The 1,153,433-nt window shown below is 37.3% G+C and overlaps 5 protein-coding genes and 1 long non-coding RNA gene across 9 annotated transcripts; 2 read left to right on the forward strand and 4 right to left on the reverse strand.

Annotated features, from left to right (window-relative positions):
- Positions 1–591: 591 nt before the first annotated feature.
- DZIP1 (DAZ interacting zinc finger protein 1) lies at positions 592–53,081 on the reverse strand. Of its 2 annotated transcripts, XM_033104837.1 has the most exons (23): positions 52,813–53,081; positions 52,054–52,151; positions 51,477–51,694; positions 50,522–50,757; positions 49,848–50,405; positions 42,999–43,083; positions 40,081–40,205; positions 35,806–35,967; positions 32,408–32,545; positions 30,319–30,381; positions 24,160–24,300; positions 23,657–23,705; positions 22,438–22,494; positions 20,927–20,983; positions 15,789–15,848; positions 11,542–11,681; positions 9,052–9,202; positions 8,627–8,756; positions 7,975–8,028; positions 6,414–6,604; positions 5,045–5,175; positions 3,686–3,860; positions 592–1,704 (listed from the first exon to the last, which is right to left on the reverse strand). In XM_033104837.1, exons 4-23 carry the CDS (start codon positions 50,522–50,524, stop codon positions 1,628–1,630), a joined length of 2,547 nt encoding a protein of 848 aa, XP_032960728.1. In that variant the 5' UTR covers positions 50,525–50,757; positions 51,477–51,694; positions 52,054–52,151; positions 52,813–53,081; the 3' UTR covers positions 592–1,627. The 2 variants fall into 2 exon arrangements, with proteins under 2 accessions (XP_032960728.1, XP_032960729.1); XM_033104838.1 differs by lacking the exon at positions 15,789–15,848.
- Positions 53,082–76,786: 23,705 nt separating this feature from the next.
- DNAJC3 (DnaJ heat shock protein family (Hsp40) member C3) lies at positions 76,787–142,133 on the forward strand. Its single transcript, XM_033104222.1, has 12 exons — positions 76,787–77,034; positions 95,521–95,631; positions 104,275–104,399; positions 109,866–109,940; positions 118,121–118,273; positions 119,962–120,143; positions 120,630–120,749; positions 122,390–122,495; positions 122,579–122,699; positions 135,490–135,622; positions 136,439–136,587; positions 138,280–142,133. The coding sequence occupies exons 1-12, from the start codon at positions 76,953–76,955 to the stop codon at positions 138,435–138,437; spliced, it is 1,515 nt and encodes a 504-aa protein (XP_032960113.1). The 5' UTR covers positions 76,787–76,952; the 3' UTR covers positions 138,438–142,133.
- LOC117021299 (uncharacterized) lies at positions 115,417–122,316 on the reverse strand. The gene is made up of 3 exons (XR_004422835.1): positions 122,159–122,316; positions 121,183–121,251; positions 115,417–115,750 (listed from the first exon to the last, which is right to left on the reverse strand). It is a non-coding gene; the product is annotated as an uncharacterized LOC117021299 (long non-coding RNA).
- A 416-nt stretch (positions 142,134–142,549) lies between the features above and the next one.
- Positions 142,550–290,252, reverse strand: UGGT2 (UDP-glucose glycoprotein glucosyltransferase 2). Of its 3 annotated transcripts, XM_033103726.1 has the most exons (39): positions 290,020–290,252; positions 280,800–280,882; positions 273,345–273,475; positions 272,757–272,869; positions 264,248–264,422; positions 259,240–259,336; positions 256,565–256,637; positions 252,696–252,796; positions 248,485–248,584; positions 246,457–246,517; positions 242,970–243,061; positions 238,361–238,511; positions 230,070–230,189; positions 229,116–229,201; positions 227,887–228,022; positions 222,706–222,837; positions 216,826–216,990; positions 216,357–216,480; positions 216,162–216,260; positions 213,774–213,868; positions 207,088–207,294; positions 203,011–203,142; positions 196,397–196,521; positions 191,321–191,416; positions 188,196–188,298; positions 185,463–185,542; positions 182,771–182,954; positions 179,159–179,317; positions 178,715–178,800; positions 171,845–171,929; positions 166,700–166,779; positions 164,227–164,322; positions 162,769–162,853; positions 159,322–159,504; positions 157,764–157,924; positions 157,013–157,127; positions 153,409–153,525; positions 149,317–149,443; positions 142,550–144,740 (listed from the first exon to the last, which is right to left on the reverse strand). In XM_033103726.1, exons 1-39 carry the CDS (start codon positions 290,169–290,171, stop codon positions 144,718–144,720), a joined length of 4,530 nt encoding a protein of 1,509 aa, XP_032959617.1. In that variant the 5' UTR covers positions 290,172–290,252; the 3' UTR covers positions 142,550–144,717. The 3 variants fall into 3 exon arrangements, with proteins under 3 accessions (XP_032959617.1, XP_032959618.1, XP_032959619.1); XM_033103727.1 differs by lacking the exon at positions 207,088–207,294; XM_033103728.1 differs by lacking the exons at positions 259,240–259,336; positions 264,248–264,422; positions 272,757–272,869; ... (1 more) ...; positions 280,800–280,882; positions 290,020–290,252 and adding an exon at positions 255,680–255,694 and having other exon boundaries at positions 256,565–256,599.
- Positions 290,253–329,060: 38,808 nt separating this feature from the next.
- HS6ST3 (heparan sulfate 6-O-sulfotransferase 3) lies at positions 329,061–948,380 on the forward strand. Its single transcript, XM_033105060.1, has 2 exons — positions 329,061–329,893; positions 941,005–948,380. The coding sequence occupies exons 1-2, from the start codon at positions 329,184–329,186 to the stop codon at positions 941,711–941,713; spliced, it is 1,419 nt and encodes a 472-aa protein (XP_032960951.1). The 5' UTR covers positions 329,061–329,183; the 3' UTR covers positions 941,714–948,380.
- Positions 948,381–1,049,049: 100,669 nt separating this feature from the next.
- Positions 1,049,050–1,050,400, reverse strand: OXGR1 (oxoglutarate receptor 1). Its single transcript, XM_033104857.1, has one exon. The coding sequence runs from the start codon at positions 1,050,331–1,050,333 to the stop codon at positions 1,049,320–1,049,322; it is 1,014 nt and encodes a 337-aa protein (XP_032960748.1). The 5' UTR covers positions 1,050,334–1,050,400; the 3' UTR covers positions 1,049,050–1,049,319.
- Positions 1,050,401–1,153,433: the final 103,033 nt, after the last annotated feature.

Consider the following 1,153,433-nt stretch of genomic DNA (forward strand, 5'->3'; position numbering starts at 1 on the left):
AAATGGACGAAGCGGCCTGTGTACCTTCTTAGACACAATGTGTTTTTGTAAGTTGCTTATCTCTGTCCTACTACATGAAAAGTTGATTTGGCGGTTAATAAAGCTTTTAGAAACTTATACTGGTGGTGCCAAAAAAATGTATACAAGTGGACACTTTGGGCAACATTGCTCAAGCAGTAGTTGGCCGTAATCAGAAGTGTCTGGACACTGATGGTAACCTCTTTGAGCACCCCTTGTGATTGCAGAAGTCAAACGTGACTTGTATTCATCTTTTGTTATCGGTATGTATTGAGTATTACAATTTTATTACAGTTTTCCTTTCTTAAAATGTGTATACATTTTTTTGGCATCCTCTGTATATAAAGTGAGTACAATTGCATAAAATGGCCCCTGTGGGAAATTTTTAAAAAGGTAAGAGTGGATTACAAGTAAAAGGATGGGGTGGGGAGGAATAGAATCAGATAAAAAAATTGTTCTAACTTCAGCTCAGGATGTTATGTAGCATAGCCAACAGTGCAAACTTGAATCCCCTAACAAGATAAGTTTAATCAGAAATCATCTCTAATAACTCAGCCACAGTCACAATGATGTAATGGAGTGCTTTACTTGAAAGGTTAACAAAATAAAAAGAGATCCCAAACCCAACAAACTATTTAGTTAAAAAGTTACTTTTTTGGTTTTGTACACTTGAAACGAATAAAAAAAAAGTTACTTTTTTGGGAAACAGAGTACAGATTATACCACAAAGTTTAAAAAATGCAAAAAAGAACCTATATGAACTTTCTAACCATTGACATGTCATTGCTACGAATAGAAGAACTAAATTAGTTTTGATGTATTTTATAATACAGGTTGGGCATTTTTAAAAAGTGAAAAAAAACCCCACATATACATATGAATTCAGTAATGACTCAATCTTTTCTATTCATATTCTGATAATTTAATTGACACTTATAATAGCTACATTTTATTCATAAAAATATCCCAGGTAAAGATTATGCTGCAGAAATGGTATTTAAATTTCTAAAATAATTGTTAAATAACAACATGCTTACAATGGCTCAAAGCTGCATATGGTAAAGGTACTTCTGGGAAATGTATTTAACATGGGCCTAGCTATATTATAATTCTAAGCTTCTATATGAAAAAGAACCAATATACCCTTAAGATTTCACTAATTCAATTTTAAGGACACCAACAGAATTTTATAATAAAACACTTCCAATGTGATAACATATATAGGAAAGCTATTTTAAAAGTTTTAATTCAAACTAAAACCTGCTATAATTAAAAAAAATTTTTTCACTTTAAAATTAGTTGAAAAAAATATACTTAAACACTAGAGTACCGTTCTGAAGAAGAAACTTTCTATGACTTCAATGACATGTCATATTTAAGCAGCAGAAGTCTTAAACACCTTTATATGCTTCAAAATGCTGTTGACAATTTTGTTTTTCAATACTGTATTAGGTGCCATTAAAAAGACCCTTGTTCTTTGAGTCAGCTTCTTTGTTACTGTAGGAAATACTGTAAGGCAGGAGCATTTGAATCATGCTGGCAGATGATTGAAATACTGTGATACTGAAATACTGTCGGCATCTGGATGTTCTGACATGTGGGATCTCAGTTATACATCTGAAGAGTCACTCCAATCAGTCACAGTTACTAAGCTGCTTTTCAATGTGCTTGATTCATCTTGAAGTCCTTGGAAGAGAAGTGAGAGAGAAGGGGGAAGAGGAGACCCCAGTGATTATAAAAACATAGTCCAGTCTGTAAAAATCCATAACTTCATACTGTAATTTATCACTCAGTATCTGAATCTATTCCCCAGTCCTTATCCCCAGCTCCCAACAGGCCGTGTAGGGGGCTACAATGCAATGTGACCATGAAGTGGCCACATCTCTAGGATACCTCCCAGGACCCTTGCGTGGAGTCTCCACCCGGCATCTCCCCTTCCCTGTGTTCAGCAACGGCCTGGATGTGACAGTACTCAATTCGTTTCTGTGGTGGTTGTTATCGATTCTGAGTGATTAGGTGGTAAAGAAAGAATATAGTTAACAAGCTAAGTAGGGATTAAATGCTAAAAATAGACTTTCAAGGGTAGATGAGCTTAAATATGAAGTTAGTTAAAAAGTGCCTTAAGCCACTGAAAATAAGACCTAGCCGGACAATCAGCTCTAATGCGCCTTTTGGAGCAAAAATTAATATAAGACCCGGTCATATTTTACTATAATATAAGACCGGGGTCTTATGTAATATTATATTATAATATAATATAATATAATATAATATAATATAATATAATATAATACAAATTATATAATAATATAATGTATATTATATAACAAAATAATATATAATATATATAATATTATATAATAATATATAATACCAGGTCTCATATTAATTTTTGCTCCAAAAGATGCATTAGAGCTGATTGTCTGGCTAGGTCTTATTTTCGGGGAAACAGAGTATGTTGTAGAGAATTCCACTTGAGTTTGACTCTAGTTAGGCTTTTTTGTTTGTTTGTTTTGAGGGGCTTGGTGTCATGGCATTGAGAGAAGAGAAAAGAAATGGAAAGTCTGTCCGGTTGCCCCTGTGTGCTTAGAGTCACTGTAACGTAAACATGGTCTTTTTCAACTGTTAGAATCGATCTTTAGACATAGCACAAACAATGATGGTTACAGAACAGGTTAGTGTTATGACTAGACAATGTGAAAGTAAAGGCACAGCTGACGTGCTGGTGGAGAGACAAGGTGAAGTGAAGGGTAGAGGCAGCAGTGGTGGAGTGGGCAAGAGATGCTGCTGCAAATGGAAAGAGCAAATGTAGAGATTAACGTGTTTTAACTTAAAATTACAAATAGGGGTCCAAAAATACTGAAGAGGGGGCATGAGAGGCCTAATGAGTGAAGAAAATGAGCCAAATCCTCACGTATCTTAGCAGCACATCCACAGTTACTGTCTAAAGTTGAAATGTCTAGAAATGGTGGTCTAACCCTGTTTCTCAGAGACCCTAACTCATCATCAGAGGCCCTAACACAGAATTGATGATAGGTGGTATGGTGAAGCCCTCTGTACGACTTGATTTTCATCATGCACAAGAATTACTTTAATAAAAAGATGTAAATTGCCCTTTCTAATTTTAAAAATTTAACATATCAACAGTTAAGTTACTGGGCTTATCCAGACACGAGGATTTATCCAGGAATGGTTTCAACTAATGGTTTCATTTATCATTCATGCCACCGGCTACAATGCTACAAGAGAAACTTCCTTCAAAGAAAATAAAGAAAAATATTTAATATGTAAACAGAATAATACGAGAAGACTGCCAGAAGAATGGCCTCACTCAAGGACATGATCAGAAATTTTAATTTCTATGGGGCACCTGAATGAAGAGTTTATTTATATGGGCATTTTCAAAAATCATATAAAAAAATTTTAAAGACTAAAGATTAGGCCTAAAAGTAAGTAAAAATAATTAGTAAATGTATACAAATATTACAACAGTAAGTTGTACACATTCAGTCCCTACTAAAATAACATAAAGAAAGCATCAAGGTCTTTGCTATGCCTTGTTTTTGTCTAATGATGTATCAGAACAGTTTAATTAGATATTTATAAAGATGAGACGCAAATAATTGGAAAATGGACTGAGCTTTGGCAAGACACAATAGCAGCGAACCTTCTCCTTTTGGCCCTTTAAGATTTGATGCACCCCAGGCACTTGGCACTTGTGTAGAATTTGATTCATTTTTCACAGGTGGAGATTCTTTCTGTTCTTTCCCAGTTTTTTTCCCCCCCGATTTTTCTTCCTCTAATGATGATATGTCCCAGTCATCATCATCCACGTCTGCACACTGAAAGAAATACATGGAGAATCATTACTGTTTCTTAAAGATACGGTGCATATTGTTGGCCAGGCTAAGCCACTGACACTGAATAATAAAAAAGCTGAGAACCTCTGAGGATCCCCCATCTGGTCATTTCTGGAGGGCAATGAAATGGATTTGGAAATCCGTGTTGTGACACTGGAGGGAAAAACCTCGTTTCTGTTTCTGGCCATGGAAATAAATGTTTCCTAACCTACCAATCAGGAGTTTAGAAAATTCCAGAAACATTACATTTTAGAAGTGAAGTCACGGTGCTCCGCAAGTAGGAGCGAGGCTGGCTCTGGAGCTCTTACTCTGTGATAATATAACCTCTTACCGTAGGAGACATCACGAGAGGGCCCTGCAGAACTGGCCCCTAACCGAAAGGAGCAGGCATATCTACCAGGCCCTTTCTCTCTCGGTGACCTAGCTCTTTGTCATGCTTGTGTAACACAAATTGCACTAATAAAAGTAGTTTGACAAAATGCTCTGGATTCCCTAGATGAACAGGGAAGAATTAAATCCAATTTAAGTGAAAAATTAAGAACAGAACAACTATTACTGGAAGATCCGATCAACACACACGTGCCCAGAAATACACTGGGAGATCTCCATCCACAGAAACGCTTCCAGTGGCCTAGGTGTTGGAACTGCTCAGAATGTGTTAGGGCCTCTCCTCTATTCAGGAAGAAGAGCTCGGGCTCTGCGGTCAACTCGCTTCACACATCCTTCTGAAGCATTTCTCCAACCAGCTACAGCTCCCAAATTGGGCTAAACCCTGACAAGTCCCTAGTTTACCCCCAGGTCACACCATGGTAGCAGAGAAGTCTCTGGACGCAGATCTAGAGGCCCCAAGTTCTAGCCAGTCACAAGTTTCTGTGTACAAACCATCTAATATCTGTAAGCATTAAATAACACATGTGACAGGATTTTGAAAACCTGTAAAGTTTGATAAGCATATGAGGTATTATTACCAGTTATCATTCCAATATCTCTGATTCTCTATGGAATGGAAAGAAAGGCAATACTGAAAACAAGAAAAGGCAAAAATCTCAACCTCTACTATACTAAATCATTATCTTTGTTTTCTGTCTCACTATGAAAAGTAAATTAAGATGTATTCATTAAAAAATTAATTTCTCTGTATGTTTAGCAAGTAAAAATGATTTCACCTTTAGATCTTCTTTTAATTCTCTTTTGAGGAACGCTTCAGCAATATTAATCCCACCAACTGGCTTATTCACATTTCTGTGATTTGAAACCGTCTTTTCAACTTTTTCAGTTAATGTTTTAATGGAGGTTCCTAAACAACCAATAGAAAATAGGAAAGGTTTTCACAAAATGGTATCTATCTTCAGTTCTGAAATAACCTTACAAGCAACTCTAAGTCTTAAGCTTTGCAAATAGTTATAAAATAAATTCAACTGGTGTATTTTTCAAGTTAAAAGAGTTACATTAAATACTTATAATTCCTTTAAAGAAATAATGATCCTCTAGGCTAGAAGCAATAAAATGGTCATTTTAAATCAAAGAAGGATGGTCTCGTTCAAGTACTGATCAGAAACTTTAATTTCAGTGAGGTGACTTGCATGAATGGAATGTTCAAATGGTATTATCAAAAACATTATTATTTTAAAATGAATTAGTTATATTTTACATAATTATATAAATATATGGTATATATAAATTATATACAATAAAATAATTACACCTGATATGGTTAAAAAATATATATATATATATATATATATATTATATATATATATATATATATATTTTAATTACATTAAACAGAATTTCCCTTTTAAAAAATGAGCCTTCAGTACCACTTCTCTTCAGCAAATTAACAGCAGTCACAGACTTGGACCTTATATTCCTTTAGAATCGCCCCATCTCCAAAAGGCAGCAGAATGTATTCTCGTAGTCACCCAGTGTTATGGGTTGAATTGTGTCCCCTCCCAATTCACATGTTGAAGTCCCAACCCCAGTACCTCAGAATGTGACCTGATTTAGTGTTAGGGCCTTTCTAGAGATAATCTAGTTAAAGTGAAGTCATTGGGGGGCCCTATTCCAGTATGACTGGTATTCTTACAAACACAGGACGTTTGGACATAATGCACTCACTGAGGGAAGGTGATGAGATGGGACAAGGGAAGACGGCCATCCACAAGCCAAGAACAAAGACGTAGATCCTTCCCTACGGCCCCCGAAGGAACCAACTCTGCCACCCTTGATTTTGGCCTTCCCGCCTCAGGAAGTGCGAGACAATAAACGTACTGAGGCCACCCAGACTGCGGGATTGGTTATAGCAGCCCTAGGGAACTAATACACCTAGGCATCCCTGACTCTTCCTTCCACTTGAAGATCAATTCGTTGCTAAGCCCTGTCCATTTTTGCCTTGTGCAGCAGTGGCTTTTGGATCAGCCCCATCCTTCCCTGGAACACATCTCCAGCTCAGGCTGCCAGGGTGTGGTGCCCTTGGTTGAAAACCACAGTCCTTAACAAAAATTTCCAACAGGATCTTCAGTGATAAAAGCTCACCTGTGGGCTTGGGAGAAATATCAGAGTCCTCAATTTCACTGCCCTCGGTCCAGTCAGTGTCACTTTTGACGGTTTTCCTGCCAAAGCCACTCTTGCCTTTAGATGACTGCACCGGAAGTAAGTCTGGAGATGTGTATGCCGGGATGAAGTCCTCATCCTCCAGCTCTTCCTCAGAACTAAAGGGAGAGGTCCTAAATAATGAAAACCCAAACAGAGGGCGTTGTTTTCTAAATTTCAGGATTTACAAGTGGTATGCCTCTGAAAGTGGTAAGAACTTTCGCAGGTAATTCCCAGGGAGCATAACAAACAAACGCCTGTGAGACCACAGAACAAGACGGTGGCCAGGCCTAGGACTTACATCAAAAGGCTGAAGGGTCCTTTCGAATCCAGACCCGCCAACCACACAGCATATTTAACAAAATGGACTGAAGTTATGACACAGTTCCCTAAATCCAAATTTGTATATTTTTAACATTCTTGGTTTTTACGCACCTCAGAAAAGTATTTCTCAGTAGGAAAAAAATACATTCTGCCGTAAAACTACTCCATCTTTTGAAATAGTATCATTACTTATAACTTAGTTTTACACTGCACCTTACAAAGCGCTTTTAGATATACAGTCTCATTTGTATAATCACCCCATTTTAAAGTGAAATAAAAGTTCAGAGCAGTGTTCATTAAAAAATACTTACTGAGCACTTAAATTGCAGACAATGTTCAGTTATACTATATGCCATGAAATAAGGCTCTCCCCATGAGATTATATACGTGAAAAGTGCTTTTGCAGGGTAAATCATCATTTATATTGTCTCTACTGTATTATACTATCTCTACTATATGTATATGTATACACACACATGCACAATGCCTCAAGGAAGAGAGTAATAGCATCAATTATCTCTAGAATAAGCCAATGATGAAATTATAAAATTAGTTTTCCTCATAATTAATAACAATAATATACCTACGATTTACTGAGTACCCACAAGCACTGAGGCCAAGCACTTTTCATATATTCTCATTAAATTTGTAGAACTATCCTGTGGGAAAGGCAGCATCACCCCATAGTACAGGTAAGAAAACTGAAGGTTTGAACGGGTAAGCAATTGAATGAGTGGCACACAGTTAATGAATGACCAAGCTAGGATTCTTAGTATCCTAAGGGAGCTTAAGAGAGCAAGGTCTAGGGCCATTATCAACTTCCACGAGGCACTAGGCCACTAAAATATCATCTGACCACACTATCATGGATCCAGCCTTTATTAAAAGGCAGTATCATTCATTTAATTTATCAAGCTTATTGAAAATTACTGGCCACTGAGGGGGATAATGGAAACAACTCAGGGTCATCCCACTTCTTAAGGGAGGCCACAATGACAATGTGATAAGTGCTATTATGTAATAATTGATGAAGAAACAAAGACACATCACAAAGGAACAACAAATCATAACATTTAATAATCAGGGCTTTCATTAGCCACAGTAAGCATGCTAATTTACCAAGGAAGGAATGCTCAGTGAAAATAATTTTTTAAATGACCTCCCCCACCTAAGTACTCACATGATAGTTGAAGACTTTCTGGGAAAATGATCCTCTATGATGTTTTTCTTAATTCTAAAAAACAAGAGAAAACTATCTCTAAACAGCACGAATAAATAATGTAACTTAACATAAATTTCTATGGAATTGGTGATGTTTGCTTTTAATGTATATGTAACAAGGTGAGCAACGACAAGTCTCCCAGTACCAAGGAGAGGTGTGTAGAAATTACAAGTGTGAGTCTCTGCTGGGTTAAATGTTGTGGGCTGAATGTTTCTATCCCCTTAAAGTTCATATGTAGAAGCCCTAACCCCCAACTGTGATAATCTCTGGAGATGGGACCTTTTGGGAAGTGATTAGATTTATTTGAGGTCAATTAGCGTGGGGCCCCCATGAAGGGATTAGTCCTCATAAGAGGACGAAGAGAGAGCAGAGCTCATCCTCTCTGCCATGTGAGGACACAGCGAGATGACAACCATCTGCAAGCCCAGGAAGAGAACTGTTCCTCACCAGAACCCGAGTAGGCCGGCACCTTCATCTTGGACTCCAGTTTCCACAAGTGTGAGAAAATAAATCTCTGTTGTTTAAGCCACCCAGTCTATGGTATTTTGTAGCGGCAGCCTGAGCTGACAAAGATAAACATTAATAAATGTTAGGGTTGGGAAATACTCACTTTGGAACAGACGTCCTATCAGTAAAAACAGCTCTTTGTCTAATCAATTGTCTGCTTTTGGGAGGAAGTTGTATTGCCTTGGGTATTTCTCCAGATGAAGGGGTATCCACTTGAGAAGCGCTGTACCTATCTGGAATAGAGGTGTCATTCATGAGTCTGCATTGCATGAAAAGCAGAAGAAAACATGACAATACTGTTTGCGCTGGCATTGAAATGAGCAAGTCCATCTCTAGAGTCTAGAGCCCACACTACTGAGATTTTTTTTTAATGTAAAAATGAAATTCAAGACCCAGCATTTAACAGCTCAAACAGTAATAAAGTTGCAAATTAAGTGCCAAAGGTTGTGAACCATTTAAAATGATGAAAAGGTGGTTGAATTTCGCTTCCATCAGCATAAATGAAATGGCAGTCGGTAACAGGCTTACCTGTTCTCTCCTTAATTTTACAGCTGACCTGATGTTCAAGGAATTCTCGAACTTGCTGAATGTTAGGTATTTGTCTTTCTCGATCATGTCTTGCTGATTCCACGGTCCTTAGCACTCTATTGAAGTGATCACTCGGAATGCCACGTATATCCTTAAGGAATAACATGTTAAGTTAATCAATTATCCTGGGACGTTTTTCATTTCATGGACATTTGTAAGCATTAACTATGCCAACCTTTCGTTCTTTCTGCTGCATGTAAGGTGGAGGGCGCCCTATATATAACACACTGTGCGGGCCCCAAAAGGAGCTCTCAGGGTTACTGGGACGCAACACAGATGCTGATTATATATGACTAGTTAGCCGTACTTGGCTGTGAAAGCACAGAAGGCATGTGTGTGACTGTATGTGACTGATTAACCAACAGTGCAAGGTGTGTGATAAGGACTGAATGAGTCCACAGGGCTAGAGGAAGCTAGAGAGAGGCTATCAAAGGCCCTCTCCATGGGGTGGCTAGAGAAGGCTTAAAGGGCCGTGCCCTGAAGGATGCGTGGAGTCCTGCAAGTAGAAACAAGGAAGTGTTCAGATGGGTAGGGGTTGTGGTGGGGCCTCCTTGCAGGAAAGATAGGCATAGGGGCAGAAATTGTCAAGGTGCTTCCAGTAGCTAATGCTACAAAGGAATGGGTGAGGAGATCAAAAAAGAAGACTGAATGCTGAAAGGAAAAGCTTAAAGGTTATCCCACAGGTAAAAGAAAGTCAGAGGCTTTCAATTATGAAAATAACATAACTAAAGAGGTAATTTGAGAAAATTTATCTGTATTTGATGGTAATCTAGACAGAAGAAAACTAGTTAAAGGGCTGTTTATTCGATAACAGTGTCACACACACACTCCTATATCCCCTCTCCCCGTTCCCTCAGTTTTTCCTGTCACAGGAAGTGGCCCCACTGTCCACCCAGTTGCCCAGGATAGAAATCTCCATCATCAAGTGCCACCTCCAAGAAGAATGTGTTGGATTTCCACTGCCCTAAGGGTGGTCAAAACCCACTGAAAAGAGTCTATGTTTAAATTTAAAAGACTGATAACACAGAATTGGTGGAAAATGTGAAGCAACTGAAACTCTCACACACTGATAGGGATAGTGTAAATTGGTATAAACACTTTGGAAAACTATTTAACTATGCCTATTAAAACTAAACATGTATACGCTTAAGACTCAGCAATGTCATTCCCAGATGTATATCCTAGAGAAAGGAAGGCCTGTGTCCATCAAGAAACCAGTACAAGAATGTAATGGTCAAAAAGAGCCCCAGACTGGAAATCTGAATATCTATCAACAGGAGAATAGATAAAATGTAGTATGCTTAGACAACAGAATACTACACCACAAACTATTTCCAAATGAAATGACAGGTATGAACTTTACAGACAAAATCATAAGCAAAAGAAGCCATATACAAAATACTACTTGTATGACTTTACATGAGGTTCAAGAACAAGCAAAACTGAGAATAGACATTACTTCTTGTTGAGGAGTAGGGGATATCGAGTGACAGTGAAAGTCAAAAGGGAGTCTTCTAGGGTATTGGGAATGATTAATCTCTGGAGCTGGGTGGAGTTACAGATCACACACACAGACACACAGAAACACGTACATACAAATCCGTATATACACATATGAATATGTATAGGAAGACGTGTATACACACATAACTATATGTATGTATATCCACACGCACATGTATACACAAAGACATGTGTATAGACATATACACACATTATACACATCCATATACATAAACATGCATATGTATGCACACATGTACATGTGTATATACTTATGCACACATGCACATGTGCATACCACACATGTATGTATATACTTTTGTGTACACATACATATATGCACACGTAGACATATAAATACATACATGTAGGATATAAATGTAAATTGTTCACTTAAGATTTATGTATTTTATGTATGTCAGTAAAAATGTAAGAAGCAAAGAATATATAAAACATGTTGTACCAGAATTATTCAATCTGGCAAGAATATGAAATACAAATTTATTCATCCATTCATTTCACAAGTATTGCTTAAGTGGTATTTTATAATAGGCAACAATTTGGAGTTAACAGCAGAATGTAAACAGCACTGCAACTGCCTAGATACAAACCCTGGCTCCTTCATTACTACTGGTGTGACCTGAAGCAAGTGACTTAACCCCTCTGTAAAATGGAGAAAATATTGTCACTTATCTCAGAGATTTGTTTCTATGTTTAAATGAGTTAATATTTGTAAAGCTCTTAGAAAGGTGCCAGACACACAGTGAATGCCTTCTGAGAGAGAGAGAAATCATATCTCATTAACCTTTGGTCTCCAAATGTGGACAGAACTGACATGCCTTCTTCCCTTCTCTGATCTTTTCTTATTTAGAAAACAGAACAAAACAAAACACAACCAGCAAATATTCCAAAAATGAATGAACTTACTGCATTAATCCCCAAGGTTTCCAACTTCTCCACCAGACTCTGCTCCAGGACTGTTCTTATTTCCTTAGTGAGAGAGGGGTTATTCTTCAAAGCTTTGCTTAAATTGATCTTGTTATTTAATTTCTGTTCATTTTCCCTTCCTGAAATGAGGTTTTAAAAAATGTGTTCGAAAACAATTAAACATACATTACATTTCCAAGCAGAAAACTTTTAAACAGCAAGTAAGAATTTGTAATGTTTTTAAGTTTGGGGATATTGTAGTCATTCAGCATAATATATAATGGTTTAATTATTGTAGCTTTTAGAACTTTCTTAAGTCTCCTTCAAAACTTCAAGTGTCTTTAAAGACTCTTGATCACAACTGAATTATAGCTAGACAAGTAATGTAAGAAATATATCTCTAAAGAAGCACAATGGAAAAAACTTATTTAGAAGATTAACGTTTTCTTCTAAAATTATTTTACTATTTCCTGAGTAATTCATCTCTCCTAAATTCAGTTAGAACCTATGTATCATTTTTTGAAGAAAAAGCTTGATTTATTTAAAATAAGTTTCTATATAATAAATTTAGTAGAAGTTAAGTTCACATAAAATCTTAAAGTGTGAAATTATCCCTCTTTAAATATTTGCCAAAATGAAAAAGACCTTAATAGAAGTCTTAGGAAAAGTACATTTTGTTTAAAACAACCCATAATTAAAAACAAAGAAAAAAATAACAGGCCAGATTCTCCTAACATTCCCTTCCCTATTCCTTTTATCCCCCTTCTGCCCCCCCCCCCCCCGACACACACACACACAGAAATGTCTTGTTCAAGAGAATTCAGAGAAGGGCATAATCACACGACCTTGAAGAACTGAGTCCTTATGTCAAAAAACTTGAAAGAGACACAGTGCTGGGCAGTTTAGACCCTGAGTGAATGTCCAAAGGCAGATCTGGGAGAATATAACAGTGATGCTATCATTTTGGAGTTTACTCTTCTAATCTCCAAACAGGGATGTTTCGCCCAACCGGGGTGGCACCAAATGCCATTGCCTAGGCCTGGTGCTGCAGATGTGTCCCCACAGAAACTCCATTCTTCCCCGGCCTCATCCACCTCTCAACAGATGGGATTTTTAGATACTGACCGCACCTGGATTTGTACATCTTAAACAAAATGCCTTTGGTTACCATGTTTTCTGAACACTAGTTCAATTCCAGTAGTAAAGAATATTTCTATTTATTGATAAATTACTTAGCTGAGAGCAAAATTAGTCAAATTAGTATTTGTACATTAAATGGGGAAAAAATCCTATGTGCTGATGTTTTCTGTACTTTGCTACTGCGGTTTGCTAAGTCAAAATGATAAAATTTTACATGATTACCATTAAAAGTCAGAAGGAATTTTACATTTTATATTCTCAGTATTTATGCAGCTGTTTTTCCCACCATTGTTTTCCAATATTCTGAAACCACCTAAGGAACTGACCTAGGAACTGACACTCCATCAAAATCTAGAGGGCTTAGCTATAGTCATGGCTGTGTCGCTGACTTTGGCTGCTAGTTGGCCATCGACTCTACAACTATCTGGGGCTAAAAGTAAAAAGAGGTACCAAGAGACAGCCCAGAGTCATGGTGCTGCCATTGAAAGAGATACATCCCCTGCCCCGATTACACAGAGATAATTTGTTGGCCAGTATCTGGAATATAAAAGGAGTTACACAGAAGCATAGGTTGAAGAAAAGCTCTGGGCCCTGTCTGCTCCAGGACATGGGGGCACGTGCAAAGGTCAAGAGATGCCAAGAATGGCTTGGCCACAGCTTAGAAGAGTCGTAAGGCCTTTGATTGCAGGCATTGAATTCACATGCTGATTGATCCGGATTCACCCTCAACCTTGATGACAACTTCATTTTGGTGACTGAGTTTCCCCAATGACGTCAGAGTAAACATTTCCCTCTGTCCTCAAATTTACTTCATATGTTGGTGCTTGTTTTGGAAAGCCAGTTATGAAAACTTAGAAAACCGGTGGTAAGAAAAACTCTTACAAGGCTGGGGCTGGCTGATGGAAGCAAGAGAAAGAATGTAGCATGGACAGGAAAAATAACAATAATATATGTAAATGTGGAATTAATCACTTGAAAGCCAACAACAGCTGAAGCGTTTAGTTAGAGCACCTATTGCTTACCAATATCAACAAAACAAAACTTTCTAGAGATCAGCACTTCCTTTAATTAAAAATGTTGAAGCATACGCAAGCAGATGGCCAATGCACAACAGCCCACACGTGTGATCAGTTTTATCAAATATACAATATACCATTTATGGTAAGCAAATAATTGTAGCGTAAAGCAAACAGGAAAAAACAAAAACAAGAGCAGAATTTCTGTGTTGGAAAGGACTTGATCATCTAGTAACGGACCTCCTCATTTTTCACACGAGGACATCAAAACTAGAGAGGTAAAAGAGACTTCCGCTACGGCCGCCAAGTTACCCCTGTGGAGCCTGGACCAGCCTGTCTCTCTCCATCACTTTGTTCTTTGCATCAAACTATGGAAAACAGGAAACCTGGACTTAATTCCAGCCCTGTCACAAATTAAACTCAGTGACTTGGAATAAGCTCCTAATCCCCCTATTTCAAATTTCTGAATAATTAACATGGCCTCTCAGGTCGCTCCTGGCCCTCACATTCTAACATCCTATAAACAGCAAGATCAAGTACCTTTCTACACAACTGTCAAAAAAGAAGGATGCAGAAATTGTCTCATATGAGTTACTTCTGAGTTTGCAAATCACTGCCTGAGGCATTCGCTGCACAGGCATTACCTGCAAAGTGTTAGCACAAGCTGAGGAATTTATTGGTGAAAATGAATCTGCTGCCAGCATGCTGGCTCCTCTTAGGCACTAGAAGGATGCGGTCAGTTTCTGTAATGGTGCATTGGACTCTGGGATGTTTGGGGTGGTCCTCGGCCCTATCGTACCTCCCACTAGCGCTGTCTGAACCCATGGAGGATGGTCAAGATTATTTTCTTTCTTGCCCTGGTTCCCCAAATGTGGTAACTACCAGTGGTGGGGTAGAAGAACTCTAAAGGAAACATGGGCAAAATGACATAGTGGGTGGAACCTGGAACCAAAGTGGTGATGGTGGACGAATCAGGATTCCTCTTGGAACTTAGCGGACTCGTTTTTTAAATGAATGTGAACTGTATGAGCTGAGGCTCTGGTTTCAAAATGTTGGAGCTTTTCTATGAACCTCCTGACACATTTCATAGATTATTTAGAGAATAAGATATTTTGTGTTGCAGATGTCAATAAATGATACGTAAGAAAGAGAAAGCATGTTACTTGAAAGTAAAATGAAAATACAAATCATGCAGATATTATGGATATGCCTGACTTAGTCACTTCTCAATTTGTAGCTTTGTTTAAAAATTTTTGGGAAAAGTCTAGAGATTACAGAAGTTATAAGAAATGTTAAGACTTTACATATTAGAATATATCATTTTACTTCTCCTAACTAAAGTGACAAAGCCAGAGCCCACATAAATAATAACAATTTGTTTTCTCCTAACGACATGGTATATGGTAAATTAGCATGATTACAAAGGAGAAAATTATGATAAACTGATTCAAATATAATTGTTTCAGGAACCACAAGTTTAGCGTTAGAAAATACTATTAATGTAAAAAAATTTCATAAGCTTCAAAAATTAATAGAAAATAAGTTTTAGAACTGCCAGATAAAATGAGTAAACAATAATAATTTTAATTATCTCCCTAAACCAGTAACAGCTCCCAAATTCCACAAAAACATATTATTCTGCACATAAATATTCCATAGTCAGAGCTTAAATATTATGCTTTCCTTTCTATTTCAATAATTTTCAAAGTGGGCACTTCACCCATTCATTTCACAGATTCAAGTTATGAGAAATAACTACTGTGATCTGACACACGACACGTGTGTGTTGACTGTCATCTAATCAGAAAATGTCTGCATTGACATAAAGGCTTAAATTTTTTTTCAAGTTCCCTGACACAGGAAATTTCTTATTCATATGTTAAGAATATGGTAAAGCAGGGCAAAAACATAACAGCATATTTGCGGAGTAAGATGACAAAATACTATGTAGATTGAAAATATAATCCAAACCTAAACATCTTCCTAATTTTGATATAGTGTGATAAAAACCACTGGATAGTATTTTCAAGGCTTGGCTTTTATCTAAATATAATCTATGCAGGTATAAACCCTGATCAAGCCCTTTGTTACCTTTTTCTTCCTCTGAAAGTTCTTCTATTGGTTCCAGTATGTGCGATGAGAATGCCTGTTCTATTAATGAGGAAAAATAAGAATAGTACAAATAGGACAACAGCAAAGTAAAATTAGTTTACTTTCAAACAATTTTGAAAGCTATAGTTCCATACTATTTTAATCATGTGTAAAATAGCAAGAATTTACTGGGAAAAAAATACTGAGGCAGTCGGTTAATGCTGCTCACTTTTTCATGGTATCTTCTCTTTCCATTAACTCCACTCTCAGGAAAATATATTTTTAAATAATTAAGTTAAAGTTCGTCACTCATCAACCTTCAACCTTGTGCCCGATATTCTTTTAATGCCCAAGGACACAACTGCAAAAGATCTTTTTCACTTATCCTTATACATACTTTCCTTATAAAATATTTTGATTAGGTGACTAAATAGAAAATTACTGAGAAGATTTCAATTCCCAAAGATAAAAACATAAAAAAAAATCCTCGGGTCCCTGGGATTCCTACTTCTCAATAGCTCCAAGGTCTTCAAATGGTAGGACCAGGATCGCACAGGACAAGGAGGTGGCCCTAGGATCAGCAGCAGAACTGAGACCCATTCTTAAACATCTCCATGTCGTTCAACCACGTTTCAGACCTAGTTCTGCTCCTGGAGAGTCACCAGGGCATGGCTGCAGACAGATGAAGATGGGCTTTTCCCAGTCCCACCCCAGAACAGTGGCAAGGGAGAGGTGGCCTCTGGGTGACTTCCTAGGGAAAGGTTACTGTGTAGACACAAGGAAACCTGAGGGCCGCATTGGATAAAGCCAAACACCATCCTGTCAACAGAGAGAAAGTTCCTTCATGGGGGAAATCAGGTTTTGGCTAAAGGTCTAACTTTGGCAGTCAGGCATTAGACACGGAATGAAATGCAACCAGGAGGTCTGGCTTAGGAGGTGCATGGTTCACTCATCTTTAGCTTGGAGACTGACACAGGGCAACCCCAGGGAGCTCCCCACCTGTCCTCACAGGGCAGAGGTCATTTCATTCTACCACCTGACCCCAGAGTAGGTGACAGGCAAGGATAACAATGGAGAACAATTACTGAGTGCTCACCAGGTTGCCAGGCACAGATCTAAGTGTTTTGTGTGTATTAGTTCAGATTTAATACCTCCTACATTGAAGGTCTGGCTTTTAATTTATTAAAGGGTATTTCTGGTACTCTATTTTAGGCATATACCAATATACAGACAAACACACACAGAGGGTGCCAAAAATATATATATACACATTTTAAGAAAGAAAAAACTATTAAAATTGTAATACTCAATATATACCGATAATGAAAGATGAATACAAATCACGTTTGACTTCTGCAATTACAAGAGATGCTCAAAGTGGTTACCATCAGCGTAATTTTAATACAATTTTTTCCTTTCTTAAAATATGTATATACAAATAAATATATATGTTGTATTTGGATATATATAAATAGAGTCTTATAGCTTGGCCAGCAACCTTAGTCAACATATCTAATATTGGCTATATGGGAGAAATGCATTTTAAACTATTTTCCAGTTAACTTTTGGATCACAGTCTATTAGTAAGTAGGAGTCCACTTTGATTTTAAACAGGAACACAGCCCCACTAAGGAGCATTTAAGTCCATCCATGTACCACAACTGCTGGACACCAAACATGTGCTTCCAATGTTGTTATTCGGCATTAAGATTTAAAGTTGTACACACAGACTATTTTAGTAGTTTGAACTGCTGAAAATAGAACTTTTAGGATGATACTTAATTTCAGGTGTTTTAAGTCACATGGTTTTTATTTTATTGTACTTTATGAAAACGACAAAAATAAGGTTATGTGGAAAAGCTCTATAAAACCTCAAAAAACCATCCTATGCATATTTATTATCATTATAGTACAGGGATAATCTTGTGATTTATTTCTCTTGAGTCAGGATAAACTGAAAATACTGACTTTTCCCGCTGTGGTGCATAGGGCAGGGTCCTGGGGGAGGGGTAGATTCCCGAACCCGTGCTCCTACTATAGAGGCTAAAGGAGTGAGGTCAACCAGACAGCAGCTCCCCAAACAAGCAGGCTGATGTCCCCAGTGGGGAAGGAAAGGCCTGCCATTCTCATGCTTTCTAAGACACAGGCCCAACCCTCCCAAAGTCCCAGCTCCTCTCCTGAGCTGAGATCACCAAGATGAGAGCTGAAACACTCGGAGGCTTGAGTCTCCCCCTGAACTCGCTGAATGCTTCCAGCAAAATCCTTCTATCAGTCTCCTACCATTACCTCCATAAGAAAAACTCTCAGCTCTCTACTCGGCCCTTTCTCCCACCAGCTGACTTTGTTGGACTTCATCACCCCTTACTCTGAAAGCTAACATTTCGCCAGTGCCTCTTCCATGGCTCCTTCTCCAAAGGCCCTGCCTCATTCGACCTTTCCCACAGCCCTCCAAAGTAGCCATAATTCTCCCCATTTGGCAGGTGAGGAAAGCATATGGTTTTATGAGTCGACTGTGAATCCAGACTGCCCGCTTTCAAAGTCCAGGGTGTCGGTCACGATGCCATGACGCCTCCCTACTGGCCCTTGTTGGGTTTGTTTTCCGGATTCGATTAACAGTACTGCCGTCCACCCAATATCTGAGCTCATCACGTTCTGCCCCTTCCCTCGCCCTTGTGCCCCAATCCCTTGTCCAGCCTTTCCACCAATTCCAATGAACAGCTGTTATATCCACTCCCTCGTTTCATCACCACACCCTGATTCCTAGGTGAGGAATCTCACATAGACTATTACTAACATCCCAACTGGTCTCCCCAGCTCTGATTTTTTGAACATGCTCTGGTCAGGCTAAGCTGCCAAAGCCCAGATCTCCAATCCAGCCGTGCTCAACCTCAGGGTATTCAGCAGCCACATGATGCCACAGGAACAGCCCCGAACAGATACAGTCAACCCAGTGGTTGCCAGGAACAGTCTCAACCAACCTGATTTCCTTCAAATCTCTTCTGCATACTCTGTGCCCAGCCCAATAATTAATCTGCACCATTCAAATCTAGCACTTTCCTCCTACCTTTTTCTTCTACTTTTTGCTTCATCTCAGTTGAAGGCACTAGCCTCCCTGCATCCCACACACCCCTTCCTGGGGCAATCCGCATCTGATAACTGATCACCTCAATCCATGAAAATTCTAAAGTGCTATCCCAGCTCTAAAGCTCCTGGTAAGATATGCTGAGGGCTCCACTGCAGCTAAATCTTGGTTTCACATCCCCTTCTGCCCAATCCTGCTTCTCTCGCAGGTGTTGTCTGAAACCCTGCCCAATAAACCTCCCATCTGCAAATCTCTTCCTGAGCCTGTCTCCCTGGAAACGCAACCTAAAACGATGAGTAATCATGATATTTTTCATGGTAAAGAACCTCATCAAGCTTTGAGATGGGACAAAAGGAAAGACAGAGAGGTAATCGGGCTGATTCATGTCACGCAATACATGACGAACCCTCCCTGCGTCCCCACCCCCAGCCATGGCTGGGGGTCAGTGAGCCCCAGATAAGCCTCCTCTTTGCTCCTGCCCACTGAGATGCTCACAAATTAGCTTTTATCCCAATCTAAGGGCTGCAGGCCCGGTGCCATGTCTGGCGAGCATTTAAAACTAGCATTTCAATCCCAGAAGATGCCAGCAAGAGGGCCTGGCTGCTTCATGCGGCCCTGGCCCAATCAGGGCGGGGTCCGCGGGAAACACATTGCTTTCGAACCAACAGATTTGTCAGGAGCCTTGAAGTAACCCCGGACAGGGTAGCATAGATACTGTGTGTGTCCTTTAGCAGGCACCAAACATATAAAACAAACAAAAGGGAGACCTTGTCTAATGTCATACAGAAAGCTAACTGGAACAAAGCAGAAAGAAAAGAAAAAGAGACCAAAGGTGAAATACAAAAAGAGAAGTGGCCAGCAATGCTTTACAAAACTCAACACCCAAAAAGGAGGCAACACAGAAATTTTAGACCTGACATAAAATAATATGAATAGAGAATAATGCCAGAGAAAACTATCTTGTATATTCAATATTACAGCAAATTTAGATAAGTCCAACATACATTTTATCTGTTATTGGTACAAAGGATAAAAAAAAAAGCAAAACACCTCCATGTTCTAAACATTTATAAATAAAAACATCCACTATGTGGAGAATCTATGCATTACATATTGTGAACACATGCTCAAGGGATCTGATCCACCTGAAATGATCTTAGAAAAAAAATTATGGGGCAATAAATAGTTCAGGAGTAATTCAGTGAGTAAAATGGATAATTACAAGTGAGTGACAGAACAGCCATCATATACAGACCACAATATTTATGAAGACAAAAAGTTCAACTTGACTGACCATGGATTTTAATTTAGTTAAAAGACTAAAAAACAAATGTGGAATAAAGTTATCAGTAGGTATAACAGGAAAAAGATGGTTCCCCTCCCATCTTAATTCTTTTATAATCAACAGCGGACCATAGGAAAATAACATATTAAAAAAAATTACAAAAAGTATAAGCACCTTAATTAGATAAAAGTGAAATATGGCCACAAATATTCCTCCTATCTACTAGAAGACATTAATCACGATTATCACCCCAATGGCCTGCTCCAACAACTGAATCCTGGCAGCGATTTCATCCAGTGGTTCCTACTTTTTTCCTTTGGTTTCCATCACATGTCTTTTCTAGGTTTTCCCAACCAATCGCTGAAACTGTTTGTTTTAAAAAGGTGACTTGCTGCCACATTGAAAGTTATAAAAACAATCACATATGCCCTGTGGCATGTGCTGGTTGGCTGGTCTAGTAGAAAGTCACCCTCTTACCCAATACCTACCACTTTCCACCAAAAAATCATAAACAATCAAAGTACTTCTCAAAGTTAAAAATCTCTTCTCGTGAGTCAAGCAACGTGTACATTTTATACAGTATGACTTTGGGGGGTATATTTAGTTTACACTATTACATAGGAAGATTGAAGTTTTATTAACTATTTTGCATTCACTAAAATGTTTTCTGTTTTGCATAATTACCCCCACAGAAGAGCACTTTCAGTTAATAAGTTATCTAACTCAGGGTGGAAACTACACATAAAATGCTGAGACTTTGCTGAAACTTACCATGTGCCACTGTTAGACTTGACTTAGCATCCAAAGTCTGTGGGGCTGGAGCATTCACTGAAACAGCATAGAAAAAAAATAAAATCTCTTAGGGTTCCCTAATTAAAGTGTAAGCATCTGAACAAGATGATAACCAAATACTCCTCAAATTAGTCAAGATATATACAGACCATAAGGTATGGATGTTTCAAATGATAAAGATATTACCAACTAACCTAAACCAATTTTTTAATAATAGCTTTATTGAAATATAATTCGCCCATTTAAAATATATAATTCAGTGGGTTTTAGTATATTTACAGAGTTGTGTGAAGAGGAGCAGAGTTTGCCACCCCAAAACATGCCTCTTTGGGATACTGATTATTTTAGGCTGGTTAATTTTAAGAAACAGCAAACCAGAGAGAACCTCTAAAATCCCAGTAGAGGTTACTGGGTTTGGAAAACTACAGGCCACGGGACATACCAGGCCACCGCCTGCTTTTATCGGAACACAGTATTATTCTAATGTTGTGCCACATGTAATTAAAGTATAAACAATAGTAATTGAGTGCCCTTTAACCTTTCCATCCTTCTCCAAAAACATGTTTTCTTTATTTCATAAGATATACGTCTGGCGTCTACTCTCCCCTTCGCCCTACTCTTGGCACTTAAACTACTACCCTCCCCTCCTCAGCACCTCTCAACTGCTTCAGCTTCCTCAAGCAACCTCAAGAGTCCTCAAGAGGCATCTGAGAAGACTGAGTGGTTAAAACCATTAGCATTTTCCTGTCAATTGTGCCAAATTCCCAAACGCGCTCATCATCGATTTGCTTTCACCATTGCACAGTCCTGGGACCATATGCCAAGTGTTGCTTGGTGCCCAGCTCAGTCCAGGCCCTCCCCCCACACACTAGTACTCAGATCCCTGTTCACACACATGCCCTCTCTTACGCAGGATCACCTGCTTCTTTATTTCTTAAATTTCACCGCTTTCCTAAATGGATACAAAAATATCTCAGCTATTTAACTATTATTAAGAAAACAATCTGTCCATTTCTAAACTGTACAGATTATGCCTTTTTGGATGATAGCCGCATCCTGACAGCTCTGCGAGACGGCTGTGCTGAGCTAAACTCAAGTGACTGAACATCAGTCCAAAGCCTGCAGTACTGAGAGTCTTGGTGATGCCAAAACGTGGTGGCCACCAGTCATGTCTTCACACAGTGTATTACCATGGGAAACCCGAAAGTACAAACCGGAGCAATGCCAAAGAAGTTGTAGTCATCCCTTTATTAGGCAAACTGCAAAATACTAGGCATAGCTAACATAAATCACCACCACGTCACATGCATATTTACAATCTTAGGTTTTAGAACTAGGTCAAAGCCAGGAATCAAAATAGATCATAATATAATTTCCAAACACACTGGGTTTTCAAAGAAACGTCTCCAAAAATAAAAAGCATTAGTTATATATTGGTTTAGCACTTTAAAAATATCTTTTAGAACCCTGAGCTAATTATAGAAACTTACTAGGTACAGCTGGGCCAGTTGACTTAGATTCAAAAATTTGCCAGGTTGAAGGATTCCCTGAAATAACAAAAAGATGAATTAATGACAAAAATCACAAGCCAGCGCTTATCCTAATTTTTTCCCCCCAGGAAACAATAAACAAAATTGAACAACATATAGCAACTCATCCAATAAAGATGTTTAATAGAAATCCTTACAAAGCTAACTTTTCCTAAAAATCACTTAGTGAAATATTTGTCCTATCTAAGTAAATATACAGGTATTTCTCTATCTGATCTCTGACTATGCTAAGAGAAGTTATAGGGAACCACGGTCCTTCCCAACCCTTTCTCTCAAAACAAGAGGGAAATGAGTGTGTAGATTAGTACCTCCTGTGGCGCCCTGAAACAGAGGCAACCCAGCTCGTATACCCATTACCAACCCCCACTTAGTGGCTCTCAAATACACACAGACGCCTTAACAGCCTGCGACGTGCAGGAACCAAGAGCGATCCCTTGGAAGGAGACCAGGCAGGAGGCAAGCTTTATGCTTCACTGTGAGAGTGTACGTCTGGTCCCAGTCTCCCTTCTAGACTAGATCTTGAATGATACGGAAATGGGTGGCTATCATTGCTACCGTCGGGACATTGTATAATACCCTCACTACACATAGAACAAACCTTTAACCGCAACACACATTTAAGAATAATGCCTCAAGGCTCTATAGTATTTTAGAATAATTGAGTTTAATATCAATAACAATAGCTAACACTAATGAATGTTTAATAGGTGTACTTTTCACATGTCCTCCCACGTAATCCCTGTAACAATAATGTAGTTACTATTAATAGTCCAACTTTAGAGCTGAAGAAACTGAGGCAGAGACTCAACAAAGCTCCAAAGTGCCAAAGATGCGAGTGGAGCGCAGTCTGTCTCTGGACCCTGTGCTTTTAATCATAACCCCACCTACTGCATACGCGTCCTGAGATAAATGATTACTGCGCATATTACTGTGCATAACAATATTCTGATAAGACGTAGAGGAGACCATTCAATAATAGTTTAGGTATTTAAAATTCTTCAACTTTCTGGGGCATGGTAACAGATCTCCCAAATTAAAATAACGAGAGGAATGCCATCTTAGCACCCGTAAAACACTGGGGCCCCACATTCTTCTGATGCCCAGCAAATGGTTAGGGAGGACCGCCTTGCTTCCAGCACGGGGATCCTGGCCCACTTACCTTTGGGTTCAATGACACTGTTTAATGGTTTACTGGTAAACTCTTTAATCTGTAAAGAAAAACAGTTTTCTAGCGAGACGATACATGTTTGAAATTAGAGAGGGACCTACTGGATAATGGACAGATACTGGACTTAGCAAATGAACCTTTTCACTAAATCCTCTAAAACACAAGAGGACACATGCCTTTTAAAGACAAGGAGGCAAAAATTGTATGAAAGCAGCACCAGGACTGGGCTGCTGCTCCACGTAATTACCAAAAGAAATTCTTCTCTACCTTCAAATTTTTTCCTGAATTCTAATGGAATAAATCTGCTCTACAGTATTTTAAAATACCTTTTAAAATTATATGATTTGATTTATTTTTATAAACAACCACAGGGGAAAAATAGACTCCATCTTCTTTATCTTACCCAACTTACAAATGTTCTAAAATAAAAGCACACTCCTTAGATAAATTGCAGTGCTTAAAGAAGAACAGTGCCACTATGTAGCCTAAAATACCTGTTGTCTCTGAGTGATAATCAGTTCATTCTGTTCCTGGAGTCTCTGCCCTAGCTCCTCTATCCTTTTCTTGTAGAAAACATTACTTGCATTTAGGTCATCTATCATTGAGGTTCGAAGTTTCTCTATATGTGACAGGAGCTGGAAAAAAAAAAATTTCAGAAAGGTATCAGTCTACACCCTGCATGTAAAATGTCTTCTGCAGTCTATATGGACATGCCCTGCTTTCTTTGCTGGCACATTGAGTCACTGAGTCGATCTCTGAGCACTGAGTACCATGACCCGGCTATACAAGGGGCTTCATTTCTATTCCCAGCGAGCTCAGACAGACAGCACTGATGATATGAAGAGCTGAGTAAACTTGAGCACATTACATGAAATAACAGGGATTTGCAGTGATAAAGGATCAAGGCTTCTGCTCCCACACAGAGCGGCTCTGACCCCATGCAGTCGGGTCCTTCACAGGTCCACATGTGTCATCCCAGCTCAAATGTGCAATCCATGGGCCAGAGAGCCCCTGTTAATTATTTTTATGCATCCAGCAACTAGCACAATCTCTGGCCCTTACGAGGTTCTCAATAAATATTTACTGAGAAAAGGAAGGTGAAGGAGGAAGGGTAGAGGAAAAAGGGAGGGAGAAAGAGAAGGAAGGAAGAAAGGAAGGAAAGAAGGAAGGAAGGAAGGGAGGAAGGAAGAAAGGAAGGAAGAAAGGAAGGAAAGAAGGAAAGAAGGAAGGATGGAAAGAAGTGAGGGAGGAAGGAAGGAATGGTTGAAGGAAGAGAAAGAAAGGGAGAGATGTAGAGGACAGAGAGATCCAAAGATTCATAGATAGATTCATCTTTAGAGACTTAATGTCAGGAAGGATCACATATTGGATAAGAAGAATTCAAGAAGAATTTTTTTTCAATAATTTAGGGAAAGATTCTTGAAGTGATTTCAGTAGTTGCTTAAACAGAGAGGGGAAAAACTTGGTAACTGGGGCTAAGGACATTCCAAAACCTATGGCCTGGAAGTAGAGACAGGGATGTGCAGCTCAAATAGAGGTGGGGCTGGGGGGGAACATTGCCTGTGAGGAGTACAAAGAGCGCCGAGAGCAGCACTTCCTAACTTGCTCGGTTTTTTTTAAAACAAACACTCACCATGTGCTAGAGGCTGTGTTAAGAAGCACTTCACCTTGTTGAATCCACATCACCACCTTTAGGGTACAGGTTTTGACCCCATGGTACAGATGGGGAAACTCAAGTCTAGAGAGAGAAAGTAGCTGGTCCCAACTCAGAGCTGGATGGAGAAGAGCTCAGATTGAACTTTCATGTCTGGCTTCAAGCTCAGTGCTCCCCATTATAGTGTGTATGTCATGGAAGATATTAATAAATACGTGCACACAATCAATCAGCCCCCAAAACTTTAAGAAATAGATCACCAACTCAAAGAGTAACAGCAATGGACCTCCAATGGCCAAATCCAGAGAATAACAACACCAAACGCTGGTGAGGATGTGGAGCTGCAGGAACTCTCAGTCACTGCTGGGGGTGATGCAGAACGGTGCGGCCACTCTGGGTGATAGTTGGGCAGTTTCTTACAAAACTAAGCCTACTCTTACCATATGACGCAGCAATAGAGCTTCTTGGTATTTACCCAAAGGAGTTGAAAACTTTATGTCCCCACAAAAACTTGCACATAGATTTTTATAGCAGCTTTCCGCCTAATTACCAAAATTTGGAAGCAACCAAAGTCCTTCAGTAGGTGAAGGGATAAACAGTGGTCCATCCAATCGAATATTATTCAGTGCTAGAAAAAACTTTACGTCCCCTTTACGAGCTATCAAGCCACGAAAAGACTTGGAGGAACTTTACGAGCTATCAAGCCACGAAAAGACTTGGAGGAACTTTTAAATGGCTATTACTAGGTGGAAGAAGCCAATCTGAAAAGACATCTTGTATTATTCCAGCTAGATGACATTCTGGAAAAGGAAAAGTACAGAAACAGTAAAAAGATCAGGGGTTGAGGGGAGGGAGGGATGACTAGGCAGAGCACAGAGAACTTTTAGGGCAGTGAAACTATTCTGTATGACACTATAATGGTGGATACTTGTCGTTACACATTTGTCCAAACTTACAGAATGTACAACACCAACAGTGAACCATAAAGTAACCTTTGTACTTTGGATGATAGATAATGGTGTGTCAATGTAAGTCCATCGATTATAACAAATGTTACCCCTGTGGCGTGGGATGTTGATAGTGGGGGCGGCTGTGCTTATAAAGTGTGGGGGCAGTGGGTTTGGGGAACTCTCTGTACTTTCTGCTCAGTTTTGCTGTGAACCTAAAACTGCTCCAATTTAGTCCAATTACATTAAAAACAGATAATGACAACAAAAAGTTAATGTTGTCAATCAATACACTTCAGGGTCCCCCCTCTGAAGTGCTCTGTGCTTATGAGGTGAGACGAGCACTGGGTTCAACCAAGTTAAAAAGGTGTCCCGAGTGAGGACTAAAAAGAACCTTTCATATCCCAGTGAATGCTAAGAATCTCTCCCAAGGAGACATTGTCAAGAACCTTTCCTTCATTTTTACAGACGACTGGAAGAGTGCCCCCAAAGTAGTTTGGGAAACACTGAGCTGGAAAATAGAAGGAAAAACCAGTAAAGATCCCCAGGGTTCTGGGTGGAGGTTTAGGATCAACATTATGTGGAGGCCTTCCAGGCCCCAAGAAAGAGAATATAGGAAAATAAAGAATTGAGAATTGGAAATGAGAATTAACCAGAAATGTACAGAAAAGAGTGTACTAAGAGAGGAATGTGATGTCTAAGCAAGAGATAGACAGAAATTATTTCAAAAAGTTTGCAGCTCTTGAGCCCATCTGTTACGACCTTCTACTATTTCAAGTGCTGTGCTTTTTTTTGTTTTCTATCAGTCCACATCACCCCATCCTTCATTCCTTTCATTATGTGACCATTCTACAACCTCCCAAACTCTAAAGAGTCTTATGTTGGGTCAAAAGGGTATGCCATCGTTTATTTGTGACTCCCTTTGAACTCCTACCAATGTTATTTAAAAAAAACAAAACAAAAAAAGACTGCCAAGAAACTCGGTAAAGCAATAAAAAGTTGGCAAACATAACTTCCCTTAAACAGAGAAATACAATATGTGCATTGTAGGAACAGTAGGCACCAATCAAGTGGAATAATTAATAGTTAGGTCTCAGGCAGAGATTACTAAACCTGATTGAATTCGCCCCTCTGTTAGGTTTTAAGAGAAGTGAAGGAAGAAGCGAGCAGCTTTTGAGCAAACAAAACCGACAGACAAGGGAGCAGCGTAGCCTAGCGGTGGCACAAAGACTCCACACACTCACCATCCGTGGGGCGCGGCGCCCCACTCAGAACCAGGAAGGCCTCTCCTTCCTCCTAACCACACACAGTGGTCTTTCCCTAGATCACAGCTTGCAGTGGCCAAGTGTGAAACTCGGCAACTAGCATTCTATTCCAGCCAGAAGATCCACTGAAAGTCCCCCAACTGCCTAGAATACAACAAGGGGCTTTAAAAGAGCAAGGATAAAACACACCACCCTGTTAATAAGGAAGCCTGAATTCTCTCTTTAAATGCCAATGCTGGAAGATGCCTTGAGCAATTAGAGTAGGAACTCCAAATTATCTAAGAGCAGTGGCTCACTCGCGGATCCAAAACAGAATTGTCTCGATTTTTTTTTAACCCCCAAAATACGCATGTCCTTGAGTTATCTCAAGAAATGAAAATCTGCAGTTGTAGAGTTGCGTGTGTGTATTTGGGAAGAGCCTCAGGTCATTCTGGTTAGGAACTATTAGCTTAGATCATCTCAAAGGAAAGCGAGGACGTTCTTACAGAAAAGCAACCATTCTCTAAATTGTCACTGCCTGTTCTGATTCTCCTCCCCAGTTGGCCAAGTGCCTAATGCGTGACAGGTAAGCCAGGCAGTGAGGCAGATAAGCAGGACCCTGAGGTTAAGAGGGCATAGGTTCAAATACCATGCTCAGACCGACAGACAACTCTTTCAACCCGGCGCTTTCTTTTGAATCCTACAATCAGTATTTCTCCATCCACAAAAACATGGTTGAGTGATCTCTTTGTTGGACATCTAGCAACTTTCCCCATTCATTCAGCAAATAGTTAATGAGTGTCAATCACATTTTTGGCACATTACAATGAAGAACCAAATAGAGTCCCTCCTTCATAGGGTTAGTGATCTAATTAGAGAGACAGAACATAAACAAGTAAACAAGTAAGCAAAATACGATTTAAAATAGTGGTCACAGCTATACACACGAAGTGGTGAGAGTAAATGGAGGGGACTACCTACTTGGATAGAGCAGTCACAGGTGACATATAAAGCAAGGCCAGAGGAGGGTGTGGGAAGTAGAAATCTAAAGTGGCTCAAGTTTGCACTGCCAGAGTATAGGTCCTGTTTAATGCCTTTCCCTGGGCATTACAAACCCGATGTTTGTGCCCTCCCCCCAGAATTCAGGTTGAAGTCCTAACCTCCAGTGTGATATTAGGAGATGTGGCCTTTGGGATGTTATTAGGTTTAGACGAAGTCATGAAGGTAGGGTCCTTGTGATGGAATCAGGGCCCTCATCAGAGGAGACCAGAGCTCTTGTTGTGCCTCTCTCTCTCTCTCTCTCTCTCTCTCTCTCTCTCTCTCTCTCTCTCTTTCTCTCTCTCTCCCACACATACACACCCCTTCCAGGTGAGGGTACAGCAGGAAGATGAGAAGGTGGCTGTCTGAAAGAGGACTCTCACTAGGAACTGAATTGGCTAACACCCACAATCCCAGACTCCAGAACCGTGAGAAATAAATGTCTGTTGTTGAAGCCACCCTGTTTATGGTCCTTTGTTATAGCAGCCTGAACAGATTAACACAGGGGATACAAAAAGCTACAAAACACATACAACTTAAAGTGAAAAAATAAACCATTTTTACTAAAAAAAAGGACCTCAAATAAATCTACTTTAGATGTTTTGCACTAGTGTAAAATCACTTTAACACTTAAATTTCTAGTGCATTCAGCTGAAAGGGAATCAGTGTTATAATTAAATTGGTTTTCATTAAAATGATTTTAATGTGAACAATCCCTGCCTTTATTTAAAAATTATTTGGATTGTCACTCTGTGTGAAAAAATTAGAAACATATATTCAACAATGAAGAAATGATTAAATAACGTATGATACATCTATAAGATCATCAGGCAGCCATTAAAAATCATGATTTTGAAGAATATTTTAAAACATAGGAAAATGTGATATACTAAGTGAAAAGCATATGAAGTTATAGATATAAAGCATAATTCAAAATTTGTAAGATTGTATGTATATGTTTCTATACTTATAGAAATACAACAATTACAGCACAGAAAAAAGACTAAAAGAAATTATAACAAAGCAGTAGCAGTAGTTATCTTTGGTATTGGAATTATAAGTAATTTAATTTTTGTTACACATTACCCTACAAATTTTATTAAGTGAACAAATCCTACCTTAATTATAAAGAAACGCAAACATTCTTTGCAAAAATGACCTACGTATAGGCCATTGGTTTCTTTTTTTTCAAATACAGTTGACATACTAAATCACATTAGTCTCAGGTGTACAACATACTGATTAGACAGTTATACACCTTACAAAGTGATCACCCTGATAAGTTTAGTACCCATCTGACAACATACATAGTTACTATAATATTATTGACTATATTTCCTATGCTGTACTTTAGATCCCCATGACTATTTTGTAACTGCCACTTTGTACTTCTTAACTCCTCCCATTTTTCACCCAACTCTCCCAAACACCCTCCCGTCTGGCAACCATTAGTTTGTTCTTTGTATCTACAAGTTTGCTTCTGTTTTATTCGTTTACTTTGTTTTTCAGATTCCACATATAAGTGAAATCACATGGTATTTGCCTTTCTCAGTCTGACGTATTTCACTTAGCATAATACACTCCAGGTCCATCTAGATTGATGCAAATGGCGAGATTTCATTCTTTTTTATGGCTGAGTAATATTCCATTGTATATACTATGTACCACATCTTTATCCAATCATCTCTCGATGGACACTTAGGTTGTTTCCATATCTTGGCCACTGTAAATAATGCTGCAATGAACATAGGGATGGTTTCCTAATCTTACCTGACCCTTCTCTTTCTTGTGTTCTTGATGAAGAGCTTGAACTCGAGCTGTCCATTTGCTTTCCTATCAAATGGCAAAAGAAAAATAATGTATGTGCAACTGTAACAATGAAGTCTACTCAAAATGGAAGCTTGCTTTTTAGTGGGTGCCTATGAAACCAGACTATCTTTTTGGCGAACTGTTAGCAGGCATGTTCTAGAATATATACAGTCAAAAATGTTGAAACACATTTGCTCTTGGTTTTCATCTTATTCTCTAAGGCAAGGATCAGCAAACAGTTTCTGTTAAGGGGCAAATAGTAAATTTTAGGCTCTGGGGGCCCGATGATTCGGTCACTACTACTAGTGATAGCAGAATAGCCACAGATAATACATAAATAAATGGGTATGGCTGTGTTACAATAAAATTTGATTTTCAAAAACACTGGTGCTAACTTGCCAACCTAAGACACTAAAAGGAACCACCAAAGTTCTGAGTCCATAGGTTCTAAACTGACAACACAGTTCACAGGAGGGGAACAGGAGACACTTAGGTGGGACCTTAGGATTTCATAATTGGGTTGTTCAACTCACGAGAGACCAGCCTGGGAGCAACTGGCAACAGTTCATCTCAGGACACAAGTCCTGATCCCCTACTGTGTACCAGAAACCTCACTGGGCAGCCCCTGACAGGCAAGGAGAGGACAGAGTGACATAGCCTGCCCTGTACAGAAGGGAAGTGGACATAACAATAGACAGTTCCCGCATATTGTGGATGTGATGAGGTCCCGCATGGGGGACTACAGAAATGCAATAACTCAGGGGTCCAGGAGAACCCTCTAGAAGAGGTGCTGTCCCAGGTGAATGAGTAAGCCACAGGTCCAGAAAACTGAGAGGTGCATGACAAAGCCACAAGGGAAACAGCAGAAAACAGAATGCTGTGTTCTGGGAACCATGAGCTGTTTTTGTGCTGCCGAGAGTGTCAAGGTAAAGCCGAGAAAGGTGGGGGATGACATAGGGTCTGGATCCTCAGGGACTGTGGATGCTGCTTATGGATTCTAGACTTTGTTCTGTGAAAAACAGGGAGCCACTGAAGGGTTTTAGGTAGGACAGTGACATGGTCAGCCTGGCTGTGACGTGGAAGGTGGATTTTTGGGAGGGAGGCTAGACGTAAGGAGCAAAGCAAGCAGCAGTGGCAGTCGTCTGTATTCAAAACCACAATTTTTAAAATGATATATTACTGCTTTTCAAAAAAATCCTGAATTCATAAGCTTTAACCTCTATTTGTTTCCTGGTAAAACACAAGGTTCCCCCAAACCAGTGTGGCCAAAATAGCCAGTGTGAGGACTGCGCTAATTACAGAGGTGCACTTCCAAATGCTTGTAATTATGTTTGATAAAAGCAAAAGATCGTCAGTTCACCAATGTACGGTGTTTCCCCGAAAATAAGACCTAGTCGGACCATCAGCTCTAATGCGTCTTTTGGAGCAAAAATTAATGTAAGACCCAGTATATTATATTATATTATATTATGTTATGTTATATTATATTATATTATATTATATTATATTATATTATATTATATTATATTATATTATATTACATTACATTATACTATATGAGACCCAGTTCTATATTATATTAAAATAAGACTGGGTCTTATATTAACTTTTGCTCCAAAAGATGCATTAGAGCAGCTGATGGTTCGGCTAGGTCTTATTTTCAGGGAAACATGGTAGTTGTATGTATATTTAAGCTCTGAAAAGAAAGTTAGTGCTTCAGTATGCCTTTGGAAAGTGAGACCTACATCCAAAATATGAAAAATAAATATTGAAGTAACACTAACCAATTTGAAAAGATACTACCTTAGGAGAAAATGAAACAATTTTGCTAACTGTTCTGTATCCACATCTACTAGTCAATCAACAAGCAGCTAATGAACACCTATTAGGAATTATACATGTATTAAGAGATTAAGAAAAAAAGAATTAGCCACCTTCACGGTCGCTGAAAAAGACGTACACTTTTTCTGTAGATGATGCTAGCTGTACATTAATTACTTCACTAAGAAAAACTAGGCCTCGACCACAGTTATTGCCCACTGTCACATACCTGACTGTCAAGAAGTTGCATCACATTTTGGAAATCCTGGGGATACTGAGGACGTTCTTCTTTAAGCTCACGTGCACCTTTTAATGTGCCTATGTTGGACTTGATCTGCATATTGGACTTCTGGATTTCTGACAATTGCTGTAAAATGAGATGCAAAATCACTGGTACGAATGTTTATACTTTCATAAGACTGAAACAGAGAATAAAACTGGGGAGCAAGTTTTAAATCTGACTATCCTATTGGTTGCTCATTGCGCTTCTCCTGCTTCTCCTGTCCACTGATTTTCCTTTTTGTTCCTTCAAATCAAAAGAACATGCACAGGGTGAAAAAGAGAAAGGAAAACCTAACTTTCTAATCTAGACAATGGGTCTTAAAAATTTTGATGGGCATGTGACAGTTGCCGGAAACAGAGGAACTAGGCACAGCTGGTTCTCAAGATAACTTAGTGACGTGGCCATCATCACCTGGGGCCGCATCCATGAACCCATTAGGAACATAATGTTTTAATTTTATCCTTTGTTAGTCCCAAAGTAACTAGCAGTAAACACCCTCAGAAATTCACATTCACAGAACGTAATACTGTGTGTTAACTTCAAAAACAAAACAGTAGGGGAGCATACTTCCCTGCTTTTTTAGTCTGGGCTGCACATAGCGACTTCCTTTCAAAGAGTACAGTAGGAAATGGAGAGAGGTAACCCTTCAGTGGAGAAACCTGACAAACACTCCCTCAGCCAGGTGGTCAAGGTCAATGTCAACAGCCTAAATCATGTAGACAGTATATACCCTCAATATGATATGATGAACATTGCAATTTAACTCTGAGGTCTTCCTCTCAAAAACCCTCAAGCCCAGTCTGACCACGAGAAGAGTATCAGATCAGTTCCAACAGAGGGTCATCCCGCAGTGCACATGGCAAGGACTCCGCAAAATTGTCCAGGTCATCAAAAACAAGTCTGACTGTCACAGACAAGAGGAGTCTAATAAAGAGACATGACAACTAAATGTAATATGGCATCCTGGATACGATCCTGGAGCAGAAAAAGGACATTAGGTAAAAGCTAAAGGAATCAGAATGAAGGGACTTTAATTAATACACTAACGTATCAATGTGGGTTCATTAATTGTAACAAATGTACTAATTTAAGATGTCAGTAATATGGAAAAGTATGTACAAGGTAGGAGGAGGGCTCATATGGAACTTTCTGTAGTATCTGCTCAATTTTTCTGTCAACCTAAAACTATTCTAAAAAAATAGTCTCTTTTTAATAATAATTTAAAAAACCTTCAATAGCCAAAAAGGGCAAACAACCCAAACTCCAACAACTGATGAATGCACCAAAACAATGGAATATCATTCGGCAATTAAAAAAACAAAAAGAATGAAATACCAATAAATACTACAACATGGATGAATCTTGAAAATATTATACTAAATGAAAAAAGCCACTCACAAAAGAGCACATAGTGTATGATTCAATCTATATGACATGTCCATAATAGGCAGATCCATGGAGACAGAAAGAAGATTCGTAGTTGCCAGGGGCTGGGGGAGGAGGGAAGTGTGGAGGGAGTGCCAGTGGGTACGAGGTTTCTTCTTGGGGTGATGAATGTTCTAAAATAACCATGAAGATGGTTGCTTTAAACATAAGAAAAACCACTGAATTGTACACGTAAAGGGGGTGGACTGTATGGTATGTGAACTATATCTCAATAAATCTACTTAAAAAAAAAAAAAAGGTAGGAGTGGTAAAACTGTGGGGAAAAGTGCAGCCCATAATTGTCCTGGGGGTGGGGAGCCAGGGTGAGGACCATGCAAGGAAGCTCAGGCAAAACAACTGTAATTCGTAGCTTATCACAAGGGCGAAAAATGAGTGCGGACTTGATGGGGAACGTAAGTCAGTCTTAATTGATGAGTGTCAAAATCCACTACTGTGGGTAATAGGGAATCCCACTTTGAGAAGGCGCCACAATGTGAGTTCAGCAGAGGACCCTGGAGTATGGGTGGTAAAGAAACTGTGAATAGAGAGATCTGTGAATAGAGTACTGCTTAGGGATCCTGATGCTTAGGAAGGACAACCACAAAGGAGAGGTAATATAGGGACAACTGAACTGACAGAAAGTTGCCCGAGGGAAGCCCTGCAGAAAATACACAATGAGCCATCCTAAGTTATTTCCCCCCCAACTTTTTATTTGCAACTTACAGGAAAGTTGAAAGAACAGTACAATGAACATCCATTTCACCTTCACTAATTGTTAACCTTGTGCCATATTTACTTTATAAAGATATGATGGGGCTGTCAGATTTTTTCTGTAAAGAGCCATATAGTAAACATTTTCAGTTTTGTGAGACACAGAAGGTCTCGGTCACAACCATTCAACGCTACTGCTCTAGCACAAAAGCACCACAGACAAAATACAAAGGAATGAGTATGGCTGTGTTCCAAAACAATTTTACTTATGGACACTTCCTATAACTTTCATATGTCATGAAATATTCTTCTTTTGAATGTTGTCAACTATGTAGAAGTGTACCAACCTTTCTTAGCTCATGAGGCATACAAAAACAGGGGAATAGCGGATTTGGTTCACAGGTCATAATTTGCCCACCCTTATGCGAAAGTTCAAGGTGTTTTAGAGAAGGATCTTAGCAGTATTGCAAAAATATCCTTCTATTTTAATTTATAAAATGTGTTGGCCCCTAGAGGGAGCTCGAGGATTTTCCCTCACCTCCCTCGTTGCTTTTTCCCTAAGGATGATTTAGGACTGAGTTGCCCAGATTGCTCACATCATTCTTAGCCGGAGGACACCGGCTACTGTCTGGGGAAGGAGCGCACAGAGGATGAAGGTCACAGCTCAGTGAGGCGTGTCTCTGTCATCCATGCATGTAACCAGGGCAGTGTGCAGCAAGGCTGCTCTCACAAGGGAGGGGGCTCATTTAGCCACATCCAGCCTGCTCCAGACCCTGTCCTCCTTGCCCGCCAGGACTGGCGAAGGTTCTTCCTCTGTCTTTCTGGGTTGGCTTCCTTCTCTGTTCACATTGGTGATCTTTGTCAGCCTTTCCGGAAAGTTCCAATACTCAGCGAGGGGTTTATGGCTTAAGGTTTCAAACCTAATCAGCTAAAGAAAGAGAGACCATCTATGATTTGATCAAATGTACCAAGTGTCCTGCACTGGGGTTTGGGCCAAAACTCCCATTCTCAACAAAATGATTTTTCTGACTTGCTCTGTCTTATGTATGCCTTGAGCTCCCTCAAGACTCTCAGGGAGGAGAGGTACAATAAGGTACAAGGTACAATAAAGGAACTTCTGGGTTCACTGGCCATCATGTCATTCTAATGCCACCTCTCAAGGCAACAACTCTACCGATACTATGAGGACTTCTCGGTTTAATACTTACATATTCTAATGCTGAATTCTTGGAAGTTAATTCTTTAAACTCCTTCATAAACATTTCCTTGACTTTTTCCATTTCATCAAGTAGTTTCTCCTTTTCTTCTTCCTTCCATCTATCAACTAGCTTCAGAAATTCTTCCTCTTTTGTTTTCTGCATTTCATATTCCTGAAATTATTTGAATACATGGCTTTAAAAGTTATGGTATGAAACAAATATGCAAAATTTTAAGTCAATTGACAAACTTCACGTCAGCTAGTGTCAGCTAGTATTGCATATTTCCGTGAGGCTTGCAGGAACACTTCATATAACGGCAGGTCTGTACACAATGATTTTTCCAAACCAAAGGCAGCACAGAGCATCCTTTTGTTCTTACATCCTTTAAAATACAAACACAGTGGCCCAAAGTCTCAAGAGTTCTGTGATCTGTAAACTTGGAGACATGCAATAATACGTAAAATGTAAACATACTATATAAAGAAAAAGTACTGAGCAAAAGAACCTTTCTTGATGCCATATCAATTTAGTAGAATAGCCCCATCTCGTTCAGCAACTTAACAGGGCTGTCCCCTATCACCTCTTTTTCAACATAGTATTGGAAGTCCTAGTCAGAGCAATCAGACAAGAGAAAGAAATAAAAGGCATCCGAATTGAGAATGAAGAAGTTAAATTGCCACGTTTTGCAGATGATATGATGCTATATATAGAAAACCCTAAAGACGCCACCAAAAAGCTATTAAAAACAATAAATGAATATAGTAAGGTTGCCAGCTACAAAATCAATGTACAAAAGTCCATTGGATTCCTATATACTAACAATGAAATCTCAGAAAAAGAAATAAAAAACAATTCCTTTTGCAAATGCAACAAAAAGAATAAAATACCTAGGAATAAACTTAACCAAGTATGTGAAAGATCTATACACGGAAAACTACAAGACATTTTTAAAAGAAATTGAAGAAGACACAAAGAAATGGAAAGACATTCCATGTTCATGGACTGGAAGAATCAACATAGTTAAAATGCCATATTAGTCAAAGCAATATACAGATTTAATGCAATCCCCATCAAAATCCCAATGGCATTTTTTTAAAAAATAGAACAAAAAATCATCAGATTTGTATGGAACCACAAAAAACCCCGAATAGCAAAAGCAATCCTAAGAAAAAAGAACAATGATAGAGGTATCCCACTCCCTGACTTGAACTTGTACTACAGGGCAACAATAATCAAAACAGCATGGTAATGGCAGAAAAACAGACACACAGACCAATGGAGACCAGTGGAATAGAACTGAGAACACAGAAATAAACCCACATAAATATGACAGATAATTTTCGACAAAGAAGCCAAAACATACAATGGAGAAAAGACAGCCTCTTCAGTAAATGGTACTGGGAGAATTGGAAAGCCATGTGCAAAAGAATGAAACTAGACTGCTATCTGTTACCATGTTCCAAAATTAATTCAAAATGGATCAAAGACCTAAACATAAGACCTGAAACAATAAACTGCATAGAAGAAAACATAGGTAGTAAACTTATGGACCTTGGGTTCAAAGAGGATTTATGAATTTGACTTCAAAGGCAAGGGAAGTAAAAGCTAAGGTAAATGAATGGGACTATATCAAACTAAAAAGCTTCTGCACAGCAAAAGAAACCATCGACAAAATACAGAGGCAACCAACCGAATGGGAGAAGATTTTTGCAAACAACACCTCCGATAAGGGGCTAATATCCAAAATATATAAGGAACTCATACAACTCAGTAGCAAAAAACCAAATAATTTCAAATAAAAAATGGGCAGAGGACCTGCATAGACATTTCTCCAAAGAGGACATACAAATGACAAATAGACATATGAAAAAATGCTCAACATCACTAATCATCAGAAAAATGCAAATAAAAACCACAATGATATATCACCTCACCCCAGTCAGAATGGCTATCATCAACAAGACAAATAATAACAAGTGTTGGAGAGGCTGTGGAGAAAAAGGAACCTTCATACACTGTTGGTGGGAATGCAGATTGGTGCAGCCGCTATGGAAGGCTGGGTGAAGGTTCCTCAAAAAATTAAGAATAGAATTACCATATGACCCAGCAATCCCTCTCCTTGGTATCTACCCAAAAAATCTGAAAACATCGATCCATAAAGATATATGTGCTCCAATGTTCAGTGCAGTTTTATTTTTTGGTGGCTAAGACATGGACACAACCGAAGTGTCCTTCGATAGATGCTTGGATAAAAAAGATATGGTATATATACACAATGGAATACTATTAGGCTATAAGAAAAGATGAAATAGTGCCATTTGCAACAACGTGGATGGATCTTGAGATTATCATGCTAAGCAAAATAAGTCAGACAGAAAAAGTTGAGAACCATATGATTTCACTGATATGTGGTATATAAAACTGAAAATAACAAAGGAAAAAGACAAATGAAGAAACAAAAACTCATAGACACAGACAATAGTTTAGTGGTTACCAGAGGGTAAGCGGGGAGGGAGGTGGTAGATGAGAGTAAAAGGGATCAAATATATGGTGATGGAAGGAGAACTGACTCTGGGTGGTGAACACACAATGTGATATATACATGATTGTACACCTGAAACCTATGTACCTTTACTAACAATTGTCACCCCAATAAATAAACAAAAAAGAATAGCCCCATCTCACCCACAAAAAAACACAAATTCATATTTATATGAGGTATAGTCAATCAGCCTTTGATTTCTCAATTACCTTCGGTTTTTCTTAACCTAACTGGGGAATTGAACAACACTATAAACAAAGTTGATCTAACAAACATATAAAGAACACTGCACCTTACAACAGCAGAATTTACAATCTTGTTAAATACACATGGGAAATTCACCATGATAGACCATATGTTGGGTCATCAAATGATTCTTAATGAATTTAAAAAGATTGGAATCATGTGAAGTATATTCTCCAACCACACTGGCATGAAGGCAGAAATCAACAGAAGGAAAACTGAAAAATAAAAATCATGAAGATTAAACAACAAACTCTTAAACAACTAATGGGTCAAAGAAAAACTCACTAGGGAAATCAGAAAATACTTTGAAATGAATGAAAATTAAAACACAACATGCCAAATCAGTGCCCAGAGAGAAATTTATATCTGTAAATGTCTACATTATTAAAAAAGAAAGATCTCAAGAGACAAAGAAAATCATATCATGATAAAAGGGTCAATTTATCATGGAGATACAATTTTAACTCCAGACAGAAAGTCAATAAGGAAATACAGGATTTGAACAACACTATAGATCAAATTAACTTAACAGACATACAGAACATCCTATCCAACAGCAGCTGATACACATTCTTCTAAGCGCACACAGAACATTCTCCAAGATAGATTATATGTGAGGTTGCAAAACAAGTCTCAAAAAATTCAAGATGAAAATTATACCAAGCATCTTTTCTGACCATAATGGTATTAAACTAGAAATCAGTAACAGGAGGAAAATTAGAAAATTAACTAATATTTGGAAATTTCAACAACACATTCCTGAACAACCAATGGGTCAAATAAGAAATCAAAAGGGAAATCAAAATTATCTTGAAACAAATGAAAATGCAAACACAGTATACCAAAATTTATGAGATGCAGCAAAAGCAGTTCTAAGACAAAAGTTTATAGCCATAAATGCCTACATTAAGAAAAAAAAAAAAACTCAAATAAACAACATATCATAACACCTCAAAGAATCAGAAAAAAGAAGAACTAAGCCAAAAGTTAGCAGAAGGATAGAAATAATAAAGATTAGAGCAAAAATAAATAAAATAGAGAATAGGAAAACAGTAGAAAAGATCAATGAAACTGAGGGTTGTTTTTTTTTTGAAAGATAAACAAAATTGACAAACCTTGAGCTAGACTAACCAAGAAAAGAAAGAGAAAGGACTCAAATAAATAAAATTATAAACGAAAGAAGACATTACATCTGATACCACAATATTGCAAAGGATCATGAGAGACTACTATGAACAATTCTATGCCAACAAATTGGACAACCTTGGAGAAATGGATACATCCCCAGAAACATACAACCTACCAAGACTAAATCATGAAGAAATAGAAAATCTGAACAGTCCAATAATGAGTAAGGAGATTGAATCAGTAATCAAAAACTTTCCCCAAAAAAGTCCAGGACCAGATGATTTCACTGGTGAATTCTACCAAATATTCAAAAGGAATTAATGCCAATCCTTCCCAATATACCACGGTTTCAGAATTTGGTATCATACCTTAGAGGATCTGACTGCATGGGCGTGCTGTGCAGCCTCTAACTGAGACTTGGTGAGCTGCAGCTGTTCCTTCAACATGTCAATCTCATTCTGGAGCTTATCAGTCTGTGCCTTTTTCTTATACGCTGTTGCAACAGAAATATCTTATTAAAATACCATCGCTTATGAAACCTCTCTGAAAACTTACGGGGTAGAGTCCTATTGATAAGACAAAAACAAAGGAAACTGCCCTAACTTGGGATACTAATACTTTTTTTCATGCCACGAGTCAATTTTTGCTCCTTAGTGTTTATTTGTAGTATTAGGTGCTGAATTATTTTCAGCAGATTCTTTCAGCCACTGTGTTGAGGTTGGATGATCCAACAGAGACAGTGTGGGAGGCCATTCAGGGAACAGTAATGGTGACAAGGATTAATCCTGGGCTCTTCTTTGAGATGTCTATCTCAATGAGAGAGGGGAAGCAACAGCTTCCACTGCAGGTGTCACCATATGGATATGTCTATGGTCACCATTCTTCTGGCTCCCACTGAACTTTCCTGAGAACCCCATCAATGCTAGACAAGTAGCGGCTGGCAACCAAAATGCAAACTTGGGCCATAACCTGTCCACGGGCAAAAACGAAGTACTGAAAAGTTGTAAAAGGAAGCAACAAGTGAAGGGAAGAATACTTATGTCATGTACTTACATGCAGATGTACACATGACTGAATGGATATACATGTGTCTGTGAGTGTAGACATGAAAGGTATGGAAACCAAAGTAGAAAGTCAGAATCTCAAAGATGACCTGAAGAAATAATACTCATTTCAGAGTCTGAAATACTCTCTGAAACGAGTATGAGATAGAATAAGATACTGAAACAGAAGAGAAAGAAAGTCAGTTTCACACGGAAGAATGCTAATTCGTTAAAATATTTAATCTTTCCAGTTTATCTAACGTATTGATAAATTGTATCAGTGATCCATGGCTTATAAATGGAATTTTATGCTGTTCATATTGTGTATACAAAGTTTAGCTCTTTCCTAAATAAATCTATTTCCCTGAAATAGGCAGAAATGGAAACAGACTGGCCCAAAAGGGAGGCGAAAGCATGCACTGAGTAACAAGCTCGAAGTACACAGGTCTAAATACTGAAAACACTTAAAATCGCAAGAATTTCTGTGGATTAGTGCAGCAATCTGAAAATGCTTTGATCTGCTGATGGAGAAATAGACCTTGCATTCTTTGCTTGTGAGAACATTTAAATGGTAGGAAACCTGTTCCTTGGTAAGTCAGAGAACCCCTCCCCTCTCTTGCTTCCTGCATTTCCCCCTTATCAGTTAAATCCTATCAGTATCCAAACTCATCTTAGTATCTCCCACATCAAACAAAACACATTCCCTTGATCCCACATTTCCCTCCAGGTAATGCCTTACGTCTCTGCTCTCCTCCCCAGCAAATGCTACTAAAATAAATGTCTGCAATTGATATAAACACTTCCTTGCTTGATTCTCAGCTCATTCCATTCAGGCTTTTGTCCCCGCCAATCCACTGAAGCTGCTTAGTCAAGGTCACCAATATCTATGGTGACATAAACAGTCAGTTCTCAGTCTTCATCTTACTCTGTGCCTCAGGAACATTCGATACAACTGACAACTGCCTCCTTCTTGAAACATTTATTTCCCTTCGTTTCCAGGACAACACACTCCACAGGTTTCCCTCCTGCCTCCATAACTGCTATTTCTCACTCTGCTCAGCTGCTCCTCCTGAACTCCTAGTGTGGGGAGAGCCCCAGGGCTGGCCCTCAGCTGTCTTCTCTTTTCTATCTAGGTGACTTTATCCAGCCCAGCTCGGCTAATGACTCCCAGGTTTATACTTCCAGCCTGGGCTTCTCCCTTGACCTAAAGACCTCCAGCATCTCCACTTGGACAGTGATCGTATATGTAACTTACATTTACCTATGACCAACACAAACTGTCCACTTTCCCTCCCTCAATCTGCTTCCCTCCCCTCATTTCCCTATCTAGATAAGCATCACTGCCATTCACCCAAATGTATAGGACAAAAACCTAGGATCGCCTTTGCTTCATCTTTTTCTTGTGCTGAGTCCCATCTCTATGGGCTCTGTGTCTAGAACATACCCTCTTTCATCTTCACTTCTGCCATCTTCCTGGTCCAGCTGCCATATTCTCTCACCTGGGCTACTCTTGCAGTCTCCTCACTCTTCTACCTGCTTACACCATTGTCCCTACAGTCTGTTCTCCACCAGCAGCTAGTGGGGTCAATTTAAGGTACAAATTAGGTCCTGTCCCTCCCGTACTTAAAATCCTCCGGTGGCTTCCCACTAGGCTTATAAAAACACCCACATTCCTGCCCAGGACATTTGAGGTCCCAGGGAACCTAGCTCCTTCCTCTCCAACATCACCACAGATCACCTCCTTGCTCACTCTGCTCCACCAACCTTCTGTCTGGTCCTCAAATGCACTGCCCTGCCTTCCCCTTACACCCCTCCCAGTTAGAGGTCCCCCTGCCTGGGATATTCATTTCTCAGATTTTCCCCAGACTGAGATTTCCTCATCATTCTGGTGTCTGATCAAATATTGACTCCTTAGTGAAGCCTTCACTGACTACCTGGAGTCACTCTCCGTCCCATTCTCCTGCTTTATTTTCCATGTTGCATTCGCCACCGTTGGAAAAGAATCACTCTTTCATTTAAATGCATCTCCTCTGCCTCTCCCTTTAGAATGTCAGACTTTCATTAGAATGCAGGACTTTGCAGTGCATGGCACATAGCAAGGCTCAATATTTACTTCATGAATGAACAAGGACTACGACGCTTGCTTTGGAAAGGACTGAGACATGCACTGGGCCATGTCTCACTGAAAAAAGAAAACCGTACCAGAAAGAAAACCGCTCTTTGAAGTTGAGCTCAGTACTTACCAAGGTGAGAATCTTCAGGGTGGCGGCGCTGAATATGACTCTGTAGAAAAGCTTGGTTCATAAAGGCCTTGTCACAAAAATGGCACTGAAAAGGAGAGAGCAACAAATCCATGTGTCCTTTCACCTAATTTCAATTAAAATTGGGGTACCTGAAGAACTACCTCTTTGGGGCTTTCCCCCAAAAAGTTACCATCCTGGCAAGGGATACTGAAAGCATGACTGAAAAGACAAATATCAAACCAGGGTGTTCTTCCCAAACTGAGCACAAGGAAGTGGAAACTTATCTCGATAGTTAAAGTAGCCCATCATAGTGCTTTCTGGAACCCCTAATGCTGCTCCCAGTAGTTTGGTGGTGCCCAGCCTGTCACCACCAACTTGTTCGGGACACTCAAGCCATGCCAGTCTTATTTCTGTCCCTCACGTAGGCCAACGTCAGACCCTTTGCGTGGGTGGGACCCCTGCCTGTATCTTCCCCAGACCTTTCCATGGCTGACTCCTCCTCGACATTCAAGATGTCGTTTATGGAGCATCTTCCACACTGGGGGTGAATGGCACATGCTCGGCGTGATCCCCCCACCAGTCACTGTCCCATCACATTGTCTTATTTTCCTCATTGTACATCTTACCAGTTAATATTTTTACATTTATTTACTTTGCTTGCTTATTGTCTCTTGCTCAGCTCCCTCTAGGTTCTAAAATGGACTTTGTCTATCTTATTCATAGCTTTATCCCCAGAGCCCAGCATTAATAAATAAATGACTGAACACATGAAAAATATGTGGCCTCCTAATATGAATTTACTGGGGAAAAGTCAATTCCACTAATACCTCTATTTTCCATTTTGACACTGATTCAAAATTTAGAGCAAAAATTCAACTTGTTTCATCTATGTCCTCACCCCTGGATTACTCTGAAGTAAATCTTGGACATTTCATTTGTCAATATTTCAAAACCTATCTCTAAAAGGACTTTTTGTTAACACAATCACATCATTACTCCTCCTTTTAAAATGTGAATATTAATTCCTTAATATCAACAAATATTCAACTATTTGTTTTTATTTTCCCCCCAATGTTTCACACATTATCTTAGAAAACAATTTTAGTTTGTTTTGAATCAGGGTCCAAAGAAGTTCATCTGCAACTGGTTATGTCCCTTAACTCTCTTTTAGTCTAGAGGTTTCCCGTCCATCTCTCTTTCTTCCTTGCAATTCTTTTGCTGAAGAAACTGAGCACTTGTCCTGCAGAGTTTCTCCCAGTTTGGATTGTGCTGTTTCATCTCCACTGCTTATTTACATATTCTTCTATTCGGGTGCTGCCTTACTCTTAATCAGTGTAACTGCAGCGTAGCTTCAGGTTCTAGAATCCCAGAAAATTAACTCCGTGGCATATTCCTCGGCATCGCATTTCAGGGAACCGTTAAACCATCTTTTCAGCCTTCTCTGCTTATGATGACTGCTCTGGTGGCCTCACAGTACTTTAGGGATTGGCCACACTGACTCAGATGTATGTGCAGCGTGGGAGAAAGGAAATGATGAGGAACCCTGGAATGTGTAACTTTTAATTTCTAAAAATGGAAAAAGAATATACTTAGCTATATGAATAATACAGAAGAGTCGTGAACTCAGGGTAAGAAGAGGTTCCTATTCCAAAAAGCAAAGACTGACATTTTGACTACATTAAAAAGAAAAACTTCTGTGTGACAAAAACCACCAAAACAAAGCTTAAGAGACTTCCAGTTTCTGGATCTGTGGGTAAGGAGTTTGAAAATCACCACTCCACCCTAAAAGCAAGTAAAAAATTGAACATACTGAAAAATTAACTCTTCTTGGGTCTGTAAGAGACGGGAGGACACAAGTAAACCACTGCCTCCAAGCTTGGAGAGACAGGTGAGTACAGGGAGTCACCGCTTACAACAGCAGAGACTCACCAGCAATAACGCCCACAGGAACCGGTGCGGAGGGTAGGAAAACCTGAACTGTAACTGACAACTTGCTGGAGGCTCAGAGTTTATGAGTCTGAGAGTTAAAAAAAAACAAAAACTCTCTGGGAGGGTTTTTCTCAGGGGAGAGGGGAATTTTCTCAACTTGATAAAGACTATCCTACAGTAACCTGCAGCTAGCATCATACTTAATGGTGAGAAACTCGCTTCCCCATTAAGATTAGGTACAAGGCAAGGATGTCCCCTTACCACTGCTTTTTAACATGTATTACAAATCCTAGCTAATTCAATAAGGCAAAAGAAAAGAAAAGAAAAGAAATATAGATTAGGAAGGAAGACGCAGAACTGTCTTTGTTTGCAGACAACATAATTGTGTATGTAGAAATTTCAAAAGAATTGACAAAAAAAACTCCTGCAACTAATAACCAGGTATGGCAATGTTACAGAACAGAAGATTAATACACTAAAGTCAGCTGCTTTCCTATACTCTAGCAATGGTAAGTGGAATTTGAAATTAAAAACACAACACCATTTACATTTGCACCCCCAAAAATGAAATACTTAGGTATAAATAGAACAAAATATGTATAAGATCTATATGCGGAAAGCTTCAAAATTCTGATGAACAAAACCTAAGATAAACAAAATAAATGGATATCCCTGTTAATGGATAAGAAGACTCAATGTTGTCAAGATGTCAGTTCTTCCCAATTTGATCTATAGATTCAATACAATCCCAATCAAAATCCCAGCAAGTTATTTTGTAAATATCAACGAATTGATTCTAAAGTTTATATGAAGAAGCAAAAGACCCAGAGAAGCCAACATAATACTGAAGAAAGACAAAGTTGGATCACTGACGCTCCCCAAATTTAAGACTTACTATATATAAAGCTACAGTTACCAAGACACTGTGGTATCGGCTAAAGAACAGACAAATAGATCAATGAAACAGAACAGAGAGCCCAGAAATAAGCCCCTATTATATATAGTCACCTGACCTTTGACAAAGGAGCAAAAGAAATATAGTGCAATAAAGGTGGTCTCTTCTACAATGTTGCTGAAACAACTGAACATCCATATGCAAATAAATAAATAAAAATAAAAAGGAATCTGGACACAGACCTTACACCCTTCAAAAAAATCTAACTCAAAAATGGATCACAAACCTAAATGTAAAATGCAAAACTATAAAACTCCTAGAAAATAACACAGGGAAAAACCTAGATTGCTTTGGGTATGGTGATGCCTGCCTTCTTAAATACAACACTAAAGACATGATCCATGAAAGCCATAATTCATAATAAGCAGGACTTCATTAAAAGGAAAAGCTTCTGCTCTGCAAAAGACAATGTCAGAGAGTGAAAAGACAAGACATAGACTAGGAAAAAATATTTGCAAAACTGATAAAGGATTGTTATCCAAAATATACAAAGAACTCTTAAAGCTCACAAAAAGAAAACAAACAACCCAACTAAAAAATGGGCCAAAGACCTTAACAAATGACACCTCACCAAAGAAGATATACAGCTGGTAAATAAGCATATGAAAGGATGCTCCACTTAATATGCCATCAATCAGGGAAATGCAAATTTAAACAATGAGATACCACTACACACCTATTAGAATGGCCTAAATACAGAGTACTGACCACACCAAATGGTGGCAGAGATGTGGAGCAACAGGAGCTCTCATTCATTGCTGGTGGGAATGCAAAATGGTCCAGCCACTTTGGCAGTGTCTTACAAAACTAAACATACTCTTACCATACAATCCAGTATAAACATACAATGTTCAGTGTACTTAGTTTAAAAATGTAAACTACATATAGATTGCATGCTAAGTAAAACAGGTAAATGTCTTAATACAACTTCCATCCACAATCATTAAAAAATGAAAAACATTTAGTGTAATAGAATTAACACAACAACTTAGGATTCCTTTACAAAAATGAAGTAGGATGGAGGTTCTCTATTCCTCCAGCTTTTTAAGACTTCTCAGACAATGCAGCAGAGAATAGTAGATTAAAAAAAACCCAACATTTCCACTGTTTAAGGTAGGCCCTGTTACACTGTTATCTTTTTAAATTTCCATGGCTACCACTTTATCCATGAAGAAACTAAGGCTCAGAAAAGTTAAGTCACAACATTATCAGTTGCATATTTTAACCTATGTCTCTCTGACTGCAAAATGCATGCTTTTTCTACTCCCCAATACTCATCTCCAACTTCAAGGGGCTGAATAATTGGAAGCAGGGACAGAAATTCACTGACATTCCGAAATTTGCCTGTGTTGCCGGAGCAGGAAGAGGAATCTGAGTCTTCCAGCTGTGAAAATGCAAGGTCTTTTTAGAATGAGTCCAAGTCAGTTATGATACACTGGTATTTTTAAATTAAAAAAAAATAAATTCTATAGCCAGATCATTGGTACAGGCCTTTACACATGGCCATAGGAATTCCCCAGGTATTGAAGATCTTTATTTATAAACACAAATTCATGACTACATGCTTAAGTCAAATAACTATTTAACCAAAATCAATTGTCTTCCCATAAACTTATTTTAGGCCAAATATCCCCAGTGTATGAACTTGGAGTTTCAATGATTATTAACACTGTGGAACCCCAGCTAGCTTATATGCCAACTATTCTTAGCAACAGCCTTAGACTACCCCTCCCTGAATCACTGATTCTTACAGCATCAGCATTGTGACCTCTGGCCTTCTTTTCTATACCCCATCTATACGATGAGCTCCTAAAATAGGTTTGAGGATTTGCAAAGAGATCACAGATAGTCACAACTCACTACCGGGAAGCCACTGCAAAAATCAACATCCATGTGTCAGATACAATTTAGTGAGCCTTCCTCGTGCTTTTCATATAATCTATGGGATTCTCAGAACAACCATAAAAGGTGGCTACTACAAATGTCCCATTTCCCTGATGAAGAAACTGAGGTTTAGAAGTTAAATGACTTGCACAGTGGAACAGCTAGGATTAAAAAACAGGCAGTTAACTCTGGAATTGTCACCATAAAGTGTTCACACTGCTCAGACTCCATAAAGAGACAATGAATGTCAAGCCACTTAAAAGAGGGCAGGGTGTACCTGTACTCTGTAGGTGGTCTAGTCAGTCCTACCTCTTCTCTGTCATACCTAGGCACACTATACAGCTAACACTGTCATTCAGAGAGTCTGCTGAGGGGCCTAAAGTTGGCAGAGGTCAATCATTTGATAAAACTGAGCCATTACCTTTTTACCCTTATATATCATTCACTTTTGAAAATCTTGATTTACTAACAGCTATTTCAGTGTTAACCAAAAGAATGGAAAGTGTTTGTAAATATAAAATTTCTATAGGTTATAGGTTTTAATGCTTCACTAGATTACTACCAAATCTTGAATAAGATGAACTTCCTTTTAAGGTTTAAATAACACTCATTGTATTCATAATATAAGAATATACTTATAGAGAACCATTTCAACACTATTTGTAAATATTTAATTTTTAAATAGCATCTATGAAATGAATAGGCAATTAGCAACAAGTGTCATTTGACAATTATACCTCAGGATTGGGTCACCAAGGCTAAACCACTAAGCCTTTCTAACAGTATCTTTCCCAACTGTTCACCTATCTTAAGTACGTACCCGTGTCGCAACACTGCCGTTGGGTCAGTCCTAAGTACTATTAACTTCACCATTTTCTGCGCCCTGTACCAAGTTCTCTGCATTCACTACAACCCAAATCCACTGAGGCCTTTTAGGCCATATTTAGCCTAATCACTAGAATGTGAGGGTGTGAAATCAATCTTGTCAGTCTATTCCTTTGATATCTTTCTCAAACATCGTTGATACCTTTTGTACTTCTTCCACCTAATCAATAACGTATATGTATATATACAGAGGGTGCCAAAACCATGTGTACACATTTTAAGAAAGAAAAAACTGTATTAATTGTAATACTCAATATATACCGATAACAAGAGATGAATACAAGTCACGTGTGACTTCTGCAACTACAAGAGGTGTTTAAAGTGGTTACCATCAGTGTCCAGACACTTCTGATTATGGCGAACTACTGCTTGAGCATAGATAACATCTCTTAAAACATGGATACATTTTTAAGCACCCCCGGTATGTATGTATACACACACGCACACATACATCCACTATATATACACACATATATATATACACACACATATATATTACACTCAAAAATTACAATATTTATCTTGGGTTCAATGTGCAACCGGTAACAGTGGGAGATTAATAACACAAAAGCAAAAATTTGTAATTTTTAAATACTGTTGTTATATTAGTGAGTGTTCCTGTTCTTAGGAAATAAGAACAAGATATATTTAAGGAGTTTGCAACTAACTGTCAAATGGTTCAAAAACATGTATATAGACACAAAGGAATTGCAGCAAACGTGGCAAATGTTAATAATTGGTGAATTTATTTGAAGGGTATATGGAAGTTCTCTGCACTATTCTTGAAACTTTTCTGCATATTTGAAAAGATTTTAAAATAAAAAATGAGAAAAATTCCCAAATTGAATCATTCCAGACTGTTTAGGGGCCAACCTCAGTACCAACTGGTACATGATTTATTCTTCATTACACTAATTAGGAGGAGGAAACAGGTTCTTAAACAACCAGCATTTACATGACTTTAATAAAACACTGCAGACGTTACCTGTTTAATTATTAATTCTATGGTAGTCCACAGAAAGTAATGAACCATGCCATCTGTTGGTTAAAATTATTGTTTTACTTAAATATGCTGTTTCTTCTGAATTACAGTACAATTTTTTTTTTTTTAAGTACTTAAAAGACTCAATATCCCGGCCAGAAGGAATGGAGGTTTTCTTTGGAGTAGGAATTGTAATCACAATGCAGTTTCCTACCTGGTAATAGCTGGCTTTGGCATCAATCATCATCTGTTGGGTGGAGATCATCTTTTTCCTGCGTTTACACTCTTCCTTGAGTAATTTGATCTCCCCAGCCTGCTTGTTGAGGAGCTGCTTGCTCTGCTCGCAGTCGGCCTGGCTCAGGCGCAGCCGGTCCTCCAGGATGTGCAGCTGCGAGGTGAGGAACTCCTGCGAGTGCAGCAGGTACTCAATGGTGAGCTGCGCCAGGCGGATGAGCTTCAGCAGTACCGGGTCCACCCCTGATTGGCAGTGCGGACACTTCTCGTCCTCTAGCTTGCAGAAGGTGATGTTCATGATGTTCTCCTGCAGCGTGAGCACGTCCACGGCCCCTGCCACTTTGTCCACGTCGATGGCGCTCAGCCGCCGCCAGTCCACGCTCTCCAGCCGCGGCCGGAACTGGAAGAAGGGCAGGTGGCCCGATGCCGCGCTGGGAGGGACACAGGCCATGGGAGCTGCGCCCGCCGCGGAGGCTGGGGGGACGTCTGGACTCTCGAGGCCGCTGGCCAGCGGGTAGTAGACGTGCTTCTGGAAGGGCTGCGAGAAGACAGCGCGAGGGTGGCGGGGCAGCTGGGTGTCGGGTGGACCACCCCCTTCCCCCGGAGCCCCTAACCTGGCATCCGAGGACGTAGCCCGGGTCTCCAGTCTCTTACCATGCTTGCAAGCGAATCGCCACTTCTGCCGGCATCCGTGGGGGAGGTGTCGTCTACCCCGCGCCGCCTTCCCACCTCTCAGGAGCAGAAGGCCGGGTCCCTGGAGGAGGCGGCGGTCGTGGCCTAACGTCTGCGCCTCCAGGCCGTTGGTATGGCAGCGTGGGTGGGGGGTGGGGGGGCCGGAGCAGGAGCAAAGGGCGCGCCGGCCCCCGCGTGGTCAGCGTGTGCCCAGGGCCCTGAGGGACCAGAGAAGACTTCTTGGACCAGCTTGAATGGTCCCACCGGTCCACCCAGAGGGTACCTCCTGAGGGCCGCCTCCCCGGGGCACCACCCTCTCTGGCCTCTGGGCCGGACACTCCAGGTTCCTAAAACGTGGGCAGCCACATACATCTCCCTGGGTCCTAGCTGCAATCCTCTGGTTACACACCTGTCCTCCCCTTAGGTTTTGACATTAGAAATATCTATTCATCCTCATCTTTTATACATTAAGCAACAAAACTATGTAAAATTAAATGGGATGAAGGGGGACTGGCTGACAAAGGGCACAAAGACACTTTGGGGTATAAAAAAAAATGTGTATTTTCACTGTGCTCTTGATTCCCCGGGCATACACATCTGACAGAATTCATTGAATTGCACACTGAAAATAAAGGGTGCATTTTGCATATTATTTGTCAATAAAGTTGTTTAAAAATTAAATTTGTGGTGTAATTATATTTGATGGTAGGCTTTCTAAATTTCTTACATGAAAGATACTTTTTAAAATGGACTCTTTCTCCCTCTATGGTTGGCCATCTAAGGATAACATTCTGATAAAAGTACAAACCAAAAAACTGCCCCAAATATTTAATACTTTGTCTTTCCAAAAGGAGACATTTTCAAACTGTGAAGGTAAACATGGAGAGGAACTTTAGCCATCAACTTTACCAGGTTTTACAAAGCCCTGGTTATTTACCTTAAAAACCTGTGCAGCAGCTGCATTGTGTTTTGGAGAGGCAAAAATATTTCTAGTAGCAACTTGTAGACCTCAGGCCTCTCATTCTTATTCTTGGGGTCTTCTGGGGTCTGCCTCTGGCTACCGCAAAGATCAGTGAGTTGAGGAAAAGCCAGACATTCCTCACTCCACCCGGGAGTCCTAGCTTGGACCAACCATCAGGAAAACTTTTGTCTTTCCTAACAGCCAAAGAACAGAAGAAAGACAAATACAGTTTGGAGAAACAGGAAGCAAAACTATAACATCAAATATTTTTAGCACTTTCCAGATATTGTGAACTAGACATAAGCCCACATAAAAGCATCCAGGAAACAAGCATTTTGTATGACTTCATGGCAACCATACATCCAAATAACATTTAATGGAACTCTGGGAAAAAAAGAGCTATTATTACCCATTCGCTGAAGCCAAAGCATAAGTCTTAAAGATCTAAGTTCAAAATTTGAGTCTTCCATTTACTTGCTGCCTGACCTAGAACAAGTTATGTCACCTTAGGTCTCAGTTTTCCTATCTGTTTAAAGGGCGTCGAGATACAGACCTGGCAGGTCTGTGGACTGGGGACTCCATCCACTGGGCTTCGGGATCAACGAGAACAAGGGCCGTGGTTTCTCTTGCTCACCATTATATCCCCAGCACCTAGCATAAGACAGGCAGGGAGAGGCATTAAGAATTTACCAACGGACACGTGGATAAAGAATGATCAATGAATTAGGCGCTTAAAGTAAATGTCAGCTCCCAGCCTTTATCCCTCGTATTGTCTGTGCCTCTGGCCTGTTCCGGGGATTCACCCATGATCTGGGACCAAGCCCTTTGGAGCTGAACGTGGGGACTGTCCGCGCGCCCCTACTGCAGTCCGGGGAGGAGCGCACGCGGCCGGAGACACCCATCTCTGTTCGCCGCCGCCACCACTCTGGCCCGGAGCGCCGTGCTGCTTGCTACCTTCGCCCCTCGATTGAATCTCGGTCGCAAGATGGCCGGAACAGGAAAGAAGGGGGCACGCTTTAGCGTTCCCTCCGCCCCCCATCCCCGGGCAGGGCCGCCTGCCCCGCGGATCGCGGGGCCCGCTCCTGAACCCGCAAAAACAAAGGCTGGGGGACACCGGCTATAGTGGGGCTACGGCGCGGTCTCTTTGAAGGCAAATGGGAATGGGGGCTGCGGCAGCCAAGCCAGCGGGGTCGGCAGCGTCTCTGGTCACAGCCGGGGGAAGCGGGAGGAGGGCCGGACTTCGCGGGCACCGAGATGCCCCGTCTGCCGCGGGCTCCCATGGGCGCCTGGTGCATCGCGGGCCTCGGCTCACCCCAGCTGCGCGCTCCTGGGCGGGTGCCGGGCGCTGCAGGCGGACGGGGGCGACGCTGGGGTCCCAGATCCCAGGCGCGCTGCTGATGCAGGCGGGCCGCAGAGGCGGAGGATCAGCCGAGCGGGAAGCGGCGGGCTGGATCCTTCTTCCAGGGTGCAGGATGAAGCTTGCTTGGTCGGGGCAAGTTGTGGCAAGGCGAGCCGCCTGGAGCTGCTCTGGGCCCTCCCAGACTACAGGCCGCGGGTGCCTCGGGATCCCCCACCCCCCTCCCGCCCCCTCCCCTCCACGATCTTTCTCTGGCCTCTTCTCTCCGCTTCCCAGCTCCTCTGGCAGCTGGGCGGGACCGTGCATGTCTAGACTGCAGCGCTAAAATATGCTCGGCCAATCCGGCTTTTGGTGCAGACACGTGGTACCGGGGGCGAGCTCTGTTGCTAGCGTGGGATTCTCTCCCCAGAAAGGCTTTTCAAAGAGAAACCAGATTCACTCCAACCCTGCTGTTGGCCTGTCCCTCAGCTACCTAATTTCCCATTGGGGCTTTACGTGAATTCATTCCCAAGAAAAGACTCGGTTTCGTCGTATTAGTAGAAATCTGCAGATGCAAGGAACCTTGAAGAGGCTATCTAATATAGCCCAGCATTTGAGTGATGTGAAAAATAAATTAGGCACTTTGCGCCCAAATACGTAAAGATTTAAACCCACGTAGGTTTCCGCGTCTCTTTCAGTGTTGCCCACTCTCTGTTGGTAGAAAATTCGACCGTGAAGGGGAGAATCAAGAGTAGTATGACTATTTATTTAACCTAAAATTGGAACATGTGGTCTGATAAGGGCAAAATTCAGTGTTTTAAAATGATGAGCAATCCAGAAAGTATGCATTTTAACAACCACGAGGTTGGCTCAGAATGAGAAATTTGAATGCATTTTTTTGCAAAATCTTAGTGTCCGTTGTAGCAAAGATTTCTTCAATTAGAAAGCGGTAACTATAGAACTTTTGTTTGACGACAACAGGTTACTGTACAATGCCTTTCCTGTGCTTAGCCCTGGCAGAATCAACTTTGTACCGTACTTTATTTAGCATGATGCTTCTAACATAGTAATGCTCACAAAGTATTTATGTTGAATTACTTGCTTTGGTTTTAACTTGAAATTGTAAGGCCTAGGGCAGCCTTGGTGGTAATTTTAAAATGCTTAAATTTGAAAGAGAATCTGAAAATTCTGTAAAGTGGTATGGGAGAAATTTCTAAGTAGAAATTTCAGACAATATGAGGTAGATAAGTCCAATGTCCTTTGGGGTGTGTGTGTGTGTGTGTGTGTGTTAGATAATTGCTTAATTAACATGACGTATGACATACCATTTGAATTATTTGCATGCCCCAATCCCAACTGTCAGTATATTACCCCATATATGCAGAACTGGAAGAAATAAGATGAGCCAGTTGACTCTGGCATGGCATAGCATCAGTCATACATTCTTAATCCTTTCAAACGTCTTATACCAGTTATCACAGTTGAGCAGTGAGTGGGCTATGAGACCCTCAGACTATGAGACCCTCAAGTGTTCTAGCTCATTTAGTAAGTGCTCAGATAAATACTTGTTTTTTGAAGACAGAAACGATCCTAAAGAAAGGAAATAGAAATATTGGTGAATATTGATCATTTTTATAGTAAGTAAATAAAGATATTGTAGATGAATTTATTTCAAATTTTGTGTTTCTATTTCTCTTGTTTGAAACTAGCAAGTGTGAGAAATGAAAATTACATTGGGGCACACAGCTGTGGGTGGTGGTTAGCATGATATCTATTTATTATTAAACATTACCAGGTCTTATAGAAGTAAAGCCAAGGTTAGATATCCAAAGTGGGACTATGAATCAAAATAATTGAAAGGTATTGAATCAGACAATACATGTCCTTTCTGCTTTTCTTTTTTGATCACCTGGCTGATGTCTTCTAGCTATCATTATAATGTCATATATATATATATATATATATATATATATATATATATATATATTATGTAGAACAGTTTCTGAACCACATATGTGCAGTTTAAAGAATAATAGAATGAACACTTGTATACCTACCACCCAGGTTAAGAAATAAGACATTCCTAGCATTTTGGAAATGCCCCTCTGTGCACCTCCCCAAAACCTTCTTCTCCATCCTCCTATTTAACAGTTTCACAACTTTTGGATTAATAATTCCCTTTTCTTTATAATTTACACGTTATATGTGTGTATGTCCATATATATATATATACATATATATGTATATATATATGTATATGTATATATATATATAAAATTTACTTTTGAAAAGTGAGTAACGAGCACAAACTGTGTAAAGATGAGTCAGACAAGTATCTGGGTCTGTACCATCTTTACAGACAAGCAAACGGGCTTCCTCACTGGCCCAGCCCTTTAGAAAATTCCAAGGAGCCAATGGACCAGGTCCTCCCATAGTCTGTGCTCCCCCATTGTAGACCATGTTCCAGTTACATAGAACCCCAGAATTTCTTGCACAAATACCCCATACCAACTTTCAGAGCCTCTATGGCTGCTTCCACAAGTCCATCTTCTTAAAAGTGGACTGTGCTGCTTGTGGTTAGATACACAGGGTAGCCACAGGCAGCAGTACTATTTAGAAGTACTAAATAGTGCAGACATATGGTTGGAAGGTATACACCTGAGCATATAAAACCCCTCACTGGTCGGGATGGTGCCAGGTAGGAAGAGAAGAGTCGCTGCCTGGGAAGTTGGCTGAGAGTCCAGAATTTCTAAATTCAAACCTGGCTTTGCAGCTCAGCTTCCTTTGAGTAACTTAAAATGTGATGCTGCTGGCTGGCATCACAATTTTTGCAAATATTGCAAACCCTAGAGCAACCATTAAAAAAATCAAAAAGAGAATTAATATGATAAAAGAAAGGATAACTAGAATGGTATAAAATGCTCAGTTAAAACCAGAAAAATGGAGAGGAAAGAAACAAAAAACAAGTGCACTGAATAGGAAGCAGTTACACACATGAAAATATTAACCCAGTTCTATCAATTATCATTTTAAATGTGTATGGTTTACATAAACTAATTAAAAGACAGACTGTCAGAGTGGATTAAAAAACAAAAAAATAAGACCCGACAATGTGTTATCTATAAGAAACTCACTTTAAATATAAAGACTCAGGTGAAAATAAAGGGATGGATGGAAAAGATGTACTATGATAACAGGAATCAAAAGAAATCTGGAGCAGCTACGTTAATTTCAGAAAAAGCAGACTTTAAAACAAAGAAAATGGTCAGGGTTAAGAGGGGTACAACATAATGATAAAAGTGTCAATGTTCCAAGAAGACATAACAATCCTTAACATGTGTGTACATAAGAATAGATTGTTAAAATACAGATAGATACAGATAGTGAGGCAAAACCAGATAGAACTGCAAGGAGAAATAGTCAAATCCACTATTCTAGTTGGAGACTTCAACATCCCTCTTTTAACAATTGATCGACCAGTAAAGACATAGATGATCCAAATAGCACTATTAATCAACATAATCTAATTGACATTTATAGACTTCTGCATCCGACAAGAGCGGAATACTCATTCTTCTCAAACTATCATGGAACATTCACGAAGGCAGCCCACATTCTGGGCCATCAAACATACCTCAACAATGGTAAAAGAATAGAAATCATACAAAATATGTTCTCAGACCATGATGAAATTAAACTAGAAATAAATAGCAGAGAGATTGCTGGAAAATCCCCAAATATTTGGAAATCAAACAACATACTTCTATATAATACATGGGTCAAAGAAGAAATCTCAAGAGAAATTTAAAAATATTTTGAGCTAAATGAAAACACAGCTTATCATAATTTGCGGGATGCAGCAGAAGTCTGGCTTAGAGGGAAATTTGCTCCGTAGAAGCGAGTCACTAAGTTTGACCCACACCAAGTGGAGAGGAATTAGATTTTTCTTTTGAAGGAAGGAAGTATCAAAGATTTTGAGACCATATTTTGAAACCACCATGGCAACTAATACCATAACCTCCCTCTCTTTGATTGTTCCCTAGTGGCCTAAGTATCGAAAATGTCCTAGTGGCAGTCTCAACTTATAATTCAATTGGACCATTAATGAGTTGCCTTGAACTGACTCAGGGTGTGGAAGATAGGGTAAAAGAAACCCAAAAAACAAAAACAAAAAAGAAACAAACCCCAAACATAACTCTCAAGGAAAATGGCTCAGTCCTGGCATTTGCAGTGGGGTGGGAAGGGTCACATAAATCAGTAAGAACGCGTGGTTTGCTGAAATGCCACACCTTGGAGCCCCCTGATTAATTCATCACAACCAGATATTCATGAGGATCAGACTCTTTCTATTGGAATCGATTGCCATGGCCACAGTACTGCCTGCTAGGATAACAAAGCTCAGTTTACCTCTGGTGGTTAACGGCTTCTACACACACGCAGGCATCTTGAGCTCCTGCCACTCCCCCTGTGATCGGAAGCCCATTTCACTGGCAGCTCTTACCCGTAGCCTTCCAAGTCTAGAAAGGATGTTTTGCAAAGAGCTGTCCCTTCCCTCAGGAGGTGACCCAAAATTTGTTTTTTACACCTTCATGCCTCTGTCCTTTAATATGTCCTCTTGCTCTGAAGAGAAAGACATAAAAATTATGCTTACCAGATTGCTTCCTAGCTCATATTCTGTAAACAGATTGGTTTCTTCCAAGTAGATACACTTTTTCTACAATAATTAATTAATTAATTAATTATATTAGCATCAGGTGTAATCAATTCGATACACTTTTGAATGATTTGAAAGACAGGACTGAGACAGAAGCTATTTTCCTGCTGTTGTTTTTGCTGGCAAGCAAGGTCATGCAGATCCGAGTGTCAGAGGGTAAAGGGAGTAGCTGAACTCCGAGCCTAGTCACAACTTTAAACGTGTCCAGTGACTCTTGAGACAGCAGTGGCTGCACTGACTTTTTTTTATCAGAGGATCAAAGTCCTGAACTGAACAGTTGCAATGCTGCCCCTCCCCACCTCGTACTCCTCTAGTTCCCTCAGTGATTTTGCAAGCATCCAATTGGGTGCAATTACCTTACTGATTAAAATACTTAGAGTGGCTTTGACATCCTATACTAAAGTCACACCGATACCCCATACGAGCCTATGTTTCTTTATTACTAAAGTAAAAGTTTGTATCAAGGATGTGAGGAGATGCCTGAACTAGATGAGCATAATCTATCCAATCTGTTATCCTGTTTTCCTGAAGTGTTTGAATTCCCTCCTTTATGCTTGTTAAGGGATTTCTGACTTTGGGGATATTGTTCAGTGCATGTTTACACTTGTTACACACTGAATACACAATCACTGGGAAATGCACAAATATTTATATTTGTCCTGATCCAAATCTTGACCTCAAAATCTATTCCCAACATTGTTCCAATTTTGAGGGTGACATAAATTAGCAAAATCCTACAACTTCTTCTAGATTTCTAACTCTTCTATGCCAATATCCAGGATTGCCTGATCACCACACCTCCCACCCCCAAGACCATTCTAAATTTGTATTCTGATTGCCATAGCAACAGTGTGGCTTGGCTCCAGAGAGGAAAACTGTTCTCACATGCAAAGGTGGAAAAGCTTCCTCCACCAAAGAAAGCAGAGTGGGGAGTTATTTCAGGATAGTTCGAGGACTTCAGATCCTCTATGTCAATTGCTCTTAAACTTTCATCAGAGTCCCCTGGAAGACTTGTTAAAACATAGATACCTTGTTTCCCCAAAAGTAAGACCTAGCTGGACTATCAGCTCTAATGAGCCTTTTGGAGCAAAAATTAATATAAGACCCGGTATTATATTATATTATATTATATTATATTATATTATATTATATTATATGACCCAGTCTTATATTATAGTAAAATAAGACCTTATTTTCGGGGAAACAGGGTAGCTGTGCCTAACCCTAGAGTTTCTGATATAGTAGGTCTGAACTGGGGCCAGAAAATCTGCATTTCTAACAAGTTTCTAGGTGATACCAATGGTCTAGAGACCCCACTTCAAGAACCACTCAACTCAGTCTTACAAATACTCTTGTTTCCATTTCCGGATCCACTGTCCTCTGTTCAGTTCTTCAACCTTCATATGAAAGACTTAGAATGACTATTAACCCAACTCATAAAATTAGTTTGGTTTTGTATGTCCTCATTCTTAGAGCTTAGATAGAAACTGATTTTTTTTTTCATCAAAGTCACAGAAAGAACTAGATATTGCCAAGGTGAAATTTTGAGATTTGATCTTGTTCTCTTGTTTTAAGTTATACATGAGGTGAAAAACAATAATTATGCCTAGTTGTCCAGCATTCTTCGTCCCTTTAAATTGGTTAGTGGCAACAAATACTTAGCTCCCAGAGCCCCAATCTTAGTGGACAAACTGTTCCAGTGAATGTTAATGGGAGCCTTAGATTTTCTTTTTTTGCCTTATAACTAATTAGTTATTTTGCCAAATAACTAATTTCAAAACCCCTCATTTCCCCAAGGGTGCCCATTCTCCATCACCAGTTTCCATTTCAGTTAAGGTTCTTTGCTGGTCAACAATCGAAACCTATTTCTGTTCACTTAAAGGGGTGGGGTTACTGACAGGATATTGGATAGCTCACAACAACAAGGGAGCAGCTGAACAACCAGGCCTCATGAAAGATGGAACCAGGTGAGTTCCAGAGTCCTTTGGAGCTCAGGGACAATTTCACTGCCACAAAGACCATTCAGCCCCAAGTACCTTCAACCCTTTGAAGTTCTGCTCAAGGTTCAAACTCCCGTGAGAGAGAATGTGATGGACATAGCTTGGGTCATGTTTCTGATGGGCTCCTGTGGTGCTGGTTGTAGCAAAGGGGGCTGTGATGGAAATGCCCACAGTGGTGGAACACCCAAAAAATCTACATGGAGCAGGGAGTGGCGGTTCCCAAAAGGAGGGTATTCTGAGAAGACGCGTAACAGATGTCTAGTAGGAACAGCACCCACTCCCCCCCTTTACCACTCACTCTGTGATCTGACCCTTAGGAAAGGTATCCTGATGCTTTTCTTTAAAATGTTCTTTCTCCTGAAATTGAAGATTCAAGATTTGAAGATGCAAACAAGGCAGAAGAAAGGATAGCAGGTTTATACCCCTTTGAATAATCTGGAATTGCCTTCTCTCAGGGAGGTCCTTTCCCCCTCACCGATAGCTTCTCCATCCAGAATCCAGGAACTTGGCTTCCTTCATCCAGCTGGTTTTTGAATCCTAACCAGCTCCACAGACAGGACAGTCACTGTTGTTTGGAAAAGGAGAGAAAACCAAACATATATGCCATCTCTCAATTTTTCCTTCTCTCTTGTTCTCCTGCCGTCTAATTTTATCTTCACTTGGATTGATAAGGGGAGGCAGGGTTCAAGAATTTATCCTCATCTTTGACCTTAATCCCTTTGAAAGTCTCTCTGTCTCTGTCTCTGTCTCTTTTTCTCTCTCTCAAGCATACACACCAAGTCTTCATTCCAAACGGGCAAGATGGGTTTAAGGAACCAATATGCCGTTTAGTAATGCCAGAGTGGCTGGAAAGCAGAAATTGTATCAGTTGGTTTTCAGCATTATGCTGAAGTAACAAACAGTCCCAAAATATCATATTTATGATAAGAAGGTATATTGTATGTTTTATATCAGTTGTATGTTTGCTATGACTTTGTTCCATGTGGTCTCCTTAGAGGACCCAGACAAATGAAGCAGCCCATCTCTGGGACATGCTTTTCATTTGACAGAATAGCCATGTCATGACATTGGTTCTTGAAATCTCTGCTGGGAAATACATCACTTCTACTCACATTCAATTAGCCAAAGCAAATCCTGTGATAATAATCCTTTTGTAGGGGAGCGAATAATGAACAATAATAAAATCTGCTGTAGAACTACCGTGTTTCCGCAAAAATAAGACCTAGCCGCACCATCAGCTCTAATGAGTCTTTTGGAGCTCAATTAAAATTAATTAAAATTAATGTAAGACCCGGTCTTATTTTAATATAAGACCAGGTATACTATACTATAATATAATATGATACCAGGTCTTACATAATATAATATAATATAATATAATATAATATAATATAATATAATATAATATAATATAATATAACACCGGGTCTTATATAATATAATATAAGACCAGGTCTTATATTAATTTTTGCTCCAAACGATGCAGGGATGGTACGAACTACTTGGGATCTACAAAGAAGAATAAGATTTAAAATTTTGCATGATGTCAACTTGAAACTACATCAGGCTAAAAATTTGAGCCGCTTGATGTAGCAACTCACTCAGCACTAAAGCAAAGAGAAGAGACTATAGTTGTTTGATGAATAACTTCCATCATCAAACCAATCTGTGGCTGGACTTTAGTTATGCAAGAATAACTTCCATCATCAAACCAATCTGTAGCTGGACTTTAATTACTCAAGAATGCTCAAAATAGTTTGACATATATTTTCTTTCTTTGAGGTGGAAGTGTTTTGTTCTCCCCCTTAGCTTGCCAGAAATTCAGTATTTTTTTAGCTGACCTAATCGGGTGAAAATTTTTTCTACACCTGAGCCAAGATGTATGGGCATATCAGGGTACCCTTTGAAATCAATCATAGAGGTGACAGTAACAGATCCAGAAGAAGAGCTGATAAAAACACAACAAAACAAAACACCCTGAGAAATGCCAAGGATAGCTTGGGGCACGACAAAATCACCTGAACTGCTAATAGGACATGGAACAATGAGACCGCTGAAAAGGCATTCTGTACTTGCTGAACTGAAAAGATCTAGTAATTAAATGTATCTAAATTTTTTAAAATATCCTTTTAAATTCATTAAGAAAATGACAATTTTCTTTTTTATGGAAGATCAGTACAAAAAAATTGCAATGTGATTTGCATTCCCAAATTGAGAGACAGACTACAAATAACTGGCCTATACTCTTCAAAAGTGCCCTGGTCATAAATGACAAGGAAAGACTGAAGCATTGTTTCAAATTAAGGAAATTTAAGAGACATGACAACTGACTACAATTTATGATCTGGTATTTTCATTTTCTGTTAGGGACATTATTGAGGCAAAAGGCAAAATTTTTAATAAAATCTGATACTAAGAGTATTGAGTATTGTATCAATATTATTTTCCCAATTTTGATAGCTGTATTGTGGTTATGTAAGAGAATGTTGCTTTTAGGAAATACACACTGGAGTATTTAGGAATACAGGACATCATGCCTGCAACTTCCAAATAAGTGAGGGGAGAGAGAGAGAGAGAGAGAGAGAGAGAAGCAAATATAGCAGTATAGGAAATTGGGGATTCTGGATGAAGGGTGTATGAAGATATTTTGTACTAGCTTTGTAACTTTAAAAAATACGTAGGATTAATTTACTTGTCTTATTTAAAGGAAGGCCAGAAGAAGGTCGTGCGGGTCTGTATGGCAGCTCCAAGAATTCATTAGAAACCCATGCTTCTTCTGGCTCTGGAACAACCTTGGATGTGTCCTGGCTCCTTGGAGTGCTGCAGTCCCCACAAATCATCCTCAATCCAGGCCACTGCATGGAGGAAGAGGAGAATATCCTGTTAACATTTAAGTGTCAAACTATGTCAAAATTAAAAATTAGGAAAAACAAGTGATATATGCAAAAAAATTTCTTTTTACATGAAATTTTGAATATTATATCAGTTAGCGATCATAATTGGAGCCCTGACAGTAATAAATCCAACCCAATCTGGTGGAGGACTAGAAATTTAAGATTGTGATAAAGGGAATGGAAAAAGATCTAATCATAAGTGAAATCCCCTGAGACTTTTTCTTGGAGGCAAATATGATGATATATGAACGCAGAAGAATTTTCAGGAGTGAGTCATAAACAATATTCTGGTGTTCTTGCATTTCCAAATCTGCTGATCTGTGGCCTTTATTCTTAAATATGTTTTGCTCAATTGTCTTATAGCATTGAATGTTTAGAAATGACTGACCCATCCTACATTTATTTCCTCTTATAAATGACGAACTTTTTGTCTGGCTGTCCATAGTATTATTTGTTTCTCTTTAGAATTCATAAAAAATTAATTTTACCTAGATATGTCTCAAGATTGACTGTGCCGAGGGTATTTCCTGGTAAAAAGAATGTTCTTTTAACACACAGATTCAAGTCCTCCTTTACTCTTGGACATTTTTCTTATGTGTTGATACACTTGTTCTCTTATTTCCATTTTCTTCTTTGGAAATTCTGAAATGTGTGTGTAATTGGATATTGTTTGCCTGTCTTCCACATCAGTTCTTTTTCTGTCAATCCTCATTTTAATAAACATTTTTATTGAAAGTATATTAAACATACAGAAAGCCACACAAATAATAAACACATAGCTCAACTAAATTCTCACAAAGTTAACACACTCAGGTAGTTACCACTCACATTTTACTTCATTTTTTTTTTTTACATTTTAATTCTTTTTAACATTTTACTTAACTTTATTTTGCTTACTTTTCTCTTTCCTATACCCTATGTCTCTTACTAGGTTTCAGCATGATTTTCCTTTCCAACTTGACCTTCATTGTTTTGATGGCTTCTTTTTTTCTTCAATATCGTTCCTGAGTTCTGTCAGCTTTCAATTCATCTCATTTTTATTTCTCCATTTCTTTCCTAGGTTCTTTATCTCTGCTTGTTCTTTTGATATATTACGTATACTGAAAAGTGCTAAATATTAGGCATACACTATATATTACACAGTGCATATAACACCTAAATATATAATGATCTGTGATCCACTGCCAAATCAAAATACAGAAAATTTCCAGTATAAAGGCTTTCCCTAACCAGAAGTCATTTCTACTCTGACTTCTGTCACTGTAGATTAGTGTTGCTTCTTCTTAAAATTCTTCATATAAATGGAATTACACAGTGCGTAGTATTTCTTATTATTTTTAATTATGGTAAAATATACATAACAAAAAAATTTGCCGTTTTTAAGTGTACAGTTCAATGTTGTTAAGTGTATTCATACTGTTGTTACAGTACATAGTGTTTTGTGTTTGCATTTGAAAAATCATTACATGAGTAAATTTATCACAGTTTTTTAAAAATCTATTCTCCTGTTTGTGGAGAATGAAGCATTTTCAATTTGTGACGATTAGAAAGAAAGCTGCTACATATGAACACTGTGGTACTAGGCCCTTTGTGGACATATGTTTTCATTTCTCTAAGATCAATACCTAGGAAGAGAATTGCAAGGTCATCAGTAGATAGATATCAGTTTAACTTTTAAACACATTACCAGTTTTCCAAAGTGGTTGTACCATGTCATACTCCCCATGGCGATACAGGAGAGTTCCACTTGTTCCAAATGCTTGCAACACTTGATATTGTCAATCGTGTTTCATTGTAGGCCATTGTAGTGGTATCTCATTATTGTTTTAATTTGCATTTCTCTGGTAACAAATCAGGTTGAGCACTTTTTCTATGCCATTGGCCATTCGATTCTGTCCTTTTTGATGACTTATCTTTGAATGATGTGAATTTTTCCTAAAACTGCTTTCGTAGGAAGTTTGTATAGAAGAAGAGATTGGGGTGTGTTCCACTCTAGCCATAATTTTTCTTCTGATCCAAGTTTTTGTATGAATTAGTCTAGCTTTTATTTCTCCTGTGCAAAGGAAGACAGGTAGCCAATAACGCTATTAAGCATGTGAAGTTTCTATTCTCTTCTTCTGACATGGGGATAAATTGCTTCCTGCAGATGATACTTAATAAATAAGTGAATCTTCTTTCAAGCCCATGTTTTGCTTCTTGGAACCAAAGTGTCTTAAACAGCTTCTGTCACCAACCGGTGCATGTCATTCTTCTTGTTGAGAACACAGTGTTTAGGTTTTTCGGTATAGGATATGCCTTTAACCTTGGAGGAGTATCTTGCTGCCTGTTTCTGAGCTGTGCATTAGCTGGCATCCTCTCTCTGATTCCTCTACTGTTTGGTATCCCTCCTACTTATTTGGGGGATTGGAGTTTCAGTGGTCTTCTACACTTTCCTGAGGCTGTGATTTGTTTTTTCTTTCTTATTGGTTGTCGTGACTTTGGGTGATTTCTAAGAGGGAAAGAAGGAGATACTTATTTGACACTACCATCCTCAAAATAGAAGTATTGATAAATACCAATTACTGAATTAAAGCAGTTTGCTTTAATTTTTTTTTTTTGCTGAGATTTTTTTTTTCTTTGAAACATGAATGAGTGCTGTACTTTACCTAAACAGTGACTCTGTTGAAATGATTTTTCATCTCCCAGTTAATCTATCTCATTAAATGATGTTTTGATGTTGACCTATCCTGTGTCCCTGAATAATATCTTCCTGGTTATCTTTTTATTTTTAATTGACTGAATTTGATTTGGAAATATTCCACTGAAGATTGCTTTATCTATCCTCATAATTTGGTGATGGTTTCCTTTTCTTTCTAGTTTTAGCATCAAATCTCTAAAAATGAGTTGGAGAGATTTTCCTCTTTTTAAAAATATTCTGAAATACTTTGTATAAGATACGGATTACAAATCTGTGGGGCCAGTAGGTTTTATTTAGGATGAGACATATAATTACTAATTTATTTCCTTTAATAGTTCTTGACTTATTTAGGCATTCTATTTTTTTTCCATGCCTACTTTCCAAGTTATTGGCATAAAGACATTCAATGTTTTATTTTATAAATTAAAACATCTCTACTATATTTGTAGTTGTGTACTCTCTTTTAAATTCTAATATATGCCTTCTCCATTTTTAAAGCTTACTTTATTTTTGTCTGTTTTATAGCTTTTATCAATAACTTGCTTTTTGGTTTAGATGCCTTATGTTTCTTTGCCACACTCAATACAATAATTTCTGCTCATTTTAAAGATTATTTTTTCCCTTCTGTTTTTCATTCTTCCTCTATAGTGCTTCTAGCATCCTGAACTGAATGCATTTTCATTTTCCTTTCTTTTTTTTAACTGAAAGTATTTAAAGCTCTAAATTTCCCTCCAAATATTTGCTTTAGCTACATTCCACAAATTATGATAATGTAACATTTTCATTATCATCTAGTTTTGCATAATTTGAAATTTACATGATGATTTTGCCTTTACCATGACTAATTTAGAGACAATGGTTTTTGTTTCCAAGAACACGAGTTGGAAAAGTCTGTTTATTGTTGACTTTCAATTTTATTGCATTATGGTCAGAGGACATGAAATGTATTATAGCAATTCTTAGGGATTTGTACAACTTCCTCTGTGAACTAGATTTTGTAAATGTTCCATGTATTTGAAAAAAATTTCCTATTTGCTAGGAAGATCATCATCTCTCTCTCTCTACATATAGAGCTGTTAGATACAGTGTTAGACAAAACTTGTTAAAATTTTGCTCACACATTACTAAGATTTTTGTGTGTGCTTGGTGTAAGAGTTTCTGATAGTTATCTGTGTTAAAATATCTTCTAATATTAATTCTTTTACTTTGTGTTCTAGAGCTTATTCTAGTAGGGGGGTGTGTGTGTGTGTGTGTGTGTGTGTGTGTGTGTGTGTGTGTGTGTATTAGGGTGTTTATGCAATTTTTAATTTCAGGAACTAGTTTTTTTAAATTTCCAAGATTACTGATCAATTATTATGGTGGGTTAAACAGTGCTCCTTACCCCAAAATTCATGGCTGCTCCAAGTCTCAGAATGTGACTGTGTTTGCAGATGTAATTAGTTAAGAAGAAAAAGAGAGGACACACAGAAGAATGCCATGGAAAAATGCAAGCAAAGATTAGAATGATGCAGCTACAGGCCGAGGAATGCAGAGGATATCTGGGAACCACCAGAAATGAGGAGAAAGCCAGGAAGGATTCTTTTCTAGAGCCTTCAGAGAGAACACGGCCCTGTTAACAACACCTGGATTTTGAATTTTTACTTCCTAGAACTATGAGAAAATACATTTCTGTTGTTTTAAACCACCCAATTTGAGGTAATTTATTATAGCAGCCCTAGGAAACCAATACAATTATTTTTTATATCCACCTGTTCTCATTTCATTTACACCAGTTTTGTTCTATTCTTTCTTTCTTGTATTTATGGATGTGATTTCTTTATCTATGTCTCTAGGCATGCTTAGTCTATAAAGTTAATTTTCTCTTAAGTGTGTTCAGGTTCAGTCGTTGATTTGTTGCTGGTCTTTCTTATAGGCATTAGAGTTCTTGGTATGTTTTGAAATTGTATTTTGCAGTTCCATTTTGAGGTGAAAGGTAAAGGTAAGGTTTTGTTTATCTGCTTTGTTGTTTTTCCACTTATATTTCTCTCTATGCTTACTCTCTCCTGTCTCATAAGGCAGTTCCAGGCTGATACTGCAGAGCCAGTCAGGAGCAGCTTGATTCCAAATTCCTAGGTTTCTACAATTCCATATGAACAAACAGCCATAAGAGAGCTGCCACTGGTGGTGGTTTCAAGCAGCAAGAGTAGGAGACTCACTCTGCATTACTTTTGGTCCCTTTCTAGATCTGAAACATAGATTAGTATTCCTGTGGCTTCTGCTTGCCTATGACTTTCTGGTGTTTTTTTTGTTTGCTTGTTTTTCCTATTTCTAGTCCATGGAAATATTTGTCTTGGCTTAGGTTCCAGCTAGGTCCTTTTGTTTGCTTATTTGTTTTCTCATTTCAGTTTCCATATATTGCTCTGCATTTGTAATAGAGGTTCAACAAGTGAACCTTTTGTATTTTGTTCTCTTGCCAGTTGGTCTTTCCAGACCTGAAATAGCTATCAAAAATATTTCAGGCTACACTTTTGTATTTCAATGTAAGAGTAATTAACTGAATTGAAGGTAACCTGATGACTTACCTGGTCCTGCTCCTATCTATCCCATTTATTAACACCAAAATGCATGCCACCTCTGTAGTTAACCACCGTAGTTCAAGGTACATCATCTTTCAGCTGGCCTACTGCTGTCACCTCCTAACTGGGCACACTACCCGTCCCTCTACAATTGATTTTTTCATACAGCAACCAGAGTGATCTCTTTTAAATCTAAATCAAATAATGCCAGACTTCTGCTTAAAACCCACTGATGACTTCCAGTTTTCAAAAGAGTGAGTTTAAAACTCCCTTTTAATAGTCTACATGGCACTGTATGATCCAGTTCCTGTCTATCTCACAACGTCATGTTATACTCCTGTCCCCCAAGTTTATTACTTTCAACAGACTGTTCCTAAAACACACTGAGATTGTTTCCATTTCAAAGCCTTTGTGCTTGCTGTTTCCTCTATAAGGCTCATAAAGTGATTGGCTTCTTTCATAGATCAGGCCTCAGTTACCCTCCGCACCCCTCCTCCACCCTCATCTCTCAGCAGTCCTATTGGCTCTGCCTCCAAAATGTAACGTATTCAAAATCATACCACTTCTTTCCTTCTTGACCATGGCCACCTTGGTCCATACTAACCTCCTAACTGGTAACTCTGTTCGCACTCTTGCTCACGGTAACAGGTATAGTAGGCTCATCGACTATCAGAGTGCCCCAGCAAACTTGCCAGTCCCTTCGAAGTTATGTGGAGTCATGTCACTAGTTACAGTCAGTGGAAATGTAAATGACATGTGTTACTAGTAGATTTGAGCTCTATTTTTCTTTCCATACCTGGGCAACCACAAGACCCAAATATACTATTCACTACCTGCAGGGAGCGATACAGGAGTTGCCATGCAGAGAGTTTCATAGGAGCTCTGTTGGACGTTGAGTGCTTCAACTGTATCTCAGAAGTTTTGGTATGTTGCTGTGGGGACAGAGCCCCAGAGAGCAGTTTCCAGGCTCTCGGCCTCAAGTGGAAAGGTGCTGGCTCGGGTAGCAGATGGCCATCAGCTGTGACTAGTTGGCCATCAGCTGTTACCAGTTAGCCATTAGCCACTGATATAACTTCCGTGGCTGAGCTAGCAAGGGGGATTGCAGTTAGCAAGGGGTTGGTTGACAGAGAAGTGGACAGCAGGTTGCAAATTGTGTGGCTCCTGCTTCCTGTGTCTCAACCCAGCCGCCAGGGAGAATATAGTGGTATGACTCCCCTATCCATGGCTCCATGGGTGTTCCTTTTTGGCCTCCCCATATCCTGCATTCTTATGCGGGGAGCGGGACCAGAGACCCCGCATGATAACCCACATGACAGTTGTATTTTCATTTTTGTTCAGTTCAAAATATTTTCTAATTTTCCTCAAGACTTCCTTTTTGACCCATGGATTATTTAGAAGTGTGTTCTTTTCAAATGTATGGAGATTTTCCTATTATTTTTCTGTTATTGATTTCTAGGTTAATTGTTTCATGGTCAGTTTACACACTTTATGTAATTTAAATTATTTTATTATTTCAATTCTTTTTAATTGGTTAAGGTTTTGTTTTATAATCTAGGATATGGTCTATCTTAGTGAAGTTTTATGTGTACTTAGAAGGAATGTGTTTTGGGGGCAATTCTATAAATGTCAATTAGATTCAGTTGGTTGATGATCAGTTCTTCTGATTTTCCCTACTGATTTTCTGTCTATTCTTTCTATGAATTACTGAGAGAGGACTGTTGAAAACTCCAACTAAAATTATGAATTTTTCTCTTTATCTTTTCATTTCTGGCAGTTTTGCTTCATGTATTTTGAAGCGCTGTTGTTAGGTTCACCTCATTTAGGATTGTTAGGTCTTGGAGAATTGATCTTTTATCGTTATGTAATGTCTGTCTTTATCACTGGCAATTTTCTTTTATTTGAATTCTACTTTGTCTGATATTAATGTAATCTGTCACTCCAGCTTCCTTCCGCCTCCCTCCTTCCATCCCTCCCTCCCTCCTTCCCTTCCTTCCTTCCTTCGTTCCTTCCTTCCTTTCTTTGATGTGATTCTAGGCAGCTGTGCCGAGATATTTTTTAAATTGCGGTAAAAGATACATAACAAAATTTACCATCTTAACCATTTTTAACTGTCCAGTTCAGTAGTGTTAAGCATATTCACATTGTTGTGCAACAAATCTCTAAAACTTTTTTATCATGTAAAACTGAAACTCTATACCCATTGAACAACAACTCCCCATATCTCTTCCCCCAAGTAACCTGGCAACCACCATTCTGCTTTCTGTATTTAGAGGTTCGACTGCTTTAAATACCTACTCCAGTTTTCTATTGATTAGTGTCTGCATGATAGTTTTCCATCCCTTTATTTTTTGTATAAAACAACTTTATCGTGTTGTATTTCATATAAGATACAATTCACCCAATTACAATATGATTCAATGGTTTTTAGTGTATTCACAGGTATGTGCAATCATAATCATTACCTAATTTAAAAATATTTGCATTACCCCAAAAAGAAACCCTATACCCATTAGTAGTTACTCTTTCTCCTTACTCCCAGCCCCAGGCTACCACTAATCTTTCTACTTGTGTGGATTTACCTATGCTGCTCATTTCACATAAAGGAAGCATACAAGCTGTGGCCTTTTGTGACCAGCTTTGTTCACGTAGCATATTTTTTTCAAGGTTTATCCATGTTGTAGCAGGTATCAGTACTTCATTCTTTTTTAAATAGCTAAGTACTATTCCGTCATATGGATCTAGCTCAGTTTACCCAGTCGCTTGTTGACAGAAACCTGGACTGTTTCCACTCTTTGACTATTATGACCATGTAATAGCTAGGAACATTTGTGTACAGGTTTTTGTTTCAACATGTTCTTAATTCTCTTAACTATATACCTAGGAGTGGAATTGCTGGGTCATATGATTGACTCTGTGTTTAACATTTTGATAATTAACTGTTTTCTAAAGTGGCTGCATTATTTTACATTTCCAATAGTAATATGTGAGAGTTTCCATTACTCCATGTTCTCACCTACTCTTGCTATTGCTCCTCTTGCTTATAGACATCGTAGTGGGTACGAAGTGGTATCTCACTGTGGTTTTGACTTGCATTTCCCTAATGGCTAATGATCTGGAGCATCTTTTCAGGCACTTATTGGTCATTTGTGCCTTTTTCGGAAAAATACCTATTCACATTCTTTGCCCATTTTTTGTTATGTTGTCTTTTTATTCTTGAGTTGTAAGAGTTCTTTACATATTCTGGATACAAGCCCCTTATTAAATATATGATTTTTCTCCCATTTTGTTTATTGTCTTTTAATTTTTTTGATGGTGTCCTTTGAAGCACAAAAATTCTAATTTTTTTATGAAATCCACTTTATCTAATTTTTTCTCTGTGCTCGTGCTTTTGGCATTGTATCTTAGATGATTTTGATTAACCCAAGATTATAAAGGTCTACTCCTGTTTTCTTCTAGGAGTTTTAGATTTGACATTTAGATCTATGATCCAATTTGAGTTACTTTTTGTGTATGGTCTAAAGACTTCCTTCTTTTGCATGTGGATGTCTGGTTGTCCCAGCACCATTTGTTTAAGTGACTACCTTTCCCCAAATGAATTGTCTTGGCATCCTTGTTGAAATCAATTAACCATAACGTGAGGTTCATCCTACCTTTTAGACAGCTTATAGTTGATTCATGTTTTTTTATTATCCATTTTGACACTATCTTCTAATTATTGTGGTTATAACATTTACATTTAATGCAATTATTTCATGTATTTGGATTTAGATGTTAAAATCTGGAAAATAATAATTAAGCCCTTATGATTTGTGTTATTATAGGAAATTCATAAGACACCTTTTAAAAGACACTATTATAATCTCACTTTGTTAATTTAGAAATTTAGAAAGTTTAAGTTTTGAAGAATTTACCCATTGTATGCAAAATACAAGATTGTATTATCATTAATTTCATATAATAAAATCAGAACATAGAGCTGTCTCTTTTTTTATTGAGATATTATTGACATATAACATTGTATTAGTTCTAGGTGTACAAATAATGATTTGATATATGTATATACTGTGAAATGATCACCACTACAATTTTTTTTCTTGTGATAAGAACTTTTAAGATCTACTCTCTTAAGCTAGAGAGGAGAAAACATTAATCATAAGAAAAATACATTTACAGTACTGTAAGTATTTATTAAAAACAATCTGTGTGTAAGTGGACCCATGCAGTTCAAACCCCTGCTGTTCAAGGATCAACTGTATACAATACAGTATTGTTAACTATAGTCATCATGCTGTATAGTACACACCCAGGACTTATTTATCTTATAACTGGAAGTTTGTACATTTTGACTCACTTCATCCATCCCTCTCCCCCAAACCCCTGCTTCTGGCAACCAATTTTTTTCTCTGTATCTATGAGTCCAGTTTTTTCAGATTCCACACAAGAGAGATCATACCGTATTTGTCTTTCTGTGTCTGGTTTATTTCACTTAGCATAATGCCTCAAGGTCCATCCATGTTGGTGTAAATGGCAAGATATCATTTTTTTGATGGCTGAATGATATTCCATTATCATTCATCATATATATACACAAGGTGTGATCAAACAATATGGTGAATGTTTAAATAAAGAAAATTTATAACAGTAAAAGACACATTGCCATTAATGCTCTCAAAACATACTCCCTTGCTTTGAACACACTTATTCCATCGTTCTTGCCACTTTCTGAAGCAGTTCTGGAAGTCCTCCTTTGTGTCTTTGGTTGCACTGTCATGGCTGCCTCGATGTCCTGAATCGATTGAAAACATTTACCTTTCATGGTCATTTTGACTTTGGGGAAGAGCCAGAAGTTGCATGGTGCCAGATCTCGTGAATAAGGTGGATGAGGACACACTGTAATGTTTTTGGTAGAAATTACTGTACCAGAAACGATGTGTGACAAGGAGTCTTTCCATTGTGATCACAAAAATACGGTGAATGCTGCTGGTATCCAATGGAAAGGCAGGGATCTTCAATACAGGAAGTGGTATAATAATTATACCACTATTATATATACTATTATATATATTATATATATTATATATATTATATATAGTATATACTATTATATATAATAATATATAATAATGTCAAACCTTGGTAACAGTGTGTGACAAGTTTCAACTTGTTTGGTGCAGTCAGTCGGGTGTGAGCTACAGTTGAGAGAAGGTGTGTTTTAAAGTGTGCCGACCTGAGAGATGGGCAAATGGTTTCATCCTCCATCATGACAATGCTCCATGTCACACATCACTTCTAATATGGCAATTTCTGTCAAATAAATACATTATGGTATGTCCTTGTCGACCTTATTCACCGCATCTGGCATTGTGCGACTTCTGGCTCATACCCAAAGTCAAAATGACCGTGAACATTTTGAATCAATTCAGGACATCAAGGCTGCCATGGCAGCGCAACTAAAGACACTCACGAAACAGGACTTCCAGAACTGCTTCAGAAAGTGGCAAGAACAATGGGATGAGTGTGTTGAAAGTGAGGGAGAGTATTTTGAGGGGGATTAATGGCAATGTGTCTTTTACTGTAAAATATATATTTTAAACATTCACTTTGTTTGATCACACCTTATATATACCAGGGGTGCCCAAAAGATGTATACAAGTAGACGCTTTGGTCAATGTTGCTCAAGCAATAGTTTGCCATAATCAAAATTGTCTAGACGCTGATGGTAACCACTTTGAGCACCTCTTGTAATTGCCGAAGTCAAACGTGAGTTGTATTCATTTTCTGTTATTGGTGTATATTGAGTATTGCAATTTTAATAGTTTTTTCCTTTCTTAAAATGTGTATACATTTTTTTGGCACCCTCTGTATGTATCACAGTTTCTTAATCTATTCATCAACCAATGGACAATCATGTTGTGTTCATATCTTGGCTATTGTAAGTAATGCTGCAATGAACATGGAGTGGACATAGAGCTATCTTGAAATCAGCATTATTAACTCATTATTAACCTCATCCAAAGATTCAATTTATCAGAAATAGTACATGAACCTTTCAAAATGCCATTTTAAACCTTGTATTTCAGAACCAAATATTAAATAATCTTCAAGTCATGCTTCAAAATTTCTATCTCATATTATTATAACAGGCTATTATTTACATGCACTTGTTGACATTAAAAAAAAAAGTGGTTTATCAACCTTTTCTTTCCTGTAGACATTTTGAGAGATTATCTGGACTAGAATATTCTGAGTGCATACATAACAGATTTTTTTTTTTTTAAATCAAGTAATCTGCAATTTCCCAAGCAAGGATAAAAGAGGGAGAACAGGAAAAAAATTAAAAAAGGAAGAGAGGAGCTGGTTTTAGACAACGAAGAAATTATCTCTGAAAAGTGCTAATTCTCTTCCTTTTGCAAGGAGGTGAGAAAGTTAAATGCAGAAAAACTCATTTTGACATAAACACACAAAAGACAGTCATTGCAGTTAATTTAAAAATACTCAAGCCCTTCACAATTATTTTAAGTAAACTTTTATTTTTGAAATAATTTTATAGTTAAAGTTGCAAGGATAGTACAGCGAAGTCCTGAATGAACTTCATTTATTTTCTCCTATTGTTAAAAATCTCATATAACCAGGGTACATTTGTCAAAATTACCACTGTAACAGTGGTACATTACTATTAACTAATCTTGAGACTCTAGTAAGATTTTAATTGTATCCCCAGTAATATCCAATTTCCATTCCAGGATCCAGGTTAAGACAGCACGTTTCATTGTCATCATCTCCTAAGTTTCCTCTGGTCTGTTGTAGTTTCTTAGCCTTTCCTTGTTTTTCATGATCTTGACAGTTTTGAGGAGTACTGATCAAGTATTTTATAGAATGTCCCTCAGTTTTGGATTATGTGATAGTTTTCATGTTTAGACTGGGCTACAGGTTTTTGGAAAGAATACCACAGAGGAGAAGTGCCCATCTTATCATATCATATCAGGGCATACATGGGATCAACCTGACTTAGCATTGGTAATATTAATCTTGACCACCTGGTCAAGGTAGTGTTTGCAGGTTTCTCCACTGTAAAGTTACTCCTCTTCCCTCTTTCCACACTCTGTTCTTTGAGTCATTAACTGCAGGCCACAATTGGGGAGGGAAATTAAGTTCTACATCCTGACAGGGGTGGTATATTGTGTTAAGTTGAATAGTGGTCACCTGAAGGTATCTACATTCTGATCTCCTGCCAATGTTATCTTTTATGTCAAAAAGGATTTTACAGGTGTGATCAAACTGAGGATTTTGAGAGGATGAATATCCTGGATTATCCAGATGGGCCCTTAATAATTAATTACAGAGATCCTTATAAGAGGGAAGCAAGAATGTCAAAAGAATGTCAGAATCATAGGCAGCATTCCGGTGATGATTCATGGTCTAGTATTACTTGTTTACAAAACTCTTTCTTCACTAGGTTCAGCATTTTGATGAATGCCTTGATCACAGTACATCATTTGGATGATGGCTTCACTACTTGTGGACATTGAAATCACCTGCCATTTTCCCACTAACACTATCAGTGATGTCAACAGGGAAAAGGTAAATGACAAAAACAAAAAAAACACCCAAGGAATTTCCAGACGACTTTCTTCATTATTCTGTTATTGTTAGAAGTATGAGCAACATCTGTACAACACTTTAATTTACAAGAATCTTTACACACTTCACGAGACCTCAAAACAAACCTTTGAGGCAGTCAGGATCATACCCACTGTACAGATGAAGATAATTTAGATTAATAGCCATGGAATGGGATTACATTTCTTGTATCTGAATCCTCTGCACTTCACATTATATTATACTGATTTACACAACTCATCAGGGACTCAGGTTTTTTTTTTCTTTTGGAAACCAGTCTTTTGCATTAGTTCTCTTTGGAATCAGTAGCCTTTCTGCTTTTATTAGCTTAGTATATCTTCGGGAAATCACTAATTCACTATACTATTTATAATTTATGAGTTCTTCTAAAGTGTGAAATAACATCAAGATAGCAAATACATACTTATTGGTGGAGTACAAAGTCTGCACTTGACAATGCTTAACACAGAAAAACATGACTGTTTTACCCCATGGAAAACATCACTGGTGTATCGTGTGCGTGTTGGGTTGCGTTGGGGACACCAGAGGAAGTGGCTGTGAACAAACATAATGCCAAATCGAGTAACTTGAACTTTATCTTGTTCAAGTTCTTATCTCTTTTGTTGAGTTTCCTCTAATGAGGACAAGATGCAAGATTAGTTCTAACAGGTATTTTTTTCCTCTCTTACAGTTGACGTTGGCTGCATTTTCAAGAGCCACTTGCTCTCAGCTGCTGCGTCTCCCTGGTTTCTTCGTTACAGGATCTTTTTGGATTCTGCTCTTTTCCGGACACGCTGGTCTGCTGGACAGTCGGGGTGGGGTGGGGTGGGGAGGAGTTCCCAAGCTTCCAAGCCACGGTCATTTAGTGCCTTCGGTCACTAATGTACTTCCCTGTGGTCGTCCCCGAAGTCCTTCGGCCTCCATCAACTCACCCTACCTTCATGAGCCCCAGCTTCTCCTGTTTCTCGAGCGACCTTCCCTTTAGTCTGTATTTATTCCACTAAGCTCAGCGGGAGGTAGCGGGCTCTTAATTCGTCGTGTTTACCCGTCCATTCTGAGACCTCAATTCTAGGCTCTTTCAAGCGACCCTCAGGCTTCCTGGGAGGAGGTTTCGCCTTCGTATTCCGGACGCAGCCGCTTCACTTTGCTCTACAAACAGCACACCGCAAAACCTCGCATTGCGGGCAACCTCCTTCTCTCCAACCTTCCGCTCCAGGACCGACCCAAAAAGGCTTTCTGGGCCTGCGCATGCGGACTCGACGGCCACCGCCCACACTGCCGCCGCCTCCCTCCGGCCCGCCGCGGCAGTTCGGAGAACCCTGACAGCTTCAAGACAGGCGGACGCAGTTTCGTCTCGTGCTTCCACGTTATCCTATCAGAGACGGGGCGGGGCGATGGCCTCCGCAGCCTATCAGCGCAAACCACGACCCCGGCGAGCCCAGTGGGCTAGCGGCCAGGTAAAATGCGATTGGACGGCTGTGGAAGTTGGGGCGTAGAGTCGTCCGGGCCCCGCCCACCGCTGCCTGCCTCTGCTGGGCGCCAGCTGCTGCTTAGGCCTGAAAGAAGGCCGACGACGGGCGGGTGCTGCTGCATCGTGAGTGCCAGCCGGGGCTGGTGGGTCCCGCACCCTTGTTTCTCACCGGCGTGCTCTCGGACATGGTGACCCCCAGCTCTGTGACCAGCCGACTGGGCTCGGTGTTCCCCTTCTTGTTGGTACTGGTCGACCTGCAGTACGAAGGTGAGTTCTGCTCTGCCCTGGCGAGAGGAGCCGGCTCCGGGGTAAGGCCCCCCCGGCGCTTCCCCGCCGGTGCCCGGGCGAGTGTCTTGGGGCAGCCCGGGCGGTGGGGCGAGAACTGGGGACTCCGCCGCCGGGCCTGGACCTGAGCTCCCCGCTAGGCGGGGGCCGGGACCCGGTTCCGGGTTTGTTTCCGGAAGAAGTGCCGGGACCGGCGGGCACGGGGCCCGGGACAGCTGGTTTGGAGTGGCGAGCCGGGGCGAGGGGATCCGAGGGAGGCGAGGGAACGGGGCACCGGGCAGCGACTTCTGGAGTGTGCTGGGACGCGGAGACGGGCAGCCGTCGGATCCAGCCTCGCTTGGGACCCTTTCTTGGCGACTGGGGACGCTGTTGGTCATTGGTGCTGGGAGGAGGCGGTAAAGGTGGCCAAAGGCAAGGCTTTTTTCGCTTTGGAGTTCGGGAAGGGTGGGGGGGCGGGGAGAAAGTATGTCTGGCTGAGTGAAGTGTAGGGGATAGTGTTGACTGGTAAAAGTGAGTAACCATCACATTATTATACCCTGTGTCTTGTACAGAAGTTGTTAGGTTGGTGCATTAATTCAAGCTCCCAGAGGGCAAGGATACGTTTGTAGTTTTACAACTCTCAGCATAATGCCATTCATTTTAGGGTTGGCTTTCCTTTTCCGAGTTTCCCGAATAAAGGTCCCCTTAAAAAGGTAGGAACGTTTAAATTCCACTTAAGTTCCACAGATTGGATTGTTGGCTATTCGAACAGCATAGCATAAACAGAGGACAATCCCATCTTAGACGTCAGGGGGAGGGGTAAGTGTTAAAGCTGAAAGTGCCTGTTGAACTAATGCTCCTAGCTTGGTTACTGTGTGAAGTAATAGTGTATAATAACGTATCACATGCACTGATCTATTTTCATCCCCATTAAAAGGGCTAGTTGTCAAGGAGGTAAAATTAAACATTTCAATATGAGAATAATGGAGGGAGGAGCTGAAGTGGAAATTGTTTCTGGTAAAATTCCTTCAAAATTCTAAACTTAAAAAAAGTAATACTCTACAGTTTTTAGGCCTCATTCATGGTTGTGGGTTTTTTTTCTTTTTGTTTTTGTTGGTGTTTTTTTTTTGCTTCCCCTAGTGACCATATTTTTTTCGAACCAAAAATCAGAACATGTATGGTAGCAACATTGAGACAGAGAATTTGACAGTGAGGCTGCCCCAGAAAATCTAGGAAATTTGAATTTGAATGCCTGGACTACATTAATAGTATTTCAGTTCTCTTGCATTTTCCAATGGCCAACCCCTTTCTTCCCAAACGTAGCATTTATGTCCTACTGGACATATCTAATCATTTATTTTGATCGCTTAAGAGAAAGTTGCCTAAGTTCTGTTTAATGCCATTTTATTTTTTTAAGTTACAAAGGTGCGTACTTTTGTGTGATTTGCTTTTCCCCCTAGCTTTTGGACTACCTTTTTTTAGAATGAATGTTCTGTATATGATTCTGTAGGACTGTAACACTTCATTTCTGTCCTGTAGTATTTTCCATAAGAAAAACCTCACTAGAGAGCATTTGTGTATAGGAGGCGTTGGTGACATTTCTCAGGAGTGCCAGAGTGCTTGCTGTCTTCTTTAGGAGCATTGACTAGAGTAATAGGGACTTGGTACAAGTGGTAGGAAAGAAAGGAAAAAGATCTTAAATTTATTGAAGGTTGCTGTGTGCCGGGCACCTTTCTCAAGCGATCTCTTATTCGTGGAGGTATGTGATTTTATTCTTACTTTACATACAGATGAGGGAACTGAGACTCCCAGAGTTTAATTAATTTGTATAAGGTCACATAGCTGTTCACTTTAAGAGTCTTCCGTTGAACTTTATTTGACTGTAAAGTTCATCTTATGTGCAGGCTGGAGACAGAAGTGGTTGATAGCATCATGTGGACCCAACCATTTGTATATGGTGGCAGCTGAGAAAAATCAGCACTTTTTTTGCTTGTTGGCTACCAGCAGTAATGAACAGAAAGGTGATTTCCTGGCATGTTTGATATAGTGGTTCTGAAACTTGAGTGTGTATCAGAATCTCACCCTACTGGAGGGCTTTTTAAAAAGGTTGCTGGGCCCGACTCCTAGAGTTTCTGATTCAGTAGGTCTAGGTGGGACTTGAAAGTATGCATTTCTAAAAGGAAATAGCTGATGAGAATCACTGGTGTAATAAGTTATATAGAGAAGTTAAGTTAGGTGTCTGTTTTGTACTAGACATTAATTCTGGTGCTGGGACTCTAAAGATAAAGGCAGAACCTTTGACTTGCATTAGTAAACTGTTAGCTCCTGTGTTCCCATACAAGTTTCGAGTCTGGGAATAGTAACCTTCAAGTCCTCCTGGAGGCATTCAGGTCTGCAGGATTCCACCACTAGGCCTGAGGCTTGGCGAAAGAAGAAATAAAGCAGAATGGGTATAAGAAGAGTGAATGTGAAACAAAGTGTTGCATACTATGGAGAGTGTCACCAATAATTAGCTTAATTGGCCTAGTTTTTTTCTGATTGAAAAATACTCATCTTTGTTTTTTTCCTATGCTTTTCTATTAATTGTAACACAGAGAAAGAAAATATGTAATAGGTTTACGGCTTGAAAGATTAAATCTTTTAGCACCCCCTTTCAAAAAGGCCTTTGAAAGAGGGAAGTCCAAAGCACTAGATTAAGAATAGAATTTTTGGAGCAGAAAGAAAACTTTGGTAGTATCCACTTTAGTGTTCTCATGTTACAGATAATGAAGCTATTTTAATTCTTTGCTAATGGTTTGTTCTATTTGGTGGCCTGAGTAGGAACACAACATGGGAACCAAACCTTTTTTTATCTCTTTTTTCTTCCTTAACATGCTACCTGGACTCAGTTTTTCTTTATTTCACTGAACTGACCTGACTAAACCTGGCCGTAGGGAAAAGAATAGTTGAACATCTAAAAGTATAAAAGATAGTGATAATTTTTATCTGAACCTAAAGTACTAAAAGTATATTTTGTCTTTTCTAGGATTTTCTTGACATTATTTAAATATGGAAGAATAAATAAAGTAGGGAAAATGAATGACTTTCAGTAATTTATATAAACTAAGTGTTCTAGCAGATAGATAACTTCTAGAATTGTCTTAAATTCTTGTAATGAGATAGGCTATAGTTAGCGGTAGTGTCAGAGTTCCAATTCACTTGACTAGTTAGCATTGCTGAGCAAGTGCCTGGAAATGCAGTCGTTTTAATTCTGTGGGTTCAGGGGGAGTTGTTCTAAGATGGGATGCCCTGTAGTAATTAGGCTTTATTTTTCCATATGAAGTGAATTAATTGTGGTTAAGTTCACTTTCTAGTGCCATAGTTTTCCTTTGATTAATGTCCAGCAATTAATCTTTGTTTACATGGAAATATCATGGGAACCCAGTCAGCTGCTCTTTAGAACTAAAACATTTCAACCATAGATTTATTTTTCTTTCGAGATCTTCAGAAAGCTGCTTAAAAAAAAAAAACATCTGATGAGTTTGTGTCATTTGGAGCTCTGGAAAAAGTGGGGGATACCCACTTAATCAGTCAGCAGAGGCTTTCACTGTAGCTCCCTTCAGTGAGGTACACATAGTATGGAACTCATGATGGTTTTTGTCCTTGAGTTTACAGACCACTTGGGGGTATAAGACATGCTTTGTGAAGTATCCATGTCCTTTTCCCTTCTTTCTCAGTTTAGGTTTAGTGGTCCATTTTGTAGTCACTCCATTACAAACATCCTTTAATTTCTTTGCCTCTGTATTTTTTTGTTTTACTCACTTGGCAAAATTCAACATCATTTAATCCAAATTGGCCACCTTGTTTGTTGTACCTTAGAGCTGAACATGGATGGAGAAAAATGGAGATAACCTTGCTGACTGGTCGCATTTTAAATATATAATCTCAATTTCAAGTGCACACTTAACACTGCCAACATTACTACAATTCCCTAGTGTGTCTATTTTTGAAAACTTGTATCTCAAACCTTTTTTTCTTACCTTAAATCTCCAATTCAAGTCCTCTTTCCTTCCTTTCTTTACCTCATTCTTTTAGACCTTGTCGTTATTGAGAAAATAAAAAACATCACAGGGCAGTTTTTTTCCTACCATTAAATTCACTAGCTTTACATGTATGTGTGCCTACTCTGCTACTTTTTTTAAAAAAGATTTTTATTAGAATATAGCTAACATACAATATTATATTAACTTCAGATGTATACCATACTTATTCAACATTTATATATCTAAAGAAGTGATCACTATGATAAGTCTAGCAACTGTCTGACACCATACCACGTTGTTACAATTTTATTGACTGTATTTCCTATGCTGTACATTCCATCCCCATGACTTATTTGTTTTATACCTGGAGATTTGAACCTCTTATTCCCTTTCACTTTTTTCCTCCCCTTTTAAACTTTCCAATTACAGTTGGCACTCAATATTATTTTATATTAATTTCAAGTGTATAGTATAATGGTAAGACATTTATATAAGTGATCCCCTTGACTAAGTTAGTATTCACCTAGAGCTATATGTAGTTATTACCATATTATTGGCTATATTACCTATGCTGTAGTTCACTTCCCCATGACTATTTTGTAACTACCAATTTGTATTTCTTAATCCAGTCACCTTTTTTACCCTGCACACCAACTCCCCTGCCATTTATCACCCCGATAAATCTAGTACCCATCTGACATCATACATAGTTATTACAATATTATTGACTATATTCCTCATGCTGTACCCTACGTCCTGATAACTACTGTGTAACAATCAATTTGTACTTCTTGATCTCTTTCCCTTTTTTACCCACTGCCAACCCCCTCCCATCTGACAACCATCAAAATATTCTCTGTATCAATGAGTTTGTTTCTGTTTAGTTTCTTTAGTTCTTTAGATTCCATCCACATGTAAGCGAAATCACACTGCATCTGTCTGACATACTGCACTCAGCACAATACCCTCCAGGTCCATCCATGCCATCGCACATGGCCAGAACCCATTCCCTTCCGTGGCCGAGCAGTATTTCATTTCAATATTTCATGTACATATGTACCACCCCCTCTTTATCCATTCTTCCACCGATGGACACCCAGGCTGCTTCCATATCTTGGCCATTGGAAACAATGCGGCAAAGAACATATGGATGAGCACATCCCCTTGAAGCAGCATTTTGGGTTTTCTTCGGATAAATACCCAGAAGTGGGAACACTGAGTCCTTCTTTGCCTCTTGTTATAGCTTTTGTTTTAAAGTCTGTTTGGTCTTGTGTAAGTATTGCTACCTCAGCTTTTTGGTTTTTTTCATTTCCATTTTCATATAATATCTTTTTCCCATCCCTTTACTTTCAGTCTGTATGTGTCTTTTGATCTGAAGTGAGTCTTTTATAGGCAGCATATGTAAGGGTCTTGCTTTTTTTATCCATTCATTCACCCTATATTTTGATTGGAACATTTAATCCATTTACATTGAAAGTAATTTTTGATAGATATGTAGTTATTGTCATTTTATTATTCATAATTTTTTGTCTCTTTTTCTCCATCTTAAAGAAGTCCCTCTAACATTCCTTGTAATACTGGTTTGGTGGTGATGAACACCTTTAGCTTTTTCTTGTCTGGGAAGCTCTTTTTATGTCCTTCAATTTTAAATGGTAGCCTTGCTGGGTAGAGTAAATTTGGTTGTAGGTCCTTGCTTTTCATCACGTTGAATATTTCTTGCCAATCCCTTCTGGCATTTAAAGTTTCTGTTGAGACATCAGCTGACAATCTTATGGGAGTGCCCTTGTAAGTAACTAGTTGCCTTTCTCGTGCTGCTTTTAGGATTCTCTTTGTCTTTAACCTTTGCCATTGTAATTATGATATGTCTTGATGTGGGCATCTTTGAATTCATCTTGTTTTGGACTCTTTGCTTCCTGGACTTGTATGTCTGTTTCCTTTGCCAGGTAAGGGAAGTTTTCGGTTATTAATTCTTCAAACAGGTTCTCAGTCTCTTGCTCTCTCTCTTCTCCTTCTGTTACACCTATGATATGAACGTTGGTATGCTTAATGTCCCAGAGGCCCCTTAAACTCTCCTCATTTTTTCTTTTTGCTGTTCTGATTTGGTGTTTTCTGCTACCTTATCTTCTAAATCTCTGATTTGATCCTCTGCTTCATCTAATCTATTGATTCCCTGGAATGTATTCTTCATTTATATTATTGTAGTCTTTATTTCTGACTGGTTCTTTTTTATATTTTCTATCTTCATTTCTATGTTTCCTATCTCTTTGTTGAAGTTCTCCCTGAGATCACTGAGCGTTCGTATAACCAGTGTTTGAAACTCTGCACCTGGTAGATTGCTTGTCTCCATTTTGTTCTTTTTCTGGAGCTTTGTTCTGTTCCTTTATTTGGGACATGTTTCTTTGTCTTCCCATTTTGGGTGCCTCCCTGTGATTGTTTCTATGTATTAGGTAGGGCTGCTGTGCCTCCCAGTCTTAGTAGAGTTGCCTTATGTAGTAGGTGTCCTGTGGGGCTCAGTAGCACAGTCTCCTTGGTCACCAGAGTTGCGTGCTCCAGGTGTGTCCCTTGTGTGGCTGTGTGTGCCCTCCTTTTGTAGTTGAGCCTTGGTTGCTGTTTGCACATCAGTAGGAGAGATTGACCCTTGGGCTGATTGGTTGTGAGGACCTGCTGTGACTACAGTGGAGGAGTGGTGGTGCAGAGGCTGATCCGACAGAGAGGGATCTGCTTTAGCGGAGCTCTGGTTCCTGCCCAGTCCACCCTTTGAGTGTGTCGTTCTTGGTGGGATGATGCTTTGTCTCTGTCGGAAGCTGGCCACAGGGAGGGGACCTGCTGCACACCGAGTTTGGCTGCAGCCTGTGCCCTGCCTGGGGCCACTGGGCATGATCCACAAAGCAGTCCACAAATAGCCACTGCCCGTGCTGGCCTTGGAAGTGTCTTGAGAGGCTAAGCTGTGTCTAAGACAGCCTGGCACTAGTGTTGGGTTGAGGGCTGCTCAGCCAGAGGTACAAGACATGCCAAAGCCAGATACCGCTTGTCTGGGTTTTGTGAACCTTTGAGAGATTTTAGGAAAGTCCGCAGCATGACTCTGCTAGTTTTCTTATATTTAAATGGATAAAGCATCTCTGTTCCTGGCAAAATCCAATTCCTATACTTAATCCCTGGATTTCATTTCCTCTCATCTTTTGAAAATATTGCTCCTACAATTACCATTTCCATCCTGTGTCATCACTTTCTTCCTCACTGCTGGACAGTTGACATCAGCACTGCAACGTGCTGTAGTGTTTCCATCTTAAACTGTTCTTTGATGTCACTTGTCCCTTTAGCTACTGAACTGTCTCTTTGCTTCTCTGGACAGCAGAACTTTAGAGAGTTGTTGGTAGTCTCTATTTCTCTCTTCTGTTCTCTCCTCAACACATTACTCCAGTAATACAGCAAAGCCTTGCATATATGACTCCTATTTACTTACGCGTCTTTTCATCTTAATCTTCCCGTCCATCACTGTGCTTTCACAACATGCCAAGCTCATTTCTAAGGGTCTTTATTCTTTCTGTTCTCAGTCTGGGAAGCTCTTCTGAGATCTTCAAATAAGCATTTATGTTTCAGAGAAGCCTGCCTGACACACTATGTAAAAAGTACTCTCTCTTTCAGTTAACACTCTCCTTTTAGCTTCTTGTATTTTCTTCTTAAAACTTAATACTGTCTGAATGACCTCATTTATTTTTCTTGTCTGTCCACTCTACAATATAAGGTGTATGGAAAGAGCTCTTGTCTCTGCAACTAAAACATGTTGAAATGAAGTGGATGTGCAATAAATATTTTTTAAATGATGAGCAAAGTTGACTATTTGAGCTGTTTTTTGCGTAGTCTCTTCTAAACTTATTTTCCAAGTTGAAATTCCTTGAGCAAGGAACCCCATCACAACATATATGCCTTCACAGTTAGTTGAAGCAAAGACAGATAATGTCTATTGAAATTGAGCAAATCTGGTTACAGTAGATTTTATTTTCCTAGTTTATTTAGGAAGAGTTTAGTGCATTGTTCAGGTATCATTGTCCTGATGTACGTAACTACTCAGCCATTTCTTTTCAGTTTGGCTGTGTAGACTAAACCACTTTTTAGGTCAGGATGATTGAAAAGAGATACTTCGGGTTTCCAGTTCAGTGTATTTTTATTCAAACTTGTTTTGTCATTGGTCTTCAGTTAACTGTCAGGGTGAACGTTGTACGACATGGACAGGTAGATGTAGGAGGCATGGAGCTCCAGGGTGATGTGGGGTTGATGGCGGCCTCTGAGTCCTGCTGGTAGTTCTGGCGCACCTGCAGGGGAGGCGGTCATCTTTGCCAGCACTTTAGGACAGGTCCTCTGAGGGCACCGGGGCGGGGGGAGGGCGACGAGCTCTGGTTCCTTCCAAGCACTGTCGAAGCAGGAAAGTGCACGACTCTTGTTGAAGAATGTCTGGCCCAAAATAACTTGACATAGCAGTTCAAAGAACTTTGCTTATGCATTTTTTGCCTCCCACTAGACTTCAGGTTCAACCTGTGAGGTTGGAAACGATTGTGGCTGAAAGGTTACGTGAGATGATGGCTTGAGTGAGTGAATCATGCAAGGTTTGGTAACTGAGGAAAGCTTAGCCTGGTTTATATGGGGAAAAGGATCCTGTGCTGCGCTGAGAAGCTGGGCTTTGGGATTGAATCTTGTCTTGACAGTTACTGTGAGTCTTCAGGCAGAATGGGTAACCTCCTTGAGCCACAGTTTTCTCAGTTATAAAAGTATGAGAAATGTTTACCTTCTAGGGTTGTGAAAATTAAGTGAAAGACACTGAAAGTATCCAGCACACAGTAGGTTCTTAATTCCTTCTTTGTTACATCTTTCATGTTGTATATTTTCATGGTTGGATAAGGAAAGCATTTTGGCTAAGGGTTTATCTAACACCCATATTTCTACCCTCCTCAAGCAATCTGGAACTCTCTATTCAGTACATGGATCTGATCTCTTTGAGAAAATGTAATAGGGAAATGTCTGCAATCTTCATGCTATTTTGAAGACTCCCCCCCACTCCACGTTGAGAACACACATGTCCCTGAAATTAATTGTCTCTACTGTAATAGGCTGGATCATTCCCTAGCCCACACTGAACACTTTCACCTTTCTTATTTGATCCTCTGTTCATTCTGTAGTTATAACTTTACCATGGTTTCTGTACACATGTTTCTCTCTACATGAGTGATGCACAATCTGTTTTTTTCATTAGAAACTATAAATGTTTATGGATATAAATAGTTTATATTACAAATTACCTTTAAAAATGAAAATGAATTCTCTTTAGCTGTTTTAATTTCCCCATCCTTAATCCCTTAAAGTGATTTAATAAGAAACTTTATTATGGAAAATTTTCACACATTTACAAAAGTGGGCAATGGTTTAAAGAACCCCCATGTACCAATCTCCCAGTTTCAACAATTACCAATTCATGACTGATCTTATTTCATCTATACCTGTGGATTATTTTGAAACGTAGTTGCTATCATTTCATTCATAAATATTTTAGTACCTATAAAAAATAAGGACTTTAAAATCTTAGAATCTATATCACTTATCACCTATATTCCCAGAAGTATCTACCTGATTATAATGCTATACCTTTGAACTAAAGTTTAACACAAACATTTGAGGCAGGTTTATTTTGCTTTTCTTTCCTGACTTAATTGGCTGCTTAATTGTAAAATATATATCTATAGTGTTTGCAAATATTCTTCAAGAGTTTTCGATTGCAAGTGATTATTTGATCAGCAACATCTTTAACAAAACACATTCCTCAGTCTGTTAAATTTTTATAACATTAGTAGTACATGAATACATTCTTACGGGAAAAAGTTAGACAATTCAGCAATACATATCATGTCTCCTTTTTAAAACATAAATGAAATCAGTAGATACTGTAATGCAACTTGCTGTCCTTAGTTCTTTCCATTATTACCTGCCTCTAATCTCTTTTCCACACTGCAGCTTAAGAGATGTTTTTAAAGTGTAAATCATGTAGTCAGTTTCTTGCTAAAACCCATTCTAATGATTTCCTTTTGCACTTAGAAATAAAATCACAATTTCTTACCATGGCCCGCAAGCCCAATGTGATCCATCTTGCCTGCATCCTCTATCCTTCTTAACATGCTGGGTGGAGCCTCCTTTCAATTCCTTGAAGTTGAGCTTGGTTCTGCCTAAGCCCTTTGCACTTGTTTTGTACTCCTTGTCTGGTCATATTTTGGTATGCTGGAGGCTTCTGGTCATTCAGAATCCCCCCAGACCCCTATGTTTTAACTCAAACATTATCTTCTGAGGGATAATGACCCCTTTGTCTATACAGTATAAGACAGTTTGTCATGGCACTTAGAAATGATCTTGTTAATCTTTTTGCCCTTTGCTAGAGCAGCCAGTGCATAGATACATCATATTTTTTTTTTTTTTTTGGTGGACGTTGCATCCTTTTAATTTGTTAGAATGTCAATTATATTCATTTTTACAATTTTTTTTCTATTTGCGCCACTAACTTTCCCCCTGTAGTTCTCTTATTTGGTGTCAGTTTTTTAAGATTGATTTTGTGATCATCTTTGTATTTCAGAATTGCCCAATGCCAGTCTTTGAATGCTGATTGTGAGAGAGGGCTGATTGCCAGGCTGGAGGCTGGGACCTCCCGAGGGCTCCTCCCTTTCCCCTGTATCAGAGTTTGGAGCGCACAGAATTGCAGCCACCTCTATGGCATGCTTCTCCTGGGAGGGTGCTTGGATGTGATTTTGCCCACCGGTTCAATCCTGTTCTTTTTGTGTTTTGAGTGTTTTTCTAAAATTTCTGTTTTTCTGAAGGCCCTCTTCTTAAATTTTTTTTTTTTTTCTGGCAAGGTTGTATGCATTCGTCTTTTTAAATAACTTACACTATGTCTAGAATGTAAGCATGTGGGAAGGTCAGCTCCTGTACTCGGTTGGCTGTCCTGATTGAGTCCCTGTGGTCCACTTTCTTCAAAACTTTTTTTTTTTTTTTTTTTTTTTAGTGTAAGAGGTTATTTTTATCAGCCAGTTTTCTCTTCATTGAAGGGATTTTTTTTTTTACGAGTTATGGGTGTACAAAACAATGTAATAGTTACACATTTATCATTAATATCCCTCACACAGTGATAACCCTTCTACCCCCATCTACTACCCCTCTGACTTTGCCAGTTTTACATATAATATATATTCGGTAACACTTGTTAAATGAAACACATTAGTTTCCAAAATCTACGTTATGAAAGGCAGATTATGTTTCTGGATGTGGTATAGAGTTGGATGGAACTACAGGTGACCCTCACTATATAAATATGATCAGTTTCTAAATGTGTATTGCACAGTGAATTTTCACAGAGCAGGAGCCTATATCCTCATTTTAAATGCTAAAAAGAATGCTTTCCTATCCCATTGAAAACCCCCAACTAATTTCTCTAGATGTTACCCACACCCTCTTAACTAGGTTAGCCATCCTTACATTGTTGCCCAAAACAAACAGGGCTCTGCAGGACCCTAAGTTTTTGAGACTATCAAGTTAAGATGTCCTCCTTCCCTCCCTCATTTTTTTCCCTTCCTTTTTTGTATGGATGGTTCCAACAGGCAGCCAATGTAAAAAGACACTATACAGAAACTGCAGACTAGGAATACCAAAAGCCAAAAAACTTACTTTGTTTAGTAGGGCAAATAGCAAGATAAAGTGAATTTTATTCAGCGTGTTTGCTCGTATTACTAGATGAAATAGGAGTTCAGTTGCTCCAATAGTTGCTGAGTGTCTTCCTGGACTCCTGCTGTTTCTCCACTTGACCTCTGTCCAGACCGTGACACGTCCATGTGTAGTTTTCTCTCTCTCTCACATCTCTAAGCAGTCTGTTTCCTCTGTTTGCATGGCTACTACTCCACAGTCAAGCCGTCATAATGTTGGCTGGATTATTGTAACAGATACCGTATGGATTTCCCTCTCCCCTTCTGGCTACTTACTGTAATCACGTAGCACTGTAAGTGACCCACTCCAGAATAATTAAATCATGATAGAGTGGGCAGCTAGCTGAAATACTGGCCTTTAATTTCTCTGAAAACCTCATTAATTTTCTAACTACTGGGCATTTAGATTTGATGTTCTTTGTGTTTGGAATGTAGGTTTCCCTCTCCAGCCTTTTCACAGGGGAAATATTGTTTCCATTTTTCCTTCAGGTTTTGGGGGAACTCTCAGGGTAACTCCTCCCCATCCCCCGCACTGTCCTATAGAACTTTCTGTGATGATGGGAAATGTTCTGTGTCATCTGCACTGCCCCATATACTAGCCACTAGCTTTCCAGCGCTTCAACTGTGACTGAGAAATTGAGTTTTAAAATTAATTTTAACTGTAGGTGTAAGGTACCTTAACTCATGCCCTCACAGCACCCTGTGTGTGTTTCCACTGTCATAACACTTACTTTATTGTATATTTTCCCAACATTTTGTTACTGAACATTTTGCAAAGATGAAAGAATTTTATAGTGTACACTCATATCCATCACTTAGATTCTACCACTAATATAATTACTATAATTACCTGGTTTTAGCACATACCCATCTGGGCATTTCTCTACACATCCATTCATTCTTTTTTAAAAATAGATTTCAAAATAACATCAGTACACATACCTCTAAGTACTTTAACGTGCCTATCATCATCAGCTGTTTTGGGAGTAAAATTTATATACAATAAAATGTCCATACTTTCAGTATATATTTACTGAGTGTAGATAACTGCATCGACCTTTGTAAGCCATACCTTTATCAAGATTAGAACGTTATCACCACCTGCCGACACTTGTCTCCTGCCCCTTCTCAGTCTATCCTTTCTCCAACTTTCCCGAGGGACCACTGTTCTGATTTTTCCCCTTACAGTGTCCCTTTAGCACCCTGAGTACTTAACATCGTGTTCACTGTGAAAGAGAAATGATTTGGCTGCTGACTTTCCATATACCCTTCTGCACATATTTGAACACCAGTACAACAAAACAACTCTGTTTTCTACCTAATAAGATACAGCTATTCTTGTTACAAGTGAAGAAATTTTCTCACCCAGACCCCAATTCAGAAGACACAGTTCTAAATCATGGTGTCCATTCCTGGCGTTATGTAAAGACTAAATTGTAAAGTTAACCCAACAACTCGTACATAAAATAAAAACAGAAATTAGAGAAAATATGGTCAATATTGTTAGTTAGCTACAGTTATTTGTGGTAGTTACGTTCCAGAAAGTCATTGCAAACACTGAATTAGTTAATATTGAATCATTGCTCTGAAGAAATACAAGGTTAGGATCCTGCAAGCCTCAGGTCACACTACATTTTGTCAACAGATCAAAATATAACCTCGTGTTGTGTGTGTTTCTGTTTAAAAATATCTTACTCAGTTTATACTATTGATTTATTAATACTGAACTCGTAGCCAACAACATTATCATTCATGCCTGAATGAGGCTTATCTGACACGTTTTCAGTGAAAGGCACATCACAGCCCTTTTACTTGGGAACATTAAACAGCACTACACTGGGGAGCCACTTTAAGCAGTGAAATCACCAATAAAAAGCACAAAAATATGTCCCTACATATACCATGTTTATAATATGAGAGCCGAAAGAAGGCAGAGTATTGCCGTGTTTGCCTTCATCTGGGAATTTGCACTTCGAGTGACTTAAGGTTTTCACCATTCTGCAATGTCTGCAAATGCCTGCCAAGGCTCTGAGTATAATTTGGGGATCATAAATGAATTTTAGGGGGTTACAAATGAATTTTAGAGAGTGAGCAAAGTCACAGATACAGTATCTGTGAATTGTGAAGATTGACTACATACAAATAAACTCGTGTGTAAAAGCCAGGAGAAAATATGCAGCCACCACAGTCCTTGTGTCTGGTCACGAGGTCGTAGTTGGTACCTGCGGTTTCCTTCTCCAGCTCCCTCTTCCATACAGCTGCCCTCAGCTAGACCCTCAGTTACTCTGGCTTCTATTCCTGATGGTGTGACCCAAACCTTTATTCCTGAAGGTTCTGAGTGCTTAATTGTTCTGTGTTTTGGTTGCTGTAGTTTTCCTGAACCTTTAGTATTGAGCATGGAAGTACTAAGCCCATAGAGGATCCCTGGGTTCCTGAGGCCGCAGCCCTATTTCTCCTTGGTAATGTGCATCAATTTTTCCAATTTTGTTTTGCCTGTTGGTTTTAGTGACATAATGAGTACAAAGTGGTGAGGTGGCAGTCTCATTTGCCTATTCATTGGAACCATTGTTATGTCCCCTTGTGGAAGCATTTCCATTTGAGGACTAAGAACTCCAAAGCATCAAAGCTCAAGTTGCCAGGAGTGGAAGCAAACATTTTGCAAGTGGATTATTAGGTAGAATAATGAGAGGAGTCACTCCCACTTCTACTTTTTGATTCTGGGCCCCATATATTCTGGCTGTGGGGGAGATAGCACCATATGATGGTCTGCCATTGAAAATAGAACCAGTAGCCTACAAAATAGTTTTTCAGGTTTTTGTCTACTAGTGCTGCCATTCCGCTTTACAAATGGGAATGCCGCTTCCGGGTGAAGGAGAATGTTGTAAGACCAGTTAGTTCCACGGCATGAGCAAATTGCTGCACTTTCTTTGTTGTGAAATGAGTAAATGAGTTTCTTTTCTTTCTTTTTTTTAAGAGCAATTTTATCTTTTATTTAGAAACAAAGTTTTTTTTCTTTTTCCTAAGGAGGGCGGATCGAACAGGCAGCCGTGGGTGTTATCAGTACCATGCTCTAACTAGCTGAGCTAACCAGCTACCCCAATGAGTTTCTTGATGAGATGCAAGCTGTGTGGAATGCCATGATGGCAAATAATGCGATCTGTGAATCTTATCAATGGTGGTGCTGGTGGGAGCGCTGCAGGCAAATCTATATGCTTCATTTGTGAAGGTGACCCTTTATGGAAGAGAACCTGTATAATTCATCTGCCACCAGGTGGCAGGCTTGTCCCCTCACCTACTCCCCCCCTCCCTGCGGTGCCATATTGGGAACTCAAGCTTGTTCTCTAGTGTTGGTGGATTAAGTAAGTACTCAGCAGTAGCTTTTAGTCAGATCACCTTTGGTAAGAAGTAGTCAGTTCATAGCCTCCAGCCCTGCTGCCACTGCCACTTTGTTCGTGGGCCCGTTGCACAAGCACTGGTGTGATGGGGAAGGAAGTTGACTGATACCACAAAGCATGTCATTTTATACCAGATTATTAAGATTCTCCTCTGTAGTGGATGCCCTTTGTAGTTGATGTGCCCATCTAGTCGGTGATGGTTAAGTGTTGCTGCTGAAGCTTCAGCTACTCCAGGATCCTGTTATTCCTCTTGAAATCAGGAAAACCATCTCCATGGTGGCATTCCCCATAGTCATGCCTGTCTCACAAAGGGGCGTGACCACAGAGCTTTGGACAGGTTGCACGTGGTCCACTAATAAATTTCTCAGTGCCTGAGTAACTGGAGTGTCTGCTGGGCCCTCTCATGAAACATAGGTGGGGAGGTTGGTGTGTAGGTCACAAATGAAAAATTCAGTCCAACTTTCCTATCTAAGCCCTTGAATTCCTCCTTATTATGCTAGGGAAACTCTGGAATCGCAGCTTCATTAAATGTAGGCCTTTGTTGAGTCCAAATTTCAGTCAACCAAGTGAGTTGTTAGAGCCACCTCCAGCTGCGTGAGCTAACGCAGTACATCTGGGATCTCTAGTCCAGGAGTCGGCAAATCTTGTCTGTAAAGGGTCAGGTAGTAAATATTTTAGGTTTTGCGGGCCATGTAGTTTTTGTCAAAATTACTCAACTTTTCAACTTAGCATGAAAACAGACATAGGCATTATGTGATGGATGGGCATGGCTGTGTTACAGTAAATTTTGTTTACAGTTTCCGACCTCTGCTATTTAATAAGTGGGCACATATCAATGAGTTAGACCATATGTAGTGTTATATTTCACCTTCCTTGGTCTGACACCTTTAGAATCCATTCTCACACATGTTCCGTGGGTTTCTAGTAGTTTACCATCAGTCTTGCAATCCTTTTGGTGTGTAAGCTGTTTTCTTTGGTCATAGTATATACCTGTCCAGTGACATCCGGAGTGGGTAGGTAGGTCTGACTGAGAACGACTTCCCCTTTCATGGCATCCCCCCAGATAAGGTTATCCTAGGAATTTTAAGCAGTGGAAGGCTAGTCTCCTCCTGTAGGGGAAGGCAAGCTGCTTCCACTGGTAAGGGAGGTTCAGAAGGATTTGGGGGTTTAAGTTGGTTAGTTTCATTTGGGTCCAACGAAATGTCTCCATTTTGTTTTAGGATCCCATTCTTTACTAATGCATGCCCTAAATTTAAGAGGAGAAACTTGGTGAGACTGTGAATTCACCTATTTTAATTCATCAATGCCGAAAATTAAATTTTCTGTTTTATTTTCAGTTAAATTAGCTCTGTGGCTATGAAACTCAGATTGTTTTAGTGCTGCCATGGAGCTCTCAGACCGAGATTTGAGCTGAGAGTTAGACCTGAGATGATGTTCTTTGTGTAAGTACTGTAGTGCACTGCAAAGAATCCACCCGTATTCCGCTCCTTCCTGGTTAAGAGCAGCAGCCACTTGAGTTTCCAAGGCATGTGCCTCAGTTAGCACTTGATAACTATCAACCACAAATGATAGCTTGATTAATTGTGATTCCATTATCTGCTATGGATTGCTAACATTTTGTTTCTCATTGTCAAGGAGCTCAGCGCTGCACTCAAACTCAAGGGCATGTCCAATCCAATTCTCAAATCTGGTCTTTGTAGGTCTGTCTCCTGCAACCACTTCCGGTACCAGTTGGGTATCAGTCTGGGTCCATTCAAATACAGAAACCACATAGTAATTTAAAAAGAGCTTTTAACATAAAGAATTGTTAAGTTATGATGGGGGAGTAGCTATAAAAATGTAAAGGGAACTCTAAAGGATATTCTAAGGCTGAGAGTCCCTCAGGAAGGGCCAACTTGGAGGGGGCACCCCCTACACTTGGCTGGGGTTCACACCTCATTGCAGAAGGTATAGCTGCAGCCTGTTTTCTGGTAGAAAAGTTTGCTGAGTTGCTGGGGCAAGAGCTGGTCCACAGTCGCTGGACAAGCAGAAAACCACCCTGTCAGGTATAGGTGACCTCAAGCTGATTAGCTGTGTGCAGGAGGAGTTGGGGTGCTGTTGTGGGTATGAAGTCTGGAATACATGGTATCCTCGTTGGCAGGCAGTGCCTGGTCAGGGCTGCCAGGTTGTTGAGGGACTGGCCCCCTGGGCATGTGGCTAGGACTGGGGACTCCTGAATGTCTCCTCAGGTGCCCCATGCAGCAGGAGCCAGGAAAAAGTAGAGGCAGCAACGGAAACCGGAGTTGTCCTTCCTGCAGTGCCCCTTCAGTGTCCTCTTCTGACAGAGCGTGATGTGCTATGTAAAGAAGAAATGGTTAAAAACTCCAGTCCATGTTTTACAGCCAAGTAGTGAAGGGTGAATTCCAAGCAGAGGCAGCACACTGATGGTTGGCCTGGTCACCCAGATCCTGTGATTTCACTCGCCATTCCTCCGTAGCTCCCCATCTTACTGGGAGGGAAACCCGAGCCATACATCGGCAGGCCCTCTCCTTCTTTGACCTCATCTTATACTCTCTCCCCCGGGGACTCTGGTACCTGTCACGGCCTCCCTGCTGTTTCTGGAACATACCTGGCATGCACCTTACTTACTTGGCACCTTTTCTAGGAAAGCCCTTTTCCTGGAAATCTGCATGTTGAGTTCCTCACTTCCTTCAATTAAGTCTTTGCTCAAATGTCAGCTTCTCAGTGAAGCCCACCCTTCACCACCTTATTTAATACCGAAAGCTCCAGTGCTCCTGATCCCCCTCCCATGGTTTTACTCTTTCCAGAGTACTTTTCACATGACATACTATGTAATTCCCGTATTTCTTATGTCTGTTTCCTCCACCATAATGTCAGGTGCCACGAATGGTGGAGGCTTTTGTCTGTTTTGTGCACTTATCCCAAATACTTAGAACAGTGCCACATACATTGTAGATACTCAGTAAGTACCTGAATATTATAAGGGACTTGATAATATTCATTGTGGTGAGATTCTAGTTGAACAAAACAATTCTAATTTTGTTGTCTAACATATTTTTACTACTACTGTGTTATTCAGCTTCCTTTAAATTTTACAGACTGGTTACATCTTTTCATTGACTGGGTTAATATGCATATATTTTTGGTTGCTTATACTCTACAAAATTAAGCACTGTTTGTGCTTCATTTTTGCTTTCTATAGATCACTTTTCAGCTTCTGGGACTTTTCACATCTCTTGGATGTCTGAGGCAGATGATTACACTTTTAACATTTTATTCTTTAGAATTAAATCTTGGTTCATGAAAAATTAACTTACTACATTTTAAACTTTTTTTTAGGTGCTGAATGTGGAGTAAACGCAGATGTTGAGAAACATCTTGAATTGGGCAAGAAATTACTTGCAGCTGGACAGCTAGCGGATGCTTTATCGCAGTTTCATGCTGCAGTAGGTTTGTATCTTGGAACCAAAACACTCAGTGGACATCTTAGTGAATTCTAATTAATAACTTTTCTTTGGTTAACATTTAAAATAAACATTATTCAGTGTTTAAAACATTTAAAAATATTTGCAGGATTCTGAGTGAAATAGATTAATAAAATAAATGCCTAACACTTGAATGCATAGTATCTATCATGATAGAATTTTTCAGGTAACAGACTTACGACTGTAAGTACCAAGAATAATTTAAGATAATTTTGACAGAAAACTTTTCTCAAGGTAATTTTCTGCCCTCTTAAAAGATTTCACTGAGTATAATTTAATTTTCTCGATGACTTGAGATCGTCAGTTTAGTAGTTACTTTCCTTCGAGGCCCTTCGGGGGTCCTGGAGGTCATTGACTCTCCAGTGTTGGTCCAACTCCCACTGCTCTTTAGGCGGTTACTTCTTACTGCTCCCCAGTTGTGTCTGTAGCATCACCTGTCTGTAGCTTTCAGTCTACTGGGACTGTGAGAAACGAGATGACCACAATAAATAGGTTCTTTTTTTAAAACTAAACATTTTCTAACTGAATTATAGTTGACATACAATATTCTGTTAGTTTTAGGTGTACAACATAGTGATTCACTTTTTTCATACATTACACATTCTGATTACAGAACAATCACCACGACAAGTCTCATCACCATACAAAGTTATTACAGTATTGATTATATTCCCTATGATGTATGAGTACGTTACATCCCATGACTACTTACGAGTATGTTATAACTGGAAGTTTGTACCTCTTCATCCCCTTTCCTGATTTTACCTGTCATACCACCCCTCTCCCCTCTGGCAACCACCAGTTTATTCTCTGTATTTGTCAGTTTGTTTCTGTTTTGTTTGTTCATTTGCTGTGTTTTTTAGATTCCATATATAAGTGAAATCATGCGGTATTTATCTTCCTCTGTTGGATATTTTGCTTAGCATTACAATACCTTCTATGTCTATCCATGAGTCACAAATGGCCAGTTTTCATTTTTTATGGCTGAGGAATATTCCATTCCGTAGAGAGAGAGAAAGAGTGTGTGTGTGTGTGTGTGTATTTCACATATATGTATATGTGTGTGTGTGTGTATATATATAGTGTGTATGTGTATGTAGCACATCTTTAAATAAATAGGTTCTAAGTGAGGTCATAAAGGGTTTTCTTATGAGTTACTGCATACACTTTTGTGCTAGGACTTTTTGACATTGACTTTTCTGAGTCCTTTTAAAATTTATTTATACATTTTCACCCTTATTTGAGATGGTTAAGAATGATGAGTCAACCTGCAGGGTAATGAGGTGGTATATTTTTAATAAGATACAGTTGTGCTCACCAGAATAATTATCATCCTTTTGTTGTAATTTACTATATAAACTAAGTTAGATTTTGGTTTGGAAATTTGTTTTTTCATGCTTTTTCTGAAGCTCATTTTTATTACTGATGTTATTAGCTCTCTGGAATACTAATAGGAAACCTAGATTTTAATCTTGGCTTTGCCACTTGATAATACTGTGACATTGGTCAAGTTATGCAAGAAAATGTAGGCTTAAAGAAGTTACCTGCAGATTTCTAGCAGTTTTTACTGTGCCATGCAAAAAGGAATTTTTGTGGAAGTTAGGTGAGAATAATGTATATAAAGATTGCTTTGAAAATAGGGTACAATCACATTTAAGATATAAATATAAATAAACCTAATTTTTGTGTCTCTGAAAATTAAGACTTCTGAAATCAGATTTGAAATGTTGAAAGGTTTTTCTTTACTATGTGGAGTTTCTATTAGGAAGGTTTTTTTCTTTTTAATGATTAACCTTGGTAGTGGTAGTTAATTGGCACAACAATGGGCAAAAGTTGCTTTTCATTAGAGACCGTACACTGCATGACCACGTTGTTCCAAAGTTCATACTTTTTCTGGTGATTGGAGCTGTCTTCAGTGCTGCCACGTGGTAATTAAATTTTTTTCAGTTATTGTCATAGATAAAGCATGTCTTAAAAAAATACTGATTTTTCCCTGTTACTATGAGAGTATTTGCAGAAACTTATACTTTCTACCTATATTAATATTTCATTATTTGCATTCTTTAATCCCACACTTAGCAGAAACATTAAGGGTTATGGCACCCTGTTAAAGTAGTTTAAAACGACTGACTGCCTGTTTTTTTTTTTGCTTCAATGCCATACAAGAATTCTTGAGTTGGCTCTTCCCCAAAACATCCAATAAAATATTACTGTCTTTACTGAAAGTGTAAATTAATAAAGCTTAAGTAAAGTAATTTATTTGTGAAATTCAGTAAAGGGAGAAAGTGAAATACTGTTGGTGCATTCAGAGTTCGAATAGCTGAATAGCTGTGTCACTTTGTTCATAATTTGGTGAGTAGCAATGATTCGCAAATGGTACACATAGCATAATTTCTGAGGAAGACCTGTGTGGTTTGAGACAGGTAACCCAGGGAGTTGGTGAGAGGCTCTGACTACAGTGTGTTAGTCCAGTTCTCCTGACTTCTAGACTAACAAGTTGGTTATTACTGCTGTAGGTCATCGAGCTGTGTTGCTGCAGAACGTATGCTGATCCTTTGTGGTAAATGTCAGCCATGTTTTAACACATTGCTTTAAACTGACTACATAAAAAGTTCATTAAATGTTTGTTTATTCATAAAAATGTTTATACCTCCTAGCTTCTAAATTTTGTAATGTAATTTGTTTCTTTAACTTCTCTCTGATTAGAAATCGATGTTACAGTTTGTAATAGAATTCGGCAAGCATCATTGGAGTATCAACGAATCTTTTTTTTTTTTTTTTATTGGGGAAGGGGAACAGGACTTTTTTGGGGAACAGTGTGTACTTCCAGGCCTTTTTTCCAAGTCAAGTTGTTGTCCTTTCAATCTTAGTTGTGAGGGTGCCATTTAGCTTCAAGTTGTTGTTTTTTCAGTCTTAGTTGTGGAGGGCGCAGCTCAGCTCCAGGTCCAGTTGCTGTTACTAGTTGCAGGGGGCGCAGCCCACCATCCCTTGCGGGAGTCTAACCGGCAACCTTGTGGTTGAGAGGACGCGCTCCAGCCAACTGAGCCATCTGGGAGCTCAGCGGCAGCTCAGCTCAAGGTGCAGTGTTCAGTCTTAGTTGCAGGGGGCACAGCCCACCATCCCTTACAGGAGTCGAACGGGCAACCTTGTGGTTGAGAGGACACGCTCCAACCAACTGAGCCATTCGGGAGCTCACCGGCAGCTCCGTTCAAGGTGCTGTGTTCAATCTTAGTTGCAGGGGGCGCTGCCCACCATCCCTTGCGGGACTGAAGGAATTGAAGTGACAGCCTTGTGGTTGAGAGCCCACTGGCCCATGTGGGAATCGAACCGGCAGCCTTCGGAGTTAGGAGCACGGAGCTCTAACCGCCTGAGCCACCGGGCCAGCCCAACGAATCATTTTTATTGCAACGTGACAGCTGACCTTATTTATGGTTGTGATGCCCTTTCTTCCATTTTCATTTTTGAAAAATTACTTGGTACATTTTGAAAATTACTTAGGCATGGTTTGTTTTATGATTATATTTTTACACAATGAAAGATTTGTATGTTAAAACTGCATAGCACACAGTAATTGTTTCTACTTTGTGGTATAGATTTATCAGTGATTTGGTTTGCAGATTTTTTCGTAGCTGGTGTATAAATATTTTTTTTGGCAGGGGTTTTAAGATTTAGAACTGATTGGGAAATATTCTTGATCTGTTGAAAACATTACAATTTTAGGAGTAGTGTTTATTATCACTTTTCAAATAGTCTTCTGAAACAGTTGCATCTATTTTAATGTTATGAAGTAGTCAGACACAAGTTTTGTTTAGAGATTTATCATTAAAGAAAACTGCAGTGCAGGTGTGAAGATGGCCCTACTTCTCATTCCCACAGAATGGTCTTACGGTCCCTGGGTCTGAAATGAATCCTGGGGTCTGAAATCATTTCTTCGATAGACGTTATAGAATGTCTCAGGTATATCTAGCATAAATGAATGGCTAAAGTGGTGGATTGAATGGTGGGCATGTTTGAAATGATAGGGTCATCTGTTTGCTTCATAAGAAAATCAGTATCACACTTACATAGTTTTGCTAGATGAAAAATCAAAATCTATGTCTACATTTATTTATCACTTAAACATATGGTGCTTTCTAGTGACATTTAAACCTCACTTGTGAAATGGGGATGGACGTTACTATTCACATTTAGACAGAAGAAGACAGAGTGCTCTAGTGACTTTCCAAAGGTCACATTCCAGTTCAAAAGGTTGTAAACTTCTTAAGGATAGATGCTGCCTTTTTGTATTATTTTAATCTCTGGTAGATGCCCAATGGAAATTTGAATGAATGGTGGTGTAGAGTTGGGTTAGCTGAGAGCAAGAATAAAAAATCTTTGGTATATTGGCAAGAGTGGTCTTTCTGCTTCTTGCTACTACTGTTTACAACGTCATTTGTATTATAATTGGCTTACTGATGTGTTTTCTCCGGGCAGTAGTTGTATTTTTTTTATTAGGGCTAATTTTCTCATATTTGAATTGTTTGACAGTTTTAGGATTAGTCTTTAAATCCCTTTTTCATGTTAAATTTCTAATATAGTATAACAATTTGAATGACCTGTTTTCAAATGAAATAGAGTATATGTAGGTTTGCAAGTAATTTAAATGATGAACTGTATTGTATATTGAATGGATAATAGGAAAAGTAGTTGTTTTCAAGGTTATCAAATCTTATGAGAAATGAAGCATGAATTTCTTAAACCAGGCCTTGTTTAGTTGCTGTTTTGTGTACAATGATGTAAGAAGGGACACTAGTTTTAGATATTTTGGTGTTTTAAAATGAAGAGTTAGGGAAGGCTATTCTGTTTTGCCATTCAAGTGACCCTCTACCACTAAGCAAATTGGTCCTTGATTCATGGTTGCGCCATTGCCATTTGATTCCTTATTTTTGTAGGTTCAGTGTTACAAATTGAAATTGGGGTTCCAGTTTCATCTCATATCTTAAAAATACCTAAAAACTGACTAGTAAAACAAGTGAAAGTAGATGCCCCAGAAATATTTTATAGAGACATTTAAAAGATGTGTGTAATCAGATTCTTAATGCAAAAGCTATGTCATATATAATTCTCTTTGGAGGTTTTTCTGCACGGACTGAAATGGTCAAGTTTTTTCCAAATAGAAGTTCAGTGCAATTCTTGCTTAAGGTACTTTTTTGATAAAATAAAATGCCCAAAGCTAGCAATAAGCATTCTTCTTTTCTTGAATGAACTTCATACAGAGTTCAAAATGAGCAACATCTGTTTTCGAAAAAGGCATTGCTAATTTCATGTGGGAGAATAATCTGAATACCCTGGTGAGGCAGGTCTGTTTAAGAGCCATGTTTGTGCTGACTTGTTTGGGTCCCTTGCTTGTCCCAGCCAGACGTCAGTGTTGACGCTGAGGTGGGAGTGTCCTTTGCTGCAGTGACCAGGAATTTTTTTCCATTTCCTTTCATTTCAGTACCTGTGGCCAGGTGCTATGGAGACACAAAAATTCACTCAAGGAATGTATTTTCTCTAGACTGAAGTGTGTATATAAATAAATGATATTGGAGGGATTTGATAAGTGTTAGGTGCAAGAAGATATATAATAGAATGTTACAGAAATTGAGGAAATGGGAAGTTTATTTTCACATGTGTAATCAATAAGTCATTTGAGCTGTGCCTCAAAGATTGAGTAGGATTTGGACATATAAGGTGATGGTGTGTGGTAAAAATGCCAGGCCTTAAATCATGTTATTTCTAGTATTTCTTATTCTTTGCTTAGTGTAAGTAAGTCATGGAGAACTTAAATTTTCTTTTTTAAATTAATGAATATAAAAGTAGTCCATGTTCATTGTGAAACATTTTGGAGTATATGAACAGTATAAAGAAGAAAATCCATTTCTGCTGAGAGAGTGAATTTCCTTTTACTTTCAGAGGCGGTCACTTAAGTTTCAGTAATGCTTAGGTATCAAATCATGCTTATGACCAGTTAGGCTGACCAGACCCATATATTTTCTATGTATTGCACGTTCTAAATTGAATATAAACTGAACCTAAAAATATTCTATATCAAGTATGCTCTAAATATAATTACTTTATTATTCTTTCTTCAAGCTAATTACAATCTTTTGTAGGAAACAACCTATACAAAGGCTACTGGCTTTGCTCTTCTTTCCTTGCCTTCCAAGGAAAGTTGATCAGGAAAGAAATTTCAGTGATGCTTAGCTGGAAGCATATATGGATTTTGTCTGTTTTTGTTTTAGGTTTAAGAAAATCAAGATTTTTTTTAATTGTTAAAATGCCTAATTTTATTTTTTCAAAGATACTACAATAAAATATTTAGTACAATTTAATGTATATACAAAATTTACCATTTTAACCATTTGTAAACATATAGTTCAGTGGCATTAAGTGCGTTCACATTGTTGTACATTCATTACCACCATCCATATCCAGAACTTTTTCATCATCCCAAACTGAAACTCTGGTCCCATTAAATAGTTGTTCTTCATTTCTGGTCCCCCAGCCTCTGATGACCCATTCTGATTTCTGTCTCTAAAACTGATTAGGTACCTTGTAGAAGTACAAATATTATCCTTTGTGCCTGGCTTATTATTTCCCTTAGGATAATGTCTTCAAGTTTCATCTGTGTTGAAGCATGTATCAGAATTTCATTTCTTTTTAAGGCTAAATAACATTCCATTGTATGTATATACCACATTTGTTTATTAATTCATCCACCTGTGGACATTTGGATTGTTTCCATCTTTGGGCTGTTGTGAATAATGCTGCTACAAACATGGGTGTATAAATATCTGTTTAAACTTTGCTTTCAATTCTTTTGGGTATATACCCAGAAGTGGTATTGGTGGTTCATATGGTAATTCTATGTTTAATTTTTAAGGGACCTTTCCATAACAGCTGCACCATTTTACGTTCCTTCCATCAGTGCAGAAGGGCTCCAGTTTCTCCACATCCTCACCAGTACTTTTCCCTCCCTCCTTCCCTACCTTCCTTTATCCTAGTGGGTGGGTGTGAAGTGATACCTCAGTGTGGTTTTCATTTGCACTTCCCTAGTGATTAGTGATGTTAAGCCTGTTTTCATGTGCTTATTGGCCATTTGTACGTCTTCTTTCGTATATGGTTTTCTCTCCCTCCTGCCCAGCATTCCCCCCGCAGTACTTCAGGTAGTTTTCAGTACCATTAACTACTGCTCAAAACCATAATTTTGAATAATTATATAGCATCCTGCCTTGTAGAAAAAAAGCATTGTAATGTTTTTCTTTTTTTTTTTTTCCTTTTTTTTATTTTTTATTTTTTTTTCAGGCTTATTATTTTCTTTTTTTTCTTTTTTTTCTTTTTAATTTATTGGGGTGACAATTGTTAGTAAAATTACATAGATTTCAGGTGTGCAATTCTGTATCACATCATCCATAAATTACATTGTGTGTTCACCACCCAGAGTCAGCTCCCCTTCCATCACCATACATTTGATCCCCCTCACCCTCATCCCCCACCCCCCAACCCCTTTACCTTCTGGTAACCACCAAATTACGTTCCCCAGATTAATTTTCAAACCCGTGGCCATCCTGTGGTCACCGACTGCCCTCCAATCCCCTCACCCTCCCCCCCACCCCCCACCCCTCCCGCCCATCTAGCAACCCTCAGTTTTTCCTCATTGTCTCCTAAACTGTTTCTGATTAGTTCATTCACTTATTCTTGTTTTTCAAATGATAGGACTTTCAGGGGTAGAAATTTTAGTAGTAAAGCGTGTAATGAGGAACGTGTGTGAATAGATACGTATTTTTTAAAGGTAGATGACTAGATTTAGTCAAGATCATTTTTAACACACACACACACACACACACACACATTTCAAAGTTGCTTTCTGGAAGGATTATTCAGCATGAGGTTTGCTTCTAATTGTATTCACTCCTTCCCCCACTTAGTAGGTGCTGAGTAGCCTGGAATTAGCTCAGAAATCGAACTCGTCCATCTGCTTTCCTTTTTTCAAATATTAACTTCACTAGTCTTGCTTTCTAGTCTCACTCTCATTTCCGTTCTCATTCTTTGTCCTAAGGTCTGTACTTTTATTCTTCACTGCCTTTTTAGTTAGAATTTGAGGGATCAGATGTTGCACATTCAATATATCAGTTTAATTGGAAGTCTATAGTTTTCTAAAATCCTGTGAATAAATCCACATTCTCCATCTCTATTTCACTTAAGAAAATTTCAGTAAACACAAAGTTATGAGTTGAATATAGTTAGCATTTCAGACCAGAGGTTGGCGAACTTTTTCTTAAAGGGCCAGTATAGTAAATATTTTAGACTCTGTTTCATATTTTTGTATTTTTTTGAAAACTTTAAAAATGTAAAAAACATTCTTAACTTGAAGTGTGTGGGTTAGATTTGGCGCATAGGCAACAGTTTGCTAATCCCTGTTCTGGATTGATTTGCAGTGATTTTGCTAGGCAATATGACCCATTATTGATGAAGAAATTCTTTTCTTGATGCCTTTCATAAAAGAATTGAAAACTCTGATATTGTTCAGGTGGTTTTTTTTGTAAATAAATTACTGAGAGCTAATATTTATTATTTTAATTTTCAGATGGTGACCCAGATAACTATGTTGCTTACTATCGGAGAGCTACTGTCTTTTTAGCTATGGGCAAATCAAAGGCAGCACTTCCTGATTTAACTAAAGTGATTGAATTGAAGATGGATTTCACTGCAGTAAGTGCACTTAAACTTTCTTTAAAGGAGAATTTAAGGGAACTTGGAGGAGGTAATTTGTTTCTTAAGGTGAGGACGAGCTGGAGGATATAGAAAGCTGTTGAGATGTAGTAGACTGGACAACAAGAGACATCCAAAGTCCTGGAATCAAAGGTCTGTGTGAGGGAGCAACAGTGGGCCCATTAGATGAGTGTTGGTAGCGTGGTAGTGATGTTCCCTTTGTCCTTTAGAAAGACCTCTGTGTGGAGGATGGATTGTAGGGCAAGATGTGAGGCTGAGAAATGAGCTGACTAAAAAGCTGTTTTATTAAGAGGCTGTCAGGTGACTGACGACAGTTTCAATTAGGTTGTGACAGGAAGAATAAAGAAGAGGGCATAGTAGTTCAACTAAGCAGTGGTTTGTGGTGCGGATGCAATGCTGAATTAGAGTTCTTCCCTGGAACTAACACACAAGCTTAAGAAGTGGAGGAATTTAGTCTTATGGGATATCCTGATGATTGTCAGGTCAGTTTAATGGCTTAAGATAATAGGACCAATTAGATGGCTTCAAAATTGATTTGATAACGCATTTATTGTTTATATCCTGCTATATTCCAAAAAGAATTTGATATAAGTAATTAGATATAGATTAACGTTTGATTTGCAATATTGCTATATTTTAAGATGGAATTCCCAAGTATGAAATTTTTCTTTAGTCTGTTACTTTACCCAGATAAGCACAAAGGTTAAGTAGCTCATTTTCCCGGTATTATAGTAACTATTAGCTGTTGAAGTACCTTTAATATTGCTTTTTATGTGTATTGATTCATTTAACAGAGGATTAGGGAAATTTTATGTATCATAAAAGTAATATGTAAGTTTTAGTAGAATATCGATGTGGTTTCTTTTAAAATTAAAAATTTTTTTTCAGTTACAGTTGACATACAATATTATATTCATTTCAGGTGTATAACAGTGATTAGACATTTATATAGCTTACAAAGCGATCACCCTGATAAGTCTAGTACCCATCTGACACTATACATAGTTATTACAATATTACTGACTATTTACTGTGCTGTACTTTTCATCCTTATGACTATTTTTATAACTAGAAATTTGTACTTCGTAATCCCTTTCACATTTTTCAACCTTCCCTGCAACCACCTTCCCATCTGACAATCATTAATTTGTTCTCTGTATTTATTAGTTTGTTTCTCTTTTGTTTGTTCATTTATTTTGTGTTTTAGATTCCACATATAAGTAAAATCATATGGTGTTTGTCTTTTTCTGACTTATTTTACTTAGCATAATACACTCTAGGTCCAACTGTGTTGTCACAGATGTCAAGATTTTATTCTTTTTTTATGGCTAAGTAATAATACAATGTATATATAAGCACAAATCTTCTTTATTCATTTGTCCATCTATGGACACTTAGGTTGTTTCCGTATCTTGGCTACTGTAAATAATGCTGCAGTGAACATAAGGGTTGATATAGGTTTTCGAAATAGTGTTTTGGATTTCTCTGGATAACCAGAAGTAGAATTGCTGGGTCAAATGGTAGTTCTATTTTTAATTTTTTGTTTTTTAAGATTTTATTGGGGAAGGGGAACAGGACTTTATTGGGGAATACTGTGTACTTCCAGGACTTTTTTCCAAGTCAAGTTGTTGTCCTTTCAATCTTAGTTGTGGAAGGTGTCGTTCATCTTCAAGTTGTTGTCCTTTCAGTCTTAGTTGTGGAGGGCGCAGCTCAGCTCAGGTCCAGTTGCCGTTACTAGTTGCAGGGGGTGCAGCCCACCATCCCTTGCGGGAGTCGAACCGGCAACCTTGTGGTTGAGAGGACTCACTCCAACCAACTGAGCCATTCGGGAGCTCACCGGCAGCTCAGCTCAAGGTGCTGTGTTCAATCTTAGTTGCAGAAGGCGCTGCCCACCATCCCTTGCGAGACTCGAGGAATTGAACTGGCAACCTCGTGGTTGAGAGGATGCGCTCCAACCAACTGAGCCATCTGGGAGGCAGCTCAACTCAAGGTGCCGTGTTCAACTTTAGTTGCAGGGGGCGCTGCCCATCATCCCTTGCGAGACTTGAGAAATTGAACTGGCAACCTTGTGGTTGAGAGCCACTGGCCCATGTGGGAATCGAACCAGCAGCCTTCGGAGTTAGGAGCATGGAGCTCTAACCACCTGAGCCACCTGGCCGGCCCCTATTTTTAATTTTTTGAGGAACCTCCATACTGTTTTCCACAGTGGCTGCACCACTTTACCATCCCACTAATAGTGCATATCCTTGTTGATTTTTGATGGTGGCCATTCTGATAGGTATGGTTTTTAATTTGCATTTCCCTGATGATTAGTGATATTGAGCATCTTTTCATATGTCTGCTGGCCATCTCTATGTCCTCTTTGGAGAACTGTCTATTCAGATCCTCTGCCCGTATTTTTAATAGGATTACTTGTTTTTTTGGTGTTGTTTGAGTTCCTTACATATTTTGGATATTAACTCCTTATCGGATGTGTCACTGGTGAATATCTTCTCCCATTCAGTAGGTTCTTTTTTGTTTTCTTGATGGCTTACTTCACTGTACAAAAACTTCTTAAGTTTTATGTACTCCATTTTGTTTATTTTTTCTTTTGTTTCCCTTCCTGAAGAGACGTATCCAAAAAAATATTGCTGAGAGTCAAAGAGTTTACTGTGTTTTCTTCTAGGAGTTTTATGGTTTTAGGTCTTACACTTCAGTCTTTAATCTATTTTGAGTTTATTTTTGTATATGGTTTAAGAAAGTGGACTAATTTCATTTTTTTGCATGTATCTGTCCAGTTCTCCCAAAATCGTTTATTGAAGAGACTGTTGTTACCCCAGTGTATATTCTTGTCTTCTTTGTCATAAATTAGTTGACTATAGAGATGTAGGTTTATTTTTGGGCTCTCTATTCTGTTCCATTGATCTTTGTGTCTTTTTTTATGCCAGTGCCATGCTGTTTTGATTACTATAGACTTGTAGTATAGTTTGACATCAGGTAGTGTAATACCTCTAATTTTGTTCTTTCTCAAGATTGCTTTGGCTATTTGGGGTCTTTTGTGTTTCCATATAAATTATAGGCTTATTTGTTCCACTTCTATGAAAAAAATGCCACTGATATTGATAGGGATTGCACTGAGTCTGATGATTGCTTTGAGTAGTATGGACATTTTCATGACATTAATTCTTCCTATCTAAGAGCATAGTATATCCTTCCATTTATTTGTGTCTTCTTCAGTTTCTCTCTTCAGTATCTTACAGTTTCCCATGTAGAGGTCTTTTACTCCTTGGTTGAATTTATTCCTAGATATTTTATTCTTTTTGATGCAATTGTAAATGGTATTGTTTTCTTAATTTCTCTTTCGGATAGTTCATTATTGGTGTATAAAAATGGAACTGATTTCTGAATATTAATTTTATGTCCTGCAATTTATTCAATTCATTTATCAGTTCTAATAGTTTTTTGGTGGAACCTTTAACATTCTCTTTATATAGTATGTCATCTGCAAATAATGATAGTTGTACTTCTTCCTTTGCAATTTGGGTGCCTTTTATTTGTTTTTCTTGTTTGATTGCTGTGGCTAGGACTTCTAATACTACGTTGAATAAAAGTGGTAAAAATAGACATCGTTGCCTTGTTCCTGATCTTAAAGAAAAAGTTTACAGCTTTTTGTGATCATGCCTGTTCCATGTTTCCTCCCCTCCTACCAGTCTTGACTTGCCTTCTTCTTTATATCCTTAGTTATAGGACTTCTGTTCAGCTTGTTATCAGGTGGTTCTTAGTGATGGTTATTCTGTAGTTTAGTTGTAATTTTGGTGTGATCATGGGAGAAGGTGAGTTCATTTTACCTACTCTGCCATCCTGACTGGAAGTCGTGTGGTTCTATCTTATGGTAGACATTGGCCATCAGAGAGTTGGATTCTTGGAAGAGATGGGATTATACATATTTGAAGAGGAATATCAGATGGAGAGGGAGAAAATGATGCATGTTAGAAGGGAAAAGGCATTGATATTCTGTTATAGTGTAGTAAATATTTACATTGAGAGTAAATAAAAACAAGCAAAACTATTTCCACAGCTTTGATTAATAAAGTCCTAAATTACACAACTTTTATTATAGTGGCAAAAAGTTACTATGATGGCAAAAAGCACTTTTTAATTTGAGATATAATTCATATACCATCAAATTCACCATTTTTATTTTAAAGTGTATAATTCAGTGGTTTTTAGTACAGATGCTCCTTGATTTATGGTGGGGTTATGTGTTGATAAACTCATTATAGTTGAAAATATCATAAGTCAAAAATGTGTTTAATACACCAACCTACTGAATATATAGCTTAGCCTAGCCTACCTTAAACGTGTTTGGAACACTTAGATTAGCCTATAGTTTATGCAAAATCATCTAACACAAAGCCTGTTCTATAATAAAGTGTTGAATGTCTCATATATTTTATTAAATACTGAAAGTGAAAAACAATGGTCGTATGGGTACTTAGCATGAAAGCATAGTGGCACACAGATGAGCGTTTGTGGACATGATGGGATGCGAAAACACAAAACACAGTATCCAGAAATCACTGGCAGTATAGTCCATTGTAGAGTGCTGGTGGTTTACCCTTTCGATTGTGTGGCTGACCGGGAGCTATGGCTCTCTGCTGCTGCCAGCATCATAAGAATATTGTACCGCATATTGCTAACCTGGTAAAAGTTCAAAATTCAAAATTCGAAGTACGGTTTCCACTCATGGGTATCACTTTCACAACATTATAAAGCTGAAGAATGGTAAGTTGAGCCATTTTAAGTTGGGGATCATCTGTATATTCACCAGGTTGCGCAAGCATAAGCACTGTCTAGTTCCAGAATGTTTTTAGCACTCCAAAAGGAAACCCTGCACACATTAGCAGTCGTCCCCATTTCTGCCCCAGTCCTTGGCGAGCTTCTAGTTTTCTGTCTCTACGGATTTGCCTATTTTTGATATTACACATAAATGGAATATAGTATGTAGCCTTTTGTGTCTGACTTCTTAGACTGAACATAGTATTTTCAAGGATCAACCATGTTGTAGTATGTATCAGTACTTCATCTTATGGCTGAATGATATTCCATTGTATGGATATATCACATTTATCTATATATCATACTGGTTTATTAGTTGATATGAATTTGGGTTGTTTCCACTTTTTGGCTATTGCTATGAACACTCATGTATCAGATTTTGAGTGGACACATATTTTCAATTTTTTGGGGCATGGCAGAAAGTATTTTTAAGGAAGCATACTTGAACAAAAACTATACACATTCATTTGTGCCAGGAATCATTCTTAGGAAGCCAAGTCAAATGGGCATTGGAAAAATAAATATTTCATTAATACTTCATTAGCTTATTTAATTTTATTCTTTGTGTTTGAAGAAAATTTAGAAATGCATAGTGGTACTCAGAGCACCCTTTTTTTTTTTTTCTAGGCAAGATTACAGAGAGGTCACTTATTACTCAAACAAGGAAAGCTTGATGAAGCAGAAGATGACTTTAAAAAAGTGGTAAGTTCAGTTTGCATTTGCCTCTATGAACATATTATTTTGAGTTAACATACTAGATTTATATTTTATTGAAAGATATTTAATAATAATTTTATAGCAAAAGGGAAAATCACTTGATTTGTGTATGTAGGAGTCATAATTCCTGAATTAGTAGGTAGTGGCTGATATCAAAGAATCACTTTAACAGATGGAATGTAGTGTATCGAATAAATATATAATCCTAACTCAGTTTATATAGCTCACATGCTCTGTTTTGTCTTTTATAAGAATCTAGAGATGTCACCTGAGCTATTCTAAAAGTCCTCTAAGTAGCTTGGGAAACCTTTATCTGATTTGAAAAGAGTAATGAAACAGATTCTTAAAAGGAAATTTTGCGATTATCCATATGCCTATTTACAAAGTGTGAAGTGTTTTGGATTTGTTGGGGGAATGTTACAGGCTTTGTCACAATACTCAGTAAATATGCAGACAAGTCCAAAAAACATTAGACTTAATTGTATTGCATTGGAAGCTGTCTCACGGTCTCAGTAACATTGCATGTCATTTTATGTTTATCTGATCTTTCTTACTACTTGGGATTCTCCTATGAGAATGTGCATCTATATTCAATGGTATTTTATTTTTAACTGAGATAATTGTAGATTCCCATGAAATTGTAATTAATAATACAGAGAGAGCCTCTGTACCCTTTCCCTAATACCCAGTTCCCCACAATGATAACGTCCTGTAAAACTGTAGTACAATATTGCAACCAGGATATTGACATTGCTACAATCTACCAGTGTATTCAGATTTCCCAGCACTCATTTCTTTGTGTGTACTTAATTCCATACACTTTTTCTTGTATCACCACAGTCAAGATACTGAACATTTTATCGCTACAATGCTATCCCTTCTGTTGCCCTTTTATAACCACACCTTTCCTTTCATAGTCCTTTGGCCTCTTATCCATAACTCCTAGCAACCACTAATTTGTTTTTCATTTCTTAAATTTTGATATTTCTAAAATGTTGTATATATGGCCTCAAATGTATGTAACCTCTTGGAAATGACTTTTCTCAGCACATTCCCTGGAGATTCATCCAGATTGTTGCTTATATCACTTAGCTTGTTTTAACTGCGAAGTATTCCATAGTAGGTGTATGACACTTTTTATTTATCCATTCATCTGTTGGTGGATATTCGGGTTGTTTCCATTTTTGGCTACTACAAATAAAACTGCTAATGAATATTCTCATGCAAGTTTTAGTGTGAACATAACTTTTCATTTTCCTGGGATAAACGCCCAGGAGTGCAATTTCTGAGTTGTATGGTAATTGTGTGTTTAGGTTTTATAAGAAATTATCGAATTGCTTCCCAGAGTGCTGGAGCCATTTTAGGTTCCTCTGCATCCTTGCTATAATAGTATTTGGTATTGTCACTATTTTTTTTTTTAGCCATTCGGAGAGGTATGTAGTGATAGCTCATGGTTGTTTTAATTTACATTTCTTTAATGTGCGTATTTGTCATCTGTAAATCCTTTTTGGTGTAATGTATGTTTTTTGCCCATGTTCTAATTGGATTGTTTGCTCTTTGACTATTGTGTTTTGGAAGTTCTTTGTTTATTTTTAGACACTCTATCACCTATGTGGTTTGCAAGTATTTTCTCCCAGTCTGCAGCTTTTCTTGTCATCTTTCTACAGGGCCTTTCAGAGAGCAAAATATTTTAATTTTGAGGAGGTCGAATTTATTGATTTTATTTTTTCCTCTGTAAATCAGGTTTTTGGTGTCATGTCTAAGAAGTATTCACCAAGACTTAGGTTTCAAAGATTTTCTCCTATGTTCTAAAAAATTTATGTTGTTATGTTTTACATTTAAGTCTATGATCTATTTTGAGTTAATTTTTGTACAATGTATGAGGTTGAGGTTGAGGTTCATTTCTTTTGCCTCTGGATGTCTCATTGTTTTAGCTCTGTATTTTGAAAAGGCTTTCCTTCCTTCATTGAATTGCTTTTGCACCTTTAAGAATAATCCTTTGCTTGTACTCGTGTGAGTATGTTTCTGAGTTTTCTGATCTGTTTCTGCCATTCCTGTGCTCTCTTGATTACCGTAGCTCTATAGAATCCTTTGTAGAGGGCAGAGTGATTCTCCCCACTGATTCTTCTCTGTCAGGATTGTTTTAGCTGTTCTCCAGCGAATGCCTTTCCGTATAAATTTAGAATAAACTTGTTTATGTCTACAAAAAGCCTTGCTGATATTTTGGTAGGGATTAAAATAAACGTATAGGTCAGTTCGAAGAGAACTGACGTATTATGTTCAGTTTTCTAAAACAAATCCACGAACACAGTAGGCCTCCTCCTTTGTTTAGGTCTTTTATTTCTTTCATTAGCATTCTGTAACTTACAGTGTACAGATCCCTTGCATGTTTTATTAAATATATACCTAAGTATTTTTATTTCTGGAGTGATTTTAAATGGTATTGTGTTTTTAATTTCAATTTTTCATATTGAAAAATCTTTTTATGATGATTTCATCAGGAATGTACTCACCTTGTATTTAATTCTGTGAGAGAAATCTTAATGGGCATTACAGATGGGAAACCAAGTTATATTGTAACACTGCAGAAGTGATTTAAAAAATTCACTAATAATTTTGTGTGTAAAAACAATTATTAGATTGGATTTGGTTTAGAGAAAAATAGAAGTGCAGAGTTCATATATTTCAGAAGTATTTTATTTGAAGTAAATTTAGGTTATCTAGAATACCTGGATTTAAAATTTAAATTAATAATTAGAAAATCTCACATATCATTTGTCTGAACAGTAAGTACAGTGTCCCAAGGGTTTGGGTAGCAAAGGGAGGAGAGGATCATGAAGTGGGAATATTGAGAAGAACTTATCAGTTAACATATATAAAATTGATTACATTTTAAGCATTTAGAACATAGAGTCTACTGGACAAATGATAGAATATTAGGTGGACAACACAAGAGATACAAATAAAGAACTAATATCTACAGTGTTCAGTCTTTTGAAGTGAAGAGATAAACATTGGGATTGTTCAGAGGGACCACTGTCTGTTACATTTAGCAAAAATAAATCAATAATATAGGGCCTAATATTGATGGGACTTGAAGGAAATATTTCCTGTCATATAATACTGTTACATTGCAAACATAAACAGCTTTTGCAGAAAAATCTGGCAGTGAATATATGAAAGAAAAACATTTTATGGATGTCATTTTTCATGAAATGTCTTAGTTTTTCTACTTATAAAATAGAGGTATTGATGGGGAAAAAAACACATGTTGTTCGAAGATACTTATTGGTGCTCCATTGTTTCTGGAAGGTGAGAGAATGTTGTGTCAATATGAAAGAATAATATTAACAAGGATTATTTACATATGGTGTTGATTTATAGACCTAGATGTATACAAAGTAAAGTCAATTAAAAGGCAAAATAAAAATTGTGTGAAATGTTTTATAAGTATAGAAAACTATTATGTGTACTAGATTGGTATTAGTGGCATTTATTTAAAGCTTATAGCTCATTTTGTTTTCGTGAAATTGTATACAACAGATTTCGAAGAAAAAAGAAAAGTTTTGGAACAAGAGGCAGGAACCTTGGGTTTTAGATGTTTGTAATTTAGCCATGGTTTACACAGCATTCAGAACCTGTGGGGCATACTGCTAAGTAATTTGCATGGATTATTTTACTTAACGTTGTTCCACCTCTGGGGTGTGCTATATTGGTACAGTAGTGCCCCCTTATCTGCAGTTTTGCTTTCTGTAATTTTTACCTAGTCCACTATGGTCCAAAAATAGTAGATGGAAAATTGCAGAAGTAAGCAATTCATAAATTTTAAATTGCATGACGTTCTGAGTAGCATGATGAAATCAAGCTTTCCTGCTCCGTTCCACCTGGGATGTGCATCAGCCCTCTGCCAGTGTATCCACGTTGCTTGTATACGCTCCCACCTGCTAGTCACTGAGTAGCCGTCTTGGTTATCAGATCAGCTGCCAAGGTTGTAATGCAGTAACCCTATTTTACTTAATAATGTCCCGAAAGCTCAAGAGTAGTGATGCTGGTGATTAGGATATGCCGAAGACATACACGTTATCGTAGGTGTGTGTATATAGGAAAAACCAGTATAGATAGGGTTATGTACTATCTGTGGTTTCAGGCATCCATTGGGGTCTTGGAACCTATCCCTCTCGGACAAGGGGGGATTTTACATTGGAGGAAGTTGAGGTTTAGAGAAGTTCAGTAACTTGTCCAAGGTTACACCATTACTAAGCAAGTAGATTTTGAGATTCCAGAACCTGCACTCTTAAGCATTCTACGGTTTTGCCTCTACTATAATTAGCAACTGTCTGTGTGCATCCTTTGAAGGCTATTCCTGTAGAATATGGGAGCAGGACTCGGACATGTGTGTGTGTTTCACATAGCGCAGAACCCTTGCTGCTATTTGCTTAAAAAAAGAGCGAGAAAACATGTACTCGCTTGTGCACAGACAAAACCCTCTGGGAAGATATGAAGAAACTGATAATACTGGTTACCTCTTAGAAGAAAAGTATAAAGTGGCCTTGTAAAGTTCTTACCTTCCAGGGACCTCATCTGTTTCATTGTGAAGCGTAGAAATTGAATAGTTGATAATTCTGTCTTTATTGTTTGGTACCATAAAATGGATGATTTCTGGGTCTGGTTTGAAAAAATTTATGTTATGACTATATTTTATCTTTACCAATTAAATAATTCTTATACTTTAATTTTTAAAGATTTATGAATACAGATGATACATAATAACTTGTTTGCTTTATATGGTCTCAAACGAGCTTTTTATGGTATTTAAGAGCATTTACCAGCCTATTAAACATACTCAAGATTTCATCTTACTAATAAAGAACTACATACAACTAGATAGATATATTCAGCTACATTTTACGTAATGGAGCAGAAGTTTGAATATACTTAATCTCTTTCTGGCTCCAGTGATACTCTCATATTTTATGTATACAGATTACTCTGCTGCCGGAGTCTCTCGTAAATAAGCATCACTTCAGGTCCATATCCGCTGTGCTAGTCCTAAACAGGATCTTATGTAGTTTAGTTTGTCTTTGAGCTATCAGTGACTCCTGCTGTAACCAGTGCATGTGGTCATTTGTTAGTTCTGACAATCACTGCTATAGGGAATACGTGAGTTTATATATTATAGAAAGTTCAAAAAAGGAGTTTGAAATTTTTATTATCATTTTTTGCAGTACTTGCTGTGTGTTATATAAAGTATCTTAATTTCTCAATCACTACTCTTCAATAGCAATCACTATTATCCCTCCTTTGATTGGTGAAGAAAATGCACATAATAATGAAGTCAGGATTTGTGTTTAGTTGTTTTTTTCTTCATTCAGACTTTATTTTAAAACATTAATAATACAAAATCTTTTTGGAAATATTCACAACTTGGCCATTTAGAAATGGTACCTTATTAGTTATGTATTGCTGCTTAACAAATTGCCCAGTTAGGAGCTTAAAGCAGCATGCATTTGTGATCTTACAGTCCACAGGGTCAGAAATCTGGGCAGGCTTAGCTGGATCCTCTGCTCCAGACTCTCTCACAGGCTGTAGTCAAGATGTCAGATAAGGCTGCAGTGTCATCTGGACGTTTGGCTGGTGAGGAATGGCTCCCAAACTCACTTGGTTGTTGGCAGAATTTAGTTCTTCTCGAGCTGTTAGACTAAGGCCTCAGTTTTTTCTGAGCTGTTGGCCAGAGGTTCTTTTGGTTGTTTCTTATGTGGGCTTCTCCATAAATCATCTCACAGCATGGCAGCTTGCTTCATTCCAGTGAGCAAATGAGAAGGCAAGAGATTGACAGCAAAAGAAAGAGATTACTAGCAAGATGGAAGTCACAATGTTTTGTACCTTATTAGGGAAGTGACATCTTACCACCTTTGTCATATCTGTTTGTTGAAAAGTTACAGCTACATCCCATACTCTATGGGAGGAGATCACACAAAGACTTCAGTTCAGAAGGTGGGGATCATTTGGGGCCACCAATCCACTGTTTTCATTTGAGGTCTCAGAAATAGGGATTTCTACTAAAAAGAGCAGCTTACCTCTTTCCACAACCCCTTATGCGATAACTATTACTGGTTTTTATCCAAAAGCTCAGTGACCACAGTAAATGGTAAGAAATAAAATATTGTCATAGGGAGAGGTTTGGCTGAAAGGGTCAGAAATGTAAGACACTAAAGAAGAGAAGGAATATCAAGAAATGAAAAAAGGAGGGAGGGAAATACTAGTAGGGTCCAGTATTTCTACATGTAAATTAATATCTTGGAAAATGAGAGGGCATTTGGGAGGAGGCAGCAACCTTGTGGAAAGAGAGAAAAATCTTCCTCTCATTTAACCCTCTGAAACTGTCTAGGATTATAAGTAAGTCCTTAGTTTTCTTCTCAAACTCTTCTCTTCCCTCCTTGGAAGAATCCCCTCCTTTTCCTCCTCCCTCCCTCCCAGCCCCCAGGAGGCCCAGATGACCTAAGCTCATTCCCTCTTTCCTGTTCCCATTGTCTGAGCATGAAATAAGGCTGAGGTCTCCATCCTCAACCTTGCGATTTAGGGCTTTCCCCTCCCTCACCTTCCAACATGAAAAATTCTGTGGGATATATTAGACTCTAAAGTTTAGGAGAGAAAAGATGCAAATTCCACCCAGAAGTGGCTGTCTTACACATTCTCTCTAAAAAGGAGCAGTAGTGCAACTTACCAATAAACTACTTTTACCGAGAGCAAAGTGACAACGCACACAAATTTATACCCCTTCCAATGTGGTCTATGAGAAGTATTCAAAACCACCCCAAGGATGAGTCCTAGACAAGCATGCCATGACCCTAAAGCACCCCCTTTAACTGGATAATTCAGTCGTGTCGGGACAGTCCTCCCCCATAGTGAGCTGAGGTTGTCAAATTCCTAGTTACCCATGAATACTTGGAGTCCTCCAAAAGTCAACGGGTTATACAGACAAAGTAGAATAACTAAAGTATCCTAAAAACAATCGGTGAAATGTAGAGCCTCTACCAAATGATAATAATCTTAAGGTTTCTTGTTTGGAGTGTTCTCTCCTACGAGGCGGCTGTGGAGGGGTTTTTAAAAAACCAAATCTACTAAAAGGGGAAGCAGTATGATTGGTCCATTGAAGGAGAAACATTTCTATAAAAATCTGTTATCTGTACCTCGCCTAAAATTGGAACTCATCAACTACAATTCCCATCTTAAATAAGGATATTAGATTTCAGGAATTATTGCATATAAACTCTAATCTTTAAAAAGTCCCCCCAAAAGTCAGTAGCTTCTTAATGTAAGTACCCAATTTTTCTGAGCCATTAAGCTTAAGATTTTCTATCTGGAGGAAGAAATTGAGAGTCACTGTGCACGAGCCTGGGCTGGGAGTGGGGACGAACTGTAAGCAGACACAAAGGATCTTTTGAGGTGACAGAAAAGGTCTAAAACTGGTGAAGGTTTGCAAATGTGGTAAATTTATTAAAAATCATAGAATTGCATTCAAAATGAGTGAATTTTATGGTATATGAATTATACCTCGATATAACTTTAAAACAGAGACATGGTAAACCTCTTAAAACCACATAGGCTTTTTAATAAGGCATTACTCTTAAATTTTACCCTGTAAATTCTTTCTTATTACATCTTAGTCCCTCTAGTATCAAATCTTTTTCTATCCTATAACCTCTAAAAAACAAAACAAAACGCTCTCTCCCTCAGTTTCCCTGTGTTTTTCAATATTTAAAAAAAAAAAAGGAAGTATAACTAGAAGGCAAAATACATAAAACTAGTTATTTGCACTTGAGCTATACTTCAGAACGTGAGAAAGTGCTTTCCTTATTACTTCATTCTTCTCTACCTTTTCACATCCCTGAATATATTTGCTTCCTGGTACGATTTGGGGGAGCCAGGGCTGTAGACTCTAGCTCCGCTCGCTCTGTGTACCGTACCGGTGGAAGATGCTTTTGCTGTTGCTTCCCATGGGGGCAGCAGCAGAAGCAAGTCACTGGACAAGCCAGTTCTGCCAGTGTCTCTACCCGTCTCCCTCAATGAACATAAGTATTTGGAATGGTCAGACCTTTGTGTATACTGTGGATATTAGACGTAAGAGATTAAAAAACCTGTTTAATTTCTTATTATTCTTATAGCTCAAGTCTAATCCAAGTGAAAATGAAGAAAAGGAAGCCCAGTCCCAACTTACAAAATCTGATGAAATGCAGCGTTTGCGTTCACAAGCACTTGATGCTTTTGAAAGCTCGGATTATACTGCTGCTATAACCTTCCTTGATAAGATTTTAGAGGTAAGTGTCTAAGATACTACAGCTGACAATCCTAACACTTACTGCTTTTTTACTGTAAGGCATGTTTATACACTTTGACATGTTATATACCACAAAAAACATCTGGGTAGGATAAACATCAGATTGGTCCTTGGCCTTTCAGCTCTTAAGTGAAAGATGGTATTTATATAGAACAAAATTTGGAACTGACCTTTTCAGTAAGTGTACTGCATGTGCTGTGGAGTGGGAGTTACATATTTGTATACATTGCTTGCTTTGCTATTGTTGTTTGACTTTATTTTTTATTTATTTTTTGGTGCGGGGAGAAGACTTAGAGGTTAAATAAGGAGGTAAAGGATGAAAGAGTTGGTTAAGAAAAAGGAAAAATAATGTTTGGGAGGAAATAGGAGTGTTTAAAGTGAGAAGTTTCTAGGGAAGAAGGCACATGAAGAGTTGATAGGATCCAGATGGTTCTAGATTGGGAAATTGAAATCGACAGTTTCCTTGCCTCTGAAGGACTTAATGAAAATGCTTTCAGAAAGAAGTCTACTAAAGTTTTCAAATGAAAGCAATTGTAATTCATATTTACCACTTTCATAGCACTTTGATGTAGTTTCATTTAATTTTGGCAGCAAACTTGTGATATATGCATAATGGGCGCTTCTTTGATAATTTTATAGAGGAAATCGTGTGATGTAGTCCAGTGGAATTCACATTTTACTAAATTATTTTGCAAATCCTTCATTAAAGAAAAATAAAGTTACAATTTTTACCTTCCAGTAATTAGACTATCTATTCTGAACTAGCTTATTGTTCAGGATATTTATGTATATATGTTGATTTTGATATCTTACTATATGTGAAAAATAGACATGACTTTAGAACAGCTCTAAGATATATGTAAAGAAATTTCCACAGGCCTTATTGGTGAGTTTCTGGGTTTACATTTTGAAGTATACTAGTGCATTTACTAAACATTTTCAGTTTTTCAATAAAATAGAAATGATGAAGCCTCAACCTTCTCAAATAGTTTTTCTCTTTTCTTTTTATTATATGAGAATTTAATTTCAAGGAGATGACATTTTAGAAAAGAGAATTTCATTTAGTTATTAATAGAACAAAAATATTTTACAAATTTAGAACCAGATTTTATTTTATTTTTATTATTATTATTATTATTATTATTTTAATTTTAAGGCGGGCGCAGCTCACGGTGGCCCATGCAGGGATTGAAACGGCAACCTTGGTATTATTAGCTCCACGCTCTGACCAACTGAGCTAACTGGCCACCCCCAGATTTTATTTTTTGATGTTAGAAATTAGAATTGTTGATTAAGTACAAAAATCTGATTACAGAATATTCTCTTCAAAATTAAATATGCTTTACTGGGAACAACCTTCCATGTACTTTTATTTTCAACATTTTACAATTATATAATTGGAGGAGGTCGGAAAAGGGCCTTGTTAGTATATATATCTTTCCCCTATTAGCATTTATTTAAGATGTCCTTGAAGAAATTATTTTGTCACATCTAATTATTTTTGTCATATCTAAATTGTATCAGACTTTTAAATACTATTTACCATATAGAAATCACATTAATTGAAGATGGTTTATGTTGATAAATATGTACACAAAATATGTGGAATGTAAGTATAAATATGCATAACTTACTGCTTTTTAAAGTCTAGTTCTTTCGTTTCTCAAGGTTTGTGTTTGGGATGCAGAACTACGGGAACTTCGAGCTGAATGTTTTATAAAAGAAGGGGAACCTAGGAAAGCGATAAGTGACTTAAAAGCTGCATCAAAATTGAAGAATGACAACACTGAGGCTTTTTATAAGATCAGCACACTGTACTACCAACTAGGAGACCATGAACTGTCCCTCAGGTCAGTTCTAGTGACATACACATCTCATCCTCATTTTATCGTTGGCTGTAAGATAGTCATCCCATTCTTTTAAATTTTATATTAATAAAATTATGCTTGAGGTTTTCATAGTCCATATCCTTTTATAGATTTTGTGTTATTCCTAAGTTACTCTATTTCCACCTAGTTTATTTTCATGAATTAAATATGCTTATTAAAATAAATAGGAGATATGTAATATTTGTAGAAGGAAAATGGAAAATAATGTATAACTTAAGCCATTTTCATTTAAATTAACGTGTGCATGGTACATCATATATAAAAGTATATTATTAAGCCCGTGTGCATGGTACATCATATATAAAAGTATATTATTAAGCCAGTATGTTTTGTTTAACTGTTACAAACAAAAAATACCTTTTATTGTGATTTTTGTATTTAGTATGGAAAGCTACTCATTGATTATTTTGACTTGGAGTATTTTCTTCTTTTTAAATACATGAGCAGTGAAGTGCGTGAATGTCTTAAACTTGACCAGGATCATAAAAGGTGTTTTGCACACTATAAACAAGTAAAGAAACTTAATAAGCTGATTGAGTCAGCTGAAGAGCTCATCCGAGATGGCAGGTAAGAATATGCTTATCTAGACTATCTAGCATTTCCTCATGTGTCTTTTGTCGGCACAGGAGAACAGTTGAACTGCTTGCTCTTTTACTATTTAGCTATTGAGGATGGCGTATCCTAGGTAGCACTGGGCCTTAGCAAAACTACCACAACTGTGCATTTTTTTTAAAAGGCAGAATATAAATAATAGTATTGTTATCAGCAGGTTTATTTATATTTCACCAAATATTTATTGAATATCTCCTGTATCAGGCACTGACTGTGTACTAGGGGTGATGAAATACATATGACTATAGTTTTTGGTCTTAAGAAGCTTATAGTTTAGGGTGGGAGACAGACGTATACATTGATTATTAAAATTAGATAGAGATGTATACAGAGTATATAGCTCCAAGTCTGGGATATATGAAGCAAAAAAGAAATGCAGGGAACTTACCACACTGTGTTTTCCCTCAGGTCCAGAGGTTCCTAGCTGGTCTACCTTCTTCTCTCCCCCTTTCTGAGTCTTTCATATTAAAAATAAATAAATAAATAAAAAACACACACACATACACACATATATATGTATATATATATACACACACACACGTATATACATATATATATATATATATATATATATATATATATACACACACACACACACACACACACATACACACATATATAATGTTTAGGGTATTTAATTGTACCTAGCTGGACAAATTGGGGAAAGTACAGTTCCACCTTCTCATAAGCTAGCCTGTTTTTTAAGTGCAGTATTTTCTGATTGAACTTTTTATTTCAAGCTAATTGTAGTTTCACGTGTAGTTACAAGAAGTAAAGCAAGGTCTCACATACTCTGGAGTTTCCTCCAGTTGTTTTACCATCATGGAAAACTTTAGAACAATATCCCAACTAGGATTTTGGCATTGATAGCTAGCTTCTGTTTAAAATGTTATATTTAAAGCTGTGTTTTAATACATCAGCATTTGAAAGGGAGGATCGCAGCACACTGGGAATAATGTGCCACAGTGGCATATAAATATATAAATATATCTCAGTTTGCCGTTACTGAGGAAAGTAACTTACTGTATAACATGACTAGTACTTTCCACCAGTGTTCAAAAAATGCTGAAATAGCTTTTATTGTTCTTAGAAATCTAGTAAAGTTAGGAATTTAAGCAGGTTCCTTCTGCAAGAAAGTACATTGTACTTAATTGTGACTATTAACATTCATGATAAAAAATAGCATGTATATAATGGGCTCCATTATTTCATGAAAGTGTATAGTGACCAAGAAACAAAACCTTATTTCTGTTTTGCTGAAAGTACTCCATGTAAGTGAGACACTAACAAAGTGTTTTACTCAGTTCCAAAACATGAGTGTTTTTCTGTAAAGACATTCATCACTTGGTTTAATCGGTACTCACAGCTGTGCTTTGTCCATATACATTTTCTGTGGTCGTATGTTTTATCTCCTCTTATTTTGCAGATAGTACCTTCCTTGATACTGTAGATTAATAAGGTAAAAGCAATGTTTGAAGGCATGTGCTCGTTCAGGTGAACTGGTTAAGCAACATACAGTGAAGAGTAGTGGGTCCTTTCTGTGACTCTGGAAATAGAATTTCACTGTTACTCATCATGATTTGCTCACTTAATAGATACACAGATGCGATCAGCAAATATGAATCTGTCATGAAAACAGAGCCAAGTGTTTCCGAATATACAATTCGTTCAAAAGAAAGGATTTGCCACTGCTTTTCTAAGGTAACAGTTGACTTGCTCCCAGAAATGTAAAAACTTAACATATGGAATAGCAGCCATAAATCTTTTTTCACATTTACTTTTAGGATGAGAAACCTGTTGAAGCTATTCGAGTGTGTTCTGAAGTTTTAAATACGGAACCTGACAATGTGAATGCTCTGAAAGATCGAGCAGAGGCTTATTTAATAGAAGAAATGTATGATGAAGGTAAATCTTTAAGGAATTTGATTTGCAATATCTAAAATTTATGTATATGAAAATTAGCTCATGTTTAACATCCTGTTGTTTAGAACAAATTTACCAGAGTACAAGAAAATTTTGACAATTTTAGAAAACTGGCTGAGAACTTTAAAATTATTCTTCCTTAGTAGAACTTGAAGAAATACCATGAAAGGAAAAAGTTCTGTTGAAACCAGTTCAGTAGGATATAAAAATAAAAATTTTTTAGATTTTCTTTGTTGTAGATAAGTTAGAAAAGATAAATAACAAAATACAAAATTTTAATTATAGCTTTCATATCATCCAGCGGTAATCACTGTTAATTTTGGATTTATATCTTTTAGACTTTTTTTTATTCATATATATTAGTATATATTCTATGCATGTATATGCCTATATACATATTCCATGCATATACACAGTATACATATTATACATCCAGCCTACAGATGTATGTCCTATAATCCTAAATATAAAATGATCTTCTGTGACCCCCCTAAGCTATTTAATAACAGTATGATAGCTGCTTACCCTACTTTAAGTTGAAATAACAGAGGTTCCTGTTAGATCTTGTAAGGACCTTGAATAAAGGCAGTGCCCTGTTTTTGGAAGAAAACTAAGGCATATACAGTAATATATATTTTTTTGAAAACAAGACTTTCTTCATGTGACAGTATACTATGAACATTTAAATGAGATGGTTTCTAAAAGAAGTGAACCTTATATCTCTTATTGCAAAGTTTTTATTTCAAATCAGGTAAGTCATTTTAAATTGAAAACAGTGAAACTTGTTTTGTGGTATCCTTTTTGTTTCTCAGTTTGGTGCTGAATATTTATTTAATAAAAGAGTGTGTGGCTATTAAAATAATATGTATTAAATATTAATGACATGAAAAATAGTCATAGTATAAGTTAGTAATCATGGAAAAATTTTAAATACAACAAGAATGCACCTGCAACAATGATAAAACCTGTCCTAAGAAGGAGATAACTACACTTACAATTAGTTTGTAGTACTCTTTTTTAAGGCAAACTGATGATTCACTTTTTCTGCTTTCTACAATTTGACTAGAATCTTGCTCCTAAGTGGTTTCCTGGGAACGATGACAACTCTGATTACTACTTTTTGTGTGACATCTTTATAGTATAGTCCTTGAGGTCTGATTGAGGCTTGAAATGTATGCAATCAATCTAAGTTTTAATATTCATAAGAATGTTTCAATAAGGCAGGTTATCTCCATGGAAGAGCCCGTTAGCATACTTGTTTTTTTTCACTTTTGAGCTATTGTGTCTACTCAGTGAGATGGCTCTACTCTAGGTTTTGTATTCCAGTTAGTTTTGGGAACTCTTCATCAAAAGTACTTTTGTCATCTATATATAAACCTTCAGCTCTAATTGTGAAGATAGAGAAGCTGCAGAGTATAAAAAGCTTAGTTATTTAAAAAAAGTTAAATTGTGTAGCCCATTAAATATAATTTGAAAAATGCCTTTGTAACTTGAATCTTTTTTTTTAGGGAAACTTGACAGCTTAGTTCTTAAAGAAAATGATGCTTAATACTAATGTATAGCTTGGTCTTTAAAGCCTGTTTTTTTTTTTTAATTTCCAAATGATCAAAAGCGTAAAGTGTTTAGAAAAGTATTAAGGAAAATAAAATAGGGAAGGAGGTTCCAGGTGTGGGACAAGCTGTATGTAGCTGGTACAGAAGCCCAGAGGCGAGGATGAAAGGGTCCTTTGCCTTCCCCCAGGTGACAGGCACCCTGGAGCAGGACAGAGGGTGAGTGTGGATAGATGGAAGTAGACCATAGACAGGTTTTTGTGTGGGCATTGTATTTGCCATTTAACAAGACTGATTACCCAAGACAAACAAGTGTGACCTCAAATAGTAAAGTGGCTTCTTTAAAAGAGAAAGAAAAAAAACCCTACAAATTTCTTAACCATCTTAGGTAGAAAACAGACTAAGTACACAGAACAAGGCCTATATTCCAGTGCTTTGAACACAGTTGGTGATATTTCTTAATTGTTGAAAGAGAAATTATAGCATGAGATGTAAAATTTTATAATCCAATGGTAACTGGAATTGTTTATTTAGCACTATTATCTCTTTTCCACTAAAAATTTCAATAAACACATTTATAGAGAACATTGATATATCAAATTCATTTAGAGTGTAGGCCACACATCATGTCCCTGTGTATAGAATTAAACATAGTTTGTCTCATCACTATTCAAATCAGCTTAAAATATAATGGCTAGGCTTGCCCTCAGAATTCAATGTCAGAATGTGGTCTACTGTAAGAAGTACTGATGGAAGTTTGATTTTAAATTGTTCAGCCCTCTTTAATGTCAGACAGAGCTTACAGTTTTCTTCTACTTCTGTGATGGTAATTAGGCTCTAAATGTTTTTGGATAAAACTTGCCCTTTGTTGTTTAAGGATGAATATGTATAAAACAGTGGTAGAAGACTTTTGATTTTCATTATATTATGACAGTTCACAGGAGGTAAACATTTCCTTCAACATTTTATTGAGAAATTTCACATATAGAGAGAATTTTAGTGAACATTCATGTCCTCACCCTCTAGATTCTAAAATTAACATTTTACTATGTTTTATCACACTTATCTGTTTATCCCTTGATCCATCCATTAGTTCATCTTTTTTTAGATACCTTTCAAAAAAAAATTGTCAACTTTAATTTACTTTCCCCCAAATACTTCAACTTATATATTATTAACTAGAATTTGTTTACTGTTTTACTTTTTTTGGGGAAGGGGTATTTTTAGATACAATGAAATGCACAAATTTTAGATATACCAATTTGGGTTCTAATACCTGTGCAACCTGTTAAAGAGAAAAAAACATTCATGGCATTTGTAAAAGATCTTATGGAAGACTTTATTCAAGGGAGATGGGAGGAGTATCATGATAGATACAGGGAACATGGCAGCGGGGTCTTGTAGCGAGAGATTGGGCCCAACTCGGACTCCAACAAGGACAAGTGGGGAATTATAACCAAGGAGCAACGTGGTGGGGAGAAGATGGAAAATGACTAAGAAAACGTCAGGGAAAAGGGGGATTCTTGCTAGAAGGACTCAACTGAACTCTTGCTTAAGGTAGCCCTGGACAGGGGATGAGGAATTTGATCAGATATCAAGTTCAAATTTGGTCAAATACCAGGGTTGGGGGTTTTAGATGAATGGACTTGGCAGGATTCTTGCTCAAACTGGATTCTACAAGGATAGAGAGAAAAGCCCAAGATTCTTCTTAGTCAGAACTGAGAGGAAGCTGACCAAAGTTTTGATCAAAAGAGTGAGTCTGTCAAACCCAAACTCCTAGGAAATCTAAGTGTTACATTACCCTCTTGTCCCTTACCAGTCAGTACCCATCTCGCCGCCCAGAGGCAGCCACTGGTCTGATTTCCTCCATCATAGCTTAGTTTTGCCAATTCTTCCTATCAACAGAACCATATGGCAGCTGACCCTTGAACAACACGGGTATGAACTGTGGGTCCACTTATATGCGGATTTTTTTCAGTAAATACTGTAAATGTATTTTCTCTTATGATTTTCTTAATAATTTAATAAGTTTTTCTCTAGCTTACTTTGTTGTTATATTTGTGGTACATATAACGTACCAAATATCAGTCGACTATATGATTAAGGCTTCCAATCAACCTTATAGGCTATTTATAGTTAAGTTATTGGGGAGTCAAAAGTTATACATGGATTTTGGAGTGTGTGGGGGAGGGGGTCGGGGTCGGTGCCCCTGACCCCTGTGTTGCTCAAGGGTCAGCTATGAGTATGTCCTCTGTTGTATAAGGCATCTTTTATTCAGCATGGTTTTGAGATTTATTCATGTTATTACATGCATCGGTAATTCATTCCTTTTTATTGCTGAAGAGCAGAAGTTGGCAAACTTTTTCTGTAAAGGGCCCAGAGTAAAACCTACAGGCTCTATGCACCACAGTCTGTATTGCTGCTACTCAGCTCTGCCACTGCTGTGCAAGAGCAGCCTTAGACAGTTACAAACGGACATGATGTGCTCTAATAAAACTTTAAAAACGGCTGTGGGCTGGAAGCACTGTTATTTCTTGTCCACTATGAAAGAGGGAAAGGCGTTCAGTATTTCACTGTAATCTTATCCCTGAAGAGCATTCTTTTTTGTGACTATAGCACTTTGTCCATTCTCATAGAAATGGACACCTGGGCTGGTTATGAAAAAAGCTGCTATGAACATTATTCTGCAGGGCCTTTTCAGAAAGACTTTCATTTAGTTTGTGTCAGTGTCTAGAAGTGGAATTGCTGAGGCACAGGGTAAGGTGCATGCTTAGTTTTTAAAGAAACTACTAGGCCCTTTTCTAAAAAGCAATTTATATTTTATACTCCCACCAATAAAGTCTGTGAGAGTGCCAGTTGCTTTATATCCTTGCAGACATTTGGTGTTGTCACTTTTTTTAATTTTATACAGTTTGATGTGTAGCATCTCGTGGCTTTGATACGTGTTTTTGATGACTAAGGTTGTTGAATACTTTTTCATATTCTGCTTGTATATTCAAATATCTTCATTTGTGACATGTTCAGATATTTACCTACTTAACAAAATGTGTTGTTTCTTTTTGTTATTGAGTTATAGAAGTTTTGTATATATTTGTATTTTTCTCCTTTATTCTGTTAATGTAAATTACACTGACATTTCTAAGGTTAAATCAAGCTTGAATTATTAGAATAAACCCTTCTTGGACATGATGTATTATCCTTTTCAGGATATTGCTGGATTTGATTTGCTAATATTTGTTCATGAAGGATATTGCTCTGTAACTTCTTCTTTTACATTATCTTTGTCAGATTTTAGTGTTAAGGTTGTGCTGGAATCAACAGTTAGAAATTGTTCCCTTCTCTATTTTCTGGGAGAGTTGTGTTTAGTGTTTTTCCTCTTTCAAGTTTGAGAGAATTCACCAGTAAAATCATCTTGGCCCTGGAGATTTCTTAGTATGAAGGTTTTTGATGATGAACTCAGTTTCTTTTATCAATTATAGGCCTATTCAGATTTTCTGTTTCATCTTTGTTAGTTTATGTAACTTGTGTCTTTCAAGGAATTTGTTCATTTCATCTACACTGTTGAATCTGTTGGCGTGAAATTTATAATATATTATTCTCTTACTAGATCGGAAGTGATTATTCCTCTTTTCATTTCTGATAGTGATAATTTGTATCTTCTATTTTTCCTCTTGATCAATGCAGCTAGAGTTCAGTCAAAATTGTTGGTCTTAAAGTACCTGCTTATGGATTTCTTAATGTTTTCTATGATTTTTCTCTATTATTTTATTGATTTCTTCTCTTCTTTCCTCTGACTTACTTTGGGTGTACTTTGTGCATTTCTTGCTTCTTAAGGTTGAACGCTCATTGATTTTAGGCCTTTTTTATTTTTAATATAAGCATTTAAAGCTGCACTACTCACATTTTGTTTTATTTTCATTATCAACACACTGAAATGTATTCTAATTTCTCTTCTTTTTCTTTGATGCATGGATTATTTAGATGTATTTTAATTTTCAAATATTTGGTGGTTTCTTGGTTACCTGATTATTGATTTCTAATTTAATTCCATTGTAGTCAGAGAACATAATCTATGATTTTCTTTCTTTTAAATTTATTTAGATTTGTTTTCTTTTACATTTATGTAGACTGGTTTTGTAGTTCAGGATGGTATCTGTCTTGCTGAATATCCTATGTGTACTTGAAAATAATGCGTATTCTGTTAGTTTTCCCCTCAGTTACTGAGAGGAGAGAGCTGTTAAAATCTTTAATTACCTGCTGTGGAAATTGCAGACTTTCCTGTCTTTCCCTTTAATAGTGTCTACGTTTCCTTTGCACATCTGAAGTTCAGCTCTCAGCAGCCTGCACATTTATGACTGTTATGTTCTCCTGATGGACACCTCTTCCTCATGCTCCCCCTCCTACCAATTCCAGAAGGGAGAATTGCAATATTCTTAGAAAATCCTGAGGAAAAATGATTGTTAACCCAGACTTTTAAATATAGCAAACTATTTACGGTATTTTTAAAATTAATTTCTTGGAAATTTTTAGTGTTGTGGGATCTCCATGGAAAGCCTGCTGCTTGATTAGGAGGTAACTTTTTGACAACTTTTTCTATGCCACTATTTCTATTTAGATTTTCTCTCTTGTGGATTTAGTTTGAGTTACTCTTTTGAGTTTTCAAATTTATTTGCACAAAATTTAGTGAAATAGTCTCATTTTCATTTTTTTGTTTTTATGGTTATTTCTCAGTTGTTTGAATTTGAGCTTGCTTGCTTCCTTTGGTTGATTAGGTTAGGTGTTCACAGATTTTTGCCAAGAAATAAGGCTTTTTACTTATCAGTTCTGTTTCAACTTGTTTTTGTCCTACAGTTCTTTCCTAATTTTGAATCATGATTACTTAATTTTTCTCCTTTAATTTTTATTGAACCATTAAGTCTATAAATTATCCTGTTAACACTGCTTGAGCTGTGTCTTATTGGTTCTGAAAACTAATGTTTTCATTATTTTCTAGATATTTTGCAATATTTCTTTTTCTTTAAGAGTTAGAGAGTTTAACTTATTTTAGGTGGGAAACTTATTTTCTGATTTATTATTTCTTGCGTTATAACATTGTGATCAGAGAATGTTTTTATTTTAGTACTTCCATTTTTTTGAATTTATTACTGGTTTCTTTTTTTACCTGAAATGGCTGACTTCATGAGTCATAGAGATTTGAAAGTAGGTGAATGCTTGTTTCCGGGCGAGTCTGACTGACATATCAATCAAATCTACCTTCTAGTGTGGTCTTCCTTTTCTTACCTGTTTTTTTTGTCCATTTGATCTGTTATGAACAGAAAGGTAAGTCTCCCTCATTAAGTCTCTCCTAATATCGCTTATAATTGCTTTATAAATGTTGACGTTGTTTTATTTGATGCACAGCATTATGTTCATGATTTTTAGCCTTGAACATTATAAGCTCCCCCCCTTTTGGTGTTTAATATTTTTTACCTCAATTCGAATTATGTGATGTTAATTTAAGATGTGAACCAAACTTATATTTGCCTGGTGAATGTGAACCAAACTTATATTTGCCTGGTGAACCTTTGACCATACGTTTTTTAAAATTGAATTTATTAGGGTGACATTGGTTAATACAATTATATTGGTTTCAAGTGTACAATTCTATAATACATCATCTATATATTGCATTGTGTTCACAACCCATATATTTGACCCCCTTTACTCTCTTTTATTCTCAACTTTTTGGAATCACTTTAAGTGTGTCTTTTACATAGAATTAGGTTTTGCTTTGTGATCCAATACGAAATTCTTTTAAATAGGAGAGTTAAGCACATTTATATTTATTCATATGACAGATGTGTTTGGTCTGAGTTCTGGCATTCTGTTCTGCTGAGAATTTTTGCTATTTGGCTTCCATTATTTTGTGTACCATTTTGATATATAGGAAGGTTTATGTATTTTATTCTTGGTTATCTTTATAGTTTTGTTAACGTAGCCCTCTTTCTTTGGGCAATATCTGTTAGTTTTCTGCAGTGAGGGACAAATTATTATAGCATGTTTATTTCTCTTCTTTTCCTTTACCACTTAATAATTGTTAATCAGTTTCTCTCTTGTATTTGCCTTTGGCCTATCAGTGTGTGATGTTTTCTGATTGCTTTGATTTCTTCAGCTGTACTTGGTGGGAACTAATGAACTAACTTTTTCATTTTCTCGCTCCTTTCTTCTCCCATTTTTTGTTAGCTGTATGCCTTTTGTCTTGTCTGGGCATACATACTACTCTATCACTACAACTCCGTTTTGTTTTAGTCTTGGTTCTACATTAAATATATTCAATGTGTCCTAGCCCTCTTTTGGCTGTGGTTTCTTTAGTATTCTCTTGGCGAGTTCATCCTATAGTAGTTTCCTCGAGGGTCTCCTGGGAAAAGTTTTTCCTGATTTCTTCGATCTTTAAAGCTGTTTATACCTTTTATACTGGAAGGATGGTTTGGCTAGATAATAAAATCCTTTGTTCATAAATTTTCTGTATGTCTTGAAGTTACTGTTCCATTCTTTTCGGGCACTGAATATTGCTATGGAAAATCTGGGGCCGGTTTTTTTTCCCCCCCCTGGCATCCAAACATCCCTTATTTTTCAAGTGCGCTAATTACTAGGATATATGTTAAAGTCGATCATGCACATGTATGCCCTTTGAATAGATTTATTTTAGGAAAGTTTTCTTTAATCTGTTTTGTTCTGTTGGTTTGGTTTTCTGCTTCAAAGGTCTAATTATGTATAAGTTGTATTCTCTTTGCTTGTCATCTATAGGTACAATTTTTTTCCTAGTCTTTTTTAAACACTCTGTTTTCATTCCATTTTGTTGGGTCCTTATTTTTCCCCCATGTACTTCTTCTCTTTTGTCCTCCTTCATTTCATCTTCACTTCGGTGATAATTTTTGTCCTTATTTTTCTTGAGTTTTGACTACTCACATTTTTTTTCCCCCCAGATTTAAGACTTTTATTTCTTTTCACCTCCAAGCAAGCCTGCATGGTTGAGGTTCGACGCTCCCCTTCCTGTCCCCAAAGCCCCTACCGTTTACAATAAGAAGAAACATTTACTTTCACTCTACAGCTTAGAGAGTGCCTATGCTTTGGTGGCTGACTTGTAATGAGTCCATGAGTCCGAGTGTGGGCAGAAGGGTCGGTGGCATTGATCCACCTGGGCATCCAGTAATGGGTCTTGACGACTCACATTTTTGTCTCCTCGTTTTACTATCTGTTTGCTGAGTTCTTATTCTGCTTTGTGATTACTCTTAATAGAGGTGATTGAATTAAGTTTTAATGATTCGTGCCATGATGTTTGCTCAGAATTGTCACATATTGTTTGGCTATTGTTCTCCTGATGCAAGTTCATCGGGTAAGTTTTGGTGCACTTTTCCTGTTTTAATTTAAAATTATCTTTGAATTGATGCTGTGCCATTAAAAAGTGTTACTCATCACAGAATAACTTGAATTACCCTTTCCTAGTTACCTGTGGGAAAGACCTTTGGGGGTATGAAAAGGGCGCTGGGGACACGGCGTCTTCTGTACTTCACACTTGCAATACTCTCTGCCTCACTGTTTCCACATTCTGCTTCCTGCTAAAATGGCCTTTCTGTATAGCCCTGCCCTCTGCTTCTCTGAACTAAACTGTGTCCTAGAGGTCGTCTGCTGCCAGCCCTGCTGCCCCCCTGCCCACTTCCTTTGCTACACCAAAGGGGTGTATCTTTTGCAATTCAGGGTGAGGCCCTCACCTTCAGAGAGCACATAGTTGCTGAGTTTCCTGAGAAGCGCTGCCCTGTTATTCTCAGGGCTGTTCTTTTCACTTACTGTAGTCTCTTCTTTTCCTGTCTTCTCTACTAAGGTCTATGCTGTGTCTCCACCATGTCCACTCTAGATGTCATGATTCTTGGAATGTGCAAAAGATACAGGAGTCCATACTCATGGAAAATGTATTTTGCCGACATTTCCTGGGATCTCTTGCCATTGGGCCTTTTTCACTATTTGCTTCCCCCCCCCATTTTGGATTCATGGCTGATACTAGCTAATTTTAGCAGCCCGTGTACAGTTTCGTTGTTTTGCTGAAAATGGAGCTCCCCTGCCCCCTTTTACCTTGTTTTGTTTTGTATGATATTCAGGATGAGAAAATTGGTGTTCCATGGGCATATTTATCTTGAAAGTTTGAAGTACTATTTAAAAGGCTCTTTAAGGTCCTTGTATTGTACGAGGATAGACTTTTAGGGGAATAGGGCGGAAGCTGGGAAGAGCTGTTATAAAACTATTACAGCTATTCAGGTGCATTAATTATGGACTGAATCACAGTGGTAATTGTGGAAATGGTGAGAAGTAGTTAAATTCTGTTGAAGGGAAGCTGATTTGGGATTTGATAATGGATTGGTGGTGTAAGAGAGAAAGGGCAGTCATTTGCAACTGTGCGTATCTGTCATTTAAATGCTTCTCTGTATTGGCGAGCTCACTGCAGAGTTCTCGTGGGTAGGACCCGGTCACAGGAAGACTTCCCCTACGGCACTTGCCATCTTGCCCAGTTGCCAAAATAAGCAGGGCTTTACTCATTTTACTCTTACTTCTCAGGTGGAGCCCTTTGGTGTATTTAAATTCTGGATGGAACTGCTTTTCCTTTGTTTGTTCCAGGTCTGTTCTAGAGGTCTTGAGTGCCTGTGGGCCCAGTTCTGCATCTCCTCCCGGTCCCGGAAGTTGTATCAGGGGCCTGCCAGAAGCACATCTTTCATTCTGTTGGTTCTGGGTCCCCGGTGAGGCCCAGCCATTCTTCAGTCATCCCACAGACTATCCTGATGGGTGCCTTAAAGCTACGCTGGCGTGCTAAGCTGAGGATCCTTGGCAGCCAAGAATGGCTTCCAAATCTGCAAGGGCCTCTTTCAATGTATATGTGGATTGTGGCCCTTTCTACTTGGAAACCCATTATTATTATTTCTACTTGGAAATTCATTATTAATATCCCATTTGCAGTCTCTCTTCCAGAAACTTATCAAAATTCTTGTCTGCTGTGTTTAGTGCTGCCGTGGTTATATTTTTGTCATTTTCGTGGGATAGTGGGGTGGAGGGCTGGCTAACTCCTGTTTATCATCCACACTGCCATCTTGATCTGGTTGTTTGCTCCTTAAGAACTGAGTGAGGGGAATACAGAAGAGAAACTTTGGGGAGGAGAAAATGTTTTAGATTCAGAGTTTATAAAGTGAATTAGCTAATATGTACTGTACTGTTCGCTCAGGGCCTTAATGTTTCTGGCTTAGTCTACTTTTCACAGCTGCTCAGTGTGGTATGAGATAAACATAACTGGGTATCATTTTTTATTTTGAAGATACCCCTTGGAGAGTGGAATCTGAAATACAATTAAAAATTATCTATGTAGTTTATGTCCATGGGAAGTCTTATATCATCCATATTGAGTTTCTAGTTAGTTACCTGTGAATTTAGGAAACCTATAATTTTATATTTTTTCTATATGGAAAAAATGTATCTACCTTAAGTTTTAATATAGGAATATAGAAGACAGGTTTGTGGGAGATACCCTGAAGATTTAAAACATGTTTTGAATGTAGAGTTTGCATAAGTAGCAAAATTACATGCATTGAAACATTTTCCCCTTGGATTAAATTCCTTCAAAATACGTTTCCTACTAGGCTGTGATATCAAGTGCTATGGGTATTCAAAGTTAAACCTCACTACTATTTATTATGGGTTTGTGTACTAAATTGCAAAGGTATTTTACGTTGTCACTATGGGTTGGGTGACATTAATATTTAATATTAATGCATTGAGGCAGGAATTAGGATAAAACTTAGGCCCTCCCCCACCCCCATGGACCAATGGTAGCGTTGGTTTGGTTTTCTATATAGTAGTGGCTAACTACGTGTGTTGATCTTATCCCAATACCTTTCTCATTTTAATCTGCCCAAGGTGCCTTCCTAAACCCTTTCCAGGATTAGTAACTGCAATTTTGCTATGGGAAAAGACAGCTCTGGATAACACCTCTGAACACTAACGTCTCTGAACATTCAGAGATGTTATCCAGAGAATGTCTTTTCCCATAATGAAATGCATTTTCATAAAAACTAAAATTTGAACCCAACAATCCATTATTTGAAATGTCTGTCCAGGGAGGACCTTGAGAAAAATTTGTGTTGGTGGATGGGACTTAGCATATAGTTGTACTCAGGGCTAAGATTTATTCCAGAAAAGATACAAGGTCAGATCAACAGAGGGAGAAAGCCCATGGGGTAAAATTTAGAGGATAACAGGTGGAAGATTCCAAGCATCTCTTTCTGTGAAACCATATAGCACAAGCTAATTCTTCAAAACATGTGAAGTGCTGTCTACCAGGGAAGCTTGTTAGAGACCCAGTTTTTTATTGGGCACTGGTGTCGTGGGTACCTCCTGCCTAGTTCATACCAAAATTCCAGACTTCCAGAAGGAAAGAAGACATTTAGCATAAACTACGTTTTTTGTACAGTTTTCAGCATTCTTACCAGGGAATGTTGGGAACACTCCTAAAATCCAGCTTGCCAGCAGACCTTTCTAAAGGTAACAGTCTCAGGCCTGCTGTGTTCACTCTTTCCTGCATGACATTAGAGATCCAGATGCCTTGTATTTTCTAAATATTTAAAAAAAGAGATACAATATGGATTGGTTTCAGACTTCCCATACTAGGACTTTATGTATGGTTTTCTGTTTTGACTGATACTTAAAAAATCAGGTTGTAATAGTCTGTGTTGGAATCTGTGGGTGACTCAGTGATTTTGATTGCTAGTGGTTTCTCTTGCTCCCTTTCTAAGCCTCTAATTCTTCTGTGCTATGGACCTGTAGCTGACCATGCAGATTTTCTTTGCCATTATTTTCCTGGGTAACAATCATTTTATTCTTACTGATGGTAAGATTGCTTTGTATGAAGTGCTGATACTCAAACACCTGAAAGGTGTGAGAATAATGTGGGAGGGTGGGCAAGTAAACAAATAGCAGTGAATTGTACTGACTGGGAGTGATAAGCTACTGAATTCCTCCTTAGGTATGCCTTTTGTAAGTTTGTACAAAATTACAGAGGTGGTCTCACTTAGGCCCAGAGCAGTCGTGTGGCAAACGAGTGAAGGGGCTGCGGGGTGGTGTCTTCAGTATCAATGTTGCAGGATAAGTAAAGGTTACAAGTTGTAATTCCTCTTAACAGCATTATCTTAAACATATTTTGACAGCTATTCAGGATTATGAAACTGCTCAGGAACACAATGAAAATGATCAGCAGATTCGGGAAGGTCTAGAGAAAGCACAAAGACTATTGAAACAGTCGCAGAAACGAGATTATTATAAAATCTTGGGAGTAAAAAGGTGAATTATTAATTTAAAATTTACATTGTTACTTTTAATCAACTGTTTTAAAGCTAATCATTGCTCCTCATTTTTCTCTCTCGGGTTCATTTCCTTTCCTTATGTAATTTCACTCATAGATTAAACTAACAGTTTTATCTTATTTTGCATGTTACAATTTTGATAAGAGACTAGAAATGCAACAATGGAGAATTAGTAGTTGGTGACAAAGATGACCCTGTAGCATGAATAGGTCCTAGGCCTGGATTTATTAAGGGTGAAGAGGTAGGAGTGAGCTTCCTTTTGGTGGGGCTAGGAGGTGGGGAGGGGGTGGAGAAAAGAACATTCTCTACGCCTAAAATAAAGTGGCACTGTTAGAACCAACTTGCAGGTACTGAGAGATATACGTGTGTTTTAATATGAGATGCACCTTCTCTGAACAATCACTGACGTTTTAATTGTTCTTATAAAGTAAGCTTATCCAGAAACAAAATAAAAAGTGTGGTTCAAAGAGTCCAAATCTCTCTCTCAATACCGAGAATTAAATCATGGCAGCTTGAAAATTCAGAGTTTTTGATTTTTTTTTAAAGGAAAAATTGTAATGATCAGGAGTACTTGAATTGATTCCCAGTGAGATCTTCACCTTAGTGAACGAGTATATAAGGCAGCCTGGCCAGCTGTACTGATCACCCAGGGCTGTGTATCAGATATTCAGCCTGGCACTATGGGAAAACCAGGCTGCTAGGTTGCCAGTGGGATCTTAACTGTCTCTCTTTCTTTCTGGCAGCGTGTTGGGTACTTCTTAACTAATTATTAATCAATTTTAATGTCCCTCAGAAATGCCAAAAAGCAAGAAATCATTAAAGCATATCGAAAATTAGCACTGCAGTGGCACCCAGATAACTTCCAGAATGAAGAAGAAAAGAAGAAAGCTGAGAAAAAATTCATTGACATAGCAGCTGCTAAAGAAGTACTCTCTGATCCAGGTATTGCTTGACTTGAATGTTTTCTCCTCTCTTAAAATGGCTGAATGGGTGACCGCTCAGAGACTTCCTTTGCCCGTCTCAGAAGCAGTGTCAGAGCGGACGGCAGGCAGCTCTGGGGCTCTCTTCGGGGGCTGGTGACTGGTCCCGGCCTTGCAGTTTCCGAAGTCCAGTTTTAGGTGTACCCCATCAGGGCCCGGGACCCTCATTTTCACAGCACGGTGAAAACACCAACACATGGGGAATCAATAGGCCTTCGTTGGCCTCTCATCTCTATTTGACAAAAGTTACTAAAACTTTTTAGGCCTCTGTTCTTTTCACCTGTGATATGAAAGAACAGTGGTGAGGGCGCTCTCTCAGGTTCCTTCCTCCTCCGCAGGCCAGTGATGAAGTCTTTGTACCTGACGTACAGGGGCTTGATCAGGAGACCAGGTACCAGGCTGGAATGTGCGGTGGTGGGAGGACAGCACGGCTGAGCCCAGGGGCTCCCTTGCCCGTGTGTGTGTTCCCCAGGAACCTTGCCCTAAATCGGTGTCCATTAGATTTGTCATATGCTAACATGGCCTGGAAAATAAGAGTGAGACAGCTAAGAATTTAGGTAATATTGAACAATACATTGACATTTCCAGGGGGAATTTGATGTTTAGCTAATTCCTACTGCTTTTTGTGGCTTTCCATGTCACTGGGTGCAGAAGCTACGACTTGAGCTAGACAAATGCAACAAAAATAGAAGGAAGTCATATTTTATGCCCATTTGACAAAGCTTTCTTGAACAATCTACTACGCTATGGAATTGAAGTTAAAAAGTCCTTTGTTCTCAAGTAATTTATAATTCAGTAAGGGAGATACAAGTGTACTTAATGAGTAGGATATGTACTGTTTGTCCCCAACATCCCCTGAATAGTTCTGTCCTCTTAGCTAGTGCAGTGCAGGAGGGGCAGCTGCATTAGCTAGGGAGCTGGGAATCTTCTTCCGGGTACGGAGTCTGGAGCTGAGCTCTAAGGGTGGCAGGAAGCTAACCAGGGGAGGTGAAGCCCACAGTCACAAAGGCAGGCATTGAGAAGAGAACTGCATTTCTAATCACTGAGTTCTTTCTTGTTCTCAGTTCCTTTTTCTTAGCTTCTGTTCTTATTTTAAGGATGAAATAGCTTTTTCTCATCTCTGAGGATACTAGCTTGCTCTTCTGCCATCTGTATTTTCTCCCATTTGTCTGCATTGGTCTCGCTCTCATCAGGGAGTTCCCCGGCAGTGGCGGTGGTCTCGCTGCCCTCAGGCCTGAGGAACCTTAGCTCTATTCCGTTTTAATGGTGAACACTAGGAAGCCTGGTGGGTTGAGGAGGTGGTGTGGGCTGACTTCATTATTGGGGAAGGTTGGTAACACGGGTCAGTCAGAAGGGTAGCACTTTTGGAGGTCTCCTTCTCTGCACTTACTCATTTTTTCCAGAGAAGCATTTCCTTGGAGAGCCAAATGTGAGAAGATTTAGGGGCCTGAATTTCAGTGACCACCATTTTCCACCGTGGCCCTTACCCCCTTCTCTGTGACTGGTGTTTCTCTAGTGTGCTACCTGGGTGGGCATGGGAGAGCCCAGATTTGAGTATCAGGCACAATGTTTAGAGGACTGAAAAGTAACGTCCGCAGTCCCATCCCCACACCTTAGTCACTACCTGGTCTCACTTTGCTGCGTCCTCTTACAGAAATGAGGAAGAAGTTTGATGACGGAGAAGATCCCCTCGATGCCGAGAGCCAACAAGGTGGTGGCGGCAGCCCTTTCCACAGGAGCTGGAACTCATGGCAAGGCTTCAATCCTTTCAGCTCAGGCGGACCTTTTCGATTTAAATTCCACTTCAATTAAACCAGCTGTTATTTGTTGTTCTTCCTTAATTTTTTTAAAGATTAAAAACAAAGAAACCTTGTTCCAGGATCCTAATGAAAATTTCAAATCTTTCAGTTTGTCCATGACCAAAGAGTTGTTTTATAGGAAAAATTTGTTCTTACCATTTTACCCTTGAGGTTGATGGGTTTGTGAGGGCAGGGAGGCGAGGAATGTTCTAGTTCTGACCAAATAGCCTGTGTATATGTTGTGACTGTCTGGAAGCAGTGGTCTGAGGCAGGCTCCCCTGTGGGAGCGCTCACATAGTGTCTATTTTTCTACACTGCGGCCCGTAGAAATTGCCTGGCGTAGTACGTCAGCGCCCACGTGGATAAGGAGCTGCCAACTTCCTGAGCATGGGTTGTATTCAGTATTCTAACAAGAAGATTGACATTTTGAGCTATATGTTCTTAGGGACAACTTTGCTTAGATTTTGGTCAGTCCAGTGACTTGCAAATATTTGTTAAATTACAGAGCCACACGCACTTCCATCTCCCTCTAGCATGAACACGGCTGTCACTGAAGGACGGGCAGAGCCCATCTTTTAGAGAACCTGCTACGAAATGGTAGTTGGTATAGCCAGGTTTAGACTTTGGATTGATGATAAGCATATACTTTGTATTATTATTTTTTTGTTTAGTACCTGCAATAGAATACTGAAAACCACTGAAATAGAATTAATTGTAAAACCTCTGGGCCCTTTTGTTTAATATGAAACTAACACATTAACTTAAAAGATAAGTTATGTATAAAATCAGTTCAGCTAATACAGCAGTGGTATTATTTAAAATAATATTGCTGAACTGCAGAGTGAAATACTTTTAACAACTGAAGTTGTGAGTTAAACAGAATTTCCTGTAACAGGATTGGCTTAGAAATGTAAAGTTGCTCAGTCAACATAAATAGCATACCCTGTTTCCCACTTTTAATAAATACATTGGCACAGCTTCTCTTACCTTCTGGCTGACCCTTTGGGGCTGTAGTAACCCGCACGTGGGACCTGTTTAAGATGGGCGCTAAATAGCAGACCTGTTCTCTTTACCAGACCTTGATGCCTCTAGATGTTCTCCTGCCTAGAAAAAAACACAGGTTTACAAATCTAGTCAGCTCTGGCTATATTTCCACTATCACCATGGCAACTTTTCTTTGGATACCTTCTTACCCTTTAAGAAATGAACTATTCAATCTTTGTATATTCGATAATTTTTTCCTTAAAAAAAAGTGTTTAATCAAGAACATTAAATATTTATGGAACTATTGATGCTGCATTTAAAATCTAAGAGAATTACTTTAGATAAGAATTATTACCTTTATTCTAGAAAGGTTTTTGTGTTTGCCTCAGAGCATTTTGAAGCATTTTAAGCCGTATGGGTCTAATATATGGTTTTTATGAAATCAAGCATTTTAATTTTAGTTGTGGGTGGCATCCTGACCAGTAATATCCACAACAGCCAAGCACAAATCATTTTCTTCTACAGTCATCCTGAAACGTGGAAAAAATTTTTTTAAACTGAGAGACAAAAATAGTTTAGTTGGGGAAAACACATAAGTGCTTTTTGCGTCTATTTAGAAGTCTATATTTCTTACCAATAAACTTAATGCATTTTGAAAACTAGTGAACAGCTTGCAGCTTTCATTTTGCTTTAATGTCTCCAAATTCAAGCCATTGCGACAATAATTTCTAAGGAAGATTCATTTTTTGTTTATTTAATCTCAGTAATCTCATTACTTATATAAGAAATACTTTTTTTTTCCAATCTGGTTCTTTTGTATGTACTGTCACTGTGACCTCTTTGAAATCTAACACTGGCCTCCATCTACTTTCAAAATGAAGAATTTTCACACACAGTCAGAACAAAGGAAATATCACATCACTCGCCCTCCCTTCAGAGAGGATGGGAAGTTGCCCACAAGACGGAGCCAGAGGGAGTCAGGAGGGTTCGGACTGGGCTGCGTGGGCGCTGCATCCCGCACAGCCTCGCTGCCTGCAACCTGCTGTTTGCATTATCTTTTCTCCACTTACAATAATTCCTCTTTGTAAAGTCTTACTGTGGATTTAAGTAAGTCATCGTAACACATGTGCAGAGTGCTTTGCCTGTTTTCAGAGAAGAAAGAGTAAAAGCTATCATGCCACGTGCCAATGCCACTGAGAAATTAATTCTCCGGAATTTGTTGTTTTGCTGACTAATGAAGAAAACAACGGCCTTTCAGTTCCAGCCTTGATGGGCATCAGTCTCTGGCACCCACCTGAATGGGAAGACGGTGGTCACTCCATGTTTCTTTAACAGGAAGAAAAACGTGTGTCAAGGGATAGTCGTTCCTCTTGCCGGCCTGATGGAGATCGTGATGCAGTGGGACTCAGATGACAGAGAAAGTGCTGGACGTGTGTTTAGGCTACTTTCACTTACCGCTCTCTGGTCTCCTTTTGCAGACTGCAGGTGCCCAGTAACTTTTATGGCTCTTTCTGGAAAAGTAAAATCAGGGGTGCACTCCGCCTTACCTGTATAATTTTCCTTCTTAAACTCCTCCTTTCCTTTTTGGTGAGCTCTGGAAGTGAAGTGTCACTGGTATGTACATTGTGGATATTTTCCACAGCAGCAAGTATTAAACACATCAGCCTATAAATGTGAAAAAGTTCTAAAAAGAGAATAAATTAATTTATTGCTCACTTCTGAAAGTTTGTGCTTTCTTACCATGGATAAATGAAAACCAGTAATTTACTGATGTGACTTGGATGTAACATAATACTAATTTTAAAGTATCTTTAGTCAGTATTAAAAGTTTTAAGTATCAGTATGGAAACAACTTTTGGGGACTCTGATAATACAATGTAAAAACTACCCACAAATTTTTTAAGAGAAAAATACTCCTAATAACCGAGTAGAAAAAAAAAGTTAATAGAACCACAATTTGAAATTGGCACCATTTTCTATTCATGGTGGGAAATTTCAGATTTCACCTTTAAAGGTATGAAAGTCATCAGAAGTTGTATGTGAGATATACCATGAAAACAAATGCATAAGACGCTTAGGTTAAAAATGGTTCCTCAGTCAGGTCTGCGTTAGACCAGCTGACTTAAAGGTACAGGGCACCGGTGACAGGCCTGGCAAAGTTTTCACTGGGTACACACATCAATGGCATCTCCTAGAGAAATTCCTGCAACTTTGTTGAATGTACTTTACTTTTCCATATTTATAAAGGAAGAAGGCAAATGGTAATTTGTCAACAAATAATATCCTTATTCTAAATCAGATCATTCCTTGTAGTAGAGTTTACTCTGTAATTGCAAATATTGTTAATAGGTGGGGACAATTTTTTTTAACAGATGATCTCATTTGCTGAATGATTTGAGAGTAAAATTAGCCACTGCGTGGCTTTGTGTATAGTAACAGGTTTTGTTGCACTCATCTGTGGTTGAACCTCTTACCTGTCGTGGAAAGCAGAGTGCAGAGAAGGTAAAAACTGGAGATGTTTGAGAAGTGAAAATATTACTCTTACTGTAAGGCCACAGTTGGCTTTGAATGAGACAAGACTAAATATCCTAATCCATCTCAATTTAGTGTTTTAATAAAAAAACTGAAAATTAGTTGAAATGGTCTCAGACATGTCTACAATATGGGTACTATTTTTATGCCCGTGTATTTTCACATTTAATAAAAATATTTATGGTCAAAATCAGTACTTTTTTTGCTTTTGATTCATTTTTAGTCTTTTGGAAAAGTCTACTTTCCAGCTTTGCTTTACATGTAATCATCAGTAACAGAGGTGACAAAAGGGCTTCTCCTGTATGTGAGCTGAAGGAAGGTCAGAGCACAAAAAAGCAGAAATGGCTAAAATCCCTTAACCAGCTCCCCAACTAAGACGGCGAGGGTTCAAGAGGATAGTTCTTCACTTTTAATACCATTACTATCTAATACTGTGGTTCCTCGGTTTTCGAACGTCTCTGTTGACGAACATTTCGGTTTACCAATGCCATAAATTTTATGGATCTATGGTATTAGATAGTAAAATTCATGCTACATTTGCAGTTTTAGGGGTTGATTTTAAAGGTCTGGAACGGATTAATCCATTTTGCATTACTTTCTATGGGGAAACCACGCCTCGGTTTTCGAACGTTCCAGAACTCGAATGGTCTTCCGGAACGGATTACGTTAGAAAACTGAGGTACCACTGTATTTCAATTGTCTTTGTTTGAAGACTCCCTTTTATACCATAAAAGCCTTCAAAGGGGTCGGGGAAGGGGATGACATTGCTGCCTATTGCAAATTCCTAACGACAAACAAAGGTAGCTTTCTCCTCAATGATGTATTCTGCATATCCTACGACTAAAGGACAGCTAGATTGCTTATACAGAACTTTCCCAGAAAGCTCAAAGTTCTCAAATTCTTAATAATAATGGTATCTTTGCAATATATGAGCAATTGGCCTGAAGAGAAGAGTCCAAAGGCAATGACAATGCCTGCAACAGGCCTAAGGACTGCCAGGAAAACAAAGAGAGGAAGTTCCCTGTCAAGGAATGTCATTTATGAATCTGGATTTTCATACAGATACAGTCATGTGGAAATTACATGTAAGTTTAGCCTTTCAAATCACCAAACTGGCAGAGGAACCACCAAGGCCATTTACATCATTCTGCAATTTTCGCTTCTGCTCTATGAATACAGAATCTGGCATACTGGACGTGACAGTAATAAGCATGGGAATCAGGTATCTGCCCAGCCGATTCTTCTTCCCACAAGATTCTTCTAGAAGTGAAAACGAGGTTGACAGTAAAGGAAAGCGAAGTACCCCCTTAGCGTCAGTTGGGGCTTCTGCCCAAAGCATGACAGCAGACCTCAGGTGAGGGGTTGGAGCGTGTGGCCTAAGGCAGGAGCTTCCAGAGTCTCTTACCTCTCACCAAGCCCAGACGATACACCTGACTCCAAGGCGAGCCCGAGAGCATGGTGGAGTCGGTCACCCCAGGCCAAGTTACCTTGGATGGCATCCCTTAGCATCCCTGGAAACCACAGGAATGATCTGGTTCCATCAGTACAGGTCACACCTGGAGCACTCCATTTTATCATAAACATGAACAAGTAACAAAGGGAGGGTGACTGGCTCTCTTTAGGAATAAATGAAGCTGCTGGGAACAGAGTACTTACTTGCAAATACTTTATGGGCTGTGCTGTCAAATGGAAAAGGATGAAACTTGTCCAGAGGAGCACCAGGGAGCCAGAGTAGAGACTGCCAGCAGACAGCTTCTGGTCCACGGAGGACCTAATTTGGAGCTGTCCAAAGATGGACCAGTCTTTCTCTAGAGGCAGACAGTTCTCTTGCCCTGGAGGGTTCCAAGACAGCCTGAGGCTCCACTTGACCTTGTAAGGGGTTTGGGGACTAAACTCTATTAAATATTCCCCAACCTCATTTATTAACAATCATCTGGAGAGCTTTTTAAACAATCATGATTTCCCTAGCTCACCTCAACCTTATTGAATCAGCTTTTTCAGGGGATGGGGTCTTAATGACATTGAGATTTCTTCCAGTCCCAAGAGCCTGTGATAGAATCCTAGAATAGTTGGATAGTTTTCAAACATTTACTATTCCTATTCATCTATTATTAATATGCAGCAGGAAAACAAAGTTTACATTTGTAATTTAGTTTCTATAAAAGTAGTTCTTTTAAAAAGAGGATACATGCATACCCCATAAGCCTATAAATATCATTTTATGAAATAAAAAATAGAAATATTACAAAAATACAAATACAGCATATGATTAAAACATTTGATTTAAGATAAAATAATGATTATAGTGCAACATTACTTCATTTTTTAACAACAGTTAAGGTATAAATGGGCTTAATTTTTTTATTCAGAGATAACCATGAGTCCTTTTTCTTTCTCATAAGAAAAAGCAAAGTACATTTCTCTAATTTTAAATGCATTTTGTGAATAAGAAAATGTGGATGCACATATTGCTGGAATACACAGAGATATGTTCTACTGGGTTACCTGGCAAAATACCACTTTAACTCGTAAAAACCCAGTGTTTTAAGCTATCAGGAAAAAGGAAAAATCTAGGTTTAAATACTCAATGGTCATTTCTTATATAACTTAAACTTATTCAATACATTAAGTACGTGTACTTTTAAATAATATTTTTAAAATTGTAGAATATTCCACTGATCTTTAACGAAACTTCCAAAAGTCTTAGCAGTAGTTCCACACTTCCCCAGCAAGTGGCAGATTTCTTGTCATTTTTATCTTCTTAATAAAGGCCAGTGCTAGAGTTCATCATGCGTCAAAACTGTAGGGGAGGAAAGTTTCTTTAGTTCTTGAAATCTTCAATATCAAATGAGCTTAAATGCCGCTAATTTATAAGATACAGAAAAAGCACAGGTGCTGAGAGTCCTTTTGTTTAATACCTGTTTGCTTCATTCTATGACATAAGAATAGCTCTTTGTATATGATGCATCTATCATATTGTATCATAACTATTTGACTTTTTATCCACCTAGAAGTGAGCTCCCATGAGTCAGAGACCAAGGACCACATCATGTTTATCTGTTATCTCTAAGACCTCGCGCCCTGGTGGCAATGGAGGCCTTGCAAAATACTAATACTCACCATGCACAAAGTATCCCATCATTAATGTAATGGCAAAACAAAGAGCAAAAGACATACGTGGTCCTCTTCTATGACGGGAGGAGAGAGCATTCGAGCATAGACAGGTCCCACACAAGTGCGAAGCAATACTAGTGAGGACGCTTAGACACAAAAATGGTTTCTTTTTCTTTTGCACCATTGAGCTGTCACATACTAACTGATTTAAGAACACCAAGAATTCAAAATGATATTTTTCAGGTAGAAATTGATTAAAATACAACTTAAATGCTTCCTGTTCTATATTTCAAGATGGCAGACTATGTTTCTCTGTTCATTAAATTCCACTTGAAAGATAATAAATATAAAAAAAGGGAATAACAATAATGATAATGGGGGAAGTGGTTACGAGACATCATTGGAAGCAGAGTTACGAATAAATTTCTAAAAATGGAAAACGGAATATACCGTTGAATACATAGAAACACACAGCTGAGACGATGAGCTGGTACTCCTCACCGAGGAGGCTGGGAGAGCCTCCCAACAGAAAACACTGGTGGGGAGGGAGTCAGACAGGGAAGCAATGCACTGACGGGCTTTGGAAAATATGTGCCTGTCAGCTTCCCACTCTCATTCTTTCTACTTCATCCCAGAGAGACTCTGACAACCTGATTATTCCAAGAGAAAATGTAGAAGATTACAATTCTTGAAAACAAATTGAACAATCTATTGAGAGAGGAAAGGGAGCAAGAGGGGAGAAGAAGCGACAGACAGACATATTACTGCATGGGTGTTGATGCTCTCAAGTAAAGTGCCCTCATCTCAGCTTCTGGGTAGGGTGGTGTGCACGATCAGCTCTGATAAGCCCTGATCTATTCCATGCCCGTACAGCTAGAGGGAAGCCTGACAGTTCTACCCCACGCTAATGTACCTAGAGCTATCAATTAACCCTCTCATTCAGACAAGAAGCCTATTGGAGAAACAGATACATTTACACCATGGCAGAGGAAACCTATCTATATTAATCAATCTAATCTTTCATTCTTAAATATATATAAAGAGCCAAGGATCCTAAAATTTGTATGGAACCAAAAATACCTTAAATAGCCAAAATAATCTTAAGAAAAACAAAGCTGGAGTATCAAGCTTCCTTATTTCAAACTATATCATACAGCTACAGGAAGCAAAACAGCATGATACTGGCATAAAAACAGACACACAGACCAATGGAACAGGACAGACAGCCCAGAAATAACCCCACACATATATGGTCAATTAATTTATGACAAAGGACCCAACATATATAGTGGGGAAAGACAGTCTCTTCAATAAATGGTGCTGGAACAACTGGACAGCCATATGCAAAAGAATGAAACTTCATCCCTATCTCACACCATACAAAAATGAACTCAAAATGGATTTAAAACTCAAACGTAAAACCCAAAATCATAAAACTCCTACAAGAAAACATAGGCTTAGGTAAGTTCCTTGACGTAGGTCTTGATGATTTGTTGACGCCAAAAGCAAAGGCAACAAAAGTAAAAATAAACAAGTGGGACTGTATCAAACTGAAAAGCTTGTACAGCAAAGGAAACAATCAGCAAACCGAAAGGCAACCTACGGAATGGGAGAAAATACTTGCAAATCATATATGTGTAAGGGATTAATATCCAAAATATATAAAGAACTGATACAACGCAACAGCAGAAAAACAATCTAATAAAAAAAAAATGGTCAAAGGACCTGAAAAGACATTTCTCCAAAGACATACAGACAGCCAACAGGTACATGAAAAGGTGCTCAACATCACTAATCATCAGGGAAATGCAAATCAAAACCACAATGAGGTATCACTTCATACTTGTTAGAATGGCTATTATAAAAAAAACAAGAATTAACAAGTGTTAGAATGTGGAGAAAAGGAAATGGGCAACAATCCTCTAGAAAAGATGGGCAAAGGACAAGTTATCAATGGTTGAAAAACAGAAGAAATACAAATGACCCTTAAACATAGGACAAGATTCTCAACTCCATTCATGCTATGGGTTGAATTGTATCCCCCCAAATTCATATGCTGGAATCCTAACCTCTAGTACTTCGGAATGTGATGTTATTTGGTTATAGGGTCTTTACAGAGGCAATCTCGTTCAAATGAGGTCATTAGGGTGGGCCCTAACCCAACATGACTGGTGTCTTTATAGGATGAGGAAATTTGGACACGGACATGTACAGAGAAAAGATAATGTGAAGAGACATAGAAAGAAGACAGCAATTTCACAGTCCAGGAGAGAGGCCTGGAGGAGATCCTTCCCTCACAGGCCTTAGAAGGAACCAACCCTGATGACACTTTGATCTTGGGCTTCCAGCTTCCAGAAGTGGAGGACAAAAAAAATTTCTTTTGTTTAAGCCTCCTATTGTGTTACAGGAATACCAGCAAACGAATATAACTTATTATTAAGAGAAATGCAAGTTGTAAAAGAAGATATGCCATGGCCTTAAAAATAGTTGCCTCTTGGGTTTAAGTAAAAGAGGACTTTCAGTATTATTCTGTATCTTCTGCATTGTTTCAATGCTTATAATGAACATGCCTTATATTTGCAATTAAAAATGAAGTAAAGAAACCAACAATCTCTTTTGTACAGCTTCTCGTATTTGTACATATAACCATACACAATCACATACACACAGACAAGCAATTTTTCTTTAATTAAGATGGGGTCGATCTTATTATAAATACTATTCTGTAAAATATTTTTTAAACTTAAAAATATGACGTCAGCACAAATATATCGGTCTCAATTCTCTTGGAAGGCTACATTTCATTGTATGTATCAGTGTTTATGTAATCAATCCTTTATGGATGGATAGATTATGTCTATTTCATTATTAAAAACAATGCTGTAACAAATGTGTATACATATATCATTTTTCTTTTTTAAATATGTTTCTTGAAGTGAATTGCTGGGTCAAAGGGCATATATATTTTAGGTGTTCACATACATTAAAATTTTTCCTTTATTTATACGGCTACTATATGTATGTGCATAGAGAGTGCTCACTCATCAACACTCTCATTAACACTGTGGTATTGTTAATCTTTTAACTCTTTCCAATTTGATAAGAGAAACATTTCATGTGAATATTTTGCGCATTTAAAATTTTTTGTGAGGTAATTCTGTAAATTTTCCTTTCTTCTTTCCCTTTTTGCCCTCTTTCCTTCTTTTTCTCTTTCCTCTGTCTTCTTTATCTTTCTCTTCCTTTGCAAACAGTCACACCACTTATGGAATAATCTTTCTTCTGAATTGAAGTGGCATATTTATATTAGACTATTAAAAATACATGGGTGTGTTTTAAATACAGAACTTGTCAGAAAACACCATATTGGTTTTGTTAAGGAAAACACAAAGTCAAGATGAAACACAATTTCATGCTTACTGGGAAAAGCTGAGATGTAATTACTTCAACTTGTCTAAAAAATAAAGCTGAGGAAACTGAAAAATGTATTCTGAACTACTGGAAAGAATTGTGAGGCTTAACAAACATAGCCTGTGAAAGTCTCTAATATAAGGACTGAAACAATAGGAGCTCAGTGCTACTTTGAAAAAAAGAGTAAAGAACAATTCGAGAGACAGGCACTGATGAGGAAAGGGGATTGCGAGGCAATCAAGAAGTTTGTACCAGCTTGAAAAAAACATTCAGCACGTATTTGTTGAAGGTTTCTGAAGGGTGATGCAATGCCTAGGTGATTGCAGTTCTTTTAAATCTAAGACATGTAAGTAAATCTAATCCAAGTCTCCTCCAGCCCTTGAGTAAGGCTAATAGAACCAGGAACATATGGGGAAACCTGCATCATCTATGAGATTAAATTTAAGAGATAGGGAGGTAATATTTCTAGTTAATTATGTAAGGCTTTTATTAAACTTCAGGGCTCGGATTTCCTATTTGGAAATTCAGTGTGATCTTATAGATAAGCATTTTTTTTTTTTTTTTTTTTTTACTTTTAGTTTTTCCCTCTATCTTCTGTCGGGGAGCTACTTCTATAACACATAGATAAGTGGTGATATGACTGAAGCTATAGCGATGGGAGAAGAGGTTCTCTATCCATGTCTTAAATTTGTGAGCTTACTCCACCTAAAAATTTTGTTCTTAATCATATCACAGACTTTCGTAAAGAAATTCTACCTAATAATTTGACAGCTTCTAAGAAATAAGTTTGTACTTTATCCAATCTCATTTAATGCAACACACAGCTGACACACCACTGCAGATTGACGACTTACGTGCATTTTTCTTCTTGTTTTCAAGGTGACTTAACAGTTGTCGTATCTCAGTGTCATATTCCACCCATTCTGGGACAATCCTGGCAGCAGCTTTTAGTTTGGGTTCTTTTGTTTTAGGATTATTGCACTAAAAGTTTAAATCAAGTTTTGTTAATTAAAAAAAAAAGGAAAACATACTACAGAAACAAAAAGGAAATACTGTTGTCACTAGAGCAAACAAAATGCAGAGTCCCAGGTACTAAGTACTTGAACTACTAAAATTTATTAAAGACAGGATCAAGTGAAATGACAAATCATAGTGTATGTAAGTAATAAGTATTCAATGCAAACCCCTTGATCAGAAATTTAAACAAAGATTCTTTAAGGACATTCTGATAGTTCATAAGAAGTTTGTCAAACAATTTTGTAAAATGTTTCAACAAGAGATCTAAATATATGACTATTTTGACAAAGAACATAGCAGACTATGTTAATATTTTGTTCGGACTAAAAATCTGGTTTTAATACTTTATATTTTCCACAGACAAAACCATTTGTCAGTCTTGAGAAATGTCTTGAGCTTCTTTAACAGGAGTATTCATTCCCCTTTATGTGACAGTTCTAAAGCAATTGTGATCATATTAAAAATCTGTTAACTGGAACTTATTTGTCAAAATACTGATAGCCATGAATTCAGAGTAGTCCATAAATCTCAGGCCTGAAAAATACTTAACTATTCTGCTTACTAGGCACAGTGGGAAAGAAATGGATGTGGATCCTGAGTCCTCATGGTTCTAATTCCACACTTGCTAGTAGAGTGAGGCCTGTACACATGTCGCTTAACTGTGTGTGTGTGTGTGAAATCTTAGTTTCTTCATCTACAAAGGAGGAAGTTCAAACAGCTTCATCTCCAAGGTTCCCCTAATACAGGATCAATTTAAACTACTTAGTAATTGGTCCTACTATGGAGTTTCTTCGGAGAGATTAAAGGGTTAAAAAGACTGAAAAGTTAAAAAGTATAGTAGGTTGAGAAGGATCTGATTCTGATGTATTTGAAGGTACATCTGGCAAGAACTGCTGATGGGGAGAATGTGAGTTGTGAGGGAAGACAGACATCAAAGATGACCCCAGTGTCCTTGGCTTGAGCGAAGTAAAGAATGGAGATGCCATTGACTGAGACAGGAACAACTATGAGAGGAGCGTAAACTTCCCAAAGTTACACAGGCATCCATTTCCTCACTGCAAAGCACTAATAGAAAATGCCTCCTGAAGCTCTCACTTCTACAGGACATCTTGTGGCGGCCGCCACTTGCCTTCCCCCAGTGCCTTATGGGAAAGCTCTTAGTTATGAGCCATGAGCCTGTTGTCATAATCCTTTCTCACCAAATGTTTTCAGTTCATTCCATTGTGGATATTTTTTTCCTACAGAAATACGTTCCTGAAGTAAGTGGAAAACAAGATTTTCTTTGCAGAAATTAACTTTACAGGCAATATGTTCTATAAAGTGAAGATAATGGAACTATTTTCTCTTTCTGTGTCAGAAACTATTAAAATAAAAATACTATGTTTTCCTTAGTCTTTTGTGGTACAATTTTTTTTTTCTTCCTACAACCTATATCCACAGAGCTTAATGAGGCTATCATGCCTCTCGGGGGAGCTTTGGCAAGGTCAGGAGACGTTTTTTTTTTGGGGGGGGAGGTTGTCCTTACTGGGAGGTGGTGGGGTGCTACTGCCATCTAGTGGGCAGAGGCCAGGGATGCCGCCAAACATCCTACAATGAGCAGGACAGCTGCTCAACACAGTTATGTGGTCCAAAATGTCAATTATGCCCAAATTGAGAAATCCTGACTGAAATAGAGTCTCACCTTCAATACCGTCATTCATGCTTTTTCCTTTCCCTGAGGCCATCTCCTCAGGATTTTTCTGCAATCCCTTAACTAATTTTTCCCCCAAGAAACTGGCCCAAAATAGTATATTCACATTTTTAAGTGTTTCTGTGGAAGAGATGGCTAGGCAGTCCATCAAAATTTATACCACCTGCCCTTTTTCTATATAGACCTATTGCTAGGAAGTAGCTGCCCATCCAGGAATAACATTTCTCGGCTCCTCTTACATCTAGAGGTGGAAATACGACCAGTTCCCGCTAAGGAAGGGGCCAAGGCCCGTAGGAGTCAGAATGCAAGCTCCATGCACTTTTCCCCTTCACTCCATACCATACCATCCAACAGACATATGATGGGCACCACATATGTAATTTAAAATTGTCTAGTAGCCACATACAAAAATGTAAAAGTAACAGGTGAAATAAATTTTAATGCTGTATTTTACTTAACCCAATATATCCAGAATGTTATCAGTTAGTATGTAATCAATATAAAAATTAGTACTTAGATATTTTGACATTCCTTTTATTGTACTGAGTCTTCCAAATCTGGTGTGTACTTTACATCTTCCAGCACATTTTAGTTCAGACTAGCAACATTTTAAGTGCTCAATGGCTACACATGGCAAATGACTGCCTTACTGGACAGATGGATACCGATGGACAGATGGATAGATGGATACAATTATTCCAAAACAATTCCATTCATTTACATTTTCAAATAAAAAAGGCAGATGGTATCTCTTTACAAGTTGGATGGAGACTGGGCCCTAGGTCATGATATACAGGGAAGCTACTCACTGATAAGCTACCCACTGAGATCTGTACTTGGGTGAGTGTGAAACCACTGAAATTTCCAGGTTTGTTACAGTAGCTCAAGTTAACCTATGTATTCCCAAAGATCCCAAGGAGATCTTACGTCACCAACGTGACAAAATCTTGTTATGTTCAGTAATATTCTGAGTTCCGTTTAGAAAATTCCCTTGCTTTCTTCTTAATACCATCTCACTTGTTTCTGCTACATACTACCATCTACAATTGCATTCTAACTTGTTGGTATGCTACATACATTGTTTTCTGTGCATTTCTACACACATCTGGTAAAACGTCCCTATATTTTATTGTCCTGTCTTATTTTGTTCAAAACTGTATGAATTCTAGTATTTTGACATTCTTCAGTGAAGATCTTGTAAACAATTATTTTATACTCAAATTAGCACATAAAAACAATATAGTAAGAAAAAGAATGATATCTTGTAACAGTTAAAGACAATATAGTATTCGAATGTAAGTTCTAGACCGTTAGACAATAAATAATTTTGCAATATTTCATGTCTAGGAGAATTAAACTGTATAGCATAGTTAAATTGCTTAAAATGAAAATGTAAGAAAAAACTTCTCAATAATAAGAAAAATAGACATGTATAGAATAATTTAAATAGGCAAAATTATTTTGGTTATCTTTGTTTGGGAAAAATACTGGCAAAAGAATTAAACTGATGATATTTTAAGATGATATCTAATTCATGAACATTTCAGCCAGCTCACAGCCTTTCTTTCAAAAGCAATTATGCAAAAAAGAGTTAACATAGCAAACTGAGATTGCTATTCTTAGAAAGGCCAGCTTGCAAGGTTGGCCCTTGGCTGGCATCTGGGAACTTAGATTTCAGGAGTGCTCCCACCATTTCCCAGTAAGAATGGCTCACTGTGCCTACCCTGTGCAAACAATATGGTATATGCTGAATACCTGCTTTCCTTCTGAATGTTAGGAATTTTGGGGTGTGCCAGGCAGACAGGATGCTTGTGTGACCAGCCCCAGTAAGAATCCTGGGCATTGGATTTCTAATTAGCTTTTCTGGTAGACAACATTTCACATGTGTTGTGGAAATTTTCATAGCTGAAGGACTTAAGCTCGTCCCCTGTAACTTCACAGGGAGAGGGACCTTGGAAGCCCACACCTGGTTTTCTCTGGACTTCACCCCATGTGCCTTTTCTCTTCGCTGACTGTGCTTTGTATTCTTTCACTGGAATAAATCATAGCCACGAGCATGACTATATTCTTAGTCCTATGAGTCCTCTTAGTGAATCTTCAAACTTGGGGGTGGTCTTGGGGGCCCCCTGATGCAGCAGTGTGCCATATGTGTGCCATTCCATTTGTAAAACAGAAAATATTTCTATCTGAACATTTTAATATCTGCTTACACACAAAAGAAAAATAACACGACACTCACCAGGTCGATTGTTTTGGCTCTTTGTTTGGATTCATCATCACACCAGGTTTCACACCACAGCCAATCTTGAGGAAGAGACTTAATGGCAACTTGGTGAATCATATTATTGGGAAGATCCTCCAGAAAAAAATTATTTAAACAAAGGGGGATAGAAATTAGAATCAGAGCAAAAGAAGTAGAAGACATCATTTAAGATTATAAACAGATCCTAAAAAAAAAAAAAAGAACATGTCAATCTGAGATCTCTATTTTTAAGCTTTAAATACTTAATTTGACCCAATTGTCTCGTGTCATGAATGAACCCATGCACTGGAGCTCAGCCCACACCTGCCCTGGACTCGACCCCTGGCATCAGGGATGAAGAAGAAGGCCCAGAAACCCACCATCCACATTCCCCCAAACGGACTACCTCTATCTGCCCTGAAACACCAGGATTAACCACTCCCACTGTGCTTATTATTACAGTTTACGTAAGTTACACCACATTCTGCAGATTCTGAGGTGATCTTTCATTTCCCTGTTGGAAAACAATGCTCCATGAACATTTTCACATTTCTGCATTCTCAGGGCTTTCTAAGCAAAGATTGCTGGCATCTAGGTTAAAGGATGTTTAAATAGCAATCAAGCCCAGTAAATTAAAGATAGAAACCTCTGGAGAGATTTAGAGACACCTTTCCCAGAGATACTTGTTTATATGCCAGAGGATGTAAAGCCCTTCCCTTTCTCTCCCCAGAGAATGAGGTTTACATTCCAGAGCAAAGGGCACACTTCCTCTCTCCCAGAGGGCACAGGGGTATTTGTGTAAACTTTCCTACCTAAGCGCCAAGATTCATAATTCTAGGGTTCTCCTCTCAACACTCCTATTAAATATCAATACTGGAAGTCCTAGCTAATGCAATAGGAGAAGGAAATAAAAGGTAGACAAATTGGAAAGGAGGCAATAAAATTGTCTTTGTTCACAGATGATGAATTATTTATACGGAAAGTCCGAAAAATCAATTAAAAAAACACACTAATGGAACTAATAAGCAATTACAGCAAGGTTTTAGGATACAAGGTTAATATATAGAAGTCAATTGCTATATACTAGCAATGAGCAATAGGAATTTGAAATTAAAAACACAACATCATTACATTAGTACGAACTCCCCCACTGCCCCGAAAATAAACCTAGGTAAAAATCTAACAAAATATGTTCCTCTACATGAGGAAAGCTACAAAATTCTGATGAAAGAGATCTAGGAAGATCTCAATAAATGGAGTGACAGTCCATGTTCATGAACAGGAAGACTCAATATTGCTAAGGTGTCAATTCCTCCCAACTTGATCTAGAGATTCAATGCAACTCCAATCAAAGTCCCAGCAAATTATTCTGTGGATATTGACCAACTGATTCTGAAGTTTATATGAAAAGGCAAAAAAATCCAGAAGAGCCAACACAATATTGAAGAACAACAAAAAAGTCAGAGGACTTATGCTACTGAACTTGTAGTCTTACTATAAAAATCTATACCAGGGGTGCCAAAAAAATGTATACAAGTGGACACTTTGATGAACGTTGCTCAAGCAGTAGTTTGCAGCAATCAGAAGTGTCTGAATGCTGATGGTAACTACTTTGAGCACCTCTTGTAATTGCAGAAGTCAAATGTGGCTTGTATTCATCTCTTGCTATCGGTATATATTGAGTATTACAATTAATACAGTTTTCCTTTCTTAAAATGTGTATACATTTTATTGGCACCTTCTATAGTAATTAAGAAAATGTGGTATAGGCAAAAGAATAGAAAATGGAATAGAATAGAGCCCAGAAATATGGGAATTCTTTGTACTTTCCACACAATTTTTTTCTGTAAATCTAACAATGCTCTAAAAAAAGTCTATTTACTATGGAAGGCAGTATGGAGGTTCCTCAAAAAATTAAGAATAAAATTACCATACGACCCAGCAATCCCTTTCCTGGGTATATACCCAAAAAATCTGAAAACATTTATCTGTAAATATGTATGTGCTCTGATGTTCATTGCAACTTTATTTACGGTGGCCAAGAAACGGAAACAACCAAAGTGTCCTTTTATAGAAGACTGGATAAAGAAGTTGTGGTACATATACACAATGGGATGCTACTCTGCCATAAGAAAAGATGAAATACTGCCATTTGAGACAACATGGATGGATCTTGAGATTATGCTAACTGAAATAAGTCAGAAAAAGTCAAGAACCATATGACTTCACTCATGTGTGGGATATAATACTGAAAGCAACAAAGGAACAAGACAAAGAAAGCAAGAAACAAAAACTCATAGACACAGACAACAATTTAGTGGTTACCAGAGGGTAAGGGCTATGGTAAGAGGCCTTATCATAGAAGAGGGTAAAGATGGTCAAATATATGGTGATAGAAGGAAAACTAACATGGTGAACATAAATGTTCATAGATGACGTATCACAGAATTGTACACTTGAAACCTATGTAATTTTACTAACCATTGTCACCCCAATAAATTTTAATTGAAAAAAAAGAGTCTATTAATTAAAAAAAGAAAGCTTCCCTGTTACTTCCAAAATCCTTTTCCTTGGAATCCATTACTTAAATAACCTGGTTTGTCTTCTTATCTCAGCCACTTTCTCTCATGGTCATGTCCTAGCCAGGTCCTCTGTAATTTCAATTTCATGCTCCCACTCTCTGACAACCTCTTAATTTTCAACTCAGTCCATCAAGTACATAGATATTAATAACCTTTGACGCCTACTGGGAGTCCAATCAACTGATCCGACCTCTATTTCATTGTCCCTTAGCCCTTGATGTCTTCACTCCCTTCCATACGTAGCTTAATTTCCATGGTTAATCATTACAGTTCATCCCCTGAATATCCTTTCAATTGTCTTACCCTTGTGTCACTTGGCAAAATTGTGCTCACATGAATATTAAGGGGATCTTAATGCTGTCTGACAATTATACACGTGTCTATTCATGCACAAGTCTTTGTGTAGACATAATGTTTTCATTTCTCTTGGGTAAATACCTCGAAGTGGAAAGATGGGTCAAATGTCAGGTGCAAATTTAAATTTATAAGAAATCGCAAAACTGTTTTCTAAAATGGCCCTACCATTTTGTATTCTCATCAGCAATGTATGTGAGTTCTAGCCACTGGACATTCTTGTCACCCCTTTAATTTAATGGGTATGCAGAATTACTCATTGTAGTTTTAATTAGTGGGGTATGAAGGAAAAAAGTATCTGTTAGGTAAACCCAAATGTAAGGCAGTAGCCAGATAGGGCACAGGAAGGAGGGGAGCTGGTTTTACAGATCACAGAGACATGTCTAAATGATGATGGAAGTGAGCAAGAACAAGAAGGGTAAGTAAGTGACACAGGGCATATAGCGGGAAGAACAGGTTTAGGACGGAAAAGTGAAGGTAAAATATTGTTAGTTTAGAAAAATGTTGAGCTGAAAGTGAAAGAATTGTATGTAAGTCGAGATATCCAATAAAAAATTCTGTAAAGACAAGAGGCTGAAAACATGAAATTTTGAAATTTACAAGCAGGGAGTTGGAGCAGTCTATTATCTATATACTGACAATTTTTCCCTGACTACTGGACTTACCTGATCTAGGTTTGAAAGACTGTTTGGATCTTGACTGAGAGTTTGGTACTGGCCCCGGAGCCTGTCACCTGCTGCAATTCTCCTGAACTTCCTGAGATCCACTACGTATAAGGCACTGCAAAAAATGAACACTCCTTCATAGCCTATGGCATTTATATAGTTTGGTTTTCTCCCAGTGATTGCCTACAGTAATGGTATGAACTTTACATATCCTTGGATTTAATAATAAGGAATCTTTTCATAAATTTACTCCCAATGTTTAATACTGTTTCCAAGGAGTTTGAAGTTGGTTAATTTACTGTTAGGATCCATATCCTCTTAGGGTCACCTTCAATTTTTCCAACATCTCATGAAACTAAACTGACCTACAAAACAATAACAGCTTTGAAGACAGTATCTTCATTTTGTTATTTGACAAACCAAATTTAAACCTTCTGTAGTTTTTACTTGAGCATATTACTTGAGCCGTATCACTTGGGTTTAACTCCTGGCTCAGCTATGTACTAACAGCGTAAGCCTGGTCATGTTTTGTAAATACTGTATGCCTCAGTTTCCACAACTGTAAACTGGGATAATAACATCATCTCAAAAAGTTATTACAGAGACTTTATGAGTTAATACATGTATAATCTTTTAAGAGTGTAACAGCATATGTAATTGGTTGCCATATTGTATAATTTCTAAGAGAACCGAGTATCGTGATTCAATATGTTACTTATTCATTAAAAGGTAAGAGTATGAATTTTCTTACCTGATATGGTATTTCCTTTTTAAAAGATGCGATGCCCAATATCCTGTTTTCCAGAAGCGGTAGCCATCCATTTCAGTGCGGCTGTCACAGAACGGAGTATACCCATAAGGAGCTCCATCCAGATCGAAATCTCGAAGTTCTTTCAGGTCATGTCTCACAACCTAAATAATTAAAATAGTTTCTCTGATGAAGACTGCAAAACAATGTAAACCCTTTGTATCTCAAATCATCGTTACCTTACTGTAGAAATATAGAGCACAGCATTCTCCTCATAGTTCTTCCATGTAACATTAGTTTACTAAGTTTCTATTTTTTCTCTTGTCCTTACAGATTGAAAGAAACTTAAAATTTATATACCTAGTCTATATGAGAGAGGTTTTACACATTAATAAGAATAGTTTATTTTAAGCAAAATGTGTTTTGGGAAGGAATTAAATATTACACAAGTGCACAGCTCTAAGTTTCTCAAGGTATGGATTAATAATTTAAAATCATTTTTATGACAGATCTCCATTATTGTATTTTGGTGAGTATTAGTTTTAACCATAAAGAAAAATCTGGTTATCCTCAATGTCTTTAACAAAATAATGTTAGCATGTTTCATTTTTTAATATATCTAGTCTGCTGGGAAAATATTACTTACTGTATATGTTGGGGGAAGGTAAAAGAAATAAAATTTGTGCTAAACAGTATGTTTGGAAATGCTTACTTCAGCACCTACATTTGCCTGTTTTCTTACTTTTTAATTGTAATGATTCATATTTATCAATTTGGAAAAACAATACACAAAGTTTATAATACGAGTAAAATTTAATATAGGATTTGAAAATATACTTTTTGTCCTAAATGTAAATACTGGTTTGTGCATTTAATTTATATAACTGTAATATTTACATTATTGTTCTTAGAAATTCTGTGTATTTTTAAAATATTTTTTTGCCATTAATGATTACAAATGCATACAAGGAGGGAAGGGGAAAAGTCTTAACAGTTTTTAGATATAGTACATATTTTGAAAGCTGAGAAATGTAATGGTTTTTTGGGCCAAATCTGGGACATTTTTCCCCTTCAGTGGTAGAATGAGGAGGATTCAGTTCTTGGCTAAACGCCAAAGAATGCTGTTGAAGGTGGAAGAATGAGAAGAGAGTTGTATGTAATTGCTAATTTTTCCAGCAAGAAGAAATAGCTCATTTTAAACAAATATCAGCTAATATTCATAGGAACTCACATGACTAATTTTATTATGACTAATGTAAGTATTTGTTTTATTTTTAATTACCAAAATTTAAAAAAATGACCACTTCAGAGAGAAAACTGCCATGTCCTAAATAAAAAATGGTATTTCTTACAGTATCTTTGACTTTCCCCTGGAATTCTAAACGTCTTCTAAAAAGCTACTTTGCTTATATGTCACAATCATGCCACATGTCCATGTAGCATGGCATCAAAGATAATAATAAACAGCAGCAACATAAGCAACATAAATCGAGTCCCTATACTCAGAGAGAAACGTAAACAAAGTTTAAGTACTACTAAAAACAACAGTTACTCTTATTACCTGATCAGCATCAACAAAAATGATTTTGTCCACTGCTAGAGGAAAAAGGACATCAAGGAAAAGAATTTTGTAACCCCAAATAATCCTTTGTTTTTCAGTCTGTTGATGAAGCCAGCGGGGCCACCTGTATTGGACTAGTTCATACTGGAATCCATATTCCTTAGCCATGTGGGGAATTACCTCCTGAAAAAATACACATACACACAAATCTATGAATGTGTCTAAGGAGAGAAAGCAGTTTTTGTTTTAGAGAAAACATTGCCATTTTAAAAGGTAGAGTTTACTACATACTATTACAAACTAATTGGTAAATGTCTAAATACTATTTCTACAACCTGTACCTATTTATGAAAAAGCTGGTGCATATAAAAATACAAGTATACATAAAATTATATAATTAAATGACATAATAAATAGGTACACTATATTAACTGAGCAAGCTCATGAACTAAGATAAATGTTCCCCTGTTTTTCATTACTAACATTTGACTTGAGAACACCGGACTACAGAAGGAAACGCCTCTGCATCTTGGAACACCTGTGCATCAAACAGTTTATATCAACAGGTTGGTTTGTCAGAGAGATACAATAATGAGGACGTACAAAAAACACAAAACGAGCTGTAAATTGATAGATTCTCTACATGAGTTTCATGTTTGAGATTTATGACTATTTAATTCAAGGATTAAAAATACAAGGTAGTTATAGTGGTCTGAATATTTCATATTTAATTTAATGTCTTATAAGGTTAGAATATCTTATTCTATTTAAACCACAGCAGTTAATGAAATACGCTGTTGGTTAAGTTTGGCTTAAGAGCCCCCAAATTGAGAGGGAGTAGGATAAAGGAGTGTGTGTCGGGGGGAAAGCTGGGTTAGCAAATATAGAATTTGCATTTATCTCAATTCTCATCTGTAGCTAGTTGCTGGTTACACTTAGTTTAATTTTCTCCCTCCTTCTGTAACAACAGTGTAGATTTAAATTATGTTCCTTGCTGTAAGCACCAGTTTTATCTGTGAATTGAAATGTTGAAATTATGGTTAGACCAGTTTCTAGGAATCACTGCTTTAATTTCAAAATTTTTAAAAAATTAGAAAAACTTTTCTTATTCAGCAAATACATATTAAAAAATATTCAATGAACACCCACTATGTGTCAGGTACTATTCTAGCCCATAGGGATACAATAATAAACAAAACAGATACAAATCATGGCCCTCAGGAGATTACATTTTAGAGGTGGTAGGAAGAAAATAAACGAAATTAGTAATTTACCTATAGAAGATAGTACCATGGAGAAAAATACAAGGGAAAGGGAAATAGAGTGACAGATCCGAAGGGGTTGTAATTTTACATAGTGTGGTCAGGAAAGAATTACTCCCTAATAGATATAATTAGCAAAGATTTAAAGGAAGAGAGGAGGTACATTTTAAAAATTGGACGGAAAGGATCGAGGCATTAGTAATTTCTGTTTCTGGATCTGGCTGCTGAACACAGAAATACAGACACAGGTGTTTTGAGTTTGTAAAAATTCACCAAAGAAGCACACATGATTTGTATACATATGATATTTCCCTGAGAACTTGTAAAAGATAAAAATGTTGAGGGAAAGGAACAAAATTACAAAAAGAGGGAAAATACTACTTCAGATATGGTATTACTCCTGGCCATGGAATGAATGAAGCAAAACTTTTATCCAGATGTAGCACTGTATTTCTAGCGAATGATACTTCCTGCTAAAAGACTCTTTAGATTTTATTACCTCAGTTTACGTTGTGTTTGACCCCCCTTTGCAGGGACTGTCTAGTAGAATAACGTTAAATATTTATCACCAAGCCAGTATGACTTCTTGTTTACATTTATGGGTTCTTCTTCAGTTTTCTGTCTCCGGCCAAACGAGCACAGGAGGCAGTGCTCTTGGCCGTGGCGGGCAGGCAGAAGAGCTACCTGCCAAGCTACAAGGGCCAAGCTCTGGGGCTTCTGGGTCCAAATACTGTGTTCCTAATTAGCTGTTTGCTCTTGGGTCTATCTTCTAAAGGACAGATCTTGCTTAAAGACAGGTTGGGTCCTGTGCCACTGGCTCTTAGGAGGTAACTTCTACCTCTGGAATGTTCTGTCTAAAAAGAATATCTTTCTTTACCTGGGGGCCTTGGGCCATGTCAGTCTATGTAAATAGTGTGATTTATGGTGGGGACCTTGGGCCACAAGGTATCAGCTCAACCTCTAGAGGGGCTGAGACTAAGGTCGGCCATGGTGGCTGTTGGGTGGGACTACATGGCCAACCCCAATAAGAACACTGGACACCAAGGTCTGAGTGACCTTCCCTATTGGCAATACTCCATGTGTGTTGTCATACATCTTTGCTGAGAAATAGCTCTCTTCACATGACTCCATTGGGAGAGGAAAAGTGGAAGCTCTGAGTCTGGTCTCTCACAGATGCTGCTGTATGCATTGCTTTGCTTTGCTGATTTTAATTTGTATCCTTTTGCTGTAATAAACTGTAACTGTGAGTATAATTGCTTTTCTGAATTCTGTGAGTTCATCTAGTGAATTATTGGACATAAGCGTGGTCTTGAATACCCCCTATCTGTATGGCCAGTTTTGTAATTTCTGAGTCTTGGTTTTCTGGCAATAGGACTTTATGAAACACAACTGAATAATGTAAGTAGTTAGCAATGTGCCTGAAAATATTAAGGAATAAAAGCATGGCTGGCTATTTTTATTTCTGCTTTTACCACTGGCTTTGGTCTAGAAAAAGAGGACTCCTTTGAACTGCTGTTAAATGAAACCCTAGTTTTCATGGAATCTGATTAATTTGTAGTGAGAATTGGAAGAAACGGGCATACTTTGCAGCAGAAGAGTGGGAGTGAGTAAAGAGTAACAGATGCTGGCCAGCTGAAAGCTTCTAAATATGTCTCAGCCTTCTAACTATAGTGCTCATACCATCACAGTAATCACTGCACTGCACAGAGATACAAGCTTATTGTTCTTGTTCCTTATCAGACTATTTTCTATGGTACAGTATTCGTAGTTTCTTGATACTATTGTTCCTGCTTATCCTTGTAAAAATAATCTATTTCTTTGGATAATCTACATATTTTTCATTGTCAAATTTATATTTAATTATTAATTACCATGAAAAACCACTAATCCTTTTAATTTTGCGTTTACTTAAAAATAAACCATCTCCTGCAGTCCTTTTAAACACTTCTTTAAATAAAAACTGCATATAATTTTACTTAAGCTAGATAAAAATTACTGATTACCAAAATAGATTAAAATTAGTAAAACTGATTAAATATAGTTTTAAAACGGATTAAAAATAGTAATTTGAATAAACATACATTTCAAGACTCATTCTGAAAAAGGCTATATGAACTGACAATGATATAAAGAACTCACTATTCAAACATTAACAATTCTATAATAAAAAGATTAATGTACTTACTTTAAATGTTGGCGAGAGATAATTTTTCAGGAACCAGAATTTCACTGGTGTTTTGGTGTTACGTAAAACAGAGAGCATCATGATTCTGTATAAAAGAATATTAAATCCAGAAAGTTAACATTAATAGGAGTTCATCCTACTTTTCATAAAGCTTTTATATTTATAGGTATTAATTAGAAGTTTTTCACTATGAATTATGGAGAAATACATTAAAGGACCTTCGAATATTATGGTTGCTCACCAAGTATGTAATGTTTAAGAATATATATTTACAGATGGTCCTCAACATATGATGGTTTGACTTATGAATTTCTGACTTTACAATGGTGTGAAAGCAATATGTTTTCAATAGAAACCATACTTTGAATTTTGATCTTTTCTCGGGCTAGTGACGTGTAGTCTGATACTTTGTTGGGATGCCGGACAATGGTGCAACATGATTTGGCCATACTATAGGATAATGTCAGTGTTCTCAGTACATTTAACATAGGCTGGGCTAAGCTATGATATTCAGTAGGTTAGGTGTTTTAAATGCATTTTTGACTTACAGTATTTTCAGCTTATGATGAGTTTATTGAGACGTAACCCCAAGGAGCATCTGTATTTATATACCTGATATAGACTAAATTGATTGCTTTTTGTTTTTTACAGCTGACAAAGAAAGACGCTAGTCTGAAATCGTCTTGATGAGTTGAACTACAGTCTAATATTGGCTTGTGTACTGTGTCATTAAGAGCAGGTGTGAAAAACTTGAAGCGTTGAATGATCTGTCTATATTGATAAATTCACTGGACAGGTCACTTGATTTGCTATTCTAGACTTCTGATTGGAGAAGATACAGATGTATCTATAGTTCCATTTTAAAATGTCAACACACATTCAAACATTTTTGAGGCATTCTCTGTGATCCTTCTATGTAAACAGTTAAAAAATAGCCCTTTGTAGTTTGTAAATATACTTTCGTTCTCTCATTGCCCCCTCTTCCTTTTTTATTAAACAAGACATTTGTTCATTGGGAAAAGAAAATTTACAATATACACTTCTTCTTACATATCATGTTGTTACAAAATATGTCTATTTTCTAGCCCAAAAGAACATCAATATTCCAAATCAATCAAACTCATGAAATTTCACTGTATTTAAAAAATACACTGCCCTTATTATTTTAGGTTTAAAAAAAAGCAAGGTGCAGAATAGTATATATACTTTTTGTAACTATTTGGGTAAAAAGAAGTTAAAAAAGCAAAAAATATATATTTGTTTGTCTATACATATTTTTGGCAGGATACGAAAATAATATTGGTTTCCTATGGGAAAGGGAACTGGGTATCAAGAAAAACAGAGTTGGAAGATTTTTTTTTTCATCGCATATTCTTTTACTCTTTTGAACTTTAAAAATTCTTTTTCAATCATGTAAATGTATTACTTTTCAAAACAGTAGATGAAAAATATTCTTACCTTAAAAAGCGTTCATATAAATGGCCAGAAGCAACTGAAAAAATGTTCAGAATGTCTGTTTCCTTGTCTTTTTCTTTATGCAAACTTCTTGTGAAACTAGGAATAAAAAAATAGTGACTGACAATTTCTAAATATACATCTGCAAACTTTATATACCAAAATAAAATGCTAAATTTGATAAGCAATAAAACTAGGAATGCCTTTCAAAATGAAATTACACTGTAAACAAGCTCTTCTAACACTTAGGAATTATTAATATTAAAGCGTGACAATATAAATGTTATGGTTTAAGAAAATTTGTAACATAGAATGCAATTCTATTGTCTCTAGGTTAATGAGGTAATATCTTTGAATCTTTGTGAGTTACAAATGTTGTTTTGAGAAGAAAAATGAGTTATGGCATTGCCACAGCCATCTAATCTAATGGACTGTGACTTTAAACAGGCCGGTAACAAGGGAAGAAACAGAATGCCCAAGTGTGTAACTCTAGCACAGCAAGAGTTTTCCTATGTGGAAATAGGGCTGGGCCTTGAGTGCTGGTAACATGGCCTCCCAAGGATAAACGTTATAAAAGGTGCCTACAATGTAGAGCTCCTCTGGCCAGTTTTGTCTCCACTGCATGCAGGCCACAGAGATTCTGTATTTGGGGCACGCCTCCCCAAGGAACAAGGGAGCACTAGAGGGCTATGTCCACTCACTGATTTACATCACAGTAGCTTCCTGTGGGCCCAGTTGTCATTTTCATCACTTTTTGGACCAAAACCAGCCTTTTATGTGCCCCATCTCGTATACAAAAGTGACTGAATCTTTTATTTGGGGTATTCATAATGTATAATTTCTTCTTTTTCCTATTTAAAATTTTGATTTAATTAAAAATATCATTTTTTTATATTGCACAGATATTTAGAATGACTATAATGTGGAAAACAACAATTTACAATCATCATGGAATATATATTTTGCCAAAAGGAATTGTTATGATGGAAGCATTTTTCAAATCTTTTCTTATTGTAATCTCCCAAATAAAAAAAACACAAGTTGACTCAGTAGGAAAAAAATCACTCTTAGGATAACTTAGGATAAATAACTTAGGATAAAACTAAGATAAAATGTGAAAGCATTATAATATACACAATACTTCTGTATCTGGAGGAGTTACCATCTCTCAAAGTACAGCAAGTGGCTGTGCCTTAGTTTAACGCTTATATTTATTCATTCTTATCGCTACCTTCTGGTTTTAATGAAAGCTTATGGACAGATCCTCTTTAAAATGCTCAGATTCTGTTTTATTATCCCCTGACTATTCTTCAAATTATCTCAAAATGAGTGGATCTGAGCCCTTCTCTATCAGCAACTAGTTCAATGAACATGCGGGGACAGCAACATGATTCTTCTTATCAAACAAGGAGTCAACTATCAAAAAAACAGGCCTACACTGGGCAAAATGCAAAATGATTGGAGTGTTTCTGACTGATATAACAAAATCTGCTTACGCTGTTGTATCTATTTGACCCCAAATTTCTATTTCTTAGCCCTGATCAAAATGATCACTGGTTCTCCATCACAATCAAATTAAGTTCAAAGCTCTAAAATGGACTCTCAAAGTTCTGTACAATATGCTTGTACAGCACACAGCTTTTGTTTTTGTCTGCCTAACGGCCTTTACACTTCAATAACAATAACATGGTATTTTCATGGGGGAGGCATTCCTCCTCCAATTTCATTCCATGAAGTTTAAGTGGGACAGGCCTTCTCATTGGTTCTAGAGATAGGCGTATGACCCAAGCTTGGTCAGTCACAGTGAGCAGTGCAATTTGGGATATGTGGCTATAGCTGGACCAATGAGTCAGCCTTGCATCTTTTGCTGGTACTACTTAGAAAGAGGCAATCTCTTCCTACTGCAGATGGCACACTTCTCCTTGTAAAAATTTATCTGAAAATGAAGGAGGCACAGATGGAGTTTCCAGACCTGAAGGCCCAAAGCCAGCTCTACTCCTGCACTCCATAGATATGTGAGCCAATATATTCCTTTCCTGATCAATACAGGTTCCAATCTAACTTACAGATTCCTAATGATATTCAATGTCCCAGCTAACCTGGGCTATGTTCTGTTCCTCAAGGAACATACTCAATCTTTTTGACTTCATGTAACCAGGTACCTTCATTCCATCACCAACTTCTGAAATCCTATCCATCCCTTAGAATACATCTTAGCCACACACTTCTCCAGGGAGTCTTTTCTCAGGTTTCTCCTAACTGAATATAGCTTTTTTCTTCCTTGGTTTAAGCACTTTATTTTCAGTTGTCTTATAGCTCCAGTTTCCTATCTTGTATCTTAACATTTTTGTATCTCTTATCCCTCTTAGAGAAGAGGATCCATGCTTTACTTAAACATTTGCCATTTGCAGGGCTTCCACGTGCTAGACTCCAGATGGGTCCATAGTTATGTGTTAGAATAATCATTAGTAATTACCTTTTAATGGAATCCCACAGTCCTTTTTGTCCACCTTTGTCGTTAAGGCTATCTTTAATTTTGTCTGGCCTTTTCTGCACCTAGATAGTATGGTAAAGAAAAATGTTAGAATTTTGCATCTTTAAATATTATACTGAGGTTTAGAAAGTGAAATGTATTGGGCAAGGTGACCCTTGCAAATCTAAGACAGTTGCAGTAAATGAAGGCAGGCAATATCTTAGTACAACATTATAGACACAATGTGGTTCCCACCCCTTGTTTTCAGTTCTTTTGGTGGTTACCTTGTGCTTATTCTTGTATGTACTGATTTGTCAACTTTAGACATATCGACTAGTGTATGTGGATTCATAGGGTTTAGACATTATTCATTCTTTATGATGACAGATGAGTAGCTCACCTACATCACCCCTTCCTCTTTTTTCTGGAAGTTTTAGTAGTACCTTTATCATTAGTTCTACCAAGTATTTTTGTGACTTTAAATAATATTAAAATCTCTATTTTCTATTCCAACAACTTCAACAGTTCTTCTTGTATACCCTGTTTATAAGGATACGAATATCTCTACCTTTTCCCTCCACCACTCAACTTATATTAGCTAAACCTTTACTTTAGCATTGTAAATACAGGTAATATTTATACTTAGTTTGGTAAACATAATTATATCTTTTGCACTTTGCTATGTTTATTCTACAACTTGAAAATCAGCAAATGGCGCTTATTGTGACAATAAAAATACTATTCATTGAAGAGTCTGAAAGGTTACTACAATTGTATTTCGTCTGTACAGTTAAAATAACGTGACCATTGTGCCATTTAGAGATTCTTGCTAGTTCAAATGGATTCTGCTTTCTTACATTCCACCAGTAGGTAAGTATTTTTCCTAATATTTACTTTTTCTTGTGGTGAGACATATATCCTCTTTACCACATACCTAAATTTTCTAGTTTCTAATTCATGTTACTTAATTTTCTGAAATTCCTGTCTTCTTGAAGACATTTTTTCTTGAAGCTTAACAATTAACTGCCTGTTTATTTCTAGGACTTCTTTGCTTTAATTTTCAGATTAGTGTCACCATTTCTTGAAATACCTATTTTCCTCTTTCTTGGTCTTTATCTTCATTGTGTTGACAAATACCTTCAAGAAGGGGTGTGAAAAATAATTTTTCTGAATCTTCACATTTCAGAAAGTAACTTTATTTTGCCTTCATATTTGATTAAAAATTTGGCCAAAAAATCCTAGGTTCAAAATAATTTTCCACAAAACATTTAAAGCTTCGTTTTGCTGACTTGTAACATCCATTTTGAAAGTGAAATGTCTGATGCTAGTGTTAATATCATTCTGTTGCAGCGACCTGACTTTTCTTCGTTAGGATCTTATTTGGGCCATTTTTGACTCATCCTACTTTGTGGACCCTTTGACACGAACATTTGTATCTCTAACTGTGGTATGCTTTCCCTCCTCCATTTTCTTTGTTTCTTCTTTCTAGAATTTCTATTAGTGGGCTACTGAAGGTCATGGGCTAATCCTCTACGCTGCTTATTGTTTTTTAACCTCCCTTTTTTCTGTCTTTTTGTGTAATTCTGAGAGATGAGTGTTGAGGAGGTAAAACTGTTACCAAAAACAACTGAAGGACCTAGGTGGTTGGGCTGTAGAATGGTAGACCCTCAAAGATTTGATGGTCATAGCGAAAGAGATCTGCTCTATACTATGGATCAACAGGTCAAATTAGAACGAAGTCAGAACACAGAGTGCAAAAATTCAGCTCAAGAAAAACAAAATTTAATCAAACCAATTTTGAATGATCATAATTACTGAAAGATGGAATCACCCCCAAATGGTATTTCTCTTCTGTTTGCAGGTCTAGGATAAAACCAGCTGAGATGCTGGTCCTAAAGGGCTTGAGCTCAGTTAGTCCCTTAAGCAGCTGGTCTGGGTCTACTGGGGTTTGCCATCTGGAATGGCCAGAAGGAAATGTATTCAAGGAGAGAGTGTAAGTTCTTACTGAGAAAGAAAGTTAAGGTCATAGGAGAAACAGTATCAAAGATGAGTGTGAGCAACATGTATAACTGATCACTGGATAAAGACCAGAGGTGAATAGGAATAGGTTTTGATGTGGGATGCAAGGTAAGTTTGGTGATACAGTTAGGATCTAGGCAATATATGAGTAAGAGATTTTGTAGCCTACTGTCCCTGGATCTTAGAGATCCAAACCATATGGATATTTCCTATTAATTTCTACTCTACTTCATTGTAAATAGAGGACATAGTGTGTATGACTTCATTCTGAAATTTGTTGAAACTTGCTTTTCAACTAAATGGAAAGCTAATTTTTATCAATGTTTTCTGTGTTCCAAAGACTTCATTTTGGTGTTACTGGGTGTTATGTTCTATGTACATTTGTTAATTTAAGATTCATAATCACAATGTTCAAATCTGTATCTCTTTTGATTTTTTGGTCTGCTTGTTGTATTAAGTACTAAGAGATATGTGTTAATATCTCAATATGATGCAGAACTGTCAGTTTCTCTTTGTAATTCTATTTCTGCCTTATATATAAAATGACCTTTTTATTATTAGTTATGTTATTTATCTTAATGCCTAGTATCTATGATATTAGTATAACTATTCAAGCTTTGTTTAAGTTAGTATTGGCCTAGTATACTTTTGCCACAAATATATTTTATTTTCATCCTCACCCAGAAGCTGTATTCTTACGTATTTCGCATGCTTTCTGCAAACAACATATATTTAGGATTTTATAAAATGCAGTATGACAATCTTTGTCTTGTAACATTTAGTCCATTTATATTTAATGTTATTGAGATAAATTCTATATTTCATGCTTCTATGTCCTCTATGTTCTGCTTTATTTCTTCTCCATTTATTTCTTAGTCCATTTATATTGATTTGTTTTATTCTATTTTTCCTCTTACCATGACATTGTGCCTTGTTTCTACTCTTTTAGTGGTTATCTTAAGATATCAAAATAATCGTATTTGCCCTAAAGTCTACAAGTAATCATTACCCTTACCCTGGTCAATACAAGAACTTTATATGTTATTGCATACAACTCTAGTATAGCTTAATTATTATTATGTTTTTTAATTCTAAAGATTTAAAAAATCCTTATAAGACATTACTATTGTTTTATATATTTATTGTTCAGAAACTCATCCACATATGTATCATTATCTTTTCTCTTCATTTTTTTCCAAACTCAGATCTAGGACCATATTTTTTCCCTGCCTGAAGGACACCCTTTAGAATTTCTTTTAGTGTGAGTGTACTGGTGGCAAACTCAGTTTTTAACTTGTCTGAAAATGCCTTGTTTTATATTTCCTCTTGAAAGATACCTTTTCAGGGTGAATTATTCTAGGTTGGCACTCCTTTTTCCATTCAGTGCTTTTAAATATAATTCCAGTATCTTCTTGCTTTCATTGTTACTGCTGAGAATTCAACTGTCAAAGTATAGCTGTTTGAAAGTAATTTTTCTTTTTCCTTCTGGTTACTCTCAAGATCTCCCTGTCTGGTTTTATGCAGTTTTATCAATAAGAGTCTAGGTGTGGATTTCCTTTTAATTATCTTGCTTTGGAACCACTGGACTTCTTGAACATGCAAATTGGTGTCTTTCCTCAATTCATGAAAATTCTCAGCTATCATGGCTTCAAATATTACCTGTACCTCATTCTTTCTTTCTTATTCTTCTAGAACTCCATTTAAACTGATTTTATTTATTCAACACTCATAATGCAGTTTGCAAAGCTAAACTATCTTATCCTTGTGTAACAGACATAGAAAGTAGGTTCTATTATTAATCACATTTCATGGACGAGGAAAATGAGACAGAAAGAGGTTAAGCAATCTATCCAAGGTCACACAGCCAGTGAGTAATAGAGCCAGGTTTAAATGCAATACTGGTTTCTCAGATTTCTCACTCCATTCTCTACGGCTTTTATGCTCTCTGCTGTATTTTTCTCTTTTTAAATGTCTCTCTTGCATCTGGGATGCTTAATGCTCTCCTCAGGCACGTTACAGTCATCCAATGAATTCTAAGTTTTGGTTACTGTATGGCTCAGTTTTAGAAGTTCCACTTTAAAAGAAAAAAAGGATATGGGCGTTTTATAGTTTCCTGTTCCCTGGAATTGTTTTCAAGCTTGTCTTTTATTTCTTTAAACACTGTAAGCATAGTTGTTTCACAGTCTATGTCAATAATTCTAACATATGGAGGGTTTGTGTTTCTATTGTTGTCTCTACTAGTTTATATTGTGTATTTGATATAAGAGTAATCTTATTCCAGAGATATATGGATGTTTCTGCCAGACGCCTGTAAAAACTGATCATTCTGGAACTATTTTAGTACAAATTCAAGGCTCAGGGTTCCCTGGACTCCTTAGATGATACAAATTTGTGCTAAAAGACTGTGTGGGAAAATTTACTATGGTTCCTCCTTATCCTGAAGCTAGAGCCAGCTTATTGTAGAGAGGGTCTTCCAGAGTTTTTACTTTCGGTCCCTATCACCCTGAAACTTAAATCAAAATGACAGTTCAAGTGTACCAGGATGTGCAAATGTTCTCAGGGCAACAGCAGCTTTTTCAGGGCAAGAGATGCTTCTGTGCTTGCTTACTTCACTAAGGTTCTGATTTTCCCTTTAATTTTGGATTTGCATTTCCTTATTCTCCTTATGATTTCATTAATGTCAGCTCCTCATTGCTTTTAAAATTTTAAAAAATATTTTACCCAACACTAAATAATTTTAAGTAGGAGGGTTGGTCCAAAAGAACCAAACCTGGCATCATTAAAAACTCTTTTTTTTAAAGAACCACTTTTTCTTTGATCAGGGCTAGCTTTTCAACCTGTGTTCCTGATATCATCTCCAGAGTCCACTTTGTAACATTATCTGGCTATAGATACAGAAGATAGAGTAGACACATCCTAACTTAAAAGACAAAAAAAATTCCTTTTTTTCTTTTTTCAAGCTTTCTGCTTTCCCTCCATGAACTTAATCTTCCTTTTATTGCCAGAGCTCCAATATGACATTTCAGGTAGTAAAATTATAAAATCAGTTGTAAAATAAAAATTAATTAATTTAAAAAGTAATTCTAAATATTAAGAATAAAGACAACAAATAGCTTCTGCCTCACGTACTTGCACTTCTAGTATTTTGCTTTTGAAGCTGTTTAACACAACAATGACATCTCCAAGGTCTGGCTCAGAGTCAGTTCCTTCATGCCTAAAAGGAGAAAAATGCGTAAAGATCTATAATCAGGTCAAGAAAAGACAGACAATTATGCTGGCACACACAATAAATTCATTTTGCAGTAAGTGTAAGTATACAATTCCTTGTGTATATGTCATGTGTGCTATTTCTGTAGTCAATTAAGATATGCTATATAGTATACTATAATTTTCATAATTGTCCAATAAATTTTAACTTAAATTACAATTATACAAAAGTAACTCAGTAAATTTGGTACTGCCTCCTAGTCACTCAGAAATCTCAAATTATTGCTTACCTTTGCTGTTGTATAGCAAGATCATCACAAAAATAAAATCTTTCATCTCTGTGATATTTGCAATGACAATTAAAATATGAAACGTTTTCTACACTCTAAGTTGTTTATATATCATAATCAAAGGAATTCTACACTGTCCAACAACTTTTCAGTATCTACCAGCCATTTACAAATAGTAAAATTTGAAGTGTATTATTTAACTCCTATGACTAAAAATGTGTCTGTGATGTCCCTCTAATAACTTGAATGTTTCTATTTTATATTACATGTAGTACATTTCATTGTCTATTTTTCAAAACTGCATAATCAAATATGACAGTTTGCTTAGTAATTCTTTTTTTGATACTACTATGTACTGAAAAATGTTACTGTAAAAAACATTTACAGTAAAATTGAATTTTGTCAAAGATGGAAAGCAATCCGATATCAAATTAGTAGATACTTTAAATTCAATCAGATTTATTACTCTTGAACATTTTTCTAAAAGAAAAACCTGGGGATTCTAGCACTATGTTGACTAACACATGCCTTTGACTCCCTCTTACTCCCAATTCCCCAGCGGAGGTGGCGCAACCAAAGGAGAAGGCACAGCCCTGCCCAACAATTACCACTAGAAAATAGAGAGTGTTCCACCTTATGTAGCAGAAATGCCAAACCTCTTAAGAGCTTCTAGTCCCAAATATTGCTCCAGGGCATCAGCAACTTTTCGCCATGGACCCCACCACCCCTGAGACCAGGGTAGGGCCAGGAAGCACAACTTGGCGGCGAGACCCGTACAAGATTTAAAATAGGGGTGTCCAAACTTTTTTCAAGGTTTTTCACCAAGTAAAATACACAAACAGCCAGGCCACTCACTCGAGGTGAAGTACATATTGCCTCACCTGGTTTATTTAAGTAAACTAAATATATTTTTGGAATTTGCTGCAGGCCAATAAAAAATAGATCGCGCCGCAGTTTGGACACCCCTGGTCTAAAGCTACCTCCCTCAATGCAACCAAATGGCAGAGGTAGTGGTGATGAAGACTCCTGTACTGCTTCAGGCAGTATTTCAAGCTTTTCATAGATGTTTAATATGTACAACTTGTTTAATATGTACAACCATCATTTGAGTAGTGCAGTTTTTATTATAGATCCCAAAACCAGGGCAGTGTGGCTCTCACCACTGCACTATTAGACCATCATAAGCAATGCCAGACAACTGAAAATCACTGGGTATGTGAGCAGCTTAAATGAAGGGAACAAGCGACGCAGTCAGACTTCATTTATATGGAATCAATGCAGGAAAAGAGGAGAGCATTCAAATAATTTATATCATCACTGAATATAAATGAGAATATTGTATCTCAGTAAAGGCCAATTAACTTTAAAATGAAAGGATTCACTACATGTCAGGAAGCATTTAAAAATATACATTTACTTTCCCTGGAATTCTAAATAGAAGTATCATTTAAATTTTTGTAGAGGTAAAGATGAAAACTTGTTTCAAGTATTCCAAGGAAAATTAAAATGCTATTATCAATATTTATGAAAAGCAAAAAAAGTTTTAGGCCTTAGGATCAAGAGTATATCACTAATGTTTCTGGAAAACACATTTTGTAGAAATGTAGTGAATATTAGAATATGGCAGGCAACATCCGTTCCACCTTTTAGCATACACTGTATAAGTTAGAAAGCTAAAAACTTTTTTGTCGTTATTGTTCCTAGATTCTTTTGCTGCTACCGGTCTGGTTTAGATTCTACTAAAACAGACAGATTACATGTGCAAGTGATTTGGAATTTAGAAGTGAGGTGATGCTTGGCTAGTTTCTTTCGGCAAGCAAGTCATGGAGACAGAGAGGTTTTCTACATGAGCGTTTCAGTGCGCAATCTCTTAGCTTTCTGGGGACTGAGAGGCAGTTGATATGCTCCTCAGCAGCAGCTAGGTGCTTTCTCGCTTCTCTCATCATGGGAGAGGTAGCAGCTCTTTCTGATTGGTCAGCTCCGTGGCTGTGTTCTGTTATCCACTCCTGGAAGCCAGTCATCCTGGAAAGCTGGCTTCTCCAATCTTTCCTATTACAGTCAAGAATCCATTTCCCTGAGTTAAATCCCTCTCTGAGAGGTGTTGCCAGGCTGCGAGTCTCCACCTACACCCTCGCGGGGTATACTACCTTCTAATCTTAAACTCAGTAAGGTAAATGCTTTAAAAGGAAAGCATTTTGCAAGGCATTTTCTGAAGCTGGGAGACACAGAGAACTGTGTCTGGCTCATGTCTGGGAAAACCAAAGTGGACTATAGACTAGGATCTGATATTTGAGAACTGAGCTCTTATTGCTTTCTTACAGGAGAGTGCTGCTGCCTTTGAGACTGGCCTGAACTCCTCGAGTTTGCTGGGCAGGTGATGTGTGAGTATTGCCCATGGATCAGACATGGCCAGGCAGGAGAGAGACTGTTTTGTTATTACCATGATGTAGTCATGCATCCTGCCAATATGGCAACCTGGAGATACGAGGACACCTTAGCAAAAATAGGCTGTGGGTGTCACGTGCGATGCCTGAGCCTGGACAAGATGTTAGAGAAGCCGATAGGGATCAGGAAATCAAAGGAGAGTGGGGTGCAGCAACAGAGACCTTTTACGAGCCCACAGAAGTACGCCACAAACAGTGAGCTATAACCACTGCCAGGATCAGAGAGGGCACAGCTAGCTCTCAAAGGGACCGGTTCAAGGAACTGTGAAGAACAGAAATTGCCCGAAATCTCTCCTGCCTCCTGTATAAAACATAGGAGAAGCAGTTCAGTTTCAAAGGTACCAAACTAAAATTATGTACAAATACTAACTTGGCAGTCTGTTTCTCTGAAGATTTCAAGGGAAAGTCTATCATACAGAGGGTAAGAGGGGTGGGGGGTGGGAGATGAGGGCAAGGGGGATCAAATATATGGTGATGGAAGGAGAACTGACTCTGGGTGGTGAACACACAATGGGATTTATAGATGATGTAATACAAGAATTGTACACCTGAAATCTATGTAATTTTACTAACAATTGTCACCCCAATAAATTAAAAAAAAAAGTCTATCATAATAATTTAGCGTATTGAAAGCACATATATATGTGTCAAATATCTGATATTTTCTATAATTTAATTAGGAAAATCTGAGAAACACCTATCCAATTTTAATAGAACTTTGATGATTTTCTTTTCTAGAAGAGAATAATTTTGAGTATTTCTACATTCAAGGTAAGCAGCAGTCAACACTGGTGGGTAGATGGACAGACATAAAAAGTACACATGTGAGGATTATGCCTAATAAACAAAACATCCAATTTTAAACGATCAAATGATTTAGCCATGGTTTTAAAATCTGGACTTAGAAACTCATGTCAATTTACTGAAGTTTGGCTTAGCTTTTCAGCATATTTCAAGAATAGTTTTCCTAAATGTATTAGCAATTAGAATTAAATCATAAATTGGGATAAACAGAATTTCCATTTTTGTCATATTTTATACTGACCTGTTTTTCATTATTGATACTTTAATTTCAAAAAAATTTTACTACGAAGTAGCACCATTTATGCTTTTTCCATTCTTGGTTTAGTGACATATTAATCACATTTAGAGTTAAGTACATTATGACAGAGTTTATGGTTTTAATACAAACTTGAAATTATTTGTATTACTAAAAGGTGTCTAACTGTGAATGAGAAAAATTAGTTTGCCACTAATACTTTAGTGGTACTTATAACATCAGGGGCTATTTTCTCCCTAAACTATCCATTTATAGATTGTGTACAATAGCAAACAATTATAAGGATGACAAAATAGAACCTAATATAAGGTACAGTTTTACATAACATATATTATACACATTATATATAAGATTGTACATATATTACATATTATACATATACATAATATGCAATATGTAATTGTAATGTGTCAAGAAGAAGGAATAAGTGGAGAGGAAACAGACATTTCCTTAATATGTGAGACACTGCATTCTTTGATTATCTCATTTAGTCCTTACCAAGACCCCACAAGGTAGGTAGGATCATCCCCTCTTGTTATGAGGAAATAAAGATACCAGGTGGCAAAAAACAAACAAACAAACAAACAAAACAAAACTTATCCAAGGTTATACAGATAGCTGACGGTAGAGAAGGGATATGAATCACAGCGTATCTAATTCAAAAGGGCTTTCACTCTGCAAAAAGCAACAGTGAAACAGTAGTGGCAGATCTTGAAACATTTTAGTTCCTGGTAGTACAGTTGGCATGAGATCAAAGAAGCTGGAGCAAATCATGAATGGCTCTTGAAATTATACCTTGAAACTACCATTTTCATAAGAAGGCTCAATCTGAATGTCATAGTGTAGTTTGCTTATTTTCTGTACCACTATAGCACTTTATAAAAACAGTCTTTATAATGTATTAATAGTCATTCATTTTCTTAACTGTTTTTCTTGTTTGGATAAGTTGTGGAAGGGAAGGATCTGTGTTTTGTTCATCTATTTCCTCCGATATGCCTCCCTGCTTTCACCTGCCCACCTGCCGCCTCCCCAAACCCAAGCAACCAGTGGTCTGATTTCTGTCACTATAGTTTGTATTACCTAGTGTTTCCTAAATTATAAAAGGAACCATACAGTACGTACTCTTTTTTTCCCCTGCCTCGCTTCTTTTCCTCAGCATAATTATTCTGAGGGTCATCTATGTCACTGGAGTGTATCAACAAATCGTCCTTCAAACTGCTGGGCAGCATCCATTGTATGGATATGCCACATTTGGATTATCCAATCATTTGTTGACATTTGGGTTGTTTCCAGTGTCTTGCAATTACAAACAAAGCTGCTATGAACATTAATGTACAAGTCTTTGTATGAACATTTCTTTCCTTTCATTGTGGGTAAATATCTATGAGTGAAATGCGTGGAGCATATGGTAAGGGTGTACTTAAATTTCTAAGGACCTGACAAAGTGGTTGTACTATTCTTCATTGCCACCGGTAGTGTGTGACAGTTCCTGTCGCTCCATATCCTCACCAAAACTTGGTAGTGTCGGTCTTTTTAATGTTAGTCATCCTAATCAATAAGTGGCAACATCTCATAGCGGGTGTAATGTGCATTTTCTTAATAACTAACGATGTTGAGCATCTTTTTCATGTGCTTATTTGCCATTGATACATCTGCTTTGGTGAAATGTCTATAAAGTCTCTTGTATATTTTTTTAAATAAGGTTGTTTTCTTATTGTTGAGTTTTGATAGTTCTTTATATATCCTATATATGAATTCTTTGTTGGATGTATGTTTTGCAAAGATTTTCTCCCAGTCTGTGCCTTGTGTTTTTCTTTTATAGTCATTATGTATCCCTTTAATGTGAATATTCACACGTTTTGCAACAGAAATGATGATTGTTTAATGAAGTGCTTTTATAGATCCTGCTTGATATGTCATAACATATATGTGTACTGTATCAACTTTCTAAAATCTGTAAAAATTCTAAATTCTGAAACACATACAGCCCTATGAATTCTGGATGACAGATTTGCACCATGTTCCTGTTCCTGGAATGTTTTGTCTGTGGTACGACTAGTAGTAAGTTACTACAATTCTTCCAAACTCTCTTGAGGTACTGTCTCCTTCCTAATGTCCTAATATTGACTTAGCCCAACCCTCCCAGAACAGAATTACGCATTCTAGGCTCTGTGTGCATAAATTATTAAGCATATTCGTTGAATTACACTATGTGCTATGCACAGTATAGGAAAAGGGGGGAAAGCTTTGAAAAGCAGTACAATAACCCCTAGTCCTATATTATCTTTGCTGAGCACAGTGCATGGTGTAACAGGTACTCAATAAATATTTACTGAAATAAATGAAAAGTGCAGATATTTATTAAGGAATGTAAAAAAGACTTTATAAGGGGTTGGTAAACTATGGCTAGAAAGTGAAATCAGGTTGGTGACCTATTTTTCTATGGCCTCTGAGCTAAAAATGTTTTTTACATTTTAAAATGGTTAAGAAAAAGGAATATTGATAAAGATCACATGTGCCCTCAAACATTAAGTATTTTCTATTTGCTCCTACAGAAAAAGGGTGATGATCTCGCTTTATACTGTGCTCACTGATAAGCAGGAAAATTACTGTGAAAGGAACCAATTCTTATTTATAAAAAGGAAAAATTGAACATCACCCATGGATAATGGCTTTCTTATATAAGATATAACACATACTATATTCTCACTAAATGATAAATAATTAAGCTAATGTATGGAAAAGTGCATAGAAAATAGTAAAGGAGACAGAATAATAAACAAGATGTGTACATTAGGCGTATCTTTTATATTTTTGAAATAAAACAAAAAATTTTAAAAATTTGTTCTTTTAAATTTTTGTAAGTCGTTTTCATTTTATAAGTAGTTTTTGTTTTGCAGCGATGGGACTTGTGAACATTTTAGTTGTTTTGGTGATCTTGGTTGTATCATCAAATTTACTTATACATAAAAATTTAAAAGTGGTTTATATAACTCACCCAACTATTTGATAAATATCTTCAGATTTTCCTTGGCGTAATTTCAGTATCCAAGCACCTGGGTTTGCTTTTAATTGAAAATATCCCTTTTAAGATGAGAAAAATATGATCAGAACTATTATGACTAAAAATAGATTCAATGTTCAAGAAAGAATATACGTGAATCATCCAAGAAAGTGTTTAACTGTAGAATGAATGAATTCTATAAATGAATTCCAATGAAGGAAGTTTTACAATAATCTGTAAAGGCACATTCTGAAAATATGATTCCCTTCATTTTTGTATCATTTAATTACCTTATTCAAGGTTTCAATTTTGTTTTTCTTGGAGCTTTTCAGCAATAGCAGGATAACAATTGTTTTGTGTTATTATTAGGAAAACATAGAGGATTTCACCAAAACATCTAATTTTAATACCATTCAATTAAGTATTTATAATACTTACAAGATTGGCCATCACTATTGTATCAACTGCAACAGGTTGATTTTTTGTGCCGAGAGTAAATTGCAGACCCCGAGGAGGTTGTTCTGTCATTATATCAAAGCAATGTCCTTCAAGTAGTAGATATTCTAATTCATACTCTGCTGTAACGGCTCTTTCAATCTGCGAAGGAAATATGTCATTAGTAATTCTCATAATACAAATATTGTAATAACTAAATGTGATTATTTTAATATTAGCCAATGTATTTGGGAGGCAGGGTGGACAACTTCAAGTCTTTCACATGAGTAAACCTAATAGTTGAATCAATTTCTTGAAGACCAAGGCTCATGATGAATTTTTTTCCCTTCTTATGACACCAGCTCTAATACAACCTCATGATATATGTACCAATATCACCAGCAGAAAAAATGTCATAAGGTTGCAGCAAAGATCTCTTCAAGGCAGATTTTGATGGAAAACGCCTTAAAGGATCTGCTTCAGCTCTACTGCCCTAGAGCTCCCACTTCACACCTGGCAAGAAAGCCAACTTATCATCATCTATTACCTTTCCTGTAATTTTAAAACATTAATGTTAATAATTGTTTTGCATTCAAAATAACATGCTCATGAAAGAAAATTTATCAAATATAAGAAAGTAGAAAAGAGAATAGACATCACCTACAGGAGAAACATTCATAAACACATCACTGCATTGATTTCTATTTATTTTTTCCACACATTTTTTTCCTAAGAAAATATAACCTGCTTTTTTTTGCATTAAATATAGTTTTCTATGAACATGTCCCCGTCTCTATAAACATCCATTAAGTGGCTGGTCAGTCAAATGTTTCCAGCTTTTTCTCTATTGCAAATGATATACTAAATACTTTTAGAAATAAAGCTTTTTTTCTATTTCATAAGAAAAACATAACTGAACATGAAAATAAATCAAATGACAAGTGATTTTTACATAGTTTGGCAATTTTGTTGAGCAGATAAGACAATGACGTATCTATATCTAATTTTATTTCTTTATTTGAGATTTTTGCCACTATCATTTAGTATGTTTAGGATACAGAGTATTTGAAAATACTCTCTATTTTTCTTTGACTGTAATTACCACAGAAAGTAATTATGTACAATGTTTAGTATTTATGTACAATGTTTCTTTTCTGAATCCAGCTCTTATAATTTTACTGTTTTTAAAAACAAGAAATAAGTGGCTTCTCTGAAAACAGCATTTGTTTCAATAACTTTAGTTGGGTTCTGAGTTAACTGTTGAATTACTACTATTTTAAATGATGACCTTGATATAGCTCATTAACCTGTGCCCACAGTCCTTATAATAAAATAGTACTTTGCCTGGATGAAAAGATTCTCATCGGCTAGTCTCAGAATATGAGAATATTAAAAATCAGAAATCGTAGAGATCATCTAGTTCAACTCTTTCATTTTAAAGACAAGGAAACTGTATCCCAAAGTGATTATCAAGTAACCTTAACTCTTTTTCATTATGAATTAGATATTGTGGCAAAGTCCAAATATATTCACTCAGTTTGTGACTAATAGTATCTTTATTTTATAATATATTAATGTGAAAATTTCTCTTGTCCTTATATATTTGTATAACAGACATCAATTCTGTTGACTTATTCAAACCACAACACCCAAAACAGCCAAATTTGTTTTTCCAAGTTTTTTCTAGTGAATATTTTAAATTTTTTAATAATTGCATAAAACTGATTTAAGTTAAATTAGTTCCTATTATGAAGAACATGAAACCTAATGATCTTTTTGATGTTTTATATCTCCTTTATATTTTTATTTATCTGTTCTAAATATTAACTGTTGACCAAAGTCCTGATAAGGAAGAATTTTTCTAGATCAAGCGTTTTTTAGGTATTTATGTAATGTCTGGGAATTAGATGTTGCAGGGGGTACTTGTGCAAGCTAGTGTGTAGTGACAAATCTCTCTCACTACTAGTCTTATTTTTGCCAGGACGTACTTTTTTCCTTTACTTACTACTCCTTCTTTCTACTCTAGCAAATGTCTTTATTATTTCATATTCTTCCAGGACAGTTGCAGATAATATTCTGAGCACACAGTGGGAGAGAAGAGCCTCAGAGGCAGTTCGTTAACTTTCACAGCTGCGAGAATTTATGATTCCCTGTTTATTCACATAATCTGTAGAGAGAAGAAATTATTTCTCTTTATTTTAGTCTTACTGTTTATTTAAATAGCTTCTATAAAGACACGGTTGTATTTGCTATTCACAACAAATAAAGTTTACTTAATCTCCATCAATTGTTTAATAGCTGCTGAAATTTTTTACTGGCAGACTGGTCTTAAAGGCTTTTCTAAGCTGCATTAATTCTCCCACCACAAACCCTTTACCCTTTTGGTTAGAATCTTTCCCGTTATCTTACTGATGTGCATTACTGAACTCTCTTAATGAAGAAGCCAACAGACCCCTTTAAGAGACCCAACTCAATGGAGAAAACAGGATTTTTTTTTTTTTTTTTTACTTACTGCCAACTTTATTTCTCAATTTCCCCTCACGGATTTTATTATTTTCTGTCTTTCTAGTCTTTCCCTATATATGAAAGATTGATTTCAGATGGTCACTATGACAGTTTTAGGTTCTTCTCTAGATGGGTAAAGATGGGGTTAATGGTGAGTGTGTTCCAGGGAAGTGACTTCGACTCATGAGTGGATCAGCAGAAACTTGCCAAGAAGTGAAACTTTAGGCAAAAGGTAACATGAGATGCTTGAGAAATAAATATGGTGAACAATGCTAACCAAGTTATTAGAGGCAAAATGTTTATGCCTAGGTCAGGGCAATGGCTACATTTGGAAGGAGCTGTCAAACGTGGAGCTGGAAATAGGTCAGAGGCAGTGCCGATCATGCAAGAGGGACGACAGTGAGAGGGACGTGTTTCCTCCCGTTTCTGAAGACCTGTTCTCTAGGCCAACTCTCCTAACACGCTTCTGTGTTTTGTGGTTTTTGAATCCCTTTCCTATTTTGAATGGAATGTTTGGAAGACTCAGTGTACTTTCAAAGAGTTTCCTCTCCTTTTCTGTGCTGAGGGCTGAAGGACAGCAGGCGGGATGAGAATTCCGGTCACTTACTGGACAAGGGTCACACTGGAGGTGATGAGAAGCAATGAACCCTTGTGGCCGTATATGGGCAAACTCTCTTCCCTGCTTTTTACTCTAATCTCGTTAGGACTGCTTTATCTGACTGAGCTGTGGGGCAAAAAAAGGGTTTTAGATGAAACTGTTCCTTTCTGAGTTAAAAGTAAAACCTTCAGGGCAAAGCAGGTACGTAGTGGTGGTGTCCTAAGTTGCCATGCATCCATCTCCACATTTCCTTCAGTGTTCATCTTAGAATAGCATTTGTGAACCAGGGGTCTGAAGCGACAGAAAGAGGGGAGGATGGCTAGGAACCCAGGAAACTAAAGAAGATGAATTTGGAAGTTAGGGAAACTCAAAAATCAAAGAAAATGCTGGATCATAAAGAAGAATATTTTGGTGAGCAGCCATAGTATGACCATTCGCTTGCTATAGTTACAGTATTTTATAAGAATTTATCCTTTTCTTCTTTCTTTATATAACTTTACTCTATTACTTACATCCTTTAAGTGAATATTATCAAGGTCACAGTTGCTGTGCACTGTTTCCACCATCCAGCCTTCAGGAGTAATCATATTGAGGGTTAGGAGGGGTGACTCGGGGATATCCAAAAATTCTGCTGCTGGTCTAATGATATTGCTAGCCGTGAATGTCAGTTCTGGTTCCAGAACAAAACGGTAAAAGCTATTGATAGGGCATAAAAAACAAACAAACAAAAGAAAAAACATACTGTAATCACATTGAAATTTTTTCTGTCTAAAATATTTTAAAACTGACAATATGACCAGAAAGTCTAAATTTAAAAAGACTGAGAAAAGCACACTATACTGCACAAGAGTTACTGCTTGTAAATAAATAGTAGACTATTACTTTTTTCTACCATTACATAGTATAAGACTCTCTATGTATATATGTGCATCTAAATATCTATCTATATGTGTGTGTGTGTGTATATATACACACACACATATATCTCCTTGTTAATTATTTCTTAACGAACATGATTAGAATCCCTTTAACATACTGACTTATGCAGGTTCTAGAAGTTTATGATCTATATTCACTCCCTGATCCTTCTTCATATTTGACTATGGTGTATTTCTCAGCCATTTTATATCTCTTAGCATCACTAATGATATGAAGAGAAATAACCAGAAAGTAAAATTCAAGCTGAACTTCTGTTACCAATTAGAAAAGTTCAATTGAAAACAAACAGGACTGATTTGAAATCAACTGCTTATTAAGAGACCTGCAGTATTTATATATTTGAGCCTTGTCTCCCAATATCACATATAATAAGTATCGTATTATTAATAGTGACTTTTACTATTTTGAGGCTACAACCAAGGTAACAGCTATGCTGTAGTTATCACAGGCTTGACGGGAAGGATCCACTTCCAGGCTCATACGGTTCCTCAAGGGCCACTGGAATGAGGGCCGCTGTTCCTCACTAGCGGCTGGCTGGGGACCACCCTCAGTTCCTTGCCAGCATAGAGACCCACAGGGCAAGAGAGAGAATGACAGCAAGATACAAGTCACAGCCTTTTATAATCTCATTGCAGAGGAGACATCCCAGCACTTCAGCCAGACTCTGTTCATTAGAAGCAAATCACGAGGTGCAGTCCATGCTGAAGGGGAATTTACACAGAGCGGGAATCCCAGCAGGCAGGGATTCTGGCTACCATGTCCGACGCTGCCTCCGGCAGGAAGGCAGAGCCAAAAAAGAAGGGTAAGATCTCGCAGGAGAGGACAGTCATGAAGTACAGGCACAAAACAAGTCCTCAGGACTGTCAGAGGCAGCGGAAATGTCATCAAGCAAAAAGTATTCCGTGGATGATGCAAAAAGCAATCTCTGTGATGAAATAAAAATAATTCAGCAGCAAAGAGGAAGTTTAAGCCAAATGCAGTGGGAGGTACAGTGAACGAGACATGATGAAAAGGGGGTATGACCACTCCTCAAAAAAGCTGAGGTGATAAAGATGAGAAGAGGAAAAGTCAGGCCTTTAAAAGGACAGGAAATTATGGGAGCAGTTTCTTTCTTTTTTTTTTTAAATTGAAGAACTCTTCGGGCTGAAAGAAAAAGGCTAATAGAAAAGTTAAAGATACGGAATAAAGGGACTATGCGATAAAGCAAGGATCCAGAACAAATGGGAAATCATGGGATCAAAACAGAGAGGGAACATTACACACGAGGACAAAGCACATTCTTCCCCTGCCTCATGGGAAGGTTGGGAGGTACAGGAGGTAAGAGGCAGCGGAGGGAATTCCTGCCCATAACCTCCATCATCTCTGAGAAGGATGAGACAGAACTTATTCTAAAAGGAAAGGACTGGGAATGAATGTGTCACTAGTTTGCTCAATATGTTACTGAGTAAATGAGACTGTTTAACTCTTAGTTTAAGAACCGTTTAATAGTTTTTGTCCTGTGCGGTATTATTCACCCCTCAAAGCATCAACTTGCTACATGAGAAGTCAAGTTGTTTCCCGCCTAATGGATTATGCTTAGTTACAGTCAATATTCCCACTCTTTATTACATATCCAAAACCTTTACAGAGATCCTATGGAGATGATTCGTACTTGAGTGGGTGATCTCATTCAATTGTCATACTTCTCGTTTATCTTTTGTATTTCTTTCTAAATATGAACAAAAGCTATCATCTTATTTTAGCCACTAACCGAGAGCTCTGTTAGCTCCATGAGTACAGAAGTTTTACTCAACAGAAGAGTATTAATGAGGAATATTTGCATATAACAATAAACATTTTCTGTATCTTTGAAAGATTATTCTAAACTAATTACATCTGAAGACCTCTGAATAATAAATGTGATAAAATGATCATTTTGATAATTTAGCTCTGAAGTATTGAAAGTACAGGTAAACCAAAAATAGTGTAATTCAATCTATTTTCTACTTACATATTTCCAAATAGGTATTCCTAAATCACAGTTTCTAAAATACCCATGGATAAACATAAATTCTGCAATTAGACTGAATCAATTTTCCTGCTTAGGTTATTTCAACTTTACATCAATTAAAGTTAATAAATTATGCCTAATCTTCTGATGTATATCAGTTAACCATCTTATGAAGGACAAAAAAAAGAAACAACAAAAAAACAGGTCCAGTAATTTTGGTCCTTTTTTCAGTTTAGTATTTGCAAATATTTCTAAATGAAATTATGTTCACTCACCTCTTTAAAGGGGCTTCTGAAAGTTTACCCCTACAGTTCATGAACAACTTTATCTTCATGTTGATAATCTTTCCAAGTACCTATGAGAAAAAAATTCCCATATTTGATATTAACTATTAATAGGTAACATTTATTGAGCATTTACTATGGACCAGGCACTGAATTTATTATTTGATCCTCATAGTATCCTTCTTAGATAGCAACTTTTACAGTTGAGACAGAGAGAGGTATAATAGTAATTGGCCTAAGACTACACAGTAATTCACAGGAGAGGTTAACATTTGAATCCAAACAGTTGATTTCACTGCCAAAGGGTTATGCTGCCTTCCTTTCGCCTAAGGTGACTTTCTTTCATAGTATAAATTTCCTTGGTATTAAAGAACAAGTAAAATAATTATTAGAACCTTGCCTGCAAATGCAAAATGGTAACCTCATTACAATGGCAAGGGTGCCCTGAGCCTTTGGAATTTCACCTACATTCTAAAAGGTACAGGAAGTTCTTGGCTACATACAGATGAAATACTCTATTTTCTCTTCATTTCCCTGGAGCACAAAAAGTAGGAGAATTATTAATTTTGATAGTCCCCATCTCTATATAGGCAAAACAAGCCAGTGAAGATTTGAAAGATGTTAGAAAACAAAGGATGAGGTAAAAGGAGAAGAAAAAAACATATATGGAGCAGAAAGGATGCAGTCTTGAGGAGGAATTAGATTTAAGAGCTTTGAGTTTCAATTCCCATTTCTATCACTCCTCATATTTGCTACATTGGAAGGCGCTGACATGGTTTCTCTCAAGTGTTAAATGAGACACTATTTCTTCCTATGCTTTATAAGCATACATTTTCTTTACAGGAAGAAATAACAAGTTATGTGAAGTACTGAGTTGCTCAGAAATGAAGCATGCTATCTTTACCAATGATGTAAACTGGAATGCAAATCCGTAATTTATACTTCTGTATAATCCCATATTTCTTATTTTTAAATTCTACCTTTACATAAAAGCTTCAGAAGTAAGCAATGCTTTTTTCTGAGTAGACTCTCCTTAGGAATAAGGAATTTGTACACTAAAAAAAAATTTGTTTTACAAGGAAGAGGTAGTTATACAATAAATAGGTAGAATGGCAAAGGCTTTCCAAAATCATTTGTCCACACTAATACACTTATAATAGATGTCTATAGTCCCCTCTCCAATATGACTCGGTAGGGCGAACTAACTTCTGAGAGAAACAGCATTTTGAAATTTCAATAGACTACACACCAGTGTGACCCAGCCTGACCACTTACATCTTTCACCAGACTTAGTATCTAATTACTTTTGCCTGTTTCCGAAAGTGAAGTCAACTGTCAAAGGACAAACAGTTTCCAGTTCTGAGAATTTTTCCAATGTGTCTTTTAAAAAAAAGAATTGAGTAATTTTTTCAAACAGGAGTACACCAAAATTTTGAACATCCCTAGAAAAACTATATAGCCTTCCAATAATTAGCTTGTTCAAATTTAACTACTGAAAGCTGAATTACAACTCGAACCTTTAAATTTTTCAAATGATAAGCCACATAAGGTCCTTTCAGAATCTGCTAGCTGTCTCCTAATATTCATTATCCCTTACTTTCTTAGTGAAAGAATTTTCAGGTTTTTGCAGAGTCTCCACCCTCCCTTGTGACTAGGTGTAGTCAGACGACTGGCTACATCCTGGTAAGATGTGACTGGATGGACTATGTCCGGCTTCAGGGCTGTGCCCTTGTTCTCCCCCTTCCTGCTGGCGTAACAGAGATGATGTTAGGAGCTTGACAAATGATCTTAGACCACTAGAGACAAGCTGCTTCATGAGGATGGCTGAACAACCAGCCAGGAGGTGTCTGAGTCCCTCATCACTAGAACCGCCTTAACAGCTCCAGGCAGCTTATACTTGGACTGTGAGATGAGAGAAATAGAATTAGGTTTTGAGGGTACTGTTACTTTGGCCTTTGTTACAGTGACCCAAACTATTAAATACAACCTTCATATTCCCTCTTTCCTTGGCTTCACCTGTTTGGCTAATGTTACTTATTATAGTTTAAACTTCAATTAATTAAGCTTAGGCATCAGTTTCTCCAGAAGCCATTCTTCACACGTGAAGACAGGATGAAGACGGGAAGACCTCTGTATTAGTGACCTCAGGCTGCCGTAACAAAATACCACAGGTTGGGTGGCGTAAACAAGACATTTATTTTACATCAAAGTGCTAGCCAGTTGGTTTATGGTGAGGGCTCTCTTCCTGGCCTGTAGGCGGCCGCCATACTGCGGTATGCTCACACGACCTCCTCTTGGTGCATGTGAGAAGAGAAAGAGGTCCCTCTTTCTTGCTTCCTCTCGTTATGAGGCTATCAGTACTATTAGGTTAGGGCCCAACATGTAAGACCTCATTTAACCTTAATTACCTCCTAAGTGGCCCTATTTCACAACACAGTCATATTGGGCATTAGGGATTCAACATATGAATTTTGGGGTGGAGGCAATAATTAAGTTTATAGCAACACCTAACTTTGGAATTGCCACAACAACCTGTGCACAGCTTTATCATTTCATTTTATACATTTAAGTATGACAATCTATTTCAAATGTTGTATGGAATAAAGAATCAAGATCACATTTATTTAATTATATTTGAAAACAGACTCAAAAAGATTAATTATAAATTTCAAATAAGGACTATGATAACTATACATAAAATGTATAACAAAAATATCATCTTACAATCAATAACTGTGCCATCTTCTGTGCTTCTCTTGTCAATGGATCAACAATAGCAATAACATCAAAGAACATATCATTTTCTTGAGGATTTATCTTTATAATGCTAGAAAAAACAGAAAATATATAAAGTGAAAAATTATCAATTAAGTTCATTCAATAATCTAATTAATCTCAGCAATATACATTGCTGTATATTGCTTTCTGTCTCACTGGATTAAAAAAATCCTGGTTGTCTACAGAAGAAAATGCAAATTTAAAACTCTGATGTCTATGTTCAATAAATTAGAAAACTCAAGAATTAGAGAAAATGAAAGCAAGATTTCTAAAAAATGAAGATTTAAAAAAAAATCTTCAAAGGGGAGAGGAAATAGTAGAACAGCGTAAAGGGGGTCAAATACATGGTGATGTAAAGAGAACTGACTCTGGGTGGTGAACACACAATGTGATATATAGATGATATGTTACAGAATTGTACACTTGAAACATGTAATTTTACTAACCATTGTCACCCCAATGAATTTCATTAAAAAGAAAAGAACAATACTATTACAGTGAAAACTGATAATTTTAAGCCCCCCAAATTCTAATGCATCATATATGTAAAAAATAAAACCAAGATGCCTTTGTGTTCGTTGAATATATTTTCTCAAATTTGAGAATTATAAAATTAACTATTCAGTACTTTTATTAAATTTGGTAGTAAACCCCTCCCAACATATTATAACAGACAAGTAAGTTCAGGGAGAAAAAACCCTAGATTTATCATACTTAATTTTCACCCCAGTCCTACTCTCCACACCTCCTCCTTTCTGTCATTTCCATTTTTTCTTTCATTGATCTAAGTTAAAAGATGGACTAATCTTTAAATGAAAATGTTAGGAAATAATTAAAAGCGCAGAAAAGGCCAGTGGAAGATACTCAATTCTATATTTAATGTAATTAAAAGTTAAAAGTATATATTTAACAAAAAGTACAATATATTCCAGTTGAATTAGTCTTAACACTGTAATAATGTAGGAAATCAGTTTTTTTGAGATGTATAAAGCAAATATTTTCAATATTTACAAAAAGATTACCAAATCAAAACGTACAGCTGTAAAACTATAGGGATGTAGATCTTCTTTAGCAAAGAAAGACTATAAACATCTAGATTTTTTGCAGTAAAACAATTTCTTAGCAATTAATTCAATAAAAGCTAATGTAAAATTCACTTCAAATATGGGTCCTCCAAACATAGAGCAATGAAAAACATTTTATTTTATATGCAGTTGATATGATTTACTAATGTTAAAACAGGAACGGCAGAGTCAGGAAACAGAACCTGTTGGATAATTGTTGCTAGAAATAAGGGCTAGAAATCAATGTTTTAAATTAGAGACCATCTACAATGGTTAATTCCTTTAGTTATCTTGGTGAAAATTTTACAAATTACTGTCATACTATAGCACCCAAAAATGGTGACTTCCTGTATACTTTATAAAATGTTATAGGTAGAATAGACATCTGCTACTTTGTTTTTTCCCTCAGACTACTGACAATGCTGCGAGTTTGTAGGAATCAGAATTCCAATACCCATAAATAAACAGAAAAAAAATGGGGAATTGCAAATCACTGTCACAAAATCACACCATATCCTTCCCTCTTATAAAATAAAGCGTAGGCTTAAAAGCAGCAGTACACATTGATAGTTGTGAAAGCTAGATAAAGAAAGCAGAGACTAAAATAACAATAAACTATAAAAGATCAAATGTTTCAGACATTTAATGAGGGAGTAAATAGTCCCAAATATATCGAATGCCCTAAGTATTACATAACTTAAAGAAACAGTACAGTGACTAACATTTATAATGATAGTTTTTAATAATCTGTGTTAAATTATTTCAGCACACGGTATTTAAGAAATCAAAAAAGTCTGTAGAAAGAATTCCATTGGATGTGCTTAAAATACATAAAAGTACAGAACCTCAGTTATCTTAAAAAAGAGAGAGAAAACTTCACTCCCAACAGTGTTAGATAATTTCTCTTTAGAAAGCTTTCCCTGAAAATAACAATATTATACATGTGTGAAGACACCTCAAAAGATACTTTCTAGAGTTAAAGCATGTCTTATCTTCTAATAGTACACACAAGCAACATAAGATTGCATCTACCATAAATTCAGAAAACTTAAAAGTGTCAGCCATTTTAAGTTTATGTTAAAGTAATTTGTCTCAATTTAGTTTTATAGTACTGATTAAAAAAGATCATATAATAAAACATGTCTATAGTTACATAATGTCTAATTGATTTTTTTCCCCAATTCTAAATGGTCTTTAATTAAAAACAACAAGCCAGGTTCCCTTCTGGGGATCCAGATAATTGTATGTAGATTGAGTTTGATGAATTTTACTTCAACTTTCAAAAGGAAATTATAAACTAGTTTACTATTCTAATAGTATTTCTCTGATAGCTGTCTTCAGAAACCTAATTTTAATGAAATAATAAATTTTTAACAAAAAAAAATGTTCCATGGATAAAAAACTTACCCCACTGCTTAATTAGCCAAAAATGAACTTCTCTTCTTAACTACGTATCTCATAACTGTTAATTGATGAACACTGAAAATCTGCCCCCACTTCTCCCCTGCCAAGGATGTAGTGTTCTCTAAACTTACACGACCACAGAACAGTTTTTACCTCAGAATGTATCTGTCAACATCTCCAAATAGTGTTTCATAGAACACATTTTGGGACATGTCTACATTTTATTAATCAGAATTCTTTAGTATTCTGTATGCAATGAGAATTTAGCATTAGTATGCATCGAGAATAGGAAGATACAATTATTTATGATGATTTTACCAAGATACTGCAAAAATTTCAAATGATCATGAGCATGAAAGAAAGTTAATACAAATCATACTTGGTATAACTCATTTGAAACTTCATATCCCATATATATCATCCTTTACTTACTAGAATATACAATCAACTGGAATTTCTTTTCCTAATCTTGTAAAATACATTTAATCCCTAAGATAGAACTTTTATTTCTCCTTTAATTTTGCTACATTATGAATACAAATGGAAACCATAATTGAGTACAGGATGCAGTGACAGAAAAACACAATACTATTACATTCTTACCTATGATTCTCTTTAAGAAATGTGACATCATACCGAGTTTCACCTTTAGGCAAAGAGGAAACAAGGGCATCGACTTTCATAACAAGGTCACTCATGCTAGATAAACAAGGTAAACAATGTATTAGTTTTTCAGGAAGAGAAAAGTTCATATTTCATACTACAATTAATGCCCTGAGAAAGGGGAAATTTAATTTAAAAAACCTCCAATAAACTTTATATAAATGATTTTTCTCCCAAACTTGCAAGTAAGTAGAATTTGTCAATCTAAAAATGACTTGCTTTTAAAATCATACTAATTTTTCTTATCATTGATATAATCTTTAAACACTTATAAGTAGTGTTCTCAACAGTCTATAAGAATATGGTGAATCATTCAATTCAATATTTGATGTGTCAAAGCATAGCAAAGAAAGAAAGGCAAAACACACAAAAAGTAAATAACAGGATATTTACTTTCAAATAATTTTTAATATAGTTAAGAAGCCCAGATTTTTATGGTTTTAAATTAGTTTGAAAAGTAATTGAGATTTCATAAAATACCTAGATTAAATATAACCAAATTTGAAAATCTATGATAGAGAAAATGTATTATATGTTCAATAATATGCTGGGAAAGTGTTGGCTGAACTTTATGGAAGACTTCCTTAAAAAAAAGAAAAAAAGAGAAAAGATAGGCACTTTCATTTTACAAATAAAAAAATTTAGATTCAGAGTGTTTAGAATCTTGTCAATATCTCTCTCTAGATCATTTTTTACTGGAGTACAGGTGCTGAAATGTAGGACTTTATATTAAAAATATAAAAGATTAAAAAGAAATAATAATACCTACTGTATCTTTGCATTTAATGGTCACTTAATGAACATATACGTGTATTCAATGAATTAATCAAAATCATAATATCTATTCCTATTCTCTCACAAAGGTATTTATTTATCAGCTACATAATCTCTAATATATAAAACTATAGGCACAATGTAAGAAATATCTATGGTCAAACATGCTCCCCATGCTTCTTAAACTGGGCTGACTGCTGAAGTCGTACTTATGTACTGAGATGAGCTAAGTGGAAAATGAGAAAAGGAAAACCTTTGAGGTCCCAAACAACCTTTTCTTAAATTTTCTGCTGAATTTTCAGCTACCCAGTCAATTTTTCTCTCTTTTTGAAAAGTATTTTGAACTGAAGAGGTGAAAGGGCACTAGATAACTCAACACCTACTGCTTGAGGACTGCAGACATCTCTAAGAACAGAATCAGTCATAATTAGAGAAAAAGATTTTATGTGCCCCTCGGGATAATGGTTCCAAAGATTCTGTTTTTGGCATTCAGAATTCTACCTTCCTAGTTATATAACTCTTGGAAAGGATGAGAATAAGGATGCATACCATTAACATATGTTCAGATTTAACTGAATATGAATTTATTCTAATTACAATACAACTTATTTAGCATTATTTCTGTGCATGTGACAACTTATGACAATTAGAGGGGATGCTTTATAGTTTAATGGTATTGATTTTAGTGATTATTTTCATTTGAAATGTCACTTTAAAGTGGCTAAAATAGCTTCCTGAGCCTACATAAAACTATAATTATATGTTTTACCAAACAAGGTTAAAAAAATTAGCTCTGAAATGTTAACATTATATTTATCTATTTCAACAATTACTGAATTATATGCTTTTCAACATATACTAGTCCTAAATTATTTAATTATAAAATTATATATTTTTAAAGTTTTCTTTTATTACACTTGAAAATAACTACGGATATTATCTCTTCACTGACGAAAAGCCATTACTTTACTACTTTACAAACATAAATTTCTTTTGACATTATTTCCTAAATGATGAATTAAAAACATATCATTGCCGAAATGATAAAGTAAGGACATCAGTTTCATTTGGATCAGGATTCTGTATTCAAGAGTAAGAATCAGAACTTCAGTTCGGGAAAGATAACCACCTCCAATACCTAGCCATATGCTTTAAGATGCATTGATACAATGAAAGTAAAGAATGGAAAAAGATAAAACAGAAAAATATTAACCAAAAAGAATGTTGATGTGGCTTAACTATCTGACCGCATCAGACTTTAAGACAAAATCACTATTAAGAAAGGAGTAATCTGTATAATGATGAAAGGAATAATTCATTAGAAAGATAATAATTCTGAATGAGGGTATACATGACAATATATAGCTCAAAATATTTAAAACAAAAATTGACAAGAGTACAAGAATTAAATAATAAATCCACAATCTTACTGGTAGTGTTTAACAAACTTCTTTTAGTAACTGACAGATAAAAATTCAGTATTTTGATGATCTGAAAAAAACAGTATGTTCAACCTAATAGACATATATAATATCTTCTACACAATTAGAGAATTTTTAAAAATAGAGCATGAAACAATAAAAAAATTAACGTTGTCTTATGAAATTAGAATGTTGTCTTATGAAATTAGGAGAAATAAAAACCAAATAACTGGTGTCCCTAAACCATGTTTTCTAATCACAGTTCAGAACAAACTGGAAATCAACTGGGCCATTTAAAACAATTTAAAACACACTTTATTCATTTATTAATTCAATAAATATTTACTGGGTACCTAATAAGATCTAGGCACAAAGCTATGCACAGGAGATAAAAAAAAAAAAACAGACAAATAATTTGCCTTCATGAATCCAATATTTTATTTCAAAGTATTTAAAAAAAACATTTAAAAAGTCACAATAGAGATTTGAAAATATTAGGACTGAATCATAATATTTATATATCAAAACTTATGTTATACAGCTAACTGTTTAGAGAGAAATTTCAAGCCTGTAATTTAAGGGTATGTAAGGAAAAACATGATATTAATAAGCTAGGAATCCAACTTGAGAAGTTTATAAAAGGACAGATTAAAAAGAAATAATAAAGAACTAAAACTGATTAAAAAAATAATTGAGAGTCTGTCAGGTCCTAAATCTATATATATGAGAAGACCAGTAAAACAGATATATCTCTCACTAAACTGAGCAAACTGAAATAAGAGGAAGGCAAATATAAATGACATATTTAAAAACTGAAAGTTAAGGAATAAAGCTCTTATAATTCACAAATAACATGAGCTCTAGTATTAGCAAAATGTTACAAAAAATAAGCAGAGTCCAGCAAAGAAGATTAATATAGAAGCTTAATACTGTTCCTGTAATTTAGCAGAAAAAAATTAAAAATGTAATGTAAAATATACCATTTACAAAATAAGCTAAAAGTATAAAGTATTAGGGAAAAAATATAAAAAAAAATATGTGTACATCTTAATGGGAAAAAAAAAAATGAAGCTTCACTGAAGGACCTAAAAGGAACACTAAGTGTGATTGTCTACCAACCTACCTATTCACATATATATCCTTATATATAAATTATACACCATGTATCAGTTATATATTCCCTATATTATAAATATGTATTATACATGTACATTTATATAGCTACATATAAATAATATATGTATATATTTAATGGATGGGATAATTCAATATTATATAAAGATGATAATTCCTTAAACTAATCTATAAATTCAAAGAAATTGCCACAAAACTTCCAGGAGGGTTTTTGGTAGAAATTGTTATAGTGGTCCTAATCATATTTACACTGAAAATCAAATAGCAAAAAACAGTCAAGACAATTTTGAAGAAGAGGCAAAAGGGGGACTCTTTTCATATCTGATATCAAAATTTATTATAAAGTTGTGACAGCTGGAGTGTGGGATTGTCATGAGGCAATAGACCAGTGGAACAGTGTAACGATCCAAGAAGAATTAAAGATATAAACACACACAGAAAACCAAAATTATAAAACTTCTAGAAGAAAATAGAGTACCTTTATAACTCAGACTAAGGAAAATTCTTATACATCTTACACACACACACACACACACACACACACACACACACACTCCCTTATACATATCAAAGACAAACTACAAGGGAAAAACCCTGATAATCTTTTTGTATGTGATAAAATTTTACAATAACAAAGTAAATAGCCAAGCCACAGACTGAAATATACTTGTTAGCACAATTGATAAAGATTAGTATACATAATTGTAAACAATCTATTTACAAAGCACTAAAAGAAGAAAATAACCCAACAGATAACTAAGCAAAAGATATGAACAGGTATTATACAGAAAAAATAAGCATGAATAGAAATAATCATATCAGAAGATACTCAATTCTAGTAGAAGTCAAGGAAATGCAAATTAAAACACGACAAAATTTCACATCAGATAGGAAAAATTAACAAGTCAGATAACACCAAGTATTGGTGAGGACTTGGGAAAACAGAAACTCTTACGCATTTCTGGAGGATGTACTGATTGTTACAAGTACTTTAAAGGACCGAATTTAGCAGTATCAGGTAAAACTAAATAAAGATAAGCATACCCCACAACCCAGTAACAACACTACTCTAAATGCACAAATTGCACAAGGAGCCATTTAAAGCAGGCTTATTATAGCACTTCCATCATAGCAAAAAATTAAAGCAAAGTTAACTGTACCTCAGTGAGACTGTATAAATGAACTTCAGTATATTTGTAGCATGAAATACTAAAAAGGAATCGAAATGAGTAAGCTAGCTCAATGTAAATGAATGTATATAAAGCTTCTATGGAAGTAGACTGCAAAAGGAGCGTACAGTATAACAGCATTTCTCTAAAGAAGTCAAGGCGACTAACACTATAAACACTGAATGCATATTTACATATAAAGCAAAAATAAAAACACAAATACTGGAATCATGCATACAACCTTTAGGAAAATGGTTACCTCATGGGGAGGGAGGAGATTGAGATGGGTGGGAAAAAAAGAAACAGTAAGATTCAAGGCAAATAAAACAAAATATTAACATTTATGGTTTGGTGGTAGTGAGTAAATGGATGTCTTTTATTATTTCTTTATACTCTCTATATTTTTTATTATATCTCAACTTGTGTATATATTTGAAACATTTTCTAATCTTAAAAAGAAATTAGATGGAAAACACCAAACTTCAAATTGAACTGGTCTTATGGTTTTAAATACTTACTCTTTTGAGTTCATTGCCATATTTTCAACAATGTCTTTAATTTCTTCTACTAAATCAGTAAATGTTATCTTTTCCAACAAGTAGAAATCTTCTGCATAGAAATTTTCATCTAAGGGTCCTAAGAACTTAAAATAAAAGCAATTACTCTATCTTCTAGAAGATACCCATGGGAACAAGAATTTTCTCATGAAATAAGTATTTCTTTAAGCTAAAACTGACTAGAGACTAAACAGATGGCGACTATTAATCCCATCATTTACTAAATCCACTAGGACAAAAACAAGAGAAAAATATTTTTTCACTTTCATAGTACAAATAACATTTGCATAAACACCAAAATCAAAGTGACAAAAAAGTAACAAATTATTTCCATTTGAAAGTTTTACTTTGAAACAATGTTTCCATAAAGCTTTTCATTCTCAAGTAAATTATGAAAGCAATTGTTTACATTTCATGAATCTTTTAATTTCAATTTTTTCTATTCACCTATAAATTGTAGTCTATACTATGTAGATATGAATTACTATATAAGCAAGGCATAAGAGCAAAAACCAAGAGACCAACCACATAATTACTTAACAATGCCAACCAATCTTCACCTCAGTGATGTTGTATAAATTTTTTGGAGCCCAGTACAATCATGTAGGTTAGCTTTAAAGCACTAAATACAGAGGGAGAAGCTGCAAACATATCGTGTTTCCCTGAAAATGAGACCTAACCGGAAAATAAGCCCTAACATGATTTTTTCAGGATGACATCCCCTGACAGTAAGTCCTAATGCATCTTTTGGAGCAAACCTTAATATAAGACCCAGTCTTATTTTCGGAGAACACAGTGCCTAACTTCTCAGGATGGCTATTTTATCACAACCACCATCCACTCTACTGCCACTAACATTTGCTGAGGAAATTAATACATGCAATCATCATAATATTATGAACACAAGCCCTGATATAGAAGAAGGTGGGCTTGAGATAGTCTTATGTATTAAACAATTCCACTTAATGACAAACAACCAGAAAATATGTCAACAAGAACATTTTTTTCTTAGTAAAGAGACCAGAATGAAATGGGTGCAGATTTTCTCATATCCTCTTTATCTGCTTCTGCAACTAATAATTTCTAAAAATTAATGAAATGTAGTTCTTGAATCTTATTTGCTCATAACACAGGTGATATTAGCTGGAATGCTGCCATTGTAGCTAAACAAAAATCATGTTTTACCTTAAATATAAAACATGGCTCTTAAAAATGAAAAAGGCTATCATCAACAAGACATAGTAACAAGTGTTGGAGAGGCTGTGGAGAAAAAGGAACCCTTATACACTATTGGTGGGAATGCAGACTGGTGCAGCCGCTATGGAAGGTAGTGTGGAAGTTCCTCAAAAAATTACAAATAGAATTACCATATGACCCAGCAATCCCTCTCCTGGGTATCTACCCAGAAAATCTGAAAACATTTATCCATAAAGACATGTGTGCTCCAATGTTCATTGCAGCATGGAATGGAAACAACCAAAGACATGGAAACAACCAAAATGTCCTTCGATAGATGAACGGATAAAGAAGTTGTGGTATATATATACACAATGGAATACTACTTGGTAGTAAGAAAAGATGAAATAGTACCATTTGTGACAACATGGATGGATCTTGAGATTATAATGCTAAGCGAAATAAGTCAGACAGGAAAAGTAGAGAACCATATGATTTCACTGATGTGTGGTATATAAAACTGAAAACAACAAAAGAAGAAGACAAACAAATGAAGGAACAAAAACTCATAGAAATAGACAATAGTTTAGGGGTTACCAGAGGGTAAGGGAGGCTCTAGAAGAGGATAAACAGGGTCTAATAGATGGTGATGGAAAGAGAACTGACTCTGGTGGTGAACACACAATGTGAGATATAGATAATGTATTACAGAATTGTACACCAGAAATCTACGTAACTTTACTGACAATTGTCACCCCAATAAACTTTAATTAAAAAAAAACAGGAAAAAGAAGGGCACTATAAAACTAAAACTACACATATAAACATTTATTGCCTTAAGATTTGATATTATTTTTAAGGTAACTTTGAAAACTCTTTCAAAGTTATACTTTTTGGACTATGAATAGGACAGGCCTGGAAAATAGATGAATTTTATCTGTATCACCTCTAGTGACTTGAGCAATTTCGTTAATAGATCACTATAAGGAAATAAATTATTTTCTTTAAAAATTAACAAAATGGCTACTTTCACTGATTAAATTCACCAGAGAACAAACTTTATTTCACTTATGTAAGTCCAGCATCAAATAGCTAAGAGAAAAATGATTCTTCTGTGTCATAGTTCTTCTATTTCAAGTGGAATATAGTATCTGTAGAACACAGGAACTTAAATAGTAAAAAATCACATTATGTCCAAGTTGGGAAAAGGAACATGGAACTTAAAAATCATGTAATGGTACAATAAAACTATCTCATGCTTAAATCTTTTTTACACCATTTTGGAAATGTGATTTTCCAGTTATACAGAATAACTGCTATAACAGAAATGCATTACCTCCTAACAGCTCATTAAAATTTTAGAAAACTCTTGTTACATTGTTCATCCACATACTGAGGTAAAAATCTCTCTCCACCCGTGAAGTTTGATCAGCTGCCCTTGATTCTGTACTGACTTATGGAGTGTAACACAAATCAAGTCTACAAAGGTACCCACTGTTTCCCATGACAGCCTTCAAATATTTAAAAACAGGAGTTAATATTTACTAAAATTTACTCTGTGTCTGTGGCTCTTCTATGTGCTTTACGTATAAAAGTATATTTAATCTGACAACTCTGTAAACCAGATTATTACCATTCCCATTGTACAAACGAAGAAACCAAGTTTCATAGAGGTCATATAATTAATGGTGCAACTGGAATTTGAATACAGATTTGTCTGGCCTAAAAAAAACCCAAAAAGGTCTTGCTTGTTTCCCTACTCTTCTACTTCATGTCTTTCAGCAATTTGTAAATATGTAGCATGATAAAAATAAATTTATTATAATTATAGCAATGGCATTATTTAGGGTTTATTTGATATTAAAATATGTAAGCTTCATTCTTTGGCATGCAGTAAAAAAGTATTATTGTTGGTTGCCAGATGGAAGGGTGGTTGGGGGGCTGGGTGAAAAAGGTGAAGGGATTAAGGAGTACAAATCGGCACTTACAGAATAGTCACAAGTACAGCTTAGAGAACACAGTGAATAATATTGTAATAACCATATGTGGTGTTGGGTAGGTACTAGATTTATTGGGGAGATCACTTCAGAAATTACATAAATCCCTAACCATGCTGAAACTAATACTGAATGTCAACTGTAATCGAAAAATAAAAAAATTAAAATTAAAAAAAGTATCATCGTTCCCCAGTTTTGATCATGCATAAACAATTTTAACTTTGATTATGTCCCAATTCAAATGTAAACATTTGGACAGGTTCAGAATGAAGATTGATTCTAAAATGTCAGAATTATTTCAAGCATTAAACTACTTGATTCAGAATGATAACTACCTGCTACAATTGCTGTGATTAATGTGCTTTATAGCACTACTCTGAGTAAAAGCTAAGTATTACATTATAGCTCATAAACCATGGTACTTATTTTTGGATACATTATATTTTTGTATTCAAACCACAGTTGTACAAAAAGGATAATCAAAATTACAATGTTCTATTAAACAACACAAAACGTCAACATAATTTAACATAATACTACCTCCAGCCCTAATCTCTCCCCAGAATTCAAGTCATATGTTTAACTGCCAACTCAACAAGCCTACTTGGAGGTCCATAACTGAACAAAGAATTCTTGAATATGTCCAGAACTTAACTGTCTTATCCTTTCCACTTCTGCAGTCTTCCTCATCTGAATACACAACAATTCCATTCTGCTAGTTCCACATCCCACATCAGGTCTGTCAGGAATTCCTGTTCATTCTTCCTCCAAAATATACCCCACATCTACTTTTCACTACTTGCCCTATAGCCATTCTGGTCCAAGCCATCATCATCTCTCACTCGGACTCCTGCACTATCCTGACAGGTTTCCTGATCCCCTACAGTCTATTCTCAATGTAATCGCCACTAGAGATCCAAAAGAAACAGGTCAGATCATGTCAGTCCCCTGTCCAGAACTACCGTGTTTCCCCGAAAATAAGACTGGGTCTTATATTAATTTTTTCTCCAAAAGACGCATTAGGGCTTATGTTCAGGGGATGTCATCGTGAAAAATCATGCTGGGGCTTATTTTCCGGTTAGGTCTTATTTTTGGGGAAACACGGTATAAGCTTCACACCTCATTCAGAGTAAGGCAGGAATCCTTAAACTGCCTATAAAACCCCACTGATCTGCCCCCCAGAGACTTCTGAGCTTCTCTCCTAAATACTCTCGGTGCTGGCTATTCCTAGTACACACACACCTGATCTCATCTCAGAACCTTTCTAATCACTGTTCCCTCTACCCACAACCTTCCTCTTCCAGATATTCGACATGGCTTACTCCCTTACCTCCTTTGGTTCTCTGTCCAAATGACATCCTATCTGTAAGGATGCTATTTGCCCACTAAAATGTAAACTCCGAATTTGTTGAAAACATGTTTGTTCACCACTGTACTCTCCGAATCTAGGAGAATGTTTGGTTCACAGCAGGTGAGAAATTAATATCTGAATATTTTGTCACTTTCAAGAAAAATGAGAATAGTTCTAGGAGAAATAAGTTGAACATAACTCTAATATTTGTTAGCACTAATATTGATAAAAACATATGAATTGTATTAAACAATGACAAAGAAAACACAGGGTACCTTTTCCATAATGTATAATCAAAAGACGAGGTACTAGAAATAGCTGGTATAATTTTTTTTCTCTTATTTCTTAAAATGCCTGACAGAGCCAAAGGTAGCCATATACTTTAAAACTGTTCTAAAAAGCTGCATTTCCTTCCAAAGCAATTGTTAGAGAGAAAGAGCAATGCCACTTCTGGGCTTTCACATAGCTATCAAAATACTTTATATTACTGTAATAATAAAGGCAACCATTGTCACCAATTTGTAAAATAGCACTGTACATAGATGAGCCTGAGTCTAACTACCTTTAGGAGATAATGCAATTAGTCAGCTCAAAAACTGTTAACACTGAAGCAGATCTATTTGACCTGTGGAAGCTTCAGGAAGTTGGTCTCTCATTATTCTCCAGTTCCTATTATTTATAGATTCAGCTAAGAAAAAGTAAATAAGCTTAATTTTAATGGAATGATGACATGGGAATAAAACATGCAGGTAAACAGAGCTCATAAAAATGCAGAAAATAAAGAAAACATTAAGAGTGTATCAGAGCTTTGAAGATGATTTAGATAGATGTAATTTGACAGTTCAAGCAGAGATATGTAAAACACAATGCATTAGTTGATTTCTTAATAAATCTAAGCATCAGGTTCAATTTTTTAAAATTTAAATCATTCCCGAGAAATAAAACCAGATTATCATATTAAAAAATATTAATAAGTGGACATTATCCACAAATTTTTCGTGTCTATTAAGACTCTCTAATCAGAAAAGTGTGATGCATTAAGGAAAAAAAGTGATATAAAAGTATAAAATAATATATAGAGATAATTACTATTATTAAAAAAACAGAAATAGCTTTGTAGAGTAGAAAAAAGAGTTATAAGGTAAAACAAACTATTAATCAATTTTATTAGGATGGTGGGAGTGATGTTTTTTATAGATTTTTAAAGGTTATATTAATAAATACTGCTTTATACTTCAATACAAAAATATCATGCTGTTATTAAACAATCAATTGCAGAGAAAGCTATGAGAAGATTAAGATGCCACAATGTACTTTCTTCACTTAGTATTACTAACAGAGGTTCTCAATCACAATGATGTAATGTGTATTAACTTGTTTTTTTTGTTTGTTTGTTTTTTAAATTTTATTGGGGAACAATGTGTTTCTCCAGGGCCCCTCAGCTCCAAGTCGTTGTCCTTCATTCTTGTTGTAGAGGTCACAGCTCAGCTCCGAGTCCAGTTTCCATTTTTAATCTTTAGTTGCAGGGGGCACAGCCCACCATCTCATGTGGGAATTGAACAGGCAACCTTATTGTCGAGAGCTCGCGCTCTAACCAACTGAGCCATCTGGCTGCCCCTCTGGAAGTTCAGCGGCAGCTCATTGTCTTCAATCTAGTTGTGGAGGGTGCAGCTCACTGGCCCATGTGGGGATCGAACTGGCAACCCTGTTGTTCAGAGCTCCCTCTCTAACCAACTGAGCCATCCCGCCGCCCCTAACTTGTTTATTCTAAACTTATATTTAAACAAAAGTTATTCCCACAAGAATATTTTTCCTTACCTGCATTCAACATTCTCATCAATGGGGGAAGGGATTAAGTGACTGGTACTGTGCCATAAACCAAAACTCTCAGCGCCCATTTTACTTAAGCTGAGACCTGTCTGCTGTGTCTAGTGTTTTATCTAGTGTCTAGAGCTTGCATGTGTTTTATCAGGTGTTGTGACAGAAAAAGCTTTGAGACCCTTGTCTCACAGTATCATTGAAAAAAGTGAGCAATTGTTTTTCCTACTTACTTTCCCATTGCTGACAATACCGATTTCTCCAGGACGCAATTTAAGTACATCTTGACAGAACAGCTGGTGAGTTTGAAAAATATTCACTCCAATGGTATTATATTTCTTCTCAAAAGCATTCTTATCCATCCCCTAAAGTATGAGAATGAAAAAAATAAGAAAACAGTCAATACTATATTAAATTATTTTCTTAATGAAGGCTACTTTAATATATTACTGTAAAATTTAAATTATACTAAATTACGATTTGAAGAAGTACTATTTTCTTCTGAAACCACATTTTTTTAAAAAAGAATCTTTGTTTGCCAAGTCAATTATATTATTTGTACTTCTTGCTACAAGTAGATAAAGTTTGCTATTCGTTCTTTGAGAATTTCAGGTAGATTACTGATTAGTAAAATGCTAGCAAACATCAATTTAAATAAAACATTCAAGAAATGAAATAAAATGTTTATTAAATTCTGAACTCAGTATCTCCATTTTGGTGCACTCAATAAAAATAGTGTTTAAAACAGAAATAACCTATTTCACCCCATTATACCAACCCTACAAAACAATTTAGTAATAGTGCATTTAATTTGTAAAATACAAAAGCAACCCATAGTCAGAGTTGAAAAATACATGGACACTCACAAAAATAAACCACGAATAAGTTACTTACATCTTCCTACTAAGACAAACTTCTCTAGATCAGTACTTGTCAAACTTTAATGTGCATACAAATCACCTTGGTGTCTTGTTAAAATGTAGTTTTTCCTTCAGCAGATCAGAGTGGGGACTTAAATTCTGAACTTCTAACAAGCTCGCAGATGCTCCTGTGATGCTAGAAATGTTCCCCCTGTGCTGTCCAATAGGTAGCCACAGCCACAAATGGTTACTGAGCACGTGACATGTGGCTGGCATGAATGAGGAACTGAATTTCAAATTTAATTTAAAGTTTAAAATAGCCACATGTAGCCAGTAACAACACTATTGGACAGTGCAGCCCTAGATCTTCCTTACTACTAAAATCTCCATCTCACTTGGACCCTCTCTGACCACAAGTCCTGACCTTCCAGCTCACTCATTCCAGTGTCGTCAAACCAGCCATTACTCAACACTCTCAGTCCGCTGACCCTTCCACTTATTTTTGGTCCATCATACGTCCCCATATTATAATTTTCCTCCCAACCAAGTTATACCCAAGTACTTTACTATAATATCAACCTTCCAGGCTCAGCTCCCTTGAATGATTCCCCTCAGTATATTCACCTGGCAAAACCTCAATTCTGGTTAAACACAATTCTGCTTTCTCTGCAACTGGACCCAAGCAGTGTTAATAAAGCTGGAGAAAAACATGCAACCAATGCTCATCTAACTTTCAACTTATGGTCATTAACCTCAAGTGGGCCCTCAGAAATCTTCCCACACTAATGTATTGAATTCACTTTCTCACTCTCAGAATGGAAAAATATTTGATATTTTCTCCTCTTTCCTCAAACCTCTAGTAACACCCACTCCCACTCTAACACTTAGCTAATGACCTTTCTTTTGAAAATGAAAGCAATCAGAAGTTCAGTATCTTGCTACCACAAAATAAATCTACCCTTCTGCATCTGTACCCACATATCCTGCCTTTCTTCTGGTTAAAATGGGTGAACAATTTCTGTTCTTAAGACCAACACTGAATCCAACACCTCTTATCTACTCAAGAACTTTGGTCCTACTTTGCTCCCCTCCATCTATAGCATCCTTTTTGGTTGTTGGGATAAATTGTTTCTATTAGCATACAAAAAAGTGACATCTCCCAAATTTAGAAATCCTTCCTTGACCTCAAGTCCTATTCTGGCTACAGAACATTACTCTGTTCCCCACATAAGAAAGTTCTTTAAAAAAAACCTGTATGTGATGCCTCTATTTCCTGATTTCCCATTTTCTCTTCAATTTAATTACTTTTATGCTTATCACTCCACTGAAACTGTTATTATCAAAGCCACCAATGATCACCTTAACAAATAAAACGATCAATTACGAAGCCGGATTTCAGGATCATCTGGCATAGGTTATCGTCCCCCTTCTTGGAATACTTTCTCCAATTGGCTTCCAGAATACCATATCTCCTGGTTATCTTCCCAACTCATTGGCTGTTCCATCTGTCTCTTTTACTGGATCATCCTTTTGTGTTTCTCTACATTTTGGAAAGTTCCTTGGCTCAACTTTCTGTCCCTCTGTTCTCCACCTTACCCTTACTTCTGAGATATCTCATCCAGTTTCATAGCTGGAAATTATATAATATTGATGACCCTCAAATTGATTTTCAAAAAAAAAAAAATGCCCTCCATTGATTTCTACACCCATTTACTCAATTGTCAACCCAATATCTCCACTTGAAAGTCCAACAGGCATCTCCAACTTAACATGTACAACTTAGCCCTATGTGTCCAAATCTTCTCATCTTAAAAAAAAAGACACCACCATTAACTCTAGCTGTTCAAGCCAAAATTCTATGATATGATCTTCACATGTCATATACAAATGATCAGCTATTCCTGTTGACCACAGTTACAACAAATATTATGTATCAATCCTTTTACCATCTCCACCACTGCTATCTAGTTTAAGACACCAGTTTCTTGCCTATATTATTGTAATAGAATTCCACTTATTCATCCTATTTCCACTCCTGCGTACCTACTATCAAATCTTCATACGTCATCCAGAGTCATCCTTTTAAAGATTGTTCGCCTCTTCCCATTATATTCAGAAAAAATTTCAGTTCCTTACTATGGCCTATGAGTGTTTGAAATATCTGGGGTTGTTTCTGACCTCACATCTTCATACTCCACATCTCTCTCTTTATTGTGGTCATAATGATCTTCTGCGTACACCTCAAACCTGTCAAGACTATCTCTGTGCCAGGTCTTCAGATTTGCTCTGTTCTTGAACCTGATACATTCTTCTCACAGACTTTTTCATTTCCTTCAGAACTCTGCTCGGGCATAAGAAATACCTTCCATGACCACTCCAGCTAAAAGAGCATTCCTTAGACTACCTGCTCTCTCATGTTTCTTTATTCTTCCAATACCACTTACTTTGTCTTTCCCACTACCACGTAAGCTCTACAAGCAGGGACTCTGTCTTGTTCACAAGTATGTGTATCTCCATTGTCTGGTAGATAATAAATATTCTTTGAATGAATTAGTGAGTGCTTCTTTCAGAAGATCATCTTCTATCTGAAATTTTGCTTGCATTGGACTCCTTCAGTGAAATACCGGAGGATTTTAACTCCCAATTTTTCACTTAAGTACATATCCTAACTAGAAGGATATCAACTTCAAGAACCATGAAGTAGTAGTCGAAATATATGAAATTTGATTTGTTAAATGCCTCTATGCAAAATCCTATTTTGCATAGAAAAACATTTTTTTTTCTTTGCATAGAAAAAATTTAAAAAAAAAATTTTTTTTTTTTTTTTTTTTTAAGATTTTATTGGGGAAGGGGAACAGGACTTTATTGGGGAACAGTGTGTACTTCCAGGACTTTTCTTTTTTTCCCCAAGTCAAGTTGTTGTCCTTTCAGTCTTAGTTGGGGAGGGCGCAGCTCAGCTCCATGTCCAGTTGCCGTTGCTAGTTGCAGGGGGCACAGCCCACCATCCCTTGCGGGAGTCTAACCGGCAACCTTGTGGTTGAGAGGATGCACTCCAACCAACTGGGCCATCTGGGAGCTCAACGGCAGCTCAGCTCAAGGTGCCGTGTTCAATCTTAGTTGCAGGGGGCGCTGCCCACCATCCCTTGCGGGACTCGAGGAGTTGAACTGGCAACCTTGTGGCTGAGAGCCACTGGCCCATGTGGGAATCGAACAGGCAGCTTTTGGAGTTAGGAGCATGGAGCTCTAACTGCCTGAGCCACCGGGCCGGCCCCCAAAATCCTATCATTTAACATCTATCTTTTTCCCATTCAAAGGGATATTTATTCCCAAATGATTATGCTTATTACCTGATGTTTTTCAATAACATATCTCCAAGCACATTAACTTATTACACTTTTGAAATACATGCGTGAAACACATACTTATTATTTCAAACAAAGAGCTACTGACCTTAGTAAGGAATGTTTTAATTTTCTCTCCAGAGTAAATAGCTGTAGCAGTTTCTTCCTTTGCCAGTTTCCCGAGAAAGTTTCTCAAAGAGCTGTTTTTCTGTGTAAGAAAAGCTGCCAAAATTCCTCTAGAAATAGCTGTGTTCTCTTCATTTATTTTTGATGTAGGATTAAAAATAACCCCCAACCGAGTATGAAAACTTGTTTTCTGCAAAACACATTTATAGGTGATAAAGATCTATAGCTTACATACCTTTTTACAGTTGAACATTTTTTCTTTCCAGTCAAGTTTACTTTACCATGCAGCACCTTTCACTGTCAAAGTCTATGTTGACTGTATTGAATGTGGCTTATAACTGAAATAACCTAAAAACAATCATTTTAGTAACTCTAATTGCTTCACCTCTTTGCATAACAATTCTTTTCTAATGCTTCTTCTTGTGTACTTATGTATGTGAAATAACACGCACAAAAAATACAAAACAAAAATGTAGAGCTCAGCAAATTAACCCATAAAACTACCACGTAGGTCAAGAAATAGAGCACTGTTAGAGACCTCTCTCATTTCCCCTGCCAAGTCCTACATCCTCCCACTTTTCTAAAGATAACCACAATCTTGCCACTTAGAGTAATAACATTCTTGCTTTTCTTTATAGTTTATCACCTAAGCTTGTATTGCTAAACATCTCATCCATTTTCAACTTCATATAAATGCAATCATATAGTATGTATGAGGAGTGATCAAACAATACAGTGAATATTTAAATAAAAAAAATCTATTACAGTAAAAGACACATTGCCATTAATCCCTCTCAAAATACTCCCCCTCACTTCAAACACACTTATCCTATCGTTCTTGCCACTCTCTGAAGCAGTTTTGGAAGACCTCTTCCGTGAGTGTCTTTGTGTTGTAGTGGCTGCCTCGATGTCTGGAATCGATTCAAAATGTTTACCGTTCATGGTCATTTTGACTTTGGGGAAGAGCCAGAAGTCACATGGTGCCAGATCTGGTGAATAAGGTGGATGAGGACACACAGTCATGTTTTTATTTGACAGAAATTGACAGAAACGATGTGTGACACGAGCATTGTCATGATGGAGTATGAAGTAAACACACTCACGAAAGAGGAGTTCCAGAACTGCTTCAGAAAGTGGCAAGAATGATGGGATAAGTGCATTCAAAGCAAAGGGGAGTATTTTGAGGGGGATTAATGGTAATGTGTCTTTTACTGTAACAATTTTTTTTATTTAAACATTCACGATATTGTTTGATCATACCTTGTATTCTTTTGTACTCTCTTTCCACTCCACATAATGGTTGAAATTCATCAACATTGTTTTGTGTAGCTGCAGTAACTTTTTTTTTTTTTAATGATGTACAGAAGTCCATGGTATCCATTTCACTGATGTTGGACATTTGCACTGTTTTTGTTGGGTGCTCTACAAACAGAATATGCATATCTCCAACTTTACAAGATGCTAAAATAGTTGGGACTAGTTTTCACTCCCATCAGCAACATATGAGTTTCATTATCTCACTGACTTTTTCATTTAAACCATTCTGGTGGATATGTAAGGACATCTCATCAGGGTTTAATTCACTTTCTCATCACTAACAATATTAGACATCATTTAACATGTTCATTGGCCTCTTCACTGATTTGCCTATTCAAGCTTTGCAAGTATTTTTTTTGTTGAGATAATTATCTTTTTCTTACTGACTTATAAAGGTTTGAGTTCTAAGACTTGAGTGTTTCGTTGGATATATGTATGCAGATAACTTCTGCCATTCTGGCTTGCCCTTTTATTCTCTTGATGGTGTCTTCTAACAAAAAATCGTTCTTAATTTTAATGTAGTTAAGTTTATTGGTATTTTAATTCATGGCTACTGGGTTTTATGTTCTGTTTTAGAAATCTTTCCCTACTCCAAAGTCATAAAGTGTAATATATGCATGAGTCTGTTTCTGGGTTCTCCATTTTTTTTCCATTGCTCTCTTTTTCTATCCTTGTGCTATGAAATTGTCTTCAATTATATAGCTTTATAAAAGATTCATATCCAGCAGAGCAATTATCCAACTTTCCTCTTCTTTAAGAGTAGTTTAGCTATTCCTGGTCCTTTGAATCCCTATATAAATTTGAGAATAAACGACAATTTCCATAAAAAATGCTGAGATTCATACTGCAATTGCACCGAAGCTATACATCAATGTTGGAAGAACTAACATCTTTACAATATTGAGTCTTTCCATTCATGATTATGGTCTATCTCTCCATTCACGTAGTCCTTCTGAATTTTCTCTCAATATTTTATTGTGTAAAAGTCTTAAGTATATTTTTTACATTTATTCCTAGTACTTGATAGTTCTGATACTATTATAAGTGATTATTTAAAATGCTTTTTTTGTTTGTTGCAACGCTCAGAATTAATTCTTGTATACTGACTTCTTGATTCAGCAACCTGGTTAAACTAAAAAAAATTAATTCTAATAATTTATGTGTACATTTATATGTATTTTTCGGTATAAACAATTTGGGAAAATGACAATTAAAAATTTCCCTTTTTGGTTTTCATACTGTTTGTTTAGTTCATTCTTTACTTGTTTAGGATTTCTATATCTGTGTTCATGAGTAAGACTGACCTACAGTTTTCAATGATTTATAATGCCCTTTTAGGCATTTAGTTTTGAAGTTACGCTGGTCTTGTAAAATGAGTTGAGACGTATTGCTTATTTTTCTATTCTCTGGAAAAATATTGGTGTTAGATTGGTGCTTGGTACAGTTTACTAGTATGATCCTATGGGTCTGGAGTTTTCTATTTTGAGCATTTTTTCAGTTACAGATTTAATTCCTTTGATAATTAAAAATATCTTCTTCCTACCTCTGTTATGTCCACAGGATCTTGAGTAACATCCCCTCATTCAGTCATGGTACTGACTGGGTCTGCCTCTCCATTTTCCTTGACCAGTTTTACGTGGTATTTTATCCATTCGACTGATCTTTTCAAAGAACCAGCTTTTGGCTTTGTGGACCTTTATTAAATGTCTTCTATTTCATTACTTTTAGTTCTTATCTTTATCTTGTCTTTCACTTTCTTTGATAGAAGTTTAAGTTGCTGTCTTTAAATTTTAACATCTGTGCTTAGATGATTGATTTTACAACCTTTCTTTTTTCAGATATATACAATGTGATAAAAAAATATGGGGAATGTTTAAATAAAAAATTTATTACATTAAAAGACACATTGCCATAAATCCCCCTCAAAATACTGTCCCTGGATTCAAACATACTTATTCCATTGTTCTTGCCACTTTCTGAAGAACTTCTGTAAGTCTTCTTTCTGAGTGTCTTTAGTTCTGCTGTCGTGGCTGCTTGGATGTGACTGAATCAAATTTGACTTTGGGGAAGAACCAGAAATCGTATGGTGCCAGATCCAGTGTATAAAGTGGATGAGACTACACTGTAATATTTTTATTTGACAGAAATTGCCATATACCAGAAGTGATGTGGGACATGGAGCATTGTGATGATGGAGGATGATTTACGGCACACTTTAAAACATACCTTCTCTCAACCATAGCTCACACCTGACTGACTGCCCCGAACAAGTTGAAACTTGTCACACACTGTTACTAAGGTTCAGTGTGCCGCTTCCCATATTGAAAATTCCTGCCTTTCCTTTGGATGGCACTCAGCAGCAGCATTTACCATATTTTTTTATCACACCTTGTATAACATAGATTTAGCTGTAACTGTTAAGTTTTAATGCCATTAAAATTTTCACTCATTTTAAAAATACTTTCAAATATGTATTTTGTATCAACAGGTTACAAAGAAACACTTCTTAGTTTTCAAACATATAGAGATGCTCTACACTTTTCGTTGGTTATTGGTTTCTAACTTAATTACAATGTAGTCAAAGAATACAGTTTGTATGATCTTGATCCTTGAAAATTTTATGAGACTTGCTTTATAGCCCAGTATCCACAAAGATTTTTTTAAATGTTACATTTGTGTTTTACAAGAATATATACTATACATTTTTCACTTTTCTATCATGTCCATTAGGTCAAGTCTGATGATCTTGTTATTCAAATCTTCTACACATCCCTATTGATCCCGTGTACTTGTTCTACTTGTTACTGAAAGAGGTGTGTTATCATTTCTTAATATGATTCATGGATTTATCTGTTTCTCATTGACGTTTTGTCATGTTTTGCTTTATATACTTTGAGCCTATCCTCTGAGGTGAATTATTATGCTGAAAATGCTTTTCTATAGGAAAAATATTATAGAAAACACAGATTACTCTCCACTACTGGCCTGGAGGCAATGCCCTAGTAACAATGAGCACCCTTAGTGCCCACATCTGTTTTTCTAACTGCCATTTCCCACTAAAAGGAGTTAGAAGTCTTTGGAAAAATGGCAGATTATAGATTTGAGACAAAGAATAAAGGTGAGAAAGGGACATCTTGTTTGTCAGAATGCAAGAAAGTACTCAGAAAAAGGACACAGGAGTTAACCTGAAGGGGTTCACTAGCCAAAATGGGACACCATAAGCATCTAGAAAATAAACCATGTAAGGGATGGAAGACACTAAAAAAAAAAAATTAAAAAAAAAGTCCATGAGCCAAATAATACTTGAAAATAAAAGAGAAAAAAATGTGTATTTGCCATCAATAGAGGGGACTTCTACAGTATCTCTCCTTTGAAAATTAGTAACTAAATATAAAGAATATAAAGAATAAATATAAAGAATATTCCTGGTAGTTTAATTCCAATTTGAAAAAATAAGAAATGTATTTACAAAATAGAGATTTAGCAACACAATTTTATGCTTTAAATGTACTGTGAGACAACCTGACATTTATGTGCTTCAATAACAAGAGCATAAGGTAAAGCTCAATACATACAACAAGATGCCATATCTGTATCTGTATCTGTATCTATATGAATACAGCAGTATTGCCAGACATGTTTAAACTACACCTAAGCTTTAGATATAATTTCTAGTATAGAGAAAATATATGGGCTAGAAGAACAAGTTAAAAATACTACAGGTGAACAATCAGTGAAATTCAGAACGTGGGATTTCTCTACAAAGCAACGAGCTTGGTCTCTTTAAAAAGTCAATGGAAAACAATGTGGATGGGATTGTTCTACAATAAAAGAAACTAATGAAACGTCACAATGAAATGCACTGTGGAGAACATTTTTTGGACCGTGGTTTGTAAAAAGAAAAGATATCTTTGTGGGAACAACTAGGAAAAATTGAATACAGTGCTGAATTAGTACTGATATTTAGTACTGATAATTGAATTAGTACTAATAATATGATAGTGGAATGGCAGTTATGTAGAAGAATATCTTCACTCTTGAGAAATGAATGCTAAAGTACTAAGAGATGGTATGTGCCGATTTCTACAACTTACTTTAAAATGATCTAGACCATTCCTGCCCTGCCCCCACTCCCAAACAGAAAGACAAATATGGCAAGATGTTAACAATGATAGAATCTAGGCAATAGGTACAGAAGTGCTCATTATATTTCTGAATATCGTGTAGCAGTGAAAAGAAAACATGGCCTCCAAGAAACAGACCCAAGGAGCCATAAGGAGAGGTTCGAGTGAGATAAAGGCAGCAATTAAAAACAATCAGGATGAAATGACGTGAAAATAAAAGAGACTAAAAATATAATACTGAAAAGAATAAAAACAAGAACTGATATCACAGAAAATTCAATTAATGTGCTAGATCAGGAGTCAACAAAGTACAGCCTGTGGGCAAAATCCCACCTGGGGTGTTTTTATATAGTCCTCTAGGCAAGAATGGTACGTGAAATGGCAGAGCAGCCAGAATTGTAAGAGAGAAAATTAGAGAATTAAAGAAAGAGACAGACAAGAAGAACTGTCCTGGGATCACCCTCATCCCTGAGGGTCTGTAAAAGTGCACGTACACTACGCTGTTCTCACTCAGGACAATCACAGCAGGGCCTGGGGAAGACTTTAAAGCATTTCCTGAATAAACACTGCTGAATAAAAAGCTACTCTGACCCAGGACGACTCCCAGAAAGTCAGGTATAAAAACAAATTTCATGGTGACAGATGATTACTAAAATAATCAAAGTCATCCTGGGCAGTCTGAAGGACTGTGTGCACACCAAAGGTTTAATCACCTCAGGAATAACTAGAAAGGGAAAATGCCAAGATACTATTCCGTGGGAGAATGTGAGGCAAAATTGTAAAATCTCTGAATTGTGAAAGTAGTGTCTGAGTCAGACCAGATCCAACAATAAAGCGTGAAAATGTAACTGGGTATGGGGACTTTAGCACAACCTTTGACCAAAAAGTGGCTTGTGCTGACCCGGAGGCAGTCCCTAGGAAACCAAGATAAAAGAAAAAAACAAGGGGAAAAAACAAACCTGAGCAAGAACATCACAGATACACAATCAAGCCTTCCGAGGACAGCAGCCAAATTCCTGACTGCATCCTCATGAGAAACTCAAGCCACAACCACTCAGCTAAGTCACGCCTGAGTTCTTAAACCCCAGAAACTGTAAGACAATAAATCGTTTCTTTTCTAAACCACTAAGTTGTGAGGTAATTTGTTGTATAGCTAATACAAAACAACTTCATAAAATATTTCGGTTTATGTTTCTTTAGGTACTTTTATCTAAGCAGACTTACTCACCATGTGCTTTAATGCATTCAAAAGCAGTTTTCTCCCAGATGGTTTGTCAAAATCAGCAATAATCCAGACAGTAACTGAAGAAATTATATTGTCATCTGAAAGTTTCAAATAGTTTAGTCAAACTAATTCTTTTTAAAATCAAACTAAAAGAAGGGGACATACCCAGTTAACAAAATACAAAAAAAATACAAATATTAAAATTAATCTTTCTGAAAAAAGCAAATATTGCTAAAAATTATATATCCAGTTAACATACTTACAAAAATGCTAGAAGAGTAATTCATGACATATGCTCTATATACACTCAGATACAAAACAGAAAGAATAGTCCCTAAGGGATACATTTATGGAATACTTCTACCAGTAAAGAAAATTATGTTATGCTTATCACAGGTCTAGTGTTGGCAAGCAAATCTGCCTTCCAGCTACATTTGTAAAAAAAAAAATAAAAAAAATTGATATTTATACCCAACATATATGTAAAACCAGGTACAATAAAGCTTATTAGTAGATACTAAAAACAGCAATATTAGCTTATGATTTCTTTGTTTTGTCTGGCTATTATTAACTTGGAATAATTCACATCATCTCATGCCAACAACCACAATACAATTCTTTTTTCAGAAAAATTGGATAATTTGGATGCCACAGAAAGAAATTTTAATTCTGAAGACACAGTTACATGCATTTATTTCAGCCAGCCTTAGCATAAAACATCTGAAACAATACTTTTCTAGCCATCATTAAAATCTAGAGAAAAATGAGTCTTTTAGATCACATGACCTACTTAAAATAATTGTAAAAAATTTGCTATACCAAGTGGCACATTATTTTCAAAGAAGAAAAGATACCTCTTTACTGTCAGCACTTTTACCATCACAGCTAGTAAATTGAGAAATATTTCAAAAGTGCTAAGTAAATTTCTTATAATTCTTTATTTCTTTACATAAAGGCAAATAAGAGGAAATTAGGTGTTTCTTAAGTTTAGAAAATATCCTTTTAAATTGCAAGAGATTTAACCAAAGGCATTAATTATAGCCTAACGTCTTCTGACGCCCAGAAGTAATTTTCGAAATACAGCCCAGAACCTGCTAAATGTTTCTCCTATTTTTTATTCCTTATTTCTCTGTCTCCTTTTCTTTTTACTTTACATATTCAAGATCTTAGCCTACCAGAAAATGGGACTGCATTATATTTTATTATTTGTTGGACTTTGTGTAGACAGATCTTTATCAACATAAAATTATGCTTCCATTAGAAAGTAATTCTGGGGCTACTTGGTCCAAACTTGGATTCTCGAAAATTGGTTGTGTGGCCTCTGCTTAAATCTCTCATATATAAAAATTTACCCCTTACTACATTGTTTATTCCATCTTTATATCACTCTCATTGGTTAGAGAGTTACTGCTTTGTATACTGAGATATAAATCAGCCTTCTTTTATGTATTGGCTCTCATTTTTCTTCCAAGAGCAAAGCAGGTCAAGTGAAACAAAGCCAAACAAAAAACAACCAAAGTCTAATTATCCTCATCAACCTGAATAGTTCATTTTTTTTTAAATTTATTTTTAATTTATTGGGGTGACAATTGTTAGTAAAATTACATAGATTTCAGGTGTGCAATTCTGTATCACATCATCCATAAATCACACTGTGTGTTCACCACCCAGAGTCAGCTCCCCTTCCATCACCATACATTTGATCCCCCTCACCCTCATCCCCCACCCCCCAACCCCCTTACGCTCTGGTAACCACCAAATTACGTTCCCCAGATTAATTTTCAAACCCCGTGGCCATCCTGTGGTCACCGACTGCCCTCCAATCCCCTCACCCTCCCCCCACCCCCCACCCCTCCCGCCCATCTAGCAACCCTCAGTTTTTCCTCATTTTTGCCGAACAAATCTGAGGCCCCACTGCAGTCTTCCCTGTCTGGGCGAAAGCCTCATTTCCAAATACGTTCCTGCCTTGGTCTCCCCTCCTTTGGTTTAAACCCCAACTTAAGCAGAACAGCCACATGTTGTTTAATGAGAGTTTGGAACTACTCTCATCTATTCTGGGAATTACACTTTTATTCATGCATTATTATCAGTTTACATAATCTTGAAAGGGTTTTATTGCTTTCTTAAAAACATGAAAATGGTGTAGCTTGCTTTTTAAAAAAGGCAAAAAGAAACCAAGATGAGTCCCTCTGCACAGATCATTAGCTAGGACAGGAGGCAACATTTTCTCAGCACAATCCTTATATCCTAACCAATTATAAATTGTCAAATTGAAAACCAGGCCTTTCGTCAAACATCAACATATAAAAATGTATTATGCAAACACCGCACTAAAATTACAAGTTTGTGCTACTTTGGAATAAATTCAGGAAGATAAAATGTGCTTATTACCTTCTTGGGTTAAATAATACATGTTGTCTGCAATCACAGCACTCTTGTCTTGTGAATCCAAGAAAAAGAAAGTAGAGAAATCTTCAACATCGGCAGTTACTGAAAATTTTCATATTAAATATTAAATAATGAATTAATAAAACATTCTCAATTCAATAAACATTTGTAGAAAAGTATATGGAAATATTATTTTACCTGATGTAGATATTAAATTAAGGTACTGCCATTTAGTGTGCAAAATCAAAGGATTTATACGGGGTATAACATTATTTTTATCCATAAGGAAATCAACTGCATTTGCTCGATCATTTAATGTTCCCTAAAATAATAAAAACATTATTTAGGAAATATAGGCAATTTATATGCATATGTTTTAAAGTTATGCAAAGAATACATTTATTGACTAGTTAATCTAAATTAAATCAATCAGTAATATGAAATTTAGGGTTCTCATAAATTTTCACATAAAACTTTGAATTTTCATCCCAATTAAATAATTTTTCAATGTAATTATGCACAGATAAATTTAATTATTACTTTAAAAATCACTACGAAATGATCAGGATGGCAATTTTTACAAAATTAACTTTTGCTATTAAAATATGCTTAATACAAAAAATCGTTTATAAATATCATTCATATTTTTTCATAAATGCTTACCTACCATAAAAACTTCCTCTTGTAAATATACAGTTGTATCCATCATTTTTTGAAGGACAGCCATTTCTAGTTCTTTAATATTCACATTTTCAAGGTTAAAGGATTCACCATTATAAAGAGCTTGAGGCAAAGGACCCAGGCCACTCATCTTATAAAAATTTGCTCCTGCCTATTTAGTTCAACAATATCAGAGAGTTAAACAGAATACGGATGTCTGAAGTGGAAATACATAAGAAGAAAAAGGGACACTGCCACATTTTTATATGACATAGAAAAAAATGTTAATTTTGCTAATTTTATCCATCCTTTTCAAACATTATTTACAGGAAAGTAATTTATCTACTTGGCCATGTCCCCCCACAAAACTCTATTTATGAAAATAGGCAGTGCGCATGCTGGATTTGGCCTAGGCCCTGTAGTTTGCTGACATTTGATACAGACTATGACATTTACTTTTTAAAAAATATCAGTTACCAGCATCAGAGATTCACTTATCCCCATATTTGTTTAATAAGTTACTGAATTCATGCCACCCGCATTAGGCTAGACCCTGTGAATACAGAGCTGAAAGTCTGTCTTCAAGGGGTTCATCTATATATACAAACAAAACAGAGGCATGTACAAGGTTCTATGGGAGCTGAGAAAAGAAGCATCTAACCAAGCCAGAATACACAGCGGAAGGGAACAGAGAACACTCTGTTCGGGAGTGACACCAAAAGTCTTAAAGGATGAGCGAAAATTTGCTAGGGAGATAAGGTGGAGAAAGACATTCCAAGTGAAGAGAGACAGCACACCAATTAATGGAGGGGAAGGAGAATATGGCACATTTAGGGAATGGCAAGTCATTTGTGGTGTTTACAGTGGGGAGAGTTATACGCGGGTAGAGCTGTCAGATACGGGGTCAGAGGAGATAGAGGCCAGATCATGAAGGTTCAACACCTGCATTTTGTCTTATGAGTAAATACAGCATCACTAAACAATAGATTTGCTATTCAATACTAGGTATATTATAATTAGGATAGCCAACATTCTACAATGACTCTATGAAGCTAAGTATTACTATTACATCCATTTTACAGATGATGAAACAGATAGAGAAAGATGATCAAGACAAAGACATACCATTATAAAATTTCCTAACACCAGGGATAAAAAGATCCTAAAAGCTTTCAAACAGGAGAAATAAATAAATCAAGCAGAAAGACAAAGAAATCAAAATCAGAATGGTATCACCGTTCTCAGTAGTCTATTACACTAGAAGACAGTAAAAGAAAGCCTTCAAAATATGACAGAAAAATAATTACCCATTCCAACTATCAATAAAATACAAATAGAAAACAAGATTTTTAAATATAAAAGAGTTCAAATAAATTTTCTCTTGTGCATATTTGCTTGGGAGAGAAGTAAAATAAGAAATAAACCAAAAAGAGGCAAGGCATAGATAGTATTCACGAAACCAGAGATAAAGCAGAGATTCTGTGAAGGTGAGCAGCAAAGGCAGATCCAGAAATGACAGCCGAGCTTCAGGTATAGAGGACAACCAATTCGGTTTAGAGAAAGGGCAGGAACGGCTGCAGAAAGGCATTCTTGGGGCTGGCGTGTGTGAGGGAAGGTGCTGGTCTGTTAACTGCTATGTTTGTAAGGAAAATTCCAGACAGGTTATCTGACCAAACTACTCACTCTTTGGATACATTTGCAATAGGTAGAAAACTGAGAATGGGCAAAGAAGTGGAGTAATTCTTAAAGCAAAAAAAGAAAAGTTAAGAAATGGAAAGACAATCGTGGTATTTGACTTACTAACAAGGAATACTTAAAAAGTCACATACACTGTAATTTATAGATGATGTGATACAGAATTGTACACCTGAAATCTATGTAACTTTACTAACAATTGTCACCCCAATAAATTAAAAAAAAAAGTCACATACATTCTAAATATTCACTTAACCCCAAATGTGTTACAAAAAAAACCAGATATGATAATCAGCTGGTACGCACTGCACAGGACTTACAAATTCTTCATGTACTGAAATGCTTCTGTACCAGTTGGTATAGAACTGCTGTCTTGGGTGGGTGATTTCTCCCATGAGAACCTCCCTGACCTCTTTCCCAGACCCTCCATGTCAACACGATTCAGCCACTACAGGGTTAGTAGCTGCCTCAGCACCACGGCCTTCAAAACTCTATTCTGGTCGATTCTTTCTGATTGATGCCTCTTGAAGCCACAACAGTTTTTAAATATTTTAAGTAATACCACAGGACTGGAGGAGACCAAGTAAAGGCAGGGAGGTAGAAATGATTTCAAGCCTCAATTATTATAACAGAAACTCAGTAAATAATATCTAAAACTTAAGACATATGCTACACAACTTGAGAAATACAAAAAAATAAGGCAAGATTCCTTTTCTTGAAGTACTTAAAAGTCCAGTTGGAAAGGGAATTTACATCCACATATAGTATGTATAAAAATGGTAGTTAATAGAAACAGTAATATTGGGTTGTGAATATCAATATTTAAGGATAACATGGTGCTACTCAGATATTGTTACGACAACTGATAAGCAGTATATTTTGGCTATCTAGTATTATCTCAGCTTAAATGCATTTGTATCACACCAGATATTGCCATTGTATTTACCTAGAACAGACATGAATAAATCCATTTCTTTCTGTATCCAAGTTAAGTTATAAACGATATTTTGAAACTTTAAATATATTGAAAGAAATTAAATAAGTACTTTGAATATTTCCTATCTAGATTTTCTTAGGAATGTATTTTATTTCAATACACTTAATATCCTCAGGGATGTAGGTGTTACAAAAAGCTTTAAATGCTATAACTGACTTGAAACAGAAGAGGTTTCTTAAGAAATAAAGCATATACAACAATTTACTGAAAAATCAAATGAGTGATTTCAGATTAATAAAAAAGGGCAAATCAACCAGAAAAAATTTTTTACCCTTGACTGAGAAGTGATTCTTAGTATCACCATTATGCATCTATCAGTTATGCTTAAGATATGATATTTGCACAAGTGTTACTTCCTAGGAAAGATAAGTCTGAATACAAATTGTATTCTATCACTTACTAGCAGGCCATAAAGAGACCACATCTATTAAAAAAAAGGAAACAAAAAAACAATGGGTAAATATGGAAAACTTACAGGACTCCTATAATTAACCAAATAGGCTACTAAAGCAACCTTCTGCTTTCAACCTGTGCAAACAGATCCCTACCAGCAATACACACGAAGTATGATCAAACAAGACAGTGAATGTTTAAATTAAAAAAAAAATTATTACAGTAAAAGACACATTGGTATTAATCCCCCTCAAAATACTCTCCCTCACTTTGAACACACTTATCCCATTGTTCTTGCCACTTTCTAAAGCTGTTATGGAAGTCCTCTTTCGTGAGTGTCTTTAGTTGTGCTGTCGTGGCTACCTGGATGTCCGGAATCTATTCAAAATGTTTACCTTTCATGGTCATTTTGACTTTGGGGAAGAGCCAGAAAGTTGTATGGTGCCAGATCCAATGAATAAGGTAGATAAGGACACACTGTAATGTTTTTATTTGACAGAAATTGCCATATACCAGACATGATGTATGACACAGAGCCTTTCCACTGTGATCACAAAATACAGCAAATGCTGCTGCCAAGTGCCATCCAATGGAAAGGCAGGGATCTTCAATAAGGGAGGAGGCACTTGGAACCTTAGTAACAGTGTGTGACAAGTTTCAACTTGTTCAGTGCAGTCAGTTGGGTGTAAGCTACGGTTGAGAGAAGATGTGTTTTAAAGTGTGCCATAAATCCTCCTCCATCATGATAACGCTCTGTGTCACACATCGCTTCTGGTATATGGCAATCTCTGTCAAATAAAAACATTACGGTGTGTCCTCATCCACATTATTCACCAGATCTGGCAACCGTGCAACTTCTGGCTCTTCCCCAGAGTTAAAATGATTCAGGACACTGAAGCAACTACGACATCGCAACTAAAGACATTCATGAAAGAGGACTTCCAGAACTGTTTCAGAAAGTGGCAAGAATGATGGGATAAGTGTGTGTCAAGCAAGGGGGAGTATTTTGAGGGAGATTAATGGCAACGTGTCTTTTACTGTAATAAATTTATTATTTACAAACATTCACTGTACTTTTTTATTACACCTCATAAAATTTCACATTTCACTGTCTCTATCCACAAGAGTACTTATTAAAAAATAACTTTCTTTTTTCATTTTCTTTAGTGCCATGAATAACTTCATTAAAAGAGAAGCCTCTATGAAACCTGGCCCTAAAAGAAAACTCACGTTGGTTGCCTTTTAAGTTTGTTTTTTAATTATATGAAAATATAAATGGGGAAAAAAATCAATGAAATACTTTCTCATTTCAGAAATAACTATTTGGAAAATCATTCTTATAAAACTTAAAAAAATATGTAATTCCTATCACATTGGTTTTTATTTTTATTTTTCAATTATAGTTGACATTCAGTATTATTTTATATTAGTTTCACAGTGAGACCACCAGTCCTTTGGCTTCCTGGCTTTGCTTCTTTTTCTATGCAGCATGCACTCCACAGGTCTTACTTGAGGACTATTCTTTGGGACTCTTATGCTAATGTCATACCCAACTTATGAAATTTTAACCTTAGAGCATTTTATCCAGTTACCTTCCTTCACTCATACTCTTTGATATTTTAGATTTTCTTTAAAACCGAGACTGATGCCCCTGAAAATTTATGGTAAGCAATTTCAGCATCATAGCAATTTTTTAATATTGTTTTATTCTACTACCTTTCCTAGTTTCTAGAACAGCAATTTCTAAAACATCATGGCTCTCTTGAAGTTCCATTCCGACTACACACACCCTCACTCTCAGATGGCCTCGCCTCTTCATTTTTCATTCGATAGGTATTTATTGATTACATGTTATGTTCCACTCAGTAGGCATTGGGCCTACAACATCGAACAAGATACATATGGTTCCTGCTCTCATGAAGTGCACAGTCTAGTCAGCAGTCAGGTATTGAACAATTGAATATAATCAGCATTACTCAGGAGTATAAGGTATTATTTTAGCATGTAACGGAACAACATAATCTCATTTCGAGGGTTTAAAGTTTCTCTGAAGCTTACCCCACAAGTGTTATCTTTACCTCAATGTAATATGAAAGCCAAGAGCTAATGCAAGCTAGACGAGGAGGGAGGAAATGTCAACAAACTTGGAGAAAAACAAGTATGTGAAGTCCCTCTCATGAGGAGGAGGTGACCCATTCAAGAGCTTGAAATAATAATGTCAGTGTGGCTGGAACAGAAAGAGTAAGGAAAAAGAGTAGTAGGAAATGAGACTAAAGAATTACATAGCGGCCAAATTTGGCAGGACCTTAACAACGCTAATGTTTCTGAACTTTACCATTATTATTGAGGGATATTACATATAAGATTATCAGGCTCAGGTATGCTTTTAAAAAAACTCTTATAAAATGCAAAAACCCATTTAGAAATCTTGAGAGCCATATGAGCATTAGAAATTCAACCCCAACGATGCTACATTTTCCTAAGTTTGATTCTTGTCCTAGTAATTACCTGAAAATTACCAGCTTTCCCTTTCTTCCTAAGAAAGCACAAATTACATCCTCTAAAATTCTACACTCAAGTTTCCTACCCTGTAAATCCTGAGAACCTTTTTTTGTACTTTTCAAAAAGTGAATAGTGGCAATGTAAATATTATATAAACTTGTGTCATTCAAAGGTCTATTTCCCTTCCTTTTGAGGGATTAAAATCTAAATCATGAGTTAATTATACTAAGATAATTTATTCATGAGATTACAATAAAAGGTTCTTGGATCCTATTTTTGAAAATTTGCATTCCAACTTACCTTTCTTTCATTATCATATCTAGAATGAATTCCCAAAATATCCCAAATATTAACATGAGGAAATTTATTTTGGAGAACACTCTTCACATTGTCCACAGTGAGTATATTTTGATTCTTCACTTTTTGGTACATCTGTAGAAATACAGATATTATAATTAATTTTCATCTTACAGGAATTATTTTATTTCCCTGAGCATGCAGAGAGATTTACAAATTAAGTATGTTTTAGAACATAAGTTCTAAGCATACCATATACATACAAGTACATACACACATCCCACACATAAATTTATAACCATACAATAATATATCATCTAATAAAAATGGTTTTGTGAAATTCTATACCTTTCAAAAAGACCATAATAAATTTTTGTCATATTCTATTTTGATCACTGACACTTAATAATACTTACGTTATTTAAAAAGGTTTGTATAAAATATTTCAAATAACATTTCAGAAATGCCTTCTTTTCATTTGATTGCTTTTCAGTCAATACCTTGACTAGATTTTCCCTGTACCTCTGTTCTTCCCCCAGTCTCAAATGTTCTAAACATAATGTAAGCTGTTATACCTTCATTATTTTTTTGTTTGGTTAATTTCCCCCTTCATTATAGATCCTCTGCTATGACCCAGACACTGTTCTAGACATGGGGGAAAGGACAGCTTTGCATCAAGAGAGAAAACATCTTTGCGCAGATGAGTTAGCCAAGACGTAAGTATGAACAGTGAGCTAACATTAAGACATTCTGGGGAAAGAACCTTCCAACCAGAAGGAACAACTAGTATGCACAAACAACATTAGGCAGCAATTTGATATATCAATTAAGAATATTCTTTTTAGTTCCAATGCACTTAAATCATTATTGCCAGAGAAAGTCCTCACATTATGTCTGACAGAATCCCCATGTTATTCCTCATAATAAGGAATTAACATTGTTCTTTGCGTTCCTTTAATCACTGTAAACTTTGTAATCTAGTCCTTTAAGAAGCACAGGTCTGTAATTAGATCACCCAGTTTTACGAGCTTTTCAGTATCTGGGTACTATCTCATACGATCAAAAAAATACAGTGAATGCTGCTGCCGAGTGCTATCCAACGGAAAGGCAGGGATCTTCAATATGGGAAGCAGCGCGTCAAACCTTTGAAACAGTGTGTGACAAGTTTCAACTTGTTCAGTCAGTTGGGTGTGAGCTATGTTTGAAAGAAGGTATGTTTTAGAGGGTGGGGGTAAGGGGGAAGGTGAAGGGGATTAGAAAACAATCCACAAGATGGCCACGGGTTTGAAAATTAATCTGGGGAACATAATTTAGTGGTTACCAGAGGGTAAAGGGGTTGGGGGGTGGGAGATGAGGGTAAGGAGGATCAAATATATGGTGATGGAAGGAGAACTGACTCTGGGCGGTGAACACATAATGTAATTTATAGATGATGTGATACAGAATTGCACAACCTGAAATCTATGTAATTTTACTAACAATTGTCACCCCAATAAATTAAAAAAAAAATTAAAAAAAATTAAAAAAAATTAAAAAATAAAAATAGAGTGTGCCATAAATCATCCTCCATCATGACAACGCTCCGTGTCACACATTGCTTCTGGTACATGGCAATTTCTGTCAAATAAAACCATTACGGTGTGTCCTCATCTACCTTATTCACCACATCTGGCATCGTGCAACATCTGACTCTTCCCCAAAGTCAAAATGACCATAAAAGGTAAACATTTTGAGTTGATTCAGGACATCGAAGCAGCCACGACAGCGCAACTAAAGACACTCACGAAAGAGGATTTCCAGAACTGCTTCAGAAAGTGGCAGGAATGATGATGGGATAAGTGTGTTCGAAGCGAGGAGCAGTATTTTGACGGGGATTAATGGCAGTATGTCTTTTGTGTTAATAATTTTTTTTGAAACATTCACCTTATTTTTTTATCACACCTCCTATATGTTAAACCTTCCTTGCATCCTGGGAATAAATCCTACTTGATTATGGTGTATGATCCTTTTAATATACCACTGAATTCAGTTTGAAAATATTTTTTCTGAGGATTTTTCCATCTATGTTCATCAGGGATATTGGCCTATAATTTTCCTTTCTTGTACTGTCCTTGTCTGGCTTTGGCATCAGGGTAATGCTGGCCTCGTAAAATGAGTTTAGAAGTGTTTTCTCCTATTTTTCGGAAAAAGTTTCAGAAGGACTCATATTAATTCTTATTTAAATGTTTGGTAGAATTCACCAGGGAAGCCATCTGGTTCTAAACTTTTCTTTATTATGAGGGTTTTGATAACTGATTCAACTCCTTACTAGTAATTGAGCGGTTCAAATTTTCTATTTTTTTCTTTCTGATTCAGTCTTGGTAGGTTGTATGTTTCTAAGCATTTATCTATTTCTTATAGATTGTTGAATATTTAGTGTGTGTATAATTTTCCATCTTTTTATATCCATTCTTCTAGTATGCTTAAGTTTAATTTATTCATTCTTAATATTATTGATATGGCTGGATTAACTTCTGCCAATTTGTTATTTGTTTTCTGTATATCTCATGTCTTTTATTCACTGCTTTTTCCTTTGCTGCTTTCATTTGTGCTTAACTGATATTTCCTAGTGCATCATTTCATTTCTTCTTTTGATTAATTCTAACTTAATGTTGTAAATATAGAGGGTGCCACAAAATTGTATACACATTTTAAGAAAGGAAAAACTGTATTAAAATTGTAATACTCAATATATACCGATAACAAAAGATGAATACAAGTCATGTGTATATATTTTTTGGCACCCCATATAGAGAGTTCAAGTTCCAAAATAGATCCATTTCATCCTCTATTCCTTTGTACAGTTATTATATGTATTACATCTACGTAAGTTAGAATTTATGCTTTACTCAATCTTTTGTAATTTAAAGAGAAGAGAAAAATATATTTTTAAGGCCTTCTATATTTACCTATACATTTACATTTTATTTACTATTACCATTTCATTTCTTCCTGTGGATTTGAGTTACCATCTGGTGTCATTTCCTTTCATCCTAAATGATTTCCTTTAGTAGTTCTTCTGAAGCAGCAAGGAATTCACTCAGTCTTTATCCGTAAATACCTTTATTTCACCTTTTTCGCAAGGATCATAGTTATTGCTGCTCTCATTAAATGACTGAAAACAGACTTATTTCATGTACTTTGTCCAGTTTTGTAATTACTTACATTTAGATGGCTAATCTGTTGTCAGTCACTCTATCATGGCCAAGTCTTAAAGTACTTTTACGTTCTCAAACATGCATTAATCAAATATTCATGAAGTATGTAACATACATTTTTAAAAATGTTAAATTTGTAAGGTAGGGAGGAAAATTAAATTACTTGTAAGTTTGTATAGCACTGTGCAGGTGAGCTGAGTTATAAAGGCAGATCGTTTTACTATAAATACTGTACTTACTCTACCAAAATTCTATCACATTTCAACAATTTTTGTATACTTTTATTATGATATTGGCCTTCTATTATATTTCCCCTCTCTCCTGATATTGCATTTTTCAAATTATTTAATTTAGATAAAATAATTGCTCATTGAAAGTAATGAAACAGTTTTAAAGAAACTTTATAATTCTTGTGTTTTCCTAAAAGACTAGATTTTGTTCATATATTCTAAGTTAGCAAATTTAAGTCATCTAAAGGACACAATACATTCCTAACAGAATGTAAGCACACTATTTTACTTTTCTATGGCATACACAAACTTTGAGGTCACCTGCATACATAGTTTGAACAACCACAAACATTGTCACACTTCAGACCTCAGTGCATTCTAATATGCTTTCCCTAGATATTCCTTCCTTATTTGCTTTTCCCTTTCCTTCTTCCTCTACTTGTTTAGCACATTTTATAGGCTACAGAACATATTTAATACTTACTTTTATGCTGCTTTGGTTAAATCCTATGGTTTCAAGTATAGTTCAGTTTTCTAAGAAACTATAATATCATGCTGAACATCACAGCAGATAAATCAAAAGTCAAGTGATTGGAAAATGTCATCACATGCAAATTAATGTCTGACACAAAATGCTCACAGAATAGAGATTCAATAGAAATAATTAAGATAACTTAGGTAAAGATCATTTTAGAAGGTCTTCAAGTTTCTTGGTTTTGAATATCATATTGATCCTTTTGCAATAAGGTAGTTGGACCATAGTAAAAGGTATGTCAATTTGACTAAGCCCCTTATAAACTCTTAATACCAATCAGTAAAACTAACAGGATGATATATAATATGGACATGTATTCCATGGCACCATTTTACAGAACAGAATATATCCTAAGTCACTGAAGTGTGGGTAGTTTCTATACCCCAGGATAGTGAACTAATAAGGAATTTAGTGGTTTTCCAGGGAGCTACAGAAATAGGGTGGAAAATTTACAGTGCTTTAGTAATTTCATTGTCAGTTTAAAAAAACATTCCTAGTTTATAATAATGATTGACAAGCTAAAGACCAATGAATTTAAAAATGAATAGAAGTTATTTTTTTAAGCTATAACCTGATTTTCTTAATAACAATATAATTCTTTAATATATTTATACTGTTTCATAATGGGCTATAATAGTGTCAAAACCTCGATTATAAAATAATAAAATAATTGTCCTGTCTCTAATTCTTCCTTAATCAGGTTCTTTATAATGTCTGAGTTTTCTTATACAATCTCTTTGTCAGACTCAGTATCAAGCTTACCATTTTCACAACAATTTACTCTCATGAAATGATCTCTTTCTCCTTTGAAATTCTCTAGGATGAGTCTATTTACTTTGTCATTTAAAATATTTAACTTTGCATAATCTTTTCTATTCATGATTTTATACAAGACCTAGTTCAACAATTCTTCCTTGATTAATAATTTTCTATTAATATGCTTTCCTCTAAACTTATACACACAATTTAAATTCCTTTATTGGTTAGTACACCTAAGGAAGTTCACATAATTTGGAGAGCCTCAGTTGCACAATTTATAAATCAGGGACAATATGATGTACTTCAGTTGGGTGTTATAAGAATTAAATTCATTATCTGCATTAATTCCCACAATAGTTTTTATAAATTTTGAAATTTTAAAATAACAAATAATAATAATTATAGTAATGCAAAGCAACCCACTATACATTCTTATAAAATTATGCCTAGAGTATAAACTCACATATGTCATGGAAATAAATGCTTGTGAAACATCATGTTCTTTTGAAATATAGTTGAAAGCTCGCCAAAGAGCAACTCCAGCATCATTTGCTCCATCAACTTCATCATCTGTATTAACAATGAACACAAAACCAATTCTGGGGAAAAAAGATGAATAGGTAATGTCACAAATACGCGTTGAACCACAATAAGCACAAGTTTTAAACATTATTAGACTACAACATGTAGATGGAGAGAATACTAGGTGTGATAAAAAAATATGAATGTTTAAATTAAAAAGAATTATTACAGTAAAAGACACATTGCCATTAACACTACTCAAAATCCTCCCCTTGTTTCTAACACACTTATCCCATTATTCTTGCCACTTTCTGAAATAGTCCTGGAAGTCCTCTTTCGTGAATGTCTTTAGTTGCGCTGTGGTGGCTGCCTCGATCTCCTGAATCATTTTGACTTTGGGGATGAGCCAGACCTTGCACAGTGCCAGATTCAGTGAATAAGGTGGATGAGAACACACCATAATATTTTTATTTGACAGAAATTTCTGTACCAGAAGCAATGTGTGAAATGGAGCATTGTCATGATGGAGGATGAAGACACTCATGAAAGAGGACTTCCAGAACTGCTTCAAAAAGTGCCAATAATGATGGAATCAATGTATTTGAAACAAAGAGGAGTATTTTAATGGAGATTAATGGCAATGTGTCTTTTACTGTGATAATTTTTTTATTTAAACATTCGCTGTATTTTGTGATCACACCTCATTGTTAGTAGATGAGGAAAAAGGGAATATTATTATTTGAAAAAGTTTGATTTGTAATGTCTATTCAATGAAATTTTCATACCTGATGAATTCCCAAAATGGAAACAGTCTCTTGGGATGACATTTTCAAATGACCATGTTTTCACAGGGAAAAAAAGGGTGTGTGTGTGTGTGGGGGGGAGGGGAAGCATACTCTTAACACAACCACAGGGAAATGGATCCATCTTAAATACCCAAAGTGATCAGATCATTCTCTCAGGAAGGTAACAGGATAAACAAGATTACCAAGCAGCTTTGATTAACAGAGTCTATCATAAAGGTATATGATACTTCACAACCCACAGCTACATTGTATCAGGAACTAGAGATAAACCAAGTTCTGAACTCCACATTAATACTCTGTGTAATACAACATGAACATCATTGCCTTTCCTTCAGTTGACACTTTGTTATAAATTGACAATTACCTAAGAGGAATTTTATGATAATATAAAAGTTCAGCAAGTTCTATAAAATCCACGGTATATTCTTGAGCAGGATCAATAAACAGAACCTAAAAGAAAGTAGACAGTCTATAATCACTATTTAGTTTTAACACTTAAGAGTTTTCATGAAATTCAAGTTTAGTCTGATTTCTGTACTACAACTATAAAATTCAACGTACAATTTTTTTTAAAGAAATTTCTAGTAATTCTAAAGAACTCTGAGAAACGGATATAATAATTTCAGTTCATGAAAGATTTCTAAAAGCTGTACATCCAAATATAATACATGGAATTTAATATCAAATTACTCATCCTCTTTTTGAAGCACAGCATAAAGTAAATATTTTTTACACAACATGAAATATCTTATTCTGAATGTTCACTGGATTTTCTATGATAATTTTTTTTTTAAAAAAGGAAATGGTAACTGAATTTTAACCCCCAAAAAATAAACATTAACATAACTGCTCACTCCAGGTTGATGTAGGAAATAAGATATTCACTTCCTGAAAGAAATAAAGCCCTCAGTGTTTTCTCCACATTTTAAAGCTTTATAGGGTTGTTTATACTGTAATAATGAATTTATATGCTAAGATGATAAAATGGGATTTATGTATTTTCCCCTGAAATACCAAACTTTAATCATTAGTTCTTTACAAAGTAGAAGAAAAGTTTCTACTATAAATTCCTTTCAGAAAATGTAAAAGAAACTCATCAACTTAATATTGGTACTATTAAAGTACATGAAAGCTACGTAGTAAGAGGCAATGATGTGACACTGCTAGCTATCCCATACCTGGTCAGCCATGCCACTCAAGCTTGTTGAATCTCCTTCCATATTATTCAGATGCCCATTTACCAAGGGTAGAGTAATCCAAAAAGAATGCTGATATCTTTATAAAAGATGTATCTAAAATGTCAAAATATAAAACTCACCAAATTATGAAAATTACGCCTTACGGAAGGTACACTTCCAGGTAATACGGGCTTTAGAAGTTCCTGGCAAGTTGTAGGCCACGTAACGTACAAATCATCATTTTCTAAGTCATTAATCCACTAGAAAAGAATCCAGAAATCTGTTACAAGCTATATTAACATAATACTTAAGTAATTTTTAAAAACAAATTTTACTCTATCAAACAAGTGAAAATATCACAGGATTTTCTATATTTCTGATTAAATATAGGAAGCCAGTTGAATAGTTTTTAAATGAAGGAACACATTACATGCAACAATTTTACGTTACCATGGCCTTTTACATTAAGCTTTCCCCCCAAACTGACTCCATTTACTTGTATGTTTTTCGTATTAAAAACTAAAATTGTATAACAATTTTAAACTACTTAAATGAGGTAAGTATTTATCTTAATTATCAGCAGTATTGGAAGCAATAAGGTCCTTTACCCACCCTCTCAAATTTAAAAGCTTGGACATAAGAAAAATAAAACACTTATAAAAGTTATAGAACATATACTAACTAAAGTACAGAGAAAAAAATAATGCAAAATCAAAACAAAATATAAGAGAGATGAGCAACACAGGCAAAAGATCTAACATACATGTAGCTGAAAGTCTGAGAGGAGAGAAAGAATGAGACAAAGCGATACCTGGAGAAATCGGAAGGCTTTTGCAGTAATCTAGCCCATGAGGTTTTAGAGGGCTTAACTAAGTCAGAGGCCGTGGTTTTAGAGAGAAGACAGAACTAAGAGACACACACAAAGAGGGATGAGTAAGAGGGAGGAATCTAGGTTAATTTATGGATTTCAGAAGGAACACCATATCAACACTGAGATATTAGGCTCTAAGATAGGTAGGCTTTTTGAGGGAAGGGGACAGGAAATTGAAGAGGAAGTTAACTCAGTTTTAGACATACTTAAGATGTCTGTAAGACATCTGAGGAGGAATAGCAGTGGACAGTTGCAACAATTTCTATGTGGTTAACAAGTATGATGGGGATCTGGAATTAGTTTATTTCCACTATAATGTGTTCTGGTAGTACTGAGACAGAAGGGAGCTTTGGTCCCCTGGAAAAGTCAGTAGTTGTGTATCTTGTTATGTTTCTGAGGTAATTCTTGCCAAGATGTAAAGGTAATGGAAACAATTCTAAAGATGTCACAATATGCCAGAAATCCCCTGTGAATTGGAAATCTCTGTAGACTCAGCAGTGTCTAGACTAGTTAATTTTCTTTTATGGGAATCCCCTTCCAGAGGAGGAGAAGCACCATACAGAAGTTGTGAATATCTGATCCCTGTGGTAGTCAGTTGTATTTCTTATTTTAAGTGAGAAACTGGCTTTATGCTTTATGTATCAGTCCCACTGAAGCTGAGTAAGGACTGGAGGGAGAGTCACTTTTAATGCAGATCAAAACAGCTGGAGGTGTTTATTTAAAATATAATTCCTTGGCCCTTCAACACTGCTAGATCAGAATCTTAGAATAGGCACTGGAAATCTCCACTTAAAACAAGTGTCCTAGGTGACCTTGTAGTTAACTAAAGTTAGCAAACTAGCAATGGCCAAATTTATAGTAGGGGTGTTGGGTAAACTAATTGAGATGATATCCTGATCCATTTTGGAGAACTACTGAAATAACACTGGAAATCACTTTGAACATGCCCAGAGAGATTGAAATGCCCATTTCTTTAGTCTCAAGCAAATACACAGAAGCAGTGACAGTAACTGGAAGAGTGGTTTCACCAAGCTGCATGTAGAACTGGCATTGATATTCTAATGATCTCCCTCTATTGGTTTTGTTGGTCATAATTCTTGCCTTTATATACATTGGGCTACCGAGATATTGAATAAAAGATATTGTCATTTATAGATTAGAACCTATGAGACAATCTCCTCAATGTTCAAGGAACTATATAGGTCAACAGATGAACACAAGATGGGTTATGGTGTTACAGGATGACTCTTCGAGCGAAGCAAATAACTTAAAAGATTTAAAATTCACATCTTTAGGGTTTCTTTAGGGAGTGCCACAGCTAAAATGGCTAAGAAATTCCCAAACTCCACTTACATAAAACCAGTAAAAACTAGAAAACCTGTCGGAATCAACATTTTAAGAACTATGAAAACTAACCACAAGCTTGCAGCAAACCTGAGAGTGCTTATTTAAGAAAAATGGCTGAATCTCAGTGAGAAGAGAGATTTTTGGTGTTTTAACTTACCATCTCCTCCTCCCAAGCTTCGAAAATGACAATTCATATTCCAGTACCGATATTGGAGGGAGTAGAACACACCTCATTCTGAAAGAATTTTTTGTTTGAACTGTCTGATAACCTGTTGAAAAGGTTTGTCATTATCCTGCATAACTCATAACTTGCCTACTGTTAAAACTGCTACCCCAATTTGTGGAATTTACATGCAAATATTTTAGTTACTCCTGCCTGAGGTAACAGAAAACAGCTGCGATAAACAATAGAGTAACCAAAAACCTAATGAGGAAAGGCTATGGAATGAGATGTTTTGGGGAATAGGGCTTTCAGAATTTCTGACATATTCCTGGAAATATAAAAAGCCATGGACGTGACCAGGGATAAGCACATGCTCAGGGAAGACCTAGAAATTCCTAAGATCACACCTCTGGTTGACTTTGAATCTCTGTGCAAGAATCTCTGGCTAAGGCAGAGATGCAAACCGCCTGGCTGAGTGGTCAACATGTGCTACTCCTCTCCCTCCAAGTGCTCACAGAGCCCCTCTCGAAAGACTGGGAAATATTTTGGTTCCAGGCATGTAAGTAAATCATTGTGCCATATTTTATAGATGAGTAGGCGAATATAACAGAGTCTTCCATGGCCATACATGAAAAAGAGCACAGAAGTTTTCAAAATGAGTTCAGGGAAGTCACCAAGTATAACAAAAACAACAGCAAGCAGAAACAACAAACCCTGGAGAGGGGTGAGACTCTGACTTCCGGAAGTGACACATTATAATTTTCAAAATCCAGTTTTCAACAAAAAATTAAGAGGCAAAGAGAAAAAAAATCCTAAAATAAACATAAGAAAACAATTCCATTTATAATAGCATCAAGAAGGGTAAAATATCTGGAAATAAATTTATCAAGTATAAGACTCATACACTGAAAGCTACAAAACATAGTTGAAAAAATGAAAGAAGACCTAAATAAAAGAAAGGGTATCCCATGTTCATGAGTCAGAAGACTTAATATTTTTAAATAGCAATACTCCTTAAATTGATCTACAGACTCAACAAAACCACACTAAAAACTCCAATTGCCTCTTTCGCAGAAATGGACAAGCTGATCTTATAAACCATAATGAAAGGCAAGGATCCCAGGATTGCCCAGACAATCTTGAAAAAGAAGAACAAAGTTGGAGGACTCACATTCCCAATTTTGAAACTTACTACAAAACTGCAGTAATCAAACAGCGGGTGCTGGCATAAAGATAAGATATAGCTTAACAGAATCAAACTGACAGTCCAGAAACCCGCATGTCTACGGTCAACGTATATACATCATTATTACGGGACTCAGACAGGGAAACTTGCCTTTATGACTCTGGGGCTCACTGTAAGTTACATCCTGAACTTGGATAAAGAACTCATATCCTCTGCCTGTGTCTACTGGTGCTTTTCTTTTTCCTTTTCCTTATATCACTGTCATCTTGGCGACAAAGCAAAAAATTAGAATTGTTTTGATATAATGACGAATGACTAGGATGACTTGGGAATATTAAAGAAGAAGAAATCAAAGAAAATGAACCTAAGCACCCCAGGAACATGGCTACATCACTAACATAACAACAGCAAACAGTGGCAGCCTGGGGCAGGGGTAGTTTTGTTGGAATATTCCCAAAGCCCCCTTCCCTGTGGGTAGTCTGGCACAGTGAACTGAAAAGGAATTATAATCCAACAGAACCCAACATTCAATCCTCCGGTTGTTTTTGTTGACTCTTAACAAAATGCTAGTGATACCTGAAGCATTGTAGCAAGAGTGGAAACAAACAACTAAACTACTCATAGATAAAATTTAAATTATGACTCCTGATGTTTTGGACAGAGAAACCTGGAATGGTAAACCAGAAATGGAAGAATACCCAATGATCTTCTAGAGTTCTTACTCAACTATCCATCAGCAACTTTTAAGAAACAAACTGGCAATGTTTGTTCTGGGGGAAGTACAAAGAGGTACAAAGTGATGTAACTCAGTGACTCAACTTTCTCTGTGAAGACAAAAAGTAGTGGGGAGATAGATCTAGGAGGGAACAAGAATGAAAAGTAAAGTACTGCTTTCATTCATGACATGACATATTCAACAAGTTTTCTAAGTGCTTCTTCCTATGTGACAGGACCTGATGTTTATTCAGGATTTTTAACAAAGTCCTGGTTTTTGTGGGGCTTACATTCCACTGAAAGAAGATGATAAACAAACAATAAATACATATCATATTGGGTGGTAGCAAATGTTATGAAGCAAAAATGAAGCTTATGTGTGAGTTAATTTTGCTGCTCTAACAGACCAACCTGAAAAGAGTGCTGAGACCTTAGATCTCTGCATTTTCTGCCAGTTAATTTTTTAAAGGTAAAATCTCAGAAATAATTTTCTCCTCAAAGCAGGCACTTTTCAAGTAAAAAAATAAAAGCATTTAGTTGAGACATGAAACTTCCCTTAATAGTATGCGTAGAAAGATATTTTAAAAATTAGACTATTATCCTTGAAAACATTATGTACAGTGAAATAAACCAGGTATAAATGGATAAATAATCTATGATTCCACTTATCTGAAGTACTTAGGCAAATTCAGAGACAGAAAGTAGAACAGAGGTTCCTACGGGAGAAGGGAATGGGGAGTTACTGTTTAATGAGTTGAGTTTCTGTTTGGAATGATGAAAAAGTTCTGGAGATGGATAATGGTGATGGTTGTAAAAAACTGTGAATGTCCCCCATACCACTAAGTTTCACACTTAAAATGGTTAAAAGAGCCTATCTTATGTTTTGTATATTTTACCTAAAAAAAAAAAAAAAATTTCTTTGTGACACTTTGAGAGAGAACAGAGAACTTCCCTGGAAAAGAATGTCTCCAGAGTTGTTCAAGAATTGGGCAAGGGAGTAGGAGACTTTCTAGCAGTACAGAAAACTTTAGCCAGGGCAATGTGACTCTGCAGAGGGAGGGCCAATGGGACAGCACCAGGGCCTCCCTACAAGAACTAACTGCCCTTTATTGCCAACCTGAAGGGACCACGATGTCATTTTATAAATGGAGCTGCAAAGTTTCTTTATCGGTCTATTTCTTATGTCCAGAAGAGCCTTGAAAATTACTTCCCTCATTTTCAAAGTGAGACTCACACACCCAGCTTTCTTTTTTACAAAACACCAAAAAGCATAAATGCTTAAAATAAAAGGCACAAGCCTGAATTTTACTGACATGGTCATTCCTTTTTCTGATAAAACATTTTTAGGAAAGACATCTATTATTGAGCTTACAGATATCCAAGTAAAAGTAACATCTACTCAATTGAAAGAATATTGTCCAAAAAGCAGTAAAAACAGTTACAGTAAACATTTATAACAAGTCACACAGTGTTCTAGAAAACACTAATGATAACTAATGCGTTTGAGGGCTTTGATGTTCAGGGTGCTGCTATGGATCCATGATTCTTAGATGGTGGACTTAATTTGTAAGGGGAAAGGCTGTCCAGGTAGGACAAAAGTAACTGTAATAACAGGTATTTCAGAGCGAATTCCTTAGACTTTTATATCAATTAGCAAGATGTTGAGAGGTTATGTTTTTTGCTCTTAAAACCTTTTTTTGTTTGTTTCCCTGATCATGTAATACATACCCTCTGTTAAAAGCTTGGAATTTACAGAAAAGTGTGAAAAACAAAACTACTCATTTTACCACATCACTCATTAATAACTCATTAATTTGCGTCTGATCCTGTGTCCATCTTTTCACATGATGATATCATATGACTACTTTTTAACATGAGAACACAGCCATTGTACTTGCTTATTAAAACATATTTATTAGCACAATTCTAATGTCTAGATAATACTCACCAATGTAGACACACAATCTACATTTCTCTGTTATATACCTACCATATTTCTACTTTCTTTTATTTCATATATACGTAACGTATTTCTACTTTGTTTTAGAAATATGCAGTGATGATTCATATCTTTGGGTATAAAGATTTTTCTCCATTTCCTACTATTTCTTTATGATAGTTTCCAATGAAATTATTAGATCAAAGTATATGAACATTATAAGGGCACCACAGCCGTGATTTTTTTAAAAGGCTACGCCAATTAACAGTCCTTTGCCATGTGTCCTTTTATCCTTCTTTATGTCTCCTCAGTTAACTTGCAGTTTTTATTATTAGTTATTAAGATTATTCTTTTATATCGTCATTATTAAGATATTATCAAGGATTCAAATTTTTATGTTATTATGAATAAATCATTTTGTCATCCAAATTGTTTTTGAAAAAAAGCTTTTGATCTGCTTACTATCACTTCAAACGCATTTTACTTAAGTCTCATTAATTGTAATCGCTTTCCTTGGGGAGTTTTAGTTACATACTTTTATGTTATACAATAATTTTCTCATTTCTAATAGTTATATTTTTTTATAATGTTAAATCACAAGGGTGATATGAACATTTTTATATTATGTTGTAATTAGAATGCTCCCAGATGCACTGTTAAAAGTTATGTGTTATGTTGGAGATAAATATTTACTTATTCATTCAAGGAATATTTATATTCATTGAGTATGTACTAAAACCAGGGATATATTGGTGAGAGAAAAAAACGGATAAAATTTCAACCTTCAAGAAGTTTATGTAGTCTAGAATAAACAAAGACATCAAAGAATCATAGGATAAATGAAAAATTGTAATTGTGCTAAGTATACAGAGAGATTGACAGACTGTAGTTCTATAACATATAATATGTGTGTGTGTATATGTATATGAGAGGGAGGGATGGGGAAGAGAGACAGAGAACGCAAAAGACAGAGAAGGACAGAGAGAGGCTCAGAGAGAGTTAATTCAGCAGGCCTGGGTTGCTCACATCTGGCACGTTCCCGAGAAGAGCCTCTTTTTGTGATAAAGGTTCTCTAGGTTGACTCCTGGTAACTGAGCTCTAGGAATATTATGACTGACAGTTTCTGCATTCTTAGGGCCTTGCCGCCTGCTGCAGCAGATAGTATACAGTTTACACAAACAATATGACTTAATGATGAACACCTGCTTTTCCTTTGAGGGCCTGGAGCTTGAGAGACTGAGATCAGTCTCATAGCTGTTATATGCCTATATAATATCTCCCTTTTCAAAGCCCTGAACTCCCAGGCCCAAGCGAGTAGGCAGCACTTTGCATGTGTTGTTACACACTGAATTAACCATGGCCTGTACAACTTCACTAGCAGCGATTCTCAGAAGCTCACACCTGCTTTCTCTGGACTCCACCTCATGCCCTTTCTCCCTGTGCTGACATTACTTTGTATTCTTTGGCTCTAATAAATCATAACCACGACTATAACAATTTCTAGGCCTTTGGAATGCTTTTAGTAAATCACCAAACTTGATGGTGCTCTTCGGGACTCCTTGACACAATGTGTATGTGGAAAAAATTGTCTAACAAGGAAAGCTTCTCTCAGAAAGTATTGTTTGAAGCTGAAGTCTGAAAAAAAAAAAAAAAAGAATTCACTGGACAGAGAGAGAAAATTTGCTTTCCAAGCATGAAATAAGGGATAGTGGTGAAAAGACTATTTCATAGTCTAATCACTGTTTTCATGCTTCAAGCCAGGGAGAGTGATGTGATCAGATCTGAAAAACTTCACTCAGGCTACATAACACACAGGCCAGAATGTGCAGAAGGCACTGAAAATGGTCTATGCAAGGCTTTCATTAGATGAAGGTGGCGATCTTATATGCCTCAGTTTGAACTATGTGGCGTTTTGCTGTTGTTCATGTGATTATTTTATTCTTCTTGTTTGTTTTTCTTTTATCTTGAAAGCTGGAAAGGATGATGAAAGAATGAGTAGGTGATCTTGTGAGAAAATGCCAAGGATATGAGGAAGGGAAAAGAAGGTATAAAAGTGAGAGGGGATGAATCTGTACTTTTTCTTCTCACTGAGCTCTGCGACAACTTCTTTCAAAATGCTTAAATTTATTCTAAAGACTGACAATATTTGGTTTTATGTTAAGTCTTAAATCTACCAAAGGTTTTAAAACAAGGAATTACATGAGCACTTACCGTTATTGAAGAATGCCTAATATCTAAAACGTAAGTATTGTCCCAAACACGTGAATTTAACTTTAAAAACTTGCTCATATCTTCTTTGTTGATCCCAAGATTGCGAAGGCCATTCATCATTTTTCCTTCTAGTTTCAGCATATCCAAAACACTTTACATTTAAAGAAAAGAAAATGTTTAGTTTTGATTTGCCAACATTTTTTAAAAATCCTTTAAGGTTTATAGCTTTCTCAAAGCATTAGAAACAAGTTCCACGGGTATTTTCACTAATAGCAGAAAAGAATATAATTAAGGTGAACTCATTAATAAATAAGACAGAATTCTTCTAATTAGTTTTCCATGTTAAAGTTATGTTGAGGGTTCTTTGTTTTTAGTGGCTACCAAAATTTATTATTTAAAAAATAAGATGACAAGCAACAAGATATATTAATTATTATATTCCTATCAAAGCAGCGAGAATTGGCTCACCCTTGAGCAAGCTAAAAATGAAGGGAAAAATATAATCTGCTACAAAACAAGATCAAACATGACCTAAAATATAAAAATTTAGTACAAAAAGCCCCATAAAATCATGAAAGTTCACATTTGTTTAGAATACATGTAAAATTTCTAATTACATATATAATTGGATGGCTCTTAAACATGATAGAAAGTATTATTGCTAGAAACAACATCAATAAAAAATCCTACCGACAAAAAGTTTGGGCAATTTGATTCTTTACTCATTATTTGTCAAGATCGTACTGTGTGCCCGACAGGTGCCAAGTACTTTTCAAACGGAGCTCCTCTGCATCTCACAACTGCCTCAGGAAGTCTCAAATGACGCCACTGAGACTCAGACAGGTGAAGTCCCCTCCCAGGTCTGAGCTAGTGGAGTGGTACAGCTGGGGTATGAACACTATAGAAATGCAGTGTTTCCCTGAATCTGTAAAGATAAGGCTTTACAGACTGTGGTAAAGTGTGTTCCTGTTTAAAAAGATAAAAATTTACCAGGTAAGAAAAAAAAAGAACTTCATTACTTTTAAAACGAAGTGTTAAAATTCAGATCTGTAATATTAACTTAAGTGCTACATTAAAAAATCCAGTCATGGAAATGACTTTCCCTTTCAGAAATGAATAGAATCAGAATAAAGCAATACATGGATTTTAGAGTACAGTTTTCAGAGAAAAACTAGAGAAATTCACATTTAAAAAGTAGAGATCTAATATCTAAACTCTTAAGAAAGCTGTTTTATAAGGGTTGAAGCTGACCTGTATAACTTCAGCTCTACATGTCTGTATCCTAGATAGCTCTGCCCACTGCTTTACAAAAATGTCTTACCAAAAAATAAAATCTATTAGGAATTGAGTTGTGATAAAGAGAGTACTAGCTTGTATATCACAAATCATCAATCTAATAAGATTTATTATTATAAATAATAAATTTACATATAATAAATTATTATAAATAATAAAAAATAAAGCCAGTGGGCTGTAACACGGTTTCATGTGTGGATTCTTGAAGTCCTTAATCCCTTTAGTCTAAATTTGCTCACTTATAAAATAAAAATTTTGGACTGCAGTGTCAATGTTCTCTCCATTTTAAAAATTTTATAATCCTTACTGATCAAATACTTATCATGTAGTAGAATTTAAATATTCCTCAGAGTTTCTGTAACTATCATTTTGTGATCTCTATCAAAATGTTATCATTTTGTTATGTTTTGTAACCTAGGTTCTAAGGAAAATTAATACAAAAAATAGATTAACATGGTACATTGGAAAGGGCATGAGATTTCGAATCCTGCTACTATTTGCTATCTTTGTGTGAGATCTGAGTTTTCATTTCCCTATTTATAAAAAGAGAACCATCATAAACACTTTACAGGATATTAGTATTAAATTAATTTACTACTGGGCACACAGTTTGCCCTCAACAAGAATTAGTGTCCTCCTGGCTCTTTCCAAATCATGAATTTTGTATGTCAATTAAAAAAAAAAAAGAACAAACTGGTTCTTTAGATATAGTAGTTTTATTTATCAGTAAAACTCCTTAAATCTCTGGAATTGTAAATAATTAAAATAATGTCTCATGCTTCTCTGTTAAATACTGTCTTTAGATTTGCTTAGAACCCTTTATTGGCTTCTCCTGCCCTTGAGATAAAAGGCCAAAATCCAAAACTTGGTTCTACAATCTGATCCTTGCCCACCTGGCAACCGCAGTTTCCTCCAGCTCCTCCTCACGCCACAGTACGGCCATCTTAGACTTTTCATTTTCTCAAATATGACATCCTTGCAGAACCTCCACTCCTCCATTTGCCAGATTCATCCTTTAACTCTTAGCTTAAATATCACTTCCTTGGAGAAATCTGATATCCATATTCCCCGTGTTCCATCAAGAATGAATTTAAATCCCTGGAGTAATAATCTCCCAAAGCACTACACTTTATCTTTTATAAAACATATCACATAGTAATTATTTATTTAATACCAGTTATTGCACTAGACTGTAAATTTCACTTAGGCAAGATTTATCTCTATATTGTTCACCACTATATCCCAAATATTGAGCAATTTTTTATAGCATAGTAGGCACTCAGATACTTACTAAATTGAATTTCAATACTGATTTTATAACATTGAATTTTAATGTTGCTTGCATTAGAAATACTTATTTATCAAGAGCCGCCAAAAATTCTGATTCAGGTAACTTGATTAGGATACAGAAAAATCTACACAAGTGGGGATTATCAAGACAGCGTTGTTACTTCTTTCTTTCTGGTAGTTATTTGTATGACACTGCTCAAGCATGAACAGGTTGGCTATCAAAATGAGTAATACCCATTTTGTACCAGTTTCTGTTTGGCCAAGTATGTGGCTGAGGTGACTGCTTAGAGACGAAGATGTGTGAGTGGCTCTGAAGTAGATACACAAGACACCATTTGTGGAACTCCTCAACTTTACTCAGTCCTAGCTGCCTTTCTCCCTGGTCACTGCCACAGTCTCCTACTGTCTTACCTCCCTGGGAGTGAGGCTAGGCTTGGGCACAGCCTTGATTGAAGGGATGCTGACCTAACCAATGGAGGCTTTGGCTCCTCCCACTATCTCCAGGATCAGAGGAAGAAGGGTTAGGCCATGGGAAGTGGTACCATTTCTCAACCCAAAAATGCAATGAGAGACAGGAGGTAGGAAGGAAGCGAAAAACAATTACTCACTCCTCCCTCTTTTTCCCCAAACAGGCAATTCTGAAGTACTAGTTGCATAGGATCTCTCTCTACATCCAGGATATAACTTCAGTAATGTGACAGTTTCCTTCCTCTCCTCTTTCCTGTATCAGATTCTTCCATTCATAACCTCATCACATTGATTTTACCGACATGTTCTGATCTTTTTCTGAGAACCTCTTTAACTGTTTATTTTGTACTAAAAATGTCAGAAGATATAAATATCCTCACCTATTTCCTTTTCCTCCTTTACGGGAATTATAGTAGCTAGAACTAGTGATCACTTCAATGAGGAAGGAAAATGTATCCCACATCCTGCAGATCGCTCATACCAGGTGGAGGAGCCAAGGGGGCTGTCTTTCTTGAATGACTTACAGCCTTTGTAAATTACACATCAAAATGTTCCTGCTGTGAAAATTTCCCCATACTTGCCACAGAAAACTTCCTACAATCTACCTACCATTTCACTGCTTCTTTTAAATCTGTTTTCACTGTTCCTGAACACAGATGTAACTTTTGTCCCTCTGAAGTTTACAGGTCAAAAGCTAACAACTGCTCTACTCTACGTGTAGTACTTATCCTACGTATCTTAGGTTATCATTTTCCCAATATTAGGTCCAAGGATTCAACTAAATAAAGCAAAGAGCCCCATTTGAACTATCTACTCTATTCTGAGTCTTTCCTGTAGTTTCCTATATATTTCCAAACGGGTAGGAAAATAAACATTTAACAATACAATGTATTCCACTGATTTAAAACGGAGTATCTGAACTAAAGTATTATGGTTACTAAATTCATTTTATACTCTAAATATTAACTTTTAAAGTACTTTATGCTTCTCTTTAAAATAAACTGATTTCTCTGATTTTTGGCCCATGACTTTAATTTATGGGCCAGAGGCCATGATAAATAAAAGGCTATCTAATTCTTTCCTAGAGCATTTTTTTAAAGAATATGTTTGACCTAAGGAAATAGATAGCACCCTACATTCTATAACTTCAAATTTCCTTTCTGACAGACACAAGTACTTGAATTCTTCCTGTTAACTTCTTTCTTCTGAAGAAACATCTCATGTAGAGGGTAGAGCGCCTTGGCTGCTCAGCCTAGTTAGTGCCAAGGAACCTCCCTGATAAAAGATAAACCTACTCTTCAATGAAAGAGTTTCAAATAATGGGATAGGTATAGGTTTCTCATCTGAACAAATGTCTCCAAGGTCTCTCCCAGTTCCGACATTCTAAGACACTTAAGAGTGTATTCTACCATAATGTTAATATAAGTTTTATACAATCAAAAACATGTATTTGCTTTACCTTTAAAGTGATTATTTGCATTTTGACAAATACTAAATTCAAGACAGTATTTACCTTTATATAAGCCATAGTTTGTATCAATAATTCAATACTTACCTAAAAGGATCATAATTGTCCATATCAACACGAAGTCCGTTTATATATAGACAAGCATCACCTGGCTGAATTTCAAACCTATTGCGAAGATCCTTGAAACAGCAGAATAGTAGTTAACTAAGTCATATAACAGAAGCCATCTATGTCAGGAGTCTGCAAACTTTCTACAGAGTCAGATAGTAAATATTTTAGGCTTTGCTAGCAATGTCATCTCTGTTGCAATAACTCAACTCCGCCCTTGGAGCATGGAAGCAGCCATAGATAACAAACGCATGGGCATGACTACGTTCCTATAAAACTTTTATTTATTAAAACAGGTAGCAGGTCAGATTTGGCCTACAGGTGGGCAGTACAATCTAGTGATGGGAATCTGATGATAGGTCCGAGACACCAATACTTGGATATTTTTATTTTGCAATATGTAATATTAAAGTTCTAATGCTACAACGATTACTAATCTACATTTTATATTGTGTATGACTATGTTTATGTGCACACGCACACTTAGAATTTGACAGCTGGCACATTCCTATTCTTTGATATCCCAGGACTAGAATCTTTGGTGTATGTGTAAATATTTGGAGATCACTCTAAATTCATGAAGGTTTCCATTAAAGTAGTATTTCAATGTTCTGTGTCTTTTCTTTTCATTCATTAACTATTTCTCAAGTGCCTACTGGATGCTAGAGATAACTCCAGCCACTAGAGCAGTAACAAAAGTAAAAAAGGCAATGTCCTTGCCAGTACAGCATATGTAGTTAAGATCATGGTGAGGGAGTCAGATCTACTGTAAATCATAGTCTTGCTACTTACTAGTGATAAGATTTGGGCAAATTTACTGAGCTTCCATAAGTCTCAGTTTCCTCATTTGTAAAATAGAGTACTTATATTTCACTGATTTGTTATAAAGTTTAAATGTAACATATACCTGTGTCTAGTCACATATACAGTACTCATAAATGAAGCTTTTATAACTACTATTATCAGGATAGGCAAATTTGTTTAGGAGTAAAAACAATTTTGAAACAGTGCATTTCAATGTCATCACATGATAAGTGACCTAATCTGGAAAGGCAGATGAAGCAACTAACTTGCCAAGATTCAGAGAAGGCTTCACGGAGGTAAATGTTTCTGTATGGTTATCACTCACCATGACAGGCAAATTACATACCGAGAAGGGAGAAGGAGGAATTAAGTTTGTAACAGGAGAGAAAATATTTCCACTGGATTTATGCAAAATACTAGCAAGAAAGTAAATCCTGACTTGAGAAGATTCATAGGTAAAATATTGATTTGTCTTTAACCACTTATGTACCTTTCTATCAAATAGTTACTTATTCTAAGAAATCTATATTCTAACTTCAAAGTCTACAGGGAATTCATTGTTTGTTTTCCCAAAACTTACACTGCACCATCACACCGGTTGTTGTCTCAAGCTCCCAGCACTTCATTTGTTTTAGGCATCTCAATGCTAAGTAGAACACATATCAAACACACATATCTATACTAAATTGCTAATTCCCTCAAGAATATTTATGCTAGGCACAATGCCTTGAACAAAGGAGATGCTCAAAAAGGATAATACATTGAACGCAGTGAAGTTGACTGCTGAAATACTGTCATTCTATTGGAGACGGGTACGACACATTTTTTCTCCTTTCCCTCAGAGAGGTAGCCTCAAATCCTGGCAAATTGCCCTGATTGTATGATTTCAGGCAGCCTTTCTCAAATCAAGGGGTAAGAATTCAGTTTCCAGCAACATGATGAACCAGACAGCCCAAAATCTTCCGACTAAAAGCAAACATCAAAAATGCTACATTAAAATATTAATAATGCCCTCGAAATGAATGGTTTAGCTTTTCAAAGTAAAGACTTCACCTAAGGGCAGAGATGTAGTAGGAATAGGAGTCCAAGGATGTAAACAATTTTAGGTGGCCTAAAGCTTGGGATTTTAAGCGTCAGTCTCAAAAGTACTGGAAGCAAAGCCTTGGGCTCACCCAGGGCAGGGAGTAGGATTAGAGAGAGCCCTGTGCACACAAAGAAGTGCTACACTCACAGTGAAAAGGTGACCTAGGGAAAAAAAAAATGCCCTGCAGAAACAGCATAGAAACTCATTGATTCCACTTTGGTTTTTAGTGGAGAAAGAATCAATCTTCCATGAGAATTCCTTGCCTCTGTTTTATTCATATGGGTTTGAGGCTAGATTTCACACTATTTTTAAGGTCCAAAAAACATACACAAACTTTTTATTTAATGTGAAATAAGGTGGGAGTACTCTTAGCCTTGGAGCAGAAACAAATACAAATCCCCAATGGAGAGATATGACTTCATTCAAAAAACAATGTATTGCAACGTATCCCTTTAACAACCAATGGAGCTGGCCCATTACCTGAAGCTAAACATTTCCAGTTCACTGGATCTCAGAAGACTGGTTGAGCTTTACAATGGTAAACTGGTGTATAAACATGTCTGGAGATCCCTCAGCTGAAACTATATGCATTCTGAATTTAAAATTTGAAGTCAAATCAGATAGAAATCTTAATATAAGAAGGTTTTTTATTCAGGATGTGAAAAAGAAGATTCTAAAAAACAGATAGCTTACTGTCTCAGTGTGATAGGCACAGCTGGCACCATCTCTAACCCATTTCTCCTCTGTTTGCCTCAATTACTAGAAAAGTAACTTTTCTCCCCTCCCTTGCAGCTAACAATACCCAGAGTACAAAATTTTGGCCAAAGAGATGGAAGTCAAAGTTGGTTGAAGTTTTCCAGGAAGGTTTTAGTGAGGATAAAGGTGGTTGATACCATCTTCCTGCCTCCTTCAGCTTTGCATTCAGATAATGGAGCTGTGGCAGCCATTTTCCAACCATCAAAGGAGAAAAACCATGTATGTGGGTTTTATGTGGAGAAAATTAACTCCTACTGCTTGGGGCCCTGTGCATCTGGTACTGTATTACTTAAAGGCAAACTAGTCCTATGTAATAAAGCTAGGCCATGTTCTAAGCACTTTACAAGTACTAAGACAATTAGCATCATTTGGGATCTTAAGGTAATTTAAGAAACCATTTGGCAGAATCTTAGCAAATTATCAAACAATTGTGTTCTACGTGTTATAGGATTCTAGTAATGTTCCAGTGGTCTAAACTTCATTAGGTCTTCATAAACCTTTAAGCAAAACTAATTATGAGAAACAGAATAATTAACTCATAGTCTTTGTTCTTTATCCTGTGAAGAAAATCATACTGTGTGGACAATAGATTTGGCATATAGGGTGAATGAGGAAGTAATTCGAATATATGTCAGGAAAGATTGGCTAGAATCACAGACTGCATGCTATATAAAGTAGGCAATACAAAACTGGAAAAACCTGAACTGTTTTAGTAATCAAAAAAATACAAATTAATAATTTTTTGTATGAAAATTGAAGATCCAAAGTCAGAAATAGTGATACTAGTGTAGTACATTTTTAAAAAACGGAATTCAAACAAACCTTCTGATTTTCCTGTATTTCCTTCCTCAGATATTGATTTACAGCGATTCTGGTCAGAGATCTGGGAAAATAAATACTGACATAACTCATTATTCCTTAAATGTTTAGGGCTCATCTATTATTCAATGTAATATAATACGGAGAAATTTTGTATGTAATTACCAAAGTCGTCATATGTGTCAGTGCAAACAGACAATTTTCAGAGTATTCGTACATGAAGAATTTTGGTTAACCTGGGATCTTTACCAGAGTACATAAGTTCTGCAACACTGATAATACTGACTTCACATATTCACCATTGAACAGCTTATAATTCCCTTATAATTTAAAGACAGCAGAAATTTTAAAAATAAGTCTATTATTTGACTTGATAGTTCCTAACAATGCTTCATTACATCTGTCAATTATGCATAGAAGAAAATGATTTAAAAATTAAGACTGCTAATGCAAAATTCTACTTTAACTAAAACTCAAAGAAAAAGGTGTATCTTAAAACAACCCATAATTAATGTGTATTATTTCCTAAAATTTGGCAGTGTTTGAGAGAAATTACAACTGAAAATTTGATAACGCAAATTTTTCATTCATTTAGGAAATATTTTATTTCATAAAACATTTACTGATTGTCTACCAAGTGGCTTTAGAGATATGCTCAGGTCTACAATTTAGCCATCAAGCAGTGTTAGCATAGTTTGCAAATTTTCTTTAATGATCAACCACATTTTAAATCTAATATTGTTAAAATTAGAGTTTAACAACAGAACCCCTGAATAGTACTTACTATCAAAGAGCAAACCCACTGTCTTCTTAAAACTTATAATTATTTTACTTTATTTGATGAGTAATTTCAAAATTACTGTTAATAAATAGCAGTGTGGCTAATAACAGCTGCTGTTAATAAACAGCAGTGTGTCTAAACATATTTATATACATATGCATATATTTCACATTTATATTCTAGAATATAAATACTGACTTCTCAAATTCTTGACTGCTTAAAATTGGCTAAAAGAGTCTTATCAATATATTCATTCTTAATCTGTAAACAAGGTGACAAACCTCTCTACTTTCAGGGCACCATGAAAAGATTCTTGGTATCCTGTGGTCAACTATGTACTATTTATTTATCTTACAAAGGTAAATAATATCTAGATTTAAGATTCAATAAGTTGGAAAAATATACAAAATAGGGTGTGAGACAAACAGAGGCCTAGCAATACTCCACTGCTTCAGAAGGAATGCTGAGAGCACAAGGACGCTCTCCAATTCCTCTCAATAAAAAACTACTTTTAATGCCTTTAATACAAACCAACTTATTTTACGTTTTACTGGTTGCTTGTAATTTTCTATTCCATCATTCCTGACCCAAATACAAAAGCATCCAAGTCTTATTTTGTCAATCCTTACAATACATGGTGACCTGTACTGTACGTGTTGGTAACTTTTAGATACGCAAATGTAGTATCTGTTGAACTGGGAGATTTGTTCAACGTAACATGAGTATTTCTGGAAGCAGTTCAATTAGATATCCTATTGGCAAAAAAGTCTTGCATAAAATATTCCATACAATTAAGACATTACTAATTATTTGGAATCTGAAAGGGCAAGAAGGTGATTTGGCCATCCTTTGGGCACAGATCTATTTAGAATAATACTTTTCATCATCCTCCATAGGGGACCAAAAAATACCCCCTTTTAATTTATTGCATAAACAAGTTTTTTTCTTGGATTATTATGTCCCAGTGTTTATATTCAAATATATATATATTTTAAATGAACTATTTTTTCCTTTCCATTTGCCTCTAATCCAAGAGTTCTGTTTTGTAGTATGTACACACATATGTGCACAAGCCAATATTCGGCTCTAGTAAAAAAACCAATATACATAATGAAGAAAGGCGCTTATTTCATAAACACTATATACACTAGAATTAACTGACATCATTATGTTAAACGAAAGCTATTTTCATAAAATTTATTTAATGGAAAGAGTTCTGGCTATAATCAAACAAATAAACTTTACTATACCTGGCTTTTATGGGGAAGTTCTGTGAAATGTCTTTCATTAACTTTATGGCATCATAAATTGGAGTGGACATTATTTGAGAAGCTGCTTGAAAACTAAGATCTGGAAGGGAAAAAAAAAACATCATTAAGGAATCTAGCATGCCAGACCTTTATAGACATTTCCAAGTAATTTAAATAATTTACTCAAACCTTTTTGACATACCAGTATATTCATATATAGACATGTTAACATTCTTATATTTAGCATTTTCCCAAAGTTTTAAATGGAAAGCTATTACTTATTTTCAATTAAGGTAAGCTTTACACTTTTATAATTACCATTTAAAACGTAAGTACTTGTTTTCCACAAATTACAGAATAATTTCAGAAAGAGATATGAAAAGAAATGCTGATGCAAAGCTATTTTTCCTGTATTTATATGAAATGAAACAGGCAAGAAAAAGCTTTGATAAAAAGAACGAGGAAGGGAAAAAAACGTTTGAAGAGCCAATTCTGAAAAGAATTTTAAGAAAGACCCAAAATGTTTAACTCAGTAAATATGAAACATTCAATTTCTCTTTCAGTATTATTCTACCTTTATACTACAATAAATATAGAATCTTAAACTTAGCATTATTTTACCCGAAATGACAGTTCTACAGAAATAAAAATATGCGTGCTTACTTAATGACTTAGTCAGTCTCCAATATTTTAGAAGCCGAGTAAAACTTAAAGGTTCTCACCAAAAATAGTACCTGACACATAAGTAGGTGCTCAACAAACCAGTGATGAAAGAGTAAACGAACAGTAAAATAACAAATAAGATCTTTTTATGTTTCTTATTATTCTATTGCTATTAAAGGTATTTATAAGCAACGTAATTTTTAACTGGTGTTATATATTTAGAACGTCATTATCTCTATGATATATATATATATATGTATAGCAATTTACAAAACAGTATTTCTTTTGAGGAAAGTATGTGATCAAACATGTTGTCTGACAGCATTTGGCTGTACAATGTTATACTCAAAAACAGTACAACATAGCAGTAAACAAAGAATTTAGGCTCTAAAATGAGACAAACCTGCTCATTTTAGATATCTCTGAGTTGTGCTTTCTCAGTTTTGTGACCTTAGACTAATTATTGTATGTGTCCATTCCTTAGTTTTCTCATCTGGAAGAGTGGGATATCTACCTTAATATGAGGTGTGTTTTTTTTTTTTTAATTAACGGAATAATGCATATAAAAAGCATACCCTGTTTCCTTGAAAATAAGACCTGGCCGGACAATCAGCTCTTAATGCATCTTTTGGAGCAAAAGTTAATATAAGATCTGGTCTTATTTTACTATAAGACCAGGTATAATATAATATAATATAATATAGTATAATATATAATATAATATAATACCAGATCTTATATAAGACTGGGTATTATATAATAATGTAATATAATATAAGATGGGGTCTTATATTAATTTTTGCTCCAAAAGATGCATTAGAGTTGATGGTCCAGCTACTTATTTTCATGGAAATATGGTATTACTGTGCCAAACACATAGTACTAGCTAATATTTTTATCATCGTCAATCACCATCATTATCGTAATCATGGACAACTATATTTTAACCCAGGTTTGATACCACAACTAGTCTTTTAAAACTTTTTTATTACATGAATATAACTCTACATGACCAATTTTCTGCATGTAATTTATTTGAAAGCCTCTGAAAATTCACTTATGAAATCAGTGCAAATAACAAGGAATAAAAAATTATCCGGCTCTACTAACATTTTTTGCTTTATTTCTAAACTGTTCCATACCTAGATGACTCATAAATTGCTATTTAAGTCCTACCCTCTGCCTCGGAAATCTAGATCCCCCTATTTAACTACCTTCTTGGTTCTACCACTTGGATACTTCAAAAGTAGCATTTTTAATAAGAAATTTGTGACATTCTTGCCCCATCTTTGCCCCAGTCTGGTCCTCTTTTGTTTTCTCTTTTCAGCAAATGCCACCCACTATTGTCCATCCAGTTGGGCAAACCATGAATCTCTCACTCTCTATTATCCATCTTCTCACAAAGATCTTTGATATTCTCTCTAAATAGCCTACCCTCAAATTTATTCCAAACCCTCCTCAAATCTCAATTCAATCACCACTTCTAAAGGAAGCCTCCCTTTTCTGTCCCCCCTTCTCCCACCTCACCCCACCCCACCAGTTCAGATCTCCCTGGCATAACCTTTCTTTAATCTATGTAACTTTACTTTGCAGCACTTAAAATGGTAATTTTTACATTGGTTCTTTATTTATATTTATCTAAGATCCTTTGAAGAAATGTGGTGCGTTTTAACTTGTCATTTTATTTTCAGAATCAAATGTTTTTCAAAATACTAGTTGCAACCCATTAGTGAAAGCAGAATAATGAGTAGTTTTTTTTTCCTAATGAAATACAGTGGAATTAAAGAAAGTTCTGTCAGTTACTAAAATGTAGTAAACATAACATACTGTACGCTGAAGCTCTTATTAGTTTTGAGCATATCTATGTATTCATACATTATACATTTGTGTATGGGCCTTGATATAAAATATATTTCCTACTGTAGGTCTCAGCCAAAAATTATAAAACCATGGATGCAGGGACATGACTGACACCCAGTAGATGTTCAAGAAATATTTGTTAGATCAATTGAAAAGAATGAAAAGAAAAGGTATTGACCACTCCCTCTTTCTTGTAAACCTTTTTCCTTTAGCATCTATGATGCACTCTTCTGTTTTGCATCCTTCCACCAGGTCTTCTTCACGGCCTGCACTGTCCCACGAGGATGAGCACCACAGTACCCCCATCATGCACTGCTTTTGCCATTCTTCACTTTCAGTTAGTACTCCCTCCTTTTTCAAATCTTTATGCTATGATTTTCAACGTTAAGTCCTCTCTTTTTAGCTTAAGGACTTTATACTGACCCCATTACTGGCCCTTGTCATCTGAATATGTCACAGTCACTTCAAGTCATCTTTTTAACACCAGTCTCATTATTTCTGGGCCCCATATTCAACCCCAATACCTACTTACATGTTTTATATTCTCTCTATTCAGGCTCAAAGCTGAAAATCTGAAAGCCATCATCTTTGACTCCTATTTGCCCAATCCAGCCTTCTTTTCCTATGCCTCACCATAGTCACAGCTCAACCTCTCATTACACTATTCCAATGATGTCTTAATTACAGTTCCTGTTTCTAGTCCACTCAAATCTGTCTTACACAGACACTGGGAGGGTTCATTAAAACTGAGCTGCCTCCGCATGTTCTCTGCTTACAGGCCTTCAAAAGCACCCTATCACAATTTTCTCAAGTATAGGTCCCTTGGAGAACATTCTGAAGGAGAAGGTGGTAGATTGGTGCTTGTGTAGAACTGGAGGAGTTGGGGGAAATGGGGAGTGCCTGCTAATGGATACGCTCCCTTCTTTCTGGGGTGATGAAAATACGCTAAAGTTGACTGTGGTGACAGTTAAAGAACTCTGAAAATGTACTAAAACCTACTAAATGGCACAGTTTTAAATAGGTAAATTGTATAGTATGCAATTTATAGCTCAATAAGCTGTTATATTTTTAAAAGTTGATCAGAGATGTGATAAGTTATTATGGATTACACAGGAAAACATGTCCTACCAATGACCTACTAAAAATTATAGGTAATAAAAAAGAAAATTACAAACTGAAAAGAACTTACAATTCAATCTAAATTAAATTATGGTCACAAAATATGTGCCTACACTACAGATATTTGTCACCACAGAAACTATTCTAAGCTAATGGTAAACCACGCAATGGTCTATTAAAATCAAATTTTTACATAGAGGAAAACTAAGATTTAGTTCTGATTTCTCTTGACCTACTAGCTAGGATTTTTAATCAATGTTATAGTTTCCCTAAAATGTGATTTAATACTTCAGATGAATCTATTAAATCAGTGTATACTTTAAAAGTGATTAGTATTAAATAACTACACTTTATATAATTTTAAGGTTTATAAACATAAAAATATGTTTTGCTTGATGGATAATCTTTTAATTAAATATTTTTTTCCACAAGAATATAATAATTTATATTATTCACATCATAGTAATTATTTTTGTTTATAAAAATAATTTACATCATGTTATATAAACTTTAACAAAACAGAGTTCAGTTATCAAAATGCTGTGTTAATGTAGACCAAAATACTATACCTTGTAGTTCCCAGACTTTTAAAGGCATCATTTCTTTGTTACTCTCAATCAGGTATTTTTGGAATGCTGTCAGATTATCTCTAAGATCTGAATATCTTTCTCTGCATTAGAATATTAAGTAATGTTAATTATCATCACCTACTACAAATCGTTATACAAGTAGTAATATTTTTGAAATTAACTCCTCCAAATAATTAGATGCAAATTAATTGTTCATCATTAAGATAATAAATCATGATGCAACTATATGTGCATAACTTAAAAATAAATAATGGAGGTATATACGAGGTCTGACAATTAAGTTCGGGAACTTGCCACCATACACTTACATTGCCGGCACTGTACAAACATCTCGGTAACGTTTCATAACCTTGGTATATCAGTGTCTCACAGCTGTGTTCGTATCGACGTGTGGCGGTGCCTTGCTGAGTGGCATTCATTATTGTTGCGTGTTTTTGTGTGCTGTTGCGAGAATGTCTGAGCTTGAATTAAAGCAATGAACAAACATTAAATTTCTTGTTAAACTTGGCAAGAGTGGAAGTGAAATCAGGGACATGTTGGTCCAAGGTTATGGGGATAATACCATGAAGAAAACGACAGTGTACAAATGGGTTAAATGTTTTTCTGAGGGTAAAGAACGCATCACTGATGAAGAGAGGTCAGGGTGGCCAGTAATGAGCAGAACTGATGAAAACTTTGCAAAAATTCGTTTAATTGTGTGTCAAAATCATTGGCTGACTCTGAGAAGCATAGCAGACCAAGTAAACATTGATAGAGAAACAGGAAAATCTTAACTGAAAATCTTGGCATGAGAAAGGTGTGTGCAAAAATGGTCTCCCGACGAAGCTCAATGATGAACAAAAGCAAAGGAGAGTTGAAGTTTGCCAATACTTTTTGGAAAGGCAAGATGGTGTTTTGGGCCATGTTATCACTGGTGATGAAACATGGGTGTACCGATATGACCCTGAAATGAAACAAAGTGTCAAAGTGCACAATGGAAGTCAGCCAATTCTCCACGACCAAAAAAGTTCTGTCAGTCCAAATCAATAGTCAAAGCGATGTTGCTAGCCTTTTTTGACATCAGAGGGATTATTCATTATGAATTTGTACCAACTGGACAGTTAACCAAGTTTACCACTGGGAAGTGCTGAAAAGGCTGTGTGAAAAAGTTAAACAAAAACGACCTGAACTGTTCGCCAACAATTCATGGATCTTGCATCACGACACTGCACCAGCTCACAGGACACTGTGAGGGAGTTTTTAGCCAGTAAACAAGTAACTGTATTGGAACACCCTCCCTACTCAACTGATCTGCCCCTTAATGACTTATTTCTTTACCTGAAGATAAAGGAAATACTAAAAGGAAGACATCTTGATGACATTCAGGACATCAAGGGATAATACAACTACAGCTTTGATGGCCATTCCAGAAAAAGAGTTCCAAAATTGCTTTGAAGGGTGGACTAGGCACTGGCATTGGTGCATAGCTTTCCAAGTACTTCGAAGGTGACCATAGAGATATTCAGCAATGAGGTATGTAGCATTTTTTCTAGGATGAGTTCGCAAACTTAATTGTCAGACCTTGTATGTCTACTTTTTTTAATATATAAAATAAAGCAAAACAAAACCTGGAAGGATGTATTCTCAATTGTTAACCTTACCTATACGGGACCCAAGGGTAGGGGCAGAATTATTAGTTTTTATGTTACATACTTTTTGTTTTATTGTTATATAAATTACAAGTACTGCCTTTAATAATTTAAAATGAAAACAATTTTATAAGGAAAGACATTAATGCTTCCTATGCAGTCTTAGAGTTTACTCTATTTCTGAAAAGTTCCATGTTTGAAACATAGAAATTTAAGATAATTTTGCCAAATGTTAAACACATCTAGGTATCCTTTAGAGAGTGCCAAATAAAAATGTAGTATGACATTTTACTATACATATAATCTAAAGTGTAATCTTTCTTCTGTCTTTCATGAAATCAAGACATGGTGACATTTCAGATTTAAATATTCTTTTTAAAATAACTTTAGCTATCATCACAACTTATAAATCACATTTTCAGCAGCAAAAAGAAATGAAAATTTTAAAACATGAAATGAAAAATAAATATACAGGACATATACAGAAATGCATTAATCTTATAGATAATAAATACACTACAGTGTCAATATCTCACAATTTGATTATAATGTGGGACCACATTTTGAAAATGAATCAAGACTCACTATGACTGTTCTTATAGTCAAAAAAGCAATAAAACTTCTGAGAAGTTCACTACAAATTATATTAACCCTTCATTTCTCAAAATTTTAAGATACAGAGTAATATTAAGTTTATACGAGCTGATATGTTGTTTTTCATACTTAATCACAATCTTAATGATATACTAACTTAAAGCAAAGGTTTTTTTGTTTTCTTTTGCCCAACTCAATTGAGTAGCTGTGTAAGAACTAACTTTGAGTATTTCTTTTTTTAAAAAACTAATATCCCAGAGTTCCAAAGGCTTTTTGGAAGAAGCACAATTTATTCCCACAAAATATTATTTTTAAAAAAGAACTGTGGATTCCAAGATGTTGAGACACAGCTGAAAATGGAGAATAAAAATGTACTGTTATCTACTAAATAAATAGTTCACTTAGAATAAATCTGTTTTGCAAGATGTATTAACTTTTAAGGCCACTGGTAAACTTTTGACCAATATACTTTAGAAATATAACTCAGTCGTCTCTATAAATTAGCAGTCTCCAAAAATGTTCCTCTCACTCTATAGTTATCTGTTCACCAGCAGTGTCCTAAGTTTCCTTCATAAATACTTGTAATACTAAACAAGTACTAAAGATATTATAAAATAGTCTTTTTCTTTTACTTAATTGTGCCTTTATATTGGAATCACAAACTTTCCCTTCTTGTGAATAAGAGAAAGCACACATAAAACTATAACAATCCCCATTCATGAATATTCAGAGAGCACTCACCATCCTATTCCTTGTCTTCAGTCAGTGATGCAAGAAAAAAAGGGGAGGGGGCACAACTTTAATTTTTGGAAAATTACTTACACGTGGCTATGAAATCAAAACCAGACGTTAAAAGGTTTTTAAGATGGTAATCTGTGGCACAGAAATTTAGATAAATAAGTATTTTCTCTTCTTTTGAGGAATAAAAATTTTGATTTTTTATGCTAAGGAGGAGGGAGTGGGGTGACAGATGAGGGTAAACAGGATCAAATATATGGTGATGGAAGGAGAACTGACTTTGGGTGATGAACACACAATGTGATATATAGATGATGTATTAAAGAATTGTACACTTGAAACCTATGTAACTTTACTCACCATTGTCACCCCAATAAACTTTAATTAAAACAAAAAATCCAATATTAACCATGATTTTTGTAACCCATTACATCTATAAAAGATTCTATAAAGTTTTGTTTTGTTTTCTTTTGCCAGAGATAACTTTGATCATTTTCAATTCCTATTTTTTCTATACATACTCATAATGTCAAATTAGTGATTATTTTTCAATTTTCTGTTTTGCATTAACTGTGTGTTACTTTTGATATAAATAAAAACAAATACATGCATATTTTTTAAATGTGAAACATATGCCAAACAGTATATTGTATTATCGTATTTTGCAGTGCGTAATACGCACTTTTTTGCCCAAATTTGTGAGGGAAACATAAGGATGTGCATTTGTGAGTTAGTGTATGCGGGTAGTACTAATTCCGTTTCCCTGAAAGTTTGGGCCAAAAACGTGGGTGCACATTATACGCAGGAGCACATTATACACGGCAAAATATGGTAATTCTTTTAAAAACAAGTTTAAGAGTATAGAAATACATTTCATTTCAGACTTACTTTAGTTTCCCGAAGAGAAATCCTTGAACTTCATTTGTTTCAGTCTCATCTTCTACAGTACTATTAGTCATGGCTATATTTTGGAAACAAAAACAAAATAAAACAAAAACAATTTCAGCCTGGGAAAGAAATATGTAATCAAATATTAGATGAACTGAAAATGAAATTCCACTTGTTTTACCTTCATAAATTAGCTTAATGACATGCATGTACACATGGTTGTATTCTTGAGTTTTTTTAGTGGGCTTGATTATTAAATATCTAACCATAAGAACTGTTCTACAGATTACTTCAAAGGGCCTGCAAGAAATCTTGGGTGTAGATCCTAAGCCAGGCAAGAGACCCAAATGCTAACAAATACAGGAATTCTTGTAATATTTCTGATGCCTTTAAAGATAATCAAGAAATCTTTAGAAAGACACCAAAACACATGGTCTCAAAGAATAAAGATGTAATATTTTATATTCATTTTCTCTTCCCCTTCCGTTCTCCTTTACTTACCAAATAATTACAATACACAGTGTAGTAAGTGGTACGTGTGAAGAGTACTTGGGATTATATAAATTTGTGACCTCCTATAGCTCTTATACCTCTTATACACGGGGGTTGCTCTCTAGCAGTGTTCAGAGCGCATCAAGTACATTTCTCCCTTCTTACTCTTCTGAGGTCTGGATCTCTCGGACTACAACTAAAAACCCTGGATGCTTTGATCTAGCCTTTCTTTTTTTCTCATTCATTCATCAGGCAAACATTTATTGACAGCCTACTATGATGCCTGATGCCAGCCGGGATAAACACCAGGAAGAGACACAAAAAACACAAACTCCACTTGCTGAAAAAGGAGACAAATAGGCAATTTTAATAAAGTGTGTAAAACTTTTCTGAAAGAAAGCACAGAATATATTGGATATAGAAAAGGGAAAACCAACCTCTTGACAAAGCAGGAAGATGGGCAGCCATCTGAGAGATACTGACTGATATATGTATCTTAAAAGATGAGTAGGCCTTAGATGAAAATGGAAGAGATGGGAGAAAGGAGCAAGGTTTCGGGCAGAAAGAATAGCATATGCCAAGGGACAAAAGTACTCTACAGAGGTCATAAAGGCTTGCCATGGAGCCAAACATGGAGGAATCCCGGGAACAGAACGTAATTCTGTACAACAGTTTAGTGTTACAGGACCAGAGGGTACAAACGAGAAAGGACTGAGGGGAAGTGGTAAGGCAGAAGGAAGCCAGAGTGTGAACAGCTTTGCTATGCTATGGTGCTTACATTTAGGAGGGAGGCTACAGGGAGCTACGAAGTGATTTTAACCAGTGGGGTCACAAAGTCAGATTTTCTTCAGAAGAAATTCAATCTGAAAGCATGGTGGAGAATAGACTGGTTAATGTATTTTTGGGGGTCAGATAAAGAGCACTGAAGACCAAAGATGAGAAAGAAGGCCAGTCAGAAGGCTGGTCCATGTACACAGAGAAAAAAGAGAACAGAACTAAAGGAGTGGCAACGAGAATGGAGAGAAGATATATTCCAAACATATAAAAGGGTGATGACAGAATTTAGTGTGTGATTCATAATATAGATAGTACATGTGATTACCTGACTTTTTAAAGAAAACTCTACAAGCCCAAGGATAGCTAGAAAATGCCTTATGTTACTATTATGACTATTAAATAAGATACTAAGTTATAAAGCATAGTAAACCTATATAAGCTATGTAGAAATTCATGAAATCTGGACATTATTATTTCCACTGTACTTTTCCAGTTAACTCTTTAACTGACAGGATTGAAATCATAGTAATATGGATCTTTACTCGAAGCACATTCAGTAGGAGTGGCCAGAGCTAAGTCTGTGGTCAGGGTGGGGCCTCCAGGACAAGGACTATTTCCTGAATAGAAAAACCAAGTGGAAGCAGAAGCCACATCTCAGAGCATATAAAAGAATGAAGTTAAAACTCTTAATCAAGGATCAGGTATAAATACATTTCTGATGAACGAGGTAGTAAACGATTTCCATAAGTATCTGAAACTTTAGTTTTTTGGTCTCTAGAGTCCTTTATCTAGAGCACGCATTTAGTAAACAGAACGACAGGCAGACCTGTTTGTTGATCAAAACTAACCAATCTACTTCATCTAAACAATTCATAGGCCTCTCCTATTCTACTTCAAAAAAGAAAAAAACCCCATCATCCTAGCTTCACTATAAATAAATAATTCAAACAAAGGTTCCTAAGGTAGTGCTACCAATGAGTTTCCGGTTTACTGAGATCCTAATCCCCCCTGATCCCTTAGACATCCCTTCCTCGCCCCCACCCCAGGGGTCAGGGGTGGCTCAGCTCCTGGGCCAGTCACCAAGATCCATAAGGATCTTCATCTACTGCCTCCGTGGACCTTATATTACTACCATTTTTTAATATGTTGCTAAAAATGGTTGCTAAGCCATTGGGTATAAGTCAAATAATACACTATTTCCAATTTTTAAAGAAGTTTTTGAGAACACAATATTAAATATATTATTTCCAGTTTAAAATTAATTTCCAGACTAAGGAAAAATATGTCCACCCTGTCTCCTGCCTCAATTTAACATGAGTAGAATTACAGTCATGAAATGTTTTGACAAACAAAAGTATGTAAACCTCCAATTTTTAGTTCTATTCAGTTACAGAGAGAAAACTTACTTTTAACTTGGGTATCATCCAATGCTTTGTATTCTGTACTCTTAATTGCTAGCTCCACACCGTAGCCAGATAAGTACATTTTCTGTGAGGCTGGTTTCTGTTCAAATACATTGATTAAAAAAAAAAGGAAAACTATTTAGTCAAACATCCTCTTTTCAATTCAGTATAACTGGGTATTAGGATATTAGAGTAAATTACTAATAATGAATTTTTAAAATCACTGTGAAAATTAGGGGATATTTATACTTTCTCTAGATAGTCTACAAGGAACCAGAATTTGGTTGATGACCCCTTCTCTACTTTCTAAAAACTTTGCCATGACTCTACTGTTTTAATTACTCTTTCATAATGAAAGAATATCCGATCATTTTTTGTTATACCGTGGTAATTTTCACATCTCTCCCATGAGTTAATTAACCAAGAATACAACACAATCAAGTTTCAACAGAACTGTACTGCTTTCGGGAATTACACAAGATTTGCTAAATCTGCAAACACTATTCATTTGCTAGCTGTCTGGACGTAGGATGACTAGAGTATTGCCAAAAGCAAATATTCGAAAGTAAAGGTAAAAAAAGAGAACAACTCAGTGTCTTGAAGAAACTAATTAATTTTTTTTCCATGTTTCTCAATGATTAAAACATACCAAGCGCCATAAATTAATATCTATTCTTGCAATGAGGGGCAACAATTGCCTAAAACTGGCTGTTTGAAGTATTTATTATAAGAATCTTGGCACCTCATTTACCCTTTCTATACAGGGCAAATATGAAATGTACTTCTAGAGATTACCCTATCAAGGAAGAGAAGTCACCATATTGTTTCAAAAGGTAAGCAAGCTGAATGACTATACATAATACTTCTGAAGATGTCTAAAGTTCTTTCCAGCTTCCAGACTGAAATTCTTAATCAATTTTGCTACAATCATAATAATTTGGCACATTCTTTCACAGGTTAGGAAACCGTTTAACCTACTGCTCAGCAAATTCCCTTAAGGATGTTATATGGCTTTGCTTAATTCAGGTTTGCACAGGGGCAGTTTTACAATCCTAAACATGATAGAGGAAGAGGTAGAAATCGAAGGGGAGAACCTTAATAGTGTATTACTCCTTTTATTCTCTTCTTTCCTCCCTAAACTTCTCCCCCAGCCTTAAAAATAAGTATATGACCAGAGTGACTATTCCTGCATTGTTCCATTTCCAAATAAGATGATATAAGAATTAGTTTCAGATATGCAGACAGGAATTCAACATTGCTGCCTACACTAAAATTTAATTTGCTAATTTTTCAGGCATATGCTATAATGAAAGATAGCGTGAGAAAATCAGGTTTTTTTTAATAATTATAGCAATATGACAAAGTTGAAAATCTTTTAAACAGTTTTCAATTTCATACAGCTCAATTTAAAAATAGATTTTGACTATCCACTCAAAAGGCAATCAGTGGCTAAGTCAACCAAAGTTCCAAGCCCACGTATAGCTAAAATTATAAAAGAAATGCAATTTCACATAACCAATTTCCATTATCAGTTCTGGAATATTATTAGCTCCTCAGTAATAAAGATAAATACTGATTAAATTCATATTTAATTTCTCCATTTGGAAATGTATTAATATAAAATTTGAATGGTAGCTTAATAAGTTTAGATTTGCAAACCAAAAGTGCTCATAGTCTAAATCAACTGGTGAGAAAAATCTTTATTCATTTTCCTATTTCTTCTTTCCCCATGAAAAGGCATCTGTTCAAAAAGCAGCATAAGCAAGTCTATTTTTATTACAAATACATGTTGGCTAGATTTATAATATGACTATTTTGATTGTACAATATGTCACTCATTAAATAGAAGGCTATAATTTGACGCTACCAAGTGCCCAGAGAGTTGGCTAGTATCATTTCACAGAAGTGTATTTAATAGTCACATTCTCCAAAGAATAGTTGGGGACAGGATTCTCAATAGATGAGCATACCCGCTGAAGGGTATGTTAGAATCACTTGGGAGACATTTTTGATAACGATAAACATATACTTGGATCTCCAACTTCCATTCCTATTCTGATATAACTGACATATAACATAGTTGTAGTAAGATATAAACATAATGATTTGATTTATGTATACATTATGAAATGATTACTACAATAACTTTAGTTAATATCCATACCTTAGTTTTTTTTCCTTGTGATGAGAACTTTTAAGATCTACTCTCTTAGCAACTTTCAAATATACACTAACAGTACTGTTAACTATAGTTGCCATGCTGTACCTTAAATCCCCCATACTTGTTTATCTTATAACTGGAAGTTTGTTCCTTTTGACCACCTTCACCCATCTGTCGTCACGCAGCAGTTTAAACTCACCACGCAACAGCTTAACAGTTTTGTTTCCTTCTACCTGCCCCCAAAGTAAGGAGAGTCTGCAAGACAGATCCTTTGAGGGACTTTGCTAAACCTTTGTCTTTGCACCTTATGCCTCCCTGTTTGGTCCCAGAAAGATGACTGGACAGTCAATGAGGAGTAAGATTCCTCACGGAAGGAACAACTCAAGCCAGATGCAGTCGTGGGGACCAAGAGTAGAACCCACAGGGTTCACAAGTGGGCACAGCCCCCCACCTTCCTCAGGCTAAGGAAAGCCTCAGCCTCTGTGGCTGCATTCCTTCCCAGAACCTGCAAGGGAAGTGATTCAATGAGGTGCTCTCCATATATTCATCTACATTTAGGTTTTGTCCCTTGGGGAAGTTGAAACTTACAGTCCAGCTGTCTGCAGGCAAGGGTGATTGACTCGAATAGGTTTTCTATTATGATGTATAGAATTCACAGATCTTGAGATTGACAAGCTTTATCTTCTTTGCTTTCCCACCTAACTAATAAAAGTTATTGAGCAGGACCGACCAGGTGCCACAACCCAGACCTTGAGGCTACCGGTCACTTGGCCTCTGCATTTAAACTCTATTCATGGCTGATGTCTTTTCTTAACCCTGCGCTGCCCTCCTAGCTCCCCACAACTCTCGTCGCGCTGCGCAGGACGCGACACCCATCACTGCCCCAGGTCCCCCGCAACCACCAATCTATTATCTTCTGTGAGTTCAGTTTTTTAGATTCCACATATAAGCAAGATCATACAGTATTTGTCTTTTTCTGTCTGACTTATTTCACTTAGCGTAACGCTCTCAAGGTCCATCTATGTTGTCGCAAATGGCAAGATTTCCTTCTTATTTAAGGCTGAATAATATCCCATTTTACACACACACCCACACACACACACATACATACACTTTATCCTTTCATCCATTGATGGACAAATAACTTGGCTATTTTAAGTAACATAAAGTCTTATGAGACCGGGTCTTATATAACATAATATAATACAATACAATACAATGTATTGTAATAAAATAAGACCAGGTCTTATATTAATTTTTTGTTCCAAAAGACACATTAGAGCTGATTGTCCAGCTAGGTCTTATTTTCGGGGAAACACAGTATGTGTCTGTATTTACGCCAATATCATACTGTTTTGATTACTACATCTTTATAATATAGTTTGAAGTCAGAAAGTGTGATGCCTCCGGCTTTGTCTTTCTTTCTTAAGATTGCTTTAGATTTTAAAGCTGCTGCAATTAAAATGATGCTGTATTCGTGCAAAATAGATACACACATTATTGGAACTGAACAGAAAGTTTAAAAACACGCATACCTACATGAAAACTTGCTATCAGATGGCTTAGAATAAAGACTTAACTGTTCAATTAGTTATGTGTGGACCTATGATTTTCATATGAAATAACTAGAATTATCTCTCTACCTCACAGCATATTCAAATACATTCAGATGGATTAAGGACCAAAACATAAAGAATAGCATTTTAATTCTCACAAGAAAATATAGGAAAATGTCTTTCTGACATCGTGAAGAAAAACCATTAAAGAAAAGTTGGATAAATTTGACTACATCAAATTAATACTTGTGCTGAACAAAAGATGTCATAAATAATTTTTTTAATACAAGAAAACCAGAAATACACTCGAAGATGTTTGAAAAGTATGGAAGAAAAGATTAGTATTCAGAATATATTTTTAAAAATCTGTAAATGAGGGGAAAAAATCCCTAAAGAATCCAACATAAAAGCAGGCAAAGGATACAGATAGGAAATTAACAGGTATATTTGTAATGCCTTTATTTATTTTTTTATTAAAATTTATTGGGGTGACAATGGTTAGTAAAATTACATAGGTTTCAAGTGTACAATTGTGTAATACATCATCTATATATCACATTGTGTGTTCACCACCCAGAGTCACATGTAAATTAGTAATACCCTGGGAAATGCAAATTACAACACTTTTTCTATGTTGGGAATTTAGCAGTAAAAAAAATAGTAAAGTCCTTCCTCTAATGGCCATTATATTCTAGCATATGACCATGAGAGTTTAAACGCATGTGTGTGTGGGGGGGGGGGCAGAGGAGAGAATTGGAGGTATTAAATAAAATTTGAGATACAGTAAAAAGTGCCATAAAGTCATTCAAACAGAATAATGTGATAGAGCGCAACAGCAATGAGAGGTTGCGAGTGGGGTATAATACATTTGACCAGAAACTTGAATAAATAGTCAGCTATCCAAAGAAACAGGGTTAAGACCATTGCTATACCACACTTGTATCATTGTATCAAGTAAATCAGATTTCATCATCATAATGCATTTTCATTAAAAAAAAGTATATATGAATCTTAGCAAATACTGTACACATGTTATTGAATTATGATTTTGTTTTTTTATCCAAGTTTTAAATCTGTTCCAGCTATAAGGGGAAAATTTGTAAACACGATACCCCCAGAAAAGACACAGAATCTCAATATATTTTTCCATATAAAATTCACACTTGCTAGTTGTATTAATTTTTTTAAATCTTTAAATAACAGTCCTGATGAAATTGTGTGAAATCTAGTAAAGAAATTATCATAAAATGTATTTTTTATAGCCAAAATAATCTTGAATAAAAGAAACATGTACCTGAATATAATGACGAAGAACATACAGAATTTCTCCATTGTGGGCTTTTTCAGACAGTACTGTGTGAAATTTACCAAATACTCTCGTACCCATTTCTGCATAGAGAATAACCACTGGTAAGTTCTCTTTGTTTGTAGGAAATTTATGATCTCCTTTAAAAAGATAAGGTCTGGGCCTAAAATGAAAACACAAACTTTTAAAAGAATTCAAAGTAAAGAGCATATGAGAAATATATCACGGCACTCTATAATTTATGCTTATCAAAGAACTTACAGGAATATATATGTATATATTTATAGCCCAAAAAATGTATACACATTATAAGAAAGAAAAAAACTATTAAATTTTTAATACTCGATATATACCAATAGCAAAAGATGAATACAAGTTACGTTTGACTTCTGCAATTATAAGACGTGTTCAAAGTGGTTACCATCAGCGTGCGGACACTTCTGATTACAAGAACTACTACTTGAGCAATGTCAACCAAAGCGTCCACTTGTATACTTTTTTTGGCACACACACACACACATACACACACACACACACACTCCCAAACACATATTATCACAGAAAGAATTTGATATCCTGTGGTGACTTTGTGCACATAACTTCTACTGAACGACAGGAAAAGAAAAGAAATTTTGTTAACCCAAAATTGAATATTAAAAATACAAGATTTGTTATCTTTAAACAACATATAATGGCGCCATTTTTCAATGAAATAAAATTTATATTTTCTTCAGTTAGTAGAATAAAATTTTTTAATAGTCCATTATTAGAGATTTTATTTCAGATATGATAACCTTGACCAATTGTTGATTATTACGTAATATAGTTACAATGGAAAAAACCCTATGAGTGATTTTTAACTTTCTTGTCAAATAAAAACTACCTAGCAATGGCTTTATTTAACAAAGTGAAGCAAGTTCTGGGTTATTTGAGCCTGCTGTTGAGTGACATTTGTGATCAGTTGTATGACAACACAAGTGTAATGAAAGGTATAAACAAAGCCATTTGTTTTCTAATTTTTTTGCAATTACAGTTGATAGTCACTATTCAGTCTCGATGTGGCTTGTTCTTTATACCCTTAGTTAGGAATTCTGTTCAGCTAGTTTTCAGGCTGTTCTCAAAGGTTGTTTTCTATAATTTAGTAGTAATTTTCATGTAGTCATGAGAGGAGGCGAGCAAGGCATATATCTACTCCACCATCTTAACCAGAAATCAGAAGAATATAATTTTTCACTAGTATAACATATTTAAACATGAGTTTCAACTATTTAAAAAACAAAGGTACTATATCATAGAATGATTATCAGTACTTAATATGATAACAACTCATTAAATCCTCAAGTATAATCAAAGAAACAGAGAAGTCCTATAGTCTGGCCCTATCATAAATAGACTTTGATACCTTCTTATTTGCCAGACACTGTGCTAGATTCCTTATACATATTAATAAATTCTCCCTTCATAACAATTCCTTTAGACAGTTACTATCATATACTTAAACTTCTAATTTTCTGAGGCTCAGACAAATTAAACATCTAGGACAAGTTCAAATAGAAAGTCTAGAATTTCAACTCATATGTCTATGGAATTCCTAAGCCCACATCTTTTAACAATTTATATAGATAGAAGGAAAAACAAAAGGAAATGAATTTAATATAACAAAGGTGTTAGGAAATAACTTTTTATTTAATGAATTCAGATCTCTCCAATCTTTCAATCATTTACTACCTTTAAATAACAATGCAAAGTAAAGGAGAGAGGAAGAGGGCATCCTAGTGAAAAAGACTGTGGATTTTGAAATCAAGCACAGGTTAACTATTTAACCTCTAACCTCTATTTAATTATAAATCAAGCTAGCTTAACTATTTACTAGCTTTGTAACCTTGCACAAGTGATTTGATCTCTCTTGGGCCTATTTATTGACCTGTTCAAGAGGAGGAATTCTAGCTACTTCCGAGAAATATCCTATGGATTTATCAAAATGCCTTGCAAATCATTAGCAGAGCATAAAGAACATGCTTGGTGCTCAAGAAATGATCATTTTTCTCTCACTCTTGCCAACACCCACTTATCTAAAATATAAACCAAGAATAGTATTAAGGGAAAGAAGGAAGGAACCAAGTGTTGGATGGGTTACCACCATTAATAATAAAAGTAGGGGTTATATATCTATGTAATTATGATTTATATATAGTGTTACAAAGAAACAATGGACCCCAAATGGAGTCACTTTTGCTAAGCCTCACCAAGACTTATCACCTAATCTATTTGGAGTTTCAGTCTCTCCCAGGAATGGAACTGTAAATCAATCAATTTGGAATTTCCTGGTCAACACTAAGTAGTCAGGGAGGCAATCCGTCTAATAAGACCCCAGGCCTTCCCTGAAGGGAAGGTAACCTTGCCAGAAATAAACTAATCTTTTAACTTCCTTGTCCCACCCTCTTTCTGTCTATAAAAATCTTCCATTTTGCACAACTCCTTGGAGCACCTTTACTAGAGGGATGCTGCCAGATTCATGAATCACTGAATAAAGCCTATTAGATCTTTAAATTTACATGGTTTATTTTTGGTCTTTAACAATATCTTGACTATTTGTAGAAGAATATACAGGAACTTGATAGCACTGATTGTCTTTTGGGAGAAGATCTAGAAGTCTGGACTAAAAGAGAATTTTATAACTGCTGCATGTATGTATTGTATTATTCTAATTTTTAACAGTTAAACTTAATACATTGGCAATATATTCTTTTAATGTAAATTAACAAAATGCATCAAAAATTAAAGGAACAAATTCTGCACTAATTATACATAATACATCCGATAAGGGGTTAATATGCAAAATACATAAATATATAAACTGATATAACTTAGTAATACCAACAAAACAGTCCAACTAAAAATGTTCAGAGGACCTGAATAGACATTTCTCCAAAGAGGACAGACAGATGGCCAACAGACACATAAAAAGATGTTCAACATCACTAATCATCATCAGGGAAATACAAATTAAAACCACAATGAGATATCACCTCACATCTGTCAGAATTACTATCATCAATAAACCAACAAAAAAGTGCTGGAGAGAATGAGAGAAAATGGAATGCCTGTACACTGCTTCTGGGGTTGGAAATTTGTGCAGCCACTATGGAAAACAGTATGGCAATTCCTCAAAAAATTGAAAATTGAGCTGCCATACGATCCAGCAATTCCACTTCTGGGTATTTATCTGAAGAAAACAAAAAACTTACTCAAAAACGTACACTCGTATTCACCAGTATGTTCACTGCAGCCTAGTACTAGTAATAGCTAAGACACTGAAGCAAACTAGATGTCCATCGACAGATGAATGGATAAAGAAGATGTGGTATGTATATATACACAGTGGAATATTATTCAGCAATAAAAAAGAATGAAATCTTGCCATTTGCGAAAACATGGATGGACCTAGAGGATACCTGACTACGTGAAATAAGTCATATAGGGAAAGACAAATACCATATGATTTCACTTACATGTAGAATCTAAAAAAAACAGAACAAATGAATAAATAAAATAGAAATAGACTCACATAAAGAACAAGCTGATGGTTGCCAAAGAGGTGGGAGGGTGGGGATATGGAAATAAAAACAAAACAAAACTTATGCTCTTACCCATTATACTATGACATCTGAGACAAGTTTTGTACAATACAATTTATACCATCACTATTATTGGATGATGTAATAAAACACAAAATCATATAGTTCAACTAGAAAATAAAATATTAAATAAGGTTAATTCTCTCATACATACAATAATTGTAAAAAGAGTTAGACAAGAGAAATATGTATACGGCCTGAGGAAGCTAGCAAAAATAAAAAAAGAGAGAGAGAGAGAGATGAACATAGCAACTTTTAAGTTGCTTTCTATTGACTCATTCAGGTTTCATGAACTAGATATATATAGGATTCTTTTTCATTTATTGACACATAACTAAAGTTCCAAAGCATGTTTATATCATGTCATATCTTATATGCTTATATTATTCTGTATGTAAAGAAAATTATTTTGTAGTCAGAAGTAGATAATATTTTCTTTACATTTTTAACCCTCCCACAGTAGTTAATGTTACTGTACACAGTAAGAATGAAAATTCCCAAAATCAAAATTTAAAATGAAACTGAATTTTTTATCAAGAAGTATAATTTTAAATATGAAAAAATCAAAAAAAATTACATTACTTATTTGAGCTAAACAGAAATTGAGAAAATATTTTGGTGATAACCACCATCTGATATTCTATAGAGAAACATTACTATAATATTCATGATAAACTTAGAGACATACTTTCTACAATGAACTATGGTAAGTAAAATAACTATTCAGTTTTCTGACAGGGCTGCGAAGTTGTACATGTACAGATTATATCTTCTATTAGAGAGAAACTCAAATTTCTATTTTGTTCAATTATTATAGAATAAAGAGTGCTAGTTGAAATAACTTTCACATTTTAAAAATGGCTAAATGACTATTGTTCCTAATAATCGACTTAAGTTATTATAAATCAAAATCACTCTAGTACTCACTAAATCTTCACTAACAGAATAATGAAAACTTCTCATTAATTATTTTGCTTAAAGTTTGTGATATTACTTGATATCAGTATGGATATAAACATCACTGTTTATTTCAGGTTTGTAAAATTATATCAAGTGTCTTTGCAGTGGTTTACAGTTTGGCTCTGATAGTATGTATGCATACTCAACCACTTTTTTACTTTAATAAACTTTTTTTGAAGTATAAAAGTTTTACATGTGGGGGAGAGAAAAATAATTTTCTTCCTACCTTTCTAAATTCTTCAGACTGGACTAATAATTAAATTAATATGCAACAGATTAAGAGAAGAAAATGTCCAAATTTATTACATATGTACATACAGAAGTCCCTATGAATATGGCACCCGAAAACAGACTGGGCAGTTAAGGTATACATGCCATCTTGAGCAAATGAGGGGTGGAGGCTGATATTTCAAAGAGCAGGAAGGTCATTCATATGGAGATAGAAAAGCAAACATTTGGGAAATAAATGTTTGCAGAGCCATCTTTAATAATGGGACACAAACAGGACTTTGATCAAATGGGCCTTGTTTCCTTCCTCCCTGTCTATCACATTTAGTTCATATTAAACTATAGTTATCCATGATGATAGCTCCCTTCCTGGAGTAGGTCCTCTATCTAAGTTCTTTTAGGCAGTCTCAGGGAGGCAAAGGTTCTTTCTGAGCCTTTTGTTTCTTAAAAATAACCAACTTAAAATAATATCCCAAGAGATATATTTTGGGACAGCAAAGTCTGCTTCCCCTTATACACATTCATCCACTTTCATCTGATTAAATTACTAACGTTTAACACAGATATGATTTCTAAAATATTACCGTCAATGTTTAGATATTTGAAACATGAAATAGAATTTTATCAGCTTCAAATAAGATTTGACTTCATTATTAATCTCTTCTACAACAGGTGAAGAGATATAAATGTGCAAAACAAGAGAAATTGAATTAGCTGCCATTCTTCATAAAAACCTATTAAAACAAATACAAAATGAATATAATAGTAAAATCATACTTCACATTTAAAAAGAGAAGTGAAAGAATCTTAAACTAGGTGAAATTATTAAAATCATTCTCATTTTCACTGATACCTTGGAACTCAAATGGCACAAAGTCAAATGGATTACCATCAAAAATTGATTTTTATCAGTGCTGTAGAAGTACATTTAGTACAGCAGTATCTTATACAGGGTATCTTATATTTTAATATTAGTATGAAAGATAATGTTTTCAAATAATTTACTATTGTTGGCAATTGGAAAAGCTGCTAATGAAACAATGCTAGATCAATCCTGAGGTTGAATAAAAGAAAAAAATTAGAAGAAATGGAATAGATTTTCCAGGGGCAAAAGTGAGCGCTCATCTATGAGTTGTTCATGAGTCTGTAATAGAGAGCATCTTCCTACACCCATATACACATACCTTTCAAAATTTGTTACTATGATTACTTCAGGAACTGACATATCATAGGTTAAAAAAAAAAATTACCCCACAGCTATAGAGAATTACTGGGTACGTGGGAAATGGTCTTTAAAAATTGAATAGGTTGCATTTGAAAATAGAAATTTTCATTTGAATTGAGTATTATAAAGGAAAATAATACAAATTAGCACTGGTGAAAACGTTAGACATGGAGTGTAAAACATAACCAGCTGTCTGAAGAACAATTTTGAAATATGTACCAATTTTAAATCATACACTTGTTTATCTAGTGATTCTAGTTAGAAATTTATCTAAGACAATATCAAGGTAACCATATAAAGACACAGGTATAAGGACATTCAAGTACGTAGTATTTATAATAGAAGAAAATATAAAATATCTTATATCAGAAAGGGTCATATAATTAAAAGTACTTGATTAATATACAATTCATTTGATAAATATTTTTGAGCATCTACTATGTGTCAGGTGGAAATACAACAAACAATATATATTGGTCCTGCTGCACAATGACAAAGCATACCTATATTTATATTTATTTATGTATATGGCATGTAAGGATGTATAATTTAGTGAGGGAAGGCTTTGAGATATACTTTAAAGTACAATTCCATGTTGGTTAAAATAGACATATATATTTACATTTTAATATATGTATGCATTAAAAAAAGAATATACCAAACTGTTAACAGAATTATGGGTCACTTTCCCTATCTACTTTGCGTTTTTCTGAAGTATCTGAATACTTTTATAATGATCACATGTAATTTTTTTTTTTTACTTTAAAAATACAGCCTACCATTTTGGACAAAAAGTTTAAAGTTACAAAAGATGAGGGGCATGCTGATTTGAAGTGGATTTGGAGAGCAGTCCTTATCACTATATTTCCCAGCATCTCCAAATAACATTTTCAAAGACACAGAAAAAGACAAAAACTCTTAAATGAAGTTGAAACTAATATAACTCTTAAACCATAATTGGGGAGCAAAACCCACTAAATATAAAATACTATACACAGTTTAACTTAGAATCATAACTGATGGTCAGCCTTACCACATAAAGCATAATATCTTAGGACCTGAAACACAATATATTAGTCAAAAGGAAAGCTAGAACGATTCTTCGTCTCTTCTCTTCTCTTCGTCTCTTCTCTTCAGGTTCAAAGATCCCTGGTTTGGGTTTGCCCAGATCCAAGTAGTAGTATACTAAAATGTGATTTATATATCTGGGAGAAAGTGACAGCAATCATCACCATCCTAAATGAGTGTAACTTTCTGACCCCTGCTTCCAACAAGGAAACAAAACTTATTAAGGAGCTTTTTAGAAAAATAGGACCTGAGAATATCACATAGTAAAAAAGGGCAACTTTGATGCCTTAAATGTGTTATGGTTGAGGGGAAGAAAGGAAAATAAACCACGTGTTTAGTTCAACGAAAGGCAACAGACTCAAATAATATGAATACAAAAGGTAATAGATTAGAACAACGGCCAAAAAAAAAAAAAATTGAATAAATTCTATCAGTCATTTCTTTAAAAAAAACACAAAAATCTAATCTGGAAACACTGAAAGAAAATGAAAATTTAGCAATGAGAAATAGCTACAGAGAGAAAAAAACATTAAAATATGTATATTTCCATAAACATATGTAAATACATAAACTATATGCTCAAATAAGAAAAAACAGCCACCATGGATCAATATTGATAGAGTGTCATAAAACAAGGATTATGTGTCTAAGGTTCACAAAGAGAAAAAAACATATTAATCTAATGCTATTGATAGCTTCTGTCGGGCAAGAGAATTGATTTTACCCTACTTTACAAGCTAACAAGTTTGCCTTTTACTTTTTCACGGATGCTGGTAGAAGACATGAGACTTCTAGGTCAGAAATAAAAAACATTACTAGTAATGGCACACAAGCAGCATGAGCATTAGCATGTTTGCATCAGTTTCCCATGATCCTCCCATTCCATGGGGATGAAATGGACCCACAGAATGCTACACATGCTACTTCCCGTATTCATTTGTATGAAATACTTGGAAGAAGTAAAAAAAACAAAGAAGCTGAACAACACATTCTAAAAATGCAACTCTATATTGTTGTTTTATTATTAATTTTTTATTTCCAAGGTACACATTTCAATTTATATTTAAAGCGACAGTCTAAATAAATCCATAGTTCTATATATTTATTGGTTATATAAAACATATCTATTTTACGGTAATTTGGTATAATTTATATTCTAAAATAAATAGCTAATCAAGACAAAATACTGAAAGTACTTACATATTTTAGAAAACAACTCAGACTACCAGCTCATATATATTCAGCTTTTCAATACAGCACATTCTTTAATATATAATATCTTGAAATATTAAAATTTTGTATTATAAAAAATGTCTGCTATTTTGACCCTCAACTCTTTATAAACCACTTCTTTCACTATAGGCTATCCTTCATTTACCTTGAAGTGGCCTTCTTCAGCAGCTTTTTAATCTCATTAATTTTACAGGTGTGTTTCTTATGGATAACCACAAATGCATCACAACCATCTGGTGGTGGCTCATCAGCTGCAATCTAAGATTTCAAAGATTATATTTAGCTACAGTAGTTGATAATTACAATATGATTTAAAAAACTCACACATTACTTTGATTAAAATAACTCATCAACTACTATTAAGTTATTGCTCTAATTAAAGTAAAAAATATCTATACACAGGCAGAATCAAATATTTTAACAAATTCAACTTTATAGTAGAAAATACATGCTTCAAAGTTGTTGAAAAAGTTTCATTAAAATTTTCATTATATGAAAATTCATTTTAATGATCTGTCCTGATAATTTCCTTATCCCAAATAACTACAAAATTACATAATATATTCAATTATATTATAATAAATAACAATGATAATATAATCAGTGATAAGCTATGGAACCAGGTATTATAAGTTTATAAATCCTTTTGAACTAAAGATATTCACTTAAGATAGATTTACGTACATGGCTAGCATCCTGCTTTGTCATACATAATTTGGATATTTTTACATACCTGTTGAAACATCTGAATAGTTGGAGAGTATGCCCTTATAGAGAGAGCAAACTTTAAGAGATTGATATGTAAATTGTCTAAGAATTGTCCAGCTTTCTTCAAGATTAAGTTGTAATAAGAATAATCTGACTCTATAAGAAGAATTCAAAAGAAAAGGACATTAGTATTTCGTATACAACACATTGACACATTTTTCTCACTATAATGTGAACTTAATGTCACATAATCATATCTTAAGTTTGGTTATGGATGGTGTTAGAGAAAAATGGAAAATCAAGATCTCTATTTTATTAACTTCATATGGCTCTTCCAGTGAAATACAAGAAATCAATACAAGTCCAGGTGAAAATAATTTTGCCATTAAAATCTATTTGGAAAATGCCAGCATATCAGACCAATTCACTCCAAGGTTGTGGGGTTATAATACAAAAATAAGATATAGGCCCTACTTAAAATTTAAGAGGAGGCTAAGAATAGCACAAAAAATTAAAGACTAATATGACTGTTAATAAATTCTAAATTACATGCATGACTACATTCTACTGAGGTTTAGTACATATAGGCAGTGTAATTAGTGTGTCCAGAATACTTTAGGGGACAGAATTTGAACCAGATCTTAAAAATAAGAGAAATGTCTTCTTGTCTGGAACACATTAACTTGAAATGCTGGTTCCCTCCTTGAAACCTATCTCCAAAGATCACAAAGAACCAAAAGGACAAACCCTGGAATTTAAGTTAAAAACTATTGGACACCCCTGGGGAAACAGAGACCATCTGGATAGGAGAGGGCAGAAGAGAATGGCAGCCTTGAGCTGAAGAGGGCCTGGTGGCACTAATGGGAATAAGCAAGGAGAAAACTATTTTTGCCCTTTTCTCTACTCTGCCCTGGGTGTGATCATAATCTGCATTATTTCCATTGTGTCAGAAAACTGCAGTACTATTCTACTGCCAGCCAGAGGTGGTTAAGGTAACAACAGAGCTGCTCTACAGCCGGCTGTTACAGGTATCCATAGATGTGCTCCAGACATTCCCTGGTCATTTTTCTCCTTTACTCCTTGGCACTGGGTCACCAACTCATGGGAAAGTAAGGTTACCTTCTCATAGAAAAGAGCAGAGTTGGGGTAGATCCAGAGCAGTTACCCAAAGGTCCGAGTTCCCTGATGTGAAAGGGAGGACAAAAATGGTGTATAACACCAGACACTCTGGAAAAGGAAGCGGATGCTGACTGGAAGGAGACACTTTTGGGGAGGCAACAGAGACTGGATTGTTTGTTGATGGATACAATGTTCACTACTTGTTCAAAAGGTGCTGGGCTCCTGACCCTTGGTTCCTTTCCTTACTACAATCCATTCGTGGTGCAGGTGTCACCTGGCCCTCTACATTGCCTTATGAGAACTGGGGCTTGGGGAACCAGCACAAATATGTGGACATTGTGGTTACTAATTTTGCTTTGAGTAGTAAAGTCTTTTGTCTCTGATCCAGGGATCTCATGTCTTCAGTCAGCATCCATGAAACTAATCTGCTAGCTTGCAAGGAGGGTACAATCTCAGATCCTTTACCTGACAGATTTGACAACAAAGAGGGAACGCTGACAGATACATAGATTTTTGGAGGAGAAAAGACCCAACCCCATGGGCAATTAACAGGATTTGAGGGAAATTCTTGTCAACTAAAAGTGGACATACTGACAAAATTGTATGGTCATCAGGCAGTAAATGGTCCTCCCTTTTGTTGCCTTCTAATGAAAGGAAAATAAGGACAAAGTCACAGGCCAAGAACTGGGCAGTATACTCAAAGGCATTTGCCCAAATGTCTTAGTTGTTAACTCTTCTCCATACAAGTAGACTTCTTCACCAATTGTTCTGTCAACTTCAAGTCCACACCATTGTGACAAGTACAAAGACTGTCTTCGGTTAGAGGAAGGTTCCACCTTCTTCAAATAATAGGTAGAGATGCATACCTACACTGAGTGAGAAAGGAAGGAAATTTGTGACCACTATGTCCAGAAGGATTCAAAATCATTAGAACTTTGGTTTGCCTGGAAGATGAGAGGATGACATACATAATGCAGAATTACAACCACCTATGCTTCAACAACCCTACAGTCTGTCATGCCAACCTTAGATGCTTTCAAAGATGACGGTAAAAAGTCTCAGAACTACTGCAATGGGTCCTGGCTGAAAAAAGAGATCTATGGCCCACTCGGGAGACTTCCCTTTGGTTAGTTATAATCTTTCAGCTTTGATCCTGGAGTCTCACATTTCATGTCTTCTGACTGACAGATGCTTGAAACGGTGGAAAGCTAAGTTTTTAGCTTGCAAGTAAGGTGAAAATCTTGGGCCCTTTACAATTCTTGATAAAAAGCTCAAAAATGAGATGCTAAAGCACAGGGAGGCTATAAAAATAGTTCTGAAAGATCTGAGGAAAGAAGAATAAAATACTAGAAAATATAGGCTAAATTAGAAGTAACACAGTAAAATGATATCATGAAAAATAGAAAAAATAAATAGATAACATACAAGGGAAACGTGAAGAAAATGAAACAGAAATTTAAAAAAGAGGAGAAAATGAAAAACAAAATTGAAAGTAAATGGCAGATACAAAAGTCGGACAAAGGAGATCCGCAATATGTATAATTGTAACCCCAAAGTAGAAAATTAAGGGACTAGAACAGAATAAATAAAGAAAACTATAATCAAAGAAAACTCTTTAGAATTAAAAGGAGTAATGAATCTACATATCTAAAAATAAAGATTCACAATGTTCAGCATTTAAAATTTTTTGGTAAAACTATGGGACTCAAAAGTTAAAAATCTAAAGTATAAAATTCACACATAAACAGTTATGTATATGAAGAACTCAAGGCCATTTTTCCCAGGAGTTATTCATAGGGCATCAACTGGAGAGCAAACTATATATAGCCAAGAAATAATTGGAGAAACTACAGTTTGATGATGACCTCTGAATATACTTAACTGCAGAAATAAGCCTAATTAAGGAGTTAAGATTTACAGGAGACTGTAAAATGTATGCTCTGGTAATGTAGAAAAATACACCACTAACAAAAATGTAACAAAGGGGAAATTAAATGGAAAGTAAAGTAAGCTCAGTGATTCCTCATAAATAATAGCTGGGAATAAAAGAATATCACAGAAGCCAACAAAGCAAGTAATAGACGCTTATGTATACTAAGAATATTTGTGAACAAAATCAGATGGTGGTAAGGGGAAGAAAGGATCACTAGCAAAATCATTACTGATTGTAGGGGACTAACAGACAATATTTAAAGAAAGAGGAGGCTAACAACTCAAGGCCTTCACACATGTTATTCCTTTGGCACGAAATGTAGGAGGGTGGGGGGGTGCATGTTCAGCTAACTCCTATTCAGCAAACCTCAGCTAAAATGTTATTTGTTTTGTAAAGAGATTTCACTGACCTCCCACACCTAGATCTTGTTCTAGACTTTGATAGGACTGTATACCATGTCTAGGTTAATTCTCAAAACTGTAATTGAAAATTATTTGTATAAGTATTTGTTTAATGCTGCCCTTCCCATTAAGCTATAAACGATGAAGGCAGGATACTTTTCTAGCCTTTCAATTGTAACTTTCAACTCCTGGCATACAAAGTAGACATTCAAAACATTTCTGGAATTAATATTTAAGAATTGGTCTCTTCATTCTAGGCAATACTACTTTCCTAATCCAGTAATTTTAAGGAGTTATCTTATGAAAATAGGTAGGTTCCTTCAGTCCTATTTCTTTAATAAACCATAGATGATTTCTCTGAAGTTATGGTGCATTTCACCCCTAAGAATCAAAAACTAATGACAACACTCACCTTCTACAGTAAAAACAACACAACATAGACCAGAGAAGAGATGTTATCTCAAAAGCTGATCTTTAAAAAGATGTAATAGCTATAGGGCTAACAAGCAAATAGCCAAAATTAATGAATTAACACAATTAAAATAAGACTACATCAGCCAAAAGGGGATTGGTCATCCATGAAAACAGAGAAGAAAGTCAACAGAAACAAATGTGAGTAGTGCCTGACAACAAACATTAAATCTTGTCAAGGTCACTGTTAATTGTTGTCTTTAGTATAATAATGGATGTAGGATTCAGGGGTTTATAGAAAGTAAACATCTGTAATTTAGGCTTCATTTGCAAGATCATCTCAATCATGAGGTGACGCATTGGGCTATTTCAGCTGATGTTTTAAAATAACTACATCCATGCTCACCAACTAACCTGTTGATAATGATTTTGCCCTTTCAATATCCTTCCTTTATCTGCAACTTCACCTTTCACTTGATTTTTGCCAATTGGCAATATACATAAATCACTTGTATCTTAAAAAATAAAAAAGCAGCAGCAGCCTCCACAGTCAGCTACTGAGTCATCTTAGCTGCTTCATAGTTAATCTTGAAAGACTTAACATTACTTATCTCTACATCCTCAACCTCTACTCACACCTCAACCTGCTGTAGTTTTCATTATCACACCAGTGAAACTGTTCTTACCAAAGTCACCAACAATTTTCTGTTGTTAAAAGAATATTCGTATTACTTGATCTGCCTACATTATTTGATAACATCCATCATTTACCACTTAATATTCTCCTGGCTTTCATACATCATACTTTCTATGTTTTTACCTACCTCCATGGGTACTCCTTCTTATATTATTGTGTTCTTCCCTGTATTATTTCTTAAACATTGGTGTTATTCAGGGTTCTTCCCTGGGGACCTATTTTTTTCCTCATTCTATACCTTTTCAATTACTCTCTTATACCTTTTCAACTACCCTCTTCCTGTTGTTAGCTCCCAAATCCTACCCTTTAGCCTAGATTTCTTTAGCTAGATTAGCCTAAATCTCTTACGCATACTTCAGCTTACTGAATATCTTCACTTGGATATTCCACAAGCATTTCAAATGTGATACATCCAAACTGCAAACATCCTCCTTCTCCAAACCCAGTTCTCAGTTACAAGTAACTGAGTTAGAAATGTCATAACATTTTCTGAAAATCTTTTCCTTTAAAATATAAAAGCAACTTTACTTGTGTAGAAACTATTAAAATCTTCAAGGACTTTAAGAATGAGATTCTTACACATTGAGCACATGGAGAAGTAAAAATAAATAGGGACTTTGGAGGCAGATAAACCTCAGTTGACATTTCCTACTCACCACACAGAACTACATAGCTTCGGTAAATCATGCCACTTGAAACTTGAGCATACATAAATACATAACTCTGTGGCAGAACTACATAAAATGTTTTAAAAACAGGTAACTTAATGATTAAAAAAAATCTTAATTTGCTGGCACCTAATATAAATTGTTCTCACTAAATGGCATGAAATTAGCACCTAAATTCAAAGTGTTAAAATGTTCAATATTTACAATTTGTTTAAGCAAGTAGATCGTCAGAATTATTCTCCAGTATTTAGAAGGTCTCATGGAGATTCAACAACCTAAAAATTACAAATAACCGAGGATTTGTAATGTTTCCTCTAGGATAACATCTTGAAAACAAATCAGGTAAAATCTGATAGTTGTTAACATATTTAATTCCTCATATATCATTCTTTCTCACACCTAACACGGTCAGCAATGATGCAACATTTGCATTTGACTCTCACCATTATAAATAAATTCAACAGAATTATATTATCAGTGTTAGTAATTCTTATTTAATACAGCTTATTTTAAGTTCAACCCCGAAATACACACACCTCCTACAATATAAGCTTGAAGTAGAACTCAGGTATTCCTGAGCTTATATTCCAACTTTTTAATGATCTTCCACCAGATTGTCGAGGCATGTTGTTTCATTTAGCTATAAAATATGCTGATGAATCTAAGCAACTTAAAATAAGAGTTCAAAATTTACAGAAGTAATTTTCAAGATGGTTTCTTCAATGAAAAATGGCACTGAATAAGCAGGTAGTAGTGAGAAGTGATTTGGGATCGATATACTGAGGATTTTAGGTGACAGCCAGAAAAATTGGTTAGAGTTTTTTTAACTATCATGAAAACTTGACATATTAATCCAGCCTCGTTTTACCTCAATTACCAAAATGAAAATTTCCAGGACAAATACAAAGCAAATAATTTCCCAATGACGTAAAAATAGACTTCTAAGTGGTGCAAGTTCCTCTGTGCATCCCACTCCTGTCTCTTCTTCTCTTCCCCCTTCTCTATCACCTGTCTAAATCCTATCAGCCAAACTCAGCTTCAGCATTCACCACTGGAAAGGCTGTCCTGCTCTCTCTGAAAGACTAGGTACCTTTGTTTATACGCTACCATGTTATGTATATTCCTATTAAAGCTCCTATCACCTAATAGCACACTTAGCTGTTTTGTTATCTCCTGCATTGCATTATGGAGGTCCAAATAACATCAGTCATGTTTATTCATCTCTATATGCCCAGTATCTAAAACTTGTCTCATGACTCAAATGATTACTAAATGATGAACTTTTCAGTGAAAGTTTTTTGAAAGAGCAAGTTACTTGTTTTTTGGAACTACTTCAGTTTAAATATATTGTTAAAGGCACGTCTGCCCTATTTTTAAACCTCTTTCATGAAATCATAAAGTTGCTGAACCTCAAGGCCAGATGAGCCAAACAGCCTCCAGTAAATGAACACTTAAAACATTTAAAACTGTTGTTTGTCTTCCATTTACACTCAGAAATAAACTACATAATCACTGTAGTAGCAATAGGTTTTCTCTGTGTACAAGGCTAAAGAATTCCCTCTTGAGGGATTCCATGTTGATATCATTTATTCCATTCTCTGTAGAGACAGGAAAATAACCATTCTTTATAATAACTAATAAATAATAAGTAATAAGTAACCTTTTAGCCTCTGCTGCTAAAACCTATTTCAGTATCTTTAGTCTACTGACATTCACTAAGAAACACAACACATGTTCATTCTAAAGACATACATATGTATATATAGATATACACTCTCATATATATTTAAAAAGTTGGAATGAATAACTCCATTTTTTAGATAGTGTAATGAAAGCACATAGGTTACCTCATTTTTGAGGGAAAGTATTAAAAATCTCTTTAAGAGTATTTTGGCAAAAAAAAAATCAGTATTTACTAGATGCACCATTTAATACAATTTCAAAGAAATCTAGGTAAAAAGAAAACCATATTTCAACAATCTTTAATTCTTCTTGATTATAATGCAATATCCAAACATTGCTAATTATATGAGTTTCCTTAGAATAAAATATTAAACCGTTATATTTTTGGAAATGGATGCTTAAAATAGTTTCCGTTAAAGCACTTTTTCAAATTTATATTCAAATTTACTAATCACTTTTAAAATTAAAAAGGTTTAAAAATTAAACCTTTGCCATTAAAAACAATAAACATATCCAATGTGTACACATAAATACAAATCTTACCAGTTAAAATATGCACATCACATACCTGTTTGCTTATAAATTGCTAATTCTTTTACAGTCTCCAAAAACTGCCAAAATTTTTCATTACTTTCTTCTGCCATAAATTCACTATTAAAAAAGAAAAGTAATTAATAGATGAAAAGGAAAAAGGTTTAGATACTATATACTTTAGAAGCAAATTATAACTTATAGTAAAAACAAAAATCTCTAAAAATTAATGTTAAATTACTGATTTTTATTTACTGTAATGCAGAAAGAGAAAAAACTGATGATTCTTACCTGAGGTATCATTCTCAGCGTCAAACATACAATCATGACCAGAACAGACTGTATGAGAAATAATTTTTGTTTTTTCCTCATTAGCTATACTAAAAAAATGGGTAATTTATTTTGTTTCTTCAAGTGAAATACCATTGAGAAGCAGAATTTAAAGGTAATGAAGAAAGTGTTTTTTAAAGGTGAAAAGTAAAAAAGGTAAATAAATAGAAGGACTTTGCTTTTAACAAAAATTGGATCTACGAACACTTTTAAGTCATAATATCTATTATTTTTATTTAGCTACTTATTTATTTTTATTATTTGAAACAATCTTTTTATTATTTAAAACAGACAATATTTTAATAATTAATAGGAAGTTGGTGTATTTCATTAGGTGTTAGGCCTTGAAGCCCAAAGAAACTTCCATTTTTCTACAGAGCATAGGCAAGAAAAAATGGCCAACGCCATATAAAACCTTTTGAAACAATTAAATAAGTGAACGGTTACTCAGTGCTGTATAGAAGAAAAGCACAAGACACCTGAAACAAACAGATTTAACTATTTAAACTAGAAAGGAAACGGCCACCAAACAGATGGTACAGACTCTTCGTTATCGCCCACCTGATCTTTCTCTCTAGCCTTGGTCAACTTAAACTAATACTTAATGTAAACGGAAAATAATGAGGACATCATGCAGAGTAACTACTTCCTGTGATTCTGAGAGGGTCAATAAAGGGGAAAAAGGAGGAAAAACTAATTAATTCACCAACATAACCATGAGAGGCATAGGAATTTAAAGCAACAAGTAACTTCAAAACAACTCTTATTATTAATGGTGTACAACTCAATGGCATTAAAAAAAAAAAAGTTAAAAGCAGAGAAAACAATGGGAACACTAAAATAGGATGTGACCTGAAAAGGACAGAGGTGTTGCAAAACCTCAAGTAAATTAGGGAGCAATACTAATCCCTAACTAACTGACTTGACCAAGCAACTACAGACATGTTCAGATGCTGTACAACCATAAGTAAAAGACATCTTCCATATGCTGGAATTTACACATCTAAGTATAATCCTTCAAAGTGATCATCTTAAGAACATATTCACTTACACTTATTCCCTCAATACATACCACTGCTCTAAGCATTTTGGAACTCTTCCTAAATTACTTTCGGGGGCAATATGCCAGTAACTCGTTGAAATATCCTTGCGAGACCATCTAAATAAGCGCCTCACCTTCTAAAAGATATTACCTTTACCCAAAGTTTTAAAAAGGGAAAAAGCCCAAAAAACTGGCATTTCCAATTTGTTCACTTGTCCTATATGATATTTAGCTACAAATAACAATGGTTCCCAAAACATTCTACTACAGAGAAAAAAGTTATTTCTATAGAGGGTGTTTTTATATGTACTAAGGAACATGACAATAAGTGGAATTCCAAAAAATATGTTCACTAAGAGCAACACCAGTGGAATAAATGCAGTTTAGACGTATACATTACGGTATATGTGTTTTAAATTTAGCCTCATCAGCCTATAATCATCCGTAGTAAATAGTACTGAATTATAAATTAATTCAGGCAGGGGACATACCTCATTCATCTTTATTTCTGACACAGTACCCATCATAGGGCTATGCTCAAAACAAGCAGTGAAATATTTATACTGAATTAAAAATATGTAATATACATATCTATGTATAGGCAGTAAGAGAAATTCCCAAGAATAATGGTTTAAATTAAAAAACCTGAGCTGTCGCTTTTCTTAAGTTTCTATCTCTCAAGTTCCTTCGAATTACCCAAAACTCTTCAATTCTTTCTCTGCCACACTTCTTTGGCTTTGCTAAAATTTTTATTTAAGAGAAACATTAAAAACCTGAAGATGAACAGAATAATGAAGTCTAAAAAACAGAATTAAAAAGTGCAATGATTAAAAAACTACAGGCTTCTAGGCTGCTACACTGTCACAAAGAAGAGATTTAGTTCAAAAGGATAAAGTCTGGACTAGTAGATTAAAGGTATAGTGGGAAAGAGTTTAGTTTATATAATGGAGGATCTGCTAACAATTTATATTTGTTCACAACAGAACAAGCAGGCACGTGAAATAACACTGAGCTTCCTGTCGGGATTACCTAAGCAGAGATCAGGTGCCACAGGTCAGGTATACTGCAGAGGTAATTCTGATGGTGGTTTGAAGTATACACTACTTTACATATGGTCCTTTCCATTGAATCAACATCATTGAGGACCTACTTCTGTGTACTGAGCCTTGGGGAAAACAGGTATGAATAAGAAATATTTTTGTTGCCTCTAATGAACTAATACAGTGAGTCCTCACTTAATATCGATAGGTTCTTGGAAACTGCAACTTTAAGTGAGGTGACATATAATGAAACCAATTGATATAAACAAGAGTTAAGTTTCTACAGCATATTTCTGATCACAAAAAATCACCAAACTTCTAAATAAAGACCCCAAACACTTCTAATATTAAACACTGAAATAAACGTGAGCTATACAACATTTAAGAAAGATTACTAAAACAAGTAAGATAATTATTTTCCATCCAGCTTATTCCAGTTCAGGGTTGCAGGTGACCAGAGCTTCTCCCAAGGTACACGGTGGGAACCCACCCTGGACAGGACACCCTTTCATTGTGGGGCTCACATGTGTGTGTGCGCAGCCTGTACACACACACACACACACACACACACACACACCCCCAGTCACTCAGACTGGGACAATTTAGACATGCCAATTAACCTATGCACATCTTTGGAATGTGGGAAGAAACTGGATTTCCCACAGAAAACTCATGCAGACATGGCGGAATGTGCAAACTCCACACAAACAGTGGCCCCAGTCAGGAATCTTTTTTTCCTCTCATCAACGTTGTAACGAAACTATGTTAATTTGAGTACTTGCTGTATTTATTGAGCACCTACTTTCAATCCCTGTGCTTTGGCAAAATAAACATGAATAAGAAATACTTTTGTCCCCTTAAACTCACATTTTAGCAGCAGAGATTAGCACATATGATACATTGCAGTAAAGATTATTACAGAAGTATTGAATAAATGTTGTAAGAACATAATAGAAAGACATTAGTTTTTGTCAGGACAAAGGACCAGGCAAAAAGACAGTAATGTGGTATGTCCATAAATAAGGTATCAACAAGTAAGGACTGTAGTAGAGTGTTAATATTACTTCCCTAGGACTACCATAATAAATTATCACAAACTTAGTGGTTTAAAACAAATGTATTCTCTCTCAGTTTGGGAGGCCAAAAGTCTGGATTCCAGGTGTCGTCAGGGTTAATGCAGGTTAGGATGTGGATTTATCTTTTTGGGGGGCCACCATTCAAGCCAATACAGTCTACCTTCTGGGTCCCCAAAATCCACATTTGTCCCACGTACGAAATACATTCACTCCATCCCAATATCCCCTAAGGTAATCTTAACCTATTATAACATCATCTCTAAGACCAAAGCTAATGTAAATATCATCAGAAGTCTCAACTCTAAACTAGGGAGGAGTGAAGCCTTGGGTACCGTCCTTCCTGGAGCAAAATTCTTCTCCATATATGGACCTGTGAAACTAGAAACAATTTATCTGCTTCCAAAATGCAATGGTGAGACAGGTAATCCAGATTCCAAAAGGGGGAAATTAGAGAGAATAAAGCAGTTACCAGTCAAAAAGAAATCTGAAATCCAGCAGAACAAATTCCATTAGGTTTCAAGCCCTGAGCATAACTCCCCATGGCTTGTTGCTCCACCCTCTGTGCTGCCTGCCACAGCTCTGCCCTCAGTGTCATTCTTCCTTTCTCCTGAAGGATAGCACATGTTTGCAGCTAAGTAGGTCTATTAGCCAAATTTCCTGACTATAGAATTTTGAAAGTCTGACAGCCTTCTCTAATTTCATCCTGTCCCTTTTGATCCAACCTGACAGTGTTTCTGCTGATACAACATAGTCAAAATCCTTGTGGGTCTCTTATGTATCTCATCAGATTCATGCCATTACATAAAGATCCTCCCCAGAACATTCCTGGGTAAACCCATCTCTATTCCTGGCTTCTGCTGATGTGGTCGAGTGAGTCCTTGAGTCACATATTTAACCTATACTGCGAAAGGCTGTCCAGCCACACATTTGGCCTCCTTTCCGGAGCATGCATTCCCAACACTGAGTTTAATTTTAGCATGCTTTGCAACCTCCCAAATTATCAAGAGCTGCTTCCCTTCCTTAAGTTTCTCCTTCAATTTATCTTTCCTCTTGCATTTTACTATAACTGTAAGCAGCAAAAAGAAACCAGATGACAGCTTTAATACTTGGCTTGGAAATCTCCTCAGCTAACTACCCAAGTTTATCACTTACAAGCTGTTTTCCACACAACGGGAGAGTATCAGCCAGTTTTCTGCCACTATGTATCAAAGATCATCTTCATTTCCAATTACATGTCTCGTGTTTCTTTCTGAGTACTTGTCAGAGTTCCTTTAATGTTCTAAGATGACAGAAGCTTTTTCTACTAAGTTCCTCGCTTTCTTCGAAGTCCTTACTAGAACTACCTTTAATGTTCATGTTTCTGCCAACAGTCTCCTCAAGGCAATCTTGGCTTCTTCTACCACTTTTCTCAAAACTCTTCCAGCTTCTGCCTGATTCATCAGCTACATCTACATTTTTAGGTATCTGATACAGCAGCACCCCATTTGAAGGTACCAAATCTGTATTAGTTTCCTAGAGCTGCTGCAAGAAGTTACCACCAACTTGGTGACAACAGAAACTTTTTGTCTCACTGTTCTGGAGGCCAGAAGTCCAAAATCAAGGTATTGACAGGGCTACGCGCTGTCCAAAGGCTCTTGGGGAGAATCTTTCCTTGCCTGTGTCTGCTTCTCGAGGGTTCCAGTGTTCCTTGGCTTGTGACTGCACCAACCCAATCTCAGCCTCTGTTCACATGGCCTTCGCCTGGTCTGTATCTTTTCCTCTTCCGTCTCTTGTAAGGACCTCAGACTTAGCCCCATCTAGATAACCCATAATGATCATGTTTCAATATCCTTAACTTAATCACATTTGCAAAGATTCTTTTTCCAAGTAAGGAAAAATTCACAGGTTCCAGAGATTAGGATGAGGACACACCTTTCTAGGAACTGCCATTCAACCCACTACAAGTGGTAAGGTTGGTACGTCAGATCAGGCTACACTGTGAAGAACCTTGAGGAGCTATAGGAGTCCCTGCTCTAGGACCCTTGGGCAAGTAGAAATCGGGAAACTGAAACTACCAGTCTAAGATGGAAAGAAATTAAACTGAGTATGGGATCAGATCTGTGCAAGCTCTGGGAGAAACTGGGGAAAAGACAGAAAAAGGGGACATATTTTAAGCTAGAATAATTTATTCAATACCAACTTTTATTACAGCTGATACCACAAAAATGCAAAGAATCATAAGTACTGCTATGAACAATTAAATGCCAACAAATTGAACAACTGAGAAGAAATGGATAAATTCCTAAAAACATACAACCTACCAAGACTGAGTTAGGAAGAAATAGAAAATCTGAACCGACTGATAACTAGTTAGGACATTGAATCATCAAACAAAAACCTCCCAGCAAACCAGACAACTTCACTGTTGAATTCTACCACATATTTAAAGAAGAATAGTAGTCCTTCTCAAACCCTTCCAAAAAACAGAAGAGGAAGGAACACTCATTACCAAAGCCAGACAAGGACAGTTAAGGCCAATGTCCCAGATAAAAAAGACACAAAAATCCTCAGCAAAATATTAGTAAATTGAATTCAACAACACATTAAAAGGATCATACACCGAGATCAAATGAAATTTATTCCAGGGATGCAAGGATTTGTGGTTCAACATACACAAATCAATCAGTACAATACACCACATTAACAAAATGAAGGATAAAAGTTATATGATCATCTCAATAGATACATAAAAATCAGCTGACAAAATTCAACATCTATTTGTGATAAAAACTCAACAAAATGGGTACAGAAGGAACATACCTCAACATAACTAAGGCCATATATGACAAGCTTATAGCTAAGATCATACTCAGTGATGAAAAGCTGAAAGCTTTTCCTCTAAGATCAGGAAACAGACAAAGCTACTCATTCTTGCCACTTTTACTCAACATAATATTGGAAGTCCTAGCCAGAGCAATTAGACATACATACATACATACATACATACATACATACATACATACATAACATCTGAATTGGATAGGAAGAAGTAAAACTGTCAGTATTCACAGGTGACATATTACATATAGAAAATCCTAAAGACTCCACCAAAAAACTGTTAAAACTAATAAACCAACTGAGTAAAGTTGCAGGATATAAAATCAATATACAAAAATCTGTGGTGCTTCTATACACTAATAACAAATCACCAGAAAGAGAAACTGAGAGGAAAAATAACTCATTTACAATTGCATCAAAAAGAATAAAGTACCTAAGGAGTAAATTTAACCAAGGAACTGAAAGACCTGTGCACTAAAACCTGTAAGATATTGATGAAAAAAACTGAAGACAGCACAAATAAATGGAAACATATGCATGCGCATGGATTGGAAGAATTAATAGTTAAAGTGTCCAAATAACACAATGCAATCTACAGATTCAATGCATTCTCTATCAAAATTCCAATGACTCTTTTCACAGAAATAGAACAAACAATTCTAAAATTTGTATGGAAACACAAAAGACTCCAAATAGCCAAAGCAATCTTGAGAAAGAAGAACAAAGCTAGAGGTATCATGTTTCCTGATTTCAAACTATATTACAAAGCTATTGTAACCAAAACAGTATGATATTGGCATAAAACCAAATACGTAGCTCAATGGAATGTAATAGACAGCCCAGAAATAAACCCATGCATATATGGTCAATTAACTTATGACAAAGGAGCCAAGAATACATAATGGGGAAAAGGCAGTCTCTTCAATAATGGTGTTGGGACAACTAGACAGCCACATACAAAACAATGAAACTGGATCACTATCATATGCCACACACAAAAATTAACTCAAAATGGATTCAAGACTTGAAAGTAAGACCTGAAACCATAAATCTCCTGGATAAAAACATGAATGGCAAGCTCCTTAAAATTGGTCTTGGAGATATTTTGGATTTCATACCAAAAGCAAGGGCAACAAAAGGAAAAATAAACAAGCTGGAGTACATAAAACTAAAAAGCTTCTATACAACAAAAGAAATCATCAACAAAATGAAAAGACAACTTACCAAATGGCAGAAAATATTTGCAAATCATATATTTGATAAGGGGTTACTATCTAAAATATATAAATAATTCATACAATTCCAATTGAAAAATTGGCAGAGGACCTGATAGACATTTTTCCAAAGAAGACATACAGATGCCCTTAAGGTTTATGAAAAGGTGCTCAACATAACTAATCATCAGGGAAATGCAAATCAAAACCACAGAGAGATACCACCTCACACCTGTTACACAGGGTATCATAAAAAAAGGAAAATGTTGGCAAGGATGTGGAGAAAAGGGGAACCCTTGTGTAAGGTAGGTATGAATGTAAACTGGTGCAGCCACTATGGAAAAGAGTTATAGAGGTTCCTCAAAAACATTAAAAATAGAACTACCAGGAGATCCAGCATGTCTACTTCTGGATATTTATCCAAAGGAAATAAAAAACACTAACTCAAAAAGACATATGCACCCCTATGTTCAGTGTAGCATTATTTACAATAGCCTAGTGTCCATAGATGGTTGAATGGATAAAGAAATCATGGCATATACATATATAACATATATATTATATATATTATATATTATACATATATTATATATATATATATAAATACAATGGAAAATTATTCAGCATTAAAGAAGGAAATTCTGCTACTTGGGACAACATGGACGGTCCTTTAGGGCATTATGCTGGACCTTTAGGGTATTATGCTAAGTGAAATAAATCAGACAGAGAAAGACAAATACCATACGATCGCACCTCTGTGTGAAATTTAAAATGAAAAAAATTGCGAAGAAATGGGGGAGGGAATGAAATGGGTGAAAGTGGTCAAAGGTACAAACTTTCGGTTATAAATCAATTCACGGGGATGTAATATACAGCCTGGTGACTATAGTTAATACTGCACTGCATATTTGAAAGTCGCCAGGAGTAAATCTTAAAAAGTTCTCATCACAACAAAAAAATTTTTAACTATGTGTGGTGACAGTTGTTAACGAGACTTACTGTGGTGATCACAATATACATATACAAATATGATGAACGCCTGAAACTAATATAATGGCATATGTCAATTACATCGCAAATAAATAGAACTGTTTTAGCGTCTTATATAGACAACATAACGTGGCATGCCGAAGTCTCTTTTCAGGGCTGCTTTGGTGAAATGACCAAATCAACTGGCATTAAAACTTCATGCTGGCTAAAGAAAAGAACCTTCAAATTCTGTTTACTAGCATACTAAGAGAATTTTAATATCTGCAAGTTTGGTTTCTGCAAAGTAAATGGTATCTTATGAACTAACTCCAGTGCAGGATTCGGAAAGAATAACGTGGAAGCTGTCTTGTCCACAGGAAGCCTAGGTGCTTCAAGTATGGTTTCCTAAAAAGAACTGCTCACATTAATTGAAATGCTTGCATTAAACACCACACTCCACCACCCATTCTTCTTCCTTTTTTATATAGTAAATGCACATAAAATCCAAAAGAATTAAATAACGGCCCCGAAGTTTTAAAAACCGCGGGCAAGGCAAAGTACGAACTGCGGGAGGAAAAGGAATCGCACAGGAGTGCTGCGCACCGGGTGGCAGGGAAGTGGGTGATGCTCCGAGGGCCACGCACGGGAGCACTTGGAGCAGCGGTGCAAGGACCGCATCCGAGGAAACGTCAAGGTCCCAGCGCGCCCCCAGCCCCTTCCGGGCCCTCCCTCCGCACCGGGATCGGCAGAGGTTCCAGCTCGCACCCACCTGGCCTCCAGCAGCAGCGGGGTCTCGGGCCACTTCGCAGCCAAGTGGGCTGTCACTGCCTTGGACGCCGAGGCCGTGCCGGAGCAGAGCAGCCAGAGCCAAAGCACCGTGGCGCCGAGGAGCAGCCGCATCACATTGGCGGCCTTTGCCATGGCGCAGGAAGGGAAACGCGAGGAGATCGGACCTAGAGACCAAAGCCCGGAGCCGCCACGCTACAGCCGGCTCCTCCCGACGCGCCGTCGCCCACTTCCGGTGGGGGGAGCTAGAGTCCGTTACTCGGCCCTGGCCTGGCATGTGCCCGGCGCATGCGCATCTAGCTGCGGCGCGGTGCGGGGATCGCCCGCGGGATGCGAGCCACCGCGGTGCGGTCGGTGCCGGAATAGAGAGACGTGGCTGATGCTCAGGCGGATCCGCGGCCGGTTGTCGGGCAGAGGCTGTGGGACACGGAGCGGGGAGGCGGGCTCCCGGAGACCGGACTGGGATTGCGGCCCACTAAGGCTGGCGGGAGGTGCCAAAGTCTGGAAGCGAAGGCAGGAACCTGTGTGGTTATTATACACACTTACACGGCGGAAAATAAGGCCTATTAAAGGTCAAGCACCTACCTCACGGTGTTCTCCAATTTTATTGCAAATTCGAGTCACCTGGTAGAGCTTTTAGAAAGCCGGATGCCCAGACTACACCACACACCTTACAGGGGGAATATCTGGGGGTGAGATTTGGGCATCAATAGTCTTTAATAATTCCCGCCCCTCTCCGGTGATTCGAGTGTTGCAGTTATGTTGGGAAACCAGTGACATCACCTGGAGGGCTTGTTAAAACAGGATGCTGGGCCTCATCCCCATGTTTGTTTCCGATTCAGTAGGTTTGGTGTGGGGTCGGAGAATTTTCATTTCACGGCTAACAAGTTCCTAGGTAGGTGATTCTGATACTGATGGTTGGGGTCCACGCTTCCAGCCTTTGTACTCAAAAGTGGTCCACAGGCCAGCAGCGTCAGCATCAGCTGTGAGCTTATTAGAAATGCAGAATCTCAGGCCCCACCCCGGATCGACAGAATCTGAACCCCCAGTTTAGCAGGAAACGTAGGTGATATTTGTGCGCATTAAAGTTTGAGAAGAGCGAGAAGAGCTGGTTTAGAGGATTACAGGTGAAATGCATAGGAAACTGATCGTAGCTTTTGTCATTATTAGCCAAAATCACACAGGGTGTAGTTGAGACTCGATTTCAATCAAGGACTGGCTGACCTCAAAGCTCATGCGTTTACGACATCAGGCTCAAAGACAAAACTTGCCACAGAGTTAACTGGTTTTCCACTACATATGATTCGTCAAGCAAAATATTTAGTTTTATTTTACTGGGCAGAAGTGGAGCCTCAAGATTCTGGCTCCTATTCAGGAATGATTCTTTTCCTCTTCAGAAGAAAGTAAATTTATTATAAATATTAAAATATATGGTAAAGAGAAGCAGCAGCTGGGGAAAATAGTTTAGGAGATGCACTGATCCATTTTTTCCCCGTCCCATTACTCCCTTGCCCTATAGGGAATCTGATCTCTTCAAGGTGCCAAAACACTAGCACTTCACTTTTTAATTTCCTCTCATTTACTTAGAAATAACTCCTTAGAAGACCTTGCTCTGGAAATTCCAGTCAGGTCTCACTTCCTAAGGTTAGCCTTCATTTTCTGATTTCTCCCACTTGGTATGATCTATCCCTCCTTTAAATTCTCAAAAGCTCTTTTATTTTTAACTGTCATATGCACTTATAATTCTCACTTTAGAATTTGAATACAGTACTTATTTATTTCTCCTACTAAAGGTGGATATTCCCAGAGGGCTCATGCCTTATTCATTTGAGCATCCCTTGCAGTCGAGCACAGTACGTTATTGGGGCTCAATAAATATTGAAGAGTCTTTGTTTTATGGATAAGTAGACAGAAAGCTAAGGCAGATGGGTAAGGAGCTTTATTTCTATCCATAAAGCATAACAGAAAAATGTATTATGAATTTTTCACAAGTATTTGCTTTAATTAATTCCTCATTTCCACTTATTTTTGGACTAAATTTTTGACTGAAATTGTGGAATGAAGGAAGTAAAATATTGACAGTGAATGTCTTAAATGTTAGCATTTATCTGATGGGTTGCAAATTATTTAAGAAATGATTTGCCTATAAAGTTCCAAAAATACACTGTTTAAAGGACACTACTAAAATATTTGTTAGTATACATTCCAAGATATTTGAGTTCAGAATGGTGAGGAATGCTACATTTCTCCCTTAAAGAGATGAAATTAATTTAATCCAGGGTCATTTATTTTCATAATTATTGTCACTCATCGTCTCAGGTCCCGCTCCCCACACAAGAACGCAGGATATGGGGAGGCCAAAAAGGAACACCAACAGAGCCAGGGATAGGGGGTTCATGCCACTATAGTCTTGCTGGCAGCTGAGTTGGAGACACAGGAAGCAGGAGCCACATAATGTGTGATCTACCTTCCGCATCTCTGCCACCCAACCCACCAACCAACCCCACTTGCTAGCTGCAATCCTCACTTGCTAGCTTAGCCACGGCAGTTATATTAGTGGCTAATGGCTAACTGATTACAGCTGATGGCCAACTAGTCACAGCTGATGGCCATCTACTATACCCGATCCAGCACCTTTCCAACGTGAGGTCGAGAACCTGGAAACTGCTCTCTGGGACTCTGTCTCCACAATTGTTATACATTCTAGTTTCCATAGTATTTCCTAGAAATTAACTGGGTTTGAAATATTCCTAAGACTGGTTCATCCCTGGGTTTGTATCCTTATCGATGAAACAAAGAAAAGAGTAGGAGTAGATGATATTTAAGTGTTAAGGGAGGTTACTGAGAAAGGATGTGAACGCTGGTTGACCCAGGAGCTGGTCCCCGGCAATCAGAGGCTTCTTCCCCCCTCTCCTGTCCTTGGAATGTACATTCCACCCAGTTTTTCCATACTTGGAGCCACTTCAAGGAAGCAGGCTTGAGAGAGTAATGTTATCGAGACCACCTGGACTGTATATGTGAGTGAATCCTGTTAAAGTCTCTATAACCTCTTAGAATTTTGGCAGCAGGTGCAAAGATCTATTTGACAACTGCCCAAGATAAGCCTCATATATAAGTTCCCCGCCATCTACCAATCTGGAGTGGGCTGCCTCTTTCTTTGGTCTCTCTTTGTCCTCTGTGTACAAATCCAGTTTCAAATTTCACCAGGGGAAGTTTTGAGGTTTTGAACCAGCAATAAGGTCTTTTCTATGTACAAATAGAAACCTTAAATTGCCAATTTTGAGTAACTCAGCAAAGGTCACTCAAGTTAGTGGAGCAGCGAAGCATTCTAATATCCATTATCAATAACCCTTTAACACAGATTGGTTATGAAGTGAATGTAGTTCAGGGACACAATTGTACTTTAATATTTTTTAGCAAAATTTTATTCAAAGTTATTCATTTTGGGGTAATATGAATGAAAATTGATGATGATAACAGTTTTCATTGTATGTGGAAGAAGTGATTAATGAGTGCCTTATAATAAGAATATTGTGTTTAATAGAATAAATCATCTTGATTTTTTTTTTAGGTACAGCATGGACTATATTTTTAGTGATGCTATCTGAGGATAAAGTTCCTGCCAAATTATCATGCAACATAATAAAACTTTAATTTTCTCCACCTAAATAAAGACTCACAGCTGAAATGGCTTTTTAAAACTACCACTCTATAGGTCTTCCTGATTTCCCTTACTATTAAAAAGAATCTATTCTTACTTTTAAATTTGAATATCTTAAATATGCAAAAGTATCTTATTTTTCATTCTAGTTAAGAAGAATATACAGATTTCTATAATTTGTTTTATTTCTATTTCCTAGGCAAGATTATACTAAAAACATAACCAAATGAGTAATGGTTTAGTTTTATTTACTTAAGTGTCAGTAAATTTGATTTGTATAAGTTTTTGTATTTTATTTAAAATAGGTTACAAATGAATCACAAATGTCTAACTCCAGGTAAGTTTGATGAAACTTTTTTAGTGCAGTTTATTATAGTGACTTTCAAATAACAAATTAAGTGTGTAAGATATATAATTTTAAATCAATCATTTGGGATGATACAAGAACTTGAAATCTGCTATTTAACAACAACCTTCTATACTTACATATGTGGTCAGTATTTTATAATGCATTCAAAAGTTGCTAAGTCACTATACTGTTTCTTCTATTATTTGTTTTGTTTCTTCTACAAAACACATAGGATTAAATTATGTTGGTGGAAGACAAAGAAACATATTCTGGTTTTTACATCTTCTAGTAGAGATTAGTATAGTTATGTGTAAACTCATTAATTCATTCAAAATATATTGTATATTACCTTGGGAAGTTGACTGTGTCATATAGTGTGAAAAAATACTGAGATGAATAAAATGGTTAATGTCTTCAAAGGGCTTACAGTGTAGTATGGACATAAAAACATATACCTATAAATTATTGTAGAGAAAAGTTAATAAAATTCTATGGAAATCCAGAAGAAGAAAACAAATTTTTAAGAAATTTTATTGAACAAATTAACATGAATAAACAGCTTTAGTGAATTTTCTCATTAAAGTTATTTCCTGGTTTAAATCTAGCATTTTGTGAAGGTACACAAATTCTTTCAGTCTCTAGGGAAGCATCTGAAAAGTACTGTCATGATTATCAACAATAAAAATAAGCATTTGTAGAGCAGCTGCTTTACATGTGTGTCATGAAACATGGTCTCAAACCCTGGTGACTTTTTCATTTAATTGGGAAGCTAGTACAGTACATAAAAATAAATTATAATGAGTTCTATGTGATGAGATCCAAAGGACTAGCATATTACAGTAAATATGACTGGAAATAAAGGAGGAAGCAGTCTCAAGAAAAGCCTCACAGAATAGGTGGTGTAACTACGCTTTGAAGGAAGTATAAAAGACTAAGATGAGAGCTCTGTCATTCTATCATTGATGCAACCATACACAAATGGATGCGGATATGTTCCTAAACAACTTTATTTATGGACACTAAATTTTCTATTTTCATATATCATAAAATATTAGTTTTTTGCTTTTCAAAATTAAAAAATGTAAAAACCATTTTTATTATAACTCGCAAGCTATACATACGAGATGTGATCAAACAATACAGCAAATGTTTAAATAAAAAAAATTATTACAGTAAAAGACACATTGCCATTAATCCCTTTCAAAATACTCCCTCTCACTTTGAATATACTTATACCATCATTCTTGCCACTTTCTGAAGCAGTTCTGGAAGTCCTCTTTCATGAGTGACTCTGCTTCATCCTCCATCATGACAATGCTCTGTGTCACACATCACTTCTGATTTGGCAATTTCTGTCAAATGAAAACATTAGGGTGTGTCCTCATCCACCTTATTCACCAGATCTGGCACTGTGCGACTTCTGGCTCTTACCCAAAGTCAAAATGATTCAGGACATGGAGGCAGCCACAACAGTGCAACTAAAGACACTCACAGAAGAGGACTTTCAGAACTGCTTCAGAAAGTGGCAAGAATGATAAGTGTTCAAAGAGAGAGGGAGTATTTTGAGGGGGGATAAATGGCAATGTGTCTTTTACTGTAAACATTATCATATTACTTTTGTATGTAATGTTTACATATTACATGTAAACATTATCATATTTTACTTTAAACATTATCATATTGTTTGATCACACCTCATATTTGGCCCATGGGCCACAGATGCCAACCTCTACTCTAGAAAATGTTTTGCAGGAAATCTATAGAAGAAAGCTTATACAATTATTGTTTGTAATAACAAAAAACTGAACATACTGTTTCCCTGAAAATAAGACAGGATCTTATACCATATTTCCCCAAAAATAAGACTGAGTCTTATATTAGTTTTTGCTCCAAAAGATGCATTAGGATGTATTTTCAGGGGATGTCTTATTCTTTCATGTACAACAATCTACATTTATTCAAATACAGTCATGTCATCTTCTTCTGGAACATTGTCATAACATACTAAAAGCATCTACCTGGCTGACGATCTTAACTGGGGCTTATTTTTGGCGTAGGTCTTATTTTTAGGGAAACATGGTAGCTCAAATATCCATTGAAATAGAATGACAAAATAAATTGTGCAATGGAAAACTAAACAGCAGCGACAATAAATGAGTCACAGCTATTAGATAAACATGGGTGAATCTCAAGCACATGTCAATAAAAAACCAAGACATGAAAAAATACATACACTAATAGTCTATTACACAGGTTTCCAAAACAGGTACTACTAATGATATAACCTTTAGGGATACATGCACGCTCTAATGAAAGGAAGGGAATGGTAACACAAAGTTTAGTACATTGCTTATCTCTGGGTGAGAAAAAGAAGATGAGGTCAAAGATGGGCCCACAGAGAACTTCAAAGATATTGGTAATAGCCTACTTTTTCCCCACCAGTTTTATTGATACATAATTGACATGCAGCATTGTGTAAGTGACTTAACGTCATGACATGATCACCACAACAAGTTAGTATCCATCATCTCATATAGGTACAAATAAAAAAGAAAACCCCCCCACTTTTTTTTGTGATGGAACTTGATTTGCATTTTCATAATTGGTCAAAGTATTTTTGAAATACAAGTTTTGGACTTAATTCCAGAGCTAATTTATGAGCTACTCAGGTAAATAATTTAATAATTGCGTTAGGACAAGACACTGTTTTTGTCCCTTTGTCAATGCTTCACTCAGATTATCTCTCAGTGTATCCTTTAAGAGATTGAGTTAGGTTGACAATATCAACACCCCCACCCCCACCCCAGAGTAATTTAAACTAATAATAAATTGTATTTTTTTCTCTCATGAAACTGGAAATAAGCAGTCTGGAGCTGCTATGACAGTTCAAAAGTGCCCAGTCTTTTGTGTCTTCTTTTCCTGCCATTTTTTTTTCCTCTTTGTTTTTTTTTTTTTGCATCTTTATTTATTTATTTATTTTTAAATTTATTGGGGTGACAATTGTTAGTAAAATTACATAGATTTCAGGTGTACAATTCTGTATCACATCATCTATAAATTACATTGTGTGTTCACCACCCAGAGTCAGTTCTCCTTCCATCACCACATATTTGATCCCCCTTACCCTCATCTCCCACCCCCCAACCCCCTTACCCTCTGGTAACCACTAAATTACGTTCCCCAGATTAATTTTCAAAACCCCGTGGCCATCTTGTGGTTACTGATTGTTTTCTAATCCCCTCACCTTCCCCCTTACCCCCACCCCCCCGCCCATCTAGCAAACCTCAGTTTTTCCTCTTTGTCTCCAAAACTGTTTCTGATTAGTTCATTTACTTATTCTTTTCTTTAGATTCCGCATATAAGTGAGATCATATGGTACTTATCTTTCTCTGTCTGACTTATTTCACTTAATATAATGTTCTCTAGGTCCATCCATGTTGTTGCAAATGGTAAGATTTCTTTCTTCTTTATGGCTGAGTAATACTACATTGTATAAATGTACCACAGTTTCTTAATCCAGTCGTCTACCGATGGGCATTTCGGTTGTTTCCATGTCTTGGCTATTGTGTATAGTGATGCAATAAACATAGGAGTGCATAAAGATTTTTGAATTGGAGTTTTGGATTTCTCCGGATAGATACCTAGGAGTGGAATTACTGGATCATAGGGTAGTTCCATTTTCAGATTTTTGAGATACCTCCATACTGTTTTCCATAGTGGCTGCACCAATCTGCAATCCCACCAACAGTGCACAAGCATTCCCTTTTCTCCACATCCACGCCAGCACTTGTTTGTTGATTTATTGATGATAGCCATTTTGACTGGGGTGAGGTGGTATCTCATTGTGGTTTTTATTTGCATTTCTCTGATGGTTAGTGAGGTTGAGCATTTCTTCATATGTCTGTTTGCCATCTGTATGTCCTTTTTAGAAAAATGTCTCTTCAAGTGCTCTGCCCATTTTTTAATTGGGTCGTTTGTTTTTTTGGAGTTGAGTGAGTTTTTTATAGGTTTGTGATATTAATCCCTTATCAGATATATCATTGGCAAATATCTTTTCCCATTCAGTAGGATCCCTTTTTGTTTTATTGATGGTTTCCTTTGCTGTGAAAAAACTTTTTAGTTTGATATAATCCCACATGTTTATTTTTTCTCTTACTTCCCTCGCGCGAGGAGATATATCAGTAAAACTCTTACTCCGGGTAATGTCTGTGAAGTTTCTTCCTATATTTTCTCTAGGTATTTTATGGTTTCAGATCTTACATTTAAGTCTTTAAGCCATTTTGAATTTATTTTTGTGTATGGTGTAAGGAGGTGGTCCAGCTTCATTTTTTTGCATGTGTCTGTCCAGGTTTCCCAGCACCATTTATTGAATAGACTGTCTTTACCCCATCGTACATTCTTGCTTCCATTGTCATAGATTACATGGCCATATAGGCATGGATTTATTTCTGGACTCTCTATTCTATTCCATTGATCTATGTGTCTGTTTTTATGCCAGTACCATGCTGTTTTGATTACTGTATCCTTGTAGTATAATTTGAAGTCAGGTATTGTTATACCTCCCACTTTGTTCTTATTTCTCAAGATTGCTGAGGCTATACGGGGTCTTTTATGGTCCCATATAAATTTTAGGAAATTATATGTTCTATTTCTGTGAAAAACATCGTTGGTAGTTTGATAGGAATTGCGTTGAATATGTATATTGCCTTAGGCAGTATGGACATTTTAACTATATTAATTCTTCCTATCCATGAACATGATATGTGTTTCCATATATTTATATCTTCTTTCATTCCTTTCTTTAGTGTCTTATAATTTTCTGAGTACAGATCTTTTACTTCTTTGGTTAAATTTATTCCCAGGTATTTTATAGTCTTTGGAGCAATTGTAAATGGGATTGTTTTTTTAATTTCTCCTTCTGATGTTTTATTATTGGTATATACAAATGCAACTGATTTCTGAATATTAATTTTGTATCCTGCTACTTTACTAAATTCATCTATCAGCTCTAATAGCTTCTTGGTCCTGCCATTTTTAATGTATGAATTTTAGCTTCCTCATCATAGATGGCTCCTATGTCTTCATGCATCATTTATATATTCCTGGCAGGAGGAAGAGGAAAGAGGAGAAAAGGCAAAATCTGCGTGCCAATTAAATCTGTTATATTTAATAAACTTTCCCCAAAGTTCTAGCAATGATTTCCTCTAACCTCTCATTAACTAGTTCTTGCCATCTGGCCACCCCTTGCATGGTGAGAGTCTGACAAATGTAATTTTATATCTGGGCACATTTCCCTATTTCCCCCAACAAAATTGGGATTCTGTTACCAAAGAATTAGGGAGTAATGTATTTTATGTAGATAACTGGCTGTTTGCTATACCCGTGTATCCTTTCTACTTTCAGTGTTTCATTTAGAAGAAATGAATTATCCTGGAAAAGAGAAGAAATGAGACTTTAGAAACCAGAGGACAATTTGAAAGGCAACATCAGGAAATGAACTATCTGACCAAAGTAGGTATCTTCTAGCCTAATATAAGTACCATGTTTAATTGGATAAAGAATCTCTTGAAGGTCACATGGCAGTAATTAAGAAGTGACTTTATTTAAAAATACTATAATTCGAAAGTAACAAAATATCAAAATGTAGTTTTGATTGTTATCTTGAATCTGTTATATTTGCAGCTGCAAGTGCTAAAAATCACTTAGTCTAAAATTAGTTGTATCAAGTATGATGAGCCAAGAAAATTTGCGTCATTTGTGTAATTTGGGTTTAAAAAATTCTCCTGACCCAGCAACTGATCTTAATATAATCAAATAACAATTTGTTTCATTTCAAAATCCATAACTTGATCAGTCTTACCTAGCTAAAAGAAGACCAGAGTAATGAATTCTTCCCATTTACCTATTCAACCCCTTCTAAGTGCACGTTTCAGCTCTAGAATTAGGAAAGGAGGATTCTGCAAAAGAAAGAAAGAAACATGGAGGCATTTTAAGTAGCACATCAAGTAGGAAATGTGTTTTCTGTGTATGTTGTTTCAAATGGAGATACTGATGGGGGCAGAAAGATGGAGACAAAGGGAGACGAGGTTTTACAATGTTAACAGACTTGGGAAACCTTTCAATTTGCCTTCATTTTTTTTCTCCATTCACTTTGGGTGCAGTATCTTTTTTTGTTCTTCCCTCTTTTTATTTCTCCTTTCATTGTTAATTTTGTATCATTCATTTTTAATTTAGTGTGAATGCATTTCTGAACCTAAGCTAGAGTTACCAGAATACTATTTGAAAGAGCTGTTTGTTCTGTTCAAAGGTCATTCTCTACTCCCAGTTGCAAATACACTGGAAGAAAAAGGGACCTGGAGCACATCCTGAGAGGGCGCATGTTATGTTATTCTCCTTCCTAAGGTCCCTGCTTTATCCATCCTTGGCTTGTACACCATTTTCCCTGTCTTTCAGGCTACTTTCTTCACACCCATACCTTTACCTCAGATGTTCTGCTTCCTCCTCTTACACTGTATAGCCACCCACTGGTCTAGCGCTTTGGTCTCGTTCCTCAAACACTTTTCATTTTGAATCATTTGGCATCCAGAACATCTGAGGGCTGAACCTTCTATGGATAGGTGGGATGCATATGAACGTAGTTCTCAGAAACAGCTTAGGGGGCGCTGGGCAATAGGTAACTATGGATCAGAGGGTACCTTATGACTAGCTGGAGAACATCAGTCATGTTTGGCAAAATTTCCTGACAGTTGGCTACTGGGGAGCTGGATTCAGGATTTAGGTACTTCAGTGCCTCATGTTAATATTTTAACATATGTGATTATAATAGTGAAGATTAAACTGCCAATGTGTTCACTCCATAGATACTCAAAAAACAATAGAGAAGACAACAACTCTAAGAACTATGGCATGGATTTAGGTGAACTTCTTACTGTGTTTTAGTTCATTGTGATGCATCACAAGAGGTTATGTAAAGCTACATTAAATAAAATATGTATAAAAATGCTTTGTGCCTAGCTAGTACATTGCAGGCACTAAAGATGCAAATATATAATTACATTATTATATATTGATAATTAGAGTATGAATATTTTATATTTAATGCATTATATCATTTTATCATAAGTGCTTTATGCAATTATCTTTAAGTTTCTCATTGTTATAACTTTAGTGTTCACGCGGCAGAGCTTTCTATTCATACATTTCCCAAACTGATGGGAACATTATTGTGGATTTTTATTAAATCCTACAGAGAATTATAAGTCATATATTCACCTAGAATTTATGTTCTAAGTTCCTATAATTGAAAATGTCAGAATAATTTCTGCCATTGACCCAGAAGTTGCCTCTTTGCCTACTAGTTTCTCTGCTGTTGTGTCTGGATTTATATTTAAGCATTGGCTTTCATTTTTATCTCCAATTCAGCCAGGCTGGAGAGTGGAATAGTAATACCAGCTGGCATAGAGTTGAGCCTGTATCAGCATATTGATGTTCCTGCATCAGCATATTGATGCTAGTGACACCAAAATGTCTCTCTGTCTCACTAAACGGCCTCACATAGGCATTAAACAAGTGTGGTGACAAAAAAGAGCTGACAGAAATCACACCCTAGAGTGGATGAACTGTTGCCCATTGGAAAAGGGGAATGTTTCACAGTGAGGCGATGCGTTAGCACAATGACATGAAACACATCCATAGATCCCAACTAGTCATAATCAATAAGAATGAATATGTGACTGTCTCCTGGTCTTTGATGATTAGCTATTGAGACCAGAACACTTTTGGTTCTGAATGGGATTAAAAACAAATCTCCCTGGGGCGAAGAGGTTTATGAAAAAAAAAACACAAAAAATGGAAGCTGTTGCTCAATCCTGATATGAAGATAAGTGGCTAATCAATTATTATTTTTTAAATTATCTTTTTCATTGAAGAAAAACAAATATACACAGAAGGCCCATACCACACTTGTACAGCTCAGTGGATTTTCCTGCATCTATCATACTCATGTAACCATCACCAGGATCGCACTGGCAGTATCCTTCTTGCCTCCTAACAGCCATTCCCTACCGCTTTCTCCCCAAAGCCAACCACTAACCCGAACTCTTACACAAATTAGTTTTATTGGTTTTTGAACCATAATTCTATGCTATTGTTGAGAGTGGTTTCAAGTGGGGAGTATATTATCAGACACATGTGGTAGAAGGATTATTCTGCAGCAATATGTAGAATAAACTTGAGGCCAGAGGCCAGGAAAAAGATGAGTGAAATAATTCAGGGAACAGAGGATGAGGAGTCAACAAGAGAGAAGAGTAGGGCTGGAAGAAATAAACACACATGCATGTCCAGTTCATCTGGAGGATGAGGGATCCAGACTGACATACCTTTCTCTAGCTTTGACAACTGGATGAATGTGCTTCTATTCACTGAGAAGATAGAGGAGGTTGTAGGGGAAAAGAGGTGAGCTCAGTGTTGGACATAATAGTGGGTTTTGAGGTGAGATGTGGCAAGGAGATCGGTAGGATTTAAGACATTAGGAAGTCAGAATGCTAAATCCTCATTGATTGACTGTGTTGGGGAAAGACACATTACAGAAATAACCCTGTGAGTGATGCTCCTCGGACTCGGGCTGGGGCAAGGTGGCGAATATGGCTGACATTCACTGAGAGAGGAGCATTGATGAGTTTCGGACACAACGAATTTGAGGCACTTGTGAGGAATTCAAATAGAGATAGGTTATGGTTCGTTAGCTATATGGATCTGGGTTCAAAACATGGACCTAATTTGAAGAAGGGTAAAATAAAATAAGGTATTTAAAAGCACTCTGGAACATTCAGAGTGCTCCATAGACAACTATTAGCTATTATTTTCTGTTGACTCAGTTTAAAAAGGGCCTGATAGTGATATCCAACTAGTCCCTGATTAATTGCTGGAAGAGAAACATCATTTGTGGTTTTGTGGAGGTAAAAGAAGACATCAGCATTTTGTCACTGGTAACAATGGCATTGGGCCAGCATTAAAAGCTCTTTCATCCAGTGTTCCTCAGAAATTTTAAGCATGAGGCCATTCAATTCTGTAAGACAAGAATGTTAATTTATTTTTTAAAATTGGTTACTATCAATTGTGGCACTAAAAAAAAAAAATGCCTTTAGTTGGCTCAATAATTGGTTGGAACTGAAGATTCTTTTATAGTCCAGAATGAAAAGCTTTGTCATCAAGACAAGTTCTTTGCTGTGTCACAGAAAACTAGGAATAGAACACTGTCATAACCTTCATTTTCTTATCCCAGAGATTCACCTGAGAGTCAGGGAAGCACCAATAAGGAAGTAGTGTAGTACTTGATTTTGAAGTGCAGACTGCATAGATAAGATCTGAAAAGTCTCTGTAAGGATATCACTGGATATTTTAGACAAGTACCATATCTTTAAGATCCCTGAAGAGATTATTCTTCCTCTTGAAAGAGAGCCTCTTGATTCTCTAATAAGTATGGAACCAAGAAAAGGTAGAACAACCTAAGTGTCCATCAACAGATAAATGGATAAAGAAGATGTGGTACACACACACACACACACACACACACACACACACACACACACAAAATGGAATATAATTCAGCCACAAGAGGAAAAGAAATCCTGCCATCTGTGACAACATGGATGGACCTTGAGGGCCTTATGCTAAGTGAAATAAGCTGGACAGAGAAAGACAAATACTGCATGGTATCACTTATTGTGAAATCTTTTTTTTGTTTTTTTTTTTTAAAGAAAATCAAACTCATAGAAACAGAGAGTAGAAAAGTGGTTGCCAGGGGCTGTGTTGTGGGGAGAGAAAAGGAGAGGTTGGTAAAAGGGTGCAAACTTTCAGCTATAAGATAAATATATGTGGAGCTCGTGTAACACATGGTGACTATAGTTGATAACACTGTATTATATAATTAAAATTTCTTGAGAGAGTAGAACGTAAACGTTGTCATTAAAAAAGAAAAAGATAAATATGTGAGTGATGGATATGTTAATTAAGTAAATGGGGGCAAACCTTTCATAATGTAAACATATAGCAAATTATCATGATCTACACTTTAAATATCTTATAATTTTACATGTCTACTATACTTCAGTAAAGCTAACATAAGAGAAAATGGAAAAAAAGAAAAAAGGAGAACAAACTTGAAGAAGAATGATAAACTGGACAAGAGAAATAACTGATTCATTACACCAGGTCCTATACTGAGTAGTGGGGATATCGAATATAAATATGTCTTGTCTCTCAGGGTCCTTATAGATTAGTGGAAAGAGAAATCTATACATAATTATCATGCAAAAATATTACTTACGATAATGAAGATATAAGCAACAAACAATAGAATAGGGGAAGAGGTTACTTAATATTCCCAGTAAAAAATACTTCATAGATAAAATGGTATGAAATAGGAATTGAGGGATGAGTTGAAATACAAATTAATAGGAACGCTTGAAGAGGCCACTAGCCAAATTTATAATTTGAAATAAAAAAATGTCCATAATTATTTAGAGTACATTGAATTAAAAAAAGTCCTCAGATCCATAGTGATACTCAAGAAAGAGAGAGTAGAGAAGGGATAGGAGTGGAGGTGGTAGGAGATGGAAAGCTAATAAATGTAGAAGGAATGATAATACATTAGAAAACCATCGTATGAATTCCCCCATATAATACTGGATTCAGACATGACTTCTGAGTAGATGCTAAAATCATTGGGTAAAATAAGTGCGGAGAATGTGATATTTCAACAGTGCCAAAGTATCACTTCAGAGTTTCCCTATTATTACAAAGGAAAAATTGTATCTTTACAACAGAGTGATCTGGGGACCCTGCCTTAACTAAGTGATCAAATTTAGCATCTCATAGAGTGAGACAAGGTGATGTCATGTGCCTTTGGATGAGGTATCACCAAATATACACATCACTTATGAAGTATTTTGGGCCCAAATGTTAAACGTGAATCTATTCAAATCTCCAAACCTACCTTCCAGTTTACAGGAAATACAGGGAAGAGAGGAACAAGTTTGGCAGCATTATGAGAAACAATCAAGTTCAGGATATAGGGGCATTCTACAATAAAACTCTCCTGAATTTTTGTGGCATAATGTCTTATGGGAAAAATACTGTCCTAGATTAAAATAGATTCAAGAGACATAACAAAATACAATGTTTGAGCCTTGATTGGATCCCTGTTTGAAAAAAACAAATAGCTATTAAGGACATTTTCGGAAAAGTTGGGAGAAAATTTGAATATAAACTGGATATTTAGTTACGTCACAGAATCGTTCATTTTCTTAGGTGGGATACTAGAACTACGGTTATATAGGAGGGTAGACTTATTCTTAGGCGATCCATAAAGTTTAAAATGTCTGTGACACACTTTTAAATGATTCAGCAAGAAAGGTGTATATTTGACATGTTAAAAGTGTTGAAACTACATGGAAGATTTATAGGATTACATTGTACTGTTATTTCAAGTGTTTTGCATTACTAAAATTTTTCAAAATAAAAAGTTAAAAATATTATAAGCTAGGAGAGAGTTTAAAATGGTATTTGATCCTAACAAAATTACTTTTGTTACTCCACATTTCTGTTTCATGATGTTTATAAATGAACCATAAGCCCTATCCATACCAGTTATTTCCAAAATTCTATTTGCACAATTTACTTTTCCTGCACAGGCATACTTAATGTTCCTTATATGATACTATGAGCGCACTGTTTCATAATGACTATGTATGTGGGTTAAGTTCCCTTGTCTCTGTTTCTAAATTCCATGAATAGGGACTTTGTTCCTTTCACTGCCATGTCCCCAGGGCCTAGAACACCATCTGGCCCACAGAGAATGCTCAAATAATACTTTCTAAAATCATTTTGAAAAATTTTCAGACTTACAAAAAGTTGCAAAAAACAATACAGATTTCTATTTACTCTTTGTCCCCAAGTGTTACATCTCACATAACCATTGTACAATTACCAAACCCAGGTAAATAACACTGAAAAATGCACAATCTACATCAAATAATCCATTTTGAATGAATGAATTTGTAGAACAGACAAAATAACAGTTGCTACCTCAAGCACATAACCCTTAGTAAGGGTTCACTATCATATATATTAAATAAATAGTATCATTCTGATTATTTCTGCCCTTCTAAAGTTTCTATGTAGAAGGGGCATAGGGACAACAATCTGGTTGGGAGGAGAACTATGGGGCTTGAAGACGTATTAAATAGTGATCATTATTTGTATTTAGCTTTTAGTTTACTTGGCATTGTTGTCATGCCTTTCCTGTCAAATTGTCTAGTCCTGGATCACTCTAGATTTAGGCATAATAGGGAGCCACCTCCATTATGTACGGCAAGGGTTCATTCATTCAACATTTATTGAACCCCTACTACAAGACCTGAGCTACCCCATGGGGGTTCAATGATAAATTATCAACCAACCAACAAAATACACAAACAAGCATATAGAAGACAAACAAAAAACAAGCACAAAAATCCTTCCTTTCAAGGAATTAAGTCCAATTGGGATGAAAGATAAACAGCCAGTGATTAAAAATAACTTATAAAGCAAACGTGCTCACAGAATCACTGTTATAAGACCCTCACCAAAACAAGTGTCAGGTAGCCAGGAAAAGCTGCTGACACCACTTAACAGAAATTGCAGAGAATTACCAGAATTCTGAGAAAGTTGTACTCACATTTCCACCAAAACAAAGTGGCACCGCCTCAGAATCTGGAGCTTCATGGTCTGGGAGGGATACTGCCTCCAAGATAAAATAGTCTTAAACAGTCCTTTTCAGGCTGGCCCAGGGCTTCCTGTGTCAAATCTATGGCTTGCTTCTGATTTTACGGTCCCAGACTCTCGGTAACTGCCTGCTCTCCGTGGCCTGACATCATATCTTTTTGGACCTTAGATGAGTGTGAATGTTGGCCTGTATTACTATAACAAGGTGGTTTTAAGTCGCTCCAAGAGCTGCCTAATATTGCCTGAACCCATTCCAGGCTCCAGTCCTGGGTCCACTGTGGGACAACAGAATGCTCAACATGTCACCACAGTGTAATGTCTCTTATCGGACATCTTTAGACTTTTTGTTGTTATTGTGGGAGACAGTTCTTTTCTTAACTTTCTGTAGATGGCTCTCTCATGCCATGTATAAATGGAGACTCAAGCAAAAACAAGACAAGCAAAACCCAGCAGTAACGTTATTTTCCGTTTGCTGCTATTCAATGCACCACAGCAATTTCTGAGTGCAGAATTGCCAGAGAATTTGGGAACGGCATATTGCCCAAGTTCTAGTATCATATAGAGATTTTAACCATATGAGGATTAAGGCTTATACCCTATTAAAATCATCTACTTATATATTTCAAATTCAGTAACACAAAACCAAAAATATACTAGTAACTAAAACCAAAACATTAAATCAGGCAATCAGGATATTTGATTCATGCTTTGAGAAATACAATAAATCACCCTCTGATTATAGATAGCATTTCAAATTGGTAGATTACAAGTCCCTCATGAATTAAATTCTTTCTACTCAAAAACATTGAGTCTATATAACAACTTATCATTTTCATGATTTTAAACAGAGCATTTAAGTTGCAGTGATTAAATCATTGAATCCATGCAACTTCTTATAGTGAGCATGACTATGGTGAACATATAAAAATCACTTTTCAATAATGCAAATGAACATCTTATACTTTTTGCATTAATTTGAATATGTAAATTTTTCAACTGAGTTGATTTACATGAGGTCATAATTATAAAACATCGAAGCAATGGCTTTTAAATCAATGCAAAATATAAAAGGCACACATGAATGAATATGTATAAAAAACTGCAGCCACAAGCTATTAAACATATAATTTAAATGATTTATTGCTTTTGGCTTTGATTTTTTTCTATGTTATTGAATCGTTCTGGGGATCCCTTGAGTTCAATTATAATTACACACATACACATTATCATGTTTCACATATATAGAGTACATATATGGTCTTTAAAGTTGAATTAATGTAATAATATATATGCAAATTTAAATGTGTAAAATTCAGGTAATTAAAAGTTATGATTCCCTAAGCAACATTAACATTCAAATAGTTATGAATCACTTCATTGTATGTTAAATTTATATCATAATACATCTCTCTGGCAAGATGGATTTATGGTGTATGTGTGAATTCTTTAAATTTCATAACTTATATTCTTAAAGTATTAGGCATACATTTCTAAGTATTAAATTTTTTATTCTATGTTTAAAAGCTTTCCTTGTGCCCTGGACAGCCAATGTATAGACTTGTCAAAGGCCTCAGTGGTAATTAAGATTGAGGGCTTTGCACAAAAAACATTAGGTAACTCATTAGAATAATCATATTTGCTCATTGATTTTCAATGTAAGATTCAGAGAAAGCTGAGCAGTGCGTAGATACAACAAAATTTTTAAAAAGATAAAAATAAAAAAGCTGAAGCATGTCAATAGGGGAATACTACAATAAGAATCCATAAACTCTTGTTCTCTGAGGTGGCAGCAAGGTATACTAGTTGCTAGAGCAGGTCCTAAACAACCTTCTAGGCCAAAGTCTGTTATGCGTTTTATTGTATCTCCCAAAAAGATATGTTGAAGTCCTAAGCCCTGATTCCAGCGATTATAAACGTATTTGGAAACAGGATCTTTGAAGATGTAATCAAGATATGATGAGGTCATCATATCTTAGGTTAGGGCCTAACCTAATATGACTGGTGTTCTCCAAAGAAGAGGAGAATCCCATGTGAAGACACAGATACACAAGGGAAGAACACCATGTGACAATGGAGGCAAAGATTAAAGTGCAGCAGCTGCAAGCCAAGAAATGCTAAGAATTGCCGGCAAATGACCGGAGGCTAGGAGGAGGTAAGGACGGACTCTCCCTTACAGGTTTCAGACACCTGCACTTCTGACTTCTAGCCTCCAGAACCACGAGAGAGAGACGCATTTCTGTTGTTTTAAGCCACTTTGTAGTACTTTGTTAGGCAGCCCTAGGAAATGAATCAGTCTCTATGAGTTACCTTGAGCATGTCTTCTGTCGTAACGACTGGTTGTCTGAATTCTGGATTCCAACATGGCTGATCTTTACATTTTCCTTATTTCCATCTACTATGAAGCGAACTGACTTTTTGTTCCTTGCAACCAAAATATCAGTATCAACTGGAACAGAAGGGGGGCTGCACGCAACCGAGGCTAACAGGAAACGAAGGACATGGTTATGGTGAGGACGCAGTATCATGGGCAGTGAGAGCTCCCACTATATTATCCATGAAACGCAGGGAGCCTGCACTTCGCAGTGATGGAAGAATTAATTAAGTCATAGCTGTTGTCTTCAGATACTTAGATAATATATCCACCAAGTCTTGGATGGTTTTTGTAACTCTATAGACTAGGTCCAAAAAGCCTGTAGAATTGTAGGGTCAGATGAATTCCTGATTAGTCCATATCTCCCTGTAAAGATTTAAGGCATAATTGGCACAGTTCGGAATCCAAATAATGAAAAAATCTGAGAAATAGGAGAGATGAAGTGATTTGCTTAAGATTGCACCAATTTTCTGTTATGGCCATTTTACTGGAATTAAAAAGAATAAAAAAATAAATAAAAGTGCTCTTCTTATTATGAGTCAGGCAAAAAAAAAAAAGGTAAAGAAAAGTTAGTCATTGGAAATGTAAAAGGATGTATTGAGGATTATATGTATAAACATTTAAGCCTGAGGTAGGAACAAGATTTGTGACAAAGGCCTCATATTCTCCACTGATCTGTTGGACCAGTGAAGGACTTGTTTCTACAGAAGTTTTATTATTTTAATGAGTGTTTTGCTGAAATGTCCTACTAGGGAATGGGTCAAGAATTGAGAATAATCTAATCTTTATGATCTTCACAGAATGGCTCAAAAATGGAGAATGTCGTACCAAATCTAATACTTTAGAATTATTCCTGGTATCCAGGGGGGAATAAAGCTATAAAAATATATGGGGACAATGATCCAATACTTATTTGCTTTTTAACACTTTGCCTAAAAGAACTCACAAAATTCGGTTCAACACTGTTTACCTAAAATATTCCTCAGGAGAATCTAAGTTGTCTACACTATATATTCCTGGTGCCAGTCCATGCCTTAAATGGAGGATTCAAAACAAAGTGGAAACCTTCAAATTTGTCACATACTTTGTCCCATTCTCTGAGTGATTATACATAATTGAATACTAGACCTAAGTTTGCGTTGTTAGTTTGAGGAGTAGGGAAGATAAAGGATTCTCTTGTCTTCTTTTGGCAGAATAAAAATCACACCAATTTTTGCTCCTACACCAAACAAGCCAACAAACAAGGTAGCAAATGCAAGTACTCACTTAAAAGCTTCTGTGCTTCTTTGAGCATCTTCCAACATTATGCAAAGATTAGTCCCACTCTAGACACAAGTTTTTTACCAAGAACATGCAAATATTTGGAACATGCTAACTGGTCAAGTATAGGCAAGAGAGGGAAAGAGGGGAACAGACATTTTTCAAAGGTCAACTCCTAATCCTTTCAATCCCACTGTGATATGGGAAGACTATCTCCATGTTGCAGAAGTGCAGATGTTTATTTACTCAATCAAGATCGCTCAGCCAGTGACAGAGCCTGCTTATGTCTGACTTCCAGCCAGGTACTTTTTCTAGTGCATCACCCAGCCTCTGTATTAAGAGAACATTTATTCGTGGATAAAGTGATTTTTGCTTAACAATTTCCATGCATATTCTGTTTTCTTCAGATCTTGCAACCCTTTTCTTAGGATCACATACACACACACACATACGCACACACACACCACAAGTTATGAAAGTGATAGTGGTCTGCTAGTTGGTGATTCCCAAGTTTCCTAGGTGTCTCTGGTATTCTTAATAAATCAGTTCTGCCAATGAATACCTGTTTAGACATAGAAGCTGGATGATACCTATTTTGAAACAATGATGATAACCAATGATAAGGCTCATTGAAGCTCTCTGAAATTTGATATTATATAAAGCATTCTCTTTGAATTTGGAAAATCCATATTTTCAAATGAGTGTGTGAAGTCTTTAGTAAGCTTATGTCAGAAAAAGGAATAGACGACTATTTAATCAACAAATATAATGCAAACTTTGCTATTTTAATTTCACCATTTCTGCTTTCTCTTTTGCTTATTAATCAAAAACTATTCTGTTTTTTGGCTTGGAGGAGATGATGCTAACAAAATGTACTGTAATTGTTTAGAAGTGATTTTCTCAAGAGATCCAGGAAGCTTAAGTAGTTGAGTTTCCTATTACTTTCTGCCCCCTGGGTTTTATATTAGTTCTGCACTGACTTTCTTGTCTTGCGTATTTGTAAGAGTAAACAATTAGGTAGGAGAGGCTCCAGGGGACTGTTCTTGGCAGTAGCAGGTTGTGCTTAACCACCTTCTACTTGCATGCACCTGATGCTCTTGGTTATTAACAGAGTTTGTGGGAATCAATGACTACAATATCTCTTTGCTTAATAGGTGTACGCGAAGGAAAAAAGAATGTAATAACATTTATATGCAGGTGCATCCTATGGTCTTAATCCAAGAAACAGAATTCTGTAGCATTGTTGACAGCTGTTTTACGTGTTCCATGTTTTCATTGCACAGGTTGATCCATGAATATTCAAACCATGATCTGCCTGACTATACCGCCCATGGGAAAAATCAACAAAAAGCGATGTATATGGTAGAAAGTAATGGACAGCGAAGGCTATTGCAAATGAAGTAGCAGGAATCAAGTTTAAACCAACCAGAATGATGGTAGAGACAATAAGTGGAGGATTTTTAAAAAATGAAAACATGACACCAGTGTTGACATCATAAGATCAATGAAAGCTACTGGATTCTTGGAGGACACTGATGACCTCCAATTCATCCACATTGTCTGAAAGCTGGAAATTAAATCAAGTCTGTTCAGAGAAACTTTAAAGTGTGAGATTTTGTATCCTTGCCCTACCATCTTTCTAGGGAAGAAATTACTTACTTTTATTTCTCTCTCTTTTCCCTTTCTTTATTAGGTTCCTTCCTTTGCTTTTCCTTTTCCATCTCTTCATCCTCTCTCTTCTTTTCATCTTCCTTTGGTTCCTTTTTTTCCCCTGAAGCTACTAGGCCTTCTTTGCTGCAGGTTAGGGGTGGAAGCGTGTGTGTGGGGGTGGAAACCAGTGGCTCTTTACGATAAAAAACGGAGGAGACGTTCAGAAGAAAAAGTCAAGTTGATGGGTTAGGGACAATGGCTAGCCTGGGAATGGGAGAAGGAAAAGGAGGAGGGTGTAGGTGGGGAGGTCTGCAGAAGTGTGAAACTAAATGGTACACGGGACTTCTGGAGGAAAGGAAATGTATAATAAAGATTTGTTGCTATGGGATGCATGATGTAATCCCTGTATCTATATTTCCAACCAAACTACTGTAAAGGTCAGATTGCAAGTGTGTGTGTGTGCGTGTGTGTGTGTGTGTGTGTGTGTGTATACACATACACATCTGTTATGTCAACACATGTGGCTGGGCATTAAGTAAGAGGAAAGATGACCCACTAAGACCCAGAGAAGAAATAATGTGAGGAAATTATTGAAAAGTAGGAATAACTTCCTTTATTGTCCTCTAAATTATCTTTTACAGCCAGATGGGACTACTCACTGCTTCCTGAACTTTTTGCCTCCTTACCTCTGCACTTTTGTGCTTGCACTCTCTCAGCCTTAATATCCTCTGTCACTTCCATTCCACTCAGCCATCAAAATCCGACTGATCTTCGAAAATTTAAATGCCATCTTTCCCTTAAAGCCTTCTTCAATTCCCTGGCTGGAAATGATTTTTCTCTAATTCCTATTCCTGCAATATGTTTGCAGTTCTTTCAAGTCCTTCATCACCCACTGCCTTGTGTTAGAGCCACATAGCGGGCCTCTTTGCTGAGAGAGCGTGAGCTCCTCTTGTGAAGGGTTCCTGCTCTGTTTATCCCTGTGTCCACCTACATCCTGGGTCAGTACATTCAGCAGGTGCTCAGTAAACATCTAGAGAACAATGCAGGCCTGGCTCATCAAACATAGTTTTTTTTACTTGCATCTTCTCTTGTAACCCATGCGTTATTTTTTTAAAAGCTCTTTTGTGGATAACATTTCCTTCTCATAGTACAGCATTGAAAGGTAATAGTGGTAATAACTGCAATAGTCAACATAATTCTAAAACAAGCAAGATGAAAAAATAATCAAGAAATCATTTGGAGGATACTGCTGTATTCCAATAACTAAATTACAATAGGTGCACATCTATTCGGGAAATGTATTTACAAAATAAAATTGTGTGGAAGTAAAAGTCAGAAGACGGTCATTCTAAAGATGTTTATATGAATGGAAGGGCTCCATGCTGCTATCTATTTTTGCCTTAAATTAAAAGACGAATTGTAAAATGCAGATTATTCCAGAATCAGAAGATATAAGTAAGCTGAGGTAATAATTAGACGTGGTTTCCACACTTCCCTTGTAGAAACAATAGATACTTACGCTGTACACATTTCTCTGTTTTCATATTGTTCCCATGCCCTCTGGCAAGACGTAAGAACAAAAATGCTGATTTGAGACACTGCTTGGAAGAAATAATAGGATCGCAGAGAAAATGAATGAACAATAGTTATATATAGCAACATAGATTAATCTCAAAAAACATTGATTAGTGAAAAAACAAATTACAGAAAAAATGTACAGGATGAATCGCCTTACATAAAGTTAAAAAAACCCAGATAAAACAATATGTTGTTGAGAGATATATGTATGGTGTTTAAACAAAGAAAATAGGGAATGTTAATGCAGTTTTTAAGAAGTGAACTTTATACCTTTGAAGAGATGGAAAGGAAGGGAAATTTAGGAGGGAATAACAGGGGTTTCAAGGATACAGATAATATTTTATTTCTTAAGCTGGGTCATGGATTTTTAAAACTGTGCCTATATGTCATATACACTTTTGGGTATATGATATAATTAATGTTGAAAAATGAATATATACTGTAACTTCACAGCCCCATTGTAAAACTGGTGTATATATAGCAGCCCAGTAAAAAATTGTGTCAAGGGTTATGCAAAACTACAAGATAGATATAGCATTTGGGAATATCATTTTTAGTCAAGGTGTTGGGGAAAAAGCTTTTAAAGTTAAAGCATACTGGGAATTTTTATGGAATAAAACAAAGCATTTGCATGATGTTTCTGAGACAAAATCCAAGCCTTGCCAGGAAAGTTGTTGTTTACAGTGAGCCGTTTTAAGCTTGATCCCAAACCACCTGGGACACTCATTCATTATCCTCTCTATAGTAATGGATGGTGCAGGGAAAGAACTGGGGAAGCCTCAAGGAGTCCAGGAGAGGCATTTAGCCTGATCCAACAGGGAGAGTAGACTCATGCCTTATCTCAGAACACAGCAAAGGGGTATTTAAAAATATAACTCTGTAGCATATGGTGTTATATGAGCTTGCTTTCTTTTGCTATTTTAGAGAACACGGAGCAAATTCCTTTAGAGGTCTTTGCTGAAATAGCTGTTATTTTTGGTGCCCCCTAGAGGTTATTGGGGATACAGTAATAAGTTAGTGTTTAGTCCTCCAGTGACATGCGTACTAAACCATTTCTAGAAGAGTGGGTGAGGGATTCCGGAGAGCTTATGGGGGCAGATAACACATCTAAGGCACAAAAGGCTATGAAAAAGGGAAAGGAGATTTTAGGACACAACTAATAGGCATCCTTGTAATGCAGGAAGACTACTACTTTCCTTTGTCCAAATAGAAACTGAGCTATCTTTTGTCAAAAAGGGGAGTGTCAGTCTTCCTAATAAACATACATCAAGAAACAGGAAAAGCTATCTCTCTTGAGGAGCAGGGTAAGAATATTCAGAAAGCTTTGATTCGTTCATCCAGCAAATATTTATTGAGAACTCACTCTGTGCTAGACACCGTGCTAGCCAACGGAGTTACAATGAGTAGAAGTATGGTCGCTGCCCTTTGAAAAATATGTCTAGGAAAGAAGAGGGAAATTCATCAAGTGACATACAAATAAATACATACTGAAAATAGTTAAAAGGCTGTGGAATAAAGGTACGTGGTGCTAGAAGAGGAGGTGTTACATAAGAAAAGGATTAGATACAATGGTGGAATGGATCAAGAAGAACTTCTCTCAAGAAGTGACTCTTGAACTGACATCTGAAGGATGAGTAGAAATTAACTGGTTGAATTGTGGGGAGGGAAGGGGCGTTGTGTTCTAGGAGAGAAAGAGTATATGCAGAAGTCCTGAGATAGGATGTCATATGCATTGTATCTTTTAGAAAATAACAGAAGCCTGGGTGACTATAGTGCAGAGAATGAGGAGAGCAAGGTGGGTATGGGAAGGGGCTTCAGGATTTAGGTCATTGTCTTAAAAGCAATAAGAAGCCGAAGTCTTATAAACTGGGGAATGATATGATTGGATATATGAAAAGAATATTATGACTGCGAGATGTAGAATAGATTGAAAGATGCAGAAACAGGGAGATCAGTTAGGGTGAACTGCGAACCAAAGCAGTGGATAATGGTACCTTAGCCTATCATGCTAATGGGTAGAAAAATATTCTGAGAAGTACCGAGGAGGTAAAATATATAGGACTTGAAAAAGGATTGAATGAGGGATGAGAAAGAAGAATTGTCAGGGATGACTCTCAGGTTTCTGGCTCAAGAAGGCTTTGCCACAGACTTGGGGCACACATAAAGGAAAGGTCGTAAATTTGATTACGGACATGTTGAGTTGGAGATGTTAGTAAAACAACCTAATAGAGAGATCGAGAAGGCAGTTGGTTACATGCAATTGAAATTGAAGAGAGAGGTTTGGGTTGGAGGGAGAGAGCGGTCTGGGAATCATTGGTGTATAGGTGGTAGATTAATGCTAGGGGCCCAGGTGAGGCTTTTGGTGAAGGGTGTTAGAGTGAGAAGAGAGGAGGGTCTATGACTGAGCTTTGAGGAACTCTAAGAAAAGAGTGAAAGGAGTGGTCACAGAGCTCATCACCTATGGCAACTGTGCATAACGCAGCCTTTACAGCCCCAGCGGAGTACATGGCACAGAAAAATAGTCATTTAAAAATCACGTATTCATTCTCAAGAAGTACCTCCTGAGTGGCAGCAATTGAACTAGATACTAAAACAAATCCAAAGAAGAGGAAGTCATAGACTCTGCCCCCAAATATCCCATAATCCGGGTTGGGGGAGCGTAGGGGCCTCAAGATGTCGGGCTCTAGCTCCTCTAGTTGATGAGGAAAATATGGGGCCATGGAAAAATCCATATCCCACTCTCAGAGAAACAACCATCCCTTCCTGCTGAGCCTTTGGGTTTCCAAAACACATTGCTATTATCCTCCTTGGACAAGGCTGTCACATTGATGCTTTGAGGAACCAACAGTCAGCTTGGCAATCATCACCCCCCTGGAGAAGCCTGGGCCTTTTCTATGCAAGAGGGCCAGCATGGAGGATGGCCACATGGAAAAAAGCTCAAGTCTTGATAGAGTGTGGTCCTCAACCTTGCCTTGATTTTGGAATCACATGGGGAGTTTAAAAAAATTCTGATGCCCAGATCCTGACTTAATTGGGCTGGGATGCAGCCTGGGTATTAGGATTTTTTTTAAAGAGTCCACAACATGATTCTATTGTGCATTCAAGGTTGAAAATCTCTGGTTTAGAGCAATTAAAATCCCAAAACTTACCCTTCCCCATCTCTACCAGTTTTTTCCTTGTATGCTTACCTGGAACAGACCTTTGATTGTCCATCAAATCTGAGCTTAAATCACCTACCTATCTTGAGTCCTGTTCATCATATTTTTACCCACCTGATTCCATCATGTCTTTATTCTTAGCAAAGTCCATAGCTACAATCTAAGTTTCATTCCAAATAAAAACAACAATTACACTTCTGCCCTTGGCCTCCATACAAATCTATATACTTTATGTACTCTGAAGTTTATTACGGGAATTTCTGCCCCTCGTACCATCTGGGAACAGGGACCAAGGCATTTCAAGCACAGTTTGTGTACTGGGGCTTTGGAAGGGTAGAGAGTTTGGGGAGCTCAGGAATGGGGAATGAGCAAGGGAATCAAATTTGGACAGTGATTCATGATCAAATTAGCAGCAATCCTAATTTGATGCTGACTTACCATTGTGATACTCAGTTGTCTCCTGACTCTGGTCACTAATGGATGGGGAAAGCAGTTTTTCAGAGTTTGTGTCTGTAGATAAATCTCAAGTCCCCTCAACTTTGGAGAAAGGGGTACTTGACTGATACAAACTTTTAGATTCAGTTATTTTGGTTTTGACATGCCCTGATGAGGCATCACTAAATATTCATGGCTTCTCATCCAAGAAGTTCTAACATGGATACCTTTAGCCCTGTGGAGGTCCACTAGCGAGAGACCACAAGAAACACACTCGTAGTAAACCAAGATCAGTTTATTGCTTGCTGCAGCACACTGGTGGTCTACCTGGCAGCCGCTAGGCCAGCTACTAGCTGACAGTTACCAGGACTGTGTTTTTCTTTCTCACCAGACAAGTTGAGGTCAGGGTAGGGATGACAAAATGATCAAGGACAGATTAGGGATGAGGAATGGGATGGACGTTAGGAAACAGGAACAGAAAAAACTAATCTAAACTGACATGCTATGTCTGCCACATCTGTACAACTCAGAAAGACCCATCAATCATTCTAAGAAATTGTATATTCATTGTCTAAAAATTCATTTGTACTTGAGTGGACCATGATACAAACACTTCTTTTAAATAAATTGTGTATTTCTTTCTCCCTCCTCTCTTTCCTTTTCCCTCATTCCTCCCTCCCTCACCCCTTTTTTCCTTTCTTCCTTCCTACTTTCCTTCCCTCCCTCCTTCCTTTCTTCCTCCTAAACCTCATTCATTAATTCAAACCATCTGCCCAACAACCAACCAGCCAATACTTTATTATGCACCAGGCACTGGCCTAGTATATTTCTTTTCTATTGCAACATAACAAATGACCACAAACATAATAGCCTAAAATCACACAGTTTGTAGGTCATCGTCCAGACATTTCATGACTGGGGTCTCTGCTTAGGGTCTCATAATGCTAACATCAAGGTGTCAACTGTGCTGCCTGCCTGTCTGGGGATGCTGAGGAAGAGTCCACGTCAGGTTGTACAGAATTCAGTTCCTTGAGCCTGGGTGATTGAGGTTTATGGTGTCGGTCAGGGACAGCTCTCAGCTCCTACAGGCTCCAAAGGCCTGCAGTTCTTTGCCATGTGGTCCCCATGAACAGTTTACAACGCGATTATTGCTGCTGCTTCCAGGTCAGCAGGAATGTGTGTCTCTGACTTCTTCCTCTGCAGCCATCTGGAGAAAATTTTCTGCTTTTAAAGGACTCAGGTCTAACCAGGATCACCTCCCTTTTGCCATATAACATAACAGAATTGCAGCTTCTGCCCACACTCAACAGGGTGGGGTTGTATAAAAGGGCAAAGATCATTGGGAGTCTCTTGGAATTCTGTCTGCCTCAGCTAGATAAATACAGATGTCAATAATCAATAATGCCTGCCTACAAGGCGTTCACAGTCTCGCTTAAGAGTCAGTCACATAAACATAATTTAAACCCACAGTATAGTAATAGAGCTACATAATTGTAGTGAAGTGGAACAGACGAGGGAATATTTAACTTAACCTGAAACAGAAAGATGATGGAGTATATCCAAATTGCTTTATAGAGGAGGAGATGTTTCAGCTGAGGTGAGTGTGGAAGGCAAGCTGGATCATTATCTCTCTATCTCTCTATCTATCTAATCTATGATCTCTCTTATAAGAAATCAAATGCCTCAAGCAGACTCTAAGAGATATCGTAGATAGTTCTTTCCTCCATTGGGACAGCATCTCCCAACGGCACAGAAAAACAGATCATCTGAACGCTCTCTGAGGGCAGACTTGAAGTGGGACTCTTTTTGAAGTACTTAGCACAATGCTTCACACTTAATAGGCATCTGAATAAATGTCCTTTGAGTAAGTTAATAAATAACTATGCTCTCCTTTTAAACTGCCAAATGGGGCTCCACAAACATCCTTGGTAACAGGTGCCTAGCCTCAAACCCCCGACACTACTTACTCATGTCTTTTTTAAGGTGAAATGGGCAGTGACTCCTTTGGCAAATCATTCAATATACTCCTACTACTGATCATTGTCTTTTTAGCATGACCTTTTGCCACCGTTTCAACATATTCCTAGGTCTGATGAATTGTACCATACAAAAGGAAAATTCTACTATATATATAATATATTCATTTATCAAAATGACTGGTCACTTTGCCATGGAAGCATATTAGTTATCGGGCAAAGTTATTTTTACTACCTTCTAATGGTTATTATGTAGAATCTTATTATCTTCAAAGTTTTTATAATTATTTGTATTTGTAACCAGGCAATGAATACTTATTATCCTCAGAGCATTTTCTTAAAGCTTTGAGTTCTGCTTATATTGTTCCAGTTTTGTATTTTATCAAGGAAACATTCTAAAAGGAAAAATACAACAGTTTAATGTACCTACAAACCTGCCTGTCCAAACCCAAGTTAAGGTGCTACACACAACCTCAGAAGTGCATGTCCATTTTTATTCAATTAATTACTATAAGTATTTGTTTATAAAATCATGTGGTGAAATAGCTTTTTATCCAATTAATTTTTGATTGTGCTTCAGACATCCAAATTCAATATACACTTTTTGCACAAAAAGTCATTTTGAAACAGTTGCTGTTTCATTTTTCTCCCTCCGTGGGTTGCCGCTGTCTACTGATCATTCTTTTCTGTCAATTGCTCTTAAGCATTTAATGCTAATTCTTCCCAACTATTGTTAGTTAAATGTTGTTCTTGTGATTTTATAAGGCCATGATATATCATTTAAGTGTCTTAACGCTGAGGTGCTGTCCTAATGTAGCAAATGCAAAAATATCTCATTCCCATGAAAAAGAAAAAAAAAAAGAAACCAAAACAGCTGTCACTCTGGGCCTTTCTTGTGAGAAGTTGTATTGGTTGAAAGCCCAAGATGGCAGGGCAAGATAAAATGATGGTGTCCTTCACATGATGGCTACTTACAAAAATCAAGTGTACCACACACAGAGGAGTGGGCGACAGAGGTTTGTTTGCTTGTGGGAGTTAAACCAACACTAGATCTTTGATGGCTGCTCTTTCCTGGATCTGTTTCACCAGCTCCTACTCTATCACTTATCTCTATATGTTATCTGTCTAGACTCTACTATCAGCTCCCTCTTTTCTCTCTACTAGACACCAATGGCAAAGACCCATACCACCCCAAAACACACACATACACACTCACACTGCATCCGTGGCAACCTTCCAGGGTAGAATATTCTTCTACACATTATCTATCTGTCTATCTCTATCTATCTATCTATTTATCTATCTATCTATCTATCTATCTATCTATCTATCTATCTATCATCTATCTATCATCTAGAGACAGGCAGTGAGAGATATTGAGAGAGAGAGAGAGAGAGAAAAAGAGAGAGAGAGAGAGAGAGAGAGAGAGAGAGAGAGAGAGTAAAATCCATTGCAATATAGACAAGACTAGCCTTACAACCGATTTATCACATGAAACATTAAAAAGAGAGAAAATAGTCTTTACAAAATATACTTTTACCTAGTCTTTTCTTTCCAAAGCTAAAATTAAACTAAGGTTATCTGTCTTGCTGCAGAAAAGTGAAAGTATATTTTTAAAGCTTGCTTCCTTAAAATGAAATGTAAATGTTTTGAAGCTTAAACCCATTTGAAAAATGCAAACATTTCAATTTGCTGAGAGAACTAATAATTATCTACATTGATTTTGCTCCCAATCCTTTATCTGCGTCTCCTCCCATATTAATGGCATTTCCATCCAGGTAGTTTTCCAAGCTAGGACACTTTGAGTCATCCTCAATTTCCTCCTCTTTCATCCCTTCATACTTAGTCACTAGATCCTATTTATTCCACCTCTGGAATGTATCTCAAATTTCTGCTGTTTTGTTCTACTGCTATTCCTTTTATTTGTGTCTCATTTCTCTCTTGGACCATAGTAATTGCTTACTTAGTCTTTCACAGATTTTTTCAACAAATATTTATAGAGTATTCACTGCTATGTGTTACCTATTTTTTAAAACCACCATCATTTCATCTCCCATCTAATAATATGTGAGCTCAAGATCCTATATCCAGCTATACATTTGATATCAACATTCAGCTGTCTCATTATTAGTATTTTACACTTACTTTATACAAAGCAGAACTCAGAATTTATTCCTCCTGAATCCCCTGCCTCCAAACTGGTTTCTCTCTCAAGACCCCCTTTTCAGTAAATAGAACTGTCAGCCCTCCAGTAGCTCAAATGATAAACCTCAGAAACATCTTTGATTCATCCCTTGTTCATTCTCCCTATCCAATCTTTCTGCAAGTCCTATTGATTTGGTTTCCAACATCTATCTTGAATTAAGTCACTTCTCTCCATCTGTGAATCAGACCACCTGGACCAAATCCAAGTACTGTCATTTACTAGCTATGTGACCTTGGTAATTAATGTCTGCAAGTCTTGGTTTCAAATGCAAAAACCAGACCTTTTAAAAGAAAAAAACAGGTATCATTTAAAAAAGCATTCTAAAATGTGGCTTTACTTAGCAAGAGCCAAAGTCTGACTGAGTGGGGAAAAATGTGTACTGATTTGGCCTTTTTATCTCATCTAAACTGATTTTTCTTGACAGGGGAAAGAAAAGGGTGTTACTAGATTCTCAGTGGGAGTGGTACCAATGCCTAAGGGGGTGTTTGGGCTTCTCACATGATGGGGAATCTCTACTGGCATTTATTTGCTGATTGTAGCAGTAGAATTGTCTTCCTTTCCACATGACTTTCAAATATTCTAGTACATTGAGAAATTGGATTAGCTTTGATGTATAGTAGGATTTCAAGATAGAAAGTAGTTTTCTTGAGATAGTTTGCATTATAGAGAAGTATTCTGACCTGACATTTAAAAAGAAGACCTAGCTCATTTATGAGAATCATACTTCCCTGTTTTCTTTCCTCCAAAAATCTGTAATTTGTCATCTCTGCTTCACTTAAGGTTATTCTCCTCTTTTTCTTATCACATGTATATTTATGTCAGGTCTATTCTTATACTTATGTTACCATTATTTTTAATTTTAGTATCCACTAGCACCTCTGCTCTTTCACTTTCTTCTTGAAAGGGATAGCTCTGAACTTATTTCTCTTATGTCCAAACAAGATATTTAAAAGACAAGCATTGGACTACTTTATGTTGTCTGCTGTAGTCATGTCTGAGCATTTACATACACAATATTCTATTATTATTTTCTTTTTATATCTTCTTTGCATTGCAATTAGGGCATTATGTCAATTTCTGCAAAATAATGTGTGTAGGTAGGTTTTATTATCTATGCCATTTAACTTGTGATTATTAAAGGGATTATTTCAAAATATTTATTCAACAAGAACAAGTGCTGGGTCTGATGGGGTTGAAAGCCACTGATTTAGTTGCAAACATGCCCCTAAAAACAGGCCATAGAAGACCTGAAAGGGCTGTCAGATGAAAAGGGCACAGTTCCGTTGAATAAGATGCAGATCAGGGGACATGACGGTTGAGGTTATAACACAGCAGCAAAAGACCCTGCAGAAATCAAGAGGTACACCTGATTCTAGCCGAGACTAACTATCTATGGGGCAGGGAGCGCTATGAGAAAAGGAAACTCCTCACGGACCACATCTCCCTCAGCCAATGCAGAGATGCTACATAAAGTCCCTTAGCTTAGATCACGCTAGAGGAAGACAAAGAGAAAGGGGAGGAGAGAAGCACACATTTGCATGCCTACTCCAAAGAGACAGGGGTTAACTGAGAAGTGACCAAGTTAATTTAAGTTGGATACTTTTCATTTTCCTCTATCTCAGGAAATGGAATCTTAAAGGCAAAGTTTCATTCTGTTATTAGAAAATGAAGGAAGTTATATCATTCCATATTGAGTTTGTGGACTGAGGGCTGTACATAATTCTCTCCACTCGTCCGTGTCCATGCCCCCAGCATCTCTTGCCTGGAAAACTTCACTAGCCTCCACCTGGTTTCCCTGCTTTCTCTCCTCCTAATCCTAACCTACTCTTCATGGAGCTGAGTGAGCTTTTAATGTCCATCAGTCATGTCTTTTCCTTTCTTAAAACTGGCTCCCTTGAACCTGTTATTGTGGCTCCGAATGATCTGACTCCAGACACCCTTTCTTACTGCTTTCTCTACCTCTAGCCCGACAAGGTCTTTCCCATTGCAGACCTTTGCACTTGTTCTGCTTAGAAAGCTCTTCTCCAGGATATTTGATGTGGCTGGTTCATTCTAATCCTTTGGCGCTCAGCCCTTTTGCCTCTGCATAAGTCTTTTCTGACTGCCCAATGGAAACAACTGCCTCCTTCTCACCAGCCCTGTCACTTATTTTTTGTCACGACCCTCCTTATTTACCCTGATAGCACTTGTATGAGTCTTTGTTGACGTCCCTGTTGATGGTAACTCCATCCTTCCAGTTGTGTAAGCCCAAAACCTTGGCATCGACCTTTGTTCTCCCTTCCTCTTATACCCACATGTATCCCACCAGGAAACACTGATGGCTCTGTTTTGAAAATGGGAGCACTCTGACCACTTCCCACCACCTTCTCTGCTATCACCCTATTTTGGTGTGAACCACTATCATCTCTCACTTGGTTACAGAACCACTTAACTGGTTTTCCTGCTTCTATGCTTGCCCTCTTACCGTCTGTTCTCAACAAAATGACCCTTTAAAAATCCTCTAGTGGCTCCCTATTCCTTTAGAGTAAAATTCTTACAATGGCCCAGACACCCAACTATTTTACCCTGCTGGCATTTAAACTCTAGAGAAAAAAAAAAAAATATATATATATATATAGTCTTTATAGTCTTTAAGACTATATATATATATTATTATAGTCTTTATTGTTCACTAAAGTATCTCAAGTACCTAAAAGTACCTGGTAACATAGTAGGATCTTAATACATATCTTTGGATTAAATGAATGAATCTTGTTTACTGATTCATTGTTTATTTTTCCACTGTTGAAATGTAAGATACATTGGTCTTGTTTAATTTTGTAGCCAAAGCCCTCAGAACGGACCTGGTATACAGTAGGTACTTGACAAGCTCTTATTAAAGAAATAAGTGAATATCTACTATGAAAAGATTATTGCATCTGCTTACATTATATTGACTTAATGTACACATTACATTACGCACAGTTTCCATTCATCACTCATAGGCAACTATCTATGGTGAATGAAGAGTATTACACAATAAAGCAAAGAATAAACTGTTTATATAAATAGAACTTTATGGGAAGCAAGCAGTATGTAGGATTATGGTTGCCCCAAAGTTACAATCATGTAGGGAGCTGGAACACATTCAGTATATATCACTGTTCTTTCTGCAGTTTGCTCTGCCTGTATAAACTCGTCTGCTTAACTTCCTCAGAAAAAGGAAAGCTACTGCTTTACTGGTTATTTGTAAAACTGCTTACCCTGAGGCATTTTTTTGGTTGTTTTATTTTGTTTTTGTTTTTGGTTTGTTTACAAAAATGAAAAAAATGTCACTTCCGTGTAGAAGAGCACTTTGTATTCTTGAAGGAGAGATTCACACTTTCAATCACTTACATAATCTATTTTGTTTTTCATGTGTATTGAAGGGCATTCATATCTATATATTCCTGTGTGCAAATGTAGGGGATCCAAAACTATTCTCTGTGATTGTTTGGATTGTTAATCTCTCCAGGGTTTCCTCAACATTCTCGGAGACAGTTTCTGGCACCAGAGGGAAAATGGAGAAGTTGAGATGCAATTTTATCTCCCAGTTGAACTTGATTAAATGGGGACTGTTGTAATCAAAAGTTTGAATCCTAGGGGAGTGCAATGTTGTTAACGGGTTTGAGAATATTTGAGAAGAAAAGGGAGGAAGAGTACTGAAGTTAAGGCAGAAAAAGAATCAGGCAAGAAAATAATTGTAGTAAAGCTCATTAAGGCATAAAATTAGGTGAACAAATTGCTTCACAGATAGTGTTAAGCTCACTGCTAGACTGGCACAGGAAGTGGAAGAAAGCTATTCGAAAACATTATTTTTATTATTTTAATAATTTGTGTAGGAATTGTAGTAACTGCAATCTGTTAGCTAGAAACAATTGCCAGCTGGTGTCATCGTGGAGTAACTATAGTAGGCTGAATACAAACATGTTTTACCTTTTTACCTGGAGAGCATTCAATTGTAGAGTTTCTATTTATTTTCACCTGAATGTGAGGTCTGCCCTTGAAGATAAGAAAATCTGTGTATTGCATGATTTAAGAGCTTTAACTAGTTTCCCACCTAGTTCCCGAACTTGATAGGGAGACCACACCTGGGACAGATAGTGTTCACACAACCAAAGTTACCTGTCATTAAAAATGAATACTTGGGTCCATGCCTGAATGATTTGTTTCATTGCTTGTTTCTATGCATTGCTTTCCTTGTGCTTACGGATACCTCCAGAAAATTGTGGCACTTCGTTAAGGTATTTTACTGAAAGCAAAAACAGATCTTCTGGGATAATGTTCTTTGAAAAGGATTGAAGGGGCCCTTATGTATAGAAACATACATTTTGTTAGCAACATAGCTGTTTTATTTGTTTGTTATAATGTTTTCTTCTGAAATTACCCTAAATAATTTCTTTTAACAATGATATCATAATGTTAAGTTGTTATTGTCTTTCCCCTGTTTATCTGGAAACTCACAGAGTAGGTACCAAAATACTGCAGGAAGTAGAGATTGCTCAGCTTTCACTATCAAGCCAGAGGGAGAGGGAAAAGAATTTAATTGTCTTATTGCAATTCCAGTGTCTCTTCCTGCCTCTTGACTTGAAAGGTCTCAAGAGGGGAGAGAAGAAATTGTGGGCTCTGTTGTTGATGTTCATTGGATTTCTTCAGCGGTGATTTGAATGTATTTCAGGCATGTTAGTGGCTTCTAATCCTGGCTCTGCTTTCCCCTAGCTTTCCTTGGTTCAGTTTCCTCATCTCTGAAATGGGATATTGTACTCCTCTTCTCTCCTTAGAGTGTTGCTCTGAGAAGCAAATGAGATAATGGCTAGGAAAGTGCTTTCCACCATATTAATTGCCACCAGTGCTCAGGTTATATATACATCTGGGTATCTAACAAGGTTATAGTTTTCCATGTAATATCAAGTGATTTTATGGAAAATGAGAGACTTCTCAAATAAAATAATATAAAAGTATGATACATTTTTACTTTGCTAAAGCAAATGTATGTAGTATAAAATAAGTAATACCATTAACTAGATACATTCAGGAAATAATTGTTGGGTTTTTGTTCTATTTCAATTTCTTGCTTTCAAGAGTAGTGTGATGTCATTAATAGGATTTTAAACTTTAAGTGAAAGAAAAAGGAATAGAATCAAATAAGCTTTAAAGAAGCTGATTCATCTTACCTAACACCTTGCTGACTAACATAGGCTCGTACAGTATCAGGTAGGGTACTGTTTGTGGTTGTTTATAGAATTGGAAAAAGGAAGCAGAGGAAGAAGCTTCGATGTGAAGAATCCCACCTGCCTAGAACAATAAAAATAACTTCCTATGGGCAAGTGTTAGCATCCTTGAAACAGATCTGGATCTTAATTGACAGCTGTGAAGGAGACAGTCTGACAAATGGAAGGGATCAGCATAGTGCCTCAGGAAGAGACAGGTACCTCATAGATCCATAAGGAGTCCAGGTGGGAAAGTTGGCTGCATGGAAGCATGGATGTGCCATGGAATGCCAGGTGTGGTGGATTGCCACCGGGAGGGTAGCAAGGAGGGACATGATGACCTGGGCCAGGAACTCAAACTGTATTGTCTCCACCTTCAACACACGCCACTCCCTACCTGGATCAAGAAAGTCCAGGGATTTACTCCACTTTGATGGTACTAGGGTTTCCAGGCTGGAATCCCTCCCTGTTTTCAGGAATTTTTTTCTGCTTTCTCCTTCCCGAATCCCGAGATATAAACTGTTTTCTGTTCTCCACGATGAATTGTTTCCACAAAGTGAGGGCCGATACTACCAACTACCTGGGTTCAAGGAGCCGATTTTTCCGATTTCCCGATCAACTTTTCTCAGGATTCAGGAAGGAAAAAGTGAAAAAAAAAATCCCTGAGAAAAAGGGAATTAACGCCCGGAAACCTTAGCGATAAATAGGAAAAATGTCTAAAAGATACGTTGTGAGTAGTACCTCTATTTCCCATTGTGGGTATTACTGGGTTCAAGGAGCCGATTTTCCTGATTTCCGGATCAACTTTCTCGGGATTCGGGAATGGGAAAGCAAAATAAATTCCTGAGAATGGGCGGGAATTCCCGCCTGGAAACCCTAGATGGTACATCCATTCATTATCTGAAAAACAGAAATTGCTATTAAATAAAGATTTGGTTCCTAGGTAAACGCAAAATTTAAATGTTTGAAAAAGTTTTTTAAAAAGCTGCACACAAATAAGAGTTTATTTAGCTTAAGAAATACAGGTAAAGTGTAGGTCTTATCAACCACATTGGAGGGAAGGAGCGAGTCTTGCACACTTAGGAACTCAATATGTATTATGTAGTATGGTGAATTTTAGGAGGTGATCCCTAAACTCTTCTTCCGTCGCAAGGCTGTGGGCAGGGCCGTATGGTGCTGTAAGAAATGAAGTGTGCATTGAACACAGAACCTAATACACAGTGGGGCCTAATAGATAATGGTGTCTCATCACGAATGGAGGCTGGTTGAATAAAGTTGTACAGTTGGACACACTAAACGTGTAGTTAAAGGACTGGAATAAAACTTGAACACCAGTTAGAATGCCTTGGTAAGAAATGAAAAGCAATCTGGAGCGAATTTCTCCCGCTGACAAGGGACCAGCTAACTCATGCGGAACCCTGTGTAGGTGCATCTGCCCAGGGGCGTGCAGGTGTGATCCCTGTAAACAGGCCGGCCGATTTCTGTGCCTTTACAGGCTGAGAAAGATGCCGATTTAGAGGTCTCAGATTAGCGCCAGCGACGCTCTCCCCTGGGCCTCTCCTTGCTCTGCCTTTGCTTTGCTCCAAAATCTCTCCACACTGGAGGCAGAAGGGATTCCCATCCCCAGCTGCATCCCTGAGTCCCGCGGAGCAGCGGACTCCTCCCCTGGAAACTCCTCCGGGGCTGGGGAAAGCTTTGGCGCATGCTCCGTACCTAGGGCAGGTTTTTTTTGCTGCGGGTAGCAGGGCTCCTGTCACACCGGCTGGCGGGTTGTGGCGGTGCCAGCCAGTGTGTGAGAGTGTGTCTGCGTGCCCGCGCCTGGGCGGACCGACCGACCCGGAGCAGCAGTGTGACTCGCCAGGACAGGCAGCTCCGCACAGGCACCTCGCCCGCAGCCGCTGCGGGGGCTCCTCTGCAAACTTGCGGCGGGCACCTTCCATCCTCGCGGCTCCTGCGCCCAGCGACCTGAAGGCAAAGGCAAAGGCGCCGGCGTGCGTGCGGGGCGCGGTGCCCGCGGCGGGCCGGGCGGCGGGGCCGGGCCGCGCCTTCGCCCTTGGCCGGCGCCCTGGAGAGCCTCATGCAGCCCGCGCGCTCGCGGCCGCAGCTACCCCGCTGCCCGGGGCAGGTCCAGGATCGGAGCCGCGCTCACTAGCGCCTGAGCGCCTGAGCGCGGGCGGCGGGATGCCCCGCGTCTCCTGAGAGCGCACGCGGTGCCCGGGCAGGAGCAGGGAGCGGGCCGGGTAGGGGGCCCCGGGAGTGCAGGGCGCCCCACGCCGCAGCCGCAACCGCGCGCGCCGGCGCCCGCCTCCCGGCTCGGTTCGCAGGCCCAGCTCTGCCAGCCTCCAGTGCCGGAGTGCCGCGGGGCCGCCAGCCAGCCGCACGCCTCGGCGTCAGGGGCATGGAGGAGCGGCGGGCTCGGAGCCGCGCCCCGGAGTCTCCGAAACTTCCGAGCCGGCGCCGGTCCGCGCCGCTGCCGCCGCCGCTTCGCCTGCCGGCCTGAGAGCGGGACCATGGATGAAAGGTTCAACAAGTGGCTGCTGACGCCGGTGCTCACTCTCCTCTTCGTGGTCATCATGTACCAGTACGTGTCCCCCTCCTGCACTAGCTCCTGCACCAACTTCGGGGAGCAGCCCCGCGCGAGGGAGGCCGGCCAGCCTGCTGCCCCGGCTCCCGCCCGCCGGGCACAGGTGCCGCTCGAGGATTGGGAGCGGCGGCCCCAGCTGCCTCCGCCACCCCGGGGGCCGCCCGAGGGGCCTCGGGGGGCCGTGGCGCCAGAAGACGAGGATGATGAGCCAGGGGACCCGGAGGAGGAGGAGGAGGACGGAGAGGAAGAAGAGGAGCGGGACCCCGAGGCCCCCGAGAACGGTTCCCTGCCCCGGTTCGTGCCGCGCTTCAACTTCACCCTGAAAGACCTGACTCGTTTCGTGGATTTCAACATAAAAGGGCGCGACGTGATCGTGTTCCTGCACATCCAGAAGACCGGGGGCACCACGTTCGGCCGGCACCTGGTGAAGAACATCCGGCTGGAGCAGCCGTGTAGCTGCAAAGCGGGCCAGAAGAAGTGCACCTGCCACCGGCCGGGCAAGAAGGAGACGTGGCTCTTCTCCCGCTTCTCCACCGGCTGGAGCTGCGGGCTGCACGCGGACTGGACGGAGCTCACCAACTGTGTGCCGGCCATCATGGAGAAGAAAGACTGTCCACGCAACCACAGCCACACCAGGTACTGTCCCCTGCCCCGTCTCGCTTCTTGCCACCTCCCGCCCTTCTTTCCCTAGTCCCGACCTCGGGCTGCTCTGCGCGTGCTTGGTGGTTCCCCAGCGTCTTCCCGCAGTTGGGGCAGAGGCTTTGATAGAGGAATAAGAAACCTCTGGATAGTGCCCTGGTTTTGAGCTCGCTCCTCCCCTGCCCACATCCCTCCCCGTCACTCCCCTTTCACCTTAAAAGGTTTCCGGAGCCGTCGTGTGTGCCCTGGCTTGTGCCTAGTCCGGTGTGGCGTCCCTCGGAGCCGACAGTCGGAAAACCGTGGGATGGCGTGGAGGCCTGGGTTAGATAAGCGAGGTCGAATCTTGTGCGTACATTCTGTGATTGGAAACTCAAACCCAGTAAGAGGCAGAAGAAGCTAGGCGTAGAGAGGCAGGGCAGGACTTTTCCAGGATGGTGAAGCCGGAGAGGAGTCTAATTCCTCTATAAATGGCTCTTGAGTGGCTGCTGGCCAGCTCAGGAAACAATTCTCTTGTGGTGGCACTTTGAAGATACACGTTCAAATTCCTGCTCTACCTCGATACCCCTAATTCTGGAGATGGTTTTTGTTGCTGAGCAATGCCAGGATTTTGACATATGCTGTTCTCAGCAATATTTCCACTTCCTCCACCCCTCACGCCAATCAATCAACTCATCCCAAAAGTATTTGTTAAATGCCTACTGTGTGCCTGGCAGTGTGCTAAACGCTAAGTGAATATAAAAATTTAATAAGTAAAAACCCTTCCTTTTAGGCGAGAATGCCATTCTGCCCCTCTCCCCCTTTTAAATAGTAATACTGCTGAGAATTAGGAAAGTTTGACATCTTAATAGCCAATGAAACTACTTGCATTATTAACATCCGTTGAGAGAGGCAATGGGCTTAAGAATTTGGTTGAATGTTCTTTCTGCCCATTGCAATTTGAAGATTAATCTGACATGCTAGCTCAAGGGACTAAAATATTAAAAGCTTGGAACACTACTTTATTGAAGTTTTTATCTCAAAGGTTTCAAACAATTTGGTGTAAGGAAATAGGAATTTAAAAACTCAAGCTCAATATGTTGATATCAGATAGCTTTTGCATTTGATGTTATGGAAAAGCTTCCTGTACTGGCAGCTACCCAGATTCTGGAATTCACCACCACTGAAGCATCTAATTCTACTTCATTTCTCCAAGAATGAGCAAAATTTCATTATGGGATTTTTTTACTCTGGCAGTTTTTCAAATGCTTTCTCTCCTCCCTGCTCCTTTCCCTGTTTAATGGAAATTGGTTAGACTTAAAACTTGGTTAGACTTGGAATGAACGCGTTAGGCTCCTTTCTTAGTATATTTTAAGGAACTTTCACTTTTAAATGTTTCTAGTTGTGTAGTATTTTAGATCCTGCCCCTCTATTTTAGTTTAAAACAGTTTTTTTCTTTTTCTTAATTGAAAGGTAGGTTTTATTTTAAAATTTATCTCAGAGATGCTAGTAATTGTATTTTAGATCTCTCTCTCTCTCTCTCTCTCTCTCTCTCTCACTCTCTCTCTCTCTCTCTCTCTACCCCTCCCTACACACACGTGCGCACACACACACACACACACACACACGTAGAACCTATTTTCCAGGTCTTCATCAAATATAGACTTTACCATTTATTTATTTGTTTGTTTATTTATTTATTTTTCAATTACTGTTGACATCGAACATTATTTTATATTAATTTCAGGTGTATAGCACGGTGGTCAGACATCCACATAATTTATGAAGTGATCCCCCATTAGTCCACAACCTGGCACTATACATACTACTTGGCCATAAAAAGTTTTCAATTGATTATACTTCCAAACTTCCTAACAAACAAAACTATTATTTTAGTGAGAGGATCTCTGCCATGCTTTACCCAAAATTGTACTTTTGGGATTTAGACCTTTATGTGTTAATTCCTGAATGATCCCAATGATTTTGGTAGTCTGATTGCCAGCTTCCATTTCATCAAAAACCTAGAGACTTTGATTATCACATGGAAACATCTAATGACCCTTCAGTGGGGATCAGCATTATTTTCTACTGATGTATATAAAAGTTTTAGTGAACAGATGAAAATTTTGGAATAATTAGAGATTACGGAATCCAAAAATAATGTGATTTTTGCTTAGTGGTGAAATGCTGCTGCAGCTATAGACCCAGCATAGATTACAGCAGTAAGGTCTCACTTCTATAGGAAATACTCAAATCTCTCTACTCTATGACGTAGGAAAATCCCATTTTGGCCATTTGAACATAGGTTTCTATTGCACAGTCAAATGTTTGTTTGTTTGTGTAGTGATGGACCACAAACATACATTTCTTCCTGAATCACAAGTTATCAGATAATGACCCTGCAGTGGTTTGCTATTATTATTATTTTTTGTAAGTTTTGTGGTAGTGGTTTTTTTTTGGGGGGGGGGTGAGGTGTAGCTAGCACATTTTATAATCTTCCTTTTCTACCTTACTCTCTCTCCCCTTCCTGATATTTTCAATTGCTTTTCTTCTCTAGATGTTGTAGTAAGGAATAGTTGTGTTTTATGTGAGGTGCCCTGTGTCAAAAGCTATAGAGAAAAAGTTGAAGAGATGTTCAGTAACATCTTCCTCACACAGAAGATTGAATTAGTTGTCTGTCATTGGACTGTCTGTGTACGGCATTCTACAGTCAACTAGATTAGGTTGGATAATGGAGGGTACATTTCCACAATGCAAAATGGCAGATAATCTATTGCTACATAATGGGAACAAGGTTCTTCAAATAGGGCTGACTCTAAGCAAAATCAAGATGTAGATCATGTTGATTTTAGTTCCGTAGTCTCTTTGTTTTTGGTCCCCCCTCCTCTCACAACATCCCCCCTCCCCATTTCTCACAGGGATCAGTGCCCTTGTGAGTAATGTAATGGATAAGAGCAAGGATTCTGTAGTCAGATGGATATGGTTCTTGTGCTTAATTACCAGCTGTGTAACCAGGACTAAGTTACTTTTTCTGAGCCTCAGAGTCTTCATCTTTAAAGCATACGTAATAATTAGTACTTCTCTCACAGAGATGTTATGAAAACTAAGAAAACGCATGCAAAATGCTTAAGATAGTATCTATTCAAAGTATAATGTACTGCTATACAATATTTAATGCTTAATATTGCAGGGATATAGTAATACTTAGACATTAGCTGTTAACTATAATAAGAATATTTTCCCTAATCAAGACCTTCTTTCGTAAAAGGATCTGGGGTCAGTTCTTTAGAGCCGCTCAGTGTAAATGGGTCAGAAAAAGTTTTAGTAATGCCTTTTTATGATTGTTTATATTGAGACAGAATCCTAAGTTCCAAACATAAAAAATAAATTGAAAATTATGGACATGTGGGCATCAGTGATTTCAGGGGGAAGAATGGGAAACAAGGATGGAGGCACACAATATAATTGGGTATATCTTCTGTTGGTGACAAGAAACTCTGACTGGAATGGTGAGGGAGGAGGTGGGCTTTGGGAGATGCATGGTGGAGTTGAAGGAGCCATATCATATATGGATTATATGGACCCAGGAAGGGGCAAAGCTTGGTGGCTGGCAGTTTGGATTTAGCACAGAGGGCATTTCTGACCATGGAAATTGTTTAGAATAAGACAGAAAGCTAATAGGAAGATGGCACATCTGATTACCTCTTTTTTCATATCACTGATGATTTCTTCCCGTTACTTTTCTTTTGCATTTTTCTCCAATTACATATTTCTTTGTTACTGTATGTTTTTCTCTTTTATCTGCATGCCCAGGTCTTTAGAATACTCCTCTTTACTATTGTTGAGGATGGAATCATAACATTTTATGGCTAAAAAAGACTGATGAGATAATCTGGTCCCACAATTTATATGACAAATGGGTAATCTAATTTTACAGAGGTGAAATTGTATGTCTGAGGTTTCCCCAGGGCACTTGGGTCTTCATTTGAGTAATTTATATTCAATATTTTACCTACAATTTCTTCTGTTTACTATGAAAAGTATGGTGGAGAGTGCCTTAAGCACCTACTATGTGCCAAGTACTGTGATAGTCCTAGGAATGCTGTTTTGGACAGTGTCAGCTTAGGCTATTAAGGAAAATAGACCTTGGTATTCTTTAGAGTACCATTCTCATTCTTAAATAATCCTGGAGAAAGATTCAATCGAAACCTTTTGTAAGGTGGGATGGCAATTTTTTCTCTTTTATGGCCCGCGTTCTCTGGAACGCTTTCTCTGGAACAGTTGGAATCTCATGAATATTATATTTGATAGGACACTCTGTGCTACAAATGGTACAAACTTAACTCAAACTCAGTTCAGCCAGAGGACTTTTTAACCGGACAATAGGACAGGTAGCGGTAGAGTTGGTTTCAGGAATGACTGGAACTGGAGATTTGGGGTCTTTCGCCTCATATTCTTTTGCATATTTACCTCATTCTGTCAAATTGGCTTATTCCACAAAATGGGTAAATGGTGGCATATCTAGTAGCTCCACAATTTGAGAGGAAAGCAGGTCTTCTTTGAGTTCCAGTTTGAAATCTTGGGGAATGACTCTGATTAGTTCAGGTTGGAGCTTCACTATTCTTTCAGCCAATCAATGTGGCCAGAGAGATGAGCTTCTCTGATTCACCTTGAATCACAGAACCACCTCATGACTGGTGCTGTGTGTGTGTGTGTGTGTGTGTGTGTGTGTGTGTTATCACAAGAAGGGGAGCTAGCATTGATACAGTTCCTAGGTGGACCAACGGGTTCTAGATGGTCTTTCTACATGTGTCAATTATAGGTGTAAATAAATAAGAAGATCTCTTCTGTACATTCTATTTAGAAAAAAATTTAAGTCAGACCACAACTCCAGTTTATTTGCAGCATCTGGGAACCATGCCACATGAGGAATAATTGAAGGAACAGATAATATTTAATATAGAGATGGGAAAAATAAAGAGACTTCATAAAAGTTGCCTTCAAATACTCAAAGGAGGAAGATGTGGAAGATGGAGGATACTTGTTCTGTATTTCTCCCAAGGATTGAATTAGGGTAAGTGAGACAGAAATGATGGGATAAAGATTTCAACTCAGAGTAAGAAAGAACTTCATAAAATTTGTAACTGTCTAAAATGAGAATGAACTCTTTTGTGAAGTGGCAAGCTCCCCAGCAGTGAAAACTTTAGACATGGCCAATTAACCACTGATGTTGTAAAAGGAAATCCTTCCTGGGAGAGAACCTCGCCTGTATGGCCTTTTATCTTAAGGTTTTGTGTTCTCATCTAAGCTGAGTTCAGAGTATCTTTCTCCTTCTCTTTCCTGACTCATGTAGAGAAAACAAAACCAAACCCCAAAGAAAAAGAGAAAGAAAGGATTATAAGTGAACTAGTCAGTTCTCAAACATTTGTAAATATTTTTATCAAGGAAACTTTTGGTCAGGCACAGTCTGATGGTATAGACTGTTTTATACATTCCAGGCCAAGAGCAATAAATGGGCCTTAGGTACTAGAATGTCTGCTTCTTAATAATAAGCATAAAAAGGTAAGATGAGAAAATATACCACAACTTGCCACAAAAAGCCATAACCTCTTTGAAACATCATCTGGTTATTGCTTTTCCTTTAGACAGCAGGCTAAAATATATAGGGAGGCTGCAGAGCTCTGTTTCAAAGACAATCTAGAATATTATGGCCCATACTGCTTTCTAAAGCATAATCTTTTTGATGTCTTTTCTAATTAGAAATGTTGAACTGCAAAGAAGGTTAATTTTCACCATCAGGTTTGTGTGCAGTGTAAAACTAGGGAGATACGAGATTGTTCTGTCTATATGCCATATCCACTTACATGTTACAGGGTCATTTAATGTATTGCTTCTGGTCCAAACCACCAATATTTGCTGTAAATCAGAAGGAGGTTGAATTAAATCCATTCAGTTTTTTTGAGTTGTGGAAATAAGACTGAAAGTGGTAAATTAGTAAATGCTAATAGATGATTTATTTATTTATTTTTTGCTTTTTTTTTTTTTTGCTGGGTACCTTAGGATTTTTGGAAGGGCTGATTTTTAGAGAAATATAAATATTCATGTCATAATTGGAAGCTAGGTAAATTTAGTCGCTAACAAAGTAGATTTGCTTAATCTTAGACTCTTATGTTATTATTCCCCAAAGCTAATTATTATCATCTCATTTTGACTAAGGACAATCAGAAGCTTCTAGCATTTGAAAGTTATTTATGCTTGATAATGAATTAAACAGGTTTAATTGAGACTGGCAAATCCTAATGTGATTTTAAGAGTCATGAAATAAATTAACTATTGGGCCAAGAAATAGGTTTAGTATGAAAACAATTAAATGGGGAACCCAAATTAATATTTTGTTGTAATCTTATCTTGTTTTTGAGTTTGTTAAATTATGGATGCCATGTATATATACTCTGTTGATTTTAATTGGCTAATGTAACTTTATTTTAATTATAGCTAAGCATTTATGTTTTGGGAGGTCTACTAAACATTCAACTTAGACAATGTTATTTGTTTTTATCTTCCTCCAGCAAATACAGTTGCTCAGTAAGACACATATAAAGTTCCCAGCACAAAGACTGATCTATAGAAGATGCCCAATAAATGTCAGCTAAAAGAATATTGTGTGTTCCAGGTTATCTTATAAAAATATCAGCATAATTTGACAAGACTGTGGTTCTTTAAAAGATGGAATTATCAAATGTTTTGTGTCATGGTCTCTTATTTCAGATGCAAATTCATATGTCTAATATAAATTGTTAGTAGCTGCCTTTCACAATTAACAAGATGTCAATGCCTCTGATTCTCTAGAAGAGGAGTAAAAGTCAGTATGGAGGCCAGGGCGTATTGGATCACTCAAAAAGGTTTTTACTCTTAGACGTTATGCCACAAATCAGAAATTCATTTGGATACAAACAGATGTACTTGCCTCTTGGAAAGGCTACTCTTACCATTCATTTTCACTTTGGGAAAAATCAGCTTAAATGGAGAACATAAGGATTATGACGTAGGATGGGAGGATGAAAAAGCATACGTAATGTAGACTCTGGATTACTACTGGTCGAGATGTTGTGGAGAGCAATGGGAGGAGACCCTCATTAGGAAAAAAGTTTTCAAGAGAAATTGGAAGAAGTCAAATTTATCACCTAACTGAAAATCAGTAAAAATTGTGCTGATGTCCAATTTGTGAATGTAATTAGGGTAACGCTAAGAGCATGGACTGTGAAGTCAAGCTAGCTATATTTTAATCTGGCCCAACCACTTACTGTCATAGAAATCTGAACAAGTCAGTTACCTGCTCTGTACTTCACTTTTCTTCTCTGGAAAATGGGAGGAATAATAATACTATCTGATGGTGAGGGCTGGTAGTACATGTGGTGCTCTAGTACATGTGGAACCTTTGAACAGAGCCCGACACATAGAAGAGTGAGCTATTGTGTTCTCATTGGACTCGTCTTATACATTCATGCTGTTTTGCATAAAAAGAAAAATGATAGATAAACCTGTACTATCCTTTTGGAATCTGAAACTTTTCATCCTGAATGATGCAAAAATGAATTTGCAAGCCTCTAAAGCTATAAATGATTAAAGAAAATCTTAATTCTTAAGATACCACGGACACTCAATGGGTACTTAATGAATATCGTTGCACGGACCAATATTTCTTCAGCATATCATTGCATTTTTTGTGAGAAATTCATGAAACAGCAACAAAAAATGTTTAAACACATACAATTAACAATCATAAATGAAGCGATCCTGCATAGAAATTGAATTAGTTGCCTGTGGGAACATAAATATTGGTAGTTCATTGCTATTATTCGTATCTTACTGTGCTTTCATTGCTAAGTGTTGTGTCATTTGTTGTCTGAACTTTGCATTTAATACCAGATGTTACTGGTTGCCCCTGCATTCTAGTTTCTTTGTAAACACGAGGGTAGAAATGCTAACCACCTCGATGTCCTCCATATTTATTTGTTAGTTTTACAGAGTATTTCTTCCAAAGAATTCAAGGTTATGGATGTATGACTGTAAACCTGGATGATAGCTTCTATATTTTGTGGACTCTCGTTAGGAATTTGTAGAATTTTACAGGTTTACTTCAAAAGTGAAAACATAGGCCTAGAAAGAAGAGTAAACATGACTTTAAAGATAGATGTGTAGTAACTTAACCTGTGTGTGGAAATTTCAAGGTAAGATCAATATAATACAGTAACGAACAAGGTGACATGCCAAGAGGAGAGAACAGACGGTGATAATGCAGGATGTAAATTAGAAGGATGCTACAGAGGCGGGAGAGGAGGACAAAAGTAGTCAAGGTGAAGAATGAAATCCTAAAAGAACCAAATCGGAAAAGGTAGGGATGACAGTACAGATGAGAAATTTTTCTTGTGTGCAGTGTTTGTCTCATTAGTACATTTATGAGAAGTCATCGACTATCTGGGAGGCTATCTGACTTGGGGCACTGGTATTTAAATCCTGCTGATGTTCTTTTATTATATTTACTTATGCATTTTTTTCCTGTATCTGGTTGCTGTTTATCGCTACCTGTATTAGTTAGAGCCCTGGGAGTAAACAGAGGCACCTCTAGTATTGTGAAAGGGCTAGTAGGGGTAAAGGCACCTACATTGGACTTGAGGTACCTTGCAGGTAGTAACATGGGGAAACTGTTAACCATCCTGCTCCTGAAGTGGCAGAGGGAGATAAGCGTGTTGGCAGCATCCATTGTTTACAGAAGCTACAGTCTCAATTGTGGGGAAGACCTCCCCATAGGAGCTGCTGCCAGAAGTATGGAGCTGAGGTAGAGAGGAAGGGGTGGGGGAGGAAATATCCTGACCACCGTCTCCTTCCACTGGTCCATCTCCTTCCATTGTCTTCCATTGGCTGAATCCACCTGGAAGCTAAAGGACAAGAGAGCTAGTTGAATACATTTTATACACTTCAGCAAAGTAGAAAAAGATGGAGAATGGATTTGGGGTTGCAGGGGTAGAAGGTATGGAAATGGAGAATAACTAGTGCAGTACCTTAAAATAGTTTGAAATTTCTTCTCATTCATTTTATGAATGCCCCATTCAGTTCTACAAGTGAGACTGAGAACAAATACCCTTATAGTACCTGGACCACATGTCTTCTGTATGGACCATTAGTTTCAACCTAAGGAATGGTGAATGCAGCAAAGGAACTTAGCAAAGGAGCAATCACCACAGCCAAGTGACTGTTTTGCTGAGTAATAAAAAATAATGCTAACTTCAGGTATTTTGTCACCTTTCGTATCCCAGAATCAGCTGGTGATAGTGACAGATTTGGGGAGTTAGATCTGTAGTATGATGCATAGTGTACAACACACATTTTATATTACATTTGTGTGTGGTCTTTTATGAATTTGGAGTTATATAACAATATTAGTTGAGGCATGACAAAATAGTTTGCAAAACTGGCTGTAGTTTGCAAAAGCATATTTATAAGATGGGATGCTTTCTGTTGTTTAATTATCTTCTAAGGACATTAAGAATGTTAAGAGTGGTATTTGTGTGGCTTTGTGTCTCTGAAAGTCAAAAGTGAGAGAAGAAAAGTTATTCTATTATATTTCAACTTGTTCTAATGTTTTCAGTTTTAAATGGCTTTTAAAATACTAGTTTTATATTTTGGGGGAGATAATGCGATGCTTGAAAATATACGTACGTGCAACTCTCTGTGTAAAACATTGTGAACCCTGAATCTCCCCAACATTAGATACTAAAAGATATTAAATAAAGTTGGTGTCTGAGAAAACTTGACACAAGAACTATCAATTCACTGCTTTAATTCCAACAGCCAAAACGCCATGAACAAAAAGCTGTTCAACATGTGTATTTGTAGATGACAAAATAATATTCGGTGCAATACCTGTACCTAGTACATCTATTGGGATTGGTGTGTATGTCTTAAGTCCCTTTCTCCAATCCATAAGAGGGAATTTTGCACTTAGGGAAAGAACATCATTCATGAAGAACATACTAACCTCCATCCTCTTTTTCAAAACCCCTCCTTTACACATAATGCTAATTTTTGCTCTCTAGGACACGATTTTGTGAAATGGCTGGAGTCAGCAAAGGTCTGTAAACACAAGGATCGTCTTCAGGCCCTTACTTCTGTATGAAAGTTACTTGCCATGATAAAATTGCCTTAGAAATTGTTTTCTGCTGGCTGTGAAAGTTATTAGCTCTAAGGAACCTATGCTCTGTTCAACTGGATTTAAGTCCAGTTCACTTAGAGCATCTGGGAGAGGTGTCAGAGAAGCTTTTTCTTTCTCATGTAGCTTCACTGTTTGTCATTGTATCTTCCATACATGCAGTGAAAGAGCTGGATTAATGAATAAGTTGTATTTCTGATATATCTATTCATAAACATTTTTATCAATACTTCTATTGATAAATAAATATCAAAATATTTTGTATAAAAATATCGGACAACATGAAGAAATTTAGGTATACTGGACGTTTCAAATTTATTATCTGATGCATTTTAAAAATATTTATCAAGTACCATGGCCCATTCTTTGTCTTTTAAATTCAGACTTAAGCCTACAACACCACTACAGATAAATTTCTTTGCTCTGAAAGTTTTATTTTCCAAGTTCCTTATGTGTGCTATAAAGAATAATTAATGTAATGAAAAAATCAATATTGTGTATAAATTATTTAGGCTTTACTATCATTGTAATTTTCTTTTCTACACCTATTGATTGGCAACAATTCATTTGTTAATTTCTTCCTAATAAGATATTCATTGTATTAGGTCTGTAGTAGTGCTGTCCCTGCACTTTCACAAATAAGTCATGAATTATTAATGATACATGGAACAAGTTAACTTACTAGTGAGTGCCGTGAGATAGAAAACAGGCAAGGGGGAGTCATTTGAAATGCTGCCTTGTAGAGACACTCTGTAGGCAGACAACTGCTGGTAACTAAATGAGTGGATTCTTGCAGGATATTAATTTATATTTTAAAATTTTATGTGTATGTTTCTTTCCAGGTATATACATATATGTTTCGTTTTTCAAGTTAATTTTTAAATCCACAGTTCTCGTGTTTTAGGGAGGTGGGGGATGGCCATTCATCCCCAACTATCTGTAATAGGCTCTGAATGTGTTTATTAAATGCTGCCTTGGCAGTTGTCCACTGAATTACTTCAGAGGAGTGGGAAAAGTCTGAGACCTTTTGGAAACCCAAAGAGATTTGAGTCTAAGAAATTGAATTGCCAAAATTCATGGCAAAGAGAACCTTTACATCAGCTAATTTTGACAAGAGGCAGAACAGTATCCTGAAAAGAGCTCTAAATTTGTGATCAAGCAACCAGAGTTTGAATCCCGGCTTCCTCATTGACTTGTTTACTCATTTATTGTCTGTCTTGTCAAAATTTAAGTTTCCTGGAGATGGTGACTGTTTTGTTTCCTGCTGCATTATCAGTGCCTAGAATAGTGCCTGGTACATAATGGCTGTCAAATAAATGTTGACTGAATAAATGAAAGAAAGCAACCATAAATAAATGTACTAATTTATTGGACAATTGGATAAGAATATGTGTCCTATCTCTTTTTTCAGAGTTGTTGTGGTTTAAGGAAATGATTATGAAGGCAGTTTGTAAAGCATAAAGTACTATACAAATTTAAATTTACATTGATGGTGAGAAGACTTTTGATATAGAATGGAAAAGGAAGGAAAGTTGGATTGTGGAAATGCAATGAATATATAATTCGGCTTTTATAGAGTTTCAAAAATTGGAAATGACAAAAATGCAATTGAAAAATATGCAAAATATGCATTCAGCTCAACTACTTGTTAGAGTAATGAGCAGTTTCTTTTAAAACAGGATATAATATATCATAAAAAGCTTATCAAAATGCATATGTCTTTTCTTTAGACCATCAGAAAACCTTTTTTTCCAGGATTTGGTGCAGGATTTTGGTACAAACATGTTTTTTTTTTCTTCCATTGCTTTACCTTTTTGAGAAAGTTATCCTAAAATTGCTATTTTTAGTTTTATATTCATAACTTAATCATTATTTTCACATGACAGCTATAAATTATAGCTATCAGTTAACATGTGCTGAAAGTGAGCTGAGACGATAACTCTTCTTCATTTAAACTGATTTAGGATGTGATACTCCACTGAGCTGTTCACTACATACTCGGTTGTGCAGTTAATTACAAAGAAAGCAAAAAGTTATGTTAGAAAAGAAAATCTTCCAGAATCTAGAGTTTGTGTTGCAATAAAAATCTATTAGCAGAATAGTTTTGCTTAGTAATGAGATGGTTTTTATATGTGAGGCATGCCTGGTCACTTCCAGAGGATATACACATTTTCATGGGTGTGGAGGCATAGCTCCTTGGCTGTGGTGGCGTTTTGAAAAAGCGTACAGTAAGCTGATGGAAAACTAAGAGGTGTGATGACTGGCAGTAGAAAGTGATCCAGAAGAAGGAAGAGAGAGGCATTCTCATTTATTGAACTCTTTATCTTCACAGCAATCCTGTGAGGCTTGCAGAAGTATCCCCATTTTACTCAGATGAGGAATCTGAGTATATTTATTAGGATGCCATCAGTGGCATTCAGCAAAAAACTCAAAGTCAAATTGGCTTAATCGTAAGACATTTTAAATTCATGAAAAACCCAGAGAGAATTGGTTGATTCTGTCTCTAGCATTGTCCAGATCCAGTGAAGCAGAGAGACAAAGAACTTAAGTTCTGAAGCCCAACTGTGGGTATAAATCCTGAGTCTACCATTTATTACTATGTGACGTTGCACAAATTGCATAAATTCTTCAGGGGACAGTTTCTCAATTTGTAAAATAATTACGCAAACATTTTTACCTGGCACTAGTGACGAGGATCATATAACTTAATGCGCACAAACATGTAGAGGACTACCTGAAGCACTCATTAAATGTCAGCTATTGTTATTTTACTGAGGACCCATGTGTTTTCCCACATCTTTTTTCTGCCACCTTGAACTTGCTGACTTGGGCCATAGGCTGCTTCTCCTTTGGTTGCAAGAAGGCTGTAGCTATTCAAGTGGCTGCAGAATTTCTGGCCAAACAATGACTAGAGCAGAAAGAGTCCCATTCTTTCTTCATTCCTAAACCAGTCACTGGCAACAGGAATGGGACCTCCTGGATTTCTTCTTGATGGGAATAGGATTACCCTTCCTTGAGTCACAAGGGGACAGCAGAACAAAATTGAAGCTCTCTCAGCAAGGGAAAAGGGCGATGTATGTTGGAGAGGCTACTGATTGTATCTCCATCCTGTTTTAGAGAGGCACATGGGATTAAATTGTAAAGCTAGATTTCAAATCCAGACCTTAGCTTCCAAGTTCTAGGCTGTCAATTATTCTAATTTACGTCTGCTAAAAGTGTTGCGTTTGTATGATTGGTCAAAGAACTGGGATTATTCATTGATTTTTTTTCATTCATTCATTTGTTGGTTCAGTCAACTTCAACATACATTTATTGAATGCCTCCTCTATATGGATCACTTATAGTACAGTTTCAGAGAAATCAGAGGGAGGAGAAATAGTGTATTTTACAGCTGTTTGAGCTGGTAGTAAGAGTACCAGCAGGAGCAAGGCAGGACCAAGGTAGACCTTGTGGGTTACTATAACCTTGTTTTCTAGTTGTTGTTTTTCATGCTTTGACATCTGGGGCCTTACTGACCCTGAGAGAATTGTCTCATTCAGAGTTAGCTAATTCCTAGAGATAGTAAATGGGCATGCCTTTCATATGAAAACCAACCAGTCCAAAGCCCATACCCCCAGCCACTTCCTTTATCACACTCTTATACTACAGATCACTACCCTCTATGTCCTAATCACCCCAGGGCCAGTTACCAGACAGCTTGGGAGCACCCCCTATACTCCAGAGCCCCCTAAAATGATTCACACTAGCCAATTTTAAAGTCCCTTCCCCTGCCTCCTAATTCCTTCCCTTGGAAACCACAATAAAGTCTCTCGCCCACATTTTCCCCTGGCTTCCCCTGCCTGCTGAACTTCATATTGCTTCCCTATGAAGTCCTATGTGGCATGCTGTGCCTCCTATTTCTAGGTATCTGAGTGTAAAACACTTCTTTTATGACAGTCATTTTTGTGTCTACCTGTCCTACCATAACCGATGAAAACAAATCCTGAGTATCCTTAAAACAATTACCAAGAATGGAACTCAAACATATGACAAAAATTCTAGTTAATTGGAAGCATTAAAGTGGGTAAAAAGTGGGTTCTGAAACAGTATAGAACCCAGTTTCAGACAGGGCAAAATCACGTTGAGACTAGGTCAAGAATTAGACTAATCATTGCCCTCACATCCATTGTCAGGATTGTGGATTCGTTCAGGGACTGGAGAAGGGCCAAGTCTTAAAGTCAGATGGTTCTCAGCTGTAGGAAACATGGAAATAGGAAGAGGAGGGAGAGAAGGGAAAGGTTGTAGAGTTGCAACAGCAAGCAAGACCGGGGACAGCTAATTCTTTATAATTTAAACAATGTTGTACAAACGTTGACTGGTTGACAAGAGAGATATAAAAATATCTAATTTTATTTTGAAGTCACTTCTTTCTAGAGCTTGCTAGCTGGCTAGATTGATGGATTCATTCATGATTGTACAAAGCCCAATACCAGGTATTGGGGAGGACACAGATTGAGGAGACTTGTCCTGGCTCTCAAGAAATGAAATCATAGTTATGTGAATCATAGACAGAAATGACCTGGAAATATTTACATTACAACATTTAAGTCAATTCATGGTATTGTAATCAGAACTATATATAAAAGTTCTGAAGAAAGTCTGCTAAAAGAAAGGAAAGAGTGAATATTTGTAGGAATGAAGAGGCACATAATAAAGGATTTGAATTGGTTGAAGAGATACGGTGATATTGGGATGGACATAGGACAGTTTATAGAGGGCCCTGAATATACGCTGGACTGAGGAAATTATTTTTGATTCACTATCAAATTGAGAATAACTTTAAATTCTTAAACAGTGATGATTTTACAAGTCTGGCCATAAATTCTCTGATGCTCTTCAAGAGGGTAAAGCTTAATTCCTCTCTCCACCCCCAGTATTGACTTCAGTGACTTGATTCTAATGAATAGATTATAATCAAAAGGATGAGCTGCCACTTCTGAGGTTAGGTTATAAAAGGACTGTGGTTTTCTGTGTTGGTATGCTCTCTCTCTTTCTTTCTCCTGGATCCCTTGTTCTGGGTGAAGCTGTATTCTGAGCAGCCTTATGAAGAGGCCCATATGGCAAAGAACTGAAATTTCCTGCCAACAGCAGTGTGAGTGAGCTTGGCCTCTGTCTAGTTTTCAGAGACTGCAGACTTGGTCAACAGCTTGACTGCAACCTTGCGAGAGACCCTGAGCCATGTTTGGATGCTAAACAGGAATGATAAAGCAAAGAAGGTAATTGTAGGAGCGTTGTGTTTAAGAAGATGAAAGATGATCTGATGCAGAACACAGGTTTTCATCTACTTCCCTTTTTAACAGAAATGAAGCAGAGTATTTGAGTACAGATACAGGAAGGTTGGAGAATTATTAGTTGAAAGATGAAGTTGTTCTAATCTGAGGGCATCACCTTTCTCTATGAAGTATGAAGCAAAGTCATTAGCTGAGATTGGGGAGGAAAGGAAGGTATGTTGGAAATTTGAGAAGAGCAGAGAAGGTGTGAATAATTATCTCAGAAGTGGGAAAACAATTTCCTAGGGAAGTAAGCTGTCCTGGCAGTATTGAGTTCTGTTTTGAGACCTGTGATTATAAATTTGAAACCAGTCCAGTTAGCATGGTTCTGTGCTTTTCTTCAGCAACATTAAACTGTTCTAGTGGAGGCATGGAGTAAGTGCACAGTTGGATTTAACCAGGATTGGGGTTTTACCAAGGGAGGAGCAAGGAAGTTATGGCTGTTTGCAAGGGAATGTTTATAGTTCCAGATCATGTAATTTAGGCTGGTTAGGAGATAAACAAGGATACAAGGGTGGGTGATAGATAAGAAGAAAAGTGGTAGGGTCAGTAGTATGTGTTAGGGTTGATGGTAGAGGGTCTTACTGAGGTTAAGGAATTGTAGGAAGTGCTGGTGTAAGTGTTCTGGACTATAGGATGTGATGGACAGAGAACAGGGTGTTTCAAATGGAGATGCTGGTATTAGAGGTCAGGAGGTCCATGGTGATATCACCTTGGATTATGAAGAATGACATACACTCCAGAAGACTGTGGGAATTTAATTTCTCAGTATAGACTTCTAGGCTGTTGAGTTTTACAGAACTGTGAGGAACCAAGAAGGGCCAAAGGGGAGAGAAGAGAGCAGAAAATAAAAATAGATACATAGAAAAGAAGTAGTGATAGGAAGTTAAAGAAAGAAGTAGAAGAACCAAATATCCCTCTGCAGAAAAGGGGAAAAGTTACTTACCCTTCAATATTTCATTAGGACATAGAAACTCCTATGAAAGGAGGTCAGAATGCAGCATTCCATGAAAGATGTCTTATGACTTTCAACCACCGTTATATGTATCACTCAATCATAGTTATCAAGAGACAGTTTTATTCAGCATCCTCTCTTTATGAGAGCAGAAATGGGAATAATATTTGTGAAGTTTGTCTAAAAGCATTTTTTAATTTAAGCCTTGATACCAAAAGGACTGAGATTCTGTTATCTAAAAGCTTCCTTTGTGAGGGACAGCTCTGTCCCCTATGTTGACAGATAAAGTTTTTCAATGGACTGATAACCTCACAGGACATATATCTGACCATTGGCTGTGAGCTGGGCCCTAGAATATGAAAAAAAAATAAAAACCTCATGAAACCATATGTCAGTATGTGAGTAGATAGGTTTTTGAGAAATAAACATTCTTGAGGACACAACTCACGAAAGGAGGATTAGACTGTTTCAGACCACTTGTGGTTTGGATGAGATGGGCTGGGAGAAGGATGTATTGGGGATAATTACTATGGTTTCCAAAAGGTTATGCATTGCTTATACGTGGAAGGGGCCCTCGTTCATTGGTAGACTGGTCTGTGTTTTTGTCTATAGCTTGATTTCTTTCCACATTGGTCGAAGCTACTTCTGTTTATTCAGAATATGATATCCTCTTTTTCTATTCTGGAGAAGGATTGAAGGCAGTATAATAAGTTACACTGTTAATAATGACTTTGAGATATCAGAAAGGTCAAGAGGGACCAAGGAAGGGCTTAGGAATGAAGATCCAAAGTAACCCCAAAAAGCTAAAATAGGAAAATACAAATGGTGGATGTGCACAGTAACTAGCATCTATTAAGTCTAACGTTTGGTAATATGACAAGTTTGAGCATGCAGAGGTGGCTAAAGTCCGGCTGATTAAAAAAGTTTCTTGATGGGAGACAACAGTCTGAATGACAAAGATACAATATGAATAGGTTGGAAGTACTAAAGACTGTGTTTAGACACTGGAAATAAAAAAGTGAATCAGATATTGTTTCTGTTCTCAAGGTACTTACAGTGGACAAACTAAAAAACGGACAATTGTAACGTGCCGAGGGATGTGAGGTAACGTAGGTGAAGTGAGAGCACAGTGAAGGGCTGAGGCATAGCCTGCGTGGGCAGGAAAGGCTTCCATGGAGGAAGTGGAGAATTTTTAAGGGTCATCAGAACTCAGAATAGAGTGGCTAATTTTGCCTAAAGGGTATGACAAAGACTTCAGAAAATATGATTCAGGAACTGTGCACAACGTAACCTTGTCTAGGAACTTCTTCAAAATCATTTTCTCACCATTCCTCACCAATTTGTATCCTGGATGTGTCCTGATGACGTGCTGTTTGCTGCACTTTGACCAGTTATTAAGTTGTACCATAAGTGATTTATTACTAAAAATATTGGAAGTACCAAAGTTTGTGAAAAATGATTACATTTTTCTTTTAAATTAAAGAGGACTCAAGGTGACCCTGGGGATCACTCTCATATTCTGTAAATGCTTTCTTCAGTGGGATACAAAGGGGTAGATTTACAGTGTGTCCTGAAGGAAAAAGGTTGATTATTCCGTTTTTAGCATATATAATTAGGAACAGATGAACAATACTATTCAATTATCATATAGCTTAATTACTTGTGAATGTGCATATTAAGGTACATAACCTTCCTAGGCTAACTGCCTACCTCCAAAGACAATTTAAGGTGGATTCCAGAATGAAAATAGGACAATTAAAAGTATGAGTAAAAATAAAAAAATAAATAAAAAAATAAATAAAAGTATAAGTAAAACAAAAACCAGGTAAAAGGAACAGAAAAATGTGTGTGCCAGGCATCTAACTTTAGTTCATTTGTGCAGTTAAACATGAATTTAAGTCTTTAGTATCTTGGCTGCTGTGGCAGAAAATAAAATACTTAGAGAGCTTTTGTCATTGGGTTAAGTTTTCCTCAGGAAAAGAAAAAGACTCTTTTTTTGACCTCTGCAAGGAATTTATTGCTTAAAGGGACGTGGGTTGACATCATGAACAATGCTTTCACAATAGTTTTGCAGAAGATACAGAAAAATTCTTCAAAAGGCTGTTACTTATATCAACTCTATAAAACAGAGATATTGGTATATCAGCACTAAGTGACTAAAGAACGTAATGGAAAACATCTCAATCACTATAGTTGACAAAGATATAAAATACTTTGGAATTAGGTGTTTTAGGGATCACTATGACCTGTGTAAAGAAAACTATAGCACTTCATTGGAGATATACTTGAAGCATGAATGAATAGAGAAATGTTTCCTGACTGGAAAAAAATGAATATTGAAAGATGGTAAACTTTTATTGTTTATTATAAACTCAAGAATTAAAAAGCTAGCAGGCCTTTATTTGATCAAATCATTCTGAAACATTGAAAAAAAATCACAGGATACTAGAAATGTTATTAGAGAAGAAAAGTGATGAGGTAGAGTTAGTCCCAGATATAAACCATGTTAGAAATGATAATTAAAACTGCATCTATTGCAGTATACACAAATAGGGTGGAAAAACAGGATGGAAAGCCCAGAAATTGGTACAATTATATTTATGAATTGAATGTATGATGAGGTAGCTATCACAGAACAATAGAGAAAGGAATACTCTTTTAATAACCAGTTTCTCAACAACAGTGAGAAACACAGCAAACTCTTTTAGGTCCATGTTTCATATACTATAACCCTGTATTCTATAAACCTGTATTTCAGATAAGTTCAATAGTTAAACATAAAAAGTATAATATAAGCTTTGGGATAATACCAAATTGGGCATATTTGAGTTTATTGAATAGAGTGATCCTTTCCCAAATACGAAGGGATAAAAGAAAACACAAGGGAAAGCCTGAAAATTTTATCTGTATTAAAAATGTGAACTGTATACAGTGAAAACAACATGCGAGTAATTGAAGTAAAATGGGGAAGAAGAGATCAGAGTTTCTGTGGGTCTGGGTTGGCAGGAATGCCACAGACACATGTACTCCACGGTAAGATTAGATTGCATCCCTGATTTATTTAGCTGAGGATACAGGGTTTTATTGAAATGAGGAAGTCATACAGAGCAGAAGCAGGTGCAACGGATTCCAACAGCTCTCCTCTGTGTGTGGAGCTTCTAGTAAGGTGCGTGTGCTGGGGCTGCTGCTGGTGGCACTGTCCCCACGGGGTGGGGTTCCTCCACATCTGAGAAGTTCAAGTCTTGCTGTCCCTCAGCCCTTTTATACTTAGGGCTTAAATCAACTCCCAGGGACAAAATGGATTCCCTTAAGTTAAAGGAGACATTTACAAATATCAAGCTTTCCTGGTGCTCGAGCGAAACTTAGCCTCCTCAAGGTCAGAGCTTCATCTATGGGGAGAAAGCCAACTCCGAGCCCAGGTGTCACTGAGAAGTAGTTTAGCACCTTGCTTTTCAGGATCACGTAATGCTCACTCCACGGTAAACAGATTGAGAAAAAACATACAGAGTGGGACAGAAAAGAATTAATAACTCTCTTAAAAGCATTCAAAGCGGTAGAAAAACTATTACAGTATCAATAGGTAATTGAGCAAAACTTAGTACAGACAATTTTTTCATTAAGAATCTCCGGTAATCACCTAACAAATAGAAAAATATTAATTTCATCTGTAAGTAATACAACTGAAATATAAATTAAAAAATAACAGTAACTAATACCTTACTAAATTAGTTAAACATTGAAAACATGTAGGCATAATATCCAATTGTCATGAAATTGTGGTGAAATGGGTTCATTTGCAAGTTTGCAACCTTCCATTGCTGATTTTTGGAAGTTAGTCTGACTACATATCAGGAATATAAACTGCTCATGGACATTTGTTGCCAGGAACCTCACCCTTGGGGATATATCCTAAGGAAATAATTCAAGAGAATAAAAAATATTTTCACTAAGCTATTCCACAAATATTTTAATGGCCAAGAAATAGAAAACAGGGAAACCACCTCGGAGTTTGGGTGGTAGGAAAATGGTTAAAGCTATGGCACAATAAATTGATGGAATATTGTGTCCCCATTAAAATGATAGTTATGAAAATCAGCAGAACAAGAATTTTTGAGGCATTGTTAAAGAAGACAACAATATATGTCTTTTCAGTGATAAGCGTTGTATCCCTATTGCCAAGTTATACAAGGGAATATAATAAAATGAAAAAACAATAGTGAAAGTGTGGGCAATTTTTAATTTCATTCCTGTTTTCTTTATTATTATTAAAAGCATCATGGAGTAGTAGTGGTTAAAAAATGTGGATTCTTAGATTGCTGGTTGGTACATATGCCAGGTCTTCCACTTACTAGCTGTAGGGAAAGTTACTTACCATATTTGTACCTCATCTGTAAAATGGGGATAATAATAGTGCCTACATTCTAGAACTGTGAGGATTGCATGCATTAGTAGTTTGTGACGTGCTTAGAAAAGTTCATGGCGTACATAAAGCATTATGTCAGTGTTAGTTGATTCTAATAAGATATAGAAGGATATAAAAAACCCCAAATAGGTAAAACATTGTTCTTCTCACAAAATACCATACCCAAGGCATGACAAATCGATGTTGACTTCTGATAAGTCTGTGTAGAGAGCCAGAGCTGTTGACTGGACTGTGAATACAAGGAGTCTAATTTTACCCATTTCTATAACATGTTCACGGTCGGCAATCAGTAAAGTTTATTGATGGAATTGCCCGGATATATGCTTTTCGCCAATCTGGGTTAATAGTTAGCCAGAATTTAGGTCTCCTAGGAATTGTTCCTCCTTGACCTTGTGGCTCTCTTCAGCCTTGTCTCCCTCTCCTCCTCTGCGCCTTTTTTCAGATTACTAGTTTTTCAGGACCTCAGCACAGATATTGTCTTGTTGAGGCTGGGTTAGAAGCTCTTTCTTGGCCCAGACATGAAACCTGTTGATATACGAGTATCTGTCAAAGAATTTATCATATTGTAGTTATATTTTTGCATTAGTTGAAGCTCACCCTACTTCCTAGTGGCAGAAATCAATCTAACTAGTTCACACTAAAAGTTATACTTATTTAAGGTGCTGGCAGGCCCCCGGCGACATCTCTGTCAATTAGAACAGACAATAGAACAATAGTGTCAGGAAGAGTCTTAAGAATCTGGTCTTCTGGATATGGGAATGCACGACCCCTCATTCCCTGTCATTGACACGACTACATGTTCATCCATGGCTTCTTTTATACTGCCACTACTGACTTGTTCTGTATAGGTCTTCTAATTATAAATTTTTGGCTGAGAAATGTGACGGGCCCACCTCACCCTGCCCCCAACTGGAGTGTGAGGGTGGTAGGAGGGTGATTGACGTGCACATAGTGGCTTATAATCAGATGTAGTCTATAGCAGGTTCTTGAGAAGGGACTAACAACATGGCAAATTCCCAGAACATGTTCAATGTGTAGCAGTCTCACTCCCCATTGGATTCTGAAACCATAAGGTTTTCAATGGCAGATGGGTGTCTTATTCATCCATGTATTCTAAAGCAAACTGGAGTAGTTTCTGGCATGCAGAGAGTGCTCAATATCTATTTATTGAACTGAAATTTCAAATATCTGCTAGTTCACTCATCATAGCAAATGCTAAACTGCAGTAAAAATTTCCAGTGAATGCCTGCACCACCACTGTTTTACACTGTTGATTACAGAGGAAGGCTAGAGAGGTACAGGTGAGACAACCACCATCCTATTGTGATGTTGTTGGCATCTCTTGCATTCTCATCATTTCGCTTATGCAGGGTGGCTCTGGGGCACTTGAAGTTAGGTAAAAATGTATGAAAGGATCAATGGAAATGTATATGAAGTCATGGGAAAAGCATGGGTTTTGGAGGCTACAAATTAATTTTAACGCTGAATTTTATTATTTACTACATATATGAACTTGCAAAAGTCACTAGGTTCTCTGAGTCTCAATTTACTCATCTGTAAATGAGATAAATAATTTAATCCGGTTTTTAGGATGGGGTAAAATGAGATTGTGAAATGAAGTTTCTGGGATGTAGTGAGTATTAGTAATTAATTTCCTTTCCTTCCTCTCTCCTTGCATCTTACCTCCTTAAGTGCTTTGAGAGTTATTCTGAATGGAGTCTTAAAAGTCCTGATTTCTGTAGCATGAAAGAGACTGTTTTGGCCTGAATATTTCATAAGACAAGAACTTCCAGGAAAATGCTAAAAGGATTAACATTGTAAGATGCCTCCTGTGGTCTAAACATATCAAAATAATAGCAGAAGAATTACAAAACGTATAATAAGTGTCACAAAGGGAAAATAGCCTTTGAAAACAATAGATGAAAACTTAAAATAAAAAAAACAGATCTCACTATGGAAGTACTTTAACACCACAAAGGAAGGACACATTTGCAGGGCCAGGCATTTGCACTGGTAGAGATAGAAAACAAATATCAAGAATCACAAAGAGATAAGGTTGAATAATGATATCCACTTTAGAAGATAGAAAAGAGGACATAATATCTATAAAAATATTCAGTGATGATAAATGACTGCAGCACATGGAAATGCTGCAGAAATACCAAAAAACAAGACAGGCTACAACGGATAGGCTTAGAGCACTGGAGTAAAGATTTACATTAGTTGTATGCTGTAACACTAAGTGATTGATTTAAAAATACGTAATGGACTGCATGATCTGAAAAATAGATTGAGATAAATCTGTGAAGAAGAGGGACACGGTTATGGGCTGAATTGTGTCTCCTCCGAATTAATATGTTGAAGTCCTAACCCCAGCACCTCAGAATGTGATTGTATTTGGAGGTAGGGTATTGAAAGAGGTAATTAAGGTTAAATGAGGTTATTGGGGGTTGGGGGACACTAACCTAATATGGCTGGTGTTCTTACAAGAAAAGATTAGGACACAGACACATGCAGAGGGAAGACCATGTGAAAACAAAGGGAGAAGATGGCCATCTGCAAGCTAAAGAGGCCTCAGAATGGAACCAGCCTTGTCAACACCTTGATCTTGGATTTCTTCCTCCCAAATTGCGAAGCAATACATTTTTGTTGTTTAATTCACATATACTGTGGTACTTTGTTATGGAAGTCCTAGAAAACTAATATGGATACCAAAAGAAAAAGTGATCATGAAAACCATGGGAAGGAAATAGAGACTTCTTATAACCTGGAAAAGAAGAAATAAGAACTAGAAAAAATGTTGAAATGCCTTCTATCAATATTCCTAATTGATGGTATTAGAGATGCTTGCTGCAGGACTATGAGTGGAAAAAATATGAATGACTAGATGAATAACTTACGTTACGAAATGCATACATGCTTATGTATATAGAAAACCCTAAGAAATGAGCTAAAATTATTATAGTAATAAGAGTTCAGCACAATTATAAAATAAATCTGTAGTTTCTAGTGCTTCATAACTTATAAAGTGTAATAAAAATTAATCTCTTTATAAATAGTAAAATAGCATTGAATAACTGCCAATTAATTTGATGCAGGATATGAAAGCTACTTAAAAGAATTTAAAATAATAGGAGACAGTAAAAAAAGCTGGGAAAAAAAGAGTAATATTTTACTCTGGAATGATCTTATTATACTAAGTATGCTACTGATTGTAATCTTTTTATTAAATATAATTTAATATAATAATAGACATAGATGTACTTTATAAATTACAGAGATCTGGATGTTAAATATTGTTCTATATTAGAGTTTAGGATAGCAAAGTTGAGACTCAAGATGAATTTTAGAGGAAAGTGGATTTTAAGACAGTCTAAAATATTCAAGGATTGAGATCAACAAAGAGTGCCTGATTGCTCAGTGATCAATCATATTGATTTCTGATTAAATGACATTTGCATTGGATCTGTCCCATTTCCTATTATAGAATATGGTTAGTTCCAAAGTCTGTGGAACCAACGGGCTTGGTGGCTCTTCTGTCTTATATCTGGGTGTCCTTGGGTAGTTACATATTTCTGCTCAATTTTCGCTCTGTAAAATGGGGATGAGGTTGTTGGGAAAACTGAGGAGTCCTAAAATATTACATCATAATTAAAATCAATTTCATAGACTATTTTCAGCACAATATAATAGCAACAACAAAAAATGGGAACTGTGGGGTACTGTTAAAGACTGAATTATGCCCTCTTTCCAGGAAAGGATGATGAAATACTTGCCCTTAGTACTTCAGAATGTGACTTTATTTGGACATGGAGTGGTGACAAATGTAATTAGTTAAGATGAGGTCCTGCTGGAGTAGAGTGGGCCCTTAATCCAATATTACTGGTGTCCTTTTGAGAGGACGGCCATGTGAAGGCAGAGAGACACACAGGAAAATGCCATTTGATAACGAAGGCAGCGATTGGAGTTATGCTACTGCAAGCCAAGGACCGACAAAGAGTCCCAGCAACACTAGAAGCTAGGAAGAGGTGTGAAAGGATTCCCCCACAGATTTCAGAGGGAGCGTGGCCCTGCCAACACTTGGCTTTCAGATTCCTAGCCTCCAGAACTGTGAGAGAACAAATATCCATTGTTGTAACCTGCCCCAGTTTATGGTACGTTGTTATGGCAGCTCTAGGAAACGAACCTAAGGACTATGCAGTTTTCGCAATCATTTAAAGCATATTCTTGAATATTTTAAGGATATGAAAAAATAATTACAATATATTAATTACTGAAAAAGCAGTTTATAAAATATTCTGTATGCTTTGATTCCTATTATCTGAAAAATAACATAAATATACATATGTTATATTCCTTCAATTTGTCTTCTGTACATCATGTTGTTAAAACTGGGTTCTCTGGTTAGGAGCATTTTGGACAACTTTTGTTCTCTTCGTTATATTTTTCTGAATTTTTCAAATTTTATAAGGAGACAAAAGTCTATAAATTTTAATTTTTTTGAAGAAAGAATTTATTTTACTTGATATTATCTTTCTGTGATTTAGGCAGTTATGTTCCTTCATGAAAAATGCACAATTATAAGCATTTTTTTCAATTTAAATTTCTATTCATGGAACTTGGCAGAGCCATTCCCAGCTCTGTCACACAACAGGCCAACATGAACAAATTTGTTGAAATGTATAAAATATGTGAGGCTGACATACCTAAAGGACATATATTACAAAAACATTAGAAAGTTATACAGTAAGACATAGCAGGTAACTCTCATCTGGAAACTGGGTAAGGTTAGGAATGAATGTAGGAGGTCCTGAAGCTCATGGAGATTTACTGGCCTGCAATGAAATTATCTGGCCATGACTGGGTAGGAAAACTGACTAACAAAATTTGGGCACCAAGAATTTCGTTTTCCAAATCTCAGACCTCCTAAAATAGATACTGTTAAAACTGGTCACAGAGGCTTTACATTTGTTTGCACACCTATCTTAAGACTATTTTATTTGCAAGTATACTCCCAACCATCCTAAGATTTAAAAAATGTCTTCATTTCCCTTTGGGATTTTAAAAGTATGTCATTCGGAGTTACTGATCTACTAATTGAATTTAGATGTATTTAATTTAGCTGAATTGAGATACACCCAAGTAGTTTGGTTCTGTGGGATTCTTGGTACAGCTTATTAGGGGCTTATTAAAGAGCCAAGCAAATGTAGAGTGAGAGTAGGAGTATTTGGGGTGAATGTTGCCTTGAGAGGTGCAGAATGGAGATGTCGGTAGAAAAGGCTTCTTGTTGCTATTACTAAGTTATAATGTATGTTGGCACCTCTTGGCCATCTTCCTTCCTTTTGGGCAGCTAGAACCTCTTGGAGGCCACCAAGGAGTGGAGAAGACAAATAAGGCAGTAAATGGCCACAATTGCTAATAGCCCCGGCCAATTCATAACAGCCACCTAGCAAATGAGTTCAGTTCTCTTCCAGTCCAAGGTCTCTTCCTGGTAGCAATGGTTATGTGTGTGCCATTACAGAATCATGAACACTTGGCTTATTTTTATTGGCTGCAGTCACTGTATTTGGAGGAGCAGCTGACCCTGGGCCCCAAAGTTTTCCAGTTGCTGGACACCCTGAATCACCTTTCATTTGCCACCTAAGCCCTTCCCCAAATGAACTCACTCTTTGTCTGGCACTTAAGCCCTCCCAAATTCCATCCCAACCTTGAAAAGGAACTCACAAGATTAAGTACTGCTCCATATTGATTGCTTATTATTGTTTTACATGCTGTGCTTTTTATCCATTATAAGGGCATTAGCATGACATGAGAGTCTCATTACCATACCAATGAGGAATAATGTTTGTGCAAACCATTGTCACCCACGACTTTGTTCCCTTTGTCACATTCTAACTTTCACTCTTTCTTTTTCAGTAGCTAAAGAATGTAAAGTATTTCCAATGATATGGATATTTTAAGACACTTACATGCTGATAATTCCTTCAATCATCAAAATAACCCTTACTGGTAGGGTTGCTATTATTTATTTTATTACTGTTATCCCTGTTTTGCAGATGAGGAAATTAGGGCACAAATGAGGAAAATTTGCCTAAGGTCACAAAGATTAGGAAGTGATGGAGCCAAGATTTGATTTCAGGAGTCTGTACACTTACCTGTATGCACTTTGCATTTAGTCTCAAAAGCCCAGAAAACTTAGCTATGTGCATTTGCTCCTTTCCAATATGTCTTTAACGTTACCTTCATCTGTCACAAAACATTCAAAGGTATCTCTTCTAAGAGATTATAGGTATAGTATATTTCTATTAGCATAATCTCATGAATATACTTTCACGCAAACCCTTTTTAACCCAAATATGTATATTTTCTCCATAACCTAATATATTTCCCCACTCACATTGTTGTGTGGGAAATTACACCAGTGCAATAGTAGTCTCCCAGTTCATGACCAGAGACAACTACATCGAAGGGCTTGTGGTTAAAATTAAGACACTACATTCGCATGGTTTATTAAATCAATTGAATGAGAATCAAGAGGAAAAAGATGGGGTAAGTTAATGCACGTAGGATAATATGCAAAAGGAAACCCGCAACCTGAATTCTGCGTTATGCAGTGTTCATATGTCTTATCTCTTTCTTTGCTGCATCAGCCTCCAAACTGGTGATGTGATTATGAGGATAAGAATGGGGGTTGAGTAAGAGACCCCAACGGACAGATGGAAGGTATCTGGGAGCATACTTGCTCTATCAGGGTGATGTAAGGTCAAGTACAGAGTTGCTAGCCCAGAATGGTGTGATTTTTCCTTGAAGCCTTGTTCTTTCTGAATCTTCCCATCCGAAGTAATTCTTCTGCTTGTGCCATCATACATTCCATTTATTCTATCTATGTCTCACAGATAGGGTTTCCAGGCGGGAATTCCCGCCCGTTCTCAGCATTTTATTTTCGCTTTTCCATTCCTGAATCCCGAGAAAAGTTGGTTGGAAAATCGGCTCCTTGAACCCAGGTGGTTGGTAGTTTCGGCCCTCACTTTCTGGAAACGATTCATCGTGGAGAACAGAAAACAGTTTATATCTCGGGATTCCGGAATGGGAAAGTGGAAAAAATTCCTGAGAATGGGCGTGAATTCCCGCCTGGAAACCCTACTTATAGAGTACTAAATTACTGTCTATATTTAACACACAATAGGCCTGTTTCTCACAAGCTACTCATTATCGATACTAAGAGTATCCTATGAATTTTGCCTCTTCTCTTAAGCTATAGCTTGCTTGTTATCTATGAATAACAGTTCTTGGAGTTTCCTACATTCTATTTGTTTTGCTTGTTGTTTTTTTAGAAGTATTGAGTATTCTTAAATAATAGAGCAAGTGTGTATTATTCAAGTCCAATAGATTTACTCGCCTCCATCAACTGGTGAGTAAAAGGTATTCAGATAGAATAGAGTGAGCATTGCACAAATGGTCTTGTGCATGAGTGACTTTTTTGGTGGAGCTATCAGGAAAGGTTTTGGAAAAGGAGAATTGGAGTCAAGGCTCAGGCTTTTCATACTGGCTAATTTGTTTTGAACTGCTTCCTGTCAACTCATGAAAACTTTCTGTCTTCCTTATCCAGAGCTATAAGCTGGGAAAGAAAACTTTCCACTAGTTTCCATTATTGAGGAAAACCATTGAGGAAATAGGCCTTGAGTATGGACTAGGGTACATATACATTCTCTTCCCTGGAAAGGGTTTGGAATTACCAACGAGGGTTTATTGCCCTAGGAGTTTTGGCATGATGTGAAAGGGGCAAACTGTAAGGCCACAATTGCCTTTGTACCCAGCTCTCTCTTAATTTCATGAGTGAAGGATACCAGATAAAAGATTTATATGATGAAAAAATCCTTTTTTTTTTTTTTTTCTGGACAATCTCTACTGGTATTTATTTAGGACATTTGATGAAAAAATCCTTTTGAAGGTTATTCCAGAAGAGCTAGTTTTCTGAGAATTCTACGAGTAAGTACTGTAGATAAGGATCCTCTGTTGTACCTCCCTCTTGGAAACATTATAGAAAAGGAACACTTATTTGTTATAGAAAATTGAAAATGCAGAGTTTATGGAAATATTAGTTGTATGCAGGGCCTGATTAGGAGGTTTGGCCTATAGCGTAAGACTAGGCCTTATGCCTAACCTGATGGATTTAAGTTCTCGTATCTGTCATGTAGGGACGGAATCATCCCAGATATTAAAAGGAAAAAAAAGCAAAACATTTGAGAGCTTTCCTTAATAGTTTATAGAAGTGGGGCTATTGCTCTCTTGATGACAGTTTCTAGCCTGTTGTTCCACTGAATTGACAGGAACAACAATTTTAGGTGTGCAGTTATTAACCATCTCCAGAGGGCCATCCTTTAGGACAAGGATACCCCCGGGGACTTGAATAGGAGAACTGATTCTAGGCACTAAAAGTCCCTGTGGACAAAATGCACTTAGGATAGTATGCAATAATATCATTTAGCCAAGCTCCTTTGGCTGACACGCCCTGCCAGTCAGCTTCCTTATTTCAGTACTCCTTATTCCTTGTTTAATTGAATAGATGTGAAAGAAATAACCAAAATAAGAGAAATGAAGGGAAAAAAAATACAGCAAATGTTGTTTTATTCCCTTTCACTCATGGAATGTGTAAGCAACTTTGATCTAAAGAGCCCATAAGCATGTAATGTCAGTGAGGATGGATAATGCTTTGGGATGGTATTTGGGGTTACTTTGTATTTGTACTCTTGACTAGGATTAATTAATTGCTGGTTGAAGTTATCCGTTATCATGCTTTACTGATTCTCCTTTTATCTCTTTGAATATTCCCTTTTTTTTTCTTTCTTAAATTCTCTTTTTCCTTCAGATGACCTTCAATTGTTGGTGTTATTTAGATATATGTTCTTAGTTCTGTTTTTATTCTAGACACTCTCCTTGGAAGATCTCACACATCTTCATGGTTTTATCAACCCCTTGTGTGTTCTTTGGTTGATTGGGAAGCCAAGTGAGGCCACTTGAACATGTATTGTCCTGGTGACTTGGACAGCTTTAGAGTTAGAACATAGGGAAGTACAAGGAAGTGACAGCTAGCATAGTCCTGGAGGTTCTGAAGTAAGATCTCACACCTATTGCAACAGAAACACTTACATATATTTATCTAACCCTATCTGAGTTGGTATATTTGAAGTAGGGCCTGGGAATCTCTGTTCACACATTCCTGAGTTACTTCTGATCGCATTTATTGAGTGCTTGCTGTATGACAGGTCCTGCGCTATGTTAGGAAAGCCAACCTTTTATTCTGGAAATTTAAAAACCTTATCTGTATTCTCTAGTTAACGCGTCAAGTTTCTGGCTGTAGTGGGACCCACAGGCAGGATTGCAACTTTGTTCTAAAAACAGCTTTGAATGTGCTTAGAATTAGTCGAGTTGATTAATTATTAGTTTCTGTCTCATGAGGCATTAGCAGTGTGGTGGCCGAGTATTTCAAGGACAGGGATTGTTTTGATTTTCCCACAGAAGTCCTCTCACGGACAGCCGCTGACTTTGAGCAGTGCTGTGTTGTGGTGTACCCTGGGCGGGTCAGCTTTAAAGTGCTTCCTGAGATAACTAGATGGAAGAAGTCAATTCCTGTAGCCCAGAGGTAGCTGAGAAGCTCCTCCTCCCTACTCCTCCAGGAGACAACTGAGTGGTTTTGCCCCACATGGATGCAAACCTCCGCTCCTTTCAAGTTCCTGGAGCCCCACTTCCGTTTGTTAGTTTATGGGTAATTTAGGGGTTCATGTGGGAATTATGTCTTATACCATGCAGCCTCTCTACATCTCCAAGTTCTCCCCCTTTTCTGTCTTCCCCTCCTTCCCATTCCCTCTCTGTTAAGAGCTACATACATTCCCCTCGTTTAATGTAGAGAGCTTAATAACAGTCATTTTTTTAATTTGAGTATGCTTGGGGACTGATCTTTCCCTTCATCCTAAGAGATTTATCAGAGTATTTTTTTTTCTGTGTGCTGCCTAAGAATAACTCTAGAAATAAAAATTGCTCTGTCTCGCTTTCTAAGATGTCTCCTTCCAAGCTGTTTCTTAAAAAATGACAGTTTTGGTGGTGGTACAATAGATTGTGAGTGGTTTATTCTGGCCATGATTGGTTCAGTTTCTGCAAGAAGATCATTTCTTCTCAGGGAGGATGCTATGGCAGGCAAGAATGAATCTGGATAATCTAATAACTAAGTTACAGAGGGGGAAGCTGCAGCGTGGTTTTGCTTTACATAAGTTGGGGGTTGATTTGTTGAAACATTTGTCTATTCTGACTCGTGGTGATATTATAATAAAGTCATTTAATAATGCTTGGGATCTGTATCTTTGTTAGTTTGTATGGAACCAAGAATGACTGGGAATCAAGAATCAAAGTTAATATGGAATATTTTAGTCCTTTCTTTGAAAAGTCATCTGAATGATTACCTTAGGTAGTAGTAATGGTCATAGATATAATAGTATGTGTTATGGGTTGAATCGTGTCGCCCAAATTCATGTATTGCAATCCTCCACCTCACCCCGAGTTAGGACTCTGAATGTGACCTTATTTGGAGAGAAGGTCTTTTCCAAGTTAAAATGAAGTTACTTGATGGTGGGTCTTAATCCAATAAGATTGTTGTCCGTGTTAACAAGGGGAAATCTGGAGATAGACTTGCATACAGAAAGAACGCCACGTGAGCGTGAAGATGGCCGGCTACCAGCCAAGGAGAGAGGCCTGAAACAGGTCCTTTCCTTGCCGCCCTCAGAAGGAACCAACCCAGCCAACGCCTTGATCTTTGATTTCTAGCTTCCAGAACTGAGACAATAGGTTTCTGTGGTTTAAGCCACCTAGTTTGTGGTCCTGTGTTACAACCGTCTTAACAGATACCGTATGTCTTGGCAGTTTTTATGCAAAGTGTTAGACTGACTAATCCAGCTCTGTAGTTTGAGAGGAGAAAGTAATAGCCGAGTTTTAAAGCTATATCCACCAGAATGAAGAGTATGTAATTTGGGGAGAAGGATGGTAACTTTTGGTAAATGCAGTAACATGTCCTACCTTGGCTTTTCTAAGCCTTATTTGGCAGGCAGTCTTTTTCTTTTCTTTTTTTTTCTTTTCTTTCTTTCCTTTTCTTTTCTTTCTTTTTTCTTTTTCTTTTTCTTTCTTTTCCTTCTTTTCTTTTCTTTTCTTTTCTTCTCTTCTCTTCTCTCTCTCTTCTCTTCTCTTCTCTTCTTTCTCTCTTTTTCTTTTTTCTTTTCTCTTTCTTTTTTTTTTTTTTTAAGTTTTAAAGGAGATAATGCAGAACTGCTTTGCTTTGGTTGAAAGGGCATGTGTGTATAAGGAGGGAGCTGGTTCTGTCCCCCTCTTCACTCCTCCCTCGTCTTTAGATGACCTGGAACCCTGGTCTTTTAAGAGACAGCAGGAATACTCTTGGTTCCTACTTTGAATTGACCAGAAGGAATCATGATGAGGGTTAATCAGACTCTTTGCGTGGGTTAGGATTTACTACCATTAAAACCAGTTATATTGTTTTATAGGCAAATATCATTTCTGGGAAAGTGATTAATTATAATATATATGCTATAATGGGGGTGATGTTATATCTAGCTGGGGAAGGTTTTAGGATCTATGAAACATGGGGTGAATACTATGGGGAGAAATAACTAATTATTGTGAACTTGGTCTTTCCCTGATTCCTTTTTCTTGAAGTAATGCCAGAAGCAGCTATATCCCCATATCTGCATTCATTGTTGGCCCTATGGGTTAAGCTTTGGGCTTTTCAGTGAACTCTGTAGTATTGTATTAAAAACTGCTTATAAAAGGATTTACATTTAATGAATTTCTCTGCAGCTTTCTCTGAGCTCTTTATCCTGTCCTATCTAGTCTGGAACTTCCCCCCTTCAATTATCGCTGCTCTCAGATTTTCACCTTCCTTCTCTCTGGTGCCTTATTCTCTGTAGTTATTTAAAATGTTCAAGCCTTACCCAATTTACCAAACTCTCAAACACCCTCCTACGGCCCTGCACCTTTCTCAGCTACGTGCATTTTTAAAGTGATTGCCTTATTTCGCGCTTCCTACCCTCAAGCAAGGCATTTGAGGGCTAGTTGATATCAGGGCTTGGGTGAGCATCTGCCACGAGAAGTGTGCTGTTTCTGATCTTTCTACGCTTTCATCAGCACACTGCCATCAGCTTTCCTTTAAAAGCGTCTTGCTATCCTTTGCCAGGAACTGTAAGTCTTGGAAGGTCAAATCTGCAGGAGATCTGCTGTCTTTGCAATGAACTCAAAACAAGTTCTTCCTGCGTCTTACTTTATTATTTAAAGAACCTATTCTAGTCACTCAAAGTGCTTCTATTTGTTTATCCTTTAGATTGTTTGTCTTAGTTTAATGCTTAGGATATTGTGTCTTTAAAATATCTTTTTGCTGTTTAGTTTTGTTATTTTATTTATCATATTATTTTTATTGTTTGTATTTTACTGTAGAAAGAACAATTAATATGAGATTTGCCCTCTTAACATTTTAAGTGTACTATACATTATTGTGGATTATAGTTACAATGTTGTCCAGCGGATCTCTAGAGCTTATTCATTTTGTTTGAATGAAACTATGCCTGTTGATTAGTAATTCCCCATTTTGCTTTCCCCAGTCCCTGGAAACACTATTCAACTCCTTGCTTCTATGAATTTGATTATTCTAGATATCTCATATAAGGGGAACCAGGTAGTAATTGTCTTTCTGTGAATGCCTTATTTTGTTTGGCTTTATGTCCTCAAGGTTTATCCATATTGTTGCATATTGCAGAATTTCTTTTTTTTTTAAGGCTGAATAGTATTTGATTCTGTGTAAACACATCCCCCCCACACACACACATGCACACACACACACACACACACACACACCAGTGTTTTTCATCCATTCATCTGTCTGTGGATGGGCATTTATGTTGTTTCTACATCTTGGCTATTACAAATAGTGCTACAATGAACATAGAAGCACTAATCTCTTGTTAAGATCCTGCCCGTAAGTGGGATCGCTAGATCATTTGATAGCTGTATGTTTAATTTTTTGAGAAACCTTCATACTGTTTTCCGTAGCACCTGTGCCATTTGCATCCCTCAACAGGGGGCCAGGGTTCCAATTTTTCCACATCCTTGTTAACACTTGTGTTTTTTTTAAAAAATCATAACCCCCATCTTGACAATTGTGAAGTGACATCTCATTGTGGTTTGATTTGCATTTTCCTGATAATTAGTGATTTGAGTCTTTTTTCATGCACCTGTTGGCCATTTGTATATCATCTTTGGAGAAATGTTTGCTCAATAGCGTAAGCCATTTAAAATCGAGTTACTAGTTTTTTTTTTTTTTACTACTGAGTTGTAGGAATTTCTTAATATATATTTAGGATATTAACCCCTTATTAGATATTTGGTTGCAAATATTTTCTCTCATTCCATAGGTTGCACTTTTCACCCTGTGGATTGTTTCCTTTGCTGTGCAGAAGTTTTTAGTTTGATATAGTCCCTCTTTTTTTAATTTTATTTTTTTTTATTTTTTTGTCTCTGCTTTTGGTGTCATATCCATGAAATCATTGCCAAACTAATGTCAAGGAGCTTTTCCCTGATGCTTACTTCTAGGAGTTTTTCAGCTTTATGTATTTTTAATGTTAGAATTTCTTTTCCCTAATTCTTTTAATACTCTATATGGTAATTATTCTTTTTCACCTGTCTTGTTTTCACTCCCTCATTTTTTGATGCTCTGGTTTTGTTTTCATTTATGGTCCTTAAATTTCTACCTTTGATTTTTTTTCTCTTTTTTCTGATTATTATTTTTTACCCATTTATATTTTAGCAATGTGATGAATTTTTTCTTTTTGTTTCTTTTTTGTTATCTGTTTTATAGGTTTTAATTTTACTAATACTTGCACTGTGGTCTTCAAAACCTTTCATGTTGTTTGTCTGTTTCTTATTTTCCTCTGAATATTTTATTCCTTTAGCTTCTTTTACTATTATTTTTTAAAATTACAGACACATAAGCATTCCGCTGGGATAAACATTGCAGGAAGTTCTCAGTAATCACATAGGGTTTGGATGGTTTTCTCTTGACTGTCCCCAACAGTTGCTCCTTTGGTTTGTAGAATATTTCTTTGTTTCATTTCAGTGGTTGATTCTCCAGGAAAAATGATATCCATGATACCTGTAGAGTTGCATATGATACATTTCTTATCCAAGGGCTATAATGATCCTCTTTATGGAAGAGATACATTTTATATTAGAATTAGTAACATTTTCTCTCCTTGCATCTCATATCAGTCAGTGTTTATTAGGAGATAGATATTCTCACTCTATTCTCTGACACAAAATATTGGGACCAGCAGTTTGCTCAACAGTGTGCCACATGAGGTCAGGAGGGGAAGGCCCCTCTGAGGCCTGGCAGTGCCGAGGAAACTTCCAAAAGACCATTCTGGAAAGAAGCTTTATAGTGAGACAACAGTCTGCTTCTGAAATATGTTTTACCTCAGTCTACTTAGTATGTAAAGTTTGACCTTTCACACCTCTTAGCAGATTTATGGTAGAATCGCGGGTATGTCTCTCTTTTTCCTTTCTCACATTACTGGCTACACGTGAGCTGGGATTATCACCAAGATAATTCTTCTTTTTTTTAAAAAACATCAAATAGAAGTATAGATGAATGAAGGATGGATGAATGAAAGTAGACTTTAAAAATAGAAAGATGAGGTAACTTAAAATCATGCTATAGGAGGAACAGTTGAGGGAAATTGTTTAGATCCTAATCAATAACAAGAACTTAAGGAAATTGCTATCAGCAGATATCCTTGGGGCTGTCATGGGGGTTGCTAACTAGGGCAGAACTAGAGGCAATGGGTGGAATTTACAGGGAGCCAGCTTTGGCTGTGTTTATGGAAGAAAAACAATTCAAATATGAAAACTTCAAAATACAAAATGCTGGCTTCAGAGTGGACCATGGTAGGCTAATTTCAAGAGGGACATTAGAAGAAGACTCTATGATTTTTTTTTGTCTATGTTTATTTTTACCTCTGCTTTTATATTGGATTTTAAGTGATCTGGTTAGCTTATTTCAAAATACAGTACTTTGAATTTGAAATGATATTTTCTCATCTAATTTAAATTCTTTAATAGTGAAAAGGAAATCCTTTGTCCTCAGTGTTATCATGGTTATAAGTCATCCAGGTGGTGGTGGTTTTTCCTGGTAACCAGTAGGATTCATGCGAATGTAAGTTAGGGTCATGCTAGCAAAAGATGTAATAAGCATTGGATTCGAATCATTTTAGAGCTAATCCGTAGCTATCCAGAGATTTATGTTATCTCAATTTTCTTAAGAAGGATAAGTAAATATATAATAAAATACACGATTCAAATGTTTAGTGTGATGAGTTTTGACAAATATATACACAGATGTAGCCACTTCCTGAAAGTTCCTTCATACCTCGTTTTAATTGATTTCTCCCCGCCCCCCCCCCCCCCCCCCCCCCCCCCCCGCCAATAGATCAACAACTTTCTGACTTCTGTAGCTATTGATTAGTTTTGCCTGTTCTTGGGCTTCATATAGATGGAATCATACATTTATTCATTTGTGTCTGGCTTTCTTCCCTCACCCTAATAACGTTTTGGGGGTTTATCATCCATGTTAACTGCATTTCGTTGTATGAATACATAGTTTATCCATTTGCCCCTCTGGAGATTTTGTTTCCTGAAACCTAGAGGAACAATGCTGAACATATCCAAAAGACTTTGAATTTTGTAGGTAAGCTTCCTCTTGACTTTATTACTTAATATTGTCATATTTTTACTTTATTTTGCCTATTTTTATTGAAAGAACAAGTAAGAAGATAATTGTATAACGTCAAATGCTCATGCAGTGTCTAGCTCCTGGAAAGACTTCAATGAATGTGAGCTTTAATGATAGCAATGAGCAGGTTGCCTAATTTTGCTCCCAATACTTTTTAGTTCTAAACTTGAGTGGCGTAGTAAATATTTTAGTAAAATGAGTTTCAGAAAAATTTAATACAATATGTTGTGATTTGCACCAGAATTGAAATGTTTTCTTCATCATATCCATAAATAAGCTTTAAAAGTATGAAGTTATATTCTCTTTAAATAATGTGGTGAATTATATTTGGTACCACTTTATATATTTATAATAGCTAAACATGGGAACTAAACCATTGTGCAACAATAAGAGAATTTTTAAAACTTGGTTTTTTTTTTTCAGCTTTATGGAGGCATGGTTGGCACAAAATAGCTCCAAATATTTAAAGTTTATAAAATTTGATATATTTTGATGACTCTTTGTACCATGAAACCATCACCACAACCAAGATAATGAACATATCTGTCATCTCCAAAAGTTTCCTTGTGCCCACTTTTAATTTTTCTCTTTTGTTCTATCTTTTCCCCAACCTCAGCAACCACTGAATAGCTTTCTGTCACTCTGTCACTAAAGATTAGTCCACATTTTGTAGAGTTTTAATAAGGGGATGTTAAAATAAGTTATGGTACATTTATATTGTTAAAATTAAAATAATGCTTTGGAAGAGTATTTAATTCCAGGAGAAGTACTCATGATATAATGTTAGGTGAAAAAATGACATCAAATTACAAATATAGATCAATTTTAAATTCACACACACAAAGTACCTTTAAGATGAATAAAAAAAAGAAACATTAAAATGTTATAGTTATTTCTGGATATGTGGGGTTATGGGTGATTTTATTTAATTGATAAATTTTTTATTTTCTAAATTTACTATAACAGAAGACCTTTTAATCTGAAAAAATAAAAATAAGAAATCTGTGAACTATATGATCTACAACAAACTATAATTCATTTTTACTACGTATGTTGAGGACACTTTCACTTGGGGATTTTAACTGTAAATAGTTAAGCATGTGTTCTCTAAGCTAAAGGAAAAATTCTGATAGAGAAGCATTTTCCCCCCCTGTAAGTCTTGGAGTGTCTTGGATATTAATATAATTTCTCTTAGTAATCATGTTAGTAACTATGGTATGTAAAATCATTCCTACAGTATCTGACTGCTTATCCTCCTGGAACTGAACTGAAAGCATTAAGTGAGCTCTCATGGTAATGAAGGTCACAAATCAGAAGAAAGAATACATGAGAAAAGGATTAGAACAAAAAGAGCTAAAACCAGAATTCTACATCCCTGTTATAATGAATCCTATAATTTGACAAATGTAAGCGGGTAAAAAAATGGCACTTAATGAATTAAGGATGAGCTGCTGTTCTCTATTGTCAGTTGGGAAGAAAAACTAGTTTTGCTTGAAATATGGAAAACTTCAGCAAAAAAGCACATATAAATTAAAATCCTTTGTTAGATGTAAGCAAATTATCATTTTAAAATAATGTTCATAGTAAAGAGTAATTTTTCTTCTAGGATTTTGCATAGGACTTATAGCATATCTAAGTTAATAAGAATTACAAAGTTAATATATTTATTTTTACCTCTCAATTGAAAAAAATAGTAATTGGCTATCATGTGATAGTGGGACTCTGCTGGCGCTATGAAAAATACGAAAATGAGTAAGTATGTTCACAAGGCACAGGGAATTGACTGCATTTTTTGGGTGTGGTACTTCGGCCTTAAACCAAGTACCTATTTTGAGCCTTAAGAAACAAGTATTTTTATCCCAGAAGGAAAAGAAAGTAAAAGCATACAGCAATACAGTTATCAATTCCATTAAAATTAGAGTTAGGTCATTTTTTTAATGAAGTCAGAATCATGTTTATAAACATGTTAATAAACAGAAATCAAATGTACAGAATTGACTCCAAAATGGCTGAGAAGACAGGAAATTGATATTTGTTTAACCCACATATGTTGGAAATCAAACAGCAGGTTAGTGTTGCCTATATAAAAAGCATTGTGGAGGGTCTAGTGTTTTTAAGGTCATTTTTAAAAGATTGTATTCTATAAACAATACATGAAAATAATCACACATTTTTTTTCCTTCACTTATTTTTCATAGTGTTATTTCCCACTTTTGGATAGGTCATTCTAGAAAACACTTTTTCCAAAGAAGTAATAATTTACTATTTTGCCTCCAAATTCCAGGATTAGCGTAGGTAAAATGGGACTGATTAAAAAGACTCTGGGATCAAGTCAATAACTCCTAAGGCAATTATTTCAGTACTGAACCAAAGTGTAAAACTGATGATAGTACATGCAATACAATATTCACCAGGCATGGATGGTACCTTGCACAATCAGAAGGGTATATAATTTTTTTTTCCCTGTGGCACAGGTGTGTGAATTGTGGCTATGGGCAATTTTGATGCACATGACCAAATCTTACAGTATTTTTCTGGAAGTTTATAAATGTGGTAAATATATGTCAGAAACAATGACATATCATGAAAGTACAATTAATGCAGTTGAATACTTTATTCTTCTTTGTGCTTATAGTCTGTTTTTCTTCACAAATCCTCCCACTTACTAAAGTGAACTCGTTTTCAGGGATGCATTATAGAAATCAAGAAACAGTAATATATTTCAGTAATGTCTTTACAAAAAGATATTTCAGAGTTAAAATGCCGATGCTTTTCTGGGAGCTTAATTGTATTTAAAAATAAATGAAATTCTGATGACTTACATCTTTTACCTCCCCCAAATCTTTCTGTAATGTAAATGCTATTGCATATAAAACTCCTTAAGCAGAACTTGACATCTTTTAAAATCATTCACTATCATAACATAATATAGTCTGCAAATGTTTTTCACTTCATTTGAAATGTTTCTATGGATGAACACAGATCCTACTGATAACAGCGATTGAATGCCTCACTCTGATTGCATAATGAAACTAATATCACTATGAAATAAGATAATGAGTTCTCAAAATTTACAGAGCTCCCCAAAACTTTTCACAGATCAAAACAAAAACTTGGAGTAAAAATAGTGATGGAGTAAAAATGTTCTTCAACCATTTTATATGTAGGCAAGTGACCCCATATATATGTAATATATTAACAGACAGGGTAATTTCAAGAATAACCTTAAATGCTTATAAGTGGTTTACTGCAAGTGATTAGAGTTGAATCTCTAAATTATCTAATTTGAGGAGATGTCAAAATATACTTATTATGATTTAAGTACTTGAGATTATTTTTTATTTTTATAATGAATATAATTTCCTGAAAAAATAATGGACTGTTCTTTGTAATTGGAAATGAATTGTTTTCCCTTTCTAGGCGTACTCTCAACAAAGCATATAATTCAGATGGGAGATGATAACCCAGTCTGGAGATTATTCAGACCCTCTGTTTCTCGTCTTCTCTGACTGCGATCTGCCTTCTGTTCTCATATTAGAGCCTACCAGCATCCTAATGGGATAGGGAAGGGCCTGAAGAAACAGGTTAGATGAGTCAATAGTTTTCTTATTAACGTTAGGAAAATGTTTTGCCTGAAACCTGTTAGTTAAAATCAGATTTTCAATGTACTGTTCATTTTAATTTATCGTATGTGTCTTTCACTAACTTATGCCATCCTAAACTTAATTGAAACTAAAGGCAGTTTGATAATAGTGAGAAACTTTGAAATCAGACATAGTGGGGTCCAAATCCCAGCGTTGCCATTACTAACCAAGGCTCTGGTACGATACTTTAATTTATTAGCTTTTATTTCTTTATCAGTTCGTGGAGGATAAAATATTTGTCACACAGAGTTGTTATAAGAATTAATAATAATTTATGTTAAAATCTGGTGTATAGCGTATTCACGGTTTTTACCTGTGTGTTTCTTTCAGTATATTAGAGCATATTCAACCTCAGAGACCCACGATTTGTTATATTAAGATTGCTAAGTATACTATGAAAAGTAGTTATCAGAAATATCAGTGGCCGAAATTTTAATGCATAAGTGGAATGTATTCATATAATTCTATGAAGATGATAATCCTAATCATAGAAAAGTACTCATAACTTTTATTTAATGCACTGATTTTCACTACAATTAGGAGATAAAAACAGGAGAGAAAGTTCCGAGGGAGTACTCTAGAGACCTCAGTTTTAATTCAGGTTGTGTTCACTATCAAATAGTCCCGTATAAAATATCTCAGTTTATGTACTTTTTGGACTAGATGTGATCCTGAAATTGCTTATAAATAAAGTTCTTTTTAAGAAGTAGAAATTTAAATTAATTAGAAAACTTTAATGTTCAAGGAAATCAGACAGAAACTTTTGATAGATGTTCCCTTATGTATTTTTGGATTTCTTTAAGATACAGTTATAAATCATGTCACAGAGATTATGTTTCATTCTTCTCATTCCTGCCTGGTTCTGCTTGCCAAGAGTCCTAAGCTAGCCTGGGAAAAAAGCGATTTTATAAATGAATTTATATCCGGGTTTAGTCACCTTATACAGAAATCTCTTGGAAAAATTGTTTTTCAAGTATGTTATGGTTTATTTAAAGTTATTTTACAAAATCCAGAGAACACAGGGCTTAGTGCTTTTTCATAAGGAGACACTTGGATTACCTGGTGTTGAATCATTAAATGGAGTTGAACAATGAGTCAGGAGGGAGGTAGCTTTGGGGGAATCAAGCTGCAAGAGACGGTTGTTGTACCATATATTATCAACAACACGAGTAAAGTTCATTGTATTTTCCAGATAAGGAATAGAGATGCTGAGAAAAGAAAAACTAACAAAGTGGTTAAGTATGGTTGAGGGACTATTTATTTATGTATTTATTTATTGATGTTTCAATTACAGTTGACATACAGTATTATATTAGTTTCAGGTGTACAACATAGTGATTAGACATTTATATACCTAAAGAAGTGCTCACCCCAATAAGCCTAGTACCCATCTGACACCATATATGCATATCACAATATTATTGACTTATATTCGCTAGGCTGCACTTTACATCCCTTTGACTCTTTTTTGTAACGGGCAATTTGTACTTAATCCCTTTCACCTATTTTATCCATCCCCCAACCACCCTCCCGTAGGGTGACCATCAATTTGTTCTTTGTATTTATGAGCAATCTTTTAAAAGTCAAACTTTTGTTTTTCTCAGATATCTGTACTCCCTCCCATGTATTTTAATTGCAAAAAGCCACCTGTGTTTTGCCATTCTTGATAGTGATCAATGAAGCACATAATGAAGGATGGATTTAATTACTAATCACTGTAGGAGTGTCATTCATAAGAGATCCACTTTCATTAATAAATTAAGGCTGTGTGTTTGCCCGGTTTGCCTTGTGTTTTTCAGGTTACTCCGAATATCTTATTGATAGCTAACCTGCCCTTTGACCAGTTCATTAACTGTGTCTTACAGATGATGCCATGTTTCAACTATCTTGATAAGTCATAATGAGACTGAAGGCTCCCTAACCATCATCCTAAGTGCATGTGGGACAAAACTATTTATCTAATGAGAGAATTATAGCACAGTTAATGGATTAAAGGCGGGAGTGTAGGTATGGAACATGGTCAAGTAGAAACACCTCTGAGTAAGGGGAGAGAGAAAGAGCAAAGAGAAAGGTGAGATTATGCTCGTATTTAGCTGTTCTTGACTTCTGACTTGCATGCTAAAGCTATTTCTTTAATGAACATTTAGATTAATTAAGAAAATGCATTTAAAGATTGGTAGTCTTGTGTAAACTTCAAAAAAGTGAAAACAGCAATCCAAAGAAAATGAATTTCAGTAAAATCAACTTTAGTAAGCATAAATAAATGATAAGAAAAGGATCTGTAAGTGGAAGGATCCATACACACTTAGATTAATTCTTAAAGCAACACTTGTAAGGGTGATAAAAGGATGAAGAGAACAGGATGAAACACGGTAGCTACACAGAACTGCAGGTTTGAAATGCCACAAAGAGTAAGGATTAAAAGGGAATATTAAACTAGGAATAAGGCATATCAATGATGGCATGTAAGGATAAAACGAGGAAACATAGGTGAATAAAAGGTGAAATGCACCAAAAAAGACAGAATACTCCTTAGGTATGTATGAAAAAAAAGGAAGATTGAGAAAACATATCCTCTTATTAGATGCAAAGAAGAGACTTGCAGAAAAACAAAAAGCAAAATTCAGTTGCTCTTTAAGAAACGTTAGCGTTTATGACAAAATAAAGTGTATAATTTGGAAAATGGATTAGGAAATCATGTGGTTGGAGGGCAGGGAAACAAACTAGACTTGGCAGGGAATTGATCAACGATCATTTAAATAAACAGGTCCTGATGACTTTCCAATCAGAATGCCAATTATTGATGATTCTGGCTCTGAGGTGCTAAAAATAACTTTTTTGTTACAGTAGAAAACTATACTTAGTGATTTTTCAGGTCACTGTGAACTGTTATTGCCTGCTTCATTACACTTTATGTCAAAGGACACAAAACAAAAAGTTTGTGTTCATTATGAGTGTAGTTCACAATCGTTTAAAAAAGGGCCTTCATTTGTATAGCTTTTTTTTTTCTTGTTTCTTTATAACCTCAGTAGTGTGACTCCCCATTTTCCTGAATCGAGATACTATGGGGAAAAAAAAGCTCACCTCATTTTATAGTGACTTGCAAGCACAATAAGAATTATCAGTTGGTCTCAGGTGAGAAAAGTCAGTCTTGTATGTCCCAAAACTTCCAGGGCATCAGAGAGGAATAAACCAAAAGATGAACCCATGCCAGTACCTGAGTCTTATTTTTAAAAAGTAAACATCTTATTTGGATCAATTAAAGAAAATATAACACATGGTATTTCAAAAAATTATCTAATCCTCCCCTGAGGAGACAGCTTTTTATTATATCCACGACAGACTACAATGTACAACTTTATATTTTACCATTACGGGGATTTGAAGAAGCTCACAAACTTCCATGAAGAGCTGCAGAGATTACTGCTGAAAAATGACTATACATGTAATTGAATATATATTTTCTCTTAAGCTGCCTGAGACTGCACTGACTAAATCAATCCAGGTAAGACATGTTATCTGAAGACAACTAGTTATCTGAAAACAACTACTATGTTTGACTAGTATGACTAGCAGTGAACCTCTTACTGGTGAAATTTCGATCGAACATATTGTTTTTTTGAATAAGTTAATAAAGCAAATAGATTTCTAATGAAGCTCTACACTTTATCTGGAAGCTTCAGAGGATGTTCCCCACCAATTTAAAGAATAGTTCCTATGTTATAAAACCAGCACATTGAGCGTAATAGCATTGGGAATGAGACTGGGCTTCCATCCGGTGGTTCACCCTGTGATTTGGGGCAGGACACTCCATCTTTTGTCTTCATGTTACCCTAGGCTACATGCCCAGGAAGCACCCTTTCAGGCACTCTGATTCTCTTTTGAGTTCTTTTTGAAGATTTATGTTAAATAATCTAAGTAAAAGACCTAAATGTACCAAACCATACACACACACACACACACACACACACACACACACACACACGCACATACACACACATATGTGTATATATATGTATTCTTAAGGGGAACTTGAGTGAGGAAATGTCAATAGTAAATCTATCATCATTCCCTTTTGGCATGAAGTTTAATGGCTTGAACATATTTCTAAGTTGATGCCTTATAGACACTAAAGGTGTCCATCAACAAGAAAAAAATCCATCAATTATTATTTTAAAAATCACTGTATTAGTTTCCTAGGGCTGCGGTATCAAAGCACCACAAAGTGGTTGGCTTAAAACACAGATACATATTCTCCGAGTTCTGGAGGCCAGGAGTCTGAAATCAAGGTGTCTATAGAACCATGGTCCCCCTTAAACCTGTGCGGAAGAATCCTTCTTTGCCATCTCCCCACCAGTCGGCCTGGAGTTATCATAACCATTTGTTCTCCTACCATGTGGGAGCTGAGTTGTGCTTCCTCTGAAAGTGGTTAGAAGATGAAGCAATTGGTTCAATTTCCAGGACATCTAGTTTGTCGAGACTAACCTAATGTTCTGTATATAAAATATATCAAAAACAAGCAAAGTATTGAATTTGAGAATTTTATATTTAAATAAATGGAATTTCTGCTATTAAAACTACCAGTATGAAAAATTCTGTTTTAAATTTTAGTAAATTACATAGGCTAAACTTAAAAAAAAAATGTAATCAGTAATGCTACCTTTATTAATGGCGGTGTCGTTTGAGGAATTTCCAACCAGAATGTACTAACTGCACTTGATAAGTGTCCTTTTATAAGTTTCTTTTAATCAGGAGTAGTTAGTACACATTACTGCCCTGGTAAAGGCTGCCTGAATATAAGGCCAGTTGCTTAATTCTGAGGGACACAAGCCCTGGATTAGCATTCCTCCCTGTCATTTGCTAGCTGACTGGTCTTGGCCAGATAGTTCGCCATTCTGAACCCACATTTTCTCAATTGTAAATTGGAGCGGCTAATACCTACTTCAAAGGTTTGTTTTGAGAATAAAATGAGATAATTTATCTAAAATGCTTTGCATGCTATATGGCACTTAGTAATTTTTTAGTGAATAGAGGTGATTAATAATAATGCTAATGTTAAATAATGTCAGATAATTTGTGATTTGGTGTAAGCATCAGTTTCAGAGTGGCAGAATCATCAGTTTTATTTGCATTCACTGAATTGTTTCAATAATGCATTAAAAGGTCAGGGGAGGTATAGGGAATAAGACAATTTGACTTCAATTGGTTAGCATGCCATGTTTGGAAAAAAAGCCCTTTATTTATTTTAATTTCTAAAGATAAGTATAATTATAACAGGTAAGTTTCGGTGAAAGTAAAGACTTTTAGAGCCTCCAAATCATTCCTCAAATACTGTCAGAACTTGGTGAACTGTTCCTAAAATATTTTAATTTTCATTTATTAGCGACTGATATCACTATTCAGCTTAGTGTAAAACCAGCAAAATGTCAAGGATCCTGCTAATATTCTTACGTTTAGTGCTAAGTAATTTTATGAGTAAAGGAGATGGCCTCATACAAATCAATGAAAAAAGATGAGGGTTCTAATAGATGAACAGATAAAGATAATGAATAGATGATTCACAAAGGAAAAGTTAAACTGGAAAATAACCATGAGAAGAAAAATGTTCTCTGTAATAAGGGAAGTAAAAATTAATACAGCAAAGTATTTTATTTCTTGCCTATTGTGATAGGATAACTTTTTGCTACAGAGAACCGGGATCTAGTGACACTGATTATTCACCATGCTTATTGGTGGCAGTAAAATTGGTGGAACCCTTTGAAAGGCAGTTTGAGAATATGTATCAAGAGTCATATAAATATTTATACCTGCAGACCCCCCAATTCTACCTTTGGGAATTAAATCTAAGAATAGAATACAAAGATATAAAAAGGTATATGCAGGAAAATGTTCATCACAATGTTATTTAAAATGAGGGAGACTAGAAGCGACATTAATATCTGCCAGCATCGAAATGATTCAATTAATATTTCATTTATATATTGTGCAGTCAATACATGTGATGTGTGTGTGTGTGTGTATATGTATATAATTTAAAAATGCTTGCAGTACTGTTGAGGAAAACAATATAAAATTATTTGTATACCATGATCAAGTATATGGTAGTGGAAAGATAACTGACTCTGGGTGGTGAACACACAATGCAATATATAGATGATGTATTATAGAATTATACACTTGAAACCTATGTGCCGTATTTGCTGTGTATGAGATGCACCCACATTTTCGGCTCAAACTTTCAGGGAAAATTTTTGTTTTAACTTTTTAATTGAAATTTTTATCTGTTACATTTAGGTATTTGTTTTTTGTATTATAAAGGTATTTTAGCTTTTATTTTTTTAACATACTTATGGTACAAGAAATTTTATGTAACAAATAATTACAAAACACAAGAACGGATACAAGAAATTTTATGTATTGGTAACAAATTTACAATATTTATGGATCATTGAAGGCCAAGAACTCTTCATCGTTGCAAGTTTGTTGTAAGTTCAACAAAACCGTTTATCATATTCCAGGGTATTATTTTGCATATGGATATTGTTATTGATTTCTAGAGTTACGCTTTTAACTCATAAGCATAAATGAAAGAATTAAAAACATTTATATAGGTATGGAATTAGTACTACCCATGTAAAATGAGCATCCTTATTTTTCCCTCACAAATTTGGGCAAAAAAAGTTGCACTATAAATGGGAAAATATAGTAATTTTACTAACCATTTGTCACCCCAATAAATTTAATTAAGAAAAAGCACAAAGAAAAACACACTAAATAATTAGAATACTAAAGAGAAAAAGAGTTTTATAAAAATATGCATGGAAAAAAACTTGAAGGAAAACCCAAATAATAGTAGTAATTACCTAATTACTTTTTCCATTATTTTTTCCCCTGTCTATATTCTCCAAATTTCTTTGCTATGGTTATATTTTATATAAAATGTTTTACAAATTTTTTTTTTTAAAAGGACATTCTCATCTCATTGAGATTTACTATTCGCAAATGTATTCTTGCTTTGTGGACAAGTTTATCTTGGCCTCCAGGGTGAAAGCTGAATGCTTAAATAGGTATTAATTAGCCCTAGTTTCAGCAGTAGGGGAAGATGATGTCAGAGGTTAATACAAATTTTGATTGGGATAATTTATACAATGAAAATTCATGTCCATGCTATTCTGGCAAGTTTTTCTTTAAAAAAAAGTTCAGATTTTTTTTAAAGGCTGAGCATGGCAGTAATTTTTAATAATGAAAAACTGATAATGGAAAAAGATTTCTGTGTATACTAAATACTAGCTTTTATGGCCAACAACATAAGTACAGTTAATTTATCTTGGTCTGTAACTTATCATACTATTTTTTTCTTTCAGAATATATGAAAATTAGGATTGCATTTAATCTTCCAAAAATGTTTCCCTGAATAAATACAGAGGAATCACAAACATGCTACATTGTTTGGTGAATAAGTCATAGAGTCATGAAAACTTTTTAAAGCTCCCAGAAGACGTCCTTTAGTCCAAACCTAAAGGTGGCTTTTTCAGCTACTCTTATGGACTGACTGTTTGTGTTCCCCCAAATTTTTAAGTTGAAACTTAACTCCCAGTGTGTCTGTTATAGAAAGGGGGCCTCTGAGGAAGTAATTAAGATTAAAAGAGGTCATAAGTGTGGGGCCCTGATCAGATTGGATTAGTGTCCTTATAAGGGGAGACACAAGAGTTCCACCTCTCTCTCTCTGTACTCACACATTGAGGAATGGCTATGGGTGCGCAGAGAGAGAAAGGGGACATCTGAAGCTCAAGGGGAGAGCAATTATCAGACACCCACCCTGCTGGCTCCTAGATCTTGGACCTTCCAGCTTCCAGAACTGTGGAAAAAATAAGTTTTTGTTGTTTAAACCACCTCATCTGTGGCATGTTGTTATAGTAGACCAATATAGTGACTTTTGGAACGATCAGGCACGTGATTTCTCCCTCCTTTAAACATGCTTTCCGTTCAGCTTCCGTGAAGTTACTTCCTCATGTTTTCCTTCTGTTTACCTTATCTTACATTATAGAGTCATCTAACGATCTGCAAAATATCTAGGCAGTGTTTATTGAACTCTATAGTAGGCACTATTCTAAGTACTCTATGGATACTAACTCACTAAATAATTGTGGAAGCCCTTTGAGGTAGGTAGGGCCATCATCCCTATTTTGTAGATGAGTCAACTGAGACGCAGAGAGGCTAAATGACTTGCTTAAATCACATAGTAAATGGCAGACCTGGAATTGGAACCCAACAACCTGGTTTCATAGCACAGGGGCTTTACTCCTGTACCCTCCTGTTTTTTTTTTTTTTTTTTTTTTTTTTTTACAGTGCCCCTCAGTGCAAACAACAGCTGAAAACCCAAATGTGGATCCGTAAAGAGAAATTCAGAGAGTGAAAGGTACACAGCTATCTGATTGATTAGGTGGCATGAAAGGAGGGTATGTTTCAGAAGACCAATAGGGTTGAACATGACTTGTTGAAACCAAATTTCACAATGATAGTGTCAAGTTCCTGGTGATATTCTCAGGCAAGATCCTGGTTTAGGGCCGTGTTGGCCATGTTTACAATCAAAGGTGCAGCAGAGTTGGTTATGAGAACACTGTCAGTCCCACTAATGGAGACTTCGGGTTTGTTTCTGAACTTCAGGTTCTGAGCTTCATTTCCTTATCTGTAAGGCAATGCATAATACTGCCCCCTTCATGCTCATTCAGTATTTGCATGGAAAAAAGTATTAAGTCGCTTAGCACAGTGCACAGGCAAAGTAGAGGATTGACGTTCTGCTGGGAAAAATGGTGCCTGACAAGAAACCACATGTCAGTGAGCAGAGGCAGTGACCTTCAGGCAGATCAGTATTTCCTGAGAAAATTTCTTCAGGTCATTCCAACATATGGCAAGGGGCTACCATTTATTATCTGGGTACCTTGAGCAAATTACTGAACCTCTGAATCTCAGTTTATTGATCTGTTAAGCAAGGATAATGACATTTACCTTGCAGGGTTTTTATGAGGATTAAAATTAGTTAATAATGTTTTTAATTGCTAGCCTACTCTTATTTTTAAGTATTTGATGCCCTTTAGTAAATGTTATTGGTAGAAAAATCGTTGGCTATGATTTTTCCAGTTTTCCTTTTTATTTGCCATCTTACTTGGAACTTAATTTTTTCTTCCTGCCATTCAATGGGATAATGAAATTATAGAGATTTTAATTCCCCAACGTTTAGACATTAGAGGCAGTTTATCAAAGAAATTATATCCTGAAAAATAAGAGAGGAGAAAAAGAAATTTATAAAGCAAAATGTAAACTGGCAGAAAGAGATATTTCTATTGGTTTAAAATGAGGCAAAACTAAGTAGGAATAGGCATTAGTACTGACATTCCAGAAAGCAATGAAATATTTGCGCAGGGACCTGTGAGATAATTTGTCATTTTGGACTTTAAAGTAGGAGTTAAAAAAGCACTAGTGAACAGTTGGCTGACTTTGGAAAATGGTGTTCTCAAGAGAAGATGTTTTATATGTCGGAGGAGGTAGTCTTCTTTGGACAAGAACCTTAAAGGGTCATAATTTGTGATAACATATTTGTTTCAGGAAGAAAAAAGTAAAAATATTATATTAATTACCTCTTGAATTTTTTTTATGTCTTATATAACGAATTATTCAAATGGACTAAAAAAAAATCACTTAATATAAGCCCTTTTCTCTGACCGGGATTGTTATATAAGCCAGATTAGACAGGTGGGTCAGCTCAATGAAACAGACATCTTTGAAGACTTACTATGAGACTGACACTTGCTCAGTGTTACATGACGTAGAGAGGGGAATACACCACAGTCCCTTTTGTCAAGGAACAATGAAGACAGCAACAAGAATGAAGGGGGAGAGGACTAAAAGTTATTGTGGCACTAACATGGTACATGCTGTAAATTATTGGTACATACAGAGTGCTTTGGGAACATGAGGAGGAAACGAAAATTCTTAGGAAGAGTAGAGAAAGCTTCAAAGTATGTGACAGTTGAGCAGAAAGCTGAAGGTTAAGAGCTGTATCAAGTAAAGAAAACAATATGTATAAAAGTATAAATGCTGTCAGCATCCAGGATGAGGACGCTGGTGTGCAGCCGTGATTGTGAGGAACGATGAGACAAGGCTGTAGAGGAAGGTTGGGAAAGGATTTCAGAATGATTGGGTGGTTTTCACTTGGGAGATGGAATGGATCTAAGTTAGAGCCCAAAGAAGGAGCTGGGTTTGAGGAGAGAAAAAAACGAACCTGGTGTTGAGTATTTTGAAACGGAGTGCCCTGGAGTATATTGGGGAGGGAAGGAGAGAGTACAGCAAGAAGCAAGAAGTTTGGACTGTTAGAAGAGGCCAAGGGAAAAAAGCCTGTGAATAAGATGGAGAAGAAAGGAAGGCTTGGAGAGGAACATTCGTAGAGGTAGGAAGACAACCAGGAAAGTTGCGTATTAATGACTTTGAGAGAGAGCGTTGGAGAAGGGAGCAGATAACATTAACACAAGCTAGCGAGACATCAAGTAGGATGAGACCAGTAATTAGGAGGCATTCCTGAGAAGGATTTCAGAGAAAGGGCAAAAACCAGGCTGCTTTGGGATGATGAGCGAGTGGAAGATGAGGAAGTACGGGTAAAAAAACATGTCACTTTGGCAGGGAGAAGAAAAAGAAGGGAAAGAGTTCTGAGGGAACGGCTTGTGTGTATGTAGATACAGGAGACCTGAGTATGTTCATGTTTGATCTGAGAGCTAAAGCCAGGAGGAGGGAGGATGCAGTTGAGGCTAGAGAGGGAAAATTTATGGAGGAATTTTCTAGAGGATGTGACAGAGGTTGGGATAAAGAACACAAATGGGAAGAATAGTTCTTGAAGAAGCAGGACACATTTTCCTCTAAGACTGGGAGGAAAGACACAGGGATCAATGAAGGTGAAAAGGATGAGAGTGGATTGATTGCAGGAATGCCCTAGTTTTTAAACTCTCTTACCAAAGGGAGCATTTGCTAGCATTTATTTTATTTTATTCTCTTTTGTTGGAATTCGTCTTTTTGTTTGTGTTTTAAAGGACATGGAGATACCATGTTAATACATCATTGCAGGTTTGCAGAAACTAATTTTTGTCCATAGCTGCAGCATCTGCTGATTTGAAATTGGTTTTCTTAGGGAGAGAATTCTGGCCACATCTTTCCAGTGTGTTTCTTATATTATCAATCTGCTATCAGAATTGGGGAATTACTTATGGGATTGCCTGGAGTTTATGTCTTATTGGTTATACTGTAATTTGTAATAACAGTAATTTCAGGAGTTATTAAATATGTGCACTGTACAAAATACAAAGAAAAGAATCCATTGGCCAGGAACCAGAAGCCGCAGATGTTAGTATCTTAGGTTCATTTTATTAGGTTGAACCATTTGACCATGTTTGATGTACAGAAATAATTTCTTACAGTTCAATGTGATAATGTCAAACTCATGAGAAGATCTGACCAAATACATCCTTCCAGTGGACGGATGCAGGGCAGTGCCCATAATGGGTAGGAGCCAGGACCGTGTCACCACAGAGCATTAGGAACTATTCCCACCTCCATTGCTTATTAGCTGCAGGACCTTGTGTATATTATTACTTCATATCTTTGGGTCCCAGTTCTTTTAAAACGCAGTAACGATAGTACCTAACTCATATTTTTAAGAGAAGTAAATGAAATAATTTATGTAGCTCTTAGCAACGTGCATGGCACATAGTCAACACTCAATAAATAGCTGGTAAAATGAATAATAAGAGCAATAATAACTTAAAATCTAAATAGCTATGTGAGGTTTTAGTAGAAGCATCTTGTTTGTAGTAGAGGATGCTGTATATAATGAAAATGCTGAATATGCTAGAAATTAACATACACTAAATCTGGTGATATTTATAGATTTTTAAAGTCCTGAACAGGTTAAATTAATATGGTTGTCCTGGACACCTAGAAATGATTATGCTGTGCTAATCAATGTATGGATGACAACTTAGTTTATAATATTAGTTATGTTCTGGAAGCACTTAGAATTGAGTGAATGGATGGCACCGAACTCTGTGAGTTATTTAAGGGTCAGTTTTATTCTCTAAATGTGAGGGCTATTTCCTTTATGTAAAGAGATCCAAGTTGTCCCATTCTTCTATTCCTGACAGTGGATGCTACATATTATATATGAGTATCTAGAAAGGTGGAGATTAATTTCAAGAAGAGTGAAGTCTGCTAACAAATTTCTTTCCCCTGTGATCATGAGTTCATTTAACTTCTATTTACTCTCAGTTATCTATTGGAAAATAAGAATAATAACAACCTTCCTTATAGCTTGGGGCTATTCTGAGCACAAATAAGGGAAAATGTGGTATTTAAGCATTTGTTTAGTCAACACACTTTTATTTATTCTCTTATTAACACTGTATCTGGTTTGTGCTCTCAGAGGGCATATAATCTATAGTAGGGTGGACAGATACACAGACAGTTGCATTTTAGGTGGTAAACGCAATAAAAGAGACATGCAGGCATGCAGTAGACCCAGAGGAGTGGGCTCTCAATGGGAGCTTTTGAGAAAGGGAGGTGGTACTTGAGGCTGGTATAGGTTCAGAATTACAGGAAGAGGAAATATCCTTTTTCTACACGATAAAGCTATGATTGTGAATCCTAGTTTGAATGTCTTTACTTCTTTTAAGTTTAATTCCATAACTTCTTGAATTTAATTTTATGAATATATACATTTGCCAAATAACATTTATAGTCATTGAAACAAGGGTCATCTTTCATTTTAAAAAAGTTGTTGAGTGCCTGTTATATGCTGAGCATTGGGCTAAGTGCTCAATATGTAATATGGAAAGGAATAATTGTAATATGGAAATATGTAATTGTAATATGGAAAGGAATAATATATAACTTTTGCCCTCAAGATGTTATGGCCTGGTTGGGGATTCTAATGCATTTAGGCAGAATGAGACGAGTACTCTAATAGGGATATGGATAATATCTTATGAAGCCCCAGATAATGACATGTCCATCTTATATGGAAAGTTTCATAGAAGAGATACTAGGATTTTTTCTGGATCTTGACAAGAGAATGGGACATGGAAGTGAAGTGAGCTTCAGCAAAGGCAGGGAAGCATGAAATTGTACCGATTCTCTGAGTAGTTGGGATGGATAGAGAGTAGTGTTTGTGAAGAGATGCAGTGGAGAAGTAGGTTGGAAAAGGAGACAGAGCTAAAATGTAAGGGTTTTATCCTTTACAGTGTCTGCTAAGAAGCCTACTGTACTCGTGGAGTTATTGTTTCTCTTGGGAGTGCAGGATCAAAGAGCACACTTTACTGCTCTTTAGTTAAAAGAACGACATGAAAACTGAGTGATCAGGTCCTTAGCTAAGCCTTTAAGGATAGCACTCATTGAGTGTGACTTGACAGGCGAGGGAATAAAGAGAAGGTTGGAGGCTGTTGCCAAAACCTCCTGAACAGGTGATAAAACTCATTTAGAGATCTTGGAAATACACATTAAAATTACTAAAATGAAAAAACATAGCTAGGGGGGCACATAACAGTCTGGAAACAGCTTAAAAGTAAACCAGTAGTTTGGAAGGTCAACTTAAGGAATTTCCCAGGATGCAGCAGAGATGAAGATATGGAAAAATGGTAGAAAATTTAAGAGATGTGAAGGATGGATTCATAAATTCCAACATCTATTTAATGAGAGGAAAGTACAGACGGTAAAAAGACAAAAAAAGGAGGAAAAATGGAGTCATGGGAATATAAAAGAATCAATTGAATTGTTGAATTGATTGGTTGAACATGTGAGAAACTTGGAGCACTTGTCAAATATCTGGGTATAGAGTGTGACAACTGAAGAATAGAAGAGGATCCTAAAGGAATAAATAAGTAGGTGATGGGGTTACAGAATATAGGAAGAAAAAGAAAGTTATGGGCAAAGCATTTCAGTTTGGTTTTGGACCTTTAGGTTTGGAAATACAGGAAAAATATCTATGTGGACATTCAAAGGAGAGGTAGTGAAGAGATCTCAGAGGCAAGTGCATAATATAATGGAAAATGTGATAAAATGTGATGTGAAGAATTCTATTTGATTTTTATTTTTGTATTATGTGGTTTAACGTTACTAAATCAAAGTTGGTTGTGGTACAAAGAGGTCTGTTCCATTAAAAATTTATCACAGTTAAAATGAAAGGCAATGTATTTTATGTCATCTAGCTGTTCTTTCTCATATTTTGTATTTGGATTATGTTGTTGAGTTAGTTTACGTTTGATATGTTAATTAACAATTGTTTTTAGTTATTATTAATGTTTTTCCATATAAACAGTAATGTGCTTTTTTTGTTCTATTCCACACACTTCCTAACAGAAATGTATGATTAAGTCGTCATGGCTACTAAATTACTCAAGAGGTCCCCCAAATAATCTGATGTCAACATAAATGAGAGATGGGGAGGATGGATTTATAAATTTTATCCATATTTTAGGATCTGACACCAAACTTCAAACAAGGCTAGAATTATCATAATCATGAATTCTTAAGAAAGGAGTAGAGTTACTGATATTATAGAGTTGTTCTTTTTTGTTTAGAGTAACATGCTGCTCTCATGGGGCAGTGAGCATATAATAAGCACAATATTTTTTCGTATGCCATTTCAGTGTATGTTGGTATGTAAATCTTTCTGAGATAAGTTTTTCTTTTTTTCCAAGCAGACTGGTATGCAATATTTCTCTTGGTGCCTATCCAGGTGGTATGTTAAACTATAGTGCTCTTTTCAGAAAATGTCATCGAAATAATACTGTAGGATTAATTTATGATTATCTTTATAATGATAATTAATGTGTCCATAGCTTAATAAAAAAACTTTTTCCCCTCTATCCTGGGAATATATTATTATTAAACTACTACTGCATGACATGATGTACTTAGATCATACTATTGTGCTAAATTCTTCTCAGCAGAAGTTCTGAATCTACCAGTGTTGATGGTTCTTTATTCAAAAGTATAGTTACTAGCAGGGCTTTTTTTTTTTTTTTTTTTTAGTTGAAGAATTTAGATATATTACCCATGAGTTCTTAAATATATATAAAACTGGGAAAACATTTTATGGTCTTGCTGGTACTCTAAGATACATGATTTGAGTTCTGGGAACACAATTCTGAGTCTTTATTGGTGTCTCAGGAACAATTCCTGGTGTTTTACTATAGCTGCTGTGGATACCATTGCAGTGAGGCCTTGCCCCCTGGTCTCGGGGAAAAGTCACTTCAAATGGGATTAGGTTTTCTGCTCAAACTTGTCTTAGGAATCCAGAAAGCACCAATGAGAATTAGCCTGCTCATCTGCTTGTTTGTCACATACACCCCAACTGTGTTTTATATGTATATAAAACATATTCTTCAAATAGGGCATATACACTTTCCAAGCATGCATGGATAGTTCTAAGAATTTGTAGTAACATGCTGCTTTCAAGATTCTCAACTTCCACATTTATTCTTTTCTGAAATTGCCTGAGAAAGTGCCTGCTTTTGTATATTTCTTCCCTCATTTTACAAAATACAGGCCTATTTTTTATCCATGTGCAGTTTTAATATAGTATTGCCCCAGGATTCGAGCCCCCCCATGCACCAAAGGAAGGGATGATTAGAAATAGTAGTTTTGTAGGAGGGTGTCTTTAATGATTAATCAAGGAAACTTAAACCTGGTGGGTTTCTTGCCTTTCCGTATGTTACGTATATTTCTGATAAGGATGAAGATGGGCTTCTCAAAGCAGGTTCGTAGGGCTGATACTTTTAAAAATAACATGTGTTTTCCAAGACTAATAAAGTTTTAAAGATACATTGGATAAAACTACAAATATGTATTTCATGTGGTTCCATTTAGATTCAGTGTAGTTTACAACATAATAATTAAAACCTGTTTTATCAAAACATGTTATAAAACATTGATTTCAGTTAAAGTCAATCCTCATCTTATTTTGACTTACAAAATTTTTAATATTTACTATATTTTATTAACAAAAATTAACTTTTAAACTTGTGATGAAAAATTTGAGGTGAGAAAATATGCAAAGAGAGTGCATAATTATTTTCAAAATTCTTTTAGGGGGAATTTTGAATAACGGAATATTTTGAATAACACTGAAAAAAAGCCTCCTTGAAACGTCACCTGGTATTGTCTAGAGGCTTTGATTGGCCCCTTGTTCATACAACCTGACCTCTTTTGCTATAGTACACTGGCTGCTTTTAAAGGCCCACAGTTTACTCTGTATTCCCTCTGGGGTGTCTTAACCATCAGGACTTGTGAAGCTCACCACTAGTTTATGGAAGGCAATGTCAGAGTGCAGGCTTCTAGGAAAGAATTGGTTTATTCCAGAACTTCTGTTTTGCAGTGCCATGTGCCAGTAAAGGTGTGTGACTAGTCAAGACTACTGGCTGTACGATGGTGACAAATGATACCAACATCTTAATGCCTTACAACTGCCAAGATGTATTTCTTGCTCATGCTGCATCAGCACACATGGGTCAGCTGTCATAGTACTATTGTCTTTACTTGAGAACTTGGATGGATTAGCCTCTATCTGGGAAAGAGAACACTGGGAAAACTACAGAGGAGCCAAAGGTGAATGTTCTCAGTGTACTTTCTCATTGTTTGTGAGGTCCCATAAATGGCATGTCCCTTCGGCTCACTTTTCAACGAGTAGAGCAAGTTCATTGGTCAAACCTGGTGTCAGTGGGGGTAAGGAATATGATTCGTTTTTAAAGAGGGACAGTGAATATTGTCAAAACAAAATTTACACTGGACAGAATTAAACAGGGAAGGCAGGTTTTATTCACGGCTATTGCAATAGAGAGAGAAAGAGACCTGAACACAGTCTGTATTCAACTCCACTGAAACGAAGGGCGGGAGAGTTTTAAGAGCTGCAGTGGGGGTACAGGGATTGTTGACCATCTGTGTTTGCTGATTGGCTTTACCAAAAGGAAAAGTAAACTTTCATATCTTTATGACAAGGGGTAGTTTCACAAGTTGGAGCAAGACATCCACCCAAGTTAGGTTTCTATCTCTACCTTTTCACAGTAGCTGGGGTCTAGGGACATTATCTTCCTTGAGGATTACATTTCAAAGAGGTGATTCCCAGATCGTTGAGAAATCATTCCAGGGTTTTAAGAAAAAGGGCAAGAAGTTTTCAAAAAGTTTACATCTCAAAGGGACAGGGAAAGAATTTACAATTACAAGTTTTCTAAAGTAAATGCTTCCAAGAAATGGGAGGTCAGGGGCCTAGATTCAGAAAGAAGACTGTCTAAATTTAGTCAAGTTGAAAGGAATGTTAAGGACATTTTGGTCAATATTTAAGAACAATAATACAGTCTACCACTGCGTTTTTTGTTTGTTTGTTTGTTTGTTTGTTGTTGTGTGTGTTGCTTGACTAAAAGCAACAAAAACCAATGATGGCTGCTTTAATCAGAAAAATGCACAAAATTGATGGGAGCTGAAGAATCAGATTTGAAAAATGACCTAGCAGGTCCTAAGAAGGCAGCCCCCATTTTTTGGCTGGGACAATACAGTCAGAACTTTTCTACTGCAGGGCAAATATGTGGCCACCACCAGACGCTTCTGTAGCTTCTATGAATAAAGGCTGGCCACTCCTTTAATTTTGCTCCAGAGTCAAAGCCTGGGCTGGAATATCTGATTGGCAGACCCAAGGGCAGTGATAGACACAAGAGGATTTGAAGCGGTTTGAGCTCTCGCACACATCAATACCCTGGCCTTGTGTATTGGGGAAAGGGTGAGCTCCCACTTTGGGTTGGTAATGGGAAATGGGGTAATGCGTTCCACAAAGGCTGAACGTAACTGGAATTAACCTCTTACCCACCCACCCAAAGGAAAAGTTGAACAGACAAAACAAAACAAATTAAAGCAAATAGAACACAGAAGAAACGAGCAACCACTAATGTCCACTACCTGAAGGATGAATTAGCTGTGAAGAAAGTTGTAGCAATTATTTACCACTTCTTTTCTGCCTCTTCTGTGGCCCCTTTGATGGCAAGAAATCCCACCAGACTGCTCTGACCACTCGATTCCTACTCTATAATCCCTGGGCTCACTGGGACCACCTCACAGGTCTCTAAGTGGTTAGCCATCACCATATGGAGGAAACTCTTTCTCCTCTAACCTCCTTGCACTGTGATGCGGTGAGTGGATGAGTGAGGCTCTCAAATCGTCTTGTGTCTATCAAGTAGGAATATAAACATCTGTCTTAACATATTACAGATTTCCCAATTTAGTTTCTTTAATGGCGAGGCAAGGGGGCAGCCTTTGGAAGTTGCAAAAATTTGAAGTTGCAAATACTCCCTGCCCCGTATCCCTGAGCTTCAGCTTTCCAATCAAATGAATGGAGTTTTTGTGCACATTTTGCAGGGAGTTTTGGAGAATGTATCAGATAATGTCTGTGGAACACACCGCACTGGTACATAGTAGGCATGACTAAATGGTAGCAATTTAACTAAAGGGGCATCTTTAACGCTTCTTCTTTGCCCTCTTTCAGAGTTATTTCTCCACAGCAATAATAATCCCACTCTTTGTTCAGGAGGAAGGGGCTCCTTTTGAATTGGCTTCTGGAGGCTGCAGAATGCCGTGCGCTCTTGCTCTGTCTTTCCTCATAGCCTGAGGGTCTCCCATATGACTTGCCTCGCCTAAATCAAACAGGGCCAGAAGGGGCCGGATTTTGTGCAGAACAGATTGGAGCATTTCTGCCAGGCTGCTGGGTCATTGACTGAGCTGCCGTGCTTTGCAAATACGAAGCATCTTGAGGAAGGGTTTATTAGACGATTTTTACTATGTCCTCACACTAATGTTGCATTAATCATGCTGAATCGTGCAAGTAGCCAAGTGTTTCCTGAATAGGTAATTAATTAAAATGTTATATGCAAGTGTCAGGCAGTATGTGAGGAATTTTATGGAAATTATTAATATTTCTATGAAAAATTCTTTTTGGGCCTATTTATAAATGTACGCCGAAAAATGTGGCATCTCTGATATATAAATATACTGTGTGTGCATGTGCACGTGTGCGTGTGTGTGTCAAGTGCTGGATGATGATTAAGATTTTATTGGTGTGGGCTTAGTTAGATTATAAAGCTGGAAGTCAATACTGAAATTTTTCCCAAGTGTCATTAAAACTTAACACCATTTTTTTTAGTTTTAAAGAATAACTGCCTTTAAAGAATTGAACTAATTGGAAAGTTTTATTGGCAGTAATAGTGTTTCTGGTTGCCTTGGTTACTCTTGGAATATTAAAATAATCTGGGCTTTTAGACAGTGATAACTAGTCTCCTATTTATTTTGGGCCCATGATGGTGCTAATTAACTACTCTCTAGAGTGTGTGAGGAGGAAATGTATGTCCTGTGTAGAAGGAGAGATGGCTATAGCAGCCAGCGGTTTGGATAATTTCTGAGCCCCAAAGAAAATAGCACTATTAATATGGTGAATAATTATCTTGCAGACATAACATGAGTTCTGGATGTTTCTGGTGCACAGAGGCACATGTTTGACCAGTCGTTTCAAGTTACGGTTTTAGGAGAGAGCAGGGAGCACCCAGTAATCCCAATCTACATCTGTTACTTTTTCCTTTAATTTTTGTTCTTCACCCCCACCCCTTTCTCAGAGATAACCCGTGCTGAAAGGAGTGATGGTCACAGACCACTTCTGAGGAGGCAGTGGTTCTCACGCGGTTATTTATGGCGCGCACGTGTACCTAGCAACCTTATCCTAGAATCAGAATTTCAAAGCTGACATGAAACGTAAAAGTTTGCAGCTCAGTCCACATTTTTTAGATCAGGTGACCTGTGATCAGAGACGTGAGATTTCCATTCTGAGTTCCTGATTTCCAGTGCAGTGTTTTTCTCTCATCCTGGGTTAGACTGAGAACAGTCTCTGGTTTTGCATTTAAATCAATGTCCCTTATTTAAATAACACTGCTATAGGAAAATTGTGTGGTACTGTTGGAATTTTAGAAGTTGTCTTGGTAGAGTTATGGAATCACAGAGTGGGAAGGAACCTTGAGCAAATATATAGTCCATGCCAGTTCCAGGGTCCACCAGGAGTGTTTTTAATACCTCACATGCTTTCTGCTGATCTCCTTTCAGCGATGAGCTCTCAAAATGTGTGGGGAGAGCAGGGCTCAGAAGCCAGGGTATCTGTTTAAATAAGCCTATTTTGCTTATTTAACATATTTTTGTTAATCTACCTAGTTAGACTTACTGACTGTAGGATTGTTGAAGGATGAGAACATGGCTATAAGGAAGAATTAGAACTTGCTGGTGATAAAATAAAACCACCTGATTTGGATTTTATTGTTTCAGGACCATCACAAAATCCATACTGATAACTTAAGTGTTTAATTAATTAGCAGGTAATTAACAATATCAAAAATAAACAACACAAGAATGAAAAAGGGAAAAATGGCGCTTATACTGTGTGCTGTGTTCTACCTGTCACTCACTTATATTCAATCTTCACCATGACGTGAAGAAGGTATTATTATCATCGTCTTACTCGTATAGATGAGGACGTTGGCAATCAAGAAGGTTCAGTGTCCTTCTGAAGGTGACACAGTTAATAAATAAATGGTGATGCTAGGATCTCAACCTGGCCTGATGCCTCCCAGGGAAGAGAAAACTTCAAATGGAGGATAGCAACTTGATATTGGTGCAGTTCAGACTACTTGACGTTTTTTTCCTGTTGCCTAAAAATAAGTCATTTCATGTGATCCTGTTAGTGAGCTGTTTCTGCCGGAGCAAAGATGTAGCCAAAGAATTTTCTTAAGTTTGTAGATCTCCTGAAGTTTAAAAACGATGGGAGAGTGGATTTTTTCTTTTTCTTTTTTTTTTTTTTTAAAGCTAATGACTAGAGAAAAGCCAATGAGTAAGAAAAAACTTAAGACACAGATCGATAAAGGCCTCATGGCACTGTCAGGGGGAAGGCAGTGCTATGGAGGAGGAAAGTGGTGATGAGGGAATAGTGAACCCATTTGACTGCATAGCTGATGGGTGTGGGAAGTGGTAGGAATACTTGCATGTTCCAGAAGCCTAAAAAAACCCCAAAGCGATTAATCAGGCAATTGATAGGAAGTAAGGCCTTGAGGTAGAACAGAAACTTGCTGGAGGGAACTGCATTGAATCTCTGGAAAGAGGAACAATAAATTAAGAGGTTTGTATGATTTAACACACATGTGGGCCAATGAGATTGTATTGAAATTATTAAAAAAAAATCAGAAATATTTAATGTAAAACCAGGCTGTAATAAGAAGGACTTTAAATATATCTACATAGAGATTAAATGAACACCTTTTAATGAAGAAATGTAGAGCTTAGATTTTTGGTTAAGACTACTAAATCATATACTTTTAGGATCAGGTATGACAGGAAAGTCTCGGATGTTGAATTAAAAAGCCAATAGTATTTTATTAATATGAAACCTTACAGAACATGGTTGAGAGCAGTGTACTAATGAACATGAAATCTTGAATTTCCACAAATTTATTATCAGTCTCCTCCCTTCTCCTTCCTTCTCATCTCCCACCTCTTGGATCTGTCTTGCACGAGTAGTTTCCCAGTTCAGAGTTGGTATGGTGTGTTCAAAATGTCTTTTCTTTCTTTCTTTCTTTGTTCATAGGGAAGCATGGCCCAAGCTGCAGGGGTTGTTCTCGTGGCACAGGACACCCTCCAAGAGTTTAATTTGCCCTCTCTTCGATTCAGCATCGAAGAAGCTTGCTCAGGCCTCTCTGGTTGCTTGAATATCTTTTCTTTGACAGTATTCTCAGTGGGCCACCAGCCAATCTCACAATACATTAGAACTTCTTGGCAAATTATAACTTTTGCTTTCTGGTCCACATGTGATTGTGTGGTTTGTCTGTAACTCATACAACAGAAAGGCCCAAACTTTAGTGGTTCATAGAGCCCTCAGTTTCTCAGTAACTTTTTCATGTTGCCCCTAGGCAAAAAACAAACAAACAAACATGTAAACTTAAAACAGTGAGGGAGGAGACTTAAGATAGGAGACTAGTCCTCACTGTCTAAAGGCCCACTGATTCTGCTTATTAAGTATTTGGGTTCAGACAGCTTAATGAAGAGTTATGTCCTAACAGTGCTAAGCATTTTATATATATTATCTCATTTTAATCATTCAGCAATACTTTTCATTCAACCATTCATTCAAGAAACATTTACTGAGCAGTTATTATGTGCTAAGCATTGTTTTAAGTGCTGCAGATACAGATATGCGAGCAAAACAGATGGAGCCCTATCCTCAGGAAATTTGCAGTCTAGAATGGGAGACAGGTAATAAAGAATAGATATGTAAAGAGGAAACAGAATGATGGACACATCATTTTAGATAGGGTGGTCAAGGATGTAATTGTGAAATTGGTGGTATTATCCCCATTTAGGGAGGAAAAAAACAACTGACACCGAGGTTAAGTGTCTTGTCCATCCACCTTAGCACAGTTTTAAAGAACTTAGCTGGGATTCAAATCACTCTAATCGAGGAATTGATGCAGTAAAACTAAGAGCCTTAGTTAACTCAAGGATAAAGTTAGTAACATGTTTGTTGAAGTATGTGAGTTGAGATGTCATTGTGTTTGAGTACCTGAAATTTTCTAACATGCATTCCCACCTATGAGGAACTTGAGAACTACAGGAAGACCAGTCTCATTTGCTTACTTACCAAGGAGATGAAACACATGAACGTAAGGGTGGTGTCCCTGAATACTCAAGCAAATATAGCCTAGTGTGGTCGAACAAAATGATGTCTCCGAGGACAAACACATCTCGGCCTCTTTGAAGAGGTAAATTCTGAGGATGGGAAAAAATGGGGTCTAGAGGACAATAATATTTATTTAGTTCAAGAAAAAATATCATTTTTGTTTTAATTGGCAGCGAGTAAATAAGAGAAAAATCGATTAGGAATAGCATTACAAATTAAACAATTTAATTTCACTTTATGTGAAAGAAAAGTAAAGCATTATACTCACCTGAATTTTGAGTATAGGAAAGAGATCATATAATAAAGACAACATATAAAGGGTAGTAATATATTTTAATTATTATTATGATGATTATGACCAGGTAATTGGAAAAGAGAGCAAGAGAGTGATGGACAGAAGGATGCTGAGTAAGCTCCAAGGGGAATATGTTAGCTCTCGGTAAATCACTTGTCACTCTGTGTTTTGGGCATCAGAGTAAATTATCACCTGCTAACGCGACTCTTGGAAGGTTTTCAACAGGTAAGAATAGTCTTCAGTTCTCAGTGCTACGGGAAACACATTGCAAATGAAAAGCAGGTAAACACCAGCTCACATTCCTTTATTCCTCCTCATATTTTGTTTCTCATTTAAATATGAGAAAGTTCTAAGCGTGGAGATTGGTATTAAACAAAAAGTACATGGCCGTCCGGTTCTGGGACTACTCCCCAGACGCAATTATTCTCAGATTTTTCTGTTTACGCACTTAGAATATATATATATATATTCACACACATACGTGTATACACACACACACACACACACACACATATTTATATGTTTATCCCTAATTTGTCAATTTTAGACAGTACCTATTGAATGCCCAATCATGAAAGAAGAATTTATCTTACAGAGTTGCCCCTCAAAAATTTTGTATTTATGTAATTTTATAATTTTTAAAAAATATATATATATATAGTTTACATTTTTATTTTGAAATTGAGATATAATTCACATGTAGCATGATATTAGTTCCAGGTATACAACATAATGATTTGACATTTTAATATGCTATATATATTGTAAAATGATCACAGTAAGTCTCGTAATCATCCATAGCCATACATAGCTACAAAATTTTTTTCTTATGATGAGAACTTTTAAGATTTACTCTCTTAGGAACTTTCAAATATACATACAGTATTGTTAACTATAGTTGCCATGCTGTACATTACATCCCCAGGACTTATTTATCTTATAACTGAAAGTTTGTACCTTTGACCATCTTCACCATATGTACTATCTTAGATCATCAGTTGGAGTTTGTAACTTGAATATAAAATTAACACCTCTAGACAATTTTCCCTCTTTTCACTTCTAGTTCAATTACTTTTATATTTCAGGATTTATATATTTAAATAGTTGAAAACCAAAAACCAATAAACAACATTTACAATGTTATGACCAACTAAGTATTATTCACTGTAGAATTAACTCTGTGATTTGACCTTCAGAGAAGTATGTAATCCTGTGGAACGGAACACTTGCTTCTCAAAGGAGAATGTCCAAGAATTATAGTAAAAGAGATACTTCTCTCTCTTAAAAAAAAAAAAAAATCGGTATTAGTTCCTCAGAATCAGGCCAAAGTTTCAGATTGCTTCAAATTTAGGGCATAAATTTCTATTTTTCCTGGAGTTTCTAATTTTGCTGTGTGCTTGTTGACACAATGAATATGTCTTCTTCACCATTCCATTAAATATTCCAGTGTAAAAAACACGGGTTTTATTAAATTATTCTTAAAGGTGTTATTTTTGGGTTTGCATACCTGCCATCTTAGAATTTTTTTTCACAGTACTGCTAGGTAAAGTTTGTTTCTATACTCCTTTTCTTAAAGTCCTTTTTGTAATATTTTCATAAAAGGTATATGGGGGATACATGTCTCTGTCATTACTGTAAATGTCTTTATTTTGTTCTCTTATTTAATATTTACTTTAAATATTTTATTCATATTTAGGTGGGTGGAGATGATTGTAATACACAATTAAAGAAATTAGTAATTTTGTTGGTGTTATTGAGGACTGGGATTTTTGGGATGGAGAATGGGTGTTAAGAGATATAAGATTAATGAAATTAAGTTTAAAACTCTGTAGTCCCAATTTTGAATTAGAAGCATTATTATGAGCTCATGAATAATTGGAAGTATTATTATGAAGTATTTGTATGTATGTGCATGGATTTATGTGTATTAATGCATACATGTATGTGTTATTAGTTTTCTCTGAAAAACTGCAGAGACAGGACCAGTCAAGTAGCAATGAGAACCCCCGGCACCTGGGTTGTTGTCTCTAAATGCTATTTTTCACTAAGATGAAAGAACTAGAAGAAATGGTCGATTCCTGGTCAGGGGTAAGAAATAGACAAGGGAAGCCTACCATATCTTGTCATTCTAGAAATCAAGGAAGCTATCAAAGACTACTGGTCATGTCAAAAGGGTTCAGGAGCCAACTTGTCTAAACTCCTGTGGGACAAAACTGGGAAACTGGGATGGTTTACACATCAGAAAGAATACCTGGAATGAATTTAAACAGGGATTAATCCATGGCTTCAAAATAAAACAAACAGCTCTCTCAACGATTCCCCTCCCAAATTCATGGAACACCTTTGTAAGATATGAAGCTTAGGGTTTTTTTGTTTGTTTGTTTGTTTGTTTTTTAAAAAACAGGTGAATAAAGGTAAAGAATTTATCATTTATTTTGCCTTTCTTATGTAAACAGTACCCCAGGATAATCAAATATTTGATGAGAGGAAGCTTATTTTTATAGAAGTATTTCAGATTTTAGATGAGGAAAGAATGATAGAACGTAAATACCATCTTTATGCAACACTAACGGATGACTCGATGTAGGCAGTGACTAATAATGGCTGCTAACTTTACAAAAAGAGACAACCAGACATTATGTACCTCCTGATGGAAGCACACACACACCATGTTTGAAGTGGTGTTGCCAAAAAAAAAAAAGAATCCTATTAAATCAAGCTTTTATAATCATAACTCTATCAATGTCCAAGACATATGTATAATAGAAGAATATAGTGAATGATGCCATGGAGAAGCAGTCAGCAAAATACAGTCTTTGAGAAACTCTACAGGACAAGCAATGTGATTTCTTCAGCAAATTAACTTGCAAGAAAGAAAAAAGAGATGGAAGGGAAACCAAGACGCGTATCAGCCATTCATAACATATGCTCCTTGTTTGGTACTGATCCAAATAAACAAATTGCACTTTAAAAATGATCATTTATAGAGCAATCAACTAAATGAACACTGGGTGATGATATCAAGGAACTGATTTTTGGGAGCTGTGACTTGGGTATTGTGGTTATGATTTGAAAGGGGAATCCTTGTCTTGTAGAGCTACACACCTGAATGTGTACTAATGGAGTATTATACTGTCTGTGAATTTCTAAACCATTATGTGGATTGGAGAAGTAGGTTGGGGTATATAGGGAACAAGACTGGCTATAAATTAATACTTTCAAAGCTGGGCGTTGGGTACATGGGGGTACATTATACTATACTCTCTACCTTTGTATGTTTGGAATTTTTCATTATTAAGGTATAGGAGAGTAAAGAAGGACAAACAAGTTTGGGTTAAAAAATAGGAAGCCAGCATGTGCTTTTTTTTTGGTGATTCGGAGACGCCTCAGCCGTAAAATCTCTTTCCTCTGAGGAGGGCTGATTTTGAGCTCCATGTAGATGGGTGGGGAATTTCAATGGGCAGACTTCACTTGAGGATATGTGGGATATGCCTGTTCAAATGCCCAAAGAAGGCGGGCTTCACTTTGGGGGCACCCACTCCTGCCCTGGAACTGTAATCTGCCTTGGTTGATTCTTTGCAGAGCAGATGTTAAGTTTCATTTTTGAGGCAAATGTCCTGGTTATCAGTGTCTATGAAGGTAAGGAGTGTTCTGAAAATGATCTTCTAATAAATTAGCCTGATTATCATTATATAGCCCACTGGGGACCCAGTCAACCTGAGAACTCTTAGTTTGGAGTGAATTTCTCTTTTACCAAGTATGATTCCCATCAAATGCCCAGGAAATGGCTCTGTCCTTTCTCTTTGGAGGCCACGAATACTTCTTTCCAGGTAGAATATGTAGGCTGGAATTCTCCTCTGAAAAAAGACACTATTGCTTCATGAAGTACAGGTCTGATGAAGTTAAAACTAAAGCTGGATCTTTATTTTTCTAAAAGTTACTGGCCAGGTCTTACATAGAGGAATATTTTGAAAGCTAAATTGTATTTGCTTTGTGCCAAATACTAAGAAATGGAGATCCTGGGTAACACTAAGAAAATGAGGAAGTCTTTCAGTAGATGAAATTAGTGGATTAATCAAATAAAATAGTAGAGCCGTTCAGATTTTTACATAGGTAGTTAGGAAATAGGTTTGAACGTGAAGTTTCTAAATTGGGAAATGATACAATCATCTAAGATGTAAAACGGTAAGATGGTAAGGCTAAATGGATACTCTCCAAGGTAGTGGATAGAAATGGGAGCATTGAACATGAGTATGCCCTGGGCAAAGCAACTTTAAAAAAAAAAGAAATCCAGACTACATTTTTGATAGTCTGAATCCTATTTAAACTGGATCCTTTCACCCCTGCTCTGTTGAAGGTCATTACTAACTCTACTTTGTAAAAACATCAGCAAGCTCACTGTATCAGTAACCAAACTCTTTATCCTTGCCATTCTCCAAGCTGCAAACTAGCACTGTCTTTGTATTGTCAATTGAATATCCTTGTAATGCTGTTTTTTCACTCCTTGGGTTCATAATCTTGAAATCATTATTTATCCTGCCATTCACTCCACACATTTTTCTCAGTGCCTGCAATGTACCAGGCTCTGTGCTTGGTGCTGGGATTACTTGTGAAGGAGATAAACAAGGTCCCTGAATTCATGGAATTAAGAGTCTTGCAGAGATCATCCACGGCCCCTTCCTCTGTCTTGGGCCAATGTACAGGGGACTTCTACTAAGTCAGCCTCTCTCAAGATTATCATCTTTTACTTGGCATCTCTAAAGTAGTACTCAACCCAGTCCCCCTTAGATTATAGTTAGGCGTCTGTCTCTTCCATTAGATTGGGGACACAATTCATGTGTTATGTATTCTCCTTTCCCACCTTCCAAAGCCTTATTTATCTGTTTTGTGTTACCTGGTTTTAGGATGCAGTCATATGACTTCTTAGACACACACACACACACACACACACACACACACACACACACACACACCATCGAACAAACAGAACCCTCTTCCTGGGCAGTAGTGATGGCCCCCAAAGCAGGTGACTGGATGCCTTATGCTCCACTGTGGCTCTCAGCCAGCAGCTTGATGCTTTCTTCTATAGTTGTCAGCTTCCTACCAAGAGGAGAATGAAAATTAGGTCTGCCTCCCTTCTCTGATATTGAGCATTATTGTTAGAACAATTCCACCTCAATTACATTTTTTTGTTGCTTTTGAAAATTAATAAAAAGTAGCTTTTATTCATAAAACTTTAGGAGTTCCTTCTGAAAGACAGAAATAAGACAGGGTTAATAAATATTTATAAAAAAAAACTTTTCAAATGTTCTTAATGATATCAACAGAATCTTGAAAACCATGATTAATTGCTGCATGGCAAGCATTTGACATGTGAACAATAAGAATGATTGAGTACTTGTATATACCTGGTGAGGAGCCAACTCTCTTATATGTAGCAACTTATTTAGTCCTCAGAACAATTCTATGAGAAGGTACCATTCCCATCTCTATTTTACTGGAGATTAAGACCCTGAGGCTTAAAGATATTAAATAATTTGTTCTTAGTTATCAAGTGAGAAATCTGAACTAACCATAACCATCGTATCAAAGTATCAAATATAGTATTTCCTCCTTCTCACCCTCCCCCTTCTTCCTTCCTTATGGTGCTATGGAGAGTTTATTTACCATGATGCACTTAGTTTAAAAAATTCTGCTCAAGTTAAACAGTAGTGGCTGATTGGATTTCCGTTGTTAAATTTTACTCTGCATGTAGTAGAGAAATACGTTGTTATTACACGTTACTCAAGATAATTGAATTTAGAGATTTCATTTTTTACGTTTTCTATAAAATTCTAAAAAAAAGTTTCCTACTCAAAATTCATGATATATTACAGAACATATTTTTTTTTTAACTCGCAACTATGAGAAACTTTGGAGGCACATTTCCTCAGAAGAGGAGCAGTTGGTCTTTGAATGTATGCCCATTTATATTTCTTACTGCAAGTCATTTACATTTACATGTTTTAGCTATTGAGTCGTGCTCTTAAAATGTCAAATGTAATTATCATAGTGAGCAATGACTGGAAAAACGTCCCTCCAAATATTTTCCTGAGGAAAGAAGAGATTTTTTCTGCCTTGTTTGAGCTCAGTAGCCAGAAGCTTTCAGGTTATCTAGCTGTCCTCCAGCTTCCAAACAGACCTCCAGCAGAGTTGCAGACGGTCTGCTTTTCAGAATCTCTTGCTGGCAATCCCGGTCTTGAAACTACACAGGAGGTATGATATGCTCTGGAAGGCTGATGATTCTAGATGGAGATGTTCACTTCCATTTCAGAACACTTGTGACCACCCAACAGTCTCCTTGAACAGAATCTACACCTCTGAACCAGCCCTGGGATCCTTCAGACTGAGAATGATTGGGAGTTGGTAGGCCCTCTACCCCTTAAGAGCTGTTTTCCTAGACTAAAACAAGACCCTGGATTTATACCACACTTTAGTCCTGGTTTGTTTCAGTTTATCTAGTTATTTTTCCTGCAGACTATCATAGGATTTTCCCTTGATGATTTTTTACCCAGTAGTTATTTTTACTTAATAATACCTTATAGATTTAATAATTTCTGGTTTTGAAAGCACTTATCCCTACCATGTTTTGTTTTATCTGCTCCATAAGCCTATGAGTTAGGAGAAGAAATTTTGTTAGATGAGAAACTACAGCCTGGGAGAAGTTCAGGGACTCGTGAGGACACAACCAGTTGGTGAAGGAATCAGAACATCAGGCTTGGATTTGGGATTGTTGGTGCTAAGACTAGACCATGCTGTTCATAGAAAACATTTTCAAAGTCACACTTTTCATGAATTGATTCCTTCAATTTGAGTTTCTGAGGCTTTGCTGTCCTGTCAGCCCTTGACTTTTTGCTAAAATGATGTCGAACCCTGCATTCGTTATGATTTCTTGGGCACAGTGATTCCAGCAGTTGATAAAAGTATGTTGGGCCATCAAGACAGTGTCTTAATGATTTAAGACAAGAATCCTTTATTCCTAAAATAATTCTGCTCACTAATGTGATCAGAGAGCTCAATTTCAGTTTGATAGTGGTTTCAAAATAGAACTGCATGAAGGAAAACTGCAATTAGATATTCATGGCTAATATTCTTAAGCTTGTGAAGTAGAATGCTAATGAAGAAGAGTATTGATTTTGTTTTCCTTTAATTATACTACATTTGCTGTTGTTTCTGCTGCAGATTGTAAAGTACTTGATAGTGTTACTTTTTCTTTTCTTCTGGTTCAGTACCTGCTGTGAATAAAGGCATGGAATTCTTTGCAAACTGCAGCAGACATCATGTTAAATGTAATATACCTGTTGTGAGTAAGCAACTACAGTCTTTAAGAAAATTCCTCTGACCAGTACTTAGTTACAAAATGTCGTAGTCTTACCTTCTTATCTTTGAAGGCTCTCATCTGAACTACAGACATTTGTGAGATTAGGAATCAAAATAGAACAGCAGAAAAATAGCCAACCCAGTCAATCAAACGTAAATTATTAGCTTCCTTTCAAAGTTCTGTAATTTTTTCTATATTCAGTATTGGGAGATTTAGGATTTCCATTTTGTGGAAGACAGCTGTTGTCAGTGGGCTCCTTCTGGGTGAATGAAAGAAGTGATAGAAGTTGTGTGAGAACTGATTCTAGATGGCAATAGAGACTAACACGGAACACAGCCCCGTTGTTTTTCTGTTACCGAATGTTGTGGATAATAACAATCATTTTGATAATCTCCATTTTCTTGGAAAATGATCGAATTGAAAATATAAGTTAGCAAATTACAGAGTGCTACGTTAAAGCCTTTGTGGGGGGGCTCGTATAGAAGTTGATTTTTCTTCACTTTAGCTGTTGTCTAGGTCCAGCTTCATGTTCAGTGAGAGAGACTAAAGTGAAATATGTTGATTTCCACAAGGTCTCACCTCAGTGGGGAAACTTAGTTGCTTCAGGGGCAAAAATCATTGGATGATCTTCACTTTACTCATGTGTCTTAGATATGGCTGTGGGTACCTGGAGCTGTTTTACAATTCTCCTCCCCAGTCCCAAGGGTTATAAATAAATATCCATCCCTTTTCAGTTATAACCACACTAGAGAGCATAGCTGAGCCCAGCTCTTCTCTGTCCGTTTCAGTTTGAGGCCCAGATCAACTGTGTTTCAGGCTCTGTTGCTCTATCCATGGCCACATCGTAAAAATATCTTTTTCTAAAGGAAATTCTGACACATGCTACAACATGGATGAACCCTGAGGACATTATGCTGAGTGAAATAAGCCAGTCACAAAAGGGCAAATACTGTATGATTCCACTTATATGAGGTACTTAGGGTACTACTCAAATTCATGGAGATAGAAGTAGAATGGTAGTTGCCAGGAGTTGGGGAGGTGGGGATGGGAAGTTGTTTAATGGATGTAGAGTTTCAGTTTTGCAAAATGAAAAGAATTCTGGAGATGGATGGTGGTAATGGTTGCACCACAGTGTGAATGTACTTAATGCCACTGACCCATACACTTAAAAATGGTTAAGATGGTAAAATTTATGTTGTGTATTTGGCCACAGTTAAAGATAATTTAAAAAGTCTATTATACCATCTATTATACCTAGATTTTTCTCTCCTTAACTAGATAATCTCACTTTTTTCTCATTATTACCTATAAAACATTCATACAGGCACTCAAATACAAAATTTGGAAGTTCCCTTCCTCTCATCCAATCCAGACTCAAATCTAAGTGGTTTTATTCCTGAAATACATCTGTATTCCATCCACTGCTTTTGGTCTCTGCCACAGGGGCTTTAGACTAGACTGCTCTCCTCTCTCCCCTGGACCCCTGTGACAACTCCTAACTGGTCTCCAACTAAGTCTTTTCTAGACTTTTTTGGTGCTCCTTCTGCATGCAATGTTCTTCCTCCCTTGTTTCACTAGGCTGGCCTCCTGGTGTTTCAGGTCTTCCTGCAAAGGTCACATTTCACAGATACCTCCCTCACCATATAGTCTAACATGCTCTTGTTCCCCTTCCGCCCTAGCTTCAAGTATTCCGCCTGTCACTCCTCTGTTTTACTCAGCACACTTACAACATTAGGTCCGTTTCTTGTTTGCTTGGTCCGTCAGTGACAGTCTTTTCCAGGAGAAGATGAACTGCATGAGGGCAGGGATCTCATCTTCTCTGGTCAACCCCCAGGGCTCCAGCACAGAGGAGAGAACATTGTAGACATTCAATAAATTCATTAAATGAAACAACAAAACAATATATTTGTACACCCTTTCTCACTTTAACAGGTCTAAAATAATTTCTGTAAGTGTTTTAGATATATTACATAGCTCATGATGATACCGTAAAAACATGGATTTGAAAACATTATTCTTGTAGTTTGTTTCAAAGGTATTTTAAAACGTACACTCTTAATAACTGACAATAAAAGTGGGGAATTGCACTTTCAGGGAAGCAAGCTAGGATCAGCCAGTAACCAATTTGGCTGTTGCAGAGTATTGTTTGTCACGTGACCACACTGAGTTTTTTTCCCTGTGAAATTGGGATGATGATACCTGTCCCATTCACTTTACAGTAGTTATAAAGATTGTTTTTCTATTTTTTATTTATAAAGTGCTTTAACATTTACAGAGTGTTTTCTTATTTATGCTTCATAGCAACCTGGGGAAATAGGTATGATTATCTGCCTTTCATAGCAGACAAACTTCATTTCTGGTATTCTAGAATTAGCGAGTGGTAAAGGTGGTACTCAAACAAACAGACAAGGTTCATTGTCTGCATGTCTTTATTCTGTCTTTGGCATGATAGCTGCCTACTCACTGTACTACAGCTGAGGGACACAGACCATTTTGAACATTATGAAATGCTATCACAATATAAATTTTGACTTATGATTTTTAATCATGGTGAGTTTTACCTATATAAGTTTGCTGCATTTTCTTACAAATTGATTAAGCACCTGGGCAATATACAAAGTCACACAAATATATGCTTCACATAATTTTTCAGTAGCAGTAGTTCAATTCCAAAATTGTATAGTTTGCTTGAATTTAGAGATGGAGAAAAAGGCACTTGAAATTATTCAGCTTTCTGAATATGACTCCATGTCTCTTGCAGTTTGCTTTTGCTGAATATGCTTTAGGTCATGTGAGGTTATTTACTATGTGATGTTTCCAATTAGAAACATTTATTCATACGTATAGAGTCCATGCTAAGAAAAGTGGAATAGGTCTAAATGAAGCCATACACTGTATGTATATGCATATATATATATATATATATATGTGTGTGTGTGTGTATACTTTATGTGTATATATGCATACATAGTGTATATGTATAGATGTATATAATATGCATATAAGTATATACACAAACACACATACATGTATGTATTCATATATACGTATGTGTATATGTAACTTTTCCTTCTGACAATGAGCAAAGTAGTCTGGCTATTTTTCTTGAGGCATCATCTTTTGTATGTGCAGTGAAAACAGACGAGGTTCTCACAGAGTGTGCCTTTCGTGAAAAGAAAAGTAAGATAGCTCAGAGCACAAAGTATACGTGCTCCATCATCTACAGTTCACAGTCTGAGGACGGTGGAGCTATAAAATTTCATTAGAATTCGCCCTATCAGGTCTCCTTGATAGGAGGAATTCTGAAAGAGAGAGCACAAGTGATTGTAGACGATAACTGAATGTTTCTTTAACCTGTCTCTGGTGACCTTTCTTCTGCTGAGCCTTATGGCACACGTACACAAGTTTAAACTTTGGCTTTATATTATTATGCACCCTGTGGTTGTTATGTGGATGGGTCTTGAAAGTTTGATGTGATTCCAAGTAATGCCTGGATGCTTTTCCACTAGGGACACCTTCATGTGTGGGTATAAAACTCCCTAGGTCTTTAAGCCTTATCTAAAGATAGTTGAAAATCCAAGTAAATTGTGTACATCAGGGTCGCGATTTTCTATTATTTTTGACTCTGTGGACAAATGTGTAAAACACTTCTGAGGGAAGCTGTATTTTGCCCCCTGAATGTTCCTTCAAATATATGTTTTTAATCAGACTCTGATATGTAAGTCTCTTCCTTTTTCTAGGTCTCTGTGTAAATACTCGTAACTCTCAGCGTATGTTCTTCACCTTTATTCACAATGGTCCGATGGAGCACTTTTTATTTTATTGTCCTTCAGGTTCGAAGGAGATGCCGCCCGTGATGATGGCGGCTGTGAGGGCAGATGGGATTTAGGAGGCCACTGTGATGAGCAGAGTCTGCAATGTTCTTTGCTCTGAAAACTGTTTCTTGGTTTGTGGCACGGCACTCTCTTAGCTATGATCAGAGCTGATTTACTAGGGGTCCACGCTTTCATTCTCACAATCTATCCGACACCGTTACTACAAGGGCGGCATGCCAACACATTCATTCTTTCGCCTGGTAGCAGTGGCAGGTGCTGCTTATTAGCATTTTTCAGGGAAAAGCACACTTTTGAGGTTGTGCTTCAGTGTGCCTTTAAGACACTTTTCTGCTGTCTTTTGTCACCTTGCAGCAACTTTTGTGACATCACGTTTCTACTTCATATCTGGTTAAGAGTAAATATACTGCTGAGAACACCACTTCCAAGCTGATCAAATGGTTAATAATATAAACAACTGTCATTTACTGCGTCTCTGCTAAGTGCTAGACATCTTACCTATGCTATCTCTTTATTCTTTGTCAGAAAGGTAGAACATTATCCTTGTTTATCCTCAGAGTGTCACTTTGTCTGAGATTTCCCAGCTAGTCAGTGACAGAGCCAATTCAGGACCCACCGGTTTTCTGTGATGTTCCCTTGTGCCCCAGGGATTCACATTTGGGGTACGTAATAGGTTCTGGCACTTGACTGTTGGCTCTATGACTCCTCTTAGTGAAGTATGACTCAGTGATTCATCTGAACGGTTTCCAAGACTATTTATGGCAGATCTCCACCACCTTGATTGTGGATTTGACACCAGGAACTACCTTTTGATTGGTAGAGTGATGCCGTGTTGGTCTTCCGTCCTGTCTGTTGACTTTTCTGATTTGGCCGGCTACTTCTTTATCTGTCAAGCTGCTGTCAAAGGGCTTGCTCCCCAGGTAGCAGAAGTCAGTGACAATTTCTTTCTCTCCACTGATAATGAATACCTGGAAATGAGTTTACATTCTTCTAAACAGAGGTTGGTATCTACATTGACCTCTTCTGGGAACTGCCAACTTTTAGCCACTCAAGTTTCAATCATTTCATTTGTAGAGTGCTAGTGGTTATACACAGGATTACTTAAAGTATGTGTGGTATTAAAGAAGAGGTAGATGCCTATATTCCGATGTGTCCCCTTCCCTCTGTCGCCCTGGGTCATGGAAATAGCATCTGGCTTCCATCCCTGGGATGACCATTTAAATCATATCATCAGTGATGCTTACTATTTGTTATTTCATTTAATAAACTTGAGAGAACTTGACATAGTATGATATATAGGGCTATAGTTTAATAAGTGTGATGTTCATAGTAACTTTTAGATAAAGTTGAGTATCAGTCAATTTATATATAGCAATTTTTGTTTCAAAATTGTAGTGAAATTTCTAGAAAATTAAGTAAAACCTTGGTTAAGTTACTTAATCTTTTATTTATTTATTTATTTGCCTCATCAGTAAAACAGAGATAATATTCATGCTTCTTATTTAGGTATTGTTAATGAAAGGCAGTATAGAGAAAGTGCCTTGTTTGTCATCTGGAACATTATTCCTCAAAATGGCATTTTTCTTCCTCATAAACTATGAATGACTGCAAAGTAATTCTTAATCCATTTTCTTTGTAGGTTTGCTTTTTCATTAGAGTTATCAATATGTAATTGTTATTATTGTTATAAGATGACTGCATTTAGGATATTTAATTGGAAGAGTTCATTAAAGGATATGGATATAAGAGTCTGTTACTTGTGCACTAATTTAAAAACTTTTTCCCAATATATTATTTCATATTTTATTTAACATTTGATACAAAGATTAAGATCCATATTGTCACATCATTAAAGTTATGTAGCTGTAGCCAGCAACAATATGCTTCTTAATACAGGTATTTATATTGTTTTATTCGAGGGAACCATTTTAATTAAGCAAGAATGAAAAATGTATTTCAGTTCATTTTTCTTCATCTAGAACTTCCTATAAATAAAATTTCATGGCTTGATTAAATCTATAGGGATGATAGGACTGTAAAAGAAATGAGAATTGATTATTTAATTATCATTATTTTAATTTTAATACTCCTTTGTGTTTATTGTTTTATTGAGTTTTCTTTCAGAGGCACTTAAGACCTGTAGACTTGAAAATGAAAATGTTCAAAACAGAGGTGGTAAATGGGGACTAAACACAAGATGGGAAAATAGACCACGGGGGTCATAATAGATTCAAATCAAATCCCATTTAATAATAAATATAAATTCCTGGATTATCCATCCATTAGTTTTCAGCCTGACACTTTGCAGTAGGTAAGGTAAAAGTCACATTTTGGCTTGAACTTCTTTCTAGGAAGGGATGGATGTAGGGCTATTTCTCAAAAGTTGTTGGATAAGAAATTTGTCTATGAGATCCTTGTTTTTGAGGTCCACACTCCCTTACTTTCATCCCAGAAGCACTCTTTGTCTTCTGGAGATTCAAGAATCAGTCAAATTTTGCTGCCGTAATAACCCTCATGTCTCAGTGCCTGATACCAGCAAAAATTTGCTTCTTGCTCGTGTTACTTGCGGCTATGGATGGGCTGTGGCTTTTGTCCAGGCTGCTAGATGACTGTGGGCCTATTCCATGCATGTTATTTTGGAACACAGACTAAAAGGAGCAGCTCCTATCTGGACATCTCCTGGCAATAAATGTGAATCCTAGAGGCTGAATCAACTATGCAATTGGATTTAAAGCCATGACATGATGTGATATACATGATGTCTGCTCACAGGCCATTGGCGGAAGCAAATCACATGGCCAATCCTGTAGGACAGAGGTGGGTCAGCGGCCAAAGGAGAGAGCAGATACGTATTTGTGAGCTGTGATGCAATCCACCCCACACTGACCCAGCTAGAGGTTAAGGAATAAATTAGGTGATGAAAATTCATATGTATTGTGAATTCCCTCATCTGGCATTTATGGAAGCATGTAGTAGACTGTAAGTGTTAAAAAGATAAATGGTCCAAATTTGATGTCCAAATGAAAGTTATATAGAGTTTTATAGGATCATATGTGTATATAAGTATCTGTACCATATCCATCCATTCATTTGTTGGTTTCTGCAATAAATACTTATTAAGCATTTGCTGTGTGTCCACTGCTGTTCTAGGTACCGGCTCCCTTGCCTTTTTTTTGCTCTCTACCTGGGCATCCTCCTTTAGTCCCAGGGCTTCATTTACCACGTCTATGTTGATGACTGAGTTTATTCTCAGGCACAGAGTCTGTGCTGAGCTGTACATTAACTATCTTCCAGGTGGATACCTATATTTTGTTGATATGTACCCTTCTAGTACCTCATGTCAAAATTGAAGTCTTCGTGCCTCTCAAGACTTACTTTCCCTATGAGCTCCCCACTCATACATTTATTTATTGGTTTATTCATTGATTTACTTATTCAACCAATATTTACTCAGTAATTAACCATATGCTGGGTGCTGCTGGAGGTGTTCGGGATTCAGCAATGAACAAAACAATCTTCTTGCTTTTATAGAGCAAACGCTTAGAAGTGGCAAGACGAGACACCAGTAAGCAGGTAATAAGTAACAAAGAAAGTACGAATAGTGAGAAGTACTATAATATAAAATAAAAATAAAGTGATGGACAGGGTGCTTAAATAAGGTCTGTTGAGGAGGTGGCCTTTCATTAGGGACGAAGGAACCAGCGATGTGAAGACCTGGGAACAGTCTGCTTCAGGTACAGGGAACAGTGAGTGCAAAGATCTGAAGACGGGAACAAGCTCGAGGTATGCAGTAGCGTACAGGAGGCCAGCCTGGCGAGTGACACTAAGTTACGAGGTGGGGTTGGAGAGGCCGCCAGACTCCAGACATGATGGGCAGGTTGCAGGAAATGTGCTCCAGTGTGATGAGTAGCCCTACATGTGGCCAACCACTAAGCCAGAAGCCTGGGCATTATCTTGGATTCTTCTTTCTTCTTCATTCCTATGGCCAATCAATCTCTACCATGTTCACTTTTTGTTTTCCAAAAACTTCTTTGTTTATGCCACTGCCACCTCCCCTTCCCACTGCCACCTCCCCAGACCAACTTTTTTTTTTTTTTAAAGAATTTCAGCTTTATTGAGGTGTAATTAACAAATAAGTACTTCAAGTGTAATCGTGGTGATTTGATACACATATACATCGTGAAACGATTCCCTGACCTGATTAACACACCCATCACCTCATATGGTTATCTTTTTGTGTGTGAGAATATTTAAGTTCCACTCTCTTAGCAAATTTCAATTATACAATACAGTATTATTACCATAGTCACCATGTTTTATCTTGGATCCTCAGACCTTATTTATAGTGGAAAATCTGTACCCTTTTACCAACCTCTCCCTGTTTCCCCAACTCCCTAGTGCCTGGCAATCACTTTTCTACTCTCTCTTTCTATGAGTTTGGCTTTTTTTTTTTGGACTTCACATATAAATGATACCATGCAGTATTTGTCTTCCTCTGTCTGGCTTATTTCACTTAGCATTGCTTTGAAGATTAAATAAGATAATGCAAGTACTTAGAAAAGTACTTGACAAATATTAACCATCATTATCATTAGTACTAAAATAGGGATATGAATATTTTTATCAAGAGTTATCATGACCAAATATGATACTTTTTAAAAGGCAGTATTGATAGCAAATTAGTATAGAAATAGATTCAGTTAGAATGAGTATAAGGTGAGGAAGAAGTGAAAAATGGGACAATATGTAGCAAGCTTGCAGGAGAGAGATTTTCTGAACTCTTCCAGAAGTAGTATGACACTCTAGAGCAGGGGTTTCCAAACTGCGGCCCGCGGGCCAACTGCGGCCCATGAGCCATAAGGCCCGCAGCAAATTCCAAAAATATATTTCGTTTACTTAAATAAAGCAGGTGAGGCAATACATACTTCACCTCGAGTGAGTGGCCCGGCTGTTTGTGTATTTTACCGCATATGGCCCTTGGTGAAAAACGTTGAAAAATGCTTGGACACTCCTGCTCTAGAGTCTTCAGAAAAGTCTTGGAACATTTTCCTGCCTTCTTCGATGCTACTTATTTCGCTCTCCAGCAAATTGCGGAAATGCCATTACTTCCTCCACTCCAACCCTATCTCTAGTGCTTCCTCTGGTGCTTCTGATGCTTTTAGCTCCAGGTTTCTGTTCAGAGCCAAAGGAGAGAAATCAACATTGTCATGGCCCAGAGATCTCTTCTTAGGTTCTAGGTAGGATCCGATGAGCCCAGTGGATTTTTCCACCTCTACCCTGTCACTAACAAAGGTGCTTGCATGGTTTATTTTTTTAATTAAAATTATTGGGGTGACAGTGGTTAGTAAAGTTACATAGGTTTGGTGCTTGTGTTTTTACTGCTAGGATAGGATCATCTACTCAAAGCTTAAAGAAATCAGAAGGAACATTGCTTGACAGTTTAATTCCATTGCTGCATTTTTAAAGCTCCCAATGGGTACTAGATTCTGTATTTCTTGCAGATGTCATTAAGGTAGTGTAAATAACTAAACACGAGGAATAAGTGGTTGAGTAAAGGAAGAGGATACAAAAAGTGGATGGAGCTTTGGTATAAGTTTCCTGGGAGAGATGTGAAACAGGTGATGGGGAAGCTAAGGATAAACAAAAGTGCTGAACTCTCAGAATGGCAATTGGTTGTGGTAACATTCTTCAAAACTTGAAAAGATGTTACAGATTTTAAAAAGAAATGATGGGGGTGCAGGGAGTTGGGGGGGAGAGAGAGAGAGAGAGAGAGAGAGAGAGAGAGGTTGAAAATAATAAAGACCTAGTTTATGTCATAGAATTGGAAGTTGCTTCAGTAATATTTGAGTGTGCATTGCATAAGTGTACAGAGAATTTAGAAAGAGGGGTAATGAAGTTACTTGGGGATTTCAGTAAGCCCCTTTCTAGCCATCTTATTATTTTGGAAATTGAATAAACTCTTCCAGGACACAGAACTAATTAATACACTTGATAATCTGCTACTTCATTAAATGGAACTCCTTGAGGAGCCCATGAAGCTTCAAAATGTGCACTCTAGGAATAATTTTGTTGCTTTTCAGTAATAATAACAATTGACATGAGCTATTGGACAGTTGCATGTGCTGGGCCCTGTGCTCAGTTTTATATAATTCTCCTTTAATCTGCACAGCAATCCTAGGAGGAGGATTTTCCCCAGCCCATTCCCCCTTATTTGCTGCCATTTCACATATTGCAACAGTTTCCCTGACATCCTCATCTCATTATCTACATAATATTGTAAAATGAAAAGGACCTAAAAATGTGCTCACAGGAAATACATTGTGCCTGCCTAAGAATGGTTGCCCTGAAGCTAAACCAAAAAGTCAGATGTAAACAAGACAATATATTTGAAGGTATTCAGTCCTGGTCTCTCAATTTTTAAAATAGCTCCTCTGATACATTTTAGTCAATTATAAACTCAGGGAAATATGGAGGGTCTCTATTTTCTAGACTTGTGTTTTTACCCAGAAAATACATCATATTATATTCCTTGTTTCTTTTTATTCTATTTAGCTTTTCTTATAATAGTTATCTATCATTCCTATTAAATAAATTGATCCTATTTCCAAACCTTAATTAACATTTTGTCATTGATTAAACCTAGAGGTCATGTGTTAGTCATGGAATTAATGTGAATATTATGTTTAATGGTTATTTTAAAATGCAATTTTATTGATTCCAGATATAAAACCATTCCTTCCTTCAAGAGAGCAATATGTTGGTGGAAGTAATGCCTTCACTGTTACTAGTTCAAGATGCGCCTGCTGGTTTCAAGGATTTTCTTTTTGAAATGTCAAAACTAAAAAGGGAAACAAAAATAACATTAACAGACCCACGTAGGAAATTATATTATTTGAGGATGTCAAATTGGAAGATGGAGCATGTTTTTCTGCAGACTTTCCTGCTTCCTGAAAATAGCAATGAATAACAGAAAATCTTTAATGCCATCTTTGAGCTTTTGCTTGATAAAAGGAACTACCGTAGAGCTTCGAAGATTTAAAAAAAAAAAACAAACTCTTTGCAGAAAGAGTTTATCCTTTCCAGAGCATCTTCTCATCTCTGTGCATAAGTGCACTCCCAGTGGCAGGCTTAATCCATCTTCACAGCCCTACATATCTTCAAGTGAGCACATAAATTCTGTCAGGAAGGAGCTACGACCTCGTTGTGAATAACTGCAGGCAGCACAGTGTGTGTGGCTCTCGTGCTTGATGTAAAACATGGCTGCGGACGGTCACGGTCCTTTGGTTTTTAGGGTGACATGATAACGTGGATATGAGCTCTTTGCCGAGGTGGTCAGCATCACTGGTCAGTGGTTGTCAAGCCAGTGCCTGAAGAGCATCGCTTGGTCCATTTCCGTAAGTTGTCATCCAGCCCTCAGTCACTCCTCGTGTTCAGAGATGCCTTACCTTGAACCCCTCTGTGCCTCAGTTTCCCTATTTGCCAAACAGGGGTATTATTGTATCTCTCACATTAAATTGTTCTGAGAGTAAGTGAAACAGAGCACCCAGCACTTCTCGTGCAGTGTGTGGGACATAGCAAAATATGCTCTTGATAAATGTTAGGTTAAGGTAATTTTTTTTTTTTCTCTTAAGACTAGGCTTGAGGTCATCAATCTCAGGAACTAAATGATGTCTTTCTATTTTAGATCTGCTTTTACTTGTGTGCTTTTTCCTGGAGCGTAAGGCATCATTTTGTACTTTCCCCGTATAATCCTGAGAGCATAGATGTGAGTGAAAGTGAAGAGTGATTTAGTGCGAAGTGTCACACAGGGTCAGCACATTTACTGCTTCCTCTGTGCAGTCCCTATAAAAGGCTGACATGGCCATCACTGGTGGCCTTCCACCCTCCTGTTCAAATCTCTCCTTTTATTGAGTCTCTGTCACTTTGTCCTGTCACTTTAGTTTCTTAGCTGGTCTGTCCCTCTTGGCCTTGCCTATTGGGATTGTGACCCATATATATTGTCCGTTGGGGGTTTTTGATTAGCATCTCCCTAAATGCCTCCCCTCATAATGTTTTCTTGGCTCTGTACTGTCTGGAAGGTAAAGCAGACAGGGAGGGGAAAGGTGTTGTGTTGATTGAAATCCTCACAACAGACCGATTGTGTTGGCATTTCTTATCCCCTTGTACAGTTGGTGCAAAACAGCATAAGGAGAGTAAACAACTTCCCAAGGCCATAGGACTAATTGATTTGCTGGGTCTTGAGGACCATGTGGATGGTAGTTGGTGACTTGGTAATTGTGCAGCTCGTAGCAGGAACTTAGGAAGACAGTACTCACCCTGCGGCATGGTAGTGCCAGTGTGGGGAGAACTGTGCTAGGTAGGCATCAGAGATCTCAGAGGGACCTTTTGCAAGAGGATCGTGAATGAAACACAGGTCCACAAATGTGGCCAGCACAGTTGGTTTCTACCCAGTCATCATTTGTCCTTCTTTCTTTGTTACAGGACCCCAGTATTTAGCTACCATCTGAATCAGATGGCTTTTCTCCAGCCTTCCTGGCAGATATACGTGGCCATGTAACAATTTTGGTTGGGAGTTGGGGGTGAAGTATTACATGGAGTTTTGAGAATATTGTTTAAAGGGACCAGACTTAGTAGGATGCCTGTCTCCATTCTGAGTTCCCTCCTTCTGGCAACTCAGATGTGATGATCTTGAGGGTGGAAGCCATGTACTAGGAAACTGGTCCCTGATGACACCATGAATCTATCATACCAGACCTGAACTGCCTCCCTGGGCTACTTTTATGGAGGAAAGAAATTTCTGTCTTTTGTCACCAAATGTAGACAAGAAACACAATTAAGTCTATGTTAACTCTACAGTCCAGCAGCACAGTGTCGAGAAGAAAACTATGAAAATAAAAGATAGGAGAGAAAAGTCCCAAGGGACAGTGCACACAGGTGTGAAGGGCTAAACAAACACCAGAAAATCTGCCAAGGACCCAGGTCCTGAGGAAATGACAGAGGGACTCTGGGCACTCAGGAGTCCAGGGTATAAAGGGGACAGCAAGCAGGCTGCTTGTACCAGCCACCGCTGGGTCCAGGATACAGGCATCCTGTCTAGGCTGGTGGCTCATCCATTCATTGTCAATCCTGAGACCACTGAGAGTGATAGCCAGGAGCCCCGCTTTGGGAAGTGCCAACCAGATGTGCAGACAACTACCATTTGGGCGAAGGGCCATATGGCTTATGTTTGCTCATTGCTACCAACCACCACTGTACTGAACACTGGGAAAATCAAAGCTCAGCTTCGCACCATTGCTGCTGGGCATCTGGTGTGGGCCACAGTGGAGTCCTCTCAAGCTTGATTGTTCGTCACTCCTAAACACCATGGGGCTGAATTTATTCATGCTCCACATGCCTGCTTTCCTTTGATCAATACTATAAATCCAAGCCTTCCTGGTCACTCATCACACCCAAACTATTGTCTTCATGAACCAGCCCAACACTGTTCTCTCTCCATATTCTTTTTACGTCTCCAAATATGTTCCCATCTCCTTGACTTGAAGTGCAACCCTAAGGACGTGGCTTCTCCTGCAGCTCTCTGTATGGTCAGCTGCCAATCCTCTCACAGCCTTTGTTTGTCAGGGTCAAGAAGTGCCTTCCTGGCTCTGAAATGCAACATTCTGACCAGTGTTTCTGCACCATCCTGACGTTCATGTCGCTGGCTCTCTTACGCTTCATGTGACACCCAGATGGATCTGTGTGATTCATGGAGGACTGGTTCATTGACAGTGATATGACGGGTGATCTAAATATATTTGATAAGCAGATGATAAAAGCTTTCTTTGGATGTTAGGGCTAATGTACATCCAGATGCTATTATATAATATATACATTAATTTGCTTTATTGAGTTAAAATAGGACTTTGGCAATATGAAGTTGTACTCTCCATGTATATGTCTGAACAATTAAAATGCAGGTGAGATCTTGCATATAGAATATAGATGGCTTTACTTCAAAAAGGAACAATCACAGAGGATCTCTTGATAGTTACATATTTTCCTTGGGATCACAATTATTACTTTTAAAATTAATTATGAGCTCACCAGATGGGAATTAGCATGCTATTATGTAGCCAAGTGCCTAGTCAGCATTAATTCATTTTACTAACTGAATATTAGCTATAAAGAAATGAGAACCATTATACATCTACTGATTTTTTTGGTTCTGATGTTGGAATCACTTCTGTGTGTATCATTTTATTTTTACTTTTAAAAGAACTAGACTATCCATTGTTCTGAGACAAGGCTGAGGCTCTTGCAAAGTGTAATATGCTTTATTTTAAAATTAGACCTGAAATGTCGAAGATAGGCCTGCCAGGAAACAACCCATCGATAATCTCATATTTGCTAAGAAAAGCCTAGAAATGCCTTTTAGTCAGCGTCAGTGTCAAAGAACATGCAGGTTCTGGTTTCATGTGATTACTTGAATACCTTGCTAGCAGGCCAAATGCGAATAAGATTAAAATTACATTTTCTCAGAGTAACAGACTTCTGTACTCCTTGTAGAAATGGAACAATATTTCTGACACTGATAATGAATTACATCTATGTGTTTCAAGTCGTCAAAGAAAACCTCTTCAGGAATTATAGAGTATGCTTGGCTCCATACTCTCACTTAAAATTCACTTCCCTTGACATAAAGTGTTAGAACTGGAATGAGCAAAAATATTTCAGCTCTGTGCTTCAATGCCCAAAAAATGTCTCCCATATTTGAGGGTGGATCCAACAAGCTGGCTTAACCATTAGGACTCTATATAGAGTACACTCTGTAATGGCTATCCACTTCCCTCACAGTAAAATCCAACAGCCCAACAATGGTTTTCAAGGCCCACATGGTCTGACTTCAGTTACCTTTGGGACCTCATTGCCTACCAATGTCCCGCTACTTTCTTGACAGCAGCCACCCAGCCTCTTTCAACAGGCCTGGCATGTTCCTGCCTTAGGACTTTGCACTGGCAACTCCTGCTAACTAGAAATCGCATTCCCTGGATATCCACATGGCTAATTGCCTTAAGTCCTCCTTAAGTTGATGCTCAAGTATCATATTCTTAAATTAAGACCTACCTGGACTGTCCTAACTAAAGTTACAACTTGCCATCTTTCTCTCCCTTCCCCAAACCCTGGCACACCCAGTCCTCCTTATTTTGCTTACTATTTCATTTTGCCACATTACTAGTTATTTTATAACTATATTATTTTCCTGTTTATTATTTCACTTGCTTTGGTATGTCTCCCCCAAGTGACACCAGGAAAAGATCTTTGTTTTGCTCACTGATGTGTATCAAGTACTTAAAACACTGCCTGGCTGTATTTATTGAATGGCTGACTACAGAGTAGAGCGTACGTCCCATCCAGGATACCTCTTATTTTGAATTCTCCATAAGTTACCTTTTGTTCAATATATGATCCAACTTTGCCTCACTGTAACATTCATTCATCCCTAGTCTGACCCCACCATCCCCTTTTTGTGTATATTCTACTGCTACCCATGGGCCTGTCAGGACAGAACCCAGACCAGAAAAGTTATGGCTGTGAGTTCATGGCAGGTGGCCATAGTATTCTGCCTAGTTATCTCTGAGATTAGAGACATAGTTGATAAATGACAGCCTGCCAAACACCTATTACCACATCCCAGCTGTGCATGGGACTGGGTGTGCTTCCCTCAGATGGCTGCATGCAGATGCACCTGTTTCACTCAGAGCTCTAGTGTGGCTCAGAATTTCTGATCATCGTGGCTAAATAGGTGAAGCTGTTTGGGACCTGATATAAGGGGCAAAATTCCTTGCCGGAAAGGAAGCTTGGCCTGCAAAATAGGCATCATTAGAAATTCAGATGCGAGCAGATCTGCTTTCCAATTAGTTTCCATTTCAAATTTCTAAATCCCTTGCATGGAGGAAGCCATTCTAGATTAGGCTAGTTGGAATAGTGATATCTTCCACCCCAGGTTTCTGTGACTAATATTGGTATTTACTTGTGAAATCCACAAGAAACTTAGCAAAATAGAAAAATTTAGAAATTGATACAGAAAGTGAAAATCCATCATTTTTATAGAGAGTTGTGTTTTGGTGCCATTACATGAATGAGGCTACATTAATTTTTAATTCCTGTTGCACAGGATCCCTTCCAGTGCTCAAGGTATGTGGCTCTATGAACCACATATTATATTGGTGTTAGCACTATTATTAGAGTGTAAGCTTCAAATATGAATGGAAAGATAATAAATGATAAGCTGAGGACTCTCTGATTCACTTGATTTTATGGCACTCAGCAAACACCATGTGGAAACTATATGAATGCTTTTTCATGAAATTGATGAGGATGGATATTTAATATTTATTAGGTAATAAGAGTAGCAGTTTCTATTCAGGTTTCAATATAAAATTTATTTCTATATATTTGTTGAACTTATTCAGTGTTGTAAATGCACAAAGAAATACTTGTTTGTGTATGTGTGTTTGTGTGTGTGTGTGTGTGTGTGTGTGTGTGTGTGTGTGTGTGTGTGTATGTCATGCAGGGCAGCCTGCGGGGTCTCTGCTCCCGCTCCCCACATAAGAACGCAGAACATGGTGAGGCCAAAAAGGAACACCCACGAAGCCATAGGTAGAGGCGTCATACCACTATGGTCTCACTGGAGGCTGGATTCCCACGACGTGCGAACTGCTGTCCGCTTTTCTGCCAACCGACCAAGTCTCTCCTCGACTCGACTCCCCAACGCAGCCGCGGCAGTTATATTAGTGGCCAATGGCTCAAGGGTTACAGCTGACAGTCAACTAGCCACAGTTGATGGCCATCTACTACCCGAGCCAGCACCTTTCCACGTGAGGCCGACAGCCTGGAAACTGCTCTCTGGGACTCTGTCCCCACAGTGTGTGTGTGTGTGTGTGTGTGTGTGTGTGTGTGTGTGTGTATATATATGCATGTATGTATGTATGTATATACCAAATACTGGATGCTGTATCAAAGAAATTGTGACTTGAAATTAAGAATTTTTATATTGTGAAATAAAATGAAACATTTAAATTTAAAATTATTATGACTTTGAACAGCCAAACATCTCAATATAGATCTGTTTTAAAATAAGCACTCTAAGACGAACACCTGCATATTGCTGAGTACTATGATACACTGCAGTAGCTGTAAAAGATTATTTCATCCCCTAAATCTTCCTTTTAATGTCTTTTAAAAAATGAATTGATCTGACACCAATGAAACTTGTTATAATGAATCACACCAGAGAACTGTGTTTTAATGCCTTGATGCCCCATGAAACGGTTAGAGGGGGTGAAAGGGAAACACATTTTCCTTATTCAGGTACTCCTCACATTCATTTGAAATTTCTGATCAAAGGGTTTAATGCTTTCTGTCTACTGTCCCCTCTGCATCTACTTCCTCTTTCTGTAACTGCACTGATTTCATCAAATGCCTCAGGCCTTACTCCCTACTACCCAAATCATCTACAGCCATCAACAGTGCTGTGTCATTTCCTCCATCCCATGGTGCTATGGCACTTGGCTCACTATCCTGTGATAATTTGCAGTTCAGCATCCCTGATACAACCTTGAGATACTGAATTGGAACATCCACTGCCATCCAACTCCTCCTTTCAGGATGCCCCTAACAAGGCAGACAACGCTGATCTGTTATGTTCATTCCATCATCTCTAGCCTCCCAAGAGCTCTCAAGAGATTTTACACCTCTCAAAATTTTGGGAACCGATCTCAAAAGTTAGATAGTCCAATCTTGCCTTGATCTGATGGGGATTTAGAATTGACTTGTCTGTTGTGAAAATTACTCAGGTCATCAGTAGAAAGCCTGCACCAGTTTCTTTAATTCTCAGTTCTGTTCTTTATTATTGTGTCTCTGACTTTCCAGAGATCCTTTTCAGCATGTGAGAAGTTCCAAGGTGAATTTGGGAAGCAAATTCATTATAGGTCATGGAGAAGATTCAAGAGACTAATCAATGGTGAAGGCCTCCTCCCATTCATCAAATTTATTTATCCAATTCGTTTTTTTTGTTTGTTTTTTTTTTTGCTTTTGTTTTTTTCTTCAAGGAGGGAGCAGCTCACAGTGGCCCATGCGGGGATCAAGCCAGCAACCGTGATGCTACCAGCACCATGCTCTAACCAACTGAGCTAACCAGCCACCCCCAATTCGTTTTTCATCACTCATTCATTCATTTTACTGTCTGTCTCTTACTCATGGTGCCAGCCACATTTCTCCTTATACAGGCATTTTGGGCTTGATTCTCTTTTTTAATATAAACCCCATTCTGTAAGCTATTTTAGACTACATTTAGTCTGTTTTAAAGTTAATTTATTTCTACCATCTGCTTTCTATATTTCCAAATTAGAGCTTCACACCCCATTCTGACTGGGACTACTTTCTTGTGAGCTGACTTGTTGACATGGGAAGGATGCTATTGTGTTTCCCCGAAAATAAGACCTAGCCAGACAATAAGCTCTAATGCATCTTTTGGAGCAAAAATTAATAAGACCCGGTCTTATTTTACTATAGTATACGATGGGTCTTAATATAATATAATATAGGATAGTATAGTATATAGTAAATAATATAATGCATTATAATATAATATACATTATAATACAATATAATGTATAATGTAATGTAATATAATATAATATAATACCGGGTCTTATATTAATTTTTGCTCCAAAAGATGCATTAGAGTTGATTGTTCCAGGTCGGCCTTATTTTTGGGGAAACATGGTAGAAGCCATACACTCTTTACCAAAGACCTTGGATAAAGCTTAGAGGGAAACATGGGCAATGGATTTAGTCTTGCATACTTTCTTAGTGAAGGTGAGTTCAAAGCAGAGTTCATAATTAAAGTATTTGAAAAATTTATAAAGTATGAAGTACCACTCAGAATTCTGCCCCTTTATTGGTGCTATATAAAGAAATGAAATAAACCAGAGCCTCTATACATCCCTTTAATCTCACATATCCAAGATTGCTATTTGTGTAGTATTTATATTTATAACCGTAGCTTAAAGTATTATATATGGTTTTAAAGAAAAAAAAAGAAGCTGGACATCTATATCCATCAAAAAGAGACCAAATGTGTACCAGTTGTAGAAGGTTGGGTACATTCATACTATAAACTTATGTGATTATTAAAGAAAGGCAGTATGAAGGTTTAAAAGGAAGTTTTAGATTAATATGCGTCATAAGATTTTGGATAAAATGTGCATATATTGTCAAATCATTACAAAAAAAGAATAGATGACACACACCAAACCAAACTACTGCAATAATTTCTTCTGTTGCTTTATTTTTGAAGAGTTCAAAAATATGTATTACTTTAATAATTCTAAAGTAATAAAATATTAAAAGACTGTCCTCCACATATTCTTTATTATTTCCCTTCAACACTTAATCATGCTAAATATATTGGTCTTCAACTTGCATTTTTCATTTACTATATCATAGACACTTTCTCATTTAAAAATCATTCTTTTCATGGCTACAAAGGATCTACTATATGTATTTGTCACATTTTATTGAATAATTTTGCTGTTGGTGGACTTTTAGGTTGTGTCTAAATTTTTGCTGTTACTAGCAGTGCTTCACTGAATATTATTGTCTCTAGATCTGCACATGTATAAGCAATTATTTCTGTAAGATGAATGATCAGAAATGGGATCGCTAGAAATGTATATTTAACATGTTAATACCCTGCCTAATTTCCTAGGGTTCAGCTGATTCTCCAGAGACTAAATAGTATCAAGTATTTTAGAATAAAATATTTTCTCTCCTTTTGATGACTAGGCTGATTATTGTTGAGGCCTGAGGATTGGTAACTGTATTTTTTATTTAATGTGGTTGAATTTGAAAGGAAGCAGTGTTAAATGTTAGCAGTGTTAGCCAGTGTTAAATGGTGGTGATCCTTTTATTTTCTATTGTGTAAATAACATACTTTGGCATCTTCAGCTGAAAGGTCACTAGGTGAACTGAGAATTATTGTTCTTTGTTTACTTCCATTATTTTGGAAATAGTTGTTAATACAGTGGATAATGAGGACGACTCTTTCCACATACAGGCACCTTCTTGCAACTACAGACATATAGGAAAATTAGCAGGAACGCTTTTTGGAAAATGGAACTACTATTTTTTTAAAATTACTGCTTCACTAAACCTCTTAATAGTCCCATGAGTTTATATATTCTCCAAAATGGTATAACAGAGCATATCTGATATTTTAATTTGCCACGGGATACAGTACAGGTGACCCTTGAACTGTGCAGATCCATTTATATGTGGATTTTTTCAATAAATATGTACAGTATGGTAAATGTATTTACTCTTCCTTAAGATTTTCTTACTAACATTTTCTTTCCTCCAGATTACTTTATTGTTAGAATACGTATATACTGTATATAACATATAAATTTGTGTTAATTTACTGTTTTTGTTAGCAATAAGGCTTCCAGTCAACAGTAGGCTATTAGTAGTTCACGTTGTGGGAAGACAAAAGTTATACGTGGATTTTCGACTGTCCAGGTGACCCGTGCCCCTAACCTCTGCATTGTTCAGGGTCAACTACTATCATAGGCTTTTCAACTATAGAAAGTAAGTCTCAGTACAGATTTGACTATAGCAATGGAGATGTAATGTTGAAATCAATAGAGTGATATAGATGGAAAGACATTATCTATATAATCCCTTGGTCTTACAAGCAGTGGAATTGAGAAATTGAGACGCTAAGTAATTTATAGAAATAATGGGTTAGCAATACCGAGGCTTACACTAGAACTGGGTCTTTGACTCTTAGGCCAGTGTTCTGGCCACCCATACGTACTAGATTTTGTAGGGAAGGCCTGGGGTCACTGAGTAAATGCAATAAAAGGACACCATTGTGTAACATGTGGTTGATGCTTTCCAAGAATTTGCTGGTTGCCCAAGAGGAAAAAAAAATTTGGTTATTGTTTATGACGAGACTGTACTCCAAGCCCATCATCTGTTATACACAAAGAGCCATGAAAATAGATGGATTTAGGAATAGTGGGTCTGCCAGTAGCAAAAATAGCTGATATCTTTTTGGGAGAATTTGTAGCAAGTAAGTAACATTTGTCCATAGTGCTATCAGCACCCCATGTGGCCCTGATCTTGTCTCATGCCACCCACCCACCTACCCAGGCTTTTATATTCTCAAATACTTCAATCTTGATCTAGCCTAAAGATGTTGTACTTGCTGTACACTACTGACCATACTCTGCCCCTAGAGGCAGCATGTTGCTGTCTCCTCAGTATTCAGGTCTTGGCTCTCATCTAATTGAGAGAGGCATCTGTGACCATTCCGTACACAGTAACAGTGCTATTACTTCCTGCTAGACTTGATCACATTGTTCTTCTTAATTTCCTTTGTTGAATTAACACTATGTACGAATTACGTCTATTTATTTATTTGTTAATTGCCTGCCTCCGCTTAGTAGATTGTACCTCTGTGAGAACTGCCCTTGTTGGTTTTGTTCAATACTGTAGAATACAGTGGGTGTTCAATACATTTCTGTTGAGTGAATGGTCTGATGGAATAGTGCTTTGGTTGGGATATCTCTCTTTTTCCCGGTGTATTGTTTTGTTACACAGGTCAAACATGATCTTCCCAAACTCTTACTAATACTTGGGGCAAGTTTTCGGAAACAATTTCAAAAGCAGAAAATAATTTATATTAGGAATTAAGGAAATGCCAAATGTAATCCAAAAATGTTTCTAAATATTTTCATGTTGCTAAAATTTCAAACGTTGAACGTCCTTCACCCAACTGTGGCTACTAGGAAGAGGTTTTTCCTAATAAACTTCCTGGGGAGTGCATTTCACTGCTAGCCACTGTGGAGTCATAGTCAATTTTGCCTTCTCTGGCATGTCTGGAGGTGTGGTCTTGGATTTCTGGATTATTCAGCAATCTCCTGCTCACATGCTATAGATAAACTTCTAACACTGGGCCTTACCACCATCAATCCTCAGCCAGTCCTGCCCCATCTACTCACCTTATTCCAAACAATGGTCCACGGTCCCTCTGGAGTTGGGTCACCAGTGTCCACCCCTAGTGATTGCACCTTGGCTACAATTCTCAGCTTGCTTTTTCATGTTTACATAAATATATGTCCAACAGGTTTGTTGAATCCCACCTTTTTAGTTTGCACAACTGAATTAGCTGTTCCAATTTTTCAGAGAACAGATTTATCTATTGTTTAAATGTCTTTTATATTGTGAGAATGTCAAAACCTTTTAAATATATTGTTCTCTATTTTATTAGGCACTTTTTTACTCTAAAAATCTTTTATTTTCTTCTCCTCTAGGAAAAAAAGAAAGATAATAAAGAGAATGCTATTTTCTTGTGGAAGTATGATGCCATAGGTGGCTGTTTTTATATTGTGGTTGTGGGAAACTTAAAATTTTACATTCAGGTTGCGTGGAACTCACCTAAGTGTCTACACATTGCAGTGATATACTGCAGCTTTTCCTTTACTTGCCTCTTTTTTTTTTTTTGGTCAAGAAAGTATAAAACCTTTTATAAACATTAACTCTCAACAACCCCAGAAGATAAAATAAAAGGCAATAGAAAGAAAGTTATAGAATGGATGGACAGTTTTCTTGACATCATATAGTATATCAGAAACAAGAAAGTTCTGTTCATTTCACAATTTCTCAAACCAAACTTTCCTGATTAGGATGATTCTACCAATTTGGAAATTTTCTACGAACTTAGAAACTTACATCAAAAGGAGCTTTTATCTGACTGGCCAATTGCTGACAGGCACATTAATAGGAAAATATCTCTAGGGGAAAAATTAAAAGAAAGCTTTTTGTAGAATTTTTGAAATATTATAAAAGAGGAATATAATTGAAATACTGGCCTCAGTTTTAATGCAGCAAATATAAGAAAACATGAAGTCATTATAGATGCTAGGCATGTAGTAGGTATTTAATATGTACTTCATTGTTTGGAAAATTCTTATGAAAGCCTATTTCCATTGTGCATTATATGTCTATGTTTTAAAACTTGAAATCATCTTAAACTTACTTTCTTCAAAAGAAATGTATTATTAGGGTCTGATAAATTTCAGTGTGTATCCGTCTTCTGTTATTACAGTGTTTTCCTACAAAATTTAAGAAAATTAGAAAAATTCTCTGTATCTATTTGTAGATCTAATTCATATGTGTTCAACTTATATAAATGTAGTCAATTTTATATTTCAGAGAAAACCAAAATACATTCAGGTTTGAAAACAGGTCCCAAATGCTAAGTTACTTCCTAAATTTGAGTTGTTTTATTCTTGATTGGCTGATGACATTTTGGGGGGCAAAGAGGGCAAGAAGCTGGAAAGCAGGGGGACAAACGGTGAAGTGGGCTGAATCAGAGATTTAACACAGGTTTGCTACGTCAGTGGTGAAGAATTCTGTTACCAAACACGGAAAACTCACATGTCCAAACAACAGTATTTCATTTTTTTATAGCTCTATATAATAAGTGACTAGATTAACTATTGAAAATATATTTTCTCTCTCCAGAATCCAAAGAGAAGAAAATTTCACCAGCTAAATTTATTAACTTGTACTGCTAAAGCAGATGGTATGATAGGAAAATATTGATTTTTTTTCTATACTGACAGAGCAGCTGATAACTTATTTTTGGTTGGACTTAATGTATAAACTGTGAGGTAGGTCAATGGATTTCTTATGCTATTTTATACTGGCTTTTCTTGGACTTTACAAATCAACATATTGACTTTTCAAAGGAAAGCAATCTAATTTAACCCATTGGGATTTTGATAAGACAGTTGCAGATTTTTCTTAAAATTTAGCCCCCTTGTATGTGCACTTGTCATCTATTTCCCATCATATAGCCGTAAAAAGGGCATGATTCAGTATTGGGATGCACCAATGCTGTGTCCAAAAGCATTACTCTTTTTGTGGTCCCTTTGTTTCTTTGCTATTTCTTGTGAATTTAGAGTGGATACATTCTTAACTGTTTGCTCTGCCCAGACCTACAGATTCTGCATTATGCTTCTTTGGAGGTCTCCTTTTTCCTACTTGTGATGATAGTTGAGATGAAGACCATGGTAAATGAATTAATGTCCCCTACTCTGTGAGCTATAACTGACTCCTGCCTCAGTGTCATATATTTTGATATCAGTGAATAGTGAATCTCAGTGTATATCTGTCTCACTCAAAAGCATTGCCCCTCTACAAAATAATAGTTTTAGAGAAATAAAAAACCTCAGGGAAATTACTGGAATAGCTTTTGTAGGTGGGTCTAATACATATATTTTTAAGTTATGTGATTTAGTCATTTTCAGAGATAAGCAAAATACATTAACTTTTGCAAATAGGTTTCCAAATGCTAACTTTGGATATTCTGATAATGGAATAATGTTCCAGAATATATGTGTCATAGACCTCTATGTCCTATTTCATTACACTTATCTTGATTAGTGGGGTTCTTTTACTCTGATTTTTATTGTGAAATATTTTATGCCTGTAAAAAGGTATAGAGAATAATGTAACGCTATCCTTAAATCCTCATATGAGGAGTAAAACCTGAAAAATACAGTTGAAGATCCCTCTGGATCCCCTCCTGGTCTCATGACTTTTCTTCCGATGCAATCACTATCTTCATGTGTTTAAGATCATTTTATGCATATTTTTATATTTTTACTATGTATGCATGTGTATCTAAGCCAAAATGAGATGAACATTTTGAATATTTTAAAACTTCATTAAAAAAGGCATCGTGATACCTGCCACTTTCACAATCTGATTTTCAGTTTAACATGGTGTTTTAGAGATTGATCACACTAAAACATAAATATCATTTGTTTGTTTTTATTGCACTATGCTTTTGCATTGTATGAATTTACCAGATTTTATTTATCCTTCCTCTGTTGATGGGCATTTTGATTTTCCCATTATAGACCGTTGATACAGTATACATTTCCATGTATACATGTCTGAGATTTTCTCTAGGGCATTGATCCAGGAGTGGAATAGCTGGGTCACAGGGCATACATATCTTTAACTTTACTAGTTATTGCCAAATTGCTTTCCAATTTATGCTTGCATCATCAGTGTATAAGAATTCTAGTTGCTCCACATCCTTACAGCAGTGGTATTTTTAGACTTTTTAATTTTAGTTGTCAATCTGGTGCACATAAAATAGTACATCATTGTATTTTGTATTTACTCTTCCATGGTAATAAGATGAATCATCTTTTCATATTATTATTGATCATTTAAATTTTTTCTTCAATAAATTACTTTTAAATAGCCTTTATCTTTTATGGTGGTTGTCTCGTTTAGGATGCTATAACAAATATACCATAGACTGGGTGGCTTATAAACAATGGAAATTTGTTTCTCACAGTTCTGGAGGTTGAAAGTCTGAGATCAGGGTGCCAGCACAGTTGAGTTCTGGCGAGGGTCCTCTTCGAGGTTGCAAATTGCCAACTTATTTTGTCCTTACGTGCTGGAGAGAGAAGGAGAGAGAGAGAGCTCTCCGGGGTCTCCTTTAAAGAGCATCAATCCCATTCATGAGGGCTCTACATTCTTGACCTAAATTCTACCTCCCGAAGGCTCCATCTCCTAATACTGTCACATTGGGGGGTAAGATTTCAACGTATGAATTTTGGGAGGACACAAACATTCTGTCTATAATAATGGTAATCTTTCTTTTATTGATTTGTAAGAATTCTTTATGTATCCTGGTTCTAATTCTTTGTTCCATGTATGGCAATGATCTTTTCCCTAATCTGTGGCTTCTCTATTCACTGTAAGAAAAATGGTGTCTTTGGTTGAACTATAATTTTTACATTTGATTAATGTATTTTATCCATCTTTTTCTTGTCGTTTCTTGTTTAAGATATTATGCCCTAATTCAAGGTCATTAAGAACCTCTCCTAGAGTTTTACTTTCTGCTCTTTCATTTCTGTGGTTTGTATTTTTGTGGTTATGGTCTACTTTTATAACTGATAAACCTGTGTTACCAGTTTACAAGTCTGCACTAGTCAGGCCAGGATCCAGAATTCCCCTCATTGAACATTTCTACAAGAAATTTACTAACCCTTAGCATTTTTGTGAGCTAGTAACTTTTGCAAAATTTCATTTAGGGACAGGTTGTGTGGGAGCTCTGGCAAGCAGGAATTACCTGAAGGTACACTTGCTCCCACACTCCACCAAACGCCCAGGAGGTATAATGTCACTTTATCCCCGACTACTTCTCTCTTGAGGAGTCGCCTTGCCATTGTTTCCTCCAGACACTTAGAGTTCTGGTAATTAAAATTTACCATCTCATTACAATAAAAAGGTTATATTGTTTATAAAGTCCGTATTAGCTGGATTAGCCTCTAAGGTTGGGCCACCTATTCCCCCAAAACCACTATTTTAAAGTTGATTAACTACTGTGGATGTACATTATTGAGGGCCCACAACTGGTAGAAATGGACCTGAGCCCGGAGTTGTGAGTAGGTAGCTTTGCTGTGACCTAATAATTAGGAGACCTACAAATAGTAGAAATATGAGTATCTATCTCTAAAATATTAAAAGGGAAAGCAAACAAAGAGGTTTATTATTTGAAAGTAAATGAAGATGACCATTATAACTTTTAAGAGCAAAATTAAGAATTTGAGGTATAGATCGTTGAAATACAACTGAATTCTGAGAAAGAGAGACACGTGCTGCTTCGAATGTAAGCTCAGTACTGGCAGATGTTTGGTTACAGCCTACATGTAGCTTGTTTGATGACTTGTTTGTGATCCCCACCCCCTCCCTCGCTCCTACTCCACCAGGAACCCCGTTTTACTGCAGTGGAAGGGAGGGGGTGCTCAGAGATGAAGCAAGGTTCCAGGACGGGGGAAGGGTGGTGGTAAAGGCAACTTGCTTTTCAGGCCCTTCATCTCTCTTTCTAAATGTCTGCATCACAACAGCAGCTTCAAAATATCATAGACCTGTTTTGTCTGATTTGTGATGCTGCATGCCAGCAATATTCTCCATGAAGCAGGACTCCGTTTTTGTGATGTGTCATGTGCCTATGTATGGCTTTCTGTTCACCCGGTGATTAGTAATTCTTGGTTGTTAATGGGTAATGAGATACAAGTTGGATAGCTTGGAGAGAAAATCATTGGTCATTCCATTAAATTGAATCCTAAATGTGAACTGCCGATGGCAGTGAGTTTATCCAACCAATCACATAAAGAAATGTTGCCTTTCCCAAGGGTTACCAGTCAAATTTATTTCTTGGTGATATAAAATTGTATGTATTATTTTATAATAATGTGAAAAATGCATATTAAAAAAGACTTAAAGAGAAGCTATTAAATGGAAGCTTCAATTTTGCTTTTTATGTAAAATGTTGTTTTACTTTGCAGTTTACATTTTTTTTGTCGTTAAAAAAAAGTAGCTTTTCTTTTGTGGTTTTCCTTTCTCCTTTTTTTTTTTTTTTTAAATCCAAGTAGTATATGTTCATTGTAGAAGATCTATAAAATAGTGCAAAGAAGATGGACTAATAGAACTTGGACTATAGAGGGAGATTTGATTGCTCAGTTTCTGGCTTTGTGTTTTTGGGTGAATCACTTTGAAGTCTCCCTGCTGAGGTTTTCATCTTCATAACAGGGTTAAGAATAGCTACACACAGGGTTGCTATGAGTATTAACTGAGATAATTGTCCTTAACAATTGGTAGCTATTGTTATTAGCCTATTTATGGGAGGTAGTATACCATAGTAGTTAAGCACATGCTTCTGGAGCTAACTAACTGCCTGGCCTCACATCCCACTTCTGCCACTTGCTAGCTGTATAACCTTTGACAAGTTTTTTAACTTCTGTTTCCTCATTTATAAAATGGCGATAATGATAGTATTTAGTCATACTGGTATTCTGAGAATTAAGATAACACATAAACAACATGAAACAAACACTACTATGTACATAGTAAGTAAATGTTAGCTATTGTTTTGCAATTTCTGGGCAATTAATGCAGACATTCTAGCCTATTTCATTTGTTTGTATTGCGTATAAGTTTTTTTGCTCTATTCTTTCATATAACCAGTACACTAAGCAGTCCTTTCAAAGACTACATAATATCCCACTGAATGATTCACACCATGATTCACTGAAAGTCAGTATTGGCTATTAAAGGCTTCTTTCCTTCTCTCTCACTAATAAATAAAAGTGAAATATTACTGTGATTACCATTTGTTGAAAATTCTGATTCTTTTCCAAGGGCTGTGTGTTATATTCATTTTTACAATACTTCATATATATAAAGAAGTCTAGAAAATAATGAGACACTCATGACTCAACAACCAGATTAACACAAGTGAATGTGTTACCATATTTACTTTAGATTTTTCCTTTGCCAAGAAATATGTCGTCATGGAGTGGGGAGAGGTGAGAAAGGTGGTGATGACGGACACAATCTGTCAAATGTCTCCTCTGAGAAAGCCTTGAAGGCTTCCTCCATCCTAGTCCCCTACTTCCTATAGTAAAGGTGACCTCTGTTACCATATATTATTATCCTAGCCTAAGCATGAACAGTCTGCCAATTCCTGTTTTCTCTAAGCACACTAAGACACATTATAATTTCAAAAGGAATTTTACTAAAACCAAAGGGAAAACCAAAAGCAAAGGAAAAGAAAACAAAGAGCTCGAACAGTCCAATTGTCGTCAGTGCTTGTGTTACTCTCCTGCCTTTGGGGCCTGACTCCCCTGGTCCCCTCTGCCTACAGAGTCACCTGTATCTCTGCCCTGTCTTCTCTCTAATTCTGGGATCCACCTGCAACTCCAGGATGTGTTTCTGGAACCCTCCCCGTCTAGGTCTTGGATGGCTTATCCTTTCCAGCCTTGGTGCAGTTGTAGGATGTCAGCGAGCAAGACTGAAACCAGCAATTTTCTAGGGCTCAGTATAGGAGAAGCTGATTTTGAAACTATATCTAGTCGAAGAAGCAAGGGACCTGACTTAAGAAGTAAAGGGATAGAAGACAACGAGCATTTATTGAATGACATATTACCTAGGTGTTTTACATATATGATCTAACTGCATTCTTCCTTAGACAGGGTCTATTTTTCCAATAGATGAGAATCTCAGAATCCTGTGTTCAAGATCACCACCGCCTTTTATGGTTTAACAAACCCATCTTTTACTCATCTGTCCCCCTCCAGCGAGTGCAAGTTCCAGGAAACAATAAAAATTGTTCCTGTTTATTCAGATCTATTTAGGTTCTTATCACTAAGGACTTCATTTGTATTATCTCACTCAATCTTCTCGATAACCTAAGGAAGTACCTACCTACCACCTATCTATCTATCTATCTATCTATCTATCTATCTATCTATCTATCTATCTAATTTTTATTTTATACTGAGGCATGGAGAGGTTAAGCAAATTCTCACATAATCTTGCAGTTAAGAGTAGGGCAAGAGTTTGAAACCAGATAGTTTACTTTAGGGTCTGCACTGTTAAAAACTATGTTATCCTTCAGAGAAGCAGTAGGGGTGTGTGTGTGTGTGTGTGTGTGTGTGTGTGTGTGTGTATTTGCTGCATATATATTGCTGTTTTATTTATTTATTTATTTATTTATTTATTTATTTATTTATTTATTTATTTATTGCTGTATTTCTAGCACATAGAATAATTCCTGGCACACAGTAGGAATTTGAATGTCAAGGTCCCAATATGAAAGATATGAAGGAGATGGTGCTCTCAAAATAATTCAAGGTGAATTTATTTATGAAATAACTCATTATAAAGATACAGGATAGAAGATCCATGATAATTTGGGGACTCAGGTCTGGCAGCAGCCATGCTCTTCACCATCTCTTTGTCCCAGAGATAAGGGGTCAGGGCAGGAGCCAGGGGGAGGTTACTAAACCCAGAGGAGAAAGAGAAGTGTAGAGCAGTCCACCTCAAGAGGACCAATGACTGTCAGGGGAAGGACACAGCAGCTAGGGGGACCCTGCGTAGAGCGAGCCAGGAGAATAAATACTCAGGCCTTACTCTCCTCCCTCCCTCTCGTGCCTAGCCAGGGCTCCCATCAGCCAAACCTAAGTGGAAGCCAAAGGGAAGGACTCTCTTGCTGTCATCCCAACAGGTAAACTTCCAGGGTGTCTAGCAGTTTGGAGAAAGGTGGAAAGACATGGGGGGTAGGGCAGGGATGAGATCTGGCAGAGAACGACTGTGTATGATGCCTGTCTCTTTCTCTACTAATCTGGCTATTTTCAGGACCTCACATTTTCTCTGAGAACATGCCAGTTACTGGATGTCAGATACCCAAGTCACTTGTTGCTATGTAGGGAAAAGATAAGCATTAGGGATATGTTTAAAAGCATTAAGTCAGGAACTGGCCAGAAATGGAGACTGCAAGGAAGAAATTTGGCCTGCCTTTTAATTAGTAAGGCGTCTGTTAAAGGGCCGTGGTTTAAGGAGCTTCTGAGTAATTTGTCTTGTGCTATTTGCTGTCCATCACTTGACAGATGGGCTTTCCTGGTGCTGAACCAAGCCTGAATATGCACCATTCTTTCTTTATCACGGCTTTGACTGCTCTTGGCAGGGATAGTCTCCATCCCCAATTTTGTTTTTCCCTCTAATCCCCAGCCCACAGTACTTCTCAGTGGACATTTTTAGTTAAGAACCTAGAGCTGTTGCTCACGGTTGAGTCTTGTGTGCCTTTTTTTTTTCCCCTGCAAAAGTACTAGTGGAACCCTAAGCTGTCGCCTTACAGGGCTGCATCTTTTCACATGAAGGTGCGCTGGACACTAGCTGTGACCTCTGGACAGTTCCTACCTATCTTCCCTCTGAATAGTCTGCCTAAATTAAGAAGCTTACATATATGTATGTATGAGGTCGGACAATTAAGTTGGAGAACTCATCCTAGGAAAAACGCTACATACCTCATTGCTTAATATCACTATGGTCACCTTCGAAGTACCCCCCTTGGGAAGCGATTCACCAACGCCAGCACCTAGTCCATCCTTCAAAGCAATTTTGGAACTCTTTTTCTGGAATGGCCATCAGATCTGTCATTGTATTACACTTGACGTCCTGAATGTCATCAAAATGTCTTCCTTTCAATTCCTTTCAATTTCATTTATCTTTGGCTAAAGAAAGAAGCCATTGGGGGGCAGGTCAGGTGAGGAGGGAGGGTGTTCCAATACAGTCATTTGTTTACCGGCTAGAAACTCCCTCCCAGACAGTATCTTGTGAGCTGGTGCGTTGTCGTGATGCAAGAGGCATGAATTGTTGGTGAGAAGTTCAGGTCGTCTAACTTTTTCATGCAGCCTTTTCAGCAATTCCAAATAGTAAACTTGGTTGTTTGTCCAGTTGATACAAACACATAATGAATAGTCCCTCTGATATCAAAAAAGGTTAGCAACATCATTGCAACAAGCTCGTGACTTTAATTGTCATACCTCATATTTCTAGAATGACACAAACTCGAATAGCTTGCTTGGTTCACTGATGGGCTTGTTCTCTTCCACTTCTTGCCTAAAGTTCCTACCTTGGATGATTGCCTCGTTAAATTCTTGGAGTTTTCCTTCTCTTCTTTTTTGTCTATTTTTGCTTCCAATATAGTTTTATGTACCTTGTGAAGGTATTTTAAACATAGAACACTGTCTATATAACATGAACAAATTACTGTAGGTGACAGAGTTTGCATTTTCTGGGAACAATATTTTGTGGTGATTATTTCCTGTGACTGTATTTTGAAACCTATTCTTTCAACATGACGTGTTGATAAAAACATGGATATTGGAGGTAGATAAACTGAAGCTCACATTACCATAGGTAGGATTTTTAAATTCTAATAACTTCATTCATTCATTCATTCATTCATTCATTCATTCATTCAAAGAACATTTAAGGAGTGCCTGCCAAGTGCTATGCACTTTTTTAGGCTCTGGCAAATTGGGGATGGACAAAGCAGACTGCAGAAGCCTTTATGAGACAGTAGAAATAATGTCTGTTTTAGAGAGTGGTTGTTAGGATGAGGTGAGATAATATAGGTAAAGCAACCAACATAGAACTTGCATACAGTAGTTGTTTAATAAATCTTGTTTGTTACTCCCTGCAGACAATAAACATGATATTAGATACATTTTAAAGATTTTTGCAAAAGTTCATCTGGAGGGAACATATTTTTGAAAGACCTTTTTAAATAGACAATTTTAAAGCATTTTAAAGCTTTACATTTTCTGATTTGTTTTCTTGGCTTGTAAGTTGTAAGGAAAGACACATTTTTTAAGGGTGTAAGTTAGAGTAGTTATCTCTAGACATCTAAAGTCACCTTTCTTTTTTCTGCCACTTAAAGAGCTTTAATTAGAAATTAAAGGTGATTTTCCTTTCCTCTAAACTATCAGCTTATTAGAGCTAACTAGGTTATTTGTGATGATCTCCTCCATATGGGCACTTTATCTTAAAAAAAAAAAAAGTATTTTAAATTCTTTTCCTGATAGTAATGGTTTTATATCCCCTAATAAATCTGTGACATTTTATCTGCCCTGGGACTTCTGTAAATTTATATAAATTTACATATTACACAGCTAAGCCATATGATGTAAAAATTTTAGGCTGTTTCACTGGCTTCATGAATTTAATCCTGTAATTGTTAGAATTAATATGGTCTGACAATGTCGTGAGTTTCCCATTTTTTATGCCTTAGGGTCCAACCATCTTGCTTGGGATAAGTGTGTGGATACTGAAACTGTGGCAATCTACTGCAAAACACTAATTTCATTAAGAAATTAAATTTCAAAAAATATTCTTAAAACCATAAAAATATTGGAGCACAAATGAACCTTAGTTTTACCAACTCCATTAAAAGTTTTTACTTGGCTGTTAATGGTTTTTGCAAGCTGGCAAAAAACTTTAAGGAGGCCTTCTATCCATAGGTGGCTAAAGGAAACTCGGTATATGACATACTTAGCAAGAACACATTTTCTGACTGAGTTAATAATTGAAATATCAACTAGTTCATACTTTGAGCCATGCTATTGATAACTTTTAAATTATAAAATACATCTGGTCATGCTGAGTATTGTCTGCTTGCCTCGTTAGATCCTCCATTTTCTGCCCTTCTCCACTGGCTTTTTGTCCTTTTGTATTTAGTCAATACAGGCTGCCACAACAAAATAAAATAGACCGGGAACATAAACAACAGAGATTTATTTTCTCACAGTTCATGCGGTGGGAACGTCCAAGGTCAGAGTCCAGCAGGGCTTGGTGTCTGATGAGGGTTCTTTTCCTGACTTGCATGTGGCAGCCTTCTCATTGTGTGCTCACGTGGCCTTTTCTTGGTGAGTGGATATGCAGAGAGCAAACTCTTCAGCGTTTCCTCTTACAACAGCACTAATCCCATTGTGAAGGCACCACCTTCATGACTTCATTCAACCCTAATTACCTCTCATAGGCCCCATGTCCAAATACCATCACATTTGGAGGGAGGGCTTCAAAATATGAATTTTGTAGGGACCTAAACGTAACACCTCGGACGCTGACTTGTACAGACCACATCAAATCATTTCTTGCCTCTGGCTTACTGTGGAGTTTGGCCAATGGGGAGCATCAGAGGGAAATGGGGAGAAGGAGAAAAATGAAGTCAAGGGTTGTCCTGAGCTGGTTGTGCCCCTTGACCCAAGGTCACAGTGCCTGTCAGGCAGTCCTCTCCACACATCTTCTCTCTTTCAAGGTCTCTGTAACCACTCCACCTCTCTCCATTCGGGCCCAGTTGTGGTAACAGCCCTGTATGACTGGTCTCAGGGTATTGCCATATCCCTGTGCTTTCTCTGTTTGCCCTGCATCCTGGTTCATCTTTGTAAGAAGTCACTTTACTCAGCCTCTCTCATATTACTCAAGCTGAGTGATCTGAGTGTTCCTTTTATTTCTTGCTACAATCCTGATATACTTAATTTAAAATATTTTAACATTTGAACATCTTAAATATTATTATACATTATGTTGAAGTGAACAGACAGAAATAGCTGCTAAAAAAGAAAATTTGCATTCCCTATGTCTCAAATACTCCTGCCTTCCTCCACCATAAAACAAAACAAGAAAACAAAAACTTTTTTCCCCTTTTTTTGTGGAGAAAATAGATGCTGCTTTGTTGATGGGAATCCAATTTATGACACCGTTTCTTTCGCATTGATTGGAAAGCAGTTAGCATCAGAGAAAGTATTTTGGGGAGATAATCAAATTTTCACCTATCTATATGGGGCAAATATGACAATTATTCAAATCTAGGTGATCATCACTCCCTGAAATTGTCACTTATTTATTTCATTGCTTGTGTTTTATTCTCATCCGTAGCATTCAAGCTAGGGATTGTGATTGTTTACATACTATATAGTGTTCTAGACACGCAGCACAATGCTCGTGGTAGCTTCCAATCAATATTTTTCCAGTGAATTTTTTATCCAAATTCTATTGAACTGCAGTTGGAGGGAGGGTGGGGAGGCAGGATTGGGGGGAATGGAGTCAAGTTAATGCTCTAAATCAAGTTCATTCAGCAGGCAACAAACAGTAGAGAAAAATATGGTGCAGACAGTAAAGAGTGGGATGGGTAAAGTGGTGCCTATGGGGTCTAGCAAGGTGATAGGTGGTTCCAAAAAATCTCATGGATCGGAGGGAAATAGGCCATAGACCCTTGGCCCCCTGGAACTCTAGACAGACAGAATGTTGATGAGCGAAGCTGTAAGATGTAAGCAGCCTGGCAGATTATATGTATATATATGCCGGTATATAAAAATCAATAAGATATAATCTCTTACATTAAGTTACTTGTCTCTTTAGCTTGGATTACTGGAAAAATGATTATATTCTCCCCCTCAAAATGGAAAAAAAATCAATCAACTTTAGGTATAATATTACATTTTCTATTAGATTGATAAATTATTTTAAATTTTGTAATTGATTCTAGATGGCTGAACAACAAACTATGACATGTTTACTTTAAAATTGTCCAAATTCTGAAATACAGGTAGTGAAATTGACAGTGCAATTGGATAAAAATAATGTTACTTTTTCGTGGCCACCCATAAGACATTAATCTCAATTTTTTATTTAAAATTTCACAAGACAATGCTGAGATGCTGAAGCAAATATGATTTCCCCCTTGCCACTTTATGATGTAACAGGGAATAAATTGATTTCCTTTCTAATGAGGCACAGACCACGGAAGACAAGGGAGTAGAGTCCTTGACATGGACTTTAATAATTTCCAGGCCTTAGAAGATGCTACAGATCATGAACAACATTTGTTATGGTACAGCATCACTTCATTTTCTGTGGGCTGAAGATTAAGTACACAGGAAATTAAAGAACGTAGTAAAGCTCATAGAAAACCAGAGGCAAAACAGCTAGAGCAAATTTAATATGCAAGCAAGGAGTTAACAAGATCAGTGAAGGCTAACAGCAGTCTCTAACTTGCTTTCATGAAAATTGCCCACTGAACTCATACCAGGTAAATGAGCTTAGTCGTTTTACCTCAGTCCTGGAGGATTTAACTCTTAGAGAGCATTACTCTTTAAACAGGGGCATATTATTAACAACTAGTAATTGCCCTGATGGCTGAATCAGTAATGGTATAATTAAAATGAAATTATTTGCAGGGAATTATTGTATGTGTTAGCGAATTTTAGATAAGTAATTAGGCAGTTTGAAACTTGGGACCTCTACGCCATTATTTTTTTTGATTTCCATCTCTTTTCTTTCAGAAATTAATTTTTTGTTTATCTGGAAACATGCGTTAGCTCACACAGTTTAAAGATAGGGCTCTTTTTTGTGGAGGGGATGACTGTTCTTGTAGCTTGTGTGTGTCTATTTCAGTGGGGTTTATGGATATGAATTTGGTAAAAGGTGTCAAACTAGGAGCTTTTGTTGCACTGTGGTATCTTGAAACTGCAAAAATTGACGGTGTTATGTGTTTCAGTTTAGAAATGGCATGTAACCACGTGATATGCCTTGGTAATTGTTTATGATTTATAGAATGCATTTTTGTGTTAAATAGTCTCTTATCGTAAGTCATGGTTGTTTTGGAATATTTTATTTCATCAAAGCAAAACAAAATTTTTTTTTTTGGTTTGAATTTTCAGTATTAGTATGTCAGTCGTATAATCCAATCAGGACAAGAATGGGATGAGTGAAGCTGGTGGAGAGAAGCAATGATGGGTGGGATGATGAGCCACCCTTATTTTGCAATAGGAAGTGTAACAGTGGCTGTTTAGCTGATGCCCTGTTGCCCAGGTGACAACACATAGGCATACTTGTTGCTTTGGACAGCACAGCACCCAACTCTAGAAGAAGACAACCAGTCCCAATGCCCTTCACAATATGGTTGTCCCCACAGTGGCTCAAACCCACCACTGACAACATTTAGCTGATTTCTGCCTCGGTGTAGGCAGGGTTGAGGTACGCAGAACACTTTTCTGATGCACTGGTCTGGGTCTGAACCCAAGAACCATCTCTCGTATTGACGAGCATGGATGGGACCAGAGCAATTGCTATCAGAACAGAAAACCTATACTTTGTGGTGATACAAAATAACCCTTTGAATGTTTCTTCTGGAATGGATGCAGGGAAGAGCCTTTATGTTTTCCATTTTTTAGGTCATTCCTTTATTTATATCTAAGTTGGGGTTTTGTAGGAGAAGGAAGAAAATTGCTTAGATGTTGTAATAACATATACACTATAATTTTCATCAATAACTATATGACTGACTCTAAAAGTTGCTACCATATAAAGGTACAAAATGCTATCCTTGGATGTTTAGTTGAGGAACTTTCGTCTCTCTCTCTCTCTAAACCATGATGATTTCTTTTAGATGGAAGTTAGTTCTTTATTTACTCTCAAGCAAAATATCCCACTTTCATTCTTCTTTCTTCCCTCTTCTCCTCTTCTCCTTCTTGCAGAGTATAAATTAACTGAATATATAATAGGACCAGGACTCAGCCTAGTAGCAGCAAGCTGTCCATCCTAGTGGCACACATAACTCATTTCACATGTTACCTGTGGGTTTTCAAGATATTCTAATTTCTATGTCAGGATATTAGCCTCTACGGCGCTTTCACTTATCTTGTGGCTCTTAAGGCTAATGATTGCAAATGAGGCTCGAGAGCCCCATCACTGTGAGCACTGCTGGTTTGGACGGGAACAGTAAGATCTGGAAGCTTGCACCAAATTCTACCAAGAGAAATTTGAAATCAGCTGTATGACACCTATTAGACATTAACAAAATACCCTTGCATTTTTATGTGCTCATATGTTCACAGTCCCATGTTCTAGGCAGAATATAAATGATCTCTGTTTTAGAATAAAGGACTATAAGGTTAGAGGTAGCCAGTGGTTGGCCCAAGGTTACAGGGTCAGCTAATTTCTTCCTGATTCTCTAGACCAGTGATCTTTTTACCGGGTTCTTCCGGTAAGAATCTTACACTCTCTGAAAATGAAAGTCCTCTCCGTCATGTATTACTTAGATTTCTTTCAGTCTATTCTTAAATAATTTGGGCAGACTTTTATGTGTGTTTAAATGGAGCAGGTTTTGCATTGTTACTGGGAATGCATTTAATTTTTCCAAAGGGTAATTGAATTATTCCGAAGTTGAAAGCATGGTTTATACATAGCAATATATCAGCTTGTAAGTTGGCAATTGAGGGAGTCACTAAGAATAAAACATTTCCTCTAAGCGTCATAAGTATTTTGGGAGCTTAAAATGTGAATTTTGATCACAGGCATCCTTTGTAGAGAGTAGACTTAATTGGTCATACCTGACAGGTACAACCATATGCAAAGCCATTTGAAAATTAAATGCGCATCAGATAAAGTTTGGCCTAATTAAATTATCTGGGGGACATAAGCATGTGGAAATGCCGATGCCGTTACTACAAATTACCTACAGTAGGAGGTAGGGACAAGTTGTTCTGGGAATATTCCTCTTAGAAACCTCTTCACGAATTATCAGATAATTTCTGAAGTCCACAAACTAAGAAACAGCAGACTTCAATATTCTAAAAGTAGTATTTTTTTCCCCCCAAAGTGCAACATTTTTACTGGAAATGAGCCTCGTGCTTTTTAACGGTTTTCTCGCTGCATATATAGGATTACTTCAGGTACTTATACTGTGTTGAACGCATCTCTCTCTCTCTCTCTCTGTCTGTCTTTTTTTTTTGGAAGGGACAAACCCATACATACAGAGAACAAACTGATGGTTGCCAGAGTGGGGGGAGGGGGGAGGATGGATGAAAAAAAAGAAGGGTTTTAAGAAGTACAAATTTCCATTTATAAAATAAGTCACGGGGATGTAATGCACAGCATAAGGACTATAAAAAGTGATATTGTAATAACTATGTATGGTGATAGATGGTTACTGCACTTACCAGGTGATCATTTCATAAGGTGTATAAATGTCTAATCACTATGTTGTAGACCTGAACTTGATATAATATTGTTTGTCAACTAGAATCTTTAAATAAATAAATAAATAAATAAATAAATAAATAAATAAATAAACATAAATAAATAAATGGATTTGGTGGACTAACTTACAGAATTTAGAGCATTTAAAGACAACTAACAACTGGATTTATACATATTTCAAAGGAGAAATACCTTGAGCAGTTTCAGGATTTAAATGAGAAAATTAAGACATTACATTATCTTTTGTTTTGTTGTTGTTTACATTTTTGTCAAGAAATGTGAACTTTCTTCTAAGCACATACTACTTACAGGGGACAACACTCTATAGTTTCAAATTCTGTCATATACAGTGTGATCTTTTCCTGTTTAAAGTAATAGGATGGCACAGTTATGCCCTTTGAGACCCTAATCGAGGTTAGACACCGTGGTGTGAGTGCCCATTTGTGGCATATACAGAGAGGAAAAAAATATTAAACCAAGATATGAGGGGATGTTTTTATCAGGTACACTACAGGCAAAGCACTGTAAAAATGGATGTGATGGATAAGAGTGAGCTCATCTTGAGATCGTGCACATTAATCATTAGCCTTTGGACAGCCAGTAGCGTTTGGGTGCTCTATGGTGACGTATCTAGTTAATATTCTGTGTACGTATTTTTATTAATATATTGAAATTTTTAGTTAGTTAAACCCGTGGTTGTCGGGATTCATTGCTTTAACTTGACACAAGCAAAAACTGTTTTTAACCAATGTCTTTGAAAGGATAAGCCCTAAAATATTGATTTTGCAGGATCCCATATTTTGCAGGTTCCATACAAGAGCAAAATAGGTTTATTTTTACCATGTAAGTGTGGATATTCTTCGCGTATCAGATATATTTTTCCTGTCAATGTACTCTATTTACTACAATCATTGGGAAAAATATTTATCCATCTTTTGGTCTAAAAATAGCTAATAGCAGCATTTGTGGAGATCCAGCCGAACAACAGTAATCAATTTGATCTGGTCTCTAAAACAGGTGTCATTTTGATAAATAGTCCTAATTAAGCTGAGATTTCAGGTACAAAGCTGATTGAGTTAATGTGTTGGTACCTATATGGCCATGGCCGGACAAGTACAGATGTTACAGTGGGGTAAAGGCAGCACTTTATTAACTTACTCAAGTCTCCAAGTTTTGCATGTCTCATTATTTGATTCAAGTTTCTGTGCTATGACAGCACTGGCTTTAGGTTTCATTTATTCAGTGTTGCAGGAGGCAAAGGCAGCTATGGAAGTTTCAGCTCTTTCGGGTCATTTTTACTGATCCCTATCCTGCAGTGAGAGACAAGTGCATAAAAATGATTAATTAGACAAGAAGCCTCATTGTTTCCAATCCATGATTCATATTCCTTCTGCACAACATGGGTTTAAACTGCTGAAAACAAAGGTCTTTTTACGTCTCCTTACATTAATTTCAGAATAGATTGTCTAGGTAAAGAATGTGCAGGATGCCTTCACTGCTTGCTGCTTCACATTTAGACAGACTTTTTGTGCAAAATGATACAGGGACATGACCTTCTCTCCTAAATTCACATTGCTTTGTGATCTTGCAGTATCAGATTATATCATGGACAGTTTTGCAACTGAGTACTCCAAGAGAAAATTTGTGATTTCTTTTTTTTTTATTTTCCACTTAATCATTTTTAAGAATTTGGGGGTGCGTAGTTACTTTGGGGGAATATTTTAATAATCTCAGTGAACTTAATTCAATTGCTTCAACTTTCTAATGCAGAGATCAGCAAACATATCCTCTAAAGGATCAAATATTAAATATTTCAAGTTTTGTGGGCCATATGGTCTCTTTTGCAACTACTTAACTGTTATTGTGACATGCATGCCGTCATCGACAATACATACATACATACATAAGAATGGCTCTGTTGCAATATAACTTTATGGATACTGATATATGTATTTCATAGAATTTTCACATGACGTGAATATTCTTTTTTTTTTTTCTTTTTTGCAACCAATTAGAAATACAAAACATATTCTTAGCTAATGGGCCATACAAAAACAATCAGTTGGGTGGTTTTGGCCCATGGGCCAGTTTGCTGACACCATTCTAATGTATTTCATGAAACTCTGTGCTGCATAAATACTACTCTATTTTGTGCTGGAGTGGACACATAGAAAATATTAAGTGTTGTCCCTGCCTCCAAGGAACTGTTCATTCAGATGAGAAAAAGTCAATTGCATAAAAACACATCAACGTTATAAAACAGAATGTAATTAAATGCTAAAATGCAAACCATAATAGCCAGCCCAGGAGGAGGAAGAGGAATCAGGGAGAGGGAGGGATGAGGTTAGAAGGAGCTATTGTCATAGAAGAGTGTGGGTGTGGGTGTGAAGGGAGTGATGGGGGTCGGCAGGGAATCGTGAGAAGGCAGAAGTCTTGGGAGATGTGGAGCTCAGACAAGAACTAGTGGAAGATGCTTTTTGAATTTAGAAAAAGTTTCAGGAGGTGATAGTGAGAGAACGAAAACCCAAGCTACTTGGTTTCATTCTTTTCTATAGCCACAAATATACCCAGAGTCAAGATGAATTATAAGTTCCATGTTCTATGCTAGAAAACTCAGGAGAGGTACTGATTTTTTTCCTTTGATTTTGTGAGGCTCGTCAGTTGGTTGTTGAATGGCACCTGCCGTTTTCATTGCTGTGTATACCTTTGGCCATTTAGCAATTACTTATTATACCTCCTTCTGTGAGGTAAGAACTGTACTGACATATCAGTCAGCTTGGGTGGCTATAGCAAAATACTATAGATTTGGTGGATTAAACAACAGACATTTATTTCTCACAGTTTTAGAGGCTTGCGTGTCCAAGATCAAGGTACTAGCAGGTTTGGTTCTTGGTGAGGACCTCTTCTTGGCTTGCAGATAGCCATCTCCTCACTGTCTTCACATGGCGAGAGAGAGAGAGAGAGAGAGAGAGAGAGAGAGAGAGAGAGAGAGAGAGAGATCTGTCTCTTCTTATAAAGGCATGATTCCCATCCTGAGGGCTCCACCTTCCTGACCTCATCTAAACCTAATTACTCCCAAAGGCCCCATCTCCTAATAGCATCACAGTGGGGGGTTAGCACTTCAACGTATGAATTGGCACGGGTGGGGGACGCGATTCAATCCCTAACAGCGGGATAGTGGGAATATAAAGAACAGGATAGGACATAATTACAGCCTTCTAGGGGCTTGCTGTCTCAAAAGGAGACCCCATTTAGCTCTTAGTACCGTAGAGTGCTAAGTGCTAAAATGAAGAGAAATATTATTTGTAGGAGAACACACAGGAAGAAGTGCTTAACTCTGCTTGTGGGGCTAGGGCAAGGAAACAATTCATAGAGGGGGCAGTATTTGGGCTGTGTCTCAAATGATGAGTATGAGTTAACCAGGTGGGAGAGAACAGAGTGAACAGCAGGGCTGGAACTGGGAAAGCGTGTGGTATGTTCAGGAAATGCAAGTAACTCAACATGGCTAGAGCATAGGAAGAACATGTTGGATTGGCAGGAAAAGAGTGGAAGCGGTATAAGAGTTTAGGATTTTGAAAGTTCTTTCATGTCATATTAAGGAGTTTGAACTTTATCCTGGGGTAATGGTGACTTGTTGAAGGACCCTGAGTAGAATAGTGATAAGACCAGATTGCTCATCTCTTTGGGCAAAGTATGTAAGATAGATTGGCAGGGAAACAAATAAAAAATCCATAGTTTTAAACCATGCAAAAAGTGATATAAAGTTAACAGGCAGTGAGAATGGGAATGAAGAGGGTAGCAGGAGGGGATGAAGGAGTCTTAATAAACTGTCAAAGCACTGCTTTGGAGACTGTATAGATTATATGATCATTAACCAAATGGGGATCAGTGGATTGACTTGGTGGGATAATAGGTAAATTCAGTTTTTGGAGATGCTGATTTTGAGATTTCAAGTGTAACTACCCAGCCCCTTGGGTGAAATATGGGCCTGGAGATACATATTTGGGAGTCAATCAGTATGAAATTATAGTTGAAGCCTTTAGAGCCGAGGAAGCTGGGCAGGGAGGATGAGCTGTGTGAGAATGTGAGGTCCTAGGAGGGAACCTTATTGGAGGCCAGTATCCAGGAAGCGCAGAAAAGCTGCATGGAAACCAAAGGAAGACAGAATGGGAACAGGGAGTGGAGGCACCGTTCAGGAAAACCGAAGTAACTAAAGAGAATGACTAGGTGGTGTTTGAAGGGAGACTCAAGGTCAAGAGAGGCTTCGTAAAAGATGGGCAGATCTGAGCATGTTTACAGGCTGAGATGATGAAGCCTGTGAAGAGTAAAGACCAATGGGTTCCTGATAAAGCAGAGAAAGGAGATAATTCATGGCACAAGGTCCCAAAGGGGTTAGGAGGGAGACAAGGAAGTACCTTGGATAGGAGGAGAGTTTAAGGTGAACAAAAAGAGAGGAGGATACTTGACACTGACAGCTTTAGAGGTTGGGGATGAAGCAGCTGAAGGAGCTCCCGCCTGACGACCTATATCTTGTCTAGAAAAGACGTGATAAGCCCACTTACTCCAGGTGAAGTGGAAAAAAAGGTGTAAAGAGTAAGGTGGGAATACCAGTTAGGAGAGTGGAGAGGGGACTTTGCCCAAGAAGGCCCCATAACCTCTAGATAGTGTGTGTGTGTTGGGGGAAGGATTAGAGAAAAGGGCAGGTGGGGCCAGGACAGTGCCTCTCATAACCTTGAATGTGCTTATAGATCATTTGGGGATCATGTTGACTCATTAGTTCTGGGGTGGGGCTTGAGATCCTGAAATGCTTACAAGCTCCCTATTCTCAAGTGATTCTCATGCTACAGGTCCAGGACACTAAACTGAGGAGCAGGAAACCAGGGCACTTTCTAGAAGTTGCACTTACATATACTCACTCTTTTCACTTAGTTGATGTGTTTATGTGGGGGAGGGGCTTTGATGAGGAGTGATGATGGAGAATATAGGGGGATCAAGGCCCTCTGAGGCGTGCCTTGGCCTCTGGACTGACCAGTCCTAAAGGGCAAATAAAAGATGTTGTCCCCCTTAAAACTAGAAATGAAAACATTGTTGGCACCAACGTGAATGATTGTGTACTACTCACAGCAGTGTTTTTCTGCTTGGGTGTAAGTGAGGTGAACATAGACAGTTGGAGCAAAGTGGGATGTGGAGAATGTGCCATGTTGAAGAAATGTGCCATGTAGATTCACTTTGGAGAAAGATAGAGCTCACGGTCCAGGGAAGGAGGTTTAAGGTATAAGAGGGAGGAAGTGGAATGTCAGGAGATGTGTTCTCGAGAGTGTGAATTTGCAGTATAAGATGACAGAGGTAAGGTAGCTTGGGAGATGACAGTGGCCACAAGTAGCTGTCAGGGTGGGTGGCTAAAGACTTGTTCCAATAGATGGCACAGTTGGGCACTAGAGAAAGATAGATGCCGAAGTCCTCGCGGTTGTGTGAATGATCATAGGATCATAATAATGATGTAAAGATGATGTGGAGTGTGGGATAGGTAGATATCATGAGTCTCTGAGGAGAAATATGATACAGGGTGGGAAAGCAATGGTTTGGAAATGGCAGAGAAAATGCTTCACAAGAATGATTGTATCTGTACGGGTGTAAGAGAATGAGTATTCTCCATTAAAGAGGGCTAAAAGAAGAAAGTGAATCCTCAGGAAAGCAGGATCTACATAAGGTAGGGAAGTCTGAGCATTACGAGATGAGCCTAACAATATGCAGTGGAGGGCGTGGGCAAGAGTGGAAGTGGCCAGGGGAGTTTTCAGAGAGCCCAGAGAAATGGACTGGGTGGGGACTGGCTGTGGGAGGAGCCAGGAGGAACCCGGAGGAACCAGGAGGAAGGGAAAAGCAGTAAGAAGATGAGAATGGGAGAAATGATTGGTGTCTCAAGAAGAGTACCCTTGGGGAAATGCGGAAAGATGACAACAAGGAGAAGAGGCAGAGATCCTGTTGATTGGTTTTGGGATTCTGACTGAGAGTTGGGTAAAAACATTTTTGGAAAGGAATCAGCAAACAATCCAGGGTGGATGTGTTGGGGTGTGTAGGCCTGGTATCTTTCATACTGTGTGGTTTTGGTTGGCCAAAGAGGTCAGCTTATTTATGTATACCAAACAAGAAAAATTTAAAGGATTATTTCTAGAATTTTGATAGGTATTAAGCATTCCTTTTCAGTGACACTGCAGAAGAATCTATTGCGTGATTGATACATCTGTTTTCCCTTATTAAAGCATTGGATTTTATTCAGATAATACTTTTCCCTTTAATTGTGGTGTGGAAATATTTCTTGTCCCTACAAATTGGAAAACAGAAAATTACAATAAAATGAAGTTCTTACTTCCTGCCCTAATTGGGACCACTAACAGGCTATCAAGAATAGAATTTTCATCCAGAAAAAGGCCCTTTTCTTTTGAAGCCGTATAACATACTGCATGTGAAAGGCTTGCCATGTTTACCAGAATGAGTAGGATATTACAATATTAGTTCTTTGTTCCTTTTATTCCTTTAGTTTTGTGTAGTAACTATTACTGTTCCTTTGAAAACAATAGCCAGTGGGAAATGTAATATTGAACTTGACAAATACAGAGCATTCATTTTATTATAAAGGGTTTGAAATGCCTAAGAAAGAAACTATAGTTTAAAGAGCTCCAGCAAAATAAATCTGAAATGGAAAGAGATACAGTGATGAAGACTAGAAAACATACCTAATAAATCAAAATGAAACCAGTTATGAGGAAAAAGGAAAGCAGATGGAAATTGGGAAAATAGCAAAAGAGATAATGAAACAATAGACAGGATGTGTGTTTACCTGGAAGCTTTCATCAGAAATTAAATTTCATAGGAGTGGAGGAGTTTGAGACTTTGGAAAGCAAGCTCATAATAACTGGTTCTGGGAGGTGAGGAATGGGGTCCGCACAAATCTGTAAACAGGAAATAAGAATTGTGAAGGAATTTAAATTTAATCCAGGGAGCTTTGGGGGATTTTGTGTAAAGGATTGACATGGTCAAAATGACAGCAGGGAAGACAATTAGCATTCAGGCTGCAGGTGCAGAAAGAAGCTAGAAAAGGCATCTTAGGGGAAGTGTATATAGGAAATATGGTTACCTACTGCGTGTTGGAACGGACAGGCCTTGGCACAGCAGCACACCCAGGTCCTGGAATGGATGCTGACTTAGGAACAAGACCCTTCCTTTTGGGTCTTTGTTTTTTCATCTATTGAAAGAAAGAAGGAAAGGAAACAAAGAATTCACCCAAGCCTGGCAAGGTGGAAGGAAAGTCTTAGGTATTGCTTATAGTCCAGACTTTCTTTGAAGATAATTGGATGATATATCTCAAAAAACTTAAAAACATCCATTTTCTATGACCAAATAGTACTACTTCAAGGAATTTATTATCAGTAATAATACTTAGAGATGTCTTTAAGATTTATGCCTATGGATATTCATTACAGCATTATTTATAATATCTCAAATTTGGAAACAACCTAGACATATAACAATAGCACGTTGCTTAAATAAATCTTAGCTGATGTATCCAATGTAATACAATACATTTATTAAGATCATGTTATAGAAGAATATTTAATGTTGCTGGAAAGTCTTTATGATGATTGTTAAGTGGAAAAGAAGCACTTCCACAAATAGTTTGTACAATATAGAGAAAACGTGTGAATGGATGCTAGATATTTTGTCACTATTTAAGGTTACAAATAGAAAAATGCCTATCAGAGGACTATCTGGAAGTGTGGCTAAGAAGTCCTCGGGTTGAACTGGCAGATAACCAGGATTTGTATTATGTAGAGTAGGCAGTCAACTGATGTTTGAAGATGGGATTCTCTATAGCACCATCAAACAGAAACTGTATTTTTACTCATAGCTTGAGTACTGCAAATATAGGGCAGGCTGCGTTGGGCCCAGACATGAAATCAGCATAGAGGAGACCATGTGCTGGTTCCAGCAGAAGTATGAGATCACCCTTTGTGGCAAATACATTTCTGTTTGTATTCAAAAGGCCAATAAAAAAGTTTTCAACGAAATGTTAAAAAAAAAAAAGTATGGGGAGGCATCGGTTGTTTTTTCCCTTGTTCTCAGATTAATCCCCCCCGGCCTACATCAAAAACTCCTGATCCTTTGAGTTTCACACCAAATAGATATAACACCTTCATCTCCAAATCCATGTTGTCATCTACTGATTTTCTGGTCATCCTTCTTCATCCATTGACGATTTTAGCTCCTGATTCTTAGTCTTATTCGGCTCCCCAAACCTGTCATCTTCTATTCTCAGTGACTATAGCTCCCATCCATCGATCCATCTTAGTCTTCTACCATTTCAAACAATCATCTCTTCCACTGCACTCTCCAGTACATTCTCACTGTCCATTCGTCACCCCTATACTCTTTTCATTTTTCTCCTTATAGCTTAGATTCCATGATTGTCCACCATTATCATTCCCTTGAAACATCCCTCAACTTCTTCTACCTTTTTTCCTTTGTAATTTATCTTTAGAAAAACTCTGACACTATGAATCTGTCGTTCACCATCTCCTTGCCAGCGCCCAAAGTGCTGAATTTTCCTAGAGGAAAAACAGACAAGAAGACTGCCTAGTTTAATTTTAAACACACGGTCACAAACATCAAATAGCCAGTTAGTGCTAAACAGCTATCTTACTATATTTCTCACTTTCCCACTTCCTGAAATGGCTATTTCATATCATCTGCTCTCCTCAAAATCTCTTAGACCACTTCTTCCCACTTTTTCTATATCTGATGACCTTGGATCTTATGTCATTAAGAAGATAGAAGCCATCTATCTTATTTGACTTATTTGTAAGAGACTTATTTGTCTTCTCATTACCAAATTTATAAACCTACTTGCATTATTCTTCCCTCTTACACTGTTTCCCCAAAAATAAGACCTAGCAGGACAATCAGATCTAATGCGTCTTTTGGAGCAAAAATTAATATAAGACCCGGTCTTGTTTTACTATCATATAAGAGTCGGTCTTATATAATATAATATAATATAATATAATATAATATAATATAATATAATATAATATAATGTAATGTAATACCGGGTCTTATGTTAATTTTTGCTCCAAAAGATGCATTAGAGCTGATTGTCCAGCTAGGTCTGATTTTCAGGGAAATACGGTAGGTAGTATACAACGGGAAATATTTATCCGCTTCCTATCAAAACTAATTCTTTTACTTTCACTGGATTCTATTCCTAATTTCCTGCCTTCTGAGGTCTTCTTTCTCTGACTTATCCCTTCTCTCTGCATCATTGATCTCTTCCTCACTATCAATACAGTGTGTAAAAACAAACGTAAAATCTTTGGCTCCATATTCCTCTCAAACATCCGCTCCATTTTTGTTTTCTTAGCAATCACCCTCTTTAAAAAACTGTTTACATGTGTTGTCTCTCATAATTTGCCTCCAATCTTGTTTTTAACCCAACACTCAGATGAAACTGCTTTTGTCAAGGTCACACATGACCTTCACACATGGCCTAATTCAGCGGCCACATCTTTGCTCTTTTTGTTTTCAGACTTCACTGAGCACTGGATTCAGTTGACCACTCCCTTCTTGAAACATGACCTCATTTTGGTTTCTTTAACCTCAGACTTTCTGTGTGTTTTTTTTTCTTATCTCACTTGATGGTTTTTCACTTCTCTGCCTCAAAGTTTTGGTGTTCCTATCAGCTAAACCTGGGCCTTTTCCCTCTCTTCTCTCTATCTATACTTCCTCTCTAATAGACCTCAAGCTCTACCCATGAATTTGTTATTGTCTCCAACTGCCACCTTCACATCTCCAGTTGATTGTCTCTTAGACTTGTCAAGCTTAATATGTCCAAAGTGGAACCTTGGATACCATCCTCCTCCTAATATTCTCCTCTGTTAGTCTTATCTCCATATGACTACTAGCATTTATCCAGTTGTTTGGGCAAAACATGGGGAGTCATCCTTAATTCGTCCTTTTCACCTCTCACATTCAATTGATCACCCAAATCTATATCTTTCACTTTCTATATATCTCAAAACCTTTTACTATTGTCTATTTCTATCATCAACATCCTAAGCCATGTGGCATAGTCCCTTACTTGGACTACTGCCACAGTCTCCTTACTCTCCTTGCTCCCAATCTTGCCACCTTTCACCCAAAGTCAACTAAAAGTGTTATATTTTTTAAGTTGTATCTTACTTTGCCTCTTAGATGAACTATGGGCTCCTTATTATGGCCTACAAAACTCTTTGGTCTACCATTCCAACCTCATTTTGTGCCTCTATCCCCTTTGCTTCTGAGACCTCATTCTTTAGGTCTCAGATTAAATGCAGTTCATTCCAAGAGGCTTTCCTCAACCTCCTCATAAAGTAGATCTTCTCTTCATCACTATTCTCTGGCACTGAACTATTTTAGTTCTTTTTACAACACTTAGGATCTCAAATTATGTGTATTTCTATGTTTATTGTGTGTCTCCTCTACTAGGCTGGAAGCCCCCTGAGGTCCAAGTTGAAGTTCTTCTGATAACTGTTTCACCAGTACCCAGCACAGTGCTTGTGCATAGTTGATAGTATATTTTCATTAGATATTTGTGAAATAAATGAGGATTTGCCAAGTGTTGATTTTATGTGGTGTCGACGTGAGGAGAAAAGATTAAAATGTTCCAGATTGTAAGGTGATTCCTGTGACTCCTGCGTAACACAGGATAAGTGATAAGAATTGGTGGCACATTATGAGGAAATGGAAAATATAACAGCAACGTTTAGAACTTGAAAAATGACAAAATGATTGTATCTTTGCAGGGATGAGGAAATAGGGCAATAAGGTCTGAGGAAAGAAAACTAGGAGCTTAGTATTCTCTACCTTTTATGGGAGATCTTATACTTAAAAAAATCTTTTCAGGCAAACTGACTCAAAAATGGAATTCATAAAACAAGTCAGGATAGAATACAGAACAGAAACCACAAAGACGTGAAAACCGAGAAAGTTTGTATAGATACCAGGTCCTCAGTATCTACATAAATACAGTGAATATATGAATGCATACCACAAAAATGGTTAATTAGAAAGGTTAATTATTTTCCTGACTGATGCTTATTGATTATCAAAGAATTCCCTTATCAATTGTCTTATGCCTTAGAGTGTTGATATGAAAGGCTACATGTGGCGACAGAAATGAAATTGATCGTTTAACAGCAGTTGGCTTATCATATTGCACTACTTTATGTGAAAGATGCTATCCATAGAGGCAATTGTTATGGGTAGTTTAATAAGGCAAACACTGTTAGAGACTACAATTTAACTGTATTCTTAGCAAATACATTAGTTTTTGCAGTACATTCATTTGTTTTATTAAAGCCAATTATACATTTGTTTTTACTAATTTTTACTGTACAAAAGAAATTTGAAATACTTAATAGTCAATTACTGTGAGAATGCAGATAAAAATAATGAATGTTATCACACAAAGAGTTTATATATAAAAGGTAAGGCAGACTCTAATATAGCATATGGAAATTTGTTAGAAATTAGTAACTCCTATTTTAAGCTGTTTTAGAGCTTTCGGGGGGAAGGAAAGCCTTTAAATCAATGAAATTCTTACCTGGGTCCAGGTAGATGGCAGACATGATTCTATCTAAATGGAATCCTGGTAAAAGCCATAATCAGTGTTCTCTCAAGAGAACAGGCTTTTTCTTTAATAGCACCATTAACACAATAGACAAGCAAATTCTTCGTGCTTAGATCTCTATATTTAGTCACTTTGAAATATTTGATGCTTTTATGAGTCATCAGAAAGAAACTCTAAACTTGCCTTCAAGTGATAATGTAGAATGACATATTTCAAATAAATATCGGGTCAGGGAATGGTGAATATACTGATAATAAAATCATGGTTATGAGTTAACCAGAAAACATTTTTTGTTCACCAACCTTTCCTGTAGCACTTAAAATATTTCAAGTTCAGTACTAGACACAGAAAATATTTCAGATTCAGTAGTAGGTATGTACAATAGATATGGTCCTTACAGTATAAAGTTGATAGTCTCAAGGTGAAATGAAGCATTAAACAGGTTGCCTCAGCAATGTGTGACACTTGCTGTGACAGAGGAATTAAGAGTACCACAGGATTCGTCTGTGTGCTTTTTACCTAGCATAGAGATCGGGGAAGGCTTCTTGGAGGAAATAACACTTAAATTGATCCTTTCATTTAAGTAGGAGTTAGGCAGAAGGGACAGAGAAAAGAGCATCTATTTAGGTCCTGGAGCCTTTGAAAAATGGAAAGAAGTCCAGACTGCCTGGAGCTTAGAGTGTTAAGGAAAGTGGCAGAACTGAGTTCAGGAGAACAGATTTGGATTGCCTTGTGAGTCATAATAAAGGAGTTTGTACTTTATTCTAAATGCTGAGATGCCTCTAAAGATTTTTAAGGAGGGTTAGAAAATGATCGCATTTTATCCTTTTAACCATTCTAGCTGTAGTGTAGAGAATGGTTGGGAAGGAAATAAGACTTGATGCAGGGAGATGAGTGAGTGAGGATGTTTATATGGCATTCCAGGCAAGAGAGTATGGAGACTTTCTTGGGCAAAGGCGGGGGTGGGTTGGGGTGGGGGTAGGGGAGAGACTAGTGGATAGATTCAAAAAATGTTTGAGTTAGAATGGCCGGTAGGCTGGTAGATAGATGGTTCTGAATCTCAGAAGAGTGGACTGACCTGATATATGCGTATGTTTGAGAGTTATCAACATTTAGACATACTGTAATTGAAGTATTGGGAATCCGAGAAAGGCCTATAGCATGGGTCTTCAAACTGAGGGGTGCTTCTGGAGATAGGTTAATAAGACTCCAAGGTTTAGGTGGACATACAAATCATTTTAAAGGAATCTAGTCGCTAAATTTTCGACTTCCATATATTGTCTTCCTAAGATCAAGATTCCTGAGAATCCTTCTGTGGTCAAGTAGGTTCTTCCTCCCCACATCTCCTTTCACAGAATTCTCTTCCCATTGACAAAAGAAGGGCAGACCTGCAATTTATTCTGAGTTGTTGTGGTGCCTCTGTGGGCCCCACACAAAAGTGGTAACATTTACACGAAGAAAGTGAATGACCCAAATGAGTAACAAAGGTAATAAATTCTTTAGCACTCGTTTTTTTTTTTTTTGTTGTTGTTTTTGTTGTTGCTTTCCATGAAATGAAAGGAATGCCTACTAGGATTGTCAGCTGATGGATCATTAAAAATAATTTTTGATGCTAGATCACTTTGATTTTTGGTATATGATTTAGGAGGAGTTTAAAGAATCGAGTGACATTGCTATAATAAAACTCCTTCCATTTCTATCTATCTACTTATATAAATATGTTCTAGGCACTTACAGAAAAAAATGAAAAACAGGAATAAACTTGATGCAGAACATTGATTCTAGCAATAAGTTATATTAATCATAGGCCCATGAGATAATTGAAAAAATAAAAGCCATTTTAATTAATTAATAGTTCCATCTAAATTCTGTTTCTTACAATTAATAAATATCTGTCAAAATATAAAGTATGTTGCATTGTGTTTATCAATTGTATATAATGGTAGTTTAATGAGAACTCAATCTAGAAGAAAAATGTTACCATTTAGAAATTTATGGTCCCAGGAGATTAAAAAAAATTAAGTTTACCAACATATTTCTTTGCAGAGGTGTATGATAAGGTGATTAATAAAAGGGTTTCAAGCACAAAATATATTACCTTGGGTTGAAATTTTGTTAAAGTAGAACAAAATTCTGAGTTCCAAGAGAAAAAGGAATGATGTGATATTTTCTAATGTTAAAGAACTTATTTATGTATTTTTTTAACTGGATCAAGGTGGGAATGAAATCACTGTGGTGACTTTACATAATTTAAACATTGGACGTGTTTAAAAGAATGAATGGTTATATCTTTAAATGGTTATATCTTTAAGTGTTCTTACAAAATTTACAAATTGGAGGCAATTATGTTCTCTGTCAGTGATATTCTATATGAAGTTATGTTGTAATATTTGGATGTCAACTTAAAAATGTGAGAGAGGTTTTTCAAAATCATTTTAGAGGGTAAATGAGAACAAAAATTTGAGGACCACTGGCTTAGAGAGGGAAAGTTGGTGAAAAGAGAAAAGGGCACAGGTTTGGTCCCCAGAAGCATCTTTACTCAAGGATCCTTCTATCTTCACCTGTGTAATAAGGACAGGAAGCAAGAAAAGGCTTGGTAGGTGTAGGTGTGTGGGCTGTCCCTATGGAATTGGAGAGGAGGCCATCTATGAGAGTGCAGGGAGGATGGGGGAGAGGTCGCCCAAAGAGCGTATAATATTTGAATTATCTGTTGTGGCGAGCAAGAACATTGCTGATGGGTGAGAAACCATTCTTGAGGTCAGCTGCCCTTGATCCTAGAGTGATATCAGTCTCTTTGGTAGGTGATTTTTATTGGCAGGAAGTTCTTAGCGTCAAGGGATAACATAGGCATTAAGAAAAGTAGTGGCAACTACATAATATTAAGGGAGCGTGGAGATAATTGTTGGCAGAGATGATAAATCGTTTACTCAAGGTTAACTTCGGGAATGGCAGATAGAATCTCAAAGTCTCACTTTTCCACTGAAGATTTTATAAACTTACGTGTACTTCTCTGTGGTACCTCTTACATTGAGTTTGCTTATAAAGTACACCAGAAGTGGGATGAAAAGTTAGGAAAAAGGTGTGTGTATGCCATTCTGCCTGATCCCAAACTTGATCTCAACCCATAAATATCCAAACCTGAAAATGCACTTCCAGGCCAATTTCCCCTCTGCACCTGAAATTTAACATTTCATCTCCTTCCTGGAATTTGTTTCCTGCCTACTTCCACCTATATAACTAAGTCCTCTGGATCATTTAAAGGCTGGTCCCTCGTGAAATTTGTAATCTCCACCTGTACTTATAATTTATACCAGCCCTGTCCAGGAGAAAAAGAATACGAATGACAGATGAGGGCACATATATAATTTTTATTTTTCTAGTAGCCACATTACAAAGGTAGAAAGAAATAGTTGAAATTAATTATAATATGCTTTATTTAACCTAATATATCCAAGATATTATCACTTTAATATGTGATCAATACAAAAAATATTAATAAGATGTTTTATATCCAGTTTTTGTACTCAATCTTCAAAACCCAGTGTATATTTTACATTTATAGCACCTCTCTATTTGGACGAGGCATATTTAACTGGTAATAGCTGTATTCAGCTGGTTGCTACTGTATTGGACAGTGAAAAATCTATATGACAAATATTAGTGCTAAAAATACCATTTTTACTTGCTGATTTTTTTTTTTTTGGAGTGTTCTTAGTTTTCTCAGCAGACTATAAGCTCCTTAAGTACAGGGATCATGTTTTAAACTTCCTTGATATTCTCAAGGTGCTCAGCATAATAAGAGGTCTCGATGTGGCCTCAATCTACCTCTTTCATTGAATTATTTTGAATAATGAAACTTTTTGTTTAATCACCTTACCGATACTAGTCTGTTGACTGGCCCTTTGGAAATAGGATAGCATTTTTTGGAATAACAAAGCTGTCAGTGTTTTAAATGATGGACAAGGCTGCTAATTGCTGCTGCTCATGTAATTAGACAATCGTTTAAATTTGTGAGCATCCTGGGGGTGGGACGGTGGTGTCTTTTCAGTTACATTCAGTCACAACAGCTTTTATTTCCAGTATGAACATCTTTACATACAAATTAATAGTTCTTTGAAAGGTATTAGATATTCTTTTAAAAAAATTATGAGTTTCAGTTTTCCCCAGGGTACTTGTCAAGTTGGTTAATATGTCACTCTTATCTTTGACTTATCTGAGAACCTAGCTTGAAAATAAATTGGCTTAGCTGTACCAACCGGTCCCTTAGAAACTTTTCATTTTTTGAAGGGGGCGGAGTAGAGGGGTTTGCCTCGATTCTGGAAATGTCATTATCTCCGTCTGCTAAGCCTTTATGTTCAGAGCTGTGGCCTTCAGGATAAACAAAGTGAAAACCAGCCCCTTGAGAATCTTAATTTGTTCAAATTAAAATGAATGTGGGAGGATAATAAAATTGCTTTAAAAAGTTAGTCTGAACTTGAGCACAGTATTTTAGCCATTTCTTTGGGGAAATTACATCACCCATACATGTAGGGTCAATAGAAAAACAATAACTATTCTAAGTTGTAGGAACTTTTTTTTAGCCTTCACCATTGTAAATACAATGATACTAATTCAGTATCAAGTGCAAATTGTTGAGCTGCAGCTCTATGCCATTAGAAAACCTCCTAGGCATGCCGAGTAGGGGGGAGGGTTGAGAAAGTGATCAATTTTTTTTCTAATGACTTTATGAGAAAATGAAGTTATTATATCAGAATCAGTTTTGTAGTTAGAAATCCTCATAGCAATTGCTGAGAAAAGAGAACACTTTTTCATGAAAAGAGAACACTTTTTTCCACTGTAATTGTGACCACTGTGTTACAGCAATCAAGAAGGTGTGCTAATTTATTTCTAACTGATACAATTGATTTCCTAAAAGCTTTGTGGGGGATAGAAGATGTCATTGTGATGAATCAGAAATGCTTAATCCTATCACAATATAAAGCAAATTGTAGTCCATCTATTTTGGTATTAATCAAATGGAAAAAATCCCAACTTTTTTCTGCATCTAGTTCTAGGTGATTCACAGATGGGAAGAAGATTATACAAGCTCGTTTTAAACATTTACCAGAAGAAATAGAATTGAAATATGAAGTCTCTGGTGCTAGTTATTGATGTGCATTCTGCTAGGAATTGAAGTCTATGGGTGGCCCACCACAGAAGTCTGCCAAATATGATATATTCGGGACATAATAATGAACTGTTGTCAGTTTCCCTCAAGGGAAATCTGGATGTATTGCACTTTCTCTCTGAGGTAGGTGTAACTGTGTTGGAAAATAAAATTTTTGTTACTGCTAATAACTGTTAACTTTAAATGTTAGCCAGTTGTCTATGCTAGGAAGTCAGCACGTACTGAACATTCATTTTAATCTCCTTCAGCAGCAGTGAAATTTTACTTCATAACCCACTTAGCTGAATGCGATCGGCTACTGTGGTGCTAATTTTGTGTGCTATTGCTAAATCATTTCAGAAGCTTGAAATTAGGCTTCCAATGCTGATTTGGAGTCACCATATAACATTGCAAACAGTGATTCTTGGATTTGACTGGGAGCCGACCCCTCAGTCAACATGTCTAGTTTGGACCTTACTTACTCCTTAGGTAAGATTTAGATAATTGAATCACTCAGAGAAAAGTGCAAGAGGTATGACATTAACACCACAACTTTAGGGTCCCCTAAATATGTAACAGTTTTTTTTTTTTTTTAAATTTCAAGTCTTTTGCCAATTTAAGGTAATGGTTGTCAATTCAGTTTCCTCAGTGCATTCACGATTTCCACTTTCTCGTAGATTCCAGTTAATTGCGAGGGATCTTGCTGGTGCCAAGACATGAAGGTCCTCTCTGGTCCTTTCTCTGAACCCTGTGTGTTGGTCCCTACAGCTTGCTACAAACCTTCCTTGTTATTATTATAACGTCTACAGGGGCTAGCACTCCCTCTAGCCACTTCCTCACTCAGCTGGTACTCCCTGGACTTGTTTAGGGTGCTTAGACACCCCATGCAAACTGTGGCAGTCTCCTGGTTGGGTTGGGAAACAGCATATTTTTCTTCCAAGTAAGTCTCTTGTCTATACGAGGGCCTTGGATTTTTAGATGCAAAAGTCAAGAATTTGCCTCTTTGATTCTTCTCTGAAGTAGAAACTCCCAAATGCCTACCTGTCTCCTAGATTGCAATAATGTGGGAATGGAAGAGTGTCCTGGGCTAATAGGAAATATAGATGGAAAAAACACATCAGTTAATATTTCAAAAATGTCATTCTCTATAAGAACAAACTGAGCAGAGTCTTGGAAATGTGAAAACAGGTCAGAATTGGTCAATCTGAGTAAAAGAGACCAATCTAAAATACTAATTATTTGTATCATGCGTACGTATGTGAATGACTGTTTTGTTTGGCATATGCCAGTCGTTTAGTTTCTCTCTTTTAGAGCAGAGCCGTATTTGTAAAGACCACCTGATCCAGCCATTTCTTTTAACAGCAAACAGGGACCCATACATAACTAGCATGAAGTCACACAGCAAATATAGGACATGAAACCAGGTCCTCTGACTCAGAATTCTTTGCTCATCTTTTCCCTCCTTGCCTGAGAATGATATTATTTTGCAATTGAAGAAAATTAGGTTAGCTAGCAGGATAAACTTTTTGATGCTAATAGGTTGAAACATTGAAATACATTATCAAGGACATTTGCAGTAGTTATTTTAAAAAATGGTTAGGCAGCTACCTTTTTGCTCTGGCCTGGGGACAGTCCTGTGAATCAGGGACAATATGGCTTATTGAAGTCGATTTCTTTACCCTGGTTTGTAGATTACATGATTTTAAGGCAGATACTTCAAAAAGGGTTTACAGATATAGACTTGATTGATATATTTACCACAAAAGCTGCCCCTGTAGCCTCTGTAAATTCACTGTGTTTATTTCCTTTGTGTGTGTGTGTATTTGTGGAGGGAACATCAATTTGCCCTTTCAAGCAAATGTAAGGATTTTTCAAGATGTTTAAAAACAGACGAGTGAAATTGTCTTCAGTTCCCTAGAGAAGATTGGACTGCATCTTCCTCACGATGGAATAGATTTCTGTTGGGAGAGGATTTATAACTTTATGGGCCAGATAGTGTAAAAGATGTGACAAGCTTCAAAAATAATTTTTCAGTGGGACTGTTTCTTGGGAATGGTAATTGATTTTGCGTAGTGTCTGTTAAAAACAAACCTGGAGGACGCTGTTGCAGAAAAAGAAAAGAAAAGGCTTGAGCAAAGTATTCACGTATTCATCACGTTTTTTTTTGTGAAGATATGTAGAGATTTAGACAGATTTTAGAGAGATTATTTTGTATTTCATTACTCCCTGGGTGGGAGAGATACATTTTGGAAAGCCAATCAGACACTTTCTTTTCCTATGGTAGTATTTAAAATCTTTTCAAAAAAAATCTTCCAGAAGACGTTTCTTTCCCATTCTGCACCCTGAACACCTCTCCATTCCTTGGGTTCTTCCCTTTCGGTGACAGTATATCTACTAAACACGATTTGGGGTAGTGGAAACACCTGTTTGAATGCAGCTTCCTTCCTTCTTTCCTTCCTTCCTTCCTTCCTTCCTTCCTTCCTTCCTTCCTTCCTTCCTTTCTTCCTTCCTTGCTTCTTTCCTCCCTCTCTCCCTCCCTCCCTCCCTTTTTCCCTTCCTATTTTGTAGTGAATAACTTTGAACTGTCCACATCAAATAATGTGACAGCACAACAGAGCCTATTTCCGCCCCCAGCTTTCCTGAGATATAAATGACATCACATTGTGTAAGTTTAAGGTGTCCGACATGGTGATTTGATACATGGTGTACTGTAAAATTACTATCAACAATAATTTAGTTAACACATCCATCACCTCATATAATTACCTATTTGTGTTTATTGAGAACATTTAAGTTTGACTTTTTTAGCAACTTTCAAGTATGCAATACAGTTATTATTATATTACAGTTATTATAAAATTGTTAACGGTAGTCACTGTGCTGTATATGAACTAGAATTTATTGCTTGTATAACTGAAAGTTTGTACCCTTTGACCAATATTTCCTCATTTCACCCACACCCCTGCCTCGGGAAAACACCATTCTCTGAATTCAGCTTTTTTGTAGATTCCACGTCTAAGTGAAATTATATAGTATTTGTCTTCCTCTGTCTCACTTATTTCAGTCAGCATAATGCCCTCAAGGACCATTCAAGTTGTTGACAATGGCAGAATTTCCTTTTTATGGCTGAATAATATTCCTGTGTGTGTGTGTGTGTGTGTGTGTGTGTGTGTGTGTGTGTGTGTGTGATATCTCACATTTTCTCTATCCATTCATCAATAACAGGCTATTTTTAATATGGTTCTTTTTATTGAATCTGAGAATCTAAAGTAAATACTGCATACTGCAGCTTCATATTCAGTATACTCAGCTAGTTGAGGGAACTCTTAAAAATTTTGTGTAATCTTTTAAGGTTATAATAATAGAGTATTAGTTATGTTTCCAATATACCTTCCAGCTGGATCCTCACTCTGTGTTAACTCTAACATTAATCCCATAGAGATAGAACCTACAATTTGGTTTTTATTCAGAATTAATAAAATGTGAGAATATTTAAGATTATCACCTAATTTCCTATAGTCTGTTTTCCTTTTAAAGTTTACAGGTGTATGTAAACTTTCGTTATCCAAATATTTGCCATACGGGTTTGTAGACACTTTTACCCTAAACTCATTGTGAATCAACATCTCATCATAATCAATGTGCATGTGTGTACAACGAAAACATTTTGTTGTTGAGACTGATCTCAATAGGCTGATCTCAGGCAAGAGGTTGTAGACCGAATGGGCTGCACTGTTGAGTCCTTTGTTCAGGTTGTTTACAAGTGTTCGCATTGTCTATAATGATCTTCCTCATCCTTTTTCCTGAGCATTTGTCCCTTCCTGAGTGTCAGTTCCTTTCTACCAGGAGCTGGGAACGCTTCCAACTAGGGTCTCATTCAGATAGCATCTTTACTATATCTAACATGTTATGTCATTGTTTATTTACATTACAGTATATATTCTTTGAACATGTAAAAGGAAAATATAATTCCTATTTGATATTGTAAGGAAGAATTTCTTGTGCTTCCCTTCCAAACATACCGTCCAAACACTTCCTTATGTGGTAAAGAATTAAGTAATTGGTGTTTCAAATGATTTAATTTATATTATTTGGAAATCCTGGGTGGATTTGAATTGCTATAGAGATGTTTACAAGTGTGTTATTTATATTCAGGGAAACCAGATGGGTATTTGGATGGGTTGGGAACATACTAGTTTTCCCAATTAAAATAATAGAGTGATAGGTACCCATCACCTGAAAATTGCCATGCAACATATTTTCATAAAAGAATTGCCTATATTTCTGTTCTGAGCACATACACATATAAATTCTATAGTAGCCTATACTAGTAAAGTTATCTTGAAACCTTTTCCATGACTAATTCTCACATTTCCCATCGAGTGTAATTAATGTGGCTATCTATTCTATCAACCAATACATTTAAAAACTTTTGTGGATTTCTTAACAGTTTTCTTAAATGCTGACTGCATTTCTTCCTTCTGTCTCTAAAGTGTCATTGTCCTGGGATCCTCTCTTTCCTCTTTGCCCTGAAGACAACTTTTATTCTCATTCCTCTGCTGAACTCTTCTTTATCTCAAACCCTGTTCACTTTCTCGTCCTTTTATCTCCCATTTTCAAGTAGCTACTTTCCTGCATTTATGTCCCAGTGCCACTTCAAATGTGACATAGCAGGGAGGAAAGGTGTTATCGTAACAGTGAGCCCCAGAAATCCCTTTTGGGAGGCAGTGGACTTTGCCTAGGAAAATGCCCTGTAAGCCAGTTGATGCTGCAAATTGAGATCCTGAGAAAAAAAGGCTGACAGAAGACAAGGTGAGAAAAGTAGCTGAATCATCCTGAATACACGATGAACAGAGATTTGTGGATTGAAGGGAAGGAGAGAAAAGGTGTTGGAGGAGAGAGGAGGGAGAGGGAAGGGAGAAAGTGACTGGAAAACTTACAGAGAAGTAGAAACAGAGTTGACAGAAAGGGCCAAAGGACTTTATAAGGACAGGTTGATTTTATAGTCAAATTTAGGTTGTTTATATTTTTTGCAATATGCATGTTTTCAACTCTCCAGTACCATCTGCTACATACACAACAGACTTCTATGGGCATATTTTTCCATGTCAAGATCTAGAGACAATTAGATTAGAATAGCATTATTCACAATAGCCAAAAGGTGGAAACAATCCCAAATGTCCATCAACACAATCAATGGATAAACAAATGTGGTATATCTACACAATGGAATATTACGCAATCTGAAAAAGGAATGAAATGCTTATATATGGTAAAACATGATGACTATTGCAGACTTTATGCTAAGTGAAAGAAGCCAGACACATTTTTGCAATATTTGGAATGTATCCTTCATTTTCTGGATGTATACAGACTATAAATATAATTATCCCATAAAATGGCATATTGCTGTAATATGCTTTTTCCTTTCAATGAATACGTAGTAGACAGCTCTCCTGATTAGTGCCTAGTGATCTGTCTTATTTCCAAAAAGCCTGACCCTTTAAAAACACAATCTGTAGTTAATCATCACAGTTCCTGTTGGAAAAGCTCAGTTGGAATCAAAGAAAGTGATGTCATTTTAGGCCTCTAATTTCTAAAGATGTGGAAAAGCTCAAAGGGATGGACAGATTCCAGACTGAAGCTCAGAAACTGTTTAGCTGGAGGAACCAAAGAAAGGGGACTTTTTGCCTCAAAGGAAAAAATTTTGCTTTAGAAGAAGGAACTTAAAGTTGTTCCAGAAAAAAGCAGGCTGTATGTTCTGAAAACCTGAAGATAAAAGCTGACTAGGTTCATTCCTGACCTTGTAGCTTTTTCCATAGCAGAGAATAGGAAGCCAACATTCAGCAAGAATTAGGAGTGGATTTCAGCCGTTTAAAAACCAATTGCAAAAAGAGTGAGTCAAAGTAAATGGTGAAAGTTAGGTTAGAAAAGACATTCTATTTTTCTTATTTTGGAAATATTCCTAAGTTTTAGACTTTTAAAAAATGTATTAAACAAGCATTTAATATCTGCCACCTAGCTGGACAAAGGGAGACACTACAGACTCAGGTAAACCGATCTACACAGAGAGCTCATGGTCTAAACGAGGGCTATGCGACCTCCCCTACCACAGAGATACTGTGAGAGCAGTTTTCATTTTATCCTGTTTTATTGCAGAGTGTCTTCCTGAAAACAAGGATAGAAATCATGTACAAAAAGCTGAGTAACTCAGACTGGCACATTAAGAGCAAGTAGTTTAGAAGAGACTCCCATAGAGTGAAAAATGTTATAAAATCCCTAATTAGGCATTGAGTATGGTATATGAGCCCTAGGATTTTCTTTTTAAAATTTAAAATGTATATATGTTTGTCTAATATACTTAAAACTCTATTAAGCATTAAATGTATGCAACTGAATTTTAAATCTTAATAGTAATAGTAAATTTAATAGTAAATCGTAAAATTACAAATAATTTCCTACTTAAGATTTTAGGTCTTTCAACTTACTTGGCAGGAATTTAGGAGATACCGTGTTTTCCCGAAAATAAGATCTAGCTGGACAATCAGCTCTAATGCGTCTTTTGGAGCAAATATTAATATAAGACCCAGTCTTATATTATATTATATTAAATATATTATATTATATTAAGTATATTATATTATATTAAATATATATAAATATATTGTATATATATTTTATATATTTTTATATATTATATATTTATATATAATATATAAATATATTATATTATATTATATTAAATATAATATGAAACCAGGTGTTATAGTAAAATAAGACCGAGTCTTATATTAATTTTTGTTCCAAAAGACATATTAGAGCTGATTGCCCTGCTAGGTCTTAGTTTTGGGGAAATACGGTAGAAGAAATGTACTGTAACAGTGTAGCGGGCTTTTTGGTTATAATGTTTCAGGGGATTCAGCAGGCAATTTTGATTCTGACTTTAATGGGGACTTACCAACTTTCATACAAATTCGCTCCTAGAAAGTTGAAACTAGTCTTTGTCTCCTCTTGATAAGAAATCTGTAGAAAACTTTATTCATATCAACAGCTCTAGGATTCCTGAATTGCTTTTTGCATCTGAATCACTTGCATGCTTTTCTGATATTGATTCTTAATCCACAGATTTACAAATCTCTCCATTTTTTTCTACTCCACTTGTAGACACAGTGTTTGACCTCAGTTCTATCATTTTGTGTATGCCACTGAATAATTGCTACTTCCTTCACAAATACACTCACAATTGACCAGCTCATGTCCCAGGAGCTTTTAATGTCTTTCTTTCGGTATGCTTAATGATAACACACATTTCCTAAATTGTTTTAGTAGCAGTATGTGTATTTTCATCTTTCTGTCTTCCACTCTGCCATATAAAAGCAGAAAGAAGAAAACCTAATTATTCAAATACTTATACAGATGCTGCTGTACAGGCAGTGGTAGTGCTGTCAGGCCATCCCTTAGTCTGATGTGATACACATCAGGTGATATACACACACAGAATTGGTACTAGAGAGGGGATGGAGTTTCACTGTATAATAAGTGAAAGTCAAACTTATATGAATCTTGAAGACTCTTGTCATGTGTATATTAAAACATTCTGTCATCTCAAAAGTGCAGTAGGGATGGGAACTAAAAATTTCATGTTATTTCAGTGCCCGTATTATTAATTTACCGTTATCAGTTGTGACCTCCAAGCCTGTCTTTCTTTTTCTAAAAAGAAGGTACTGATTTCTATCTCACAGAGTTGCTGTGAGGCTTAAGTACTCTGCTTACAAGGCTTACTTAGCACAGTCCTAGCTGCATGTGGGAGCCAGCAGTGGAACTTCAGTCTCTCCTGAGCTAGTGGATACTGTGTTCCTGGACTGCAAGGACAGTGTCTTTCATGCCTATGTGGCCTTTGTACAGGTTGCTACATAATTAAACATTATTTTTTATTTGTTAATATTGCCCCAGTTAGGATGTTTAAGGTGATTTAATAATTAAATTGAATTTTAGATGAAGAGTTGTGAGACAGATACGGTAAGTTTATAGATTTTTAAATAGGCTGTGCATGCTCCTTTGCAGAGATAATTCTCACCTGGATGTATTAAGAGTTACAACCAATCCTTGGTGATCCATGGTGAGGGTTGCTACATATATTGTCACCCAAACTAGAATGCTTTTGAGAGCGAAAGAACATGCTATGAATATTTACGCCTGGATCATAGGTGAAATCTGGAATTGTCCCTGGCAAATGGAGATAGATGGTCACCCTATTCGTGACTAACTCTTCATTTGGGATCCGGTTTAATTTAAGGTGAAGCAGTTCTCAAAAGGGCTTCCTGTTTCTGTTGAATTAATGAAATAAGCACATTCTAGCATAAGTTGACTTTTTCTTGTGGATGGCCTTTCTCATAATCATTAAGGATCCTTCTGGAGGCAGGTGTTTAGCACCCCTTGACTGTTCTTAATTGAACAATGGTACCTGGACCTTGACATTAAAGGGTTTATTAGAGATCAGAGTATTCCTTTCTCCAATCATAATATCTCTGGCCCTAGAAGAGCCTTCACCATCTACCTGCTGTATATCCGCAGGCGGGGTATAGTTAGTCATGCAATTGCACGTGGAATATAAAGGTCTATGATTCAAAGTCAAAGATTATCCAAAGATTATCTGCAGTTTTCCAATGACCTATGCTGATGTTTCTTTCCAGAAATGCTATATGGATTACCATATTTATCTGAGAAGTAGCCTAGCCTGGTGGTTAGAGCAAGGATTCTAGATGCCCGATGGCCTGGATTTGAATCGTTGCTGTACCAACTTATCAATTGTGTGACCTTGGCAAGTTACTTAAATCTTTCTTTTCAATGTCATCATTAATAATATGGGGATAATAATAGTACCTACCTCACAGAAAAGCTGTGAGGATTAAATGAATTAATACTTGCAAAATGCTTCAAACACTGTGATGCTTAGCAAGAGCTATATAATGTTTGTGAGTAAAAAAATATAACCAACTTTTCTACATATAATCAGGTGCTGGTGATAATTAAGCTGAAAAGGCCCACAGGCATAAATATGGGAGGAAAGGAAAACAAAAGAAAAGTGAGGGCTATAGATAGCACTGGGGCTTTTGACAGAACAGTAGGAAATACATTTGTCAGGAGATTTAAAGATGGAAATATCTGTGTTATAAGAGCCAGTATTTTATTGGGATAATGAACCCAAGAGACAAATGTAATTTTTCCTTTCCCTTTATTCTTTGAGTGCCACTGAATTTTGCAGGGATGCTGCTGTGATCATTTTTGTTATTAATATTGTCATCACTATCATTAATATTTTAATGATTGTCATGAAATGTTAAATTCCATTTGATTTTGACAATTCACTATATCAGTTAAATGCGGTGATGCAGCCTCAGAACTTACAGGTTTTGAAATGATAGTTCTTTATTAAAGTCTGGATGAGACCATAGTGGATTTAGTATGTCTATAGTTGAGTTCTCTGAATAAAACAGGAAAATGAAAACATTCATAGAACTGACAGCGCAGCATCTGGCAATGACTGCTTCTAAATCCTGGATAGAATGGTCAGAGAATCACTGCTACAGAGTGATCTGAGAAAGGTCATCTTATTATCTAGTTCCCAGTTCTCATGTCAGATGTTAGGAAAAAAAATTAACAACAAAAATCAAAAGTTTAAACATTAGAAAAACACAAAGCTACAGAGGGATATGAGCTTTGGAGTTAGGTAGTACTGTATTCACTTTTTGGCTCTGGGATCAATTGTATGTGCCTCAATAATATGTTAATCTCTCAGAGTTTATCTGTGAAATGGGGTTGACACCCCATCATACAAAGAAAGGATTAAATGGAATCGTATATATCAAAGCAGTTGTGCTTAGTGGCACTTGCGATAGGCATGTTCCTTTTGCATACCAGTCACTAGACTGTTCCTTGATCATAGAGACCATGCCTCTTTATTAGCATATCCCCAAGCACCCAACTCAGTATCTGACATACAGTAGATATTAAGTACATATTTATTCAATATTGAGTGAATAATGGTCTAACTAAATCCATTAATTCATCAATCATTAATTAAATAACCATTCTGTCAGTTACTGTGCTAAGAACTTGAGAAATAGAGATGAACATGGAATGGTGCCCTCCCCATAGGGACCTACAGACTGGAAGAAGACAATATACATTATAATGTAGTGTCTGTATAAAGCACTAGGTGCACACAGATAAGAAAGTGCCTCACTCTAACTGGGGAGTCTGGGAGAGCTTCGCAGAGAGATATTTGAGCTAAGTCCACCAAGCAGATAAAGTGAGGGGAAGGGTACTCTATGTAGAGGGACTTATATTTGCAAGAACTCACAGGCAGGAGAGAGCATCCTGTATTCTGTGAACTGCAAGTTTTTCACTTATCTGGAAACCAGAGTGTGTGTGTGTGTGTGTGTGTGTGTGTGTGTGTGTGTGTGTGTGTGTGTGTTGGTGTCTGGGGAAGGTGAGGGTGTGATGGAATCTGGAGTGAAAACGAAGGCAGGAGGATAAATCAGGACAGGTCTTGTAAGACATATTCAGGGCAGGCGCCTGAACTTTATCCTAAAGGTGATGGAGAACCTACAGAGCATTTTACACAACAGACAGGACCAGATTTAGAAAGGGCTCCCTGGCTGCCACGTGGACAGTCAGCTATCATGTTGCCTTGAAAATAAGACCTAGCCAGACAATCAGCTCTAATCAGCGTCTTTTGGAGCAAAAATTAATATGAGACCCGGTATTATAGTATAGTATAGTATAGTATAGTATAGTATAGTATAGTATAGTATAATATATAACACCTGGTCTTATATTATAGTAAAATAAGGCCGGGTCTTATATTAATTTTTGCTCCAAATGATGCATTAGAGCTGATTGTCTGGCTAGGTCTTATTTTTCAGGGTAACCGGGTAGGTGACTATCGTGATTTTCCAAGTAAGACAAAAGAGAATGTCGGAGCACATAGCAACTCTGGGAAGAGCAATGAGATAGATTTTAAAGATCTTAGGATATGAGAATGATTTTACTTTGGGATTGATTAGATGTAAAATGGAGAGAAATCCAATCATGGTTTCACCTCTTTTACAAGTAGAGATTCTTCTATATTTTAAGAGCCATGGAAAATATTTTGCATTCCCTTAAGATTTTCTAACGTAACTATAAAGATAGTGTTTGAACATCTGAAGGTCACCATTCTAACATATCATCAATTTATTTATTTACTTATTTATTTATTTTATTTTTCCTTTTTGCCTAACTCATGTCTTTACAAGCATTTAACTTTGATTATTTAATTTTGGATTTTCCATCCATGTTACTTCTCCCTTTTCTACCTGAAGTTGTTTAAATTGGGGGGGGGGAATAAGTAACTATTGATGACCGTCTCTGTCAGAGAGTAACCACAGACAAAGAGGAGATAAAATTTCTGTTTCTTAGTTTCCCAAATTTTATATTACTGTATGAAGTTCAAACTAATGGTTATATTAAACTATGATTTGGATATATAGCAATGTTTTCCATAAAATATTGTTTTCTTGGTAGTGTCTTGACTTGAGTGGTGACAATATTGTTTCCATCTGAGTTCTGTACACAGGGAAAATGAGTCAAGAATCTGACTGCGCCTTTCATTTATTGTATCTTTTGTTACTACCACCAAAAACAAAGCAAAACATTCAATACTACTATATGTGAATATACTTTGATGTCCTTGCTTAAATCATTTGGTTGCTATTTTGCTAAGATCTCAGCTTGAATGGCTTTTAAAATATTTTCTTTTCATTGTGTGAATTCTCTTATAGTTCAGTCTGTTTGTTTCTTATTTTAATCTCCTTTTAATGGGTGACTTCCTGGGCTTTACGATAAAAGCCAAATGGGATTTATTTATAGGAACAGAGATTCATATATTTGAGCACATTTTCTTGAAGATTGTTTGATTTAACAAATCCATTACATTCAAAATGTTTTTGTTATAGCCTAAAATTTTTATATTTAGTTACATAGAAATTCATTAGTAAATACCAATACATTTTAATAAAATATAACAGGAATTGGTTCTTTGTTTAGTAGTTGGAAAGCTACTGTAAACACTTTAAAGTAGTATATATTTTTTTCAGGTGTATCTTTGTAAGTAATGTTAGGCTTCAAATTGTTGGGCTAAAATAAGATATAGGAAAGTACTAATTCCAAAATGGGATATGGAGCTGTGAATGAAAAATAAATAGCTTATACACTGTTGTTTTTAAAATGTTAGTAAATATCCTTGATAATAGTTTTTTCCCCCCCCATTGCTAAATGTCCATGAATACAAGAAAACACGGTGGTTCTAAATTGAGGGTGAGAAGATGGCACAGTGAAATGAAAAAAGCACAGGAAACCTGTTTTCCTCAGCTCTGGCAGCTGAGTAATTTTGCATGAGTCACTCAACCTGCTTTGGTCTAACTTTCTTATCTAAGAAGTCAGGGGATTGAAACAGTTGAACTTTAGGACCTTTAAAAATGTCATTCAAAGCTTTGTAAGTACTGCAAGGATAGAACTATGTAGAGGCTGTAGATCTATAGGGAAAATGGTCCTTGGTGGATTTTTGTTGTTGTTGTTGTTGTTGTTGTTTACAGTGAAATATGTAAATAAAGGTATTTTGTGGTCCTGTCCTAGTGGACTAATCAACTTTAGCCAGTTCTGGTGAATATGTTAGAGATTTACAGCAAGCACACAGGTCACTGGGACTGTTTTTCACTGAAGAAATGGAGAGGGATCAACTGTGTTTATAAAGGTACAATGAGAGGCCTAGAATCATTTTAGAAAGTAAATGTACATTACCATGAAAGTGAGAAGACTTATTCCTTGTGGTTTTTCTCTGGGATGAATGAAGGTCATCTGAATAGTGAATCACAGTGTCATTCAGGAATGTTTCAAAAGTATGATGTTAACAGCACCACAACTAGATACCTTCATCCACAAACATTGAGAAGGGCCATTTAGCTATTTGGTTACACTGAAATGAAGGTAAGGGAACAAAAAAGATAGTAGCAGCTGAAAAATATTTTAAAAAATAGGATGAATAGAAGGCACACACTTTCTATTTAAAAAAATATGTGTGAGGGCAGAGTTTTGACATCTGTCCATCTTTTGTTCTAGCCCGGATGTTTTTGGCTGAACAAGTCAGTCAGACAGAGGTGTGTAAGTGTCGGGTAAATCTGAAACCATGAAGCGTCTAGGTGGATATTTATGCCCTCTGTGTCTGATGTGTCTGAGGATAGTATGCGCCTTCTTGGGGAAAAATCAAGGAAATTATGACCAAAACTAGATTTTAATTGCTCCTTGATTTGGTTCTTAACCAGACTTAATGAAGTGAAAAATCAGGCGGCAAAAAAAAACGAGTAAGATTCTCTGTGAACAGTCTTCATAAGCAGCACAGTCAGTGTGCACTCCTCTACCTATCATGGGTTCACCACAGCAGAAATGAGTGTTTAGTCAGCCTACTTGACTGTTGTACCATGCATCTACCAGAGACCTGGGAGCAGTGCTTCTTTTTCACCTCTTAAGATAACTAGAAGTAATAGGAATCGAAATCCATAGTTAATTCAAAATAGGGCGCCTGATATTATCAAATACTGTTTATTAAAGCATTTGAGTATACCAAGTTTTAATTTTGTGTGATCGCCATGCATTTAATTATGTTATTAAATATGAGTGCCTAACAGTGATTTTTAACCTGTTCTGTACCTCGGACCTCTTTTTTGATCTGTAAAAGCCTATGGATGACTTCTCAGACTAATGTTTTTAAGTGTATAAAATAAAATACATAGTATTTCAAAAGAAATAATTGATGGTAAAGTACTATTTTCAAAATTGAACAGGATGAAAACATGATGTGGGGTAGATGTCTTAAGTACCAGGATTTTGAAGTAATGATGAATGTAATTGGTGTTGTGAGACAGCTGTTAAACCTAATGTGGTATGAAAATATATGTTAATTCTATTGGTGACTCAGTAACAGGATTGACTAATACAGTGATGACTTGTTGCAGCATTTAAAATTGAAGGAAATGGTAAATTTCCACTGGAGCTAGAGAAAATACAGATGCATTTATTTTTTTTTTCCTTTTCAAATGAATGAACTCCCTGGGCTCTATCTCTGGTCCCCTTGAGAGTTCAAGGACCACAGGTTAAGAACCATTCGCTGAGGAGGTTTTCCTGGTCTGCATTCTACAGTTGACTTAAGTTTCACAGAGCACAAGAAAATGCATATAAACGCCCCCGTTAATATAATAAATGAAACATAAATCGATCCTGTAATATTTATTATAATTAGAAAATACTAGATCCTGATAGAAAATATTGATGCGCTCGGGTATATCTCTCCAGGCCTAACCTTGTCCTTAAAATATAAGACGATCAGTTAGTTTGGATGGAAAATCATTTAAAAACTGTGAACAAACTTTCAGAAAATGAGGATTTTTTAAATGCCTGTAATGGATCATTCTTAAGTATTTAATGAAACAAAAGATTTGGTTAAGATTATAGATGGCAGGAACCAAGATTTAGACATTTGTTACATGGAGTAGACTGTTGGCTTACAAAAAACAACAAAACACAGATTTGGAGAAACATTGAACCACCATTGACCCAGGTCCAGGTCTGAATATTTCATTATGATTTATAATGTCTTGATGAACGTATTCCCAGGGGGAAAACCAGCTTCCCTGACAAAGAGCTCTGAGTCATTGAGGGGGTCAGGGAATTCACTGTGGTGGTAGCCACATGTCTGGGCTCAAGATGGAGCTTGGTCTTCAGAGGGGTGAGAACCACTCCTGACCCACCTCACAAGGCTAGGAGCCAGCTGCAGTGGGAGGCAGCCCTTCAAGCTCCTCTCCACTCTTAGCTGTATGAGAATCTGGGAGAATTAGTAGCTTTATCTGGGTAGTGTGATGGGGGTACAGTTGGCTGGACACCATACCCGGAACACAAACCTATGCCTATGATAATTTTGTTTGTTTTAATCTCAGATCATGCAATTCCTCCTGGTAAAGAATCTATCTCTCACATTTTTACACATATCACTGTGGCTCTCTGCACTGGCTGTGCAAATGTTAGAAGAGGTGTGTAAGTGAGATAATGAATGAGAGCTCCAGAATAAAGATCACAGAAGGAAATGTGCCTCTGGTTCACACACAGGACCATTTTTTAACTAGGTTTCACTGAAAGGTGCTCCAAAGGCTGTACAATAAATTTCCAACTTCTCCCTAGCTACAGGAAACTTTCAGATTTCTGTAGAAGTGTTTTGACTGGTCATTGCCCCACACTCCAGGGGCAATTCACATGGCACACGGGCCACAGAAAATTAGATTACTTCTATTTCCAGCACCACCAACTAATGAACAACCTGGTTTCTTTTTAAAGACACCCTATCTGTAAAGAGGAGTCTGCCCCTTATGGATGGCTAAAAACTGAAAGTAGACTGGTGAACTCTGAGCTCAAACCTGTGTAACTCCAGGTCAAGCCCTTTCCCCAGCTCTATTTTACAGTACAAGGCGGTGAGTTCTGGTGAGGTGAGAGGGTTTGAAGTTCTCCAAAGCAACCCAATGTTGCCATGGGTTATTTCTAAAAAAACAAAGGTATAAGGATTACTTTCACAGCTTTAAAAAAATTATTTGCAAGTGTTATAAGTTGACATTTCAAAATGCTGAAATTTGAAAATAACTTTTAAAAAGTTCTAATTAAGCAATAATAACTGGGAATTGACATTTTCTACCATTTACTGAGGAGTTACCCAGCTAATAACCCCCTCTTTTCAAATTCCCAACTCAAAGCCATTACATAAATATAGAATGACATTGTGCTACAGTGTAGGAAATTGGGGTCTCAGCATCTAACCTACTTCCACCCCTCTCTCAGTGTCCCTGCAAAGCACGATTGATATCACCTTAAACAGAAAAAAGCTTTACTGTTTCTAGAAAATTTTGAATAGAAATTGGCTTCCTGTAAGCAATCCTAATTTAAGTAATACACTCCAGCTCTACTCACTGGGATTCAGTGAGAATCCCTGGAAACACTCCAGCTACATTCATAGTACGCAAAATTCAAATTCCTACTTAGGAATTTTAAGAACTACGGATAGGACTACACATAGGCTGATCCAAAAAACAGTGAAGGTTTAAGATGGAATGAGTTAAGATTATGGTGAACTTGCAGACATGCTCTGTTGGAGGTAAGAACAAGGGACAGGACTAGTGCGACCTTCTTCCAGTTTTGTCCAGGACAGAGCCAGTTCATGCTTATTGTCCAAGTTTTGCATTTTCAAAAAGTGTCCTCATTTGGATGATAAAATGAATGTTTACTCCATTTAATTGTTCAAGGAATTCCATGGTTTCTCAAGATGTAGTAGAAGGAGTACTAAAGTATTAAGTTGGTATACAAGTAATTGCGGTTTAAAAGGTTAAAAATAATTGCAAAAACCGCAATTACGTTTGCACCAACCTAATAGAATCAAAATATCTGGCTTCAGACCTCTACTAACTGAGGAATGTTAGGCAAGTTGCTTAACTTCTCTGTGGCTTTTTCTTTATCTCTAGAATGAAGATAACAATCCCTACCTCACAGAGCAGTCTAGGTGTTTAAATAACAACTCTGTATGCAAGATCATCACAGTAATTCTTGGTGAGTAGTAGGCAATTTAGTTTGGTTGGTCTGAATCCACTGCCAATTACTGGATCTCGGGTGCTCATATATTGATTCATCTGATGTTCTTGGGAAAATGTAAGTTGTTAATTCTTCTTCCTTGGGCAGAGTTCCATGGTTGTTTAATTGACAGCGCTTAGGACTGGGAGAACTGAATTTCATGTCTGCTACTATCTCCCTGTTTGACTTTGACTATGGGCATATTACTTGAGATTTCTAAGATCTCTCACTTCCTTTGTTTTCCTTCTCTTACTTTAAATAGTTATAAGAATTGGCTAAAGTGGATACACTATAACTAACATATTTGACTTCAGGTTTTGATTAGGCATTTATTCATTCAACAAATATTTATTGAATATCTATTCAACAAATGGCTGTATGCCACGTACATTGCAGGTACTAATAAATCAAAAGAGAACAATATGGTACTCGCCTCAAAGGAATTGTCAGTCTGGCTATCCAAAGTTATATTTTCTAAACATTCCTGATAGAGAGGAATCTCTCTTCTTACATATCAACAGGAAAGAATATTTCAGATTTCTTCACCTAATCCTATATAACAATTTCTAAATCTTTAAATCTAACTAAACCTCCTCTGGTATCTACTTAAGTATTTTCCTTTTCTGCTTTTTCTCAGCAGGAAAGGAGAAAATCTGTTCTTTTGACTACATGAATGCCTTTTATGTTATTAAAAATCTGTCAGGCTTTGTCAAGTCACTGTATAGTGTAATACCACGTAGTTGCCTTAACTATCATAATGAACTCAACTATTAGGTTCCATCTTTTAATTTTCTTCTTGTTGATATAAACTGTTTTATATTTAGAGTGTGAGACTGATTTTGTAAGTGCTATGTTGTAACATTTGCAAGGTAGTTCCTGTTAGGGTGAGAAATTGTGTTAAGCTGAAACATCAAGAGGAGTGTGTGTGTGTGTGTGTGTGTGTGTGTGTGTGTGTGTGTGAGTGTGTGTGTACAGGGTGGGGCATATTGTTGTCTCTGTTGGGAGATTGGTTACTTTCACAGTTAACTTGTGAGAACCTTATTGATAGGAAGGAATGGATGTGAAACAGATTCTGGGTATTTACATCATGAAAGAGCCCAAAGGAATGGGCTTATCAGAGGCTGAGCTGTGAGTAGAGAAAGAATCAGGCCTTAAGACAGATAACCAGGTATAGCTGGGTTCCCACCTTTGACCCCAGGACACAGTCTGGTTGCCCTTCGCTGCATTCTGACAAATCTTGCTGGGAGGAAGGGATTGTGTGCAGGGAGCCAAAGACCAACAAGGCTTATCAGATGATTCTCCCAGTGGCTGAGGTAGCTGATTAGAGCAGAGGGGCTAAGTTCAAGGAAAAGATAAAATCTAACATAGCTGTGTTCTGAACTGCCAACAATTACCTACATTTATCAGACTGCAAAGGACATCAGATCATCTTGTTTATCCTCTTGCTGCAACAAAATTGCACATTAATGATTCTGGATGGAGGTGTGTCTCACATATCAAATGACTTTAGAAAGAAGGCTCAGCTAGAGCTAAAAAGACAATTTTCCTTTGGGTCTAGTATTTCCTGTATTATTTTCCATCCTGCTAATTCCATCCTGGTGCTACTTCAAGGAAATGGACATGATTTTTCTATTATAGGTTATTTAAATAAATAATCACAGAGATGTACGTTTCTGAACAGGCAAGAACAAATGTTTCATAGAAAGCAGAACAATAACCACCCCTCCCATGTTTGGTTTAATAAGATGTCCATGTTTCTCAGTTGTATGCATGAGGCAGTCACATTTTATGTGCAAAATAAGTTCATAAAGACCTTACATTTTTTAAAACTCACATAATTCAACACTAATTTTTCTATTGTAATAAATTGAAATGCAGGGAGATGCATTTTCAGACTTTATAAATCTACTACAATTTAGAGTAATTTTACTTTTAAATACACTTTTTATGTACTTTTTAAGTACAGAAAAAACAACACAGGAATAAATAAACTATAAAACCTTGACCCTTTTCATAGCTTTTTATCACATCTAATTTCACTGCACGGATCTTGATTTGGGGACACGTTTAACAGCATCACCATTCGTTGCATTTTGGGATATTGTTATGAGGTACAAAAATAATTATAATGTAAAATAGCACTGAACATTAAAATAATATTACAATAGTCACAAAATCGTGCAGGAATGATCCCGGGCTGTAAAGCCCAGTGTGGTTCATGGCATACTTTTATTTCTGCTATTTCTGCGTACCAGCCGAAGTGCTGCTGCCTTGCAGAACGGCAGAGATGCTGGCTGTGGTCAACCAGCTCAGCTGGCAGCTTTGAAGGAATGTGATTAATGGATGGTTTTTAAAGAGAGAGAGAGAGAGGGAAAGAGAGAGAGAATATGTGTATGTGTGTGTGTGTGTGTGTGTGTGTGTAGGATTGTATTTAAATTTTTATGTTGTTATATGTAAAATACAAGATGTATATATAATAAATGGTATAACTACATTATACCATTTCAAGTTGGCACATTTCAGTGTTGTATAATAAAGTATATCTTATATCTATATCCACTAATGGCCATGATGAGTATTGATGTATTTTAGGAAGGATTTCTTTGTATTCTCCAATGAAATATCTTATATATGTTCTTATACTAAACGTTATTGCTATGGACGGAGTTGGGCCACACACCCCCTCAGTATTCACATACTGAAGCCCTAACCCCCCATGTGAGATGCCAGAAATCTCTCTCTCTCTCCATATGAGTACAAAGAAGAGGTCATTTGAGCATCCAGTGAGGAGGCAAATGCCTATAAGCCAAGAGAAGAGGCCTCAAAATGAAACCTACATTGCCAGTACCTGATCTTGGACTTTCCAGCCTCCAGAACTGTGAGAAATAAACTTGTGTTGTTTGAGCTCTGACTCCCCGCCCCCCACCAGTCTGTGATACTTTGTTATGGCAGCTTGAGCAGACTAACACACATATCATCTTTTAATATCAAATATATTTAAGTCATTACTTCAGTTTTGAGTCTTCTCTTATAGTAACTGCTTATACATATTAAATTGTCTCTTTTCACTTGAAACCTGTTATTCTTATTTAATTTAAAAAGTGGAATTATGAATTTTATCCTCGTTTCCAGGGAGATGACTATTCATGTTTACTGAGATCGGTATTATAAGGATTCATTCAATCACTCATTTAGAAATATGCTCCGGGTATGTAAGGAGCTGAGGTAGGCACCTGGCAATGGAAGATAAAGAAGACATGGACTCTGTCTTCAGCAAAATTGTTGAATGACAGAGAAGAGAAACAAATAACAACATTGTAAGGCGGACCATTGTGTCTGGCAAGAAAGGAGGTCTGAACAGAATGGAGCCAAATGACATACTCTCTCTTTGCATTCTGTCCCATCAGCTTTTCAGTTCTTTGCCGGGACCAAAATCTGCCCTCTCTTCACAAAGGGAAAGTTCATATGCTTTCCCTTTCCCTGGAATGCTTTTCCCCACCCCTACACCTAAATGACTTCCAGAGCTCAATTTAGGTATCATTTCCTTCAGGAAGTTTCCTTGAAACCCCTGGTTATGGTGGAGTCTCCTTGTTCTATGCTAATATTTACTTATGTTAATATTTCTGGTACTTATCACAATTACTACTAATGTTTTGGTAAATCTTTTAACTACCAGCTGTACTGGGTGGGGGAATGCCCTGATTTTGTAGTGTTTGCTGATTTCAGGGGTGTAAAAACTCCCAGTGTAGTGATAACATGTTACCAATGTGATGTCATTGAATGTAGAGTTGAGAAGAGAAGCACAGTAGCAAACCATTATATAGAATTTTCACCATAAAAATGCAAATATGTGTTTAAGTAATTCAAAGACATAGAAAGAATATAGGAAATAATGAGCTTAAAATATTTATTACTTTTGTTTTTCATATAACTAATCACATGTTTATATAATTTAATCTTTTTATATTGACTGTATTTAATGACTGGCTTGCAAAATTCTGAAAATTTAGCAAACAGCTCTGACAACTGGTAGGAGCTGGCTCCTGTACACCACAGACACTCAGATGATTATGTGTGTAAACAGTTATTTAATGTCTGTCTTCTCTATGAGAATGTAAGCATGTTAAAGCAGGGACTGAGCTGGCCTTGATCTATTAGTCAATTTTGATTGGGGAAACAGAAGCCATTTAGGAATTCCAAGTAGAAAAAGTTTTACACAAGGAACTAGACCACCTTGGAAGGTCATGGAAGCAGGTGGTTGAGTGCACTTGACATGTAGGAACCTACCCAGAAGCTGAATCAGCAAATCTCCCAGTCACAGTGGGAACTGCCACTGCTGATTTTAGAGATTCTCAAGAAGTAGCCTTTTGTCCAAGTCAGCTTGCAACTGCCAACAGGGATGTCCAAATCCCATGTGTGCAGTTCTCATTGGATGACTCTAACCTGGTGCCTTGGTGGGAAGGGCATTCTGAAGAACGGTGGTGTCAGGGTTTTCTGCAAAGCAGAGAATCTGCATAAGGGAGCAGAGATGACACCAGGTTGATGATAGACAATCTCTTTTGCTCACTAACATATCTCCAGCACTTAGAATATTCTCTTGCACATAGGAGGCGCTCAGTACATGTTGGTTGAATGATTGAGGCCCAGGTGTTGAAAGTATATAACACAGCCACGATAAAGTGTAATTGACCTGAAAGCAAAGGATTTATTTGGACATCTCACTTAATTAACCTGACCTAGTACTTGTAGCATTCAGATAAACAACTTAAGAAATAGTATCCTGAAAAGTAATGTATAACTTAATTGCTTGGAATTTAAAACATATTTCTGCCTATAAATGGTAGTGAGATCTCTAGACTGGTCCATAACAGCTCATTTTACTCATAATGTTGCTGAAATATCACACTAATAATGTAATAACTCACTACCTTATAGAATATTTTGCAAGGAAATGCACTGAAAGTTTCAGTTCTGGTGCTAGATCCACATTCTCTGCTTTTGCATCTCTGGCAACAAGTATATGAATTCCTCCTTCCCCAGTTCCTGTTTAGACTTTAAGCAGCAGGAGTAGGAACATTGTGATGTAGTTTCAGCATTAGTTGTATCGGGGAAAGTTAGGTTCTGAGTGCCCCAGTAGTAAGAGATAAAAAAGTTCTGGATGTAGAAGGGAGTTCTAGCAGCTATAACGGAAACGTACATTCTTTTCAATGTAGAGACATTGAAAGTGTTTTATATTAGGATTTTCTGTATTATGCTTATTAAATTAACATCAGAGTTTTCATTGCAAAAGAATAAGCCATATAGTTAAAATTAAATTAGGAGAATAAGCTATATTAAATTTGCATAGAGATTTTTGGTAGTAGGTCTTACCAGGTGAGTGAACCATACCTTGGGGATATTAACTCTGGCAGTTCTTAAAAGAATCACTTTGTAAATTACTGGCACAATGAACTAAAAGATACTCTAAAGAATACTAAAAAGTGCCTTAAGTTCTTGAGGACAGGGATCATGTCTTATTCATTGTATATCCTTCAAGAGTTAGCACTATGTTTAACAATCAGGCAATCAATGAATATCAAATGAAATAATGCAGATTGTCAAAAAGATAAATTTAGAAAAGGAAGCATACCGTAATCTAATCTAAGGACCCACATGATATTCCATTAGAAAAAAAAGAATTAGATTTATAGATAGGAAAATGGATATACAATAACAGAGAATTAGAGTTTGGAAGTGAATACTGTTCGCCAAATAATTTGAGTTTTTGTTTTTTTGGATAGGGTGGTCCTCACTGGCCCCCTTGTAATAAAGTGGGGCTGTGCCTAGCTCTGGCCAATGATTTGTTAGGAGATGTAATTCTTCTAGGTGATGCTTGTAGACTAAAATATTTAATTTTATTTTAAGACACTGGAACTCTCTTTTTCCTGTATTATGTTGACTCTTTTTCCTGTATTATGTTGAGTGGTAATGTTTCTGATGGTGACCATTCTATCAGCCTAGGCCTCATGCGATGGATAGGGAGCATCACTGAGAAATAAACAGTGTGACCCTCTGATTTATTATTCAAACCAGATCACTTTTGAGGCTTAGAGTAGGCTGTATTAATAATTTAGCTGAGGCAATAAGCATAAACCAGAGCTGTCCTGACCAAACCAGGACATATGGCCACTTAGAACTAAACCTTTGTAATTGAAACCACTGAGATGGGGTTGTTTGTTTTTGCAGCATAACCTATCCAGACTGATCCATGGATTCAATGCCAAAATTGGAAACAACATTCTCTTTTTTGATTTTTTGACTTTAAATGAGTGTGTATATATGATTTGGATTGCAAGTGACAGATACTCAACTCAAGTTCATTGAGGCAAACACAAATGAATTTAGCAACACTTGGAATCCAAGAAAGTTTAGCAAGTAAAACAATAAGAGGGTACAGATGGAGCTGAGCCTCAGGAACAGCAAGAACCGGGGGATCAGATTGAAGGCTGCTAGGCCTTCTGCCTCTATTTCTCTCTGTATGGAAGCCTTGCTGCTTCTCACTAAAGCCAGGTTTCCTCCACAGAGGGGCAAATCAGGGTCACCAGCAGCTTCAAAATTCTAAGTCTGTTTCCATCATTAAGAGGGACAGACTTACAGATAATCTCTGAATTGTCAACCTCTTAACCAACCAGCCGAGACCAGGAGGTTGAATCATGTGGGACCAAAGCAGTGTCCCTGGGAGCTACATTGGGATAAGGAGAATAGAAAGGGTGGGGTGTGAGGAAGACAAAAAATCCTACATATTTACTTCATACATGCTCATGGATTGGGCAGACACTATTAATAATGCACTTACTTAGAGCTTTTTCTGGTTATTGCTGGAATTTGGAAAAACTTATAACATTTTTTCCCTGTATTCTCTTTTGTGGTTCCTTTTGGATAAAAGCCACATGTTTGAAAGTATCTGGGTGGAAAAATGATGAGTTGTGGGGCAAAGGGACTGCGTAAAGCTAACTGACCCACCTGGGCATTGAACCAGAAATTCTGCTCTCCATAGAATTATATTCTAATCAACTGAACTGAGCTGTGGGAAGAGAAATGACACAATGACATTCAAAGTGACTTTTTGAAGCTGACCGTAAACTTCCACTCTCTGCAATTAGCTAACTTAAGTTTTTTATTTTTATTTTCTTAAACACCCCAAACTGAAGAATTAGATTACATCATCTTAAGCCAAAAAACATCAAAGGTTAGATTGTGGGGTCTATGATTTGGTTGCAGGCACCAGCACTAGGTTCATATCCTATTGTCCTCTCCTGCCTCATATGTTCAATGTAAATTTTGGGGGTCTAGTAGAACGCCTACTTCCAACAAGGTTGTGAGCCAAGCTGGCCGATGGCTCTGAAGGTGCCTATGATGAAGGGCTATGTCATGACGAAAATAATTGCTTTAATTAGCCATTAAACAGGCTTCAGGGTCAACATGACGATGGGTTTCTTTCTGTGTTTGATTTAGTAGAAGCAGTTAATGATTTTGTTTTTATTATCTTTACCCCCTGCTTCAGAATTATTTACTTAGCACATAGAAGGCAACAGATATTTGTTATTATAAAATCAATTTCATGCCTGACTAGACCATCTTTTCCACCTTTGTCATTACTCTTTGAGCTTTGGGTGTTATCTTGGGCTCATTTATGTTTATACAAGTAGATGGCAATGGGCCCTACCAATAATTATTTGGGGAATTTGAGTCATACAGCAACAGGCAGTGCATTTTCATTCTCAATTTCAGAGAATTTCCATGTATTAATTTCCCCCCATTTCTACTGAAATGTTTAATCAATAGAATAATGTTTCTAAAGTAGAAGTATCACATCATACTTTCTCCAGTGATCTGCATGATGTTAAGAATGGATCATGTATCCAGAGTAAATATTCAATATGTAAAAAGAGTGAAACACACATCCATCAGCTATCATTTTGGTTGAAAGCATTCTTCCTTGAAATCTTTGTTTACTGAAGTTGTGTTCCTTTGTTGTTTCTAGCTTTTATGTAAGGCTCAAGGTGACAATCATGGCTTTTCTGAAATGTCAGTAGCTGTGAAGTTAAATAATATGAATGCCACTAACATTCTTCTTTTTCAATTTTTCTTCTTTCCGGTGGTGGTATTGGTTCTGAACTAATTAATTCCCAAACATATGTAAAATTAAGTCTGCAAGTCTCTTTATGCATATTAAGCATGTCCTGGATATAGCCTTGAGGGTATGGGGTAGGAGTGAATTGGCCTGGTTCCTTTTGGATCTGCCACTATTCCCATCATGCCTTGCCATTCCCATCATGCTGTCATAGCATCTACCTGTCCTCAGTCACTGGCAGGGGAGATTTGCCTGTTTCTACAGTTTCACAGGGTAGAAGTGAATTTCTATCCCAATTGTTGAAGCAGCCCACCATTTTCCCACTGAGTCAGAACTCCTGCCTTCCTCCATCCCCTATTTTCTGCTCCATGGTGATGGAATCATAATACTCCTCTGCCTAATACCCTGCTCCTAACAGGCCATTTATATGGATCCATCATGCCACTCTATGATCCCATTGCATAATCTTTTCCACTGATTAGCTTTGACCTTCAACACTCAGCGAACATTTATCGAGCATGTACCCAAACCTGGCTGGGAGTTCTAGCTCAGAACATTGGTGGCTGTGTGTTGCTCAGCAAGTTGGAAATGGTTCTGAACCTTAGTTTCTATTTTTATAAAATGGGAGTAATATAAATCTTCACCTTATCTACATCACAGTTGTTGTGAGGACTCAATACAGTAAAGCATGTGAAAGTATCTTGTATATGTTGCTATATAGAAGTTAGTTATTTTCTTTCCCTGGAGGTATACACCTAGATTTCTGTTGAAAATTAATCTCTATAATCTTGGTCAGCAAATTTGTCCTAAAAAATTCTATACTGATGTTATAGTTTAACATTTGACGTAGGTTATGTAGAAGGTTCTTACGCTTTGAAGCATATCAGAATCATCTGGGGTGCTTTATAGAGGTATATTCCTGGGTCCCAGGCCTAAAGATTCTGGTTTTAGGTTTGCTTTGGGGCTTAGGAACATGCATTTTTAACAAGCACCGTGGATTAGTTTCTTGGGACTGTTTCATAAAAGGTACCACAATTTGGGAGGGTTACAAAAGCAGAAATTTATTGTGTCACAGTCTGGAGGCTGGAAGTCTGAGATCAAGGGGTCAGCAGGGTTGGTTCCTTCTGAGGGCTGTGAGGGAGAATCTGTCCAGGCCTCTCCCTTAGCTTCTGGTGCTTGCTGGCAATCTTTGGTGTTCTCTGCTTTATAGATGTATGAACCCAGTCTCTGTCTTCATTTTCCCATGGCATTCTCCCTATGTACATATGTCTCCAAATTTCCTCTTTTTATAAGGACAGTCGTGTTGGATGGGGGTCCACCCTAATGACCTCATCTTAACTTGATTATCTGTGAAGACCTTATTTACAAATAATGTCACATTTCAAGGTTACCGGCAAACTTCAACATAGAATTTTGGACTTCGATATGTGAAGTTTTGGGGGATACAATTCAACCTATAAAATACCTTAAGTGATTCTGATCCAGGTGTGTGTTGCATTACATGGTGAGAAACAGTGTACTGCGGACTGCAGGCTGAATGTGAGAGAGTGTGAGGCTAGTGGCTGCACAGAGCTCTGTTTTCTTTACACTAGAGAGGAGCAATGGAGAATGGAATGAAGAGTTGGATAGTATAGCTGGAGAAGAATGGCCGCGTATGAATGGTAGATGAAGTGAGATCTTAGAGATTGCTTCTGAGGAACTCTGGAGGAGGTATTATTAACACTCCTGTTAACACTGTGAAAGCTATTGGGCCACATACTCAACCCTGCAACAGGCCTGTGATCCTTGGGCACTGAGCCCGGAGTCCACACTCAGAACCTCAGCCTACTCAGACAGTTCTGAATTCTTTGGTAATTTCTTCCATAGCCCCACGTGTACTCCAGAACCAGCAACTACGGTACCTAAGTGTAGGCCTTTCTAAAAATATCATCTCTCTACCGGATCCACATAGATGAACTACTCATGTGAAAATTTGAATATGTGGTGGCCAGTCTAGGGCTTTCTTCATTACGTCAGTTATCTACATCATTGAGCTAAGCCTAGGGTGAGAGTTCTGGAAGATACCTGAAATAATTGGGAATGCTTTACTCCTAGCTGGCATCCTTTTGGAGACCATTACTTTATATTTTAGAATTGCTATTGAGGTTATATTTTAGCTCTAATATTGCAGAGCATATTTTCAGGCATATTTCCAATAAAATTGAAAAGGACAATTTATGGATACTGTGGTCTAATATCTGAGAGTATAGAGGGTTGTATGTACTCCTCATACACCATGGTTCTGCTTGGGCCAGATAACTAGAGCCTTCTATCCAGTGCTTCAGGAGAGGGCTATTACACTTAAGGGGGCATGACACATAGCCATTGAAAAATCATGGAAGATATAATCATGAGAGAGACTTTGCCGTAAATGTATGAAAGAAACAATAGATTTGGAAAAATGCATTATTATATAAAACCAAGTTTTCCCCACACCTTAGGAGATGTAGGTCTTACAGAATGGAAAGAGGAGAGGAGAATTCAGGAACAATCAAGGTAGATGGGGTCAATTCTCCATGATAAGGGGCCCTCTCCTTCTCTCACCCACTTCCTTAGGTTAACTCAAAATCTAAAACCCAAACATTTTTATTTTTATATATTTTAGTTTTATGTCTGTGTTTACTTTTACATGGTAGTTGTTGATATACAGGTTTATATTTTGTGTTCTACTTAACAATATATGATGAATTATTTCTAGGTTGTTCATATTTTAATGTCTGAAAAAAAGACCATCAAGTGGTTGTACTCTAGTTCTGCAAGCTGCACCTATGTATTGCAGTGATTGTAGTGAAACTACACAATGAAGCAAAGGCCTAATGGATACATTGGTATAGGAGGAAATACCTATAAGTCTTTACCTCCCCTCCCACTCTTGTTGGGCAGACATTGACAGGAGAGTGGGTTTACTCACCTACCCAGTTCTCTGTCCCTGAGTCCTATTAACTCTAACTATTGGAAAGGATGAAATATCCATTTACAGGTGCAATCTTGCTTCAGCCTGGGACAGCTTCCACCACTGTTGCCAAAGCCTGTGTTTTGGCATATTTATGTAACCTTTTCGACTTTCTGGAATGCCCTTTCTACATCTCTCTACCTAACGAAATTCTTCTCTTCGTATTTCCAGGCCCCACACAAGTTCAGTCTACCCAGAGGAGCCTTCCTTAACTAACTTAAGGCATCTAGCTTTCCCTGATGTCTTGGTTGAGTTTTCTCCTCTGTTTTTGTCTTATCTGATCTGCTGTATTAATTGGTAGCAATCAGGGATCATGTGTTATCTTTCTGGCTTTTTCTTACCCCTTTTATTATAATGTGGAGCCTCTACTAGGTGCTCATTAAATACTGTCTTTTTGTTTCAAAGCTATTTTAATATGAAGGCAAAGATTGGAGCTCTTAACTACTAAGTAAGAAGTTTAAAAAAATGAACATCTTCAGAATGGTGACAGATTTTCCAAATGTCCCTGGAATAGAGAGATGGTTGAGTATATTGTATTAATTACATGGAATGTATGCGTTCATTAAAATTATATCAATGATGATTATGTATCAACATGAAAATATTGCAAATTCTATTTTAATTTTAAATTAAGAAAACAGAACATAAAATTGTATTTTTTACTACAATTACAGCTGTAGAAAAACATGAATAAAAGCTGTGAGAGAATGCAAATATGAAAAGTTATATTTTGGTGACAGATTAATGGGTGAATTATTTTCTTTTGGTACTAGAATACTATTTTTGTAATAATTGAAAAACATACAGTGATAGTTGGACTGTGGTCAGCTATGGGAAAAAGTACTCAGTTTTTGAGAATGGAAAATGAAATGAGTTATAAGGAGACTTCAAAAGCCTTTAATGCATAAATTAATTCTGATAGCCTGTGCTTTTTAATTTTTATATGAAATGATAATGAGTAGTCACTTAATGTTTAAGATATTTTAAAAACATGGTTACCAGGTCTTAGGAGAATCATCTTGGAATCCTGCCACTTTTACATACAGATATATATATATATATATATATATATATATATATATATATATATATATATATATCTACCTATCTATATAATCAACTGTACATTTCAATTTGCCCCCAAAAGCAAACTGCCAGTAGGATATCTAGAATTCAAGACCTACAACAATCTTGGTACCTTACACTTCTTTTATTCAAAATCCACATTTTTGGGGGGGGCTCTCGTATTTTTGTTTGTGTGACGAAAAACAGTTTCTGGTGTTTGAATCATCATGTCCTTTTCGTACATAACAATGTCCCATGGGGTTTTCATCAGGGAAGAAAAGGCAACACACTGGCATAAGATTTTGCTATGATTATCTCATCATCTCCTTTCATTTGCAATGCCACTGGCAAAACTCTTTTTAAAAGAAGGTTCAGCAAAATGATTGGCACTTGGTAAGTGGTTGATATTGAATAGGAAAAGCCAAGAGCTAACTTGAAGTCTTTTTATAATGTTCTTTGTTTAAAAAAATGAAGAGAAAAAAAATCCAAAATTAGAATACTAAGAACTACAGCAGTCTCGCACCATACTGTTTTAATTGGCTGTTGCTCATGAGGAGAATCAATAATGTCTTTTGAAGTTTTACATCAACTGCTTAATTTTGATCAGGTCTTATAATTAATCAACTTTGAATAAAATGAATCAGCTATAATTTCAACCTTAGTTTGTTTTTTAAAAATAGCTACAGTGCTATAAGTGATAGATAATCTAAACTTACTCAAAGCCTTATAAACAATTTTAGCAGTATTTGGGAGGAACTGCAACTTATCAATTAACTCATGAATTTCAGCAATCACATTTTCAATACCTTTTCGGAACATACTTATTGAAATGTTAGTGTAATTTTGGGTTCTTTCTTCAGGTATTTTGCCTGTTCTGTTTTAATCATTAAGTAACAATTATAGTAGTATCCAGTATATTTTCAACACTGTGCTGGGCACCATGGAGGCAGAGAAGTGAGTCAAAAGCATCATAGGGTATGGTTTCTATTTTCAAAGAACTTACAATTTAAACACAGGAACAGGCAAACTGGACATACACAAAACAGAGAATAACTGACTTTCAAAGTGTCTTGTTAACTGATTGTACGTAAGGTAATTTCAGAAAAGTAAGAAAGCTTGAGTTGTTTTGAACTACTTAGAGGACGTGAAACTTGAGTGGAGACTTGAGAGATGGTGTGGCTGAGATTGCTAGTTTTACTCAATATTTGTTCTTCTTTATTTTAGATTGGAACAGAATTTAGCTGCCCAGCTGAAGGCTACACTTCTCAGGTCTCTTGGATCTAAGTGTGCCATGAGACTGAATTCTGTACAATGGGTTGTAAGCAGAAGTGTGTGTATGTAGCTTCTCCATCAGGCTATCATAGCAAGAAGTGTGCCCATCCCTACTCCTTTTTGTCTGTTTTACTGGGTGAGACACAGATGAAATAGCTGGGAGCTGGAGCAGCCATCTTGGGATATGATATTGAAGTTGGATAAATGTGGCAGATAATATAGAAGGAACCTAAGCCCTTATCAACCTCATCAAACAGAATTGTCATGGCAGCCAAGAATTTTATACATAAGAGAAATAAACTAATATCTAGGTTAAGCCATTGTTATTTTGGGTCTCTCTATTAGAGTAGCCAACCTATACCATAACTAATATAGATAGATAGATAGACTTTAAATCAGCAGAAGAATAAAGAAGGACGTTCCATGTGTGGAACATGAACAGAGGCCCTAGATGGGCATTAACATGGTGAAACTGAGTTATTAGTCCTCTCCCTCAGCATGTCTCCACTTATATTAAATAGCAAATAAAATTATAGGTATGACTTATTTAACTTCACTGTGGTAGGGAATATACTTTGCATGATTTGAATCCTTCTAAATTTATTGAGACTTGCTCTATGTCCTAACATATGGCTTATACTGAAGAATGTTCCCTGTACTTTGGCAGCATGTATATACTGCTGTTGAGGTGTATTGTGTTCTACAGATATCTGTTAGGTCTAGTTTGTTTATAGTGTTGTTCAAAAATTTCTGTTGCTTTATCTTTTCCCAGTTTTTCTACCCATTATTGAGAGTGGAGTATTGAATTCTCCAACTATTATTTTTGAATTGTCTATTTCTCCCTTTATTTCTGTCAGTTTTTGCTTCATGTATTGGGATTAAGTTCATATATGTTTGTAATTTCTTATATTTTTACATATTATTACAATTTCTTATAATTTCATGTATTTTCTTGCTGGATCAACACTTTTATTATTATAAAATATTCCGCTTTGATGATAGTAACAGTTTTTGTCTTAAAAATTTACTTGATATTAGTATAGTCACTCCAGTTTTCATTTCATGTAAATCCTACCATATCAGTTATTACATTAAAATTAAGTGGATTGAATACTCCATTTGAAGGCAGAGATTGTTTTTAATTTTTAGGTTTCTACATGTCTTGTTTTTGTTTCTCTCTCATACATCTCTGCCTTCTTTTGTGTTAAATATTATCTAGTGTACAATTTTAACTCCCTTGTCATTTCTTTTACTGTATATTTTTGAATTATTTTCTTAATGATTGCTCTCAGGATTGCAATTAACATTATCATTTATACCAATGTACTTTGGATTAATACCAATTTAATTTCAATATTATAAAAAAATTTAATCCTATATAGTTGCATTTTCTAACCCTTTCCTTATGCTGTTTTCTCTCTCTGTCTCTGTCTCTCTCTACACACACACAAACACACACACACACACACACACACCCATTAACACAGATTGATTATCATTGCTTTATGTAGTTGTTTTCTAAATCAGGAGAAAATGAAGCATCACCAATAAAAATATATTTATGTTGTCTTTTATAGTTATTTATGTAATTTTCTTTATTAGAATTCTTTATTTTTTTATATGGATTTGAGTTCCTTTATTTCATGCTGAAGATCTCCATTTATTATTTCTTGTAAGGCAAGTCTACAAGTGATGAATTCTTCCAATTTTTTTTTTTTTTTACTTGTGAATGTCTTTAATTTCTACTTCATTCTTGAAGGATAGTTTTGCTGGACATAGAATTGTTGTTTGACAGGGTTTTTTTTTTTTCCCCCCAGCACATTGAATATGTCATCCCACTGCCTTTTTGGCTGTCAAGGTTTCTTATGAACAATTGGGTATTAATCTTATTGAGGATCCCTTGTGCATGATGAGTTGCTTCTCTCTCAGTGCTTTCAAGATTCTGCCTTTGTCCTTTGAATGTTTGGTTATGTGTCTAGGTGTGAATCTCTTTGCATTTATTCTACTTAGAACTTGTTGAGTTTCTTGCATGTGTAAATTAATGCTTTTTGTTAAATTTGGAAGTTTGAGGCAACTATTTCTTCAAATATTTTTCTGACTCATTCTCTCTCTCCTCTACATTGGGACATTCCATATACATGTATTGGTATGCTCAATGGTGTCTCACAGGTCTCTGAAGCTCTATTTTTCTTTTTCTTTCTTCCTTTCCTTCTTCCTTCTTTCCTTCTTTCTTTCCTTCCTTCCTTATTTTGCTCCCTCCCTTCCTCCTTTCCTCCCTCCCTCCCTCCCTCCCTCCTTTTTTCCTTCCTTCCTTCCTTCCTTCTTTCCTTCCTTCCTTCCTTCCTTCCTTCCTTCCTTCCTTCCTTCCTTCCTTCCTTCCTTCCTTCCTTCCTTTCTTCTGTCTCAAACTGGATAATTTCAACTGACTTGTCTTGAATTTTGCTTATTCATTCTTCTTCCTGCTCAAATCTTATGTTGAACCCCTCTAAGGAATTTTGCATTTCATTTATTGTAGTTTTTAAACTCCAGAATGTCTGTTTGGTCCTTTTTATAATTTATAATTTCAATCTACTTGGTGAGGTATTTTTCTCATACTTTTCATTAGTTCTTTAGACATGGTTTCCTTTAGTTATTTGAACATATTTAAAATAGTTGATTTAAAATCATTGTAGTAAGTTGAACATCTGGCCTTTCTTAGGTATGATTTCTGTTGATTGATACCATACTTTCTTGTTTCTTTACATGATTCACAATTTATTTTCGTTGAAAACTGATCATCTTAAATAATATAATATGGCAAATCTGAACAGATTCTCTGTCCCTTCCCCAGTATTTATTGTTGTTATTGTTTATTGTAGTAATTGTTGATTTGTTTAGTGATTTGTCTGAATGAGTTTTGTAAAGTCTGTATTTTTTGTCATATGTGCCTTCTGAAATTTCTGCTTAGTTAGCTTGATTGTCAACAAATAGTTAGAAATTTTCTTAAATGTTTGGAACCAATGAATCTCCCAGTCTTTGCTAAGATGGTCTGTGTGCATGTGGGGCCATGCCTTTAACACTCAGCTAGGCAGTTTACAACTCTACCTTAGTCTTCACTTCCTATTTTTATAGAGCCTGCAGATCGACCAGAAGTGGGAGTTTCATGTGTCTTTCCTAAGCAAACATTTAGTCCTAGACATATGCACAGTCCTACACATGTACATGGTCTTCTAGTTTCCCAGGAATATGTTGGAGCTTTTCAAAGCTTATGTGGACATCTAATTCCCCAGATTATCCTTTTAGGCTTTTTCATTGGTCTCTTATTTGCCCCAGCTGTGGTTCATCACCTCACAAAGCCACAAAGTTAGACAGTTTCCTGTAATTGTTATTGACAAACATCCTCAAGATAAAAGAATTCAAGGGAACTTTTTTTTTTCCTTCAGTGGATAAGCTTTGAGTCAGGTCAAATACAGAAGATCATTCAAGTGGGATTTTTCCAAGGAAGCACTGCCCAGGTCACACAATGACAATTCTTCACGATGTAGCTTTGAAAGAACTCCAACTTCCCTCTGGTGGCTGCCAGGCTGCTGATTTTCAACCCAAATGTGAACTGTAGGGCAGGGAATGACAGGTCAAAATGCCACGAAACTCTTAGTGATATTCAGCTCTTCTGGAAGAAATGCTCCCCAGCTTCTTGCAGGCATTTTGTTAATTTTCAGAGTTATAAGAAAGTTGACAAATTTTGTTAGTTTTCTCATAGTTTTTATGGAGAAGAGAATTTTCAGAGGACTTTACTCTGCCATTTTTGCTGGTGTCACTCTCTCATTTATTTTTGTGGATTTTTCCGTGTACTACTTATAATTGGTTGTGTACTATGAGATAAACTTTAAAAAGTTATTTGAGATCTCAGTGGAGGAATTTTGCTTTTGTCCTTTAGAATTATATTGGCTGGAACATGTCATTTTGTTTGGAGTCGTAGTCTGTTGTACTGGGAATACCAAATTTGGATTCCTAGGTAACATATTTTAAAATTCAATTCTTATTGTTTACAAGCAAATAGAATCTTTATTAACATTCAAATATGATCATTTAACTAATACTTATATAGTGATTAATTTGACTACTCACTGTTCACTTTACAAATATTGGTGACTTTCATTCTCAAACCCTGTGAGTACCGTCCCATTATTAACCTCATTTTGCAGAGGAAACAGTAACAGATAGGTTAATAAACTTGCCAGAGTTCATATAGATAGTGAATGGCTGAAACAGAATACAAATTCAGGCAGTCAGGATTCAGAGATTTTGCATTTAATCATTATGTTATGCTGCCTCTCCAAATAATTACATTAACGATTATATTCAATTTATTTATTCTGATATTTATGGAGCATATAGTATATCCTAGGTACTGTGTATATTACAGTGAACAAGATAGGTATGGATTCTACAGTTATGGAATTTATAATTGAGGGGCAGGAGAATATAAATATTAAACAAATAACTATATAAATTATAAGTGATACAAAAGGTAAGTTTCAGGGTGTTGTGGAAATACCCTGAAAGTATTATAGGAAAATTTAATCTTGTCTGGAAGGGCCAGAAAATGTTCATTTCAGAAAAAAATTGCCAAATTGAGAAATAAAAGCTGAGTAGGATTTATCTAGACCCCAGCCACAGCCATTCCTGTCCATGAATTCTGCTACTTCTGTCAGTTCCCAATCTACTTTCTTCACTGCTTTGTTCCCTTTTCTTCTTTCTTGCCTTTTTAATCTCCTAACTGCTCTTTTGTCTTTTTGAATATCACATAAAAGCGTGGTCATTGGCATTCAGTCAGTATGTTTCTTTCATTCTGTGTTGGGCATAATTTGGCAGTGGTTGGAAATTCCCAATTGTGTCTGCAGTGGTTTGATGCTTAGGGATTTCTTCTCAGTGTCACCTCATAAAACTGTATTTGTGTTCTACTTTATTTTCAAAGATTATTCATATTTTACTTTTACAAGAGGCCTAGTACATTTTAGAAAATGGTCAAATTGTATAAAAATGTCAAGAAATTATAACTCCCTACGATGTTGTGATTTTTTGCTCTTGTGGCTTCAGTTGTTTGTGGACATTGCTTTTGGGTTTGTCAATTCTTTGCCTCGGTGCCCTCAGTCAGTAGCTTGGCACCGTATTACAGTGATAGGTTCTTATTGTCTGTCAACACAAAGCTTGTTTTGTGCACAGTATTAGCTCCTGGATGGTTCTGCAAAAGTGATGTGTCACTGAAATTTTCTTTTTTGACATGTCTTTTACCTGGTGGTTAATGGCTGTGGTGAAGTATTTTTTTCAAGAAACAAACCATTTCTTCTTGGCCCTATATTCTAGTCTTTGATGATATATTTGGAAAAAAAAATTGCCAATGGAACCTTCTTTTTTCCTGTCCATTTAAAAAATATCTACCTTTTCTCCTTTCTAGGTTTATTATTTCTATCAGTGAAGTGATGTGTAACTGCCGTCTATCAGGTATTATATTGTAAACTGATTGATTGATTACCTTTAACACAAGAGACTCAGTGTAGAGAAAGAAGAGATGACAAATTCAGGATGTATTCCATTCAATAACAAATGAAATAGAAAAGTAAATTTTCACTAAATTGTTTGGACAATCTGAGTTGCGAAAGAGTATATATTTTGTAATCAATATAAAATGAATTATGTGTTTGTCTGTCTTGTATCAAATAACACAAAACCCGCTCAATGTATTTTCAGCTGGAGAGTAATCTAGAGGATAGGTCTAGTATCGTCTATCTTAAAAGAGGCTTTGTAGCCTAAGTGAAATTTACACTGGTGTACGCCAACACGATAGTTATTTTCTAAAGCAGCAGCTAATACTGAGGGAGAATAAGAGGTCTATGTGACTGACATTCCAGAGAGACAAACCACACATATTCAGAGACCATATCTTTATAAAACAAATGGTGTTTGTAACATAAGATTGAAATCAAAGTATTCAGGAGAGGTGCTGTACGTATTGGATTCTAATAGTGCAGCTTCTAACTGTAGGTATTGGATTCTAATAATGCAGCTTCTCTTAAGGGCAGCTCTGTTTAACATACTCCATGGTAGCAATGGGAATTAGTATCTTTAACGGTGGTTAATGCTTTGAGCTCTGTGAAGAAAACCAGAGAATTTCTCATAAATTTGAGTATTGTAGTCATGAGGTGTAAAAACAAAGGTGCATGCTTTTTTCAGTATCAACAAAAGAAAATAAATGAAATTTGGCAATAAAAGTGATGTAGAAAACTGTGAGGAGAAAGATCAGTAGTAATATCACTTGAACCCTACAACAGAATTCTGAAGATCATTGTGAAATTTTTGTCCTTATGGTTTTAAAAACAGCATAGTATCACCAGTCTGAAGTGGTCAAATTGCTTGCACTAAGAAGTATTTACTAGACATTATAACATTACTGGAATTATTTTTAGACCGAGACCTGGATTCTAGTTCTGATTCTGGTAGTTGTTATATAATAATAATAGTTATAGGCATAGTTCCCCAAATAAAAAACAAGGAAGTTATATTGGGTTCTGCTTAAGGTTGTTTAGAATTGTGAGATCTTTTGGATTTCCCCCATAAAGAATCAGGTAACTATGGTTATATTTTGTATAACTATTATTCTCATGGATAAATTAACACTACAGGAGAGCTGAGAATAGTTGTAATAAGAATCTTCCAGTGGGTCCACTTGGTGACATGGCTGGACTTAGGACCGCTGTCTGTGATAATACTTATGTGAAGTTCTAAAACTTGGTGATGGTTGGGAAAATCATTTATTTTAATAAATGTTATGAATCCTTTTGATGGGTTAAATGGTGCTGTACTTTAATCTTCTAATTTTCTCAGTAACTATTCTAAGATTTTCAAAATGCCTTCTAAGTGTCTACTTTGGTCTGCAAAATGAGCCTGGGAATAAGGCTTGTCGTGAGCCCTCACCCTTGGCCAATCATGCATAGGTATGGGAGGATCTGAACAGGGGTGGAAGGAGGAGGTGACTCTTCTGGAGTAAGTGTCCCTTGGGAGAGAGAGAAGGTCAGTGGTCAGGAAGTCCAGTCAAGGTCAGGTGTCCAGGAGTCCAGCTGGATGTGCTTTGGTAGAAGCACAAACTAATGACAGGTGAAGGTGAATATCCAAGAGGTCAAGAGGTAGTGAAGTACATGAAGATCAGAGGAGATGTTTCAGGAGCTATATCCATGCCTGCTGAACATGGGGTCCATAGGGCAGGGGAAAAGCTTGATATACTGATTTAACCAATGAGAAATGCATGAGAGTTAGTGGAATGAACCAACTTGTTCCCCATGCAATGGGACCAGGAATTAAACTTACATCCTTTGAGTATATCTGTTTAATTCCTTCTCTACCTCTCATTGTTAAGATTAGGGTGCTCTATGTATGTTAAAGAATATATAAATTTTCATGTAAAGTTTTTATGTGAAACATGGGATCCTATGGTTTGAAGACTCATTTTCTCATGAAGTACCAGACTTGAATGCAAGTTTGTGAAACAATGTCCTGGTTGGGATCATGAAAACCCAAGGCCGCATATTTGCTCGCTCATGTTGCTTTCCTTGCAAGCAGAGCGTTAGAATTCAGGGTTTACACAAAGGGCTGTTGGGAGCATGAATTTTTAAAATGTGTTATTGTTTAACACAAAATTGCAAATAAGCAACACATGCTTGGTTACCTGAGGGCATCATTGTTGGCTAGAAAAATCCATTCACTCCACAGCTGTCCCTAGTTCCAAAAGTCCCTGATGGATAACCTGGCTCAGCATCTCTTGAACATCTCTTCCTCACTGTGCTCCAAGCATCTGCTGTCTCAGACTCACCATTTGCTTCTCGCGTCAGAGAGATGCTAATGATGCAGGATGAGTTGGTTTTTTTCCTTGAAGAAAAATGCAAACAAATGTTTGATCTATCAGTTTATTCATGTATTCATTATTTGTTACCTTTTTACTTTTAAGTAATAAAGCATTCTTATTACCCATCTGGATTAAATCATTGTTCTTCTTGCTTAGTATCACCCTAAAAGGCTGCTAAGTAACTCCCTTTCAATTCTGGTATTTTGACGAGTATAATGCACACTTTTTTGCCCAAATGTGTGAGGAAAAAATAAGGATGTGCATTATACATGCGTTGGACTAATTCTGTATCTATATAAATGTTTTTAATTCTTTTATTTATGTTCATGAGTTAAACGTGTAACTCTAGAAATCAATAACAATATGCACATGCAAAATAACACCCTGGAATATGATAATCAGTTTTGTTGAACTTAGGACGAACTTGTGACGATGAAGAGTTCTTGGCCTTCTACGATGCATAAATATTGCAAATTTGTTACTGGTCCATAAAATTTCTTGTGTCTAGTATCTGCCCTTGTGTTTTGTTACATAAATTTGTAATTATTTGTTACATAAATTTCTTGTACCATAATATGTTAAAAAAATAAATGCTAAAATTCCTTTAGAATATGAAAAACAAGTACCTAAATGTAAACAAATAAAAACTTGAATTAAAAAATTAAAATGAAAGATTTTTTTTCCCCCTGAAAGTTTGGGCCAAAAAACGTGGGTGTGCGTTATACACAGGCACTCATTATATACAACAAAATATGATACCTGGTTTACGCAAAAGTGGTTATTTTATAACTACAAAATATTATTTTCATGATAGTTAAGGTTTTGTTTCCTCATTTTTGGAAATGTTTATGTAATATTTGGATATACAAAATATATGTAGCATAATAATAACAGGGACACCTGTGAATCCACTCCTTCAATTATGAACTAAAACAATACTATTGTGTCTTGTCTTTCTTTCTTACTCCATCTCTGTACCTCCTCTACCTTAAAAGTCAGCAATGCCCTAAATTGTTTTTTAATTTATACTTTTATCACATAAGCCTGAATCCCTACATACTATACAATTTAGTTTCTTTTATTTTGTAATCTCAAAATGGGTATTGATGTATGTAATTTTCTATGATTTGCTTTTTTTCTGACAAAATTATGTTTCTAAGAAATGTCTGTGATTTGCTCTTTATAGAGCAGTGCTTTTAAAACTTTATCGTGCACACAAATCACCTCGAAAGCTTGTTAAAATCTGGATTCTGATTCAGTCCATCCATAGTGGGACCTGCTCTACATTTCTAACCGGCTCCCAGGTCTTGTTCATCTTGCTGACTTATATCACACTTGGACTTGCAAAGTTATAGGGCACAGATTATTCACAATTAATAGATGGTACCTTACGTTAAAATAAATAGTTTGTTATTAAGGTCAGGCATGCTTTCCTGGAAACGTACATTTTCATTATGTTTATTTCTCCCACCAATTGTTCGTGTAAAGATGGAGTTTGTTGAAAGAATTACGGGGCTGGCTTTCTTTGACCTAAGAGCAACAATGAACAATGTGCTTGTCGAAACGCCACTTGGGTAATTTTAAACCAAGTTTCCCTCTGGAGATGCTTTGTTGGGTTCTTTTCTTTCACAATTCCTGTGGATGGAATACTGGTCATCTTTTTTGGAAAACTGGGATTTTTCAGGCCATGGTAATGTATGTTGGCTATGTATATCTTGATATCTTGGGCTCTGGGACTTGAATGTATATTTTTACTTTGTGGTCTTGCACTTTATCACTTCATGAACCTTTGGCTTTGGTGAAGTCCTAATAGTCTAAGATAATCAACCTGTAAGGAAAGAATGGGAAGCTGCCTGGCAGAACTTGGAGCACCTCTTCAATGTGTTTCATCTGAAAGATCTCCAATTCTGATATGCGGATGATTTATCATCCCTGTGCTCTCCAGCCCATAAATTTCAAGGAGCAGTTGACACTTTTGATTTTCTTAAAGATATACTGTTTAGCAATAATTTTACTTTCAGAGAGTTTAAAAGATACTTGTTACTTAGTGCTATTTATTCTAGTTCTGAGTTCTCAGTGTTTAACTATGAAACTACAGTCAGCTTCCACTTTAAGAAGAGCTATTTAGCCTTTGAGAAAATGGAAAACATGGCCACATATTACATGTTATTTAATAAAGTATTAGAGAATAGGGACTTGGACTTTTCAGTTCTAATAGTTGTCTACCTTAGTTAGAGAAATTAGTTTCTGAGGAATGTCATGAATTACTTCACACAATATTTACCATTACTCTAAGTAATGGTAAGTGTGGTGTGGATTTGAAAGTCTTCCCAGCTTGTTTAGAGATAGCAGAGTTGAGATTTAATTAAAGTGTTATGAGAAAGTGGGTTCTTGTTTACGCCGCAGGAAAGAATTCAATGGTGCACCGAATAAGCTGAGCTGGTGGTGAATTTATTGAAAGAAAGAGGATAGGACAGTGTACACCCCTTGGGTGGGAGTGGGCAGGCTGGGAGAATAACCATTGGGCCAAAGAGGGTTGGGGCTTGGGAATTTATTATTTTCGAAATGAGGATGCAAAATACTCAAGACTTAGGGGTGGCCTTATAAGCATTCCCAGACCAGTATTTGCTGATCACTCCTTCCTGTTGGGGGAAGGGGTTTTTTGTCCTTATTTAGCCATTGTCAAAACTGTCATGGCAGCACAGGGGGTGGAGATTTTCCCTCCCTGTAATGCTAATAACATTATAATCTATTACAATTAGCTAAAGTTCACCTTGAAGGGCAAGATGGCTTCCTGGGTCTGCTATCAGCCCCCGAAGTTGTCTGGTCTGATAGCTGCACCTTTTCTTAAGAATGATCTCATCTCCCTTTTGTTTTCCCTTACTTTCAACTTCCCTTCCTTCGCACTCTCTCCTCATGGCCCTGTTCTTTCTGCCTATGGTAACAAAAGGACAAGAGGTCTTTTCATTTAAGTGAAAGATATCCATTTCAAATCAGTTTAAGCCAAAAGAGGAATTTCTATGCTCATGTGACTGGCAAATTCTTATGGTTCTCTAGCTTCAGGCATGGATAGATTTAGGGCTTCACCAAGTTATCAACTGCCTCTCTTTCCACAGCTAGGTGCTGTTTTCCTTGGAGTTGGCTATATTTTTCCCAGGGAGTGGCCAAGTTGGCCACCTACAGATTGAAGTTGACATTGGCTAGTAAGTGGCAATCTCAGAGAGCATAGTGAGCTGCCTTCTGAGTAGCTTAACCAGTTGGTTCTTTCCTTCTCATCTGTCCTTTATTTTAACTTCTCTCTCTTCTTTAACTATTTAACTCTTAATTTATTAACCCTTAAATCACTCTCAGTTAGAACGTCCTCATATTTCCTTCCTTAATTACAGTCTCTCTTTCTCTACATACCTAATGTAATCGAAAGCTCTGGGTATGTGTGTGTGGGGGCAGCTGGGACTTATTGATGCAGTCATTTCAAATAATATTATGTAATATTTAGCATTATGTAACAATGTTCACAATACATTAAGTAAAAAGGCAGATCCCAAAATAGCTATAGACTGTGGTACCTTTTAAAACGCATATGAGTAGGATACCTAGATCTATAAGCATAATGATATGTAGATAACAGCAGTGATATCCAGTAGGATATATTCCAGAGAATTAAGATTGATTCTAGCTAAGTAAATGTTAATTCCAAAAATTTAGCTTAGTATCCGTAAGTCTTTTCTCTTGGGCAGTTTATCCTTTCCAGAAAAGGCCCCTTCACAATCCTCATGGGAGATATGCTTGTATATTCTTGGCTCCATTATCATGGGTGCTGAGAAGAGAGCAAGACTGGGAGTTTTAACACTGGGTATATAAACTTCCACATAATACTGATTTCAGGATGCCACAAATGCCTGCTCTTCACTATGCCTGAGGAGAGATGACGTGTGTGTGTGTGTGTGTGTGTGTGTGTGTGTGTGTGTGTGTGTTTGTGTGAGGGAGAAAGTTGTGGGGAGGAGTTGCTAGGTTGAGCTGTACAAAGCAGAAAAAGATCTGGGAGAGCAATCAAATCCCCCAGCTCCCGTGGCAGCTCCATCAGGGCAGAGCCTCTCTCTTGAGGACCTTGGAACACAAAGAAATCTTGTTACTAAGGCACAACGGAGTAGAAATTGACTCCGACATTCATATCCCTTAATCCCCAACATTTTCTCATAAAAATAAATCAGATGAGCTTCCATATAACATTCTACAAGTCCCTGTCCAATTCCTAATTAAAAATCTAAGTGAATCTTTTTTATTAAGGTGTACTTCCAAATGTATAATATCTATGAAATAAATCTGAGGTATTTCAAGTGGTCTCAACCATAAAAATGTACGGGAAAATCTTATATAATATCTTGAAATATTTTAATATTTGGCTATTTTAAGATCCTTAAGGATTATTATCGCTTCAGAGATATTTTAAGATCTTTAAAGAGCATTAACCACATACAGCTCAATATATCGTTATTTAATATTGAACTATACTGTATCTAGAAAGTAGTTTAACAAAATGGAATAATACCTAACATGAAATTTAAAGTAACATTGGTGGTCTATTTTATTTTTCCTTTTAGGGAATTTAAGACTCAGGGCTGAAAGTCATTACAATATGTTTTATCCTGACTTTGTACAGGGATGAGTCATCCTACTCTTCTTAATTTAATTCTTCTTGCCAGTAATTTCATATGCTAGATGTTGACATAAAATGGCAATAGTCAACAGGTATTGGGTGCTGTGTGAGTCTTCCTTCTTATTTCTTCCCTCTCCTTCTTTTTCTTTTTCTTGAATTCTTTATTTTCTTAGTGAAAATAACAACAATGTATTTAAGGTTTATGAAGTGCTAGTCTCCGTTTAAATCCTTTGCATACATTAGATAATTTAATTCTCACAGTAATCCTGTGGGGTAAGATAGTCATCTCTATTTTTCAGATATTGAGGTTAAACCTTCAAAGTTTAAGCAATTAGGAAGTTTAGAGCTTTGTCAGCTATACTGCAGAGGTTCTCAAGATGTTGTCCCTGGACCAGCAGCAGCAGCAATATTTGGGAACTTGTTAAAATGCAAACTCTTAGGCGTCAGCCCAGATTTATAGAATGAGAAACTTTGGCAGGGAGGGGCCTGCCAATTTGTTTTAACAAGTTCTTCAAGTGATTTTGATCCATGCTTATGTTTGAGAACCACACATGCCACTTCTTTCTGATACTGATCTGAAAAAGATAGTCTCTATTGTTGACTTTCCCCCTTGCTATAAATATACACATGTGAATTTGTTCTTTGTTCTATTTTATCCTTAATAAATTACTGAAAATTTTTGGATTTGAATAGGTTTCTTATCATTTATTCTGGTGATTTTAAAAAAAATTATATTTTGGACTAAATGAATGAAAAGTTACCAGCTAGAATCCAACAATGTGGTAATATATCTAAAAAGTGTGCACTAAGGTTAATTCTAGGAATATAAGCATGATCAGTTATTTAGAAAACTGTTGATATGTTTACTGATAAACAAACTAAAGGAGAAAAATCCATAGATGCATTGAAAAAGTTTTTGACAAATTTAGCAGCCATGCCAAATAAAAAAATTAAGCAAAATAGGAATGAAGGAAAAATACTACGGTATGATAAAAACTATTTGCTAAGACCAATAGCAAATGTAATCCTAAGAGTAAAACGTTAAATCAATAGCGACTGAAATCAGGATAGAGAAAAGAATATATCCTATTGCTGTTATTATTTAGCGTTGTTTTGAAGTTTGAAGTAAATGCAAAAAATCAGGAAAATTAAATAACGGCTATAAATATTTTTTAAAAGTAAGGTCTTTTTCTTTTTTCTGATGACATTTCTTCTATACTTAGAAACCCCAAGATATGCCAGTAAACATGACTAGAGTTGATGAGGGAACTTTATAAAGAGCCTAGTTATAAGAAAAATATTTTTTAAAATTATATACTATTAATAGACATTTAAAATGGAAATAGTAAAAATATCTCAGTCATAGTATGGCAAAAAATGTAAAATATTTAGGTATAAGTTTTAACAAGCCAATCACAAAATCCATATAAATAAAATTGCAAAGTAGTATTGAAGGATGTGAAAAAGACATAAACAAAGAAAAGGACTAATACCCTATTCGTAATATATAAATTCAATGAAATTTTATTTAAAATATCAAGTGATTTTTGAATTTAATAAAAATATTCAAGGTTAGGAAAAATCAATATCTGAGCAAAAATTAAAATATGAAAAAGGACAATAATGAAGAGCTGTTTTTCTTACCAGATACTAAAACATATTATAAAACAACTGTAATAACAACAATATGGTGCGGGAATAGATAGGAAAACTAGAATAAGTACCCTGACAGAAATCTCAGTATATATGGAAACTTAATATATGATAAAGCTTCCATTTTATTTTACTCTGAAAAGGTTGATTTATTTAATAAATTTTGCCCATACAACTGGAAATCACAATAAACAGGTACCACTCCTTCATACATACATGAAATTAATTTCAGTTGAATGAAAGACTTAAATTTGAAACTAAAATTCTAGAAGAAAAATCAATAATTCATGTGGTAACATATACATTGTGGAGACCTGTCTAAGCAAGACAAGAAATCTAGAAACTACTAAAAAACTTTTGGCTACATAAAAATGAAAAATTTGAGTGTGGCAGATGCTACAAAGACACTACACAGACCATAGCTTTAGAATTTATTTACAGTGTATAAGGCATGTAATGATAATAATAATAATAATAATAATAATGATAATGATAATGATAATAACAGTGTCTGACAAATTGATGGCTTTCGTAGCCCACTTTCCCAAGAAAGCAGAATCTGAGGCAGAATTAAAGAGCTAATGCTTTATTTGTGAGATGCAAACCCAGGTTAGCAAGGATGACAATTAAAGGAAGGGAAGATGTGATGTGATCCAAAGTGATGTGTTACTGCTTCACAAGACACAGTAAGACACAGGAAGTTCTTTGGCAGGTGTATTTGCTCAGCATATGGGACTTTGCAGATGAGTTGCAAGGAGAACTGAGCTTTGGAAAAGTCCATGGGAGGGAGATAGGAAAAGAAATTATCTGCCTAGTTCCCTTCTGTGTCTTGTTTCCTATTGGTCAGTGCTTGCCCAATGGGCAGTTAGCTTTCCAAGTGTGTCATTAGACCACTTTTATGGCTCTACCACATGCCATTTCTCATGCCCCTCATTGTTTCATTCTAGTCTAGAAGTGACAAAGGATCCAAACACTCTGAGCATGCAGTTAGTTAGCCCAGTATAGTAGTGACTAAGGCAGATGGCCTGGCATGCATGGCTGATTACTGGCTGGAACCCAGTGGTGCCAGTGGGGTCTAAGAGTCAGATAATATGACCAACGGGATCTGAGGAGGAGCAGAAGATTTGCATCTGTTAGGTGAAATGATTCCCGGTACTTAATGTCACCAGTATCAGTTCACCCCAGGAGTGGTGGGCCCTGTATCACCTGAAGGGAATATTCTTGTTTAGGTAAATGAACCCAGTAAGTTGTTTACTGCTTTGGATTATACAGCTCTTAAAAAACACATGCCACGTGGCTACCAGCCACCTGTGTTAGCCTTTGCCATGTGGCTACCAGCCACCTGTGTTAGCCTTTGCCACTTGGCTACAAGCCACCTGTGTTAGCATGGGCCACGTGGCTGTTAGATAACAAGCCCCATTCCCTTTTGGGAGCAGAGATTTACAGTCCTGCTGCTGCCCAAAACTCTGCTTCTCTCTGTAAGTTCCCCTAACAAACTCTTGTAATTCTGGAGTTGTCAACCTCTTTCTTCAGTCTTTTACCCCAAGAAAATTTCCCAACAATATCCACTACAATAGCAGGGAGATATAAAAAGGCGTTTCAAAGAAGTTCCAATTCAAATGGACAATATGACAAGGTGATTGGCCTCCTCAATATATTTGTTATTCAAGGCATCTGCCCCAGGAAATCAAGAGTGTATAGTCAAGAATTGCCCAAACCTTGGAGTTCTCTATGTCATACATAACATTCTACTGCCACTGATCTGGTTGAAGCTACCATCATTTCTCTACTGCCTGGATTAGGAGAAAGTAGGCTTTGAATGGGCCTCCCTACTTTATGCTCTACCAACTCTGAGTCTATTCCCGTTATAGCGTTATAGCAGCCACGGTAATCCCACTGCAATGGAAGTGAGAGCACTTCATTTCTTTGCTCAAGACTCACATATGGCTTCCCATCTTCCTTAGACAATAAGCTAAAGTCCTTACAATAACCTGTAAAGCCCCACATGACATGGTGTGTTACCTCTCTAATCTCATCTTCTACCACTCTCCCTTTGTTCCTTTAGCTCCACTCACACTGACCTCCTCACTGTTCTTTTCAAAGGCCAAGCATACTATGCCTTGGTGCCTTCGTGCTTGCTGAATGAGGCCAATGATGCCTGTTTCCTGGTTCTCTGCTTGGCTTGTTTTCTTCCTTTCTCATCATTTACACAGAAGGCACCTTTTCAATAAGGACTTTCCTGATCACTCTTCAAAAAATCTCAATTGGATTGTTTGTGTTTTTTTGTTGAGTTGTATAAGTTTCTTATATATTTTGGATATTAACCCCTTATCGGAGGTGTTTGCAAAAATATTTTCCCATTCATTTGGTTGCCTCTTTATTTTGTTGATAGTTTCTTTTGCTGGGCAGAAGCTTTTTAGTTTGAGATAGTCCCATTCATTTCTTTTAGCTTTTACTTCCCATGCCTTGGGAGTCAAATTCATAAAATACTCTTTGAAACCAAGGTTCACTTTGGTACCTGTGTTTTCTTCTATGCAGTTTATTGTTTAAGGTCTTATGTTTCGGTCTTTGATCTATTTTGAGTTAATTTTGGTACATGGCGACAGATAGCAGTCTAGTTTCATTGTTTTGCACAGGGCTGTCCAATTCTCCCAGTACCATTTATTGAAGAAGAATTCATATTGGTGCAGCCGCTATGGAAGGCAGTGTGGAGGTTCCTCAGAAAGTTAAGAATAGAATTACCATATGACCCAGCAATCCCTCTCCTGCGTATCTATCCAAAAAATCTGAAAACATTTATCCATAAGACATATGTGCTCCAATGTTCATTGCAGCTTTATTTATGGTGGCCAAGACATGGAAACAATCAAAGTGTCCTTCATTAGATAGAATGGATAAAGAAGTTGTGGTATATATACACAATGGAATACTATTCTGCCATAAAAAAGATGAAATAGTACCATTTGTGACAACATAGATGGATCTTGAGATTATGATGCTAAGTGAAATAAATAAGACAAAAAAGTAGAGAACCATATGATTTCACTGATATGTGGTATATAAAACTGAAAACAAAAGAACAAGGCAAACAAATGTAGAAAAAACTCATAGACATAGACGATAGTTTAGTGGTTTCCAGAGGGTCAGGCGGAGAGGGTGGTCGTAGATGAGGGTAAAGAGGATCCAATATATGGTGATGGAAAGAGAACTGACTCTGGGTGGTAAACACACAATGTGGTATATAGATAATGTATTACAGAGTTATACACCTGAAATCTCTGTAACTTTACTAATAGTTGTCACCCCAATAAACTTTAATTAAAAAAAAAATTCAACTTCTACCCCTGGCATTTTATATTCCTCCACCATGTCTATTTTTCTTTTAGTTTTAACATTGAGTAATACAGCATACTGTGTGTTTTACTTACTTATTTTGTTAATTGTCTTTCTCCATATTGTATCTGGGCCCAAGAGGGCCCTATGTCTTTCATTCACCACTGTATCCCCAGGCTTAGAACAGTCTCTGGCATATAGTAGATACCCAATAAATATCTGTTAAATGAATAAATGGTACAAGAATAAGGACTAGATACTTCCAGACTTACTGTTATTTAGTGTTGGTGACAAGAGTTGGTGTTTGTATGAGGAGCTCAAAAGAGACACTCATGACTTCAACAATACCTAGTGTGGCCCATGTTTGAGATATGATAGGGACTGTTATCTTTTTGAGCATGGACTGAGAAATAAGGAAAATCTGTGTTGGGGGAAGGTGGAGAAATCTTGCTGGGAAAATGAAGTGTCTAATTGGGATTTATTAGGTTGATGCAAAAGTAATTGCGGTTTAAAAGGGTAAAAATAATTCCAAAAGCCACAATTACTCTTGCACCAGCCTAATAGTTTGATAATAAACTTCTGTTTTCAATAAAAATATTGACGGGACTGACAAGTGAATAAGATAAATGCATTTATTCAAAAAAATACATTCTCAGAAGATAAATATTTCTTGATCTAATGATATGAAGAGTTATTGAAATATTGTTTTGTGCTATGACAGAGCTTTCTGTTAATGACTTAAAGCTGGAAAAAGAAGTGCTGCTAAGAAAACCAAAACAACAATGTGATTGATTTTTGGAAAACACATTGAGGCAGGATTCCAGTCAAATGAAATTGATAAAAAACAATGATCTGATTCACCATCCAGGAAGATACCAATGATTATTTTTTTTGGCAAAAAGCACATTTTTGTTCTTACCATTGGGTATTTATTGAGTATATACTTTTGTTCTCATTTGTCAAAGTGGTGTTCAGTGGAAAGCTGCATTGCAAGAAGCTAAGAGCTGTGCTGCAAAAAAAAATTTTTCTGTGATTAAATATGTTTAGAAAACTTTAACTTCTCAGATTGTAAATATCTAAGAGGGTTTTTAAAATATGTTATAATTCTCATGTCATGGGAAACTTTTATTATAAAACACTTGTTAACTTATTTGAGAATGGTATTCAATGCAAGCCAAATTAGGACGGCTAGCTAGGATTGCTAATATGAAGTCTTCAAAATTCAGAGAAGTACATATGTATAATTTTATAAGGCTTACATTAGTTTTAAGTGACAGTTAATTTTAAGTTTTTGATATTCATTTAGCATTTCTACCTAAAAAGAAAAACATAGTCTGGTTATTTTATTTTAACAAGGTACATTTTGGTAAAGTAATTTAAAATATTTAATCCTTTCCAAGGAATAGAATGATTCATCATGGATTTGGGGGGCTATGTCTTTTCAAATGTTTGTTACTAAAAAGAGCCATTTAAATTAAAAGCGCTTTATCAAAGCCAAACCATTTTTGATTATTAAGGACATGTAAAAATTCGTAAAAAGAAATGGATGTATTTTAAATTCTTAATTTTAGTTGTTTCTATTAAATTACAAAATTGTATGTACAGTACTTTAGCTAAATAGCCAGTAGATTGACACATACTTCTTGAGCTTGCCACTGTGCCAGCACATTATAGGACAGAAACCGAGAGAGATAAAATCTTTGTCCCTGAGGCGAACTTGTTCTAATGCAGAATTCAACTTGGTGAATAAAAGCAAGATTATTAGAAGAACTTTAATCTTCTTTCTAATTATGAACTATAAAAGAAAAGCGATCTTTCTGATTTGTTCCATTTCAAATGATTTCAAATTTTAGAATGGAAATTATAAATAACTTAAAATGTTTCTTTGACAAAATAATTTATGCTAAACATGAATTGCTACTTTTATATTCTGTATTATTATGTCCTAATTTTCAAGCCACGGATTTATTTTGCAACTAATGGATGATGACTTTTAGTGACAATGAATCCCATAGCTTCTCTTTAAAAATGAATGTAGAGATATTAAAAAGGTATGACACCCTTCCCCCAAATCAAGATTTATATTATTAATAAGACATAAAATAGATATTTATGAAACAATAGTGCCTTGCAGTAGAGCAAGAACTATTTGTAAAGTTGTTAATAATTAGGTTCAATTAGGAGCTTAACCATTCAATACGTTTTGGAAATTTTATCCAACAATTATTTGATACTCCTTTAGAAAATAAAATAACAGCTCTAATAACAATTTCTGAAGGTAAGGACTACTGATGGTCACCTAACTCCTGTATTGGGGCTTTTAGAGTTTTTCTGTGATCTGATGCCTTATTTTTGAAGCTCAGAGCAAGGTCAACCAAGAACATTGGTAGGTTTCAACACTTAATAGTTGGGCATATCCAACTTAACATTTCAGGGACTCCTTCAGAGAGAGAGAGAGAGCATCATATAGTGATCTTTGGTGAACTGATCTCTAGGTGACTCTCATAAGAAATTTCTATATTTGTTTACACATGACGCACCTAACTCACAGCAAGTAATATACACACAATGTATGTACATATGTACCTCTCACATTTTGTCTATATAGAGGTATTTATCCAGAGTTCCATTGTCATTAATATAATATTTAATAAATATTAAATGCTTTTCTTTTAATATTATGGAGACTTGATTCTCAGATATTCATATCACAACCATCTCTGAAGCAGTTTAAGGTTAATTTTGGTATTGCTTCTGGAGAATATTGATAAGAAAATAAACTGGAAATTGTTCAGAAACCATTGTCTCCACGATGCAGAATGGAGGAGGCTGAGATGTAAGGACTTCCTTTAGTAGTCCTCTGCTGTTACCATTGGAAACTGACGCCTACATCACCTCCATTAGAAATTCCCCCGATTAAGGAAAGGGGGCGATAGAGGTTATTAGTTGTTCATGTTCTTTTCTTATCTTGGCATTTTTAGGAGTCTTTAGGTTTTCTAGACTCATGGTGGTGGCAGTATCTTTAAATTATAGTTCAAGATATAAGATCTATTGCAGCTTAGGAACCCAAAAATGGGACTATTAATGTCTAGAGGAATGACATTACCTTTCTTGGGTTTTCAAGCTTAGATTGATTTGGTAATGCTGTTTTGGCATTTATTCCTTCTTGTCAGTGGGCAAGACTCTATGCAATGAGAATTCTACACAGAAAATGACTTATATACATTATTCTAATGTGAATAGTTATTTAGGGAACTGATACTATGATCATTATTTGTCACTACTACAACATTTAGGTTAGTTTCAGAATAGTTTCTATATAGGTATCTTGAACTTCTTTTGATATTTCAGGCAATATGTCCTAAATACATTCCTAATTTATGGTATAAAGTAATAATTCAATGCAGCTACAGTTACTACAGTATTATTTCTTGGTTCACAACCTATACCTTAAAGGAAAAAACAACAACCAAAAAACAAAATTTTGTCATCCCAGTAGAGTTAACCTAACTAGAACAATATAGACAGATAAAGGAATTGGTGGACATAATATTCAAATGAGAGTTTGTGAAAAAAGCCTGCAATTATAAGCTTATAAGCTTATATAAAGTAGCCTAACGGAGGTTATTTTATTCCGTGGCAATTTGTAGGGTAACTTTACTTTTCAGATTCTTTAAAAATACTCTGATGTTATGGACTGTATGTTGCAGGTACTAAAAATGTGGATGTTGGTAATGAAAGTAGGCTTTTTCTTTTTTTCCTAAATGAGGTGTGTGTTTATAGAAATACTATATAGAATGAAGGCATGTTATAGAAACCCTGCCTGATCTTTACTAGGATTGCCGTAATTCTCTGTAATTTAAATTTTCCTTTGCTTGCTGTGTGAATAGAATGAGAGTTATTTTAAAGGAGTTGTAGCAAGAAACAAAACAACTGGATTTTTGTAATCAGTTGTTTTTTTTTTAATTTTTTTTAATTTTTAATAAGTAGTATGTAGTTAAAACCAGGGTCGTGGTAGCAATCACAGAGGGTGATCAATGGACGGGGCTTTACTCTCCAACTGTTTCACCAGATGGCCATAGGCTGATATTTTGTACCTTTTAATCAGGCTACGTATAATAAATAGAATGAAAATACTTCCATTTAAACTGTATTAATTTGATGAAAATACCTCAGATATTTTCCTTTTTTGGTTTTTTAATAGAGATAATATGTCTTTAGTATTTAATAGTTTATGCTCATTTAAGTTTTTTTTTTCCCCACAAAGACAAATATTCAGTGACAGAACATAGAGATGTTTTCTTTTTTTTGTTTTTCCCCCCAAGTGTCAGTGTGATTTAGAAGTGGTTGCTGAAGAGAAGCTATGTTAACATAACAACGGTTGATGCAATTGCAAATCTTTTTGTTTTAAGGCTCAGGGTTGTCTCCAAGGAGCAATTCTGGCCTACGTGCAGATGTTGAGTTCTCTTTAAAAAAATAGTGCTGAGCCTGATACAGATGTTCCCACATTGCCCAGCACTTTGATTAACCTTTTATGAAGTATCTGCCTACAGAAATCTGGATTAGTAAGTTCCCATGTGTCTTATTAAAAGCCTGCCAGGCTTTATTGAACATTGTGTTTATACTTTTTGTTCTATGGACAGCTTTGGTGTCTAGTAAGTATAAAATGGAAAGCATTAGCATACATTAACAAGGATGTCTGATGTTGGCTGCTGACTTGAGTTTGCAGGGGGAACCATCATGGTTTGATTAGCTGCTTGTCATTAAAGAATGACTGTAGTTACACAAATAGGAGGGGCTATGATTTCCCACATACAAGTTACTAATGGAGGACCTATTTTACTTCCTTTGAAGGCATGTTAATAGTCTTCTGCTGTTATCAAATCCTTGTGGGATTGAGTTTTCAAGTGTGTGCCCATATTCTAGCATAGATGGGAGCCGCTAGCCATATGTAATTATTTAAATTAAGATAAATATTAAATACAATTCAAAATTCAGTTTCTTAGTCACACTAGACATGTTTCAAGTGCTCAGTAGTCATATGTGGTTAGTGGCTACTGTACTGGATAATGCAAAGAACTTCTCTATCATTGCAGAAAATCCTATGGGTTAGAGTTGTTTTGTACGTTAAGTACATGACTGACACATATGCTAGAGTTTCCATTTACACTCTACATTCTTACAAGTATTTCTTCAATGGGCTTCTGATGCCTTTACATTTATAGTATTAAAATCAAAAGTATCTATCAGCTTTTCCCTAGAGGAATGCTCATTCCTTCCAGCTTAATATTTGACTCCTTCGGTGAGAGTTTAGACGTAGAGATTTAAGAATAAATTCTTGGAATAATAGCTAAAACTTTTTTTCAGATACTTGGATAACCCTCAAGAAAAGACTCCTGAGAAGTTGATTGCAGTCTACATATCTTTGTGAACTGCAGAACTATGGAGAGAAAAGTTGGCATACAGTTCCCAGTTTTTAGACAATACCAACACTTTCCAGGCTTTTTTATATGATGTGTGATTAATAAAATCATTTACTATTTACATAATGACTTTGAATGGATGAGCTCGTGATTACTTTACCCTGAAATTACTTTTCTTTTATGCCTATTTTGAGTGAATGGGTTCAAGTACTTCCCATTTTTCCAACTTGCATTTCTTTTATAATACATAATATCTTTTCAGGTTATGTAGTTTTAAATGTTTTACAAAGAACACTTTCACGAATGTTGCTGGATCTACCCTTCTCCATATTTTAAATTGATTATGCTTTGGTTTACTAATTACATAATTAATTTAATATCCTCTTTTCTCACCTGTTTATTGCATCATCCTACAAACTGATTTTGTTGTCCCCAGTTTATCCCTTCTTCTGTCTACCCTCAATGCTGCTACTGGGGTTATCTTCCTAAAATGTACATTTGATCGTATTTTGTTATATCCCCACAGCTTACTGTATTGAAGTCAGAGTCTTCAGCATTTTGTTCAGGGGCTGATCATAGACTGTCTCCTATGTACCGTCTAAACTATATTTTCAACAAACTGTTTTTTTAACCTTTCCTCTTACTCTAACGTGTTCCTAATAAATCCACACATCTTTATAATGAACACTTCCCTTTCTGCATAGGTTCCTAACCTCATCTGTGTCTACTTGCTCTCTGCAATAACTGTTTATTTTACTGGAAAAATTGAGGTTGTGTTCTTGAATTCTCTCTTTTCTACCTCTAACTTGCTCTATATTTCACCTGTTTTGTTTTTCTTCCACTCTTCTCAGAGAAAGACATGTCTCTTCTTTTGTCACAAAGTTCACATTTAGTTCTGATCTAAAGCTGCACTCTGAATTCTTACTCAAAAAACTTCCGTGGTTTCCCCATAGAGTATAAGTTAAAGTAATTAAAGCTCTTTACTTGGCATTCAAGGTGTGTCATGATTTGGCCCACAGTTACTTTTCCAGTGTTCATTTGAATGGCGTTCTTTTCTTTAGTGGTCTGTGCAAATGAAATCGATTCTCTATGCCTTGCTTTGCTTACTCTCTGTCTTGCCTCACTCTCTTTCTTCTAAATGTCATGTTTCTCTCCCTCTTCTGTAATGATTTTTGAGCATCCACACAAAAGCTGTGTCCCAGATGAAAGCAATTCTGATTGCCCCAGTGTGCAATGCTCACGCCTCATCTGCACTCCTAGAACCCTTTATCTTCACTTCCACTGGCGTCCATAATCCGCCTACTGGAGGATTAACAATTGATTGCTGGTTCAGCTTTTCCTATTCCCCACAATACCTACCTCATAATCTTGTATTCAGTACATGCTCAAAAAATGCATTTTGAATGAATAAGTGAATGGAATCACTTATTTCCAAGCTTAAACATTTCCTTAAACGTTATTTACAAATCTACACCTATTTTAAATGAAAATTTCTTAAACACACTTGCTAACTTAGCTGTTGAACTCTGGAGTAGGATGGGGAAGTGATTAATTTCTTAATTTTAGCTGGTTAGATATGATGTGTTTAGACAATGACTGAAATGTTCAAGTTTGTTAGATTTAAACATGGAGCGATATCTTGTTTCATAGTGGTTATTTCATGGATTTTTATTTGATGTGCTTCAAAACTGTGGTGTCAGAATTTTCAATAGAGTGCAAATAGAAAGTTTCAATTAGATGAACAAAAGTGTGTTTGCAGTCATGTGACCATGGTTTTGTATATGCACATACAAAACACATAGTATCTAATGGGAGGAAAGATGTGGAGAAATGGAAAATCAGAAAGGCAAAACCTCATACAGTTATGTTATTAGAAGGCTTAATGCTAAGATGAATAGTATAAGGTATGTTTTCCTCTGTAGGCTCACTGACAAAGCACTGGCTCTGAGATCAAACACGTGATCTGATTGTGTTTGTTCATTTCACAGAAGGCCCTTTAAGGCTGAGTGCTTTGTCCTCTTCTGGTGAACATCCTATGAATCCAGAGACATCTCTAATAGTCTGCTACCTAAATAAAGAGAAAGCAGCCCCCAAATTGTTCTACAGCAATAGCAATTTTTATTTTTTAAACTACTAAACTCCTTTTCACCTTTATAGGTATTAGTTGACCTACTACAAGAAATGAGGTTATCCTGGTTGACCTTTGTGTCCTCTGCCTATTTTAGGGCAGGAACTAACAGCTCAGCACAAGTGAAGCTGAGAAGCTAAGTACCTTTTTTTTTTTTTTTCCATGTAACAAAGTGTTTCATTCAGAAGCTTCTCGGCACCATCTAATTGTCAGAAGCTGAGTACCTATTCTTTGTGGTGGCAGCTTACACCTCTACCAAACACCTACCTGGAATTAATTGGAAGAAATTTCATATTGCAGGGAAAAAATATGAAGATTCATAATGCCTATTGGAGACGAAGGAAAATCAATATACCTTTTTAACCTGTAAGTTCAATAGTGGTAGAGAAAACTGTATTTTGAAATGTTTAATTTTTTAAAGTAAGCTAGAAGATTTATCCAACTTAATTCATTCAACTCTCCTGTTTGAATAATTGTTTCTGATTCTTTTACCCTGGGGAAACTGAAAGTCCAGATGTCATATTTCTTTGGGCTATTTCTCATGGTAGGTTAAATGCCTGCTAAATTCGGAGCGTTAATCCAGGCCCTGGGAAATTCAAAGACAAATATGAAGAGTCTTTGCTTGCATAGAATTTGCAATTTGTTGAGCAAGGTAACCAAGTAAAGCAGTAATGGAAATATGGTCACATCATGTAAGTTTAGAATGCAAAACTCCATGAAGGCAGAATTATGTCTATCTTATTCACTGCTGCATTTCTTGGTTTCTTGCACAATTCCTTGTACGTGGTAGAGCTGAACAAATGTGTTAGATGTTATTTAGGATTTTGCAGAGAAGGATCTTGAATAAGTGCTACCTGATCCAGTTCATAATGGGCTTCCCCCAGATGTGCCACCTGATCAAAGTCTATAAGAATGTGTAAAAGTCACATTCCTTAGAGAAAATGGCTCCCAGATGGGACTGATTTGCAGGATGATGGAACAGAGTAGGAAAAGCAAAATAATGTGAGAAAGCATGTAATGGTTCTGTTATATGTAATGTCAAAGGGTAAGGATATAGAGGCAGCAAATCCGTATTATGAAAGGACTTGGGGGATAAGTTAGGAATTGTACTTTAGAATGAAGGTTACCAGGAGCCAATGAAGCTTTTAGCAGAGTGGAATACTTAAGTTTGCACTGAAGAAAAAAATCACTGTGACATTGATATTTTGAAGGAAGACAGTAATGGGATAACTCAGACCAGACAACTAAAATATTCCAAATTGTGGAATATTGGTATCTGGCACAATCTCACCTACAGAGATAGAATTTCTAGAACCGTTAAATCAGTGGAAGGAATTCATCTTTCTTTCATGAAGAAAAATTTGGAGAAAATGAGTATTTACTAACTATTTATCTGGTGCCTTTTTTGTCACATCACTATGGTTTTATATAAAAATATATATACTTCAGTATGTTCACAGAGTAACCATGTTTGTCCTATTAGGTTGCCAAACTAAAAAAATAATGATAGAAATGAATCATTTAATTTATTTTGAAAGATTTTTAATATTAGTAAAACTATAATGACTTTATGAGAATTTTTGTTTTAGAATGTCAATTAGACCACACTTTGCATAGGTGTTGAAAAATACCAGAAACACCATCAGAGAGAAGTCATTAAAGTCTAGTGTTCTAGAAGAAAGAGACACTTGCTTTTTCTATGCAGTGGTTCTCAAGTATAGCTACCGTGTTTCCCTGAAAATAATACCTAGTCAGATAATCAGCTGTAATGCATCTTTTGGAGCAAAAATTAATATAAGACCCAGTATTATATTATATTACATTACATTATACATTATATTATAATGTATATTATATTATAATACATTATATTATTTACTATAAACTATACTATACTATATTATATTAAGACCCATCTTATATTATAGTAAAATAAGACCGGGTCTTATTAATTTTTGCTCCAAAAGATGCATTAGAGCTGATTGTCTGGCTAGGTCTTATTTTTGGGGAAACAAGGTATGATTAATGGGAACATTTTTGAGAGTGAAAGGGCATGCTGTTAATTATGCTCAGTAAGAGGTGTTAACTGAGGTAATCTCTGGCCAAATCAAGATGGACGGTCGTCTCTAAGAGCAGTCCATATAGCATTGGAAATATATGTATTTTTGATATATTTGTTATTTACAGTGTTAGCTTTTAATTCTTCTCTAGTATACAAACTAAACAAAATTAAATATAAAACAACGCACTATAAAATTTGCCTTTGTACTATATTTTGGTCTGAAACACTTCGGCAAGAGGAAAGAGCAAAGGAAAAAGAAAGTTTCTGGTTATCTTGTACTTAAACCCTAAATAATAAGATGAACTAGAAACAATATTTGAGCCCTGTCAAACTGACCCAAATGTACAGGTGATAGATGGGTGATGTGGGGATACCACTGTAAAATGGAAAGAGCTTTGACCCATCAGCCAAAGACCCAAGTTCTGGTCTGGGTCTGTCTTTTCTGTAACTTTGTGACCGTGAGACAATACTTCACCTCTCTGAACCTCAGTATCCTCCTTGTCTTTCAAGTGAGAACTGAAATTCAAAAAATAAGGAATAATATTCTAAAATTAGGAAAAATGTTCGGTCTTTCCATTAATGCAAGAAATACATGTTAAATTATAATGGGATCACCTTTTAAGCTCATCAAATTAGCCAGTATAAGTAAAGAAAGAACAGCATAAGAGTGCATGGCAGTGTGTGTTGCAGTTTACTGGTGATAGAGGGGTAAATTGATAAATCTACTCAGGAAGACATTATGGCAATATGTATCAAAAGCCATAAAATAAAAAGAAAATATTTGCTATACTTTTTGACTTCACAATTCCCTTTCTAGGAATTTACCGTAGAGAAGTAAACAGATTGTCACAAGGAGATTTATGCACAAGGAGATTGCATTGTTTAGTTATTTATAATAGCATAGCAACTGGAAAGAAATGTCTAGTATTAAAGGATTAAATAACTTATGGCATATGCAGCTGATGATAAAATTACATAGCCTTTTAAAATTATACTCTTGAAGATTATTTAAGGACCTGAGCAAATGCTTATAAAAAGTTGTTAAATAGATAAATGATTCACAAAATTGCATATGTAGTATAATAATTACTTTGCAAGAGGATACATATATAATATGAAAAAAACATGAAATTTATACATATGAGATTTATCTGTAATGACTAGAAGGATAAACACCAAAATGTTAACAGTAGCTGTCTCAGTGTCATGAGATTAGAGGGACTTTTGTCTTCTTCTTTATTCTTTTTGTTTAGAAATTTTCTTCAGTGAAATGTTGTTTATGTATTTTACAAAGGACAATCATATAACAATTTTGATTACACAAAAGTTTGCTAAGCTAGATAATTTATAGTACTAACTCTTATTCTAAAGTTTTATAATATATTAATTGTGTTTTAAAACGGATTGACACACTGGCCCTCAGACCTACTCTGGCCAGCTACCTCATTTTGTAAATAAAGTTTTATTGGAATGCAGCCATGCTCATTTGTTTACATATTACTTATGGGTGTTTTTGTGCTACAGTGGTAGAGTTGAGTAGTTGTGAAAGAGAATGTATGACCAACAAAGTCTAAAATATTCACTATCAGACCCTTTATAGAAACAAAACAGAAAATAGACTCATGGATACAGAGAACAAATTAATAGTTGCCAGAGAGGAATGGAGTAGAGGGATGGGCAAAAAAGGTGAAGGGGATTACGAGGTACAAACTTCTGGTTATATGGTAAATCACGGGGATGTAATGTACTGCATAGGGAATATAGTCAATAACATCGTAATAACTTTGTAAGGTAGCAGATGGTCACTAGATTTATTGTGGTGATCACTTGTATATAAATGTTGAATTATTATGTTATACACCTGAAATTAATATAATATTGTATGTCGACTATAATTAAAAATTCTTTTTCTGACCCCTATTCAAGAATGTTGAATTGGAAATTTCCATCATTTAAGAAAATACACTAATTCTTTTAAAATATAGTTTCATATCATTTCAGATATATTTTGATGCTTAAAAGTCTATGAAGGTCTATACTTTATTTTAATAATGTTGTGAATATTAAATTCACAGGGCCAGGAAAGAGCAAGATCTAGCTTGACACTACTTTTATTGGAGAATCAGAGAAATTTAGAAGTTTAGATCTAGAGGGGCCTTAAGAGATCTGAACCTGCTCTCATTCTTGTGTCCTGACCTTATAAGCCACACACTGTTATTTCCAACCTAGTTTTATGGGAAGGAAAAGAGGCTATTTTTCTTTTTTTTCAAAATGGCTAGCCCACTTTCCAAGTGAAGGTGAACTATTTCATTCATTCATTTCAATAACAAATATTGCGTGAGGCATTCTGTGGCTGCAGTGGAGGATGAATGAAGAGTTCCTTACCTTGAGGAACAGGAAGAAACAAAATGGAGAAAGAAACACGTGCTGGATATGGGGAAATCAAGGTGCCAATATGGCACTGGAAGGATATTTGAGAACTGAAGAAATATGATGGGTCTCTAGGAATTTGAAATATGAAGGTGAAGTACATGATAAATCTGTGAAAGAACTGAGTTAGGGTTTTACACTGATTTTGGCCATGATTTTTTCTCACCTTGTTTTGTAATATTTTATCAGATTCGCCTGAGATTTTAATAAATAGAACTAGGAAGATTTAACTTAAAAATGTAATTTTCAGTGTTCGAATATATTTAACTTTGACCCATGTTTTCTACCTAAAGCAGATTTCATTTTGATTGATGCTCATATTACTATTTAGTCACAGAGGAATTACGTTCCTTGATGGATTATTTTGCGCGTGGAGTTGCAGATCATCTAGAATAAATAGCAAAGGGCTCTACAGACCCCCCTACTTCTAGATATATTCTCTCTAATTCTCCATTTAGACATTTATTTGATTTAAAATGTCTTTCTTTCCTTCAGAGACATGATTAGACCTAAGGAGCATTTAATTGTTATATAGTAGTGCCAAGGTCTAATCAAGTGACCATCTAATAGATATCTGCCTTAGTTAATGGGGATAATGATGGTGGAAGCGTGGAAGGTTGATCATTTTGAAGCTGGAGATCTCTTTGGAGGGCACTGTGAACTCACTGATTGCCTGGGGAAGAAGACAGAACAGAGAATGACATATAGGTTGGAAGGCTTCAAAGCTCAACTGCATGAGTGTCACTACTGGATGATTTTCTAATGATTTTCCTGCTCTGAGTTTTCCATATTTCCATCCTTCCACATACATTGAATTTTTAAAGAGATTAGATGTATCTAATAATTCCTCTAAAATTAATTTCCGTCTATAGATTATGAGCTTTGTGAACCTGGATCTTTTTATGGCTGGAAAAGCTAATGGCTTTTTTATTTGGAAAAAAAATATTTATGATAACACTATTGACAATGATAAACTATGTTGCCAAATATTATCATACATATTTACCTGATACATTTATAAATATTTCTGAAAAATCCATATTTATCCCTTAAGAAATCATTTAGTTTTGAAGCACTTCATGAATGTTTTAATTTTTATATTTTATAGACAATATACTTTGATAGCAGATATTTGTTGAAATACAAAGAAGATAAAAAATACGTAATTTATGGTTATGCATTATTCTTTATTCTTGTTAAATCTTAGGCAACTCTGTATTTGCAGAAATTACACAATTTATGCTTTAGGATCTACATAGATTGTACCATGTAAATATACATATTGCATATAGAATTTCTAATACATGCACATGTGAAAATAATGTAAGTTCTTTTACATTGTTATATTTGTATAAAATAATATATGTAGAATCCAATACCAAATCCCATATAAATCATTCATATAGTAGTTTCATGTCCTTTGCAATTGTTATACATAAAAATAATTTTTTTGTGGTATGTATTGTAATCTACATGCATCCCCCAGAATGTATATAATATACCTTGGAAATACATAATTAGTTCAAGATTGGTTTGTGACTAGCCTTGCTATGAATTCTTATCTAGCTCATGGTTTACTATTACCCCCTTAGTGAAAATGAGTCCAAATTACTTTTGCTTCGAATGATCTGCCTGAAGGTGAGTCAAGTACTGTCCCTGTTAGAGCAAAATTGCTAGTTAGTACTTTGTCCTTTCCAGGAGCATCACAAGAGTGCCATTGACTGTTGGTGAGGGACTCCTCTCTCTGAATCCGTTTCTTTGTTCAAAGCCTGTGTGCTTGCTCTGCACATACGCCCTTCCTGCTTCAGTATGCAAGTCCATGGCTCCTTTTTGTGTTCCAGGATTTGTCAGGAAATGTTTAACCCAAATAAATAAGCTCTTCACATTTAAGAGAAAATATATTTACCTCCCTATAAAATTGGATTCTAGAGGATAAGAAATGTTGACTTTAACACATAATTTTTGTCATCATCATTTATACCAAGCAACTTTGAAAGTGCCTTATCTAGAGCTGGTCCTAGTTGGGTGCAAAGTAGACAGGAAACATTGATTCAGATAAATACAAGGAAGATGCAGACAGTTCAATCAATGTTAAAATAAAAAATGTATACATCAAATAGATGATTTAATAGCATTTTAACCCCGAGGGGAATAATTATGGAGGAAAGGGTGGTAGTAAGCCATGAAATCTGTTAGTCTTCTAAATTCAATTAGTCTAAAGAGGCTTAAGAAAGATGAGGGGTTTTAAGATATGCTTCAATGAAAGAAACGCTCTCTCTGATATTATATCTTTGGTAGCAAATTATTATTTCAATGTTTTACCTGAATTCATAATCTTGGGATATTATTTAGACACATAGACATAGTTGTTCTTAAAACCTGAGGGAACAATAACCATACATTTCTGCAAACAATAGGAGTGATTGTTAAATCTTGTTTCCTGGGAAAATTGGAAAAAAAACATATCTCACTAAAAATTGTGGAAAATTTGGAACACTATATGCAGTTATTTTTTTAATGCTACGTTTTGTTTTTACATGTGTGTTGTGAGTCTGTTAAAAAAATGCCAAGGTATATTGTTAATATAATACATTAGATATGTTTGAGATTATTCATGAGGATGAGATATCCATTAATTTTGTTCTTTTCATTGATTTATTGACATAAGAAATGATTTATTGTATTTTGAGTTATGCAAAATTTCTAATAATAAGATAGCTTCTCCAGTGGGCAGTATATATAATATGAATATTAATTCATGTCACAGAGTGGGATTTAATAAAATAAAATTTATCACCAAGAACAAACTCCTACTTTATATACTTATTTCCTTAATTTACATTATATGTGCTACTGCAAGAATGCTATAATTTGCTGTTTGAAATTATAGCTCTTCACGATGAGAGGGAAGCTTGATTTGATTAATTATGCTCACAAGCTGTTAGGGAGGTGGGTGAATTGGTTTTGACTTTAGTTTTTGCATAATTGCTGCTTTTTGGATTTACATCACTTCCATCAGTTGTTGAGAAATGAAGAACTAATTTATTTTAAAGAGAGATAAGATGAAGAGTCGAGGGTATTAATAGTAAGAAGACATGACGTTGAGCTACTACTTTAGTATGGTGATCAGTAAGGTGAGAGAAAGTATTTATTAAAATGTTAGTGTCATACTTTATAGGTACTTTTCAATCTTTAAGTATTGAAAAGGCCCTTCATATTTAGAGGGCTGATTCCTTAGATGATTTTCATTTTACGTAACTGAGATGTTACATTAAAAGGAACACGATTGATTCCTTACATACTGCTTTTTGAAAGCATTTGTGATGATCTGTCTATTTGGCATTCATTGCCCTACTACAAGAGTAATTGAGATTCATTTCAGTTTTTCTTAGTCAAATATTATAATTAGACAGAAAATATTTAATACTGGTACCAAGACAATGCCGTAGATGTGAAGCATTAGGAAAACAGAAAATATAGGCAACCCAATATCCAAAATGAGGCACCTGAGTGTAGACAGTTTAAAAATTAGTACACTGGTCATTAAAACAATCAACATTGTTTCCTCTTTTCTGTCTGTAAGTAGGTATCGCATCAGGTGGCAGACGTATATAAAAGACAGTGCAAGGTATTAACTCGGGGAAGCTAAAGGCTACGTTTATTTCTCAAGTGCCTTTTTTATTCTTGTTTCCATTTCCATTCCAATCTTATTCCTTTCTTCTCTTATGTCGGGTATTCAGCAAGAACCCCTCTTAACAGCTATGTTTAATTAAGATTAGCTTGTTCTTTCCAAGTTCACAGCGTCATAAATACGCATGCTAATCTGGGAAGCAACGATTCTGTCCATGACAATTTGCTGTCTTTTGGCATGCATGATATAATCTGTTACAAAGGAGAAATTGTATACACGCGTTGACTGAAGAGAGTTTGACTGCTAGGAAATCCAGGAGTTTCCTGGGAAGATTAGGAAAATTAACCTTTGTCTAGAGGGAAGGAAGTTATATTTGGCATGTTTCTCCTACATTTGTACAAAATATTTGCACAGTTGTCAACTGTGGAAACACTAATTTAAAATATTTTCTAAGTGAATTATCTGCTCAAATATATACTAGGCACAGTTTGCGAATATTTAGTTTCCTCAAATTTTATTCTAATATTGTTCTAGGTTACACTGCACTGTGATGCTGTAGCACTTAGACTTTTAACTTATCATTTATCACATTCTGGCATTTGTGATTTGTTTTTCTCCTTCTTCATACATTTCTGAGGGAGGGGCATTTATTTTAGCATCTACTTGGTTCTATGCTGAGCATGGCACATAGATAGTGCTCAACAAACACTGTCTAATTGAGAGATGATAGTCAAACTTTATGATAATCTAAATGACTGGAGGCTTCATTTTCAACTGTGATAAAAATGTAACATTTTAAGAGGTTGGTGCTAATTTGTTTATTAGAAATCTTACATTGAATTCTTGTTCTGAGTATTATTAGTTTATTTAGCAGCAAAATTTTCACATATGAGGTGTGACAATTAAGTTCGCGAACTCATCCTAGAGAAAGGGCTACATACCTTATTGCTGAATATCACTACAGTCACCTTCGAAGTACTCCCCTTGGGAAACTATGCACCGATGCCAGTGCCTAGTCCACCCTTCAAAGCAATTTTGGAACTCTTTTTCTGGAATGACCATCCCAACTGCTGTATTACGATGTCACGCTTTGATGTCCTGAATGTCATAAAAATGTCTACCTTTCAATATTTCCTTTATTTTTGGGGAAAGAAAGAAGTCATTAGGGGCCAGATTAGGTGAGTAGAGAGGGTGTTCCAATACAGTTAATTGTTTACTGGCTAAAAGCTCTCTCATGGACAGTGCAGTGCATTGTTGTGATGCAAGAGCCAGGAATTGTTGGCGAAAAGTTCAGGTCATTTTCGTCTTTTTTATGCAGCCTTTCAGCACTTCTAAGTAGTAAACTTGGTTAACTGTCCAGTTGGTACAAATTCATAATGAATAATCTCTCTGATATCAGAAAAGTTTAGCAACATCATTAAATAAACTTTGTGAACTTAATTGTCAGACCTCGTATTTCTGGGTACTTAAATCAAATTCTATAGTACACTGGGACTCCAGAGATAGGTTGAATATAAACACAAACTTTTTGAAATAGTTTGCAAAATGTTACATGCATGTGCATTTTTCTGGAGAGAGGATCAAAGCTTTTATTGGATTTTCAAAGAAATCTGTGACTTAAACAAGATTAAAAATTTCTGAATTAAAGAGTAGTTGTTTTGGTGAAAAGTCCAGATTTTGTCAGTTATCACATGTTCTTTCTGTGCTTTGTCATTTGAAGTAAATTTTGATAAAAACTTCCATAAAAATATATGTTCCTATTCAACACTGCATTCACTGTTTTAAAATTTAAAAACACGTCCTTACTTTTAACTATAATAACAGATTTTAAATGAGAGAAATAGTGTCCCAGAAAATCAATAACTAAAAATATTAAGTGGGAAAGTAGGTTACAAAACTTATATACAAACAATAGTTATATTGTATATAATTAAATGTATGTCACATAAATAAAATGTTTCTAAATGTATAGAATAAAGACAAAGAAGATAGCCTCGAGTTATATGCAGTGATGATCTCTGGGTGGTAGGACTTACAAGATTTATTTTTCTTCTCTTGGCTATTAAAATCTGTGTTTTAAAATCTGCTCCTCAATATGCATTTTTAAAAATACACCTCTTTCACCATGTGAGAACACTCTAATCTTGGACTTCCAGCATCCAGAATTGGGAGATACAAACTCTTGTTGTTTGTAAGTCCCTTCTCCCCTACAGACACACACACACACACACACACAAACACACACACACACACACACACACACACAAATGGTCACTAGTACGTAGAAGGTTTTTCTCTTTGAAGGTCTTTGCATTTTGTCAGGCCGCTTATCTGTCTTCCAACATTTATGTATAAATACAGACATACACACGTACATATACATATACATGTGTCCAACAGGTAGCACAATCTTTTTCAATGACATTAGAATAAATTAAACATCACTGAAAAAAAGTTTTATTTGTCACTTTGTTATGAGGACCGTACACTTCTATTGTTTGTGAATCTATCCTTTGCTTAAAAGTCCTAGGTTGGCAACAGGCTGAAGGCATATCTCAACTTTTTGGAGTACAAGTAAGAATTTGGGAGGATTCAGGATGTAGATGAGAAGGAGAAAACAAGTTAACTGTACCAGCCAGTGATGAAAGCAATGGAGGGTGCCCATATTATCCACACAATTAGCAAGGGCAGTGGAGGCGGTTTGTGGCTGCCTTCCTTTCTCCTCCCCCATGCACGCACACATGCATGCACACTTGCAAACATGCACACCTGCATACATGCACACAAAAGCACATGTGCGCACATATATCCACATCTCTCCACATCCTTCAACATTGCACGGGGCACTTTTTTTAGTTCTTCCTGTCTTTTCCCCTTAGAGTTACAGTTATCCTTGATATTCATTTATCTATACAGTTCACTTATAAAAAGGTGTCTCGTTTGTTGGAAGCTAGAGGGTTCCCAGCAATTATTATGTTGCTTTATGCTGCAACTACTCTTCCCAGTATGAATTAAATGGATCCCTGTAACCATTCCCTACCTAAATAAATAAATAAATAAATAAATAAATAAATAAATAAATAAATAAATCTCCATTAGCTTTTTTATTTTCATCAGCCAGTAAGTGCCTTTTTTTTTAAATCTACCTTGAGGATTTCGGTTGTTGTTGTTGTCTACAAAACAGCACAAAATCATGTAATCAGATTTATAAGTGGAGATTCAGAAATATTTTCACCTCAGGTCCAGATACTAATGAAATCAAGAGGACAAATAAAAAGTATCCTAGTGAGAGAACTTGATAACTAGTTTTCATATTTGACATTAAGCTGTAAAATACCACCATATTATGCACCATATTTATGAAAGGAATCCAAGTATCTGACTCTAACTCATTGTTAGGGAATCACCAGAAAAGGTAGATTTGTGAGGCTTAAAGAAGAACCTTGGTAATGTTGACATCCTATGTGTTCTTTAATTTCTGTCCTCCTATTTCACCTGCCACAGCTCTATAACTGTGGAATGGCAACAAACATATCTCTCAGGGTCATCAAAATACATGCAATTTAAACTTTGGCAGGGGATACTTTCCAGAAGTCTTAAGACGACAAGTTAGGGATGGAGTTAGACAAAGAAAAGAAGCCACCGCTTCATCCATTCTTTGATACTACCACTGGAGTTGTCACAGGAATCTTGGGTTTAAAAGCAGGTTGAAATAGTTGTTCATTTTTAGGCTGGATGGTATCCATGACCCATTTTGTTCAAAGTAAACTGATTCTTTTTTAAGAAACCACACTCTCTCTTCTGCACATATATCATATATTTGAAGTCCATATATTTGAGGTGGTCATGATCAGGCCTGCTCAAATAGGACATTTTGCAATGTCCTGTCCAGAGAATTGATTCAGAGATGATACATGAGACACAATGTGGTTTTCCTGGGACTGGTGAAATCTAGGGAAAATGTGGGACTCTAGCTTCGGACAACCATCAAGCTACAAAGTAGAACTTGCAAACCAGTGTGTAAGAGGGTGGGCTTCACAATGGAGAGAGAGTGGGTTCTGTGGACATTGTTTGAGCCCCTAAATAAATCTTGGTTAGCTTTTTCATTTTCATCAGCCACCAAGTTCCTATTTTTGTTTCATCTACTTTGGGGGCTTTTGTTTGTGTTGTTGTCCGCAACACAAAGATTCCTAAGTTATATAAACCTGTCCTGTCCTGAAAAACACACATCCCTGTATTAACTGGAAAGTAAAATAGAGCTTGTCAGTGCTCCATTACAGCACTGTGTCATCTGACCCATCACTGACTTTTAGCTTTGGATTTTTTTCTGAGAAGTTTCTAAATTCTTCAATTAAATGCTTAGCCCAATAACATTCAGCCCTTCTTTTCTAATACAAACATTTCAGGGTTTAAATTTCTTTCTAAGTAATAATTTAGTTGGACTCCTCAGGTTTTGATATGTAATATTTTCCTATTTCCACCATGATTAATGATGAAGTTAGGATAGGGTTGGGTCGTTGCTGGATGGAGAGCTCATTTACCACCTTGGATTCTTGTCCTTGCTTTCTATTATCTTCTTAGGATTTCCTTTATTTTCTTATTGCCTTGCAAACTCAGCCATGCCCTAGAATGGATTTTTTTTTTCTTTTTTAAGAATTTAATCCAATATTTCAGGAAGTTTATTTTACCTGCTATCTTGTGAAAAAAAGAAATTCTCCTCCATTGTCCGCCCATTTAAAGTCCTGATCATTCTTAAAGGCTCTGAAACTATCTCTTTATTAAAGAGCTCTTCCATCAGACAAAATTAATCGTCCCTTGCTCCGGATTCCCATATTACTTACACCTCCATGGAGTACCGAGTTCATTCGGTCATAGTCAATTCTCATTTATATATCTTATCTCATATGATTCTTCACTTTTTTTCCCCAACAATATCTCCCCTCTTTCTGCCCGTCTTCCTAAATGTCATAGATTCTTCCTAAGTTGGATACACATTTTGTGTCCTACATGGTTTCAGATATTCTCCTCCTCCCTGATGTACTCCATTTCTGAACTCCTCTTACTTTCTTAACTTTTGTCACAGAAATAGCACATTATGATTCATAATCTTGCCTTGTTCTCTAATTTTATGATGTTCTCAGATAGAAACCAGAAAGAGGTTAATATATTGTTGTTCTACCTCACCCAGTTGGAGTCTCCTTCGCTTTAATTGTAGATAAGATTGGCTTGAACCACCATTGCATGCAGAGCACACGTACAAAAACCTCACCCAGCTTTTTGGCCTTTTCAAAGTTGGAGTAGCAGTGTGGCTCTCAAGTTCACCTGTCTCCAATCTCCTGTTTTCTCAGGTTAACTATTTATGGGTTATATTTACATGCCATGCTTGCTGTTTTTGTCCTCTCCACATCAACTCAGGAGTGAAATTCATTCTCTTACTTAATTTCCACAAGGAAACCCACTCACACAAGAAGGCAGTGATTATCTATAATATACTTTACTAAGATACTGGGAAATTTGTATCCAGCGTGCAAGGAAATTGAGCTTTATTATTTTAACTTTATTTCCATATATTTTCTTAAAAATCGTTCCTCTGTTTCATCATCAGGAATAATTTTCCTGAATACTGTTACGCCAAATGTTGCTCAGCCTTACATCAAATTCTTGGCTTCTCTTTTTCCCTGAACTTTACTTCTAGTACCCTCAAATTCTGATTATCTCTAATGCTAAGTATTAGAAAAAAATTTCCCTTTATTCCTGCAGATGCATACTCTCAGTTTCTCACCAACCCAAGTAACCTACCGAGTCATTTTCCTAAACCCAAACCTCTGGGGCAGCTGTCCAGAGGATAGTGTTTTCATTCACTTCTGCCCTAATTCACTGCTGGCAACTCATGGCTAGCTAGCTTCACGTGTTCTTGCAGGCCCTCTTTTAGCAATGTGGTCACTAGGAGGTAATAACCCAGGTGGCAAGATACAGCTGTTGCTAGTTATTTCTGGTGGCACGATTGAGCAGGAGAACAGACCTCAACAGCAAAATTTTTTAGCATTTTCTCAGTTGGCTCTACCTGTTTTCTCAATCCTAGTGCTGTACTTTTTTGTTGTTGCTGTTCCTAGCATTCCAAGATAAGGCAAATTGAAAGAGCTCTACAGGGAATGGCTTTTTTTTTTTTTTTTTTTTTTTTGAGGGAGTGATGCAGAGGAATGGGAATAAAGAGAGAAAAGGAGAACTATATATTTCATGTCCTTGAAGTCATGTAACTCCACAATCTTAGGTTCAACAGACTGCAGCCAGTCATCTAATGCTTATTCTATTCCAAAGAGGCAAATCAGTGTATACATTTTTGGAGGAGGTAGATATTTTGTGTGAAAAATAAACCAACATCATGAACAATAGTTACCCACGTTTACATTGTGGAGTGAAAGAAACACATCTTAGAAGACAATAGAATTAGTATTATTCCATTTAAGTAAAGTATAAAAACAGGTAAAACCAAACTATGAACTGTTTAAGGTTACATGCAAAAGTAGTAAAAATAATTTTGGGACGTATGGGTATGTTTTACTTATTGGTCTTGAGAGTCAGATGCATGTATTTCCTTTTATTATTTTTCCTTAAACTATACAATCACATTTATACATTTTTCATATATCTTTTGTATGTATGCTATATTTCAAAGTATAATAAATACATAAATTAGATGACAAAAAAATTAAAAATACACTAAAATCAACAAAGCAGAATGTATCAGAAACTCAAATTTGCCTTCTGGTATTAGATCTATCTGTGGATGAACAAATCTTATCTAAAATCTTATCTTGACCTTGGGAAAACAAAGTACAATTGCTGCTAAACAAAAAGTATTTCTTCTTGTTAATATATCAACTGTAGAGGAGAAAATCAGTGACTCATATCATACTACACCCAGTGTCTGCACAAAGGATTTAGATTAATTATTCTTGGAGGTTCAGGCATATTTGTCTAAGATCTTGACAAATGCTATTGGTTGGTTATGACCCAAGCCATTACAAAGAAAAGTAAAGAAACAGACCCTCATAATTTCTGTGAAATAGAAAAGTTGAAATATAGTCAATTATTAATAGTTGCCAAATAAATAAGAATAAACATAACACATTATTTAACCTGATAGCTAAGGATCTATAGCTTGAAGTGCAAGAATATGCTTTTAAATACTTTATGTACATTCAGAACAATAACTGCCACCATTTACATTTATTACATTTAGGTTTTTAGGTAAGATCCTCTTTCAAAGATTAAAAGTGAAAAAAAAAGCAGCCCAACAAATCTTTTTGTACAGAATATGTCAAAGCTCATGATAAAATTAAAGCTTTATGTAGTAGAGAGTATAATTTCCCTATTTGTATGCATTCATTGCTTTTCTTTTTACTTGATTCCCCTTGTTACCCAGTATAACAAATGAAAATACCATTTTGTTTATAAAAGACTGTTTGTGTTAATCATACAATTATATGTATTTTCACAGACTTAGTACCTTTCAGCTGAGGATATTTGTATTCCTCTGCATTTTCAATAGCAAGCTTGCTAGTCCTTTGAATAGGCAGAAGAATACATACCCAGGAGATATGTGACTTTTTCCAAGTTGCATATGAAGTCAATGGGTTTTCTTTATAATAAGACCATGTTCTCTTTTTTTCTTTTGTAAGCAAAGCAAGAGTTGATGCTATTGTGGAACAAACTAGACATACTTCAGCACTTGGCTTCTTTCCAGAACCCTGGAGTGCTCACTTATGTTTGTATTTTTAAAATTATTATTATTGTGTTAATATTTACAGTTTGTATTGAACACATACTTGGAGCTCATATTTGTGATAAGTGCTGTCTTCTTAAACCAGTGGTTGTGGACCACTACAGGTATAAGATTATATACACGCATGTATACACACACACACACACACACACACTACACACAACCATGTGTGAGTATGATGGTGAGTATGTGAAAGTCTCTCTTTAAGAAAGAATCAAAAAAGAATAATCAACTAAAGAAAAAAACACAATTCCCCAAAGTCCCAAGCTATCCCAGTGTGCTCATCTCCATTTCCTCCTAGGGCTTTCTCCACATACAACTTATTGATCATGGATTTGGAGGATGTGGGAAGAAGTGTCATTCTATCAGTGGAGAGGGTCTTTATCCTGCCCAAACCTAAGGCTGCTCTTCAAGGAAGAAGCCCGCTATCCAAAAGTTACCATTTGGCCTCTTCTCTCTTAAATGATGAGAAAATTGCAAGTCACATCCAGTTTGTTAGTTTTATTTCAATTATGATAATTTTAGCTGAAAGCTAAATTAGAGCTTAATTTTAGTCACAGCCAGCAGGAGCAGATGCTACTTTTCTGGCTTCTGGACATTTCTTCTCCTCATCAGAACAAACACATCTACCCCCCTCCTTCTCTTTTTTTCCCAACTTGCTCTATTACATATAAAGCAACATGGAAAAAAATGGACAGGCATTCTTAAATCACAAAAAATTACTCTTTAGATGTTAGTTACCTGTTAAGTCCAAATTCTGACGATGACATTCAAAGGAAAAACAACTTTTAGAATATAGCTATTCATAAAGGAAAATGATAATTCTGGCTTAATATCTGTCCTTAGCTTTTTAAAATAATAGCTTTATTGAGATATAAAATATACCATACATTTTCTCCATTTCAAATGTACAACTCAGTAGTTTGTGATCTGTTCACAGAGTTGTACAACCATCACCACAATTAATTTTAAAACATTTCCAACAGTCCCATACGAAATCCCATTCCCCTTACCAGTCTCTCCCCGTTTCCCTCCAGCCTCCTCCAGCACCAGGCAAACAATAATCTACTTTGTGTCTTTATGGATTTGCCAATTGTGGAAATGTAATATGAATGGAATAAAACAATATATAATCTTTTTGTAACTGGCTTTTTAAATTTATCAATGTTTTCAAGGTTCATCATGCTATAGCACATATTGATACTTCATTTTATTGTCAAATATATTCCTCTGTATGGATAGACCACAGTGTACTTATCCATTCATCAGTTGATGGATATTTAGGTTGTTTCTATGTGGGACATTTAGGTTGTTTCTATGTTTTGACTCTTATGAATAATGCTGCCATATACATTTATGTACAAGTTTTTTGCATGGTATATATATTTATTACTCTTGGGTGTATCCCTAGGAATGAAATTGCTGAGTCACGTGGTAACTCATATTATGTTTAATATTTTGAGGAACTGCCAGGCTGTTTCCTAAAGCTGTCAGACTGTTTTTCATTCCCAACAGCTGTGTTTGAGGTTTCCAGTTGCTCCTTATCCTTTGCTTTGAACTGGGTTTTTGTTGTTGAGCCACATAGAATGAAAGTCTATACTTAGGCTCAACATTATAATGTCAACACCAGAACCAATAATTATCAAACTTTTTACAACTTTTGCAGGTGCATTTTAAGGTTTAGTTGTATAACACTTGAGAAGTCTTTCTAGGACTCCTTGCTAGGAATCAGAAAATTTACCAATACTAGAGCTCTCTGAACACTGGCTGCGCCAGAAATTGCGTTCTATGAGTCTGTGGTTTTGGCTTCTGATGAAGTTTACCCTGAGTGATTCAATGGCGATGGCATTTTTGGTTTCTCCAGAAATGACTCCTTTTTTAAAAAATATTTTTTTTAGAGAACTCTCTGACATACTGCTTTGGTGTTGTGTATTGGAGAATTAATATGCAGCTTTATATGGAATGCTCCTTTTGTCCTTAAAAGTCATTCTCATGCCTAAGTGAACACTTTCATCTTTTACTCACTGTTTTCTTAGCAAGACGCTTGTCTTATGTTCTTTCCCCTTTGGATTCTGAAATTGTTGTTTACTTCTCATTCCCAGCTCCAAGTACATTTGAAGGTGTTTCTTGACCCAAAATTGAACTGTTGGAGGAAGATAATCCAAACCTTCACAGTGCCCTGTGTGACATGTATATTTTCTCCCACTCCAAAGTTTTCATTGGAGATGTGAGAACATTCAGTTCTAATAAGTTTTACTCTTCACAACTGTGCGTAGCCGTGTGGTTATGGACATAGTCCTGCTGAGGCGTTAATGTGTACAGAAAGCTGACAGAGAACTACAGAACGTTTGAAAATGGGTCTTGTTATCTTTGAGATCGGCTTGAGATTCACCACAATGTGGATTCCCACTTTAATTTTTCGCTGACATGAGACTGTGTCTTATTGATTTTTGTTCAGGACAGCATTTTAGCTGACTTTAGTACTGTCAGCAGCCGCCAGCTCCTGCACAGCCCAACAGCTGGTTGGAGGCTTTCAGGGAAGCAGCCACGACTTAGGGAAGAGCGAGGATGTGGGGTCCCCAATTTCCTACCGTGAGTGGGATCTTGGGGCAATCTGTTGTCTAAAGCATGTGGTGCTTTGGTGAGTCTGTTTCTTCACAGAGACTGATGCCTCTGTGCCAAGACCCATCATGGTAGGTCAGTTTGGTATTTGATGCTGGTCCATATGAGACCAACCTTTGACTCACACTTTCAGATATTATAATATGGATTTATGACCCTGTCTGAGGGCTGAGGAATGCAGCAAGGATTTTTTTTCCTTGGTCCAGGCCTTGTTCTCCCCATGATTATTCCTTATTATTGCTTCCTGGTTATGATGATAGCCAGCATGCTTTTTTTGCTTTGTTTGACTCTGTATAATAAGTTCAACTTTCAAAAAAAAAAAAAAAAGAAGAGATATAGGGTTGTTTTCTTTTGGTTTTCTTATTTTCTTATTTAATGCAATAGAATAATAAGAAGAGAATGTTCTTTAAGACGTACTTTGAATCTTCTAGTGGCCCTTTCACTGTATTCCAGCCACACTGGCCTCGTGGCTGTTCCTGGAACACAAACCCTTCTTAGGGCCTGGGATCTTCATATTCCTTCTGCCAGGAGTGCTTGCTACCATACCTCCTTCCCGTCTTTACTTAGCATCATCTTCTCTGAAGAACCTACTTAAGGTTGCAATCTGCTGCCTTCTGGTACTTTCTATTTTTCTTCTTTCTTTATTTTGTATAACATTTATAACCATCTAAACATGGTGTATATTTTATACCTTGTCTTGTTTATTTTCTATCCCCTCCCCCCAAAGAATATAAACTTCATAAGGTCAGGGGTTTTTGTCCATTTTGTTCAAAGCAAAGAACAGTGTCTGACATAAAAATAACTCAATAAATATTTGCCACATGAATACCATGTGGATTTAAATTGCGTCTTCTTCTTCCTAATTATAAACTACCTATTTCCACAAAGTATCTGAGGTGACAAGTCTCCTTTAAGTGAACCACACTGAGAAACTAAAGGATACTTTATCAGTCCTCCATGCCCCTACGCCAGCCATGAAAATCTGTGACGTAGAAGGTAGAAAGTTAAACTCCAAAAGGAAACTGACAGAGGCAACTGTTTAGCAGGACTAGGCTGATGGAAGTTGCAGAAACACCTTCTGTAGACATCTTCAAAAGCTTTATTGTGTGGCTAACAGCTTCACCAATAGGATTGATGGCTTCATAAATATCTTTAAGATAGCGGTATAAAGTACTCTTTTCCTTCATTGTCCTAAATTAAAGAATTCTAAGGGAAGTACTTGCCAATGCTGCTGGATAGCACCATGTGTGGTTAGTACCTGTTATGGGTTAAAATTTTGTCCGCCGCCCAAAAGAGATATTGGAGTTCTAATCCCCAGTACCCGTGATTGTGACCTTATTGAAATAAGGTTTCTACAGATGATCCGGTTAAGATGAGGTCGTTAGGGTGAGCCCTAATCTAATAGGGACTCTGTGCTTACAGAAAGGGGGGATTTGGACATAGAGACACATTTAGAAGGAAGACTATGTGAAGACCCAGGGAGAACAACATCTACAAGCTAAGGAATGGCTGAGGCCATTTATATTCCTTTCCTAGACTCTAAAACTGTGAGACAGTAAATTTCTGTTATTTAAGCCACCTAGTTTGTGGTACTTCGTTATGGCAGCCCTAAGAAACTAGGATGTTTTAAAAATTTTCTTACTGTATATAGCTTGGGCATATATATTATTTTGGAACTGATCATTTATTTAAATCTAAGAGCTTTAGATTTTAATTATCTAGAGAAAATTTCCATCTATCACTTCTTCACTAGTAAAATGATGATGTGTATGGTAACATTCTTAGACATTTAATAAAAAGTATAGTTTTACTGCTTTTTTAAATGCATCATTTAGAAGGCCGACTTTACAAATTAAAGGACAGATTATGTTTAACTATTTAATGCTAGACTTTAAGAAGTATTTTTGTTAAATACTACGTTATAAATGTAATTCATATAAATGACACCCCTTCATAGTTTTCCGAGGTAAGGAAATATTTTTACACAATCTTACACCCTTAACATTATTGGGACCATGAATGGAGTCTGGAAGTAAGGGTTATTCTTTGAGGCGCTAAATTTGATCATTTAAATTGGTTGAGAAAGTTTTTAAGACATTGTGAAATTCATTTAAATTGACAGACTGCAATGTTAGTAAGAAGTGGGTTTATATGTTGAAATCTTTTCCTTCCTATATTCATTACGCATCTTAAGATATGGTAATATATACACAAAGCTGTATTTTTAAAATACTTAATTTAGTTTGAAGTTATTGCAACATAGAAAAGATCTAAGAGATCAGAGGCTTAAACTTCCATTATGGTAATGAATTTGGAGGGAACCTTGTATACTAAGTGAATTATAGACAAGCCAGTGTTAAAACTATACTCAAGTAATAATACTGAATATCGTCCAATTTATTTATGAAGACCCGTACTTTTAAACATGTCTGATATATTTGGTTGCTTTCTTTCATGTTTCAGGTTTCTTTACCCAGAATTTTATATCGTAGTTTTAAATTTTTTTACACTTAAAAATACGTGATAGTTTTGTACAATACATAAAGATACTGAAGGTATGAATATATATGGCTTTTATAGGCCCTGTAAATTTTGGATCTTAGTCATAGGTCTAATTTTACTGGTGACCTTGAGAAAGTCTGTTAATCCTTTTGATTTCGTTATGTCACCTATAAAACTCCATCAATCTATTTAATTTGCCTCTTGACACTCTTTGTGTAGCCTGATAAAGTTTAGATATGTGCTATTTTCTGCCAAGAATTTAGCATCTGCGTGGTGCCATTTGAAATGTTTTCTTGGTTTCAGTGGGCTTTCTATTATGTTCTGCTACTGGCTTTAGTTTCCCTTAATCATGAGAGGCCCTCTCTGGACATCTCATTTGAAAAAAATACTGCTTGATCTGTGAGAATTTGGAGAATGCCGTTATGGCTTAAGGGATTGCCACAAAACAAATTGACGGCACTTCACATTTTGTAAGGGGATTGCTTAGTATTTAAAATATGCGTTGGATTACACAGTGACTACATGTTCTACAAGGAACTCATAGGTAAACATTTGACAACACATGACAACATCTACTTGAGAAAAGGAAATGGAAAGGCAGGCACCTTCCTGGTACTTAGTTTGGGTCATTGGCTAATATTTAGGACCATAACTGCACATATGACAGCTGAGCTCAGGGTCAAAGCAGAGGAGGCTCTCTGCAAAGATTCCAAGTTTATAATTCAGACTATGGCGTACAGGTGTCTTCCACAGAATACCTGTGTCCTTTCCTAGCAGGACACATTAACCTAAAGTGATGTAACACTATAGAGTTGTCACTGTAAGGATTTGTGGTAAAGGTAAGGTACAAGCAAAAGAAAGGCGATCAGGGGAAAGGGACAGTCTGGGCACCAAGTCTCCCCTGTCTTTTTGGAAGTCTGCATTGCTGGATGGTTCTGAGGGGTTTGGGGAAGCCCTTAGCTTCCCCCAGCTGCTGACATGCTTTTGGAGTAACAGTAGTTCTGGGATTTTCAGGAGAAATTGGCAGGGGTGGAAGCCCTAGTTGTATCCAGGGTAGAAGAATGCAGTGCATCATCATGAGCAAATTCTGCATGATGTGTATTTTGGGGTAGGTGCTTTATAAGGTTTAAAGACTCCTTTGATGGCAGGTAATAGCACATTTACCCTTGGATAGATGAAGGCAGAACTCTTTGTTACTTACAGCTCCCCAAAAAAGCAGACTGCCAGGCAGGGCCACACATGGGGTTGTTCCCAGGGACAGGTTAACAGCAAGCTAGAGCTGCAGGAAGCAGCTTATGTATGGCAAGTGGGGTGGGCTTAGCTAGGTTTCATGGGTTCTTTGTGGATTCGATAATTTGAGTAATTCTTCAACTCGAGGGCGTTGGGTAGGTCCTTAGTTGTCTGGTACCTGGCCCTGGGGCAGTTAGAGCAGGTGCATTGTAGCCCAGGGTATGACAGCATGATAGGGGCAATGGTTGGGGTGTGGACTTATTTAGTTGGGAAAGAAGAGCTGACTGGCCTCTAGCCTGGGCCTCAAAAGTGGATCAAGACAGCATTTAAGAAACAAAAACAAAAGTATGTTACAGTAGGTATAAGTTCTTTATAATTGTTCAAATACCTAATGGATGTTTCTTAGCTCTGCCATGGGTTGGTGAGTGGCAGGGGAGGACAAGTATTCAAGGACTCAAAGACCTTAAAGGCACCACTCAGCATCCCCTAAAACTTGTGCGCACATTGGTCAATGTATGGTGTTGGGCATCTTGATGTCCCATGGAGGCTGAGGAGCTTGTTGACATGGGAGGGTGTTGGTTGTTGCTATTTGGAGGTAGCTTGTGCAGGAGGTGTCATGTGCTTATTGAGAGTTATCCCCACAAGTAAGACAGCTTTGAGACCATGCCAACAGATAAGGTGGAAACTATACTCAGGGTAAGGTTTTGCAGGTTGAAAGGAGTTGAAAGGTTTCTGGAGTCATTGAGGCCTGTTCTTGAACAAGGGGTTCGCCCAAGTGATGGTATATTTACCATAAATGCCATACCAGTCATTAAGTGATTTGAACAGATGTCAGTGATCAGCCCGGGTGGTATTGTGGCCCCAGTGACACACTTGACTGCTGGCTTTGCCCACTGAGCATTACAATAGTTAGTCCCAGAAGAACTGGACTCCATTTTCATTGCTTGTGTCTTCGGTTCTCTGATACCACTGTCTACTTACTGCCTACACCAGCTGTCTTTTAGCTATAGCTGGGATGAAGGTTTCCATGGTGATTCTAACTTTTGAAATAAAACATCTATGAAGGGGGAGTTTGGGCTGGTACACATGGCCCCAGTTGACTAAAATCGCTGCTTATGGAGCATAGTTTTATAAATCAGATGGGGATTTGTGTAATGCTCCTCTCTAGATTTATTTTCCCCAGCCTCTTTGATGTCTTGCATAATTCACTCTTTTGTTTTTTTTCAAAAGATATGTAGAAAACAAAGAAATATACTCTTCGTGTGTGAGTGCTAGAATAATCTTTGATCAGGCTCATGGTGTCTTATAGACTTGGCCTTTCTTTAGATTATTGGTATCTGGGAAGTAATAAACCTGTGTTTGCCATTTTAAAACACTGTGAGTTCTCGTTAGTTTATCACTATTTTCGGAGTTATTTATTATTACATAAATTATTACATCCTGAATCATCTGGTAATAAGCTAAAAGTTTTGACTAATTGGTAATGATATACAAGTATTTTTGTTTATTATTCACATTATCATAATTATTTTTATATTGAAACACTTCAATTTGTTTATTCTTACTGTATTTAAATATGTGCTTTAAAAAAATAACAACTAGTTCTATAAGATTTTTAACAGAAAAGTAATTCCTTCCTTTTCCCACCTGATTTCTACTCTGCAGACACAATTACTTTGAATGGTTTGAGCTTCTTCTACTATTTGCCTCCATGTTTATAATAACATGTTTTTTCAGTTTTAGATTATTACCTACTGACCTCCTGGTTGCTATGAGCTGAATTGTGTCCTCCCAAAATTCGTATGTTGAAACCCTAACCCCCAGTAGTTTAGAATGTGACTATATGAAGAGACTGGTTTAAAGAGGTGATTAAGATAAAATGAAGTCATTAGAGTGGGCCCTGATCCAATCTGACTGGTGTCCTTATAAAAAGAGGAGTTTAGGACATGAACTTGTGCAGGGGGAGGACCATATGAAGACTCCTGATGAAGACGGCCATCTACAAAGTAAGGAGAGAGGCTGCGGAATGAAACCAACTCTACTGACACAGTGAGCTCAGACTTCTAGCCTCCAGGTCTGTGAAGAAATAAATTTCTGTTTAAGCCCCCAGTCTGTGGTATTTGTTATAGCAGCCTGAATAGGAAAAACACATCCTGTGTTTCTCCTTTAGTCTCAAATACCACCATACTCACAATACTTCTGACACCAGACGGAGGTGTGGCTTTTTTCCCCACACAAAGCAATTCTCTGTGACACTAGTTGTCTCTTTGCCTGGCTTTTCATCTGTATTCTTTGTCACATCCTATATTATATAATAAACTGGTAAATGTAAGTACATAGGAGTTTTCCTGAGTTCTGTGAGCTGTTTTACCAAACTGTTGTAGTTAAATCCAAGGAGGGAGGTCTTGAAGTCTCCATGAAAATCACAAAATTATGGAGGGTAGAGACTTCTGGGTTGGTGAACACATCCGCATATTTCAAAGATGAGGACCCACCCTGGAAGAAACTAGAAGAGTTCCTAGTGCAGGAGCTTTATTACATTGGCGTGATCCATTATTAACTCAATCTTTAGCCCTCCCCTTTCTGGAGTATGAGGGGTGTTGTGGAGAGTTCCAAGTTTCTAATCATGGCTTGGTCTTTCTGGTGACCAGTCCCTACCGTGAAGCTCATTAGAAGAAGACACTTCTATTTTTGTTTATTATTCACATAATCATAATTATTTTTATATCAAAACACTTCAATTTGTTTATTCTTACTGTATTTAAATATGTGCTTTAAAAAATAATAACTAGTTCTATAAGATTTTTAACAGAAAAGTAATTCCTTCCTTTCTCCACCTGATTTCTACTCTGCAGACACAGTTACTTTGAATGCTTTGAGCTTCTTCTACTATCTCACCCAGGAAATTCCAAGGCATTTAGGAGTCCGGCATCAGGAACTGAGGTAAAAGACCAAATGTTCAAATAAAAGATGCTCCTAGTGCTCTATCACTTAAGAAATTCCAAGGATTTCAGGAGCTCTGCTAGGAATCAGGGGCAGAGACCACATATATATTCTATGTATTCTTATTTCTCACATTGCTAGCAAAGTAATATACTGGTGTAGAAGAAAGGTAAGATATTTAGCCTTATGTCTCTATCCTGAATTTGCATATACAAACATCTGCAGTTATTTTTGTACTATCAAGTCAAACTTTGGGATTGTAATGTTTTTAAAAACCATTACTCACAGGTCAGCCAAGAAGTATAGAAGTATAGTATAATTACATAACCTTTTGTTCTTCCTGAAATTAATAATTATCTCATTTTTCATTTAGTCAGTGTTCTATGACCAGTCACTACTTTGTTCTCAACTCTGATGAAAGTATGAATTTCTTTTCTATATATCCAAACACATGAAATAATTGATGAGGTTTATTTTTCTCTTGAAGAATTTTTTTTCTGGATTTTGCTTTCAGCTTCATTCCAGAGTCCCTGTTGTGCATTATGTCAGCAATTCCCATGACCTACCACTTATCTTGAATCCTCTATTTCTAGGTTTACTTCCTTATTTTAGTAGAACACATCCTCTAGTATCATCCTGAGAAAGGGTTCATGGACTGTAAAATTTTCTTCTATTCTTGTAATTGATTCCGACTTGGAAAGCATGTTTTCATTGTTTCTGGTTTCCAAAGTTGATATTGAGATATCTAAGGATTTTTTAAATTTCTGGTCCTATGTTGTGACCTCACTTCTATCTTTTCTCTTAGAACATTACAGTTCCCAGTGTTCTGATATTTCATGATGACCTACACTAGATGATGCATTAGATGATGTATTATTACATGACATGCATTGGGGTATATCTTTTTTGTGGTTTTAGCTCTATATTCAGTGAGTTCTCTCATTTTGGAAATTCATCCCCCTAGAATCTGGACAATAAAAATTTTTTTCTTTATTAATTTCTTCCTCTCCATTTTCTTTCTGGCTGCCTCCTGCTACCTTCTTTAGTTACACCAGTGCTTTTCTCTTCAACTCATTTTAATTGTGGAGCTATATAATCAGTACACCTTTCTTGTCATAGTGGGATTCAGGAAGGAGTGGCAGGAACCGTACAGTTCCATCTGTCCCATTTCTGGAGGAACATCATTACATTGAAATTCTCTTGTAAAATAAGACTCACTTTTGGGGTAGTGGATAGTCAAGGGTAGGGAGTGGCCCTGTATCTCTGGGTTCACAAATTGGTGATTTTCGTTATGTGTTTGCAAAAGAGATAAACTGCTGCTTGCTGTACCTTGGAATACAGATGTTGTACCTACTCAAGGCTAGAGGATTAGGGAAATAATAGGGAAAATTCAGAGTGTTGAGTATGCTGGCTCCTCTGTGAAACCTTTGGTGATATCCTACAAGAAAGAAAAAAAATGAGCTGAAGGTGATCTATTAAAAAAAAGAAAAAGAGACACAAGAATAATCACCTTTTTAAAAAGATACTGTCCTTGCCTAGGGCCTGAAATCTGTGTTGATCAATTAAAAAGACATATACTCGCCCTAAAACAAACAGAAGTAGATGTTTATCAGGAGCTGAAATGGAGCAAAAAACCCCAAAAACAAAACAAAAACAAAAAAATGAGCCTGAGCTTTGAGGATCTCCCCAAATCCTCTCCTTAAGCATTTGGACCTGCAAGGTGATAAGGCCCCAGGGAAAAGAATGTACTGTGGGCTGTTTCCTTGCCCACATGGTTTCTAATGGCCTCGGAGGCCTTTAAACTGGAAGCCTGTGGCCTGGCAGGATGAGGACAGTTCCTAGAACCGAAGACTGTCTAGAAATCAAGTAGACCAGGACTTTCAGTTATTGAAGAAGTGGATCGCCACAGAAACTCATGGGAGCCTATGACTGTTAATCTAAAACAATCCTCAGCCCTCCCTTTGTCACTCCTCAATTTGAACTAACAATTGGTTACTATTGTTTTTCAAATCTTGAGAAGGGGTTTTTTTATAGTCATCTCATGTGTGGAATTGGAGGACAGTGGCAAAGGATGATGCTGTGTTTGTATGACCACACTCTGGAAGACAGAGGATCAAGAAAGTCTTTCCAGAGAGCAGAACTGGGGTTGCTCAATTTGCTAATGGAGAAATCTAATATCCAGGGCAGAGTCCTGCTGTTTCTATCCAGCTGGGGATAATTTTTTTTAAATTATAGTTTATTGGGATGACAATTGTTAGTAATGTTACATAGGTTTCAAGTATACAATTCTGTAATACATCATCTATATACCACATTGTGTGTTCACCACCCAGAATCAATTCTCCTTCCGTCACCATATATTTGATCCCGTTTACCCTCATCTACCATCCCCCTCCCCTCTTACCATCTGATAACCACTAAACTATTGTCTATGTCTATGAGTTTTTGTTTCTTTATTTGTCTTGCCCCTTTGTTGCTTTCAGTTTTATATCCCACATATCAGTGAAATTATGTGTTTCTCGACTTTTTCTATGTGGCTTATTTTGCTTAGCATAATAATCTCAAGATCCATCCATGTTGTTGCAAATGGCACTATTTCATCGTTTCTTATGGCAGAATAGTATTCCATTGTGTATATATATCACATCTTCTTTATCCAATCATCTATCTAAGGACTCTGGTTGTTTCTATGTCTTGGCCTCTGTAAATAAAGCTGCAGTGAACATCGGAGCGCATACATCTTTATGAATAAATGGTTTCAGATTTTTTGGGGTAGATACCCAGGAGAGGGATTGCTGGGTCATATGGTAATTCTATTCGTAATTTTTTGAGGAACCTCCACCCTGCCTTCCACAGTGGCTGCACCAGTCTGCATTCCCACCAACAGTGTATGAGAGTTTCTTTTTCTCCACAGCCTCTCCAACACTTGTTATTATTTATCTTGTTGATGATAGCTATTCTAACTGGGGTGAAGTGATATCTCATTGTGGTTTTTATTTGCATTTCTCTGATGATTAGTGATGTTGAGCATCTTTTCATATGTCTGTTGGCCATCTATATGTCCTCTTTGGAGAAATGTCTCTTCAGGTCCTCTGCCCATTTTTAAATTGGATTGTTTGTTTTTGGGGGGATAATTTTTAATTATCTGTGCAGTGTTTTCCAGTTTTCATTTTTGAATTAGTATTTTTTTTCCATTTAAAAAATTGCTGTTATTGTGTCCTTATTGACTATTGTACATTAGGTATATTGGAAATAGATTCTGTATTTTTTAGACAGACATACAGCTGTGCTAGGTACTGGGATGTGCAGAACTAGGCAGGTGCTATTGGGGCCCTCGGAATCAGTCTAAGGTTTCCGAAGCACTCCAGCACTTCTAAGTGTTGTTTCTTGTATGTGTCTGTTTCTCACATCAAACCCTGCACTCTGCCTACGCATCACAGTGCATTTTGTAGCTCTAGGCTCATGGCTCTAGTCACACAGTGCTATATAATAGATGTTCAGTATATATTTTTGGAATAAATATTGTGATTCCCCAAAAATATGACCTAGCCAGACAATCAGCTCTAATGTATCTTTTGGAGGAAAAATTAATATAAGACCTGGTCTTATTTTACTATACTATAATATAATATAATATAATATAATATAATATAATATAATATAATATAATACAATAATACCCAGTCTTATGTTATTTTTTGCTCCAAAAGGCGCATTAGAGCTGATTGTCTGGCTAGGTCTTATTTTTGGGGAAACATGGTATATATAGTTATCAACATTTTCATTCTTAGCTCAATATTTCCAAAAAAAAAAATGTTTTGGAGTTTCTTAGCTTTCAGATTGTATTTTAGAGATATTTTGGATGTTTTGTTCTTAGACATAACGGCTAAATTAACAAATAAAAAAGGTCTTTGAAATTCAGTCTTTTCTGGTTATACGTGGAAAAATCAGCCATTTGTTTCCAAGTGTGCTTCTACAGTATTGGAGGAAAATATATATTTATGTAATAAAAATAATCTATAAAATGCTCTTTTTTTTATTTAGATCTGTGTATAGAATTTGTCCAGTTTTCAAATGGGGAAGAGAAATCTGATGCATTGCTTTCAAAAACATTTACTATGTTTAAAAAAGTGATTGAAAATGTTAATGGTGTTAATTTAAATTACTACATAGTCAATGTATACATTAAAACAATAAAATAAATTTAAAAAATTAATCCAATTAAAAATTATTTTGAACCTGAGGCATGCTTTTGTCTGCTATTGGGAGGGCTCTTATTTCATTTTATAAGACTCGTTTTTCTTCAGTGTGTGCACCTCCCACCATGCAAATCTTAAAACGAAGCAATTTATAAGTATATGTGCATACATATATATGGGTAGTTTTCAATATATCAGAAGCAGGCCATATACCGTGTTTCCCTGAAAAATAAGACCTAGCCGGACCATCAACACTAATGCGTCTTTTGGAGCAAAAATTAATGTAAGAGCTGGTTCATATTATATCATATCATATCATATATTATATAAGACCCGGTCTTATTTTACTATATATGAGACCCAGTCTTATAGTAAATATGTGTATATATATATGTAAGACCCGGTCTTATAGTAAAATAAGACCGGGTCTTATATTAATTTTTGCTTCAAAAGATGCATTAGAGCTGATAGTCCGGCTAGGTCTTATTTTTGGGGAAACACAGTTTAAATTTATTGTACTTTGTAAAGAACTTTATGTACAAATTCCTTTCAATGAAGAAACCACACCAACAAGTTCTTTGTGATGCTTTTCAAACTGAGATACTCATACCCTGGAGATCGATGGTAATGTGGCAGGGATATTGTGAAGCCCTGGGGTGAATGGGACACTTGCCATGTTTATCTCGGGAGTCAATTTTACTGGAATTTTTTGTTTTTGAGGTTGAGTGTTTATATTAAGTATTCCTTAAATGGTAAGTAATTAAAACATTTTTATAATTAAAAAACTTTATAATATAATGTTTATATAAAAACATTTTTATAATAAAACATTTTTATACTATATTATGGAATTAGATAAAAATTCTTATGGGCTTTTTAAAGCTAAAAGTTGAAACTTAGAGAGTATGTCTTGGTTGCTAAGAGTAGGGCTCCCACACTCTGTGGCATGCATTTTTATTCTCCTCTACTGTTAGTATAAAATTGTTATGTAAACTTTGCTAGAAGTAAATATTTAGTATGTCTATTTTTTAAATTTTATTGGGGGATATTGGGGAGCAGTGTGTTTCTCCAGGGCCCATCAGCTCCAAGTCGTTGTCCTTCAATCTAGTTGTGGAGGGCGCAACTCAGCTCCAAGTCCAGTTACCGTTTTCAATCTTTAGTGGAAGGGGGCACAGCCCACCATCCAATGTGGGAATTGAACCGGCAACCTTGATGTTGAGAGCTCGCGCTCTAACCAACTGAGCCATCCAGCCGCCCCTCTGTAAGCTCAGCAGCAGCTCGTTGTCTTCAATCTAGTTGTGGAGGGCACAGTTTACTGGCCCATGTGGGAATCGAACTGGCAACCCTGTTGTTCAGAGCTTGTGTTCTAACCAACTGAGCCACCTGGCCACCCCGTAGTATGTCTATTTTAATTGCCACGTGTAGAAGTGACTTATAATTTACATATTTTAGTTGATATAAGGTTGCTCTAAATCAAGAATTCAGATGAACATCCTGAAATTAAATGCATCCATGTGTATGTTTGTTACCCTCTCTCCTAGTGAATTTTCCTTTTATCAAAGGAGAATTGCACACTAGTAGAAGGGGTTTCTTACTCTTCAGCGTCAATGGCAACCAGACTCATTAGTTTTCCACCTAAAAAAGTTCCATGATTTTCATCAAATTCATGAAGGTCTCTATGGTGAAAATAATATTAAGAACTTATTGATTTAAAGTTAAATTTTTTAAAAAACAAGTACAGTTGGCATACAATATTATATTAGTTTCAGGCGTACAGTATAGTGATTCAACATTTACATACCTTACAATGTGATCACCACACTAAGTCTAGTAATCATCTGTCACAGAGCAAACTTATCATAATATTATTGACTGGATTCCCCCTTTTTTTAACTTTGTCATTCACAGATTGTGACATCTATAGGCATATGGTTACTTCCATATTTGAACTCATTGAAACTCAATGGCTGTTTGTATTTCTTTGCATATTATTTGTTATATTTTAGTTATTTGTTTACCACCCACATCTCTTTTTTCTGGACTATGAATTTCATGAAGGGTAAGGACTGTGTCTTATTAGCTTTCCAGACTCAGTAGGTGTTGAGTTGAACTGGATAGCAAACACATTCATATAGTTTCCTTGAAGCATTGCCCTTGTAACCAATAGAACATTCTGTTGCATATTAGTTTGAACTTAAATGATTCAATTATCATGTTTGCTTGCTAATGTCATCCTATCAATTGTGCTTTAGAGTTGGATGTTTTGAAGAATAGCTTCTCCTTAACAAGACAGAATCCAGACAAAGCAATAATCTGTCTTTACTCAACCCAGACCTAAATGTTAATTCTGATTTAATTTAATTTTCTTCTGCTCATGGCACTGAAATTTTCAAATGGTTCATTTAGTGCTTAATTATCAGCTAAAAATTTCACCCTATCTAGAGAGAAGCCACGCTGTGTCAAGTACAGATCATTTATCTGGGCACATTTCTGTTCTCACTATTGTTAGGCTTTGTGTTATTGAAGAAGAAATGCTTCTGTCTGTGACTCTAATTTAGAGATAACTGATATATTTCAGAAAGGATTTCTAAGTATTTTAGGGCTAAATGTCTTGATTTCAGACTTGACATCTGTATACAGTATACTCAATATTGTACTATTTCTTTCTTCTCTTAATGGGACTTGTCATACTGCCAAACAAGCCAAAGGATCATGGAAACTTTCCTTTCATCCGAAGGGAATTATACACTATTAAAAGGGGTTCTTACTCTTCATCATCAGTGGCAACTGGACTTATTAGTCTGTTCCTTTTCTGCCTGAGAGATGTGCTATCTTGCTACTCCTCACCTTTCCTGTATTAGTTCCTTATTGCTGCTATAACAAATTACTATAGAAGTAAAAGGATCAGAAGTCCAACATTTGTTTCACTGGGCTAAAATCAAGGTGCTGACTAGGCTGCATTCTTTTCTTAAAGCTCATAGGGAGAAACCATTTTCTTACCTTTTCCAGCTTCTAGAAACTACTCTCATTCCTTGGCTTGTTGGCTCCCTTCCATCTTCAAAGCCAGTAATGTGCGGTCCAGTTGTTCTTTCTGGACCTCTTCTTCAGCCTCTCTCTTGCATCACTCTGACCTCCTCTTCAGCCTCTCTCTCTTGCACCTTTAAGAACTCTTGTGATTACTTTGAGCCCACCTGGATAATCCAGGATAAACTGTTTTAAGGCTAGCTGGTTTGTGATCTTAATTTTCCTTTGCCAGGTCATGTAGCATATTCATAGGTTCTGGAGATAGGACATTGAGATCTTTGCTGGGTGTTGGGGCAGGAGTACAAGGTTATTATTCTTATGGATACACTTCCCATTATCTTTTCTTTCTAACTCTTAAACATTCAATTATCTTTCTACTTCCCTTATTTTCTCCCTGTTACTACTTATTCATAGTATCTCTTAACTGTTTATTACATTTTGTTTCTTTTAAATTTATTTAACATACACCTATATAGTATATGTTATATAGGGGTGTGTGTGTGTGTGTGTGTGTGTGTGTGTGTAAGTGCCAGATGAAGCTTTTTAAAAATACTAAAACTTTAATCTTCATAAGAACTCTATCAGGTTATTCTAAGATAGGCACTATTTTTGTCCTCATTTTACAGATGAGGAAATTGAGTGTCAGAAAAAATAGTAATTTGTCTAATTATTTAACAATCAACGTAATCTTTCTTTATTCATACAATTTACTTATGATTAAAATAAACTGAAAAAACTGTAGAAATAATCAGGAGAAAAGAAATGCTTATTTAAATGTCTTTTGTGAGGTAGGTACAATTGTCTTCATTTCCTAGGTTGAGTCTCAAAATTTAGCAGACTTGTCCAAGGTCACAGTTGGCAGTTGATAAATAGTTGGGATGTCAAAGCTTATGACATTTGTATAGTACTATACTATCCTGCCTGATGAATATTTATAGATTTGGTTATGCATTGCCACCGCTCTTTCTCTTCGTTATCGATTGGCTACTTTTTAAACATAGTAAGGGGGCATATTGCATTTTGGAATATGTTTATTGAATGCGTATTCTCTCCTATGGTGGTTTGTAGCATACCCTGACCCTACATTGCCCTCTGTCACGAAGAAGTGTTGAGTTTGTATTTCAGTTCCTCCTGTTGTTACTTTCACGTTGGATGTTTCTGTTTCATGAAGGTCATTGCCTGTGAACAGTGCCCTTGTCTTCTGGAACACCGTTCTGAGAATCAGTATGATGTACCTACTGATGGAAGTGTTATGTGAATGCCTGTTGTGCCCATAGATAGATGAGGAATCTTAGGATGTAATCTTTTGTCTTTCTCCCTTATTATTTGCTTGTCCACATGTAAATAATAAAAACAAAATATGCAATTCTTTTTCAATTGTGTGAGAATAAGATTTGAACAAAAGTCATAGAACACGGTCACATTTTCTAGTAAAATTATCTTCATATGTTATGTTGAAGAAACATTTGGGTTAGTAATAATATCACCGCACAGTATGGAAGAAGGCAGCATTTGAGAAACATAGTAGAATAAGGAGTGCTAAGAGACATTTTGCTGTTTGTTTTGTTTTAGAGATATATTTGCATTGAATTAGGCAGGCTTCAGAGAAATCTTCCTTAAAGTGAGCTCACAGTGCCTTGTTTCTCATAAGGCTATCATCAATCCTTGAAAAATGCAATTACTTTGAAAACAAAACATAGCCTCTAGCAATTTACCTGAAATATTCCTATTCATATTGTTCTTTCAGAGCGTTGTTGTTATCAGGCTAGACAGCTTTTTTCTAAAGCATGTCTATCTTACTGACTAGATTAATTTTTAAGAGTGTGTGTGTGTGTGTGTGTGTGTGTGTGTGTGTGTGTGTGTGTGTATCTAGTGCCCAGTATTATTTATTGGAACAGTATAGGATGTCATGTTGCTAAATGGTTTCAAAAACCACTAGGTGTGCAAGAATTTTATTTGGCCAGTAGAATCCATTTCTGCCACACCCATCTTTACCATTTACATTTCCCACTGTTTCATTCAGGTGTACTAGAAAACATTGTTTGCCATTTTGTATTGAATTGTTCATTTGTATTCTATATGGAGAGATTAATGTATATTTGATTCCTTATCTATGATAAAGTTCTCTGTTGGAACCAGCTCTGCTTGTGACCATAGTAAATATTACTTTAAAAAAAAGGCAAGAAAAACAGGTACTGTAATTCTATGGCTGTATAGTCTTGTTGGAGGATTGGAAATGTGCTAAAACTTGAGCATATTTTACACTGACCCAACACACACTAAGAGTGGACCATCAATCAGTCTATAAAACAGCCTCTTACTTGGCCCCCCCGTAATCCCAGCCTACTAGTATGAATGGCCTTGTGTAATAATCCCCTCCTCGGAGTAACTTTCTTCTATTTACAGAATACGGTAACATTGAAGGAATTTCAATTCCAAGATTAGGTTATAAGAGAATGCAACTGCTGTCTTGATAGTGGGTAAACTCTCTGCTTGTATGCTTTGATGAAGCAAGCTGTCATATTGGAGAGGTCCCCATAGCAAGTAACTGAACAACAACCAGCAAGGAAAGCAATCCTGCAAACAACTGCATAAGCTTGAAGTGGGTCCTTCTTAAGTCAAGGCTGCTGGTGAGACTCTGACTTTGACACCTTCATTACAGCCACTAAGAGAAGCACAGGATCCAGATAAGCTGTGCCTGAATTCCTTATCCACAGAAGTTATTGTTTTAAGCTGCTAAGTTTGTGGCAATTTGTTATGCAGTAATAGATAACTGATACAGCCTATCCCTGGATTTATCTGTCCGAGCTCCATTCTGTCATGAAACATATGGTGACATTGCCAACAAAAGCATGTGATGGGTGATCATTCCTCCGAACCATATTCATGCCTCATTATTTTCTTTTGCGGCCTCTTCTTCACCTGAGACCCAGACTTGATGAGATTAGCATTGTTTTACCAGTCATTGTTCACAAAATTGAATTTCATAAATGGAAGTAGTAGCCTGATGAAAGCATCCCTGTGTACATATAAGTTTGCAATTTCGGGGTATTGTAAAATGTTATACTGTAGGATCTTCTAATATTTGGAATCTTTAATAAATTCCTTTCTTCGTACTGGACCATAGGTTAACATTAATAGAAATCAATAATATAATCAGAAAAGATTCTGGGCAGTGATACCACATTGTTTTTGGCTTTAGAGTTCAGAGGAACAGAGCATATATGTTTTCTATGATTAGGAAAAATTCCACTCCTCCTTTTGCTATGCCTTTTTTTGCTATATCTTTTTTTTTCCCCAATCACCTTTTAGATCCCAACTAAATGACTCTCTCCAGATACCTGACTCCTTCTTCACTTTTCCGCTTCCACTATGACTAGGCTGGGTACCTTCTCTGTTTGTTTTCCATTCCAGAGTGCTTATACTGAAGAACTATTTTTTAATTATTGCTATCTCCCAGTAGGCTTCCAGCCCATTAAGGCATAAATCTCGTATCCATCCTGTATCTCTAGCACCTAGCACAATCTTTGGTATAGAGTAAGCACTCAGTAAGTATTTTTTGAAGAAATGAATAAATTTGAATGTCAATAATATGCAATCAGAGAATTTTTACCAATAAAGTCAGCAAAAATGTGGAAGGAAGTGCTTGTTCCAGAAAATCTATAGGTCACAGAAAACAACTAACGCTTGCTTTTTTTGCAGTATTATCATAGCACTCTACTGAAAGATTCGAGAATTTAGGATATAGATTCGGCAAAAGAGAAAGCCATCTAGGGAGGTATAACATTCAAAATTCATTAGAGTCAGGTTGAAGACCTACTATCGTAGTTTTAATTACTCAGCATCAGGATGTATTGGCTATTCACATAACACTGTAAGCCATGGGTTGTCATATTTAGAGATTCTGAGGGAATGTGCCTCTAAGTACTTCAGCATTTGAAATAGTACTAATCAATGACTCACGATGTGAGGTGAAACTTAACTCTGATTGTACATAATTGGCAAATGTCTTCCATAGCAATTTTTTCTAAGAACTATTATATTTGTGAAAGTTACTGAAACCAATGTGTATACTTGTGGATTTAATGAAAACTTGCTGAATGTTGTGTTGTGAAAGGTCCCGCACAGATGACCTTGAGTTGTCTTCATGAGCACTGCAGGCATGTATTCTGCCACCCAGAGAACCAGCACCCATGGCAGTTTGAATAGCTTAGCTTCAGTAAGTCCTCAACTGATTTCCAAGACACTCTTCAAAGTGCTGGGTACTTATGGAAACAACCAATCTCTTCATGTCTAGATCTCTTGAGGACACACATACTCTTGAAGTTTAGAGTTTTTGCTCAAAGAGGAATAAAAGTGAAGAAAACCCTGATAACTAATCAAAGTGTCCTTAGTCACACATGGCAGTTAGGTTTTAGTGATTATGTCATGGATAAAAGTCAGGGATGTTTGAATGCAGATAACCAACAGGCTAAGCGATGTAACAAGTTCAGGGTTTACAAAATTAAAATTTCATGATAGTTTATGTTCTGGAACACTCTGTCTTTGATTGACTACTGATACCCTAAATAGAAATTTGTAAATTTAAATGAAAGATCATTCATTAACATTCATTCCAATATTTGACTTTATTTTTCTTCCGAATTTGCAATAATCTTAAAGTATTAGTCCAATTTTCAGTTAACATTTTCTGAGTTTTTAATGGGGATTGGTCTACTAAGTTAAAGTTAACATGTAAAACAAACTATTCTCAGGTTTTTCATCTTTTCCCATAATTTGAAATAAGCAGGTCAAGAGTCAAGTGTGTTTGTATGTTCTGTATTATACTTTTAAGGAAGTTATTGTGGGGATTGGTTTGTTTGTTTTAGAATCATACTGTTCTTTGCTTAAGTGTATTTCTCTCTCTTTCCAAATAACTCTCTCCAAAAGTGCTGCATAACATTTTCAATAATTGAAATAGAATGTCACAACACCTTCTGAAAAAGGAAATATTCAGGGATGTTGTATTCCAACCCCATGAAGATTGAGATTCATTCAATTTCTGAAAATAATACCGATGGTGAGGATTGGTGCAAGTTTTAGCTTGCCAGTCATCTTTCTTTAAACCAAGTTTATTTTTCAAATATGTGTTGTTGGACTTTATCACAATGTAAGACAAAAAATTAAACCATCTTGTTCATTTCAGTTCTGCAAAAGTAAAAGAGGAAGGAAAAAAAATTAATTAAAATTTATTGAGGTGAAAATGGATAGTAAAATTACGTAGGTTTCAAGTGTACAATTCTGTAATACATCATCTATATATCACATTGTCTGTTCACCACCAGAGTCAGTTCTTCTTCCATCAAATAAAATAGGGTTGAATTTTTAATGCCGAGATCTTGATATGTTTGTTAAGTAAAGACTAAGGAGAATCTATTAATATGGAAATGTTGGTATAAATGTTGACTGGAGTTGTCATAGGGGGTACAGAAAATGAACAGTGTATTTATTTGAAAGGAAATGATATAACCCCAGTTCAGACGGTATAATAAGTGAAGATAAAACCCTCTCTCCTTAGTTGTTGACTAAGGTGCTGCAATAAATCTTACACTATGCTTCTGAAGGGAATAGGTGGGTATTTGAAAAGAATATTCTGCTGTGTTGTAAGTGTAGACTTCAAATCAGTCATAACCATCAAAATTTCTTTGCCTGGATTAAATAGTATTTCTTGTTCTTGCCATTATTTATATTAATCCTATAGCTACATTAATCAGGCCACTGAAATTAGTATCAAAATAAATCCAGTTCCCCAAGTACATTGTTTTTCATTATGCTCACAACAGATGTTAAGTCTTGAAAAAGTATGAGCTGATCACGTCTGTGGTTCCAAGTTAAGCACAGAAAAAGCCAGCTTACATGTTACCGTCACGGTCTGTACTCTTGTGAATCCCTCAGTGTTTGGTGTGAGATGATACTGCCAGTGTTGATCAAACCTGCTTATAAATCTGGCATTGTGATAAGTCACTCTGGAAAGTCTTGTATAACGTTTGTCTGTAAAGCACAGAAGAGGGTCCTCTCAAGTGGAAGTATCATTTGTAAGCAAGATAATGTTTCTAGAATTAGAATCTGTAAAATGTTCAGTCTCCAACTATTAACTTACATATTCACTTTGCCTCCTATTTAGTGCTAGATGTTCTTCTGTTAGACATAGATAAGAACAGAATTGACACTAAACAACTCTAGGTAATAATAAACTTACTTACCTAGATGTTATTTTGGCTTTCCTTTCATTCACATAGATATAATAATGAAATTGAAATTTTTTGAGGGCATTTTAACACCTGCTACAGTATTCTCTTCATCCAGCACAATGAAGAGAGAGGGTTTACAATCTTCTAACATAATTAAAAATCAATTTATCAGTTACGCTGTAGCATTCTCATTTTCCTGAGTCTCAAAAATGTTCCCCGTTGCCTGCTCCCTATCCTGTTTTATCCCGAAATTATTTTTTCTTCATGCCTTCCTTCCTTCCTTTCTTCCTTCCTGCCTTCCTTCCTACCAAGGAATTGTTAAAAAAAAAAAAAAAAAAAAGTTTTAACAAGAGCCCTAATCTTTACAGATACAGTGAGGTAGGCTCCAAAATGCAGCTTTGTTGAAACTGCTCCTTTTATGGTGAACACACAATGTAATTTATAGATGATGTGATACAGAATTGTACACCTGAAATCTATGTAATTTTACTAACCATTGTCACCCCAATAAATTAAAACAAACAAACAAACAAACAAAAATTTTTATTAAATTTATTGAGGTGACATTTGTTAGTAAAGTTATATAGGTTTCAAGTGTACAATTCTCTAATATATCATCTATATTTGCAATGTGTGTTACCACCCAGAGTCAGTTCTCCTTCCAACACCATACATTTGACCCCCTTTTTCCTCTTCTACTACCTCTACTCCCCCCTTACCCTCTGGTAACCACTAAACTGTTATCTATGTCTATGAGTTTTTGTTTGTTTATTTGTCTTGTTCATTTGTTGCTTTCAGTTTTATATCTTATATATGAGTGAAACCGTATGGGTCTCAACTTTTTCAGTATGATTTATTTTGCTTAACATGGTAATCTCAAGATCCATCCATGTTGTTGCAAATGGTAGTATTTCATCTTTTCTTATGGCAGAGTAGTATTCCATTGTATATATGTATCACATCTTCTTTATCCAATCATCTATTGAAGGACACTTTGGTTTCCATGTCTTGGTCACTGAATAATGCTGCAGTGAACATAGGGGTCCATATATCTTTACGGATAAATGCAGACTTTTTTTTGGTAGATATGCAAAAGAGGGATTGCTGTGTTGTATGGTAATTCTACTTTTAATTTTTTGAGGAACCTCCATACTATTTTCCATAGTGACCGTACCAATTTATATTTCCACCTGCAGTGTATGAGGGTTCCTTTTTCTCCACAGCCAGTCCAATACTAGCTATTACTTGTCCTGCTGATAATAGCAATTCTAATAGGTGTGAGGTGGTATGTCATTGTGGTTTTAATTTGCATTTCCCTAATAGCTAGTGAAGTTGAGCATTTTTTCATATATCTGTTGGTCATTTGTTTTTCTTCTTGAGGGAAGTATCTGTTCTGGTCCTCTGCCCATTTTTAAATTGATTGTTTTTGTTTGTTTGTTTGTTTTCAGTCGTATGAGTTCTTTATGTATTTTGGATGTTAACCCCTTATCAGATTTGTTGTTCAGTAATATCTTCTCCCATTTGGCTGGTTGTCTCTTTGTTTTGTTGATGGTTTCTTCTGCTGTGCAGAAGCTTTTTGGTTTGATACAGTTCCATTCATTTATTTTTGTTTTTACTTCCCTTGCCTTTGAGGTCAGATTCATAAAATTCTTTCTGAACCCAAGATCCACAAATTTAGTACCTATGCTTTCTTCTATGCAACTTATTGTTTCAGGCCTTATGTTTATGTCTTCAATCCATTTTGAGTTAATTTTGATATATGAGTCTGGCGATTAGTTTGCGAGCTCATCCTAGGAAAAATGCTACGTACCTCATTGCTGAATATCACTATGGTCACCTTCGAAGTACTCCCCTTGGGAAGCTATGCACCAATGCCAGTGCCTAGTCCATGCTTCAAATTAATTTTGGAACTCTTTTTCTGGAATGGCCAACAGATCTGTTGTCGTATTACCCTTGATGTCCTGAGTTTCATCAAAATGTCTTCCTTTCAGTATTTCCTTTATCTTTGGGTAAAGAAAGAAGTCATTGGGGGCCAGGTCAGGTGAGTAGGAAGGATGTTCCAATACAGTTATTTGTTTACTAGATAAAAACTCCCTTACAGACAGTGCCATGTGAGCTGGTGCATTGTCATGATTCAAGAGCCATGAATTGTTGGCGAAAAGTTTAGGTCATCTAACTTTTTCATGCAGCCTTTTCAGCACTTCCAAACAGTAAACTTAGTTAACTGTTTGTCCAGTTGGTACAAAGTCATAATGAATACTCCCTCTGATATCCAAAAGGGTTAGCAACATTGTTTTGACTCTTGATTTGGATTGACGGAACATTTTTGGTCATGGAGAATTGGCTGACTTCCATTGTGCACTGGGACACTTTGTTTCAGGGTTGTATTGGTACACCCATGTTTCCTCACCAGTGATAACGTGGCCCAAAACATTGTCTTGCCTCCCTAAAAGGTCTTGGTAAACTTCAACTCTATTTGCTTTTGTTCATTGGTGAGCTCCTTCGGGACACCTTTTTTTTTTGTGCACACCTTTCTCATGCCAAGATTTTAAGTTAAGATTTTCCTAACTGTTTCTCTATCAATGTTTACTTGGTCAGCTATGCTTCTCACAAGTCAGCCTACAATTTTGAGGCACAATTCAATGAATTTTTACAATGTTTTCATCAGTTCTACTTGTTGCTTGGCTGCCCTGACCTCTCTTTTTCAATGACACATTCTCTCCCCTCAGGAAAACATTTAATCCATTTGCACACTGTCGTTTTCTTCATGGCTTTATCCCCATAAACTTCGACTAACATGTCACTGATTTCACTTCCACTCTTCCCAAGTTTAACAAGAAATTTAATGTTTGTTCATTGCTCTAATTCAAGCTCAGGCATTCTTGTGATGGCACACAAAAACACACAACAATAATGAATGCCACTTAGCAAGACACCGCCACACTTCGACACGAACACAGCTGTGACACACTGATATACCAAGGTTATGAAAGATTACAAAGATTACCAAGCTGTACAATGCTGCCAATGTAAGCACATCATGGCAAGTTCACAGACTTAATTGTCAGATCTCGTATTGCCACATTGCCCTTGAATACGCCTGGTCTAATCTGAAATTGTTTTTCAATTTAAATATTTCAGAAATTACATTGACAAATTTTTCATACCACTTTGTTTTTAGCATTAGTAGTTTATTGAAATACAGTACCCTGAAATAAACCCCATTTAAATGAAATTAAAGAACTACTTGCTATCAAATATAGAACGATGTTATATGTCAATGTTTTCAAGTGTACTACTCCAGACTATTCTGATTCAAGTTACGTTTAGATGCTCATTAATTTACCCAGCAACCTAAACTATGTAAATAGTTCGTCATAGAAACTATCAAAGTCCATTTAAAATGAGAGTCCACTGAAAAATTTAAGCAACTCAACAAAAAACTAACCAAAGTGATTATGTGTCCACCTTTAGGAATTGGTATGAAGTGGATATAACTGGTCAAATTTGGACAATTTGAACATCAAAAAAATAAATACAATAATGGATTATAACACATTAAATAAAAAGTAAAATCATGAGTCTATAGTGATATGTATATATATATATATGTATATATACACGTATATGTATGTGTAGAGAGATCCTTTTTTTTACAGAAGAATGTTAACTAGTAATTATAGAAGAAAAAATAACAGTGTTGCACCCCTCAATTCAATAGTTGATCAGTCAAGGATCATTAGTGGATTGTAAACCTTTTGAAGAAAGGTGGTTGGGAACAAGATGCACACATATTCTCAAAGTATGTCCTCACAGATTACTTATCTCTTACAAAGTGAAAAGTGTACCTATTCAGTGGAGGTCACCTTATCCATGTGATCAAACTTAGTATCACCAGTAGTAGAACAATCTCATATTATATGTCTACTTATTTGATGTAATATCACCTAGGTGATATTCTTACCAAATATGTTAAACTGAATCTAATCTTGAGGAAACAGACAAATCCAGAAAGTGGGACATTGTGACAGCTTGCCTGGATTCTTTAAAAAATTAATATCATGGAACATGCACAATAAAAGAGAGAATATTTCAATTAAACAGACTGAGAGAGACCTGACAACCAAATGCAATGCATTAAATTTGGATGCTGGACTTAAAAAAAAAAAAAAGAGAGAGAGAGAGAGAGAGAGAGAAAACTGCAAAAGACATTTTAGAGCTTTGGGAGCAATTTGAGCAATTTGAATATAGACTGTATAATGGATCATAAATTGAATTAATGTTAGTTTTCTTAGGTGTAATGATGGTTTTCTAGTTACTTAGGAAAAAATTTTGTTTTAGAATATGCAATTGGTAGGAACAATATATATAAAGAAAGCAAATGTGGCAAAATAACTAATGAATTTAAGGGAAGGGTACTCTGGTGTTTACTATTGTATTGTCTAGGTTTGAAATTTTGCAAAATGAAAAGAAAAATATTAAGTATGGATTAATGGTGTGCACGCTTTCTGATAGATGCTTTAATAGGTCCTTGGTGCTCACTTTGTCTTTGCCTTCAGAGCAAAATTACAATGTTCCGAGGAGGGTCTTTGGGAAGGTCTTAACTAGTCAAGATGAATGACTCTAATTTTCACCAATGTGAATGTATTTTTTGATGTAAATTGTACCATCTGATGACTTTTTATTTTATTTTATTTTTTTATTAGTTGCAGGTGTACAAAACAATATACTAGTTAGACATTTATCATTTATACCCCTCACAAAGTGATATGTAGCTTTACCCATGGTCCCGTTGTCCTCCTAAAACTGCTTGTATATTTGATGGAATTATTTGTGCTCCAGAATTAACTGGCAGACAGAGTATTGAATAGCTTACCATGAATACATTTAAAAATTTTTTGAATGGATTTCTGTGTAGGAATGTGGAAAACTATATAGGCAAGTTAATTAATGAGTACATATGTAGAAAACCTGGGTTCCTCATTAAAGTTTTCCTCTTAACCATTAACTGGTTCTCCAGCTGTGGTACTCACACCAGCAGCTTCAATATCACCTGGGAAACTTGTTAGAAATGCAAATGAATCAGAAACTCTGGGAGTAGGACCCTGCAATCTGGCTTTAACGAGGCTTCAATGAATGATATTGCCTTGTCTTCTCACTGACACAGATTCTGGAATTCTTCATACCATTGCTCTGAATATGCTGAAAGTACTGAAAAATTCCAGAAGATTTGGACTAACAAGGAAGAACAGCAGAATATGGGTTAATACCTCAAAAGATAACACGTTGCAAAAGAATTATATCCATTATTCGTCCTCAGCAGGGGTTGATAAAGCTCCTCCACCCTGGGCCAAGGGAAAACTTGGCAGAAAAGACGCTAGCCATAAAGTAGGAGTGGACATGAGGTACAGGAACAAGGACACACTATAGCACCCCATCCCACCACTGGGCAGGGCTGAGGCTCCATGGGAAAGTCTGGGAAGTGACTTAGTCAAGGTCATCCAGATGGAAAGTGAGGATGTACTTCAGGAGGACAAGCTAGGATCAAATCAACAGGATGCCTGGCCAGCTCACAATTGCTCTTAAACAGAGTCTGGGAGAGTAGGAGTGTGGGGACAGAGCCAGGAGTCCAGTTTCTAGGCTCTTGGCCTCATGTGGAAAGGTGCTCACTCGGGTAGTAAATGGCCATCAACTGTGATTGGATGGCCATCAGCTGTGGCTAGCTGGCCGTCAGCTGTAACCAGTGAGCCATTGGCCACTAATATAACTGCTGTCGCTACGCTAGCAGAAAAATGGGGGCTAGCAAGCAAATGGTGGCTGGCAAGTGCGGATTGCAGTTTGCAAGGGTTTGGTTGACGGAGAAGCTGATGGCAGGTTGCGGATTCTGTGGCTCCTGCTTCCTGTGTCTCCAACCCAGCCGCCAGCGAAAATATAGCGGTATGACTCCCCTATCTATGGCTCTGTGAGTGTTCCTTTTTGGCCTCACCATATCCTGTGTTCTTATGTGGGGAGTGGGACCAGAGACCGCGTAGGCCGCCCCGCATGACAAGGAGCTAGACCCATTGTTGAAAGATGGGTGCTGGTACAATCCAAGGACAGAAGGGACCTTCCTGGGGAGGTTACAGGAGACTCTACTTTGAGGTTAAAAGAGGTTTGATATTTCATGTTAAAAGAGACTCCACCGTGTCAGGAGGGAACAAAAAGACCCAGGATACCCTTAGTGTGTGGGACAAAAGGGTGGGCACCCTTTGGGTGTTTTGTTGGAGTTACTGACAAAAATAAGGGAATGGGAAATGTCTTACTTAGTGCCCCTTTGTTGAGGTACAGGACAAATGAGATTAATATTGAATCCTTCTGGTGTTTCCTTTGGGAAACATTAGAACTTCAAGCTGGTTATGGGAAAGGAGCAGAGGAGCAAGGCGAATCTCTAACATTAATACAGGCAAGAGGAGCCAGTGAGGGCACTGTATAAATTTCAATCACCCACTATCTAAAAGAGAGTTGATAATATCCTGTCAGGCTAGGCTTCTGTTGAAACGATGGTAGGCCAAAGTTTGCGCGAGCCATCATATAAACAGCTATGGAGAGGTTCAGCAAGGGAGGGAACATCATGGTTCCCAGGAGACAGACACAAATCTTATTGGAAACACTGTACAAGAATGGTATACTAGTTAAATAAAAGTGATAATTATGAAAATTAGGCTATTAATAGAAAATGAGTTGATTATCCCAATTTAGAAAGTGCTTTGGTATAATTATTGGATGTGGTACAGCTGTGAGTAGTGAGGGGCACACTTTTATCCCCATATTCAAACAAGTCCTAACAATAATTAAATGACCTGACTCATCAGTAGAAGACCATGATTCTAGCCTAGTCTCCTGATGACTTACTTTATCACAAGGCTCTGCTGATCTACCATAAAAAAAGAAAAATGTTATTAAACGACTTTATTGATTTTTTTTAAGTTGTGAGTAGTGTATAATAGAAAAAAATATATAAGAAGTTTATTTAAAGATTCCCTGTAAAAAGCTGTTAGGGAAAGGAAAGATGGTTCATCCTCCCATGTGTGAGTTTGGATTTCAATTCACCATTTTAAAGTAACACCTAACTAACCTTTTTCCATCTGACAATCGCAACTATTTGAAAACAAGGCAAGGGTGAATTACCCATCCCGGGACGTGCTAAACGCAGAGTGGATCGCTGGCTTGTTTGGGTTGTAGAGGAGATTCTTGCCTTGGGAAGAGGCTAGATTGATAACCTTAAAGGTGTGATTGCCCACATTCCATGAGAAGCTGGGAGCCAGTGAAAACAAAAACAAACAGCAACAACAAAACACTTGCACGTGAATGTTCATACCTGCTTTATTATTCATAGTCGCCGAAACTTGGAAACAACCCACACATCCTTCAGTGGGTAATAGTGTGAGGCACCCATCCTAGGGATGCTAGTCAGCAATAAAAAGCAACCAACTATTGATACATGCAACACATTTGATGAGCCTCAAAGGTATTATGCTGAGTAAACAAAGTTGGTCCTAAAAGATTACATACTATATGATTCAATTTATAAAATGTTCTTGAAATAGCAACATTACAGATGTGGAAACAGATTAGTGGTTGGCAGGGGTTAGGGATCAGAGAGGGAGGTTGTGACTATAAAGGTGTCGCATGGGTCACAGAACAGTTTGGTGACTTGATTGGAGTGGTACCACCACCATTACATGAAGCTACACATGATAAAATTGCATAGAACTGCACACACACACGGAAATGAGTGCTTATAAACATGAATACATTTGATGGATTGTACAAATATCAATCTTTAGCTTTTAATATTGCTTTACAGTTATGTAGGATGTTACCAGTGAGAAAGGCTGAGTAAAAGGGGCCATGGAATCTACCCGTACATTTTTTTTTTTTTGCAACTTCCTGTAAATCTATAGTTATCTCAGAATTAAAAGTTTAAGGAAGAGAAGCTTGACCCAGAAGTGGCACACATCATTCGCTTAGGCTTAATTGAAGAGGACTAATTGCATGGCCACACATACGAGTAGTTGTAAGAGGGTTGGGAAATATGGAAAGGGAAAAAGGACTTTGGTAGACAGCTACCCTTTTCTGCCACAATAAAATATGCTAGGAGTTACTGCTTAATGGATACAGAGTTTCTGTTTGAGATGATGAACAAATTCTGGAAATGGATAGGGTGTTGGTTGCAAAACAGTGTGAATATACTTAATGCCAGTGAACTACACACTTAAAAATCATTAAAATGGAAAGTTGTATGCTATGTATATTTTATCACAATAAAAAAAAAAGGTTGGAGGAAAAATATTGGAAGAAAAATATTTTGACTTTAAGTCAATGGCTGGTTGTGCTCATCCTAGACAAAACACAGGATTATGTCAGACCAAGAGGAAGGAATAAATGATCTCAATTTATTTTAAGATTCACTCATAATCTCCCTTGTAGATGGTAAATGTTGTAAAGTACAGAATTGCCAAGGGCTGTTAAACTCCTTTTTTGGATTTTATAAGTACTTATTTAAAGGGACGTGCTACAAATTCTTTGACACAGATTCTTCCTTCCCCTCCAAAGTGATCCAGTGGGGTTAGACTTGTCCCTCTCTTTTGCTAGGTCAAGTTTAAGCCACATTTTGGGTCAGAAGTCTAGGCGGAGATATTTGAGATGTAGTTTGCTGGCACGAGGGGGTGGAATTCCTTTATTCGACTTTCAGATATTCTACCTTAACACACTCATTTTCAGAATATCCCACCTCTGTGCTGCCTGAGGCATTGAACATTGAGACTTTGGGTGGTTTAATCTAAAAGTATGTCTTTTGTGATCGTGAGTGTTCTTATAGTGTTCTTTTTAATCATTCCATGCCAGCCTGGCACATTGGCACTGGAAGGGTATCAGGCATTAGGCCTGACCTCATCCAACAAGTATTGGTGGGATTGTCTCTCTTTTTCTGCTCTGTGCTGGGTACTGGTAAAAACAAAAGGACTATAAATAAGGAGTTCAGCATCATACTTGATATACTCTTCTATTTATATTAGATGACTCTTCTTTGTGAAAACACTGTGTCAACCGTGACACGCAGCATGCACTATGTACATGTTATTGTTTTTAAAACTATCATTTGTAACTGTCTAATAAAATAGGAAGATTAAGGAGAAGTCATGAGTATGCAGTGTATTTTCAAGTTTAGTGTCTTTGTCAGGCCAGAAACTATGATTTAGTTGTAAAAAATATGGTCATCATGTATATCGAGGAAAGAACAGATATTTCAAGAAGAAACTGGGGTTGTTGTGTTCCAATTTCACAACTTACTAGCTAATTCACTCTGGGTGAGTCAAAGCCCTGAACCTAAATTTGCTAGGTTTAAATGATCATCATTTAAAAATCATGATCAGAGTAAGACTACATCACAAAGTTGATGTCATATTAAAAGAGATAAATTACAAAGAAATCCTTTGGACCGCTAACACCCTTTAAAGAGATATTTAAAATGATCATGTCTACTCCTGAATTAGTTCTGCTCCTTCTCTAGGGAGAGGATTAAAGGAATGGAGGATACTAAATTTTGTATTACACTTGAATGTCTTTTAATCCTTTTCAGGTATATGTAAATCAAAAACATTTTCTCATACTCTTATAACTTACTATTTTTAAGAATTACCTGGGGACATTGTAAGGCTGAACAATCTAGGGCCCCTGCCCAGAAATTCTTCTTTAGTGAATCTAGAGCAGTGGTTCTCAATCTTGAGTTCCTATCAAATCACCTAGGGAGTTTTAAAAATTCTCCATGCCCAGGCTGTACCCTAGACCCATGATACCAGAATTCTGGGATGAGACCCAGGAATAAGTACCCCAGGTGATTCTACTGTGGATGGTCTAGGAACCAGCACTTTAACAACATGGCTTTAAAGAGTAAGTTGCTAAATTGAGCTGTGAATAATTATTAATACAACTTGCATTTTCCTGTTATATAAAGGAAGAATAGTGCTTGTTATAACATAGAGTAAGAGCAATATTTAAAAATAGTATTGTAAAAGAAAAGTGAAGTGAAAGACATATCTTCATTCTATATTGTGAAACTTTGTATAATTCTAAGATTATACTCTTAGACAATGGTGAGACAAAACAATATTTATTGAAAAAATGAATGATAAAAAGATTTGTATTCTTAAATCTTTTGATAACAGGGTGATAGTGTTTAAATTTATTTCTGCAAGTCTGATGTCTGCATGTTTTGTTCTCTGTGCTTAATGTGTTTAATTAAATATTGATCCACACTTTACTTAAATCATAGCTGTTGACTCTGATACAAGTACAGTCTTATCATGGTTATTTTCTGAGATAAACTCCTAATTTCCTGCTTCTCAATTCTTACTGGCTCTTTTTCCTGTTCTTTATACCACTGTCTGCTTCTGAGATGTTAACAATGATGAAAATGAAAGGGATGCAAATGAGATAACATTAAAGCTCTTTGCAAAATATAAGAACAAAAACATATATTACCCGTTAGTATTGTTTATACAAACAACTCATCGTGTTCTAGAGCTCAGTTACATTGAAGTCACAGAGGAGGAGTTAGCTGGTAACATCCAGCCTGATTGGCTAGGCTTGTGTTGGGATCCAGTATGATTTGTGACCTAATCCCTTTACCTGCTATCAGCTCTGCTCCCCGTCCCCCTCTAATGATTGTCCTGACTCTACATCCACACTGAGCAGCACTTTTTAAAAAAAGTTTCTATTGGTAATTCAGTGAAAACTCATTCCATAATTTTTAGTCCCCTGCCCACCTTGTAAATATATGAGGTCAAAGAGAATGTTCAAGGAGCACAATATGTCACTCTGAAAACTTCCACCATGTCCCACGTGTTTTTGCTCAACATTCCCTATGGTGGCTTCACCTCCACCCCGCGTCCCTTCTCCCTACCCCAACCCACCTCATAGAGCCCAGCATTGCCCGCCACTTCTTTTTTGCTTTCCTCACACAATCTACATTTCTCTCTCCTTTATTATGTGTAGTAGTTCATTAAACTAAAGTTCTCTTTCTGTACTTGCAGGCTGAAACTTATTACCCACTCCAAAATCAAGGGCTCTCCAGTCATAGGGCCACTCTATTTGGGTTGAAGATGGGGTACTTATAAACAACAATATTTTCAGAACTCAGTAATAAAAGGAAGGCTGCGTTGTAGCAAGGAATGTCGTCTCTAAATGCCTGTTATATTAACGTTTACTGTATTTGAAGAAATGTTTTCAACCCAGCTGGTAGACATGTTCAATGAAAAAAGGACTTCTCACATCATAAGCATTAATCCAGAGTCAAGCCGGCAAGCCTGATGTTCAGAGCTTTTAAAAAACCATAATTTTCTCCTTCATTTTAAATTACATGGTATAATTCAGGATCTACAGTATAATTCTTCATTTGAACAGAAACATAATAAAACTGAATAAATATTGGATTTTTGTCAGTCTATTTATATATTTTCTCTCCTTAGTGAACTATCAATTATGGGGATTGTTCCATCTATTTTCCTCTTTCTTTTTCACTTTTGAGTTTGGACAAAACATTCTGGATTCACAAGGGAAAGGAACGGAGACTAAATTTGAGTCAATTAGTTATGATATTGGAAGGATTGTGTAAAGGTTCAAGAGCATAACATATCAAAACTGTTGACATGTGCCAGTGTTTTTTATTACTAACAATCCAAGTCTTTACAAATTTCCCAATTCCCACTTCTTGGCGTAAATATGTAAAGGACAGATTTTGCTCCTAGGAAACATTTATCTTATTATCACTGGAATCTAGGAAAGGCGTAAAACTCCATCACTGTGTGCCGCGTTTGGAAATAGGAGGATTAAATCTGTGAGAGAAAAATGGTGCCTCCTTGAGTCTGCGTATGTGGGGCGGGGGTGTGGGAGTGGGGTGTGTGTGAATGCACAATCATAGATTTTATGTGGACCCAGTGCATTTCAGCACCGTTATCTGTTTCCTTGGAGCAAAACCCAGATTGTCTGGTAGTGGGGGCTAACCCTCTTGTCGCAGTAAGAGAGAGGGACTGAAAACACTTCAAGCAAAACCATCAAGTGGCGACTGGTTGATTCCCCCGTTAGGAGCAACTGCAGGAGAGTTCAGAAGGATATTTGGTTATTGAATAAAAAGATCAGCCCTCCTTCCCCAGTTTTCTGCACAGTGAAGCAGAAAGCAGATGCCTTTACATACCCAGTTGCCTTAGGTGTTGTTAACAGCTGGCTGATGACTGTATGAGTATAATCTGGGATCCCATGATATGGCCATCGTTTGAGCTGCCACTGAAACCTTTCTGGGAGAAGCCTAGGGAAAGAAGATGCTGAAAGTTATATTTTTATCTGCTCCTTCTAGCCTGCCAGGCACATTTGTCAGCACCTCACTGGCCTCTGTCTTCTGGGTAGCAGTCTCTCAAAAAGAGTGATGAGCACAGGGATGAGGCTGTTAGATCTCTCTTCAGGGTGATTTCAAGGGCATCACTGCACTTCAGGAAGTACACAGTAGAGCCAAGGACATAAAGCAGGGTGGGTCCCCATCCAAGAAAGGGAAGGTAAAAAAGAGGAAGCTTTATAACATTTTTGCCTGGAGAAAATGCGTGGGGAGAGCCAGAATGCCAGAGCACTGGTGACTATTTTCAAAATGAGATCTTTTTTAAAATGTTGTACTTTTTCCAGTTCTTAAAAAAAAAAAAATTAATAGAAGTTTGGTGAAATTTCCTGACAGTATAAATATATTGATGAGTTTGTAGATGGTCAGAAGCCTGGGGTTTCGAATTAATATGGCAAGTCACTTCTCTCTAGCCTCAGTTTTTCAACAGAAAATCGGAGGATTGATCTAGATCAGTGATTTGTCACCCTGGCTGCACATTAGAATCATCTGGCAAATGGTAAAGGCAAACACAAAAGAAAACAAGCAAACAAACCGATTGATGACTGATTTCCAGTCCCGTGAATTTTAATTTGTTTGGTTTCAGGTTGGGTGGGTCTAGGCATTGCTCTTTTAAAAAATGTCCACCACCCCAAGTTGATTGATTCTAATGTACAGCTAGGGTTGAAAACCACAGGTCTAATAGTTAATTTTCAGCAGCAATACTTCATACTGGCTTATTTGCAACTTTTCTTTTCCCTTAGAACAATGACATTTTATCAGTTTTTTTAAATTCTTTTTATTTTAAAACAGCAATATTTGCAACATATGAAAAATTTATGTAAGATGTATGTAAGTTATGAAACATAACAATAATATGAAAACTCATGAATGAATCTTTCAACTTAAGAACTAGAGTATTACCATTACTATTGAAATTGCTTAGGTGCTCCTCTAAAATCTCATGTCTCCTGAGCCTCTCAAGGGTAATCACTGTTGTGGATTTTGTTTTCATCATTCCTGGTTTTAAAATATTTATTATTATTACTCTATGCATATATGACTAAGCAATATATTGCATACCTTTGCTGGATTTGGGGCATTATGAAAATAATTTTATACCCTATGTCATCTTATGCAATTTGATTTTTTCAACTTGAAATTGTTTCTGAGTTATTCCTGCTGTGCATAGCCGAATTTCATTCATTTTCACTGGTGTGTAGTATTCCATTTGTGTCACTGTAGCACAGTTTGATTTTGTCGTCATCCTGGCTATGGGCATTGGGTTACAGTTTATTCTATCCCATATCATGAATTCATACTATTGTAAGCCTTTAGAATTTTTGCCAATCTAATTTGTATAAATTCATATTTCATGGTGGTCTTCATTGGCATTTCCGTGATTATGAAATATCTTTTAAAATGTTTATTTGCTATTTGAGTTTTCACTTTCATGAAAGGCCATTCAGGTTTTTTCCTCTTTTTTCTAATGGTTGTTTTTAAATTTCTTCATCAACATATAGTACTTGTTCATACATTTCTAATATTAATTCCTAGCAAGCAATATATGTGGAAATACGATTTTTATATGTGGCAAATATAATACTGTGGTGTCTTCATGATAAATGATCTTCATGATAAATGATTGATTTCAACACAGTCAAAATCATCAATATTTTATTTTATAACTATGCTTTCTATACCTTCTTTAAGAAATTGCCCAGTACCCTAATGTTTTATATCCAGCCATCTTACTAAATTCAGCAGTTCTAACAATCTGTCTGTAGATATTTTGGGGTTTTCTATATAAGTGGTCATATCATTTGCAAATTATTCTAATTTAATCTTTCTTTTTTTTCTATCCTGTATTATCTTATTCTTGTCTTCTAGTGCTTTTAGGAATTCTGGTATAATGTTAAATAGAAGTAGTGACACATCATTTTCTTGCTGCTGGTTTTAAAGGAAATGCTTGTTGCTTAAATAACATTTCAACAATGAAGTATGATGTTTGCTGCAGAGTTGTGACAAATGCCTTCTATTAAATTAGTGAAGTCCCTTTCCATTTCTAGTTTGCTAAGAGCTCTGTTTCTTCTTTGTTGTTCAGTTTTATCAGTTCATCATGTTTATAAAATGTGTTGACCGTGTTTTATCAATTAACCTTTTGGCTGTCATATAAACCAAAACCCCATATGCTTTCTTCATGTTTACTGCCACTTACTCATGTTCATTCCTAAGACCTGGAACAGTGCTTGGTAGTTAGTTGCTCATGAATACTTGTTGGGTGATTGCATGATGGATCTCTCTGCATGATTCAAGCCATATGTGTGTGTGTGTGTATATATATATATATATATACACACACACACACACACACATATATATGTATGTATATATATGTGTGTGTGTGTGTGTGTGTATATATATATATATATATATATATATATATATATTTGCATCACAAACATCTAGGACTTGTGTTTGACCATAGTTGAAAGTCATTTATTAATAATGTAAGAATCACTCTGGATCTTCACAACTTGCACAATAGTTAAGTAATATATGGTGTGTCAATTAAGTAGGACTTAGGCAGAAATTTAAATGCATTTGAAAACATTATGACACAATGAAAATGCTTATGGTGTAATGTATAGTGAAAATGTACAATAAAACATCATGTGCATGGTTTGAGTACAACAAAGTAATTACAATATATAGAAGAGGAGTCAACAGGAGTATGCTAAAATGAAAATACCTGTGATATTAGATTGTTGAGCATATCGATGATTTTTCTTGATCTTCTGGCCAAACTTTTGTTGAATGTCGCAAAATGCTTTTATAATCATTAATAAAAGGAGCAGAAAGATGCTACTAGGGCTACTGTAATAAATGACCACAAACTTGGTGGCTTAACCCAAGCAAATTTGTTCTCCCGCGTTTCTGAAGGCCAGATGTCCAAAGTCAAGGTGTCAGCAGAGCTCTGCTCCCTCTGAAGTCTCTAGGGGAGAATTGTTCCTGCCTCTTCCAGCTCTGGTAGTTTCAGGTATTCTTTGGCTTTTGGTTGCATCATTCTAGTGTCTGACTTCAGTCTTCATATGGCCTTCTTTTCTTGTCTCCATATTTCTCCTCTGTATGTCTCTTGTAAGGACACTTGACATCCAATTTGGGGCCCACTCCCATAATCCAAGATGATCCCATCTCTAGATCATTAATTATACTATCTGCAAAGACTTTTTTTCTGAAAAGATCACATTTACATGTGCCTGGAATTTAAGATGTGGACATATCATTTTGAGGACCACCATTAAACCCACCGAAGATACCTACCTTTCTGAAACTAAAGTACATGATCTTCAAATATTCCAATATTTGGGGACCATACATAGTGTGCACATAAATGAAAAACATAATATGTATACTTTTTAAAAAACATATTTTTAAAAAAGATTTTGGCTCTGTATTATTTTTATTTAAAAAAAGAATGAGTATAAATAGTAATTGTTGCATAAACAATTTATAAATCTACCATTGGTGTGAAGCTTTATGAAGGGTAAGCCTTCTGTTTTCTGGGTCTCATTACTTGAAGTCCTCACCCATTTGAAAATAGGGCCCTTTAGATTTTTATTCATGTTGTTAACAAATATGTGATTTAAGGAGATGTAAAAGGACTCTTTTATGTAAAGCTGTGAGTGTTAAGCAAAATCTTCCTCAAGCGTTCTCTACTTATTTCAATCATGTCTGTTCTCATCAATTTGATTGAAATAAGTGGCTGGGTTTTTTCCCCAATGTAATCCCTGGGGTATACAAAACATGGATTGCCTGGTACACTGACGTCAACATTAAAAACCTGCTGTGTCTGACTATCACGACTTCTAAGTTGCAGTTATCTTATTTTGTCATGATGTTTAAATCTGCCTTCCTTCTGTCGTAGAATTTTGAGCCCATTAATCATGCGTTCAGGGAGAAATAAATGAATTAATTTTGTTAGAAGGAGCATTAATTACAAAGTGTGTGATCCAGCTTCTTGCACCCAAGCACGTAAACATTTTGATTAGACCAGTCCAAGTTCCTTCTCTCTAGAAGGAGTGGATCTGTCTTAACCTTTATTAGTCTTTTCCTAAAGCAAGTATCCTGTCATGTGTCCTTACATTATTATATTATTGTTTTACTCTGTATAGTATTTTTGTTTGTTTATATTGGTTAGTCAAAAAATAAAAGTCAAACAAGGGCTTTTAAAAGACATTGGGAAGAGGCTCTGACCTAATTGACAATCAATGATTAGAGATTTTTTTAAAAAATATTGAACTTTCAAGGTTGTTTTAATGTGCTTTTTATGTGTTCTTGTATACCTCTGGCAAACTTCATGTCTTTAGCAACTTTAGCTATTGGTATCTGCTGCTTAAGGCAGTTTCACCTGGTGGGATTTCCTGTTTCTGTGATTTCATCAGATTTCTCCTTGTGTCACTCACTGAATCTTTGACCCTTCTTTTTCTGTAGATCCTATTCAAAGCTGTAGGTTTTCTAAGAAAGAAAAATTGTGAGGGCCTTTAAGACTTTCCTCCTGTAGGCATGCAGTACCGCTCTCTTGTTCATTTTAATTTCCGTATTTTGAGAAAAGCTTGGGTACCTCTCTTCAGCCACTGGATATTTGTTATGGAACAAAGACCTAGGACAAAGCCATTGGAGTCTCCAGTGATAAAAACCATAAGCCTTTGGGTGTCAAGAAATGGTCAATAGATGTCCGAGAACCTGGGGTTCTGACTCCCCTCTTCACTGACACCAGTGTCCCCTTAGCACTGCCTCACATTCAATATCTATGAAACAAGGGGTGGAATATAATCCATACATTTCCTTCCAATTCTGAAATTTTATTGTTTTTCTTTTAACTCACTCGCTGATCCAGATAGACTGCGTTAATTTTATATGTCAACCAAGTTACAAAGAACTGTTACTTATCTTTATAATTCCGACGTCTTTATAGTCACACAAAGAAGGTCTGCCCCTGCACCCTTCTTTAACTTTCTCACATGCCAACCTCCTCCTTAGACACCATGCTCTAGCCACACTGATACCTTTTCTTTCCTTAACATAGAAAGCTCTTTCTTGCTTCAGGGACTCTGCACTTGTTCTTTCCTCTGTGTGGCACCCCATTCTTCTGGCTCTTCCCTTCCCTTTTCACTTCTCATTCTTTAAGATTTAGCAAAAATGCCACCTTCTCAATAGTGTTGCCGGAGTACTCTGTAAAGACCTGCCCCTTCATCCATTCACTAAAACTCCTACTTGCTTCCCATCACTTTGCTCATTTTCTTTATAACCTTTATCATGATTTGTAAAGATCTTGCTTCCTTGTAGTGATCTTGATCTTCCTTTCTTTCTATTGTCTACTTCCACTCTTCATTCTAGCATGTAAGTACTTAGAGGGTAGGAGTCTTCTCTGGGTTATTCCTGCTGTATCTCAACACCTAGTAGAGTATATGGATAAATGAACAAAAAAAAAGTTTTTTTTTCCTGAAGAGATCAAATTATTCTTCAATAAAGCAGATTTAATAAATTATCATGGTCTCTCTAAGAATCTCTGTCTTCAAGTCTGTGACCGGAGTTAGTTGCTATAGCAGGGTGCTTATTTTGGTTCTCAATTATTTGTCTTTATTACTTATTACTATCTCTCAACATAAAGATAGAAGCCAATTAATATTTTCCACTTCAACTCTAGAAAATTATAATATATTAAGTACACTTGACCTTGAATGAAAATTGAATGCTCATATTTACTTGATGTGGAAAATATACTTTATGGACTTAAACAACTTAGATGTTACTGGTGAAGGTTTTCCTTATGGGTATTACTATTTGTGACATTAGCATTCTATTAATGATGTGAGCAACCCTAGGAAGATAAAAGCTTCTCTGGGTGTTTATATTTTTAAGACTATATTTCAGTAATTTCTGCCAACATTTCTCTCTGGATTTATTTACATATTTTGTCTCTAGTATTTTGAGTTCCTGGCATTTTATTTCTTTAATAATCTGTTTTCTGAGCTTTGCAAGTTAGGCAATATGGTAACCATGCCCCCAGAAGCATATGGAACTCTGAATGATCAACATAATTTAGGCTTCCACTAAGTAGGTGGTGTGACTCAAGTCATAAGAGCAGATGGAGTTAAAAAGGGTGGATAATAATAATATCCAAGGGACTAAGCTAAGTAGAGAAAAATAAACTTGCCTCCATGGCTTAACTAAGATACATGTGTGTTTTATCTTTTACGGAACAAATGTGCAAATACACTACAAGTACCATTTGTGCTTTTTATGGATTGATATCTAAAATTGCTTTTGGAAAATTAATGACAGATGCTGATTTGTTACTGTAAACTCCTTTAAGAAGCTCTTGGTAAACAGACATATGCTTGGGAGCTATTACGTTGTTCTTCATGTCAAGCTGGTAGACAGCAAAATGATTCAATCAGGAGGTAAGTTTGTTCTTTAGTGTCACATTGATATGACACTAGTATATTATACCCTCTAAATGGACTCTAAGTTTTGGTAGGAAAAATGTACATTTCTTCAAAATGTCCAAGCCTGGTGGCATGGTAGGAACCTGACAAACCAGGGATCGAATCATTGATCTGCCTTTTACCAGCATCTGTGACATTTATTGATTATGTCATTATCTATGATCTTCAGCAAGTTTCAGTTTCTTAGCCTTTATGAAGCTCCTCATCTATAAAATGGGGAGAATAATACCAATGTCACATAATTATTATGCAGATTTCATGAGAAATATTGTAAATTCCTGGAATATAGTGCATACTCAATAAATGCTTATTTATTCCCTCTTCTCTGTTATCCCTTTCCCTAGAAACTTTGACTTTTGAAATTTAAGGGGTTGTTCTTTTTAAGAAAATGTAGCTTAATTTTAAAATAAAATAATTACACACACATATGTAATTATTGGTGTTAGTTCTCAAGTGTCTTTGCTGTATTTAATGAGATCTCCTAGGCACAGAGTTAAAAGCACTAACAAATAGCAGGAATTCAAGTAAGTAAGTAAGTAAATAAATAAATACAGTAATTCTTGAGATATTTTCTCTAAATGAGGAAGCAATGATTCCTACGGTGGACATAAAACTTGTAAATTAATGAACCAAATGATACATAAAGGCATAGACTTAGCACACAGGTGCTGGCATCTGTGCAGTTTCCATCTGACACACATCTTTAGTCAAAACGATTTAAGCATTTTTATAAAAAGAACAAGGAAATTAGGGACTGTGACCAAAAGAAGTGACACTACTGAAGAGGGAGAGAAAATCCAGAACAAAGCAACTTGTTATAGGGCCAGAGTTAATCAAAATCAGACAAATTTTTGTTAAAGGATAACATGCAACTTAGGGTAACAGAAAGAGATACGTAGAATAAAATGGCTGGTAGAATTTAACTTTTCCTTTTTTATAGTTGGAAAATCTCCAAAGGAAGCCTATTTCACTTTTTTTGCTGAGTTTTGATGGGATTAATAGACTGAATCATTACTTATAAAGTTAGTCTTGTTTATGTCATTTTACAGTGTTGGAGAAGGTTTGAACAGCAACAGAGAACCCCAAATCATGTTTCCACAAATGAGTTGAAGAGTATAATTGAAGATTGGACTTGGGGCATCAGGTTAACAGTGCACCAGGTGCTGTCCAAGGTGCTGAGCATACTGCAGTGAAGGAGACCCATCCCAGTTGTCTTCCGTCTTTCAGTCTTGGCAGGAGTTACCTGAGGTTGCTGCTATGAATGCCACAGCAAAGATCCCCACAAAATAGATCCTTGTTTCAGTAATATCTGATCAAGAGAGGCTTCCATGAGGTCTTGGGGGGCCTTTTAGAGAATCAGTGTTAGATGGATTCATCATGCATGTAGGCAACCCATCCAACAGTTTACCTCATGATTCCTGGGAATTGTTCTATCCTGTGTCTTCCCTTCTACTTTAACCATCCATTCCCAAGACCATGTCCTGAATCTTAATTAGTGTCTCTCTGGATGAACTGCACACGATACTTTGCAAGAAGGCCCTTAGTTGTAGAGTGGGTTGGGGTTTAAATCGAGCCTTTGTTATGGTTCCTCAGCTCCGGGCCCTGGCACAGGGCTATGTCTGTTCACAGACAGGAGCACCTTCTAATTTGCCTAAAGGAGTGTTTCACTTACTAAGCCATGCCCAGAGGTATACTTGTATTTCACAAGTAGTGACTTTTTTTCCTATTTTTTACAAAGATACTGTATGAACTAGCAATATCCCTGCTGGCTTGCACAGTTCCCAAACTTGACTGAAAATCAGGAACAGTCTTACTTCATGGCATCTCCAGCTAGTCTATCTCTAAAATTTGAATTCTGGAATTTAAGTTGTCTTTCATCATTCCTGGTCTCTCACCCCAACTCTGTCTACCACACTTTGCCTGACTATTGCATTACCAAGCCTTGTTGATAATTCAGTATTACTCTTGCAAATATTTAACCTCTTAAATATTTTTCTTACTGTTCTCTTTCCATCCTACGCTCTTCTTTAACCATTGCATAAACTTCATCTGAATTATTATAATGGGTTTTCTTGACTGCAGCTCCTAAAATCATTCTCCACATTGCCATAAATGGCCTTGCAAAAATTTTACTTTTAAGTTTTCTGTTCAAACTGACCACATTTTCTGAAGCAATATTTTCCAAGTGTAGTTGACACATCCCCCAAATCAGACAGTACCCAATAAAAATGCAGATTCTATAGCCATATTCCAGAACTACTAGAGTACAGTCTCTGGTGTGGGGTATAGTGGGATTTAGGACCTACATTGTAATAGCTTCTTTAGGTGATTCTTACAAACTAAAAAAGTTTGAGAACTGGGTAAAATATTGCCTAGAATGGGTCTGGGCTTTATCAAACAATTCTTGCAAGAAAAAAATTTCTAGAATTTTGGACACAGCCTAGTACATAAATGACCATTTTCTCTTTCTTTCCTTTGTTTCTTCTGCAGAGAATCAAGGAGAAAGAAGGACATTATTCTAAAACAACTCTTTATTAGAGTAATAAGGAGTTGGTGGTTTCTGTAAAACCATAGTCTTGTAATAAAAATTGCTTTGAGAGAGAGATTGGATTCATCCTTTACTCAGGCAGAAATGTTCTTTTTCACATCTTTTAATGAGTGGCTGTCAAGCACTCCAAAGCTCACTGCTTCATAGAAGATTCTGTTGGTCATTAACAGTTTCATTTCCTTGAACTTAAACTTGCATGTGCATGTATATGTGTGTTTGTGTTCATGAACAACATATGAATTGTATAACAGATATTAGTTCCAATTTGTCACACTTATTAAAAGATGACAAGTTTAAAAAAATTATTTTTAGGGAACTGCCTTATTACTTTTTATGAAAACTGTAAGTTCTATTCAAAACGTTTGTCAAAAAGTTCAGGAAAAAAAATCCAGCCTTTAAATGAAGAACTAATTTTGGGCAAAATAAAGTAGCTACAAGCACCTTGATGTTTTGAAAAATAAATGCCTCCTTGCTTGACTTTATTTACTTTTACATTCACGCATTTGTTTATTTTCAAAGAACATTGAGGTACTAAGCTAGATTTTGGTGATATAGAAAAGAAATAAGTATGACATTGTCACTACTCACAAGCAGATCATCATCTAGTTTGGGGAGAAATAAATGGACATAACGAAGTGTGCTAAGTTTAAATCTGAGATGTTCAGCAGGGCAGTGGAGCATAGAAGCTGTGTTCAAGAAATCTGAGCAGTGGTAGCTTGAGCTAGACATAGCATTGTGTATAATTTGATCTGTTTGAAAATGAGTATCATGTAGAAAAAAGAGAGGACCTAAATTATAGTAAGCTGTTTTGAAATATTTAGTAAAAACTATGACTGTAGAAGCTAAAGATACCTGCATTGTGTGTTGCTCTTCTTCAACCATGCTTGAGGCAAACCTATCTTTCAATTTGTATACTCAGTAGACACTGCTATTTACTTAGTCGTGATTAGCAGAACTCTCGTCAGAGTAACCTTTGAAAACCCAACTTTGTATTCATAGAGTTATATTTTTCAACTCTTTTCATCTGATGACAGATTGTTTATGTAAAATTCATTTACCAGAGGACTCATTCCTTCTGAGGCTAGTAGCTCTTTTGGCAGTGGGGTTAAAACTGCAGGCTATGGGATCCCCATTCCATCACTCACTAGGTGGTTACTCAACGTCTTTGTGCTTCAGTCTCCTTGTAGTATGGGAAGAATAATTATACCTACCACACAGGACAGTTGGGAGGCTTAGAGGAAATAATTAATGGAAAGAACTCACACAGAGTGTGGCACATAGAAATGTCTCCCTCCGTGCTCATCGTGTGGTGGGGATAGCTCTGGGGGAGTGGAGTAGCAGTGGTTGTGGAGTCAGAAAGCCTGGCTTGGAGCATCCTCTCTGCCATGTGCTTGTTTTGTGCTTTGATTGCCTCCTCTTCACCTTGTTGCTGAGTGAGAGATCCCTTGCCCTAGGGTTATGGGGACAACTGACACTGGAAAGATGAGATTGAGAGTAATTTCTTAGTTACATATACTCACAACCCAGGAGAAGGAGGACAGTATACCCTGCAGGGGTCACACAGGGCTTGCACTCAAGAACAGAATAAACAAACAGGAGCTTTGGGAGGCAGGCTTTGTAGTATCAAGAGGGTGGGGTGTCTCCTGCTCGACTGGGAGGATGTGATTGCCTTGTTTGAATAATTTTGTGGGCTGGCAGGGAACTGAACCCTGCTACTCAGGGAGAAACAAGAACTGGACTTGGTCCCCTGGATAAGGAGGGTTGCTTAGTTAGAGGACCTTTTCTACAGATGCAAAGTGGGGAGGGGAACTTGCAGGGAGGCCATTCAGAAGCCCTCCCAGTTTTGCCACGGCAGCACATAATATCGAACCTTAATTTTAGGCCTTACACCACAATGTGACTCTGAGCAATTCACTTCCATCTCATTGCAACTATGTTTCTTCCATTGTAAAAAAAAAATGACTTTAAATGAATGTGCCTTGTTAACGAACAACATACTCCACAAATATGCAGTGTTGTTAAATAAGTTATTACTGAATATGATTTAGGAAGTTTTGCCTGTATTCTGATTGTAATTCTGGGAAAAATACCTTGGTAAACTCCATTGTATAAGTCAAGGTCTCTCTTAATTTCTTGTCGAAACTTTCTTTCTTTTAGAATCAAAGACTATGTGTTAATATAGAAAATTAATGAGTTTTAGTAAGATTTGTGATAATATAACCAACATAACTGTCAAACTTAGTCATATCACTTTAGTAATTGAAGCCCAAGGGCCATGTATTTCTGGTAAAGGTTGAATATAATCAAATTTACCTTATAAATAGCAGACATCAGTTGGTGTTTCTGACTAATCATTCTGATTTACTTCTCAGATCAATATTTGCATTTGACAAATGAGGTCAAAGTTATGAAGAACTTTATAATTGAGGATGTTTCTTCTCTGTACTTATCCACTTCCCTCAATCTAGGATTTATTTAGAATTTTTTTTTGATACAGTCTGTTAATGGGAATAAATAGCTAGGCTAGACCAAAGTGAAAGAATACATACATATATTTAAAAGGTTTTTGCTGTGCATGTTTGTGTGTATAAGTGTGTGTATAATAGCATATTCTTGCTGAACCTACAGATTAAGTGTGAGTAATTCACCCCCATAGTGTGCTATATATTTGTGCCAACTGATTAATATAGAGCTAAGGGGCCTAATCTAGAAAAAGAAAAAAGCCTCAATGTCAATTATTGAGATTCAATCATACAGATTGAGATTCAGCCATATAGAGGCAAGTCTGAGAGGTGGTGAATGGGGTGAGGATGGGAGAGAAGGACACAAAAGAACCCAACTGCAAGGGAGGTTTTAAGAATCCATTCTGGGAGAAGTTTCTGGAACAATGAGCCACACTTGGCAACACAGGCTGAAGCTCAGAGAGGAGCTGTGTCTGGGTCAGGTGTGGGGTAGTTGATTGACCCTGCTCTTTGCTAGGCCCTTGAGAGTTTGTGTGTACCTGAGGGTGAACACCTTTTGGTATAAAATCTAAAAGGGCCAAATCATGGGTGCCAAACAACTCTGTGGTATGACCTCTGAGAGGAGAAAATGGGGGAAGAGGAGCAGTTCCCAGCTGGCCAAGAGCAGTGAACACAAAGTGGTTGGGAAGAGCGAGTTGGCTTTGGGGTGAATATTCGTGGAACTATAGTGTCTAAGGGAGATCAGAGGATGCTGAAGCCTGGCAGAGCCTCGATGCATAAGGCAAGTCAATATAGGCCCAGAGCAGAGTGAGAAAAAATACCGAGGAAGGGAAGACAGTCCAGGGCAGATGGTAACTCACAGCAGTGCACAGGTCGCATTGAGACAGCTCCTGCGGGAGCTCAGAACACATGAGAGACACCTCTTAAGAACTCCTTGAGATACCAGAGGCAGAAATTAAGCATGAAAAGTAGAGGCTATTTGAGACCCTGAAGTTATATTTGAGAAAAGGGACCTATGACTGAGCCATACTTAGATCTATTACTATAACCTTATTTGGTATTACAATGAAGTGTCCTTAGTCTTTTAGCCTGAGAGGACAAAGTTATATTTATTTGAGTATTCAAATGATAATAACTCTGAGCTCCTACCTGGCTAGCAGTAAGTCTAATTGTGCTCCTTCTCAAGAGCTCCTCCGAGGCTGTTTCCAAGGTCGACAGGGTAGTTACTGAAAACCAGAGGCCCGTTCTCATTAGTCTAGTCTTCTCCTAAGTGCAGGCAGTTGGACTATGGTTTCCTTTGCCAGCAAGAGTTTTTGCTGTTACTAAGTAGCCCTGTCTGCTGCTGTGGCTGTGGCCATTGGTAGAAAATTCCTTCCCTAACCTGGTGTTAAGCCTAGCCAGAGTTGTTCTTCTTTCTTATAGTGAATTTGATCTCAGGGGCTTCTTCATCTTGGACTTCGAGCTAACTTGGCAATGTTCAGTAACATTGAGCATCAGAGAGCTGGCTGTGAGTCCTCAATGCCTTCCATGCCAGAAGACCCCTAAGATGCAAATGTGTACAGCTCCCTTCCCACAACTTCTAACCTTCATATACTGATGGCTATGGGTGAGGGACAAAGTGCTTCTACCCACTTACTTACCGTCAAGCTCAGATTCTAGTTAAGTTTAAGTCCTCTTGTATTACCCTAAGATAAAGCACTGAGAACTTGCTTTGGATTAGTTTAATTAAAATGAGGTTTTAAAGTGTTTCTTTCCAGGTTAAAATAAATTTTCCCTAAGGAGAAATTCTAGCTCCAAAAAAGAATATGTGCCAATATTTGTCAAAAGACACTTCACTACCCTTAAAAACAATAGTCTTCCCCTGCCCCACCAACTATTTCATGTTCATTAGATCTCCATTAACATTTGTCTTTGCTAACTTGTTTACGTTGAAGCATTGCATTGGTTGTAGGAATGAGTTAAAATCTAGAAATTCCAGCTCTCCTCCAGCCAGATAGCTCTATGAGAAGGTGGATAAAGCACTCTCAGGCTTGGAAGACAGAAGACCCTGGATAGACTCAATCTCTACCACTTATAAACTGTGTGACTGCAGAGAAGTTACTTAATCTCTATGGACATTTATTGAATAGTGGGGTTTGGGTAATGGTCCTCAAAATTTAGTCTTTGAAAGTCTTTGTCATGTCTTACTCTGTAAGTGCATAGTAATGCTATCAATTGTCCCTGGATTATCTTATATAGTGAAGTATAATTATTACCAACGACAATTACAGTGGTAACAAGAATTTTTTTTTCAATGCTTACTATTTTTCAGGTACTGTAATTTGCATAAATTATCTTATTAAGGTGTGCATGAGGTATGTATTAGTATATCCATTTTAGAGAAGTTAAGTAACTTGTCCAAGTTATTTATCTAGCAGGTAGCAGATCTGGGATTCAAACACAGGTCCAGCTGGGCTCTTAGAATTCTGTACATACGAGTATAGTGCATGCAGAAAAATATACTAACCAAAGTTCTAGTATGATTTGACTGTAAAGACATTTAATTCTAAGCAAAAATGAATTAGGTAGTAAGAAAAAACTAGGAATAAATTATTTAGAAAAGGGAAAAAAAAGATCCATAGGAGAAAAAAAATCCTGGAAAGTTGTTTTATAGTGACACAGATTGACCAAATGCCTTCCGTGACAAAGCAACAGATCAATTTGTGTGAAAAAGTACTGATTTGACAGGAAATCAGGCAGACTAATTATGTGAGTAAATATATCCACTGTTTTTTACACAACGCCTCACTGAAAACAGTCTGGGAAGAAAACTCTTATTGCAGGCAGTTCCTGACATAACTTGGGACTTCTCCATTCCACTGACACACTCTCACCTCTGAAATAACATGAAGAATGATGCCTTCAACCCATGTGAGCTCTCCTTCCAGATGTCTCCATTTCTCTCAGCCTCCATGGTGGCATCTCACAGGCAGTTTTTACCTCCTTCTCTCCTCTGACTCCTGTTGGTTACTTGCCTTTTGATTCTTCTGTGGATGCTGGGCTTTGATGTTGAACCAGACAGACACAGTCCTTGTTCTCCCGATGCTTGCTGTTCTTGGACGTTACCTGTGGCTGAGGCTTTGATTCTAGTGAGAAAGATCTCAGCCAGAGTAGCGTCTTGCTATAGTCAAATTCTAGCGGAATCAGGAGAGACAATGAAGTCTGCCTTAGACTTAGGGGACGCTGGTGAGAGACACAATCCTAGATGAATTCATCATTCATGTAAGCAATCCATTCACCTTTGTTTCCTACTGATTCTTGGATCTTTACTTGCCTTTTCATTCCTCTGCTTCTATGGACCCCAAGCTTTTATTATGTCCCCTTCGTTATTATGAGAGACTTCTAATTGGCTTTCAAATCATTCCTTTTTTCTAGTGCTTTCTGCCAAATGCTGTCATATTTATTTTCCTAACATGTGAAGTCATTGTTTTACTATTGAGCCAAAGACTATTGTGTATTCTGTGTCCCTATCATTTTTCCAAGTCAAGGCCAAGTTCCTCATTTTGTAATTCAAAGATCTCCATCAGTTGTTCACCCCGTCCCTATTCACAGATTTTAGCCCCAGTCTTATCACTTTTCAGTGTCATCCATCCACAGAATTGAATTCCATCTGATTCATTATTTCACTCCCCACAACTATTTATTTCACTGATATTCACCACAGCCATGTTTGCTTTAGCGCTCTCTTTGTGGGTGCATGTTTATTTATAGGTTAATTTTTTTTTTACCAGATCATTTGACACTAAGTTGTAAACATGATGCATCATCCCTAAATATTTTAGCTGCATCTCTTCAAAATAAGGATATTCTCCTACAGAAACATTGTCACATCCAAGAATTCAGCACTGATTCAATATTACCTTAAACTCAGGTCTGTATTTACATTTCTCTGATTTGCAGGGAAAAAAGTCCTATGTAGCTATTTTTCCCCTCTCTAGGATCTAATCAAGGAATTGCATGCATTAGATAGTCAGGTCTCTTTAGGATCCTTTAATCTAGAACATTCCCGCATGATGTTTTGTCTTTCGTGACATTGATATTTTTGAAGAGTACATGTCAAGCATTTTGTAGAATGTTCCTCTATTTTGGATTTGTCTGATGGTTTCTTCACAATTATGTTCTGGTTAAACATTTTAGCAAAATATTATATATTAGGTGATATTGATTGGTTACATTTTTTACTTTTTCTTTCCTCATGTTTCTCCCTTGGCTTGAATGTTCTCTCACTTCAATTTCATGATTACAAACCCTATGTTTCCTTTAGTTAAATTCAGAATATTATTATGTGACCCTTGCGCTGTGCCAGGTGACCTGGGTGCACGAAGGAAGTAGAAGATTCTTCTTCCAGGGCAGCACCATGATCCACACCCTCCAAGGAATCTTCTCTGATTAATTCTGCTTACAATGATCTCGTCTTTCCTGAATTTCTGTAGTCCTATAGTCTATAAACTGTAAGCCTGCTTTCATTATTAATGTTCGGCCTTATTGGATGCTATAATACTTTTGATGTAAGTTCCTTTAAGGCAGATACATGTCTTTTACCATTTTTTTCTTGTCCTGGTCTAGCACTCAGCACTGTGCTAGACCAAAGGCAAGTACTTAAGAAATAATAGTTGAGTGTTTTTATAATGCCTTCTTTACTTTAAAGCTCTTTGACTATTTTTTCAAATGGAGATAATTCTTGGTAGTCTTCTGCATTGAAAGAAGCTGTGGCATAGATGATAAATTAATATATAGCTTTAAAATGAATTATATGACTTTTGAAAAATCATCCTTTATATCATCCTTATTATGTTTGACCATGATCAGTTTGTATTTCCTGAGTATAAACTTGAACACTGTGGAAAGATAATCAGGAGTGTATTGTGATTCAGATTTTTAAATTAACCATGGATGATCTTCAAAGCAAATAATCCACATTTTCAAAATTAATCATTTAAACCCTTTGTTTACATATAAAAATAGATGGTTGAACCATCATGCTATTCTGTACAGCAATCATTCTTCTCATGGAGCTATTTATCATCTGTCGGTGCATGTTGGTTGAAACATTTTCTCTTGGAAATCAAAATGATGGCTTGGGAGGCAGATAATTATAATGTAGCCAAAAACCATGTTGTACAGAATCCAGTGGGGTGGCTGAGGTTTTATAAAGGTTTCTTAAATTTTGCATTGTACTTTATTATTCTACATTGAGGGAAAAACATGTTTATAGTCATGGACCACCTGGATCTCTCCAATTACCCCAAGGCCCCAAATATTGTCTGCCCCATGCAGAATCAATCAATTATTAAGAGTAAAGCTTTCATACATCACTGTTTATTTGCTTGTTTATTCATTTACTTATTTTGGATCCACCAGTGCACTGAAGCTTTGCGTGGTACAATAAACAGGGAGTTCCATAAAGCCTGTCTTTTCTCTAATTTTGTGCATTAGGTGACATTTGCAGGTGATTGTGCCGGGTCTGTTGATTACTAGCCATCTGGTGTAGCCTTGGCCTCTGAGTTTTAGAGCCATAGAGCCCCCAGCAGTAGATTTACCAACAATTCTGGTATGAAACAACCATTTGGCCCTCTTTGATGGCCTTTAAAGTGTCACTACCCTCTGGTCTGTCTTTACTGCCATAGTTTCATTTGTGATTTGTTTGCTGGAAAATAATTATCAAGGTATTATTTAATCATATACTTTTGATCACATCCAAATTAGTGTTACATTTGTGTTTATGGAGCTTAATCACAGAGCAAGTGTGAAAGAATTCTATATGGATATCCAAAAGAATCAAAATAGCCATGTTGAGTTAGTGAGTAATAAGCTAGACATGGTTCTAAGAGTAGTGAGTCCGTGGATTGTAATTAGAAGAGTTTAATGTTCACAAAGATGGTTTGTTGTATAGTTTCTGAAGGATTGCCATCACATTTATGCCTAATAAATTAAATATATTCTTCATGAATATAATAAGGCAGTATTAATTTACTAAATGAGAAGGTGGTTATAAGGAATAATTAGCTAAAATGATTTCAAAAGCCTCTGCAAATAAAACTAGTTGTATAAACAAACCTTCAAATTACAGTGGGCCTATATTCCTAGAGCTAATGAAAAATGTGATCGTACGTGAAACTTTTGACAGTAGGAAAGGAGAAAATGTCATTCATGCTGTGCTTTTTAAAAAGTTCCAGAAACTTCTTACCATTGGCTACATCCTTATTTAATGTAGCTGGGAAAGCTTTGTGGAAATCTTATGGATCTGTTAAATATTTAATAAACTTATAGGTTAGAAATAAAGAGGTATACCAAATTGATATAAATGATTGTTAATTATTTTAAAAACCTGCCCAAGTGGGTGTATATAGGATTTTATTTTTCTCTCTGTATGGAATACACTGATATGGAGGCCTAGCATTTAAAAAAAAATTATTCAGGCATTTATCTAGTGAGGTAATTAGTGAATTCCAATCCCTAAACTTACCTTTCCTCTACGAAAAAACACTGTGCATGAAAATATGAGTATATAATATTTAAGCACTTAATTAGCACAATGGATGAAAACTATTAGAAATGGAAAGGATCTTAAAAACCATCTAGCTGAAACCTTTTGTTTTATAGATGAGAAAACTAACTTAGGACTAGATAGCTGAAGGTGCTTGACCAAGATTTTAACACTGATAGAATTAAGATTTCAACTCTGGTTTCCTATCTTCTAAGCCATTACTCTTTCCACATACCGAAAGAAAACAGAACATTTCAAATAACTTTATGCTTACTGAGGACCAACTCAGCAAGGAGGTTGGTTAGAGGTCACCAAAACCAAACTTTCACTTTTGAACTTGTCTTGAAATTTCTTCTCCTTATTCCTGCTCTTTCTGGTATTGTTGATGACAGTATCACTTCAGGGCTGAACTAATTTATTTATTTTTTGCCATTTTAATTTCAGTGAAATTTAAGAATGTCTTTAGTATAGATATAAACCAAGGCTTTTATTTTAAATTATCTGTGATTGTATTATCATTTGAAATATTGCATAGGATATTAGTTATGTCCAATAAGCATGAATTGAATGATCTTTCATGAGAAGCTCATGATCTGCACATAAGGGCTCATAGATATTAAAAATATTTGTAGACCGTTAAAGGTACCATGCATTATGCTAGATCCTTCTTCCACTCTTAAATAGACTCTTCTCTTTTTGTCATCTACCACACTTGATCTGTCACCAAACCCTGTTGATTTTCACCTCTAAAGTGTAGGCCAACATGTGCCCCTTTTTACCCTTTTCCCCAGCTGCTCTGGGGGATTCAGGCTGTATCACCTCTGAGCTGACTGTTGCAACAGACTCTTAACTGGCCACTAGTCTCTGTACTTCTCTTTGACCCGATGCAGTTCAGCTTTCTTAACATCACCACATTATTTTTCTAAATTTTCAATCACTGCATGGCTTCAAACCTGTTATTTGTTCCTCTTCATTGAGAAGCTAAATTTCTAGCTCCATTGCACCCGCTTGCAACATGCTTTGCTTCTTTAACACTATGTTCTACCTCCTAACCTGATCCCTGTACCTAATACCCGTGTCACCCCCACATCTCCGTTCATGTGATCTTTTTGACTAACTCGCCAATCCCCCCTCCTCCTCACTCCCACCAAGAAGGCCAGCCAACACCTTCATGTTCGAGATGCACTTCTTCTTCTATGCTCACTTGATAGAAATACATTCATATTTGTTACTTTTTATTTCCAGTATGTATAAGTTCAGAGACCTATTTTTTTGTCTATGTATCCCCATCACCCTGCACTTTGAGGAGCTCAGATATCATTGATCTTCATTCTTTGTGGATTCCATATTTGAGCATTCCCCTTAGAATTTATTTGAAGCCCCCAAATACTCATGGTGCTTTCACGATCATTTACAGACATGCACAGAATGACAAAAATTTCAGTCACTTGAAGTGCACATTTCCTTCTTATTAAACAAGGTGACACTCTGCTTTATTTTTTAGCTCTCAAATTGTAAACAAATGTCCTATTAGGAGTCTAGTGCCACATTTTTACATTTTTATGCATTTTATTGGTGATTTTCTTGTTTAAAATGGCCGCCAAACATCATGCGGGCAGAAGGTCTGTCTATTGTACCCAGGAGCAAAAAGACTGTAATGTGTCTTATGGAGAAAATACTTGTTGAAGAATGAGTTATATCCTGTAACAAAGACCCTTTTACTTAGAGGGTGGGTTTGAAAGAAGGGATGGCATGCTGAAGAAGTGATTTGTGATCTGAGATCTGAAGGATTAGTGGAAACTAAGTTGGTGAATGAAGTTGGAATGAGAATAAGAGAGAGTTTTGACTTTATCAAATGGGTCCATAGCCTGCACAAAGATCCTGTGGCAGAATGGAACATGGCACATTTAAGGAACTTAAAGTAACTGCTCTGGCCAAAGAGCGGTGAGTAAAAGGGAGATTGATAGGAGAAAAGGCTGGAGATGTAGGAGGAAACAGACGCTGAAGGACTCAGACAGCGTTGATGGTTTGGGTGATTACCCTACAAACAGTATGAGGCCGTTCAGGGGTCTTATCTTTTTGTTTTTTATTTTTTATTACATTTATGGGGGTAACATTGGTTATAAATATTATATAATTTTCAACTGTACAAGATTATAATTTGACATCTGTATACTCTATTGTGTGTTCACTACCTGAAGACTAGTTGCCTTCTATTATTATATATTTGAATCCCTTTACCCACTTCACCGCCCCCAACCTGAATGAGAGAAGATATTTGCAAATGATAGTTCTGATTAGGGATTAATGTAGAAAATATATAAAGAACTCATTCAAGGATTTAAACATGGCGGTGACATAAGCATATTTGTGTTCTAAAATGAGCACTTGGCTTCCAGTATGGAGAATGGATTGTAAAGGGTAGAAGTAGCCAAGAGAATGACCTAGGAAGATCCCAGATAGGAGTTTATTGTAGTCATCCAAGAAAGTTCTAAGTGTGCCAAGGTTTACTATAAAATTTATAAACACTTAAGTGAATGATTTAAATAAATTTAAATTTGTTGCCTTTAATTTTAAAGGTGGAATTTTTTTTCTTAATAATTATTACCTTCATACTGATGCTATAAATTTTGAAATAATATTCATAGACAAGCATATATTTTTGAATAAAAAAGGTTGCTTGCTTGCCAGTAAAATTTTAAAGAAAGAGAAGCAAAGCACTTCAGAATTTAAAATTCGTAGTTACTTTTAGTTGCGGTAGTGAATATGCAGTTACTCTTTTGGAAAAAGAACTCAGCCTGCAGAACCTGGGACAAGAAAGGGAAATAGGCTTGTTTAGAGAAATCAATAATAAAATCTCCTTTCATATCATGTAAGGGATATTAGTCCTGAACTTCCAAGTTAAAAATAAAAATTTAGGGGTTGGGTGAGGAAAATGAGCCGGCCAGAATTTAAAAAGGCCAAGATGTTCTCTGAATGGATGAGGTCGGTAGGTAGGCATCCCAGATGCTCGTAACAATTGGTAGCTTGTAAGACCAGAAAATCGTTCAATAATGAAAATAATTGTGGTGAAGGAATGATGTTAGTCATATGTTCTATAAACTTTTTAATAAGGTATAAATTTTAAATGAGTAGGCAAATATAGAGAAACTGAAATGTGTTTTTTTTTCAGTATTGTCAACCTCACTTACAGACTGTAACTTCTGTGCTCTCTTAGCTTCCTCTCACTATTGTCACTGAGGAAGCAGGGTAAACCAGATGTCTGGTTGTAGCTGCGGCTCCTTTACTGCTAGAATTTCTTCACAGTTTTTCTTGTGGTCCTTAATGCCGACTGAGAGGAGTGCTTTACTTTCAGATAGACTCAGCCAGTTTTCCTGCCTTTTTCTAGAATGGAATAGCCACAACTTGTAATCAGGAGTTCAATAGTATTTAGGGCTCTAACGTGCCTTGAATAAGGGGATATGTCAACTTGTTCAGCCTCTAGCAAGGGATCAAGCTTCTCTTCCAATCTTAACTCCTGTCCTGCTTTCATTTTGACTTTTGACAGGGTAAGGGCTCCTATATCGTTTGTAGTCTCAGTTTTAAAACAGTATGGTATCATTTTTATAAAGCTATACCTAAAGTCTGATAAATTATTAGGTTGGTGCAAAAGTAATTGCAGCTTAAAAGGGTAAAAATAATTGCAGAAACCACAATTAATTTTGCACCAACCAATAACTTTAGAGGTGAGGCACTGCATTTCTGGTAGAAAAATTATTTGTATAAAACTGTATCATCCTCATTGTGCAGAACATGAAGAAAGGAATGGATTTAGCTTTTTGCCAATAATCTTTGTAATGAAGAGCTTAGAATGTGATCCTGTTATTTGAATGTTTCCTGCCTTATGGTACATTGTCTAATACTATGATACAGAGTAGTATTAGAATACTGCAAAATTGAAACTCATTTTTGTACAAAGTGAGACTTAGATCTTTTAAAGAAAAAATATACACAAAGGTGGGAGAATTGTGATATCAAATATACAAAAGAATTCAGCTTTTCTATACTGTGTAAAAACTAATGGATAATTTTTATTATTTTATTAACTGTAGGAAAAATTAAGTATTGGAGGTGGCTGAAGCATTGAACTATTACTCCCTCTCCCCATTTGCACCAAGAAAATCTTTCTAGTAAGTCTTTATTTGTCCACTTATTGCTTTGTGGTCTTCTCAAAAGGAAGGCTTTTGGCTAATGCACTTATATTATTGGAAGATATTCGTTCGCCCCACAGGATGTTGGGGAGACTCTATTTCTTTTTCCAGTATCTGAGTAAAAAGATAAATTATGTTTTTGCAATAATAATACTATTGTAAATTTTTTTTATAGTACCTATTACTGAAGAACAATAAAGAGAGGTGATACAGCATTGCTGTGAGGTTTCTAGCAACTGTTTTTAGAAAAAAACAAACTAGTTATCTCAAATTTATCTTTAATAGCAGACTGAACTCTATTCTAAATTCAAAGTAGAAATTTTAGTGCTAAGTCTGCTGTTATAATATTGTGTTTTCTCTGTCTCTTTTGGGTCCCATGTTCTTTCCTCCTAGCAAGCCAAACTACCATTAGCAATGCATTAACAGACAGAATTCAGAGATCAGACTTTCAATACTGAGTTAGGTAGTAACCTCACCTCATGTGTTCTACCTCGTTGTTTCTTTTCACATTGCTAGCATTGAACTTATCTCATTAAAACTGTATTTTTTGTTTGCCTTGGCCCCTGTCCTCTCCCAGTCTCAACAGCGTTGACTCCTTGAAGACAGAATTTTAAGAATGTTTATTTACTTTTATATACATATTTCGTTCTAGGAACACTGCCTTGGACATAGTAAAGAGTAGATGAATATTTAGTGAAGGAGAGCCATAAGGGATAGGACAGAGAGAAAGAAGGAAGAAAGGAAAGAGAAAATGAAGAAAGTAAGGAAGAGCTATGGAAGGGACAAAAGGATGGAAAGATCCACCATGTCCTAGCTATAAGGATGTTTGCCTGAACTTGGTTTTTTTTTTTTTTTAATTGGTAAAATGGGGGAATGATACACATGTTCTGTGGTTAACCAGGGATTGCCTGAGAGAACATTTATAGAATATATATACTATGGTTAATTACAGTACTTTCTTTGTAATCCTTCCCTTTGAAAAATCCTGTATTTCCTCTAAAAGTCTTCTGAAATCAATCCTGCCTAGCTCAGTTTGGAAATTCCAAGACCTCAGCATATAAATATATAGGTTATACTACACCAAAGTGAATTTTAATGTTTTCTTGATGGCTTCTTTTAGATCTTTCCGCTAGAGCCATGTGGTGTGCTAGAGCCATTTTTCCCCATCTCCTGATCAGTGACATCCTACTGGTAGCTTGAAATCAGTCATGGAAATTGACAAACACATTTTCTCCCTAGAGATGGGTTGTTAAATATTTACCAGCACAGCACTGCTTTTGTCCCTCCTGCATCTATCCTATAGGTGGCTCTTGGGCAAGAGCAATGGGTGTCCCATTTTTGAGTATCCCTCTGGTAAGTCAACACTTATAAATGGTGACAACATTGATTTGACTAGGGACAATTACAAATGAAAAGAAAATGTATGGTAAAGCAAAGCCAAAGAATCCAAGGTGGAATATACAGACATCGCTGGTCTCAGAAATATCTCTCCTTTTAGACTAGCCTAAAGTTTACAATAGAGCTATCTAATTTTAAAGCATTTTGTAGACATTTTAAGGATGACTTATCTTTTATAATATCCTGTAATGTTATTACCATGTTATTAAATATTTCTGAATATCTTGTTATTTTCTTTGATCCACCTATTCTTTTGAATAATCCGTCTTTGTCTATCTTAATACATTACTTTTTAACTAAGGCTAACTCCAACATTCTTATCAAGCATATAAGTAGTCCACTTTTTTGACCCACCAATATGAATTGTTAAAACATGTCCTTTACAATTCAAATTATTTGTGCATAAGATAATTTTATTGCTTCTCCTACAGAAAGATAGATTGAATATTCATTCTTCTTTGTTCATTGACCTTTTAACCATAGAAAAGCAGTGGGCTGATTGCTAGAGAATCCTGAAAATTTCCTGCTAATAAAAACAAATAAGACATAAACAATTATTAAATTCAGCATCTTTGCCTGTACTTTCACATGCATAATACTTTAGCGTTTACACAGAGCTTAAACAGAATAACAATGATACCACTTTTTCAGCATTTACCAGGTGTCAGTTTTAGGGTAAATTTCTTTATAGATCTTATTATCAGTTTATCCTCACAACAACCTTAGGTGATTTTTAGACCAAGTATCATTATCTTCCTCATTTTACAGATGGGAAAATAGAGGTTTAAGTCTGTTACGATTTTCTGAATAATCTAGTTAGATTTACAAAACTACTAGACATGCCCTTTGCTTTTGTATAGGAAAATACATTTATGTGTTTTGAGCAGGTTCTACCTTCTTTCTAGTTGACCTTGTCCAAGCCACTTTACTTGTCTTTGCCTTACTTTCTTTACTGTAAGATGAGGATAATTACCCAACCTCATAGACCTATGGTGACTATTAAATGTAATGATGTGTACAATGCTCATTACATACAAGTGCTGAACACGTGCTTTCTACTCTTGTTCTTATCACAGCTCCTGTTATAAAAAAGTTGTCCAGTAGCATTCATGCATTCTCATTTTAGTTCTTAACTATCCATTACATTTTTTTGTTTTTAATTGACTGAAGGAAGTTAGGTTGCTGTAGTAACACCATTGTTTTGCATTTCACAATTTTGAAAACACACTCTAAGTTGACCCCCCATGAGTCATGTCCTTCTATAATCCCTCACCCTAGAGCAGTGGGTGGAAGTTGTGACTTCCTTCTAGTAGCAAATAAGATTTGGGAAAGGTGATAAAATGTCCCTCCTGTGGATATATTATGTTGTAAGGCTTCGCAGATGGGAGTGCCAGAAGATCCTGGTAGCCCTGAAGAAGCGAGCTGACGTGTTGTGACAGGCCAGTGGAGAAGGCCACATGGCATGGAAGTGCAGATGGCCTCTGAGAGCTGAGAGTGGCACTCAGATGACATCCAGCACGTAGCTAGGGACCTCAGGAACCGGATGTTGCCAAGTACCAACAGTTTGGAAGAGGACCCCCAGTTCCAGAAATGAATGTAGCCTGGCAGATACCATAATTGCAGATGTGTGAGGCCATGGGCAGAGGACCCAGTATGCTGTGTGCAGACTCCCGACCCCCAGAAACTGCCAGATGATAAATGTGTATCGGTTTAAGCCACATTTATTGTCATTTGTTACACAGCAGTAGATAACTAATACACACATTGATTGAAATTTCTGAATACTTAAGTTTGACCTATTTTTGGCACATTAATATTGGATATTAAGGTATACCTGACACTTAATTTGTAATTAGAGCCAAATAAAAGCTAGCTTTTTAATTTTTTAAAGAACTATTAATACTTTTTAATTATCAACAAATTTAAAATATGAGTGAAATTAAAGAGCTAAAACGGACCCTTTCAGACTCAAAGAGATGTTAGGGTTAGTCTAACCCTTTTATTTTACAGATAAGAAAATTAAATCGCCATTACACTACATTCCATTGACTCTGTACATTAAGAAGATTTCACTGAGATTTTTAAAAGGTTGCACTGAAAGAGGTCTTTAATTTATATAAATATTCCTTATATTGTTTATTTATAGAAGTGAGGGAATGCATGAAGTTGCGTTGTAACAATACAAAGAACATACTTTTATGTTTGGCCTATTTGTCTGAACTAAGACCCATAGCCATTATAGAGGGTCACTAGTTGTCAGAGTGGAGGTAGCCAAGAGTCAACCAGATCCACTGGCTGGTGCCATCAGTCAGGCCATCCCTCTTCTTAGGGCTGACTGACTGACTTCTGACTTAGGATTGAAATACTCAAGTTTATTGAGTTTACTTGTGTGTATACTGTAGAGTTTGCAAGATTTAGTTGAGTCATGGACTCATTACGCCTATGGAATAAGTAAAAACTCTACACTGTGCTATTTAAGGATTTTCCTCAGTGATCTGGCCTAATTTATTGCTTCAGCCCTGTGAGCCTCCACACCAGACTCAAAGTTTCTTTTCAAGGGAAGCTGACCTTATATCCACCTCTGGGTTTTGTTCACATAACTCACTACAAGTTTGAACTCCACTTTTTCTTCAGACAGGAAAGCTCAAGTCCTCCATCTTTTCAATGGAGAGACTTCTGCTCATCTGAACCAGAAATGCTCCTTTTGATTTGGTAGTGCTAAAGTCACACACACACACACACACACACACACACACACACTCTCACACACATACTCACACACATGCTCTTGACTCCCTAAATAGACTATACATTCCCTGAGTTTAGAGTACCATATACATATTTTTATCCCCACAGTATCTAGTAATGTACCTTGATAGATATTAATTTAATGTTTGTTAACTGATTAATTCATCAATTACTGTGGATAAGGAAATGGGTAATGGATATAATCAGAGGGGTGAACACATGAACTTGTTACAGTTGGTGAGAACTATGGAGTTGGTAATGGCTATAATTAGAGATCTAATAGCAGGAGTGTGTCTGGAAAGGGATGTTGATGGGAAGACAAGACCACAGGGAATAAGTGACGTGAGGCATTGAGACTTGAATGCCTGAAGGAAAAGCCCTCAATGGTGCAGGGTATTATGGTTTTGGAATTGGGAGAGTTGCATAATTCTCTTGGAAAGAGGAAAACTTGGAAGGAGGAAAACATATGGTTTGTATGTTCCACTCCTTATGTGTGTGTGTGTGTGTGTGTGTGTGTGTGTGTGTGTGTGTGTGTGTGTATCACTAAAATGTCCTTGAGTTAAAGCCCATCAAGATTTTAGGGCATTTTCTTTTCCTCCTCCTGAGTAACCTACCTCTTGGTTTTCAGACCCAGAGTGTTAATTTGCAAAATGAGAAGATAGTGTAAAGAGCTAAAATCTAAAAACAAAAAAAGAACAGAAAAATTTTCAAGCACACCTATCTGGAATGAAATTATTTGAATATGAAACTGAGTACCTCTAATTTAAAATATGTTGATTGTTAAATGTTTAATTATTTTAAGCAAGTGTATGGAAGATGTGAAAGTAATTAAAATGGTATGGAAACTGGAGAGTACAGAAGAGGCTGCACCCTGCTTGTACTGCGACTCTTAACAAACGACTTCTTTTGTCCTTATTTTTTCCCTTTCACTAATTGAAAAGACCTATCTTTGTTATTATTAAATATCATTCTATTTTTAACTCCAACTTGTAGGGGTCATTTGAAACTGTGTTCCACCCTCTAAGCCCTCCAAGTTGGATGTTAATACAGACTTCATAAGCATTCTTTGTTTTCTCATCATCCACATCACCATTCAGAATGCCAGCTGTAACAGACCCGAAGTCTCCTTGCTGGATATCCCTTAGTAAATTGATAACTCCCACAGAGCTACACACATCTGTCCTGCCTCTATAGGCTGAAAGTGCCTGAGTATACTCAATGAATCTTGGTAAAAACTATCGTTTCTCAGTTTCATATAGCTTTATTTGTCGACAGCTGTAATCATCACAAGCATACACGTTCGTGAATTAGAAATACCTTATCATGGCTTTTTAAATTTACCATATAACTTTGTTTAATAATATGTATATTAAAGAGTTCATTTATCCAAACTCTCTGAACTACTCAGAAATCTTTAAAGTTGAAATAAACATATGTTTAGACATATTAACTGTCTATATAAGATACAGGTGGATGTATAAGCTGTAAGACCTTGGATTAGTTATTTAGCTTCTGAGAGTCTCATCTATATAATGGGGATGATAGCATTTACCCCATAAGACTGGTAGGTGGATTAAGTGAGATAATATATGTAAACTGCTTAGAACAGTCTGATATATATACATACTATATAAGTTTTAATCATCATTTGGTGGTTTGAAATGGTTGATGTTAATGTGACTGATCATTCTTAGGTCTACATTTGTTTATTGAGGCATGATTTGTATACAATAAAATGCACAATTTTAAGTGTGCAGTTGGATGCCTTTGACAACTGTATACACTTGTGTTATTTACACTCCAGTTAAGATACAGAACATTTTGTATCACCCTGGAAAGTGCTCACTTGCAGTCAACCTCCTGTCTCCCAGAGAGAAAAATATATTTTTGTTTCTGTCACCGAAGATTAGTTTTTCCTGGTATAGAACTCCAGGTGAACGGAATCATGGGATATGTACTCTTTTGTGTCTTGCTTCTTTTCTGCATCATATTTTTGACGTTCACCGATGTTGCTGCATGTGTCAGTAGTTCAGTCCTTTGCATTGCTGAGGGGTATTTCAGTTTATGGATATGCAAGTTGTTTATTCTCCTCTTGATGGACATTTGGGTTGTTTCTAGTTTGGGATCTCTTAAGAATGAAAATGCAATGCGTATTATATACATCTTTTTGTGGATACATGTTTCCTTCCTCTTTGGTAACACCTGGGAGTGGAATCACGGGATATAAGTTAGGTGCATGTTAGCTGTTAAAGAAAGTTAACAACTTCCAAGATGGTTTTACCATTTTTATATCCTCACCAGCAATGTAGGAGATTTCCGGTTGCTCCATGTCCTCACTGACCTCAGTCTGTCTGCCGTTTCTGCTATGCTGGTGGGCATGAAGTGGATCTCAGTGTAGTTGTCATTTCCATTTCCCTGTTGACTCATGATGAGGAGCCTCTTGTCGTGTGCTTATTGGCCATTCATACATCTTCCTTTGTGAAGTGTCGATTCAAGTAGTTTGCCAATTTTAACTTGTTTGTTTTTATTATTAATTATTTTGATGTGATTTGAATACGTACATAGAATTAAATTATTTGTATCCATACAGCACACTTATTATGTGTTTATTCCATTTGTCAAAGGAAGGAAGTCATTAGCAAAGTAGTGTACTTATCCTCAGATAGACAGTAAAGTATCAGTACCTCTGTTTGAGAATTTCACACAAAAACCAGAGCCCAAGCAGGTGTTGCTACCATCTGAGAGTGATAATAATTTGCAGATGCTACATATGGTATCTCTAGTAGCTCAGATTCTACATTATGTAGCTCTCTACATTTTTACACTTTTGTGACTTAATCATTTCCTTCCTACACTTGTTTTAATTTGTCTCTTCAAGGAGAAAAAAAATCCCTGTGAGAATATAAGAATAATTAGTTTCCATGAGTTGGATATTTGCAACAACTATTTTTTTAAGGTTTGGGGAGCAACTCTTTTTTGTGGGGGCATTCCCTTCTATGTACGATAATGTAGTTGTGCAAGTTGAATGCTTTCATTAGCTTATATCAGGGTCATAACAGTAGTGACGGCTAAGAAATGTTAATACACACTTAGAAAATGTGTTTGTTAATGACTCTCAGGCAAAGACTGTGACAGAGCTGCCCTTAATTCCATAAACATAAGGCATATTAATCCCTTTAGTTGACAGGTGCTTAAATGGGCAGATTGGATGAGTAATTGGGTTGTTCTCCTAATCCTTAGCTTTGAATATAAATGAGAAATATCTGGATGTTTTTATGTGTCTTCAGTAATGTCTTCTAATTGATTTATTTTAAAATGAACTGTTTCTGTACAACAGTGATTTGTTTCAGCATCTGTTGTTCATATGAGAGGAGTTGCAATTATAAAACGTTTCTAAAAGTTTATACCTTTTAACACTCAACTCTCTTTCCAAATCCCATATAGAGGACTGGTGAAGTCATCCTCCAATTATTTCATTTTTAATAACATTATTTTGGAGGGAAACAAACCTATTCCCCAGGAATATGATGAATTCCTTTAGAGGCTGCTCTGTGCCTTATATGCCCTCAGGATACAATTTAGTGTTATACTGTGTGACCCAAAAATTTTAAGGTACTTTCCGAAAGAGCCTTAATATGCTCTCAGGAGGCATCACACCTGTCCTGGAAAGACCCGGCTCAATATTCCTCTTTACTTGACAGTGGAAGACATTAGTTAACATTTTAAAGAGTGGGCTGATATATTTCTGAACCTTTTGTTTCAGACGCTCATCTGTCAGTGTGATGAAGGATTGGGGAAAAATTAGAATAAGTGAGAATTGTGGCATGAGAGGAATGGAAGACATTTTATAGAGCAATATAGAAAGAAAAGTTTGGAAGGAAAAGTTGGGGAGTTCTTCAGTGCCAAATCCAGCCAACAAGCCAAGAAGCTCCTGAAAGGTCAGCACCCTAAAAATAGCAACAATGCAGCAAACACCTTTCACTGGAGCTACAGGGCTTTAGAAGACAGTGGAGAGCTGGGGGAAAAGGTCAGCTAATAAAATGTGTTACTATATCCAGAGAGACTCAAGGGGAGAAAACACCTGAGTAGCCACATTTTGTATATGTAATTTTTTCTTTTTCCCAAATTTAGGTCTCTTTCTGTATTACATGTCCACATATACCATAATGTGGACAAACATTTGAAATCTTAGTTCATACAGATAGCTGTGTAAATTTTTAATTGATTACCATTTTTAATATGATTAATATTAACAAATGTTAATGTTTTATTTGGGGGGAAGGTGAATGACATGAAGGTGTTGCTACATGTGGCAAAATGTTGTTACCATTTTTGGTGGTGATTGTTGGGAACTCCTAGAGAGAAGGGTCCATCTCTCTTCATTTCTGTACCTCCTGGATCTGCCACTTTGGGTTCCTTCTAGACACACAAGGAACATCAGCTGATGGAATGAAATCTGATTCAGGAGCTTTCTACCAGACTTGAGTACTTCTTAATAATGATCTTTTCCACAGAATTCTTCAAACCCCTTTTCTCAAATAGTAAGTACATCCACAGGGGTGCTACATTTTCTACCTCTTTTGCTGGTATACATTGCTTTTCTCATGGAAAAAGATTGCCTATAATATAGCAAGACAGGGATTTTTGGAATGGCTGTTCCCACTGGTGTTAAAAGGCTTGACTGTACAGAGAGAGACAAATTTGGAAGAACAGTAGGACATTGGAGGATTGTTCACATTTTCTTGCCAGTGCCTTTAGTGTGGTCTTTAGTTACTTTTTAAAGAGATTCAAATCCATAAGCTCTCAGGTCTAAGTTTTGAACCAATTTACTTTTCCAGCAAGAAAGGGAAACTTCAAACTTTGGAAACTTAGGACAATAGGAAGTACAGTTCTCAAGTTTTTTCAATAAAACTGGGAACTTTTTTTTTTTTCCAATTCACTTTTTAGCTATGTGATTAGTTTCCTTGAAATTTGTAATCCTTTTATGCTAGGTTCCATGACTATTTAAGGAGCTGGAATACTAATGACATTAAACTGTTGTGTTCATTTTGGTTAATTCAGTTTAATTACAATTTCAGTCTTTTCTAATTGGTTTTATATTTTTATTCAGACAATCTAGTATCATACATAGATATTAGGACCTCTCTAATATGAAAAAAGAAAACAAACAAAACAGGTAGCTAGTACTTTGAGGAATATAAGACCTTGTACTATAATTCTTAGGCTTAGTGATACTGATTTCTTTTTTTTTCCACATTTAAAAAAATGTATTAAATTTATTGCGGTGACATTGGTTAGTAAAATTATGTAATTTTCAAGTGTATATTTCCATAATACATCATCTATATATTGCTGATTTCTTTCTTCTCAAATACTAGTGAATATAACCATTACCTATTCCTGTAAATTTTACTTAGCTTCATGAAATTATAGTACTTAGTTTTTTTACATGTCTGTGAAAATACCAGTGGTGTCCATTAGCTGTAAACCGGATCAGCAAAGTGCCCTGTGAATCCACCTTGTATGGGAACTTTGAAATTAACAGAATGTTTTAGCTTTCATTTGCATTTCACAACCAGATTGCTGTTCAATGTAGACAAATCTAACAGTAAGGTAGGAACTGGATCTCAAATTATTCTCAGTTTTCTTTGGAATGCCTTGATCTTTAAAAATGCAAGCATTCTGTTCAGCTCAAAGAATTGTAAAATATAAAGAGCAACACTGACATTTTATTTAAGCAAAGCATGTCTTTATGCCTTAGGGGGTGGGGGGAGTGCAGATCTTTCAATTAGATAAAGATGCATATCAGGTATTTAGAATCTTTAGTTGTTAGAAGTTACTGTTAAATAGGTTTTTGATTTGGCAGAGTCCACACTATTTTCTTGGGATATTGTGGAGGAAGTCTCCAGTGTTCTCTTTTCATATTGACTCATTAGGTCAACATTTATTAAACTTTTTCTGTAGACAAGATACACATATAACTGTAAAATTGAGATACAGTTTTCCTTTTTTTCCCCAATGGAAGCTGTATCTTAATGATTATTCTCTATTTCAGCCTCTAGATATTTGTATTAACATTCTACAGAATTGTATACCTGAAACCTATGTAACTTTACTAACAATTGTCACCCCAATAAACTTTAATTAAAACAAAACAAAACCATTATATAGTGTAGTAGCTTACAGAGAGTTAGTTTTATAGTATTTGACTTTAAATCCAGGGAAGGTTGAAATGGATATATTTGTTAATATTGAAACTTAATGTACTTTGCTTATATTGAAACTGAAAATATTCTTTGAGAAATTTTAAGCTTAAAAAGAGAGAGCTATTTATAAAGTTTCTATCAATTTGATCTGATGAAAGATAAGCTATAATTTATCTCTTCAGTGATAAATCCTTATATACATCTGTAGGCGGTGTAGTATAAGGGTTAAGATGTTAAACTTGGCTTTGGGTAGATCGGGATCATATCTTTGCTCAGTAATTCACTAGCTGTTTAAATTTAGGCAGCTTTCTTAAAATTTGTTTTTTTTTTTTTTGTTTTTTTTAAACTGGTGAACTGGGAATCATAATAATATTTACCTCATAGAGTTAATAGAGTTGTGATGATTCAATAAGCAAGAACAGGTGAAGTGCCCAATATTGAGCACATATTAGGAACTCAATAGATGTTTATCATTTATATCCCACATCTGGCACAGTATCTCGCACGTACTCAAAATTACTTATTGAATAAATAAGTCAGTGCTTTGGGTTCTGAAAACAAAAATTGATTCTGAAGCACCTGGCTGGATAGGTTTTATTCACTTTGGTAATCTGTTAAACATATCCCTGAATAAAGTGCTAATTACTTATATCAGTAAGATTTTTGATGACATAACAAGATCAAGACACTGTGCTAGTTGCTGTGGGACATGTAAAGCAGAATAAGAAATTGTCATTGTCCAAAAGGAATTTACATTACAATTATAGGAGAGGGGAATAAGACCTGAACATTTGAAAAATTCAAGAATAATGTTGAATTTAACTAACAAGTGAAATGATAAATGAAAATGACAAAAAATTCTGATAAGTGATGGAGATAAGAATTTTAGTGTTAAATAAAATTTCAAGTGTCAGGATTCAGGTAAGATTTAGTAACAACTCAAAACTTTAATATTGCTAATACTTGTGATTTTTAGCATTCTTTTCAGTACTGATAATGGTAAATATGTTCTATTCTTATCCCAATATTCATATTTCAAAGTAGATTGTATATAAATAGTGCAATATTTATGCTTCACTACACAAAGGCCAACATGGCCTAGTTGGATATGCAAAAACAAATGAAAAATAGTTCCCAACCAAGAGACCATTGCAGTTACAAACACTAAAATATGAGATGCACTAGAAGTTTATTCAACTAATGTATCTTAAATGAGGAAAAACTGCACATCGTTTATATGTACTTATTATTGAATGGGTAGTGGTATGCTAGGGAAACAAAGGTGAAAAAGATATAGCTCTGACCTTCAGGAGGAAAGAGTCTAAATGGGGGTGAATGACAGAGAGGCATACCGATAAACACAGTATTGAGACATAAATGTTCTAACAAAATTTGTGCCAATGCTTTGTGAGGCCAGAGGAATTAGCCACTTGAGTTACTATATAAGAGAAATGAAGACAAACAACAAGACTATTCTGAGTAAACAATGACCTCTAATGGGGAAATCATGGAAGACATCATGAAGGAGAGAAAGTATTTGAATTGAATACTGAAGGGAGGTTATCTCAATGAATTCCCCAAATGGGAAATATTTGTTCATATCTGACATATGCAGGGTCAGATTTTCATGAGGAATCCTGCATAGAATACCCCATGATTTTTTTCATCCCCTAGCACTGTGTGTGATCATACCAGATGTTAATAAATATTTGGTTGAATAAAATAAATATTGCATTTACATTGTGCATAACAGAAACAAACTGGGGTTAGAAAAATGTTGAATAGCTAGCCCTCCTATTTCTCATTTATCTTTGTATTCCCTGTAGTCCCCAGTACAGTGTCTTGCACATTGTAGGTCTTCAACATTTTTTAAATTATGACTATTGGAGGAAAATTGTGATAATTAGGCTTTTGGGTAAATAAACATGTCAGTTTTCCATGGCTGATGTGTCAGCATATGGTAAATTTCAAAATGTGTTTGTCATTGTGGTACTGGCATAAGATGAGAGATAGATCAATAAAAAAGTAAAACAATACATAGGAACTTCTACTTATTGAGTGCTTCTTACTTCCCATGTGCTGTGATAAGCATTTCATATGAATCGTCTCTACTCTTTAAAATGATCTGCAAATAGATCTAGCTTTCTTTGCAGATAATGGAATTAGATATCAAGAAGTGAACTGACCTATTCACGGACACAAAATCAGTAAGACCTGAATATAAATCCAGAAACAGAAATCTCCTAAAAGGATCTATTAAACAAAAGAAAATAATCTACGGTAATATGGTCTTCAAAACAAATGCAAAAATAAAGGTTTCATTAGTAAGTGGAAATGAAGTTAGTTTTAGTGGGGAAAAAAGTTCATTTCTTACTCCAAACAATATTTCAATGTAAATGCCCTATGAATTACAGAGTCAAATTTAAAAAAAAAAAAAGGAAAAAAATTATGAAAGCAACATAAGGCTAATATTTTCCTAATATCTGTATGTAGGAAGACATTCTGTACATAAAAGCAGTGAAAGGAACAACAATGAAAATCATGATGGATTTGACTGCATAAATATTAATAGCTTCTATAAATCAAAAGAATCAAGAGATACCATGCACAAAGTTTTAAAGCAAATGGCAAAATTTGAAAAACACAAAATTTCCATCAGTAGGTTAAAATCCATGATATTATAATATAATAATCTCCCAGTTAAAAATGGACAGAAGAAATGAACAAGTAATTTTCCAACGAAATACAAATTAACAAGTGCGTAAAAACATGTATAGTCTTATTGATGTTCATTAAAATAAAAAAATAAAATAGAGAATTAAAGCCATAATGAGATACCTCATATTCTCTATCAAATTGGTAATCATTAAAAAAATAACCTCTGTCCTGGGGAGAAATTGTGGGGGAAAAAAACAGTCGTATACTTTTTGGATATTTGTTGCAGTATTACCTCCAATTATAAAACAATTGAAAAAAAAATGTCTGTAATAGAAAAGTGTTAAACTGTGGTTAATCATAATTATTGTTAGCCAAATTATTCCAATGATATCCAATGGAATGCTACTTTAGCCACATTTAGATATGATATTTAATGATAGAAGAAGTGCCTCATAACATTCTGTTTAATAAATAACACATTCATAGATAATGTCACTTTGTTAAAATAGAAATATAGATAAATAAAAGCCTAGAAAGAAATACATTTAAATGCTAATCATGGTAGGCTAATATTAGTTATGTTATGAAGGTCATATTTTCCAAATTCACTATAATTTAGAAATTATAAAAGAATAAAATAATAATTATTTTTTAATAAGTAGTGAAAAATACTTTGCTACACAATTTGAAATTTTATATGAAACTTAGCACTCATAGCTAAGAGTGAACATATTGAATTTCTAGTAAAGTTCTTCAACCTTACTATCAGATAACGCACAAACCATCATTGGTGGGATTTAGGCAAATAAAGCCACCAAGTGAAGGCCAACCAAAGTTCAAAGGTAAAACTGAGATGCAAAGTAAGTTATTCTAGAACAAGAAAAGAAAATGTTTTATAGAAAGATCTACATGTTGAAGATATTAACCAATTTTAAAATTTAATGAATAAAATGCGGAAGATTTCATTTGGAGGAGAGTAGAATACAAGTCCCCCTAACATTCAGTGAAGATTATTATGCAGCCAAGAAAAGCAGTGAGGAAGCTGCTTCTCCAGGACCCCACTGCCAGTTCGGGAGCAGGTGGTTGCAAAGAAGGATGCTGCTAAACCATACACAGGAGTCAAAGAGTTTTCATGGAAAATATTTTAGGACTTAAATAGACTGATATGGGGAGAAGGACATATTAAACAGAGGAAAGATATTTCCAAGTGTTCAGATGGGTGAGATAATATAGAAATTCTGGGAATGCAAGAATTTTGGTGGGGCTGGAGCCAAAAAAAAGATTGTGGGGGAATGGCAGGAGTAAAAGAAGTGAACAAGGATCAGTTCCTGTATTGAATTGAGATTTCATCTTGCAAGATACGAGAAACGATTAAGGTTATATGGAACAGGAGTGACACACTAAGATTTATGCTGTAGAAAGGCCATTCCGCTACCAACCTGGAAGATGAATTAGTGGGATATCTGTTTAGAGGCAGGATATTGCAGAAATTCTAGTAGGGGATAAAGGAAGGGGCAATGGGATGGATAGAAGATGAAATTGAAATGTAAAAACGTGATAGAAATAACAAGACTAGATGAAAAATGAATAAGGGTGAGTGTGAGGAGCAAAGAGGATGACTTGAGGTTTCAGGGTTTGGTCACAAGGGAATGGTGGGTTTCTTTATACAGACAGGACATGTAGAAGGAGAAACAGGTGAGGAAACAGAGAGAGGTGGTGCACGGGGCGCAGGCGTGAGATGTCTCTGACAGGTCCAGCAGTGGACTGAAATATTTTGGGGGCCCTGGAAAATGATCTAGACTGGAGGTAAAGATTCCAAATCAAGGAAGGGAAGGAGAGCATATCATAGGGAGAATTTTGGTAAAGAAAAGAGGATGGCTGTTACAACTGTGAGAAACATTAACGTTTCGAACAAGAAAGATTAAGAAGATTCTTGGATAGAAATGGTCAGGTGCAATGTCCAGAAAGCTCAGAAGAGAATTAAGAGACTATATGAAGAAGTCATACATACGAGAGTCTCCACAATAAGAGAGTGTCAAAAGCCATAGAGAAAATGAGTGAGAAAAGTATTAGATGTTTTCAACTAGATCTTTCATTCAGTAATTTATAGGCATTCAGTAGAAATTTCCCCAGCTCTGTTTGACATTGTTAGTTTTCATAGGAAAGGATTTCACTAAAACCTACAAATTTCCATTTCAGAATATGTGTTTGCACGTCTTTACATATACATGTAAATGTAAGCCTTAGACATAGTATTTAATCAATATTTATTGAATGACAATTGAATAAACAAAGTAGAAAGAATGAAATATAGAGAGAACTTTCATGCAGTTTCCTCTCTTCTCACTTTTTTTGAAATCACTCTCTGCCTCTGTTACTTTCTATGTATTCCTGAGAGTGATAATGTACTGCCTTGTTTTTAAGCCCAGACAACATGTCCATCAATGAGCTGTAGACACATGCTACACATGAGCATATTATGTGGGTCCTCCCTTATTTGAGGGGCCTTTTTGAAGGGGTGCTTTCTGTGTTTCACTCTCATTATCAGCTGATGTTGTTTATAATTGAAAAATGAGATTCCAGCCTTGTACTCATTTTTCCATCTCTTTATTAGTATTATTCATTAATTAGTCAAAGTGTTTCTTAAATTCATGAATAATGGTACCATGAACACTTCTCAAAATAAAATAATCTGGAAATAAAATGAGAGGGTAAATTGGAAATACAGTGTAAAATTTAATTGCTTAAAGCACCTATTTTTATCTTTAGAATGAGCAGAAAATAAACTGGTACCATTGTGGCATGAAGGATGGTTTTAGTAAATGTGGTCAGAGAACAAATTAGGGGTGAAACAGATAGAAAACCAATATATTGTTTTATGCAATATACTAAAGAATTTTCAAACTATCCATTAAATCTTGCAGAGTCTTAAGTTTGAGAATTTATAGAGGATATTGGAGCAAAATTATTTTAGTGAACAAGTAATCTTTGCTATTTAATTTTAACAGCATTCAGTTATTCGCTACATATTTGGTTTTGTGTACTTCCCAAGTCCTTCTTGAATTTGCTTATAAAGGTTACAGTTGTGCAAATAATATAATATTTGGTGGATATGGAAGGCTTGAATATGTGTTACATTACAATTGTTGTGATCTGTGTTTGGGATCTAAAATGATCTAAGATATACAAACATCAGCAGCCTAGAACCTTACCAGCTAATGATGCCTAATATAGTTGTCCTGTAAATAATTTTGATTATGGTTGCTGTCTAGCATTTGACTTACCAAAATCCATGGTGGAATTCCTTTCTTCCTATAGCTAATTTTTGATGAGCTGAAAAATAGACCATTAGAGCTTATGTTTAAATTATGAATGCGTATCATGTTTGCAATTATGTTAAACACAAGCAATAAAGTGTTACACGAATTAAACTGGGCTATAGCAAAATTTCTTTCAGAAGATGGCAAAATCAAAACTAAGAAAGTGACTTTGGATATTTTTTTAAGCATATGTGGCGAGTTTTGCTGATATTTCTTACAGTTCTAAAAGTCTTGACTAAAGGCCTGGTTTAGTCATACCTTTAAGAAATAAGATATTTTAATAATGCATTTTAGGAGATAAATTAAAAAAATAAAATTACAGGTGAGATTTATATAAGGATGGTTTAGTATCGGCAAATCAATCAATGTGGTACACTACATTAACAAAACAAAAGATAAAAATCATATGATCATCTCAATAGGTGTAGGAAAAGAATTTTACAAAATGTATGATAATAACTCAACAAAACTGCATATAGAGGGAACATGCTTCAATATTATAAGGGCCATATATGACAAACCCACAGCCAATATCATACTCACTGGTTGAAAGCTGAAACCTCTTTTTCTAAGATTGGAAACAAGAAAGGATACCCACTCTTACTGCTTTTATTCAACATAGTATTGGAAGTCCTAGGCACAATAACCAGATAAGAAAAATGAATAAAAGGTATCCAAATTGGAAAGGAAGAATGACATATTTGCAGATGACATGATCCTATATATAGAAAACCCTAACAATTCCACCAAAAAACTATTAGAACTCATAAATGAATTCAGTAATGTTGCAGGGTACAAAATTATTATATAGAAATCTGTTGTGTTTCTATTCTCTAAAAATGAACTACCAGAAAAAGAAATTAAGAAACCAAACCAATGTACAATTTCATTAAAAATAATAAAATATCTAGGGATAAATTTAACCGAGGAGGTAAAAGAGCTGTGCTTAGGAAATGTAAGACATTGAAGAAAGGAACTGAAGAAGACACAAATGGAAGCACACACTGTGCTCATGGATTCAAGGAATTAATGTTAAAAAGTCCATACTACTCGAAGCAATCTACAGATTCAATGCAATCCCCATTAAAATACCAATGGCATTTTTTTTACATAACTAGAACAAGTAATATTAAAATTTACATGGAACCACAAAAGACCCGGTATATCTGAAGCAATCTCTGGCTAAAAAGAAGAATAAAGTTGACAGTATCATGCTCTCTGATCTCAAACTATACTACAAAGCTATAGTAATCAAAACAGTATGCTACTGACACAAGAACAGCACACAAATAAATGACAGAATAGAGAGCTCATAAATAAACCCATGCTTATATGGTCAAGGAGGCAAGAATATACAATGGGGAAAAGACAGTCTCTTCAATAAATGGTGCTGAGAATATTGAACAGATATGTGGCAAAAAAATGCAATTGTATGACTTTCTTACACCATATACAAAAACAAAATGTATTAAAGACTTAAATGTAATACCTGAAACCATAAAACTTCTAGAAGAAAACATAGACAGTAAACTCTTAGACATTGGTCTTAGCAGTATCTTTTTCAATATGTCTCCTCCGGCAAAGGCAACAAAAGAAAAAAAATGGGACGACTTCAAACTAAAAAGCTTTTGCACAGGGAAAGAAAGCATCAACAAAACCAAAAGGCAACCTACTGAATGGAAGAAGATATTTGCAAATGATATATCCAATAGGGGGTTAATATCCAAAATATATGAAAAACTCATACAGTTCAACATCAAAAATATCAGATTAAAAAATGGGCAAAGGACCGGAATAGATATTTCTCCAAAGAAGACATACAGATCACAAATAGATACAAGAGAAGATGCTCAGCATCACTTATCATCAGGGAAATTCAAATCAAAACCACAATGAGATACCACTTCACACTGTTCAGAATTGCCATTAGCAAAAAGACAACAAAGAGTGCTGGCAAGGATGCAGAGAAAAGGGAACCCTTGTGCACTGCTGGTGGGATTGTAAATTGGTGCAATCACTGTGGAAAACAGTATGAAGCTTCCTCAAAAAATTAAAAATAGAACCACCTTATTACCCAGCAATTCCACTCCTGGGTATTTATCCGAAGAAATCCAAAACACTGATTTGAAAAGATATATGCACCCCTGCGTTCGCTGCAGCATTATTTCCTATGGCTCAGATATGGAAGCAATAATTTAGGTTTCCTTTGATAGGCAAATGGATAAAGAAGATGTGATATATATATATATATATATATATATATATATATCCATATATAATGGAATAATACTCAGACATAAAAAAGAATGAAATCATGCCATTTGTGATAACATGGATGGATCTATAAGGCATTATGCCAAGTGAAATATTCAGACAGAGAAAGATAAATACCATATGATCTCACTTCTATGTGGAATTAAAAAATAAAACAAATGAACAAACAATACAAAACATAAACAGACTCATAGCTACAGAGAACAAACTGATGGTTGCCAGAGGGGAAGGGTTTCAAAGATGGGTGAAAAGGAGAAGAAGATAAGGAGGTATAAACTTTCAGTTATAAAATAAAGAAGTCACAGGGATGTAATGTGTAACACAGGGAATATAGTCAATAAATCATAAAAACTTTGTATGGTGACAGATGATCATTAGACTGGTAGTGGTGATCACTTTGTAAAGTATGTAAATGTCAAATAACTATGTTTTACACCTGAAACTAACATAATATTGTATGTCAACTATACTTTAATAAGAATGAAATAAAACGAAATTTTCACGTGGATCACTCCTGCAGAGAGAAAAAAAAAATTACTGTAGTTTACTAAGTGTTAAATAAAACAATTAACAAATGATTTTTATTCATGTTGATCCTTAACTGATTAGAATAATGGAATTTTAGACTTTGAAGGGATCTTAATATCATTTAGTCTGATTTTTTAATTTGTGTATGCAAAATATGGGGTACAAAGAGGTATATTTACTCAAATCCAAATTTTAGCTAGGTTAGTGATTTCAGCTTCAATTCTTGCTGAGTAAATATGGGCCAATTTTCATTTTGCAAAAAAGTGACTGTTAGGTGTTCGAAAAGTGGCATACTTTATAAGAAGTGATGGAGCTTTCCTTAGAACCCTGTGATATTTGAGCAAGAAATTAAACTCTCCATCCCTTTCACACACACAAAAAGACGAAAATAAAAACACGTTTTGAGGAGTCAACATATTTAACTTTTCTTAACTTAGCCTCCATAGTTATAATAATTACTCAAAAAGGTAGATTTAAAAATAGGATATTTTACCCTGAAAAAAATTCAGGCTAGGATATTGCTGCCTTATAATTATGGTTCTTTAGGGAATGGGGCGACCTGCTCAACCATTTTGAATCTTCTCACAGTGTATCATTAATCAGAAAATTACAGTTCCTGAGGGAAGTTGTCTGGGAACATGATGTTCAGTACAGATGGGGTGGGAGCAGCTGAGGACAGGGAGGGAGGTAGAGCCATCTTACTCCTTCCCTGGAAAATCTTAGGAAGCAGTGAGGAGCCCCCGAGTCATGTTGATGAAAAGGACACAGTATAATACAAGTCTTCAGCCTCTCATAGCCCAGTGATGCACTTCTACTCTCCTAAGCTACAGCAATGCTCATTGATTTTTGAAGAAAAGGAAAAATACAGTGCTCTGCTTTTGTTTGGAATGAAGAGCACACCATTTCTGAACTCTGTCTTTGCTGATTTTGCCTAATGAAGCAGCGTAGGCACCGCGTGACTAGACTAGCTGGAGTTGGGGGAAATAAGACCAGCTTGCATAGCTGTCGAGATGTGCATATTGGCACAGAAGACCTTTGATTGGCTTTAGAAAATAATGGTTGATGTTCTCTGTGGATCTTGTAAGAGAATCTTACTGAAAAAAGACATGTTTCATTTATGCCACTTCCTTCTGTTACTGGCAGCCCTGCAAATGATCTGGAACAGGTGGGCATACCAATAAGCAAAGAATGTGCTTTATAGCCTGTCATACTCCACTTATCTTATTTTGATGAAGATATATAAAGGGAAGAGTGCATTTGTACGTGCTCTTGTGTGAGGAATCTCTAAAGCACTAACGCAGTAAAAGGTACAATTTCTCTTTGGTAAGTTAGTTGACTATTCAAATTGAGAATAATTTTCTTGCAATTGCACAGTGCTGTTTTTCATCGATGGCACTCATCATTTGGGACAGGGAAGGGAGAAGCACTCTATCAAACACAGATAAAGAAAAGCCACACCACAACCTGCTGTTTCTGCTCTTTTGGATGATCGAGCTTGTGCGCAAATGAAATCATGACAGATTCATTTATATGAAATGGCCATTGCTGATCTCCTTGCCAGAAACTAGATTGCTTTTTTATTTAGGAGATTTGCAGAGCAGTCCTTAGCATTTTTAGTTAGTGGCAAAATGGCACCTGGCCAGACTGCCTCTTCTAATCCAGTTGGTGTTGCCAGTATCTTGGGATGCATGCATTAAAATATATTCGCAGTCAATTAAAAAAATTTTTTTTTTCTGTGTAAAATTTTTAATATTTTCGATACTTGGATTGAGGGATGCTCTATTTAGCCCAGTATTAAGATTAATAGCTGAAATGGTATAAATTGTGCAGTTAATAAATATAGGATTATGAATAAAAAGACAACAACAAAAACAACCTATGGATGATTTTTTTCATTATTGGTATTGATCATCTCTGACGTGCTTATAGTATTTTCACTGCTGGTTATACGGGTCAAATTTATGGAGCAACAGAACTCAATAAATTGATTGATTGGAGAACATAAAGGTATTAGGTAGGCACAAAGAAGAATCCTTCTTTAGAACAGTGAACCAGCCCAGTGCTCTTTTGGGATTCTTCTTTTACTAAATCCTACTGTCCCTTAGGGGGCGTCCCTGCTTCCTTATCACCAAAGGCATTAGCTAACTTTTCTGCTGCCGGCACACATTCAGAAATTCTTAGCAAGGGGACAGGAATTAGAGGAATTATTACCAGATAAGTGTAGCTGTTTTATAGTTTTATTTTGCACTTTGCTTCTGCTCCTTCTGCTTATACTAGGTCCCGACTGCTGGTGTGCTTAGTGGACCAATACATTTATTTCTTTATTGAGTGTCTGCTATGCACAAGGTAACTGTGTTAGGAGCTCGGGGTTCAGAGTAGAACAAACAAAGATCCTTGCTCCATTGAGCTTATATTCTACTGCAGCACGCTTCCTTGCCCTATTTCCTAGCCAGGAGAGAGAGAGAGAGAGAGAGAGAGAGAGAACCAAACAGTGAAGATAAACACATCAAGTTTTACTACTGATGCAATTGATTAGAGAATGTGGCTTTCAATTTAACAGCCCAAAGGGGCTTGCTAATGAATATTTCACTCCTTTACTAGACTTTAAGGTCCATGAGAGGTGGAGCCATATCTGTTTTGTTGACTACCATGTATATAGGGCCCAGCATACTGAAAAAAATATAATATCATGTAATATAACATATGTATAACAATATAAATATAAACATACATACACATACATATATATATTTATATGTATGTATGTATATATAGTCAATTTCAAATAATGCATATATGCATGTATATATGTGTATGTTGTACATATGCATACATATATCTATCTATATCTATATATCTATATCTATATACGATGTGTATCTATCTATATCTAGAGAGAGAGTCTATTCCCATTGTTTGTGGCAGTTGTATCTATAAAGCTGCTATGAACACTGAATTAGTGAATACCAATTGCTCCTAGGGGAAATGCAGGTTTAGATTCCTACAAGCCTCTGGTCACAGCATTTTTATCACCTGATCAATACACAACCCTGTTTTATGTTTGTTTCAGTATAAAGACACCTTGTTTAATATCTATTGTTGATTCATTAACATTGTACTCAAGGCCAACAGTACTATAACTCATGCCTGAAAGGAAGTTTGTCTAACACACGTATTTTCTCCGTAGGCACATTGCAGGCTTTTTGAGCTTAGGAAACAGCACTTCAGCACTACACTTGGGGGACATTTTCAGCAGTGAAATGACAATAATAATAATAATAATAATAATAATAATAATAATAATAATAATAATAATGAAATAATAATAATAATAATAATGCAGCACAGAAATGTAAAAACATGTGGCACTAGATAGAGCATTGAAAAGACACTTGTTTGCAATATGAAAGTTGAAATAAGAAGGAGTGTTGCCTTGTTCAACTTCTATTAGGGACATGTCATCGGGTAACTCAAAACACTTACCACTCTGAGCATGAGATCTGAATGATGGCAAAAGCACTGCGAGTATTGATTTTGGCATTACAAATAAATTTTAGCAAATGGTTGATTTTGCACAAATGGAATCTGCAAATAATGAGGGTTGACTTTATATATAGATATACGTTAAATTGTGTCTTCTTTCTCAGTGAGTTCTGAGTTGTGGATTTAGCTCTGGATGAGTTGTAATCCTGAACTGGAAATGCAGTTTCAGGCTCAGAGCAGGGAGGAAAGATAAGCCCTGCTCCCCAAGTGCTGGGCTCAGCAGTCCAGACCTCCTCTCTCTGCCTGTATCCCAGTAGGCACCGTAAGAGATGCAAAGGGTTCAGTGATTCCATCAGCCCACCTGCATGTCCCGACCATTTCCCAGGGGGGTTCTGAATAATGGGCTGGAGATGAAATGAGTGGAAGAGAGAACTCAAGCAGCAACAGTGTGTGTAAACATGAGAAAACAAGCTGTCTGAGTTCTCCCAGGCAGCAGCAGGGCTTCGCTCTGTTTTGGGCCGGGTTCCTGTTTCTCGACTATGACTCCAGTCTTCACTGAGTCATTGCTTACTTTAGAAACCTGCTGGCCCCAGCGTTCTGAAGACTAAGCCCTTCCTAGCTGGGTGGCAGTCCTTTCAAGGAGGTGGGGACCTGACCCATGTAATCATCTTTGCAAGCCTAAAGCTCAGCACCAGGGCATGGAGGGTCCCCATAAATGCCTTCTTGATTGATTAACTGTCTTGAGGCTTCTCACAGATTTTAAGTCAGACTTTTTCAAGTGTCAGTTGAATAGGCAGATGCCTGCAATTCCTTTATCGAGGAGAAAAGCCTTTCATTCGGTAATTACAGAGGCAAAGAAAATATCATAAAAATATTCAGTTGTAACAATTTAGTGTGAATGCTTTTCAGTTAAAATGTAATTAGTCAATACATGTAAATTCCTAATTATGAGTTCCTTTTCTATTTTGATGTGAAACTATCCTTCAGGTGTCTGTAGGATAAGGTATAAGGTGTAAGGTCTCGAGGAGACCTTAAAAAAAAAAAAAGTAAATCTGACGAGTTTGCATTCGATTGGGCCTGAAGAAAGACTAGCGGGATCTGTGGTATAGTATTTACAAAATCACCAGCTCTACTTGGTATGATATTTTGATGATAGATAAAGAGATCGAGAGACAGGTAGGAAGATAGATGACGTTGCATGAGAGGGTGTTTTAGTTTTCCAGGATTGCCCTAAGAAAGCACCATAAGCTGGGTGGCTTAGAGCAACAGTGTGTTGCCTCACAGGTCTGGAGTCCAGATGTCCAAAGTCAAGGTGTCAGCAAGGTCATGCTTCCTCTAAAGCCTGTAGGGGAGAATCCTTCCTTGCATCTTTTAGCTTCTGGTATTTGCCAATGATTCTTGGCATCTCCTTGGCTTGTAGTGGCACCACCCCGATGTCTGCCTCCAGGATGACATAGCTGTGTTCCCTCATGTGTCTCTGTGTCCACATGATATTTCCCTCTTCTTACGGCGCCAGTCATGTTGAATTAGGGCCCGCTCTAATGACCTCATCTTAACTTAATCACATCTGCAAAGACCCTGTTTCCTAATAAGGTCACATTCACAAGTGCCACGTGTTAGGACTTCAACATATCTTTTGGGGGACATGATTCGACCCCATAACAGAGGGTTACTACATAGTTCATGAAAATCTTGCATTTAACGCTGGGGCACAACCTTACTGTCACAAGTTGCCTGTGGACTACTTCTCCATTCCTCTTCTTCTGAGTGTTTTCCTCAAGTTCTTCAGGCAACAGCAGCAAACAACACAGAGCTGGCAGTTGCCTGTTCTGGCACTTTGTACTCTCACTTACCTCATTTTGGCTGGGCTGGGGGAAGAGTCCTGGAAATTACCTGATGAGTACCTGGATTTATATAAAGGGATTTATGATACACCTTTGAGGGGAAAACAGTCATCTTTTTGTGTCTGGGAGGGTCCTTGTGTTAGGTCGAGTTTCCTGGGGGCTTTGTACAGCTTCCTCTTCCTTATGGTCCCTCCTTTCTGCCGTCCAGTTTTTCTATCAGATTCATGGTAGACTTACTGAATGCGCTTTAGCATTACACTTAGATGGACTCTAGTGGACAGGAATGTTATTCATTTTGCCAGTTAGTAGGTATTTGGGAAAGAGCTATCTTTAAACCAACAAATGCACCCTTTAAATATTTAAAAAGAGCTTATAATTGATGATCAAATATGCACTCCTATTGGATTTATGACTGTCTTGTGACAACAGCGCTTTGTTTGCACTTTTTACTCCTCCTTACGCTCTGTACATTGATATGTCGAGCAGGTCTTCATAACCTAGACTAGAAAAGCCATAGAAATGACTCTTTTGTGCTTTTTACTTATCAGCATGTTTTTTCTTTTGTTTGGGAACCAGTTCTCCATAGTCAGAGGGCAGTAGAGTTATTCCCACTCTGCCTGCGTGGAATGAAATTGAGACTGTGAAGCTACCTCCTGAGGTTTACACAGTTAGTGAAGGAGAATGTGTTCTGAACCTCGGTTTTCACCACCTCTCATGCAATGTAACCTGTTTTTCTCCTACTTGTAAGAAAATTTAGCCACGAATACTATTCTTTTTATGATGCTTTATTGGGAGTTCCTGACAAGTACATACTAGACTTGTTACATTAAATCTGCTGGAGGTTAGTTATGAGTGGAAATCTGAGTTGCATAAGAAAGCTAATAACAAATGTTAATATTAATTATCACTGAATTATTAAAACCCCATTTTTTGAATTGTTGCACAAAAACACCCTTTCATAGGTTAGCTGTAAAATGAGGATTGCTTTATTACCACAGATAAAAGAGAAGAGAGATTTGTAAAATATTAAGTCATTCGTTCATTCAGGACTTTCTCTTCTGTGGAGAACTTTAGGGTATTGTGAATGCCCCACATTCTCAGGGACAGTACTGCTTTACAGTTTGTTAGAGTGGGACTTCAATAGCTTTCCAGTTTACTCAAGATAAAGACCAAGCTCCGACTTAGCATGGTATATAAAGCCTTTTACGATCTGACCTCTGCCATACTCAAGGACATGCAGTCATCTGAATGTACCATTTTCCTTCTCAGTCTGGTGCATGCTGTTCTTTCTGCCTGGAAATCCCTCTGTGCCTGATTTACCCAATAACCGACACTCATTCTGATTCACCAAGGAGAATTTAATGTCTTCCATCTCCATTTTCCCATAGTATTTTGCAAACAGCTCTAGTACAAGAGTCAACATATTGTTTGTTTGCATATCTGTTTTCCATGCTAGATTGCAAGCTCTTCGAGGTCAAACACAATGCCTTCTCATCTTTGTATGTCTAGTTTATAAATTTAGGTGTTAGTTGAGTGCCCCCTCTGGCACACAGATAGGTAAATGTTTACTGAACGGATACTCGTTTTCATGCTTTAGCTCATTTTCTCCACAATTCAGTTTTTCATAACTTTACATAATTTATTTCATCATTTGTGAAATAATTATCACGGCCTTCTGAATGTATTGCACGTTTCATGCTTCCCTGCATAACACTGATTCATTTTAGCACAATTTATCTTTGAAGTATTTTTGTAATTAAAATAAAATTACAGCACACTGTTAATATATGCTCTTTCCATGTACTCTGGGCCAGTGAGAGCTGTGGCAGGCTGTACTGTACATTCCTGGCCAGACGGCCTCAGCACATCATACTGTAAACTCGCTCAGCCAGTGAGCCCACTGCACTATTCTGGGTTGAGTGTGTTCTGTAACACATGTGGTTTGGTCTGCACAGTTCTCTGTCTTTGTCACGTATTTTGTACTTTGATGAACTTTTCTGTAAAGCCAGGGTATCCTTTGGGATGTTGAAATGTGAGTTTTATAGTGACATACGAATCCTCCAAGTGATGTTCTAGACAATAGGACATAACATTTATCAGAAAAGTAGGGATTGTTGGACGTCCCTTGAAATTATGAAGGGTACTTGTACATCACTGCAGACTGGGCAGGATGTTCAACAGTGAAGAGTGATGTCTGGAAGAAACTACGGAGGAAAGTGTGTCATGATTCCAGGAGATTTTGAGGAGGATGAAGGAGCAGCTTCCACGGTGTGATGCATTTCCGTAAGGACTTCATGTTATGAGACTTGCATTAGCCCAGATTCTCTTAGAGCTTCTATGTAGATATACACACACCGCCCCCCGCTCCTGTCCTCTGAATGAGGTTACGTATACTCTTGGAATTGAGTGCAAGCCAGTGAAGCACATGATAGGAGGGACTCAAAAAGGACATAAAACAAACTAGCAAGAGGTAATAATGAAAAATAAACACTCCCATTTACCTTTTACTTTTAAAGCATGTTTTCTCTTTATTACTTGCTTTCTTAAGCATCTAGATATACCACTTAGCTTATGTAATACTGCCATAATATTGTAAGTAATATACTTCTAGTGTGGACATTAAAGGAAGCGTACATATTTAACAGTAAAGAAGAACATGGAAATGAAATAAATATGTAATTGAAACAAAAATTCTCAATAGGTAATAGGAAAACAAAGAAAAAGTCTGTCTTTAGTATTTTTTAGGAATCCATATATTTTTCCCAAAGTTTTATGGGTTTTTTGGAAAGTGGTCATTCAGATAGAACCCATGAATTTGCAAGTTGTGCTTTCTTTAAAGAAGAGGGTCGCATCTTTTTATTCTAATTCTGCTATTTCACTGGAAATCAAAATGGGCTATCCATTCATAGACTTTAACTCAATTTTTCAGATTCATTCATTCATTCCAAAATTTTTTAGAGAATGCCTGTTACATACCTTGCACTGTTCTGGGTTCTGTCCCCACTTCCACCCCCCCAAACTCCCCCCACCCCGCCCCCAAAAAAGTCCCTGCCCTCAGTGAATTTATTTTCTATTGGGAAGGCATGAAACAAACACAAATGGTACATGCACTCAAGCAGTGAAAAGGAAGTGAGAAATAAAATGGGTCAGTTGCCTGAAGAGCGTGGTGGGGTGGGGTGGGTAAGCAAGGTCTCTGAGGAGGTGACATTTGAGTACCTGGATGAAGTGAAAGAACCAGGTATTTGAAATTCTTCGGAAAGACCATTCCAGGCAGAAGGAGCAGCAGGTACAAAGGTTCTGTGATGGGAGCCTACGAGGCAAGGGTGAGGACTGACAATGAGCCCAGTATGGCTGGAGCAGAAAGGAGGCTGGGCCTTGTGGGCACTGGTAATTTTACATTTTATTCTTCCTGTGATGGTACACTTCCGGACAGTAACTAATGTAAGTTATGTTTTACTGGCTGCTGTGTTCAGAATAGACTATAGGTGGTGGATAACATGGAATTAGGATGGCCAATTATGAGGCTACTGCAGCACGCCAGGTGACTGCATAATAACATAACCGGTGGGGTTCCAAACATACTTCATTCCCCAAACACGCAATTATATCTTGGCTGCAATAATCCAAATTATTCATGTGCACTAAATACGCTAAACCTGTATCCTAATTTTATACTTCATGAAGACTGGATTCAAAACTACCACGGGAACTCTTCCTATTCATATTACCAGTATATGTTTCCTATAAAGCATCATCATTCTCCAACTAGTTTAGTATTATGAAATCCAATCACAATGACCACACTTATTAGAGATAATGTTTTTCCACCATTGACGTTACCCAACAAATGAATTCCAGAACAGTAGAATATTTCCAGTTAAAATTAAGACATCTCAATTTTCCTATTCACTCTTATTTTGATAAACTCGCATTCAACCAATTCTTGTTTAATGAGTATACCTGTAAATAATTTCATTTACCAGTTTCCAAACACAAAACACAATCATATAAATTAGAAGAATTATAAACTCTAATGTCATTTGCTAGTATTTCATGTAGAAACACAGTACACATTCAGTGAACACAGTCTCATGTGGGTTTTTTTTGACAAGTATTCTTTACACAATGAATTTGCAATAAAACCTGATCTGATAAATGTAAGAAAAGAAACTTATAATGTATGCCTTAAGGAAGATTGATGCCTCTTGTGTTCATCGAGCCACACTCCAGATAGGTGCTATTAACGTACTATACACATCAAAATAATGTACAACTGAGTTATGTAATCCTAGAATAGCGTTGTGGTTGCATTATAGCAGGTTGGCTGGCCTGAGCTACCCAGTGAGGCAGGCGAGTGGTGAGTCTGAGCATCTGCTCTGGGGGAGACCACCTGGGACAGAGCCCGAGCTTGGCCTTTTAGGAAGGTGTGACTTTGGGCAAATAACTTATGGACGCCTCTCCCTTCTTCAGTTAAATGGAAATAAATACAATATCAGCCTGTTAAGATTGTTGTGAGGATTAAATAGGTAATATGTTTAAAGTGCTAGAACAGCAAACATGGCAAGTACTAAATAACTGTGAGCTTTTATCGTTATAGCCTGCAGTTTGCTGCCTGAAGCCTTGGAGAACTTTGCAGTTCTTCTTTTGAATGAAACTTCCTAGCGAAATCTCTCTTTGGCATATATGACAAAAATCTGCCAAGTCCACATGGAACTTTTCAAAGATAAACTGCTTCTACGACATAGGGGTTCATGCATGGGTTTTCATTATTTAAAAAATAAAAGATAACTAAGAATAAGTTCATGCCTTTGTTGTGGCTTGCTCTTGTTTTTCAAGATTTTCTTTCTTATATCTAAAAACCTGAAAATATCAAGCATTAGCATTTGTAAGTCATGGATATGTAAAATAATTAATTACAATTAATTATTTTTTAATTTTTATTAAATTTATTGGGGTGACATAGATTAGTAAAATTATATAGGTTTCAAGTGTACACTTCTGTAATACATCAATCATCTACGCGTATGTGTTGCATTGTGTGTTCACCACCCAGAGTCAGTTCTCCATCACCATATATTTGATCCCCTTTACCCTCTTCTGCCATCCCCCTTCCTTCTGTGTCTCTGAGTTTTTGTTTGTTTATCTTGTTCATTTGTTGCTTTCAGTTTTATGCCCCACATGTGAGTGAAGTCTTGTGGTTCTCAACATTTACTGACTCATTTCACTTGGCATAAGAATCTGAAGATCCATCCTGTTGAGGCCAGCCTTCCCTGATAGACAGGATCATTCTTCTGTCAAGAGTATACGAGTAGCTGCACTCGCCTGCTAGAATCTCCAAACAAGCTCACGAGCCTTTTTCTTTTCTTTTTTCTTTTTCTTTTCCTTTTCCGTTTTCCTTTTCCTTTTCCCTTTTTCTTTCCTTTGGCTTTGGCTTTGGCTTTCTCCCTCCTTCCCTCCCTTCCTCTTTCCCTCCTTCCCTCCCTCCCTCTTTTTCCCTCCGTCTCCCTCCCTCCCTCCCTCCCTCCATCCCTCCCTTCCTTCCTTCCTCCCTCCCTCCCTCCCTTCCTCCCTCCCTTCCTTCCTTCCTTCCTTTCTTCCTTCCTTCCTTTCTTCCTTCCTTCTTTCCACAAATATAGGTAGAGATCTCTAACTCCACCCCACTGGCCTTCTAAAGCCCTGCACAAACAAATCAGGAGGGACAGTAAATAATCGTCCTCTATCAACCCCCGTCAGCTGATGTGCAGGTGTAATTTGGTGTCAGGGCCAATTATCAGAATGAAATTTTATTTGGAATATATATCATTAGTGGTGGTTTCCAAAACTTTTCAGTCGGTTAGATATTAGAAAATGCAACTTTTTTGTTTAGGTAGATAAGTTTCTTTCATTTATTGCATATGCCTTTACTAAGTACCTTCTATTATTTACGGCTCTGTGGTTGGTATTATACATGTTTCAAAGGCTCTATAAAATAAGTCTATGCCCCTGAGAAACCCAAGGGATATAAAGGAGATCTTTATATTGTAACTCGGGATATGGAATTGCCATTTTTGTAGGTCAAATATTTGCAGTTCCATATGATTCAACCCAAATTGTATATATATATTTTTAAAGCTAAAATAAAATAGTGACACACTTGCTCTGACACCAATACTGAAGAGGAGCGGAACTGTGCTTCGGGCAGGGGTCTCTTCAACCTGTCACAGCTGTGTAATTATGTAAAGCTAATAAGCTTCATAACCTCATTTCAGGGTTACTATTGTTTGCATTGCCTTTATTTGTGTTTTTAGAATCCAGCTCATAAACCCTATAATTAGGAAGAAGTATCAAAGTGCCTACTTACACACTTTTTATTTGTTTTCTAGGGTTGTAATTGTCTGTAAGTGCTTGCATGGCTGACAATTCAGCAAACAGAATGGATTTCAAATACCCTCATTGCAGCCTTCTTGATAGTGCTTTCTGTTTCATTTCTCACCTTGAAGCTATTCAGTTTTTCCTAGCTTTAATTCCACTCAAAAGTAGGAAAATGTTTATTTTTCAATTAGTCTTATATAGCTTGATAGTTTCCTTTTGCCATTTTAAAGGGACCAGAGGAAATTAAAATCAAAGACAGTAAGTCATTTGACTTCTGGTAGTCAAAAGATTGCTACTTTCTTCTCTGTATTGGAAGAGTTTTGAGATTTATTTCCTAAGTCAACTGCCTCTAAAATCTTGGCACTATATGCAACTAGCTGATGACAGCCCTTCTAAAGCTGGTCCCTGGTTCTCCGTGTGCCTTTTAAAGAATTTCTTCTTCTCTTGTTGTTCCCATAAAGAATATGTTGCACAAATCAATTCAATTGATTTTGATGATATGTGCTTACTCCTGGAGAAATGATAGATATGACGACCCTGTGTTTGGGAGGTTTTAGTTCTGTTCTGTATGACTTTAACATTGAAAAACCAGTAGAATTGTTGTTCTCTACATGTTGAATTATCTGGGGAGAGTTATAAAATCCTGAGATCTGGTTGAATCCAAAAACAATTACATCAGAATTGCCTTGGGTAGAACCTGGGCCTCAGGAGTTTTTACAACTCCCCAGGTGATTTCATCGTGCAGCCAAGAAGGGGAACCATGGAATTAGAACATAGATAATTGGATGAATGTTTAGTTGGTTGTGACATATAAATTGTTAACCAATAGAAAAAGCATGGCACATTGGATTTAAATGGACTTGGGTCTGAAATTTAGGTCTCTCACTTGTTATGTGACCTGGATTAGTTACTTAGATAATTTTGAGCTTCTTTTTCATCACTTGTTACATTTTACAGAAGACAGTGTTGTTGTGAGGATTAAGTGCATGGGACTATCATCTGGTAAATCACAATGAATATTAGCTTCTTTCTCGAATACAGAGTTTATTTCAGAGGATACTTCAGTGATTAAATATGTAGTTTTTCTTTCCTGGTGGTTATTTATTGGTTCATTTATTTTATTTATAGCATGTATTATTTTATAATATATATTTATAATATATAATTTTTATAACATATTATTTATATTATGACATATTGTTTTTTAATACATTACCTTATGTTAAAACAGTTTTAGAATTGCAAAAATATTGCAAAGATAAAACTGAGAATTTCCATATACTCTTTGCCCAGATTTTCCTAATGTTAACATCTTGCATAGCAATGTCTTTATCAAAATCAGGAAATTGACATCGGTCCAATGCTATTAACTAAAGAACAGACTTTATTTCACCAGTTTTCCACCAACATCCTTTTATGTTCCAGGATCAAATCCAGGATCCCACATTACATTCAGTTGTCACATTTCTTTAGTTTCCTTCCTTCTGTGGCAGTTCTCAGTCTTTCCTTCCTTTCACGACTTTGATACTTTGAAGAGTACTGGTTGGTAATTTTGTAGAATGCCTCACAATTTAGAATTGTTTTATGCCTGTTTATGGATAGAGTTGATGCAATTTTAGAGTGACGTGCCCTTTTGATTATTAGGGTAATGTGTGCAGTTTTTTAGGTAATTAATATAGTTAGTGAAATGAGACATATTATAAGGAGATATATTAGTTTCTTAGAGCTGCCATAATGAATACTACAGACTGGGTTGCTTAGACAACAGAAATTTATTTTCTCATCGTTCTGGAGTCAACAAGTCTGAGATCAAGATGTTGACAGGGTTGGTTGGTATCCTTTGAGGCTTCTCTCCTTGACTTATAGACAATCTTCTCCCAGTATCTTCACATGGTCCTAACTCTGCGCATGTACCTGTGACCTAATGTCCTCTTCTTGTAAGGGTGTAGTTACTGGATCAGAGCCTACCCAAATAACTTCATTTAACCTTATTTACCTTTAAATATTCTTATTCCAAATACAGTCACGTTCTAAGGAAGAGGGGTTAGGACTTCAATATATGATTTTGTTGTTGTTGTTGTTGTTGGAAACATACAATTTAGCCCATAACAGATGCCTCTCAAATAGGGACATACACTAAAATAGAAGAGGCAAAGGATTTTACCAGGGTGGTAAATGATCTGCAGTGTTCCTTAGACATAGAAGCAGTTTCTTGGCAAATTGGAGAAAATAGACATAGCAGACATAATGAAATTCAATGAGGACAGAATACTCAATGGGAGAACCAAGCTGCTTAGTCATTAAATAGAAAACAGTTGGTTAAAGAACATAACAGAGATGAAAGGAGGGTTGGTCCTTGGAGTTATAAATGACTTTAAAAAAAAAATCACATGCCAATATTACAGCTGTAAAAGTCAACATGATATGGGGATACTGCAAGATACATAAAGGTATAGAAGTTTTAAGGAAACATTGGAAAAAGACTTAGTCAGCCAAAACAATAAATTATGGATGGGGGATTTAATTACTACCAAGTACTGTATGTAAGGGAGTTCTGAAACCAAGGACAGTGACCAGCTGTTTCAAAACTTCACAAGAACAGAGTTCAAGTAAACAGGCTTCAATGGTAATGAATAAGATTTAGATTAGAATACAATAAAATTTTTCTGTTAGAAACAATGGTTAAATACTGGAAAGGTTACAGAGGAAAGAAGCGCGATGATTATCAAAAGAACATTGGTCTTGGAGTTATGTTTTAAATACCTGCTCTACCATTTAGCTGGGTGATCGTGGACAAAGAACTTAACCCCTGTGATAACACCACTGGCCTCATTATTTTTGAGGACTAAATGAGCTATTATAAGTAATTTTAACAGATTTACTACTGTAAATATAGCAGATTGAGAAGAGAGCTTGTTGCTCAATAATTGTTAGTTTGATTGATTGTTACTTTTATTTCTTAGATGTATTTAAAGAGTACAGTCAGTGTTCTCTGCTCAAACTGAACTGGTATATATACTGTATTATTAGAAGTCCAGGGAAATGATGTTACCAGTTCTTTTAGTCTAAAACTTCACATTTTCCATCACAAAGTGGTTTTGGGACTTAACTTCCTAACCCTCTAAGAATCCAAGTAGAGAAAATATGCTGTAGAGTCAATGGAAAATTATAGGGGCTAGCTAAACTCTTTGCTGTCAGAAAAATGCAGGGGGTTGTGTTTGGGAGAAAGCATGAATTATTTGACAAATCATAGTTTATAAAATTCAGCTATGGTTAACAACTGTGTGTTACTGGATTTCACAGGAATATTTTTCTATTGTAGATTTACAATGCTTAACAGATAATAAACACTGACAGACAGTATGGAAAATCTAGGGGCTCGTTCATAGAATCCAAATTGACGTCGATCAGTATGCTTTCACAATTCTGATGTAGTGTGCCTGCTGTGTATTCACTCTCTGAGACAACATTGCAGCTAGTGTCTAAGCATAGCTGTGAACGTTAGAAGATTTGGGCTCTAATTTTGGGTATTACCCTTTTTAGTTTGAGGAAATCACATAGTCTTTAAATTTTCCATCTAGGAAATTAGAAGAAACCTAATTTCTGGTTTCATAGGAGTTTTTTTAAAAAAATATAATGCAGATGTCTCTCGCGACTCACCAGCATTGGAATACAAATAATGTCACATTTAACAGTTAAATTCAGACTGTTCCTCTTGTCTGGACTGCTGTAGTAGGTGAACCCTCTCCCTTCTGGAGTCTTTAAGAGTACCTAATATTTTTCCACGATGGTGTCTCCATCTGCCTGTGATGCCAGGCTGGGCACTGTGTGGCCCTCTGCTCCACTGCAGAGAACTGACTGCAGCTCCCTTGGGGCTACAGTCCACACCATGGCCATGATTAGAACTTCCATCCAAGCATCTGCTTGTGTTGCCACCTGAGCTCCTGCTGCTGCCCTCCGCTCTCTGTGCTAGTCTCAGAGGGCCCTGCTCTTCTGTTTACCACCTTGGACTTCTGTTCATTCCCTACAGTGCAGGCTCCGTGACAGCCCAGGAGAAGTGCTCATTCACCTAGACTGACTGCTCATTGGCTACTAGCTAGGGTTCCTCTCACAGGTTATAGGGCCATTCAGCCATTGCATCTGAAGCTGCTTCTCTGCTCAACCACACAATTGCCTTGCTTGATCACAGGGAGCCCCTTTGCCAGCCCCCCACCTGCCTCCATGTTTCAGAGGCATATTTCCTTCACTATTTAGGAATACCCTCGAGGTAGCTTCCTTGGGGTCCAGGTCTAAGAAAACAACACTGTGAGAGGATGGAAATCCCCTCTTCCCAGTTTAGTCCCACTCTCCAAATCTCACTATCTGTCTCTCCAGGGTGATTGACAATGGGAATGCCCAATCCCTTCAGATTCCACCCTCTGTTCACAGTGGTTATAACCTTTCCCTCCCAAAAAAGTCACATTCCAGAAAGCTGTAGTGTGACATTACTAAAACTCCTCCTCATATCTTCTCTCTCTAAATTACAAAACAAAGGACAGGCCTTTTAATTGAAACATGTCTCAGTGTCTATGAATTTCATTTTTTTATAATGCCATGTTTTAGACTTCTAGGTTGAGCTTTGTCAATACTAGTGTAGTTTTTATCCAAAGATCTTCCACCATCTGAAAGTTCTCAGGCTCTGCTTACCTGTGAGCAAACAGCTTGAATAAACATACACTTGCCCACAAGAACAAACACTGTTTGTCAAGGACTGTTTCTCCAATTAAAAGACCGTGTTCAAGGATGCAGCTCTCGCCTATTCCATAATCATCTTTTTGCAGGCCAGCTTAGTTCCTCAAAGCCCCGGCTTCTAAAACTTTCCACGGTACAATATGGTGTTTTTTCTTTTTGTTTTTCATTTGCATAACCCAATGGTCAGCACTTGGATCTCTTCCAGAACCAAAGCACGGTGAGCCCTAAAGGCAGATTCCACTCATACCATGTCATCCCTCCACTGTACAAGCTTTGAAATTAGTGAATTTTCCCCTCTTAAGATTCCAGGTTTTAATCTCTCTCCTGAGAAGAGTGTTATTCTGCCCCTCCCCAGCACAGGTCCTGGAAATAAGACGTTCCATTTCTTTTTCTCTTTTTCCATTTACATTTGGAACTAAAATATTTGCCAGAAATGATCCCTTATTCCCACCTTAAGCCAGCAAGTGTGCTCTTATATAATAAGAAATAGATTCACAAAGTCCTTCAAAATTATGGCAAATGAGGCCTGTGTGAATATGCAAATTACCTTAAAGGGTATAGATTATATTGACTACATATTTTAAAATGCTGACCCAATACTGAAAAACTTTATTGTATTTTATTTAAAGATGTAAGTCATCACATCTTTAACAAATAATGAGAAGTTTTATTTTTCCTCTCATCCCTTTGTTATTTTCATTTAAATATCTTTTCTTGTATATTGTTAATAAAGGGGAAAACCCTTGTATTGAATTATGGTTCATTGGCTAAAAGGGGCTCCATATTGTTTGAATTATTTACTCTTTTGTAGCATTTGCATTCTCCTCTGATTTTAGAAGTTTATTTGTAATGCAGTAATATTATAATCAGGCTTACTCTGAAAAAGCTAATGGAGCTAGAAAATAAAAGTTGCACAGGTTTCAATCAGGAGGATTTCATCAGTTTCTTCCTGCTAAATCTTCTTTACCGAAAGGTCAGCAAACTCATCTTCATTCTTGTAGAATGTGGCTTGAAATTGTCCCCACAGAAATGAGAAGAAAGTGAGAGAACAAAAATGAGAGAATGAAAATTACTTATAATTATATCTCTCTGCAGTAATAATAACTTTATTACTATGTTGCATATGTGGCTTGACATTCTAAATGAGCTGTATGAAATTAAGACCAATAAAATTATAAAGACAATTCCTGGCAATTGTATAAAATAAAGGTCTTTAAGCACTTTTTAAATTATTGAAAATCATAAAGGAATAGTGCATGGCAATTTTTCTTTCCCTGTTTGACTTTAAATCCTAAGTAGGCCTTTTGGCTAATAAACAGTAAGGAAAATGAAGCTAGGAGCTGGGAACTAACCAAAGCCAAAGACTATTTGCTCTTTTTCAAAAAAAAAAAAAGAAAGAAAGAAATCACTGATTCTGTGCTCTACGTTTTTATTTCAGGTAAACTAATTGTATGACAATAAAATACTCAGTTCTGATTAAAAACAAAAACAAAAATAAGGGTCTGTAACAAAGTGGTACTTAATGTTCTAGTTCCTTGACTCAGAAATGGTGGCATCTTCATTTAGTGGAGAATGTCATCTAAATAAATATATAGATGACATTGGAAACCTATATAGTTTTCCAAAGCTATATAGGTATGCCTGTGACTAAGTTTTGACTAGGAGATTGATTACCTGGTACATTTTAAATAGAATCCTGTAATTCAATCTGACTGCTGTCCTCATAAGGAGAGGAAGTTTGGACATGCAAAGAGACACTAACGTTGCGTGTGCACAGAGAAAAGACCATGTTAAGACACAATGAGAAGGCAGCCATGTGCAAGCCAAGGGCAGAGGCATCAGGAGAAACCAACCTGCCTTGATCTTGGTATTTCAGCCCCCAGAACTGTGAGAAAATAAATTTCTGTTATTTAGGTGACCCAGTCTTTGGTATTTTGTCATGGCAGCATGAGCAAACTAGTACCAACCATTAGCAAAAGTCAACACTCAAATATATTTCTTGATAAAGTTGCAAGTGAAGGATATTAAAGCAGGGGGAGGCCTCCACTTTTCTTTCTGTTTTTCTCTTGTAACTCTTCTTGTTACCCTCACAAATTTGTTGTGCAAACACACCTCAGGTCAGTGCAGTGGTCTAGAAGGCCATGGCAGTTACCAAACATATCACGAGTGTCACTGAATCCAGCCACCTGTGATTCGTTCCCTCTTTGTGTCTCTTCTTACCCACCTTTAGTTCTGCTCTTTGAGTGCCGAGCTTACAAACACAAGATGTCCCCCCACGTCTTCACACATATCCAAACCCGGCCAATTCTGCAGGACATTCATTTTCTTTCTTTCCTGGAGATTTCTCTGATTACCCCATCTACATTGATCTCTTCTGCTCCAGCCTCAATTCTTGGTTGTTCATGTTATTCCCTGAAGTTGCTTACTTATTGCTGAGTATCATTATCAGCTTCAGTTCATTATTCGACCTCTTCCATGTTTTGTCTTCCTCGGCTTGAAAATTTTGTATTTTCTGGAGACAAAGACAGTGCTATCAGTTCTTTTTCTCATTTCCATTGTTCCCCATCATCTTCACTATTTGCCCATCCCGGAGTGGCTAGGGTACCACTGAACACACAGGGATTGAGTCAAATTCAGAGGATTTGACAACTCTGATTTCTCATGACTGTTTGGAGTGGAAAGAAGTGATCAGAAACAGGGTGGATAGGAACTATCAATATCTGTTTTTCAGATATAAAGAAAATGTTTAAATGCAAATATAGATTTATTATGCTAGATTAAACATTTGCCTTTTTTTTACACAGTATGTTTCTTGCTGTGATCAGTTCATGCTAGGGAAAAGACAACTGCTATTGATGGTTTAATACATCTGATGAAAAGGCACTTGAATTATTTCAGGAGAATTTTTGTTTTCCCATTAACTCCACTGGGAATATGTCTCATGTTAAAAAGTATGAGGATTGGTCTCTTTTGTAATTTTTCTTTCTTGCTTGTGTAAATGCACAATAAATTCCTTTGACAGTCAGAGGCACAGACAAATGTTATTGGAAATCTCTGACCTATCTTAGGGAGGAGTAACACTTTTAACAGTGAACTCACTGGGGGACACTCTGTTATGATGTCATGACTTTTTACTCTTTACAAATGTCAGCAACATTCATCTTTTAAGAGTTTCACTGCTCTAAACCTGTATTTCTTGCCACCGTTCATTCATTCAATATATACTCCACTGTGTCCAGGGACTCATGTCTATTTTCAGCTCAAGCTGGTCCCTGTGTCTTAATACACTCTATTAGTTGTATAATAAGTCAATTTCCTTTTTCCTTCACCTTTGGTATATGCAATAAGAGCATTTTGTAGGTTCAATATATGCATACATTTTAAGTATACTCTGAAAAAAATCTCAGATTGTGACTTAGTATTTCATCATGTTGCCTGTTCTCATGTGAAGTTCTTATTTTACAGGTAAGATCCACAAAGGTGAAATGACTTTTTTAAGGTCCCATAACTAGTTAAGGATGGAATATAATCCATATTCAGATCTCTTAACTTCCGGTATTGTATTTCCTTTGCTCTCTTTTACTTTCTTATTTGGCTCATGTTTGACCCACATTAGCTCATCATAGAATAACTACTTGGGCATCCCGATGTTGTTTACATTTCTTAATCAGACAAATTGGCTTACCATGAGCACCACTTCCGTAAAAATACATTGGCTCCATTCACAGACCTCACAGTTGTTCCAGACCAATATTGCCTGTAGGTCATTCTAAAGAAACTTCTCAAACATCTTGAGAAATTATCTGTACAGCCTGGTGGTTCAGAATTCTTAGGCCTTTCCCGCTCCAAAATATTATGGTGTTACGTGGTCTCTAGAGGCCTCAATTAAATCTTGTGTTTGAGTGCTTGTCACATCTTCTAGCGGAAAGAGCAAAGGGATAGCACCCAGAAATACCACAGTTCTAGTTCTCGCTCTATCACTATGTGACTCTGGTCTTCTTTATCTACTAGAAATATGTAAGAATATCCACAGAAAGCTGTTATTAAGATCCAGTCAGATAACGTGTGTGAGTGTTTCTGAAAGTATACAAATGTAAGGTATTATATTTGACCTGATGTGGTAATCTCTTAAGTTATAGCAAGATGCATTTTAAACAATATCTGTCATTCCATTTATCATATGGAAACAGAATGGTAACTACAGGTATGCCTCATTTTATTGTGCTTTGTTTTATTGCACTTTGCAAATATTGCATTTTTACATATTGAAGGTTTGTGGCAACCATGAGTCGAGCAAATCTATTAGCACCATTTTCCCAACAGGCTCGGATGATGATTAGCATATTTTAGCAAAAAAGTTGTTTTTAATTAAGGTGTATACATTGCTTTTTTAGACATGTGCTATTGCACACTTAATAGACTACAGTATAGTGTAAATATAACTTTTATATGCACTTGGAAACCAAAAACGTCATGTGACTCACTTTATTGCAGTGTTTGCTTTATTGTAGTGGTCTGGAGTCGAACCTGCAATATCTCCAAGGTATGCTTAAAGGGACATATGCTTCGTGGTTTTTAAAACAATTCAAAAAATGTATTGTAAACCACAACAGAGACATTGTGCATACAGGATGAGGACATAGAGTCTGGGGCCACAATGCATGTATTCACTTCATGGCTTTTGCGCGTAGCTGCTATGAGGCGATGGGCAAGTTACTCAACTTGTCTGTGCCTCAGTTTCCTGAAAACTGTAAACTTGGAATAATGAGTCCTTACCTTGAAGGGCTATGTGAGAATTGATTGAATTAAGATATTAAATGCTTGGAATGCTGTCTGGCACAGTGCAACTGTTAGCCCTAACTTACGAGTTGATATGTGGGAAGAGGTTACAGAGATACGTGATTATCTAGTTAGATCTGCTACTATAACAACCTAATTAGATGATTCTGCAAATAAGAGGATTCTAGTTATGTGCTAAATTCATGTCAGCCAGTCTGGGTCATTTTGGGTAGTCAGTGGTCAATTTCCTCTTTTGCTTTGGATGGGTAGACACAACCAGACAAAAACAGAATACATATTAGAACTCTTTTATAGGTATGGTATTGGGACAATTTTCAAAAGGCCTGGGGCTGATTTGTTGATATGCTGATGTATTGATATGCACCGCATAATACCAGTAAGCAGTCTTCAAGCTGATGTCGCCTGTCTGTGTCTTCTTTTTGTCTTTGAGGCTAGCTGTGAAGTTTGTTTTCCCTTATACAGAAACAAAGGGGGTTCTTAGTTCATGATGGCAGGCTGAGCACGTGCTGTTATCTCCTCTATTTTTTAGGATTTACTAATATAATACGGAAGAAATAAGAATGGCATCATCACATACAAGTAAAGAAAAGGGAATAGAGCCTAATATTGGACACTGGAGTTCCACAAAGGTCTAGATGACCTGAAATGGAAGAGGGCTGGCTAATCAGAGCAGTGGATGCTGCAAAGGGTTGACCTAAAGAACCCCAGCAAGACTGTAGCCTGAGACGCTATTAGAAGGGGTTGGGAATGAGAAATGCAGCTAAAAATAGGGACCACTGAGTAGCTTATTTAATCCCTGCATATATATTGCATGTAAACACACACACACACACACACACACACACACACACACATACACACACACCCCTACCTTTTCTCCTTTTCACTTTTCTATCTAAATAGATAAAAATAGAATTGAACACACACATGCCACATACACACCCCCATTTTTGGAGTATGAGAGAACCTAGAAAACTAGTAGAGAAATTGTTGTGCCACAAAGTAAAACTTTCCACATGGTGGTAAATGGGTAGCCATTCACGCAGTGGCTGCTTCTCACTTGCTCATCCTAAAGTGGAATTTTCCAGTTGACAAGGCTCATCCATGAACACAGATGCCCCATTTATTATTATGAATGAACAGTAAAGAAACCCAACATAGCTAAGGAAATCTTCAACATTACAGAAAGACATACAAAAACTTGGGAAAACTGACTGTAAAGGAAGTAGGTGATTGAGATTTCAGAACACATGGAAAATCCAAAGTTGTAATTGGTGTCCTCAGAGAGATTTAAGATGTTACATTCATAAAACAGGAACAAAATGCTGTAAAAGTGAATACTCATAGAATAAGAAAGAGCTCCTGAAAATAAAAAAAAAATACTATGGATATACAAAATATAATAGATTTGGAGGTTATATTTTAGGGAATCTGCAAGAATGTGGAACATAAAGACAAGAGACTGGAAACGTGAGAGAAAGATAAGAGACATAGAAGTCAATCTAAAATGTCTGTCTAAAGTTCAACTAATAGTAATTCCAGGAATTAATGACTGAAAAATTTGATGGGAATAAATCTTATACAATATAAGAAAATTTCCCAGAATTAAAAATTATCACAAATTTTCACATTGAAGAGAAGGCTATGCAGAGTAACAATGTCATTTTAAAATCGTACTATATCAAGGTTAGTAGAATTAAACTTAAACGTAAAAGAAAAAAAGAAGTCCAATATTCCTCTGACTCTCATCAGCATACTAGATCCTAGAAGTTAATGAAACATTGACTTTCAAATCTGAAAGAAAAGATTTCCAGCTAAGAATTCTATATCCTGATAAATTATCAATCAGGAGAGTAGGATAATTTTTAGACTTGCACTCCTAGAAAGTTGCTTGACAATGCACAGCAGTCAAAAAAGGGTGAGACTTTATAAAAAGTTATGGGTTTCAAAAGAAGAATACATCCAAATGTCATTGCACGATGACATTTCTATAGCACAACCAGGGAGACCGGATGGTAGAAGAGAAAAGAGGATGTCACGAGGGAGGAATCTGGGAAAATGATGGAATCAATATAACAGAATACAGTTAACAGCAAGAAAAATATTTGAGAATATGACAAAGATATAGAGCAGAAAAATTAAATTTGAAATTATCAAAAAAGTAAAGTCACAGGAAAAATCATATTCAAATATGAAATAACTAGCCCAAATTAGATTAGGAGATTGATTATTGAGCTTCAAGGAAAACGGAGAGGTTTCAATCAACAGAAAGAAGGAATAAATTGAATGGTGTTAAGGACAAGGTGAGAAAAGTGTACTTCCAACCAAAACAAAGTAAGAAAAATATACAGGAAAGTACCATATAAATATGAAGCCAACGAAAATGGCTAATTTTGAGCAATTATGGACTGTAAAAAAAGGAGTAATTCTTTGAATGTTTTTTTTCAAAAGTCACAGGATATGAGAGTTGAACCATAACACCATTTTCTATGTAAAATTGTGTTACTCACTTGTTTACTTATTTATTGTTCTTCCGTACTAGAATGTAAGCACTAAGTTGGTCTGGTTCCCCACTCAATTCACAGCATGCAGAAGCGTATCAGCCCCACAGTGGGTACTCAGTAAATACATGCTGCCTTAATGGAGAATAAACAATTCCCCCCACAGTCATAATAAAGTAAGTGCTCTTCACTAGGGTTCAGCTTCTGGAGTTGACCTGTAAAGACTTAATGCTAGTTATGGGACAGAATATAGCTCTTGTTGATCCTGACACAAAAAGTCATCAGCATCACTGATGACACGTACGTAGTATGTACTGGCATCCTGACACTGCTCTGTGTGTTTACATATATGAGCTTACGGCCCCCTCACTAGGAACTCCCTGCACTATTATCATTCTCACATTACAGATTTCTTTCTGTTAACATCTGGGCGAAACTGATGAGGACAGGTAGAGACAGTACAGAGTGTAAGGCAGCGACCTCTTCTTGTTATTATTGATCCTCTGGGCTACATGCTTTTTAAGTCACGGGTATGTATACTTTGGTCAAAATTTAAAAAGAAATGACCTAGGTACATGGAGTTGGGGTGGAATGAAGGGAAGTGCTACATGATGTAACACAGTTAGACTTTATGACTTGAGAGTGACCAGAGTGATAGCCTATATTATATGGCATGCAGATTTCAAAGCACTAGCCAGGTATTTTGGAGTGGACCCTAATGTGGGAACAAGCCAAAAAGGGAAGTTTTAGTGTAGTGAGGATTTCCCACTAATGAACATTATATGTTTAATTAAGATTGACTTAAATATTGAGGTCTCACTCTTGTTTCTGTGAGCTGAAAATATTTGAGTGTCAAGAACAGCCTAATAATTAATTATTCATCTTAATTTCTTAAACTAAAATCATGACATTTTAAATTTTATACATAAAACACAAGTGGGTTTGTATGTAGTGACATCTTATACTGTGCTTTCTGGGTTTAGTATGATACCTAAATGATAGGGCTTCTTCTGTAGGAATATATTTAGTAGAGTTCAGCATTTTATGGGCAATAAAAGGATTTGGACATGATCAAGTGTATAATTATATGGTATATTAAACAGATATTGTTACTCTGCTATTTATATATGTGACATCTCTTGGGGTAGTGATGTGAGACCAAAGGTTTCATCTGGTAGTTTCTTATAAACAGACTGAATGGATGACATTCGCTGAAACAGCATTTTTAAAGATTTTTTTTCCCCTCAGTTTCAAATTGCACTTGAAGCTTGTAAACATATTCTTTCAAGATCACAAGATGTAAAGCATACTATACTCTGTCTAAATAAAAGAATAATCTAAACGTCACAGCAAGCTGTTAAAAAAAAGAGGGGTATCAAATCTAGTGATCGACCTCTGCCTTGTTAGGGGTCAATTGCAGAATCAGAAATGAATTGCCCTGCATTAGAGATGCTTGATGCTACAATACGTTGTGGAAATTGAAAAGAAATAGGTAAAAATAATAGGTCAAACCTATTATATTGGCCTTTCTTTGGCATAATTTTGTGCTGGAAAGCATTGAACCAGGTATCACCCAGTGTTTACTGAAGAAGAAAACACTGAAGCTATTATGTTTTTTATGAAATAAAACAATCAGTTGGGCAAAAAGTGTGTCAGAGGGATGCTTGGCATCTGTGTTGGTAACCAGTGTCTATGACAACCAAATAAGTTTTGTTCACTTATATTTAAAATTTATGTTTTGTAAAAAAAATTAGTTTGAAATCTTGTAGATTATATTTTGTAAAGCTAAAATGCCATCTTTAAAGAGCAATTAAATCCAGTATTATCGAAGCATTGCTTATTAAATGGGGACTTAAAATAAGCCCCATGAGAGTATGCTACATTATATATTTCCCTTCATATCACTTGGGAGAAATAATAATTTGAAAAAATTATGTTTATTTTTTAAATGCAAGTCAGCTGTCAATTGTAATATCTATACTTTTTATTAAAAATAATGTGTTCCAAAGTAAGCTAATTATTATTTTTTTTATGTATAGAATTTCTTTTTAGACCAACGGATGGAGACTAAATTTAATCAGCAGCATTTTATTATGTGTATTGACCAACCCACCAGTAACACCTTCGAATATGTGTGCTTTTCTATGATCACTGCTATTTAATAATGAAAGAATTCTCTATGTGGGAGAAGCCTGATGCAGGGTTACAAGTGGGAGTATTTTTCTCCTCTCGTAATGGATACGGGAACATGGTCGACAAGATCTGTGATGTGACCTCCATCTTAAAAAAGAATCCTTGGCACTCCTAACACCCTTGAACTAGGCTTTATTAATCTTATTCCAGAGATTTCTCTTTTGTTACATTCATACAAAGCTCTGGCAATGGAAAAGAGTAAACGTGTTGATGGGTCCAGAAGAGCTGTGTGGGTGAGATCCATTAGTTGAAAGTGAAATATTTTTGATGAATTCTTATTCCAAGAGACAGCCAAAGCTGGTGTGGACGTTAGGGCCCACCAGGACAGTGCCTTCGTTGTATAGATGTGGAAAGGAAACTGAGGTCCGGGAAAGCAAGCAGTTTGCCCTCTAAATGTGGTCCTTCCCCTGCATTCCTTAGTTCAGTTAGTGGGATTACTATTCACCTCTTTATCTTGCCAGAATCCTGGCAGTGCTCTCTTTTCCCACACCTCTTTTTCTAGGCATTCCCCAAGTTCTCTCTTTTTATTTTTTTAATTTATTGGGGTGACAATTGTTAGTGAAATCACATGGATTTCAGGTGTACAGTTCTGTATTACATCATCTATAAATCCCATTGTGTGTTCACCACTCAGAGTCAGTTCTCCTTCCATCACCATATATTTGATCCCCTTTACCCTCATCTCCCACCCCCACTCTCCTTACCCTCTGGTAACCACTAAACTATTGTGTGTGTCTATGAGTTTTTGTTTCTCATTTGTTTGTCTTGTCCTTTTGTTGTTTTTGGTTTATACACCACATATCAGTGAAATCATATGGTTCTCTGCTTTTTCTGTCTGACTTATTTCGCTTAGCATCATACTCTCAAGATCCATTCATGTTGTCACAAATGTTCCTATATCATCTTTTCTTACTGCTGAATAGTATTCCATTGTGTATATATATCACAACTTCTTTATCCATTCATCTATCGAAGGGCATTTTGGTTGTTTCCATGTCTTGGCCACTGTAAACAAAGCTGCAATGAACATTGGAACACACATGTCTTTATGTATAAATGTTTTCAGATTTTTTGGGTAGATACCCAGGAGAGGGATTGCTGGGTCATATGGTAATTCTATTCGTAATTTTTTGAGGAACCTCCACACTGCCTTCCATAACGGCTGCACCAGTCTGCATTCACCAACAGTGTATGAGCGTTCCTTTTTCTCCACAGCCTCTCCAACACTTGTTACTATTTGTCTTGTTGATGATAGCCATTCTGACTGGGGTGAGGTGATATCTCATCGTGGTTTTTATTTGCATTTCTCTGATGATTAGTGATGTTGAGCATGTTTTCATATGTCAATTTGCTATTTGTATGTCCTCTTTGGAGAAGTGTCTTTTCAGGTCCTCTGCCCATTTTTCAATTAGGTTGTTTGTTTTTTTGTTGTTGAGTTTCATGAGTTCCTTGTATATTTTGGATATTAGCCCCTTATCAGAGGCACTGTTTGCAAAAATCCTCTTCCATTCAGTTAGTTGCCTTTTTATTTTGTCGATGGTTTCTTTAGCTGTGCAGAAGCTTTTAAGTTTTATATAGTCCCATTCATTTATTTTAGCTTTTACTTCCATTGCTTTTGGAGTCAAATTCATAAAATGCTCTTTGAACCCAAGGTCCATAAGTTTAGCACCTATGTTTTTTTCTATGCAGTTTATTGTGTCAGGTCTTATGCTTAAGTCTTTGATCCATTTTGAAATAATTTTGGTACATGGTGACAGATAGCAGTCCAGTTTCATTCTTTTGCTCGTGGAGCATTTTTTGAAGAGGCTGTCTTTCCTCCATTGTATGTTTTTAGCTTCTTTGTCAAAAATTATCTGTCCATATTTATGTGGTTTTATTTTTGGGTTCTCAATTCTATTCCATTGGTCTATGTGTCTGTTTTTCTGCCAATACCATGCTGTTTTTATTATTGTACCCCTGTAGTATAAGCTAAAGTCAGGGAGTGTGATACCTCCAGTATTGTTCTTTTTTCTTAAGATTGCTTTGGCTATTGTGGTTCCAAACAAATCTGATGATTTTTTGTTCTATTTCTTTAAAAAATGCCATTGGGATTTTGATGGGGATTGCATTAAATCTGTATATTGCTTTGGGTAATATGGCCATTTTAACTATGTTGATTCTTCCAATCCATGAGCACAGAATGTCTTTCCATTTCTTTGTGTCTTCTTCAATTTCTTTAAAAAATGTCTTATACTTTTCAGCATATAGGTCCTTCGCATCCTTGGTTAAGTTTATTCCTAGGTATTTTATTCTTTTTGCTGCAATTGCAAAAGGAATTGTTTTTTGTACTTCTTTTTCTGAGATTTCATTGTTAGCATATAGGAATGCAATGGACTTTTGTATGTTGATTTTGTAGCCAGTAACTTTACTGTATTCGTTGATTGTTTCTAATAGCTTTTTGGTGGAGTCTTTAGGGTTTTCTATATATAGAATCATGTCATCTGCAAAGAGTGATAATTTAACTTCTTCATTCCCAATTTGGATGCCTTTTATTTCTTTCTCTTGCCTGATTGCTCTGGCAAGGACTTCCAACACTATGTTGCAAAGCAGAGGTACAGACAGACCTGTACAGATAGGGGACAGACCTGTCGTGTTCCTGAACGTAGATCAAAGGGCTTCAGTTTTTCACCATTAATTATGAGATTATCTGAGGGCTTGTCATATATGGCCTTTATTATGTTAAGGTATTTTCCTTCTATACCTATTTTATTAAGTGTTTTAATCATAAATGGATGTTGTATCTTGTCAAATGCTTTTTCTGCATCAATTGATACAATCATATGATTTTTGTCCTTTATTTTGTTTATGTGATGTATCACATTGATGGATTTGCGGATGTTCAACCATCCTTGTGCCCCAGGGATGACCCCACTTGGTCATGATGAATAATCTTTTTAATGCATTGTTGTATTCGATTTGCTAGAATTTTGTTTAGGATTTTTGCTTTTGTATTCATCAGAGATATTGGTCTGTAGTTTTCTTTTTTTGTGTTGTCCTTACCAGGTTTTGGTATCAGGGTAATGTTGGCCTCATAAAATGAGTTAGGGAGTACTGTCTCTTCTTCAATTTTTTGGAAGAGTTTGAGCAGGATTGGTGTTAGATCCTCTTTGAAGGTTTGGTAGAATTCACTAGTGAAGCCATCTGGTCCAGAACTTTTGCTTTTGGGAAGGTTTTGGATGACTGATTCAATTTCGTTATTGGTGATGGGTCAGTTTAGATTTTCCAGTTCTTCATGGTTCAGCCTTGGAAGGCTATATGTTTCTAAGAACTTCCATTTCTTCTAGGTTATTGAATTTGGTGGCATATAGTCCTTCATACTATTCTTGGATGATCCTTTGTATTTCTGTGGTGTCCGTGATAACTTTCTCTTTTTCATTTCTGATTTTGTTAGTGACTTCACTCTTTTTATCTTAGTGAGTCTAGCCAACGGTTTGTCAATTTTGTTAATCTTTTCAAAGAACCAGCTCTTTGTCACATTAATTTTTTCTATTGTCTTTTTGTTCTCTATTTCATTTAGTTCTACTCTGATTTTTGTTATTTCCTTTCTTCTGCTGACCTTGGGTTTCACTTGTTCTTCTTTTTCTAGTTCTTTAAGGTGTAACATGAGGTTATTTATTTGGGATTTTTTGTTTGTTTGTTTCTTGAAATAGGCCTGTAATGATATAAATTTCCCTCTTAAAACTGCTTTTGCTGCATCCCAAAAATTTTGGTAGGATGTATTTTCATTGTCATTTGTTTCTATGTGTCTTTTGATCTCTCCTCTAATTTCTTCTTTGACCCGGTCATTCTTTAAAAGTATGTTGTTTAATCTCCATGTATTTGAGTTTTTTCCTGCTTTCTTTTTGCAGTTAATATCCAATTTCAAAGCCTTGTGATCAGAGAATATGCTTGGTATGATTTCAATCTTCTTAAATTTGCTGAGGCTGATTTTATGTCCCAATATATGGTCTCTCCTTGAGAATGTTCCATGTACACTAGAAAAAAATGTATAGTCTGATGTTTTAGGATGAAGTGCTCTATATATGTCAATTATGTCCATTTCATCTAATGTGTCATTTAGGGCTGCTATTTCGTTATTTATTTTCTGTTTGGATGATCTATCCATAGCTGTCAATGATGTATTTAAGTCCCCTAGTATAATTGTGTTTTGGTCAATTTCTCCCTTCAGTTCTGTTAGTAGTTGCTTGGTATATTTCGGTGCTCCCTGATTGGGGGCATAAATATTGATGACTGTTATGTCTTCTTGTTGTTAGTCCCCTTTACCATTATGAAATGTCCATCTTTGTCTCTTGTTATCTTTTTTACCCTGAAGTCTGTTTCATCTGATATCATTATGGCTACACTTGATTTTCTCTGGGTACCATTTGCTTGGAGTGTCAATTTCCACCCTTTCACTTTGAGTCTATGCTTGTCCTTGTAGCTGAGATGTGTCTCTTGGAGACAGCATATGGTTGGGTTTAGTTTTTTGACCGAATCTGCTACTCTGTGCCTTTTTATTGGTGAGTTCAGTCCATTTACATTTAGGGTGATTATTGATATGTGAGGATTTCCTGTCATTCTATCTTTAGTTTTCTGGTAAGGCTGCGTCTCCATGGTTTCTTTGCCTTTTTGTTGTTGTCTATTATTTCTGTGTGGTGGTATTCTACGATGTTTCCCTCTGTTTCTTCTTTTATTATAGTATATATTTCAGTTCTGGATTTTTTTTGAGTGGTTACCCTGAAGTTTATGTAAAAGAAAGTTTTATATTTAGAGTATTCCATTTTCTCCAGCACACTTACTTTCTCCATTCCCATATTCCGGTTCAGGCCTATACTCTCCCCCTTTTTATGTTTCGGTTGCCACAAATTGTCCCTGTTGATGGTGGTCGAATAGCCTCTTTTAGTATTTCTTGTAGTGTAGGTCGTGTATTAGAAAATTCCCTCAGCTTCTGTATGTCTGGAAAGGTCTTTATTCCTCCTTCATATCTAAAGGATATCTTTGCTGGATATATTATTCTTGGCTCATAATTTCTCTCTTTCAATAGTTTGAATATTTGGTTCCACTCCCTCCTGGCTTGTAGAGTTTCTGCTGAAAAATCTAATGATAATCTAATGGGCTTTCCTTTGTAGGTTACCATCTTCTTTCCCCTGGCTGCCTTGAGGATTCTTTCTTTGTCATTGATTTTAGACAGCTTCAATACAATGTGCCTTGGAGAAGGCCTGTTGGGATTGAGGTAATTAGGTGTTCTATTTGCTTCTTGGATTTGAGGATCCAGTTCTGTCCACAAGTTTCGCAAGTTCTCATCAACAATTTGTTTGAATATATTCTCTGTTCCCTTCTCTTTTTCTTCTCCTTCTGGTATGCCCATTATTCTTATATTGCTCTTTCTGATGGAGTCAGAAAGTTCTTATAGAGTTCTTTCATTTCTTTTAAGTCTCAAGTCTCTTTCTTCTTCCACTTGTGTAATTTCCAGCTTTCTGTCTTCAATGTCACTGATTCTTTCCTCCTTCTGGTCAACTCTACTACCTAAGCTGGTTATTTCATTCTTAATTTCTTCTATTGAGTTCTTAATCTCCAGAAATTCTATTTGGTTCTTTTTTAAAATTTCAATCTCTTTCGTAAAATGCTCATGTTATTCTTTGATTGTGTTTCTGAGTTTATTAAACGGCCTTTCTGTGTTTTCTTGCATTTCGTTGAGTTTTTCAGAACTGCAATCTTGAATTCTCTGTCGTTTAAGTCACATATTTCCATATCTTTAAGTTCCTTTTCTGGAGACTTTTCACTTTCTTTCTGAGCTGTCTTGTTGCCTTGGTTATTCATGGCAATTACTGATGTATTATTTCTCTTCCTAGACATCTGCAGGAGTGGCTTCTGCAACAGGTTGATAGGAAGAGGTCTTTCTTTTGTTTTCCAGTACTTTTTGGTAGAATGTTTTATTTTCTCTCTGACTGCAGCCTTTTTTTTCTCTCTCATATGGTAGTGCTATGTTTTCTCTGCACTATTCCAGCTTCTCACACAATGGGGGGATTCCCTGGGAGACGGGCTTCTCCTCTGTTAATAGTTCACCTGGGTCACAGGGCGCAGTGTCCGTGTGAGTATGCGGAGAGCTTTTGAAGTTCCAAAGCTCTTCCTGCACCAGATTCAGAGCCCGTATGTTTCAGCAGTTCTGTTTACTCCTGCAGGGATCCGCCCAGATAGGTGGGGCCAGAGGCGGGGTGAGTTGTGAGAATTGGCCCAGAGCAATGGCGGCGACCACCACCACAGCTGGTCCTGCTTCCACAGCTCCCTCCCCTCTGCCGGAACTAGTTGGGCTGCAAATGTGTATCTTCAGTCCACAGTTCTCAGAACAGCAAATATTCTGTTCTTTTGATCTGACACTGCTACTGTTCCGCTTCTAGCACTGGGCAGGTGGAGGCGGGGCGAGCTCTGGGAGGGTAGGGAGGGGGCGGCTAGTCTCAGTTCCTAAGGCTTCCATTCTCTGCTGGGCAGTGAGGGCTTAAACCACCGTTTTCAGCCTTCTTCCCTCAGTCTTTTCTCCGAGGTCTCTGCTGTGAGCGTTGACTTCAGCCGTGTTATATGCTGTGCCCTCAGCCCTGTGGGCCATAAGCGGAGACCTAGCACTCCAAGTTTTCCCTCTCCCGCAGGTGTGGTAGTTCCAGGATGCAGCGAGCTCGGAGCACTGAGCTAGGTCTGCGTCCTGTGCTCACGCTGCTCCATCTCCACACTTCTCCCTTCCCTTCTCCCCCGCTCGCGTGATTTGCCCAGCTTTAGGTGAATTCAGTAGTGGGCCTCTTCGTCTTGCCTGTCTGCTGTGCAGGGAGTCCTTTGTGGAGTTATTGTTGTTTGATTAGTTGCAAATTCCAGGGGAGCTTTACAGAGGCTCACCTCACGCTACCATTTTGATTCCCCAAGTTCTCTTTTCGTCTACCTCTTTAACTTCCAACTTGTCCATTTCCTAACTAAAGCCCTCAATATCTAGACTATTGTAGTAGTCACTTACCAGTGTCCTTGCAATAATCTGGTTACCTTGCATTCTATTCTCCATATTCCATTCTTCGTACTCCATTCTGCACCTCTCCTGGTCCCCAGATAAGGACTCAGGAAAGTGTCAACTCCTACTTTAGTCCGCCTCAACAAGTTTACCAGCTGAGGGATTTCTGGAGGCAGAGCTCACTGGGTCATCAGCTTTCCTGCATTCTCCCCATTTAGAATAGTCCAAAGTCAGTCCCTTCCTCTACCCCTTCTTCTTCCCCAATTCTTCCCTTCTGGTCTCAATTCTCTGCTACCAGAAGGCCTACCCTCACATACTCCTATCTCCGAAGTGTTTTTATTTCCACCTTATTATAGGAATTAGTGCTCTTCTTCCTGAAGATGCAATTGAGTTGTAATGTGGAGACTCTTCACCTAATTGTCCGTGGTACAGTAAATATTTCTGGTTGAAGCAAGAACTGTTACTCTTCCCACATCCATTTATTTTTAGGAATGGCCTAAAAACTTGAGCATTATATAACTCATTTTCTCTCTTGGCACAAAGCTTCTGGGTTGCCTTTACCAATCATGCCACTAAACATACATTTTACAGTCTTCAATTCTATTGTTTTTATATAGACCTACATAATTTTATCTATTCCTTAAATAGTCAGCCATTGTCATCATCCCCATATATGGCACCAGAACATCTCTTTCCAATGCAAATATAATTGTATTTCCGCCTTACTTAAAATTCTTCAATGATTTTTAATCACCTACACTAAAGACCAAAATACTTAGCATGGTACCCAGTGCTTGTCTTAGTTTGTCTCTGGCTTAACTTTCCATCCTCATTTCACACCATTCTCCTGAATGCAACTTTCTTCTGGCTATTTCCAGTGTCTACTGCAATGCACGGTACCTAAGACATACTCAAAGGCAATTCTTATCCACCCTAAACCACTTGTGCTTGTAATGAATAATGCCCCTGAAGCTTTTGCCTCTGTCATTTTTTGCCCCTGTGGCCTTTTCCCTCTGTCTAACGTTCCTGCAGTTTCATATCCTCCCCATCCACTTGACTTTCTAGACTCAACTCTCCAAAGGGCCTCTCCAGGGGAGCTTTCCAACCCAACCCCGAAGCTTCCACAGCAGAATGCCCTTCCCTTTATTTCCCCAGCTCTACTGTAGAACTTAGGTTGTACTGCAATGAAGTGTAACTGCCTGGCTCCGTTAGACTATGAGTATGTTACTTTTGTTCATCTTTATATGTCAACTTCCCACTTTAGCAGACATGAACTGAGCATAATTGTTGGATGAGGTATAGTTTTACGTCTTTTTCTCCCACCTTTGAGATGAGTGGACATAGTCTGGAAGCCTTTAGAATGGTCACGCTGAGTATGAACTATTGTCCATAAAAGATCCTCTCTCCCCTTCCACCCCAGGATGACACTGTGAATGCTCTTTATGACAGCTACATACCAGGCTGGGAGAAATAAAAATTATGTCTGTGCTATGTATGATCCCAGTTTTTGTAGCATTCGTATAAAAGAGGATGCATGTTTCTTGTGACTCGGTGTTCCCTCTCCCTTACTCAAGTCCACCTTGTGTGCAATGGCTTCATTGTTACCAAATAATACTACTAAACAGACCTTTTTATAGTATGGACCCATGTTAAATCTAAAATAGATAGATAAGCAAACAAACAAAATATATTTATCTCCAGAAGACCATATTCCCCGAGGTATATATGTCTATCTATAGATCCATCGCTATATCTCTCTGTCTATCTATCTACTGTCTATCACCTATCTCTAAATCTTCAAGAGACTATACCAATATAGATGTCCTTTAGTAAAGAGAATACAGGTGATGGGCTATCTAACTATTTATCTTGATAGATTTACCTTTTAGCGGCATGCCCAAAGACATTGGACAACATTGGGTGCTTCTGTTGAGCTTCTCTTACATAAAAAGAGATCATAGAATTTGAAAGTTAGAATTTCTATACAGATCAAAGGTGTGATACATTACATTATATTGCTTGTTAAAACTCTAACTGGACTTATGAAAGCTACAGATCAAGTGCAGATCTGGATTTTAAAAAAAAACACATCACAGAGCAGCCCCAGGTTAGTGAGTAATTTTTATTCCTGTCCTTTCCCCATGTTGTGCCTTCTGCTTCCAAAGACCCCACTGGTTCTTCCATGTGGTGCCTGCCTTGCTCTGACCTCAAACAAATGTTTTGCTCAGTGGTAGTTCAGGGAATCTGGAAACCTGCTCTCTGAGAGATAGGTACATGTAATAAATTTGAGTTGGCTGGAACAAAGTCATTTTTTGGGGAGGGGTGTACGATTGGCTTTTTATCAGGTTTATGAGCCCTTTTGATGGACTGATACTTTCTTGATTTCCCGCTGGTATTTGCCATAGGAACTTTTATAATTTATTTTGGGACTTATTTAAAAACTTGTCTATTTATCTCAACAGAACCTTGATGGTAGAATATCTCACCATAGTTGATTTTTTATAGAATTATTGTAGGATCCACTTATTTTTAGATAAAGGTGTCTTTATATATTTTGTGTTGACTAGAGACCCCTGATTGCTTACTTCTGTGCTTTTTTTATTCTGGCTGGACTGGAATGACTATTGTATATTTTTTTCCATATCTTGGAGACTGGCCATCTCTCTTTCATTCTTCATTACAGATATTTAGTAGTCCCACAAGAAGTTGAGACAATTGTGTTAAACATACAAAATTGCCAAGAAGTTTCTGGCTAACTTGTCCTTAGAAACTGTGCCTATGATTAATAAGAAATTATGCTATAGCAATGTTTTCTCTGCTGAGAGAAAGGCAATAACTTTGGTAATTATGAAAGAGCTATGTCTGAAAGTACAGTTGTGTCCTGTCATAGAGCCTTTGACATTTCTGCTGAAGAGGTAAAATTATGTTATGGGCAAAACAGTCTGAGTGGGTATCAAGTATGCTGGTGCTGGACAAATGCTCTGATGAAACTTGGGAAGTCATGAGGGGCCCTTCAAACCCCTATGTGAAGGCCCTCGTTGGAACCAACATCCTATTTTTGCCCTGAGTAAAGACCAAACAATACTATGGAAACAGATTTAGTCTCCTATGACTGCAATTATACCTATGCTATTTTATTTCTGGGTTTTTTCGAGTTCCATAGAACAGTATTTCCTCTAACATTAAAAAGTCACCTGATTTAGAGGGGGAAAGAAAAGGGGCAGATGATCACATTACCCATTTTTCTACAACTTCAAAAACTAAACTCAATAATAGATAATTGATAACCTAATTTATCCTTTAAAAAAAGCCAAAATATGCTTTTATTTTGAATTTCCCACATCAGAAAGGATGGTTTTGTATATCTTTATGTTTCAGTTTTGCTCTATTTAAAGGGTAACACACATAGTCATATTATCCAGCCCTGAGAGTTCGTATCAAATCTAGGAAATGTAAAAATGTCTTATCTTTGCTTTCTAAGCAATGATATTAGTTTAATTCAGATGCTATATTTCAAAATTTCAGCTAAATATTGAAGTGTGCATTCTTCGCTCCAAATTCATTAGCAGTGATTAGCTAACACAAATACATCTCTGATTTATGCAGGTCTAAAAATGATTCTGAGATGCCGTCTTGAGCAAGGTTGATTGTTTTTGTACAGTTTTGTCCTCCTAGGACATCTTCTTTAAACACTCTGATTAAGTCCCACCTTTGGGACATGACACCTCTGGAGCAGACTGCTTGTACTCTGCAAATTAACATTATAGATGCAGTTCAAGAAATTGGGAAGACTGAATTTTTTTGTGATAATGAGAGATTGGGACTAAATTTACAGAAAAGCACATTTATACCAGGAGAACTTTTTTTTTAAGAAACTGTAAACTTGTAAATGAATTTCTGACATTTTGAAATATTTTCACAGCCCTTCATTTGTATAAAGTTTTGTGTGTAGCAGTCTCATAGACTTATTTTTGTTTAGTCTGGTTTTTATGTGATCGTTTTTACCTCTGTTGAATTGGAGAAAAATAATTTAACTTTTTTTTTTTTTTTTTTAAAGACTCTAGCTGGCGCAAGAAAACTCTGAATCCAGCCAGGGATTTTTCTATGATCTAATTTGTGCATTGCAATAAGCATAAAATTTGCATCTAGTTTCATTTTTTACTCTCTTTACTGGTATTTATACAATGCAAAATTAAATGTTGCAGAGCGTTAATTAACCAAGGAGAACCATAATCATCAGCAGAATCTCTATAGTAAACCTATGAAATTCATACAGGCTCAGAACTTGAGGGTAAATAGCCATCTTTTGGAACAATATGAATTGAATTTGTCCTCCAACCGAATGACACAGCTGAGCAGTAGAAACCCAAGTGTTGAAGGAAACATTTTTCCATACTGTGGGGAATTATAAAGGTTCCCCTTTCCCCCTTCAAAAGATTGTCAAAAAACCAATGACAGGAAAATGATTGAGCTTAATTTTATTATTTTGTGGGCAGACTGGAAATTAACATGGGATAATGAAAAAAAATCTGACTTTTAAAGTCATTACAGTTTTCTTTTTAAAAATGAGTTTTTGGAAGATTATCTTAGTGTTCTGAACAAGTCTTAATTTTATTTGAATTACCAACTATTCTGATTCTATCATGAATCAAAAAAGGAGTCTTGTGTCTTAAAATAATGTACATTTTTCTAACGCACAGTAAAGGGAATTGTTAGATTGTTTGGGGGCAATATGGCTGTCCCCAAGGTCTTGGAGAAATTCTTTTTTTACATGGCTATTTATTCTCCCTTTAGTACCAGAACTATCTGTACTGGGATAAAACATATTCCTATTTCTTCTCTCCTTCCCCCAATGCTTAGAAAATCCATAACAACTTCCTACCCTGCTATCTAGGAGGATAAGACTTGCCTCTTATAGGAATGAGATTTTACTCTACTTGCAAGCTCACAAGTAAACCTGCCACAGTTTTATGGATGCTGGCAAAAGACATGAGACCCTGGGGTCAGAGGCAAAGGACTGCATTACTTATGGCACAATAAGCAGCATGAACTTCGTAGTCAATTTGGTTCCCCTTCTTCGCTCCCCTCCCCACCAGTATCCACCTGCCCTGCCCCAAGTTCCATGGAGGTGATGAGGAGTGGCCCAGGTAGGTGATGTGCACACAGTTAGTTTGTAGCGCAGCTGAGGACCCCTGAATATACAAAATGCAGTATTTTATAATGGACTCTGTCTAAACCTGACTGACCTTTGCCCTGGAGGGAAACACTATCTTCATCTTCTGAAGCTGTTTGCCATACAAACACCCTTGAAAGGCTGAAACCAAGGCTGATACAAGATGTGTAGAAACACCTTGGAGAATTGTCTCTCGACACTGCCAAGTGAAAATGATGGCTCTGCCTCAATCTACTTCTCCACAAATAGTGTATCTGTGGTGTTCTTTTAGTAGCATGTGGGGGTAGAAGAAAACTTGTTCTATATAATACTTTTATTGCAGACATAAGTCATCTCATGAACCGCTGGCTACTTTGCTCATTTGAAAGGCCTTAAATATCATCACATACAAGGAAATCAATGACAGGAAACTAGGATTGCATCACAGCACCCACCTAGCACACAAAACTTCTTCTTACCCCTACTTCTGGGTGGTCTGGAAAATTTAAGTATTTCTTGACCAACTTTTGCAGGTTATTGTTAAGAGTCAGGTTTGGTCAAAACATTGATATAGAAAAGAGTGCCTTCAGGGTAACTATACTTCCCTTTCTAGGTCTCCTCCCCTTAATGTTACTCTGTATTATCTTTCCTTGTTGGGTATTATTGGAAGGAATTATATAAGATCTTTGGTAGACAAGGGAAAGACTCTCTCCCTTACTCTCATCCACGCTCTCTGACCCCTAACTAACTCACCTCCAGCTTTCTGAGCACATGGTTTCCACCAGCTTAGTAGTGTTGGCTCTTTGGCCCGTGGATGCTATCAAGAGTTGAATGTGTTACACTAGGTGCTTTCATGGGGCCAGTGGATCACGGGTCTGGAGATTAGGGCGTGTGTTAGGAACTGATTGTGCCTCTCCTCTGAACCATTAGGAAACCATAGTAGGGTCTCTAGTGATGCAGAGTGGAAGTATCCACCAGCCTCGAGAAACTAGTGTTTGAGACCTTTGCCTTTTTAATGTGGGTAGAAGAGCTACTGTATATGATCGCAGACATTTGATTTGGGGGATAATTTAATGACAAGTGCAGTACTATGACAATTTGATTTTGCTGTGTAAACCTCACATTAATTTTAGTCATTTATCTGAACGACTTAGCATTTATCTCTAATTGCCATGCAGCACAATGATTATTCATAATACTAATAAGTGTCAGATCAATGTTTTTAAGTTGCATTGATTAGAACACTAAAATCTGCTCATGTGTGAAGTTCCCTCTTCATTTGGATGGGTGTCTACTAAAGTAGCAAGGCTTTCTGATTACAACTTAAAACATCAAGTTTTTTTCTTTAAATAGATGGACTCATTTGCATTAAAAAAGGTAACATTGCAGCCAGTTTATGGATCACGATGGACAGTTGAATCCTCATATCTTGAGGACAGTGGTTAGAAATAGCAGGCATTTTAAGACGTTGTGTCTAGTAGCTAATTATCTAGTTTGCCTCTTGTTTTATTTCTGCCACTTCTGTTATTATTGAGGAATGATATTATTGAACCTAAAAAATGGAATGTCTGCCTTCTTGCCAGCGAAGCAGAGGAGAATACAGTTTGTTTGATATGCTGAAATGAATTGAAGTTCAAAGAATTAACTGTGTGTAGGAGGATGCATGATATAATTTCCTCCATTAATTGCTTTCTGAGTCAGGACACAGCTTTCTCCTCTACATTTTTGTCTGTCAGTCTGACTATTTGCTTTAAAATTTATTTATTTGGCATTATGTTAGAATGAAATAAAACTAAGCAAGGCATCTTAACAGGGTAAGAATATTAGCCCTAATAAGTATTAGCCCCATAGAATAATATTTTCACCACTGCAAGGGGATGACTAAGCATCAATCAGTCTATCAAGCATTTATTGAGTATCTACTATGTAGGCAACACATTTGTGTCCTCGGCACCTGATAGATGAAACAAGTTTAAAATAAACTAGGTACTTATAGGGCTTGAACTCGGATAGCTGGCTATTTTTAGTACTTTCAGTATAGTTTTGAAATAAAATTTTACTGGTTAGAGCATTTAGAACTTTGTATTTATTAAAACCAACATAAACATTTATCCACAGTCAAGTTATCTCCTGGATTTTATGTCAGTTTAAAACTCTTTAATGCTGGTTTTACAGTGGAAACAGAAAGCCTGTACTTCTGTGAAACAGATTTAACCAGGCCAATGGAATTACTGTAGAAAATTATCTTTTAAAAGCTGATGGCTAAACCTAGGCCTCTTAAGTACAGTCTCTAAGTTGTTCCTGACAGAATGAAGAAACTGTGTTACCTTTTGTGGAAGTCAACTTCTCTGAATGCTTTCTTTTTATTAAAATATAGCTAACATAAATATTATGTTAGTTTCAGATGTACATCATAATTATTCAATAATACCCACCTGGCACTATACAGGGTTATAACCACCTTATTGATTATATTCCCTATGCTAAAGAAGTGATCACCGTGATAAGTCCAGCAACCATCTGATGCAGTACCACGCTATCACAATATCATTGACTATATTTCTGTGCTGTATATTACATCCCCAAGACCTGCAACTTTGAACCTCTTATTCTTCTGTATCTTTCCCCCTTTTTAACTTTTCAATTAGAGTTGACATTCAGTATTATTTTATATTAGTTTCTGGGGGGTTTGGGGCAGGGTAAAAAAGGTGAATGGATTAAGAAATACAAATTGGTAGTTACAAAATAGTCACGAGGATGGAAAATATAGGGAATATAATCAATAATATGGCAATAACTATGTATAATGCCAGGTGGGTACCAGTCAGGGAGATCACTTCCTAAATTACCATATTTTGCCGTGTATAATGCGCTCCTGTGTATAATGCACACCCACATTTTGAGCCCAAACTTTCAGGAGAAAAAAATCTTTTGTTTTAGTTTGTTAATTCAAATTTTTATTTGTTTACGTGCAGGTGCTTGTTTTTTTGTTATAAAGGAATTTTAGCATTTATTAATATTTTTCAACATATTATAGTACACACAAGAAATTTTATGTACCAGATAATTACAAAACACAAGAACAGATACAAGGTACAAGAAATTTTAGGTACCAGTAACAAATTTAATATCGTATCAAAGAAGATCAAGAACTATTCGATGTTGCAAGTTCGTTATAAGTTCAACAAAACCGATTATCGTATTCCAGGGTATTATTTTGCATACAGATATCGTTATTAATTTCTAGAGTTTCACTTTTAACTCATAAGCATAAATAAAATAATTGAAACATTTATGTAGTTGCAGAATTAGTACTACCAATGTATAATGTGCATCCTTATTTTTCCATCACAGATTTGGGCAAAAAAAATGCATTATATATGGCAAAATATGGTATATAAATGTCTAACCACTATGCTGTAAACCTGAATGCTTTTTATTATGTGTACATTGGTTGGACTCAGAGACTTCAATGGAATTATAAAAATTCAGCTCTTCTAGGTAAATTTTTGAAAGAACGAATTCATTTTCTCTCTTATTATCTGGGTGTGGTGGAATGAATACAGTAAGTATACCATGTATAAAGTGACTATATAATCAGTGTTTTGCTCTTTTTGTTATAATGACTGCTTTATAAAAACTGGAGAAGACTAGACTGATCTAGTTGTATAATCAGCATTTTGACCCTTTGCTATAAATCATTTCTGCTGTGTAAAAATGAAGATGAGTAGATTAACCAGACCATGGATTATCCATTTGTAATCAGTTTTGAGATGAAGCAGAGTTGCCCACTATATCCAGATTTGAATGTCCAGAAGCCCTCTACCTCAATTACACAAACTACTGATGTGTAAATGCATTTTCCTAAGTGATAATGAAGTGTATTTTTCTTAGTGATGATTTATACAATATTTAGTGTTATTTATATATTCTGTAAATATCTACTCTGTGTATCTATTATACATGTTTCTAACTTTGTCAACTCTAATAGTCTTAGATTTTAAGTTCCTAGAGGACTGTTTCACTTCTGTCTAATTTATTTTAAAGTCATCTGAGGTAGTGACATATAATTAGGGAGTTTCCAAAAGCTCTCCCCACCCCCTCAACCCCCAGTGATGGTGGTATTCAAACTGAGTCTTTCTTAGTCTAATCTGCCTTTCCCTATGACTTCAGTTATATGAAATTATAAGACTTTACTTATATTTACTTCTAATTTTTTTGGCTTAAGTCATGGATATTATATACAGTCCTTATTTTTGATATTTTTTTTCAGTTTCGTATTAAGAACTTGGTTGCTGTCTAGAGTTTTTCTTTGGAAAATGTAGCCATTGTATATATTTATAATAATTGCATGCATATGAAATAAATTAATTTTTAAGAATTATTACCGTAACAATCTCAGTATATACCAATAATTTTTAATCTCTAGAATTTGTATTTGAAATATTTTAATAAAGTAACAAAACTGTAGGCAAATATGCTAATATGTATAACTTTAAATTCCATGAGTTACAGCAGCTTAATTGCTGGTTAGAATCCCTCCTCTTATTTTGTCCTTGCTCTGAAGTATATTTCACTTATTTTTTCTTTTAATGGAAAAATCTCTGTCATTTGAATATGGCCAGATTGACGTTTATCTTTAAAACAGTTAGGGGAAACACTTAGGTTAAATTGCAGAAATGCTTAACATCACAAGCTTCATAATCCCAGGATTGGCCTCTTTAAAAGAATCTCAGACCTCAAACAATATAAAGTGATTTCTTCTTGCAAGTACTGGCAGCTCAGGTACTAGAAAGAGGAAATGGTTATTTGCTTGGTGACAACGTGGCAGTTACATAAATGTGATGTACAAAGTGAACACATAAATAGTATTTCAGAAACAGAGAATCATCTGGGTCCCTGTTGATTATAGTATAGGTGCTAGACATTTTAATGGAATTGCTTCTTAATTACCGAACTCTCTTTGATAACCATGAAAAAAAATTGGATTGGACAGTATTGATTCCAAGCAATTCTGTTCCTCTTTAGGGATTGTGAGCTGGCAAAACACATACAGATGGGCAGACAAGACTGCTTAGTTTGCCCTCTGCTGAATTTGATCAATATGAACCTATTTCTGTATCAAGGAGAAGTGGCTTTGTTAATTTAGGCCTGGAAATCTCATCATTAGATACTTTTGAGTCAAGAAGATTTAAACTATTTTAGTTATGATATAAATTGCTTGCACACATTTTTCATGGTAAAATTTGTTTTTCTTTATGTTCTTTTCTTTTAAAATTTGTCAAGTGTTACTTTGAGTTTTTTATTTTTTCCTCAATAAGACTGCTAAGAGGGCATTAGCTAGTGGATAATACCCCTATTCCATGTAGTCTGCTAGGAACCTTTTCTTTACTTTTTCTGTAGTATTGCTTTCTATATGCAATACTACAGAAAAAGTGAAAAACTGTGGGAAATAGAATAATAAAAAGAGAGTCATTTTGGCAAATAGCATAATAGTGTTTTTCTTTTATCATTATCCGGGTTAAACAATTCCTGTTTGGTATTATGTATTCTCATACTATGATCTTACCTTGATTCATTCAAAAACATTTACTGAGCCTTACTGTGCTCAAGGGTAACTAACTGGCTGACAATTTGGAATCAAGAATACATTGCATATTAGGAATGCAAAATTATATCTTTCTATTTAATGCATTTATTCATATAATCATACTTGTGGTAATAAAATTACATAAGGTGTATGGATTGGCTGTGTGACATCTGATTTATGATAGTTCCATCTTATAAAAAAAATGCCAAAAGAAGTTTTTTCTTAGAAGTTTTCTGCTCAGTTCTTCTAATGAAGCCATTTCTCTGGGTGCTAAGATAAAATTCAGACTCACTCAAAGGAGCAGGAAGTAATCGAGAGGGGACAAAGCCTTGGCAAGCAGGTGCGTTTCAGACTCAAGGTGCTGTGGCTCTGATTTGACTTTCTTTTTTAACATTTGGAATAGATTCTAAGGAGACTGTCCTCTCCAATCTGTTACATTTGTCAGGTTCTCAAGACAAAAAAAAAAAAAAAAAAAAAGAGAGAAAAGAAAGGGAAAAAAAATGATCTTTGAATTGCAGTTCGAGATTTCACATTCCCAGATCATATTCCATTTCCTGCTATACATACCCTGAGGGAGCTGGGACATTATTAAAACCATCAGGGAAGTGGAGACTGCAGTAGACCCTGATAAAAATGAAGGTATTTGTGAGAAAGAAGTGATGTGACAAGGGGGAGAACATTCAGGAGAGACGGGAACATGGGAATAAGTACTGTTCTGAGATTATAAATTCATTCTCATTTGACTTTTATTAATTTTATCATAATAAGGAAGAACAAACAAATTTCTATAGGAGTCAGCAAGCATATGAAGAAAATTATGTACATTTTGTCTTGTTTGGAACCCAAAAGACATGAATGACCTCACAAAAGGGATGCCAAGGTCATTGAGTTGATGATAATGCAGATCACCTTGGTCATTGCATTGGAAACGTCCAACCAGCTGTGAAAGGTATACTGGTTTCAGGGTAGAGTATAAAGCAATTAGGAGAAATACTGAGTGTATCTGAAAATAAAGGTACAATTCTAAGTGGGTCCGTTTATATTCCTGATACCAGGATGAGGCATGCAGTTTTAGAATAAAGGTGAGGTCTCAGATTTCTCAGATTTCTGTTGCTGTGTTGCATTGTGTTCATTCCTACATATTCACTGGGATAAAGGGGTGATTTCAATTTTCCTCTTGTTTTCAATAATTCTTAGTAAGATTGCCTCGTATGTTCCTTTCCTATCTTTAGGCATAAACATAGCTCCTAACTCTTTCCTTCCTGAGAATGATACCTTCCATGGCCTCCACGTAGAGATTGATCAGCATTCATATTTGCTTTGTGACTTAAAAATGATAAATTGAATAATGGTGTGATTAAGATCTGCTTTAATTAAGTGGTTACAGTGTGTGCATATATTTGTAAACCACCTTTTAAAATTCAGTGTTTGAAAGTTGTAGGAGTGATTTGAAGTTTGACCTGAGAAACATTTTGAAAGGTTATTTGCTTGATTCTCTTTGTAACTGTAATGATGATTAATGAGCAAATCGGTTTACTTTAAATAGTTTTGAGGAGCTAAATGTACGATACTGCAATTAATGAAGGCAGAGTTTCATGAGATTCTTTTACTTGGAGCTCAAGCTAGAACCAAGCTATTATACATGACACAAGAGCCAACAAATAATTCCCGTGAAAGGCTGTTGTTTATCCCCAGGATTGACCCATTCTTCTGCGTGTTTTAACCTTGCCACTGTGGTGTTATCAATCTGGGAGCAGAAAGCAAACCCAACAAAGGACAAAGAAGTCTGGCTTCAGACTCTCAGACATTTACCAGGAATTTAAACAAGTTAAAGAAGTTTAACGGTGAAAGTAATTTCCTTGTTTGGACTTCTTGTTTTTTAAGTTGTTGATCAGTTTATACATAGGGAAAAAAATCTTTTAATTTGGTAACTAAGCTTCATCCTGGAACACTTTCCTTCTCAGGGCTAATAGGCTTTCTGTAAGACTCCATGATGGTTTGTAAATATATATTTTGTTGGTTTGGCTTCTCTGAGCTCTCAGGTTTAGGAAGCATCTTGCTGTTTTCAGACTTTGAAGACAGTGGGGTCACCCAGCCACTGGTCTTGTCTGTCTGTACACGCTCTAAGACAAGACGCTGGCAGTTATTGCAGGTGCATCTGTTTTTCTTCTGAGATATACATGTCTATGGGTATTGATTTTTTATGTCTTTATATTTCGTAGTCAACTGTGGGAGGCGATTGCTTCGTGTAACAGTGGCTGTAAGAATTAGACAGCTTATATGACTCTAACGTCTGTTTGCAGGTAGTTTTCAGTTAAGGAAATAGTGCTGGCAGTGTGCCAGTTCAGCACAGGCCTCCTTGAATCCCTCTTCCAATGGTGTGGTTCAGAGCATCTTGTCAAGAAGTATAACTTATGTTCAAATAATGCATGTGAGCTGGATGTCTGCTGCCAAAACCCAGCTGCCTGGGGGCAGAAACAAAAAAAGCATCATAAGTACGATTGAACAACTCACTGTAGGCTTTTAATTATCTGAGATTTACATAAGCAACTCTATAAAATGGGAGATACGCCCAATTAAATGACAGTAAATTTACTTTGCTGCAGAATTCCATAATTTACATTTTAGTTTCCCTGAATTGCATTAATTATCTTTTTGGTAGCATATTTAAAAGCATCTGGGTAAAATTTAGCCTACACATATTTAAATTAAGTACAGTGATTGATTTATCGGTATATTTATTCATTATATTTATGTGCTAGACCTTGGGGATAAAAAGACATAAAAACAGATTCATATTCTTCAAACATTGACAGTTCAACAGCGGTGATAAACATGTAAGTAAAAATTATAATTGATTGTGATAAGAAAGACCACAAAATATGTTTAGCATGGTTGTAGTATTCATTTGTTCATTTAATAAATATTACCTGAGCCTCTACTGTATGCCAGAGTAGACATGGCATATAGTGGGTGGGCTTGAGTAGAAATGGCCTCAGAAGTAAAGGCAGGTTAAATGTTATTAGAAGAACATAATCACTGGCATACTCATTTCTAACACTATGAAAGACCACCTGATTAAAATAACCACAGACTGGTGAAAAAGTGTTTTTAACATCTTGTAAAATGCATTGCTAAGCTAACACAAAGGGAATGAATCTGAAGAGGCCGAAACTAAAGTGAAAGCTAGAATTCTGCAAGTGGACAAGCTCTAAAGTTTGCTTTCATGCTGAGGGTTTTTGCCAAATCTGTGAGATCTTGAACTTTCACATCAGAGACATGTGGCTCTACCAGACAGTTGGGGAACAGGTAGTGCTAATGTTATATAAACTGTTTCTGAGAAGAAAGAAGATAGAATAATCTCAAACTTATTATATGAAGCAAGCATAACCATGATATAGAAACTGGGCAAGAGAGCAAGGACAGTAGAAGAAAGAAAAATTACAGGCTACTCTTCTGGTGAACAAAGACGCAAATTTCTAAAGTTTTAGCACATATAATCTAGACACATCTAAAAAATGTAGCGTATAATGTTATCTCAGGAATGCAAATTTTATTTAATATTAGCAAATTGGTTAATGTACTATATCACACAAAACACTAAATACTTTTTTTAAACTTGGATTTTTAAACAACAGATTCAGGAAAACAATTTAATAAACTTCAGCATCTATTTATGAATTTAAAAGAATAATTCTTGGCAAATTAGGAGAATAATGAAACTTCATTAGTCTGGTAAAAGGAACCTGTAGAAAACCTACAACAAACATCCAACTAATGGTGAAATTTTGAAAACACTCTTTTAAAGGTAAAGAACAAGATAAGAATGCCCATTGTCACCACTTCTATTTAATATGCTAGAGGTTTTAGCCAATGTAATAAGACAAAAAAAAAAAAAAAAGAGAGAGAGAGAGAGAAGAAGAAGAATTGAAAGGAAGAAACAAAACTGCCATTGTTCAAAGCTTACATATGTAGAAACCTCAAAAGGATATATAAAAAATTACTGGAATGAATAAGACAGTTTAGCAAGTTGCTGGATATAAACTCATTGTATAAAATCATGTTGTATTTCTATGTGTTAACACCATAAAATTAGTATAATAACACATATGAAGTCATAAGAAATAAATGTACAAAAGGTTTTTAAGCCTATATTCCTATTTGAACAATATGTGAGTTAGACAAATTGAACTAGGGAACAAATATAGAAGATTATAAATTGTACTACAAAAAAATAAAGAAAATCTTAATAAATGGAGAGCTTTATTGTAGTCTAGATAGGAAGATGTTAATTTTTGAGAAGGTGATATGTAGATTCAATGACAATTTAATAAAAACCTCAACAGAGTTGTGTACATTTGTATAACTAAATAAAATTTTTAAGTAATTTGTTTGAAAAAGGAAAATGTAAGAAATACCCAAGATGTAAAGAAGAACGAGGTGAGATAGACTCTTTTAAGTAATCAGGCTTATTAAGTCTACGAGGTCCAACAATTAAATTCGCGAACTCATCCTAAAAAAAAGTGCTACATACCTCATTGCTGAATATCACTACAGTCACCTTCAAAATACTCCCCCTGAGAAGCTCTGCACCAAGTCCACCCTTCAAAGCAATTTTGGAACTCTTTTTCTGGAATGGCCATCAGAGCTGTCGTCGTATTACCCTTGATGTCCTGAATGTCATCAAAATGTCTTCCTTTCAATATTTTCTTTATCTTCAGATGAAGAAAGAAGTCATTGGAGGCCAGATCAGGTGAGTAGGGAGGGTGTTCCAATACAGTTATTTGTTTACTGGCTAAAAACTCCCTCACAGACAATCCCATGGAAGCTGTTGCATTGTCATGATGCAAGAGCCATGAATTGTTGGTGAAAAGTTCAGGTCGTCTGACTTTTTCACGCAGCCTTTTCAGTACTTCCAAATAGTAACCTTGGTTAACAGTTTGTCCAGTTGGTACAAATTCATAGTTAAGAATCCCTCTGATACAAAAGAAAGTTAACATTGTTGCAACAAGTTTGCGAACTTAATTGTCAGATCTTTGTATATTCCAGTTTAGATAATGCCCACCATTGGAGGTATAGAACTATGGAGTAAAATGCAAAGTGCCTCGACAAACTCAGGCATTTATGAAAACTTTATTTATAGAAATAGCATTGCAGAATGGGGTTAAATGTAAATAGTAATAGGGCAAATGATTAATCATGTTATAAGATTGAAACTGGGTGCCTGTCTCCTTACAAAAAGTAAATTAAAGTGATTCACATTTCAGATGTGAAAAAGAAAACTATAAAATATTTAGAAGAAAATATAGGATTATGGTTTTGTGACCACAAGGTACCAAAAGATTTCTTGAACAAAGACACAATAATGCAAAACAAAAATGCAAAGCCCTGAGTAACAGTTTAAATTGACCATATTAAAATTAGGATATTGTTTATCAAATGACATTGTAAATAGGGTGAAAAGACAAGCCACAAACTGGCAACACATACAACTGACAAATAGCTAGTATCCAGATGACATAAAAGAACTTCCTCAATTCAATTAAAAAAAAATAAAAGACAATCCAACAGAAAAAAAAGAGAAAATTAAAAGACTCACAAACATATAATAGGATGTGAAATGAAAATTGAAAACAATGAAATGAAAATTAAAAATTTTTATCCACCCACTAAAGTTATCAATCTACAAAGTAAGGTTAGGTTGTGATAGGAGCAGAGAACCCTTATTCATTTCTAGGATTTCTTAGTAATTTTAAATACTCACGCACTCTCATAATTCTAAATACTATTTTTAATATATATCATAGAGAAATTCTTGCACACTATTGTACAGAAATGTTCACAGCATCATAGTTTGTATTAATTATTATAAAAAGTGGAAACACCTACATATCTTTCAAGAGTAGAACATATAAATATATAGTTATATATTTATATCATGGAAGGAGAGGAACCAGTTTTCTAGACCTAACAATGTAGTTAAGAAGTAGTCTCAGTAGAATTAGATTACCTGCTGGAAGGTAGAGTAATGGAAAGTGGAATGATTTTGAGTTCTGATTTGGGCAGTTATGTCAATTGTGGTGCCATTGACCATGATATATATTTTTTAATCATTGCTATATTTACTTCAAGTTTTAAAGGCATAGATGGCCAGAGAAGCTGTCTGTCTCTCTCAATTAATTTGAAAACAGCATATAATTATCCGTAGTATCCATGATAAATATTCTATGATATTGGCAAGCAGTTCACAATCGTGTATGTGAGCACCAGATAGATAGAGAGAGAGAGAGAGAGAGAGAGAGAGAGAGAGAGAGAGAGAGAGAGAAAGATTTGAAGGGCAAAGCTACTAATAGAAAAAGATACTCCCACTGAATAGTCATCAAAACTATTAAAAGTATTAAAACTGCACACATTCACCAGATTGGTAAAAATTAAGAAGCTGGATAATACTAGGAGTTAGGTGGTAGATGGGGACTATCATCCATTTCTATTGGGAGAAGAAATTGGTAAAACTAGTCTGGAAAACATTTTAGTATTGCTTAGTAAGTTTGAACCTGAGTGTAACTCTTGAATCCAGCAGCTTCATTGCTATGTGGAAACCCCAGAGAATATTTGCATACTTGTACCAGGAAATTTACATAATAATGTTCTTAGCAGCAAAACATGGAAACAACCTAAATGGCCAGTCAGCAGTAGAATCAAGAAATACATGGGAGCTTACTCATTCAATGGGATACTTACTACACAACAATGAAAATAACTGAAACACAGGTCATGCCTTAAACATGGATGAATCTTAGACAAACATAATGATGAATGAAAAGAAGAAAGCTTCCAATAATACATAGTTTATGACTTCACTAATGTAAAGTTAAAAAACAAAACTTTAAATATATTATTTAAGAATGCAACCCACAGGTGACAAAACAGATGCTAGGCTCAGGGAAAGTGGATGGAGGCATGATGTGAAGGGTGGTGTGATTGGGGAAGGAGTAACAAGAAACTTCTAAGGTATGTACAATAGTGTAGTTTTAAAAGTGGGTGGTGCTTACAAAGGTGTTTATTTTGTTGTAATTCGTTAAAATGTGCATATGCTCTCTCTATATTGTGATCTATATATTGCAGTCAATTTTACAATAATACAAATTTTAAAATGAAACAATAAACTGAAATATTAATCTCTGAGCTGTAGAATTACAGATAATTTTAAATTTTTTGGACTTTTTGGTTCTTAAGTTTTTCAGATGACGATGATCTAAAGGAAATGATACATATCATGTGATCATTTTTTTAAATTGGAAAAAATTTGATGCATCACATAAGAAAGCTTCCTGGTTGTACACAAAAAGGGTGGTGCCCATGAGTAGAATTTGATTTTTCTATGCATTTTAACAAATATTAAGGAAAAGAATTAGAAAAAATATGCAGTATCACTTGAAACTAGTTTCTTTGTTTCAATTCTTTAATCTTTATATGTTTGTTTTTAGTTCTTTCTGACTCCAGTTTGCAAGTTGATTGGGAGATAAGCTTATCGGAACTCAGTGGGAGTGGAGTTTTCTGGGGTTTTTGCTGTTTAAATTTCAACTTGACATCATGCCGTGCTTTTCATTTTGGGGGAGAGGGAGGGGCACAGTCTGAGTACACATGAGGTTGTCTGTCAAGAGGTTTTTTTGCATTTTAGTGGTTGTATTTATCAACTTTTCCCCTATCTGTGAGTCCACTGTGCTTGCTTGCATTCAATGTATCACACACATGTATCTCATACTTGTTGCTTCTGATAAGTTTCAAAATGTGATTATACTTTCCCACTCTCTTTGTGTTCTATTTGCCTTTAAATGGAAAGATATCACTCAGGCATTGCCACTTGATACAATGTGAAGGAGAAAGACTACAGGACAATTTGCAGGAATGCCATATTGGCACCGTCCTCTGCTTAAATCTGCCTCTAGTCCTATTTCTGTTTAATTAATCTTATAGGAAAAGAGAAGCAAGATCATGCTACCAAATGGGATCCTTTTGGATTTCTGATTATTCTGTTATGATTGTGTACCTGGTCCTGGTCATTTTTTATCTTTTCCTCAGCAGAGTTTCTAATAAAAACCAGAGGTAGACAGGCTTAATTTATTGAGCACCTACCATGTACAAGGCATTGTTCAGACTGCACAAATATACAGGACCTCCTTTTTTTCCTCAAGGAAGCTATCATCTGAAGGGACAGAAAGGCATTTAATAATAATTATTATTGTGAATGGTATTACAATGAACGTGGGAGCACAGATATTTCTTTGAGATGCTGCTTTCATTTCCTTTGGGTACATACTCAGAAGTGGGATTGTTGGATCATATGATAGTTCTACTTTTAATTTTTTGTGTATGGAACATCTATACTGTTTTCAAAAATGACTGTACCAATTTACATTCCCACCAACAGTGTAAAGAGTTCTTTTTTCCCCCACATCCTCGCCAGAGCCAGCACTCATCTGTTATCTTTTTGATAATAACTATCCTAACAGGTATGAGGTAGTATCTCATTATCATTTTGATTCACATTGCCTGATAATTAGTAGTGATGTTGAACACCTTTTCTTATACCTGTTGGCCATTTGTATGTCTTCTTTCTAAAAATGTCTGTTCAGGTCTTTTGCCCATTTTTAAATTGTGGTGTTGTGTTTTGTTTGTTTGTTTGTTTTGCTATTAAGCTATATATTTCCTTCCATATTTTGGATTAATCTTTCATCATATATACAGTTTTCTCCCTATTCATTAGGTTGCCTTTTAGTTTGCTTTCTTTGCTGTGTATAAGCTTTTTAGTTGGATGTAGTCCCATTTATTTATTTTAGCTTTTCTTGTCTAAGCTTTTAGTACCATTGCATCATTATTCCCAAGAGCCAAGATATGGAAACAACTAAGTGTCCATCAGCAAATGAATGGATAAAGAGACTGTGGTATATTTATGCAATGGAATATTATTCAGCTTTAAAAATGAAGATCCTGACTTTTGCGACAACATGGATGAAACTTGAGGACATTATGTTAAGTAAAATGAGCCAGACACAGGAAGAAAAATACTGCATGATCTCACTTATATATGGAATTTAAAAAAGATTGAATACATAGAAATTGAGAGTACCAGTGGTGGTTAATGGTGCTGGGAGGTGCAGAAAATAGGGAGATGTTAGTCAAAGGATACAAAGTTGCTATTATACAGGATGAATAAATCTAGAGATCTAATGTACAACTTGGTAACTATAATTAATAATACTGCATTGTGTACGGGAAATTAGCCAAGAGAAAATTCAGGTTATCTTATCATACAATTACAAAAGAAGCCATTGTACACCTTAAATATACACAATATTTATTTAATATAATAATTATTATAATGAATGGTAATTGCAACCACAGAATTAATTTAGCATTTCCTAGGTGATAGTCTTCATATATTAACTCACCTAGTCTTCATAATGACTACATCACATGGGTATTATTTGGCACCATTTTGCAAATGAGGAAATTGAGACAGGGAAATCAAATCATGTGTCCAAAGTGATACAGCTACTACAGGGTATAGTCAGAATTTAAAAGCCCGATTCTTGACCCACTATTTGTACCCATTTCACAGATGGTGTTCAAGTTTACTGAGAAATAAAGCACACAACAAGGTTGGTTCAAGGGCTAGGTATGGACTAAGAAGAGTGCTACTCAGCATCAATATTCCAACTAAAACCCAGGAATTTAGAACTAACTTCATTGAAGACCCCTGCCTGAGGTGGTATATTGAGTGCTATGCAGTTCTGTGTTTCTTCATGTTCACATCCAATGGCTGTGTCTTCCTAATGATTACATTTTCTGTTTTCTTTCAACATACCTTATCATTGGCTTCCCTGCAGCTGTTTGCATGCTAAAACATCAGAAATTACTACACATGTTCCTAAATGAGAACATCTAGCCTTCAGTTTAAGAAAATCACAAATCATATTTAGAAACAAATGTACAAACAATATATAGAATGATGTGCTAGGCATCTTGAATGGGCATTTTTTCCTCATAAATTATGAGAAGGCTTGGAAAGTGAGAAATTGCATTTCTTTAAAATGAAATAAGTGTGAATAAGAACACAGAAATCGAACTGATGGAACATTTATTTGGTTATGTGGTCATTTAATTGAATTATTTTGTATGGCCATTTGAATTTCATTTAACAAGAGACACACGCACACACACACACACACACACACACACTACTGTGTCGTCAATTTCATCTCCTTTTTCTGCAAGGAAAACAAGAACACTGAAAGTAAAAGATATGCTAACACAAAACTCAGTTTGAATGATTGTTCCCACTGCCAGTTTAAGTCCACCCAACACACACATACTGGGGGAAGTTGTTATCATCATAAACAACAAGAAAAATCTGTAGATATACTATGGAGCCCTTTTTATAGAGACTATGGAAGCCATAATTTAGAATTTTAGACGTTTTTAAGGAGTAAAATATTTATCCTGGGTCTTTTGGCATTAAAAATAAAATACAACAGTTCACAGGAAGCTACGCCTTCACTGAGCTCCTCTCTTTGGCAAGACCTAAAAAAGCCATTTTCGATTAGTTTTCCATATTGATCTCCTTCAAGGCAGCTAGTAAATAATTTCAGCACCACTGTTTTCTTCTTGTTTATTCATGTCTTTTACTAGAGAAAAGAAAGATTTGCTAATGGAAAAAAAAAACACAAAAAACAAGAAACAAAATATTTACAGCATGCTGTGCCTTTCTTTTGACAAGGGCAAATGTGGTAAGGAAGCTTTTTCTCCCTCATAAAATTGTTTACACGAAACAGTGGGAAAGAGCTAAAGAATAACAGTTTTTCTTTAGCAGCTGGAGGTTGTCTGAATGGAGCCTTCAATTCCCATGCATGTTTTGTAATGCAGATTTCTTTGAAAATGGTCTTGCCAGTGCACCTTAAATACATTTTAGAATTATTTTACCATGAAATTAGTTTTCTCCATCATTGGCTTAGCTGAATCCCCCCCTTCGCCTTTTTTTTTTTTTTTTTTTTTGATCAATGCTGGGACATTAAAAATAAAGCCCTGGCTGCACATGCTATTTTTGTAAGTTCCTATCAAAAATGCATCCTGCAGCAGGCCAATGTGCTTTGAGAGTCAGGTCATTGTTGCAGCTTGGTTACTTGGTATCCTGCTCCCCGACTTCTCACCCTGACTTTTATTTCTCTACTACTAGCCTTCCACTGGCCTACATTTGGGTATTTATTTTATTTACTTTACAAATAGAGAAAGGAAGGTGTTTCAGGAGAAAAAGTAGCACAGAACTTTGTTGCAATTGAATGAGTCATATTTAGAATTTGCTGCTTTAAGAAGCAACTCATGGTTCGGAAATCATGCTAGGAAACTAGATGGTGGTGATGATATTGGTAGAGGTGGTGATGGTGATGGTGGTTTTGGTTGTAGTCGTAGTGATGATGGTGGTTGCAGGGTCATGGCAGTAGCTTACAAGAATCCTATTTAAGGTTCTAGGAAATATGGTTGGTTCAACACTTTTCTTCATTTCTGCTTACTTCACAACAGATAGTTCTCTTTCTATGCTAACATTTTCCTGTGTTTAATAACACAATTTTAATAAGGGAAGGCTTTGTCAAATATGCTACCCATATATTGAAGATTCTTCAAAGTCAACAAAATAAATTCTCAATTATTTGTTTGGTACACATCCAGCATTCTTGGGAAATGAGAGTTATAAAAAGGAAACCAACCCGTAAATTTAGTAGTGTTAAAAATCTCCCCATATTCACTTTTCCAATTGCTGTTGTACCTGGGAGGATTGTCTCTGTACCATTACTAGTTGTAGTTGGTACATTTTTTTATTCTGCATTTTGAAATATGAATCTATTACAGAAGGACCACATTGGTGAGGCATTGGAGATGAATAAGTTAGGAGTAGTAATTAGTTTTCAGGTATTCCATTTGAGGATGGCAGTGCATTTTTTTCCCCAAAATAATTTTCTCCGAAGCAGTTGGTTTATAATAAGAACAGTTTAGTTTGATTTGCACATTCTGAGTGCACTGTCTTTATCTTCTTGACACATTATTTCCTAATTACATTGTACTGTTTTTTCTGCTCATCATTTCCACAAAAGATATCCTCTTCTAAATATGTCAGCCTGTGACACCTATTCCTCATGTCTGGAATGTGAAGCCCTTCCCATGTCGACAACAACAAACAACCTCTCATTCATTCCACATAGCCCTCCACCCAAAGCCGTGCCTCTTCCGTAATCATGGTTCTTAAAGGTGTAAAAGGTGCCTCCTCTTGTTTCTGTTTTCTCATTCTTCTCTTTAATTCACTGCAGCCTGGCTTTTGTCCTGACCACTCCACCAAATATCTCTAGAGTATTAGCCAGTGACCTTTTTTCTCTACTATGAGGCCATTTCTTGGACTCTTACTAGCCACCTAGGTGGCATTTGACCTTGTTGTTTATACCCTCTTTGGCAAACTATTCAACTGTTGTCCAGCTTAAATATCCGTTCTTCCAAGATGATTTTCAGGACTCCTCCAAGTCTGGGAAAATACTCCCTAGCATCTGCATTTACATCATGGCACATACTAGATACCTGTTTTCCTCAAGTTTCTTTTGGTTTCAAGTAACAAATCTATTTTACAGCTTAAGGAAATGGAGGATTTATTATTGTAAGTCAGAGTTACATCTTGGGTCAAAAAGCAGGAAGTGCCGCCAAGCCCTGTGGGGACTTAAAACAGGAAGAGACAACTGTAGGAACCAAGGCAATTTATCTTGGATGCACTTTGTCCCCCGGAGCCAAATAACTACTGCTTCTTTCTGTGTTTTGGCCCCACTTTTCTCCCCTCTACAGACAAGCTTTCCCTGCTTATTGGCTTCTATTTCCCTCCTCTGAGTTGATACATTCCCAGTTCCTGTTCTCTATTCCAGGGCAGAAGGAACACGTGGTGGAGACATGGCTTCCGGCTTGCACTGTGTGTGTGCTGTGGGCTGCTTGCAGAGGAGAGGGGTCGTGAGCTGGGCAGGCGCTCTAACAGACGTCCATTTCAGCGCTCACTTAACAATCTGGTGAATGACTAAGCATCTCTCTCCCAGGATTCTCTCATTTTCTTAAGCAATCTAAACTCTCAAAACAGGACTGTTTCTCACTGACAAGAAAGTGATTTTATCCAGGATAGCTTCAACATTCCTCTACACTTCCTTTATTCCCACAGTGGGACATATAGGCATACCTCATTTTATTGTTCTTCGCTTTTTTGCTTTTCACAGAGATTGGATTTTTTTTCAAAGTGAAGATATGTCACAACCCTGCTTTGAGCAAGTCCATTTTTCCAAAAGCGTTTGCTAACTTCATGTCTCTGCATCACATATTGGCAATTCTCTCAATATTTCAAACTTTTTCATTATTATTATATATGTTATGGTGATCATTGAGCAGTGATCTTTGATGCTGTGATTGGGGCATCATGAACCACGCTCATATAAGACAGTGAACTTAATCAATAAATGTGTGTGTGTTCTGACTGCTCCATTGACCAGCTGTTCCCCCATCTCCCTCCTTCTCCTCAGGCCTCCCCATTCCCTGAGACACAACAACATTGGAATTAGGCCAATTAATCATCCTACAATAGCCTCTAAGAGTCCAAGTGAAAGGAGGAGTTGTGCATCTCTCACTTTAAGTCAAAAGCTAGAAATGATTAAGCTTAAGGAGGAAGGCATATCAGAAACCAAGACAAGCTGAAAACTAGGCCTCTTGCACCAAACATTTAGCCAACTTGTGAATGCAAAGGAAAAGTTCTTGAAGGAAATGAAAAGTGCTACTCCAGTGAGTACATGAGTGATAAGAAAGCGAAACAGCTTTATTGCTGATATGAAGAAAGCTTTAGTGGTCTGGATAGAAGGCCAAACCAGCCACCATATTCCCTGAAGCCAAAGCCTAATCCAGAGCAAGGCCCTAACTCTCTTCAATTTCCTGAAGCTGAGAGAGGTAAGGAAGCTGCAGAAGGAAAGTTTGAAGCTAATAGCTGTTGGTTCCTGAGGTTTAAGGAAAGAAGCTGTCTCTATAACATAAAAGTACAAGGTGAAGCAGCAAGTGCTGATGTAGAAACTCCAAGTTTCTAGCTAAGATAATTAAGGAAGGTGGCTACACTAAACAACAGATATTCAGTGTACGTGGAACAGCCTTGTATTGGAAGAAGGTGCCATCTAGGATTTTCATAACCAGAGAAGAAAAGTCAATACCTGGCTTCAAAACTTCAGAGAACAGGACTGACTCTCTCGTTAGGGGCTAATGCAGCTGGTGCCTTTAAGTTGAAGCCCATGGTCGTGTACCATTCTGAAAATCCCAGGGCCCTTAAGGATTATGTGAAGTCTACTCTGCCTGTGCTCTATAAATGGAACAAGAAAGCCTGGATGACAGCATATCTGTTTATAACATGGTTTACTGAATATTTTAAGTCCACTGTCGAGACCTACTGCTCAGAAAAAGATTTCTTTCAAAATAGTACTGCTCACTGACAATACACCTGGTCACCCAAGAGCTCTGAGGGAGATGAACAATGAGGTGAATGTTTTCATGCCTGTGGACACAACATCCATTCTGCAGCCCATGGATCAAGGAGTAATTTCAACTTTCAAGTCTTATTGTTTAAAAATACATTTCATGAGGTTATAGCTGCCATAGATATTCCTCTGATGGATCTGGGCAAAGTAAATTGAAAATCTTCTGGAAAGGATTTACCGTTATAGATGCCATTAAGAACATTCATGATTCATGGGAAGATGTCAAAATATCAACATTAACAGGAATTTGGAAGAAGTTGATTCAGACTCTCATGGATTACTCTGAGAGGTTCAAGACTTCAGTAAAGGAAGTAACAACAGATGTGGTAGAAATAGCAAGAGAACTAGAATTAGAAGTGGAGCCCGAAGATATGACTGAATTGCTGCAGTCTCATGATGAAAGTTTAACAGTTAAGGAGTTGCTTTTTATGGACAAGCAAAAAAAAAAAAAAAAAAAAAAAAAGAAAAAAGTTGTTTCCTACATAGAATCTACGCCTGGTGAAGAGTCTATCAAGACTGTTGAAATGAAAACAAAGGATTTAGAATATTACATGAACTTGGTTGATAAAGCAGTGCCAGTGTTTGAGAGGATTGACTCAAATTTTGAAAGAAGTCCTGTGGGTAAAATGCTATCAAAAACCATCACATGCTACAGAGAAATTGTTAGTGAAAGGAAAAGCCAATCGATGGGGCAAACTTCATTGTTGTCTTGTTATTAGAAATCGCCACAGCCATCCCAGCCTTCAGCAACCACCACCCTGCTCAGTCAGCAGCCATTACATCGAGGCGAGACCCTCTACGAGCAAAAAGATTCCGACTTGCTGAAGACTGAAATGATGGTTAGCATTTTTAGCAATAAAGTATTTTTAAAGTATGTACATTGCTTTTTTAGACACAAAAAAAGCAATGTCTAAAATGGCACACTTAATGGACCTACAGTGTAGTGTAAATATAAATTTTAAATGCACTGGAAAACCAAAAAAAAACATTTGTGTGACTTGTTTTATTGCGCTATTCACTTTATTGGGGTGATCTGGAACCGAAGCTATAATATCTCCAAGGAATGCCTGTATCATCCTTATCGAAAGAGCTATTTTTATCTAAAATGAATTTCTTACAGAGTCTTAGCTGACCATCATCTTATTATTTCGGTTTAAAAAGTGGGGAGAATAGAGTCAGTTATTGCTACAGTAAGGCAGTGTAATAAACAGTGGCCCAAATCTCAGAGGCTCACAATAGCATGCATTGTTTTTCTTGCTCTCGGGTATGTAGGAACTGAGGTCTGGCTGATTTTGGCTGAGCTTGGTTGGGTTTGGTGCAACCAGGTTTGGGTTTGTTCATTCCAGGAAATGGGCTGAAGGGACAAGGGCTTCCTGGGACTTGCTCCTCCCAGGCAGAATCCCGAGCAGAAATATAGGATGCTTCTGCAGGTCTGGGATCAGAAGTGGCAACTGTCCTATTTTATTGCTTAAAGCCAGAGACAGGCCAGGTTCAATGACTGTAGTCCTAAATTGCTTAAACAATTTCAATGAAGTTTTACGTTTTCAGGTAAAGTTCAAATTCCTTAGCTAGGTATATGAGTTTGTGAGGTGTATAACTGCCTCTGGCTGATATCTTGAGCCTCATTTCTCTTTCATTTGTTCTCACAGATGTATAGTTTAGCTCAATCCGAATTGAATCACTGTTGAACCTAGCATGTTATTTTGCACCCTTGTGTGTTCTTTCTGATTTTCCTTGCCTTTATCTAGCTCCCTCCTATTTAACCTTTAAAACTAAGTTTAAGACCTCCTCCTAGAAGCCCTCTATGATTCCATCTCATAAATGCCCCTCCCCTGTGCTTCTTGGCATCTTGCGTTTCCCTCTATCATTGCACTTATCCTTCTGTGTCATATCATTGCTTTAACTATCTGCTTCTCCAGAAAGAACTGAAAGTTCCTTAAGGTCTATGGAAACACCTTAGTGAACATGTGTGTCCCTAGGAACTAGCACAGTGCCTGCCACTTACAGGCTTTCAAACAATGTTTGTGAAAGGAAAGGAGAAGAAAGAAAAGGTGAGGAGGTAGAAGGATGAAAGAGAGGGAGAGAAGAAAGAAGGAGAGAAAATTGGTTAGTTGTGGGACAGCTCATTCACTGGGTTCATCCAATAAGCTTATATGTTAGGTATTTCTTTTATTTTTATAATTAAGAGATGGTAGGCCTTAACCAGTATATCATTGTTAGCTCAATTTTGTAGGCATTATTTTTTCATTGAGAGCACCTAGATTTAGTACAGTAAGCACATGCTAATACCCAAAGTCCCTCCCCAAAGCCAAGTTTGTGCCCTTCCCACTTCCCTGGTTACTACCTTGCCTGGTGATGTCTGTCTGAACATGGGCAGGTCTAATTACACAGGAGCACTCTTGCCCTGTTATTGACTGATGCAGTTAAATGCACAGCCTTGAATGCCCCTACTAGAATGCTAATAAGGAAACGAAGACTTAGTTGTTATTAGGTCATTTTCTTACTGGAAAAACAAAGGAGGATGAGTGTAGCCAGGGTTGAGTTCCTCCATATTCTAGGCAGGTATCAAAAGGAGTTTATCTGAGCTTCTCTAGAGCTTAAGTGACTGCATGACACATCCTGGTAAATAACATCTTTAAAAAAGTACATGCTGATTTGTTTTAGAATGCATGTGCTGTTTAAAAATAGGTAGGGAGTTTGACACACACCTGATTGCCTCAGAGATGGAATCTGAAGTGTCTGGCATCCTCTTCCGGGAAGGTTTCTCATCACCTCACCTCTCGTCTCCAGCTGCTCGGGCAGCAGTTAGGTTACAGAGGCAGCATCCAATTACCCAGAATATCTGCCCCTGATCTTGGCAGGGACTTACACTTCCTGGCTTTTGCAGATGATGGATGGCACTTTTTGTAAAATGCGATATCTCTGAAATACTGCGAGGTGGAGTCCGGGAAAGGGTAGGTCTTAGTTCCCACAGGACAGCGTAACTGAGAATGTGGCCAAAGTCAAGAGGCCACTGAATGAGGGCTGAGGTGTGATTTCATCAGAATCCAGGAAGGACAGCCTTGCTCACAAATGTGTTGGCTGCGATTAACTCTCATATGAGAGCCTGTTGTTGTTTCCTCAGTGTGAATTTCTTCCAGTACCTTGTCACAGCCTGGTGGAATGGGAAGTACCTGGCCCAGTGTTGCGAGCATCCCTATGTTGTCACCTGGCCTCCCTGATTGCTGCGAAAGGCGTGGAAATTTGCAGACATGGCTGTCGACATACAATGAGCAGTGAAAGTCAATGAGAGGAAAATGGTCCAGTTTTGCTTCATTGATCTTTGCTAGTCAGTGAGTCCTCTTCATTTTATATACCCCCCCTTCAATTTTTTTCCCCCTGTCGGGCACATCTTAATGTTACTATTCTGCATCAAGCACTGAAGTGAGAGTGTCAGTTCCTCTGATCACAGGAGGTTGCTCATGAATGCAATGTGTTAGGTTTGGAGAGGAGCACAGTGAGATGAAACTGAAGCCAGGGGGAGAGGATGCTAGCTCCTGATATAGAGACAGTGTCTGATGCAAAGGATAGAGGGTAAGGGAGTGATGGACTGGGATTGAATAGGTTAATTTAGAGATGGAAATGATTGTGTTCAAATGGATAGGAACTGTTGAAAAGAAAAAAGAACTGGTGACAGGTCCCATAGATGAAGAGCAAGTGTAGGTTCCTGGGAAAGGAGTAGGGCCAAATCTGTGTGGGCCTAATTATAGGATTTGGGAGATATCTTTGGCTTAACACAAAGTTATGGCTGTTTTTGTGAGAATACAAAGAAAAAATAGCATTCAGTCTACAGTAATATAAATTTAATGTAATAAGTTAACCATTTGGAGTTCTTTGCATGTTTTTGGTCACCGCACTAGGTAGAGGAATAATTTGGCTATAATGAAGAGAAATCAGAAACCTAGAAATCATGACCTCTCTGGAACATTTGCCCCAGGGATGCTTGTTCAAATTAATATGAAAAGGATGAAAGAAAGTTTTAGTAACTTACAATAATTATTGTCTCAAGCTAGAACTTGTTTTAGTTATTTCTTTTAAATTACCATTGGATTGCTCTTCATATTTTAAATTTTCAGATGATAAACTAAGGCACAGGATTTTTTTTCTTTAATTGTATAAGATTAAATAGAAGCTAAATACAATGCTTGGATGAAAACTCAAGCCCTAAATGTTTTGCCTATTGATTGGCTACTGAAACATACTGCCTTGTAGGGATGCTGTTGACAGTTACTAGAATTTCTCCAAGTAGGAAAAGCAAGGTTCAAGGTTAACATGCAGCTCTATCTTCTCACCAGGGAGGCTATTGTTTTGTTCTTAAATAGGCCCTTTCATTTATATTTTGCATTTGGAAACTCCTGCTTTGATATCCTGTACCAAAATATCCTGCACATTCTTGGGTTTAAGCTGTGTGCAATCCTCTGAGCTACCATTACTCTTCAGTGTTCTACTTTTTTGCTTTTGACCAAGAAGGTGAGCAATGACTTACAAGCCTTCTCCCTGGTCTCAGCAATGCCTTTCACCAGGACAGGATGGGCTCATGTAGCTCTGGGCCTAGGAAACAGGGATAACAGGAGGTTGACAGTTATTAAAATCAGTTCCATGAATGCATGGTTTCCTTAAGGCCTTGGGCACTAATTCAAACATAATGGTTTAGTTGCTTGATAATAGATATATAATGTGTCTTTCAAACTAGGTTTTTCAAGTTGTTTTTTATGTCCCTGGAAGCCTTAGCTTGCTCCTTGACCATCAGCAGTCTGTGAAGGCACATGTCAGCAGAAGCTATTTGGCTAGAATATAGCCCTGAGAAAATAGCAGCATTACCCATCAAACCATTATCACAAAAGAAAAAAATAAAACCCTCCTGCATTGTTCTGAATTTATTTTGCTAATGGTATGTGCTAGTTAATTAGGGACTTTGCTCATTTCACAATGGTCACAGAAAAAACAAACAAACAAAAAAATCAGTTGAAATCATTGTGACTTGTCTCTTGGTAAACCTGGTAAGGCACAAAGACATCTGCAATCATAGTCCTAAAGGAGGAATTCAGAAGTTGAAATGGAACTTATGACAATTAGCTCAACCTCATCCAGAAATGGCCAAAAGGAGGAAAGGCAGGAAGAATCATGATAAAAACAAACAGACAAATAAAGAAACGCAAACAAACATCAATCTGGTCTCTCAGCCCTTATCCTCAAACTGCTTTAGAAGAACATATCCTCACCTGGTGAAGTACACAGTGATCTTGGCAGCTGGTAGATTTTTACTTGAAGAAAACAACGACCATCTGAAAATAAGATTTCATTACCGTTTTGTGGAAGGAGATGAATGGTGCTTCTTCCTAGCTGGTGAAATAAAGAATAAATATGACACAGACATTATAAGAAGAGGCTATCTTCATCTTTGCTGGAGACTTAATACTCCAAGAACACCGATGATTAGGTTAATTTTTCTCCACAGCTACTCAGAATCCCTAGATAAATATGATGGATGGATTGTCCAAGGAGATGGGGAGCTAAGGCTTGAATCATTCCTGGAGACCATTTACTACCTGTGGTGACATTAGATCTTGTGAATGTTGCTAAATGTGGCTCACTAGGAGGGGTTTCTTGTGGTGTGATATCTTGAATCATAGAAAGAGAAATGTATTCATACTGTTAACGATGGGAAACCAATCTCTGAGGAAGAGTTAATATCAAAGGATGGTGGAGTGAGCTTCCCATGACAACACCTTGATTTGATACTGTCCTTGAATTTCTCTAAATAATTCAGAGCATCTCACACATACCAAGGGTTAGAGAAAGGTGTAAGGAGGCATTTTCTGAAAGTGAGGCCTATGTATTATTGGACATAAGTTATTGAGAAACGTTAGTAACTTGTCAACTTCCTGTGTATTTTTTTTAATAAACTCATTTTAGTAAAACATTGGTCATATAGCATTTCCTTCCATTGTCCTCATGAGGACCCAGAGACTAACAGAGGCCAGTTTCTCCCACATATCACACTCTAACTAGCACTACTTGAAGTAAGCCTTTGGCGTTCCCCACCAGCTTACTCTCCGCTCATATTATTGCTTCATTTGGTTCATATGGAAGGCAGTATGGATGGATGGGATAGGAAATGAGAGGCATATAAACTGACTTTTAATGTGGTCATCAGATCTCTTTAGCAATGACAACGTCAAGTTATGCAAAACAAAAAACTTAAAAATTACCATGTCCTTTAATATGTGACAACGCTCTATGCTTTATTGACACCTGTGAGATTTTCAGGCTAAGGAAATGTGTGCACTTATGTAGATTGGTTTAGGTTCTTAGAGTAGCAGAACTGACATCGCTACATTCATGCCCATATGGTTCAAAGGAGTGGCTAATTTTCCTGACTAAAAAGCAAGTCTTATATATGCTGAAAACTGTGCTACCAGTTTGCTACATTATTTATTAAAAACAACAACAATAACAACAACAACAACAAAATATAAACCCCTCTCCCTGCCTGAGTGTAATGAAGGCCTGAATAGGGAAGGGGACTAGCTTTTCCAACAAGAAATTTTTTTCTAATTAGGTATGGCTATTAGTTTGTAATTAGTTAATGTTTGTTTAGGAAAAAAAAATAGCACCTAGCTTGGTGCCTCAGGCTTAGATCAGTGAGTACTCAATGTGTGTTGAATAAATGACAGATGTGGACTTTTGAAGACCTGGGATTAAGAGTTACTATTTTAAGTAAGGATAGATTGTTCAGTCTTACTAGTGCTCACTAACAGCCTTCTTCTTGGCCAGGGATATAAAAAAGGGGAATTGTGCAGAGAGGAGTACGTATTAAGGATGAGAAAAGAAGGGAGCATGGAGAATGGAGAATGCAAGGAGTAATGGCAGGAGTCCTAAGAGGGCGGAAAAAAGGAACATTGGGAGAAGCTTAATTGTCAGACAATTAAGTTCATGAACTCATCCTAGAAAAAGTGCGACATACCTCATTGCTGAATATCATTACAGTCACCTTCGAAGTACTCCCCTTGGGAAGCTATGCACCGACATCAGTGCTTAGTCTACCCTTCAAAGCAATTTCCGAACTCTTTCTGGAATGGCCATGAGAGCTGTTGTCATATTACCCTTGATGTCCTGAATGTCATCAAAATGTTTTCCTTCCAATATTTCCTTTATCTTTGGATAAAGAAAGAAGTGATTGGGGGCCAGATCAGGTGAGTAGGGAGAGTGTTCCAATATAGTAATTTGTTTACTGGCTAAAAACTCCCTCACAGACAGTCCCATGTGGGCTGATGCATTGTCATGATGCAAGAGGCATGAATTGTTGGCGAAAAGTTCAGGTCGTTTTCGTCTTTTTCACACAGCCATTTTAGCACTTCTAAATAGTAAACTTGGTTAACTGTCCAGTTGGTACAAATTTATAATGAATAATCCCTCTGATATCAAAAAAGGTGAGCAATGTCATTGCAACAAGTTCGTGGACTTAATTGTCAGACCTCGTATTTAGAAAAATATAACAGATGAGGAGGACAGTGGAAGCTGGCAGGGGAGCTGAGTAGAAGTCCATTATCCCCCATATGGTTCTTTAGATTCATTTCCAGTCCAATTGTTTACTCTTTGTTCCTGCTTGAAATGAAAGGTGATCTCACTTCCAAGTAAGTGCGTTTCCATTGCTGCCACCAGACTAGTTTTTATATGATCAATAATAATAATAAGAAGAATAATTTTATACCTACCATTTATATTTAGCATTTACTTTGTGCTTTTCACTCTGTTTTATGTTCACAACTCTAATTTTTACAGCTCCATAATGGAGATGTGATTACTCCCATTTCACAAATGGAGATTTGGGGGCGAAGAAAGATTAGGTAATTTGCCTGAGGTCACACAGTTTCTAAGTGATAGTGGAAGAATTTAAAGCCAGATGGATCAGACTTTAAGTCCTTTCTCTTTCCTTTTGTTTTATGCCTGACATAACAGAGAAGGGAATAATAACTGAGAAAAGCAGCTATGAGAGAGGTGCCTTGAATTTAAGCACTCATTCATTCATTCATTTCATTTGACAAATACTTGTTAAAAGTCTTCTGTGTGCTAGGCCCGGAGGGTGGAGTGATGGCAAGAAAGCAGTCCCTGTGCCAAGGAGCTCTCACTCTCTCTGAAGAGTGTCAAGGAGACAGACCATTACGTATCCTAAAGAAATGACGGTTAACAAGGGTGAGTAGAAGACTCTGGAACAGTCAATTCAGCCTTTCGAAGTCCGGAAAGGTGTTTCCTGGACTGGTTCCTAAGTAGTTAGCCTAGAGGAAGTTGGGCAGGGTAGACAACAGCATTATAGGGAGAAGGAATAATGAGACTACACCTTGGTAGATCCAGGGAGATCATATATCTCCAGCACCGAAGCATAGAAAGCAGACTACTGAGAGATGAGAATGGAGAGGGGAACAGAGGTCTAATTATGGAGGGTCTTAAAGGTCACGGGAAAGAGTGTGCATTTTATTCTCAGAGCAATGGGAATGGGAACCATTGAATGATTTTAGATACAGAAACAAAAGACTCTGGTTTGCACTTTAGACTGATGACTCTGGCTGTACAGGGAATGGATTAGAATGTATCAAGACCAGAGGCAGGGAGACCTGTTTCATGAATACAGGTAGGAAGGAAGGATAACCTGATTTAAGATAGTGGCAGTGGTTAGAATTAGATGGATCTGAGAAATATTGATGAGACGGAATGAAGAGAAGCTACTGATTAATAATATGGACAAGTGGACTGATTAGTTAGGTTAAACTAAATTACACTGCTATTGAAAAACAGCATCTAAATCTTTGTAGTGTAGCAGAGTTTATTTCTCTCTCACATAGAGTCCACTGTAGGTCCAAGCAACTCTTGCAGGAAATTGTTTTACATACTCAATGATTAGGTTGCTCCAACCTTGGGATAGCTCCGCCTCCACATGAGAACTTCTGTGCAATCACATGACAGGGGGAGAGGAAGACTTGGAGTTGTGCACATGACCCAGTTCATTTTGCTCCCATCTCGTATGGGCTCACTCAATGGCAAGGATGCACTAATATTGTCTACCACAAGCCACGAGGACTAGTAAGTGCTGCACTTCAAGAATGTACGTGTGTGTGTGTGTGTGTGTGTGTGTGTGTGAATGGAGTAGAGTTTGTGTGGCAGCAGTGAATCAACTTTCCAAGTTTGGGGCTGGTTCATGAGCTGAGAGAGTACATGCAGGCCTTGGTGGCTTTTAAGAATTTGGCTGCTTTGTCCTGAAGACAGTACCCATGTTGATTAGAGTATCTCTTTGCATGTCACTGGCTGTTTTAGGCTTTTGGAGCTTGCCCTCGTCACGTCACCCCTACTCCCCGCTTCCACTCCTGCCCACCTTCTGCCATCTTGGCATAAGTTTTCCTTTAAAAATGGTTTGTGGAGAAGTTTTGTGCACACCTGGGAAGTGACTCACCAGCAATCCTCAGTCCTTGTGGGGGCTGATCCAGATTCGGGGTTCGTCTGAATGTGGCCCCAGTGTATTCTGGAGCCCCCAGTGCCCAGGTGCTTATGAAACGTTGACGTGCACTTGAAAATGGCAGTGTGCTGAAGAGAAACTAAGTGATGTGGATACCTTTTGTTTAGATTCATTCTAAATCATAAATAAGATTGATTATTCACACACAAAAAATTTCTTCTTCTAAAAACCTTTATTTTCTATTTTTAACATGGGATTTAGAGTTTTAATGGGGAGAGAGCATTTCTTTGTTTCCTCTACCACCAACTACATCACGGACATCTTTGTCTTACGCTTTAGATACCAATTAAGTCAAAGTTTGTCGAACTTCTTTCTGACATTCAAGAGTGCATGGTCTAGAAGTCTTCTCAAGGTCATTGAGAAAAATGTATGATGTAAACTGATAATTGAAAAGACATGTGTGTGTGTTGATTACAAAAGGCCATCACAACAAAAGCTGTGCTTCTTGCCTTTCTTCCTGCATAAGCCGAGTGGGAAGTGGTGCGTTTCTTTAGAGAGGATTCAGGGTACACTTTTCTCTAGAGTAGGCCCACAGTAGGCTTGTAGTAAACGTTTGTAGAATCAGTTAAGAGTAGAAAAACAAAACTTAAAAGGGTTTCTCATTTTCCAGAAGCAGCTATGCTTAGCCCCCAGGCAGGTAATAGTACCAGCAGTTACCTCAAAATGTAGTTTCTTTGTTGCCCTCCCCAGACGCAGGTTGCTATCAGAAACACCTTGCAGACTCATCTGTTCCTTGTCCGGTTCTGGGATTTTGAGCAACTTGCATCCTCTCTGAGCCTCCGGTGATTAAGTAGAAAAGAAGAACCAGGGTGGTGATCCCTGCCTGGTCTGTCTCTTAGGTTTCATGGGAGGCAGGATGAAGTAGTGTGCACGAAGTGCTTTGGAAACTGGAAAGCACTGTATGAGGAGCTCTAAAGGGAAACTAATTATTTTTTAAAATTCTCCTGTATCCAGTTTCACCTCGCTCACCTGTGTGTCTTTCTTCCATTCTTTGTTCTCTCCGTGTCCTCCTCACCTCTGCTCTCTTCACAACACGCTCACTTCCTTGCTCTTAGATCTCCACCCTCTGTACTTCATCAACTCCAAAAATAAAAGCACACAAATGGAGGAAAATACCCTTACTACTGCTGAAAGTTTCAGCAATATGCTCTTTTCTCTTCCTCCCGTCTTCTCCTCCAGCATATTATTCACAGTGCCTCCCATGCGCTGTGGAGGCTTTATAAATATTCCTATTCATAATAACCCAGAGAGTTATCTATTCTACACCAGTGATGATATTTACTAGTTCTCTGTAACACTGATCTTCAGGGTCCTTTCTCCTGGGGCAAATGCAGGCTCATTATTTTGGTCTGTCAGTCTGCTTCCTTTGCCATGCCTCCCAGTGGAGACAGATTTGGAGGCTGGTTATGATACTGAGATCATTAGCTTTCAAATCTGGCTCCTTGAAACCAAACAGAATATATGTTATGCTCATATGACAATATTTTTCAATATCTTAGGATTCACACTCCTACTTTTTCCATAAAGCTCAGCTTGGATATAGCATTGTCGGTCCTATGGGGACTAACTTTTTATTTGGTCTCCTCAACAGTGCTGTTAGAAGCCCATAACAATCAAATGACTTGATTAAGGTCATTTCCTGGGCTGAGGCAGCTTAATCTGTCTAGATCCTGAGGAGCTTTCAAAATGACTTTGCTTCAATCCCAATAGGAATGGTCTTTCTCCACTTCAAGTTCAATCAATCATTAAGTATAACGAAGTAGGTAAAATAGAAATCTATGTGAAAGTAGAAAACTAAACAGAGAGATTATTCTGCATGCGTATGTTCCTTTTGGTCATTGATATTATTATATTCAAAGAAGAGCCTAGGGAAAATTGGGAAATAGAAAAACATTTACAGGAATGCGCTTGCCTTCAATACTGATGACTTTTTTCTGACTTCTTTGATGGCCTCCAACGAATGTGTATTTTTTTCTCTAACATTACTTTTAGCACTAACAGAGGTTCTTAATCTATCGATAGATTTGATAATAAGCAACGTTTATTGAGCACTTACAGTGTGCCAGTACTAGGCACTGAAGAGAACATTAAGCAAAAGCAGATGTTGTCTCCATTTCATGAACTTACAGTCATTAATGAGATAATCATGCTAATGAAAGTATAAAAGCAAACTGAGATCTAAATTCCGAAGGAAAGGAATATGGTTTTATGAATGTATTTAACCACAAAAATGACCAGATTTTGAGGAGATAGCAGTCAGGGAAGTGATCCTAGAGATCTAAAGGGTGAGTAGGAATTACCCAGGTGAAATGTAAAGCTTAGGAGAGTAGCCCAGTAAGAGGAAATAGCGGGTGCAAAGGCCCATTGGTGGTAAGGGTCTTTGAGGAACTGAAAGAAGGACAGTGTGCTGAGCACAAGGGGCCAGTGATTTAAGTTGAGAGTGGGGAGGTGGGTAAATCCAGGACACCCGAGGAGGCTCATGTAGACTATTGATGCAAGATCATTTGACGTGACTAAAGCATTTTCAATAAGGATTGTGACGTAATCAGGTTTTTATTTTTAAAAGAGATGTTTAGCTTTATAGTTAAGGAAGGATAAAATATACTCTCAGAATTATGAAATATATTAAATGTGAGAAATTTTGGAGTACATTGGCTCACAATCATATCACCATTATATTATATTACTGTGTATCTTTGTGGGCTATTTGTCTCACTCAAGATATGAGCGTCTTTGAGAGAAGATATTTTTTCCTCATATCTTTTTACGCATTAGTGCCTAACACAGTGCCTGGAACATAGTGGGGGATCATTAAATTGTCTTTGAGTAAATGAATGGATGGATGGAGAAATATGAATGAAAGAATTAGCATTAGTGTTATAAGCACATGTGGAGTTGTTCTGGCCTAGTTCATATAGTCTAGTTCACGATAGTCTACTTCCTTGATAATTCTCTGTACAGTAGGAACCCCTGAAAAAATAAGTTATAGGTACAGAATGATCAATATCAGTGGTGGGAGCCTGGAATTAGAGCAGCCTTCATCTAATCTATGACGTTCTCAACTGTAAAGCCAGTAAAATAGGATGATTAGTGTTCAGCAGCAAAAATGCCACTGGGTCAGACTTTACACATAGGCAGCGTTTCCAGTATAGGGAATGTAAATTCTGTCCAAAGTTAAAGGGACAGAATAATGACTGGGAAAGAGATAAGACATTATCTGGAAAGGATCCATGTAAGATGAATAAGGATAAGGTGGATGAGGTTGGACCCTCTTCAGTTATGCTCAGTTTGTTGTGAAGTATCTCAAACACATCAGAGTTGAGCTTTGTTTGTTCTTAAAGGGAAATCTGACTTCTTTTGTCTGATTTTCTTGTTTTCCCTCCCAAATAAAATAAAATTGCTAAGAAAATAGGAAATAAGAAAACTCTAATAGAGCTATGTTATTTAGAAAGGTAAATTGCCTGGGGATATTTGCGATTTCCTGGAGCACATGTTGAGTTAACATTGGCTTGGGGTTGTGAGCTATTTGCCTTAGACACTTGATAGGTGATGCTAAATTATCTTAGAAAATACTCTGTGCCAAATTTCATTTCTAAATGTGATATCCCTGCAAAAAAAAAATAAATAAAAATTGAATTTTAACAGGGACTGATGCCCTTTGGTGGGGTAGATCTCCAGGGGGAGCCTTCTGGCGATCTCAGATTCAGAACTCGTGGATGATTTACAGTTCCACCCATTTAGATGATATGAATAAATGATATGAATGTCATATTCATGTAGAATATTAGATGTTAAAGTGCCATGAACAAGAGCCAAATTTGGTATATACACGCCATAGTTCCTAGCACTAGCCTTTACCTTATTTTAGAGGTATAATCAATATTTTCCAAAAGTGGAGCAAATAATGAGATCCTGTGTCACGTTCAGTCTATTCACATTTGGCTAATAATCACTTTTCAATATGATGTTTAACATGAGTGCAGAGTTTCTGCAGCTGACTTTGTGTATACATTGATACTATAAGCCATGTTCGATGTTTTCTGCTAGGGTTTTCTATATTGTTGAGTTATGTTTAGAATGCAAGACTGATTTTTTTCGTGTGTCATTGTGAGTAGCTGTGTACCACTGACAATGTCTAGTGTGAGAGGTCAACGACATTACATATTAACTCAAGTTTACTTGGCACGAAAAAAAATGATTTAACTGAACAAGTCCACACAGTCAGATGCTTTCTGTATAGGAGATAAATGGTTTTCTTTGCAAAATGTTTCATTTTTATTGTTACCCATACTGATCCTTTGTATCTTTTTTTGTCTCCCTTCGGTTTCCTCTCTTTGGATATGGATGAACCCTGTGAACTTGGCTTCTTCTCCTGTAACAGGTAAGAAAGAGCAGTTTTGCTGCTTATATTTTCTTCTGTGCTTCAGTTATATTTAGTGAGAAACATTATTTATCTCTTCCACTGCTGTACTATAATACTCTGAGAATATGTGCCTAAACTTGAAAACAGAGACCTTTCAGGATGCCTCACAGATGAAATCTCTAAATTATTGATGACATACACTGCATGGTATTATTTAGATCATGTGTTGGTATTTGTATATCAAGGCGTTTTAGTAAGAGTGATGGGCTCCTGAAAATTAGGCTGTAAATTGGTTCTTCATTCCCCATTGACTTCTGTCATAACTTTTGATGGAACGTCCATTGGCATTGCTGCCTTATCTTCTCAAAGCTGAGCTTCCTCTGATCTCTAGCTTCATTGCCATCAAGTTGTTGGCTATTTTAAAGATCTGGAAAATGCATTTAGTGAGTAAGCACGTCGCCCGTGAAACCGTTTGTTGATCAAATCATCTTTTTTATTGTGAATAATCACTACCATCTTTATGGTAGTTTTTCTTTTTAAAGCAGAACACACATGTAACTAAAATAATATTATTGGTCACTTGGAAGTCTTCCACATCAATCTTACTTTTAGTGCATGTGAATGTTTCATGTAACTCATTACAAAATTTTGGAATCCTTATAAAGCATTTTATTATTATTATTATTATTATTATTATTATTATTACTTCTTGGGGACAATAGGTACAAAAAAATTTCAAGAATATGTGCTTATGGTACTATATGTCTAAGATAGTATATGTGGCCTTTGGGGTATGTTTGCCTTATTTATTGAGGAGGCAGATTAACATAGCGTGTGATGCTCAGAAATATTCATGAGAAATAATAAATGATATCGCAATGGACATGTTAACCAAACCATTCCTTTAGGTTCTCTAAGATGTATCTTTATATCATCGAAGTAAGAGGAAATAACATTTCTAGCCTCTATTAACTTTCGTCCCCAAAGAACTGCCTTTGAAGTTATGATTTAATGTTATATCTTCAGCTTTTATCCAGGCTTTTTATAGCAAAATGACTACTTACAGAACAAACTACAGTTAGTAAATAGCTCTTCATGTTACTAGATGGCTCTTAATTCATCAAGACACACAATAAACTCATAAGATTTTGCACCAGGAATTTTTTTTTTTCTGTATAGGCAACATAATTTTTTTCTCAAATTAGTAAAAAGTAAAGAAAAAAGATGGTGTTTCTAGTTTTGATTATCAACTATGAGACTTATAATTTAGTTTTGTTCTTAATTATAGTAACTAGCTCATCATAGTTCCTGTTTTCAATATTTTTCCATGTTTTCTGAAAAAAAACCACACCAATATTTTAATAGTTCTGCTTATATGTGTTGTAGTATTGTGAGTCTCTGTCTTTAGGAAACAGTGTAAATGATCAATCATATTAACAAGAATCATAATAAGAGCTAACAATCTTTAAGAGTTTTCCAAGTGGCAAGCACTTGTGTTAATTTGTTTAAATCACATATGCATATATATATATATATATATATATATATATATATATATATATATTCATACTCCTATACTTCCTATATGTTTAGAGCAGATTGTGTTGATTTGGGTGGGGAAAGAGTACATTTATATCCTAGCATGTCAGATAATACTATTCTTAAAGTGTAACTCAGCCAATCTTTTTCTCTTTCTTATCATTTCTGCCCATTCCTTCTTATGCATACATATAAATTGCACTCTATTTTCTTGTATGGAGAAAATTAGCTCCATTTAACCCTTCTACTAATAGGCAATTTATTAACCTTCCTTTGCATTTAAAAAAGAAATCCAGACATGCCTTAAGTAGTCTCATATAGGGACAAATATATTAAGTTTCTGAGCATTAGGTCTTTCAGGTATATAGGCAATAATTAACAATACCAGTTCATGGAATTAGATTCTTTAAAACATATTTGAATTTAGCAGCAGTTAAGCTTAATTCAATAGGGAAACATCCATAATTAACTCAGACCCAGCATCTTAATTCTGGAACTGTTACATGTTTATGATGGACAACAGAATAAGAGCACTTGACATGTGTTTTCATGGTAGAATCCTAAAGAAGACAGTAGAACATACGCACACTGATCTAAATCTCAATTGCTGCAAGGAGTTTAACCATAAACAAATATTATCAATGCACTTTTCAGGGTCATTAATAAAACTAAATGTACAGGGAAGAATTTTAGGGGTATTAAAATGACTAAAATTAAAACAGCATTACAATGCTGAAAGAATTATGAGATGACTATTTTGCATTGACCAGACTAAGAATGCATTTAAAATATTAATACATGTATCACAGCACTGAACATGTGAGGATATTTTTAAATTTATTTTTATTTATTTTTCAATTACAGTTGACATACAATATTATATTAGTTTCAGGTATACAACACAGTGATTAGACATTTATATAGCTTATGAATTGATCACCCCAATTAATCCAGTACCCATCTGACACCATACATAGTAATTACAATACTACTGAATATATTCCCCATGTTATTCTCTACATCCCTATGACTATTTTGTAGCTACCAATTTGTACCTCTCAAGTCCCTCCTCTCTTCACCCATCCACCCAACCCTGACCCCCATTCTGGCAACCATCAAAATGCTCTCTGTATCTATGAGCATTTTCTCTGTTTTGTTCATTCATTTATTCTGTTCTCTAGATTCCACATATAGGTGAAATCATATGACATTTGTCTTTCTCTGTCTGACTTACACCACTTAGCACAGTACCCTCCATGATTTTGCAAATGGCAAAATTTCATTCTTTTTTGTGTCTGAGTAATGTTCTGTTGTACATATGAACCACCTCTTCTTTTATCCATTCATCCATTGATGGACACGCAGGCCTGCGTCCACATCTTGGCTATTGTAAATAATGCTGTAATGAACATATGGATGCACATGTCCCTTTGCAGTAGTGTTTTGATTTTCTGTGGATAAATACCCGCAAGTGGGATTACTGGGTCCTTCTTTGTCCCTTAATATAGCCTTTGTTTTAAAGCCTATTTTGTTTGGCATAAATATTGCTACCCCAGCTTTTTCTTTCTTTTTCTTTTTTTTCATTTTCACGAAATAACGTTTTTCCATCCCTTTACTTTCAGTCTGTGTGTGTCTTTTGATATGAAGTGAGTCTCTTGTAGGCAGCATATGTAAAGGTCTTGTTTCCTTATCCATTCAGTCACACTATGTCTTTTGATTGGAGCATTTAATCCATTTACATTGAAGTAATTGTTGATAGATATGTAGCTATTGTCATTTTATTATTCATGTTTTTTTATCTTTTTTCCCTCCTCCTCCTCCTCCTCCTCCTCTTCCTCTTTCTCCCTCCTTCCCTCCCTCCCTCTTCCTCCTTCTTCTCCTTCTTCTTTTCCTTCTTGTTCTGTTTTTTCTTGAAGAAGTCCCTTTAACATTTCTTGCAATACTGGTTTGGTGGTGATGAGCTCCTTTAGCTTTTTCTTGTCTGAGAAGCTCTTTATCTGACCTTCAATTCTAAATGATAGTTTTGTTGGTTAGAGTAACCTTGGTTGTATGTTATTGCTTTTCATCGCTTTATATATTTCATGCCAATCCCTTCTGGCCTGCAAAGTTTCTTTTGAGAAATCAGCTGACAGTCTTATGGGGGCTCCCTTGTAGGTAACTAACTATTTTTCTCTTGCTGCTTTTAAGATTCTCTCTTTGTCTTTAATCTTTGGAATATTAATTATGATGTGTCTTGGTTTGGGTCTCTTTGGCTTCATCTTGTTTGGCACTCTCTGTGCTTTCTGGGCTTGTATGTCTACTTCTATCACCAGATTAGGGATGTTTTCCATCATTATTTCTTCAAGTACGTTTTTAATTCCTTGCTGCCTCTCTTCTTCTGGTACCCCTATGATGTGAATGTTGGTATGCTTCATGTTAAGAAACCCCTTAAACTATCCTCATTTTTTTCTTCTTGATTCTTTTTGCTGTTCTGATTGGGTGTTTTCTGCTACCTTGTCTTCCAAATCGCTGATTGTGTTCTCTGCTTCATTGAATCCACTGCTGGTTCCCTCTAATGTATTTCTCATTTCAGTTATTGTATTCTTCATTTCTGACTGGTTCTTTTCTATGTTTTCTATCTCCATTTTTATGTTTCCTATCTCTTCATTCAAGTTCTTCCTGAGATCATTGAGCATCCTTATAATCAGTGTTTTGAACTCTGCGTCTGGTAGATTGCTTGTGTCCATTTCGTTTAGTTCTTTTTCTGGAGCTTTGTTCTTTTTTTTTTTTGTTCGACACATGTTTCTTTGTCTCCCCATTTTTGCAGCCTCTCTGTGTTTGTTTATATGTATTAGGTAGGGTTGCTATTATCTCCTGGTTTTGATAGAATGGCCTTATGTAATAAGTGTCTGTGGGACCCAGTGGTGCAGTTTCCCTGGTTACCTGAGCTGGGTGGTCTAGGTGTGTCCCTTGTTTGGGTTGTGTGTGCTCTCTTGTTGTAGTTGAACCTTGGGTGCTGATTGCAGTCAGTGGGAGGGATGGACCCTGAGGCTGATTGTTTGTGAGGACTGACCCTACAGAGCAGGATTTACTTCAGCAGGGTTCTGGTGCATGCTTAGTCAGACTTTTGGGTGTGTCATTTGTAGAGGTGATTGGATGATGCTCTGGTGTGGTCTGAAGCTGGCAACTGGGTGTGTTGGTTCTGGGGCCTCTTGGCAGGGACTGTGTTGCAGGCCAAAGTCAGCCTCTGCCTGTGCCCTACCTAGGGCCATATAGGTAAGCTACAAAGTGATCTGCAGATAGCTGTCACTTCTGTTGGGCTTGGATGTGCCTGGGAAAGGCTAAGCTGCAAACTAAGGCCAGCTTCCATTATTGCTAGGCTCAGAGCTGCTCAGCAAAATGGTATGGGGCACATCAAGGCCAGATACTGCTTGCTTGGGGTTTGTGAGAGATTTAGGAAAGTCTGCAGCATGAGACAAGATAGACCCATCATATGGAAAAGCCACTAGAAGTGTCTTGGATTGGCCCACAAGTTGTGTGGGGCATCATAGAATCACCAGGTAGGGCAAACAGTGTTATCCAATTTGATGGATAACAGATACAGTGTCCATTTGCACTGCAGTCTGGGTCAGGGGAGGGCTCAACAAAGGACCAATGGTACCTGCCAGCACTTTTGCCTGGGAGAAAGCTGCCCCTCCAGCCCTTGCCCTGAAACCAGACAAGTCAGTTCCTCCTTGTGTGTCCCTGGCGCCTTTCAATCTTCTGCCCCAGTGCTGGTGGTAGAATGAGTGAGGCCATCAGCAACTAAGTCTGTGCATGGGCCCTTTAGTTAGAATGCCTGGGACTCCAGCAGCCTTCTGTCTCACTCAGCCCCAGTCTCTACTGATTTTCACAGCCAGTTATGAGGACCTCTCTTCTCAGCACTGGAACCTTGGGCTGGGGAGCCTGGTATGGGTCTGGAACCCTTTTTTCTTCACAGAGGATCTTTTCAACTGAAATAGCCCTCTCAATTTTTAACTACCACACACAGGTGTGGGACAAGTCTGTTCTATGTTCACACCCCTCCTACCAGTCTCGGCATGGCTTTTTCTGTATAATCTTAGTTATAGGATTTCTCTTTAGCTAGACTTCAGGTGATTCTCAATGATCATTATTCTGTAGTTTACTTGTAATTTTGATGTCGTTGAGAGAGGAGGCAAACATAATGTTTTCCTAGTCTGCCATCTTGATTAGAACCTCAAAAATGCTAAGCATATTTAAATGACATTGTTACAGACTTTGTCTTTCCAAGTACCAAAATATTGTATTTGATGGTTATGATGTCACTTGAGAGACATATTTTATTGTCTCACTTGTATCCTCTGGTATATAAATAGAACTCTCCAGAATATCTACAGAGTGGTAATCCACTAAATATAGGTTGTTTTTTTCACAGCATTTGCAGGGTAGTAGGCAAATTTGTAGATAACCCCACACTCTGTTTCTATTATTGTATTAACACAGTCAGGCTATGCTGCGTCAAATCTTAGAGCATATTGTGCTATTTGTTATCCTGGCAATAAATACTGAATCAAATCTGGACAACTTGAAGGAGCCATCTATGTGAACCATACAAGGGCCCTTACTGCTACTCTGTATTTAGGACGTGAGTATGTGGTTTGTGACTGCTTCTGAGCCATTTTTAATACTTACCGCAGTGAGTTTCTTGATAAGCAGGCTAGGGGGACCATAGGGTATAAGTTAGTTCTTAACATAATTTACCTTCTTGGACCAGTTCTGAAGAAGACCCATGTTAATCTGAGTATAATACTTGGTAGCTAATTAAGTTCAAGAGAGATTCCGTTTATTTAAGGGAATTATCCCATTGTTTTTTGCTAACTTAAACACATTTTTTTGAAAAGCTAAAAATATTTGTGACCATTGCTGAAAGTTGTTCCCCAAACCATATGCATACTACCTGGTATTTCTTCCCATGGTTACTGTTTCAGTGTTCTGTGGTAGGTCAGAGGGACTCGGGGACACATTTCCGACCACCATTAATTTTAAAAAAAGCAGAAAAAGTGGAGAGATATTTTGCTTTTAAAGGGAGAAAAGGGATTTTCCTATAACAGAGTTATTAATAACTTTATAATTGTCATGTTAGTGTGCATAAATACCCAGGACAGTCTAGAGTATGGTTGTGAGACTTTGAGAGGAGCATGGTGAAAATGGAGGTTCTCAGTTGTCTGCCCCTGAATGTGACATCTTTCATAAATGGATTATCTGCCACCACCTGCCTACATCTCTAGCTTGCATACTAAATGGCGTGTGGGCCCCACTAGGGCAGTCCTGGTAATAAGTTATACTCTAGCTGTTAGCAGTATTTCCTACTAGCCAACCCATATAAACAAACCCTCTTCCAGACTCAGGCATGTGCTAAATAAACCCTTCAGTGAGATCATAGTTATGAGGCCAATACTCATTCTGCTCCCATTTCCAGATCTCTCAGTTCCAGCCACTTGCTTATAGGTGTGTCTCAAGGATATCCCGGACAACTTTGTCATTATTTGTTTATTGTCTCACACCCAGAGAATTAAGTCATTGTACAATATGAATCATAATTAATGTTTATTAATAAATCCTTTCATGGTACTTCCCCAATTATTCTCCTTACCCAGGTAATCAATATAAACAAATACACACCTTAAATTTTGTTAGAGTCATGCCTCATTCTAATTTCTACCCAGTACCTGGCTATAGCATTCAACATTCACCCAAGTTATATTCTCACCTTGTCTTTCTTCCTGGTCTGTGCCTCCTTTGGAAGTGCTTGGCACGTAGTTGTGCCTGGCACATACAAAATTAATTGACTTTAACTGAATTGAATATCTCTTATACATGTTCTTATTTAGCACTGAAAATCTCACCTCTCTCTGAAAATTGAAACTGAGTACTCTTGCACCGCTCTTCTGCTTTCAGTGTTGATGTGTGAGCCATAGAGGCGTGATAGCCAATTGTTAGTAAATTAGTCATATTTAGCAGGTATTTTTTTGTGTCAGCCTAGCTACCTAATATGGTGAAGGTATGGCCTTGGGATGAAGGCTACTGGCCTGTTGGGTCATTTATGTTAATCTTCACAGTAGCTTAGTAGGCATCATCACAAATTATTTATTTCTCCCAGGTATGACAGAGACGTTACTAAACTCTTACTTTCTAAGTCTACACCCAACAGAAAAATGAAAAACCTGTGTAAGAATGAGATAGGTATATCTAGCTTCAGCCCAAATTTTGTTACAGGGGCTCCAATTCTGGCTCCGCTTATGAGGGAGGTTACCTTAATGACGGTGGGGGTCCCTACATTTATCCTTCTCAAAGGTGTATTTACAATCTAGAGGATGAAACTTCCTGATTTCTTTTTTTCTCTCTAAGCTGTGGATTGTGGTAGGTCAGGTTGTTTTTTTTGTTTTGTGCTACCTGGTATTTCCACTATGTCTCAACTCTTACTTCACAGATGCCACCATTTTGTTGGTTAGCCCACATTCTCCAGGGACTTGGTTTATTCCTGCTGCTTTTGCTGCTAAATCCACATGGGCATCCCTCTATTCCCCAGGCAGTAACACTTTCTGTAGCAACTGGACAGAATCTTAGTTCTTTCAGCAGACTTTAGAGAGATTAGCATCTCATTTTACTTTAAACTTGTTCTATTAAGGAACAGTTGTCAAGAGGCTGGGCTTAGGGTTATTGTGTGATAACTATTCTGTGTCATAGGTAGACCTCTGTCCCTGATCCTGACCTGGTCCAATGTTAGGGTGCATAGCTTTCAATTTCTTCTTACCGTGTTCCCCTGAAAATAAGACCTAGATGGACCATCAGCTCTAATGTGTCTTTTGGAGGAAAAATTAATATAAGTCCGGGTATTTTATATTATATTTATTAGATTATATTATATAAGATCCGGTCTCATTTTAATATAATATAAGACTGGGTCTTATAGTAATTTTTGCTCCAAAAGATGTATTAGAGCTGATGGTCCGGCTAGGTCTTATTTTGGGGGACACACAGTAGTAAGTTGAGTACTTTGCCTTTTAGGGCATTCTATATCTCTCTTCTTCCTTGTAGAGTTTTGAACCTAGTGTCTACAGATAGATGATTAGTCCCAAGATTTCTTCACCATTTCTAACAGGGAAATTTTTGTTTTATTTTTTAAGAATGGCCTTTACTGAAACCCTAATATATATTTGTGGCTGTATACTGAGTTTGAACTCTTCTATGACTTTTAAACACAAATTAAAATTGATTTGAATCTTCTTATGTATTGACAGGAAGTACAGTAGCTTTTCTTTTGGGGATCCTCCCTCTTTTAAAATTCTCATGAAATCTGAGGGCTTATCCACCCCAAATGGAGGATGAAAGATCAGTTTAATTTCCATTATAAGAGAAGAGAGAAGGAATCCTCTTCAGTTTGCTAATGCTGTCACTTGTGGCTGCCAAGTTGGGTAGCTGTTGACAAAATCAAGCTCCCTGCTATGACAGATGCTGCTAATTCACATGTCCGCACTGGCCAAGGGCACTCTGCCAATGTTGACTTTTGAGGGAGGACAACTTTAATTTCTCAGAGCCATGCTCAGAGAAAGTTGCCCTTCACTTGTCTTCTCAAGGTCATGTTTTGTTGTTGTTGTTTGTTTGTTTTATTAAAGTTTATAGGAGTGACAATTGTTAGTAAAGTTACATAGGAGATGAAAGGTCATGGTTTTTGCTGTTCAATTCATTCAGTCCCTTTTCAGGATGAGATTGACTGTTTTCTTAATGCCCCTGGAGACCTGTACCTAGAGGTTGGGCAGCTTTTGTCTTTCTGTCCTCAAAACACAAAAGGTCTGACTACTGAGGGAGATTACCTTAATGGGCATCCCTCTATTTTAATTTCTCAAGGGTTCCCTCTAGGATTTCAAAGTAATTCTCTGACACCTCTCTCAATGGAATATAGTTTAAAAACACAATATGAAGCTCTTTGCTTCATATATACTTATTAATCATTAGGCTTTAGAATATTTACAGGGCTTAAAGGTATTCATTATTGCATTTATTCTTTATAACCATCCTTGAGATCTATGAGATCATATTCCGTTGTGACAATGTACGGCACAGTGTGGGATAATGTTTCTTCAGAATGGAATTGGCACTTATAAGTTCCAATAAATTAGTATTACCCTCTTGACCTTTATAATGATGGGGGAAAAATTTATGAACTTAATTACGTTTCCTCAATACCACAATATTAAATATGCTGTGGTTTTGCCTTGCTAAATAACTCTGAAAAAAGGGTAAATTTTCTCTTTCTTGTTTTTTTTTTTTTTAATAATCTTATCTTTTTAATGTCAAATGACATGCTGGAAATCAGAGGAGTAGAATGATAAAAAGATAGAAGCAAGTATAGATAGTTATGAGAAATATTATGATTTATTAAAATCTGAATGTCAATGTCTCACATTTTTAAACAAATATAAGTATTCTTATAATTTTTCAGATTGATTATGTGAATTACCTAAGGTCTCATGGTCATTGCTTGAAAGCTATTAGTACAGAATCAGATTCAAACATACTGTCCTTAATCTCTGTTCAAGTCTTTTCACTGTGCCAATGATTCTCAGTCTTTGTGATGTATCAGAATAACCTCTGGAGCCTATTACGATTAGAGATGCCTGGAACTGCCATATATTTACTAAATCACAATGTCTGAAGATAGGTAGGTACGAGGAATTAATACTTTTATCAAGCTCCATTGGAAATTTTATAACATCAAGTTTCAGAATCACCCAAAACACATACATATGTACAAGGGAAAGGATAAGAAAAGGAGAGAGTATACTTTTGAGCATATGCCCCAGCACTTCTACTAGGGGAATCCCAATCGTATGGGTATTAACATAGAGGTGATAGGATGACTGCAATATTGCCACTAGTCCCAATAATAATCTACACGTCAGCATAACCGATATTATTAGGAGACCTTTCGTTGAGACTTCTCTTTGATTCATGCTCAAAGTATATACCAATATAAAGAATAATTGGCAATATCTTTGCTCTAAGAACCAGTTGAGTTTGACTGCATACAGTGGTGTGTCTAGTTACTTTACTCCAACCTTTCCATTTCTCTAGGCCTCACCCCTGCTTCTTCCCATTCCCTAGCTACTCTGCTGCTTTTATTCTCTTATTTGGTGTTAACATCTCACTGCTCCTGATTGATATTATATTGTTTTCTTTTCCACCGTCACTTGAAGAGAGATTTTTATGTTTTTTTTTCCACATCCCATTTATAATACCTAGTTCCTATTAAATAGATTCAAGAATTTATTGATGCAGAATTTGTTACTGGAATGAGAATTCCCTCTTTTTCAATACTAGCATAGAAGATGCTTTGTCATGAGGATTTTTGTTTAGAGGGCCGTTGCCACGTGTAAGAAATATTCTTCCCTTTGGTTATTATTTTTTGGTTCGTTAGCAGTTGCCAATATTTTATAATAGACTGCATTAAGAGAAAACTATTTTACAATTTCCTCCTCAGAATTTTAACAGTGCCTTAAACACTAAGAGCTTGTAGTTTTCCATCTTGGTGGAAAGAGTTGATGAAAAAAATGGCCACAGAAAGAAGGGAGAGATTGTTTTTGTTTTGTTGATGGCTTCTTTTAGTGATTACTTTAGTCCTGTTCAAGCTAAGATTATTAAGAGTTTAATGAAAAGAGCATATTGCCTCTTTACTTAAAGAACCATTTAATGAATATTCTAATATCATTCCAGCCCAGGGAATGACTTTAGAGGGCCACAAATTGTTAGTTGTTTAAATGTGTGGCCAAGACCTAAATCTTCATCCTTTTGCATACCTCTAATACTAGATTTATTAAAATCATACATATGGAACAATGCATGCTTTAAAAAAAAAAAAACTCATTAAGAGTTGGACTTATTCTCAAATACTTGCTACTCTTTTGAACAGGGATGTGGTTTCTCTCACCCCTTCAGAATAAGGCTTGAACACATACATAGCAGGCATGAGCAGCCTGCTCCAAAATGTCCTTGCCTAAGCCTCCTTGGTTCACTGGGCTGTCCAGGGGCAATGGATAGAAGCAGAAGGACCCGTAAGTGGAAGGTTGTTCCAGGACTGCTTTGCTGTTTGGGCCACATTAGAGGAAGAGGGTGAGAAGAAAAGGCAATGAGCCAAAGAGCACGCGCCACAGTTAAGAAAGCTCCAAGGACAGGGCTGCGTTCCAATCCAATTCTACCTGAAATCCTTTTTATCTCATTCCTAAATGCTTTACCCCTGGTTCTGATGGCCACATTTCATCCCTGCTATTCGGTTTTTTTTTTTTGAGTTTAGGCAGATTTCATTCTTACTGGGAATGGAGTGAAAAATATGGGGAGAGAATGTCTGGAGTTCTTAGAAATTACTCTGTGAAGCTCTGAGACCTTGTTTCCAAAGATGGCCACCATTAAGTCCTTCCCCTTTGAATGCTCATGCTGCTTTACCCATATGAGGAAGAATCTATATTTCCTTTCCTTGCATGGGCTGGCCTTCTGACAGGCTTCGACCAAAAGAATGTGGCAGATGTGACAATCTGGGTCTTCTCCCCTCTTGAAAGCTAGCTGACAAGTAAGAGATCTACTACTTGAGACTAGGATGCCCAAATGAGCCTCATAGAAAGGCCATGCAGAAAGCTGTGGCTGCTACCACACTCCTCTCCAACTTTTCTAACCATCCCAGGTGAGGGTCCATACAAAATAAAATCTGTGCTGGGTTCAACTGTGTTGTGCATTTTCTGCTCTATGTCATGTCTTTTGGTATTGAATATCTCACTAGATTTGCCTATTCTGGATGTTCCACATAAATGGAATATGAGGTCCTTTGTTACTGGTTTCCTTCACTTACCAGCCCTGGTGTAGGTTTCCAAGGTCCATCCATGTTATGACATGTATCAGTACTTTATTCCTTTTTATTGCCAAATAATATTTCATTGTATGGAGAGACCATAGTTTGTTTATCCATTTATGAATTGGTGGACATTCCACCTTTTGGCTATTATAAACAACGTTGCTCTGAATATTCATGTACAGGTTTTTGTACGGATGTATGTTTTCAGTTTTCTTGGGTATACACCTGTGAGCAGAATGACTTCTGTTTTAAAAGTATCACTCTGTCTGCTGTGTTCAGAATAGACTGAATCAGGTCAAAGACAGAGGATATTACAGTAATCCAGATATGAGAGAATGGTGACTGCAAGGGTAACTGTCTTGACCAACCACAAGTCCTGGGACATGGACCCTTGGTGACAGCCACTGCTCAGCATGAGTGCCATCACAACATATCAACAAGTCTGCCTGCCATCCTGGAAATGGCACAAAAAGCCTCATGTTTAATGGATTAGCACTTTGTGGCATATGTTTTCTAGAGAGTTTCTATTCATAGATCTAATGATACTGTACCAGATCAATATGAAATCTATTAAAATACAACAGTCCAATAATATTAGAACCATAAGACATAACTGTAGTTGGCTTGCAAAGAAGAACTTTGTGGGCCATATTATTTAAATGCTTTCACCAATTGTAGCTTTCCCAGATGTGAAATGCATCGCAGCTTAGGACGCTCTACACAATCTCTGTTTTCCTTTGGTAGAATGAAAGTTTGAGTAGAAGGAATTGTGGGAGTAGACAGAGATAGAAAAAAAGAGCCCACGTATCTTCTGATTACAAAATGTCTTCTAGAGGTGATATGAGAGAGAGAGAAGGGGGCCGGGGGAAGAGAGAAAAATGTGTCACAACCCACATTTGTCAAGTTCTCACATCCATGGTTGATAAGGTCATTGGTATATTTGCCTATGCTGCTGTTTACAACCTAAAGGTCTGTTTGCCAAACAGAAGAGTGGAGTGTCTATCCCTTGAGTACACATAGGACATAAAATTGGTTTCTAAATAAGGGAAAGTGGGGTAAAATGCACTGAGTGCTTACTACTGTGTATATTAATACTTTTCATGCTAACCTTCATTAAGTCTTCTGAGTGGATACTGTGGTTAAGAGAATGGATCCTGGAGCCAGACTCTCTGGGTTCACACTCCATGTACGGATGCATTAGCTGCTCTCCTTGTGCACATGATGGAACTGTGCGGTGCTCTGTTTCCTTACCTGTAAATGGAGCTAATATTAATAACGTACTGCACTGGGCATTTGATTGTGAGGATGAATTACATTCAAAGCATTTAGAGCAGAGCCTGGCTCTGAGTGAGGGCTCCATGAACCAATATGAACTAAGTTCTGCCAGAGAGCCTGAGTTCTTTCCATTCAACTTACATGCTGCCTTTTCCCAACATATATAAGAATAACACATTATACATGGTTTATTGCTTTCCTAATTTGTCTATTACACTTCTGATATGCTAAGAAATCCTGATAAATGTAGGAACCTAAAGTTCTATAAAGCAGCAAATGAGTCCAGCTGAATTTATTAGGAATTGAGCCAATTTGTGAACTTGGCTTTTGACCCATACATACCACAAAACTTTTGTAATCAAGCACAAAATTGTAATGTTGGATGAAGCAAAATTCCAAGGACAATGAGACATAAGTCATGTTGCTCCTTATACTCTTACTTAAATTTGTTCTACATTTTTCTTCTCTCTTTAGAACTATAACCAAATATCTGGACCATAAATTACGACTGTGAAAGCTCTCTATGACAGATATCTAATTTTTCCCCCTCAAGAAAAGCTGGAATAATAAACAACAGTGTTCTATCAACCCTCAGGTACCCTACCCTCACTGTAGGGAGTGCAATATTCAGTTTGCTTACCATTCCTGACCGGATTGGAGATTTATTTTAGGTGATATGTGAAATGCCAGTTTCTGATATCTTATAGTTTCATGATTCTGGGCACCTAGCAGGCACTTCGTAAATGTGAGTTGATTGATTGATTTGATTTCCACTGCTTTCTGTTAGTGAAGGGCCAGCATATTCTGCCTTGTCCATACATGTACAGGTTTGACTCACATTCTTTTATTTCATTTGCAGTTTTGGACACTCTAAGTGGGAATAGATCAGAAGTTTCAACATGTAGAAGGGGCTAGTTCAAAGTACTGGGTCCCTCCTGACAATTTCTCAAAAATGAGCTTTTTTACTATTAGTATGAAAAGAACCTATTTATTAGCAAGCAGGGACAAAGCAGACATACAGTTTGTTCTGTAAGTTTGATGAAGTCCCAGCTCTCCATTCTTTTGGGGTCTACAACCATGACCTTGCCAGAGAGAGTCACTGGAATCAGATAAACAGCATTCCAAAGTACGGATTCTGTAGAAGTTTCTGTTGGTGGCTTTTTTGAAACCAGAGACCGTCCAATACCATATCTGGAAACAGGAACAGACACTGGCCTACCTGGTGCAAGTTAGAGACCTCAGTAGTTTGTTTGTTTATTTAAATTTAAGTTTATTGAGGTGACAATTGTTAGTAAAGTTACACAGATTTCAGGTGTACAATTCTGTAATACATCATCTACATCTCACATTGTGTGTTCACCACCCAGAGTCAGTTCTCTTTTCATCACCTTATATTTGACCCCTTTACCCTCATTTACCACCCTCATCCCACTTACCCTCTGGTAACCACTCAACTATTGACAGTGTCTGTGAGTTTTTGTTTCTTTGTTTATCTTGTTCTTTGTTGCTCTCAATAGTTCTTATACCTTATTTATTCAAGGAGGGGACTCTTTCTAAAATATTTCAGCCAAAGCATACATCTTGAACACCAATGAGAGCCCAAATCTAACATCCTTAGTGTGGATGAACAAACCATGAATTTCACCAATGAAAATCAATTTCTGATGTTCATTATACTAACTAGCAAAGCTTCTGGTGTTGACTGAGGCATGAATAACTGACCTCTCTCTGGTGGTTGGACCAGTGAGAGATACCATTCCTGGAGTGGGGTTCCTGATTGGGTCAGCTCAATGCAAGTGGAGTATAACTTACCTGAATCCCTAAATCACATAACTAAATCTACCCACTGTCTATGTCATTCACAAAAGAGCTTTTTTATATTAAATGAGCTTTTAGTGAGCTCCATTTTGTGTATATTTCGTGTGATGACGGGAACTACTGTATGTATAGCTTGTTTTCTAAATGCTAAGATTAAATGAAAAGAAAGAGAAAATTTGGAAAGCTTCATTTTTGTTGTTAAATGCACAACAACCCCCTTTTCCCAGGATGTTCACAAAGCAGTGAGTCAGCACCTGTTTGGAACTACCCATTGGTCGGCATCTGCCCCATGAGACCTAGGTCAGGGCAGTGTCTGTGCTGATGTTCAACTATGAAGATAATATAAATACATGGAAAACAATTAGAGAATTGCACACTGGAGTATCTACTTAACAATGAAAGCATATGAGAGTATAACAGTACAGAGGAAGTAGGGGGAGATCACTGGGACTTGACATATCCCAGAAAGAGCTCATGGAGGAGGTGAGCCTAACAGAAATGGTAGGATTTATAACTAGAGGAACAGGAGAAGGCATTCCAGCCTGGTAGGATAGAGGTCATCGTTTGGGTTTCCATGTGTGTCAGCATGGTATGTCCTAGAACAGTCAAGAAACCATCCTGAATAGATGGTAGTAGAATAGAGGAGGTTTGGAGTAATAATGATAGCTCACATTTATTATGTGCTATGCCATGTGTGAAATACTTTATATCTACGAATACATTTAATGATTCCCAAAACCGTATGAAGTAGTTGCTACTCTTATTCCACTTCTCAGAAGATGAACTAAGGCATGTCAAAGTTAAGTAACTTGCCCAATGGTCGCATAGCTGATAAGAGACAGAGGTAGGATTTGAACCCAGGAAGCGTGACTCTAAACACGGTAACCCTCACATTTTAACTGCCACCCGATTTTGCCTATCCCGTGCCTGGTGACGGTGGTAGCTGATGTCCGAGTATTATGGGCACTCCCGGAAACTGCAGATATTTGAAGCAGATTCTGAATGGGTGTTAGCAATTGCTTAGCAATGGGTGTTGCCAACAGAGATGAGCAAGCCTTCGGATGTAGACTGGGAAAGGAGACATCAAGTGACACAGAGACAGAGTCAGAAACAGGGAGAGACAAAAAGAAAGTTAACTGAGAGAACGAGGAGGAAAGTGGTTCTGGTATACAGTGACGGGATGGCATACACCTTCACCTCAGTTACACTCAGTGACACATGCTCTCTATGGCTGCGATCTAGTCCCAAAGTGCCTACCATGATTAAATATGAGCTTTGCCCCTTAGAAAATGAGGCTTGCTTATTATTTTGCTCTTAATGTCTTATGATCATGTTGTGATGTCAGACCACAGCTCCAAAGAAGTTCAGTAGTGATAGAATAGCTTACAGAAATGTATGAAATGTATAAAATTCTGTTGTACAATTCTCATGTAACAGAAATAAAATAACACTAGAATTTCAAGGTGAAACTGTAAAAATAAAATTCAAAATAATAAATGACTGACAATCTGGCTTCTTTGTCTACTGCTTTTGGGAAATACTGTCCCCAATGAGAAAACTCTGACCAAAGGACTGTTTTATACACTCAAGTACTAAAATTTGGTGATATCCTCTCTATGAGGGTGCAAATAATGCTTATCCAACCTGATAGAAACATTTCCAAAATTTTCTAAGTGATCTCCCGAAGCAGCTGAAAATATCTTTAATGTGGAACAAATTTATTCCTTTGTAATTGCCTCCTTACATCCCATGTAATCACATGGGAGAATTCCCAAAAGATTGGCAGGCTGCAGTTTAAATTCATCAAAAACATGTGAGAAAATATGAAGAGACACGCTTGCGTTAAAATGAAAAAGCACTAATAAGAATAGCAAGTAGGTCATGAAAGTGGGCCCCTTTGTAGAGCTGCTCTCCCCGCTCTCCTCCCAGTAACGAGCCCTTTCAGGTGGAGCTCTGTGTTTGGAAGATATTTCTAAGAATTCTCAAAGTGAAACTCAGGCTGTAAGTTGGAATGTCCCACTGAGTGTTCTCTGGCTAGCCATGGGGCTGTCCAGCTTAAACATGCCTTTTGGCCACACGTCCCCCTAGAGCCCTCTGTGTCACCCAGAGAATACTGACATATGCAAATCACTCTGAAAACACTTGGATTTAAATGAATTGAGGGAAATACGTTTACAGGAAGATATTTACTTGCTTTCATCTATTCTAAAAAAAACCACTGTAATCAAGACAACTTCATATGGTTAGACCTCTAGTTATTTAATGAAGAAATTTTGGGGGCTCTTTTAAAAACCAAGCACACAGGAAAAACATATACATAGCATTACATCTCTCCTTTACTCTCTAAAAACATATGTCACATCAAGAAATGAGACTAAGGAAATGGCAGAAAAATGGTTTATGCATACTCTTTCCACATAGGGCTTGTCTAGGATTTTTACTGCACTAGTGCTTTTAATTGGATATATATATTTTATTTATTTATTTTTTTAAATTTAAAGCTGCTGGTTCAGGCTCTTTCTGATATTAGTGGTTCTGAGTTTCATTTTGCCGTTGCGTCTGTGGGATGTTACACATGTAGAATCAATATTTCTTTCTTTACCTGCTCTGTCATTGTGTGACCTTGAGGAAGTTTCTTATTCATTTTAGGTCTCAGTTTACCCACCTCTAATAAGGAGCTCAATAATGCAGGCTTTTTTTTTTTTTAAGACTTGAATAATAGATGTCTGAAAAAGCTTTTAGATTTAGGATTTGAAACCACTGTCTAGTTGGCAGTGATAATAATAGTAATAGCTTGGATTAACAGAGAACTTCTCTTCCAAAAGCTCTAACCACTTTTATATTATTCTTTCATTTGTCCTCAAAATACCCTGAAGAGGTAAGAATGAGAAAGTATCAAGCTTCCTCATTTTGCAGATAAAAAACGAAGCAGAGAGATGTCGGGATGAGTACTAATTTTCAAAAACAGTTTCTGATTCCAGGGGCTGTTCCTGTTTTTAAAATGGCAAACGTGTTTCCACTGCATGTTATATATGAATGGGGAGCCTTCCCATGTGTCTGCCACTAATTCATCCCTTAAATAGGATAAGAAAACTTTCTTTGCAGTTATCACTTATTTTCCTATTGAATACTGCCCTTCCATTTAGACGGTGATCATTATTTCAGAGCTCAATGCAATCAGGGAATGGAGTGATCCATATTATTTCTGTCCCCTGTGAAACTGATTACATTGTCATAGTCCTGGGTAAGCACTTGTAAGATACGCACAAATATTATTATGCTGCCACACAGGTTATCCATATGCTGGCATTATGGCTTTCAGATGATTTCCAGCTGTAGCAGTGTGTAACTGAAAACCAATCACTCCTCTCCCGAGAACATCACAATTTCTGCTGCTGAAATGGAAATTGACAGGAGGAGTTAGATACAGCTGTACCTGATTGTCGAGGGATAAATTATTTTGTGTAATTGTTAGAGCCTTGCTAAGACCTAATGGAATGAACATGTTGTTTTCCACACCTGTGGGTAAGGCTAGTTCTAGCAAATACCGTGTGCTTGGATTTAAAGATACGGCAGACTGTCAGCCTGTTGACAATGAGAAAAATTAATTTAAACTGCTGATAAGGAAGCAAAACATACACAATGAATTAAATTTAATAGACTGAGAAAATATGTTTCTCCTTACTGTTTCCATGTGGGAATATGTCAGACTTCATTTAACTCAAATAACAGTGGACATTAAGGACTGCTACACTGCAGCCTGTGTTGGAGAATTCTGCGTGGCAATTTGGTGCATCAGCCATGGATGGGCACTATTTTGGTTAGCCTTACCTTTTAATGTAAAACGTAATGATGTGTGTCCTGGGCCGAATTGAGAGTGGTTGGTTGTCGGTGACAAATTTATTATAACATCGATCCTGTTCACTCTCCCTGGTGGTTTTGCCTTTCGGGTAATGAACAGTGAAGTAAGGCCAGACCCTGGCTGGGGTATGCCTTTCTGAGATCTTAAGAACATATGTCTGATCTGTGGAAGAGGAGGTAGTTTTAAAACTAGGATCTCACTCAGAATAACATGTTTGCTTTCAATTTGCTGCAATTAATATATGGTACTGGGAAATCTTCACAAACAGAGCTTGACTCTGTTTTCCTAGCTCTCTACTTAGGTTTCTAGCCTAACAGCTAGTAAGCAGGGTTCTAGCCATCGTCACCACTTCCTCACTATTTTCCTCTCATTTTATTAGTAATAACTTTATTGTTTCTGTAAAATGGTATACACACATCTTAAAAATTTAAACAGTTGAAAAAGACAAAAAAATGAACATAAATATACAGGTATAATCATTACTATCATTCCAGATGTTTGCCCTAAACAGGTAGGTAGAGAGATTGATAAAAATATAATTGAAATCACTTTGGAATGTATTATGCCATATATACTATTTTAATATTAACTATTTAGTTGAATTTTATGTAAAGTTAACAAAAGAAGCTGAATGAATATGAAGGAATTGAAATTCAGGCAAATCCTTCACAAGGAATATTGGAACCTGAAAGAATCCAAAGTTAAGAATCAGAGTCAATGAAGAAATTTGGTTTTTAATTTATTTTTTGGAAAATTTGAAATTACAATGCTTATTATACATACATGTTTAAATTTTAGACTTTATTCACTCCCTGCTATGAAAGATGAGGATAGTAATACATTTTTACTCTTATGTACCCTACCACCCACTATTTTTATCAGTTACATGATTAGGTTTTACATGATTGAGGTTTATAACATTTACCTTTTGCTGGGTGATATTAATCCCCATGGTTTCATTATTGTAATGGGACATTTAAATTAATAAAATGCTCAGTTCAAGCCTTTATACTCCTGGTGTTCCATTTTCAGTTTTTTGCTTTGATACATTTCATAATCGGCTGGATCCATTAAGTGAAGCAGTAGCCATCCCCCCACCTCTGTTGTTTTGGACCTCGGTTCTATAGGATGGGTTAATCTTGTTTCTTACTTAATATGACACAATCTCTCTTGTTTTAGAAGAAGTATTATTATTTTATTATAGTTGTTATTGTTGTTTATTCTTTTTATTCCCAAATTTCATATTCCTCAAACTACTCTTTATAATCATTCTAATGTGTTTGATGAATATCCCGTGTGTTTGATGTACATCCTTGTAAACATGTACTGTTGTATTTTACATAAGTGACACTGTGCTAACCTAAGTGAATTTCTTGCCTCTTCACTCAATAAGATATTTTTAGGTTTTATCTATGTTTCTGCGTGTATAATCTAGTTAGGCGCTTTTATCTCTGCATAGTATTATGTGTAATTTACTGTCCAAAATAGGACACTTTTGAGGCTAAAATGATCCTATTAATAATAATTATACCAGGATACAGTGGGACTGACCCAGGCCACCAAGATGTGTGGTTACCTTGTCTTTAGTGTACCTTCTCCACATTTTATATTTTTAGAGCTATATTCATGGAAAATTATTTTGTGTCCAACTTTGTACCACCACTCACCATGCTGAAACTAATATGTTTGTATACGTCCCTCATGCACCTGTGAGAATTTTTCAGGAATTTATATCTAGAGGTTGAAGAGTCAGAGGTGTACATATGACTGATTTGTCTAACCAGGCAGTCGGTGCTCCAGAATGACTGCAGCTGTGTAAACTTCATCAGTAAGGAGAGCATGAGGATTCTCAGATTCCCACAGCCCTCCAAGAGCTCACATTAGGCAGCTTTCAAGTTTTTGTCAGTCTGCTGGCTTTAAAGTAATGTTCAATGTTATTTGAATATGATTTTCTCTAAATAATAATGAGTTTGAACTTGCTAGCCTTTGAGTTTCTTCATCCACTGAATTGCCTATACATATACATAGCCTGTTCTTTATTATTATTATTATTATTATTATTATTATTATTATTATTATTATTTGCATTTCTTGCTTTCCTTTGTTTGATTTTGATTTGTGGGCATTCTGGATGTGATTTCCTTGTTGGTGTTAGTGCATACATCTCTCAGTCTATTTTGTTTGTTTTTGTTAACTTTGCACATGGTATCCTTGGTTGAACAGAAATTCTTATTTTTATTTGATCAAATCAATCAATGTTGCTTTATGTCAGTGCTTTGGGGTTTATGTTTAAGAAATCCTTCTGCATTCCTAAATTATTGTAATCTTCTCCTACATCATTTACTATTAACTTTGTTATTTCCTTCATTTTGGTTTGAAATCCACTTTTGTGTACACTGTTAGATAGGGATACAGTTTTATTTTTCAATGTATAGTGTGTTAATTTTCCTAACATTACTCAGTATGTAGACTGATATTTATCAATTGATTTAAAGTAGCAACTTTATCATGTAAAAAAGATATATGATCATTAGTCTCTTTTTCTTGCCTTAGGATCATATATTTATTACTGACTTTGTTTTAAAAATATCTTTTCATCTAAGTCTCCTGTCTTTGCTTGTGTTTTGCAGTGTTGAACTAGTTATTATGAAGCTTTTAGTGAAATTTTACAATGTTTTATTTATTTAAATTAAAAAAATTAATTACAGTTGACATTCAATATTATTTTATATTAATTTCAGATGTAGAGCATAGAGGTTAGACATTTATATAATTTATAAAGTGACCCCCCCCCCAATATGTCTAGTACCCACACGGTACCATACATAGTTATTACAATATTATTGACTTATTCCCCATGCTGTACTTTATATCCCTGTGACTATTTTGTAGCTACCAATTTGTACTTCTTAATCCCTTCATGTTTTTCATCTAGTCCCCCTAACCCGCTCTCATCTGACAATCATCAGTTTGTTCTCTTTATCTATGAGTCTGTTTCTGTTTTGTTTGCTCATTGATTTTGTTCTTTAAATTCTACATATAAGTGAAATCATATGGTATTTGTCTTTCTCTGTCTTTTATTTCACTTAGTATAATACCCTCTAGGTCCATCCATGTTGTTGCAAATGGTAACATTTAATTCTTTTTTATGGTAATGTTTTATTGTATATATTTACCACATCTTCTTTATCCAATCCTCTATTTGATGGACACTTAGGTTGCTTCTATATGTAGGCTATTAATAATAATGCTGCAATGAATATACAGGTGCACATGTCTTTTAGAATTAGTGTTTTGTATTTCTACAGCTAAATACCCAGAAGTGGAACTGCTGGGTCAGAAGGTAGTTCTATTTTAAATTTTTTGAGAAACCTCCATATTGTTTTCCATAGTGGTTGCACCAATTTGTGATCCCACTAACAGTGCATTAGGGTTTCTTTTCTCTGCATCCTTGCCAACACTTGTTGTAGATTGAATTTATCAAAATCTACCAAAAATTCAGGTGGAATTTTGATTTTGATCGCATTTTTTTTTATTTACCCTTTTAAGGGAAAACTAAACTGATGAAAAACTTGTATCTGTCACAGTGAGCTTCCCAATTCTTTTTTGTTTTGTTTTGTTTTGTTATCCCCCTGATAAATCTAATACTCACCTGGCAACATACATAGTTATTACAGTATTATTGACTATATTCCCCATGCTGTGTTTTCCATCTTGTATTGAACTTTAGATTGTTTAGGGGAGGATTGGCTTCTTTTTAATGTAAAGTGTTCCTAACCAAAAAAGCATAACTGTTTATCTGTAATGTCTTCTGTAGTCCTTCAATAGTTTTTTTTTTCCTATTTAAAGGACTTACGAATGCTTTTAAAATTTCTAGACACTTCTTAAGTTTACTGTTATTGTTAATGGTATCTTAATTTTTAGTTTATTTTCTAGTAGTTCACTGTTGTTGTGGATATATGCTATTGTTTTTGTTACTTGATCTTGTATCTGTCAACTTCACAGAACTCTCTTATTCTAGTAGTTTGTTGATTATATTGGTTAGTCTGTGTGGGCAAAGGATCATTTCTTTTTTAGTTTGTTTGTTTGTTTGTTTGTTTGTTTCCCATAGTATTGACAGATCTTCGACTACAGAAGTAATGATAGTATTGCTCAATGGTTTTAAGAAAAGCTTCATGGAAATTGTCTTCCCTTTGTTCTTGTAAACTTGGGAATATCTTTCTGTTACTTCAATTGGATGATTCTAAAATTATTGTAAAGCCTTTCCTTTCCCATGAAATTCTGTGGGCTGCTCCACTATTACATAGCAGTGTGTATTGCTTTGAATAAATCTGAGATCAAACTGTATTTTTCTCCTTTTAAATGCTTCTCCCCCCATGACTTTTATTGGATCTCTATATATATCTGTCCTTATCCTTGAAGTTCAGTGACTTCCCACAAAACATTTTGGCCTTGATCTTTCTGCACCCTTTTTTTCTGGGACAAAATCTGAACATTCAAGTCTTTATTTTAGGAACATTTTTTTCTATTATATCATTGAAACTTTTTTTTTTTTCATTTATTCCTTTTGTTCTCTTCTTTCTGAATACCAATAATACTCATTTGGAGTTTTCTTTGTTTTCATGTTTATGCTCAATTCCACTATCTCTGCTAATTTTTATTTTGTTCTGTGTGATTTTCGCCATGATTCTGACTTTTTAAAAACGTGTATTAATCCTAATTTTTGTAACTTTTTATGTTTCTTTCCCTTCAACTTCTTGTCCCAGCTCTGCCAGCTTATTGTTTATTTCCTTATGTTCTTTTAATTATTCTTTGAACTCTTGAATCTCTTTCTTGTGCTCTTTTCTTTAGAGCCATCATGCTGTCAATAATTTCTTTAAGGCAACAGAATTCTCTGAACTCTGTTTCTGTGTCCTTCGCCATTGCCTTTTGTAATGTATATTTTCCAGATGACTCGCTATGTTTCTTTACTCCTCCTTCTCCCAGATCTTATGCCTAATTGTTCTACCAGATCCTCTTATGTAGATGATTGCTCATGCAGTAATGGGGATAGCTATTTGCTGAAGGAAAATACATGTGGACAATGAAGCAGAGTGATACATGAAGCTGAAACAATCTGAATCCTCTTCTCACTCAATCTCACTGAGGATACTTCTCTCTGACTGAGAACTCAAGAGATTTCTGTGACCTAGAGCAAAACTCTTTAGGTCATGATATCTTACTTTTGCCATGTAGCTCTTGCATATGTATCTCCTTAATTTCCTTAGCTTTATATGCCCTGGTCTCCCAGAAGAAAAGATGGTTGATAAACAATTGAAATAGGTTTGTGGAATGGTTTCTCCTTCAGCATTCTCTCCCTGATTTTCTGTGGTACTTAATTGTAATTTATAGGATCATTACCCATCTTCTGTGTGGGTGGCCATGACTTTAGATCTCATTAGTCTAATCCAAGGACCCATGAATATTATTTTCAAGACTATCTAGGTAAGTTAAGAACATCTGTATCCTGTTTTAGGTCTAAAGAGATATCTGTCTGCTCTCAAGTATTCCCTCATCTTGATCTGGGCTTCAAATTATATAGATGTGCTATAAAATATATTGCACATTTTACACAAATTACCCTTATGTGAATAAGGATATATTTATGTGAAACTGTCAAGTCCAGTTCTTAGAAAATTATAGGTTAAAATAATGTTGGTGCAATATGTATCACTACATATTGTAAGATTAACCAAGAAAACCTAATAACCTAAATCCATTCATTTACCAAATATATATTATTTAAATAGATAGTATGGGCTAGGAACTGTTCTAGGCAGAGGGTATATACAGGGAAGAAGAAGAAGGAGAAAGAGGGGGAAGAGAAAGAAGAGGAGGAGGAGGGAGAGAAAAGGGGAACCTTTCAACCTTGTAAAACTTTCATTTTAGTGGGAATAGATAGATAATAAAACAAATAAAAAAATAAGTCTATTATACTAAGTAGTATGAAAAGTACTGTGGGAGCAAACTAAAGTAAGCCAGCATTTTAAACATGGTGAAGACGGAAGTGATCTCTTAGGAGGACATTTTTGAGTAGAGTCCTTAATCAAGTGAGATGAAATGAGAAACAGGGTGTGTGACTATCTGGGGAAAAGATTCCCAAGCACAGGGGTGAGTAAGTTCAGAGGCCCTGAGAGGAATGTTCTTGAAATGTGTGGGAGAGTAGAGTGCACTGTGGATTGCTGAGGTGAGTGAGGGGACAGGGGGAGGAGATAGAGTTGGAAGGGTGGTCAGGAGTCTGCTCATGAGCCTTATGGGATATGGTTAGGATTTGGATTTCATTCTCAGCAGGATGGAAAGCCAGTGGGGGATGAGAGTTGGGGAGCAACATGACATAATTTATTTTTCCAAGGATCACTCTGGCTGCTGTGTAGAGAATAGATTTTGGGAGAGCAGGGCTGTAATGAGGGTGGGAGGAGGAAAACAAGGAAATAATCATAGTAATCCTGTGATTGGATGATACTGCCTGACCTAGGTGAAGGGGACTGGAGCAGGGTAGAATTTACTGGATTTGGGCATACATTGAAGGTACAGCCAGCTGGATTTGGTGATAAATTCAATGTGAGATATAAAAAGTTTGAAAGCAGTCCAATTCCAACATTTTTCTTGGCCTGATCATTGGCGTGAATGGTGATGCAATTTACCACAGGGAACAGCTAAGGACTGGATTGTATCCCCACCCTCATCCCCATTCATATGTGGAAACGCTAACCCACAAGGTGACAGTATTTGGAGATAAGGCCTTTAGGAGGTAATTCAGATTAAATGAGGTCTGGGTGGGGGTGGCTGATTTGATAGGAATCGTGGCCTCACAGGAAGAAGAAGAGAAAGATCTCAATCTCTCTCTCTCTCTCTCTCTCTCTCTCTCTCTCTCTCTCTCTCTCTCTCCTCTCTCTCTCTCTCTCTCTCTCTCTCTCTCTCTCTCTCTCTCTCTCTGTCTCTCTCTCTCTCTCTCTCTCTTTCTCTCTCTCCACCTAAACAAAGAAGAGGTCATGTGAACATACATCTGTATAGTAGCCACTGGCGAACCAAGAGAATAGGGTTAGAATGAAACCAACCTGCCAGTACCTTGATTTTGTAGTTCCAGTCTCTACAGTTGTGGGAAATACCTTTCTGTTTTTTTAAGCCACTCAGTCTGTAGTATTTTGTTATGGCAACCGAAGCCAACTCATACAGTAACCCTGAGTAACGTATCTTTTACTTATTTACTCAGTTATTTTCAGGAGGCATTGTAAATCAAAGTATTAGATTTTTCACAAGTTTAAATTTGAGATTCTATTGGATATGCAAGTGATATTGTCTAGTAGCAAGCAGTTCAGAGAAAAAAGTATTAATGAAGGCAAACTAACAGTAATTTATATTTTAAAAAAATCTAGAATAGCAATTGAAAGTTAGCTACCTCACAGCAACGCTGATTATGCACGAAAAATAAAGCATCTTTTCTGAACTTGGTAAGAATTCAATCTATCTTTATGTGAACCTTTGCCGCGGAGGAAAGAATTTTGCAGTGGGTGTGGCAGCTGGCCTCCCGACTATACTCCTTTACTGGAGTTCACATTCACATTAGCTTTAATAATAATGTTTATTTATGAATACCAAATATTGGTAAACCTGAGTAAATCACTAACATGCAACTCTAATAAAAATAACACCTGTGGTATTTCTTATAATTCCCTTATAGGAATTGAAGAAAGCAGTTGTATTTATCGAATCAGTATGCAGCCCACTAGGAGTCTTCCCTTTGTCCAACTGCTGTCTCCTCTAAGAGACTGTCCAGACTCCCTAAAGCAGATACATAGAGCCTATGTGTGCTGTGAACTCTGACTTCACCTTTGTGCAGAGTTCCATTTACTAGTTATTGTATTGCATTGCTATTATAATATACTCTGCTGTTTGTCTTGATGATGATGATGATGATGAAGATAGTAACAGAATTAACATTTATATCATCCTTATTATGTGACTGATTTTGTGATGTGACCCTATTTACTTACCCTATACCTCTCATTTCTATACTCCCACATCTATTGTGCACTTAATAGATGCTCAATAAATAAATAGATGCTCAATAAATATTAAATAGCAAAACATTTTCCATTCCTGATATATTTTGATGAAATTTAAATGTTCTTAAATTTGCATTTTCTGAATAAAGATTTAACTTATATTTTCAGGGTTTTTTTTCTATGCATAGGGAAAAATTAGAAGAATCCTTATTGGTTCAGAGTAATCCTTTGCATTAGAACTTCAACAAACACACTGAAAATAATTACATTTGTTCTAGTCTTGGTGGATTCACAACCTAAATAGATTTCAAAGTCATTAGGTATTAACTTTAACCTTTGACACAATAATGCAGTATAACAAACTACTCCAAAATCTAGTGGTGTGCAGCAAAAAGAATTTTTTTCTCACAGATGTGTCTGTGGGATTTCTGGGATTCAGTGACCAGATCTGGGTTTAGCTGGTCTTGGTTTGGGGCCATGGTGAGGTACAGGTCAGCTCCATATATTTGTCATTTTTCTGTGACCAGCAGCTTGCCAAGAATATGCTCTTTTCATGGCAGTGATTGGAAGCTCCCAGAAGGACAAGAGACCTTGCTTGGAACTGGCATATCATCATGTCCACCTACATTCCATGGTCCAAAGCAGATCTTATTGCCATCTCAACAGTGGGGCAGAGAAATATACACCTCCCATGAAGGTCAGGGTAAGGGTTTGGACCAGAAGGTGGGGATGATAATCAAATCTACCACATTGGGCTTTTAAATTTTCCTTGACATAGAAGCTTGGATAACTGTAGTGGCCCATGCCCCTTTATTTAGAGCCTCTTTTCTCTGATCATTTTGGATATTCTTGAAATGCTTCTTTTTCCATGATGGATATGTCATCTTCTAAACAGATTTTTATTAAAAGAAAGCAATGAGACCTAGAATATTCTGAGTATTTTCCTGATTAAAATCATTCAAATATTAATTAAATGTCTTACATGAGGTAGTGGACATGTCTACTAATTAATTCTTATTCCTTTTTTATGGAAAACAGTTGTAATAGTACTAGTTAATTTAGTTGCTTAGAGCAGGATATTCAGAGAAGTACTGTTTAATCTATGTAGTACATTAGGTATAGGATAGAGCAACTTTGAAACTATTTATTAAAAAGTATCACAGAATAATATTGTCTTGTGTACACACCACCATATCTCCTGCCTCCCCCTCAGGTGGCAAAAATCAATTCTGTAAATGTTCTCTTGTATTACTTTCTTGGTATAAGCAGCAATTTAACATAAATGAATAGTTAACTAGATACTTAAGTTGTAGAAATTAGAATATCTGGATTAAAGCAGCAATAATTAAATTATTCATCTATATTGTGTTCTTATTAAAAACAACTGTCATACGTAAAGGAAATGCCTAATAGCTTTTTTGAACTTCTTATTTATTGGCCTGTATTTTATAATGCCTGCCTATCCTTCATTCAAAGTCCTCTTATAGTTTTCAGGTAGTTTTACGAAGCAGCATTCACGCAAAACTCATTTCACTTATTCCTAAAAAGGACAAGTTTCTATGTTCTGGAACATTTTCCTTATCCTTTCTATGTACAAGCTTTTAGAAAACATTTGTTTTCATATTTTGGCTGAAAATGACTTTAGAATAGATAGAGAGTTTATGATCCAAATATGTGCATTCTGTTTTATTGTATTTTTTTATTGGTAGGTTGTCTCAAATGATAAAATACTTGTTTAAAAGCTATTTACTTAGCACAGGGTAATGGAGTTCATTCTCCCCAGGTTTCAGATGTGTTCCTAGTGGGCAGTGAAGAGAAAAGCCTAGAGAATCTTCTGGGTCTAAAGCATGGTTAATGGTGCATTTGAGTCACTTTGTTAATGACTGGTGTCTCAGTTCCCGTTGACTCCAACATTGTCCTAGTTGGTTGGTGGGGAATTGGTAGCGTTTGATAGTCTGTCTGCTAGATAAGAACTGTCACTTCAACCAGTGATCTATAACCTCCCCCTAAATTATAGCACAGAGATTGAGTATTTTGAGGTAGGGCTTGTCACTCTGCTTCGAATGACTACATCTAAACGGAACTCTTTCTTGTGCTGACCTACCGCTGGGAGACAGTGGAACACAGGAATGAGTATTTCTGGGCATGGCCCCAGCAGTGGTCATTTATTGGCTTCTGACGACGTGATTTGTAGCGAGCTGGCTACTGAAGGGTATATAAAGATGAGTAACAAATAGTTCTGTCCTTGGGAAGTTTAAACTTACTTAAGGAGACAATGTTTATTTGTCCATTTATAGCTTAGGAGACAGTATGATGCAATGGGTCGAAGCACAAACGTTGCAGTTAGGCCAAATGAGTTGATATCCTACCTATGTGAACTGTTAGCTGTGAAACTAAAGGAAATTACTTACCCTTGCTGTGCCTCAATTTCCTCATGTGTAAAGTAGGCAAAATAGTAGCATTTACCCTACATAGTTATTCAGAAAGTGGAGTTCCTGCTTCTGCTGGTGGTTATCTCCATAATGCTAAAGTATAAGCTGATACACTTAGGTCTTATTTTGAAAATTTTGGTGCTACTTTTTGATCTCTTGATGTGAAAACTTAAGGATTCTTTGATGCCCCAAGCCTTACTTCTCTCTACTTCTCTAAACTGATGATTGTTTTATTACTATATTTATTAATTCAGCTTATCTTTTAATAATCCATTTGAACCTCCATTCCCTGTTTCATCAACTTTGGGCAGTATTTTGTGAGTCTTCACTATGAAAGCTGATGGAAATGGCATCTGTAGACCTTTCTCCACCTCTTCCTCTTCCTCTCCAATTCTGTTGGTGTTACGATTATTTTCATTTCATCATGGTTTATAAAATTTACCTCCTCTTCTGAAACCTTAACTTAAATATTTTGTTTTGTTTATAAGTTAATTCTAAAGTTATAAAAAGTTATCAACATCTATATTGTTATGATTATGCAAATGTGGTTCATTGAAGAATCAAATAGTGACTGATCCCATAGAAATATGGAAACTGTTATCTCTAGTTTTATACTACCTTGGAGAGTATATGTCAGGCTTCAAGATCAAATGCATTTCTGTTTTGAAAATGATATTAGATGTTCACAAGCATAACACATTTTATTTCATTTCTTATGACTTCCTTGATTAAATTATTATTATTATTGGGGGGGGCATGTCTAATTACCTTTATTCCCCTTATGTATACTTTTTCTTACTACTGACATTAAAAATGACACCAGTTCATCTATCTATCTAGCCATCATCTTTTGAGTTTACTTTATATTTTAAGGCACTTAAAGCCTGCCCACCTGCTACTCCAACTTGGTTGGGATTCTCTTTAGGTCTGCAGCCCAGTGTCATGCAGGGAACAGCTTTCAGTAATATCCTGGCTAATATCTCCTATTGTTATTTTTCTTTAATTTTTGTTTTTGTTTTACTTTATTCTTATCTTTATTCAACAAGTAATTCTTGAGCATCTACTATGTGCCGGACACTGTTTCAGGCACTTTTGATACACTTCCATGTAAAACAGACAAAATCCTTATCTTCGTGGAACTTTCCTAGAAATCAGTAAAATAGAAAATAAACAATAAAAATGTAGGTAAATTGTATAGAAATATTAGGTGATGAGTGCTATAGGGAAAAAACAGACAATGTAGATGAGGGTAAAGGAAACCAGCAGGGCTGGCAAAGGGCAGGGTTGCAATATTCTTTTTTATTTAATAGACTTCATATTTTAGGGAAGATTAAGGTTTATAAAAATATACAGAGTTCCCATGTAGCACTTCCCCCACAGTTCCTCTAATTATCTTGACTGAGTGTTACCATTTGTTACAATTGAAGAATGATTATTTATTATTATTAACTAAAACCCACAGTTTATATTGTTTCTTCCCTCGAGCATTCCGTGGATTTCGATAAACATATGGTGTCCTACATACATCATTAGAGCATCACATGGAAGAGTGTCACTGCTCAGCAAATCTCCTGTGCTGCACTTCTTTCCTTCCCTCCCTTGCCCCAAACCCCCAGTGACTACTGATCTTTGTACTTACTGTCTCTGCAATTTGCTTTATCTGTAACTTCATATTGTTGGACTCATACAGTATGTAGTCTTTTCAGACTGGCTTCTCTCAGAGATATTTATTTATTTATTTAAGTTTCCTTCATGTCTTTTCATAGCTTGATAACTCATTTCTTTTTATGGAGGGTTGCCATTTTTAATAAAGCGAGTAACGCAGGTCCCTTTGTTGGAGCACATAGTCCCATAACTTCCTACAAAAGTATGCTCGGTGAAGAAGATTTTCTGAGTCCTTGAATGCCTGAGCGTGATAGTGTTTTAACCTCTGATTTGGTTTGGCATAACCCTCTAGCGTAATGGAAGATCCCCTCAGTACTTTGAATGCACCATTCCATTGTCTTTTAGCATCTAGTGTTGATAGTGAAAAATTTAACACTCATTACTTGGTAGATAATCTTCATGTTTTCTTTTTGTCTGGACACTTGTAGGACTTGCTGCTAATCTTGATTGTTCTAAAATTTCACAAGGATATGAAGAAGGAAAATTTTATTTTCATTCTGGTCTTAAAATTTTTCTTCTGTTATTTATTTAATTACATCCTCCCCGCCATTTTCTTTGTTCTCTTTTTTTTTTTTGGAACTCCTATTGGTTCAGTGTAGACGTCCCTAGATTGAATACCTTTTTCTCTTAAATTTTATCTCATGTTTTCTGTCTCCATTCTAGAAAATTTCTGAAAAGTAATTTCTAACTCCTTATTTGAATTTTTGTCTTGATAATTATTTACTTGTACTTATAAAAGATAATTATAGTTTTCCTTTTTGTATATGAGTCTCATATTATTCTAATTTTATTGTATCATGGCAATAACTTCTTAAATATCTGCAGGGATAATAATTCATTTTTGAAAGTTGACTTTTGTTGCCTGATTTGTTTCTTCCAGCATCAATTAAATTTAGAGTGTTTGGGTGTGAAATAGGCTAGGAAGTTGACCCTCAATCCCTCTCTCTATCCACACAGTTTCCCACAGGCAAATTATTTAATTTCTATAAAAGAAAGAAGTCTTTAGTTTGTTTTGCCTTGAGGTGAATTCTGAACTGCTCATTGTTGGCACTTATTAGAATGGAAATGAGAGATTAGGGGCTGGTATACTTTTTTAATTACTCATCTTATTTTCTGTTTTACCCCCATCCCTGCCTGGTTACCAGTGGACTCTAAACTTTGTGGTTGCTCAGGGGCTTTACCAGGAAGATTGGCTCTTACCTCTGCAGCCAACAAGGCACTCTAGCTACTAAAAGTATATTGACACAAAAGCTTTGAACATGTTCCTAATGTTCTGTACTAAATAAACACACACACGCACAACAAAACAAAACACAAACAAACAAACAAACAAAACGCCTCTAGTTTTGGCCTTTAACCATCTGTTTTGATATTATTTCAGATGTAATCTGCGACTCTGAAAGAACTTCAATTGGAATTATTATTCTGCCTAGTTAGAATGTTTTTGTCTTGTCCATTTTATTTTGTAATGTACCTATTAGTAATAAGTGTGATGAGAATCATTAAATGACAACAAATCTAAACATATTAACTCACTTGTTCTATGACTGTGTCTTATGTAAACTCTAAACCAGGCATTTTGTTAGGCTCTGGGGACAGAACAGTGAAAAACATTGTTCCTGATCTCAAATATTTTGTATTTCACTCAGCAAGACGTACAGGTAGAACCACACTTACCATTCTGTGTATTCACTAAGGTAGAGGTTTCCCAAGACACTATGTAAATGCAGGGGCCCATCCTTAGATAAAGTAGGGGGTAGGAAAGGTTTTGGTAAGTTGCTGAGTTGAAGTTGGAGGATTTTTGGAGTTGGCCAGGAAATGGGAAGATAGAATATATTCTGGGCAAACGGAGTGGCTCAGCTAAAGGTACAGAGGTTCCTGATTTAGAGGATTACAGCTTGTTTATTGTGGTGAAAATGTGTGATGTAGAGAGGAAGTCGAAAATGAAGGTGGATGAAGACCAGGCAGAACGCAGGAGCTCAACCACAGTGAGCCTGTGTGATGTGCTGATGAGCTTGGAATTTCTCCAGAGGATGAGGTGCATTCAGGAAGGATTCAAAAATAGGTGAGTGCCATGATCAGAATTGCATTTTAGAAAGGTCACCTGGATGCTGTGTGGAGACTTAGAATTATTCCCTTGAATCAGTGTGGTGCTGTGGAGGATTTATTTTATTTCTGCTGAGATCCAGCAGTGATCTGGATCATCTCCTGCCTGCTCATCTCCTCCTTCTAATCCTCTCCAAATTAGGAGGTATTAGTGAAACTTCTCAGCACATTGGTAACTCATCCTTTCTCTAGTACCACTTCTGGGGATTGTGGTTGGGATGGTTAGAAACATAGAACTATGACAGAAATTTCTGCCTCATTCATGGGCACAATTTTGCAAAACTCATGGTATTAAGTTGAACTCTTCTTATATTTGGTTGCAGCTGGTACTTATTATTGCTACTGTTATTTGCTACTGCTTATATTTTTTGTCTTTATTCTATTAGAAAGCAAGTGACTTGTTCTAGTTTCTCCTCTTCTTTCCTTAGATTGCACTCTCTAATACGGTAGCCTATAATCACGGTGGCTACTGAGCACTTGAAATATGGCTAATCTGGATGGAAATGTTCTGCAAATGTCTTATTTTGCTTAGCATAATAATGTCAAGATTCATCCATGTTGTTGCAAATGGCAGTACTTCATCTTTTCTTATGGCAGAGTAGTATTCCATTGGGTATATATACCACATGTTCTTTATCCTATCATCTATGGAAGGACACTTTGGTTGTTTCCATGTCTTGACCATTGTAAATAGAAACAGAAAAAGTCGAGAACCACATGACTTCATTCATATGTAGGATATAAAACCGAAAGCAACAAAGGAACAAGACAAACAAATAAAGAAACAAAAACTCATAGACACAGACAACAGTTTAGTGGTTACCAGAGGGTAGGGGGTAGGGCAGGTGGTAGATGAGGGTGAAGGGGGTCAAATATATGGTGATGGAAGAAGAACTGACTCTGGGTGGTGAACACACAATGTGGTATATAGATGATGTATTATAGAAATGTTCACTTGAAACCTATATAATTTTACTAACCATTGTCACCCCAATATATTTAATTAAAAAAAAAAAGAAATGTTCTGTAAATGTAAAATACACACTGGACTTTAAAGTAGACTTTTAAAGTGTAGCTACTAGAAAATCTAAAATTATATCTGTGCCTCACATATTTTTATTGGACAGCACTGACTCAGAAGACTCTCTGTTATTCGCTGAAAAATAACATAGCAAGAGCATTTAAGGGATTATTTTTTTAAAGTATATTGACTTATTCATAAAATAGGTATTTATTGAATATGTGATATGGCAAACACTTTTCTAGGCATTGGAGCTGTAGTGGTAAATAAAACAAAGTCCTAACTCTCATGGAGCTTATCTTTTAGTGAGGAAGGCAGACAATCAACAAGTAAGCAAGTGAATGTATATGGCATTCTGGTTAGTGGGGAGTGATATGACCAAGTAGAATAGGGAAAGGAAGGGCATAGAAAGATTCCCGAGGTTCTGTTGGGGAAAGAAGGAGCCTGTTGTGGACGGGACCAGCAAAAGTGTCTTGGTGAGATATCACTTAAACAAAAACCAGAAGTGATGAGGAGCAGCCAGCCTGGGTAAATACTGAAGGTCAGAGCCTCACCAGTAGAAGAAACTGCAAATGTAGATGCCCTGAGGCAGGAACAAGCTTGGTGTATTGAATTGGCAAGGAAGCCTTTGTGGCTAGGGCAGCATGTGGCATGAGATACCCTGGAAAAGTAGGCAAGGTTGTTCTCAAAGTGTACTTCACAGACCCCTGGGGGTCCCGAGACCTTTCAGGGGCATTTGCAATGTCAAAACTGTTTTACTGTGTTAATATTTGCACTCCTGATAGAAAAGCAATGATAGCGCCTTGGTGCCTGTCAAGGCAGGAACACTAGACTGTATTCTTCATTGCCATTCAGGACCAATCTACATAACGCCAGGTTCGCTTCGGAAGGACCTTGCTAAAGTGGTGTAATTAGTAGCTGTGTGAAATCTTGAGCTGTGAGCATGCATCTTTTTACCATTCTTTGTAATGAAATGGGAAGTACTGTACACACTAAGCAATTCTGCAGCAGACTCCAACATGGTGGTTCTCCCATGTTGGAAAAGCAGTGGCACAATGGATTGTGAGCCGAACTGGCAATGTTTTTCATGGAACGTTCTTTTTTTATTTGAAATAATGTTTTTCAAATTATGGTTATTCAGACTTAGGGATTTGACAGCCATCCTCAAGACTGAACCTATTTCTTCGAAGGTGAGTCTATCACTTCAATGAAAACAAACAACATTATTTGTTGCTAATGGTAAAATTTGAGCTCTCAGGAGAAAAATTGCACTTTTTAGAAAACCTGTATCAGTCTCCATGACAGGTGCCCAATACTTAAAGACTTTAGTGATGAGGTTGGTGGTAATATTATGTAATGAAACATGTCAACATTTGGAGGTTCTGCATAACTCAGTGAACAAATAGTTTCCAGTGACATAATGTCAAAAATCATGCCTGATTAGAAGATTAATTCAAAGTGCAAGACAGACCAATGTATTTTACTGTAATACCTTACAAAATGCTCATTGATAAAGCTTCAGATTCCGCATTGCCACTAACCACGAAGACACCACCTATCACCAAGCTTTCATGATACCAAAGAAAAGTGTCCACAATTATCTGAAAGTGACCTTAAAATATTTCTCTTTTCAAACTACATATTTGTGGGAGGCCAAATTTTTTCATATCCTTTAACCAAAATAACACCAAAACAGATTAAATGCAGAAGCAGGTATGATAATCTAGCTGTATTCCTATTAAGCCAGGTATTAAAAGTGATTTGCAAAACATACAAGAATGACATTTTTCTCACTGATTTTTTTGGAAGTTACTATAGTTGTTTTTTTTTTTTCAATATGTTATGTTAATTGGCAATAGATTTATTGCTTATAAACGCATTAGTAAATTAATATTTTAAATATTTTTCAGTTTTAAACTACAGTAGATATCATTAGATTTAACCCACATAAACAAAAGCCTTTTGGGAGCCCTCAATAATTTTTAGAAATTTATTTCTTGCTAATGGTAAGATTTATGCTCCTGAGACCAATTTGAGAACTGCTGATCCAGAGTTAGGAATTTGGATTATATTCTAAGTATAATGAGAAGTCGTGGGTAGAATTTATGCATAGGATATGACAAGATCTCATTTATATACAGAATATTGCCGTAGCTACTGGAGGAGAGAATAGCTTGCAAGAGAGGGTATGGAGGCCAGTTGGGATGCCTGAAGTGAGAGATGGAGTCTTGGATCAGGGTAGTTGTGGTAGATGTGGCAAGAATACGTTGGACTCAGTGTATTTTGAAGATAGAACCTATGACATTTATTCATGATTCAGATAGCAATAATATTTTACCTCATTCTTATTTATATATATGCCTTTCTATCTTTTGATCATATGCATACATGCATTTATATAATTGCCACCATAGTGATCTTGCATTTTATATATATTCTTCATTGTTTGGTTATCTTTTTATTGTGAAGTTTTTTCCATGTTAAGGGCTGATCTTCATAACTGTCATTTTCAAGTATACATATTACTCTGTAAAATAAAACACCATAATTTTTTAAATGATTTTTGTTTGTAAGACATTTAGGTTATTTTATTTTTTTAATACTATAGATATGTCACATTGAACATGTTTACATTTTGTAACAGCTTTCATCTATTGAATTATTTTCTTAGCATAAATTCAGATAGAATTGCCCCCACCTCTTAGTTATCCAAGAGCAGATTGCCTATAATAAACAATGCTCACTTCTCCTCTCCATTATCCTGGAGATTGCCAATAATAAGGCCAAGTATGTCCAAGTTTTACCTGTCTTAATATCTCAAGGAAAAACATGAGTCCAACACTACAAATGGTAAAAGGCTAGATGTTAGAGTTGAGACTGATGTTCGAATTGTATGATTCAAACATTTGTGAGATGATTAAGAAAAATATGAAGGATTTTGTGTTGTTGTTTGTTTTGCAAATAAAGTTTGGAAGTAAGAACTCGGAGCAATGCCCACCTGACTTCTTCCTTTTCACCACGGTGGTTCCTAAAGCATCTCTGTAGATCCCTTGGTGTTTGTGGAACATAATTTAAAATTCCGTGACCTAGGTAGAGCATGCAGTCATTAAATTTATATGAAATGTACTCCTTCTCTGTTCAGGTATGAATACAAGGTAAACAAACCTTTCTTTGACAGATAACCCAAGATGGAAGCTCTAGAACTTCATCTTAAATCTTTCTTTATGCAGATGTTCTTTATCTAATCAATTTCCGAATTCATTCTTTCTATTTCAGATATCTTTCAGATTTATTCCCTCTATTCTATTCCAACAACAGATTGGTCTTTATCATCATCTGTACTATTACAATAGTTTCACAATTGGATGCCCTGGCTGTGGTCTTTCCTTATTGATAATTTATCTCCCTGCATTGTTGGTTCCCCACCGCCCAACAAGGCCTGCTTGAAACACAGATCTGATACTACCAATCCCTATTTTTAAAGCCCTAACCAGTAATGCTTCTCAAAATTTAATGTGCTTTAGAATTATCTGGAGTCTTGTTAAAATGAAGATTTTGATTCAGTAGATCTGATGATTCTGCATTTCTGACAAGTTTTTCGTGACTCCTATGCTACTGGTTCATTAACCACACTGAGTAGTAAAGGTTTAGATCCCTCCTCATGGCTTATCCATGCCTCATCTTCAGAGCAGCACTCAATGCTGATCAGAAACTATCTCTAATCTATGTTTCTAGTCATATCTCTTTCCACTCATCTTTCTCTCTGCCATCCTCATTGTTCTAGTCATTCTCCTAATAAACAACAACAGAGTAAAAGTTTGCAAACCCCTTTCTCCTACCTTGTCCGTACAGCCAGGCTCTGAGAGATTCAAATTCTCCTGACTTGGTGACAAATTGATATTTGGAAAAATGGGATTTTCCTTGGATTAAGCCATGTTTTACAGATGGCCCTTCATACCTTTCAGACATACTGTGGAAGATGTGATTCTTTTTCAAATAATAACTGTAGATCATTTCAAGCTCAAACTTTAGAAGAGCAGTGTTCTGTTTAGAATACCTCAGTGTTGTTGGCTGGATGTTAGTTACATAAATTTCAATTCCCGATCATTACATTAAACCTTGAGCTATTTCTTATATGTATTGCTCTCCCAGTGCAGGTCAACAGGGCAAAGGGTGGACTGTGATCCATTAGTGTCATTGTAACTAGGACCATCTTCTGGCTATGACAGTCATTTGCGAATCCTTGGCCATCTTTACAGTAAGCATTATGGAAATGCCACCTTCCTTGTAGGGGCAAGTGTCTTGGCAACAAAAGGCTTTTGAATAAGAAAAATAGCTCTATGGCCTGAGGTCACCGAAGCTGAAACAAAAACTTACACTGAGAAATCCAAGGGACACTCAGAACCCCGGAAAGTGATAAAGGGATCCCACTCCTCTTAGAAAAACATAAATAAGAAAACAGTGTTCTTGTGGAAAGTGCACTTGAGGGAACGTTACAAAGCTTGGCTTTTCTCGTCTTGGATCCTACTAATTTTGTGAACTTGAGCAAATCACCAAACACCTATGAAACTCAGTTTCCCTATGTGTGAAATGGAGGTTTTATTTGCCCTACCTGCCTACCTGGGGTATTGTGAAAGCTAAATGAGACAAGAAACATCGCTGTCATTCTGTATCTCACAGAATTACTTGTTTATTATTAATACTACCAGGAATGGTGTAGCTGCTATGTGCTGGTCATCATTGTTTGGGGGTAATGTATACAATAAATAATTTGTGTTGCCTCTCTCCTGAGTCCTTTCCCCTTTAAGAAATAAACACAACTGTCAGATATCAGTTTTATTACAGGTAAAGCAGAGAAGAATGCAACTTGGACTCGGGGCCAAAATGTGATCTCTTCTCTTCTGAATAAAACATACCTATCTCCAAAAGCCTGTGAGCCAGACAAGTAACTGCAGGCCAGTCCAGACACCCCAGCCCCAGGCTGTCCTCAGCAGGGGTCGGACCCTCTCCAGCTGGATCCAAAGAACAGCCAGGTCACCCCTTTCCTGTGGAAAAGCAAGAATGACTGTGACAAGAAGATTGATAGCTGGTTCTCTTGTACTTCTGAGAGGCCAGTTCCTATTTGATGGGTCACAAGGGGTAGCTAACGAGGGAAAAATGGTTTCTTCTACACATACATTATTCCATTTAATCCTTGCAGCTGCACTTTGATATACATATTGTGTTTCCAGTGAGACATACAAGGCTTAGAGAGCTTTAAAAAACTTACTCAAGTTCTTTCAGCTAGTGTGAATATGCAAGTGTGTTGCACAACCTCAGCTGCTTAGTAATAGGAAAGGTATGATGTCTGTGGGTTCCATTAGCAAATATATTTCACAACTATGGGGGTGGTCGGCAAGGAGTTGGTTCAAAATGAGGGTGTTGGTGGAGGTCCAGATGTTCTAAGAAGAGCTCACAGAAGGCTGAGAAAATGCTTTAAAAATACTGGAAGTGTGGAGGTATGAGTTTGGGAACAGGGCTGGAGAGGAAAAGTTGAAAAGTTGTGCTAGAATGACAGAGGACCTTTCCTAATATCACAAAGAACCCCAGTTTTATACTTGCACCACTGGTGGGACTCCAGAACAAGCATTGTAATACAATCACATTCTGTACCACTTTTGCTGTCTGAGAAGAAAGCTCTCTGGAGTGTTTCCCCCAAAGTGAAAGCCTTTTCCAGGAGGTGGTCTGCACTCAGCATTTCTAGGCAGGAGGTTAAAAGCTCAAACATAAGATGCATGCTTAACTTGATTTTCTGCTTCATTCTCCTTTAAAGATAAACTGGGGAGCTAAAGTGTCAATGTTTGTAGCTTCATTCTCTGTTGTAATTGGGTGGTGTCGTTTGCATTTGAAATGGGAGCCAAGTGAAGTGAGACTAAAAACTTCTTAAATGATGCTTTGATTCTTCAGGGGAGTGGGGACCTGGAGAGTGATGAGTTATTTGGACCTTCCTAGGAAACTCCCCTACCATTGTCAAGCCCTCCACGTTTATTTACTTAAAAACAAGCTTCCCATTCCTCAGAGTTTCAAAAATGATCCTGCATGTTATTGACAAATAATAATTTAATGGACAGCCTGATTAGATGGGCACAATGAATTAGCTATCAGCCTGACAGCCATGTAAGCATTATGTTCTGTATCTGTTTACTCAGCACTAGGTGAAATGCAGAAGTCTATTCAAAATCAGATTTCCATGCTGCTTTGTCAAAGCAAATTTAATCACAGCCAGAACATGTGGCATCCATCATTTCCACTTCAGAAGGCATCAACAGGGACAGATCAGCAACAAGGAGCCTGGCTGCCATGGCTGTCCTCCACTCACAGGAAAATTAAATTTAACTATAGATCCTTGATAAATGAGGCCACCGAAGCCATCAAACATGATGACTAAGTGCTCAGTATTAACGCAATCCCCAGAGGCCCCAGAACTGGAAAGAAGTATAGTCTCGTTTGATCTGGCCTTGAGGTCTTTGCACACATTCACACCTCTGCTATGGACAGATAAATATGGGCTTTAGCACATAGCCCTAGGGTTCCAGAAATTATTTCTCTAGAAATCTTTACTGGGTCTTGGCTTTTCTAGAAGTTTCTGTCAGAGCTTTCTCTGTCACACAATCAATCTTTCCTTATATACCTTTTTCCTTTCTCATTATTCTTTATGCTCACCAGACATTGATTATCTAGGCCCTAAAATGACTATTAGATCTTGATTGCTTTTAAAGTGCTCCTTCTCTAGCATCATAGTTATTCTCTCCCAGACACCAACTTATGGGAAATAAGACTATAGATATAATTTTGTGGAATGCCAAGACTGTGAGCTGTTTGAGGGCAGGGGCCATATTTTATTGATTTTTTTTTTTAATCCTCAGAACTTAGAAATTAGGATATGTCATATAGAGGTGGCTTGATTAGTGTATACTGAATGAATGAATGACTAAATGAATGCTCATGAAACTCCATTGATCACAGGACTAAGAGCCATGTATTTCTGAATGTAATCCCAATGTATACACTGACTGTATTATTAAATATCTCAAGGACAATTATGTAGACCTACCTCTTTGAAATTCAGTTTTAACGGACTAGCTTATCAAACTGACCTTCATATGCATCCATTTTCTTGTGTTTTAAATGGTACATTGAATCATCTCTAGCCCATGTGGTTGTCATGAAATTTAAATGTGATAATTTATTAGCATGGGATAGGCCAGGGCTGGCCACATAAGCAAAGGATCAATATACGTTAGCTGCCACCATAGTCGTAGCCTTCGTCATCGTGGTTATCATTATTTACATGCTCTTTGCTCGCCACTAGTCTTGGCATTGTGGAGGAGACAAGAGACATACAAAATTAGCTCTTTTCCCAGAAGGAATTTCTGAGTGCCTGGGAAGACAAGAAGAAAGACGCGCATACAGGCATACAGGAACCATGTATCAGTTAAATGCAGAACAGAACATATTTGCATAGAATTTCAAACATGGGCCTACCCAGGTGTGTATGGAGAAATCGGACTTAGTGGGAATGTATCTGGTCTTAGAGGGCAAGCCATTGTAGCAGGGAGTCCTGAATGATATGGGGAATGGAGGTGCACCTGGAAATGGGCCTGCAGGGATATTAAGAAGAGTAGCCTAACTTGAGTACAAGGTTTGGTTGGGGGTTAGTAGAAAATTAAGTTCTATAGGTTTGGTAGGAGCTAAATTTTGTAAAATCTTGAAAGCTGAGTAGGGTTGAAACTTGTGGCTTGAGATATATGCATAGAGATCCATTTTAGGTTCTTTACAGGGAAGTCACATATAAAAGTGAGGTTCTTGAAAGAATTGTTAATATGGATTGGGTGTGAGAGGCTGGGATGTGAGAAATGAGCAAAGCAGGGTTTTACAGCAATCAAGTGTTAGATAAGGAAAGCTGAATAAGGGACAAATGAGCATCTCTCTGCATCTCTCAGAGGAAGAATCAATGTGACCCTTCAATTTCCATTGCTGGACAATGGGAAACATATCGCTGGTCAGGAACAAACACCCTGTCCTAAGGCCGGCAAGAGAGAGGGGCAAGATGAGTTCACATTGCTCCAAACTGATTGACTTGCTGGACTAATTTTAAGTGTTAGTAATTGAGAATAACTTTACAGCCTGAGAGCACTCTGCACGTGGAGGTGTATTTATAACTCAGCTTAACCTCATCAAACGCCAATTTAAAAACTTATAGTCAATAATCAAGCACATATTACCTCCCCTGAAAAGAATATACTGTTACTTAGGCATAGCGCTGCACTTAAATTTTCAACATGAAGCATTCAAAAGGAGTTTGTACTGAGTGAATGTGCTGTCTACCTTTTTAGCAGATGTACATATACATTTTTCACCGTTGTGATGGAATTGTTGAAGCCTTTTCCTGGTAGCTCTTGGAAACACTAAGAAGCATGGGCAGAAATTGTCTTTGGTCTAGTCACGTATTTCCAAAGGCAGTTCGCAAGCATGTTGTCTTGCTATTTACTAATTATATTTATTTGATACACCAATCACTGAACAGCCCCTGGCTGCCTTTACAAACAGTATTGAGAAAGCTTCCACTGTTACACTTATAATTTATTATAGACAACATAAAAACAAGATGCTCTCTCCCCACATGCATAACACACACAGTAATGCATAGAGAAAAACTCTCTACAGATCCTGAATGATCAAATGTAAAGGGCATTCTTAGCTGAAGGCGTTCGTTTCTTTCTAGACAGCTGGAGACTGTGGCTCATCTCCATTGGTGCTTGGGAGGGGGGCAAAGTAATGCCTGGAATGCTGACTTTGGTTGGCCAAGCAAGGTGGAAAACTGTGGCTCCCAGGGGACAGGGTAATGCTTGCCATCCTCATTTTAGGACATTCTGAAGCAACCAGGTAGAATGTGATCCTAGAGAATCTCAAAAAGTCCGTTATGTGTAACACTTTCTCCATGGATGATTGTGCAAGAGAAAGGCTATCCCATTGGAGGCTGAGTTGTGTGGTTTTAGAAGGATGCCGATGACCTACTTATCTGTACCTGGCCCTCTGTATTTTTAGCCTTTTCTCATTTAAAAAAATCATTCTTTAACCATTTAGTAGGCCCTTTGCTCTGTGTCTGATGTGAGATGCTGTTGAGAAGGTCATACTCTGGTAGTTAGACTAGACCACTTCTCTCTTGCCTCAAAGACCCAATTGAAAAGCTATCGCCACTCGCAGTTACAAATACTTCCGTGTTCTTCCCATACTGGGCATTTGTTTTTCTGTGCTGTTTCCTTATTCTAACCATTCATTCTGTTGCTTATATGTGTTTGTTTCTTTCCCTATAGATCCTACGATCATAAACTGCTCTCAGGACAAGGGACATGTTTCATAGACCCTTGTATCGTTGACTCATCTAATCACTGGTAGGGTACTAGTTACATAATTAAATGTTAATTCTGCTACAACAGAAAAAAAATTCACTTTAGCCTGGATCAATTAATTGTATTAAGGCATCTCAAAAAGCAAGGACACTGATAAATAAACCAATGCTAGGACTGATAAATTTTTGATGGTAGGTCGGATGTCAGAAATCTGTTTTATAAATGAGAGTGGGAGAGAGTCCTCCTCTGTTTGCAGAGGCTTATGGTAAGATACAAGTGCAGCCTGGTGCAAGGAGTGGGTCAGTAGTGGCACGTTCAAAGGGGAAAGAGGGACACCAGAAAAAATGGGGGAGTGAGACAGAGACTCTTCCCTTCAACCTCACAATTCTGCCAAAGGCCTGGCATGCCTTAAAGGTTATGTGGAGAATGAAAAAATAAGTGAGAATGAAGCAGATACAAATGCAAGTGTGAAGCTCACACTGTTTTCTTCAAAATAGGATGAACCAAATGCTACTCGTCACTTGAGGTGCTTTGTCTTATGTGTTATCAAAACAACATTTTAAAGGAACTTGACTACATGCTCCAAATGAGTAATGTGATTTATGTAGAAAAAGATGTTGTTTTATTATTCTAGTAGAATATGTGAATAATTTAGAAGTAATTTAATTCACACAATGAAGGAAAAAACGGTCATGCCTCTCTTCTGCCATATGTATTAATTATAGAGATCTTTTGCATTATAAAGATATTAAGAATTTGAAAGGAAAACAGTTTTTGTTTTAAAATATTATGAGATCTCCTAGTGAAATATTGGAGTATGTGGCAATTAATTTTAGCAATATTTAGATCATATAGAAAATTCAAGATTTAAATTAGGAAAAATTGTCTCTCTAAAATTTTTACCAATTCTACTTTCTCAGTGGATGTTTTTTAAATCAGTTCCACTGCTTCCTGGTGAGGCTGGGTTACAGAGGACTCGGCTCAGAGGAGACCCTGCATCTCCATCTCGTCTGTAAGTTCTATTTGGGCAAGTCCCTTGTTGTGCACGATCTCGACATTTTACGGGATCCAGTGTCTCCATGGGTTGATATTATCACAGGCTGAAGAATGGCTTACTCCTCTAAGATTTCTCAGCAGAGTGTTTTGCAAGAGAGAATGATGCTCAGGCTATTTAGAAAAGAGAGCAATTGGCCTAATGTAGATACTTTATATATTGGGTACATTGGTTTGGGAAATAGGGAAATTATAAACTTTTAAAAAGTCCACATCAGTTTATATCCTGATCTAGCCCTGACTGTATCACTACTTTTCTTTTTTAATTTTAATCTGAGATCAAATTTGTATCATATGACTGTAATGACAGAATCTACCTCAACCAAGACATTTGAAGAACTCAATTTGAGTGTCCATTTTAAAGTCTGTTTATCTTCAAGTGGTCCTTCATTGTTTTCCCTCCATTTTAATGTATTCCTAGAATTGATGGATAATTGGCTGATTAATAACAGGTATTACATTCCCTCGGGTAACCACTCTTGGATTCAGAAAACCACACTGGCTCCGTTTTGCATGTCAACACATCCAGTTGTTCTACTGGTTCCCTGGATAATATTCTGAACTACTGTTCTGATTTTGCATTTCCCACTTTCCACTCACCCAAGCCCTCTCCCTTGTGGCCTACACCATAAATATGCTGGGTATTTGCCTATAGCCCAAGGCCTGGACCTTCTCTATATGAGAATCTACTTTATTCCTTTACTCTCAGGGTCTCTCTGCTATATAACAAGAATGGAGTGTTGGGTGTAGGTCATTGATAGGCTCGGCAAGGGGGCAGTGGCTGCTGGCTAACAACCACTTTCCATGGAGAATTCCTTTACGGTGACAAGACATTGAAAAGTCACTTTGGGCATGGCCAGGCAGAGTTCTGAAGTTTTCCAGCAGATCTGGTCTTGCTGTGTGTGGAGCACTGCTCTGAACCTTAGTGCACAATGGACTCTTGGGTGAATTCAACCTGACTGCCTTTCTTCCCGGATACTTTCCAGTGTATATTTTATATTTATTTCCTCAAAGCCACTTTTAACAACAAATTCTACCTTTATCGGAATGCTCATTCTAAGGTCTTTCCTGCAGTTGGGTATAACACTTATTCAGGATTTCCCAAATATTCATCGTGTGCTGTCAGTTCTTACATTTTTTTTCTTTTTCTTTTATAACTTGCTGCTTCACCTAAATGTGTGACTCGTTTTGTCTGCTAAATTATAAGTACATGAAGGGCAAGAAACCTTTAGGGATATTTTATGAGCCCCTCTATCTAACCCACTATCTCCAGTTCCTCCTCAGCCGAAAGGACCTTGTCAGCATTGCTTAAATTTGGTTAATGGATTCCTTGCTGAGGATAATCTCTTAAATTGACATTTTAAGCTATTCCATTAATTGCTAACTAACATGCTCTTATAAGTTAATGCCATTTTCTTCACTTTACTCTGCAAACCATTTTTGTTCTAAAATAAATCTCATGAAGGAATCATTTCTCTTTGCTTAGCTTGGGACATCTAAATTAGCCCTAGGCATTCCTATTTATTTCTGGTTCTGAGGACCTTATGGAATTAGATTTGACATGGAGTTCTCCACGGGGAGCTGTCAGCTGGCAAGCAGCAGGATGGATGATACACTTAAAGAGTGTAGCATAAGAGTGACCTCAGGAACAGATTAATCCATATCTGTGCGCAGATATATGTCAGACACATCTTCCTGAGAGCTCTGATATACAAAACCAGAAAATCTGAGAGCTGAAGAGGATTTAGTGGCCATTTAGTCCAATTATGACATTCTAGCCATGAGAAGACGAAATAAGAAGTGACTTCCCCTAGTCACAAAGCCAATTAGGGGGAAAAAACGATATGAGAACCCAGGTCTCCTGGTTCCTGAGAATGTATACTGGTTTGAGTGTTTACGAGTTTCAGTTCTTCCTGCTGATTTTAGGGTTTAACACATAGGGAGAACTGAGAGTTAACTAGCAAAATTGAAATGACTGTAATAAATTAACAATGTATAGTGCCTGGGAGCTATCATTACAGGTGCTGTAAAAATGCAAAATGTAATGGGAATGATAACTTTACTGAGAAGCCAATGAAAATAGGATGATATGATGTCTGCCCAGGGCCAGATGGGAGGTACCTCCTCAAATCAACCGATACTGTGTGACCTCATGAAATCTATAGGAATGTTTGCCCATTATGCCATGGCTTGCAACTGTGATGCCCAAAATAGTCACCTGGGGCCTAACACATAAAGTACCTTCATCAGTGCTAAATTATTCATGAAGTAATTTTCTTCGTAGACTACAACTCATTGTATCATTTTATTTCGAGGCAGTTCCACAATTTACCAATTGTGCTTTGTATGTCAATTGAAATATAAGACTATGAGAGTAAAGTTTGACATCGTGTACGTTACCTGAGAGTTTTTTGTTTTTACTTTTTTCTTAGTATTATTAGATCAAAATATGTTTCACTTCCTGTGGATTGCAGATGCATATCTATAAATTGGAAAACGTTTTTGATTCAAGGACTCAAAAAAAAAAAACCCTCTGGAACAAACACTTAACAAATTATGTTTGAACAATTACACAAGAAAGAAATGGTTCCTGGCTCATTTATAGGCTCATGACAAAGTTACTTCCTCGTATTTCTGGATAGGATTATTGGACTGGCAGATGAGGGTAAAAACCGTAAACCATAGATATAGTATACTTGATTTCATTAAGATATCCAGCAGCTTTTCTACCAATGTGGATATGCTTCTGGTGAGCAGGGAGAAATTGTGTGGCACGATAATAGAGTCAGATGTATTCCTTTGATTGAACGCCTATATATGTTAGATCCATGTCACCTTCCAGGTAATCTGTAGTCCCATTTGGTATTTTTATTCATGATTGTGTAAATGCATAATTAAAGGAAGTAACAGCCTCCCACTTCTTTAAGAGTCTACCTCTTCTGGCATATTTGGAAAAGCAGACCTTGGTCTTATATTTTAATGCAATCGGGGGCATTCATTTCATTTCTGGTCATTTTTCTGACACCTCCTGACCTTAGTTCACTATATTTTCTACATCTTCCTTCTCATGAACGTTAGCAGAATGGTAAATGTGGAAGTGATTACATCCATCTCTATTACTTTATCTCTTTACTGCTTACATCACTGCCACTCAAGGCTGTTCAGGTATCCACTAAAGGGAAAAGGACTAATAAGTTTCAATCTTTAATAGATATTTTCTTTCAGGGACGTAGTCTAGGTCCTTGCTCTGCCACTTTTAAGTCCCTCCCTGTTTCAGTCTGTCTTTTGCCGTGTTCTCATAGCCACACATAGTAATTGAGAACATTTCTGGACACTATTCTAGATGTTAGGACACTTGAGGAAAAAATATGATGGTGGTCCCTGCTCAAATAGGGATTTACATTTTGATAGTATGAGAGAGGCAATTAAAAAAATCAAATAAATAAGATGCTCTCAGATAGTGACTAGTGCTGTGAAAAAAATACACTATGGTTTTAAATTCCTTACATATCCATATCTTTATATGTCCATCATTTGGCTCCCTTTAGGGAATGCCGCCCCTACTCACAGATAGGAAATCTATCTCTCTCTTCCCATTCTTTTCCCAGACAATCTAGGACTCCCCTAGCAGTGCATTTCTCAATACCTGATTTTTTAGGCTAGAATAATATCCTGGAAGACTTTAGCCAACCTCCTCTCTCAGATGTCGTTGGTTCAATGTCTTCTTACCAGTGTGTGGTGTAATAAGTCTACTCATCTTGGTAATCATCCACTGAGTAATCACTGAATCCAAATAGGCTCTCAACCCTAAGAACTATTCTTAGAGACAGCAAGGTCAAGACACATGTTGAGAAAAAGAAGCCAAATTTCCTTGACCAGGACATTCTTCTGTAATCTTTATATGTCGAGAGTTAGTTTCCAGATCTATTCTTCTTCTGTCCAAGTAACATTTCAGGAAAGTGGGGTGAATTGTACTTCAGTTACACATAGAAAATATACTTCTGAGTTTTGTGTAAGACACAAACTATGAAGGATGGCAAATGCATTTTAAAACTCTCATGTCTTCATAAGAGTTATTTAAAAAATGTTGAACAGGTCAAGGCCGGGAGTAGATGACAGAATCAAAATTTTTCCTTAATAGGATGGAATGATGTATTTCGACCACAGATATGAAATATGACAAGAATGAATATAAAGTACTCAATTCTAAACCTTATCTGCATTAGTTCAGGGTTGGAAAGACCCAACATGACTCAACGACAGTCGATGTGAAAAAAACCCCGAGGGCTCAGTAGACCATGACTTTACCCTATGTCCACAGTGTGACATGGGAACAAAAGGGCAAATGCCAAGAACAAGGGAAGGTATAGTCCCATGGATATCTGCACTGATAAGCTCAAATCTGGAATATTGTGTCTAATTTGGAGACAAACTCACTGATAGGGATAATTATAAACCAGAGAGCATTCAAAGAATGTTGAATCCAATCAAAGGGCATTTGGAAACTATAATACTGTGAACTCTTTCTGAAACCAAGGAATTTAACACAGAAAGAGAAGGCTTATAATAAGCATGATTAGTTTCTTTAAATATTTACACGGCTGGCATATGAAAGAACGAATAGACAGAAACTGTTGTACAAGAGAACTGATGGCGGACAGATAAGAATTCTCTGCTAGATCCACTTAACAGTGGAACAAACTACCTAATAAAGTGGTGAGTGCTTGTCACTGAAAATGATCAAGTAGGGGCTTGAACAGATCTGTAAAATGTAAATTACTGTTAGTTTTCTTTATATTGTTTTAGTTATTGTTATGATCTTCAAGACCCACAATATGGAAACCCCCAAATATGAATATTTGCCAGCACTGAGTCCTTCATCTTTTTACCTTCTTGGGCATTCATAATGTTTGCTTCAACTTCGTCCGTGCCATCTGTGCTCGTGGATGTCTGATGAAACATGACAAGTTGTCCTCTCTGGCCTGGAAGTTTCAGGAATCTACCTGGAGTGATCCGGACTCTCAAGAAAATCTGGCTCATTGCACTATTCAAAATAGAACCTTGTTAGAAATTCACACATGTATTGCTTTGAAATGAAGCTTGTACTAGAAGAAATATTTGGAAATTACAACAATAAGGAAACTTCTTTCAAAATTGGTGTTCTAGAGAAAATCAAACAGATCTTTGTTAATTAACAAATGGAAAATGCAGTCCTTGCCTGGTGAATGAATATATAATAGAAATGTTTGAGAACATCTCTGTATACCACTCGCTCTCGCAGGCACTGTTTCTGCACCTTGTGTCAGCTATGAGAAAGTTGTGGTGCCATGCCATGTCATGCCATGCAGGACTAAAATGTGATTTTCTTTGGAATCAGTTCTTGCTCAAATTTCTGCTACTTATTGGCGTTTGTGAGTTGGATAACACTGCTCATTGTGCTTATGTTCTCCCATGTAAGAATGGAACAATTATTTCAATTTACCTCATCAGACCATTGTGAGCAGACTTCTCAGCTGAATATAGTCAAGAGAAATTAAGTGACATCCTGCAAATGATGCTGGCATAGTTACTATTCTGCACTCCCTTTATAGCCCAAATTACTGTTTTGAAAAGCTTAGGAAATATTTAAAGCTTATCTCAAATTATATTCAAACCTACCTCAAAAATCATGGGAAGGAGAAGAATGATATACGTCAATACTTCTGACGGAGATGAGACTATTATTATCTTAAGAGTGATCAGTATAGTCTGTGCTGAACTTTTATTTTTCTCATAAACTTCCTAATTTTTTCATAAATTATCCTAAGGAGATAACGTGTTCTATTTACATTTCGGGTGATTCTTTGAAATGCTAATTAGTTTCAAAATCAGTTTATTACCTGTGTCCTTATTGCCATTATAAAGATATATGAGTTCACTAGTTTTCATCTGTATTTGTAAGAAATTTAAAAACGGATGATCCAAGTAGAAAAATCTGGATTCCTCCTTTAAGAACCAGCTGATAAAGTCAGGAAGTATGAAGAACAGGTAGAACATTAGCTAGAATACAGGCAGTACAAAAAACTATCTATAATTATCTGCTGAACTCTACTTTCTTGAGTACAGGGCATATCTGTCTCATTTATTCTTGTGTCTCCAGGGCCTACTGCAGTGCCTGGCACATAGTAAATGCTACAGAAATATTTGTTACAAAATTTAAAAAAAATTGTTATAAATATTTGCTGTGAATCACAAATTGCAGGGTGAATTAGAAAGGAAACCCCGTAACAGCATGGGCTCTGAGGTTACTCTTTAAGTTGTTTACCAGGGGTGATTTACATTTCATGTTGTAGCTTGGCCTAAGCAATCCTAAAATACGTTTAGTGTAGTAGATCTCAATCTGGACTGTACATTAGCCTTATCTGGGATCTTTGAAAAAATCTCAGTGCCCCTCCAAACCAATTAAAGCAGACCCTCTCAGGGGTGAAACACAGGTATCAGTATTTTTTAGGGCTGTCCAGAAAATTCTAGCGTGCAGCCAGTTTAAGAACCATTATAAAAGGGAGGTATGCATTTGTGCATTGTGCGTGCGTGCGTGTGTGTGTTAAAGAATTCAAGCATTTAAGCTACTGTGAGTTTCACCTGATAGCAGTTTCTCTCCTGCGGTAGGAGCAGGTATTGGGGGTCTGGCAGAAGCAGGTATTGGGGGTCCGTAAAGGAAGAAATTGCACCAGATTACAGAAAATATATAAATATTTATGGAGAAGAAGTTGGTTGCTATAAATCATTTCATCATTAATTATGCCATGTCCTGTTTTTATGTTCACTCTTCTTTATAAATGAGATGAAATAGTTTTACAATGTGCCTCACATCGTTTTAAAATGCCACATAAATTCACTCCTGTTTTTATGGGGTTGAGAAATTTTAACACAAAAATAATTTGCTTAGCTTGAAGTATTTGCATAAAACCATCGTAGGGGTGTGTTAAAAATTACTCTTCTTCCCTTTAATGTAAGAGCACAAGACAGGATGGAGGATAGATTTCATTCTTATGATACCCAGGTGAATCTCCCATTTGCATATTAAAGATTCAATTTAAAATAAACTCCCAAGACTCAATGGACATTTATCCTGGAATACATATTTCAGCATCAGACTGGGATGGCACCATGTAAGGAAAATTCCTAGAGGGCCAGCAATGTCCACAGTTGTTCCAGCTATGTGGCCCTTGTGTATTTATTTACAAATAATAGTGGGAGAAGAATATGATCTGTCTGGCCCATGTCTGATGCCAGACAGAAAAACAGTAAATTGCAGAAGCGAAAAGGTATAGCAATCTGCATTTTAATCTTAGTCTTGTGGTATCATTCTCCCTGGCAAGAGTTGGCCTTTTGTATGGCAACAAGTTAGATGAAAGCTTGCTGTTACTAACAAGTGCTGTGGGAGCAGAGTGGAAGTGAGAAGAAGATAATGGAGAGTGCTCCTCTCAGGAAGATACCATAAATATTTTCCAGAAGAAATTAACCCTGGAGAGAACAGCTGGGTGGTGTAGGACATGGGTGAAGGTTAAGGTAAGCTCAGGCAGCTAATAACTTTGGGACATCAACTTGGTACCAAAATCAGCTCATAGTAAATCCTACAGCAATTCTGTCATATCTTTCCTCCTTTTTCGGTTTGTCCAGCCTCTAAGTCTAGTATTTCCTTATTCCTTAAAAGGCAGTAGATATCTCTCATTAGAGTCAAATGAGAGTTATTATATTAATTTAGTATTAATTACTTTGTTAGTATTGCTTTTGAAACTTAAATGAGTTAGAATACTTTTCCTTAAGATGAACCTTAGTGGTCCCCTCATTGTCATTTGTGAAAAGCCTAGAGAGAGAGAGAGAGAGAGAGAGAGAGAGAGAGAATTCAACTTAGGCATTTTAATTAATTCTGCCCCTTATACAGTCTGAATGCTTTATCTGCCCCCTTGATTGTTTTTGCGTCATCTTTATTTGTAGTCTGAGTTGTTTGGGGTTTGGCCAGTGTATCAATGAGTAGTGTTTACCTGCTACAATGGGGAACGTTCCGTTTTTAGGTCTTCGTGCTGCTTGGTCTGTAGTTTGCTTTTGGCTTAAAAGATTTAGAGTACCATGGGTGTTTTAAGGCCTGAAAAAATCATTTTTTCATCCTAAAGATTTGCTAGAAAGATGAAGCTGTCACAGAGGCATCCAAGGAAGTCATGACAATTCTCTTCTACTGTGCAGCTTTATTTAGGAGAAATGCAGAAAAGTGCAAAAATTGCAAAATTGCCATGTTTGGAGACAGGCCTATCCAGTCGTCTTCCTTGAAGTGTGGCTGCCCCTCCCCACCCTGGCCAACCTAACTTTTAACTCAAAATAGTTCCCAGTTTTGATTCAAAATAGTTCCTAGTTCTTATGATTCAAAATAGATTCACACTTGGCTTCTGAGTGGACTGGAACTGGAACCTCTAGACTCTTGCTCCTCTAGGTTATACAACTGCATCCAGACACGTCTTCCAAACCATTATGCGAATTACATCCCCGTCTCACTCAAAGACATCCAGGGCTGTGGACACCTACACGTCCAATGCCATGGCCCCAGCTTAACTGTTTCCTCTTCTCCACAATGCGCCTCTAGGAATTCTACTCATGGAAACTGGCCTGTCCACTCTTATCCAGAAATGTCTTATACTTTCTCAACTTTTCATATTTTCTCATAGTATTTCTCCTTCATCACTACTTTGTCTATAGTCAGGGTTCTCCAGGGAAACAGAACCAATAGATTTTCTATCTATCTACCTCTATCTATCTATCTATCTATCTATCTATCTATCTATCTATCTATCTATCCATCTATCATCTATCATCTATCTATCTATCTATCTATATCTATCTATCTATCTATCATCTATCTATCATCTGTTTATCTATCTATCTATCCATCATCTATCTATCTATCATCTATCTTCTAAAGAGATTATTATAAGGAATTGGCTCACATGGTTATGTAGTCTGACAAGTCCAAAATCTGCAGTGCTGATATCCCAGTTCAACTCTGAAGGCTGGACTCTGCTGTAGAAGTAGGCAGAGCTGAGGCCCAGTGGAAGGCCATCAGGCAGCATAATTCTTTCTCACACAGTGAAGAGTCAGTCATTTGTTCTTTTTAGACCTCAAGCCCCTTTTCCCCACTAGGGAGGGCACTCTGCTTTACTTAGTCTACTGATGCAAATGTTAATCTCATTCCAAAACAGCCTTAGAGAAACAGCCAGAATCATGTTTCACCAAATATCTGGGTCCTGCATGGCCCAGTCAAGTTGACATGTCAAATTAATAATCATACTTTCCCTACAACATTTGAAGATGGTTATCATTATTCCTCTAGAGACACAGTGTTTCATTCTAAACATCCCAGAGCTTTCGACATTGCTCCTATAGCTGAGTTTAAGATACACTAGCACCGTGGTCAGCCTCCTGTGAGTTTCCCTGTGCCTTGTCTCCACCATTCTATCCTAAAGGGGAAGGGCTTTTTTTTTCCTCCTCCATTTCTCAGGACTGACCAGACCTCCCTTGTCTTTTCCGTTTCATTCTGCAGAGGCACTCAGTAGAAATGATTTCTGGATGCCTACGCAAAATAAAGAAACTTGACAGCCTCCAAGAACCACTGTTGATTTGTTGGTTGAATGCATATATTAATTGATTTGTGGGTTTTTGTGTTTTGTGTGTGTTTCTTTGTTGTACACAGTTGGGATCATCTATCAGACTGAGGGAAATGGTGGCATGAGGTTTGGAGTTTTTGAGGCTGGCTTTTTCAGAATATTGAAGATTAGAATCTTAAATCCTCATTACATCAAGGAACAGCTGTGGCTCTGATTTGGTTTCAGGCTTATATAGGAATTGTTAAACTATTTTTCTAGAAGTAATCAAAACCACTAATATCTGAAAAGAAAACTCTTAATTAAACTTTAAAAATTATATAGTGAAAGGTCCTCTATTCTATTTAATAATTGTAAAAAATCAACTTTAGCCCAATAATAATTGTCTTTTTTAACTTAGATTACTTGCAGAAGCACTGTTTATGCTTAGGTAACAGTTTATGAGAAAATCTGAGAAAAATTCTGATTATGTCCCCAGCACTCTTCAAATTTCCTTGCCAGCTGTACCAAAACGTTTGTGGGTTTAGAGCTCGCCATGTTGTCTCGTGCTTTCCTGCCTCAGCACATGCTGTTCTGTCTGCCTGGAATACCCTCTCATGCCTGGCGTGAGAATGCTTCAGCCCAATGGGATCGACTCTGAGAGGCCTTCTCTGGCTTCTGCAGCCAGACTTAGATGTTCCTTGTAGGCAATAAAGTTCAGTGGGCATTTCTTCATTATCTTATTTGTCACAATGGGTGTTGCTAACTGTTCCCATGTTTGTCTTTCTGCTATACCAGCATCAGCTTAATGCTGGTATATACTATAGTATTAATACATACTTCTTAACACTTCTGACATTAGGGATTCAATGGTGCACAGCACAGTCTAGCTACTACCCTCAGGGAGCTTCAAGCCTAATGTGAACCCAAGACTTTTCCTCTTTGTAAATACCAGTGCTTATTAAATCAACAAGTCAAAAACTGACTCCCCTATTAGCATCCTCAAGAGGAGGGACAATATATTACGGAGTCTTTGGGGTTGTTTTTTTTTTGCATCCCCAGAACTTATTATAGTAAACAACACACACCAAACACTCAATAATTATGTGTTGAGTGAATGAAGGAATGATTGATTTAAGTAATTTAATTGTTGACTTTGAATTTCATATGAGCAAGTAGCTTTTCAGAAAAAAAAATCTCATTTAAAGATTTATGTTAATTTCTTTTCATAAGTGCTGTTTTGAAGCTGATAATTTTAGGGGTAATGAAAACTCAAACGTCAGGTCATCTCCCAGAAGAATGAGTTGGAATCACATGACACTTTTTACTAGCACAAGCTATTTAGACAATTCTAATCATAGTTTCAGTAATTATAAAATTATTAATATCAACTGTCACTTATATTTAGACTTTCAAGTTGAAGTTTAACCTTTAACTCTGTCCAAATATGTCATGTAAACAAGCTAAATTAACTATCCTTTGAGATAAAAAACTAATATCTTACAAGGATTTATTCAGTGTGCTAATTCTTTGAAGCTTCCTGGAAAGTAAATTCAAATTCAAGACAATTAAATGTTAATAAATTTCTAGTGATCAGAGAGATGGATACAAGGGAGATTAATATTCTTTCTCATGCTTTAGAGATAGGCTTTCAAAATGATAAAATAAAATGTCATCTTTGAAAGTGATCCCTTAAATTATAGTGCTCGGATGTCCTTATATATTTAGTGAACAAGCAACAAATTTTTTTTGAGCATGGAATAGGTGCTCAGGTTGGTGAGCTCCCTTGAGGGGGTCATAGTAGAAATAAAAATGTATTCATTCCTTCAACAACGTTTTATTGCGAACCTGCCATATGTGTTATTCTCCACACTGGGATTCTGGCCATAAACAAGGAAAGCAGAAATCTTGTCCTGTGGAGCCTGACCGTGGGTGGGTTTGGAAATGTAAATGCATAGGAAAACAAATACAAATTAATTACAAAATAAAGACACAGTCATTTACAAATACTCAAGGGAACGTTGTATTTCACATTTCGTATTTTGCCATATCTTCAGGAAGAAATTTAGCCAGAACCGTAAGTTGAGGATTTGCCTGTAAATGTTTACTCAGGATGAGCTGTTTGCCCAGAGCATCAGAACCACAGCCCAGCATTTGCCTACTGCTCGGCTTACATCCCCAACTCCTAGATCCCACTTTCTCACTTTAGGAAATAAAACTAATGTAGGAAATACCTAACTTCAGCTTTCTGCCAGCTCTATATTGACCATGTATGTTCAGCTCTGTAATTTTAAGACTTCATAAGTATAAAAAATGCTTACTTTTTATCTTCAGTTTGGCTTTAATTTCTCTTCTCTGTGAGAACTGTAAACCTGCCAACTTTATGTTAGTTGATCTATTTATTCTGAGCTAAAGGACTACACAACATGTCAGTTGTTAGTTTTTTTCTTTTTCTTTTCAAAGTTTGAGCAATTTTAACTGATATCCTAGGGAAAGAGTTTATTGTGAGCATTAAAAATGAAATTTGGTTTTATTTCAATGGCTTTGGAGCAATTCAAAGTGCATGTATTTATTGCTTAAATGCATGCTATACACCTATTAGTATAGCAACTTATGATGATGTTTTCAATATCTTTCCTCTTAAAAATGTTCCAGTTTTCTGAAGAATGTTCCTTTGTATTTTTCTGATTACAGCCTTACAAGGTCACTTGAGGGCAGATCCAGCTGGAGGCAGCAGCTGATCCCAAGTGCTCTGAAGGTGGCATCATATTTGTGCTGTGTGTTTTTGGGTTCTCTACAGCTGACCTCCTGCCAACTTGTCATCTGTGGTCATAGCCAGGTCAACTAGAGCAGGGAGGGCCTGAGGGCAAGGGTCCAAAGCCCTAATCCAGACCTTCCCACCTGGGCTATGAGCACTGTGGGCATACATCCAGCTCCTGCTCTTGGAGTTAATTTAGTGGGGCTGCCAATGTAGATATCCAGGCCAGCAAGAGTTGGCTCAAGGGGGACATCCCAGTAAGAACCACTAGGGCATCTGGACAAGTAGCTGGAACATGGCAGTTGCTTACAGGAGGCAGGCACTTGGTATAAAGAGCTATTTCAACAGGTAGAGGGCACCGGGATGAGGTTCAATGTAGGAGTTTATGCTGGAGGAGGCATGAGGACAGCACTGAGAAGCACAAACTAGAACTCAAGCCTCAGGGGACTTGGGAAAGAGAAGATTAGTAAGGCATTGCTATAGTATAAAACAAAGGAATCCAGTTGCCAAACAGGTGTATTAGGCAGAAGAAGAGATAAGCCCAGTTATAATAACCGAAATAAAGATGTAGAACAGAACTTATAGCAAAGGCCCTTGGAGTTGAGCAGGGGTTTGAGTTGACCAGCTGTAGGGACAGGAGTGAGATGGGGCTGACAAAGGAGGACCCTGACAGTGGGTCCTCCCTGGGGTGTGGACATTGGGATCACTGAAAATACTTGAGTTCATGAAATCCAAAGTGTATTTGAAGGGGTCCATGTAATTCACACACGCACAGATTATTTTCTTATCTCCTGTCAGTTCTGCATTAGGATTCCTTGGTTTATAGCATCTCTTCCCTCTTCCTGGGAACTCAAAGACCTGTTGTTCAAAATTCAGCATGTGCTTACTGAGCAGCTATTATGTATAAAGCCATGTGCTGGATGCTCTGAGAGCTTCTGTGGTCAATAAGGCACAGTTTCCTTCTCAAGATGTTGACACTATGGTGGTGAGGTAAGACAAGCTTGCAAATGAGGACAAGTCAAGGCTGTGTGTCAGAGATGTGGGATGAGTAGTCTAGAGCACCACAGCCGTTTCGGGGCAGAACTAATGGTTGCCAGGAAGCACAGAAGGCTTCTCAGAGGAAATCTTGTTTGAGCTGAGCCTCGGAGGAGCATAAACTTTCAGTAAGTATAAATGAAGGCAATAAGGCTGAGGAAAGAGCAGCTACACAGATAGGGAAGTATTCTCTAGGCTTGTTGGTATTTAGGAGAACAAGGAGATCAAAGGTTAGAATTGAAAAGTAACTTAGCACAGACATGCCTATATTTGGTAGAATCTTAAGTGTCAGATTCCACTAAATAACATTCAAGCTTCATGTGGTAGTTCCAGAGTCTTATTGAATATTCTATGCATAAGATGCGTATAATGAAGAGGTGTTTGGTTTTATGCGGAGTGAATTAAATGGAGATCCACAGAAGAAGGCCATGTCAGAAAGCATATGCAATTGTGACACCATCATGAAGTGCCTGTGATGGTAACGAATGGGTGATGGAGAAAAAAGAATGAAAAATGGCTGTGGGTTTGAATCTGATTGACTCAGAGAATATTGGTACAGTAAATACCTTTATGGAAATTAGAAGGAGGAGTTGGTGCTGAGGGTGTATGTGCATGAGTGTATGCGTGCACTTGACTAGGCTAGGTAATGAATGCCGAAGACTGAAATACAAATAGGCTGATTAGGCAGCTAGCTGGAAATAGATGTGAACATGTTCAGGTAATTGGTATGGAGTGCCACAGCTCAGGGGATATGTTAGGGATTAAGACAGAAGAGAGGTCAGAACCTTGGAGTTCATACTCATTTAAGGGACCGAAGAAAAATGAGGAATGACAGGAAGAAACAGAGAAAGGACCATTCCGAATAGATGAACACCTGGAAGTGTGTCATCACTAAGCTAAGAGATGAGAGTTTCATGGCAAAAGTATATCTTGCTCTCCATTGTGTGTGTGTGTGTGTGTGTATGTGTATGTGTGTGTGTGTATATATATATATATTTATTTATAATTTAAATATATATATCATACATGTGTGACTTGATTTAAAATATATATAGCATATATACACATATATCATATGTGTATGTATATATATATATATATATATATATATCTCATATATATATGACTTAAACATATATGGGTAAATTAACTACAATGGAATGTAGATAGAACAGTAAAAATCAACAAGTAAGATGAATAAGAGTATCACAGCCAAACAAGCACATGCATCCATTAATATTCATTTTTAGCATCCAAACAGCTAAAAAGTAAATGAGAGAAGTCCCCTGTCTCTGCTATAACAAAATCAGTGTTCACTGCACAAATTAAATTTATTTGGGTTGTCTGGCGAAGAATCTGGGCACAATCTTCTTATATGAGGTCTTTGGGTCAAGGAGCGAACCCTGTAAAATGGCCTCAAAACCCATTCTCATCCGCTTCCAGGCATAGGAGCCCCTCCCTCTTGCCTCAGTAACGCATGTCCTCATCCCAGAATGTGGCCCAGCATTGTAATCCCAGTCTCCCTTAGGAACTTCCCATCATCAGCTAGAAAAATGCACTCTGGGATTTAATGGACTGTGATGTGTAAAAAGTTTTACAACCTGCAGAATAAAGCAGATGCTATGTGGCTATTTATAAATAAATAGTATCAGACGTAATTCTCCTTCTGCTTTTTTGAACACCAATGAAAACAGAGCCAGTGGTCAAATGGTCCATGATAAAGGAACAATGGACTGAGAGCAAACTTTCCAGCAAACATATGCCTTAAGCTTCAAATAAAATGTATTTTTAAAGCAAACAATGAGATGAGATAGAGATGTATAATGAGAGTAAAATTGCAACCTCACTGCAGAGTTCACTAGAATTAATGGAAACTCTAGAGTTGCATTGCATTCCATGTTGTCAGAGCTTGTCTACTGGTGATCTTGGTGTTAGCAAACATGGTTTCCATTATGTGTGAATTACTTGGGTACATACTTGCATGTAAATACCACTTCTATATTGAGTCTTAGGTTCTGCCTAGAGCTCTATGAATGATTTGTTATTAGAAAATTTATGATCTGTAATTTGTAGACATGTCAAAAATACACCAAAAGGAATTAATAAAGTCATTTTAAACAGATGGTTTTTAAAACAACAACAACAAAAAATCCTGAATGGAATACAGTTCAGTGAACTGGAGCGAGATGTGGAAGACAATGCGTTCTTGTATGAACATCTTCACAGATGTCAATGACAATAAATGCCAGACAGAGACAATAAATTCTAGATTTTTCAGCAAGAAAATTACTTCACAGAATTTATTTGCTCAGAATCTCAGCCACCTTAAGTTAGCACCATAGATCATTATACCTTGATCTCCTGTGCATATGAATTAAGGGGAAATGGAAAATTTCAGGAAAGCTCTGAAGGTGGAGGTAGCTCAGGGCTTTAGCCCCTTGAATCTACACCATTTTTAGTACACTGGCAGTGAATTTTGGATCAATCCACTACCGATTACGTGCCCTTCCTGGGCTATTCTTAAATTTGGAGAGAGGTACAGCTAGGCTTTTCTGGAATTAGGGTAGGAGGGGCTTGGTTGTTCATAACGTAATAGAACTGCCTTAGGTTTTCATGTGCCTATTTTACAATGCTTTAAAGACAATAACACTGAACTTGGAGGAAAAAGACTTTGGTTTTAATGCTAGTTTTTGTACTAACTAGGTGTGTAACTAGATTGTTTAAGTATGGCCCCCATTTGCTTAGCTTTAAAACAAAGCTCTCATCCTTTCCAGCGTTAGCAATATATCATTTAAATTTTACCATCATTCTTAGGTATCCATTACTAGAAACTGATATCTAAGTTTCCATAATCACTGTCAGAGTTATCCAGAACTCATTATCTCTAAATTTATCAATTGGAATTACCCCTTGACAATAATAAAAAAAAAATCCTACTTGGGTATACATTTGAAAAAATTATTTGTTTTGAAATTATGAACGTATTTTAATCCTGGTCAGTGAGGCTTGATTGGAGTATGCAGTACAGGTGAAGGCATTTTTATTCTGATTCTGATACCCACGTTTTTGTGTGTTCCAAACGATCTGCTTCTATGAGAGGAGTGAACAATAGTAACTGCATCCCAGGCACACGTGAGTCATTACTCATAGAAATGACAGAAAGCAGTTTCCCAATGCTAAAAGTGACATTAATGATATATAATAATGGTCAAGATATTTTGGTTGCACTCATTTTGTCGGCAGCAGCAGCTGCAGCAAAGTGTCATTGTTGTATACGCTGAAAAGAAACAGTCCTATATCTGATGTCACATCCAATTTTTTGAACTACTTAATTCAGGTGATTTATAGGTCATCTCTAAAGTTGAGACGGATTCACCAACAGCAAGGGTCTAGAAACAGTCAGTCCTGCTGTTCATAAGTAATATGAGCTACTGATGTGCTGCTTCAACAAATGTTTATTGACTACCAGATATTTTCGCAGGTGTAATCTCATTGCACCTTTGCACCTTCCCTGGCAGGTAGATGCTGTTGTACCAATTTTTACAGATGGCGATGTACTCAAGGAGGTTAAATGTCAAGGAGGTTAAAGGTTATATAATTAGCATTGGTACAACCTGGTCTGAACTGGCTCCAACTACAGAGCTGATACTATATATAGGGTTCCATCCGTTACAGTCTGTGTGGTAAAAACAGGTAGTAAGATACATGCGCTAAAGTGGCAATGCTTACAAGTAAGTAGAGCAAAGAATAGCCTAGGAAAAATTCTGAATGATGCCACACCGAGGTGGAAGCCTGGCAAACTCTGCAGCCAGCTCTCCCAGACCTCCCTGAGCTTTCCGTGGAAGGATGAGCCTCTCAAGCCCATTGCTTGGAATGGATTGCTGGGAAAATTCAGTGTCTTTCAGCCACAACCACTCAAGCTAAGTGATCCCTCAGTGTCACAAAGAACAATGTCTACGTTGTAGCCTCATGGTCCCAAGCTTTTAGTGACCTGCTGCACCAGCCTGGGTAGGTCCAAACCATAGCACACTCAAGTGGTTTTTGTCTTCAAGACAGACATTTTCTGGTAGAGTAATTGAGTATTTTCAGTACTCAGCCTACCTTCCTGCTGCCTTTAACTCCCAGCTCAGGCCAGGAGCAGGATAGCACAGGAATAAGAGCACAGATTCTGGAGTCAGGCAGCCAGGGCTTGAATCTCAGTTCTGTCCCTTACTAGTTGTGTGACCTTGGGTAAGATACTTAATCTCTTATCCCTCAATTTACTCTTTTGTCAAATGGGGACAATAACCACATTAGCTATCTCTTAGGATTATCAGGAATATTTAATAAGTACAGAAATGCTCCATGCTTTGGGCCAGTCACTTGTCCTGCATAGGCTGATACATGCATATGTGTAGGTATCATTTTTCTTTAAATTCTTCTTTTTTGATATCCCTTAGCCTTTAACTTTTTGCTCTTTTCCTATCTCTGTCTCCTTCCAATGCTCTTTTATTTCTTATTTTATAAATGAGAGTGCCATCAAGTTCATTCCCCATTTATTTACCTCCAACAATCCCATCTTTGAAAAGAAAAAAAACTACATTTACAGCTTTAATTAGCATGTAGATTCTGATAATGATCAAACTGAGATGCATATTAAATAGGTCATTTTTGAGAACTCACTACATGCCAAGTTGGTGAGGGTCTCTCTGACGTGCTATTTCATTGATTTCTCTCAAAGGCAAGTATATTATTATTTTGATATTAAGAAGAGAAAGTTAAGTTTCAGAGAGATTTACTAACTTGCCTTAAGTTTCACAGCAGGTAGATAACAGTTATCAGTGCCTGCTGCCTGCTGAGCGTAAGAGGTTCATTTTTCACAAACCATTTACAGATTCATTTACAAAGCATGTAATAATGTTCTGGAGAATCTGGGCAGTATAGCAAGTGCCAGGTAAGGGGAAATTTTTAACTTAAAAAATATGGCGTAGTATAAAGAGCCCAGGGCCAGACTGAAGTTCTGGCCTGGATCCTCTTTTAGCTTTTAGACTCAATGTCATTTAAAGCAAGTCATGTAGTCTTTTGGATCCTCATTTTTGTCATCTGAAAAATGGGAATCATAATATTGTTGATGTGAGGATTTAAAAATGGAAACAGACATGAAAGTTGATTGTGAATTTTATGTCACAATAGGTAGGTAAGGTTTATTAATTTTATTATTCAGATTTCTAGATTTTTCAGAGTTCCACCTGTAATCTTAGCTGCGGATTGGGAATATTAATTAACTATTGGTCAAGATTCGTTCTGAATGTGTAATATCATTTTGACCAGGAAAAGATAAGACTGGTGGTGGGCTTCTGCTTTTTAAAGTTCACGTTCTGACGTTAGAAGGCAGCTCTGTTAGCATCAAAATGAATTTGGGGGTCACATTGACCAATTTGTAAGTGAGAAAATATAGTCAATTAAATTTTATTAGTCAATAAAGCTATGTATCATTCCACTCCTCTAGTTCCCAACCTAGTTTATTGCACTGATATCTAACTAACTGGCTTTTGAAGATTTCCATCCTAATGAAACTAGGCCACAGGAAGACTGTGTAGATTATATCTTTGGTTCATTTAATGGGCCAAGAAAAGGGGATATAGCTGTGTCTTTAATCAGCAGACCTGAAGATGTGTCAGTGAGAATAACCCAGGTGCTGATCCCCTTAATGACAACACTATTTTAGAAAGCATTTTAAACACATTATACTGCAGATTATTCTTTTTTTTTTCCTAATGGAGCTGTCCTTGAAGGACCATTATGCCATTTCTTTCAGATGTTTAATAAAGCACGAGATTATAATGATCATGCTTGGGAATAGGTTTTGTGCAGCTGGGAATTGCAATATAGCAATCTTCTATTAAATCATCAGGATGCTAAAATGTATCTTTAGTGGAGTGGTGATGGAGGTTTTATTAAATTGGTCTAATCAGTATTCCCTATGATCGTTCCTACAATTTTATTTTTAATTATTATCACCCTAATCAAAAAGCATGTATTCAAGATTCCTTTGTGCGTATTCCTGAGTTGAGGTCTATGAGAGTTCTAGCCCAGACCCTCCACAGGCTTATAGTTAGAAACAACCCCGAAGCTTATTTAACCTGTAAATGACAGATACATTTTTCTTAGATGGTGTTGGTGTGGGGGTTTGAGTGTAGGCTCCTGAGTGTGCTTGCTTGGGTTCAAAGACATGCACTGCACTTACTCGTGGCAGTGTGTTGGACATGCTACTGAATCACCTCTGAGAATAATGCTAGCTTGTGAGAATTAAATGAGATTTGTATTAAGTTAGCCCTTAGCACCAAGCCCTTAGAAAGTGCCCAATGAAAGGTAGCTCTTTGAAAACAAGAAGCTGAATATCAGAGATAATGTTTAATAATTTTAGGCTTACTTCCCACACAATTTCTAAACAATCTTTATTACATTAGTCTTGACGAATCAAAATTTTAAAATATAGGGTCAAGTTCTGACCAAACAAGTTGAATCTCTTGGAGGATCGTATGAGAAGGAAAAGAAAAAGTCTCCCTAGCCACTGGGTTTCAGTAAAACAGTCAGCTGTGTGTCCTCAGTACCTCGTATACAGGCAGGGGGATGGTGTGACGGGGCTCAGCATTGTTTGCTCAGAGAACTTAGGAGCTAGGAGCCCCCCACGCAGCACATGGTGTTTGGGGTGGGAAAACTGCAGGGACCTTAGCACCCTGGAACCTTGTTTGTGGTTCATAGGGGAGCAGAGAGAGAAAGCAGCAAATACTGAGATCGGGGATCCATATGGAAAGGCTCTGGTATCTGAGTGCTGGTTAAGAAAGAGAAAGAAGCAGGGGCTGTCCCCTGGAAATAGGGATGGACTGAGCAATGAATCCAACTAGAAGAAATGGCAAAAGAAGCCTCATGATGGAAAGCTAGTTAGTGATTCAACCAGTAAAACATTTGCTATTGATATCAATTTAATTTTTCTAATAAGTCAAACTTCTAATCATCTTACACAGAGAATTTAATAAAAAAAGGACCCCAGGACTAGGTCTGGTGGTGGCTTAGCAAGGCTAAATTTCTTTCTGTCACATTGTCTCAAACCCCATAAACGGTGAACCTGTCACACTTATGTGTATTATAACAGGTGAAAAAAAAATCCTTAAAAAGAAATCAGACCCCAGGTGTCTTAGATGGTGACAAAGCAACAGCATTTGTTTTGCATTGAATGTTATTTTGATCCCTGCTCCTTTAGAATGAACACCCAGAGTCTTATTTAAAAAAAATTTTTTTTTAAGAAAGCTGTCCCACCTTCAGATGCTATCTACCTTTATTCTTGAAGAACACTTGTAGCCATGGGAAAAAACTCTTCAAGTTACATTAATGAAGACTCTGAAGTACATAAGAAAGGGGAGGGAGGGCTGGTCACTATCCACAGAACTTCCCGGCAGAAGCTCTAGTGGGTGTAAGGATAGGAGGCCTGTGATAATCCCACAGAATCACGTCACTCTATATAGCTGCTCAAAGGTTTTGGACGTGTGCCCTGCTCTTTACTGTAGCATTCCAGCATGATAATGACACCTAATTTAATGATCAGGATCCATTATGTGGCATGAAACGAGGGATTCGAAGGAACTTTGTTGTGCACCTATTAAGTGCAATGTATTGTGCCTCCCATGTTACAGGGATTATATCTTTTAGTCTTTATGGAGTGCCTGTGAAGTATCTGTTATCATACCTTTTTCTGTTATAACGTTAAGTGCGTTGCTAATGGCCGTGTTTGGGGGAGGTGTGCCTGATGCCAAAATTCATCTTTCCTTTATAATACAATCTCCTTCTGGGCTGATGGGTTGTTTTAAAGAACTGAGCCCAAGGAGCCTCCCATACTCATCAATGAACCTGCTTCATATCCATTGCTTTGGCCCCAAACCTCAGGTCAGTGCCATATCAGTATGGCCTGCCTGTGTGCAAACACCATCTTGACTTTTCCCTTTCATCTATTTGTTGCCCTGCAGATAACACAGGAAAAAAATATAATTGGTTGTAACCTCTTGAGATATAAATGATAATGATACATATCTAGTTTGTGACCTTACTCATTTTTCACTTCCCAAAAATAAGAAAAAGATACTACTCTGTTGTTCCTTGAAATTGAAAATATACTAATAAGTTCAGCAAGTGGTGTGAACTGCATTTTGAAAGTTTCTGTAGAGCATGAGTAATTGAGCAATTTAGCACAGTACTTCTGGCTGATGCATTTTGTGGAACTTTTCTTCTACCTATTTCAGAACTCATTGTTTGGGGAAAAATTCAGACTGCATGCAGTTTGTATGCTTTTAAGTGAAAGTAGTACATACTTGCTATTCTTTTGTCTTGTAAAATTACTTGAGATCATTTTTTTTTCCCTTTGTAGTGTTGTTATAATCTGTCTTGGGAAGTATTTTTAAATACCAAAGATGAAGTTATATTTCCTTCACAGATCATTGGGTGCTTTGCCTTAGCAACTTGTATAATGAATGTGTCATTGGCATCCTGCTTAAGCATCATTTAGTCACAAAACCAGAAGAAATTCCCTGTTTGATCTGGAGTGGCTCTTTGCAACCATAGAAGTATACATACACATGAAAGTAAAAGAAAAGAAAGCACAAGGTCATGAGAATTAATGTGGGGATGCTTTCTCAATAAAATAATCAGGGCAAATCTATAATAAAGCGCATCCTAATGAAATTTACAAAAATGACAGACCATCTCACGTCACTGAATCTCCCCTCATCCCCACCCCTAGTTTGAAACAAGTAAGCTGTTCCTTATGAACCTAAAATAAGTTCTCAGTTGCCCTCTGGAATAGTGCTCAAATGTATCAAGAATAGAACAAACAAGCAAACGAAAAACCCAAATTACTTAAAGAACTCATAATAACTAAATTTCTTACTAAGTTCACAGGGGAAAATGTCCACATTCCATATGCGTTTCTAGAATAAAAGAGTTTTCTCCACCTGTCTCTTTGATGAGAGAAGAAATTAGAAGTGCTATGCTGGGTGATGTATTAGAGGGGCAGGTCAGCGGCCATGGTGACATTCCAGCTGCAGCAACAATACTGAAACCAACATAAATGGCAGGGTGAAGAGGGTCTTCAATATGGAGAGCTCAGGACTTCTAGATGACATTTGGGTTGGTCCACATACGTTTGTCTTCTCTCCCCTTCCAAACCCTTGTAAAATGGGAATAAAGGAAATCAAGAAGTGTGATGCCTCCAGCTTTGCTCTTCTTTCTCAAGACTGGCTTATTTATTTGGGGTCTTTTGTAGTTCCATATGAAGGATTAGTTTTTCTATTTCTGTGAAAAATGCTATTGGAATTCTGATAGATTGTATTGAATCTGCAAATTGCTTTGGCTAGTATGGACGTTTTAACTATATTTCCTCCAATCTATGATCATGAGATGTCTTTCCATTTATTTGTCTTCTTCAATTACTTTCATCAATGTCACACAGTCTTCAGTGTACAGGTCTTTCACCTCCTTTGTTAAATTTATTCCTAGGAATTTAACTATTTTATTGCTACTGTAATTAGGATGGTTTTCTTAATTTATTTTTCAGACAGTTCATTGTTGATGTATAGAAATACAGCTGATTTTTATATATTGTTTTTTGTGTTCTGCACCTTTACTGAATGTTTATTCTAACATATTTTTGTTTATTTGTTTTTTGGTTCAGTCTTTAGGGTTCTCTGTATATAAGATTGATTATGTCAATTGAACTTCTTCCTTTCTGATTTGAATATCTTTTATTTCTTTGTTATAAAACTATAGTAATCATAACAGTAGGGTACGGTATAAAAGTAGACACATAGACACATAGCCCCAGAAATAAACCCACCATATATGGTCAACTTGGTTTTGTTCATGGTGCCAACCTACACAATGGGAAAAAAATAGTCTTTTCAAAATGGTGTTGGGAAAACTGGATAGTCACATGCAAAAGAATGAAATTATAAACACTTATACCATACACAAAAATTAACTCAAAATAGTTTAAAAACTTAAATTAAGACCTGAAACAGTAGAACTTCTAGAACAAAACATAGAGGAAAAACTTCTTGGCATTGGCAATGATTATTATTATTTTTTTTGATATGACACCAAAACCACAAGCAACAAAAGCAAAAATAAATAAGTGGGACTACGTCAAATAAAAAGCTTTTGAATAGCAAAGAGAATAATAACAGAGTGAAAGGGCAACCTAAGGAATGAGAGAAAATATTTACAAACCACATATCTGATAAGGGATTAATATCCAAAATATATAAGGAGATCCTACAAATCAATAGCCAGAAAACAAGGAAGCTGACTGAAAAATGGGCAAAGGACCTGAACAGACATTTTTTCAAAAAAGATATAGGAATGGTAAAGTAAATGAGAAGGGGCTTAACAGCACTAATCAACAGTGAAATGCAAATCAAAACCACAGTAATATCACAAAAAGTATCACCTCATACCTGTTTGGGTGGCTATTATAACAAAGACAAGTGATGGGCCGGCCCGGTGGCTCAGGCAGTTAGAGCTCCATGCTCCTAACTCCGAAAGCTGCCGGTTTGATTCCCACATGGGCCAGTGGGCTCTCAACCAAAAGGTTGCTGGTTCGACTCCCGCAAGGGATGGTGGGCTGTGCCCCTGCAACTAGAAGAAAAGACGGCAACTGGACCTGGAGCTGAGCTGCGCCCTCCACAACTAAGACTGAAAGGACAACAACTTGAAGCTGAATGCACCCTCCACAACTAAGATTGAAAGGACAACAACTTGACTTGGGAAAAAAAAAAAGGCATGGAAGTAGACACTGTTCTCCAATAAAGTCCTGTTCCCCTTCCCCAATAAAATCTTTAAAGAAAAAAAAAAAGACAAGTGATAACAAGTGTTGGTCAGGATGTGGAGAAAAGGGAACCTTTGTATACTGCTAGTGGGAATGTAAATTGGTACAGCCATTATGGAAAGCGGTATGGAGGCTCCTCAAAATATTAAAAATCGAACTACCATATGTTTCAGCAATCCTACTTCTAGATCTATACCCAAGAGATATCTGCACTCCTGTGGGAGGCGATGAATGTGTGGATTAACTTGCCTGTGATAATCACTTCACTTGAACCCCTTTAAAAATCATGTTGTACAACCTAAACATATGCACAATTTTTATTTGTTAACCATACCTCAATAAAACTGGAAAAAAGAAAATGAGAGTAAAGGAATAAAAGAGGCTTTAACCCACAAGAACCAACATACATATGAAAACCTTACAAAGTCAATAGAAAATATCCAAATAGAAAAATGAGCAAACAGAATAAATTGGCATTTTTCAGGAGAAAGGCTTATCATGGCTAATGAACATACAACAAAATGTTTAAGATTAATCTCATTGGAAATCTGGGATGTGCAAGTGAAGACAAAAATGAGATGCCATTTCTCACCCACCAGATTGGCAAAAATGAAAATGTCTATTCATGTGGTGTGTTTATGAGAATGTAGTGACACAAAAACTCTCATATACAGCTGGTGGGATGTAGCACAACCATTTTGGAAGGTAATTTGGCCGCATTTATGAAAATGAAAAATGTGCATACCTTATGACCCAGGCGGAGTTCCACTATCAGGTCTCCAACACAGAGAAACTGTCGCTCGTATGCTACAGAAGGCCTGTACATGGATGTGGCTACAACATAGCAGAAAATGTTGAGACAGAGACTTTGTTAGACACTCTATGATCTATTCATACTGCAGTGGGTTGTTTTTTTTTTTTTTTTAAACAAATACTACCATTTGATTCTGTGAATGTTTACATTTAAGTGCCTGAATAGTATAGTTACTGTTTCATCTCACACTCCATTTGTAGACTGTAATATAATACTTACCATTTCAAAAACAGGTCATAGCTGAGAATCGTGGGTTTGGCGATGGATTATACATACTATCTGCCATATATTTTTAATCTGTAGCAACTGTCATTATGTTTTGATGTTATACTATGTTTATCTTGCTGAAAATTTTATTCTAGATATCTCAAAGAATTATAGGTTGTAATCCACTACAACCTAAAATGCACCAGCCTTCATTGCAGAGCTTTAGTCACTTCAAGAACCAGGTCAGTGGAGCCTATGATAACAAATTCATTTAAAAAATGATCGATAAGTGTGGAATTTAAAAGTATGGAATTTGTTCTGCTGTAGAAGTAAGAATAAGGTAACTGTCTAATCATACCTGGAGAGACGGTTAAGACTGAGTTACATCATGGAAAGAGAATGTCTGTTCTGCTTTAAGTCTTTAAAACAAATATACTGCATTTTCTGAAGTAGTCATTCTGTAGTGAAAGACTGACTGGGTTTTCCTTTATTCTTTTCACTGTATCATTAACAGTTAGTTCCTAGCATCACATTAGACTTCTACTAGGCATTCAATAGCTACTTGCCAAACTACTTTAATAATAGGACGGGAGAATATGCTTTGCTGAGCTCTTGCCTGTTAGCTTGGAGGAGAATGATGATGTCTTCCCAGGAGACTTGATTTTCTGAGTCTGGTTTTCCTTCACATTCTTCATTGTGCCTTGGACCCAGGACAGCCCTTGCTCCAAGTTAGAAGAGGAGACTAACACCCAGGATGGCAGAACAGAGAGTTAGAAAGAATCTGGGTCCTCGATGATATCTTTCACCTACCCCTTAGCCCATCCACATTCTGGATATTCTATTATATGAGATGATGCTTTTGCATGAAGTTAGACTTACTTGAAACTGGAAGCATCACAACAGGTACAATTTTTTAAATAAACTGACTTTGTGGCTATCAAATGCGCTGAAAATCACAAATGTTTTTTTATCAGACCACCAGCATTATCCTCGGAATAAGAGCAGTGACAACAAATCAAATAAACCCTAGAACTAGAAATGATTGAATATTCAAATTGAAAGGAAATAAACATAAACTATTCTAGCATTTTTATTTAAACAGGGAATTTTAAGCCCAGAGAAATACAAACCTTGCTCAGGGTCACTTAGCAAGTTTGCAGCATGTCAAGATTAGATCTCAGGGCTGGATGGCCACTTAATACTGTCTCTACATGATGTTAGTGTCAAAAAGAGACAGTGTTTAATGAGAGAGGAGACTGAGGTATTAACACAAAGGACACCGTTTCTGAGTGGTATGTCTGCGTATCTAAAACTTCCCAGGATCCTTTCAACTGGGTCATTAACTTGAAGGGATTGTGTAAGACTGAGGCATGATTATTATCTTATTTTTCATTTTATAGAAATATACAGTGTCAACACTTCCAGTGTTGTTATAAATAATTAATAATTGTAGATACTTTAGGGAGTTGAGGATATTTTTTAAGCAATAAATGTACCTCTGGTTTGGTTTACTTCTTTTCTGATTAATGCATGACCTCTGACACTTGTTTGTTTCATCCTGTTATAATTGTGAAATGTTTTAGCCCTAATTTTGGCCCTGTGTTTTTCACACAGTACAGTTTCTTTACTCATACCTCTTTGCCTAGTTAATGTTTAATGCCATTTATATTCTTACACCTCTGAATATTAAGCCACAGAAAGGTTTTCCAATGATATAAATTATAGCTTCCATCAGGAGTGCTGGTGGAATTAATAACCCAGAATAATGTAAGGCTGAAATGTGAGTGTATAGCATATTAAGAGGATGAATAAAGATTTATGCACTCAAGTTTGCAGCCTAAATGAAAGGTCAGGGAGTTGAGACTTTGGGTCACCACATTATGTTTAAGAGAGTTTTCAACACACACACACATCTAATTACCCACTGGAGCCTGACTACCCATTGGCCACACTCATTTTGGTTCACTCAATAAGCCTTTATAGAACACCTCCTCTATGTCCGACAGTGTACAAGACACTGGGAAGCGTATTGGCAGGGGGAAAACTTACAGGTGACTAAGGAGTAGCAGAAATCTAATAAGGGAGAACACAATGACCCTGGCCATGAGGAATGTGCCATCTAATAGTGAGGTAGCTAATCAAGTAATTAGTGCACATTCTAGTCAGTGCTACACTAATGGTTTGACCAAAGTACTTTTGAATATAGGTGACTGTACGTTTACTTCGGGCTTCTCTGAGGAGGTGACATATAAGCTGGGTCTTCAAAGATGAGTAGAATTCTATAAGTGGAGAAGACAAAGGAGCAAGGGGATATTTCAGGTGAGAAAACATCATTTGCAAAGGAAGGATGTTAATCAAATTGTTGAAGCAAAACACGAGTAAGTAGTTTGGGGGATGTGGGGTAGAGAATATGCATGATGAGAAGTCAAGCTGAAAACTCTAGATGATAGAGTGATGTAAGGAAGTTTCACTTAATCCATTCGCGGAATTATTTGAGGCTTCTTTCCTCCTCCCCATGCATGTTGGTCAACTCTCCACGTGGTCAGTTGTTAATCGATGTGGTCTTCCCAATCTGCTGTCACTGGGCAGTTATACGTGTGCACCCACATCAATCAAAAAAGATCTTTCTTCATATACAAAGGCTAAAAGGTGTCATTTCTCCACTGGGAACTTTCAGACTGACCCATGTTTAAGATCCTATCGATAACAATGTAAGTGACATCAATAATAAACATAATGCTGACATATAGGATGAGGTGAAAAAGATTCTACAGCTGAATAATAAGTGCATGTTTATGCAGCTTCTTTATTAGGAAGTTGGCAGTATAAACACTTTTCCTTACCATGCATGTGCTGCTCCATTTATCAAATTAATCTCCAAGACTTTTACTTTTGGTGTCTCTGCTGTCCTTGCCAACTTGAGGCTCCCAGTAATTGTTGCCTGCGAAGAGATTATCCATGAGTTTAGGTCTCGGTGATGTTAATGGTAGATAAAGAGCTATCATTTTTCTTTGTCATTGGACTGACTAAGGGGTGGCTGACTCACTTTCCTTTATCAGTTAAGTAGTGTTTAGGAAAAAGAGTCACCGGAAGCAAGAACCGAGGATAGTTTGAATATGTATGCCCATCTCTTATCAACAAGGATCTAAGGTATTGAACACAGGTACTGATCCATGAAACACTTAAAACAACGCACTGAAGTGCAGAGTCTCTGAAATTCAGTTTAAGCTCCTACTGCACATAGTAGGTGTAATGTGCACCTTTCTCTTTGAGGTCGTGGTCCACATTAAAGCCATAGAAATTTAGACCCTGAAAGGGAAAAAATGACATTAGAGCTCATCTGGTCTAATCCAGAACACTGTGCTCCATCATGAGGAGCATGTGGGAGAGCGAAAGGGTGCTTAGCAGGTGTCAGAGGACCTGGGTTCTAGTCTAGGCCATGGAACTTAGTGGTGCTAGAACTTGGGCCAGTCTTTTCACTTCTATGTACCCTTGGTGCACAGAGCTCTGTGAGTGCCCAAAGTTAGAAAGTACATATGGACACCCTCTGAGGAGCAGAAATGAATTATTATTACTATCATTGTCACTTCTTATAGTACTAAGAGCATTATAACTGTGAGACTTTCTGATAATTTAACTAGAACCAGACTAAATTTTACATCTCTATTCTCTGTAGGGAAAAGTTTTCCATGCGAAGTTTGTAATAAATAATATTCAACGGCATGTTTTTAATGTGCTAAAGTATTTTCAAATGCTTTCAGATGCTATTTTCATATAAACGATTTGTCTGCTAATACAGATGAGTTACTCAGTTATTAAAATAAGCCCTACAGGATTTATAGTCCCTAGCATTTAAGTAGTTACTTTTTACTTTCAAAGTAATTGATTTGTATTTCTCTAAAGTTACTTAATTGCAGAGACTGTTTTTTACCAGTTCACTTGCCCCTACCTCGTACCCCATTCCGTCCAAATCATCTGAATCCATGAAGTTTTAGTGCATTAGTGCAGCCAGTACTTGATACGACTTTTAATTCTAAAGTCTGTAAGTTGTTGGTGCTGCCTGAGTCCCTGTTTGCCCATGATAAAATTAAAGACGTTTAATTTTGGCATTAAAGACATCTGAACAGTATGCTAAGACCATGGCTGTTTATCCATTCTAACTGCAAAAAAGCAATAGTAGGCACACGGTACAACTACACCGAATAACTAAAAAATGATCTATATCAGATTTTGTAGTATGGTGTTTACATTTGCATTTATTATGATTATCTTATTTAGTGAAAAATTCCTTTTCAATGTTGCAGTGAAGCCTCACCCTGAAGACACAACTCGAGAATGAGGTGCATTTTAAAGAACTCTAGACTAGATGGGTAGACTGGGTGCTAGTCCCATTTCTGCCACCAATTAGCAGTATAACACTGAGTAAGCTATGTCACGTCTCAGGACCTCACTTTGCATGTAGACATTAAGATAAGGTTGACATTGAAAATCCCTTTGTTACCTTCCTAGTCGTGTCCTGTGCTCAGTACCCCCCAGTCTACTTTTGATGAGAATATTTTTGTGTTTCTGACCAAAGGGCCTTTTAAATCTCTCAAACTTTCTCAGAACACATAGAATATTTGGCTTAGCCTTTTGTTTAAACAAAGAAACCCATAAGCCAACATGCAAGATATCATCAGGGCAAATTAGCTCAGCCAATTCAAGAAATATCAGTATTTTTTCTAAACCAGGAAGCCTAAATTTTACCCCTTTCTCTGTCACTGACAAATTGAGTGACCTTAGTCAAGTCACTGTATGGGATTTCCTTAATGGTATTTCTAAAGTGACAGGTCTTAAACACTCGTTATGATCCCTTCCAAGTGTTAATGTGATAGGATAAGATTCTATGCAAATGTTCTGGTGTCAGTAAGTCTTGTGCTTGGTAATGAACAATGAACAATATAATCTGTCTTGGATAATTAAGGGCAGCTCTCTTATATTTGAGTTGATCATTAACTTTATTGAGTGATATTTCACATTTTGTTTGATGATGTCATTCATTAGATTACATCTTATGATTTAATCTAATCAGAAACTAGTGTCCTGAAGTATTTTTCCCCAAAATTCTTCTGTACTGCCTCCAAAGATTCAATTTGACTGGGAATTTTTTTCCTTATTTGTTTATGAATGGCATCTTCCATGCTTAATATATATGCATGTGTATGAAGAATGCAATCCAATATTTCACGTACCTTATTAATATGAGTCTTTCCTAAAAGATTTGTCTATAATATTATTTTCATCTTCACTAACTGACTCTATAATGGAAGCAGCTAAGCTATGCATGTTTGCTACGTTATTCTTTTTTTTTTTTTTTAAATGAAATGGTTGTACCTTATGGATGAGTTCTCGGCGGTAAGCCCATTTAAAATTTGTCATGCCTCATGATCCTGACAACACATCAACAGGAGCTGATTTAAGGAAACACAGAATGCTTGCTAATTCCTACTGTGAGTGGATTTCTTACTAATTATTTTTTGACTTTGAGCCTTTTAAAAAAATTCTTTAAAGTTAATTATTGTATGGAAGAAATTTTTTTTATTGAGGAAACATTGGTTTTTAGACCTCTCTCTTTAAATCTTATTTTTTAAAAGTATATGATTAAAGTAAATTATTTCAAACTCATTTTTTTCAGACTAGTTTAAATGAATTTTGATATCTGCACATATAGTTAGAATTTTTTTCTTAGAATTCAGACTTCTCATTTATTCTCTTGTGTATAATACATACAAAGCCAGAGAATGCTTTATTTCCTCCGTTCAAGTCTTTAACACTTAAATAATCAGCCTTCTTAAAACAATGGAAAATTGGATCTCTGCATTTTAATCATCTCATAAGAAGGAAGAGCAAAATAAGTGAAATTTGTAGTTGTTATTGGTCATAGAATCAAATATATCTGTGGAATAAGATGAAATGATATACTTTAATAGAGGAGCTTTATTAAATTACTTTAAAAAGAAACTTTAAAAGTGCTGTCTTAGTTTCAATTTCTTACATACTGTTTTTTTTTTTAAATAGTTGATTTCACAAGAAATTACCAGTTTCAAACCATACTTGTATACCATTTGAAAAAGGAATAAATTCAGGGTCACTTTTCTCTGTATATGCTGATCAGAGTGCAGTATAGTCATTTCATGCATAGCTACTGTTCACATCCCTTTGGGATGCCCAGAACTGCTGGAAGAAGTCGCTGAGAAGTTCCTGTCTGTCCTCAGGGAGCTGACACAGTAGTCTTGGTGAGGTATGCATATAACAAGTAGGTAAGAAATACCTAAAGAAAATGTGCCAGTTAACTTTCAGAAAGAAAATCAATGTAATGAACAATGCGGTTAAGATTGTTCCGAAAACAATTTTAAATTTGCAAATCAAAATAAGGGAAAAAATCTAGATTGAAGTAGAGAAAATGTGGGTTCAGGGTCTCATGGCTATTGGAGGTGAAGGATCAGGGGACAAAAGCAGACTGTGGGAGCTATTGGCCTGAGAGTGTGGACTGAAGTGAGAACCAGGAAAAGAGCTTGTAGAGGTCTCCAATGCTTGGGATAGAGGCATCTGAGGTAATCCAATTCCAGTCGCAATGTCAGGTGCCAGCCAAGTCACCTAAGCAGGTGAGGACTTGTATGTTCTGTCTAAAGAAGAAAGTTTCTATTCAACTTCAGCTGCATTGGCCATGAGTAAATACAGATCTGGTGTCACCAGTTTTTAGATCTTTCAAATGCAGCCAGACACCCACATTTTTTTTTAAATGCTCTTAATTTTAAATGTTGACACACAGTAAAACTATACTGTGTGAGCCAAATTAAAAATATGCTCATACGCTGGCCTGTTACAGCCTAAGAATCACCAGTCTATGATCTTTACAATGATAAGGAACACTGGAAGGTTTAAACCTGCGAGTGACATGATGATAACACAGAATAAGAGAGAGGGTCCTGGTATCCATGCAAGAAATGGTCAGGAATCAGATATAGACAAGAATGGATCTTGTCTAGAAACCAGAAAGGGGGCTCAAATTTAAGAGAAATTGCAAAAGAATTGACACAACTCAGAAATTTTATTAGTTCCTCTATGAAAATAAAAGTCATACAATAAGCCTACCCCAAGATTTTAGAACTTGGGGTTCCAGATTGATGGGGTTAGAAAACAGCTTAGGGGGCAACGAACCCGATTTATTATATATTTTTCCTCACTGACATACTGAAAAGGGATCACCTAGAGCTGGTTAGAGATTTTAAACTAATAAGCAGGAGCTATAAATGTCAAAATTGATTAGGTATTTAATTGATCTCCTTTATAAACAATATCTGTTTGAACACATCCCTCTTCCACATACAGAAACCATTCATGCAGAACCTTTTAGTTTTGAATTTGAGAAATACAGCAGGTTGGCTTATTTTCCAAGCATGTATTATTCTATGTTTACCTATGCAGATACTCATCCATTCATTTATGCATAGGGTTGCCAGATTTTGCAAATAAAAATACACGATGCCTAGTTAAATTTCAATTTCAGATAAACAGCAAATTATTCTTCATATAAGTACGTCCTAGATAGTGCATGGGATGTACTTATATAAAAAAGTTATTCATTGTTTATCTGAAATCCAAATTTAGCATGACATTCTTTATTTTATTTGGCAACTCTACGCACAGGAGCATCCAAGCCATCATCCTATTTCTCTGGGACCTCGGCACTGTTGATATTTTGGGTTGGATAATTCGCGGTGGGAAGGGGTCATCCTGTGTATTGTAAGACGTTTAGCAGCATCCTTGGCCTCTACGTCCTAGATGCCCTCAGTTGTGACAATTAAAAATGTCTCCTCATCACCAGGGACAAATCACCTCTGGTTGAGAACCTCTGAGGAAACCAGCCCCCTTCCTCTTTATGTCTGTCACATTGTCCTGTTTTCTTAACTTCATAGCACTTATCACTCTCTGCAGTTTTTCTGTTGGCATTTGTTTGTTACTTGTTTATCATCTCTTTCTCTCTCACTAGAAGAGAAACAGTGTGTGCAAGGTTTGGTCTGTGCTATTCATTGCATTATTCACCGTGTTATTGTCCAGAACGACGCCTGGCACATAAAGGTGATCAATAATCATTTACTGAATACATGCCAAATAAATTCAAATGACCTTTATTGAAAAACTAACATGCCCCAGGTGCTGCAGGCTGAAATGGAATAACAATGAACAAGCCCTCATGCCTGGGCTCTTGTGTCGGACCTCTAATAGAGAACCCTAATCATGAACTCCTTCCTGGCCGTATGTACTAAGAATTACAGGCCCTACAGCCTACAGGCGTCTTGTGTAAGGTCCAGGGAAGCTAACCAGGCTGCAGTACATGGCTCAGTCCCATGCAACAAAGAACTGTCCTGCCCCAATGAGAACATTGTTCCAGAGAGAAGACTGGCAGAGCTGGGGAAACCATCACTGGTCACAAACTACATGGAGGAGAATTAGGGAAGGGAGTTTCACCAGTGAAAGTTAGGTTACTGAGCAGAAGGAGGAAGGTGCAATGCTTGAGTGAAACACCGCACATCTTCCATAACAGGGTAAAGCTATCAGTGAGAAGCTATTGAGGATTTTCTTTGCATATGGAGTTTGGAGAATTTTACAAAAAATATCTACATAATATTTGTTGTATTCTATCACTGGTGTTAACTGTGATGAAATATGGTTCTTGCTATTAATCATGGCGTAATTTGTTCACTGTTCTTGGCACTAATATAGAGGACTTTTCTTTTTCTTTCATAGTGTTTATCTTCTAAAGTAAACTTAAAAAAAACTAAAGTCTATCATACCTACTAAGAAGTTCACAAATCATATGTGTGCAACTCAAAACATTTTCACAACAGGAACCTACACATGTAACAACCACCCGCATACCAGGAAATAGAGCATGGCCAGCACCAAACAGCCCTCTTCCTGTCCCATTCATTGTCCCCACTTTTCTCCCAAAGCAACCTCGATGCTGATTTCTATCATCAGAGTGATTTTGTTAACCTTTGACATTGATATAAATCGGATTATACAGTACATGCTCTTGTGTTTGCCTTCTTTTGCTCAACTTTATGTTTGTGACATTCACTCATGTTTTTGTAGCAGTAGTTCATTGATTTTCATTACCCATAAAATACCATTGTATAAATATGCCACAATTTATTTATTGATTCTATCCAAGTTGTTTCCTGATTTGAGCGGTTACAAATAGTGCTTCCATGAATATTCGTATCCGTGTCTTTTGTGGGTATGTGTATGCATTTCCATTGGGTATGTACCTAGGAGTGGAATTGCTGGGCCATAGTGTATGTCTGTGTTTAGCTGGAGTAGACACAGCTGAGTGCTTGATTCAGTTGACTTGTGTGAGAGTTCCATTTGCTCTACATGGGGATAGAATTTTTTAAGAGGCAGTAACTTACAGGATTAGTATATGATGAACACGAATAGTGTTGCCCTAAGAGAAACACTGCTTGCTTACTCGGTAATAATTTTATGTATGCTTGGCATACTTCTGCTTTTATAACAAAGCTGATCGCTTCCTTTTGTGAAATTTTACCCATGTGCCTGCTTGAACCTACTTCAGACCAGATAATGATGGCAAGGATCTACTGAGTCTAGGAAATTCAAATTATCCCCAGAATATTGGGTATGTGGGAATAACTTACTCTGTAAGTGTATAGTGTTCCTTTAATCAAATCACAAAATCATTGCTGTGTTCTATGAAAAGTTTATGAGGTCACATGAATGCTTGCTTACTGTGCATATGGGAAGAGCTGTGCATTTCAAGTTAAATATAGGAGCAGTTCTGGCTGTAAAGAAGTAGTTTAAGAAATGGAGAGAAGTATAAATGGCCATCTGTGCTCTTCTCCATGTTTATTTGCTGAATTAACCCAGTGCAATATTTTAATGACTAATGGGTTGGTATTCCATCTGCTCATTAATTTTTTCACATTATACAATAATCCATCATTTTTACTGAGTGGAAACAATTTGCTACTTTGTAAATATATTTTTTAAAAAAGAGACAGTGGGTATAATTCAACTTTCCATTAATTTCCACTGTATTTTAGAGATGGAGATACTGAGGTCAGGGTCCTGGAAAAGAATTCAGTTCCTTTGGGATGATACTGCATACTGGGTGATGTGTGTATAAGATATGTATGTTGGCTTTATTTGAAAAGAATTAAAAAAGAACCTTTCTCTGTAGGACCAAAGGCTGTAGAGATGTAAATCACATCCATGATAGTATAACGCTTTGGCAAAAAAGAGTGTCACAATTAGTTCTTTAAAAAAAAATAATTCAAAACATATGTCACTATCAGAATGGAGCTTATGGTATTCCAATTCTGTCCTCAATGCTATGAATCTAAAACAAGTTGAGCATATTAATGTGTGTGTATGTGTGTGCGCATGCATGCATGCGCGCACACATTTACATTAAAATTTCATTTAAGTCTTTTCAAATTTTGTTTCTGTTTCCTCACTTCTGTCTTTTTAGTTCTCTTAAGCTCGCATGGCACATAATGTGCTGCCGGGCCATTTAAGGTTCACGTGTCCAGGAGCAGATGTCAGTTTAATGGCATCTTTAATGCCTGCTGTGCCACTTCCACAAGTAGATTCCCTGGAAGAGGATTTGGCCAGAGGGTTCAAGCTGACATTTGGAGAATTGATGGATGAGGTGAGAGGTGGAGAAGAAAAGACAAGGGGCTTTAGAATATTCCAGTATTGACGATTTTTAAAAAGGATTTCTATATCATTTACCAAATATTTTCTCTCCTGATGGTTTTCTAGCTCAGTCAATTTTAAATAATTTATCAACAGATTTTTAAAAGCCTCCACTCTACTTCTTATAGGTTCTGGAATCGGAGGGTATTCTTACCTATCAGTAGAGATATATTATTCCCTTTCAAGATAAGGGGTATGTTCTGCAGAGGGAATGGAAAATAACTAGTAACAATGTTCCTGTGGATTACAGGAGCCTATCATACATTAATATTATTTCGAAATAATGATTAAATTCTGAAAAATATGACAATGCGCTAATCATCATGTCTAAAGTAAATGAACCATCTTCGAGGCACACATTTTAATCCCATCAGATTTCACTTGTATCTTCTTTCTATTGGACTGGATGAATTAAAGCCATAGCTTTTTATTTACTCCTTAAAGTTTGTCTGTGATATATTATACACTATGTTTTCTTACGGCTCTTGGGCTCTACGCATTGTCCACGTGATCTCCCACACTCAATTATTCTCCATATTACTAATTAGAGTAGTTAGTGTAAATGGCACTATTCCATCCCAATGCACAAAGTAAATGACATATTGTGAAATTTTTTTAAACAGTAGCTTCCATTAATGACCAAACAAAAAAGAAATTCGAAAAAATTAAATGTCAATATTTTAAATGGTCCAATATAAGAAGTCAAGGATTTCTGTTTGGTTGAATATGAACATAGAAATGTCTGGATGGATAGCACCAAATTCTAAAGAGAGGTTTTCTCTATGGGTTATACTTTGGAGCATTTTTATTTTTCACATCCTTGTAAAATTCAGTGTCAAAACAGACTACATAGATGTCTTTGGGAAACTGTGTTTAGAGGGATGACACTGCAAAATGTTTTCATGAGCTACAAAGCATAGATCATAGGTGAGTGATTATTGACAACCAGGTGTTACAAACTGAGACATAATGTATATCTTATTATAGAGGACCAAGTTCATCATGGCAGTGCCAAGACCAAAACTTAGCTGGCACTGCCTCCTAATATGTGCCAGCAAATTCATCAGTAGGTCCTTTCAGATAGAGTTATGTATTTTCAAGATCATAGGGACATTTTGTTCAATTACAAAGCAGGACTATAACAGGGAGAAAAATCATTCTGTCCTATGAAAATTTACCTGTGAATTTAATGGAAATAATTCCATTAAAACATACTTTAATTTGAAATATACAATACTTTAATGTTTCTAATAAAATGGGATGATGGAAAATCACCTAGGACGGGCAATATAGCCTTCCCTTAAATCTTCAAGAATGCATGCATGACAGGAGCCACTTTCCTTTCTCTCTTACTGAGCTATTAGGTAACGTTCACGAGAGCAGTGATTGTGCGGTTCTTCACCGGTATATTCCCAGTGAAACACAGTGCAGGACACACAGACATAAAAGCAGATCTCAGGAAATAGACAGTAACGGAAAGGAATGACTCTGGCCATGGATTCTGGCATCAGATAGCCTGGGTTCAAATCCCAGCTCCTATAATTAATGACTTCTATAGCCTTGGGGAAATGACTTAATCTCTCCAAGCTTCAATTTATACATTTGGGGGAAAAAATTAGCTACCCTATGGGGTATTGTGAAAATTAAAATTTTATATGTGAAATGTTCAATTGCCTGCCTGCAGAGCGTGAGCTCAATAAATGGTAACTTATTTCGTATAATGAAGCTGGTGATCTTCTTGCCATAGATAGAATTATTTATTTATTTGTAAGCAAAAATTTGGGATTAAGGGTGAGTTTTATGCATGAATATCAAAAATGCTAGAGGATTTCTCAGGCCATTACTGATTTCTAGTGTCCCTGATATGATTTATTCTAAGCAGCACCCAGAAGAGTCGGGGACTGGTGTTATTGCCTTATGGAATTTCAATTTATAGCTACTGTATAAGTTAGTTAGGTTCTTCCTTTGTTCTTTTGTCTTAATTGTATACTTTGGTGTCCAGAAAAGAGAAATAGCGTCAGAAGCTTGAAATCCATCAGAGAGTAAAGAATATTTAACAAAATCCATGAAGAATGTTCAATTATCCAATCAGTTCCCATGAAAGGCCTTTGTTGATGATTGTGTTAATTAGAATACCTTCTACTCCACTGAAATGTTCTATACAATCAATGTTTTACTTCCTCGCATCTCAAAGCACATATTTTGTAGTTTCCTGAGAAGGAAGAGACAGATAGTACCAAATTTTTGTGTTATAGCTGGTTCCCCAGAGAAGCTTGTAGCTGTGCTGAAAAAAAAAAAAAAGAAAAAATAAAAACTTAAGACATATTGCCTGAACTATATACTGGAATATCATAGGAAAATTTTAACCTTATCATGTAAAACTCATGGGAATTACCTAAATAATCAGCCAAAGGAATGTATCAAGCTTAAAAACAAAAGCAAAAAACCAGAAGCACATCAATTTTCCCTTTCATTATTCTTTTCTTTTCTTCTCCAATTTACCTATCAACATATTATAAATGAAGAAAAATTTTTAAATAGGCATTTATTTTATGAAATAAAAAGTAAACTTATGAAATTAACATATTTTAAAGAGAGCACTTGGTTGTTTTCATATCAAAAGATATTTAAAGAGGTACAAATACTTGTTTTATTTCAACAAAACTATGAATGCTTATTTGATGCAAGCAGTGTGTTAGGAACTGGATCTACGGACATACATACGACCTCTACCTTCATAGAGCTTTTAGTCTATTTGATGAAACAGGTCAATAAACAGCTATGTAAAATAATTTAAGGTGAAATGAAATATGTGTGATAAGAGTTCAAAGCCAAGAAATATCAAAGAAGGCTTCATTGGAGAGTTGGAATTCTGAATTAATCACTGAAGGATTTAGTAATCTTTTCTTAAGCACACAAGAGGAGGAAGTGCTTCCGGGACAGGGAATGTTATGAAAAGTCATCACTTGTGAAGGTCGGGGAACATCATTGGGTCAAGCTTGGCTGGAGCAGACAGAGCATGGACAAAATGGACGTAGGCAAGACTGTGGTGTCAACAATCAGGACCTGGAATAGAACAGCCCGGGGACTGGACACTCCTCACAGAGTAAGCAGGGGGTCTACTGAGGGCTCCTGAGGAGGAAACTTATCTGACCTGTGTGAGATAAAACTTTCTCTTACCTTGCACATCTCAATTGATAGCAGCTCCATCATTGCCGAGGCTTGGGCCAAAACCCTTGGAGTCATCCTGGACTCCTCTCCCACCCTACATCCCTCAGTCGGGAAATCCTGGGGGAATACGCCTACAAAATAACCGGAACTTGGCCACTTCTGATGTTCTCCTCTGCTACCATGTTCGTCAAAGACACATCATCTCTCACCAAGACAGCTGTTTCCTCACTGATCTTCCTATTTTGCTCTTGACCCCACTCCTTAGAGTCTGTACATCACAGTCATAGTTGTCCTTTTACCACAACAATCCACTACATTACCCCTCCATTCTAAATCCTCCAGTGGTTTCTCTTCTCATGCAGATTATTATAAAACGTACTGTCCTTCCTATGACCTGTAAGGCCTCGCTCTGACATGGCCTCCAGCCATGTTCCTCACTCTCCCCACTTTATCAGCTCTGGTTAGTCTCCTGTGGTACTTTCAATGCTCCAAGCATGCTTCCTCCGCAGAGCCCTTTGGCTTATCAGTCCCTCATCCTGTACGCTGATCCCAAAAATGCAGAGTTCCTCCCTCATTCATTCAGGTTTCTGCTCAAAAGTGACATTAGCGGAGAATCATTCTGAGTGTGGCTGTTCTATATAAAATAGCAATGACCTCCATCCTCTATTTTCTGGCTCCTCTCACTTCATAGCAGTTATCACCAGGTGACCTGTTATGTAGGTGTTTTGTGTCTGATGCTTTTTGATAGAATTTAAATTTTGTCAAACACCTGTGTCAAAAATGCCAGGCATTCTTTAAAGAACTTTACAAATCTTAATTCATAACATCCCCATGACCCAAGTAGTAGTATTCCCACTTTATAGACTAGGAACTTGCGGGACAGAGAGGTGGAGTAAATTACATAATATCTCACAGCTCCTACCGTATGTGGTGCAGCTCAGATTCAAACACTGGCCATCTGTCTTCTTTGCCACCACTAAGTTTTGCTGTCATTTGAAAGCAGACACTTAGTTTAGTTTGCTGTTACGCTGCTTCTCTGACTATGTTTTAATTTGAGGTGGTAATACAGCATCTCTTGCCTGTGTTCAGAAACCAATACTTATCAGAAAGATAAGTATCAGAAAGCTTCTTTTTGTTCAACCACCATATACCATTTCTTTTGAGAATATCACTTTTTTTTAAAGCTCTGTATTTTTTATCAGCCTGCATGATTCCATTTTCTATTAAAACACTGTTATTGTAAACTCAGCAGTAAATACTAACTATTAAATACTTGACTGCTTTTTTATGGTCATGTGCTGAGTTAAGCAAATTAATCAAAAGAAAGCTTGTCTCTAAAATGTCCTCCTTTTAATTGCACTGTGGGAAATAGTCAATAAAGCAATATTCGATGAGGAATGTTTGTTTTGTCAAAATGAGCATATGTTGGTCATGGTGAGTGCCAAACACTGTGCTGTGAGTCTAAATACCTATATGGTATATCCACATCTATAGGGGTCACAGTCCAGGAGATAGACTAGTAGTAAATAAGTGAGTTCAAAAATTATCACTAGGGTACAGCAGGAACATAGAGCGGTGTGTTCAGAGAATTGGGTAAAGAGGGAAAGGTGACAGGAAAAGTTTGGTGGAAGGGAGGGTAATGGGTGTCTTAAAACATTAGTGAATATTTGTAAGGCTGACTCAAGGTGGAGGCAACTTAGGCCTAGGGATATTGGTAGCAATGGTGGGTAGAAGACTTTCCAGACGGAAAAGAAAGCATGAATGATGGAAACTTACCATATTGTGAATCTTTGTTCAAATTAGTCTTTCACAGGGAAAATGTCTATTAATTATTGAGAACCCAATTTCTTATCAACTCTATAAATTGCTATAAGACCATTGAAAACTCAGAATTCGATATGTATATATAAATTGCCGACATGAAATAAAATTCTATTTTGTAGGTAGTTTAAAATGTATTTCCTTTTAATTGTGAAAATGTAAAATTATGGTTTTATGTAACTTCTTCCTCTTAGAAGTGACATTTTGATAGCAGCCAAATTTCTACAAATGCTAGTTGAATTTTTGCTGAATTTCAAGCTTGTTTCCATCTCAGATACATTTTTGTAATAAGATTACTCTTCACATTTATTTACTATGTATCTTTAAAATGTGTCCAGTCTGTGTATTTATGGGTAAAATTTAGCATAAATATTTTGTGGTATTCCATACATCTTTGGCAAGACATCTAGATTTTTCTTAGAGAAACTTTCATATAATGATGTCTTAGGTTTTGTGATCTTAAAAATTCCTTACATTGATATCCTGCTTTACAGTTTACAAAGCCTGTTACTTTAACAGTTTACCTACTTTAGATCAATTGATCCTAGCGATAGTTCTGTGACTTAGACAAAGGGTAGCTAGTTCAGAATTCCACGAACATATTCCTGCTTCTCTTTATACTTGTTCTTCGAATGACTGGATGCAATGCACTCAGATAGCTGTTGAGAGCAATGTAATTCCAAAGAAAGTGTCAGGGCACCATACAACACAGTTGATCAAGTGGCATAGGGAGAACAACACCTATGGACAGTGAGTCATATGACCAGGGTTTCAATCAATCATGGTCCTTTCATCACCCGATGGAGACACTGGACATACCACTAGACTTTTCTGGGTCTCAATAAATCATACCTAAAAATGAGTTGGAAGGGAAGAGATTAAATCATCTCCAAGGTCTTTTCTAGTTCAAAGTTCTGAGACTTGATGTGAACTTGAAAGTAAATGAAGCAGAATAAACATAACCATTAGAGGAATCTGTTAGATTTTGGTGAAGCATGAAGGTTTTAAGACCTTGTGAAACTTGTGAAGTGCATTTGGACATGTCCTCCTAGGCATTCTGCAAATGGGCAGCATCTCCATATAGAATGTACTAAAAGGTGGTTTCATATCGACATTGGCACTTTTTGATATATGTGACCTGAAGTTTACTTTGGTAAGGCAGTTCCATCATTTAAGTGATTTACTTCTATTAGGAATCTTTTTATTTCCCTTACTTGTACTAAATAATGCTTTCTGCTAATAAATTTAAGAGAGGATCAAAATAATTATTTCCAGATTTTGTAAATTAATAGAAACACAGTTGGCACTGGCTAGAATTTTGTTGTTGTTAAACAGTATTTTTTAAACCATCTGCCTATGAAATGTGTAATGAAAAATATATTTATAGAAGCCATTTTTAGAAACCAAAAATGGTTTCAGATGTTGATATCATAGAGCATATATTTATTTTCTTATGGAATCTCTTGTATGTAAAGGTACCTGTAGCCCATGATAATTGTTGGGAATTCATTGCTTTATTGTGTATGGATCTATAAATTATATGGTTAACTGGAGATCAGAGCTAAAATTTATTACTACTAATGGTACATTGCATTTTCTAGGAAAATACAGAACTATTTTATACCATCTTAAATCAAAGGCTAACTTTTATTACTAGTTCCTCAGAAAATCAGTGGTTCCTTTTCTGAAAATCTGTGTTTCTATTTGAAAAAACTCGTAATGTCTTCTCGTTATCAGCACTGCCACCAATCCCTACTATTTTTAATTTATTTTTTAAATTAAATTTATTGGGGTGACATTGGTTAATAAAATTATATAGGTTTCAAGTGTACAATTCTAAAATACATCATCTGTATATTGCATTGTGTGTTCACCACCCAAAGTTAAATCTCCTTCTGTTCTCATATATCTGACCTCCTTTACCCTTTACTACCTGTCCCCCTCCCCGATTAAAACTCTGGTAACCATTGAACTGTTGTCTCTGTCTATGAGTGTTTGCTTGTTTGTTTGTCTTGTTCGTTTGTTGCTTTCAGTTTTATATGCCACATATGAGTGAAATCACATGGTTTGACTTTTTCCATCTGATTTATTGTGCTTAGCATGATATTCTCAAGATCCATCCACGTTGTCACAAATGGAAGCATTTCATCTTTTCTTATGGCTGAGTAATATTCCATTGAATATATGTACCACATCTTCGAACCAATCCCTACTCTTCAAACAATTCCTATGTAAACACCAATGTATACAAATGCCTATGAACCTCTGCTCCTGAAAGCAGAAAATATTCTAAACATGGCCCATAGTTGTAGTATTTTTAGAAATTAGTCTCTTCTCCAATATAAAGATCACTACATTAGAAAACTGAACCTCTGACCATCTGTTTCTATAGATTACAGGGAACCGTCAGCAGAAAATCTCCATAAACCCAAAGCTCAAATTATTATTGTCTGTCTCTGAGATGACTTATTAGATAGTTGTACTCATTCTATTTCCTTTCTTCAAGTTAAGTAGGCAGAGAGAATAATGCAGTTGACTAATTCTTTGAAGACTGGATCAATATCTTATTAATTTGTGTACCCTTGGCACTTACTAGGTGTCAGTAATTCATTGGTTAATAAACAAAGAGCCTCATAAGTTTCCAACCACAGGACAAATCCACAGGATGTTTACTGCAGAATAACTCATGAGATACTCGTTGCAAAGGGTCATCTCTTCTTTCCGTACATGTTCAAGAGGCATACGAGTTCAAAGTGAACTGAAGTCTTCTAAACCTTAATATACTTGGTGCTGGCATCTTTAACTAATTTAAGAATGTGACTTTTGTAGTATATCATAGAGATAATTTGTCTACAATCATTTCATAAGCATCACCGAATAGCTATCCTGTAATAAAAGTCCACCATTATTATATTGAATTAGACTTAAATACAGAATGTAAGTTGTACTCTATTGTAGAATGCATTTAAATACCTTGATTAAGCCCTGCTCACTCAATGTCAAATAACATTTCATGCTTTTAGTCTCTTAGGTATTTCCCCACACACACTTGTTAATTCTCTTTTCTTGACTTTCTCACCATATTCATTGAGCCTATTTTTCTATTAGTTTACAGAAAAATTAGGATATTTATATACGTTTACATTAACTACAGTTACTTAACAATTTTAAATTGTGCTATAGTTAGGCTAATTAAAATACATTGAGTTTATCGTGGTTGAATTGCAGTTTAAGAATCTGTGCTTTCAACATAATCCTTCATTAATGGTTTTCCTTTTCAGCATCTTTTGGATTCCAGCCACATTCATCCAGCCCAAAGCTTTCATGAAGGGAAAGGGTTTAGCGCCATTTTAGCTAGGCTAGAAAAGTAAACCTGAACTACAGTAATTGTGGTTTCACTGGAGGAACAGAGTGGATGGACCGAATGCTAGTTTCTCTAGGTGAAAACTAGTGATTAAAAATATGCTCCCAACAAACAAAAATTCATAGACACAGAAAACAGTATGGTGGTTACCAGAGGGAGAAGGGGGTAGGAGAGAGTTAAAGGGGGTCAAATACTCGTATATGGTAACAAAAGGATATTTGACTTTGGGTGGTGAACACACAATGCAGTATACAGATGATATATTATAGAATTGTACACTTAAAACCTATATAATTTTATTAACCGATGTCACCCCAATAAATTTAATAAAATTTAAAAAGCAGTATGGTCCCGAACCAGCAGCATCCACACCACCTGGGAAATTCTCAGATTGTACTCAGAACTACTGAATGAGAAATCCTGGAGGGGGGGCCCAGCAATCTGTGGGTTTACAAGCCCTCCAAGTGATTCTAATCCATGCTCACGTCTCAGCACCACTGATTTAGGTCTTCCCTTGATGTGGAGAATTCTCTGGGGGCTAAAACAACTAAGAATACCATCACATCTCAGGGAAGTCCAGGTAATACAACCCAAACCTCGATTAATTTAAACCGAAACTCAATCATACACATGGGTTTCAATGTAGACAAACTTGAGCTTGCATCACAATGAGCAGATTCCTAACTCAGCCATCTAGGGTAACCCATCTGACCCTCAGGTAACCTCCTCTGCAAACTAATGCTGACCTTCTTGGACTGTTGTGAGGGTTAGAAATGACATATGAAAAGCAAGATCCTGAGATGCATTCCTGTCATAGTACAATGCTTGGCACATGCCAGAAGCTTGAAAAGTGTTAGTTCTGTTGGTATTCAATCTATTCACTATTCCTGCCACTTTTTATCATTGAGATTTGAGTCCTGAATTGTATTCTGGGACAACTTACCAGTACAGCACATGAGCAAGGTAATGAGTACATGGCCCATATTTCTGGATAATAATAAGGTTGAAACGTATTTGGGGAAACAAAACTTAAGTGCCGAGAGGTGTGGTCTCTCACAAAGCAAAAGTCTGCTTGCTTGTCAGGTCAGGCTAAGATTCCAGCCTCTCCATTTCTATTTGTCTAATACATAGCAGGTAAAGCATATGGAGAGCTGCATTTTTTAAAGACAAAAACCTCTTTAAAGCTATGTGAAGTTGCTTAAGATTCCAATGACAGTTCTCTGGAAGTCGGATTGTATTCTTTGCCCTCCCTTGACAATGATTATAGTAATTGAACAGAATATAGTCTTCTCCACTGAAGTGTATGAATGTAGACATTTAAGGTTACATTTCCAAAGTAGCATATATAGACTTAGCCATGTGTCTCTTCTTAATACTGATGGTGTCGTGCACGGTGCAAGGAAGTACTTTTGCTCATTGGATTGAAAATGTACCCCCACAATATTAATGCAAGTACCTTCAGCCCTAGCAATTATCCCACTTCTCTATGACTTCTTTTCCATTAATTTCATTCAGAATGTACAGTTATTTGAGTGATGATTCTGTTGTTGTTATTGTTCATGTTAGTAGTGCTAGTATTTTCAGTATTTATCAAGTGCTGACTGGATCTTTTTGGTTGAAGAGTTGGTTAGGAAAACTACTGTCAAGTTCATTCTCCACCATAGTAACCGAATTTTAATACCTTCTGGGGATACAGACATTTATATAATCTAACTCCATGGCACTGAGGTACAGTGTGTGTAGTGTATTTATGATTGAACAGAAAGTTTCAAACAGCAGCCTGTGAAATTGGATTTTAGATGTAATGTACCATAAATAAGTGCTATAAAGATTGCCTTTAATGCTATAAATCAGATTTTATTGGTTTCAGCTATCTCATTCTGGTTATTGTATTACCCACAAAATCAGAGGAAATCAAAGAGCTGGAATATTTTTTATTTTAATATCTCATATTCTACGGTAATGGCACCTGCACCCCTACAGCTTCCTTTTTGGGCAGGTTGGACAAAGTTGACAGGTGGCAAGCCCCAGCATCATATCAGTGGCAGGATCAGTGTAAACAACTAAACTGTCGGACTTGAAACCTTCTCAAATATCCTGTCTAGGAAGCACGCAAGGCAGGTGAATTGGCAGATCCCTTATCTTGCTGAGAAGCTGGTTGTCATGTTCTTCATGCAAGGCTGACACCTGTAGAGATTGGCAGGTAAGGTGTGCTTTGCATCTTCTGCAAAGTTGGAGTTTTGTGATGAGGCTATCTGTTGGGGATGGGGGATATCCGTGCATGCCCTGTCTGAGTTATTTAAAGCACCCCACACTGTTGCTATAAAAGAAAGTTGTGTCCTCAAGCAATCCCTCCATGTTCGATTTAGAATCACCCCCACCACACACATGTTTTGATATTTTTATTTAGTGTGGTTTATTCAAGAAAATCGACGTATTTGGCATTTAGAAAAATGCTTAGAAAAACATACACATGGACTGATATAGCACAGGGGACTCTAGTAATCTAAAGCTGAACTAGGTAGGACTAGAACAATTTTCAAGCTCCTAAAAACTCAGCCGTGCTCAGTTTATGTGTAGTTTTCCTCCGTGTTTACTTACACTAGATACTCTGAGTACTTGACCCAGGCCTTGTGGGTATGACATTCATTGTTCAAGGTCGAAGCTGTCGGCCTGAAGAAGGCAAGAGGGAAAGCAGGGCTTTCTTTAAACTAGGCTATCAGAGAGCCACCTCATCATGCTTCACGTTTTAACTTATTTTTATTGCGGCATTACACCAGGCACGTTCTCGTTAGTTTCCCCACCTGAAAAATAACCATGCCTAGCAGTCAGAGAGGCACCAAAATGTTATGTTTTGTCTTGATTACAAAGAAATCTAATTTCCACAAATGTTTGAGTAATCTTGAACCCGGTGGAGATAAAAGCCATATAGAATGTTCGTACTGCTAATATTATGCTAATCCAAGTTCAGCAATTATTTTTTTTTTCCCAAAACAGGAAATCTTCCTGATGCCACCTTTACTGGCTGTGAACTAAGCTGGAAGAAGTAAGGGGATTATGCTGATCAGGGCTTGACATTTATGACTGCCAGTTTGCTGCTGAAAATACAGTCCAGGAGCTCAGCCCTAGACTTGGGAAGCAGCTGGATCCCAGACTGTGCTTTGGCACTTGTTTTAGGCTGTACTCAATTTTCTGGGAGCCCCGTGGGCTGCCTGCAGTGAACGAGGAACTATCCTTGTCTGGAAGTGTACGTGCAGCTGCAAACAGAAGCAAGGGGGCTTTCTGTTTAAGGACTTCTGCCACTAGTTCCACGTTCCTAATAAGAGCATAAGGGTGCCTCTTTCTCTCTCTCAAGACTAGCCTTCTCCAAGAAGTTAGCCATCCCTGAACCACCACCCTCTATTTAGTTTCAGAACAAGCACATGATTCTAGTCTATCAGTTACCTCTTTTGTATTCACCTCTATAGAACTCTCTTTATGCAAATGCTAAAAATACAATTCTTTGTTTTAGTTTATTTGTTTGATTTACCTTGTTTCCTGTCCTAGCCCACTCACTCTGAAATTACCAGAAACTAGCTTTTGTTCAGCAAAATCAGGTTATTGTGCCATTGCAATGGGGGAGACCGCAAGTCAGGCAAACTGGGGGGCATCTCACCAAAAAAACTAAAAGAGGCTATGATAGGATTTTTGAGCGATAATGGAGTTTAGGTTAAATATTAATAAAGCAGTGTTTGAATAGGCTCAAAGCAAAGCAGGGCTGTGTGCAAAGTGTTTAACATCAAGTCTGGACTGTGAAGTGGGTCTGAGGTCCTATTTCTTTGAAAACTAGTTAAGATAGATGTATAATGTTGTGTCTAGGAACCCCATATTTGAAGCTCTGCAACCTGGATTGGAAATTAAAGCTGCCTCTGTGTCAAAGTGGCTTAGATCATCTAGGCAGGAGTGGGATGCGTTGTTTTTCTGATCCGATTTCCAAAACACAAAATTTTTCATAGTTAATGATTTTAGAGAGCAAAGCATCTCCGTGAGTAAAAAAAAATCAGTCGTCACCCAAAGTAGGGGTTGTTATGACACTTTACAGCTCTAGTATGTACTTGGGAGAAAGGCTATTTCCTGTTCACTTTCAGTTGGTTTCATCTGTGTCTATTATTCCAGATGTTAATGTCCAGGTACTTTTTTTTTTTTTACACTTTCTCAGTCTAATTTTTATTTTCTTACTTCCATATCATGCATTTACTAATATAATATCTTCGCTCAGAATCCCATCTTGCACTTTAGATTTTCCATCTGGACTAATTTTCTTTCTCCTGAAGCGTATCCTTTAGAGTTTCAGTAGGGATGGTCTGTATATGACAAACACTTGCAGGTTTTAATTCTCTGAAAATGTCCTTATTTTGTCCCTGTTCTTGAAAGTTAGTTGTAGTGGGTAGGATATTCTAGGGTGATGGTTGCTTTGTCTCCATGTATTTGCACTGTGTCATCTGGTATTTATTGCTGTGCTAAGAAGAAAGCTATCAATATAATTGTTCCTTTGTAAGTGATTTTCTTTTTTTCCTCTGTTTCCTTTAAGTATCCCTTCTTTATTTTCAGTGTTACAGTCATGTGCTGCATAACAACATTTAGGCCACTGACTGACTGCATACAGGACAGTAGTCCCATAAGATTATAATGGACCTGAATTTCCTATAAGAAATAGAAGGAGATGTGGTTTAGGAGGAATTTGTTTGTTTGTTTGTTTTTCTCTAACGGGAGCAGTATCTGTGGGACTTGGCAATGGATTCCCTCTCGCTCCCAGTACCTCAATTCTGAGTGTATAGATTGCATCCCAATCAGTCAGCCACTGACCAGTTTCAGCACAGAGAAGCCTGTCCCCCCAATGCTGCATATTCTAGGGCGCTCCAGCCCACCCAGATCTAGCAGATGGTCTTCAGAGCACACGGCTGAAAATCCTTTGTTGAGGAACTAAGATCCTGTACAAGAACACAGGTCCACAGGAGCTCCCTTAACAAGGATTAAGTGCCACTGTCACTTTAGTAAAAGCTGTCTGTGGTAGTGTGGAGCTAGCCTGTCCCTGTACATTGAAAATATTTTCAAGTTGTAATGGTGTAAAATATAGGTAAGTTTTATTTCTTCCATCAATTCAATGCCAGAGAGAGTCTTTTGTGCCAGATAGGGTGCATGGAACCAAAACCACATTTTCAAAGTCAAAATATTGAGTCCCCATTTTTATACCCTCTCCGTATTAAACACCCTCTTTTTCTTATAAATGCCACCAAGTTCCTTAATTTGACCACTGCTACAGCGCGCAATAACCAAAACCACATTGTTGTGACAATCTCCTGTGCCTTTCTCTCTCCATCTTGATTTCTTATTCCTACTGATCCTCAGGCCACCATTCACTCCCTCCTGACAGTGACTATTATGGTGACCTATGCCTTACCCACCAGTTTGTCCTCCATATTTCCAATCAGTCCAGCCCACATCCCTGCTCATGGAGCAGCACTGACAGCTCTGTTGTTCTATTTCCACCCTGTCGGAAAGAAGCAGAGGGAGGGCTTGTGGGACAGTGTATAAAATGTCTACAGTATGTACAGTAATATCCTGGGCCTCACATTCACTCACCACTCACTCACTGACTCACCCAGAGGAACTTCCAGTCCTGCAAGCTCCATTAATGCTATGTGTCCTAGACTGACATACCGCTTTTTATTTTTTATACTGTGTTTTCACTGTACCTTTTTTATGTTTAGATATGTTTAAATACATAAATACGTGTAATTGTGTTATAATTACCTACAGTTAAGTACAGTAACATGCTTTACAGTTTTGTAGCCTAGGAGCAATAGGCTCTACCATAGCTTACAAGTGTAGTGGGCTGTACCATCTAGGTTTGTGTAAGTGCACTCCGTGATGTTCACACAATGATGAAATCACCTAATAGCACATTTCTCAGAACATATCCCCATTGTTAAATGATGCATGACTGCATATATATGTGTGTGTATATATATATATATATATATATATATATATATATATATATATATATATATATACTAATATAAAAAGAAATCCACAACTAGATACATTGAATATATACTCCTGCTTTCAATGTGTCTAGTTGTGGATTTCTTTTTTTATTTAGTGTGCTTTGAAATTATTGAGCCTCTTGGGTATGAGTTTAATAGCTTTCAAAAATTTTTGGAAATATAAGTTATGTTTTTCAATATTTCCTTCTCCCGGTTTTATTCATTACCTCCCTCTGAAACTCCACTTAGATGTATTTCAAACTTTGTTAGCCTATTCTGTCTCTTTTCAGCTTTTTAAAATTTTTAATATTTTTCTCTCTAGGTTGATTATTTCACATTTATCTTCAAGTTCATTAATTCTCTCTTTAGCTGTGTTGAATTTGCTGATATAAAATTTTATTTTAAAAATTAGTGAGTCTAATATATTCTTTTAAAAATTGACTTATGTTTTAAAATATTGTTTTATTTTTTCATGTTTTTGAGTCTTTTATTACTTAGAGTATATTAAATACAACATTCATTTGTGATTATTATTATGTATTCAATATCTGAGCTCTTTGTAGATGATTCTGCCATCTCTCATTCTTAGCGTGCTTCTTTTTGTGTATGTTGTGCTCTTTTTATTGTGATTTCCTTATTTTTCTTGGAATTAGAGTTCTAGTTTGGTGCTTAGTTTCTCTAGAGAGGATGTGCAGGATTACTACCAATCTGGTTGCACATTTAATTATTTTCTATGCTTGCAGTTTTCAACACATACAGGAAGCATAAATGGGGTGACAAATCCCTTTCTCTATAAGGATTGCCTTGTGATTGCTATTAGGTTGGTGCAAAAGTAATTGTGGTTTAAAAGATTAAAAATAATTGCAAAAACCGCAATTACATTTGCACCAACCTAATAATTCTCTCGGAGATTTATTTTTCTTCACAACTAGTAACAAGTTATTGCAGGCAAGTTCCTTTACTCTCCTTTCCTGAGGGTGAGGATTGTTATCATTTACTCTTCCATTTTGGAATCTCAGCTTTATGTAGAGCTCTATTAAATTCCTTAATCTGGGTAACCCCTGGTTCTTATCTCTTACCTCTTATGCCTTGACAAGTCATCAAAATTGAGAGTCAAGGTCACAAGTTTCGGCCAATACCCTCAGAGTAACTGAGGCTTTAATGCTGGCTTGCCTTTCTGGAGTTAGACTTTTTCTTCATTTGGGGGATTCAATTCATCGGGGATGCCTTTTTGTTCTTTTATTTTTTTTCTCATGAGTTCTGAGATGGGTTTAAAAGCTATGCTTTATCCAATCATCTATCAAAAGAAGATGTGATACATGTATACAATGGAATATTGCTCAGACATAAGATGAAATACTGCCATTTGCAACAACATAGATGGATCTTGAGATTGTCATGCTAAAAGAAGTAAGTCGGACAGAAAAAGTCGAGAACCATATGACTTCACTCATATGTAGGATATAAAACTGAAAACAACAAAGGTACAAGACAAACAGACAAACAAATATTCATAGACACAGACGACAGTTTAGTGGTTACCAGAGGGTAAGGGGGGAGGGCAGTGGTAGAAAAGCGTAAAGGGGGTCAAATATATGGTGATGGAAGGAGAACTGACTCTGGATGGTGAACACAGAATGTGATATATAGATGATGTATTATCAAATTGTGCACTTGAAACCGATATGATTTTACTAACCAATGTCACCCCAGTAAATTTAATAAAGAGAAAAAGTGCTATTTAAAAAGTGACTTTATTTTATGGTTTTTGAAGATTTTAAACAGGAACAGAATATTTACCTGGCCATACTTTCAGAAATAGGAATTCCTCTCTAAATGGACTTTTCAAAATATTGTCTGTTGGAATAGTGATGTGGATAAAATTTATTTTATTGAGTTTTATATTTTTTTAGAAGTGCAGCTCACCATTATAATTAGAAATCAATGTTTTTCAGTACTTTTAAATGTAAAATCAAGGCAGAAACATTCTCAATGTGAGAGGGCAAATGCATATGAGATGGATTCTTGCTAATTTCCTATGAGGAAATAAAGGTCTTCAGAAGTGACTTGTAATCAAATGAGCTGAGGAGGTAGTGGTAATATTTCAGGCAGGTCCTTTTAATTTCCCGGGTAGGGTCAGGCATACTCAAAACAGTTCATCTTTTCCCAAGCATTCCGCAGTCTTTCAGACTGGTTTTATTCAGCATGGATTATGGACCTTTCTTTTCCTTTGTGCCCGTGTATCATCTATCAATTCTTAACCATTTCTAAAAATAGAAATTTTGGCAGTCCATGGGCCTATTTAGATCAAAGGGCATGGCAATAATAAATGTTTTTATTAAAATTTAATGAAGTAACCAAGAAAGTTCTAAGAGTAAATAATGTGTGTGTGGAAAAAGAAATAGCTACTTATTCCATTTTTCTTTGCACCAACTTAACTACCCATAATTCTGTTGGAAGATTGTTTTATTGCTATGGACTCGTTCTTAGCCCCAGTCTGTAATATCTTATAGTTATCTACTGATATCCCAGACATGTTGCAAATTTTCTAAAATGCCATTAACTTCACTATACTTTGGTTGTATGTCATATTTCTTTAACACCAACTTAAGATTTTTCTCCAGATAGTTCCAGATAATATTGCAAATTTCTTAAAAAGCCAACCAACTTCAATTCAATTTCATATATTTCCTCAACATTTCCAGCAGTGGTAGAATATCAGAATCAGTGCTATGGGGCTCATGAAAATCTCCTTGAAATAAAACCAAGGGAACGATGACTGCCAAAGCCGAGTGGGAAATGCTGCCATTTGGCAAGCCCAATGGAGATGTATCTGAAAATACACACAAGTTAGAGCTCAGGTTAGTTGAAATAGGACTTAGTGAGCTGTTCCATCGATTGGACCCAATGGAGAGCCCTTTCAAGTCAAGAATATCAAATGATGGGCAGTTGTCTTTTTTTTGGGGGGAGGGCAGAATATCAAGCTAATATATCTTTATTTCTGAGCATCAAAATATTGTTTGCTTTCTGCAATTCAGTCTTTTAAAATAACTTGGCAAAGCAGTTCCCAAGCACCAACCCTTGGAAACACTTGGAATTTAGCCAACAGTTCAGGGCTTAAATGTTTGATATAAGTGAAGGGAGAGGGGCTCTGGTTTTGCCATTTCATCACTACCTGGTGAGCTCTGAGAATAGTATGTAATATAAACAGGATCCCTGCCCTTTGCAGCTTCCATGATGAAAACAAGACAGTTTTTCAACGGCAATACCATTTCTTTTTATTGTTTGTGTTGGTGATGGAACTTTGATAGTTCAGGCTGTATACTACACTACGGATGCCTCTGACCATATGGTGCTTCGTCTGAATACACCAGGAAAGACATTAGTAGATGCAGAAGTCCGGGCATATGTGAATGAGATGTGCCTGTCGACAGCGAAATCAGCCAGGTCATTTGCTTGTGTTTCTCCTCTCACTGTGCTGCAAACCACACTTGTAATCAGAACCTCTTCTAATTCTTTTCATATTCTCTCATTTTGCTTTCCTGTCCCTCTTCTAACACTGGAAGCTGCAAAACTGGCAATGTGCCTCTTCTCTGCCATGAGTCAAAATATGGAGGAGCAAATGTCGGTACCACTCCATGCATCAGTCAGCATGGTGTAGGCATTGGCCAGGACTGGGTTTCTCAGACGTCCAGAGAGAAAGGCAGGAATAGAAACTGAAGGCCTATGTACAAACACCACAGGGAAAGCAGAAAGGAATAGCAACTGCAGAAGGCAAAATGAATCTCAGCTTGGTTCAGGAACAAACAGTCCTGTTTGCTTAAGAATAAAACTTATATTCTCAAAGGACTGAATAGCGACTGGAATTTTTGTTGAGCACTTCTTGAGTGAATGTAGTATGCTCCAAAGGCATTAGACAGTGAAGACTCTAGAAAAACTTTGAAGTGGAAGAAAATTTAAAATTCAGTAGTCTATTACTGCAATTCAAAATGGAGACCCGGAGATATTTTTTATGGACTTAGCTCTAGGCACTGAACTGGGCAATGAAAGAACTGGTACTAAAACTCTGACCTCATGGCATCTAGTTCTCGGAGTTTCTAAGCATAGTCTGCTGATGAGTGACCCCAAATGTACATGTAAAGATGGAAGTGGGTCCTATTTGTGACAAATGATGAAGGGAGCATATCTCTGGACTCTGCATTTCCACCTCAGTACTTGCCTCATCCATTATTGCTAATATGCATAGCAAGGGGTATGGAGAAAAAAAGTCAGCAAGAAAAGGCATGAGACAGAGAGACTTGTATCACCAACACTAAATAAGGGTTAATAAGGCTAGAGATTTGGGCTCCTTTGAAACTCAACCTTCAACCAATAAATGATACCTCACTCTCCACATCTTAAGGTAATAGTCTTAAGACATGGTCTCATTCATTCATTCATTCATTCATTCACATATTTATTAAACAATATATATGAGTGTCTTTGCTACAGAAAATGTCTTCAAAGATTTCCTTATTGCCAAAGGTATTAGACATTATTCAACATTGACATTGAGGTTTTCCCTTTTCTATGAAAAATCTTTACTGCTGAGCCTCTACGATCTGCCACTCTCTGTCTCACATGTAGGTTTCTGACATGACTTCTCAACATCTTTAGAGGTAACTGCTCCCAGCTCACCCCCTACATGGAGTGTGTGTGTGTGTGTGTGTTTTCCCCAAAAGATTCTCAGCTACTGCTTCTCTCCTGAGAAGAACAAGAAGAACAAGTTCTTCCTGAGAAATGTCATCTTCTCTCAAGGATTATTTCTACTGCTATAAATTTAGAAGTTGCATAATTTAATCTTAATTTGTAACTCCTCTGAGCTTCAAGCTCATGTATCCTAAAGGCTGAGGAGTATCTCATGATACTCACTTCCTGCCTCTCACAGAGGACAATGCCCTTCACATGCTGCTTTGTCCATGTTCCCTGCTTAGCCTTACTCTCATGACGCTACCCTAACATAGGGTCCTGCAGGCTTTCACCACGATGATTAAAATTGCTTTACACTTGGTCTCCCTGTGTTGAGCCTCTCCCACATACGATACGAGTGAGCGTGGAATGTGGAAACCACCAAACCAGCCTGAAGGAAGAGAGCCAAGGGAAGGGTCAGAAAATACTCCTCAAATGAGGGGAACCTTCAGCTCTTTTCTTCACTTACCCTTTTCTGCACTTTTACTTCTTCAATTAAGGAAACACAATCTCTTTGATACCTGACTGAAGAGGCATTGCACCCCTCCATTGACAAATTGATGAAATCCAAAGCTTTCCCTGGGAGCTGGTTCTTTCATCTGGCTTCTGCAAATGTTTAAGCCAAGAAGAAAGTACACTTGTGTTTGCCAGAGACTTGCAAAATGTGCTCCTGACTGGCAAAATACAAAAAGCTTTAAAAAGGGAGGAAATTGTACAGCAAGCACTGCCATCTGATAATATCAAACGGGCTCACGTTTGTGCAGAAATTGGTAGAAAGGCACCTTACGGCATAGTATGTGGCCAATAAGGGAACTAAATGGCTCCGTTGCCAAATGTCACTTTTAGATACACACTCCACGCCTACTGACTTTGGATGAAGTTGCCTACCCTGAGCTGAGGGAGAATTTGGGTCCAAGTGTGCAATTTGGCCATGGCTAGAGCTTTGACTATTGAGAAAATAGCAGCATGCAACCGGAGGTATGGTCTGGGCCCATCAACTGGATTTCTCATCCTATCTCCCGGGCCACCTCATGCCCAGAGCACAATGGGAGCCATTTTATTTACTTCCGATCTTTGTGGTGCCAGAGTTGCAGCAGTCCGACCCTGACGGAGAGCTCAGCATATTTTTCCAAGAGTTCCTATTGCTAGAAACTCAAAATGGAGTTGATAGAAATCTAATGAAACGAAAGAGCTCTCTTCCCCTCCCCTGAATCCCAGAAAACATTGGCATTTGAAAAATGGTGTTCTAAACGAGTTGACAAGGGCAGGAGTTCAGCAGAAGCTCACTATAAATTTATATATATTTGAAGATTTCTGCTCTCCTCCTTCTCTAGTGTTTGAAGACAAATTGTATTCAGCTTCAGGGATTTTAGTTTAAATATCATGAATATACACTTGAGGGTTCTCTTCGGAAAAAAAAAAGAAAGAAGAAAGGAGAGGTTTTAGAGCTGTGTTGATTATGGACAATACAATATAATAAAATAAGAAATAAAAAAAGGAACGAACATGGTTTCATTGGTTGCCTCCTAGAAATTAGAAGAAGGAAAAAACTGGCAAGTTAAATGATTGAGGACTCAAATAGCAAGCTAAATGATTGAGGACTCAAAATTTGCTGGTGCTTAATGAATTCAGAGGTTAATATTACAAGTATTGTAGCTTTACATAATTCTGTGTTAACTTGAATTTTATTAATTAAAGAGGGTCTCAGATGAGACTGCATTTATACCAGTAAAAATATTTAGGTTACTAGATTGGTATGGTAAACTATATTGGAGGCATGGAACAGTAGTCTATATAAGGAACATTTGTTAAATACCTGATATGCTTTACACTGTGGATACAGAAATACTTCTAGCCACAAGTTTGATTGAGTTGAGAAATTACAGCACACACTTGTGGAACAAATAGAAATTAACTTTGAGATCTTGGACAAGTTGTTTTATCTCTTTTACCCTCAGTTTACTCATCTGGAAAATGGGAATAACTACCTCAAAATCTTGTTCTCTTGATTAATTGATATAACATTATGCCTGTGATGTTGTGAGTAGTTCATACTATTCACTTTTATTAATATTAAGGCAGGAGAATTAAAGTATTAAATCAAGGCAGGTAATAGATGGTGATTGAGAACAAGGCCTTAGAAGTTACGTGGTCATTGCTTCAAATATTTATTGAATACTCACTAGGTATTAGGCATTTGCTAGGTGTTGCATATTAAAAGGTGAAAAAAAAACCCACAAAAAGTGAGGCTTCTGCCCTTAAGGAATCAATAGCTTCTGGGAAGAAGCAGAATAAACAAGTAAACAAACAATAATGCATTCTCCCTTCCTCCCCAAATGGTAATGACTTCTCACAGAGTTTCTGTTTTTGTTCAAATCCTGGGCTAAAATCCCATCTTTGTTTAGTTTCTACATGGTGTTTCCATGGTGACTGAGATTGGTGCCTTGTAGTGGGCAGACACATCTACCCTCCTCTGGTTTAGAAGCTACTTGGGGTTATTGGAAGGAAGAGGGTTGGCTGCAGCACCCTTATTTCCTAGGTGATAGCTCTGATCATTTATCGAGGGAACACCTAGTTGTGTGGCATCAGTGAGGAAACTTTTGCAGCTTGTTTATTCCTTTGTGTGACCAACCACCCTGGTTTCACCAGTACTGAGACATTTCTCAGTACTTATTTCTCAGTACTTGGAACTATCAGTGTCAATCCCAGAAAAGTCTCAGGCAAACCAGGATGAGTTGTTCACACTACTTATTTTACCCACTGGTCCATCTTCTGTCCAAGAAACATGTAATTTTACATTGTGAAAAGTTCTATGAAGAAAGAGAATAGGATGCTGCGAGAGTGGATTACAGTAAGGACCTTGTATAATTGGGTGGAAATTATCTCCTTTGCTGGACATTTGGTCCTGTCCAAAACGTCTACGGTCACATTTGGTTCATGCCAAAAGATCCTTGAAGTTTAGTTCTGTCCAAAACATTCACGGAGACATTTGATCCACAGTTAATATAAATCCCACTCTTCTGCAAGATTGGGACCCTACTCCATTTACCTAACCCAATGTGCCATCACCAGCTAAGTTACTGAGGCAAAAAGGGTTACTATTGTCAGTACATCCACAACATAATTATTGGACCAAAAACCATGATAGTATTTTTCATGTATTAATCCTATAAACCAAAAGCAGATATAAATGTTATGGGCTATTTGAATCCAGGGACCTTTTCCAAGCATGGATGTTTTGGACAGGACCCAATACCAAAGGACCATTCAGTATGGACAAAATATACTCACATTTTTGTTACTGTTTGCATGATATATCTTTTTTACTTCCAATCTATTTGTGTCTTTCAAAGTGTGTCTCGTAGACAGCATGTAATTGAATCATATTTTTGTTCCTCATCTATTCTGCCAATCACTGTTTCCTAATTGGAGCGTTTGATTAATTTCTGTTATAGGAAATTACTGATAAGGTAGAATTTACATGTGTCATTTTGCTATTTATTTTCTATACGTCTTATGTCTTAAATGTTTTTCTCATTACAGACTTCTTTTGGTTTACATGGATATTTTTTAGTGTACTATTTTAATTCCCTTGTTACTTCTTTAATTATATTTTCTTTGTGTTATTATCTTAGTCATTGCCCTGGGGATTACAATTAACATCATACTACAATCTAGTTTGGATTTATACCAATATAATTTCAATAGTATATCAAGCTTTGCTCCTGTATATTTCAATTTCTTCTCCCACCTTTGTGCTATTGCTATCATGGAAATCACATCTTTATCCATTTTGTGCCCGACAACACATATTTGTAAGTATTACTTTATGCAGTTGCCGTCTAAATCAAATAGGAGAAAAATTGGTTACAAACAAACAAATAATTTATACTGTATTTATATTTACCTGTGAGCTACCTTTACCGGTGTTCTTTATGTCTTTACATGGATTCTAGTTGCTATCTCACATCCTTTTATTTCAGTCTGAAGGGCTTCCTTTAGTATTCTTGTAGGGCAGAAAAGCAAGAAAATAAATTCTCTAAGTTTTGATCTGTGAATATCTTCATTGCTACTTCATTTTGAAAATAGTTTTACGAGCAGTAGCAGTCCTTGTTGACAGTCTTTTTCCTTCAGAACTTTGATTATGTCGTTTCACTGCTCTCTGGCCTCTGGGGTTTCAGATGAGAAATCAGCTGTTAGTCTTATCAAGGGTCCCCTGAATATGGTAAGTCACTTCTCCTTGTTTTCGGTTTTCACCCATTTCATTATGACTTGTCTCGCTGTGGATCTTTTGACTTTATCTTATTTGGATTTCTTGAGCTCATTGGATGTGTAGAGTGATGGTTGTCTTTAAATTTGGAAAGTTTCATCCATTAATTCTTCAAATATCCTTTCTGCCCCTTTTTTGCTCTCCTTTTCTGTTCCTCCAAGACTCCCATTATGGACGTGTTGGTCTGCTTGATGCTCTTAGTCTGTGTTTACTTTCTTTTATTCTTGTTTTCTTTCTGTTCCCTAGACTAGATAATGTCAATTGACCTATCTTTAAGCAAACTAATTTTTTTTCTGTCTGCTTAAATCTGCTGTTGTGCTCTTGTAGTGAAATTTTCATTTCATTTATTGTACTTTTAATCTCCAGAATTTCCATTTGATTCCTTTTACAATTTCTTTCTGTTTATTGACATTCTCTATTTGGTAAAACATCATTCTCATATTTTTCTTTACTTCTTTAGACATGGTTTGATTTAGTTCTTTGACCATATTTAAAATAGCTAATTTAAAGTCTTGTGTAAATCCCAGCATTTAGCCTTCCTCAGGGAGAGTTTATATTGATTGCTTCCGACCCCCACCCCCACCCCTGTGTGTGTATCAGCCATGCCTTCTGGTTTTTTTGCGTGTCTTGTACTTTAGTTGAAAACTGAATATTTTAGTTAATATAATGTGTCAGCTCTGGAAATCAGATCTGTCCTCACCAGGGTTTATCACTATTTATTGTTATTTTGTTGTTGTTGTTTTGTTTTTGGTTTTTGGGGGTTTTTTAGTGACTTTTCTGAATAAATTCTGTATTCTTTTTGGGTGTGACCATTGAAGTCTCTGCTTGGTTATCTTAATGGTCTGCTAATGATTAGACAGAGATTTCCTTAAATGCCTGGGACCAATAAGTCCTCCAGTCTTTGGGAGGGACTCTGTATACTGGGAAACACCTTCAACACTCAGCTAGGCTGATTTTTCTTAGCCTTTATTTTCTACTAGCACAGAACCTCAAGTTTAGCAAGAGGTTAGACTGTCTTAGGTCTTCCTGAGCATGCTACAGTCCAGGCCATACGCACAGCTCTACAAATTTACATGGGCTTCTAGATTTCCAGGAATATTTGGGGGATTTTCAAAGACTTCTATGAACACCTCATTACTCATCTTTTTCTTTTAAGCTTTTGTTTAGCCATTGTCTCAGCTCCTACCCACGGCCTCAGGTAGTTGCAATATTAAACATTTGCCTCTGATATATATATATATATATATATACACACACACACACACACACACACACATATATATATATATACGTATGTATGTGTGTGTGTGTGTGTATATATATATATATATATATATATATATATATATATGAAAACACCCTAATAAAAAAGCGTTTTCACATAGAGTGAGCTTCAAGTCATGTCATATAAAGACAGCCTTGCAAGTGGAATATTCTAGGGGTCTATTAGACAGGACAAATAATGACCAACTTGCTAGGAAGGGAGATTTGAAGAAGCTCCAACCCCATTCCACCCCTTCCAGTGGCTGCCAGACTGCTGGTTTTAACTGTGATTCTGGCTGTTGGTTTTCAAACTACTGCAAATGTGGGGATGGAGGGTGAGAATAGGGAGAGTTAAAACACTGTGAAGCTTGCTCTTCTTAATGAGATTTATCCTTTTTAAAAGAACGATGGTCTATGAATTGCTGGGAGGCTTTATCTAATATCTAATATCCAGTTATTAAAAAAAAGTCAATTCTGATAATTTTTGCCAGTATTCTCACTGTTTTTATAGAGGAAAGGCTTTCTGGATGTCCTTGTCAGAATTTTTACATATGCTATCTCTCACTATTGAACAGCTCAATAAATGGTGTTTGTTTATTATTATCAGTTAGCTCAGCCACCTCAGGAGAGGAGCATTATTATCATATTACGAATGATAAAGAAGCAAAAAGGAAGCAAAATATTTGGTGTTTCCCACCTCCTTTTCCTGCAGTTTTCCCGTTTCACCTGTCAGTGAGCTCGTCATCAAAGCCCATCCTCAGGAAGGGATTCGATATTAATCAGTTATGTCAGATTAATCAATTGTATAGATTTTGGGTCAGATGTTTCCTCTCCGTGAAAACATGTGTATCGAGTCAAAGCATGTCTTTATTCTCTTAAATGAACTTGAAGCATCAGTGAGGAAAGTGGAATTTTGTTTTTAAAGCAGGAAAGCCCTCAAGATCCCTGACATAACATCAGATGGGCAGGAGCCGTTAGTCTTGTTAGTGGATCTAGTTTGTAGTCCACCGTTGCCCGTGGGCATGGAGATCTGCCAGGGCTCCTGTGAGATGATTAGGGTGCTGCCTCAGGCCCTGGAGTGCAGAGAGGGGAAGTAGCCCCGAAAACTGATTGACATTCTTGGTGGGCTGTAGTGAGCACTGGTTTCATAACATGTGGCCAGCAAACTCAAAATTGGATGTGAAAATCAATAGCAGAAACCCATGGCTGTACCTTAGAATCAGAAATGTCATAGGAGCATCTTCTCAAGGAAACAAAATTGCTCTTTTGAACTCTCTTATATTTGCTTGTTGGTATAGTCAATAGACAAATCATGCTTCAGAAAAGAAATCCCTGGAAATGGTTTTCTCCATGGATGTTTCTGCAGAGATGACATCTTTTCGTAAATGGCGATTATTTGAAGGATCACCTCAAAGAAAACTCTTTTTCAGTTGGAGGAAGTATTGTGCCTTGTCATGTAAATCAGTACTGTACCAGAAAGACTATCTGTCTGTTCATATTCTAATATGTGTGTCCTGGTCACTAGATATAAACCAAGAAGTTATTCAGAAACCTAATACTAATTTATGTTTATTTTTAGAAATGTATTGTTTAGTAGGGGTCAGGGCATCATCAGAGGATTCAAGCATGGGTTAACCCTGTAGTGCTTCTTGCTGGGGGCTCACTGCTCTCGCAGTGCTTGGGGGAGTAGGCCTGAAAAATGGAAAATTCAGTACCATCTCAGATATACATACACTAAAGCAAGTAGTGTCATTGTTTTCTTTTTTGTTTTGTTTCAGGAGAAGGGGGAGCAAACGTCTGTTGTTAACCTGGTATTTACTTTCAGGAGCATAGACCCGCAGGATCTTATGACTTAGAAATAATTTTGTGAAGGAGGAGTTTAAGCGCAGGGAATTTGAGTGACTGTAAAATGGAATTTGTAAGTCAAAGAGCTGGAGCTTAGCCCCACCCACATGATTCCTTTCATCCAGTGCTTGTTCCATCTTATTGCTCTGTCTCACATATTCCACTTTGGTGCAATATAATATTGAGGTGGGAGAGCCTGAACATACATGGAAAGCTCTGTAAGTTTGTTTGACTTTATTATATGCACTTTTTTTATAGGATGCAGACTAGCTGAAAAAAATCGAGCACATATAATAGAGAAACCATTTAGTGTGGACACTCTGTTAACACTATACAATCTGTACTGAGCTATATATACACTTTTACTTCATAAATAAATATATTTAGGACTGATGGTTTGTCTTGATTGTTGGTTTTGAAATTAACTCCAATTCAAGCACGAAATTATAGACCCCATTTACCAGCTTAAAGGTGACAAAGCCATGCAAAGTGCTAAGAGAAGTTCTGGATTTGTTGTATCTGCAAATAGTTTATAAACAATCTGGTATTTTTTTTTCCCTTCTAGTTTGGTTTGCTCATTGGTTTACTTGGAACTAAGTGACCTTTCAGAGTTCTTGAAAATCTATGATTCCTGATTGGATGCTATTACAAAAAGCATTTGTTACTATACTAATAGCCAAGATGAAATTCAACAGACTCAGAAAGATGATCTCATGCAAAACTTAGGATTTTCAATGATACAAAGGAAGACACAGAAGGACCAGTAATAAAAGCCCTAGTTTAGAGTGTTAAAAAGTAAGTAAGGTAGCCGTGTTATGCATTGTGATTATAAACTGCTGAATTGGCATTTACTGTGACAAGAGTTTCCAATTTATTGGATGCATGTCATTGGAATTTGCCCTTTCTTTTTATGTGTCTTTCCATGATGAATGCTAGTGCTGGGAAATGAAGAGCTCTTACCCTTTTCATACTTTGCTGAATGCTGGCGAACTTGCCAATTGATGCTTCTATAATTTTTGCCTCAAGGTCACCTGAGGGGACAGAGTCATCCAAACAAGGTCACTGGCTATGTTGAAAGTTAATAGTTGTTTCCTGAAAAAAAAAAAAAAAAAAAAAAAGTCAGAAAAACCAGGACACCACAGATATAATTACTGTAAGATGGAAAGTGGATTAAGAGAATATTTTCATTTAATAATGCAATTCATTTAAAATAAAAGGTGATAAATAGTACTTGGACAACTGAGGTCATTTGGTTTGCTCTCAGTAATTCAATTACGAGAAATCTGAAAGCGGTAAGTGTTTGGTAGGTGGGAGCTGTAAAAGCACTGGACTGTTAATAATTTGAGACTTTCTCATCCCTTTATGCGGATGAAAGTGGATCAATTATGTGAACATGCAGGTCTCCGTATTGTCCTCGTTTCATGGATGGGCCCTGAGGGAGATGGCTCAAGGGCCCCAAACCAGGAGGCAGCTCTTTGCCTTTTGGAAGAGGTTCACTGTCTTCAACTTGAATTTCAATCTGGGAACAATGTAGTAATTGGCTTTTTTTTTTTCTTTTCAAGTCATCATTTCAATGTCCTGAGAACGCAGAACTCTTTTGATTTAGAGTCACCACTAAGAACGAGGGCAAACATTCAACTGCAGTTTGAGAAAACATTTAGTATTACAGCAAGGTTGGACCAGCTGAGCTTTCCTAAGAGTACAAACCCGAGGAGTTTGTGGGTTAAGTTTTTAGTGCATTTTTCACAAGGAATTCTTATACTGAGGTACGCTTTTCTCCACCACCCAGCAGACATTGGGGGTGGAATCTAAATTTAATTTAGCCCAAAGCAAATCTGCTAACAGTCTTCATGTTTTCCTTTCGTTGTTTTTTTTCTCAGTCTTCATGTTTTTCAAATGAAAAAAGAAATTAGAATACAGAGTTTGACAATTACAAATACATTTATGAGGATAGAGACTGTCCTGAGAAATTCTAGAAATGTGATTAGCACATATACTATTCCTCAAAACTAAATACAGCTTTTAAAAAGATATGTCGTATGTGTGATTGTTGTAACATGTGTCTACTTATCCATACTATAATTTGTATCTGAATAATTAAAAATTAGCCATACTCTTTTGATTCTGTTCTTCATCAATAAAGTTGCACAAACAAAAAGCAAATTGTCTAGATACCACCTTTTCCTAATGGCTTTTCTTAGTACTAAACAGTATAACATGCCTTTTAGCTAAGTGTGATGCCTTGTACCAAATGCCAACTAACTTTAAAAAAAAATTTGAGCATGTCTAGGAAACCACATTGATCATTTGGAAAATCTAAATGATGTGTATGCTGGAGTATGTAAATATCTCGATGACATTTTATTGCAAGGAAAGCTGAAAGTGAGTAAAATTATTCTTAAAGTTCAAACTGAAATCCTTATATAGATATGGCGAAGAACTTGTGTCCATTCTCTGAGAGGTTAAAAGGAAAAAATTTTTATCTGAATCATATGCGTTTACTTACAAGGAAAGAAAAAGAAAAAAAAGAAAGGAGATACTTTGCAACAGTAGCAAAATGATTCTAGCTTGGAAAATCGTTCTGGAATTTAACATCTTACTTTGTTTTCTTTATTTGAAAGTCTGAGCCCCACCGCCTCTGGATGTTCACCCACATCTTGCCTTTAGTTTTTTCCTGTTAATCATGATTATCCTCTGAAGATTTCATCCTTTCCGATGACTTAATTATCCCCTCCCTACAGGTGATTTCTCAAAAATATATTTAATAGATTTTTGTTTTGATCTTTAGTCCTATATTTCCAACTGCCACTAAATGCAGTGACTTCAAGTTGGTGCTCAAAAGTGGCCATGATGGGAGTATTTACACCAGAGCAGTTAGTAGTAAGTGCTACAAATTATACTCCCTTCCCCTAGAATCGGTTGTTAAATTTTTACCAGCACACCATTAGCTGACACCTGAATTTCATAGTTACGTGTCAAACACAACATGTAAAACATGTAACTTATTTTATCCAGCCAACTGTCTTTCACCATGCTCAGATATCCTCTTATTTCCTTAGGTACAGTACCATTAATTCGACTCAATTGCTTTATGGTGAGTGCTTTTCAGCCTAGTCCTTGGTCCTCTATTTTCTCTACCACATCTATACTTACTCTTTTGATAATCACAGCCTGTCTCATGACTTTATATACAGGTTATATGTTGCACACTTGTCAATGTATATCTCTATCTCAGACCTCTCTGTAGACCCTTCTGTTGAACAGCCTACCTAACATCTCCACTTGGGTATCTAATAGACGTGTCCAGCTCGGCACGTGCTGCACTGCACTCCTAATTGTCTGCACAAATCTGCTCCAACTACAGTCCTCTCTATCTCAGTTTATAACAATTCCATCTCTAGTTGTTCGGTGAAAACAAAAATCGACTCTTTGGACACCTCTCTCTTTCACATTTCCTATCCAATTTGCCAGGAGGGAATTCTGTTGGTTCTACCATGAAAATATATCCCAGTTCTGCTCACTTCTCACCACCTAAGTGCTCTGCCCTGGTGTAGGTGTCGTCGTGTCTCACTTGGATTACTGCAGAAGCCTCCCTGTTTCTACCCTGGCTCCTTTATATGTTTTCCTCAACTCATCATCAGAGTAATCCCTAAAAGTATAAGTCAAGATCATATTAGTCCTTGACTCACGTGCTCTAGTGGCTGCTATTTCACTCAGAGTGAAAGCCAAAGGTCTTACAACGGCCTGTAAAAGCCTATAAGATTTGCCCCAGATTTACTGTGATTTCCTGTCATACCTCCTCTTGCTTACTCGGAAGGAGCTATTCCGGCCTTCTTGCTGTTTATGGAACTTGTTAGCCAGGCTCCTATTATTCCTTCCGCCTGAGATGTTCTCCCCCGAGATACTCACTAAGTCCCTCCATCTCTTCGAAGGCTTTGCTCATCTCATTCCTCCCCATGAGGCCTATCCTGACAACCTCATCATATAACTTCCCTCCCCACTTCTTTTTGCCTCATTGCTGATTTCCCCACACCCGGCTAAACTTTTCCATAGCACTTACATCTTCAAACATGCTCCATCATTTACACATTTATCATGTCTATTGTTTATTGTCTGTCTCCCCCACCTGAAATGAAGCTACACGAGAGCAGGAATGCTGGCTGCCTTGTTCTCTGATTTATATCGAGCATGAAGAATTATAACTGGCACATAGTGGAAACTCTATAAATATCTATGAGTGAATGATCTGTTTTAAAGGCGATTCATTTTGACTTTTATGTCTTTCCCACATCCAATCTATATACTGAAGTCCTTTCTCTACTAAGCCCTTCCTTGGTGGGTTTACTCCTAGGGGCTCAAGGAATAGGGTAATTTCTGAACAAGTGGCTTACCTTTGGGGTGTTCGTCCAGAGGCTAAGCCTGGGATGAAGAATATGTTACCTGAAACAACCAGGAACACAAAGAGCACAAGAATGAGTGCCGAATATCAAGTCAGGGAAGCAGAACTTACTTTAAGTCCAAGAGGTATGTGGAAACTTGCCTGGAAACAGGCAATAGTGCTGAAGGGTCAGAAGACGGAAATACAAGGATGATGAAGGAGCGAAAGCCAAGTGTGAGGACCCAAACAATAGCCAAAATAGGCCTGAAGGTCTGTGGCATATGTGTATTGGCCTGAATAGCCCTACTATGTGTGGGTGGATAAGACTGGTAAAGCTATGTAATAGTGGTAGATAGTTCTGCCTTTCTGATGTTTCTGCTATTCCTCCTATGCATTGAATTCCTGCTATTACCTAAATCCCTGTTAACTTTAGTCTGTGACATAAGAAGAGCCTGTTTGTTCCCATACCTTCTCTCTAATTCATCCCTTATCTCACTACCAGAGTTATCTTCCAGATGGCATGTTGGTCCAGTCTCTCCTTCCTTTTAAAATCCTTTAGTGCCTCCCCACTGGCTACTGGACTAAGCCTGGATTTTTTAGTCCAATTCAAGGTTCACTCCAAGCCAGATTTCGAAACTTCTTTCTCCTTGACTTCTGTAAGGTCAATCATTTATTCATTCATTCCACAAATATTTATTGAGCTCCTCGTATGTACCAGGAATGAGCAAAAGTTTCTTATTATAATTGTACCATTCACCATTCCCTAAGTCCACATTATATGTTCTTATTTCTACCTCTTTTCTAATGCCATCATCTTCTCCTGGAATATTCTTTTTTATTCCCCCTCTGACTATGGAAATCATGTTTATATTTCAACACTTAGATAAAATGTCCTGTCTTCCACATTATCATCTCTGATCCTCTCAGTCATTGCCCCATTTTCTGATCTAGACTCAGCCTGGTATCCACACAATAGACAACCTTTTCCCTCTCGTTATCCTGGCTTGGCTCCCTTGCTGCAGCCTCCTCTCCAGAGAAGTGAATCTATGTGCCATTCCTCTGCATACTTTACCCTCCTTATCTCATGCCCTTGTTCATATTTCTCTTTGGTTTTGCAGAACTCTTACTCCTTCTCCACTTGTTAAAATGAGCTCAAAAGCATCTCCTTCAAGAAGCATTTCACTGTCTCCTTTCACATTCGGACCATTCCATAATCAGCCTTCCTTCCTTTAGTTGCTCAGCATCTGCTTTTATCTGTATCATGGTGTTTGCCTCATCCTGTTTTTAATTCATCGAGTTATTTGTATGCCTTTTCCCTCTTGTGGCTTAGAAATCACTTGTATAAGAAAGCTCTCTCGTTAACTAACAGGAAGTCCAGGCTCAAGCATCAGAGTGTTATGGCGTCTAATGCAAGACATGAGCCACATGTGTGAAAGCACCTACATGTGGGTGATGTTAGCACAGGCCCCTTGGACACCTCTCGGCACAGGGGACATGCTTTGAACTGTGAGAGTGTCCCATAGGCCTCTTGATGTGGGCCAGAAACAACAGCATTTTTCTAGTTCTTCTCCTCATCCGTTTGTCACAGATGTTTTGACACTGTGTCTATCAGTTCATCCCTCTTATTACTTTTTAACTCTTCATCTTGGTAATCAGCCATCTCTCTAGGAAGAGGTTAGGCCTTGTGGAGCATTGCAAAAGGTGGCATGCTGTGACAGTAGATGATTCTTCTGTATGAAGAGCAGATTTCCCTGAGTATAAATTCATTCACCCTCATTCTGATGTATGTAATTCACTCCCTGCCAGTCATCAAGTCAGTAAGTCTCCATCTATGACCTAAGGCCTAAGAAGAGATATACAAACAGACTTTTCCTTTCCTTTCTTTTCCTTTCCTTTCCTTTCCTTTCCTTTCCTTTCTTTTCCTTTCCTTTCCTTTCCTTTCCTTTCCTTTCCTTTCTTTTCCCTTCCTTTCTTTCCTTTTTCCTTCCCTTCCCTTTCATTCTCTTCCCTTCTCTGCCCTCCCTTCTTCTCCCGTCCTTCCTCCCCTCCCCTTCTCTCCCTTCCTTTTCCTTTCCCTTTCCTATGCTTTCTTTTTCTCTTATTCCCTTTCTTCCTGTTCTTCTCTCCCTTGCTTCCCCCTTTTGTTTATCTGTCCATCTCTTGCTTTCTCATTTTTTAGCTTTAAGTTATGACTCTGCTTTTGATGTACTTGGTACATACAATAAAATGCACTGATGGTTAGAATCAGCATCATCACCTTGTATTGAATTGTTGATATATGGGCTTATGGTTTGAAAGCATGTCACCTATTTGTTCCCAGTTGTAGAGTGCATTGGAACAATTGTTTTGTATGTTCCTTCGAAAGGAAGATTAAATTCAGCCAAAAAGATACTTTATCTGTGATGCGAATTATGCCTCCCGTCTTTGAGGCCCTTTGTGGGGACATGGGTCCTGAAAATATCACTGCAGTCACGAATGGGACTCATAATTACTCTAAAACTGTACATGTTAAAAGGCCTTGCTAGGCCACCTTCGAGCTCATATTTCATTGCTCTTTAGAAACGCCATCGAAACAAGCAGCTCTGATAGTGGTTATTGAGGAGGATTTTCTTACACTATCACAAAATTCCAATCACGTTATAATACTTATTAACTTATGGCCAAACTCTGGTGGTAGACTGTTCTGCAAGAATATAGAAATGTTCTTTTTAAAATAAAAATTAAAACCCAGTTGTCTGTTCGCAGTGTGTGTTTGATTTTAACTTCCACTCCCTCCCAAAGAAACAGAGGCTGAATAATAGGCTATATAGAAAATCTTTTGAAATTTTTGTTTTTGAAATCACCACTTGCAAAAAAACAAACATTCTGATTGAAACAAAAAATATATATAATGAACCAGACTCTCTATGTTTAATTTTTAATCACCTATGTAAGAATAAGAATACACATCCCATCTTTATTTCTTTTACACATACTAGATCTGCCTGGGACTAGCACCATTGTTATTAGAAAAATGCCTGGAGTTAACATGTCTGAAGTGATTATTTAATTTGACAAGGGCAGTACCAATTTTCCCCTCCAGAGTTTACATTATGAAATGTTGAAGAAGATACTTCGTGGCTGTCTTGGCTGGCTCACCAGCAATTTCCGTTATTTTTAAGGTGTTTATAAGTGGGGGGAAAAGATCACCTGAGCCCGTAGGACATTGTTAAGCTTATATTTTCTTTCTGCCAATATCTGTCAGGGGAGAGCAAAATGAGCATCTTAGTTTTTTATTTTATGCTTTTCAGTTCAACTGAATTTCTCAATCTACCACACTCAAGAGAAACTGCCAACCCTCCGCAGTGAGTGGGTCGTCAGCTTTCCTTAAGGAAGCGAAACCAGAGGACATTGTAGATGTGTTAGAAAGTGTGCTTTAAAGTCTAGTACAATGGGGAATCACGCCAAAGCATTTGGAATGCACGAGATGATTGCTTATCTCCAGGAGGGTGAATGAAATAGAAAATATCATCATCATTTTGAATTCAAAACTTGTGAATGAGCTGTCAAAGGGAGACTGCTGATTTTTTGCTTAGGTGTTTTTCCATTTGTATGTATCCCAAACTAGTTAGTCTTCTTGGAAACAGGTATAAAAGAGCTACACCTTTCATTTATTAGATTGTTCAAACACCCTCTGATATATCTGTAATGAGCTTCGCCAAGAACGTTCTGATTGTATGCTGAAGTGTATACCACTACTGCTAGTGCTGAGAAAAGCCAGGCATTGTGGATAAAAAGTAAAATGAAACGACCAAACGCCCACAGATCTTGTCGCTGTCACATTAACCAGATGCACATTTTGTTCCTGGAAATAGTGTAGGAATGCCAGGGAAAGAAGGAGAATGAGACAACCCTATGGTAGAGAGGTGTCTCCTAACCTTGTTTACTCTTCAACCTTCTATCAAGTTGCACGTCTCTCGCTCTCCATCTTCTGAAAAGAGATCCCTCATCTCAAGAACAAAAGATTAGGCTGAATATACTTAATAGTAGTAAAAGATGTCGCTCATTTTTATCATTATTATGATTACCACACTTATAATTCAGAATCTGTGGTTGCCAAGAGGAAATTGGATACTGTATAAAACAGCAGTCGATACAATCCCCTTGGGAGCTTCTAATTTAGACTAATATTTCTGTGTCTTTGTTCATGACCTAAGAGAATTATGAGGATTGTCTTTGATCTACCTTTGAAAAAAGCATTATTAAAAATAACTCATTTGATATTTAAAAAATTCAAGAAAATAAATTACAATAATGGGCCTAGATGCCAGGGTATAGTGTAAAGTTATCTGCTGAGTTGAGCAGAGCAGACCACTAATGCAATTAGTAATTTACTCCCCAATGATGCTTTCCGTCCATAATTTCTCAGGCTGTTTTACAACTTCCCAATTATGTCATATACCCCTTCACTGATTAAGGGAAACCTCATTTCATTCCAGTCACAAACCAAAAGTTCAAGTCCAGAAGTTATTAGATAGTGAACTCATCTTCGGAAAGATAGACTAAACATACATTGTTGGAACTAATTTGACCGTATTTCAAACTTCTGCTCATTTTACAACTGAAATAAAGTCCAGCAAACTAGAAAGGCAATGAAACTGAATATTGTTGTATGGAACAAGTGTTTTTGGGGCCAATACTTTGGGCTGAAGGGCAGAGCTATGATAAAGCTTTCTCCTTTGACCAGTCCTTCCCTCTGAGCCCCTCTGTAGTGGAATGGAGGAAGGAAAAGGAGAGACAGAAAAGGTGGGATAGGGATCCTGGTTGGAATCTTCGACACACTGGCTATACTGAGAAATTAGGGCTGATACTGTGGAGCTCCAAGCTTTAGGTGTGGTCTAAACTTTAAATTTCATAGAAACCTGACTGGTTTTATATATGTTATATATAAAACATTCCTGCAGTTGCTTTCAAGTCATATTTGGGATACAAATTATCAAATGGGATGCAGGTTATCAAAACCTAGATCTGTCATGGATTATTCTAACTTATTTTTATTGTATGTGTATGTATGATTGGGTATGTGTATGTGACAGAGGGACAGAGAGAGAATGCATGTATCTCTGTGTTTTTGTTTTATTTTTCTGGGCCATGCCTGAAATGGCAAAGCAAGAAGAAAAGAAATTAGACCCCAACCAGGTCTAATATTTATTTAGCACAAACAAAAAGAGACATATTCTTGTCTTATTTTTACTTATTGAAAAGCAAAATTATAAAAGTAACAAGAATCATTTTAAAAAGTAGAGAGAGATTGTCTAGAATTCATGCACTGTTAAGATGCTAAGCCTGGAACTACTGTGTCCAAGTATATTCTCTTATCATTGTTTCAAAAGAAATGTTTTAGATGTTTGAAAACTGCTTTGCTGTGAATGCTAGTGGCTTAAAGATGCCATTGGTGAGTTTTGCAGAAAGAGTTTCATAAAGAAGCTGCTCAACTATGGTCATGTTAACACCAGAAATATTCAGTGGAGTCTTTCAGAACCTTAAATGAGAGTAGATAGAGAAAAAGGGGGGTGGGGGGGTGGTGGAAAAGTGACTGTTGTAAAACTGTTTTAATCATTAAAAATTCAGTATTCAAAATTACCATCCAGAAAATTGTGAAGAAAAAGCAGCATACCATAGCTGGTTGCTTGAGTCATACTTTAATCCAATGAAACAATTAAGAGGTATTGGCCATAAGGAAGCACCTTGAAACTGAAGCCACACCTGACTTCACAGTTACATATAATTGTCACCACAATAAGGTCAAGAACATTCCTGGCATTCTAGAATGTTCCATTGTGTCCCTTCTTCCTAGAGATACTGCAACATGTTTTCTGTTTGTTTGTTTACTTCTATCACCATTGATTAATTATGCCTATTCTTGATGGAATCATACCTTATGAGTGTTTTTTTGTGTGCTTGGCTTATCAACATAATGTCTGAGATTTATTCCCATTATTTCATCTATCATTAACTTGTTAATTTTAATGTTATCTACTATTCTGTTGTGTGCCACAACTTATTTATTCTTTTTTTTTTTTATTCTTCTATTGATAAATATTTGGGTTGTTTTCAGCCTCTGGCTATTGTGAATAAGGCTTCTGTGAGCATTCTTGCATATGTCTTTTCAAAGATATAGGTACTTGTTTCTTTTGAGTTTATGCCTCAGAATGTGATTGCTGGATCATAAGGTAAATGTGTAGTGGCTTAAGTAGATAATAGCAAACAATTTTCCAAAGTTGATGCACCAGTTTTGTCTTTTTCTAGCGAAATACAAATGTTCCAGTTACTCCACTTTATTGACAACAAGTATTATCTCTCTTGTAGGTTTAGTTGTTCTAAAGGGAACGTGGTGGTATTGCATGGTTATTTTAATCTGCATTTCACTGGTGATAAATTATATTGATTTCTGCTAATTTGTCATTTGGATATTCTCTTTTGTACAGTGCCTGTTTAAATCTTTTGTCCAATTAAAAAATAGGTTTGTTTGTCTTTTTCTTATTAGTTTGCAAGAATTTTTTAGATACACTATATATAAGCTTTTTGTTAGATATATGTGTAATAAATATCTTTTCTGCTAAAATTATCTTTTTTATTCTATTCCTGGTATCTTTTGATAAATTAGTTCTTAAATTTAAGAAACTATACTCTATCATCTGTCTTTAATGTATATTGCTTTTGTGTACTAATTAAGAAATTGTTTTCTACCCTAAATTATGAAGACATTCTCTTTTCTTCTAGAAATTTTATTTTTTTTCCCTATATTTAGGTTCATGAACCATTTCATGTTAATTTTTAAATATGGTGTGAAATAATAGGGGAAGGTTTATTTTTTCTTATATACATTTCTAATTGCTCCAGAACCATTTGTAGAAAATAAATTATTTTCCTACTATATTTTAATGACGTCTTTGTCATAAATCACTTGACTGTGTATAGGCACATCTATTTCTGGATTGTATGTGCTGTTTACACGTAGTTTTTTGTAAATTTATTGATATTTTCCACTTAGTATATTATGGTTATATTTTCATGACAATAAATATTCAACATTATGCCCTTTTAATGTATATGCAGGATTTAATTTATAGATGAACTAAAATTTACTTAATCCCTTATGAATTGCAACTGTTAAATTTATTTTCTCTTTTACATATGCAAAATCATTATGCACCCTGTTCCACACAAGTGCTGTAAGTATAGCAAGACAATTAAATTTTTAATGAAGAGAACCTCTATTATATAATGTGAGGTCCATTAATACAGCATCAAGAGAACTGAATTCCAATCAAGATTCTGACACTTACTAACTGTACAGAATAGGTCTCAGCTGTAATTTGAACACACTAACATCTGCCCCCCAGAATTATAAAAATAAAGCATATCAACGGACATGGGAGTGCTTTGAAAATTGTAAATTGTTATAAAAACATTTTTGTTATTGGTAAAAAAATAAAAGTTTGACAGGAATAATAACATAATTTTAGCTTATTTGGTAAGCATAAGGTTATGTTAGCCTGTTCATAAGGAAACAGACCTTATCTGGGGCAAGCTTCTAATTCAAAAGAGATAGCCATCCTAAGTCTCTCATTGTTGGGTTAATTAAAAAAAAAAATGATTGCGAAGTTTAAAGAGGAGCTTTCCCTGTGCTCCTTGTCATCACTTGATGAGACATGGTAGGGAGACTTGCTAGCCTAGATTGCAAAAATCAATGAAGGTGTATCAGATACCAATTCACAGACCTGGGAAAATAATGAGAATAAAACAGTCCATAAATTGACCATGGTTGGAGTCAGATAGTTATGCATTCCTTGGACACTAGTGATCTCAGCAATGACATTGCAGAAGGATGATCTTCTTAGACATTTTAGAATAGTCTGTAGGACACATGATGACACTGACATCTTTAGTCTGCTCAATATATAGATTAACAAAGAGGTGTCTGTCTTTGCTTATTCCAAGGTGTTGCTCCTGATATTCAGCTTCATGGATATTTCTCAGTCCTACCTTCCTGAGGTTTAGATAAATATGGATTTATTTAGAGCATTAGTCCCAGCCCTGTGACATTTTAGTCAACACAGTGTCCTCCTTATTGCCTATCAGCCAGTAGAAATAGTAACTTAAGTGACATGGAAACAATGTAGTTCCTAAAAATTGAGTGATTGGAGTTGCATGCATTTGGATTCACAGAGATTATTGCAAGTGTTTAGAAAGCACAGACTTTGGAAAGAGTGTATGTGTTATTGGTGAGCAAAGAGAAGATGAAATGTCCACATGTGGTGGCTGCAAAAAAGCAGTGAGTCATAACTAACTCTTAGATGCCGTGTTCAACAGAATCATGAAATTGTTAAGAGTAAAAAGTCTAATACCTGCTCTGTTGGTATATCAATCACTGATCTGGTTACAATATTTTAAACAATAGGAAAATAGTGAATTCTCCTTCAATTTCAGTGAAGGAATAATATGATATAAATAGTGAAATGTTTTTAAAATGTCCTTGTGTTCATAGAACTAATAGGATATTCTAATTTGTCGAAACAATACTGAGAGATAAAGTGACTAAGCGACTCAAAATCATTTGTCTATGTTCTCCCAGAACAGTTCAACATTTAACTCCAAATTGCAGTTACGTAAGAGGAAAAGTATCCAAAATGCCCAACGAATACAGTATCAAAACTTCTGTATCTCATTACCTATTCTTACAACTTCTTAGTTAGGGTACATGGTGTCTTCATTAGCTTTGTAACTTGAATCTTCAAAGTGTTGATTAAGGAGGAAAAAAGTCAAGTTTTCTTTGGTGTTGTGTCATGTTTATGCTGTCTAGCAGAGATGAAACTTAGGTGCAAAAACACAAATAGCTTGAGAGTATAAAGTTGGAAAAAAGGTATACCATGAAATACTCACCATAATTGATCTGGAGTAGTTAGTTATATTAATACCAAACACAATAAATCTTGATATAATAAATAACATTAGAACCAAAGAGAGACATTTCACAAATTTAAAATGGTCAACACCTTAGAACGATATAACCATTATAAATGTGTATGCACTTAAGAACAGAGACCCCAAATACTTGAAGCAAAAACTAATAGAATTAACAGGAGAAATGGACAATTAAAAAAATAGCAGCTGGAGATTTCAATATTCTACCCCAACAATTGATATTACAAGTAACTCCCCAGAAAATCAAGGGTATGAAAGATTGAACAACATTCTCAGTCAATGTTACTTAACTGACATTATAACACATTTCACTCAATGACTGCAGAACACACATTTTGGGAATAGAATATTCTCCAGGACAGATTATGTTCTTAATGCATTTTTAAAAATTTAAAGCATGCAAAGTATGTTTTATGACCACAGCAAAATTAAATTAGAGATCAGCAACAGGAAGAAATCTGTGCTAAATATTTGGATGCTAATACGTTTGTAAATAACCCATAGGTCAAAGTAGAAACCAAAAGGTAAATCAAAAATTATTTTGAGTTGAATGAATACTAAAAAAAAAAAAAACAACAAAAAAAACATGAAAACTATGGAATGCAACTAAAGCAATGCTTAGAGGGAAATTTATAACTCTAAATGTTTATAATACCAAAAAAGAAAGTTTCTAATTTCAATAACCTAACCTTTAAAAGTGAGAATAGAGCAAACAAAATCCAAAGTAAGCAGAACAAAGGAAATGATAAAAATTAGAGCAGAAAATTGCATCTACAAATTATGAAACTGGACTCAAGAAGAAATAGAAAATCAAAAAAAGACCAGAATTTAATTAGTTATTTCAAATCTTCCCACAAAACGAAAGCCCAGCCTCTCATGTCTTACTTAGTGCATTCTATCAAATATTTAAAGAAGAAATACCAATTTTTAAAAACTCATAAAATAAATGAGAAGGGAACGCTTCTCACCTGATTTTCTTTAGGCCAGAATTACCCTGATACCGAAGCCAAAGAAAAACATCACGAGAAAGGGCAACTATAGATAGATAGATGCAAAACTCCATAACAGAATGTTTGCAACACAAATTCAGTAGCTTGTAAAGATTATATATCATGAACATGTTGGATTTATCTTAGGAAATTGGTTTTACATTGAAAATCAACCAGTCTAATAACTATATTAATAGAATAAAGAACAGAAACCACATGACCATCTCAATAGATACCGATAACTTATTAGACATGTACAATTCTGGTGGGGATATACAATGGTACATCTACTTTGGAAAAACATTTTGACATTTCATAAAGTTATTATTACAGATATTTTTAAAAATTTAAGTACAGTTGGTAAAATGTGGAACATAATCTTACCACACAGCCTTGTAATTCCAAATTCCACTTCTAGGCATTTATACTATAGAAGTAAAAGTATATGTTTACACAAAGAATTGTACATGAATGTTCACAACAACATTATTCATAATAGCCCCAAACTGGAAACAATCCAAATGCCTATGAATTTCAAAATGTGGTGTAGCCGTATAATTAAGTGCTATTCAACAATAATAAAGGAACAAAATACTGAATATGCTACAGCATGAATGAACCACAAAAACATTATCCTAAGTGAAAGAAGCCACACTCACACAAAAATCTCTATACTACTTGATTCCATTTATCTGAGATGTCCAGAAAAGGCAAATTTATTGAGACAGATAATGGATTGTGGTTGTCTGGGTTTGGGGATTGAAGCAGGATTGAGTGCAAACAGACTCAAGGGAATTTTTCGGAGTGATGAAAATGGTGTGAAACTGAGTTGGGATGGTTGCCAACTCTATAAATTTATAAAAATCATTTAAGTTTACATATGCAATGGGTGAATTTTGTGGTATGTAAATTAAATTATACCTTAATGAAGTTGTATCAAAAAAGAATCTCAGTTTCTCATCTGTAAAAAATGGATACACGCAGCACAGTGTGTGCGTGTGTGTGTGTGTGTGTGTGTGTGTGTGTGTGTTTGTAGGAAATGCTTGAATTCATGGAAAAAGCTTTGCCCAGTGCCTGACAGAGTAACAGTGAGTCAGGGTTTGTAGTCGTCGTCGTCATCATCATCATCATCATCATCATCATCATCATCATCTTTATACTGAGTGTAGCCACCTGTCTTAGTTGGTTAGACCCTAGTTGCCGAACTGTGCTGCTGAAAAAACTATCTAAGCCAGGAGGTAACATTTGTAACATTAAAAATTCCTAATCTCTGAAAGATTGCTGCTTCCTGGCGTTTTTGTGTCTCTCACTCAGTCCCTTCTCCCATTCTCTTCACTGAACTCTTCAAAACCCCATCTGGCGCCCTCACTCACTCTTACATGTGAGTACCACTTCCTACTTGACAGAGAATAGCATGGCTTTGAAGGGCTCTCCTTTGAAAATATTTTTGCTTCTACAATTATTTTTTAATCTTCTTTACTACCACAATGGTTCTTCCTTTTCTTGGGCAATCCTTGCTCCCATGCCTTGGGTCAAGACCTTTGATATCCTCCCAGGACCTTCCTCCATCTCCCATACTTTCTCTACCATACTTAAAATTGTCCAAATGTTACTGTGATTTGGGCATATGACAGATGCTTCTTTTTCATGTGTAACATTTTGTCATTAATAAACAAAACCAACAAAAACATTTGCCAATCCAATCCAAGCTCCTCTTCATTCTTTATTTATCCATTCATGCATTCATTGATGTAGCCAACATTTTTTTTTTTATTGAATGCCTCCATTGTTTGAGATCCCTTACTAGGGATTCGAGACATAATGGTCAGCAAGAAAGAAATGGCCCTTGCTCTCATGAAGCTTACCCTCTGGCAGAGAAACAGAAGTGAAAAATAATTAGAAGACTAATTAACTTTAATTATTAATAAGTACAACAAAGGAAAAATATCAGAGTACTAAGAGAACATACATTAGAAGCTCCAGGGACAGTTCACTGAAAAAAGTTATATTTAAAATGAATGTGAAGGATGAATGGGGTTTAATGGGCAGTTGGCGATTTAGGGTATGAGAGTGGGGAAAGAATTCTCAGCAGAGGGACCCATATATACAAATGTCTTGAGACCAAAAATACGAAAATTGCTTGGGTTTTGGACTAGACAGGCCTAATGTGAGTCCCAGCTCTGCCAGGGACTTTGTGCCATGGTGTGGTCATGGGCATTAAATGACAGAACTTACCTGAATATCTAAGGGAACAATGTAGTCCTACTATACTGCATGAGTACTATAATACTTTACATAAACTATCTTATTTAGTCCTAACAGTATCTCTAGGTATTATTACCTTTACTTTAAATCGTGGGATCAGAGATTCATAGGGCTTGAGTCACCCAAGGAACTGACTAGTAAGTGTTAAGACAGATCTTAAACTACGTCTTTGGAATAAGTTATGTTACTGTGCTTTTTGGCATATGGCAGGTGCTCAATATTATTTTTCTTTCTATTCCTTTCTTTTGCTATTTCCTTTGATCAGACAGCACGGTTATCAATTCATTTAAATACATCCCATTCATGCTGATTTTTTTCTGATACACTTTTCTTTCCAACATTTTTGTTAGGTTAGATTTTAATACTATTAGAATAGGGCTGTGGTTAATGTTTAAATGGCTGCAGATATTTTCATTTTCTCTTTACCAATGCTGTTATTTGGTACCACAGTAGGAAGGTTACAGCAACATTTTTGAGCTTCAGCTTCCTTATTTCTCACATAAGTGATTTCAACTAGATAATAACTATGGTCATTTCCATCTGTAATAGGCTGTGAATGTATATTTCTGGATTTTCTGTATAAATTGATTTTCAAAATTATCCTTCTTTATTAAATAGTAGTTGTATTTTATGCCTTCATGAAAATAAGTAAATGAAAGTCATTCATATAAGTATTTTATCTCATTTCAAGATATGGAATATGTAAATAGGACAGTGCATCTAGTTTCGTTATGTTTTTATGTAGAATAAATTTACTAGTCAAAACATTAGAAATTCACACTACAAGGCCTTTAAATTGTCTTAAAGGTTTATATTAATACACTTTAATTATATGTCACCTGTGATGAATTATACCAGTATATTTGCAATATTTTTTTGTTATGTAGGATGTCATGTAATCATATAGTCAAAAATATCTTTCTCTTTGTAAGATAGTCTTTCAAGCCAATTTAAACACTGAATTCCCATTTCTATTTGTTTTATTTATGATACTCATAAGATAATATGACTGCAGATTGTGCAAAGAGTAATTTATATTTCGTTAATACCAAAATCTATAAACGGTATTGAATACAAAGTAAAACTACATTGTAAGGCAATATTTAACAGAGAAAAAGATGACAGAAAAATAGCAGACAACTTCAGGTAGATTTTTCTGTTCTCTTCCTATCTAACTTTAACTTGTAACAAAATCTTCTGAAAGGGTCAGAATCCAATTAAACTCTTGTACTAAATATTGAATACAGAAGCAGTTGTTTCTTTACAGAAAATATGCCTTTTGGAAACTTCTATTACGCATGTCATCTTTTGAGAATAAAAAGCACATTTGTTATCCTAGTTCAGAGATAATTGCTTGCCATTAGGTTGGTTGGAACGTAAATTTTACTCATTTCTGTCAGCTAGTGTGTCAACTTCCTAAACTCCATCTCCATCTGCCCCTGCAGTGACAAGTGGAATAACATTTTGCTTTCCACCAAAATGATAATGACTCGGAAATGTAAATTTTGTTGAAATCACACATGCAGAAACATTTATTAGTGGTTTTTTTTGTTTTTTGTTTTTTTGGTTTTTTGTTTGTTAGTTTGTTTTTTGAATAAAGGAATCAGATGGGTTGATCTTGGTTCAGAAACATTATTTTTAAAAATCCCATTTAAACTCATTTGCTTTTCTTGTTAGAATGGTGTAAACATATTGTTGACTTTCTTCCTTTTTCTCTCTTTTTTTTTTTGCAAGAATTATGCATGCATTTGGCTGTCAGGACTTTAGACATAATAATGTCACAGAAGGGGTACTTACAATGCCTTCCTCTAGGATGGGAGGAGGGGTGGTGAGACCAGCCAGCCACCTGCATATGCCCTTGTGCCAGGATTCTTGTCTCTAAGCCCAGAAGCCACATTTTAGCATCATAGAGTGTGACTCTAGGGAAAAGCCTTTAATAAAAATATCTGTTATTTCCAAAGTACCTACTGTTTTTGGTTTTTTACTAACGTCACCAAGTCTTTACCATTTGCCAAGCTCTGTTTTAAGCTATTCAACATATTAACTCATTTTAATCTTCACGAGAACCCTTTGAGGTAGATACACTTATGATACCCATTTTGCAGATGAGAAAACAGAGACAGAGAGGTCTCACATACACTAACATACCGCTGTTGAGAGGAGAAGCCAAGATTTGGACCCAGGCAATCTGTTTGGGTGGAACCTACTCTCTTATTCATGGCTTTGATCTCCTAGCATGTTACCTTATTCAGTCCTGAGAAAAACCTATCAACATCATGAGGAAAGGGACATTCAAAAAATGTCCTCCAGTGCACACAACTAATGTAACTAAGAAGTGGCCAAGCCATGCCTGGCTGCTGCTAAAGCGCATGCTCAGAATGCTTTAGGAGACATGCCTCCCACACACCCATTCATTGCAAGGCGTTGACCTACTTTAGGGGGCAAGGGAGGAAAAACCACAGTACTGCTGCCTTCCATCCCATTCCTGGCACAATCCGTTTGGAGGGCTGCAGAATGGGTGGGCACACACTCACTGCTGTGCCACACCAGTTCTGGAGACAAAGGAAGACCAGGGGGCTGAGCACACAAATAGACACTCTCTTTTTTTTTTGGTACTACGTACATTTGGTATTATGCACATTCAACCTGTTCATCTAGTTTTTTCAAAAAGAAAACAGAAAGGCAATGTAGTTTTCTTATAAAGATATGAGGTCCTGGGACATGAGTCTCACATTTACCCTTGAGGATAAGAATTCTTGCTGCTAAGGAGTGCACTATAAAATATGGATACCATGTCTCAAGTATTTAAGGATAAAGTGATAAACATGCAGATGGGGCCATTAATGAACATTAATTGCTTTAAATTAGGTTTTATTGTGCAGTGGGTAAATTGGAAAGTACACATTTGCATTGGTAATAGAAAATTAATTTAAATGCTTCAGGAAGCAAAATATCACCTGATGTGCCAAAACCTGTTCTCTGAGTAGACTGAAAAGGAAAGTTGAAGGGCATTGTCTGTTTAAAATAAAATAAATCAAACAAAAGAAAATAAAACTTCTGGAGGCACACACATGTGTGAACACCTCCTCAGGTGTAAGCTCCGTACGGCCACTAAGTTTGCCTGGGTCAAGAAAGATCCCAGATGTGACTGGGTGAATGTTACATGTGTACTGCATTGTGTGGCCACAGTGGAGCACTGTAAGGGAGCATTGTCAATCTGGGACTTATATGGGCCCTCAGTAGGTTATTGTATCCTTCATCCTCCCTCCAGGGAGGACGTGTTGTCTTGAAATCTTCCAGAACAGATTGTTGCCTACCTGAGTCTTGTAAGCACTTGGAGGGACAGTGGGGCTCCTCCTTCCTCATTTCGAGCCATGACTCATCTGGACTCACATGGAAGAATCCTTTCCTCGAGCCTCTCTCAGTCTCTCCAGTGATGGCTTAAACCTGTATCTTCTCATTCAATTTCTGAAGAACCGGTAATCAGAGGATACTCGTTTACATGACTTGATGGTTCTTCAACGTTCTTGTACTTAGAAGTAACCCTTTTTTTTCTCTTTAGCACTTAATTTTTTTTTTTATATTTAGATCATTATTTTGCTCTGAAAGAAATAGCATTTGAAAACATTTAAAGGTCTCTACTAAGAGCGGTGCATAATAAAGACCTTATGTTCTAAGGTAAAAGTAGTAAGATATTGTCATCATCGCTGTTAGGCTTACTTAGTTAATTGTGTTCTGTTCCTTAAGACAGGCAAGAATAGGAGAGGAGAGGTATTAGGAGGAGGGGCAGGAAATCGATGCTTAAGTAGCTAGAATACTGGTATAGAGTTGAAGAGACAAACTGAAGCTAGAGATCTAAGTTTGAGAGCCATCACTCTACAGATTACACTCAAAGCCAGGGGATTGCATGAGATCACCTAAGAAGTAAGTGTGGAAAGTGAAATTAATATAGAAAGAACTGAGCCTCAGGACACTTTGGCATTTTGAGGTCAGGGGTGGGGGTGAGGGGGAATGAACCAGCAAAGAAGACTCAGAAGAAGCAAAGCAAGAGATGAAATAGAAAATTAGGAGAATGCAGTATCCTGGAAACCACATAAAGAAAATGCTTCAAGAACATGGGAGCGGCCAGCTGGGTTTATTGCTGCTTAGAGGTCAAGTAAGAGGAGGTCCTTGATGAAGTCCTTGCTCGAAAAGTCATTTTTAGTGGTGTAATAGGGACCACCAAAGGTAGATTTAAGGTAGATTCAAGAGACAACGGCAGATGAAAAGCAGAGCTAGTGAATAGAGACATCCTTTTCAGGGAGTTTAATATAAAGAGGAACAGAGAATATGATGATATCGGAGGAGAATGTAAGATCAAGAGTAATGTGGCTTAAGATATGAGATCTTATAGCAAGAATGTATGCTAGTGGAAGTAATTCAGGGGAAGAGAGAAATTCTGTTGCTAGAGAGAAAGGAAGTGCCAGGGAGGAGATGGTAGTATCCAGTACACAATGGAGTATTAATCCTAGATCCATCCAGGGTGAGTTCATGTGTAGTTATTGGATGGAAGGTATACAAGTACAGATGGAGGACGTTTAGAGATTTGTTTCATCAAACAAAATATTGAACTGTTCTTTCCATATTTGAATCAAATTTTGTTTCAGGTAATTAAACATTTTCTTAGGCCTTTGAAGAATACATTGGCCCTTGGAAGAGGGCCCACTGTGCCAAACAGATAATGAGTAGCTAACAGAAATGGAATATGTTGTATTTTGTGTGCAGCCAAAGATCTTGTAAGTGCTTTCTGCTCGGCATAGCTGTCCTCCTTGAGAGACCAGCGCTGGTGCTCCACTCTGGCTGTCTCTTAGCTGTGCCTTTTAAGGATCAGAGCTCATGTGCAACAAGAACAGACTATGAGGGGTGGCCAGTTAGCTCAGTTGATCAGAGCATGGTGCTGATAACACCAAGGTTGCCGGTTCAATCCCCACATGGACCACTGTGAGCTGCACCCTCCTTAAAATAAATAAATAAATAAATAAATAAATAAATAAATAAATAAATAAATAAATAAATAAATTGTTTAAAAAAAAGAATAGGCTATGAAATTTATTAGGTGTTTACTGAACATTTAGGGATCATGAAAGTACACTGGCAGAAAGCAGCTTATAACTACGTGTAGAGGGGACGCTCTCTGTCCAAATCTGATCGTAACAGAATCTCGGCAGGGCCAACTCCCTTCCTGCTTCCACAGGGGTTGAGGGAAGCTAGCTCACCTGATTACTAGCAATGCTCCAAGTGTTTTCAGGCCTTATAGACCAGGCCCACATGCCGTCATCCACCCGCTCCCAAATCCTTTAGAATTCAGATCAGAAGGAAGTCTCTTCTCCCTTGTATATTTCAAGGACTGCACATTTTCTACACCAGGATTTACTCTCTTTCCAGGACGATTGACAGTGACACTTCTCTTCAGCTGAATCTGTGCCTAACTGCAAGGGTGTGTCCTAGATCTATGTCACAACAGGACAGTTACCATCATGCAGTTGCCAAGTGTGTTAGTTTGTTAGTGTTGCCATAACAAAGTACCAAATACTGGGTGGCTTAAACAGCAGAAATTTATTTCTGATGTGTTTGGGTGTTAGTTTTATCAATCATTTTGTTTCGTAGACACTTTGTGGGAAATTGAATCTAGAAATTTGTGTTCTTTCTTTTAGGGATATTTTCTTTATTGATTCTTTGAAATTTTTTTCTCTTGTATTATTCCTATCTTTTTCAAGAATTCCTATTTGTCAGTCGTGCCTTCTATGTGAGTCTTCTGGTTTTTTTTTATTTTCTCGTGTGCTTTTTGTTTCTTGAACTTATTGTTCCAGTTCCGGGAAGATTTCTTCAATGGATTCTATATCTTCTGACCCTCCTATTAATATTTTACATTTCTGATACTAAAATTTTAATATCTAATATAGCGTTCTTCCTTTTTATATTATCCAATTATTGTATCATGACCATAATAATTTCTCATCTCTGAAAATTTTTTAATTAGTTGTTTTAAAACTTTCTGTATCATCTCTTTTTCTTCCATGTGCTTTATTTTTTATTTTTAAGAAAAATTCAGTTTGTTTTTACCTCTACCTTTTATGTGGGAAGATTTCTTCAAGTATAAAACTTACAAGTAAGTGATCACTGAGTTAGCTGTTTTTGTTTGTTTGTTTGTTTGTTTTTTTCCTGGATGACCTCCAAGTGTCGATTTCTCTTAGTCCTTATTAATGATTGATTGATTCCTTTTTCAATCAATGATACAAGTGATCATTTTTCTCAGAGAGAAACCCTCTGTCTTCCTCTTGGGGTGTGTGAGCCAGGCTGCTGGCATTGTGGGAGTTGAGTGGGGAAAGAGGCTTCTCGCCATCATGAACAGACTTTCACTTAGTTCCTCCACTGGTCCTCTCCTACATGGCCCTCACATGGACTCCTTGTTCTTAAGTTCACATACTCTGACTTAGTCTCCGAAGAAATAAACATTCCTTCCTCGGGATGGGGAAGAGCCTTAGAAGCACATGGCATCTCCAGTTTCTGAGCCTTTTTGTAGTTAATCAGGGCTCACCTGCTCACTTCCTCTTGGCCTAGTCCCATCCCCATTTCTCCTTCCCTCACACTACAGACTTGGATTTCAACTAGGCCTTCAAATATTCAGGTGATGTCTCTTTATGATTTTTTTCTTCTTTCCCATTCACAAGAAAAATATCTTTATTTAAGCCCTTTTTATTTCTTTACTGTTTTTTTTAATAAGAATTTTAAAAATCATTTTTCAGGAGAAAGAAATAAATGCATGGATTCAACTTACCATGTTTAACCTTAGTCTGAAATAATAAATGTAGCATTGAAAAAATCCATTCCAACTTTTGCTGCACCGTGCCCAGCCTTTCTCGTAGAATAAGATGAAGAGAAATTCAGGTCTGCATGCCTTCATTGTAGGAGTTCAGTCTCCATTTCTGATCTTTGGAAAGCTAATGCTTGAACAAGGACATAAACAAAAGAAAACAAAACACACAAAGACATGAACACGCGCGCGCGCGCGCACACACACACACACACTAGTATAAATTGTAATTTTAAATATAAATTTAATTCAATAAATTTATATCTTCCTAAAGCTAAAGCTAAATTCAGATTTGAGAAAATTGAAAACTTAATTTTCTAATTTGAGGGGAAATAATACTTCACTATATTCTAAATATATATATTCTATTCTATGTCTACAGAGGGTGCCAACACTCATAAATGTGCACACACATTTTAAGAAAGGAAAAGACTATTAAAATTGTAATACTCAACATATACCAATAACAAAAGACGAATACAAGTCTCGTTTGACTTCTGCAATTCTAAGAGGTGCTCAAAGTGGTTACCATCAGTGTAATTTTAATATACTTTTTTTCCTTTCTTAAAATGTGTATACATTTTTTGGTGCCCTGTGTGTGTGTGTGTGTGTGTGTGTGTGTGTGTGTGTGTATTCTATGTTCAATTTCCAATACTAAAAGTTACATTTTCTATTTCATCTTAAAGAAAGGGTTATTTCATTGAGTATAGGGTTTCCTCAAGGATAAAATGGTAAAATGGGCAGAAACTTTCTCATATTTGCAAAGTGAAGAGGTTCCACTTTTTTTTAAGAGAAAAAAGATTTATTTTCAAATAAATAATGATCTCTCCCAAAATCAAATCTAGTTTAGCAAGCTTCCTCTTCTACCACTTGGAATAACAGTTTTTGCCATTTCAAAACAATGTAAGATCAAATCTCTCTTGGACATCTAGTTGCATAAAAGTTTTTAAGAAAAGGAGCTCAACATCACTAACCACTAGGGAAATAAAAACCACAATGACATATCACCTCATACCTGTTAGAATGGCTAGTATAAAAAAGACAAGAGTTGACCATGCAAAGAAGCCTGTGGAGAAAAGGGAACTATGGTGTACTGTTGGTGGGAATGTAAATTGGTACAGCCAATATGTAAAATAATATGGCAGTTTCTCAAAAAATTAAAAATAGACCTACCGTATGATCCTGCAATCCCAATTGTAGGTGTATATCCAAAGGAAATAAAATCACTATCTTGAAGAGACAGCAGAAGTCTCATGTTTATTGCAGCATCATTCACAATAGCTAAGACATGGAAACAACCTAAGTTCCCACTAGCAGATAAGTGGATAAAGAAAGTGTGTTATATACACAGTGGAATATTATTCAGCCATAGTGAAGAAAGAAATCCTGCCATTTACGACAACATAGATGGTCTTACGTTAAGTAAAATGAGAGAAAACAAATACTGTATGATCTAAGAGAAATAAGGTCTAAGGGTATAATGTAAAACATGGTTACTGTAGTTGATAACACGTATTGTATAATTGAAACTTGCTAAAAGAGTCGAAGTGAAATGCTGTCACCAAAAGTAAGTAAGTAAGTAGGTAAGTAAGTAAGTAAGTAAGTAAGTAAGTAAGTAAGTAAAATAAATAAATGTGGGGAAAAAATAAAAGCAGTAAAGTAGGAGAGATTATTGTGAGGCTAAATTAGGATTGGAATTAGATTTGGAAATCAATCTGAAGCAACTTGAAGGACTTCGCCTCTCTCTACAATTTTCACTAGCAGCCCACATGTTCTCTCCCTGTGCTGTGGCTTTTTTCTGTGTATGTCTGTACCTTCTTTAGATTTTGACTATCGATCCACTGTATCCACCAGTGTGAATGCTGATCAAGTCAACCTGGTTGGATAGCTCACTACCATTGTTCAGATGGTCAGAGAGCTATGCTCGTGGCCACCCTATAGGGTCAGGCATCCTACAGGTGAGATACCCTCGAGTCATTTCCCAATGCATAGTCCAGTAACTGCCCGCTGTGCTCCACGGCGAACCCACATCTGCTTCTTGGCACAGGGCTCAGTGCTAGTTTGCAGGGCTGCTGTAACTGAGTCCCGCAGGCTGGGTGGCTTCAACATCAGAAATGTATTTCCTCACAGTTCTGGAGGTTAGAAGGCTGAGACTGAACGGTATTGGAAGGGTTGGTTCCTTCTGACAACTGTAAAGGAAGGCTCTTTTCCAGGCCGCTCGCCTTGGTTTGTAAATAGCCATCTTCTCCCTGTGTCTTCACATCACCTTCCCTCTGCGTGTGTGTGTCCTAATTTCCTAGAAGGACACCAGTCCATTTTGGAGTCCATCTGATTTTAATTGAATTACCTCTTTAAAGACCCTATCTCCAAATGCAGTCACATTCTAAGCTACTATGAGTTAGGAAATGAAATTACGAATTCTAGTGGGGGGGACACAATTCAACCCATAACAGGCTTTATGGCGGCAGCGCTGCTTGAACCAGAAATGAACTCTCAGGGTGCAGACACCATAACTGACACATCCAGTGCAATGCTCAACCCCATTACAGTCCCATTAAACAAATATATGCTTACTGAATTGAATGAAATTGAATTATCTAAGATAGGAATCCCTCACATCAATTGTAGGTAGTCCAAGGGTCAATACATTTCCCTGATAAATTCCTTTAAGATTCCCATTCCACCCCCAAGAGAGAAAGATAACTAATTTTTTTTAAGACCCCATTCCCAGGTTGCGATTCTCTACCTCAATGAAGTCTAACTCATAATTTCCTAAATTATTTACGATTGTGTTCTTCAGAAAAGACCGAGAAAGTTGACAAGTCTTGTGATGTCAAGATAAATGGCACCTTCTGCTCCCTTTGATCTGTGACACCCATTACTCTGTCAGAGGAGTAATGTAGATGGCTGTGATTTGTTCCGCAAAAAGTTAGTTGGGTTCTTTCAGCGCCCTCTGCTTGGGTTGGGTGTTGTGATCAGTAGGTTTTCTTAGAAAATCTTTCCAAGTGAACTAGAAATGGGAGGGGGTTGAAGGTCATAGGAGAGAAAAGTTGGCTTTATATTTGTCATATACTATACATCATGGGGCATGTAGCATGTCTCTGAGGTAGGGCACAGGTCATCTCTATGGGCGGGGGGCGGGGGGCAATTTTCCAAGTGAAAGGAACAATTGCTTGCCACGTCAATGGGGTCTTAGAGTACATTATATGGTGGTAAAGTACAAGAATGTCTATGTTGTTGTCTTGTGAGAGTCCTAGTTTTCTGTTTTAAAACAGGTTGTTTGGGTTGATTTGCCTTTGGTAGGATACATATTTTCTACCTGTAAAGATGAAATAAAATGTAAGCTAAGAAACACCATTAAAAGAGGGGTTAATGAGTAAAAATTCTATTGATTACATTTTGGTTGACTTTGTGTCCCTCCGCCCCCCCATTTTTGCCAGCCAATGTGGCATCTGGCTGAATTGAGAAGTTTTCTGTTAAGCAGAATGGGGATGGCTGCTCTTTCTACAGTGGTGATGAGCATTTCTTGGCATTTTAAATTCCATTTAGATTTTGTGTGTGTGTGTGTGTGTGTGTGTGTATGTACATATATTGTACACATATCACACATTTTTTGGTTCAATAAAAATTAAAAGAGATTACATATCATTTTCATTCCCTGTGCTGTTCTTCTTTTTTAAAAAGATTTATTTCCAGGATATTATTAGCAACTCTGTGCTCATATCACTTTGCACTCAATTTTCTTATATGTCTTATGACATTGTGTTGTAAATATTTGATTACATCTCTTTCGCTCTCCTTGAGAATGTGAGTCATACTAGACTCACATAAACTTCATTCCACATTTAAGTGAATATACTTCATCAGCACATTTATTTAGTGTTTAAAACTGAGTTTAGTAATGTACAGAAATATTTTTAGGACTTTGGCCTATGATATCTGGTAATACTCCTACTTATAATACATTATTGTAGCATTCTAGCTAATACTTAAACCCAGATAAACGAAAGATTGGCATGAAGAATTGACAGCAATATAGAATTGCTTCAATTCAGATTTCGATTTAGCTCATTAACTGTGTACCTACTAATTGCCACACTATCCATTTCATCATTTATTTATTTTTCTTATCAGCTCAGCTGTCGGTACAACTCTCATCATTTTTTTAAAGCATATGACTTCCTATCATTTGTTTTCTTTTTATATTCACCGTGCTCAGTAAAACTTTGGCTCTTGAAGCTGAATGTTTTATTCCTCTTCTATGTTTAATCTATCTTTTGTTCCTATGTAATTATGTTTAAAGATTTGTAGGAACACAATCATTCTTTGATACATGCTATATTATCAGAGGAAATGCAGATGTAAAATGGGGCAAATGGAAGAGAATGACTTGCCTCCAGAGGCCACCATTGACTCGTAGAGAACTCAGTACGGTTGATGGTGCATAGATCCTGGAGCCACAGTACCTGGATTTTAGACCAGATACAAAAGAGACTTCATAATAGCAAATTTTGTTCATTAAGTTAAAGTGCTTAAGGTGAATTCATGGTGGAAACCTCATTAAAGGACAATAATGAAAGAAGCTCTTGTATTGATATTTTAAAATAAGTGACGGGTTTATTTCTTTTGTCTTGATCTGGATGCAGCCTTGCATTAGTTGATGGATTTTTCCCATGTCTTTTGTTAGTACCAAATGAAAATAATTCCAGAAAAGCACCTTATTAGCGTTACTAAAAAAAAAAAAAAAAAAAAAAAAAAATCCTTGACACTCTATCAGAAAAAATTTTATATCCTCCCATTCTTTTTTATAAATGAGAAATTACCTTTAGGAATTCTATATGAGGCTTTTTCCTTTTTATACAAAACCCTACATGCATTGAATAGAACTGATTTCATGAAAGTTTGTTTGATACAACAGTGGTGTCACAAGGTTTCTTTGCTCACTTGTGTTATTCTAGGTGCCTTGTATATTTAAAATATCTGCTTATCCTTCTTAACATTGACAATGCATTTGTGATGGAGCATGTAATATATAGTTTATGATATTTAAATGTCAAACATTTGTTCATCCAGCTAGAGTCCAGCTATATATAACTGCTCTCTTTAAATCTGTCTTCTCTGTGCCTCAATTGGAAATGTCAATTAAAGAAGGACTCTAATTTCATTAAAAAAGCTCAGCGACAATGCCATGATATTCACATTTATCTGTCAAATTGTGTTTCTCTCCCACATTTTGATGTTTTCATTAAATCTTGGTGTACCTTGGTAGAATTTTTACTGATGGAGACAATTCTCTAAAGCAGTCTCCTTTTTATTGCATGTCCATTAAGACATTGTAAGACCATAAATACTAGCAGGCATTATTTCATCATTGGCTTAATACATTCATAATTCAATTATTGTTGTCATTTTGTTTCAAGCAAGTGCTAGCTAGCCAAAATACTGTGAAACAAGATTGGCAGCCATTCATGCTAGTAGATTTGGGTTGATTTGGCTAAATCATTGTATTGTTGTAAATCAATCTTCAGTTCTGGGGAAATACTCTTTTATCACACATTTAATTTCTACTGGTGTTACTGTACTATCGCTTGCATAAGAAAGAGTCTTACATTTTTTCTGAAGAGGAGAGAACCTTCAGTAATGATAACAATAAAACCTAAACAATTCCTAAGTCATTTAGCATAATAGATCAACATTACCATTATCTTCAGTTTACAAACACTTTGCAGTATAAGAATTACCAACCACAGAGAATCAAAACAATTGTAATGTGGGTGTATGGACTTGAAGGCTAGTGTTTGTTTTTAATAGAAGTAGGCATTTCTGTGCCACATTGCTTTGCATACCTCTCTAATTGAAATGATCTTTGCATAGTGAATAATATGAAAGGTTAAGTTGAGAGCTAAGTGACTTTCTACAAATACATTAATATTTACTTATCCAAAAATAATTAAGCAGTTGTAATTTTGGAGAAAGTAGGTTTGGGTAAAACAGGTTAAACACTGATTTCACATATATATTCATTGCCCCAATAACTAAACTGTCTTGCTCAGAGTTAAAAGTTCTATATTTTCTATTATCTGTAATATCTAGGAACCAGGCTTAAATAATTATGTGTTTCTCTTCATCTCCCTTTTGTATATTGATTTTTTTCCCCTTAATGTATCTTTTCACTGGTTTCTACATGGATGCTTCAAAAGGTGGTCTGTTTTTTGTTTGTTTGTTTTTGTTGTTGTATATTTTTTAAAACCTTTTATTTATTTTAAATGTGTTTTTCCAGGGCCCATCAGCTCCAAGTCAAGTATTCATTTCAATCTAGCTGTGGAGGGCACAGTTCACACTGACCCATGCAGGGATCGAACCGGTAACCTTTGTGTTACGAGCATCACGCTCCAATCAACTGAGCTAACCGGGCACCCCAAAAGGTGGTCTGTTTTAAACTACACTTTTGCATATCCAGAGACACCATTGCAGGGGCCATAAGAGGCATCTAATGTTTGAACTGTGTTAAGTATAATAGCTGAATTAATCGTTGGCATTAATATTTGATACCATCCAACACTTTAGAATTGAAGTCTTCACTTGCAGTCAGAAATGTAAGTGGAATCAGGCCTGGGAGACTTGTGTATAGTTTTAGAGCCTTCTCCAAACCTCCAGCCTAAAAATTCTCAGTATGCGTGTATAGGTGAGGGGCATGCCCATTGATCCTACAAATAAATATTCCTGCAAAGGTAGCCTTTTGCTTGATGGAAGACCGAACTTTGACTGACTTCTGGGTTTTGAAGTATTTTCGTTGTTGTCATCTCTGTCCTTACTATCCTTTCATACTCTTGACACTTGAACTGACGGCCCTAACCTGTTATCACTTGGTAGTGCAGCTCCATGACATGAAGTGTGCAGCTAATTCCAATACACTTCACAATGGTGTATGACAGCAAGGGTGCTGGCACGAGACCCATTCAAGCAAGAAGTTACTAGATGTATCTATGAGCTGCTTCCAGGACAGCCGCATTAGCAACGTGCACGCACTCGCTTGTGTGTGTGTGTGTGTGTGTGTGTGTTATCTAGTAAATATACATATGTACGTGTAACCACACATAACACAAACGTATTTGCACAGCACTTTCTATTTGCTTCTTTAGCTTGCAGTAAAAGCAGATGGGTGAAAAAATTGATCAATTCATAAAATGAGTGTTTAGCATACAGCACACGGAAACGACTATTTGGCAGGTGTTGGGTCTTTCATTCTGACAGTCTTCTATTTTTATTTTTAATAGGTAAATATCATTTGACTATTATTCTCTCTGCCATGATCCCAAAACCAGCCAATGGAAATTGATAATGCAGGTCAAACCTATCATGTTACACTAAGTAGACCAAAAATTGATTATTTTACTTAAGTCAAAACGATTCTTATGAAGGTAGTTTATTTCTCTTATTACCGCATTCTTGCTTTTTGTCATAAAAAAAATGGAAATAGGATGACTGATTACGATTATGGAAGGAGTGTTAATTCTTAAATATTTGGCATAAGAATGTAGAAGGACAAAATCCAGATTGTATTTTCTGGTTTTATTCAAGCTTACATCACTAGCACAAATTTACATTTCTAATCATTTATGTAATGAGGTCCATGCCATCAGTATGTAGTACGTGTGTTAGTGCATAGAGAATAGACATGACATCAATACACTAATTCAGTGAACATATGCTGAGTACCGAGAATATTTGAGGCTTTCTGCAGTTGGGATCTCCCATGCTCTAGGAGTGTGACAAGTGGAATTATGCTTGAAGTAGATAAAATACCATGTCTTAAACACACACACACCATGGGAAAGATGACAACGACTGCATTTCATTCCTGTTTTTCCTCATTTACCCAGAATAATTTCCCAGAACTTCCGAGGAGCTGAGAAATGTGATCCATATCAATGTCGTGTTGTCTAACTCCCTGCCAAATTGTAAGGGCCAGAAAGTAATTCAGAGAATGAGGTGTTCATTTAAGCTGCTTGGTTGATGACAGTGGCAGACAAAATTGCAAGTATATACCATTGGGGTTATATTTTAAAACTGAGAAGGATTTCATTTTTGGAGTGTACAACTTTACTCACCTAAGTTATTACTTTCTCATTGGGGAAGTAACCCATCATTAAATTTTCATACAAGGAGGAAGGTGTTTGCCTGCAGTTACATACAACTCATCATCACACTTTCTCATTACCATACACATCTTCTCCAATTTAGGGTCTCATTTTCTTTACAAACACAGCTTGAAAAGCTTCCTCTTCACCAGTTCAAGCAAATGATGATCTTTGGAGCCAAGAAAATAGCTGTCACAAATAAAAAAATATTTTTATTGATGTGAAATTCAGATTGCGGTTTAGCCTGCAGCAATGCATGTATTTCTCTTTAATAATTACAGCTTATTACCTGCGTAAATAATGCTGAAATGCTGCTAAGTACACCTGCTTAGAGGCCAAAGCCATCTAAAAAAATGTCTTAGTTATTGTGGTTTTCTATGGAATGCAAGGTAACTGAACCTATTCAGGTTTAATGTTCCATCTTGTGTTGGCTAGGCACGTCTGAGAAGGATTGATAGTCATTTTTTTTATTGCTGTTGTTGTTCTTTTAATTTAGTACATCGAATAACCTCCATTCCTAAGACACTGAATGCACAAGACAGCCCCTTCCATCAAGAAGCTCATGATCTGTGCAACTAAAAAATAAAATAGAAAAGGCTCCTTGATAAAGCAAGCATGCTTACAGTCAAGAAAAGTTAAAATGCCATATGTTTGTTCCAGTTCAGTAATCGTTGTCCGTATGTAAAATTACAGCTCTAGAGCTTAATTTTTTTTATTGTGGAAACAGACTTAGAAGATAACTGTATAACATTGGTGCTAAGAAATGGGATTCACAGCCATATGTTACAGATACATTTTATTTGGCATCTCTGGTATATAGGTACTTTTTACACCATTCCCATTGTGGAGTCCAATTCATGCAATAATCAGATATATTAAAATATGGGTTTTGGTATTTAATATTCACAAGAGATAAAAGTGCAATTTAATTTATGCATGCTTGCTGCTTCCTTTCCTCCAGGCTCTCTTTTCTCGTTTCGTTAAAGAAACATTGAACAAATACCAAATATATCCTGAAACAGCCAGAAGAACCTTTGTTTGTTTGTTTATTTATTTATTTACAAATATGCTGATAAAATATTCATTTTGTGAATATTTTCAGTATAACAAATAGACAAAATAATTCTGTTAAAAAATAATCTGTGCAGTAAGACAAATTTACACCCTCCATCGCCAGTGAATACATTATTTTTATCCACAGCAGAATATGTGTGTGGCTTCAAAGCAGGCTATCACAAGTTTCCTTGGGGTGGAAACTTCTCAGTTTGGGGTGGATTTTCATGCTGTAACACATGGTGTGTTCTTTTTTTGTGATTTGGACACAGTTGGCTGAAAGTCAATTACTTTGAATTTAGGCGACTTATGTTTGTAACACATCTAGACAGAGTGAATTTAAAGAATGATTACACTATGTGGAATGTCTCTAAACATGCGCACAGTTGAGCTCACTTCGGTATTTTAGATTTGAAGGAAATGAAGGGCAGAAATGAGTATGTATTTCCAACTCACATATCAGCCAATCTCTGAAAAATCTGAAGCATTTTCCATCCCTAAAATGATCTGAGAGTGTGCATGTCAATCCAAGAGGCAGTTCAGATGATGGGCTGAATGTATCCAAATATTATCCTGGATTTGGGCAGGCGTGCTGGTTGGTGGCATTGGGAATTGACTAGGTAGAGGTTGGGAGGGAATGTCAAAGATTGAAACTCTCTGTCTTTTTAGTAGCATGGACAATAAATGAAGAAGCAAAAGCCAGTGAGACATGATGAATAACAGTGCAATTTCTCACTAAAAATTGGCTAAAACAATGAATGAGATAGTCAAACTCTGGTTTATAGTCATGTGCATCATAGAATAAATCTATGAAAGGAATTGACTCTCTCTGGCTCAATTTTGTCGACCAAAACCTTTCAAACCTCTCCCTGGTAGTACTAAGCTGGGCTTGGGAGTTCAGCTGGATGTTGCGCTTTTATGTGTAAATAAAATGTGTTTTTATCTTTTAATGCGTTTTGTTATGTATGATTTATGTGGCTTCCTCCAGCTGGTGGCATAAAGAGGTGGGATGAGTTTTGTCCAAATTCGAAAGATGGTAGATCGAAGGTAACTTTCTTTCTTCTGTTTTTCATTGCTGCCCCCACATTTTTCAGGTCTTGAAAGATACTGTTGAGGGAATAATAGAGAAGAGATACTCACATGATAGAGAGCTTTATTCTGTAACCATACCAGCTGTCTAATTCACAATCACTGAAGTTAAGTGTGTTTGTGTGAATGAGTTTTTCTTGAACTTATGAATTTGTTGGTTGTGTATGAACTCACTCTCTCTTCTAAGGTGTCCTAGTTAGTGTGATGAAATAAATGTGTTTATAATCTTCACTAAATCAGCTGCCCATCACCATGCAAAGGGCCGGCCCCTGGTATACATCCTTTGTCTAGCCACTGTGGTTGGCTTAGGACACACCAAGAGTGCTTTGTCAGTCCTCATTGACCCAAGACCCCCAATTTAAGCCTCGTCCTACTGCTGCCTGTTTATCTAAATACTACTTATGCTTCAAACTCCAACCAATATCCTGTCCTCCTCGAATGCTTGCCTATTACCCCAGTCCCAAAAGCCACCCTTTATAGCGCACCTCTTATTTTCATGCCTGTACTAGAATCTCGTATTTCCTGCGAGAAAGCTGGTGAGGAGATGAGGTAGAGCCATAAATATTGATTCCTGCTTTAGAGTCTGTGTTCTGCCACTTACAAATTGGGTGACCTGGGCAAGTTATTTCACTTCTCTGAATCTTATGTGAAATGCAGACAATCAAGGCACAACCTTCACAGGGTTGGTCTGAAGGTTAAACAAAATGGCATCTATAATGCTTAGCACGGCACGTATAGTCAGGACAAGCAAACGATTATCACTCCTAGCCCTCAAACGGGTCCTGGCAGGTAGGCATCACCACTGTGGTTGGCAGCTAGTAAATGGAGGAACTGAAAATTAGATTCAGATTCGTTCGGCCACAAAATCCAGGCTCTTCTTTATTTCCCGTATTTTCCCTCATCTAAGTTCTTAAAGTTCTGATCTGTAGCAAATTTAGCTTCCTTATAAACTATATTCTAGTGTCGTTTATGTATATGCCCTATGTCCCCAACTGTATTGCTAGTGACATAAGGACAGACACAATTTCATAACTTTACACTTAGTAAAACGGTCTCCAAAAAAATGGGTGAATTGAGTGCTTCACCATCAGGATCATCAGTTGTGTTTGTGGATGTTATTTTGCTTCTTTTTGGTAATTGTGTGCTTGATTAACATATAGAAATAAGTACCCCTACTTTGTAAGTCTGAAGAAAACTCAGTATAAACTTGGGTTCATCTTCCTCCAAGAAAGAGATAGGCTGCCTTCTTGGTTGTTCTTTCTTTTTTCAGCATCCTGATGTTTGTTTGTCAATAGCTGTTTGTTGAGAAATATAATATTAAGTTCAGATAATGCTGGCCGCAGGCACTTCTTTTCTTATTAAAATATGCAGCATTCAGTTTTGATTTTCTATCAGTGTTAATAATTTAGCTACTTTGTAGACATGCAATTAGGTTGAAGATTCACAACGGGTACAAATGGGGACAATTGGCCCATTTTGAGCAAAGCCCTGGGTGTCCTTTAATTACTCATGTTTTGAATTATAGTGAAGGAAACCTATGATGGATGCTATGGACAGAAATCACCTCTTTAGCATTGAACATGGCTGAGTTATAGATTTTAGATATTTGACTCAGCCCTTACATAGGGGGGCCTTCACACCGTCTCATCTTATATTAGATTTAAAGGCATGAATGAATCTTTGGATTAAATTAAATAGAAATGTAAAGAAATTTATCCTTTAAAAACTGGAAACAAAAAATTGATGGACTCTAAATATTAGGCAAAAGTACAAGAATACTAGAGCATTTGGTCAGGTTATAATTTATATGCAGACATAGTGCACTGTGCAGGATTTACTTTTCAAAATGCAATCAAGTCATCTTTGTTTAATAGATTGGTGTTTTGAGTTTTCATAACAAAGCTTTTCTAGACACTATTGCATGACTCCCTTCCGACTTGCTATTTGAAACCAGATAATGGGCGATCTTATAAATACAACACACACATCTCTAGTGTGCAACTCAGGACCTTCATGGATCATCTGAAATGAAAGTCATCTCCCAGGCCAGGAGGGAATACTGAGGAAGTCCTATTGGCTCTGGCACCTTGCAATGTTTACCTCCATTTACCTAAACAGAGATTACCCTTCAAGCACCATCAAGGACTTCTGAAACTGTTGAAATGCATTTTTTGGATCACTTTTCAAAGTGCCTTTGTGTAGAGATCATTACTCTGAGTGGAAACTGCCTAAGGATAGTGAAATAAGAAAGTCTATTCCAAACACATGAGAAGGTCTTTTCCCTTGAGAAAAGAATGCCCACAAGAGATGTTAGAAAATAATCTCAATATAGCTTTTATTCTTGTTATTGTCACTGCTCAGCTATGATAGGTTTCAAATTTTTCAACTCCTAAGTTGGGAATACATGCCTACCTAATAGATAATTACAGGGAAATGTAAAAAGCAAAGTGCCTAACACAGCCCTTGGCACACAGCAGACCCTCTATACTTTCCAGTTCCCTTCCTGTTCCAGGGAGAATCCATCCTTTGGTCAACTATTACTGTGCCTGCAAAACAGCAAATCCTACATCAGAAAGTAATACATCAACACACATGATTAGTAGCCTTTAATGGATCTGCTTCATTTCACATCTCAGCAAAATGTTTATTTCAAATTAATGTGTTCTGACATAAGGAGGGGGTGTTTTCAGCCAAAATATTTAATTTGCAACTGTCCTGTGATTGATAAGTTGTCAGAGGGCCATGTGTAAATGATTGCTCTGGTGACAGGCTACTGAATATAAGGGATTTAAAGCGAATTGTGAAATGTAAGACTGGCAGCCAGCTTCCATATGACCCTCGCTCATTTCAACTCCATAATCTCTCGAATTGTTGGCCAAGGAAAGAACCCTGTTGTATCTTTCCTTACTACTGGTAGGCACATGTAGATAACAGAAGGAAGGGAGAATTGGTAGGAATTAAAATAAACATATTATAATTTAAGTTTTTGACTTTGTAACATGGCAAGATTGGCCTAGAATTTTGAGGTTACTAGCCAGCTCGGACAACGTTGCTTAGTTTTTCTTTTCCTTTCCTTTCTTTTCTTTTCCATCTTTACTATTTCTTTCTTTTCTTTAATCTTCATTTCTTTTCCTTTTCCTTTTCTCATTCTATATCATCAGAACAATCTGAACATTAATTCAGCAGAGAGAAGATTTTAAAGAAAAATAGCAAATTTGGTGGATGTATGCCCTAAAGAAACTCTTACATGGGTATCTGCTCTTAACTATTAATAACTCTTAATCAAGGGATTATTTCATCTCATCTAAATCTTACTCTAATTAATCACCATTAGGGAGGTATTAATATTCTGACTCTACTAAAAATAATAATAATGGCAGAAGTTAAACAATGTATACTAAAAGTCACACGGCTTGCAAGTGAGAGAAACAGCATTCAAACTTGAGTCTAAGCCTAAATACAATGTACTTTAATTCCAACTGCCTTCCCTGAGCTAAATTAGGGTTAGTATGACGAAGGGAAAGACTAATATTTAGAATACTAAAGATTGATCATTCAGGAATAAGCTATTGAAATTTTTAGATTCATTCAAACAACAAATATTTCTAGGAAAGAAATAATTTCTTTATTTCTGCAGAATTATATAGCCTTGGGGGCTTTGCCAATTTCATAGGATATTTAAGGACATTTGCCACTATTAGGATGGCTACAGATTCCCAAATCTGTTGGAAACTTCAATCACAGATTACTTTCAAAGAACTTGTGCAAATCTTGAAGATGAAAATAATTAAACTACATTAAGATTCCATACTGAATGATTCAGCAGCAACTATTTCTATATGAATATTAATAATGTTTCAAGGAGTAACAGATGTTTATGTTTCATTTCTTTTCTTAGCTATTATTGGTAAAATTAGTAAACAAAAATGTATATTTTTCCATTCACTTATTTACTCATTTTGGTCCCCTATTAATTCTTTTGTGTTTTATTTATCTGATATCTCGTATTCAGAATTATGCAAATCTAATTACTACTATCAAAAAATTACCGTATAGGAAAAAAGATGTTTTTAGGCTGGTGCATTTCTAATGTGCTATTTGAACGACATGGTATGGTTTATGTTTTACTGAGCTCATGTTTGAATTTTTGTTTGAAAAGGCCATTTGTAGACAAATGATAATCCTCATTTGAAAAATTGTTTCATACTGAGGTACAGTGATTCCCAAGGGTTGATGTCCATCTATAATCCCAATTCATTATTTAATTTTAATTTTCTTAGATGAAATTCACCTTTCATCTATTACCTTACTTGTATGTAGATAAGGCTGCTTTCTCTGCAAGTGACAGCAAGAAAGCTTATTGTTCTGTTTTGCCTGTTTTTAATAAAAGTATGAGACCAGGTACCAACCTCATCATTGAATACAGAACAACCTTCTCTAATGTCGGATATACGTGACTTTGTTATGTTACTTTTTAAAAATTAGCCAGATTCTTTCAAGTTGTGTTGTAGTTCCTGCATGATCCAAATTGTTTCAGCTATTTATTCTCGAAGTAAAATAATGATTGACTGTAAGCGCAACTTGGTGAAAATCAGACAGAGCTAGTATGTGTGACCTCACAGAGGTTAAAGACAGAATGAACTGCTTTCATATTCACATTCTCAATCTCTGAACATCTTTCATTTGGAAATTGGCTCCAGCCCTGTCATAGAGACTACTCTTTAAATTAAAGTTACATAGGCCGAGATTTAACCCTGAATACACATTCCCTTCTGCCTTCACTAACCATTTATAACCTACAGACCTAAAGCTCTAAAAGCAACTGAGCTTAAGCAGTAATATCCTTCTCATGTCTGCAGACAGTCGTATCTTCTTTCCCTGTCTATAGTTTTAAATCTTATGAAAACAAGAAAGAAAAAACCAACTTGATGTACCAAAATAAGGGACACCCTCCCCTCACCCCCCCACACACGCTAGTCTGCACAGAACATAGACACTTAGAAACTGGGTTGAAAGTATTCTTAAAAAACCTTTTGTTTCAATGTCCCAACAAGCTGATGCTTGCTGCATACCAGCTACGTGCTTAAACAGGTCTAGTGATGAGAAAACCCATTTCATCTAAGGATATTGCTGCCATTTTTTTTTAATCTTTTAATTATTAGTTTTAACTTTTTTAATTTAACTTTCTTTCCCATGTTGGCCAGGAAAAAAATCTCTCTCTCTTTAGATTATACTCATTGATCCTAGTTTATTCCTTTGAGGCAAAATATTAAGACTGTTCTCATGTACCACTAGCATCTTCTCTAGGTCACCACCCCTAGTTCTTCTGAACCACCCCTATATATAGGACATCTTCCGATTCTGTTCTTTGTAATGGACAGTATAATTTGAAGGAGTTCAAGTTCCCTGGCCCTTCAGAAAGTTTAATAGCTACTTTTACATATAGCCGGCAGGAATGAGAAATAGGCATAAAATTCCTGGAGGACAATTTGGCAATACGTAACAAAAGATTTTTAATTGTGTCTACTCTTTGATCCAGCAATTCCTCTTATAGCGACTTAGCATAATGAAATATTGACATATACAAGGTTCATACACAGCGATGTGCAACACAACAGTAATAATAATTCTTTTTAAAAATTTAAACTTGGGAAAATTTTATTATCCAAAAGTAATGAGTGTATTAAATAATCAGGTGCTTCTGACACCAAGTCACAATAATTTATTAAAATATAATAGTATAGCATAATGGTCTTTCCATATTGTTGCAAATTGTAAGAGTTCATTCTTCTTTATGGCTGCGTAATTCTCCATTGTATAAATGTACCACAGTTTGTTAATCCAGTCGTCTACCGATGGGCATTTTGGTTGTTTCCAAGTCTTGGCTATTGTAAATAGAGCTGCAATAAACATAAGGGCACATAAATTTTTTTGCATTAGTGTTTTGGATTTCTCTGGATAGATACCTCTAAGAGTGGAATTGCTGGGTCATGAGGTAGTTCCATTTCCAGTTTTTTGAGATACCTCTATATTGATTTCCATAATGGCTACACCAATCTGCAATCCCACCAGCAGTGCACGAGGGATCCCTTTTTTCCACATCCTTGCCAGCACTTGTTTGTTGATATATTGATAATAGCCATCCTGACCAGAGTGAGGTGGTATCTCATTGTGGTTTTTATTTGCATTTCTCTAATGATTAGTGAGGTTGAGCATTTTTTCATATGTCTGTTGGCCATCTGTATGTCCTCTTTAGAAAAAGTCTCTTCATGTCCTTTGCCCATTTTTTAATTGGGTTGGTTGTTTTTTGGTGTTGAGTTGAATGAGTTTTTTATAAATTTTGGATATTAACCCCTTATCATATGTATAATTGACAAATATCTTCCCCATTCAGTAGGATAAATGAATAAACTAATCAGAAACAGTCTCAGAGATATAGAGAAAAAACTGAGGGTTGCTAGATGGAAGGGGACTGAGGATAAGGGAGAAGGTGAGGGGATTAGAAAGCACAAATTGGTAACCACAAGATTGCCACGGGGATATGAAAGACAGTTTGGGGAACATAATCAATAATGTTATAAAGATTTTGTAGGGTATCCATTGGACACTTGTCTCATAAGGAAGACCACTTCATGGACGGTGTAGGTGCCTGACCACTGCACTGTACACCTGAAGCTAAAGCTAAATAATAATGAATGTCAACTCTAGTTTTATGTATGTATATATATATGTGTGTGTGTGTGTGTGTGTGTGTGTATAGTCACAGTCACAGGATGTGGAGTACAGCATGGGGAATAGTGTCAGTGGAATTGTAACAGCTACATACGCTATCAGAGGGGTAGTAGATTGGGGGAGGGGAGATTATCACTTTGTGAAGGATATAAATGTCTAATTGTTACATTGTTTTGTACACCTGAAACTAATTAAAAAAATATATGATAGTATAAAAATATATGATCTATGAAAAATATATGATAGTATAAATCCATAAGAGTAAAAAGAATGTTCAACAAATTTCTAGATATGTTAGCCAGGGTCCAACCAGAGACATTGTAGTAGATATATATTAAGAGATTTATTGCAAGGAATTGGCTTACACAATTGTCATGGCTCCCTAGATGGGTCGAAAATCCACAGACCAGACTGTCAGGAAGGGCAGAGTGTAACTCAGGCAGGGGCTGAAGCAGCTGTCAACAGGTAGAACATCTTTCTCAAGGAAGCCTCAATTCTGAGGCCTTTCAACTAATTGAATCGGGCCCATCCAGATTATCTGGGATAATGTCCCTTATTAAAGTCAACTGATGGGGGAATTTTAATCTCATCTACAAATACCTTCATAGCAACTGCTAGATTAGTGTCTGATTGAATAACTGGGAACTGTAGTTTAGCCAAATTGACACATAAAATGGACTAGCAAACTCGAAGATAGAAAATGGATGGAAGAATGTACTCTGATAAATCAGAGAGAAGAAAGCCCTGGCATATATAATACACTGATGGAGTGAGAGCAGAAGAGGCAGCTGATCAGCCTAGAAGAACCCCCAGGATGTTATTGAGGCAGGACTGGGAGTGAGGCAGGAAAGTGAATATTTACTGAAGATCTACTGATCTTATCTTTCTTTCTCCCTCGTGCTCTGATACAATAGCATACAACTAACCTTTCAACCTGAACACAAAATTGGAGAGTTTTTCTTTTAAGGAAGCAGAACTACCATCTGGGAAGAATGAGGATAGCCAACATGCATGCTGGCAGATGAAAGTAAAGCCTGCCTCATCTGGCATTTAGAAGTGACCCCTACTCTGGCAGTGAGCTCAAAAAATCTTCTCACACTAAACCAAAACATAAGGAACAAGTTCAGTCAGGCAGCCCCTCTATATCCTTGTCCTTTTCTAGGTCAATTAGAATTTTCAGACACTTGAGGAAGGATAAAGCATTTTTAAAAAGAAAGAGCAAGTAGAAAAACTGCCCCAGAAAAATAAAAAAACACAAAATTCAAGAACCAGGTAATAATTTACAATAACTATAACTATTATATTCAGGGAGAATTGAGAAGATAATGTATTCATACAAGAATAACAAGATGCCATGATAAGAAAGAGAGACAAAAATGTACCATTGGATATTTCTGTGTGTGTGTGTGTGTGTGTGTGTGTGTAAAGAGGAAAATATTAATATATTGTAAAAATAGTAAAAGTCTAATGGTAGGAAAATATGAGATAAAATATTGACATTAAAATTGATCTGTGCACTGGGACATATGACAAAAGTTCCACCAAAAGAAAAGAAAAAATATAGCAGGAGAAACTAGAAAAGAGAGAATGCAAGAAAACTTTAAGAGCTAAAAGGGAAAAGATCTTTCCAATTAAGTTTCCACTGAGCATTGAATAGCATGAATGAGATAACATTCGCAGTTAAACATATCAATGTGAAATTTTAGAACACCAAAAGTAAAGACAAGATCCTAAAATTTTCCAGACAGAGAGAAAATGTAAACAAAATACAGGTAACCTCCAAAGGAGGTCTCATCAGCAACAATGCCTGCTTAAAGACAATGGTACAATGCCTTTAAACTCAGACAATGAGGGAAAATGGTTTTGATCACAGCTAATGGTTATCTTTGGACGGTGAAATGATGGGTTATTTTTATTTGTTTTTGGAGTATTTTTATCTCATACTCATATGCTCCAGAGACAGAATAATACTTTTTTATGCTTTTAAAATATGATACACAGAAGCAAACACAAAATACCATATGTAGCCTAATCAGTGCTGAGTATTGCAGGTTTATTGCATAATTCCTTTTAAATACTTTATCTCTACTGAGCAGTGGACTAAGATTGCATTAGCCTTTTTAGTGATGAGTAGTTTTTTGCTGAATCCTAGTAAACATATTGGCAGTCTAGGCCCCTAAACTATTTTTTTATTTATATTTCCCTAAGATGTATCTCCCTTGCTTAGGACCTCAGCATTCATTTCTTATTTATTTGTCTGTAGTTGTGTTGAAAGCTTTACATTATCCCTTTTCAATTCTTTATATTCAAACCACCCACCGTGTATGTTGTCAACCTTTTTGTGAATGCTGATTTTTATCTTAATATGAAACCTAAACTAATAAATCTGAAAGAAACAGCTTGAGCCCCGTGCTTGTCATCTTACTTTATCTGGGTCCATGTAGGAGAGTTGGAAAAATTATCCACTGCAAGGAAGAAGAGGCCGTAATTCCCCCTGGCTGCACAGGGACTGCTTGTTGTACTGAAAAAGGTCATTTGCAAAATTGTTTCCTTTTGGCCTAAAATAGATGACACGTTTTCCCTAGAGGGAATGACTCACTCTTATTTTATTGGGTTTAAACCTTTAGGCTAGATAATGACTTAATGAGTGTAAACGCCTTACTCTTATAAGACAAGGGCATTGGGACATCTAAATGTCATTTAGTTCACCAGAAGAAACAGTGGAGCTCATGGAAATTCACCTCCTGTCGTGACATGGTCACAATCTAAGGGTTGAATGGTTTACTCACAGAGTTGTTTTAATCATCATAATAAGCAGAATGATTTTATTTTAGCTTATTTGGGGAGAAGAAACATGTTGGATATTAATAATCAGCTATTTGAAATAGTTGGGTTGATCTATCAATCAAAATTACCACCTACCAAAAGAAGTACTATACTTACCAGAGTCACAACATTTCTATCATGACATCTGGCATGGTGTATTATTAAAACCAGGCTTTCACTTTGTTTTCATTTCACCTAAGACACTCTGTGTAATTTGAGGCAGGTGAAATGTTAATTACTGGTCTGAAGATGCAGAGAATGACTAACCGAATAATGTGGTAGCTCATTGAGATTCTACATTATGTATAGACAAATCCTAATTGTGGTATTTAAGAATAAAATTAGAAAAGAGGCTGAATTTTAAATAACTATTGGAAGTGGTTAAATATACATTTTTTTTAACTTGCCTTAGATTTTTTTCCCCCTTGGCATAAAACTCACAGAGCTGGGAAGGAAAGTTAGTCAAAATTTAATACTCAGAGCACTTTTCCTGGATACTGGGCACTTAGTGGAAATAAAAAGGAATTCCCATGGCTAAATTATTTATAATGTAATGAGAAAGACAAAAAAGATAGAACAATTACCTGTAAGCAAAGAGAGGTGAAGAAAACAATATAACACAGACAATGAATGTAAAGGTAGAGGCTGGATCACATGATCACTGCATTTCACAGACGGATGATCGGAGAAAGGATGTGAAGAGGGGATGGTGAGAGGAATAGTAAGTATGTCTGGGTGATACCTGTAGAATTAAATGTCTGGGTGAATTCAGTTAGAGGCAGAATGGTTGTTTGTTTAAATTGTGGGGAAGAATCATAAATGTAGAAGAGACCATTAAAGAACACATAGCCCATCACCCTTGTGTCAAAAGCTATCTGCAGTCATCCCAGCATGATAATGCGGAAGGAATCTGGTTTATCTGAGAGAATTTCCCTGCTTTTATTCATACTCTTTGGGGTCTTTCACATAAACCACTCTGGTGGTTCCATGCTCAGAGTGGCCCTTTGGGGACAGTATTTCCAGGTAGTTCACTTGTCTCTTTTTAAAGGAAATACCATCAATGAGTGTACAAATGAACCCCATCAATAATACTAAGCAATAGGACATATTCCTACCTTAATTTTAAAGTCTATTGTGGAAACTACCAGGGTATAATGAGGATAGGCCACTCCTTTCTTGCTGATACCAGCTCAGGCATCAGCACAGCTGTATCAAACCTACTGTCCATTTTTGTATTGAAAATCTATCAAACAGCTCACTTGCTTGTATATACAGAAAAAATAAATTTGGAGGGTTCAATCTTTTAATTTCGGAAAGCATCCAAGAGAAATAAAATGAAGATCATTTCATTTGAATCACTTTAAGGTGCTTTTAAATATCTCTCCACCATGAGTATTCAGGTTTGCAAGACATATTACCTAGATATGGAGCAAAGGGAGTGAGAGATGAAGGAGGTAAATGACCTGAGCAACTCAATTAAAATCTGTAGCCTCAGTTTCCACAGCAGGAATGGAAAGTATTTTTAAACTATAAAAGTTAATGAAGCATAAGGTACTATTTTTGTTATTTTCTGCTCTGTCACTGTGAGCTAGCCCATTCAACTAGCTTAAGACTTTTGTCTTTGTCTAATAAAATGATTCAATTATAGGATCTCCAAGATCCAGTTTCTTCCAGTTTTAAAATATTTGCTCTCTGCATTGTTTATACCGTATTTCCCTGAAAATAAGACCTAATTGGAAAATAGGCCCTAGCATGATTTTTCAAGATGACATCCCCTGAACATAAGCCCTAATGTGCCTTCTGGTGCAAAACTTAGTATAAGACCAGGTGGTATTTTCGGGGAACACGGCATTAACATAAAAATCAAATTCTAATACTGGGCATAAGCTCTGTTACCAGGAAGCATTACTGTTTCCAAATAGCAAACCATGTGTATCTATGAGATAGCTTCCACTAAAGACTAACTTTTCTAAATGATCTAGTGACATTGGCATTGCCCATCATTGACGCTTTTATTCAGCTTGCTTAAGAACTATATTTAACAAATGGCACTGAGAACTTTTAGTGTGAACCTGTGAAGCAGCTCTGCTCATCTGCATTTGTTCAGGCTGTGAGAAGAGTAACCAACCTGTAATTTTCTGGTGCATCCTAATTAAAAATGGAGAATGAAAATAATGTTATGCGCTCATCAGTGGCACTTAGCCTGATTGAGCTCTTGCTTTATGTTCAGCATAAAATTGCTGCAAATATTTTCACAGCTAAAGTGAGGATAACAAAGAAACTGTAGCAAATTCACGGGCATCAGTGTTACCACTACTCACAGACAAGCTTACTATTATGTCTTGTTTGTTGGATTTGTTGGGATTCCCTCCTTTACTACTGAGGAGCTTAAAAGATGCTAGATATCTTCTGTAATTAAAGAACTTGGCTTATATAAGTAAGTCGGTATTAGTCCTTGCACTCAAAGTAGTTCTAAGTAGGCACTTCTGATTAGCTCCACATGTCTCAAGCAAATGCACAACCTGCCCCAAAGCAAGTGGGTCATACTATCAGCAGACAGTAAGCCCTGTCTCTGGTCTTACACAGGTCAGATGATATTCTGTACGTGGCACTCCTACAGTGTCTGCCCTAGAGTGTCTGTCTTTAGAATAAATCTCAGCCTGAAAGTCTTTGATTCTTCATACAAGATCTGGATTGAATCTAGAGTTTGTAGGACTCATTCCCAAACTAGCCTTGCCAAAGACAAACATCTTGCCAATGACAAACTTCAGTAGTTAAATCAGTCAAATTGATGTGATGCCGCAAGTGGGAAGGTAAGTATAGATTAATAAGTTATAATTTGATCAGGAGCAAAGACCAGAAATTAAGATTGTTGAATCTATTTAGAAGCAATATATCTAAAATTCTACACTGGAATTAAGATGTTGCTCTTGAGTTGCGTACTCTGAGGTCCGGGCTGAAAAGCAGGCTAAGAAACCAGGTCCAGGCCATCTGCATGAAGAGTCACTCTCAGAGGGCTTCGCAAAGAAAGAGCCAGGTATGAGGGAGCAGGATGCAAACTGGGACACCAAACTAGAGGGAGATTTGAGTCTGGGGACTAGAACAGCAAGAAATTCCCCCAAGTTCCTAATGCTCTGAACCTGCAACTAGCTTTATAGGCAACCTGAGGTCTCTGTCAGGGATGGGAAGAGAGCTGTTAAGGGTCCTAGTTGCCGGAGATCCCATGGAGTGCTATCTGGCCTCTTTTCAGAACCTGTTTCAGCAAATAATTTTGTTTACAAAAAAAAAAAAAAACTCTACTGGGTATTTTTAAAAAATAGACTTAATTTCTTTAGAGCGATTTTATGTTCATAGCAAAATTGATGAGAAAGAACAGAGATTTCCCAAACACTCCCAGCCCCCACACATTCATCGCCTGCCCCATTACCGACATCCCCCGCCAGAGCGGAACATTCATTGCTACTGATGAGCCTACGCTGACACGCCCTTATCACCCGAAATCGATGGATTCCAGTAGGATTCCTTCTTGGTGTTGCACATTCTGAGTTCAGACAAATGACATGTGTCCACAATTATTATATCACGTAGAAATGTTTCACTGCTCTAAAAAAGTTCCGTGCTCCACCAATCCATCGCTCCTTTTCCCCTGACTTCTCAGGACTTTTAAAATCGCATGTGAACAAACAGCATAAGAATCACTTTTTAAAAAAATTAAGTTTATTGGGGTGACGTTGCTTAGTAAAATTATACAGGTTTCAAGTGTACAATTACATAATACGTCATCTATATAATGCAATTCGTTTGCCACCCAAAGTCAATTCTCCTTTTGTCACCATACATTTGACACCCTTTACCCAATTCTACCAGAATAACTTTTAGAAAGGTAAAAGTAGTCAAAATAATGATTTAGATGAACTCTTCTGTCAATGTGAGTTTTCCTCAAATTCTTCCAGGTGATGTGTTTTCTGGAATACTGTACATTTTAGCATATTTTCCTTCCTGAGAGTGTCTGAAATCAGAAATTATATAAGGGTCCTATCAAAAGATACTGGAACTCACCTGGTCATCCCAGCGTCTCAGTGTTCCTCCCTTGCACCCAGATGTTGATGGAGTTTCCATGGGTCCCCTCGCATAAGCCTGTACCTTCCATCCTCAGGGAGCTGCTTTGTGCATTTTTTCCCCCAAAGGAAGCCCTTGCCTGCAGTGCAGGAGAAATCTAATAGGCAGGCACAAAAGCAGCCTGCTCTATCTCCAGCAATTCACTTAGTCGTCTTTCTGTCCCCTCCACAGGTGCTCTGCACACCTCCATGAGAGATGGTGGTCTCATCGAATCTCCAGCCATCGCTCTCATCATTAAACTCTTGCTTATTCCATCCAAAGGGAGGTGACAGCCTTCTCACTGGCCCTCACCTTCTTTTCTTCTTTTGCTTTTTCTAGATATCTGGCTAGTTCTCTACTTTTCAGTACAGGAGTTTTCCAAGCCCGGGCTCATCTAGGAATTTTTCCTTTTGAACTAATCCATTGGTTACTTTCCTTGCATCATTTTCCACAATATATAATCTCAAGTTGTCTTTTTTACTCGTTACAAGTAAGGAAAATCACTTCTTTAAGTATGTTTGTCCCCAACGAGCAAAAAGGAAATGAGCATGCTTTTCTTTACTCAGGATCTTTGGGGGCAAAAATGAGCAGGGAGTCCCTGGAAGATATGTTTGGGGTCATGTGTTATACTCCAAATGGACTGAAGAGTAGGCAGAGCTGTTAGTGATCTGGGTCTCCAAACAAAGAGGCATGGAAAAAAATCTCTGAAAGCTAAAAAACATCACTGGAAATGTAACAGCAGGGGCAAATCGTAGCCGTAGCCCTGGGCGTATGCCCAGATAAGGCGGATGTGGTACTAGGTGCTTCAGTGAGGAAACTGAGGCAGGGTGGAGCAGGAAGCTGAAGGGCAGAGCAGGGGTGGGCTCCAAGGCCAGGAAGCCAGTGATGGTGCCCACCTGTCCGGTGACCCCCATGTTGGAGCAGATTCTGAAGGACGTGTGGGGGACGCTCGCTGGGGACCTGATCTGCACTGCCCGGGCCCCAGAAAACTGTCCAGGCCTCTCTGGGAGTGCTGAGGTCCCTGAGGCCCAGCGGGAGCTGCTCTACCAGCAGAGCTGGCCTACATGGCTGTCAGCCAGTGGATGCAGCAGGCGGGTGACAAGCTAAGACTGAGGTGGGAGGACCTGCGGAGACCCCGCCATGAGCTGGAGCAGGACACTGGCCAGCCTGGCTCTGCCTCCAGCATGAGGACCCAAGGTGCGTGGTCTGGAGTAAATTTCTTCTCAGGACAGTGGGCTCATTTAATTGCAGGACTTTTGTTTTGCTGGCGGTGCAGGGGGCTATGAGTTTGGGACCAGGGCTGAACGTCTCAAGATAAGGAACATAAGGCTGATCACTGTCCCTAACAACCCATCTCCTGGTATCCCCTATATAACAGTCTGCCTCTCCCACATATAAATGTTAAAAAGAAAGAAAGAAAGAAAGAAAAAGTCACAGTATTTAAAGACTGTTAGGTTAGAGGAACATTAAAATTAACCTGCTCAAAATGCTCACAGAACTGAGTAATCTGGCTGTACCAACAAGTAATCTTCTTTTGCATTCCAACTCTTGCCTTTTCTGAGCAGTGGAAAGATGTTGAAAGCTTTCCATAGCAGCAGTTTTCAAACTTGGCTTTGCAGTAGAATCACCTGAGTACCTTAAAAAAAAAAAAATTCCTGAGCTCCCCTTCAGATCTGCTATATCAGTATTTCTAGAGGTGAAGCCCATGGGTCTGCATTTTCAAGCCTCCCCAGCACATTGCGGTGCGTCCAGCCATGCCTGAGCCCAAGGACCAACACTGGAGAACTGAGCCCAGGTAGGTGCGGACTGTGGCCGTGGTCCATGTTGGCTGTGCCTCCTTTTGGCTTTTTACATATGTGCAGTGAGAGCCAGACACTGAATATTTTCTCCTTTGCACCCTGTGCTCAGCTCATGCAGAGATGCCCTGACAATCCCAGGGCTCAGGTCCATGTAGGAAGAATGTAGGAAGCATCCAGGGTTCATTTATGTCACTCTTTTCCCCTTACAGAGCCAAGCTAAGCCTGCAGTGAAAAACAAAGAAAAAGTATTCAATGTCAGTCCTCCGAATGAAAAGAGATTAATAGTGAACCATCGCAGGTCCTCTGCTGACCATTAATGATGTAAATGAAGAACTGGAGTTAGCAATGTGTGTTGATGGCATAATCAGCAGTCAGTCAATGAGAGATGCAAAGGAATAAGGGCATTCCAGATGAGCTTGAAAGATAAGAAATCTAATGAAATAACTCCTAAGGATATTGGATTTATGAACCTTTCAGTCGTCCTGCAGAAAACACTAAGTGCTGGTGTCATGCGTTCCAGAAAACAGCATCCAGAAGTCATTCCAGGACTCTTGTTCACATGTGTGCTATGTCACAGTATTGTGGTGGAAAATGAATAAACATTGCGTTTAGAAGCCACTTTCCTTTTTTTCCCCATAATTATCTGAGCACAGCTAATGACTTTGGATTAGGTTTCTGAAAAACATGAGAGCATATGAAAGTCTGGACTTTGTATTCATAGCATGTAACAGGGCATTTTCAATAATAATATTCTGACTTTCCAAGGCACGGACAGTCCAATTTGAAAACACACCAATCTCTTTCCCTCACCTCTGTCAGGGTAATTGTCTCATTGAGGAAGGTCAGAAAAATATTGATGCGTGATATCAGTAATATTCAATTTGCTTAACATACCCTTTACTTATTTCCTCATTGCCAATACTACTATGCTCTCTCTTCCCCTGCCTCATCTGTCCCATGCCCTTTCCATACATGTAGGTCAAACTTTTATTTACCCAAGCATCCCTGATACACAGCCTGGAGCCTGACTCTTTGCAGAGAGATCTGTGTCTCCTGGAGAAGAATAGACCCGTGGTGAGGAACTCTGGGATCCTGGGCAGACCATACCAACTGAGTTAGAGAAATGGGATTGTTCTCTTCAACTCCTCTGTGGAGCACTTCTCTAGAGTGGTGAATTAGGGAGAAGATGCAGAATGATAAGCCTATCAAAGAGGAGAGGGACAAGGAAATGGATAGCCAGTGTTACAAAGTAGATGCTGTTTAGCTTTTCATAGGATGGAAGAAAGGATAGGAGAAAAAAAATCTCTCTCTGTCTGTCTCTCTCTCTCCCTCCTTCCCAATCTCTCTGTTTCTCTTTTTCTTTTTCTCACCCTCATGCACACAAACACGCCACACGTGACTACAGTTTCTTTCAGCGTAGGAATTGTGTCTTATTCATCTTTGTGTCCCTGGGTAAATGCTGTGGACTAAATGTGTTCCCCCCCAAAGCCATATGTTGACGCCCTAATCTGCACTGTGATGGTATTTGGAGGCGGGGCCTTTGGGAAGTAAGTGAAAGTGACCGTGGGGCACCCTGATCTCAGACTTCCAGCCCTGAGCCTGTAAAAAAAAAAAAAAAAAGATTATTGTTTAAGTGATCTGGCTTATGGTACTTTGTTATAGCAGCCTGAGCGAAGACAGTCAGCAATCAATAAATATCACATAGGTTACTCAAGGTGAACCATTTTAAGATACTCTTTAATTTTAATATCTATGTGAAGTGGTAAACTGAAATAGAAAACTCTGTCTTCCTTATTATCTTTCCCATTTTGTGACTTGAAGAAGATGTAAAGAAAATAAATTATAAAGTAAAGGGCTCTAAGTGGCACAGCTGTATTTAAACCTGAGTCTATAATCCTCATTCTTAACTGCAACTCTGTACTGGGTCTCAGTTACTTGGAGAGGTAAGGTAGGTAAGGCAGCTGAAACAGTTCTAGTGCATAGAAAAATAGCCATTTGGTGGTATTAAAGTCTATTGCAATGACTATTATTCTAATCTTTCTGCTATATTAACTTAGCCTACTAAATGTACAATTCAAGATTTGGAAAATGGCTAAAAAGGCTGCCAAGGAAATAAGACAAAGTATTAAGCAGTGTTGTCTAATAATAAATGTAGATATTAAAACAGTGCAGGAGCCAGTCTGAACTGGTCACACTCGTTTGGGGGCCTGAAGGCTCCTGGCTCTGGGTCACCCCCAAAAGCTGCACTCATCAGCAAGGCTTCCTAAGCTCAGCCCACCCCGAGCTGACTGCTTCTGTTCCCAGAGACCAAAGTGATAAAATTGGGCTACATCAGGCCTTGGCCTTTCTTGGGTGAATGCAAATGGCAGTGGGATTCTCTCTGCACATAAATATACAGATTAGGCAGATAATTCATTCTTTCATATGCTATTCAACCAGTGTTTATTAAACACCTACTAAGAACCAGGCACAGAAGAGAAGCAGACAGACCCCACTGTAGTGAGACCCATGTTACACTTCACATCCTAGCAGGTGCTAACTCCCAAACAAGCGCCCCTCACAAATCTAAGCAGACAGACCCCTGATGAGGCACAGGAAGTTCTCTGCGTGCAGAAAAATGCTTCCTTATTGGTGGTGAGGGCCTCATGGAGAACTCTGGATGGAAGCTAAATAAATCTCCCTCTGTCCTGGGAGGCCAAGCCTAAAATAAACGGTCCCTGTTGTTGAAGATGAGACAGGAGTAAACTTAGCCAGTTGGATCCAGGATGAACCCTGCTGGTATCAGAATAGCACATTTCTCTCAGACTTCCCAATGATCCCATACCTTGACGGGTATTTCGCTTGTCTCACCAAAAAAATTTACCTTTTGTCCTAAGTCTGTCCTATATCCAAACCTGCCTTGTGAGTAACCTGCCCAGTCCAAAGGGAGGTGAGCAACCTGTGTTTCACACTTTCTTTCTTATCTTAGACTTTTACCTGCACTGGCCAGTGACCTCAGCCTGATCTGTCTCCCCAACCCACCCCAACCCTCGTTGCCAGACTTCAGCCTATATCCCTTAACAGCCCAGCTGAAATGACCCGCTCTCCCAACTTCTCAGAGCCAGCCAGAACAATAGCAGTCAGATACTTAAGTGGGAAAAGGACTTCAGAGTACATTACACTAGGTACTTTAATAATGCGTAATGCGTACTTTCCTAATAGATGTATAATTTATTAATAAAGTAATATATGGTAATAAACTAATAAGATAGAAACATTTTAACATTGAAATGAGTCAATTTGATTGTGATAAATATATACATTTGCTAAATAAATCTCTCTGTGAAAATAGAATATGAGAATTTATGACAATATGGTCGTCATCTTTGCCTATCCTATCTTTATTCTCTCCGACTTTTGTCAGTTCATGTCCTTTAATGAACCTTTCGGTTTCTACTTTGCATACATATATTTTTTTTCTCCTAACGTCTAAGGATGACTCCTTAGTAAGCCACCATCCTAAGCATCAATTAAACATCTGTGTATCCATAGAATTTTTTCAGGGACTGTCTTCCCACATATTTTCTGTTTATGTTTCATTAAGTGTCTCTTTCCAGACTTTCCTTGTTTCTCCCAATATATTCTGTGTCACAGTCTCTCTGTGGGTTATTCTTTATGGCTCCATGTTTATTTATATTCCTACCTTGTGATTTTATAATCTAGGTTGTGATCAACCTGAATTGTTTTATGAGAACTCTGGTAGCTCTATATAAAGAATGATATCAAATATATCATTGCAGTAGATTGAGTAGATCAGTTAGTATTCTATCTGTGAAGTTAAGATTTGTTCTCATGGTTCTCTGCCTCAGTAGAATATAAAATACACAAATTGTGTAGAACTCTAGTTTTCTTGGATACCAGATGCTTTACTCTAATATGGTATATTTGTCCAAAGATACATAAGTCAGGAGTAGTCTGATTTCATTTATTATCTATTGCATTAACCGGTCCTGATTTTTCTTCACTTCAGTCAGTGACCCACAGATTGGGTATTGTGTTGCCTAGATTCATGAAAAATGGCTAAATTTAACTGATTCTAACTGAGGTGAATAGTAGAGAGAATTAAACACAGTTTTAGGGCATGAACACTAATGAGCACTAAGAGATACAAATTCATCTTTCTTGACACCAGTATCTGTTGATACTTCATGATGTGACAGCCTTGTAAGAACTTAGGACATCAATAGAGCAGGAAATTGATGGATTAGGCAGCCTTGGGTGATTTGGGGCTATGGAATTTGAGTTTCATGGTGATAGACTCTGTTAGATTGGAATTCTGTATGCTGAACTCAATGACATATCAGGCTCATGCAAGCAACAACATACAGTCCCTATTATTCCAGGGTTAGTTTTGAGGGGTGATGTTGTGTGGCTAGAGAGTGTGAGAAAGAACTAGCCACGAGGACTTCACCTTAATGCATGGGAATGTCAAATAGCCATTTTTCCAAAGTAAGACGTGTTGACTTACCATCCAAATCAATGAAGGTGACCCCATTCTACATGTTCAGAAGCAATTATTGGGTAGCTTCCAAATGTCCCCCACAGTTTCCTGACACTCTTTAATCAATAAAGGCCTTCTAAAAATCTGATAAAACCTCTAGGTCTGTGACATCCTCTCCCTCCCCAACACACCCGGTGCATTTCAAGCATTCAGTAGGTATGATTCAATTCTTTCATTCAAACAATACAGTGGAAATGTAAGTGATTCTAAAAGGAGAAGAGAACAGTAATAGAAACCAAGGCCTGTACAAACTAAATCAAATGAGATTTTTAAAAACAGTAAAGCTTCAATGCTTATTTTCAGAAGGAATTGTCTTCGAAATGACTCTTGCCGAGTAACATAAAATGAAAATCCATTTAAGGATATAAAAAGGATGTACCCGCTTTCCTCGTTTGGTACCACAACTTTACTGTTGTGAAATGTCATCTTTTTCTGTGCTAAATTTTCTTGGCCTGTTTTTATGTGATGTTAATGGGATATTTTCAAAATTCCACATCTGTCCCAAGCTACAAAGAAGCATTTATAACCATCAGCTTGTAGGCCTTCGTGTTATAGGAATTTTAAATATAGACTCTAAATACTCTACATCTTTCAAAACCATTGATCGCCATTGATCAAATAGAACTAAACTGCTTTTTAGTCTCTTTGGATCCCTTGCATAAATACATATTGAGGTGCTGTTTTAAATGTCCATTAGATCTTAACATTTCTCTTTGGAGCCATTACCGTTTATCATATGACTGTAAATATAGATTCAGGGATGTTTAAAACACACATTATTTACCTGGCAAGGCTTAATGGCTCCAGAAGATGCATTAGAGCCCGTTTGTAACTCCTCTCCAAGAATAGATCGTGAACACCTCCCATATATGAAATTTATTTTATACCAAGGGAGCATATTAGGCTACTGAGAAATTTACCCAATGTTTTAAATAAAATATATTTTTCAAAGCATGTGCATTCAACAATGTTGTGACTGTTTGTAAAAGTAATTTGCTTTGAGTGGTGCTTTGGTAGAAGCAGCCAGACATGGTTTTATTGAAAGCACTTAAAAAGAAAAAAAAAAAAAAAAGGAAAAGGAAAATTCTTTATCTTTAGAGTAAAAATTGATTAGATTTCTATTTTTATTAATATTATTTTGAAGGTAATATACATATATAGTTAAAATCAATATTTCAAGAGACCTGGTGATGAAACATAATGATTACTGGAACAAAATCAAGAGCCTAGATACCTTCTTCATATGTATGGAAACTTGGTATGACCAGGATAGCATATAAACCAGTGCGGAAAGAATGGATGAGGCAGTAAGTAAGTGGTGCCAGGATAATTGGTTATCCACAAGCACAGCATTAGACCCTTACCTTATGCTAGGCCCCAGATACCTTCCATATAGATTAAAGAATTAAATCTAAAAATGAACAACTTAAAACTTTTAATAGAAAATATCACAGAATGTGTTTTGACTTCTGAATAGGGAGACATTTATTAAGGTACAAATCCCCACCAACTTTAAAGGCAAAGATAGATAAATTAGGCTATATTAAAAATGAATAATGTCTATATAAAATACACGATACACCAAGTGGAAAGACACTCTTGAAAAAGACATTTGTAATGTACATTACAATAAAGGATTACTATCCCGAGTTTATAGATAACTTCTACAACAAAACAAAAACAAACAACAGAAGTGAAAAGTGAGTAAAGGGTCTGAGTAGAATAATCACAAAGGAGGAAACCCAAATGTCTGACAAACATGAAAACATGCTCTCCCTTACCAATGACCAGGCCAAGGCAGAAGGAAGCAAAGCAATGTCATTTTACCTCATCAAATATGCAAAATTAAAATGTTTGGGAATGCCGAGACTTGGAAAGATTGTGAAGCAACAGGAACACTCGTGCTGCTGGTAGGAATTTTCATATGCACTGCTACTTTAGATGGATTGATTTGGCAAGGTGTAATAATGTGGAAGGTGTATATTCCCTACTCTCTAGCAACTCACTACATAGCCTCAAAGGACCTTCGCCCATGTGTATCAGTACACAAGTATCAATACACAAGGATATTCATGATTGTTTATAACAGTGAAGATTTGGAAACAGTCCAATTGCCCATTAATGGAAGGATGAATAAATAAATTGTAGAGTAGTCATAAAATGCAAATAGCATTTTGCTAAATATACTAACTAGCAAAAAGAAACAAACATTCTGAATGGAGTGGAGCTAAATCTTTCAACATGGATAAATCTCAAAAAAAATAATGCGGAAGGAAAAATTGAAAAACTGGTAATTTAAAATTTGGAAATGTGCAAAATAATACCATGTATGCTATGGGTTTATACATGTGAAGGGAAAAGCAAAACATTCAAGGGAATGAAACACCAATCTCAAGCTAGTCTTTAACTCTGTGGAGGGAGGTAATGATGGATGAGAGAGGTACATTGGGTTCTTCAATTGTATTTTACTTTTTCTTAACTAAAAATTTTTAAACATTTTTAAATTAGAAAAAAATTCTGGAGCAAATATGGAAAAATACTAAATACGGTAAAGCTGGGTGTGCTTGGATATTTATTAGTTATCATGTTATCTATTTTTTGAATTCTTGAAAGATTTCTAATTTTTTTTTCTATTAAAGTTTTTTGGGGTGACAGTTGTTAGTAAAGTTACATTGGTTTCAAGTGTACGATTCTGTAATACATCATCTGTATGTCACATTGTGTGTTCACCACCCAGACTCAGTTCTCCTTCCATCACCATATATTTCATCCCTTTTACCCTCATCTACCACCCTCCTCCAAGATTTCTATTTTAAAATAAGAAAAACACATAATAGTTCCCTTCCTGACTTCTTTCCATTCCTTGTATCACTTCTCAGAGGCAACCATTATTAACCACCGTTAGCTGTTTCTTCTAGCAGTTACTGCACTATCTCTAGTTAAGTTGAAAAAATTACTACTAATTGAAATATTATCTATTTACCGTAATGAAAATTAATAATTGTACTTACTTATACCACTTCCTACCTTTCCTCCACAAGTTTGAAACACAGTTATATTAAGATGTTTAGTTCCTTTATTGGTTCATATTGAGTTTTAAGAAACATGCTATACTTAAATCTTAATTTCTTCTTCCAACAATTATAGGTAGCACTTCTTGCTCCTGTCCTTTTTTGGTTTCCTCTTACCACATTCCTCCCCTTCCACCTCTGAGATGTTTCCTTTTGCATTTTTATATTATTCAGATTGATGACATCCACATTCTGTTCCATAATCGTAATTAAATCTTCGGTGCTTTGTCTCTGAGCTAATTCTAAAAGATCAAAATCAATAAGGAATATTTGTATTTTTGTGATTATTTGATGTGGTAAAAAACAGATCCAAGCAGTGAATCTTGGTGTTCTTTCTTTATTCATAATTGCTTTTTCTGGAAATTTTAATTGCCTTTATTTATTGAATTAACTGCTGTTATGATTTCTTCGAATTGTTCAAATGTCCCATAATAATAAGTATTCCATTTGAGGGGCTGATATGATTAGGAAAGATTTTTTTAAGTAGAAATGAATCTGGAGAGATAACTGAAATATCTGAGTCTAAAGCCTAGGAAAAAGAAACTACTTGAAAGCCAAATCCATCACTGTTAAATGACACGTTAAAATGATTTTTTGAATCTTTGAGTGTGTATTAAACTGGGGTTGAAATCTTTTTGGAAGACATAACAGCCAAGTGTGCAACATAAATTTTGTCTCTAGTCATAACCAAGAGGGTATATACTTGGTCTAGACTTATCACCAACTAGTTTTTCTGTGACATGTCACTGGGTAATTTCAACTCTCTAATATTTTAATTAATGCAAAATGCTGGCAGTGATATCTGTCTGTCTGTCTGTATTAGTTTTATGTTACTTCATTACAAATTACCACAAATTTAGCTTATATCTCTGTAGGTCAGAAGTCTGGGTTCTCTACTTAGGGTCTCAAAAACCAAAATCAAGGTGTTAGCTGGGCTGGGTTGTAGTCTAGAGGCTCTGAGAAAGAATCTGCTTCCAAGCTCACTCAGATGGTCTACAGAATTCTGTCTCTAGTATTTTTAGGAATGAGGCCCTATTGCTTGTTGTCACCTAGGGATTACTCTCTGCTCTTCATTGCCACCTATATTTCTGCTCATGTGACCCACTCTATCTTCAGACTTTAAACCTACGGCTTCTGTTGTAAGCTGAAGAAAGCTCTCTGCTTTGAAAAGCTTCAGTGATTAGGTCAAGCCCACCTGGGGCTTTGATTACATCTGCAAAATCCCTTAATGCAACACCTAGATTAGTGCTTGATTGAATTACCAAGGTAGGAGAATCTTGGGGGTGGGGGCATCTCTAGAATTCTATCCACATCTTTATCACCTTCCTTCCTTAATATTTATCTATCTATCTATGTATCTATCTATCTATCTAGCTATCAGCTATCTACCTACTTACCTAATCTATCATTTATCTGTCTAGCATCTATCTAGCCGTCCATCTACCTAAATATATGCCTATCTCTATACCATTTTATTTCTGTTCTTGTTCCAGAAAGGACAGAGTGTGGTTCAGCCTTTTCAAAGACAGCATACAGTAAAAGTAGAATAAAAAGGAAAAGAAAAACATGGGTAAAGATAGCAAATGCTCTCGATGCCTCCATTGGTGTGGGTAAGTGAGCCAAGAAGAAGGGCAAATATTAGCCACAAAGGCAGTGAAATAACACCAGACTGTAATGGAAGAACACCTGCTGTCACTTTCCTCAATCCAACTGAGCCTGAATTTTGGGTCCAGAGGCAAATCCAAAGTTTGAAGTGGGAAATTACAGGGAAGTTGGGCAGCACGAGAATATCTAGTCCTTTATGCCTGGGATGTCAGTAAATATCCAGAAGTAATTTGTGAACAATGTACTTCACTCAGTTTTTGAATCCATAAATCTAAAAATCATAGTCAAGAAAGAAAGAGAAAGTACAGTTTCATAGAGGAGGGGCACTCAATTAGTGGACATTTAGTCCTGTCCAAAACATCCACACAGACATTTGGTCTCCACAAAAAGGTCCTTGATATTTGGTCCTGTCCAATACAGCCACAAAAGACATTTGGTCTATGCCAAATGGTCCTTGATATTTTGGTCCTATGAAAACCATCACACTTAGAAAACATCCCAGGATTCAAATAACCCACAAGGTTTATTTATACTTTAGTTTATAGGACTAAGACATAAAAATACTACCATGTTTTATTGGTTTAATAATTGTGTTGTGGTTGTCTTGCCAATGATAACTCTTCTCGCCTTGGTAGTTTAGCTGGTGATGGCACATGATCAAGTACATTTTGGCATGGACCAAATGTCTCCATGGATGTTTTGGACAGGACCAAGTACCAAGGACCTTTTGTCATGAACCAGGTGTCTCTGTGAACATTTTGGACGGGACCAAATGTCCTGGGAACACTTGTGGCAGACCATATGATTCTGCTGTCCACTTGCATGAAGCAAATATCCAACAATGCATACCGGGGAATAGTGTTTAGGTAGGCAAAATGGAAGCACATTAGCTCTTCTGTAATTGAGAGATTATGCTCCCAGAGCGAGCAGGTTCTAGGAAGAATAAAGTGTCTGGTCCCAAGTAAGTGTGAAGTACCGTAGTTGTCGTGCTTTTACCAGTTTTTGTTTCTGCCTAATATTTGTTGAGAGTATACCACATTCTACACATTTGCACATGGCACTTAATCTTCACGCCAACCCTGGCAAGTAGGTGTCCTCATTCCTGTTTTGCAGAGGGATAAAGTAAAAAGAGATACGGCAATGGAAATGTAACATGTACTACATGGCTATCAGTTACAAAGTACTTAGCAAGGTGCCTTTCATATTGCATTTTATTTATTCCTCACAACTCCATGAGGTAGCCCTTATTGCTTTCATTTCACGGGTGGGAAAATCAACACTCAGAAATGAGACAGAACCTGCCTCAAGCTACAGTGGTGAACTTGGACTTAACCCTGCTGTGTGTCCCCAAGAACTTCTCCGATGGGAAGGTGGCAGTAAGATACCAGAGAAGTGCTTGAGGGTCTACATATGTGGGGGCAAATTTCATGTTTTAACATTATTTAGCTGTAAACTAAAAATATAATAAAATATACTCAGAGGCATGATATCCAAATTTTAATATTTCTAAGATCAAAACATATGACTCCCCTGCTTTGCAAAAAAAAATGATAGTAACCCACTCTATCCAGGGTTCCCTGTCTCTGGCCCCTCGTAGTTGTTCTTGGCACCTCCCTCTTCCCAGAATTCCACACCCGACCAATCATCCAATCCTGAATCCCCAGTCTGGGTCACCATCCCAGGTACACAATAACATAACACTCGGTAGCACTTATTACAATGATTATTAAGTAATAATGTGTGTAATTCATTTTGTTTAATGTCTGTCTGCCCTGCCAGATTTAAATTTGGCAAGGGCGACAAAGATCGTTTCTCACCCCGATATCTCTAGCAGCGGATTATTGAATCTGTAAATAAATGCAAGTTAAATCATTTTTGTGGAGACATCAGATCAAAGCTTTTCTTCCACCTCTATTGAATTGAAGAGTACCCTGAAATTACAAGACATGCCGTCGTGCTGTGAAGGAACTATTACCTACTGTGACTCCTTTTTGGCATGAATCGAGATTTTTTCCCCCTATATTATGCAACTAACAACAAAAAAAGGAGGGGCAAAAATAAATTGGATGCTGACTTCTGTAAATACCAATTTTAAATTTGGGGGTTCATAAAAATAGCCATATAGTTTGGTGATTTAGTATACAAAATAAAGATTATAAACTTAAATTTAGGACATACACCTACCTACCTTCATAAAATACCTCTTTAATCTGTTTTATATTGGGAGTTATAATATGAGATTTAATTTGAAAAACGATTGAACTACTGATATAACTTCCAAAAAATAATGCTGGGCACAGAAGAGGCCCTAATTTTTTGTTTGTTTAATGAGAGAATGAATGAATGAACATAGGAAAGAATGATGTTAGATTTGCTGTTGTGGACTGGATGTGCCCCCTCCAAAATTCCAATACTGAAACCCCCAATGTGATGGTATTAGGAGGTGGGGCCTTTGGGAGGTAATTAGGGTTAGACGAGGTCAGGAGGGTGGAGCCCTCACAAATGGGATTAGTGCCCTTACAAGAGTCACCGAGAGCTTGCTTCCTCTCTGCTTTCTGCCATGTGAGAATACCATGAGAAGTCAGCAGTCTGAAACCTGGAAGAGGGCTTTCACCAGATCCGACAATGCTGGTATCCTGATCTGACACTTAGTCTCCAATCGGTCAGAAATCAATTTATGTTGCTTATAAACCACCCAGTCTATGGTACTTTGTTATAACGCCCCAAATGGAGGAAGATGTTTGGTAAATGCCTGCCTTCGTCGTCCTTATTGGTACTGTTTTTACTTTATTCATCAGCCGTCTCTCTCTCTTCTTTCTCTTTCATTTTTACCCCGTTCTCTCCTCCCAGGTACAATATCTTTCTTTAAAAAATGAAGCTTTTTAGTAAAAACCTTTAGTAAAGGTGCACCTTTATAAAGAAACTTGTTCTTTAGAAATAGCCTATCCAAATTACCATCCACATTTCTCTATGAATTTTTTTCTCTAAAATGGCAAATAAGAAGCTCCCATTTGAAGAAGCCAGAAATGTGAGAGCAATATTTATTCTTGGTTTAAAGACAACAGTAAAAGCAACAGAGAGAGACTGTTTTATTTTATCGGTTTTTTTTTAATGTTTGTGTTTTGACTTTTAAAATTATTAGAATTTTCATAAATATTTGAACCCTGTGGAAATAATCTCATCAACATTCTATTTCTAGGTCTATAAAGCAATTACAAGCTTGAAAGTGCTATTTTTTTGTAATAAAAAGGAGAGTATTGGTGATATGTGGTTTGTGGTTTATTAAAGCCAGCTTGCTTAGACTTTCAAATGAGTAATTGCCAGCATAATTACTGTTTTACATTATGTGTTCTGCACTCGGCTTTTTCGGTGAATCAGTCTTTCTACAGGTTTATGGTCCTCTTGCTTGTAGGACTAACGAAAATGGAATTAAATAATTTAGCATCTATGGCGTTACCTAGAACTGTGAATCTCCCTTCCACAGAGTAGTCCTAGAGATTCTTTGAGTTAAGCCCACAACAAGAATCCACACACACTCTTGACTGCCTTGAGAACCTAGTCTCCCTAGTACCAACCATCTCTGTCTCTTCCTTCTCTTCTATCTGCTGAAGACCTCACACCTTCACACCTTCCCACACAGCCACATTTCTTCCTGAACTTCAGGAGGCATTCTCTTACCCTTGCTGGCAAGGTGCTAGCAAATTGGAGGTGTGTGTCTTTGGGACCCCAGATGCCAACCCACGGGTTCTGGCTCACCTGTTTTTCCCCACTCCTGCTTCTACCTGTTTTTCTTGTTAGGTCACCTGGATACTGGAGACAGTGATCAAAGAAGTCACCCGGATTCTGGAGAGTCCCAAATAATCTCCCTCTCCTGTTAACGCTTATAATGTCTATTGGTTGAAGGTCCAGTTGTCACTCATGTATACTGCCTTCTATAGAATTTGTTTTCTTCTACTTTTATCTCAGATAAGTAGAAGATAATCTCCCCACGGCCACGGTTATCTTCTTCCCTTTTGTATAACTCATAACAACTTGCATATCATAGCTGGTAATGAAATACAGAAAGGAGAGACGAACCATCCAGTCTGCTTCTGCTTAGTCTGAGGCTACCCCTGAGAGCACCCAGGGCATTCCTGCCTGGAGAGGCGTGCATCCATTCTACCGTCCTTAGGTTTGTACTGGCTTTCTTTTGCCTCCAAGTTTGTGGGGGTCAGGAGAAAAGTGAACCAAGAGGGACCCTTTTAGTGACATGCTAGTGGTTGTCTAGGTTCTAATTTACTTTTCGGTGAGCTAACATAGCAGGTTAGATACCGAAATCATCACCGATTAATCCACTGCTACCCTGTTTTGTTGCTATTTATTACACCATCCATTGCTTTTATCTTCATCCTGAAATGGTAAAAAGGCAGCATGTATTGTGAAAGGAAATTTCTTCTATTGATGAAACGCAATATGGAAATAAGGATTTTCTGCCTTTGTTTATAATCCTCATATCTTGATGGGCCTCTGGCTCCCCAGATGATGACGTAGATGTGGCTTGTAGTATTTTGAAATTTGCTGCTCACTTAGGAAATAGTGTTTTATGTCATTCATATTGCATGTGTAAGAGTGTCATTAAAAGAACAATTCACATTAGCACATCTTCCTGTTCTCTGTTCATTGCATATCTTTGTAACAGCTCAATGAAAGACTATGATTTGATAACCACTGCAGGAACTGAAGAAAAATCATACAATTTCTAGAATGACACATGGTGAGCAGAGAGTGGAGATCTAGAAACTATGAATTAACAAGCAGTCTCTGCAACAAAGTTTTAAATTCTTCAAAACCCTCTCACGCTGATTGCCTATATACCAAGTCTAATGATAATTCCTCTTATTGAAGAACAACGTGTTTTTATGGTGCATATAATCTGAGTGCCAGGTGCTTAGACATATTATTTTAGAAAAAAACAGAGCGTTTTTATATCTTTATCTACATAATGGCCTCATATTTGACTCTGTGGATGATTTGTGCTCCAGTCAGGGGTCTTTAGGGATTAACCACACATAAAGTGTTGTCTCTGAGAAAGATTTTTCTACAACCAAAGATAGCCAAGCTAATTAGAATATTAGCATGAATCACAATATTTATCTAATAATAATGTCTTAGAAATTTATATTATGGGTGAATTTACAGACACATTCGTTTTATGGAAGAAAGCACATCTCAGGTATTGATTTACTGAGCTAAAGGAAAATGAGCCAATATGGCATAGACTAATAATAATATGTTATACATTTATGAATTTCTCAAGTCATCCCCATGTACTTTCACAGATACTACCTTATTTGATTTTCAATAGTAAAAAGATTTTTATGTAGTCTACATTACTTTATCTGAACACTTAGAGCCAGATATATTTCTTAAATAAAAAGTTTCAGATTTTTAAAATTTTTTATTAAATTTATTGGGGTGACATTGGTTAGTAAAATTACATAGGTTTCAAGGGTACAATTGTATAATATATCATCTATATATTATATTGTGTGTTCACCACTCAGAGACAGATCTCCTTCCGTGAAATACGGCCATTTGAGACAACATGGATGGATCTTGAGATTATCATGTTAAGTGATAAAAAAATTCAGACTCTTAAGGGTAATATTGTACCCCTCGTGTACCGTATATTACATAGCATCCAGGGGTCGTGCAGTAGTACTTGTAGTCAAGCTCATTAATATTGCTACAGAAAAGTTATCGTCACAGAAAATACGTTAAATAATAAATATAAAAAGTCTTACGTCAGTTTAAATTAAGTTTTGCCAATTAATGATTTAGGGAAAAATTTTGTTTTTAGGGATTGGGTGTTTAGCATTTATGTAAGGGATTGTGAAACTATACAAAATACATTTTAAAACTCAGGTTATCACTAACAAAAGCCAAAAATGCTCCATAAACATCACTTATCAATTTCTTATTTAAAAAACAAACACAAAATCATGAACATGCTGTTCTGTGTTTATAATAAAATTTTAATAATTTTGCTTGGGTCTCCTACCTCCTTTTTGCATTCACATTTATGCTCTTCTCAAGAATCTTTCCCCCAGATCAGAACTCCTAAATTTCCAATTTTTAACACTGAAAACAATATATGCTAGACATAGACATTTGGAGCCAGACATATCTAGATTTTAATCCTGTGACTTTCTATAATTTACTTGGACTTTTGTGACCTCTTTTTATTCACCTCTAAAGTGAAAATAATGATATTTATCTTTATTATCTTAGGGTTTATGTGAGAGCTTTTATATATATATAATATATATTATATATTATATGTTATATATTACATATTACATATTATGTTATATATAATATAATTATATATATTATATAATATATATGTATATTATATATATTTACTAATATATATTATATATTGTACATATATAGTTATATATATAAGCTATCACATAAACCCTATAAGATAAACATTACTATATACATAGTGCTTAGCCTAAAGGAGTTTGTGGCAAAGACTACTAATTTTTTACCCAGTGTCTCTGTTCTCCTTGCTTAATGATAGGAGCTTAAGTTTTAGCTGATGCATGGGCACTATAAATGATGACTACATCTCCCAAACTTCTTTTCAGCTGGGTATGGCCGTGACACAAAATTGTAGAAATGAAAGCAGTAGGAATGAAATGAAAGCAGAAGTGCTAGTGGCACCTTCCAGGAAGCCTGAGGAAACAGTCGGTGTGTACCCTTGTTCTTTCTTTCCCCTTTGTTCCTTCCTCTACCCTGAAGTCCCCACAGAGTGCTCTCGCAGACATCTCTGAAACATGATGAAGGGCTCCACCCTAGGGATGGTGGCATAATGAGCAGAAGACACCTGGGTAGCTCCTTGCTACTCTGTGGAGCTGACCTTCCAGCACTGCACTGCCATCTTCTTGATTCCACTTACGCAAGACAGAAGCCAAAGCCCATCTTCTTAAGCCATTTTTATTTGATACTTATAGCTGAACTTAACTCTACTGATAAAGCTTTCAATAAATGTTGCTTCTCTTGTGCTGTTCTCGAAACCCACTTTTTATCAGCATCCGTAAACGCTCTTTACAGTTCTGAACCTTCCAGTTTGGGCTTCTGGTTAATTCCTATCCTGCATTGGCAGCCACCTGCGGCGGACTCGTCCCCACACACTGACCTGGCAGTGCCTTCTTTCTTTTGACCCTTCATCATGATCTTGGTTTAACAAACAGTTTGTTATGTAAGTCTTTTTCCATGACATTTCTGTTTTATCCTACTTTCACTTCCTGCAGCCTCTTAAAGATCTTTTCAATGGTCTCATCTTAAATTCCTTTAATTCCTATTTTATAATTCTAGAACTCTTTTGATGTTTCCTTGTGAAATATTTTATTAGGCTTTCTTTTTACCTCCTCACTCCCAATTTCTTCATCACATCTTTCTTTATGTTTAGTCTTAAGTCTTCCGCTTTAGAAAAAGTTTGCTCATTATTGTTTTATTCCCCTCTTGGGATTAAATTGGCTTCTTCCCAGAAGGCAGTACTGCTTCAGAAGTGAAGATCGTACGTCCTTCACAGCACACTGGAGAGATTAAAGCCAATAAAAACTCATGTGCACATTATACCATGACCACTTTTATATACTTAAAACATACACAGCAGTAGTATATATTGTGTGGGTACAGAAAAATGTAGGAAAAAATGCGTTGAGTGGATACTTATCAACTTTGATAGTGATTATATATGTGGAAACAGCGAGAGAAGTGATGTAAGGTAGGGGTTTGGGGTATACCGATAACTTTGTAAGCAACATTATTGAGGCATACCGGTCATACCATAAACTACACATATGTAAAGTGTACTGTTGGATAACTTTTTGCATCTGTACGCAGCATGAAACCATCACCACAATCAGCAGAGTGAACGTTATCCATTATCCCCAGTCTCCTCATGCTCCTTTGTAATTCCTTCCATTGGCTGCCCCCTTGCACCCTCATCCAGGTAAATGCTGATCTGCTTTCTGTACTATAGATTCGTTTTCATTTTTGAGACTGTTATACAAATGAAATCGTATAATACATACTCTTTTTGGGGGCTTGGCTTTGTTCAGTGAGCGTAATTATTTTGAGATTCATCCATATTTTGTGTGCATCAATAGTTTATTCATTTTTTATTGCTGAGCAGTAGTTTATTGTACAGATAAACCATAATTTATTTATCTGTTCACCTATTGGTAGACAATTTGGTTGTTTCCAGTTTGGGGATTTTATAAATAAAGCTGCTAGGAACATTTTACGCAAGCCCTGAATGAACATTTGTTTCTATTTCTCTCGAGGAAATAACTGGGAATGCCATGACTGGATCATATAGTAGGCATGTGTTTAACTTTTTCAGCAACTGCCAGAATGTCTTGTACAGCAGCTGTGCCACTTTATGTCCCAACCAGTAGTGTATGAGAGTTCCACTTACTCCACACTGGCCCCAACTTTTGGTACTAAGGATGTATAGTATCTAATAGATATACAGTGGTATCTGAGTGTGGTTTTAATTTGCATTTCTCTAATGGCTACTGATGTCGAATATCTTTTCATGTGCTTATTTGCCATTCATATAACTCCCTTAATAAAGAATCTCTTCAAATCTGTTGCCAATTTTTAATTGTTATTTATTTTCTTACTATTGAATTTTATGAATTCTTTATCTATTTTGGATACAAATTCTTTGTCAGATATGGGGTTTGTTAAGACTTTCTGTCAGTATTTGGCTTGTCTTTTAGTTCTCTTAGCAGTACCTTAAAGAGCGGATTTTAAAATTTTTGAGTAAAATTTAGTATTTTTCATTGATGCAATTTTGGTGTCCCATTTATGAAATCATTCCTAACCTATGGCCACAAAGATTTTCTTTTATCATTTTTTCCTATTAGTTTTTGAGTTTAAGGTTTTACATTTAGGATTATGATTCATTTCAAGTTAATTTCTATACAGATACAAGATGTGGATAAAATTTATTTTTTTGTCAGAGGAATATCCAGTTGTTCTAGAACCATTTGTTGATAAAGCAATTCTTTCTCCACTGAATTTCCTGTGTGTGTGTGTAATGGGAGAGAGAGAAAAAGATTTCTGAATTCTTTATTTTGTTCTATTCATATATTTTTCTATCTTTATGCCAGTATCTCACTGTCCTAATTATTGTAGCTTTATATAATAAGCCTTTAGTTCAGGTAATGTTAGTCTTTCAACTTTTTTTTTTTTTAATCCAACGTTGTTTGGCTTTTCTAGGTCCATTACACTTCCATGTGAATTTTAGAACAACTTTAAAATTTCTATAATAAGGCCTTCTGGGACTTTTACTGGACTTGTTTTAAATCTATAGATCAATTGGGGGAGAATCAAAATCTTAACAATAGTGATTCTTCCTGTCCATGAACACGGTATAACTTTCCATTCAATTTCTCTCATAAATATTTGGCAGTTTTCAGTGTACTGGTCTTGCACAATTTTGGTCAGATTTATACACAAGTATTTTATATTTTTCATAGTATTGTAAATGTACTGTTGTAAAATTTCAAATCCTCAGTGTTAATATATGGATAGCAGTGAATATCTGGATATCACCTTTTATTATGTAACCTAGATAAACTCAGTTATTCTTGTAGTTTTTCTTGTAGGTTCCATTGGATCCACTAGAAAATCCTTTCTACGTTGACAATAATGTCATCTGGGAATAAAAACAATGTTATTCTTAATTCCTGTGCATCAACCTATATTGTCCTCTAATGTCATCTTTCTTGTGCCTGGAAGACTTCCTTTAACATTTCTTACAGTGAGGGTCTGCTGGTGAAAAATTATTTCGCCTTTAGTATGATTGAAATAATAATTTACTTTTATTTTTGAAAGATATTTTCATTGTTGTAAGTTTTTTCCCCCAGCACGTTAAGTTCATGGCTCCATTAGATTCTCATGTGCATTGTTTCCAAAGAGAAATCCATGGTCATTGTTTTATTTCCCTCTGTACGTTTTGTGTTTTTTGGTTTTTTTCTCTGACTGCTTTTAAGATTTCCTTTTTATCACTTATTTTGAGCAATTTGATTTGGCGTGCTTTGGTGTACGTTTCTTTTCTGTTGTTATTTCTGTTTTTGTTTTGTTTTGCTTTTTATTTGATATTCCTTGAGCTTCTTGGATCTCTGTTGAAAATTTCAGCCAATATTTCTTTAAATATATTTTGTTTCCCCTTCCCCATCTTTTCCTTGAGTCACTACAATTACATATATGTGTTAGGCCTCTTGAATTGTTCTATAGCTCACTCTATTCATTTCATTAAAAATAAATAAATGTAGTCTTTCTCTCTTTGTTTCCTTTGGATGATTTCTATTGCTATATCTGGTGATTTACTAATGCTTTCTTCTGCAATTTTTAATCTGTGGTTAATTCCATCCAGTATATTTTTTCATCTGTAGTTAATCCCATCCAGTAAATTGTTGTTTTCATGTCTAGATTTCATTTTGGATCATTTATATATTTTCAATGTCTGTACTTAAGTTTTTGAACACATTCAATACAGTTATAGTAATTGTTTTGGTATCCTGTCTACTAATTTTAATGTCTAGATCCATATTGAGTCTATTTTGATTGGTTTTTCTCCTCATTCTGGGTGGCATTTTCTCACTCCTTGCGTGCCTGTTAATTTTTGAGTGGTTTCCAGGCATTGTCATTTTTACTTTGTTGGATGCTGAATATTTTATATTCCTTTCAATATTCTTAAACTTTCTATCTGGATGCAGTTAAGTTACTTGGAAATAGATTATTTAAGACTTGCAGCTAAATTGTTTTAGGTGGGATCAGAAAATAGTACTTTATTCAATAGCCTGTGATTCTGAGATTACTAGTTTGCCTAATGGGAACAGGCACCAGAACCCGGCACTGAGTGAGAAGCCAAGTAATGTTCCCTCTCATCTTTTAGGATGTTTCTTTCCTTGTTCTTGAATAGTTTCCTTACATGTATTGTCTTCACCATAACTCCAGTTATACTGACTATACCTGTTTATGTTTGTTTGTTTGTTTGTTTGTTTGTTTGTTTGTTTTTCCCTGTCTCTTTCACTCATTGTAAACTTCTTGAAGGCAAGGACAATGCTCATCTAGCACACAGCCTGGCAAAATGTACCAGCTCACTAAATATATGCTTTCAGTATTATACGAGTTCAGAAGTAGGAAAGATTACTTCCAGTTGGTGTTCAATAAATATTACTGAAAAAAATTTAGACGCCCAATATTATATTCATTTACCTAATTTGTATCAAACCCATGTCTGCAATTCAGGATTCAGTTCAGGTCTTCAAGCTTAGGGCATTTTCCATGGCATGGCATCATTCTGTGTTCCTAAAATATAGATAAAACAGAGAGATACCCTATAATTGAGATTAAACATAACTCAGGAAATGGTTTAAATATTTATATAGAAAATGTTCTTTTTAGTATTTAATATTATCTTCTCCCGAATGCTTGAGTATTTTTCTAGATGTTGCACTACACTAAACATGAATATAATAGTGAGTCCTTTTCAGTGTTATAGAGTCACTAACCTCATCTTCATTTTTTTAACCATTTTCATAGTATGGTGAGCTCAAATGTTGACAAGCTTTATCTGGGAACCCAGTGAACATAGAACCTTCCCATAATCATGATTTAAATCACCCATTCCTGGTCCAATACATGAAAAATAATCACGTTCAAGGAAGAGCCACAATTTTTCTTCTGGATCTGTTAAAAGAAATGCTTTCTAAAAATGGTGTTGGTGATCTTTATATCTTGTGTGGGACATGCAAGAGTTAATGTGTACAAAAGCCTGACTTATAGCTGTTGCCAAATAAAAGCTAGTTCTGCTTAAAGGAAAAAAAAAAGTGTTTTATACTATTCAACATACAACCAAACTATAAAACAGAGTGGTAGTTGTAATGGAAATTATCTCCTCCATTTGGTGTAGGTAAGAAAGAGAGAGAGCAAAAGAGCAGGTATGTGTTTAATAAGAAATTTTGAGTTTGTATCTTTCGGTGAGTAATACATGCCTTACCAAGCACTGTGAATCATGTCTTGTGAGAATGCATAGAGGATGCTTGAAGATCAGGGCCTGAATCCTCCTTTCATTGTCTAATCCAGGGACAAACTTAGATAATACAATTAGTCTATGTGAGAGAGAGAAAGAAAGGGTTTCTAGGTTCAGTGGTTAATGACAGTGCCCATGATGGGTGCGGGTGTGTGGAGAGCATTTCTCCACTAGAGTGATAAGTAGAATGCTCGCTCTGGGCTGGAATCCCAACCTCCAGGAGTGCTTTGAGCACAGAACCTTCGCTGACTTAACAAAGAGTAGTGCAATTCTTGCATCATCTCAGCTGATATGGATGCGAAAAGAGGCTCTTCTTCAAAGAAGTAGAGAGAAGGCATGGGCTATTCTGTACCCCAACTATATAAAAAACAAGGAGATGGAGCAGCACCTACATGGCATAAGATGCTTAATTCCATAAACTGTTTCAGCCTTGACTTCTGTTTCACTATTTGAGGCTTTTAAAAAAGGGTTTATACTTTCTATACTAAAGTTAAAACATCACAAAATATTTCTAATCCATTTGGTTAGCAACTGGTTATTCAACTTCCTCTCCATTTTCTCTCTCTATTTAACACCTTAACACCTTTGTCTCTTTGGATTTTATTGTTTTACTGGTTTCTCTCACCTCAGGTACATGCTCAATCTAATTAGCATTATTTTATTTTTTTGAATCTTTATTATTTGTGTAGAATATGGTGGTTTTTATGGAATTTCATGCAGTTAAATCTTTTCTGATTTAAATGCCTGACCTTTATTTCTTGCTATTATTAGCCTTCGCACATACTATTATATCTCTGTTTTCACTGGTGTGCTTGACAATTCTCTATTTAGTATCATTCAAAATTTCATTAATGTATATCTTATTCCAGATTGTTTATAAAGTTGTACCTCAAACTGAAGTTGACATTCATTTCTGTGGTTCCCTTCTGGTCATCTTCTTGCAGCTCAACACGTTGCCCTTTTACATCGTTCGTTCGTGGGTTTTTTTTTTGTTTTTTTTTTGGTTTTTTTTTTTTTGGAAGATTTGCCAGCTATTTTCCAATCCTGCAGATATTGTGCCTACCCAGTAGTCACTTTAAATTAATTTTGTGATTAGTGGTTCAGAATCTAGTAGACTGCCTTGCACATAATAAGCACTAGATAAACATTAGTAGAACTAAATTATGTCACCAGGCCAGCCGTTTGCTTTAGTCAGTGTGTTTGGCTCTCTCCAACCCTACCAAAAAAATAAAAATATTTTTTGTCGCATACTTGTTAAAACAGCTTTTAACTACTTTCTGTAGTCCTTTTAAATATTTAAGGATACTACATTTCTTTTGATAATTTAGACACTATTTTAACACAGTGCCGATATAGACAATAAGCAAGAACAGTATCCAAATACTATCTATATTCTATAGCAAGTTTAATATTAATTAGTTTTAAAGATGTCCTTATAGGCCTATTGAATACTATTAGGAGTTGAGATATCTTTTAATCAAGCCATATTTACAGTAAGACCAATGCCAATTATCACAAGACATTAAGAGAAGGACATAATTTTAAAAAGTCCTTTTAAATCAAGAGTGACAGAAGAGAGTTGGAGTTTAGAAGCCAGAATAAGGTTGAATTCTGACTTTATTACTTGTTAGATAAATGGCCTCAAGCGAGTTATATAACTCCTTTCAGCCTCAGTCTCTTCATCAGTGATATGGGGATGATAATATTTAACTGTATGAGGTTTTGTGACTTCATAGATAACGTAAATAAGTCCCTAGGAAAATTCTTAGCCTATGACAGACTCTGGATATTTTCCTGCCCCCTTTCCCTAATCTCAGAAAATGGTTCCCTCAACCCATTACTCAAGCCAGAAATTTAGAAGAAACTTGTGATTGGTTTCCTCTTTCACCTCCATGTCCAAACAATAGCAAGTCCCATTGCCACTTTTTCAAGAATACCTCCGATCCACCCACTGCCACCTCAGTGCCTTGCACCTGGATCAATGCAATAGACTTTATGTCTCCCTGTTTCAACTCAGCCCTCCTCCAGTTCACCGCCTACGGAACAGCCAGATTTTACCTTTTCAAAGTGCAAATCAGATCCTGTCACTCCAATTGCTAACACCTTGCAGGGACTTCTCACTGACTTGAAATAAAAATCCAGCCCCCTTATTTATTTATGATCTGGCTGCTTCCCTTAGACCACAAGCTTCAGAACAGGGACCAAGCTGTCACTTCAGCATTATACCCTGCAGTCTCTGGCACATTGCCTAACACACAGTAGGCACTCACCAATATTTGCTGGATGAAGGAAATACTCTGCACTATTGCTGCAAAGCAAAAAGAAAGACTGTTTTCTCCCAGCTCGGTCATAGACTCTCTTCCTAGGTCAGTGTTCTAAAATAGATTGCTCAAAGATGTCTAGCAATGAGAAATGGTAAAACTATAATTGCTCCTACATCGGACCCACCTTCATTATCCAGACACTGACATTTAATAATCATTGAGTATTCAAGAATGCAGTTCTTATAGATTAAAGTAACTATTTGTTAAAAAGGAGGGGACTGAAGTTAAAATGGAGAAGTCTTTGATGAGCAGTATATGCAAATCATTAGAATTTCATATAGATGTAATTGCTCCCTCAGAAATAGATTAAACATACACAGCATTTTAAATGGCATTTTTACATTGTTAAAGCACAGTTGATTATAAATTATGAGTATTTTAACCCAGGCATGTTTTCTCTCCATCAATCAGTGTTATCATAGCCATCTTTTTAATAAGATTATTTGCTAATGCAAAAACTAAAATGAGCAATGCCTGGAGCAGCATTAACGCAGAGAATGATCAAGTGACAGCATACCCGCCATTTGATTCTCTCGCCTGGACATGGTGTCTGGAGAAATTTGTTTTCCTTCATTCACACACACACCAGTGTAGCTTCTGCTAATGGGTATTTTTTTTCAGATGAGTCATCAGTGACTCTAAGTTTTGAGGTGCTAATCATTAGCAGTCCAGAAACATCCTAGAAAACAAACTCTGTCATTCTCCCCAAAAGCTGAAGGTTGAGATGCTGCAGGGCTATTTTGGATGCTGGATTTTGACATTTATATTCATTCAAGTCAGGAACATAATATATTAAGTTGACAAAGAAAGCAAAGTCATCAGGCTTTCAGCTGAGCAAGAGACTGCTCAGCTGGGGACATTAGCCAAAAATTTGAACGTGCTATTTACCTGCACTTTTGTTTTAGAGCCTACGCTAATGTATGATGAAAATTGCCTATGGCAAAAAAAATAAAAATAAAAATAATAATAACAAAGGAACACACAAAATTTCTAAAAGCAAGTTATTTTCATTTTACAAATATGAAAAAGACTGATGTGTTTTGTGTGTTAGAGTTGGGAGACATGGGAAGGGAGCCACGCGCGTTCAGAAATGCTGAGAATCATATTGGAAAATTATCAAAAAAGAAACACATTGAAAACTCTCATCGTAGGAGTTACCTATACCTATTACCAATTAAATAATTCTTATTTATTGTAAGCATTCACTATAAAGGAGGCATCAACATGTATGCGGAAGGATATTCAACACAAAATGTGAATATTTGTTCAAAACATAGAAGGCATATTGGATTAGGTCCCAGTGTGCTATACTCTGAGGTATAAACAGTAGAGAGAGCTAGGATCTTCATTTTTGGCATTTATACTTCTTTTTTTTTCATGCACTCAAGAAATATTTGCAAAAATTAATATACTGGCCATAAATAAAACTTCAGCAAATTCATCAAAGTTGAAATTAGGTTCAAAACCATTCTTTGATCAAGTGACTCTCTCAGCCACACAACACAAAACCCATCTACAGTCTGTATAAAAGGAAAACTCCTAAAATCAAGTGACCAACAGTAGGAGAAAGTCACAGGATTGGAAAAATATCCAGGCAGATGTGAACAAAAATAAAGCATTGACTACAGGTTGCTGTAGGATGCATTTGAATCCAGGGCAAATTGAGATAAAGTATGGCACTTTATAAGGGTACAGTACAGCTCACCATGAAGCTCTAACGATGTGAATATCTCATCGCTAAATAGCATAGCATCAAGATCCATTAGAAAAATCACCAGAAATAGAAGGCAAAATTGGAAAGTTTAAGTTATTTATTATAGTCATCAATAAACCAAATAAACAAAAAAATAATTAAGGCTAGAGAAAACCTAAACAACAATTAATAAGATGGAACACATACATCATATATATATAGATATATATATATACATATCTATATATCTATATATATATATATATGTAAAATCAGACCCACAACCCTGAAAACAGAGATTATCTCTTTTTTCAAGTACTCAAATATTTGCAAAAATTAATATAGTGGCCATAAATAAAACTTCAGAAAATTCACCAAAGCTGAAATAGTACCACAAACATTCTTTTATCAAATACAATAAACCAGAGATTTCAAAATATATCTATATTTAAAAACAACAGAAACATAGCCATGTGGAAATTTCAAAAATTTCTCTTAAACAATCCTGGAGACAATAAGAAAATCAAAACCCAAATTGTAATGCATTCAAAAGAGATTGATGAATACACAATATGCTAGAACCCATAGCATACAAGTACATCTAAAATCATGCTCAAAGAAAGTCATAGCACTAAATAATTTACTACTAAACAAGAAAAATAATTTCAGCTTCGACCTAAGAAAAGTGAAAGAACGGTTAAGAAGGAGAAAACCAGAGTTTAATGAATGGGGAAAATAGAAAAATTATAGAACTGATAAGTAAATCTAAACGCTGGTTAACAGGAAAAAGATAAATTAGTAGCTGACTTATACAGAGAAAACAGAAAGCAAAATACAAAAAAAAAAAAATTGACAATGACTGCAAGTGCAGTAGAAAGTAAAAGAATCCTAAGAGACTGTTTTGTTCAGGTCTATACAAACATAACAGAGAATATGAATGAAGAGAATGGTTTTTAAGGAATCAGAATATATAGAAAATATATACTGACTAACTTTTATAAGAAATGATTTCAAAGCACAATTCTACTGAAATGTTAAATAAGGTAACTCTAATGCTGTACAAACTGTTTCAGAGTATATATTATAAAAATGGAGGAAAGTTTCTATTATTGCTAGGGGAGAATCTGTTTCTTTGCCTTCCCAGTTTCTAGCGGAATTCACTTTTGTCTGGTGGCCCCCTTTCATCTTGAAATCCAGCAACTGAGTCACTCTGACCTCTGCTTGTTGTGATTTCTCTTCACATCCCTTCTCTAATTCTCCTGCCTCCCACCTTCACTTATAAGGACCCCAGTGATTACATGCGCCCCCAAATAATCCAGGATAATCTTCCCATTTTAAGATCCTTGAATTAATCACAAAGTCTCTTTGCCATGTAAGGTAATATGGTCACAAGTTTTATGGATTAGGATGGGCATCTTTGGGAGGCTTCTATTCTACCTCCCACTCCATATTGCCAAAGATTAATATATTTGCTAGCACCATATGTTGGATGAAGACGGATCAACAAGCACACTCAGACATTGCTGGAGGTTGGTAAAATCTTTATGCACAGTCATTTGAATTATCCATAAGATTACAATTGCACTTTCAGGAATTTCTCTTACAGATTCACCTAGACAGGGTAAAGAGGATTGTATATATACAAAGATACACACCACAGCATTTTTATAACATAAGAGAATTGAAAAATAAGTAAATCATGACCAAAAAAGAACTAGTTAAATCAGCTATGGTACACTGACAAAATGGAATATGCTGCAGCCTTTCATGAAAGATGTTTTTCTCTTTGTATTGAGATGGAAAACATCTCCAGGATGCAGATCATATGTCATTGTTTATAAAACGAACTTTATTTTTAACATTTGAACATCTCTGAAATCAGGAAGTGTCTTTCAAATAATAGTCTGTCATAGTTTAAATGGCAAAATAGTTTTTTTTGTTTCGTTTTTGTTTTTTAGCTTAGGACCCGTTTATATAAATTAAAAAAATGTACAACTACACGATGTATTATTTATGAATACAAACACGGATCAAAGGTGTCAGACATGCATGGGAAAGGCCCTCCCCTACAGAATAGAGTGGACTCTGGGGAAAGGGGAGGGAAGGCATGAGGAGGTGGTGTTGGATTCTATGTAACCGCAGAATAGTTTTTTGTTTTTTTTTTAATTTATTTCATAGTGGTAAAATAATAACGGATGTGTCTTCTGGTCAGTGAGAACTTAAATTTGATGGAATACTATCATTAAATAGAAAAAAGTTCAGATTGGTGTGTAACTGTATCATGTGTGCAACAAAATGAATATGTGTAAACACACATTTTTCCCTCTTTATTAGATCATTACCATCAGCATTCAAAGCAGCTTTTTATTTCTCCCATTAAAAAACAAATCTCCTTTTGATCACATTTTCTCCCTCTAGTTATTACCCCTTTTCTGAAATGGCTCTCTTTTACAGCAAAACTCTTCAAGAGACTTAATCTATACTCATTTTCTCCAGTTTCTCCTCTGCTTTTTAATCCATTCTAATAATTCTTTTTTGTCCCACTAAATGTCTTCTCATCAATAATACCATTGACCTTGATCTTGATAAATCGTTTAGCAGCATTAGACACAATTGTCATGCCTCCTCCTTAAGATATTTTTCTTCCCTTGTCTCCCAGGACACCTCACACTGGTTTTCCTCCTCCCTGTTGCTGCTCCTCAGTTTCCTTACTTTTTCTTCCTTAACTCTTTCACAACTAACTATTGGAAGCTCTCCGGACTCCATCCTTGCTGTCTTCTTCTCTATGACATTCATTTTGTACAACTCCCAGCTTCGAATAACATCTATTTGCCTTTGACTATCAATGTCTTGTCTCTAGCTCAGATCTGTTCCCTGACTTTGTGCTTTTATATCCTACTGTCTGCTTAACATCTCCAGTTTAATGTCTAATGAGCATCTCAAGCTTAGGATATGCAAGACTGAACTTTTCATCCCCACCCCCCACCCCTTAAACTATTCCTCTCTCAGTCTTCCTGTTTCAGGTAATGACACCTCCATTCTTTCAATTGTTCTGGTTAAAATCCTTAGAGCCACTCTTGATTTCTGACTTCCTCTCACATCCCACATGCAAGCCCTTGTCTATTCTTGTTGATTCTATCTTCAAAGTATATCCAGAATCTGGCAATTTCTCACCACCTCCATGGCTGCCATCATAGTCTCTGTCACCAGTCATCATCTTTTGACTGTATTATTAGAATGTCCTTTCTTCACTCTCCCATCTCTTGCTCCTCTTCAGGCTATTGTCACGAAAGCATCCTGGATATCCTGCCAAAAAGTAAGTCAGATCATGTCACTCCTTCCTCAAAACTCTCCGATGGCGCTCTATTTCCTTTAGAATAAAACCCAAGTTTATCATAGTGACAAATGTCAGCCAGATTTGGTCCACTGTGGCCCTTAACCTTATTTCCCACTCTTTGCACCAAAACTCACTCTTCCTGGGTGTTTTTTCCTGGAATTAACAGAACTTATTATCTCCCCTCCTTCAAGTCTGCTCAAATGTTATTTTGTCCATGGGGCTTTTTTTTAACCACTCTTAAATTTTGTCACCCATTTTTACACCTTCCCAAGACTCCCTACCCCCTTCCTTGTTTGAATTTTCTCCATAGTATTTATCATCTTCTAATGGACTATAAAATTAGCATATTTATCTTATTTATTGCCTCTTTCCCCACACTAGAGTGTAGGTTTCTTGAAGGCAAGGAATATTGAGTTTGTTGACTGACATATGCAGCATAGTCAATGCCTGACACATGTTGAGTGCTAAATAAATATTTTTTGAAAGGGTTATTAATTTCTCATATGGGAAAATCACGGTTCTGGAGGATGCATAAAAGAATGGTGACAAAGGCTTCTCTGTGGAGGGGAACTGGATTTCCAGGAGACAGATGAAAAAGGAAAATGCTTTTTATTCTATACATTTCAATCTTTGAATTTTATGTGATTACATATTTATAAAAATCAAAATAGATCATTTATAAACAGTTTAAAAATATTAGGTAAAGGCTATAATCTCAACTGTGAGTTAGGATGGAGTAATAGACTTTAAATAAAGAGTGTGAAATATCCCATGCCCATTCGAAGTCACCCAACACTGTGTTTACTACTGGATGTGTCTCCACTAATCAAATGGTAATTTAATATGTCGATAAGGAAGAGCATTCGTGATATTCTCCATCGTGAGTTCATGCGTTCCCATTCCTCAGCCCTGCTTTGTAAGAGAATTTGCAGAAAAGTAGTGTCCAGACAGACAGGGCTTTTGAGATCAAAGACAAATTAGCTCTTGAGCCACAGCAACAAGATTTCATCTTCTCTATTCAGGGGGAGAGAGAGGCCAGCCTCAGGTCAGCAGATGGATAGCTGCTCACAAAATGGACCAACTCAGTGTGTCTGGCAACAGGACTGGAGTAGAAATAGTACTTGATTAAACGAGCACCAGATATCCACCAGCATGTAATTGTGGGAAGTTAGAAGTAGCAGTTATGATGTTGCTAAGCAAAAGTGCTTTATTAGCATTAAGCATTGTCCCCTTCAACTGAAATATAAGCCTACAAGGGGAAACAGTTCATTCTTCATTATTTTTAAAAGTAACTTTCTGTCTAGAAAACAATTTGCCACCAGAAATATGTCTTCTTTTAGAAAAGTATGTAATTGGCTGCCATTTGACATTACATGGCATTATTAAAATCTTGAAATTCTCTTAATGTGCATTATTTTTCTTACCACTGAGCCACATTTTCCCAGTCCCAGAGATTCCCTTGATGTCTTACCCGGCCTAATCTATTTTGAGAGCTTCTCAGTCAGAGATGATTTTGAAAGAGTCAGGTTCTTGTTACAACTTTGTAAGATTAAATAGATCAGACTAACATAAAGATCAAATGTAACCATGGTTATTATTACTTTTGATTAACTTTCATTTTGCACATAACACTATCAAGGCTTGTCAACTAGTACCTGCACCATGGGTTTATAGAAATGTAGACGTCTACCTCCCCCCATTCTAGTACAACTATCTTCCTCACTGTGGCAAATATTTACAGATCACCACTATATGCAGAAGTGACCAGATAAACCTTGCCCCTGCCATTGTGCTTCATCTTCTTCTGAAAGAGTGCTTGTTAGAAATGCAAACACCCAGGCCTCCACCATGACTGTCAAACTTACTCCGTGATTCTGATGCTCACTACGGTTTAAGGACTACTGAGTGAGAGGATGGAAAATAAATAGAAGACAATATCGTTGTTCCTTTGAAATGTACAATATAGCCAGTAAAGACAAACTCCTTATATATAAAACAACTTGGTTTTATTATCCAGCAATATATCAGAGCATGAGAGGAACTCAACAAAGTCTTGCTCATTGAACATATGGCTGACGGGGCGAATGAATTCAGTGTAGACTCAGTGTGGGAGCCTGATGGATATGCCTGCTCCTCTCCTATGCTGTTCTGCCTTCTGTGTGATTCTTTGGTTTCACAAGATTGACAACATCCCATGTCTCCATAAGCAAGATGGGGTTTTGTCCCTTTTGACGTTATACCAGCAGCCCATAGAAAGAGAATGTATAAAGCCAAGACAGAAGGTTCTCAACTTACAATGTTTCAACTTAAGATTTTTCCATTCCACGATGGTGCAAAAGTGGTATTCACTCAGTAGAAAGTGTACTTCGAATGTTGATGTTTTCCCAGGCTAGCAATATACAGTACAATGCTTTCTCGTGAGGCTGGGCAACGGCCTGAAGATGATTTTGCCCAACTGTCGGCGAATGTAAAAGTTCTGAGCATGTTTAAGGTAGGCTAGGCTAAGCTATGATATTTGGTAGGTTAGGTGTAGTAAATGCATTTTCAACTTATAATATTTTCAACTTATGATGGGTTTATTGAGACCCATCATACATCAAGGAGCATCCATCAGTAATTATGATGATGTTGAAAAGTTCAAAGGGCTTCACTTACTCTGAGTGAATCTTAATATAAATATGGCCACTAAAGAATAGAAAGAGAGTGTGTCATGTTCTAACCAATGGCAGGGTGTGGGAAGTGGAATTTAAACATTTGAATTCAAAGTATGAAAATATGGAAGAAAATGAGAAAAATAAACATAGCAAAAATCTGAAGAAATAGGAACAGTTAAAAAATGATTGGAAATAATTCCCAATATATTGATCATCTCAATAGGTATAAGAGGAACAAACACTCTAGTTTAAAAATACAGAGGTATCAGGTTAAATAAAAGGAAAACAATATTCAGCTATATTCTGTTTACAAGTGACATGTAAAATGACGCAATGAAAACATAAGGACAGAGAAAGCTTGAAAGTAAAGGAGGAAAAAAATACCAGGAAGATACTAACAGTCCATGCACTTGAGGCTACCACAGCTACATTATTCTGTTACCCACAGCTATAAGATTTCCAGCTTCTGCACATTTTAAAGGAACATATAATTAAATACCACAATTTCAGGAGCATGATCTTTCAGATGAATATTCAGGCTTTTTAAAATGCTTTGGTCATTTTTTCCTAGAAAATGCCAATTTCTAAGTTAATTTTCATAAAGTAGAGTTACATTACTATGATTGAGATATTAATTTCATTTTCTTATTAAAATGCAATAAATGAAGACACATTCTATATGAAACATGTTTTAGTAGGAAATTGCATCCTGTTTTCGCCATATCTCATGAACTTGAGCCATGAAGCTGCGATCTCAAATCCAATAAAATGTTAATTGAGGGAATGCTGAGCACTGGCAACTTCCGTGATAAAAACCAGTTCAGATTGCCAATGTTGGGATGGAGCGAGAATCTTCCCAGGAAATATGTAGTATGCTTTCTAACTTTTTTCTTATCCTCCAAGATTGATAGAGAAATGTGACTGATTTTTTAAAGCGGTAACACGTGTCCTCATATGGCTGCTGTAATGAGTATGAGATCTCCAAGGAAACCTCCAATCCTGTTGATGTTTCATTGCCACCTTTGCATGATCAGGCCTGATTTTATTAATTGTGGGGAAGGTGATAGGTTTCCTAACATTCAAACCAGTGGTTAAGTTATGCTGCATGTCTCAAGCCATTCTGTTCTGAGTAACTCATCAGGGGTGTCTCAACAGTAAGTCATGAAGTGTGGAAAACGTGAGTTTGAAAAAAGTTGAGAGGTTCAAAATGTGTGCTTTCAAAATAGTAAGGATATTGAACAGTACGTTCGGTAATCCTGATGTTGACTTGCTCTCGCCTCTTTGGCAGTCTTTGTACTGAGCATTGTTTTGGGAGGGAAGGGCTTTGAGATGACCCAGCTTTCCCCGGAGAATATGGCCATTAAACGTCCCCTGTTCTTCTCTTGTAGGAGCGCTACATACTGAGAGTAAAATCCCATAATGACAGTGGAAATCCTGCTTAGTGAATAACTGATATTTCTATTCTTTTTGAAGTGGGGAAATGGGGGCATGTTTCTTTATAGCTTTTCTGGAGCTCTTGTGCTATATGAAATAAAACCAAAACACAGCTTGTGGTTGTTCTTTGTTAGTTTGACAATGAGGGTGTGTTGTGAATCAGGAGATTTCAAGACAGCTCTCTGCTGTAATATACATTTGGGGTTGGGGACTAATTTTTAAAGATTTATCAATCTGGTGCTTGAAGAGGCATATCACAGGAAATGCTTTATACCTTACAACTCCTTTTCCTGGCTATGATTTATTGGGCCATGGTACTATAAATCACGCTTTCTGATTCCCTCTTCTCTTTCTGAATTAAGTGACTTGTTCTAGAGGGCCAGGCTTGTTCTTTTTTCTTTTTCTTCTTCTTCTTCTTTTTTTTTTTTCATTTTCACTGAAAATCTTGTTTTCATCTGCCCCAACGATGTACATGTCATTTTTCCAGTTAATTCTCTCATTATCTGAGAATGCTTATTTAAAGAATATTTCTGTAAAAAAAACCATATCTAGGAATGAAAGAGGTAGAAAAATTAAAACATTTGAGTCTTAAGACAATGCATACATTTCAATATATAAGCCATAGTATTGCTTGGAACATGAGACAAATGAGATTTTATCTTATTTTGATTTTTTTCTCTTTCGTAAAGAGTATAATTTTTACTGGGCTGGGAAATTATGAATTCAAATTACAAGTCAGATTGTAAGCAATGTTTATTTTTTTAAAGCCAAACTTCTAGACAACCATAAAGAAAATAATCATATTTTTACAAATTTCAGGTAAACCACAAACATATTTGGAAGCTAAAAGATTTTAAAGTGAACAATGGGGTAAATCAGTAACTTCCACATGGAGGGAAGAAATGATTTTCTATTCAGGATGTCAAACAAAACTAACGAGGTATTAATGGCTGAATGAACAGGCTTCCCATTTGCACTTGCATGAGGGGGAGGTTAAGGATTGGCAGTTGCTCATATAAATCAAGTCTGGTAGGAACCATATGAATAAGTGTTTGACATTTTCAGTTGGAAAGGAGCAGCTTGTCTTCAGTTCTGAGAAGCCTTCCCCTCATGACAATCATCTTTTTTCTTCTTTTGATGAACCAGATTTTTAATATCAACTTTGCATAAGCAAATGCACTGTAATCCAGAGGCCAGAACTTTCTGAAGTGTCAAAGTAGCCACGATGTAAGGGGAAAAGATGACCACACTTGCCCATCAAAACCAAATCTGTTGCCGGTGTATTTGCCAGCATATTTCAGTTCAGCTCTTTCCACTCCCTTGTGCTCTGTTTCACAATTCTCAAATGTAAAGAAAAAGGGAGAAAATTGTGACATATAAATAAAATTATTTTCTACATTACATCTTCACAGAAGAATTTAGTTTCTTACTGATCACGTCTTACATGGCAATTACTTGTTGAACAACTACTAACCCAAGTTTTATTATTAGAGAGCTACTAAGTGCCCAGAAAATTATCTGATTCATATCCAAGAAGACAGGTTGCTTTATAAGACCAAAGGTCGCTCAAGACATCTGAGCTCTACTTCTGTCTTTACCACTAGTCGTATGACCTTTGCAAGACACCTGACTTCCTAACCTTTGTAGGAATGAGGAAATTTAAATAAATATTTTTTATGTATCTTCTTGCTCTGACATGTAGCCTCAATTAACTTAACTGAATCCACTTACTGACCTCTAAAGGGGGAAGTAGGAGGAGATCAAAAGGCAAAACAGAACAAAGTGCAAAACAGTGGTTGTAACAAAATGTTCTAGGATTTAAGGTAGTGCCCACCCAAGTCATTGTAAAAGCAATGGTTTCTTGTCTTGTGAGATATGCATGACTCCATGTCCATTTAAAAGAGATGAGTCAATTCTCCCTGGGAGTTATGTGTCAGAACAGAGCTGGAGACACTTAGGTTTCAGCAATGCACCAAAGTTGTGAAAGTAACCTTAACAGAGTCACTGTTTCTTCAGTGAACTGGCTCCAACTTGGTGGAAGAGGGCAAAGAATTTCCCGTAGGAGCCAATTATAGTTCATGCATATTCAGTATCTCAGCACTCATTTCAATGCATTAAGTTAGTTAGGTCGCTGGCTTGCCCCATACTTGAAGTGGTTTGAGACCCCTGAAACTTTCTACTTTAACTCCAATGTTGCTCTTACAACTGTCTGGCTCCTTGCCATGATGTGGAAGCAAACTTCTTCTGGAACCTCGCGCCTACTTGCTTGGCCTTCTTCCTGCTGTCTCATTCTCATCTTCAGGCTTTTCCGTTGCTACAGAAAGACAAAGTGGCAGCAGTGTGTTGGAGCAGCAGTTTCTGGCTGAATTGGCCTTCCTCACAGGCATAAATTGTCAGCTCTAGTAAAAAAAAAAAAAAAAACCATAGGTAGGGAGTCAGTGTCCCTGTATAGGCCGAAGAAATGCGTTAGACTATTGAAGATGCAAAAAATTCCACTTGAAATTTGTTCAGCCCCCTTCCACTTTAAAGACAGAGTGTATTTTCTTGCCAATACTAAGGGAAAGTAAGGGGACTAATCCCGGCACTTTTGTATAATTTTATATCTAATCGTTTTAATAATTTTTAACATTATTTGAAATAATTCCGATTTTTCATTGAGGAATTGAAGGCTAAAAAAGATTAAGTAACCTGTCTGAGTTCAAAGACTTAATACACAGTAGAATTGGATTAAAACCCTTGATCTCAAAATTCTATTTTTTTTATCACCAGGCTATCTCTTTTAGAAATTACATAGAGTAGCAATTACCTTAGTTCCTCTCAAAATCTAAAGATCAAAAGAGTTTAGTGAGTCAAACATATACACAAGGAAGTTAGAATGTAGCAACTATATAGAGTTAACTAGTTTAAACTAGTTACTTCCAATGCTTTGGGTCCAATGATTTAATCATTTGCTCTGTAATTAAATGCTATTTTGAAAATTCCATCTTCAGGTCAAGATTTCCCCTGAAACTCTAATCTAATTAATGGTATTATATCATTTGATTTATAAAGTGATTTTAGGAACCCACCTGTAAGAGAGTCATACCAATAGTCCTGCAAGATCTAACCTGATTGATAAAAAGTAAACAGCTAGTGAACATCACTGAAGACTGTAAGATTCTTATGCCATTGATTCTTGCCGTGGTATTAATAGATGTTTTTGGTTTGATGTCAGATGTTTTTCAAGGAATTATAATAATATTTTTCAAAAAGCTTTGCTTTGACTTCCATTATACCGCGAGACTATTTTTTCCCCAACCTCCCTACCATCTGTCTTGATTCTACATTGGAAAATCTCCCTGATATTCCATCCAGAAGGACTGAGTGAAATCAATATGGCAACAGCAGATTGCTGATGCATTCCAGTTTTTAAGTGGGATGTTGTTATGATTAACAGAGGCCCAGCTCTTTACCTCTCTATTATCCCAATGCTATCTCAGAACATTTCAGTCACTCATCACATTAAATTAATTCTATATGCTTCCCAAAAAATGCAGCATAAGGCTAAAATAAATGTGAAGAAAAAAAAGACCAATTATATTTAGCTTTCAGCAGGATTAGAATGATACGGTGTTCCCTTTTTGTCTATTTTGGATAAAAACTGATCGATATATAAGAATATCATGTGTTTTAAAACAAAGGCAATGAAAATCATGAGCAAGATCTATTATATGCCATATGCGTAGCTAGAAATTATATAGAATACTTCAGCTTTTTAAAATATTACTACCCCAAATAAATAATAATCTTTTAAACACTTTGTGACACCTAATTATATTATAAAATCTGTCACTGTTGTTTTTTTATAGTCCAGCTAGTAATGGATATGTGTATTTCTATAATTATTAGAGGATAGCATTTTCTAGTGTGGCAGTTCTAAGTAATGACAAGCATCTAATAGTGGTTGAAGTAGATGGAGATTCAGGGCGACTGACGGCAGTGTGATAAAAAAAAATGGTGATACTTGGGTGTTGCATGAATCATTCATTCACATATGTAAGTCTCTTAGGAGCAGGGTAGATATTTGGAAGATATGTTCAGGAGGCATTTAATTACAAGTGTCAGAAATTTTAACTAAGGCAAAAAAAATTCATTGGCTCATGTAAGTGGGAAGGCTGGAGGTAAAGCCTGCTTCATACACAATGTAGGGCATTTTTCTTGATCCATCTCTCATCTTAGCTTGTATCTTTCATTCTTGTGTTTCCTTCATCCTCTCCTATTGCAAACAAGCCTCACCATATCTCCATGTGGCATGAAAGATGGCCATGGGCATCCCCAGATTTCCAGCTTCCTTGTTTAGCAGAGTATAAAGAGAACTTGTGTCTCAGAAAGCCCACATACAACTCCTAGGACAAGATTCTCTGTAGCCCTGCTTAGATCCTGTATCCTCTACTGGACCAATCACCACAGATGGAGAGATGGGGATCCAATGCTTGCTTGAGCAGGCTTGGGTCAGGACTATACACCCAGGGGTGTGGGGTGTTATGAAGAGGGGAATAACTGGGACAAAACCTTATAATACAGATGGAGAGGAAGACCACAGCCAAAAGTGAAAGTCCTCAATTAATATGGAGGAAAATCTTTTGGTTCTGGCCAATTAATAGTGGCTATTCCTATTGAAGATCAATCAATCTAAGTCATGCAGTTATATTTAGCTACTCAGAGCTAAGCGAGTTTGCAAATGTCTCTCAAGCAATGTTATGCAGTCTCCTTGTAAGCCTTCTTTTTTATAAATGTTTTGCCTCATCTCATCAATTACGATGTAAATTTTCAAGCTTCATCAAAGGTATGTGTCTTGTCTATTGCTCTGCCTGGCTTATAGTAGAACCTCAAAAACATCTGTGAGGTGAATAATAATAATCATGCATTTTCTTCCTTTTGTAGAGCAACTGGTAGAATCTAGTTTGTGCTAGCTGCTCTGTAACAATATAATTTCTTGTCATTTTAGTTGCTTCCTTTGAGTTGGATTTAGTATCCTCCCTCAAATTGCTGGTCTCTCCTCACCTATGAGGTCTGACAATTAGGTTCACAAACTCATCCTAGAAAAACTGCTACATACCTCATTGCTGAATATCACTATAGTCACCTTCGAAGTACTTCCCTTGGGAAGCTATGTACCAATACCAGCACCTAGTCCACCCTTCAAAGCAATTTTGGAACTCTTTTTCTGGAATGGCCATCAGCACTGTTGTCGTATTACACTTGATATCCTGAATGTCATCAAAATGTCTTCCATTCAATATTTCCTTTATCTTCAGATAAAGAAAGAAGACATTGGGGGCCAGATCAGGTGAGCAGGAAGGGTGTTCCCATACAGTTATTTGTTTACTGGCTAAAAACTCCCTTAGAGTGCTGTGTGAGCTGCTACATTGTGATGATGCAAGAGCCATGAATTGTTTGTGAAAAGTTCAGGTCATTTTTGTCTAATTTTTTCACGCAGCCTTTTTAGCACTTCCAAATAGTAACCTTGGTTAAGTTTTTGTCCAGTTGGTACAAATCCATAAAGAATAATCCCTCTGATATCAAAAAGGTTAGCAACATCATTTTGACTCTTGATTTGGACTGACAGAATATTTTTGGTTGTGGAGAATTGGCTGACTTCCATCGTGTACTTTGACATTTTGTTTCAGAGTCGCACTGGTACACCCATGTTTCATCACCAGTGATAACACGGCTCAAAACATCGTCTTGCCTCTCCAAAAGGTCTTGGCAAACTTCGACTCCTTTGCTTTTGTTCGTTGGTGAGCTCCTGTGGGACCATTTTGGCACACACCTTTCTCATGCCAAGGTTTTCAGTTCAGATTTTCCCAACTGTTTCTCTATTAATGTTTACTTGGTCGGTTATGCTTCTCACAGTCAGCTAAAGATTTTGATGCACAATTCGACGAATTTTTGCAATGTTTTTTTTCAGTTCTGCCCATTACTGGCCGCCCTGACCTCTCTTCATCAGTGATGCGTTCTCTCTCCTCAGAAAAACATTCAATCCATTTGCACACTGCTGTTTTCTTCATGGCATTATTCCCATAAACTTGGACTAACAAGTCCCTGATCCCACTTCCACTCTTGCCAAGTTTAACAAGAAATTTAATGTTTGTTCATTGCTCTAATTCAAGCTCAGACATTCTTGTGACAATACACAAAAACACGCAACCAAAATGAACACAACTCCGCAAGACACCACCACATGTCGACATGAACACAACTGTGAGACCCTGATATACCAAGGTTATGAAACCTTACCGAGCTGTTTGTACAGTGCCACCAATGTAAGCACACAGTGGCAAGTTCACGAACGTAATTGTCAGACCTCGTAAATGGAGTGAGTCAGACAGAAAAAGACAAATGTCTTATGATTTCACTTATATGTGAAATCTAAAAAACAAGGTAAATGAACAAACAGAACAGAAAAAAGCTCATAGATACAGAGAATATTTTGAGGGTTGCCAGATGGGAGGGGAGTTGGGAGGGACAGGTGAAAAAGGGAAGGGATTAAGAAGTAAAAATTGGTGGTTACAAAATAGTCATGTGGATATAATGTACAGCATGAGGAATATAGTCTAAGTGTAATATTGTAATAACTATGTATGGTATTAATGGGTACTAGATTTATCAGGGTGATCACTTCGTAAGTTATATAAATGTCCAATTCCTATGTTGTATACTTGAAACTAATATAATATTGTATATCAACTCTAATTGAAAAATAAAAAATACATATAGTTTTAAAAGGTATTTTCCAATGCCTTGTTTTTTATTGTTTGTTTGTTTTTGGTATTCACTTACAAAATTATCTGTATTTGTAGTCTGAATTCTAGGTAGAGATTTGACTAAATTTTAATTTAACCTAATAATTCGTCTGTCCATTGAATTATTTTAAATTTTTGAGCCAATTTTGGTAATTTATATTTTCTTTAAAAATTGTACCTTTCGTGCATATTTTAAAATGTATTTGCATAAGCTTGTTTATGATACTCTCTTACAATTTTTAAAATCATTTGTGTACTTGTAATAATGCCACTTTTCTAATATTGTATTTTCCTATTTTTATCAGATTGGCCAAAACTCTGTGTACGCGTATCTCACAGTTTTATCTACTTTGTTCTGTTGTCTTTAGGTTTCTAGTTAATTTCTGCTTTTATCTGTTATAATTTTACCTCCCTTCTCTCTTTAGCTTTATTTTGTTGAGTTTATTATTTTATTCATAATATCCCTAGATGTCATAGTCCAGAGTTAATAAGTAAACTAATTGATCAATTACCCTAATCCATGGGCATAAGAATAAATCAAACTTAAAACTCTTGGCTCTCAGTATACTATGACATAATTAAATTGAAGAAGATATTTTGTGCAAAGAGTAACTGCAGAAATCTCCCACAAGTGTTTTGCCCATAATAAATGCATTTTTTTAACAATAAAAGACTGTTGAAATAATCAGGAGTTCCAAATATCCTCACTTATATATTTGAATTACCCTGATACCATTGAAGAGAACTGACAGCAGTTACCATGCATCGCAAGGCTGGCAACTGGTTTTAAAAAATGACAAAGTGATAGTTACACGGCCCAACTAAAACTAGCATCTTTTGGAAAGTGCTTGTAAACATACTGCCTAGCTCTATACAAGCCCTGGGGAAAACAAAGGACTGTAAGAAACGCAATATTCCACTGCTGCAATATTCCACTGCTGCAATATTCCACTGCTGCAGCCTCCAGTGACACAAGACTGATGGCCATGACTGTGGATCCAGTTATAGACCTCCACTTCCTGATTGGGTGACCTTGACACAGCACATCCCATCTTCAACACTCCTGTCTGTCTTTGGCAGTGAAGTGAAGATAAAAGCGCCCGCCACATGCCTCCTCCCAATAATTTTTTTATTATATCAACAAGAGTGTTACTGTTAATGAGATAATGCTTTTAAAATGCTTTGTATGTCTTTGACCAAACAAACAAAGAAAAAGTTATTCTTAAAAGAAGAATTACTCCACTGGCATTGGACTCAGCTCTGAGTCTGACCCCCATACCTTCTGCTGAGAGGAAATGATTAACCATGAAGACATCAAGAAAGCCTGGAATCTTTGCCCAACAGGCAGGAGACCAGCCATGACATAGCATACTGTGAAATATCATTAGCTTCTTTTAAAATTCTGTCAACTTAGGTTGAAATGTAGGAGCAGATTTTAAAATATCAAGAAAAAACATATAAATAGCATTTTAGTGTCAACATGAAAAGAGCTTACAGTTTTTTGTTTAGAAAAAATTATAGGTTCATCAAAACACTTTTAAACACAGAAAAGTGTAAAATTAAAGTTGTTTATTTTCTCCCACACAGAGAATAATAATCTGGTCCATACCCTTTTCAGACATCTACGAGTATGTATATTTTAACTGTATTTGCATTAAGGCATCATACAACTGTTTTTTCCCTCATTATATGTTGTGATTATTTTCTCAGATTTTAAATAAAATGGTGGGGGTTGAAAGGTGCTCCTCCTCCCAAGATATGTCCATTTGGAATTTATGTCTATGACTGTATTTGGAAATTGGGTCTTTGCAGATGTAATTAAGTAAAAGATGTTGAGATGAGATTATCCTGGATCATATGGGTGTGCCATAAATCCAGTTTTGTCATTATATGAGAAAGCCATAGGGACCCAGAGGAAAGGGAAGGGTGAGATAGAGGCAGAGACTGGAGAGATTCAGCTTCATGTCTAGGAACGCAAACAGCTACCAGAAGCTGCAAGGGGTAAGGGGCAGATTCTGCCCTGGAGCCTAGAGGGAGCACAGAACCAATACCACCTTGATTTCAGACTTCTGGTCTCCAAAACTATGAGAGAACACATTTCTATTGTTTTAAGCCACCAAGTTGTGCAGCCCTACAAAGTCAATATATCTATATACACATGGGAATTAATATAAGTGGATACACTTTTAAGTGGAGCCTGAATTTCTAATATGTTCAAAAAAGTAGGCATGTAATTAATAGTTAATGCAGTGATTTTATTGAATATTGTTTAAAAGAATAAAAGCTGATTTCTAGGATAGTGATATATATTGTGTACTATATCCTCCCTCTTTAAAAAAATTATGATATATATGCCATATATATGTCATTTTGCATTTTAATATACATTTTAGAATCACCTGGGTAAGTTTCCTTTTGAAAACCATTATGGAGTTTGGATCTTTAGATAAGTTTGGAGAGAATTGTAGCCTTTATGATAGTGAGTCTTCCTTCTCCTGAACATGATATATTTATTCATTTAATTATGAGTTCTTTAACGTTTTTCAATAAAATTATAAAATAGTATCCATAGTGTTTAACAATTTTTTGTCATATTTTTAGATACTGTATATTTTTGTTGCTATTTTAAATGCTATGTAAAAAACCCCATACATTCTCAATTGTTATTGATAGTATGTATATTAAGTATATTGATCTTATTTCTAGCCAGATTGCTAAGCTCTGTGAAAAATTACATTTTTTTCCTATTCCAGTTCTTGTATTTTAAATTTTATTTTCCATGTGTAACTATACAAGCAAGGACCTTTGATACAACTTGTATAGAAGTGGATAGTGAACATATTTATCTTTCTCTTGATTTTAAAGTGATTGCTTCTAACATTTTACTGTTAACAAAGTTTTTAATATAGGTTTTTGAAACTACTCTTGATTGGGTTAAAGATGTTCCCTTTTTTTCCTAGCCTACTAATGATATTTATTAGTAGTAAATCAATTTTATCACGGACGTTTTTCTTCATCTAGTGAGCGAATACGTGATTTTTTCCCCCTCCTTTTACCTATTAATGTGGTGAATTGTATTTAAAGACTTCTGTCAAACCACCTTTGTAATTCTGGGAATGTTTTTAATGATGAATGGTATTAAATATTGTCAGTGTTCTTTCTTTACCTATTGAGCTCATTATATAATTTCCTTATTTATTTAATGAATATTATGAATTACATTGGTTTACTTTCAAATGGTAAACAAATCTTCCATTCCCTGACAAACCATATTTTATGATGGTATATTATCTTTTAATATATATTGTGGGTTCACTATCACTTATATGTAGAATCTAAAAAAAGAAAAAAGAAAGGAATGAACAAACAAAAAACAAACAAGCTGAAGTCTCATAGAAAAAGGATCAGATCTATGGTTACCAGAGGCAGGGGTGAGGGAGGGAAATTGTAGGAAGGTGGTCAAAAGGTACAGACTTCCAGTTATAAGATAAATATACTACGAATGTAATGTACAGCATGAGTATAGTTAACACTGCTATATGATATAATTGTAGGTTGTTAAGGGTGTAAATCCTAATTTTCCACAAGGAAAAAAATGTTTTTAGTTTCCTTTTTTGCTTTTGCTTTTTTATTGTGTCTATGCGAAATGGTGGCTGCTAACCAAACTTATTCCACAACCTACGTTATTTCACAACCTACGTTAAGTCAAACGACTATGTAATATACAGAAAACTTATACAATGATGTATGTCAACTATATCAACAAAACTGGAAAAAAAATAAAGTGTGTGTGTAAAGTATATATATATGTAAACTAATGAGATTAAAGTCACATTGCTTGCAATTAAAATATGTAAATATCCCATCCAATCAGAGTGGAGTAGCTATTTAAAAATGTTCTAAATTTTGAGAGTTGTTGGGACACAAATTCTAAACCTTTCGCATCGCACTTATTCAGCAATAGAAGGTGATGTTTGCATTTGTGCTGATCTGTCTCGTAGGCTGGTTCTGTGTAGACTCCAGCTGGAGACTTAGTCTCTATTCGTCACGTTGTCCTTGCTGCCCTGTGAGTAAAATTAACAAATGATTGTTCATTGGCTCAATGGCCTCATTTAAGACTGCTCCTTTTTGGCAAAATAATGTATATTTATTTGAAGTCTAGCCTGTTCTTTAACCACTCAAGTCACCGACTCTAAATAATTAACACTTACTAAATTGCTCTTGTGAGAACTGAACATTTTACGAGGCTTTGCAAAGCTGACAGGTATTGCATCTTTCCTACATTTCCTTATTCCTTTCCTTCCCCTGTTCTTTCTCTTCCTTCATTTATCCCTTCCCCCTCTCTCTTTTCTTTCAGGATGCCTTCTTTCCATTTCTGTCCTTTGAATTTCAGAATCAATGTACTCTCCAAATATGATCCTTGTTCCAGTGTTGGTTCAGCTCTTTTTGAGACAAATGAATCATGTATATGAGATGATAGCATGTTGCCCATTCCGATTCTTTGGAAACGAAGTGTGAGTGGGGATAGAGAGTGTGGGGAAGGAGAACTGAGAAAAAAGGGTGGCCTGCTAAAAGTTTATTCAAGCCAGTCAATTTTACAAAAATTATTTTTCAGTTTGACATACATGTATATCTAAAATGAGGCTGCACAACCTAATGGGTAAGAGACCCAGACTGGCTGGGTTCAGACTGTCAGGAGCTACAAGGCTTGGACAAGATCCTAAACTTCCATGTGTATCAGTTTCTTCCTCTATAAATTGGAGGTCATAATCATACCTACCTCCTAACATTATTGATTAAGTGAGTTAAAATTGTGAAGTGCTTATTAGAATAGTGTTAGACATATAGCAAGCACTATATAGTTTACTAAAGAGATAAAATAAAAAATAAATTAAGTGAGAAAAATTGGACAAGAAAGTAAGATACAAGTCGTATTGCAACAATATGCTTTTCAAAGATAATTATTCTTGGGTAACCTTGAAAATGGAAGATAAGCCAATTTTCAAAAGAAAACATGGTGTGCAAAAAACAGAAGAAATGAAAGAAATTGCAATGACTTGCAATTATACCTACAGAATCACAATCATTTGTACTTAATTAAGAATAGCTCATAGTATTCTTAATTCAACGTTTACTCACATTCACGTCTTTAGATTCTACGACTTTCTCTCATAGTCATTCTCTCTTTAAAAATATTTCAAAGCCTTTTTTATTGAGTACATGAACAACACTAGTTTTTGCTCCAATTGTTATATTTTCAAAAGCTAACAAAGGTGTTAAGCCTGACTGACTGTTTTCAAAGAATGATTCTATAACAAGAAACTAGACTGTAGTTTGAAAGTGATTGGTCTTATTAACTGAAGAGAGAAGTATGGCCTGATGGAAAAGGAAAAAAGGAACAAGTGATGATTATATCTTACACTTTCATCTTAGGCTTCCCAAAGCACCTGAAACCAAGTCTCATTATCATTTCTTTAAATAGTGGAAGCAAGTGAGATAGCCAGTTAGAGTGTGCTTCCCAAGGTCACACTCCAACTTGCTAACATAGTGATAAAAATCCAATCTACTTGATTAGCATCCGCTGCCCACCTATCCTCTCAGTATCGATGTAATGCACGAGAGGAAGGGACATGGGCAGGATGATCTCCTTGGTCTCTCCAGCCCCTCCATCTTGCTCAACGGCTCCCCTTTTATTAATCGTTGATTGCATCTTGACAAGCTTTCCTTCACACCTTTTTCGTTCAGGCAGAATTCTTGCTAGTTGAGAGGTCAAAATGACAAGTCTGTCCCCTGACTGTTCTCTTGTGTCACTCCCACTCTTTCTCATCGTTTTAGCTCTTGAGGAAGAATTTAAGTCCTCAAAAGTGTTTTTGGTTTTTGTAGGTCTTTGTTTTATTGATCACTTTCCCCTGGAAATCCTGTCAGGTTTGTGGTTGGTTTCAGAAAGCTTTGGGGATTTCATTCATTGTGAATGACTTTTGTCTTTTTAATTCTTTTGACTTTTAGCCCATTGTCCATGTCTTTAAACCCAACTGGAGAGAAGGGCCTCTGTGTTGTCCAGTAGGGTAACTACTAGCTATATGAGCCTTTTGAAATTGAAGTTGGAACTTAAAGTAACCAAAATTTAAAATTCAGTCAGTCCCTCAGTTGCACTAGCCATATTTCAAGCAGTCAATAGCCACACATTACCTCTCTCAGCTTCAGCCTCAGCCTACTCATCTCTGCAGTGGAGAGATTGCATTATATGACTGTAAGATCCCTCTGGCACTAGCATTCTGTGATTTTCCAGGGTTTTCTTGGGTTTGGCAGTACTATCTTGGATTCTGTGAGCAGTGGCTCTCTCTCTGTCGATCTGTCTCTCCATCTAGCAAAATGTACCTCTCTTATATTCACCTTGTATGTTGAAACCAAGTGCTTACAAAGAATATGGTAATGTATTCAACAAAACCTTTGTGTACTAAATATAGCCTCAGAACTTTAAAGGATTTTTTTTTTTCTTTTATGAGTGTTGGCAGCTGTTTTACTATGAAACAGGTATCAGAAAGAGATGAGGACACATTCCATTTTGAGATAAAAGTTTCATCTGAGTTGTAGAAATGACACTGTAATAAATGCTATTACAGTTAATGAAATCAGGGCAGCAGCTTATTATTATTTGATTGTATGAGGCAAATTCTTCCAAGTTTCCATGTACACATTCTGAGTATAAACTAGCAGTAGAACCTATTGTCAATCAATCTGAATTATAAGTTGGTCTCTGCTCCATTCTTTTTTGTAGCCCTGAGGTTGTAAGAAAAAAAGAGTAAGAAAAATAGAGTTTAAAATCGTAGAGACTAGAATTTCCCTTTCTGTTCCTACTACTTACGTGAAAGGGCAACAATTCATTATCCAGTGAGAAACATTTATGAACCTTGGTTTACAAACTAAAATGATTTTTAGAATAATGCAAAATTTCTGTTTATATCCCTTTGAAAAATAAATGTGACAGTGCAGTGTTGATCATCTTAAAAAGTGGAATTTTAAAACCAACATGGCAAATTTTCAAAGTGCTGATTATATGTGCTAATTGTGTTTTGCTTGTTATTTCAATCTCTTAACTAGGAAGCTTCTTAGTGTATGTCTATTTTTCCCCCTACTTCCTTCAGGCAGAAGTTCCCTTGAGAGAAGTTGCCTGACAAAATCATTAAGTAGAAGTTTTATGAGCCTAGGTGGGATAACATTTGGAGATGACTGATTACATGATTGCAGCTAATTGTTTCTGGGGCTTGGAAAGTCTCTAACATCTTTAAGGGGAATCCTTTCCCTTGTAATCCATCATAGGAATTGCAGTGTTCTCTAAGGATAAGCTTCCTTTGGGGTGTCATAGAGAAATATTTCTGAGGCAACCTTGCACCAGCTTCCGTCTTTTTATTTTCTGAGGCAAATAATCCCTCTTTTGTCACGGAAATACAATTTATAGCTATGAGGCCATCCCCAGCTAGGATGTTTGCCCTTCAACAAGATTATTTGAGACCTCTTCTGGCTACATGCAAGAAATTATATACTAACTTTGCCCCATTAGAACTCTACTGATCTAAAAGAATTAATATACTTGCCAGAAAGGTGTAGCTCACTCCAGGGGTATCTTGCTTTTTTTATTGTTATGAATGATATTGATTTATTGATGTATTTTTTATTTTTATTTATTAACATAAGCGCATTTAACATGAGATCTACCCTCTGAATAAATTTTTACATATAAAATACAGGATTGCTGATTGTAAGCACAATGTTATACAGTAGATCTCTTGCTTTTGAGCTAATCTATGAGTGAAGTGCTGCAAGCATTGTAACTTTAGTGAATTTTTGTGCAGAGTGTATTATTACCTATTAATTTTTGGCATCTCTTCATTAAAAGCTTTGAATTGCTTTATTAAGTTACAGTTAATAAATAACCATTAACTTCGAGACTACAGAGATGCCATCATGCCTGGAACCCTCAGCCCCATGTCCTACCCATGGTCTTCATTTTTTCATATGTACTACAAGGGAGTGCTAGTTACATAGCAAGTATTCAACAAATATTTTCAATAATTCATTCAACAAACACCAAATACTTCCTGTATGCAATGCACTGTGACTAACACATATATACACACACATGCATATGTATGCACACACACACACATATATACTGGCACCCCAACCTGAAGGTTGAGGATAATAAAGCTCATCTATGTCTCAATCTATTTGACACAAGCTCTGCCCACCTTATTTTCATTTTCCCCACTGGGTGGAGAAAAGGTGTGATATTGAGCAATTATGAAACTGTGGCTTTGTTGAAAGATGGGGTGGGAATTGCGAAAACATAAAAAAATGTTGCTTGTTTGTACCCTGTTACCCATCCTGTACACCATATTGGGCTGATAAACGCTTGAATTGCATCCCTGAAATAAAGCTGGGCATGCGCATGTTGTGGCAAATAGGGATTTGACAAAAATTCTGCCGATTGGAGGTCTGGATGATGTTTGGTGATAAATGGTGACTGAAACCATGTGGAATGGATCAGGATGAAGAAATTAAACTGGGAACTGAGGGCTGTAGGCTCAAGAACGAAGCCAGCCCGATTCACATATTGCCCAAGTCTCCATCAACCCAGAAATTAATTATTAAGCAGGGAAGAAATTGTACAATTTCTTGTACCCTGAGCTTAAAGTGAAAAAAGCAAAGCATCAATGCAACTTTATTGAATAGACATCCATTACCCAGGCCTAGCTTAGAAACTGGAATGCCTGGAGTCCTTGGAAAGAGTGAATGTAAAAATCAGGGAACTTCTTTGTTCTTCTGTCTCCATTGGAAGCAACAATATGTTTGCTCTCCCATATTAGCTAACGAGGATGAGGCAAAGACCCAGAAAGGAAAACATCCCTGAGGTCACACCTTACCTCGTTTTTTGTTCTCTCTTCTTACTCAGACAGACACAGAAGGGTCTTAGAGACTCATCCTCTTTTCTGGGAGCCTGAGAAGAGCGCTGTCGTGGTTTTTCTAATAACGAGCTTCAGCTTCTTTCTCCCTTTGTTTACCTTGATGATGCTTGGGAGGTAGTCATGCTTGCTCAGCACGCAGATACCATTCTTAACTGCCTTTGAGGCAACAGATTAATAGAAAGGGGAATGAACACTGATTGCAAAAGGGAGAATGTTTAGTGCCACTCCCTTAGCTAGTTGACAGTGTAGAAAACTAACTGCCAATGGTGACTTGGGGCCAACATTTTGCAGGCAGTACATTAAAGTACATACGTAAGCCTTTCTTGATCACAAACTCTGTCTATGTCACTTCTATATTCTTATCTGGCTTCTTCTGCATTTCTCCTCAGACAGTTGTTCTATGCTATAGAATTAGAACATGAATACTCAAGCTCCATTTCTTGTGCTCTGGCTGTGTACAAACTTTTATTGTGATTAAACTCAGAATAAAATGAACTCTTTCCTGCCACATAAGTCACAGTGCCGGAGGTGGAGGGAAAAGCCCCTTCAGAGCACTTGACTTTTTCGGATCCTATGAGCATGCCCTTCATAAAAAGCAACATCAAACTCTTCCGTTGGTGTACAAAATGTCACTGATCCTATGAGATATTTGTATAAAATCTAAATCACCAGCAATCACATTATTTAGTCTTTGACATCTGCTTGGTTCAAATTAATTTATTCACATTACAATATTGAGTCAAGAAAAACTCCAGATCAATACTTCAGAAACTTTAGTGAGCACACATTATCACCCACAGAGTTTGTAAACACAGATTCGTGCTGCACTGCACTCCAGAAATTCAGTAGGTTGACTGCGGGAGGGACCTGAGGTTTGCAGCTCTGACAAACTCTGAGGTGATGCTGAGGCTGCTTGTTCACAAACCACTTGAAGGGGCACTGCCCCTGGATAAAGGGCCCGCATCGAGACTGCCTTACTATCAGGTACCTAAAAGCCACACACACACACACACACACACACACACACACACAAACACACAATCTCCTTTTATTTAAGGCAGGAGATTTGGTAGGTTCATTTCAGTGTAGAGCGGTAACACATCTTCTTTACAAGACATTTCAACTGCCTTCAAGGAAATAGCAAGGAGAGTTAGAGGGCCATTAGGATAGACCATTGAGAACATCCCTGACTTTAAAACCCCAAACACAGGAGAAGCCACTAATGCAGACATCCATTCTGTGCCTGCTAGGAACAACAGTGTTGCTGACACATTGCTTTAAAAGGGCCATTTAAAACCTCTCGTCAGTGGGTCATTATTAATGTTTATTACTGCTCTGATGAAACCCCCAGCATATATTTACTTTCTAAAGGTTGGTGATAAAAGCAGATAAACTGATAATCAATTAGTCATTTGGGGGATTTTCCCCCTGTTTGATTTGCTTCTCACTCTTATCTCCCTGCTCTGCTTGTGTGTGTGTGTGTGTTAGAGTTTTGAATAGAATACATATATTAGAATAGAATCTATACATAATAAAGATATATTTATACTATTGAATATAACATATAGTATAATACTATATAGATGCATGTGTATGTGTATATATATATATATATATATATATATATATATATATATATAGTAGTTCTTCTGGCAAAGTTATAAGGAAGAAATAAATTACTATCTCTACCCCTTTCATATTTGGAGCTGCACAATCATATCATTAAGTTAATTACGCCAGTAATTAAGAAGGATCTAGTTATTTGGGAACAGTTATTCAGAGTGAATTGTTCCTTAATGTCTGTACACATGGATTGGCTTGATGGGAGAGCAGGAAGTCTAGGTCAGTGCAATATTTCTTGTTGCATTTTGCTGTCAGAGGCTTTTACTCCTGCCCTTGAATGGCTCAGAAGTACTGGATAAACCACATTATACCAGTCCTTATCTTTCTTATGGGTATTAGGGACAGATATTCTCATTAACTCTCAGCTTGTGAATTATGAGCCAGACATGTATTGTTCAGAATAATAAATTGTCGACAACTATGTGTGTACACAGACATTGGCTCTAAATATTGGCTTCTCTACCCAATGCAGTTTGGCTATTTGTAGAAGCCAGACTGGAGCTCCAGTGGAAGAATTTATTAATTGAAAATGGATCCTGATTGTGTGTCTTGCCATTGAGCGATTCTCAAATAATTTCTCTTGAGTATAATTCTAATGCTGGTGTGCTCTCCTTTTTTAAATGACCAGAAACATAGTAAATGTAAGTGAAACCTAATACTTTCATGTTTTATTTACTTGCCTGCCTTACAAAACCAAGTGATTCTCAATTGAATATTATATTTATTTCACACAAATAGTGGTTTTATGAGGCAAAAATTTGCTTGCTGTAATATGTAAAAAACTGTAGTGCAAAACAAAGAGTACTTGATTTTCTTGATGGGGATGAAATACAGGGAAATATTAGAAAAACAACAACAAGTAGATTCTGTGGCACGACCAGCACTCAGTAGATTGGTATTGAATTATGGATTGATTAATTATTGTGTAGTAACTTTCAGAAGTCAATAGAAGAGTTTGAAAGAGTACTCACTTTTATCAAATTTGAGTTGGGATCCAAGGTTTGAGGTCATCCTTTAGGGGCCTTTTCTATGTAGGCTCAGGTCACCCGATCAAGAGTAATCTTAATGAGGTTACATTTCTAATCAGTTATTGTCTCTGAAAGTAGGTTAGCACTGTAGTCAGTAGTTAATCCATTGGTAGAATGGCTCTTGTTGGATCTGAAAATTTGATGATATATTGACTGTGAGAGTCATCATCTTAAGAATTCAGGAAACCTAGATAAGCATTCGAATGATGTAATCGTGCAATTATGCATAGAAGCATAAAATAAGCAGACCAAAAACGGATGAGAGGTTGGGGGAAGAGAAACCTCATGATTTCAGCCCCAAATTGATAGAGTAGACGCACACGTGAGGAATGTTGCAGTAGACAAGTGTGCGTTGTTTTCTCTGTCAATGTGCCGAGACTTCCAAGCTTTTGGCAGCTTTATTCTGTCACACAGCAGACATTCAATTCTCTCCCAGGAAGTTAGAGAAGACCCTGACATGACTACTTTTGATATTTGTCATCACAACCTGACTGAAAAGAATCTTCAATAGATTAGGCATTGACCTGAAGCAAGACTATGAGAAAGTACTGTGTACGAAGGTCGGACAATTAAGTTCGCGAACTCATCCTAGAAAAAGTGCTATATACCTCACTGCTGAATATCACTACGGTCACCTTCAAAGTACTCCCCTTGGGAAGCTATGCACCAATGCCATCACCTCGTCCACCCTTCAAAGCAATTCTGGAACTCTTTCTGGAATGGCCATCATAGCTGTCATCAAATTACCCTTGATGTCCGGAATGTCATCAGAATGTCTTCCTTTCAATATTTCCTTTATCTTCAGGTAAAAAAAGCAGTCATTGGGGACCAGATCAGGTGAGTTGGGAGGGTGTTCCAATATAGTTATTTGTTTACTGACTAAAAACTCCCTCACAGACAGTGCCCTGTGAGCTGATACATTGTCATAATGCAAGAGCCATGAATAGTTGGCAAAAAATTCAGGTCATCTAACTTTTTCACACAGCCTTCTAAGCACTTCCAAATAGTAAACTTGATTAGCTATTTGTCCAGTTGGTACAAATTCATAGGAATAATCGCTTTTGTATTAAAAAAGGTTAGCAACATCGTTGCAACAAGTTCGTGAACTTAATTGTCAGACCTCCTATAACTAGTGTTTTGCAAGGAAGCATCTTCCCCTTAACTTCTAATTCTACCAAGATGAGCGATGAACAGTGACTGTGAAATACTGGCTATAAAATATCACAAATCTGTATAGTATAATCATGACTGAGTTCATGTTTCTTGTATTTTTTTGTTGTATTTTTGTTCTTCTTTCGTATTTGATGAAATCTTTTATTTTAATTCAATGGTGTTTCAGCCTTGCTAAGGGCTAACAGGGGAAGATATTTGGGTTCATGCACAGGGCAGAGTTTTATATGGAAAATAGCACACATCTGACAGCCAAGTTGGTGCAGGGCATGCTAATCAAAGTGAGAGAGACCCAAGTGGGTAGTGAAACTCAGCAGGGCTATCAGAATCCGTGCTATTAAACTAGTTGCCTCTGGCCTCCTGCCCATCCCTAATCTGAAGATTCACCTTCCAGAGGTAAAGGGTTTGCCTTATTTTAATAGAGTTTGTGATATGCCTAATTCCAGTGCACACCAAGAATATGGATGGTGGATTCCAGTGCTATTCCATATTCTAAGCAAACCCAGTTAAACAAGATTAAAGAGAGCAATGTTATATTAGAGGCACAAACTGGACCCCAGGACAAAAAAAACCATGTGCTTGTTGGGCCACAGTCATCAAATGCTTAGAATACTGCACTATAGATATATTTATAATAGGGAGAAATCAAAGATTCTGTGTTGGAATCAAATATTTAAAATCATCCTAATGGCACAAGTATGAGGAAATAAAATGATATTTATTAAGCATCTTCTATGAGCCAAGCACACTTCTGGAAGCATTATATGAACAATAGCTAAGGGACGTTAAGGAATTCACTCGAGTTATATAGACACGTCAGTGTTTATTAATGTGCATGGAATACGCATTCAGTAAGAAGAGCATCCCTCCAAGTTACTGTAGTGTTGGCTAAAGGGGGGTCTTTCCCCCTCCAAGAGGCTATGGTCTTGAATGCCATCTTGAGAAGTTTAGAATTTGCTCTATAGGAAGGGAAGAAATTTGGAATTTGTTCTATGATGATTCTTTCTATGGGAATGGAAATAGAATTCACTCTATGGGAATTTATTCTGTGAGAATGGGGTATTATTAGAACTTTTGGAGCTAGACAACAACTATATCAGACTGCCTATTAGAAAGATCACTCTGACTATAGTGTGAAAAATGCATCTAAGTTTGAAGGTCATTTTGGGAGAAGACAGTGAATTAAGGGTTTGGACACTTTGAGTATGAGGAGCTAGCAGAACATCCATGAGAGAACAGATGCGATAGCTGTTGAAAATGCAGGATGTACAGAGATTAGAGATGAAAATGTAGACTTGTGGAGTGCTCCACACATTGTGCAAGAGTAAACATGAGGTCAGATTAGTGAACACAGGTGAGATAACTCATGGCTCTTTGACTTTGGACTTGCCCCAAGGTCAAGCAGGCATATTTGCTTTATCAAAACCTCTGATCTTAAACTGTTGTTGTTTTGTTTTGTTTTGTTTTGTTTTGTTTTGTTTTGCAAGGGCATTTGAGTCCTTGTGGTCTAGTTCACCAAGGCGGTGATTCAAGTTGAGGGACTGGAAGGAAGCCACAAAGAATCATAAACTGCAGGTCTCAATGACCTGTTTTCCATTCCCAGAATGGAAATGTGGTTATTGGAATGTATTGCTGAATAACATGATTAATTTTAAAAGTCTGTGTTTGATCCTATCAGTATGAGTAGAGCAGGAGACCAGGGCAAAGAACTAGGACCAGCAGATCAGAAAGCAGAGTTGGCAGAGGGAAAACACGGAATACAATTCCCGAGGCAGGGCTCAGATCTGGAACTGGAACAGTTAGAGCAAGGGGGAAATGGACATAACAAAAGGAAAAAGTAAATAGGTATCAAGGACTAAAAAGCTGGGAAGAGAGAGTAGATATTGGGATTAAGGATCCATGCAGAGAGACTGACAACACATATAGAAAGCAATAGTACATACTCCCGATACTATGCCATGTATTTGCTTCAGCTCAAGTAGGAGTGATTGTCCTGCATCAGTTAAGAACCAGCAGGGAAGTTGGACAACCGAAGTCTTATAGGAAGAGATAAATAGGAGGCAAAGAGCTGGACAAGGCAGTTCTTGACACATTCATTCCAGATAAGAACTCCATTTCCTGAAGTAAGGGAGACATAATCTTTCTTAATTCCTTCCCTCTCTGTTCTTCTAGTCCAGAGCTGCAGTTCTTAACCTTTGAGTGGGAAGCACTTTCAAAATTGAGTGAATGCTAGAGACTCACTCATCAGAGAATTGCAAAGACTTACAAACCCTCAAATATTTCCTAAAATTATAGGAGTGCACAGACTCCTCTCAGCCCTGTGGCTAAGAACACTAGTCGAGGATGAGACCAGGTCAGCTGTTCTGCAGCACACCCTAGCTTCTCTTGGGAAAAGGTAAAGGCTCTGCCTCCTTCTTATGTACATATAACAGGCAGAAGACAGAGTGGAGTTGAGCTAGTGTCCTTGCCTCTTGAGTATTCCAACTGCATTTGTATGTATGGATGAGCTGATTTTGGCAGAGTGACAGTCTTTCTAAGGAGTAAGGGAAAGGAAGAGATATTAATCATGGCACAATAAAACAGTACCAGAAGCAACAGCAACTGCCACCAAGCATTGCAGGCTTATTAAGTATCAGCCACTATATGATATACGTTACCTTGCTATGTACACATTATTACACCTAATTTACTCACGAGGAACCTGAGTCTATAAGGATTTATCCATAGGCAGATATCTATGCCTGTCTTACAATAAGGAATTCTCCCTTCCATATGTCCAATGCCCACATCTTGCTTGTAGAGACGCTCTCTTTTTTCTGCCCTTTACAGAGCAAAAATTAATCTTAACATTGCAGAATCTTCCTAGTCAATGTTAGCTGTCAAGTTAAATAAGGGCCACCACTAGTGCATAAATGCCTCTGTGAAAATCAGTAAAAGGCACTCCTTCCAGGTGGATGCAGCCCGGTGCCAGGGCACACGGCTGAGCAAGCAGAGCATGGGCCAGATTTCAGCCCCTTTACCCCCTGGCCAAATGCCCTTGTGCAGTGAACAACCTATGCAACTCTAAAGAATAACCTTGATCCAAATTCTCCAAAATACTATCAGAGGTGAAGAGCTAAAGGCGAAGTTTTGCTCTCAAAAAACACTGTAGTGTATTCATGACAGTTTCTTAGTGATCTTGATGTTCAATAGCTGTAGCTTCTTAAACAAATTGCTGTGGAAGTTCACTCTTTTGAAAAAGCATGTACTATAAAAATGGAAAAATAAAACTCTCAACAGGAAATCAGGGCAGATCATAACTCTGTCGCAGTTCAGCAAATGAAAATATATCAATAATGAGATGAAGCCCAATTCAAAACAACTTATGTTGTCTTTGGGCCTCAAAAATAATCTCTTTCCCATTATTAGGGAAAACGTGAATCTTTTTTTCTCTTCTCACAAATTCAAATCTTGTTTTCAAGAGATGATCGTATTTATCTAAAATTGTTTCCACTTAGCTATTATACTGGAATGACAAATACGTTATTGTTGGTTCTTATTGGCATTATTATTAGTCAGTTGTCAAACTTCGAAGGAAAAATCGTGGACTAAAACCCTGAAAAAATAATCTTATTTTCATAAATATGTTCCCAAATAATTATCTTATGTCCAATATCCACTTAGCCTTCATATAAACTTCTCAGATGAAAAAGGAATGGTTGTAGATAACTTAGATATCTGTTAGAAAAATAAATAGAAATGATAAGGCATATTTTGTGATATATTAGCATCCATATTAATCATGAACTTTCAAGCTTGTTTGTTTTTCTCCAGAATCTGATGGTTTTTCTTCAGAAAACATAGACAATTTACCAGTTTAGCCCTTGTGCTGCCCCCAGTTTCCTCTGGTTATATATTTTAATGCTTCAGCAAAGAAGGCCATTGAATAATTACTTAAGAAACTGAAAGCAGTAAAATTATCCCAGAGTTTGCCAGTTTTCTTCATATTCTCCAAAATGGTTGCCATGAACACATCACATCATTGCCAGATAAAACGAATTTTCTTTGTTCCTGTTCAGCTTTAGTGTCTTTCCTTGCTTGTGGATGTGTAACAGTGAGTTGCTAAGTGGCTATTAGCCAGCTCTAAAGTGGTGACCATATAAAGGGTTTGGAATTTGGGAGGCTGTCTTGAACAAGGCTCGTCTGATATTCACTTGAAATCATTCAGTTTAAATAGAGAAAGAAAAAAAGTTCTCCAACTACCTGAAGCTAGAATTTCTGGGTCTCTTTTATAAAGGGAGATAAAGAAAATAAGCAAATGTTATCTATAGCAGGAAAAATAAACTCTGAGAGGCCAGAAATTCTATGTGTGAGAACAGGGAGAAGCACGAGACCCAAAATAATGTACATGTAAGTCCAGTCAGTTGTTTCAAAGTGTGATTAAATGAAGGCAAAATCGAGAACATTATTTGTTGAAGGAACAAGTAGTCTAGGAACTAAGAGTCTTAGGTAGATACTTGAATAGGACACAAAAATATAAAAATAGAATGTATGGCAATGAATGAGCCCTGACTCTCAATGCACAAAGCCTGTGTGTTAGGACCATTTCCTTCTTAGCTTGATTAGAATTAGGGATCAACAACTACAGCTAGTCTTCTGCTTCTGAACTTGGCTGATTTGTTCCCATGTTGAATCATGACTCTGCTTTCCCTGCCTCTGGTCCCATTAGGGCACTGACACCTAAACATCAAGAAAGCTGGCTTTTCATTCTTTATCCAGTGTTTCAGTGTTATGCAGACGATGGCGACCTCTGACATTTTCAACCTTATCTTCATTTCTGTCTCTGAGTTTGAAATTCAAAACAGTGTATATTTTTCTATTAAGAAATTGTGAATCACAACTGATTACCCCTCCTGACTCCCATAACTATGGGGTACTAGAAATATAAAGGTGTTTTTTTCTCTCTTGTGAAAGGAAGGAAAGAGTCTTTCAGAGGCTTAGGCATCAATACCTCAGTTTATGTACAGGTTGGAGCCAGTGAATCTTTGTCAGGCAATTTGAGACAATATAAAGCAATTCCTTTTGCTGGAGGATGAGCAGTGCAGTTTTCAGCAATGAGCACTCTTGAATAGGAAGACAAGATGTGATTAAACAGAGCCTGGAAGGAATGTATGTAAGAACCTTGCATCACGAGATCACATTAAAGCTGTTATTGATTGGGCTGAGAAGAAGTTGCCTTAAAACCATCATATTCGGTGTGTCATTGATCTTCAGAAACTTTCACCCTGCGGCACCCCAGCACTTCCCAAACAGCTTAATGACAACACCCTGAAGAAAGACTCAGTAGAAAGAGCAGAGGGCAGCCAGACCCTGAAGGCCTCCTGAATCTTAGTATTGTCTAAATTTTCCACCGGTAGCCATTTGATTCATCACTATGGGGAGATTGGAAACTGAGGTTGAAATTCACTTCCTGATGAGAAGAAAGATTTAATATGAATAAAGAAGTTGCATGTTTATTTGTATCGATACAGGCTTTATTCCCTCATGAGGATCTCGGGACCGATTAATGGTGGTAATGAAAGCCCTTTCGAAATGAATACGACTGGCTTAACTGACCTGTCTGGTGAAAGTCAGTGCTTCAAGAAGTGGAATTAGCAAAGAAAGGGAGAAAGGGAAGGAATTACAACCTGCTATTCAGGAAATGAGCTTTTGAGATTTGTAAGCTTTTTTAAAGTTTTACCTATTTATTTTTGTCAAGGGATGGGTAGAGAACTGGGTAAAATAGCATATACTAAAATATAGTATTATATATACGTACAGTTGTAGACAGGGTTCAGTTAAAGCATGATAATGTTTGTTATTCTTCCTTGTAGACAGATAAAACGCCTTGGTTTTGCTTAGAAATCAGAGGAGAATGGATTTCTATTTCAGACAACTAATTAGTGGGCTAAAACGCATTGTTCAAATTGCATTTTATGGATATTACATATTATCCTCAAGGAATTATAAATGAGGTGCCTCAAATTGAACATGAAAACTAGAACTTTATCAACTGATTGGATTAGTTAGACTAGATTCTCTAATTTCCTTGGACCTTTTATGAAGCCCATTCTCAAGGAAGTGATAGAAATAGTGTTTCATGCAATGAAACTATAAAATTTGCTGAATAAAAAGATAGCAAGAATTGAATGCTTTTGATATAGAGTGCTGTATTTGGAAAAGCGCTTTTGCATGTTGGTGCTGTCGCTGTGACTCTGGAAAGAGCCTCTCTGAAATTTGTCTCCGATCCAGGCAGTGTGCAGGAGAGCTGGATGCTCATTCATACCTGTGAGAAAGGGTGTGCCTTTGATGAACACAAGCTTGATTAGAATTACAGAATTTAGAACCCAAATTGTGTCTCAAAAAAAAATCTAATCTCAAGAAGATGAAGAAACAACTTGGATTGGTGGTGGTCATGGTTTAGTGCACTTCAGAGCTGAATCATATGAAATTGGTCGAACCTAATTCAATCAATTTTGATATACCAACATAGCCATTTCAGGTGGTTCAACCAAACAGAATCTGAGCTCTTTCCCAACCTGCTATCACAAGTGGGCAAAGGCAGCAGAAACTAGTCTCTGACTGTGCTCAGATGCGGACTTGCTTAGATTCTCTCTCCAAGGTGAGAGAGAGTAAGCAAACGATGGAATGGCAGAAAAAAAGAGACAAAACTGAGGGGCTCACACACAGAGAAGCAATAAAGGGACACACATACACAGAAAGGAAGAGGCACGTGGAAGAAGGGAAGCCATATTTTACTGAGCATCTGCTATAACTGCACAATTCTAGACATCTATATGTCTACATCTATATCCATAGGTAGATAGGTATAGATAGATGATAGACAGATAGATAGATAGATACATAAATACATAGATAGATTGACTGATAGATAGATAATTTCTCACAAAAATATTGTCAATAAGTATTATCTCCACCTGGCATGCAGAAACTGAGATTCAGAGTTAAAAGAGCTTTCCAAAGGTCACATTGATAATGTAAACCAGATCATGGCCACTCCCTTGCTTAAACAACAACAACAACAACAACAACAACAACAACGACAACAGCAAAAATAATGGCTTCCCATCGCTCTTAAAATCAACCAGACTTTATGCCGTGGCCCGTGCGTCTCTACGATGTGGCTCCTTCATCTCTCTCCTTTCTGCCCCTCACAGCACTCCAGCCCCGTGGACATTTTATTATTCTCAGAACATACCAGGCATTTTCTTACTTCTGCTTCGTTACACTCACTATTTCCAGCAAAGGAATGCCTCTTTCCCACCGCTTTGCGTGGATGGTTCATTGTCTTTCTTCAGATCTCAAATGTCCTCTCAGCCCCTCCTTCATTCTGCTCTAGCTCGTCACCCTATTTATTTTCTGGATAACACCGCAGTCTATAGTTTTATTTATCTACTAACGTGTTTATCTATTTACTCTTTGTTTTCCTCACAAGATAGTAAGTTCCTGGATGTCAAAACATCTGTTTTATTGACCTTTATATTCCTAGAACCTAGCACATACTTGGTATGTAGTAGAGACTCAGTAAATATTGACTAATAATTAAATTCTTGCGGTATTTAAATTCAGGTTTCCCCCAAAGCTCATGTTCCTTCTACCAGACTGTAAGGATCTCTTATTGGTGGTTACACAGATGAATAGAGCTACACACAGAGGCAAAACACACACACACACACACACACACACACACACACACACACATAAAACATGTACTTTTGCATGGGAAAACATTATAAATTTAGGAAATTTTGACATAAGATTCAAAAAGACATTATTATTTTTTATTTTTTAAATTTACATACAGTAAAATTGACCTTTTTTGGATGTACAATTCTGTGAGTTTTAGCACATGTGTAGGTTCTTCAAATAGTCTCCACAACCAAGACACAGAACTGTTTCATAACCACACGAAATTCCTTCATGCTGCTCTTGTTAAGTCAAAACTTTCCTCTGATCCAACTCCTGGTAACCACTGATCTGTTCCCCATTATTAAAGTTTTACCTTTCAGAATGACATAAATGGAATTATATGTAACTTCTGAGATGGGCTTTTAGCCACTTAGCATAACTCCCTTGAGATCCATCCAATTTGTTGTGTATATGGATTGTTTGTTCTGTGGCATTAAAGAGTGATATTCCATCATGTGGATGTGCCACAGTTTATATGTTCACCTATTGATGGACATGTGGCTTGTTTCTAATTTTTGACAATTATGAATTGAGCAGCTATACACATTTGTGTTCAGGTTTGTGTGTAAGTCAGTTTTCATGTCTCTGGGTAGGATGCCTAGGAGTAGGATGGCTGCGTCAGCTCATTCTTACCACAGGAGTGGTAAATGCGTGTTTCACTTATTAAGAAACCATAGCACATTTCCCAGAGCTGCTGTACCAGTGTGCATTCTCATCGGCAGTGTATGAAAATTACAGCTGACTCCATCCTTACCAGCTCTTGGCATTACCATTTATGTATGTATGTATGTATGTATGCATGCATGTATGCATGTGTGTATGTATGCACGTACTTATTTATTTTAGCCAGTCTAGTAGGTGTGTAGTGGTATCTCATTTGGTATTAATTCGCCTCTCTTTAATGGATCATAATGTTGAGAATCTTTTCATATGCTTATTTTGGTCTGTATATTTTCATGACTGAAATGTCTGTTCAAGTAGTGTTTTGACCATTAAAAAAATTAATTTCTTTGTCTTATCGTTGCATTTTAAGAGGTCTTTATATATTTTATAATCAGGTTATTTGTGTGACATGTAATTTGCATTTATGTGACATGTAATTTGCCAATATTTTCTCCCAGCCTGTAGCTTTTCTACTCTTTCTCTTGTCAGTGTTGTTTGCACTTCAAGATTTTTCCATTTTAATGCAGTCCAGTTTATCAATTTTTCTCTTATGGATTATGCTTTTGGAGCTATAGCTGAGAACTTCTGCTTAACCCATCAGGAAGGTTTCGCCTATGTTTTCTTCTATAAGGTTTCTAGGTTTGTGTTTCATGCTAAGGTCAATGACCTATTTTCAGTTAATTTTTGTATAAGGAGTCAGGTTTAGGTCAAGATTCATTTTTTTTTTTTTTTTTTTTTTTTTTTTTGCGTAAGGGTGTGCAGTTGCTCCAGCACCATTTGTTGAAAATACTGTCCTTCCTCCATTAAATTGCTTTTGAATTTTGTCAAAAATCAGTTTAGCGTACTTGTGTGGGTCTGTTTCTGGGTTCTCTTTTCTGTTCCATTGACCTATATATATGTCTATCCCTTTGCCAAAACCACCCTGTCTTGGCTAATGACTTTATGCTAGTTGTTAAAATCAGATAGTATGAGTCCACCAACATTAATCTTCTTTTTCCAAATTGTTTTAGCTGTACTGTTTTGCCTTCCATTTAAATTTTAGAATCAGCTTGCCTATTGCTGTAAGACATCCTCCTGGGATTTTGATTGGAATTGTATTAAATGCATAGATAAATCTGAGAACAATTGGTATCTTGACTATATTGAGTAGTCGAATCTATGAACATGGTATGTCAGGTCAATTATTACTTGTTGGATTTCTTTTATCAAACTTTTGTGGTTGTAAGCAAGTAGTTTTGTTGCTTTTTATGGGGGTTCTGTAAATGTCAATCAAATCTATTCATTGATGATGTTCACTTCTATCTTGTTGCTGATTTTCTGTTTACTTGTCATAATGACAGACAGATGATGGCAAAGTGTTGAATTATGGATTGTCCATTTTTCCTTTCAGTTCTATCAGTTTTCACTTCATGATTTTTGAAGTTCTATTGTTAGATGCTTATGCATTCAGGATTGTTATGTATTCTTGGTGAATTGACCCTCTTCTCATTATGTAATTTCCTTCTTTATCCCTGGAATTTTTCTTTGTCCTGAAATCTATTGTGTATGAAATTAATATAGTCCCTCCATTTTTCCTTTGATTAGTGTTCATATATTTTAAAATTACATATGCCATTATATTTAAAGAAGGTTGTTTTAGACAGATATGTTGAGTTTTTTCTTTCTTTCTTCTTTTTTATTGGCCATGCTGGCAATCTTTTCTTTAATTGGTGTGTGGACTATTTACATTTGATATGCTTGGATTTGGGTGTATATTTATTTATTTATTTATTTATTTATTTATTTATTTATTTTGGTTTTTCATTCCCTTAGTTTTACATTCTCTTTCCTCATTCCCACCTTCTTCTGTATTACTTGAATATTTATTATTTCATTTTAGTTTACATATTGAAATTTTAAATATTTCTCTTTGTATTAATTTTAGTGTTTTTCTAAGGATTACAATATACATGCTTAACTTTTTACAGTCAACTTTAATTAATGTTTTATCACTTCTAATGGAATGTGGAAATTTTATACTATATTCTATACTATATTTTATTCTATACTATAGAGCCCTCCTCTCTTTATGTTGTTGTCATCATCATTCATTTCATCGTAATCATCTTTATATATCTTTACACACTGAAACCTCATTTAGACAATGTTATGTTTGCCTTCAACCATCATCCATATTTGAAGAATAAGATAAGAAAACTCATCTGTTAACCAGATATCTACCATTTCTGTTGTTCTTCCTTCATTCCTGAAGTTCCACGTTTTCCACTGACATCATGTCTCTTTCCCTTAAATAACTTTTGTCTTTTAGAGCAAATCTGCTTCTGCTAATGGATTCTTAGTTTTCCTTCTGAGAATGTCTTTATTTCCCTTCATTCCTGAAGCATGTTTTTGCTAAATGTAGAAATCTAGACTGAAAGTTCTTTTCTTTAAACATTTAAAAAAATGCACTTTCTCCTAGCCTCCATGGTTTCTAATGAGAAATCCGTAGACATTTGAGTCACTCTTCCTTTTTATGTAATATAGTGCTTTTCTTTGGTTGCTTTTAAGATTTGTTTCTTTGCCTTTAGTTTTTAGCTGTTTGATTACGATGTGCATGGGTATGGATTTCTTTGACTTTATCTTCTTTGGGATTTATGAGCTTCTTAAATCTGTAATTTTCTTTTCTACCAAATTTGGGATGTTTACAGCCATTATTTCTTCAAGTAATTTTTCTGCCCCAAACTTTATCCTCTCATTTTGAGATTCTGATAATACAAAAACACATAGTATTGTCCAAGGGTCCTTGAGACAATGTTCAAATTTTTCAATCTTTTTCTCTCTATTTTTCAGATTGCATGCTTTCTGTTATCTATCTTTAAGTTCACTGACGTCACTCTGTCATCGCCTCTCTGCTATTGAGTTCATCCAGTGAGTTCTATTTTACTAGGCTGTTATATTATTTCATTCTAAACTTTTAGTTTGTTCATTCTTTATATCTTCTATATCTCTGCTGAGACATTCTATCTTTTCTTTCATTTCAGTAATATTCACTCTACTTTTTTGAGCATGGTTATAATAGTTGCTTTAAAGTCTTTGTTGATAATTCCCACATCTGTTTTTATCTCAGGGCTCTCATTTCTTGATTGTCTTATTCTTGAGAGATGTTGAGATTTTCTTGATTCTTCACATGTTGAGTAATTTGGGAATGTACCTTAGCCATTTTGAACATTATCTTATGGGACTCTACGGAGATATGTATAACAAATGTTGATTATTTTTTTTTATATTTGCTTAGCAGGCAATTAACCTGATTATGTTCAGACCAAAAGTTCCCATATAACTCTGGTTCTAATATTAGTTAATTTTTCAAAATCTTTGCCGTGTTCTTCAGATCTGAAGAGAATAAAAAGAGGGTTTCCGTTGGAGATTTTTCTGTTTGTACCCAGTGTGCAGTTCTGGATGTTCCAGACAATTCTGAGTACAAGCCAGTAGAAACCAGAGGCAAAAACCATTGGGAAAGTCCCCACGATTTGATGGGATGTCCAGATATTTTTTCCTTCCCCAATCCGCCTGCTATTTATTTTTCAGAATCCTCAAGTAGTTGCTCATGTATTTTGTCAAAGATTTCATTGTATTCAGTCAGAGACACGGGGAGGGTTTGTTTAATCCATCTTAACCAATGCTGGAACCTCAAGAAAGACTTTTAAAGTTCTGTTGTGTTTTTGCAATTGTAGATAAACTAGAACCAACAAGTTGGATTAATTTAACATCAGTTCTGAAACCAGTAAGAATGGATATTGGTTCTAGTCCTAAGCAAAAGATGCAAGCAAGCAATGAGCTTTGTTAGGAATCTTAAGTTGCAATGTTTCCTGCTCAGCTCATCTCATCTTTTTAAAAGTTGTCAGTCTGAGTAGCGGAAACATTATATATCCCTCTTCAGTGATAAGCACTACTGCAGACTGACCACTCAATGGACAAGTACTTTTGTCTTTTAAGATTTGTAGTTATCTGGAAATGAACTACATGATAGGATTATAAAGTGCACACACACACACGCACACATGCGTGCATGCACGTACAGACATTCACACTTACACATCTTCTATACTATATGCAACACCTATAATCATTGCTAGAAATAGGGGGAAAAAGTTAGGAAGTCCCAAGAATTAACTCAATGAGGCTAATACTTAAAATGAGGAAGTCTTGCAAACTAACTCAAGATTCAAATTCAATATTTATGGAGTCTGACTGCATGTTAAGTAACATGCTACATGAAATATTTATAATCAATTTTTGGAAATGAGGGGAAAATGTAAAATAAGGAAATCCAAGCAAGACATTCTAACTTAAGATTCAAATTCAACCTATATTTTTTTAGTTTCTACTACCTACTAAGTACTGTGCCAAATATTCACAGAGACATGATTATTTTTTTATTTATTACAAAACCTTGCCTGTCCAAATTTAACTTCAGAAGACATTCTGAAAAACATTGTTTGTTTTCAATACTGTCTGTGTCAGAATCTCTTGAGAACAAAATCAAATATACAGTCCTGAGTCCTATGCACAGTGGCTTACATAATATGGCCTGACAACTATTTCCATAGGTGATTCTGGTGCCCCACCTTGATTCAGAATGACTTCGGCTATCTCATGATTTAATTCCCTCACAAAATTCTGATAAATAGGTATCTAACTTTGCCTTGAATGTACCACTCCCTTCCCTTTAATTTCTTTTTTCTGTAGTATTACAAGAGCACATATACACTTAGATCCCCTAAATTGTAATTTTTATTCATGAACTAGTGTTTTTAGAGGTCTTTTCCTCCCTGATACTAGCACTGCTATTAGGTACAATTCTGAGGCAACATTTTCCTTTAGCTCTTAGTGGCTACATCTCGTACTGAGTCCTCAAGTTTTGCGATGTAAAATAGATTCTTTTAGGTTAAGAGATGGATTTCCTCATGCAGCAGCACTTCCTTCAAGTTATTGAACTTTGTTCAATCTCTCTGTTTCATTAGGAAGCTTCTCTCTGCTGTGTCGATTTTCACCATCCTCTAAATTCTGACCTTTGGTCTTTTAGCATCTTTTATGCTAATATCCCATTCTTTATTATCAACAATAAACATTCAGTAAGCATCTATTAGGTACAGAGTGAATCATGGCAAGTATATGTTGGGTAATCAACATCTACCTGACTTACAGCCATAGCAGATATTATTTTTTGATTTTCCCTGATCTCTTCGAGCCTAGATGTAGCTTCAGGGTCCTTCTCAACACAGAGGTCCAGGCACCCATATCATACCACCAAACTTGACACATGGGGTAAAATTTAGATGCTACAACTATGCCAGGCTATAAAAGGTAATAATGTGTGTAATTGGGGAAAATGACACCCATTCTCATTCTTATATGAAAAATCTTTATACATTTGGCAAGGTAGAGCAGGTAGCAGTGTCTTTATGTTGACAAAACAACACTGACCACCTCTTCATTTCTCTGTCCTTCTTTTATCTGCTTTTGTTTCATTCACAGTTTGTGCCAGTCTATAGTAACATCACGTAATTTAGATCTCTGACATTCTGCTCCTGATAACTGTTTTAAGTTAAAGGTGAATTCCGGTAAGTCCTTGGCTAAGGGTTTGCCTGTCTAGTACTCATCACCATAATGGTTTTATGAGGCAAAATAATATGGTTATTTTTTTCCCTGTGTCTCTATATATTTTATATAAAAATAGTATACACAAATATATACTATACCATATGTATGGTAATATATATATATATATATATATATATATATATATATACATATATATAGCATTATATCTGTATATAAATATATCTTTATATACGTATGTATGTGTACACACACACACACACTGCCTTACGTCTAAAGTGAAAAATGAGTTGTCATTCCACTACAAGTTCAAGCAAATGGAAAAATTTTAAATTATCTTTTGTGGACAAGGAGATTCAATACACTGTTTTTGAAGCACTTAGCAGTCTTTGTGAAAAGAGCTTGCCCACAGTTTCACAGTAAGATTTAAACTAATGCTCAGTGATAAGTTTACACACATGAGCTGTAGAATGGAAATATACTTTGATCCTGAATTTGAAACACAAACCATGGCTCAGATGGTTCCCTGGAAGCTCACCGGCCTGGCACATTTTTCCATTCTGAGAGAAACTAAATTTTGATTTGACTGTCCGAGTTCCTCTCTGGTGTTCCACAGAATACTTTCTGCATTTATCACCACAGTCTTCAATTTTTGTGTAGTTGCCCTATGAAACTGTTGCTCTCTCCAGCCCCCTGGCCACCAATTTCTGATGAGAGAAATGCTTGGCCTCAGGCATTAATTTAGAGGCCAGGATGTTGCTTTGGTCCATAAGAGCACAGGTTTCCAACTGAGAGGAAATTTTATAACCTGTGTTTGGGCCTGAACAGAAAAACCTCTAGTCCAGATTCACTTTTCCAGAAAGAGGACTATTTACCTTGGGCATAAAATATTTCAGGTGCAGTAAGGGCAGCTTTTCCTATCTTAGCTAGCACAGCTTTGTTTATCTGGAGAGATTTTGCTCTGCAGCCGCCTGGCAGTTTGACTCGAAAATTTTGATTTTCCATTATCATGCCTCTTGTAATGAGAAATGTGTGGTGACATATGTTTATTAATCTTAGTTAAAAGACACCTGCCCAGATGGTTTATACCTGGAAAACATTTGCAGTCATCAATCCTTCTCTAATCAGCAATTTTTCCTTCCCTCCTGGCACCACACCAATTTGTTAAGATATCCAAGAGTGGCTTCTCTTGGTCATGTGTGGTCCATGCCTTGTAAATGATGAGGATGGAGGGAGATGAAGCAAATAGCTTAGCTTTGAGAAGCAAGTGAGCTTGTATCTCACAGACATACCCTAGTAGCCCCACATGTAATTGAAAGAATTCATCTCACATTAGTGTTTGCCTTACAGTCTGAAAGTCATGATAATGAGGTGCCCTCTCTGTACCCTCCCTTTTCAACAGGCTGCATGAAGAAGTACAGCTGCGCACAGCAGGGTTCTCATCACCACTTCCCCAAGGATGGGGAGGACTGACAACGTGGGAAAGTAGGGGTTGCTTTTGATTGGAGAGGCTCACCTCTTCATTCCAGCACCCGTTACCACTGCTTCCCTGGAAACTCCTGGGTATTTGTTTCTTGCCACAGAAACTAGACTTCTAGAAACAGCAACATTATTCTGAGGTGAAATTAGCTAAGCCATTAGATTGATCAATGTGATGGTGAGCAGACCTGGTAGTTGGGGGACAGAGAATAAGCAGCAATCGTCTGTGAAATACAAAACAGCCCAGACATTAGGGAAAGAGAATTCATGAGTTGTGAGCTTGCCAATAGTAACATGATATTTCCCTGCACCCCATTATGTCAAAAGGGAATTTACGGGATTTTTACCTCATGCTTCCTTCCGGCGTGCGGGCCGGGAGAATTGCAGTGTGCGCTTTGGTAATTTAAACAACCATCATTAGGCATTGCACATTCGATGTCTAATTAAATCTCTCATACCGCAGGATCACAACCACACTCCATCATCTGGGGATCTTTACAGTCTGCTCCGCACCATAGCAAGCAAAGATATATAAATCTACAATCAAGTCTCAGAAGGCCAGAGAGCTAGGAATTTATTTCCACTACAATACTCAGGAACTTCTATGCTAGTATTAAGTAATCCCTGGAGAAGGAACAAGGATATTATTATGGTTCTAGGAATTACCTTCGTCGTAAAATATTGTCTAAAGATAATAATGCATTTCATTTTAGTCTTGCCGTCACCCAAATATTTCCTTGTTGATTGAATGCAATGACACGCTAAGAAGGAATGAAGTCCTTGAGGAAGATTTAGGCATGCATTTACGTGACTCGTTCAATTTCTACTGATTTTGCACTTATGACACCTTCTCCTCGCTCAGACAAATGGCAATGGGCCACTGGTTTTCTTTCTCTGAGGAGACCAGACACTTCAGTGTCATCCTTCAAGTGTCAGTTCTTTTATCTCAATCCCTGATGACAGATTAAACAGTAAAATTTTAGACACTCACCTGTGTGAAAATGTGTAGCCCTGAACTTACAATTAGGCAAATGAGTTCTATGTGTGTGTGAAACCATCTGATAAATACACCTTCATGTAGATTACAATTGCAGGAAACTGTATAATGAAAGATTGGATCAGATGCCAACAATTTACAATCTATAAAAAAATAGCCATCTTTTAACAATGAAGACTCTTTCTATTACTTAAAATTCCTGAATATTTATAGCCAAGCTTCCAAAAACTGTATTTTAAAATATTCCTACATGACTTCAATATTCTGAAAACAAAAATAAATCTTCTATTTGACAAATTGCTTTGCCTGCAAATAAGATATTTAATCAAGTGTGTGTGTGTGTGTGTGTGTGTGTGTGTGTGTGTGTGTGTGTGTTTCTCTCTCTCTCTCTGTCTCTCTCTCTCTCTTATTTTTTGGGTTGATACCTGGACTTATATTCTTGAATTCTGGTGTTGATTTCTGATAAGAACTTGAAAGGTGAAGAAAGGAAACAGGCTACATTGTGGCAGGTTTTGGTCACTGTACCATCCTCTGAAAAAAAATAATAAACTAGGATGAAGAGTGTTGTTTCAGCCCACAATTCTTTATTTGATGTATAAGGTCATCAGATGAAACATGAAGTAGAGATAGGCTTTCTAACCATCTGTGTATTTTGGTTCCAGCTGACTGACAGTACAAAGAAAATGTGTCAGTCATGAATATTAAGTTTCTTTCTAGCATTTTTCTTCCAGATGGAAGCAACATGCACATTGTAGCAATGCTTCTTCCAGCTGATGAATTTTCTTATTTATATTTTTGGCAAAGCATATTGATTTTCATCTGTGACTTTCACCTTAGTACCCTCCTGCAGGGTTTTAAAAATGTTCAGTTGAGTTTCTTTTGAAAGACCCCACCCTCTAAAAAATCTATTTATATCAAAGTCATTCCAGCACAGGCCCTCTTGTTATCTCTCAAACACGTCATTCTTTTTTGTCCTGTTTCCTATTTTGGAGTACATAGTATTATAGACCTACCTTTCTAACTGATTGGTATCATTATTTCCTGATCTTGTCATCACAATACTAGAATAGTAATAATCAATTTAATATTAAAATCTGCTATTTTAATCTTATCTTTGTGCCAGGTACTTGTAAAATGCTTGCTATTCATTATGGCTCTTTATTCTTCCAAAAGCTCTAGAAGTTAAACACTATTATTTCTATCACATGGTTGAGGAGACTAAAGACAAAAGAGGTTAGGTAACTTCCCCAAGGCCACGTAACTAATAAATGATAGCAGCAGGATTTGAAGCCAGTCTCTTTGAATCCCAGTCTCAATCTCTTAATTGCTAAACTATCAAAATTTTATAAACTTGATGATTCTGTTACCCATTCATTAATATCTGCCTTATATTTCAAACAAAAATGTAATAGGAATGTAACTATAAAAACAGTGTTTAAAGGTTCTGCTCTGACTCACTTAAGGTTCTGAGGTTTTGCAAATTATTTCCAGCCTGGCCCCCAGAGAGCCCAAAGAGAATCACATCTAAAGGGAAAGGTTTTATGTTGGGAGACCAGTTTTTTCACTGAACAGCTCTTATCCCCATGGCAACAAGCACATGACTGAATTCTCCTTTGCAAGCTCCACCAAATGGCAAGAAGGTACACTTCCTGGAGTGGCTGTTGCTTGTAGGAGATGAGGCATAGTGGTCCAGCACAATGATACTAACGGCACATGTCCAGCTGTGGTCTTTGTTTCCTGATATATTTGTTGATGGCTTTGAGATGGAGGAAAGGAAAAAGGCAACACAACCCCAAATTGCCATCATTGTAATCGTTGATGTTACCATTACTATTGATAGAAGAACTGTTTCTAAGCTGTCTGTTACCTTTCAGAAACATTAAGAGTCACGTATTTTAAGCAGCAGTCACCATATCTAATTTATATGGCATTTATTCAAGCTTTAGTTTGTCTAAGTCAATCACTGAAAATGAAATCTTGCCTTTTGATTTGTTGCTGGCCCTTATTTGAATGGGAAAAAGGAAACTTCACATTTGAACATTTCAAGCCTCATCATATTTTCCTTTTCTACATGACAGCGATAAACAGATCTTGGCAAAACCTCAGACGCAAAAGAAATTTTAAAAATGAACCACACTGTCATTTCTTTTGAGTGATATGGCAATAAACCAATAATTCAAAAGATCACTGAATATCTAGACTTCTAAAGCAGGAGAGTAGCTGAGATTGTTGGTATAAGAAAGCACCATTTAATTTAATGAAATTTTAAAGGGTGACTTGTTAGAGAAAATTCATATTTTTGGAATGTCAGTGATGATTGGCCGAGAGAAAATTTAATAGAATGAAAAGATATGAGCCTTGGAAGTGGAGAGACAATCTCAGATACTTTATGAGATCTTGAGTACATTACTTAAATTCACTAAGTTTTGGTTTCCTTAATAACGAGGAGAAGTAATAATTGGCAGCTTGCCAGGTAATCATAAGCAATAGGACCAAAATATGTAAGAATATAAAAAAAATTCCTTGTCATGTAACAGTTGCTCAAGAAACTATAAACCACTATTTTTCTCTCGATGTTATTTTCTAATGGGTAATGGCATTATTACCTGTCTAGGAGGAGAGCTGAGTGGATGACCATTTTTTCATTAGGGGACCCTTGGACAGGTGAATAATGCAGTGAACATTATCTGTTAACTTTCTGAATGTGAGGGTGTGTTCTTATGAGTCTGAGGACCCTGACTACAACTTGCCAGACATTAAACTATGCAAATCAATAGGCTGAGGACATCTGCAACCTTTCAAAACCTCATGTTTTAAAAAATCCATTTATGAGACGGAAAGGGTTGGCTCTCCAAGGGAGGACACTCAGAGAATGAGATCCAGTTGGATAAGCCTTTTAATTATATTTATTGACCCTTCTATTGGAAGTCACCCAGTGGCCAGACGTGGATGCGCAAGGGAGATTTGAGGCTCCACTTTTAATGGAAGTGAAATGCTACAGGCAAAAGAAGAGAGCGCAGATGTTTGCAAAGCCATGAGATCCCAGGCTGCACTGACATAGGTGCCATCTGACTGCAAGGCATTTCCAGTAACTGGGTCCTGCTCAGAGTTCTGATCTAAGCACCTCATTGCAGAACTGGTGAGCTGCAACCCCTTAGAGTGATCCCAGCTGAGATGGGAACAAAGGCCAAAAGAATAAACAATCTGGTTAATTGAGGTTGAATGATGGAATTGCAATGAGGGACCAATTAAAGGTGCAATAAGAAACATGTTTAAAACCTCTAGTAAACCTTGAACAGATAGCAGTGTTGTGCCCTGGAAATAATAACAGCAAAAAGCTATGGAATCATAGCATGTAAGCTAGGAATCTGAGAGTGTGATTATGGGAAACAGAAAAATCAAAGTTGTTTTGTTTTTTTGGTTTTTTAAATTTCTGTTTCTATGACTTACATTTTTTACAATTACCTTTAAGAGTCATCCTATAACTGACATACATTTTGTAAGAATTTACCTGTCATATGTGTCCTTGAGGAAGTCTCTAAGTCTCAGTGTCTTCATCTGTAACATGAGGATAACAATATCTACCTTGTAGAGTTAAAGGCAAGAGATTATATATAAACTAATACAAATATATGTGCATATATTAGTTTCCTAGGACTGCTGTGGCAAAATACCACAGACTGGGTGGCTTAAGCAACAGAAATTTATTTTCTTACATTTCTGGAGGTTGGAAGTTCAAGATCAAGGTGTCGACAGGTTTAGTTTCCTCTGAGGCTTTTCTCCTTGTCTTGCAGATGGCCAGCTCCTCTCTATTTTCATATAGTCTCTTCTCTGTGTATATGTGCATCGCTAGTGTCTCTTTGTGTGTCCAAATTTCCTCTTCTTATAGGACATCAGTAATATTGGATTAGGGCCCACCCTAATGACCTCATTTTAACTTTATCGTCTCCAGTCTCCATAAAAAATCCTATCTCCAAATATAACCACATTCTGAGATACTAGGTATTAGGTCTTTAACTTATGAATTTGGGAGGACACAATTCAGCCCATAACAGTATATATGTTGAGTTTAGAATTACTGTTCCATGGTAAGCACCCAATAGATAATAGCCTTTATTACTATCAGGGGTATTATTATTATTAAGCTCACATAATTTGATTTTCATATCAAATATGAAAATTAGATACAAATTACCATAATAATTTTATATGTATATAGGGAAACTGAAGTGCAGAGAAGGTAAAATATTGGCCCAATATTGTGTTATATGTATCAGTGTTAAAGCTGGGAGTGCAACTCATTTTCTGTGACCCCCAAATTGTTTCCTTACTACCACATTGTGCTGTCACCAAGTAGTTAGACAATGGTCAGAGAATTCATTTTCCTTAAATTCATGACTATCGTGACCCAAAACATGTCTACTACATCTATTCCAAAGAAGCTATTCATCTAAGTGATTCAGTATCTTAACAATTAGGGTATTCTCTAATTAGAGGCAAATTCTATTCTTCATTCTCTGAAGTCAGTGCTTTTATCCCAAGGTGAAAACTTTGAAATATAGAACAAGGTAACTGTATAAGACTTTTCCATGTCTGGGAGATTCTTTGTCTTTTGATATTTGTATCATATTGTCTATTGTCCAGGATGGAAGCCAACAAATAGAAATCTACTCATCTTCCTATCACCTAGTTCACCAAAGTCCGTGCCCCTATCCACACTTCCATGTCTCCCATCTTATTTAATGAAGAAAGTCTCCTAGCTCCTACCTGAGGCTAGATGTCTCATCATTATCTCTCCTTCTAAAGCACTTTACTCTCGTGATCATTTCCCTTCTCTCTGCTCCATCAATTTCTCCCTCTTTAGTGCATCACTCCATCAGCATGCAGACGTGCTTTAGAATCTCATATCTTAAAAGAAAAAAAAAACAACTTTGGTGGTCCTCTAGTTACTGATCTATTCTTTTTATACTGCCCTAGTAAAATATAAAAGGTAGATATAGTCATTGTCTCCAATTTTTCATCCCTCATTTACTTCTCAACCCACGCCGATCATGTTTTCTCCACGGAAATCCATATGTTCGCTTTTCTTACAGTATTTGGTCTCTTAGCAGTATTCAACCCTGTTGTCTACTCTATCCTTCGTGAACACTTCCTTCTCTTGGTTTCAGGTCAGCATATTCATTTTATTCCTTCCCTGATTATATCACTGGCTACTTCATCTCAGTCTCATTGTTTGATCCTTGCCTGACAATCTCAAGGACCCTAAACTTTGAGTGCCTCTCAGATCCTAGGTTCCTAAGGGACCCTCCCCTCAGATTGTAGGTTCCTAAGAGATCTGAGAAAAAATACCAATATTTTTGCACTTAATCCTGTATTAAATGTAAAAAACCAAACAAACAAACAAACAAAAAAACAACAAGCTTTAAGTCTTAGATGCTGTCCAATATACCATGTGTCTTTCTAGTTTTATTTATCTTGATGCTTGAATGGTATTTATTTTCTCACTTGATTTATTTCCTATTTGAAAACAGCTGTCAGAATTGCTTGTAGAAGGTATATGTGTTTGTATTTTAGATATTATCTATTGAGTACAATTTGCATGGATTCTCTTACATAAACATTACAAGTACCTATGAGAAAGTGGTTATTTTCCCTTAATAGACACAAACTGGAAGTGTAGTGAGTTCCAGGGACTTATGCAAGTTTATTCAGTCAATGGCACAGTCAGGATCCCACCCCATGTCTGACTCTTTTGCTGATGGGCTCAATAAAAGTACAGTGTTATATTTAGCAGTTCTAAAGCAAACAGGAATTTGGGATTTGGATATGGCCATTTTCGTTTTTTGGGATTTGTAGAGTGTCTTTTTCTGTAAGCAACAGCGAACAGGAATAAATAATGAGATTTATCATCCAATTAAAGAAACTCCAGACTTATGTTACAGTAAGATCAGTAGCACAAGAACGTCATTGAGAATCCAAGTTCCTTTCAGCTTTCTGCTTTGCCGTCCTGTGTGTTGGCTTCATCTAACGGCTGTTTCTCCTTATAATTGCAAGATGGCTGACATAGTTATAGAAGCACACCAAAGTACAATATCACCTGGTAATAATAAAGGAGATATTTCCGACTGATGAAATTTATCAGGAAGTAAAACGAATTTCAGAAGCCTTCCAGTGGACATTTTCTCACATCTCATTGACAAAACTGGCTATATTGCAACCTGTAAAGTACCCACCTTGGCAGCAAAGGACCCATCTCTAATGGCTTAGACTTACCAGGATCTACCTGATTCATGGGGAAGGAGGAACATCGGAAAACAGAAGAAAATCCGGGCTTGGACCTCATGAAAGGAAGATGATTATCACATAGACAACCAAAACAGTCTATTTTATTTCTCCAGGAGTATATCAGCCAAAAGATCTGTGGCTGCACATTAGTGTTTGTTTATGTTCTATTTTGAAGCCATTTTCCATTTTGAAACCTCACTTTGTTAAGAACTTTTCAGCTGTTCTTCAGACATACCTTTTTCCCCCCAAAAGTCTAAGTAGCTACTTTGTTGGCAAGAACCTTAAATAAACATGCTTTCTGTGGTATCCAGGAATGCTTAATTATCTATCATTTGATCTGTGACTGTGCTGTGTAGGATTTCCAATTTTTCAGAATGTACTGGTATGCTAAGGGATTGAACACATTCCCAAATTGTCCAGAGGCTCATGCAATTTTAAAGTTTTTTTCTTTAGAACCAAGTTGTCCGGGCTATACAATCGCTGATCATAATGAACAATTTGAACATGTTCCAATGACGTTCTCTTGTGAGTGCTATCAGTAACTCAGATGCCCTGTGTTGGTCTCACCTCATTCTTATTTATAGGATATTCACATTTTTAAATATTTTCCCCATGCTCTTTTCTTTGGCTTTAAAGCAAACTATATTTGCAATTGGCATTATAAACTCTCACCATGCTGCATCTCCAGTAATGCTGCAGATGAAATATCACTACATAATCTCTCTCTCACTCAATAACACGGAAACTGACAGTGATTCTACTGCCCTTATTCTTAATTTTACTTTAGGACAGGTGCTCTCGCATAGAAAGCATTTTGACATGATGGACTGCAGTCTTTTCCCAACCACTCTGGATGCCAGAAGTACCCGTGGGCTACAACTGATGGCATCATCACCTCACTCCTCCGGTGGAAGCTGGAAGAGAGTTTGTTGACAAGAGCCAACCCTGCCTGTCACATTCATCCAGCCTCTTTCAAATCCTCCTAACATCGCCTCCCCAATCCTCGAGAATTTAATAAAGAGCAAAATAACAATACTTCTCATCTTTGCAGAGTTGACAATTAACTAATTAGCCCATTAACTCATTGGGCCAGATTTGTCCCAGTAAGGTAAGGGGTTTGGGAGGTATATTAATCCTTTACGGCCACTGGAGCCACATTTGCAGCTAATAGACCCATCTCCCTAACTTACTACCAGGAAGGGGCTGAAGTATTGGTAGGATATAGAAGCCATTAATCCTCCCTGTACCCCGAGGGGCAGGTGAGAATGACTTTGCACAAATTGATAAGAAATTGTGCTTTGTTTTGTTTTTCTCTTTCAAGACCAAAAAGAGACTCTGAATTGAAGCCAAGATTGGAACTCAATATTTTCTGGGCAACAGCCTATATTCAAATTTGAAATCTTGCCAGAATTTGTTTATTTGTTTATACTTTTAGACCCAATACTGAGAGTGGGTAGGCAAGTTTTGTGCTGGGGCCAGGATAATTCTAGTGTCTGGAGACTTTGACAGCAAGAAAGGAACACTGTGATTCTGTTTCTATTCTATTGTCTGCTCAAATAGACACTTATTAAGTCATGTGGAGTATACCTCTAGATGGTGGTGTGTGTGTGTGTGTGTGTGTGTGTGTGTGTGTGTGTGTGTGTTGGGTGGGGGAATGTACAAAAAAAGACATTGCTGACACGATTCCTGTTCTGCAGAACCAGACTGTGGGAGTGAAGTGGGCTCTGCCCACAGTAGCTGCAGCTGCAGCTTATCTGAAGGAAAAGTATTTAGGACTTTTCTCTGCCTCTGACTTTCTCAGGAGGCAGAACATCCCTATTGGGATATCCTGGGAATCTGGGCAAGGCTTAGAGGGTACCACCTAAACCACGCCATAGAAAAAGCCTGAAGGCTGAGCAGAGGAGCCCCTGTTTGTGTCAGCATTCCACATGGGGTTTTGAGTTCTCCTGTGGCAAGGCACATGGTTTGAAGTCAAGTTACCAAATCTAAATGGAGAAAATGTGAGTGTAAAGCCAGAGATGGGGGTGGAAAGATATGCAGCTAACGTGGTTGGAACAGAGAAAAACCAAGATCTGTAGAGAAATCAAGGGCAGGTGGCAGCCCCAACCATCTTTTATGTGGATTTCTAGGCCATGTGGCATAAAGTGGTGATGGGGGAGGTGTCTTGAGTGTTTAAGGGTACAGCCTGGGGCTTACAAATGTATTTATAACTTTATATTTATTTTACATACAGAGCCATGCATCTGTGTCTGGCTGCTCCCTCTTCTTAACCCCACAGATTAATGACAGCTACTTTGGGGAATAAAGAGAAATTGACTTTTTCTTTCTTTAAAAATAATATTAATATCCCTGCTTATATCTGTTCACTATGAGATATTTAGGTTACCTCAGCAGTATACAACACTCCAGGAATCTTTTCTCCCTTTCCAACTATTGTGATCTGTTCTCTCATCAATGCAGTTTCTGTGTCAAATAAGAAGGGATGCTTTCATTTCAACAATAAGTAGCATGGAATGTGGGGGAAAAAAACCACAGCAAACTCTTTGATGGGAGGGCGTAGAAATTCGGAGAAAGAGAGGCTTCCATGACCTTCTAGAGAAAAAAGGCCTAGAGCTAAAATTTAGAACACAGAGATTTTTCCTGCTTTGCTTTTTGGAGTATAAGTCATTTCACCTCTCTGTGATCCATCTTTGCCCCTTGAAAACTAATGTATGTATGGATATATGTATTAATAACTCACTTTGTTCCACAAAGGTTGTAAGCCAGCATCTCGAAGTGTAAACAAAAATGTGCTTAGCAATATGTAAGTGAGAAAATTGGTTCAAGGGAAAAGAAATAGTATAAAAAATTAAGATGGAGTTAAGATCATTTTGTCCATAAAGTAATTTGAGTTGGTAGAGATGGTCAGGAATGTGCCTGGGTGTTTTCCAATCATACATGCCAAGAGGGTAATATGATGGTGATGATGATGAAGGCAATGATGATGGTTACAAAGAGTCAATGCTTATTAACTGCTTACCCTGTGCCAAGCACTGTGCTCAGTAAGCATTTTATTGGTATTATTCCATTTTATCTTGTTCGAAACCCTGATAGAGATACAATTATTGTCCTCATCTTTCAGATAAGGAAACCAAGATTTAATATGATAAAAATAAACATTTTCCAAAAGAAGTAGAGTATGGAAATAAATATTGCTCCATGGGTGACCAATAAGAGATCACAATGCCATGTAGGGATAGATACCCTCAAAAATATCTTTATGATGAATCTAATTGAGCTAAATAGCATTAGAAAATCTATAAAGTTGTTACAATGTTACCTTTACATCCAAGTGAAATTCCTTGCAGGTGTTCTATAAGAAGCTATACAGTATTGTTCCAGGTATGCAGGATTCTCATGCTTTGGCTTAACCCAAGGATTTATTTTAGTTGATCTATAGGCATGAGTAGTTTTAGCCTCAAAGTAATGCTCCACAGTTTCTATCTCAGAGCATTTATGAAGTATTTAAGCTCCCTGACAAATACCTGGAGTTGCAGATGTCTGTATCACTTGTTAAATCCAGCCCATCGCTAGAGGTGGGATTGATTCCACTTTATAAATGTGGTGGAGACGAACAAGACACATAAGCAAACAGATCAGGATAAATTCATCCACAGAATGGCTATGGGCAAAACCAAACATTCCTCATTAAACAATTTTGAAATGTCTCTAAGCCCCAGAATAATGAATAATCAAATTTCAATTAACTTATATATCCATGTGGTCATAAAATTTGTATTGAGATATGCTAAGTATTAGAGGCATAATGGAAAGAAAATAGATCCAGCCCCTCTGGTCACTGAGCATATGATCTACTAATAGCTATTGATCATTAAATAAGCAGTTAAAATAAAGCATGGTAGAACACACAGAAACAGGCACACAGGACAAATGCCAGGTGAACTGAAGGCAGAGATTGGAGTGATGTGTCTACAAGTCAAGAAACACCAAAGATTGCCAGCAAACCTCCAGAAGCTGGGAGAGAGGCCTGGGATCATTCCCGCGTACCTTCAGCGGAGTGCGACACCTTGATCTCACACGTCTGTCGTCCAGAATCGTGACACCATAAATGTCTATTGTTTAAGACTCTCTATGGTACCTCGTTATGGCAACCATAGGACACTAATACACACCCCACCCCACCACCCCATTCTCAAGGCAGAAACCTGGGCGTCATCCCAAACTCCCTCTCCCTCTTGTCTCAACCCCCACACTCAGTCACCACACTCTGCAGTACCCCTCTCTTATGTGGTATCCTTTGCCGAAAGCCTCCTTTGGCAAAGGCCTTGCTCAGCTCAGGCCTAGCTCGGCTCACATATACAGCTCAGTCAAGATTCAATCAAGAAAGCAAAACCACTAGGCATATTAAGGACTTATTGTAGGAATAAGAAGTTTCACAATTGTGGAAGGAGCTTGGAAAGGAAAGATCTGAAAAGGAAGTTTTTTTGTTTTTGTTTTTTTTCTTAATCAGAGAAAAATCACTGAGCAGCTCTGTATGGATGAATGAGTTGAAACTTAGGAATCTTGAAGGTAGGCTTGTGCAGCTGGCACAGTGGGGCCATGAGTTTGTTGGTGTAGACGCCTATGGAAGGGTTTTGACTTCTTGTGGCTTCTTGGCTCTGGTCTCTTCGTACAGGGTCTAGCGTGGGTCTGGCGGCACTGCGGGTCAGCAGGGCCAGCTGTCAGGACTGAAATGTGGGTGCAGAGTGGATGAGAGGGGGCCCAGAGGAGAACCCGCTCACACCTCTGCACGTGTCTTAGCTTCTAAACAATCATGACCTTTAGAGTGTAAGGGCTGCTGCCACCATTCCACCTCCCAAATCTCACACAACTTCACTTCAGGGAATTCTAACCTGGGGCCATACAGAGAGAGGGATTCTGAGCAACTTCACTCCCAAACTGACTATAAAACACTATAGCTCAAGCTATTACAAATGCCTACAAACTTGGCAGCTTGGAAGAACAGAACTGGGTTGTCTCACAGCTCTGGAGGCCAGAAATCTGAAATCAGTATGTCAGCGGGGCTTTGCTCCCCCGAGACGCTCTGGAGGAGAATCTGTCCCTTGCCTCTTCCAGCTTCTTGTGGCTGTCATTTTTTGACTTGTGGCCACATCACACAGCACCATAATTTCCTGTTTGTTGTTTCTCTCTCCTATGAAAATGTGATCTCTTCAAGTGTGTAGATCTGTCTTTCTCTTCCTGGACAGCTCAGTTTGGCCCATTAGACATGAAATCAGAGTTTGGGAGATTATCCCTGGTCATGAGCTACATCAGTTGATATTAATCGTACACGCCCAGATACCCTGGTTGGAAAATGCTTCCTCTAGTTGTTCCCAGGTCGCTATTCTATAAGTCAGAGCTTCCCACATAGGATGATCGAAAACGATTACGCCCTCAGGTTTCCACGCGTCCTAATAGGGTTTGGATTTAACTGGAGTTGGATTTATCTAAGCAGTCTCATCTGTTTGTTCCAAAGGGCTCTACAATAATGATCATTTTTTTACATGTGAAATTAGATGAAAGAAGTTGTGAAGCCATGTTCTAACTAAGGAAAACTTGGTCCTATCTTTTATAAATGAACTTTTTATCTTCCCTGAGTTCCAATATAGATGGAAATATACTGTTATGTGGTAAAACGAATACAAGTTTATGCCTCCACTAACTGTGTGTTGTTGTTTTGGTCAGTAACCTACCTAAGACTTGGTTTTCCCATTGTGAAATGAAAATAGCAGTCATACCTACCCTAAGGGATCGTTTATGTGGAAGCACTTGCTACATTCTCATGTCTGATGTCAGTGCTAATAGTAGATTTTTGATTTGAGGTCAGAAATGCCCGTCCAACTCATGATGTCTGATTAACCCCATGTAACTGTATTGGAAATTTGCCATTTGGTTCATTCACTACTCTTCTTATTTGGGGATCCCCAAGATGGGCATAAGCAGAACCCCTATCTTGCACAATCGGGCATCTATGATACAGATATGTGAGAAGGCTCGATCAGGCTGGTACCAGCTCATCAGTTCTTGAGGAAGTGGCTCACAGTTCCAAGCAGGGTGGAAGATGGTTAGAGAGTCACAGCGGGGTATAGAGTTCCGAAGCTGTGGATCCAGGGGCCAGAGGGAAGGGGATAAGGTGGCTTCCTCGGAAGATTTTGTGCCATGGGCTGCAGCTGGACCTTACCTCCCTGAGTTCCTGCTTTTCCTTTATGAATCTATGCTTTAGCCAGTTCATCATTTCTACAAGTTCTCCTTTATCTCCTCCCCTCCAAAATTCTTTGTTGCTTACGTTACCTAGAAATGGCTTCTCTTGATTGCCATCAAGAACCCATCTAGAATAATAACTTGAAAGTTTTAAAAATATCAATTCTACCTTAAATAAAAACAATATCCTTTTAATCACATTGATGAAAGAAATTTTTATTTTGTACAAGTATATTATACTGCATTGGTTTGCCAGACTTTTCTAAGCTTCAATCAATTTCTTCATCTGTAAAATAAGGATAATTTCTTTTAGGGCCATTTGAACATAGAATGAATTATTCAACAGATATTTATTTGGTTCTTATTATTTGTCAGGCACTGCCCTATGTGTTCGGGATACATGTAAAGCATTAAAAAGATATCTAATGAGTGTTTCATAAAACATAAGTGCTGGATAAAACGGACAAATAAGGAAATAGTGTGTGAAATGATTGTCATAGAATTAAACTGTATAAATAAGGAATTTAAAGCTCTGATACATAATGGTATAAAATGAAAGTATAATGTGATAGATGCCATTTTTTAAATGCAATTTAGAAAGGTAATCAATGCTCAGATATGCTATTAAACACCTATTATGTGCTCTTAACTGTGGTAGATCAGGTGAATGATTTCCAAAACGACACAGTTTCTGGTCTCAGGGGAGACAAGCCATATGTACCTGAAACAATAACTTAAAATATGTTGAGACATGACAGTGCCATACAAATGGAACAAAAAGGAAAGGTTCCAAGAGTGAAGGGAAAAGACACCACTGCCATCCACCTGGGCTCTGTGGGAAAAGCAACAGAGGAGATATTGGAGCACAGCCTATAGTATTGATAGGATTTGAAACACTACTTTCACTAGTTATATACACTGTTCACCCATATTTTTTCCCATGTGAGCCACTGGTTGGATTGTACATCCTGACGCCATTGTGGTTGGGTGGGACCATGAGTGAGTGGAGAGCAAAAGTGACATGTGTCACTTCCAGGTCAAAGCATTTAATTGCCAACCTGAGTCCTATCAAATCCTCTTTATCCTCTGACACAACAACCAGCAATGTTCAAAATGGCTACTTCATCCACTGACTCCGTAGTGTGTAAGATGAGGCCACCCACCGGCCCCGCCCAACTCCCATCCCACCCATACTAACTCACCATAGGCACGTGACTTGCACAAACAGTAATCCTTTGTTGTTGCAAGAGTTAGAGGTTGTTTTGTTACTGCAGATAACCCAGCCTTTTCTTACTGATTCAGCATTGGTAGGAGAAAAGGCAAAAGGGGAAGCATGGATGTGGGAATATAGAGTCTTAAGTAGGTCAACTCCTTAACAAAACTTAATTTTGAAAAGAAGTCGATTCTACTAAAAAAATAAAATAAAATAAAAGAGGGATCTTAGACTGCAGAGAATTTTACATGTCGGTATAAGAAACAGGAACTTCTTTCAGGACCCAGTTACTGGTTTTGAGTACAGGCTAGATGTGAGAACTAATTTGATGATTCAGCTGAAAGCAATGGAATTAGAGAAGGGAGCCCAGTCAGGCTACTGAAGATGCAGATGGTGTATGATAAGATAATAAATTGTCTTAAACTGGTGGCATTACTCTCCTTTAAACAAAGAACAACAAAAAGTTCCCAAACAAATTGCATGCTAATCTGGGGAGAATTTATGGATTCACCTCTAACCATTTGAGCTATTGGCTTAATATCTTAGATTCAAGGAAAAAGCTCTTGGACCTCTGATTTCACATTCATCGTGCGTGAGTAATGGTTCTTGTTAGCCCTGTAATAATGTCCTCTTTTTTTTAAAGTGAAGCTTAGTAATAAAATTTTTATTGTAATCCAATGCTTACATGATTCTTCCTAACTAAGAATTATGTTTGGTGGATTTCAGCAACCCCAGAAAATACTCAGGCGAAGAATTTGGAAATATACGTTTGGCAAAAACCAACACCCTTATGGATTAATGTTTTAGGGAGATTTCCTAAGAATATGCTATTTCTTATTGTCTTGTCTTTTACTTTTAAATTTATAACTAGTACTTTTCAACTTTGAATTACTTTAAGAATCACTTGGCAACATATTAACATATACAGAACCTGGGGTGGCGGGTTAACGCAGTTGGTTAGAGCCTGGTGCTGATAACACCAAGGTTGCCAGTTCAATCCCCGTATGGGCCACTGTGAGCAGCGCTCTCCTTAAGAAAAACAAAACAAAACAAAACAAAACATACAGAATCCTCAGGTCTATCTCAGAGGGTTTCTGATTCAGCACGAATCGGGAAAGTGAGGTGTTATGGACGAAATGTTTATATCCCGCCTTCAAATGGATATGTTGAAACCCTACCCCCCACTGTGATGGTATTAGGAAGTGGGCCTCTGGGGGTGATTAGGTCCTGAGGGTGGAGCCCTACGTATGGGATTAGTGCCTTTATTAAGAGACCCCAGAGAGCTCTCTCACCCCTTGTACCATGTGAGGATACAGCCAGGAGACAGCCATCTATGAACCAGAAAGTGGCCCTCACCAAATTTGACTGCACCTTGATCTTGGACCTCACAACCTCCAGAATTGTGAGAAATAAATGTTTGTTGCGTAAGGTACCCAGTCTGTGGTACTTTTTGTTGTAGCAGCCCAAATGGAATAAGATGAGGGCCCTAGGATCATACACTTTAAGAAGTAGCTCAGGTTACATGTGAAGGGAGTCTGAAGACCATACTTGGAGGGACATTGTATTGACTCTGAGCTCCTGGACTCAACCATGGGCTCTGTGAAGGCAGGGCTGTATTTTAATTATCTTCATATCCCTCCTACTTATTATAATTCCTAGCACATACGAGGTCTGACAGTTAAGTTTGTGAACTCATCCTAGAAAAAGTGCTACATACCTCACTGCTGCATATCACTACAGTTATCTTTGAAGTACTCCCCTTGGGAAGCTATGCACCGATGCCAGTGCCTAGTCCACCCTTCAAAGCAATTTTGGAACTCTTTTTCTGGAATGGCCATCAGGGCTGTTGTCGTGTTACTCTTGATGTCCTGAATGTCATCCAAATGTCTTCCTTTCAATATTTCCTTTATCTTTGGGTAAAGAAAGAAGTCGCTGGGGGCCAGATCAGGTGAGTAGGGAGGGTGTTCCAATACAGTTACTTACTGGCTAAAACTCCCTCACAGACAGTGATGTGTGAGCTGGTGCATTATCTTGGTACAAGAGCCATGAATTGTTGGTGAAAAGTTCAGGTTTAACTTTTTCACGCAGCCTTTTCAACACTTCCAAATAGTAAACTTGGTTAACTGTTTGTCCAGTTGGTACAAATTCATAATGAATAATTCCCTCTGATATAAAAAAAGATTAGCAACATTGTTGCAGTAAATTCATGAACTTAATTGTCAGAGGCAATGTGTCCGTACAAGACTTACAGACTCTGTCTTTGCAGTCAGACAGACCTGGAGTTACTTGCTGGCTCTAAGACTTAGTAGGTGTGAGACACACTGTGACCTCTCTAGACGTGACTTGGTCCTCTTCAAGTTGAAGATAATGATACCTTCCTCTGTGAGGATTACGAAACTTACATGAGGTTATGTTTCCATAGAGTTTGGCACAGTTCCTGGGGCCAGAGATTTGGAGTGAGTTCGTGGTAATGTTATGATGGTATTATGACAGCACACAAGAATGCTATGACTGGGGTCCCTTACCAAGGAAGGAATGCCAAATTGGAATCAAAGCTCGTCTTCATTAAGGGTTGAGACTGCATCCAATACCTTGCAAGGTTGAAAGCGAGTCAAAGCTGATTTGGAGAATGTGGTATGGGCCTGGAGGTCGTGGTGAGGCATCCTGGCTCCCCAACATGAAAGAAGGAAGTCCAGGGTGATCTCACCACGATGGCTTACTTTGAAAGTTTGGTAGCCCTTCGTGTCAGAACACATGGCTCCATCATGTTCCATCCTCTAACCAATAGTATTAGAAATCTCTTCTTCCTTCAGGGAGGGAAGGAGACAAAGTGGTAGAAGAGAGAAAGAGGAAGCAGAATTATTTCCTCCCCTGCCGAGCACAACAGAAGTGTTCCATTAAAGGTGTTTGTTTGGGTTGTCATTTATTATTATCATTATCATTATTATTATTATTATTATTATTATTATTATCCTCCAACTTGGTAAATGATGAGGATATCTAACCTTTATTTAATGCTTTCTATGTGATACAGGCTCTGAACTCAGAATGTGCCATGTGTCACATCGCATCCTCACTGGAAACCTTTGAGGTTGCTGCTATTTTTATCACCACTGAGACACAAAGAAAGGAAAGATCAGAAAGGTTAAATAATTTGTTCAAGGAAGTGAGGTCAAAGCGTGGGTTCTGTCTAATGAGCAAATCATAAGACATTGTTAAAAGTGGATTAGTTGTTACATTGAAATAGAGGGAAATATGAGATTCCCTGAATTTGGAAATTCGCTTCCAACTTAGAGTTTGGGTATGTGTTTTGGGGCGACGGAGTCTGCTTTGCCTTTACCTAATGGAAAACTGTCCATGAAACACAAAACAAAGCAACAACCAAAATGTAGCTGAAGCACTTAGGTAATGTCTCTCTTACTTGTGTTAGTCAAAAGTAAGAAATTATAATTCAGGTTTTTCTGCGGCTTAATTATAGGCCTCTGTGCTGCAAACAATGCACTAAGTACTAATAATAGGGGCCATCCAAAAACAAATTCTCTAGAGACCTCCCAACTCCGCTGGGTCTGTTTAGGGCAAGTGATAAGGAAACAATGTTCTGTATGAAGGAGCAGCAGGGCCCCTAGACAGTGTGAATCTTTTTCTTGTTAATGAAGTAAAATGAACACTGTTACTGGTGTAAAATCAACAGCAGAAATGAAAAGCCATTCTTGTTACTTACCTCAGGGCTGCAAAGGAAATATCCATGGAGCGTGTTAGCTAGGAAGTGATAAGGCGCCATCAGGAGACGCTGCCTGCCATCAGGAGGACCGGGAAGAAACGGTCCTATTTTCAAAGGGCTTTTCTACTGCTGATATGATTTAGGCCTGGTTCCTAAATCATCTTTAAATCAGTATAGCAATTCCTTTTTAACCACTTGGCTAAGTGTTAAAGAATCTTTGGGAAATGTTCAATAAATGTCTTGAGCTCTATGTAAATATGAAAAACACGGTTATTTGTAAAAAGAATATCAAAGGAAAGCTTAATATTATTCAACCTATTCCATATTGGGAAGCAAATACATTTATTTCAATGTACAAAAGGATGGAGTTACTTCATAGAATATCCAGTGGCTGCAACATAGTAGGCATATAAGTATGTGTTGAATGAATTAATGAATAAGAAACATATGAATAAAAGACCTCATTAAAAACAAATTAGAAAGCTGAATGCATGTAATAAATAACCATTTGTACCTACCAGTTTAATTTAGTCTTTTGCCAACAAAAGAAAGACTTGTTTATTTAGAATATGAAGAATATTAAGGCTTGAAATTGAAGAGGGAAGCATGGAAGAACAAATAATATCTGGGTCTCAAGCCCAAGTCACAGCCAAACTAGCAGATTCAGTTTCTATTAGATCAGAAACAATATGCTCACAGCGGACGGAGGTAATGGGGAGTTTTAGCCAGAGAGTAAATGTCCTTGGGGGCTGAGGCTGGGGCTACTGGCTGGGCTGGGGTGATAGTTAGAATCAGGGTCTGGGGGATGGGAGCACATATCCTTCCCCAAATTTTCCATCACAGTTTGAAGGTCACCTTTGATTCTGACAACCTGAATTCAGTGGCATTCCCACCTCTCCAGCTACAGAACTCAGCCTCCTCTCCTTGATTGCCCCGCTCCACCACCTGCACCAGATGTTTGTATAGCAGACTTGATTGCTGGTTTGGGGTTGCAAAGAGGACTTCTGTGACAGATTCACGCAGAATTTAAGTTAATATTAGTCATGTCTGTTCTTGAAATTTGTCAACCACTCTGCCACCAGAAACTTCTTGCTGGCCAGTATTTCTTCATATGTCTCCACTGTGATGCTTCACCCATCACGCCCTTTCTCTTTCTGGAAACTTCTCTTTCTTTCCTACTTCCCCTAAGTTCAAGGTAGTTTCTTCTAGAAAGTATCTGAGTCCTTGCTTTATGTGGCCCCAGCTCCTCCATGCTAAGCATAGAGTCTCTTGTATATAAAAACACATACCAATGTAGAGATGCCACTAAGTAAAAACAGTTCTCCTCCCGAGAATTCTCAAGTTCACTCTTAAAATAACCTTTCCACATTATTTTCCTCCTCACTAGCACATGAGGGCAGTGAGGATCACACAGGAGTTTGCCTGCTTTTTATCCTTCAAGCTTTGAGATGTTGCTTATTCTATTAGGCAAAGCTCTGATCATTATAAAATTGTCAATCAATCATAATATACTTCTAATTCCAGTCCCAAGGGCTGGGGGTTTTCCCGCACCGGCAAGCAATTCTCCCATACAGTTGGGTGTCCTACAGTTCAACTCAACTGTGACACTGTCTACCTAGAGATGGCATCAGATCCTACAGATTAAAGGCTTAGTCCTACAAGAGTGCTTCTCCCCACCGCACTTCAGATGCCAACTGTAAGCTCACCTAGTCATCTGGGCTCCTAACAAACAAGCTAGACAGATAGTAGCTTCTGACAACCCCCTCCTTGGGCTCCATTTATTTGCTAGAACTGCTCTCAAAATTCAAAGAAGCATTTTACTTATTAGATTACTGGTCTATAAGAAAAGGATATAGCTCAGGAGTAACCAGAGGGCAGAGATGCACAGGACAAGGTATGGGAAAAGGGCATGGAACTTCCCTGCTCTCTGAGTGTGCCACTCTCCCCACATCTCCACTTGTTCACAAACCCGGAAGCTCTCCAAACTCCATCATTTTGGCTTTTCATGGAGACTTGATTATATACACATCATTGGTTAAATCAGAGGCCATTGGAGATTGAACTCAATCTCATGTCCCTAGTCCCTCTCTTCTCCGCAGAAAGTAGGGCTGGGGGGTCAATAGGTGGGACTAAAAGTTCAACCTTCTAATCACAAGGTTGGGTCTCCTGGCAAACAGCTCCCATCCTTTTGTTACCTAGGGGTTTCCCAAAATTTGCCTCATTAACATAACAAAAGACAACTTTATGCTCTCATCACTTAGGAAATTCCAAGGGTTTTAGGAGCTCTGTGTCAGGAACTAGAGAAGATCAAATTTCTTATTATAAATCAGAGTATCACAGTAGTATCTTTCCTCCTGAATATGCGGAATTAGCTTTGTATTTTAAAGTGAACACATACACACACACACACACACACACACACACACACACACCCCTACCTCTTAAGTATGGCTGTTGGACAGTGGTGACATATCTTTGATATCTGATTTAGGATTTGCTGACAGGTTTCATGTTTTCAGCAACTCCTGCAGATTTGAGCCTGAAGGAATCTGGTATAGGGTTATCAGCTCCCTATCATTCCTTTCTTAGGACTCAGGCAATCACAGGGCCTACTTCCTTCTGTTCCTCTTCTCTGATTGCAGTGCCTGTGAGATCAACTCTGCCTGCCCTCTAATCTTACTTCTGGCCTGGCAAAGGAACGATATATTAAGCTCTTGCTTCTGATGCTGGTTGGGTATCAAGATAAATTTTGCAATTTACTCCCAGATAGATAGTGGCATATCTGCAGGTTTACCTACCCTACAGCTATCCTAGGATCTGACAAAAAGAAATAAACGCAAAAATGGGAAAGAAAATGTAAAAGACATAGAAAAGGGGTATAGTGTGAACTCTATACCCACCTTTAGGAGAATCTGCCCCACATGATGTGATTTGGACTGAAAGCCAGGATGGTAAAAGGTGTCATCATGCATCTCTCCTTCTTGGGAAGGATGTATCCCATCCTCGTGCTCTGTTACTGATATTGTCACTGTCCATTTAGGAAGAAGACCCCTGGACCACAACCTCTTTACTGGTGTACTGCTTTTAGTTCTGCCTCTGTTATGTAGAGGCTCAACAAATATTTGTACTTAATGAATAAAAGCTTTGTTTCCTTCTCAGTCACCCAGAGACGTCTTGACTTTCCACTATGGAAAATGAGGACATTAATGCACATTTAGTCCTTCTGTATCCTCCTGAATTCACTCCACCCTCAACATCTGTTGGCTTTCTTTTCATTCGGAAAGCCTTTTGTGCACATTTGCATTCTGGTCTTCAGTGTAACATAGGCTTCTGAACTTGTTCTATAGGATGATTCTAAAAATGAAAAATTAAAAAGCCAATAAGCAACATGCAAAATATGACCAGGTAAATATTCACAAATGGTGTGATTGGACCAGAAAAAAAGGAAATGTACACCGGTTCTTCCAATCTATACCAAAGTGAAAAGGATTCTCCTTTCATACATTCTATCCAGTCCTTAAAATATTGCCATTTTAGTTTGCTTCACCTCTGGTTGTGACTTTCTCTTTCATCTTTTTGTTTTTCTTGGAATTGCTAATTGTCTTTTATCTTATGGAAAGAAGAATTCTATGCCTCTTTTATCGTTGTTATCTAAAATATTCAATCTTTGAATCCTGGTGTTTGTTGAAAGGGAACCACTTTCTCTCACATATGTTCTTGGAGATATCTATGTTTTCATCCTTATAAATCTTTCCCTTACAGATTGTTAATACCAGTGCCTTAGATCCCACCTCATTTTCATGGATTCTTTTTTACTTATGTTGGGATACTTTCTCAAATACAATTTTCTTTTTCCACAGAGAATGTAGAGGAGGTAAATTTTCTGAGCATGTCAATATTTTATTTTAGTTTATGCATACGTTTGATTGATAATTTGACTAGGTAGAAAATTCAATGTTTAGAATTATTTTCCCTTGGAAGTTTGTTATCATTGATCCAATTGTCGACGAAAAAACATCCAGCCTAAGAGAAAGCTAAGAGTCTATTTGAGCCAAACTGATGACAATTGCTGGGAAGCGAAATCTCAACAGATTGAGAAAATGCTATGCAAAATGGAGGTTTGCAGCTTATTTTACACATAGAGTCAAAGGAGGAGAGTTACATGAAAGCCATTGGTGGAAGAGTAAGGGGGTGAGGGAAAACAAAGTGGGGAAATCTCTGGGATTGGATAAAAATAATTTGGAGAGAGGAGTACTTTTTTCATATAGGTGGGTACAGGATAGTTAATAGTTCACTTTTTACAGCACATAGAGATGGTAATCAGGGAACAAGAATAATAATGAGGGATTCTGTAGTTTCCTGCTCTGGTCCAGAAAAAGGGATTACTGACATTCCAAGGGAATGCTATCCTAGATGCAAAAACACAACAGACAGGCTTACTTAAGGTAAAGATTGACCTTTGTCAAGGAAGCTACAGGCTAGATGTGACTTCCTGCCATGGCCCACCTTAGTTAGGAATTTTTATGTTCACGCCATCCTATGCGGTTAGTTTTAGGCTCCTGAGCTTGTCAGGTTTAACCTGTGACCCCTTTTCCGTCCACACAATGTTTCTAATGTTCAGAGTTTTAATAAGAAAATTGTTGGCAATTTGACTTTATTCCATGTATCTAAACTCTTTTTAGGTCTCTCCTCTCTGGAAGCTTTTTAGATCTCTTTATATTTGGTGTTCTAAAATTTTATTCACACCTCTTGAAACTCACAGGTATTTTTAATTTGAACATTCATGTTTTCCACCCTTAAGGGATATTATTTTTGTTTTTACTATTTCTTCTCTTGTTTCTTGTATTTCTTCATCGGGAATTTTTTCTAGGTGGATATTAGACCTATAGAATACATTTCCTTGCCTCTTAATTTAATTTCTCATTTTTTTTCACATCTTCCCCCTTCCCATCATATCTGGAAGGTTTCCTGGACCCTATCATTTGTCCCATCTATTGATTTTTTTGGGGGGCCTGCATATATATATATATATATATATATATGAGTGTAAATTAGTCCTAAGAACTTTTTTTCCTACTAATCTGTTCTTGTTTAACAGATCCATTAACTTCTCAGGATAGTCATAATAATATTTCAAAAGCTATCTTTTGTTTCTCAAATTATCTGTTTCCAGGCAGTTATTCTGTTTATTTTTTTTTTTTTAAATGCTTAGTATTCCTTAATGGTCCATTCATATTTATAGGTAAGAACTAGGCTAGCATGGGTTTTCTCTGCCATTATGTTCATCTGTTTCTTCAAGAAAGTCTTCTTTGTATTATTTTCCCAGGGCTGCTATAGAAAAAGTACCACAAACCAAGCGCTTAAACAACAAATATTTATTTTCTCACAGTTCTGGAGTCTAGAAGTCCAAACCAAGGTATCGACAAGGGTGGTTCTTTCCTAAGGTTGTTCAGGAAAGTCTGTTCTGGGCCTCTCCCCTTGCTTCTGGTGGCCTCAGACTTCCTGGCTTGTAGATGGCCATCTTCTCCTAGTGTCTTCGTTGTCTTCTCTTTTCACATCATCTCTGTGTCCGAATTTCTCTTCTTTATAAGGACACTGGTCATATTGGATTAGGGCCCACTCTAGTGACCTGAACTCAAATTGATTCACCACAAACAGCCTACTTCCAAATGAGATTCCATGCACAGGTACTGGGGATGAGGACTCCAACATCTTCTTCAGGGCTCATCAATTCAACCCATAACACCTCTCTCAGTAGGCGATCAATAATGGGTTTGGTGTTGAATAATAAAGACTAGCAGTTGCGCCGGTGAATTCTAAATTGAGAAAGACTAGTTCTGCACAGCCTCACCCACAACCCCACCCGACTACAGCAGATTGGTTAGTCATTTAATTTCTTTAGATAGCAAGTTTTAGTACGGTCAACTACCACTGTAACCAGATGCTCTATGAGTGGTGGCGGATGGTGGAGAAAGCGTTCCTTATTTTTTCTAAAACAGCATTTACTGTCATAGTCAGTTCATGCTGTTTTAACAAGATGCCATACACTGGGCGGCTTAAACAACAGGAATTTATCTCTCCCAGTTCTGGAGGCTGGGAAGTTCAAGATCAGGGTACCAGCAAATTCAGTGACTGGTGAGGGCCTTCTTCCTATCTGGTTTACAGACAGCTGTCTTCTTGCGTCCTCACATAGCAGAGAGAGTAAGCTCTGGTTTCTTTTTATAAGAACATTTTGAACATACCTCGTTTTATTGCACCTCACTTTATTGTGCTTCACAGATGTTGTGTTTTTTATAAATTGAAAGCAAAACACCCCACCAGCAAAAAAATTAAGACTCTCTTTATTTCGGTGATATGGAACTGAACCCACAATCTCTCCAAGGTACGCCTGTAACCCTATTATGTAATCCCACCCTCACAACTTCTACTAATACTATTACCTCCCGAAGAGCCTATCTCCAAATACCATCCCATTGGGGATTAGGGTGTCAACATATGAACTGTGGGGGGACACGTAGTCTATAACATGTGCTTTCTGCTTAGAGGTGAGAAATTTCTTCTCTTTACCAGGTTGAGTTATTTTAAGCATACAGATCAAAATATATTTCAAAAAATATATACTTAAACTCAAATAGATGTGCTTTGTCCAAAAACAAAATGCGCTGTGATCTGTTAAGGATCTCGATATTTCTACCTGCTTGATGCTTGATCCCTGTCCTTCACAAGGTCTAGCTGTTCTTCTGGAGAGGCAGGGATATGAGTCAGGACCCAGGTGCAGGCCTTCGTCTGAGCACGGAACCCCTACACTAAACTTCAATCCCAGGTCATGGCTGGAATATGTTAACCAGGAAGGTCCCACTAGAAGTCAACATTTCGAGGGTACATGAATGAGAGAAAGTATTCTAGGACAGATGTGGGTAAGCACAAAAGTAGCTAGCAAAGTGATGAATAGGAAGGATTTAAATGGAAGTCTGGATTAGAGTTGAGAAAAAAATAACAAAAGATTCCTCCTAGAAGGCACTTTTTGAAATTCTAAAAGGAAATGATTAAGGCAAATCGAGAGGGGCTACTGCTTTTTAAACTGGGAATTAAGCTTGGGGAAGCACTAGCTCTAAAAACTGTTAGCTAAAAATGTACACAGTTTACATCAACTTGTTTTTAGGGCAGATGTCAAGCAATGTAGGATTTCATGAGAGAGAAGTCCATTTTTTCACCCATGCCTACTGGGTGCCCAAGTCAGAAGCAGAACACTGGTCTTCCTGACCCAGGGATTTGCTCTATGATAATTCTTAATTTCAAAAAACGAATGAGAGTGAAGCATGATGTGGGGAAACTCTGATCAGGAAGGACAATTGTGCTGCTCTGGTCGGTGTCTCCCTCCTCCTTCACTGCTTCTTGTTGTTCCAAGTTCTAGGAGAGCAAGCTGTCCAGAAGAAGACCACATCCACAAAATGCCATAGAAGTACTCCTGCCCCTATGGCAGAGCTGTTACCAACCCTTATCTATCTTTGGGAACACTTATCACTAGAGAAAAGGCAGTCATCCATAAGCCATTTCATATAACAACTCAGAGGTGCTTTCTGAATGTGTACAAAGGCGATTTTGATATTTTCACTGACAGAATGTTTTGGGAACACTGTTGTTCTGTTCCCATATTTTCCCTGTGGTAGGGGTGATAGGTGCTATTCTCTCTTCTGCCACAGTTTAGAGAACACTGCATTTCCAGTCTGTTTTATTTGCTGAAACCTCCTAATCTGCCCAACTGTTGCACTAGATTGTATCCCTATCTTCTGGCTTGAATAGAAAATTAAAATACCCCCTTCCCTGCCAAGTGGCTGTAAACACCATCAACGCCATCAAGCTCCCAGCGTGAGTTGAAAACCTCCAGAACTAATGGCTCTAGCAACTTCCCACTACCCCAGGAGAGGGTCACTGCATTTTAACTTTCTTTTCTGTGTCAGCCTCCATGGTTGTTTTGGATATGCATGATGTGACAGAAGGCGGCGGATAGCCTTTAAAATCCATCGGAGGTCAATGTATTCCATTATATACACAGTGCGTCAAATTCAGTTTTAACCTTTGATGAAATGTGCAGTGTTGGGATTTTTTATGCTAGAGCAGAAACAGAAAATCACAGGTGCAACTCATTTTGGTTTTGACTTACAATCACTGTGGGCCCCTAGATTTTTATAGGAAATTCTCTCTTTAACTTGAGTGTAAAGTGTCAGAAGTCTGTAACTTGTCTCTGTAATGTACATTAATAGGTAATATTGATTTGTGGAAATTAATTACTAGAATAACAGCTCTCAGCACCAAACCTAGTGTTTGGAAAGATTTGAGAGCCCCCTTGTGGCTGTAATAAATCCAAACTGAAAACTGATGAAAAGCTTTTAACTTCTTTTTTTTCCCTCTCTGTTTGGTAACATTTGTTTGCTTGCTTTAGGGTTTTGAATTGTTTTTCATTTTACATTAGCATCAGCATATGTCATGTTATTTCACGGACTCAGAGATGGTAGCTGGTGTCGATTTTAAATGAACAAGCTACCTTTTTTTCTGATTATTAAACTCAGATTCTTATCACCTAGAGAAATAATAAATGCAGAGGGGACACATTTAGGGAAGTTAAAAGAAAGGGAATTACAGTTGCATTATTCTGTTTCTTAAGGGATGCCTCCCCTTATTTTTAATCTGTGTATTGATTGCACAAAAGCCACCTGTAGCAGCCCCAAGCTACATTTATTTTGAGCATCTTAAAGATTATTTTCTCAGATTTACATACAGCAGAGGAAAGTGGGGAAAATAAGTGTCCTCATCTGAGTGTTTTAAAAATCTCTAAGAAAGGAATGTTGAAAGCTTTTGCCTCTCTGATGCTTCAATCATGCCTGAAGAAAAATATTTGCAAGTTAAGGTCACTGTGCTCCACACTTGAATTGATGAAGGGAGTGCTCAAGGTAAAGTTTAGACAGAACGAATTGATTTTTTTTCGGGGAGATTTAAATTATCATGCATATATTTTTCTAAATTTCTGCCATTTCTTTATTAGTTAGACAGAATTATAGCAATGCTTTGGAACCCACTGCTGCTGAAAGATCCCACTGAGTGTCCATGTGGTAAGCTGGACTTCAGGAAGGAATTCAGGCTATTCTCATGAATAAGTGGATTTTGGAGAAAACCTGATTAGGGCTCCGTGTTACTTCTAGCGTGATTTGGTTTCTCCTAGGTTGGTTTGTGCTGTGACATTGGCATCTAGCCCTGCCTGTTGTTCCTAGCATGAAGGAAAGCGTCATGTATGTGAGCTTAAGAAGAAGAGAAAGAAAAATGAAAGAGAAAACCGCTGGTGTTTGGGCCTAGATAGTACATATGAAACTTAAAGATGGCGTCCAGTGCGTGTCCCCTTCACTGCACAGGTGCAATTAGCACAAACAGCGTTACATGGCTTGGTACAGAGTGAGACAGAAGATTGTGGTGCTCAGCCAAGGCTGGCCAGCATCAGATACTGGGCAGCAACCTCTTTGTTCTTTAGAAACTGTAGAAAATGTCAAGTTCTAGCACCATCTTTTTTGGTCTTTTGAAATATGGTACTTTTGCAACAGGCAAGATCCTTTAAGAATATGCATAAATGGCTAGAAGGGTTGTATCAAAAGGATTTAGTGTCCATCTTGAATAAGCTCCTACTGGCCCCAAATTAAATAATTTGAGCATCAATAAGGATAATGATTGCAATGTATTGAAACATATTAAATATGCTTAGATTCATGAGCTCATAATGATGTAAAGTAAACAAATAATATCAATAACAAACCCCTTTGGAGGATTCTGGGAAAGTAACCTATTATTTTGAAAACCAGTAAAGAAAATGAGTCCAGCATTCATCTACCTTTCCTATGTGAACTATACCTTGGAGTATCAAATAGTCGACCAGAGGAAGTTTCTCTTGATAGAAGTCTAGCAGCTATGAATGAAGAAGAAATGGTCAAATTACAATATCACCATTTTGCAATCCTGTAATGAATGATTATCAGTGACAGCTGGCATTACAGGAGAGGCCACAGACATATGGCTTCAGATTAAAGTCCACAACCCTGCCTATGAAGAAACAAGTGTTTATTATTTCAGAATGATTTTTTTCCCCATAACTTTGAATATTACTAAAAATGTGTCCACATCCTGGCATTTCTGGCTAGTCTTTTAGGGTCCCCGTTTTCAGTGGATGTCAAAGAGAAAATGAGTTAATATACAAATCAAGGAAATCTCCAAACTTAGAACAATGTGCTAATGTCATGTTTTCTTTGTAACTTTTAATTATATTAAGGCAAAATAAGATAGTGTAAGGTCGTCAAAAGATGACTGCATAGTCAGCTTCTGGGGGTAAGGCTGTTTTTTATGTACCGTTACATCCCAAGAATCTAGCATAGTGTTTGGCATCAAACAGATAATCACCAAATATTTTAAATTTGGTATAGTTTAAATAAATGAGTATAGGAGCTAAAGAAGAAAATGGAAAGTCCCACCTCCATTAGTCTTTAGTTGTTTAACATTGGGAACATCATATCTCTGAGCTTGGGTTGTCTCATAGGTAAAATTCTGCCTCTAATATAGTCTTGTAGTGAGGGTACAAAGAAATAATGGGTGAGAAGGGTGTTTTGCAAGCTGCAAGTGTTTGTATTTTACACAAATAGAAAAGGACTGTCGGCTGTTTTTTAAATTATTAGCACAGCTTATTTAGTATTTCAGATATCACCGTGTTTGCGTAGTTTCTGAGGCTCTGATATGCCTGGAGGAAGGGAAGCTGCTGAAGAGGAGGAGGTGCCATTATGTTGAGCACCTGCCGTGCATCGGTTACTGCTGAACGCTTTATAGTCACTATTTTATTCACTAAATCCCACAACCCTATAAAGTAAGCATTTGTACCCTGGCTACTCAGATGAGGAGCTAAGGCTGCCGGAGGTCATATAAGCTCACCGAGTCACACCAAATGGGAGATGGACCTGAAACTAAAACTCAGATCTAACTTCAAACTCGTTTTCTTTCCACGGCATATTAAGTAAAGTTTCCAACACGTTTGAAATTATGTGCTCTTCCTCCTTCCAAGTGAGAAGAGCTTGACTTCTGTTTTCCTTGAATCTTCTCTTCCTGAAGAATGGCATTGGAACAGCCTACTTCAGGATTCAGTAACCTCCTTTGAACACATTTCTGAGTCTTCATGTATCGTGTTTAAAAAGAGACCTATTTTAAAGCCACAAAGTGAATTATGACATGCATGAGCTTTGATTTTGTCTGAATTTGCTTGCATCACAATTTCTAACCATCCGTTGTTGTTCTGAGATTACTACACCTTTTAGTTTCTGGATTCCTTGGGAGTGTGAAAACGAATGGAGCTGTAGTAATTCCCCTTCATCTCTAGTGCCCTTTTCTCAAGTGTCAATTTGCTGGGCAGTTTGGTGGGTGTGCTGAGCTAAGGAAAATTGTTTCTAGGACATTTTCTACACTGTAAATATCTAGAGGACCCTCTGGACCCATACACTCCTGAGGTTGAGAGAAGCCGAATGCCCTCTGTCCCCCTGACCCTGCAAAATGTTGCTTCACTTTCATCTTCTGCTGTCTACTCACAGGTAAACACAAATCCCTTACCCTGAGATGTTCATTTTGCTTCTAGAGATGTGAGTGCAAGCAACCCTGGACCACTGCAGCATTAAGTCACAGACTGCATCTCTAAGACACCCTAATGTTTACAAGGTGATGGAAGAGACTGTCCGAATGTTCATCAGTTTGTAAAATTACAGATATCATCTAAAAGCTTACATAAAGTGTTGTTTTGATGACTAAATTAGTTAATAGCTCCTAGAACTGTCCACGGACATAGGATACACACAATCAATGTTAGGCATTATTATTATTGCTATCAGTTTAGTTTCACGTGGAACTTTCCATATTTTAAGTTAGCTTGTTGCGTAATCATTGCCTGGGGGATAACTTTCAAGGCACTCTCTTTGAGAGCTGGCAAGGGATGGAATCAAGTGGAGATCTCTTGGGTATTTTGTTAAAGATGCTAAAATATTTCCCCAGTCCTGAAAGCAGACAGAATCTTAGGAGATTCTAACACAAAATAATCCTTTATGAAGAAAATGGCAAAATCTGGACAGTGATGTTTTTTTGTTTTTGTTTTTGTTTGCCAGTTCTTCTGATATTCTAAGAAAATCTGCATGAAAGCTGTGAGATATAAACCTAAATCTAAATACATGCCTTGCTCTTAAATATCCCGATTTACTTCTTTTCTTTTCCAAATTGGCTAACGCAAAACAATTGCAATGGAGACACCTGGTTGCTTTTACCCCTGTAATTCTCACATTCCCTAAAAGCAGCGCCTGAGAAATTAGCTAAAGAGAGAGCACGGCTGAACACGAATGGACTGATAACACAATCTGAGTGTACTATCTGGTGTTCTGCCTTGCCCTGCTGGGATTAGAGCTGCAAGTGAGACTGAATTGGGCCTTATCTCACTCTGGGGCGGCTCCAGGCTTCAGCTGAATGCCCAAATGCGTAAGCCACAGCTTTGCAGAGCAGAGCGCCTTGTGATGTCCTCATGCCCAAATCCCAGCGAGGCCATGCAAAGCAGGGCGCCTCTGAACCAAATAATCACGGAAGTCTCTGAATAATGCATGAGAGTAGGACCCTCCCTGGCACATTGGAAAATGTACTGGGAGGAACTGTACTCAGCAAGATAGCAAAAACAAGCCCCTGGAACACGCATTCCCTGAAATTTATTCTTGCAGCAGCCACTTGGGGGAAAGTGAAAGCAAATATGAAAACCACCCGAAAATCATGGCGTTTTAGTGAGTTTGAGGCTCATAGGTTTCACATCAATATAAAGCAGCAACATGACAGGATTTAAAATGTTATCTTATTGATAAATACTAACTATTCCTCTGGGGAATTGGGGGGTGGACTGATCGCCACTGAGAAAAGACCAGCATCGTCTGGGAGCCTCTTATTTCATGCCTTTTGTTGGTTGGTTTAGTACCGTATATGATTTCCCTTAATGAAAGTTAGCTGATACCTAAACATTGTTTTAAGAAAACCTGCGACTCAAGAAGCTGTTTGTTTGAGGACCAGAGCTGAATATAATCGGGTGAGGGACCTCCATCTTTCGGGTCCAGATGTTGGCTTTAATATAGCCGCCGTGCTGATGAATAGGATTTGAGTCCACAAAAGTCTAGTCTCTAATTTGACATTCCAGTTGCTCATTAAGAGCAAAATAAACACATCCTTTTGGAAGAATGTGTCCTTGCCACCGTGTCACAAACCCCAGCTGGCTGTCCTGGAATGTCCATGTTTGGCTCATATTCTGGGCAGGGCACCTTCCTGGTTCAGCCAAGAGGGGGCAGAGACAGAAGCCTGTTTCACAACCCTGCCTTGGCTCCCAGGTGGCCTTGTCCCCTGGTGCTTGATGACGTCTGGCCTCGTGCAGTGGCCCTGTCCTCTCCTACATTGACTGTGGTTGGCTATATTTTGGCATTGTGAAAATGGAATGAGGACAGTTCTCTTGACTCAGAAATTCTACTAGCAGTTTATACTCTGAACAATTATTTATGGCCTCGGATGTTCATCAGATCTTTGTTTATAGTATACCCCTCTAAATACAATCAGCCTCTTTGTCCAAAATTGGGAGCTTGGTCACATAAATTATGGTACGTCCATAATTAGAATATTATGCTTTTATGGAAGAATATTAAATGAAGTGGAAAAATTTGTTCACCTTGTATTTTTTGAGTTTAAAATACAGGTTAAAATATAATGTACATTATAATGTCAAATTTGTAAAAGAAAAATATATAGGTTTAACTGATTATATCTGAGTGAAGTGATTATAGGTAATATTTATTTCCTTTTTCTACTGTTCTGCATTGCTTATATTTTCTATAATGAAAACGTATTGCATTTCTAACGGGAGAAAGGGGGGCAAATTGATGATTTAAAAAAAAAAAAAAAGCCAGGACAGCTACATCCAAAGGATTCTCCCTTTAATGTTATCAGGGACACAGGTAAGAAAAGGGCGACGGGACCTCTTTCCTCCCGAGGGAACCGCTGTGGGCATTCCTCTCCCCTCTTTCTGGCCAGCTGAAAAGAGTCTAGATCTCTGGGTAGTAAGTAAAATAAAAATCCCTTAGCCTAAAAGGTCTGGCTGCTTTGTAAGTCACTGTGAAGGAGGAGGTAGTGGCAGCTGGGTGTATGGTGCGGGAGGAGGGGTGCATGGCTTCTGTGTGAGGTAAGATAACAACCAGCGCGTGTCTCCATTTTCTCATCACAATACCGGACATCCTTGGAACCGATGGCTTTGACACATACCATTGTTGGCCTCTAAAGTTATTTATTATGATACTTAACAATCAGAGTTCCCAATTTCCCATTTGCTTAGAACATCATTTTTAAATTCCTCAATTTGTTTTCAAGGCTTGATAAAAGGCCTTTTCATCAGTGTGTCAAAGGGCAGTCTGATTGCTAAGCTCTAACTGCCGCAATTCCCCCATCAGATACAGTATAGTATAGATAATGCTCTATTGAGATAATGAAGAATGGGTAGCCCATAATGAGTGCACAGCTCTAAAGAGAGTCAGGAAATTAATTCCATTCTGAGCATTTGGAAATGATTCTAGCACACAGAACGGCAGGGCAGAGAGGGAGCTAAGTTTCACTTTTTGGAAATACACACAATAGCTTATGTTGAAGATGTACTGGTCGTCTGTGCATACTTCATGGTGAGGCCCAAAGATCTCCTTCAGAGGCTCCCCACGTACATCTTAAGATCCCTCACAGTCTCTTTGGAAGACGATGAGCTTTGGCAAGACTGGATTATGTAGGGAAAACTCATTTCAAAGTCTATAGGGAAAGAGGAAGGAGGAGAAATTATTTCCAGTGTATTTCACAAGGTCTAGGCAAAAAGAAACCCTTAGCCTGGGCCACTTCTGTTGGTTAAGGCACCAACCAGTTCAAATTCCTGGGGACATTACCATCAGAATTCCTGAAACAATGGCTGATAAAATTTATATATTTATTCATTCCACAAATATTGAATGCCTGAATATCCATGATGTATAAGGTCATATATCATATGCTCTGGGGTACGAAGGATGAGTAAGACATAAAGCCTCTTCAAGGAATAAAACATTCACTGATCATTGAAATACAGATAAAACATAAGAGTACATAAGAGGTCTGACAATTGAGTTCGTGAACTCATCCTAGAAAAAGTGCCACATGCCTCATTGCTGAATATCACTATGGTCACCTTCGAAGTACGCCCCTTGGGAAGCTATGCACCGATGCCAGCTCCTAGTCCATCCTTCAAAGCAATTTTGGAACTCTTTTTCTGGAATGGCCATCAGAACGGTCATCGTATTACCCTTGATGTTCTGAAAGTCATCCAAATGTTTTCCTTTCAATATTTCCTTTATCTTGGGGTAAAGAAAGAAGTCATTGAGGGCCAGATCAGGTGAGTAGGGAGGATATTCCAATACAGTTATTTGTTTACTGGCTAACAACTCCCTCTCCGACAGTGCTGTGTGAGCTGGTGCATTGTCGTGATGCAAGAGCCATGAATTGTTGACGACAAGTTCAGGTCGTTTTCGTCTAACTTTTTCACACAGCCTTTTCAGCACTTCCAAATAGGAAGCTTGGTTAAGTGTTTGTCTAGTTGGTACAAATTCATAATGAATAATACCTCTGATATAAAAAATGTTGGTAACATTGTTGCAACAAGTTCGCAAACTTAATTGTCAAGATCTTCGTATATACAACAGAATGTTATTCACCCCCAGAAAAGAATTAAATCTTGACATTTGCAACAACATGGATGGACATAGAGAGTGATATACTAAGTGAAATAAGTCAGACCAAGAAAGACAAATACCATTTGATTTCACTTATATGTGGAATCTAAAGAACAAAATAAATGAACGAACAAAACAGAAACAAACTCACAGATACATAGAACAAATAGATGATTGCCAGATGGGAGAAGGTTTAGGGGGAAGGATGAAAAAGGTCAAGGGATTAAGACGTACTACTACAGTCATGGTGATGTAAAGTACAGCGTAGGAAATATAGTCAATATTATTGTAATAGCTATGTGTGATGTCATATGAGTACTAGATTTTGGGGGTGATCACTGTGTAAGTTATATAAATGTCTAATCATTATGTTGTACACCTGAAACTAATATAATATTGTATGTCAATTGAAAAAAAATAAAAAATAAAGCATAAGAGGCACAGGTTTCAGGGGGGCAGCAATCTCTTCCACCAAGGGCATCAATGAAGGCTGGCTGGAGGAGTTTCTAGTTGAGCTGGTTTTTATGAATACATAGTAGTGTGGAATGTGGAGATATTAATTTTGTTGCCTGATTTTACAAGAGTTAAGCTAGTAGTGGAGGGAATATGTTTATTAAACCTCCCTTGTGAACCTAGCATTTTGTGGGTTCTTTCACATGTGTTCTCGTTGGCTAGACAAGTTATAGCCTCATAAAAGTGATTTTTTTTATTAAAGTATAGTTGACATACAATATTATATTACTTTCAGGTATACAACATAGTAATTCTTCATTTATATACCTTGTGATGTGATCCCCATGATAAATCTAGTAACCATTTGTCACTGTACAAAGTTATGATATTATTGACTACATTCCCTATGCTGTACATTACATCCCCATGACTTATTTATTTCATAACTGGAAGTTAATGCCTCTAACTCCCCTTCATCTTTTTTCACCCATCCCCTATCCCTGCTCCCTTCTGGCAACAATCACTTTGTTCCCTGTATCTATGAATTTGTTTCTGTTTTGTTTTGCTTGTTTGTTTTTTAGATTCTACATATAAATAAAATCATATGGTATTTGTCTTTCTCTATCTGATTTATTTCATTTAGTGTAATACCCTCTAGGTCCATCTGTGCTGTCGCAATTGACAAGGATGTGGAGAAAAGGGAACTCTTGTTTATTATTAGTGGGATTGCAAATTGGTGTAGCCACTGTGGAAAACAGTTTGGAGGTTCCTCAAAAAATAAAAAATAGAACTACCGTATGACCCAGCAATTTCACTTCTGGCTATGTAGCCAAAAGAATGAAAATACTAATTTGAAAAGATATATGCATCCCAATGTTCATTGAAGTATTATTTACAATAGCCAAGATAGGGAAGCAAACTAACTGTCCACCGATAGATGAATGGATAAAGATGTGAATTAAGTTCATGAACTTATCCTAGAAAAATTTACACACGTCTTTGCTGAATATCACTACAGTCACCTTCGAAGTACTCCCCTTGGGAAGCTATGCACTGACGCCAGCGCCTAGTTCACCCTTCAAAGCAATGTTGGAACTCTTTCTTTTCTGGAATGGCCATCAGACCTGTCATCGTATTACCCTTGATGTCCTGAATGTCATCCAAATGTCTTTCTTTCAATATTTCCTCTATCTTGGGGTAAAGAAAGAAGTCATTGGGGGCCAGATCAGGTGAGTAGGGATCTGTTCCAATACAGTTATTTGTTGACTGGCTAAAATTCCTTCACAGACAGTGCTGTGTGAGCTGGTGCATTGTTGTGATGCAAGAACCATGAACTGTTGGCAAAAAGTTCAGGTCGCCTAACTGTTTCACACAGCTTTTTCAGGGCTTCCAAATAGGAAACTTGGTTAAGTGTTTGTCCAGTTGATACAAATTCATAATGAATAATCCCTCTGATATCAAAAAAGGTTAGCAACATCGCTGCAGCAAGTTCACAAGCTTACTTGTCAGACCTCGTGTACATATATACACACACAATGGAATATTATTCAGCAATAGAAAAAGAAGTGAATATTTTTTTAATCACACAGGCAGAGTGATTCTGGCGACTTGTACACCTCTTTCCACCATTTTGATGAGCACATTAGCTCTGCCTGTTTTCCGTTGCAGAATTGAAAGGAAAGGATTAGATAGATAGAAGGGAAGAAAAAAAAAAATGCTGAGGCAAAAAAGGTAGTTTAGGGGAAGCTGACAATGAGGAAGGGGGAGACCACAATGACAGATGGGTATATGATATTTCTTGAATCTGTCAAAGATTGCTTCTCACCCACACCCACATTTTTGGTTCTTCCCTACTGGTCTCTCACCAAGGCTGCTTAATGTCTCTCCTGGCCGATTTTGTCCATCCTCAGCAGTGTTGCTGAATGAATCTTCCTAAATTAGCACTTTTCCTCTTTCAGCAATTCACAGTTGCTTTCAGAGCCCATGACAATTTGGCCTCTGCATCATGTTCTAGTTTATGCCCTCCTTCCATTTATTCATTTGTTAAACAAATGTTTAGTGAAAAATGCACAACATGAACTTTCTGGTCTAATTAGGCCACTTTGCTCTCTGTACATTCCTAAATATTCTTTGTCCACTCCTTACCTCCATGACTTGCTAATTAATGCTTTTTTCTTTTTTTAATTAAAATTTATTGAGGTGACAATGGTTAGTAAAACTACATAGGTTTCAAGTGTATAATTCTGAAATACATCATCTATATATCACATTGTGTGTTAATGCTTTTCTCTAATCTACCCACCTTACACCCACATACTTGAGGGCATTTTCCTTTTTATGTTGTCAACGTTCCTAGAGAAGCTCCTTACACATAACAAACCCTCAAAAAACATGTGTTAATTAAATAGCTTGATAACTAAAGAAATGAGCAATTATACAAAAAAACTGCTTAGTGACATACAGTTTCTGGAAGCAGTAGGGAAGAAGCGTGTATTGACTGTCTCTCTCTGCCTACCAACCATCATTTTCAAATGGTGGATGTATTAGAAGACTATATATCTTTTTATTCTATTCACACATTTTAAACATTCAAAACTCCTATCAGATTAGTTTTTAAGAGAGAAGAAAAGGTATATTTATCAAAGGCAATATTAACCTTAGTCATTAAAATACGTTTGTCTCGTCGGACGATCATTTCTTTCACATAGCATCACTAAACATTTGCTGTGGGCAGGATTTTGTGTGAGGGGCTGAGGGACACAAAGCCTCAGGTCCAGTTAGCGAAAAGGAACGTAAAGGGTAGATGAAACCACGACTTCCAGGTGCAAATTAAGAGGGCGTGCGGTAAGTGATGTGGTACATCCTAGAGGCTGGAAAAGTCAGAGAAGATGGATATGAGGCTTGAGCAGGGCCAGGAAAGATGAGCAGGATGCAAATGAGCAAAGAGAAAGGCAGACTGAGGAAGGCAGGAACGAACTCCCTTGTGCTGAATTTAGAATTCTTTAATATGATTATCGTATAGCCGTGTAAGACACGAAAGTAGTCCTAAACCACGGAAGAGTGTGTGTTCTGTCTTAGAACGTTAGTAAGCTGTGATGGCCCACATGTTAATTATCGGTGACAATGAATTATTGAACTAAACCAAGGCGCCGGAGCCCTCATCTTCCTGACTACTAGGTATTGGCCATCGTTACCCTGGGGCCACAGAATGACAATGCTAAAGAACTGCAATTGCTCTACAGACATTCTTAAATGAATTAACCCAAGCTCTCAATGAAGTAGGTGGCAATGGGAGACTTGCTGACAGGATGCTGTCACTGAGACAAAGTTATCTGTCTTTGGGATTGTGCTGGTCCAGGGAGATTGGCAGAACATCTACTTAACTTGATGGTTAGAATTTCTCTCACTTTACCAAAGCACTGGGTCCTGAGATCTCCTTGCAAGCAACGTCTTAGTCATTTCTGAGTCCCCAGTGTCTAGCCCCAAGTGCTTGGCAAACACAGGGTGTGGCGGTGCCCAATTAATGTTTGGAGAGTTAATGAATGAATGGATAAATGAAAGGGAAAAATAATAGTTTACTTACTTATATTTCCAAACCCTGGGAAGAGTTTTGCAAGGACAAATATATGAACAGATGATGCTCTGCCTAGGCTTAGGAAATTGAATTGAAAGGAACAGGAGTCCACAGGCCTCTGCTTTGTGGCCTTAACAGGCTTTGCTTGGGAACTGCTTGTCCTTCCTCCCTTTTCTTTGTTTTACCCTCCATTGTGCTGTTGAACAAGTAAGGCCTGAAAGGGAAAGTTGCAAATTTCAGTAGTCCTGAAACCTTTAAGTGTTTTCCTTAGAAACTGAAGTGGGAGTTAGGGGAACAGGAAAAAATGTTTCCATTGTGGGGAGGAGATTCATGAAACTGGAGCAAAGCGTGTGTACAATGCAGGCTGGGTGTGTGGCCTGGATATAGACATTATTGCATCAGTGATTTTTGCAGTTCCTGTCTGAAAGTAGATAAGCAATTGAAAGTAGAAAAAAAAAAAGAAATAGAAATGAGAAATATGATTTAATTAATCAAATTTTGTGTTTTGCCCAATTAACAGGGAAATAATAAATTTTCAGTTTATTGTCTTATTTGACCCAATACCAAGGTCTCGCTGATTGAAATACTCCTGTCCTGATGCCTTTGGCATCCTAATAATGATGAGTTGCGTCATCGTTATTGTTCCTGTATTTATTATGCAATTGCTTTATGAGATAAAAAAATCAATCTCGGCTTGTAGAATTGAAAAGTGCACAAGTTCCAACATAGGACCATGGCAGGATTAATAATGACATGCCATATAATGTTCAGCCCTAATGACATCCTCTCTGAGCAAAACTTTACCGTCAACATTTCTTTGTGGAGCCTAGAAGCTGTGTCAGTCCTTTTCTGCTTTCATTCCTGACCTTTTGGGAAATTTTCTTCCACTGATGGAATTGTCATTCTGTCACAGGAAAAGACAACAGAGTAATGTAAAACGGTGACTGGCAAAAGCAAGGGCTCAGGCTGGCCTGTGTGTGACAGTTCCAATAAATTCCTTCTCCTGATTTAAAAGGAAGCAAGTGTTCCTTAAGATTTTGAAGTTTCTTTAGCACATTTCAAAACTATTTGGCTAGACATTCTAAATAACTGAATACAGTAAATGTATAGTTTTAATTATTATAGTCCATCCATTCCTTTTTAAAGCAGCATAAAGAACATGGTACCCTTAGATTTTCTTATTTTTGTCATTGCTTTTACGAGGTATACATTCTTTGGGGGAAAAAAAATCCAGGTTAGGTCGGCCAAGGAAATCCTTTTCAGAATTTTTCAGGACCATTTTGTCTGCGCAGGAGAACTCTGCATGTCACTCCTGGTGACAAAAGTGGGGCGGTCAGCCCATTCCATTGGTAGCTGCTCAAATTATGAGAAAGATTTTCCTCATTTGGAATCAATATTTGTTTTCTTGTAATGCCTACTGTTGTGTCTTTATCTGTCATCTTTTCCAACTCTCTTCTTGCCTTTTTACACTTCTCGTGCCCTTTTAAGCCAGGGGTACCCTGTCTGTACCTGATCATTCTGGGGCTAACCAATTCAAAACTACATTTCTCTTCAATGTTCCCTTAGATGTCACTAGATAAGACCTGTGATTATAGTAACCACAGCGTCTGACAATTAATACCATTCACTAAGTATTAGTTACATCTTTGTTTTTAGAGTATCAATGTGATGCACAGGAAAGCATAGGGCTTTGAAATCAAATAGGCCTAGATTGTATTGCAGTTCAAGTATTAACTTGCTCTAGGATTTGGGGCTTTATTTTTCACCTTTCTCAGTCTGTCCTCGATTTTTTTTTTTAAGTAATGATAAAATCCAGTTTACAAAGTTGTGTTCAGGATTAACTGTGCCCATATCCATAAAGCACCTAGCACAGTTCTACTGAATAGTAATTGCTCAGTAAATATTAGTCTCCACACACAACACATCCTCCCCCAACCTCACCTCCTTTGTAATCCAGAATGGCAGTGTAAACAGAAAAAATAGCAACCTTGGCTTCCAGCTTTGACCTTTCTAGTCCCAAGACCTTGGACAAATCAATTTACTTCCTTGCATGTTTCCCTACCATATAGTCCCATGTCTACTACAAAAGTTTATATAAAATATTGGATTGGTAATAACTCAAATATCATGGTCTGTTCTCTTAATGTAAGGTATTGCTATTGCTGGTAGTAATCTATCAGTGAATAATTGCTTAATGAATAAATGATCTATTCCCCCACACCTCCCTCCCTACACTGGAGCAGGGGGGAAAAGCCCAGCAAACTTAATATTGAAGACCAGTCCATGCATGTTTACGAAAACATGCATATATGGGAGTATTTGCTTGATCAGTGCAAATCCAGGCACACACTCTCACAGGAACATTTGGCAGAAGATCCATTGCTCAGTGCTGATATTAACACTACAAAAGTTCAGAATCTCAGGGTTGTTATTGTCAATGACTGACACGCTTCCTTTCATTTCTTCCAGGAATTTCTATTACATTACAATGTTGCGTGATCCAGTGTCTCGGTACCTGAGTGAGTGGAAACACGTCCAGAGAGGGGCCACGTGGAAAACCTCCCTCCACATGTGCGATGGGAGAAGTCCCACCCCTGATGAGCTGCCTACCTGCTACCCTGGGGATGACTGGTCTGGGGTGAGCTTGCGGGAGTTCATGGACTGCACCCACAACCTGGCTAATAACCGCCAGGTGCGTATGCTGGCTGACCTCAGCCTAGTGGGCTGCTACAACTTGACTTTCATGAACGAGAGTGAGAGAAACACCATCCTGTTGCAGAGTGCAAAAAACAACCTGAAGAACATGGCCTTCTTTGGGCTCACGGAATTCCAGAGAAAGACACAGTTTCTCTTTGAGAGGACATTCAACCTCAAGTTCATCTCTCCCTTCACACAGTTCAACATCACACGGGCTTCCAATGTGGAGATTAACGAGGGGGCCCGCCAGCGAATCGAAGAGCTAAACTTCCTGGACATGCAGCTGTATGAGTACGCAAAAGATCTGTTCCAGCAGCGTTACCACCACACCAAGCAGCGAGAGCACCAGAGGGACCGGCAAAAGAGACGGGAGGAGAGGAGGGTGCAGCGGGAGCATAGGGGCCATCGGTGGCCCAAAGAGGATGGGAACACAGAGGGGGCAGTCACTGAGGACTACAACAGCCAAGTGGTGAGATGGTGACCCCCTGCCCTCTCCTCCCTCTGGAGGGGGAGGATGAGCAGGAGACTGACCTTCTGTGGCATTGCCATTCTGAGGGCATCTGGCTGTATGTGGCTTCGTTTGGACACCTGCTTCCTCTTTGTCTTCAGCTTTATCCAGTGGGAGATGATTGGTCTTGTGCTTCTTTTTTTCCTGACATTTTTCGATCTGTGATGTTGAGTAGGGTAGGAATGCAACCCGTGTAGACCACTTTAGAAGGTCAAGGAGAGAAGCACCGAAAAGGACACTGTCTGTGCGATCTCCTTTACGGCAGCGTAGGTTAGAGTTTGAGCAACTGGAACCCACAGAGGCACACATGAAAAGCCAAATGATGGCTTGGATATTTGGCGGAAACTGGTCTATTTTATACTATCTCTGTAATGGAAACATTGGTCTATTTAAAGAAAGAGAAACAAGAAGTCCCTTACAGCCCTTTCATGAGATTTTAGGCCAACCCTCACTCTGCTGTTGGCTGTCACCTTTGAACTGTATTTGAATGTGGTTTACATCGTAAGAAGAGTGATGTGTTTTGTTGTTGTGGTCTCTTAAAACAAGATTACCCTACTATTGACCATCCTTATTGACATCCTACAACGCCCTGCATCTTAGCCCTGAGACACGCTTCCTATCCCACATTTTAGGGAATGGGGAGTGGATTCAGGACTGGGGTGCTTTTGGCCTGAGATGTGAGCGTTGGTGGGGCATTTAGGAGAAAATGTGCTTATTAACTAATGTCTAAGGAGACATTAGTTATTTTACCAAGTTTTATTTTCAATGTAAGGAATGAATGATAAGGGAGAAAAGGCGGGAAGATAACTATATGTCTAATATTTCCAAACTGGCTACAGAACCTGAGTTTTTTAAAGAAAAATTCTGAGTTATACCTCTTTGGAGCAGTCATTTTCTTTGATCTGGTATTGCCCGGTTTGAAATTCTGCAATCAGAGAGAAAAAGACATTTAAAAACAATTTGGCCTGAAGAATAGGACATTAGCTAGCAGGTATCAAAAATACATATTGGAGGTCCCTAAATAAATCCTAATTTTGATTTAGGCCAGGAGAAATGGAACACAATAGGCCAGGAGTTTAAAAGACTGCAATCCTGAAATCTTGAATGTTTCTAGCCTGGTAACTTTTCCTCCCCACATGGTCTTTACCTGTTGTTAGACTGTGGCTACAGCTGCTGACTCAGGCGAGAGCGTATGAAACGGAACCAAAACATGTGCTGCATTGCCACGTGCTTCTCATTTCCACTTTTTCCCAACCAACTACAATAACACAAAGGTTTTGAATAATAAGGGGAGAAGTACAGAAGAGGAAATCGAGATCCTTTGCCTCCCATTCAGTAGGATCAGAGTGAGTAAAAAGTCTCACTACAGATTGATCTGATCAATCCTCTCAAGGAGCTGAAGGAAAGTGAGTGAAACTCCTAAATCAGATGGAAAAGCCTATTTCATTGATATCCAACATGTTTGATGGTTAAGCCAGCTTTGTATAAGCCACATCTCAACTTTCAGAATACTCTTTCTGGGGTTGAGAGTCAATCAACCCATAAGCATTCAAGGAGTGGCTGCCTTCATGGAGGGGAGCCTACTGCCTCCATCAAAGAGAAATGTAGAGAAGACACTTCTCTCACTACCCTTGACTTCATCTGTCATGTGAGGGAGGCATTATTGGGAATCTCCCTTTGGCCAGAAACTGTGGAAGGCCCTTTTCATATTTTAAATCTATTCACAACAAGGTATGTATTATTAGTCCAAATTTCACAGATGAAAGAAGTGAAACCCACTGACAATAAGTGCTTCCCGGTGGATTGTACGCTAGGTCTGGCTGACTGCAATGGGCAAGCTCTTTTTACTCCATCATGTTTTCCATATGGGATAAAAGCTTCCTGCCAATCATGCAAGAATCCAGCTGTCATTGCCTAGAAGTGTATGTCTCTATCCCGTGTGGCTGCCACCACTGTGACAGCACCAAGCTGGCAGTGACTCAGAGCCATGCTGCCTTGAGTAAGTCCAGGCCTCTCCACATCACCTACCCATCAACAAGCTGAGAGATTAATGGCATTTTAGGTAATTGTACGTTTTGAGCCATATAGGAGGGTGAGTTAAAGGGGCCAAGTAAATATTGCTTGTTAGTTGGTAGAGATTAGTCCAACAAAATATTGTTTTCTTTTCCAATGAATTGTTCCTAAATTAGGGAGGGAAGGACGAGTACAGCTGGGATTAACAGCAGCTCTCGCTCTCGCTCTCTCTCTTTCTCTCTCTTCACATTTTGATGTTAGGATATAATGTTCTGTCTAGAATGGCAGGACAGCAAATTGTCCTTCTGCCTGCCACTATGACACATGCATGCACACAAATAACAATCCAGGGTTTTGCTATGGGGAAAATCAAAACAGGTTAGAAAGTATTGAGATGGTTTCTTTGAAACTCACTTTAAATTTTTGGCAGAGAATTCATGCATAGCTGAGACTTGGAGGCAGCCTCTGCTAACTTCACACTGTTCCTTAGGCAACACGGGATTTATAGGAAAAGGTTTTCCACGGCCTTGCTGCTAAAGGCGTGACGTATGGTGCTCCACTGGAGACCAGTATCAGGATGTTCAGAGGAGAAACCATCTCGTTGTGTTGGCCTGAGGCCAGTGCTGAGCAAATTAAAAAAGACCAACAAGGGCTTCCTCCTCAGGTCATTTCACTCTAAAGCAGCACACTTGTCATATCCCTGGGGTCCTATGTTGATAGAAACGAAGAGGTAGGGACGCAGTTTGTTCTTTGAACATTGACTGCACACCTACCTGCTGAATGAAGCTCAGGGAAGTGATGCCTACAGAAGGCATTTGGGCCTAAGGTTCCGTGGGAAGTCAGCAGCCTTAAGATCCCAATCCAAATCAATTCCAAATACAGTAGTGTTAAAAAGCCAAGAAGAAGGGAAAAAAAGTTCCCCAGGGAGTTCTACCTCCTATTGATTCCTGCAACACCCAGGTAGACATTCCTCTTCTTCTCTTGGCAATGGCGGCTCCAGTCACCAGATTGGGATGAGGTGTCTGTTTAAATAATTGTTATTTATTATTATTATTGACTAAGGTACATGCTACCTATTCTGCCTCCTTCTCATTGTTTGGTAGCCTTCTCTTGGTAACTGAAGGGAAACTACCCTGAGAATTATTTGGATTCTCTTTCTAATAATTAACAATATTAGCAATTAGTGTTTGGCAACAGTTAAGGATAATCATGTGTGCCATAAAAATTAGGAAAATGTGCTTTTTATTATATAAAGGCAGTAATTTTATCACAAATAGTTTGATCAAAGTCTTGAACTATGAGGATTTCTTCAAAAGTCTGTCTAGAGGTCCTATGACTCTGGGAAAGAAGGTCTACCAGCTAGACCTAGCAAACAGGTGAGCACAGATCACTAAAAAATAAATATAAGTCCATTGGATAAGATTCCCATTTGGAAGAGGAACTCAAAATACTAGTGACTTCAATAAGATTGAAGTGGATACTGTCTGACTTAGAAGACAAACTGGTCGGTAAACACTGGTGTGTGACGTTACCGGAAGCCCTGTCTTGATTTTTCATCCCAATGTGCAGCTTCCAACTCATGGTCCAAGATGACTGCTGCAGCTCCTGCCATCTCATTTGCATTTAAGACAGCAGAGAGGGAATGGAGAGGAGTTGCATATATCACTTCTAGTCACATCTGATGGGCTAGAGCCTAGTCATTAGCTACATTTGCCTGCAAAGAAAGCCAGGAAGCGTCTCTATTATTGGTTGCCATGTGCCTTGATAAATATGAGGGTTCTATTGTCAAAGAAACAATGTGAAAATTAATACTGATAAAAACTATCAGTATCTGACACAAAAGGGAATTGAAAAATATTTCAAGTGCTTTTCAATGTCATCTGTTTTGTCATGTTTTACAAAGGATACGATTAAAATTCATTTCTTTGTATAGTAGTTAATGCTTTTCAAAACATTTTCACATTTAGTATCTCAGTGATCTTCACTACATTCTTGTATGTTAAATGGGACTTCTAGTCATTACGAAGTGGATAGTTTGACATGGAGATTCAGAGGCGTTGAAAGATTTCCCCAAAATTCTAGTTTACTATCCAGAAAGTTGCTCATAGCCCCAGTCTTTGAATTTCATAGCCTTTCCTACTACTTTATGCTACTTGGCATCAGTATTGGGGTTGGGAATTGCTAGAATATGAAATCTAAATCTTTATTGATATGTATCTTTCCTTACCTTCTCATGGAACTGCAGTGATTTAGATAATGCCAAGGAGACTGGTGGAGTTGACCCTTCACCCCCTCCTCCAGTGAAGGAGCCTGTTTTTTGGAGATGAGGAAGCATAGGCACTCAAACACCTCCTGTTGGATGTCCACCCCATCCAATACAAAAACTGTTCAAGATGAAGGCTGAGGACATATGCTCACACCTCATTAGGGAAGCTCAGTGTTAGAAATATTTAGAATTAGTAGGAGCCTGAATAGTGAAGCATAAGGGGTGATCAATAGAACCCCTGCTCTAAAAATTTGCCTTCCTCTCTGCATTTTCCCTAGGTCCCGGGAATTTTATCAGCAACTTATTGCTTTGGTTCTTAAAGGTGTACTTTTTTGGTGTTAAATGAGTCCCTTTGCACAATTGCTGGAAAGAGGAAGTGCTTTAAGGTGTCATAAGTTAACATCACACAGAGAGTTTATCTGATTCCTTTTCAACTATGACTTCCAGTTGAGAAGAAAGTCCTGTATAATGGGATCATGCAGAGGTGGAGGTTAGGGAATATAGGGGTAACTATATTAAAAAAGTAGGGCCCGTACAAAGGAAGCAGATCTTGCAAAGGTAGAAAGATGAGGAATTACATATGTAGTAGAAAATATTGAAAAATGGAAAGAGACTAAAATACAGCTTCTGTTCTCAAGAACAAGGGGAGGCTGGAGACTAATTCTTTTGTCCATTTAAAAGAGCAAAAAAGATGACATGAGGCTCCTGAAACAGGACCAGAGCATTGGGACAGTTTTAGGGACTGAAGGAAAGGCTGACTGAGTTGGAGGCGTTGGATCAAAGAGAAAGCTGGGACAGACATAGGCAGAGAATAACCTGATCTGATCACAATGGTGTCTCCAAGGTTTTCCTTTCTCATTGTGCCTCCACCGGTCATCAGAACTCCAGCTGAAAGTCTCCAGGCTGGATGTCAGGGCTGGCTGAAGTCTAATAACTACCCAGTTGTGTCACCTCTGGGGAACATGCAAAAGTTATTTCTCCAAGGCACTTTCAGCTTTTCTCCTTGTCCCCTTCCTCCATCTCTACTGGACATAAGCCTGCTCTTCTCTCATCACATTCACCTGGACACATCTGAACGGATTCCCAAAACTTTGAATTAACCCTCTGGGCCAGTGGGGGAAGGGTTCTGAGAGCTGTGTGTTTTGTAGCCTAATGGATGGAATGCACATGGACCCATCTTCATGACACATTGACAGACCCAACCGACCTTGCAGAGGTGCTGAGATTTCCAGCGGACTGGCCTCACTATGAACACCAGCAACATCTGCAAGAGAAATGCCCCCGAACTTCCAGGCAAGGACTAGAGGTAGCCTAACAGAACTGCGGATCTGAGAATATGGAAGCACAGATGTTTCTTGAGCTTATATTCTAAGTTGTCTATGGAAAAGAGTGCAACTGTCATCTTTTGACACAGTAAGTGGAAACTCTGTGAGTTCCATGTTCTGTAGGAACTCATCGAAGGGCCAGATGTCAGTGCTGAAAAACTTCAGTTCCTGCCAGGGAAAACCGTGTTCTGAGGAAGCAGAGTTTGTGTGATTTAGTCATTGTCAGAGTTGTCTCCCACCAACTTGTTATTTTTTTAAATCATGTGATCATCTATTCTTTCCTTCTTCCCGCCCCCCCACCCCCAGAAGTACTTTTTTGGGTTTTGCTTGCATTATTTTTCATTTAATGTATCAAAGTTAAAAAAAAGAAAATGTTGGAAAGAAAAATATGGTGCCCCATTTTAGATGTAAAGATAGTTCTTCAATAGATAGTAAATTATTTCTTCTAAGAGATATTTCCTTTTGTTTCTGTGCAATAATATGTATGAACTTGGGTACTAGGAGATTGTATTGTGACATTATCAATCCTTACTGATATTTAAAAAATGATAGTTTGTAGAACTGAGGATTTCCATTGATGTGAAGCACAATTTAATGAATAAGTTAATATATTAAACTGTTGTGGTGTCAAAAACAATTGTTTCCCCCCCCTTAATTTTGTCAGACGTTTTTGCAAAATGAGAAAAGCTGGTTAAATACTTTAAGGGAATTGTGGAAATTGAATCCACAGAATCAGCTTTGTCAAACTCAAAGATTCATGCTTTGGATACAAATGTAGTTATTGGATGTGAAACTTTAAAAGCATACAGAAAGAAAAGAAAATACAGATTGAAACAATTTAAAATGTCTGAGGCCAGGGAGGATTTCACAGGCTCTCAAACACGTAAGCTTCTAAAATCGTGGTTCTCAGTAACCCTCCCCATTCATTGCATACTCCAGGACATTGAAATTCACTGTGGGAAGTGCAAAAGCAACCTGAAGATGAAAGAATGAGGAAAAAATTTGAGAAAGAGTGGAAGGAAAGAAAAACAGGAATTGGAGCAAAGGATTTTGGAATTGAGTCTACAAGGAAGGAAAAGGGGTAGGGAGGAAAGGGAAGAGAGAGAATTCGGGGCGGGGAGAGACAGAGAGCAAGAATGGAAGAAGAAAAACACAACAGCAATGAAAATTAACATGGGTTCACAATTTCAAAGTGTATGGCTTGTCAGAAATTTTAAAACATATGACTAGTTTCTATAACATAAGCAAAGAAAAAGTGAATAAATAAGCTAACATGTTAAATTATTGTGGTGTCTAGAAAAATTGTTTTTCCCTCATGATTTTGTTAGACAATTTTGGAAAATGAGAAAAGTTGGTTAAACACTTAAAGGGATTTATGGAAATTGAATCCACAGAATCAGCTTTGTCAAACCGAAACTTCTAGTACAGAAAAGTTCCTTCATTTAAAAATCCCTTGAATTATGCAATTTACTGTTTTGTTTTCATTCTATAGAAGTGGTATTGTGGATTCCTTCCTTGCTTATAGATAAGTGATGTTAGAAAAATGTCATTTCACTATGTCCCTCTAACTAGTGGGAATCATATGCAAAGGGAACTTGATTCTAGAACAATTGAAGTAGTCACAGGAAAGACTCCAAAAATAATAGAAGTTAAATACAAACATAGCTGCACACAGGCTCACGCACACATTTTGGGAACCCCTATTTTCCAAGAAAAAACTCAGATAAAAGAAGGTTGAAGGAAAACTCAAGATTTACTTTATTCCCTCATTCACCTTGAAAATAGTGTTGAAAATAAGATTTAAAAAATGTCAAAATATTGCAAATCTGCTCCCAATCTAGTAAGGTTGCACTATCACAGATCAGTTTTCATATGAAATATAAATTTGAAAATTAATGAAATCTAATTCTGTATAATTATTTCGGTATTTTATAAACAATGTCAATTGTTTTTTTATGATTGCAAAGTAGTACCTGGTCTTAGATAATTTGGAAAATACAAGCTATTGAAAAATCCACACATTTTAGAGCCAAATCATGACATTATTTTTTATGTATTTCTTTTCATATTTTTATATATTAGCAATTAGAATAAAATTTTAAATAACAAAATTTTAAATTACAAATGTTTTAGGAAATTAGAATCATACAATCTAGGCGATGTAAGTACATAGATTAATATCTTAATGCCCATTCTTTGAACACAGCATTTTAGTAGCTGCATATAATTTTATCATTCCCATATTTTAGGGCATTCTGGTCGTTATTAATTTTTCTAATATAAATAACACTGGAATGAATATATTTGTACATAAATAAAATCTACATAAGTGTCTTTGTATACCTGTGGAGAGAAGGCAGTGAACTATTTGATTGTAGTTTCCTAATAACTCCAAAATAAAAAATACTCAAGAGTGTCAAAATTACGTAGATGCAGCTAAATGCATTAGAAAAAAAAAAAAAGAAACTTATCCATATACTCAAAGAAAGTTTTATGTATCTCTTCAGAACCACCTTCCTGGCCCTGGGCTGAAGGTCTCATTCCCCCAAGATGTTGGGAGTGTTGGCTGCTGGCTAACAGCTCTCGGCTGTTTCTCTCAAGGACTTTGCCCTCCTGCAGTCACGTCACCTTTTGGGGCCAGGCCATCTAGATGACACTGCTATGGAGGCAAAGGCCAGGTCTTTTGACTGGCGATATCTCAGCTCCAAAGGACGTGGGGGCAGCAAAGGACCCCAGGTCACTTCCTGCTTCTGACACTCCTGTGGCCTTCTCTCCCCCACAGCGTGTCCCCAGTCAGCTTTCCACACACACACACACACACACACACACACACACACACACACACACGTCTCCACCGCAGACTCTCCTCTCCAGGGACCTAGGCTGGCCCAAGTTCTAGCCTCCACAGCCTTCTGCCTCGTTTCTTCTTTGCTCTAGCACTTGCAGATTTCCCTTCCTGTCTTTTGAAGCTCAGCTTTGTTTTGAAATTTTATTTTGTCATCTTTTGTCCAACATTTCCACTTGTTTACGGCTGAAAGAGGAATCTGTGTAGCCCAGTCTGTCAAGTTCCTAGAAACAAGTCTGTTCTCAAATTTTTGAATCTCCTTTGATTCTGTGTTTCCATTGCTTTTTCATCACTCGGCACTTCATCTCATTCTATTTCAAGACTCCAGATTTTCACAATTAACTTTCACCCCTTTTCTACTTTTGGGGACTTTACTCTCTGTTTGCTTATCTCTTTCATAAACTTCTCTCTTTCTATTTACTCCCTTTAATAATATTTTTCTTTTCTTATTTGTGCTTACATTTTATATATTTTACTTTACCTTTCCAATTCCTTTTTTTCAATTTATTTTATTTTTTAAGATTTTTATTAAAGTATAGCTAACATACAATATTATATTAGTTTCACGTGTACACCGTGGTTATTCAACATTTATATACCTAAAGAGGTGTTCACCATGATAAACCCAGCAACCATCTGACCACTCTATCAGAATATTATTGGCTATGTTCCCTATGCTGTATGTTACATCCCCATGACTTATTTGTTTTATACCTGGAAATTTGGACCTCTTATTGCCCTTCACTTTCCCCCACCCTTTTTATTTAACTTTTCAATTGCAGTTGACATTCAACATTATTTTATATTAATTTCAGGTGTACAGCTTAGTGGTCAGATATTTGTATAATTTAAGAAATGATCCCAGACTAATCTTGTACTTCCTTGGCACTATAAATAGCTATTACCATATTATTGACTACATTGCTGTGCTTTACTTTGCATCCCCATGATTATTTTGTACTACTAGTTTGTACTTCTTAATCCCTTCACTTTTTCACTCTGCCCTTTAACCCCTTCCCATCTATCACCCCAACAATTCTAGTACCCATCTGACACCATACATAGTTATTACAATATTATTGACTATATTCCTTATGCTGTACCCTACATCCCCATGACTGTGTAACAACTAATTTGTACTTCTTAATCCCTTCACCTTTTTCACTCTCCCCCAATTCCCCTCCCATCCGGCAATGATCAATATGTTCTCTGTATCTATGAGTTTGTTTCTGTTTTGTTTGCTTATTTTCTTCTTTAGATTCCACATATAAGGGAAATCATATTGCATCTGTCTTTCTCTGTCTGACACTCCGCTCAACACCGTACCCTCCAGGTCCATCCATGCTGCCACCGATGGCAAGATCCCATTCCCTTCCATTGCCGAGCAGTATTGCACTATATAAGTACCACTTCCTCTTTATCCATTCTTCCAGAGATGAACACCCAGGCCACCTCCACATCTTGGCCATTGTAAACAATGCTGCTATGAACCTATGGATGCACATGTCCCCTCAAAGTAGCATTTGGGGTTTCTTCGGATAAATACCCAGAAGTGGGTCCATTACTGAGTTCTTCTTTGTCTCTTGTTATAGCCTTTGTTTTAAAATCTGTTTTGTCTGGTGTAAGTATCACTACCCCAGCTTTTTGTTGTTGTTGTTGTTGTTTCCATTTTTATGAAATATCTTTTTCCATCTCTTTACTTTCCATCTGTGTGTGTCTTTCAATCTGAAGTGATTCTCTTGTAGGCAACATATGGAAGGGTTTTGTTTCCTCATCCATTCAGCCCTCCTATGTATTTTCGTTGGAGAATTTAATCCATTTACGTTGAAAGTAATTATTGATAGATATGTAGCTATTGCCACTTTATTATTCATAATTTTGATGGGTTTTTTTTGTTTGTTTTTTTTCCATCTTAAAGAAGTCCCTCTAACATTCCTTGTAATACTGGTTTGGTGATGACGATCTCCATTAGCTTTATCTTGTCTAGGAAGCTCTTTATCTATCCTTCAATTTTAAATGATAGCTTTTCTGGGGAGAGTAATCTTGGTTGTAGGTCCTTGCTTTTCACCACTTTGATTTTGCGCCAATCCTTTCTGGCCTGCAGAGTTTCTGTTGAGAAATCTGCTGACAATTTTAAGGGAGCTCCCTTATAAGTTACTAGAGTTGCCTTTCTCTTGCTGCTTTTAGGATTCTCTCTTTGTCTTTAACTTTTGCTATTCTAATTATAATATGTCCTGGTGTGGGCCTGTTTGGGTTCATCTTGTTTGGGTCTCTCTGTATTACCTGGACTCTTATGTCTATTTCCTTCACCAGGTTAGGAAAGTTTTCAGTCATTATTTCTTCAAACAGATTCTCTATCCCTTCCTTTCTCTCTTCTCCTTCTGGTACTCCTATGATGTGAATGTTGTTACACTTCATGTTGTCCCAGAGGTCTCTTAAACTATTCTCATTTTTTTGGATTCTTTTTTTCTTTTTGCTGTTTCTATTGGTTGTTTTCTGCTACCTTGTTTTCCAAGTTGCTGATTCAATCCTCTGCTTCATGTGGTCTGCTGGTAATCCCTCCTATTGCATTCTTCCTTTCAGTTATAGTATTCTTCACTTCTGACTGGTTCTTTTTAATGTTTTTGATATTTTTTTTTAATTGGGGAATATTGGGGAACTGTGTGTTTTCCCAAGATGTCAAGTCGTTTTTTCAATCTACTTGTGGAGGGGCGCAGCTCAGCCCCAACTCAAGTCATTGTTTTCAATCTGGTTGTGGAGGGTGCAGCTCACTGGCCCATGTGGGACTCAAACCGGTCACCTTGGTGTTATGAGCACCACTCTCCAACCACTGAGCTAACCGGCTGCCCACCAGCAGCTCAGCTCCAAGCTCAAGCCATTGTTTTTAATCTAGTTGTGGAGAGCGCAGTTCAGTGGCCCATTTGGGAATCGAACCAGCAACCTTGTTGTTAAGGGTTCAACCTCTAACCAGCTGAGCCATCCAGACACCCCTTTAATGGTTTCTATGTCCATTTTTATGCTTGCTATTTCTGTTGAAGTTCTAACTAAGTTCCTTGAGCATCTTTATATCCATTGTTTTGAAGTCTATCTGTGGTAGGCTGCTTTCCACTATTGTGTTTAGTTCTGTTTCTGGAGTTTTCTCTTATTCTTTCATTTGGGATGTATTTCTTTGTTTTGGTTGCCTCTCTGTGTTTGTTTCTAGGTATTAGGTAGATCTGCTATTTCTTCCATTCTTGGCTGTGTGGACTTATGTACTAGATGCCCTTCAGGGCTCTGGGTACAGTCTCCCTGGTCATCTGCTGCAGGTGTGGTGTGCCCTCCTGTTATAGTAGAGCCTTGATTGCTATTGGCATGCCAGCGGGTGGGGCTGACCCTCATGTTGATTGGCTGTGGGGTTTGGCTATATCCACAGCTTACAGACTTCCGGGCAGGGGGCTTGCCACACTAAATGGGATTCATCCCATCAGGCTCTGGTGCCTGTTGACACTGCCCTTTGGGGGTGCTGCTTGTGGGGCTAATGGGTGGTGCTCTGCTGTGGTCTGAGAAAAAATCTAAGTATGTCAGTTCTGGGGTCTCTTGAAAGGGGCTCTGTTTGAGACCAAGGTTACTCACTCCCTGTGACCAGCCAAGGACTACCTGGTAGGAGCTACAAAGCCATCTGCCGTTCACTGCATGTGCTAACCTGGAGGCATGTAGGAGGTGACTTGCTTTGAACCAAGGATGTCTTCCACCAGCACCAGGCCTGGAGTAGCTCTGCAGGACAACAGGAGCCCTGCTGCCACTTGCTCGAGCCACTGATAAAGCCTCATGCAATACACAAGTTGCGTGCGACAGGGTCACAGGGAGTCACGAGCATGGGAGGAGTTGTGGTCAACAGGTTAATGTAGACTCTGGTTTGGTGCCAGTGCTAAGCCTGGAATGACTTAGCAAAAGTCTCAGAGCACACCGAGGCCAGTAGCTGTCTGCCTGGGGCCCATGAACTCTGGTAGTTTTCCAAGAAAGAGTGCAATGCAGGCGGGGCTGGCTGCTCTCAGAGAAAGTGTCTCTGGTGTTGGGCTAGTTGGGTGGGGTGGGATCCCAGTGAGTCAGTAGGATGGAGCAGCAGAGCTCACCTGACCAATCAGATTCAGATTTGGCCTGTGGGGGCGGGCTCAACTCAGTAAAGATTGTGCCCACCTGTTGGTTGCACGGGAGGAGGAACCTCACACAAGGAAATTGGCAACAGTCTTCCAGCCCTCATCTCGGAGCCACACACCTCAGCTTTCCCCCCGTATGTCTCCGACACCCCCGCCTGTACTGTACCACCGCTGGAGCCCAAGGTGAGTGCCTGGGCATGAGAGAGTCTGTGCGTGGGATATTTAAGAGGATGTCTTGGTTTCCTGCAGAGTTCCATCCCACCTGGATGGTCAGAATTTTCATTGTTTTTCACAGCTGTATGCTGTGGTGTCTCCTTTTCCCAGCACCAGTACTCCAGGCTCGGGAGACTGGTTTGCAGCTGAGGTCCCTCGTTCCTCGTAACATCCCCACCCAAGAGATCCCTCCCGGTTTTCAACTGCGACAGGGAGCTTTGGGGCTAGCCTGTTTCGTGTCCACCCCTTCTACCAGTCTCAACGTAGCTTCTTCTTTATGTGTTTGGTTGTAAAACTTCTGTTCCGCTAGACTTCAGATCATTCTCCAGGTTGATTGCTCTGTAACTTAGTTGTAGTTTTAATGTGTTTAGGGAGGGAAACAGGCATATTGTTTATTTACTCCGCCATCTTGGATCTCTTACCCTTCCAATTCTAATTTTCATTTTCAAGTTTTAATCTTACGTTTATGCTTGGATTTTTCCTCTTAATTTTCTTTCTTTTTTTTTTTTTAAATTTTTGTTTCCAAATGTTTATTTGGTCTATTTTTTTATCTTTTATTTTAAATCTCACCAATTTTATCTATCTCTTAATGCTTAACCTTTCATTTTTATTAAAAGTTTGTTTTTATATTCAATTTTCTATTGAAGCTTATTCAGTTTTTCACTGTTGGTTATAACCATATCTTTCCTTTATTTTGGTACAAACTTACTTTATTCCTATTATTTTTAATCAGCATGTTGTGCTCAGGTGATTCTGCTTGCACTATTTCTACTTTCTGAACTATACTTACGTTACTTTGGGGCTTTGTGTGGGCTCATTTTTGTAAAAATTTCATGGATGCCTCAAAAGAATATATGCATTACATTATTACATTATACATATATATATATAATATATAATATCTCCAATACAAATATATATATAAATAATGTATACATATAACTATGTATTACATATATATCTTTGTATATAATAATTTAAATATAATACACATATGTATGTATACACATCTATATGCACTAATATATATTTATCAAAGATAGTGCATACTAAAATCTCCTACTATAACTGTGCTTGTATCCTTTCATCACAGTTTTCAGTGTATATATTTTGGTGATTTGTTATTTAATGTTTATGACTTCCATATTTTTGATTGGTGAGGCTACCATTTTCAATATAAAATGACCTATTTTGTATCATTTAATACTTTTTAAATTTATCTTTTATTTTAATATTATCATTTTTTTGTAATTTGCAATTAAAATGTAGTTTAATTTCTCTTCACACAGTCTGAGTTTTTCTCTTTTAGTTTGAGAATTGTTATGATTTATAGATTACTATCTTCTGTTGTTTTCTTGTTTATGATTTCTATTACTTATGCTTCTCTGTTTTATTTTCTGTTTTGATAGACTACAATTTCTTTGGAACTAATGTTAAAAATGCAGCTATATTTGTTTGACTTCCATTTGTGCACTTTGAAGATGTTTACATTTTTATGCTTTCCTCATCTTACTTCCAGTTGTTGGTTTCAATTACCTAAAGTAACAACCCTGGATTAAAAATAATCTGTGACTTTAGATTCATATTGTTATTGTTGTTGTTATACTGTTATAGTTAGCATTGTAACTATAGTAAAAGGAGATGGAAGAGTAAAGTCTAAGCAAACTGTTATTCTCATCCTAATCCGGAAATAATGAGTTACTTTCAAAGTCAAAGCCCTCACACTTCTGCGTGATGCTTTCATATCTGATCATTTCAATTATTCAAACAGTTGTTGCATGAGAAATAAGAAAATATGAAGATAAAGAGGAAATTAGGACCTTGCAAGTTGGTGTTTGAAAGCCATGGGGACGGCTAGCTTTCAGGATGTCATTAATTCCTGTGAATAATATGTTTGTTCAGTGAGGGGAAAAAAATTAAACAATTGAAAATTTTATAAGGACTCTAGAAATTGTTTTCAAGTTTAATTTATAACTAACTAAGCCCATCATAATATATGCAAAAGAGGGGAGGTGGAATAAAGTGGCCTTTTGTATAGATAGCAGGAGTGTCTTGAAATTTAACAATATAAATTAAAAATATACTGACAATCTTAATATCAAGGTAAAAGTTTTTGGTTTTGTTTTTAATAAATATAGCATAATGATTCTCTTCTGGAAAAGAAAGATAGTGCCTTCACAAATTCCTGATGCTCACGTTATCTGGGGCACAGCCATGGGCTAATATCCTCCCGTCTTGTCTCTATGCCTACATGTGTTAGACATAAAGAAGTATTAAATCCTGCACATCAGGGTGTCACTCCCAGGAGCTTTGCCAGAAAGCCTGCCAGTTAAGTTGTAAGCAGAAACATATATGTTACTATTCTTCTGAGAAGCCAGTGCTGATGTATTCACACATGCACGTCACTGCCAGTAATCTCCTGCCACCCATACTGCTCTGCATGTGAAGGTAGAAACAGAGCACTTTTCTGTGTATGTGTATTAGCTCAGTCACCTCTGAAGAGCCACAGTCCTCTTCTAATGTTATTTTCTTTGCTCTCTAGGAGACAACGGCACCCCTAAGTGAGATTTTGAAACTTAGAAAAGGTACACAATACATTCAGCATCACCCTATGACATTGTACATCCTGGTGTTATTATTTGCCAAGTTTCCTCAAAATCATTGGAAGCAAGTTTTCATTAATATTCAGCATTCCCCAAACCCAGATGACCAAGCTTTTTTTTCCCATATAATAATTTCTGTGACTTGGTAGAGGGTCAGGATAGATTCTACAATATCTTTACTACCTTCTAGAGCTATAACCTCGCATGATGATAATTAAACCCTTTTTAATGTCTCCTTCTTTCCTTTCTTTTTATTCCTTTATATTTCCATTCAAGAAACGTTCACTAAGCATTTTCTATGAACCAGGTACAATGTTAGAACCTGAATTTAGAAGAATAGGGTCCTTCTAATTCCAAACACTGCAATGTTTTTAGCAATCTCTTTAGCACCCATAAGCCCTAGAAACGGTACCCTAGAAAAGGCTCTGGCCTTTTCCCTCAGCTGTTCCTTAGGGAATCTCTCCATGCTCAGTCATTTGCACAATGCACCTTTCTCGTCCTGTGCTGTACACAATTGATTCCGGATCAGAATCTTTCTCTGTTCTTAGATGCTCTCAGCCCGGGCAGTCATCCCTCCTCCTTGTGCCGTGACCCACAACAACAGATCAGCTCTATCAAACTCCATGCCCACCTCAGCATCCTGGCATCCAGCCCACACACAGACCTGGGATCCTGGCTGCCCAGGATTGAAGGGCAGGGGTTTCCGAGGCCTTCTTCGATCCTATACCCTAGACATAAGATCCTGCAGGTCAAGGACAACTTCTGCCTGTTCACCATTGTTTATTAGCACTCAGCCTGGCACATAGGCGATGGTACATATTGGATGAATAAATTAGTAGGTGAAAGAATCAATGAGGGAATTATTCCAACTTGTCCTCTTGGGCAAGCTTGCAAATCCCACAGTGCCTACAGTGACCTATATTCTGATAAGTCCCAAATAGGCAGTGCTCTCTAGACACCCCTATTTTTAATGTGCTAATGAATACCGACATGTCTTTTACTCACTCCCTCAATTCAACTTATTCTAAATGAAACTCATTATCTGCTCCTTGTCACCTGAAAAAAAAAAAATCTATGCTTCCTTCTTTATTGCCTTAACCCCCATTCAGTCATGAGCTGTATAACTTACAGCGTCACTCAAGATAGAACACTTGGTTGATTATCCTCAGTTCCTCTTACCAATCCTGGTGATACTGTCACCAACATCCATCTCCTATTCTCCATTCCCACAACCACTGCCCTAGTTTACTCCTTCCTCCTTTCTCATCCAGTTTGCCAATAGGAGCTTCTAATGCATATTTTAACCTTCACAACAACACTATGAGGCATTATGACATTTTTCTAATTAGAAAATTGAGAATCAGAGAAAATAAATAATAAACACTAAATGGAGACATATTTGATAAATATTGGAACTAGGATTTGAAGTCAGTTTTGCTTCTACTCAAAGCCCAAGTTCTATTATGAAATAATTGTTCTCCTAGCTTCCCAAACCTTTCCTCTCAGCCTGACTGCCTTTTCAAAGACCTGTGTATAATGTTTCTCTGCTCAACCTTCTTAATGATGATCCATTGACCTTAGGACCAAGTAAACATTCTGCAGCACCTAGGACCTATCAACATCCCCCCCACACACATACACACACTCCTGGATGGCATCTTGCTCTTTCCAAATCTGTCCTCTATTCTAGTCACACAGAAATCCTGCAGAATTCTCCAAAATGGTCTTGGGAAAAAATACCTATGGGGATCATCAGATGGGTAAGGATGGAGTTGGTTGAAAAAATAAAGGAAGAAGTTAAAGGACAGCAGAGACTTGAACATTCTACAGGTAAAGGGCCACGAATAGCAAAATAATCATTTTGGCTGAGTAGGCAACTATTGTTCTACTCCTAACTCAGAACGGAGAGCAGCGAAGACTGAATTTCTCTACTGAAAGAGAATTCTTTGGTGAGCTCCACATTGTAGAATGACAGTAGTAGAGAAGAGTCCAATCTGATGCTGAAGTTCTATCAGAACAATGAAGCCATAAGTTATATGCAGGAGGCCATGACTACAGGGATATTTCTGACTCACCCTAAGTTCTTGTGTGCCTGTCTACGGTCATAACAAGGAGGGGACCACCTGGGGACATCTTGTCCTAGTTTTACTTCTTAGCCAGTCTTTGGAAAAGAGAACCTAAATAAATATTGGCAACTTCAAAAAATAATTAAAACAATCTGCCAAAATTATTGAGGTTGGGGTCAAAGAAGAAGGGATATAATTATATCTAAAATATATATAATTTTAATATTTCCCTGTTTAATTCTGTAAGGACAAATAATCCTAGCTTGCCATTCAGGAAACCAGAATATTTATATTTCCCATGACACTGCTAGCCTTAATTCTTTTGTCTGAATAAGTGGGAGTTTATCGTGAAGCAATATCTTTTACTTTGAATTTGCCTTTTTAGTTTGTTTTCCTACTTTAGGGCTCACTATCTTGTTAGCATGTGGTTCCTGGACTGTCTCCGAATTTCTCTGATGAAAGCCTCAAGGTAAATTGGTTTGCTTTACCTCCTGAGATGGTAATTTAGATAGACAAGAAAAATCAGACTCTTGAACACTTTCACTGGCCTTTCTTGATCAGATCTTCCTGTAAACAATCAGAAATATGTACAGTGGTGGATTAACCCCTTGCTGGCAACAAGAAACCTGTAGTAGCCTTGGGATCTGCCCATCTCTAACCTTAGCTCTAATCTTACCTCTTAGAATGCCCAAATCATGAGCCTATCTCCACATTTTCAGGACCGGGGCAACATGCCAACTGAGGCCCTGGCCTGCTGACTATCTGCTCCACCTCCCACCTTTGGTTTGCTCCCACATTGTGAGGGGTGGTCTCAAGTCTGTGGCAACTCAGGCCTAAAGTCTAATCTGTAACTAACTCTCAACACTCACCCCTTGGATGGACTCCCACCAGGCCAGATTGGATCTTGGAAAAAGCCCTATGCAGGCCCCAGATGTTGTTGTGGGGTCTATGCGCAGAGTATTCCGGGGTGCTGAGTACCTGGAACATGGAGTAGAGGGAAGAAGGGTCACAAGCTTCCTTTGGATACATCCTTCCTGGCCCTGCAGACTCCTTCCCCATAGGGAGGGGCTTACCTGAAGGAGGACTAGAGTGGGCCCTGTAAGCCCACTGGATGCCTGGGTCTAAGGGGGGTTCTGCCAGTCAGTGTTCATGGGTAGACCCTCTTCATCTCTGCATTTCCAGGCTCTAAATATGTAGTTCATATATACATGTTAGATACACGTAATTGAACAAAGATCCCTGGTTCAGGTTCTATCTTAAGGTCTTTTACACTAACATCTGAACACAGAAATAGATCAGACTCATTTTCTCCCTGAAAGAGTTCGTCAAGAGGTATGGAGGGGCCAGAATGGAGAGGGGTCTGCGTACACTGTTGGTGGGTGGGCTGATGTGACAGATATGGTTACATACCTATCCTAGTAAAAAATTACGCTTTCCTAAGCCTCCAGGTTGGGGCAGGCAGCAAAGCAGGAAAGGACAGCCCTGAAAGCGGCACTTCAGCCACATATTCACCTGACTATCAGATGTTTGCCAAGAAGGCACTCGTGGTTGGTGTGTGCCTAAGCTCCCAGAGCTATGGAGAAAAGTCAGTGCTCAATACTTGGTTAGCTATGTTCAAGGATGTGGAAACATCCACTCACTGTGTTCCCACCACACAGTCTCTGTTCTGGTTTCAGTTCTATCTGTCCTATTTCACATTAACTTGAAAGCAGACTCTGCCTGAAATCTTCCTGGAAGGAGGTGAAGTATGAAGTCTCAGTCAGTAAGTAAATATGTCTGAAATTTATCTGTATGGGACAGGCTGCACGGAATCAAAGGAGAAGCAATGGGTTCTTCTTATTTTTTCTTTGTTTGTAAGCAACACCATTTTATATGATAAAGAAGCAACGTGCACTGCAAATACACATGGAGAAGTCATGTGTGCTGTCCTCGGAGAGGTGCAGTCCTGGGAGAACTCGGTCCCTGTGTCCTTTACTTGAGGCCCCTGGCCATGTACTGCTGTGTCGATACTGAACATCCTAGAAATGCTGTCGTCTTTAAGGAGAACCATGTGGCCCTTTGTCACTAGCAAGTTATTTAATTCTCTCTTCTTTTCAGCAAACAAACAGCAAAGTGGGGCCTTTTAGTACCTTCCTATTGAAGACCATAAGCATTCGCCTGTGTCGTTGAACCACTCCCATATGTGGGACAATGGTTTGCTATCTGTGATAGGAGGCCAGTCCATACAGCTTCCTCTTTTGCAGTTGCTAGTATGTTAACTTGTGGTCCAGAATTTAAACATGTTATTGATGGCCAAGTCCAAACATCATCTTCTAAGTTGTGTCTTCCACAGCAAACACTATTGTGCATATCTTCCCCTTGCCTCTGCTTCCAACAGAAGGCAAGCCCAGGGATCCACAATTCTCCATCTATATCTATATTCACCATCCAGGCTGAGTAGACCACGGTCAGACTTCACTCACTTCTGCAGCACTGAGGATCGAGACACAGGGCAATGGGGTTGATGGTAGACTGTGTAACTATTCCCCAATGCCCTTGCCCCTCCCTCCGCGAGGGTTATACTTCCTTACCCTGTTGAACTCAGGCATGGTCAGTGAAATGTGTCATTTCCAGGCTGATGCTTTAGGAGCAGGCGTGTGTGTAAGCATGCTTGACTTTCCCTCTGACCCACCAGTTAGCAATGCTCCAAGGAGCTGCTGCTCCGTCAGCATGGGCTTCAGAGCACAGATGATTATAGGGGTGATTAAGCGAGGAGAGCCCCAGCAAGCCTGTGATAGACATGCAGCGTGAGGGAAAAATAAACCTTTGTTTTTTTGAAGCCACTAAGATTTTCATAACCTCTCCTGAGTGATACAGAGTCCAATGTTAGTTATTTCACAAAGAATGGAAAGTATATTCAAGCTTTTCCTCGGAATACCTGGCTTTTAGTTCTGTCTCTTCCTAAAAGTTCAATTTAAGCCAAGTTAATTAAACTTTGAGAGTCTCTGCCCTGCCCAGCCTATCAATCTCACAAGGTCATTGGAAGGAACAAAATCAAGAAAGTGAGATACTTCTGCCTTACAGAGATGGGTGTTAGCATGAATGAGGGTTTTCTTCAACCTGAACGAGCAAGGGTTAGGGTTCTTTAGCTCCCTGGGTCCCTTCAAGGACCCTCCCTTGATAAGAACATTGGAGAAGGGGTAATGTCCCACTTACATGTGACAACAGGAGATCTGTTGAGAATTGATAGGAAGATAACAAAAGAAAAGAAGGAACAGGTCCTGTTCTTAGGTGGCTAGCCCCTAGAAGAAATAACACAGAATGTCCAAGAAAGGTCTTTAGGGCACCTTCAGTATAACACTGAGTAGGGGAAAGTGTGGATCGTTGTAAACAGGCGCTATCACTCATAAGGGGCATGTCACAAAAAGATGCCAGAGAGGAATAAAGTCCAGCAGGGCAGGTGTCTTGGGACATGAGGTGAGAAGGAAAGGTGCCATTTTTTACTTGTGTGATCTATGTGCTGTGTACACACAAAAACTCTCTCTCTCTCTCTCTCTCTCTCTCTCTCTCTCTCTCTCTCTCTCTCTCGCTCGCTCACATATACACACACACAATTTTCTCCAGCACTCAATGATGTCATTGTCATTATCTTTATGTTTTTCCATGAGAAAACAGGCTCTGAGAGGCGGAGTAACATTGCCAGAATCAGCATCCCAACGCAGGCTTCTAACTTCCAAGCCTGTGTCTCTCCCTCACCTGACATTCCTGCCTTTTTGAGAACTGTATCAATTGGTGCGTCCCACCAGCTGTGGACCTGCAAGTGCCAGTGGCATATTCCATTAAAGCCTGCGCCCGTTCTCCTTCCCTCCCAAATTCAGTGGTTAAATTTTCTCTTCACAAGGCCTTTGGCAGCTTTTACTGCCTGCGGGCCTAATTGAGCAGGAGTCTCCTGGGGGGCTCTGCTCTGCTATTTCCTGATGAGCAAGGGGAGAAGGGAGCAGAGAATGCGACCATTCTCATTAAAGAGGGACCCCCATTTGCCATTCCTCTTATCAGCATCGTCACTATTTTAATTAACAATCTTTGCCATTGGGCCTGCAAATAATTTTTTTCTGCATTGTTTTAACCACTAGAATAGGTACCTTTAAAGGTACAGGCGTCCCCCTCCATCAGCCATTGCTAATTAGAACAGGGGAAGCTTTAACTCTCTGCAGAAGGCGTTCAAGTCAGGTAGGATGTGACCCTCATTAGCACCGGCAAGATTACAAGCCCTGCTGCTATTATCCAGGCCTCAGACCCCTCTGGAAGTCACTGCTTACTAAGGGGGAGTGTTGGTCTGATGGAGATTTTTGCCCTACAGACCAAAGCTGCAAGATAATGTTTTATTCTAGCAACAGGATGAGACAGCGTTTACTTTCCTATGTGGAGAGTAATTTCCCACTTAAGCAGTAGGTAAAAAGTCAAAGAAAAAAAGAAAAGGAAACCTCTCCACAGTCTGACTGTGAAAAAAGATTGCATTAAAAGGGGTCCAGTAAAGAAAGCTACACCACAACTCGGGATCATGGAGGTAAAGACTCTCCCGGGACTGGTTCTACCAAAAGAACTGCAGTGGTAACAGTCCACTTAAATGCTGGCTCTATGGAGAGAAGTGTGACAGAGAGCAAAGCAAACAATATGAAAGACTGTATAAAATGCATTGTAGAAATGGCTTTGCAAATCTGCTTTCAGATCCATGCAATGAAAGGAGAACTAGGTGTGGCTAAAACATGGTCACAAGCACTTTAAATTGAGCCAGTGGCTTGTCATGGGTCCAGATTTCTGAAGCATGGTATGGCCGAATCTTCCCCTGTGGTGGATTTATCTTTGAGCCTGTGAAAAAAGCAGCAGGTTCTCCTGATCGCTTCTTATGTGACTAGGCAAGTCATAAGTCCATTTATGGGAATCTCCTTGATTCAGTTCAGGTAATCCATTTCCTCCTAGCTACTCTTCCTTCTGAGAAACCAAATATACAAATGAACAAGAGCCAGACAATACATAAAAATAGAACTCTGATTCACAATCTGTAGTAACCAACCAGGAAGTCACTCCGTGATATGCACCTCAGGAGCCAGCCAGGTATAGGTCAGACTTGGAGGAAGTCAGACCACCATCTCTAGCAACAATCCAGGAAGCTAAACAATAACCTCTACCAACAACAGGCCAAAATGGCCAGGACTTGAAAAATAACTGACACCTTCCCTAATATTTGTCTTCACTTCCAACTTAGGACCAATCAGAGAAAGCCAAATATGCACTACTAACCAACGGCATAGGACACCTCACTCCTAATAGCCCACCTCCTTCTTTCCCAGGCCAACAGCCTCTGATAGGGCACCTCTGGAGCCTTCGCTTTTCCCATTAGAAAGCTCTCCTGCTCTTCTGCCAAGTACAAGTGATGGTGGCTGACTCCCTGCTACAACAGGCTTTGAAAAAGTAGACTCTGCCTGTTCTTATTTGTTTGGCTTTCATTTATTTCCGCACATCTCTCACTATTCTCTTCCCTGTGCTTCTTGAAGCCTTTTTGTTTATTTGTTTCCTTTTCTTCCATTTCAGGGTCACATGTTTAATCACTTCCTATGTTCACTATGTAAGACGCTTCATTTTTTTCTTCCAAAACCATCTCAGGTTACTGCAGATTCGTTGGTATATTAGCTATATATTGTGTAAAAAAATCCCAAATCTTAGCAGCTTAACACAACATCCACTTATTATCTTACAGTTTCTGTTGGTCAAGAATCTGGACAGGGCTAAGCTGGATGCCTATGTGCCCAGTGTCTCTCAAGGCTGCCGTGAAGGTCTTGCCTGGGGCCGTGGGTCCCTTGAGGCTGAAATGGGGCACGATCTGCTTCCAAGCTCATTCAATAATAGTAGGTGGTCTTCAGTTTCTTGTACTTTGGCACTTGGGCCATCAGCAGCTCCTGGGCTATTAGCCAGAGGCCAATCCTGGCTCTTTGCCCCATGAGCATCGCCATAAGGTGGCTCTCAAAATGGCAGCTGGCTTCATCAAGGTGAGCAGGTAGAGTGAGAAAGTGCCCAAAGATGGAAGTCAGTCTTTCATAACCTAATCTCAAAAATGACCTCCCATCACTTTGGCCATCTTCTGTGTATTAGAAGCAAGTCACTGTCCAGTCAACAATCAAGGGTAGGAGATTACTACACAAGGGTAGGGAGACCAGGAGGCAAGAACCATTGGGAGCCATTTTAGAAGGCTGCCAACCACAATTAGCCAGGCCTGCTCTCTCTTTGAATCTGTGTTTCCTTCTGTGCACAAAATTTCCTCCATTCTTGAGCTGGTTTCTCCCTTTCTTACCTCCCAAATATTATCAACAAAATCTTCCTCTTTTCCCTTTTCAGAAAACATTAAAACACTATGTTCCTTTTCAAATGATTTCATAGTTACATTCTCACTTTTCCCTCACTCTAATTTTGTGGTTGAGAGTGGCCCTTATTGCCTATAGACTCTGGGGACATTCTTTTTCTTGAGGCCACTGATGACAGAGCCAGGACTGGAGCTGAGGTTCCCATTTCTATTTTCAGAGTCCCTGAATAACTAGAACACGTGACACTTCCACCCAGTATCCTGCTTTAGGCTACTGGGGGATCACATGGGTCAATAGCTGTGAAAGCTCCTCAGAAGGTGGTGGTGATTGTTTTAGGGCTGCCAAAATTGAACATGCCTCCCCTTTCTGGGCTAGAGTTGCTTTGATTCTGTTAGTTACACTATAATGGAAATTTCAACATTTAGATGAAATATACAGAGTTCAGCTCTCTAACAAAGGTAGAATTCTTGGACATCCTGAATTGATCTGGATTCCAGAGCTGGTGTAGCTAAATGAAGGGGTGGACACAAAGGGATTTTACCTCCAGCCAACAATCATCATTATGAGTGACAATGGAGAATTCTTCTCACAGCTGAGGGATGTCCTCATGTTTTTAAATATTCTTCCCTGGGACAAAATCATTGCCCACAATGAAATCTATTAATAACCTCCCCCATGGTTTAATCCTATAAGGCACATGGCAAATTTCCATTAGACGTTATTTTTAATTTATTTGGAAAACAAGGGACAAGTCTCTGTACACAAATTAATGAGAAAAACTTCCCCCAAAAAAAGGAACTTCAAAGAAAGAATTTGTATATATTATTCATTTGTCTCTAGCGTAAAACCACAGACATAGGAAAAGTGGCATTGACTTCTGCCTACCTTGATCAAGAAAACATTTATACTATTAATAGCCTCTGATCCTTATATGCACAATGGGAAAAAATTGTGCCAGGTAGCTCATATTAGGACTCCAAGGACCGTTTGAGGATTTTTGTGGGGATCCACATAACATGCTTTAAAACGGCAGACAATTAATGAATGTGTATTACACTTATGCAAAGACAAAACTCATGAGTAATGAAGTTTGTTGGTGGTGTATGGCCATTTCAAGGAGGCTGGGAAATTTCTCAGAGACCACACAATTCCCCTCCAGCCATTCCCACCATTCACGCTCATTCTCACAGGACTGTTTTATCTCCCTGTATTTACAAAGCTCCCCTGATGCTTAAATTTAGAGATATGAGCACTATGTATTGCAGGCATCATTATCCTTGTCAAGACCTGGAAATCTCATCTTAAAATTAGTGCACAGTATCCAAAATCACTAGCTTTCTTCACAACTTTTGAGCCACTTCCTCCTTCCTAAGTGGCAGAGCTAAATTGCTCCTAGTCTTTCACTGATTGCTCATCCGAAGATCACAGACATCTCAAGATTAACAAACTAAAGCCAAACACACCCTTTCTCCCACCAAGAATCTGACTTCCACTCTCTCATTCTATCATGCAGCAGTCACACCAAAAACATTTAATTTGTCACCAAATTTTGCAGCAAGTTATTCCAAAACTTCTCTCACCATGATTTCTTCTTTGGAGCACACAGACCCAGTCTTGGCCAACCTTTCTTATCTCTTTTCTGCCATCCAGGTGCAAACCAGAAGGATTTCATCAAACCGTAGATCAGGTAATGCCATTGCAGTTGTTTCTAGAATAAGGTCCACGATACTCAACTGCCTTATTTCTTTCATGCCCCGTATCTACCCTTTGAGCATTCTAAAAGACAACAAGAATTCTACCGTTGGTACCGTCTGGGCTGCTTCCACCTACACCTAAGCCACATCATTTCAGTGGTCTCCTTTCTAGTTTCCTATCACCTGCCCTTGGCTCCCACATGCCGTTCTCATCACAGCACTCAGAGTGACACGTCTTTAAACAAATATCAGATCATGTCACTCCTCTATTTAAAACCCTCCAGTGCTATTCCTTTTCACTCAGAAAAAACCCCGAGAGTCCATCCAGATAGCTTAGAGAGCCCTTCTCAGTCAGGCCCCTCTCGTCTCTGCCTACTGTGCCCTTATTAACCTCACCGCCTACCACTCTCTCGTATCCGCCCCGACTCTGCACTCTCTGGCCTCCTCTCTGTATTGCAGATGCATCAGGCAAATTCCAAGCTCAAGGCCTTTCCATTTGCTTTTCACTCTGTTGGGAAACTTCTTCCCCCACTGGGCTCCCTCCCTCACCTTGTTCAGAACAAGAATCAAATACCACTTCTCAGCATGGCCTCATCCATACACAACATATTCCTCTCCTCTATCTTTTGTTTCTCCTTGGCATTTATTATCATCTGACATCCTATATATTTTATTTGTGTTGATTTTCTCCTTCCACTAGAACATAAAAGCCAAAGAAAGCATTTTGAAAAATTAGTTCGGAACTGGTAAATCACCAGAACCGGCCAGAACCTAAAACAGTGCCTGGCACCCAACAGGTACTTAATACCTATTTGTTGAATGAGTAAACAGGACATATAAGGACATTGAAAAAACCCTTAGCAGATCAGTTCTTCCATGCTTTACCATAGAGTTATACTATCATCATGCTGTATTACTTGCCCTGTCTCCAAAGGGTCAGGAATAAAATATATGTGTACACACAGATATACATATGTATATTCCTTTGCTCGTGCTTGTGTTATTCTGTTTTTTTTCTGTAAACAGAAATCCCAACGAACAAACTCCTATTCATCCTTCAAAACCCATTTCATAGGTCTTCTTCTTGCTATACATTTTCGCCTCTCTCCATTTCAGCCAGACTACCTGCTCCCTTGTCTCCCTGATCAGAATGCTTTGTACAAACCTTTATTATATTATCATCCCATGCTATTCCAGCATATTGTTTAACTGTCTGTCTCTCCTGGCTTCTTTATCTTTGTTACTGCTGTAACACACAGCCCAGCCGCTAAGGCTTTCAGTAGAGTAGGTGTGCAGGAAACATGTGTTGCATTCTCCGTTAAATTGAGTAAGGGGGTGAAAAAGACTTCTGAGGTTTCTAATGCTCTGAGTATATCTGACTGAACTTAATGCAGTGCTAGACACATAAACCATAGGCTTCAGAAGTGTTTACTGAATGACTAATGCAGTGTTTCCCACACTTGCCTGCTTATAAAAAGTTACCTGGAAACTTGTCAAAAATACAAATTCCTAGGATTTACCCCAGACCTACCAAATCAATCTCGTGGTAGGATCCAGAAAACCTACATTATTAACAAATACCACTAGCAAATCCTATGGCTAAGCAAGTTTGCAGAAACCATGGATTAATCCACTGCCATGAACACAAGGGCTTACAGCGTGTATAAACTGACTTTTATTCTATTGTCTTACAAATTTGTTTTAGATATTTTGATGGATAAATATGGGTGAAAGTTTTCCTAACAACATTCAATCTTGATTCCTCCCTTAAAAATTCTAGACCACTACTCTGAGCTGTTTGGAGCTGAAGCACAGAGGAGCAAAGAAGCACAGGGTTTCCTTAATGTTTTCTTACTGATTCATGAGTTAACTTTCAGGGACTTGCCTTTTGTTGGCCTCAGTTCACCCATCTGTAAAATGAATATAATGCCACCCACTCACTAGGATGTTGGAGGGTTGAATTATATTTTGAAATTCTTTGCATCTGTCAAAGAGTAAAGACATGCAAGGTCTAATTAGGAGCAGTGAGTTAGTAATCTTGGATTATCGTGTCATTAATGTCATATCTGCATTTAAAATCACAAAGAGCCCTTGGTTTTCATTTTAAATAACTCTTTTCTCCTCTTGCCTCCCATTGCATATGGGGGCACTATCACAGAATCCCTTTTATGCCAAGGTGTCTTAGCTGTGGCATTTCTTGTTCTGTTGTTTCTGGGATGTCTAGTGGCTCCAATCTGCCCGCTGACATTTGGGCAAACTCTTTCAACCTCAGTTGCCTCACTTGCAAAATGGAACGATATTTACTCCAGAGGGCTAGAAGTGAGTATAAGAGACTAGAAACTAAATTAATGGTAATTATTTTTGTGCTTTTTTTTCCTCTTCCTCTTCCTTTACTTACTTAATCAATTAATTAATTTGTATTCCTCTTCACCTTCCCCCCTTTTATATTTTTCAATTACAGTTGATATTCAATATTATTTTATATTAATTTCAGGTGTACAGCATAGTGGTTAGACATTTATATAATTTAAGAAGTCACCCCTCAGACTACTCTGGTACCCACCTGGCACTATACATAGTTATTTCCGTGCCATTTACTATATTCCTTATGCTTTACATCCCCATGAATATTTTGTAACTACCAATATGCACTTCTTAATTCCTTCAGCTTTTTCATCTTGCTCTCCAACCGTCTCCCATGTATCACCCCAACAAATCTAGCATCCATCTGACACCATATATAGTTATTACATTATTGACTATATTCCTTAAGCTGTACCCTACATCCCCCATGACTACTGTATAACAACAAGTTTGTACTTCTTAATCCCTTCACCTTTTTCACTGACCCCCAACCCCTCTCCTATCTGGCAATGATCAATATGTTCTCTGTATCTATGAGTTTGTTTCTGTTTTGTTTTTCTATTTTCTTCTTTAGATTCCACATATAAGCAAAATCACATTGCATCTGTCTTTCTCTGACATTCCACTCAGCACAATATCCTCCAGGTCCATCCATGCCAACACAGATGGCAAGAACCCATTCCCTTCCATGGCCGAGCAATATTCCACTGTATATACGTTATATGTACCACCTCTGTTTTATCCACTCTTTTATTGACAGACACCCAGCCCACCTCCACATCTTGGCCTTGTAAACAATGCTGCAATGAACATATGTATGTACATGTCTCCTCAAAGTAGTGTTTGAGTTTCTTTGGATAAATATCCAGAAGTGGAATTACTGGGTCCTTCTCAGTCTCTCGTTATAGCCTTAAAAAAAAAAAAATCTATTTTGTCTGGTATAAGTATGGATGCACCAGCTTTTTCGTTTGTTTGTTTGTTTCCATTTTCATGAAATATCTTTTTCCATCCCTTCACTTTCAGTCTGTGTGTGTCTTCCAATCTGAAGTTAATCCCTTGTAGGCAGCACATGGAGGGTTTTATTTTCTTATCCATTCAGTCCTCCTATGTCTTTTGATTGGAGCATTGAACCTGTTTACATTGAAAGTAATTGTTGATAGACGTGTAGCTATTGCCATCTGTTATTTTTTTTTTTTTTTTTTTTTTTTTTATATTTTAGCATTATATTTATTCACCCAGTGTTGACAGCCATCTGTTATTCATAATTCTGATCCTTTTTATTTCTGTCTTAAAGAAGTCTCTCTAACATTCCTTGTTAAAACTGGTTTGGTGGTGATGAACTCCTTTAGCTTTTTCTTGCCTGGAAAGCTCTTTTATCTGTCCTGCAATTTTAAATGATAGCCTTGTTGGTAGAGTACCCTTGGTTGTAGGTCCTTTCTTTTTATCATGTTGAATATATGTGCCAATCCTTTCTGGCCTGAGAGATTCTGTTGAGAAATCAGCTGACAATCTTATGAGATCTCCTTTACAAGTTACTAGTTGCTTTTCTCTTGTTGCTTATAGGATTCTCTGTCTTTAACCTTTTCCATTTTAATTATAATGTGTCTTGGTGTGGGCCTGTTTGGGTTCATCTTGTTTGGGCCTCTCCTCATTTCCTAGACTTCTATGTCTATTACCTTCACTAGTTTAGGAAAGTTTTTGGTCATTATTTCTTCAAGCAGGTTCTCAATCCCTTGCTTTCTCTCTTTCCCTTCTAGTACCCTTATGATGTGAATGTTGTTACATTCCGTGTTGTCCCAGAGGTCTCCTAAATTATCCTCACTTTTTTTTATTCTTTTTCCTTTTTGCTGTTCCAATTGGGTGTTTTATAATACCTTGTCTTCTGAATCACTGATTCGATCTCCTGCTTCATCCAGTCTGCAGGTGGTTCCTTCTAGTGCATTCTTCATTTCAGTTATTATATTATTCACTTCTGATTGGTTCTTTTTTATGGTTTCTATGTCCTTTTTTTTTTATGCTTCCTATCTCTTTATTAAAGTTCTAACTAAGTTTCTTGAGCATAATTATAACCATTTTTTTGAACTCTGTGTCTGGTAGGTTGCTTGCTTCTGTTTTATTTAAGTTCTTTTCTTGGAGTTTTCTTCTGTTCTTTCATTTGGGATGTATTTCTTTGTTTCCTCAATTTGGTTTCCTCTCTGTGTTGGTTTCTAGGTGCTAGGTAGGTCTGCTACATCTCTCAGTCTTGGCTAGGTGGCCTTGTGTACTATGTGGCCGGTGGGACCCTGTCACAGTCTCCCTGGTCACCTGCTCTGGGTGCTCCAAGAGTATCCCTTTTGTGGATCATGTGTGTCTTCCTGTTATTGTTGAGCCTGTATTGCTATTGGCATGTCAGTGGGTGGGATTGACCCTCAGGCTGATTGGCTGTGATGTTTGGCCACATCCACAGCTTACTGGCTGCTGTGCAGGAGTGTTACCCCACTGATTGAGATTTCCCCCAGCAGGTTGTGGTGCCTGCTCTGACCACCCTTTTGTGTGCTGCTTGTGGGGCTAATTGGGTGGTGCTCCGCTGTGGTCTGAAGCCAACCTACAAGTATGTTGGTTCTGTGGACTCTTGGAAGGGGCTCGGGTTCAGGCCCAGGTCACTTATAGCTTGTGACAAGCTGGGGACTACCTGGTAGGAGCTACAAAGTGGTCTTCAGTTGTTTGCTGCTTGTGCTAAACCTGGAGGTGCATATGAGAGGCCACGCTACAAACTGAGGATGTCTGCCACCGATACGGGGCTTCAGGTAGCTCTACAAAATGCCAAAACACCTAGCAGTCTACTGCCTCCAGCCAGCTCCCTGGAGGTTAAGCCACTGATAAAGCCTCATGCGATATGCAAGTTGGGTGAAGCAGGGTCTCAGAGGGCTAGCTGCTGGAGGAGAAAGTAGGAATTGGGTGTGGAGGGGTCCAAATGAGTCAGCAGGGTGGAGCAGTGGGTCTCACCAGGCCAGTTAGATTCAAATTTGTCCTGTTGGGGATGGCTCAACACAGTAAAGATGGTGCCCACATGCCAGCTGCAGGAAAGAAAGAGCCCACACAGGAAAAATGGCAACTGTCCTCCAGATCTTCCCCCAATGCCTGACACCTCAGTCTGCCCCTCGTATACCTTGGATGCCCCTCTCCCCCACGCCCCAGTGACCACCCCGCTGCCCGAGCACAGGATGAGTGCCTACAAGTAAGTGAGCCTGTGCTTGGGCCCTTTAAGAGGACGTCTGAGTTTCCCACTGCCTTCCATCCCACCTGTATGGTTGAAATCCCCATTGATTTTCACAGCCAGATGTTGTGGGGCCTCCTCTCCCCAGGCTGGGAATCCTATTGTGGGGGTCGGGTCCCTCACTACTCTGGGGAGAATCTCCATGGCTGAAATGTCCCTCCTGATTGTCAACCAATCCAGAGGTGTGGGGCTGGCCTGTTTTGTGTCTATAGCCCTCCTATAAGTCTCAACATGGCTTCTTCTTTATGTCTTTATTTATAAAACTTCTGTTCAGCTAAACTTCAGACGATTCTCCAGGTTGACTGTTTCATAATTGAGTTGTAATTTTAATGTGTTCATGGAAGAAAGAAGGTACAATGTTTTTCTACTCCACCATCTTGGATCTCTCCCCAATGTGTAATTATTTGTAAAGAAAAAAAAGAATGTTAAGAGAACAAAGATGGTGTACTGAGAGGAAAAGTTTTATTCCCAAGCCAAGAACCCAATGCAGTACAGGGTCTAGGTTGCCAGGGATGGGATTTGAGGGAGGAAAACCTAGGTAAGTAGAAAGATCCTGAAAAGTCTCTTCGCATATCAAGAAAGTCCCTGAGTGTTGGCGATGGTGTGGGATTGTCAGGCAGCTTGCTTAAGGAAGCAGTAGGGTCACTTGAAGAGCTCAGGAATGTGGGACTTTACGTCAGTATTTTGGTGCCCAACTCAGCACTGCTGTACTTGAGTTGGGATTTGTCTTCTAATGATAACATAGCCAGGTTGGGCTTTCTGAACATTATAGTGGGGATTACTCATAACATGACTAAATGTAACAAATTATCTTCCTTGTATCTTTTCACCCTCCTTTTCCGCATCCTTTCCAGCTCCTGTTTCATCCCCTTAAAGTGCCTGTATCTCAGGGCTCATGAGTATCAAAATATAACTCCATTTTTGAAAGTCAATGTCATGTCTCTCTTTTCAGGGTCCAGGGCCCAGCTAACTAACCTGAGCAATTTGCCACACTAATGGGTAATGAAACTTCTATGGCCTTATTTCAGTAATGTTGTCCCTCTCAGTGACTTTCCAAAACAAATTTGCAGGCTAACTGATAGATTGGGGGATAAAGATAGGAGCGGGGGATGTTTGGGGAGGAACCCTATTTGGCAGCTCTTCTACACACCTCCTGGCATCAGCATGTCTCCCCTTTGCTCTAAGAGGAAGATACTTCAATTTGTCAGGGTCTTCAGAGAAGCAGAATCAATATCAATATGAGAGAGAGAGAGAGTGTGTGTGTGTGTGTGTGTGTGTGTGTGTGTGTACATATATGGTAAGAGTTGATACTGCAGTTTTGAGTTCAACATCTGCAGGGTAGCAGGTTAGAAACTCAGGCAGTGTTTCTACGTTGCAGTCTCAGAGAGAATTCTTTCTTCAGGAAACCTCATTCTTTGCTCTTAAGGCCTCCAACTGATTGGATGAGGCCCATACACCTTATGGAAGATGATCTGTTTTACTCAGTCTACTGTGATATTGTGATGCATAACAAGAATTATACATTTAGTCTTCAACCAGTTCCTGGCACAGAGCTCCTAAAACCTTTGGAATTTCTTTAAGTGATGAGAGCAATAATGGTGTCTTATTCTGTTGATGAGATGGCTTTTTGAATGCCCCTATATCAACTAAAGATGGGGACTTGTCACCAGAGGAACCAACCATGTGATTAGAGATTTGGAACTTTCAGGCACCCCCTGACCTCTGGGGAGGAGGGAGGGAACTGGAGATTGAGTTAAACCAGTAGCCAATGATTTAATCACTCGTGTAATGAAGCCCTCCATAAAAACCAGGAAGGATGGGGTTCTGGACGTTTCCAGGTTGGTGAACACATGGAGATTTGGGGAGAGTGGTACACTCAGAGAGGACATGCAAGCTCTATGCCCTTTTCCCACACCTTTTCCTATGCATCTCTCCCCTCTGACTATTCCTGAATTATGTCCTTTTACAATAAACTGGTAATCTAGTTAGTAAAATGTTTCTCTGAGTTCTCTGAAGCACTCTAGCAAATTAAGTTAAGGAGTTGTGGGAACCTTCCATCTATGACCAGTTGGTCAGAAGCACAGGTGACAACCCGGACTTGTGATTAGCATCTGAAGGGGTGGTGGCAGACTTGTGGGACTGAGCCATTAACCTGTATGATGGAACGCTTTCTCCAGGTAGGTAGTGACAGAATTGAGTTAAATTGTAGGACACCCAGCTGGTTTCAGAGAATTGCTTGGTGGTGTTGGAAAACACACACATTAGAATTGGTGTCAGAGTTTCAGTTATTGATTTAAGTGTTAAACACATCTAAAAAATACCTTCACAGCAACATCTAGACTTGCCTTGGACCAAACAACTGGGCACCATAGCCTAGCCACGTTGACACAAAATCACCTATCACAATGCTCAATTCCATTCTTATGCTGCCATCCTGCAGGGCTAAATCCAATTGCTTTCCTTTCTTTCTCTTAGTTTTCCAGCCTTTGCTTCTATTAAGGCAGAGTATGACTGCAAGAGGAAGCATACAAACAAACAGATGAAGGAGGGAATGAGGGACATTATAATACTTATGCAAAGCTACTGTTATTTCAAAGTGATACTATGCCACTTTTTAAATTATAAGCTTTTTTTGTTTCATTCTCAAACTTGGCAAATTCAGAATGTCTGTCCCCAGCTTCACGTGGCTCCAAAGTTTTACACTTAGAACAAATTGTCTGAGAAGGGCTGGTTACTTCCTCCAGGGAGGAGCTAACATAATTTTTAATGTGTGGCAATGGATGAAAATTGGAATTCAGATGAAATGCAGACAGACTTTGGCACACTGTAAAAGTCCTGCTCGTTAAGCATCTAGCCCAACTCTTTGTGAGGTAAAGGCACCACCCAGCCTGGAGAAGAACAATTCTCTTATCTTGTCGGGGCAGCTGGCTTATGGCGTTTTCCAGGCAATAGATCACAGAGAATTATTTCCAGCTCTCAACTTCCAACCAGCCACCCACTGGCCTTCCTACCTCCCCCTGCCTTGCTAATTCGGCTTCCTCCACCGCCACTTTTCAAGATGGGCAGTGCTGACATGATTGCTGGTGCGAGTAGCCATGGGTGTTCAGTCCCATTTTGCAGATGAAAAGTTGAGGCACGGTGATGAGTGGCTCTTCTATGAGGGAGCCAGAAACAGCAGCCCCAATAGCTGATCTTCCCAACTGATGAATGCATCAGGCCTAGCTCCTAACCTAATTCAACTACAACTAAACTAAAGTTCTCTGCCATCCAGACAATAACCAACAATCAGTGGGCTCACAGCACTTAGCTACTTTCTCGATGTCTGGGTGTAAATGGTGGTGCTGCTTCTGGTCATGATGATGATGATCCTACTTACTGACCTTCTCCTCTGTGATGCGCTAACTCATTAACATTCCAAGCAATGAGTTTTAATCTCTCTTTTACAAATGAGGGCACTGAGGCCCAGGGTCACTACCTAAGCAAGAGTAGTCGACAGGGATTCAGACTTAGCTTGAATGGCTCGCTCTCCTAAGCTCCTAAGACCACTGCTGAATGTCTGACCCCCTTAGGCACTCTGACTTAACTGCTTTCGAATCTATGTGTGCGAATTGTACATGTTCATCCATCAGGAAAACTAAGGTTTATTTACCTGATTTTGAATTTGCCACATTAAAAACTTGTTTCACACAACATTTGCCTTCAAATTGGAGGGATTTTCAAGATAGAATGTGATATCATTATTAATACAGATGAAGCATGCTATTACATCTCAACTTCATTATATACAGAAGGTACCAAAGCCAAAAGGGAAGGGAGGGAAGCCAGATTTTCATAGAAATGTGTTCCCTGATTGGGTAGAGCAGAGACTAAAGTTGGGAAACCTAAGCAAATACATAATAAATGAGGTGGGAAGTGACAACAACCAGAAGCATACGCTAGTTGTTCTAGGTACAGTAGTCCCTTCTTGTCCTTGATTTCACTTTCCATGGTTTTAGTTACCCACAGTCATCCAGGGTCTAAATATTAATTGGAAAATTCCAGAAATAAACAATATATAGGTTTTAAATTGTGCGCTGTTCTGAGTAGTGTGATAAATTCTCGTGCAGTCCCGCTCCATCCCACCGGGGACACGAATCATCCCTTTGTCCAGTGTATCCACACTGTATATGCTACTCACTTTTAGTCACTTAGTAGGTGTCTTGGTTACTTAGTAGGTGTCACTTAGTAGGTCACTTAGTAGGTGTCTCCATGTCAGATTGTCATGGTATCACAGTGCTTGTGTCCAAGTAACACTTGTTTTAGTTAATAATGGCCCAAAGCCATTCACATAACTTTTATTACAGGATTTGTTTTAATTGTTCTATTTTGTTATTAGTTATTGTTGTTAATCTCTTACTGTGCCTAATTTATAAATTAAACTTTATCATAGGTATGTGTACTTAGGAAAAAACAGTATATATAGGGTTCAGTACTATCTGTGGTTTTAAGCATCCACTGGGGGTCCCGGTGGATAATGGGGGACTACTATGCTCTAATGTCTAGTATGTCATGCAGTTAACCATCATCTTGTGACTTTCGTCATAGAAATATTTTTTTTAAACTCTCATTTATTGAAGCACTTTTCTCTGTGAAGACACCCATTCAGCTTCTTTTGAGAGTTCCCATAGGAAACAAGATTTCCTTTTACCAAGCAAATTGCTTTAGAGTTCTCTACTGGAACACATGTGTTCTGTTAAATGATAGATACTAAGATATCTTGGTGAGCTCAGAAATTAATTTCCTTTATGTTTCATGTCCTTGCACACTGGTTCCCACTGTTGATTATTACTCATATATCACTCTCTCCAATTATGAACACTGCTTGAGAACAAGTTGCTGAAGGAAACACAAAAATAGATCAATCATAACATTTATACCTCCTGGGAAGAAACTCATTCCATTTTCTTGGCTCACAAATACAGTATTAAATTAATTTTTCTTTAATTCATCAAATGCAAGGCATTTGTTCATTGATACATTCAACAAATACTTATTGAGTATCTACTACATATCAGACACGGTTGAAGTGGCCAAAGAGAGGAGCAGCAAATTATATAGTCAAATATCCCTTCAAATATCCCTGTCTTCATGGAACTTACATTCTAGCAACACACACACACACACACACACACACACACGCACATGCTCAGTTTAATTTAGATGTGAATAGATTATAATCAAAGGTTAAGACTTAAGGGATTAAGTTTATTGTTTAGCATATTTGTTTGTTCACTTCCATAGCCTTAATAATTTTAGGTAAAAATTATTTAGTGAAGTAGAACATATTTATAAAATGTGTGCAAGTGTACAGTTCAATGAATTTTCACATTATTATAACTATCAACTAAATCAGTAAATAAAACATTACTAGTCTCCCAGAAATTCCTCCTGTTGCCTTGCCTTACTCTGGTAACTAACCCCTTTCTCTAAATATAACCACTGTCCTAACTTCTAACAACGTATATTAATTTGTCTGTTTTGGGACTTTATATAAATTGAATCATAAAATAATTACTACTTTTTTGCGTGTGTCTCATTTCATTAATTTTTTTTTTTAGATTTCTCTCTGCTACTGTGTGTAACAGTAATTTGTTCATATTTGTTGCTGTATAGTATTTCATTGTAGAACTATGTCGTAATTTAGCATAATTCGTTCTATTTTTGGCATTTGTGTTGTTTCTAGTTTGGAGTTATTAATAATACTGATATGAACATTCTTGTACATCTATTTTGGGACATATACCTGTTGAATAAAAATCTAGAAATGAAATTGAATGCTGTGTCACAGGGTACATGCAGATTCAGCTTTAGTAGATACTGCTGAATAGTTCTTCAAAATGATTGTTGCCATGTACACTCTCACCTGCAGTGTATAAGAGTTCCAATTGCTCCGCATCCTCCCCAATACTTTGTTATGCATCTTTTTATGTTTAGTCCACTGGTTGGGTATATAAGGGATTTTCACGTCATTAACATTGAAATTTCTCAGCGATTAATATTTTTGAACATCTTTTTATATTGGGCATTTGGATATTATCTTTTGTAAAGTGTCTCTTTAAGTCTTGTGTCCAATTTTCTATTGTACTGTCTGATATTTTCTTGCTGAGTGGTAAGAATTATTTGTATATTCTGGATATGATTCCTTTGCAGTGTTATAACTATCTTTTCACTCTGCAGCTTACATTTTTCTCTCTCGATGTTTTTGGCTCAACACAAAATTTTCAATGTAAAGTAGTCTAATTTTTCAGTGTTTTTTTTTATGGTAATGCTTTCTATGTCCTGCTTAACAATTTTTTTTTAAGCCTCACCACAGTCCTGAGGATATTTATTTCATTTTCCTCTGGAATATTTGTTATATAAGCTTTAGTATTTATATTTACCTGGAATTAAGTTTTGTATATGATGTTAATATGAGTCAAAATTCATTTTTCCCCACTTGGATATTTTGTATTGATAATTTTTGCGGAAAATTAATTAGAGAAATAGGAGAGGCAGCTTAAAATAGTATCAATATTTCATAGCAAAAATAGCAAGCACTTTACATACCATTTATTATGTGCATTTAGTGCCCTACACATGTTACATATGTCACTCATTTTATGTACTATGTCTTAGATACTATTATTATGACTCCCACTTTACAGATTAAGAAACTGAGGCTCAGACAGGTCAAGTAATTTGTCTAAAGTCACACGGCTAATAAGTGGCAAGGCCAACGTTTGAACCAGGCATTCTGACTTTAAAATTGGCTCCCGTGGCTCCCCTAATCACAAGGCAAGAAATCTTACATTGTTTGAAGTCAATTATATAAGTGGGGTTATAATGTCTAAATTTGGACACCCTACTTACACAGTGCAAATTATACAACTTTGGAGCACTTAAGTAATAAAAGAACAATGTGGAGTTTCAAGGTATCAGCTGTGCTTTTCTTCCTCCACCCTCTCATTTTGCTCTGATTTTGGTGTCTCTTGCTTACATTTCAGATAGACAGTACTAGTCTCTGAGCAATCTTTTTATTTGATTTTAAAGAGTGTGTCACTGTCTTAGTCTTCAGTACACTGAGTATGCTAAAAGGGAAGCATTTATGTCCATTTTCCCATTATATACCTTTCCCTCGGCAGTTACTGCAATTTAACCCAGAGCTTCAAGCACAGTTTTCATCTCAAATTTCTTTGTTTCTGTGGCTTGAAGCCAGCCCTTTAAAATCAATTTCTCTTGCCCTTGACTCCAGTGGTTGAATTTCTATTTGATTTCTTTTTCTTATTCTTTCTGTCTTTTATTTAAATCCTGGCTTCCATCCAAAATAGGAGGAGAAATGAGCCTAAGCCTTTGAGTACTGATACCACCAGCAGGCTATAAAGTTTTTGTAGCCTGGAACACTGACTTGGAACCTACATAAACTCACCTAGAGTCATTGATGGACGCTGGCTTGCGTGGGGCAGCTACTGTAAACTACCTCGATTACAACACACACCTCAGCTGTTAAGCAATGAGAAAAGGCCAAGGAGCATAGTATGTGATTTGGCTCTTTTAGAGGAAATGCATCCTGAGATGGAATCAACAAATGAACCTGGTGAGGAAAGTGTCATTGGTCCTTCACAGCAATTAATCAACCTGCCTCATATGAAAATGGTGCAAATGTTTGGGGCAACCATACCATAATGCACAGCTCTGATTCGGTTCCAAATCCAGTGGCCAATATGACTAAATGGTTTATAAACAGAACTTCAGATGTAGCAAACAGAAGCACAAAGCATAAGTTATGACTGACTGAGTTCAATTTAATTAAAAGTTCTTTGAGGTGGTTTTGAGGAAGTGGTTTCAGCTCAGACACCTGGGGAGACAACTGTTAGTACCTTTGAAGCATAAACTTCAAAATGCTGGAAAAATTCTTATACTAACTGGTGGGGGATGGGAGAAGCCATTGCAAAGTTCTAGGAAATATCAGCATACTAAAGGGAAATAGTGAAACCCAGAACAAGTTTTTCGTAAGAAAAAGAAAAAGGAAAAAAAAAAAAACAAGCAGGAATTTTAAACTTTCATTTTGACCAAATATTGGAAGGTGTTTCAAGGCCCTGCCATTTCTGTGGTTGATGGGCTTTAGCTTCTCTAAACCCCTTAGGAAAGGAAGGTCATTTGAAAATATCATGGATTCTGCTTTGACTCAGCCTGTCATTATTATACGTGTAACCTTGAGAAAGTCATTAACTGCTCTTTCTCTGACTTACAAGCTTCTCAAGGGCAGGGGCACGTCTTCGTAAACATGAGCTCTAGCAGTGGGCACTTAGAATTGTGTTCAATGAAAGAGACAATGAAGGAAGAATGAAAGAGATGCTATGAAACGATATCTAAGCTGCCTTTTGATATTCATAGACTACATTTCTACATTCAAAAATATTTTACAATGAGCAATTTGGGAACATGCTAAATAAACATGGTCATATACTCAAGCAAATGGTTTGATTTGCCCTGGCAAGGAGGAGTATTTGAACACTGACATGGTTTAGAACAGCAACTACGAGGTGATAATGAAATGACTGACTTTATGTTGATTTTACTATTGTTTTAACATCATGTAGTGACAATCCACCCACTTCCTGGCAGCTCCCACTGTCCTGGGTCTCCCACCGCCAGAGGCTCCAGCTTCTTCTCATCTTTTCTTATCAATATCGCCAACTTGATTAAAGTTTTTCATAGTGGCTTTCCTAAGAAAAGTCAACTAGATGATACGTTTATTCTTTGAAAGACAGAAATTCTGTGGCAGAAAGATAGATGGATATATAATGGCATTGATAGGATTCTGGTGATATGATTTGACTCACATTCATGAAAAGGCTTCCACAAACAAATATATTCTATCCAACACACACACGCGCACACACACACACACACACACACACACACACACACACACCACACACACCCCCCGCTAAGCAACAAGTACATTTTTAGTGAGTTTGACACATATTACCTGGCAGGGGTAAATGCGCATTGATACGCTTTATATATCAGGCCCTCTGCTAGGCCCTGGGCTTTGACAAATAGCATGGAGCAGTTAGGCTAACAGCGCGAGTAAGCTGAGCCAACACAGAGAAGGAGGAATTCTACCCAAGCACATGAGCAAGACTTCCCAGTGGGGGTAACAGTTAAACTGAGCCTTAAAGAAGGAGTCTGATTAATCCCTTTGAAGAAGTGCATTACTATAGCAGGAATGAATTTACTGGTTTACTTGATGAGCCCATTACCATCTGTTGTTACTGAGGAGTCCCAAATTAAAGACATGCAAGATAGGTGAGATTTACTGAGGGGGTGAAATTGAGAGTTCAGGGTGGCAGTCGGGGGCCCTTTTAAGGAGGGGTTGGGGTGAGTAGAGAAAGCAAGTGAGCTCACAGGGGAGAGACACACTTCCCCCAAACTACTCACAGCCTCTGTGGGATGGAATGAGGTGGGAAAAGTTTCAAAAGCCGCTTCACAGATTTCTTTAGTTCAAGCTCTATGGAATCTAAGACTTGACTGTTCCCTCAAAGAGCAGATCCAAGTCATTCTGTATAGGATTCAGGACTCTTCAATTTTATGAACCGCATCTCACTATTTAAAAAAAATAAAATGTTTTTAGGTGAAATTCATGTAAAAGTAACCATTTTAAAACGAACAATTCAATAACATTTCATAATTCACAATATGGTGCAACCACCACATCTATTTAGTTCCAAAATATTTTCAGCACCCAAAGGGAAACCTCATACCTATTAAACAGTTACTCCCCAATCTTCCCTCCCAAAACCCCAGGCAACTACCAAGCCCTCTGTCTCTATGGATTCACTTAGTATATTTCATATACATGAAATCATACAACATGTAACCTTCTGTGTCTGATTACCTTCACTTAGCACAATGTTTTCAGGTTGTGGCAGGTAGCAGTACTTCACTCTTTTTATGGCTGCATAATATTCCATTATATGGAATTACCACAATTTATTTGTTCATTCATCCATTGATGGACATATGGGTTGTTTCCACCTTTTGGCTGTGAATAGTGCTGCTATGAACATGCATGTATATATTTGTTTGAATACCTGTTTTCAATTCTTTGGTATATATACCTAAGAGTGGAGCTGCTGAGTCATATGATAATTCTATATTTAACTTTCTGAGGAGCCACCAAACTGCTTTCCATAGCAACTGTACCATTTTACATTCCCGTAAGCAAGGGTCCCAATCCTCACCAACACTTGTTATTTTCTGGTTTTTGATCAGAGCCATCCTAGTGATTGAAAAGTGCTATCTCATTGTGGGTTTGATTTGCATTTCCCTAATGATTAATGATGCTGAGTCTCTTTTCATGAGCTTGCTGGCAATTTGGATAACTTCTTTGGAAAAATGTCTATTCACATCTTTGTCCATTCTTAATTGAGTTGTTTATCTTATTGTTGAGTTGTAAAGGTTTTTTATATATCTTGCATACTAGACCCTTATCAAATATATTATTTGCAAGTGTTTTCTCCTATAGTGTAGGTTGTCTTTTCACTTTCTTGATAATGTCATGATATGCAAAACTTTTTAATTTTAATGGAGTCCAATTTATCTATTTTTCTTTTGTTTCTTGTGTTCTTGGTGTCATATCTTAGAATCCATTGCAAAATCCAAGGTTATGAAAATTTACACCTATGTTTTCTTCTAAGAGTTTTTGCAGTTTAAGCTTTTCTATTTAGGTCATTGATCTATTTTGAGTTAACTTTATTTATAATATGAAGTAAGGGTCTGACTTCATTCTTTTCAAGGAGGGTATTTAGTTGTTCCAGGACCATTTATGAAGAGATTATTTTTTGTCCATTGAATGGTCTTGGCACCACCCTTTTCAAAAACCAATTGGCTATGGAAGTTTGTGTTTATTTCTGCATACCTATTTTTATAGAACTTTCACAATAAAGATTTCAGTCACAAATTTTATTTTGCTCATTTTTCTTGGTTACTAGATTTTTAAAGGATTTTCAGGCTACATAATCATGCCTTTATTTTTCCTTCCTCATTCAGTAAAGCATTTCTTGTCCTCTTTTCTACAGATGCTATAGTAGCCCAGTAACTGGAAGACTGAAAAAAAATTTTTGAGTAGTTTTTAGATAATAAATTTGGCCATGTGATGATGTAGCACATATAGTGCAAAGTCCAGGATGAATGAAGGCCCTCACACATTTTTTCATTTGTTCTCGTGAGTTCCCTTGAAAACAGACATTTATGGGAATTTAGATTATTCTACTTCAAAGTTCCTCTTCTGGCAAGGTTTTAGTCTTATGAAATGTCACTTCTGTAGTTTTCCTTTTAAATTTACTCTACCTTTGACATTCTGTATCTTACTCCACATTTGTACGTTTTTTTTGGCCCATGCTCTCTGACTGATTATTCACTTGTTGAAATATTTACATTGACTCTTTGAGGCCACAGCTGCTCCTGGCAGAATTACCTTTTAGCCCCAGTGGGCCAGTCTCTGAACTTTTTCAATTGAAAAGGTCATGCAGTTATGGGTACTGACAATTTTTAATTTTGTAACCTCTGTGGGAAGCTGAAGGGGGCAGACTTGAACAAATAAATTAGTGTCAGCTGGCCACAAAACTCACTGAAAACTGCCATGGGAGGAAAGAAGAGGCAATTTAACTCCAATAAACAAAGAGGCATACTGGGCATTTCTATGACAGCATTGAGCTGTGTCATCATGTGGACTGAAGAAAATTTGAGGTATTAATCCCTTAAATCTCCTGCAGGCCTTGTGCAGGTAAGAGCTCTCAGCTGAGTTTCACTCAGTTTATTCCAACCCAAAGAAGATTATTTACTGATTTTCTGATGCCCTGTTATCTACAGGATATTCAAGAGCCTTACAGTCAAAAAGCTTCTAGATGTCTTGACCACAAAGAAGACTTCATTGGAATTTTGTCTAATCTGAAGCCACTTCCTTGTCCTGCTATGAAAGAGGGGAACATGTCCCTACTATGTTCCATAGGGACCTGAGCCCAGGCTGAAGAAATGCTGCACAGCCAGGGGCAACACCAAACAAGCTGACTATGAGAATGCCACCACCTCATCACCCCATACACAAACATGCACACACAGATAATTATTATTATCTCCCTTCTACCCATTTATACAGGTGTTGAAACAACTATTCCTCACGCACAGTTGATCAAGGTTTGACTGCTGTGTAACCTTCCTGGGATGGCGATAAGGAGAAGTCCACCCCCTGGGCCCAAAGCAGAGGCCCAAACCTGGTTGTCAAGCAAGGCGCTGGTAAAGCAAGCCCGTCACTTTCAAAAAGCCTTGTGTTTTCCCCAGGTTATAAAAACAGCCAAGCAGAATTAAGAAACTGTGGTACATTTATACAATGGAGTATTACTCGGCCATAAAGAAGAAGGAAATCTTACCATTTGCAATGATATGGATGGACCTAGAGAACATTATGCTAAGTGAAATAAGTCAGACGGAGAAAAACAAATACCATAGGATCTCATTTATATATGGAGTCTAAAGAATAGAATAAATGAACAGGCTAATCAGAAACAGTCTCAGAGATATAGAGAAAAAACTGAGGGTTGCTAGATGGGAGGGGGGTGGGGATAGGGGAGAGGGTGAAGGGATTAGAAGGCACAATTGGTAACCACAAAACTGCCACAGGGATACGAAGGACAGTTTGGGGAATACAGTCAGGAATGTTGTAAAGATTTTGTAGGGCATGCGATGGACACTTGTCTTATTGCAGAGACCACTTCATGGACGGTGTCGGTGCCTGACTGCTGCAGTGTGCACCTGAAGCTGAAGCTGAATAGTGATGGGTGTCGACTGTGGTTTAATGAGTATATATATATATAGGCGCAGGGTGTGGAGTGCAGCGCAGGGAATGGGGTCAGTGGAAATGTAGCGGCTATGTGCGACGTCAGAGGGGTGGTAGATTGGGAGAGAGGGGTTGTCACTTTGTGAGGGATGTAAATGTCCAACTATTACAGTGTTTTGTACACCTGAAACTCATAACAATAAAAAGCAGCTAAACAGAGCCAGCCCCAGTCAGTTTGGAGGACCTTCCTCTCCTCTGTGCTAACTCCTTTGTGCTCGGGTATGAGCTTACTTAATAAAATATGTCTCGAAATTTTTCTGGGGTTTCTTCTCGAAGTCTACCTTGGGAAACCCAAGAAGACGAATGCTGGTAACACTGGAGCAACACTTAATTGCTGCAGTTCTTGAATCCTTTCTATGGACAATGGGGAAGGAATCCAAGGTGTCCAGCTCTACAAGCAGTGAAAATAAAACCTCTGTCAAACATTTCCTGGGCCTTGGGAAGAAGGTTGATTCTTTTGTACTCCCGACATTTAGTCTTCTGGGATTCATAGGACAAATTTAGAGAAGGAAATTTGTTTAATGTCACAGAGGAAGTCACAGAGCACCCAAACTACTATTTCTAATGTATCTAGACTTAAGAAATGCGGAGTTGGAGAATGCCTTATAGTATTTCACTTCCCCATCATTTGCTCCTTTTATAAAATCAGGTTCCCCACTGCACCTTTCTGCACTAATGAAGCTGTTCTTCTCCAGCCTTCCATACTGACCTGGCCTTCTTTTAAGTCATCTTGAGCTTCCTCCCACACTTGCCTTACCTATTCCTTTGTGAACTACTTGCCTCCTTTGAATTCCAAAACATCAATCTCTTCTGCTTCTCTTTTTTTGATTGGTGTGTCTCAGTCTTTCACTAAGGTCTTGTTTTTTGACCCTGAAGGTATATTTCCTCCTAAGTTCTGAGCTTAATTTTCTCCTCTTCTTAATCTACTTATTCTTTCTGGACAACTCCACCTCTGCCAATGGCTTTCGTTAGCAGCTATGTCCTGGTATCTCTCAAATCTGCAGTTCTCACTTATCTCCCAAACTCTAGTCACATTTCCAGCTGCCTTCTGGACACTATCACAGGAATACCCTATAAAGTAGTTATACTTTATAAATATGTGCAACATAACTTTCTGAAATCTATAGAAGACTTTCTTCTTATTCTCTGTATCTTACCTTAGTTAAAAGTAGTCAACTGTATTACCACATTCTCTCATACCTCAAGTTTCAACATCCTATTAATTGTACTTCAAAAATACTATGTTTCCTGTCTATTTCCACCATCATTGCTCCATTGAAGGCCAAACAATCCTATAGTCTTCTAACCCGTACCCTTTAAGGTCTGTGAAAGCAGGGATTTTTGTCCATTTTGTTCACCATCTAGTTTCAACACTTAGCACAGGACCTCACACATTATAAGCAATTTATAAATAATTTTTGAAGAAATGAAAAATTCTATTCCTAGATTCTCTCCCCTTTCATTCATTCTATACAACGATCAGAATTAACCGAAACAAAGACACAATCTTACCATTTGTCCAGAACCTTTTTACGTTCACCTATCAGTTGCTATTGAATGAAACCCACCATTTCTGATTGAAACACTCAAGACCTTTGGCAGAGTGTTCCTAATTTACTTCTGAGAACTCATTACCTATCACTGTCTGCCAGGACCCTACTCACAGGTCAGACTAAACTATTTCCATGCCTTTGATATATCATATAGATCCCCATCTCTTCAACTTCGCTCTGTTTTTTCTTCCAGAAATATCCTTCTCTCCTTTGTATCTGAGATGAGATGGTCTTTTATCTATGGTCCTTTGAATGGTCAAGTTTGAAAAAAATCAAGAATTAATAACAGGAAAATAAAGTTAACAAAATGAAACTGTGGGGTATAATTAAAGGTTAGGGAGAGACGAAAAGGCTGGCATTCTGAATCAGTATCTTTAAAAATTACCATTCTAGCCTTTTCACAAAGATGGTGCCAAAAGCAAAGAAGAAAGCCCTTGCCTCACCCAGAGCTGAAGCCAAAGCAGAGGAATTGAAGGCAAAGAAAGCAGAGCTGAAAGGCGTTCACAACCACAAACAAAAAAAAGATCCACAGGTCACCCACCTTCAGAAGGCCCAAGACACTGCGGCTCTGAAAGCAGCCCACATATTCTTGAAAGAGCGCCCACAGGAGAAACAAGCTTGACCACTTTGCCATCATCCAATTCCCCCTAACTACCAAGTCAGCCATGAAGAAGACAGAAGACAACAGTACACTTGTGTTCACTGTGGATGTCAAGGCCAGCAAGCACCCGCTCAAACAGGCTGGGAAGAAGCTCTATGACATTGACGTGGCCAAGATCAACACCCAGATCAGGCCTGGTGAAGAGAAGAAGGCATATGTTCAACTGGCTCCTGACTAGGATGCTTTGGATGTTGCCAACAAAATTGGAATCATCTAAACTGAGTCCAGCTGGCTAATTCTAAATATAAAATTTTTTCACAATAAAAAAAATTAGCATTCTAGCTTCCTGTACTCTTAGGACCCAAAGTTTCCCTGATACCCACTTCTACCAACCCAACAGCAGACACAATGGGAAAAAGGAATAGAGTGACTCACACCTAAGGTCTCTGAGATGGAGAAGAAACAGTGAAGAAGCCAAAGAATGGTGGCGGACTATGGAAAACAGTATGGAGGTATCTCAAAAATCTGAAAATGGAACTACCCTATGATCCAGTAATTCCACTCCTAGGTATCTATCCGGAGAAATCCAAAACTCCAATTCAAAAATCTTTATGCACTCCTATGTTTATTGCAGCACTATACACAATAGCTAAGACATGGAAACAACTGAAATGCCGATCGGTAGACGACTGGATTAAGAAAATGTGGTACATTTATACAATGGAGTATTACGCAGCCATAAAGAAGAAAGAAATCTTACCATTTGCAACAACATGGATGGACCTAGAGAACATTATGTTAAGTGAAATAAGTCAGACAGAGAAAGACAAATACCATATGATCTCACTTATATGTGGAATCTAAAGAATAGAATATGTGAATGAACTAATCAGAAACGGTTTTGGAGACAAAGAGGAAAAACTGAGGGTTGCTCGATGGGCGGGGGGGGTGGGGGGTAAGGGGGAAGCTGAAGGGATTAGAAAACAATCAGTAACCATAAGATGGCCACAGGGTTTTGAAAATTAATCTGGGGGAACATAATCAACAATGTTGTAAAGATTTTGTAGGGTATCCAATAGACATGTGTCCCATTTCGGAGACCATCTCAGGGAAGATGTAGATGCCTGATCACTGCACTGTACACCTGAAGCTGAACAATAATGAATGCCAACTATAATATTATATATATATATATATATATATATATATATATATATATGTATATGTATATGTATACATTTACAAGAGGCAGAGTACAGCATTGGGAGTGGAGATAGTGGAAATGGGATGGCTCGGTGCGATGTCAGAGAGATAGTTGATGGGGGGAGGGGGGTCCACAGTGTGAGGGATATAAATGATAAACGTCTAAGAAAAAAACAAACAAACAAACAAAAAACCTCATAGACACAGACAATAGTTTAGTGGTTACCGGAGCGTAAGGGGGGTGGGGGGTGGGAGATGAGGGTAAGGGGGATCAAATATATGGTGATGGAAGGAGAACTGACTCTGGGTGGTAAACACACAATGTAATTTATAGATGATGTGATACAGAATTGTACACCTGAAATATATGTAATTTTACTAACAATTGTCACCCCAATAAATTTAAAATAAAAAAAAAACACACTAGGTGAAAAAAAAAAAAAAGAATGGGGGCGGTCAAGACTTCAAGGTTTGGGGAATGTTAAAAAAAAAAGCGCAGGTTTTAGGGGCAGGGTAGGTAATGGGGGAGGGAAGGAAGGAGGGAAAGACAGCATCTTATAGAGACTCCCTGATGCCTGGAGTGAGGGAAAGTAAACGTGCTGGTGGAAGCACCAGGGAGGTGGGAGTAGGGAGGCCCTGGGTAGGATGTTAGCAGACGTGAGTGTACATGAGTCTCTCCTTGCCAGCCTTTTACCTTCCTACCTTTCTCTGGCTCTATATAGTGACATTGTACCACTGAGAACTAAATGCAAAGCACTTCACTTTTTCTGGAGTGTGTGTGTGTGTGTGTGTGTGTGTGTGTGTGTGTGTGTGTCTTTTGTATTGTGCAATGGATGGAGAATAGATTGTCACCTCTCTCACCCCCTATATATCACCTACAGGCACATGAGATCATTCAATGTAGACAATGAGAATGAAAGAGAGCAAAGCAGGGGTTCACCCAGTCAGCTAACCAGAAAATCCGATTTCACTGACTGCTTCTGGAAGCCTTCACTCTGAGCCCCCAAGAAACAAAGGCTGGTGACTCAGTTGCATGCTTTTCAATTTCCTTCTCACACTTCATCAAGCATTGCTTCCCCAGACACAATTGACGGCTCTGTGCTCTGGCTCTGACCATCTTTGTCTTTCATGGGTCTCTTTGTTCTGCTCAACTAGATCCTGAGTTCGCCAAGAGCAAAGCTGTTGACACTCTCTCTATATCCTTCAGAGTTTCACTATGAGTCTTGCACCTTGTGGCCCCTCAATAAATATTATCAACTTGGCTTTTACAGATGCTGTCACTGAGGCCCAAAGCAGCTAAATGGCTTTTCCAGTACTCCATAACATGTCAGTGGTTAAGCCATGACAAGATGGAAACTTTTTCTTTCCCAAAGAAAGCTCACTGTTATCAGTCTAAAATTTTCAGATTTTTGCTTAGAATGGAATTCTAGAATGTATACAGTGCTTATTTTCTTCAACCATGTTATAATCTAAAGTATCGAACAAGTTTTCAAACAAGAGGTGCCGTCATCCACAAGCACAGACTTCTGTTTCAGATGTACCTTCTTTAGGTGGCAAGTCATATACCTCCTGAGCTCATTTTCCTCACCGGGAAATGAGAATACTAGTATCCACGGCCGGTGAGGCTTAAGGATTAAACAAGACAGAAGGCAGTTGAACAGTTAGCTATTCTTCAAGTGTATCCTTTGAGTAACAACTATATCAACTATCTGTTAGCTCTGTGTTTGTTTATTTGTTTACAACATGAAAATTTATTCAAAATGAGAAATCACAACAAATTACAAAATATAAAAGCTAAAATTCACCTCAAACATCAAAACATCCAGGGAAAAAATAATGCAATATTTATATTAACTCTGTGGCACACTTTTATAATACTTTTTTCCTATATAATTTGTCTAGATACTTTAAGAAAAATTTTTTATTGTGGTAGCACAAAATTTGCCATTATAACTATTTTAAGTGTACAATTTAGTGGCATTAATTATATTCATGATGTTATGTAACTATTGTCACTATTTCTACATTTTCATCTCCCCAAACAGAAACTCTACAGACATTAAACAATAACTCCCCATTTCTCCTCTTTCCCCCGCTTGGTGACCTCTAATCTATTTGTTGTCTTATGAATTCACCAGTTCTAGGTAAATGGAATCACACAATATTTCTCCTTTTGTTCCTGGCTTATTTCACTTAGGATAGTGTCTCCAAGGTTCATCCGTGTTGTAGCATGTATTAGCACTTCACTCCTTTTTAAGGCTGAATAATATTCCACTGTATGTATATACCACATTTGTTTCTTCAGGCATCTGTTGATGGACATGGGTTGTTTCTGCCTTTTGGGTACTGTGGATATTGCTGCAATGAACACTGGCATACAAGTATCTGTATGAGTCCATGATTTCAGTTCTTTTGGTTATACATCTAGGAGTGGAATGGCTGAGTCATATGGTAATTCTGTGTATCTTTTTGAGGTTCCACCAAACTATTTCCACAGCAACTGCACCATTTTACATTTTCACTAACAAAGCACAGGAGTTTCAGTTTCTCTACATCCTCACCAACACTTGTTATTTTCCATCTTTTGTATTATAGCCATCCCAATAGGTGTATTCACTCCTTATTTGAAGATTTTTACTATGAGTTGGAGGGATTTTGAAGTGTAATTTTTATTTTGCTCTTAGATAGTCAATTCTACAATTAGAGATTCATCCGTTTGGTTGCATATTTCTCGCTTTCTGTTAAAATGCTGAGAGCAGGAGCATCTGGAGCCTTTTTTTTTTTTTTTTTTTTTTTTTGCAGCACAGCACATTTCCTGTCATGTGTGCCATCATAGAGCAGCTCAGACATCTGACAGGCGCTTGCTAGGGGCTGATTGCTGGCAAGCAAGTCCTCCTTCTGGCTTCCTGGGCCATTTCCACCATGTCACCATTATTCTCCTGGAGCCCAGGCTTGCAGAGATGCTCCTTACATCCATCTGCTTTACTTCCTCTATACAATTAGTCACCAAGTCCCAGAAACCCTACGTTTACCCACCCTCGTCCCTGTTTCTGCTCCCACTGCCTCCATTCTGGTTGACACCTAAAGTCACTTCACAACTAACTATTTCAATGCTCTCAGCTAATCCTCTTGCCTCCATTGCCCCCAGTCAACCCCACAACTGTCATACTCATCTCCCCACATGGCTACGTATCTCCTGCTGCTGTAAAATGAGCAGGGGCACCTCCTTGTGGCCAGAGAGTTCTCTGCAATTTAATCCATCCTTACCTTCTTAGGAAGATCAGCTCTATCCTCCTCTTCTTTCCAACCAGAAGCCTCTTATTCTGTTAAGACAGAGCCAATGCTTGCTGAGCATTTACAAAGGGGCAGGCTCCAAGCCACCCAGCCGCTGCCCCAGCAGCCTCTGCTCCTGCACATTTGTTAATGCCTGGGAGAGCCATTCCCTCACATGATGTGAGCGATAGCCCATTAAATTGTGTGGTATCAAGGCTAAGGCGTGCTACCGTCTCTAACTTTCAAGCTTTGGCACTATTTTTCCCTTTGTCCCAAGCCCCCTATTTCAAACCCTTCCACCTCTTTTTCTTCTTGGACTCCTCCTCAATTTTCAACTTCACTCTAGCTAGATATTTGAAACCTTTACGGAAACCCCCAACTGGATGCACTTCCTGTGTGCGCCTAGTCAATATTTACCCGTCTATAAAGCTTTTTGCACTGTTTTGCTTCCATTGGCTTATCTGCTCTTCTAGACTGTGGGTGCCTCAGTCTGTTCTTTAAGGGGCAAGAATTGTGTAGTGCTCACCCCTGAATTTCCCCCATGCATCAGACTGGCACTTTGTGGGTTTATGTAAATAGCTGATGAATGAGTCAATGGAATGACCCATCATATACCAGGTCTTACCTAAGGACTGCTTGGAAGTTTCCTTTATTCCATGTTATTTCCCTCAAATCCATTGATCCTTTTATCAAATGTTTATTAAGCATCTATCTTGGAACTAGAGCAGAGAATAGGAAGCAAAAATCACTAAATTTGTGGAATGTACACTCTAGTTGAGGTGTGGAAGAGAGTGTATGGAGAGACAGAAAATAAACAAGTGAAATATATAGTATGCCCAACAGGTCCATTGATGATAACACATATGTGCTTTAAAAATTCAAATATGACTTAGAAAGGGAATATTGAGTTTGAAAGAGAGAAAATATTGGAGTATGAGGTTCTATGATAGAAAGCTGGGCATGGATGGAGGTGTATCAGAAGGGGAGGTGTGGAGCAGCAGGAGAAGATTGGGTTCTTTGCCTGGAGATGGAGGAGAGGAAGACCAGGGAAATGAAAAAGGGGCAGAAAAAGGGAGGCAAAGTACTGGAGGCAATCAGTATTACCAATGTCTGGCCCTGGCTCTAGAATTAAGTAGGGGGAAGAAAGAGGGTGGAAGACCTGTGGGGTAAGAACTATGCAATAGTTACCTTGGGACTCAAGAAGCTAGCCAGGAAGAAGATGCTCCTCATCTTATGAGGACAGTTACCTCATAATAAATCTGACCTTTCTTTCCAGCTGCAGAAGAAAAAGAACACACAGTATAACTTTTTAATTGTTAAGGGTAGTTGTGTGGGAACACAGACTACCATGAAATGTGACATCTATAGCCCTAGAAATATTCTTTTAACTTGAAATATAGAATTAAAACATCTATGTCAAAATAACTACATTTAGACACTTCCAGAGCAAGACGGTGAGCTGTCTGAAAACAAGGCAGTGTTTTCCTTCTCTCCTGCCCAGACCTCACCACAAGGCCTAGGTGAAAGCAGATAAACAGAGACAATGTGGGTCTAGAATGAGAACCATTTGTTACAGGACTTTTCTTGGAAATACCTTGCCTCTGTGTTGGTTTTTTATGCTTGAGACTTTTATTTTCTAATTTATTATAATGTTTTTAATTATAAAGTAAGAAATTTTCTTTCCATGTAGACTGCTCAGAAGATAGAGAAAATATGTAACAGATTTTTCAAACTCATGCAACCCAAAAGGCCAGTAATTGTAATAACTCATATTTCACCAAGTTCTTTCTCTTACTTCCAAATGCAAGTTCTCAGATCCCTGAACAATTATTATCGCCACTCCAACACACACACTCTCTCATTTCCAGACTATTAGAAATCCGAGGAAATGGCCATTAGAATTGTCGTTGTTTTACACTTGATGTCCTGAATGTCATCAAAATGTCTTCCTTTCAATATTTCGTTTATTCGGGGAAAGAAAGAAGTCATTGGGGGCCAGATCAGGTGAGTAGAGAGAATGTTCCAATACAATTATTTGTTTACTGGCTAAAAATTCCTCCACACACAGTGCCGTGTGAGCTGGTGCATTGTCATGATGCAAGAGCCATGAATTGCTGGAGAAAAATTCAGATTGTCTAACTTTTTCATGCAGCCTTTTCAGCACTTCCAAATAGTAAACTTGGTTAACTGTTTGTCCAGTTGGTACAAATTCATAATGAATAATCCCTCTGATGTCAAAAAAGGTTAGCAACATCGTTGCAATAAATTCGTGAACTTAATTGTCAGATCTTGTATGTCCAGGTGAGGGATTTTGGGTCATGTGTTCTCGCAGAGTAAAATTCTTTAAGTATCACCTTATTGCTTTACAGTGTTACTCAAGTGTTCCCATCTTCCCAAATCCTGAGCGGCACTTTGCATCCTATGCTTTTCTAATTTTTGCTATTTTTATGCCTGTAAAGTATCTCATTTTTATTTACATGTGTATTTTTGTGATTGCTACAGAATTTTAAACATCTTTTCATATAATTGTGTACCTCTGAGGCTGCCTCTTCTGTGGAATGTCTATTTATAACTGTCCATTTATCCTGCTTTTGCACTTAACATTACATCTTGAATATTTTTTGTACTCTTCATGAACATTATGTATAATGGGTTTATAATATTCCACAGTATGCCATATATTGTTTAACCATTGCTCTTTTTTTGGACTTTTAAGTTGTTTCCATTTTTTTGCTAACTTTGATAAGCATCTCTGAACAGAAACCCTTGTGTACACATGTGATTATTTCCTTTGGACCATGTCATGAAACAATAATGTCTGATTCAAAGGATATGAAACATTTTAAGTCACTTAGTATATACTGTGAAATTGCTTCCCTAAAAGATTATGCCATTTACAGTTCCCTTTACAGTACATCCGTAAGATTTCTTGTCTTACCATGCAATCACAAAGAGTTTTCAAATCATCACCAACCTGACACATGAAAACTTAGCTCATTTTTGCTTTTTTTTTTACTTTAAATTATTCACTAGTGACACGTGGATCTGTTTAATGTAGATTAAAGATGTGCTTTTCTTCTTCTGTAAAGTATCTGTTTGTGCTCTTTGCCCAGTTTCTCTAGACTATTTGTATTGTGTCGTTAAGTCACAAGATTCCTTTATAGAACTAGTATTTATATCATATTGCTTTTATATCTATGGCATATGGTGATAGTTCTCATACTTGAAAAAACTGGCAGTTGTTCAGGGCTTGTCTTCTGTGGATGTCTACGAACATTGGATGGCAAGAATGCTGCTGGACATCTGCAAGAGTAAGAAAAACAGCTGTAAGGACGGGAGGAGCTTTGGGCAATATTTCTGCATTGAAGGAGTATAGCCATGCAGACTGGTTGCCCTGTCTGCCCAGGAAGGGCTGACTATAGCCTCTCAGAATGTGGTCCAGAGAATTCCCTCTGCTCTGCATCTCAGCTCATTTCTCCTTTACCCCTGCCGGTGTTTGTCTCTCACTAACTACAAGTTAGGAGGCTCATTGACTATAGAAGTCCTGGGGCCTTTGAGGGCAAGCTGGAATAATGAGGGTTCAATAAATTTGAACTTTAGGACAAAAGCTACAGGCACAGGCAATCTTTTCTTAATTCTGTTTTTAATGTGAGTCACAGATCACTCCATTTTATGTTTCCAAATCAGATCTATTCTACCATAACCCTATTTGTAATTCGTGAGTAGTTAATAACACAACACCTTATTCTATGCTGTGTCAAAACTTGCTGAAAGCCAGTGCATTAGCCTCCAGAGAACTATTGAAAACTGTAACCAGCGCTCTTGTTTGCACTTAAGGCCAGACACATGTAAGGCGAACCGTAGAACCATGTAACCATTATGATGCAAAGAGCACTAAATCCTAGCTGGCTCTATTTTACTTCAGGGACAGCTTACCCTTTCTGTTTGCCACGTGGCTGTAGACTATGTATCTCATCTAAGCAGTGCTTCACACTTGATTTCTCATCAAATCCTCAGCTGGGCGTACGCTGCCCAGTCCCAAGCCCTTCTTTCTTGGATACAAATTATAGAGCCTGTACACAAGAGCCTCTAGAAACTTTTAAAAGATCAACATTTGCCATTGGGCAATAATGCGTAATCTTCACCACTGGGTGCATTTCCTTTTAAGTGTCAGAGGGAAGATGTTCACGTGCCCAAAATAGTTAGACGAGATACTCATCTCATTTCTATGAGCCTGATACACTCTCACCATTTTCCTCTTATGCCATGGCTTTCAGTTCTTGATCCTATTACTGCATATCCTCACAGAAAGGAAGAAGGGGGCATTTCTTTAAAATATATATTTTTAAATTATAGAGGTATACAATAAAATGCACAGATTTAAAATGCAGTTTGAAGACCTTTGACAAATGCATCCGTATAACCACTACTCCAGTACAGGTATAGGACATTTTCATCACCCCAAAAGTTCCTTTATGCCATTGCTAGTCAGTTCATCTCAGTCCTTGCTACCTTTCTGATTTCTAGAAGCATGGATTAGTTTTGATTGTTCTAGAACTTTGTACAAATAGAATCATACAGCATGAATCCTTTTGTTCCTGGTTTCTTTGGCTCAGTATGCTTACGAGAATTCATTTATGTCATGTGTATCAGCATTTCATTATTATCGTTTAGTAGTAGTCCTATGAAAATACCACAATTCATCTATCAGTAAATTGTTGCTAGACCTTTGGGTTGTTTCCGGTTTTTGCCTAGTATATCATTTTCTGGAGATACGTTTTCATCAGGACATAAACAACACTAACTAGAAAAGTGTGATTCAAATCAAGAATTCTGCTGATCAAAAGGCATAGTAATAGGGGAAATGCAAGCTGCAGAGTGAGACAAGATAGTTGCAATACTACAAAGAATTCATATAAAAAATATACAAAGGATTCTTACAACTCGTATCATTTCTTTTGAGTACAAATCTAGGGATGGAATTCCTATGACCTAGGTTAGGTTTACATTGGCTTTACACAATGATGTTAGCTGTATGGTTTTTATAGATCTCCTTTATCAGATTAAGGAAATGTCTTCTCCTTAATTTTCTGAGAATTAAAAAAACAATGTTTTTGAATGGGTGTTGAATTTTGTCAAATGCTCTTCTGTACCTGTTAAGCTATCTATTTAACTTTACCCCTTTATTCTATTAATGTTGTTAATTCGATTGATTTTCAAATATTGAATGACACTTGGATTCCGCGGATAAAATCTACTAGGTTGTTATGTACTATACTTTTATATATCATTGAATATGATGTGTCAAAATTTTATTTATAAAATTTTCATCTGTGTTCAAGGGAAATTTTGGTCTATAGTTTTCTTGTAATGGCTTTTTCAGGTTTTAAAGGGAAATACTGGCCTTATAGAATGAGTTTGGAAGTGTCCTCTCTCTTTAATTTTCTGGGAAGTTTCTATAGAACTGATATTGTTTCCTCATTAAATCTTTAGTAGTATTCACCAGTGAAACCATCTGGCTCTATAGTTTTATTCGTAGGAGGACTCTTAACTATGAATTCAATCTCTATAATAGATACAAAACTATTTATATTACCTTCTTGAATGAACATCAGTTAGTGACTTTCAAGCAATGTGTTCATTTCATGTAAGGTGCCAAATGTATTGCCATAAAATCATTCGTATTATTTCCACATTATCCTTTTAATAAATACACTATCAGTAGTGATGCCCCTACTCTAATTCTTGATATTGATAATTTGTGGGGCTAATTTCACTTTTTTTTTCTGACCAGTATGGCTAGCAGTTATTCATTTTTTATACCTTCCCTAAGACCCAGTTTTGGTTTCATTAATTTTTTCCGTTAGTTTCTATTTTATCAGTTTCTCTTCTTATGTTTAGTTTTTTTCTGCTTGCTTGATTTTAATTTGTTCCTTTTCTTTTAGATTTTAGGGTGGAATCTTAAGTCATGATTTGAGACTTTTCTTCCTTTCTAATATTAATCTTTAGTGCTATAAATTTCTCTCTAAACACTGTTTGAGCTTCGCTCCACAACTTTTGAATGCCATGTTTTCATTTCTACTCAGTTCAAAACAATTTCTAATTCTCCATGGGATTTTTTTCTTTTATGCATGGATTATTTAGAAATATGTTGTTTAGTGTCCTAATATTTTGTGAGTTTCCATATATTTTCCAGTTGTTGATTTTTAATTTAATTGTATAGTGGTCAGGTAAGATGTTTTATATAATTTGGATCTTTTAAATTTCCTATGGACCAGTATATGACCTAACTTGGTAAATGTTCCATGTACACTTGCAAAAAAAAAAAATTGTTTATTCTGTTGCTGCTAGGTGGAGTATTCTACAAATATCAATTAAGTAAAGTTAATCATTTGTGTCCTTCAGGTCTTCTGTCCTTACTGATTTTCTGTGGAGGCCAATATGGCTAGAGTGGGGAGAGTGGAGGAGAAGCAGCAGGAAAAGAGGTCAGAGGGGTTGTAGTTGGAGGTGGGGGAAGCCAATCTTATTATAAGATCCTGAAACTCATTTATAAGCATTTTGGTTTTCATTGTGAATTATACAAAGGAGTTAAATGTTCCCATTTCTGCTTTAGCAGGATCCCCTTAGCTATTGTACTAAGAATACAAAGTGAAGGTGCAAGGGCAAATGTTAAGAAGCCTTTAAAATAATCCAGGCAAGATATGATGGTGATTAGACCCAAAGAAATAGCAAAAGAGATAATCAAAAGTAGCTAGATTTGGGTATATTCTGATAATAGAGTTGACAGATTTTGTTACTATTGAGTTATAGACGTAAGCAATTTTTCCTCCCCCCTCAATTAGGGCTCAATATTACCTTGTAATGTAACAAATAGAAGAATTAGAAGGTCGTACTCTTCATGCTGTTTTATTATGCGAGGCGAAAACCCTCTGGGGGAGTCTAGAGATGATTTCCTTTAGAGGCAGTGATAGAAGCACTGTAACATGCTTCTCCTAGCAGTATAAATCTGCCATTGTTCTCATTTTCATTACACACAGATCCCAATAAGTCTGTTTGGTAGTGCTTTTGAATACCTGAAACAGTAGGAGGACTATTTTTTTAATCAATGTATACATAAATAGGAGTTTATATTTTCTTCTGAATTTGACCTGAGTATTACAAACAACTAGGTGGTATTTTAAAAACTGTCAACAAAACATGTTTTCATGTACTTAAGCTTTTGGAAAACGTTCTTATTCTTTTTTTAAACTCACCTGCATTTGAGAATATTTGGTTTCAAAATGATTAATGTACTGCCTCTGGTTTGCTAGCTAAGTCAAATATGGTTGTTTTGACAATATGTCTGAAGGTTTGATCAATTCTTTTCATTTAACAAACATTTATCTAACAACTATTATATGCTAGGTCCTGTGTATGTGCTCAGAAATAGGTTATTTCTAATCCAAAGATTGCAAAGTCCTAGTCCTAATGAACTATTTTAATATGTATGCATTATATAATATATAATGTGATAAAAGTTACGAAAGCTGGTAGAAACCCTGCTGGTATGAGAAAATTTAGGGGAATTTTTTATGCCAGCTTCAGAGGTGAGTACTCCTGAAGTACCCCTGAATGATTGGTAGTGCAGGGAGAAAGGAATGAAGAGTAGATGTTTGATGCAGTAGCAGCAACATGCACAAAGGCTGTAGGATGAGAGAAATCACAGTGCTTTTAGGATCTGCAAGTATTTAGGGATGGTTGGAGCTCTCCATTAGAATACGAGCAAAGAGACTAAGGAGTCAAGCACAGGGAAAGTTGTCAACTCCATGCTAAGGAGTTTGCATTTTAATTGTAGAGCAAGGAGAACCATTGGAAATCTCTTTTAGCAGGAGAGTTGTATTATGCTTTGAAAGGTCACTCTGGCTGTGGTGTGGAAAATGGAACAAAATGTTGCAAAATCAGAAGCAAAGAGACCTATTAGTAGGCTCCTGCAGTAGTTGGAAGAATGATGCTAACAGCCTGAAATAAGCTACTGCCAGGAGCAGAATTGGAGTGTTCCAAGGATAACATGAGAGACTCTAAAGAATACGTGTGGTTGGATGTGATGTGTGGAAAATTAAAGAGTGAAGAAGAATTAAAGATTTATACACTGGGTAAGATAGCAGTACTATTGATTTAGATATTGGGTATAGATAGATTTAGATTATCCATGATGAATTCAATTTGGAACAAACTAAGTTTGAGATGGCTGTGGATAGCTACCAGAAGACATCCATAGATAATTGCATATATGCAAGTCTAGAAGTCAGGAGAGCCATTCTAGCTTGACATAATTTTGATAGTCATAGCATACAGATGGTCATTGAAACTTTAGAGTTGGAATAAATCATAGAAGGATTCATAGAGGATTAAGGATGGGAGTCTGAGAAACACTGATCTTTTAAGGGATTGACAAAGTCAGCAAAAGAAACTAACGTAGCAGCCAGTGAGGTAGAAAGAAAACCAAGATAAATGGTGTCAGGAGAATGGGAGCTGTGGAAGCTGAAACAGGTGAGATCTTCCAGAAATCAGGGTGGGTCACCAGTGGTAAGCCCTGATGAAGAGTCAGGTAAGATGAAATCTGTTCAGGCCATTGTATCTAGCAAAAAGGAAGTCATCCACTGTTCTTAGCAAGAGCAGTTTCAGTGAAGTGGTGAAGGAGGAAGCCAGATTGTGGTGAGTTGAGTGAACAGGAGATAGAAAGTGGAGAGAGCTGATTTAGGCTGTGAAGGAAAAGAGAGTGTTGGACCAAATCTGAAGTGGGATCTGAGGTCCATGGAAACCATTTGTTTTGCAGTTGTTTCTTGATATGGTAGAGAAGTGAACTTGTTTAAATGCTGATTATAAAGAGTTGATATAGAAAGAGTGATTATAGTTACTGAAAAGAATGGTGGTGCCTGACTGAATGGTGTTTTTGAGGAAGCAGGGATATTTGGACTTCCAAACATCTATAGAGGGAGTAGTCACACAGAAGAAAAGTATTTCTGAAAAAATTAGTCATGGGGTAGAGATGGGAATCTATGGGTTGATTTGTGTCTCTCCAAAATCCACATGTTGAAGTCCTAATCCTCAGTATCTCAGAATATGACTTTATTTAAAAATAAGTCATTGTAGATATGATTAGTTAAGATGAGGTCATACTGGAGCAGGATAGGCCCCTAATCTAATATGCCTGGTGTCCTCATAAAAAGGTGAAATTTGGACACAAAATGCATAGACAGGGAGAGCACCATATGAAGCTGAAGGCAGAGATTAAAGTGATGCAGCAGAAGCCACCAAAGACTGCCAGCAAACCACCAAGAGTTAGGAGAGAAGCCTGGAACAGATCCTTCACTGGCATCTTCACATTAACCTTTCATTCTGGTCATCTGGCCTCTAGCACAGAGACAAGTCTCTGTCGAGGAAGCCATCCAGTCTGCAGTGTTTTGTTACAGCAGCCTCAACTGACTAATAGAGTACCAGTGACAGCAAGTTTGCATGTGAGAGACAGGAAGTCGAGGGAGTTCTGACCTGATGGTTGTTACTTTTACTATGGCCTTGGACCGGACGTCATCTTTGGGGAGTCTCTGGGGGAGGCAGCATGGGGTGCTTGGAGATAAGTGGAGAAGATTTGAAATAACGACTCTGAACAATGGCAGACAAAGCAGTCTAAAAGGACATGTAAGTTTGCCAGGCAGTACTGAGACCCCAGTTGAGTTTGGATCTCAGTAATACTCGTATACAGCGTTTTTCTTTTAATAGTTTGTCCAGTGGTACACCACAGCTCAGTGCGATTATTTTGAGAATATATTTTCCACCACTGAAGTCAAAATTGTATTTTTCTGCCTTGCCTGCCTTTTCCTAGGCCCTAGTCCTTAGCAAAGGTACAAAGCAAAAAACTATTTTATTCATAGGAAAGGTCCTTAAAATTATTCAGCAGACTGTTTGCCCATGTGCTTCTCACATTCTTTCACCACCAAGAGCTAATCCCCAGGGTTTAGCTTCTAAAATCCATGACTAAAAAATGTTTTTGTCTTTCATCATCACCTTTCTCACCGATTCGGTTGCTCTAAGCTGTACTCGGGAGCTGAAATGTCTCCTCAAGGCATTTTTCTTCATCCTTAAATTCAAGGATGTCTTAAGAGGCTTGTTTTCTCTTTCCATGAATATGAATCAGGCCTCAGCAGGGTCTGTGACTAATCAGTCCTGAAGAAGTGCAGAGACAGGGCTGATGGAGGGAAAGTTTCCATTGAAAACCTTGCAAGTATACATGTTTTTCCACACAAGGCATCAATTTCTTAAGGTAAAATATGGCAACCCATGTGAATTACATGAAACTTATGTGAAATACAATAGGAAAAATGGGACTTTGATTCTTATGCAATTTGTATTATTACCACTGCTAAGTAAGCCAGTTTTATTTTAGATCCCATCCTCAAAGTAAGCAGCTAAGTTCAAAGCCTGCCAAAAAAGGTGATAAATTTATCAGAGACATTGTAGGAGAATTGCAATTTCTGGGCAATATTCATTAGGGAAATGGAGGAGAAGATTAGAGCCAGGATAGCTCTAGAAGGAGAAAGAATTAGATAGTGGTCGGAGCAGGACAAAAGTGGCAGTGGGCTGACCATTTGGCAGCAGAAAATCCCATCAGATGGCTGTGACAAAGCCTCATGTGTCCTCCTCCCACTGAAGAAGTCAACAACTCAGGAGGGCCTTTCCAAGCTCCAACTGCTCCTTGGGGAGGAAACCTGGCGATTAGAAGTTCTTAGTGTTGGTTTTGGAGTCTGACTAACTCCAACCCCAGTGGAATGAGGTCCAAGCCTGGGGCAGGATTTACTCCCAACTGTCATATGTAAAATACTTTCTGTTTGGGGGAGAAGGGAAGATGGTATTCCTTATTCTCACTCTTCATCAGACCCTGTGCGATTATACATGTGCCTCAAACTCTGAGCACCCCATCTTTTTCACACCACTCTCAAGCTTTGGTTCGACCATAATGATGAGACCCTTAAAGACACAGGAGGAATCACAGAGTAATAAAGCTACCGTGTAGTATAGAGATAATCTAATCAACCCCCTCTCCTTCCCTCTACACAAGCTACCACCAACACTATCGCCATAATTATTTCTTGGTAAAGAAAATAAACACTGCAGTCCAGGGTTTAAATAACTTGACTACATGTGAGGAGGGTCTACTTGTTTTGCAAAACAAGTATTAAGCATGAATATTTTGATTCTGGAGTCAGAGATCTCTCTACTGTACTACGCATAAGGACCCAGAGCCTAGAGTTCAGCTGATCAGAAAGAAGGGCCAATGGAATAGACTCAGTAAACCCTGATGTCATGAAAACAGCTCTGATCTGCAAGTTAAGAGGGATGAAAGCAAGGATTTATAATGGTCTTTTTTAATCTAGTCAATTTCTATTAAGTATTTAATAAGATGGATTTTATTTTATCTATACTTCATAATTTCAAAGTCCTTTCCTACACTAAATTTCATTTAATCTCTTCAAAAAACTGTTAAGGAAGAGAAAAAGAAGTTTGGAATTATTCGGTATTATCATCTCCACTTTAGAGATGAGGAAAATAAAGATCAGAGAAAAGTGATAGAACCAAGTTCACAAGGCTAAACTAATTATTAGAACTGAGATTGCATCACAGCAGTTTACTGACTTCTAGCCCAATATGTTCCCACTATTCAACAGACAATTATTAAACTCCCTCCATATATAAGGACCTATACCAGAGCCTGGGCCATTTGAGATCTAACTAGAAGCCATTTGATTTCAAGGTCTTGGGAGCCTGGTAGGAAATTAGCTTAGGTGAATTATGTTCAGTAGAAAGAAATTTATTAACTTATGTCCACCAAAGAAGTCGTTTACCGTGTTTCCCCGAAAATAAGACCTAGCCAGACAAGCAGCTCTAATGTGTCTTTTGGAGCAAAAATTAATATAAGACCCAGTCTTATTATATTATATTATATTATATTATATTATATTATGTTGTGTTGCGTTGTGTTGCATTATATTATATTATATTATATTATATTATATTATACTATATTATACTATATTACATTAGACCCTGTCTTATAGTAAAATGGAGCTGATGGTCCGGCTAGGTCTTATTTTGGGGGAAACACGGTTACTACTCTGAGCTTCTGTTTCCTCATATGCAATAATAGCTCCTTTGTAGAGTTATGTGGAATATATGTAACAATATTTAAAATTCTCATTTTAGCACACCCAATATTATGAAGAAGTTTGGAGAGCAGGCACAAGATGCTAACATTTGGGGGTTGCGAGTGAGTCCGGGCAAGATTGCTCTGACAAAACAGAAATTAGTTTCACTGAACTTAGAAGAACCAACTTCCCACTGACTAATACAATGCCCTCTAAACCCCTGTAATCTTTGGGGGTAGAGACCAAAGCCTGCAGCGTGCCCTGAGCACTGTAATAGATCTTGGAAAGATGTATTATAATTTGAAATTTGCTCACATGCTGAATGAATAAGAACAAATTGCTTACTTTCTCTGATTCTGGGTTCCTGAGGGGTAGAAAAGCATAATTATCCCAATAAATAACATGGCATTATAAGTCAATAATAGGATGACATCTTCCTGGCAGCTAGGCTGTAATCACATGAATTCAGACCTTGAATTTGCCAAGGTGCTTGTTACTGCAGGGTTACCATGGGCTTATTATATTCTTTTGGTCTTGAAAATGGCTGTCTCTACAGCTGAGTTCATTAGGTAAACAGCTGGGGTAATTGATAGTGTGAATACCATTTCATTTCCTGCTGTTCTAAAAGAATTTGCTCTGAGGTGGAAGAAAATGGCCAGTTCTGCCACTGTGAGTTCTGGCCAGCTTTCCTTGAGGACCAGGCTTTAGGCTGTGTCTGCAAACTGTCTTCTTTCCTTTAAGAGCAAAGACCATGGGAGAGACCTATTAGTTACTCTCTTTCTCATGGCAGTGCTGGGGTTCCAAGGTCAGATCTCATTTGGCTGTGAAGAGTTTTACAGAGAGCTCCCTGGTCCTCACTGGAAAACCTCAGCAATGTCAGAAGGATCACTGGCTCCGCCAGGAGGAAGAAAGATGAGCCTTTTCACTGCTGTCAGCCTGGCCTGAGGTTTCCAAAGGTCAGAAGAAGGGTTGTCCTGGTCTTGTGGGGCTTAAGACACATTCGATTTGGAAGATGATGCTCTTTGAGAAAAAAGAAAGGGATATAAAATTCTACTGCATGGGAAGAAATATTTCCCTCCAAGTTAATTAATGTAAAGCAATTCCAATAAAAATCTCAGAAGGACTTGTTTAGCTTGACAAAATTATCCTACACTATATTTTTAAAAAAATAGTGATAACATAGTAGTCAAATTCTACATAATCAAAATAATAAGATACAACTTGCAATTGCAGAAAATAAAATACACTATCAATCAGTAGTTATTTAAAAATGTGTTTCTGGGACTAGAACAGACACATGTATCACTGGAAATGAATGATCCAAATGAAAGGAAATTCAAATTCATATGGGAAACACAGTGCAAAATGACACTATTTTACGTTAGAAATGGCTATCAACAACTTTCACCTTCTTGGGTAAGGACAGTGGGAGGGACAGCGGCGTGACTGGTATAATTCAGGTAACTACACATCTATTTAATAGCACAGAATACTTGGAAGAGACTTGGGAATTTCTGTCTTTTCCTGTTTTTTTCCCTTTATTGGAGTAAAGGATGGAAGCATCTGAATTTCCATTAAAAAAAAAAAAATTAAAAAGTATATGTTAAGCTGGGAAAAAATATTTCTAACGTATAAAGCATTAATGTCCCTAATATACAATGTGCCAAAAAAAAAAAAAATCAGGAAAAGATAAATACTCCAATTTTTAAAATGGGCAAGTGACCTGAAGCTGCAGTTCACACACACACACACACACACACACACACACACACACACACAAAGACAAAAGGCACCAACACTTATGAAACAAGTGCATTAACTTCACAAATAATACAAAGGGAAACAACAATATTATTTTTGCTTATTAAATTGGCAAGCGTGCAATAGGCTTTTAATAATCATTGTTGAGGAAGCAGCAAAATGCACATCTGATAGAAATATAAATTGATACAACACTTATGGATGATGAAATGTTGGAAATTTAGAAAATGTTTATGTCTTTTAACCCAGCAAATTCTTTGCTTGGCATTAATTATTTTAGATGTTCATAAAGATTTATGTGTAAGAATTTTAAACACAGTGTTCATGATTTAGAAATAGTAAAAATGTCTATCAATATGGGATTGGTAGTATCATACAAACATACAGCAGAAAACTACACAACTATTGAAAAGCATAGTGTAGAAGGAATATTTCAATGGAAAATATTCCTTAGTAAATTACTTGGAAAGAAAGTTTATACACCTACATGATTACAATGATTTTCTCTTGGTGGTGAAATTAATGTGATTTTTCCCCTCTCTTTTATGTGAATTTAAAATTTAGAAAACATGATGTCCTATTATATTCATTTTCTAGAAACCTTGTACAGAAATATTCAAAATGTAAAAACCTAAAGTAGCCATCTATTGGTTTTGTATGATGGCAGTGGTTATTTGTGTCTGCCGACAATTATGTTCTATCTTCCTGGAAAGAACCACCTTCTGCCATACTCCTGCTCAGTCCCCAGGACTGCAGGGAACTTCAGGTGGAGACTATTCCCATTGCAATACTAGGGTGGACCTAGGCCTGGACCATCAGAGCATCCCTTCCCTTGCCAAGATGTTGTGTCATGAATAAGTAGGCGACACAACAGTCCATCAGGTCCCATCAGGTCCCAAGAGTTTTTGCCCAAGTTTGCCCAAGAGTTTTGATGGACTGAGGGACCAGTCCATCAGGTCCCATCAGGTCCCAAGAGTTTTTGCCTGGGTGAGCTGAAAGGAGATGTTCTCTTGTTTTGTTCCACTGGTCTTAGCGCTGTGAACTGTCTTCAGCAGCCATTGAAAGAAATTCTGCCAAAAATGAGGCCAACACAAGGGAATACAGAGCAGAAGGATGGGAAGACACTCAGTCCCCATGACATCACCTAAGTCCCTGGATCAAATAAAACCTAAAACTCGATTGACTCCTACCTCAACAACAATGACAACAACAACAACAACAGAATTTTCAATTAAGTAAGGAAAATCAGTACTTTTAACTCACAGCCTTAGGCTGGTTTTGAGTTGGTTTCTATTGCTTACAAATGAAAGAGACCTAGGCAACACAGACCTCAAAATGCTCAGAGCTGACAACTCAAAAATGAAGCGGGAAAACTTTTAAAGATTGGGATAAGGACATCTCCGAAGTGAGAGCAGGTCATCTTTACTTCCTGCCTCTTCTGAGCTGAAACATGCAACCAAGCTGAAGGGACTTGAGCAGGTTTCCCAGGCTGTTCTGTTTCCATTTAACTAGTTCTAACAGTATAAAAAAGGGGCACTCACTGAAACTTATAAGACCGCCAAATCACCTTAAATCACTGCTTGAAAAACACATGCTTCACTCAGATATATAACTTGCAATGTTTCTGATTAATCATATATAAAACCTAGACCAGTGCTTCTAAAACTTGGGTTAATTAGTAAGGGTTGGGCCAGTAAAGCAGAACCACCATGAGGAAGGGGTTTATTATAGGAATTAGAACCCCGAATTGTAATTGTGGGATGAACTGTGAGGTAAGGTCCAGTAAGTGGAATTGGGGAATCAAGAAAAGTCACTAAGGAAACTTCCGGAAGCTTTGGCATGCATAGACAGTTTGGAGCTTTTCATGGAAATCTCGGAAACCAGTGGAAAGGAAAAGCGATGCTGGTGAGGTCTATGGAAGGCTGTTGCCTCCACATCTGGAGGTGGAATTGCAGGTCCTTTGATTAGCAGGCTGACAGTCAGGAAAAAAAGAGCTGGGTGTGGAGTTGGAGAGAGGGAGGAAGAGCTGGAATCCAGTCGCATGCGTTTGTTCATCTCATGGCAGCTAGAGGACTCTGCGAGAGCAATGGATGCAGCTCCACTTCCACCTGTCAATCTCATGCAAGTCTCACTTTGGCCAACTCTAATGTATGGTCCTACAGGGGACATATAGTTCCAGCTTATCAAAATGGACAGTTATAAAACCACAGCAGATATATATAACATCCACCTGGGGAATCTGTTAAATGTAGATTCTAATTTGGTAACTTTGGGAGGGGGCCTGGGACTCTGCATTTCTAACACGCTCTGGGAGATTCAAGTGCCGCACAGACTGCACTTGGAGTAGCAGGTCTTGGTTCCTTTGACGAAAATGAAAAAAAAAAATGCAGCTTCATATCATCTAAGCAGCTTCATAAGGCAGTAGAAAATGGACTTAGTTGTGATGAACAAAGCGAATTTTTTTAAAATGTCTTAATCTTTTGCTTCGTACTACATTAGAGACTATAGGGAACATTGGTCTCTACTCGAGACTGGATATTAGGATTTATCATTGATCCAAATGGCCCTTTACCACCTGGCATAATTCTCTGTGCTGATCTTCATCTTTCCTCCTCTGATCAAGAGCAAAGAGGCCAAATGCAGAGGCCTCCTATTAGCGGTGAAAGGAGACATTTTTTGTGTGTGCATTTCATCAACTTGCTTCTTTGTGAGAAGCTGTCCCAGGTTTTGATTTGTGGAGCCCATGACCAAGCGGCAAATTAGGACACAGAGATTGTATTATATGAGAGATGAGTTATTGGAGTAATAAGCACGTGTAAATAGCATTTACATATTTAATGATCATTTTATTTTATGGCAATTTTGCATTAAATATTCAGAAATTATGTTCTCTTTACTCATGTAAAAGCCTTTTGGCAAGTGCATTATTATTATTCTGGGAAAAGAAACTCGATTATGTCATTATGCAGCATGTGATAGCATTTAAGCTCTGGTTTGTGTGTCAGTCACCTGGACGTCTTCACCTCAGCCAGCCTTATGGGGTCACCTTTTACTGTAATAGTGAAATGAGATGGCTGGAGCTTCACTCTCACATGAGAAAGGAAAATCATTCCCAATATCTCCATCCCCCACGTGCTATAGGCCAGCGAGTTTCAAGGGCTTTTGTTTCTTCTGGTCTCTTTTTGCTCTCTGATTTATTTCAGTTTCATTCGCAATTTCCCCTGAAGCTCACATTCTGTGACTACTCATTTCACTTTACTTTCACCCCACTATCAACTCAAGTACAGAATACTAACCCTTTTTGGTTTTGCTGTGATTTTCCTTCAAAACACCATTTGCGAAAGCCACTTGTGTTTACAGAGGTTTTTACTGGTGCATTTGGTGGTGGGGTGAGTGAAGGTAAGGCTCTAGACGACAGCAAAGCAAAGTACCGCAGATAACTTTAAATAGAGCATTGGACAGACCTATTCTACAGTGAGCTTCTGCCTGGCAGATTTCTCTCCCCACACCCCAGAGGCACTCATCCTGTTGTCAACCATCCCTATAGCATCTCCTTTTATCTCCATTCTCCAGCAGGGCACGCTATCCATCATGGTGACTTCCTGAAACTCACATCGTCTCCCACTTACGAGACAGAGCAAAGTGGGTCCCTCTGGTTTACCCTGGTTATCTAGGCCATGCCCGGGTGCTCACTCACTCTGACCAAAACTACTCGTCAAGGTATCTTGATACAAACAACAGCAACAACAAAATTCCTCATCCCAGTAGGAAAGAATTCTGCCACCTGCTGATAAACACCAACAATCATTGTGTGGTTTTTATTTTTCTGCTCTATTCTCCTCGCAGCAAACTCTTTACAGCCCCTGCGAGAGCATCTACCCTTCAAATTTTCCCCCAAGTGACATTTGGGGATGCAGGAAAGAAAGAAACACATCATTTATTTGCGGAACCTGAATAATTGTTCACATGGATCCTCAAGAGAAAATGGTTTACACACATCAAATACTGTGTGTGCATCATCCATATCTTGTAGCCCATGAACAGTGTGTGTATTTAAGCATAACTATGAAGTGAATTTCTTATACTCCCCAAACAAGATCTCTTCTATGGCAGCTTTTATTTTCTTTTTTTCTTAGGGGGTCCTAGTTTCATATTAAATGGGAGTTTTCATCAGGTTTTCTGTAAGGGAAGGTTGAGTGTTCACTGGGCTCGGAGCCAAGAGTATTCCTCACGTAGAATATGGCTGGCTCTGTCTCCCCCTGACACTGTCCTCACATCCCATTGCCAGCAGGACAATTCTCTTTGTGCTCTAAGGTCTCTGTCTGGCCAGCATTCCTCATGCAGAGCTCTGCATGCTCTCTCCACACCTGGAACCCCAGCCAGCCTGTTCTTGGACCATGCTGAGTCCCCAGGCCCTGGTAGTCCTGTCCCCATTCTCCTGACTTTCTTCTACTCCATACAGACTCTGGTTCCTAAGGACAGGATCACGCAGTGAGTTACAGCTCTCCTACTTATCGGCCTCACAGTTCTAGTAGAGTGTGGACAGTGCCTGGACTGGAGGTCAAGATGGCACAGCATCTCTTCCCTCACTGACAGGAACATAGTCTCCTATCTCTATATTTTACCTACAGTGACTCTCACTTCCTGTGTCTGCTTCAGACTTTTCATGCTGAATCAGCTGTTTTCAGTTTTTCATGAAAGTGGTCAATTCTGCCTCCCAAATTCCCTCATCCAAATTTAATTTCCCTGGCAAGGGATTCTTGTAAATCTCTTATACCACCCTAGTTCATTTTATTCCAAAGAGTTTCACAGTGAAATAGTCTCAGGAATGCTTTGTTCCCCTTCTATATTGAACAGTTTTTCTTCTGTATTTCCTGTTGCAAATATCTCTCTCATAGAAGTGAGATTTCATCAGTGGTTTTCCATCTTGCTTTTGGTCATGGAGTCAAACTTTACACCTACAAGTCCTGATTACATTTCATCCTAACAAACATCCATGGGCTATGGGACAGATGCCTCCTTACAATGAGGCATTTGAAGTTCTGTGCTCAAGACTTTGATTCCAGTATAGGGGCTCCTTGCTTTACTGTCTAAGAGATGTGCCAGTGTTGTAGCACATCCTTGGTATATTTTGTCATGTTTCAATAACATCTTTCCCAATTTCTGCCATTCCTAAGACAATCCCCAAATTGGGGTTGTATGCAGTCTGTATCAACTGGGCTAGTCCAGTGGGGTTCCTATTCCAGATCAATCTGAAGCTTTCTATTAGGTTGGTGCAAAAGTAATTATGGTTTTTGCAATTATTTTTAACCTTTAAACAGCAATTATTTTTGCACCAACCTAATACTATCAGAAAAGGATCTTTTTTTCTTCTGTAAGAAACTCTGTGTCTATAGATGTTGGATTATACTATAACATCAGAGGAATTTGTGAGTAACTTCTTTCTTGGAATTTAACTGGGCATTGTGTTCTGAAACACAGTATCCTCTGCAAAGTTGGAAGACCAGTTTCAGAGAGGATCACAGTGTTCATCTCTGGATTGAGACAAAGGTGAAACAAGTGAGGTATTTGCTTCAGGCACAATATTGGAGGGGACGCCAAACTTTTCACTGGTAAAGATGAATCCTGTTTTTGATGAATACTACATAGTGCAATATATTAAACAATCAAAATTAATGGAAAAATCCATGATGAACTTAATGCCAAAGTTTTAAATAAGGACAGGATCTGTATTACTGATTTTTCCTTCTGCCTCAGTCTCTAGTATGGTTAGACACACCACAGGGACTGATCCTGTCTTTGATATTTTGTTGCTCATAGATTTTATTTGCTTTCATTTCAATTTTTAAAAAATATTGCATTAAAATATTATTTATCTTGATTACTGAGTTTTTTGGTGCCTAAGACAAGTACCACACTTGCCTTCCCTTAATCCAGGCTCTGGTCTAGCTTCCTTTTGGGCAATAACTCAAGGGCCAGCCTAGCCCGGGCCCGACAAGTTGAACTTCAGAGAATTATGATGGAGTACATATTCCTTAAAATTTGGGAGCAACAGCGAGGTACGGCATTGAAGAAAAATAGAAAACTTAATATTGAACATCTGACATCTTAGTTTGAACCAAAGGACTACTCATTATGCTTGGTCTCCCACATATTGCTGACCATTTGTGTTCTTTCTTCCCTCATCTTGGGGATGCTTTAGTAGTCATCTTCCCATAACCAAAATGGCAAATGAAGAAATATAGCTAACCAAAAGATGTTATTCCACTCGGGAATTAGACAAGCAGTTTTCAAGCAAGCATATATATTTTTTACTATGGAACATTAATTTAGCAAAACTTTGTGCCTGCCCACTAGTGACAGGCACTAAAAATGCAAAGATAAATAAAATTCACATCTGGCCTTGAGGAGCTGGCTGTCTCTCTCCATGGTCCTCAATCAGATCTTGCCGAGGTCTCACCCAGACAAAATGAAATTGAGTCTTTAGGGGCAGTGCCTGGGCATCTGTATTGTGTTAAGTTTCTCAGTTGATTCTGAAGCACAGTGAGGATTGAAAATCACCCTCCTACCTGCAGAGGAGTCAAAAATAATTGCCAAAAAATGTGCTTTATAACAAACGGCCAAGTGGGATGGGAACAAGATGGAAGTAAGGATTAGTTCTACCTGGAGGGGTTGGGAAGTTTGTCACAGAAGATGCAACACTTGAGTGAGACCTTGAATGGTGAAAAGAAATGGCTCAGCGAGACCACATAACACTATGAACACTGGGGAAGTGTTTGCTTAGATGTGGCAGAGCAAAGTGACTGCATCAGCCAGAACCAGAAATTATGCTCAGTTTGCTCAATAGGATGCAGGTCATACTGAATGCCTCTGTGTGTGTTGGAGTGGGGGGTGTGATTCTGTAGCCTGATGCACCTTAAAAAGGCTGCATATTTATTTCTTTTCTGGGAGAATCAAGTTCTATAACAGCATATTGAAGGTTCTAGAAACTCTACAGTGACGCTTTTGAGATCAAATGGATTTAACATTTATTTGGTCAAAGATCTTTTGTTTGTTTGTTTGTTTGTTTGTTTGTTTGTTTTGCTTTGTGTTGTTTTTCTGGAATGCCTTCACATCCTAGACCTAACTAGTGTATCACAAGACACATCTAAGAAGCATTGGAGACCAGGGATTCCCACTTGCCTCTCTACAGAGCAGGTCTTCCAGAATTAGACTCCAAGGAAGCCACAATAGAACAAATAAAAACAAAGATCAACCAAATTTCCAAAAATGAAAATATTGGTAAATATTTTTTCATTTTTCCTCATCCTGGTACATATAAATACATTATGTAATATGTAATCATACCACAGGCAGTTTTTTGTGGTTTTGATATTTAACTGTAAATCTCTTTTCTTCCTGTTACATGGTTTTAATAATTACTATTGTTAATGATCTATCAAGGAAATAGCAGTTAACATGCCATTCCCCTTGTTTGATACTAAGATTGTGCCCAATGATCCTGCAATTATAAATAATTTTTCTGCAAAGAACAGGTAAAATGATATTTTTTCTCTAGAATATTTCCTTAAAATAAATTCCCAGAGGTGTGATAACAAAGTTATAGGATCTGTATTATTATCCTGATGGAAATATTTGGTCTTGATGGATTTAATAATTTTGTATCTCTGGAGTAAAGTTAAGAAATGGATGAGAAACAGTTGTCAAGCCACCTCCTACATGGTTTACCTGCTGAAATCAGATTTCCCAGTGCTCAGACTGACGACACAGAAAGAGGGAGTCCTCATATTCAGAATAGTTTTACAATACTTTTTCTTCTGCTATTTCATCTATAGAGACAGAAAGAAACGTATTTGAAACTGCATAATTCTCAGACAACATGCCAACCTCTGTCCTTGCTTTCTTTTGGTCTCCTTGACCCCAGGGGCCCTTTTCTGTTCAGGCAGGGAGGCACTTACATGCTGCTGCCCACCCCTTAACGCTGGAACTAGAGATAAATGTCAATTTGGGATATATCTTCAAAATAGGAAACTACCCGTAGCTGGAAAAGGTTTAGCACTGTCAGTCAGCGCTGTAGTTATTGAATTTCAGACCTTAAAACCCAAAAGAAAAACAAAAACCAAAAACATGTTATATCTCCTTGTGAAAAATCAATCTCAGCAGAGTATGTAGGTACATGGATATGGGCACAGTTACACTTTAAGCTTGGGTTACCAGTAAGAAAGTTTGCAATTTCAATTGACAATTCCAAGTGGTCTTTCTGAGTCTCTGGAGTTGGTGAAAGTGAAGCATTCTACCTTATAATTCCAGAAAAGCGCAGAAGGATCAGGAACACTGATTGTTTGATAGTCTGAGTCAATATTTAGAAGGCACTACTAGTTCATGTTTTGTCCACTGATTTGGCTACAATGATTGCATACACCTTATAGTTAAGGATTCAGTGACAACTCAGTTCTTTCCTGAGACTTGGGTTAAATCACAATTTTTGAGGTAGAATAAAACCTTGAACATGGGCCACTAGAGCCACAAAAATTTCTCAGCCCACATGGCCACAAAGGGGATATTTAAATAGAAGAGTATCATGTTTATTTCAAGAGTTTTAAGACATTTTTGTAGTCTTGCAGGATTTATCTGTTTGGTTTGTTTCTTTATCCTTCTGGAGAATCTTTTGACTTACAATGACTAGTGGAAAGAAAAATGCATAGACTGAGGTAGAAAAGTGAATAAAGAAGTTATCACTGAAACATTATAAATTCATGAGAAATTAAGAAAATGAATGTCCAGCATACTTAAAGCAAGGACACCACTAACAAGAAATCTTTGCCTAATTTCAAAATACCACCATATAATTAAACATTCCTAAATACTCCAGGGACAAAAAGCAAAGGATAAGGAGTCAAAATGACTTTAAACTTCTTGACACTATCATTACAAGCTAGCAGATAGTGGAGTATCACCTTCACAATTCTAATGGAAAATTATTTTTCACCCAGAATTCTATACCCACTGAGTGATGAATAAAGTGTGAGTAGGTAGCATAAAAGCAAGTTCAGACATGCAAAGTTCTAATTTGTCTCTCATGCTGCCTTTTTTAGAAAGCTGCTGGAAGTTGTTTACAGCAAAAGAGAGAGGCAACAAGCTGGATAAATACTAAGATAATAAGACAGCTTCTGCCCTCACTGGACTGTAAGATTCTCCAATGATCGGGCTTCTGAGGCAGCATCAGCCTCATGTTCTCTGAGCAAGATTTGTGAAGTGTGTTTGGAAGATTGCCATATTACCACAAACACTGGAAGGTTGACAACATGTCGACTTAGATTACAGGTGCCCAGATGAGATATCAAGGCTCCCTCTGAATTGCAGACAGGGGATGCTGTCAGCCCAAAGTGGGTCTGCACACACACTCACTCCCATTAACTGAGTGTGGCACAACTTGAGCCTTCCCTTCGAGTCAGCTCACAAAGTAAAGGGTAGAGAAAGAAGGAGGAAAGGTGGCAGATAACTGAAGGGTTGGGAAATTCAAAGACAGAGGAGCTTCTTCCCTTGTGGGTAGTGTTTTCTGCTCTCAAGGTCCAAGGTTCAGCCGTGGCTTTTGTAATGGTACTAGGTCTGTGGGAGGAGAGGTGACTCTTAAGCAAATTTGCTAAACAATCATATGTGCCTTCATTGTCCCTCCTTCATCAGTTTCTCCCTTTCAGTCCCAAATACCCTGGGAAGTTTGGATGTCCAGGCTTTGACATCACACTCGCACATACCTTCTCAGCACAACCCCTGCCCCTTTCCTATCCTCAGTTCAGTATCTTGGATCAAAATGACCTCTCACTCCTTTCTTTTTCACCTCTCTTTCCTCCGTGAAAAATTATCAACATTCTAATTCATGAACTGATAGCAATTATCAGAAAGAAAGCAATTCAATTAAATTTATTTCCACTAAGTGGTGAATATTTGAAATTTCCCACTCTCCTCCATTAATGCTGCCTTGAAAAGGAGGATTGTTGATGGAAGTGAAACTCCAGTTAGCTGTATGTCCTTCTTGGTTACTTACGAAAAGTGGGGAGATCTGCTTAATTCTGCCCTGCGGGAATCCTAGAAATGAGAGCCGTAGAACCTGAGGACCTGAGGGAAGCTTCTAGGTTTTGCTATTAATCTTCCTTATTTTATAGCTGAGAATAATGAAGTCCAAGAGGAAACCCCAACCACAGATAACTGTTTGGTGGCAGAATCAAGGCAAAAATCTGTTTCTGACTGTCCCGTGCTCTTTTTTCTTTCAATGCCATCTCCACTTCCACTACTCAAAACATTCGTACCCGCCCATTACCCCTTACCTGTCCCCAATATCACTAGAGAAATGTTCCCACAGATGCTTATATTTACAAAAATATTTACATATCACATAATATAATTATCCTTCTAGAAAATTATTTCAAGTTATTTCTTGAAAATGAAAAAAATAATCAGGTACTACTCTTTGTGTTTTTTTGTTTTTGTTTGTGTGGTAAAGAATAGTGACTACCAAAAATGACTGAGCTCCATAAGGAGTAGCTACTCACCCAGAACCTCACCACCAGCTAATAGGAAGAGCATGTTATAAATGCTAATCCACATGCAAGGCATGTATGAAATCAACATTAAGCAAGCAGGCAAAAAAATTGCACAAAATATTCAATAAACTCAATGAAGTTCCGGCCCTCAGTCCGTTTAAGTCTTCTGGCCTGACTTAGCGTGAAAGGTTCTCTTGAGCCAAACACAACAACATTACCGAGATTGTATTCGGGGCCCTACAGTTAAAGTCAGACACCAGACATTCTCCTAACTAATGGCTGGGCCAACGACCATTTAAGGATCTCAGGTAGAGAATGCCTGCACAAGCAGACTACAGACGTTGCTGAGTTTTACACCCTGGCCATGCAAGATGTGGGGGATGAAGGGCATGGAGGGGTGTCTCTAAAATATTTTAGCTCATCTACATATCTTGGAAATCTTGAATTTTACCAATGAAATCCCATTTCTAACACTCTTCACACTAGTCAACGCATTAACATTTTTCACCAATAAAAACCCATTGCTGACATTCAGTATACAAATGAACACAGTGTAAGTTGATTGAAATTTGGTGACCAGAGGTACATGTAGTAGCTGTCTCCAAAATGTGTCATTTTCCAATATAATGCCAGCTGACCTCCCGCAGACTGTGTACTCTTCAGTAAAGCAATCTATTGCACCTAGAGTTAAAGCTGTACTTTACTAGCACATTCATAAGTTCTCACTATCTAAGATGAAGTAGTTTAGAGTCCATTTCAGACTTCCTGACAAGGGAGAATCTCTTAACCTTAAGTCCTGTCTCCTCTACTGCACCCTTCCAGCTTGTTACCTTGTTCCACTGTTTTGCTGCCATGATACTTACACTGTGATCACTAGTTGACCTTGATCTGTGGTTTCCTTTCCCAAGGTCTGAGCATGGGATGGGCCTCCCTTAAAACACAGCCCAAGGAAAGCCATCTCCAAGTTTCTACATATTTTACCCAATTGGGAATTTACTCCTAGGAACTAGCATAAGTTCTTAGGCAGAATGTTAGAATTTCTGACATTTTTATCAAGCTGCTAATTAAACTCTTTTCATCATGATTCATGTTGGCAGCTCTTTGCTCATGATGTAGAATCATAAGCAGGGAACTGAGTCAAAACAGAATGTAGTGGCCACAGTAGGACACATGGTCTAAAAGGAATGATCTGTAGCATTAGATTCAAGTGGGCCTTAACCCACTTTCACATGCATAGCAAATTGTAGCCCAATATCCTTGGACCTTGGCCTGCCAGGCTGAAGCAAGTACCTCCACCACAAACTAACTGATGGAGGATTATACAGCCAGAAATGTATTCCTTCAACTTAAATTTTCATGATGACTTGAAATGCAAATACCCCCAAAGGGTAGCATTTGAAATCAGACAACAGATCAATAGTAGCCATAGGTTTTGTGGAAGTTGGGGGGTTGGACAGAAGCTCTTCTCTATATCCCACAAATCAAACTTCATAGTTGCCTAGTTTCTCAACTTGCTTGTAAGATTTGCGCTGACAAGAAAAAAGAACCAAATCCTCTTACACTGACACATCCAAGTGCCTTGAGATAAGGGATCAAAAGGAGTTCAGGTGGATTTGTACTCCTTAGGTATAATATTTGCCTTGACTAATTTGTCATTGTACACAAACATTGGATATTATTCTTATGGCCAGTAGAAGGGCAGAAGCCTAAGCTCTGGCAGAGAGTAAGTAACATATTCTACAGTAACAAGAGAAGACGGTAAAAGCTCATAAACAAGTAGCTGCTGCCTGTGAAGCCCACCCTTATGATTTACCGAATTAGCGCTTGCTGTATAACCCCTCCCTGTAAATGGAAGCTGACCCTTCTTAAAATGGGAAAATTGTGGTCGTTTTACAGGCTTTATTGTGTGTTTGAGGTGTACATTTGAAAGACTGAGGCCTGGATAAATGGTACTCCCGGCCCACCGTGCTCAAGAGTGTGATTATCTGCACAGGGCTCCACAACCCCTGCCTTTGAGGCAGCCCCACGTAGGGTGTGGGAGAATGGAAGGACCAATTCAGACTCCTCATGCCAAGTTCACACGCTGCTCTCTCCATGCTCCACCACTACCACATAACAGACCTGTCCACTACCACAACCCACCCCAGGAGCTCTAACTGGATTTATCTAACCTTCAGATAGATACCTTCAGATAGTTCAGGTGTGGGAGGGGTCCCTGTTTGCCATCCTGCAGGTGTCCAAGGAATTCTGGGAATGTGTGTGGTTGTGGGTTGAAGGGTAACACAGACAGCAATGTGCCAGGCAGTGTTCTAGGAATTTTAAACATATAGACGCATTCAACCCTCACACTTTTGTTTGATCCTACAAAATGTAGATCAACTACTCTTAGAGGAGGAAGTAGAGCATGGACAGGCAAAGCTAGAAAGTGAGCGGTGGAGTCAGTATTAGAACCCAAGAAGTCTGACCTCAGGGACTGGGGCAGACCAAAGGCCCATGGCATTGGTGGTCTGTTGCCAACATGAAAAGCTAGCTGGTTCCTGCTGTCTCTAAGTACAACGTGTCTAGTCAGCCGATGACTGGGTGCGTAGTTGAAAAGGAGTTCTGAAAACTTGAACAAGGCCCCAGGAACACTATACGGCAACCCTCAGGCAGCAACCCCAAATGTGGACTACTCTTTCATCTGGGGTACAATTTCCTATCTCTCTCCTCTTTGGGCTCCCCATAGTCTCCCCTTCGTCATCCAATATTAAAGCTTTTGTCTTCATTTCCATGTCACATAAAGGCCCAGGAGAAAGACACGATTAGTCCCTGATGCCAACAGCTGGTCTGGCACACATAGCAGGCTTCAATATTCTCTTGTTAAGCATAACGCATCCCACAGACCAAAGCCTTCAGGGAAAGCGATGAAGTAAGATAAAAATAAGACCAGATTGTGATCATATCAGAACACAGACCAAGCCACAAAAATGGTCAAGCATACCCTTCTGGCAAACTTGAGTAACCTCTTCTTAACCTCGCTCCATTTTTTCTGCTTCTAGATAAAATTCATTAAGATACCCAATCATAGAATTACCCCTGTTTTCTGACAGTGTCCTATTCATAGTATATCCCCACTTCCTTGAACTCTCCCAAAAATCATCTTACAGAAGCCCAAATCCTTACTGAGATGGTCCATGGTCCGCCATGGTGTGCAGTCTTGTTTGCTGCATCAAGCATCTATTACCATTGTTTGAATACAGGTGCATTTCAGATAAAGTGTGCTGATGGAGAGCCTCCACAGCCATTACAACCAAAACCCAAGTCATTGGGAACAATACGTATGTACAAAACACCTAGTTCTCACTTCCTCTAAGGGCGACAGTGGCTCAGTCTTCAGTAACACAATTAGATTCTCCACTTCCTGGATGGGAGGGAAGAGTTGTTTCTGATTTATGTTTTGCCCTAGAGAATGTTACCAACACCCTAAGACCACGTTGCTAAAAAGGGAAATGAGTCTTAACTGATTCCTTGAAAAAGCCAAAGGGAAATGACTGTATTTGTTTTCCACACTGGCATTAGTGACTGATACCCTTATGGATTTTTCAAATATCTACATCTAGACATTTTATCTGTACCTAATATTTTTAAAGCATTTGACAACGTTACTTGCAGGTATAAACTCCAAGTTGTGATACAGTGCAATAAGTAGTATGATAAAAATGAACCCAAACAACTAAGGAGCACAGATGAAGGGAATTTTTGTTGACATGGAGAGCTCAAGGAAGACTTCCCAGACAAGGTGATTATTTTGCAGAGCTGAGTAGTTCTCAGCTAGACATGTGAACTGCAAGGTAAAGGAAGACATATTGTTAAAGAAAAAAAGGTCAGGCTCCTTGGAAAAACTTTCCATGGATCAGTTTGCCTTCCTTGAGAAACTTCCCAAAGCCCTCAGAGTGAGTTAGTCTGTTTTTCTTTTAGGAAGCATGTTATATATTTACATTATCAGTGTACAAGGTCAGACAACTAAGTTCGTGAACTCATCCTAGAAAAAGTGCTACATACCTCATTGCTGAATATCACTACAGTCACCTTCGAAGTATTCCCCTTGGGAAGCTATGCACCGATGCCAGCACCTTGTCCACGCTTTAAAGCAATTTTGGAACTTTTTTTTCTGGAATGGCCATCAGAGCTGTCATCATATTACCCTGGATGTCCCGAATGTCATCCAAATGTCTTCTTTTCTTTTTTTTTCGAGTTCAGCTCTTTTATTTTTTTAATTAAATTTATTGGGGTGACAATTGTTAGTAAAATTACATAGATTTCAGGTGTACAATTCTGTATCACATCATCTATAAATTACATTGTGTGTTCACCACCCAGAGTCAGTTCTCCTTCCATCACCATATATTTGATCCCCCTTACCCTCATCTCCCACCCCCCACCCCCCTTACCCTCTGGTAACCACTAAACTATTGTCTGTCTTGTCTATGAGGTTTGTTTTTTTCTCCTTAGACGTTTATCATTTATATCCCTCACACTGTGGACCCCCCTCCCCCATCCACTCTCTCTCTAACATCGCACCGAGCCATCCCATTTCCACTATCTCCACTCCCAATGTTGTACTCTGCCTCTTGTAAATGTATACATACCTATATATATATACATATATATAGGTATGTATATATATATATATAAAATATTATAGTTGGCATTCATTATTGTTCAAATGTCTTCTTTTCAATATTTCCTTTATCTTTGGGTAAAGAAAGAAATTATTAGGGACCAGATCAGGTGAGTAGGGAGGGTGTTCCAATACAGGGATTTGTTTACTGGCTAAAATCTCCCTCACAGACAGTGCCATGTGAGCTGGTGCATTGTCGTGATGCAAGAGCCATGAATTGTTGGCGAAAAGTTCAGGTCATTTTTGTCTAAGTTGTTCATGCAGCCTTTTCAGCACTTCCAAATAGTAAACTTGGTTAATCGTTTGTCCAGTTGGTACAAATTCATAATGAATAATCCCTCTAATATGAAAAGAAGGTTAGCAATAGCGTTGCAACAAGTTCGCAAACATAATTGTCAGACCTTTTATTTATATACAATGTACTAGGATAATTTTCTATGTATTTGTCTCTTGACCTAGAGGGAATTTTCTGGAACATTCCTGCTGACAGTATGGTATGAGACTGAGAACAGAGCTTTGAGTCATATAGAAATGGCACTGCCATTTATTTACCATGCAACTTAAGCAAGCATCTGGCAACACAAAGACGGTGCTCAGAAATACTTTTGAATAAATATATAAAGTCACTTGATCCCTTTGAGCTTTAGTTTCTTCATGTTCAAAATAAAAATAATACCTGCATGGAAGCAGGGGACAATCGAAGGGCTACTGGACTAATCTGGAGAAGTAGATGGGGCTTGCTTTCAGATGGTAGCATTAACAATGGAGAGAAGCAGATTGATTCAGGATGTGTTCTGGAGAAAAGGCAGTCAGAACCTTCTAATGGATTAGATACGAGGAATAAGGGGAAAAGAGAAAACAAAAAGGATTCCATCTTGTTTTTGACTCTCAATTCCAACTGTCATTGATATGGAAAAACTGGAAGATATTGCTAAGTAAATGTATCTACCCTCTTTCCCCGAAAATAAGACCTAGCTGGACCATCATCTCTAAAGCATCTTTTGGAGCAAAAATTAATATAAGACCCGGTATTATATTATATTATATTATATTATATTATATTATATTATATTATATTATATTATATTGTTATGTTATATAAGACCCGGTCTTATTTTACTATTTTATGGTAAAATAAGACCGGGTCTTATATTAATTTTTGCTCCAAAAGACGCATGTGAGCTGATCGTCTGGCTAGGTCTTATTTTAGGGGAAACACGGTAGTAATCAATGCATTAGATGTAAGAGCTAGCTCTATATAAATTTGTCTTTTCTACTGCTGTTGCTATTGAATGTGCATTGTCTGCACCCTGTTGCCTGAACTTGAAGTTCTCAAATGCCCTCTCTCAGCACGTACTTGTGAAAAAGGCACACATCACCTCAATGAGTTAAAGTAACCAAGGAGACCAAAATGATTCTTGCAAAAACCTCGAATGACATTTTTAGGGATGCAATCCTAGCTTCTTCCTAAGATGGCTGTATAAATTTATAGGTTTGCAGGGTCAGAAAGCCCATCATTACAAGGTCTCAGAACCAGAGTGTGGGAGTGGGGAATGAGGGAGGTAAGAGGCCAAAATGTAGAAGAGGAATCAGAATAGGCCACCACACCCCTTTGCTGTTTGAACCCTCAGACAAAGGGAAGTTCATCTGCTGCTCCTCCCAGGTTCTCTGGCTCCTTTCTTGGTCCCCATGGCCCCAGGAACAGTGGTTTTACCACAGCTCTCTTTTTGATAACAACTTCCGGTGAGAAACAGGTGAGACTGTTGATTCCAAAAATCTTTAATGACCTTCTGTAATGATTAGGAACTTTCATTACTCTCCATTACAATTTTTGTTTTCTTCTCCTACAGATGTGTTCAGTTTTTTGTTTTGTTTTTCAATGCCCTCCTGCACACAGGACACTTGCAAATAAAAATAGTAAACACATAGGCATCTGTGTCTCTGTTTAGAAGTACCATGAGTGAAAGAGGGTGCTCATTGCCTGGGGCCCCTTTTTATTCCACTTAGCCTGACTACTGAACTGGCAAGTGCAGGTAACAGCTTTCTCCCAGAGTCTCTGAGCTCCGTGACTGTATAATGACAGCTGTGGTAGGAGGTCCCAAGCTGCCACACAAATACATTTGCTGTTCCTGAGAAAATGCTATGTGAATTGGATTCTTTGAGTCCAAGAAAGAGAAGACTGAAAGGTCCTTTAATTTCAAGTCTTCCAGTATGTGAAAGTGGGTTATTTTTTTTCCTCCTACAGAAAATAATCACTCTGACTGCCTACAACACCACCTGAAATAGTAAACTTAAAACAGGAACTCTTTCCATTGGGCCAAAGAAAGCATCTCCTAACCCCTATTCCTTGTGGAAACACTCAAATGTGCTCCTGAGCAGATTTGCATGTCTCTGTCTCCAGATACAGCAAATGTGTGCTCAGTAAAGGTAGCTCCTCACCTTTCTGAGTGCAGGAAGCAGGGCCACATGCTGTGCCAAGGCTCTTCTCAGGGCCTCTTTCCAAGTGCACCCAACTATTTCACTCACCGTCGAGTTAGCATGTACTTCCTCCCCCTCTAGGAATGCCCATCCACCTCTGTCCAATCAGCATGGCCTACTTTCCTCTCCAAGGAGAGGGAGAGGGGTGGGACCTAGATTTATTAAACACCTATAAAGTAGGAGGCCCTGAGGTGAGAAAACTGAGATCAAGAGGCATGAATTAATTTGTTCAAGGCCTCTAGCCAGTCTGACTCCAAACACTGCTATGGGCCACTCTGCAGCACATTTCTGAAGCCTTTAAAATTCGCAGCCTCCTGTTTTTCAGAGATTCTCTCTGCCTGGCCTATTTGTTCCAGCTTGATGGCGGCTTTATTTAGGTGATAATAGAAGAACCCTGCTGTTTTATGAGGCGATAATCCAAGCCCTGTGTGGTAACTATTCTTTTAGGTTGAGTGGTTTATCCCTCTAATAAAAAGAGGTAGATTATTGTTCGGGAAATCCAAAGTCTTCTTTTCATTCCTGTATTAGATAAAGACACTGGCGTATTTACTTTTAGCAGAGGCCTCAGAGGGAATTCCAAACTGAGATGAGGAGGCTGGGCTGCCAAGCAGACACATGGGGACTGTTCTTCCTTAGCTGTTAGCTGAGATTGGAGGAAGTCACCTGCAATTGTTGGGATTGATTCCTTTTCCTTTTATTTGAACTTCTACAGGGGTCACAGGGTGATCAACTGCCCCATCCCCCCCAGCCCCCAAGAATCTTTCTGGCTTTAGAACTGAGAGTCCTGCATTCTTGCAAACCCCTCAGTTCTTAACAAACCAAAATGGTGAGTAGCCCTAATTCAAACTTCACCTGGAAGAAAATGTACAAAGACAAAAGGGACTGGTAAATAAAAACTAAAGCAGAAGTTTGTTAAGAATAATTTCCTGTCCCTAGGCATTTGAAGCCATTTGCACATTTTTCATACATTTGCTAGTGACACAAGGTGAACTTTTGAAGGTCCAGAGAAACCAACTAAAAGTCCAATAAATAAATTTGGTGACTCACTCACTGAAGTACAAGACAGCCTTAAAAGACAGGAGAATAAATGGATATATGACCATATTGAATAATTTCCAAGATTGGGAAAAATATATGTAAATCTTTTGCATATGTATACCATTTATGAAAGGGTACTATATTAATTTTCTATTGCAATATAACAATGTTAGCGCAAACTTAGACAATACACATGTATTATCTTGCAGTTTCAGTGGGTCAGGAGTCAGAGCATGGCTGAGCTGGGTTCTCTACAAAGACACAATCAGGTGGCAGGCAGGACTATGTTCTCATCTCAGGGTTTGAGTGGACAAGGATCTGTTTTCAAAGTCACATGGTGGTTAGCAGAATTCACTTCCTTGTGGTTCTAGGACTCAGGGCTTTACTTACTCAGTGGTTGTCATAAAGGCCGCCCTCAGCTCTTAGAGGCTGCCTGCAGGTTTTTGTCACATGGGTTTCTCTATGGCTGTTTGCTTCCTCAAAGCCAGCAAGAGAGCAAGAAACTCAAACAAGCTAAAAGCTACAATCTTATATAACTCAATCATGTACTTGGGCAGAGATTGACTTTCTTTTTCCAAAGTTTAAATTTAGTTTGCCAAGAGCATGATTTACTTTTTTTATTAAAATAAAACACACACACACACACACAACAACAACAAACTTTCACTAATGAGTTAAGAGAATAAAATATAAGATGAGGCACAAAGCATTTTTGTTCACTAGGCACTCATCATCACACCCTCTTACCCCAGCACTGTACGTGCTCAGTGACAGCTGGGCATCACTGGCCAAGACTACATGATTTCACCTATACATGAAAAATCAGTGTCTTATGGCAACTTTAAGACTTCGTAAGGAAACTCTATTGTATCTCTTAAAAACACTGTTATGGTTACCAATTGAGTGGAGAGGGTAGGCTGTGATAGTGGTCCATTCACTATTAAAGAGTAGAAACAGCCAATTCCATTCACGGAGTATTTGAGGAAACTACAAGCTCGCTAATGGATGGGCACGAGGATGCACTAAGAAGCTGCCTGAAAAGCAAACAGCTACTAACATCTCATGAATCCCCAAGGTGGTCCACAGACCAGCAACATGGCCATCACCTTAGAACTTGTCGGAGATGCAGCGATTCTATTCCCATCACAAACCTACTGAATCAGAATCTGCATTTTAAAAAGATTCAAATACATATTAAAGGATGAGAAATTTGGGGCTGGACTACTCCACACTAGAGTACAACACACCTGAAAAAACTCACCCACATCTTCACAGGAAATATCTACATAGGAATGTTTATTCCAGAAGTATTGTTTATAATAGCCAAAGGAAAAAGAAGGAGAAGGAGGAGGAGGAGGGGAAGAAGGAGGAGAAGAGGAAGGAAAAAAACAGGAAAAATAAAACTAATTGGTCATCTGTAGAGAACTGAAAAATAAATTGCAGTGTATTTATCAGAGGAGCACTATAAGAAGTTAAAATGAACAAACTACAGCTACATACGTCATGGCTACACCGAGAAGTGGATTTATGGATAAATCCTAAAATGATAACGATGATCTGAAGTAAAACAAAAATAAAACAACCAAGTTGCCCGAAGGAATATACAATTTCATTTCTGTAAAGTTCAAAGACTTGGTGTATAAACGCATATGTAACTAGTGAAATACTCATTAGAACGACAAACACCAAATTCAAGACAGTGGTTTCATCTGGGAGAAAGGGAATAAGAAGGAGAAACATACAAGGCATTTTCAGTGTGCATTTTTCACACTGGGTGGCAGATGTATAGATGTTTGTTGTATTTCCCCTACTTCTTTTATATACTTGAAATATCTCATAATTAAAGAGAAAAAACATTCAGCTTTTCCAGATGATGCCATTTCCCCCCCAAAATGCACATGCTAATTTCTAATCCAACAAGCAGTGAGTGGGGATCCCATTACTCCACATCCTCAACTAGTCTTGACCCGTCAGACTTAATTTTTTGCCAGTCTGTTAGACAAGTATGAAATGGCATCACATTGCTGTTTTAATTTTCTCTTCTCCCTTTATAAGTGAGATGTGCTTATTGACTACCAGCTTTCCTGTTCTGTGAATTGCAGCTTCACATGCCTTACACATTTTTAAATTTATTTTTCCCCTATTGATTTGTAAGACATACTAATTAAAAGCAAAGAATGTAAGTTGATGTTCTTTTCTGTTTTAGTTTAAGTAACTGTCTCTCTTAAACCGGAGAGAGCAAAGGCTAATGGGAGATGTCTAGTGAGACTGGATACAAATTTGGTCACTTCTTAGGTTTACCTCCCAATATCTATGGTATCCCCACATTTATGTCACTCTTCTTGCTTTTAAAAATACAATAACAACACATAATAAACCAACTAAATGCATAGGATTAGAAACTCTTTCTATGTTTCTCCATGATTACCTTATTTTACCTTGCAGAGCTTCATGGTTTTATTTGTTCTTGCTTCCATTTTTTTTTTGGCGGGGGGGAAGGGGTGAGAAACAAAAGTGAAGTAAATTAGCAACATTTGAGATTTTCGCAGTCAACTAAAATTTGTATTAGTCTTTTTTGGGGGGAGGTGGGGGTACTTTAGGAAAATGACAATCTCTGGAAATCACTTATTGGAAAAAATTCCTTTTTGTGTTTGATATAGTACTTCTATAGCTGTCACTGTTTATATCTTAAAAGAAAGACACATTTTCTTATTTAAACTGAGAGGAATCGATTTCTTTAGAATGCTGGAAAATCCTTGTGCTTAAACGATTAGAAAATCTCATTTATGTGATGGATGTTCTTAGAAAATTTTTGGTAGCGACCCAAAGAGAACTGTAGTTCCATTTATAATGGGAAAGGTGGTATTGCCTTGGTAAGTGAGACCTACTACTTTAAGGAATAATGGGCTTTCTCTCGGCACCATAGTGTAAGTGAGATTTTTAAGCATTGCAAGAGAAATCCCACAGATATGTGTTACACTGCTTAAATCTGAGGTCGAACCCTGTTTTCAGGGCCTGGCTACATTAAGATTTCAGTGATGTCCACAGACTTCAGGGACACTTGGCCTCAGTCATTCAGTCATTCTCATCCTTTAGTACTGACCAATGAGGGTTTTGTTGTTTTATTTCATTTGTGTATTGTTGTGATTTTTGTTATCATTGTACATTCATAGATTTAAATATATTTACTGTGTTTTACAGACTGAATGTGTTCCCCCAATATTTGTATGTTGAAATTCAGCCTCTCAATATGATGGTATTAGGAAGTGGGGCCTTTGGGTGGTAATTAGGAGTAGACGAGGTCAGGAGGGTGGAGCCCTCACGAATGGGATTGGTGCCCTTGTAAGAGGCACAAGCGAGCTGGCTTCCTGTCTCTGCTATACCCTCTCCTTGGATCCTCTCTGTGCCATGTGAGGTTACAAGAACACATCTCAGCAGACCTGACCATGCTGACACCCTGATTTTGGACTTTCAGCCTCTAGAACTGTGAGAAATTTCTGTTCTTTGTAAGCTCCCTTGTCTATGGTATTTCAGTTATAGCAGCCCAAATGGACTAAGACACTGTCTTAATCCATGATACTTAGTCATAGTCAAATTTCCTCATATTTGGGTAGGAGGAGCTAATTCAGTGAGGTTCTTTTGGTGTGAAAAGATATTTCAGGCTCATTTGGAGCATAAACTGCCTCACCTAGGATAATTTATTTCTCCCAGGACTTCTGTTTACTTTTAGTATTTCTGGACCACATGCTAGACATTAGTGGTATCATGGCAAATGGGTTGCTCATGGTTTCTAAACTTCTCAGTGGACACAGTAGGAAATAATCTGTTTTTAATAACTGTGGCTTAGATTTATAGTAATACTTCCACTTCAAATTCAGGCTTATAAACTTTCCATTTAACCTCATTATCGTGTATTTGTATCTCCTTTCAACTCTGCTGAAAAACTTACATAATTACTTATTTGATATTGTTCACAAAATACACAGAAAAATCTCAGAATAATTAGTCACATTTCCTCCAACAAAATGATTGCTGAAAACAGCTTAAAATTTTTTTTCTTCCTTTTTTTTTTTTGCAGTGCTTTTTTTCCTCTGGGTGTATCCCACTAGGGTCAAACAATCATTTTTTTTTTTTTAAGTCATTTGGATTAACTCATCTCTGTGTAATTTTGTCACCAACCAGACACATAGTTAAGGTCAGTCATTTCATTTTATTTTCAGTTCTAAGTAATTGCCTTTTAATTTATTTAAATGCTATTGAGATAAACTATTTAAATGGTTCTAAAATAAAAATTATAATGTAGGGGATATTCAAAGCAGTCTCGCTTGTATCTTCCCTCTCCTGTTGTTCCCCTTAAATCTGTCCAGACCTTGCACTTTTCAAAATTCAGATCCTGTCATCCCTGCCCCCTGCTTCCTGCTTAGAAATGTTTACTCATGGCTTCCACCACTTCACAATGCTCAGCTGGGCTCTGCATGAGTGAGGCCTTGCCTGCTTCTCCACACTCATTCTCTACCCTTACTCCTGGTGCTTCAACTAAATGGAATTCATTCACAGCTTTGAAAGTACCAAACTCAGCAGTTTGGACCCATCTCAGACACTTCCATGGCCTGCATGTTGTCTGTGAGTCTGTCTAAATCCTATTCACCCTCTGCTCTCCGCCTGTTCCGTCTCCTTTCCAGGAAATCTCTACCTGGATCAGAGTCCCTTTTGTGCGCCTGTGGCACTCTCCGTACATAACATCCAACACACTGTTACATGATTGCCTGCTAATGTGTCTGCAACCTCCACTGAAATATAAGTTCTTTTAGGACAGGAACATTCTCTATTCTGTTCATCATTTTGTCCCCAGAGCTGAAAATGTTTTCTGACTCTGGGCCTCCGCTAACCCACTTGGTTTCTTCATGAGTAGCCAGGTACTTTTGTGCAGCAGACATACTTGCACAATTGTACATGGCAGTCCTGCCTGGCACAAAGTATTTACTCATTAAATATATGTTGAGTTAATTTAGCTGTCCCTGGTTTTGACATTTACTTACGAATAGCTTCACTGCTGATCCTTTTTTCCTTTTTAAATTTTCTTTTTAGAGTTTCGAGCATCTTTTAACAATTAATTTCTTTGAAGATGGTGGCACGACCATTTTCCAAACAAACAAATGGAGACTTGCAGCATAACTTCCTGAGGGAAGGCACACAGCTCACTCCTCTTCACCAGGGTGCCCCCTAACCTACCAAAACAAGGACTTCTGCTTTTTGTTTCAACTTTGACTCCTCCTATTCTCAGTTCTTTGAAGGAATAAGTGAGTGGTGTAGGAGAGGACACAACTGGAACAATGACCATTTATTCTGCACACAGTAGGCTCTGAACTTCATCTACTCCAAAGTGTGAGTTTGGGAACAGGAAGTTCACAATCACTACTATGCAGTTTGACCCCCATTGTTCCTTTTTTTATTTTTTTTAAGTTTCAGGTGTACCAAACAATGTAATAGATAGACATTTACACTTGTCTTATTAGGGAGGCCACTCCATTATTCCTTTTGTAAAGCACCTTGTTGTGGCTAATTTGTTCTGTGGAACTCAGAACTGCCTCCTTCCTCCTGAATTCCGAAGTGCCCTGCCTCACGCTGGGAGAAGACCCTCTCCACATACAGAGTCCCTTTAGAAAAATCAAAGAAATAAGTCATTTGAACACAAAATCTCCTTTCCTCCATGTTGTTGAAAGAATTGTTAAAACACCACTTTTGTCATAATCAAGGTTCTTCAAAATACCAAGATATTCAGTTTGAATGCTTCCTCCCACCTTTCGTCGCAACATAGCCCCGCCCTATAATGAGAATGTCCGGCCCCATCACACGCCACAGTCTAGAGACAGGGCTGCTATTCTGTCAGCCCCTGGCGGGGCCTGTTTTAGGCCCTCTCTAGAGTACATTTCAAATCTGGAGAGATGGCACTGATGAACTATTATCGGAATGGTTTGGAAAGAATACAAAGAAAGATTTTAAGTGTTGTAAAGGAAGAATCTGGAGTTCGCTCCTCTTCAAGAATGTATTCTGAGGCTTCTTGTATTGCTTCCAGAAATATAATATCTTGACTTATCATAAAAAAAAGTCTGGGATGACATCATCAAACAAGCTCATCTCTAAAAGAACATAAAAACTCCCATGGATACTGAGATGGCCAGCTGCCATTCTACATTTAGCTGTGTTAACAGCGGTAAAGAAATATTGTTGAAAGCAGTTTTTCATTGACTTCAAGAATTGGGCAACGACATGATCACAGAAATAGTTATCTAAGGAGTAGATTCCAACAAAAATTTTAATGGTCAAGGAACAATCATAATTTTTCCTGTTGATTATTAAAACCACTTTACGTGGTTTCAGTTTGCATCTGCAAAGTGAGGAGGACTTGCATTCAAAGGAATCTCAAAAGCGAATGAGTGAATAGTATACGTGCTTCAACTATGAAACCCACACTTAGATGATCCAAAGTGTTAGACAGCTCTTTTCAATGCATGTCAAGGAAAAGGCTTTAAGGCTATTTAATTAGCTTCCAAGTCCCACAGAGAAAAGCTGATGGCATGAGAAGAGGAAGGCGCAAGAAGAGAGCTACCATTGGAGAACCAAGAACCTGAACTAAATATTAGCTCTTTCACTCATCTATTCGACAGTCGTGAGCACTCATTCAATAGCTGAGGCTTTTGCCTTATCTGTAGAATAGGGATGGTAAAACCAACATGGCAGGGTAGTTCTGTATATGAGAGAAAAATATGCATGTGTGTGTGTACACATATGAAAAATACTGTGCATAGTGCCCAGCAGATACTAGAGAGCCAGCGAACTGTTGCTATATTTTATACAACCACAAGAATAAAAAATATAACTTGTAAAACTAAAAATCCAGTGGCAGGAGCAGAACAGCCTTTGCCACACTCAATCAAGGATGGAAAGCTACTATTCATTATGGGCTTAGAAGATGGCAGGGACTTTAATGGACATGATTTCGCTTCATCAGTACAACAGCGTAGCAAGGTGTGGCAGAGAGCACTTCCTAAGGCAGCCTGCTGATGTCAGTGACTGTGAACTTCCTCCTTTAGGACATTGCCGGCTCTGGTGACTACGGTTAAGCCAATACCTAGGTTAATCTATGGGTACCTTGGAATTGCTAATAAAAATTTTCAGATATTTCAGATTTAAGTTTCAAACTCCACAGTTTCTTTGTACGTCTAATTATTTCCCTTATTCCACATTCATAGAATATGGACTGTAGCTTCTCCGCTTCTCATTTTGTTTGAGTGCACTACAAAGAAAATCAAATTTTAATAACTACTATTATGTATATAAATATAATGAGGCTATTTTCATGTTCTCACAGATGGTCTAAAATAACTAAATGTTATTGCAACCAGTTCTTATGAATGTGGAGTGTCTCCACGAGTTTCTTTGATCTCTACCAATAAAATATCGTTATTTTGATATTTATTTTTATAATCAATGTTATGCTACACTGGAAATTTGCTAGAATCGTATATTGTTCATGTTTTTTGCAGAGGGGAGTGGGAAGAAAGGTTTAGATGGTGAGAATGCTCCTTTCTAGATGTTAAGTAAATAGATTTGGATAGATCATTAGTTATCTGGGATCTAAAAGAATTGAGTGAATACAAAGTTGACCTTGGAAAGAGTCTTGGCTCCTGCTTGTCTCTCCAGCTCATCTCCTGTCACTTCTCCACACATTTTTATTCCATCCTGAGTTAACAGTTCGTTTTCTTAATGTATCATGTTCTTGCTGGTGTCGGTACCTCAAAACAACATAATAGTCTAAGAAAAAGATATAGCAGCCTGGACTAAGGTAGTACCAGACTGGATGTAAGTTGATTGGCAGAGGAGTTAAAGAACCAGAGGAAAAGGTGGTGGTACATTGTGCTCCCCATCTAAATAATTTATCAGGACATAAAAAGAAAACCTTTTGCGATCTTCTCCTACACTCACATGCCTATGATTTTCTCCCACCATCATAGGAACCATGAATTTCAGGAACCCACCATCCCTTCCAATTTGCCACTTGTTCTACATTCACCTCCAGGTGACTATTTGCCTGATATACTTGGCTCCCCAATCTTGCCTTCTTCATTTTTCAGAATAAATGTTGCCTTACTTACCCTTCCCTCGTAGAATTAAGTACTTTTGCTTCGTTTATCAAAATGCCATTTAAATACATTTCAGTTATGATATAAATAGGTAAAAAAATATATATTATTTTGTTGTTGGTACCAGAGTTCCTATTAAGGTAAGAACAGTTTTTATTTAGGAAAATACACTAAAAAACTGTAGTTAACAGAAAATAAAGCCTCAAGAGGATGGGTTAGCAGGAACAGCACAAAGACAAGTTAAAGAACTGTGACCCCGAAAAAGCAGTGTGGAGCTGGGAGAAAACAGAGGGGGAAAGGTTGGGGGATAGGCTAAAGAGATGAACAGCACGTGGTGGAAGGTAGAACTATACATTGCCAGAATTGACAGGGACTTGTATGAAAAGAGGAATCTAATCAATTTAAATTCATCTGCCATATGGCCAAGAGATACAATCCCCTCTGCTATTACTCCCATGTATCCCCAGTGAAAATCTACTCCTTCTGGTGGCGTCATGTGAGTGGAACTTTTAGAGTATGAAGGAGACAGATCTGTGATCCATATTTCAGTTGACACCAAGACTGAGAGAAAGGGACAGAGATCAAAGAAAGCAGAACAAAGAAAAAACATTCCAAAGAAACTAGGTCATCAGAGTTGGCAAGGAAATTTAGAGAAAGAAATAGAAATACTACCCTTCTTCCTTTCCAAAACCCTGACTCCCTCTCCCACTGTGAACCATAAGCCAGTCATTCCCCCCCTGTTAAATTAGACAGATAAGCTAGATGATCCCTCAGGGCCCTTCCAGTTTTAATATTCTATGAATCTAAGCTTTTCACTGAGCTTGGGGAAACTAATAAAAGTTATGTCCTGGTGTAGAAGAATATTTGGTACCTTGAGTTAACTTGATTAGGCACTGGAGATGACACAAATAATGATAGTCGTTTAACACCTAGGTGAGAACAAAAAACAGAAGCAAATTAAGAGAAGTATTCTCTTGGCACCAAACAATGGCTTGTTCAGATTCTTCTGGCAGTTGTGTAGCATCTGTTCTAAAAATTACAATATGTTTTGAAATTACTATTTGAGTGTATATGCAGTGTGTGTCAGACATTTATGTAATTATGTTATTTTAAAAAAGGTTCCAGTATCTGTGGATAGAAACATGCTGATATGAACAAAAATATTATGGTACCAACATCTCATTCTCTCCAACCCTGGCATTTTAAAGATGGTCAACATAGGCTGGCAGGTAGCAATTGAAGATGAGGGCTTAGTCCACTCAACTGATTAAAATGCAATTATTTGGAAGGAAAATATTAAATTATTTCTGTTTCTCTTCCAGAGTCAATTATCTGATTGTGTTTAAGAAACTTACAAGTGAAAGGATGGAGAGCTCAGGAGTGCTAAGTCGCTCCGCTGAGATCACAGCGATAGTGAGTGGGTGTCAGGATCAGACTCAGGTCTGTGGACTCCAAGCCTAAGTCTTGGCAGTGAAGCCTGGCACCCTCTCAGGATAAGGCATGGAGGTCGGACCACTAAGGCCAGCTGTCTGAAGCAGAAATCTTTAAACTCTTTGGTCTCAGGTCCACTCTACATGCAAAACTAGTACTGAGGACTTAAAAGAGCTTTGGTGGGTGTGGATAATATCTAACAATACAAAGAATATTCAAAATTAAAGCTGAAAAAAATTAAGGTCCTTTATTCAATGAAAAATGACAACAGTAAACCCATCATACATTGCCACAAATATATATGTTTCTGAAAAATAACTTGTTTACCAAAGCAGAAAATATCAGTGAGAAGAGTGGCATTGTTTTACAGTTTTTTGCAAACCTTCATGTCTAAAGTATTATCTGATTGAAATGATTAGAAAATTTCAGGTCAATGGTCGGCTAAACTCAATAAGCAAAAGGTGTGAATTTATATAATTTGACTAAATATAAAATCTATATTTTAAAATGTTCTGTTTGAGAGGAGGTGAGATAATAGGTAAATTATGCCAATACAAAGTGCCACATCAGTTTTTCCTCAAAATTTTCTGGTTGGAGAGTGTCTTTAGTTTTAATCAAAGTCATAGAATTTTTAATTAAGCTCTACTGAAAAATGGTTAATGGGAAGAAAACTTGTCTTCAGAGAAAGGTGCAACACTCCATGACATCAGTCCTGTTAAAGTTTCTGAACTTCTTGGTGAGAGCAACTCTTATACAATAATAAGTATGAGGACAGACCTAGAAAAGGAAAAGAGAGATGTGAGAATGAGGTAAAGGGGGCGCTGAGATGTTGAATTGGTGACACTAGTAGCGGAACTTGCCTTTTTCTTATTGCTCCAAATAAGTCTTTCCAGGAGACTAGGAGTCTGAAAAATTATGGAATACGTATTTCCATCAAATATGAAGAACATTGTTGATATCTGTTTCCTTAAAATTAACTATTTGAAGGACTACTGTATACTTAAAGATGAACAATCCGGATGAAAATGTGTACAGACAACAAGAGCTGACATCTATCTATGCTTAGTTTTATATGAGGCATTCTCTTAATCTGCGCAGGGATACAAGTCAATTGGTGGAGAATACCTCAACTGTGTGGGGTTACAGATTACTACATTTCATTCACACAACACTAAATGCTAATGGATATTATATCATCATATCATATCATATATCATATTACATTATGTTATAATAATGGACAATACAAATGCTAGCTAAGCACATTTATTGGTCAGGGAAGCAGTTCAACCATTGATTAAAATTGTAACCCCTGAGACAAATTGCTTCATTTCAACTCCATTTCCACAGTTTACTATTGGACAAGTCTCCTATTCTCTGTACTTCAATTCCAACAGAGGTTAATGATAGTCACTTCTAATTCATAGGGTTGCTGTAAGGATTAAATGAGTTAATATATGTGAAGTGCTTACAACCAAGCATTATGAAGAATTTGCTATCATCATTGCCATCATCATAATCATTGCCATCATTATTATAACCTGATTTCATGATTTATCTCAATAGTGACTTGAAACTTCTCCACTGTAGTACATGCCCAGCCGAACACACAGTCAAGAATTGAACACAGGACTGCCTTCTCAGGAGGGATCTTAACCCTCACAATTTCTCCTCATCAGGGACCCCTCTGACATCCAAGGGAATTGTAGATGAGATGCCACTGAACTCTTTGGTCTGGAAACTATACCTGTTGCTGGAGATGAGCGTCTCATCCAAAAGCTTCCACCTGCCCTTTATTCACGTTTCTGTTTCCAAAGACAAAAGATAACAGCAGTCTCCATGAGGAGTGTTATGAACATCCATTCTGTTATAATAAGGTGTCTCCTTTGGTTCAGTTTTCATTTTTTCATTCTCCTTTTACCTTTTAATCTGCCGCAAGCTCCATTTAACCAAATAACTCACAAGATAACTTCTAACTCTTCCTTGTCAATTTCTCCCTTGACTTCCATTTTCCTGCAAGTTTAAAACTAATGATTATCTGTTGGAATAAACAAAACTTCCCTCAGCATCTCCTCTCCAGCCCACACACTCAGCTCCATCCTTTCCCAGGCAGGTGCAGCCTCAGGCTAGGTTCTTGTCTTCTTTATGCATCAATGCTTATTAAGAGTTAGCTTGTAGCTCACAGCTGTTTTGGTAATACAGAGATATGTTGTACCTCAGTAGACATAGAGAAAATGTGGTTGGCAAATGAAGTTGTAGCACAACCTAGCAATTCATTTCGATCACAAAGCAGGGCTGCAAAGCTGATGTGCGTTTCTTACATTCTGGAGAGTGACACACAGACACTAGCTGAAAACCAACAACAATGACCACCACTGCAACCATGAAAACAAGGGCTGGAAACCAGCCAGTTGAAGGCTCAGCTAGTCACTGATAGTTCTCTGATATCCCAGTGAGCCCAGGGCACAGTCAGATTCCTAGAGCAGAGGGTCCCACTTTTTCCCAAACAAAATCTCCCTAGACGCCCTGTCTTCTGGCTCAGGGCTCCCTTAGAACCTTTTCTCAGCAGAGTAAGTTACGCAAGTGTTGATTTTGTAAGCCAGCAGTACTGCTACTTCATGCATTTTTTTGTAAAGACCCTTTATGGATGGGAATTAAAGAAGAAAAACCAAAATACTGATACATCTGTGAGCTAATCTAAATTGTAAGGCAGGTTAGAAATTGCTTCACGTCAGTGGGAAAATATGTACATTTACTAATTTTGCCAATTTAATTCATATTCGAAAATGAGAATCATATTTCATAAAGAGATTGTATCCTCATTTTGCCTTTCCTAGCTATATTTGGCTAAGATAGAATTCAAGCTTTTTATTTTCTTCAGGTACCGATGGTTTTCTCTGGGGTGCTTTTATTTCTACTAAGGTTTTCTGTGCCCTCTAGTGGTTGTTTTGTTTACAGCATTTGAGGCGAGGTAATGTACTCTTAGGGAACAAAATGTCTGCTTGAGGGGATGGATAAAAGTGCGGTTGCTGTCCTCTCATTGTAGTAAGTGAAGTGGTTTCTGGAGTACCTTCACTGAAAGGGGGGTTCTAGGACAAATTCACCTCATGTTCCATAAAGACAGGGTCAAACTTCCCTTTTATTTTTCCAACCTCTTTTCTTGTGCTCCCCAGCATAGGACTATTGGAAATAGTACCTCATGTAGGCTACATTTTACAGTTAGTTATAAGGATTGTTTATTTTAGTTTCAAAAATTCACAGAAAAGAGCCTATTTCTGTCCTTAAATTCTGGCTCTTGGAGAAGAGGCATTCGCTCCTCTGAGAAATGGAAAATGGGTCGTGTCAGTTTTTAAGGCCACTGAGTAGAGCCATATGGCACTTTGTGGGCCCTTCTTCCTGCTTTTGAGTCCAGTGAACTTGGTAGGAATCAGGCTCTCTTCATGCTCAGGCTTTCAAAAAGCCAAGGTGATTGGAAAAAAATATGTTCTGAGCTGTACCAGCTGCAGCTGCATGGTCAGAAGCAGATTTATTTTGGTACCGCTGCCAGGCCCTCGTCGTGCCTTCTGTAAATTCTGATCCCTGGTAATTATTGGAAATGACACCAACTCTTCTTAATTAACCCCTCTGACACAAACAGAAGGTGTGCTTCTTCCGTGGGTTTCCTCCAGAGGACTGCGTGTTAAAATGGAAAAGATCTCATAGCTCTGCACTCTCACTCTCTTATTCACTAATTCTCAAAAGATTAAAATGATGAAGTGGATGTATTCAGATTGGCATTTCGAGTTAATCTAAGAAGTAGGGTTATCATTGCTTATACAGTGACGGAAGAAAGATGCAGTTCTAAATAGGTAGACAGGATGAAGAAGCAGTATGATGTGTCACAAAATGTGTCCGGTGCAGTTCAGGTGTGATCACCAAGACCATCTTTTCCATAATTCTTCCATTACATTTTTCAAAATGTCATTGTTTTAAGTGTTCATAAACAGATCATGCACACACGTATGCATGTATATACAGTTAACTATTGACTAAAGAGAAAACAAATGCCCCTGTACCCACTACCTGTATGAGGTAATGCCAAACTGTTTTACAAATGAGTGTGTAAACGTGTTTTCCTAACTGCACTGTAAAAGAATTCACTGCGCTATATAGCCTTACTGCTATATAGTACTTCATATTACCCAACTTTTAAACACCTACCAACTGATAGATGTGAAATGGCGGCTCATTTTAGTTCAATTTTGCATTTTCCTGAATTCTAACAAGTTTAAGCAGCTTTCCCATATGTGTGGGGGCCATTCGTACCACTTCTGGGATATACCTATCAGTGTATTTTTACTTATATGGTTTTTAATTAATTGTTTGTCTTTTTACTCACTTCAAAGTATTCTTTGTATATTCTGGATATGTAGGTTCAAGATGTTTATATAGCAAATATCTTCAATAGCTCTCAAAGATCATTTGAGGATTGTATTTTTGTTCCCTTTATGCTGTATTTTGATGAATAGATGCTCTTAATTTTTTATCTAGTTGAATTTATCAATAATTTATCTATGGTTTATATTGTTTGTGGCTTATTTAAAAATTTATTTCTTCACATCTTTTAAAAAATAGATTCTTATATCTTTAAAGTGTTACTGTACTTTTTATACAAGGAAGAAATGGTTAGCTTGAGAAAAGAGATGGAAAGGAATGGAGAGAATCCAGAAATTTAGAGTTTCAAGGATAGGCAAAGCTGTTTCTGCCCTCTAAACGAGGATTTAAAAATTAGAATGAAAAGGACTTTGAGCAAAAAAGGTTCATTAAGAATTCTCAGTTATATAAAGGCATTAGGCCCCATGGCAAAGATCAGGTTAAAATTATTTCTTTCCAACTCAAAGTTATTTTGTGAGATGACCTCATGGTACCTGCCATTGTGCAAGATACACTGAGAGAGGCAAATGCTAGAGTTGGGGAGCAGAAAGCAAGCATATGAATCAGAGGGAGGGCTATGTCTAGGGGAAAACTAATGTGGTTATTCATGCATGGAATTTAATGGAAGCAAATAGATGAGGAGCCTATTAAGTATCTGTAGGAATTATCTTGCTAAATAAACTGCAATCTGACTTTAAAAAGTCTATGACTATAAAATAGCCTTCATGCATCCAAACTTACCACAGCAGGAAGTTGGTATTGAAAATGGAGCCCCCTTAAGGAGGACCTATTCCTGCAGGCCGTTTCAGATGGGTTGTTAAGGCAATGGTTCTCAGTAAATGTGGTCCCCAAACCAGCAGCCTTGCCATCACAGAGGAACTTGTTAGAAATGCAAATTATCCAGACTCACTGAATCAGAAATTCAAGAGATGGTACCTAGCAATTTGTGTTGTAACAAGCCCTCGAGGAGATTCTGATTCTTGCTAACACTTTAAACCACTGCCTTCGAGGAGAAAGAATCAGGAAGAATATCCTGGACAATGGGAAACAGTGAAAAGGAAGTTTCTTCTAGAGAAAAGGCTTGCACTAACCAAGAAACTTCCACCACATCCAGGGAACAGGGTTTTCACAAAGCCTACAGTAGGGCAAGGTTTCACAATTCCTGTGACTATTGTCTCCTTTTCTTTCCTTTATTCAAAGGAGCTTTTATACTGAAGTTATCTTTAACTCGCTGTGCCTTTATATATTGGGGTTGGGAACAGTCACCAGATAACTTGCCTTTAGTTCCTAAATAACCAGATAATGACGATCTACAACCAGACCATTTGCGCTTCCATTTTAACATGCAGGTAACAACAAATTTACGTAAGAGTTTGATGCCGACTATGATTTCTCAGGGGAAAGTTCATTTTCCTTCTAACTAATAAGTAAATGTAAGCTATTTTTGTCTTCTGTTCCCTTCTGCTTCATAGCTTTATCTATCATTCACCCTAGCATGAAGAGTAGAGCTTATTGATGTGCAGAGTTTTGCAAGGATCTCCCTACCTTTTTGAGTTCCATACATTATGTGCTCTCTCTTATACTAGGATGACCGTATATTATTCCAGACTCTTTTAAGAATAAAAGTGGGTGCTATTAATAATTATACCAGGGCAACAGGCATTAACTAGTACTGTCCTGGGTAAACCAAGAATGTATGCTCACCCTTTTCATCCCCACACAGATATTGAAACTTAGTTTCAAGAATACCAGGATTTTGCAGATACAATTTGGAAAATTGCTGCTTTTGTTGCCTGTTGACTTCTGGTTTCCCACCTTTATATTTATTTTTTCCCTTTGTGGAGTCTTTGGTTTCTTATCAGTTCAGTGAGCATTTTTATAGATGTTTATGAAAGTATTTTATTCAGCCGTTTCTATTGTTTCTGATGAGGAGGTTGTGCAGTAGGTTTACTCTAGAATGTTACCAGAAACAGAAGTCTTTTCCCTCATCTTCAAAGGCAATACAAACATGAATTTTCCAAAAGTAGAAATTGGCTGAATAAGAATTAGGATTAAAAAGCAGGTATTTCTCATTCTAAAAGAGGCTTATTTTTGTTGTTGTTTCTATACATCATACCTCCTAGTATATTGCCAGGAGCTAGAAACACAAATAAATGTGACCATGCATTAGAGCACCTAATAACACCTGAGGAGAAAAACAACACGTAGACATAGAAGAGTGGTAATCCAAGTCCTATATGATAAAATGCCCAAAATGGCTGAGGAATAAGAAAAAGAAGTTGTGGAACTGGCTGCCCTGGGCTGGGCGGATGGAGAAAGATGTACCAAAAGAATTTTAGCAGTACTTTTACGAATGATTAAAATTTATAGGGACTTTGACATTGGCCTTGTTTCAATTCTTTAATATAAATAATATTTTTGATTTAATATAAATAATAATTTAAGGTAAACAATAATTTTAATACATTGATTTGCCCCTGAATTTAAAGAAAAGAAAGTACTATTATTTAAACTTTTAGATGAACTCAGAAAATGTTTTGCAAGGAGTCAGTTTGTTATTTGATAAAACAGCATCATTCGTGATGCCTTTGTAGATTCTTTTTTTTGCTTTCATGGTACACGATTCAGATACTTATAATGTTGCTTGTGAAAATAGGATAATACTAAGTATATAATACCAAATACCATCATATTGTTCATCTCCTAAGTGGATTAAAACAGGTAAATGGGGCATTTAACCATGCACAATTAGCACCCTATGATATTTCTGTGGACTTACTATTTAAAACATACTTTAGGGTTATTGGTGAGAGAGATTTAGATAATTGTATATGTTCCTGAAATGCTCCCTTTGGATTGAGCTTTTTAGAATATAACTAGCATAATGATAAACAGTAACGGCAAAAAGATCTGAATAAACATGTCATTGAATTTGGGTAAGTATATGCAGCATTACTTTAATACTCAACCTAAAGGGCACATATGGATAGTGAAGCTAGTATGCAAGATTGTAGTATCTTTGAAAGTTGAATTATTTATTACTAAAGTTTATATCTCCAGGGCATAGCACAGTTCTTTGCGCATAGTAGGGGTTCAAAGATGCTGGTGTTAGTTTACTGAAAAAGGAGTTAAAACTGATATTATAGTCCTAAATATGTAGGCCATACACTTATTTGTTCTATAAACACCCATGTTCAACAAAGATCTAAATTGAATGAAAAATATTTTATGCATTTACATTTTACTTTTCAAGTGTTTGTGGAAGGTATTGTAGTTAATCAAAAAAACATCATTTAGAAACATTAATGTAGTGTTATTGAGCATTTCCAGAAGAAAAACAACGTGTTCAGGCTATGCATGTATTTCCAAATCATGGAAAACCAATTACATGCTATTATGTAATCATATAAAATACATTCCTATATCATATAATATGTAATCATAGAGACAAAGTAAAAATAAGGAAATAGAGCAACTCCAAAAACTGGTACTTTAGGTTCATTTTAAAAAACCCCTACTTCCTTCACACCTCTGAAATGCACAACGAAAATCAAAGAATGCTTTACCTACACTGAAATCAGGAGAAAGCTCTAGCATCATACTACCAGCCTCTAAGAGTTTCTTCTAGATAACAAAGAGTTAGAATAAACTGAGAGAAGATGCCAAGAGTACTCCCAACTTCTCAGTGAAAAATATTTATCAAGTTGTAGGTAATTTGTGGAGGGCAATTGGAATAACCCCACTATTCTCCCTGGTTTAATATCCAAGAGCTCTTTTTTTGTTCTTAGAATGGTCATTCCTGTAGAAACTCCTGGTCCATTTCAAGGATGTCTGTGAGAGTATTAATTATAATTTTTTTTGAAAATTTCTTATGCTCCCTACAGTTGTATCTGTATTGCTACATTTTCCATTTCCCTAAAGAGGAATTCACCAATATTCTGCTAGGAAATGTAAGCATGAACTACCAGTATGATCAGAGTCAAATTATTCCATCCAGTATTTAGAGGCTCAATTTTACTCTGTCTTTAATTGCATTTATTGTCTTCAAGTCAAGAATCTTTCTGGTTCAACATCCCCAGAATGAAAAGCTTAGAATTCTGTTGGTGTGAAAAGGAGCAGTCATTGGCTTACATAGGATAAAGGAGAATACCTAGGGATGTTAATTGTTTCTTATTCAGGCTTTAAATCAAGTCTCCTGTTTTCAGTTCCACTTATAACCCTCTTTCAGAAATAGCTGGTAGTTCTAATTCCTGAGCATTTTGCACTTAAGCAGAACACATTAGCTTACCTCTGAATTCCCCCTATTACCAGCTTTGTTTTCGCTTGGTTTCACCACTCATCCACCCTTTTTCAGTTTCCAAAATTTCTAGTACCTGTATAGTTATATTCCCATTGTCATTTTAAGGGAGGAGACAAGTGGTTCAACTGCCATGTTTAAAATGAAGTTTCTCCCATATCTAAAACATTTGGAGCAAGGCATCAATGATGAAGTAATCATGGAGAGAGTAGGGGTAGAAACATCTGGAGATTCCCTGTGATTCATGGGCCACAGGCTGTTTTTGCAGGGAGAAACTACTTGAGATTAACAAAAACGAGGCTGTGATGACATCATACATACCATTCAGTCAAGCAGTGCTACAGAGGAAAAATACCCCACTAACACGGCATTAACTCATTTCAGTGAGACAGCAGAAGACTGTACCTTAGAAGTAAAGACAGCATCCCAGAGTAAGATCTATTCTACACATTCTTTGAACAAAAGCCTAAAACCAAATCTGGACAAGACCAGAGGAGAAACAGAATTTGGCATTTGGGTCCTGCTGTGTTAGAAGGGCTTAGAAAACACCTTGGACTTCTCACAAATTTGTTCTTAAAAAAATTATAAAACCAAGTTAATGCTATTTCAAGGTGATAAGCAAAAAAATTACTGTGTCTAGTAGAGAAAAAGTCAACAATCTTCAGGGAACAATAATAGAATCTAGAGTCTCTACAATGATTTATTCACAATATCCACTATTCAGTAAAAATCATTAGACACACAGAACAGAAAAATGTGACTCATAGCTAAGAAAAGAAAACCAATTTAAAACTGACCCCAAGGTCACCTTATATTGTTATTATTGTTACTTTAGCTCGTTGTCCTTTACGAACCCAGTGTGGTAGGCTGCATAATAGCTTTCCAAAAATGTCCTCTTCCTAATCCCCAGAACCTGTGAATATGGTACATTACATAGTAAAAGGGACTTTGCAGATGTGATTAAATTATGGATTTTGAAATGAAGAAATGATCCTAGATTATCTGGGTGGACCCAATGTAATTGCAAGAGTTTCAATTAAAAAAAAAAAAGGTAGGAGAATCAGAGTCAGAGAGAAGTGATATTTCGATAGAAGCACAGGTCAGAGATATTAGAAGATGCCATGCCACTGGCTTTGAAGATGAAAGAAGGGGTCAGGAGCCAAGGAAAGCAGGTGGCTTAAAGAAGCTGGAAAATGCGAGAGTGGCTTCTACTCTAGAGGCTCCAGAAGTAAGGCAGAACTGCCAACTCCTTGCCGTTATTCCAGTGAAACTGAGTTCAGACTTCTGACCTCTGGAAGAGAGTAAGTTGGTGGTGTGTTAAGCCACTGGATTTGTGGTAATCTGTTATAGCATTCAGAGAAAAGTAATACAAAACAGATGCTGGATGTAATAGACAAAGATGTGAAAACAGCTATTCAAATATGTCTAAAGAGTTAAAGGAAAATCTGTATTTAGTGAATAAGAGGAAGTTTCAGAAAGAAGTGGAATTAAATGGAAATTTTACAATTGAAAAGTAAAATAACCAAAATAAAAACCTCTCAGGTAAGCCTTAGTGATGCTTTCATACGCAATTTCTGTCATTCAATCAAAAATGTATAGATATGCAAGGAGACAGGATCATATGACCAACATGAGGAAAATGGTAGACAACAGAAGAAGAGAAAAAGGCAATCCAGATATTGAAATGCACAGATAAAGACTTTAAAATAACTATGATTATTCAGTTTTAGAAAATATGGGAAAAGGCAGACAAAATAGATTAGAAGACAAAGAAATTCACTGAAATAGTAGAATTCATAAAGAGAACAAAATGTACATTCTATAAATAAAGAAATACAATATCTGACATTAGGAATTCAATGGATGAGTTTAATAGCAAATTGCGTACAGTATAATGCAGGATTAATGACAAAGAGATCAATGGAAAATATTTAGGTGAAAGCGCTGAAAGGAAAATAAAATTAAAAAACAAAAAACAGATCAGTGCATATTACAATATACTTTCTTCCTGGAAACTCAATAATGGAAGGAGCTCTCAACTTTCAGGCATTTTTTTACATTGCTGGCCTTGTATCATTTGATATCATTTAGGCACATTGTATAATATCTCAGAGATTATATTGAATGGTGTTGCTGGGTAAAATTTGAGAATAAAATTAGAACAGGAAGTGATGTTTGGCCTCAAGTGCTACATGGCCTTGTAAGTTATTAACCCCCTCTCAGAGCCTTGTAGGAAAACCAAAATGACCAGTAGTCCAGGAGGCACTGAGGTGGGTTTGGAAGAGAAGTATGGCAGCTGTAAGGCCAGCTCCGCTGATAGCGTCTTTCCCCAAGGGTGCAGCTCCAACTGTGTGGATCCTAGGCATTGCTGTTAATCCCAAAGACTTCAAGAACAAAATTTGGTCCAGATTGAAAGGAAATTCTGTCAACACTTATATACTCTCAAGGAGGAAGTAGTGGAGAGGCAGCTCCTCTATCTCCTTTCATCCCTTACTTTAGCCTTCCCAAAGGAGGAGGAACAGTTAAATCTCATCAATGGGAGTTATGTTCAGAGTGGAAGGAACGAAGATTGTTGATGAGTCAAAGATCTTTATAGGAAAGCCATAACTATTATAACAAAAGCAGAAGAATGCTAAAATTTTAAAGTCACCGTTGTGAAAGCCCAAGCAGATTGAGAAAACAATAAGCACTGAACAATAAACTATGAAGGCTAAGGAGGTTCAAGAACCTTCTGATGGAAGGATCCGGCTTATGCATCCGGAAACCACTGCTTAATCACTAAATGGAAGGTAGTCAGACACTACACATCTCCTCAGATGGATTAGTGCTTCTGAAACAGAAAAGAGAGGAAGGAGAGAAGGAAGGAGGGAGGGAGGGAAGAAGGGAGAGAGGCAAAGAGGGAGGGAGGAAGGAAGGAAGGAAGGAAGGATGGAAGGAAGGAAGGAAGGAAGGAAGGAAGGAAGGAAGGAAGGAAGGAAGGAAGGAAGGAAGGAAGGAAGAAGGAAGGAAGGAAAGAAAGGAATCTGCATCTAATCTAACCTTCCAATTTAAAGCAAATAAGGGCATGGAAGATCACGATCAACAATAAAATGGAATTCAAATAGCTAAACCTACAATGTGGAAAATCCTACAAGACAAACAACTTGATTTCTTCAGTAAATAAAAAGCAATAAGTAAAGGGAGGGGTAACTCTGATAGATTAAAAGCAATTTAATAGATATATCAACGAAATGTAATGCCTAAACCTTGTTTGGATCCTTATTTGAACTGTAAAAAGACATTTGAGGCAACCAGGCGAATGAAAGTACAGATTAGGTATTAAATAATTTGAAGGATTTATTTTGTTTTGGTTTTGTGTGTTTTGAAGGAGGTCAATGTTGAAGCATTTATGAGTGAAATTACTATGTTGTGTAATATTTGGCTTTAAATATTCTAGAGGAAAACAAACAAACATGGGAAGGGATAGATGAAACCAGAATGGTAGGATGAATTATTGGTGAATTTAAAGCACAGGTACATGAGGTCACTTTGCTACTTGATCTAATTTTGTGTCTACTTGAAAATGTCCACGATATAAAGTTAAAAACAAAGTGGAGGGTTTACTGTGTCTCCACAGTTGGGAGAAGGTTTTTCTGGAGTCCCTGCACTTGGATGCAGTGAGCCTGACTTGAGCTTCCAGTTCTTATGTGGGGAGCAGACCACGCAGCTCCCTCTGGCAGACAGTCAGAGCTCTGGCTTTTGTTCTTGTACTTTCTCTGCCTACAACTGGGTGTCTGAGGCAAGGTCATTCAGGTCCCATTGTAGCCTTAGAAGTATCATCAATCTCTTTTTTGGCCTCAGTTCCAAACTGCATCCTCCAGCACAATTAGCCCTGAACTCTTTATTTTAGAAAATAAAACTTACCCTTTGAATCCAATTTAGCTTGGATCTTTGTGATTATATTCTATCAGCAGAACCCTGGAGGGCAGACAGTCATCTGAACCTGACCCATAACTGCAGGGTACTAGTCAGATAAGAGGATGACAGAACAGCTGAATCGAGGGAAGGTATTTTTGAGGATAAAGGAAAATTATACATGTTCCCAAGCTAAGGTCAATTATCCAGGGTAATAGAAATGTTAAAAAAAATTGAGAAAGTAGAATTACGTGTCAGAGGAAGTTCCTAAGAAAGCACAATAAGGATCAAAGGCAAAGTGGAAGAATTAATATCAGAAAGAGAGATGATTTATTGTTCTATAAATTGGTAGAAAGAAGGAAAAGGATTAAAGAAGCTACAGAGACAAGTTGAAATAGACATGAAGGAGATTGAAGTGTTTTTTTCTCCACTGGATGAAACCTTAGGAATAAAAAGGAATAGAGAGAGAGAAAGGAAAGGGAATTGTGCCCAGGGCTAGAATAATAACAGCAGTGGTATAAAGGCTCATCTGGCTACACTTTGGTGATGGCCCAGGAGCTGGGCTAGGAATTAGAGAGAGGAGGGAGGAGAGCTGCCCAGCTTCCAGGTTCCAAGAGGACCCTTGAATTCTACTCCATACTGTGCAGTCACATGGATGGGCAGCTCAGGCCACCTAATGAAATTCCATATGCTATAGAAAGGCTCTGGAGAAGATGCCTCAGTAGGTGATGGGTGGAGAGAGCGCTATCATGCAGAAAAGTTCACATGCAGAACCATTGGCTTTCCTGTTTCTCCCTGCCACTCCCCGCATCTCCCAGGATGCCTAGCAGAGGTTCCCGAGGAACATCCTCACTTAATTCTAAGTCGGAGGTAATGTCCTAGAAGAACCTGAAAATCACAAAGAGATACTACGGTATCCTTTCTTCTGCTCAAATCCTCTATTCCAGCCCTATCTTATAACTGGTTCTTCAAATTATTTTTGTTCTCTAAACACGGAGAACATAAAGCTTCACGTAAATACAATTGTGGCAAAGCTGCATTTTTACAGAAAAATCTTACCGGCTTCTTCAATGATTTTAAAATGAGTTTATTAATGATATCAACACATTTGCCAGGGTTTTAAATATTCAGACTAGGCAGTTTCTCAAATATTTATATTCACTAAATATTGCACACACACAATTCAAAAATAGCTTTAGCTCTTACAATAGAGAGCGTGTTTTCATGATAGTCACAAAAGAGAAAGTTATCTAAAGAGAATTAGTGTTTCCCTGAATATTTTCCCACAGACAGAAGTCAAAGTTATGTTGTATTTTATTTAATACCCAATATATACATGATATTTAAAAGTACTTCTGTTCCCCAAAAGTGCCCCCTTTTTCCCCAGGGCATGTTGATAATGACAAATATAACTTGATAATTTCAATAGCAACTTTGAACATGATCTACAACAATAAAAACATAATACCCCACGTATCTTGCAGGTATTTATTTTAGCTATTTGCATTGATATCTTTGAATTATCTCAAGTACATTGTACTGGCTTACTTTAATCTACAAAACTGACTAAAGCCTAGTGAAAAATACAGTTTAATAATCTCAAAATGCAGATTGAAAAAACGGCTTAAAGATACAAAATGTAAAAAGACAAAGTGAATACTGCAAAAGCTACAAACGATGCCCTGAATAGTATGGCGGTTCAATACAAACAGGACCCAGTGTGGAGGTGTATGAAACTACGAGTGGGAAATTAGCTTTCTCCTGTCTTGACACTAACTTACTGAGAGACCTAGGGCAAGTGTTCTCTGACGTGGCCCTGAGTTCCAAGAGTTCCAGTTTTACATTTGAAACCTTTACTGATATGCATGTATCCCATTCTTATATCTACCCATGGGGGGCATCCCAATAAATGGATTGCAAAGCACTCCTAGCAGTTCTGCCCTGGCTTTGGCACAGAATTACCTGAATACACAGTATTTACTGAGAGTCCCATTGAGGGAGATAGTCTAGGCTCTTTTGAAATTATAGGGAACGTGTCAGCAGGCTTTTCTCTTTGGTTGAGTAAATGAAGTATGTCAAGGGTTGTTTGAGCAACTGATTTTCTTTGCTTGCTCCAGGCCCCCATTTGCTTTGCATCTGACCATTGAGCAGATGGCCTGCTGAAAGTTGTCACTGACCACCACATACAGCAACAGGTTCCCAAAGGTGTTGAGGGCAGCTAATGGTCTAGAAATGATGTAAGCTTCATGGATCTGATTCTCAATGGAGCAGCTGATGGAAAGCAGGCGAGATTCAATCCGAATGACCCTCAAGATATGGAAGGGTAAAAAACATACATAAAACACCAGAAGTAGCAGAACGGTGAGCCTTCGAGCTTTCTGCTTAAGGCAGCTGTGCGTCTGAGGTCCTTGGGTTAGGGTGTAGATAATCATTGTGTAACAAAGTGTCACGATCACCAGGGGAAGGCAGAAAGTAGTTGTGGTCAAGATTAGATTGTACCATTTGATAGTGGTGAGGTCATCCGAACTGGTGATGTCCAGGCAGGCAGATCTATTGGTCCTGGTGGTCGCTGTGATCAAGAAGGTCATGGGAATGACAGCCACCAGCGAAATGACCCACACCACAGCACAGGCTCCCACTGCCCACCGCGTTTTGTGAATGGAAAAGCAGCTCATCGGGTGACTGATGCCAAAGTATCGGAAGATGCTGAAACAGGTGAGGAAGAGGATGCTGCTGGACAGATTGAAATTGAAGCTGAAGCGGATGAACTTGCACATGAAATCCCCAAAGACCCAGTTTTCGCCGCTGGCATAGTAGTGAATCAGGAAAGGGAGGCTGGTTAGATACAGCAGGTCTGTGCAGGCCAGGTTCAGCATGATGACGGTGCTGCTCTTCCAGGGCCGCATTTTGAAAATGTAAGTGGAAATTGCCACTGCATTCCCTGGAAAGCCCACCAGGAAGATGACGCTGTAAATAACAGGGAGGTAATGCCTCTTGAGTGGGATTTTTTCGTCGGTGCAATTTCCAAAAGCAGCTGCATAATCGGGGAAATCAGAAGCATTTGCAAAATTGTCTAGTGGCTCATTCATGGTTGTCTCCTTTCATCTTGCAAGAAAACAAGAGAGTTCAGTTTGGCAATATGAATTGACTGAGAAGTAACTCACTGATAAAAGAAAATAGAAAACATTAATGATAGGGTAATGAAAACAATGATCCACTTTTAAACGAAAAGTGCTCTAACATCCTAAATTTGCCACTTTTTTTTTTCTCTTTAATCTCAAAAGAGATCCTGTGGAGAAGAGATTGAATTTCTAAGAAAATGGCTGTGAGGCGAGTTACTAAAGACATCTAATAATAATATGAAAGTTAAATTACCATGGGAATTGAAATGAAGGATTGGCAAAAAACCCACATGGAGCTGTGGGAAACAATTTGGCAAGGTTGCTGTTTGGGCACGCCATTAGAGACTTAACAACAAGACCCACCATTAATCAAGTGTGAGGCCCTTTACCTCTAAACTTGACAAGACATTGAGAAATATTTCTTATTATCTCTCTTTCACAGAAGAAACTAAGACTGAGGGAGGTTATGCAACCTGTCCCTGGTAATACCTCTAGTGGCATGGCCCAGATATGAACCCATGCTTATCTGAGTGAAAAGCTATTCTCTTTATACCTTACTTCACTACGCTGCCTCTGAATCTGGATTACCCTAAATAACTGATGGAACAGGATATGCAAAGGCATGAAAAGACGGAAAACTGGGAATTTTTTAACTGTAGGATTTTATGCATTGCAGTATTATATATGTGGTAGATGACATTTCAAATGTCAGTTCTTCCAACCTATTTTAATAGTTTGGAAAAAATGTAATTTGTTCTTGGGTTTGGGGTGGAGGGGTTGCAGGGACAGAGGAGCAGCTATAAGAGTTTGGGTTCTAGCACCAGAAGGCCTGACCTTGATTCTCAGTTTAGCCAGTGAGTAGTCATGTGTCCCAAAGCAAATTATTTAAGATCTCCGGGGTGGGAGGAGTGAGATTTTAACTTCCTTCTTCGTGCTTATCAGTGTTTTCTAAAAATTTGAGAGCGAATTTCTGCAATGAAAAAAACATGAAGATTATATTTTAAAAGAATGACTTACAATTATCTTATGATTTGAATGTAAATAGCTATTGGCAAAATGCATCCACTTACACATTTATGGAGTGCCCACTGTGTATTAATTAGGCACTCTGTCAGGTCCTGGAGATACAAAATGAATAACACACACAGATGTACAACCCCTATCACAGTCTACTGAGAGAGATGGACATAGAAATAATTTTAACAAAATATAACTGTACCTCATGGAGCTGTCAATATACTAAACAAATGAACAAACAAACAAACAAAAACACTTAGAACACTACGAGGCACATAATAAATCCTCAGTAAATGTGAGGCGGTTGTTAATCACTAAGTCCTTTGGTAGATAAGTGGTACAAGGCTACTAAGATCACAAAGAAGGGAGGGAACCTGGAGAATAGTAGAGGGCACTGAAGGAAGGTCATACAGGAAGAAACATTTAAGCTGACACTAGCAACAGAATGAGAAAGGCATTCCAGGCAAGTGAAAGAGCATGTGAAAAGGCACCTAGATGTGACAGAACTGAAGAGGTCCAAGGGAGATCTGAGTAGCTAAATATGGCTGCCATACGAGGGGGCTTTGGGAAATGAAGCTGGAACAAAAAAATCACTAATAATAAAAATAATAGTGCCTCCTGTGTACAAAGCACTCCTCTAAGTGTCTGACATATATAAAAGCATTTAATCCTTATAGCAACCAGATGAGAGGGAGCTGTGATCATCCATCCCCATTTTACAGATGAAGAAACTGTGACACAGAGCAGGCAGGACTTGCTTAAAGTCATACTGCTACTAACAGTTCATAGTGAACCAAGTTACAGAATGGGACAGGCTATCTGCCGAGCTGGGATGCCTCTCACAAGTAGGCAAGAGGCAAATAAGTGCCCTATAATAGCAAAGATGAATTAGACTTTATTCCAGAAGAGCTCAGTAAATCAAAGTCCTAAAATGTATGAAGTAGGACTAAAATGTCAATAATAATAGTACCCACCTCATTGGGTTGAGAGAGGATTAAATGAGATAATATACATAAAGTATTTTGAAGGATGCTTGTGCCTGCCATCATTACTATCACTACTTGATGCTAAAATCTACACTATCAAGCTTTTCCTCAGCATAGCACAGAGGTGTATTTCAGATTGGCCCAATGTAGCGAATCTGAAATTAGTAGACTCCTTCTCTGTTTATTTGTCTGCAGTGCACTCTTCCAGATCGCACTTAGGGTACAGATCAGAATGCATTTAAACATTTCTTACTTTTCTTCTGAATGAATTGGAAAAAGAATAGCACAGAGAGGTGAAACTTGCCATTGGGCAGGTGTTAGGAGAAGCCAGTGCTTTCTGGGACCATGTATTACCTATAAAAAGTGAATGTTTCTCTCCTTGTCAGGTTAAGGACTCTCTTTGGCAATGCTATTCGTAGAAGTATCACCTACACAGCACTGGAGGGGATAGGAGCCAGGCACTGCTAATCGGCAAGGGTACAATGAGGCCATAGCTCTTTCCTGGGCCAACGCCTTAAATGGGCTCATGCACAGGTAGGAGGCTGCAATTTAAACCTAAAGAAAATGGTCACGGTCATGGTCAGGGAGCCCCTGAAGTGGTACTTCCTGAAGTCATTTCTTAGCAAATCAAGACTCCAGTCCACACTGCTTGCCTGTCAACTCCTTGAAAGCAGAAACATGAAGTCATGTTATACCCCAGGGTCCTAACACGCAGAAGGTATTCTATACATACCTGCTGTATACATACAAGAACAATGGTTACCATCAGCAAAATTTATATTGTGCCGAAGGGCTAGTGAAGCAGAAACTATTATTAAAAAAAAAAAAGTTTTGCTCTTCAATGACTTTTCGAGTAAGGAGCAAAATTAATTTCTGCCATTGCCAAATGAACCCCTGCTGTGTTATGGGGCCATTTTAAACAATAATCCTATCAGGAAAAGACAGGTTGTGGGTAGAAACAACCACCTTATTATTTTGAAAAACAACAGTTCAGCTTGGGATTTAATGAAGCTGATTGACCAATTGTCAGGGAGGAGGGGCTAACTAAGAAACTTAACCCCTCTCCCATAAATCTCACCGAAAGAATGGTTTGAGTTTACAAAATATGTGTGACATTAAGAACAGCAGACAAAAACTGTTCTGGGCTGTGAGCCAGGCAGAATGAGGCCGTTTCTTTCCTCGACAGTCCCAGGGTCCTCTGCGATTCCCTGCTACCACCCAGAGCACCAGATGTCCACAAAGGAATCCTTTACATTCAAAGGACATTGAAGAACACTGTGGTGTATTCCCTGTTCTGTGCTACAACAGTGGCTCTCAGTTGTAGGGGGATTACTGACCACCGAGGCCTGATGGACTCTCTAAATTAGAAATAATGATCTATTAAGCTGCAACACAACCAGGTGCCACACAAATAAAAGCAAGCACCAAAGATTTACAAAATTTTTATATAGGCAAAAAACAATTTCAGCCTCTTTTTTCCTCTGACATTGGGAAGCGATTGTGATTGTTTGAGGCTAGCTGCAAAATATCAGTGTTTTGGGAGCACACAGCTTGAAGACCGCTATCCTGATGCCAACTTGCCCATGAACCTCACACAGGGATTCCAAGCTTTTGTGGATAAAGAAAGGGAGGACCAGAAATGGTATCTATTCAGGTGACAGTATATATGACTTTATGTCTATAGAGTATTCTTGCCCATTTAGTGGGAACAAGTAAAGTGGTCTTAATGATGAAGTGATTGTTCTAGGGTATTTGCTAATGTGGTAGTAAACTACTTATCTAACACTCCTCCTGCTCCACTGCAGCACACACACACACACACGCACACACACACACACACACACACACACACACACACACACACACTTGCACTTCGTTTTTCTGGTGCCCTCCAACGCTGAGTTAACATCCAATCTCTCCTCCTTTTCTCAAGCTGCCAGTGGACCAGAGAACTATAAACTTAGAACACTGCACCTGTCACCTTCCTCAGAGTTCTTGGAAACTCCACAGCTGGGGTCACATCTGGTTACTGAGAAGAAACTTTGATAGACCTTTCATTCATAAAGATTCATCTTGGTTTCCTCCTCTACATATTTGTAAACTGATTTGATTTCCTAGTGGAAAACAGACCAATTCTTAACCTAGACAAATTTGTGACTTGGACAAAGGTTTTTCTCCCTGAGCCTTGAAGGAATCCCTCCAGCCAAGTCATCCCTGAATCCCAGCTCTCAAATAAGAATCTGCAACTCAGGGACCCTGAAGACTTTTAGGACTTGCCATGTTGATGGAGCCCAAAGCTTTCATTTTAGCTATTTGATCTTTGGGAGAATCAAATAAAATAATGGAAGCTCTCCTCAGAAAAATGCACAAATGGACACAAAAATATACAATATACAGTTTGGAGGTTTAGAGACAATCCAAAACGAGTTCTCTTAATCTATAGCAATGAAACAAGACAAAAGAAAGGGATTTCAGAGGACAAACTTTTGTATGCTCCTTGGAGGATTGCGGGCAGTATCTTTGGGCATTGATTAACACCAGAAAGCTCAGAACCATACAGTATGAACTAAGAACGCACCAGAAGGCGGAACCAACTGAGGTCAGAGATGAACTCTCTGTTTGTCCCCAAAATCCCCCCAAAGACTCCACATTTTGTCATGAAAAAGGCACGAGATGAGATCATAGTGCAGAACTTCTCCAGATCTCCCTGAGACAAATCTCTGGCCATCCTAGGATTTTATTTTCCCAGAATGCGCCCCTGCCCCATCCCCACACAGCATGCGGGGTACTCCTGCTGCCTCCGGAAGAACAAGTTGGAGGCTCCTGCTCTGGCTACCCTCCACCCCCAAGCGGCGGCAAGGACTTGCCCCAGGCTTTCACCCAGGCTCTGGGTACTCCAAGTTCCCACTCCCGGATCAGCGAAGGTCCCCGCACCCGGCTCCCTCAGGCCTGCAGGGTCCCGCTCCCCAACCTAGGCTCACCTGGCATCCCGGAGCGGCCGCCATGCGCCCCGAGTGGCCGAGTGGCCGTGGGACCTTGGCTGTACCCTGGCGGCAGGGGTCCCAGCAGAGGCCCGTGCGCTGCGCCTGCCCCTCCCACCCCTTCGGCCTGGGGGCAGGTGAGTGCTGAGGTCCCGCCCCAGCAGACTGGACGGCATCCTTCCTCGCCTGCTTTTCAGTCTTACCGACTTCCAAGGATTGCTGGGCATCCTCCAAGCCGCTTTGGAGCAAAACTGCCCAAAGATAGTATTTGCAGAGGTGCAAAAAGAGCCTGGGAGGAGAGCTCTTGCCCTAGGAAGGTTGCAGTCCTGTTGTCTGGGTCCAGAAATTTCACCTGCTTGCCCACAGTACAAGGCCTTTTGCTTAGCAAGAGATGAAAACAGATTAAATTCTGGCTCTCTAAATTAGAAACGTCCGCTGAAATGTCTTTTCACTGTATCCACTTAAGGGCATGCCCTCCATTGCTCAGCAAGGTGATTTTAAAACACTCCATAACTGTGTGGGGAGGGCGTGTCTGCATCTCCAGATCTAGGACATAGCCCTCTTGCCATAGGACTCGGGAACAGCCTCTTCCCTTCTCTAAAACTCAGCTATATCATCCCAGAGAATAGGGCTCTGAATCATTGGACTCTAAGGTCCCTTCCAGCATGAAAAGACGTTTTCTGTATTACTTAGAGAAGACGAGTGGAGAAAGCCACTTTTATGCTCAGCCATGGATGAGCATTGAATGTCCCTTCTGCCCTGCTATGTTGATGGACATTGAAACAACCAGGGCATCATCTAGGCAGTCCAGCGTGCAGGAGCAAGAATGTTAAACCAGGCATCCCAAAGCCCAAGTGAGAAACTCCTTGCTACCTAGCTGATGGTTGGGAGAGCACTGTATTAGGTGTTTTTATTATTATGCTTATCGTTATTATTTGAGTCCCAGCCTCTCCTGGGAAATATTTAGAGTAAAATTATTCTCCAATTTTACTGTTTTTAATCACTTTCTCAGTTTGTCATTTGGAATTATTGGACACTATTTTGTTCCACTCTGTCCACACATTCACTCAACAGCCATTTGCTGCTTGATTATTCTGCATTGGGCACTGAAGAGACAAAGAAGAATAAAACGTGATCTCTGCCTTCCCAGAGCTCATGTCCTTGAAAAAAAATTAATTTAAAAAGTGAATAGGGTTTAACCCTGGTAAACAAGGATGCTGTAAGTGAACATAACCCAAATGTAGAGAAAGAGAGGTCATAAAAGGCTTTCTGGGGTGAAAGATATTTGAGCATTTCCCTTGATGATCAAGATTTCCAGGCAAAGAGGAAATGACTTAAAGAGATTCTTTAAAAAACAAGTATTGGTTCCTAGAATTTTATAGATGTGGAAGGGACATTTTAAAATACCCACTCCTGTTAATGTAAAAATAATAGAACCTCTATGGAAAAACAGTATGATGATTCACCAAAAAATTAAAAATATAATTACGATGTGATCCTTCAGTTCCACTTCTGGGTATATGTCCCTGAAAAAATTGAAAACAGGGACTCAAAGAGATATTTGTACACCATGTTCATAGCAGCATATTCACAAGAACCAAAATGTGGAAGCAACCCAAGCATCAATAGGTGGATGAATGGATAAACACAATGTGATATATATATATATATATATATGTGTGTGTGTGTGTGTGTGTGTGTATGTGTGTGTGTGTGTATATATATATATGAATATTATTCAGCCTTAAAAGGAAGGAAATTATGACACGTGCTACAACATGGACGAACTTTGAGAACATCATGCTAAGTGAAATAAGTCAGTCACAAAAGGAGAAACATAGTATGATTCCACCTATATGCAGTATATAGAGTAGTCAAATTAGTAGAAATAGTAGCATGATGGTTGCCAAGGGCTGGAAGTAGAGGGAATGGGAAGTGTTTGTTTAATAGGTGTAGAGTTTCAGTTTTCCAAGATGAAAAGAGTTCTGTGGATGGACACTGGTGATGGCTGTGCAACAATGAGAATGGACTTAGTGCCACTCAACTGTATGTACCCTTACAAATATTGAAGATGGTAAATTTTATGTTGTGTGTATTTTACCACAATTTGTAAGTTTTGTTTGATAAAACCCAGTCCTATGGTGTCACTTTAAGAAGGAAGACACTGAGAATTATAGCGGTCCAAGTGACAAGCCTGGGAGGCCTGTGGAAAGCCTCTGCTCTTACTCTCTGGCTGGGCCGCATTAGTGAAGCCATTTCTCTATCAGAAACAATGTGCTATAATCCAGCACTTCAAACTGGCTCCCTCCACATAATGATTTTTATGAGCTAATTGTTTTTTCACATTTTCTTGCTTATCTGTAAATATTACTTACTACAACTCGGACCCCTATGAAATAGTCATTTACAGGGGGAAAAAAACTAAACGATATATAGATCTTAAACATCTCTGAATAAAGAGAATAATGTAATTTATGGACAAGTATATTTAAAACAACTTGCATTAGAAAATTATGTCACTAATTTAGACTAGGTTTTAAGCTTCAATTGTAGTACCTTGAAGTTGTGTTTTAATAACCCTAAGTCAGACTTACATAAGGCTAACATTCAACTTCCATTTAAAATTGGTCTCTTGCCCAGATTCAGAAATGCACTTTCTTCTTTAAAATGAGCACCCAATAGAACAGAATTCCAGCACTTAAATTCACAGCTATTTGAGCAGCCCAGGTGTCACCTGCAATGTGCTGCAATTGCTCCTTTGAAGCAGGCAGAAAGGCTCATTTCCAGAATAATCTGAACACTCAGAATTTCTCTAATTAGGAAGCACTGACATCTTAAAGCCTCCTGCTTCAGAAAGTCCTGTGAAACGCTGCAGAGAAGGCAGACTCAAGTAGCATTCTCCAAAGAGCTATTAATTATTGAATTGGGGGTCGGCTGGGGGGGAAGAAGAAAGAGTAACATTAGTGTTAGTTCTTACTCAGAGTTGAGTAAGAAAGCAACAAATTACTGGTGGCAACGTGGACCATTTTGTTTCTTTCTTCCCTAGTTATCATGTCTCATCATTCCTGCCCATTTGTATTAATCAGGTCTATTATTTTCTATATTCTGGTGCTTTGATACCTGGGACCTTAGTGACATCAGAGAGACTGCCCTTTCCCAGGTTAGCCAGTTCTTAGAGATAGTAAGTTCACTGGAGTGTACTGTCAAATGCAAACCAACCACTGCAGAGCCCATCTTCCCAACCACCTCCTTTATTGGCCTCTCATACTCTGGGTCACTATCCACCTGCCCTAATCACCCCAGATCCAGGTTCCGGACAACTAGGGAGGCAGCCTCGATGTCCCAGAGTCCAGAACAATTATTCAAAATAACCAATCCAAAACCTGATTTATCTGCTTCACCTATTCTTACCCCAGAAACCACTCAAGGCTTTTGCAATAGTTCCCCCTCGCCTTCTACCCCTTGACCAACCCGAGTGCTTCCCCACGCACCCCCCTGTGGTGTGGCACGCCCTATCTCTTGGGATCTGTGAGTATAACAAAAGGAATTTATTCAATGGTACCATCTCCTGTTATGTTAGCCTCACCATACCTGAATAATAACAAACCTATTTTGAAACACCATGTATGACCTTGTCAGACTTTTGTAACTTTGGCCACAATAATAATACGTCTTGGCATGATAGCAGTATTCTCATGAGATGAATTGCCTTGATTTAAAAAAAACAACAACAGTTAACTTGTTTTCTAAAATTGATTGCTCAGTAAAGATCTGTTTAAATAAAGAAAAAAATTAATCTATACTCTACTAGGCAACAAATTCAACTATCGCAATACCTTACAGATTCCTACAATATTTCTTCAGTGAGGAGGAAGACAGCATGGCATAGTAGAGAGAGTCCCAGAAGTTTGAGGGCTGAATTTCAGTGTTTGGAAAGGAACTCAATTAACTGGGAAAGGAAATTCCCTTTCTAGTCCTCCATCTAGGAAAAGTGGAGGTTGGACAAGACACTCTCAAAGTTCATTCCAGATTAAAGGGACCTTAGTTGTGAAAACATAAGGGAAACAAACTCAAAGCTTAGTCTCTTAGAAAAGTGTGTATGACATTGCTGTGCCAATGTGAGTCACCTGCTGTGGTTCTATGTAAACATCATTTGATGATTTGTAAATGTTACCAAAATTATGTGGTATTGTGGACATTTCTTTGAAACAGGGCTTTTCTGGGGGATTTAGAGAACTATTAGGAAAGAGACTGACTAGATTGTTCATCTTTAGATCCAATCCCAGGAAAATCTGGGAGATGGTTAGAGTCTTTTAGAGGCGCCTGAAGACCCAGGCGTTAATAGAGCTAGACTGGTGGGCTCAACTAGGATGGGATTGCTAGTCTGCTCAGGAAGAATTTTAATGAGAATTATAGTGACCAATGGAAGCAAAGCGAAATGGAGATTGGAAACTAAAGTAAATGTAGTAAAGAAAAGGAGTATAGAAAAGCCAGAGGATAGAGAGAGCCATCATCAAGAAGTTGAGCTCTTTGCCTCTGCTGGTGCAGGGTCCCCTGCTTGGACCATCCTTTCTATCCCATCTTTCTGACCAGACTATAATAACTATTCGATGAGTATCTTTACCCAGAAATACTTTTTTTCTCTTCTGAATACCTGTTATACTTGTAGTCTGTAGCTTATGATCCAGGGTTTATTCATTTTGGAACTGTTTAATAATTTGACAAACTACAATAGTTTTATCAACTTTAGTCTTGCCTAATCAGCAAGATTGTCTACATCTCAAGAGAGATCCACTTTGGATTTTATACAGCACCTTAAATGGGTACATAGTAGGCAATAATAATTGCCTGTTGTTGTTAGGCAATTATTACTATAACCGTGAATTGGCTTCCTCATTTGACATTAATTAATATTAAGTTCTCTGAGGTTTTAGTTCCTAGTTGAATCCAAGCTGTCTTCCACTGGCCTCTGTCCAAGCAGTTGAGCATATAAAAAAGAACGTGGGGAAAGAGTGGTCAATAATTTAACAGAATGAAAATTAAGCTGAAAGATTGCATGAGGCAATTAGGAAATCGTTGGTGACCTGAGAACCGTTTCAGCAACATGGTAGGGGCTGAAGCTAGTTTGTACTCACATAGAAGAGTCAAATGGGAAGTTACAAGTGGTTGGGAGTGATGGGGGAAAAAAGAAATAAGGATGTAGATTGAAGGCTGACATGTTTACATAAAAGTTTTTATTAAGCATATAGTAAACACTCATAAAATAGTAGCTATTATTAGGTCAGGAGCACAAATGAAAAGGAGAAAGACCACCAATTCCTCTGAGACAGGAAAGAAGGATGGGGAAAGATCTACATGAACTTGAAATGGAATTCCATCATCTCTGATGCTAGTCCAGAGGTTCTAAATGCTGGCAAAATATTAACGTCAATTGAGGAACTTCCAAAAATACCAGTGCTTGGCTCTCACCCCAAACCAATTAAATCAGAAACTGTGAAGGTGGGCACAAATATTGGTATTTTTTAAAGCTCTCCAGGTTGACATGCTATACAAAGTTGAAAATAATTAGGATGAATTTTGATTCTCAAACTTGACTATACAGTATAAAAACTTCAAAAATTTTAAAGACTAATGACACCAACCAAGGACGAGTCTCAAAAGCATTATATTGAGCAAAAGAAGCCAGAAACAAAGAAACCCATTTTGTATGATTCCATCTGATCCCATCGAGATCAGGTACACACACACACACACAAACACACAGATCAATGAGGATAAAAATCAGAATAGTGGTTCCTCCCGAGAGGGGAGGAGGGTTGACTTGAATGAGCAAGGGAAAACTTTTTAGGCCAATGAAAATATCCTCTATCTTGATTAGGGCACTGGCAACTGAGTTGACTACATTTGTCAAAACTTATTGAACTGTACACTTAAAATCTATGCGTTTTACTGTATGTATACTTTGACTAAAACATAACTAACACCAAAAGAACATTTGATTTAATTGGTGTGGGAAGTGGGTTGGGAATTGGGATTTTTATAGGCTCCCCTAATGGTTGTAATATAAAGGAAAGTTTGAGAACCACTGGGCTAAATCATCTGCTGAAATTGAGGCAAGAATGAAGGTGTAACCTTGAGACATCTGAGAAAAATTTGAAATTAAAAAGTGGGTTTGAATAAGCATAACCTTGTTTCTCATGTTGTGATCCTGGATTATCTGCATGAGAGACCCCTATGGTGCTTGAAATAAATTGGTAAATTCCTGGGGCCTACACCACATGTACTGATTGACACACACTTTGGAAGTGAGGCCCAGGGATTTGCATGTGAATGAGCTTTCTTGGTGATTTTCATACTCTAAATTTAAAATAATTCCTGAACAAACGGACCAACTGAGGATGAGAGCCAAGCATTTCAATGGCGAGAAGAGGATTGAACGGAGGGCAATTCCCAGCAGGTGAGGGCAGCTCCAACTTGGAGCAAAGAAAGTATTTGGAAAACCAATCACAAGACAACCTGGGCAGCCAGGTAGCCGTATGAAACTGAGGAGGTGATGTAGAGCTATAATAATAATTAAAAAAAAAATTCTGGAAAATCAGAGGAAAGGAAAGGAGTAATGAAGTGAAGAACTGGTCTGCAGTCTGGGGCTCAATCCACAGACCAGTGATCTTTTGGGATGTACCTTGTGAGCAGCAGTCAGTGCTTCTTAAAGTTGATTCCTCTGAAATGAACTGAAAATAAGTGTCATTTTGGTTTGATGATTGTCATGGGCAGTATTAGTAAAATGTTACATGTCTAAAAGGAATACAACACGCATTTGAGATAGACCTTGGGTTGGATTTAGAGAAAGTTAGATGTTATGAGGAAGGAATTTCAGGAAGAAGCATCAGTTTATGCAAAAATGTGGAGGCTGAGAAATGAAGGAAGTTATGGAGATAATAGCAAGAGGTCTAGTTTTCATGGAATATTAAAGAAAGAAAAAAGTACATCTAGAAGAGTAGTGGGAACAGGTAAGTCCTAAAAAGTAGAATGAGAGTATATTGTGGAGAGACTAAATTCCCTCTCTCCGATCCTGGCTCTGGGGAAGCAAGCTGCCATGAATCATGAATCCTGCAGTTTACAAGGAAACTATTTCTGCCAATACCCCAGGGAGATTAGAAGCTGATCCTTCCACGCTGAGCCTTTGATGGGAACCCAATGCTGCCCATCAGCTTCATTGCAGCCTGGTGAGACAGGAAGCAAAGGACCAGCTAAGTCATGCTTAGACTTATGACCCTGGATTCACAGAAACTATAAGGTAATAGTGTGCATTGTTTTAAGCCACTAAGCTTGTAATAATTCGTTATGCAGCAATGGGTAACTAATACAGATTTTGGTGAGGAGCCTGTATCTAATTACACAGGCAGTGGGGAGCCATTAGAAGTGTCTGAGCAAGAAAGTGTAATAAAAGCTAACTCAAATGGGTTTAGTACCTTATTGTCCACTAGTTTTTCTGTTGGGCAGGCACTTCATTTAAATATTTTATCAGGAGGTTTCTACTCCTGATAAAAGAAAGAAGGATATCCCAGGAAACTATTTGAAGAGAGTAACCAGGTTGTTGCTACCTTAAAAATGTAGTCTTTCATATTTCTTTTATAATTTATATATCAAGTTATATTTATTATATATTATGTTTTGGTTATTTGTTCAGGTTTTCATCTCCTGGTGTTTACTTTTGTAGTTAGGTTTTATTTCCTCATTTTCTTCTTTGGACCTTTTAAACTACAAAAAGAATGTTGGATCAGAATCCCACGGTTCCTTAAGCTATTTTCTCATTTTATGGAAGACAAATAGATTCAGGAGTCAGTGCCAAGTCTCTTGCCAGCTTAAGGGAAACACTACTATACCAGCATATCACACAAACATTATCTTTGTCTTCACCTCTACAATCATGAAGGACCACACCCCCTGCCATGCACATGCTCAGGCACTCACCATGTTAAACTATTCTCTCTTTTGCTGAGGTACCCATAATGCAACTTGGGACTATTGTGGGCCCCGGTGGCATTACTAATGACCAGCATAAGATGGTTTAGTTTGAAGCAAATAGAAGAAAATTGTCCCAACAGTGTTCTCAACTTCTGTATCTCTACCTTGTTCTACTCACCATGTGAACAGAACATTAATCACTCTTACACTGTGATGGAAGTTCACAGATTCAAATTCTTCAGTGCTGAAGTAACAATTATTTGCATTTTCTATAACAGCCAATGCTGATTGCATTACTTTCATCTAACATTAAAAAATAACCATTTGTTACCAGAGATTCATTTCCCTTCTGACCTGTTAGAATTTCTCTTCTTTCATTAGACTCTTTAGAGAACATTAGGCCATCATGAGCTGTTGAAATTTGAATGCCCACCCTGCTAGTGTCTTACATCACTTCCCTTTCAGCAATGACATTCAGCAATATCATCTTATTTTCTTTGTCATGCTTCTGAGTTTGAATTAAAGTGCCTCAGAAAAACACACAGCAGGCTCTGTAATTTCTTTATTATAGCATTTTCAATGTCTTCCTTTTGACCTTTGGAATTGCCTTCATGATTAATTTTTTCTAGGGCCCTGTTGACACAACAGACCACTGTACAAACTTATTAATCTCTGAAAAATCAAAGTTGAAATCTGATTTGAGTAAGAAACCCCAAATAGTTTTCAACTAGCCTGGGCTTTATGAACAATATGCAGATAAGATTATCTCCGTAACGGGCAGGCTCTGTGTTTGGAACAGTTGTTGTGAATAAGAGGAGAGTGAAATGGAACGTGATGCATCTAAGATACAAACGTAGCAGTGTGTTTAATCTCAGAGTGGTTTGTCTTAGTGCTCACATTTAGAAAAAGTAAAAACGCAAGTAATATGATTATAGCAGGTGTTTCTTTCTTTGACTAGAGATACTCTTCAGGAGTTTTCTGCTTTGTGCCTGATGTATGATTGTTAGTTAAAATCGTTAAGCTGTTTATTGTTCCTCCCTTCCTAATTATATCAGATTGATATTTCTTTAGATTGAAAAAAAAATTGAAACCCTCTTTCATTATAAATCCTGCTTTAATCCCAATCGTGAGATTAACTGTATCCAGACTTTTGTGAAATTCTTATAACCATCCAGTGACAATTTTAGAGACTCTATGATCCACGTTAATCTCTACTTTAAAAAGAGATGACTCACTCATCTGTACTCCATCTTCAAATGTAGTGTATTCCGGCCTTTCCAAACCTCCTTCATCCTCCTCTCCATATCAAAACGTACTGATCACTGGTCTTGCTGTTTTAGATGTCTTTTGAGTCCTTATATCTGAGCTTTCTGCTTTATTTTATTTTTAACTGGGGGCAAATAGGTTGCCAAAATCCCAAAGTGTTATTCTTTATATAGATCCATATTTGGTTATTTTATTATAGATTTATTGGAAAAAGAAATATAGCCTCTCCCTTCCCTCAGAACTGCTTTCAAACCTGATTTTCTTTAGTTTCTGTGGTCACATCACAGTGGTGCCGGTGTGGGCAGAGAGCAAATGTGTGAAAGTGTGCAAAGATGGAAGCGAGTGTTGGGAGACTTTCCTCCTTAAGAGCAACCCTGTGGACCAATTATGATAAAAGAGCAGCTAGGGGAAAACTTGTACGTATCATAGATTAACCCAGGGTTTTAGTCACTTGTACTTTGAAGGCTGAACTCTTGGACAGTATTCTCTCCTGACATTAGCACCTGGAGTAGACACCTCTTTTTGCACCACAGATCTATGCACTTAGTAGGCCTTGAGCAGAGCCAGCTATGTAATTTTCAGGGCACATTCCAATATAAAAATATGGGGTTCCTTGTTTAAAAATCAGGAGAAGAGTGCCTTTAAAGGTATTAAAATATAAGCTTTTTCCTTTTTTCCTCAGTCTCTCTCTTGGTTTGTCATGGTGTGTTGTTGTTGTTCTTGTTGTTTTTTTAATTTGCTATTTAATATCATTCTAAATAAAGAAAAATTAACATTTTAAATTATTAGCATAAGTTTTACCATTCATCTTTGTATGATGTAGTGCCAGTTTTAAATGCAAATATAAGAACATATGAGTCATCTTCAAAATTATACAAGCCATATTTCAAAGCTCATACATGTATGTATATTTTGGTTTTACTCTAATAGTAAGAACACTGCACAAAACTAATTCAGCTGTTTTTATTTTACTTTTTTTACACACACACACATTCTATGAACTTTATGCTCAGCTTACTGATGAGTAACAAAAGACTGAAAGAAAAATGAACTATGGGCTGTGCTATCTTTTTCTTTCTTTTATGTCATCATTTTCAATATAAGTCATTGGCTTATTCAGGGAATTAACACTAGTGAAAAATAATATGGTAGGGTTCCTTGCTCATTAGTGTTTATTAGAGCACTATTGTATTCTTTCGGGGTCCGAAGCAAGTTCTGGTTCAAACAGAAAGCACGACTTACAAAAGCTGTTAATGCCCTCTCCCCCAGTACCCGGTCATAAGACTAACACTTACCTTACACTTGCTTTAAATCACTAAATTCCCACACTCTGTGGATCCACCAGTAGTCTTTTGTAAATTGAGTGTTATGAATGCTTTTTGTACTTAGATCTGCAAGGAATGGCAGTGGACATGAATATTGCACATAACTCTTCTCATATACATGCTCCATTGTTCCATCATATTTCACTTACAAAACACAAGTTCAAAGATAACATTATTAAGATTTCTAAGATAGAAACAACAGAACATTAAGCCAAATGAGGGACCCTTTTGAGCATCGGCACTGGAATACTGCAAAGGTCACGTGCCCACGAAGTCGATCTGTGAACCGAGGCCAGCTGTTGCTAGTGCCAGGTTTAGGGCTGCTCAGCCAGAGGTACAGGACATGTTGAAGCCAGATTCTGCTTGATTGGGTTTTTGAACCTTTCAGAGATTTTAGAAAGTCCACAGCATGTTAAAATAGGCTTTTTTCTAAGGAAAATCCAATGAAAGCAGCTTGGCTGTGCCCATTGAAGAAAGTTTGGTGGGGCAGGGTCTCAGGTAATCACTAGGGTGAGGCAGATGAAAGGTGATAGCCAGTTTGATGAAGACTCAGATATGGCGTCTGTGTGTATGTGTCTTCACACTGGGAGAGGGAGGGCTCAGCAAAGAAACAATGGCTTCCATCAGCTCCTCCATCCGGGAGAAAGTTGCCCCTCCAGCCTTCACCCTGCAGCCAGACAATTCCATTCCTGCCCATTGGTCCCTGGTGCCTTTGGAACTGCTGCCCCAGCACTGGAGCTCAGAGCAACTGATTCCATCAGCGAGTAAGTCTATGTGCGGTCCCTTTAATAGGAATGCCTGGGAGTGCAGCCATCTACTGTGTCACTCAGTGATAATGTCTGCTGGTTTTCACAGCCAGAATTTATGGGGACTTCTTTCCACTGGAACCCTGGGCTCAGACACTTAGTATGGGGCTGGGACCCCTTGCTCCTCTGCGGGGGAGCCTCTGCTGAGATATCCCTCCCCATTTTTAATGGTCACATGTGGGTGTGAGACCAGCCTGTTCCGTGTCTCTGCCCCTCCTACCAGTCTCAAGGTGGCTTCTGTATGTTTGTAGTTGAAAGGCTTCAGATCAGCTAGACTTCAAGTGATTCTCAATGATGGTTGTTCTGTAGTTTAGTTGCAATTGATGTGGTCCTGAGAGGAACTGAACACAGCATTTACCTAGTGTGCCATCTTGACTAGACAATCTGTTCTTTTTTTTTTTTTTTTTTTTGATTGTGTTCATCAGGATGGTTTCTATGACCTCTGGTTCCATGTTTTATGCCACAAAATAATTTAATAATATGCGAATAAACCAGATTATCTCTAGCTTCTGGTACAGATTATCTCTCAATGACTGCATCCACGATAAGCTTCTCAACTCATGGAGTCTCAGGTGCAAAGCCACCATCTTTTACTCAATCCAGGTCATTCTAGTTCAGAGTCTTGAAAGAGGTTGTCTTTTGGACATAGGATTTGTACATGTGTAATTTATTAATGGATGGCCCTCCATCTATACAGGGGCAATATGTAGATAATTGTGCCTTGAGAGACAAAAGGGGAACTGTGGAGAAAGACCTTCACAAATTTGCCCTAAAAGAGCCATATAGTCATTCTGCAGTATTGTGTACACATTGAAAAAGAGAGACAGAGAGAGAGAGAGAGAGAAGCAGTAACATGCTTTCCCTCTTCAAGGATTTAGATAACAAGCTATCTATTTTAACTGACATTTTTTGAAGCTGTCTTTATGCACAGTGCAAGCTTTTCTCTATTAAATTACTGGAGATAAGGAGGATACTAGGACTTTGCAAATAATCTGTTCTTCTCAGACATAACAGGGCATTGCCAAGCACTCCTAACTTCTTTAACTTATTTCAGAGATTGAACTTGTTTCATAGTCACAGAAATAACTGTGGGCCACATGTTTCTCCATTAAGCTGCATTCAAGCCACAGTTTTCTCTTTGTGTACTGTGGAGGTCTTAGGAAATAAATCCTCACCCCTCTGCCATTTTCTTGCAAGCAAGGAATGCAATCAATATGTTACATTTAGGGGTGCAGTGTGCTGGGCTCTGAGGTCCAAGCAGTAGCAATCATCCTTTCCTTCCTCGTCCTTGTGCACTGACCTCAGCCACATATGTGTGCAGGGCTAAACAGAAACCAGCTTGGACCTGCCTCTGCTCGTGCTGTCAGTTTCTGTGTGTGACCTATCATCAGTTGTAGCAGGGTGCCAGAGGCATTGTACCTGAAGCTGAGTGTCAAGTGGGCAGGTCTGAGTCTAGAACAGTGGAGGAATGCACTATATCCTCGGTGTCTTGCAAATCCTTTTTGGGGAATCTCCCCAGGCACCCAGCATTTGCCATGACATGTGTTCCCATCAATCAACCAAAACAGGCCACAGATCTTAAGAGGGAGCCTTCTTGAGAATATCCTTGTGATACGGACAAGGGAGCCACCAAGTTGGAAATAACAACCGTAATTCAAAATTTGGCTCTGGATCTTATTAACTGGATTAGCTTAGAGAAGTTATTTAATTCTGGAGTCTGCAGTTTTCTCAATAGTAAATTAGAGATAAAAATACCCCCTGGTCTACCTCAAAGTTTGTGGAAATATTGAACAAGTTTTAAAATGCCATAAAGGAAACCGTGAAGGGCTATTGCAAAGTCAGGCATTACCAGGAAGTGCCCAATACCATGCCAGGCAATGTGGAATAACAGTATCTAAGATTCCATGCCTACGCTCAGTCTAGTTGGGAGGAAAGGCTCTATATGTGATACAAACATGTTCTTATATCTCCACATTATATATTGTTAACAACAAATACCACTTTATCCTACGAAGCTGGTTCTATTATTTTCCCATTTTATATATGAGGTAGTGAGCTGCAGTGATCTTGAATAACTTTTTCAGGCCACACAGCTGTAGGAAAATGGCAGATCCAAAATTTGAAACCCATGAAATCTCACTCCAGAGCCCAAACTTCACAGACAATAATTAAGTGGACTCAGTTATGGAAGAGATCAATGTGGTAATCCTCGCAAAGACCCTATGTGAGTCTCTTTCCCTCAGAGCTCTACCTTTAGCTTTATGATAAGCCATAGTAAAAGCCTAAACACAAAAACGAAGCCTTCTTAATGTGCTCCCCCTCGGAAAGTTCTCAAAATCTATCAGTCTATTTAAGATGTAGAGCTTCTAATGAATACCTTTATGGAACACTCAAGACTGGAGACTGACACCTGCTGGAGAGGGTGTCTTCCAGGAAATCTCCAGGCATGCCCAATAGATGCCAACAACTCTGCCCACACTGGGCCAGGTTCTACCAATGTACTCCATATGTACTGTATATTTTATTAGGACTCTCATTGTGTCACCTTGCTCAAAAGTATTGATCTATTGCATAGTTCCTTTGAAACAATACTGGTCCCATGCATAATGAAATCGAATTTAATAGCATTTCTGGCTTTTGGGGGTTAAAAATATATGTCAGATGATAAAGAGCAATTTGAATACACCAAAGGGAAGCACAATTAAAAAAAGGAAGAAGAGTCCTGAGTGAGAAGGCTGTTCTGGAGCAGAATGTGACAAACTTGAGTCATCCCCTATTCCTTCTTCAAATATTGTAGAGAACTCCCTGGTTCCTGAAACTTCATTTATGTCTTTTGATGCCTCCTTCCAAAAATAATGGAATCTTGACATAACTATCCCTAATTCTAACGCTGTTAATCTGTTAACGACTATCTTGTGTTCATTTCAGCTCTGTCACCCACACTGCCACAGAAAAAAAAGAGGCCATATTCTAACTGCTTGGGATAGTAATGCTAAAACTTCATAGATCTCTTAATATCAGAAAATGGGTATTTTTATTCCTGAATGGCTTTTTCATGGGTTTTCATTTAATGTTTTAGTATTGAAAAGTGGTCTGTTCAATCAGGTTCCCAGCACACTTTATTGGATACCAATCTTGTACAGCTGAACTCGGTGCTCTGGTAACCACTTATGGGTGGACACTCACCATTGGACATCTCAGAAATCTCTTAGAGACCTTTACCTGGGGAGAATGCTCCCACAGAACCAGACATCACAGGGGGTGACTCAAAACCAGATGATTTCAGAGTATTTTCTTAGGTGAATTTCTAAGAGATATGGAGCAAGTGGACACTTGACATTCAGCCAGGGTTGTGACCAAAGAGCCTCTGGCGGCCAGCAGAAGTCAGGTACCCTGCCGTGTGCAGCCATATGATACATGCTGAGCTTTGGATGTTTGTGCTCCACAAGAACAAGCTTGGACTAAGACAGGCCCTTTAAGGACCTAACAAGGAACCACAGGCAGTCCCAGGATGACCTGAACACTAGTGTTTTTGGAAATTCTAAACACAGCTAGATGCAAAAGGATCGTCACACATGCAATTATTGGTCTGGGTTTATCTTTCCCAGTAGGCTATTAAGTCTGTGTCTTGTTCTCCACTCTTTTCCCTATGTCTAGTACAGGGTCTGGCGCACGATAACCACTCAATAAGCTAAAGATGTTATTTCCGGGGATGGGTGTCAGTCAGGACCAAGCTACAGGATCTGATGGGGTGACATCAGGACCCAGCCATTGCCCTGCAATATACAGAGTACATTCACAGAACCTAAATTTTCATGCTGCCCCTCTCGTTGGGATCAACTCTTGTGAATTCTGAGCATGAACATGCTTAAGGAAGACAGAGACAAGTCTGTATTTCTGTAGACTCTTTGAAGTTGTTTCCTTGAGCAAACTTGCTCCCACTATCTTCTAGAATGAGCCCCAACTTGTTTTTACTTTTTTTTTTTTTTTCCATTTTAAAGCTTAGCTCATTGACATAAATGGAAGGGAGTGAAACAGATTCATTAGTGACCCTCAGTTGTATGGGAAATGTGCTATGTATTCAGGGAGCAATAAAAATTTCCAACCCAGACAAGTTGAAGGCAGAAAAAGGCATTCTCTGAAAGAACTACAGCAGCCCAGTATTTTTGGCGCTGGCTTTGTTGATGCTTGTTATATAACATTCCCTTTTTTTTTTTAATTGACTTGTTTTGTTTTGTTTTGTTTTGTTTAAGTTCAATTTGTTAGTAAAGATGCTGAATGGATTAAGGATTTGTGTTAATTTAGAGATTTTGGGGAGTTATTTCAAATGTATCACCTTCTGGCTGGGCAGATTTGTGGGGATTACAAATGTGCACCCACCACCCATCTTCAGATGCAGGGACTTGAAATTGTCATGAGAGTTGAAATTTTATCATGCTGTTATTTCCCCAAAAGAAGAGTATGCGTACCATAGATTCCCTCAGAAAATCAGGCAACTTTCCCTTTGGTTTAACTCATGCTAAAAATATGAAGCATCTGAAAAGCCATCTTATTAAGGGCTTGCTTTTTGCAGATACGAAACTCAGCCCACTATATGCATTTTTACGTTTATTCTCACAACACCCCTATGAGGCCCCACGGTATTATTCTCCCTGTTTTACGTGTGGGGAAACTGAGCATCATGGAATTCTTTGACTTGGCCATGGTCTCCAAGCCTATACAAGTTATTATTTTAGTGCCTCTCAGCAGCTCCATTCTTACCCTTCTTTATACTGCTTTGGGGACTTCCACAAACCTCATGTCTGCTTTGCCTGCTAACAGGTAGTCCTAGAAGGAGGCAGCAAGTCTGGAAGAGGAAGAAGAGACTCATACCGTGTTTCCCTGAAAATAAGACCTAGCTGGATAATCAGCTCTAATGTGTCTTTTGGAACAAAAATTAATATAAGACCCGGTATTATATTACATTATATTATATTAACTATATTATATTATATTATACCCAGTCTTATATTATATCCAGTCTTATATTATAGTAAAATAAGACTGGGTCTTACATTAATTTTTGCTCCAAAAGATGCATTAGAACTGATTGTTCAGCTAGGTCTTATTTTCGGGAAAACACGGTATTAGTTTTCTAGGACTGTGGTAACAAAGTACCACAAACTGGGAAGCTTAGCACAACAGAAATGTAGTCTCTCGCAGTTCTGGACTCTAGAAGTCTGAAACCCAGGTATTGGCAGGGCCATGCCCTCTCTGAAGTTTGTAAAAGAGAATCTGCTCCAGGCCTCTCTTTCACTTCTGGTGTTTCTGGCAACCCTTGGTGTTTCTTGGCTGGTAGACGCATCACCCCAATCTCACACATTGTCAGATGGCCATTTCCCCTCTGTGTGTCTGTGCCTTCACCTGGTACTGTTTTCTTTGTGTGTGCCTGACTCTGTGTCTCTCCTTCCCTTCTTGTAATGATACCAGTCATATGACGAAGGCCCCACCATACTCCAGTATGACCTTGTCTAATCGTACTTTTTAATTACTTCTGCAAAAACCCTATTTCCAAATAAGGTCATATTCACAGGTACCAGGGGTTAGGACTTCAATAAATCTTTTGGGAGGATACAATTCAACCCACAACAGGACTATTCTTTTTTTTTTTTTTTGCTTTTGTTTTCCTTGTGAGATCCACTCACAAAGTGAACAGTGATCTCAGCAAAGTTCATGAAAGTGGCTGTTGCTCTCAGGGTTCCACAGCAGGTAGTCTCCAAGGACTGTCTCCTCTCAGGAGACACCCACCACGCCTTCAGCCCAGGGGTCGGAATCTCTGCTCTGCAAGGCTCTCCTCAAAGTTTCCAACTTCCTTCCTTGTTCATGTTTCTCTCAACCGTCATGTTTGTAACTGCCATCTACGTTGCTGCCCCTGTTACATCTTTAAGTTATCTTTTATTCTTTCTTATAGTTTACCACTTTTTACTTAGCCAACAATTCTTTCCATTAAATTCTCTCTGTTAAAATGTCAGTCTCCTGACTGGCCCCTGATACACAGGTGGTGAATTGGAAGCTCATCCGAAAGGCAGTGTGGTGTCGTGCTTAAGCATCTGAGTTGTGTCTCAGGAGAAAGCACTGGAACTTTGAACCAATCCTCAATTTTCCCCTGTCCTTTGAAATGACATAGATGAAAGTCACCTATGCTAGCTAGTTCTGAAGCCAGGGAAAAAGCAAATCATTCTTAGAACCTTCTTGAAATGTTTTTCTAGTCTCCAAACGTCTACAAGTGGTAAACAGCACAACTGCTATCCTACTTCTACTTATTACCAGCTACGCACTGTATGCTACTCACAGGTACCCTGTTTTCATCTCCTTCTAGGAACCTGGCTTACCTCTTTTGACACTAGCTGTGACCCTGAGTTCCTTTGGCCAATCAAATGTGAAAGGAAATAGCCTATGTCATTTCTAAGCAGAGTTTTAAGAGCCAATGCATGACCATGACGTACCTTTTCCCTTGCCCTGTCAATCATGGATGTATATATCAAAATAGAACTGCCACCAGCCCATGTCCAGGAGTAACTACAATGAATGGAGCACCCAGCCAATGAGCTGCACATGTAGCAGGAGAGAGAAATGAATGTGGTTGGACCATTTGTTCCTCCAGCTACCAGAACCTGGCCTGATTAGCACACAGAGACTCTACGTCCAGGGGCAATCTCTCAAGCTCACGCATTTTTAAAAATAGTTTATTCACTTATCTCCTGGGACATTGTGCTTTCCTGGTGTTCCTTCAACCCCACTGGCTTCTCCCTTTTTGCAACTTTGCTGGATCCTTCTGCCATTCTGTTTTTTAAATCTACAGCAGGATTCGATCATCAGTCTTCTTTTCATCTCTATTGACATTCTCTTCTTAGAAAATCTTACTCAGGCTCATGGAAAAAATTTACATCTGCCCAGAAATCTGTCCTAAAAACCTAAACCCATGTCACGAACTATCCATTAATTATCTGCACCTTGCTCTCTCATGGACAACTTTAAATTTCAGATACCTAACAGAAATTCTGACTCTGCTCCACACCTGCAAAATCATCTCCATTTCACATAATCACACCAACATTCCTCCAATTGCTCAAACCCCAAATCTAGAAGTCATTCATGATGCGACTCTTTCTACCACCTCTCCCAAGTCCCATCCAAACCATCAGTAAATCCTATTGAGTCCAATCCCAGAATGTTTACCAAATCTGATCTCTTATCACCACGTCTCCCTCAACCTCCTAGTCAGACAACCCCATCAGACACTGAGGAAACTGCCATAACCTCTTAATCAGGCTTCATGGTTTCATTCTTAGACCACTAACCCCTGTTTTACAGACAGCAGCTCCAGTGTTCTCTTAAAATTACGTCATATTGCTCTCTACTTTAAAAACCTCCGATGGCTTTCAGCCACACTTAGAATCAAATCTAACTTCGGTAGAAAGAGTAAATTCAAAACCACATATTTGTTCATTCAGAAAATGTAACTGACTTTAGAGGCCACAGGTCTCCTTTCAGTTTAATAAAAAGCCCTGACAGAATGAAAGACGGTTGACATAGGAGCCTTGAGGAGAAAAACTGCTTAAGTGGCATTATTTGTTGGATAAATAAGAGAGAAACGTAGCTAATATTTTTACATATTAGTTACCCACAAATTCAAGTGAACCCTCCACTTATTCTTTTGTCTTCATGAGTCAGTTTCCATTTGTCTATTTGATAAGGAAGTCAAAGAGCTTTGCTGAGTCTTGAAAGGGTTCTTAAAAGTTCTTGGACTGACATGTGTCTTTGGAACTAAAAATATCTATTATAAGATAACACATATGTAAGATTGTTTTGTTGCAAAATAACCGTGTTTGTTCACCTACAGTTATTAACTTAGTTTGTTCATGGGAGACTGAATTTTACCCTTGTGATAAATATTTTGCTTTGTCCTCCATCATCTAGTTCTAATGAAACTATCCAATATAAAAGAACTATACATATTCTCCTAAACCTGAAAATAAATCTAAGAAGACTTTCTTCCTTGTACGAATTTGTAAGTAATAATAAATTGCTTTAAAATCCATTAACATGAAAACACAAAGTAGAATCTCAGTCTCTCCTGCCTTGATTCACAAGGCCCTGTGGGATGAGACCATCGTGTACCACTGTGGAATCCACGCCTATCATTCTTTTCCAACATTCACTCTCTCTAAGCACTCTGGCCTTGTTGATGTTTCCAGAACACAGCAAGTTCATTGTAAACTTAGGGCTTTTACGCTCATTGATTGTTCTGTCTGGAACAGGTTTTGCCTCATCTTCCCATGACTTACAATTATTCAACCTTCAGTTTTGATTCAAATACCACCTCCTCCAAAATGTCTTCCCAAATCATTCCATCTAACCTTCCTCATAGGCCTATTAACTCACTTTCTCATCATCCTGGTTTTTTCCCTTTATTTTATTTGTTGTATGAAAGGGTGTTATTTGTTACTTGTTTATTTGTCCCCTTCCATTAGAATACAAATTCCATAAGAGCAAGGACCTTGTGTGTGTTGATCACCCGTTTCTCCCTGGCATCTTGAAGTCTGTCTAGTCTACAGTTGGTCATATAAGCAATTGTGAAATAAATGAATAAGCTCTTTTTATAACTGCTTATAAAAAATATAAAAAAAGTATTATCCTGCATATCTTGATTAATGCCAAGGACAATTCTCTAATAAGAAAGTTGCCTGGTTTAGACAATGTTTTAGCGCACATCATTTGTGGACCACACCTGTAAGTAGATTTAGCTGATGTGTTTTATATCAAAGACCAGTTGCAAATTGCCTATATTGATCCGCCAATGAATTAGTAAGAACTCAGCTCACAGTTCCAAGGTTGGCAGGTGATTCTTGCTGCTGTACATTGTGAAATTAGCCTGAGCCGGTACAGTACATAAGTGCAGTTTGTTGAAATTAGGATTCCGTAAAACCCTCCTGCTAAGAAACTTCTTAGTATGTCTGTCTGCAGATCAATAAACTGAGCGTGAACAGAACCTAATAGATGCACAAGGTTGTGGTCTCATCTATTGGCTTTAATTGGGTCAGCAGTTCTAACACAGGACTCACTCCTTGAAATGGACCAGGTCTGAATAAAGGAGACATAAGTCCAGGCTGATGTTTGGCCCCCAGAGATGGATGCATTAGTTGAACTCTGAGACAAGTTGTAGAGAAAATGGGATAATCTTCCAATATCAGTTAAAACTTATATTGTTGTTATTACTAGTAGAGATTCAAAAATGGCTTCATGAAACAGTAAAAGGAGTACTTGACTGCTATTTGCAGAAGACCATGAAGTCTGTCTGCTCCTTAAAAACTTGGTGGAATGTACCTGTACAACCATTTTGGCCTGGTGTTTCTGGTTATTACGTCAATATTTAAAATGGTTTACAGTACGTTTGTATTTTATATTTCTATTTCTCCTATGCCAATTTCTTTTAAAAAAATCATTTTGCTAGAAATTTATTTTTTTTTTAATCTAGGTTTTCAAGGTTGTGGTGATTTAGTCATGATACACACACACACACACACACACACACAATACTCTATACACACAGAAGGTACCAAAAACATGTATATGCATTTTAAGAAAGGAAAAAACTATTAAAATTATAATACCCAATATATACTGATAACAAAAGATGAATAGAAGTCATGTGTATAAATTTTTTGGCACCCCCCCCATATGTGTCTTTATATAACATGTATGTACTATGTTCATATGTATTATATATAATATTTAATATATATATAAACTTTGAATATTTCTTATGTTTTTAGTTATTTCTCTTTTGAGTCAGCATTTTGTATCACTCTACCTTCAGAGAGTCTCCATCTCTCTCCTGGAATCTTCAGGGCTGGCCCGACTGTGTAAGGGAACTGTCAGCTATGCTTAGTTGAGCATCTCATCCAGCGATATTTTTGCTTGCTTTTAGAAAAGTTTTACAAATTGTTCTATTTTTTATTAGCCATTGAATATACTAAAAAATCAAGAGAGACATTTTCTGATGGATGAAGCAGTGACTGCTGGACAGTTTGATGCAGGGTTTCCTGTCATAGATGAGTCTTATCTGTGGATATCTCTTTTCCTTTTCCCATTTGAAAATGAGTTTAATTAGAAACAAACAACAAACCCATACATTGGGTATTTTACCATGAAATTCTTTATAAATTGATCAAAATTATTTTATATTAAAAAAACAGTAAAACACTAAGTACTTCATTTCCATGTTTTCATCGAAATACTGTAAAAATTGGATTAACTTCAGTTTATCAGTAGTTGTTCAAGTATATCCTTGGGGCACAATTAAAATTAAAATTTGTTGTTTGAGTTTTTTGGTAGGACAAGTATTTTTTTGAGAGCCTGCCTCTTTTGGACATTTTTTAAACAGATTTGAAGGCACTTTAGTGCAAACTTTCACCAGTTTTTGCCCTTTTAAATGTTTGTCTTTCAATGTAATTCTGAAACTGACCTGAATTAGTCCATTAGACAATATGGAGATGGGCAATTCTGCTTATTTTGTGCAAATGTTTAGTAAAAACTTAAGAATACAAAAAAATTCCCCAAATTGCTGACTTAAAAAAAAAATTAAAGTGTTGACAGAATGTTTTTCTGTTTCCCTGTAAGTATGTGTACCTTCAACATAGTTCTACCCTTAGGGGTGTGCGAACTTCTGTTTTAAAACAACAAAGAGCATAGGCTGAATCTATACTGGCAGCAGGGTGACTCTTAATTTGGTGGTTATTGTTGTCATTGGGTTTTTTTTTCCCCCCTCTTAATATAGGGTACAAAATATTCTTAATCAAGAAACACTCTTGCAGTGGTTGTTTGTATTAGGTGAAGTTGCAATTATTGTGAATCAAATGATTCCATTAAATATGCTGGCTTGGGGGATCTGCTTATATTTAAGATTTTATATTTAATTTAGAGTTTAATATCTGTTAATATTTAAAATATAAAGCTATTTTTTCAATTATAAAATCAAACCATTTGGAATTCTCAAAGAAATTATCTTAAAGCAAAAAATGACTTTCTATTTTTTCTCTTGATTTTTTTCAGTATATTCAATGGCTAGAGAATATAAAACAATTTGTAAAACTTTTTAAAAAATAAAATATTTCTAGTTTGAAATTGGCAAGGTTTATAATTTTTACAATTGCTTGGCAGATTCATTTTGCTTTCATGTCAATTATGATGAAATAACTGACATTTCTGAAGTTCTTTGTTTTATTTATTTCACTCCCAACCCTTCTCCAGATAATCATTCAGGATTAATATGAAATATTACATAACACTATTTAAATAAAATAATAATACTTAAAACTCATGGAGTGATTACTATATTCCAAGGACCGTATTAAGCACTTGTACATATTATGCTCATTTAATCCTCATGACAATCCTATTAAAAAAGTATTATGATCTTCTTTTCTACTTTATAGACAAGAAAACAAAGTCACAGAGAAATTCAGTTACTTGCCTAAGGTTATAGCTGGTAAGTGGTGGAGTTGGAATTTGAAACCAGGGCCAACAGGTCTAGAGTCCAGATATCTAATCACAATTCTACATCACCATGGTTGAGTGTGATAGAGATGTATTGTTTGTTTTGTGCTGTTGTAGAACTGGAGGTTGCAACTTGCTCTACACAGCAACTCGGGCACCAAAACAACTGGCAAGTTGATATTTTTCGAATTTTTAAAAATAAAAAAAAATGTAGCATCCTCAAGGCACTTCCCTGACCTGCTCACTCATTTTGGTTAGAATCTCTTATAGTGACTCAAATAGTAAATATCATATACTTGGCAGTGAATATACACAGTTTTCGCCAATTAGGGATGAGACAGACCTCTTAGTGGTCAGTGTTTTCTGGACCTGACTACAAAGAGTTTCATAAACTCTACGAGGAAAAAATTTAGCTGTGGCTGAAAATGTTTCCGTTTGCCAGCAGATGTCACTGTTGCGTCTTAGCACTGAATGTTTAGTGTCTGGAAGATAAAGATAGAACTCATGAAAGTTATTTTACTAAAACCACTGTAAGTCATTGGATTCAAACAATACTGCTTTGGCATGAAAAAAGACAACGACATTTGCAAAAAGGGGAGAGACTCTGTCTCCCCATTCTACGGAGAACACAATCTGGTACCCCTCTGCTACCTCAGAGGCAGCAAGCCCCTGGAGGAAGGCTGAGGAATGCGGTGGAAGGAGCTCCTCGGTGATCAGCGGCACAGAGCCATTCTCATTCCCCCAATCCAATAGGACTCAAGGAGACAAGTGCTAGAAAGCAGAAAGCCAGCGCCACAGGGCGGTCGTGAATAGAACTTGTTTGAGAGCTCATGCAAGGCACTCTCTAGTAATGCCTAGAAATAACTGGGAAAGCATTTGCAGTGAAGGTCCTAGATGGGCAGGTGAGACCAAAGGCAGTGGACATGAGGCTCACACAAAGGTATTCTAAGCCTCTGCCGGCTCCGGGAATGCAGAAGTAACCAGACACGGCTCACCCTGCAGACAACAGAAATGCAAAAGCAACTCGGGCACACCAGAAAAAAATGACTATGACCTGTGTACATTTCCCCTCCCCTCCAAAACAATAACGTACTACTCTGAAAAACTGCTATGATTATTGCTTTCAGTAACTTTAAGATAAAATCATTAATTATTTGAATGATCCCATAATCAAGTAATAGGATACCTGTTAAATTACAATTGTCTGTAGATATATCAATTATTTGGGGGTTTTAAAAGTTATCTGTTCCTCAAAAAAAAAACATTTATTTATATTCTAGTAAATTCTGTTGCTTAGGATAGTCCGGAAATAGATGCTACTTACATTTTAAGATGTTATTTTAGGGTTCATTATGGAAAACTTTTAAGGTCAATCAAAACACTCTTTTAACGTGGTCCTGTAATTTCAGAAACTTGTTTGAGAAAAATAATATGTCAATCTTTGCTCCTGTATGTGTGCTATGTTGTGGTGAAATTGGTTGGTAGTAAGAAAACAGTTGGAGCGTGATCCTTATGAAGGTGCACAGAGGTCCCCCTCGACTTAAACTGATACTCAAAATTGTATCTCCTGAGAAACGCTAATTCCTAGGTCATAAATGGTTTGAAACTGAATGATGATGCCTACTTTGTGGAATGATTCTCTAAACAAATTAAAAATTCACGGTTTTTGTCGTGCCCTGGTCTTTAGGCCAAATCTTTCTCTTGAGTGTCCAACCCATACATTCCAACAGCCATACATTCCAACATTACCACTACAACGTCTCCAGGCAGCCTGAACTCATAGGGTTACCAGATGTATCAAGTAAAAACACAGAATCCCCCGTTAAAATTGAGTTTTAGTATTTAGTATTTTGCTAATACTATGCTAAGGATTTTAACTTGTATGTTCTTGGAGGATATTGGCCTGTAACTTTTTTTTCTCATAAAATCATTTCGTTTTTAGGTTTTGGTATCTGGGAGATAGTGGCCTCATAAAATGAGTTAGGAAGCATTTCTTCCACTTCTACTTTCTGAAAGAGCTTGTGTAAGGTTGTCATGATTTCATCTTTAAATATTTGATATAATTCAGTGAAATTATCTGGACTTGAAATTTTCTTTGTGGGAAAGTTTTTGATACCAAATTCAATCCTCGTAATAAAATTTTCTACTTCTTTTGTATCAGGTTGGGAGGTTTTGTTTTTCCTCTGAGTTTTTTACTTTATTGGCATAAAGTTTTCCGACTATTCCCTTTCTATCTTTTTACTTAATTATAAACATTTGTATCCTTTTAATTATTGACAAATTGATAGCTCTTTCATTCTTGATATTTTTTAATTTTTGCTTTCTATTTTTTTCTTGCATAGTACTATTTCTCAATTTTATTAATCTTTTCAAAGAACCATCTTCTGACTTTAATTTTCTCTATTGTTGCTCTTGTTTCTTTTTCAGTGATTCCTACTCTTTACTATTTAATTTCTGATACTTTAAGATGCCATTTTGTTTCCAGCTTAGAAAGGTGTTTTTAACTCATTGACTTAAAATTTATCTCCTTTTCCAATATGAACATTTCTCAACTTAGCATTACTTTCACTGTATCCCTTAATTTTTGATATACTGTATTTTATTATTAATATATTATTGAAATATATTCCAATATCTCTTGAGATTGCTTCTTTAACCAAAGAATTCCAAATATCTGGGGCTTTTTACATATATTATTATCATTGGTTTTAATTTAATTGTATTGTGGTCAGAGAACATACTTTGTAAACTTTTGAAATTTATTGAAATTTATTTAATGGACTAGCACATGGTCTATTTTGGTGAGCACTTTATATTCTTTTGAAAAGATTGAATATTCTTCCATAGTGAGTGTAAGACAAAGTTGGTAATGTTAAAATCTTCAATATCTTTACTTATTTTTTGTCTGGATCTATCAATTTCGGACACAGGGGTGTTAAGACTTGAATTTTGATTTTATGTTCCCTATTCTTCTTTTCGTTCTGTCTATTTTTGCTTCATGTATTCCGAAGCTCTGTTATTGAGGCATATACATTAATGACTGTTATGTTCTCCTGATGAAATGACTCTCACATGATTATGGCATGTCCCTGTGTGCCTCTGGCAATACTCCTTGCTTTGAAGTCTACTTTGGCATTAACACAGTCACACCAGCTTTCTTATTCTTCACATTTGCATGGCATAACTTTTCTATTTTCTTTGAACCTTCCTGTATCCATTTCAGTTATACATGTGGGGGCTGAGGAAATTATCACTGTGTGATCCACAGACCCACTGAGAGCTGACCCTGGACTAGGACTCCACTTATTAAATTACCCCATATGTTCTCATTCCAAGAGGGGCCGTGATGATCCTTCCTATCTGTAATAATATTACCCTGTCCCTTCCCAAAGGAGCCTACTGACATTGCAAAGGTATCCATGCAGCAGGAAAGGGAAGTACCTGCTCATCTCAAGGAGTGTTAGTCACACCGGGCTACATGGTCTTGCAAGACATGACCCCGCCTACCTCTCCAACCTCATGGCCACTCTCTCCTGAGACATTGTCCTCCTACCACACTGGCTTCAGACAGGACTTCGTGTATGGTGCAGTGCCCTGCTGTCTGCCTCTATTATCTCTCTCATCTTATCCTGGGATCTCTACCGTTAGGCACTATTTTATTAGGGTGTTTTGCTCATATGCATACACATAAAAACTTTATAGCTCTCAGTGTCTCTAATTTAATTCAGCAAAATCACACAACTCAGTTTTCCTTTTTTATTTTTTTTTATTTTAATAAGTCACCTAGGGTTTTGTTGTGGTGGTGGTGGTGGTGGTGATGGTGGTGGTGATGGTGGTGGTTTTGCTTCCTTGTCAGTCCTGCAAAAAAATCATTTGAAGCCTCAATCCCATTTGCAAAAGACTCTGTCACAAAACTAGGCTTGTCTGCCCCCTAGTGGCAGCCTCAGTGATGCCCGAAGAGGCCAAATATTGGGACACAGGCTTTTTGTTGGAGTTGACACAAAATGGCCCTGGCAGATATGAAGCTCCTGATGGTTTTAACCACCAAGCCATGACCCTCAATCCCTGTCTAATCTTCCCTCTACATAAAGAGGACTTTCATTTTTCTCTTTATCAATGTGTGCTTTTGTTTATACGAAGAACATACTACCTTTGTGGAGAGAAAATGGAAAATATTTTCAAAAATAACTTTTATAACAGTTTGGTCTTGGGAGGTCTGTCCCACGAAACTATTGTCATAGAGAAGTTGTAAGACTGAAAGTAATAACATGTCATAACACATTGGAAAGAATATAAACATCAAATGTTTTTTGTGCAATTTGGAAATATGAATAAAGGGTCCTATTATGGTCTGATTATTCTCTTTGGACCAGGCACCAAACCACGTTCTAATATTCATCCAATCTATTGAAGTTTTAAATAGGGAGTCTAAAGTATGCAGAAGGTTCCCCTTTCTTTAGATCAGATAGTTTTAATCCCTGCTTCATTTTGAGAAACATGAAAATCTCAGCATCTTCACTCTCTCCTAGAGATTCATAGCTGTCATCCAGAAAGAATTTCCTTTCAAGCTTTATCGTCTATAGTTTGTATCACAGAACAGTAATTTCCTTTTTCTTGTTTAAAAACAAAATTGCATTGATTATTGCCTTGCCTGCCTCTGACCTTTCCCACACAATTCAAGGCATATTGCTCAAATGGCTTTAAAACTCTGGTTACATTAGCTACGGATATCTCTGCCCTTACTGATCTCAGAAGGTACCATGAATAATTCTAACCAAACTAATATGCGCATTCTCAGTTATCATGAATAATACGCATCTCAAAATTTCTGATGTCTCCCAAGGAAGCATAATTCATGCTACATTCATTTTTACTTAGTATATTGATCAACATGCATGGTAGACACATGACTGCAGACTTTGTGATTTGTCTGCCAGATGGTATGTGACCCCCATGTCGTTTCTATCACCACCCTGGCCATGGTGTGAGGCTCAGCAATGATAAAGATTGAGTGTTGCCTGATTTGCATAGTAGTTGGTAAATGCTAAAGAATTGAGAATTAAAATTTGTTTAGTCTTGTACATGTCTACCCATACAGAAATTTCACGTAAGTCAAAGATTGAGTTTATGAAAAGGTGAAAATTTCAAATATTCTAAGACTTGACTGGTTAAATATAAGCTTTCAAAAAAGGGAGATAACTTTTTTTTTTGGGGGGGGAACCTTGTGGAGAAGAAGAGTTACTTAAGGTAAGCTTTTGAATTTTATATTCTAAATTGTAAGTTATTTAAAACGTGAATTTTAGCCCATTGAAAATTAGGAAAGCCACAGATAGGGGAGGTCATTAACAATTACTAAGACTCTGTGTGTGTGTGTGTGTGTGTGTGTGTGTGTTGTCCTGTATGCAGGTAGGGGTCTCATGAAAGATGAATGATTTAGATAATATGATTTGGATAACACATTTTAGGTTAAGGCAGTGAAAAAAACTATATATATCCAAGATGAACTTTAGCTCTTTATGCCTTATGTTACATACGAGAGCCACAAGGTGGGGATACAGCATAATCTTCCTTGTCTCATGCTGCTGACAGTAGAAAACTCGAGAAAGAGCAGGGTTTCAAGCAAGGCAACTCAGTTCCTACGTTCATCAGAGGTTTCCTCCCTGTTTTCCCTTAAAATCTAATGGCAATTGTAACCCTATATCTGGTGCAGAAATGTGCTTGTCAAAGACAGTATATATTTTTAAAAATCACTTGCTTTTAAAAATAATTGACACACTATAGCAACCATAACTTGCCTCCCAGTTTCAGCCCAGGTCAAGACCGTAGAATTCTGGGGTCCCTGTGCTCCGGGCAAAGCCCTGGTGCTTGGGTTTAAAGCTTTAGCACCAGTCGGCATTCTGATGTTACCCAACTGAGTCGTCGTTTCAATAGTCATCCTTCCCTCTTTCCTTCCCTAGTTTTTGCATGAACTTCTCATCCTTTATATGAGTATTGTATTTAATCTAAGAGTTTTGCAGAATATTTAATTTAAGCATTTCATAATGTGATGTAACAATTTTTTTTTTTTTACCACTGTAGCTTCCCAGAGTTTTACTGTCTTTGTGGAGAGTATAAAGAAAAATTAGCACTATAGACAGAGCCAACTTGGCAAACAAAAAATAAAATAAGGCATTTATTAACCACAGGAAAACAAAAATATGTGCAAGCAAAGAATTATAATAATTGCACATTGTGGCTGCCTTGTAAATAATAATTATGTCATAATAATAGAAACCATGACTATTTACTTAATAAAGAATCGTGATTTAGGCATTTTGGGAAAATGGAGAGTGAGGTGGTAGAGAACTAAATTCTTATCTATCATAGTAAGAATCCATGAATATCTACAATTTTAAGAAAAGAAATAACATTGTGACACTATTATTTTAAAATATGAGGTAAAGTCCTGAAAAAATAAATGGCTTCAAGCTTTTTAAACAAAGGGTAAAAAAGACAGAAAAAACAAACAAAAATTCATAGACAAAGACAATAGTATAGTGGTTATCAGAGGGAAAGTGGGGAGAGGGGAGGTAGAAAAGGGTAAAAGGGGGTCAAATGTATGGTGACAGAAGGAGAACTGACACTGGATGGTGAACACACAATGCAATATACAGATGATGTATTATAGAATTGTACACTTGAAACCTATATAATTTTATTAACCAATGTCACCCCAATAAATTTAATTTTAGAAAAGATTAAGGCAACAACAAAAAAAGACAGGACAGAAGATCTCTGTTTTTTCTCATCTGAAAATTTAACTTTTAAGAGCATGTACATGTTTTATTTCGATGCAAATTAAACTAAAATACTTATTTATCCATAAAAAAAATTGAAGAAAGCATTGAAACAGATCTTCTCTAGTTGCAATAAAGGAACTATGAAAGCAAAAATGACTATTTAATGAAGATTTGTTTCTATGATCTGGTTTTCTATTTGTTTGTTTCCATGGATTTTGAGCAAATATTTCTGTACAGTCTGAAATGGGCCTGCTAAAACCCCCTACAAAAAGTAGGTGTTTTGAAACATGAGAAAGGTTTCTGACAGGAGAATTTAAGCATCATATGAGAAGAATTTGCTTGAACAAAACCTTTAAAAAATCTAGCAATATGTATAATAACCTTGTATTTAACTCATGTACTTTCCTTCTTTGGAATACACAATTATAACTGTTCAATTAAACAAAAACTTTCCATTAAGAGACAATCTTCACTCTTTTATAGCTTTTTAATAATTTGACAATAATAATTCTGTAAATTTTATTATCCCTCATATGAAATACTGTTTTTTGAGAAAGTCTCTCATGGAAATTTAGGAATGGTATTGGAACATAATGACCACTTCTATTTTTTTACAATATAATAATATTGAAATTATGAGTTTACGTTAGATCATATGGTTATATTTTAAAATAATATTATATTTTAAAAAGGGATTGAGTGTGTGAGTATGTGTGTGTGAGTATGTGTGTGTGTGTGTGTGTGTGTGTGTGTGTGTATGAGTGAGTGGGTGGGGTGAACAAGCAAAATAATTTCCCAAGTTGCTCTTTCAATTTTAATGAAACACAAGATGGCTAGATATGTGTACCAGGGGTATAGTAACATGGAAGTCAGAATTAATCTTTTAGAAAGTTTTTGCCTTGAATCAATTTAGGTATGCTTCCCTATTCGCTTTTTCCTTCCTTCCTTCCTTCCTTCCTTCCTTCCTTCCTTCCTTCCTTCCTTCCTTCCTTCCTTCCTTCTTTCCTTTTATCCCCATGCAAAGTCAAACATTAACTCTGTGGAAAAAGTATATTCAGTGATAAATTCGTGAAGATAGCAATTATATTAATTATCTTAGTTCATCATCTTAATAGAGACTGGGATGATAATCCTGGTTATATCTCTCTCAGGAAAAGCAATTCCTTGTTCAGAAAAACCCTTGTGAGGGTTCACCACAATAAGCCAGATTTCTCCTAAACAGTCCTATTTAAGAGCTTTGTATCTTTGCAAGAATCTCATCTGGGAGAGTTTTCTTCCTAGTCTACCAGGCAAATCTTAATCATCTTTTAAACTTGGCTTGGCTTGCACTCCCCTGACATCAGATGGTCTCTCTTCACAATCTGCACTCCCCAACTCCTCAGATTAGCCAGCATGCCCCTTGCTCTGTAAAATGCCCGCAGCACACCCAGAGCTGCCTTCTCTGGGGTATTCTTTGGCGCGCCAGCTGGCTTTTCCCATCATCTGGGCATGTGCTCACCAAGACTCACTTCAAACTACTTGTACCAGCGTGTGTGTTATGGTACTCACACAGTTTAATTAAAGCTTACAGAAACCAAGAAAATGTCCATGGGCAGAAGATACATTTCTCTGAAAACTAACTTGAACGCTCTTTTGAGAAGACTCAATGAAGGAAAGTATTCAAATACACAAAAAATATGTGAAAACTTAATAGATGAAATAAGTGTACATCTGGGGAAAAAAATGTAAAATCTAGAGGAATAGAGAACTCAGGTGGTTCATAAGAGCTTTTGGGGTTCAGTGCTATGTAAATATATTGAAACTGGAAATCATTATCAAAGAGTCATTATAAATGTGCTTTACACAAAAAAGGAGGCCTCAGTTTTCCAATCTGTGGGCTTAGACACACAAAAAGACTTGAACTTTTCTCAGAGCAATGACAAAAAAAAAACAAAAAATGATGTTTTATTTTGAATAAGATGCTTATGTTTGTATGTATTCTTTTAACTACTCACTTTGACTAAACTCTGATTAACCAAATGTCCTTGCTAACATATAATAAAGAAAAAGGGCTTCTATTACAAGCAACTTCTAATCTGCAGCACTCTTGTTCATTAATAAACTAAACATTTATTTAATATAGTCAATGCTTTAGGCACTAGGCTAAGTTCTGAGAATATAGCTGTGAAAAAAAAAAATGTGGTGCTGCCCTCATGGGGCTTAAAATTGTTCATAGTTATATTATCTTTCAGCATCTTACTGAACACTAATATAAGCATGTGCTTACATATCTGTCTTCCTTACTGCTTGACAGCCACCTAAAACTCAGAAATGTAATTTCCATTTTTGTATTTTCAATGCCTTACAAAGTATCTGGGATTTAGTAAAAACTGAAAACCAGAAGAAAAAAAAAGTTTGTTGAACTGAATTCATAACTAAAACCTAAAACGTTATTTTATCTAAAAATTCTAATGTCTACAAGCTCATAGAGATCAATATTGTGACATAATTTGCAGATTTACCTGCTGGACAAACCAATAGCTAGAATTGGAACACAAGTATAGCAATGATTTTTAATGGAAAAAAATGACTGCACAATTGCACAATTACTTATTAATTGGGGCATTATTCACCTAGGGAAGTACTTACACAGCAAGCACCTACTTTCAGAAATTTTCACTGTAGTCAGTCCTCAGCAGGTCTTCCACACAAAAGTTCAGCAAGGAAACAACCTCACAGTCGTGCAAGTGCTGTTTAATGAATTTGTCTGCACAAAAGATGAAAAGATGAGTCAGAGTAACAATTCATTTCTAGTTGGGGGTGGGGCTTAAAAGGCAATTCTCCAAATGCTGCTGTGTTTCCCCTCAACACTTAACACTTTAATCCTGTAGTAACAGACTGGAATAGACATAAGGATCCCTCAGAATAGCTTGCACTTTTAACAGTTTTTTCGGCTAAAACAGCTCTTTATTCCCATCCAGTAGAAAATTAATGAAAAATCATATATGAAATCTTAATCAATATCACTGATCATTTCATTGGAAAATCTAAATGTCCCTCTCTGACTCTGTGACAGAACTTGATATTTGTTTCCAGGATTTGTTGCCCGAATGATTACAGTCATCCAAATGTCCTCAAGTATATCTGCTCTGTCATCTGGTTTAAACGTTAGTCTTTGATGTTTCTGTATTATCCATGATTTCTTTAACAGATGGTGGAGTTTCACACTTCCAGTTTTTCAATATAACTGGAGCAGATATCTGGGTAACGTGCAATCATAATTTACTAAAAGTACAGCCATTCTATTGTGTTGTTTTTCTTGAGAAATTTAAAAATACAGAAAAATACAAATAACACATATCAAATATCCATGAATCTACCACCCAGTATTGAAAGTTGTTCACATTTTTGAAACATTTGATTCAAATTTTTAAAAAAATATATAATAAAGTGTTATGAATAAAATTGTAATCTCTTTGCTCTCTGTTCCCAGTCTGAATTCTCTCTTTTCCAAAGGTACTTTCCTCAAAGGTAGTAGCCCTTGTCATGAATTTAGTACATACTTTCTAGTCCATAAAAAGAAATTACATGCATATATTTGCTTCCAGAAGTATGACAGCATTGATTTTTATATGGTATTTTAAATTAATCTAAATACTATATTATTCTTATTTTTCTTTTTATATTCAAAACTGCACACTTTGGATGATCCATGTATAAATATATATATAATTCGTTTCACTGACCGTGGTTTTCTGTTAAATCAACATTCCACAATTTATTATTATCCACTCATTCACTCTTGATGGACTATTGGATAGTTTCTTATTTTTCATCATGACATGCTGTAACTATATATATATATAACATGTTTGTGCACAATGGCAAATTTCTCTAGACTGGTGCTACTTATCGTGTGGCATGGCCCACAAACTAGCTGTTTATCCACAGTTATTATAGTCCATGGCAAGATAAGGAGTCTATGACAAAACAGGTCAACTATGTAACAAAACACACTTTTTAGACCACTTGACATTTCACAGCAAGACATATTCCAGGAAGGAAGTGATGCACGATTTATATTCTGGTGCAAGCTCTTTATCTAATCGAGGATTGAGAGAACTGCTCCAGATCACACACATAAAAGTGGAATTTCTGGGTCAGAGTATGTGGCTTTCCATTTTACTATATACTACTAAATTGCTTTCCACAGAGACTGTCCCAATTTTCTCATCCATAGTATCTGAAACTTCTTATTTTTCCCCACATTCTTACCCATGATTTTTTCTAAAAAAAAAAAAAAAATGAAACATATTAGTTTATATCAGCTTTATTGAGATATAATTCACACACCATACTGTTCACCCATTTAAACCATACAAGTCAATGGTTTTTAGTATATTCACAGAGTTGTGCATCTATCACCATAATTTTGAAACATTTTCACCATCACCCCGAAAAGCCCCATACCCTTTAGCTATCATCCCCCAATCTTCCCATCCCCCATGCCTAGGCAACCACTAATCTACTTTATGGCTCTACAGATTTCCCTATCCTGGACATTTCATATACATAAAATCATACAATATATAATCTTTTGTGACTGCCTGCTTTCACTTAACATATTTTTGAGCTTCATCCATGTTGTAGTATGTATCATTATTTCCGTCCTTTTTGTGGTCAAATATCCCATTAGAGCCAAGCAACCCCACATGGTGCCCACCTGTGGGAGATGTGGCACTGCACCCAGGGCCTGGCCCTGCCTTCTGTCTGCAGCACTTTGCCTGGGTGAACCCAGTACCACTGAGAACTGGCAGCCACGTTGCAATGCAGCCAGCACAACATTGAATTGGAGCACCCCAAGGAGCTGGCTGTGTCCTTTGACACAATGCCAATGTGGGCAAAAAGAGCTGCCAAGGCTGGGCGAGTCCTCCATGAGTAGTCATCCCTTAGGACCCTGACATGGGGCAGCTGCTGCTCTAGTATTGGGACCACCAGAGGGCCACCGAGATGCTGGCAGGCACTCCGGAAGTGTTCAACAAAACTCCAGGGTCGGAACCCTTTGTGTAAACGATGTGTGAGCTCCCCGGCTGGTGCCCACCCCCATCCAAGATATGCCAGAGCGACGTGGACCATGTGTAGAAACGAGACAGGGTGGGGACCTGCGCTGGATACCAATCTCCTGGGCTTGGAGCACATGACGTGGCAGAGAGGCCAGAGGAGCTTCATCTCCAAGTGCCAGGAGGCAGGAGCCTCGGTGATGGAAGTGACCACGACCTGCAGGTGGTGCACACAAAGATGCTGGGGCTCACCCCTGTTGACCGGAAGTGCTGCTGGCCACACTGCGGCCCAGTGAGGAGCATGTGGCCAGTTGCCTCACCTCTACTGTGGTCTCCACCTGCCTGGGCACACACACCATGTGGCTTTCCAGAGGTCAGTTGGGGCCTGGCCACATCAACCTTGAGACTCCTGGTTCAGACATGAAGGAGGCTGCTCAGGTGGGGGAGGGGTCACTGCAGGCTCAGCCTGCTCCCAGAATGCCTGCGGGTGGTCCGGCTCCTGTGGCAACCTTCCAGCCCACACATGCCTGTCTATACTGGCAGCTGTCTTCCTGGGGAAGAGGCTAGGACAGCGTGTCCCCAGGGTCTTGCCTTCTGACCTCACATGTTTTCCCATAAAAACAAGGATTTCGGCTGTGGTTCAGGGCAGCTGTTTACACCAACGTTGGCTTTTCAGGAGTACAGCTGTGTCTGAGCCAGAGTCCTCTGTGGGTAGCCCAGGAAGCTGACCCTTCCCCCAGAGTGTTATTTATCAGACAATATATGCCCCAGTTGTAATAACATATTTCAGAAACAACAATAACAAAAAAAAAAAGTTTTGTTAAGATATAATTTCATATACCTTAGCATTCACCTATTTAAAGTGTATAATTCAATGGTTTTTAGTATATTCACAGATAAGCAACCATCACCACAGTCAATTTTAGAACATTTTCATCAGCTCTAAAATATACCCCCTGCCCTCTAGCTGTCATCCCTCCACCCCTATCCGCTCGTCCACTCCCCCAGTCCTAAGCAACTGCTGTTCTACTTTTTGTCTCCATAGATTTCCCTATTCTGGACTTTCATATGAACGGAATCATACAACACGTGGTATTCTGTGATTAGCTTCTTTCACTTGGCATAATGCTTTCAGAGTTCATCCATGTCGTAGCATATAACTACTTCATTCTTTTTATGGCCAAATCCATTATATGAATATACCACATTTCATTTATTCATTCATCCATTGACAGACATTTGGATTGTTTCCATCTTTTGACTAGTATGAATAAGGCTGCTATAAACATTCGTGTACAAGATTTTGTGTGAACACATATATTCATTTCTCTTGGATGTATATCTAGGAATGGAATTGCTGGGTCAAATGATAAGGCTGTGTTTAACATTTTGGGGAACTACCAGACTATTTTCCAAAGTGTCTATACCACTTTACATTCCCACAAGTACTGTAAAAGGTATTCTGATATCTCCAACACTTGTTATTATTTAACTTTTTTATTATATTCATCCTAAAGGGTGTGAAGTGGTATCTCAATGTGGTTTTGATTTGCTTTTTCCTAATGACTAATAATGCTGAGCATTTTTCATGCGGTTATTGGTCATTTCTGTATCTTCTTTGGAGAAATGGCTATTCAGATCCTTTACCCATTATTTAGTAGGGTTACTAGTCTTTTTATTATTGAGTCATGTGAATTCTTTATGCAGTCTATATACAATCCCTTATCTGATACAGTATTTGCTATTTTTTCCCAATTAATTTGCTCTATTTATATTTTTACAATTGTAAATAAGGTATGATATATATCAATAAAGCTCAATTAATATATAAAATTTAATATACAAAAATTGATGTGCATTATATATATGCATGTATATGTATATATGTAAGATATATACATGTACATCCTGCTAATACAATATGTTGCTGGATTTGATTGCTAATATTTTCTTAAGGCTTTTCCTATTTTCATTAGGAATATAGGTCTGCAGTTTCCTTTTCTTTTGGGCTTGTGTCAGTGTGCCAGCCTCATAAAGTGAGTCTTTTTTCTGAAGAGTTTGTGAAGGATTGGTATCATTTCTTCCTTAAATGATTCATAGAATTCAACAACAAAGACATCTGGGCATGATAGTTTTCTTTTGGAAGAATTTAATTACAAAGTACATTTGTATTGGATGTTAGGCATAGTGGACTTTACATTCTTGAGTTCTAGCTTTTATCTTTCTGTAAAGAAAGACCGTGTTTAAGAAGGTGCTTGAGTTACTTGTGGACCAACTGGTGATTTTGAGACTTACGTTTGTATTTCGTTAGGGTGGGTTTAAAATAGTCTTTACTCTAGTTCTAGCTTAGTCCCACTACTAAAGCTTGAGTCCTCTGGTGTTTTTATTGAATGCCTGCGTGTGCAGCAAGAGTTTTGTACTCTGGCTGGTTGGAATTGTAAGATCTCTCACTCTGAGGTCTGAGACTTGTTCAGCTTCAAGTTCCCTGGTCAATTCATAGTGTTTCCAACACAAGCAAAATTCAATATTCAGCCTCAGATTCCAGGGGAAACCAATGCCTACTGCTAGAGCTTTTATTCCATGTAGTATTTTCCTCTCCATGACTTTGTCCCACAAATTCCAGATGATTCCTCTTTCCCAAACTCCAGTTTCTGTTGCCTCACCTCAGAGAGACAACTGTGTTTGTCTTTAGGTAACCCCACCCCCCAGCCCCCACGCCCACACACACAGATTTATCCAGAAAGTCTCTCTAAGAACACAGCTGAGGCTCACCTCACTTGTTTCTGTAAGCTCACGTATCACAGTCCTGCACTGCCTGTTGTCCAATATCTGAACATAGTTGCCTCAATCATTTTGTCTGGTTTTCTATTTGGTTATGCTGGGAAGCTAAGTTCATTTCCAGTTATCCTGTTATGGCTGAGGCAGAAGTCTCCACATAAAATCTAAATTAATAAGAAAACCAGCTTTTATCCAACTAATCAAAAGAAATCCATTCTTTCTTCCCTGGGATCCTTTTCTTGTAATAGTGTTGCACTCTTGCTCAGTCCAGAGGGTTCAGTACTGATTTCTGTGACCTGAGATAAGAACAGGAAATGTGCTCAATGCCTTGAAGACTCTTGCTCAATCTTCTTTTCTCGCTGCTGTCACTGTAATTGCTCCAAGATGTTACCATTCTAACAGGAGTCTCAGTATTAGTGATGTGTTTCACCCTGAAATGGGTTCTTTGTTATCACCCCTAGCTCAGTACTACACAATTATCTTTAGTAAGAATCAGGAAGGGAAATGGATATATTTCATATGTGAAGTAAAATTTTCACTTATGAAACAAAAATATTCACCTTTCAGTAAGCCACAGTTTTAAATTCTAATAAAATGCCCCAGAGATTATATAATTGATAGATTTGAAATGAAATGCATTTTGTTTCTTTGTCTTTGTAATCACTGCACTATCCTTGTGTATGTATAATTTACTGTTTAACTGCAGGAATGTGTAGTACCACTGAAGTTTGTGATACAAACTGCTCCTGAAACAAGCTCAGAATTTCCAAACCATTACAAACTTACACTTGAAAAAATCCTATGTAGCTAATTCTGCATGTGTTGACACCTGACTGTGTAACTGGAAGACCTCTGAATTAAATTCCATGTAAAATGCAATGTTTATTAAAGGATAGGTAATAAAAATATATACACACACATATATACATATGTATGTATATGTATATATGTGTATATATATGTATATATATAAATATATATGTGCGTGTGTGTATATATATGTATATATGTGTATATATATTGGGGGTGCCAAAAAAATGTATACAAGTGGACACTTTGGTCAACATTGCTCAAGCAGTAGTTCTCTGTAATCAGAAGTGTCTGGATGCTGATGGTAACCACTTTGAGCACCTCTTGTAATTGCAGAAGTCAAACGTGACTTGTATTCATCTTTTGTTATCGGTATATATTGAATATTACAATTTTAATACAGCTTGTTCCTTTCTTAAAATGTGTATACATATTTTTGGCACCCTCTGTATATACGAGGGTGTGTGTGTGTGTGTGTGTGTGTGTGTGTGTGTGTGTATTTCCAAAAGGAACTGATGTTTTTCACAAAGGAGCAGTTTATCACTAACATCGTTTAGACTCTTAGACACATGGTGGTAATATAAAGCAGAGTACCTTGTAGCTGTTTGTATTCCTGCTTTTCAGTTATCCACAGTCAAGGAACTCCCTTATTCACCTGTACTCTGCGTGGACCAATCCCACCACTCCTGTTGATACTCAGTCTTCGACCACCCAGGGCACAAATATACAACCCCACAGTTTGGACCAAGCAGTCCAATCTCAGTCCTGTCCATCGCTGAGACTTCTTTGCTGCCCATGGCCCTCAATATCCCTCACTCCAGCAGAGGTCCTTCAGGCTGTCTGGTGTGTGGGCATTGGAAGTGATCTCCATCACTTCTATGAAAAAGTAGGCTAGGTTCTCACCATCCAATTTCTTAGTGACATCCCTCTCGGACACACACACACACACACACACACACATACACACACATGGCTGGATGAAGTCTAGCCTGCTGAAAATAGTTTACTTAGCATTGTCGTATTCATTTATATTCAAAGTGATTTATATTTATTTTCAAAGTGATTGGTATATCCTTTTTAATAACAAACTGTCTTGTTTTAGTATCCGTGATGTGTTGTAGAATGAGTTGGAGATTTTCTAGCTCTCTGTGCTTTAATACGACCTAAATATAGAAGCTCTGCTCCTCAAAGTTTTATTAGACCTCACTAATAAAATCCTCATGCCTGGCGCTTTTTGATGGGGGAATATTTGACTAAATATTTTCGATAAAATAAAAATAAATGTAGTTCTTGATAATATATGCCATTTATAAAAAATTCCATTAATGCAGAAAAGGTAAAGATGAAAGCAAAATACTCAGATCCTGTCATCTATAAATAAGCATTAATAGTTGTACTTTCATAAAAACAACATATATTTTTCAAAAATAGCATTAAATGTAATTTATCTGAATATTATAGAAGAAAAATAAATTGAAGTAAAATGAGTGAGATCTCTTAACCTTCACATAAATGTTTCTTCACTCCATGAGAGATTTCCCAGCGAAAGATCCCTCTAAAATTAAGGAAAGATACTAAATAAAACATTGAGAGTGTGTTGTCATTTTGTCTCATTAACTAGATAATATAATTTTAGGCAGTATCAGCTAATTACCTGCAGGGCTAGTGCATTAGGAAGAATTTCATTCTTCCTCTTATTACCAAATATTCATTCTGTAACCATCATTCGCAAAGGTGTTTAGTACTTGTTTTATATAGAGTTAAATTCAGTGCTCACCACCAGTGCAGTGTCTTCATTTCTAAATTCTCTGTTTTACTCCATCTCTGGATTTTTGTCATTAAGTAATTTGCAGAAGAGGTTCACACCATATTTTCTACATATGCCCAAGTGTTCCCTTTTTATTAGAAAGCAGGGCTGGCTTCGTTAGTGTGCAACCTGTGCTACTACACAGGGTCCCACCCTGAGAAAGACCCCGTGCTTGGTTCAATGTGATGCTGTCACAATCTTATAATTCTTAATATTTTTTTAGATGAGGGGCCCCACATTTTTATTTGCTTTGGACTCAGGTTATGTAGCTGGTTGTGCTTGAGAGACAAGGTGTTTGGGGATACCAAGTTCTCAGTCACTCTTTCCTTCAGAACATAGCACCAATGTTTTCTGGCATTCATCATCACTGAAGAGAGTTGGAGGCCAGCCTGACAGCTTTCTCTATTTGGGTGAAAGGATATTGCTACCTGGATGCCTAAAGAAATCCTTCATCTTTGAAGTTCAACAACTTCACCAGGATATGGCTCTCTGTAAAGCTTTATTATATTCCAGTTTTTTGGAACACTGTGCTCCTGCTTCAACCTGCAGATTTATTTCACAGGGTAATCCTTCTGTATTTGGGTTTTTTTTTTAAAAAAAGTAAGGAGGCTGACCTGGACCTCCATATGCCGTTTATTAAATTGTTCTCTTCGTGGACCTCACAATTCCAGCAGCAGCAGTGAAGAGGAGTCTCAGAACCTCTTCCTCCAGGAGCAAGGGGAGAGATCCCTTAAAAAAGCAAAACAAAACCAAACCCTGACTTCAAATCCCTCTCCAACTAATTATAGTAAAACTGCTTGAAAAAGCTGGCCATTATTACAGATCCTAGCTTTGGAGGGGTGGTGGCCTCCTGCTGTTGCTAATCTCTTGGCTCAACAATACCCATCTGTCATTGCAACTCATCATCCATCACATGTGTAACCAATTTCTTGCGCTAAACCCCATCACCCCTGTTTTAAAGACAACATGGTTTCTGTTTCCTTGATTGGCTCCTGACTGTGGGTGAATATTTTAGTAATATCCATTAGATCGCACTTATGAGGTGTGTTGTTTAAATCCTACCGTGTTTCCCCTAAAATAAGACCTAGCCGGATCATCAGCTCTAATGCGTCTTTTGGAGCAGAAATTAATATAAGACCGGGTCTTATTTCACTATAATATAAGACCAGGTCTTATAATATAATATAATTTAATATAATACCAGGTCTTATATTAATTTTTGCTCCAAAAGACACATTAGAGCTAATGGTCTGGCTTGGTCTTATTTTCCGGGAAACAAGGTATATATTTTCTTTTTTTTTTTGTCTGCCTGGTCCATCAATTACTCAAGAATTGAAAAGTTTTCCGCTGTATTGGCAGGTTTGTCAATTTCTCCTTATAGTTCTATCATTTTTATTGTTTTATTATTTTTATTACTTATTATTAGTTCTGTAAATTTTATTACTCAATGCATACAGGATTTAAGTTGTTATATTTTTCAAATTGGAAATCAGAGTCAACTTCTGCTCTATGAATTATGTGAGCCCTTTTGAATTTAAGTGGCCAGAGGGCATCAAAAGGGGGAAGTGTGGTTTTACTCTGCACATTTTTTTTCTGTGTGTAATATTTTTCTTTCACTGGTTTCTATGTCCTTCTTATCCACTCTGCTTTTCCTTCTAAACATTGTTCCAAGTTTATGGTTCTCTAGTTTCACACTTTTTTCCCAGCAGGTTGATAGATGCGTTCTTTTTCCTGTGTGTGTGTGTGTGTGTGTGTGTGTGTGTGTGTGTGTGAGAGAGAGAGAGAGAGAGAGAGAGAGAGAGAGAGAGAGAGAGAGAGAGAGAGATTTCCATTTCCATGGAATGACTAATGTAGCTTTAAAGGTTTTCCTTTCCCTCAACTGTCTTTATGGTACTGAAATCATCTGTTTAAAAGGATTGGCTGCTAAAATCATCAAGGCTTATAGTCTCTTTGGAAGTAATTCTTTGATAACTTTTTCATTTTTTAACAGTTATTATTTTTCCAGGTTTTCTATTTTTTCTCAAGTCATTTTGATAAATTATATTTTCTGTAAAACTGAAGTTTTATCAAGATATTTTAATCTACTGGCATTATATTATTCTAATTCTGATTTAATTTAAATAATTTAAAACTCTGCCTTAGTAGTTACAGATATTAACTCCTCCTTAGTTTAATTTCTTTATGTGTTCTTCTGCCTAGCTAAAGAGAGCCAGTGGTATATTACTTTTACTGGAACTTCTATTCTTTTATAAATAAGGAAATAATTTAAAATTAAATTTTAGAAAATATATTTTTATTTATTTTAAACACATTAGTAAAACATGTTTATGTTTCATATGAAAAATACAAGATGCATAAAGAAAAAGTTAATGCTCTCTCCCCATTCTACCCTTTATTGTCCTGAGATAATATTAACAGCTTGGTGATATTCTAGTTCAGTTCTGTTCTGCATACTTGTGCACACACAAACACACATACATAGGAATTTTTGTTGCTGGTTTGCTTTTTCTTATTACAATAAAAGGGGGTACATTATACACAGTACTCTTTAATTTCCTGTTTGCAATATTTAGATATAGTGGACACCCCTTCCAGTTGGTAAGTTTTGTTCAGGCATGAGTTACAGTGTCATTAGCTGAGTTCAGTGTTAATGAATCAGTAATATGTATTAAATAAGGTGTCTTTACACACAACACACATAAAACAGAGTTACATATTAATCAGTTGATGAAAATGTGACCTGAGACTTGCAGGAACCTAACCCTATATTTCTCTTAGGAGCAATGATTCCGTAACCACTAATAATTCAGTGTTCACAGTGACTTTATGAAACATAACTACCAGGAAAAAACAAGAACCCACTGTATTTCAGAGAGGTGCAGATTTTGACAACAAATGTGTGACAGTCTAACCATTTTTAGCAGTATTCACACAAAATAGATAAAACAAGGTCTGGCTAGTTACTTTCTTCGAAATCTCTCTCTCTCTATTTCTCTCTCTCTCTCTCTCTCTCTCTCTCTCTCTCTCTCTCTCTCGTGCACACACACACACACACACACACACACACACACACACACACTCCCCAACTGATAACCAAATTGGTGTTTTAATATTAGCTAAAAATCATCATTGCCTCTTTCCTAGTGGACAAATCCGGGAAGGAGAATACTGGGCTACTGAAGGCACATTTTTCAATTGAAGCTGTGAGAGCAGTTATCTTAGAATTTGGAAGCTGTGAAAGCTGCCTTCTAAAATTTCTTTGAATTCTGCAAAAGCCATCCAAAATGGATCTATTTCATGAATCATTCTTTCCATTTTCCTGATGTTGAAAGTAAAACACAAATTATCAAAAAGGATGTTTTGAGATCTACTGTCTATTGAACAGGCACTATATTAAAAACATGTATGGAAAAATAATCCAGCAAGTCAACACAGAATTAACGACTGCTTTTGGAGTAGAAGAGGATTATTATCTATGGTATCATGAGCATTGCAATGATGATCGTTATTAAGAACATAACCCAGTTATCCAAAGTTCTGGTGAATACATATACCTTCCATTACTTTATGGGGCATTTAATGAAACAATAAATGGGGGTGGGGAATGAGTGTTTCATTATGTCTTCAAAATGTAAGTGCAACAACCACTGTATATTAACTCTGAAGTGTCCCCAGGTGAATTCAAAATGTGGGTGCTCACGTCTAAGTAATACTGATAATAACTGAAAAGATACAATAGATAACTTTTCAAACTATAAACACAATTAGGTTTTGGGTTTGTTTTTACACTTAAACTTTTTTTCTCTGCTATTATAAGAATGAAATTCTCAGTTTAGATGGAGAAGATGCATAGTTCACATTACTATTAATTGTAAAAGTTGATGTGCTTGTTTCAGCAGCACATATACTATTAATTGTAAAAGTTGAGGATTTAATTAAGACTACATTTATGTTCCTCCATAATTCAGGCCCAGCCTTGAATCTCTTTACCACCCTTCTAATCACTTCCCATCCCCTTTATAAATCTGCCTCCCACCACCACCCATTACCTAAGAATGTTCTGGGCTTCGACTTGTTATTATTTTACCTGGATTGTCTTCCTTCTATACTGTCCTTCTAAATCCCATCTACTTTCTAAAGCATTCCAAGAACCAACTGAAAATGTTTTCTCCCTTCACTGACTACCAAATTGTGCCTATAATTTGTTCCGTATATTTTATTTTCAAAAATAGCATTTCACTTTACATGTGTGTGTATGTTTAATATACCTGTATACTTTCACTTGTGTAAGTTCTGCCTGCCCAGTCAGATTTTTGGAGAACAGTCTTCTTGTCATATTTTTTTTCTGTTTTCCTGAGCATTAAAACATGTAAATTTTCAACTATCTCCCATGAGCTGAATTGTATTTCTTCATGGATAATACAACAAATCAAGTATGGGAAAATTTGACTAAATGTGGAGGGAGATTTGCCAGGAGGAAGTGAGAATGAGACAAGAGATTAAACACAAAGAAGAATTGTACTTCAACTATTTAAAAAGAATGATGTGATTCAAATGCCCCAAATACTGTTTCCTCCCTCTGTGGCTTTTCATGGTCTCCGGCCTTTGCATAGTCACACTGTGCTGATTCAAATCCCCATTGCACTACGTAAGAGCTGCAGAACCTAGGATGGGTTACTTGACCTCTCCAAGTCCCAGTTTCCTTATCTGAAAAACAGGGATGATAATGGTACCACTAGCATAGAATTTCTGGAAATAGCAATTAATATTAATCATGTGACCACCCCCCCACCCTCACCATCCTTTAAGGCAATGTTTACCAAATTGTAAACGACAATCCATTGGTTGTGAAATAAACTTCATGGGTTTTAATATGGTTTTGGGTTAAATAAAAATAAGTGACATATGGCAGTCTAGAATAGAATATGACATAGAGTATATTGGCCCATAATAAGGGAAAATATTGCTTCGTGAAATTTTCATTTCATATATATATATATGAATAGATGGTACTGCACTGTGACATGAAATGGATTTCTCACGGAAGGTTCAAGAAGGAACAGTTTTAAAAACACTAATATCAGTTTAAACTGTATGTCATTCATGAAACCTTCTCAGATTATATCTCCCAGAAATGAATTTTCCCCCTTTGATCTTCTTGGACTCCGGTTGTGCAGCCATGTTCTAGATAGTATTCAAGTGCTTTTGTAAGTATCTAATTTTTACAGTTTTGTTCATCTCTCATACTTGTCACGGCTCTTAGCATATTTACTTATACATTATAAATGCCAAATACATATTTTGTTAATAAATTACTAAGTTTTGCCCATATTTACAAACTGGAGGCAACAAATTGACAAGGAAAGTCTAGAAGAGAAACTTGAAACAAAAATTCAGGAATTTAAGTTCAATCAGGAAAAAAAAAAAGAAACCTATCTACTGAATTGTTTTGATGAGGAATACCTACCCAAACCCACTGAATAAAATATTTTCAAACTTTTAGAAAGGGGATGTTGTGATTAGATAAACATTTCCCTCTTAACCTATATAGGGCAAAATTTCTTAACCTGGGCTTAATGGGTTAGCGCTAAAAGTACATAAATTATCTGAAATTGTATGTAAATCTGTTATGTGTATGTACACACACACACACACACACACATACACACACACACACCAGAGTGTAAGAGAGTCCAAAACTTTATATTTTCCAAGGAACCACAAATACAAATCTACGCATTCCTGTCAGCAAAGAATTACCCACCTATCTGCAATTCCCCTTAGCTTCAACCCTCATTCCTGTTATCTTAAAAATCACCCAGCTAGGGTTAATGATTCAAATTCTCTCCCTGGTCCAAAGGGCACCCTCTGTTGTTACATTTGGTACGGAGGGAAGAAGGGAAGCACTGTCATTCTTTCAGGCCATTAGGAAATAATTTAGTCACTGATCTCTTGGGTCCTGCTCGCTTTCGTCATTTCTATTGGCTTTCCGCAGCAATAAATCACCTGTTTGCTCAGCAGCTGGACAGTTCTCAGAATATGTGATCATCATGCTAATCGCCCTCCTCTGGAATTAGAAACCTGATGGGTGGTTCATAGCGTCACTAAAGTTCAGTTTGCTTTTGGTCTTTCAGCTTGACAAGAGATGAGCCCAAGGAAAGCCACTGCAATTAATGGCTATTTGGAACCTCCCACGTAATGGGCTCCCTAGGCAGGGAAGCAAGAGTAGCTGTGCCCAGAACAATTTGCAGACGAATGCATCCTGTGTTTAAGTGGAATTTAATGTCTGCATTTTTGTTTGTAGCAGTGCGTTCTGATTCCCCCCCACCATTGGGACATCTTCCAGCACACTACCCAGAATAAGCAGGCATGCCTGGGTAGCCGTCAGGGGAATGTAAACACTGTGGATATTTGAACAGCTACTTCCCTCTACCTCGAAGCTCATCTTCTCTCCTTCATACTAATTTCCACCATTAAAACTGACCTTGCTTTCCAGAGATGAGATGCCAGAGCCCTGGGGAACCTGACCTAAGGTTTAAAAACCAAGTAAAGATTTCCAGCCAATCAGGAGTATCACAGACAACTGACCCTCTGATTTTTCTAGGGCCAAGCATCCCACCTCTGTGAGGCAACACTATGATTCCATTTCAGTAGTTCTCCAAAGCTGCCCTTTCAGGCCTGCAAGCCATCAGCTGTAGGTACAGGTTGGATGCTAATTCAGGGCGGCTAGCTTCTCCCACGAGCAATTATGTGAAGGGCAAGAAGCATCATTCTGGCAAGTTAAGGAAACAGTGGATCCCTGATTTTTTTTTCTCCTGCATGGGATCTAAAAGCCTGAAACATTAATCTCTTCAAATGCAATACCCCTCTGCCTTAATTGAGCACTTATCGTATGGGCAAACAGTTTAGTGGTGAAATCCAATCACTTAAAAAGTGACTCTTTTTGGAGGAGAGCATCTTAGGACACTACTGATCTCTGCTATCCATTATCCACTTAAGGTGCAGTTTTCAATTCTTGGCTGAGTTTCCATTTTCCCCCACTTCCCATGATACTTCACACTGTTTTACTTTCCCCAGCAGCAGCCGTGTGCCCATCTGAATGTGGCCACTTCTCCTTTTTGCCATCCATGAGAACTCCCTTGCTTCTGGATAAGCAGGATATTAATACTCCACATGTTTCCTGGTGAATTGAAAACACAGCAGGTGGAATCCATTTGCCAATGAACTCGCTTTGACGAATGGTCAGTTTGCAAAGCTGTGTATGCCAGGACCCTGATTTCTCATACAAACAGGAAAGGAGGTTTTAAATTTCCACCCCTATTCCCAGCCCTCAGCAGACAGGAGTCTTGTCTCTCTTACTAGCCAACGGCCATTCTAATCAGTGACCACATGAGCCTGTTATGCTGTGAGCTGATTAAACTTCCATCTGACCTGGAAATATTAGTCATGGTGATACAATGATGAAAGAAGGTTTTTGGCAGATACCTGTTCTTCCTGTTTCCTAGCTCTTAGCGCTCACTTGAAAAACTTAGTAAGCCTATATTTGCTTCTCCCTAGAGGTAGTGATAAGCAATGCTTGACTGCGAGGTGTGCACTTCTCTAACACCATTGCCCCAGGAGCCTCCATGCCTGCCTTGGGCAGAGTGAAGCAGAGCTCAGAAACTTGCCTGCTCCCCTTTCCCCCACCACCCGGTGCCCCCACCCCAGGCCTCAACCTCACCAAAGAGTGGAGAGAGCCTGAGGACTAATCTTATCATGTCCACTGCTCCTGTTTTCTTAGAGCACCACAAGGAGCCTCCATGTGGCCATGTCCTTCTTCAACACCTGGACCCCATCCCCAAGAGGCCCTAACCTGACCCCATCATAGACGCCTGCCCTCCACTATGCCCTCTGAACCGGCCACTCAGTACCAAAAGCCACTGTGTGCTCAGTCTCTTGCTCTAAGGAGATGCCATGTGGTCTCCCCTGAGGATACCACTTCCTGGCAGCCCCCTCTAGTGGCTTTCTCCCTCTCAGCTGTCACAGTCCTGGCCTGGGCTCCTCACTGCCCCTTTCAGACCCTTCCCCCTCTTTATCTTTAAATCCTATGTATCAGACTTTTCCACCAAGTCCTCCACCTGGTTATGCAATGACTTTACCTCTCATAGAAAAGTATAGCTTTTGGCCCATCAGTTGAGTCCTGCAATAGTTCTTGATAATTCGATAGAAATGACTTTTCCAGCCCTCTGTTGTCTCATCTCTCTGGCGTCCTCTTTCCAGTGACCATGTCCTCTACCCTCTCTTAGCCTTCTACTACCCCAGTATACCCCAGACCTTTGCCTGACTAACAGCTGTACGCCTTCCTGACCTCAATTTCACCACTCCACTTTAAGATAACCACCTCTTATGATTTGCCACCTCAATAGAATTTGCAATCCATTGACCCTCTGACTTTTTCACTCCCCTTCATTCCTTCCTAGCATCATCATCCTCCTTCCACAGCTTAGCTTCCATAGTCCATCATGTATGCTTTGCACATTCCCTTAGCTCCCTTCTGATCTGCCATAGTCATTTGGGGAAGCCCAGTCCCTGGGTTAATCAAGCTCCCTGGCTTCCCCTCACCTTCACTGAAGCATCTGGATGTGGCTGGAGAAAAACACAAAACCATGTTGTGTCATGTCACTCTCCATATGTGATTCTAATCTTCAGCATGCCCTTCCGACCACCAGCTATCTTTTGTTCAGCACTCGCCCACTCTACTAAACTACTATTTTGTGCCTTTTCTTTTTCCAAACCTCAGCTGTCTTTGCCCCATCCTCACTCCTGGCAGATAACCCTTCTTCCTATTTTACTAAAATTTAGAAGCAAGGGGAAGAGAACTTTCTTGTGTCCTCAATCAACCTGCTTACAGCTGTGAGGTAATACTCTCACTTTCCTGCTTCCTATTTCAGGGTCCATGCTCTTTTGGTTCTTCTGCTTCCACCCTGCTTCCTTTTTCTTTGTTTCATTTGCTTTGTTTCTCCTCATGTTTCAGATCTCCAAACTTTGGAGGGTCCCCAAGTTTCTGTCCTCAGTCCTTATTTCTATCCATATACACCTGCATGGTGATCTCACCCAGTATTGCGGTTTTAAAAACCACCTATGTCTATAACTTCAGTCTGGACCTCTTTCTGAATTTGAGGCTCGTATCTGCACCTGTTTGCTCAACATTGCCATGATGGATATCGCATTAGCATTTTCAACTTAACAAGTCAAAATTGGAGTTTCTAATTTTCTCATCCTATAAGTCTGTTCTTCCCACATATTTTACCATCTTGATAAATTGCAATACCATCCTTTTAGTTTCTTAGGGGAAAACCGGGATCATCCTCGATTCATATCCCTCCTCCTTTCCACCTATTTTATTTTTTTAAAGATTTTTATTAAAAATATAGCTAACATACAATATTATATGAGTTTCAGGGTTACATCATAGTTGTTCAATGTTCATAGACCTAAAGAAGTGATCACCATGATCCAGCAACCATCTGACACTGTACCATGTTATCACAATATTATTGATATATTCCCTATGCTGTGTGTTTTATCCCTGTGACTTATTTGTTTTATACTTGGAAATTTGGACCACTTATTGCCTTCACCTTCCCCTCCTTTTTACTTAATTTTTCAATTACAGTTGACATTCAATATTATTTTATACTAATTTCAGGGGTACAGCACCCTGTACAGCAGCCCATAAGCTGTGGACATGGCCAACCCCACAACCATTCAGCCTGAGTGTCAATCCCAACCAATTATGTGCCAATAGCAATCAAGGCTCAATTATAAAAGGAGGGCATGCACAATCACACAAGGGACACACCTGGAACACCTAACTCAGGTGACTAGGGAGACTGTGCCAGTGCCCCATAGGACCCCTAGTAAGTAAGGCCACCTGGCCAAGACTGGGAGACATAGCAGTTCTACCTAATACATAGAAACAGAGAGGCAGCCAAAATGAGGAAACAGAGAAATACAGCCCAAATGAAAGATCAGGAGATAACTCCAGACAAAGAACTAAATGAATTGGAGGGAAGCAACCTACCAGATACAGAGTTCAAAACAATTGTTATAAGGGTGCTCAAAGAACTTAGTGAGAACTTCAACAAAGAGATAGTAAGCATAAAAAAGGACACAGAAACCATAAAAAACAACCAGTCAGAAGTGAAGAATCCAATAACTGAAATGAAGAATGCACCAGAAGGAATCACCAGCAGACTATATGGAACAGAGGATCGAATCAGCAATTTGGAAGACAAGGTAGCAAAAAACACCCAATCAGAACAGCAAAAAGAAAAAAAGAATCCAAAAAAATGAGGATAACTTAAGAGACCTCTGGGACAACATCAAGCATAACAACCTTCGAATCATAGAGTTACTAGAAGGAGAAGAGAGAAAGTAAGGAATTGAGAACATGCTTGAAGAAATAATGACTGAAAACCCCCCTAACCTGGTAAAGGAAATAGACATGCAAGCCCAGGAAGCACAGAGAGTCCCAAACAAGGTGAACCCAAATAGGCCCACACCTGGCAAAGGTTAAAGACAAAGAGAGAATCCTAAAAGCACAAGAGAAAGGCAACTAGTAACTTATAAGGGAGCTTCCATAGATTGTTAGCTGAAGCCTATCCCACTGAGTGGAATTCACCCCAGTGGGCTATGGCACCACCCTTTGTGTATCCTGCTTGTGGGGCTAACTGGGCAGCGCTCTGCTGTGGTCTGAAGCCAAACTACAGGTATGTTAGTTCTGTGACCTCTTGGGAGGGGTTCTGGTTCAGGCCTAGGTCACCCACTGCCTGTGACCAGCCAGGGACTACCTAGTAGGAGCTACAAGGCTATCTGCAGTTTTTTGCTGCCTGTGCTAAACCTGGAGACACATGGGAAGTGCCACACCGTGAACCAAGGATGTCTGCCACCAGTACTGGGCCTGGGGTAGCTCCACAAAAGGTCTGGAGATCTGCTGCCACCTGCTGGCTCCCTTAAAGTTCAGCTGCTGATAAAGCCTCATGTGGTATACGAGTTGGGTGAGGCAGGGTTTCAGGGAGTCATTAGAGTGGGAAGAATTGTGTTCACCAGGTTAATGTAGATTCTGGTCTGGTACCAGTGCTGAGTGAGCCTGGAATGATTCAAGAAACATCTCAGAGCACACAGAGGCCAGTCGCTGCCTGCCTGTGGCCCATGGACTCTGACAGTTTTCCAAGAAAGAGTGCAATGCATGCGGACTGGCTACTCACCAGGAAAGTGCCTTGGGGGAGTTGGGTGGGATGGGGTCCTAATGAGTTAGCAGGGTGGAGCCCTGGAGCTCACCAGACCAATCAGATTCAGATTTGGCCATAAACGTAGGGGGTGGGCTCAACACATTAAAGATGGCAGCCGCCTGCTTGACTGCATAACAGAAGGATCCCACACAGGGAAAATGGCAACTGTCCTCCAGCCCTGGTCTCAAAGCCACACACCTCAGTCTGCTGCCCATATGCCTCTGATGTCCACCGAGTCACCATCCCTCTGCTGGAGCCCAAGGTGAGTGCCTGGGAGCAAGTGTGTCTGTGTGTGGGCCCTTTAAGAGGATGTCTACGTTTCCCACAGGCTTCCGTCCCACCCGGATGGTTGGAATCCCCACTGTTTTTCACAGCCTGATGTTATGGGGGCTCCTCTTCCCAGCGCCATTACTCTAGGCTGGGGAGCATAGAATTGGGGCTGGGGTCCTCCACTCCACTGGGGGAACCTCCATGGCTGAGGTATTCCTCCGTATTTTCAACTGCCACATGGAGCTTTGGGACCAGCCATGTTCACATCTGCAGCCCCCTGCATACCAGTCTTGACGTGGCTGCTTCTTTATATCCTTAATTTTAAAACTTCTGTTCAGCCAGACTTCAGATGGTTCTGCAGGTTGATTGTTCTATAATTTACTTATAAGTTTAATGTGTTCATGGAAGGAAGTAGGCATGGTGTTTATCTACTCTGCTATCTTGGATCTCCTCCTCTCCACCCATTTTCAATCCATTAGAAAATCACCCTCTACTACCAAAATATATCCAAAATTTGTCTACTCACTTTTTACACATTGATTCTTACCACTCAGCATTTGGAATATTGCTGCCACATTGAAAGGGTTCCATGATTGTTATTGAATACTAAATACCTTGAGACCACATTGAAGGGGTAACTTATAATTTTATAAATTAAAAACAAATTAAATGACATGACATCATCAAACCTTTCACAACAATTATTGTAGATGCAGAAGTGAGAGAATTTCGTCGTGGGTATAGTTACTATGTCAGTAACTTGTCTCCACAGCAATCTCACAGCTGGCTTCATTCACATTAATTTCTCAGCAAAGCAAGGAGTTCATATTTTTCCCTACTCCCTTATCAACTACCATTTATTTTTTAAAGTGGTATACCATTAACTCAGATATACTGACAGACGGGCCTATAAGAACTGTAGATAATTTGCAATATGAAGCCATGTTTAAAAATTTCAACTTTGACTACTTAAATTCCAAGTAATCAAATATTTATTATTCAGTCTTTACAACCCACTTCCTTCCACACACTCACCCCTTCAAGATGATTAATCAAATGCTTAATTGCATTGATACCCACAAAGGATAGCTCTGCGTGCTTTCAATGTCAGACTGGAGTATGTGTGATAGAACTGATAATCACAAAAGTTACTGTATTTCCCCAGTAGACATTAAATGGTTTTGTCTCTAACTGAAATGGATACTTTACTACTCCTGGACACTTGAGTTATTTTCAGTTTGGGATTATTATGAATACTGTTTTTATGGAGATTTTTGTAAATGTCTTTTTTTGTATATGTGTAAACATATACAGGAGTGGAATTGCAGGCTTATAGGGTGTGCCTACGTTCAGCTTTAGTAAGTACTGCTAAAAAGCACTGTATCAATTTATACCACCATCCACAATGTACATGAATTATTGTTGATCCATTTTGTTATCAACATTTGATAATGTTGGGTTATTCAGTTATTATAGTCCACCTTCTAGGCGTATAGTGGTATCTTGTTTTAGTTATAACTTGCATTTTCCTGTGGAATAATTTTTTATATGCTTATTAGCCTATTGGATATCTTCTTCTTTTTTTTCTTTTTGAGATGCCTGCTCATATCTTTTGTTCATGTTTTGCTTGAGTTGTCTGTGCATCTCTTATTAATATGTATAAATGGTTTAAATATTTAGGATATGAGTTCTTTGTAATGGAAAATAATTATCTTCTTGTTGTGGTTTGCCTTTTCACAATTTTGCCTATTCTTGGGTAATACTTTGGAGTGTAGGATATTTGAAGTTGAAAGCCCTAAATATCACATGTAGAAAAACTATGCCAGTAGATACCAAAATATCTGTTCAACTTAGAGCACACACACACACACAACTTCTATTAATTTGATAGTTTGGTATCATGTTGACCAACTAAATGAATGATTTATTTTATTTTATTTTATTGGGGAATATTGGGGAATAGTGTGTTTCTCCAGGGCCCATCAGCTCCAAGCCATTGTCACCGGTTTTAATCTTTAGTTGAATTGAACTGGCAACCTTGTTGAGAGTTTGCGTTCTAACCAACTGAGCCATCCGTTCGCCCCTCCAGAAGCTCAGCTGCAGCTCTTTGTCTTCAATCTAGTTGTGGAGGGCGCAGCTCACTGGCCCATGTGGGAATTGAACTGGCAACCCTGTTTTCAGAGCTTGTGTTCTAACCAACTGAGCCATCCGTTTGCCCCTATTTTGACATTTTTGACTAAAACGGTTCAGTTGCCAGTTTGGTTTTGGCATTGTGAAAACAGCAAAGAAACTGAACATGCAACCCTACTTAGAAGAAGAGAGTGATCTTGAAATTGGCTTCTGGCCCAGACATAATTACTCCCAAGATACACCTATTAACAAAATTGGGCTTGATTTCCTTAGTCACCTCTTATTATGATTATAAATTCATCATGTTCCTGGCAGGGACCTGAACTGGGTCCGTTAAGTTTCCTCTGACTCTAATATCCAATGACTCCTTGCTTCTCAATTCCAGGCAAACCAGCTGATTAATATAAAATTAAAATACAAATAGGGTTAAATTACCACAGACCATAACAGATCATTTAGATTTTATGAAGGAGGCAGGATTATTTTTTAAGTTCCTTTAACTCTAAGAGTTGACATGTATATGTGTATGAATAAATAAACACACATATATTAATATACCATACTTATAGACATACACACATAATACATTTTGTGTGTATATGAATATATAAATATAACCTTAAGAATTTATTAATAATTAAAAGATTTCTGTGAACCAAGTTGCTTTATTATTTTTTTTGACTTTTACCATTACTAGAGTAACCTAATATTTAATAAAACCTGGAGGGTAACCATCTGTAATTCTACCACTCAGATATTCCCAATTTTGTCATATTAAGAATTTTTTTAGTCTTTTCAAAATGTTTAATGGAGAAATATGTTTAATGGAAAAAAATCTATAAATACATTTTTTTCTACCTGTTGCCGAATTTTGTGAAAATTTGGAGATAGCAGTGGGATGATTTAACTTAAAATATAGGTAATGAAATATACTCAAAATTCACTTTGTTAGAGTTTGGGCATGGGGTGCAACATCTCAGAGAGCTTTATAGTTGTTCTCCAGAATAATTGATACGGAGGCCAAATATAAGAGATATGACTGCCAATCAGGTAAATCCGGCCAGGGTCTGTAGAGATGCCATAGTCCAAGCAAGCAATAATATCTTTTATACATGGGCCCCAAATCAAAGTCATGAGCAGAGATGACAACTCTGAAACTGAGGAGCTTCTTAATTGGGCAGCTCATACAACAGCTCAGAAGCAGTAAGCATTTATTTAGTCAATGGCTGTCAAGGCTTCTGAGAGTCTCTAGGCTACGGGGGGGAGGAGCTGCTTAGTTGCAGAATCACTGGACTAGATAAAATACTAGCAACAGTCCATAATTAAATTATTATCAGTTCCCTCTCATGACTGAATTTCCCTGGTGGTACTCTTAATGCTTGTTATTTATAAAATGAAGAGTTCTAAATATTTGGGAGTAGACTTGGTATCAATTCCTCTGTCCTCTGCCTCCAACCTATTATTCTTGGTTCCAAAGTAACCAACTTGGACAATGGGGCACTTGTTCCTAGGATGGAATTTAGATGGGCTGTCCCTGACTTCTCTTACTTTGACTGTCTGAACCCCATTTTGTCCTTGTTAGGCTTGAAATTTATATAGGTAGTCTGTATTCACCTGGGGCTGAAACCATAGTAAACATGGTATACTTTGTGTATTCAAGTTCTCCAGAGAAACAGAACCAATAGGAGAGATGTAGATGGATATAGATATAGATGCTATAGATAGAGATATATAGATATAGATGATATAGAGATAGAGAGATAGATTGTGTGTGTGGGTGTAAAGAGATTTATTAGTAGGTACTGGCTATACAATTATGGAGGTTGAGATGTTCCACCAACTGCCATCTGTAAACTGGAAATCCAGGAAAATCAGTGGTGATTTACACCACTGTAAAGGAAGAGAGCCAATGGTATAGATTCCAGTTCAACTCTGAAAACTTGAGAACCAGGAGTGCTGAGAGCAAGAGATTGATGCCCCAGATAAAACAAACAGAGAGAGAGGGTGAATTCAACCTTCCTCCACTTTTTAGTTCTATTTAGGCCCTCAACGAATTGGATGATGCTGACACACTTTGGGGAGGGCCATCTGCATTACACAGTCCACCAACTCAAATGCTAATCTCTTCTGGAAATACCCTCACAGACACACCCAGAAATAAAGTCTGGGATACCATATATCTGGGTATCCCATGGTCCAGTCAAGTTGACTCATACCTTCACCATGACACTTAGAAAAGATGAAGCAATCCTTTCTTCTCTTCAGGACTTGTTATCTACTGTACTTTGTACCTTTAGCCTCCCTGCCCTCGCTCATGTCACTTTGGTCAATTAGAAGCAAAACTGCTTCTTATTGTTCCATTTCTCCCATGAGTAGTCTATCTATAGTAGGGCCTCACTTTTTATTGACACATTTCTCCTGAAATTTGTTTGAAGGAGTGCATCCTAGGTCTGATGGAGTATGGCAGATACCAACCAGGTCTGCAATTCTCACTTCAGCTTTTACAGGCTGAGATCTTGGGCAAGCCACTACACCTCTCTGTCCTTCAGTCTCTTCTGGAAACTAGAGATAACATTAGTATTCACTTCACAGGGTTGTTGTGAGCATTTAATGAGTTAGTAGATGTGTCTGGCACATAGTAAATGTTCAATAAATATGAACTATCTTTTATTCGAACTCAACTACTGTTTCTTATTAGGACTACAGTTCATGACAAATAGTGAATAATGGCCTAATCCTACTGATCAATGTGAAGCTACTTCTGATCCACTGAGATTTTTAATGGAAGCATACATATTATTTAAGTAGTTAGTATGTATTATTATGTAGTTAGTATGTAGTTAGTACATAGTTAGTAATTGTGTGTTACCATGTAGTTAGTATGTATTTAGTTAGTATTATTTGAGTAGTTAGTTAGTTAGTTAGTCTAAGTAGTTAGTATGACTTTTGCATCTATTTGATTAGAAAAACCCTAACCCTCCATTGAACACCTGTATTATTTTTGAAATCCCAAATCTGTAAGATCACTCAAAGAGGGTTTTTTGAAACATAATAGCTAAGAATAAGGCAAATGACAATTCACATATAATTGTGTACTCAAAGATAATCATAATTAATATTTTAGTGCATCAGAGTACAGGCTTCTTTCTAGACACATGGGTATTAGTCATGATAATTAAAGTTTGCTGCTACAGCAGACAAGCCCCTAAATCTCAGAGACTTAAAACAATAATGGTTCATGTCTAATCTTTCAAAATTCAGTGTGAATCAGGCAGTCCTTTGCCATCTCATACCACCTTTTGGAACATGTGTGCTCCAATGTAAAAAACTTGAGAGCTAGAAGGAATGGAGGAGCTTATATTGAAGGTGCATTTGAAGCTGAGAACAATGAATTGATAACTGACATAGTTAGTCACCACAGTTGGGTTTGCTTTTTTTCCTTACTCATTTAATTTCTTCAATGGTTACTAGGTCTGACAATTTAGTTTGTGAACTTGTTACAACGATGATGTTAACCTTTTTTGATATCAAAGGGATTATTCATATGAATCTGTACCAACCGAACAAACAGTTAACCAAGTTTACTATTTGGAAGTGCTGAAAAGGCTGCATGAAAAACTTAGATGACCTGAACTTTTCACCAATAATTCATGCCTCTTGCATCACTACAATGCACCAACTCACACGGCACTGTCTGTGAGGAAGTTTTTAGCCAGTAAACAAATAACTGTATTAGAACACCTCTACTTACCCGGTCTGGGCCCCAATGACTTCTTTCTTTACCTGAAGATAAAGGAAATATTGAAAGGAAGACATTTTGATGACATTCAGGACATCAAGGGTAATATGACGACAGCTATGATGGCCATTCCAGAAAAAGTTCCAAAATTGCTTTGAAGGGTGGACTAGGCACTGGCATCAGTGTATAGCTTCCCAAGGGGAGTACTTCAAAGGTGACCGTAGTGATAATCAGCAATGAGTTATGTAGCATTTTTTCTAGGATGAGTTCGCGAACTTAATTGTCATACCTCGTAGAAGATTGTTTTTGATTCAGTATTTTTAGTTTAAATCTTTTCTATGAATTTGTCTATTTCATCTAAATATTCATATTTGGGGCATAAAATCTCATTACAGTATCATTTTATGAAAGGAAAAAAGAAAATGATTCCTTTGTGCTATACTCTGGATAATTTATTCTACTTTATCTTCCACTTGAGTAATTCTCCCTCTTGATATTTCTAACTTGCTGTTAAAGCCATCAATTATTTCTAAATGGGCTGATTTCTTTTTAACTTCTGTCTGGTTACTTTTCAAATGTAAAAATGTTGCAGTTTTACAGTTTTCTGTTTCTGTAGGTATCTTGAAGCTTATCTGGCATTTCTTTATAATTAGCCTAGTTGTTTTACAGTCTGTGTCTAATTGTGTCCAGGTATGAGGCCTTTTAAGATATTTTGTGTTTGATTCTGCTGGTTTTGCTCATGAAGACTAATTCTCTAGGGTATCTGCTTACCTTTGGTTATGTGTTATATTACATGAGAAAAATTATTTGTCAGAATTACTTGAGGCATATAGTAAATGTGCTTCCCTCCAGAAAGAATCTACTTTTACTTCTCCAAGGTGCCTGGTGTTACTATAATATCATGACCTCCTTAAACCAAATCCAGGCTTTACATTACCTGTATAACCAAAGGATTGAAGCTAGTATGAAATTCCCCACAGGCTTTGCCATTTTTATTTGCCCTTATCTTTGAGTAGATGGCCATTTGGAGTCTCAGGGCTAATTTTTTGAGATGATGGAGAGAGTTGGCTGCAGAGAAGTTCCTATAGCACGCTCCATCTGTACAGACCCTGGGATTCCTTTTAATCTCTTCCCACTTAGAATTCCATCAAAAATAAGATTCTAATATATTGGGATTGCCAAATCCTCAAGGTAAAAGAGACTTCCATGCTTCCTTAACTTTGGAGGTACTCACTTATTATTCATTTAGAACTTTTAATAAGATACTTTAAAAGTTAATCCAAATTTCTTTTAGCTCTTTTCAGCAGCCAATGCAAATAACAGAATGAAACATTCCTTGGCTATATTTTGGGCTAAAATTTAAATTTGCAAGAATATTAAATAAAATAAAGGTTTAAAATACATTTTTGTTTTGTTGTGTTTTGTTTTGTTTTATTCGCTTGTTGTGGATCACTTGATATTCTATCCCTGGTCAAAACACTCCTTCCCCATTTTTCATCAACTCCTCCACTCTCCACTTCATATACAGAGATGTGTACAAAAATATACTTATTTCCTGTTACTGTTTTTCTGTGAATGTATGAAAATAACTGATTTATTTTGTGTATATATATATATGTATATATATATGTGTGTATATATATATATATATACATATATATATATATACACATATATATATGTATCACTTGGATCGATTCTCTTTGCCGTTTATATTTTTCTTATAATCATTACTTGTGGGGGTATTTGTTTGTTTGTTTTGTTTTTTACTCTAGGAGGATTTCTCCAGCGGTTTGTCTGATTTCTTGATTTCCTATTCATTTTGATTTTTTAGGGCCTCTACTATATTTGTCATTTTTAGTACAACAATGTCCCTCTGAAAGTCATCTTCCCTGCTCTCAATTTTTTTCTTTTTCATTTATATAATATCTTAGGGAATCACATTGAGAATATAAATTAAATTTGAAAAACTGTTTTCTCCTGGATTTTGCTTGATGCATAACCTGTTTCATCACAGAATGTTTCCTCTGATAGCTCAGATGCTGCACTTCTTTTGAACTACAGGATTTTTTCCTATGTAATATTTTCTTTGTTTTCTTACCCTTTCAGATGTTTATGTACATCCTGTTGTGCCGCTCAAATAACTTGCCTTGGAAATGTATATATTGAATACATGTTTATATATTCAAATATTTTTATCTTTAAAAAGGAAGGGAGAATTATCTATCTATCTATCTATCTATCTATCTATCTATCTATCTATCTATCTATCTATCTATATTTATCTACCTACCTACCTACCATCTATCTTATGTTTTTGCCTAGGTAGAATTTCATCTACCTGTTAAGAGAGTTTTTCAGGAGAGAATCCCACTGCTTGTTGAGAAGTTTCTTGGCTGTGTTTGCGACTGCACTGATCTCACCAGCAGTGCCTGCAACTCAATAAGCACTTGCTCCATCCTCATGATCTCTGTGGTTGCAAAAACAGTTTCTTTCCCCAAACAACCAAATCAGGTTTTGTTCACACTGAACATTTCTGATGATGTCTACCAAAGCCCACTAAAGAATATTTCTCCTGTTCACTTCACGCATATTCTCTGTACAGGGCTCCCCATTCCTGCAGGTCCCTTCTGGAAAGCCCATTGTAATCTCTTCCCTCTGGTTAGACTTTCACAAAAAGCAGGAGGGGTTGAGGCCTTTTGTTTTCAGCTCTTCAAACACTTTTTAGGCAAGAAAATATTAAGGGCTTTGCTATGTGCTTGAAATGTGAGGATTAAAATATACAGGAAGCAAAATAAAACTTAATAGCTCAAGAAGCATATGTTGTTATAAGGTATCTGATTACCAAAATATAGCAAATAGAGGTCATGTTTAAATACATATTGCTTGAAACAAAAAAGGAAATAAGAAAAGAAACATACAGAAAGAAAGTCAGTTATTCCTTTCCTTCAGGGAGCCCTTTGACCAGTATTAGGCCTGGTGACTGTTTTATTTCGCCTGTTAAAAGAAATCAAAGCAAATGAGCACACAGTTATTTTTCAACTATGTGTGCTAAGTGTGATGAAGAAAATACTTTCACCAAATGTATCAAGTTATTCTATCACCATGATGATATTGTACTTTGTAAAATCGGCATACTTCCTTAAAAATAGTATGTTTAGAATTTTTACGTATCAGGTTTCATTTTATGTGTACTTGATAGTTCACTTTAAATGCTCTGTGAAGAATTACCTTCTGAAGTTTAAAAGAAACAAACAAAAATCTTGGCAACTCTGAACTATTCAAGAATTTGAGTTTTGCTCACTGAATGGGTGTGTAAGTTATGACAAAATAATAGAACTGAATAATTGTATTGAAAGTCAGGGATCACCTGTGTGTTTTTGGACATTACAGTGGGAATTTGGGAAGATTCAAAGTGCAACAGTGAATCAAAATTTTAATGTGGCTCTGCCATCACCATTCAAAGCTGTAGGAAGTAAAGAGGTCATTAGGAAAGACAATAATACTGGACAATACCAAGGATGCCCACGTGCTTCTTAAGTACTGGGTTAGAACTCTCAAGTACATATTATGGCATTGCATTTACCTCATATTGAAGTTAATCAGAGACATTAATAAGAGACATCTTCCTAAAAATTATTTGAACACTTGTCTATACAATTTAGGATGTTCCTATAGAAGTGTAAGAGGCAATAGGTGCTTTCATCTTAAAACCATGGCCAAGTCTAATGCTGCCCAGCTATGAGACAGAATAGGAAAGCAGGAAGCTAACTTGAAACTAAGTGCATCTATTCAGCTGTGGTAAGCCATCTTAAATAGCTTTACCAAATAAGTTGGACAAATTTTTGAGATGGTAAGCTACTAGATTATTTTTAAGTGGGAGCATGCCTTTTTTGGCTTCTTAAATTTTGTTGAAAAGTGTAAGAAGCTCAGTTTACCACATGGGTAATTGGAAACTGCCAGTTCAATCTTGTAGATCTGAAAAATTTTGATTATTCAGTGCAACGCCTGGTACCCAATGCATGATGAAGAGGACCTATATATCTGAAATACACAGCCTCCAATCCAAATATTGAACCGTGGAAAGTGTGAATAATCATTGACATGATCTTCATGATCAGAAAAGTTAATAAGGTAATAAGAAAGTTTCAGTGAATAACAATAATAACTGCCATTTACTGAATGAATGCTTTATAAAAGCTTAACATTTGTGGTCTTTCACATTTTTCCCCCTCATTTAAGCCTCATAACAACCTATTACAAAGTGGGAGATTGAGATTTAAAAAGGTTAGAAATGGACGTTAGGTCATATAGTGAGCACGTATCAAAGCAGGGATTTGAACCCACATTTTTCTGATTCTAAAGTTGGCGTCTTTTTCAATTAAATCATATTGCCTCGTGCATAGGCATTCTGTGTAAGGATCTCTTTTACTATAGTGTATTTACATTTGAGGTTTTTATTTTCTCGCCTTGAGGTGGGTGTTTAAAAGGGGTAAAAGGCTGTGCGTAAGGAATTTTGACAGAATATCGTAATCGATCAGACTGTACACCCTTAAGTAAAGATGAAGTCACACTGCGCTTGAGGAAAATAGTGAGCATGTTTGAGTTCAAAAGGTACAATGAATCTGTAATAATTTTGAACGTGTAAGAACTGGTGAATGCTTTGAGTTTAAGAGTTAGCAGTTATCTTTTGTGCAAGATAACCGATTCAATAATATTTACCTTCCTATGACTCTAACTGTGCCTCAGGAGACAATAAGTCAATGAGAGATCTTCCCCAAGCCATGGGGAAGAGAAACTGCAGAATCAAGTAGTGTGTTAGGCACATTTTACACTGTCTTGTAAGAGCTGATGAATAAATTTTCAGGGATTTTTGTGAGCAAGTTAAATGCAGCCATTATTAAAAATCAAGTTATACAGTCTTATAATTAAATTACATTAAAAATAAAGGGGTCACTTCCTAATTATTTTATTACACATTAGTGTTATCTATGGTCTTACAGTTCTTTCTATTGTATCTCTATGATACAAATATTACATATTGCTCTACTACTGCACACTTCCTCCCAACTCTGCATTCAGCGACATCACATCAGTCGTCTGATATTGACCGTGGTGGGAGTATTTGCACCAAACAAACTGGCAAACTCTGCATCTCATAGCTTGATTCTTATTTTGCTGATTATCGAGACAAGGTTTGTAAACTATAGCCAGTGAGCCAAATGCAGACAATAGTCTGTTGTAAAATTTTATTGGAAAACAGCCACGCCCATTTGTTTATATGTTGTCTATAGCTGCTTTTTTCCAATAACAGAGTTGAGTTGTGATGAGAGTGACCATCTGGCCCACAAATCCTAAAATATTTACTATCTGGCCCTTTACAGAAAATGTTTGCCAACCACTGATCTAGACTTAAGAAACTGATGGAGAAGATACTAACAAAACAAGTTAAACATAAAAGGGTATGATGTGGATAGGCAGTACATTGTGACTAGCATAAAAACTTGTAAAACAATTCTTCCAGAATCCAAAACCATTATCCAATTCAGCAAAAAATTTGCTAGAGTGATTGACATTCCCGTATATGAGTGAAATTCCCGTATATGTAGTGCTGAGAAGTTTCACCTCGGTGAATATAATTTGTTTGAGGCTAAGAAATAGTTTTACAGTAGGCTATATATCAGATTTAATGACAATAAATGTATTAGAAAAAGAATTAGCAGATTGGGATGCAACTTTGTCAAATCATGATTGAATTGCAGTAATAGGTTGGCTACGGATACAAGAGTTTGGCAAAAAATCGATGAAAGCATTCTGTGAGAATCAATTGGCAATCGTATGTTTTCTTATTTGTAAATTATTTGCTACATATTTTTAATATCAGTAAAATTAATAGACTTGTATATATATATATGTGTGTGTGTGTGTGTGTGTGTGTATACACACATATATACATATATAATTTTTTTCGGAGAACAAATTGTTAAACACGAGTACACCCACTACCAATCAGGCTCCAACAAGTGTGTAACTGCTATTTGTCCCAATGATGTAAGGAGACCCAACTTTTTGCTAATGATCTTCCCTGTAGACCCAACAAAGCAAATGAAAATTTGACAGTAGGCAGTAGTAAAACTGGACAGTAATAAAAGTGGACAACGTGGTAGACAAGCCCTGGTCCCCAAGGAGTCAAAAGCATCATATTCTTCACAGCTGCATCCAGCTGAAGGAGCACCTGCTGTGATTAACCTACCTTGAGACCAGAAGTGAGGAAAGTTGGGTGTCAGGATACCTGTGTTGATTGGGAAATGAAAAATGCTATTATAGAGAATTCCAGAAGCCCAGTAACTCAATTTTATTTCTTGCTCACTTCACAGTCCAATGTGGTTTGAGGCTTGGAGGTAGAGGCTCTGCTCTACCATGCAGGCTTTTAGATGGTCCCCAGGTTTTCCAGTGCAAGCATGTTGCTTGGGAGACTGTGGGAAGGGTGAGATATTGAGGTTAAAAGGATTTTCTCATTCTGACAGAATTGCTTTTCAACTTTAATTTTACAACATAATTACTCCAAGTACTTGGCCAATTAATGCATATGTTTTTAGGTCAGAGCCTTACTTTATGTTATTGCAATCTCTAATTATTTTTTCAAAACTTTATGTGTATGTGAGGGAGAGAGGAGATACAAAGAAGTATTAGGAGAACTATATAAAGGAGATGTCCAAGAATAGACACCCTACAGACCATAACTGCATTGTTACAATATTGCAAATTGCAAAGACAAATGTTCAACAACAGTGAACTGAGGATAATGTGCTTGCATGTGTGCATTATGTGTTTGCGTGTGCGTGTGTGGGTGTGCAACTGACTGGCAGAACTCTATTTCTGGAGCATGAGTCTAAGAACGGCACAGTAGGCATGTGTTCCTGGAACAATGTCAAGCACACAGGCAACCTTCCCCTTCCCAACCTGGGTGCCAATCATGACATATATGTGAGGGAGGTGCTTCCACATGCCTCTTCCCATCTGCTCCCTGGGCTTTGAACAGAATGGAAATGCTGAGAGGCATGGCAAAGCCAGAGCCACTGCTGTCAGTTGGCCCAAGGACACCTGCCCTCATGGTGTTTGGCACAATCCAAGTCATCTACACTTTGATAAGAGCTGCAGTCTAGGCCTGTCCACTACAGGAGCTGCACATGCACCGAAGGCTGTTTTTATTAAGTTTCTCTCCTTAGTAAAGCAAAGAGGCCATGAAAAATTAAAGACACTTGAGAATCAAGAAATTGGGGTGAAAGGAATATCTAGCATGCAATGGGTCCCATTGTTTAGTCCTGTTTCATAGCCACGGAAAGGCTCCCACCTGTGGAGTGCTTGCCTGTGTTCCTCTTCTGGGTGTTCCTGGTGTAATTCTTCCATCTGTCATATGGAGTATTCTAGGAGAAGCCTCCCTACTCCTGTAGCCTGCAGAGGAATGACAGATGAATGTGGGGGCAGGGAAAACACATGGCCCATCTCTCTGAGTGGGTTTGTGTGATTTCAAGTAAAGCAGAGCACATGGCACAGGAGCTTTCAAAAAGAATATACTCCCAATGTCAAGGGTTGTGTCTTCCCTACTGTTTCTGTTTCCCATCTATCTTTTTTCCTTATTTTTTGGTAAAAGGAGAGAGTGTTGCTCCAACAGACCAGAAGGAAGGAAGGAAGGAAGGAAGGAAGGAAGGAAGGAAGGAAGGAAGGAAGGAAGGAAGGAAGGAAGGAAGGAAGGAAGGAAGGAAGGAAGGAGGGAGGGAGGCAGGAAGGGAGGAAGGAAGGAAGGATAGAAGGGAAAGGAAGGAAGAAGGGAGGGAGGGAGGAAGAGAGAGAAAGAGAGAAAGGAAAGAAAAATATTGGACATATGGGTGGGGGAGAATTTGACAACAAAAGAGCAGCGCAAGGGAATTTTGGGGTTAAGAGAATTGTTCTGTATCCTGACTTTGGTGATGGTTATATATATGACTCTATACATTTATCAGAATTCATAGAACTCTATGTCAAAAAGTGACGCCTGCTATTTCTAAAGTATAAAGTAAATTTATAAAGGTTTTCAGACCTGTCACTAGCCCCAACAGCTCCCTTTATGAAAAGGATAATGATGTCAACTAAGGGGACACGAAAATGTTTATTGAAATTGATTGAATCGCCCTATTCCATCCAATGTAGTAGCCCCAGTCACATGGATGTGGACAGAGCACTTGAAATGGATAATTAAATTAAGACATGCTGTAAGTGTAAAACACACACCAGATCTCAAAGACTTCATACAAAAAAAAGAAAAGAATGTAAATCAGCTACTAATAATTTATATATATTGATTACATGTTGAGATGGTAATATTTTGGATATATAATTAAATAAAATATACTATTAAAATTAATTTCATTAGTTTATTTTAACTTTTTAAAATAGGACTACTAGGAAATTTCAAATTACATGTGTGGCTTACATATTTCTATTGGACAGCGCTGGCTGAAACTATGTACAGGTATAGGTAGGTGCATCATGAAATTAGCTATTCATTTGGAGACTCCTTGAAAGCTGCCCCTACTCCACCCTAATTTTATACTCATTACCCAGAGCGTTGTTCTTAGCCACCAGCTATTTTTTCTTCTAGGTTCCATTTCTTATTGGAACTGAGACTTAAGCATAATCTTTGGTCAAATGACTCCTAAGTTGATATCTCTCAACCAGCATCTTTCTAGACCAGTGGCTGTAAACCAGGTCCAATGTCGCCCCCCAGGGAATAACATGTGGCAATGTCTGGATACATTGTTAGTTGTCACAACTTGGGGAGTGAAGAGACTACTGGCATCTAGTGTGTAGAGGCCAGAGGTGGTGCTAAACATCCTACAATGCACAGGACAGCCCCCACAACAAAGAACTCTCCAGCCCAAAATGTTAATACAGCTGAGGTAAAGAAACCCTGATAAACATTTGATAAAGTATATCTGGGTCCTGCATTCACCAGATTTACAAAAGCAAAACATTGGTTTGAACAGAATAGGTAATTAATAATGTCATAATAGGATGTCTTAAAAAGAGATGGTGGTAAGTGATAAAAGTATGGATTATTTCTCAATTATATTCTTTGTTTCCAAATGCTGACATGATATTTCTACTTGGATATCAACATAGCTAACACTTAACTCATCAACTTTCCCTTTAACAAATCGTTTTCTGAGCATGTCATTACTATTTTAATCTCCTTGGTTAGAAAATCGGGGTGTCCCTTTGACCATCTCCTCTAGTTTCTCCATCTCTTATCAAGATTTTTAAAAATTCCTCTAATTTAGTCAAAATAAAGAATTTTGCTTACTTCTTTTCCGACTGTGGGTAAACAATTTTAGGGTCATATCAGTGCATTAAAAAGTATAAATATATAATGTGGTCCCAATGTGTAATCTAGTGGAGGAGGTATGTTATGTGATCTCTTGTAATGCCAAAAAAGACGACTATCACACAGGTAGTACATAGGTGACAAATAAATAATAGAGATAAATGTTATCAAAATTCTGAGGAAAATAAGGTAAATATAAAAATATGTCTATTCTAGATTTCTGATTCCACTATTACTGAAATAGTTTCCTCTACCTCCTGTTTTAAACCCCCATGATTTTTAGTTTAATTTTCCTGAAACACTTCTTTTATTGTGATATTTCTCCTGCTCTAAAGGACTTCTTCTTCCTTAATGTATTAATACCCAGCTCCTCTCCCCACTTTTAAAGGCACCCTACAATTTGCCCCAACTCTACCTTCATTTCTCGCTATCCTCCAATGTGCTTGCTAATACCTCACAATCCAGCCAGGTGGACCTATTCACAAGTCCCACCCCATGCTTTTTGGAGCTGCCCCCTCCATTCCTTTGCTGATATCAGCCCAAGCCATCTTTTCAGGTCCATCTCAATCTCTGTCTTGAAGCTTTCCTTACCTCTCTAAGGGCTCACTCTTTCCCTTCTTTGAATTGCTTTGTACTCAGACACCATCCAACATTAAACATTCTTATCCTCTGGAAGTTGCATTCGTAATCAACACTATCCAACACTGAATGTTCTTACTCTCTGGGAAGAAGCCATGTCGTAGTGTGTTTTTAACACCTAAATTCACCTCAAACAGTCCCTAGTAGATATTAATGCCTAGGTCCTGCTCAAAGACAGAATCACTGATGTTGTACCTTTGGAGAAATCTTACTAGGATTCTTCTGTGAAGAAAAACGTACATAACTGATTCCTTCAAGCAAACAAATAAAATACCCCGTCCACATAAGTGTTGAATTTCAAAGCAATTAACCTGAAGACTGCACATATATTCTAGTTTTCAGACTTTTCTATTTCTCCCTTTTAAGAACTTCTTTAAGAGCCTGTGGCACATTCTTTCATATATTCAAAAACTGTAAATCTTAATATGAGGGTGAACTTGGTTTTTTAAACTGGCATTTAGAGCCACGTCAGGGAATTAAGATGAGTGAAACTGGGTCGTGTCATAAATGGTTTAAGGAAGAAGAGTGAGTGGAATCCATAAACTCCCTTTTCCTATTGATTTTAATCTATATAGTTTTGCATAAGGGCTAGAATTCTGATTCCCAGTGGAAGAGCTGTGTCCTGCACTGCAGGCCTCACAGATATCATTGGCAAAGCCAAGATTTCTGTCCATTCTGTCGGCTGCTTTGTGCTACTCTTCACCTCATGTCAACTTTCCCTCAGTGATAAAGTGCACCCTTAGGCAAGAAAAATGTGATTTACAACACCAGGGAAAGCCCAGCTAATTCCAGGGCAGCTAGGATAATCGACTGAATGGATGGGAGCTGACTGCTAATGCAGCCCGGTTCAAGTATTTATGGACAAGTTTTAGGATGCAGTGACCTCTCAGTGAAGCTGAAAGGTGGTAAAAGATGGTAATCAAGACTTCAGAGGTAGAGTGAACAATGATGCAAAGTGGGAGCTGCTTTTGCTGGGGAAGATGACAGTGAATCAATCAATCTCTCTCTCTCTCTCTCTCTCTCTCTCTCTCTCTCTCTCTCTCTCTCTCACTCACTCTCACTCTCCCTCCCCCTCTTCCTTCCTCCGTGCGTGTGTGTGTGTGTGTGTGCGTGTGTGTGTTCACAGATATGGGCCAGATAAACTGAATACTATTTCAAGTACCATCATTTAGACTTTTATCACTGCATATATTCAGTGCCCATTTGTCAAACTCGCATCAGAGTTGGCTGCTTTGATATATAATAATAGATTACATTTTAGGTCTTACGTTCCATCCCACTTGTTTTTGAGCTCTGCTCAACCTTATGATCTGGTGCATAGGCCTCAAGCAGAGGGGAATAGGTGCTTTATTATGTAGATGGTTCTTATCACACATTATTTCTTCTAATCCTCACAGCAACTTGTCTGAGGTAAATGCAATTGTCCTCGTTTCCACAAATGGGGGATGTAATCTCAGAGACTTGAAGGATCTTGATCAAGGTCAGGCATATAGTAAGTTTGTGAGTGGAATGGAATGGCCAGATCAGTCTCCCCTCTTCTAGAAGATTCTAAATCCAAATGTGAGAGTCTTCCTGAAAAATCTGCTGATGTACTGTTAGCAGAGTTATGTATTTCTGCTGAGTCATCTTCAGAATGATGACCTGCTTTGATAGACTGCCAGGGTTTAGAACTTCTTTGAACTGGAGGCTCCTTTCATCCTGTAGAACGTTATCAGTCGGTGTCTGGTGATCCTTCCTTGTTTCCTAAGCTCTAAATGAGAGAGAACAATGCAGTCCCATTTTGATATTCTGTAGCTTCTCTCTGCTTAGTCATGCCACTAAGCACCTTGTTGTGTGAGAGGCAACATATAAGCTATTTGCTGAGTGCATGAAAATGAGGCTCATTTTTCTCTACAATTTATAAAGCATTTTCACATGTAACATCTAATTTTATTTCATCTTGGCAAAAGAGAATTCGCTGAGGCCAAACATTTCCACAGCAGTGGTTAATCAAGGGTACTTATTTTAAATCATTATTTATCTTTGCACTAAATGATAGGCACGAAAGAGAAATGCCTTTAATCACTTACTGATAGGGCAAACTGGATTTACTAATCTGAGTCTCTAAAGGTAAAGTCTGGGAATCTGCATTGTTTTAAAAAGCTGTCCTGTGAATCTTTTATATAATATTTTTTACTATGATTGCCCAGCCAGAGTCTTAAGATGGAGGCCACTGAACAGAACGATGCCTTAATGTCCGTCTGGCGCTATTTTCCATGTATCTGCAGCTCACTGGGACGTAGGTGAATACTCTTCCAGGCCCCCCGAAAGAGTTAATTAAAATAAAAGAATTGATTTTTACTACTTAGTGTGCAACTGTCTTTCTGAAGCTGCTGTGATCTGATTAGTTCACTTATAGCCTGAGAGCTGACACTGACATGGATTTGGGGTTATTTTTAATTAGAATTTTTTTTCCATTCATTATCCAAAATTAACACAACTAGATTCTTCAGAAAACGAAAGTGTTTAAATTTTGAAGGAAAAAGTTAAATCCTCAATCACTGAGACATTGATACCCACTCCATCTTTGCATTAGATTCGATATAAAATGAAACACATTTAGTTCCTGGACTCCAGGAGAGTTAATGCAGCTACATTTGGTTACCAACCTAACTAAGCCAACATGTGAAGTAGTATAGGGGGAAAATTCTCAAATAGGGCATTCTATTAGGTAAAGAGATATTTTGACTGCTGAGAAACATAAATAGCCTTGACCCACTTCGCTAACTACAACGAAATGGCCGTTGCCTAGGAAGAACCCGTGAGACTGATGTGCATTGTCTAAGTCTAACTTTAATCTTCAAAACAAAGAAAAAGACATGCATACCAGTCAGCTTTATCTTACTGTAAATCTACACCAGGGATCCTCAACCTCTGCCCCTCCTGATATTTGGGACGACGGGAATATTCTTTGTTGTGAAGAGCTGTTTTGCGCATTGCAGGATGTTTGGCAGCATCCCTGGCCCTCACCCACTAACTGCCAGCAGCACTCCTTCCCCAGTTGGGAGCCCCACAATTATCTCCAGAAGTTGCCAAATACCTTCTGGGGAGCAAATCATTCCCAGTTTAGAACTATTAATTTCTATGCACTAATTTCTTTAATTTTAACTTCGGCAATAACATTAAAAAAAAAATTTAATGGAAGGAATTCCTTAAGATGTGCTTAACATAACTAAAAATAAATTTGTTTAAATATTTGGAAAAAACATTCAAAAACTATTTTAAGATCAAAGATGTAGGAAGAGGGTGAAGCTTTCCAGTTTTGTATATACTGAAACAAATTTTATTACGCAGGTGATGCAGGTTTACATCAGTGGTAAGTGAAGACTCACACTGTTGAGATTGAGAGCAAGATTAGTTTAAGCATCCTAGAGTTCCTGCCTCTAAAGCAATAAGACAAGCCTCTGACATGCAAAATAGACTTTGATATAATCAGAAAAATGGAAAGGGCAGTTGGAAGAGCATGCAGTCTCCCCATTTTAAAAGTGTTCTCTTGTATTTCAAATGTATACGTCTCAAAAAGTATTTTGCATCATCCTGAACTTAACTCCTGAGTATATCAGTGTTTCTGTGCCAACAAGTTACCTCCCTGACCATTCCCACTCCACGCCCCGAATCAGTGCAACCAAGTCACTTCACTCCACGTCACTCCTTACTTCCTCTCCGTTAAGGAGCCTGTAAACCAAGACGTCCCTACGTCCCAAGGCCTCAGGCAGTGGCCAAAGAAATAAACTTCAGGGAGAGTTAAGAGGATTGCAGGATGAGGGGCAGAAAAGGAGGCACTCAGGAATGGAACTGTGCAAGTACCAAGGCAGCCTACTAGTAAAGCCTCTTGAGGAATACTCATCAAAATATGTGTTTTTTTCTTATTATTATTTTCTTTTAGGACCTCTAAGGATTAAAAACATTAAAAGAAGATCTAATTATTTTGCTTTTCTGTATAGTATGACCATCTATGTGGTATAAATTCTTTAGCTTTGCCTGTGTTTGACCTTTATGTGAATAGAATCAATCATATATATACACATATATACATATATATGTGTGTGTGTATATATATATATACACACACACACACATATATGTATATATATGTATAACAACTTGGTGGTTTCAACCAGCATTAAAGTTTAAGATTCATCTATGTTGATGCTTGTAACTAATTTGTTTTCCCTGCCATTTAATATTCTACTGTAAAAATCACATTTGTTTTTATTTATTTATTTATTTATTTATTTATTTATTTATTTATTTATTCTATTGTTGATTTTGGTTATTTCCAGTGTTACCCATTACCTAGATAAGACATCTATGACTATTTTAGGTGTCCCTTGATACAGGTGTTCAAGAGTTTTTCTTACTGCTCACGTGAGGGTGAAAATTCCAGATTTTAGTGGGTGTATGTCTCCAAATGTCTAGATAATGCCAAGTTGTTTCCGAGATTGTTTGTATCATTAAATTCCTCCAGCTCATCATCTTCACCAACACCTGTAATTGATAGGCATTTTAACATTTGCCAATCTGATAGTGTGAAAAAGTAGTTCATTGTGGTTTTAATTTACATTTCCATGATTATTAAAAAGCTTGAAATCTTTTCTATGTTTTCATTGAATAGTTATGTTTCCCCTTTAGTCAGAAAATTTTGTTCATTTTGTTTCACTGTTTGTCTTTTTCTTACTGCTTCATGTGTGTTTTGTGTATATTCTGGATCTAATTCTTTCTCCAGTTTAAGATATATATATGTATATATGTATATATATATACATATATACATATATATACATATATACATATATATATGTATATATACGTGTATATATATACATATACACACACATACCAGTTAGTGATTTATCTTTTTACTCTGTAGAATTTTTTGATAAATAATGGTTCTTAATTCTAATGTAGTCAGTTTTACAATACTTTATGTTTTGTACTTTTATTGCCCATTTTAAGAAATTTACTGTCCCCTGAGGTGCTAAGCTACTCTCCTATATTTTCTTCTAAAAGTTTTAGTTTTGCCTTTTACTTAGAAGTCATTAAGTCGCCTTGAAGTGATTTCTTGAAATGGTTATGTGATATGCAACTATTTCCATTTTTTTTCCATATGGATAACCAATGGCCCGATGTCATTTATTGAAATGTCCATTCTTTCTCCACTAATCAATCTTCAAATGGACAGCTTTGTGCAAATTGGAAAAGTGTGCCCTCTTTCAGACAGTCAGATTGAAAAAATCATCCTATTTGAATGGGCCAATTAGTGAAAAAAAAAAATCATTCCTCTAAGCATGTGTATTAGGAAAAGATTCCCCTTCCTCCCAGAAGATGATTCCTTGACAGGCACGTGGCCTATTCTACTTGGTCTGCTTTCATTTCCACTTGAGCTGAGTGCCCTCTTGGCATGTGCCCTTCTCTATTGGTCAATATGTCTATCTACATACCAACACTGTATTATCTTAACAATTATAGCTTTGTGATAAGTCTTGGGTTTCGAGAGAGCAAATTTCATTTGTTCTTATTCAGTTGTTTGGCTTTTTCTTTTGACTCTTATTTCCACACAATTTTTTTAATTAGATTATCATGTTCAATGAAAAATCCTGTTTGTGATTTGGTTGGAATAACATTGAATTCATAGACCCAAGTGGGAGGAATTGAAGTGTTTTTTTTTTTAATATTGAAGTTTCTTACCCATAAATACAGATGTGTCTCCATTCTTCTAATTCAGTTTCATAATTTTTTCCTTAATGATCTTTATTTTGTGATACTTCTGTCTAAGATTCTTAGTATTTTTGCTGTCTTAATTTGCTAAATTATTTCAATTTCATTTTCTAACTCTTTGTTGCCAGTGTATAGAAACATTTTTTGCTTTTATATTGATTTGTTATTTGGCAAACTTGCTAAACACTTATTCTCATTATTTGTCAATAGTTTGGGGGGAGGTTCTTTGTGGACAGTCTTATCATCTGCAAATTATGACAAATTTGCTCCTTCCCTCCCAATTCTTATAATTCATTTTATTTTATTTTCTTACTGCAATAACTAGTTATTTCCACTCTTCATGAGAACCCACAGCTAAACTATAATACATTTCCTAATTTCCTTTGGGATCAGATAGGTCCATATGACTAAATTCTAGCCAATGGAATGTGAGCAGAAGGGAAGCATACCCACTGAAGGACTGTCCATTAAAACGTCTCATGCCTGATCCTCCTGTTCTTTCCCTTGCTACTAGGTTGTGGCACATGAACCTGTCAACTATCAAAGCTGTGTATGAAAGATAGCAAAATCCACAATGTGGAGGGAACCCCAATCCCTAAAGCAACATACACACACAAAAGAGCTGCCCATCAATCTAAAACACTCATATTGGACTTTATTTAAACAGAATATAAGCTTCCATTATATTTTTATCCATCATACATTTAGGGGTTTGTTTGTTTTTTAAATGCTAGTTTTACCTTCGGTAATATACTGTAAATTCTAGTATAGAGTAGAAGTAGTGACGGTGAACAACCCTGTCATCTTTGATTTTAAGAAGAAAACTTTTAAAGTTTTACAACAAAATATAATGTTTACTGTAGGATTTTTGTTTTCCTAGTTTGCTAAATGTCTTTTCATGAATCATTGACTTTTATCAAGCTTTTTCTGAATATATTTAAATGCCTAGTTTCTTTTCTACATTTAACTCTTTAATAAATTTGGAATTTGTTGTAGCCAATGTTTTTATGTAAAGATCCAAATTTATCTTTCTCTTACCAGCTACTCATATGAGTGAGGATTAGGTTTGGCTACATACAACAGAAGAACCAAAATAACTGTGACTTAAACAAGAGGGGACTTTATGTCTTCATGATTTAAAAAGTGTTTAGAGGTAGGCAGTCCAGCCCCATATGGCAGTTCTGTCATCTCCGAGAATCCCGGTTTCTTATATCATTTTGCTCTACCATTCTAGTCATGACTTCCAACTTGAAAGTCCCCTTATGACTTGTATAGATATTGAAGCTCAGCCATCATTTCCATAATCCAGCGGAAGAAAAAGGAAAGAAGGGTGGAACAAAAGGATCCATTTCTGGCTGAGGCAGTTCTCTTTAATAGTTTTCTCAAAGTCCTACACAGCATTGCCACTCACATCTCATTGGTTAGGGTTACTTTCATGACCACAAATAAGGCTGGGAGACATAGCTTGATAACAAGGCACTTTACCACTCCTAAAGAATTGAGTCTCTGCTGCTAAGGAAGAAGGGGAGACTATATATTGGGTAGCAACTAGTGACCTCTACCACATTAACTAAATTTTCTGATTTTAGCTATTTTTAACAACTGATGAATAAGACTGTCTTTCTCTATTGTCTTGTGATGCTTTCTTGATTATTTATTTACATTTTATATATAATGAACTTACTATTGTTTCATTAGTTGAGCCATATATTTTTTCAATAGTGGCATGCTGACTTATTTACTATCATTTGTGCTATGCTTTGCTTTTGGACAGGAATAGTTAATCCACCATCATTAATTTCCCATTTCCTTTTTTTTCTTGGTTATTTTTAGCTGTGGATTTTTGTACACACTCTAGAACCTTTATGATAAATTGCGAAGAAAATCCTTGGATTTTAGAATTTGATTTGGTAAAAGTCTTCAAATCTTTACAAAATTAAGCCTTCCCCTACAGAAATATATAGGTTTCTCCATTTATTTAAGCCGTAGTATCATACATTCATATAGGTATTACATATTTCTGATGTAACATTATTTTCACATATTTTATGTTTTTTTGATTCAATGAATAGTCTTTTCCTTATATTTTAAATTACCTGTGATATATGAAAAAAATAAATGCATCTTTATACCTTTGTTTAATATGCATTCATTTTACTGTCTCTCCATGATTTATTTTGGATGATATGCATATCCCTCAAGTAATTATAACTTTTACTCTTTTACAATGGATATTTAAATGTCATGAATCAATACATTGCCCATATCTTCCAGAATACTTTTAATTAACTATGACGATATGTGTTCCTTACACTTGGACTGATTTTTGTAGTAATATATCTAGTTTGCACTGTTACATATGTATGTTGTTTTGATGTGAACGCTCTTTATATTTTTGAGAAGTATCCTTCTATTCCTCATGAATTTTTTTAAGAAGGAATCATCAAGCTTTATTGAACACCTTTTCAGTATCTACTATGTTTATATGACTTACTAATATAATGAGTTATATCATTTGATTATCTTATCTTAAACCATTATGATATTTTTGGTTGTGGTGAATTATTATTTTGCTACATTTTAAATTTTTATTTACTAGTATTTTTGGTGGCACTTCTGTAGAAACTTTTTAATTTTGGTTAATAGTTATATTTGCATGTGAAAGACAGGAGGAGAAAAAAATGGAGGGAGAGAAGGATGGGGAATTTGAGAGAGAGAGAGATGTTTGGAGAATTTTTAAAAGATTATTCTGGTTTCATAAAATGAATTGGGTAACATTCTATATTTTTCTGTTTCCAAGAGAAGTTTATGAAAAATAAGAATTGTATAATTAAGGATTTGAAAGAATCCACCTAAAAACATTTTGGCCCAAAACTGTTTTGGGAGGTAATGCTTTGATAACATTTTTAAGAGCTCTGGATAATTGAATTATTTAGGTTTTCTGCTTTTGCCCATGGTGATAAAAGTTTCCGAGATTACAAAGACCTAGGAATGCATTTCAGAAAACAAGAAAGAGAGCAACATAGCCATGTCCATGTGCTTTGCTTTTTCTGAGCGTGTTTCTAGCTTGGATAACTGGCATCCTCCCTTCCCCTTGGTCCAGCCCGCGTGAGGGCCTGGAGACCAAGGCCTCATCTGTACATCTACCAAGAGCCTTACGTTTATTTACACAAGTCTCCTACCCAGCAATTAAGAGTGTATCTGTAGAACAGTCCCAAAATAAATTAAGTGACATTGGAGAGGTAGGCCTGACCTATCAAGCCAAAAGCAATGAGGAGGATGGACCCTGACATGGGGCTGGGATGTCACTGAAATGCAGATTCTTGTTCCCGACCTTGCCACACTCCAGACTTTGTCTCCTTTTACCATCTTCCTAATCTTCTACTCCCCAGCATCACCCCGTGGTCGCCAGTTCCTGTTGCCTTTACCTGCAACCTTCCCTCCGCCACCCTCTCTTCTCTCATACCGCTTTGAATCTGCTTGTTTATCTGTGTCCCTCTCTAAATGGAAAATGCCATGATAGGAGGGAACATGTCTGTGGTTGTACATAATTATACTTGCCACAGGGGGTCCTAATTGGACCCCTGCCCAAGTCGTCCATTTACCCCAGTGCTCAGTGCCTAGCAGAATGCACAGCACATGATAGGAATTCCATTTGTTGAATGAATGAACGAATGAACAAATGACATTCTTTTCCAATTAAGAGTAGCCCAAACCTCAATCGTTTTGGAAACACCAGCAAGTGGCACCTCAGACCCCAGAGAAGAAAACAACAGACTTCCTTCCATGTGATCACTGTCTTGTAGTAAAAGCTCCTTCACATCTGTTATGAATCAGCCCAAAGAGAAGTCTTCTGTTTTCTTAAATGAAAAGCTTAAAATTGTTTGCTGCCAAAAGTAGGCTAACTTAACTCTTGCTGTGGTGTGCCATAGATGGGTTACAGGTGTGATATCAGTCTCTTCAGTTCAGAGTGAAAAGACCTGAGTTAGCTGGGCCCCTGCCCAAGTCATCCATTTACCCCAGTGTGTCACACAAACGTGAGCCCAGGACATCTAGGGTGGGTTTGAACAAGCTTGCAAGCACTGATGACCACTATGTTAGCATACTGGCCTGTGTTATTAATGGTTTTTAGCCATTATGAGTTCTTACCTAGATGTGTCTTGAGATGAGAAGTCAAAGGAAGCACCATATTTTCAAGCTCTGCAGAATTTAGCAGCAGTCCTATCTCCCTGAAGTCCTGGAATTTCTCCAACTTAAAAAATGAAAGAAAGAGAGAGAGAGAGAGAGAGAGAGAGAGAGAGAGAGAGAGAGAGAGAGAGCAGTACATGTTATTATTAGTAGTAATAGTCGTAAAAGTCGTAGCGGTAGTAATTGTAATTGTAGTAAGTAGGAGGAGTGGAAATAGTTGTGGTAGCAACAGCAGTAGTAATCATATTTCCAAAGGCAAAAATTTTAGGTGCAATGAAATGTCTAATCTTACATTTTTTGTACGTGGGACCCAAGATGTCAGCGGTCAATAGCTGGAAGCAATCAGCTACAAACAAGGAATTTCCTTAAAATCTTGTGCTTTATCTTAAAAACCCATGCAAATTTACTTGCTACTCCATAAGAGGTCAGTGTTATCTTGTCCTCCTCCCCCCTTAAAAAAATGAAAACTATTAATATGAGTTATAAATATGCTCCCGGAACATGGACCAAGTTCATCTTGTGGCTTCAAGAACCCCCCTACTCCACCCCCTCACTTCCAAACAGCCTGGGGTGTTGAGAATTCATGTGTAGTTTCTTTGCTGCCCAAGAAGGCATGAAATAAAAGACAAGCTACAGAAGTTCCATGTTAATAGGGAAAATAACAGATGGGACAAAAAAAAAAGACACCCAACAAACAAACAAACAACAAAAAACCAGAATGAAATGGTGAATTTTTTGTTTTTTAAGGAAATAGGAGTAAGTGTTTTCTCCAGGCTGTGATGACAGCATTCTAAGCACGCCGCTGGACCTCCCAGTATCTCCCTGTAATTCCAGAACGGCTGGGAGCCTTGTTCTGACAGCATCTCAGTCTGTCAGTGGTCCATCATTGTTTATCATACTCACGTTCAATTACGCTTGGCATGTGCTCTCAGTCTGGAAACTCTGCCAAATACCGTCTCTGACTGCAACTTGGTTGCCTCTGAGTAAGGAGGTTTGATCAGTGTTTGAGCAGTATTTTATCATCAGTTCAGGGGAGGACATCATTTGGGCCTTCTCAGATAATGTGAAATATGGTGTTTTGATGAGACTGGGGTAGCCCTCCAGGCTCCACGTTCAGAGGAAAAGCTCTGGAAGAGGTGCTAATATAGTGTTGGCACTGGACCTGACTTTCTTAGCTGGTGAATATTGTAATCAGGCTGAATCCTATCTTTCTGATGGCTGCCCTGATTCTGTGCTGACTCAGCTTTCCTTATGCCTTCTTGTCAATGTATGAAAGGTACCATCTAGAGTCTGGGGAAAGAAGATCAGTTCATCTCCTTTTATTGTTTCTAGAGAACTATCTGTATTTGGACAAATAACTCAGACTGTCATCTATAAAATGAAATAATGGGATCATATAATCTCTAAGGTGTCTTCCAGTTTGTGTGTTTTGGGATTTTGAAATTTTCCATTATGCTGTCTCAGAAGTAGAGATGCTTCATAGCCCCATGTGGAAAAAGAGATCCTTAAAATATTTTATGAGCTGAAGGTCCCAATGAACTAGAAGAATGTCATAAGTCTATACCCAAACGAGACAGGACTGAAAAGTCCACCCCCTTTATGCCATCAAAGAACCAAACTAAAATTCCTTGAGAATTGATTCAGATGGAGAACAAGAATGCCCAAAGTAAATGGTAAATGGTAAAACAAAACAAAACAGGGTGGGAGGAAACTTTTGGAGGTGATGGATAAGTTTATGGCATTGAGTGTGATGATGGTTTTACAGGTGTATACTTACCTGCAAACACATTAAGTTGTTTTCATTAAATATATACAGCTTTTTGTATGTCCGTCATCCTTCAACAAGCAGTTAAAAAAATTAAAAAGGTAAATGGTCCCACCAGCTCATTCGGTGGGACCTCAGGGACTCCCCCTGGAGAATATAAAAATGCTCATCTCTCCTGGGCTCTGATGGTCTTGGGGTAGACTGCTCAGTTTGTAATATTTCTTCCCCTGCAACATCAACTGTGTACCTTGGGTGGGCGAGGCTGACTCTTTGGTACATTTCCTCAATGGTCAGATTTTAAAACCTTGTTTAAAGAACACAGCTCTAAGCCTTTGACATAATTTGGAGGAGGATGGAAGCCAAGTAGCATCTGGAGAATATGGGAGGGGACCTGGCATGCTTGGGGCTGCAGGGTGGGTGTGCAAGTTGTCTCCCGGTAGCTTTGCTTGCTGAGAAATGCATGGTCCCCCTGGGGGAGATGATCCCATAGTCCATTTTTTTGCAACAAGAGCAAATAGTAACAAAGGCTTGTACTCAGAATGTGAGAGCTGGAAGGGAACTCAAAGTTCACCTTAGTCAACCCTCAATCTGAAAATGAAGAGACCAAGACCAAACACGACTGAGTATTTGGTCCTGCTCCCAAGCTAATTAATAGCAGAGCCAGCTGTGGAAACCTGGTATCCTGAAGTCAGAAAGGCCCCACTTCAAAATCTGCCTGGGTCTCTCCGGGGTTATGTTCCCTTCACTAATGTGCCCAATCTCCCCTGAGCCTCAGATTCCTCATCTACAAAACAAGAACGATTCTCCCCGCCCCCCCGTTTTTTAGGGTTCCTGCGCAGACTGAAGTCATGTATAATACATACACTAATTGCTCAGTGCCCTCTATGTTGGAGAGGCATTTGGTATTTTCTTGCCCTCCCCTTCTCTTACCACAGATTTAATCGAAGCGCCATGAAGTCAGTGATTTCCTTTTCTCAAATGTGCTCTGGTTGCAATCTGGTGTTGCATAACCCGCTGGATGAGGACACGGCTCCCCTGGGAGCTGTAGCCAAGTGGCCAGACACGCTGGCGCGGGTTGGGCGTTCCGTCCAGCAGAGGGCAGCAAAGCACGGGCTCCTACGCAGCCCCGTTTGCGAACAGCCAGCCATTATGTTCCCCTAAGGGAAAGGCCTAAGGAGCTCTTTGCAGTGTGTTCTTTTCAGTGGAAGCATTTTTCCTGTCTCATTCAGTGAGGACACAGTGTTTTGGTAACTGATATGTAGCCAGACTTTTTTTTTTTTTTTCCAGCTTGGCTTTGTTTCATTCGGTTTTGCTGGAGGGGTAATCTAATCAGTCAATTTATTAGTCATTTTCCTCCCATGCATCAGGCATGGTGCTACGCACCTAATATTCAGTATCACAAGTATTCCCAATTTAGTAATGATGATTGCTATTCCTATAAGTTTAGTAATGTGTAAGAACAAAAGCTGTTTCTTAACCAAGGATGGGGCTGGGATGAAGTCTCTCTGTCCAAACATAATTGCCATTTATTAAGTACAGGACGTAAGTTAGGCACTTTTACAAATGCAGGGCATTGGGAAACAAAAAAGAATATGGCAAGTCATTTTCTTGATTTTGAAAACGATGTACAATTTTCTCCTCTGAGCAATTATTTTGGGAGGAGGCGGGGCTTGTTAGGAATGGGATTCCCAGACCCCAGCCCAAAGCTGCTGGATCAAAATCTGCAGGTTCACAAATTCGTAAGCGAATTCTGAGCACTTTCAAGTATGAGAAGCAAGGCCCTGGAGGGCAGCCAGTAGCTGCCTTCAAATATTTGGACGGCCAATATTTGAAAGAGGGAGTGTATTTGTTTTGCTTTGCCCTAAAAGGCAGATTTAGCTTTAATTAATGTAAGCCGCAAGAGAAGGAGGTTTCCAAATCCTTAAAGAGCAAGGCATTTGGAGTTAGACTTCATCCCACGCCTTACTAGCTCCCTACTAGTCACTGGGTGAGTTTAAGCCGGAGTAGCCCAGCTAAACTGCTTCTCAGTATCTATAAAATGGCGATGTTGCTATCGAAACAACTAAAACTGTTTTTTTTTGTTGTTATTATTCAATGAGATAATTGAAAATGATTTGTACATTTGTAAATACTGTACAAATGTCAGTCACAACCATCAGCAGGGGTGGTCCAAGATGGAACAGACGTGCTGCCCTGTGAGGTGAGCATGTCCTCATGAGTTTAGGGACGGTGAGAAAGGATGTGGGGACGTATGTCTGGGATTCTTTTTAAGAATTCAGTACAGCTGGACCATGTGGTGTAAACGGGGATGGAGTGATGAAAAGCTGGATAGGGGAGACAATGGCAAAATGAGGAGGAGAACCCAACGTTCACTCATATCATATTTATTATATCAGGAGGAAAACCAGGGTCTCCCCCAGCTCCCTACCCTTCAAACGCTTGGCTCTTCGGAACCAATGATAGGTGGCATCGGGTTGAGTAGGAGCCTTAGGAACAGCCTGGACCCTTCGAGTTAACTACAGTACAGGAGAAAGCAGTCTGTTTACTGTTTCTCGCTGTCTCTGCATCCACACAATTAGGAGCAAATGCAAACAATGCCAGGAAGTGTGAGCATGTAGCTTGCTCACTGGGTGACCGCTCATACCCAAAGCTGCACTTATCTTGTCAGCACTGTGTTATTAAGCAGGAAGGGAACAGTGGCCTCTTCTGGGAGGCAAGTGAGCCTAGGAACTCTGAGGCACTTGGCACTTGGGTGCCCCCCTTGCAAGGCAGCAGAGGGCACAAGAGTGAGAAGAACAAGCATGGGGTCCGCACTCTGTGCCTGGGACACAGTAGGCGCTCCATAAATGCAGGTGGAATGAACGAGTGAAGGAATGACTGAAGAACACAAAACTCAGCCAACAGCTTGTTTTCATCCTTGCATATCCTCCTCTACACATCCTACAAATCACCCAAAACAAAGATAAAACTTCCATTAGCCTGGAATAGGTTGACCCTCACAGGCCTTCGATCTGACTTGAATGGCATCTCTCAAACACTGCGATGGTTAAGGAAAGGGCATACTATACAGAAACCCATTGTATCAAGTTCTGCCTCAGAGAACGCTCATTAGTCTGACATAATTACATTTCTCATTGTTTGCTCTTGTCATCCGGTATTGGATACTCAATCAAGCTTAACACCACAATCACTCCAGGTTTGAATTCTGGTTTTTAAGCCATCTCCATCTAGTATTTTGTTTCTAAGGGTGGAGGGCTGGGGTAGCAGAGGAGCTGGGAACTGTAATATTCGTTAATGAGGAACGGGGTAGGAGCTCGAACCATCTTTGGTAACATGGTCCTGGTCAAAACAACTGCTCGTCTATTTTTGAGGCCTGTTTTTCACACTCAGACAGTTTCTTCCTAAGTCAGAGGCAAGCCTTCCTCCCTCCCCTCCTGCCTCACCTTCTTTCCCTCCCTTCTCCCCCTTTCCTTTCCCTCCATCCCTCCCCAGGTTTTCTGATTACTTTTATTAAAGCATGGTGCGGTAAAGAGTGTGGAATTTGGATCAGGCTGTTCGCGTGCTATTTCCGGCCTTGCCCCTGACTAGCCGAGTGACCCTGAGGAAGCCAGTCACTCCCTACGAGCCTCAGTTTCCCCATCAGTGAACAGAGACCTTGCCAACCTCTCGTGATTTCTATGAAGCTGTCTATGAAAGAGCTTTGCAAAAGTGTCGTGCACATGTCTCTCTCATCATTTTTTTTGGTTTAGTTCCTCTCTGTGTCATTCCATTTGCTTTCTCTCATGTTCTTCTCTTTTCTCTCAAAACTGACATTTTAAAAACTGTTGCTGTTAAAATGAGTACTTGCCTCTTAAACATCTTCAAGTTGCTAAGCAGCATCTGCCCCCCCACTTCCCTTTTATGCAGCCTGGTTGCCATAGTATCATCTGAGCATGGTAACAAGAAGCAAAGAGCAATCATTTTTCACTAAATGGGGTTGGGCAAATAGATAAACACACTGAAATATTTCCTTGCAACCCATCTCGAAGAAACAACCTGGTTTCTTTAGTCAGCTGCTACCTGGATTTCCTGCTCACTTATAGCAGTTTGGCACACCTGTAGCTCCCTGGATGTCTTACCACCCCTGGCACGACACTTCTTACAAAGACTTTTGAAGGGCTGCTGCTGCTACTCCCTTATTTGTAGCTATTTAGGGCTAAATGCAGACTCAGATCCTTCTCAGATAGTTGCTAAATATAGAACATTGAGCATGAATCAGTATTGTGACTAAAGGTACTCATGTCGTAGCAGATTTGGAGTAGATAATAAATAAACGTCATCAAAGTGACATCAAGGGGTGCTTTTTAAAAAATGGAAAGGATTAAAACAGATATAAAAATAAAGAACCTTCTTGAAATCTACCATGTATTTAGGAAATATACATCCTGGACTCCTTCCTGTTTTTCAACTTAATGCTGATAATGTCAGGTACTTGATTACCAACAATATAAGCTAAGACACCACAGGAAGTGACTTCTCCCCTTTGCCCCATGTAATCCTGGATGGTCAGGTCTCCACAGCCCCGAGGCACAAGTATAGCCTGACTGGTTGTTAAAGCAATTGCAATATTTCTGTAGTGGTTGGTGTTTCTTTTAGCTCCCAGAGTGTACCTTTGCGGCTCAGTCACCCATGGTCCAGTTCCAGGACCCTCTAGGGCTCCTCACAGTCCAGCATCTAAGGGGTTAAGTCTGGCATGAAAGGGGTCTCCAGGAACCCGGCACTAAGGCCAGTATTTGTGCTGACCGGTCCGTGTCCATATCATACTTGTTAAATATTTTGAGTATCAACTCTTAAAGCTGCCCTTCCGTACTCCAAAATTTTTTCTAAATAATTAAGTCCACATTTTCTTGAGGCAGCACAATTGATTCTTCCAGATTAAGCCATCAGGGAACTCTGCTGCCTTCTAGGAAAAATGTGCCTGCGCTCCGTCTTCCTGGGGAAGACAATGACGATGAACTTCGGTCGCAGGAGTGAGATGGACAAGCCGGTTGCCTGCATTCTCATGCTTGGCTGCCCAATGACAATGCCACACCATTGCTGGGCAACTGGTTAAAACGGGAAGTGCATTCCAGGGCCCCACAATGCTGTGTGTTGATCGCCTGACCTGATCACTATATCTTAAACAAACATGGCTCAGAGGGACTTAGAGAGGCCATTTCAGGCAAAGGTAGGCTTGTCCCAGGCTCATTTAGACAAATCAACTTTTTCCTCAAGTTGGAATGAGACTTCCTTCTATCGGTCTCCCCGGGCCTTTCTTATTCTGTGTGTGACAGCTTCTATTCTCCCTCCACCTTACCGAAGTCTTTCCAGAGGAGTCTGAGGACGCAGAAAGGGAGCAGAGATGTTCCAGTCTTTGCTTTATCCAGGCAGGAGCTGCAGACACCACAGACAGATGGTATCCATCTAGGACCTCTCAGAAAGAGCTGCTGCCACGTCACTCACTTACTCAGGCCAGGGCTTACTGATCCTTGCTCTAAGAAAGTTCGCTGTGATGCCAAAGGAATGTGTTGTTGAAGCCCAATTTTCTTTTGTTTGGACTCCAGCAGAAGCAGAGGTTAGCTGTCAGAATGCCCTGTAAACTAGTCCTTCTGAGTGCCAGCTCTCTTGGCTCTTTCAACTTTTTTCTTTCCCTGCAGTTCTTAGTCAAGTGAGAAATGTTCCCCAAGTCTGAGCAGTGCCTGCTCCCTGGTCCTTCCCGTATGAACTCTCAGATCCCTTGTCCATGGCCATTTCTTTGACAACATGACAAAGGTATGTTTTCCAAGCACTACGCTCTTTCCAGATTCTACAAACTTCCACATAGTCCCTAACTTGACCCTGCCCAGAATGCCAGTGATCAGAGCTTCACAGGGCTTTGGCCGTTTTGCTGGCCAAATTATCTTTGGATTAAGTTCCAGTGGTGTGTTGATAAATGTTTTATAACTGGCTTTCTGGGGAAAGAAAGAAAGACCCTGAGTTGTGGCATTTGCCAATTTCTATGCTGCAAATACTCTTTCTGCGGCCAATTTCAAGCCACTCATGGAGTCACTGAATGTAGAATTGGGAAGAGACGTGCACAATTGTTTCTTGCGAGCTGGTACATACAAGCTGGCTCTAGCACATCGTTGAAGTAATCCCTTCTTCGGGGGAATATGACCAACGGTCTTTTTTCATGTTTCCTTCTGTATCTTGTTTCCATCTAACAGTGGTTTCCAAATTGTTTCTTGGCCAAGGGTCTTTATGTTTATATAAATAAATGAACTACGTAAAAGCAGTACCAGCCTGATTGAGAGATTGGAGAAAGTTTTAGGCGCCACACTATCCTATAGCTATAGAGAACACTGACAATCACCACTTTCAGTTTTTCCCACTTTTTGATGATTTTAAACAGACAGAATTATGTGGAAAATATGACATAGTTCTTGACATATGATTGTTTTCTCGAACTTTCTGGAATAGGTTGAAGTGAGCAATATTTTTGGTCCACTTGGAACCATTTGTAAAACCCATTGCTTTCGGCGGGGAGGGCCTCTCGGGAGCACTATTAATCAGTACCAACAATGACCTCATACGAGCTATCGGACAGGCCAGTGCAATGGGAGCCCATGCTCTACCAAGATGCCTAATTTAAGTGTTTGTCTGCAGTGCTGAATGTTCTCTGGCTTCAACTGTCTACCAAAAACTGAAAGCTATGAGTCACACCACTTAGCTGGCCTGTGGGTTTTCAGCCCTGCTTTTTCTCTCAGTCAATACCTTTCTCTGTCTTTTGTTTTCTCTCTCTCTGGGTTTTCTCACCATATTATTTCATGTGATTTAGATAGCCCTAAAAGATTCTTTTATATGTTTCCCTTCCAATGGAGTGTTTCCATTTTTATTAATCTGTTTTACAATGTAAATCACCGTTTAATGAAGATGCACCATTCGTTCTTAATGGACTCCTGATTCCATCTGATGAGTTCCTTTCATTTGGGTGGAAGAAATAGACTTGGAATTTTCTGAGATTTCAACAATCAAATTATTAACAAGGAAATAAAAATTCTAGAGCAGAAAAGGAGCTTGTGAAGACAGAAGAGAAATTTTAGAAATGAGCTCTCTTCAAACTCTACAAGTCTCTCTGACTCTCACTGGATTGTGTAAAATTGAAAGGTACTTCTACTCCCAGTTCTTCCTATATCGGAGAGCAGAAGTAACTGGAACATTCAAATTCTCAGTAATGTTTCAGGCTAATGGTGTCGGAACTGGCAATCCCAGTCTCCCGTGCTGCAGGAGGCACAAAAGTGCAAAAGTTTAAAGGGATTTGGCTTTAATCTAACAGTGTGAAGTGCTGATAGTTAGATTACAGACATCAAACTTTGTTAGGAAACAGGAAAATGGAACATCCCAAATCATACGTGTAGGTTATTGTTACTTCCATCTGCACATAAGGCCTACCTTGCTGGTCCACCTAGAATGGGGGAATGGGGGAGACCAACCAGACCTACCATCCCCATCTTCAGATGTCTCCATTTAGACATCCTAGCGTGCTTTGCACTGAACAGATCCAAAACAGAACTCCTCAAATCCAATTTTTAGTTGGTGCTTCGTATTAGTAGAACCATTCACAAGGTTACTCAGACCACAAACCAGGGAGTCCTATTTGGCTTCTTTCTTCTTGCTGCTCTCCACTGATTTGTGAAGTCCTATCCACTTCCTTTTCAAGGTCTCACATTTCTACCTCTTTTTTTTTTTTTCCCAATCCAACACCATTCCTCTAATTCAGGTTATTTTCATTTTTACCTCATCTGGAATAATATTTTCTTTATAAAACATTTTCAATAACTATAAGTTCAATGGCTGGGTTACTATAGAATCTGCCTCCTAACTTGCTTACCCCCAGTCAATTGTGCTTTCTGTCTCCCATTTGTACGTCATACTGCATTGAAAGTTCTAAAACACCATATGGATTCTTTCACTCCTGGAGGTCATAACATTATACCTGCCATATTCCTCCTCCTTGGCCTGTCTCTCCTCACCTGGGCCCACACACTCTTAAGCCATCTTTTTAAGCATTTTCACAATAGTCAGCTGCCTCCACAGAGACTACTGGACTTTGCTTCCCCAGCATCAATCCCACCCAGACTCAGCCATCCCAAGAGCCCGGTCAATCTGACCCATTTCAGGGAATCATTTTAGGATCACATGTTCACTAAGAAGCAGGATATTACTGGTGTTTCTCACTTAGGCCTTGTGTCAGATCATCTCTTCCCCCCACTCCCCTTCTGTGTTCTTCCTGAATCACATGGGCTACAAAATCTGGAAACTATATTTCCCAGGAGACTTGCCAGAGGTTTCCTACTTACACTGTACCAAAGAGAAAATCTCCAGAGAGGATTGAAATGTAGAAGAGAAGTTGCCTTACCACTGTTCCTATAGCAGCAATATGCAGGTTTGGAGGCTTTCGCAGAGGACCTAGGTGAGACTTTGACCATGGCTTCCAGGAGTCCTTCTGTGGATCATCTATGGTGCTGTTGCAGGCATCCGAGCTCATTGACCAAAGTTTCTTGCAATTCCTACACTTTCTCATTTCCTAAATTCTAAAAGTACTTTTCACTGACCTTTTTTCCCTTAACCTCTCAAAGGTTTCACAAGCCTTTAATTCCCTGCATTCAATCTTTTCTTCTGGAAATATCTGGAGTAGTTCCTATTTTCCTGATCAAACCTTGACTAATACAAGTCAGATAACCAGTGATTTGGTTGTGAATTTAACCAAGCCTGAGCTTTAAGCTTACCAAGATACCACTTTTCTGTACCACCTGTAATTGCATGAATCTACAGGATTTCACTGCTACCTCAGTTCCTGGGGTGTATTCTGAATCCTCTGCAAGAATTAAACCCCTGAGGTAGATCCCAGCTCACTTGGCTAAGACCCTGGTACCCTCCTTAAAATTTGCTGGCCCATCACATTAGGGAACCCAACTCTGGCCCTTATCTACTCTACCTCTTGAACTTGTGCCGCAAATTAGACAAACCTTCTGGAACCCAAGAGCTCCCATCACCCAACTTTGATATTCATTATTGCCTGGGAACTTCTGCTCTCATTATTTATTCACTTTTTGGCTTCAATCTGTTTTTTGGCTCCAATCAATGTTAGTTAATCATTGAATCTTTGCCCCATTTCTCCAGGGGACAAATCATACAGCCAAGTTTGTGCCCGTGGACTGGGTCCTACCTCATCACTGTTTTGTCCTAGATTTTTTTTCTTTCTACTGCTAATCTCCTCTTATAGTCCCAGGATATCCCTCAGTTGATCCTGTCATGGATATTTAGCTAATAACATACCAACTGCTTAAAAGTATACCATTTTGTTATCCCTATCATTTCACTTCGAGTCCTATAGTACCCAGCTTCAAATTAGAGTATAACTCACAAATACAAAAGGAAGTCACTAGGGTCATAATGAATAGCTGTTATATTATTTGTCATAGAAACACAGACTAGTTAGTCTGGTCAGAGCTACTCATGACAGATCTTCAAATTGCTGAAGTCACCTGTCCTTTTATCCCTATATATTACAATGTGGCATCTTGCATCTTGTTTTACTTTTTTCTCATATATATATATATTATTTGCTGTCCTGAAGAATCTCTTATTCCAGTTTCAGGTATCAGAACTTACACATATACTTTGCTTTTGAATCAGCTCTCTGTAGTTTCTGCACTGCTGAAAGAGTTCTTTCTTTTCTCTGGCATGCTCTCTGCTTTTCCTCTCTGGAAAATTTTTGTAACCACATGTGTACATTTAGTACTACAGAGTCTTCTTTAAGAGGTAATTTATGGAAAACCAATCCATGTGCATTATGTATGCCAATGTTATAAGTCCATGTAATCATATAATTTTGGAATTTGTTTGAGCCAGAAACCAGGGAAATCAATCTTTGGTATGCTTGCACAATCCTCATGTCCATATTCAAAAGGGAATACTTAGTGCAAAAAAATCATAGAAGCAATTGTTTTACCTTTCTCTACCCTTAATATTGAAGTGGAGAATTAATTCCTGCTAAATATCAGATATGGATACACTACCTATTCTTTTTGGAAATCTTTTAAAAGAGATTCCACCCACCTGTCACATTATTCTGCAGGATGAGTCATGAGCACTGCAATGCCACAAAAGGAAGATTCAAACATTTACTCATAGATCTCCTGGCTGGACAGACTGGCCTTTCAGATCTGCCATGCTCCAATCATGTAACAATGATGTGTAGTTTCATAGGTACAATGGCGGCATGATGACTCCATCCTTCTTCAGTGTCTGACTTTATTCTGGAGCTTCAGCCTTTCCCCCTCTCTTGCCATCAAGTCTTGCTTCATCCAGTTTCCAAAATCCAACTGCCTGCTTTCTAATGAGGGTTTCCATGACAACTTCTGTTTGTGGTGGTGTTGACTCCAGCACTTCATTTCATCTCTCCTTTGTGGCACTGAGCTCTTGTTTCCTAAACATCCCTGCTTCCTCTTTGTTCTTATATTGAGCTTGATTTTGACCCCAGCCTCTCTCAGTTCAATGTACATATGGGTGAGTTTTGTTCTCAGATACACCAGAGAGAATCAGAATCAAAGTCATAGTTTTAAATCCACCCCATCACAGAGAACTAGATCAGCTCAAGAGTCTCCTGCCTTATAGGAGTGGTAGCCATTGATTTTCTGCCCTGGAAAATAAAGACTAGATATGAAAGAATCCAGAGAACTTCCCCCACCACAAAAAGAACATATATATTTACAAGGTCACATTTCAAAATAATTCTACATGTTTTACCAATTGAAATCTCATTTAAGGTCATAAGTCTCTCTCTCTCTCTCTCTCTCTCTCTCTCTCTCTCTCTCTCTCTCTCTCTCTCTCTCTCTCTCTCAGGTACATTCCTCTAATAGGGAATGTCTATTAGTCATTCACTCCTTAATATCAAATGACTTTATTACTCAATGACAAATTGGCAGTCCTATATAGAGGTGGGAGATCGAGGAGAAGGGAGTTTATTTTTAAATGTAGACGACTGAGAGGGAAGAAGGGAGATGATTCTGTAGGGAAATGTTCCAAAAACATAAGGATCCTGGAGCCTGAGGAAATGAGACAGCACTTTGTATGAGCTGGGGTGCTGTTGATAAAGGGAGGTAGGGGGGCAAAACCGCGTATTTTGTGGATTTCTTCAGCACGCGGGTGGCAGCACCAGCAACTGACCACTGTGCAGCATTCCAGCCCTTGGCATGTGGCAGTAGGTTGCTGATGACTCTGTGTGTGTGCGTGCTGTGTGTGTGTGTGTGTTTTATTTTACCATATGCAATTTAAATCCTCTTTTGTTAGTATTCTTAGAGGACTAGCAGACATACAGGTGCAGCTCTATGACATTCTACTTAGAACATGGGCTCTGCTCCTTTCTCATTCTCATCTTCCTTTTTCCTCTCCACTTTAATCTCTTCATACAAAGGGATCATTAGGAATCAATCCCTTGAAGTTCCCTTGGATGCCTTAGGGGTATGGTTAATGATAAACATAAAAAGGAGAAATAGACACACAGTCTACATAGTTACATAGGATAAATACATCTTTTGAAATCTTTGAAATATAAAGCATCTTAATATACTGGAGGGAGTAATAATTCTGGATTTAGTGGGGTCTGAGTGTGGTCCTTATCCTGACTCTTATCTCACCAGATGACCTTGAGTAAGTTATTTAACTTCTTGGAGCCTGAGGTTACCCAGCAAACGGGGAATAAAAATATCTCCCTCCGAATGTTGTGAAGATTATGAGATAAAGTTTATAATGTGTCTGGCAGAGGGCTAAGCCAAATTAAATTTTAATAAAGGATATCTTTAATGTATATATATGATGGGGGTCGAAATGAACACATTTTTTAGTTTTCGAGAGCTTTTGTCTAGAAAACTTTCTGTCAATATTCATGCAAAAATTCACCCAATAAAATAATTATTGAGTGATTATATGTGCAAACTAGTGTAAAATGTAATATAATTTCTTTTTATGGATTTCAGTTGAGAATGTGACATAGATTTATTTTGAAACTAAATCTTTGTAACAGAGCAGCTTTATTAGACTCATGATATCTGTGCTCTTGTTGGCTCCCTTGGAATTCTATGCGTGCTTACTGTATTTGAATAGCCAGTCGTGTTTCACTTTATAGTTCAAATTCTCTTCAGAGCCCTCAAACCCATTTGCTTCAATGCAATCAGTGTTTATGTGCTGCTTTCCATGTACAGAGGGCAGTGCTAGAATCTGGGCGTAGTTAAGGAAGAATAAAACACTGTTCTGTTTCAAGGAACAGTAAACATGGCTGAGAGCCAAAGCATCAGGCAAATGACTAATAGAAAACAATGAATTGAATGCAATGAGCAAGTGATAGGAGAAAGGTGAGGAGAGAGGTCCATTCTGGCAGGGGAACCAATTAGTGGATGAGGTAGCATTTGTACATGGCCTTGAAGAATGAGCAGCATCTGACCAACAAGATGGGAAGAAAGAAAGACCTGTGCAAGCAAAGAAGGTCGAGCGTCTAGGTCGCATATTTAGGGAGAAAGTGAACTTGGCTAAAGTGATAGCTTTGGGGCAGCTGGATAGCCCAGTTGGTTAGAGCACAAGCTCTGAACAACAGGGTTGCCGGTTCGATTCCCACATGGGTCAGTGAGCTGTGTCCTCTGCAATTAGATTGAAGACAACAAGCTGCCACTGAGCCTCTGGAGGGGCGGCCGGATGGCTCAGTTGGTTAGAGCACGAGCTCCCAACAACAAGGTTGCCAATTCGACTCCTGCAAGGGATGGTGGGCTGTGCCCCCTGCAACTAAAGATTGAAAACGGCTACTGAACTTGGATCTGATGGTTCCTGGGGAAAAAATACACTGCTCCCCAATAAAGTCCTGGAAATACATACTGTTCCCCAGCAAAGTCCTGGTCTGCTTCCCCAATAAAATCTTTTAAAAAAAAGAAGAAGTTATAGCTTTGGAAACATAGAATCACTAAGTTTTATAGCTGAAAGAGACCCAAGAATTTAATCCACTTATTTTAGCAGCATGTGTTGAAGGGAAGATGTGAGCTATGTTTAAAATGACATGTTGGATTAATTCATGGAGGACCTGTTACTTGAAAAGTCTGGACTTCTTATCACAGGTGATTGGTATTTCTAGTAGATTCGAATGCATTTGCAGCTCTTATTCAAGTTTTGGATTCTTCTATAGCTGTGGTTCTGGATAAATACTTGGAGAACTTGTTAAAACATTGACTGCTAGCCCCCACTCCCAGAGTTTCTGATTCAGTAGGTCTGGGTGAGGCCCAAGAATCTGCCTTTCTAACAAGTTCCCAGGCCATGCTGATGCTGCTGGTCTGGAGATAATACTTGGAGAATCATTGCTCTACAGTATTGTACACTATTGGTTCTCAACTCTGGATGCCCATTTAATTCATCGGAGGGGCTTTTAAAAAATACTGAGTCTCATGCTTTAGCCAGACCAGCTGACCCAGAAGCACGGAGAAAGGCCATAGCTGTTGGTAATTTTTAAAAATTCCCAGGTACTTCTTAATTTGTACACCTGAAACCTGTATAACTTTACAAACAATTGTCACCCCAATAAGCTTTAACTAAAAAAAAAAAAATTCCCAGGTGCTCTCCCAGGTCAGCACTTTTCAAATTTTCTTGTATCTGTGAATCACTAGGAACCTTGTTAATACGTATATTCTTTTCTAGTAGGTCTGGGTGGAAGCTTGAGATTATGCATTTCTAATAAGCTCCCAGATGAAACTGCTGCCAGTCAATGGACCACATTTGGGGAGCAAGGTTCTAGAAAGTCCAATATTATTTTTTTTTCTTCTCACTTTTCTCTCTAAGTTTCTATTCAGTCTCTCCTTCTCTGATCCCAATGCAATATAAGAATATTCCATTCCCAAACCCCTGTACTGGGTGAAGAACCTGGGTTTGGGTTTGGTCAGCAGGTGAGTGGACCTGGAGATGGGACTGGGGCACCCTCCTGCTGGGAGGCACAGAGCCCGATGCAGTGCAGGTGAGCATGTGGCAGCAGCTCAAAGCTGGATGTGTCCATCTGAAGCCTTCTGTCCCTCCCAACTGCTGCGCGTGGCAGGCCACCCACACGCCTGGTGCTCGCCTGCCTCACAGTTCTTCCTTACGTGCGCCTGAGTTTCTCTTGCCCACCCTCTCTCAGCAACTTGCTTTTTTGCACAGATTACTCTTTGTTGTAAGCACAATTCCCAAAGAGAGAATAAGATGCTTTCTGGCGTATCTATTAATCATGAAGGAGATGGAAAGCTGGGAATAAGGAAAGGGAGAAAGAAATATATAAACTAAATGGAAAATGCCCGTTTGAAATGAAGATCCCCTGACAGTCCCCTTTGTATGACCTGATGTCAGGTCCGTTACCTTAAATGCCTCCTCCCTTTTCTTTGTGTGTGTATAATAGGGGCTGGGAACAAAAGGGGGGTGGTCGGGGGACTTTTTCCCTTTACTTTCTTCAGGGAATTCTGACGACAATTGGAAGCGCTCTTGGCTAGAAAACTAAACTAAAACTGAATACATTCCAAGGTTATAAGGCAAATCTGCTACAGCCTTGGGTAGATCGACACTAGGACACCTAAATTATTTCAATTAAAGGAGGATATCTGAGTACAAACTGCACTGTGCCATTATTGAACAAAGAAAGAAAACAGTAATTGTTTTGCTAAGCTGTGTTTATATTAACAAAAGCTTCTGAAAGCGTTTACCCCTAAAATTCTTTTTCCTGAGACCTTGGGATATTACCACTTAGAAGCAGGAATTGATACTTTATTTACTGATTACATGTGGATGCGGAAATTTTTGCAAGGGTTCCAAGAGTGACTTCCAAATGGACATTAATATAGAGACATGCAGAAGGTGCAGGAATTCAGGCCAATTGTGATACTCTGCAATACTCACAAATTTAGGGCAGTCTCTCAATTAGTTTAGCTCCTCATCTGTGTGAGCACAGAACTGAAAGCTACTTGGAGCCCTTGTGGGTTGGCAGACCATCTTAAAATACCGTCCTAAAGAGGCAGAGCTGTAAATTCAAAACAGACTTCCAAAATAAACTCCGCTGGGCAGCACTCTGGGACTTAGCCAGCCAGGCCCCGACCACTCCCAGTTCTAGGTGTTTGAAACTTCAGTATTATTGACTGTTACAGTCCTCCTCGTGCAGCCTGCTTCTCCTGGGAGGAATCCATCATTCTGAAATACAAGACTTCGGCCATTCCAGATGCAAGCTTTCATGAACCCTCCACACGCATGACCAAGCTTTTCCTGGTGGTGGAATTAGGCGTATGTGGTGTGCTTACGAGTGCGTGCTCACGTGAAAGCCAAGCATTGGACACAGGAAGTCAGAGGAGGACTTGAATGTTGGAAGTTGCCCAGGACATGGGGTGATGTACAGTAACAAGTACCATTCTGTCAGAACTAAATCCAAATTCTGGATTGTTTCAGCCATTTCTGCCACCAGAGCAAACTTTCATGTTTGGGAGCATAAGTACAGATCATCTGTCGTGCTTTAAAGTGGGAGTGTTTTTTATTTTTTTTTTAAGAGCTAATTTAGTTGTGCAATACCATCAAGAGGAGCCACTTGTAGATTATATTTAGGTTTGTATGTTCTTCCACTTGTGGTTGATGCTGAATCATATCCATCTTCATTTGATTATGTAACTCCACACTTACAAGAAGAGCTCCAAGACCCTGCCGTACAGGAGAGGCCGCTGGCCATCTATGCTCCACCCAACAGAAGGGTCTTAGCTCTTCCCTCCACCTGCCCTGGCCTTACAGTGGGGAAGAGAGTGGAGTGGCCAAGTCGCCGGGTTTGCCTAGAGGTTTCCTGGTTTTAACTGAAAGTTCTGTGTCCCGGGAACTACCTACTCCACTTGCCCCTTAGTCCAAGGCAAACTGGGACAGCTAATCACCTTACCAGTTTTGGCTATTTGCCCCTTTCTGGCCTCAGTGTATGGATGAGTGTATGGACATTTGCATTGGGTCCTGATGGCTCTGGGTTGCATGGAAAGGTCTGATCTGATCATGGAGAGGAGGACAGTTCTCTCCCTCCACAGACAGGTATTAAGGAGCTCCCCTTAATACCGAGGGAGGCGATGGCCCCACAGGCTAAAGTGATCTAATTCTATTACATTGCAGTAAGAGTGAGGTCACGACTCACTGTGTGTGGGGTAGGGGGAGCTCAGGGGGTGGCTACAGATAGGGGATGGGAGGGAGAACACAGGCTTTGGATCCCCACTGGGTTCTAATATTCGTCATGGCACTCATTCATTCTGTTTCTGGGGCAAATTATTGAGCCTCTCTCAGTCTCAGTCTCCCTGTCAGTAAAATAGAGACCATGACTCTTAACCCTCAAACTTCTGGACAGTATTTTCCCTATGAAAGGGAAATCAAATTCCAATTTACTTGTCCTAGATTTCAGAATAAGGCAGTAACCTTGGCTTTTTAACAAAAACCTTGGTTTTTGTTATCTCTGGAAGGATATTATATACGTTTAGTGGGCATAAAATTTATGCACTGTAATTAGGATGTGTAGGAATGTAAATTTATTTTTCTGTAACTGAATTAAATTTCCTCATGAACCTTCATTTCCACTGAGGGAGGGCGAACAAAATCTTGCCTCTTGAGGATTGTTCAGCTTAAGACTAGACTTTTCCAGGTGAAACCCTTAGTTTAAATCCAGTCTATTGAAGACCATGCTCTAATCCTCTGTATTTCCTTCTCCTCTGGTAAATCAAGGTATACGAGTGTATGTACCACTGCCTCAAGAAGCGATGTCTCATCAGAGCCCTCTTTTCTAGCTCATCCTGGAGTGTCCCCTACCGCTGGGGCTTTGTGTGAAGGCCACTGGACCTGCTGGGGGTGGCTGGTCACGGGTGCCGTGCATTTGTATCTGCTGTTGACCTCCATAGTTCTGCTGCAAACCCAATCCTGGGGTCCATGTATTTCTTCTTAGCTTGACCCCAGACCTCTGCAGCTCACTGACCTGCTTAATACATTGGCTGCCTTTCCTTACACTTAACAGGGAAGAATCAATGAGCCTATCTCAAGCCCTTTTTGCCTACACATCCAAGGCCAATACGTTGGCTCAGAGCATAATACAAAGTGCTCCAAATCTTCCCGTGTTCCAATTAGATGGCAGGCATAGCACTGGAGGTTATGGATTCTCTCCTAACCTAGTTGGCATTTCTAACCTCTCATCTATCCGTTCCCTGACACAATTTTGACTATGAAATGGGGCTAGATCAGGGACATCAATCCCGTTCCAATGCTCTTCTATGAAACATTCCTCATGGTTCAAACCCCAGCCATTTTTATGCAGAGGAAACTGTTTATATTATGCTGATATAATGCCCTAGGTATTTACCTCTTCTAGACTTATTGTAAAAATCCTATGATCTGAGTCTTACAAGCTTGCCCTTTCCATCTTCCAAATGAAACTCTTTTCAAAACAAAACCAGCTCTTGCTTTTTCTTTCTCTCTCCTCCCCTCTCCTTTCCCCTCTCCTCCCTCCCTCTCTCTTTTCCCCTCCCTCCTTCAGCCTATCTCTTTCAAATCTAATGTGGTTTGGCATTTAAGTAATTCTTACTTTGTGTACGCATTAAGTAAAAGCAAGTGTCATAACAAATAAACCCCTAAACATCAATGGCTTTAATGCAATAGAAGTTGGTTTCTCACTTTTGGAACAGTTTGATACAAGTGAGGAATGGGGTCTTCTGCTCCACATTGACATTTAGGGACACAGAAACACTGTCATCTTCAGCACAAAATTTCTACGCTAGGGTGGAGAATGGACATCACTTGTCTTGGAAGGGACATGTAGCAGTAGAATTCATGTTCAGTTGGGGAAACCAGTCACATGGCCCCACCTAGATGCAAGAGAGGCTGGGGACTATAGGCCTATGCAGCCACTCTCCAGCCACAGTTCTCACTAGGAATTGTCCTTCCATGTGCTGACTTCTTCTGCAGAATTCTAGAATGTATGAGGCACTGTCCTGGCTGTACAGAATAAAAAGATGATTAAGACATGGTCCTTAACCTCGAGAGGCTTACCTTAAATATAGGTAAGCTATTAACTTTTCTATACTGCTCTTTACTGGCCTGGAGCAGTAAGATTCAGCCTTTTTGTTTGTCTTTATTGATTTAAGGATGATGAATACAGAGTGCGGGGGTGAGGGGGAGAGAAACTAAGCTAATAATCGAATTAAAAGCTGAGAAGAGTCTTGGAAGTCATCTGTACAAAAACTTTTGTCCATGGATAAGAAAATGTGAAACCCAGAGAACTGAAATGACTTACTCAAATTCTCCTGCTGATTAGTGCCAGACCCAAGTTAAAGTCCTGTTCTTTTCATCTTCTAGTTCTAAACACTTTTCAGAATCTGATGACTGAAAAATATAAGAGTGTGTGAGATCAGCTCTTTTGAAAGATATTTTTAGGCAAATGGGGCTAATGGTCAGTGGAATTTCCCAGTGTGGTGTGCTGTTCATAGATAATGCAGTCAGCATTCACCATTATACCTATGGAAACATACGGGCATCATTGCTTCGTTGGGAAATTATGGTGCCCTTTGGAGTATTATCTTGAGAATCCACCTTGGATTCTCCCTGCATTCAGCGACATCTCAGTTCATATGCCCAAAAGCTGTCAACTTCTCCTTAGGTAATAATATCTACCAGGTTAAATTTGTCCAACAAGCAGTCTGATGGGTCTCAAAAGTTGGAACAATGTTTTGTTTCAACATAGAGGGCTCTCTACCATGTACCCAAACCTACTGGCCATCTATATAAAT

Source organism: Rhinolophus ferrumequinum, chromosome 4, assembly GCF_004115265.2.
Source record: "Rhinolophus ferrumequinum isolate MPI-CBG mRhiFer1 chromosome 4, mRhiFer1_v1.p, whole genome shotgun sequence".
Lineage (NCBI taxonomy): Eukaryota > Metazoa > Chordata > Mammalia > Chiroptera > Rhinolophidae > Rhinolophus > Rhinolophus ferrumequinum.

Excerpts from the sequence above, each read along its gene's own strand:
- DZIP1 (XM_033104837.1), bottom strand. Across the intron at positions 32,546-35,805 it reads AGAATTCAGCATTAGAATAT|CAATTGTCAGAAATCCAGAA; the intron begins GTAAGTATTAAA and ends CTCATTTTACAG. Across the intron at positions 5,176-6,413 it reads TATTTCTCCCAAGCCCACAG|GAACCTCCATTAAAACATTA; the intron begins GTGAGCTTTTAT and ends TTGGTTGTTTAG.
- DNAJC3 (XM_033104222.1), top strand. The coding sequence starts at position 76,953 with ATGGTGACCCCCAGCTCTGTGACCAGCCGACTGGGCTCGGTGTTCCCC. Across the intron at positions 104,400-109,865 it reads TGAAGATGGATTTCACTGCA|GCAAGATTACAGAGAGGTCA; the intron begins GTAAGTGCACTT and ends TTTTTTTTCTAG. Across the intron at positions 135,623-136,438 it reads AAAATCTTGGGAGTAAAAAG|AAATGCCAAAAAGCAAGAAA; the intron begins GTGAATTATTAA and ends AATGTCCCTCAG.
- UGGT2 (XM_033103726.1), bottom strand. The coding sequence starts at position 290,171 with ATGGCAAAGGCCGCCAATGTGATGCGGCTGCTCCTCGGCGCCACGGTG. Across the intron at positions 273,476-280,799 it reads AGCAATTTATAAGCAAACAG|AGTCAGATTATTCTTATTAC; the intron begins GTATGTGATGTG and ends TTCTTCTTATAG. Across the intron at positions 157,925-159,321 it reads TTTTTGTTGATGCTGATCAG|GTTGTGAGACATGACCTGAA; the intron begins GTAATAAGAGTA and ends TTAATTATTTAG.
- HS6ST3 (XM_033105060.1), top strand. The coding sequence starts at position 329,184 with ATGGATGAAAGGTTCAACAAGTGGCTGCTGACGCCGGTGCTCACTCTC. Across the intron at positions 329,894-941,004 it reads CGCAACCACAGCCACACCAG|GAATTTCTATTACATTACAA; the intron begins GTACTGTCCCCT and ends CATTTCTTCCAG.
- OXGR1 (XM_033104857.1), bottom strand. The coding sequence starts at position 1,050,333 with ATGAATGAGCCACTAGACAATTTTGCAAATGCTTCTGATTTCCCCGAT.